This window comes from Dermacentor albipictus, chromosome 6 (genome assembly GCF_038994185.2).
Source record: "Dermacentor albipictus isolate Rhodes 1998 colony chromosome 6, USDA_Dalb.pri_finalv2, whole genome shotgun sequence".
Lineage (NCBI taxonomy): Eukaryota > Metazoa > Arthropoda > Arachnida > Ixodida > Ixodidae > Dermacentor > Dermacentor albipictus.
Genome location: NC_091826.1, coordinates 134,942,297 through 135,789,118, shown reverse-complemented (window position 1 = coordinate 135,789,118; position 846,822 = coordinate 134,942,297). Strand labels below are relative to the sequence as shown.

General features: G+C 47.3%; 2 protein-coding genes, 6 long non-coding RNA genes and 1 pseudogene across 10 annotated transcripts; 4 read left to right on the top strand and 5 right to left on the bottom strand.

The window, feature by feature from the left end:
- Nucleotides 1–231,031: 231,031 nt before the first annotated feature.
- LOC135902239 (agrin-like) lies at nucleotides 231,032–846,179 on the top strand. 2 transcript variants are annotated; one of them, XM_065432210.1, is made up of 19 exons: nucleotides 231,032–232,716; nucleotides 514,456–514,497; nucleotides 599,243–599,476; nucleotides 612,991–613,227; nucleotides 647,214–647,524; nucleotides 647,693–648,097; nucleotides 659,924–660,385; nucleotides 686,013–686,241; nucleotides 699,904–700,148; nucleotides 705,554–705,950; nucleotides 706,649–707,040; nucleotides 731,001–731,357; nucleotides 734,828–735,073; nucleotides 750,897–751,015; nucleotides 753,688–753,705; nucleotides 756,160–756,271; nucleotides 768,727–769,118; nucleotides 784,962–784,991; nucleotides 845,398–846,179. In XM_065432210.1, exons 1-19 carry the CDS (start codon nucleotides 232,371–232,373, stop codon nucleotides 845,837–845,839), a joined length of 5,016 nt encoding a protein of 1,671 aa, XP_065288282.1. In that variant the 5' UTR covers nucleotides 231,032–232,370; the 3' UTR covers nucleotides 845,840–846,179. The 2 variants fall into 2 exon arrangements, with proteins under 2 accessions (XP_065288282.1, XP_065288284.1); XM_065432212.1 differs by lacking the exon at nucleotides 753,688–753,705.
- On the top strand, nucleotides 256,604–260,678 carry LOC135902278 (uncharacterized). Its single transcript, XR_010564470.2, has 3 exons — nucleotides 256,604–256,976; nucleotides 257,746–257,832; nucleotides 260,488–260,678. It is a non-coding gene; the product is annotated as an uncharacterized lncRNA (long non-coding RNA).
- LOC135902252 (uncharacterized) lies at nucleotides 337,819–344,874 on the top strand (annotated as a pseudogene).
- LOC135902277 (uncharacterized) lies at nucleotides 345,814–349,902 on the bottom strand. Its single transcript, XR_010564469.1, has 3 exons — nucleotides 349,521–349,902; nucleotides 348,664–348,750; nucleotides 345,814–346,008 (listed from the first exon to the last, which is right to left on the bottom strand). It is a non-coding gene; the product is annotated as an uncharacterized lncRNA (long non-coding RNA).
- On the bottom strand, nucleotides 353,360–395,761 carry LOC139061374 (uncharacterized). The gene is made up of 3 exons (XR_011515410.1): nucleotides 395,526–395,761; nucleotides 369,528–369,713; nucleotides 353,360–353,593 (listed from the first exon to the last, which is right to left on the bottom strand). It is a non-coding gene; the product is annotated as an uncharacterized lncRNA (long non-coding RNA).
- LOC139047123 (uncharacterized) lies at nucleotides 441,581–445,383 on the bottom strand. Its single transcript, XR_011507050.1, has 3 exons — nucleotides 445,067–445,383; nucleotides 444,120–444,233; nucleotides 441,581–441,747 (listed from the first exon to the last, which is right to left on the bottom strand). It is a non-coding gene; the product is annotated as an uncharacterized lncRNA (long non-coding RNA).
- LOC135902276 (uncharacterized) lies at nucleotides 448,217–449,477 on the bottom strand. The gene has a single exon (XM_065432257.2). The coding sequence runs from the start codon at nucleotides 449,429–449,431 to the stop codon at nucleotides 448,730–448,732; it is 702 nt and encodes a 233-aa protein (XP_065288329.1). The 5' UTR covers nucleotides 449,432–449,477; the 3' UTR covers nucleotides 448,217–448,729.
- Nucleotides 660,308–669,162, bottom strand: LOC135902240 (uncharacterized). The gene is made up of 3 exons (XR_010564456.2): nucleotides 668,689–669,162; nucleotides 664,543–664,667; nucleotides 660,308–660,442 (listed from the first exon to the last, which is right to left on the bottom strand). It is a non-coding gene; the product is annotated as an uncharacterized lncRNA (long non-coding RNA).
- On the top strand, nucleotides 799,183–813,510 carry LOC135902241 (uncharacterized). Of its 2 annotated transcripts, XR_010564457.2 has the most exons (4): nucleotides 799,183–799,265; nucleotides 800,661–800,772; nucleotides 808,062–808,120; nucleotides 812,627–813,510. It is a non-coding gene; the product is annotated as an uncharacterized lncRNA (long non-coding RNA). The 2 variants fall into 2 exon arrangements; XR_010564458.2 differs by lacking the exons at nucleotides 799,183–799,265; nucleotides 800,661–800,772 and adding an exon at nucleotides 804,234–804,366.
- Nucleotides 846,180–846,822: the final 643 nt, after the last annotated feature.

Here is an 846,822-nt window from a genome sequence, read left to right as displayed (position 1 = left end):
TTCCTGTATTTCTTCGATGAATGCGATCGTCGTGCCCTTGTTGATGTGCTTGAACTCCTGGCTGAAGTTTGTCAGCAACACTCTCGTGTTTCCTCCGTGCAGTCGAGCGATCCTTCTTGCGACGCAAATTTCACGGTCGAGTAGTAGACGTTGGTCGCCTTCAATGACGCCTTCTACGTCAGAGGATGTTTCGGTGCCGACCGAAATAACGATGCTGGAGCGAGGCGGGATGCTCATTTGATCTTCGAGCACACTCAAGGCGTGGTGGCTACAAGGGCGCTCCGATGGTATCGCTTGATCTTCCGACAGCGTTATTGACTGCGACTTCAGGTCGATGATGGCGCCGTGTTGGTTCAGGAAGTCCATGCCGAGAATGACGTCTCGTGAACACTGTTGCAGGATAACGAAGGTGGCAGGGTACGTCCGGTCATGAATGGTAATTCTTGCCGTGCAGATTCCAGTCGGCGTAATGAGGTGTCCTCCAGCGGTTCGAATTATTTGAGGGCCTTCCCAGGCAGTCTTAACCTTCTTCAACTGGGCGGCGATGTGTCCACTCATGACGGAGTAATCAGCCCCTGTGTCGACTAAGGCGGTAACTGCGTGGCCGTCGAGTAGTACGTCGAGGTCGGTGGTTCTTTGTCTGGCGTTGCAGTTGGGTCTTGGCGTCGGATCACGGCTGCGTCGTGTTAAGCTGAAGCTGGAACGTCGCGTCGTCAGGTTGTCTTTCGTCGTCGTATTCTTTACTTCCAGACTTCGTCGGGACGGCGGCGTGTCGTTATATCGTCGAGGTAGTTTCTTCGGCGTCTTCGTCGGCGGCGGAGGATCTTCGTCAGTTCGACGAACAGCAACCGCACCTCCATCGGTTGCTGCTTTTAGTTTTCCGGATATGGGCTCGCTGACCGGCCCCAAGCTGGGCCAGTGTATGGTCGGCGCTGCGGCGACAGGTAGCGGCCTTGTGACGGCGAACGGGATGGTCGTCGAGGGCTCCATTGAGTAGCGGCGAGGTAGTCGGCGATGTCACGTAGGCGCTCTCCAAGCTGTGGACGCGGCGCGTTGACGGCGAAACCTCGCAGTCCCATTTCCCGATATGGACATCGTCGGTAGACGTGACCCGCTTCCCCGCAGTGGTAGCAGAGCGGGCGGTGGTCAGGAGCGCGCCAAACGTCGGTCTTCCTCGGGTAGGTGCGCTGGGCGACGGGTGGGCGCGTTGGCGGCGACGGCGGCGGACGACGGAATTGCGTCGTTGCAGGACCCTGGCGTGGTCGCGGAGGGGGACCTTGACGGCGTACGACGGTGGCGTAGGTCATCGCTTCAGGCTGTGGTTGCGGTAATTGTGGTTGCACCTCCGGGACTCCAAGCGACCGCTGAACCTCATCTTTGACGATGTCGGCGATCGAAGCCACTTGGGGCTGCGACGAAGGCAGGACTTTGCGCAGTTCTTCGCGCACAATGTCCCTGATGGTCTCCTGAAGGTCGCCGGAATCCAGTCCTTGGATGGCGTACTTTGGCGTGAGCCCCTGGCGGTTATATTGCCGGGTGCGCATCTCCAGAGTTTTCTCGATCGTCGATGCCTCTGCAGAAAACTCAGCTACGGTCTTCGGCGGGTGACGAATAAGTCCTGCGAAAAGTTCTTGCTTGACGCCCCGCATCAGGAAGCGGACTTTTTTCTCCTCTGACATTTCCGGGTCGGCGTGCCGGAAAAGACGGGCCATCTCCTCCTTGAAGATCGCGATCGTCTCGTTTGGCAGCTGCACTCTGGTTTCTAGTAGTGCTTGGGCTCGCTCTTTTCGTACGACGCTTGTGAACGTTTGTAAGAAGCCGCTTCGGAACAGGTCCCATGTCGTTAAAGTGGCTTCTCGATTCTCGAACCAGGTCCTGGCGGCGTTTTCCAGTGCAAAATAGACATGCCGCTGCTTGTCGTCCCTCTCCCAACTGTTAAACGTAGCGACCCTCTCATACGTCTCGAGCCAGGTTTCCGGGTCCTCGAATGTTGATCCGCGGAACGTCGGAGGGTCCCTGGGCTGCTGCAGCACGATGGGGGACGCTGGGGCTGCCATTGGGGTTGCCTTGTCCACAATCTTTTTGGTCTTCTCAGGTAGAAGTCCGTGCTCCGGGGGCAGTCCTTGCAGTCGGCGGCTAGCACGCTGGTCTTGGGCGACGTTGGTTTTGTCGTCGGGCTTCGGGCTAGGATCGCGGCTTTGCGGGGGCGTTCGGTACATGAACGCACAAGCACCTCCACCAGATGTCACGTGGTGGTGACGTTGAATAACACAGTAGCAATACTGTGAACGACAAATCTAACCTTTATTAGGCGAACCTGTGCCCACAAAACAGGCTACACTTATAGCACAACGATAGCGGCGAACACGCTCGGCGATCGTCGAAAAACTGATCAGCGGGTCAAGCGCGTCGGCTTTTATAGATCAGTCGTCGAATGTTCCAGATTAACTGATGGGACCCGCGTGCCTTCCACAAAGTTCTACACCATTCGTGTCACGCGATGAAATCTGATAACACAAGGTTCGGCGACAACAGACACGCGGATAGAAGCGTCGATAACTTTCCAGAAACGTCGGATACATGCAGGCGCGTCCCTCGCTCTGCGATTACAGTTGTTAAGCGGCGAAATGTGGTTGCCCGATAAAGATAAGTAGACGTGTCAATATTGTCACGTGGTAGTGACGGTTAAGGCGCAAATATAGTCCGTCGTAACGCACGCGCGCGCGCGCGCTCGCGCACGCTACGTTACGTTGGCAAAAAAATTGGAGGACGCTTAAGCTTCGCCTTCAAGAGTGCGACGCGACAGCGTTGCCGTCGACCCGCCAAGGGGTATAAGACAATGCGCTACGGCACAGCAATCACTTACGATGCGCCCCGCATCGGACTTAGCGCCCACCTATCACGCGGTGAGCGTCGAGCAACGCAGCGTTCGGCGCGCCAACGAAACGTGCGCCTGAGCGAACGAAACGAACCAAAGAACTCGGTGTCTCGGAGGGGAAACGATCTACGCCAGCCAAACGTCGTGATCGGCACGGGCAGAGAGATAGATAGTAATCTAAAGCGGGAGCACGGCGAAGCGTCGTCAGGGGAGAGGGAGTCCCGCGACGCGCCTGGCAGCGGTCCCAATGCGCGCGCGGCGCGCCTCCTGTCGGGGCAGCGCCGTACATTGAGAGGAGGGGGTCTTCTGTGTTTGCCGCAAGATGGCTCTGCGTGTGCGGAAAGCGCAGAAGAAATGCAGCGGAAACGCACTTCGCAACTCGTGTAATTGTGACTTCTGTACGTTACATGTTCGTAATTACCGATATACACCGCAGTATAACTTTCCACGGCTCGTTTCGAAGGCAACACCGCATTCACTAGAGGCGCGTTTGCACCGCTTGGAAGCATCGAACTCGTGGCTGAGTGGTAGCGTCTCCGTCTCACACTCCGGAGACCCGGGTTCGATTCCCACCGGGCCAATCTTGGAATTTGCTTTTTATTTATGAAGCGCCTGCCGTGATTTATCGCTCACGGTCAACGCCGCTGACGCCGACACCCGACGCCGACGACACCGGCTTTTCTGCGACACGAGCTCCTTAACGCTATCGCGTTAAAACAACCCCTTCTATAGCCCGACGCGCTGCAGCGCCGACGTAACCGGCGGCTGCCAGCGCGCCCCGACTGGCTCGGCGCAAATTTGACTCCTGCTCCATTCGCGTGCCGGCGCCGCCGACCGCGTCGACCCACAATGCATTGCACGCGAAGAAAAAGGCGCCAATATAACTCCGCAGACGGCTTTTGCGGACGGCGCGCGACTTGGCGAACGTTCTGCGCATGCTCCGAAGATAGCAGCGGACGGCGCGCACGTTGAAGTATAGAGGAGATGGCATCTCGGCTGGCGCAGCGCAACCGACGTAGCGCGACTGACCGTGAACGACGCTCGCCCGCGCGCCGATAATGTCGGACTATAAACGTGCCTTTAAGAAGGCAGCAGAATTGTGATTAACGAAACGAGCGTTTCGTTGGGCGCACTTGTGCCCCTCAAAAACAGGCTACACTCGAAGAACAACGGTAGCGGTGAACACACTCGGCGATCGTCGAAAATCTGATCAATGGGTCATGTCCGTCGGCTTTTATACATCAATCGTCGAATGTTCCAGACTAATCGCTGGGACCCGCGTGTCTTCCACAAAGTTCTACATTAGTCGCATCACGCACGCATGCAATCACTTTTCACAAGCTTCAGTCACAGACAGCGGATGGAACCATCGATAACATTCCAGAAACTTCCGATACATGGAGGCGCGTCCTGCGCCGTGCGATAACATTTGTTAGGCGGTGAAACGTGTCGCCCGATGAAGACAAGTACACGTGTCAATATACATGTAATTATAATGAAATTTGTTGCATTTGAGAAAATAAGTTCAATTCTAGCGACGGTTGGAAGCGGAATTTTGATTTAGAGTCTGAATGTTGTGAAAAGAATTTTAAGAAATTCGAAATTTCGGAAAATAATAGACGCACGAATTTTATAAATTAATTGCTCTGCATCCAGAACAGATATCGCGGTTCTGTAAACAGCATCCATTAGATAATTCAAAGCGGACAAGTTCTCTAGGTATGAGGGTTCTGCAAAATCTGTATTTCCATATTACTGAATTTTTTGAGACTCATGTGTAACATATTAATTTTGTCCGCTTTTGATCTACTATTAGATTCAATTCACAGAAATGTGATATCATCTTTGACTGCTGAGTTAGGGAGTTGTAAATTGATAGCCCTTGTGTTCGTAAAATTCTCGATTTTTGCCAATTTTTAATAAAAAAATTTGTGACCTCAAATAAAAAATCGAAAGCAACCGTCACTAGATATTAAGTCTTTCTTTTAAATGCAACAGACCTCATCAAATTTGGCGCAGTGGTTGCCGAGAAAAACGAATCCTGCTTTTAGATGTATTTAGATAAGAGCATCCGAGCTAAAGCTTCCTCTTAGCACATGTGACCAACCATGCACTTCTTCCTTTAGAATGGACTATTCTCAGCGCTATGGTACGTCACAGAGGGTGTGCGAGAACATTGTCCACGCTCCTGTTTAGATTTCTGAGCGCTGGTGGCATCAGGCTCGGTTTCGTGCCATCATCAGGAATAAAAACAGCTGCCTAGGGGAACGCATTGGAAACATTTTCAATACGTTGTAACATATGGACGAGTGCGGACATGTACGTTAGAATGAAAAGTACTGAAGCATTAGGATAACGGTTTCGCTCCATGTATTTGGCTGTCTAATGTTAAGATCTAAAGAAAAAATGTTGTGATTTTGTGACAATTATTGCTGACATGAAATATGAGCTCCGACACAGTAGCCATGGTGGAACTGGCCCCTGGACTACAGGGCTACATTGAGCCACGAAATGCTGGTTTGATAAATACCAGTAATTGGAAAGTGTTTAGTTCTTGAATTTTCTGCATGTCGGCGTGCACTCCTTGGGGGCCCTTTTTACCAGGAGCACTATGTTTCAGCTAATATTGAAAGCAACTACATTCTCTTCTTTTTTTTTTGGGGGGGGGGAGCTTTTTTTAGCGTTTAATCACTGCTCCAAAGTTATAGGTTAGCTCAAGCCGCACCCGCATGTGTTTCTAATATCCAGTATGTTGTCACAGATTCAATAGCGAAAGAGCGTTATCTCATCAGATTGCTTGTGAAGCGAATACTGGCGTGCATTCTCCATCACATTTGAGGACCCGAGATCGCGCTGCAATGTACGGGCATTCCAACCTGATGAACCGATGTCTTGATCCATAGATCAGGTCCAGGGAAGCACTGCTATGCGCGCAGCCATCGTTGTGCTTTTAGTGTGTTCCAGCGCAAGCTCACCTTTTATAATATGTTATATTCGTGACTCACTCTTTTGGAAGTGTTTTGTTCTTGACATCACTTCACCGGGTGAGAGTATAGACGTTCTCCATCTTCATTGAGTGAATACTGGGAAACGGACTAGGACTCTTCTTGGCACCTGCGTTTACCCATTTACCGCCAGAATTTGTTATTGATAACTCACTTTTTAATTTAGGAGTCTGTAAAAGACAGCAACCTTATATTAGCATGACGTCTTCATAACACAGAAAATATAAATGCTTATTAGTCGGCTTCCACCTCATGTTAAGGAATTTCAATAAAGATATCCATATGATAATTAAAAGCCTATCCGCTTCACAATGTTTCATCTGAGTTCCCCTTTGCAAGCTGATACCGACTTGCAGGTGGTTCATATCGGGGGTCTTTGACATATGTCCAACCGTCAAACAAAGAGTTATTCCGAATTTCAGGAAGGCGCGTTACCCTCCTGCCTTTCATTCCCGTTCGAAAACAGGCGTAAGACGAAAGTGCTGCATGAAAAGCGTAGTTAGTCCAAACCAACGAGCTACCGTAGCTACCGTAACTACGACTACCGTAGCTACCACATCGCCTATATCGCTGTCATTTAGGCTTAGATAAGAAGTATATATTTTAAATCGACGCATCACGAATCCGAAATGAGGTGTCCCTGACCAGCCCAGATAGGTTTCTTTCATTTCGTACTGCGTGCTAGCGGCTAATAGTAGCTCACAGAGCGGAGCGCTAAGTGTGGGTGTGGCAGAGAAGGCGCTTTATATACTGTCTCGACACCCGCCGAAAATAGGACGCCGCGCTGCTGGCCATTCCTAGAAAATTGTATATGTGGCGCCCAGCCATTTGCAACACAGCAACATTGTTTTGCGATGGGAGAGTCCAGGTGAGAGACAGGGTATTTATGGAGATGCAGAAACGCTGTTTTCTCCAGCAACTTAGGAATGAATGAATGAATGCCTTCATTTATTGAGAAAAAATTGGAGGACGCTTAAGCTTCGCCTTCAAGAGTGGGACGCGACAGCGTTCCCGTCGACCCGCCAAGGGGTATAAGACAATGCGCTACGGCACAGCAATCACTTACGATGCGCCCCGCATCGGACTTAGCGCCCACCTATCACGCGGTGAACGTCGAGCAACGCAGCGTTCGGCGCGACAACGAAACGTGCGCCTGAGCGAACGAAACGAACCAAAGAACTCGGTGTCTCGGAGGGGAAACGATCTACGCCAGCCAAACGTCGTGATCGGCACGGGCAGAGAGATAGATAGTAATCTAAACCGGGAGCCCGGCGAAGCGTCGTCAGGGGAGAGGGAGTCCCGCGACGCGCCTGGCAGCGGTCCCAATGCGCGCGCGGCGCGCCTCCTGTCGGGGCAGCGCCGTACATTGAGAGGAGGGGGTCTTCTGTGTTTGCCGCAAGATGGCTCTGCGTGTGCGGAAAGCGCAAAAGAAATGCAGCGGAAACGCACTTCGCAACTCGTGTAATTGTGACTTCTGTACGTTACATGTTCATAATTACCGATATACACCGCAGTATAACTTTCCACGGCTGGTTTCGAAGGCAACACCGCATTCACTAGAGGCGCGTTTGCACCGCTTGGAAGCATCGAACTCGTGGCTGAGTGGTAGCGTCTCCGTCTCACACTCCGGAGACCTGGGTTCGATTCCCGCCGGGCCAATCTTGGAAGTTGCTTTTTATTTATGAAGCGCCTGCCGTGATTTATCGCTCACGGTCAACGCCGCCGACGCCGACACCCGACGCCGACGACACCGGCTTTTCTGCGACACGAGCTCCTTAACGCTATCGCGTTAAAAGGAGCAGCAAGCATCAGGGAAAGCATGTCTCGGCACATTTGGAAAGAAGCGAGGCACAAAGAGAGGAAAAGCTGGAGCCCAGGTGGCAGGCGAAGTTGCAGTTTAGGGTCGAGGGAATATAAGCGAGAGCTGGTGAAACCAGTTGAATTCCAGTGTAGGTGTGTGATGTGGCGAGTAAATGATTGGAGTCACCGCCCAGCATCCGTCCTTTGTGGCAGTATAAGTACCCGCCGTTCTTGGCAACAAACGTTTACTGAAAAAGAAATCTTGGCAATTACTTATTCATCAGCCATGCCTCACCGCTCATTCCTTACTGGCAGGGTCTGTTGATTACAACTACGGTGTCGCTTCAAGTTACGACTATAACTTGACGCTTGTGGTTACGCTTGCTATACTCGGGACTTGCTGTTGCGGGAATACTATAAACATGGGTTTGCCGCACAAGTTAGAGAACTGACATTTTCAAACAGCGTTTCTCGCCTTACATACGCTCAACACAAGCCCCATTGCAGCATGTTATGGTGCGCGTCCCTTCATGACAGAGACGCGAACGCAAACATAAGAACGCGTTAGAAGGCAGGGTGCCGTCTTGGGTCTCGTGCCAAAGATATCCAAGCCAATAATATATTAGTAATCATGCTGTCGTTCCTATGCAAAGAGGCTATATATTTAAACTTCTGGAATGACAGTCCAATTCGCCGCCTACGGGAGCGCGGGAAGCCACCGGCGGCCATATTGTTAGGGGAAAAGGAGGGCGGCTAGAGTATGTACGTGGCCGCGGCATACGGTGCGGCGCTCCCAGTGCTTGCGGTTCTGCGAGGAAAAATAAAATAAACCCCTTTAAGAAGCATATCAGAAGGCCATTTGTCACTGTTGTCAAAAAAATGTCATGGTGGTGGGCGCCTGGTGTTCTGTGTCTAATAAGTTGCGTGAACTGAAAAACAGTCGTGTTTCCTGCTTTCATCATTCAGTAACCTGCCGCATGCATCGGCAGTGTGATGCCCTTTCGTCGATATGTAGTGCTGGCCCGTATTGGCAGCGACATGGCCTCGAAATATATCATTCTGATGCCATTTCTTTGAAATATCGCTGTTTGTGCGAATGAGTGCTTTTGGTTTAAACTTAGAAAACAAAAAAAATACAGCGGTAGGTCTCATTTTTGTCCAGCGCTTTAGTTTTATCCGAAAAGAGTTGGTGAAAGGAAATTTACAATAAAGCTAAGGCGACCCACGATCTGCACTTAGCCGCAAGCACATTCGCTCCAATGAGAGTAACCTGCCAAAGCTAAGGTCATATTCAGCTGACGGCTCAAGCAGTCTTTACTTTGTTTTTCGTTTCTGCGTCCGTTCTGCCTGCATCTGCGACGAAAACGTGAACTGGGAAAGTAGATGAAGAGAAAATTGTGGAGGGAGGTAGTAGCGTAATGGTTAGCTCGCCCAGCTCCCAAATGGAGGATGCTGCGAGTACATGGGCTCGAATCCCGGTGGTTTGTTTGTGAAAACAACTTTCTGTGCTTTCTGGTGAGGGCGAAGCTCAGAATGAGGCGGCAGCCTGACGACAACGGTTGCCGTCAACGTCTGAGGTACAAGAGCTTATCCCCCCCCCCCCTCCAAAAAAAAAAAAAGAACAGACACGTAAATAACCTTGCCAATAGGGGCATCATAACATCGAGCACTACGGCGCTTGGTGATCTTGTTCAGGATGACGTCAGCGTTTCATTCACCGTTCATTTCTGGGAAAATGAGTGGAAGTCACATTTATTTGCATCACAATGGCGGGCGTAATCAGGCCAACATTGACAGCACTATATTAGAGGGTGCTTGACTACTCTGTGGAGATTACGTACGACAATGAGAACAAAGAACACAGAAAGCTTCGTTTACATCAATTCGCACGTTCGTGAGATCCGCATAATTTTTTAGACTATCTATTTATATCCTTAAGAATGGTGCTCATTAATGCAATATTTGCATTCACAGTGAGCAAAAGCGGCTGTCGTCTCCAGGGTAGAATTGATTTAAACGGCTTTATTCCCATGGGCATTATATCGTTGCCAACTTCCTTGGGATTGTAGTCGTCAAAATGGAATGCACAGGAGGTCCCATTACAGTCTTTGACCTCGGGACCTCCTCCTGTATATTACTGCCTTGTACTGTATCTTGTCTATTAATAATAAAACCTCATTCAAACCTCATTCACAAGTGACAGGGAAACCCGAAGGTTGACGAATGGCACGAAGGCAGAAGCTTGCACAAGACCACAGGGAAATAAAATGACTTTTCGAGCAGCGTGGTCAGGGGGCCATGCAATGGTTTAAACGTCTATTTAAACGTCTACAAAAATGCGGGCATTTTGGGAAAGTTGAAACCGCTGGAAATCTCAGTACAGCATTAGCCCAAAAGTAAAAGATGATCTAAAAATAAGAAACCATTACGTTGACAGGGTGGCCAAATTTTGGCAAAAATAAATGGGCTGTTGAAGCAGTTCAGGTGAAACCCGATGGTTCAAAATAAGGAGAGAATGGCGGCAAGTGTTGATAAGAAGTCAAGTAGGTCCTCTGGCCGACGCCAGTGCCCGACGACTGTCAGGCGACTGTACTTATAAGCGAGATGCCCGGTTGTCAGTTACACGGTGATTCGGGTCTGAAATATTGGATGCGGGCTCCATCACCTTAAATACAGTGCATTCTACGGTGTCATTCTTCGATGGCTGGTACCGATTCTCGTGCAATAAGGATGGGAACAAATTGTCTCACGTGCCGACTGTCTCCTTCCTCGAACTGCCAACATTCCTTCCCCTCTGTAGTTGCTTAGTTTTTATTGGGTTTGGCTCCTAATCACGAGGTCTCGGGATCGAATCCTAGCCAAGGCAGCCGTATTTCGATGGGTGTGAAATGCGAAAGCACCTGTGTACTTAGGGTTAGGCACGTGTTAAAGAACCCCAAGTGATCTAAATTATTCCCGAATTTCCCACTACGGCGTGCCTCATAATGAGATCGCAGTTTTGGCACGTTATAATTATAATTATATAATTCCATAATCTGTTATGTAACATTTGTTAAGGATGTCCTTGGCAGTCGCAGAACTCTTGAATACAAATAATTGTCAGGAGCTGTGCGCGAGGTCCTTGATATGTCGGTAGCCTTTATGGTATTCGATAAATGCAAGTCTACATTGCGGCTATATTATAAAGGCGGAGCGGCAACATGGTAGACAATATGAGAGAATACAAATCCCGCGTATAATAATACACAATAATTTTAAATAGCGGTCTTCCTTCATGCACGTGGATAACCGTCTAACTGCAAGTACTGTATATGTCATACCCAAGGGTGTACCTGGCCTGGTGGCCAGTAAATGTGACGTAATATTGCGAGGAGTTTCGGCCATTGCATGCTAACAGACGAAGACACAGAGACAGTTTGCTAAATTCTTGTGTGGTGACTTTTGCGTCAAGGTGCAAAACCAACATATCCATGTACATGTCTTAATACTTAAGCACATCTCGATTTGCAGCTGTGGTGGTAGCCCGTGAGTGCGGATAGCAAAGTCGTTAGCGAAATAATTGGGGGCACCTTAGCGAAATCGGTAGGTGAAAATCAAAAGCCTTCCACGACGGCGTCTCTCGTAGATGCTGTGCGATGTTCGGACCTTAAGAATGTGTGCCGACTGAAGAAAGGCTGCCACGGAGTGCTTCCGACGGTTAGCGTAGCTTATTTACTCCGTAGCATCAAAAAGAAAAAAAAAGAATAAAGAACAGTATCAAAAGCCCAGAATCTATCATCGTTCGTCGCGAATAAACGCTCTTAGGATGATAAGTCATTTCCAGGTGACAAGCGGCTACGCTTTATCGAGAACACTGATAATGCCGGCGGAACAAGCATTGTGGCAAAGTTCAATGCGCAGGGATAGCTTTTAATCATTTTATTTTCCTTTTGTTGACGTCATCTCGTGTCACCGCGGGAAGCTTGAATTGTTTAAGGTCAGTACGCCATGTGGTGGCACTCACGCGAACTAACCCTTCGTGTCCAGAAAAGCTGGATATGTTGCACTGTTAGTTTCAGGATCGAGTGACCCCGCGTGGTTGCAAGGCCGCTGACATGCCGTGCGGCCGATCTTCGCGCGATTAGAAAACACAGGGGAGGCTATCGCGCGATAATATTAAAGAATTTCAAGGGTGTACATGCAATTCCGGACAGGCCGCCATTGGTATATGAACCTGGCAACGTTTAACGCTAGAACGTTATCTAGTGAGGCGAGTCTAGCAGTGCTATTGGAGGAATTAGAGGGCAGTAAATGGGATATAATAGGGCTCAGTGAAGTTAGGAGGCCAAAAGAAGCATATACTGTGCTAAAAAGCGGGCACGTCCTGTGCTACCGGGGCTTAGCGGAGAGAAGAGAACTAGGCGTCGGATTCCTGATTAACAAGAATATAGCTGGTAACATACAGGAATTCTATAGCATTATTGAGAGGGTGGCAGGTCTTGTAGTGAAACTTAATAAGAGGTACAAAATGAAGATTGTACAGGTCTACGCCCCTACATCCAGTAATGATGATCAGGAAATCGAAAGCTTCTATGAACGAAAACTAGAAAACGTCTAGTGTGTTGGAAATAAAGTGGATTCTGATTCTGATTCTGATTCTGAATACGTGGAATCGGCGATGGGTAGAGTGAAAACTAAATACACCATACTAATGGGCGACTTTAATGCCAAGGTAGGCAAGGAGCAGGCTGGAGACAAGGCAGTAGGGGAATATGGCATAGGCACTAGGAATATCAGGGGAGAGTTATTAGTAGAGTTTGCGGAACAGAATAATATCAGGATAATGAATACCTTCTTCCGCAAGCGGGATAGCCGAAAGTGGACGTGGAGGAGCCCGAACGGCGAGACTAGAAATGAAATAGACTTCATACTCTGCGCTAACCCTGGTATCATACAAGATGTGGACGTGCTCGGCAAGGTGCGCTGCAGTGACCACAGGATGGTAAGAACTCGAATTAGCCTAGACCTGAGGAGGGAAAGGAAGAAACTCGTACATAAGAAGCCGATCAATGAGTTAGCGGTAAGAGGGAAAATAGAGGAATTCCAGATCAAGCTACAGAACAGGTATTCGGCTTTAACTCGGGAAGAGGACCTTGGCGTTGAAGCAATGAACGACAATCTTGTGGGCATCATTAAGGAGTGTGCAATGGAAGTCGGTGGGAACTCTGTTAGGCAGGATACCAGAAAACTATCGCAGGAGACGAAAGATCTGATCAAGAAACGCCAATGTATGAAAGCCTCTAACCCTACAGCTACAATAGAACTGGCAGAACTTTCGAAGTTAATCAACAAGCGTACGACAGGTGACATAAGGAAGTATAATATGGATAGAATTGAACACGCTCTCAGGAACGAAGGAAGCCTAAAAACAGTGAAGAAGAAACTAGGAATTGGCAAGAATCAGATGTATGCGTTAAGAGACAAAGCCGGCAAGATCATTACTAATATGGATGAGATAGTTGAAGTGGCTGAGGAGTTCTATAGAGATTTATACAGTACCAGTGGCACCCACGACGATAATGGAAGAGAAAATTGTCTAGAGGAATTCGAAATCCCACCGGTAACGCCGGAAGAAGTAAAAAAAGCCTTGGGAGATATGCAAAGGGGGAAGGCAGCTAGGGACGATCAGGTAACAGCAGATTTGTTGAAGGATGGTGGGCAGATTGTTCTAGAAAAACTGGCCACCCTGTATACGCAATGCCTCATGACGTCGAGCGTACCGGAATCTTGGAAAAACGCTAACATAATCCTAATCCATAAGAAAGGGGACGCCAAAGACTTGAAAAATTATAGACCGATCAGCTTACTGTCCATTGCCTACAAACTATTTACTAAGGTAATCGCAAATAGAATCAGGAACACCTTAGACTTCTGTCAAGCAAAGGACCAGGCAGGATTCCGTAAAGGCTACTCAACAATAGATCATATTCACACTATCAATCAGGTGATAGAGAAATGTGCGGAATATAACCAACCCTTATATATAGCTTTCATTGATTACGAGAAAGCGTTTGATTCTGTCGAAACCTCAGCAGTCATGGAGGCATTACGGAACCAGGGTGTAGATGAGGCATATGTAAAAATACTGAAAGATATCTATAGCGGCTCCACAGCCACCATAGTCCTCCATAAAGAAAGCAACAAAATCCCAATAAAGAAAGGCGTCAGGCAGGGAGATACGATCTCTCCAATGCTATTCACGGCGTGTTTACAGGAGGTAATCAGAGACCTGGATTGGGAAGAATTGGGGATAAAAGTTAATGGAGAATACCTTAGTAACTTGCGATTCGCTGATGATATTGCCTTGGTTAGTAACTCAGGGGACCAATTGCAATGCATGCTCAATCACCTGGAGAGGCAAAGCAGGAGAGTGGGTCTAAAAATTATACTGCAGAAAACTAAAGTAATGTTTAACAGTCTCGGAAGAGAACAGCAATTTACGATTGGTAGCGAGGCACTGGAAGTGGTAAGGGAATACATCTACTTAGGGCAGGTAGTGACGGCGGATCCGGATCATGAGACGGAAATAATCAGAAGAATAAGAATGGGCTGGGGTGCGTTTGGCAGGCATTGTCAGATCATGAACAGCAGGTTGCCATTATCCCTCAAGAGAAAAGTCTATAATAGCTGTGTCTTACCAGTACTCACCCACGGGGCAGAAACCTGGAGGCTAACGAAAAGGGTTCTACACAAATTGAGGACGACGCAACGAGCTATGGAAAGAAGAATGATAGGTGTAACGTTAAGGGATAAGAAAAGAGCAGATTGGGTGAGGGAACAAACGCGAGTTAATGACATCTTAGTTGAAATCAATAAAAAGAAATGGGCATGGGCAGGACATGTAATGAGGAGGGAAGATAACCGATGGTCATTAAGGGTTACGGACTGGATTCCAAGGGAAGGGAAGCGTAGCAGGGGGCGGCAGAAAGTTAGGTGGGCGGATGAGATTAAGAAGTTTGCACGGACGGCATGGCCACAATTAGTACATGACCGGGGTTGTTGGAGAAATATGGGAGAGGCCTTTGGCCTGCAGTGGGCGTAACCAGGCTGATGATGATGATGATGACATGCAGTTCTATGCGATGCGTGAGATAAAATCGGGGTGGTGCCAGCGAGTGCTGCGAAATCATCGAGTTGTACTCCTTGCCAGCCGCGTGTGTTTTGTTTTCCACCAGTTCGCGCGCATTGAACTTTCTTTTTTTCATCTTCTCCGTTCGACGCCATTGAGTTCTTCGCGCAAACGGCTTCGCGTAGGCGCTCTTTGCATTCACGGAAAAGGCAGATTCTATGGCACTCCAGGTCCTACTTTATTGAGATAGAACGTTCAAAATAACGTAATAGCGTGAAATTTCAGCTTTTCGCTTTTCAGTAACTGATTGGTTTAACGAAGTTTTAAAATCAGTAAAGGAACGAGATGCCTGGGAATATCTGCCTTGTCGTCCCACTGTGTTTCTAGGCGGCATGTAGACGTTATCGGCAACATTAACATAAATAAATAGCAATATTTATTGTGACCATAGTAGCTATTTATGTCGAAAAGTTATTTTTTATTTTTGCTTTGAATCCGAGCACTATAGAGAGAACAGATTAAAAGGGGAGGGCATCGTTGTGAACTAAATGGCGCTTTGGCACAAGCTTGGAATAATGCTTTGTCGGTGGAGCAGTTCTGTGAAATACCTTCTTTGAGAGTAAGCAAAACTTTAGTAGCATCAGGTAGACGGGGAGTAAAAGAATGTAACACCGTGGTTTTATATGAAGGAGCTGTCTTTAAGATGTGGCCATACCAGTTAAATAGATGAGCAGAAATAATTTTTAAAGTAAGGAGAGGAACGCGAAATAAAGTATTTGACAAGCTCACACTGCCATTGACAAGAGCAGCGACACTTTAGTGTTTTCAATGACTAGTCATTGAAAACACTATTGGGCTATTGGTCGATGTAGCTCTTTTGATTGTTGCTTCTGCTGCATCGTGGCTTCACGTTTCAGTACTGACATCTTGTTTCAGATTCAAAATGAGCGGGGAGACGCCCCAGCTGGAATGCTAAAGGTGAATTATTAGGCCATCTATTCTGTAGCGTCACCATGATGAAATACAGTGATGCCATGAAAATGTATTGCAGGAAGCAGAAAAACAACATTGCTGATGTAATTGCAAGCATTTCCTCCAGTGATCAATTGGTGCAGAGTGCCTTAAGTAGCAGACATAGTGCCCATAAACACTCATCTGAAAGACTTTGCAACTACACCGGGACTAGGAGTGAATTTCAGTGTCACTTGTGAGCGTATTAAACGTAGAATGTGCCTTTTTCAGTGTATATGCCTTATATAAGAGGGGCGTTCAGAAACTTAGTGTGGAAATTAGTGGTCTGCATGAGTTGACATCTTTATAATTTGGCCAATATGAAGGTATTATGGCCTATCTCACGCAGCAATGCACTGCTAGGGGTATCAAACCAAAACTGCAGCACCCATGAGAAAGTTGGCTGAAAAACGAGCAGTGATCGGGACTTCCTGCATTTCAAGGGCCAAATTCCAAAAAGATTGATGCCGAGCTGGACTGTGTGCAGTGCCGGTCACCGCATACTGTAGCCTGCATGGCATGAATCTCCTTGGCATTATGTCTCTTTAAGATATAGAAGTCGCATCACTGCTCATAAAACAATTGGGAGGTTGAGGGGAGGGGGCAGGGCTGCCCTCTGGAGCAGCCAGTGCATGCTCTCTGCTATACTGACAATCCTCCCTTAATGATAAGCAGTGATGCATGTTAACCTATTACGCAGCCACACGAATTCTTTGTTTTGTGTTAAGGGGACACTAATGACACCCTAAATCAATTTTGGAAAAAGCATCGTTTTAAACATGTAATTATGTTGACTTCTTCGTAGTTGGTTGATTATTAGAGAAAATAACGCTAAAAGTTCAATTTTCTGAGTATCGCCCCAAAATCTTTGTGCTGGCCCCTCATTGTCACATCGTGGATTTCAAGTACTTTTACAAACTTGGGTTGCATTGGTTCAGTAAAAGTTTCTTCCCCTTTTTATTTTGGGTTTTAAGAATATGACGAAGAACATTTTTATTTGTAAAAAAAGATTGCTGCACCTGAACAGACACCATCAAAATCCATGACGTCGCAGCAAGCTGGTGTGGCGACTTCAAGGCAGTGCGGCCACCAATCTTTCCTTTTGCTGATTTTACAGTTTATTCAGCCTCTTGTCACGGTACGAGTGAATCTTTAGAATTGTAGGAAGGCCATTTACAGATACATATAAAATAATTTTTCTTTAGTGCTTTGATGCCGTAGTAGCTTAGGGGCGTTGGCACAGTGCCCCTAAGTACGAGGTCACAGGATCAAACAACCGTATTTTGATTGAGGTGAAATGCGAAACTACCCATGTACCATGCAACCTGAGGTGGTCAAAATTATTCCGGAGTTCCCCGGCTATGGCGTGCCTTAAGATCAGATTGTCGTTTGGGTATGTAAAACGCCAGAATTTAATTAATTTAATTTTTCTTCACTGGTCCTTTAAGCAGTAGCATTGATTATCCCTGCAAAAACTCAGGCTCAAAGTATTCTCCGTAAATATGTATTAATCAGTAGATATAAGTGTCTGCTTATATTTTAATTAGTGGTGATGTGACATGACTATTAGAACGGCGGCACAACGAGACAGACAGAATTGTAATACAATGTGTGGGGGCACGATGACGAACATCGAGGAAATGACCGAGTCTCCATAGAGGTCCCTGACATGGACATCAACGGACTGTCCACAAACTTCTGAGTTCACTCCATGATCTGGTGCAGCCTGTGCATTGCGAGTCAATTAATTTAATTGATGAGGTGAGGGTTGGCACATGCTGTTTTTGAAGCTTATGTACATTTCGCACAGTGGAGTGGAATCTCGCATATTACTTCTGGAGCACAGCAAGCGAACCTGATGAGTAGTGGTTCTCTTAGTAACGATCGACAGTCATGTCCCTCCTTGAGCTCGTAATGCTGCTTGCCAACACAAGCAGCAGCAGTTGCCCAAGATAGCGTGAAAGAGTTCATTGAAAAGTGGCATATGCCCAGGGTCACATACCCAGTCACCCAAGGTGTTCTGACGCAACGTTCATCATCATCATCAACAGCCTGGTTACGCCCACTGCAGGCCAAAGGCCTCTCCCATACTTCTCCAACTACTCCGGTCATGTACTAATTGAGGCGATGTCGTCCCTGCAAACTTCTTAATCTCATCCGCCCACCTAACTTTCTGCCGCCCCTTGCTACGCTTCCCTTCCCTTGGAATCCTGTTCGCAACCTTTAACGACCATCGGTTATCTTCCCTTATTACATGTCCTGCCCATGTCCATTTCTTTTTCTTGATTTCAACAAAGATTTCATTAACTCGCGTTTGTTTCTCACCCAATCGGCTCTTTTCTTATCCCTTAGCGTTACACCCATCATTCTTTTTTCCATAGCTCGTTGCGTCGTCCTCAATTTATGTAGAACCTTTTTCTTAAGCCTCCAGGTTTCTGTCCCGTAGGTGAGTACTGCTACGACACAGCTATTATACACTTTTCTCTTGAGGGATAATGGCAAACTGCTGTTCATGATCTCAGAATGCCTGCTAAACGCACCCCAGCCCATTTTTATTCTTCTGATTATTTCCGTCTCATGATCTGCATCAGCAGTCACTACCTGTCCTAAGTAGATGTATTCCCTCACCACTTCCAGTGCCTCGCTACCTATTGTATTGCTGTTCTCTTCCAAGACTGTTGAAGATTACTTTAGTTTTCTGCAGATTAATTTTTAAACCCACTCTTCTGCTTTGCCTCTCTAGGTCAGTGAGCATGCATTGCAATTGGTCCCCTGAGTTACTAAGCAAGGCAATATCATCAGCGAATCGCAAGTTACTAAGGTATTCTCCATTAACTTTTATCCCCATTTCTTCCCAATCCAGGTCTCTGAATACCTCCTGTAAACACGCTGTGAATAGCATTGGAGAGATCGTATCTCCCTGCCTGACGCCTTTCTTTATTGGGATTTTGTTGCTTTCTTTATGGAGGAGTACGGTGTCTGTGGAGCCGCTATAGATATTTTTCAGTATTTTTACATATGGCTCGTCTACACCCTGATTCCGTAATGCCTCCATGACTGCTGAGGTTTCGACAGAATCAAATGCTTTCTCGTAATCAATGAAAGCTATATATAAGGGTTGGTTTTATTCCGCACATATCTCTATCACCTGATTAATAGTGTGAATATGATCTATTGTTGAGTAGCCTTTACGGAATCCTGCCTGGTCCTTTGCTTGACAGAAGTCTAGAGCGTTCCTGATTCTATTTGCGATTACCTTAGTAAATAGTTTGTAGGCAACGGACAGTAAGCTGATCGGTCTATAATTTTCCAACTCTTTGGCGTCCCCTTTCTTATGGATTAGGATTATGTTAGTGTTTTTCCAAGATTCCGGTACGCTCGACGTTATGAGGCATTGTGTATACAGATTGGCCAGTTTGTCTAGAACAATCTGTCCAGCGTCTTCCAATAAATCTGCTGTTACCTGATCCTCCCCAGCTGCCTTCCCCCTTTGCATATCTCCCAAGGCTTTCTTTACTTCTTCCGGCGTTACCTGTGGGATTTCGAATTCCGCTAGACTATTTTCTCTTCCATTATTGTCGTGGGTGGCACTGGTACTGTATAAATCTCTATAGAACTCCTCAGCCACTCGTACTATCTCATCCATATTAGTAATGATATTGCCGGCTTTGTCTCTTGACGCATACATCTGATTCTTGCCAATTCCTAGTTTCTTCTTCACTGTTTTTAGGCTTCCCCCGTTCCTGAGAGCATGTTCAATTCTATCCATATTATACTTCCTTATGTCAGCTGTCTTACGTTTGTTGATTAACTTCGAATGTTCTGCCAGTTCTATTCTAGCTGTAGGGTTAGAGGCGTTCATATATTGGCGTTTCTTGATCAGATCTTTCGTCTCCTGCGATAGTTTACTGGTATCCTGCCTAACGGAGTTACCACCGACTTCCATTGCACACTCCTTAATGATGTCCACAAGATTGTCGTTCATTGCTTCAACACTAAGGTCCTCAGGCACCATCATGAAGGAAATACAGGTAATGCGTCATATGGGGAGGCTTGTTGGGCGAGTTATTACATTGTTGTGTCATACAATTCCAGTGAACAGCAATGAAAAAAAAACACGAGAAATAGGCAAAGTGATAGCTAGGGAGGGTGCAGCGCCCTTCCTAACTATCACTTTGTTTTTACTCCTCTTTTTCGTTTGTGTTATTAAAAACTTGCGAGCATTGTGCAACGAAATAGTGTACCAGACCACCGCCTTTGAACTTTGTGTGCATTTCCTAAGGGCTATAAATTTGTTACGCTATTCATTTCAGGTCATCAAAGATTTTTTGGAACTGCTAAAGTTGACAGCAGAATGCAATTCAAAAGAACATGAAACTTTTTGCATAACAAAAACGACAGAGGCGCTGCGAGTAACTCTGATGTCGAGTTTAGATATTGTCGATGATCTGCTGCGTCAAAGTGCGCTCTATGTTTTGACAGCCAAGTGAAATCAAGATCCACTGGAGGGAAGGCACACTGTTCACATTTGTTGTGACTGCATAGACATTGCACTATTTCTAGAAAATTCACTCACTCGATGTGTTTTCAGCGATGCTTTGGACTGGTGCGTTCCTTCGGTGGAGATGAGTCCTATCCAACTATAATCAACTTCACGCAGATATTCCGCCTTCTAAGCTTCAATACAGATGTTAAAACAGCGCTACGTAGGAATGTGGAAGGTGTGCCAAGCCCTGTGCTCGTCGGCGTCAACGACACATTCAAGCAGACCAGAGAAGCCTGCAAGTCAAAACAAAGTAGTTTTCGCAGTGCCATTGAGGCGACAGTGATAAGATGCCTGGAGCCAAGCAGCTCACCAGAATGTGCTTGCAATGAGCATACTTTCTCGAGGAAACATAAAGGACAATGTTGTTTTTTATCTGTGTGGATATGTCATTCATAATCTCAGAAAGGGCGCACCATGGGATCTATGCATAGGGGACATAAGCTCTAAAATCCGAACAGTTGGCTGCGACAGTTACTTAACTGAGTACAGAAGTCTCAAGCAAGGTTCCTTAAAGCACCCGACGCCAAAGGTGCTGGGCTTTATGAAGACTGCTAACAAAAGTGTGTCAGCTTCCATGGTTGAGGCAGGCCTTTGCGGAGAGAGATTTTGGAAAGTTTTAGATCACCCGGAGGGGTGCTGTTTCCCTCTTCTTGGTTGTGCAGAGCACATGTGCGCGCTCACGTGCGAAGCACTGAACTTCTTCATTGTTATGCGGACGCATTTTTACTCCAGGGATATAAACTGTCAACTAGAAAGCAGCCACAAGGTAGCTGTAGCAACCAAGAAAGCGCGTTTTTGTGAATATCGACGCAGCACGCTTAGATTCATCAATCCGTCGTTGTACAGCTCCTTGTTCTTTTTTTTTCATGTGTACATAAAACAACATGCCACAAACGAAAAGCCTCACTGTACTCTTCATTCACCTATTAGCTCCTTTTTACAGAGTGCACAATGAGAAAGGCTATTCATCGAATACTTAGCGCCACATTGACAAGCAAAAAAAAAAACCGAACCCTGGCATTGAGTCGGCAGCGCGCTGCTGCCCTGGGAAGCTTCCGTAGCCAACCGGGCCAACCGTGGCGGCGGCGCCACCTGGCGAGTGGAGACGGCAGAGGGTCATGTTCTCGCGCCGCTCCCAGGCGGAGTTTCGCAACTGAAAAGTATCTAGTTGCGGTGGTTCTGACGGTTGATTATGAACTGACTTACCTCAACATAGCAGCCCAATCTCTATCTATTAGACCATGGCCTACCCATTAGCACAAATGGGTGGGAAAATAGAGACAAACACCCGCAACTATCAAGTATCCTGAGAATGGTAATCACAAAAAATAATACTAGATGTTTTGGATGCCTTGGTTTACATCTTATTTTTCTCGTTTGTGCTAGATTCTTTTTCTGAAAACACGTGGCATCCAGACAGCATAAGAAGCCAATAAGAAGTCAAGGTTATCATTCTAGATTTGCAACATGTCCTTTTGTTATTTATTTGCACTAGGGCTGTTGTGTATCTGTGCTTGAAAGACTTAAAACTACTTTGCTAACATTTACTTTAACATGCAGGTTCACATAGGTTGGAGGAGTGCACATTGAGAAGATTATCCTGACACAGCTTACCATGGCCTGCCATGGTGGACCAGGCAAGTTTGCAAGAGCCTTGCTTCACTATAAGTTCACAGAGGAGGAGCTCATGGGCCATTGGTTCATTGAACACCAAAGGGCAAGAGAGGTTTTTGACCCCACCAGGATCCACGCTGTTAGAGGCAAGTACCATATATCCTTTCCAGTTGTATTTTTACACTCACATTGTTTTCTAAAATTAGTAACTTGTCAATGGCATAACAAACGACTTTCAAGGAGCCCATGTGTGCAGTTGTGTGCTACAATAGCCTACCATTTGCAATGACTGTTGATATGATCTTAAGTGCCTTATGCCACAACGCTCAGATGTTTCTGAAATTTAAAAGTTGCCTTCATTGGCAGATGTCGGTGGCTCCACGAGATGAAATGAGCTGCATTTGGGCATTAGCAGTGCTACTTGGCTGTCACTGGATTGGATAGTTGTCTGTGAAGCACGCTCCAAATCTAGTAGCATGGAGGAGATGTTTCAGTAGCCTGAAAGTGTTGCTCTAATACACGAATTGCGGAGAAACTATGCTCAAGTGTGGATACTGCTCAGATCGAGGAGCAGTACGTTCACCAAATTTCAGCAATCAAAACAGCTCTCCAGGTTCCGGGATGTGAAGCAGTGGTTTCAGCTATTTAACCGACCACAGTGAATTAAAGTTGCTCCTATATTGAAGGAGGTCCATGTGATGCCAGATAGCAGCCTTTCAGCAGAAGGAACGTGAGTTGTGTAGTAATTTTCTTTTGGTTGTTTCAAACAAAGAAACAACAGGGACATAGTTGCCAGCATCGCTGTCAAGAGTACTATGTTTAGTCGACGTTTACTCATTCTAAGCACCTAACCTACGACTCGTATTTATTAACATGCACTTTATCGCTTTGTATTCTAAAATATGAAAAAAAATATTTGTGTGGCTTTTCCACATATACTTCAACAAACTGAGAATAGGCCCTTGGCGACTACAGTATAAAGCTTCTTACAGACCATAGAACATGCCCACTACCCCCAATCTGAAATTATTGGAATTGTTTCCTGCTTCCTTACTTCACTTGCCTGTTTACAGGGTTATTATAAACCATTGCTGAGTAGATCATGGGCTTAAATTTATCAAAAAAGATGAATGGGCTTTCCTGTCGCTCTTGTTTAGCCCGTTCAGGATCACATATTGGGGATAAATATGCCTCTCCAATTTAGGAGTTAAATATTTTTTGTGGTGTACAAATACTCGAAACTTGTGTGCAAATACTCGAAAATTGAATAGTGTCCTATTCGATTAGGTATTTGAATATTCATTGTATGTAAATGACAATAATATTCTAATATTTCAAAACACCAATAAAACACAAAATTTGAGCCAATGTCGAGTAAATTTTCCGTCCAATAACATAGGATAGGCATAAAAAGTGAGAACTTGCACGAATAGCATGCCAGGCTACGGTACCTATGTAGCTATACTTTAGAGGCTGTACAACAATCATTTATGCTTACTGAAGAGTCCTGTGCATGCGAAGAAACTTTTTGCTACTTCATTTGTGTTTTTAATAAACAGCTCTTGATAACATAGTATGCAATGACAGAAACTTGCTACCTTTAAGAATACTAGGATGTGAACTTCATTTTACATTATTGTCACATCAGCTGTTCATTATTCAGAAGCTATCCAATATTCGATTTGCTTCTGGCATTACTCGGTTTGGTCTCAAAAATCACTACTTGTGCATCCCTAATATTTTTATTGCAAATTTAAGTTCTTTAGAGTGACTTTCGGAGAAAAAAAAAGGTAAATAATTTTAAGTGGCAATAAAGTGGCAAAGCCCTTTCAGTATTTGCAGTTTTACCTGTTTTATTTTTCTATGCAGGATAAAGCAACATAATTTTACTGTGTAATGAAACTGACAAAAGCTTGTTTTGAACTGACAAACTAGGTGAAGTGACAGCACTCCCGAACTACTGCGGTGACAGACACCAAGGAGCTAAGTTAAAAATCAGCTCTGGAGAAACCCAAGGGGCAACAGCACAATAAGAATATTTTCTAGAGATCTGAGAAGGTTGCAGCACTCTAGTGGGATGCTAGGTAACACTGTCTTCTGAAAAGGCAAATTTTTTTTTTAATGTTCCGTCACAGCCACAGATTTACGGCAGTGAAACCTAAAAGGGTTAAAGTCAGTAGGGTTGAGGATTGGGCGAGTTAGTATTGCATTCTAGAACTGGTACAGCGCAACATACAAAGAAAGAAACAAGCCAAGAAAGCCTGGCTCCGTTGCTTTATCTGGCCGACTCGGCTTGTTTCTTCCTTTGTATGTTGCGCTGTACCAGCTCTATAAAGAAGTCAGTGCTCCGGCGTATGGCTCTTAGAAGACTGAGGATTTCGTCGTATCTGAGCTTGGTACACAACTACACGGAATCCTCATTATAACAGTCATTCAGTCGTTGAGGCAGAAAACACACTGCGCTGTAAGCAGTATTTTCTTTAATGTAGAAAGTCCTAAGTCATTGTAAGGCGACAAATACATTCCTATAGCGCGTGAACTCATGAAACCTAACTTCAAATGAAGCCACACTCAATTCTAGTGATATGACAGTATGGTATTTGGAGCATGGAAAAGCACAGTGAAGTGCTGCACATTTTAATTATGAAAATTACGAGAATTAATTTTAGCTGTCAGTAGCTTTGGTTTTTTATGAAAAACGTGAAATTTTTTGCACCATTTTGTTTCTAAGCAAGCGAAGTTCACATCTTCAATATTGAGGATATTAATAAAGTTATTTTGCTAGAGTGTTTTGTTCCTCTTTGCCCTTTCCTGCATTTGACACTTAGTGGAGTCCTGTGCCACATTGCATAAATTTAATTGGTCATGCTGTGAAGCTGTACCCGTGGAAAGTTGGAACAAAGCAAGACAAATACAGAATTCGATATCAATATAAGGAGGGCATAATGCATGCCACGCTCTTGCATGTGGAAGTTGCTTTTAAAACTTGTTCTGTCTTTTTCTTGTTTTTGCAGGCTTCACGTGCCGCAAATTTCCTGGTACCAACATGCCCTATGTAAAGAACTCTGGCCTCGCTTCTCGCATGGGACCAATAGCCTCTGAAGAGCCCAAGTTTTACAGCTCAAACAAAAGCACAAGCGTTGTGCTTTTGTTCTTCTCGGTATTTTTATGTTCGTTTATGTTTATGTTAGTCTCCTGAAGAGCCCAATTTGGATTTCTCAAACGAGCAAACAAATGTTGTGCCTTTCCATGCCTTGAAATTTTTATGGTAATTTTATTTATGTTAATTATGCTAGCCTCTTGAGAAGTCCGCATTGACTTGTTCAATTGAGAATACAAGTGCTATGCTTTGTTATATTTCACTACATTTTTATGTTAGTTTTTGATATAGTTCTAGCAATGATAGTGTTTCCTTATTATATTCTTTAAGTATCTTCAGTCATTTCATGCGAAACCACCCAATTTTGTGTAGAACTGTTCCATTTCAAGTTTGCTTGATATTAAAAAGTAGGCACAATGAGAAAATTTTCTAAAACGTTTGCTTTCATACCTACACATCAGTCATTCCAGGGCAACCAACCAGCCTTTTTTTACCTTCACAAATATAGTTGAAAAAATTTAGATGAGTTTGTTGAAGCTCCGAGCTCTTCCTCCCCAATTGTTTTCCTGCAAAAAAATTTCTAGAATTTTGGCATAAACTGATTGTTCTTGCTCAACTAAGCTAGAAGGCACGGATACATGTTTCTTTTGAAAGGGAAATTGTGTGATCCAGATATTCAGACGGTGTTCATGTCAGGAGACTGAAGTGGTGTGAACATTTCGATGGGGGTGAAATGCGAAAACACCCGTGTACTTCGATTTAGGTGCACGTTAAAAAACCCCAGGTGGTCAAAATTTCCTGAGTCCCCCAGTACGGCGTGCCTCGTAATCAGAAAGTGGTTTTGGCACGTAAAGCCCCACAACTTAATTGTAAGTGGTGTGACTGGCAAAATTGGAAAGCTTGAATTTTTTCCGAACGCATCGAAGTACAGAACGCCATGATCCACGTTTCTTTTCAAATGGAAATTGTATGATCCAGATATTCAGATGGCGTTCATGTAAAGAGACTGCGAAAAACTGTAAAGTTTGAATTTGTTTCTTCGAACGTAGGGAAATACAGAAGGCACAAAATAAATATAGAATCAGCCTGGTTGACTTGGGATAACTGCAAGATATTTCAAGCCTTGGAGGTTCATTTGATCACCTGAAAAACTGAAAAGTTCAAATTTTTTGCAGGAAGCTTGGTGTTGAATGTGAACAAATTAGCTTTGGTGGCTGACGCAAAAGTATATGCTACCCAGCATTACATAGCCCTACATGTCTGCTATAGACAAGAACGGCACCGAGAGCGGCGCTGCTGCGCCGGCGTTGAGAGCGCCGCATGCGGAGCAAAATTCTATTAGCGGTGGTACCCCCTCTCCCATCTCTCGTTCGCGCCGCCTTGATTGCCTCCTGCACTGCGCGTGTTTGGGCACGTTTCGCGCCGCGCGCGGTGTGTGCGCGTGGACATTTCCTTCGAAGGGCGGTGTACAGTCTCTCTCACATTTAGGGGAAAACTCGAAGCGCAGCAGCTCGCGCAGATGCTCGAGGGGCGGGATCTTGAACGGCGTCGTCTGCTACGGCGGCGCACGCTGGCCGCATTGTCGAGAAACGTTCTACTGTCAGGTGCAGGGCGCTGATCACATCGTTACTGCGTGAAAGGAGCCGGTATTCTTTGCTAAGCGTTGCGCGACGCCCACTGATACGCCTCGAATGTAAGTTCATCGCTGCATGGCAGTCACAGACGACGTACTGATTCCATACATTCTTGACGGCCCGTTTCTGGAAGGCGACTATATATATTCTAACGCGATAGGACGCCGATCCACACTGCTCGTGCTGTGCAAGAACTGCTAGAAGAGCGCGCAGTCACTCTCTTGGAGCGGCCGCCTCAATCCCCGGGCGCCAACATCATTTAAAAATGTCTGGGGCTCGTTGAAAGTATCGCTGGCGCAACATCCCCTCTATCAGTCGCCCGAGGATAGGCTTCGATCCACCGTCGTCAGCGACTGAGACGTGCAGCGAATGAACACATCCCTGATCAAGTCATTCTACACTTCACTGCTTTCCAGGATGAGCGCTGTCATCGCTGCCGCTGGGGACATGACGAGATACTAACTGAAGTTCCGAGCGTGACGTGTTCAATTCCCCACCGGCGGGCAGGGTCCGTCTGGTGTAGCGAATGATTGTCGAGAAAAATCAATTCCAGCTCATTGTCTGAACCTAAAACGTTCATTTAATCGTGTCCGTTTGTTTCACCGTGTTCCACTCCTATTGTTGAGTGCTTTGTTTTCCTTTCGAGTCAAACAAAGACTGAGCACGTTGCGCGCACATCTTGGTGCGTTTTGTCGCTGCTCATTACGGTAGCACACACAGTGAAGAAATATACGTGCACACGCTCAGTACTCCGGACTTTCGAAAGAACAAATGAACCATGTTGTCAAAAGAAGTTTGTGGAACTCCATTATCGCCAATGAAGGATCAGAGTGGGGCGACGCACAACGTTTAGTAAAGACTATCAGCTCAGTTCCTGCAGTACCGATGAAATCGGTGCACTGCCCCTGACAGTACCACGCTTCCTGAAAATGCGGCCAGCGCGCGCCGCCGTAGCAGACGACGCAGATCACGACACTGCCCCTCAGGCCTGTGCGCCTGCTCGAGCTGCTGCCGCCGCACGACTCATTGCTTGCCGCATCGCGACGCAATACGTTCCGAGTTTTCCCCCTAGTGTGAAACAAGCTGCACACGCTATATTTGCCTTTAAGAAGATCGGTACGCTTGACGATTATTTTTATGGCTGCAATGCGGCGAAAGGGCAGCGTCTGCTTAACCATGTAAGGGACGCTGAGCAGGTAATTGGAAACGACATCGTATGTGCCGCCGGAAAAATCGTCAGCACATACGATGCGGCACATACATACGGCACCTACGAGCTAAAGTCATTTTTGCAGTTTCTCACATTATGTTTGCTACAAATCCGTGTTGTCTCTGATGGCGACAACGGACTTCTATCGACACTGTGCGGAAATAAACAAGATATATCGCTGCATAGCACAAGTACGACATGCGCACACAACTTTAACTAGTACGTCCCCTACAATATGGAATAGAGGCAGCAATGTAGACAGCTTGGTCATTTTTTAACAGTACTCAAGAGACGGAAGTTGAAAGTATTATTAATCATTCCTGCTTCAGCAATGCCGGCGCGACCAAGACGCGGGTGTGTATCGTCCAGTAACCCGATCGATCGGTGCAGTGGTGAAGCGGGAATGAACTCCGGTCATGTTCAATGCATCATGCACATATTCAATTTCTCGGCACCCGTGAACTTCGGCCACTGCAAGCGCATACAACAGACGTGGTTTCCATTCTTAGACAGCGCACACACAAACGAAACACGAGAAAGAAGACAGGACAAGCACTCGTTGAACTTAAAGTTTTTGTATGAATAAAAGGATTATGTACCGAGTAATTATTAATTTCACGTGGGTTAGATATAGAAACCGTCATACACTCAGGAGTGATCAATAAACGATCTCGCTTCGTTTGCCAGATGTTTACTTCGCTCGGCGCACCGCAGTAATCCATGTCTGTCGTCTGCTTCTTTCGTACCATTTTCTTGTGAATCGGTATAATTTCACTGGTGGCATCAACCTTTTCATGTTTACATTGTTGTCGTGACAGTTAGCAACACAATAATAATTTCCGGTCATCCGAAGAGGCGCCGTCGCAAACAAGAGACGTTTCGCGCGCAGCGCGAACTGAACGCGGGCGCGACCGCGAAGGGAAGCCGCGACGGAAACCTACACCTTCTCGCATGCAGCGCGCGCGAGAAAGCCTTCTCGCGTGCAGCGCGCGCTCAGCCTGGCCTCCTCTGGCTCAGCGCGAGCGAAGGGAACCGGCGGAAGCAAACCCCCGGGGGATTGGAAACCGTGCCGCCAGGGGAGAAACGAGCGCTGGCGTCTCGGGCGAAACTTGGCGTGCGCTCGTCTATGCATGTGACAAGTAACGAAAAGGTATTAATCTTTAAGTGCGATAAATTATTTTTTATAATGTTCATTTGTGCATCACGCACACAGCATAAATATATGAAGCCGTGTCATCTAGCAAGGAAAGACTGTTAATATAACTAGCCACAAGAACTACTCAACAAACTGTGACTGCCCTTTTTATCTTTACAAACACAGGTGACGTCAAGCACCGCGGTCGCGACTCGTATTTTTTTAACATGAACATGAAAAGTGGTCGCCAACGATGTCTGACCACATCAGACTGAACACGGCATATTTGACGTTTATAGATGAGCATGTTCCGGCTCTGAAAAAGTGGCAACACGCAACACCACAAGAATTTGTTCATGCTCGTGTAGGTTTTCAGTTTTAATTGTGAAGGTGTTTTCTACTTGCATCATCATTGAGCTCCAAGGAGCAAAGCCCACAGGGTCCTGCACCCTGTATGTCGCATTGCAGTGCGACATGTTCTTTAAGATGCTTTGTATGAGCAATATCAGCGCTCTTTCTGGATTTACTGTCAACATAATAGCAGATATTTATTTTTTTAAACTGCATGAAACATATCTTTTAGCATTGCAGGACGCCCTCAAGAATTTAACACGCATTGGTATTTTATGTGCAATAGTTGTATGGTTTACCCGGCCCACACGAAGCGCAAGTCTCGTCGCGTTAGAGCAAGCATCTCTTGGCAATAAAATGCGGACCCCATCTGTGTCGCAGACGAAGCCAGCTTTGTCGTCTGCATTCCCGGCCGGCAGCTTGTGTACACATCCAACAAAAGTCAGTGCTGACAAAAATATAAAAAAATAATTTTTCGCATTTAGGAATATTGGCTTCTTTTTAACTTCACACATGCATAGCAGACATGTACAGTTATTCTAGAATGTATCACATATTTTTTGGCCAACTATCAAAGCTGTTTTTACCTTGAACATGAAGCTTCTTGCGAAAGATGAGGATTTTACACTTTCTTTACAGGCCATCAGCTGAACCTTGAGAGCTTCAAATATTTTTCTGGTATACTGTGTAACCTGTGCTACCTAAATTCTGTCCTTTGAATGTATTGTTAAAAAATTAACGAATTGAAATTTTACTCTCTTTTGCCGGTGCCGAAAGCACTTGAAGTATTGAAATACTTGAAAAATTGTCTATTGTGGCAGTTGCATCATTTCACCATATTTCCATGCATACCACTTGAAGGCCTCGATCAATACAATGTGTATTTTAAAAAAGAATGTTGATTCATGTCCTCTAGTCAGCTGAGCAGGAAAACTAAACTGTCACCAAAATGCTACAAAACATCTGGAAAAAAGTAAGTAAAAATGGGTAAGCAGTTTCGAACTCTAGTAAATATATGGCAGCGTTTTCAGCTACATCTGTGGTGTCGAAAAGACACTGGTCCATACGGCATGGAATCGCACACCTGCAGGTGCATCTGTGCCATTGTCAGAGTTGTTCAGTAAAAACTGCATTTTACATAACTTCGTAAAAATGGTTTATTGCTAATAAAGTACACGAGTAAAAATTAACAGGTATAAGTCGGCGTAAATTTAAAATGCAACAAAAATATCTACGGTACTGGAAATGATGTGCCTTTCATGTTTGCATGTAACCAGACTTTTTAGTTAATTCTTTCGTTATTTTTTGTGGCAGTGAACAAAATTGAAATGGAACGCACACAAGGAGTAACTTTGTAGTATTCCTGCCCATCACTAACAGCTGTTTGTTTTCACATAAAAATCTGAAGCAGTCAATATGAATAAGTCTTTTGATATAGAATGACCTGCGCAGGAAGGTTATCATGGCAGAAAACACAACTGGATCATGCAAGGAAATGCAGCATAAGCTGCTGCTATAAGCATCACTTATTGCGAGTGCGATGTTTCAAAAGTAGATAAGGTTTACTAAAATTGGCACAAAACATATAGCCAACAAAAAACCATTGTGCAGAGTGATCCTTTGTCGGTTCTACAGATTTCTTTTAAGTTGCCGGTGCCAAGTAGCATATTTCTTGTTCTTGAGCTGGATTATTTGGAGGTGCACAACTAGCACAAGAAATGGAAACTTATTCAACTAATTCTCTCAAATTTATTAATGCACTTATGACATCACGGCACATACTTCAGTTTGCAAATTGTAGCCAGGGAGTGTGAAAGACGTATTCCCTTGAAAATAAATTTCAGGATCACACCAGTTTCGAGATTTTTCCACAAATGTGAGAGACATACGTGGGCCTTCCAGTTACTTTTGTGCTTCAATGCGTAACAGTGCGTTTTGTTTAAAAAAGAAGTGCAACAACAGTTCGCTTATATAGCGAGTTACCTTACAAGTTACCTTACAAGGTGCATACACCTTGCAAAATTACCGGCTACAAATTGTAAAAAAATATCAGAAACTGAGTTTTTGATAATTAGCTGAATATGGTGTCTTTATTTCTCATGTAAGTGATGTTTGGCACTCTGTATCTAGAATTATGTTACCAGCAGCAGCCTGTCTTTAATTTATTCGGCGAAACTTAAAGATGACAACCCTTTATATTAGTTTTCAGTGAGTGCGGTGGGCTCAAGCGAATAGTACAATAGCTATAGTACCACTGGCTACCTAATAGAGAAAGCGAGTACCTTTTTTGAGTGTTCTTATATATAGTCATGTCAGTCTGCTTGTAGATTTATTTATTTTGGTATTTTTGTTTGTTCCACACATTTGTTCTACACACAGATTTTGTTCCACACAGAATTCGCTGAAGAACTGAACAGAACTTCGCTTAAGATATCCCTGACCTATTGATCACCTCGACTGCTGATAGTATGCGTGCCATCACCCGCGGTGACGTCATCTTGGCCCCTCCAGTTGTCGGCAAATTTCGCTTGGTGTCTTCCCCAGCAGGATGTATAAGGACGTCATCGATGGCTGCCTTCTTCAGCGGGAGAGTTCACAGCAGTGCTATCAGGATGCTTAACTGCTTTCTGCTTTTTACGAAGTTTTTTCCTGTTTTGCCAGTACCGTCCTCAGCAGGAGCGAATTTCCACGCCTCAATTCCAATCGCAACTGTAACCTTTCTTCGACTACGTTTCCTCACGTGGATAAGCCGGCTAATGCGGGCATGGCCGGCCTTGCCTACTTGGCAGAAGATACCACTGGCCTGTTGATCACCTGGACTGCCGATAGTATGCGTGGCATCACTCGAGGGGATGTAATACTGGCTCTTCGAATTGTCGGCAAGTGTGGCTTGGTGTCTTCCCCAGCAGGATGTAAAAGGACGTCATGGACAGCTGCCTTATTAAGCGGGAGAGTTCACAGCAGCGATACCGGGATGCTGAACCACTTTCTACGTTTTTGCGAAGTTTTTGGCCTGCTCTTCTGATCCTGTCCCCGGCTAGACAGAATTTCTACGCCTGGACACCAATTCCACCAGCAACATTTCTCCGACTACGTTTCAGCACATGGATAACCCGGCTAATGAGGACATGGTCGGCCTTGCATACTTCGCTGAAGATATTCCTGGCCTATTGATCACGTCGACTCCTGATGGTATGCATGCCATCATCCACGGTGACGTCATCCTGGCCCCTCGAATTGTCGGCAAATCTGATTTGGTGTCTTCCCCTGTAGGATATATATAAACTTCGTCGACGGCTGCCTTCTTTCGTTGGAGAATTCACAGCAGCGCAATCGGGATGTTGAACCGCTTTCTGGTTTTTACGAAGTTAGCCTGCTTCACCGATCCTGTCTTCGGCTGGACCGAATTTCTATGCCTCGATACCAATGGCACCGGCAAGCCTTCTTCGACTACGTTTCAACATGTGGATAACCCGGCTAATGGGGACATGTCCGGCCTTGCATACTTCGCTGAAGATATCCCTGGCCTGTTTATCACCTCGACTCCTGATAGTATGCGTGCCATCATCCGCGGTGACATGCTGGCTCCTCCTATTGTAGGCAAATTGGGCTTGGTGGCTTCCCCAGCAGTACATATAAAGACGTCATCGACAGCTGCCTTCTTCAGTGGGAGAGTTCACAGCAACGCTATCGGGACGCTGAACCGCTTTCGGCTTTTTACGAAGTTTTTAGCCTGCTTCGCCAATCTTGTCTCCGGCTGGAGAGAATTTCCTCGCTTCGATACCAATGGCACCGGTAACCGTTCTTCGACTACGTTTCAGCACGTTGAAAACCCGGCTAATGGGGGCATGGGCGGCCTTGTCTACTTGGCTGAAGATACCCTTGGCCTGTTGGTCCCCTCGACTCCTGATAATACGCGTGCCATCATCCGCGGTGACGTCATCCTGGCTCCTCCAAATGTCGGCAAATCTGGCTTATTGGCTTCTCTAGAAGGATATATATAAACTTCGTCGACAGCTGCCTTCTTCAGTCGGAGAATTCACAGCAGTGGAATCGGGATGTTGAACTGCTTTCTGCTTTTTACGAAGTTATAAACCTGCATCGCCGATCCTGTCCCCGTCTGGACCAAATTTCTACCCATGAATTCCAATCGCACCGGCAAATTTTCTTCGACTACGTTTAGGCACGCGGATAACCCGGCTCATGGGGACATGGCCGGCATTGTCTACTTCGCTGAAAATACCCCTGGTATGTTGATTACCTCCACTGCTGAAAGCATGCATGGCATCACTCGCGGTGACGTCATCCTGGCTCCTCCAATTGTCGGCAAATCTAGCTTGGTGTCTTCCCCAGCAGGATATATAAGGACGTCGTAGACAGCTGCCATTCTTCAGTGGGAGAGTTCACAGCAGTGCTATCGGGATGCTGAACTGCTTTCTACTTTTTAGGCTGTTTTTGTCCTGCTTTGCCTGTACTGTCCTCGGCTGGAGCGAATTTCTACGCCTCAATTCCAGTCACACCGGCAACCCTTCTTTGACTACGTTTCAACACGTGTATAACCCGGCTAATGGAGACATGGAGATACCCCGGGCCTGTTGATCACCTCAACTCCTGATAGTATGCATTCTATCATCCGCTGTGACGTCATCCTGGCTCATCGAATTGTCGGCAAATCTAGCTTATTGCCTTCTCCAGGAGGACATATATAAATTTCTTCGACAGCTACCTTCTTCCGCGGGAGTATTCGCGGTAGCGGAATGGGGATGTTGAACCGGTTTCTGGTTTTTACGAAGTTATTAGTCTGCTTCGCAGATCCTGCCCCCGGCTGGACCGAAATTCTACGCCTCGATACCAATGGCACCGGAAACCCTTCTCCGAGCACGTTACAACACGTGGATAACCCGGCCAATGGGGACATGGCAGACCTTGTCAACTTCGCTGAAGATTCCCCGGGCCTGTTGATCACCTCGACTGCTGAAAGTATGTTTGCCATCACTCGCGGTGACGTCATCCTGGCTCCTCCAATTGTCGGCAAAAATGGCTTGGTGGCTTCCTAGCAGGATATATAAGGACGCCGTAGAGAGCTGCCTTCAGTGGGAGAGTTCGCAGCTTCGCTATCGGGATGCTGAACAGCCTCCTGATTTTTACGCTTTTGTTAACCTTCTTTGCCGCTACTGTGCCCGGCTGGAGCGAATTTCTACGCCTCGATACCAATGAGACCGGCATCCCTTCTTCGACTATCTTTCAGCACGTTGATATCCCGGCTAATGGGGACATGGCCGCCCTTGCCTACGTCACTGAAGACACCCCTGGCCTGTTGATCACGTCGACTCCTGAAAGTATGCTTGCCATCCCTCCCGGTAACGTCATCCTGGCTCCTCTAATTCTCGGCAAATTTGGCTTGGTGCTTTCCCCAGCAGGATATATAAGGACGCCGTAGAGAGCTGCCTTCAGTGGGAGAGTTCGCAGCTTCGCTATCGGGATGCTGAACAGCCTCCTGATTTTTACGCTTTTGTTAACCTTCTTTGCCGCTACTGTGCCCGGCTGGAGCGAATTTCTACGCCTCGATACCAATGAGACCGGCATCCCTTCTTCGACTATCTTTCAGCAGGTTGATATCCCGGCTAATGGGGACATGGCCGCCCTTGCCTACGTCACTGAAGACACCCCTGGCACGTTGATCACCTGGACTGCTGAAAGTATGCTTGCCATCACTCGCGGTAACGTCATCCTGGCTCCTCTTATTGTCGGCAAATTTGGCTTGGTGCCTTCCACAGCAGGATACGTTGGAACGTCGTAGACAGCTGCCTTCTTCAGTGGGCGAGTTCACAGCAGTGGTATCGGGAGGCTGAACTCCTTTTTTCTTTTTACGCAGTTATTGTCTGCTTTGCCGGTAGTGTCCTCGGCAGGAGCGAATTTCTACGCCTCGATACCAATGACACCGGCATCCCTTCTTCGACTATCTTTCAGCACGTTGATATCCCGGCTAATGGGGACAAGGCCGCCCTTGCCTACGTCACTGAAGACACCCCTGGCACGTTGATCACCTCGACTGCGGAAAGTATGCTTGCCATCAATGGCTGTAACGTCATCCTGGCTCCTCAAATTGTCGGCAAATCTGGTTTGGTGGCTTCCCCAGCAAGATTTATAATGACGTCATCGACAGCTGCCTTCTTTATTGGGAGAGTTCACAGCAATGCTATAGGTATGCTGAACTGCTTTTTGCTTTTTAGGCTGTTTTTGGCCTGCTTTGCCAGCACTGTCCTCGGCTGGAGCGAATTTCTACGCCTCAATTCCAGTCGCACCGACAACCTTTCTTCGACTACGTTTCAGCACGTGGATAACCAGGCTAATGGGGACATGGCCGGCCTTGTATACTTCGCTGAAGATATCCCTGGCCTCTTGATCACATCGACTGCTGATAGTATGCGTGCCATCACTCGCGGTGACGTCATCCTGGCTCTTCCAATTGTCGACAAATCTGGCATGGTGTCTTCCCCAGCAGGACATATAAGGACGTCGTCCACAGCTGCCTTCTTCATTGCGAGAGTTCACAGCAGTGCTATCGGGATGCTAAACAGCTTCCTGATTTTTACGCACTTTTTGACCTTCGTTGCCGTTACTGTTCCCGGCTCCAGCGAATTTCTACGCCTCGATACCAATGGCACCGGCAGCCCTTCTTCGACTACGTTTCAGCACGCAGATAACCCGGCTCATGTGGACATGGCCGGCCTTGTCTACTTGGCTGAAGATACCCCTGGCCTGTTGATCACCTCGACTCCTGATAGTATGCGTGCCATAATCCGCGGTGACGTCATCCTGGCCCCTCCAATTGTCGGCAAATCTGGCTTGGTGTCTTCCCCAGCTGGATATATAAAGACGGCGTCGACAGCTGCCTTCTTGAGTGGGAGAGTTCAGAGCAGCGCTATCGGGATGCTGAACCGCTTTCTGGTATTTACGAAGTTATTAGCCTGCTTCGCCGATCCTGTCCCCGGCTGGACCGAATTTCTACGCCTCGACACCAATCCCACCAGGAACAGTTCTCCGAATGCGTTTGAGCGCCTGGATAACCCGGCTATTGAGAACATGGCGGGCCTTGCATACTTCTCTGACGATATCCCTGGCCTGTTGATCACCTCGACTGCTGATATTATGCGCGCCATCACCCGAGCTGGCGTCATCTTGTCCCCTCTAATTGTCGGCAAATATGGCTTGGTGGCTTCCCCGGCGGGATGTGTATGCACGTCGTCGACAGCTCCCTTCTTCAGCGGGAGACTCCACAGGAGTGCTATCGGGCAGCTTAACTGATTTCTTCTTTTTAAAAGTTTTTGCCAGCTTTGCCGGTACTGTCCTCGGCTGGAGTGAATTTCTACGCCTCAATTCCATTCGCAACTGTAACCTTTATTCGATTACGTTTCCTCACGTGGATAAGCCGGCTGATGGGGACATGGCCGGCCTTTGCTACTTGGCAGTAGGTACCGCTGGCCCGTTGATCACCTCGACTGCTGATAGTATGCGTGCCATCACTCGCGGCGACGTCATCCTGGCTCTTTCCATTGTCGGCCAATCTGGCTTGGTGGCTTCCCCAGCAGGATATATAAGGACGTCATCGACAGCTGATTTCTTCAACGGGAGAGTTCACAGCAGTGCTGTCGGGATGCTGAACTGCTTTCTGCATTTTTAGGCAGTTTTTGGCCTGCTTTGCCGCTACTGTGCTCGGCTGGAGCGAATTTCTACGCTTCAATTCCAATCGCACAGGCAAACTTTCTTCGACTACGTTTCAGCACGTAGATAACCCGGCAAATGGGGACATGGCTAGCCTTGTGTGCTTGGATGAAGATACCCCTGGCCTGTTGATCACCTCGACTCCTTATAGTATGCGTGCCATCACTCGCGGTGACGTCATCCTGGCTCCTTGAATTGTCGGGAAATCTGGCTTATTGGCTTCCCTAGCAAAATATATAAGGACGTTGTTGACAGCTGCCTTCTTCAGTGGGAGAGTTCACAGCAGTGCTATCTGGATGCTGAACAGCTTCCTGATTTTTACGCAGTTTTCGGCCTGCTTTTCCAGTACTGTCCTCAGCTGAGGCGTATTTCTACGCCTGAATTCCAGTCGCACCGGCAATCTTTCTTCGACTACGTTCAGCACGTAGATAACCGGGTAATGGCGACATGGCCAGCTTTGTCTACATGGCTGAAAATGCCCCTGGCCTGTTGATCACCTCGACTCCTGATAGTATGCGTGCCATCATTCGCTGTAACGTCATGCTGGCCTATCGAATTGTCGGCAAATCTGGCTTGGTGTCTCCCCCAGTAGGATGTATATAAACTTCATCGACAGCTGCCTTCTTCAGTGGGAGAATTCACAGCAGCGGAATCGCGATGTTGAACCGCTTTTTGCTTTTTGCGAAGTAATTAGCCTGCTTCGCTGATCCTGTCCCCGGCTGAACGAATTTTGCGCCTCAATACCAATGGCACCGGCAACCCTTCTTCGAGTACGTTTCAACACGTGGATAACCCGGCAAATGGGGACATGGCACGCCTTGTCTACTTCGCTGAAGATACCCCGGGCCTGCTGATCATTTGACTGCTGATAGTATGCGTGCCATCAGCCACGGTGGCGTCATCCTGGCTCCTCCTGTTGTCGGAAATCTGGCTTATTCGCTTCACTAGCAGCATGTTGTAACGACGTGGGATTGACGAGTATGCGTAGCAGCACCCCCAAGAAACGCACTTGATCAGTCGTCCAAAGGAACAACAACAACGCCTTCTTCGTTTTCCCCGCTTCACCTAAAAACCCGCGCTACTTCAGCGTCGTTCCCAATGGCGCATACCCGCTGAAATATGGTTGTGTAAAATATAGCTATGTAATTTGCTCCCCCTTTAGAAAATATCATCGTCCCGATGATAGAGGCTTGGAAAGCAGCAGTAAAGATCTGCCCAGTCTTGGCAGTTCTCATAGTACGGCTTCATACGCAGCACGTGAACGACCTCGGGTAATTGCCGTCGGCGCTTTGAACAGCGTGAGCTGTCTGGAACGACTTCGTAGTTGACGTCACTGATGCGTCGGAGAACTATGTAGGGCCCGAAGCATTTGCGTAGGAGCTTTTCAGTGAGCCCAGGCTGTCGAATAGGTGTCCAGACCCACACTTTGTCGCCGATGTTGTTTGTTACTGTAGAGGTCGCCACAGTTCAGCCCCGTTTGTTAGGCTGCCACCAGTGTGGCGCCCCCTGTGACCTGTGTATGTCTGTCTATATGTGTTCGGGCCCAATAAAGAAGGGGCATTCCCTTTTCGTCCAGGCATGTGGCCGGACGTTTCGGTCCGTCCCTGCGTGCTTGTGCCCCGCGCGGCACCAACCACGCGACATGGTGTAAGAAGTGGCCGGATAACGCCACCCTGTCTTAGCCCTCACCTCATAGGAAGGTACCAAGGTGCCCCTCGAGGCCGGCGAGCCGCCGAAACTGTACGGCGTCCACTTCCAGCCGCCGGCACCATTCGACTTCGCGAACCCGCCAACGTGGGCGACATGGCTCAGCCGCTACGAAGACTACGCAGCAGTTTGCGGACTGACGCGAGCGTCGGAAGACATGCAGCTACGCTCGCTACTGTACTACATAGGCCCGGAGGCTTGCCCGCTTCTCGAGACCTTTTCGCTCGACGCCCAGTCGCTCGCTTCATACCAAGCCGTTGCCACCCGCTTCACTGAGCACTTCGTGTACCCGGCAAACGAGCTTTACGAATCGTCACGGTTCCACAGATGTTTTCATGACCGACGAAAGTGTCGACACGTACTACGCAGAACTGCGCAGGATGGTGAAGCGCTGTAACTTTCCGTCTGCTGCTGTCGAGGAAAGGCTCGTACGCGACCGGTTCGTCGTCGGCCTCCATGACTCCCGTCTCTCGGACCAGCTGTGCCGGAACGCGAAGTTGACCATACAGGACGCCTGGACACAAGCCCGTCAATCCGAAGACGCCCACAGGGAAAAGGCATTGCTCCAGAACCGCACCGAACACTCCCGCGAGTTTAACCTCGACGCCGCAAAAACTAACAAGTTCCCCTCTCGCCGCCGCTCCGCCGCTATGCCTCGTTCGCCGCAGTCGCTAGCAGAGCGCTCACGCGAGCCGTCCACATGTGAATTCTGCGGCCGCGCGCCTCATCGATGTTCAGACTGCCCGGCCCGTAATTCCACCTGCAACTTCTGCAAAAAGAAAGGCCACTTTGCCGAAGTATGCCGCTCGCGGACGTTCAAGCAGTACAAGCTCAGCTCCGTTCACCTGCACACCGTCGCGACGCCCGCCTCGGCAAAGTTCGTCGATGTCACCGTTGACGACTACACAGCGCAGTTCAAAGTCGACTCCGGAGCCGAAGTATCTGCTGTTCCCAGCGACTTTCCTACCTTGCCTGCCAAACTCGACCAAGTCGACACTCTGCTCACTGGCCCGGGAGGACACCCACTGCGCGTGCTGGGCTCGTATGTGGCACGACTTCAGTGGCAAGGGAAAACAAGCTGTCAGCGCCTCTACGTGATCCAGTCTCTCACTGTGCCTCTTCTGGGACTGCCAGCGCTCGAAGCCCTCCAAGTAGTTCGGTTTCTTGATCAACTCAAGACTTCAAAAGCGATGCTGCACGCCGAGCTGTTCAATGGATTGGGCACCCGCAAGGACGAATACAACATCCGGTTGAAACCCGATGCCGTACCTTTCTCGCTAAGCGTACCTCGCAGGAGCCCCATCCCGCAGCTCGAGATTGTCCGCCGCGAGCTGGACAAAGTGGAAAGCGCAGGCGTGATCCCTAGGGTCGACAAGCCAACACCATGGTGCTCGGGTCTCGTCGTCGTCCGGAAAGGCGATGGTTCCTACCGCCTCTGCGTCGACTTAACACAACTCAACAAGGTCGTCCTTCGTGAAAGACATATTCTGCCAACTGTCGAGCAAGTCCTTGGCCTCCTCGGCGATGCAACAGTTTTTTCGAAGCTGGACGCGACCGCAAGCTTCCACCAGGTGAAGCTCTCTGAAGACTCCCAAGAGCTTACGACATTCATCACCCCATATGGCCGATGCTGCTTCTGCCGGCTCCCCTTTGGCATCACCTACGCACCAGAGTACTTCCAAAAGCAGATGACAAGAATCCTGAAGGGCCAAGAAGGAGTCGCTAATATGATAGATGATATTTTGGTTTTTGGACGCACCCGCCAGGAACATGACGCCAGACTGAGCCAGGTGCTATCTCACCTTGAAAAAGCAGGTGTCACGTTGAACCAGGACAAGTGCCGTTTTGGGGTACCCGAGGTCTCCTTCCTCGGAGTTGTCGTCTCAGCACAGGGCATCAGGCCAGATCCAGGCAAGGTCGAAGCATTCAAAGCCATGGAAGCCCCAACGGACGTCGCTGGCGTTAGAAGGCTGCTCGGAATGGTAAACCGTCTCGCCAGGTTCTTGCCACATATCTCGGACGTCACAGCTCCCATCAGAGCCTTACTGAACAAGTCTGCGAGTTGGGTGTGGCAACACGAGCAAAAGGCAGCATTCGAGAAAATGAAGGAACTCTTGACGTCAGACAGGTGCATGGCCAAGTACCACCCGTCGTACGCCACTACGGTGTCTGCAGACGCAAGCTCATTCGGACTCGGCGCAGTTTTGCTACAGACGCAGCCCTCAGGAGAGCGCCGCCCAGTTGCATTCGCTTCGAGGTCAATGACCGATACCGAGCAGCGTTACAGCCAGACTGAAAAAGAAGCTTAGGCAACGACGTGGGCTATCCAAAGGTTCGACGAGTTCGTCCATGGCATATCCTTCAACGTCGAGAGTGACCACCTGCCACTCGTTTCGCTTCTGGGCAAAATGGAACTGGACATGTTGCCGCCTCGTATTCAGAGACTACGGCTGAAGACCATGCGATACCAGTTCCGTATGCTGCACGGGCCAGGAAAGCTGCTAGCCACAGCTGATACGTTGTTGCGCATCACCTACAAGCCACCCACTCCTCTAGACACTATCGAACGTTTTGCAGCACAGGTAGCCGGCTGCACGTCGGAAGTCTTGCCACTCAGCCCTAAAGACGTGCGACAGGCACAAGAGTCCGAGGGCGACTGCAAAGCCCTCGCTTTCAACTGCCAGAATGGTTGGCCTAAAAAGACCACGATACCACTGCACCTCACAAAGTACACCTCGGTGGCAGACGAGCTCTCTGTCTGCGACGGTGTTCTGTTGAAAGGCGCCCGGTTAGTCATCCCATAGTCCCTTCGGCCAGCGGTCTTGGCGCTGTTGCATGAAGGTCATCAGTGCATCAACAGGACCAAAGCCCTAGCTCGGGAGTCAGTTTGGTGGCCCGGTATCTCGACAGACATCGCCTCTCTCGTTGCCAACTGTGCACAGTGCGCTTCCACCCGCGTGAACTTTGCCGAGCCCCTGCTCTCCACAGCCCTACCTGGTCATCCCTGGGAATTCCTTGGAATGCACTTGTTCCACCTCAACGGCCAGACGTTCATCCTGGCGGTGGACTATTACTCAAGGTTCCCTGAGGTGATGACCCTGAGGAGCACGACAGCTCAGGCAGTCATCGACGCTCTCAAATACATCTTTGCCCGCTATGGAATCCCGCAAGAAGTCAGGTCAGACAACGGCCCACCGTTCTCGTCGCAAGAGTTCGCGGCGTTTGCAGCGTCATACGGCTTTAACCGCAGGACCAGCAGTCCACACTACGCTCAATCGAGCGGAGAGGCGGAGAGGATGGTGCGTACTATCAAGGACCTGTTTCGCAAGTCAAAGGATCCTTATCTGGCTCTGCTCAGCTATAAGGATACTCCAGGAGTCAACGGCTTTAGTCCAGCCAAGCTATTGATGGGACGTCAACTCAGAACCAGAATCCCAAAGCAAGGCTCCCAGCTAGGTCCCAACTGGCCCCCAATGAAAGAAGTCGTCGCCAAGGATGCGAATTACAAGCAGAAGCAGGCCGACAACTACAACAGGCATCACACAGCTCGAGACTTGCCGCCACTCCAAACAGGTCAGCGTGTATGGGTGCGACATGATCAAGTGCAGGCTACGGTCCTCAGTCCGAAGCAAAGACCAAGAAGCTACGTGGTCGAAACGGAGCGAGGTGGCACGCTACAGCGCAACCGGCGTCACCTAGTGCCTTTTGGGCTTACTGCCTCCGGAGAGGAACCACCACCACTGCCATTTGAACTTGTGAAACTTTTGACGTGTTTGGCTTCCTGAATCTCTCCCGTCTAACCTCCAATGCTTCAAGGGGGGAGATGTAGAGGTCACCACATTTCAGCCCCGTTTGTTAGGCTGCCACCACTGTGGCGCCCCCTGTGACCTGTGTATGTCTGTCTATATATGTTCGGGCCCAATAAAGAAGGGGCATTCCCTTTTTGTCCAGGCAAGTGGCCGCACGTTTCGGTCCGTCCCTGCGTGCTCGTGCCCCACGCCGCACCAACCACGCGACAGTTACGGCTTTGGGTCGAAGACTGTAGCGTCTGGCATCACAGTCCTGTTGTTCGTGGATTCGTAGACGCGCAAGCTGCCTAGCTACCTCTGCTCGGTGTGTTATCTCTTTAGCACCCGTCTCGTCGTCGTCAAATTCATGAGGGAGCTTTGCGTCTAATGTTGTTGTAACGTCACGGCCGTATACGAGACTGAAGGGCGTCTTGCGAGTGGTCTCTTGACGAGACGTATTGTACGTGAAGGTGACATAAGGTAAAGCCTCGTCCCAGTTCTTATGCTCTACATCTACGTACATGCTTATCATATCAGCCAACGTCCTACTGAGTCGTTCTGTCAGTCCGTTCGCTTGAGGGTGATACGCTGTTGTCTTCCGGTGGGCGCTACCACTTAGACGTAGAGCGATATCTAAAAACTGGGCCATGAACGCAGTACCTCTGTCCGTGATGACTTTTGCGGAAGCGCCATGCCTTAAAACGGTGGATTCCAGAAAAATTCGTGCCGCTTCATTTGCTGTTGCCCGTTGCAAAGCACTTGTCTCGGCATATCTAGTGAGATAATTCGTGGCAAAGATTATCCACCTATTACCTGTAGTAGACATTGAGAAGGGGCCGAGAAAGTGCATGCCTAGTTGTGCAGATGGTGTGGCCGGTACGTCAACAGGGTGCAGTAAGCCGGCTGGTTTGACGGATGGCGATTTACGACGTTGGCAATCCAGACATGTCTGAACGTAACGTTTAACGACCGCAGTAAGTCTCGACCAGTAGTAATTCTGCCGAATCCATGCCAATGTGCGAGTGTAACCCAAGTGCCCAGCAGCCAGCTCGTTATGGCAGGCGTGTAAGATTTCACGTCGAAGCGGTGATGGAACAACAAGTAAGTAGTTGCCGCCGCTAGGCGAGAAGTTTTTCTTGTAGAGGACGTTGGGACGCGAGCAGTATGATGCCACCCCTCTTGCAAAGAGCCTCGGCACGCTGTTTGTTCGTCCTTCGAGGTAATCAATAAGCGGCAGCAATTCAATGTCATCCCGTTGCTGGCGTGAGAGATCGGCAGTATCCACGAGTCCCAGAAAAACCGTGTCGTCATCGTCTTGTGCTGCCGGCTCAACAGGGGACCGAGAAAGGCAGTCGGCGTCTGCGTGCCGGTTTCCCGACTTGTATGTAACAACAAAGTCGAACTCTTGGAGTCGAAGACTCCAGCGTGCGAGCCGGCCGGAAGGATCTTTCAAATTATTGAGCCAGCAGAGGTAATGGTGATCACTAATGACGGTGAAAGATCGGCCATACGAATACAGACGAAATTTCAGAACTGCCCATACCATTGCGATACGTTCTTTTTCAGTGGTGGGGTAGTTGATTCGGCTTGGGATAGTATCCTACTGGCGTAAGCAATCACGTTTTCGCTGTCGCCCTGCCATTGTACTAGCGCCGCCCCTAGACCGACATTACTAGCGTCTGTATGCAATATCGTCGGGGCTTCCTCATCGAAGTGTGCTAATACGGGAGGCGATTGCATGCGTTGCCGGAGCTCGTGGAATGCCCGCTGCTGGTCTTCGCCTCAAGTAAAAGGCATATCTTCTCGGCTGAGCTGTGTTAACGCTTATGCGATACGCGAGAAATTCGCAATAAATCGCCGCTAATATGCACAGAGTGCCAGAAAACATCGCACGGCTTTTTTGTCAGATGGAATTGGGAAATTAGCGACGGCGGCAATTTTATCCGGATCAGGTCGGACTCCTTGGCTACTGACGACGTGACCGAGGAACTGGAGCTCATGAAAACCAAAATGGCACTTCTCAGGCTTCAAAGTGAGACCGGCAGAGCGCATCGCTTCAAAAACAGTTTTCAACCTTCGTAAGTGTTCGTCGAACGTTGCGGAAAAGACAATCACGTCATACAAGTACACCAGCCATGTTTGTCATTTGAGTCCGGAGAGCACAGTGTCCATTAGACGCTGAAATGTTGCTGGCGCCGAACACAAACCGAAAGGTAGTACCTGAAATTCACAAAGTCCGTCAGGCATCACAAAGGCTGTTTTCTCACGGTCTCCCTCATCCCCTTCGATCTGCCAATAAGCGCTTTTCAAGTCCATTAAGGAAAAGCAGCACGAGTTTCGTAACCTATCCAAGGAATCATCAATACGTGGCAGTGGATAAACGTCCTTCTTAGTGACCTGATTGAGCTTGCGATAGTCGACGCAGAAGCGCAGGCTACCATCTCTATTCTTCACTAAAACTACAGGTGATGCCAACGGACTATTATATGGTCGAATAACGCCATCTTCCAGCACCGTCTTCACTTGTTTTTGTATTGCTTCGCGTTCCTTTGGGGCCACACGATAAGGGTTTTGTCGGATGGGTCTGGCGTCAACATCAGTAATGATGCGGTGTTTGTTAAGTGGCGTTTGACCAACTCTTGACGCATAGGAGAAACAGCCCTGCTACTGATTGATGAGCTCAAGAAGACGGTTCCGCTCAACGGCCGTTAACGTCGGATTAACGTCTACAATAGGCGCATATGTGTGGATTGTAGAGGCCGACTCCTGCGCTAAGTGGCAGTCTTGTATTTTTGTCACGTCGTCGAAATAGGCGACAGCAGTGCCTCTGACGATGTGTCGGCGCTCCTTACTAAAATTCGTCAGCAAGAGTTCGGCGTTTCCGTCGATTACATTGATAAGTGCTCTGGCAATAGAGGAACCGCAATTCAGTGCTAGCGCACTGATGTGTTCAGCTACTCCAGTCCCATTTTGCAGGCTGTCACAGCGCATCTGTACGAGAGAGGAACTTCGGGGCAAAAGTATGACGTCGTCCGCGGCAATACGTAAGCGAGGTTGTTGTGGCTTCTCAGTGGTGACATTATCCGAACTCCTGGCAAATGTGACGCTTCTGTCACGGATGGTAATCACGGCGCCGTACTCCCGTAGGAAACCCATGCCCAATATAAGTTCTTTACAACACTCAGTAGGGATGACGAGGGTGACGACGAAGGTTGAACCGGCGATTAAGAGTCGGGCCGTGCATTTCCCGACAGGTGTCAACTGATCTTCGGCGGTTCTTATGTTGGGCCCGTGCCATGGTGTCTTCACCTTCCTGAGTTTGTCAGCGACATGGAAGCTTAGGATTGAAAAATGGGAGCCAGTGTCAACCAGAGCGGCTATTTCGTGGCCGTCAATGCAAAGGATAAGCTCGGCGCTGACGATGTCAGTTACGTCTTTCGTACTTCTATTCGTCGTATTCGTCGTTGTGGTGGACGTCTTTCTCGTCAATGTAGTCTTCACGTCGTTAGTCGATAACGGGTGATGTGGAGCAGTTAGAGTATTGGCAACCTCACCCCCGGAGGTCGCTGCGGCTAGTTTCCCCGTCGAGGGCTAGGCGATCTGCCCCTAGTGACGTCGGCAAAACTGCGACGAGTCGGCGAATTGTAGCGCGCTGGAGAAGGAGAACGTGGTCGGGGCGTCATCGTATTTTGTGGCTGACTGTTCACAGGAGCGTCGTTGTAAGCGCGTCGACCGTCGTACGGAGAATAAGCATAGTTGGCAGGAAAGCTTGGGTGTTGAGCGGCGCGATAGTTGTTCTATTTGTGGCAAACTCTATAGACGTGTCCAGCTTCACCACAATGGTAGCACACTGGTCGACGGTCGACGGTGCGCCACCAATCGGTTTTCCGACGCTGATAGCTCGGCGGTAACTCTCCATGGAGCCAAGGAGTGGCGTGCGCATGTCGAAAATATGGCGTTGTTTCTGCTGGCATGCTCGGCGGGGTCGGTAGAGTCGACGAGGGTGATGATGTCGGCTCTGTTTGTGGCGTAGGTGTTGTTGTAATTAAGGGTGTCAACAGCATTGAAGTTGCGTTGAGTGGACGGCGAACAGCCTCTGCGTAAGTGAGGCGCCGCGGTACGTTTCCACAGAGTGGCGGTGAAAAAGCTTGCCGGACTTCCTCCCGGACTACATCAGCAACAACAGATAACGCTGGCGTCGGTTCAGCAGGCGCAACCACAAAGCCCAGCTGCCGAAGCTCTTCTCGCACCACCTCTCGGACAACTTCACGCAGAGACATGTCGTTACTCGCAGCCAGTACGGAAGTGTTTGCCGCCGAGTTGCTCATGTCATGCTGGCGGTATCGTTGATACAGGACCCGTTCAATGGCTGTAGCCTCTTTTGTGAACTGTGCCACTGTTTTCGGTGGATTTCTCACAAGGGCGGCAAACAGTTGCTCCTCCACTCCTCGCAAGAGATATCGCAGCTTTCTTTCCTCTGGCATGTCTGGGTCTGCCCTACGGAAAAGACGGGCCATGTCTTCCGAGAACATAGTAACACTCTCAATGGGCTTTTGAACGTGGATTTCAAGGAGACGCTGCGTGTTTTCCCTCCTGTCGATGCTTGTAAAGGTATCCAGCAGCTGTGCGCAGAAGCCGTCCCACGTGGCAAAGCTCCTCTCCCAGTGTACGTACCACGTACGAGCATTGCCCTTCAAATATAAATAGACACTCGAGAGTTTGTCCGCCGAGCTGGTCTTATGGTTATACTGGGTGACGCGATCGAACTGGTCTAGCCAATCTTGGACGTCTTCAAAGGCATCACCACGAAAGCTATCCGGGACCATAGGATTCTGTAGTGTTACTTGAGATGGAGCTGCGGCGGCCATGTTATTTGTAGGAGGCAAACGATTTCTCGAAGTTTCTTGCAGGGGACTGGAGTCGGCCGCTAAGCCTAGCAGGCGACGACTGAACCGGTGCACCGGTGTTTCGATGCGCGATGGTCATTCCGGGCTCCATCGTCGGCTCCGCGAAGGTGTGCCAAGCATGAAGACTACCCAGCACATCCACCAGTGTAACGGCGTGGGATAGACGAGTATGTGTAGCAGCAACGCCAAGAAACGCACTTTATCAGTCGCCCAAGGGAACAACAACGTCTTCTTCGTTTTCCCCGCTTCACCTAAACACCCGCGCTACTACAGCGTCGTCCACACTGGCGCATACCCGCTGAATTATGGCTCTGCAAAATAGAGCTGCCTCAATATATAAGGACGTCGTCGACAGCTGCCTTCTTCAGTGGGAGAGTTCACAGCAGGGCTATCGGGAGGCTGAAGCGCTTTCCAATTTTTACGCCGTTTTTGGCCTGCTTTGCCGCTACTGTCCTCGGCTGGAGCGAATTTATACGCATAAATTCCAATCGCACCGGCAACCTTTCTTCGACTACACTTCAGCACGCGGATAACCCGGTTATTGGGGACATGGCCGGCCTTGTCGACTTCACTGAAGATACCTCTGGCCTATTGATCACCTCGAATGCTGATAGTATGCGGGCCATCATCGCCGGTGACGACATCCCGGCTCCTCGAATTGTCGGTAAGTCTGGCATAGTGACTTCTCCAGCAATATATATAAAGACGTAATCGACAGCTGCCTTCTTCAGTGGTAGAGTTCACAGCAGGGCTATCGGGATGATCAACCGCTTTCTGCTTTGTACCCAGTTTCTGGCGTGCTTTAGCGCTATTGTGGTCAGCTGGAGCGAATTTGTACGCATCAGTTACAATCGCACTCGCAACCTTTCTTCGACTACGTTTCAGCACGCGAATAACGTGGTTAATGGGGACATGGCCGGCCTTGTCTACTTCGCCGAAGTTACCCCGGGCGTGTTGGTCACCTGGACTGCTGATGGTATCCATGCCATCAGCCGCGTTGACGTCATCCTGGCTCCTCCAATTATCGGTAAATCTGGCTCATTGGCTTCCCCAGCAGGATATATAAGGACGTCTTCGACAGCTGGCTTCTTCAGTGGGAGAGTTCACAGCAGGGATATCCGGATGCTGAACCGCTTTCTGCTTTTTACGCAGTTTTTGGCCTGCTTTGCCGATCCTTTCCCCGGCTGGACCGAATTTCTTCGCCTCGACACCAATCCCACCAGCAACATTTCTTCAAGTACGTTTCAGCACGAGGATAACTCGACTAATGGTGACATGGCCAGCCTTTTCTACTTCGCTAAAGATACCCCTGGAATGTTGATCACCTCGACTGCTGAAATTAGGCATGCCATCACTCGCGATGACGTCATCGTGGCTCTGCCAATTGTCGGCAAATCTGACTTGGTGGCTTCCCCAGCAGGATATATAAGGACGTCGTAGACAGCTGCGTTCTTCCGTGGTAAAATTCACTGCAGCGCTATCGGGATGCTGAACTGCTTTCTGCTTTTTACAACGTTTTTGCCGGCTTTGCCGGTACTGTCCTTGGCTGGAACAAATATCTACGCCTCTATTCTATTCGCACCGGGAACCTTTCTACGACTACGCTTCAGCGCGTGGATAACCCAGCTAATGGAGACATGGCCAGCCTTGTCTACTTGGCTGAAGATGCCCCTGACCTGTTGATCACCTTGACTCCTGTTGGTAGGCATCCCATCATCCCCGGTGACGTCATCGTGGTCCTTCGTATTGTGGGCAAATTTGGCTTGGTGTGTCCCCGGTAGGACATACATAAACTTCGTCGACAGCTGCCTTCACTAATGGGAGAATTCACAGCAGCGGAAACGGGGTGTTGAACCGCTTTCTGCTTTTTAAGAAGTTATTCGCCTTCTTCGCCGATCCTGTCCACGGCTGGACCGAATTTCTACGCCTCGATACCAATAGCACCGGCAACCCTTCTTTGACCAACAAGTGGATCCCGGGTAATGGGGACATGGCAGGCCTCGTCTACTTCGCCAAAGACACCCCGGGCATGTTGATCACCTGGACTGCTGATAGTATCAGTGCCATAAGCCGCGGTGACGTCATCCTGGCTCCTCCAATTGTCGGCAAATCTGGCTCATTGCCTTCCCCAGCAGGATATATAAGGACGCCTTCGACAGCCGCCTTCTTTAGTGGGAGAGTTCACAGCAGGGCTATCCGGATGCTGAACCGCTTTCTGCTTTTTACGCAGTTTTTGGCCTGCTTTTCCGATCCTGTCCCCGGCTGGACCAAATTTCTTCGCCTCGACACCAATCCCACCAGCAACATTTCTTCAAGTACGTTTCAGCCCGAGGATAACCTGGCTAATGGGGACATGGCCGGCCTTGTCTACTTCAGTAAAGATACCCCTGGCCCGTTGATCACCTCGACTGCTGAAAGTATGCATGCCATCACTCGCGGTGACGTCATCCTGACTCCGCCAATTGTCGGAAAATCTGCTGGCTTGGTGGCTTCCCAAGCAGGATATATAAGGACGTCGTAGACAGCTGCCTTCTTCAGTGGGAGAGTTCACAGCAGTGCTATCGGGATGCTGAACTGCTTTCTGCTTTTAACGAAGGTTTTGCCTGCTTTGCCGGTACTGTCCTCGGCTGGAGCGAATATCTACGCCTCATTTCCGATCGCACCGGCAACCTTTCTTCAACAACGTTTCAGCACGTGGATAACGCGGCTTATGGAGATATGGCCGGCCTTGTATACTAGGCTTAAGATGTCCCTGGCCTGTTGATCACCTCGAATGCTGATTGGATGCGTGCCATCCTCCCCGGTGACGTGATCCTGGCTCCTCCGATTGTCGGTAAGTCTGGCATGGTGATTTCCCAGCAGGATATATAAAGACGGCGTCGACTGCTGCCTTCTTCAGTGGGAGAGTTCACAGCCGCGCTATCGGGATGCTCAACTGCTTTCTGCTTTTCACGAAATCATTAGCCTGCTTCGTCGATCTTGTCCACGGCTGGAACGAATTTCTACGCATCAATTCCAATCGCTCCAGTAACCTTTCGTCGAGTGCGTTTCAGCACACGGATAACCTGGTTATTGGGAACATGGCCGGCTTTGTCTTCTTCGCTGAACATACCCCTGGCCTGCTGAACACCTCGAATGCTGATAGTTTGCGTGCCATCATCCCCGCTGACGTCATCCTGGCTCCTCCAATTGTCGGTAAGTGTGGCATGGTGACTTCCCAGCAGGATATTTAAAGACGGCGTCGACAGCTGCCTTCTTCAGTGGAAGTGTTCACAGCAGCGCTATCTGGATGCTGAACCGCTTTCTGCTTTAGAGGCAGTTTTGGCCTGCTTTGCTGACCATGTCCCCGGCTGGACCGAATTTGTTCGCATCAATCGCAATCGCACCGGCAACCTTTCTTCGACTAGGTTTCAGCACTTTGATGACCCGGCTAATGGGGACATGGCCAGCCTTGTATACTTCGCTGAAGATATCCCTGGCCTGTTGATCACCTCGAATGTTCATAGTATGCGTGCCATCATCCCCGGTGACGCCATCCTTGCTCCTCCAATTGTAGGTAAGTCTGGCATGGTGACTTCCCAGCTGGATAAATAAAGACGGCGTCGACAGCTGCCTTCTTGAGTGGGAGAGTTCACAGCAGCGCTATCGGGATGCAGAACCGCTTTTTGCTTTTTACGCAGTTTTTGACTTGCTTTGGCGGTACTGTCCTCGGCTGGAGCAAATTTCTACGCCTCAATTCCAACCATACCGGCAACCTTTCTTCGACTACGTTTCAGCACGTGAGTAGGCCGGCTATTGGGGACATGGCCGGCCTTGTCTACTTGGTGTAAGATATCCCTGGCCGGTTGTTCACCTCGACTGCTTATAGTATGCGTGCCATCACTCGCGGTGACGTCATCCTGGCCCCTCTAATTGTCGGCAAATCTGGCTTGGTGACTTCCCCTGTAGTAAATATAAGGACGTCATCTACAGCTGCCTTCTTCAGCGGGAGAGTTCACAGCAGCACTATCGGGATGCTGAACTGCTTTCGGCTTTTTACGAATTTTCTAACCTGCTTCGCCAATCCTTTGCCCGGCTCGAACGAATTTCTACGCCTCGATTTCAATAGTACCGGCAACCCTTCTTCGACTACATTTCAGCACGTTGATAACCCGGCTAATGGAGACATGGCCAACCTTACATACTTGGCTCTAGATACCCCTGGCCTGTTGATCACCTCGACTCCTGATAGTATGCATGCCATCATCCGCGGTGACGTCATCCTGGCCCCTCGAATTGTCGGCAAATCTGGCTTGGTCTCTTGCCCAGCAGGATATATATAAATTTCGTCGACAGCTCGATTCTTCAATGGGAGATTTCACAGCAGCGGAATCGGGATCCTGAACCTGTGTCTGCTTTATACGATGTATTTGCCTGTTTTGCCTATCCTGTCCCCTGCTTGACTGAATTTCCAGGCCTCGACAGCAATCCCACCAGCAACCTTTCTTCGACTATGTTTCAGCACGTGAATAAGCCGGCTATTGGGGACATGGCCAGCCTTGTATACTTCGCTGAAGATATAGGCCTGTTCACCACGTCGACTGCTGATAGTATGCGTATCATCACTCGCGGTGAGGTCATCCTGGCTCCTCCAATCGTCGGCAAATCTGGCTTGGTGGCTTTTCCAGCAGGATGTATAAGGACGTCGTCGACAGCTGCCTTCTTCAGTGGGAGAGTTCACAGCAGTGCTATCGCGGTGCTGAACTGCTTTCTGCTTTTTACGAAGTTTTTGCCTGCTTTGCCGGTACTGTCCTCACTTGGAGCGAATTTCTACGCCTCTATTCCAAGCGCATCGGCAACCTTTCTTCGACTACGTTCCAGCATGTGGATAAGCTGGTTAATGGGGACATGGCCGGCCTTGTCTACTTAGCTGAAGATACCCCGACCTGTTGATCACCTCGACTCCTGATAGTATGCGTGCCATGATTCCCGGTGACGTGATCCTGGTCCCTCGAATTGTCGGCAAATCTAGCTTGGTGAATTCCCCAGCAGGATATGTAGAAACTTCGTCGACAGCTGCCTTCTTCAATCGGAGAGTTCACAGCGGCGCTATACTGATGCTGAAACATTTTCTGCTTGTTACGAAGTTTTGAGCCTAGCTTCGCCGATCCTGTCACCGGCTGGACCGAATTTCTTCGCCTCGATACCAATAGTACCGGTAACCCCTCTTCGACTACGTTTCAGCACGTTGATAACCCGGGTAATGGAGACATAGCCGGCCTTGCATTCTTGGCTGAAGATACCCTTGGCCTGTTGATCACCTCGAGTCCTGATAGTATGCGTGCCATTATCCGCGGTGACGTCATCCTGGCTCCTCCAATTGTCGGCAAATCTGGCTTGCTGACTTCTCCAGCAGGATATATAAGGACGTCGGTCACAGCTGCCTTCTTCAGTGGGAGAGTTTACAGCAGCGGCATCGGGATGCTGAACCGTTTGTTCTTTTTACGAAGTTTTTAGCTTGCTTCACCCCGATCCTGTCGCCGGCAGGACCAAATTTTTACGCCTCGATACCAACGATGCCGGCAACACTTCTTCAACTACGTTTCAGCACGTGGACAAACCGTCTAATGGGGACATGGCCGGCCTTGTATTCTTCGCTATGTGTACCCCTGGCCTGTTGATTACCTCGACAGCTGATAGTATGCGTGCCATCATCCCCTGGTGACATCTTCCTGGCTCCTCCAATTGTCGGCAAATCTGGCTTGGTGGCTTCCCCAGCAGGATTTATAAGGACGCAGTCGGCAGCTCCTTTCTTCAGTTGGAGAGTTCACAGCAGTGCTATCGGGATGCTGAACCGCTTTCTGCTTTTTACGAAGTTTTTAGCCTACTTCGCCAATCTCGTCCCCAGCTGGACCGAATTTTTACGCCTCGATACCAATGGCACCGGCAACTCTTCTTCGACTACGTTTCAGCACGTGGATTACCTTGTTAAGGGGGACATGGCTGGCCTTGTATTCTTCACTGAAGATACCCTAGGCCTGTTGATCGCCTCGACTGCTGATAGTATGCGTGCCATTAGTGCGGTCACGTCATCCTGGCTCCTCCAATTGTCGGCAAATCTGGTTTATTGGCTTCCCCAGCAGGATATATAAGGACTACATCCACAGCTGCCTTCTTGAGTGGGAGAGTTCACAGCAGCGGAATCGGGATGCTGCACCGCTTTTTGCTTTATACACAGTTTTTAGCCTGCTTTGCCGATCCTGTCCCCGGCTGGACCGAATTTCTACTCCTCGATACCAATCTCACCGGCTACATTTCTTCGACTACGTTTCAGCACGTGGATAACCCGGCTAATGGGGACATGGCTGGTCTTGTCTACTTCGCTGAAGATACCCCTGGCATGTTGATCACCTCGACTGTTGATAGTATGCGTGCCATCACTCGCGGTGACGTCATCCTGGCTCCTCCAAATTTCAGCAAATTTTGCTTGGTGGCTTTCCCAGCAGGATATATAGGGACGTCGTCGACAGCTGCCTTCTTAAGTGGGAGACTTTACAGCCGTGCTATCGGGATGCTGAACAACTTTGTACTTTTCACGCAGTTTTTAGCCAGCTTCACCAATCCTTCAAGCTTGCAGCAAGCTTCGATATTCCGCCTATGGTCCTAATAGGGCCACGCGGACAAACCTCGAGTGGGACGGGGGTATACGGAACGTTGTGGCGCCGGCGCCTGAGTCCCCTGCCTGTTATAGACGCAGCTGCTAGCAATGTTGACGACGTGTTGCGCGTATGGAGTGGGGGGTTCCCGCTCCTACGCATTCGGGCGGCAGCCACGTGCATCTTGTTTTGAGCGCTGAGGAGAGCCCGCTTGGTGTCGTGTTACAACTTGCAGTGCGCGCCGTAGAGAGGGGTGCTGTGCGCATGCGGAGGCCGCGTTCGGAAAACGTCGTTTTAAGAACACCGAGTCCGGATGCCGCCAGCAGTCATTTTCTTTCTACGAGGGAAAACCTTGAGGGGGACTGCGGTACGCGGTGTTGGGATACCAGCGCCCGAGCCCCCTGCTGGCTAGAAACGCAGCTGAGGTGCGAGATGGCCTCAATAAATCGTGCGTGCCTGGCGTGTTTTCCGAGGCCCTACTGACCACGTGGAAATAAGAGAGGGAAACGATGTTGTGGAAGGAAGGAAAACGGGGTTGTTTTCCAATGCATTTACTTTTGAGAGTAAGCCCATCCCTTTGGGTTGTGGCTTAAAAAACTGTCAACTCTCAATGGCAACTGCTTCTGTGTGATGGGCTAATGGTCCTACCGCCCTTTTTCTTTGTCTCTTTCGCCTATAACAATTGAGACGAGGTGCTTGTTCCTCAGTCTAGGCTGTTCTCCCTAAACCTGATGAAACAGTAAGACTCGGTACGATGCAACGCTAGTCTGGGCCGTAACCACTTAGCGGTAGAACAGTGAGACTCGGTTGGTCGTATGTAGTGACAGTTGTCCTAGGCCCTAACTTAAGAAAAAGTCGAAGAGTAAGGCGCTGTTTACTTGTGTGTTTTGTATCAGTGTTCATTTGCTAACTCTGTATTTGACTGTGTAAATATTTCTGTTCTGTTTTGTTACCTCCAACCTGCCTCCAGCTTCATCAACGCCGATAATCACCTTGAAGAGACTTTGGTAGACTTCAAGGAGAAAAGAACACAAAACTTAACTAGCACTATCGGTATGGTGAACAAGTTTTTGCTTCTTCCGCAGTTTTTAGCCTGCTTTTCCGGTACTGTCCCCGGCTGGAGCGAATTTGTGCGCCTCGATACCAATCGCACCGGCAACCTTTCTTCTGTAACGAAGAAGTGCGCCGTGCCGAGCACCGCAGCCGGATCGCCAGCGCTACTGTGTTCATGGTGTGACTGGCTAAGCCTATGCTGTTGCGTCTTCTTGTCCGCGTCCTTCGTGTCGTCCACAGTCGTGTCGGACTTCTTTGCCGTATTTGGTGGAGGTTTGCTGGGTCTCCTGCAATCCTGAAATTCCGCAGCCGGAATATCCCTGCCATCATGACCACAGAAAGCGCCACGAGCTTACCACCACCTGCTCCCCAGTCTACCGCATGTCCCGGCACGTTTCGCCAGTGGGACCATCCTATCTTCAGCGGCACTGGCGACCACGACGTTGACGACTGGCTCTCATCAATCGAACGCGTCAGTCGGAACAACAAATGGGAGGACACCATGAAATTGACCACCGTGCCTTTCCACCTCACCGGAATCGCCCACTTGTGGTTTCGGAACCACGAAAGCGAAGTCCCAAGCTGGACGGTGTTCAAGACTAAGTTCGGTAAGGTCTTCAGCCGCCCTGCTGTTCAAAAGCTTTGTGCCGAACAGCGTCTGCAGTCGCGCTCTCAGCAGCCTAGTGAGAATTTACCAGCCACATCGAAGATGTCATCGATCTCTGTAAACGCGTCGATGCATTCATGACTGAGGGCAATAAAATCAAGCATATCTGAAGGGTATCGACGAGGACGCGTTTCAGATGCTCATTTCAAAGAGCCCCTCTGCTGTTGCAGAAGGTATTGAACGGTCCCAAAGCTATGACGAGCTCCGCCGTCAACGCCTCGCCACCCGCGTTCTGTTCCCCATCAGGAATTGTTGTCCGGCTTGATCTCTCCTTTTCGACATGCCACTCTCCACTCGCAGCTCAATGCTTTCGTCCGGGAAGAAGTTGGTCGCCAGCTCTCCCTCATCTCCAACCCACCGCAGTCAAGTTCGTCCCTTAGTCCGACCCTACGACACGTTATAGAAGAACAAGTGTACGAGGTCCATCCTCTGGAACGAGTGCCTCAACTCACTGCCCTATTGACTTACGCCGACGCCGTCGCACGACCACGACCACCCACCTTCCGGGCTCCCCCTCCGATGTCCAGCCCTCTTTTTACCCCCACGCCGCCACGACCTCCAGTTCATCGAGTAATTAATCTCTGGCCTACAGCGGACAATCGGCCCATCTGCTATTCGTGCACTATTCCCGGTCACGTTGCACGCCTGTGCCGCCGCCGTCCACTTCATCCACGTGGCGACCCACGCACAGCGCGTACGACCATCCGGTGCCTTACGCTCCAGACCGCGATTTACCCCTTCCCGGCCCAAGCCTTCGTGAAGTTTCTGACCGGCGTTCTCCTTCTGCTCGTCGTCGCTCGCCCTCCCCGATGCGTCGACGTCCCTCTCCTGTTGACACGGAAAACTAAGTGGCGCAGTTCCTGAGGCAAGAACTGCGTCATCGTCGCAACGCTTAAGCCCTCTTCTTTGGCCGTCTAAAATAATTGATGTCGCTGTTGAAGGTGTGTCTGTGCTTTCCCCCATGGGCACAGGTGCTACCATATCTGTAATTGCCTAAAAACTGTGCCGCTCAATACGAAAAGTCACGACGCCTTTCTTCGCTCCTTTACTCCGCACGGCCACAGCGCAGCACATCCAGGCTGTGGCTGCGTGCACCGCCAGACTTGAAATTCAAGGAGTGCTCTATGCAGTCGAGTTCCCCGTTCTTCCCCACTCTTCCGACGATATTATTTTAGGTTGGGATTTTCTCTCCCGTCACCAAGCTATCATTGATTGCTCCCGCGCAGAAGTCGGCTTCTCTTGGCTTGGCAATGCCATATCTGATAACGCTTCGCTTTCCTGCACCAAGTTGTCCCTCACTGACGACATCCAAATACGTCCGCACGCAATCAGTTCTTGCACCTGTATCGTGTTCCGTTGCCTCTGACGCTACCGTACTCTTCACACCTTCGACTGCTTTCATTCATCGCCACCTCTCACCACTCCCAACTGCGCTGCTTGGCCTTCAAGCTAGCGCGACTCACCTTCCCGTATAGAATTACTTCCCATTCCCGATTACGTTGCTTCGCGGTGAATCTCTCGGCACTGTGGAGCCTTATGACACCCTTACCACATTGCAACTGTAGTCCCGTGACTGCCACATCGCCTGAAGACGTTTTCAACCATGTCATCGACAATGCCCTGAACTCCAAGCAACGCCATGACCTTCTTCGTCTCCTCGAGAAACTTCGTCCTGCTTTTAAAAGCCATACCACTTCTCTGGACCGAACGACTACTGTATGTCACCGCATTCAAACCGGTTCTCACTCATCGCTACGGCAGCGACCATGGCGCGTATCGTCGACCGAACGGCGCGTCATTGATGAGCAAGTAGGTGAAATGCTAAAGCATGGTGTCATTGAACCATTCGACAGCCCATTGGCATCGCCAGTAGATTTAGTTAAAAGAAGGATGGCTCAATCCGCTTTTGTGTGGATTACCGTCGCCTAAACAAAATAACCCGAAAGGATGTTTATCCATTGCCGCGGTTCGACGGCACCCTAGACTGCTTACAAGGCGCAGAGTTCTTTTCCTCCTTCGATCTGCGCTCTGGTTATTGGCAGGTGCCTATGGCTCCAGACGATAAGCCTAAAACTGCTTTCATCACACCAGATGGCCTATACGAATTTCGTGGGATGCGATTCAGACTTTCCAACGCGCCCGTGACTTTTGAGCGGATGATGGACACTATTCTCCGAGGCCTCAACTGGAACAGCTGCTTGTGTTATTTGGATGATGTAGTAGTGTTTGCACCAGATTTTCCTACTCATCTTCATCGCATGGAGCAGGTTTTATGCTGTCTCAGTGACGCTGGCCTCCAACTAAACCTCAAAAAATGTCACTTTGGCGCACGCAAGCTGACAATTCTCGGACATGTGTCGAAGGACGGCGTTCTCCCTGATGCCGCTAAGCTCCGTGCTGTTACATAATTCCCGAGGCCAACGTCACTAAAAGACTTGCGCAGTTTCATTGCCCTCTGCTCCTACTTCCGTCGCTTTATACGAAATTTAGCTTAAATTATGCCACCACTGACACAGCTTCTTCGGGGAGACCCCAATCTTTCCTCATGGTCCCCGGCTTGTGATGATGCCTTTGCGACGCTACGTCGCCTGCTCACAACACCACCGACACTACGCCATTTCGATCCAGCTGCTCCCACGGAAATCCATACGGATGCTAGGGGTGTTGGTCTTGGCGCTGTGCTGGTGCAGCGAAAGCCCGGCTGGCAAGACTATGTTGCTTACGCGAGCCACACTCTCGCTAAAGCTGAAGCGAACTATTCAGTTACGGAAAAAGAATGCTTAGCGATCATCTGGGCCATCAGAAAAATTTCTCCATACCTGTACGGCCGGCCCTTCGATGTTGTTACCGATCACCACGCACTTTGCCGGTTGTCGTCTCTCAAGGATCCCTGCGGCCGCCTAGATCGGTGGGCACTGAAGCTCCAAGAGTACGATATCCGGGTTGTCTACCGCTCAGGCAAGAAGCAGGCCGATGCCGATGCTTTTTCGCGCTCGCCTCTCCAAGCCGACGTCATCAGTGGCTCCGTCCTAGACGACCCACTTGTCCCATTGGCTTCTGTCGAATTGGCTTTGGAGCAGCGCAAGGACTCCTGGATTTCAGATTTGATAGATTACATCTCTGATTCACCTGCACGCCCACCATACCGAGCATTACGCCAACAAGCTTCGCACTTCGCCATCCGCGACGGAATCGTCTATCGCCGTAACTACAGCCCTGATGGCCGCAAATGGCTGCTTGTAATACTCCGGCAGCTCCGCACTGATGTATGTGCCGCTTTCCACACCGACCCTCAGTGCGCACACGCTGGTCTCTTCAAGACCTACACCAGACTACGTCATAGGTTTTATTGGCGTGGTATGTACACATTTGTGCAAAAGTACATTCGCTCTTGCAGAGAATGTCAACGCAGCTAGCCTTGCCGCCCTTCTGGACCAATGTAACCTTTGCCGTGCCCTTCGCGGCTCTTTGACCGGGTTGGGATAGACTTATACGGACGTCTGCCATAGAGAGCTGCTGGCAATCGCTGGGCTATTGTAGCTATAGACCACCTCACGAGGTATGGAGAAATGGCCGCTCTACCAGCCGCGACGGCTCGTGACGTTGCTTCCCTTCTTCTTCAACGCTTCGTTCTACGTCACGGCGCTCACCGCGAACTCCTGAGCGACCAAGGCCGCGTTTTTCTCGCCGATGTCATTCAAGAACTTCTCGCTGAATGCCACGTCATTCATCGCTGTACCACCGCATATCACCCGCAAACAAACGGATTGACAGAGTGCTTTAACCGAACTCTTGGTATGTCGCCTCCAACTACACCAACTGGTACCTCATCCTTCCCTATGTCACGTACGCCTACAACACCGCAACCCAGTCAACGATGGGTTTTTCTCCCTTCTTTCTTCTATATGGCCGCGAACCATCATTTTCCATCGACACTATTCTCCTTTACCGTCCCGACTTATCAGAGGGCACACCGGTTTCCGAAGTCATCCGGTATGCAGAAGAAAGTCGGCACCTAGCTCACTTCCTTACAGCGCAAGAACAAGCGCTACAGAAACTTCGTCATGACAGTTTTCGCCTGACGCTCTTGTTTGGTTGTGGGTGCCTCCTACTTCGACACAAGGTGTCTCCTCCAAGTTTGTATCCCGATACCATGGACCTTGCCGAGTTCTACGCCAAACTTCTCCGGTGAATTACGTTATCGCCCCTCTGACGCCCCCTATGGACCAGCGTCGGCGAGGCCGCAAAATTGTGCACCTAGATCGGCTCAAGCCATATCACGAGCCCTTCGTCCTCACGACGCCTTAGGCCAGGGACAGTACCGCTTCCTGGTTCCTCCGATTGTCGGTAAGTCTGGCATGGTGACTTCCCCAGCAGGATATATAAAGACGTCGTCAACTGCTGCCTTATTCAGGGGGAGAGTTCAAAGCAGTGCTATCGGGATGGTGAACCGGTATTTGCTCTTTACGTAGCTTTAAGCCTGCTATTCCGGTCCCCGCAGGGGCGTCTGCGTAAGCAGAAATTTGGTGTGCTGCGACACCATGTACCCGAGCACACGAGGGTTGGACCCTCGCGCGTGTAGCTGTGCGCAGCTTAGCCGTCTCCGGGGAAAAGGGGATCCTGGGGGTTGGGCCGAGGCTGGGTGTTTGGACTTTTAAGGCCCCCCGGCGGAGGCAACACTCCTCTTCGGCCTCGGCTTCACGCAGACGGCACCTCCTGACTGACCCACCTGGAGGAAATCGGCAGTCGCCTTTTCCTGTCTCTCTCTCCCTACAACCTTCTTCTTTCCCATACTTTCCACCTTTCCTTCTCATTTTCTCTTCTATTTACTTCCTTCTTTTTGGCGGCAACGGTTAACCCTGTGTGGCTATCCAACCTTGGGTACACCATATTTGGTTATAGTGGCGGCGTACGACGGGCGTCGTGCAGTCATGCAAGCAAGCTCTGCCGCGTCCCCTCGTTGGGCTCCGTGGTGGGCGGTCGGCGCTGTTGCCGAATATATAGAATTTTTCATGGAAACTTCTTTCCCCTCCCTTGCTGATCGCCCTCAGAAACGAGGGCGCACCGAAGATGTATTTCAGTTGTTCGGACACCAAATCCAGAATTTTCCCCGGTTCCATGTTATTCACTCTGAAAAGCCAAACAAAGCAGTGCGAAACATTTCACCATTCCTTGTGTCAAAGTCCTTGAATGATGTTTTTGGTCCAAGTTACAAGGTGTCCAGGATGGCAAGCGGTGACCTACTCTTAGAACTCCGCGATTTGAAACAGTATGAAAAACTACCGAAACTAGTGTCATTTGGGGAGACCGTACAATGAACACCACCCGCGGTGTTGTGTCGGATGATGATTTGCTTGAGCTGACTGAAGCGGAACCCCTGGAGGGCTTCAGCGAACAAAATGTGATCAATGTCAGAAGAATTAAGATGAGGCGGGATGGTAAAGAGACTCAGACGAAACACCTAATAATTACTTTTGGATCAAGTATCTTGCCCGAGTCAATAGAGGCCGGGTACATCAAGCTCCGTGTTAGGCCGTACGTGCCAAATCCACTCCGATGTTTCAAATGCCAGCACTCTGGTCACGGCTCGCAGAGCTGTCGAGGCCGCCAAACATGTGCAAAATGCAGTGCCCACGAACACACATCTGAAGCTTGTGAGAATGCTCTCCAGTGTGTAAACTGTGATGGGGAGCACGCCGCGTACTCGCGGTCGTGCCCATCCTGGAAAAAAGAAAAGGAAATTGTAACAGGTAAAGTAAAGGAAAGTATAAGTTTCAAGGATGCACGCAGGCGGGTATCGTACCTGCCCAAGAAAACCTTTACCGATGTAGCGCATTAGGGGGCAGCGTCACAACAGTCTCCGGGGGCTGTCCGGCCCACAGGTAGGGAGTCGGCAGCTACGCCATCAGCCCCCGCGGCGGTTGCAGCTAGCGCTGCCCCGCCAACCCAGCAGACGGGGCCATCGACCCCGAAGGTGGGCGCAGCCGAGGCTGCCCCAACCTCCGAGGCCCCTTCCAGCGCTGGCAACGGTCAGCGCAGCCAAATCCCTCAGGGAGCCCCATCGACTTCCGGGCTGGTGGGCGCAGGGGTCTTGCCCTCCAAGGCGGGACTCTCTCTTGTAACTTCTCGCTCGCAAGAGCACGTGTCCGGCGCCGTACAAGAGGAAATGGACACTACACCTGTCCTCAAGGCACACCAAACGCCTAAGGAGCGGCAAGGCTCCCTCGAACGCTCCAGAAAGGGCAGAACCCCCGTTACAGGGCCTCGAAAGAGCTCTGTAACCTAAGGCATCACCTCCGTTTCCATAAACACAGCACCAATTTTTCTTTAAATATAGATACACGAATCATTCAATGGAATGTCAGAGGTCTTCTTAGGAATCTCGATGATGTGCAAGAACGTTTCCATAAACACAATCCAAAAGTGCTGTGTTTACAGGAAGCACACTTAAAATCAAAATACACAAGCTTTCTTCGACAGTATGTTACTTTTCGCAAAGATCGCGATGATGCGGTAGCATCATCGGGCGGTGTTGCAATTGTAATCCCAAAAGGCATAGCCTGTCAACGTTTACAACTACGAACAGCTCTTGAGGCAGTGGTGGTTCGAGTTGTTCTGCTAAACAAATTTATCACTATTTGCTCGCTTTATATACCCCCACACTACAAACTAAGCAAACATGAATTTCAGTCCTTTATAGATGAATTGCCAGAACCATAAGTTGTTCTTGGCGATTTCAATGCACATAACTACCTGTGGGGTGACCCTCGTATAGATGCGCGAGGACGTCTTGTTGAACAGTTCCTTTTTTCTTTTGGTGCGTGCCTGTTTAATAAGAAGGAACACACATATTACTCTCTTGGAAACAGAACTCATTCTTCAATAGATCTTATAACTTCAAAGTTACCGATAACCCTTACGGCAGTGACCACTTCCCTATACTTCTGTGGTCACCTAAAGAAAACGAATATCCTCCACAAGCTCTTAGGTGGAAGATAGACACAGCCGACTGGGAGAAATTTCGAACTCTCACTAGCATCTCATGTGCTGACATGTCTTCTTTAGAAATTGATGCAGTGGTGGAGTATCTTGCAACAATCATAGTAGACGCCGCATCAAAATGCATAGCCGAAGTGAGTGGTTTAGTATGCAAACAGCACGTCCCGTGGTGGAACGACGAATGTAGGACCGCCCTTAAGAAACAAAACAAAGCGTGGAGGTTGCTACGCGCCTCTCTCAGTGCGGAGAATCTTATTAACTTTAAAAAAGCAAAATCCGAAGGCAGGAGAACGCGCCGACAGGCCAGAAGAGAGAGTTGGCTGAAGTTTTTATCGAGTATTAACTCGTTTAGAGATGAGGCCAAAGCCTGGAACAGGGTTAATAGGATTAGAGGGCGGCAAACATATTCACTCCCTCTGGTAAACACACAAGGCGATACCCTGCAAGATCAGGCAGACTCACTCGGGGAGCACTTTGAGAGCGTGTCGAGCTCAACCCATTATTCTCGGTCCTTTCTCAAATATAAACAAATGAAAGAACGTAAGCCAATAATTAGAAAATCCAGACAGAATGAACCCTATAACCGACCTTTCAGTATTGCGGAGTTGACAGCTGCCTTGAACACATGAAAAAGCAGTGCACCGGGACCTGAAAGAGTCATGTATGATATGATCTGAAACTTACATGCCGACACACAAGTTACGCTACTCACACTTTACAACACTATTTGGGCTGCGGGATACCTCCCATCTACATGGAAAGAGGCGATTGTGGTTCCTGTCCTGAAGCAGGGAAAAAACCCCAGCAAGTTATCGTCAGATAGCTCTTACGAAGTGTCTGTGTAAGCTCTTTGAAAAAATGATTAATCACAGACTCATACACTTCCTTGAATTCAACAATATACTCAGTCCCTATCAGTGTGGCTTCAGACAAGGGCGGTCAACAACAGATCATCTTGTGCGCATTGAAGGATACATTCGCGATGCCTTCGTACACAAACAGTTTTCCTCTGGATATTCCTCAATATGGAGAAGGCATATGATACAACATGGCGTTACGGGTTCTTGCGAGACTTGTCGGGAATGGGCATGTGTGGAAATATGTTGAAAATAATTGAAAGCTATTTGTCCAATCGTACCTTCCGTGTAAAAGTCGGGAATGCACTATCACGTCCCTTTACCCAGGAAACTGGTGTACCCCAGGGAGGCACGCTCAGCTGCACTCTCTTTATCGTTAAGATGAACACACTACGTGCTTCACTACCACCTGCCATTTTTTATTCCGTATACGTAGACGGTATACAAATAGGCTTCAAATCCTGTAACCTCACAGTATGCGAAAGACAGGTACAGCAGGGCTTAAACAAAGTGTCCAAATGGGCAGACCAAAACGGATTTAAGGTCAACCCCCCCAAAAGTTCTAGTGTTCTCTTCACAAAAAAGAGAGGCCTGGTCCCAGATCCTTGTGTAGAACTGGGCGGACAACAAATTCCTGTCAACAAAGAACACAAATTCCTAGGTGTTATTCTTGACTCTAGGCTCACTTTCATTCCTCACATAAAACATCCTAAAGAAAAAATGTCTTACAACAATGAACTTACTTAAAATCCTATCCCACACAACGTGGGGCAGTGACAGACAGTGTTTATTGAATATTTACAAGAGCCTAGTTCGATCACGGTTAGATTATGGTGCCGTAGTATATCATTCTGCCGCACCGAGCGCGCTTAAGATGTTAGACCACATTCACCATCTGGGTATCCGTCTGGCCACTGGCCCGTTTAGAACAAGCCCTGTTGAAAGTCTATATGTAGAGTCAGATGAGTGGCCACTCCATCTTCAGAGAACAAACATCAGCTGTACGTATTTTCTCAAGGTTCGCTCTAATAATGAACATCCGTGTTTCGCAACTGCTAACGACTTGACGTGTGAAACACTTTTTCATAACAGACCCTCTATGAGACTTCCTTTCACACTGCGTGCAAGAGAACTTAGCACGGAAATGGATGTTCCAGTTCTCGAACAACGCCTAATGCCTCCAGCTAAGCTAGTACCACCCTGGGAGTGGCAACTGATAGAGTGTGACACATCCTTTGTAGAGGTCACTAAACATGCGCCAGAGACACATATCAAAATGCATTTCTTGGAGCTCCAGTACCTGTACTCGTTCACAGTTTTACACAGACGCTTCTAAGTCGCATGCCGGGGTGTCCTACGTAGCCACTGGTTCATCCTTCTCAGAATTCGGTATACTGCACCCTGAAACAAGTATATTTACGGCTGAGGCCCATGCACTATTGTCGGCTTTGAAACATATCAGAAAATCAAATATTCAAAAAACAATTTTATTTACAGACTCCTTAAGCGTCATAAAAGCCTTGAAGTCACACTGCAAACACAGAACCCCCGTAATTACTGAGCTGTATTCTATTCTCTGTAGAGCGTATATGGCTAACCAGCATGTGATTATATGCTGGGTGCCTGGACATAGGGGCATTGAGGGTAACGTTCTAGCAGACCAGATGGCCACATCAATTTCATTGCATACAGTTAATCCTACCGCTTCGGTCCCTGTCACAGACCTGGAGCCTTTTTTAAGAAGGAAACTGCGAAAGCACTGGCAATGTAAGTGGGACGCAGAAGTAAATAACAAACTGCACGTGATAAAGCCACAGTTAGGTTCTTGGCCCTCCGTAACAAAATCACGGCGAACAGATGTCCTATTCTGTCGCCTGAGAGTAGGACACACATGTGGCACACATACCTTTTTACTCACTGAAAATGACCCCCCAACCTGCGGTAGATGCGGGGAGAGGCTGACCGTCCTCCACGTCCTCCTGGAGTGTCGGGCAGGCGAATCTGAGAGAAAGAAACATTTTCCCCTAGCGTACTGGCAGCAGATCCCCCTTCATGCTGCAATGTTACTCGGCCCAGAACCGCTGTTTGACACCAACGCAGTCCTAAGTTTTCTTAAAGATGTTGTGTTGCATGTTGTTAGCCCCACGTGTTCGTAGCGTCTCCTCTATTCAGAGGATGCCACTGTGATAGCTCTTTCGTACAGCACATGCCTCTAGACCCTTGTGTTTCAAAGGCTCTGGCGAGGCAGCAGTGCTTCAAGTAATTTTACCATCTTCTATATTTTCTATTTTGCATCATTCTTCGACGATGAATTTTAATGTTCGTAGTATTCGTCATTAGTCGTCGCCATAATTTTATAGCACGTAGATTTTACGCACTTTAAGCGACTATTTTTAGGCCACTTTACAGCCAAGTCACATCTTCCATAATACATCGTGAACATTACCACTTGTCATGGCGCTCTTTGGCCTAACCTGGCCCTTGCGCCATAAAACACCACACATCTTCATCATCATCATGCTTTTCCAGTACTGTCCTATGTTGCACCGAATTTCTACGCCTCGATAATAAAGGCACCGCCAACCCTTTTCGACTACGTTTAAACACGTGGATAACCCGGGTAATGAGGAGATGGTCGGCCTTGTATACTTCGCTGAACATACCCCTGGTCTGTTGATCACCTCGACTACTGATAGTATGCGTGCTATCATCCGCAGTTACGTCATCCTTGCCCCTCAAATAGTCGGCAAATCTGGCTTGGTGACTTCCCCAGCAGGATATGTAGAAACTTCGTCGACAGCTGCCTTCTTCAGTGGGAGAGGTCACTGCAGCGCTATTAGGATGCTGAACCCGGCTAATGGGGACATGGTCAGCCTTGTCTACTTGGCTGAATATACCCCTGGCTTGTTGATCACCTCGACTGCTGATAGTATGCGTGCCATCAGCCACGGTGACGCCATCCTGGCTCCTCCAATTGTCGGCTAATTTTTCTTGGTGGCTTCCACAGCAGGATCTATTAGGACGTCGTCGACAGCTGCCTTCTTCAGTGGGAGAGTTCCCAGCAGTGCTATAGGGATGGTGAACCGCTTTGTGCTTTTTACGAAGTTTTTAGCTTGCTTCTTCCCGATCCTGTCCCCGGCTGGACCAAATTTTTACGCCTCGATACCAACGGCACCGGCAACCCTTCTTCGACTACGTTTCAGCAAGTGGATAACCCGGCTAATGGGGACATGGCCGGCCTTGTATTCTTCGCTAAATATACCGCTGGCCTGTTGATTACCTAGACAGCTGATAGTATGCGTGTCATCATCCCTGGTGACGTTATCCTGGCTCCTCCAATTGTCGGTAAGTCTGGCATGGTGACTTCCCCAGCAGGATATATAATTACGTCGTCGAAAGAAATCCCTCAATAATTCCAAAGTACAGGCAGGCTTTGATCCAGCTGACGACGCCAGCCATAGACTGATCGGTGACATGTGACTTTGCTCCGTCCCTTTGCCGCCATGAAAGTTCCTGCGTGCCGGGGGAAGTGCGCGCGTTTCGCCTGTTGTGCTGTGCACAGTGCTGCGATAATTTCGTTGCAGGAGGGCCGAATGGCCTTGTTGCTTTGCGGTTATGCGCCGAAACCGGACGAACGATGGCAAGAAGTTATTTTGCATCCCACGCGGCAACCAGAACCTAATCAGAAGAAAAGTATGCTTGCACAGAATTGGAAGGAAGGAGTTTGAACTGCCGGTAACTGCACGGTTATGCGACGCAAGAAACACAGAACGATACAAAGGCGTGACAGAAAGTATACACGTGCATGCGTGGAGCTATGATAGTATTTGACTTGCGCGCATGAATGTTGATAGCCGCCGTTTGTGGATATTATTTATTTTAGTTCGTTATGAGCCCGCTGAATAGCTCAGTATGACCTAGGTTGCAAAGAACCGAAATGCATTGTTGCTGTGCGGGTGAGTGCCGAGATCAGACGGAGGATGGCAAGAAGTTATTTTGCATTGTGCGCGGCAAACAAAACCTAACCAGAAGATAAATGTGGTCGCATAGAATCGGAACGAAAGACAGAACCGTCGGTAAGTGCACGACTATGCAAGGAAAGTAACGTAGAGCGATACGAAGGTGCGAGAGAAAGTATACACGTGTGTGTGCAGAGCTGCGAAAGTATTTCATTCACGCGCATGAATGTTGACGGCCGAAGGTTGTGGATATTATTGATTTTAGTGCATTATGAGCCCGTTGACTTAGCAAGTGCAGTATGACCTAGCATGCAAGTAAATAGTGGGGCAGAAACCCATTAACTCGCTCACAAATATCGGCATTGCGTTACGTGCGACAAAAAATAAAATTCAGCTGCGAATTCTATTTTTACACTTTCCTGGGTTTGCGTGCGTTGTTAACTGCGCTTTACAACATGTCCAAAATGTAATTTCCAATATCCTAATCGTATTTTGTGCATTGCATATGTGAATAAATATATCCCTAAGTGCCTGCATTACTCTGCTTTTAAAAAACGAATACTGCATAGCCACTGCTACTGGCCATTAAATAATAAAGTGGAATAGTATAATACAAGTTATCAAAGTACAATACATACAGCTGCGAGTTCGTTCCTTCCATGTTTCCCTTACACTCGAAGAAGTGTCAGTAACCGGCGATGCCATTTTACTGATGAAAAACACACACCTGCAAATTAGCATATGAAAAACGCCAGAAGCGATACACGGATCGCCAGCAAAACAGAGTGCAGTAATAGCAAGGCCAATCCGCTTGCGTTTCGTATAAGGGCGCTCTAATTCTTACGGGGCTTTAGCGTGCACGGAGGCGAAAAGGCATGAACACAACAATGCACGTCATGATTCAAGTTTACGTGGCTACGTCGCACGGTTCACGAGAAAAGTCAACCGTATTCACACACGCGCACACACTACGCTCGATGTTGGTGTGCCGCGACATTAGATCGCGCTGGCAGCCCGAACACGATCGAGGAAACTCGCTGACATGATCCATACCGCCGCTTACGACAGTTGCACTGGCTCGTAGCACTGAGCCAGAAAACAAAAGCCGTCGTGTATTCGCTACGCGACAAACACACTCAGCGGCAAGAAGACTGTTGGCGCACTCGTTTCTACACACATACAGGATATTGTTTAGTTGCCGTGAAGGTCGGACGTTTCAGCGACGTTATGTCGAAACTTTTCGGTCCAAGACACTGTAAGCCTTCTTTTTTACCCGAATTCTTCGTACAATGTAATCGCTGTGTGTACGCAGCACACGTACGAGCAAACGAATTCACAGAGCAAACAGGATTAAGCGCAAGCAATCACCAAGAGTCGCCAACGAACGCAAACGAACGAAAGGTAAACATGCGGAATCGCGAGGCGATCAAGCACTGATTCCGTGAGCGCGTTTCTTTCAGCGCTCATTTGAAATTAAAGCACCAGATTTAGTAGTTCGGGCCTGTTTATCGTTTTTCACCACAGTCAGGCACCAGTAGCGTTTTAATTCCGCGCGTGTGCAGATATTTTTTCACCTCACGAATGCCGCGGGGCGCGGTTTAGCTTGGGTGCCGTCTGCTACAGGAACTTCCTAGGTGGCGCGCACGGCAGATGTCGCTACCTTGTTATAGAAGACCTTAGTTGACAGCTGCCTTATACAGTGGGAGAGTTCACAGCAGCGCTATCGGGATGGTGTACCGGTTTTTCCTCTTTACACACCTTTTAGCCTGCTTTGCCGATCCTGTCCCCGGCTGGAACGAATTTCTACGCCTCGACACCAATGGCACCGGCAACCTTTCTTCGACTACGTTTCAGCACGTGCAAACCCGGCTAATGGGGACATGGCTGGCCACGTCTACTTGGCGTAAGATACCCCTGGCTTGCGAATCACCTCATCTCCTGATAGTATGCGTGCCATCACCCGCAGTGACGTCATCCTGGCTCCGCCAATTGTCAGCAAATCTGGCTCATTGGCTTCACCAGCAGGATATATAAGGACGCCGTTCACAGCTGCCTTCTTCAGTGGGAGAGTTCACAGCAGTGCTATCGGGTTGCTGAACCGCTTTCTGCTTTTTACGAAGTTTTTAGCCTGCTTCGCCAATCTTGTTCCCGGCTGGTCCGAATTTCTACGCCTCGATACCAAAGGCACCGGCAAATCTTTTCGACTACGTTTCAACACTTGGATAACCCGACTAATGGAGACATGGGCCGGCCTTGTCTACGTCCCTGAATTTACACCTGGCCTCTTGATCACCTCGACTGCTGATAGTATGCGTGCCATCACCCGCGGCTACGTGATCCTCGCTCCTCCTATTGTCTGCAAATCTCGCTTGATGGCTTCCTCAGCAGGATGTTTAAAGGCGACGTCGACAGCTGCCTTCTTCAGTGGGAGAGTTCACAGCAGTGCTCTCGGGATACTTAACCGCTTTCTGCTTTTTACGCAGTTTTTGGCCTGCTTTTCTGGTACTGCGGCTGGAGTGAATTTTTACACCTCGATACCAATCGCTTTGGCCTGCTTTTCCGGTACTGTCCACGGCTGGAGCGAATTTCTACGGCTCGATACCAATCGCACCGGCAACCTTTCTTCGACTACGTTTTAGCACGTGGATAACCCGCCTAACGGAGAGATGGCTGGCCCCTTATACTTCACTGAAGATACCCCTGGCCTGTTGATCACCTCGACAGCTGATAGTATGCGTGCCATCACCCACGGTTACTTCTTCGTGGCTCCTCCAATTGTCGGCAAATCTAGCTTGATGGCTTCCCCAGCAGGTTAGTTAGTTAGTTAGTTAGTTAGTTAGTTAGGGTTTCGTGGCACAAAGGCAACTAAGGCCATGCTGTGCCAGTCACAAGACAAAATATAACGGAACGTTAGGGCAGGTAAACCTACATGACATTATAGTTGGTGTAAATAGGCACTTTTTATGCGAAGCATATTACGAGAGCTCAACCCAGCTCCTCAGGCGTGGCGGTGTCGCCTTGAAACCACGTGACACCGTGACGTCACGACAGAGGAGAAGTGGCTTTGGCTCAACTCTTGCAAGACGGGCTGGGTGGGAATCGAACCAGGGTCTCCGGAGTGTGGGACGGAGACGCTACCACTGAGCCACGAGTACGATGCTTCAAAGCGGTACAAAAGCGCCTCTAGTGAATGCGGTGTTGCCTTAGAAACGAGCTGTTTCTAAGGCGTGCGTCTCTTGCTCAGGCGCACATTTCGTTGCCGCGCCGAACGCTGCTTTGCTCGACGCTCACCGCGTCCAATGCGGGGCGCGTAGTCGCTGCCCTGTAGCCCATTGTCTTACACCCCTTGGCGGGTCGACGGGAACGCTGTCGCGTTCCACTCTTGAAGGTGAAGCAGTAATGCATGAGTTGTTTCTTCGTCTTGCCGAACCAAATATAGCCAAGCAACAGCAGTTCACCAGGCTAAACAGTGGTTCAACAACTAAAATAAAGGCTAGTATGCTTCGCATCCTGGGCTTAACCTTACCTAAGCCACAGCCATTTTTTCTAAAAAGTCGCACAGGTTATCAATTGGCACTAGGGGGCCATCTGCTAGTAATAGGGCAGGGTGTAATGGAGTTTGAGAATTATATAGGCTGTGTAAAAACCTCCGTCTTAGTTTGTCGATGTGTGGGCATGTTTGAGTGGTCTAAGGCATTTTTCGCAGGTTGGCGTGTTTTCTTTTCGGAAAAGGAAATTGTGCGTCAGATGTGTGTGTCCAATGCGAAGTCGACACAAGATAACCTCGTAGAATCGTTGCTGGTGACTGCATGATTTTCACTCGCCAATTACAGGTTTAATTCGATGAAGCTTGTTATGAACCGAGGGTCCCGTTTTCAGTATCATTACTTTGTTGGGACCCTCGTCTGTATATTACATTTATGTACCTATGTTTTTTCATATGAATAAACTTCAACTTCAGCTTGAACAAGGGTCCCAATCGCGTTGCCATTTTGACGTCAAGGGCTTCCGAATCACATTGACACTGCCTTTATATGGAAGTGCTCTATTTATTATGTTTTTTTTACGCTGTCATTGATGCGCATCTATCCGCTGCATCGTTACCTAATATTCCAACATGGCTTGGTACCCACCAAAAGCTAATTGATGTGCCATATTTGTTTGACGTTAATGCATCAACAATATCGCCTAACAAGGGTTCATTTTGGAATTTCATGTGTAGAGCCTTCTGTGCGTTTAATGAATCTGTGTATACGACTGTGTTTTCAAGTTTCTCAGCAATGATCTTTTGAACTACAGTCCGTATCGCGTACACTTCGGGTGTGTAGACAGAGGCGTGCTGAGGTAATCTAATACTTGTTTCCCAATTTTCTGTTACGGCCCCTACACCCACGTGTTTTTCCGTTTTAGAGCCATCGGTATAAATTTCTATGTAGTTTATATACTTGTCTTGAACAGCGCGGAATTCTTGTATAATGTGTTGATGTGGTGTGTCTCTTTTCTTTAAATGTGTTAGTGTCCAATCACATAACGCTATGAAATCACACCACGGGGGTAAACGTTCTGGCTTTCTGGCAACCTGGAGGACTTCCCGAGGGATGTCATAATCCCGACAGTATTCCTCCTATCGCAAGATAAGCGGCCTAATTATGTTTGGTTTATTTGTGTAATGTAAGCGTGAGCTGCACTGTGTGACGATGTTGTAGCATATGTGTTGTTGTGAGGATCGGATTCTGAGTATGTAGCAAAAAGTTAGTAGCGCTCTGCGATGCTGCAAAGGAGGCTCATTACATTCAACATGTAAGCTCTGTATAGGTGATGTTCTGTAAGCACCGCATGCCAGTCATAGTCCCAGGTTATGGACTGGATCAAGTCGTCGGACGCGAGATAGTCTGGCTGAACCATATGCAATGCTACCGTAGTCTAATATGCTACGCACCAAAGTGCGGTAGATGTGTAGCAGGCATTTACGGTCAGAGCCCCACCGTTTTCGGGAGAGGATTTTTACAATGTTAAGTGCATTGTTCGCTTTGATTTTAATAGTATTGATGTGAGCGAGAAAGTTATACTTTTTATGGAACAGAACATCCAGAAACTTGTATTCTTGTTTCACGGGTAGTGTGGCATCCTGTAGTTTAAGGATGGGATCTGGTTGTAGGCCTCTTTTTTGTGCAAAGAAAACTCTAATCGTTTTTCACTTGAGAAGCGAAAGACGTTTTCAGATGCCCACTGCGTTAGTTTGTTTAATGTAATTTGAATTTGTCGTTCGCAGCTTGTCATGTTCGATGCACGACATGCAATTTGAAGGTTATCCACATATAGTGAATGCATTATAGAAGATGGAATTACATTATTGACCGAGTTCATTTTCACCACAAACAATGTTGTGCTCAATACTCATCCCTGAGGTACTCGGTTTCTTTAATAAATACGCTGGACAGCACCGTTCCTAAACGCACTTGGAATGTTCGATCGGACATGAAATCAGCTAGACATTTAAGCATTCTGCCACGGATCCGTAAGTCCGCTAAATCCCTTAAAATACCGAACCTCCATGTTGTGTCGTACGCCTTTTCAAGATCAAAGAAAACTATGAGACAATATTGCTTGCGTAGAAAGGCCGCACGTATCTCGTGTTCTAACCGAACTGGATGATCTGTTGTAGAGCAGCCTTTCTTGTACCCACACTGATGATTATCGAGCAGGTTCTCAGTTTCGAGGACGTATGCCAACCTGATGTTTATAATGGATTCATAAGACTTGGCAAGACAGCTTGTGAGTGCTATAGGTCGGTAGCTGTAGCTGTTGTAGGATGTTTCCCAGCTTTCAAGAAAGGGATTACAATGGCTTTTTTCCACTCATTTGGCATTTTTCCTGTTTCCCAGATCATGTTAAAAAAGTGGAGCAATGTCTTAACTGCTTTTAAAGATAGGTGTGCGAGCATTGTGTAATTTATTCTGTCCGGACCTGGCGCTGTTTTTTTGCCAGTAGTGAGTATTCTGTTGATTTCCGAAAGTGTTAAGGGGGCATTATATGGTCTCTCTGAAATTCCTGTTGTCGGAAGCTTTTTTTTCTGCTGATTGTTTATATTTTTGAAATTCAGTGGAATAGCTTGTTGAGCTTGATATGTTATGGAAATGCTTCCCTAATATGTCTGCTTGTTCTTTTATATTCGTCTGTGTACCTGGAAGTGAGAGTATGGGGATCGTATAAAGAGCGTACTCGCTTCTAAATTTACGAAACTGATCCCACATGTTTTTGGACGTTATTGAGCTATTGATGGAGGGTACATATGTTTGCCAGGACTGTCTTTCGGCTTGCCTACGCGTGGACCTTGGCTTTGGCATTTGCTTTATTAAAATACAGGAGGTTGTCTTGTGTTGGGTATCGCCGAAAGATACCCCACGTTTTGTTTTGTGCTTGTTTAGTTCGTGTACATTCATTCGTTCCCCAGGGTTTTAGTTTTTTCCTTAAGAAACCAGAGGATTGCGGGATCGTCTGTTCTGCTGCAGCAAGTATGGAGGCAATAATCTTTTCATTCATTTCGTCTATTGTTTGATCATCTGACATGTGATCGAGACTGGCCTTCTCGCTGAAGAGAGGCCAGTCTGCTAGATGGAGTTTCCAACGCGGTAATCTTAATGGTACTGTAGGGAAAGGCGATGTTCTTTTAATAATGCCAGGCATATGACCACTACCATAAGGATTGTTAATAACACTCCATTTAAAATCGATCAACAGGGATTGAGTGCACAGCGCCAGATCAACACAGCTCATAGCGCCTGTGCTTGGTGAGCAGTAGGTTTCCGAACCAGTGTTTAAATAGCTTATTTCGTTAGTCAGGATAAAATCTTGAAGTGTTTGTCCCCTGGTGTCAGTTGTTTCGCTACCTCATAATATGTTATGAGCGTTAAAATCACCTGCTATTAAAAAAGGTTTAGGTAGCTGGTTTAAAACTAACTCCAGATCTTTTACAGTAAAATGTGAATGTGGTGGAATGTACATTGAACAAATGGTAATGGTTTTATGTGCTAAAACCGTGACAGCAACGGCTTCTAAGTGAGTATTAGTGGCAACTTCTCTAGCTGCAATGCCGCTCTGCAGGACACCACACGAAAGCCGGTTCGCCTGAGTACGATCACGCCGCCACAACAGTGAAGCTTTTTACAATGTTTTTGTGCTTTTCGCCTAAGTTCGTTTCTTGTAAGCACAACGCCACAGGCGAGAAGTTACCTGACAAGTATTTCATGTCACCTAAGATGTGTTAAAAGTCCTCTACGATTCCAATGAATAATAAAAGCCATCTTGAAATTGAAAGGTAAGAAATGGCACTACGAAAACTAAGAGATGGGATTATGGGTGACATGGATAAAAAGGCTAATACAAATGAGCGATAACCTTTAGGTTATCGCTCAGGATATATACAGGCGACGTTGACAGCTGCCTTCTTCAGTGGGAGAGTTCACAGCAGTGCTATCGGGATACTGAACCGCTTTCTGCTTTTTACGCAGTTTTTGGCCTGCTTTTCCGGTACTGTACCCGGCTTGAGCGAATGTCTACGCCTCAATTCCAATCGCACAGGCAAACTTTCTTCGACTACGTTTCAGCACGTAGATAACCCGGCGAATGGGGACATGGCTGGCCTTGTCTACTTGGCTGAACATACCCCTGGCCTGTTGATCACCTCGACTGCTGATAGTATGCGTGCCATCATCCCCGGTGACGTCATCCTGGTTCCTCCAATTGTCGGTAAGTCTGGCATGGTGAATTCCCCAGCAGGATATATAAAGACGTCATCGAAAGCTGCCTTATTCAGCGGGAGAGTTCACCGCAGCACTATGGGAATGGTGAACAAGTTTTTGCTTTTTACGCAGTTTTTAGCCTGCTTTTCGGGTACTGTCCCCGGCTGGAGCGAATTTCTACGTCTCGATTCCAATCGAACCGGCAACTTTTTTTCTGTAAGGAAGAAGAAGTGCGCCGTGCCGAGCTCCGCAGCCGGATCGCCAGCGCTACTGAAGTGGGGCTCGGGCTAGACGCTGTTCCTGGTGTGAGTGGCTAAGCCTAGGCTGTTGCGTCTTGTCCGCGTCCTTCGTGTCGTCACAGCCATGTCTGACTTCGTTGCCCTAATTGGTGGAGCTTTGCTCGGCCTCTTGCAATCCTGGAGTTGCGCAGCCAGGCTCTCCCTGCGGAATGCATAATTGCCATACAAGAATATTTGCAGCAACATGCTCGAAGTTGTCGTGTTATTTTTATGGGTGATTTTAACCTTCGGACCTTAACTGGTCTACCATGCAGTACACAACAAAGGCTTCAGAAGCCCTTCTCGATATGATGTTAAATTTAAACTTGCGCCAAATTGTGGAATACCCCACAAGGGTGCAAAAGGAGTCTCGGAGTATACTTGACCTGATCTTACTAAGTAGTACCTTTCTCTTAGAACAAGTGAAGTTAGAAGTAATAGAAGGAATATCCGATCACAATATTCCGATGTGTATCTTACCTCTAGATTACAAAATATCAGTGCAAACCGCAGCCCAAGCTATAATCAACTTCGACAAAGCAGATGACGCGCACATAGAAACCTTTTTATCTCACGAATTCCAAGAGTTTCCGGCTTTGGCCTCAAATTCTTTGAGTGACGTAAATGTTGTCTGGATGCGTTTTAAGACATAGTGTTCCACTGTGTAACACATTTTATTCCTTTTAAATAAAAAAAAACCATTGAAAAATAACCCATGGATTACTCGGGAAGTATTACATGCAAAACGCCAACTCAAAAGGTTACGCAAAGCTAGCAAGGCAACAGGCAATACTCCATCTCAGACCACTAGGCTAGTGCTTGCAGCGAAAAATTTCAAACAGAAATCCAAAGAAGTGAAACACAATAACTTCAACACTGTACTCCCCAGCTTTATAAAGAACAATCCACGTAGATTCTGGAACCACTTTTGCTAAAAAAAACACACTCACAACTCAGCTCTCGTCAAGTGAAACAGCGGAAAAAGCCAACAGATATAACCAATTCTTTCGTTCAGTCTCCACAAACGATAATGGCGTCATGCCTGACTTAGTTCCATGGACTGTTTCTACTATCGACCCACTCGTTCTCACAGACGCTGGTGTTCTTAACCTTCTTCTTGCCCTAGACACTAAAAAAGCATGTGGTCCGGACAATATACCCAACCAATTTCTTAAAAGGTGCGCACAGTGGTGCAGCAGATACCTCGGCCTTATTTTCCGTAAATCCCTATCGACATCAAAATTACCCAAAGATTGGAAAATAGCTAAAATTATTCCGAGCTACAAGTCGGGAGACAAATCCGTTGAATCAAATTTCAGACCAATATTGTCAACGACCACGGCATGCAAACTACTCGAACATATAATTCTAAAACATTTTACTATTTTTTTTTGAAAACGAAGGCATCCTGTCCCCTAACCAGCATGGTTTTCGCAGAGGTTTATCGACCATAACTCCTTTAACAGAAGTCATACATGATCTCGCGCTGGGTATTGACAATCACGGCCAAACGGACATAATCCTACTCGATTTTTCCAAAGCGTTTGATTGGGTTGTCACATCAAACTAATAAATAAACTAAAAAGCATTATTGGAGACACAGAAATTGTTGCTTGGGTTCGTGTGTTTTTGTTTAATAGGTGTCAGTTTGTTATTTTCGAACATAAAACATCAGATATAGTGTCAGTTACGTCAGGAGTTCCCCAGGGCTCCGTGCTTGGGCCCCAGTTATTTCTCGTGTATGTTAATGATATAACCATTAACATAGACTATAAAATAAAGTTATTCTCGGATGACTGTATCATTTATAGAGAAACTAAAAATGATCAAGATCACTATCACTATCAAGATCACACGATGGTGCTCAGACTGGCAGATGATAATCAACGTAAAAAAATCAGCATGTATGACTATAACGAGGAAAAAAGAATCTTCAGACTTTTGCTACACCGTAAATGGTACAGTTTTGACTAAAGTACAAAAATATAAATATCTAGGCTTAACAATAACGTCAGACCTAAGGTGGGACGAGCATATACACCACATTACTTCATCTGCTATGCAAAAGTTATTTTTCCTTCGCAGATCACTTCAACTCGCACCCTTGTCAACAAACCTCCTAGCATACAAAACATTCGTTAGGCCGATCCTCGAATACGCAAACACTGTACGGTATCCTCATACCCAGACTAACATAAAAAAAATAGAAACAATACAAAGCAAGGCCATTCGATTTATCCATAACAAGTTTAGACGTGAGGGCTCTCCCTCTAACCTTCTAGCAATTTCTGGGCTACTTACGCTCGAAGCGCGATCGAAACAGGCACGTTTGAAATTTCTTTATCAACTTCTGCATAATTATTTCAAAATTGACATTTCAAAGTACATTTCTTATTCGCAAACACGACCTACCCGGCACAAACACACAAACACCTTAGTAGAATATAAATGTAATAATAAGGTGTTTAAATATTCCCTCTTTCCGGTTGCCATCCGTTAATGGAATATGTTATCGCCTCTCACTACTAACATTGAGTCACGGTCTCAGTTTTAATTAAACATAGAAAAAATTGTTTAGCAGGTTAAAATTGCTAATGCTATTATTGATTGTGCAAACCACCATGTACTTGTGCCCTGTGTATGTAGTCGGGTATGTAGCGTAGAATACCTCAATTGCCGTTTTTAAAAATTAGCATGTACTTCGTGTTTGGTGTATACATTTTGTAGTGAAAATTGTTTATGTTTAAAATGCAAAGCTAACGTTATACATGTATTGATACTTAACATTTTCAGTGTTCTTTGTATATGTACATATGTAAAGTGCCCACCTGCTATGGTCTCAGTAGAGACTGGCAGTATTGTAAATAAATAAATTAATAAAATAAAAAATCATGACCACTGAAAGCGCCACGAGCTTACCCCCAACTGCTCCCCAGTCTACCGTATGCCACGGCACATTCCGCCAGCGGGACGCTTCTATCTTAAGCGGCACTGACGACCACGACGTTGATGACTGGCTCTCATCATACGAACGCGTCAGTTGGAAACACAAATGGGATGACACCATGAAATTGACCACCATCCCTTTCTACCTCACCGGAATCGCCCACTTGTGGTTTCGGTACCACGAAAGCGGAGTCCCAAGCTGGACGGTGTCCAAGACTAAGTTCAGCGAGGTCTTCGGCCGCCCTGCTGTTCAAAAGCTTCGTGCCGAACAGCGTTTGCAGTCGTGCTCTCAGCAGCCTGGTGAGAACTTTACCAGCTACATCGAAGATGTCATCGATCTCTGTAAACGCGTCGATGCATTCACGACTGAGGACAATAAAATCAAGGATATCATGATGGGTATCACCGAGGACGCGTTTCAGATGCTCATTTCAAAGAGCCCCTCTACTGTTGCACAAGTTATTGAACTGTTCCAAAGCTATGACGAGCTCCACCGTCAACGCCTCCTCACCCGCCGTCCTGTTCCCCATCAGGAATCATTGTCCAGCTTCACCTCTCATTTTCCAGCTGCCACTCAGCTCTCCCTCATCTCCAACCCACCAGAGTCAAGTTCGTCCCTTAGTCCGACCCTACGACACGTTATAGAAATAAAGTGTCCGAGGTCCTTCCTCTGGAACGAGCGCCGCAACTCACCGCCCCATTGACTTACGCCGACGCTGTCGCATGACCACGACCACCGACCCTCCGGGCTGCGCCTCCGATGCCTAGCCCTGTTTTTACCCCTGCGCCACCACGACCTCCAGTTCATCGAGTAATTAATCTCTGGCCTACAGCGGACAATCGGCCCATCTGCTATTCGTGCACAATTCCCGGTCACGTTGCACGCCTGTGCCGCCGCCGTCCACTTCATCCACGTGGCGACCCACGCACAGCGCGTACGACCATCCAGTGCCTTACGCTCCAGACTGCGATTTACCCCTTCCCCGCCCAAGCCTTCGTCAAGTTTCTGACCGCCGTTCTCCTTCTCCTCGTCGTCGCTTGCCCTCCCGGATGCGTCGACGTCCCTCTCCTGCTGACACGGAAATCTAAGTGGCGCAGTTCCTGAGGCAAGAACTGCGTAATCACCGCAACGCTTAAGCCCTCTTATTTCGCTGCCTAACACTATTGATGTCCCTGTTGAAGGTGTCTCTGTGCTTGCCATCATTGACACAGGCGCCACCATATCTGTTTTACCTAAAAACTATGCCGCTCAATACGAAAAGTCACGACGCCTTTCTTCGGTCCTTTACCCCGCACGGCCACAGCACAGCACGTCCAGCCGATGGCTGTATGCACCGCCAGACTTGAAATTCAAGGAGCGCTCTACGCAGTCGAGTTCCTCGTTCTTCCCCACTATTCCCACGATATTATCTTAGGTTGGGATTTTCTCTCCCGTCACCGAGCTATCATTGATTGCTCCCGCGCAGAAGTCGCCTTCTCTTGGCTTGGCAAGGCCATATCTGATAACGCTTCGCTTTCCTGCACCAAGTTGTCCCTCACTGACGACATCCAAATACGTCCGCACGCAATCGGGTCTTGCACCTGTATCCTGTTCCGTTGCCTCCGACGCTACCGTACTCTTCACACCTTCGACAGCTTTCATTCATCGCCACCTCTCACCACTCCCAACTGCGCTGCTTGGCCTTCAAGCTGGCGCGACTCACCTTCCCCTATAGAATTACTTCCCATTCCCGATTACGTTGCTTCGCGGTGAATCTCTCGGCACTGTGGAGCCTTACGACACCATTACCACGTTGCAATTTCCTATTGGATCGTCAGAGGTAAACACCCTCTACTGTAGTCCCGTGACTGCCACATCGCCTGAAGACGTTTTCAACCATGCCATCGACAATGCCTTAAACCCCAAGCAACGCCATGACATTCTTCGTCTCCTCGAGAAATTTCGCCCTGCTTTTGAAAGCCAAACCCCTTCTCTGGACCGAACGACGACTGTATGTCACCGCATTCAAACCGGTTCTCACTCATCGCTACGGCAGCGACCATGCCGCGTATCGTCGACCGAACGGCGCGTCATTGATGAGCAAGCAGGTGACATGCTAAAGCATGGTGTCATTGAACCATTCGACAGCTCATTGGCATCGCCAGTAGATTTAGTTAAAAAGAAGGATGGCTCAATCCGCTTTTGTGTGGATTACCGTCGCTTAAACAAAATAACCCGAAAGGATGTTTATCCATTGCCGCGGTTCGACGGCACCCTAGACTGCTTACAAGGCGCAGAGTTCTTTTCCTCCCTCGATCTGCGCTCTGGTTATTGGCAGGTGCTTCTGGCTGCAGACGATAAGCCTAAAACTGCTTTCATCACATCAGATGGCCTAAAGGAATTTCGTGTGGTGCCATTCGGACTTTGCAACGCGCCTGCGGCTTTTGAGCGGATGATGGACACTATTCTCAGAGGCGTCAAATGGAACAGGTGCTTGTGTTATTTGGATGATGTTGTAGTGTATGGACCAGATTTTCCTACTCACCTTCATCGTTTGGAGTAGGTTTTACGCTGTCTCAGTGACGCTGGCCTCTAGCTAAACCTCAAAAAATGTCACTTTGGCGCACGCAAGCTGACAATTCTCGGACATGTCATGTCGAAGGACGGCGTTCTCCCTGAAGCCGCTAAGCTGCGTGCTGTTACATAATTCCCGAGGCCAACGTCACTAAAAGACTTGCGCAGTTTCATTGGCCTCTGCTCGTACTTCCGTCGCTTTATACGAAATTTAGCTTAAATTATGCCACCACTGACAGAACTTCTTCGGGGAGACCCCAATCTTTCCTCATGTTCCCCGGCTTGCGATGCCTTCGCGACGCTATGTCACCTGCTCACAACACCACCGATACTACGCCATTTCGATCCAACTGCTCCCACGGAAATCCATACAGATGCTAGCGGTCTTGGCGCTGTGCTGGCCCAGCGAAAGCCCGGCTGGCAAGAATATGTTGTCGCTTACGCGAGCCGCACCCTCACGAAAGCTGAAGCGAACTATTCAGTCACGGAAAAAGAATGTTTAGCGATCATCTGGGCCATAAGAAAATTTCGTCCATACCTGTACGGCCGGTTTTTCGATGTCGTTACCGATCACCACGCACTTTGCTAGTTGTCGTCTCTCAAGGATCCCTGCGGCCACCTAGCCCGGTGGGCACTGAAGCTCCAAGAGTACGATATCCGGGTTGTCTACCGCTGAGGGAAGAAGCACGCAGATGCCGATGCTCTTTCGCGCTCACCTGTCCACGCCGACAGTGTCAGTGTCTCCGTCCTAGACGACCCACTTCTCCCATTCTCTTCTGTCGACATGGCTTTCGAGCAGCGCAAGGACTCCTGGATTTCATCTTTGATAGATTACATCTCTGATTCACCTGCACGCCCACCATCCCGTGCGTTACGCCAACCTTCGCACTTCGCCATCCGCGACGGAATCGTCTATCGCCGTAACTACAGCCCCGATGGCCGCAAATGGCTGCTTGTGATACCATGGCAGCTGCGCACTCATGTATGTGCTGCTTTCCACACCGACCCTCAGTGCGCACACGCTGGTCTCTTCAAGACCTACACCAGACTACGTCATAGGTTTTATTGGCGTGGTATGTACACATTTGTGCAAAAGTACATTCGCTCTTGCACAGAATGTCAACGCCGCAAGCCTCATCCTTGCCGCCCTTCTGGACCAATGCAACCTTTGCCGTGCCCTTCGCGGCCCTTTGACCGGGTTGGGATAGACTTATACGGACCTCTGCCACACACAACTGCTGGCAATCGCTGGGTTATTGTAGCTATAGACCACCTCACGAGGTATGCAGAAACGGCCGCTCTACCAGCCGCGACGGCTAGTGACGTTGCTTCCTTCCTGCTTTACCGCTTCGTTCTACGTCACGGCGCTCCCCGCGAATTCCTGAGCGACCGAGGCCGCATCTTTCTCGCCGATGTCATTCCAGAACTTCTCGCTGAATGCCGCGTCATTCATCGCTGTACCACCGCATATCACGCGCAAATGAACGGATTGACAGAGCACTTTAACCGAACTCTTGGTATATCGCCTCCAACCACACCAACTGGGACCTCATCCTACCCTAAGTCACGTACGCCTACAGCACGGTACCCCCGTCAACGACGGGCTTTTCTCCCTTCTTTCTTCTATATGGCCGCTAACCATCATTTCCCATTGACACTATTCTCCCTTACCGTCCCGAGTTATCAGAGGGTACACCGGTTTCCGAAGTCGCCCGGTATGCAGAAGAATGTCGGCACTAGCTCGCTCCCTTACAACGCAAGTACAAGCGCTACAGAAATTTCGTCATGACGACCGGCGCCCCCACCACCAGTTTTCGCCTGACGCTCTTGTTTGGTTGTGGGTGCCTCCTACTTTGACACAAGGTGTCTCCTCCAAGTTTGTATTCCGAAACCATGGACCTTACCGAGTTCTACGCCAAACATTTTCGGTGAACTACGTTATCACACCTCAGACGCCCCCTACGGACCAGCGTAACCGAGGCAGCGAAATTGTGCACGTAGATCGGCTCAATCTGTATCACGAGCCCATCACCGTCACGACGCCTTAGGCAGGGGACAGTACCACTTCCTGGCTCCTCCAATTGTCGGTAAGTCTGGCATGGTGACTTCCCCAGCAGGATATATAAAGACGTCGTCGACAGCTGCCTTATTCAGTGGGAGAGTTCAAAACAGCGCTATCGGGATGGTGAACCGGTTTTTGCTCTTTACGTAGCTTTTAGCTTGCTTTTCCGGAACTGTCCCCTGTTGCACCAAATTTCTCCGCCTCGATACCAAAGGCACCGGCAACACTTTTCGACTGCGTTTCAACACGTGGATAACACGGCTAATGAGGACATGGACGGGCCTTGTATATTTCGCTGAAAATGCCCCTGGTCTGTTGATCACCTCGACTGTGACAGTATGCGTGCCATCATCCGTGGTTACGTCATCCTTGACCCTCCAATTGCCGGCAAATCTGGCTTGGTGACTTCCCCAGCAGGATATGTAGAAACTTCGTCGACAGCTGCCTTCTTCAGTGGGAGAGTTCACAGCAGCGCTATCAGGATGCTGAACCGCTTCCTGCTTTTTACGCAGGTTTTGGCCTGCTTTTCCGGTACTGCCCCCGGCTGGAGCGAATTTCTGCGCCTCGATACCAATTACACCGGCAACCTTTCTTCGACTACGTTTCAGCACGCGAATAACCCGGCTAATGGGGACATGGCTGGCCTCGTTTACTTGGCTGAAGATACATCTGGCCTGGTGATCACCTGGACTGCTGATAGTATGCATGCCATCACCCGCGGTGATGTCATCCTCGCTCCTGTAATTGTCGGCAAATCTGGCTCATTGGCTCCGCAGCAGGATTTCCATGAACGTCGTCCACAGCTGCCTTCATCAGTGGGAGAGTTCACAGCAGTGCTATCGGGATGCTGAACCGCTTCCTGCTTTTTGCGCAGTTTTGGACTGCTTTGCCGGTACTGTCCCCGGCTGGACCAAATTTCTTCGCCTCGACACCAATCCGACTAGCAAAATCACTTCGAATACGTTTCAGCACATGGATAACCCGGCTAATGAGGACATGGCCGGCCTTGTATACTTCGCTGAAGATAACTCTGTCCTGTTGATCAACTCGACTGCTGATCGTATGCGTGCCATCATCCGCGGTTACGTTATCCTTGCCCCTCCAACTGTCGGCAAATCTGGCTTGGTGACTTTCCCAGCAGGATATGTAGAAACCTCGTCGATAGCTGCCTTCTTCAGTGGGAGAGTTCACAGCAGCGCTATCGGGATGATGTACCACTTTCTGTTTTTTACGAAGATTTAGCCTGCTTCGCCAATCCTGTCCCCAGCTGGACCGAATTTCTACGCCTCGATACTAATGGCACCGACAACCCTTCTTCGACTATGTTTCAGCACGTGCATAACCCGGCCACTGTGGACTTGGCTGGCCTTGTGTACTTCGCTGAGGATACCCTGGCCTGTTGATCGCCTCGACTCCTGATAGTATGCATGTCACCATGCGCGGTGACCTCAACCTGGCCCCTCCAATTGTCGGCAAATCTGGCTTGATGAGTTCCCCACCAGGATGGATATATATAAACTTCGTCGACAGCTGCCTTCTTCACAGGAAGATTTCACAGCAGCGGAATAGGGATGCAAACAGCTTTCTGCTTTTTACAAAGTTTTTAGCCTGTTTCGCCGATCCTGTTTTCCGGCTGAAACGAGTTTCAACGCCTCGATACCAATCGCACGGTAATAATAATAATAATATATACGGTTTTACGTGCCAAAACCACTTTCTGATTATGAGGCACGCCGTAGTGGGGGACTCCGGAAATTTGGCCACCTGGGGTTCTTTAACGTGCACCTAAATCTAAGTACACGGGTGTTTTCGCATTTCGCCCCCATCGAAATGCGGCCGACGTGGCCGGGATTCGATCCCGCGACCTCGTGCTCAGCAGCCTAACACCATAGCCACTGAGCAACCACGGCGAGTAATCGCACCGGTAACCTTTCTGCGACTGCGTTTGAGCACGTGGATAACCCTGCTAATGCGGACATGGCCGGCCTTGTCTTCTTCACTAAAGATACCCCTGGCCTGTTGGTCACCTGGACTGCTGATTGTACTTGTGCCGTCACCCACGATGGCGTCATCCTGGCTCCTCCAATTGTCGGCAAGTTTGTCTTGGTGGCTTCCCCAGCAGGAGATATAAAGACGTCGTCGACAGCTGCCTTCTTCAGTGGGAGAGCTCACAGCAGCGGAATGGGAATGCTGATCCACTTTCTGCTTTTTACGCAATTTTCGGCCTGCTTTGCCGGTACTGTCACCGGCTGGATCGAATTTTTACGCCTCGATACCAATTGCACAGGCGACCCTTCTTCGACTACGTTTCAGCACGTTGATAACCCGGCTAATCGGGACATGGCCGGGCTTGTCTACTTCGCTGAAGATACGCCTGGCCTATTCATCATCTCGCTTCCGATAGGCTTCTGGCCTTCATCCGCGGTGACGTCATCCTGGCTCCTGCAGTTGTCGTTAAATCTGGCACGGTGACTTCCCCAGCAGGATATATAAAAAGGACGCGACAGCTGCCTTGTTCAGTGGTAGAGTTCGCAGCAGCGCTACCGGGATGCTGAACCGCTTTTTGCTTTTTACGCAGTTTTTGGCCTGCTTTGCCGGTGCTGTCCCCGGCTCGACCGTATTTCTACGCCTAGATATCAATGGCACCGGCCACCCTTTTTCGACTATGTTTTAGCACGTGGATAACCTGGCTAATGGGGACAGGGCCGGCCTTGTCTACTTCGCTGAAGATACCCCTGGCGTGTTGATCACCTCGACTGCTTATAGTATGCATGCCATCTGCTGTGACGTCATCCTTGCCCCCAATACTCGGAACGCCAACCTTATGTGTATTTGCCATGAAGCAAAATTCGAGGTGTAGGCTGCACGAGAGCCTAAATGCTGAAGCAAGTCGCTCAAAATTGTTGCTTGCCAGTAATGGGGCTCCTTTATCCCTCACATTTTTAGCTTTTACGCCGACGCGGACGAAATTCTTTTTTTACCGCTGTGATCGCCTTCTCTTGGAAGAGACCTTCAGGCATGACTACAAAACAACCTTCCTTATCAGAAGTCAGAAACTGTTATGAGCATTTCAGAGCCATAGTATGAGAAACGGACTTGTGGCAGTTGGTTTTTTCTTCATTTCTTCAAAAGCACCCTAATGCCTTGTTAGTTACCGGTCCGTTCATTTTACCAATCTCTGAAATGTTTGTAACGTACTTAAGCACGTCTAACCTTGGAAGATGGTAATTGTTCGGCATAGATGTGCAGGATCTTTATTACAATATTGCGCATGATCCCTTATTATCAAGTGTTAGGCATTGAATAACGGAAGACAGCGACGATATGGAATTCGTCAGCAAATGTCACATATCAGGTAATGCATTTCTTGAACTTTTAACCTTTTACTTAGAGCCCACCTTTGTACTCTGGAATAATGTTATGTACAGACGGAAGTCCGATATATGTGTAAGCTCAAGTGTAGCTCCGGTACTTAGCACAATTATTTAGGTAGCAGTGACAAAGCGATAAGTGCAATCCTTAAAAGCCTTGCGGTAAAAGTGTTCAGTTTTGTGGACGATTTTTTGGCTATAGTTGAACATGTTGCTTTGGACATAAGAGTGAATGAGGTCTTAAAGGTGTTGAAGGAGAACAGACAAGGACTGCCTTTCACTGATGAGTTGCCATAGAATGGCAACCTACAGTTTTTAGATTTGGTGTTAACTACCACACCGGACCACATTTGCTGCTCATAAAATCCGCGATCAGGAGCAGCCTTGCTTAGCTATAATTCGGGACACTCAAATGTTATAAAAAGCGGCATAGCTTTCTCGTGCCTGAGGGTGGCCTTACCCAAGTCTTGCTCAGAAAAATTAAAAGAAAATTTCAGCCAAGTTATCAGACTAAAATATGCAGGATATGAAAAAGCTGTACTGTGTACATCCACTTATAAGTTGATTCGTTATGTGTGCAATGGCTATCAGGAAGAGCGCAAAAGAAAAGAAATTGACAGCAAAAAAATTGTGTAAAGTCCATATGCACACAAATATCGCTTAACTGCTGTATCGCGTCATCGCAAGCCCGCCTATCGCATCACGAAGTGCGAATGCACCTACTGATTCGTACAGAATAAAAGCAGCCACGCTATCTTCAATAAACCATTCCATTGCTTGCACCTACTGCGTCTGTTGTTGTTACCCGCGCTACAGCAATAATCTAAAAAACGTAGGTGAGATATATAGTCTACGACTAGCTTGTTCAGCACCTAAAGAACTCTGAAAAAATGTGCCGGACTGCATCGTAGAGCTTCAACAAAAATAAAAGTAAATGGTCGTAAGCGCACGGTCAAGCATAAGGAAAAGCTTGTCGAGTGCAGGTCATCCGTTGTCTACTGTTTGCCCATATCGCGTGGAAAAGTATACATTGGCCAAACGGGTCGGTGTGCAAACACAAGACTTTTGGAGTACGAAGGGTCACTGGGGGGAAACACTCATTCCCACATTACGGGGCACTGCTCACAACATGGGTGCTGGCCGCTTTACAATGGTACTACAGTTTTATCGCACCACAAGGATTAGCTAACCAGGAAAATAATCGAAGCCTTTCACATTCACAAGAGGGCAGAGGGTTGTATCAGTGAGCCATCTGTACAGCTAAGCCGTGGTGAGGGTGCCTTTTTGCAAGTACACTAAAGGAAAAAATTTAAAAAAAATGTGTAATGAAAATGTTTGTTAGGGGTGGTAACAAATACGATAGGATTGCACACCATGATAGATAGGTACCATATTTTTGGCGCCCGAGTATTTATTTAGCAATACTGTAAGCCTTTTACAGGCTCATACAGGAGTGGGTCACAATCAAAACAACAAAACATTGTTGGTCAAAATAGAAGGCAATGAAACACGCCAATTATTACAATTCAAAGATATAACACGCAAACAAAACGACAGACCAAAGCAATTAGTACAAGGCATATAATACAGGGAAGTGGTTAGGAAGGAAGGAAGGAAAACTTTATTTGGTCCTGCAAGTAGTGATAGTTCATCACTAAGCGGGCCGCTCCCACGTCGGGACCGGAAGGCCAAGCCTCACGGCCACGTCGTGAGCCTGCTGGACAGCCCAGAATTGTTCATCCAGGTCCGGGCTGCGAAGTGCAGCCTCCCACCTGGACGCATCCTTCATCGCCGAGTCTTCAATTCTTTCGCAAGACCAGAGCATGTGTTCGAGCGTGGCTAAAGCACCACAATCTTGGCAATAAGGCTCTGTATACGTCTCTGGATAAAACATGTTCAGTCTCCGTGGGCAAGCATAAGTACCAGTCTGTAGTAAGCGTAATGTAAGTGCCTGAGCCCTGTTTAGTTTTGCTTAGTTTTGTTTTGCTCCGGATGCATGTTCCTGGGAACAGGCTTGACATGATACCGATTACGGACCTTCACGGGAATACCGACATGAAGCTGCGAAATCTTACGCATGCCGCATAGGCGTACCGCATTTTCTGTCCTTCCCCCTTTCTCCTCTCTCCTCCCGGATCATCCGAAACTTATCCCAGTCTATAAACGTTAACGCCCTAGGGCGCCTACCCTCAACCTCAAAAACGACTTGGTTAATATAATGATCATTACCTAGGTCTTCGGCAAGATTGCACCAACTAGGCCAACAGGGAAGTGGTAAGAGCTACGAACAATTCAGATGTGGCGGGAAACGGCCAAAACACAGTTGCGCAACACAACGTTGTAGCGAAGCAGTACATAATCGCAAACAGACCTAATCATAAAAAAGTGCACGTATCTTGGTTGCAAATACTTCGATGGAGTCAACATGTGCAATTGGTTCCGGCAGACGGTTCCAGGCTTCAATTGCAGATGGAAAAAATGAATATTTAAATGTGTTGCAACGCGCAGAAAACTGCCTGATGCACTTACGGTGATTTGTTCTTTCTGAATGTTGGAAGGGTGGCCTAATGTACTTTGTTTTATCAATATTTATGTGCCCGTGATAAAGAAGGAAAAGAAACTTCAAGGCAGCGATACGCCATCCTGATATTAGAGTCGGGATATGTGCTTGTTCACGTAAAGCAGTGACGCTGTCGTATGGAGAGTATCTGGAATAAATGAAACGAAGTACCATGCGCTGTATTCTATCAAGTTTATCAATGAGGTAAGACTGCTGTGGGGACCATACAATGCTGGCATACTCAAGTATTGGCTGAACGAGGGATTTATACGCAGTTAATTTGACATCGGATGGTGCTGTTGCCAATTTCCGACGTAAGAAATTGAGCTGCTTAAATGCCTTTGCACATGTGATGTCAATATGAGTGGCGCATTTGAGCGAGCTTGAGAATGTCACACGAAAATATTTTACAGTATCTGATCTTATTATAGCCGTGCCTCTTATGTTGTAAGTGAACATGTTAGGTACCTTTTTGTGTGTAAAAGTGATGCATGCTGTTTTACTGATGTTTAACTTCATTCCCCACCTATCACACCAATTGGAAATGCTGTTTAGTGAGGTGTTTAGTTTAATTTGATCATCCACACACCGAACAGTTGTGTAGACAACACAATCATCTGCAAAAAGACGTACGTTTACATTAGGCTCAACACATGATGGGATGTCGTTGACATACACAAGAAAGTGCAATGGCCCCAGCACGGACCCCTGTGGCACACCAGAAAAGACTTCAAGGCTCTCTGACTCATTATTGCTTACTGATACATATTGGGATCTGAGTGCGAGGTAAGATGCTATCCACGCAACAGTGTTAGATGCAATTCCAATAAGTTTAAATTTTTCGATCAGTTCACAGTGAGGCACGCGATCGAAGGCTTTGGAGAAATCGACGAATATGGCGTCTCCTTGTAGTCCGGAATTAATTATCTCTGCAAAGTCATGAGAAATTTCCAATAGCTGTGTCACTGTAGAAAGGCCCGGGCAAATGATTTTTTTTTTAAAAATGGCTTTATTCTTGTCTTGACTTTCTTATTACAATATGATTTTTTAACGATTTGGCGCTGAGCGGGAACAAATTTTTGCGTTTCCGGCAATGATGCGCTGCCTCTAGAATTTTATATAAGATAAATCAATGTCTGGGCACTGTTTGGCTTCCAGAGTACACGGTGGTTTAAGAGATTCTCTATCCTGTTTTCCTACGTCTGGCCTAATGAAAAGAATTCGTTGAAGCGCATGCGCCTTGAAAACTGTTATATCTTTGTGGAGTTCATATTCGTCTACTTTTTTTTGAAAGAATATTAAGTCACGTTGCAGGAGATCAACTTCATCGGGGCTTAGACTCTGGGATCGTCTGCTAAGTTACTGCAGTGCTCTGGATGCTCGCTTGGAGCACTATCGGTGGAGCTATGTGCTGTAGGGGTTACATTAATTTTCTAGGTTGTGACTCTTAGCAGTTTATTACAAGAACTGAACCACTTCGGGTCAATTATTCTCTCCGAGGCTGGCTTCGTGCTCACAGCATGAGTACCTGTCATATCGACATGTTCAGATATTCAGATGTGCATGTCTCAACAAAAGTCTTTTGGCCACCTTAAAGAATTGCTGATCCAGTTCGGTCAATGTCGCCAAAGTTCTACCTGCTGCAATTTGTCAGCTGAAGGTCCTCCAGTTATTAAAGCCTGCTGGATTTTCTTTGCCTGAGCAGAAGCACCAAAAATAAGAATTCTTTAGCTTGTGTATTTTGGCCACGCGGTTTGGGATACAAATATTCCATATCGCTATTTCTCTTGGACTCCAGCAGAGGGTAATTTGTGAGTTCGACCAAATTATTCTCTCATTTAAGGCTAGGTCGCAGTTCCTTGAAATATAACGGTACATACGTGGCAGTAACAAAGCAGGCACTACCTCAAGTTGAGGCAGCGTCATTGCTTTGGTCGGCACAACACGTGCCTTTGCGAGCAGAATTGTACCGCGATTGTTGCCTATAGAATCAAACATGGATGTGCAAGTAACAACTCCGCAAGCTGATTCACTTGCACCGCAAAGATGTGGAGATTCGCTTCGATGACTGGACTTGCAATTCATGCGCCCTAATATCTGGAGATGGCGAGGTCCTGAAGATTAGTTTCTTGACTACATTTTACCCGTACGTCCATTAGATTGGATGTTAGAGGCTAATCTCGCTCGAGATTCAGTCTCCAAACGCCTCGGAAAAGTATCTTTGATCTCACAAGAAAAGGAGACGTGAGACCTAAGGGGTTACAAAATCTTGCCACAGCTTGCAGAGCGAAGCGCTTGGTCACTTCGTGAGCTGAAATATGGTGCAAGATTTTCACAGGATAAAAAGATACACTAACATTGTCAGTATTCCAGGTCAATCCAACAACTTTGAGTGTCCTTGACGATGAACAAAGTGCTTGTTCCTGTGACGTTAATGAACATTTAAATCATGCAGTCACTACAAGGTCATTGCTTTTCCATTTCTTTATGTTCATAGAAGCGTATTAGAATATAATGATTTCTTTATACATTCTAATGACGTTTTCTCTGGTGTCCGCTCCAATGAGAAGGTCATCTACGCACATAGATTTCTGAAGTAATAATGCTTTCGTTCATTAGCTATTATCGGCGCACCGATAATGACGTTGCAACATGGCCATCTAAAGAAAAGGGCTACAATTGACTCCAAATGGTACTCCGGCCATCCTTCAGATCTATTGGTATGATAACGGGTGGTTTGTCCGAGGAAGCGTTGTAAACCAGAGGAATTCTAGGGAACTTATTTCATATACCTCACAAGCTCCAGAGGAGTATCGCGTGAAGGGGGTGGTACAGATAATAATTCTGGAGCAAAAACCTAAACAGTGGCAGAACAAGAATCGAATAATAAACAAAGAACGCGAAATAAATAAAGATAAAAAGAAAGGAATGTAAACTAGCAGTTGTTAGCTTTTCAGTATACAGTAAAGGAGAACCTTAGAACAAATGCTTACATAAATACACAACAATGAAGTTAACAGCAACAAAACTAAAACAAATACTTGTTTTTAGCTATGTACTAGCCAAATATTGCACAGATTTTTTGTCTAAAGTTTCATGGGTCGTTCATGTCGCCGATGGTATCAGGAAGACCATTTCATAGCGCAACCGCACGTGGAAAAGCTCAGCAGTTGAATGCATTGGTGTGACCGAGTATGCATAGAAAGCTGAGATGATTATGCAGACGTCTAGATGTGCGGGAGAGACGAACGAGTTGTAAAGTAGATGAGCACACATTATGCATGATTTTGAGCAGAAGACACAATAATGCTATATTCCTGCGTGATTTCAAAAATGAAAGCGACAACGATAACGTGATGTTAGTTACGCCCAAAAACGGGCTGTAATCTCTGGCAATGAAACGTGCAGTGCGGTTTTGAATCGACTCGAGAAGGTGGATTAGATATGTCTGATGAGGTGACCATATAGAAGCTGCAAACTCGAGCTAGGGTTGAATTAATGTTTGGTAGGCTATCTTTCTGGTAAGGGAAAGAGCGCTGCGAAGGCTACGTTTTAGATATCCGAGAGTACGCGATGCTTTAGCCGTTATTTTCTCTGTGTGGGATGACCATGAAAAGCTAGGTGTTAGAATAATGCCAAGGCACTTGTATGAAGATGTGCGAGCGGCGATACTATTGCCAAGTGAGTAAGTGAAAATAGAGTGGAATTTTCGGCAAGTAAACGTTATTAGATTTTGACGTAAAAGTTCTGCGGGAACCCGCAAGGTGGGGAGCAGCAATTAAGGAAGGGAAAATCAGACGTCCACCTGTTCGTAGCAATTGCTACAAAGGAAACCCATATGATTTCTTCGAAAGAAAAGCCTCACAGTTGAAGAAAAATTCGTCCTAGTCTTGGACTCGAACCCAGGACCTCCGCTTTTCCGGAGCAGCCGCCCTACCATCTGAGCTCTACTATCCAGGACTCCAGTCCCAGACCAGGACGAATTTCCTTCAACTGTGAGGCTTTTCTTTCGCGGAACCCGTATGGGTTTCATTTGTAGCAATGGTTACGAACAGGTGGATGTCTGATTTTGCCTTCCTTACATCTCTCCACCTTGCGGGTTCCCGCAGAACTATTACGTCGAACTCTAGCCTTTGCTTCGTGTGGTCGACAAATTCGATTTCGTCCTGCCATCTGCTAAACGCCTGGTTAGCTCTCATGGTAGAGCGGTTACCCCAAAAAGGCGGCGGTCCCGGGTTCGAGTCCCGGACCAGAACGAATTTCTTTTCAACTGTGAGGCTTTTCTTTCGAGGGACCCGTATCGGCTTCCTTTGTAGCAATTGCTGCGAACGGGTGGATGTCTGATTTTTCCTTCCTTATATCATTGGATTGCATTTGTTAGCGTTCAGGGTAATTTGCCAATTTAAACACCAGTTAGTGACACATTGAAGGTCGTGTTGAAGAGCGATATCATCAGCGGGGCAGCGTATTTGACGGTAGATAACGCAGTCCTCTGTGAATAGTCGAACACGGGATGTAATGTTAGATGGCAAGTCATTGATGAAAATCAGGAAGAGTAAGCATCTAAGTACACTTGCCTGAGGTACGCCTGATGTTACCTTGCTTAAAGGGAAAGAGTACTGGTCAATGACAATGGACAGCTTTCGAAAAGACAAAAAGTTTTTATCCAAGAAATTGTTAGTTCGTCAAGGTTTAAGCCTGAGAGTTTAGACCTGAATCGACAGTGAGCAGCGCGATCAGATGCTTTAGAGAAGTCGATAAATATTGAGTCAGTTTCACCATTGACGTCCATATTTTGAAAAACACTCGTAGTGAATTCAATTAGTTGTGTCTCACATCAAAGGCCTTTTCTGAATACATGCTGATGTTTGAAAAAGAGAAGTTATTACATTCTAAGTGATGAACGACATTAGTAATAATGATGTGTTCAAGTAAGTTGCAGGGAACACTATTTAGTGATATGGGACGGTAATTACTCACATTGCTCTCGTCACGTGACTTGAAGATGGGTACGATTTTGCTGACTTTCCAATCATTCGGCAACTTCCCTGTTAACAGTTACTGCTGAAATAAATGACTAAGGATTGTACTAGAAGGGACTACTGTATGGTTTAGAATTTTCGTGCTAATGGCATCAAATTCGGAACTAGTCGATAATTTCAGATTGTTAATCAAAGTATCGATTACAGCGGCTGTTACGGTAATAGGAGTCATATATTGGTGAATAAAGTCTGCCATCTTTGGCATATTGGAATGGTCTTCCTTTATGAACGTGGAAAGGAAGGAGTTGTTAAATACAGATGCGCTGTGCTCTCGCGGTCTCGGAACACCAGTGCTATCCACCAGTGCGGGAGTGTCAGTGCTGTTTGAAGGAGATATGGTCTTCCAGAATTTCTTGGGATTATTTTTTATCAGTGATTGAAGGTCATCGCAAAGGAATTTCTGCTTTGCATGACGAAGGAAACTGCAGTAGGCTTCATCGCAGGATTTATGTTTATTCCACGAATCTAACGTGTTGACACTCTTGGCTGCCCGATATAAACGTTGCTTTTTGTATTTTAACATAGACAAAGTTTTATTAAAGCATGGTTTGGAGCAGTTGGTGTCAAATGAGATCTGAGGTATGTATTTATTTGCTAAACCTAGTAGTTCTTCTTTAAAAAAGGCACCAATTTTTGTTGAGTGATCGTTGGGAAAAAGTTGCGATAAATCTAGATGAAAATCTTTGTAAATCACGGTTAATGGCAATATAGTTTGCTCTTTTATAGTCAAATATTTGTTTTGTTGTTAGATTACGCGTACACGAAGGTGTGCGAACTGTAAATTCTAACAACGAGTAGTCGCTGAACCCATGAGTGATTCAAATGGTGCTAACCTTTTCAGGTGTTCTTGTTAGAACAACGTCTAAGACGTTAGTAATGCGCGTTGGTTGGATGACTAGTTGGTCAAAAGAAAAATCAAGGATTAGCTGGCCAAAGTCATTACATGCACGCGAATCGCCTCTCAAGTTAAGCCAATCTATATCTGGAAAATTAAGATTCCCCAAGAATGAATATTGCAGCTTTAGAGAATTTAGAACGAAGAGCAGTAAGGTTCTTACGCAAGTTAGTGTTGTGTCTTCGTCATGATAGTTCTGCGCATGCGCAGTGTACTTCCGTTCCTTCTTTCCACTCCCACTTCCCTTCCCACTTCAGGGGATAAATGCTATCGCATGCCCCGAAATAAAGGTCTTCTATGTTCGAGCGGTCTGTGCCTCGTAACTGTTCGGGCCGCATGCCGTGGCTATGCTACAGTGGCGACGAGCCAGGATACCCCCCATTCGGTGAAAGAAGACCCGGAATCGGCAACCGCGAAGGAAGCCTCGCCGACGACAAGCATGGCTCATCATATGCTCCCTGCATTCAACGAAGATACAGATAAGTGGAAGCCGTATCTCATTAAGGCAGATGCCTACTTTGAAGCTAACGGAATCACCGATTCAGCCAAAAAGAGAGCACTTCTCGTGGCAGCATTGAGCACGCAAATCGTGCAAGTATTAGCCGGCAGGGTCGCACCGCGAGCCCCAAACGCGTTGACCTTCGAGCAAGTTGTCGAGGTGCTAAACGAGTACTATGATCCGAAGCAACACGAAATAACGGAAAGTTTCAAGTTTTTTAACCGCTGTCAGATGGAAGGAGAATCTGTCACGCAGTTTCTGGTGGAAATACGCCGCATAGCCGATAACTGCAATTTTGGCAACGCCCTGGAGCAGATGCTCTGGGATCGTATTGTATGCGGTGTGCGGTCAAAGGCCCTACAGAAGCAATTACTGGCAGAGGCCGGCCTCACGTTAGCGGAGGCTGAAGCGCTCGCAGTTTCAGCTGAAACTGCCGAGAATGATGCTATGAAAATGTCATCCAAGCCAAAGGTTTTATTGAAATTGCAGGCGGCTCGAAAAACGTCCTCCGGGGAAAACAGAAGCGCTGAAGAACATCTAGAATGCGGAAGGTGCGGCAGCTCAAAACACGATCATGTCAGTTGCGGATGGGCAAATGCACGTTGCTAGACTGCTTTCTCTTCCATTATCGTCGTGGGTGCCACTGGTACTGTATAAATCTCTATAGAACTCCTCAGCCACTTGAACTATCTCATCCATATTGGTTATAATATTGCCGGCTTTGTCTCTTAACGCATACATCTGATTCTTGCCAATTCCTAGTTTCTTCTTCACTGTTTTTAGACTTCCTCCGTTCCTGAGAGCATGTTCAATTCTATCCACATTATACTTCGTGATGTCAGCTGTCTTAAGCTTGTTGATTAACTTCGAAAGTTCTGCCAGTTCTATTCTAGCTGTAGGGTTAGAGGCTTTCATACATTGGCGTTTCTTGATCAGATCTTTCGTCTCCTGTGATAGTTTACTGGTATCCTGCCTAACGGAGTTGCCTCCGACTTCCATTGCACACTCCTTAATGATGCCCATAAGATTGTCGTTCATTGCTTCAAAACTAAGGTCCTCTTCCTGAGTTAAAGCCGAGTACCTGTTCTGTAGCTTGATCTGGAATTCCTCTATTTTCCCTCTTACCGCTAACTCATTGATCGGCTTCTTATGTACCAGTTTCTTCCGTTCCCTTCTCAGGTCTAGGCTAATTCGAGTTCTTACCATCCTGTGGTCACTGCAGCGCACCTTGCCGAGCACATCCACATCTTGTATGATGCCAGGGTTAGCGCAGAGTATAAAGTCTATTTCATTTCTAGTCTCGCCGTTCGGGCTCCTCCACATCCACTTTCGGCTATCCCGCTTGCGGAAGAAGGTATTCATTATCCTCATATTATTCTGTTCCGCAAACTCTACTAATAACTCTCCCCTGCTATTCCTAGTGCCTATGCCATATTCCCCCACTGCTTTGTCTCCAGCCTGCTTCTTGCCTACCTTGGCATTAAAGTCACCCATTAGTATAGTGTATTTGGTTTTCACTCTACCCATCGCCGATTCCACGTCTTCATAGAAGCTTTCGACTTCCTTGTCATCATGACTGGATGTAGGGGCGTAGACCTGTACAGTCTTCATTTTGTACCTCTTATTAAGTTTCACAAGACCTGCCACCCTCTCGTTAATGCTATAGAATTCCTGTATGTTACCAGCTATATTCTTATTAATCAGGAATCCGTTGCTGTCGCTGTGGGCGGCGGGGACACCTTGCTAAGAAATGTCAAAGTCATCCTAACCGCGGAAGGTTAGCTACCAGAGCGATGCACGCAAATACACTGGCTATAACGGAAACAACGCCAATGGACGAGAGCAGTGATGAAGTCCACCTTTGGAAATTGGTTTCGGAACGTAAAAATTTCATTGAGCTGCCAATCCGCCGCTCATTTACATGGGGCGGCGTTCAAGTAGCCATGGAAGTCGACACCGGGTCACCAGTAGGCGTCATTTCTCGGGAGCTGTACATGAAGCATCGAAACCATTGGCCTGCCCTGAAGCCATCACGTGTGAAGTTGTCTTGCTACGCAGGGCGTTTACCGGTGCTGGGCGACCTGACATTACGTGTGGGCTTCAAAGACGTGCTCGTGGACTGTCCCCTCACAGTGCTCGACTGCGAAGGGCCAAGCCTTTGCGGAAGGGACCTGCTGACGCTGCTGGACAAAGCTGGTGCACCGGTGCTACATGCGACACCGGCCTGCGGAGCCACAGAAACGAGCGGAATGGACACCTGCAAGGTTAAGGCCTTTTTTACAGACTACCAGGACATCTTTACCACGGAACTCGGTCTAATGAAGGGTCCTCCAGCAAGCCTGCACCTCAAAGATGGAGCAATGCCAAAGTTTTGTAAGGCGAGACCTCTTCCTTATGCTTTATGCGACAAGGTAGCTTCGGAGCTGGACCGACTCGTTTCCCTTGGCATCTTATCGCCAGTCAGCCATTCGGATTGGGCAACGCCCATAGTACCGTTGTTAAAGAAAGATGGCTCGGTGCGGATTTGTGGCGACTTTAAAGTCACATTGAATCCGGTTTGCGCACTCGAACAGTATGCTATTCCTGTAATCGAGGATATGTTCGCAGCTTTAAGTGGCGGTGAATGTTTCAGCACCCTCGACCTGCGCGACGCTTACAGTCAGGTGCCTCTAGACGAAGCCGCACGCAAACTTTGCGTAATCAATGCGCACAAAGGCTTATTTTGCTATAACCGGCTTCCGTTCGGATTATCATCGGCTTCGTCGATCTTCCAGAGAAAAATCGACACAATTATCAGTGGCTTACCCGGAGTTCAAGCCTATCTTGATGATGTAATCGTGTCCGAGAAGAAAGGCTATAATGGAGAGCGGCTGAAAGCCGTCTTAGAGCGTTTTCGGGATCATGGGGTTAAGTTACGCCATGACAAATGTAAATTTCGACAACCGGCAGTTGTATACCTCGGACATCGCATTGACGGCGAGGGCCTTCATCCAATAGAAAACAACGTGGAAGCTATCATGCGCACACCTTATCCACGGAACGTGACCGAACTACGGGCATTTATCGGAATGTTGACTTTCTACGTGAAATTTTTGCCAAACATGTCAACGTACCTAGCACCCCTGTATCAACTATTGGAAAAGAACGCACGGTGGCAATGGAACGCACCGCAAAAGGCCGCCTTCGATGCAGCAAAAGAAAGTCCGAAAAATGCGCCAATTCTTGTACATTTCGATCCTGCAAAGGAACTCAAGCTAGAGTGCGATGCGTCTTCACTGGGTGTCGGAGCAGTTCTGTTTCACTCTATCAATAACGTAAATAGACCAAAAGGTTTTCGCTCAAGAACACTGACCCAAGCAGAGCGGAACTACTCCCAGTTAGAACGCGAAGCGTTGGCTTTGGTTTTCGGTGTAACGAAATTCCGGGACTATCTTCTAGGTCGTGAATTTACGTTGGTTACGGATCATCAACCACTCGTCAGCTTGCTGAGACCCGACCGCCTGACGCCGACTATGGCGGCTGCGCGAATTCAACGCTGGGCGCTGTACCTCGGAGGCTACAAATACAAGCTTCAGTATGTTCCTGGGAAACAACTACTGAACTCGGATGCCCTCAGCAGACTACCACTGCAGACCACCGGAGACGTAGTTGGAGGTGAGCCCCCGGAGTACGTACTCGCACTCGAAAGCTTAGATGAAGGGGTGGTCTCAACGCGTGAACTGAAGGACCTAACGGCCGTCGACTCGACATTGCGTAAGGTTCAAGATTACGTGTTACTCGGTTGGCCAAAAAGCAAGACAAGCATAAAGCCCGATTTAGCACCGTATTATGAGCGTAGGCTAGAATTGTCCTTGGCACACGGCCTCGTTTACTGGGGAAATCGCGTCGTCATACCAAGTGACGCCAGAGAGCGTTTTCTACAACTTCTTCACGAAACCCACCAAGGATCATCGGCTATTAAAGCTGTGGCACGCTCCATATTTTGGTGGCCAGGACTTGACCGCGGCATAGAGCAGCGTGCGGCCAACTGCAGGCATTGCAGAGCAAATTTACCCATGTCACCAGCCGCACCTCTCCTAAACTGGCCGAAGACGGAAGAACGGTGGTCGCGGATTCATATCGACTTCGCAGGACCCTTAACCGGGAAGATGGTCCTAGTTGTAGTGGACGCGCACTCCAAATGGATTGAAGCGATTCCTATGAAGCATGCAAATGTGGAAAGCACAAGAAGGGCTCTGAGAAGCATATTATTTGCCCGTTTTGGTGTGCCACGTACAATAGTATCGGACAACGGCACACAGTTCACGAGTAAGGAATTTGCCACATTTACAGCAAAAAACAACATCACGCATCTGTGCACTGCACCTTTTCATCCACAGTCAAACGGAGCTGCTCAAAGGGTGGTGCGAATGATAAAGGGGGGTATTAAGAAAATGACGGGAGGCGATCTCGACGAGAAATTGGTGCGGCTACTCTTCAATAATAGACGAACACCTCTGAAGACTGGAAAATCGCCTTCAGAGAAGCTCCTCGGGTATCAAATAAGATCGCGTCTAGACACCTGCTTCCCTGTGACTGTTACAGGTCCAACTGAGGAGAGCCACGACTGGACACTGCCGCCAGACAGCAGCGTGTACGTCCGCAATTATGGACAGGGAGAGAAGTGAATACCTGGTCGTGTCAAATCGGCGATCGGAGCACGAATGGTAACCGTAGAGACTCCCACTGCCAATGCCATGCGCCACGTCGATCAGGTGCGCCGCCGCTCGGATTCATCACCAAGGTTTCCGGATACGACTGCTCTTGGTCCAGCGTCCAACCAGACGCCAGGTCCCAGCGCGGCCACCAACGCAACCACTTCTTTGGAAGCGGCCACCCCAGTTAATTCTCCAGATGCAGGCCAAATTGCGGATGACAGCATTCGACCTCACACCCCTCCTCTCCCAACTAGCTTGAGTCCGGCCGAAGCTTCGCAGCAAGTCCTGCGCCGGTCAACGAGGCAGCGCAAGCCAGTGCAACGGTTCCATTTTTGAGGAGAGGGCAGTGTTGTGTCGTCGTCATGATAGTTCTGCGCATGCGCAGTGTACTTCCGTTCCTTCTTTCCACTCCCACTTCCCTTCCCACTTCAGGGGATAACTGCTATCGCATGCCCCGAAATAAACGTCTTCTATGTTCGAGCGGTCTGTGCCTCGTAACTGTTCAGGCCGCGTGCCGTGGCTATGCTACAGTTAGAAACAAATGTATGACTGCTGTCAGGAGGCCGGTAACACACTCCGTAAAGTGACTTTGATAGTGTCGACGTTATACAAACCTACAATATCTCAAAAGCGGGAGGTATCGGTACCAGAAACAAAGTGATGTGCTTCTTTATTGCCAACAAGAAACCACCTCCCCTTCGATTATGTCTGTCTCGGCGATAAATGAAATAGTCCTCCGTATCAGGAAAAATTTCGCTATCATTACGTCGCCACAGAGCCAAGTTTCCGTTCATCATCATCATCAGCGTGGTTACGACCACTGCAGGGCAAAGTCCTCTCCCATACTTCTCCAACTACCCACTAATTGTGGCTATGTTATCCCTGCAAACTTCTTAATCTCATCTGGCCACCTAACATAGTTAGGTGAGCGGATGAGACTAACTTAACCTAACTTAACCTAACTTAGGTGGGCGTCCACCTAAGTTTCCGTTAGTGCCAAAATATCACAGTTACTATCTTCTAAGCACCATACGATTTCGGTACGTTTAGAAATTATACTACGAATGTTAGTAAATGATAAAGCTAGGTACGAACGATCGATGTGTGTAGGTTGCGCAGCAGAGGGGTTGTTAGACGCGCGTGTTATCGGGTTACGTTCTAGCTACCGTGAAAGTGGGACCATGGTGTCGGACAGGGATACATACCTGTAAGTAGTGTTATCTACACGCAGTTTGTCAAGGGCATGCCCCTGGTTTTGGCGAAGGCAATGAGCTTGCGTCAGGCGATCCGCGTTTGGAGGGAAAAGTCTTCGCGAACGGTGAATTTCGTGGCTTTGAATTTAAACCATCTTCTATTATACTTCGTTTATCTTTAAGAAATCTAAATTTAGCAATTATTCTTTTGTCGTTTTCTCTTTTGAACTGGCGAAGGCCGTATGCGCGTTCTATTTTGGTGGGTTCGATGGCGACTGCCAAGGTGTTCACTGCACATGTTGATAACTTTTGATTGAGATGATGATCATGATTCATTTAGATCATCAGGAATGCGAAAAAAGAGTAAATTACGCCGCCGAAGTCTATTTTCGGTATCCTCACAACGCATCTCTATTTTTTAAGCAGCCTCGAGATAGCACACAATTATTCAGGGGACTCGGGTGACGAGCTATCGCCAAAACATTTTATCGATTGGAGATCGCATTCAACAGTCTGAAGCCTATCGGATAACTGCATCAGTTGACCATCGAGAGATGTCTGCAAACTTTTAAGGGCTCGCAGGCCATTTCGAATTTCAGCGTGACCGGTTTCGATACGTCGCAACGATTCCAAAATGGTATCTAGGTCACCGTGACCCAGGATGTTATTCGTCGTCTCCAGAAAGAAGTAAGCGTGGCCGACATATCATCATCATCATCAGCCTGGTCACGCCCACTGCAGGGCAAAGGCCACTCCCATATTTCTCCAACAACCCCGGTCATGTACTAATTGTGGCCATGCCGTCCCTGCACACTTCTTAATCTCATCCGCCCACCTAACTTTCTGCCGCCCCCTGCTACGCTTCCCTTCCCTTGGAATCCAATCCGTAACCCTTAATGACCATCGGTTATCTTCCCTCGTCGTTACATGTCCTGCCCATGCCCATTTCTTTTTCTTGATTTCAACTAAGATGCCATTAGCTCGCGTTTGTTCCCTCACCCAATCTGCTCTTTTCTTATCCCTTAACGGGGCACCTATCATTCTTCTTCCCATAGCTCGTTGCGCCGTCCTCAATTTGCGTAGAATCCTTTTCGTAAGCCTCCAGGTTTCTGCCCCGTACGTGAGAACTGGGTGTGAGGTCATACTATGGGGGTAAATGTCGTTATTCTCCAGGATCCGGGAGAGCTGATTCAGGATTGCGTGCTCCGCTACCTTACCCACACAGGATGTAAGCGATATGGGCCTCAAGTTGTTAACGCTAGGTGTTTCGCCAGGTTTGGGGATGTGTACTGCGAGAGCAGTCTTCAACGTAATGGGACGGTTCCGTTCCTCCAAATGTCATTAGTTTCCTCTGTGAAGTATGCGATGATTTTGTCATCCAGATTTCGCAACGCCTTGTTGGAGATGCCATCCGGCTCTGGTGGGGATCTACCATTGAGTCCGTGTAGAACCCTACGAACTTTCTCAACGCCAAACTACGCATCTAGGTACGAATTGGCCTGGCCCTGGTAATCGTCATGTACAGGAGACCGCCCTGAGCCGACTGGGAGATATTTGGCAGCAAGCGTGCGGATTAATTCATCCTCAGAGGTCATTCATGCGGCCTCATGTATGGTTCTACCAATGACATGCATCATATTAGAGTTAGTTTTGCTCTCGTTAAGCAGATGCTTAAGCAAGCTCCAAGTTTTACCATTGTGCATCTGGCCGTCTATGGAATTGCAAACATCGTCCCACTACTGTTTAGACAGGGTTACACAATACCCCTCAATGTGTTTGTTAATCGCAAAGACCTTTTTGCGTAGTCGTAGCCTATGATTAAGTCGTTGACACTTCCATCTGGTGAGAATGGACTGTTTGGCCTCTAATAGATGGACTAACCTGCTGTCCATTTTCTCAACAACAAGGTGGGTGCAGACCTTAGAGGTTGCACGCCGGACATCCTCTTGGACCTGAACCATCGATTGCTCTATGGTAAGTCGTGAATCGGAGGAAGGCCTCTCCTCCCGAAGCTTGCGCAGTATATCCCAGTTAGTGTAAGAAAATTCGTGCTGCTTTTACGCACGATAGGAAGCTGCGCCTCAGAAATACAGTCGTCACTACCAAGGTTCTCAGCCAAGTTATTCCATTTGGCCTCAGTCACGTTCTTTGCACAGATGAGATCAGGGATTAGATTCTCTACACGTGGATGTCCCGATTCGGGTTGGAAAAGTTAGGGTCAGTGATCAGCATCAGGTCCAGATCCATGGAATTCTGCCAGAGATGCTTACCCTTATGGGTATCATATTTACAACCCCAGACATGAAGCGGGACAAGTCCCCTGCGACAATAAGAGGGCTTGGGCCTCCCAGGTCTACGCCCTTGCGGAGCAGAGTTAAATCGTTGCTTTTTTTTCATTGGGTCTACTGTAAATGTTAAGAACATATACGCCGCCTTGGTTGACCCGACCAGGTATGATCTCTACCATTACATACTCAATAATACCACCATCCAATTTGAGATTATGTGTCACATGAGTGAGTGTCTTACTAACGAGAATGCCAGAAGTATAATAAATAAGGTAGAACAGCTTGAATGCCTCCTCTTCAGATACGACCCCCATATTGCAATTGTTACAGAAACCTGTTTGCATGATGGCGTTAGCAACAAACTACTGGCATTACCATCACATAAGATTTTCCTTCGGGACCGTGGATCCAGGAGAGGAGGTATTGCGATTATTCTAAAAAGCACGTTTTCCGCAGCAATACTTCCTGAGATCGAAAACCATGACAGTTTGTTTTTAAAGTTAATTGTTGGGGAGATGCATTGTAGTATCGCGTGGTTTATAGGCCACCATCATCCCCTCCCGAGTTCTTGTCCTCACTGCGTGACTACGTGACTGTGCTGAAACACAGGAAAATTATCATGGCGGGCGATTTCAACTTACCCGCACTTAATTGGCTGCGCATGCCTGAGATGCAGCTAGCTGATAGCCCTCTTCTCGACATAATGTTCGCATATGACATGAAACAAGTTGTGCTTGAAAACACACGTAACAACGCTGATACTGGTTCAATTTTGGATCTTGTATTTCTTAGCAAAAATACGACAGAGCTTGATGTCGTAGAGAAGGAGGGCATATCCTTCCACAAGCTTGTGCTGGTCAGCAGTAAGATCGATAGTTGTGAAAGGAAGCACGTTAAGCCCTGCAAAACTGTTAAAGACTTTATTAATGCTAATGACCAATGTATCCTTGATGAACTTTGGAGCTGGTCGACAACTTACCAAAACCTGATGTTACTTCCCTGTGGCGTGCGTTTGTGACCTGCGTTAACAACTGTATTGATGCATTCGTGCCGAATAAACGTATTAAACCACAACGAAGAAACCCATGGATTGACAGAAAAATTACACATATAAAACGCAGGTTAAATCGCGCCAAAAAACGCCGGAACAAAAACCCTAAAGTTATTAGCCACCTGCAAGTCCAGATTTCAGATGCATTGTCTTTTGCCCGATAAAGATATTTTTCTCATTCTTTGCCAAATTACATAAAAACCAGTCGCGATAAATTTTGGTGAAATCTAGGCAGTGAAAACACACAGTTACAAGAAATAAAGCAACACGACATTGTGCTCACCGATCCTCAGGAAATATCTTACATAATGAATGAATATTTCCATTTGTTCAACCGCGTTGATAGAGCCATGGAGGCTTCTTCCTCTCCGTGCCAAGTGTCACAAGTCATAACTTTTGAAGGCGTGCATGTTTTCCTCATTGCTTAATGTTAAAGAAAGATCTTCTGGGGGGGGGGATGGCATACTAGATACTTTTCTTCGATGTTACGCCGAGCCTGATGCACACATCTTAACAGCTGTTTTCTCTTTATCTATGAGCACAGCGAATTTACCTGACGACTGGCGTGTGGCCCGTGTCATTGCAGTCCAGAAGAAGGGTGATCGCCTAAGCATTGAAAACTATCGTCCCCTTTCGTTGACATCCACGCGCTGTAAAACAGTAGAACACATCCTGTCTCATTACATAACTAATTTTCTTGAAAGTAACAACTTGCTGTCTCCATTTCAGAATGGCTTTAGAAAAAAACTGTCGGCATCTACACAACTTTTAACAACTGTTCACGAAATCACTCTAACGCTTGATTCTTCCGGACAAGTTTTTTTTTATTTATTTATTTATGAATACTGCGATCTTGTACACAAGATCATAGCAGGTGGGAAACATTGTGTTAAGATACAGAATTACAGACACAAAGAGAACAAAATTGCACATAGAAATTCAACAAGAGAATACAGCGACAAGGTCAATTAATAACAATCAATTCAAATGCTCTTGAAATGAATGTAATGATGTCTGTCTGACAACATCATCCGTGAGGTTATTCCAATCAGTGATGGTCCTTGGAAAAAAGGAATATTTAAAACAATTAACTCGCGGATTTAATAGTTGATCTTATCTTCCTTTATTTCAGTAGTCCTAAATCAAGAAAGGGGCTGACAGATGGAACAGCACACTGTGGTATAAGTTTGTAAACAGGGATAAGGTGCATCAGAAAGGCTGGCCAACGTTTCTATAGGATGACCTATTTTCGTCAAAGGCAACCTCGTCATCCTCGGCATGTTAGTTTTAAAGGGTTAGTGCAGTGACGTCACGTACGGGTGTTGTTGCTGGCGGCTGCTTTTGAAGGGAGAGACTTCAGAGGTAAAGAGCGCTGTCGTCCGCCGTCTGTGATCTTCGTTCCCAAAACGAGGGGACATGAGCGAGAGAGTGCGAACGCGGGGAAAAAAGAAAAGAAAGAAAAGCAGAAAAAAATAACCGGGCCGACACCAAGACCAAAAAAATTAAGAGAGAAAGAACACGAAAGAAAAAATAATAAAGAAAGACGGGGGCATGGCAGGGCGTTGGAAAGCGTTTTATCGCGTCCCTCATGATAAACTCCTTGGAAAACTGACTAATACCTATGTCACACGGGCAGATTTGGAAGGCCTTCCAGTCAACGGCCTTCGAAACGCCACAACTCTATCGACTCGAAGGAGTTGTCGCGCTGCTACACGGCACTTTTGAAAGGCCGTTGAGTGTTTCAGGCGTTTCTCGCAAAATTGTGTGGCGCTGCTGACCTTTATTTTCGTTTTCATGTCACGAAAAGTTAAACAACATTAAAACCACTGAAAAGCACTAACTTATTTTATGTTTGTTTACACATAAAAAAGATTGTTTATACATTGTCATACATATATGTTTAGTTTTCAAGTTGTTGAGTAACGAAACTGCGGCAACGTTTGCGTCGCTGCAGGTCGCTGTTGTCGAGAGTATGTGCAGTTCGCACATATCAAGTGGCAAACATACTTTATTGAATAATTAATAACTCTCATATATAGTATTTTATAGCATTTTGGCTTTATTTGTTCTTTCTAACCGTGAGTACGAATACACTGTGAACGAGAGGGCATGTTCGCACTGTTTCCGTTTCCGTTGCTCAAAGGCCATCGAGATTTCGATAGAATTGTAAGGTGCTCCGTTGACTCGATAGACTATTGAATCGGCGGCCTTCGAAACCGACCGTGTAGCAGCTCGAACTTGACCTTTGAGTCAACTGACTATCGGTTGAAAGGCCTTCCAAATGTCCGTGTGACACGGGTATAAGCTCGGCCTTCCTACAATTGTCATAAATTGGATAAGTGCCTACCTTTCAAAGCGTAGTCAGTTCGTAGACTTTAACGGCCATGCTTCTACTGCATTACCATTTCCATTCGGAGTACCTCAAGGAAGCGTACTCGGCCCGATTCCTTTCCTAATCTATGTTAATGATATACCTAGCGCCATTCATCCACACGTTAGCATCAGATTGTTCTCAGATGACTGTCTTGTCTGTAAAGAGATTACTTGCCGTGATGATCAAGCTCAGTTAAGCACTAGCTTAGCCCGACCTAATGAATGGTGCACCACCTGGTCTATGACCCTAAAGACTGACAAAACTGTCTTCTTGTCACGAACAAAAAGCAACCTAAGGCAATCACATATTGCATCAATAGTGCACAAATAAAGTAGTCTCCGAATAGTAATACCTAGACATAACGATTGGCAACACCAGGGCCAACAGCTTTAAATATTCCTTGTTTCCTCGCACAATAAGTGAATGGAATCACTTGCCCATACCGCTTCTTATTAACACTGACAGCATTGAAAGCGTTGACAGCTAAACATGCGACAGTTGAAAAGTGTTATTTGCTTCTTTTTATCTTGTTTTGTTGCAGTGTTTCTGAAATTGTATATTTTTTATTTTCCTGCAATCATACCAGTGTAATTTGTTGTTATTTATGTTTCGCTTCTCAGGTACTCTTGCATTTCCTAGTTGTTGTTGTTTATTCTGTACTTCTGCCCCTCCTGCAAGGGCCACTACAAGGCCTGCAGTATTTTCGAAATAAATAAATAAACACTCTCTCAACACTCTAACATATTGCGAACGTCTGTGCATCCGCCTCTTGAAAGCTCGGCTTTCTGCATCATAAGCTGAAAAGAGAACCTTCAACTTTAAAGCTTCTAGCATACAGAACTTATATATTGCCAAAACTACAATACGCCTCAGTAGTATTGGGCCCCTATTACATAAAGGATAAAGCATAAGCTTAAAATGGTTCAGAGGCGAGCAGTACGGTTCATTTTCAACAAGTTTAGGTCCCCTGAGTTGCCGTCACAACTAATGACCAAAAACCGTATCCCTAGAAAGAGCGCAGGTTAGGGCGTGTTCGTGTTCCATAACTGAGGTTTTTTAGCCCACGAAAAGGAACGAGAGGCAGAGGCAAGACAGGGACACTGCGCTGTGTCCGTGTCTTGCCTCTGTCTCTCGTTCCTTTTCGTGCGTTAAAAAACCTTAGCCATATCGCTACCTTAACAGCGTGAACAACTGGGGCACGGCTAAAATTTCTTTTCACGATGTACGACAAGTCGCTATAATTTAGTGGAAGAACACTCATTCCACTTTACCTAGCCACGCGCGTCTCGACACGCTCACAACTTGCTCCGTTTCGGCGCAGGCACTAACCTGCTGAAAAATTCATTGTTTCCTCGTTGTGTTGTTCAGTGGAATGATCTACCCTCAGAAATTTTCTCTGCTGATAATTTTGAGCAGGCACTACTCATGTATTTTGCACAGTAATATAGAATGTTATTTCTCCCTCTTTTATTCATGTTACATTTACAATCGCCTATGCAAGTGCATTTTGTTCTGGTGTGAACTTGTGATTTTGATATGATATTAACTATCCCAGTGCCTTTCTCTTATGGTGTGAATATCGTCCTTTGCAGTACAAAAAGGCCAACTTCTTCCCTTTTTTTTAAACTTTTTGCTCTCTTCATTTCTCTATTCCTTATGTCTAGCACAAGGGCACATATTATTCTTGTCTTACATGAGTGTTTGCAGAAATACGCCCACCTGCTCGGTCTCCCCAGACTTCACTACGTACAAATAAGTAAATGAATAAGTAAATAAATTACAGGTGACCCCTCTGTGAAATCGGCAAAGCTGTTTCGAGCCGCGATGGAAGCGAGTGCTGGAGGAGGAAGACGCCTGGAGGTGAAGAAAATCACAGCGTTCGCGTCCTTTCCTTTCTGTGCTTGCGGTGTTCACTGCCGCGGTGCTCACTGTGCACGTTCGCGACACCTGGAAAAGCTCTAATGGTCAAACAACAAATGAAATTGAGTTCATACTTTCTGCCGATTCCAGCATAGTGAAGGATGTAGAAGGGTTGGGTTGGGTAATGTGCAGTGATCATAGTTTAGTGAGGTCTAGGATTCACTGGAATTTGACGCGAGAAAGAATGAAACTGGTCAGGAAGAAACAGGCGAACCTCATAATGGTCGTATTAATATCAAATGTTAATAACCGGAACATGAGACATCCACCGAAAAGTAGCTACTTGCTATAAAGGAAACCCATACGGGTTCTCTCAAATGGAAAGCATCGCAGTTGAAGAAAAATTTGTCCGGGCCCGGGACTCGAACCCGGGACCAACGCCTTTCCGGGGCAGCCACTCTACCACCTGAGCTAACCAGACGGCTAGCAGAGGGCATGGCGAAGTCGAATTTGTGAACAACTCGAAGAACAGGCCACAGGGTCCGCGATGTCACAGAGAGTCACCACCTCCCGGTTCTGTCGTGGGTGGAGCCACCAACTTGATTTGGGAACAATCATGTTACTCCGGACACCTAAATAAAGTTCTTATTGTAGCGAAGAGAAGCGCTAGTGGGTTCAACGCTACTGGCTCTAAACGGTAGTGGGGCGAGCGCTCCTGCTCAGCAACGGCTCTCGTGCTTGGAAGCTGTGACTGCCCTGCCCGTCGACGTTGCGCTGCTCCGAGCTCTGCCTAATAAACACCTTTAGAATTGGTGGAGGTGCGGGGTACCCTCAGACGATCATCCTGGAACTCCGGTCTCGTACCCTACCATCTACCATGCCCCAAGACGCCTGCCAGCAAACGCCTCCTCCTGCACCCACTGCGTGTCCCGGGGTGCCTCGTCATCGCGACCCTCCTATCTACACTGGAGCGGACGACACTGACGTGGACGAATGGCTCACGGCGTACGACAGGGTAGGCGACCATAACAAGTGGGACGAAGCGGCCAAACTAAGCCATGTTCTGTTCTACCTCGCTGGAGTTGCCAGCCTGTGGTATAACAACCATCAAGCAGAGTTCCAGACATGGTCGGAATTTAAGACTTCCCTCGCCGATGTATTTGGTCGCCCTGCTGTTCGCAAGCTGCGTGCCGAGCAACGTTTGCGAGAACGAGCTCAGCAGCCAGGCGAAACGTTCACCAGCTATATCGAAGATGTCCTGGACCTATGCAGGAAAATCGATTCGACCATGGCGGAGTCTGATCGAATCCGAAACATCCTGAAGGGCATAGAAGACGACGCCTTTAACATGTTGCTGGCCAAAAGTCCACGCTCTCTGGCTGAAATTGTCACACTCTGTCAGAGCTATGAAGAACTCCGCAGGCAGCGGTCACTGACCCGTCGATCTCTACCGCGTGACGAACACCTCGCTGGTTTGGCTGCCATGTCCAACCAGGCAGCGTTGCTCGCAGAAATGAAGGCGTTCGTCCGCGAGGAAGTTGCCCGGCAACTCTCGTTGATTGATTTTGCGCAGCCGCAGTCGGTACACGCGCCTACGCCAAGTTTTGCACCTCCGCTTCGCCGCGTCATAGCGCAAGAACTGCACGATGTTTTGCCTGAGCACCACCAGCGTGTTCCTGCGGCTGCGCCTCACAGCTTCGCCGAAGTCATGGCCAGGCCCCAACAGATCGCGACGGCTGTGCCACTCAGCTACGCTGAAGTCGTCACTCAGCCTCAACAACTCCCTCAGCGGGTACCTCTCACGTACGCCGAAGTCCTCGCTATGCCCCGACAACAGCCTGCTATGCAATCAATTCACCAGCCGCCACGTCCAACGCGTCCTTCCACATGGATGGGACCTGCCGCAACGACTCGGTGGCGTACAACGGACAATCGACCGATATGTTTTGCGTGCGGCTACGCAGGCCACGTCGAACGCTACTGTAGTCGCGTGCAGTCGCCTAGCGCTACACCATATGGGCCAAGTTCTATGGCGGCTTCTCCGCGCCCTTATTACGACGACGAACCTCGGGCTGCGTCACCACCATTCCGCCGGTCCGCCAACATCCGCCGCTCAACTTCTCCACGCCGACGCTCCCCATCACCGATGCGGCCTCGGCCCGAAGCTCGGGATGAGGAAAACTAATCGTCGCAGTCCATGAGGCAAAGACTGCGACCCCATCGAAACGCGGAAGTCCTCAACGTAGCCCGACCAATGTGATAGACGTGTTAGTTGACGGTGTGCACACATATGCCCTCGTGGATACTGGAGCCGCTGTATCAGTTATGGACGCAAAGCTTCGTCACGTCCTTCGAAAGGTTACGACGCCCATTGCTGGACTCGCCCTTGGAACAGCAGGCGCACAGCGTATTCACCCGATTGCGGCGTGCACCGCTCGTGTTCTCATCGAGGACGTTGTATACGCCGTCGAATTTATTGTGATTTCCTCGTGCTCCCACGAAGTTATTCTGGGGTGGGTCCTTCTCGCCCGCCACGATGCCGTCATTCATTGCGCACGGGCCGAACTAGAACTGTCGCCGATCGCAGATATGACGCTTGCCGATAATGCTTCTTTTGCGAACAAACTACTCGTCAGGCATGACACAAACGTTCCTGCCAACTCGTCAGTGATTGTGTCAATGCAGTGCAGCAGCCTCTCTGACGCCATCGCACTACTTTCTCCGTCGGGCCACTTTTATAGTCGAAAAGGTCTGCTGCTGCCTTTTGCGACTGTGAACGTCAAACAGGGCTCCACAGCTATTTTTGCCTGTAACCCCTTCCCATTCCCTGTGATGCTGCTTCAAGGCGGATCTCTTGGCCACGTGGAAGTGATCGACGCCGTGCAAATTACGGATGCTCCCGAAGACACATCCTGTGCAAGTTACAACACGCTCGGTTCTCTCTCTACGTCGGACCCTTTGCCCACAGGCGTGTTCAATTCATCTATTGCCGATGGCCTCACCCCACCTCAGCGTTCACAGCTTCTGCGCATCTTAGAAGAATTTCGTTCTTCTTTTGATGTCGGGCAACCTTCCCTTGGCCGGGCGTCTGCTGTCACGCACCATATTGACACTGGCTCTCAACTGCCATTGCGGCAACGACCATATCGCGTCTCTGCCACAGAACGTCGTGTGATTAATGAGCAAGTGGACGATATGCTTCGCCGCGAAGTGATCCGACCCTCGAACAGTCCATGGGCATCTCCTGTCGTCCTTGTTACGAAAAAAGACGGCTCGGTGCGGTTCTGTGTAGACTATCGGCGCCTGAACAAGATCACTCGCAAAGATGTATACCCGCTGCCGCGAATCGATGACGCCATCGATAGCCTACACGGAGCAGAATTCTTTTCATCTCTAGATTTACGCTCCGGCTATTGGCAAGTACCCATGGCTGACGTCGATAGGCCGAAGACAGCCTTTGTCACACCCGATGGCTTATACGAATTTAACGTCATGCCGTTTGGACTTTGTAATGCGCCAGCAACCTTTGAACGCATGATGGACACAGTTCTCCGCGGTTTGAAGTGGCACACGTGCTTATGTTAGCTCGATGACGTTGTTGTTTTTGCCTCTGACTTCACTACGCACCTTCAACGCCTACGGCGTGTTTTGACGTGCTTAGCAAACGCTGGCCTCCAACTGAACCTAAAGAAGTGCCGATTTGCTGCGCGGCAGCTCACGGTACTAGGTTACGTCATCTCGAAGGATGGAATCCTCCCCGATCCAGACAAGCTTCGTGCCGTAGCTGAATTTCCTAAACCGACGTCCGTCAAAGAACTGCGCAGTTTTGTAGGTTTGTGTTCCTACTTCAGACGCTTCATTCGCAATTTCCCCGCCGTCATATCGCCCCTGACGAAGCTCCTTGGCAGCAACGGACCTCTCCATTCGTGGTCGTCCGAGTGTGACGAGGCGTTCACTAAGCTCCGTCGTTTGCTGACGTCTCCTCCCATTTTGCGCCACTACGACCCAACGGCACCTATTGAGGTACACACAGATGCCAGCGGTGTTGGCCTCGGCGCTGTCCTAGCGCAGCGCAAAGAAGGGTTTCCTGAATATGTTGTTGCATATGCAAGCCGTATGCTTACTAAAGCCGAGACCAATTACACGGTCACGGAAAAAGAATGCCTGGCGATCATCTGGGCGCTTACCAAGTTTCGTCCCTATTTGTATGGTCTACTATTTGATGTCGTCACGGACCACCATGCACTATGCTGGCTGTCATCATTGAAGGATCCCTCAGGCCGTCTCGCCCGCTGGGCGCTTCGCTTACAGGATTACGATATCCGCGTACTCTACCGGAACGGACGCCATCACGCTGATGCTGACGCCCTCTCACGTTCTCCCTTGCCAGGCGACAATCCCTGCTGCGCAATATCCCAGCTTGACGTTTCTTCCGTCGACATTGGGACCATCGCTTCTGAGCAGCGCAAGGACCCCTGGATTGCCTCCATCATAGACTGCCTTGCTGATCCGTCATCGCAGCCAACCACTCGTGCATTGCGCCGTCAAGCTCGCCATTTCGCCATTCGAGACGACCTGCTTCACCGACGCAATTACACCTCTGACGGCCGCCAGTGGTTATTACTTGTACCTCGAAGCCTGCGTTCTGAAATCTGCGCATCGTTCCACTCTGATCCACAGTGTGCTCACTCGGGACTTTTCAAAACCTACCAGCGCCTCCGACGACGCTACTACTGGCGGGGAATGTACAACTACATTCAAAAGTTCGTTCGCTCATGCCCCGACTGCCAGCGCCGAAAATCTTCACCCCACCACTCGCCAGCTGGTCTGCAGCCTCTACTCTGCCCTATCCGGCCGTTCGGGCGCGTTGGCATTGATTTGTATGGGCCACTTCCCCTGACGTCGTGTGGTAACCGCTGGGCCATTGTGGCAGTAGATCACCTGACACGATACGCCGAAACCGCCGCTCTCCCAGCAGCTACAGCGCGCGATGTTGCATCATTCCTGCTACGCCGATTCATCCTGCGGCATGGTCCACCTCAAGAACTGCTCAGCGATCGCGGACGCGTCTTCCTGTCGGAAGTCGTTGAAGCGATTCTCAAAGAGTGCCACGTTGTTCATCGTACGACTACGGCGTACCACCCTCAAACGAACGGCCTAACAGAACGCTTCAACCATACGCTCGGCGACATGCTTTCAATGTACGTTGCCTCCGACCACACGAACTGGGACGCCGTTCTGCCATTCGTCACCTATGCGTATAATACGGCTACGCAGAGCACCACTGGATTTTCACCCTATTTCTTGCTGTATGGTCGACACCCTTCGCCCACCAATGACACCATTCTGCCGTACCGGCCGGATGCATCCGAGTGCGTGCCTATTTCTGCCACGGTCAGACATGCAGAAGAGTGCCGCGACCTCGCACGGGCCTTCCGCTGATCAAGAGCGCCAGAGGAGCACTCGCGGTGACGCCACTGCCACGGTCACCTTCGATACGGGAGCGCTCGTGTGGCTCTCAGTTCCTCTAACTGCCCCTGGCCTCTCATCAAAACTGGTCCCTAAGTATGAAGGCCCTTATCGTGTTCTCGAACGTGCATCTCCTGTGAACTATGTGATCGAACCAGTTGAGCCATCTTCAGACATGCGCCGCCGTGGACGCGACATTGTTTATGTCGACCGTTTAAAGCCTTACTACGACCCGCTCATCGTGACGAGCTGTTAGGTCGCCGGACGGCTCCCTTCTCGATCCCGGGGGGTGATTGTAGCGAAGAGAAGCGCTAGTGGGTTCAGCGCTACTGGCTCTAAACGGTAGTGGGTCGAGCGCTCCTGCTCAGCAACGGCTCTCGTGCTTGGAAGCTGTGACTGCCCTGCCCGTCGACGTTGCGCTGCTCCGAGCTCTGCCTAATAAACACCTTTAGATTATCAATTATGAGTTCAAGAAAAATTCGTGCTCGTCCGGGACTCGAGTGCGGGACCACCGCCTTTCCGGTGCAGCCGCTCTACCATCTGAGCTAACAAGGCGGCTAGCAGATGGCAGGGCGAAGTCGAATTTACCAGCAACTCGAAGCAAAGGCAAGAACTTGACGTAATAGTTCTGCGGAAGCCAGCAAATTGGAGAGAAGTAATTAATAAAGCAAATTTCTTCTTCTTCAACTGCGAGGCTTTTCTTTCGAAGAAGCCGTATGGGTTCACTTCGTAGCAATTAATTTCGTTTGGGTGGATGTCTGTTTCCCTTTATTAATTACTTCTCTCCACTTTGTCGGTTTCCGCGGAGCTGTTACGTCATTCTCGTCTCTTCTGTGCCCATTCTCTTTCCGATTTACGTTGCATCTCACGTATTGACGAATGTTGAGGCCAGGACACGGACGACACATATTAAGCAGTACAGAAGCTCCTCGGAAGCGGACGGCGCTTCAACGTGTATTTGTCTCTGTCAATATTTTCTCATCGCGTGTATTGCTAGCGGCACGACGCAGGAATCTGGAAACGTGGGGCCTGCCAATCGCAGTATGCGCTTCTTCTCAAGGTATTGTCCAGAAAATTGATGTCTCTAAAAAATTACTCTGTCCCACAAGTGGACGGGGTTCATCTGAAATACCTGGCTAAAACTTTTTTCCGAGCGTCGCATAATTCTTTCATACGTCCTTTGAGGCGCTGCTCGTAGCACATTTTAGGTGCAGCCGCGTGGTAAGCATCCTATCGGAGTCGCTTAGCCAGTGGCTCTGCTCGCACATGAGCTGGAAAAAATGCAGCCAGAAAGCGGCGCCAGCTGTTCTACCATCCTTTCCGGCTTCACCATCTATCGGCACATCGCGCCAGCAACGATGGAACAGAAAATGACTTGGTGTTGTTGTATTTGCTGCGTTTGCGCTTGTGTTAGTTGTGCTATGGCATTTACTGTGGCTTTCAGAGACGGCAGTGCTTCCCGATCTGTCTCGCATTCAGCGCTCAGACTCGTTTCTTTCGTTTTTTCTTCCTTTCTTTCTCTTTCGTCCCTTATTTCTTCCACTCTCTTGCTTTATCTGTTTGTTCAAAACAATCTCGCAAAAATTGTCTCGGGGAGCACGGCTAAAGGCGAAAAATTGCCTGACAGGGCCATAATGCCCTCACAGCTACATTAGTAAGGCAAAACAAGAAAACATGTGCTTACACTGCGCAGTACTTTGCATATACTTTAACAGACAAACAGTTCCAAGTTCTGCCACCTGCATGCCTATTTTACCGGTACCTTTTTCCATGACGTCGCTGATCGGTGCCTTGGTGACGGTTTCGAGTCGGCCAGTCGGTTCCTCTGGAGCTGCAACGCAGTTATCGCCATCCAAAGCATAGTCCGTGATGAGGCCCGTCTCGCCAGATTCATTGCCACACACATCTGTTTACTGTCATCGGCTGCACCATATAATATAAAGTTCCAACACACGGTGAAAGCGTGCAAGAGTTAATCAGTTGATGTAGCGGTCATCAATGTCTTCATTCCTCCCTTCTTGTTCTTGTCTTAGTCATCTTCGTTGTTTGTTCATCCAGTATCACTACAATAATCACTGATCCATTGATCGAAACATGTGAAAATTATTTGGGGCTAGGACAGGCATTGCAGCGCATTTTCATTTGAGGTGGTCCTTGCCGTCGCATGTTAACGCACTGTGGAACTCCCTTTCACAGATGAAAAATTATTCAACCGTAGCATACAAGAACATTCATATGTTTCTTAGGAGAGACCCACTGGCGTAACGTCGCATCGCAATAGTATGTGTGGGACAGCGGCGCTTAGCTCTGCTGCAGTATTTTCTTTTAGTACCTCTTTGGCTTATCTTACTTCCTGTCACTTTTTTCGTTTTTTTAGTTAAAGGGACACTAAAGTGAAAAATGATTTCTGCATCACTAAATTACCGTTCTACAACACCAAAAACACCACTCTTACAGCGATAAGACGTTTGGTAAGCCAGAAAAGGCGCAAGAACGAAATACGGGTGGCGACCCCTACTTAAGTTCCCGCACCTGGGGGCTGTGACGTCTTGGATTTTGATGGCATGTTCTAGGGCTTACTAATTATATATAGCGGTGCAGATTGACTACACTGTGTTCTAAAGAAACCAAATATTAAACATGGCAAGTTTCGGGAACCTTTATTAAGCCAACGCGGCCCAAATGCGAAAACATACTTTGGAATCCCTGACGTCACGCTGACGTACCGGCGCTGGGGTTTCGGCGCGAAATTCAAACACTGATACTTGGACCTTCATTTTCTCATGTAATAATCAAAAAAAAAATTTTTTTGAAATGACTGCCTGCAGGATTCTCAAACGATGCTTCATTAGTCTAAACCGATTTATTGTTTCCCTTTAGTGTCCCTTTAAGCTGTTTTGTCCGACGCCTGGCGATATTACAAATTCATGTTGTGCAAATATAACAGACAGGTTTAATAGAGTCGCCGAGCACGCATGCAGCAGCCGCCCCTGAACGCATAGAACAGGTCTCCGAGAGCTACGCTGCGCAGGTTATGTGATATAATGATATTGTGGGCGCAATGCATCCAGTCTTGATGAGGTAATAAACGTATTGGAGGTTATTTTCAAACAGGTGATGCACTAAAGGAACATATACTTGCACAAATTAGATCTGTTTCCGAGCCGACACAAAATTCGGGACACGCAAATGACGAGGGAGGTGATGGAACACACTGGTGCACCCCGTGGCGCAGCGAAGAAGCTCGCTGCCTGCTTTCACACTGACAGGTGCGTTCCACTATTGGATCCTGGTCAGGCCAACAGGGCACTTCAAGTACCTGATGTCATGACCGTCTGCGTTCGGCACCCGACCAGTTTTATACTCCGATGAAATGGCCTTGAGACGACTGATTAAGCTCCAAGGGCTATGCATTCTCACTTTTTCCCTACACTGCACCGAATTGCGGAGATGTAGTGCCAACCGTGTGCCCACAGAAGTGCCTCTTTTTCGCTTTTGTCTGGGTGCTTTCAGCTTGACTCGCTTTTCTGGCGCGTGACTCGCGCCGGCCGTCGTGCACTCTGTGACGACGTGGCTAAAATTGCGCCTAACGACAGGTTGCCGGCTGCGTCGTTTTCCGTTTTTCTTGCGCGTCTCGTTCACCTCCGGCCGCGGCTGGGGCTTTGCGTGGCTCAGCTGATATTGATGTCGCTCGCGCTTCGCCGGCGATGATTCTAGCTGGGGCCCGGCCGCACATTGCGCTTTATGCGAATGGAAAGAGCCTCGTCGCACGGTCCTTCTGGGGGTTCAGTATTGCGTGCGGGCTCGTAGGAAATGGGACCCAGCGGTGTGTAAAGCATCTTGTTCGTCGCAGTGGAGTGGGCGGTGCTACTCGACGTTCATCATTCTTTCCCCACAGAAAAAAAAGCGAGCGACGTTATTAACACCATAGGCAATGCAGTCAAAATTTCGTCTACGAGAACGATTTTATAAGTCAGTGTAATTTTACAATTAAATGTTGAAATGTGCTTCAAGGGAATGAAGATGAAGTGGAAGGCCATCCCTTTTATTTAAAGAACATTTTCCTATGCTTCTAATTTCGGTGTACAACCTCCCTCGGTATTGTGTACGGTCTGCGCGAGCTGCTTCATGTTTACAATGCACAGAGTAACTACGTTGAGCTGATATCTCTGTAGGAGTGAGACCTCCTCAGGCCTTTAGCGTGACGCTCCTATTATGCGCAGTTTAAGGAACTAAAGACGCGAAGCCAAATCGAGGCCGTAAAGAAAGTTATTTACACAATTTCTTGGCTCACCATTTTTATGGGATTTGGCTGATAGGCAGTTACTGTATATAAAACTGCTAGCTACTGCGTACAATATGCCCTACAATACATTGACGTAAGAGGGAAGAACTATGCAGTAAATAAGCGAAAGCACAAATGCGTCGCTATTTCTTTCGCGACAAACAATTTTGCTGTTCCGACTGGTAACCCACTCTAAGCATTGGTTAATGACGCTGAGAGATTGCAAGAATCAATGCAGTTCATAACATGTCTTGCTGCTGATATGTAAGTATAGAGTGATAAGAATAGTATTTCGCTCTCTTGGCCTTGAAGCTTTAGTGGCGCATTTCTACCGGCAACAACTTTATTAAACCTGACACCCTGCAATATCCGCTGCATCTTGCCTCTGCCCTATACTGTTGTCGCTAAAATACAGCGATTATCGCGCGAACGTAAAAGCTGAAGTTACATTTCAACAGAGTGTTTACCGTTTTTTAGAATTCGTTCTAACTGCTCATTTGCTTTTCTCGGGATCACCATCGCATGCGCTTTCTTGCCAACATGGAAGAAAGCAAAACTAGGACACAGTGTCCTGTGACAATACTTAAAATTAGACATATTAAAAAAAAAGATGAAATTATGAGCGAAGCACCCAAGCACGCGATGGAAAACGGTCGTTTCTAGTCACGTTGCACGCTCCGGTGAATTTCATTTTCTTGTAATTTCTTTCTATTACCTGAAATACCCGTTAACGGAAAATGCGGTTGAGATTACATAAGGACCATAACAAGAATAAAAATATTATTATTATTTAAAACGTAGCAGTATGCACAGTTGGGTGAGTAGGTTAACTCTCATATTGGAAACAGCGCAGATGGGTCAAAGCCCTCAAAAAGAAGTACGCAGCACCTGTCCTGTGTCTCTCGTGCCGTTTTCATTGTCTCAAACATGTGCAAAATACATAATATATAATCATACGTATATACTAATACACATATTTCAAACAAGAGCGTTCCTGGCAACTTTATCGGCATTTGAAGAAAGTAATATTAAAAAACAAGTTTATTGTGAAAACTATGATACAACTAACGTAATTTACATGTGATGCAATAGAATGTGCGATGATGTTTGAGTGCCAGTAATGGTGTACACTTGCAGAATGCAGACGTCAGGTCAGTGTCGCCGTCTCGAAACGCCTTTTGCAGAGTCGGTGCCTGCAGTGTCCATGCAAACATCGAATTGATTGCAGAAACTCAGCGATTGACCAAGAAATAAAACTTAGCCTACCTGCGTGTCTTGTGGAATACCATTATAGACCGACCGGTAATGCTGAAACAGTATAAATTGCACTACTACCACTAGCTCAGAAAAGCTATGGTGACCTATCAAAATTATGGTGTATTTATTGATGTACAGTTTCTCACGCTAAAAAAGTAGCTTCAGCATTCCAGTGAGTGCTGGCTAAAAATGTCACCAAATGGTCGAATTTAATTTGCCGGCAACTTCTGCTGTGTTTTACAAACGAGGCAGAACTTGTCTAAATCTCTTGAGAGAATTACAGCTTGCAGCCGTGAAGACCGAATTCAGTTCAAACATGGAAACTTTGTCGCCATTGTGCATGTGAGCTCAAGCGTCTGTGGATAAATTATTCTTTTGCATAAAATTCTTTCAGCAAGTAGTCAAGCGCGTTGTACGACCGTTCTCTGATCTGTTTCACAGCTTCCTGCGTCACATTTTCGTCAATTTTGGCGTAAATGGAGGTTATGTTAGTGGTGGTGGTGTGAGGGGAAACTGTACTGTTGATTCTTGAACATATGTGATCAATACATGCATTGCATTTATACGAAGAGAAAAAATAACAGACCTGGCCAGGCCACCTAACGCCTGGGGCACATATCTATTAATATGACAAAGTAAGTGCCCAGGAAAGGGAAGTGCCTTCAGGGCCGCAAGAGTGTTAGGTATTCTGATGACATTTTAAGAATTGGCAGGCACAACTTAGAAATAGCAAGCTCAAAACAAGGGTAATTGGAGATCGATGGCACAGCCCTTCGTCCCGCAGTAGAAATAAAAACAGGATGATAATATTACTGATGATTGAAAATACTTGCGTAATGCTTCTATACGCCTACCCTCTTGCTTTTCGCGCTGAAGGTTGTATGTTCTGTAGTTGTCCTTGGTTAAGTACCAAAATAATGGGTCGAATGTAGGTGATGTGAAGGTAAACTATAAAGTGGGGGACGCAATTATGCTTTTGCAGCAAAATACGAATTGACAATCTACGCAGCGGTATGAGCGCATTTTTTAAGTGTCGCCGTAATTAGGCCGTCGCCCTGAGAGAACTCCAATTGTCACCGAGTTCAACTTTGTGAAAATGCATAGGGTTATTACTATGGGGTCATTAGGCCTACAAAAGTTATTGTAGCGATACACGACAGTGTCTGTAACGAAAATACTCAACAGCTGCCCTAAAGAAGTATACGTCGCACTGAGTCTATGCGGCCACACTTCTAATACATTTTTCAACAAATGTAAAGTGTAATATTTTGCTGAACAGCCACGTTTCTGGTTTAATTATGAGCTTTGCAAGTAATTAGTCGACCCTAGTTTTCTCCTTTCTTTCAAGCGTTATACGTTGTTCATGGTATGCGTCCTAGGTGTCCTATAGGTGGGCGAACACGGTCCTTTCTCTGCAAGCGTACGGAAGCGCTACGGACCGTCATAACGGTTATAACGTTATAACGCCTTATTTAGCCGGCTTCTTTTGCGAAAATCACATCTACTGAAAATAAATTTACCGAAAACGTGGGCAGCAATGAGGCTGTTGTGCGCGCGGAGGTAAGAGGGAGTGAAGCACGGGCTTTGCCGTAGTGGCTGCCGTTCCGCATCAAGAAAAGCTAGAATAACTTGTTCGCCTTTATTTTTGGCCGCGAGTAGCATATCAAAAAGACCGAAATGCTAGTATAAGTTAAAACTTGGGGTGATAAATATTTATTGAGCCATCCGCTTTCTGAACTGTCCACAAATGAAATGCCGCTGCAGAGTCTGAAGATGCAAATTGCGCCGAGTTTGCAGCGCTATGTCGGTAGCGTAGCGCTGCCGAGCACACGAGTTCCACGCCGGCCGTGGATCTCGCTGGGGGGCGTGGCACAAACTACACCTTGCGAGCATATGGCAAAAGAAAACGCAGCAAAAGCTGGAACTTCCCCACTACGGCATGCCTAAGTAATCAGATCGTAGTTGTGGCCTGTAAAATCCCAAAATTTATTTTCGAGATGACACGTTAGAATCTGTGGAGTTCCACAAGTGCTGCAACTCGTTATATGGGCAGAATCACCGCCTTAAACTGGCGAGGAATATGCGGGAAACGTTTTCAAAAGCGCCGTTTAATTGCAACCAATTGAGTTTTCTAATGCAACTGGTCAAAACAATCCGCTTTGCTCGAAATTTAGCTGTGATTCTCCAAGGTGGCGATTTTGTTTTGCGGTGCCTTTCTTTTTTTCGTGTGCTATTTCTTTTCACCCTCTTCGCCCTTCGACAGCGGTCAGTACCAACCTTACTAGGTTCACTTTTCAATCTCCTGTGACTGCGTGGACCCACCACCGATCCTCGCCTCTCGTGGCGCTGCTCTCGCACTCTGTTGGGTCAGCACGGCGCGGATGGGGTGACGAAGCACTGTCCGTTGTTTAACTGTTTTGGCGCTGTGCATACGTGCGTGTTTTGCTGCAGTCTCGGTGCTTTTTGCGACACTCTTGTGCGTTTTTAAATGACGTGTGCATTTTGACGAGTTTACGGGCCGTATCATTCAATTTTATTTGCTAACACGAATGCATATTTATGCTCCGTTCCTGCGGCGAGAACCTACTTTGAACATGCAAGTGTGCTTGCAAGCGAGCAAAGGTCACGTAGGTTTCAACATTGCACTTGTGAATGTGGTGCTCTGATGAAAGTAATAGTGCTAGCTTCATTTTCATTTTCATGCCGAAATGAATTGCTGAGAGTGTGTATACACCGAGTGTCCCAGCTAACTTTAGCCAGAGCTTTAAAATATGTAAATGCCACATAGCTGGACACAGCCAAGATGATGTTCTTTGGCGTTCAAATTATAGAGATATTCAAACTATACGTTTTTTTTAATCCGCGTAGTTAAGTAATTCGTCTGAACTACTTAATTAATTTCTCAAATATTATACTTATATGAAAGGTGTCTGAAAAAATGAAAAAATTGTAGAGCGACACGAAATCGCGACCTTAATTACCTTCGCCTTATTGAATACCAAAGGCCGTGTGTCGCACTCCCTCTAAAGGTCGTGGGATCGAGTGCCTTAACTATATCTTAGAAATTGGGCCTTCATCAGCATCGCCTAACTGACACCAACGGTCGCGGGTTCAAAATGTTCCCCAAATGGTCGTGGGTTCGAGTGCCGTAACTCTACTTGAATTACCTGCCTTCGCCTCATTCACTCTGCCTTAATCCACGCTGCCTTAACTAGCGTCGTGAACTGCCTTGATAGGTTGCTTGGGCTCCCTGACTTTTTTGGACCGTCCTGTGGTCGCGCTAACATCCCCTCATGAGTCATGCCATGTGTTCGCATTAGTGACTAATTAATACTAAGCAACCACAGCTGATTACAACTACTAATCAGCTACTTACAGCTACTCATCAGCAACAGGTGATTAGTAGAGCGCAGTGGATGGCCGGGGCTGATGTGGCCCTGGACTAAGGACTCCACAGCGCACTCCGGGGCAGCGCAGCAGTGCTTTCACAGCTACGTGACGTTTCGGTGGAAACATTTGCTGCATTCGTAAGTCGCAAAGTCGGAGGATCCGAGCCCCTTCACTAACGCAGAGCTGCGCCCGCGCTACCTGCGGAGCTCCCGCCCTCCTGCGGCGAACCAAGACACGGGGCCACCATACGGCGCCTAGGGAGAGTTGAACGACTGAACCTAGTCTAGTAACGTTGGTGAACGACGTTGATAACGATCGCGTTGGCAACGCGATCAGCAGGCTGAGGGATATGTGTGATAAGGGTGACGTTGAAATTCTGGTTTTCCCATACATCCAAAAAGAAAGAAAAGACAGCGTTCCTGTCACATTTTGGTCTCTCCGGGCTCCATGCAGCGGGCGCATTCACTTTCTAAAGCAGCGCGGTGTAGGCTCGCGTCCGCGCGCCTAGCACCTGCGGCGCCCTGGGAGTAATGGCGGTTTGCATCCGCAACGACGCGCGACAGCGCGTGCTCACTGGGCTCACTCACAGACGCCTTGGCAGGCGCCGCTTCGGACTTTGTTATCGACAGTGTTTCAAAATGCTTCGATATCTATAAACGTAATTGTTATATTTTTATAGCTATTAGATCAGTGCAGAAAGGAAAGAACAACCACTTTCTTGCATGATATAAATCTGCTTCACTAAGAGTTGAACGTTCCGCGCCGTAGCTGGGTAGCCAGGTTAGCCAACGCGAGGCAATCCAAGCGCTCCATAACAGAGAGGAGTTATGCGTACCATAGAGTTTCCCATGGCACATACGAGCCATGCCTCACCGTCTGGGCATGCTTGGGCGTGTGGTCTGGGCTTTACGACCCACTACGCCCGTCCATATAGAAGGTCGGACAGGCCGGACAGGCCGCCATAGGAATATGAACCTGGCAACGTTTAACGCTAGAACGTTATCTAGTGAGGCGAGTCTAGCAGCGCTATTGGAGGAATTAGATGGCAGCAAATGCGATATAATAGCGCTCAGTAAAGTCAGGAGGCCAAAAGAAGCATATAGAATCCTAAAAAGCGGGTGCGCCCTGTGCTACCGGGGCTTAGCGGAGAGACGAGAACTAGGAGTTGGATTCCTGATTAATAAGAATATAGCTGGTAACATACGGGAATTCTATAGCATTAACGAGAAGGTGGCAAGTCTTGTTGTAATACTTAATAAGAGGTACAAAATGAAGGCTGTACAGGTCTACCCCCTACATCCAGCCATGGTAACCAGGATGTCGAAAGCTTCTAAGAAGACGTGGAATCGGCAATGGTTAGAGTGAAAACGAAATACACCATACTGATGCACGACTTCAATGCCGAAGAAGGCAAGAAGCAGGCTGGAGACAAGGAAGTGGGGGAATATGACATACGCAAGGAATAGCAGGGGAGAGTTATTAGTAGAGTTTGCGGAACAGAATAATATGCGGATAGTGAATACCTTCTTCCGCAAGCAGGATAGCCGAAAGTGGACGTGGAGGAGCCCGAACGGCGAGACTAGAAATGAAATAGACTTCATACTCTGCGCTAAGCCTGGCATCATAAAAGATGTGGACGTGCTCATCAAGGTGCGCTGCAGTGACCATAGGATTGTAAGAACTCGAATTAGCCTAGACCTGAGGAGGGAACGGAAGAGACTGGTAGATAAGAAGCCGATCAATGAGTTAGCGGTAAGAGGAAGAAAGGAGGAATTCCAGATCAAGCTACAGAACAGGGCTTTAACTCAGGAAGAGGACCTTAGTGTTGAAGCAATGAACAAAACTTTTGTGGGCATCATTAAGGAGTGTGCAATAGAAGTCGGTGATAACTCCGTTAGACAGGATACCAGTAAGTTATCGCAGGAGACGAAAGATCTGATCAAGAAACACCAACGCATGAACGCCTCTAACCCTACAGCTAGTATGGAAGTGGCAGAACTTTCGAAGTTAATCAACAAGCGTAAGACAGCTGACATAAGGAAGTATAATATGGATAGAATTGAACATGCTCTCAGGAACGGGAGAAGCCTAAAACCAGTGAATACGAAACTGGGAATCGGCAAGAATCAGATGTATGCGTTAAGAGAGAAAGCCGGCAATATCATTACTAACATGGATGAGATAGTTCAAGTGGCTGAGGAGTTCTATAGAAATTTATACACTACCAGTGGCACCCACGACGATAATGAAAGAGAGAATAGTCTAGAGGAATCCCCCAGGTAACGCCGGAAGAAGTAAAGAAAGCCTTGGGAGCTATGCAAAGGGGAAGGCAGCTGGGGAGGATCAGGTAACAGCAGATTTGTTGAAGGATGGTGGGCAGATTGTTCTAGAGAAACTGGCCACCCTGTATACACATGCCTCATGACCTCGAGCGTACCGGAATCTTGGAAGAACGCTAACATATACCTAATCCACAAGAAAGGGGACGCCGGAGACTTGAAAAATTATAGACCGATCAGCTTACTGTCAGTTGCCTACAAACTATTTACTAAAGTAATCGCAAATGGGATCAGGAACACCTTAGACTTTTGTCAAGCAAAGGACCAGGCAGGATTCCTTAAAGGCTACTCAACAATAGACCATATTCAAACTATCAATCAGGTGATAGAGAAATGTGCGGAATATAACCAACCCTTAGATATAGCATTCATTGATTACGATAAAGCGTTTGATTCTGTCGAAACCTCAGCAGTCATCGAGGCAATACGGAATCAGGGTGTAGACGAGCCGTATGTAAAAATACTGACAGATATCTATAGCATCTCCACAGCCACCGCAGTCCTCCATAAAGAAAGCAACAAGATCCCAATAAAGAAAGGCGTCAGGCAGGGAGATACGTTTTCTCCAATGCTATTGACAGCGTGTTTGCAGGAGGTATTCAGCGTCCTAGATTGGGAAGAATTGGGTATCAAATTAATGTAGACTACCTTAGTAACCTGCCATTCGCAGATGATATTGCCTTGCTTAGTAACTCAGGGGGCCAATTGCAATGCATGCTCACTGACTTGGAGAGGCAAAGCAGAAGGGTGGGTCTAGAAATTCATCTGCCGGAAAGTAAAGTGATGTTTAACAGTCTCGGGACGAGAACAGCAGTTTACGGTAGGTAGCGAGGCACTGGAAGTGGTAAGGGAATACATCTACTTAGGTCAAGTAGTGACCGCGGAACCGGATCATGACACTGAAACAATCAGAAGAATTAGAATGGCCTGGGGTGCGTTTGGCAGGCATTCTCAGATGATGAACAGCAGGTTGTCATTATCCCTCAAAATAAATGTGTATTACAGCTGGGTCTTACCAGTACTCATCTACAGGGCAGAAACCTGGACGCTTGCGAAAAGCGTTCTACTGAAATTTAGGACGACGCAACGAGCTATGGAAAGAAGAATGATGGGTGTAATGTTAAGGGATAAAAATAGCGCATATTGGGTGAGGGAACAAACGCGAGTTAATGACATATTAGTTGAAATCAAGAAAAATAAATGGGCATGGGCAGGACATGTAATGAGGAGGGAAGATAACCGATGGTCATTAAGGGTTGCGGACTGGATTTCAAGAGAATGGAAGCATAGCAGGGGGTGGTATAAAGTTAGGTGGGCGGATGAGATTAGGATATTTGCAGGGACGAAATGGCCACATTTATTACATGACCAGGGTTGTTGGAGAAGTATGGGTGAAGCCTTCGCCTTGCAGTGGGCGTAACCAGGCTGATGATGATGATGATGATGACACGCGTCCACCAACGCCAACTCATTCAAAGCAGGCTGACTGGTCGCACGCTTATGTGTGCTGCTTGGAGAAACCGTAGAACCCCTTCTGCGCGATCGCCTTTGCTTCGAAGGCGACAGCTCTCTGCCCTCTGCGCAGCTTTAGAAGCTGCTGAAACAGGACAGCACAACGTGAGGCTTTGCGGCGGCCGAGTTTTATGTGGTGGGCATATGCTGCCATCTGAATATGTCACGTGATGAGCAAAACAAACTATTACTAAAAAAACAACACACCGCTAAAACCGTTGGTGTTTTAAGGCTTGGTGAAAAATGTGCGGTGGTGTTGAATCTCTTGCTGGCAGCAGATCAGAAGTTCGCAAGAAAGAAGCACTTTGGTTCATTTTTGGATTAGTTCGTTTTTCTATTAGTTGATAATGTAGAACTCTTGGTTGTTTACAGTATCCGTATTGTCATTGCTCCGTCTAGCGCTCGTTCTGATTTAAAAAGCATTGCTAACGCATCAACGCGCTCCCAGGCACCTTTAAGCCACCTGGAGGCTCTTTCCACTGGCGTGTCGCCGAATAAAATTGCCAGAAATAAGCCACTATTATTTTTTTTATTGACAGAAGAATTGTTTCTTTAAACAAATTTTTAAAATTAAAAATGCCAAAGGAACATTTCGGCAAATTCTCCATCACTGCATAGCCCGTGCGCTTTCCCAGTATGATTCGATTGAATATCAAGTATTTTTAGAGCGAAGCTGGTGATGCGACTATTTAATGACTCGAAAATGTGATCTTCCAGCTTTCACATTTTTCTGTATGAGCTGCTACACTCCAAAAGTTTATGTTTTAAGTAAGTGCGAAGAATATTATGGGCCATATGCAGGGATTATTTGTCATTATTTATATATATTTAGGGTGTTTTTGTGCCGAAACCCCGACCTGATTATAAGGGAGGCTATCGTGGCGGACTCCAGATATTCGGGCCACCTGGGGTTCTTTAAGGTGCACTTAAATTATTGTGCACGGTCGTTTTCGCCCCCAGCGAAACATGGCCGCCGGGATCGGCGGCCGCGTGTCCAATCCGTGTTCGGTCGCTGTATCGAACGCGGATTCGATCCCGCAACCTCGTGCTTAGCAGCCCAACACCGTAGCCACAAAGCAACCATGGCGGATGACTATTTGCATTGTGCGTGTGTCAATTAGATTTGAAATAAAAACTGCTAAGCCATCGTTTTAGGTTAGTTTAGAGGAGTTGTTTGAAATGCTTCAAAAGGTTAACCATTTCCCTCTGAGGACTACAGACACCAGAGGTTTCATTTTGAGCCTCAGGGGTACACAGAATAATGAGGGTCTTTGAAACTAATTACTTAACTATCACCTTCTATCATTTTTTATACAAGGGACGTTCATGTATAATTCATGGTGCCATGGTTTTTTTTTTTCAGCAATGTTTCCATGTGAAAATAAATGACGAAACTTACTTTCATAACGTCCCTCGTACTTTATTCGAGAAATATAGTTGCTCTTCCACGGTTTAATCGGTGAGATATGCAAGATCCGGTGTTTATATTTCACTGAAATAAAAAAAATTAAATTATGGGGTTTTACGTGCCAAAACCACTTTCTGATTATGAGGCACGCCGCAGGAGGGGGGGGGGAGGGGACTCCGGAAATTTAGACCACCTGGGGTCCTGTAACATGCACCTAAAGCTAAGTACACGGGTGTTTTCGCATTTAGCCCCCATGGAAATGCGGCCATCGTGGCCGGGATTCAATCCCGCGACCTCGTACTCGGCAGCCCAACACCATAGCCACTGAGCAACCACGGCACGTTTCATTGAAATAGGACGGGTGACAAATTTTCAGTCTGGATCGCCTAGCGACATCGTCTGTATAAAATTACTTAATCAAGTGTTCCGTAGTGTCATACAGCCAATAAACGACACATTTCGCAGAGTTTTAAACCAACCATACGAGTAAACAGCACTAGGCGAATGTGAGTAAAATGTTACGCGCAATCTGTCGCGAATCGCTAACGCTCCTGTCTGACAAACTTTGCAAATAATTACTGAACCCTCGTTTCTTCCTAGCTTGATTCGCCATAAGAGATTCGTACTTGGTTTTGTGATATCCTCGGTAAACTGAAATAAACCAGGCACCTTGTTTATTTAGAGATAAGGAAGAAATGTGGGGCACTTTGTGAGTAATTTGTAGGTAAAGCTGAACCTATTTGGGTTAATGCTTAAGCATGCCATTAAGCATCAATAAGGCACGCAAGTGCTCTGGGTGGTTATGAGTGCTTTTTACGAGTGGCGCAAAATTTTACACCACTGCCCTTGCAGTACCACAAAAGTGAGCCAGATCAAATTTAACAAACATGCAGGGAGCACTATGGTAAATTTGTTTCCTAAGTGAAATGCTTGTAGAATTATAAACTACTTGGGAAAAAATACTTTAACAAGTGCTCGAAATCGGCTTCTTACTATTTTACGCTGTTTCTGAGGTCCCGATGGAACCCTCCTTTACAAAAAAATCATATTTGGCCAAAGTACGGGAAACTTATCGTTTACTCGACGACAAATTCCAAGTGTTTTGTTTAATTATGACATGCTCAGAAAAAAAAATGTATTTATGTGCTCCTATCGGTGTATTATTGCGTGGCGAAACAATTTAGCACGTAGCCCTGGCACTTGGTGTGTTACCTTTGCTTTGTGTTTCTTTTGTGTACACAAAGCAGTCCGGTGGAGCATCGAACACAGCTCTGACCGTTTTTGCTTGCCTCTAGGCCCATTCGTACGTCTTCGCACCTGCCATCAACTCGGTGCCTGCGGCGTGCGATCCGGTGGATTTCTGCTATCAACGTGAAAGTTCCTTGACGGCAGGCACCATTCTGCGCACCTTTTCGGCGCAGGTATGGACAGCCGTTAGAGATGACGCCTGGAAGCTGGGAGTGGCATGACATCCCGGACTGGGCCGCTTCAAGCCTACAAAAGGACACTGCAAAGTATCCCACCTTGCAGTCCGGTGGAGCATCGAACACAGCTCTGACCGTTTTTGCTTGCCTCTAGGTAAGAGAAATTTAAGATATAAGCGAGGTTAATTGTATGCTCTACTGGGCTGCACAATTGGTGGCTATACTGTGGTTAGTGTGTGTTAAAGTTGTCGAGAAAACAATGCACGTCATGTACCAAACTGTTTGAAAAGGACGCCCAATGCATTCTATGTGAACAATGTAAAAGTTGGTATCATGCCGGGAAGTGCTCGGGAATTGCTAAAAAACATCAAGAGTATGACCGAAATGGAAATCGCTAGATGGGAGTGTAAAAGTTGTGTGAAATTGAAACAGGACAACCGGCCTTCGGAAACTGAAACCAGCGATGAAGATGAGCGTAAGCTTACAGTTGAAAAGAACTCAGATGGGTTAAAGTTGTTGAGCGAGCAGATTGCCACCATGAACGAAATGCTTGCCACAGGTTTAGGACGCCTCGAAAGCCTTGAAAAGAAAGATCGCCAATGTGCAACAACAACGGTAATAGAAAAGTCAATAGAAATGCTGGCTTCAAAATATGATGAACTTGTGGATAAGACGCGGAATCAGGGAGCGGCAATCATCAACATCAAAAGAGCTGGCCGAAAAACAGTCTTCTAAGGTCACTGAAATTGCACAGCTGAAGGAAAGTCTAGATAGTGTTGAACAGTATTCCAGGTGAACGAACATTGAAATACATGGAACACCAGAAAGCTCTGAACAAGATTTGCACCAACTACTTACGGACTTAAGTAGAATACAGGCACCAGCAAGACAATTAATCGAAGCAATCTACAGAAACAAATCTGGAAAAAGATAAAAATGCGCCAATCACTGTCAGGTTCACTGACCAAGCCACTCGAGACCCTTGGCTATCCAAGAGAACCGCCCTCCTGGGGGATAAGATTTTATTTAATGAAAACTTGACGCGAAATCAAAAAATGTTATTTTGGCAATGTCGAAGCCTTGCAAACCTGAAGAACTACAAGTTTGTCTGGACGCGGAACGCTAAACTATTTGCTAGAAGGGTGGAACGTGCTTGAGTGGTTAAAGTTGATACAGAGAATGATTTGTAAAAGACAGTTTAATGGCTGCTATTGAGTCATTCGCTGAAAGGGACAAAAACATTCAGAATGAAATCATTGAAGATGGACATAGCCAAGAAATTAGCATACTGCACATAAACATACGAAGCATAAGGAAACACTGGGATCAGTTATGTGTTTACTTGTCGCGAAATGTGGTTACTCATGTGATTGTTTTAACAGAAGTAAATCTGCATGCAACCAGACAGACTTACTATGACTTGGATGGTTATCAGAAATACGCAATATGTCGAGAGAACAGAAGAGGAGGAGGAGTGTTAATCTTTGTTAAAGACGCATGGGTATATTCTAAGATTGATGTTAACTTTCAAAATGCAGAACCTTTAGCGCTATCTATTAACGAAAGATGCTTTAGCGCTATCTTTAGCGAACCTTTAGCGCTATCTATTAACATAATATTATGTGGCATATACAGGCCACCAAGCAAGGATACTAATAAATTTTTGAATGAATTGAGCCGTTTCTTTCAACAGCATATGAATCAAAAACAGTTAGTGCTGGTTGGGGACCTTAATATTGATATTCTGCAAGAAGCAATACCAGCAGTTGCTGATTACCTGAATTTATTAGCTGAATGTGGACTCATGAACGTAATAAATGCCTGCACCAGAGAATAATACTTAAGAAGCAGAATCACGAAAACATGCAATAACCACATGGTACTTAGGCTGGCAAAACAATCATATAGGTCAGGCGTGATCATTTAAAAACTAACAGACCATTATTTTGTAGCAGGTGTTATCTTCTCGGAAAAATATGTCGAAGGAGTGGGTAGCTGTGTAAAACCGGATCGCTTAGACAACAAAAAAGTTGATGAATCGTTCAAGAATACTAACTGGTCGCCTCTATTAACTCTTCGCATACGATAAACTAGTGCAAACATTTCAAGAGATATGTGATCGAGCTACAACATGTGTGACACTGAAGCAAAGACATCCTGGTCATAAATGGATGACTCATGAGGTTATGAACCTCTGCTACATAAAAGACCAGGCCTGTCAGAGATGCAGCAAAAATCCGGAAGATGACGAAAAAAGGAGAGAGTTTCGTATGCAGCGATATCTTGTGGCCGCAAAAATACGACAGGCTAAAAGGCGATACTTTTTGCATCAATTCAGAGTGAGCAAATACATCGTGAGAATGACATGGAAAATAGCAAATGGATTAACGGGCAGATCCAAACACGTCAGTATCGAGGTTATGGTCAAAAAGAACCTTCCCAACCAAAGCGTGCAGACAATATGCAATATGTTCAATGATACATTCATAACAGCTGCGGAAATACTGATAGAAAGTAATGACAGCATCTCTGACGTGTACAAACCAGTTCGCGCATGTGCACCCATGGCCTTTCTGCCACCTATAAGTGATCCGGATCTTTGGCGCATCATGCGACAGATGAAACTGATTAAACTGCCGGTAATAGATAAAGAACGTTTTCGAGATTTACACATCCATTTCAATGAGCTGAAAGATGTAACGCTAAAGATACTAAACGGCATACTTGAAACTGGCTTTACACCGCAAGAGCTAAAAATATCGATCATAAGGCGTCTATAAAAGCGGTAAAAAAGGCGACTATACACTCTTAAAAAAAAGAGAGTCAAAAGGGGGTCACGACTACCTCGTCTCTCAATTTTCAGTCGCTGACTACCTTTTTTTTCCAAGGGTAGTCACGAAACGAAGTCGGGAATGACGCATGAAATGGATGACTCCAATGCTGCTTGAAGGGAGTCAGTGAAAGGCACATATGATGTTATAGATTGCAATGAATGTGGATTCGTTGGTTCACTCAATCAAATAACTGATTGACTACACCAAAGGAGAGATACGATACGTAACTACCCGAGTTCAAATCTATAGCCGCAAAAAGTAAAATGCATTTCATGCAGTGCTGTATTACTGCATAATCAGGATAGCAAGAAAGGCAAATTGTTTGTTTAATTTTTCAGTCAGAAATGATTCAAGCAGGGTGGTACAACGCCAACCTCCAAAAGTAATAACACTGGTTGGTATACTTATGCAACACACTGCACACTAGTATGTATCTTGTATATAAAGATACCTTAAGGGGGGGGGGGAGTGCATGAATATTGATCGACCATGCACAGAATGGAAAAGACAAGAAAAAAATACAACACGAATATACACACAATGTCAACAGAACACAAAATGTGAAGTACACCACTTAGAGTTCATAACATAGAGCTAAGCAAATATTACAATTTTTAATGAAACCACTCATTCACATCTGGGTACCACTTTCCCTGCTAGATAAAGATCGAGGAACTCTGGTAATACCCCATCTTCTGGCTGCGCCGCACAGACTACATTGCGTTTAGGTACCTTAAGTGCTTATCGATGTCTCCTGATTTCAACAAGTCCCATCTTGTCTAACAGGAACAGAACCTCATCCTGAGCCGCAAAAATACCTGCAATCTGTGCAAATTGTGGGTCGTCTGCCTTACCCATCGTGGTTGCTCAACGGCTATGGTGTTGGGCTGCTGAGCACGAGGTCGCGGGATTGAATGCCGGCCATGGCTGCCGCATTTCGATGGCGGCGAAATGCAAAAACACCCGTGTACTTAGATTTAGGTGCACATTAGAGAACCCCAGGTGGTCGAAATTTCCAGAGTCCTCCACTACAAGTGCCTCATAATCGGAAAGTAGTTGTGGCATGTAAAACCCCATAAGTCAATTCGTCTCCTTTGGCCATTAAAAGCCCATCTCCCACATGGTATGCCATTTGCGGCATAGTGACTGACTTTGCCTGCCATACGTTACCTGCAGGCAGGCGCTCCTCAATGCGCGTATGTAAAACAGACCGTCGCACAGGTTTCAGGCCTGACTTGGTGTGGCGTTGGTTGAAGACAATCTCACAGAATTCATAGCTTTGCGAAAGTTGAAGCTCTGCAAGTGTTTTACATATGTTTTTGAAGTTTTCCATCTTTGATGCCTTGAACCTCATACGCCAGATTTGTTTGAGTGGTCCCAAAAGAGAGATCATGCGTGGGTAGTGCACAAGGTAATGTAATTTAGGGATTATGCGGGCTTCTTGGTAGCGGGTAACGAATGAACGGAGAAATTCTTGAATTTTCACCTCCATATAAACAAGAGACCCTGAGGGAAGCTCATCAGACAAAAGCATGCCTACAACTTCTCTGAATAGGGGGTAAACCTCCCAGCCTTCGTTTCCCTCTAGACTTTTAGAAGCGAAATTATGAGGTAACAGTCCGAAAAGGCACCACTTCTGTGAAGCAGTGCCCTTTAGAGGGGTATTGCCTCGTACGAAGGCTTCTGTGGGGCGTGGTGGTATGTCAACGCTTTAGATTTAATATCTAAAAACGTTGTGGTCTGTTTGTACAATCATTACGGCCATGATGGAATGTGCAAACTTCGTGCACTGTTCTGCAAACCCCTGTGCAAAAAACGTGCAAATCGCTGCTCTGTTCTTGCTCAAATTTTGTAGAGCGATCGCATTTTGGTGTCGACTTTACACCTGGCACAGTTAAGTGCCTTGTTTGTAAGAAAAAAAAAACGCAAATTTGCCTGTGCCCATGAGGCTGCAAACAGCTGCCGTAACGGCGCAAACATAAACCAGTGTCGCCGCCTGCCGTCAGCTTTAAAAAGCAGCGTCTTACGGAGGACGGCCGCCTGTTCCAGGAGCAGGCAACACGCACCGCTCCCTGATATGCTGCTTTCTGCAGTTGACGAAAGGAGGCGCTACAATTTTATGCTTGCACCGTCGCGGCAGCAGCTCGCATTGTCATGAGCACCGGTAAGTTTGCATTAAAACAAAGATAAGGCAATTAACTGTGCTAAGTTTTATACTAAACGAAGTAGACACCAAAATGTGGTCGTTCTGCCAAATTTGAGCAAGGATAGTGCAGCGGTGAGCGAAAACTGCTTTGCGAACGCGCGCAGCGAAATATTCAGGACCCAGCACATGGCTTACGGCTTTTGTATTTACTTCGACTTTGGATTCGCAACTATGAGAAGCACGGCTATGGCTCTGACGGCACCTTGCTATCAACGGCGGTGAACGAGTATCTAAACGCGAGTGGCATTCCTCTCTTCCTTGCGTTGTGCCTGTGAAATCTCACAGCGGTGGCAGCATGTCGTCCGATCCACCTTCAACTGAACGTTCGCCGACTGATGCGGAAGGAGCGGTTTGCCTCTTGCTTGCGTTGCGCCTGTGAAACCTGACAGCGGTGGCACTATGGCACCCGATCCGCCTTCAACTGAACGCTCGCCAACTGGTGCGGAAGGAGCGGTTTGCCTCTTGCTTGCGTTGCGCCTGTGAAACCTGACAGCGGTGGCACTATGGCGTCCGATCCGCCTTCAACTGAACGCTCGCCAACTGGTGCGGAAGGAGCGGTTTGCCTCTTGCTTGCGTTGCGTCTGGGAAATCTGACAACGGTGGCAGCATGCCATCCGATCCGGCTTCAACTGAACGCTCGCCGACTGGTGCGGAAGAAGCGGCTTGCCTTGTTTCGCAGGGGCCATCAAAGAAAATCGTGAAGCTCAGAGGTGCCCGGAAACTCGCCGACCTCCACGAAAGCCTCCGGACGGGAGGGTTCGTGTACCTGATGACAGGCAACGATCTCCTAATACAGGTGAGCGTAAATGTACTGCGCGTTATGGAGCGCAAAGAGGATTTGGTCATTGTTTGGTTCATATTGGCAAAGTAGCAACAGTATGCGTAGCGGAAATGTCGAGCACGATTAATAACTGTTCGGTCGCTGCGCTTTGAACTGACAGATCGAGTGTTACCGAATTGCTCTGTTTCACTTCACTGTGCTGCCAACTACTAATACTTTTGTTTCGTCGCAGCCATTGCACTTGACCTTAAATTGAGAAGTGTAGCGCATACTTGCCCGTACGAACACAACGTTGCTCAACTATAATTATTGCCGTGTCGAGAAGCCGCAAGGAAACTAGCCTTTTCAGGACTTCCATCTTCTGAAAATTTGTGCAGTTGGTTTACTACTGATATTGAGGTCAGGTGTGCAATCGCCTCCCTATCTGGTAGGAGAGGGAGTAGTAACAGCTTCGGTCAATGTAATGGTGCTTTAGTTAGCATAACTGGTCGCAGTGTGCCATATTCTGCAAATTTCTGCAGCGTTTAACTAATAAAACAGGCAAGGTGACGACAACGGACTTGTTGTTTGCCTGTTCAATCTTTGTCGTCATTTGTGCGCTGCATCATTCACGCAGCATTGAAGTTAAATTGAACCAACTGAGGAAAAAAAATTGCTGGCATTTTCAGCAATGGAACTATGAAAACCTTGGGCAATCAGCAATATGGCTCTATCATTGTGAAATCATGTGTTCTTATACACTGATGGTTGCTGACATTGCATAAATAAGCTTAGCCTTGTTAGCTTAATGCGTCCTGTACTTAGCTCACATATGGGCAGCAGGATTAGTGCTGTGCTGTGCTGTGATGGCTCTAAATAAAAAACGTGTTTACGACAGTACAGCAACCATAAAAAAGGCTGTTTAATTAATCAATGCCTGTTCAGTGTCCACAGCTTTACTTCTAATGTGCAAAACTATTGATAAACCACCTGGGTGTGCTCTGAGATCTTCCAACGACCGGTTCCAGTGCTACGTCGACGTGGGTGAAAGCGTGACGGTGTGTGATGGAGGTTTGATTAACTTAGTTGTCTGCCCAAGCCATGCCGCAGCGTCAGAGGCACCAAAAAAGCCGTATGCACCCGATCTTGTTTAATCTGTACTCATGCATTAACTCTGTATAACATTAAAACCTGTCGTGTGCTGGAAAGCTATAATACCGGTATTAGCAGTACTTTAAAGGGCCCCTCACCAGGCCACATAGCTAATTTAATTATAGGCTGGAAGTTGTTAGGTGCCCTCTTGGGAGCATTCTACTGCAAAAATTTTCAAATTGGCTCATTAATAGCTGAGATAGAAATATTGCAGTTCCGCAATCCCATGATTTAAGCAGGCGAGCGTCACAGCCAAAAAGTACGCTTGGATGCCCCTTGCCAAGCCACAAGTGGAGGAAAGGCTGCATGTTGTTCCATATATGCATGATTTGGCCCGCGATTTAAAGAAAGTGGCCAGCAGCTACAAAGTACCTATTATTTTCTTGGCTCCACGGAAGCTTATTGGCCTGTGCCCACGCATCTCAGGCCCACAGAAGCTGACCCTCTGTGGTAAAAATCATACAAGGCCATATGTGACTTGCGCGGTCGGTATGGTGTACGAAATTCCAACTAGTGGCGGCAAGGTGCATATGAGCCAGACAGGGTGTTGCACCAACGATTTGGCAAGGGAACATCAGCTGTCTGCCAGGAATAAGATTATAGCACATTTGCCTATGCACTGCAATTACCGCACGTGTGAGCCATATCTTTTCCATATCCGCATTCTTGGTAAAAGCAAAGATTGTCTGCATGGGAATTAATGGAGGCCTGTTTCATGAACATGAAATGTGACGTCTATGTCAGTGATACATCTATGGCTTGAACTGAATTGAATGACAGTTTCTGCACTGTATGACTGAATAACAATGGACAAACTTGTTTGAGTATTGCGTGCAAACGTATGTGTGCACATGGCCACCTTCACTTATAAATACGAACCTGTTTGCTTTAAGTAAAGTAGTAGCAAGTGACACTCATTCCTGTCCTAAAGCTTTTTTCTGCCCCTGGTTGTATCTTAACTTTGGGGAATAAGCTCTTGGGAATTTAGTAAACAAATAAATGCATGCCATAGGGGCAATTCCACTATGTAAAAAGAAAACGTCTTTTCCCTCTAATATTTTTATGTGTCTATACAGTCCTAGTTCCACTTTTATAGCATACCACTGTCCTTATTAAATATTGGAATGCTCTGCTACTAATAGATATGACAAATGAGGTGTATTTATGAAAAAATAAAAACAAAAAGCTGCAAAATATTTTTTTAAACATTTTGTGCAGTCTAGACAGCCCATATATAACTGATGATATATGAAGAGCTTAAGAAGCACAATCATGTTTGTGACTCCTCAATCCTTCCATATCACGTTTCAAAGTCTTACCCGACCTTGGCATTTGTATCTATCTCAGTAGCTCAGATTTATGTAATGCTGAGGGAAAACTTGACTTCCTGTTTGAAATAATAGCCATGTTTCACCAAAAAAGCTTATAAGCAAAGGCACCAAGAAGTTATCAGAAAAAATACGATCCTTGAAATAATAATTCATTAGGTACCAGAAATGTGATAGGGAGTTAATAATGTTTGAATAAACACAAGCGGTCTAGTTTGTGTATTTGATAACCAGAATGTTCTAGTATATTTTTGTTCTGTCAAATCAACCTTTGCCTTTATCTGACCTACTTTTGTTCTTTGTTTCTGGTCCCAAGACAATGCTAGTCTGGACTAGGCACTTTATGGCCCAGTATTTGTCCTTCACAAAGCAATACCTCTGTAGACGATGTAGCTAGCAACAAGTTTTCCTCAGAAGGAATGTTTGCAGGTACGTCACTATGGTTGCTTATTTCACCTTGGTGGGGGAGCTTTTTGCCTATGGTACCAATGTCTGTGTAGGGACCAATAATGCGCCTTCCTTGTGCATGGTACCAATGCGAAAAGGGGGAGAGGGATCATGGTGTGTTGATAAAGAGGTATCTGTATAGGGGGTGATAAAATTCCTCTTTAAATTTCGTTTTAACAGCCCATTCATGCTGTAACGAGTCAGTCGTCTCAGTCAGTGATTTTTGCTGTTCGTACATCATTATCTTTGAAAAGCAATGGGCTCCATTTGCCATGGCAAATGTGCCCATATTTATCAAGAGCCCTTCCTGTATTCTTAGCTCGTTACTAACTATATAGTTGGTAAATTTGAGCATGTGGAGTGATAGTCTGTGATACCACATATTACGTTTTTCTAGCACTGGATTTTGTTGTTGATTAAAATGAACACTTCTCTTTTTAAGGCTGTCTGGTAGTGCAGTTGGACATGCGGAGAATGCAGTCAAAGGACAGTACAAGGAATTGTGAACGTACACATTGCCTCCGATGCCCATTGATGTTGCAGCACACCTCTGAAATATTACAGCAGGAGGCGTGCCTGTCAATGTTCAAGAGAAAATTGAATGGATTGCCTACAATTCGTCATCTCAGACAATGTAAGTCACAACAATTACCTGGATGCATTGGTCAGCAAAATAATGCTAACTCACTCACACTCACCAAAATTCTATTCAGCCGGGTTCATTCGGGCTAAGACCTGCAGAAATTCGACTCAATCGGACTCGCTGAGACTCACTTTCGAGATCAGTCTGAGTGAGTCGACTCATGCATCAGTTTGCCAACCTATGCCAGATGTAAATAAAGTTGGGATAGAATGTACTTAATGAGACTTCATTCTACAGTAAATGTCTCAGTTATGTTCAGTCGTGCATTTTTCCCAACCTTGTATTGCAATATGAATGGTAAGCACTATGTTAATTAGAAAGCCTATTACCCTCCATTCTCATGCGGTTTTGTAACTAAGGCAAGTGGGAGGTGTCTATAATCAAAACAAGTTTTTCTTGTCTAATTAATGATTATAACTTAGTTGCTGCGTAGTTCCCCTTGAAAACGCTCGATAACCAAAGGGGAAAAATTTGTTTTCCTAATGCTTTGCATTGGGGCAGTGAACAATGTCCAAATTGTGCAATGCCTTTTTAAGTGTTTAGCAGTGTATATGGCATTGTTGGTTCCAAATGTTTTTATCACTGATACATCGTTGACTAGTCCTGAATTACAGTTCACTCATGACCTCGAAATTTCGATATTCAATGGCAATGTCGACATTGCAGCCCTGAGCCGTTTTTCTTTATTCTGGCTAACAACAAGAACCCTTACACTAGCAGCGCTACATTTTTTGATGGTATACAAATACCAACTGAATTGGATGGAAAGACAGTTGTGGCTAGATGAATTCGTACAGTGCGGCGTGTTTCATGTGAAATATGGGGGTTTGGCTACCAGGAGGGAAAGACAGTCATGGCTAGATGAATTGCTGCAGCGCTGCATGCGTCATGTCAAATTTGTGGGTTCCGTTACCACCAGCAGCATTTCTTCGACTTCCATTCCTTTTCCTTAACAAAAAACAGTCATGAAAGCTACAGAAAGGTTAACACTCAGTCATAATTTATGTCATGCTTCAATGGAGCAATATCCTCCATGGTTTCCTTGCCATGAGTCTTGGGTTAATGAGTGGGCGAGGGCTCTAGAATGACGCGTTGAATAAAGCTTCTTTAGCTGCTGGTGACAGTTCTTATAGGTAGTGTACACTACAAAGGTAAACGATACATAGACAGAAGTGCCGACTGTCAGCAGAGATGTCAAGTCAAGTCAGTTTTATTTACATCATTATGATGTGGGTAGGCTCAGGCTAAAAGCGAACGGTTTTCGCTTGAAGAAGCCCGAGCCTCCCTACATGGCGTACAGCAAGGACAAAAGTTTTAAAAAAAGTACAAAATCCACACACACACTACATAACAGACTATAATACAAGAAATTCAGAACAGTTGATATAAAGTCTTGGTACGGGCTCACTAATACACAATGCATAGCTGTTCACAGAGATGAAAATATCCTTCCCATCACACTTCAACGCAAAGGGAATACAGCGGAGCAATTCAGAAAAATCGTTATTAGTGAAATTCAGAACAATCGATGTAAACTCCTCGTACATGCTCATTAATACACAATGCATAGGTGTTAACAGAGATGCAAATGTCATTCGTGTCAGACTTTAGTGCAAAGGGAATACAGCGGCTTACAAAAAATGATTTCTTAGTGTTTGTGTACTAGATGTTTCAAGAGAAAAACGTTCAAATATGAATTTATTTAGTAACCTTGGAACTGCATGACGCATCATCTGTCGACCATGTTCTATACGGCAAAAGGGAATGGTCCAACGTTCGTGTTTTCGAAACGAGTATGCCGTTGAGTTTGCTTCGAGGGATGACAATGCTGTCAAGAAATTGTCATTGTGAAGAATTGATTTTTTAAAACTTGCGGCTAAGAAAAATTCGTGTAGCTTATGAACGGGTATGATTTTGAATTGCTTAAACAATTCTTCGGTGTGTGCGAGGTAGTCAACATTTGCTATGTAACGTACTGCTTTCTTTTGCAGCATGTGTATTTTGTGCAGGTTAGTTTGAGTAGCAGTGCCCCAAACAAGGAAACTGTAGTTAACATATGATATGAATGATGTGTTGTATATTATTAATTTAATCGATACAGGTAGATAGGAGCGAAATTTTGCGAGCATTCCGACGCACTTTGATAAATTGGTTAAAGTGGAGCTAATATGAGGGTCCCAGCTCATGTTCTTGTTAAAAAAAAAAAATTCCTAGTGTTTTTACTGTGTCTACTACCTCTATAATAGAATTGTCTATTTTTAGCCTAATGTCTGATGTAACGATGCTCTGACGGTAATAAAAAAGTACAGCTTTTGTTTTCTTACTATTTACTATCAAGGAATTTGCTGTGCTCCATCATTTCAACTTTTTTAATACGTTGCTTACGCTTGAAATGAGCAATGGAATGTTATTACCCCTAAACAAGAGACTCGTATCGTCTGCATACAGAAGATATTGTGGAAGGTTGCTGATATCTGTTATGTCGTTTATGTATATAATAAACAGTAGTGGTCCTAAGATACTTCCTTGTGGAACTCCAGTGGTGATTGGTTGAAGGGTTGAAACATGCTGATCTATTGTTACACATTGATATCGATGCTGTAGGTAGGACTTTAGTAGACAAGCGGCAGTGCCACGGATTCCATATCTTTCTAGCTTAGTGAGTAGTATTTGATGGTTTAGGCGATCAAAAGCCTTCGAGAAATCCACAAAAACACCTATGCGTATCTCCCTGTTTTCAAGTGCCTCGAGGATGATCTCTTTTTGCATTAGTAAGGCTGTTTCAGTGGACCTGTTTGGGCGGAAACCATTCTGTGATGGATTAATGAGGTTAAGCTTATTGCAAAAGTTCATGAGTCTTTTATGAATTACTCTTTCTAGGTCCTTAGTAAAAATCGGCAGAATAGAAATAGGTCGATAGTTGGACATATCGTTTTTATCGCCACCCTTGAAAAGTACAATTACTTTGGAGATTTGCATTAATTTGGGGAAGCAACCTGTTGATAACGCCAAATTATATATATAAGTCAGTAGGGGGGCAATAACATTCATCACATATTTAACTGGAATAATTTGAATGCCATCAATATCGCGTGATTTGCTATTTTTCAATGAGTTGAAGATATTACATACCTCGCGTTCATCTGTCGGATCAAAATAAATGCTGCGGTTATTCCTAGGAATAGTGCTGCTCAGAGATTGAGGGTTTTGAGAACTGCTGACATCTTTAAAAATTTGTTAAATTCTTCAGCAAGCTCTGTGCCATGTATGCGGCGGCCCTGAAAAACGAGATCTTTGATAACTGGCGACGATGGGGTTCTGTTTAGCCACTTGTTTAGTTTTTTCCACACGTCTGCACTATCCATACAGGATTCCTGTTGGAACTGTTGCGGCAGGAAGCAGCGCTTTTGATTTCTCATGGAGGAATTCAGCTTATTTCTATATTGCTTAAATATTTTCAAATCTAAAAGTGACTTCGTTTTGACAAGCTTTTTATATAATCTACCCTTCTTTTTTATTCGTTTTAAACACTCACGGCTGATCCAGGGCTTTCTGTTGTTATGATGTGGCTTGAAAATAATTTCTCTAAATTGTACACAGTAAATTCGCTTAAAAATGGATATGAATGTTTCATACGCCTCATCTGCAGTGTCACAATGGAACACACCATCCCAGTTTTCATTCACAAGATTCGAGTCGAAAGATTCCAAAGTTACAGGGGTGATGTTCTGGATAGTTACTGTCATCGAAGTCTGCGCATGTGTTCTTTTATTTTCAGATTCAACAAAAAAGTATATCGGAAAGTGGTCGCTTATGCCATTACATACAACGCCTGATATTACATTTTTTACATCAATGTTGGTGATAAAAAGATCTATCAAACTCTCTGCGTACATTGTAACACGTGTTGTGGTTTTAGTAGTGATAGCATGACCATTTGCTTCTACTGCCAAAAGAAAGGTCTCTTGCGCAGGGCAAGATTTTAGCACATCAATGTTGAAATCACCCGCAAGTAGTAAATCCAAATTATTTACATTCACGTAGTTGAATAGCAATTCAATGTGGGAAATGAATTGATTGAATTGACCGTTTGGCGGTCGGTAGATCACACAGTAGATGTATTTTGTCGATTTCAAGCATAGGCATTCAAAATGTTAAGTCAATAGAGACAGTTCAGGAATTATTTCACATTCTAGATTATTTTTGATGGGAATTTCAATTCCACCACCTTGTTTATTAGGTCTATTTAGGAAGAAACTATTATATCCATCACGCCTGTAAAGCTCTGTATCCGATGAATACCACGTTTCAGTCAACATTATTACATCGAAGTCAAAAGCAAATTCATTTAGAAGAATAGAAAGCTCGTCTTCTTTATGCCTCGCTGATCTAATATTCAAATGAAAAGAGCTGAAGCCGATTTTCCTCGATGTATTAAATGTGGTGTTTATGTCGTGCGGAGACTGAGCCATTTTACAGGCAAGATGCAAAATATAAGGAAGTGAAGACACTTAAACCATTTTTTCCACGTCCTGAGCATTGCGAAGGTACAGAATCGATGACGATTCATCCTTCCGTGCAAGAATCCTACCATTGCTTGTCCAGACAAATTTCCACCCTTTTGCTTTCTTTTGTTCAATAGCCATGCCAAGTACTCGTTTTAGTGCTGGGCAAAGGTGTTCGTTGGTGAACAGGGGAGAGTTTGGCGAAAAACCCAGGTCCTCAGTTGATAGGCGCATTTTACGTGCTTTTTGGAGCACAGCGTCTCGCTTGGGACGGCTTTTTAATTGTACAACGATATTGGGTACAGTGTTGGGGTTTTTTGCAGGGACGCGATGACAAATTTCAATGCCGCTTTTCGGAATAGGCTCCTTTAAAGCCTCCCCTATTTTATCAAGAGCATCAGGAAGGTTTTCATCTTCAGAGAAAGGTATCCCTTTAATCTCAAGGTTCCGATTCCTTGAATACTGCTCCGAGAAAGTCACTCGATCCTCGAGCTGTAAAACTTGCGTTCTGAGCGCTTGGCATTCTTCTAATCACTTTTTCATTAGACGCTTGGAGCTCTTTGTTTACTTTTGCCAGCTCATCACTTTCTTTCTTTCTGTCCTCGAATTCTTTATTGAAAGATTCGAGACTTGCCTTGACTTCCCTTAGCTCTTTTCTTAGATCCCATTCAAGTTTAGCTTGAAATTCGCGCATTTCCTTCCTAAGTTCAGCAGATTCACTCATCTCAAATGCAACAAAACAATGCACACAAGCAACGGCGTTGGCAGCAGTTTGGGCAGAAGGGACAGAAATGGCACTTCACTGTATGGAAAAATGTTCTAACCTGCATTGATAGCGGACAAGATTTAGATGGTCTCGTCAGGCTGCCCTTGCTGCTGCCAAGTGATTCCTCGGTGAAAGCGCTGCTCTTTTTGTAGCAGGCGCTTCCCTGGTGGACGTGACGTCACCGGCGTACTGTCGTCGTCACGCTGCCTGCCTTCCTTGATGACGGTTGCTTCCAACACCGATGAATACTGGCCGCGCACTTGATGCTGCAATGATAGCGGACAAGATTTAGATGGTCTCGTCAGGCTGCCCTTGCTGCTGCCAGATGTTATTATTCAATGTGCCGAATTTACACAATCAAGTGAAAGAGCTATCTGAAAAGCATTAACTTCTGAAGATAGAAGAAGAAAAGCAGACAAGTGGGCAAAAAATGAACTATGCTGGAAATCGAGATACAAAAAAATATAAGATTGCATCACAAATACAGGCCGTTCACGTGACTTACAGAATAACGTTAGCTCTTTTTCTGATAGGACAGTCAGAAAGGCAACTGCAAGGTCAAGCGCAAGATTTGGCAAGTTGAATCCACATAAAAGATTGTGTACGAAATTTCTCTTTCATGCGGCGCTTGTCATATGGGGCAGACTGCCAGATGCCGTCATGAGAGGTTGTGCGAACATGCATCTAATGTGCGCAATGGCAGAGAAAGTTTTTTTGGCACATCATACTAGCATGCGTGGCTGCACTCCTTGGTTTGAAAGAATGTCAGTTATTCAAAAGCCTAGGGATGGTCTTACCCATATCATACTTGAAGTAGCACAATTGGCATGGGAGCAGAGTGCATGCATCAGCAAGCCATTCATTGCCTTATCAGAAAGAGTTCAAATTTCTGGGAAGTCAAACCTACGGCCAGCATTTTTTACGCAACTCTACATTTCTTCGTGTGCCTCTTGATGGTCTGCTTTGTTCTCCTTTTTAGTAGTTATTTTTCAGATAGCTGTATCACTATTGTGTGTATTAAGCAATAAAACCTCCATTGGTAGTCAGTGCTTGTGTCTATGTCCTCGTTTAATCTTCGCACTGTACACTCACGTTAATGGATCAACAACTACCTTAATAAGCTGCCTTTGTAAATTCTTATAGGAGATGCTCCTTCAAGTTTGTATTCATGGCTAATTTTCCCTTGTGTGCATGTTTCAGTAATAAGCTAATTTGAAATATTATGATGATGATGATGTGTGGTTTTTTGTGGCGCAAGGGCCAGGTTTGGCCAAAGAGCGCCATGACAGGTGGTAATGTTGACAATGTATTATGGAAGATGTGACTTGGCTGTAAAGTGGCCTAAAATATTCGCTGTAAAGTGCGTAAAATTAACTTGTTATAAAATCATGGCGATGACAAATGGCGAATACTATGAACATTAAAATCCATCGTAGAAGAATGATGCTAAGTAGAAAAATATAGGATGTTAAAATTACTTGGAGCACTGCTGCCTCGCCAGGGCCCTTGAAACACAAGGGCCTAGAGGCATGTGCGATACGAAAAAGCTATCGCAGCGGCATCCTCTGAAGAGAGGACCCGCTACGAACATGTGGGGCTAAAAACATGCAAGACAACATCTTTCAGAAAACTTAGGACTGCGTTGGTATCAAATAGAGGTTCTGGGCCGAGTAACATGACAGGATGAAGGGGGATGTGCTGTCGGTATGCTAAGGGAAAATGTTTCTTTCTTTCATATACGGCTTTCCGACACTCCAGGAGGACGTGGAGGACGGTCAGCCTCTCCCCGCATCTACCGCAGGTTGGAGGATCATTTTCAGTGAGTAAATAGTTATGCGTGCCAAATGTGTGTCCTATTCTGAGACGACAGAATAGGACATCTGTTCGGCGTGATTTTGTTACGGAAGGCCAGAATCCTAGCTGTGGCTTTATCACGTGGAGCTTATTATTTGTTTCCGCGTCCCACAGGCGTTGCCAGTGGTTGCGTAGTTTCCTCCGTAAAAAGGGCTTCAGATCTGTGACAGGAGCTGCAGTGGTGGGATTAGCAGAATGCCATGCAACTGACGTGGCCATCTGGTCCGCCAAAACATTACCTTCGATGGCCCTATGACCTGGCACCCAGCATACAATCACATGCTGGTTAGATACATATGCTTTGCATAAGACGGAATGGAGTTCGATTATGACAGGATTTTTGTGCCTACAGAACGATATCAAAGCCTTCACAACACTTAGGGAGTCAGTATATATGACTGATTTTTTGAGTTTTGATTTCCTAATATGCTTCACGGTCGACAATATTGCGTAGGCCTCAGCCGTGAAGATACTAGTTTCCGGATGCAGTACGTCGGATTCCGAGAAGGATGGACCGACGGCTGCATAGGACACCCCGTCGTGTGACTTCGATGCGTCTGTGTAGAACTCCGTGCAGGAGTGTTTGTGCTGGAGTTCCCGGAAATGCATTTGGATTTCAATGTCTGAAGCGTGTTTTGTAACTTGCATGAAAGATATGTCGCATTGTATGAGCTGCCACTCCCAAGGAGGTAGCAGCTTGGCTGGATGCATTAGGGGGAGCTCGAGGAGTGGGACATGCATTTGATCGCTAAGCTGCTTCACACGCAGCGAGAAAGGCTGTCTTATGGAGGGACGATTGCTGAAAAGTGTAGCGCACGTCATATCGGTAACAGTATCAAAACATGGATGTTCAGGATTAGAGCGTATTTTAAGGAAATAAGTAAAGCTGATGTATGATCTCTGTAGGTGGAGAGACCATTCATTTGATTCTACATATAGACTTTCTATGGGACTCGTTCTGAATGCGCCAGTGGCCAGTCGGATTCCTAGATGGTGAACTGGGTCTAGCATCTTTAGCGCGCTCGGGGCGGCAGAGTTATACACAACGGCACCATAATCCAATCGAGACCGAATTAGGCTCTTGTATAGGTTCATTAAACACTTCCTGTCACTACCCCATGTAGTCTGGGATAGAAGTTTCATTAAATTCATTGTTTTCAGACACTTTTCTTTAAGATGTTTAATGTGTGGGACGAAAGTAAGTTTATTGTCGAGTATAACACCTAGAAATTTGTGCTCTTTGTTTACAGGTATCTGATGTCCACACATTTCCAAGCAAGGATCCGTGACCAGGCCTCTCTTTCTTGTAAACAGGACACAAGAACTCTTTTGAGGATTGATTTTAAAACCATTTTTCTCTGCCCACCCTGACACCTTGTTCAAACCATGCTGTACCTGTCTCTCGCATACTGCGAGGTTACAGGATTTGAAGCCTATTTGAATGTCATCCACATAGACGGAATACAAAATGGCCGGGGGTAAGGAACCACGAAGCGTTGTCATCTTAACAATAAAAAGCGTGCAACTGAGCACGCCTCCCTGGGGTACACCAGTTTCTTGTGTAAAAGGACGTGACAGCACATTGCCGACTTTCACCCGGAAGGTACGATTGGACAAGTAGCTTTTTATTACGCTGAGCATATTATCATGAATGCCCATTTCGGATAAGTCTCGCAAGATGCCGTATCGCCACGTTGTGTCATACGCCTTTTCCATATCGAGAAATATCGAGAGGAAGAACTGTTTATGTATGAATGCGTCCCGGATATTTCTTTCTATACGTACAAGATGGTCGGTTGTGGAGCGCCCTTCTCGGAAGCCACACTGATAGGGATCAAGCATTTTGTTCTCTTCAAGGAAATGGATCAGACGCCGATTTATCATTTTTTCAAATACCTTACACATGCAACTTGTGAGGGCTATCGGGCGGTAGCTTGCCACTGATGAAGGATCTTTGCCTTGTTTTAGAACAGGGATAACAATGGCTTCTTTCCATGCGGTCGGAAGGTACCCTGCGTCCCAGATAGTGTTGAAAAGTGTGAGTAGTGTCACTTGCGTGTCATTGTGTAGGTTTTTCAGCATTTCGTACATGATCCTATCAGATCCTGGTGCGGAACTCTTGCATGCGCTCAAGGCAGCTCTCAATTCGGCAATACTGAAAGGACGGTTGTAAGGCTCGATCTCTCGACTTTTTCTTGTTAAAGGCTTACGTTCTTCTATTTCTTTATATATGAGAAAAGATTGCGAATAGTTGTTTGAACTTGACACGCTCTGAAAGTGTTCCGCAAGTGAGTCTGCCTGATGTTGCAGCGTATCACCCTGTGTGTTTACCAGAGGGAGTGAATATGTTTGTCTGCCTCTAATTCTATTTACGCGGTTCCAGACTTTCGCCTCCTCTGTAAACGAGTTGATGTTCGATAAAAACTTTTGCCAACTCTCTCTTCTGGCCTGTCGGCGGGTTCTCCTGCCTTGAGACTTAACTTTCTTGAAGTTAACAAGATTCTCTGCAGTGGGCGAAGCACGTAGCAACCCCCACGCCTTGTTTTGATTCCTACGTGCGACTCTACATTCATCATTCCACCACGGGACATGCCGTTTGCATGCCGAGCCACTTACTTCACGTATGCATTTACATGCGGCATCCATTATGAAGGCTGTGAAGTATTCCACAGCAGCATCGATTTCTAAAGAACACATGTCATCCCATGATATACTAGTTAAATTTCGGAATTCCTCCCAGTCTGCTGTGTCAATCTTCCACCTAGGGGCCTGTGGTAGGTATTCATTTTCTTTAAGTGTTCTTAATAGTATGGGGAAGTGGTCGCTTCCGTAGGGATTATTTGTAACTTCCCATTCGAGTTCAGGCAGTATGGATGGAGAAACTATGCTCAGATCAATTGAAGAAAAGGTATTGTTTGCAAGACAGTAATAAGTGGGTTTCTTCTTATTCAGCAAGCACGCACCTGAAGAAAAAAGGAGCTGCTCAACAAGACGTCCTCGCGCGTCTATACGAGAGTCGCCCCACAGGGAGCTGTGCGCATTGAAATCGCCAAGAAGCACATAAGGTTCTGGCAATTGATCTATAAAGGATTGGAGTTCGTGTTTCGTTAACTTGTAGTGTGGGGGCACGTAAAGAGAGCTAATGGTGATGAGTTTGTTTAGGAAAACAGCTCGAACAGCCACTGCCTCAAGGGGGGTTTGTAGCTGTAAACTCTGACAGGAGATACTTTTATGAATACAAATGGCAACACCGCCTGATGATACGACAGCATCATCGCGATCTTTGCGGAACTTGACATACTGTCGGAGAAAGTTTGTGTGTTGTGGGTTTAAATGTGTTTCCTGTAGACACAGCACTTTTGGATTGTGTTTTTGTATAAGCTCTTGCACGTCATCAAGGTTCCTAAAAAGACCTCTGACGTTCCATTGAATAATTTGTATCGCCATTTTGAAGGTTAATAAGTGCTGTGTGTACGGAAACGGAGGTGATGCCTTAAGTTACAGAGCTCTTTCGAGACCCTGTAACGGGCGTTCTACTCTTTCTGGAGCGTTCGAGGGAGCCTCGCCGCTCCTTAGGCGCTGGGTGCGCCTTGGGGTCAGGTGTAGTGTCCATTGCCTCGTGTGAGGCGCCGGACAAGCGCTCTTGCGAGCGAGAGGTTTTCAGAGGGAGTCCCGCCTTGGAGGGCAAGACCCCTGCGCCCACCAGCCCGGAGGTCGATGGGGTTCCCTGAGGGATTTGGCTGCGCTGGACGTTGCCAGCGCTGGAAGGGACCTGGGAGGTTGAGGCAGCCTCGGCTGCGCCCACCTTCGGGGTCGATGGTCCCTTCTCCTCGGTTGACGGAGCAGCGCTAGCTGCAACCGCCGCGGGGGCAGATGGCGTAACTGCCGACTCACTGCGTGTGGGTCGGACAGTCGCCGGAGGCCGTTGTGACGCTGCCCCCTGACGCGCCACTTCGGCAAAGCTTTTCTTTGGCAGGTATGCAACCCGCCTGCGTGCCTCCTTGAATGATATATTCTCTTTTACTTTTATAGTTACTATTTCTTTTTCCTTCTTCCAGGAGGGACAAGACCGCGAGTACGCGGCGTGATCCCCGTCACAGTTTACACAGTGGAGAGAGTTATTACATGCTTCAGTGGCGTGTTCAAGGGCACTACATTTCGCACATGTTTGGCGGCCTCGGCAGCTCTGCGAGCTGTGGCCGAAACGCTGGCATTTGAAACATCTCAAGGGATTTGGCACGTACGGTCTTACACGAAGCTTGATGTACCCAGCCTCGATTGACTCGGGCAGGACACTTGAATTGAAGGTGAGTATTAGGTGTTTGGTCGCAAGTTCTTTTCCATCTCGCCTTATCTTAATTCTTTTGACACTTATAACATTCTGTTCGCTGAAGCCCTCTAAAAGCTCAGCCTCAGTGAGCTCCAGCAAATCATCGTCCGAGACAACGCCGCGGGAGGTATTCATCGTGCGGTGCGGGGTTACTACTACTTGGGTCTCCCCAAATGATACTAGCTGTGGCAGCTTCTCAAATTGCTTCTGGTCGCGGAGCTCCAAGAGGAGGTCACCGCTAGCCATCCTTGACACCTTATATCCTGGGCCAAAAACTTCGGTAAGGGACTTAGATACTAGGAACGGGGAGATTGTTCGTACTTGTTTAGCCGGTTTTTCTGCGTGGATTACATGAAAACGGGGAAAATTGTGGACTTGACGTCCGAAAAACTGAAAAACTTCTTCGGTGCGCCCTCGTTTATGAGGGCGATCAGGTAGTTTAGGAAAAGCATGTTCCATAAGTAATGTTGGGTTTTCGGCCGCGATGCCGACCACCCACCATGGAGCCCAACAGGGGGACGTGACAGGTGCTTCTGCTATAGAAACCCTGCCAACGCCAGCCGTACATCGCTGCTATAACCAAATACAGCATAACCAAGGCTGGCTAGCTACACAAGGTTAACCCTTGCCGCCGGGAAACTAGGAAGTGAGGAGAAGTGATGAGAAGACAGGAAAGATGAAAAAGACGGGAGAGAAAGACGAAGATTGGAGAGGAGGACAGGAAAAGGCGACTGCCGATTTCCCCCGGGTGGGTCAGTCCGGGGGTGCCGTCTATGTGAAGCAGAGGCCAAAGGGGTGTGTTGCCTCCGCCGGGGGGCCATAAAGGTCCAATCACCCAGCATCAGCTCAACCCCCAGGATCCCCCTTTCCCCAGACACGGCTAAGCCGCGCACGGCTACACGCGGGAGGGTCCAACCCTCGTGTGCTCGGGTCCGTGGTGTCGCCACACACCAAACGCCTGCTTGCGCAGACGCCCCTGCGGGGAATTTGAAATATTAATTAAAACCTTTGTTAACTTCTTGTTTGGTGAAAGTATTGTAAGAGTGTACGTCCAATAATGTGCAAATATTTGGGCGTGAAGGCGACGCCTAATCGCAATCTGTGTATCAGGCATGTATGAGGGCGTGGAATTCCAGGCAGAATAGGACATTTCATATCGCGATCCAGCGTTTTAAGGCGGACGTGACGAGCGTCTGGTTGGGCCCAGTATCTTCTCGTCGCACTCCTCATTAATTCCGACAGGAGGCATGTGATGTCCGGTCTGGAGAATGACACTACAGTTCGCAGGCCATTGCTGAGGGCGCGTCTTGCTGCAGCATCGGCCATCTCATTACCGTTGAGCCCACAGTGTCCCCGGATCCATTGGAACACTATGCGGTGGTGTTTTTTTTTTTGAGCGCATGAAAGTAGCTTGGTGATTTGTGGTGCCAGAACCTGATACGCAGTGTGGCGCAGGAAGCATCCCTAAATTTGCAGCGCGGGTCTTGAGTCCGTGAAAATGCACCACTCTTGAGGTCTTTCCCCGCAGATGTGGTGAATCGCTTCCCGAATAGCCTGAAGCTCTGCAGCGGTTGATGTAGAATTATGATCTAGTATGAAACCTCGAGTCATCTGTTGGGCTGGTATCACCACAGCTGCTGTCGATGCCTTAGGTGACGCGGGGCCGTCTGTGTAAACATGAACATATGTCTGGTATTCTGACCAGATGTACGCGAGAGCAAGTTGTTGTAGTCCACTGACGGTAACCAATGATGTCTTTAGTATACCGGGGACATGTACGCATACGGAAGGTTGAACCATCACCCACGGTGGTTTGACGGGGTGATATGGAAGGGACAGCCTGATGTTATGTGGGGTAGATGGCAGCAGGGTGCACTTGTGAAACTGCTGTCCGGCCGCTCATGTAGAACCGCGGTCAATGGATGGCAATGGTGTCGTGTCAGTAAGCGCAAATACACACGAAGTGGTTCGTGGGACAGGTATATCGATAATGGGCAAACGTGGGCTTCCTCAATTGTGCCTTTGTTGAAGGCACGCCGTGGCAACCCGAGGCATATTTTGAGTGCCTGTTCTTGAACGCTCTCATATGTTCATAAGCAGGAAATGCTCAAGTTTGAAAGTATCGGAAAGCTGTATCGAATGTAGCCTACGACAAGAGACTGATAAAGACTTTGTAATTTTACAACGCAGCGATATATTATTAGCACAACATCTATCATGTAGTTGTGTACATTCCAATAAAAAACTAAAATGCATAGTCTCATGCATATATAATTGAAAAATGAACTTACAAATGAATTAACATATATATTATATACTTACCGACAAAGTGAAAGTACATAGGCATCATCCAATTTATCGCGCGTGTTGTTTGCCTCACGTATTTGAACAAAATCGCCTGGAGACCAAACTACACGTACAAGAGCCGGTGCGCGAAACCATCCAACCACGTGCCTTACGCATGAGCAGATGGCGTAGGACAGATTGCAGGCATTTAATCGCGGCTCGAGCACCGATGTCTTCTCGAGATAGGTACTGGTGCTGTGGCTGCCTCGTGCTTTCACGCGCCTGGCTACGCAGCTGATGCGTGGTTAGGCGTGGTACAGAGCGGCTTTCTCCTTCTCCTGCACCGGATGTACGTTTTCCCGCAAGGACCAATTGACAGTCGCGGTTTCGAAAACATCCCGTAGGTACTCTTTTGGCGCAAGTTTTGACCGCAGCACCATCGAATCGTGAACGTCGGTAGAAATGACAGCTGCTTAAGGTTTGTCTTTGTGGCTCGCACCACAGAGACCACACGAAACGCCAGAAGAAGGTTGCTCCATGGAAAATGGCAAAAATTGTTCTGCCCAGCGTCCAAGGTAAGTTTGCAGGAATTCTTCGCTCTTGCTTGTGAAGCTTTGGTATAACGCTTGTATTCCTTAGAATAGACGGAGTCGCCACCATGCAGAAGTGGTGCACGTCGCTGGGAGACACATTCAAGCAGCGATTTAATGAAGCGACGACCCGCAGTAGCAGAGCTGGAGCAGAGGAAGAAACCGACTGTTCATGGCCGTTCTTCCAGCTGCTCATGTTCCTCCGGGACACACTGGAAAATAGACCGTAAATTTAATTAGACCGTAATTTAATAATCATGGCATCGCCCAAGGAAAAACTGGTACACCGCACCGCGATGCCCAGTTATTCTATTTGCACTGCTGTTGGTTTGAGTGTCACAATGCCATAAGAATTGTAATGATTATAGCCAACGTAATGCTGTTCGGGAGTGCAGCAGTGGCGTAGAGGTAGAACATCCGCGTCGCGTGCAAGAGGACCGTAGTTCGAATCCCGGTGCTGCGCAATTTTCCACCGGATAACATAAAAATGTCCGCGTGTTGAAAAATTGCACAAACAGGCCTGGAGTGCGACCTGATCCCAGTGACCAGAACCCGTAACGCACTCCCTCACCAGAGCAGGATTGGCCACCCTGGTGCAGTACTTGACCACAACCTCCTATATGAATACAACAAATAAACCGCTGCCTTCAGTCCCCAGCAGCTGTGAAGCAACTGACCACGGCGGCAGTCAGACCTGTGACGCAGCAGAGGGTGCTAACAATCCCTGGATCCGGACGGGCCGTCAAAGAATCTGAACCTGGCAACGTTTAACGCTAGAACGTTATCTAGTGAGGCGAGTCTAGCAGTGCTATTGGAGAAATTAGAGGGCAGCAAATGGGATATAATGGGGCTTAGTGAAGTGAGGAGGACAAAGGAAGCATATACAGTGCTGAAAAGCGGGCACGTCCTGTGCTACCGGCGCTTAGCGATGAGGCCAGAACTTGGAGCCGGATTCCTGATTAATAAGAATATTGTTACGTGTGGAAAGACACAGACGAGAGATGCTATATACACGCTACTTACACTGGAGCCAGGAAGCCAGGCTGACACTCGCTTGTGCCAAGGGCACCAACCGACTTCTTCGTCATTCTCGCGGCTCGTCTCTTGAGCATCGCACAATCATATCGTAATAGTACCCCCCGGCGGCAAAAGCACCGTCACGGTGCTGTTAAATATCCAAGGTGCATGGAAAGTTGAAGGGCTTGAGTCGGGCAACGTGGACAATGTCACTGGTTGTCACAGCGGAGGACGTCGTGGGCGTGGCTAGAACGATTTCATAGGTGACATCGGTCACTTTGCGTATCACGCGAAATGGGCCTCTGTAATAGGAAAGCAGTTTTTCACAAAGGCCGGCTTTATGCGATGGTGACCAAAGCAACACGAGGACGCCGGGCACTAAATGGGCATCACGGTGACGGAGGTCGTAGCGTTGTTTCTGCTTGTCTTGACACACTTGTAGACGAGCGCGCGCAAGTTGGCGAGCATGGTCAGCATGGGCGATTGCATCACGGGCATAATCGCTAGTTGAAGCTGCGGCGGAACGGAAGCACAGTGTCCAATGGTAGCGTCGGTTCGCGGCCATACAAGAGGTAAAACAGGCAAAAGTCAGCCGTGTCGAGACGGGAAGAGCTATATGCAAAGGTAATGTAAGGTAGAGCCAGGTCCCAGTCACGGTGGTCGTCTGAAACGTATTTGGATAGCATGTCTGTAAGGGTGCGGTTCAAACGCTCAGTGGGGCCGTTCGTTTGGGGGTGGTAGGAGGTGGTAAATTTATGCTGTATTGAGCAGCCACGCATGATGTCGTCAATGACTTTGGCCAAAAAGGTGCGGCCACGGTCTGTAAGCAATTGACGCGGAGCACCATGCATCAATATGATATCATGTAACAGGAAGTCCGCAACATCAGTTGCACAACTGGTCGGAAGAGCACGGGTTACGGCGTAGCGGGTCGCATAGTCGACTGCGACTGCAACCCACTTGTTTCCTGATATAGATTCCGGAAATGGGCCTAGAAGGTCCAGGCCGACACGATGGAAGGGCTCGGCAGGGATGTCGAGCGGCTGCAGGTAACCAGCGGGGAGCTGGGAAGGCTTCTTGCGTCGTTGGCAAAATTCACAAGCGGCGACGTAACGTCGTACGGAACAGGCAAGGCCCGGCAAGAAAAACCGGCGACGTACACGGTCATAGGTTCGAGATACGCCGAGGTGTCCTGCCGTTGGTGCGCCATGAAGCTCTTCTAGAACGGTGGAGCGGAGGTGTTTAGGTACTACAAGCAGAAATTCAGAGCAGTCTCAATGAAGGTTTCGACGGTACAGAGTACCGTCACGGAGGACAAAGAGGCGTAGAGTAGCATCGGCCGGAGAGTGTTCAAAATGGTCGATGAGTGTTCTGGTGTAGGCGTCACGGCGTTGTTCGTCGGCGAAATGAAGCAGCTGGGATACCGAGAATACGCAAGAAGCACTGGTAATATTGGAGGAGTCAGAGTCGTCAACAGGGTAACGCGACAAACTGTCAGCGTCTTGGTGCAGGCGGCCAGACTTGTACACCATGGAATATGAAAATTCCTGTAACCTCAAAGCCCATCGACCAAGCCGGCCTGTAGGATCTTTAGCGATGAGAGCCAGCAAAGAGCATGATGGTCAGTGACTACGGAAAAAGGGGGACCGTAAAGGTAAGGACGGAACTTTGCAACCGCCCAGACAACAGCAAGGTATTCGCGTTCCGTAATGGAATAGTTGCGCTCCGATGGTGCTAGGAGGCGGCTCGCATAAGCAATAACACGATCCTTGCCACTCTGACGCTGGGCTAAGACGGCACCTACGCCATGACCGCTGGCATCTGTACGTAATTCTGCAGGGGCATCAGGGTCGAAGTTGGCGAGAATGGGTGGTGAGGTTAGAAGAGTGACAAGACGAGAGAAGGCGGCGGCTTCTGCAGCACTCCACAAGAATCGTACGCCTTTCTTCAAAAGATTAGTGAGGGGCCTAGCAATTGTCGCAAAATCTGGAACAAAACGACGAAAGTACGAGCACAGCCCTACAAAACTTCGAACGTCTGCGGCTGTCTTCGGAACCGGAAACTCTCGGACAGCGCGAGTTTTGTCGGGATCAGGCTGCACTCCGGAAGCGTCAACTAGATGGCCCAGAAGAGTAATTTGTCGGTGGCCAAAACGACATTTGGATGAGTTAAGTCTGCAGCTTCGCCTTTCGAAATACATCAAGTATAGCTGCGAGACGCTCAAGGTGAGTGTCGAACGTTGGCGAGAAGACGATGACGTCGTCGAGGTAGCAGAGGCATGTAGACCATTTGAAATCTTGGAGCAAGGAGTCCATCATACGCTGAAAGGTGGCAGGGGCGTTGCATAATCCAAACGGCATTACTTTAAATTGGTATAGGCCATCAGGTGTGATGAACGCGGTTTTTTCTTTGTCCATATCGTCAACAGCAATCTGCCAATATCCCGAACGAAGATCAATAGACGAGAAATATCTGGAACCGTGCAGGCAGTCAAGGGCGTCGTCTGTAGGTGGGAGCGGGTTGACGTCCGTTTTTGTAATGCTGTTCAGGTGAAGGTAATCTACACAGAAGCGCCACGTGCCGTCCTTCTTCTTAACCAACACCACAGGTGACGCCCAGGGACTCAATGAAGGCTCAATGATGTTTTTATCGAGCATTTTGTTCACTTCATCTTGAATTACTCGGCGTTCTGACGCAGAAACTCGGTACGGTCGTCGGTGAATAGGCACAGCATCGGCAGTAAGAATGCGATGCTTGACCGCAAGCGTCTGGCCTAAAGGGCAATCATCGAAGTCGAAAATAGCGCGGTAGGACGATAAGACTTCGCAAAGGTCTTCTGGCTGTGTAGAGGACAGGTCCGTCGCAACCATTTTTTTTTATGTTGGGGTCGACGCCCGAGGCTGGCGCGATGGGCATGATAAGGTCGCGAGAACCATCGGTCCATAACGCTGCCACGTATGGGTCGCCGAGACAATCAATGGTGGCAAGGCAAATACCTTGCGGTAGAATTTTCTTTGCCAATCCAAAGTCACTGACAGGCATGCGAGTGTGGTTCGCAGTGATAGTAACTATATGTGAGGCATGCTGACGTCATACTGTATTGGGATGTCGGGCAGAGGAGTGACGAGGTACTCGACATCAGGAACTGGTGGGAAAGACAACAGTTCAATGTAGGCTATGGACTTTGGCGGCAGGCGAAGAAAGCCGGTGGAGCGTAAGCGGCAGTGGGGTGCGTTAGGAGGTTCTGCGGGCATCGGCAACTCGAGGTGAAGGGTACTGGAAGAGCAGTCAATAAGGGCAGAATGGGTGGAGAGAAAATCGAGGCCGAGAATAAGGTCGTGGGGGCAATGAGCAATTACGCTGAAGAGGACAGGAGTGTGGCGGCCGGCGATGCTGACACGTGCCGTACACATGCCGATGATAGGCACAGTACCGCCATCCGAAACGCGGACGACGCGTGCCGACGCTGGGGTGAGGAGCTGGTTCAGTCGTCGTCGGAAGGCAGCACTCATAATAGAAAGATGTGCTCCTGTATCGATGAGTGCCGTGAAAGGATAGCCATCAACGTCAACGTCAAGAAGGTTTCGGTTAGTAGGTAACGTGAGCAGAGGATTTGAGGGCAGGGTCAACAACGCAGCTTCACCTCCAGAAGCTGCAGTGCCTAGTTTTCCGGCTGGGTGCGGGAGGCGATGGGCGGCGAAGAAAAGCGTCGGGGTTGGGGTGAACGAGACTGGTGGCGTCGAGGTGAGGGCGAGCCGCTGTAGCGAAGGTTCGGAGCAGAGACATCAGCGGTAGTAGGTTCACGGCGGGTGGCATAGGGTACAGAACATCCAAAGGTGCGGGAATAAGTGGGGGTGTAAGTCTGAGGAGGTGGTGGCCATCGGTTGCGGCAGTGACGGGCGACGTGGCCGATGCGACAGCAGTGGAAGCAGATAGGCCTGTCATCAGGTGTACGCCATTCGGACGGGTTGCGGCGAGATGTGGCAGAAAAGGACTGCCGGGGACGAGGAGGGCTGCTAGATAACTGGGGAACGCTGGGTCGAAACGTGGCACACACGGTGTTCAGACCCATGTTTTCAAATTCCTGTCTGACGACAGCCTGAATCATCGCAATGGTGGTTGCTGGCGGATCGGGAGGCGGCGTGGAGAAGGCTGTCAAACAGGCAGCCTCGAGTTCGCGGCGAACAACACGGGTTACGTCATCACAGGTGGTGGTCTGATGTGGTCGACCCTCACATGTCGACGTAGCAGCAGTGTTGGGTAGGCGCGCAATATGGTGTGAGATACGGCGGCTCTTGGCCTGTTCAAGGCGACGGCATTCTTTTATAATGGCGTCGATAGTCGACACGGTGCCAAAAACAAGCAAATTGAAAGCGTCGTCGGCGAAGCCTTTAGCACATGTACGGCTTTATCTGCTTCGGACATATGATCGTCAGCTTTACGGCATAGAGCCAAAACATCGAGGATGTAGGAAACGTATGGCTCTGTAGGTGATTGAACACGAGACGCAAGAGCCTTTCTCACGGCAGCCTGGCGCCCAATGGGGTCGCCGAACAGTTCCCGTAGTTTTTGTTTGAAACTGTCCCAACTGGTTATTTCGTCATCATGTGTTTGGTGCCACACGCGTGGGGTGCCGCCGAGATAAAAGATGACATTGGCGAGCTCAATCGTTGGGTCCCACCTGTTATTAGCGCTGGTATGCTCATAGAGCTTGATCCAGTCGTCGACATCCTGTCCCTCCAGGCCAGAGAACACACCTGGGTCACGATGGGGGCAACCGTGACGATTGGAGCAGTCGGACAAGTCGAAGCCGTAGCGGAGGCGGGCTCATCACCGGAAGGCATGGTGACAAGCTCGGTGTGCCGACCACTTCTGAGTTCCGTGGTGAGGACGGGGATCGCTGACCTCCACCAGAAATGTTACGTGTGGGAAGACACAGACGAGAGATGCTATTTACACGCTATTTACACTGGAGCCAGGCAGCCAGGCTTACACTCGCTCGTGCCAAGGGCACCGACCAACTTCGTCATTCTCGCGGCTCGTCTCTTGAGCATCCCTCAATCACATCGTAATAATATAGCTGGTAACATACAGGAATTCTATAGCATTAACGAGAGGGTGGCAGGTCTTGTTGTGAACCTTAATAAGACGTACAAATTGAAGGTCGTACAGGTGTCTGCCCCTACATCCAGTCATGATGACCAGGAAGTCGAAAGCTTCTGTGAAGACGTAGAATCGGCAATGGGTAAGGTCAAAACAAAATACGCTGTACTGATGGGCGACTTAAATGCCATGGTAAGCAAGACGCAGGCTGGAGCCAAGGCAGCGAGGGAATATGGCATAGGCACTAGGAATAGCAGGGGAGAGTTATTAGTCGAGTTTCCAGAACAAAATAACATGTGGACAATGGATACCTTCTTCTGCAAGTGAGATAGCCGAAAGTGGACGCGGAGGAGCCCGAAGGACGAGACTAGAAATGAAATAGACCTTATACTCCGCGCTAACCCATTCATCATACAAGACGTAGACGTGCTCAGCAAGGTGCGCTGCAGTGACCATAGGACGGTAAGGCCTCGAATTAGCCTAGACTTGAGGAGGGAACGGAAGAAATTGGTACATCAGAATCCGATCAATGAGTTATCGGTAAGAGGTAAAATGGAAGAATTCCGGATCAAGCTAAACAGCTATTCGGCTTTAACTCAGGAAGAGGACCGTAGTGTTCAAAAAATGAAGGACAATCTGATGGGCATCATTAAGGAGTGTGCAATAGAAGTCGGTGGTAACTCCGTTAGACAGGATACCAGTAAGCTATCGCAGGAGACGAAAGGTTTGATCAAGAAACGCCAATGTATGAAAGCCTCTAACCCTACAGCTAGAAGAGAACTGGCAGAATTTCGAAGTTAATCAACAAGCGTAAGACAGCTGACATAAGGAACTATAATATTAATGGAATTGAACATGCTCTCAAGAACCGAGGAAGCCTAAAAGCAGTGAAGAAGAAACTAGGAATTGGCAAGAATCAGATGTATGCGTTAAGACAATATCATTACTAATATGGATGAGATAGCTCAAGTGGCTGAGGAGTTCTATAGAGATTTATACAGTACCAGTGGCACCCACGACGCTAATGGAAGAGAGAATGATCTAGAGGAATTTGACGTCCCACAAGCAACGCCGGAAGAAGTAAAGAAAGCTTTGGGAGCTATGCAAAGAGGTAAGACAGCTGGGGAGGATCTGGTAACAGCAGATTTGTTGAACGATGGTGGGCAGATTTTCTACAAAAATTCGCCACCCTCTATACGCAATGTCTCATGACCTCGAGCATACTGGAACCTTGGAAGAACGCTAACATAATCATAATCCATCAGAAAGGGGACGCCAAAGACTTGAAAAATTATAGACCGATCAGCTTACTGTCCGTTGCCTACAAGTTATTTACTAAGGTAATCACAAATAGAATCAGTAACACCTTAGACTTCTGCCAACCAAAGGACCAAGCAGGATTCCGTAAAGGCTACTCAATAATAGACCATATTCACACTATCAGTGAGGGAATAGGGTAATGTGTGGAATATAACCAACCAGAACAAGCCATAGAACTTGACATATACCTTTAAACTATCACTAAAGAAATTATAAGCCAATCCAAGACATCTAAGCGACCTAAAACATAACTGCGTCGGAGAGTCATATCATTTCAAATCTGAGCTGCCGGAATGACATTGTTATTAAGGAAGCAGATAAGGGTGGAAGTATAGTTATTTGGCCAATAGAAAAATACAAGCACGAGGCTTACAGACAACTAAACAACCCAGAACATTACCGCAAACTAGATAACGATCCGACATTGTCCTACACAGTGACAATTACCAACAGGCTGAAATCACTTTTGGCTGATGAATTGATAACACCATCAGAATACAAATTTCTTAAACCAAGCAACAAAACTGCCGGACGTTTTTACTTTCTTCCGAAAATTCATAAAATTCCATCCGCTGAACTATACACTGCTATTATCCCAGGCCGTCCGATAGTATCAAACAACAACACCCCGACAGAGAGCATCTCCACATTCCTTAACCACTACCTTGGTGATTTGCCAAAAGCACTTCCGTCATTTGTACAAGATACGCCCCACCTGCTGAGAATTATAGAAGACATTAATACTAAAGGCACACTACCCCACAACACAATTCTCGCAACACTAGACGTCACAGCGCTGTACACCAACATTCCAATCCCTGATGGTTTATCTTCGATAAAACAAACGCTGTCTAAACACAGTGCACAACACTCTACTGAAGTCTACCTGTCTCTCCTTGAATTAGTTCTAACACATAACTACTTCGAATTTGAAGAGAGTTACTACCTACAGATACATGGTACAAGCATGGGTACGCCTTTTGCACCAACCTACGCGAACATATTTATGGGGATTCTAGAAACAGATTTCCTATCGCACTGCACTACCAAGCCCCACACATACCTACGATACATAGACGACATACTTATAATCTGGGGACATGGTCAAGACAGTCTAGATAAATATGTAGCCTTTCTAAATTCTGTTCACCCAACAATAAAACTCACATCAGAATCCTCAACTGAGCGCATAAACTTTCTGGACACAACAATATACATTGACAATGGTGAACTAAAGACAACGCTGTATAGGAAACCTTTCGACAAACAATAGTACCTAGAATATACCAGCCACCATCCCAGACATTGCAAACAAGGCATCTTTAAAAGACAAGCCACACGACTACGTCGCATCTGCGTTGAAAACCAAGACTACATAGATAGGCTCGATCACCTTAAAGAAACGCTATCAAACAGGAACCACCCAAACAGTGACCTTCAAACAGCTTACATCGCTGCAACACAACTTGATCGAGCCGAGGTCCTCAAGCCCCACCCGAGGATCACAAGAACAACAACGCCTCTTCTTACTACTAAATTCTCAAACGCACTCCCAAACGTGAACATCCTAAGTAAATACTACCCGATTCTCACCAGCAACCAGAAACTTAAGAAGATTTTTCCCGACCCTCCCAGTGTGGCCTACAGACGCAACACTAATTTTAAAGATGCTCTTGTGCACGCCAAACTACAGAAAAAGAAGAAGTTGGGAACCAATCCCTGTGGCCGCCCCAGGTGCTGTACATGCAAACACATTCAATCTACTACTACAGTAAAAAGTACAGCGTCGAATTACACACACAAGGTAACTTCGGCTTTCACCTGCACATCAAGCAACGTAGTCTACTGTCTAGAATGCGCCGCTTGTAGCAAACAATACACAGGTGAGACTGGACAACAAATCAATACAAGACTCAACGGTCACCGCGCGGACACAACACACAATTTACCCAAAGCAGTAGCCAGCCACTTTAATGAACATGGACATATGTTTGACAAAGCAAGGCTCTATATACTACAAACGAATTTCCGTTCCCCTCGCGAAAGGAAATATACGGAATCATACCTCATACACAAGTTTAATTGCCTACACCCAACAGGAATTAATTTGGCACGCGGCAACTTAGAATCTTCAAAAGCTGTAACTTAAATCTAAAACTGTCATATCATCAACCAATACACAAAACACATTAGGCCACCAGCCAACTTTAATTCTTAACCTCACCTACTCTTCCATTTCGAAAAAAAAATTTTCCTGCCTACTACTCAATTTAATGTACTCTTTCAGGTTTTTACGTCTATACCAACTGTACGATCCCCTTCTTCCGTGTACACATGCCCCCGCCCGCTTCTGCACGCGTCACCCTCCTGTTTGTTATACCGATTTCGCCCCCCCCCCTTCCCTCCCCCTTTTTTAATCTTTTTTTTTTCTTGAAACCCCCTCGACAACACATTCCGAAGTCAATGTGCCTTTTTCGGCGCCTCAACCCAGAGTATCGCCTTCTGGATGCCGCCGTAACGACACCTACGTTAAGCGCGTGGGGCAGTGCCCCTTGAAAGACCATACCGCTGCCTTTCAGTCACCCCATACATTGCACCGCAGACTCCTCGTCGCCACCTTAACTATTTCAAAATTACTCGACCTATTACTACTATGCTACTCATGTCACTTTCAACTCATGTTTTTTTTGTGTGTGTGTGCATGTGTGTGTGTCTGGGTTTTCTCCTTCTCTTTTGTCTCTTGTGTTACTCGCGCACAGACTGCTTGACCGGCCGTTCTAATGCCTCAAAAACATGCCGCCAATGACTCCCCCTGAATACCTCCTAACCTTTCGCATCCCCCACATGCTCCCAAGCCCCCGTATTTCTTAAAGATTTCATTTTTCTCTTTCTTTTTCTTTCACTCCCCCCCTCTTTTTGTGTCTTGGTGCCGCCCTGGCTCCCCCCCTTTTTTTCCTTTTTTCCCTTTTTTATGCTTCTATTTCATTTCTTTTCTCCCCGCGTGCCCACTCTAACGCTCTTGTCCCCTCGTCTTGAGAATGAGGCTCACAGACGTCGGACGACAGCGCCTGTTCCCTCTTGTAATCTCTCTCTTTAAAACCAGCCGCCAGCGACAACACCCGCACGTGACGTCTCTGCACTAACCCTCTAAAACTAACATGCCGAGGATGACGAGGCCGCCTTTGACGAAGATAGGTCCTCCTATCGAAACGTTGGCCAGCCTGTCTGAGGCACTTCATCCCTGTTTACAAACTTTATACCAATATATATGTGTTTCATTGATTACGAGAAAGCGTTTGATTCAGTCGAAACCTCAGTGGTCATGGAGGCATTACGGAATCAGGGTGTAGACGAGCCGTATGTAAAAATACTGAAAGATATCTTTAGCGGCTCCACAGCCACCGTAGTCCTCCATAAAGCAAGCAACAAAATCCCAATAAAGAAAGGCGTCAGGCAGGGAGATACGATATCTCCAATGCTATTCGCAGCGTGTTTGCAGGAGGTATTCAGAGACCTGGATTGGGAAGAATTTGGGATAAAAGTTAATGGAGAATACCTTAGTAACTTGCGATTCGCTGATGATATTGCCTTGCTTAGTTACTCAGGGGACCAATTTCAATGCATGCTCACTGACCTGGAGAGGCAAAGCAGAAGAGTGGGTCTAAAAATTAATCTGCAGAAAACTAAAGTAATGATTAACAGTCCCGGAAGAGAACAGCAATTTACAATAGACAGCGAGGCACTGGAAATCGTAAGGGAATACATCTACTTAGGGCAGGTAGTGACGGCGGATCCGGATCATGAGACGGAAATAATCACAAGAATAAGAATGGGCTGGGGTGCGTTTGGCAGGCATTCTCAGATCATGAACAGCAGGTTGCCATTATCCCTCAAGAGAAAAGTATATAATTGCTGTGTCTTACCAGTACTCACCTACAGGGCAGAAACCTGGAGGCTTATGAAAAGGGTTCTACTCAAATTGAGGACGACGCAACGAGCTATGGAAAGAAGAATGATAGGTGTAACGTTAAGGGATAAGAAAAGAGCAGATTGGGTGAGGGAACAAACGCGAGTTAATGACATCTTAGTTGAAATCAAGAAAAAGAAATGGGCAAGGGCAGGACATGTAATGAGTAGGGAAGATAACCGATGGTCAATAAGGGTTACGGAATGGATTCCAAGGGTAGGGAAGCGTAGCAGAGGGCGGCAGAAAGTTAGGTGGGCGGATGAGATTAAGAAGTTTGCAGGCACGGCATGGCCACAATTAGTACATGACCGGGGTTGTTGGAGAAGTATGGGAGAGGCATTTGCCCTGCAGTGTTCGTAACCAGGCTGATGATGATGATGACGATATATATATATATATATATATATATATATATATATATATATATATATATATATAATCAACGAGAAGAAATGGGGTTAACCGAGGGACCCGATAATTATTAGTCATATAATGAGAAGCCAACAAACACTGACACCAAGTACAACATAGGGGAAATTGCATGTGCTTAATAAATGAAATAAAGTAATGATAAATTATTGGAAATTAAAGTGGATGAAAAAACAACTTGCCGCAGGTGGGAACCGAACCCACAACCTTCGCATGTCGCGTGCGATGTTCTACCAGTTGAGCTACCGCGGCGGCGTTTCCCCATCCACTTTCTTGGGTATTTATGTGCACTAGTAGAACCCTGGGAGTGTTAGCCAGCGCCCCCACTCACAGACCTTGGCGGCGGACGTGGAACGTCTTTTTTGCCGCAGGCGTCCCGAGAACGTGATCTTTTCGGGTGAAGGCTCCACATTGCATCAGCGCTCCCGATGTTTCCTTACTTTCTTCTCTTCGCTCATTCCGTAGTTACACACCACCGCCGTATTGCTAGCCACTGCGTCATTGCATCAATTTAGAGTCAGTGATGATTTCAAGATCATGCATGTGGTGCAAAGCCAGGAAATATGGCTTGGTCGACAGGCTGATAGAAGCAGGCAACCAGTACGCCGCAGAACCCGATCTCGTGTCTCAAAACCCGATCGCGTGTCTCAAAATTTGTACATATACAGCTATATGACTAGAAAGCTTGATATGAAAGAAAGTGCGAACACTGTCGCGATATTCTGCTAATCAAGAAAGGATAATTTGGTCAGCTGACTGCAGCTGATTACACACGTCTGGCTGCGGGACAAGGGAGGCTTGCTGTGCCCGTCTGGCGATCTCTTTAGATATGTAAGAGATTTTGATGACCTTTTCAGAAAGCGTTTCAGTACTCGGGAGCTTCATCACGAAAGTGTCATGCATTGACGTTATTCAACTCATCAGGAAAAAGCGGGGAGTTGCATTTGGGTGCCCCATTCGCGCGCACTCACTTGCCGTTGAAATTATGGCTTTCTATGTAACAATTCGTCTCCATTTTCTTGAAGTCTTTGAAACGCGCAATAGCTAATCTTCAAACTAGTCTTGCACTAATCTTCCACCGTGAATCTTCAAAATATCTGAAGTTAAGATGCTGTACGTGAGACTGGGTTATTTGAATCTGTTTAAAACGTAAACGTTCTCATCCATTGCACTTTTCATGGTGAATCAATCCTAGCACCTCGGATGAATATTGTTTATTGATGCACAGTGATCCGTGTAGAAATACTCAAAGCCGATGCATGAATATCCCCAGCATACTGCGAAACATCCACTCCGTACTTGTTTCTAGTAAATATTTGTTGTCACATATTATATTTTTGTCAGGCACGAGACATAGGAGATTCCAATTTATTGATTGTATTTATCATTTATATAAAGCAGGTTTGTATTCCTGAACAATGTTCTGAAGTGATTGAAATAACACCTGTACATTTGTACATTGTATGCCGTATTTTTAATTCGGCAGGTATTGAATATATACAGCAAAAAACGCTAGTTTCTATGCCTTGAATTTAATTTAATTTTAAATTCTCTTTCTGTAGGACATATTTTGTGTAAAACCTTGTGGAATAAAGTTTACGCGGCATTGCTTTTATTTCTAAAGTCTGCATTTAATACAAGCTTCGTCTAAGCACGGCGAAGCTCGTTACTGCGCGCTATGTCTGAAGCGAAATAAGCTAACATGGTTACGGCGCTACGGCCGCCTCTACTCTTTATCTTGTTTCCCTTAAGCTCTCTTTCGGTAGTCTTTAGACAATACAATACTAGTCGAGGCTAACAAATTGTCGAATGAAGACATTTGGATATGGCTGTAAAGCACTGGCAACCGTGACTGGAAAGCCAGTAGTGGCGAACGAAGCTGTACTTGCACTTATTGACTGCAGTTGAGTGCGCGAGCAATTTAGTTTTTTTTTAGTCACTCCTAATTGTTGCACACGTCACCCTTTCGCCCAATTACCCATGCTAATATTTCATTCGCGTTCTCTACTTGTGCGTGCGACTTCACTTTGCGGATTTCTACGCACGTACAGCTCCCACATTACCGTTTCTGAACTCTAGCACCGGAACTACGCCACGCCTATGTCGTTCGACGCATGATTTTTGCATTATCTTGCTGCTTCAACGCTAAGACAACGCCTAAAGATGCGTAAGTTCCATGCCATACTGCACCATTTAAGTTAAATAGAATCAAAGTGTCTTGCGTAGAAACTGAACCCAAGAACACGACAGCGCATAGCAGACGTCCCTGGCTTCCCGCGTGCTTTCCGAGCGCAGAGAGCCCACGGGCGCTACGCGTGCAGCACAGCAGCCGTGCGGCATTTCCCCGCAAATGCCTCACGTGGGAGCCGGCGCTTTGGAGACACTTCCAGGATTCTAGGCATGGAGGATTCTAGGTAACGCTAATCGTGCTCGAGTTACAGACCACCGTGTGAATCTCTGCATGGCTCCCATTCGTCGATTTAATGCAGCCGCTCTTTTCGACGCTAGCGCCAAGGCGCCCTTCAGTTACGGCCCTTTCGGGCAGTCGATACTTTAGGAGTGTGGCGGCACACATGGTTGTTTACGTCGTTATGGCAGCAGCAAAAGCAGCCAAGGTAAATATACCTGGTAGTGAAGCGTCCATAGAAGCGCATACGTTCAAAACATGGCGATTGATCGGCGGTTCATGGGGCTTAGCGCCATCTGTACGACGAGGGAACATTTCCAGTGGAAGAAAAAACAATGTGACGCCATATCTGTTAAAAAAACAGAAATGACGTCATTTTGTTCTCAAAGGCACAAAATTTCTTTTCGTGGTCAGCCATTACAGCTGTATATTTAATTGCCCGGCGATTCCACTTGGGCGTTTCGAGCTTTCAGCGTGGAAAGCGAAGCAAGAAAAGGTCAGCCGGACGGGTGTCGAAATCGCACCCTGAACAGAACATACTTTCTTTGGAGGCCGACAAAAGCTTCAGCTGTAGAGTACTGGTTCTATCGTCCGACGCCAAGTCCATCGTGCTGCACAGTCACATGAAAACGACGAAAGCAAGCGATAATCCTGCAGTCGTAACTCACAAGTTTTGACTGAACAAGTTGAGAAATATATATATAATATATTACACATATTAGCACTGCGTATGTATTCCCCTGTATTTAAACTGTGCCCCTTACACTGTTATTTGGTACTCTGCTGTATTCACTTCCTTTTAGTTGACTTGTGAATCAACAACCAACACCTTTGTATACACAGTTACTGTTGCTCTTTCTTTATTCCTGCTATGCTAGGATTTCCTTTATATTTTTTTATCGGACCTTCAACTAGCCTTCGGCTACAGGTCCGACAAGTGATTGTTACTTGTGTATAATAACGTGGAAAGAAAATAAACATCTTCTTCTTCAAGCGATAACACTACCCACGTCACCAAGGTCAGACAAACGTTAACATGAAAAGGAGCTCAACGTTTTTCTTACTTCTTTTTTTTTTGGGGGGGGGGCGTAGTGTAAAAGGTCAACTTTACAAGCGCTCCTTTCTGAACACTTCAAGAACTACATTGCTTTGCAAGTCATAGCGCTGTCAACGCCCTTTCCTACAATGGGCGCGGAAAAAAGTATTTATTGATACCGTTAAAATAAAATAGAGTTGCCGTTCCTTTACTCGCCAGGCATATATAAGATTGATAAGACATATTAATTTCTTTGAATGAATCTGTGTGTCGCTTTAATAAAAAAAAATACACTTTTTTCCCTAGAGTTTATTCCCTTCAAACATAGTCGCAGTTCAATCGCCCCGCCTCTCCCATAACCACCCTTTCTTATGTCGGGGATATTTTGTTCGGAACCGCTTTTCGCCCGAAGCTTCGCGACCGATTTGGATCGACCTTGCAACAGGCACGCGGCACCACCTCTCCAATGCAGTCTTCTTTTTAAATTATTATAGCGAGTTGTCCGGCTCACTCAGTTCTGTCCGGCAATGCAGTTCTGAAAGACAAAGCTACAGTGCCAGCCGTAGGAGCACAGAGCAGCCCATTGTGGGCTTTTCATGCGCGCATCGACATCCGCAACAATATAGCATATAAGAATCCAGTTATGGGTGGGGGGGGGGAGGCATACCATATCTGCCTAAGGCTATATATGACTTCTACAAGAGTTACGTTGGTTATAATCCACTAAAACAGGTTTGCTCACGACGAGTAGTTCATGGTGTAATATCTAATTTTTGCATTTTTTCACAGATACGCTCTGCAGAAACACGAGGACTTAACCAACACAGAAGTTTACACTCCGCCAGCATCGCTTGCTTCTTTACCTGCTTCTCAAAATTAGGTGGTTCTTCACGTGTTTATCTTAAGTGGCGGTAACTTGAAGTAAACCTAATTGAGGCTTACAGTTGTTTGCAGAATATGGAAAAGAAGGTACCAATATATATTCCCATTTCCGTGCTACACGTTCAACTAACATGAGTACTTTAGTGGTGTTTGTTGCTTGAGGAATATACATGACGAATCTGCTTGGCGAACTGACACAGGCTGCTCGGCCCAAATTTTAAAGTTAAATATGCCTTTTGCACCGTACGGCGGCAGCCGGAAAGAAGCCGAAGCATGATTCATTAGCAGTATGGGTAATATTGACGACGGTAAGACGGCGAAGTGTCTTCTTGGCAGAACACTTGTTTCTGTGCTCTGTGAATCTTTGGTAAAATCTTCGCCTTTCGATCTGCCTCGCCTCCCCGTCTTGCGGCCATGGACGCGGAGCATGCCAGAGGCCCGCCTGGCCAGAAATCATCGCGGCCGTCAACAGCAAGGAAGCGAGTTGGCTCCCCCAGTGGCACCGAAAACACCGAGCGGTACTCTATGTCGGAAGACGACTCCCCAGACGACGGCTTCACACTTGTCCGGAGTAAGAGGGCGAGGAGAAAAATCGTCAACACAGCACCGTCAACTCCTGCGAGCACAACGACTACGAAGTCAAGGCCTGCGCGCTGGTCACACGTCTTCTTTATGCCAGAAGAACCGTCAAGCAACCCTCGATTGCGTAACAGGCAAGCCCTATCCTTTTTTGTGGGATGTGTGGTGCCGGATCAAATTAAAGACATAACAATAAATTCATGCAAGAATATACTCGCCATAGACGTGTACAACTCGAGTGCGCTTGGAAAACTTCAAGAAATCATGGAGCTAGGCGGAATCAAAATGCGCCCCTTTATCCCGATCGACGACACATCTATAGCCGGCGTGATTTACGACATTGACATTGCCATTCCCAATGATGACTTACCTAGCCTCATCAAGCCGGCATAAGAGGGTACGATCATTACGCAAGTGCGCCGCCTTGGAACTACGCGCTGCGGAAAAGTATTGGTCAATGGGGATTGTACCCCATCCCAAGTTAAAGTCGGACATTTCCGACATCCGGTTCGACCATTCATCCAGAAGCCACTTCAATGTCATCAGTGTTACAGGCTAGGACACGTCAAGGGCGTGTGTCCCAAATCACTACTGTGTCCCCGTTGCGCTGAACCTCAAGCAGAACAGACCTGCGGTGCCACGGTCCTGAAGTGCGCCAAGTGTAGCGGCCCTCACGCGGCCTCCTCGAAGGACTGTCCCTGCATCAAGAGGGAGCGCGCGGTTCTCAAGCAAATGGCCAGAAACAATTCAGCCCACAGGTAGGCAGCCGAAGTAGTCCGGCGTCGGTGTCGACGTCGGCACCATCGTACGTCATCGAAGAAGGCGCATGCGCAAAGTGACAGTACCTACTCCACTGCGGTGCCAGTTAGTCACGCCGCGAAAAGGCCCACCAGTTTCACGAAGGAAGCAGAAAAGACTATCTTTAGAGGAATGGCCTACGCTACCGAGCCGCTCCCTCGCTAAGGAACCTCAGAAGGTCGTTGCCCCACCTGATTCTTCTCCGGCCATGGATGACTCACCTAAAACAGACCGTCAGGTCATCTCGGTGCTACGTTCTCTCATAGAGGCCATTCGAGCGCTTTTAGTGGACATGGGGACACCATCTGCTCGAAGCACACTTAAAGTGCTGGATGCCTTAAGCCCAGTGCTTGCATTCCTCAACTAGAAAGATGGCTACCCATACCCCATCCTCCCGGAAAAGAGTCAAGGCAGCGTCCGTCATCCAGTGGAACGCCAGAGGGCTAAGGTCACGCATTCCAGATTTGTGTCAGTTTCTGTACACTAATGTGTTTCCACTCATCGTCATTTGTGAGCCCAACTTGTCGAAACCAATAAGACGGTCAGGATAGGAATTTATTATGTCATCAAGAAATGGAGCATGCAGCAAAATCGTCGTTTTTGTTTGTCGTGAACTCACCTATGTTTTGCAACCAATTGCACCCAACGACGACAATCAATATATATGCGCCACAGTTAAAAAGAACGAACTCTTGTTTGCTCTCAAAGGCGTGTATATATCGCCTTCCAGCAATTTCGATACCAAAAGATTTGCGGATATCTTGAGTGTTTGTCCCGCCCCATGGGTCATCATAGGAGATTTCAATGCACACCATCCAGCATGGGGAAGTACCAGGACAAATGCAAGAGGACGAAGATTAGCAAGCATCACCCACAACTATGGCCTTACTCTTTTGAACGATGGTAGCCCCACCTTTCTTCGAGGCGTGACATGCGGCAGCTGCCTCGGCCTTGCTTTGGTCTCCAACTCTCACGCCAGATATGTGAAGTGGTTTCCAGACATTGAGACACATGGGAGTGATCACATTCCCACCTATCTGAACATCAAAGGCTTGTCGTCTAGATCAGGCCCACGGAATACCATTCGGACGATTCAATGGGTCAGCTTCAAATCTGAGATGAAAGATGCCTGCTGCGAGGGCCTACCCTCTCGGTTGGAGCAAACGATTAAATTTACGATGCAAAACGCCACTCGCATGATGACGATCTCTTCCACGCGAAATGACTTCGACACAGAATTACAGCGACTTCGAGCGCTTCGTCGCCGGGCGGAACGTCGATATCGGCGTGAAAAATCAGTCCATGACCTTAGGGCAGCCAGGAGGATGCAAAAGAAGGATAGATAGCGTTGGATAGATTATGGATGGATTAGCGTCGGAACGTTGCCGAACGTTCTGTCAGACAGTCGACCCCCGCAAGCCACTGTCTCACGTTTGGAAAACGGTGCAAGGTCTGCGTTGCCTTCCACAACGGCGTCTTCTATTCAAGGCGCTGGCGCTTTTCCAAGGGCGGCAAGACATCGATGTCGCACAAGACTTTTGTGCGCAGATCGCAGACCAAGCGACTCGTTCAGATTCTCCAGCCCGAGCTGACGTCCCCCATTCCCGTGATTGCCGCATGGCCTTCCTTTTACAAAGGAAGAGCACGAAGCGGCACTAGCTCTCTGCAGGCGCTCTTCATCTCCAGGTCCAGATGGTATATCATACCGGGCCTTGAGCTATCTCCAAGAGTCCGCACGGATATAATTGTTCGGCCTTTACAACTCCACATGGCAGGAGGGAAATGTTCCTGACGAATGGAAAGTAAGCCGCCTGGTGCCACTCTTAAAGCAGAGCGAATCCCCACTAGAACTCACCTCTTACCGCCCAATAGCACAGGCCAGCTGTGTACGAAAGGTAATGGAACGGAAGATGCTTGGCTTCCTGGAACGGTACCTTGAATACTACAAGATTTATCCGATTTACATGGCTGGTTTCCGACGTGACCACTCTTCCATCGATAATGTAGTTGATCTGGTTTCATATGTCCAGCAGGAAAGGTCCCGTGAACATTTATCTGCAGCTTTATTCTTAGATGTGAAAGGGGCATACGATACATATTAGATGAGGCCATTCTCAACGCTCTTGCGACGGTTGGCCTAGGTGGTCGAGTTTTTTTGTGGATTGCAAGTTACCTGTCTGCAAGATCATTCTATGTGTCAACTGACGATGGGCCAACTACGCGACACTGTACCAGCAGGGGCGTTCCTCAAGGCGGTGCTCTCAGCCCGACGCTATACAACCTCGCTCTTGTTGGATTTGCTGAATACTTGCCAACTACCATCAAAATTTCAATATACGCTGATGACATCTGTGTCTGGACTTCGGCAGTAACACGCCCTCACATACGTGCGCGGCTTCAAAGAGCGGCGACTTTGACAGCGGACTACTTGTCTAAACAGGGTCTCAGCATATCACAAGAAAAATGCGAACTAGTTGCATTTACTCTCAAACCGATGACGCCTTATGTCATCTCAATCAATGGGCGGACCATTTCCTATGCCCGAACCCACAGATTCCTCGGCGTAATTATTGACCGAGACCTCTGTTGGAGCCCGCACGTGGCCTACAAGAAACGGCGCCTGACAGCAACTTCCCAGTTGTTTAAATACTTGACAAAAAAGACGTGGGGGAGGTCAGTAGACGCAGTGCTTAAACTCTACAGAGCTCTCTTTCTCGGTTTTTTAAGATATAGTCTACCTGTACTGAACAACACCTGCAAGACAAATATTTGTGTTCTGCATGCAGCACAAGCTCAAGCACTTAGAGTGTGCCTTGGTTTGCCCAGATGCACGTCAACAGAGGCAACACTTGCGATTGCTCGGGACCATCCAATGCGAACTCACATTATGGTGGAAGCCCTGAGAACGCACATCAGACATTTTGCACGTGCCCCCTGTCAGCACCTTGCAACACTACCTTCAAACAGGCACCAAACATGATTCTCTAAAACTATCATCAAGCACAACGACAAACTTCCCTCGGGCTTCACCGCTGCATCTAAAATATCGATACCCCCTTGGTGTCTTATCATACCCACAGTCCATCTCAGTGTACCAGGAATCGGAAAAAAGTCTGAACTGTAGAAGAAGCCGTAGAGTGCGGATGAACATCGCGTCCGCTCCGCATTTTCTTATGATTGTCGGCGGAAAATCGCATTTTGTGGAGAAATCCATTGATCTTCAAACGAACAGGTGCCAAGGAGTCCAAGGACACCATTCTCTACCAGGTGGGCCCGTTTTTCGGCCGTCAATTGGTCCTTCCTCTCGCTACGCGTGGCGGTAGAGCTAGACCTAGCTAGAACGCCTCGACACCTTGAACGGCTCCGCCGCAGCGGTGGCTGAGAGAGCTCGGCCTACCGACGGAGATACCCAGGCCCTGCTCCATAATGGAAGCCGTGAGCGTGGAAGGTGAAGAAATGCAACCGGAGGAGTTCGGAAAAGAATCAGGTTGGTGCGAAGTTAGAAGGGGCACAAAGAAGCGATGCAGCGGTGGGGCCGGATTGGCGGGACACGAGCAGCAGGAAAGAACCTTCGTCGGGGAAGCAAAAAATAGAAACAAATGGAAGAACGAACGCAAGGTGCGACAAATCATCAAAGCAAGTAGGCTGCCTAACCTGCCAAAAGAAGACTACAGGGTTATCGTGCGTCCACGTGGCGGACTTAAGGTATCAGACTACAAGCTGGATCGCATTTACTACTGTCTGCGCAACGCTGCCGGGGTCGGCCGAAAGACAGCGGAGGAAGACAGCATATGCATAAACAGCAAACAAAATATAGTAGTGCTCAGCACGCCTTCCGAGGACCGGGCCAGGAACTATGGGGCTATCAATAAGCTACGCCTTGGAGAACAAGAATTTCAAGCAAGTGCTTACAGAGCAGCTCCTGATAATACATCCAAGGGTCTCATCAGAGGAATATCCCAGGAGGAGAGTCCAGAGGACATAGTAACCAGTCTGGTCACGCCACGCAATCCTGGAGTCTTGCAAGCCAAAAGAATGGGTAACACTGACAACGTGATCTATTTATTTGAAGGTTTTCACTTCCCAAGATATGTGAGGTATGGAGCGATGCTTATCCAATGCTCCTTGTATAAAAAACACATCGACGTATGCTATGGATGCGGAAGAACAGGGCACAGGGCTGACGTGTGCCGCAACCCTGAAGACAAGATTTGCCGGGGGTGTGGGTGCAAGAATCCACAGCAGGATAACAACTGCGACGCGGAGTGCCAACTGTGCGGCAAAGACCACCTCACGGGAGACAAGAAGTGCCAAGCAAGATACAAGATACCGTACCTGGTCAGGAGACGCCGCTGAGAGCGACGGAGGAGGGAAGAAGAGGCCGAAGAGGAAGAGTACTACTACCACAACTACAAAGAAAACAGAGGGAGCCACAACAATAATCATAAGACTGTAGCGAGCAAGCAGCCCTCAACCGACAGAGAAGAAACAAGCAGGAAAAACTATGGAAGACACCAATTCGGTTCCTTCCCGTGACTGCCAGGGGAAGCCGGTCGTTAACGCTCCAGGTCCAGGTCCAGGACCAGATCGTGGACGAGATCAAGGTCGAGGTCCGGTTCGAGAACTAATCGAGGGGGAGACGGGAGCGAAGCACAGGTGAGTTGGGCAAGCGTGGCCTTCGGCACTGCTACTCAATCGCCTAAAGTTAAAGGGTCCGCCCTAGAACAGGAAATGACACAGATTAGAAACATGTTAGAACAGATTACCCGAGGGAATGCAACGCTTAAAGATGAAATCAAGCAGCTTAGGGCAGAAAACGCGAAGCTTCAGCAACAAACAACGCACCCTCCACCAGTACGACATCGACGCGTAGTCGGGCTCCAACGCCCGTTCCCACGCAAGCGAACGGAGAAGCACCACCACACAAAAGGAGGGCGCAAGAAACGGCTGAAGAAAAGAGTGTATTTGCAATCAGCGAGGTTATGGGAACGTTTAAAGGAATGTTCGATGGGTTACAGCAACAAATCGCAAACATGTATGTAGAGATTAAACAACGATTCGATGGATTAGAGAATAGAGTAGCAGCACTAGAAAGCACACCAAAGGATAACAGGCCAGCAGGCGCAGGACCGGTTAAAAGCAAACCGTATAGCAGGCCGAATGCGGTAGAAAATAGCAAGGCCACCGGGGAAGAACAGATAAATCAACATGGCGCCGCGTAACCAATACGCGATTTGGCAATTGAACTGCCGCGGGTATCGTCGCAAGCGAGGAAACCTGCAGCAGTTCGTAACAAGTAATAACTGACCCTCAGGAACCAACCAGAATAGGAAACAGCGTAACCAACGACACGACACCAGATCTCGCATTTACGAAGAATGTAGCAGTTTCTCAATGGACAAACATGCAGGAAAGCTTAAGTAGTGACCACTACATCGTCGTCACAACGGTACAAGCAGGCCCAAGAAAAAAGAGGGGGAGAGAACTGAAGCTAGTAGAATGGGACTCTTTCCGCAAAATCTGTCAAGATGATGCGGAAGCGGCTTAACGACGGTTGCGTGGTCAAAAGATAAGCTATAGGTAGAGCAACGAAGTGCGTGAAGGCATTGCGGAAAGCGTCATGCGGGAGAAAAATGTCGGTATCGGAACCACACCTGCAGAAATTGTAACAAAAAAGGGCATTTGCAAGCCGTCTGCAAAACGGGAGAAAAAGCTGTCAGATAAGTCGACACCACGGACGACGAATCTGAAGGCTTGAGCTGTCAAACTGTTCTACTCGGGCAAAAGTTCAAGGGGCTACAGGGTCAACCTGAGCATTGAAGGGAAGACTGTTTTGCTGCTAATTGACACCGATTCAGCGGTCACGATCGTACCAGAGCACTTGTATAAGCAGTATTACCCGCATGTCATATGTGTGGAATCGAAGGTGTCGTTGCGCACTTACACAGGAGAAAAGCAGAAGGTACTTGAAACAGCAAACGTATTAGTCAAACAGGAAGGAAACGAGATCTCTTTGCCCATAGTGGTAGTGCAGGGAAACGGAACGCCGATGCCCGCTCTCATTGGAAGAGACTGGCTGGATAAACTGCAGATAAACTGGAAAGCAGTATATATAGTCTGTCCACGGAGAGGCCACTGGAGCGCAGGGTAGAAGCTTTACGGAAGAAGTATCCCGACGTTTTCAAGAGCACCCCGGGTGTCATCAAAAACTTAGAAGCTCACATCTTTGTTAAGGAAGGGGTTCAACTAGTGTTCTCGACAGCACGGCCAATACCATTTGCTATCAGAGAGGAAGTAGCAAAGGAGTTGGAAAAGCTCGAGCAAGCCGGAATACTAAAGGCGGTCACGAAAAGTGACTGGGCAACGCCTCTGGTGGTGGTCGCGAAGAAAGGCGACGCAAGGTTAAGGCTATGCGACGGCTACAAGGTCACGGTTAATCCTGTTCTAAAAATGGACCATTAACCTTTGCCATCGCCGGAAGATTTGTATTCCATGCTCGCGGGAGGCAAAATCTTTTGCGTCCTGGATCCATAACAAGCCTATCAACAAGTGCCGCTTGCTGAGGAAAGCAAAGCGTTGCTAACGGTGAACACTCATCTCGAGTTATTTCAGTTTCAGCGCCTTCCATTTGGTATCTCTAGCGCACCCGCTATCTTTCAGTCGTTAATGGACGAAGTCTTAAAAGGTCATCGTCGTAGGCGACAACATAGACGACAGTCACGAAAACGTGGAAAAGGTGCTTCAACGACTGTCAAAGCACCATATTACCCTAAAACAACAGAAGTGTGAATTTTACAAACAGTGCATTGTTTATCTGGGACACAAAGTGACATGAGATTGCATTTTTTCCAACCGCAACAAAGATAAAAGCAATCACGGACGCACCTCAGCCAAGCAACGTAACTGAACTGCGAGCCTTCTTGGGCCAGCTGAATTTCTACGCAAACTTTATCAAAGATTTAGCTACAGTAGTTGCACCAATGTACGACCTGCTCAAAAAATGACACGAGTTGAGTGTGGATGGACGCATGCTCAAGATCGTTCGTGGAAGCTAAGCAGCGCCTCATTGACAATCAAGTTCTGACTTTTACGACGTGAAAAATTCAATCGGGTTAGGCTGTTACGCGTCGGCCTACGGTCTTGGGGCCGTAATTTTTCACGTCATGCCCGATGGCTCAAAAAGACCCATCGCATTTGCCTCCAGAACATTAGATGCAGCGGAGCGCAACTACGCGCAAGGCGAGAAGGAATCCCTGGCCCTAACTTTTGGTCTAAGCAGGTTTCATCGATACTTATAGGGGTGCAAACTCACGCTGTAAACAGACCACCAACCACTGTTGGGGATCTTGGCATCAGATAAACCAATTTCTTCTTTGGCCGCAGCCAAGATTCAGCGTTAGGCTATCACATTAGCAGCTTTTCAGTACACACTGCGCTACAGAAGCGGCAAAAACATGGAAGTTGCCGACGCACTTTCAAGGATTCCACTTCTGGTCAAGCATAAAGACGACACTGAAGAATGTCTTGCAGTGTTTGAGGCAACGCCTCTAACTGCGAGCCAAGTTGCTGCGGCGACTAAAAGGGAGCGCTTTGTTTCCAATGTCATGCAGTTCACCTTATGTGTTTGGCCCGCGCACCACGATGGTAAATTTCAGCCCTTCTACGTTCGTCGAAACGAACTATCGTACGAGCAAGGCTGTGTCTCGTGGGGCCAGCGAGTGATCATACCGGACGAACTTAGGGAAGCAGTATTAGCACTACTGCATGAAGAGCACCCTGCAATGCAAAGAATGAAAATGCTTGCTAGGTCGTTTGTTTGGTGGCCATTGATTGACAAGAACATTGAAGACACTGTCCGTCGATGTACAGTGTGCCAAACGACCATGCCTGCGAAGGAACCAGGACCATTGCATGCATGGACTTATCCAGCTCGTATTTGGCAGAGTCCAGGTTAACTTCGCCATGAAGGATGGCTTTAACTTGTTCCTTCTAGTAGACTCTTACTCAAAGTGGGTAGAAGCAAAATGACTCCGCACTACAACGACGTAGTACCCGGAGGTTACCCGGAGGAACTGATCAGCGATAACGGACCTCAGTTTACTGTGCAGGAGTTCTCCAATTTCACCTCTTCTCATGGGTTTAGACACACACGTATGCCACCGTACCATGCTTCATTGAACGGGGCAGCAGAAAGACTAGTTCAAACGACAAACGCCACTCTACTCAAGCAAGTGCTTCACGATAACCTAACAGGCGAAAACAGAACTCTACACCAACGACTTAACGACTTCTTGCTTGCTAACAGGAACACCCCGAATTCCGTAACAGGAAGAACGCCGGCTGAGCTGTTCCTGAAACAACAACCTCGAGTGAAGCTTTCACTCCTGAAGCAAAGTCTTGTGCAGGATATGCGCAGCCGTCAAGACAGACACCACAAATCGCAACGAGGGCCGAGGAAGGGACCCGCAGATGGAAGCCAGTGACACAGTTCTCGTCAAGACTACGAGAGGAGAAACCCTGTCATGGGAGGAAGCTGCCGTAGTGCAATGCGTAAGCGACTCTACGTTTGTGGTCAAAGTCGGTGACCATTTTCGTTTTGCGCATATCGACCACTTGAGACCCAGCTGGATTTCGGGATTGAAGACTTCATTTCATCCAGACGTCGCAAAAGATTCGCATCGAGAGTCGACTCCAAGTGCCCGTAGTCAGCGAGATTTTGTATCAACACCCTCAGAAGAAAAGCTCCCCGCTGACTCCACGATTAGTGGTCCTACTGCGGACAAGTTTGAGGATGTTCACTTAGATAACTCCACTTCAACGAAGGAACCGGCATTACAGCCTGAGGCAAGACACTCAGCAGTGCAGCCTGCGAGTATCACCCCATCAACCATGGCATTATCTGAGGAGGTCCATCTGCGAAAAAGTAATCGCACAAGGCGTCCTCCTGATCGCTATCAAGCCTCCAATTATGAGCGCGGAAAGAAATGCGTGTAGCTTTATATAAGGAGGAAAGAATGTTCTGTATCGGCCAGGCGGTATGATAAGATTGTACTCTGAATGACATGTGCCTGACCGACGTGCAGTGTTATGTATTAATGCACACTGCTGCTGCCTTGAATAAAGGGCCTTTTGCGTTGCTGCCACCGAAGCGTCTATCTGCTGCTTTGAATAGAACAGGTTATGTTTACCGCTTCGACCCACTCACTAATAATGTTGTACAGGTTGCTACAAGGAACCAACCTTCCAGTAATTGACGAGAAACGACTGAGAAGCGTAAGGTTACTTCCATACATGCAGTATCATTGATCTTGGCAAATTTCCGCAGCCTTTTTCACAAAATTGACGCACTGAAAACGCTCATACATTCTTGCACCACAGGTATAGTAATAGGTGCGGAAACGTGGCTTTCCAGTGACATCATTAACAGCGAACTTGCACTTGACCCATTTTTCTTAATCTTTCGAAAGGTCCGGGAAGGCTTCCGAGAAGGCGAAGTTATTATAATCATTAAAGATGACTATCAACCGTCTCTACTGATAGTCGACTCTGCTCTTGTAATAGCGTGGGTGTCTGCACGTATCGGACATGCGCAATGTGCATTGGTGCATGCTATTGTCCACCTGATAGCCGCTTGGAATTTGTTCATTTTTTCATTGATGCTTCACAACAGGTCATCTCCCAGTTCCGAGAATGAATATTGATATTAGGGGGTGACTTTAATTACCCAGGTACCGAGTGGTTGACTTAGTCCTTAAGGGAGAATGGCAACAGATCTGAGTGTCTTCATTTTTTACAAACCTTGTATTTTCTTCATTTAACTCAAGTTGCACGCGAACCAACTCGAGGTGACCACGTACTGGAAACCTTTAACAAATGATTCAGACTTGGCTTCGACAGATGTACTAGAACCATTAAGGGATCACACTGTGGTGCAATGTTCCTTTGCACTGAAGCCTGCCGAGAAATATACGGCCAAAAAATGCATTCTCAACTACGCACGCGCCGACGTTGCCAAAATGTCTGGTATGTTAGCCTCATTTACAGCCGCCTTCGCAAATACTATTCAAAAGAGAACGGTAAGTGATAAATGGAGCTTGTTGCGCGATAAACTCAAAGAAGTTGAAACTACAAGTATACCGAAAATGACCATCAGCTCAAAGCAGAATTATCCGTAGTTTAACCGCGATGTGACAAAGAGCATAAACAAGAAAAAAAGAACGTTCAGAAGAGCTGCCCGAACAAATGCTCCAGAAGGCTGGCAAAATTACAAAACTATAGCGCGCCATACAGAAACTACAATTCTTGAAGCTAAAAAAAAGTTTTTAAGTAATATGATATTAATTATATGATTAATTTAATATGATAAAGAACGATCCGAAAAAGTTTTGGCCAGTGGTGAACCCAAAACCGAAACCCACTCCTCCCTTACTAATTTCCGAAAACGGAGAAGTGCTTAACACAAGACATAGCACAGAGCTATTTAGCAAATGCTTCTCTGCAGTTTTTACTAGCGAACTGCGGCTTTATAACACTTGCATACTTGAACAACCATCTATTCAATTCCCCTTTTCATCCATCATAATATCGGAACATGGTGTCTCTCATGCAATTGACAGGCTTCCTCATAAAACCAGCCCAGGTCCTGACGGTACAAGTTCTAAACTTTTAAAATTAACCTCGCAATACTCTTCAGCTTTGTTATCTCTAATATTTCAGCAGTCACTAGATATGGGGTGCCTACCGGAAGATCGGAAATCAGCATTAGTATTACCGGTATTTAAATATGGTGACACAGCAGACCCTAATAATTACAGACCTATATCACTGACATCTATTTGTTGCAAATAACTGGAACACATCCTATACTCTCACATTATAGCCTATCTTAATAATAATAACCTGCTCCTCAATAACCAACATGGCTTTCGCCAAAATCGCTCATATCAGACGCAACTACATGAACTTGTAACAAAAATTCACATTTCTTTACACAAATTGATTAGTACAGACGCCATTTTTATAGATTCTTCTAAAGCTTTCGACCGGGTACTTCATAATCGACTAAAACTGAAAGTTAGAAATCTACAGCTTGACAACAACACGGCACGATGGATTGAGGAGTTCCTAACGAACAGATTTCAAGTAATGAGTAAACAACTGCTTTTCTAACCGAACTCACGTCAGTTTGGGAGTTCCTCAAGGGTCCGTCCTTGGTCCACTGCTAGTTTTAATGTTCATCAATGACATCACAACTAATAATAATTCACAAATATGCTCATCTGTCTACTGCTCTTCGCAGCTGACTGCGTCTTTTTAATGAGATAAGCTGGCCTGCCGACATCTGAGTGCTGCAGTCTGATTTAACAAAACTAACTGAATTGTGACACATGGCAGATGGAAATTAACATACTCAAAACTAAACACGTAAAATTTGCTGTGATTACTCGACCTACCTCTGACCAGTATACAATACGCCATATTGCTATTGATTCAGTACCTTCAATCAAGTACTTGGGTGTCCTGTTTACCTCCTATTTAAGCTGGAATGCTCCCATTAAACATATCACCACAAACGCATGCAAAAAACTTGGTTACCTTAAACGGCACTTACACCTTGCGAACAAAGATACCAGACTTCGCGCATACAGTTCTCTTGTCAGGCCCTCTTTAGAGTATGCGTGCATAATTTGGCACCTCATCACTCTAATCTCACGAACCTACTCGAATCAGTTCAAAATAAAGCTGAGCGGTTCATCTTAACTTCATACTCTCGATATCAAAGTGTGTCCACCTTAAAGAAATTACTCAATCTACCTTCACTTGACATGCGCAGGTAATTACCGCGCTTCTCCTTCTTCCATAACCTTTACCACAGCAACATTGCATTCGCTCGAGCCTATATTCTTCCCGCTCCCCACATCTCGACCCGCACAGACCATGTTCATAAAATAAAACGTATATTTTCCAGGACTAACGCTTATCGAAATTCGCCTCTAGTTTTATCACTGGCTGAATGGAACTCGCTACCTTCAAACGTTGTCTCGCTTACGGAATCATCGTCATTTCGTGCAGCACTTCTAACCTTTTTATAGGGTACCAAGCGGTCCGAACCAATATTTGCTTGAATATTTACTTAAACAGTGTTTTCATGTGCTTGGCATTGTATAAAATTCATTCCGTTTCATCTGATATGTCTCTGTTTAGGTTGTTTACCAAAATAATCATTCGATTGTATCTTTACACTCGTGTTCTGATGGGTACTCGTTGTAAACATCGCATTTTAGGTTCTTATGCGTTTCCACGTGACCAGATATTGTATATACTCCGTTTCTCTTTTATTTCATTCTTTTTTTCTATTTTGTTTTTTTCTGCTCGAAGTTTAGATTTTTTCATTGTTCCTAACTCTTTCATATAACATTTGCATTGTGCACATTCCACTTACGCTTCAACTTTTCCGTCCCCCCTGTGTAGTGCCGTGGCGGGCCCTTAGGGTGCTCAAATAATAAATAAATTAATTAATTACTTATATATTTATTTACCTAATCATATAAAAGTGTCAATTAGAAAATTATAGAGCGACAAGAAAAACACCTGCTACAGCTTTCTGTTGTTCAATACGTGCTATATGAAAGTGTTTTTCCGAGTGTAAAAGAACCCGCGAGTACACGCAAAGTGCCTCGAGTGGCGCGGCAATGTTGCGTGCATTCCCGGGCTTCATCTCTGCTATCACTACCTCTCCATAGGTAGGCTACTCCCAGCCACGTCTTCTTGTCTTCTCATGTGCCGATAATCCATAAATGCTCCTTAAATTTCGATTATATCCTTAGCAACTTCATACCACACCTAATTACCATGCCTGTACCTCCGCCTTTCCTTTGCTGAGTCATTCTATTGCACCCCTCCCATGCAAAATTGTCAATAATACGTGATTGTTCCTAATCTCGTAGATGAGTTTTGGTCATGGCGTACACGCTAATAGCTCCGTCATTCAGCTGTGTTTCAATTTGCAGCCATTTCTCCTGCTTGCGACCGGCCTGCATGGTTATGAAACAAATTTTACCGTCTTTATACTTATCTTTTGTGCGTCTTCTGTTAACTCTTTGTTGTCTAATTCTGCTCGTTGGTGGCGGGTCATTAGTGTCCATACTTATTCTTCCTTTCTGATTGCCCTGGCTCCGCTGAAGAGGCACGTGCCGACGTGCAACCGGTGTCGCTGCACTATCGCTAAAATAAGTCCAGTCACGCACAAAGGCGTCTTCGCGGCTAGAAAGGCATAGTTAAAATGCATTGCTTTAGCTAGCTTCCAAAGTTGCATGTTTACTGCAAGCACTGCCCTTTCAATTGCACACCCCTGCCTTTCAGCCTCTGGCACCGTGCACACTGCGATTTACGCTTCCTTTGAAACCTTTCACAGATCAGTAAGCTCTTTGGGTAGTTGCTTCGCAATCCAATTCCCCCGCCCATGCAGTACGTCAATCACTCCATCACCACTGGGTGCTTCTCCTCCATCGTGTCCTGCATGTGTTCCTTGGCTTTCGCTATCACAACCGTCTTTGGTTTCCCCGAGAGCACCCTAATCTGTGCTCGCTCGCCGGCACCTACGCTCTCTATTATCACCGGTTCTACTTTATGCATGTCTGAATCCTCAACGAGCATAACTGGGCGTTTTTCTTCCTCGAAAGCTGCACTCGGAGCAGCGATGCCCTCGCCCTGTCTCGTCCACCCTCTTCAGTTTGTTGTCCGCGGCCGGCGTGCCAGCGGTAGCCCGTTCGCGACTATCATTCACGTGTCGGCCACTACTTTCTGGCATGGTGGTTTCAGCATCGTTACCTTGTCCCACTCGGAACCAGCCAAGTTCGCGAAGCTCGCATCGAAGCATTCACCCTTGCTTTGCGGAATGGTGGTCTTCAGCTTCATTTTCTCTCAGCTAGCTTATCTGCCAGCAACCTCTGTTTCTGCTCTCACTTGAGTTAATTTTCCACCTTTACAACATGCTTAACTAGCTTATTTTGCACCTGCTCTAGACGGTCTCGTCGCGACCACAGCACACACATCCCACAGATAAAACGGCCCTCTTTGCAACGCGCACTGACTCAAACCACGATTTTTCAACGCATTGGAACGCTCGCACGCAGAACAGGCTCTTGTGTTCCTTCTTTACCAGCAGTTATCTTGATCTAACAAGGTATCATACGGAAGTAACCCTACTTGTAGGAAAACAATTGAATTATTCATTACCTAATCAAAAATTATCTAATTAAGAGACCAAGAAACTGAAAAGCATGAAAATTATTATATACTGATTACTCGTGTAACCTAACACTTCTAAGAACAAATGAGCAAAATAAGTGGTTTGTCCACTCTTACCCAGCTAACCGAGGTATTTCATGACCTCGCAATTACATCAATAATCCCGGCCAAATGGACATGATCTTACTTGATTTATCGAAGGCCTTTGATTGCGTATGTCATGGTAAATTAATCGCAAAACTAAGTGGTATAATCGGAGAGGGATCCGTTCTTTCATGGATAAAAGATTTCTTAACAAACCGCTCATAGTTCGTATTTTTCGAAGGTGTTAAATCAGAAACAGTTCCTGTAAATTCAGGAGTTCCTCAAGGTTCCGTCCTGGGACCACTGTTATTTTTAATCTTTATAAATGATATTACAGAAAACATTGACTGTAGTGTCAAGCTCTTTACAGACGACTGTAATATTTTTAAAGAAATTCACACCACCACAGACCGCCTTAAACTCAATGTATCCCTTGATAAGTTACTGGACTCGTGCGCTAAATGGCCAATGTCCATTAATGAAAACAAATCTGTAACCATTGCAGTAACACGTAAACAGAACCCTTCCCAATTCATTACACTATTAATGGTAAACCACTGGCGAATGTGGAACAACAAAGTATTTAGGCGTTACGTTGACGTCTGACCTCAGATGGGACACACACGTTGCCAACATTATGGCTGCCGCACTACGCAATCTGTTCTATATAAAAAAATGTTTAAGAATGGCACCCGCGTCCGCAAAGCTACTAGCATGCACTAAATTCGTTAGACCAGTGTTAGAATATGCTAACACAGTTTGGTTCCCTCATTCCCTAAGCAGTATAGCAAAATTGGAGTCAGTACAGCGCAATGCCATAAGATTTGTGTATAACAAGTATAGAAGCACGGACTCTCCCACTAACCTTCTAGCTTCTTCTGGCATTAGAGCTCTATGCACAAGGGCAAAACAGGCATGCCTCAAATTTTTGTACCAACTGCTGCATGACATCTATAAGATAGATGTGTCTAAATATATCGCATTTTCACAGTCGCGCCCGACTCGTCATAAGCATAAATACACATTCACTCAATATTCTTTCAACAATGACTCGTTTGGGCAATCGTTTGTTCCACTTACGATACGCGAATGGAATCGGTTAATTTCGGATGTCACGGATGCCGAAACAGTGTCCGCTTTCAATGAAAAGCTAGAACATGCATCTAACCTCTAGCACCATCGCCATTGCCGCGCAGTCTCTCTCATTTGAACGCTAGTTCTCCGTTCTTAGTTTCCTGCACTTCTACAATGTATTTCTTTTCCTAACATTTGCTGGTGATGACTGTTGAAACGTGTGTCGGTTGCTTTGGTGTAAGAGATTGCTTATGCTATTGCACATAATTATGTTCTTGTACTATCACTTGCTTTCTTTTCTTATCCAATTCCCATTTTTGTAACAGATTGCAATCCTGTGCCTGGTTGTTCTTCGCTTTCTCATTTGCAATCTTATGTTGTGGTGTTTGTAGATTCCGCATGTTCGGTACGGCGTTGATACTCTTTGCTTGGCAAACTCCTTTTAAAAGCATCCTCGTGGTTGTGCTTCAATTCATGTGCGCAGCATGCACGTTTTCGTAATGTTAATTTGAATTTGTGAGTGATCTTTGCCTTAAATTTTCTGTACAGAAGCTTGCTTTTTCTCTTTTTTCTGAAATAATCATATGAATATTTATTTTTTTAACAATGTACATGATTGTGCACTGTTAAACCTTATTGTAATATTGATGTTTTTGCTTGAAGAACTGCTTAACGTACATTTATTGCTTTTATACTACCCTGGCGGATGTGCTTCGGTGTTTCCTTGTCGATTCTTTGATGTTGTTGTTGTTTTCTTTTTCTTTTCAGACATGATTGTCCTTGTAATTCCCACCTGCTATGTTCTCAACGGAGAGTGGCAGTGTTGAACATAAACAAATAAATAAACAAAGGAAGCAAAAAAAATTATCGCTTTGTTGCACCACTCCTGTTGCGCTGAGAAGTCCTTTCCACTAGGCACGTATGTTCCCTTCGGCGTCACTCGAGAGAGTGAGATGTGAGATGAGCGCTACGTAGTGGTCGCCACGTGCAAACTTTGCATTGCAGTTGAATTATATTCCACCAGGTGTCAAGACATGTATGTAGCAGTTGAATTGTATCTTGCCATGTGTCAGTCTGGATACCTGCGTTTGCTCTTCGGTAAGTCTTGTGGCGCTTCCTCTCAAGGCACGAACCACTGCGGAAGAAGCCAATCGCACAGCACCACGCGCGGCTGCAACCAAGCCATGTCGGGCTCAGCAGGCCACCGTGCTGGACAAGCCGCAGCTCGCAGCCGAGCGGACAGTTCACTTTCTTGAAAGCGACGCACCGAGAGTTCGTCGCGAAGCCCCGCGATTGCGCGCTGCAAAAAACAGAGCTCCTGTAGAGTCGTTCCTCCAGCTTACGCTGTGACTGTGCTGCGTGTGCCCCACAGGCCTTTGACTTTTTGGAAACACCTTGATCATGCAATACTTTCGCGTCTGATGCGAAAGTTCTGGTGGAGGTTGAGCGGGTAAATTTGTTCTGGGAAAACCTAATGAAATAAGAATTCTTGTTATACATGTTGTTATAACATGTTTACAAAGAAATGGTCGGCCACCAGGCGGCTCATCTAGAACGCACGAACTCGTAGCGGACTTATGTGTGTATCTGCCGTTTTCGTCTGTTTCTCCTGCACGGACTGTTTCTCCTGCACGGACTGTTTCTCCTGCACGAACAATTACGCAAGCCACCTGCCGCAGTGGCTTACCGGCTATGGTCTTGCGCTGCTACGGACGAGGTCGAGGGATTGAATTCTGGCAGTGGCGGCCGCATTTAGATGGGAGCAAAATGCAAGAACACCCGTCTTCCATGCATGGGGCCACGTTCATGATCCCCTGGCGGAAAAAAATTAGACCGGAGTCCCTCACTACGGGGTGATTCATAATGAAATAGTTGTTTTGGCACGTAAAACCCCAGATTTATTGAATTCTGGGGTTTTACGTGCCAAAGCAACTATTTTACTATACAAACCCATTCGATTCGTGGGGCCACTTTTGTATTATTCGCGTGAGCGCATGCCCTCCTCAAAGTGATATCGATGCAGATTACTAGATCGGGACGGAATTCTCGCCCCGCTGATGTTAAGCACTCATTTTCTTTGCCTAATAACCAGGTGAAGATGAATTTTGAAGGGATCCGAAACGATTTCCATATGCCCTCGAATGGAGGTTACATGGGTAAATGGACGTGGGCAAGGCGTTCCAGTAAGTTTATTGTTTGCAGCCCAATCAAGAAGTGGATGAAAGGCACAGAGTGTCAGACCGGTCATAGGCCCAATCAATGAAGCACCAGATGGACGATGGAGAGACAAAAACAAAAAGCGCATATACCTACGGAGTGTTGTTTGCGGGACTCCGAGGCCCTAGCGGGATACGTGCATGGATTTAGTTAGGAGTGTGCTCTGGGCGGGGGCGATAAGCCGGCGTGACCGAGGGATGGGCGTTCCGAGGCATTGACAGCTCTCTGCTTGCATTCAAACGTCATTGATTCACACTACGTGCACAGTGCAAAAACAAATAGTTCCGGGAACTCTCCTTGAGGGAGTATCGACTTGTCCCTAATTTCATTCCCTTTTTCAGAGTAGATCGACCCCTTTTGAGAGAGAGTGGTATAACACCCCTACACAGCGTTTTATATACACCTCAAGGTAGTTCTGGTACCCTTGAGCAGAGTGTTAAAACTCTCCCCAGAAGGGTAACACTACTCCCTCAGGCAGAGTTTTTCTACTCCTCCAAACCGAGCGTTTCTACTCCCCCAAACAGAGTGCTTGTTCTCCTCTTAACACAGAGATTCTTAACAGAACGGTAGTATTCTTCCCCATAGTGTGAAAGCACCCACAATGTAGAGCGATGGTAACATTAGAAGAGATTCGCAATATGTACATGTGAGGAATATTTGATTCCTTCATAACAAACTTCTGCACTTATGCTAAATAATTGGATTTAACCTGTATTTGCCGAGTTGCGCAAATGAAACATTTTTTTTCTAAAAGGAAATCTTGATTAATTAGTCACGAGACAGACTATTTCGAGAAACATACTTACACAAACATAAAATCGAATTAAAATGATGGCCATGAACTTTACAGATAAGCAGATTCTTCATCAGTGTCGTAGTGTAGAAATAACCGTTATTTTCAGTTCGTTCCATCTTTTCAAAAGTGTACAATGGAAAGTTAAACATAGAAAAAAACGTGCGCAAACTCACAAAATATAGACACTAATATGGAATAGAAATATGCGCCGCACTACTGGCCAGCAAACGCATTTCTAAAACAAAACGCATGCACTTGCATGACAGAGGCTACTTGATGAGCTGCTAAGCATGGGGCTGGTAGCGTGAATTGTGCGAGAAACTTTTCTTGCCATTTTCCAAGACAGCAGCTCATTTGATAACGTCCTGTACAAAGTATGGATGTCCCTCAGTGGGACTACGGTGCATTTATATATGTGTCGTATATTCTCATGAGATGCCGCAGGTCAAGCGTTCGTTATAAATAATTCACAATAATTTATTCCATTGTTTCTAAGCGTGTGTCTTGTCGTCGTTCTGCAGAAATATTCCACCCGGTCTCAAAGCAGCACAGGCCTGGCGTACCACATTTCCCATTCAGTTGGTGTCCACACGAAAGCAGTTTCCTAGAGCGGTTGGGATCGATCCTTTACATTTCCTCACAAATTAACAAAATTAAACTTACAGTATTACCTTTTGTGTGTAGCAATTGAGTATGAAACTGCAAATCTTGCGCATCACACTTCTTGTCATATATGGTAGCGCTTCATTCCGCATTACGGTTTGAACGCTATACTTCTGATGAGGAGCCTGTATAATTACTTGATCAATTACTGTGACTAGTTGCAGGTGGAATCTAAATAAAGTACAGCATGGCTTTAGATGCGAACCAAAAATCAGATCTGATGAATAATGTGCATCACAGACGACAAACGCATAAGTACAGGAAGGGCAGTGCACGAAACAAAGAAGCTAAGCATAAATTGGGAAAGACACCATCCTGTTTTATACACCCCTTCCATGCCCGTGGATTTGGATCGCGGCTATGCATATAGCTACACAACGAGCCAACTGTCTGAAACAAAAGATTTTTTCCTACTGAAGTGTTTAAGGCACGCTAAAGCAAGAAAAATTATCGCGCTTCACAGCCTTCTTTCCGGCTCAAGTAGATATGTCTGCGAAGAGTAATACAGTACCTCAATGTGCACTCTATATTGAGTCCAGAAATTTGCCGTGTGCAAAATTGCTTTAATTTTACTCTGCCTTTAAACATTATGCCTGCAAAAGCCATCAGTGTAAGGGGCTTTTGCTTAATTAACACTGTGTGCTCCCATGTGCCAATTGATGAATAAGTGTTTTATGCAGATGCTGTCGATTCCTTATATTATTCACGTCCCTGCCTCCACTAGCATAATTGTGGGGCAAGTAGATTGAGTAACCCTAATCAAAATCTCAAATACCTGCCAGAAGTATACATAGGACCATTTCACAAGAAAAACCCAAATTTTACAGGTGATAAATTATTTTTTCAATTGCCAGCGACTCTGTGGCTTCTCCTTAAGACGCGAGGTGCGCACCACGATGTACAGCGTTGCCGAAGGCCTTGCTCCCGCTTCGGGAGACGAACTGGTTCCGTGAGTGTGCACGCAAAGGACTCCTTAAACGTGCGTCGCTCTGCGCCCAATATTTCCCCTTTCCAAGGAGAAAGCCATACTTGGAAAATTAGGCGCAATAAAGATAAAAGGAAAGACATGAAAATTTTCTTCGTGTCCGCATTTCAAATACAGAATGACAGCGGTTTGTTTTGCGCCATTGCACTTATGAGCGCCAATGCACAAATTATGTCAGCAGCTAATCAAGCATGAGCTGTTGCTGTTTATAGTCAACACAGGCACCGTGCTCATTGCAAGTATGTATTATGTCACTGAGCAAATCGGCAATGTTGGCGTACAATTTTTTTCAAAATGGATATATCTATTGAGAGGCAAGACGAAAAGCGGTCACTTCACAAAACTAATCAGCTTTTCTTTCAAACGGATTTCTAAGTTTTCAATTACGCTTTCTCCTATGTGTTTGTCTTCAGAATTTTGACTTTCCCATCAGAGACATTACAAAAACTAGTATGTCAAGATGACTGCCTAGAGCACGTGAGAATTTTCATCTTGTTGTGGCATACTCTCTTTTGAAAGTTTTGTTTATATTTAGTCAAAGGTTCACTCAATATACCCACATTCTAGTTTTCTCATCCTAATCGCTGGAAATCTACTTTGATTCTTTGGAGTGTGCTCCTGTGCGCCATGTGGTGTCGTGCAGGGCTGGTTCTTTTACATCCTTGTGTCCAGGCAGCTGCCTTCTTTTTTATATGAGGCGCGTGTTCAAAAATATCGTGTGCAGATGTCAACACTAGGACATGGTGTGAAACAACAAGGTAATCTACAAATAAGGTCGCTGCACTAAAAGAAAATCTTAGATCTTAGTGTTCCTACTGAAACGCATGCGAAACATCTAAATACCTGCAATAGTCACCTGCTAAACAAACTTTCAAAATATTCTGTTTCTCTAAATTTTCAAATTTACAGAAACAAGAAATAACCGACAGTCCATCCTTCTTCAGCACCAGTGGTATAATATTCCTACTAATAAATAGAATATTGCTCATTATCACATGTCAGAAGTCTGTAATTAGTCTGGTGGTTCACAAACACACTTACGCACGAAGACAAAACTAGCTTTACTTGCACAAGTTCAGATGTCGTTAATATGTTTGAATGTTCCTTGAGTAAGAAACAATAAATCGGTGAAACTGGACAGTCATTGAACGTCACATTAAACTGACTTCGCTTGAACACAGCTAAAAAGCTTCCCAAATCCGTATCCGAGCATTTAAACAAACCAGGTTATGCATGATGAGCTTAAGCTCTCCACCTTATTCAAATTTTCGTTCTGTACAAGAAAGAAAATACAGAGAATCATACCTTATCCATAAGTTCAAGGCATTGCAACCGATAGGCAAAAACGTTTCAAAGGGAGCTTTGGAATCTATTCGCTATGTTAAATTTCAAGCTATAGGTTGTTTAACCTATCTTTAGAAACCATTAAAAGGTAGTTATTTCCATTCAGACTGTAATATTGCCTTCGTTGTTTCTTAGTTTTCCTCGTTCCATACCCACTCCTGCAATAGCCCAATATGGCTGAAGTACGTACAAATAAAAATCAATAAAAAACCCTTTGGTTGCTTAGTGTTTTTTTTTCTTTTCTTTCCTTTTGTTTATTTAATCATTAATTTAAGCATTCTTTCACTTCTTTGCTCAACCACCAGTTTCTGCCGCTCCTTCTATTCTCTTTCAGAGACACGATAGCCCACGTCAACCAGCGAAGCAGATAATAGAGAGGGGCTGCGCACGTCATGGACTCCCCGGCTGCCAGACGGCTGTGTCACCGGCCTTGTGCACAGTACTCCTTTATTCGCAATTCCACACCCTAGCCGCTAACACACCACTCGTCGCCGCATCCACGTGCCTTACACCGTTTCCGCTTTAGAAGAACCCTACCTATATATACTCTGCAGAGGAAAGCATATGTTACCTCAAAGAAGGCAAGTCTACATGTCGAAACGATGGATCCCGCTTTCACTGTGTTCTCGTTTCGCTCATCATCCCAACACCTATTGCGACATATTCCAAGCACATGCCCAGTGTCCCCCCCCCCCCCCCCCCTGCTCAGAATTTCGTAACTAGCTCGTTGTGCCGCGGCTCAAGGCATAATCATAGCATAATACCTGCAAACATGATGCTCACTAGGGATAAAAATATAACCCTCCGGTTGCATGGATACTACTGCGTGTGCCAACAAGAATGGGCAACACTGCTTCTTATGACAACATTACCCACATTTCAAAACTAACAAAAAAACAGTTCACACTCGCCTACACCTAAGCTCACGAAAAAGCATGAACTAAAAGCATAAAACGGTACACTCCCCTGCTTAGTGCAGGTGTTTCTTCGCCTCGCTGCTTCTGAATGCGTGCGGCCACTTGAAGCGTCTTGTGACAACCTGAACTAGCTATTCAACAAAAGGCCTTCTCTTTAAACCCTCTCGCCATCCGGTGACGCAATTCTACTAGCATTTCTTTCAGGTATCTCACTTTAACGTCATCGCTTGGCGCCGCTATACAAGAAGAACACCATGATTTCGTCTTCAGTGGGCGTGGCGGAACCAAAGCCGCCAAGTTGCTAAACGGAACGCTTATCTGCTTAGTGCAGGTGTTTCTTAGATTCGCTGTTTCTGTATGCGTGCCGACACTTGTTGCGTCTTGTGGCATCAAGAACCACCTGATCAACCTAGGCCCCTCGTTCTCAACGCTGTCGTCATCCGGCGACGCAATTCTACTCGCCTATGCTTTCAAGTATCTCACTTTAACGTAATCGCTTGGCGCCGCTATAAAAAAAAAGAACTTGATAAATTCGTCTTCAGTGGGCACGGCGGATACAAAGCCTCCATGTTAAACGGAACGCTTCTCTGCTTAGTGCGGGTGTTTGTTGGCTTCGCTGTTTCTGTATGCGTGCGGCCACTTGATGTGTCTTGTGACAACCAAAATGTGCTGATCAAGAAAAGGCCTTCGTTCTCAACGCTGTCACATCCAGCGACGCAATTATACTGGCCTATCCTTTCAAGTATATCACTTTAACGTCATCGCTTGGCACCGCAATAAAAGAACTTCATGATTTCGTCGTCTGTGGGCACGGCGCAATCAAAGCCGCCTTGTTGCTAAACATGGAATTCCTTACTTACCACAGGTGTTTCTTGGCTTCGCTGCTTCTGTATGTGTGCCGACACTTGTGGCGTGTTGTGACAGCAAGAACCAGCTAATCAACCAAGGCCCCTCGTTCCTAACACTGTCGTCATCCGGCGACGCGATTCTACTGGCCAATCCTTCCCAGTATGTCAGCTAGACGTCACCGCTTCGCACCGCTATAAAAGAAGACCGGCATGATTCAGTCTTCTGTGAACAAGGCGGATCCAAATCTGCCATGTTGCTAAACGCAGCACTTCTCTACTTAGTGCAAGTTTTTCATGGCTTCGCGGCTTCTGTATGCGTGCTGCCCCTTGATGCATCTTGTGACATCAAGAAGCACCTTATAAACCAAGGCGCCTCGTTCTCAAGGCTCTCGCCATCCGGCGACACAATTCCACTGGCTTATCCTTTCAAGTTACTCAGTTTGGTGTCATCGCTGGGTGCCGCTGTAAAAGAAGACCGGCATTATTTCCTCTTCCTTGGGCACGGCGGATCCGAAGCCATCATGTCGCTAAACGGAACGCTTCTCTGCTTAGTGCAGGTGTTTCTTGGCTTTGCTGTTTCTGTATGCGTGCGGCAACTTGATGCGTCTTGTGACAACAAGAACCAGCCAATCAAGAAAAGGCCTTTTTTCTCAACCATGTCGTCATCAAGTGACGCAATTCTACTGGCCTATCCTTTCAATTATCTCACATAACGTCATCGCTTGGCGCCGCTATAAAAGACGAACTTCATGATTTCTTGTTCTGGGGGCGCGGCGGGACCGAAGCCGCCATGTTGCTAAACGCAGCACTTCTCTACTTAGCGCATTTCACATGATTGCGATTTTAACAATGCGACTGGTGTGACGCCCAGGGTTGCTTACTGCCAGGTTTCGTGGCACACGCACCATAAATATTTTATTGCAATGAATAAGATGTTTACATTATAATATGGTGGTCTACTATTTATTATGAGCAAGTAATATGCATGTTTTGTGATTTTAAAACGTGCTCAAGTTAAGATTTGTTTTGGAGTGCGCAACAGCGGTTTCTGAAGTTCAGTGCGACATGGCGCACGCAAACAGCTGTTCGCAGCTGGTTCAGCCATTCGGTTCTTTATTCTATGGTTCAGCGCTGTGTGTTGTCTCATCTGCCTTCCATGACCGTTTCGTTCTGCCAGCGCTACAACAATTTACAAGATGATCTATCGACAAGTTCATATAGCTACCCTCACCGCATATACAGTATTCGGAATTCGGCTGCCACGAAGTCATCGTGTCAGCCCAACAAGATCCTGGCGCTACCCGTGGTCGGCGTCAGCTTCTGGAGAAATGATGCGTGTATATTGCCCGTGACTGCGCATATGCGGTGCCTGCGCTTAGCCATATTCTTGCGCCAAACGCAACAAGAATCACCAACCCGAAAGCCGCAAATGGTCCTTGTGATTACTGGACCTGGAATGAAAATTGTGTTGTGAAATTCAACCTTAGCGCTAGCCTGGTTCGTCCATCGCCATGGCTGTGCTGTGAATGTATATATGGGAGTCCTCTCTAAATATTTGCAAAGTCGCAAAAGACGACGCATCAAATGTTTTCAGCAGTTACCGTCACTTTTGCAGATACCTGTACGTTGTGCATAGCATTCTAATAGACACGCTTCTCATCCACTTTGTTGTCCTGTGTCTCGCGCTTGTAGTATACTCTGAACTTTTACCGAGAATACCATATCAATACGCGCTATCCATAATGCAGGATTGTAGGCCCGCGGCAGGCGCACTTTCCGTAGGGTATTTCAGCTTTCTGCTCAACCTCGCACGCCACTCACGGTTAGCCTGTTCTGTGGAAATGATTATTTATAATAATAATGGTATTAAATATTATAGTTTCTTCACTGTAATGTATAGCAATCATCCATATTTGTTAAGCTAGTCATGCATTTGACCTGTCTTAGATCAACATTGTTACGACGTGCTTATGGGAGTAATTTCAAACTAGATTGCTCAGCCAGACAAATTACAAATGCAAGTCTCTATGTTTATTCCAATTTGGTATTTCTAAACATATTATATTGGAAGAATTTTATGCCTGCTTGCATTGCCTGCAATTCAATGTTCAGAGCTGGAAAAGCGATTCCTTTTCTCGCTGTCGAAAGGCTGCTCCAATGTCGATAGCAAGCTATAATTATCCAATTCGAAAGTCTTGAGCAACGACTATTTCCCTAAGCTTATCAAGTATTTTTGTTCAACGAAAACAATTAGGCTTTCTTTCTCCCTCTCATTAAAAGCCATAGAATGAAAGTGTTCACTTTCATAAGTATCAGGATGCAAACATTCTGGAGCTTGTTCTGAGCATTTGTCTGTATTCTATAGTGTGCATATTTGTATCAAGTTCTGATGTTGCAATCGCAGATATCTACGCATATTGTTATATTGCTACAAACAAATTTATTTAAGTTGGTTTTCAAATCTACAATGTGGCCATGCAGTAACGACCACATTAATAAGCAAAAGAAGAACTCAGGTTCAGTATACGTGTTGCATTCTATGCGAATGTACGTGTTGGAATCTATGCGAAGTGAAGTTTTTGTCAACTGGTCAAATAAATGCTGTTAAAGTAACTGCGATATATGCAATTAGTCTTATTTTCAACCATCCAACATGTCATTTTTTTCAAGGTTTGCTTATGCACTGCATAGGTCACAACCTTAATGTCAAGTAATCCTAATGCATTACACTGTTCAAAAACTATAACCGAAAGCAAACGGAAGTTAATGTAGATGCACACTGCGAGACATCAACACAGTGACGTTTGTTGAGCAAGGAATGGTGCGAGGTGTACGCAGATGAATGAATGACATGTGCTTATGTACTTATTTATTTATATACCTCGCAGGCTGCAAGGTTGGAGTATTATACGAGGGTGAATAAAAAAGTAAATACAAAAGGAAGAAGGGCACAACATTAAGAAAGAAATAGCAAAAAAGCAGTACCAATACAATGCACAAACTAGCCCAACTCGCACAACATTATACAATACTTAACAAACAATAACAGAAAAAATTACTGGCCATGCAGTCTGTGCAGATGGTAAACCAGCGAAGCTGAAATATGCGGCCCCGGTGTTTATCACTTGGTTAATTCTGACAGTTTGTTCAAGTCTTTCTATATTATTGTTTATGTCTGTGTTTGTTAAAGGTTACGCACACATTGCATGGCATAATTGTTTCACCCACGCACTGGCTCTGCCGTCATGGTTTTGCACTGGCTGGGGATTTGTGGATGTTGACTTGCGGGTATGTTTCTCCAGCTATTGGGCACACAGAGTGCAATCTGGAGTAGTTGTTGATACTAGTATTTTTTCCGACGTGGATCTAAGCTGACGTACCGGAAAGCGAGAGGCCAGTCTGGCTAAGAAAGTCTGCAGTGTTGTCGAGGGCTTGTAGCGTCATTCTTGATTTCTCTATAATATAGCTTTCCCATAGAGTGTAGTACACCGTAGGGTGTAGTATTTCTTGTAGTATGCCTGTGTTGTTGGTGTGGATGGGCCAAATGTACCTCCAACTCTCACCTGGAATTTTCTGCCTTTCAGAAAGTTACAGTTTAAGTGCTCTACCAGAAGTGTTTTTGCTCATCGTTCCTCTTACTAGAGTAGCATAAGGTACTGCTGTTAAAAGCCTCTTCACTTTCATTCTTTCATAAGCGGTATTACACAATGCCCTGCAATAATGTTTCTGCTGCTTATGGCCCACTCATATCTGCCAGAAGTGACAACTCTTTAAAAAGATTTTCTTTGTGCTACGTGTGCGAAGTAGTATGAGCATTCATGTCTTGACATTTATAAACCTGTAGAAGCAGCTTCCTGACAGAGTACTTGCTATGACTGATTATGCTTATTTGTGCAGTGCTGTTGAACAATACATATTGATGCAATGAATGTTTACACAATTATCACGAAAGACGGTAGTTTTACAATTGTGCGCTTTGCTTTCGATTGGTAGATTTTGCATAAGCACGTCCCCCTATGCAATAGTATTTTGAAGTTTAAGGGTTCAATAAAAGGTGATGAACAAATCTAAGTGCAAGAGGTTCTTTTACCTATGGCTCCCATCGAAATGCGACTTCCATGGCTGGCAAATCAGCCCCTCACTTTTTGTTAGCAGAAGAATAGCCACAGTGGCAAGTGAATAAATTAAAGAACAATATTTTTGTCTTAGATTTCTTTTCTTGCCTGTATGTAAGTAAAATTTGGAAAAATATTGTCATTTCAAAAATGCAGTTTGTGGTCCTTTATTGAATAAACCACATATTGTGTATAGTTCAAATGAAGAAATTTGTTCTAAAATCCTCGGGCGATATGTTCTTGCAAGTAGCATGGTATTTCATTACTTATAAAGCGGATATCGTTATATGGGTTTACACACTAATATATGTGATCACAAACTTATTAGAAACATGTAAGGCGTGAATGTTTCTGCACACTTGATCAGCTGTGAACATGCAAGAACTGCTTGTACTTTTACGAAAGATTCAAAGTTTCACAGGTAGGGATGCAACTGCCTGGCTTCACTGCACAGTATTGATTTACTTTTTTCAACGTGCCGTTTTCTACTGTTTTATCCCAACAACAGGCTGTTTGCCTGCTTTTCACATTGTTGCATGAGTTTTACATGACGGTGCAGGAGGGTACGTTGTCACTGTGCCACTATAGCAAGCAAATAATTTACTTAATTTACTAGCTGTAGAGTTAATTACCTTTCAAAGCAAATGTTATTAGAGGTGCAGTAGGGGCATAATGTCCGCAACATAGTCAATGCTTCTTGGTTTATGTGCAAGAAAAAAATTATCCAGAGAAGAGGTGCAGCTTAACGTGCATGTAATACTCGAAAACAAATTAACGACGCTGTTTATTCAAACCACAGGTTTAATGCTATCGTAGCGAATTCATTACGATAGCCTACACTTTTGCTTTAATTTTATAAGTGAGGTAAGGTAACCTTTCAAGGTGCATAGGGAAATTCACGCGTGGAAAGCGACAATGCAACTGAACGGTACCGCATGCAGCACAACGTTGAAACTTCGGTTACCTTGCTGTTTTGTCATTTGCCCTTGTCGAGGTTGAAGTAATGCAAGCTGCTCCGTAAGCGCAATTCCCGCATGCTACTCGACAAAAGAAAATTGTGACTACCTCGCAGTCTGGTGGGGATCGAACACCTAGTACTGACAACTTGCAAAGGCGTACGAAGCAAACGTGAAAATGCACTTCATTTGCTGTGCAGCGTGTCAACAATCGCATAGAAATCGGAGAATGGAATCTGCGCTACAAGTTTTTTACTCTCCCTTCGCGTACGTACCGAATTCGGTAATCCACGTCTCCACGCTTTGCACTTGTGCGAGACAACATTTTCAAAAAAAAAAATAACGGCGAAATAGCTCCATTACAGCTCTCCACGCAATTTCGACGGAAAATCGCAGATATCGCTGCGACGGTGTGACTGTGCGAGCAACCGGTTGGTCGCAGCCGAAAATCGGGGGGTAGGCACTGCGACTGTGATTTTCATCGCAAACGACGGAAATCGCACTTCCGGTGCGACGAAAATCGCTTCATGCTAAACAGGCTTAAGGCTAGTCCACCGGCTGTCGTCACCGTAGCGCTGTTCGCAGCGCCGCCGTCGGTTGTGCACGAGGTGCCAGAAAGAAGCGACTTGGCTTCTTCGCGGAGCCCTCCCAGAAGGAGGCAGCCACGGGAGCTTCTGTATGGACGGCCGCACGCCAAGTTTCACCCTAGATGCCAGCGCTTGTCGAACTTGTGCTATGTAGCGATATATTTTGTTTATTTCCGCACAGTGTCGATGGAAGTCCGTTGTCGCCATCAGAGACAACACGGATTTGTAGCAAACATATTTTGAGAAACTGCAAGAATGACTTCAGCTCGCATGTGCCGTATGTATGTGCCGCATCGTATGTGCTGAGGATTTTTCCGGCGGTACATACGATGTCGTTTCCAATCACCTGCACAGCGTCACTTACATGGTTAAGCAGACGCTGCCCTTTCGCCGCATTGCAGCCATAAAAATAAGCGTCAAGCGTACCGATCTTCTTAAAGGCAAATAGAAGCGTGTGCAGTCTGTTTCACACTTAGGGGAAAACTCGGAACGTATTGCATCGCGATGGGGCAAGCAATGGAGTCGTGCGGCGGTAGCAGCTCGAGCAGGCGCAGACGCTCGAGGGGCGGAGTCGTGATCTGCATCGTCTGCTACGGCGGCGCGCGCTGGCCGCATTGTCGCGAAGCGTGCTGCTGCCAGGGGCAGTGCACGTATATTTCTTCACTGTGTGTGCTACCGTAACAAGCAGCGACAAGACGCACCAAGATGTACGCGCAACGTGCTCAGTCTTTGTTTGACTCGAAAGGAAAACAAAGCACTCAACAATGATAACTATGGGAGTCGAACACGATGAAACAAACGGATACGATTAAATCAATGTTTTAGGTTCAGACAATGAACTTGAAGTGATTTTTTTTCGACAATCATTCGCTACACCAGACAGACCCTGCCCGCCGGCGGGGAATTGGACACGTCACGCTCGGAACTTCAGTTAGTATCTCGTCATGTCCCCAGCGACACCGATGACAGCGCTCATCCTGGAAGGCAGTGAAGTGTAGAATGACTTGATCAGGGATGTGTTCATTCGCAGCACGCCTCAGTCGCTGACGATGGTGGATCGAACCCTATCCTCGGGCGACTAATAGAGGGGATGGTGCGCCAGTGATACTTTCAACGAGCCCCAGACATGGTAAATGACGTTGGCGCCCGGGGATTGAGGCGGCCGCTCCAAGACAGTGACTGCGCGCTCTTCTAGCAGTTCTTGCACAACACGAGCAGTGTGGATCGGCGACCTAGGGCGCCAGAATATGTAGTCGCCTTTCAGAAAGGGGCCGTCAAGAATGTATGGAATCAGTACGTCGTCTATGACTGCCCTGCAGCGATGAACTTACCTTCGAGGCGTATCAGCGGGGGTCGCACAACGCTTAGTAAAGAATACCGGCTCATTTCACGCAGTAACGATGAGATTAGCGCCCTGTAACTGACAATTAGCGGCGAGAATTAGGAGTGGCGCCCTCTCGCGTGTGACGTCACGGCCAAAACGCCGCTCGCTCCGTCTCGCTCCGCGGCCGCGCGCGCTCGTTCCCTTCGTGTATGCTTGGGGTATTTGTGGCTCGAGCCACACTTATTGAAGGGTATGTTGGCTTCTTCCTGCTGCCATGCCTGAACCACAGCTCCTTCTCCTAAAGCACGTGAGTCAATAAAATTTGGGTCTTGGATATCCCAAGCTATGTAGCGTTGAACGGGGCTACTGGTTTTACAATGCACATATGCGCCGTCTCTGTCCATAAATTTTGCGTAAAAAGAATGTCTGCAAATTCAATACGCGAAGTTGTGTACGATGCTATGAGAGACATTGCATTTTACACGAAAGAAAATCTTGGTAATTGGCATCAGCATGTTATCCGTGTTAGAAAGACATTGCCCAGCGAAGCTGTCATCATGATTATTATTACTCTGGCGAGTTGTTCTAGCCAAATATACGTAAAAGAAAGAGTTAGGCGCCCATTTTTTATGAAAAAGTTTGCTGCTAGTTTCACCCCTCTCAGAAACAGGCCTCCAAAAAACGAATCACTCATGGCTGCTAACACGACGGCGCGTCATATAGAGTATGTAAATAGTTAATTCACAAATACCATAGTAGCAATCACCTGAGAGAAAAGTTTCGTTGTTAAGATCGAGAGTCAATCAATTGCAAGCGATGAAATGTTTCATAGTGGCCCTCAGCAGCCTTTATCGACAATATGGCACACCCATCACGCAACGGTAGCAACCGACTGTCGGTATGAACGCTTAAGAACGCTTTGTTCGTGAAACCCATCAGTGCACTACAATTTCGAATTGAAACCATAAAGCATTTTTTACAGCTCCAATTGGAATGGCTAAAGTATTCTCGAGCTACTACAGCGCCGCTTAGATTGGCCAGAAAAGCAAAATTCAAGCACTTTCTGTCTCACCATGTCTCGATCCAGCGTTGTTTAATTGTGCAAACGGAGAACTATTCGCTTCGTCGGTGCATAAAAGAGAACCTCGCCCAACTGCAGTCAAAATAAAGTTTGCTCCAATCCAATCGCAAACATTCATAATGAAAACACCACAAGACTTACATATATATTCACTTGATTTTTGACCCTCCACAGGGGAATTATATCTTCAATATGTCCCATACTACTAATGATTGACGCTTCGACTTCTTTCTGGCTGCAGCATGCGATCCAACAGGCATATATCACTAAAAAATTTAGGCCGAGTAGACTGTGTCAGTTCGCCAAACAAATTCGCCATGTATATTCCTCAAGCAACAAACACCAGTAAATTTCTCAAGTGAGTTGAACGTGTAGCACAGAAAAGGGAATATATATTGGTAGATTCCACCTTGTATTCTGTAAATAGACGTAAGCCTTCATTAGCTTTACTTCAAATTGCCGCCGCTTAAGATAAGCACATGAAGAACCACCTAATTTTAAGGAGCAGTCAAAGAAGCAAGTTGTACTTACAGAACCTAACTGCAGTATTAGTTAAGAACTCGTGTTACCGCCGAGCGTTTCTGTGAAGAAACGCGAAAATTCGATATTACACCATGAACTACTCGTCGTGAGCAAATCAGTTTTAGCGGATTGTAAATGTTGCAGAAGTCATATATAGCCAGCGTCTGCGACATACTTGTTGCACCGCGGCAGGTATCGTATCATACGTGAATTGTTATTTTCTATATTTTTGCGGTTGTCGATTGAAAAACCCGCAATGGGCTGGTCTGCGCTCCTTCGGCTGGCACTGTAGCGTTGCCTTCGAGAGCTGCATTGTTGTCTAAGAAATAAGCTCTTCGAATAAATTTTCGCAAATGAAGACGTCGTAAAAATATATTTGAAACGACCGCCATAAGTATACAAGCAAAGAGAACGAGGGCGCGCAAACGACAACACCGTCGAAAGCGCTCGGATACCGCCCGAACTGTAGCAGACGACAGGCGCGAGTCCTTGCCCTGACGTCACGCGAGCGGCGCTCGCAGCGCCCCTGTAGTTCGTTCTCGGGGCTAATAGAACGTGTCCCTAAAATGCGGCCAGCGCGCGCCGCCGTAGCCGACGACGCCGTTCAAGATCCCGCCCCGCGAGCACATGCGCGAGCTGCTGCCGCCGCCTGACTCAAGCGCTCTCCGCATCGCGATGCAATGCGCTCCGAGTTTTCCCCTAAATGTGAAACAGACTGTACACCGCCCTTCGAAGAAAAATTGGAAGACGCTTAAGCTTCGCCTTCAAGAGTGGAACGCGACAGCATTCCCATCGACCCGCCAAGGGGTGTAAGACAATGCGCTACGGCGCAGGGATCACTTACGAGGCGCCCCGCATCGGACTTTGCGGCCACCTATCGCACGGAGAGCGTCGAGCAACGCAGCGTTCGGCGCGGCAACGAAACGTGCGCCTGAGCAAACGGAACGAACCAAAGAACTCGGTGTCTCGGAGGGGGAAACGATCTACGCCTGCCAAACGTCGTGATCGGCACGAGCAGAGAGATAGATAGTAATCTAAAGAAGGGAACGGCGCTTGATTCTGCAACCCGCGTGGGAGCACGGCGAAGCGTCGTCAGGGGAGAGGGAGTCGGGGCCGGTCCGCGCACAGCCCCAATGCGCGCATGGTGCGCCACCTGTCGGGGCAGCGCCGTACATTGAGAGGAGGGGGTCTTCTGTGTTTTGCCGCAAGATGGCTCTGCGTGTGCGGTAAGCGCAGAAGAAATTTAGCGGAAACGTACTTCGCTACTCGTGTAAATGTGACTTGTGTAAGTTACATGCTCATAATTACCGATATACACCGCAGTATAACTTTCTACGGCACGTTTTTAAGGCAACACCGCGTTCACTAGAGGCGCGTTTGTACCGCTTTCAAGCATCGAACTCGTGGCTGAGTGGTAGCGTCTCCGTCTCACACTCTGCAGACCGTGGTTCGATTCCCACCCAGCCCATCTTGGAAGTTGCTTTTTATTTATGAAGTGCCTGCCGTGATTTATCGCTCACGGTCAACGCCGCCTACGCCGACGACACCGGCTTTTCTGCGACACGAGCTCCTTAACGCTATCGCGTTAAAATGTACGCGCGCACACACGTAGGCACACACCACGCGCGGCACGAAACGTGCCCAAACACGCGCAGTGCAGGAGGCAATCAAGGCGGCGCGAACGAGAGATGGGAGAGGGGGTACCACCCGCTAATAGAATTTTGCTTCGCGTGTGACGCTCTCAACGCCGGCGCAGCAGCGCCGCTCTCGGTGCCGTTCTTGTCCATGGCAGGGACTGCGCGCCACATGAAGCCGAGCCGGCATCACTAAACTCGTTCGCACCATTCGCAATCGTAACCTGGCGCAGGCGGATTATTAGCGCATTAGATATTTCATTCATTTCTTTTGTTTCAGTTGTGTTCGTGTACTGGCTCCATACTTCATCTGCTCATCTCGGAACGCGCCCATGCATCACTGAACTTGCTCAGTTACTAAAAAATGACAGCAGCCTTGTGCGACCTTGCAGAATGATAACCCGGCTTCCACAAGAGGTCGAATACAAAGCTTCGCCTAAAGGGACCCTGAAACGATTTTGACGATTTTCTACAAACGTACTGAGTCGTTAGAGTAGGTCCATCTGATCATTAATTGACTCATCGAAGTGCTCCGCGTGAAGCGTGTAATTTATTATAAAATTTTAAAAATGCACATTGCTGCCGTTCGCAGCACACTGCTCGGCGAATTTTAAGCCGCCCCTACCCATATGACGGAAATCGCTCATATGACGTCAGTGGGGCGAGCTATCCGATTGGCTGACCAGGGCACGGGATCGATAATTTTTCCAACTTTATGGTAAAGAAATGATGTTTCTAATTGTTGAAATATTAGTTAATTTGTTTTTAGAAAAAGAAAGTAACATAAGAAAAATGCACAAGAACAATTTTTCAGTACACTTAAGCACTTCCGGCACACAGCAAGTGTCGTCTGCTTGTGGTAAAACGTGCTCCGTCTGACGAGACCTCCGCAGTCCGTGTCGGTCTGTCTTTTCGCAAGCGCTATAATTCGACTTTGTTCGTTGTGGACTGCAAACGTAGCGACTGGCAATATGTCAAGCGGCGATGTCGTGTCCTCCTGCAAGCCAGTAGAGGACCGGACTGGCCGAAGCGCATTGGACAGCCGCTATCCGATGGGCACCAGGATTTGCGCGATTGCGACCGTCACTTTACACCGGAAGATTACTAGCGCAATAGCGTTTCGCGAGTCCGGTATTAGAGAGTTTTAGCCCAGCGGGTTTACGGCCAGCGGAGCGGAGCGGTCTCCACCGTTGCGCCAGCGGAGCGGCTCGCGAAAAAAGAATTTTAGCCCAGCGGAACACCCGCTCGAGCGGGGTAAAGAGCGAGGCGCTCTGCTGCCCCACCTAGTGGTTCGAATAGGAGTTACTGAGAAATGAAATTGAATTACGCTTGCTTTTATTATGCAAGAAATGTTGAATAAAGATATATTACATGTTCTCAGTGCATTATTTGTTAATTATGTACTGAGTACTAATGTACGGGTCAGCGCGGCAGTCGCCGTCTTCGATGCAGAACTGCCGGCGTTCATGTTCGCGGCTGCCGTCTTGCATTTCCCATACACGCCCGCGCGCCCTTACGCACGCTCGCGCGCTGCGTATACCCTCCGCTGGGGAGTGCTTTCCAGCGGGCGTAAACGCTGCTCCGTAAAACCGCCGGCCGCCTCAGCGTGGTGCGCATGCGCAGTCGCGTCTCCGCTCGCCCGCTCCGCTCCGCTGGCCGTAAACCCGCTGGGCTAAAACTCTCTATTAGGGTAAACGCAAGCGCAAGGGATCCGGGCCTGGCCGTGTCCCCTTGCGTGTCGTTTCAGAGGATGAACAGAAGCGCAAATGTGAATGGTCTGCACGGTGCAGCCACCTGGTGGCATAAAGCTCAACCACACAGTAGCAGTAACAAAATGTATTCTTTGCTGCTGGTGTAAATTTCTTGCAGGAGTGTAATCGTTAACACGTTGTTTTTGTAAATGTTTATTTAAAATGTTTTACACTTGGTTAGAGCAATATTAGCTCTTTCTTTGGTAGGTTAAGCTCTGCGCCAACGGGTGACTGGACCGTGGAGACCGATCAGGCAGCTCGCGTACGTCTACGCTAAAGTTCCTTCATCAGCTTGAGTTTACGCCTTCAGAGTTCCGTCAAAACGTTCTGCCAGAATGTGATTACCGGAGTACCAGACACGTTCGGTGCTACAACAGAATGCTCGCAACGCACGCTGATTCGATAGCTCTCGCTTGGGGTTGACGGCGAAGCCACTAGCGGAGACATGTCGCACGGGCGCGAGCGGGCTCCAAAACAACCGGAAGTGGACGATGTGACGTCGCATCGTGACGCAGAACCAGTGAAGGCGGAGCTTAGCCCCGATCACTCGGCGAACGAGTTGAGAAGGAAAAGCATGACTAGGGAGAAGGGTAACTTGTAATCGCTTGTAGCTCCATTAATACGTAACGCTTTACCTAAATTGCTGGTTCGAGTGTTCTACTTAAGCTGTACCCTACGCGTCTACAAAATTTGTCTGAACCGTTTCAGGGGCCCTTTAAGACCTCATCTCCCGCCGGTCTTCCGGTATACCACTCCCTATTGCAGCTGGGGGAGTGTTTGTGGTACCATCTTTTGCTAATGACGTTATCATTTGTCATCCCGATTTATACTAACTACGTTTTGATTTTCCACTCCTGCTTGGGCCTGTCATGGCCTCCAGTATTGTGAAATAAATAAATAAAGAAATATCTCTTTGTCTGTTTGAGACAAGAAGAATGGCATGTTCATATTTTTTGTTTCTTTCAATGCGATGTTTCCTTTGCCTACCATCCCATGGTTTCGCACAGGTCGGACGGTCGGTCGGTCATTGGCCGCGTTCTCGCCAAGTAGATTCCTGCTCCCTCTAATAAAGCATAAAAAGAAAGAAAAGGAATACGGCCCCAGTGGCCGGATTTGAAACTCGACCAATGACGCCTTCGTCAGGCACTGGTTTCCAGCAAATGCGTCACCGAAAGCGTTACTGCCAGCTCTATTGGGTTTTCGAAGTTGTCGTTACCACGAGACACAGTGCATACTCAGAAGCAGCGTTGTCGATAGGTGCGCTGTGCGATTCAAGAGTGAGATCACAGCATTAGGAGTTCTGCGCCCTGTGCGTCATTCAATGCCCTCTGGCTCACACAACAGCCACGACAAGACACCGTTCGTCTTCACTGGACATGTTAACAAAGCTGGTGGCTACCGACCTTCGGGGAAAATGCCATGCATGTGCATCTTGTCACCTCTTAAAGAGTCGTCGCTGCCCGCTTTCAGAATTGGTGACGCGATCGCCCGCGTAGTCTCCAAAGTAGTCGAGACTTTGAACCTTTCTCATTCCGCGGCGTTTTTCGACGCGCGTGTAGCTTCTCACCGTGGAGGACCGATAGGCGGCGTCGAGGTGTGCAGCAGCACCCGTTTCGAGCTCCGCAATATCCATGTTTTTCGTTGGTTACAGTTCCAGTAACCAACCGAAATTCTGTATCATCAGAACCGTGAACGTCTACGGAACCCAAGGACACCATCCTCTTGGACCTAGGCGCATTTCCGGCGGCTCCACAATTTCAAGAAGCTACCAGGTACGCGGCGTCGGAGCTAGCATGCATCAGAGTGCGGCGGCGGCCGCCGCGTCGCGTCGGTGCAGCGTCTCGCACAAGACACCGACGCATATGGCGTCTCAAGGGATCGCTTCTGTTGCGGCGGGCGCCTCAAATGGCGCGCGGTCCCAACCGAAACCCGGTACGGAGGAAGACGGCATGGTTTTTTCTGAAGCCTTAACTCCTCGTAAAGATGAAACTAATACAACGCTTCTCACGGACGCTGAGGACCTGCGGCGGTTTACGAGAGAACCCGACGAAGATGGATGGCAGATGGTGCTAACGCTCCGCCAAAAACGGCAACAAGCGCAGGAACGCCTGCAGGCAAAACGGAACGAGCCTTCGTAGAAGGAACAGAACTCACCCCCCATCCGCCGACGCAAGGTGCGACGGAACAAGTTACCACCACTGCCGCGGGATGACTTCAAGATCATTCTCCGCCCGCACCAAGGACTCCCGTTGAAAACTCTAACCAGTCCGGTTAGAGCAACAAAGTAAAGGGTGAGCATTTTATACTGCGCATAAAACAGGGCTCAAACATCGCAATAGTCTCAACGTCTGAGGAAGAGAGAGCCAATCTCCTACGCAAGATCACAGCTCTCACAGTCAATGGCAAGACGCACGCGTTCAATGCGTACGCTGCCACAGGAGAAGGCGCCGTCAGAGGTGTCATTCATGGACTGCCGCCGCACACGCCCGGAGTGACAATCAAGGCAAACCTCCGAGTCCGTACCCAGGGCATCGAGAATGCTAGGAGACTCAAAGAGCGCAGTCATCATATTCCTCGGCACGGTCCTACCGCGGTTCGTCTACTATTGCCGTGGGGAAATGGCGTGTCATCCATACCACAACTCGGTGCAGGTTTGCAAGATTTGGCACAGCGTCGGCCACCGCACGGACGTTTGCCCGCAACCGGACACAAAAGTGTGTGGAATCTTTGGGGCGCTCGAGCCCGAAGACGGACACGAGTGCTCACCGCGATGTGCCGCTTGCGGGGGGCAGCACCTCACGGGCGACCGAAGCTGCAAAAAACGCCTGAACCAAACACGACCGCAAGGCCGACCGAGAAGCGGAGGGCACAAAGCTGCTCAACAACACCGACCCCGGTGGTTTGCAACAGAAGACAAAGAACTGGAGCTCAGTGACTTCCCGGAGCTCCCTCAACGGCAAGAGGGGACCCCCTCCAAATTCAGATAAGAAGGAACCTCGAGATCATGATCGAGGTCGCGTGCCAGGCGGCGGAGTCGTCAGAGATCTAGGTCAACATCCTTGGCACGCAATGTCAAGCCTCTAGCCCCCAAACAGGAGAGGGCTCCGCAGGCTAAACATCAGACGGCGGCCATCGCGTCACAACAGGTAAGCTGGGCGCGAATAGTGTCTCCCACTGCCGATCCAGTAACTCAGAGTCCAGCCTATCAAAATATCTTAGAGGACAACAGAATTTTAAAGGACAGCCTTGCAGAAATTCGAAGAGAGCTAGCTGATTTGAAACAAAGGACTGAGCCCCACACGAACAAAGCCAAGCCAGGAGAAACCAAGAACGCGAACACACAGGTGACAGGAAAAGACGATAAACTGGATATCATATCCCGACAAATCCAACTTCTTTTCGCAGAGCTGTGCAAGCTCAAACGACAGATAGAGGACTCCTCTTCTCATGCCACGAAGGAGGGACCGAACAAACGTAAATGTGCCAGCCCGTGAGCTCCTGCACGCAGACCTAAGGAGAGAGAGCTGACCGGCAGCGAAAGTACTATAGATGGCTAATCGCCACACGAGTGTAGCCGATAACCTTCGAGGTCTGGCAGTGGAACTGCAGGACTCTTAGAACTAAACACGCAGCACTTTTGAGTTTTATAGATGCGACACCTGTTCCCCCGGATATAATTTGCATACAAGAACCAGGCAAGAACATACCGAACCTCAGAGGATACAAGATGCACACGCACCGTGACCATCCTCAGATAGCAGCACTGACACGGGCGGACATAGCGGTGAGCGTGGACTACGTCCCTAACTGCGCTGTCCAACATCAGGTTCTCACGGTCTGGCCATGTAGACGCTGCAAGCCAAAAACAGTTATTGCCAACGTCTACAGCCCACCTAGAGATAGGAAGGCAAAGTTCGACGTGCTAGTGAGGGCCGCATTGCGTAAAGTGAAAAGCAACGACCGGGCAATTATCCTAGGGGACTTTAACGCTCCGCACTCTGATTGGGGCTATGATCGAGGCACTCCTAAGGGTCAAAGGATAGCCGACCTCGCGGAGGAGCATAACCTGTTCCTGCTGACGCGCCCGGATGAACCAACCAGAACAGGAAACAGTGTAGTCAAAGATACCACGCCGGACCTAACTTTCAGGAACAATGACAGAGGTGTTACCTGGACCAACCTAGGCGAAGACCTTGGCAGTGATCACTGCATTATTAGTGTCTCAGTTAACACGACGCGGGTTCGCCATAGATTAGGCAAAGCCACCATAACCGATTGGACAGCTTATAGACAAAAGCAAAGGCAGGCCACACCGTGCGATAGTGCTACAGAATGGACGGGATTCATCAGGAGAATACACAGAAGCACTACACGGGAAATATCGACAACAGTCTAAACACCGGCAGTAGACAGGCATCTACTACGCCTGTGGGAAGCGCAGAGAAGTCTGACCAAACGTTGGAAGAGACAGAGACACAACAGAAAACTCAGGATCAGGATAGCCAGACTTGCGCAGGAAGCCAGTGAGTACGCCCAGCAGCTGCAAGACACCAGTTTCCTTCAGTTTTGTGATGTACGCAAAGGAGCGCTTAGCACAAAGCGAACATGGGCTATTCTGCGCAGTATGATAGGTCCGACAGGAACACGGACCACCGCAAACAGAACACTGAAATTATTATGCGAAGCATATTACGAGAGCTCAACCCAGCTCCTCAGGCGCGGCGGTGTCGCCTTCAATACCACGTGACACCGTGACGTCACGACAGAGGAGAAGTGGCTTTGGCTCAACTCTTGGAAGATGGGCTGGGTGGGAATCGAACCAGGGTCTCCGGAGTGTGAGACGGAGACGCTACCACTGAGCCACGAGTACGATGCTTCAAAGCGGTACAAAAGCGCCTCTAGTGAATGCGGTGTTGCCTTAGAAACGAGCTGTTTCTAAGGCTCAGGCGTGGGTTGCTTGCTCAGGCGCACATTTCGTTGCCGCGCCGAACGCTGCGTTGCTCGACGCTCACCGCGTCCAATGCGGGGCGCGTAGTCGCTGCGCCGTAGCCCCTTGGCGGGTCGACGGGAACGCTGTCGCGTTCCACTCTTGAAGGCGAAGCAGAGTAACGCATGAGTTGTTTCTTCGTCTAGCCGAACCAAATATAGCCAAGCAACAGCAGTTCACCAGGCTAAACAGTGGTTCAACAACTAAAATAAAGGCTAGTATGCTTCGCATCCTGGGTTTAACCTTACCTAAGCCACAGCCATTTTTTGAAAATGAATACGATGGCACGGCCGATGCCCTCATTGAGGACCTGAAGAGCGTCTACATAGGAGTAACGGACACAACATCAGTGCAATACAACTATGAGGGACCAGACAACGCGGAGCTGGACGAACCCATAACAACGGCAGAGATCTATGCAGCCGCACAGTCTTTCCGTAAGAACACCGCACCGGGTCCGGACCACATTACAAATGTGATGCTGCGCAACCTGAGTCAGGAATCACTGCGGCAGCTTGCGACCTATTTCAACGATAATGTATGGTCCGACGACGGGGAACTGCCAGAAGAATGGAAAGAGGCTACTGTAATACTCATACCGAAACCGGCTAAACCCAGAGATCTGCAAAACTTGAGACCAATATCGCTCACGTCGTGTGCAGGGAAGCTTTTTGAGAAGGTGATCTAAACACGACTGAGCAACTACATCGAGCGGAATGAACTTTTTCCCCACTCTATGCCTGGCTTTAGGCCACACGTCTCGGCACAGGACGCCTTTCTTATGCTTCGCGACGAAGTTTTGGACCCGCCACGAAGCAAAGAAGCCAGGACAGTTGTGGCGCTCGATGTCAAAAAAGCGTTTTACACGATCTCTCACGAAGCAATCCTCGAAGGTCTGGAAGACATAGGTTGCGGAAGAAGGGTGTTTCAGTACGTCCTTACCTTCCTTCGCGACAGGAAGGCAACGATTGGGTTGGGCAGTACGCGCTCTGACGTCTTGCCCAACCGAGGAACTCCACAGGGCTCAATCTTGTTGCCTCTTCTTTTCAATGTCGGGATGAGGCGACTGGCCCTAGAACTCGAGCAAGCACGGGACCTCGGATTTACGATCTATACCGATGACATAACGTTGTGGGCACACCGGGGTTCCTACGGAGAAAAACAAGACCTATTACAGGAGGCCATTAACAAGGTAGTGAACTTCACCAAGTACGCGGCTATGACGTGCGCACCCGAAAAATCAGAGTTCATGTGCGTACGCAGCAAGCGTCATAAGAAAACTGCCACACCAAGGGTATACTTACATCTCGCCGGCAAGGCCATTCGTGAAGTCGCCCAAATGAGAGTGCTTGGCCTGCTTATCCAAGAGAATGGCAACGTCGATGCCACAATTCGGAGCTTAACACCAACCGTTAAGAGTGTGGCACGTATGATATGGCGAGTTGGACGCAGCCGCAACGGGCTCGCGGAAGAAGAAACTGTTAGGCTGGTGCAAGCATTTGCGATTAGCCGCAGTACTTACGGCCTGCCGTTCCAAAAACTTAACCAAACTGAAATGAAGAAAGTGGACACCCTTATCAGAACGGTATACAAATCTGCTCTGGGACTCCCGAACACAGTCAGCACGGAGCGCCTGGAGCGATTGGGTATTTAAAACAAATATGAAGAACAAGCCACTGCAGTTCTGATATCGCAAAGAGAAAGGCTGAGCTCTACGCCCCAGGGCCGCTCTATTCTCCAAAGACTGGGATACAACGCTCGACCCTTGTTCTGCGGAGACGAAACAGACTTGTCACGAGCTTTGAGGGAGCACGTCCATGTCTCACCTATACCACGAAATATGAGTGCCAGGTACCACGCAGGCCCCAGATAGGCCAGGACGAGGACTCTGCAGAAGCAATTCGGCAAGGATCCGGCCGTCTACTACACGGACGCGAGCGCAACCATTCGCAGGGACTTCTACGCGATCGCCGCAACCAATAGAGTCACCACGATAACCGCTACGGCCAAGACTACCTCGGTATGCACAGCAGAGGCAGCGGGAATAGCGCTGTTGATACGAGACGCCGACTTTAAGGGTCAGTCAGCTCATGTGCTTACAGACTCGCAGGCAGTGTGTCGACTCTTTATGCGGGGAATGCTACCGCGCAGCACCCAAAGAATACTCGGCTCACGACTGAACCTGGACCACGGCATTACATGGTGCCCCGCGCCCAACGGACTCGACGGGAACGAAAGGGCAGACCACATAGCTCGAGGAAGCAACGACCGAGCAGCGGCCAGAACCCTAGAGGAACCACTGTCCGCAGTGCGCGACATATTAGAGAATCAGAGGAGGGAGAGACGGACCTACGGCCCTCCGCACTGCAAACTAAATAGAAGACAAGCGCAAGACTGGCGTCACATACAAACCAATTCATACCCGCACCTAAACCTCTTACACAAGCAGCACCCGACATATTACACCGACACCTGCCCGTGGTGCGGCGCGAAAACCACGCTGGCCCACATAACGTGGGAATGTACGGCTCGGCCAAGCAACGTCAATTCACCTTTTCTAAGCGTCACAGACTTCGTACGGCCGTGGGAGGCACTACTCGCGAGCGAGGATCAGGGGAGCCAGTTGGCCCTCCTGGACCAAGCTCAGCGAGCCGCAAGAGCCAGTGGAGCCCTGGACTGAGGGCCCCACCCAGACCTGCCATAACCCCGATTAACTGAGCAATAAAGCTTTTTCTCTCTCTCTCTCTCTCTCTCTAACCGTTATGTGAAGTCGAGAGCTCCAGGGTCAACAACATACTATTGAGAATTATTTCTGTCATTGCTTTGCCTGCACGACGCCAGTGGAACCATGTCGTTGAGCTCGCGTAGGCGAACAGCGGTAGACTTGACGATGCGTAACCTAACGAATGTGTGCGCATTTCATGTAGCCTTGGGTCGTGCCTGCATATTAGCATTCTTTGTCATTCTGGTATGCAGTAGCGTGATCATGTTGCGTTTAGCTGTTGCATTAGCGTTGCAGTTGCATAAAATACAGTCCGTCTATGTCATCTGGCAGAAAAATGTCCGTAAATAGAGTTTTGTTTGCACAACATTTATTTTAGCGTTTGAGTGAACATTAATGCATCATCTCAGTTTCATTTCCTGTTCGCTTGCACTGCCCCGCTGAAAACCACCTCGAAAAGAATGCCTCGTTTATCACCCATTTACTGATATACAGCTACGAAAAGTGTTAATCAGAAATTAGCGACATCGAAGGCCAACACCCTGACGGCTGCGAGGTGGAAGCAGGCGAGTTTTCTGTGGCAGAATGTAGTTTTTCCTCGAATACACGACATCCCGATTATGCCCAAGTGACCCTAGGAAATACTGTGCCCCGCATCGCACACTAGCGGTAGTAATCCAGCGAAAACACGGCGAAGGCGAGAGGTGGAAATTCCAGACGATGAGCAAAACGAGAACAAGGTGAAACCAGGAGCCAACATTTTCACAAGTGGACTTGTCTTCTTTAAGGCGACATGTGCTTTCCTCGCCACAGTGGTGGGGTTTTTCTAAGGAAAAAGGATGTAAGGCGGGTGGGTATGGCAACGAGTGAACGGTGTTAGCACCGAGGGCGTCGAATTGGGAATAAAGGAGTACTCTGCACAATATTCGAAGTAGTAACTTAACGCGATAAAAACACGGAAACAAGAAAGGCAGACCAGGACAAGCGCTACTCACAACTGTTTAATGGAAGGAAGGATAGTACTATCGGGGACAAAAGTCTCCGGACCGCCTCGCACGGCCGCCGGAGCAGCAGCGAGCGCATCGCCGCGCGCTCTCGCGGTGACTCGCCTGGTGACGAGACCGACGCTGCGCGCGTGCGCATCCTTTCTTACCTGCGAGCATGTCGGTTTACTAGCTGGGAGCCGCCGCTGATCGGATGTCTGGGGCGCGACGGCAGGGGCCGATCACAACATGCACAGCACCTTAGCCGATGCGGTATCAATTGGTCGCGCTTGCATTCACTCATACACGATGTGACTGTTTCACAGCCCGCATAGCCATAAGTTATGCCCGCACAGCTTGTTTCCTATATTTTATTCGGCCGGCAGCAATACACTTGTTAGTGCTCCTCATTGCGCTCTCGATTATACAGCGTCTTGTTTGACCGTTCAAATGTGAAGAGGCGGCATCGTGCGACAGGCACTCTGGATATTTAATTGTTTGCGGTGTTGTAAATGTTGCTTTATTTATTTTACACGGCCTTCACACGCGCTGCGCTGATAATTGGCGAAGACGAGTGTTATCGTAGTCGGGTGCCAGCGCCAGGGCAATCGAGCGAGAAGCGCCTGTCAACTCCGGTGCAGAACGATTTACCGATGAGTCAGCAGCGTGCCACTGCAGCGACGGCCTCTGCCGGCGCACCCCAGACAACCGATCAGCGGCGGCTCCCAGCTATTAAACCGACATGCTCGCAGGTAAGAAAGGATGCGCATGCGCGCAGCGTCAGTCTCGTCACCAGGCGCGTCACCGCGAGAGCGTAAAATCCCTCAATCATTTAAAAGTACCGCCAGGCTTTGATCCAGCCGACAACGCCTGCGATAGGTTGATCGGTGACATGTGACCTTGCTCCGCCGCTTTGCCGCCATGAAAGTTCCTGCGCGCCGGGCGAAGAGCGCGAGTTTCGCCTGTTGTGCTTTGCACATCGCTGCGATAATTTCGTTCCGGGAGGTCCGAAATGCCTTGTTGCTGTGCGGTTGGGTGCCGAAACCGGACGAAGGATGGCAAGAAGTTATTTTGCATCGCGCGAGGCAACCAGAACCTAATCAGACGAAAAGTATGGTTACACAGAATTGCACGGACGGACTTTGAACCGTCGGTAACAGCACGACTAAGTGAGGCAAGTAACATACAACGATACAAAGGTGCCATAGAAAGTATACACGTGCGTGTGTCGAGCGGTGATAGTATTTCACTCGCGTGCATGAATGTTGAGGGCCGAAGTTTGCGGAGATTATTTATTTTAGTTCGCTGTGAGCGCGCTGAATAGATCGGCATGACCTAGTATGCGAAAGACCGAAATGCCTTGTTGCTGTGCGGATGGGTGCCGAGATCAGACGGAGGACGACAAGAAGTTATTTTGCATCCCGCGCAGCAAACAAAACCTAACCAGTAGGTAATTCTGGTTGCATAGAAATGGACGGAAAGACTGAACCGTCGGTAACTGCACGACTATGCGAGGGAAGTAACGTAGAGCGATACGAAGGTGCGAGAGAAAGTATACACCTGTGTGTGCAGAGCTGCAGTATTATTTCATTCGCGCGCATGAATGTTGACAGCCGAAGTTTGTGGAGATTACTGATTTTAGTGCATTACGAGCCCGTTGACTTAGGAAGTGCAGTATGACCTAGCATGCAAGTAAATTGTGGGGCAGAAACGCATTAACTCGCTGACAAATATCCGCATAGCGTTACGTGCGATAAAAAATAAAATTCAGCAGCGAATTCTACTTTTACACTTTCCTGTGTTTGTGCGCGCGTTGTTAACTGCGCTTTACAACATGTCCAAAATGTAATTTCCAATATCCTAATCGTATTTTGTGCATTGCATATGTGAATAAATATATTGCTAAGTGCCTGCATTACTCTGTTTTCAAAAAACCAATACTGCATACCCACAGCTACTGGCCGTCAAATAATAAAGCTTAATACAGAATGTCAAAGTACATTACATACAGCTGCGAGCTCGTTCCTTCCAAGTTTCCCTTACACTCGAAGATGTTTCAGTAATCGGCAATGCCATTTTACTGATGAAAAACACACAACTGCAAATGAACATAAGAAAAAAATTACCGACGATTACGTTACTTCCTAATGCGAAATTTGAGCGCAGCAAATAAGCTGTTTCACCTTTTCGATAGATTGAGGCAAAGAAATCGAGCAACACATGTATGCGCTAACACAGAATTTTTTTGTTATTTTTCACACGTATTCCTTTAACAAAGACTCCACTAACAGTTCTTGACAGTCATGAAGGAAGCTTTGTGGTCGGAGAAATAGACTGATATATGTTCGACTTGGTACACCAATGCTTGATTCTCAAAGACGAGACGAGATCTTCTCGGCGGCGGCGCTTAGGCTCTGCTTCGGCGACGCGTACTCCTGGATCATCTCGACGGCGGCGACGGTAAGCTTCTGCTTCGGCGGCACGCACCTCTGGATTCTGACGGCGACGGCACTGGGCCTCTGCTCTGGCAGCTCGTTTAGCAGCAGCAGTAGCAGCAGCAGACGGAGGACTTCCATCGGTCGTCTCGCTCATGGCTCAGAAAGAACTGGCAGATAATTTCGCAGTGGCGAACGGCAGCGGCAATTTCGGCTCGGGCGGTGCACATATACAGATCCGCCGCCACCGATCTGGCTCTCTGATTGCCACCGCACAGGGGTTGCATTGGAGGAGGAGCGAAGAAAGGAATTAAGTTCGAGCCGGCCCTTTGACAACCGGAGACTCGCAGGAAGAGGGGGGAGGGGGGCGGCGTGTACACCCAGCGGCAAACGATGGGGGCAGAAGCGCGCGCAGCAAGCGGACAACACGATAAAGGGAGGAGGGAAGAGATAGCAGCGACTGACTGATGCCGCTGACGCCGATAGTGAGTCAACCCCAGCTGCGGAGTTGGTTTCAGGGACAACGCCGCCGATGCCGACAAAAACAATATGATACCCTCGCTTCCGCAGCGCTAAGAACCAGGTCTAGCCGTGGGAAGGTGGTCACGTATTCGTCGACGTGCCGGGGCCTACGTGAAATAACCGGCGCGTCGGCAACTGAAGAGCACCCTATCCGCCACACAAGAACAGGGGGGGGGGTACCCTTTCCTCCTCTTTCTGCATGGCGCGACGGTGTTCTATGCAGTCACGTTATCTTGACTCTCTAGCGGCGTCAGCGGCATCCAGCGGTATCAGTCGGTCGCTGCTAGCGCTGGGGGGATGAAAGGGGGGCGGAGCTGGTTACGAGGCCGACGACAACGCCGACGACGACGCGAAACCCAGGAACGGACGCCAAAGAGCTGCGCTCTAAAACGCCACAAGCGATACGCGGATTGCCAGCAAAACAGTGCAGTAATAGCTGGGTCAATCCGCGTGCGTTTCGTATAAGGGCCCTCTAATTCTTACGGGGATTTAGCGGTGCACGGAGGCGAAAAGGGATAAACACAACAATGCGCGTCATGATTCGAGTTTACGCGGCGACGTCGCACGGTTCACGAGAACAGTCAACCACATTCACACACGCGCACACACTACGCTCAATGTTGGTGTGCCGCGAGATCAGATCACGCTGGCAGCCCGAACACGATCGAGGAGACACGCTGAGACGATCCATACCACCTCTTCATCATGTCACGACAGTTGCACTGGCTCGTAGCACTGAACCACAAGACACAGCAGTCGTCGTGTAATCGCTACACGACAGACACACTCAGCGACAAGAAGACTGTTGGCGCACTCGTTTCCACAAACACACAGGATGTTGTTTAGTTGCCGTGAGGGTCGCGCGCTTTGAGAATCGCACGTTTGAGCGATGTTATGTCGAAAGTTTTCCGGTCCAAGCGACTGTCAGCCTTCATTTTAACGCGATAGCGTTAAGGAGCTCGTGTCGCAGAAAAGCCGGTGTCGTCGGCGTCGGTGTCGGCGTCGGTGTCGGCGTCAGCGTTTTGCGGCGTTGACCGTGAGCGATAAATCACGGCAGGCACTCCATAAATAAAAAGCAACTTCCAAGATGGGCTGGGTGGGAATCGAACCAGGGTCTCCGGAGTGTGAGGCGGAGACGCTACCACTCAGCCACGATTTCGATGCTTCCAAAAGGTACAAACGCGCCTCTAGTGAATGCGGTGTTGCCTTCGAAACGAGCCGTGGAAAGTTATACTGTGGTGTATATCGGTAATTATGAACATGTAACTTACAGAAGTCGCAATTACACGAGTAGCGAAGTGCGTTTCGCTGCATTTCTTCTGCGCTTTCCGCACACGGAGAGCCATCTTGCGGCAAACACAGAAGACCCCCTCCTCTCCGTGTACGGCGCTGCCCCGACAGATGGCGCGCCACGCGCGCATTGGAGCTGTCGCGGCTCGGACTCTCTCCCCTGACAACGCTTCGCCTTCTCCCTCTGTAGAATCAAGCGTCCTTCCTTTCTTTAGATCACTATCTCTCTATCTCTCTGCCCGTGCCGATCACGGCGTTTGGCTGGCGTGCATCATTTCCCCCTCCGGGATACCGAGTTCTTTGGTTCGCTCCGCTTGCTCAGGCGCACGTTTCGTTGCTGCGCCGAACGCCGCGTTGCTCGACCATATGGTTTGACGCTCACCGCGTCTGATGCGGGGCGCCTCGTAAGTGATGGCTGCCCTGTAGCCCATTGTCTTACACCCATTGGCGGGTCGACGGGAACGCTATCGCGTTCCACTCTTGAAGGCGAAGCTTAAGCGTCCTCCAATTTTTTTACACGACTCCTTCGTTCAATGCAACCGCTATGTTTACGCAGCACACTTACATGCAAAAGATTTCACAGAGCATACGGGATTAAGCGCAAGCAATCACCAAGGCTCGCGCGGCGATTGAGCGCAAACGAACGAAATGTAAACACGCGTTATCGAGGCGATCAAGCCCTCATTACGCTCTCTTGAGCTATTTTCTTGGAGCACTTATTTAAAATTGAAGGACTAAATTTAGCAGTTCGGGTCCTTCTTTCGTTTTTCGCCACAGTCAGGCACCAGAAGGTTTTATTTCCGCGCGTATGCAGATATTTTTTCACCTCACGAATGCCGCGGCGCCGCGGTTTAGCGTGGGCGCCGTCTGCTACAGGAACCTCCTAGGTGGCGCGCGCGGCAGATGGCGCTACCTTGGAAATTATAGAGGGACCTTACGAGAGCGCTCGCTGCTGCTCCGGCGGCCGTGCGCGGCGGTCCGGAGACTTTTGTCCCCGATAGCACATATATTTCCTCTTGCCCCGCATGCGCCTACGAAGCAGAAGAGAACCAGGCACATGCACATCAAGGGCGGTTGCGCCAGAAGTTAAATTCGGCGTCTAGTGATGTGATAGAACGCTGAAATACGCGGCAGCGCCCGTACCACGTATCCGCCAAGGAGCGTCAGGTGATCAGTGAGCACGTGCACGACATGCTTCAGCGCGGCGTCAGTCGACCTTCCCGTGGGCAATAGCCCGTGGGCATCACCGGTGGTTCTCGTCACAAAAAAAGATGGTTCCATTCGGGTCTGCGTCGATTATCGCCGTCTCAATAAGATAACGCGCAAAGACGCATACCCTCTACCGCGCATTGACGACGCTCTGGACAGCTTGCAAGGCGCTGAATTCTTCTCTTCGTTGGATTAACGCTCGAGCTACGGGCAGGTCCCGATGTCAGCAGTTCATTGTCGTAAAACTGCATTCATTACTCCAGATGGCTTATACGGATTTACCGTGATGCCATTTGGATTATGCAATGCGCGCCTGCCATGTTTGAACGAATGATGGACAATATCTTGCGTTGCCTAAAATGGAGCACGTGTTTGTGCTATTTCGACGACATCGTTGTGTTCGCCCCTGATTTCAGTACGCATCTTCTTCGCCTTAGGCAATTGTTGACGTCCTTGACCAACGCAGGCCTGCAACTGAACCTGCAAAAGTGCCAGTTCGCCGCGCGCAAGCTCATAATTCTAGGTGACGTCGTATCAAAAGACGGCATTTGCCCCGACCCATCAAAACTTCACGCTGTGGCATTGGGGGTAATTGTAATGAAGAAGAAGAGCACAAGGACAAGGCCAGGAAGATCGTCTGTTCCATGCCTGCAGTGCAACCAGTGGGCCAGCCGGATCGCCAGTGCTTAGCACGAGTGTGAGCCGTTCGGGCGACCAGCTGTTCCTTTTCTGCGTCACCTGCCTTCTCGGCTATGAATAGACGCTACTGAACTTTTCAGTACACCCCATTACACGTATTGTTGCAACTTAACGCATTTTCGAAGTGCGCGCACCTTTTATCGCCTCATCTGGCGATCCTTCGTGTTCGGACTATCACTACTAACACATGCTCCTTTCCATCTTCCTGCCACTCGGCTACTTATAAATACGCTCTACACCTTTGAATAAAGATTCCTTTTGTTCTACTGACTACGCTGATGCTTCACTGGTCTGGCGTTATTGCGAGCACGCCATGGCTATGCTACAGTGGCGACGAGGATGGACATCGCCCATGCAGTGGAAGTCGACGCTGAACCGGAACCCACGCAGAACCGAGAAACCAAGGTCATCATGGCTCACCAACTTCCCGACCTCGAAGAAGGCAAAGATAAGTGGAAGCCGTACCTTATTAAAGTAGTAGCATACTTTGAAGCAAATGTGATTGAAGACTCGACTAAGATAAGAGCATTGCTTGTTGCTGCGTTAAATACGCATACGATCCGAGTGCTGGCAGGGAAGGTGGCTCCACGCAAGCCAAATGCATTGACGTATGAAGAAGTCGTCGATGTTTTGAGTGAGCACTACAGTCCCAAAAGACACGAAATCACCGAAAGCTACAAGTTCTTCAGTCTTTGTCAAGCGGAGGGCGAGCCTGTTAATGAATTCCTGGTAGACATTCTCCGAATAGCTGACAATTGCAATTTTCGCAGTGCTTTGGATCGTATGCTTCGAGATCGCATTGTTTGTGGAATACGGTCAGGTGCCCTGCAGAAGCAGCTACTGGCACAGCGGGAATTAACGCTACAAGACGCTGAAGCGATGGCCCTTGCAGCTGAGGCGGCGGATAGTGATGTAAAAGAGATGATCGGACCGGCAACGACACCCGTGTTAAAAGTACAGACGTATCGGAAAGAAACTCTAGTGGATGAGAGGAGGGCTGCCGCACGTCAAGAATGCGCAAGGTGCGGTAGTACAAAACATAATGACGCGTGTTGCCCCTGGTCTAACGCTCGCTGTTACCGCTGTGGACGACGTGGTCACCTTGCAAGGAAATGTCGAAGTCGCGGGGCTCGAGAACAAGGCACTGCAAGGACAGCCCAAACTAACACCCTTTTGGGGACGGAAGCCTCAGCCGACGAGGAATCTGAAGCCGCCCACATTTGGACTTTGGTATCCCAACGAAAAAGCTGTCTGGAACCGCCGATCCGCCGAACGTTTGCTTCGTGCGGTGTGCAGCTGAGCATGGAAGTTGATACCGGGTCGCCCGTTTGTGTCATCCCGCATGAACTATATTATAAGCACCGTGAGCAATGGCCGAAACTCAAACCGTCCAGTCTCAATTTATCTTGCTACACAGGACGCCTTCCAGTACTTGGGGAGCTTGCGCTCCAGGTTTGTCATAAAGGGGCGACAGTGGAGTGTGCGCTGACAGTCTTGGACTGCGCGGGACCAAGCCTCTGCGGTCGCGATTTAATCCAGCGGCTGAACAGCGCAGGTGCTCCAGTGGTTAGTTTTGTAGAGAACTCGGCGGCAACAAATGACTCGAGCGAATCCAGCGTGAACAGCATATTCAATGACTACAACGACGTGTTCTCCGAGGAACTGGGGCTAATCAAGGGTCCTCCAGCCAGCCTGCACATTAAGGAAGGCGCCGTACCCAAGTTCTGCAAGGCCAGACCCATTCCATACGCGCTACGCGAGCGAGTGTCACTCGAGCAAGACGGTTTAGTTTCTGTGGGCGTGCTGTCGCCGGTGGCACACTCTGAATGGGCAACGCCCATAGTCGTAGTGCTTAAGAAAGACGGCGCAGTAAGAATCTGCGGCGATTTCAAGGCCACAGTAAATCCAGCGTTGTGCACCTTGTGCACAACGCTGGATTGTAACAACGCTGGATCGCAACATTGTGCACCTTCGATGCGCTCCATACCATCCCCAGTCTAATGGTGCGGCGGAAAGGGCAGTGCGAACGATAAAAGATGGTCTTCGAAAAATGACGAAAGGAAAACTGGAAGAGAACCTAGTACGGTTGCTTTTTCACTACCGGAGGACTGCGCGAAAATCAGGTAAATCCCCAGCAGAGCTACTTTTGGGCTATCAAATACGCTCACGCTTGGACACATGCTTTCCTCCAGCACTTGCAGGACCAAAAAAGGACCACGATGACTGGCTGCCGCTACCTGCAAGTGAAGTGTATACCCGCAATTACGGTGTGGGGAGCAAGTGGACGCCCGGTCATGTGAAGGCGACGTCGGGAGCGAGAATGGTGACCGTGGAAACATCAGACGGAGTCGTCCAGTGGCACGTGGACCAGGTCCGCCCTCGACAGGAAGTACCAGGGGACAAACCGACAGTAACCACAACCACCACACATCGCAGTGAGCCGGACCAAGCAACACAACTACAGCATCCAGAAACGGTGAATCCGGATGAAGGCATAACTGCTCGGCGCATTCCAAATGGCACCCGTTCTCCAGACTTTGCGGCACCAAATATTCCAGTGGCCCCGTTGCATGCAGGTGTCGCCCAACAAACTCTGAGACGCTCAACGAGAGAACGCAAGCCAGTGCAACGCTTTCATTTCTGAGGAGGAAGGAATGTTGCAACTTAACGCATTGTCGAAGTGCGCGCACCTTTTATCGCCTCATCTGGCGATCCTTCGTGTTCGCACTATCACTACTAACACGTGCTCCTTTCTATCTTCTGCCACTCGGCAACTTATAAATACGCTCTACACCTTTGAATATCCCGGCCACGGCGGCCGCATTTCGATGGGGGCGAAATGCGAAAATACCCGTGTACTTAGATTTAGGTGCACGTTAAAGAACCCCAGGTGGTCAAAATTTCCGGAGTCCCCCACTACGGCGTGCCTCATAATCAGAAAGTGGTTTTGGCACGTAAAACCCCATATATTAAATTATTACACCTTTGAATAAAGATTCATTTTGTTCTACTGACTACGCTGATGCTTCACTGGTCTGGCGTTATTGCGAGCACGCCATGGCTATGCTACACGTATAATAATAATAAAAAAAAACACGAGACGACGCGTGGTGGTGCTGCAAACCTCGCTGTGCTGTCCATAATTGCCGTTTATTTAAGAACGGTGTTCTCTGCGATCCCACCAGGACTTTCCTGGCCGTGGGTGCCGAACAGCCCCCAAAATGAGAACATTAGACCCCCAGTTGTGGGTGAATGATCGAACGTCTGTCCCCCACCACAGCAGCCTGATCGGCTATAACCATTAGGCCACGATCGACTTTTTTATAGCGTAGGACTTAAAGCTTTATAAAGATCAACGCAGTAAAGACATTTACGAGAAAAGTAGTATCAGTCACCATTACAGGGGGACTACATCTCTTTCTTTCATTTTCATTTCAGTGAAAAAAAAAAGAACTTCAATACCATGCTTGAAAATCGTGGAGCCTTTGTATCTAATGGGCATTTGTGTGGCGCCGCCGTGCCTGCATCTAAACATTTTCGTAATTATGGCAAACAACAGCGCGATCGTGATAGGTTCCATGAAACATTGCATTGCATTTACGCAATTAGCGTAGTGGGATTTGCGTAAACTTACATGGCGTATGTCATTTTGTCTTTGTTGGACAAGCGTCCAATAAAGGCGTCCAGTCCGGCAGTGATTCTTGAGCAGTATATTGACACGTGTACTTATCTTTATCGGGCGACCACATTGGTGTTCTCTTTGCGGTCCGGGCTTGGATCACGGCTTGTCGGGGGCGTCCGGTACATGAACGAAAAGCACCTCCACCAGATCTCACGTGGTCGTGACGTCAAAGAACGCAGTAGCAATACTGTGAAAGGCAAAAACTAGCTTTTATTGGGCGAACCTGTGCCCACAAAACATGCTACACTTAAAGCACAACGAGAGCGGCGAACACAGTCGGCGATCGTCGTAAATCTGATCAGCGGGTCAAGCGCGTCGGCTTTTATACGGCAGTCATCGAATGTTCCAGACTAAACGTTGGGACCCGCATGCCTTCTACAAAGTTCTACACCATTCGCGTCAAGCGATGAAATCAGATAACACAAGGTTCGGCGACAACAGACAGCGGATAGAAGCATCGACAACTTTCCAGAAAGTTCGGATACATGCAAGCGCGTCCCGCGCTGTGCGATAACATTTGTTAGGCGACTAAACGTGGTCGCCCGATAAAGATAAGTACACGTGTCATTACCCCCCTCTTAAAAAGCATCGACCCGATGCTGCAAACAAACGAAAGTAACAAATAAGCACTCGTAGCAATGAAAACAACAAAATAAGGGAAGTTCGTTAGCGTCCGTAAAACGGTTTAAGACGCACCACGTGGACCACTTCAGGTCGTGCGCGGCGCCGCTGTGAATGCGAGATGCCGTCTGGCACGACCTCATAGTCCAGTGCGCCAATACGTCGAATGACCTTGTAAGGTCCGAAATAGCGGCGCCATAGTTTCTCACTCCGTCCTCGTCGGCGTATCGGGGTCCATACCTAAACGTGGTCGCCTGATAAAGATAAGTACACGTGTCAATATGTGCGCGTGGCGCACCACCTATAGAGGCACCAGTGATGGTTATCTCGCGGGTGCTTTCAAATGTACACTCGGGATGCTGTAGCAGACAACCACGCTTTGCTGCGAGAATTGAAGTTCGCGGCTGCGGTTTCCGCTCCTTTAAGGTGCCTGACCGCTCATACAGCGGTGGCAGCTGCATGAAAAGCGCGGGCCTCTGTAGCGAGCGCAGCGTTGTCAGAAAAAGAAATTAAAGCGATGCCGATGACGATTATTGTTGTAGGACAAATATACACCTCAAAGGGTGCAACTGTGTTAATAGCAAACTGTTCAATCTTAAACAAAAGTACACCCTTTTCGCCGTATCTTGACTCCCAACAATAATCGTCATATGTCTTGTCCACATTTCCTTGTTTAACGCTGGAAGCCCGGTACTTCCAAATTACGAACGGCATGCGCGTTATGAGCATGACAGAGCAATCTTGACAGGAAAGTAGCGAGCGCAGCGTTTTCATAAATGGAAACGCAAGCAAGAAAGATGGCGATTTTTGTTGGGTGGCAAATATGCAACGCCCGGCGTGGAACCGGCGATATGGCGGGAGCGCTTACCGGTTTTCTTCTGGTTACGCAGGTCGTCACATCGAGCGTATCGCTTGCAGGAGCCCCTTCAGTGCCCACTTCGGATGACGAGGTGTGCTTGATGAATGCGACTGAGGCACTGCAATGTTCGTCAAGCGAGGATTTCTGGACATGCCAAGTATCGACCGAGTACGGACTTTTTTTTACTTCGAGTGTGCAACACTGTGTACTGGGCGGCAACGGTGGTGACTTACGGCTACAAATTCATCGTAGCGGCACTTCGTCGGCGGGGCGTGGAACCGGCGATATGGCGGGAGCGCTTACCGGTTTTCTTCTGGTTACGCAGGTCGTCACATCGAGCGTATCGCTTGCAGGAGCCCCTTCAGTGCCCACTTCGGATGACGAGGTGTGCTTGATGAATGCGACTGAGGCACTGCAATGTTCGTCAAGCGAGGATTTCTGGACATGCCAAGTATCGACCGAGTACGGACTTTTTTTTACTTCGAGTGTGCAACACTGTGTACTGGGCGGCAACGGTGGTGACTTACGGCTACAAATTCATCGTAGCGGCACTTCGTCGGCGGGGCGTGGAACCGGCGATATGGCGGGAGCGCTTACCAGTTTTCTTCTGGTTACGCAGGTTGGTCCTGTCACTAATTGTCTAAAGCGGCAGTATCTTGTTTTGCCGGTTCCACCCCAAACTTTGTTTACCGTACTATGCTCTCGTCCATCCGGAACTGACCGGACAAAGGCACAAAACAAACGAAAATTTGCTCTTTTTCGGAGAACCGCCTTCTACCTGCTGCTTTTATTATTGTGTGGAGGGGATATAGAATTAAATCCAGGGCCTACTGAACAACTGCTTGCGCAGTTACTTGAAGGGCAAAATGCTATCATGGCAAAACTAACGTCCATGGAAGAAAAACAGAATAAGCTCACTCTTGATGTAACAGATTTGAAAGCTCGTTTTCTTTCGTTGGAACTTAAAGCTGCGAAAATTGATGGCATGAGTACTGCTTTAACAGCTATTGAAGTTCAGCAGCGCCAGGATCACGAAGCACTGGCGACAATTACCAAAAAGATTGACGACGCTGAAAATAGGGAACGACGCAACAATTTGGTATTTTATGGTTTTACGGATGCATTTGCAGCTGAGACAGCTTTAAAATCTGAGGAACTTATCGCAAATTTGTGCACCTCAAGGCTTGAACTTACTGATGTCAGCATTGAACGTGCGCATCGAATAGGGCCGTATCGTGAAGGCATAGCACGTCCAATAATTGTTAGATTTTCTTCTTTTAAGGCTCGTCAATCTGTGCTGTCAAGAGCACATAAGTTAAAGGGAACAGAGTATAGCATATCAGAAGATTTTTCGCGTTTCGTTCGTGACAAGAGAAAGAAATTGTGGGAGTTTGCAAGGGAGCATAAGCAGCAAGGAAAGAAGGTTATTTTAAAGTTTGATACGCTGCACTTAGACGGCAAACGGTATCAAGTAGATAGCGCCACAGGGTGCGTAGTCCAACAATGACCAGCTTGTACGCCTAGAGTTGCGCAGCCGCTTACCGTTATGGTTATCAACTGTCAGAGCATAAAGAACAAAATCGACGATTTCTTTATGGTGGTTCGATCGATACGACCCTCAATCATTTTGGGCACAGAGTCGTGGCTTGATTCTACAATTGCTGATTCTGAAGTTTTTCCGCCTGGGTATCAATGCTTTCGTCGCGACCGAAGTGCAAGAGGAGGAGGGGTGTTTATACTTGTGAGTTCAGATATACCTAGTATATTGTTGGATTGTTCTGCTACTGATATTGAATGTGTTTTTTGTAGAATACGGCTGCAGAATGGGAAAGGTGTCGTAGTTGGTTCCTATTATAGGCCTCCTAGCACAACGTTCGAACAGTTATTCAAATTGTCTGAGTGTCTTGAAACGATTAAAGCGGATCATATTTTGATCGGGGGTGACTTTAACCTTCCACATATTAATTGGTCAAGCAATGACCCAAGGTGTACAGCCGGAGGCCGACTATATTCAACTTTTTTTGATATTCTGGACGAGTACACATTTACACAGTACGTCCATGAGGCATCTCGAAATGACGGTACAGGTCATGTTCTTGACTTACTTCTTTGTAATGTGCCTAATATTGTATCGAATGTCCATGTTTTACCCGGTGTTAGTGACCACAATATAGTTGTGGCTGATGTAAATGTTGAGACTATATCTGTTCCCAAAAAAGCTGCCAGAAAGGTGTACGCGTACACTAGAGCAAATTATGATGCAATTAATTCGGCATTTGAAACCTATTTTCCCACTTTTGATACACTAGCAGCCGAACTGAATACTGAACAGTTATGGAATGTGTTTAAAGAAAAACTATTTGATCTGCGCGAAACTTTCGTTCCCATCCGTATCTTGTCAGCTAAACGCACTAGAGATAAACCATGGTTTAACACTCTGCTGCGTACTCTACTGCGACGTATAAGACGAATGTACAGGAAATGTAAAAAAAATAATTCTGTGGAAAACAAGTGGGAGCTGAAAAGAATGAAACTTAACTTTCAAAGTCTAACTAAAGTAGCTAAAAATTCTTACTTCTCAAGTCTTGGTAAGAAGCTAGTGGAGGATTCGAAACAGTTTTGGAAATACGTTCGTCTCAACGGTAAAGATAATACATCTATTCCTCCTCTAAAATATTCTCACACAATCGTTGACGATGATGCGTCTAAGGCAGCCATCTTTAGCAATTATTTTTCGTCCGTGTTTAGTCCAAGTTTTTCACGCGTTGTTAACATGGTTTCTCCAACTGAGGCAGAAGTGATGCCCGAGGTCACTTTTAGTGTGCCTGGTATTCGTAAATTGTTAGAAAATCTCAAACCAGCTAAAGCGTGCGGCCCAGACGATATACCAGCAGCGATAATAAAGAACTGTTCGGCAACGTTATCGTTGTACTTGCACCGTCTATTTCAGAAGTGCTTGGTGGAGAAGGCACTACCTTGTGATTGGAGGTTAGCACGTGTTACACCTATTCATAAGAATGGGCCAAGAAATGACGTTGAGAACTACAGGCCGGTGTCGTTAACTAGTATACCATGTAAAATATTTGAACATGTCCTTTATAGTTGTATAATGACACATTTGGTTAAACATAATCTTCTGCATTCTAGTCAACACGGTTTTCGGCAAGGTTTTTCTTGCTCAACACAGCTTGTTGAGTTCACGCATGAATTGGCTCTAGCAATAGATAAGCGTAAAGTAGTTGACTGTATTTTCTTGGACTTCAAAAAAGCGTTCGATGTTGTTCCCCATGACCTTCTTATTAGTAAATTACGGGGCTATAAACTGAATGAATCAGTTATTGCATGGATAGCCGAGTATCTCTCTCTAAGACAGCAGTCGGTAGTTCTCAACGGTTGTTCCTCCGGATATGTTCCCGTGACCTCAGGAGTTCCCCAGGGCTCAGTTCTGGGCCCTCTTTTGTTTCTGATGTATATAAATGATATTACTATTGGCCTCAAATCTTCGTTCAGAATGTTCGCGGATGACTGTGTAGTTTACAGGATTATAGAGAATGAACATGATACAGAATACCTGCAGCATGATTTGAATGTTATATCATCCTGGTGTGCCCATTCAGAAATGTCGTTGAATGTTAAAAAGTGTGTTCACGTCACCTTTACGAGGAAGCGTTCATACCAGTTGAATACGTATACCATAAATAGCGCTACTTTAAGCACGGCCAGGGAATATAAATATCTAGGAGTTTATTTAACGAGTGATTTGAGGTGGGCTAAGCACGTTCACCACATCAAAGTAAAGGCTGCACGTGTTTTGGGTTTCTTAAGACGAAATTTCAGCGAACTTCCATTGAATTTAAAAGAACAACTGTATTTCACTCATGTGCGCTCATTGCTGGAGTACGCATGCGTTTGCTGGGATCCGTATACCAAAGAGCTGGCCGATACGCTTGAAAAAATACAGAATAGGGCAGTGCGATTCGTTCTAGGTAATTGGGATCGTCACCTTAGCATGAGCGAAAGCAAACGTAAACTTAAATGGGAAGAATTGAAAGATCGTAGACGAAACCTCAGGTTGAAATTTTTCCATAATATCTACCATTCTAAAACTGGAATCAATAAGGAGAAGTACATTCAAGAGCCGTCCTATATATCCCAAAGAAGGGACCACAGTCTCAAAATAAAAGAATTTTCCTTTAAAGGTGACGTCTTCCGCTATTCATTCTTTGTTAGATGTATAAGAGAGTGGAATAATCTTCCGCCTATGATTGTATCCAATGTGTCAAATGATGCTTTTTACCGCGCTTTGTGTAATTAGTTTCTTTATTGGTATCAAATATGATGCTTATTTTTATGTATCCCCCTGCTGTAATGCCAGCAAAGGCGAAGCAGGTATCAAATAAATAAAAAAAATAAATAAAAATGGTGTACATTTTCTATGAGTGTTCTTCGACATGCCTTGAAGTTCGGCCACCGCAAACGTGCGACGGGTGTTGCGTATTTTGCTCCGAAAACATGAATCGAATAGAGAAGCACATGGAATGCCGCAAAAAACTGCGGCACACCACTGCGTCCTTTCCCGCATGCACTTAGCCAGGCCGCCACCAGTGGCACCTTCGTCGGCACGCTCTACGCGTATACGAAACAATGGCCGAGTGCTTCGCGGTAATTCAGCATGTCTGTCGCACATTCTTTTACACCGAAGGCTGTGTAGGCCAAGTAATATGAACACGTCATAGTGTATGTATGTATGTATGTATGTATGTATGTATGTATGTATGTATGTATGTGTGTATGTGGTTCGTCACGGCAATTTCCAAAAATTGTGTATGGTGCTACATATAAATCATATTGTAGAGTTTTTAGGGGAATGTTTCGAAAGGACACAGCATTCTACCAAAGGATGGAAGAATAAATAGGTCTCCATCGCACGCACGCTTCTAACGCGCCAACGTCAACTATCCTTGGAGATGGTCAGCGGGTGCGCAACCACTGCTTAGTACGGGAGCGCGTGATCGCGCGAGAGTTTACGACCGACGGGCAGGAATGAAACGGGGCGAACTTTAGCACTTGACTACGTGCTTCACAAAAAGCTTCGCTTCACACGGATTCCAAGGTGCGCGTTGGATGTGCATAATTTTTTGTTTCACAGGCGATCTGTATCTTCTGGCATCGAGAGCACTTGAAACAAGTTCAGCATTCGTGGAATGAAGTAGAGTACCGGCATTCTGTCATGAACCAGCACAGATGTGGCATATAATGCGATGGATACAGAAGCAAAGAATTAACGCGAAGAAACTTTACGCCTGTCAAACATTAGGGAGCGAGCGAACGCAGGTTTGTATCCACGCCACCGTTTTTTCATACGAAGGCGGCTTTCGGACTTGTTACTTATCGGGGCGTGCTTCTAAATTAGCGCTTGCACCGAAAGCGCCGGCCAGGGAAAGGTGCTCGTTTACTGACGGGCACGACGAGTCAGCAGGCATTTCTTTGGCATCGCTGCAGCGGTCCAACTGCCCACAAGTGTCGTCGCTGCGGTAAGGGGCGATGAAGTCGTCAGCGTAACTGCAGTGTGCGGTCACTCCTCGCCACTGCGGGGCAGGCCCCGATGACGCAGAGGGGGGCTACGCGCCGGCCCAGGACGGCCACGCCCCCGGCAGCTCGGCGGCCTGTCCGAACGACTTTCAGCTGGCGGAGCAGTACGGGGAGCACGTGGTAGCGATCGCCCACGGCACCCTCCTCGCCGCCCAGTGGGGCGACGCGCACTGGCTCACACGCTGCTCGGACGGGCCATGTCGCGGCCGCTGTTCTTGTTGCTGTTCGCCTTAGTGGTGGTTGCGGCATCGTCTGAATTGCGCCAGCACAGCGACCGTGGTCCCTGGTCGTGGCGGAGACGCTGCAAGGCGCTGCTGCTGCTGGGCCAACAGCAGCCCAGGCACCACCGGCGGAGGCACGAGCCCTTGGCCGTGCACCGGCTGCGCAAAGCTTTCCTGCGAGCACGACAACAGCAGCGGCGACGCAACCCATCAGCCGACGAGGGCAACGCAGTCGCCACGGGCGACCTCTGCCAGGCTCTGCAGCGGAGGCCCTGGAACAGGTCCCGCCGCAAGAGGCTCCTGGGCCGGCGGCGCAGGCTCGGTGAGTGAACGGACAGCGGTTTGAACGCGACCGGCAGAATGTCGTAGAAGCCTTGGCAAAGTGAAAACCACTCTGGTGGGAAGGACGCGCACCGCACAATTGCCGTGTGCCTCTTTAGGCTCCTGCCGTGCTCACCTGATCAAGTTGCATATTTCCGCACTTCCTTCGGTAACTTAAGCCACGAAATCACTGTTTTTATTAGATCACCACTTTTTGTTGGCATTGACGGCTACGACACCTGGCGTTGATTGGGAATGTGCGGAAGGCGATCATGTATTATCGAACCCAATTTTAGCTTTCTTTTCCCGACAGGTGCACAAGAAAATCTGGATAACAGAATCATATTAAAGAAAAGTCATGAGAGCAAGTGAAATTCATCCATAATTTTTCAAGCTGCACATGTGTGTCTAAACTTTCTTCAGAATATTCTGAACATTGCTTTGAATACCCTTTCGATTGGCTATAGCATCTTCCCGATGGTACATTTCTGTTTTAAACAGCGCGACATTTGGAAGAGCGTCTGAGGCTTCAAAATGTCCGAGATCGTTTTGGCATCTTCTTGTTCCCATGGGGAAAAAAATTAGGTGATTTCGTGAATCCGGTTTCATGAGCTTCGCGATATAATCTTGTGAGAGTCGCAAACACACACGCTGACGTCGACCAGGCCGAATAAATGGTGAGTTTTAGATGAGATGGACGCAAGCGTTGAGGCCACCTAGCGCTTGGGGCCTTGGTACTACGCATGCGCTCTACCATGACCCCAAGAGCTAGAAGACCCTAATTTAAAACTCTTTTAATAACGCTCCTTCTGTTAAAAGCGTTGCTGTTACACATGCCAGCTTGAACACAAACCATACGTGTATTTCACTCCCTCCATGTACAGGTGCGTGATACGCGATCGACTTGAGTCTGATGGGTGTGGTTGGTAATGGACGCTTGCCACTTGTCTTTCACATTTGCGTATGGGGCACTACATAAAGGGCGGAAGCACTGATATTCAGTAAGTTGGTTTATTGGATTTTCTGTTCGTTGGAAGATTGACCTCGTCTGTTTGCGGATCTTTAGAGACCACGATATCTATCATTCTTTGTCGCTCCTTGTGGATTTACTCAGCGAGAGCTTCAAGAATGTGTGGCATAATATGGACGCATAAGGTTTCGCCAAAGCGCAACGAGACGGGACCACTATTCGCGGTGCCAAACGGAAGCAAACAACCCTCGAGGAAGAGAAGGAAAGCACTACGGCTCATTGTGACGGATGCTAGGGATTGGCCTCGAGTGTGGCACAAGTAGTCCTGACAGATGAGCGCGCCAGTTTGCGGATCGAAGCTCGGCTATGCTGCTCCGTCCATGTCCGTATAGCTATCCGCATTCGTAAATCAGGAGCCTCCTCTAACGGCCTGCAACAATTCCCAAGCAGGAGCCAGTGCGAGCATTGGAAAGCGCGCGCGTGCTATGGGCCGGCCGTGGATCACTCCAAGGGAAAGGGTCTGCGAGCGCGTGCAAATATTGGACCTCAACGAATGGACCAGCTCGTTCGGCCTTTTCTTTCTTCCTGTCCTCCGCGCACCAAAAAAAAAAAAAATTGCACCCATGCATCGAAGACGGGTCTGTAGGCATTGGGATACACGATACTTTCGGTATTAGATTGTTTGTTTGGTTTATGCGGAATCTCGTACTTTCGCATGCGAAACGAAGTGATCAATATAAAGAAACTACCTTGTCAGCGTAAGCATAACCCGCGCATGTGGTCGGGGCTTCAAGCTTTCTTGGATTTAGCCGCACCTGCACTGGCAAGATAGGAATATTGTCGTGCGGTCAGTATAGTACTGACTGCGTGCCTTAGTTGGTAATTTAGCTTTGCACAGTCAAGGCAACAACAGTATGTCGCAATGATCGACTGAACTTTCAGTAAATATTACGTGGTTGCCTTCTCGCACACTGGATTTGCCTCGCCATTTTTTTTTTCACAATGCTAAAGCAAAGCAGGTCGTCGCTGAATGGTCTCATAAAGAAAGATAATCTTTTGGCACGTCCTGTGATGCTACGCCGTTTTGAATCCAGCACATGCGCATCGTTAGCCGAAAGTTTGCGCAGCTCCGTCTAGTGTTCTATTTCTTTATTTAGCGAAGGAAAGGAAGTGTATTGGGTGTTGATCCTAAAAGATTTATTCATGTATACGAATTATATATTTCAATTAAGAAGGGCTGCTTATTTCCCTGGTGCATAACATTGATTCATTATCTCTTGGCTTTTCGTGGTAGTTGCTGTCGCCGAGGTCCCTTTCGATATGTTCAGAAACATCGCAGGCTGAGCTGCTTATTGCATACTTGGAGTGGGGAAAACGTGCCGCGGCTCTCTGTGTCAGGAGCATGCGAAGGAAAGGAGTAACTTGCTCAAGGAAACGTTTGCACGCGACTCGTTCTCCCCACGTTTTGTCGCTAAGACAGTGAGTGCGCCCATTATTTTGCGCACCGAGAGGCGGACGCCCGGCGTGCGGCCCGCGCGCAGCTCACGCGACCGGCCGCCGCGCCGTGCACTCGCCGCGAAACGCGCGCCGCCGAGAGAGGGCCGCGCCCCCGCGCGCGCGAAGCTGCCGCTTGCAACGCTCGCTGGCGGCAAACCCGGGGTCCGCGACTCTGGCTCGCGGCACCACCGGCGAGTTCACGCCGCAAGTGGCGTGCCGGCACGCTTTGCGCCCCGATTCTCGGGCCGTGGCCGCCACGGGAGCCCGAGCTAACGACAGGTGGTCGCGGCATCCGCATCACGCCGCGATAGCCGAGCGAGGGGCATCCTCCTCCTCGACCGGTCATCATGGCAGGCGCGTGCGGCGCCTGCCTGATGGCGCATTGATGCGCCCGACCATCGGCGGCCGTGATTTGAATGGCGAAAGGCGACGTCGTTTTCCCGCCCGACGTGCCTCGCGCGACAACGGCTTTGTGCTGCTGGGCCTGCGGCGATGTCGCCTTTCGGGAGCCGCGGTTAATTCGCTCTGCCCTCGCGGCGTCCCCATTGAACGGACCTCGAGCGGTCGTAATTAGGCCTTTCTGCGCCGCGTCCCCTGGGACACAATGGGTGGCTCGCGCCCCAAGAATCCTATTCGCGGTGCCCGGCTTTTTGAGAGGCGGCGGCAGAATTTCAATTTTGCGCCCCTCGGCCTCGGGCTGTTGCTTTCGTGCGAGAGAGCGCTGCTCAATGGGCGGCGAGCCGCTTTTAATTTGAGCCGACGCCGCGGCGCGATCGATGCCGACGGCCGGGCGCCAGCTTGGACACATCCATATGCATCTGCTGGTGCCTGCACCGCCACCACCTGCGGCAGCCTGGCACGACAGCCGACTCGCTGCCTCCGGGACGTTTTCTCGACACCGCAGCCCTTGGTTCCGTCGCAGTGGACACGATGCGGGACCTGGCAGGCGCTGGCGAAAAAAAAAAACAGTGTTGGCACGTGGGAGGAACGCACCAAAAGAACGTGATGAGTACGAGTCATGTCTCTTTCACGCACGAATTTCATACCCACGTGATGGAAATGCCTCATTTCCACGTATAAATAAACAAACGTATAATTTTGTGTGAATAATAAAAATATATTCCCAACTGGCGAAGCGCTAGTTCTGCCGTTTTATACGACGTCAATGTCATGTAGAACCAGATTCAGATTCAGATTCAGATTTATTGGTTCCAAAACAAAAGTAATTACATGACGAATATACAGACGAGGGTCCCAAAGTCAAAGAACTGTAGTGGGACCCTCGGTTAATAATAACAACATTGATGGTGATATCAATACACAGCAAATTAGCGTATTATAAAACAACATCTACAGATCAAATACATCATTAGACATGTCATTTACAATCAAACAGGAAAAGCACGTTATAACAGAAAGTCGGAAAAAAGCATGGGTGAAATACAAGAAATGACATGTGAGATAAAAGTCAAAGGTACACCGCCAGATCGTAGTTAAGTTATCGCAGGAAATGATGCTTAAGGTGATTTTTAAAAATTGCAAGAGAAGTGCAGGATTTTATGGTTGATGGTAATTCATTCCAAAGAGAAATTGCAGCGAAGGAAGATGTTTTTTTGCCGTAATTGGTATGAACCATGGGTAATAATAAATTGTTGTTAGCCGCAAATCTGGTCATATTTTTATTCTGCAAAAGGTCAGTTGCAATGAACGGAAACGTAAGGTTATTATGAAGCAACCTGTGGAGTAAGACGAGTATGTTAAACTGAAACAAATTAATAATAGGCAAGATATTATACGTTCGAAGTAACAAAGAGGCATTAGATTGCATGGAGCTAGAAGTGATAATGCGTATTGACTGATTTTGGATATGTTGAATTGATGATAAGTGACAAGCGTACGTGCTGCCCCATGAAACAATGCCGTAATTAATGTGACTATGAATGAATGCATAATACAACGCTAGCAGAGCCTCACGAGAAAAAAAAGGGCGAGCTTTGATTAATGAACGTATACCAAACGCAGTCTTGTGCTTGAGATGTTGGAAGTGAGAGCGAAATGTAAGGTTAGGGTCAAGATGTATGCCAAGAAAAGTGACATCGGTGCTAACGGGAATTGAATGAATTCCAAGCTTTACTTCAGGAATAGAAGTTAAGGCCCTTTGAGCACTTTTGAATAACATAAATTTAGTTTTTAAAGGATTAAGAACTAAGTAATTGTTACTACACCATTTTATAATGTTACTTAATGCAATATTTAATTTAGAAGTAAGAGTAGTAACAGATTTGTCAGATGAAGATATGGTTGTGTCATCTGCATATAAAATGCAATGAACGCAGTTGGTGGAGTTAAGAGAATCCGGAAGATCATTAATATATAAAAGGAAAAGCAAAGGGCCCAGAACTGATCCCTGTGGTACACCTTGGTTAATACATTTTGTTACTGAGAAAGTATTTGCTGCATGTACTGTGTACGGCCGGTCAAGTAAATAATTTTTTAAGAATGTTAGCGCAGGACCGGTTATACCATAAGAGTCAAGTTTATTAAACAGGACTTGATGGTTAACCGTGTCATAAGCTTTACTGAAGTCTAAAAATACAGATCCGACTAAGTTTCCCGAATCAATGCATTTTTTTATGTAGTCAGTTAGAGATAGAACAGCTAGATTCGTGGAACTTCCTGGGCGGAAACCAAATTGATTGTTCTTTAGCAATTTAAACTTTGTTAAGTAGTTATTAAGACGTTTAACAAATAATTTCTCAATGAGTTTACTAAGGCAGGACAGAATTGCAATTGGACGGTAATTATTAACTGTGTGTTTGTCGCCTTTCTTAAAAACAGGAATAATCTTGGCATTTTTTAAAAATGAAGGAAATGCACCTTCTTTGAAGATAAGGTTAATAATGTTACAGAGCGTGTCGCAAACTAAATGCGCAACCAGTTTTAAATGCCTGACACAAATATTGTCTAAGCCAGGCCCTGTATTTTTAAGGTTAGCAATCGTGGAGCGCACTTCATTTGGTGTAGCTGGTAACAAGAAGAATGATTGTGTCGTACGGCTCAAAGTATTATGCAACTGCGCATGTATGTTGTTATTAGTGTAAACAGAAGAAAAGTAGTCCGAAAAAGCATTAGCAATTTCGTTGGGGTCAGAAAGAGTGAGACCTTTGTAATTTATTTTGGTTATAGAGGCATTAATAGGCGATTTGTTAAGAAAAGTGTTCAATAACTGCCATTGCTTTTTGGGGTTATCTTTATTCTGATCAAATTTATGTTCGTAGTACTTTTTTTTCGCCTGTTTTAGTAAAACATTCAGTAATTTACAGTATCTACTATAGCGTCTAGCTAGTCTAGTATTAAAGGGCTGACGTTTAGTTTTCTTGTACATGTTTTCCTTCTTTCTTAAACTTTCTAGAAGACCGTCCGTCATCCATGGGTTGCGAGGATATTTATACTTTTTCCCACATTTTACAGTGCGTGTGTTAGTCGAAACGGCCAATAAAAATAAAGTGCAGAATTTCTTTAGTGCTTCTTCGGGATCAGACATAGAATTAATTGGCGACCAGTCAGTTTCACTGAGGGCTTCAATAAAGGTATCTGCACTAAATACGGAAGTAAAGTAGCTATTATCGTTCTCATGTATTTCATTGTTAAATGTAAGAAAAACAGGAAAATGATCGGTTATGTCAGTATTAATAACCCCGGAGCAAGGCGATGGTGAAATGTTAGATAACACGTGATCAATAAGTGTACTGCTCCCATGAGGGGCTACCCTAGTTGGGCAGTCAATGAGCGATTCAAAACCGAATCCAGCAAAACAATCTGTGTAAGTTGTGTACGAGGTGGCTTCAGTGTCAAGTAAGTTAATATTAATATCACCTACAATCACCACATCCTTATTTTCAAAAGCTAGCTTGGACAATACTGCATCAAAAGAAAGCAAGAAATCGTTAAGGGAAGATGACGGTGAGCGATAAATGCAACCAAGGATCAAGTTCTTGTTGGTATTAAGGAATGACAGTTCAGGCACTCTGCACTTTTCACCTGCAAAACGTGACCCATTCTTTGAACCTTCGTGCACGTCGAGTTGATCACTTACCAAAGCAACGCAAAGGCTCCATTGCTTTTTAGTGCACCTGATTGTGCAAAGTTAGGAAATCGCAACTTTTTTCGACAAAGTAAAAAAAAGACTGAAAAGAGAGAAAAAAAAATGTGCCGGGGTGCCGCGAATCGAGCCGACATTCGTGGGGCTTCACAAACGTATTTTTGGGGGGTAGGGGGGGAGCAAAGTTTTGCACCGGGCGTGTGGGTGGTCGTGCATGTGGCTGTGAATTACCGCCAGTGCTGGGCAATGTCGAAGATAGATGTATCTCAGATACTGTCTTACGTGCTCCTTGGGCATCTTGTACCGTTATGATACGTCTGCAGTATCAGTATCTGTATTTCCAATACTTGAAAGTATGTATGATACTGCAGCCACTGAGCCACCTGAATAAATGAACCATTGGCTAATGAATGAGCAGATAAGTAGAACTGGAGAGGTTATTTTAGCTTTATGTGCACTCTATACACGATGCGACACAAAAAAAATGTCGTTGCCAGTGCTGTTGCTGCTGTGAACCTGTTTGGTAATCCAGTATCGCGTAAACGCTAAGACGTCTAGGGACAAGGTAAAAGTCTAGAGCGGTATTTGCGCCATTTTGCAAAGGCTTCTTATTGAAGTTCTTGTAAGGCGATCCTGTAGCTGTTCGGCAAGCAGAGCAGGGACTCCCATCAATGAGAAAAGCGACAAGAAAAAACCGATGACAGTGCGGAGTATCAAGAACTGTCCTGTCAGGTGGCTAAAGCAGTAGTAGTAGTAGTAGTAGTATAAACTTTATTTTGTCCGAGATGGAGTGTAGGGACGAGGGGAGTGAGGGGGACCCGTCTTCTTCTTCGGCCTTCTTCTTCTTCGGTCTTCGGCCTTCTGGGCGACCCGGAGTTGGGTATCCAGGTCTGAGCTGAGCAGTGCAGTCTCACACTGCTCTAGGGTGGTGATGGGAAGGGGAGGCAATAAGCTATTGCGTTTTCTGGTCCTTATCAGGGAACATCCTCACATTATATGGCGAAGATCGGCTCTACCTGCGCATAATTTACAATCCGCTGGAATAGAGGTGACTGTACATCACTGCGTTTGGGAAAGTGCGCCAATAAAATACGTCAGGTAACCGATTGATTTTTATTTAAACTTTTGTGAGTGGCAGGGTAATGTCCCCTGGCCTGGTTGCAGAATCGCAGAATTTCCTTGTAGGATACTATCCGGTCCCTGCCTGATCGGTGTAGGGATTCGAACTGCCCATCCCAAGAGGTTGTATTGCGGCCGCGGGTGGCCAATTCTCGCGCCGCACTGTGAGCAGCTTCCTTTGCTGGAAGACCGGACTGCGCCGGCGCCCCCAAACGAGTTGCGTCCATCTGCGCCGGGTTTCGAGTACCCCGGCCAGAATCATGAGGGCTTCAGGCGAAATGCGCCCTTTCGCGAAATTTCGTATAGCTGTCTTTGAGTCGCTGACTATGAATTTGGCTGCCGCGGAAGCGTACGCCAAGGCGATTGCGACTTCCTCCCCGACCTCCGGGGAGCTTGTATTAATTCACCTTGCAGCGATGATTCGATGTTGCTGATCTAGTACAGCCGCTGCCTTAGCGTTTCGGTCATGATACACGGAAGCGTCTACATAGGTCACGCCCTTAGGGTTTGCAAAACGTTTTTGTAAGGATTTGGCTCTTTGCTACCTGCGCTCTTGCTTGTGCAGAGGATGAGTGTTTTTAGGTAATGGTGGGACGTGTGTGTGTTTTCTTAACTCTGTCGAACGTCCCGCTTTCGTACGAATGGGGTGTTGCATGTAATTCCGAGTCATTGGAGAATGTGTTGCTCCGTCGGAGAACGCGAGAGTCTCTCCAGTTGGACAATTCTTTTGGGTTCCATGAGCTCGTCGACGACACTCTTGATCAAGAGTGTTGTGTACACCTAGAGCTTCAAACTTTTCCTTTACGGTTGTAATTGGGAGGTGTAGAGCCTGCTTGTATGCTCTCTTGATCATGAGGTTAATTTCGCAGCGTTCATCACGCTTTAGTTGCAGGAATTGAGTAGCGCACACTATTCTGCTTATGACAAAAGCCTGTACCAATCTGAGTAGATTAGTGTCTTTCATGCCGTTGTTTCTGTTGGTGATGCGCGAAATAAGTCTTGTTTGATGCACGTGCGAGTCTAGTGCCTTTATCACTTCGTTGTTGTGTCCATTGGCCTGTATTCTGAGTCGAAGGATCCTGATGCTCGGTACTATTGGGATGTCCGTACCCCTCAAATCACGCTCAAAGCTAACGGCTAAAGCAACCCCAATAAATTGTTTCGGAATGAAAGTACTCTGAGGAAGAAAAGCAAAAATTTTGAGATGCTAAGAGACATTTCATTCAATTGAAACAAGGTAGGTTGAAGTTTCGAAATTTCTAAGCCCACATTTTGTGCATATGCGTTTCCTGCTACATTATACATGTGATATATAGGCCTGTGGCTTGAGGTAAAAAAGGGTCGGTCATTCTGCAGAGACTACAAGGCCTGTACGGGACAGGAAACATTACCATTACGTTAGCTCGCTTGGCGATCCTCTTCAAATTATGCGAGAAGCGGTGTATGTATGGTATGACTGCTGCCTTTTCTTTTTCGCTAGGTGGCTACTGGACCAGTTGGCTTGTTTGCGACTTGATGATTCTTTCTGCGACGAAAACTATAACAAGTTGTGCGGAGCCTGCATCATGAAAATAAATACGTTGATTGTTGGGCAGGAGTCGTTTATGAAATTCCTTTGTCGTGTGGCAGTAAGTACGTGGCTTGATCCGATCAATTTCTGAATGATAGGCTGAGGCAACATCGAAACAATGTTAGGATTGGGAGAGAGGGCCACCTGGCAATTGATTCTCGCGACTCCAAATGTAAGCCAAATTTTCACGCCAGCGAAGTGGTGGCCAGAAGCCGTGACAAATGGCTTAGACTAGGAGTTGAGGCCAAAAGGACGACTGAGGAAAGGGGAGAGGAGAGGCTGGTGGCGGGTGCGCGAGTGTTGCATCATTGTCGCAAAAAGAGTTGCTCTACTTGGACCCGCATGCGCACAGGCGAACGCGCTCCTTGTATCAAATAGTGACCTTTCTCCCTTTTTCAGCAGCGCTGGAAGTGGCGCCCTGTGTGTGTGTTTTTCTAGCTTTGTCCGTCATCGTCTTCGCACCTATCAAATCAGATTATGCACAATCAACATGGCCAGCTATCCATCCTAACAATGATTAGAAACTATTCACGGAACACGACAAGTGGTTGTCAAGAACGCCAAGTCTTTATCACAAAGTGAAACACAGGGTACAAAAGCCGCAACAAGTAAAAAATGTTGCGGCTTTTTCTTTGATGTGGAATGCTTCACTAATTTCGCACATTGTCTGGCTTTTGCGCGATGCCTTACGCAAAACGGACAGTTTGACCAGTTGGTAAGGGCTTGCAGAGGTGCAGCTATCGCCTCTCGAGCTGGCTAAGGAGATGGCGGTGGCACAGGAGCACAGAGCGCGAGAGACTTAAGGCGCTCGACCAGGGATCGCGCAGTGCCATGGCAGGCGGGCCTAAATAAACAGTGGCTACCTGTATGCGTTAAGAGACAGAGCCGGCAATATCATTACTAATATGGATAAGATAGTTCAAGTGGCTGAGGAGTTCTATAGAGATTTATACAGTACCAGTGGCACCCACGACAATAATGGAACGGAAAATAGTCTAGAGGAATTCGAAATCCCAAAGGTAACGCCGGAAGAAGTAAAGAAAGCCTTGAGACATGTGCAAAGGGGGAAGGCAGCTGGGGACGATCAGATAACAGCAGATTTGTTGAAGGATGGTGGACAGATTGTTCTAGAGAAACTGGCCACCCTGTATACACAATGCCTCATGACCTCGAGCGTACCGGAATCTTGGAAGAACGCTAACATAATCCTAATTCATAAGAAAGGAGACGCCAAAGACTTGAAAAACTATAGACCGATCAGCTTACTGTCCGTTGCCTACAAACTATTTAGTAAGGTAATCGCAAATAGAATCAGGAACACCTTAGACTTCAGTCAAGCAAGGGACCAGGCAGGATTCCGTAAAGGCTACTCAACAATACATCATATTCACACTATCAATCAGGTGATAGAGAAATGTGCGGAATATAACCAACCCTTATATATAGCTTTCATTGATTACGAGAAAGCGTTTGATTCTGTCGAAACCTCAGCAGTCATGGAGGCATTACGGAATCAGGGTGTAGACGAGCCGTATGTAAAAATACTGAAAGATATCTATAGCGGCTCCACAGCCACCGTAGTCCTCCATAAAGCAAGCAACAAAATCCCAATAAAGAAAGGCGTCAGGCAGGGAGATACGATCTGTCCAATGCTATTCACAGCATGTTTACAGGAGGTATTCAGAGACCTGGATTGGGAAGAATTGGGGATAAAAGTTAATGGAGAATACATTAGTAACTTGCGATTCGCTGATGATATTGCCTTGCTTAGTAACTCAGAGGACCAATTGCAATGCATGCTCACTGACCTGGAGAGGCAAAGCAGAAGAGTGGGTCTAAAAATTAATCTGCAGAAAACTAAAGTAATGTTTAACAGTCTCGGAAGAAAACAGCAATTTACAATAGGCATCGAGGCACTGGAAGTCGTAAGGGAATACACCTACTTGGGGCAGGTAGTGACGGCGGATCCGGATCACGAGACGGAAATAATCAGGAGAATAAGAATGGGCTGGGGTCCCTTGGGCAGGCATTCTCAGATCATGAACAGCAGGTTGCCATTATCCCTCAAGAGAAAAGTATATAATAGCTGTGTCTTACCAGTACTCACCTACGAGGCAGAAACCTGGAGGCTTACGAAAAGAGTTCTACTCAAATGGAGGACGACGCAACGAGCTATGGAAAGAAGAATGATAGGTGTAACGTTAAGTGATAAGAAAAGAGCAGATTGGGTCAGCGAACAAACGCGAGTTAATGACATCTTAGTTGAAATCAAGAAAAAGAAATGGGCATGGGCAGGACATGTAATGAGGAGGGAAGATAACCGATGGTCATTAAGGGTTAGGGACTGGATCCCAAGGGAAGGGAGGCGTAGCAGGGGGCGGCAGAAAGTTAGGTGGGCGGATGAGATTAAGAAGTTTGCAGGGACGGCATGGCCACAATTAGTACATGAACGGGGTTGTTGGAGGACTATGGGAGAGGCCTTTGCCCTGCACTGGGCGCAACCAGGCTGATGATGATGATGATGATGATGATGATGATGATGATGATGACCTGTTCTCGCCCACAGGTTTAGCTCTTAAACATGGTGCCACAGAAAGGCACAAACACGGAGCGACACCGGCCATGATCATTCAATAACAAAAAAAAATCAACATCGCGGCTGCGTGCCCTGCAGTGCGAAGGCAAATTGGAATGTGTAGATGCTGCCAGTGAATGCCGGCGTTCACTTAGGCGCGTGTTATACCATTGGCCACTATGGCCCACATAAGTCTTGCCAGATGTCAAGGAGTCACGGTTGTGGTACCAGCGTCGCCACGGACTACGAAGCTAGCCGCAGGCTGCACAAATTACATCCACAGCAAGAACTTCGAATGGAGACATCCAGGAAGGTCAAGGCCAAGTCCAGAGCCGAAATGACAGCACCCGCGTCTCCGGTCGTCCTGCAACAACCCAGGGTGCCGCCAACCTTTGCGGATCATCGGCAGAAATCCTGTTCAACAACTGGACCTCTCAGGCCAAGTGGCGCCATGTATACTTCTCCCTGGAAGATGCCACCAGGACCTAGTTTGGGGAGTGACAGTCAGCCCTAACGACAAGCGACCTGTTTAGAATAACTTCCTGGAGGCCTTTACGAGCGTCGTGCAGCGTGCAGGTGGACAAGCTGTCGTGCTTCTTTGGTGCGTTGTGGATATGCGGCGACGTCGATATTTGCTTCTTCAGTAACAAGTGGCAGCATGGTGCCGAGAGTCATCGTCGGGTTTTCTCGAGGCGGCGTCTGAAAGCCAGCGTTTCGCTGCGGCATCGTCGAGGTCGTCCTTGCAGTGACATCGACGGAAGATCAATGACATTTCGACGGACAGCAACCGCGCCTCCATCGATTGCTGCTTTTAGTTTTCCAGACACGGGCTTGACGGACCGACTACGGGTTGGTCCTGTGTACCCCGCCTCGCCAGGTCAACTACAGCACTGATTCGCCAAGCGCTGGAGGCGATCTTATTACCAGTGGTGCATTCTGCGGGGCAAACATAACTCTCCAATTTTTGGATAAATGATTTCATCGCGATTCATCAGTTGATGTGGCACGATCAATAACAGCAAATCAGATATTCTCATACAGCTAAAGCAGTATTTTAATTTACCATACGGATAAGAGAGATATTGTCATAAGATACGGCGCGCTGCCGCTCAAAGTACGCAGTTGCTGGCAGAGCCGCTGCACTGTCCCTCCTGCGCCGTCTCCCTAGTTTGCTCCCTTTCGCGTGCGAAATTGAGCTGCAATTGTGAGTTGCTGTTACACCCGGCGGTGAAATACGCAGTTGCTTCCATAGCCCAACGCCGTCCCCCCTCACTCCCTCCCATCCCCCCCCCCGGCCTTTCGCGCGACGGAAGCTCTCCGTTTTCTTCGCTCGCGTGCGCCATATTGGTCCGCGATCGCTGGATCTCCTCGCGTGCTTTCCCTCTCGCATGCAGGACGCAGCGCGCGACCGCGGCACCCTTGGACTTTATACGGAACATCACGGCGACGGCGTCGCCAAAAATACGCTCCACATTATTCCTATCGCCATAAGATATGTTCTTGTAGTAGTGCCTCATGTTGTCAATGAAGCAAGGGAACACTTCTTTTTTGTTGCAGCTAGTCTTGTTTGCTTTGAGTTCACATATCTTTACCCCTTTACTTCTCCTCCCGCGTTATATGTGAAAAACGTTAAAATCATAACTTTTAGGTTTTTAGCGCACAAAAAGGGACAAGAGGAAGAGGTACGACGCGGACACAGCGCTATAGACTATAGAACGACAGAAAGCTTAGCTAGTTGGTAAGGATTCATTATGCATAAAAGAGGTGAGGCGTGCAGACAGGACACAAGAGTAGAGAAGTGGGCAGCCATTCATGTTGTCCACTTTTCTACTCCTGTGTCCTGTCTGCATGCCTCACCTCTCTTTTGCATAATGAAGCACTGTAGACATAGCGCTTTGTCCGCGTCGTACCTTTGTCTCTCGTCCCTTTTCGTGCGCTAAAAACCTAAAGGCTATGGGATACCAACGTGCCCAAACCTACGCTCTTTCTAGTTAAAATCATGCCAAATTTTTCTAAGTGTTTCATTGAATCAGCACATTAAATAAATGACCGAAATACACCTGGAAATATCATATATTCATTTTGAGAACACCTATAAAAATTTGTTTATCTCTGGAGAAAGTTGGCTTCACTAAACTGCTTGAAGTCGGCTTCTTCAGCGCCAATAAAGTAAACCAAAAGTTAACTTCCCAAACACAACTTCTGTGACCTGTGAGAGTCGTAACAAAAGTTGGCAGTGGCTTAGCTCGACTATGCCAGGATATACATAGCGAAAGCTAAGGCATGGTTATCCTTGGTTAATATTGATTGCAAGTCCAGGTTAGTCTGGTTGTCTAGCTATGCTGCGGCGTTCAGCCAGTCATTCGGCGTGCTGTTCATATGTTTCCTGGGCGATTCGTTTCCTCTTCATCTCGTTCCGGTGTCGATTCCAGGCCTCGTCCTGCTTATCATAATTGTCGCCGTCCATAATGCCGCTCCAACTGTGGTTGCGGCGCATGCGAGCTCTCCTTTTCAATCCTCCGACATGTTATCAGGCATGCGACGCAGCTGGCGAAGCGAGCGTAGGCGAACGCAACGACGAGGAACGCGATGTGAAGTCATGTGCCTCCTCGGAGCACGGCCACGGCGAAATCGCAAGTTCGCGGCTAGTAAATATTTTGCTCTAAAACGCACTGTCAGGTACGTATCCGGCTTTTCTGGACTTCAGGGTTTAGTTCTGATGTTGGGCTGCTAAGCACGAGGTCGGCAGATCGTATCCCGACCACGGCGGCCGCATTTCGATTGGGGTAAAATGGGAAGATACCCTTGTACTTAGATTTAGGGGCACGGTAAAGAACCCCAGGTGGTCCAAATTTTCGGTTACCTACACTAAGGCGTACCTCATAATAAAGTCGTGATTCTGGCGCGTAAAACCTCATAATTCATTTTTTAATTTAGGGTTTACTTCGCATGAGTGCCACCACGCGGCGTATTCACCTTAATGTTTTCAAATTTCTTGCGGTGACGTAATCATGATGTGACAAAACAAAAGTAAAATAAGAGCTATACCATGCGCATTGAACTTCACCAAATGCTTGTCCCGCTGGCGTTTCAGTGTTCTCATAAAGCTTAGGCGCTCGTCAGAGGGAAATGACTTATTTTCCTAAAAGCCTTAAAGTCGAGACGAGCGATGATTGATTCTCCGCTTTTCAGAGGCTTCGTGAAAGGCAGCCACGGTTTCTTTTTTTTTCTCATATTACAGAGTAAACAAGCTAGGGCAATTGTCTGATGCACTCCGCGGCAAGCTTTCTTCAGTCGGCGTACATTCTTAGAGTCGCAACATCGCATAGCGTCTGCGAAAGCCGCTGTTGTGGACGGTTTTTGATTTTGACCCATCAGCTTCGTTAAGGTCCCCCCATGAGTGCGGATAGCGTGCGCTGCAGCAATCATGCGCTACCGCAGCAGCTGCAAATCGAGATATTCTTAAGTATTAGGATACATACATGAATAAGTAGCTTTTTCCGCTTCAGGCTAAATGCACGATACAAGAATTGTGCAATTGTGCAATTTGGCATGCTATGGCCGAAGCTGCTCGCAATATTACGTCACATTTACTGGCCACTGGGCCAGGGACACTTTTGGGTATAACATATAGCACTTGCAGTTAATTGTAAACGTAGCCTCCTGTCACGGTTACCCACGTGCATGAAAAAAAGAACGAAAATGCTATTTAATATATTCCGCAGTAATATATGCGGGATTCATCCGCTTTCCTTATTGTCTACCATGTTGCAGTTCCACCTTTGCAATATAGCCGCAATGTAGACGGGCGTCGAACAAAGAGCTCACGCACAGCTCCTGACACTTACGTATATTCAACAGCTGGGTGACTGCCAAGGACATCCTTAACGAATGTTGGCAGTTCGGGGAAGGTGACAGTCAGCACGTGAGACAATTTGTTCGCGTCCTCATTGAGCGAGAATCAGTACTGGCCATCGAAGAACGACACCATAGCGTGCATTGTATTTAATGCGATGGAGTCCGCGTCCCAAATTTTAGGTCCGAATCACCCTGTAACGCATGATGACCAAGCATCTCGGTTATATGTGCAATCGCCTGACAATAGCAGGGCGCTGGGGTCGGCTACAGGACGTACTTGACCGCTGGTCCACACTTTTCGACATTCTCGCCATATTTCGCACCATCGGGTTTCAGTTAAACTTTTTCAACAGCCAATTTATTTGTCCCTAAATTTTGTCACCCTGTCAGCGTTAGGGGTTTTATCTTTTAAGTTATCTTTTATGTTTTAGCTGGTACTTTCCTGAGATTTCCAGTGGTTTCACCTTTCCCGCAATTCCTGCATTTTTGTCTGCCTCAGTTCATATTTTCGGGCATATTTTATAGACGTTGAAACCATGATGCTGAAAAAAAGTCATTTTGGTTTCCTGAGGCCCTGTGCAAGCTTCTGCCTTCTTGCCATTCATCCACCTCCTAATTTTACTACCAATTATATCCCATTTTGACAACTACGCTCCCGCGGAAGTCGGTAATCAAATATGGTAATAGCCGTTTAAATCAACTCTACCATGCAAACGAGCGCCGCTTTTGCCCCGTTCGAATCAACCTGTTGCATTAATGAGAGTTATTATTGAACATATAAATTCAGAGTTTAAAAAGAAACATATGTGGATCGCACGCACTGAGGGAACCGATGTAGGCGGACCTTGCTCTGTTTGCTTTGATTGATGATAATCAGCGGTGATGACGACTGCGAATCTATCATTTCTTCAGCGTTTTGTTCAATAGAAGAGTTGTGAGTTGATGGCAACTGTTACCTTGTGTGTACCACTGCTCTTTGTCCGCTTAGTACACATAAGATAGAGCGAGACCTTTTTGTTTCAGGCGTTGTTGCAGCGCCATTGTAGTTAACCTATGCGAGGGCGGAGCACTGTCACTGGTTCACATGGCACATTTCATTGCTGCAAAAGTGTTGGCAGAATTGTGGAGCTCTACGAGCCAAAATCAAATTCGGATTATGAGGCACGCCGTAGTGGCGGACTCATAATTATTTTGACGCCGTGATATCAGAATAAAGTAAAAATCTAAGTGAATGACCGTTTTTGCATTTTGCGCCCGTCGAAATCTGGCTGCCGTGGCGGGGATCAAAGTGGCGTCGTCTAGCAATGCTATAGCCGCATAGCTACCGCGGCGGGCAGAAAACCGTTGATTTGACGTGCGACCGCTTCCGTATGTCGCCTAGACCCAACGGTGCTTTAATACGGCTTTACATCTGCATGCCTTTTGTCAAATGTCCGCTTAACGAATTATCATGCTGTTTATTTTTAGGAATAACAAAAACGTAAAGCGCCGTACCTTCACTTTTTCCGCAACGGTTGTCGTGTACTAGAGGTTCCTTCTCTTTGTTTCCGTAACACCGCCTTTTCCCTGTTCCGACCTTCCCCCCCGTATGGGAACTATGAGCGAAGAGGGCCAAGGCTGTTATTCGCTCGTTTCGCGATTGCGCGGGTGCTATTCATCCTATGCTTCAACTCTTTGCCCCCTCTCTACGATTCTATCTACCTCTCCTCAGGACTTGTACGTTAGTAGAAGAGTAAGCACTGAAGTTGCTAGAATGCTTTTGCGGGGAGTCGCACATAAAAATAGCTGTCAAGAGGCTAATGTGTCGACGGCCAGGGAGCTCCAGAGGGCATTGTGCACGTGCGAGGCGATGGGAAGATGCATACAAATTTCTCGAGCCACCTTTCCTTTCTGACCCGTTTCTTCCATCTATATGCACGCTCTCAACCACCTTCCGACGCGGCGTGCAAGACAGCAGCAGCAGCAGTGCCAAAGTCGAAGGATGAGGCAAAGAAAGGTTAAAAAAGAATTCTGTATTAGTTTGCGCCATCGCGCCCTTTGCGAGATGCGAGAGCACACTGGCCGACTTTTCCACTAGACTTTCTGCCTTCAGGAGTAATCATATCCTGTTGCCAAGGCGCGAATAGTCTATCCTGTTTATTACAGGACTACAAACCTCTGTGTTTTTTTCCCAGCCTGTTAATTATTTGCGTCTACCACCACTATACCGTGGTGGCGCTGTCTTTTGCTACACTGGACTAATCAGTGAACTTGCTTTCGAATTATATTCGTCAAATAATTTCGTATTCTTGCTATCAGTGCCGAACATAATGTACATATGCACTCAAGTACTCATGCATTCTCAAATGAAATGCTTTCACTTTTTCGCTTAAACACTCCTGCCATTGTGAAGCAAATAAACATAACCTGAACTTAATTTCTGAGAAATAAACGCTGAATAAAACGCTGACGTCGTCCTTAATAAGATCAATAAGGGCCATAGTACTCAGTTTACTGATGCCCTTATTTGCACGCTTTTTTTTCTGGATGTAATCTTGTACCGGTGAAAAGTCTGTCGGACGTATCTGATGAGCTAATTTTATTCTCAAGCACCCAATGTAAACAGTCATCGCGCAAATTCATGATGTCCTGGCGACAGGCCACCATGACGTGTCAGGCAAGTATGATCACGTTGATTCATTTAGCTAGTTATACACTATTTTGTGCGTTGTTAAGTGAACACTTATTAACTTTACCAGAGCTTCCGTCCATCTAACCGGATCGTCTTCCTCAGTCTTTGATATACCATAGGAGTGCCGTCATTAAGTAATTTTTCAACTCACCTGCCCCGTTCCCTCTGTTGATTTCCGCAAAGTGCGTGTCTGTTGCAGTGGTTAACCAATGCACTCAATGGTAGGCTACAAGCTTTTCTGGCCACCTGAGCAACGAACTCGCAGGCTTTCTTCAACATGGCGTCGACAATCAATACGGCGATTCATGAGAACTTCTCGTGGACTCACCGCTTTCTCTCCAATGTCACCGATTACACTACTCACTTGTGCTACACACAATACAAACACGCAATGACCTAATGAAGTAACAATTACACGCTAGTCGACACGCCGTCGATGTAGATTTCCGCTCATCTCCAGGACAGAAACGTGGCCCTGTCTTTGGTGACATTCGGGTGCAACTCCTCGCTCCAAACACCACTTCTTATTCATCACTTCTTTTGTCGACAGGAGCATAGCGTATTTCCTGTAAATGTACTTTCGGCATTAGATGCGGCTGCTGAGACTTTCACTCGTTCTGAATAGAAGTAGCATCCTAATAACGCTATACAGCGTCACACACTTCACTGATAAACTAGGGTAATGGAGAATAAATGACATGGAAGAAGTAATAAAGCACAATTCAGCCAAAATAAACGTACCCATTTCTCCTTTTATAAGCTGAATGGCAGAAGTCGAGAAAATTACATTGGCGAGTGCGTTTTTGGAGAACACAATGACGTGCTGGCCCTATTGCAAAACCCAGTGCCACTGGGACCCAGTGCGCCGGATTATGGGCCCAGTGCAGTGCGCTGGATGCTGGGGCGCTGGGAACGCGCAGCGTGCTGGGAGGCACTGGCTACTCGCGCGAAAAACAGCTCTAGCGCGTTAAATATGCGGTGCCTGGACGCCGTATATATTTTTTTGAATACAGAAAGCAACAAGGAGCGTTTTAGTGCAATAAAAAAAAGAAAAAAAAACGCAAAAATAATACTCCTACGACCACGATTCGACCGCCGAAGCCCGACACTTTACCACTACGCCACGCCAGCAGACGGAAACACGAGCGTAATTTACCATGTCAAAGCCGGGAAGCAGTTTGTTTCGCAAAGCTACGTCTTGTACAGGCATGTTTGATGCGCTATCGCCCCGCAACTAAAACTCACGCCTCTACCAGAAAGAAAAGGTTGCTGTCCGTATTCAGCAGTATGCTTGGAAGTGCCAGAACATCGATTTTCACTTGCGATTGCTATTTTAACTTCGAAAAAATCCTAAATGAACCACCGACCCGGGACGGTGTATGGGCTGTTTCTGCCGATTTCGATAGCCGTTTCTTGTTCTTCACGGAAAGGATGTGCAACGTTTCCTTAGTTCAGTGATGCCTTTCAGTCAACACGCCTGTCTAGTCATATATCTTCGTCAGAGAAGCGCAGGCTAGTGCTGGGAGCCTTCGGCGATAGCGCATATACGTGTGTTTATGACGCGTCACATCAGCGGTCATCGCTTCTTGTGCTGACACTGTACACATGAAAAAATTGTTTATTTAGGAAACCGATGCGAAAGCTTAAATATAGAGTGATTTATACTTGTTATATTTCTTGATACCTGAGCCTAGACGCGCCGATGGCGTGAGGACGGACTCGGCTGATACGCTAGGCCTAAGCTTCGGTGGGGACCGATCTCGGCTCGGGTAGCTGGCGAAAGCTAAGTGCGTATTTTAGCCTCAAAACATTTTTCAGTACAATAGGGAAAGTGGAAGCGCACGAATCATTTCAGCTTTGTTATCGGTGCGATAATATCATTCAGCGATAAGCTTCGAACTCGGGGTCCGTCGCGCGTCTGAACGACTTCTGCATTTCATGTCCACTCCACAACACTGCGACAATTCCCAGTCATACGTTACGTGCGAGCTACTTAAAAACGCGGCGTCCTCTGCGTTTACCTGGTTTCGTTCAAGAATTTAGCTATCCGCCAAGTCCAAAGGGAAAATAAAAAAACGAAAGTGATTTTCAGTTTCAAGTGCGCATGAATAAACATGGGCAGCTCACGCACCTTTATTCCAAGCTGGGACACGAAATAGGGTTTTATAACCCCAAGATATAGCGTTATTTAGGACAAGAGACTAGTATCAAGCGATAAAACTGTATAAAATAAGTATTAAATATTCAGCAGCGCTCGTCCATGCGTATGGAAACCGCGCGGCACAAACACAACCAGCGCAGTTTCCAGTGCGAACCAGCGAACTGCAGCGAGAACCAGCGCCTGTACAGCACAAACCAGTGCGCCCCAGCGTCATGGCAGTGGAACCAGCGTCTCTTCTAGTGTGACCCAGCTCTTATCCAGCGTTCTCACTGGTGTCCCAGTGAGTCCCAGCGAGTGCCAGCGTACCCAGTGCGACCCAGCGCCAAAAAGCGCGCTGGTTTCACGCTGGAAGACGCTGGGAGACGCTGGTACTTGCAATAGGGGGGCGTTCCCAGTATGCAATGCTTCAACAACTGACGGAGTTATCTCTACTGCTCATAGTTCTGTTATGTGGTGGTATGACATCAATAATAAAATGAAAGCGCGTTTAAATAAAGAAGGGTGTTCCATCAAGATCTGCGTCGAATAAACTCGATGCTCTGATTAAACGCACGGAAGCACAAACCTACCATGAAAATGCAGAGGGAAATACTAACGGAATAAGAATACGAGTGCGAATATAAGATTGTACTTCTTGGCCAAATATCTTCGATTCACTTTCCTCATCGAAGGCACCAGTCACAGTTATGTTCTCACGGCACTCGTGTAGGAACGTTCCCTTATGAAAATGAACCATGAGTTTCTGTAGAGGACGTGATGTGTTCCTAAGGTGACATCAGACATGCATAAGAAATGCATCGTCTAATGTTTTTTTGGCATCACAAGTACATCAGAGACTCAAATGACAATGCACCTTAAGATTTCTGATGAGAGGAGTATACAGCCTTTTGTGTTATTGCTAATGTCAAAGTACATCACGTATGAATGTGTACGATGCCAAGTCGTGAAAAATTCTTTGTAATGCGATAGCATTAAATGGCTCATGAGCCGGAAAATCCGGCATTGTCGGCCTGAGCACTCGATGTACAAAGAGGTTACAAACTCTCAACCTTTCATGGAAGTTAAACCCACTACCTTTGGCGGTAATTAAGGCTACGAACCCACGACCTTTGGTGTTAAGATACCGTTAATTAAGACAGTTATTGAAGATATAGTTAATTAATGCACTCGAACGCACGTACCACCCTTAGTGGAAGTCGAAGCATGTTAATTAATATGTTAATTAATGTGCACCTGATTATTATGTCGTTAATTAAGACACTCGTACCCACGACCTTTGGTGTTACTGAAGGCGCTGTTAATTAAGGCGTAGTTAAGATACAGTTATTTGAGGCACTCGAACCCACGACCTTTGTTAATGATGACGATGCTAATTAAGGCGCAGTTAATTACGACCTAGGAATTAAGTCACTCCAACTCATTATCTTGTGTGGGAATCGAACCCACGAACATTGTTGTTAATGAAGGCGGTGTTAATTGAGCACAGTTAAGATACAGTTATTTGAGGCACTCGAACCCACGACTTTTGTTAATGATGATGGTGCTAATTAATGCACTGTTAATTAAGATCTAACAGTCAAGTCACTCGCACCCAGTACCTTGGGTGGGAATCGAACCCACGACCTTTGTTGTTAATGAAGGCGATGTTAATTAATGTACTAATAATTAATATAGTCACTTAAGGCACTCGATCCCACGGCCTTAGTTGGTAAAGTTTATGTTAATTAAGGCATATTTAATTAATATATAGTTAATGAAAACACTCGAACCCATGATCTTGTGTAGGAGTTGTGCCCACGAACGTTGTCGTTAATGAAGGCGATGCTAATTAATGTACAGCTAATTAAGATATAGTTGATGAAAGCACTCGGACCCATGACTCTTGGTGGGAGTCGAACTCATGACCATTGGTGTTAATGAAGACGATGTTAAGTAAGGTACCGGTAATTAGGATACAGTTAATTAAGACACTCGGACCCTTGGCCTTTGCTGGGAGTGGTTTTGATTCATCGTTGGGGGCAGTCTAAGAGACAAAAATGAAGAAAACGATATAACACAGCATGAGCGCCGAATACTCTGGAAACGCTTCCGATATATCAGGGCTAGGCACAAAACAACGACGTCATTTTCTTTCCTTTTTAAAGAGCACTGTAAGATTGTGTTACCCCGTTATCACATTTGGTAAACAGTGCCAAACTATAGCGTATGCCTTGTTCTGGGCAGTTTGATTACTCGGATGTGTTACTAGTCTTTAAGTGGCAAACCGACAATTCTGCAGATTGACATGATCATGACATGGAAAACTGCGCGTAAAAAATTATGGGGTTTTACGTGCCAAAACCACTTTCTGATTATGAGGCACGCCGTAGTGGAGGACTCCGGAAATTTCGACCACCTGGGGTTCTTAACGTGCACCTAAATCTAAGTACACGGGTGTTTTCGCATTTCGCCCCCATTGAAATGCGGCCGCCGAAGCCGGGATTTGATCCCGCGACCTCGTGCTCAGCAGCCCAACACCACCATAGCCACTGAGCAACCACGACGGGGAAAAAAAGAAAAGGAAAAGAAACTGCGCGTAAGCGGCAGCGTCTATTTGCTGGAACGCACTGTAGTACTTGGTTGCACGCACATCGTACGCCAGCGCACACTTCTGGCATATACCACATAGGCCAAATGCACGCTGCCGAGACATGTGGGTTTTTCGAGGAATCTTCGTGGGTAGCACGATCAACACGGAAGGCACGAGCGACAGGAGTGCAACCCGCGCACGTTAAACACGCCAACACGAAAGCAAGATACGGACGACAGGGGTGTAAGCTGCGCCACACGAGCAGATTTGATGATTTCCGACTGACACTGTTGCAACGGGCACTAAAACATCGCACACTGCACATGTGTCGCTCGGAGATCGCGTCAACGATGTCTGAGGCTATATAGTTGATGTGAACGACAGCAGGAAGTTATTTAAATTGAAGTGACGGCGCAGGTAGCACGGGGAGCAGCGAAATGCGTAATTCACGGTTTTTATGAGAGGTAACTGAAGTGAAAATCGTTCGAATAGCGTCACCGCAACGGCTTTCTATAGGGTTAACATTTTCAGATCTCGAAGGCCATGCTTTTGCTGGCTGCAGATAGCCGAAGCGATTCAAATTGAAAATGCGTTATAGAATTTCTTTCTATGCCAAGCTATAGCTTACAATATAGACTTATCTTTGTTTCTCTTTGTCTTGCAACAGCTATGCGCAATTAGGCAGCCGCACAAATCCTCAGATGAAGCTAGCCGAGACATTGGCTGGCCCCAACCGACCTGTTCGTGGCGCCACCTACCGTCCCGTTTCCTATCCAATCCAATCCAATCAGCCTGTCGCTCTGTTTTCGAGTCGGTCGGGTGTGCGAGCTGCAACGATGTGCTTGTTAGATCGTGTGTTTTTGTGTTTGCTGTAACCAAATGTGACTTAGTTCGCGTGCGCATAAGCGCCACAGACAACTTGTGTCTCGCTGCAAACTCGCCGTGTGCGTGGCGCGCCAGCGAAATGTGGACCAACGATGTTCATGCTGTGGAGTGCGTTCCCTTTGTCTCTGGTTGTCGTGGAAAGTTGGGTGGACGTCGCGAAGAAATAATGCGTGTTGTTAGCGTGCCACTGCTCGTCCACTATGCACCGGTATGTCTGCTGGGAGTAGCATCGAAGCACTGGCAACTTGGAGGGCGCTTTTCGACCGCGTCGGGCCGTTCAAAAGGTGAGTAACCGTGCTTGCTAACTACACACGTGTTGTGCGTGCTTCTCGTGTGGGCATAGGGTGCCTTGCGAACGTAGGAAAGAGAACTCCCACGACAACAGTGAAACCTATGCCGATGCTTGCTGGGTGTCAGAGTTTAGTTGCGCGAAAAAATTGCCATAATGCAGAATTGAAAATCTTGATAAGCGTTTTCTTCTGATGAGAAAGATTACGTTCAGAAATAATCGTGTTCATCATGCGCGCTTGTGCGTGAGCTCCCGTTTTTCTGCTGAAGTCGCATGATAACGACTCATCTACCTCTTGACCGATTCTTACTGCTATGACGTTTCCTCGCTTATAAATGATTCGACGTTGTAGATAATCTCTGCTTACAAGGTTTTCGATTTACGAGCTGTATTGGGGAAAAAAATGTAAGCAATCACAGCGTGCTACTAGTACAGGTTTGTTTTGAAGGGGTGTTGCCATAACTTCGACGTAAGTAAACATTACAAGGGATAGTTACTTAAAGTTATGAAAGAAACTCTAGAATCGTTATGTAAACAAACATTCATGTAATGCGCTGCTGCTCCTGCGTGTGAAATTTTGCCTTGTTGAAGGGGTCCCTGTTATCGTGACATTCATCAGTAACTTTGACTTTGTGCTCTGTTGCCACCCTGCACCAGTGCATGCATTGTTTTCATGACTGTTTTTACATGCTCCTTGCATGTGTTCACTATGTGATAGTCTTACTGTGCCACAGCTATAAGTTAACACAGAATTCTCTTTGTAGTGGTGAAGCCGTGACCCACAACAGTGTCCACATAACCCGTGGCCATGGCTGCAGCAACACGGCGTGTAATCTGGATGGATATGTCAGGTATGCTTTAAGTGTACGTGTTCACAAAAGTAGGATCTCGGTATCATTAGTGGATAAGTGTATCGACATATTACTTAATGCATCTTGCTAAATAGGCTAAATATTTCTGCAACATCATTCCACTTGCTGCTTATTTGTGTTTGTAGATATTATGCACACATTATCTTGTTCTGTTAAAACTACACGTCGCATGTCCTGACGTTTAGTATTTTTCTCGCATCAATTGCTTGGCTGCAAGTCCATTTTATTTTTGCCTATTACACAGTATGTTTCTTTTTATCTTGGTTTTATTTGTTTGGAACTGTTTCTTATGCTGTAGCCCATATTTCCCTGTTTTCCTTGCTGCTTATGATACACACATGTGCTGTTTTTGTCCATGTAAGAATTCGAAGTGTAGTGTGCCATATATGTCACAGGTCTAAGCACGCAGTGTGCCTACCATTGTTTAACATTGATATTTACAATCATGTCTGTCTTGTTCTCAGAATAACTGTCACTGGCAAATACACATTTGATGAACTAGGATTTCTTGAAATGAAATAGGAAGGCCAGTATTCATTGTGCTGCAGTTACTTAAGTAGTGAGGTGTTTTCTGGTAAGCTTTCTATTTTTTCTCTCACTTTCTTTGTATTCTTTTCTTTGCAAGCTGCCCTTATTCATGCTGGTAGGCATTGTAGCAGTTGTGAGTGTGTTTACTGCAGCAATGTCACAGCTAGTTTGCACACACTACAGGATGCCAACAGATACCCATCACTGTTTTTGTGCATTTCTGAGAACCAGCTGTGTCCACTCGGCGAAACTTGTAGTGTCCATTTGAATTTACCAATCAGTTCATGTAACATTTCAGGACAAAATTTACGCAGTGAGAGAAGGGAGACTATGCAACATGACCTTGGCTAACAACTGACTGTTTAAGTTGTTGGAAGGACTAACAAAAATAGCACTGGATGTGCACTTGTGTTGTGCACCAGTTAATTTGAGAGGGATGGCAGAAGTTATAATTCAAAGGCATAAAATCATGGTAAATGGTGTCTGCATAAAAAGAAGTAAATGGGCACACACTAATTTCTATCCCTTGTAATCTACAAAGGATGCCTTTCTTCATGCATTGATAATGGGGGCTGGCTCACACTTATTGTTATTTATGTGGTGCGCCTGACTGATTTCTCTTGCCAATTTTCAGCCATGGGTGAAAACAGATAAACAATCCTAATCTGGCCTGAAGCCCCATTGCAGATATGTGTGGCCAAGTCGGACGAGCATACTGGTCTTTTGAATGAAATATGGTGATCTCACAGGTACATATTTAGGCACCAGCCAGTCTGCGCTATGTACATTTGACCACATGTGAAAGGAATACAGCACAGTGCCTCTGACACGCACTGGACAAATTTGGTGCTACCTTTAACCAAGCAAGCCTCGCTTGCCTCCTTGCGTTTCTCGATTCAATTTTCAATTCAATCAGTTCATGTAACTTTTCAGGACAAAATCTGCGCAGCGAGGGAAGGGAGACCATACAACATGACTGTTGTGCATTTGCTGCCTAATTTATTTTTGCTGAAAATATACGTGCATTGCAGTCCACAAGTGAATTGACAAAGGCACCCAGGCATTGGAGGCTTGCTTAGTTAAAAATACCCAAAATTTGTCTCGTATCTTTCAGGGTTAATGTAGGCTACTCTTTTGATCACGTGCATATTTGGTCCAATGTACATCGGGCACGCTGACTAGCCGGTGCCTCAGCATGCGCCTAGGAGGGCACCATAATTCACTCAAAGGACCAGTGTGCTCGTCTTATTTGACCATGCATTGACACTGCAAGCTGTGCACTGGATTTAGCTTGTTTATCTGTTTCGTTCGCCTATGGCAACCGACTGATACAACAAAATCAGTGAAGAATACCACAGCCAAAAATGGGACGTGTGTCAGTTGACGCTCATTATGATTGCATGACAAAGAGGAATACTCTCTAATGACATGGCATAGCAACCACCATGCTTATTTATTAAATTATTTTTATGCAAGCTTGTTTGTCATGCTTCTACGCATTTGTTTTTCAACTTGTGCCCTCCCTCTGAAAGCAGTGCTCGGGTGTAAATGATAAAAAACCCCAGACATGGTGTGGTGTATTTCTTGAATGGGATATATGCCATCATTCAGGAGGCCAACACATGCATGACATAGTAGGCTTGGAATGTATGAGAACTGTGCCCGTAGCTGATGCAAATATTCTATAACGACTGGCACTTGGATGTCTCTGGGATGCATTGGGTTGCCCATACACAAACACTCCTACGCTCATTTCCATGCCAAGTAATTAGTGAGAATTTCTCATTCACGCTAGCAATCCACAGACACTGCTGTCCTTTGTCAAGTGGAAACCGATATAGCTGAAGTAGTTCACGACATGTACACACGCCACAGCTGATCCATGTTGCACATTTGTACAGCTAAGAGCAATTTCTGCTTAGTGTAGTTACTGCTGCACCCAAAGGCCACACAGTGGTTCCTCAACTTTGTGTGAACTGACACCACATAAATTTTTCGCAGAACTAGCTATAACGTCTCCAGACCGTTCTGCAGCAAGTGATACAGCGTGTATTTCTGTGGTTGATTGCCAGGTTTTGTTAATTATCTGTCCTTTCTACCATGCAGGGTACACATGCACTTACTTCAAGATGACGACACTCCACCTCAAGAACAGCCTCTCCTCAGTGATAAGTAGCGAGATTAAATGAAAGGGAGATATCACATCCGTAACGAGGCTGATACTGTGTTTTCCTTTCATTTAACCTCCTTCTGCATTTAAGGAAGCATTGATATGCCCAATAAATGTTTTTGTTAAATTTCTTTCGTTGAGTAATGTCTAACATGCAGCATATGTAATGCCCATGTACATGTCAGAAGTGCTGCATCTTCACTGGACATACATGCATACAGGCTGCATATATATAGCACCAAAGATAGTCACGCACAGGTAACATATTTAAATAAGGTCTGACTGCCATTGGGACACATGAGAAAATGTTACCACACGTGGTGGCCAATTTTGTTATAGGAGTAATACGAGCACCGACAGTCTAATGTATAAGCTCATTAGAGATTCGCTAGGAAGACGTGAGAAAGTCACAAGAAAACTGCTTTGGAGCGCACATTAGGAAGACATTTCATGCTCACAAGAAAAGCACTCGTCAAGAGTTCTACAGAAAGACGGTGGCCAATATGTTATAGAATGACATTAGGAATACATCAGAAAATTCCAAAGAAACTCATCAGAAAGTCTAATGGCTGTGATGTCAAAACTCGTCAGACTTTCATGTGAAACTCATCTCATATTTTCATAAGGGTTCAGCTAGGATGCCGCCAACCTTCTCCTTCGAGCAAAGATTGCCGATAGTGCTTGTAATGAATGAAACACTCGAGAATTGTATAGGAGCTGACCGACATCATTTAGTCAACCCTGCCCTATATCACAGTTGCTACGAATTTAATAATAGGCGTTACACTGAAAACGAGAGAGAAAATTGTGCTGGTTACACTCACAGGGGGAATGAGCGCTGCGCGAAGCATAACATGTAAGCATAACATTCGTCGCGGACCAGGACCATTTTTTCTTCAACTACGCTGGACCATTTTTCTTCAAATATTTCACTGTTTTTTCATGTATTGTATAAAGGCAATGCTTTATGGCCACTATATAAATGTAACTTATATGGCGCGTGATGTGTTACCCCATGCAGCCATATTGTACCTAAGGCAGTGAGGTTACCTCAAGCCGCATCTCTGCGGCTTTACCCCTCATTCCACCTCCATTTACCACCCCTCTGTACATGTGTGTGCGTGTGTGTGTGTGTGTGTGTATGTATGTGTGTGTGTGTGTGTGTGTGTGTTTAAATGGTAATCAATGAATCAAACCAAATCAAAGGTAGTGACCATGAGCTATCAAGGTCATGACTACGACCAACGCCCACGCCGCACACACGCCTCCCAGCGGCCGATGCCTAGCCATGATGAATGTCACCCACCTACTGTCTATGCAGTCGACAGCAACATGCGCGACTACATGGAAAAACATCGCAATTTGAGGCATCTGCCGGTATGTTTCCACTGCGGTGTCGCGGGCCACATAGCGAGGTTCTGCAATCATCGCCCAACAACGTGGAATGGTCGATCCGGATCTTCAACAAGGCCCACGCCTCCTACGAGGACAACTCAACAGCCGTACACCACCTCTTGGTCAGCTGGCGTCCCTTCTGGCAACGATTACTGGCAGAGAAGCTTCCGGAGCCGGCATCTGACAGGAGTTTGACGCCACCGCCGACTTCTCGTGCACCGCGTTTACGTCAATCTCCATCGCCAGTGCGCCGCTCCGCCTCGCCTTCACAACCGGAAAACTAGCTAGCGCGGCCGATGGGGGTGAGGTCGCTCGACACGTGCTATCGACGGAAATGCCCCCTGCAGTTGCTATGATTAAGAACAAAGTGCATGTACTTGTTGATGGTGTTGCTACAATGGCTTTAGCGGATACCGGAGCAACTGTATCCGTAATGAGTCTCGGTTTTAAAGGTCGGTTGGGGCGTAAAGTTGTATTTCGGTGGGACCAGGCTGCAACGTTTTGTGGAGTGAGCGGCGAGTCGTTGCGCCCTGTTTGTGTGTGCACTGCTGACGTATCCTTGGCTGGTGGAGTTTTCGCGACGGAATTTGTAGTTATTCCCCGATCGACGCACGAAGTGATTTTGGGCATCGACTTTTTGCGACAGCGTGGTGCGACCGTCGATTGTCGCACGGGGGAAGTTTGCGTCGATGGCCATGTTTCGTCCGGGCTCTTAGAGGAGACTTGCAGTCAGTGTGAACTTTGTGTATCTGCAGATACTGTTGTGCCTGCGTCCACCTCTGTGTGCGTGCCGGTTGTGTGTCGCGGTGAAGTGCCAGACAGTTTCGATGCCTCCGTAGAGCCAATGCATCTAAATTGTATGAAGAAGAACATTTTTGTCCCTCATTGTGTGGTATCCATCGGCAAGGGGCGTGCTGGCTTGTGGACGGCCAACTGCTCGGCAGAACCCGTCCTGCTTCCAGACGGCCTGAAACTCGCCTACTTTACAGAATACTCGTCCTCGTCCGTAGCCGTACTAACAGATCCGCCGTGTGAACCTGCTTACCTTCGCCACGTCTCAGACAAAAAGCTTCTGTCTATGATAAACAAGTCACTCAGCACAAGGGAGCGCCATACCTTGGTGGATACGCTTTCTAAGCATCTGTCAGTGTTTGACTTTGCGCAGCCGGACAAAGCGTTCTCGATTCCCGAGTCACGAACACGCCATACTATAGATACGGGATCTGCGCGCCCGATCAGGCAAAAGCCTTATCGCGTGTCGCCTAACGAGCGGAAGACAATCGGGGAACAAGTGAGTGACATGATGAAAAATGTAATAATACAAGAGTCCTCGAGCCCTTGGGCAGCTCCGGTCATACTTGTCAGAAAGAAAGACGGTAACTGGAGATTTTGCGTAGATTATCGAAGATTAAACGCCGTGACTATGAAGGATGTCTACCCCCTGCCCCGGATTGATGATGCAATTGATTTCCTGCATTCGGCCTCTTATTTTTCTTCAGTGGACCTGCGCTCAGGATAGTGGAAAATCCCTATACACCCGGCAGACAAGGAGAAAACAGCCTTCATAACCCCGGATGGATTATTGGAATTCAATGTGATGCCATTTAGGTTGTGCAACGCTCCAGCAACCTTTGAAAGGTTCATGGACACGATTCTGCGTGGGTTAAAGTGGAACATCTGTATGTGCTATCTTGACGACGTTGTTATATTCGGGCGCACATTCAATGAGCACAATACGCGCCTGGATATTGTCCTCGACTGCATGAAAAACGCTGGCCTGGTTCTGAACTCCAAGAAGTGTAACTTTGGTGACCGTCAAACCCTTGTGCTGGGTCACCTTGTTGACAAAGACGGTATCCGGCCTGATCCCCTCAAGACGGCAGCTGTCGAGGCATTCAGTGCACCGCAGTCAGTGAAGCAACTTCGTAGTTTTCTGGGCCTTTGCTCTTACTTTCGCCGATTTATTCCTGGTTTTGCTGACGTCGCTTATCCTCTGACAAATCTGCTACATAAAGACGCACGGTTTGACTGGACACCCGAGTGCGATTCTGCATTTCGTCAGCTGAAGTTCCTGTTAACCTCCCGACCTATCCTTCGCCACTTCAATCCTACTGCGCCGACAGAAATCCACACAGATGCTAGTGGCTTTGGTCTGGGTGCCGTATTGGTCCAATGCTATGACGACCGTCAGCACGTGATTGCTTACGCAAGCCGCTCATTAAGCAAACCTGAACGGAATTACACGGTGACAGAGCAAGAATGCCTCGCTGTAATCTTTGCGATTCAGCGATTTCGCTCGTACTTGTACGGACGCCCATTCCAAGTCGTCACAGACCACCATTTCCTGTGCTGGCTCGTGAACCTTCGCGACCCTTGTGGTCGCCTTGCGCGCTGGGCTTTGAGGTTGCAGGAATATAACTTCACTGTTTCCTACAAGAGTGGCCGAAAACACGCTGACGCAGACTGCCTTTCCCGTATGCCGCTTGCCACGACGGACTGCGACGCAGACGATTTTGATCATCTTGTCGCTTCTGTGACACCCGCTTTTCCGGATGTCGATGCGTTCAAAGCAGAACAACGGACAGACACTAAATTGGAGCCACTCTTTACTTCTGCCCATTCAAGTGCAACAACCAGCTACTGTGTACGTGACGGGCTCCTGCACAAAAGGAACTACTCAAGCACGGGTGCACGCTTCCTTCTAGTGGTGCCGGAGCGTCTCCGGCCAGCAATCTTTCAGGCTATGCACGATGACCCTACCTCCGGTCACTTAGGCACTGTGCGCACACTTTGTCGCATTCAAGAACGCTTTTACTCGCCCCGGATGCGACATTCGGTTGAGTTTTATGTCACCAGCTGCATACAGTGCCAACGTCGGAGACGCCCAACCACTGCCCCATCTGGTCTCCTTCAACCTGTGCCGCCTTCCAGCTCACCCTTTCGGCAAGTTGGAATTGATCTGTTGGGCCCTTTTCCAAAGTCATCTAAGGGGAACCGCTGGATAATTGTCTGCGCCGACTATTTCACACGCTATTGCGAGACGGCGGCTATACCATCAGCAACTGCCACCGAAGTGTCGCTTTTCTTACTTTACGCTATTGTTCTACGGCATGGACCGCCTAGTGTAATCATAAGTGACCGGGGACGTCAATTCACGGCGGATATCGTGGAAGAACCTGTGCGTTTATGTAACTCGCACCTCCGGCACTCGACGCCGTATCATCCGCAAACGAACGGCCTCACTGAGCGCACTAATCGAACAATCACCAATATGCTTTCCATGTATGTTGCGTCCGATCACAAGAATTGGGATGAAGTTCTACCGTTTATTACTTACGCCTGCAACACCGCCAAGCACGAGACAACCGGCTACAGCCCCTTCTTCCTTCTATATGCTCGGCCGCCCCGGTATACGCTCGACACTGTCCTCCCTTTTTACGACCACGACAATCCTACGGTCGCCGATACGCTATGCCTCGCTGAAGAGGCTCGGCGACTTGCGCGTTTTCGGACTTTGGCATCACAAGAACACTCCAAAGCCCGCTACGACGCACGACATCGGCCTGTTACATATCACCCTGCTGATCTCGTTTGGCTTTGGACTCCCACAAGGAAGCGCGGTTTGTGCCAAAAGCTGCTGGCAAACTACGATGGACCGTATGTTGTCATCGACAAAGTCAGTGAAGTGAACTATACTCTCGCGCGCCTCACTAACACTGGTAGACGTTCTGCTAGGACACAAGTCGCACATGTCGCACGGTTGAAATCATGCACGCCACGACAAGCTAGTTGACTCGCCCAGGGGGCTTTGTCTGCGAGGGGAGGTGTGTAACGTCCAAGCGCGTCAAAGGGACGCGGGGATCAAGAAGAGAGGGGAAGAGGAGAACGAAGACTGTGCAGCGGCCATTCCTGTTCTTCGTAGCCTGCCGTTCCTGTTCTCGCACGCCTAAATAAACCCCTTTTCCCCGTGCTTGTAACAGTATTATTGTGAGCATACTGAGATGGCCGATATTTCGTGATCTCAACAGTTACGTGTGCAGGTATCTGTGTGCACATTGAGAACAGCCGAAAGTCCTAGGTGCGCCGCCCAGAAAAACGCAATACCCACTTTGTTCTTCTATGTGGCACACTAAACATTAGGAAGCTGATTGTCTGGCTCATAAGTCATGGGACCAACCACAAAACACAGCTCAGTGTTCAGCGGCTGGTCAGGGATATGTACATCTGGGTGCCTGTGGAAAACGACCGCAAGTGCATGCGGGTCTCTAGACAGCTGTGGCTCCCGTCGCATCCTGCTTGAGGTGTCGGGATCGCGTCGAAATACTGAAAACCAGATGGCGCTTTATATTCTATATAAAGTCTAGCTGCAACGAAATTTCACTTCGGCAAAGTTAATTATAAACCATTCGCGTATATGCTATCATAGCAATATTAGCCCAAATGCGGCGCGAGTATTTGGCATTTTCTGTTTTTTTAACAACCAACTAGTTTCCCCTAGGGCGACGGTGCGAACGCGCCGTAGTTAGCGGATATGACGCATGTACCAAACGTATTCTCAGTGTTTCGGGCTAGCTAATCCTAAATAATCTAAATTCCGCATAATTTCTGCAAGTGAGTGGGGTTTTTGTCAGTTTCTTCTTTGATAACGTTCATTTTTCCAGCTTACCTTGTGGTTCAAGCGTAGTATTTTGAACGAGTATATTGCCTACGCTTTCTGAAACAAGGCCACTTTAGCTGCCCGTAGTATTGATGCAGTTGTCTTCGAATAAATTAAACCTAATTTAAACTTTAGGGCAGATTAAGTTTTTTTGCTTATTAGACAGCGATTCCTCTTTGAACTCCAGTGACTTCTGCAGAGAAAGCAATGCCTAGCACTAATTTGTCATTTATGCTCGTTGCTTACCTTTGCCACATTGCCCCTTCTCCATTCAAAACGGTAGACAGAAACTGTACTGGATTTGTCCAAGTATGCGTAAGCATACCCCAAAATTTCAGTTGGCCCGTCCCCAAATTTCAGTTGCGACACTCCTAAATTTAATTTGCTCCGCCCCCAATATTCCAGATGGCCAACGGCCAAAGGTTAACTTGGCCCACCCCCAAATTTCATTTGCCCTACCCTGAAATTTGGCTGGAGGTAATTTTGTACCAGTGGAGCCTTGTGCGGGGCCATTCCAGCCCTCCAAATTTTTGCAAACAATTTAATCGCGATTATACCGTTGATGTGACCGGAGTGATCGTCAGTAAAATCCGGATATTCTTCGTACGTGCTCCTATTTTTTACCTGCTAGAGTGCAGCATCTTGGCGCCCGTTCCTGCGGCGAGCGCTGGGGTCGCCATCGGTGTCCCTCGTAACCGAGCAAACGAGGACAGCGAAAGATGAAAGAGTGACCGCGGAGCGTAGTGGGGGACGAAACACGGTGATAGCGAAGAGAGCTCGAGGAGGAACGTGGAGGAGGAGGGTATGGCGGCACCACAATGCGGAAAGCGGATGAGGATGGGTATGGCAAAAGATGAGAAGCTCCGTGCCGCGCAAGACGGGCTCTGCGGCGACGGCGGCTACGACATGCGCCAGAGTAACGTGTCGCCTATGCACCGGTGACACCACCGATACGGTATATATGGAAACAAAGCGCAGCATCAGCGGAAGTCTGTTTGCCGCGACTGCTGTGAATCGGGACCAGCGTCACCCACGCGCGGCCTCTCGCGATTTCGCGATTAGCAAGTCGATCGCGCTAAACGTTTCTCACCTTTCAACGTGCAGCACGAGTCAGATTGTCCGCGCCAGCTAATATAGCGCGAATTAAAAAGAAGTATACATGCAGGTGCGCTCAAATTTCACATTAGGAGTTATCGTAATCGTCCGTGAACTTTTCCACTGGCAGATCCTGCAGTTCCACGCTTCACGATGCATATGGGCGCATGCGCTATGGTCGCCACTCTATAAGTGCCCCCTTCCTTCGCCCCCCCCCCCCTTCGCTTCTCAACTGCCTTTTGCAGAACTGTCGTTTCGGTTGGTTGGGGTAAGCACAGCAGAGACATGGAATGCTTGTGGAAGCCTGTTGTGGCGCGGTGCGTTTAGCCAGAATGGCGGTTGCCTGCACTACAGGTTCTACAATAATTCAGTGCCGACGCTCCAAGGACGTACATAGTGCTGCCGCTGTGCGTGAGGGGCTGCAGTGACCTTGACACGGCAAATGTTGAGACAGTGGGCGCCCAGGACAAAATTCTCGCGCTGCCACTATTACCCCTATTTTAGCGATGTTTTAGGCATGAAATGCTTTATAGCTCCCAATGTCGGCGACCTTCAAGTGGCGTTGAGCCAAAAGCCTGATTCGTAATCCGGCAACTCAAACGAAGATATCTGGCCAAATTGCGAGGACAAAACATCATCTGGGCAACCTGGTAAAACTTAAGAAAATGTGGCCTTTGGCCCCCAACTATTTCTACAGGACTGCATTACACACGCTAGTTACTGCCCAAATAAGTTACAAGAAAATTTGTTTCCAATTTCTTCACTCACCGTGCTTGCTCAGTCGCTATGGTGTTGGGCTGCTGAGCACGAGGTCGCGGGATTGAATCCCGGCCATGGCGGCCGAATTTCGATGGAGGCGAAATGCGAAAACACCCGTGTACTTACATTTAGGTGCACGTTAAAGATCCCCAGGTGGTCGAAATTTCCGGAGTCCTCCACTACGGCGTGCCTCATAATCAGAAAGTGGTTTTGGCACGTAAAACTCCATAATATAATTTTTTTCCAAGTTCTTCCTTATGTTTGTTCGCAATATCACTCAAGCAGTAACTTCTAATACCGTGCAGTTTTATTTGTCATTTCCAATAGGGAGGGGCGACATTCAAAAGGCAGATACAGGGCATCATACAAGTCATTGTAATCTTCTGGCGCTGAGACAGGGTTGCCTGTGCACTTTTCAACGCCGGCGGTCCGTGGGCTCCGCGACGCAGGTTTTGCGTGCCACAAGAGATGGCGCCATGTGGCCTGGCGCCTTTTTTAGGCCCTTTTCTTCTTCTAGCTAAGCAGTTCGCATTGTCTTTCTTGTGTCTTTCGCTGCCTGTCATACTGCATTCAGTCGGTTGTTTTATTGTAGCTGGGCAGCGTCCATATGGACCATTGCACATTATGGCGTGGTGCAGTGCTGTGCAGCGGGGTGTGCCGCTGTGAACATGCACTACACCCGTCTTAAGATTGTGGCTAGTATCATCTCCAACCAATTTGCTTTGCCTGTTGTGATTTCAAGCTTACATTTGCTCTCGACTACGGGAGAGCCAGCAATATTTTTCAGTAACACTTTCGAAAGACATCAAAGCACTCTGATAAGAATGGACACATTCGTGTTTCGCTATCTCATACCATTCATCATTGGTTTGCACAGATACAGATAAATTTTAATGTGTCTGATTAAGAAGGAGCAATTTAACGAGAATTCCTGCGTCTCCATGGAATGAACAGCCTTGGTGGCTGGTAACTTTGATTGCACCAAATTAGGTTGGGCCTTTGCTTCAGGCATTTACTACTACAATATCGAACTTAGGTATACGATATTTGCTGTCGGTGATGATGCGAATTGACACTGTATTGCATCAATTACGAAACCATGCTTCGGGTCTGTAGCGCCAAAAGAGGGCGGTAATCCTATTTTGTGCTGTTCGCCGCTTTAGTGCGATTAGCTTTCTTAAGATACTTCAACTACGATCTATCTATCTATCTATCTATCTATCTATCTATCTATCTATCTATCTATCTATCTATCTATCTGTCTGTCTGTCTGTCTGTCTGTCTGTCTGTCTGTCTGTCTGTCTGTCTGTCTGTCTGTCTGTCTGTCTGTCTGTCTGTCTGTCTGTCCGTCCGTCCGTCCGTCCGTCCGTCCGTCCGTCCGTCCGTCCGTCCGTCCGTCCGTCCGTCCGTCCGTCCGTCCGTCCGTCCGTCCGTCCGTCCGTCCATCCATCCATCCATCCATCTATCTATCTATCTATCTATCTATCTATCTATCTATCTATCTATCTATCTATCTATCTATCTATCTATCTATCTATCTATCTATCTATCTATCTATCTATCTATCTATCTATCTATCTATCTATCTATCTATCTAATCTCCTTTACGGCACTGTTCAATGAAAAAAGAGGTCGCAGTTTCGCCCGGAAGGTGGAGCATCGATTGCGAGAGCAAATTAGTGGACTATATGAGCTATAGGAACTAAGGATAATAGTTTCATAGGCTGTATAACCTTGTAAACACTGGTATACTAACTAAATTAACACGCATGATGTAACGCACGCACAAGAAACCTTGAAGCCACCTCGCTCGATGACTACGTATACCCGCTCTAAATCCTGCAGTGAGGAAACGCGGCAGTGGCAGCGAGCGAATTGAACTTGGTGCTGCTGCTCGCATCAAGGCGAACCAAGTCGCGAAGACAAAGCGCAGCGTGGATTCCGTACCCGTTGTAGACGGCTTTCAAGGTACAGCGGCCTGGCCAGGCACGCATGGGCGTCTCCCTATCTCCGAACTCTTGCGCGCGACCAAAGGTGACGCGCGTCCTCCGATGCGTGCGCGAGATTGAGCTACGATCGCCGACTCACCCTCGCCCACTTTCGCTCACACGTAGAGCATATGGCATGTGGCGACAATTTTATCGCCCGTGGACTTCATCATCATCATCATCATCATCATCATCATCATCAGCCTGGTTACGCCCACTGCAGGGCAAAGGCTACTCACACACTTCTCCAACTACCCCGGTCATGTACTAATTGTGGCCATGTCGTCCCTGCAAACTTCTTAATCTCATCCGCCCACCTAACTTTCTGCCGCCTCTGCTACGCTTCCCTTAAATCCAGTCCGTAAGCCTTAATGAGCATCGGTTACCTTCCCTTATCATTACATGTCCTGCCCATGCCCCATTTCTTTTTCTTGATTTCAACTAAGATGTCAGTAACTCGCGTTTGTTCCCTCACCCAATCTCCTCTTTTCTTATCTCTTAACGTTACACCCATCATTCTTCTTTCCATAGCTCGTTGCGTCGTCCTCAATTTAAGTGCGACCCTTTTCGTAAGCCTCCAGGTTACTGCCCCGTACGTGAGTACTGGTAAGACACAGTTGTTATACAGTTTTCTTTTGAGGGATAATGGCAACCTGCTGTTCATGATCTGAGAATGCCTGCCAAATGCACCCCAGCCCATTATTATTCTTCCGATTATTTCAGTCTCATGATCCGGATCCGCAGTCACTACCTGCCCTAAGTAGATGTATTCTCTTACAACTTCCAGCGCATCGCTACCTATCGCAAACTGCTTTACTCCACCGAGACTGTTAAACACTACTTTAGTTTTCTGCAGAAAGATTTATATATAATCAATTTATATTTCTGCAGATGAACTTTATATGGTGACGTATAACGGCGACGGGGACGCCGACGGCAGAAATTCACCTGCAGTGTCCATATAATTGATATCGCACTAAAAATCCTTGGCGATCCTGTGGGGAGCGGATTCGAAGCCTTGACACACGAGCTCGGCCCATGCGCCAAGTTCACTTGCAGTCCAAATTCTACCTCATCTCTATTACCGCAGATCCCATCGCAGGTGTCCAGTTATGCAGGAAAGTAGTTTCTTTCGGTATTTCGTGCATCAAATAACAAAAGTACCATTATGTTTTGTATTAAGCGCGCCCATAAATAAATTGTAGGCAGTGGAGTGACGCATTCAATCAGACTACATAGTAATATACATCATAATACTCACGCTGCGCACCTATGGCGATCGGGAAACAAGCGGCATAGCAAACAAGCGCAACTTTATCGTTGTTTCTTTGAGCCGACGCACCTAAAAAAAGTAGACGTTACACGTTAAACGTACCTCTGGCAAGCTGATATATGCTGTTAAATTTCGTCAAGTTCACGTATGTCTAACTCAACGTCAGATTTTTAACATCCGAGCCTAAGTATGCTAAGCCAGTCAACATATTACGATATTCTATCCGCACTTTAGGATGCCTGAACTCCTGAAGAACCTTGTGAATGTTTGACCTTCATTGAGTGTCTCCAATGAGCTGGTGTAGAGAGGAAAAAGCAGATGAATGAAATGAAGGCTGTTAGTCGACTCGGAAGGAAGCAGCATGAGGTTAGCGTATGTTCTGTAAGCAGTAGTGTCGCTGCTTCCTCTTATACGTACCTGTGCTACGATGTACTACTGAATGTACATGGCCTCCGCTGCCCATTGTGAATGCAGTGTGCGTAGGGATATGATGGGCTGCGCCTCCCGGTTGAGGAACGAGCAAAGTTCGTCTCCCGAGAGCGATCGTTTCCCGTTCGCGCGGCGAGGCGCGGCGTGCCCGCTACGGATTGGCGCGCGCTCCCTCCGACGTATCGCTTCCTTTCCTCGTGGGCGGGGAGTCAGAGGTCGCACGGGAAGCCTCCTCGCCCGCTCGGGGGAGCCGCTGCTTCTTCTCCCGGCGGCCAGAGCGTGTGGCGGCACGCACGTGTCCGCATGGAGGCAGCCTCCAAGCAGGCTGCCGGCGGCCCCGCGTCCACTCTGTCGGCTGCTGCGCGCACGTTGGCCGCACTCGCGCTCGCCGCCCTGCTGCTGGTGGGACTAGTCACCGGGCTGCTGCTCTACGCACACCGTGAGTCGAACGTCGTCGCCTCGGTTTTTCCCTTTGTGCGCCGGGATTAGCCACAAGTATTGCCTCTTGGGGCGGCAGTCTCAAACGACCCGTTATGCATTGATGGCAACAAAAGCGCGCGGAAGAAGGTCGCATCAATGGCTTGTTTGGGTGCACCTTGGTGATGGCATCAGCAACAGTAGTGCCGCGTTACCTCGCCGGCAATTTACGCTGTGTGTCGCACGACTTTAGGACGAATTTTGTTAACGCGTAGAATTTACCGCTGGTAGGTAGGCACCGGACCCGTGTGTTACCACACGCTATTTACTCGATTGCGAGCTCTCCTCTATTCGCCGTACTTTGAACAGATTAAATCTAAGGATCTAGTTTTTCTTATCTTTTTCATTTGATGTATGTGTTCCTATTTACTTTGATCTACCGCGGTCATATTCGACGCTCGACCATAGATAAAGAGGGTAGTGTGTCGCATTGTACTTGTACATAATCGTTCTCTACATATCTGTAACCTGATAAAGGGTGTACTAGCTATCTAACACATAAATCCTGTGTGACCTTTTCTATGTGTATATCTATCTGCGTGATCTATGTACACATGTATGCATTTCATACTTCTTATCTGATGTATTAGAAGTCACGTTTTTTCCTTCATCGGCTGTACATTGAGTGCAACTGTAATTTTAATATAATGTGCACCTTACTGTATATGTTATTGTACGCGTAAACGCTGTATGAACTGAACGGGGGCAGGGGCCCAGTCAGGCTATTTCAGCCTTTAGTCTGTGTCTCCGCAGGAAATGCCCTGAAATAAAGTGAATTTGATTTGATTTGGTTGTAACTTTCATGTGTTTTATGCCCCTTTCCTTATAAATAGCCAAGCATTAAGGCTGAAATTATGCTTGGGCGTGTAACACCTAACAGCGACTTCCGTCGTGGCGCTGTTTCCAGGCGAAGCCCGATGCCCTAACTGGTCGTCGGATTTACAAATCATTTACATTTGCTCGCACGCAAGTAATACCATACGAATGATAAAAAAAAAACAGTTCTTGAAACAGCCTACGGTGACTAAGCGCAATGCTTGAACAGATGGTGCAAACTATGAACAATAGCATAGTGGCAGGTGTTTTTTCTGGTCCATATTCTTCAAGCGACTCCCCTGCACTCTATCGCAGAGACATTTATTGAGCATACAGGCAGTTGTGTGGGCTTCTTATTGATGGAGTACAAAATGGCGGGGTTGCTAGTTCTTGGCTGAATGGGAAAAAAGTTTGTGAGCTGGTTATAGGGCATCTTATGCTTTATATCTAAGGGCGACGAGAGTACGAGAAAGTGCAGATAGACACGCAAAGTGGACATGCTTGGACTGGTAGTATCACAGCTCTGACGAAAGCAATGCAGTGCCGAAAAGTTAGTTAAATGACGCCACGATACTTTGTTTGGGGCTTCTTTATTATATCATAGAGCTCGAATAATGCAGTATACCAATAATTGGAAAAAAAAGCATACTGCTTTGCGGAAATTGGAGAACTATAGCGCAATAGCCACCAAAGTTAGAATTCACAGCTGGGGAAAGCTGCGCTCGCGAACGAAAAGCCAATCGAAGCCATAGTAGTGCGTCGCCTTCAGAGTACTCCCAGAGGTGCATGTGGCCTGTTCCACGCCTACGCGGGACACAATGCTTTAAGCGACACAAATTACACGCATTCTTTTGGTTCGCTTCACTGTTTAGTGGGCGCTTGGTGCCCTGAAGCAATCACAGAAGAGGGCGAAAAATTCCCGTCTGTCGTCGCTTTCAGCTTGTACTGACGCAAGGCAGTACCACACGTAGTGGCCTAAGGAGGGGGACCTACAAGGGCTTACCAGGGATTGATGCATAAATATAAATGTAATTCGGCCACAGAAAATGCGGCACTTGGGGAGATTCCAGAGAGCTTCCAAATGTGGCAAAACGGATGCTACCAGTAGAACCGTCTCCCTGAAAAATACATTTCAGGCACAACAATGTGCACCAGTGCTGAAGCAAAAGTCATCGCAGTCTTGGAAAGTGCGCCCGGGAAAGTGTGCTCCTACACACTTTCCCGGGCGCGCGATTTTGTTCACCTCCCGGCGCCTTCCTCGCTCGCATGATTCGCGGCTTCAGAGAGACACCGCCGATTTGTGGAGCTGGACAGTTACGCTTGCGCGTAAAGCAGATGTCAGGTAGTATGCAAAGGATGGAGGCTAAAAAATACCATGAACATTTATAAACACGGCGAGAAAGAAATCATAACTGAGAATCTGTATCATTTGCTACACATTATAGAGCCGAGCAGTCTGTCTGAGGACAATATACCGGGGTAAATATGCGCGACAATATGGAGCGTGTGTGCGCTGCATTAAAAGCCAGTAAAGCACTCGGCACATCTTCATGGAAAGCCAAGGTTTTCGCCCAGTGGGACCCTTAGGGCGTGTCCATCTTCCAGAAGCATTGGGATCCATGGATAGAATGGTTAGCTGGTTAGCAGTCGAGATAAGCAAGAAATGATTACTGTATTGATTAAAAAAGAAATACACAAGAGATTCATAGAGCCGCCGTCTTTGCTAGCGTGGGTAATGGTACAACATAATAAGAGAGTGCAGTCAAGGCCAGAAGAGCCCTTGAATAATTGTTCCTCCCGCAATGACAAGATTCACTTCCATCACTTTAAATAAAATTTGCTAGTACTAGTATTACTGTAAATACGAAAGTTAAGATCGAGATCAGATGTGCAAAAAGTTAGATCGGGCAGGCAGGGTGACTCTTCCCCGTCACGTTTCAAAAGGTATGCCAACAGACTTCATCATCTTCATCAATAGGCTACTTGATACCGGCCGGATGAAGGGCTCGCGTCCGGCGACGAGACGTTCATTTGATGGATCGCCAGCCGTTTGTGCGCAGGCGCAAGTAAGAGGGGGTGCGAGAGAGAAAATGTGGGGGATTTTGCTCCTTGAATTTATGACTCTGTCTAGGCACTCAGAGGAGGTTCTTTAACGCTCGTTGTATGCGTTTGTTCCTAGGCGTGCCGACATTGCAGAGCAGAGTCGAGTTTGTTTACGCTCAGACGCTGGCTGCCGGCGCGGTGAAATAGGTGAATTGCCGGGCACTGAAGCCCCACTAGGCGACCGTCGTGTCGGAGAGACTGCGGCGCTCCTGCCAAGTCAGTCGTGCCGAACCATAGCTTTCCCGCGCCCCCTACGGTGATGTACCTCGAAAATAACATCACAGATGTTCCCGTGGGAACAGTAGGGACCATAGTGGAGGCCCGGCCGCATGTATTGAATATCTGGACGTCAGAATGCCTTAGCAACCACGTTTGAACGCAAATGGCTGAAAGGCCACCAGGGACACTCGACGCCCTCGCAGCCGGTATGAGAATACGTCGCGCTGCCCTAACCCCTCTTACATTAACGTAACCTAACGTTAACCTAAGCAAACATGGCCGAGATTAAAAGACAATACTCCTCATGGCGTAACCGCTGTGAGAATACGCCGCGCCATCTTAACGCCTTTTACGCTAACCTAACCAAACGTGGCCGAGACTCAAAGACGAAAATCCGCATAGCATAACATCTTTATCACGGCAGAATAGACCGCGCCACCATAACGCTACTTGCGCTAACATAGCCTAACTTAAGGGAACCTAAGCCCACTGACCTAACCTAAAGTGGACGAGAGAAAAAAGCAATAATCCTCACGGCGTGACATCAGGCAGTGGCTTTCAACCAGTGTTGCTAAGGCGCTGTGCGTTTATGTCACTCAAAGGGGAACACCCAAAATTCAAAGGTCACCGACAGCAGCATAAGAAAAAACCCTGCCAAGAGTGACGGTACTGCTACAGGAGAGCAGGCCAGGCCTCTACTACGGCAACTACTGCTCCCCCAGAAAACTAAGCGAGAGTTTTTTTTTTGAAGGAGAGGATTTCGAAGAGATTTTTTCATAGAAAGTTTAATCCGGCATGACTGACTCAGCACCAGCGCCACAGGCGCGAGAAAGTTCGACGTACCTTCAGACACAGCAATCCCCAAATGGGGTGACCTGGCTCAGTGCCTCATTGCGCAGGCAGCTTGCGTCGGAGCATAAACAAAATCGACATCACCCTGCAATGCCAGCATGCCTAGGGGACAAACGCATACAACGCGAGTGAATAAACCTTCTCTGTAGTGCCTAGACGGAGTAGCAAAAGCCCCCAGTGTCAGAAAAAGCATGAGCAAAAGCCCCCAGATTTTCCCTCTCGCGCCCGCTTTTACTCGCGTTGCGCGCAGACGGCTGGCGATTCCTCAAATGAAGGTCATAGAATACAGAACCAACTTTAGAAAGGGGAAACTATACCTTCGGCAGTGGTAAGAAAATAATCAGCGGCGGCGCATGGAACTTACGTAGGCGGACGCCACATGGCGCTGCTCAACGAGGAAGCGGAAGTGCGTTTTTTTAGAGCGAAATCCATTTTGGCCGTTTTTCACCGGTGGCGTACGCCAATACGCGCCGAGCATGCTCTGCCAGCTATGTGGCATGCCTCAATGCCTTGGCTGGCACGTAGCTGGTGCGTTCTAATTGCCAGGAGACCAAACAGCCTCTACTGACGCCCATGCAAACAAGTCACGAGTGAGTGAACAGAACGTGCGACTTTATTGGCACAAGACAAGCAGTGTATATTCTCGTGCAAGAGCAGAAATAAAATATTCATGTCGAAATACGCTGGAATCATGGACGCGAGCTCTTAAACGGCTCACCATCGTCGTCGCACATCGTCATCTCGTAAAGAGCGACAACCAGCGGCGTAAGCAGATTGGACAGAATGTCCCACCTCTTTGCAGCGACAGTCACCATTAAAGATGAGCAAATTGCATTGGGAAGCAATCGGTTTATGCAGGCATCTGCTGGCGCAGCCAACACAGCGACATGGACTACCCGGAATTTCAGCGTTAACTCCTTTCCAACCTGCGCGTTGCTTTTCTTTCGGGGGCCGCTAATGTGTGGCTCACGCTCGGTGTCCCACATTGTCTCACTACGGACAAGTCGCTTTCGTGGGCATCACTTTCGGCCGCCACTTTTGCGAGCCTTTCCACCCATACGGCTATCAGCTTCATACATTTCGAACCATGTAAGGACATATGCTGGTCTCTGTTCATGCCTAATCGCGGCCGATAAAGGCCACAGGCACTATTTGCCCATGGATGCAGCAGGAAAGGTTGAACGGGGAGCAAGAATCACGGTGTTTGTGAATTGGGAGTCCATGTCGCTGTACCGACTGCAGGAGCAAGTGCTCACTTCGAGAGACTGCTTCCCAATGCAACTGACGAGGCCTCCACACATCCCAGAAGGATAACGCGGCAACCGTAACCAAGTGAAATAACAGCGAAATTAACAGCAATCAATCACCGCATAGGGTACAGACAATACATTATGCGTTTGCTACGAACCATGTGGCAACAGTGAGCATTCACGTACATGGGTCTCTTACGGTACGTTTGGCCGCCTACCTACAGGCATAATGCTTGCCTTTGTCCCACGTTGTGGTCTGGTAACGAGCGACAACCAGCAACGCAAACAGATTGGATAGAGCGTCGCACATGTTTGAACAGACAGTTGCCGTTAAAGATGAGCAACTTGCATTGCGAAGCATTCAGGGGACGCAGGCATCCGCTGCCGCAGCCAACACAGCGACATGGAAACCCAGTATTTTAGCGTTAGCTTCTTTCCAATCTGCATGTTTCTTTTCCTTTGGGGCCCACTAACGTGTGGCTCTCACTTGGGGCCCCACTTTGTCTCAATATGGACAAATCGGTTCAATGGACACCACCTTCGGCAGCCACATTTGCGGGCCTTTCCACCCATACGGCTAACAACTTCATACGCTTCGAACCATGTAAGCACATATGCTGGTCTCCGTTCTCAGACGAGGAAGGCCACAAGCACAATTTGCCCATGGATGCAGCAGGAAAGAACGAACGGGGAGCACCAGTTACGGTGCGTGTATACTGGGAGTCTATGTCACTGTGCGGATTGCAGGAGCACATGCTTACCTCGAGAGTCTGCTTACCAAGGCAAATGACCAGGCCCCCACAGCCGTGAAATGTAACACGGTGACCACAACCAAGTGGGGCAGCAAAACCAGATTCTGCAATGAATGACTTCAGTGTAGCTTGCGCAAAGACCCAGGCTTCCCAGGAAGAAGAGCAATCATCAACAAGACTAGGATTATGGAAAATGAGAAAGCTTGCGTTCAAGAAAGAAGCCACCCTGCTTTGCAAGAATTGAAGGCTAAAAAGATTAGGAAATGTAAAATGGCGCAAAGCACATGATGCGTGGGCTAATGCAAGACACATGCCGATACTGCATCAGGTATTTCAGGAGAGGAATTGCGCATGACAACATACAGTAGAAGATACTGCTACAGATATGTGGCGCTATTATACAGTGACTGGTGTATGAGCGAACAATTGGTTGACCTTTATGTTTGGTTGAGGATGAACGATCTCTAACGAGAATGGGCGATGAAAAAACTTGCATTTATAGAAAAAGATTACACTTGGCACAGATCTTATTTCCAAGGCCAGGAAGCTGATTAAGAGCAAACTGACGGAACTCTATTGGCCAGCGTCGTCCGTGCTTGGTCAGAAGTTACAGGTGCATCTGAAATGAAGAATTTGTAGAAAGTCCTTATTGAGTTACCTGGATGTCTCGGCCAATTGTCCGTGCTGGTGGAATGGTAGCTGAAGCTCTTGTTAGCCTTGAGACTCCTCTGCAGACTTTATATCTCATACAAATTCTTCTGCATGCGCTTCATTGTTCGTGGTGTAAAAACCTTGCAAATTCGGCTCCAGCCCGTGCCTGTTGGTGTAGATGGGAGTTCCTGTGTCGACCAAGATGTGCTTGGCACAAACTGTTGGGGGAGAACAGTGACACATGAGATACAGCACAGTTTAGCCAAACTCATGTAGTGTTTTCTTTTATGTTCGAACCAGTTATACTGAACCATAAATATGAACAAACATTCATATCTGCTGCAAACAAACGACATGTATCTCAACACTGGCAAGCCAGTACAGCATGTATCAAGCACATTTATTTCTGAACCAGGTATTGTTTACCTTGTAGTAACAGCCAAAGTCCACACAATGGCCTTGTAGCAGGCAGCAGCTTCTGCTTAGTGCATGGAGTGTGTTGCTTTATACTGGTGCCGTCCTCATTATTGCATTTCTGGTACAGAAATTTTGACTGAATCAGAAATTGAAAAAGCAGAACTGTGCAAATATGTAATGCAAAATGGTGTGATATATATATCGTAATGGTTTGTGACTGCCGAACACATGCAAATGTACACTTTCTGTTCTAGGGTGCTTAAGCAGCATGTTAAATAAATATTGATACTCTTCACAAAATTGATGTCTGCCTAACTACAATGCGTGTCAACAGCTGAAGTATTAGGAAGATCACAAATGAGAATATTTGTGCGCTTATTTATACACTATAGAAGACATCACACTGCTGGTTCCACAAGCAAATGCATGAAAGTGATGAAGCTATTTGAGAACTGATGCATTATTTTTCTGCGCGAACGTGATGCACCGCTTCACTACTGCAAAAATAAGTGGCCTACGGTGAACCAAACTGAACAGCAAGAACATTTGGAACCAACAAGTACAAAATATGGGCGAATAATGACGCTTGCAACTGTTTAATACATTCAATTCTGTGCTTTCACTTCATTTTACGAAATGAATATTCGGTTTTGTGGACGAAAGAAGTTGCCAGCGGACTCAAAAAAAGTTATATATATATATATATATATATATATATATATATATATATATATATATATATATATATATATATATATATTGCAAAGGGGGTTTATTCGGGTCGTAGAGAAGCAGCGACCAACGCGCCAACAGCACGTAGGACGCAGCCAGCGAGCGAACTGGGTACGAGCCACGCGATGGCAATGGGGCTTTTCGGCCTGCCGATCTTCTCCGTCACAATCACCCCCGGAATTGAAGAGTAGCCATCCTGGCTACCTAGGAAGAGGTGGGCGGATCGTAGTACTGCTTCAGCCGGTCATTGTGTACAGTCTCTCGCCCTCGTCGACGGAGACCGGGAGATGGCGATACGGGTTCGACCACGTAGTTCACTGGTGATGTTTGTGCAACCACGCGGTAGAGCCCGTGGTACTTCGGGAGGAGCTTGGACGAAAGGCCAGGAGCAGCAACAGGCGGGACCCAAAGCCACACGAGTGAGTCGACAGGGAAGGGGTGAGGAGGAGGATTGAGGTCATGGCGCTCTTTTTGGCGGCACTGTTGAGCAGACGTCAAAGAACGGGCCAGTTGTCGGCATTTCTCGGCGTGCTGTGCAATCGCAGAAACACGTGAGCATTCAGCAGAGTCCGGCTGGTACGGGAGAACAGTATTAATGGTGCTGAAGGGATGGCGGCCGTAAAGCAGGAAGAATGGTGAGAATCCAGTAGTGGCTTGGGAGGCAGTGTTAAATGCGTAAGTGAGAAAGGAAGTACAAGATTCCAGTTGGAGTGGTCAGATGCAACATACATTGATAGCATGTCACCAAGAGTTCTGTTGAATCGTTCTGTTAAGCCATTGGTTTGTGGATGATAACCAGTAGTAGTGCGGTGAATAATTTGGCATTCAGATAGGAGGGACTTCAGGACGTCTGAGAGGAATACGCGGCCCCGATCGCTCAACAGTTCGCGAGGGGCGCCATGGCGGAGAACGAAGTTGTTTAGTATGAACGAGGCGATGTCTTTTGCTGATGCAGCAGGCAAGGCGGCGGTTTCGGCATACCGTGTCAGATGATTTACGGCCACAACAATCCATCGGTTGCCAGCGCCAGTAGATGGAAGAGGCCCGTATATATCAATGACGACGCGGTCTAATGGCTGAGCTGGGCAGGGAAGTGGTTGGAGAGGTGCGGTGGAGAGATGCGGGACACATTTTCGTCGCTGGCAGGCAATGCAGAAGCGCACGTCATTGTGGACGAAGGTGTACATCCCTCGCCAATAATATCGTAGGCGAAGCCGTGTGTAAGTTTTTGACACTCCGCCGTGACCACACTGCGGGTCAGAATCAAAAGCGGAGCATAAATCTTGTCGTAAGTGGCGAGGCACTACTAAGAGCCATTTGCGGCCGTCATTTTGGTAGTTGCGGCGGTATAAAAGTCCATCGCGGATTGTGAAATGCTGCGCCTGTTGGCGTAACGGTCGAGGTGCCGAAGTTGCCGGAGGATTTGACAAAAAGTCGAATATCATGACGATCCATGGGTCTTTTCGTTGCTCCGATACCATGTCCAGGATGTCAAGTGGTGAGATGTCATGTCTATAAGTAGAAGTCCTGCTGTCTGAAGTAACTGGGGAGCGCTGAGGGCATCGGCGTCAGAGTGTTTGCGTCCAGAACGATAGACGACACGGATATCGTATTCCTGGATTCGGAGGGCCCACCGAGCGAGGCGGCCCGACGGGTCTTTTAGGTTGGACAACCAGCAAAGAGCGTGTTGAACCGTCAGCACGTCAAAGCGTCGACCGTAGAGATATGGACGAAATTGTTGAAGAGTCCATAAGATAGCCAGACACTCTTTTTCTGTTACTGAGTAATTGGCCTCAGGTTTCGTGGGGGCACGACTGGCATAGGCGACTACGTATTCGGCATTAGTGTTCTTGCGTTGTATGAGCACGGCACCAAGGCCGACACCACTGGCGTCAGTGTGAAGTTCTGTAGGTGCGCTTGGATCAAAATGGCGCAAGACTGGCGGAGACGTGAGTAGGTGACGAAGAGTCGTAAAGGCATCATCAGAGGCTTCCGACCAAGCAGAAAGTTCATTGTCACCTTGAAGAAGTTGGTTAAGTGGTGCGATCACTGTAGCGAAATTGCGAACGAAACGTCGAAAATAGGAGCATAGGCCAATGAAGCTGCGCAATGCTTTCAAGTTAGTGGGCTTCGGAAATTCGGATACGGCGCGAAGTTTATCAGGATCAGGAAGAATGCCTTCTTTGGAGACAACGTGGCCTAATATAGTCAGTTTCTGAGCTGCAAATCGGCACTTTCTAAAGTTAAGCTGGAGACCAGCATTCCGGAGACAGGTCAAAACTTGATGTAAACGCCGAAGATGGGTCGGAAAATCAGGGGAAAAGACGACAACGTCGTCGAGGTAGCAGAGGCAAGTATGCCACTTTAGGCCACGTAGGATGCCGTCCATCGTGCGTTCGAAGGTGGCGGGTGCATTGCACAGACCGAACGGCATCACAGTGAATTCATACAAGCCATCTGGTGTTACAAATACGGTTTTAGAACAGTCAGCGTCAGCCATGGGTACCTGCCAGTAGCCAGAGCGGAGATCTAAGGAGGAAAAGAACTCCTCTCCTTGCAAACAGTCAAGTGCGTCGTCAATACGTGGCAACGGGTATACATCCTTTCGGGTAATCTTGTTAAGCCTTCGATAGTCGACGCAAAATCATATGGTGCCGTCTTTCTTTTTAACTAGGACGACTGGTGATGCCCAAGGACTACTAGAAGGCTGGATGACACCGCGATTCAGCATATCGTTCACCTGGTCATTGCTAACTTGTCTTTCAGTCACCGATACTCGGTAGGGACGCTGTCGAATTGGTGCGTGGCTCCCAGTGTCGATAGTGTGCGAAACAGTCGTTGTGCGGCCGAGTGATGTTGCATGGCAATCAAAGGAGGAAGAGAAGCCTTGGAGCAAGCGAAGAAGTTCGTCGCGCTGCGTCGTCGTAAGGTCACTGGCAATAGCTGGCGTAAAAGAACCCGGTAGGGACTGTGGACGCGATGCCTCGAGAGCAGCAATATAAGTGGAGTCGTCCATCGTGTCAAATATTGAAGATGAAGTCAGTGGCTCTGCTCTGCCAAGGCTTTCACGGCGGCGTAAAGTAATTGGTTCAGCCGATGAGTTGGAGACGCACATGAGAGAGGCGTCAGCTTTGAACTCGAGGACGGCGAACGGCAGTGGTAGTGAACGGCGGCGAACTAAGAGTTCAGACGGAGCGAAGAGTACTGTGCCGTCATCTACATAATCACAAGAGATACTGACAAGGGTGGAAGACCCGGCAGGTATAACGGTGTCTTCTGAAAGAGATTTTGCGGCAATGGTTCTTATGGTCAGTGATAAGGTCAGTCGAAAACTGAAACAGCTCGATTTCGGCGCGGGCGCAGTCAATGATCGCATGATGTATGGAGAGAAAGTCTCAACCTAATATGACGTCGTGTGAACATGATGGCAACACGACGAATTCTATGATATAGAGGACGTCCTGAATGACGACACGAGCAGTGCAGGCGCCGGATGGCTCGACGTGCTGCGCGTTGGCAGTTCGAAGAGACAGTCCAGAAAGCGGCGTCGTCACTTTTCTGATCTTGCGGCAAATACGGGCATCTATCGCTGAAAGTGCAGCGCCGGTGTCGACAAGTGCTAGCGTCAATGTTCCTTCTATTGCGACTTCAATAACGTTCTTCGGGGAAGTGTGAGGCCTTATACATTTCGCTGGCACCGCAGTTCTGGCCTCCTGAACTGCGATATTTAGTTTTCCTGGCGCAAAGGGCTCCGCTGCCGGTGCATGGGGGAAAGCGAGCGGCGGCGAGGAGAAGGTGAACGGCGAGCGGCGGAGAATGCGGTGTCGACAACAGGAGGAGATTCAAAGGTGTCTGAATAGTTGGGGCATTGGTGGAAACGTGGCGCATATGGACGCACGTTGTTGGGGACGTTGGGGGTAAGGAGGCGACAGTGACGTGCTACGTGTCCAGCACGGCCACAATAAAAAAAAAAAAATCGGCCTATTATCTTCCGTGCGCCAATGATCTTGAGGTCATGCATACTGCACCAGTGGCCGGACCGGAGCGGATACGGGCGGGCGAAGGGGACCGTAGGTCTGTGGTGCAGGCCTCGAAGTGACTTCGGCGTACGTCAGGGGAGCCGCAACCGGAGCCTGCTGGAGAGAAGGTGGAATGTGGTCGGCCACCTGCTCCTTGATGAGAGATTGGAGAGCGGGCGCCAACGGAGAATTTGACTGGCCGTGTGTGAGGGGAATCAGAAAAAGCTGACGAGCCACCTCTTCACGGACTAACTCCTTGATCAGTAGCAGTAGCGACGTATTATCCGGGGAAACAGCCAAGCTTGACATTGAAGTCGCATGAGGAGGAGATTGGCGGGTGGCTAGGCGTTGTTTGCAGAGTTCGTCGAAGCTTTGGCAGGGACTGACGAGTTCAGAGACTGTCGCCGGATTTTTCGCCAACAGCATCTGGAAGGCGTCGTCTTCAATGCCTTTTAAGATATGGCGGATCTTCTCGGCATCAGCCATTGTGACGTCAACGCGGCTGCAGAGGTCGACAACATCTTCTATATAACTTGTAAATGTCTCCCCGCACTGTTGCGCACGACTGCGCAAACGTTGCTCGGCGCGAAGCTTGCGAACGGCGTGGCGCCCAAATACCTCCGTCACGTTAGTTTTCAAGGCTGGCCACGTCGTGAGATCACGTTCATGGTTGCGGTGCCACACGCTGTCGACACCGCTCAAATAAAACGATGCGTAATTCAGTTTTTTGGTGTCGTCCCAGTGGTTGTGGATGCTCACCGGGTCGTAGTCAGAGAGCCAGTCTTCTACGTCATGGTCTTCGGTACCGCTGAAGATAGGTGGGTCGCGTTGACGCAGCGGGCCGGGGCAGACCACGGTAGTCACAGGGGCAGCGGGTTGTGGTTGCGGTGGTCCTTCTTCCGGCATAATGAAGACAGGCTGCAGTGTCCGGTTGCGAAGTTCCAGAATTCCGGTTGTACCTAGCAGCTCCACCAATTGTAAAGGGGGTTTATTCGGGTCGTAGAGAAGCAGCGACCAACGCGGCAACAGCAGGTAGGGCGCAGCCAGCGAGCGAACTGGGTACGAGCCACGCGAGGGCAATGGGGCTTTTCAGCCTGCCGATCTTCTTCGTCACAATACACACACACACACACACACACACACACACACATATATATATATATATATATATATATATATATATATATATATATATATATATATTGATAAGGCTACTCAGTCACCTATGGCCACGGCTACAATGAGATGAAAAGTGTGACGCGCGTTCTCATATCGCTCTCTTTCTTTCCTGATTGTGTGTGTAACGACGGCCTCGCAACTAAAGCTTCATTTAGGAAACAGCTGCGGAGGCTCCTGACTGCCCATATGAAATGCAGGATCTAGTTCGTTAACTTGTGTCCGCCTGTAATAAGACGAATAATATATAGTGATGTAAGGAGGGGTGTTAAACGAGTCACCATATTGCGGTTGTCAGCCGCAACAGAATCCAGCTCCCGTTTAGATTCAGACGAGTTCCGAATGGCTCACGACCGAAACCTAGCTTTCGACCGAAAACCTAGCATGTATGTCCGCTTGCGCCACCAAGTTAAATAATTCGAGACACCGAAGCGCAATGAAATGGTTTTACCAACAAACAAGCAACCAGCCTAATTGTGCGAACGAATGCATCCGTGCCGCCGTGCACTCGAAAATACCAGTAAAAATTTTATATCCGGCTTGAGGTCACGCGGAAGATCGATGATGCTTAACCTTATTTACGTTTATACAGAAAAAAAGCTAATAAACTTACTAATGTAGAGTACAATATCTAATTAGAAATTATAACCTTGTGCCCTTTTTTATATAATAAAAATGCTTCAAAACTTTTAGGAGATCGTATGTAAGATAACATTGCGCTTGTTACGGCACCTATAGCGGGAGAAATTGGAGCTAACGAAGGCATCCCTAAGTGTTTCTACTATGCTGGTTTTATTAACAGCGGCGCGTTGTCGATGCTCCGGCCGTCTGTGGCCATGTGTTGAGCTTGAGCTACCCCTGTGAACGTCTCGTGCACACGGCGTGGTAGGGAAAGCTTGGTGGAAGAAGCGTTGCTGAGTGCGCATGCCCGCTGTCAGCCAGTGTTGCCAATTTAGCAATTTTGTAGCTAGATCATGGTACTTTCGGACTCAACTACTGCCAAACTTAATTGAGCTACGAGTCTAGCTGGTAGCTCGTAATAGCTGTTTCGTTCCTAAATCTAGCACCTAATAGCTATTTTAGCCAAGTCTAGCTTCAGTCTAGCGACATTTTGTAATCACTATTCTGGTGTGAAAAAGTACTTGCTACACATATGCTACACATGATGCAACGAATATAGCGCCATCTAGTAGCTTTTAAGGACGATACAAATCAGACCAAGAAATATCCCGTCTCGAGAGAAAGAATGAACTAGTCGTAAAGAGAGAGAAGACAAAGAAGACTGCGAACGGGTCTGCCTCGCTGCGTCACTTGGAAAAAGAGCGCATAATCAAACGAAAGGTTATCCGGTGGCGCGGCTTCTGACGCTTATTTCATGTCATTTATTTACTCTCAAGGCCCTACAGGCATTACAGAGAGGAGTGGCAATAGAAAAAGAAAAGAAAATATAGCTCTTGAGGCAGCACATTGTCACAGATAGCCGACTTGAACACATCATGGTCTGTGATAGTGACGATGGATCCTGGAAGGTGAGTCTAGTCTTGACTTGTTTTCGGGATGAAGGCTTCGAGGTATACATTGCTTTTACGTTGAGGCAACCCAACCTTCATTCGATGATCAATACGGGATGACAAATGGCTCGGTGGCGAAAAAAGTGTCATCTTTGGCTCATTATTAGTGTAGTATATCTTATGAAACAGGCATAAGCGGGAAATTCTACGTCTAGTAGAAAGGAGAGGTAGCTCAAGCATTTGTTTCATACGAGAAACGCTGGCTAAGCGATAGTAGTTAGAGATGATAAACCTAACTGAGTGGTTCTGAACCGATTCTATGGACTGTGTTAGCGAGCTAGGGTACGGGTCCCATATCGATGAAGCGTACTCGAGTTTAGAACGCACGAGTGTTTTATATAGTAGAAGGTTCAGCGGAACGGGAGCGAGGCGGAAATTCCGCCTAAGAAAACCAAGGGAACTGTTAGCTTTGTTAATAAAATGGTGGATATGCGCCTGCCATGACAGATTATTAGTAATATGGACGCCTAGATACTTGTAGCTGTCGACGAACTGAAGAGGGCAACCGTTAAGATCATAGCCCTGAGAAATGGACTGGTTAATCTTTCGAGACACCCTCATTGCTTTATATTTGTTCATGTTTAGTTTCATAAGCCATGCATCACACCAAGAAGAAATTTTATTTAAGTCAGATTGAAGAACGGAGAAGTAAGACTCATTAGAAATTACGCGGTACAGAACGCAGTCGTCTGCAAAGAGCCTTATGTTAGAAGTAACAGAACCAGGCAGGTCATTAATATAAATTAGGAAAAGGAGAGGTCCTAGGACTGACCTCTGAGGAACACCGGATGTTACATTTCATGATTTAGAGTCATGATCATTAACAGAATCCTACTGTGTTCTATTCTGCAAGAAACATTCATTCCACTTAAGAAAGTTACAATCAAGATGGAGTGTGCTATGTTTCAGTAATAGTAGTCGATGTGAGACCGTATTGAAAGCTTTCGCGAAGTCAAGGAAGATGCAGTCAATAACTGAAGCTCGATCTAAAGCGGAAGACAAATCATTAGTAAAGGTTAATAGTTGAGTCTCACAAGAATATTTTTTTCGAAAACCATGCTGCTGTGACGCAAAAAAATTATTAGACTCGAGAAAGCTAATGAGGTAGCAGTAGATTATGTGCTCTAATAATTTGCATGGAATGGAAGTTAAGGAGATCGGCCGGTAGTTTAAGGGGTTATGTGTATCACTGGATTTGTGGACTGGAATCACCTTCGCCGTCCTCCAGTCGTCCAGAAGTGTTGAACTCTGCAAAGATTGCCTAAAATTATATGACAAGAAAGCAGATGAATGCGCTACTGTACTCTTAAGGAATTTGTAATTTATGGTATCAACACCTGCCGATGAAGCAAGTTTAACTTTCTTAATCAAATTGTTTATGCCATCTCAATCGACCGAAATCGGCTCCATTTCAGGGTACGTAAAGGCGCGTGCGGACGGTGAACTATCTATTAGAGGGTCAGAAAAATATTGCGCGAATGTGTTGTTAAAAATCGTTGAGCAAAGCTCACGGGCGATAGGAAATCCATCGTTAGTTTTCAGAACGATTTCTGTGGGTTTGCGTACGTTAATAATGTTCCAAAACTTATCGTACGAGCACTTTGATGAGCATCGAAATATTGCTTGCGCCACAATATTGTACTTGTACGTACGCCTGTGACCGCATTCCTATTACTCAAACGTCACGTGGACACAACACGAGCCTCTTGACGTTTCTGAGCGGCGGTGACCTCGAGGCACTCCGCATCCGACTCTGTCCGCGGATGGACGCCGGTCTTCCGAATGACGCTTCCGAGCGCAAGCAGCACCTTAATCGGCTCCATCCAAGGTGATCAATTCAAAGCCACAAAAGACGTCATCATGGGTAGCGAAAGCACGACGATCTGACGCCACTTTCACGGATGCGAGCTGGTATTTCTGTAATTTCACGTACCATCCATCCTATAGCTGCGCCAACTGCGTCACCGTCACTGTCGGTCATATGCACACGGAAGGCACGTGACAGAAATTGATGCCAATGATCGAATGAATTGGTGGGTTCTCTGTTACAACAGAAACTGAAGGTAGGTTGGGGCATTTCACGTTCATTTACTCGCCTTAAGCACCTTGATTGTTATTCCTTCTCCGGTGCACTGCCTTTTCTTGATGTTGCTACCGTGTTTTATTGCATGTGAAACAAGCATTTTTCACCAGTGTCAAAGGAATCAACGCATATTTAGGTAGCTAAAGCGAAGGGAACGAAGACTTACCCGCTTACGCCGTAGAATGTACGAGAACATCTTACGAAAATTCGCTGATGACAGCCGGAGAGTGCGTAGCCTTGCTGGCGCAAATTTCGCCCTCTCCTCCACTTCCCTAGCCAGAAATTTCATCCGAGGGGGAGGGGGGCGGCGGCTCACCTTGGAGCTTGGCCTCCTCACAGAATTTGTCGAGGGATCAAATACATGAATAATAACTGCATTGCCATTGCCAAAGATGCTGCAAACAAATTCGTGAACGCTACGCACTGTCAAGACAAGTAAAATATGTATTTCTTCATAAAAGAGCATATCCTTATATCCTAAAAATTGTGCCAAAAATAGCTGATATCAATGCTTCCATGTTCTTTGTGTATTTATTAAGAAAGAAAATGTCACACAAACTTTAGAACTGTATCAGTGCGAAACCAGCAAAGCAGTGCATGCCGCTGATATGATAAATGTAAAAACCACAAAATGAAGAAGTTGAGGAGAAATATGTTAATGATACTTCGTCATTCGAAAGCTTTGTTTACATTTTTTTACATATGCAACGGCCAGGGAAAAATCTCAGTGACGCTGTCCTTCGTTCCAATGTACTGCGCAGGAGCAGTTGTCAGCGGTTGTGTATTGTAATTGCACCGATATCGTAGTCGCAACAGAGATCACTTATAAGAAGCAGCAGTTCTGCAAAGTACACATTAGAAATTCGAAGTACAATGGAATACACAAATGCGAAGTTAAGGATTTATAAAACCAAGAAAAGTGTCTATGGAAACAGAGGGCACTGCATGTATCAACAAAACCTCGCAACAAGATATTTAAATATACGTATAAGTAGTCAGTAAATCTACGTATCTGAGCAAAAGTCACTTTATAAAGGGTGTTTCAGCTAATTTTAGCCAGAGATTAAAATATTCCGATGCACTCTAAGACGATGCGCCCAAGTGCATGTTGCTCACTTTTGTACGTAGTGTGTCACGCTATATTTTGTATTTTGCTTAATTAGAAATTTAGTCAAGATTAATACACCAACTTCTGAAGTAACAAAGTTAGGAAAGAAATAGCATTTAGAAAATTGCAGAGCGGATTGCAAAACGTCCGAATAAACAGTTTCTGTCTTTCTATATATAAATTAGGTATTAACGAATTCAGCTTACTGATGACGCCCGCGAACTACAAAACTAGTGACATGCCCGCTTGCGCGTCATGATGGCACTGCTCCCCAACGTTGCGTGCACAAACAGCCATAGGTGCGCTGCCGCTTAAAAGGCGACAGGGCAGCGACGTAAGCTGTGCCATTTGCGCCAGCGATGTGCTCCGCTCGCGAAAGTTCGTTATAGCGATATGCAGACGCAGCGGTTATCGCTTGGGCAGCCGGAAGCAACAGGTCCGTCATTTCGCGATAGCTGTAGGCCAATTGAACATCACTAAATAAAACAACTCAGTTTTCAGAAGGCTGAAAATGGCTGCATAAGAGTATCATTATTGAACAGACGCAGTCTTTCACTGAATTTAGGTTTATTTTTCATGCGCTTTGGCAACAAGCGCTCGAAGAGGTCGCCTTCTTCAGGGACACAACACTGGGACCTTCTGAGAACACTTGATATCGCTGCCTTGTGCACCGTCGGTGAAATGCTGTGGCAGACTTCAATGATGTTCTCTTCTAACGCTTCTGGAATCGTTGTTTCTGTCGTGTATACGTTATCCTTAATATAGCCCCAGAAGAAAAAGGCAAGACGTTTGAGGTCGGGTGACACTGCCGGCCACAGCACAGGCCCGTTTCTTCCTATCAATTGCCCTGGGAAGGTAACATCAAGGCTTGCCCGTGCTTGACTGCAGCTGCGGGCTGGGGCCCCGTCGTGCTGACACCACGTTGCGTGAAGCTGGGCTAGTGGCGTGTTGCAGCAGAAGTCTTCAACTTGGCCTTTGAGGAACTGACGTACCTCTTGCCGGTCAGAGTGGTGTTAAAACACTGGGCCAATGAATGCGCTGTCATATATTCCGCACCAAACGTTAAAAGACCACTGATATTGGTGGCGGGATCTTCCTAGCCAGTGGGGATTTTGCTAACTTCTATAGATGGCGTTGTGGATATTTACTTGGCAATTTTAGGAAAAGTTCATCTCGTCAGTCCGGATGCCTTGGTGAGAAAGCCAGAATCCTGCTTCTCCGGAATCAAAATCCAATTCGCAAAGTCGAGTCTCTTTTGAAGATCCCTTGACTCGAGGCATCGATGCAACTGCAGGTGATAAGGGTGCAGTCCAGCTGTTTTCAAAATCATCCAGGCAGTTGGGCTGGACACACAGAGTTGTGCGCTCACGCTGCGCGTGCTAGCGTGTGGAGTAGCCGCCAAGAAATACGAAACGTTGGAGCGAACCTCATTATTTATGACTGAAGCTCTCTGCCTATTTTTGTGACGCTGCTCGTTTGCTTCAGCGACTCGCAGGTGTCGAATATTGTCATCGGCGTGAGTCGCGTAACCGGGTGCCAGCTTCGAAATATTCTGGCAGCCTGTCGTCTCAGTCTGCCTGCAGCTACTAGGACAAGGATCATGTTTGCTTTTTTCACGTTAGAAAAAGGCATCACGAAATTGCTCACACTTTAGCAGCCGTCGCACGATAGTCTGTTTATCGCTGTCAGAAATTATAACCTACCACTACAACCACACCCGTCAGTCGCTTTACGCAGCGCAGGAGATAACTGTTGCTAGCTTAAATCGTGTCCTAATTGCCAACGCTTCCGTCACTGCTCTGTCGCTTTTTAAGTGGCAGCTAGTACACCTATGGCTGTTTGTGCGCGGAAAGCTTGGGAACACGCAAGCGGGCATGTCACGTTGTTTCTTATATTTCGCGGGAATCCGCAGTGAGCGGAAAAACACTAATACTTAATAGATAGAAAGACAGAAACTGTTTACTCGGACGTTTCGCAAACCGCTCTGAAACTTTCTAATTGGATTTTTTTCCTAGCTTTGTTGCTTCAGAAGTTAATTATTCTTGACTAATTATCTAATTAAACAAAATAAAAAAATAGCTACACAATGCATACAAAAGTGGGCAACATGCATTTGCGCGCGTTGTCTTAGAGAGCAACGACATATATTTAAGCTCTGGCTAAAGTAAGCTAAAACACTTTGTATTGTCACATGGTAATGACTGTGAAGAAAGCAGCCAAACTGAGAAAGACGAAACTTGCGTTTTATTGAGCGCACTTGTGCCCTCAAAAACAGGCTACACTCAAAGAACGGCGACAGCGGCAAACACAGTCGGCGATCGTCGAAAATCTGATGAGCGGGTCAAGCGCGTCGGCTTTTATACATGAGTCGTCGAATGTTCCAGAGTAATCGCTGGGACCCGCGTGTCCTCCACAGAGTTCTACATTATTCGCGTCGCGCACGCATGCAATCAGATTACACAAGGATTGGTCACAGACAGCGGATGGAACCATTCATAACATTCCAGAAACTTCCCACACTTGCAAGCGCGTCCTGCGCTTTGCGATAACATTTGTTGGGCGGTGAAACGTGTCACCGGATAAAGAGAAACAAGTACACGTGTCAACACCCCCCTATTAAAAAAGCATCGACCCGATGCTGCAAACAAACGAAAGTAATAAAGAAAAGCAATCGTAGCAACGAAAACAACAAAATAAGGAAGTTCGTCAGCGTCCGTAAAAGTTTAGAACGCACCACGTGGACCACTGCAGATCGTGCGCGGCGCCGCTGTCAATGCGAAATGCCGTCTTGCACGACCTCATATTCCAGTGCGCCAATACGTCGGATGACCTTGTACGGTCCGAAATAGCGTCGCAATAATTTCTCACTCAGTCCTCATGGCGTATCGGGGTCCATACCTAAACACGGTCGCCGGGCTGGTACTCGACGAAGCGTCGTCGGAGGTTGTAGTGTCGGCTGTCGGTCCTCTGCTGATTCTTTATTCGCAGGCGGGCGAGTTTTCGGGCTTCTTCGGCGCGCTGGAGATAGCTAGAGACGTCAACATTCTCTTCGTCAGTTACGTGCGGCAGCATGGCGTCAAGCGTCGTTGTTGGGTTCCTGCCGTAAACCAGCTTAAACGGTGTGATCTGTGTCGTTTCTTGCACCGCCGTGTTGTACGCAAAGGTTACGTACAGCAGGACCGCGTCCCACTTCTTGTGTTCGACGTCGACGTACATTGCAAGCATGTCGGCGAGGGTCTTGTTCAGCTGCTCCGTAAGACCACTCGTCTGTGGGTGGTAGGCCGCTGTCCTCCTGTGCCTTGTCTGACTGTATTGCAGAATGGCTTGGGTGAGCTCCGCTTTAAAGGCCGTTCCTCTGTCGGTGATGAGGACTTCTGGGTCGCCATGTCGCAGCAGGATGATTTCGACAAAGAATTTCGCCACTTCGGCGGCGCTACCTTTCGGCAGTGGTTTTGTTTCAGCGAAGCGGGTGAGGTAGTCCGTCTCCACAACGATCCACTTATTTCCGGTTGTTGACGTCGGAAAGGGTCCCAACAAGTCGATGCCGATCTGCTGAAATGGTCGGCAAGGAGGCTCGATTCGCTCTAGTAATCCGGCTGGCTTTGTCGGTGGTGTCTTGCGTCTCTGACAGTCTCGGCATGTTGAGACATAACGGGCGAGGTCGGCGGTCAGGCGCGGCCAATAATGCTTTTTCTGTATCCTCGATAGTGTCCGGGAAAATCTGAGGTGTCCAGCAGTCGGATCGTCATGTAGGGCGTGCTATACTCCTGGACGCAGTCCTGACGGGACAACAAGAAGGTAGTTGGCGCGCAATGGTGAGAAGTTCTTCTTTACGAGTAGGTTGTTTTGAAGCGAGAACGAAGACAATCCTCGCTTAAATGCCCTAAGGACAACGTCGGTGTTCCCTTCCAAATACTCGACGAGGCCTTTTAGCTCCGGGTCTGCTCGTTGCTGTTCAGTGAAGTCTTCCGCGCTTATTATTCCAAGGAAGGCGTCATCATCCTCGTCGTCTTGCGGCGGGGGATCGATGGGGGCGCGTGATAAGCAGTCGGCGCCAGAGTGTTTTCTTCTGGACTTGTGTACTACGGTGACGTCATATTCTTGCAGTCTGAGGCTCCACCGCGCCAGCCTTCCTGAAGGGTCCTTTAAGTTCGCTGGCCAACACAAGGCGTGACGGTCGCTGACGACTTTGAATGGCCTGCCATATAGGTAAGGGCGAAATTTCGCTGTAGCCCAAACGATGGCGAGGCATTCCTTTTTGGTTGTAGAATAATTGCCCTCCACTCTTGACAATGACCGGCTAGCGTAGGCTATCCCGTGTTCATGTCCATCTTTTCTCTGGACTAGGATGGCACCGAGGCCTAGACTACTGGCGTCAATGTGGATTTCGGTATCGTTATGCTCGTCGAAGTGCGCAAGTATGGGCGGCGACTGCATGCGTCGTTTGAGTTCTTGAAATGCGTCGGCCTGCGGCGTTTCCCTCTTGAACTCGACGTCTCATTTAGTTAGCTGTGTCAGCGGCTCATCCATGCGTGAAAAGTGTGTCAGAAATCGCCTGTAGTAAACACATATGCTAAGAAATCCGCGCACTGCCTTCTCGTCGATGGGCTGCGGGGACATTGCGATGGCAGCTGTCTTCTGCGGGTCGGGACAGACTCCAGACTTGCTGTTGACGTGGCCTAGGAAAAGAAGCTCATCGTAAGCGAAGCGGCTCTTTTCTGGCTTCAGAGTGAGCCCTGATGACTTTATGGCCTCTAGTACTGTCGAGAGCCGCCTAAGCTGATCGTCGAAATTTCAGGCGATGACGACGAAGTCATCCAAGTAAACAAGACAGTTCTGCCGCTTCAATCCTGCTAACACCATGTCCAAGACGCGCTGGAACGTTGCAGGCGCTGAGCACAGACCGAATGGCATGACCTTGAACTCGTAGAGGCCGTCTGGCGTGAGGAAGGCTGTCTTTTCGCGATCTGTCTCGTCGATTTCTATTTGCCAGTAGCCAGACTTGAGATACATTGAGGAGAAGTATTTTGCGTTGCAGAGCCGATCTAATGCGTCCTCTATCCGTGGTAGGTGGTATACATCCTTCTTCGTGATCTTGTTCAGTCGACGATAATCGACGCAGAAACGTAACGTTCCGTCCTTTTTCTTCACAAACACAACAGGGGATGCCCACGGGCTTTTCGATGGCTGGATGATGTCGTCGCGGAGCATTTCGTCGACTTGTTGCCTAATGGCTTCACGTTCTCGTCTCAAGACTCGGTAAGCGCTCTGACGAAGTGGTCGAGCGCACTCTTCTGTTATTATGCAATGCTTTGCAACTGGTGTTTGTCGAATCCTCGATGACGTCAAAAAGCAGTCTTTGTATCATCGGAGAAGACTGCTGATCTGTTGCTGCTTACACATAGGAAGACTTGGATTTACATCGAAGTCTGGCTCGGGGACTATGCTCATCGGGGTAGATGCGGCAGAATCCGAGAGGACAAAGGCATTGCTGGTTTCCAGAATTTCCTCGATGTACGCGATCGTCATGCCCTTGTTGAGGTGCTTGAACTCATGGCTCACTTCAGTTTTCCCTCGGTGCAGTCGAGCGATCCCTCTTGCGATGGAAATTTCACGGTCTAGTAGTAGACGTTGGTCACCCTCGATGACGCCTTCTACGTCGGCAGGTGGTTTCGTGCCGACGGAAATGACAACGCTGGAGGGAGGCGGGTTGCTGACTTGACTTTCGAGCATGCTTAAGGCATGGTGACTACGGGAGCTCCCCAGCGCTGTCACTCGATCTTCCGACAGCGCTATTGACTTCGACTTCAGGCCGAGGATAGCGCCGTGTGGGTTTAGGAAGTCCATGCCGAGAATGACGTCTCGTGCATACTGTTGGAGGATAACGAAGGCGGCAGGGTAAGTCCGGTCGTTAACGGTAATTCCTGCCGTGCAGATTCCAGTCGGAGAGCTGAGGTGTCCTCCAGCGGTCCGAATTTTAGGGCCTTCCCATGCAGTTTTAACTTTCTTCAACTGGGGGACGATGTGTGCACTCATTACGGAGTAATCGGCCCCTGTGTACACTAGGGCGGTTGCTGCGTGGCCGTCGAGAAGCATGTCGAGGTCTGTGGTTCTTTGTCTGGTGTTGTAGTTAGGTCTCGGCGTCGGATCACGGCTGCGTCGTGTTGAGCTGAAGCTGGAACGTCGCGTCGTCAAGTCGACTTTCGTCGGTGTAGTCTTGGCTTCCTGACTTCGTCGGGACGGCGGCGTGTCGTTATTATGTCGTCGAGATGTTCTCTTCGGCGTCTTCGTCGGCGGCGGAGGATCTTCGTCAGTTCGACGAACAGCAACCGCACCTCCATCGATTGCTGCTTTTACTTTTCCAGATATGGGCTCGCAGAGCGGCCCCCGGCTGGGCCAGTGTATGGTCGGTGCTGCGGCGACAGGTAGCGGCCTGGTGACGGTGAACGGGACGGTTGTCGAGCGCTCCACTGAGTGGCGGCGAGGTAGTCGGCGATATCGCGAGGTCGTTCGCCAAGTTTTCGTCGCGGCGCGTAACGGCGAACTCTCGCAGTCCCATTTCCCGGTATGGGCATCGGCGGTAGACGTGACCCGCTTCTCCACAGTGGTAGCACAGTGGGCGGTGGTCAGGAGCGCGCCAAATGTCCGTCTTCCTTGCATAGCGGCGCTGGGCGATGGGCGGGCACGCGCTGGCGGCGGCGGTGGTGGACGACGGAATTGTGGCATTAAAGTTCCGTGGCGTGGTCGTGCAGGGGTGCCTTGGCGGGGGGCGACGGCGGCGTAGGTCATCGCTTCCGGTTGGGGCTGCGGTGATTCTCGTTGCACATCAGGAACTTCAAGGGATCGCTCAAGCTCATCTTTGACGATTTCGGCGTTTGAGGCTACTTGAGGCTGCGACCTAGGGTACAACTTCTACGGCTGTTCCCGTACGACCGCTCTGATAGTCTCACGCAGATCGTCGTTGGCCAGCGATTGAATTCCTGTGTAGTTGGTAGAGTTCGTGCGATGGTTGAATTGCGGGTTCCGCATGTCGAGTGTCTTCTGGATGCTGGTGGCCTGACGAAGAAACTCTTTTACGGTCTTCAGTGGGCTTCGTATCATTGCGCCGAAAAGTTCTTCCTTCACACCACGCATGAGAAGGCGGATACCCGCCGTGGTTGCTCAGTGGCTATGGTGTTGGGCTGCTGAGCACGAGGTCGCGGGATCGAATCCCGGCCGCGGCGGCCGCATTTCGATGGGGGCGAAATGCGAAAAACACCCGTGTGCTTAGATTTAGGTGCACGTTAAAGAACCCCAGGTGGTCAAAATTTCCGGAGTCCTCCACTACGGCGTGCCTCATAATCAGGAAGTGGTTTTGGCACGTAAAAACCCAAATATTATTATTATTATTGAGAAGGCGGACTTTCTTCTCCTCGGGCATATGAGGGTCGGCGTGGCGGAACAGACGGTTCATTTCTTCCGTGAATATGACAACGGTCTCGTTAGGTAGCTGCACTCGGGCGTCCAGCATGACTTACGCCCTGTCCTTGCGCACGACGCTCGTAACGGTGCGCAGAAGCCGCTACGGAACACGTCCCATGTTATGGTTGACTTCCGGTTCTCAAACCACGTTCTGGTGGTGTCTTCTAAGGCGAAGTACACATGCCGCAGCTTCTCTTCAGAGTCCCAGTTGTTAAGAAAGTCGCGATTGGTTCATGGGTCTCCAGCCTGGATTTCTGGTCTTCAGTAGCTGCTCCGTGGAAGGCCGGTGGGTCCCGAGGTTGTTGCAGGATAACGGGGGACGCTGGGGCAGACAGTGGTGTTGACTTGGCCACGATCTTTTTTGTCGCCCCAGGTAGAAGTCCGTGCTCTGAGGGCAGTCCTTGCAGTGGACGGCTTGAACGCTGGTCTTGGGCGATGTCGGTTTTGTCCTCGGGCTTCGGGCTTGGATCCCGGCTTCGCGGCGGCGTTCGGTACATGAACCCACGAGCACCTCCACCCGATGTCACGTCGTAGTGACTGTGGAGGAAGCAGCTAAACTGAGAAAGACGAAACTAGCGTTTTATTGGGCGAAATTGTGCACTCAAAAACAGGCTACACTCAAAGAATAGTGACAGCGGCGAACACAGTTGGCGATCGTCGAAAATCTGATGAGCTAGTCAAGCGCGTCGGCTTTTGTACATTAGTCGTCGAATGTTCCAGAGTAATCGCTGGGACCCGCGTGTCTTCCACAAAGTTCTACATTATTTAGTCGCGTACACATGTAATCAGATTACACAAGGATCGGTCACAGACAGCGGATGGAACCATCGATAACATTCTAGAAACTTCCCACACATGCAAGCGCGTCCTGCGCTGTGCGATAACATTCGTTAGGCGGTGAAACGTGTCACCCGATAAAGACAAACAAGTACACGTGTCAATATTATGCATTAAACAAGGCAACTAAATATGTTTCGCGATCAGAGATTCACAGGTCACAGAATCGTAAGGTCCGCACCCCTCCCTCCCTCCCTCCCTCCCTCCCTCCCTCCCTCCCTTCCTCCCCTCCTCCAATGCATCGCGCGCGAGAGAAGGCGGTGCGCTTGCTTCCCGCTTTTTTCTGTTGCCCCCATAAGACTGACCCACCATCGTCGGCTCACCGCTCCTCCCCCCCCCTGCTACGCTTTCACTCGCACACGCAGCATGCGGTGCGCCCTGACGATCTTATCGCCCTTGGACTTCATACGGAACATGACGGCGACGACAGGAATGCGCCTTGAGCGATCACCTAATTGCTATAGCAACAATATAGTAAGAGTATCCGGCAAGTGAAGAGTCCCATGGCATGTTACGTTTCGCAAAAGTAGTAACAAAATCGTATTTTCAGCATGCCACAATTCGCTGAGTCGCAACAATGTCTTTTTGTGTTGGGGGGGGGGGGCGAGGCAGCGAAATGAAGAAACGCAGTGGAAAGCATCCTGGCCCCAATCGAATGCCTACTTGGGGCACCTAATGTAGCTACCTAAGGAATATCCAAGAAAACGTGAGACGCTTGGGTCACAGAGAACCATATGCATGCTGCTCGTTATCCTACACTGGCGAGATAAGACTTTCCGTAGACGCTGCATTAACATCGAAACGATGTTGATGCCCTCAAGCGAACGCGTTGCAATCTGTCGAGTCCCCACAATGGTGACGGCGAGCGACCATTGCTTCTTTTTCTCGTCTGCTAGCCAGAAAGCGTCCAAAACTCTCCGTGGCCAAAATCGGCTCGGCCAGAGAACAACGAACGCGCACCGCAGGCTTTGCTGGCTTTGCCTTTGCTGGCTTTAGTGTCTTGACATGGATGCTTTGGCGCAGGTGAAAAAGATGTTGATATTGTTTTCTGTAACATGATGGCACAAATGAACCGTCACAACTCTTCGTCTCATCGGACCTCGCTGCGTTCAACTTTTCCTAGAGTGTATTGATTTGGCTTGTTTCGTTCTATGGCCCAATGTACGGCTATAGAAAAGTCAATGCAGCTTTGGCATCAAACTTTAATAAGAACATCAAACCCACAAATGTCCGGAATGAAAAATGTAAAGCATGACTTTGGAAATATTAATGCACCATTCGCATTCAAACTTTATGTTGTCTTTATACTTCTAAAGTTTTTTACTTGAAATCCATGCACTCCGTAGATTCTGCGGCCTCAGCGAGATGCCGTGACGAGCCCGTTCGCCATCAAAGCGCCCTTGAAACTTTGTTCTCGGATGGGGATCTTTGCGTTATGTGACTCCAGGTGCATGGGCGTTGCCATGAAATCCAGCCCGAGTTCACAATCTTTGCGCTGAAATGACTTCTCGGGCGTTAAAAATACTCTCTAGACAAAATACAGAATGATTTCCGGCGCCGTGGGTTGTTTTTGTTGGCGGTGCATCAGAGCACGAAAAAATTTCGGAGGTGGGGGGGCTGGGATGCATTTGGGCAGGCATTCTCAGATAATGAACAGCAGGTTGCCATTATCCCTCAACAGAAAAGTGTGTTACAGCTGTGTCTTACCAGTACTCACCACGTATGGGGCAGAAACCTGGTGACTTACGAAACGCGTTCTACTTAAATTGAGGACGACGCAACGAACTACAGAAAGAAGGATGACAGGTGTAATGTTAAGGTATAGGAAAAGAGCAGATTGGGAACAAACGCGAGTTAATGACATATTAGTTGAAATCAAGAAAAATAAATGGGCATAGGCAGAACATGTAATGAGGAGGGAAGATAACCGATGGTCATTAAGTGTTACGGACTGGATTCCAAGGGACGGGAAGCGTAGCAGGGTGCGGCAGAAGGTTAGGTGGGCGGATGAGATTAAGAAGTTTGCAGGAACACATTGGCCACAATTAGCACATGACCGGGGTTGTTGGAGAAGTATGGGAGAGGCCTTTGCCATGCATTTGGCGTAGCCACCCGTACAAAAAAAAATTATTGAGAAGGCATTGAATTATTATTGGTCAATGCTGAGTTTTTCATTGAGGAATTGCGGAAATTTTGTTGGAGAATTGTTGGGCTTACTGTTGAATGGTTTTGAATATTGGCCACTGAAATTTAATTGAAACACCATTGGATGTCTCAATTGAATAATTGTGAAGTTACTATTGAAATTCCATTGCGCTTAAACAACTCGTTGTGTATATTTTGTTGAAAGTTTGTTGGGTTACCATTGATGCTGCATTGAACTGACGTTGTGCTAGTTCTGTTGACCTGTTTTGAGTTATTGTTGTCACAGCACTGAAAAGTACGCTGTGGCCCAGTTGAGATGGCTTTGAGATTTTAGAAGTGGCCATTGAAATATGATTGACATTTCGTTGGGCTAGTGGATTTTTATTCATATATTGAAATTGCTTTGCTATTCACACTTGCATGCCCCGGTGCCTGCTCATAACTTTCACAAACACAAACAAAAGCAAAGGAGAGACTGATCAATTTGAAGTACCTTTATTTACACTAAAGATGCGTGCTCATGAAACATTATTACAGTACAAAAGGCACCACCACTACATCGAACCTGGAGACATAGACTAGTACCTACAGCACTCTTAACAGTGTAAATACCTCTGAAAAAACCTATACATATGAATTAAATCAAAGCGATCATTGTGGTCTTCACTTGCGACTTAAGTTTATGATTAGAAGGCTAAGTGACTCAAAAGGCAGGGCTTAAGCATACCCTTTTAACAACGAACTTTGAACACATGAACACTTGAAGCTGCCTGCGTGTGAATACACACGACGTCTGAACACGTTACATTAAAATGTTTCGCACACTAATCCATCACAGGAAAAGTTAAGGCTGACTGTGAGAAGGCAAAATAACAGACTTGAAACAAATGGCTTCACGTAACTTTATACAAGCTTTAGCACACGTGTTTCAACGCGATTAAAATTGAATGAAGTACAAAAGTAGACTTGTCTGAGCTTTTTGTTTTCGAGATGTATATATTTTCAGGTTGCCCAATTATTTTATAAAATAACATCACTCAACTTAGCTATTACTTGATGAGACATCATTTAGAATGTTGTCGGGCATGGTGAACACCTGAATCATGTTTCTGACGAGCCAGGTTTGGAACAGTACATTATTTGTATATGTTAAATTGAGGTACAGAAGAGTTTGTTGGTGGTATTTCCTCAATTTAGTGAGCTCATTTTCAGTTAATTTTTCTGGACTTACACAAAGCTAATTAGAGCACGTTTTGGGGCCTTTTTCACTATACCCATCAACTAAGTGGTACCTCAGTCAATAAAGAGATAAGGCAAGGCTAATAATAACTTGAACGATAAGAGAAAAATATTTAGCTCAGAAAATTGGCAGTAACACACGGCTAACACAATGCCAAAAAGCCAAATAGATGGTCACCTGCACTTGCAGTATCAAGTACCCCACAAATAGTCATAAAGGATGGGAAAATGTTTCAATGACTGCACAGCCAGATTGGTACACACACAAATAGTCACAAATACCACAAATAGTCATAAAGGATGGGAAAATGTTTCAATGACTGCACAGCCAGATTGGTAACACAGTGAAAAACGTAAATAAATGCGTGTACGAAAAACCAAACACCTCAATTGCGCAGGTAAAATGTTATTAAAATGCTACCAGAATTTTATTGCATAAAGTACATAAATGTTGCATAAAAATTGGGACAAAGCAGTAACAAAGACGGAGGGAGATACAGGACCCGTGTTGAAAAAAAATTACAAGTGATATACATACATATTTAAGCTCAAGACAACTTTTCTCCAATATATACAAAAAGAATCCATGCACTGACGGGATAAAAGGAGGTTCCTGCGCCTAGAGAATGCAGCACAGTACAAAGTAGCGTCATGAGAATCCAAAACTAGAGCTTAGTACGCTAAAAAAGTACGAATACCTACAGGCATGTGACATGTCATCCCTTGAATGGATGAAATTCATAAATCATACACAAATGAAGTTACCATCGCTCTTATTCGCTTCCTCAGGGGACTCCTTGAAGTTGAACTAGAAAAATGTACATCAGTGTTAAAAACAGAGAAGACCCTACAGCGTTCTTCCTGAAATAAACGGCGCAAATATTTCATGTATCAATCCTATGGACACTTCGCCAATTCGGTGTAGATTTATATTTGACAACCACCCAAACAGAGACGAGAAGGATGATTTAAAGTAGGAACACACATAAAAGCTGACTCAACTAGAACTTTATTCGTGAAGACAAAGATTTTAAACACACTGGCCAACTTCACAATGAGAAAGCCATGGATGCGCAGCAGAAACAGCGCGGCACGACAAAAAAGGAACGATAGACATGTCCTGTAGAACAAACATGTGCGTCAAAAAAAGAACACATGAAAACTGAAAGGTTTGTCCTGTTAGTGATATTAACCAGAAATACTGCAGCAACTCTTTCCCACTAAGGGTCACAGAAATCTTGGTTATGAATTTTTCTTCGTGATCAATAAATAATTCTCCCTCAAGTCCTCTTGTGTTCTGGTCTTTGTGATGAAACAACTGTTCTTTCGGCTCTATACCTCAACACCAGAGGAGTTCCAGAAGCAATATTTACTGATCACAAACGAAACAAATGCATAACCAAGTTATCTGTTGCCCTTAGTGGGAATACTTGCAGTTCTCAAGAGTATTTCTCGTTGGGTAGTATCACTCATCGGACAAATATTTGGCTTTTGCGAAAGATTTGTCCGATAGTTCTCGTTTTTCACGCACGTTTATTCTAGATGTCATGGCTTTTTCATATCTTTTTTCTTGTCGCTCGTGACTGTTTCTGCCATGCATGTACGGCTATTTACCTTTGTGAAGCTGACCAGCGTCTTATTACCTCTGTCTTCAAATATAAACTTAGTTGCACTTGCGCTCGTGTGTGCACCTACGTATTTCGTCGTCCGTCGTCCGCCTCTGTTTGCGTTGTGTTTCGAGTACGCACGTATCATTTGGTTAGGCTGGTAAACATTCTCGCAAGCAAAAGGAAATACCTCCCCTCAAAAGGTAGGCCATCCTTCACTACTAAAAGCCAGATCAAATCGTAAGTAAGCCTTCACAGAGTCCATGCGGCAGCTATTACCACAGAGCAGCACAAAAAATAGTTGAAAATCCCACTGGATGGAGAGTGGCAACAGAGACGCGAGCTTACTAGTGAATCAGCCACATATCAACTGGTGTCTCTAGCACGACGCCAAGTTGCTCTTGACGTAGAACACTTTAGAACCTGGGAATTTGCTGCATGCGTAACCTGTGAGAAGGGAATGCGGACAGAAAATGAGATTACGCGCATTAAGAATCTGCCACACACTGCACATAACTATGCACGAAATAGAAGTACGCACTATACTGGCAAGTAAAAATTTCCGGCTCGTTACGAGTGCCATCGAAAAAAGGAAGAAATGGGTTGCTACGGTAAATGTTAGCTAAAACACGCACAGCGATGTTTCACAGCGGGAAAAAATATTGCCGGCTCTATCGCAGAACCAAAGACCACGCGACAGTGCATAGCCGATACCAAGCAGATATGGAATCTTTGGGTAGAAGTGCAGCAGCAGGAATGACCTAAAGATACGCCGAGAGCGATGCGAGCGCGAGCGTGCCTGTACGAGTGAGAACATGTACCGCTCCTTTGAAGCTAGCCGCTCCGGCGTGTCTCCCATCATCCAACGCGATTTTTGTGCAGAACGTCGCGTACACGCCCTTGCGCGTTTTGTGCGGTGGCATCTGCGCAGTGAGCTAGCTTCATGCACGCGTCATTCTTCACCGCGCAAACGGTGCTCGAGGCGACAACGCGCCGAGTGGCGCTCCTTTCGTTTCTGCAAGCAACGCACATTCGGATCGGCCCAGCTCAAAGAGGCAGCAGAGAACGGTGTCATGTTTCGGTTATCGCCAATTAAAATTGTAAAGTACGTCTTCAACAGATACGCGCCGCGCTAGATAGAGATGCTTACTGCGGTAGTTTTGGCGGTGATAGGCGATAAGGTGAGCCCGTCGGCGGCTGTGTTCTTTGCCGATATCGTCACCACACCTCTGTTCATTTGCGCTGTGTATCCGTGTACAGTCACCGCGAGAAAGCTGCGACTTATCGGTTGGCCGTTTTCCGCAAATACCAAAGAGGCGAAATGTATTTTGCGGTGCGCCGCATCATTAGGCGCAACCTAAATTGAGGCGCGCTTAACCGCTGCGGCACAAAAGGTGATCACACTAACCGCATCGCATACAATGAGCCACTACGGATTTAAAAAAAAATAATTATGATGTCCTACATGCGAAACCAACGATCTGATTATGAGGCAGGTCGTAATTGGGGACTCCGTATTAATTTTGACTTCCTGGAAATTTTTACGTGAATACAACGAACAATGCACGAGCGTTTTTGCATTCCGCTCCTTTGGAATGCGGCCGCTGCAGGGATCGTATCAACGACCGCGAGCCCCAAATTGCGACGGCGGCCGCCATAGTTACGAAATGCGTAAGCGTGACGTGCAACACCGCCTTCCGGTATGAGTGTGGTACAAAAGCAGCACAGCTGCACACCTCCTGCACAATTATTTGTCGCGGTTCTCCTAAGCTCGTAGTGTCTGCCTAAATACCTTGAAAGGCAGCGCCTCTCACGCATCGGAACGCGATAACATGCGCTTAGACGGCCCACGTGAGCCCCTATGAAAGATGGCGCGGCCACTGTACAAAACTATCACTGCCCAGAGAATCCGATCCTCATGTTCAAATTGTATTCTCTCATACAAATTAAGGAAACGTTATTAGACAAGAACAAATGAAGCAATGCAATTTTACGCACGTGGGGCGCCGCTGCCTCTTCGCCTACTATTGTTTCAAACGAAGTGACGGCGACAGCGAGCGTTAGTATCGCGCGCATTTGCACCGGGGCATGCGGTTTGCTTGAAGAAAGTGAACGGTGTGCTTAACACCTCACCCTTGTCAATGTCAAAGTAGAAAAAAAGGCTACTGCCCAAGAAAACGAGAATACTTACCTAGCTGAATAAGTTCCGCTGCGACTGATGCGGGGTGCCTTCTCTCCAACAGGCACCACAACCTCTGCCGCGCAACTCATCAAAACAGCCAGGCTCACACGTCAGTCGAATACTTGTAGCTGAGCCAGCCAACGACTCCAACGGATAAAGGTCCCACTTATCGTCGTTAAAGCATTTCACTAAAATGTACGTCATGACGTCTGAAAAGAAAAAAAAAATGGCTGTGGCTTAGCTAAGGTTAAGCGCAGGATGCGAAGCATACTAGCCTTTATTTTAGTTGTTGAACCACTGCTTAGCCTGGTGAACTGCTGTTGCTTGGCTATATTTGGTTCGGCTAGGCGAAGAAACAACTCATGCAGGCGAGTGCACGAGCTGAGACCCGGCTATGTAGCTATGCAGCCGCAAGCGAGCGCACGAGTTGAGCCTCCGCTTTTGCAGCTGTTATGACGTCATATGGTAGCTACGCGGCCGCGCGCGGCGCAGCAAGGAAGAGCGTGGTTGTGCGGCTAGTATGCTTCGCATAATAGAGGCAACTTAATAAAAAACATAGCAAACTTAAAAGAGAATAGACCCACATATGAGACGCGCAGCAATGAACAATGGCTCATACCCTCAATGGTAGCTACGCGGCCGTGCGCGGCGCAGCAAGGAAGAGCGTGGTTGTGCGGCTAGTATGCTTCGCATAAAAAATGCTTTCATCAAAAAGCACGAGGTGTGAACCACCACACCGCACCACACAACGGCAACCAGCTAACTGAGTCAGAAAGCCGTTCACAGCTTCACTATCGTATGGAGTTATAAAAACCTTTCAAGCAAAAAATAACCGCACGGAAAAAGCACTAATTAATTAGTAATAATTTTTCAACCACTAACCTTCATAAAGTTTTAAGAACAACCTAATTTGCAGCGTAAACTATAAATACTACGACCAAAATATGCGACTACGAACTAGCTGTGACGATGTGTAATGTTGCAAAAGTGTACTCAAAACGAAGCTACAGCGGTTGAAACCGCGTGCGCACACACACACCCGAACGCTACCTTGACGTTGGTGGGGCCACCTAGAAATAGAAATTACTACAAATTTTATTACTTTTACAAAAGTAACGCTCCTAAAATAGTTTGTAGCGTCTTTGCAGATGATGAGGTGACAAGTAAGGTCTGATAAGAGGCCGTTACCTGTATTTAATTCATTTCCCTTTGATGTTGTTCTATTTAACTGAACATACGGGACCTGTCCTCACGGACCTGTCCGGATGACAGTTCGGCGAGGCTCGAATAAATCGCATGCTTCTTGCAAGGCGAGAGTCGCGAGCAGCCGCAGATACAGCGATTAGCTGCGACACTGTTGGCTGTTTCTGAATCAGAAGCTCTTTGAAGTCAGTTGCTATAGCGGCTGCGGGCTGCGATCTCAAAGCGTGTTCGTTGTTTGATCTCTAGTACCACGGCCGTTGGATAAAAAAAAAGCTATATTTACTTTCCGGACAGAGGGTGCGTCGCAGGAAATTCGAAGATCTCTCACGTGTATGTTTGCAGCGTGTGCGCTGCTTGCATCCTACGGTTCCCACAGCGCGTCAGATGCACGAAGGTAGCGTCGTCGCGTGTCGGCGCCTGTTATCGCCGGCCGCACTGCCGCCGTGTCTACTTTTGGGGAACTCCACATGCGCGTAGTCACCTTGTTTGCAAGTGAACTTCACATTCTTCTGCTGCCCGAAACGTGCTCATTTTGAAGCGTACCAATTGCTATGCCATCTAGGGTATGTTAAAACGACGATGGCATTTGTACGCCGGCGAAGGAATAAATCCTTATGAACTTGGGTGTCCTTGAAGCTAGTCTAACGCTGCAGTTTTTACAGAAAGAAAACGGCTGCGAAAGTGGGGCGGTCCCGGAGATAGGCGCTTGAAAGCGCCAGCTTTAGCGACAGCACGAGGAAGTGGCACGCTGCGCACGCGTCAAGCATTTCAGAACTTACTAGCTTTCGAACGACAGGAGTATGCGCGCGTTCGTGGCCTAATGGTTAAAGCACCGGGCTCGACGGCCGACGTTCAATGCCACCCCATCGGTCACACATCATTTTCTTTTTATGAAAATGAGGCGAAAGAAGAACCTACCTGCCGCAAAGTGACAGCAATGAGGTTGGAAGGCTTCGCATTAAATTTTTGGAATGTCTTCATATGCGAGTCCTAATTATTGATACTGGACTCAACTGATACACAACAAAACACCAACTACAAAAATCAACACAAATTACCCAATAAATTGTTTATTGAGGACACTCAACGGCAATATTGTTGTGCAAGTGTTGAGCGAACTCAATTGCTCTTGAAAATTTGCTGAAGTCCGTTGTTTCAACATTCCCCAACAAAATATCAATGGTTAATCAACAGTCATTTTTATACGGACAGGCTGCTGCTGCTGATTATTGCCGAACAAAAGTCCAGCGTTCTGATTGGCGTGTCGAGTGATATTAATGTCATCAAGGTCGTCGGCATTGTCAATTAAACAGTGAGGTCGTTTTCACTTTCCCTACCCTAGAAGAAGTCGAACTGTGCAAAGCTGAAGGCCTCGCCTCAGTGTTTTTAAAGGACGGCCTCCTGGCATTGGAGCAGACAATGCAAGCGTCATGACGGGTGTTAGTAGTTGCGTCTTCACTCTACTGAGAAACATATTTGCTCATCTTGTTATAGTGCGATGTCTCTGCCATTATCTTCTGTTTGTAGTTTCACAAGCGTCGGGTATCTTGCCGCGAATCACATGATTTCTGATGATATAGACCTAGCGATGGCTTGTTGCTTTGTTGAAGAGTGGTCTTCAACAAGGACACTGGAATGCCAAGGCCTATACCAAGAAATAAACGACGGAGAGCCGCCTCTTAGTATATCGCTAGCGTGTGACTCACGCTGTTTGTCAATAAATACGATAGCAAACAGGATACTTTCTCAACCGAATGAACTGAAAGGAGATTTTGACAGAAAACACAGAGAGAAAGAAATTGCTGCATGGCATTGATGCTTTATGAAAGGCACAGCGACCCCGAAAACAAATTCCGCGTACTGTTGATGGACTGGGTTTTAGCGAGAGTTGAGCTTGTCAACAAACCCTATAGAACGGTAGAAAACAAGACTCGATCAAATTGTTCGCAGATCTAATGATCCTCTTGAAGTCGACAGCCTCAAAAGCATATTTGCCAACTACCCGATAGGACATGTTAACTAACGCCCAATATCAACTCGACCGAAATCCGCACTTTCGTGACCGGTTTAGAAAAGCACTACGTCAAGCATGTTTTCCACGCGACGACCGAAAGGAGCTTCGCTCTCGACGTCATTTCATTGTGGAACAACCAGCTACGCCAGAGGCTTCCAGAAAACGTTCAATGTTTCCGAAAGGCTTCTCTCCCCTCTTTGGAGCACGCATTGAAAGCAATACATGAGCCAATGACGGAATAGGTGTCACAGTTTGTCTCCGTGGAAGCCGTGCCCGCTTGCGAAACGCAGTGGAGGAATTTGTGGCACGGAAAATGGTGCTCTGCGAACACAACCGACGGCTTCTGGGCAAAAGTCAGTTCCTATAGGCACGCACAGGAGGTAAACCTCTTTGCCGAGCTGGCCCCGCCCGCCATGACAGTGCTATCGTTGCCTTTCTCAAAGGCTGGAGTAGAAAGATGCTTTAGCGACATGGGCATTGTGGAGAGCAAGCGTCCTAATAGATTTGACATTTCACACGTTAAATATGCTACTACTAAGTGGGTGGGATGAGCATCAGAGGCGAAAGAAAAAGACGGTCAATACAGCTTGCCAATTAACATAGTAACAAAATCGGCACAATGACATCGTAATCATCGGCAGAGGATGATGCTGTGCAAGGTACGGATATGATCCAAGAATTGCGTGTACCCTAGGAGTGATTGCGTTTACGTGCTGCCATAGCTTCCTACATACTTGTACTGCCTCTGATGCTGCATATGTACATTTTGAATGTGTGCATCTTTTTTCAGCCGTGTGTACGAAAATGTGTGCATTTTTTTCAGGAAGTGTGTCTGCATAAATTCGTTCTCTTTGCTGTTTAATGATCACGGCTAGTCCTCGCCTCTTAAACACCCTTGCGTTTAGTGCGTTTCGCTTAGTTGCCTATTGTCGCTGATCTGCTTTTATCTAGCTTTCATCGCTCTGTTTACTCCTATTTTGCTTTCCACAATCGATCGGGAAGAACGTATTGATTAAGGCTTTGTGCTTTGATCTTTGAAGAAGTGTTTTGGGAGCAATATGTCACAGGAAAGCGTATATTCTTTCTGTATGTGTATATCTGTGTATCCTTGTATCTTTATATACCTAGCCTTCCAGTCCATTATGTCTCCCCATCCGGCAACGACAAGAATGTGCTCTGCAGTGTGTGCTGAATAAATAAATTAAGTATTAAGAAATCGCAAAGCCGAGGCCTTCCTTTGTTTTTTTTTATTATAATAGTGCATACTATAACTTGCCAGTTTATTGTGTTGTATATAATGTAATCATCCGCTATAATTGTTTTGTTCTTCTCAAGTTCACAAACATATTTTTATACCTCGGCCTCGCTATATGTTCTAGGTTACTGTTAAGTAATATGGTGCTTTCTTTTTTCGCCAATATGGTTGATTGTACGCTGAGAAGTACGCTAAAATGTCTGTTGAACGTTATGTGTAACCTTCGCGCGGTAACGGCGGCCGCCGTTGCCTGCTATACCGTCTCCTGCGATTAAAGTCGGCGAAGGAGACTCACTGATTATCATCGTTTTCTCGCGTGAAATACGACACGATTAAATGCGAATGAAGTGAATAATAAACATAAATAAGAGACAGACTAGAGACAAATAAACAATCATGTACGTAGACCTCGTCTTCTTTAACCGCAACGTTGGTTGACACTCCTTTTTTGTTCGCCCACTGAAGAGTTGTACTTTAGTGTTTTTCGGAGTGCAGATTTTCGCCCTCACTACACGTTGATAACATATCGGCATTGAAACCGCGCAGACAGTAGGGCAAACAATCTTTTGACCATGAGGTTTATGCGAGTTTCTATCGTGTGAGTAAAAGCCATGGCCCCTAAAATTTGGGCTCCTGCACAATAACAAGAGAATATGACCGTATGTTTAGATTGAAGGTGGTAAGATTTGTTACTTGCGCGAACAGCAATGGGTTTTGATTTCTTACATTAATTTGTCCCTTATTGGACAACTCAGATGTATTATACAGCATATATTGTCGCCAGAAAACAAGTCACATTTGTAAACAAAGAAACAAAGAGGGTAGTGCCATTAGCTTATAATGAACAAAATCGGCACACTTATCAATTAGGGGTAAGACATTTACTTAACATCTTCTTTGTCTGGCTGGTTGATATTTGGTGAAGCCGTTATAGCGCCAACTAAAACGTACTCGAAGAATAGAGTACCGAACCACGCGCGCATCTGGGGCCCGGTATTGTGTTTCTTGGATTCGCATTACTTGCGTTAGGATGGCTTCATTAGACCATTCACGTATACTGCAAACAAAAAGAGCTCGAAAATGCTGCCCTTGGACACGCTGCTCAGCAACGTTCGAGATGATTTGGCACAACCATTAATAAGCACGCATCGCTGTTGGTCGGAGAGATAAGACTGCAGGAGTCAGTAAATGATTATGATGTGCTTTCTCACTTGTGTTGGAAGACGTGATCAACGACGGCAGCGCAAACGCAAGAAGAACAAAGCAACAGCCTGAAAAATGCAGCAAACTGAAAATTGTGAAAATCCGGGAAGAAGGAAGCACAAATTACGCACGGAGGCGAGCAACGTGGTTCGTGGCCAGTCGTCTCCACCCACCAGGTCGACTGATGTGCTCGACCCATGAGCAGCAGGGCTGCCTGCCGCTGTCTGCCGACGTTCTAATGTTAGTACAGGTGCGTCGCTATCCGGGGAACCTCTGCGGCGCCGACTTGGAGCACTGGGTATGTGCCACTTGGTCTGTAACGGTCTTCAATGAGCCGCGGTGATGCCAAGTTTGGTCGCTGGGTATGCGCTAGTAGGTGCATGGACACTCTTCAATAAGCGTATTTGAGGGCACTTTGCGCAACTTGGTGTTTGCTACTGTAATGATGCCACTCTGCAAGGAGGAAAAAGATCCCTTAGGTCTCTCTGATGCTCAGCGCGATCGAACTCACGTCACGAAGGTTCCTCAATGACAGGAAACCGACGCATTAGCAGGCTGCGCCACAAATGCACCAAGTGTGCGCAGCATTTCAATGGACGCCTTTCACACCAGCACTTTGGCGCACTGCGCCATGAATGAACTGTCTATGTACGGCTCTCCAATGCACCTCTCGCCAACTTGAGTCACTCAGTATGTGCCACTGATTGGTTGGCAAGCGAGGCAACAATTTTCAGTGTTCGCTGCCACACGCACGGCCTTCACGACAGTGCCGCTAGATGGTGCAGCGTGTCGAGAACAAACAGCATCTTTGGTTACCAGGTACAATGAGCGGAAAGGAGACTTGGCTGCGCGCAATGCATTTGTGGACCCGAAGTAATTGCAGATTAACGATTCAAGAGTTAGTGGAATGCATAAGTGGTGATATTAAAGGGCCCCTCAAACGGTTCGGACAAATTTTGTAGACGCGTAGGGTACAGCTTAAGTAGAACATTCGCACCACAATTTAAGTGAGGCGTTACGTATTAATGGAACTACAAGCGATTAGAAGTTACCCTCCTCCCCAGCCATGCTTTTCCTGCTCAACTCGTTCGCCGAGCGAGCGGGGCTAAGCTCCGCCTTCACTGGTCCTGCGTCACGATGCGACGTCACATCGTCAACTTCCGATTGTTTTGAAGCCCGCCCCCGCCCGCGCGAAACCTCTCCGCTAGCCGCTTGGCTGTCGACCCCAAGCGAGAGCTATCGAAGCAGCGTGCGTTGCGAGCATTCTGTCGTAGCGACGAACGTGTCTGGTATTCCGTTAGCCACAGGCAAGCTGGTCACATCGGCAAATGACTGGAGGCATAAAGTCAAGCTGATGAAGGAACTTTGGCGCAGACGTACGTGAGCGGCCTGATCGGTCTGCACGGTCCAGGCACTTGTTCGCGCAGCGCTTAACCAGCCAAACAAAGCGCTAATATTGCTCTAGCCAAGTGTAAAACATTTTAAACATTTATAAAAAAACGTGTTGATGATTACACTCCTGCGAAAAATCCGCACGAGCAGCAAAAAAGAATACGCTTCGTTGCTGCTACTGTGTATGGTTCAGCTCTATGCCGCCAGGTGGCTGCACCATGCAGACCATTCACCTTTGCCCTTCTGCTCATCTCGGCTCATCCCGTTACGGCACAGTCAAGCGGCCAGACCCTGTCCCCTTGCGCTTACGTTTGCCCTAATACGGGACTCGCAAAACGCTAGTGCGTTGGTAATCTTCCGGTGTAAAGTGACGGCCACAAACGTGCAAATCCTGGCGCCGATCGGATAGCGGCAGTCCGATGCGCAGCAGCCAGTTCGCTCGTACGCTGCCCTGCAGAGGGACACGATGTCACAGCTTGACATATTGCCAGTCGCTACGTTTGCAGTCCACAAGGCAACAAAGTCGAATAATAGTGCTCGCGAAAAGACTGAGACCAACTCTGACCGCGGAGCTCTCGTCAAAATGGAGTACGTTGTAACACAAGGAGACGACACTTGCTGTGTGCCGGAAGTGCTTAAGTGTACTGAAAAATTGTTCTTGTGCATTCTCTTTCTGCTACTTTTTTTATAAAAACAAATTAACTAACATTCCAGCTATTACGAAGATCATTTGTTTACCATAAAGTTGGAAAAATTACCGATCACGCGCCCTGGTCAGCTAATCGGATAGCTCGCCCCACTGACGTCATATGGGTTATTTCGGTCACATGGGTAGGGGCGGCTTAAAATTCCGCCGAATAGTGCGCTGCGATCGGCAGCGATGTGCATTTTTAAAACCTTATAATAAATTATACGCTTTACGCAGAGCACTTAGATGTGTCAGTTAATGATCAGCAGGACCTACTCTAACGACTCAGTACGTTTGTAGAAAATCGTCAAAAGCGTTTCAGGGTCCCTTTAAGGGTTTCGGGAATGATGGTGAAATCATCGTATTAGGTGACATGAATGCCCACATACAGGATCTTGATGGCTATATCGACAGCAACGGGTAGTCTAAGCTGGATCTTTCTAAGCAACATAACCTCGCATTGTACATACAGGTCCTAAGTGTGAAGGGCAGATCACGTGGGGAGTGGGAAAAACGAAAATCGACTATTCATTGCTGTCTGATGGCAGAAGGAATTCATGATAAGTTGAGAGAAGTGGTCATTGATGAGGGAGGGTATAGCAGCGTAGGGAGTGACCCTTAACGCGCCATCTTGAAAATGGGATATGTAGTTGTGAAAGGGAGCAAGAAGTGCAAAATAGCCAGTCCAAATTTGAACGCTGAACAAATAACAAATATAGTCAGGAGAGTAGAGGAAGAACTTTGCAAATGGCCAAGCAAAGAGTGGGAACATAGGGAGCTTCTAAGTGTAAGAACGACAGCAATACGGTAAGAGAAACAACATGTTCGTTGGAAATGAAAAAAAAGAAACCGAAAGTCTCGTGGAACAGGGAGATACGAGAAGCGACTGGCCAACGACAGAAAGCCTCCCGAGAGCACACGCAGGCAAAGAAGGCGCAGTTTCCGCAGGATGAAGTAGCCAGTAAATGGGAAATATACCAGGAGAAAAAGTCTATGGTTCAAATATAGGTACCAGCAAAAATAAAAGGTGAAAGTGAGCATTGGTTGTCAGAAATACGCCAGAAAAAGAAGGCCGCACCTAAAATAGTTTGGAACCAAATAAAATTATTGGGCTGCAAGTCAATAACAGTAGAACGTATCCTGGACGAAGATTGAAACAAACTGGAAGGGAAAGCGGCATTAAATTACACCTGAAAAATAACAGGCGAATCTTTCCAAGGCAATGACGAGGTTGTATTTGAAGAAAAGAAAGAGCATAAAAGAGAACCAGATGGAAAAGGAGCTGGTGCTGACAAATTTCAACTGGAGCAAAGCCGAAGAGGAAGTCCCTAAGCGCACAGCTACAGGACTAGACAAGGTTCTTGTTAGGCTCCTTAATGAACTAGTACCAAAAAGAAAGGAAGCTCTGGTGAAAGCAGCGTATAAAACCTTAAAAGATAGAAGAATGCCAGACAGTTGTGACAAAGTAGAATGAATTTAATTTAAAAAAGTAAGGGGGAGAAAGATAGAACTCTCTGGTATAGACCGTTCATCATTACATCAGTAATATAGAGGTTAGCAATGCAGGTAATGAAATTAAAACTGCAAGCATCGGCAGAGAATAATGGCATTTTGGGAGAACTTCAGAATGACTTCAGAATAGGTAGGCGTTTGGATGATGATTTATTTGTTCTGTTGAGATGCGTTATAGGTCGATTGATTGGACGCTCAGATAGCAGAGCACGTAGCCTGAGGACACAGAGCTTCGGCAACACCGACACAAGGCTTCCAACCACACGTTGTCGTCGTCTTTCTCCCAGCAATGCCCGCTGTGCGTTCTTCTCCAGTACAATTGCCTCCCCGGAAAAGAGGAGCCGTCTCGGCGACCTACGGCACAGGTGGATCAAAGTACGGCTTGAGCCGCTGAACGAGCACGATTTCGCGCCCTCGGCGGCGCTTATCGGAAGGTGGCTCAAGGGGTTCTACCAAGTAGTTCACAGGAGACGTTTGACTGACGACACGGCAGGGACCCTGGTACTTGGAAACAAGCTTTGGTGAAAGTCCAGGGCTGGTAGCGGCAACCCAAAGCCAGACTAGTGAGTCAGGGGCAGAGGGTGCCAGAGAGGAGGGAATATCCCGAAGGTGCTTCTGTCGCTGTTGATCGGCCGAAGTAAATGTGCGGGTGAGCTTTCGGCACTCTTCCGCGTGTGCAGCAGCTTCGGACAGGGTAGTAGCCTCCGTTGTGTCAGGGCGATACGGAAGGATGGTGTCCATTGTGCAGGAAGGCTCGCGCCCGTAAAGAAGAAAGAACGGGGAAAATCCTGTAGTGGTCTGTGTGGCGGTGTTATAACCGTATGTCACGAAGGGTAGAATTCGGTCCCAATTAGTTTGGTCAGATGCGACGTACTACACGGCTAACATATCGCCAAGAGTGTGGTTAAAGCGCTCAGTCATGCCATTACTTTGCGGGTGGTATGCAGTAGTAGTACGGTGAATTGCGTTGCATTCCTTGAGCAGGGCTTCTATAACATCAGACAGAAAGACGCGGCCTCTGTCGCTCAGCAACTCTCTGGGGGCTCCATGACGAAGTATGACGTTACGCAGAAGGAACCCGGCAACATCCCGCGCAGATGCATTGGGCAGAGGCGAAGTTTCCGCATAACGCGTGAGATGGTCTATCGCCACTATCACCCAGCGGTTGCCATCTGAAGTACCAGGAAGGGACCCATAAAGATCAACTCCGACCCGGTCAAAGGCCCGTCCTGGGCAAGGCAAGCGTTGCAGTGGAGCAGCTAAGGCATGAGGGGTGTTTTTGCGGCGTTGGCATGCGAGGCAGGAGCGGACGTATTGGCGGACGAATCGGTACATCCCGCGCTAGTAATAACGAATTCGTAGGCGCGCGTACGTTTTTAGTACTCCTGCATGTGCGCATTGCGGGTCATTGTGAAACGCTGCACATATGTCCGAACGTAGCAAACTGGTGTGCTTGGTGACGCAACGCACGTCCAGTAGAAGGGGCTGATGGGTCTGACAGAAAAGCCAGCATAGCAACAATCCATGAATCCTTCTGCTGCTCCGAAAGCATATCCGTGGCGGTGAGGGAGGACTCGCATATTGGTACTTTCTTATAATTGGGCAGGCCTGACACTGCAGAGCGAGACAAGGCATCCGCGTCCGAATTTTTACGGCCTGAGCGGTACAGCACTCGAATGTCATACTCTTGGAGGCGAAGCGTCCATCGAGCGAGGCGACCTGAACGATCCTTCAAGGACGACAGCCAGCAGAGTGCATGGTGGTCCGTGATGACGTCGAACGGGCGACGGTAGAGGTAAGGACGGAACTTATTTATGGCCCAAATTATAGCCAGACATTCTGTTTCTGTAACGGAATAGTTTGCTTCCGCTTTCGTTAGTGCGCGGCTAGCGAAGGCAACAACGTATTAATCGAATCCAGTCTTTCGTTGTGCAAGAACAGCGTCAATGCCGACGCCACTGGCATCCGTGTGTATTTCTGTCGGTGCGCTTGGGTCAAAATGTCGGAGTATGGGGGGTGAGGTTAGAAGACGTCGCAGCGTCGTGAGTGCGGCATCGCAAGCTGGCGGCCAAGCCACGAGGTCGTGGTTACCCGTGAGAAGTTGCGTCAAAGGCGCTATTATGGTGGCGAAGTTGCGGATGAAACGACGAAAATAGGAGCGTAATCCGATGAAGCTGCGGAGTTCTTTTGTGGTCTTTGGCATCGGAAATTCGGCAACGGCTTGAAGTTTGGTTGGATCTGAGAGCACACCATCTTTCGAAACAACGTGGCCAAGGATGACTAGCCGCCGGGCGGCGAACCGACACTTCTTCAAGTTGAGCTGGAGTCCAGCATCGGCAAGGCAAGTGAGCACGCGTTTGAGTCGGAACAGGTGAGAAGGCCATGGATTATCAACAGGGGGTCAAGGTAGCGGAGCACAGTTTGGAGCTGGGCGTAGGGGCTGCGGAGGTGCGCAGAAGCCACTTCTGGGCACGTAGTTCGCAGCTGCAGAAGGCGAGGTGTAGAAGCCGCTTGTGGGCGTGTAATGCGCAACTTCTGGCTGAGGTCTTGGCCTGGCAACGCTGGCAGCGTAAGTGAGCGGGACTGTCGCTGAAGGCGGCTGGTTAGCGAGAGGTAGTGCGTCGCTGACTTGTTCATGGATGACGCGTCGCAGTTCCGGGGACAAAGAGGACTCAGACGACTGGGTAGCAGGCAGCAGTGGCAGTTGGCGCGCGACTTCTTCGCGAACAAATTGCTTGATTTGGTCAAGGAACGATAACTGGGCGGAAGCAGCACCAGAACTGTCAGTTAAAGTCGAAACCGTGTCGTCCGGCGTGACAGCTCGGCGCGTGGTAAGCCGTTGTTTGCAAAGCTCATCGTAGCTCTGGCACAGTGTAATGACCTCGTCGATCGTTTGAGGATTTTTCGCCAAAAGCATTTGAAAGCCGTCTTCCTCTATGCCCTTCATGACATTCTTGATCTTTTCGGAGTCGGGCATGGCGGGATTAATGCGCCGGCAAAGGTCAACCACGTCTTCAATGTAGCTGGTGAAGTTTTCACCCTTCTGCTGAGCGCGACCGCGTTAGCGTTGTTCTGCGCGAACCTTGCGTACAGCAGGGCGACCAAAGACTTCTTTGAAACAATGGGTAAATGCTGTCCAGGTGGAAAGGTAGGATTCATGATTCCGGAACCAGAGATTCGCGACTCCAGAAAGATAGAAGATGACGTTAGTCAGTTTAGCTTTGTCATCCCACTTGTTATGCGCACTCACGCGATCGTATGACGAGATCCAATCCTCCACGTCATGGTCGTCGTTGCCGCTGAAGACCGGAGGATCGCGTTGGCGTAGAGCACCGGAGCAGACGACAGGTGATGCCATGGGAGGATCGGGCTGCGCAGCGTCCTGAGGCATAGCAGAAACGGTAGGGAGCGTCAGGCTGCGGAGCTGCTGGTTTGGAAAGGGCCCAGCACCTCCACCAAATGTTAAGATGCATTATAGTTCGATTGATTGGACGCTCAGATAGCAGAGCACGTAGCGAGAGGACACACAGCTTCGGCAACACAGACACAAGGCTTCCAACCACACGTTGTCGTCGTCTTTCTCCCAGCAAGGCCCGCTGCGTGTTCTTCTCCAGTACAGTTGTTACTAAGTGTATTCTTAATATTGAGACTATAAAGCAGACCGTTATATGTGCCCTTGTTATATATTAGATTAAGGTTTAAAAACGTAGACCGCCACATTTTATGAGATATTCTGGAAGAGGAAGGCTTAGGCGACGATTGTCCAGAGCTTTTGAAAGAGATTTTCCTATAAAAGACCATTTGCGTTGAATGGAAAGGGATGGGTTTGATTGTTGTGTCCATAGGAGGTTGTGGCCAAGTACTGCACCAGGGTGGACAATCCTGCTCTGGTGAGGGAGTGCGTTACCGCTTTTGGTCACCGGGATCAGGCCACACTCCAGGCCTGTTTGTGCAATTTTATCAACACGCGGATTTTTTTTTTAATCCGGTGGAAAATTGCCGGCACCGGGATTCGAACCACGGACCTCTTGCACGCGAGGCGGGTGTTCTACCTCTACGCCACCGCTGCGTGTACCGCTCCCTGGGGAGGGAACGGCTGAAACTGGTACATAAGAAGCCGATTAGTGAGTTAGCGGTAAGAGGGAAAATAGAGGAATTCCAGATCAAGCTACAGAACAGGTATTCAGCTTTAACTCACGAAGAGGACCTTAGTGTTGAAGCAATGAACGACATTCTCGTGGGCATCATTAAGGAGTGCGCAATGGAAGTCGGTGGTAACTCCATTAGGCAGGATACCAGCAAACTATCGCAGGAGACGAACGATCTGATCAAGAAACGCCAATGTATGAAAGCATCTAACCCTACAGCTAGAATAGAACTGGCAGAACTTTCGAAGTTAATCAACAAGCGCAAGACAGCTGACATAAGGAAGTATAATATGGATAGAATTGAACATGCTCTCAGGAACGGTGGAAGCCTAAAAACAGTGAAGAAGAAACTAGGAATTGGCAAGAATCAGATGTATGCGTTAAGAGACAAAGCCGGCAATATCATTACTAATATGGATGAGATAGTTCAAGTGGCTGAGGAGTTCTATAGAGATTTATACAGTACCAGTGGCACCCACGACGATAATGCAAGAGAAAATAGTCTAGAGGAATTCGAAATCCCGAAGGTAACGCCGGAAGAATTAAAGAAAGCCTTAGGAGATATGCAAAGGGGGAAGGCAGCTGGGGAGGATCAGGTAACAGCAGATTTGTTGAAGGATGGTGGACAGATTGTTCTAGAGAAACTGGCCACCCTGTATACGCAATGCCTCATGACCTCGAGCGTACCGAAATCATGGGAGAACGCTAACATAATCCTAATCCATGAGAAAGGGGATGCCAAAGATTTTAAAAATTATAGATCGATCAGCTTACTCTCCGTTGCCTACAAAGTATTTACTAAGGTAATTGCAAATAGAATCAGGAACACCTTAGACTTCTGTCAAGCAAAGGACCAGGCAGGATTCCGTAAAGGCTACTCAACAATAGACCATATTCACACTATCAATCAAGTGATAGAGAAATGTGCAGAATATAACCAACCCTTATATATAGCTTTCATTGATTACGAGAAAGCGTTTGATTCAATTGAAACCTCAGCAGTCATGGAGGCATTACGGAATCAGGGTGTAGATGAGCCATATGTAAAAATACTGGAAGATATCTATAGCGGCTCCACAGCCACCGTAGTCCTCCATAAAGCAAGCAACAAAATCCCAATAAAGAAAGACGTCAGGCAGGGAGATACGATATCTCCAATGCTATTCACAGCGTGTTTACAGGAGGTATTCAGAGACCTGGATTGGGAAGAATTGGGGATAAAAGTTAATAGAGAATACCTTAGTAACTTGCGATCCGCTGATGATATTGCCTTGCTTAGTAACTCAGGGGACCAATTGCAATGCATGCTCACTGACCTGGAGAGGCAAAGCAGTAGAGTGGGTCTAAAAATTAGTCTGCAGAAAACTAAAGTAATGTTTAACAGTCTCGGGAGAGAACAGCAATTTACAATAGGCAGCGAGGCACTGGAAGTCGTAAGGGGATACATCTACTTAGGGCAGGTAGTGACGGCGGATCCGGATCATGAGACGGAAATAATCAGAAGAATAAGAATGGGCTGGGGTGCGTTTGGCAGGCATTCCTAAATCATGAACAGCAGGTTGCCATTATCCCTCAAGAGAAAAGTATATAATAGCTGTGTCTTACCAGTACTCATCTACGGGGCAGAAACCTGGAGGCTTACGAAAAGGGTTCTACTCAAATTGAGGACGACACAACGAGCTATGGAAAGAAGAATGATAGGTGTAACGTTAAGGAATAAGAAAAGAGCAGATTGGGTGAGCGAACAAGCGCGAGTTAATGACATCTTAGTTGATATCAAGAAAAATAAATGGGGGGCATGGGCAGGAGATGCAATGAGGAGGGAAGATAACCGATGGTCATTAATGGTTACGAACTGGATTCCAAGGGAAGGGAAGCGTAGCAGGGGGCGGGAGAAAGTTAGGTGGGCGGATGAGATTAAGAAGTTTGCAGGCACGGCATGGCCACAATTAGTACATCACCGGGGTTGTTGGAGAAGCATGGGAGAGGCCTTTGCCCTGCAGTGGGCGCAACCAGGCTGATGATGATGATGATGATGATGATGGAAAGGGATGAGGAGCAAGGACAAAGTTCATATCAACAAGGGACTGAGGCAAGGGTGCCCTATATCTCACCTGCTGTTTATGATGTACATGGTGAGGATGGAGAGGGAGCTAGAAAGAAGATATATCGGGTTTAGTATCTCTACAGACAGGCGGGTGCATTATTAGAGCAGCAGTATCGATGTTCATATTATGCGGACGACATTGTGTTGCTAGCTAACAAGCAAATTGATTTGCAATGTCTAGCTAATATCTGTGGACAGAAAGGCGAGAATTTAGGTTTCAAATTTAGCGTTAGAAAATCAGCTGCTATATTCAATGGAGGCAGTGAACAGACAGTGGCAATACAGGGCCAGGAAATACCTCGGGTAAAAGAGTATTAATACATTGGTATGTGGATAAGCAATGGCAACGTATAATGGAAACACAGGAAAAACAATATTGTTAAAGGGGAAGGGAAATGCAGCCACAATGAAGCACAGAGCGCTATGGGAATACAATAGGTACGAGGTGCCCTCGGGTATGTGGAAAGGTTTAACGGTTCCACGACTTACTTTTGGAAATGCGCTTGTTTGCTTGAAATCAGGGGTACAATAAGCACTCGATGGCAACCAAAGGTCAGTGGGAAGCTTTGCAATGGGCGCTCACGGGAAGACTACAAATGAAGTTGTGTAGGGTGATATGGGCTGGACAAGTTTTGAAGTGAGGGAAGCTCATACAAAAATTTATTATGAAGAACGACTGTGGAATATGGAAGGAAGGAAATAGACTGGGAGAATATTGAGGTATTTGTACAGGAAATACACTGATTCATAGGGAAACTAAACAATTAGGAAGCTTACCAGCAAGTATGAGGCCTGTAGGGTGGGCAACACAGCAACAAAGAAGGTCGAGCGGAAAGTCAGAGAGGCTGAAGTAAGCTCACGGCGGCGGCAATCCAAAAGAAACCTGCCATGGGTAACTACTTAAGAGGAAAAAATAAAATCACGAAAGAAACAATTTAACGTAACTCAGAGGGGCGCTCATTACTTTTCGAAGCGCGATCAGGATACCTTAGAAAACGCATCTAATAAGCCAAACCTAAGAAGGAAGAAGAAGCATGTGCTTGCTGCGGTAAAGCTAAGGAAACGATTGAGGATGTTTTATTAGAATGTGAAGATATCTGCCCAGCGGTAGATTTATTTATTTATTTCTTTTATTTCAACATCAGACGAAAGCAGAGCCTGATGTAGGGACAGAAGCTAAAGGCTGATGGAGCCTGACGAGGCCTCTGACCCCAAACAGTCTACAGCGGTTACAGATACAACACAAATCTTAGAAACAAAGGAAATAAAGTAAAAGAGACGCAGTATTTGACACCTATACACAAATGTAGTGCATATACTGTTGCACACAAATGACACATAACAAATCATACAATGATACATAATAGGATAATACAATGAAACATAATGATACAATGAAACAATACAATGATACATAATAGGACGCTAAGCAAATTACTTGAATGAATCGGCACAAACAGCTGTTGTACAAAAGCATACAAATAAAATATAACTGTCAGTGAAACTGAATAATGTTGCTTGAAACGACACAAAAGTAAGATAGGAGCAATTACTAGTCATTTTGTGTTATATAGAGTTTAAGTATCCTTTACGAAAAGACAGTAAAATATGAAAAAACACTTCAATTTTGGCTATAGTTAAATTGGCAGGATAACAATAGCTCCCTAAGTTGGCTTTTAAATGCTTTTAATTTGCATTCAAAGTTTAGCTTGCCTTCAAATTTGTTTAAGATCGCAGGTATTTGATACGCCATTGTTTGCCTTCCATAATTTGTTCGGATTTTTGGTGTTCGGTGTTTTCGGTGCCTCAAAAGGTATTCAGCATTTGCAGAGTCCATAATTCCGTATAGTTTCTTCTGATGCATTAGTTGCAGCGCTTTTAAATAATATAACTGGTCTGCCTTTAGGATACCGTGTTTCTTAAACAGTGGAGCGGTTCTTAAGTCTTGTGGATTACCACAATAAGATTCAAAACAGCGCAGAATTTTCTTCTGCAAAGTAATTAGTTTAGTATAATTGTATTGCGTAGTAGTGCCCCAAACCATTAAGCCATAGGTTAATTTGGAATAAAAAAGTGAATAATAAATGTTCTTTTTTAGCCAGAGCGGTATGAGCGCAGATATCCTATATAGACATCCAACTGTGCGGGCAAGATCTACACTTAGGTTTCTAACGTGCACTGACCAGCTCAAGTCTTCCTGAAACCAAACCCCGAGAAATTTTTGTGTCTGAACTTGTTTTATAAGGGTGTTTTCAAATTTCACGTTAAGTTTGTGGTGTAGAGGTTTGTTGGGAGGACGAAATATGACATATGTTGTTTTAGAGGCATTTAATCTTGACTTGTTTCTGCTTAACCAGTTCGAAAGATGCACAAGGTAGTCATTTACAGAGGATTCAAGGGTCAGTAAGTTATGCGAAGAGAAAAAGACATTTGTATCATCAGCATACATTATGGTTTCAGCGGAACTATCAATTTTGACAATGTCATTGATATAGACAAGAAATAGTAATGGGCCCAATATGGATCCTTGTGGTACTCCTTGTTTTAGCTTCGCGAGTGTTGATACCGCATCATTAATTTTCACCAACTGATAACGATCATTCAGATAGCCATCTAGAAGATCTAGTACAATACCTCGGACACCGTATCTTGATAATTTGTTAAGTAATAAATCAAACTGTATGGAATCAAAAGCTTTCTGAATGTCTAAAAACAAACCTAGTGTATATTTTCTACATTCCATGTTTTCAATTATCCTGTCTTTGATGTGTACGAGAGCGTGTTCTGTCGATCGATGCTTGCGAAAGCCATATTGACATTGGGTTATGACCTGATGCTTTTCTAGAAATGAAACTAGCCTCTCATGAATGACGCATTCAAATATTTTAGATATTGTAGGAAGTACTGAAATAGGTCGGTAGTTAGATAAATTGTTTGTATCACCTCCTTTGAAAATTGCGGTGACTTTGGCGATTTTTAATAGCTTAGGAAATACGCCTGTTGTTAGAGTGAGGTTAATTATGTAGCTAAGAACTTCACATATTAAAGGCGATATTAATTTTATTTCATTTGAACGAAGTTCATCCACGCCTGGAGATGTATTATTCTTTAGCTTGCCAATTATACTTGAAATTTCACTAGGATCAGTAGGTTTCAGGAAAAGAGAGTGATTCAATATGGTGTCTAGTGGCATACTGTCGTCGCTGACAGTTTCGCTCATGGTATTGTAGGAGCCAGCATCCACAAAATGTGTGTTCATTGTATTAGCTAGTTGTTCACCGATGAGTGTTTTACCATCAAGTACGAGCTGCGTAATCCTATCCCTAGTTTTTGTTCTTGAAGTGAGCGAGTTTACAACCTCCCATATTCGTCGCTGATTATTATATATGCTCTCAAAAAGATTCTGATAGTAGTACTGTTTTGCTTTTCTTAACTCCGTCGTTAAAGCATTCCGATACTTCTTAAACTCTGTGAATGTATTTGGATCCCGTGAACGGGTAAAATCATGGAATAACTTATTTTTTATTTTGATACGGTGATAAAGCTCTGAATTAATCCAAGGTTTCTTGTGTTTTCTTCTATTACGACCGGTCGGCTGTAATACAGGAAATGCGGCATTGTATGAAGCGTGTAGTAAAGAAAAGAATTTCTCGTAAGCGCTGTCTGCATTTTCGTCATTGTAAACGTCACTCCAGTCAATCAGACTGACCAAGTGGAAAAATTCTTTTTGTCTTGGAAGGTTTATGGCTCGTCTACCTTCTCTGTTAATATAGGGCTTGTCATAGTGCTTAGCGATTGAAAAAATTACCGACGATTACGTTACTTCCTAATGCGAAATTTGAGCGCAGCAAATAAGCTGTTTCACCTTTTCGATAGATTGAGGCAAAGAAATCGAGCAACACATGTATGCGCTATCACAGAATTTTTTTTTATTTTTCACACGTATTCCTTTAACAAAGACTCCACTAACAGTTCTTGACAGTCATGAAGGAAGCTTTGTGGTCGGAGAAATAGACTGATATATGTTCGACTTGGTACACCAATGCTTGATTCTCAAAGACGAGATCTGTACAAGTGCCTCGCGAGGTTGTCACAGCCGTGGGACGCGTTACGAGCGAGAGGAACGGGATGTTCTCCCGCATAAGTGTTAGGAAATTGCTGTTTGTCTTTATGTCAACATTAAAGTCCCCCACTACTAACATCGGTGTGGATCGATGGACGGTTAATGCGAGTTGCAGGAAGTGCACGACGTCTTTCGTGAGTGCGGTAGCGGACTCACGAAAGCGGTATCAGTCGGTCGCTGCTAGCGCTGGGGGGATGAAAGGGGGGCGGAGCTGGTTATGAGGCCGACGACAACGCGAAACCCAGGAACGGACGCCAAAGAGCCATTTGTGTAGCCAGCCCTCCTCCACAGTCTGTCCTCCTCCCTTCCATCATCCTCCCTCGCCCGGAGAGCCGACAGCGCGCATGCGCGGCGGCGGAGCAGCGGCGCATGCGCGGCGGCGGAGCGCGGCGGCGGAGGCGAGCTGGTTACGAGGCCGACGCCGTCGACGACGACGCCGACGACGACGCGAAACCCAGGAACGGACGCCAAAGAGCTGCGCTCTAAAAAGCAAAAAGACTGGCAGATGATCACTAAGAGCATATGAAAATATTCCGCTCGAGATGTCTCGTGGACTGAAGTTTGTTATGCAAACATCCAAAACAGTGGCAGTTTGTTTTGTAAGTCTTGTAGGTTTATTTATATGGTTTGCGAAGCCATACGTAGATAACAGTGTCTCAAAATTTTCCACGTAAGCATCATTGGAACTTAAGTCGATATTGATGTCCCCCATAATAATGCAAGATGCGTTTGAAAAGACAGGGGAAGCCAAGAGTAAGTCCACAAACTCTACGAAACGACCTTTGTGCCCTAGCGGAGGGCGGTAAAGAGCGACCACCACTATTTTGTCGATACGCAAGCACAAACATTCACAATCGGCATTCATTACCGAGAAATCACTAAACACTTCATAAGTAAAGGTATTCTTAAAGTAGATAGCCAGCCCTCCACCCTTTTTTTGCCTACGACAAAGATATTCAGACCGATAGCCTGGAAAGTTTGGTTTTGTGTCGTTATCTGAAAGCCATGTTTCAGTAAAGATTAGAATATCGAAGTCAACTGATAACGAATGCAAAAAAACAGAAATGTCATCTGCCTTTGGTCGAATGCTTCTACAGTTTGCATGTAATGCAGAAAAAAACTTTCCACAAGAAAATTCACGATTAAAAGCGTCAACTGTGTAGTATCTGCTGTTCTCCTTTGGGTTCATCATCATGAAGAGGAAAGGCAATTAGATCACATTCAATGTAGTCTTTAACAATTGATTTTATCTAAGTCTCCTTCATGAGCAATGTGAATTATGTCGGAGTCTTCATCTTTACGTACAAGCACCTTGCCTCCAGTCGTCCAGGCAAATTTCCATTTGGCAGCCTTTTTCCTTTTAATCGCATCTGAAAGCAGTGCCTTGTTTTTTGGAGTCAAGTGTTCGTTCACAAAAACCGGGGTTGTTCCTTCAAGACCAAGCATAGAACTGTCAATCTTCTTTTTTCTGCACTTTGATAACAACTCATTTCGCTGATTTCGTCTGACAAAGCGAACAACTATGTTCTTGACATCAGCATTGAATGTACGCACATAATGACACGTGTCAATGTCAACCATGGTGTCAATGGTTACCCCTATACTTTCGCCTATTTTGCTTATTACTGCAAGTGGGTCCTTTCCATCCGGGACGCCCTTAATCTCGAGGTTATTGAGGCGCTGGTATTGCTCAAGCTCTTCACATCTTCGTGATAATCGGGCGTTTTCGCCTTTCAGTTCAGTGTTCTGTTTAAGCAATTCCTGCATTTCAAGCCTCAAGTTTTTGATTTCATTAGTGGTATCTTTGACATCATTGCAAATATCAGTGCAGTAAGACACACTTTTCTTTAGCTCCCGCATTTCTTCCCGGAAATCACGCCTCAAATTCTCGAGAGCCCTTGTCATCTCACGCATATCTTTTGTCGTGTCCTGTTCCGAAGGCACGCCGCTCCCTTTTACAGTGTTCTTTCCAGCATCTTTTCCCGCCATTAGACATAAAAGCACATGCACAATATAGCACAGGCAACAACAGTAGATTGTTCGGCAGCAGTGCACTACAAGTATTTACAAAATCTGTGGCACAAAATTCCTCACCTGCGAGGGCAAAGAATAAATGATGATCAGGTCCGTGCTGTGCGTGCACCGCTGCCGAACTGTGCAATGCAGTCTGTGTGGCCTCTTTTATAGCGTGCGTTGTCTTCGGGGCGTTGCTGTTGAGGTAGTCACGGGACCAAGGTTTTAGCGCAGGCGCACCGTCCGATGAACGCGTGGCAGTCTTCGGCGAAGATGGGCCTTGATAACCTGGTGCGATCTGTAGCACTGCGAGGGCAAAGAATAAATGATGATCAGGTCCGTGCTGTGCGTGCACCGCTGCCGAACTGTCAAGGAGGCACCACTGGCCTCCTTGAAGCCCTTGGGTTCAGCGATAGCAGGGGGAAAGTAAAAATGTCCGCAGTAGAGATTAATAAGAGGCGATTGGAAGATTGGTGGGAGAAAAAGTAGGGAAACGACAAAAAACAAACGTACGCAATCAAAGTTCAGAATAGACGGTCAGAAAAATTGGTTATGGGAATTGATTGGGCGTGTTTTTTCTTTTTTTAACCAAGGAGGGAAATTAGAAAGTAAAAAAAAGCAAGAGCTTGGTGACGCAAACCACCGTCCCGTTCCAAAGGGGACGCTAGAACATCAATCCCTACATCCATCCAAACCCACGTTATGATTTTTAATGAAGAGACGAATAATTATGTGGTGTTAACTCAACAGCAAGTCACACCCATAATGAAGCAACATAAGAATTTCGGCATATACATAAATGGTCCAAATGCTTGCTCAAGTATCCAACAACATAATCTGTAACTAAACGTAAAGTGGTATGCAGCTGAAATGAAGGCAGCACAGAATGAAGGAAGACGTCAAGACTGTTGAAAACGAAATGCAGGGCGATTGAAAGTGCGAAGTCGAAACCTCAGCAGTCATGCAGGCATTACGGAATCAGGGTGTAGACGAGCAGTATGTAAAAATACTGAAAGATATCTATAGCGGCTCCACAGCCACCGTAGTCCTTCATAAAGAAAGCAACCAAATCCCAATAAAGAAAGGCGTCAGGCAGGGAGATACGATCTCTCCAATGCTATTCACAGCGTGGTTACCTATTCACAGCATGGTTACAGGAGGTATTCAGAGTCCTGGATTGGGAAGAATTGGGGATAAAATTAATGTAGACTATCTTAGTAACCTGCCATTCACTGATGATATTGCCTTGCTTATTAAAGGAGTACTGCCACAAAAATTTGAAGTCGAGATAACTTTTGAGATCGATTTAGTTGGTCATACACACATATCGTCTATAAAATGTCAGCGGCGAATATCGCTAAGAACATATTTAAAATCAATTTTAAAGTAAGTGTGCGCAACCAACCGCAAAACAGAGGACCACGCGACATTGACATTAAGCGGGATTGTAAATAGCTAAGAAAAGGCTACGTCATGTGGCTACGTCACAAATTTTCGTTGGCTGCCATGCGGCTTACGTGTGCTCTTCTCCTCGGTTGTTGCTTGTTCTAGCTGTTGTACTTGTAGTGGGACGCTCTCCATGTCGCTACAACTGCAGTTTTTGTCGTGCCCATCGGGATGTTTCTCACACTATCGGCTTGACTGCGCTGCCACAACGTTTAACGGCGATTTGTTGTGTCTTACCATTGCTCGTGGCCGATGAGAGGGTTTTGTTGAGGTGCGTCCTCGCTATCGCCGGCCGCAATATCTGAGTCGCTAAGTGATTGGCCACGTCTAACGCGCGAGACACATGGTGCGATTTTCCGTGCGACCTGTCATACGGCGCATCGTGTGCGACTTGCCATATGCGGCGATTCGGGACACGAATGAGCGAGCGGCAGGTAGCTCCTCCCAGAACCGGCGCCCCTGCGTGGAAGTTCGGAATGCGGCGTAAGTTCGAACAGAAAGTGAAAGCAACCGCATTTGCACAGCTATCTTGTTTGAAACAAACGCTGACAATATAAACACGTCTATGCGAGCACTGTAGACGTGTTTCCGCAAGGCCGCGTTAGCAGTATCGGATCCGTTGACAGCCGCCGATGGCAAGGAGCCGGCAGGCATAGCCAGCTGGGCCATGGAATCCGACACCGGCTGCGCTTGTGACACGATCGCTTGCAGCTCGTATAACGAAGCGCCTATGATAGTCGGCACAACGTGTACACAGTAATGTCACGCTTAAATGGCAGCACATTTGATTTCATTGGCGCCCACAGAAGCGAACGAGCGTGCCAGGCAAGCTTGCGATCGCTGGGAGACAATGTAGGCCTAGCTCGCCGGCCGTCCATCCGGGGCCGAAGGTCCTTGCGATGCGTCCGCAGCTCGTAATAAAGCGCCTAAATTCGTCCGCACAATCAATGCCTTAAAATATATGTTTCTCTTAAGTGAAAATACGGTTAGTTTTCCCGGTGCCGTTAGTAGCGATGAGTAAACACGCCAGTCAGGCGAACCGCTCCGTATACAGACGATTGCTGACGCGTCCTGCGCTTACCGCATCCGAGTAGAAATGACGCCAACGATTTTCTATTTCGCACAACGTTTTATAACTCGCACTCTTTCGAGGTCACTTTATTGTAGAAGTTATTTCGTGTCAGAAACAAATTGTAGCCGATTTATATGCCGCCGTCAGCGGCGAAGGAGGCCCGCGTTTCGACCAGGGAGAGAGAAAAAAAAAAAACATGATCGGAGTAGCGAGGCGCCCGCTCGCCGGCCTCACCCCGCCCCGCCGGGTCTACCACGTGGCCATGACGTTCACGCTACCGGCGCTGTCATTGCCTGCGGTTGTCCGACCGACGCGGCAGTCGCACGGCAATATTCAGCAACTTGGTCGCGCACGCCGGCTGCGCGTCAGAGCATACGTCATGGCTTTTTGCGAACACGTGACCACTTTGTTTAAATTCCCGTTTCTACCATCTCGTTGCTCTCTGGTACCGAAACTTCGACTGGTCGCTATAAAAAAGACTGCAAATAATTACCTGTCACGCTCTGAAGTAAATGAGATTTCATGCCCTTGATTACTGGGACATCTACTTAATAAAGCAGAAAAAAACCTTGTGAATTTTTGTTTGTTTGTCAGTACTCCTTTAACTCAGGGGACCAATTGCAAGGCATGCTCACCGGCCTGAAAAGGCAAAGCAGAAGGGTGGGTCTAAAAATAATCTGCAGAAAACTAAAGAAATGTTTAACAGTCTCGGAAGAGAACAGCAGTTTACGATAGGTAGCGAGGCACTGGACGTGGTAAGGGGATACATCTACTTAGGGCAGGTACTGACCGCCGATCCGCGTCATGAGACTGAAATAATCAGAAGAATAAGAATGGGCTGGGGTGCGTTTGGCTGGCATTCTTAGATCATGAACAGCAGCTTGCCATTATCCCTCAAGAGAAAAGTGTATAACAGCTGTGTCTTACAACTACACACGTACGGGGCAGAAGCCTGGAGGCTTACGAAAAGGGTTCTACTTAAACTGAGGACGACGCAACGAGCTATGGAAAGAAGAATGATGGGTTTAACGTTAAGGGATAAGAAAAGAGCAGATTGGGTGAGGGAACAAACGCGAAGTAATGACATCTTATTTGAAATCAAGAAAAAGAAATGGGCATGGGCAGGACATGGAATGAGGAGGGAAGATAACCGATGGTCATTAAGGGTTACGGAGAGGATTCCAAGGGAAGGGATGCGTAGCAGGGGGTGGGAGAAAGTTAGGTGGGCGAATGAGATTAAGAAGTTTGCAGAGACGACGTGGCCACAATTTGTACATGATCGGGGTAGTTGGAGAAGTATGGGAGAGCTTTTTGCCCTGCACTGGGCTTAACCAGGCTGATGATGATGATGATGATGATGATGATGATGATGAAAGTGTGAAAAGGCAAGCAGGAGTAAATCAAAAAGAAAGCGAGAGAAACAAACACAGTGAATTGGATGCAAGGAAGGGAAACAAAAAAAAGGACCACAGTGATCTGCAAGAATAAGATAACACAATTGGTTTCATATGGTTCAAGTGCGACAAGCTTCAGATCTCATGATTGATCGTTTCATCGTCTTTGTTCTCTCTTTCAGCATGTATATCGCTGCTGCTAGTAGCAGTTGTGGGCCATACATTGTTCTTTGTTTTTGAATAAACCACAGTTTTCGCTTCACTTGTCCAGTATTCTAACGTCGTATGCCTGTTACGACCGAACAAAGCGATGAAGCTACAGTTACTTACATTGGTCCGTTACAGTTTTTACAGGATAGGCGACACTACATCTTTACAATATTTATGCTCAGTGTGGCAAAGCAATAATCGCAAACATTCTTTTGAAAAGGAGCTCTTCCATTTCTTTAAACCTAGGTTCCACTGAGTGCATAACACGAACTAAAGAAACCATTTTCTGCGAATGTTCAAATTTGCGCACGACATCTATAAGTACCTAAATCACTGAGAAAGTAAAGCGCTCACTGAGGGATGCTGAGCACACCCGTAGGCTAATGCTTGTTCCGTGTCCCAATGCATGAGCAAAATAAGATGACCGCAAAAGAACATGCTATGACACAAAACGACCTTGGAAGACCCACCTTTCGGGCGCGTTCATTAGGGCAGAACTACGCATGTTGTCGTATCCTGCGAGACTAATTGCACGCTTACCATACCGTAGCCATCTGGTCATGCTCGTGAGCACTAAGTAATGAGCAGAACCAGAACGAGGTGAATGCCGGAGCTCCAGCTTTCACCTTTCTTTTTCGTTTTTCTCATCGTCGTAAATTTTCAACTCCCCCCTTCCCCGTGTTTTCCCTGAACACTAAGTAGTTGCACGTGTGTGACCAAGTATTGTGCAGGCCACGGTCGTAACCTTATTACCAAGTCGGAGCCCGCTTGGTGCGCTCTGACAAGCGAGGCTAAGTGGCTTCATTTGGACGCGGCACGATGCTGACGTAGCCACGACAGTGACTGCCACGGCGGCACAACCAAGCGCGCTTCCCGCGGTTTGTTCCATGCAACTAGCGCGGTAACGAGCAACAATTGTGGTACCTCTAATTGAGCAGGCTGTCATGCTGCAGGCGCGTGAATCATTCTTTTAAGCCACCCGTTCTTGTCTGTTGCGAGTATGTCTCGGTGCTGCCAAAGCGGCAGTGTAAATTTTTGAATGTAGCACATCAGAAGCATGTGGTTGTGAAGAGCCATAAAAAGGTGCGGTGGCTCGCTGGTGTTCTACGCATGAAGCCCCTGCTCTTTCAGCCTATAGACGTTACAAACAATCCATGAATACGGATTTATTTCCAAAGAAGCATGATGCACCAATATACAACAATAAAATTTCTAGGAATTAACTTTCATGAAGAAACTCGTGTTTCAGAACAGACAGATTGGCACATATCCAGTGCGGCAAATGGTGTTAAAAATTGGAGGACGCTTGAGCTTCGCCTTCAAGAGTGGAACGCCACAGCGTTCCCGTCGACCCACCAAGGGGTGTAAGCCAATGCACTACGGCGTAGCGATCACTTACGAGGCGCCCCGCATCGGACTTTGCGCCCACTTACCACGCTGTGAGCGTCGAGCAACGCAGCGTTCGGCGCGGCAACGAAACGTGCGCCTGAGCAAACGGAACGAACCAAAGAACGCGGTGTCTCGGAGAGGGAAACGATCTACGCCAGGCAAACGTCGTGATCGGCACGGGCTGAGAGATAGATAGGTAGTAATCTAAAGAAAGCCGTCTTGGAGCACGGCGAAGCGTCGTCAGGGGAGAGGGAGTCGGGGCCGCGATGCGCCTGGCACCGGTCCGCGCACAGCCCTAATGCGCGCGTGGCGCACCACCTGTCGGGGCAGTGCCATACATTGAGAGGAGGGGGTCTTCTGTGTTTGCCGCAAGATGGCTCTGCGTGTGCGGTAAGCGCAGATAAATGTAGCGGAAACGTACTTCGCTACTCGTGTAAACGCGACTTCTGTAAGTTACATGCTCATAATTACCGATATAAACCGCAGTATAACTTTCTACAGCACGTTTCTAAGGCAACACCGCATTCACTAGAAGCGCTTTTGTACCGCTTTCAAGCATCGAAGTCGTGGTTGAGTGGTAGCGTCTCTGTCTCACACTCCGGAGACCCTGGTTCGATTTCCACCCAGCCCATCTTGGAAGTTGCTTTTTATTTATGAAGTGCCTGCCGTGATTTATCGCTCACGGCCAACGCCGCGGACGCCGGTGCGGACGACACCGGCTTTTCTGCGACACGAGCTCCTTAACGCTATCGCGTTAAAGTTTCATTAGAGAGTCGTGCATACCCAGCACAGAATCTAGTGACCCACGTCGGCCATCAAACCATCAACCTTCAGTCATCAAAACAATTCTCTCCCAGATGACATTAACGCCACCCGAGACCCACGTAGGTCACACCTTTATACCGTCCGGCTCATACAACACCTGCGCTCACCAGCGAGGCGCTATAGCTACTCATGGCCAGCAAACCCAAGAGACGTCCTACCACCCCCTACCGATTGTGGCAATCGAACTGTAGAGGGTACCAAAGGAAGAGGGGCTCGCTCACACAGTTACTAGCCACACAGCCCCATCCGCCAGATGGTATAGCACTTCAAGAAGTACACTGCGTTCCCACAGTCACTGGATACGATGCGCACACAGACAAGCATGACACCACCAAACCGCCACTAGCTGCAGCAATTGTGTCCGAATAAATCACAGTGATCGAGCAAACGCTCGACAGCTTCCATATTCAGCATGTGCCCTTAGAAACTGTACCCAGAAATCGATATCAAACCAACTTGTTTTTACCTAATGTATACAGTGCACTTAAATCGCGAGCAGACGATTTCGGACATGTTTTTTCGGCTGCCAGCAAACAAGCCAAAAATGTATTATTCTGGGAGATTTCCTTGCGTACCACCCAGCCTGAGGGTATCAAACAGAAACACCAAAAGGCCGCCGTCTAGCCCACGCCACGAGCCTTCGTCAATCGATGCTATACAACGCGAAAGCCACGCATACCCTACACATACTGCAGCAACGAATCACCGAAGTAACGCACATGACAAAGTGCGTTACAGACAACCGACAAGGACTCCAAGAAAAAGATTTCCTGAGAAACGTGCAAGTCCTTATATTTAAAAGATTAAGCTACCACTTCAGCCTATGATAACCTCTCTCAGACCATGAAGCACCAGATGGACACCCTCCTCCGTAGGGCACTAAAGGCAACGCTGGGACTAAACATGCGTCCACGTAGCTTCTACTACAAATCAGGGTGCACTAAATCATCCGTTAACTAGTCGAAGGTCACCTTAACAGCCAGATGCAACGTGTCGAGGCACTCCTGCCATATGCAGGAGTGCCTCGTTCTATTTAATCTAGGATACCAAACGCCAAGAAAACAACAGGAAGACCGCAGGATTCTTGCACTGAGCATTAGCAAGAAAATTCAGGTGGCCCTGATTACACTGTATATGCACCCTGACCATCATAAAGGCCGAAGAAAGGCAAGGACCCAAGACCTGGCTTGACTCTCTGGCGATGACACATCGGTCCTCTACACCAACGTGGCCTGGTACCCACAGAGATGTGTCCTTTGTCTAGTCTTACTAGACATAGTCTTACTAGACTAGTCTTGCTGGTTAGTAAAGACATTCTGAGGGCTTCGGCCACGCTCAACACTGTGCACAGTGGCAGGGTGGAAATGGCTGCTATCGCCCTACCTATCGCACAGGCTTCAACCATACCGGCACAGGATGGACCCATCAGAGGGGTCACTGATTTACAGACCACCTGCAGGACTTTGGCATAAAAGATGGTTACACCGTACGCGCACCACATCTTTACACCATTATGCACCACAGCGTTACACAGGGTGCGTACCTTCTGGACACCTGAACACGCCTCTCTCAATGGTAATAAACGCGCTAATGCGGTAGCCCAAGAGCTGTTAAGAACGGCCAGCTGAAGGGCAAGTTTCGCCAGCCAGTTGTGACAGCGGCGGCAACTTTCCTGAAACGCCACCGCAAACCTCTAGCAACGGTGTCACTAAGTCGACTGTGTGTGAGGAACAATACATCATCATCATCATCATCATCATCATCATCCTGGTTACGCCCACTGCAGGGCAAAGGCCTCTTCTCCCATACTTCTCCAACAACCACAATCATGTACTAATTGTGGCCATGTCGTCCCTGCAAACTTCTTAATCTCATTCGCCCACCTAACTTTCTGCCGTCCCTCGCCACGCTTTCCTTCCCTTGGAACCCAGTCCGTAACCCTTAATGACCATCGGTTATCTTCCCTCCTCATTACAATGAAGAACAATGAAGAACAATACGCGCGTCCTCAGCTCTCCGTCGCTGGAGCCGAGTTTGACGAAGCAGGCTTTGTGCTTGAACTGCCGCCGCAGACCTGATCTGCTATGAGCGGAGGAGTTGGCGCGGCAACGTCTACGGAGACCCCTTCCCACGCGCCGACCAAGACGCAAGACAATGGGCAGCCGGCGGGCGCGCTGCGGGGGTCAGCTCGGGGAATAAATTGCCCCTACGGTGCGTGGTCGTGTCGCCTATGGTGCCTGGTAGTCTCGCCTACGGTGCCTGGTCAACTTGTCTACGGTGCCTGGTCGAACGCTTCCGTCACCTTGGGATCGATTGAGGACCGAGTTTTTATAAACCGCTGTTGTGCGGCTGCGCAGTGGACTTTCTTGACAGGTCATGTTAGACTGATGTACTTTTCTCTCTCAGTCGTGCTAGACTGATGAACTGCACGTAGATACTGTAAATAAACCCATATTCGTCGTTCTCGATGAAAAGTAGTCTTTCCCCTCATCAACGTCCTCAGCGTGAATAATTTGGACGACGGCATGGGCCAGCTACCTTCTAATTCATGCCGGGCTCCAATCTTGACAACGGGTTACGAGAGCTGCGATTGAGCCTCTAATCGTCTCTACTAGCTGATAGCGGTGGGATGGACATTGCAACGCGGTGCTGTTTCTGCAGTGAGTGCTTGGTTGTTGCTTTGACTCGTTAGGCTTCACTTTGTGGTTGTTTTGTTTGGAACTGTAGGGAAGCTAGATTGTCGAGTGTTAGCTAGGTTGTGTTATCTTAGGTAGATTTAGCGAGCAGCACCAAGGTAAAGCAGCAATGATGGAGTTAAGGATACTGCTGAGAGCCGAATTGTTGATTGTTGGTGAGGAACTGGGCCTAGATGTACGCAAGGAAGTGCTAAAATCAGAAATATTGTAGCTAATTTCCGAACAGGCCAGTGAGGAAGAAATTGAAAAAGGATTGGAACTTCAAAAAAATAGAGAGAAAAGGGAAAGAGAAGAACGGGACCGAGAAAAACGAGAGAGAGAGAGGAACGCGATAAAGTTCGTGAGTTGAGAAAAATGCAACTGGAACTTGAAAACAAACGTTTGGAGTTGTCTCAAGGAAGTGAAGGGGCTCTGAGACGACCAAGTGAGGCAGAATCATACCGCATGGACAGGCTTATTAAAGCCATTTGAGATCGGGACCGACATACGCTTGTTCCTAAGCAATTCTGAAAGATCTTGCGAGAAGATGAACTTCGGTCCGAGTACATGGCCACAGCGCTTGCTGTCTATGTTGCCGTGTGAGGCTGCAGAGATAATCGCCAGACTCAATGCGGAAGATGCATATGATTATGCGAAGGTCAAGGCCAGTCTTCTGGAGAAATGCCGCCTTTCAGCCGAAGCTTTTCGGCAGAGGTTTAGAAGCACAGGCAAGAAAGATAGCGAGGGGTATCCGGAGTTTGCATACGGCTTAAAGGCCAACCTAGTCGAGTGGCTGAAAAGCGCGTAAGCGTACGACAGCAGAGACATGATCATTGAATGCATGTGTCTAGAACAGATTTACAAAAGCGTCCCCCAAGCTGTGAAACTGTGGGTGCAAGACAGAGGGAATGTAAACACTGCGAAAAAGGCCGCCGGATTAGCCGAACAGTACGCAAGGCGTAGAAAGTTGAACGCCGAGGACGGAAATTGGGATGGTTGAAATGGACCGCGGAAACCATTTCCGTTCAAAAAGGGTTCGCAGACTAGAATATCGGAGCCTGTTAGAAGTGGAGGAAAAGCTGTCAGAAAAGAGCGAGGAGAAATCAAACGGGGAAACCGTAAAAAAGAGCAGAAAAGAATATCGAATCTTTCAGACCAATCCGCTGTTATAAATGCCACAAACTGGGACATATAGCTGTAGACTGCGAGAAGCCCAGTGTAGTTTTTTCCTACGTAGAGGAAAAAGATGAGAACCTGCAAGTTAATGGCAAACCATGCCGAGTGCACAGAGACAGTGCCACCACGATGGACATTGTCCATCCGTCTTACGTGACGGTAGTTGACTTCACCGGAGAACTAGCATGGATCAAACAGGTTGTAGAAGAACACATCGTGTATCTGCCCATGGCCAAAGTCAAAATGAGTGGTTCGTTCGGGGAGGTAGTGACCGAGGCTAGAATTTTGAAATTTTTGTCACTGCTATACCTTTACATTTTTTCGAATCGTTCGAATCAGTTACTCCGTGAAAAGGGGCTTAAACTGGGAGAGGGCGTAGTACACGCATTGACTCGAGGCCAAGCTCGCAAAATCGCGTCGCTTTCGGCTGAAAATGCACAAGTTGTTCCAGCGGAAGCAGAAAAGGGGATAACTTCAATACCCTAATACGAGCTAGGCCCGAGGGACAAAAAAACAGTTGAGGAGAGCCTGCCAGCTAACCAGCTCAATGAGAGCGTAGCACTAGAGTGTCAAAGTTCAAGCCCGCAGGAAGAGCAAGCTCACGCAATCGCAATCAAGACAGGGTCGTTATTATCACCGGCCTCAAAGAACTTGGATAAGCTCTTACGTGTGGAAAGAGAGTCACTGGCAGGGGAGCAAAAGAAGGATGACAGCTTAGCTAAATTACATGACACAGCTAAAGAAGGCATTGCTAGGCGCAAGGTGACGATACATGAGAGAGAAGAATTGTATCGGCACTACAGAAATCGAAAGGGTAGGATTTTAGATCAGCTAGTCGTACCTACTAAGTATAGGGAGGACCTTCTAAGTCTCTGTCATGGAAATAGGTGGTCTGGCCACCTAGGCATAAACAAATCAAAGGAAAGATTGCTTATGGAATACTACTGGCCTGGCTGTTTCAAAGACGTAGAAAACTTTGTAAGATCATGCGACACCTGCCAGCGCTCGGGTAAACCAGGAGAGACATGGAAAGCTCCACTAAAGTTAGTGCCTTTAATAACAAAGCCTTTCAGACGACTTCTAATAGACACGGCAGGGCCTCTACCAAAAATCACAGTTACAGGTATCTGTTTACCATGCTGTGTCCGGCTACAAAGTTTCCAGAAGCAATCCCTCAGAAAGAGCTCAGCTCCACCGAAGTAGTAGACGCGCTTTTGACAGCGTTTGCACAAGTTGGGTTTCCAGCCGAAATTCAGGCTGATCAAGTGTCAGTATTCACCAGCGCACTGACTACCACATTCTCGCAAAAGTTCGGGTTAAGGTAATACACAGTTCCGTCTATCACCCTCAGTCAAACAGTGTAGAAAGGTGGCATTCGGTGCTTAAGCGAGTTTTGCGTGCGCTCTGTTACGAGCACAAGGAGGACTGGGAGAAGTGTCTGCCGGCATCTTTGTTTGCTTTGCGAACGGTTGCACATGAAGCGACAAGGTTCTCGCCAGCAGAACTAGTGTATGGGAGGACACACCGTTCTCCACTACGAATGTGAAGAGAGATGTGGGAGGAAAGAGCAGAGAGTCCTACAGTGGTTGAATACGTGCTAAATCTGCTGCAACGACTAAGCGCAACCAAAGAACTAGTCGGAAAGGACATGGGAGTAGCTCAAAAGAACGTCAAATTCTATTACGACAAGTATGCGAGGCTTCGTACGCTTAACTCCGGAGACCAGGTAATGGTCCTCAAACCTTCAAGAAAGAACAAGCTTGAAGTTCACTGGGACGGGCCCGTTAAAGTATTGCACAAACTTTCAGATACTAACTATGCTCCGGAAATGCGCGGTCGCAGGAAGGAGGTGAGGACATATCACTGCAATGTAATGAAGTCGTATATAGAGCGGAGCGGAGTCGTTAACTATACCATCAAAGAGCAGGGTGGCACTAGTACCAAGTTTAAGGAGTATAGGGCGACCGCCATCTCTGAAATCGGCCTAGAAGTAGTCGTACAACATTCGGTAAGCTCGCACGCCCTTAGACCCGAGCAGCTAGATGAGCTGAAACGGGTGATAGGGGAATATTTCCACAGATTCAGCGATCGGCCCGGTAGAACCGAAATAATAACGCATGAAATAGAGCTGACATCAACCGAACCTGTAAGAGCAAAGCCTAACAGGGTGTCTCCAAGACAGAGAGAAATTATGGAGGCAGAGATACAGCGCATGCAAGAGTTGGGAGTTATTGAGCCCACTGAGAGTGACTACACGTCACCGCTAATACTGGTAGAAACCCCTAACAAGGACCCTCGTCCGTGTGTTGACTATAGTAAGTTAAATGCCATCACCAGGGATCAGCTGTATCCAATACCCAAAATTGAAGAACGAATCGAAAGAGTTAGCGCTGCTAAATACATTTCAACTATAGATCTCATGCCTGGGTACTGGCAAGTTCCCCTTTCAGAAAGTGCCAGCCGCTATGCAGCATTCATCTCACCTGTAGGCACTTTTCGCCCTCTCGCACTCAGCTTCGGGCTGAAGAACGCGCCGTTTAGCTTCTCTAAGTTAATGGATATTGTCCTAAATGACTTGCAGGAGATCGCCTTGCCATATCTTGATGATGTAGCTATTGTTTCGGACAGCTGGAAAGAACACGTGTCGCACCTCAAACAGGTGCTCTCACGGTTGAGGGAAGCCGGCTTAACAATGAAAGCAGGAAAGTGTAGATTTGGTTGTTCACAGGTTACGTATCTGGGCCATGTTGTCGGCCAATCGCACGAGACGGCCGGCCGAGCTGAAAATATCTACGATTGTAGGATTTTCTCAGCCACGCACGAAAACAGACCTTCGTTAATTTTTGGGACTTGTGGGATGCTATCAACAGTACATTTCGAATTACTCGCAAATGGCAAGTCCATTAACGGACGCCCTCCGAAAGGGAGCACCAAGTAGCGTACACTGAGATACGGACAAAGAGAACGCTTTCCGAAGTTTGAAAACGCTTTTGGTTTCTCGTCCTGTGCTTCGCGCGCCAGACCACACAAAGGAATTCATAGTTCAATGCGACGCAAGCGACACTGGTATGGACGTGGTGCAGTTCATTTTCTAATTCATTCTGCTGTCTCTTTTATCTTCACCTCTTCCACCTTCCCACAATTCCCCTCATACTGTGCCTACAGTGGAACAAAGCCCAAAGTATGTTAATGCCCCTGGGATCGCCCACACACTCCGGGTTACTCCCCTATTCCTTCACGTTCACCTTTCTCCTGGGAGATTGCGTTGACCAGCTTAGACCCGCAAGAGCAAGGACGGCTGATCCGGTGGGCACGCGGAGTGGGACGAGCCAATGGGGCCCTGAACTAAGGGCTCCACCTTGGTGGAGCCCTTAGTTCAGCCCTTAGAGCCCTTGGTGAAGCCCGTGGTGGAGCCCTTAGACGAGGACGTCTCCCTGTCTCATTAGAAATAAATCATTTACCTGTCTAATAGGTGGACATTGAACTCAGCAACTCAAGTTGGCCCAACGCTTGGTTTGGAACCCTCTTTCCTCCGCTCTTACCGTTCGAACATAGATTTCACAAAGTACCAGTTGGGCCGGATGGATAGAAGCGTATATACATACATAGATAGGTCGACAGATTGCCCCCGGAGAGTCATTGAAGCACCCTAAAGACGCTACTGCATTAACGCGACTAAAGTTGCAGAAGGACCCATCTGACGATGACTATCGGCGGTAATGCGTTAGCATTGAATTGATATACGAACACAACGTATTGCCACTCTCAACATTTAACATCATTCGTTCTCAAAGGGATATAATTTGGTTTGGTCATAGCGTTTCATGCAATAATTACTAGAGAGAACTCTGGCGCTACAATCGCTCATCCACGATAAGAATGATAGGAAGTACATGGATCTGTCTGATTTTCCTGCTTGTGCATTCAGACGTTCTTGTGGCATTGTTTATTACACATTATATGCCTTCACGGACGTAAATTCTAGAGCAACGCGTACTTGTCGAAGTTCAAAAGACACAGCGAACACGCAAAATCGCTACAATTTGCAACACTTAAGGTTGCCGAGGTGGCCAAATCGAAACGCCCTAAGCGCCTCAAGGCACTCACTTGCCCGTTATAAATTCATAAGGGAGTTTTATGTCGCCTGTCGATGCATGCGTCCGTGGTGCAATGCTCTCAATGCTGGGCTCCTGTACTAGAGGTCCTGTGTTCCAATCCTGCAGTCGGACAAGTTTAATAATGGTATTGTGGGCATTTATAAGCTATTCTTTGTCATCTGTACATGATCATCATCATGCGGGGTTCACATAGGGTTCTTCGTCATCATCGTTTGTGGGGCTTCCTCTTCAGTGTGATGCGTGCTGTGGGCGTGGTCGGTACGCCGCACCTCCGACGCGTAATAAACGTCGTGATAACTGCTGCGGTACAAGTGGTGGAGTGGGCTCTTCTGTCCTCCGTCCTCTGACTCTCCGCTCAACCTGCTGGAGCTTTGATCAGGTTGCCGATTGTGCCAGCTGTCCGCCAGCATGTCGCAGGAAGAGCCAACAGGCACTTCTACTTCAGCCATATCAGCCTCGGCTACGCAAGCCTCTCCGTATTGGATTGTCAGTGGGCACCAGCGCGATCCCTATCTGTTCGCTGTACTTCACGGTGAAGGCGTCAAGGATTGGCTGGATGACAACGACCGAGTGATTTCAGCTAACCGTTGGGACGATGCGTCCAAGCTAGGTCACGTCGCCTTTTATCTGACAAGAAATCAACCTTAGCCATGAGGTTTGATTTCACGAATTGGGGCTCTTTCAAACAGCAGCTCCGCCAAATCTTGGGCGCAGCGGCTGTTCGTTCCGGCCTCGCAAAAAAGACGCTCGACACTCGCAAGAAATAACTCGGGGAGTCTTATACGTCGTACATCGAGAATGTGTTTGCTCTTTGTAGACGCGTGAGCACGGCCATGACCGAATCACAAAGGGTTCGCCACATCCTCAAAGGCATTGGAGCAGTCGCTTTCAAGGCTTTAGCCATCAAGATCCCCGCTACCGTCGCTGATATCGTCGATACTTGACAGCGCCTTGACGAACTCGAATGAGTACGGTTGCAGCCAGACACCACTGCACACACTACCGCCAACTACCCCACGTTACGAGCAATTATCCGCGCAATAATTCGAGAACAGCTACAGTATCTTGCGTTCTCATGCCTCGGATATCAACCTGCGAGACGTTACCAAGGAGGACTTGGCGTCCATGGCTGGTGCAGCGTACACGGACCCTCTAACTCCTAGGGCTCCACCACCGTACGAACAAGTAGCCGCAGTTACTCCAGTCATCGTTCCGCCGATGCCTCCAAAACCGACACCGGCCCACATGGCCTACCCAAACCAGCTTTACGCAGTGGCGTCCTCCTCGTTCCATCTGCTACTATTGCGGTTTTCGTGGCCACATAGCACGTTTTCGCCGCAAGTGCCAGCAAGACGAGCGTCAAGGATATTACATATACGAACCGGATGACTTTTCTCCCGGATCTATTTTCAACGTCTAGGGAGCCTCCATGACCAACGCCGTCCTTATGGTCCACCGCGCGGCCGCTCTTCATCACCTACTGTAGAATCCAAGACGGCTCCAACGTACCGTCCTGCGAGACGCCGCTCGCCGTCAACCCTTCGCCGCGCTACGTCCCCCCTTAGACCTGCTTCTCATTTTGCCGAGCATCGTCCGGAAAACTGAATTATGCAGCTTTTGAAGGAAAAGCTGCATCGAACGGCAGGACAGAAATTCCTCCATCGCGTCCGTGCATATGATATTGGTTGTAGTAGAAGGTGTACAAGTGGAAGCTTTGATAGACACTGGTGCTAGTGTTTCAGTTATTCACCGTGTATTGTGTTCGCGACTCCGCAAAGTTACGACCCCCTATGATGGACCTACGCTACTCGCTGCTCAAGAGGCTTCCATTCGACCTACCGACATGTGCACTGCTCGTATTTCCATCGATGGACCCCTGCGTTACATACAATTTGCAGTACTATGTTCGTGGGCCCAGCAGCTCATATTGGGATGAGATTTTCTCTCTACGGCCTCCGCCTCCATCTGATACGGGCAACGGGTTCTCCACATGACCGACACGACTTATTTACTTATGCCGTTGACGCACCACTCCACTTACTTGCCGCAGAAGATACCGCACTACCTCCTCTCCATCAAAAAATTGTTACTATCACGTCTGATGTCATTGACCGCGGTGACATGCTCGTATTACCATCTGCATGCTGCCTCGCAAGAGGGAGAGGCTTTGCATCAGGACTGGTTTGGTTTTATTGTGGCTGTGTACGTCTCTACGCTACAAACCCAACATCCGAAAACATTCTCATCCCTAAAGGCACTAGATTGCCTTGCGCCGCTGTATCAGAGTTTACCTATGTTGTTTACTTTAAAGCAGCTTTCTCTGAGGTTCCTTGTATTGGATGGGCCGCATCTCCTTGAGCTCTTGCAGCTGCCATCAGTTCCGATCTGAGACCTTCGCAGTCACAACAGTAGCTTGCTTTGCTCCAAAAACACGAAGCTTCGTTTGACGCACATTCTGCTTCATTGGGAAAGACTTCGATTACGACGCATCAGATAGACAGATGGTACATTCATCGTGTGCCGGTGACCGTATCATGTATCGCTTACCGAGAGGAAAGTCATTCACGAGAACGTCGCCGACATGTTCCAATTGAACACAATACGTCCTTCTGCTAGCCCTTGGTCATCCCCGTGGTGTTGGTGCGCAAAACAGACGGCTCTGTTCGATTTTGTGTCGACTACCCAGCACTTAACAAGATCACACGCAAGGATGTATATCCTATGCCGCGAATAGACGATGCCTTGGATTCCCTGCAGGGTGCTGAGTACTTCTCCAGTCTCGATCTGCGTTCCGGCTACTGGCAGATACATATGCATGAGGACGATAAAGAGAAAACAGCGTTTTCAACATCAGATGGGCCCTACGAGTTTATTGTCATGCCATTTGGCCTCTGCAATGCGCCCGCAAGGTTCGACCGCATGATTGACACCTTTCTTCGCGGCCTGAAGGGGAAGACTTGCTTGTGCTACCTGGACGATATTGTTGTTTTCTTGTCAACCTTCTCTCAGCACCTGCAACGTCTGGATGAAGTTCTCACGTGCCTTGCCAGCGCTGGACTTCAGCTGAACACCAATAAATGCCATTTTGCGAGCAAGGCGAACAAGGTATTAGGTCACACTGTAAGCAAAGACGGCATTCGTCCTGATCCTGGCAAGGTTTCTGCAGTTCAGAACTTCTCTTATCCCGAAAAGATCAAAAGATTTGTGCAGTTTTCTAGGCCTCGCATCCAATTTTCACCGATTCATATGAGACTTCGCCTGAATAGTGTCACCTCTGCACAAATTACTGAGTTCTAATGTTCCCTTCGTGTGGTCTCCCGAATGGGATTCAGCGCTCGGCCATCTGAAGGGCGCTCTCACATCTGAACCAGTACTTCGCCATTTTGACGAAGCTGCTCCTACCCACATGCATACGGATGCTAGTGGTCCCTGCATTAGTAGCATTCTTTTAGAGCGAGACGACACTTTAGGTGAGAGGGTTGTCGCGTACGCAAGTCGCGTTCTGACAACCCTTATGAAAATATGAGATGAGTTTCACATGAAAGTCTGACGAGTTTTGACATCACAGCCATCAGACTTTCTGATGAGTTTCTTTGGAATTTTCTGATGTATTCCTAATGTCATTCTATAACATATTGGCCACCGTCTTTCTGTAGAACTCTTGACGAGTGCTTTTCTTGTGAGCATGAAATGTCTTCCTAATGTGCGCTCCAAAGCAGTTTTCTTGTGACTTTCTCACGTCTTCCTAGCGAATCTCTAATGAGCTTATACATTAGACTGCCGGTGCTCGTATTACTCCTATAACAAAATTGGCCACCACGTGTGGTAACATTTTCTCATGTGTCCCAATGGCAGTCAGACCTTATTTAAATATGTTACCTGTGCGTGACTATCTTTGGTGCTATATATATGCAGCCTGTATGCATGTACGTCCAGTGAAGATGCAGCACTTCTGACATGTACATGGGCATTACATATGCTGCGTGTTAGACATTACTCAACGAAAGAAATTTAACAAAAACATTTATTGGGCATATCAATGCTTCCTTAAATGCAGAAGGAGGTTAAATGAAAGGAAAACACAGTATCAGCCTGGTTACGGATGTGATATCTCCCTTTCATTTAATCTCGCTACTTATCACTGAGGAGAGGCTGTTCTTGAGGTGGAGTGTCGTCATCTTGAAGTAAGTGCATGTGTACCCTGCATGGTAGAAAGGACAGATAATTAACAAAACTTGGCAATCAACCACAGAAATACACACTGTATCACTTGCTGCAGAACGGTCTGGAGACGTTATAGCTAGTTCTGCGAAAAATTTATGTGGTGTCGGTTCACACAAAGTTGAGGAACCACTGTGTGGCCTTTGGGTGCAGCAGTAACTACAGTAAGCAGAAATTGCTCTTAGCTGCACAAATGTGCAACATGGATCAGCTGTGGCATGTGTACATGTCGTGAACTACTTCAGCTATATCGGTTTCCACTTGACAAAGGACAGCTGTGTCTGTGGATTGCTAGCGTGAATGAGAAATTCTCACTAATTACTTGGCATGGAAATGAGCGTAGGAGTGTTTGTGTATGGGCAACCCAATGCATCCCAGAGACATCCAAGTGCCAGTCGTTATAGAATATTTGCATCAGCTACGGGCACAGTTCTCATACATTCCAAGCCTACTATGTCATGCATGTGTTGGCCTCCTGAATGATGGCATATATCCCATTCAAGAAATACACCACACCATGTCTGGGGTTTTTTATCATTTACATCCGAGCACTGCTTTCAGAGGGAGGGCACAAGTTGAAAAACAAATGCGTAGAAGCATGACAAACAAGCTTGCATAAAAATAATTTAATAAATAAGCATGGTGGTTGCTATGCCATGTCATTAGAGAGTATTCCTCTTTGTCATGCAATCATAATGAGCGTCAACTGACACACGTCCCATTTTTGGCTGTGGTATTCTTCACTGATTTTGTTGTATCAGTCGGTTGCCATAGGCGAACGAAACAGATAAACAAGCTAAATCCAGTGCACAGCTTGCCGTGTCAATGCATGGTCAAATAAGACGAGCACACTGGTCCTTTGAGTGAATTATGGTGCCCTCCTAGGCGCATGCTGAGGCACCGGCTAGTCAGCGTGCCCGATGTACATTGGACCAAATATGCACGTGTTCAAAAGAGTAGCCTACATTAACCCTGAAAGATACGAGACAAATTTTGGGTATTTTTAACTAAGCAAGCCTCCAATGCCTGGGTGCCTTTGTCAATTCACTTGTGGACTGCAATGCACGTATATTTTCAGCAAAAATAAATTAGGCAGCAAATGCACAACAGTCATGTTGTATGGTCTCCCTTCCCTCGCTGCGCAAATTTTGTCCTGAAAAGTTACATGAACTGATTGAATTGAAAATTGAATCGAGAAACGCAAGGAGGCAAGCGAGGCTTGCTTGGTTAAAGGTAGCACCAAATTTGTCCAGTGCGTGTCAGAGGCACTGTGCTGTATTCCTTTCACATGTGGTCAAATGTACATAGCGCAGACTGGCTGGTGCCTAAATATGTACCTGTGAGATCACCATATTTCATTCAAAAGACCAGTATGCTCGTCCGACTTGGCCACACATATCTGCAATGGGGCTTCAGGCCAGATTAGGATTGTTTATCTGTTTTCACCCATGGCTGAAAATTGGCAAGAGAAATCAGTCAGGCGCACCACATAAATAACAATAAGTGTGAGCCAGCCCCCATTATCAATGCATGAAGAAAGGCATCCTTTGTAGATTACAAGGGATAGAAATTAGTGTGTGCCTATTTACTTCTTTTTATGCAGACACCATTTACCATGATTTTATGCCTTTGAATTATAACTTCTGCCATCCCTCTCAAATTAACTGGTGCACAACACAAGTGCACATCCAGTGCTATTTTTGTTAGTCCTTCCAACAACTTAAACAGTCAGTTGTTAGCCAAGGTCATGTTGCATATTCTCCCTTCTCTGACTGCGTAAATTTTGTCCTGAAATGTTACATGAACTGACTGGTAAATTCAAATGGACACTACAAGTTTCGCCGAGTGGACACAGCTGGTTCTCAGAAATGCACAAAAACAGTGATGGGTATCTGTTGGCATCCTGTAGTGTGTGCAAACTAGCTGTGACATTGCTGCAGTAAACACACTCACAACTGCTACAATGCCTACCAGCATGAATAAGGGCAGCTTGCAAAGAAAAGAATACGAAGAAAGTGAGAGAAAAAATAGAAAGCTTACCAGAAAACACCTCACTACTTAAGTAACTGCAGCACAATGAATACTGGCCTTCCTATTTCATTTCAAGAAATTCTAGTTCATCAAATGTGTATTTGCCAGTGACAGTTATTCTGAGAACAAGACAGACATGATTGTAAATGTCAATGTTAAACAATGGTAGGCACACTGCGTGCTTAGACCTGTGACATATATGGCACACTACACTTCGAATTCTTACATGGACAAAAACAGCACATGTGTGTATCATAAGCAGAAAGGAAAACAGGGAAATATGGGCTACAGCATAAGAAACAGTTCCAAACAAATAAAACCAAGATAAAAAGAAACATACTGTGTAATAGGCAAAAATAAAATGGACTTGCAGCCAAGCAATTGATGCGAGAAAAATACTAAACGTCAGGACATGCGACGTGTAGTTTTAACAGAACAAGATAATGTGTGCATAATATCTACAAACACAAATAAGCAGCAAGTGGAATGATGTTGCAGAAATATTTAGCCTATTTAGCAAGATGCATTAAGTAATATGTCGATACACTTATCCACTAATGATACCGAGATCCTACTTTTGTGAACACGTACACTTAAAGCATACCTGACATATCCATCCAGATTACACGCCGTGTTGCTGCAGCCATGGCCACGGGTTATGTGGACACTGTTGTGGGTCACGGCTTCACCACTACAAAGAGAATTCTGTGTTAACTTATAGCTGTGGCACAGTAAGACTATCACATAGTGAACACATGCAAGGAGCATGTAAAAACAGTCATGAAAACAATGCATGCACTGGTGCAGGGTGGCAACAGAGCACAAAGTCAAAGTTACTGATGAATGTCACGATAACAGGGACCCCTTCAACAAGGCAAAATTTCACACGCAGGAGCAGCAGCGCATTACATGAATGTTTGTTTACATAACGATTCTAGAGTTTCTTTCATAACTTTAAGTAACTATCCCTTGTAATGTTTATTTACGTCGAAGTTATGGCAACACCCCTTCAAAACAAACCTGTACTAGTAGCACGCTGTGATTGCTTACATTTTTTTTCCCCAATACAGCTCGTAAATCGAAAACCTTGTAAGCAGAGATTATCTACAACGTCGAATCATTTATAAGCGAGGAAACGTCATAGCAGTAAGAATCGGTCAAGAGGTAGATGAGTCGTTATCATGCGACTTCAGCAGAAAAACGGGAGCTCACGCACAAGCGCGCATGATGAACACGATTATTTCTGAACGTAATCTTTCTCATCAGAAGAAAACGCTTATCAAGATTTTCAATTCTGCATTATGGCAATTAATTCGCGCAACTAAACCCTGACACCCAGCAAGCATCGGCATAGGTTTCACTGTTGTCGTGGGAGTTCTCTTTCCTACGTTCGCAAGGCACCCTATGCCCACACGAGAAGCACGCACAACACGTGTGTAGTTAGCAAGCACGGTTACTCACCTTTTGAACGGCCCGACGCGGTCGAAAAGCGCCCTCCAAGTTGCCAGTGCTTCGATGCTACTCCCAGCAGACATACCGGTGCATAGTGGACGAGCAGTGGCACGCTAACAACACGCATTATTTCTTCGCGACGTCCACCCAACTTTCCACGACAACCAGAGACAAAGGGAACGCACTCCACAGCATGAACATCGTTGGTCCACATTTCGCTGGCGCGCCACGCACACGGCGAGTTTGCAGCGAGACACAAGTTGTCTGTGGCGCTTATGCGCACGCGAACTAAGTCACATTTGGTTACAGCAAACACAAAAACACACGATCTAACAAGCACATCGTTGCAGCTCGCACACCCGACCGACTCGAAAACAGAGCGACAGGCTGATTGGATTGGATTGGATAGGAAACGGGACGGTAGGTGGCGCCACGAACAGGTCGGTTGGGGCCAGCCAATGTCTCGGCTAGCGTCATCTGAGGATTTGTGCGGCTGCCTAATTGCGCATAGCTGTTGCAAGACAAAGAGAACCAAAGATAAGTCTATATTGTAAGCTATAGCTTGGCATAGAAAGAAATTCTATAACGCATTTTCAATTTGAATCGCTTCGGCTATCTGCAGCCAGCAAAAGCATGGCCTTCGAGATCTGAAAATGTTAACCCTATAGAAAGCCGTTGCGGTGACGCTATTCGAACGATTTTCACTTCAGTTACCTCTCATAAAAACCGTGAATTACGCATTTCGCTGCTCCCCGTGCTACCTGCGCCGTCACTTCAATTTAAATAACTTCCTGCTGTCGTTCACATCAACTATATAGCCTCAGACATCGTTGACGCGATCTCCGAGCGACACATGTGCAGTGTGCGATGTTTTAGTGCCCGTTGCAACAGTGTCAGTCGGAAATCATCAAATCTGCTCGTGTGGCGCAGCTTACACCCCTGTCGTCCGTATCTTGCTTTCGTGTTGGCGTGTTTAACGTGCGCGGGTTGCACTCCTGTCGCTCGTGCCTTCCGTGTTGATCGTGCTACCCACGAAGATTCCTCGAAAAACCCACATGTCTCGGCAGCGTGCATTTGGCCTATGTGGTATATGCCAGAAGTGTGCGCTGGCGTACGATGTGCGTGCAACCAAGTACTACAGTGCGTTCCAGCAAATAGACGCTGCCGCTTACGCGCACTTTCTTTTCCTTTTCTTTTTTTCCCCGTCGTGGTTGCTCAGTGGCTATGGTGGTGTTGGGCTGCTGAGCACGAGGTCGCGGGATCGAATCCCGGCTTCGGCGGCCGCATTTCAATGGGGGCGAAATGCGAAAACACCCGTGTGCTTAGATTTAGGTGCACGTTAAGAACCCCAGGTGGTCGAAATTTCCGGAGTCCTCCACTACGGCGTGCCTCATAATCACAAAGTGGTTTTGGCACGTAAAACCCCATAATTTTTTACGCGCAGTTTTCCATGTCATGATCATGTCAATCTGCAGAATTGTCGGTTTGCCACTTAAAGACTAGTAACACATCCGAGTAATCAAACTGCCCAGAACAAGGCATACGCTATAGTTTGGCACTGTTTACCAAATGTGATAACGGGGTAACACAATCTTACAGTGCTCTTTAAAAAGGAAAGAAAATGACGTCGTTGTTTTGTGCCTAGCCCTGATATATCGGAAGCGTTTCCAGAGTATTCGGCGCTCATGCTGTGTTATATCGTTTTCTTCATTTTTGTCTCTTAGACTGCCCCCAACGATGAATCAAAACCACTCCCAGCAAAGGCCAAGGGTCCGAGTGTCTTAATTAACTGTATCCTAATTAACGGTACCTTACTTAACATCGTCTTCATTAACACCAATGGTCATGAGTTCGACTCCCACCAAGAGTCATGGGTCCGAGTGCTTTCATCAACTATATCTTAATTAGCTGTACATTAATTAGCATCGCCTTCATTAACGACAACGTTCGTGGGCACAACTCCTACACAAGATCATGGGTTCGAGTGTTTTCATTAACTATATATTAATTAAATATGCCTTAATTAACATAAACTTTACCAACTAAGGCCGTGGGATCGAGTGCCTTAAGTGACTATATTAATTAACAGTACATTAATTAACATCGCCTTCATTAACAACAAAGGTCGTGGGTTCGATTCACACCCAAGGTACTGGGTGCGAGTGACTTGACTGTTAGATCTTAATTAACAGTGCATTAATTAGCACCATCATCATTAACAAAAGTCGTGGGTTCGAGTGCCTCAAATAACTGTATCTTAACTGTGCTCAATTAACACCGCCTTCATTAACAACAATGTCAGTGGGTTCGATTCCCACACAAGATAATGAGTTGGAGTGACTTAATTCCTAGGTCGTAATTAACTGCGCCTTAATTAGCATCGTCATCATTAACAAAGGTCGTGGGTTCGAGTGCCTCGAATAACTGTATCTTAACTACGCCTTAATTAACAGCGCCTTCAGTAACACCAAAGGTCGTGGGTACGAGTGTCTTAATTAACGACATAATAATCAGCTGCACATTAATTAACATATTAATTAACATGCTTCGACTTCCACTAAGGGTGGTACGTGCGTTCGAGTGCATTAATTAACTATATCTTCAATAACTGTCTTAATTAACGGTATCTTAACACCAAAGGTCGTGGGTTCGTAGCCTTAATTACCGCCAAAGGTAGTGGGTTTAACTCCCATGAAAGGTTGAGAGTTTGTAACCTCTTTGTACATCGAGTGCTCAGGCCGACAATGCCGGATTTTCCGGCTCATGAGCCATTTAATGCTATCGCATTACAAAGAATTTTTCACGACTTGGCATCGTACACATTCATACGTGATGTACTTTGACATTAGCAATAACACAAAAAAGCTGTATACTCCTCTCATCAGAAATCTTAAGGTGCATTGTCATTTGAGTCTCTGATGTACTTGTGATGCCAAAAAACATTAGACGATGCATTTCTTATGCATGTCTGATGTCACCTTAGGAACACATCACGTCCTCTACAGAAACTCATGGTTCATTTTCATAAGGGAAACGCTGAAAAGAATTACACCATTACGGAGTAGGAAAGCGTAGCTATCGTCAGGTCTGTGCAGAAGTTTCAACCTTATCTTCACGGCTGCCATTTTACCATCGTTACAGACCATCATGCATTATGCTGGCTTTCAACGCTGAAGTATTGGTCTGGACGACTTGGTCGGTGGATTCTTCGTCTGCAGGAATACGACTTTACCTACAAGTGCGTTAAAAAACACCAGAATGCAGATGCTCTTTTTCGCTCTCCGCTTCCTACGACACCATGCATTTTGTACCTCTTATTAAGTTCCACAACAAGACTTGCCACCCTCTCGTTAATGCTATAGAATTCCTGTATGTTACCAGCTATATTCTTATTAATCATGAATCCGACTCCTAGTTCTCTTCTCTCCGCTAAGCCCCTGTAGCACAGGACGTGCCCGCTTTTTAGCACTGTATATGCTTCTTTTGGCCTCCTAACTTCACTGAGTCCTATTATATCCCATTTAGTGCCCTCTAATTCCTCCAATAGCACTGCTAGACTCGCCTCACTAGATAGCGTTCTAGCGTTAAACGTTGCCAGGTTCATATTCCATTGGCGGCCTGTCCGGAGCCAGTGATTCTTAGCACCCTCTGCAGCGTCGCAGGTCTGACCGCCGCCGTGGTCAGTTGCTTCGCAGCTGCTGGGGACTGAGGGCCGGGGTTTGATCGTGCGAAAGCTTGTCACGGCAAGTAGTTCACGGCGATCACGGCGATCGTGAGAGAGGGATCGTGCGAAAGCTTGCCACGGCAAATAGTTGGAGGTCCATTGCATGGTGCATGGTTATAAGGCGCTCACCAGCAGTTCAGTCGACGCTCGCGCTATATTATTAAAAATCAGGGCGACTGTATAACAAACCCGATCACAGAAACTGGGACGCAGTTTTGCCATTCATGACTTTTGCATATAATACCGCCGTTCAACGCACGACCGCTTACTCGCCCTTCTACCTCGTCTATGGTCGTTCGCCCTCTTCCTGTCTTGACGTCTCTTTCTTCGCGCCAACTGTCAATCGATGTCTGTCCTCCTGTGAAGAATATGTAAAAAAAAAGAAAAAAAATGTAAAAATGAAACCAGCGGTGCCACAAAATTCAGAGAAACGTTGACAAGCGAAACAACACAACGTGTGAGGCAAGCGTATTCTATAGGTGAACTTTACGAGCACGCCTTTATGCACACTTTAAGAGCTTCATTGCATTGCAAGTGATAACAGCGGTAAGTGTAGTTGGCGCTCAAACAGAGCTATCTATTGGCAATGATACACTAAAGTAGAGTTGTCCTTTATTCATAAAATGGATTAAGAATTTTAGTTTGGTCGAATGAATCAAACTGTGTCTCGTGTTAATTAAAAATGTTTTTATTCTTTCGCAATGTTTGTTGCCTTCACGCATAGTCGCTCTTCAATCCCTGCTTTCAGACCACCCTTGCTTACGTCGGTGACCATTGGTTCTGAACCGCTTTTCGCCCGAAGCTTCACGACCAAATTGGATCCACCTTGGATATGCAATGACACTGCACATATATATATATATATATATATATATATATATATATATGTATATATATATATATATATATATATGGGACCAATTGCAATGCATGCTCACTGACCTGGAGAGGCACAGCAGCAGAGTGGGTCACAAAATTAATCTGCAGAAACCTAAAGCAATGTTTACCAATCTCGGAAGAGAACAGCAATTTAGAATAGGTAGCGAGGCACTGGAAGAGGTGAGGCAATACATCTACTTAGGGCAGGTAAAGACTGCGGATCCGGATCATGAGACGGAAATAATCAGAAGGATAAGAATGGGCTAGGGTGCGTTTGGCAGACATTCTCAGGTCATGAACAGCAGGTTGCGATTATCCTTCAAGAGAAAAGCTTATAATAGCTGTGTCTAACCAGTACTCACCTACGGGGCAGAAACCTGGAGGCTTACGAAAAGGGTTCTACTTAAATTGAGGACGACTCAACGAGCTATGGAAAGAATAATGATGGGTGTAACGTTAAGGGATAAGAAAAGAGCAGATTGGGTGAGCGAACAAGCGCGAGTTAATGACATCTTAGTTGATATCAAGAAAAATAAATGGGGGGCATGGGCAGGAGATGCAATGAGGAGGGAAGATAACCGATGGTCATTAATGGTTACGAACTGGATTCCAAGGGAAGGGAAGCGTAGCAGGGGGCGGGAGAAAGTTAGGTGGGTGGATGAGATTAAGGAGTGTGCAGGGATGACATGGCCACAATTAGTACATGACCGGGGTTGTTGAAGTATGGGGGAGGCCTTTGCCCTGCAGTGGACGTAACCAGGCTGTTGATATATATATATATATATATATATATATATATATATATATATATATATATATATATATATTATTTATTTATGCAATACTCTCAATCCCGTCAGGGATCGTAACAGACAGGGCATTGAAAAAGTACATTGACATACAAACATGACAATATAAAAAGGTTTAGAAATACACTTTAATACACAGAATAAGCTTATACATCAGCAGGAGTAAAAAATATATGATGAGGTTCATGCTGCAGGATTTGGGTTGGAAAGAATAATTGTTCCACAATATGCAAAAAAAACAAAGCTATTAGCAAACTGATACTGACAATAAGCAAAAATAATTACTGATTAAGCAGATCGTTCTGAACAAGTGTGATAAAGGCAGTTAGTAATTAACTATTAACAGAGCTCACGTCCAAGGCGTTCCAATCGCGTGTTGTCTGTGGAAAGAAAGAATACCTGAAAGTGTCAGTACGGAATGAATACTCGTTTAGTGTGGGAGGGGCTATGACGTGTTTCCCTCGTTTGAGATTTCGTTATGTATCGTGAGGTATCCAGATTTAATTGGTTGTTTACCAGTTGGTAAATGGTTTTAAGGCGTGCTAGTTTTGCTCTGTTTTGAAGAGTTAGCATCCCGGCTTATTTGAGTAGTTCTGCCGGCGAGTCTGTTAGCCTATGTTGGTTACAAATGTACCTGAGCGCCTTTCTTTGAACACCTTCAAGTTTTTTAATCAGCTTGTTAGTGAAAGGAAATCAAACGACATTTGTATACTCTAGTACCGGTCTGACAAATGTTTTGTATGCTAGTAGCTTTATATAAGATGGTGCTAGTCTGAGGCGTCTATTAATAAAAAATGACTGTTTTAGTGCGATTGCCGTGACTTTGTTAACGTGAGCATCCCATCTAAGGTTGGAGGTTAGTAATATTCCTAAGTATTTGTATTCACAGACCGAAGCAAGAGGAATGCTGTTTAGTGTGTACTGAAAAAGTGACTTGGGGGGGGGGGGGGAGGTGTTTCCTCCTTGTTACGGATAATAGGACAGATTTGTCAACGTTAATAGTAATCTGCCAATCTTCACACCACATCGCTACTGCTGCTACGGCGTTATTTAAAGCTATATGGTCTATGACTGAGTTAATTTCGTGATATAGCACGCAATCATCGGTAAAAAGTCTAATGTTAGAAATGTTAGCAGGAAGGTCGTTTATAAAAATTAGGAATAACACTGTGGCTAAGACGCTTCCGTGTGGTACACCTGATGTGACATCAGCTGTTACGGATTTCCCATTATTAATTTCGACAAACTGAGTACGGTTAGTGCGGTAATCAATAATCCAGTCTCTCTCTCTCTCTCTCTCTCTCTCTCTCTCTCTCTCTCTATATATATATATATATATATATATATATATATATATATATATATATATATATATATATATATATATATATGCAGGCCAGTTTTTCGTAGTCCACTTTAACTACCCTCATGCTGAAGGAACGTTGCACGTCACTCCGGACTACCTACTTGTCCGCATGGCGCATGCGCAACTTTTATCAGAAGGAGGCAGAAATGAACTACTTCATGCATGAGAGAAGTCAGTTGATGTTTTTACATGAATGTCAGTTACTTAAGTTTAATGCCATTGAGCGACATGAGGCGTATGGACACCCATTTTAGCCCTGATCGCTGGCGTCACTTGTTATCGACGAGTGTGCGGCACGCGCTTGGGCACCCCGAAGCCTCCATCTCTGCTCTGCGTCCTACGATGTTTTCCATTACCGCCACTTGTACTGAGTACGTGCAAACTATACAAGATAGCCTTCCGAGAAGTACAAGCGCACTGATTTAGGTATTTGCCTAGGAAAAATTTCACGGTTTGAAATACGGTTCTGCCGCGAGAAAAACTAAGCAGAAAGAATGTACAGAAAAACCTCCAACTTACTACTGAATTTAGTACACAAACATCCACATAATATACACAGAGGACTGGCATGCGCAATCCCATCAAGTACATGACACATGTAAAACACAGTTATCTCCGCACGGGCGACAAAACGCACCATCTAGACCAAAACATAGCACAAAGAGTCTAACAGTTGTATTAGTTATTGTTCAATGAGACCGAAGAGACGCTGATACAAGCATCACCCCTTTTCTTTAATACGCTTCCAGCACTTCAGTTCCCAATGAATCCGCGCTCTTCCTAGCAGACATGTGTCCCCAAGCTGTGGCACGCAGCCACATGAAGCGCAACGAAAGGGCAAGTGCGAACCTGTTCTATTTCAGCGTGAAATCTTTAAGCCCACCGTGTCGCAGGAAAGTGTCGGCGCCGGCGGAATTGAGTGAGCAAACATTGCCGCACATATATAGGTAAATGCCTTGCTGTATGACATGCGGGATATGTGGGTGATATTGCCACAGTATTCTATCTCTAAAGTTGTGTAGACATTGTCTCACATTGTTTACAAAGTTATTCCACAGAATTTGGAGACTGACAGCCCGAAAACTAGCGTCATGAAATGAAACACCGACAGCGCATGCCTTTTATGTAAAATATTCTGAGATTTCAATATTAAAAATGCTAAACAATAACAAAAAGCTGAAAAATATGCAATTATTTAGGCACGGCTGTTCACTACAACCGAGATCAGCCCATGCCAGAGGCCACGTTTCTACCAGAAAGCCCGCCTTCCTGCACAGCATTGGCCGTCAGCGTTTCCCGGTAACCATTGCGGCATATCTCAACAGTGTGGGAGAGTACTCGCACTCACTCACCACAACTTTTCCAGGCCCCGCACTCACTCACGTTCACGCTCACCTTAAACACTCACTCACGGGCACTCACCTCCACTCTCACTCACTGGCACTCACTCACACTCGTACTGACCTCCACTCACACTCACTGGCACACACTCGCACTGACCTCCACTCACACTCACTGGCGCTCTCTGGCACTCACCTGCGCTCACCCTCACTGGCACTCACTCGCACTTGCACTCATCTCCACTCACAGCCACTGGTACTCACTCGCAATCACGCCTTTGAAATGAGTGTGAGTGAATGGGAGTGAGGGCACTTCTGAGTGAGTGTGCCGCCCTCAGCCGCTCCTAATTCGTGTAAATTCATAACGAAGCTTCCAATTTAACATCTGTTACGTCTGGAGTGCCCCAAGGCAGCGTTTAAGGCGCAGTTTTATTTTTAATATACATAAACGATTGGCCTTTCCAATTACATGGTGACATCCGTCTTTTCGCTGACGATTATTTTTCGTACCGCGATGTTGATTGCAATGATGATCACCATACATTAAATTCTGGCGTTTCTTGGTGTCAGGAGTGAAACATCAGTAAGGCTAATAGTGAGCGGAAAGAAACAGATACCTGATTTTACTTACATTATTATTGACACACCTTTCACTTGTGTATTTCAGGGTAAATATTTAGGTGTAACTTTAACACGCGCTCTCCGGCGGGTAACCCACGTTAACAACGTAACCTCAAGTAGAAATCATTACACATGCTGAGCACTAAAGCGACACATCTTTCTCTGAAGACGCCTTCGTCTCGCAACCACAGATACAAATCTGCTAGCCTACAAAATGCTTGTTCGACCAGTGCTGTAGTACGCCAGTATTGTTTGATTTACGTACACAAAAGAACTCGTAAGTGGGGGTGCAGAGGAAGCAGTAAGGTTGATACAAGGTAACGGATTCATCGACTGAAATATTAAAAAGACCTGGTTTATAACCGCGGCAAAATAGGGCAAAACTAGTGCGACTAAAGTTTTTGTTTCAATTCATTCGTGGTAACATAACCGTTGACACATCCGTACGAAGTTCTTCGAATAGTTCTAGGTCAACACGCCACAACCACTCTAGAACACCTAATGAATACACCTTTAAATCAAATTGCCTTAAATATTGATATTTCCTTAGAACAATTAAAGAATGGAATGAATTTAGTGCTTCTGTTACAAACGCTTTATCTTTAAATAACTTCACGACTTCGAGCTGCCACCAACACAAATTGCGTTCGCTCGGAGCTTGCCCCGTTCGCTCGGAGCTTGATTGAGGAGGAAACGGCAGCTAGACAAGATAACGTAAAACGTAAAACAAACTGGTTTATTACATCGCTACGGGCGAGCGAACATCAAGCAACAGAGCACCGTAGTGTATGCGAGCAACTACAAAAGTTAGAAGGAGAGTTCTTATCTACAGAGCAGCGCTCTCCCTCTTTATATCCCGTACGGGGTTCTGTCTTCACATCACTGGAGTCTGGAACAAACAATTCCAAAGCGTCTTTATGCTTTGAAGGACACATTGGCGTTTTTTGTGTACTTGCGCGTGGCATGCCGTGCCGTCTATTCGGTGTGTATTTGAATAAAAAAAAAAGAAGAGCCGTTTTGCTGTGTAGAACGCGCGTAAGAATGAACGCGCCGCGGGCACAGGCAAAAGCAAAAAAAAAAAAACTGCGCATGCGACATGGGGGGGGAGGGGGTGGAGGAGGAGGAAGCGGGTAGCGAGCTGGACAAGTCGGTATAATAAAAAAAGCTGATTTGGAAAAGAGGTGCCACGTGGCTGCTGTTCCTCTTGCTATGACGACGTAAACAACCATGTGCGCCGTCACTTTCCTAAAGTATCGCCCGCCCATAAAGGCCGTAACTGAAGGGCGCCTTGGCGCTAGCGTCGAAAAGAGCGCCTGCACAAACTGGACCAATGGGAGCCACGCGGAGACTGACATGGCGGTCTAGAACACTAGCACCGTTAGAGTCGTGGAGTTTCCTACAATATGCTAGGGCGCACTCTGAAGCTGCAGTCGTTGACCCACTATGGAAATGATGGGAAGTACATAGATTTGTCTGATCTTCGTGCTTATGGATTCAGACCTTCTTGTAGCTTTGATTACTACGCTTGATATGCCTTCATTTTCATATATTTCAAAGCAATCTATACTATTCGATGCGCAAGCGGCTTTAACTCAAGCAGTTTCCGTACAAGTCTATGCACCTTCTCTTTCCCTTCTCTCTCTTCCCTTTCTCTCTTCCCCCAGTGTAGGGTAGCCAACCAGACTCTTAACTGGTTAACATCCCTGCCTTCCTATATTCTTCTTTCTCTCTCTATACTCTCCGAAGTGCTGAAGATATTGCGAACACGCTCAATCAGCACTAATTGCAATGATTGAGCTTGTCGAGGTGCCCAAATCCAAATGCTCCTAGAACTGGCACGCTCACGATAAATTCATAAGGGCGTCTCACATCGTATATCGATGCATGTGTCCGTCGCCTAATCTTGAGTACCTCTACAATGTAAAAAGAAGGCATCTTATGAACGATCTTGTTGAGAGTGTGCTTCCTGTACCGTTGTATCGGTTAATGTTTCCAGGGCCTGCATAAGACGTACATAAAGGGTTAAAAATATGTAGATACTGGCGAACGTTAAAACATTTTGCTTCCAGCTTCACACGGGAACCTTGTCTGCTATAACGTGGTGAGAGGAAAGAGGAATTTATGTGCCATGGGGAAGCAGATGCTTTCTGTGTAACAAAGCTGAAACGATCGAACATGTTTTCATCGCCATAATGCCATATTTCTTTGGAATATATATCTGAGAACTTTCAAGATAGACGTACTCTTAATCCACATGGCAGTCGTTTTTTACCTTCTGAACGCGATTTTGAACAGATGGACGTTATGTTTTTACTCGCGCTGCACGCAGTCAGGCGTAGTCTGTTAGCATACAGACACTGTGATGTTAAAGGGAGATCTGTGTATGAATATTCCATGAAAATTATTGTGAAAGTACGTAACCTGTAAAAGACGACTGAATGTGATGAAAATGTGGCGTCAATGCTGGATACTTTAACACATATAGAACGAGTGTGATCTGTGACCACAAACTCCTTTGCTACTTGTAGCCAAACTAGAAATTAAAAAAAATGCGTCCGTGGCTTACTTGTTTCGGTATCAGGCTTCTCTGCTAGAGGTGCTATGTTCGAAACGCGCCGTCGGACAATTTAAAAATGTTCATTTATTATTTATTACGCACTACATTGTTGAAAACGACGAGCTTACAAAGTTACAAAGTAGTTTGAAGCCACAACGAGGAAGCTTAGGCAAATCCATGTACTTCCAATAATTCCCCTGCTAGTGCAACTGCTCCTATTGTAGCTCCCCTAGACACTACCTCCATAGTTACCTCTAGTAACTATTCTATGAAACTCCATGGTTAGAGTGACCTATACTCGCGAAAAAACCTTGTGTGGCAATGAAGGGAAAGCTACAAGGGCTTGGCTGCTGCACATGTGTTACGGCGCCAAGTAGTCCGCCAGAATTTGGCAGGGCTTTTTGTTGCTCGGAACAGACGCTGAATCGACGCAGCTTCACGTGCGACGGTTTTGCGTTTGCCCAGACGCGGAAGGGAAAAGCCGCCAAATAAGTTAACATTTACATTTAGTGGTGTGTTTTTATCTTATTTATCTGTTGCTAATGAGGTGTTTGTTTTCTCTTCCGCAGCCTAAAGGAACGGGGATGAAAACGCGGCACTCTTTTTAGAAGTGCTCTAACTTGAGCGCACTTTGCCTCCGTAGCTTACCCGTCATTGCCACACAAAGTTGTTCGCGAGTATAGAATCCTCGATGCCTGAAATACTGGCCGAGTTTCCAAAGCACCGGCTCCCGTGTGAGGCATTTGCACTGCCGCGCGGCTGCTGTGCCGGACCTGTGGGCGCTCGGGCAGCGAGTGGAAGGCCAGGGGGGTCTGCTATGTGCTGTAGTTTTCTTGCGTTCAGCTTCTACGCAAGACACTTGGAGGCTATTTAATTTCAATGGTGCGCTACGGCATGGAACTTACACATATTTATGAGTTGTCTTAGTGCTGGAGCAGCAAGCCATAGCAAAAATCATCTGTCGAACGGCGTCGGCGCAGCCTAGTTTTGGGGCTAGAGTTCTGAAACAGAAATGTGGGGGCTGCACGTGCGTAGAAACGCGCAAAAGGAAGTCACACGCACAAGAATAGAATGAAAACAACGTTATTCGCATGGATAAGTGGGAAAAAAGGGTGATGCATGAGATAAGAGTAAGGAAAAAAAGGTAATTAAAACTAAAAACGTCGTCTGCAGCACGTTTACCTTCGTCACGCCGTACATAATGAACCAGCCCCGCAAGTGCGAACCATTGCGGTAACAAACCTGCAAGCATAGAAGGAAATGCACAAACTCCCCGTATTTACTGCACACAAACACGTTCTCTGTGCGGTGAGTCGGTGCAGTATTATCTTGTGGTTACGTCGTATGCTATAGGAGTTAAATTATTGCAATGTTCGGGAATAGCGACCAATATATCAAGCGCACAGCAGACGCACACCGCTTTCGCGCAGCTTCCACAGCGGAGAAAGCCCGCGATGGATGGATGGATGGATGTTATGAGCTTCCGCTTTGGAACGGGGCGGTGGGTTGCGCCACCAAGCTCTTGCTATTATAGTGCCTAATGTCTTACCTTGGTTAAAAAAGAAAAAAAAAAACATATGAACTCCCTCAACCAAATTTTCTGACCGCCTACTGTGAACATTGCTTTGGTACGTCTCCATTTTTTGTCGTTTCCCTATTTTTCTTCCACCAATCTTCCAATCGTCTCTTACTAATCTCTGCTGCGACATGTTTACTTTTCCCCTGCTCTCGCTAAACGCAAATGCTTCAAGGAGGCCAGTGGTGCCTAAATCGACCACTGGGCAGATGTCTTCACATTCTAATAAAACGTGTTCCATCGTTTCCCTAGCTTCACCGCACCAAGCACATGCTTCTTCTTCCTTCCTATATCTCGCTTCAAAGGTGCGTCTTCTAAGGCAGCGCGAACTCGCTTCGAAAAGTAATGAGCTTCCCTTTGAGTTATCATAGATTTTTTTTTTTCCTGATTTCGATTTTTCCTCTGAAGCAGTTACTCGTGGCAGGTTTCTTTTCCATCGCCAGATCCGCCGCGCTGCTTCGCGGGTGAGGCGAAGCAGCGCGGCGGCGTGGCAGTTCTCCGGAAAAGTTTTCACCATCATCATCAGCCTGGTTACGCCCACTGCAGGGCAAAGGCCTCTCCCATACTTCTCCAACAACCCCGGTCATGTACTAATTGTGGCCGTGTTGTCCCTGCAAACTTCTTGATCTCAAACGCCCACCTAACTTTCTGCCGCCCCCTGCTACGCTTCCCTTCCCTTCGAATCCAGTTCGTAACCCTTAATGACCATCGGTTATCTCCCCTCCTCATTACATGTCCTGCCCACGACCCTTTCTTTTTCTTGATTTTAACTGAGACGTCATTAACTCGCGTTTGTTCCCAATCTGCTCTTTTCTTATCCCTTAACGTTAAGCCTGTCATCCTCCTGTCCGTAGTTCGTTGCGTCGTCCTCAAATGAAGTAGAACCCTTTTCGTAGGCCTCCAGGTTTCTGCCCCGTACGTGAGTACTGGTAAGACACAGCAGTTATACACTTTTCTCTTGAGGGATAATGGCAACCTCCGGTTCATTATCTGAGAATGCCTGCCCAAACGCATCCCAGCCCATTCTTATTCTTCTGATTATTTCAGTCTCATGATCTGGATCAGCGGTCACTACCTGCCCTAAATAGATGTACTCCCTTACCACTTCCAGTGCCTGGCTACCTATCGTAAACTGCTGTTCTCTTCCGAGACTGTTAAACATTAGTTTTCTGCAGATTAATTTTTAGACCCAATCTTCTGCTTTGCTTTACGCTCCCTGTGTGTTAGGTCACCCTAACACGGGTTGCTCCAATCAAGAACGCAGGCGCAAGATCGGACCATAAGTGGGCATAACCGCCTTATGCTCGCACCTGCAGGCACCCGGCGCCAACTTGTCGCGTCGGCAGGCGGGGAGAAGGAGTGAGCGTCCGAAGGAGGAGTAGCCGCCGCTGGCACACAGACGCACACGCACGCACGGCCCGCATGACTTCCAACGGTTGTGTCTCGGCGACCCGTCGGCGCCTCCCTAAAGCCGAAGAGCCTTATGCCCCAACGACTGGCACGTGTTGGCAAGCTTCGGCACGCGCCGACAAGCGAACGCTTCACTTCGTGTTGGTCGGAGGAAGAGGGCACGCAACCACTGAACACAAGCTCGGACGCGCGCCGAAGCTCGCTGCTCGGCTGCGGCACACTGTTGCTGGACTATTTTGTCTTCATCCGTCAATGTCTGGCCTAAAACATGCTGCTGTAAACTAAGGTCGACACAAGAATTTAGTGATCTGTATGCTCATTTAGATAAAGAAAACACGTTTGAATAATGACTGTAGGCCGGGCGCAACAGTTGGTTTTTATTTTTGAAGTAACCATAGTGCACAAAACATCGACACCAGCGCTCGCGCTCGCGCGTCGTCTGTCTGCAAGATCACTGAGCCTGCACGACGATGCCAAATCATATCACAAACTGTTGTACCATTTCATTTTTTTGGTAGCTCATTGCCCAGCCAACTATGTAAGAATTAGGCGTGCAAAGTTTCATTGAAAAAATTTGTGTTGGAAATAATGTGACGCAGTAGACATGGTGAAAAAGGATGCAGACTCAACCGCAACGATAGCGGCGAGGAATGTCGGCAATCGTCGAAAATTTCATCTGTGGGCCAAGCGCGTCGGCTTTCATACATCAGTCTTCGAAAGTTCCAGCGTATTCGCTGGTGCCCGCGCGCCTTTCAGAAACTGCTACACAATTCGTGTCGAGTATGCAATCAGATTATACGAGGTTCGTCGACAACAGACAATCGACAGAACCATCGATAACATTCGCGAAACCTCCGACACGTCAAGGCGCACCCTGCACCAATCGATAAAGTTTAACATTTTTTATACGGTGAAATACATTAACCGGAGGCGGATAAAGTATCCGTATCAATATATTTATGCTTGTTGGCGCATGAAAGAAACGTGAAAACGTGGGTTCTAAGAAAATCAGCAAAAAAGAATTGAAACACCTGTAGCAGTCACAAAAGAAAGAAAACTAGAATAACCAAAATTTACGTAATTTATAGCTTGTCTCCTCCCGATTCTTGATGCTGTCATGTCTAGCCGATGGAGCACCTTATTATTCTAGGTTGTTTGCATGAATCAACACCGCGTCGGGAGGACTTCGCACTGAGTGTATTGCTAGAAAACATTTTCACAGTGTAAAGGCCATGTTCTTTTGTAACTGGTTTCCACATATCAAGTTTGTCTTCCTAGACATTAATGAAATGACATACCGTGAGAGAATACAAGCTTGAGAATTGGAGGGTTTTAATAGGGGTCTTCCGTTGCTCTTTGCCAAGTGGTACTATTGAAGTGCTTATTCGAATGTATGGGTGCAGCTCATTTGTATAATATAAGAAATATATATATAAACAGGTTATTTTCACAATTTATGCACTTCGTCATCACAAAAAAATACCAGTTTATTGTTTTCAGCCCGCTATGATGTTTTTAATTATTTATTTATTTATTTATTTATTATACCCTCAGGGTCAACAGACATTACAGAGGGGAGTGGTACAAAACACAGAAAAACATTATTTTGACTACAAGAAGCAGCACAATGTTTCTAATTAGGCGATAGTAGTTATGAAGAGGCAAAATACATGCTACAAAAAATACCATATATATACAAAGGAGCAGTCCAGTCTTTCTAATTATACAATAATAGCTATAGAGAGGTAAACAAAAACAACATGTTACAGGGCATTGGTTAATGAAGTCACAAATTTTTCATGATCTGAAATTGTTACTACCAATTTGGGAAGGCGATTCCAATCATTTGATGTGCGTGGTATGTATGAATGTAGGAATGATTCTGTTTTACACAATTGAATGCCAACGTTATGAGCATGACTCAAGTGGTGCGAAACGTAATGGGGAGGAAGTATTAGTAAATCACGCAGGTAGGGATGATGATATAGTTTGTGAAAGAGGCTTAAGCGAAGCACCGCACGTCGAGAAGCAAACGTAGGTAGATTAAGGTTAGCTTTCATTACCGTGATGCTCGCGCTACGACTGTAATTAGAGAGTATAAAACGGACGGAATTATTTTGCACCATTTCAAGCGTATGTACCAAAGTATTAAAATGCGGATCCCAAAGCGAAACGGCATATTCTAACTTAGGGCGACTGAGTGTTTTATATAGCATTAGTTTGAGAGACGAAGGCGATTTTGCAAAGTTACGACGAAGACATCTGAGCATGCGATTAGCGTTGCAGGCAACATGAGAGATGTTAGTATCCCAGCTTAGGTTGCTACTGATGTGAACTCCGAGGTACTTATGTGAAGATACGCTGTCGAGTAGTGAATTATTTAGGTGATAAGTAGGTAAAGTAGTAATCTTTCTAGACACTCGCATGAATTTGCATTTTTTAATGTTTAGTTCCATAAGCCATATATTACACCACTTAAAGACTGCGTTAATGTCAGCTTGAAGAAGAGCGGTGTCATTTGAACTTGTTATTTCTCGGAAAATTACGCAATCATCGGCAAACAAATGAACTGATGAGGAAACGCAGGATGGTAAATCGTTAATATAGATGAGGAAAAGAAGAGGACCGAGGACTGAGCCCTGCGGTAACCAGAATGGAGTGTGCATTCTTCAGAATTCGCGCCGTTAGCTGAAACAAACTGAGAACGGTTAGCAAGAAAACTTTCAATCCAGATTAAAATACAGGGATCGAGCTTAAGTAGTCGTAATTTATAGATGAGCAGTTTGTGACACACTTTGTCAAAGGCTTTAGCAAAGTCAAGGAAAATGCAGTCAGCCAAGGACCTATTGTCAAGAATGGTTTTTAGTTTGTGTACGAAAAGTGTTAGTTGGGTTTTACACGAGTAAGATTTGCGAAATCCATGCTGTGATGGTGCGAAAAATGAATTCGACTCCAAAAAACTGGCAAGATGAGAAACCAAGATATGCTCTAGTATCTTACAAGGTATACTTGTGAGCGAAATCGGTCTGTAGTTTAGAGGGGAATGCTTATTGCCTGATTTATGAATTGGAATTACCTTCCCGACTTTCCACTCGGATGGAAGAAAACCATCGTGCAATGATTGCTGGAAAAGTTTAGTTAAGATTACTCATGTGTAACAAACTGTGCTTTGAAAGAATTTCACATTAATGTGATCACTACCCGGCGCAGAGGATGGTTTTAGTGACGTAATGATGCTCGCGACACCATCATCGCTGATAATGAGAGGGAGCATTACATCATGGTCATATGGTCGTAGATGTGTTGGAGTGGAATTGCTAGGTAACGAGAAATGTTTTGCGAAAACTTCATTTAGTACTCCGGGACACTGGTTGGCCGGTATAGCATCACCATTAACGTCACTGAGCGCTATTATATTATTGTCTTTAACATTAACCGTGTGCCAAAATTGTTTAGGTTTAGTTTTAAGCATACGAGGTAATGTGCTGCTTAGGAAGTTATTTTTGGCGTCTTTTAGGGCCTGCACGTACTCATCGGCGCTCTGTTTGTAGGCTGACCAACGATCATTGGTACGGCTTAGTTTAGCCGATTTAAACAGGCGCTTTTTTTTGTTAGACAAGCGTTTTAGCTGATGATTATACCATGGTTTCTTCAGATTAGAGGTGATCGTGTAAATAGGGATATGCCTATCTGTTAATTCAATCAATTTATTAACAAAGATACTCCAGTTTGACTGAATATTACGGCATTCAAATTCACGCAAGTATTCATCAAGGAACACTGCGAGTTCATTATTAATTGAAAGAAAGTCAGCCTTGTTATAATTTCTTAATGTCTTGATCTTTTTAATCGGTTTAGGTCGCTCGAGGCAAACTTTAAATGAAAGTAGGCAATGATCGCTAATACCTGGCGAACATGTTAGGTCGGAAATAAGATCGGGTCGGGTAGTAAAAACAAGGTCAAGTGTATTGCGAACAGACGTGGTTATTCTTGTCGGTTCCTTAACGATTTGGGTCAGCGAAAAGGTATTGCACAATTCTAAGAAGTCTTGCGCCATAGAGGAGTTAGGATACACTGTGGGGGGATCATTGTACCGCATAATATTTGGCATATTAAAATCACCAAGCAAGAAAACTGGCACTGTGGTGTGACAAGAGCAAACACTATGAATGACATCGTGTAAATCGCTCACAAATGTTGCAGTGAAATTCGCGGGGCGATAGAAGACACCCAACATTATTTCTTGATGTGCGAGTTTAACGACTGCCAATACAATCTCCAAACTGGATGCAATTTTAATGCAATTTGAAGGGAGCCTTTTATTTATCGCCAGCAGTACACCGCCTCCTTGGCGTGTATCGCAGTCACAACGGCAAACAGAAAAATCGCGCGAGTTCATGAACAATTCATGGTCTCCGATTTGTGGATGAAGCCATGTTTCGGTTAACGCGATAATGTCCGGCCCGCACGTGTGGATGGCCGATTCCAGTGCAACGCGTTTGTTGATAATGCTTCGGATGTTAGTAAAAAGAACTGAAGTATTCGATAGGTTGCGTTTGTTGACCCTGTCGCGTTCCATGGGGGCGAAATGCGAAAACACCCGTGTGCTTAGATTTAGGTGCACGTTAAAGAACCCCAGGTGGTCAAAATTTCCGGAGTCCTCCACTACGGCGTGCCTCATAATCAGAAAGTGGTTTTGGCACGTAAAACCCCATATATTATTACTGTCGCGTTCCTATCTCACAGAGCGAGCAGGGGACGTCGACTGTCCAGGCGCATGCTCTGTATTGTCTGCAGCTCTGCGCGCTCGCGACGACTCGTTTTCTTTGACACATTGACTTATCTGGTCGTAGACATACCGTTTCTTATTTATTATTAACTTTTTGTAACGCACTTGGTGGGCGGGTGCGCCAGGTTGATCTTTAGCAAACTGGAATAGTTTGCGCCTCACTTCACGTGTGGCTACACAAAAGTCTTCGCTAACGCTTATATTTTTCTCTTTCAGTATTGCTCTTGCTGAAAGAAGTTTTTCTTTTAATTTGAAATCAGAAAATTTCACGATCATAGGGCGGCATTTGTTCTGCGAATATGATCGTAAGCGATGTGCGCGCTCGATCGCGTTGTCCGGCAGGGCGTCAAGCGCACTTGCTAAGATGGACCTTATCTTGGACTCGGATTGCTCCCACGACTCTTGAGAATCTGGAATGCCTCGAAGAATTATGTTGTTGCGCCGGGAGTGGTCTTCTTGCTCGTTCAGGCGGGATTCTAAATGGCCAAGATGGGTGTCAACCGACTTGACCGAGTCCTCTACGTGATCAACAGTGCGCTCTAGGAGCTCAATCGATTTAGTTTTTGTTTCAAGCTCATCAAGCCTCTTCGGGATAGATGCAACTGGAGCTTCGATTTTCTTTTGGCTCGTCCTTATATCTTTAACATCAGTTGCCAACTCGTTCTGGACTTTAGCGGAATGAGTTGAGCGCGTATGAAGGTCTTTTATTAGGGTAAGTATGACTGTCATCTTTTCGGAAGGGTCATCAGGCAATGAATCCATGTCGAGCAGGGCTTTAGTTCGCCTTTCAGGGCCCGGATTTGCTTCCACATCACCAGAACGAAGTAACAAAAAAAGCATCGAAAAACAATCACAGGGAATGATAGCAAGCACTTTCGGGCACGGAAGCAGGACCAAACAACGATTATCAGTTTTCTTTGCGTACAAAGAATAAGGCTTACAGACCTGTTAAAGGCAGAAGCGTGGAAATTGAAGCATATTGCTCCTGGCCGTGCCTCCGTGCCCCCTGAAGAGACCGCTGCACCACCGTCCATTTATGTCCGCTCCTGGCTGTGACGTCATCGTGCAAGGAGACCATGCGCAGAAGGATGGGACGATATTGCTTGCATCTGGCCTTGATTTCGTTTGCGGCTGAAAGTCAGGCAGTGAGAAATATACATTTAGTTTGTTCTGTGAGGCACCCAATAATTGCTGTGGCATATTATTTTACTGCACAACACTGGATACAGTAGCCAACAATTATTAAGACTCAGAAGAAATTAATAGCAAAATACGTATGATCAGGCACATAGGATATTATTATTGCACTTTCGTAATCATAATCATAATCTTTTTTTAATTGCACAAAAAGATGCTGCACTGCAATAATACACTAGTACGTACTTAAAAAGCACGATCTTATACTACGATAATAATCAGCCATTCAAATGTTTACTATGGCGCCCAGGAACAGCTAGAGAGCCGTCATACTGGTGAACTTAATGAGCAATATGCGAACCAAAATGTACAGAAAGATGAATGTGGTAGACAAAGAAATGCAAGATAGAGCAACAAATAGGGAAAAAAGGAAACGAGGAAGAGTAAAAGGGAGTTAACACACATGATTATCTACAGATACACAAAACACAGGAAATGAACCCTGAAGTATGTCAATACAGGAACAGCTCTTATTATGTGTTGTGGAGTTCAAATCTTATATATAGCACAATCTTGCAATAAGGCCAGGCAACGAATGTGGAGTGCTGTCTGGTATACTGTTGCGGCACGAGCAAATGCATACAATGAAAAAGCTTTAGGGAACTTATAATGTCATTCACCACCCTATACAGGAACAAAAGGTGCGAGTAATTAAGTCTTGAGTCTAGAGGTGTGAGTTGAGGTATATTTGAGAAAGCTCGACTGCGGTCACCAGAATGGCAAAAGTGGTGCTTGAAGATACATAATAATGCATTCTGGACGCGTTCAATGCGGTCAGAATTAGATTTGCACGTTGCACCCCCTACTGCAGAGGCATACTCTAGTAATAGGAGGCACACAGCAGAATTTCAGAAACACTATAGGTGAGTGGAAATCATGCAACATACAGCATGCTATTCCAAGGGCGTGAAGGGCATGTTATGTAATTATCTATGTGAAGAGAAGCTAAGCATTTTGTTGAAATACACACCAAGATATTTCATTTCATCGACCGTAAGGAGTGGAGCCTCCCGTAGGGTGTATCAAAATTTCACATGATGTCTTTACGGCCTAACACTTATTGCCATAGTATTGGAGGCATTTTAAGATTACCTATTGTTCCTGCACCAGTTTGAGAGTGAAAAAATGTCTTTTTGGAGATCGACGCAGTGGGGAACACTGTTGACAGACTCAAATAGTTTTAAGTCGTCGGCACAGAAAGCTAGTCTGTTAATTTATTAAAATGCTCTTAGCACTAACAGAAAGCAAGGAATCCAATATCCATTCACACACTTTTGACCCACTGCAGAGGATAAATATAGGTGGGTAGTTAGTAACTGCACATCTAGCACTCGATTTGTGCACGGGCAATGTCCATGCTACCTTCCGAGTGCTAGAAAATGTACTAGACTACAGGGGAACTATTGAAGATGCTTGCGAGAACAGGGAAGAAGTATGTTTCCATACGTCTTAAGCTCTGCGCAAGAAATACTATCAGCAGCACAAGAAAGGGAAGGTTTGAGGCACTTCAAACACTTGAAAAGAAGGTTTTCATTGACTTATAGCGTACACACTGCGCCAGACTAAGCAAGATTCATCATCATCATCATCATCATCATCATCAGCGTGGCTGCACCCACTGCAAGGAAAAGGCCTCTCCCATACTTCTCCAACAACCCCGGTCATGCGCTAATTGTGGCCATGTTGTCCCTGCAAACTTCTGAATCTTTTCCGTCCACCAAACTTTCTGCCGCCACTTGTTCCGCTTCCCTTCTCTTAGAATCCAGTCCGTAACCCTTAATGACCATCGATTATCTTCCCTCCTCATTACATGCTCTGCCCATGCCAATTTCCTTTACTTAATTTCAACTAAAATGTCATTAACTCGCGTTTAAACCCTCATCCAATGTGCTTTCTTGTCCCTTAACGTTACACCCACCATTCTGCTTTCCATAGCACGTTGCGTCGTCTTCAATTTAAGTAGAGCCCTTTTCGTGAGCCTCCAGGTAAGACACAGCTGTTATAAACTTTCTCTTGAGGGATAATGGCAACCTGCTGTTCATTCTCTGAAAATTTCTACTAAACGCACGCCAGTTCGTCCTTATTCTGATTATTTCAGTCTGATGATCTGGATTCGCGGTCACTATCTGCCCTAAGTAGATATATTCCCTTAAAAGTCCTAGTGCCTCGCTGCCTATCGTAAACTGCTGTTCTCTTCCGAGGCTGGTAAACATTCCTTTAGTTTTCTGCCGCTTAATTTTTAGACCCACTTTTCTGCTTTGCCTGTCCAGATGAGTGAGCATGCATTGCAATTGGTCCCCTGAGTTACTAAGCAAGGCAATATCATCAGCGAATCGGAAGCTACTAAAGTATTCTCCATTAACTCTTATCCCTACTCCTTCCCAATACAGGTCTCTGAATACCTCCTGTTAACATGCTGTGAATAGCATTGGAGAGATCTTATCTCCCTGCCTGGCGGCCTTCTTTATTGGGATTTTGTTGCTTTCTTTATGGAGGACTACGGTGGCTGTGGAGCCACTATAAATATCTGTCAGTATTTTTACATACAGCTCGTCTACACCCAGATTCCGGAATGCCTGCCTGACTGCTGAGGTTTCGATTGAATCAAACGCTTTCTCGTAATAAATGAAAGCTATGTATAAGGGTTAGTTATATTCTCATACTTCTCTGTCACCTGATTGATAGTGTGAATATGGTCTATTGTTGAATAGCCTTTGCGAAATCCTACCTGCTGATTCGGTTGACAGAAATCTAAGGCGTTCCTGATTCTATTTGCGATTACTTTAGTAAATATTTTGTAGGCAACGTACAGTACGCTGATCGGTCTAGAATTTTTAAAGTCTTTGGCATCCCCTTTCTCATGGATTAGGATTATGTTAGCGTTCTTCCATGATTTCGGTACCCTGGAGGTCATGATGCATTGTGTAAAGAGAGTGGCCAGTTTTTCTAAAGCAATCCGCCCACCATCCTTCAACAAATCTGCTGTTATCTGATCCTCCCCAGCTGCCTTCCCCCTTTGCATAGCTCCCAAGCCTTTCTTTACATCTTCCGGTGTTATTTGTAGGATGTCAAATTCCTCTAGACTATTCCCTCTTCCATTATCGTCGTGGGTGCCACTGGTCCTGTATGAATCTCTGTAGAACTCCTGAGCCACTTTAACTATCTCATCCATATTAGTAATGACATTGGCGGTTTCGTCTCTTAACGCATACATGTGATACTTGCCTATTCCTAGTTTCTTTTTCACTGCTGTTAGGCTACCTCCGTTCCTAAGAGCATGCTTAATTGTATCCATAATATACTCCCTTATGTCAACTATCTTACGCTAGTTGATTATCTTGGAAGTTTCTGCCGGTACTATTCTAGGTGTAGGGTTAGAGGCTTTCATACATTGGCGTTTCTTAATCAGATCTTTCGTCTCCTGCGACAGCTTACCGGTATCCTGTTTAACGAAGTTGCCACCGACATTTACTGCACACTCCTTAATGATGCCCATAAAATTGTCTTTCATTGCTTCAACACTAAGGTCTTCTTCCTATGTTAAAGCCGAATACCTGTGCTGTAGCTTGATCCGCAATTCCTCTATTTTTCCTTTTACCGCTAGCTCATTGATCGGCTTCTTATGTACTTGTTTCTTCCGTTCCTTCCTCCAAGTCTAGGCTAATTCGACATCTCACCATCCTATGGTTACTGCAGCGCACCTTGTTCAGCACTTCCCCATCTTGTACGATGACAGGGTTTGCGCAGAGTATGAAGTCTATTTCATTTCGTCTCGCCATTCCGGCTCCTCCTAGTCCACTTTCGGTTATCCCGCTTGCGGAAGAAGGTATTCCTTATCCGCAAATTATTCCGTTCTGCCAACTCTACAAATAGCTCTCTCCTGCTATTCCTAGAGCCTATGCCGTATTAGCTCGCTGATTTGTCTCCTGCCTGCTTCATGCCTAGCCTTGCATTGAGGTTGCCCATCAGTATAGTGTATTTTCTTTTGACTTTACCCATCACCGATTCCACGGCTTCATAGAAGCTTTCTACTTCCTGGTCATCATAATAATATTTGGGGTTTTACGTGCCAAAACCACTTTCTGATTATGAGGCACGCCGTAGTGGAGGACTCCGGAAATTTTGACCACCTGGGGTTCTTTAACGTGCTTCCTGGCCATCATGACTGGAAGTATAGGCGCATGGACCACCAAGACCTTCAATTTGTACTTCTGATTAATTTTCACAAGACCTGCCACCCTCTAGTTAATTCTATAGAATTCCTGTATGTTACCAGCTACATCCTTATTAATCAGTAATCCGACTGGTAGTTCTCGTCTGTCCGCTAAGCCCTGGTAGCACATGATGTGCCCGCTTTTTAGCACTGTATATGCTTTATTTGTCCTTCTAACTTCACTGAGTCCTATTATATCCCATTTAATGCCCGCTAATTCCTACAATAGCACTGAAATTCCTGCAATCACTCGATAACATTCTAGCGTGAAACGTTGCCAGGTTCAGGTTCCAATAGGTGCCTGTCGAGACCCAGATATTCTTAGCATCCTCTGCTGCGTGACAGGTGTGACCGCCACCGTGGTCAGTTGCTTCGCAGCCGCTGGGTACTGAGAGCTGGGGTTTGATTGTTGTATTCATATAGGAAGTTGTGGCCAAGCACTGCACCAGGGTGGCCAATCCTGCTCTTGTGAGGGAGTGGGTTACCAGTTCTGGTCACCGAGATCAGGCCGCACTCCAGGCCTGTTTATGCAATTTTATCAACACGCGGATTTTTCTTTAATCCAGTGGAAAATTGCGCGGCACCGGGATTTGAATCACGGTCGTCTTGCACTCGAGGCCGATGCTCTACCTCCACGCCATCGCGATGGCGTATAGGCGAAGGGAACATTAAACGTCTTCAATTGTTTTGCTAGCTGTGATATACTCACTCACTCACGTCTACTCACGCTCACGCACTCACCTCCGTACTCACGTCTACTAACGCTCACGAGCACTCACTCACATTCACACTCACCCGCACACACTAAATCACCTTCACGCTCTCCTCCGCTCACCCCTGTTTGCGCTCAACTGCACTAACACTCACGTTGACACTCATCTCCACTCACAAACACTCACTACGTTCACATTCACCTGCACTCACACTCACAGGCACTCACTCACGTTCAGAATCACCTACACTCACTCACAGGTACTCAACACGCTCGCACACACTTCCACTCATAAGCACTCGCTCGCTTTCAGACTCACCTCCATTCACAGTCACATGAGTGAGCCGCGTTCACACTCACCTCCACTTACCCTCACTCACGTTCACACTCACCTGCACTCGCACTCACAAGTACACGTTCACACTCACCTCCAGTCACTCAAAAACACTCACCACTTTCTTACTTCCATTCTCACTCACAAGCACTGACTTTCGTTCACACTCACCTCCACTTGCACTCATAGCCCTCAGTCACGTTCACACTCACCTCCACTCACAATCACTGGAACTCACTCGCACTCGCATTCACCTCCGCTCACACTCACTGGCACACGCTCGCACTCGCACACACCTCCACTCACACTCACCGGCACTCACTCACACTCGCACTCACCTCCGCTCACACCCACTGGCACTCACTAGCACTCGCGCTCGCGTCTTTGAAATGACTGCGAGCGAGTGTGAGCGGAGGTGAGTGCACTCATGAGTAAGTTTGCTGACCTATGCATTGCGGTAACATAAGGTGCAGTTGCCGGGATGCGTGATAAGCAGTCAGGGATCTTTGATTGCTATCGCGTTCCACTCTTAAAGGACAAGCTTAAGCCTCCTCCAAGTTATTCCGACAACGATGGAAACTCTAGGTGCATCTCTGCCATCGTAGTCGTGTCACCGTGGGGTTTTTATGATATGTAAGGGCAATAAAATCGTCGCCGCGCGACGTGTGCTGTATGTGCGAGCGAGAGTGTGCGAGGGTGAGCCGGCGATCGGGGCTCAATCTCGCGCACGCAAGAGAGGAAAGCGGGGAGGAAGCGCGCCGGGGTCGTCTGTCGCACTAAAGGCTCCGGGGGAACTGTAGGAAAGGGCTTAGGCGTTATACTCCGGGCCGCCCGGACGGCCGCTGTATTTTGAAGGCCATCTGCGACGGAGACGGACTCCATCCGTGTGCTGTGTTTTTATCGCTTGTTTCGCGTTGATGTGAGACGCAGCGCGAAGGCCAATTCACTCGCTGCTGCTGCTGCTCGCTTCCTCAGCGCAGCGTTTTGGCAGCTATTTCTTGCGGTCATGTGGTGAGATGAGTTCAAATTTTCTTGTGCTCGCGTGATACCATCCTTCTCAAATTTGTTAGGGTGACTGCGTTTACGAGTTCATATGTCCGATAAGACTACTCTCTTTGTATAACTAGGTGTCAGAGAATTTGCTATCGCAATCGATGCTGCGGCTTTCGAGCTAAACTGTGATTTTTTTTTGTTATCGATAACTTGTGCTTTTTAATGGGTGATTAGCGTAACGTATAGTTTGGCCGATATATACTCGGCCGCAACACAGATGTATGTCGTAAATAATTGCGATGGCTTAGCGCAGGAAACGCCTGGCGGCCTTAGTGCACAGACGCTTGGCCCTTCGACAGGCAATGCGGGCGCGAACCCTCAACAGCTTATTAGGCGCGAAGAAAACCACAGAACTTCGTGCCGATTCGCAACATTTTTCGGGTTGTATGAGACTTTGTGCACATACGGTACAACTTGCAGTCTTTTCTTATTTCTGTGCTGCTGACCTGGACATCTGCTACCGCCCTTCAACCTCTGGAGCAGCGTCTCGGACGCACGAATTGAGGCCGAAGTAGGGAAGCGGGCTGCAACCAGTCGCGAATCTTGTCAGTGAAAGCCCTCTTCTATCGTGTGTTCGCATCACTCGATGAGTACAGACCAAGGACACAACGTCGCTGTAGCTCTATTCACTAGCTTTGAATTCTCGGAATCGAATAGGAGTAAATATTTTCGCGCACGGGCGCTATATTGCCTGCAACCATTTCGCCCGCCTAAGATCAAGCTGATATCTAAAAACTGTAGGTGCATGTCCGACGCTGGTTCATGGGTAAAAGTTCAGCCTTTTCCATGGTGTCTGAACAAAGATAAAAACGTATTTACATCATGAGACACGGTAAAAAATTCAGAACTTTTCAAAACCATCAGGAAATAGTAAACTTATCTAAATATCTTCAGCACTATGTCCGTGTCAATCAGTCTCTGAAATGTGGTCAATAAGCGAAAGAAAAATGATGCTAGAACAGGAACGAGATGAACTAATAGAACACGGCGTTTCTTTCGCGAACAGTTCGTCATTAAATAAATAAGGGGGTGCGTAGGTGAAACTTTAACATTAACGTAAAACTGACAAGGGGCTGGCAGGAGTAGTTTTGAAAATCTATGTGTGAATCCAATTATTCACCGAAAATATGGTGGAATGTAGGCATAGATTTTATTCGTTCTTCCGGCTTGTTCATTGACAATTTTGTGTCACTCTTAGAGTTTTATCTAGGCAGTGCCTTCATTTCCTTTAAGGCCCCATCATGACTTCTGATGATTTGAACTGTTCAAAAGTAAGTTTGAAGGTCCATGTGCGGAGCAGTGCACTATTCAATTACACAGTCAGGTCACTTCTTTTGATAGTGACAGACGTTGCACGACGTTGCGCTGGTCGCCATTCCAGAGATTTTCCGCCATAATTTGTGGTGCGACGAGCCTCGCGAATTATGCTAATGAGCGGCCATACGAAATGGCGGCCGATGGCATACGTATCGCCAGATTTCCCCCGTCGTTTGGGGCCATGAAAATCTTTTGTTAATAACGCGCGCTCATAGTATTTGCATCGCTCTCCGGTGGTGCTGGCGCGCGTGTTTTGGGCGATCACTTTTTAAAGAAACGCGGTCATTTGTAATAATATTGGTTGAACATTACAAACCTGCTCCGACATTATGCAGTTTTCACGTCTGCGTATGTATTCTAATCTAGATTAATGACATTTCATATCATTATAGGTTATGACAACTGTGGGTATTTAAATTATAAAAACAAATGTACTCTTGACTTGAGTTTTCTCACGCGGCGCGAGTAAGCAACAAAGTGAACAAGAGATGGCGCTTGAGTTCCACAAGTTGATAGCCGCGGCGCACGCAACCGTATCGGCGATATTCTGTCGCTTCTCAGACAGACAAGTCCGGCTGAGTAATTTGCGTTTCACGAGATAGCGATAACGCAGCCTAGAACGCGCGATCTTCACCACTGGTAGGCACCCTACCAGTGGTGAAGATCACCTGGTAAGGTCCATCCAAATAGGTCGCGAACTTTCGGGTGACAGGCGATTCAGTGCAACTTGTCACCGACATCATCAACGATGGCTATGGGAGCAACGATAGAAGCGCGACTATGTTTGGAGGGAACAAACATTGGGAAAGAAAAAAAAGCGTTTTTTTTAATTGAAGCGAGGCGCAGATTCATTTAAGGAAAATGAAATTCCTGGTCAATTTTATATATTCGTGACGAGTTAAGGAATTACAAGTTTATTTAATTTTGTTATTATTAATCAATACATTTCTTTTCAGCACCTACCGTTACAGGGGGCGTTGACGCCGCTATCATTCGCAATGCAATGCACCTCTTGAAATGTGCAGAAAGGCGCGCTCGTAAAGTTCACCTGTTGGAATACGCCCCCCTCACACGTTGCGCTTTTTTTATTTGTCGTAGTTTGTCTGAATTTGCTGACACGGACAGCTTCATCGCTTCTTAACCTGTTCAGTCAATAGTAGTGAGTTACGACCGCCGGATAACTGCAGTTGTTTTCGTGCGACTGCGCTGGCCGCCGGGCTTCGCATCCTACGATAGGAATAGCACTCGAACCCGCCGTGATTGCTCAGTGGCTATGGCATTGGCCTGCTGAGCACGAGGTCGCGGGATCGTATCCCGGCCACGGCGGCCGCATTTCGATGGGGGCGAAATGCGAAAACACCCGTGTGCTTAGATTTAGGTGCACGTTAAAGAACCTCAGGTGGTCAAAAATTTCCGGAGTCCTCCACTACGGCGTGCCTCATAATCAGAAAGTGGTTTTGGCACGTAAAACCCCAAATATTATTATTAATAGCACTCGACACCTAAAACTTTCGTCGGCCTCCAAAGAAAGTAGTTCTGTGCAGGCGTGCGATTTCCACAACCGTACGGTTGGCCTTTTCCTGCATCGCTTTGCGCGCTGAAAGCTTGAAACGCCCATGAAGTCGAATGGCGGGGCATTTGAATATATAGCTCTAAAGGCAGGCCAACAATACAAATTTTGCGCCTTCGGAAACAAAATGACGTCACTTGTGTTTTTAACGGATACGGCGTCACACTATTTTTTCTTCCACTGGAAGTGTTCCCTCCACATACAGATGGCGCTAAGCCCCATGAACCGCCGATGAACCGCCGTGTTTTGAACGTGTGGGTTCCTATAGAAGCTTCGCTACTAGGTATATTTACCTTGTATCTTGTGTCAGGTTGAAAACATGCACGTTGTGGCCAATATACGACGACTGATTCCGTTTCGTGCATTCTTGCTAATGCAGTAGGCGACTGCAGCGAGAAGCATTTTCGACGAAATTATCGTATGCACATTATCGTATGCAAATTATCGTATGCAGCTCGAAATATAGCTAGCTGCTATATTTTTACTGTGTAGGAAAACTGCTCTGCTTTATCAAGAGCGTTAGGTTCACTTCCCACATTACACCTTTTTCGGCGAAACGTCAATTATATGCGCCACACTAGGAAAATAAATCAGGGCCATCAGTGCCGTTTTACAAGCGTCGCGCCTGCGTCATGCCTCAATGCAAATGGCGGGATGTCCAGAGTATATGAGCGAGTTGCTTCGCCATAGGCAGGAAGTTCCTGTCGCTTAGGCTAGCGGTGTCAGGATTGGGGGCTCAATCCCATCGCTCGTGGTCCTTTGTCAAGATTGGAGTCCGGCATGAATTCGAAGGTAGCTGGCCCATGCCGTCGTCCAACTTATCCACGCTGAGGACGATGATGTAGGGACGAACTGCTTCTCATCGAGAACGAGGAATATGGGTTTATTTACAGTATTTAAATCAGTCTAACATGACTTCTTGAGAAAAGGAGTGTCAGTCCAACATGACTGCACGAGAGAAGTGTCCCCAGCATTCGCACCACAGCAGTTTTTATACACTCGGTCCTCCCGCGATACAAGGTGACGCGAACGTTCGTTTACTCATTGTCAACTTGCCGCCGCCCCGCAGAACAGTTTACGCACACATAGGCACACACATTCCGATGTCCGGCGCCGACGTCAGAGGGGCGCCGTTCCGGGAAACTCGGAACCAATGGTGGGTAGCTCGTTGTCTTGCGTCCCGGTCGGGGCGTGGGAAGCAACAAAAAACGGCTTTCCCGCGGCAGCTCGTTCACGCGTAGCAGATCAGGTCCGCGCTGGAGAGCTCGGCCAGAATAATTCGCCCGCCGAACTCGTTTCGTCACAACGGCGATGGGGCTGGAGGAATGGCGGCGGTGTCAGCACAAAGCCCGCTTCATCGAACGCATCCTAGCTGAAGCGACGGAGAGTGGGGGATGCGTGTCTTGTTCCCCGGTCGTAACTGGGTGGCAACCTTGCATTACAGCTCGCCATTCTTAACAGCGGCCAATGCACCGAGCCACGTGAGCGCCGCTGTTCTTAGACAGAGCGCCTACAGTCATCGTTTGCCGAAATAGAAATTAGGTCTCGAACACAGCGCATTTCCAGTGGCAGCCTGCGCCTCGCCTCAGCCGACGGGCGCATGCTGAGATAAGAGACGCAATAATTTCCGGTCGCCAGTTGCTGCCGCATCGGAGAAACGGCTTCGTCAAATCGCATACGTAGAAGGAATGCTTTTTTTATTTTGCCGTGGTTATACAAATGAAAAAAAAATCAACTTTAGTCAGGACTCACAAAAACAAAGTTGCATGAGAAGCGTCCCCAAGAAAAGAAGTACAACTTCCAAGAAGTCAATTTTAGCGTGTTTCGCACCCTGCCCAACAGTGCAGCACGCCTGAAGAAATTATAGGAAAATAATTACAATACATACCCTTCAAATTCGATAATTTTTCCGGTAGATTAAAAACTTGTAGTGCCACTTCTTACCTCGCAATATCCAGTTGTTTACGCCCCCCTCAAGTGCAGTTAGCCATTTTCATCTCGTTCATTAGCAGAGTCCAGTGGCAGCGCACGCAACCTAAAGCGATACAGTTCCGAACTTTGTTTACGAAGGGCTCGATGTACGTTTAAAAAAGAATTACGAAAATCGAAATTAAGCATCTTAACGCACTGGTATGATAGAGGGTGCAGGGCCCAACAGACGACGAAGAAGATGAGCGCACCTTCGCGCCACGTCACATGCTTCCTCATTTGCCGCAGAATTTAGCATGCAGGAACTGAAGTGGATGTGGCATTAGTGACCGCAATTGAAAAATTCACTAATTTATCTACTCCTGCATTAAACAAAGGAGATGTCGCTTGAAGCCGCTGCACAATTTGTGACTCCAAGAAAAGAACAATAGGCGATTTTTTGCAACGAAGAGACATGCATACTGCTCATCTGACATTAAAGCCCACTTGAAGTAAATGTAAAATGCGGCAGCCATTTAATTGCGACCCTACAAGGGGTATGACACCAACTCTGAGGAATAAAAAAGGTGTAACGAAAAATCTTTGTTAGGGGTGCAATCATATCATTGTACATCGTGATAGATAGGTTCCCCACGCAGAGTAGCATGTCAGCGATGTCCGTATATGCCGGATCAAATGTATGCCTATTGCTTTTTTTCTCCAACTGCCACCAATATTTCCAAGTGTCATAAAGCTAATAAAATATAGATTGTAGGCACAAATGTAGCAGCATATTTCAACAGTATTGTGTCAATACCACATGCACACAAGGTTGCGCATAACCTAAAGAACGGTGGTAGCAGATGTGGTCTACAAGCAGTTTTTTTTCAGCATCTAACAAACTATGTAAACTATGGGCCTGACTGGACCGTAAGTATCAACAACATTAAAGTAAATGGTTATAGGGGCACGGTCAAGCATAGGAAACAATTTGTCATGTGCTGGTCCTCCGTTGTGTGCTGGTGTGACGATATCTTGTGGAAAAGTATACATCGACCAAATGGGTCGGTGTGCAAACACAAGACTTTTGGAGGACAAAAGGCCACTGGGGAGAAACATTCATTCCCACATTAAAGGGCACTGCTCACAACATAGGTCTTGGCTGTTTTACAATGACACTACGGTTCTATCGCACCATAAGGATCAGCTGACCAGGGAAATAGTCGAAGCTTTTCAAATTTACAAGAGAGGAGAGGATCGTGTCAGTCAACCATCTGTCTTTCTGAGCCACGGTGAGGTTGTCTTTTTGAAAGAACACAAGGAAAAAGAAAAAATGCTTAATAAATTATATTTCTTATGGGTGCAACGGGTAGGATTTTACACCATGATAGATAGGTTGCCTACCTTCGACGCCCGAGTATGGGCAGGGTAATGAATTTGAATATGCTTTTAACCTTGCCTTGCTTATCTCCAACATCTGAGGGTGCGCAGGTATATAACTGTGAACTGTGTGTTCTGAAATAAAATAGCTGGGAGTGCAGCAGGTGTCTTGTATTCTTGCGTGTCTTTGCCTTGTACTAGTCACGACCAAGCTCCGGTGAAGAACTGATAAAGTCAGTGGTGTTTATGACTTTGCCCATGATACGAATATTATTCTAGATTGCCTTACATTCCCATATATCATAGATGTTGCACCAGTTAGCCCATCACGCTATGATAAAAAATGCTGATAGGAATAGGCATACGCGGAAGACGTGTGGTTACTTACAGCTGATTCAGAGAAAAATCACCGATAATGACGTACTATCTAACGCGAAATTTGAGCCCAGCTCTATACGTGTTTTCAGGTCGTGATATTCTGGGTGGCGCGGACAGTCTGTGCTGTGTGGCACCGCGCAAACGGAGCGAAGTGTGGCGCAACTGCCTCGCGAAGGTGACACGCAGGCGCGATCCACACACAGAAATCCGCTCCTATGCAGCGCTTTGGTTTTTATATATGGTATAGATGGCATCATCGGTGAACCCTCTCATAGCCATTGTCGCCGAAGAGCACGTCTTGCGCGGCACTTAGCGTTTCTTGTCACGCTGTCACCATACTCCCCTGCTCCGCTTTCCGCCTTAAGGTTCCGCCGCAACCGCGAATTGAGCGTGTTGCTCGACCATTTCTGAATGGCGACCAATAGGCGAGTGAAGGCGACCGATGCTCACACCGGCAAGCCCAGCTGAGCGCTAACTGCAAGTCGCATTGCCAGAGATAATCGTTCTCGGGGAGAATTCCATTGGGATCTACGCAGTTCGCGTGCACTTCACTGGTTTCGCGTTCTTGCAACAGCCATGGATTTTAATTCGAGTGACGAAAAAGTTGTGCTGATGTGCTCTAGCGTGACGTTAGATGCGGTAGCGCGGGTGCCTATGAAGGCAACGCCAGTGTGTGAGCCCAGGCCTCCCTTCGCGATGAGTGGCTGGCCATGCTAGCCGCCTCCTTCCCGAACTCCGCGAGCATGACGAGGAGTATTAATTGAGTGTAAGTTGTAATTTCAAGTTTGCGCTGCGTGGAAATGGGTGCACGATTTTTCGTGCATTATTTTGCTGCTGTTTAGCTTATTTACCGTGCAGATTTGACACGTTGCCAGAACCGCTTCGCTGCAGCGCATCACGAAGCAAAACACGAAATATATTCCTGTAATCTGCCATGGTGGTGTGGACCTTTTAATTACATTATTGTAGTCTGCCATGGTGACCTAGACTTTGGTGCAACCCACAGGGGACGCGGATGGAAACACATGCTAACATAACTTTCAGCGCACCGCTGATTAGTTTAGCAGTTTTGCGACCATGTCCGCACGACTGAAAAATCGCACAGCGGCGCCAAACAGTAATTTTTATAGGAAAGCGACTATTTGCGACGTTTGCGATACGCTTTGCGAGCAACTTGGTCGCGCGATTGTATCAATTGCCGGTATGAATGAACATTTACGGTTCCGCTACGCCCTTCTACTTCATTTTCCTCCTCACGCTTTCTTCGCTATTGCTGTCCTTCATCCCCGGCAGCATTCCGCGTTCACTCTTTCATCCTTCGCTGTGCTTTTTCACTCGGTTACGAAGGACGGCCAGCGCCGACAGTCACCGGAGGACCGACGCACGCCCAAGAGCTGCATTCTAAAAGATATATATTGAAATAGGAAATGTAACACCCGGAAAGCACACCCGGTTACAATATACTGTCACCGGGCGCGAGATCTGAGGAAAAGTTTATTATCGCAGCAGCCTCACAAAGCAGTCTGCTCTTCGACTAGGTTATGCTAACACCATCGTCGTACACAGTTTTAGTGGCTACTGCTACAGGCTGCTTGGAAATTTATTGTTTTCGGAGATGCTGTGGTCCGTAAACAATTGTCGCCGGCTGGGCGTGTGCAGTCTGAGCAGGAGACGGAACAACGCCTTTTGTATTGATCACTCCTATTTCGTCGCGTCTTCAGCTTCCTCTTACTAGTTGGGTAGACTGGTTTTTTATAAATACGGTAGTTGCTCCTTATTTATAATTCATATCTGTAAATAATGAAACCAGAGAGGAGTTGAAAGGAAGGTGGAAAATTGAAATGGTGAGCAGTAGTGACACAAGGAGCATCGCTCTAGGTGTAATGTTCCGACACCGGGACTTTCCGACACAGGGCTGATTTCGCAGCCGCACCAAGCAGTTGCAAAACAACGCCGGAACGAAGATAAGTTCTCTTGTCGAAAAGTTGGCTCAGCTCCTTGTGCCACTACTGGTAATCATCTGTAAACATTGATTCCTATATGAAACTAAACATAGTTTCCAATGAATGTGCAATTTGTTCCGTGATGACAATAGCACATTCAGTTACCAACTGAGTAATCTCCTTTAGTCTCACGGACTCTTATAAGACCTATTTGTGAGATAATATTCAATTGCAATATATACAAAGCATGACCAACTTTCTTTACGTGGAAACCGAGGTCGCACCATAGTTTACCGTGTCCGTTACAGATACGCTTAACCACCGTCAGACGCACAAGGTTTAAAGCTGTGACGCAGTATTCAATAAACTGCTGTTTGGTTAAAAGGGGCCAGCTTTCAAAGGTTACCACAGAATCACGTCGCGCTTTGTTGAGCCCATTCTTAGAGTGTTGTTTAACAAGATGGTTTACATTCTTTATGAAAAGTCAAGAAATATCCACTGCTTTCAAGCTGTGGTGTTACATGATGCCACAGGGCAAAAAAAGAAAGGATATTCCCCATCTGCCCGCCGTGCCCGCGATTGGAACTGGATAACACTCCTAGGGCTTGATCTATCACGCATAGTTACAGAAAATAGTGGCCGAATTGACAACCGAGGCCCTAGCAGAATTGGTTGTGCAATGCACGCGTTATTTGGAGCTTAGGGGTTCGAATATGACTGGCGGCATGTTATCTTTTCGTCCACTTTTATTTTCACTTTTTCCTCATTATCAGCGAGCAAACGGGAATAGCGATATTTAATTGACAATAAGACAAAAGTATGAAACTGGGCAGGCTATGTAATGCGTAACCATTCGAGTTACAAAATGGGTGCCAAGGAAAGGGAAGCGCAGTCGAGGGCAGTGAAAATTGGGTGGGTTGATGAAAGCAGAAGATATGGATGCACAATTCAAATCCGCTAGCATACAACGAGGGTAAATGGAGGGCGGTGGGAGAGTCTATCCTGCAGTGGACGTGAACATTGGTTGTTGTTGATGATGAGTTCATATGGCTTTGCCAGTTTAGGAGGCTGTCGAAAATTGGACCCGAATATTTGAAATCGTACGTCTGCTCAAGCAGGCAGTTGTGTATTCTTAGGCCAAAAGAATCAATAGTTAACGATCGGTAATCGGAGTGACAATTGTGTGTTTTGTTTATAATAATTGATAGTTTGTTCACTGAAAACCACTTACAAATGTTACACTTGGCGTACCACACAGGAATCACGACTGTGCGATTCGCAGTTGCGTGCTGAAAGCGTTTCATTCGTACCCGCATGGTTACGCGTGAGTGCGAATGTACTCGGTTGTTCCGCGAGCTGAAAGCCATCTCTGAAATTAATGGCGTGTGTTGTAAGATTTGGCAGTCGTAGCTCTAGGAAGGAGCTTCACTCTTCGTCGGGACTTAGGAGAGGAGGATTTATTTGGCAGTATTTACATTTTAAACATGAGGTACATCGACAGTCTAGCATGACTCCCAAATGGAGCCCGCAAGACTAACATATAGCAAACAGCTTACGAGCACACAGCTCACGAGTACATTTCTAGCATGACAACGAGCTCTCAGCTCCCGACGACGAGCACACACTAGCAGCCGGTAACCGCTGCTTATAAGCTCTTGATTCCAAGCGAACGGAAACGTTAGTCCAGTCATCGTTCAACGTCACCGTTTGACGTCACCGAAGATGACCCGCCCTTTTGAAGGAGTAGGGCTCTCCTACTCGTGTCGCACGCACACACAGGTGCAAAGGTCCGGAGCCGACGTCAGAGGGCTTCGTGGAACTCTGCTTTATCCCGGGTGGCGCGGCCGAGTACCACATTCCTGAGCTGACCGCGCGCCACGTGGCTGCCGGTCATCCGCAGTTCTTTGAAGTGCACCCCGTCTGGTGGGATTCGAACACGTGCAGCAGGCTGAAAGCTGGCACGTTGCCACCCAGTACGGCCATTCCTAACAGCTCCTCCATAGCCCGGAATATCTCGCCTGGCCAGTGCTGGCAACCCCTGGGTTGGAAGAGAATGGCTGGCGAGCAAGACGATGGCTTTGCTCTCTGCAACCCCTGCGCACTTGGAATGCCTTCAACTATCTTAAAACAACTGGCACAGAAGAGTCGGCCCAGCAACACAATACCGCTCAACGTTCAAACGCCAGGAATTAGCTGTTAACCCACCAGGCCTCCTATCAAAATTTCAATGCAAGTCACTCAACTGGGAAACGCAAAATTTTGCCCCAAAATTTTCTGCCGCCAAAGCGAGCGTTCACGTTCGTCTTAAGTTCGACCAAACCCGACCGTCGCGCTGCATAAGAGTAAAGGTTTACGCAGAATTAAACCGAAGGCTTTCAAACACCAATACCCAAACATAACTTAAACAGCCTAACTTCGCGAATAGCCTGTTCTTATCCTATCACAGTGGCGTACTCATCTCATGTACTGCTGCCACTGAACCGTCTGGCCAACTCCACAGGTACGTAAATACAATCACGCTAGCTTTGTGGTCTCTATTGCAAACGCGTACCTGCGACACTTACTCACATTTGTTTCTTTAATCCACACAGGACACGTTCCTTAAACCAGGAAGAACGTGTCCTGGGAAGACCAGGACACGTTCCTGGTCTTCCCACCCTTAACACACACGAGCAACTCAGTCATAAATCTTCTGCTTCCCTCCGTCCACACAGGACACGCGCTAATGGAACTAAGAACGCTTAGGGCCGATCACGCACTTACTGAAAATCTATGCGCTTAACCTTAGAAATTAAAAAAACACGTAAAAGAAGGTTAACTAAAACACACGCGCGTTACTATAGGCCTCTCAGCGATAACCTTGACACTCAGGTTATCTGCACACAAAAAAAGCCTATCTAATCATTATTGAACACCTCGCGAGTCTACAGGTTTACATGAAACGCATCTTTCCAATCTCGGAGCTTCTCGAACAAAAACCCAAAGCTCATACCTTACATACTGAAAGAAACTAGTCTCAATTTGCGAAAATTTTCAAATCCTCAAAAAATAAAAACAACGTTTTACTTCTACGGAAGATCTGTTTGCCTCCCGTTCCAAACGTTTTCGACTGACTCACTTTTGAGCCGCACTCGAGGTGGTCGTGGTTTGAAAGCTATTCTGGCTACCGGGGAACAACAAAAGGGCTGACTCACTATCAGCTCCCCTGCCAATTTGCGTCCTGGCGCCCCGCTTTCATCATGACCTCGATTGACCACGTCGCTACTTCCCACCTGGTCTCGTCTTGCCACCTTGCGCTTCTTCGTACTGCACGCTGAGCTTCGAAGAGGACGGCGGAACGACGAGGAATTTACCTGCCCCGTGCCCTTTGTCCACGTCCGTGCAGAACACGCTTCTCGGTCCCTCTTTAACCGGTGGCTCGAGCGTTTATGATGCGTCAACATCGTCAGTGACGACCACACCTTTCTTTTCTCCGCGCCTTGCCTTTTCGCGCCTGTCGCCGTATTTGGCTTCGCTACATTAGCCACCGCATTCCGATCTTTACCGCGCCTCTTTCTACGGCGCTTTTTCCTCGAACTCTCTTTCATGCCGTCATCTCGCGCCTCGTGCTGGCCATTACACATCTCGTCTGCCCGGATCGGTATCTTACCCGCCCAGTCTGAATGATCCTTAACTAAATGATTCCTCTCTTGGCTACCTAGACTGGCGGAGAGTCGCACTGATCCCTGAACAATGCAGTTGTTTTCTCGTAAACTACGGAGCTCGCCATCCCGAGAACTACTCTCAACTGCATCGTCCAGCTGGAACTTATCTCCGGCACGGAGATCTGACTCGACATGGATGCTCGTGTCTATCGGGTCCGCAGTACTCTTTACTTCGCTAGTAACCTCGCTAACATTACATGCGACGCACAGGTGCGGTAACTGTGCCAATTTGTTCGCAGCTGGCCTAGCTGTCTCTACAGTCCTCTGTAGGCACAGCACCTCGTCGCTCTCACTCTGGCCTTTAACGGCCTCTGTTGTCACTAAGGCATCGTTAGCTGCTAGCACTTCGTGTTTACCTGTGAACGTGCTGCTACTCTCACAGGTACTACTACTTTTCTCGGCTTTCGATTGAAACCTACTGTCTACTTCCTCCCACTTTCGCTGCGTCCAGCCTACCGATTTCTCCAGCCGCTGTTGAATTTGTTCAATTGCCTTCTCTAAACATTGAATCTCTTCGTTCAATGCATCAATGTACTGCCGCGTTACTTCTGTTAGGCCTTCTTCCTGAGAAATTGTTTTCAGTTCCTGCCTAGCTGTTTTCTGTTCTTGCTTAAATTCTTCCTGCTCTTGCCTAATTGCTTCCTCTTCCCGTTTTTTGTTGAGAATTCGTTTACTCATCTGCTCTATGAATTTCGAATCATTGTTACTTTCTAGAATTGGTTTACGAATTATGCTTCCGTCAAGTCATCCTCTACGTCTACCTCGATCTCTTCACACAACCACAACAGGTCAGCTCTCGTCAAACACATTGGGTCCATGGTCGCTACTTTAAGCTTGGGCTCTGCTCTCACACAGTACTTGCTGCAATACCCACGCAAATCAAAATACAAGTAAAAGATCCCCAGCGAATCAAATTCAAAAACACAGAGAAATTGAAGCCTGGTAAATCTTACAGCCAAACCCAAATGCTTACCCACTGAAGCAGCACAATATCACCAGTCCTTCCCCGCCGTATCCAGTCAGTTGCAAGAGGTTGTCAATCTCAAGTCGCCTCCAACTTGATCAGGATAGCGGTCGGTCACGATGTGCCAACGTCCGTCAGCTGCCGTTGCTGTCTCCGAGTCCTAGGCCGATTTATGAGCCGTAGTCCGATTTAGGAGCCGTAGGCTGATCTCACCGCTGCCAACCAGATATTAGAGTTGGAGCGGTCGTAGTTGATGGGAGGAGCTTGGGGTGACAGGAGTAGGTGAGCAGGATTTATTAGTATGATAACATTTTCGACAAGACATACATCGACAGTCAAGCGTGACTCCCATATGGAGCCCACAAGACTAACACAGCAAACAGCTTACGAGAACACAGTTCACGAGTATATTTCTGGCATGACAACGAGCACTCAGCTCCCGACGACGAGCACACACTAGCAGCCGGCAACCGCTGCTTATAAGCTCTTGATTCCAAGCGAACGGAAACGTTCGTCCATTCATCGTTCGACGTCACCGTTCGACGTCAACGAAGATGACCCGCCCTTTTGAAGGAGGCGGGCTCACATACTCGTGTCACACACACACACAGGTGCAAAGGTCCGGAGCCGCCGTCAGAGGGCTTCGTAGAACTCTGCTTTGTCCCAGGTGGCGCGGCCGAGTACCACATTCCTGAGCTGACCGCGCGCCACGTGGCTGCCGGTCATCCGCAGTTCTTTGAAGTGCACCCCGTCTGGTGGGATTCGAACACGTGCAGCAGGCTGAAAGCTGGCACGTTGCCACCCCGTACGGCCATTCCTAGCATTGTGTAGTTTCGGCAGTGACCGACGCAGAGGCCGGAGCGGCCGAGAACGAAGGGACGGATGGGCCATGCGGCGTCGTAAGAAGCCGCGCAAGAAGACATGCGCGGACTCCCTATAGCTGTCGCCCAACGATGAAGACAGGTTCCAACAGGAAGTAGTTCCCGAGGGCTTGAACACATTCCGCGGGATCCTTTCATTCGTATGACATTGGCCCTTTTAAACAGCATATTGTTGGTATCGGAAAGAACACGTGGCTGGGCATGTTCACGCGCGATTGCCAGTACAAGTGAAATGATGGCGATTTCCCGCGTATCCATAACGTAATGGTTTTTGAAACCATATGCTTCGGCCACACTTACGCTATTCGAAACCTTTCGTATGCCACACCAAGAGGCTCGAGGGACCACAATGCTGATACTAGCTGACCAACTAGCTGCAGGCTAGTTTCCTTCCGTGTTGGGCTGCTATGCACGAAGTCGAGGGATGGAATCCCGGCCCCGGTGGACATAATTCTGTGGAGGCGAAATGCGCAAACACCCGCGTACCTAGATTTAGGTGCACGTTAAGGAAGTGCAGGTGGTCCAAATTTTCGGAGTCCCCCACTACGGCGTGCCTCATATCATATGTTATCTGCGATACGCCATGTAATGGCGTATCGCAGATAACCGATGGACCATAATAGTATCGCAATGGGTGCTGAGAAAGGAAAGTGCAGTCGAGTACGGCAGAATATTAGGTGAAGTGATGAAATTAAGAAATTTGCAGCCGTAAGTTGTAATCAGCTCGCCCGAGAGGGATAAGTGGAGATCTTTGGGGAAGACCTTCGTCCTGCAGTGGACGCAAAAATAGGCCGCAGCTGCTGTGGATGATAATCTACTGTGCCACCAATGTGCGTGTATCAGTTTTTTCTGTGATACGCAAGTGTTTACGTTGGCCAACTTGGCGAGTGTATTAATGATACATTGCGGTAGCATTACCGCTCCCTGAAGGGTGATAGCAGCGCCAATCTCCACAGACACACCAGGGAATGCAAACGTTGCTACCCCAAATTCAATCAAGCCATCACTGAGGGCCGGGGGAACTCTGTAGACTTGAGTGAGAAATTATGGAATCGGCACCCGTGCGCAGACTTGGTGTAGACACGTGCGTAAGGGAATCTTGGGTCGCTCTTCTAGTCAAAGAGACCCGGTTTTTGATTAACCAGTGATAGTTGTTTTTTGCCCCTTGGCACTTTCCATATTCATCCAGGGTGCTCTCTACCACGTGTGCTTCATCTTGCTCGTCACTATGTCAAGGCACGCTGCGCGCAGATGCGACCTTTGCTGCTATGTGTTTCATGGCAACAAATCTCACTTACTAGTGACCGCTCGTCCGCTCCACTTCTTTGTCTGACGTCTGGTCTGAAGTCGCGGTTCTTTTCCTCTTTAATAAAATGTTAAATGTCCGCTGAATTCAAGTACCAGCGAAGAACCGTATTCGGGGTGATCAATTTTAAGTTCCACAAGTTTTAAACATTGCCTGTTGCAGATGACATAAGTCTTGTGTTTGAGCTGGGTTATTCAGAGAGGTGGACATTACTTCCACGAGAAATTGGAACAAATATTGAACTGATGAGATGAAATCACTAATTAACGTTTTATGTACTTACTTTACGGCACCGATTGCAATTATACGAATGGATCGGTTGAGCTTCCAAGGTGTACCCTTTTATGTACTTACTTTACGGCACTTATTGCAATTATACTAATTGTATCGGTTGAGCTTCCAAGGTGTATCCTTTTATGTACTTACTTTACGGCACTTATTGCAATTATACTAACTGTATCGGTTGAGCTTCCAAGGTGTATCCTTTTCTAATGAACTTATAGACTGACACCGGTTTAGAGATATGCGCCATAAAACTCGCTTTGAATATTCATTGTTAAACTTTTTAAGAAAATGCTTTTTTTGTGCATTGAAGTGTAAAATTAACCGGAGCGCCCATGTATTCGTCTCACATTTCGGGGAAAGAGATTTCGAAACTGGCGCCATCGTCGCGATTTATTCGAAGTAGATATGTCTTGCGACCACCTCACCGGCTATAATTCGTAAATTATGATAAAGTATTTAATTTGAGAAGGTAATTAGTAAATTTTTGTTGGTTAGTTAAAAGTGTGTTTTCATTCCTCTAGCTAGTAATCTGCGCCTTTTAGAATAACCCAGCTCAAGGTCAACAGATATTCTATATGTCAAAGGTGATTTTTAAAACTTCCGGGAAACGTAACAATTATGAGCCCGTAGAACGCTTCTATACTGACCAGAGTGTCGAAAGCTTTATTTTTTTAACAACATACTGTTAACCCTGATGTGAGGGTCATTACCGAGAGGGAATACATCACAAATACGAAACTGATAGGGAAGGAACTTGGACGTATCATAAAACTTCAACAATACATCATTAAAATGTCAAGATCATCGAACAAGTGGCACAGAATGATTGACAGGAATGCAGAACATCAAGAAAACACTGAATGAATTTCAAGGGACAAAACTATCAAAAAAGCATCAAACTTTTACATCAGTGCATTCAGCAGTATGTGCAGGTAGTGCATTCCATTCTTGGATGACATCAGGAAAAACGAATAACGAAAGACGTTTGTGCGGGTGGCATAAGGACGGATGGTTGCACCATGATTTATTCTCTTGCTAAGTCCACCAGGTGCACGTAAGTAGCTGTTTTTATCAATCTTTGCATATTCGTGGCGAATCTGAAATAATAATTTTATCCTGTTCCTCTGTGGCCTAATTTCTAATAATTACAAATTACATTACCTGAGAATTTCGGTAACCACGACTTTTTTTTTTACCTAGAACATATAAATCGGACAGCAAGACTTCGAATTCTTTCTAGTTTAGCGTTTAGACTTTATTGATACGGAATGCAAACAACCGGCAGCGTATTCGAGAACAGGTCGAATAAATGTTTTGCATGCCATTAGCCTGACATCTTTGGTTGCGTTTCGTAGCTTTACTCGAAGAAAGCACACATTTTTTGTGCGATGCAGAGCACAAATTTTCAATCTGGCTGCGCCAGTTTACGTCATCAATAATCAAGGTATCTGAAACTTGACACATTTGTCAAAATAACATTTCCAATATGATACTGAAAGGAAACACTGAAAGTGCTTTTGGTATAATTAATTTCCATGTTTCATTTCTTACACGAAGTATGCAGACCTTCGAGACACTGTTTAAGTTTTACCTGATCGTTTTACAGGTAACTGTTGCATAAAGTAAGCAGTCATTTGCAAAAAGCTTCAACACTACTGGCGGCTGAACAACTATGACTACATCAGTTACATAAAGCAAAAACAACAATGGGCCTAGCCCCGCTCCCTGTGGTACAGCAGAAAATACCTCCAAAATAGCTGACACACAATTACTAGCGCCTACAACTTGCTTCCGCCCTGTTAAGTATGCTTCAATTGATTTGAAAGTATTGTGATTGATACCTACTTGGCGGAGTTTGAAAAGCAGTTTATTATGCAACACTTTATCAAACGCTTTCCTAAAATAAACGCGATTCACATCAGTCTATTGGTGTTTGTCTAAAGTCGCTGAAAACTCGTGAACCGTTTCAATTGGTTGGGTAACCGTTGAGAGGCCCTGTCTAAAACCATGCTATTATGCATTAAATAACTTATTTGCTTCCAGAAAATGAATAATGTGTTTTGCTATTACGTGCTCCATGAGTTTGTAGCATACAGAGGTCAGGGATACAGGGCGATAATTGTTTGGAAGCAGGCAATTTCCACTTCTGAACACCGGAATAACAGCAGCTCAGCGCCAATCTTGTGGAAGGGAATGAGTACGTAAAGAGCGTTTAAAAATGTTTTCTAAATAAAAGGCAACCCACGTGGAATATCGCTTCAGAAATACCGTTGGTATCCCGTCGGGGCCACCGGCCTTCTTTGAATCTCAATTTAGCAGTTGATGAAAGGCGCCCTCCTGGTGAAACGAAAGAGGCTCCAAAGGAAAAGCGCAGGAATTGTTCACGTCATCTGTGACGTAATTATCTGCATCTCCGTGAAACACCGACTGAAAGAACTAATTGAAACCATCTGCTATCTGTAGCGTGTCCATTACAAGGTCGCCTTCTATTGTTATCTGCGCTATTTTTTGCTTTCTGTGTTCCCAAAAAACGCCAAAATTTTCGTGAAGCACGTTTAAGAATGCTGCCGAGAGTGTCACTGAAGAACTTTCTTTTTGATTCTGATAATGCTGTTTTAAGGCTGCTCCGCACCTGTGATGGTTCGTTGAACTTCATTGGCTGCTTGCGTAGCCTTTTTATTTTACGTTTCACGTGAACACTGCCATGGTTTATCCATGGATTTCTCAGTTATCTTTTTTTTCTAACGACTTTGTGCAGATCTGCCGGCGCTAGTTTGGTTGGACAATCGCTTGGTGTCCAGGAGCTTAAACTGGTTTCGGTTAACAATACATGAGATTTCGCCAACAGCTATATCTATTCTAGGTCAGTATTTTATTTAATAATGCTACGAAAATTCAAGAGAATCAAGCGTAGCTATGCTTCAGGTGGCTTATTCCGAGCCGAATGGATGTTCTGCGCTTTGCCGGTTTCAGAATATGTGCTTTGATGGCCTTTATTTCGGTGATCCTGATATGGGCACCGCTCATTTCGATCTTTGTCCTATATGTATACTTTCTCGTCCGTCTTAATCTTGTCACTGAGGTGTGTCGCCTTCTTGCAATTCACCCTGTCCGCAGCAGCACTTTCCCACAATTTTTCGCGAACTACTACAGTTTCATGCGCATAATCATTGCTGGTGCTTAAAAAGCTCTCTTTCAGTCTTTTGCAATTCTGCAGCACGCTAACCTTTTTGCCGCCGCCAAAAATTTCATTATTATGGGTCGACATTTGCTGGGTGGTTTTTTCGGATGCGGCGAATTCTTTCTATGATTTTATTTCAATGTCCACTGCTTTGCAAATATGTAATTGACAACAGCTTTCTTCAAGTCAGCCTCAGATTCTTTGCTCCGCTCTTGAACACCAAGAACTAGACGGTTGTTTCGTCTGCTTCTATTTTCTAACTCTGTTAATCGTTCAGCCTGGTACTTTACAGTCTTAGCAAGAGAAGCAATCTTAACATTCATTTCCTGGACTACCTCAAGAATATCGGTTAGTCGGTCTGTGTTAAGGTTTCGGGCTGAGGTTTCCTCTGTAATAGCATTTAACCTGCGGTCCGATCTTGCCTGGTTGTCCAAAATTGTCTGTAACATTTGCTCTATTGGATGGCCAGGATTCTCCTCTACATCTCCCGATGTCAACAATAATAGCATCATAGACCAAACATCAATCAATACAGCACAACACCACCGAGGGCACGGCAGAACCAAGAAAAATCTATCATCGCTACGGTATGAACCAGTATCGTTCGCAGAACTAACCTGGAAAGGTAACAGTAGCCGTTCATTCCTACTGTCCGCCAGATAGGTGCCATGCCCTCTGATGTTGTCGACGCCGTGCCGCTCCTTTTGTATTCTTCCTGCCGACGACGTCACCGTCCACGCCCTTTGGTCAGCCAATAATGCAGCCATCGTCTCGTCGCCGGTACGATGAAGCAAGATTGTGCCGTGCGTTCCTGAGTGTTCCTTGCCGTTTCTGCAGCAGTCAAACACCAGGGCACGATCTGGAAAAGTAACAGTAGCCGTTGATTCATACTGTCCGCCAGATAGGTGGTGTAGCCTCTTGGTTTAGTTAGTTTTTATTTTAGATCCTTCCGAATAAATAAAAAGAAGGAAAAGAAAACGAAAGTAGGTATGCGCTCTTGTGTGCTGCTACAAACAAGACGAAGCTTCCAACATGAAACCTGAGCATATAATGTTGGCTCAAAGGTATTTCTAAAGGATACCGATCTGCTAATGCAGTGCTGTATAATATATAGTCTATTAATTTCTTTACTGTTTTTCATTTGGTATGTGCTCCTGTGTCTCCTGTGTTTCTGGACAATGCTCTACAATGGGTATCACCAAATGTGACACATGAAGTACACATTCCTTAAATATTTCTTAATAACCCGCCATGGTTGCTCATTGGCTATGGTGTTGGGCTGCAGAGCACGAAATCGCGGGATTGAATCCCGGCTACGGCGGCCGCATTTCGATGGGGGCGAATTGCGACAACGCCCATGTGCTTAGATTTGGGTGCACGTTAAAGAACCCGACGTGGTAGAAATTTCCGTCCACTACGGTGTGCCTTTTAATCAGAAAGTAGTTTTGAGCCGTAAAACCCCATAATTTGTGAATATTCCTTAATAAGTGTCGTATTTTTTTGTGACTGTCATCACCATTCTTCCCTTATACCACCTGCGTCTTCGTTGGATGGTTGAGTCTCACACTGTGCGTCCACCTTTTGGAATATGCATCTCCGGAATGCTTGTTAGTAATGTAGTGCATAAACACGAATATTGCATTAGAATGAGGTTGTGCCCTTTGTGGTGTATGAACATAAACACTGCCTGAAATTACCTGTGGTATAGGATGAAATATACAAAATACACAGGCGCTGCAGACGAGTTAGAACAAATGATTGAGGACCTTAACAGAGTGAGTAGAAGAGTGGGGTTGAAGAATAATATGCAGCAGACAAATATAATGATGAATAGCCGGGCCAAGGAACAAGAGTTCTGGATCGCCAGTCAGCCTCTAGAGTGTGAGAAGGCGTACGTTTACCTAGGTCAATTATTCACAGCGAACTCTGATCATGAGAAGCAAATACATAGAAGAATAAAAATGGGTTGGATCGAATACGGCAGACATTGTCAGCTAATGACTGGAAGCTTACTACTATCTTTGAAAAAGGAAGGTTTATAATCAGTGCATTTTACCGGTGCGGACATATGGAGCATAGCCTCGGAGGCTGACAAAGAAACTTGGAAATAAGTGACGGAACGCACTCACGGAACGTACTGACGGAACGCAATAAGCGACGGAACGCAGAATGCAGTCATAACCTTGAGAGACAGAAAGAGAGCTGTTTCGATCAGAGAGCAAATGGGTATAGCCGATATTCTAATTGACATTAGGAGGAAACATGAAGCTGGGCAGGCCATGTATAGCGCGCGTTAGATTATCGTTCGCCCATTAGGACTACAGAATGGATACCAAGATAAGAAAAGCGCAGTAGAGAAGGCTGAAGACTAGGTGGTGCGGTGAAATTAGGAAATTCACGGGTGCTATTTGGAATCGATTGGCGCAAGACCGGGGTAATTAGAGATCGCAGGGAGAGGCTTTTGTCCTGCAGTGGGCATAAATATGATGATGATGATAATGATGATGATGAGAGTTAGTTGTAAAACATGAAATTAACCATTTTCTATGTGAATTACCGCACATGTGAACTTACGTGAAACTTGGCGTCAGCTAAACACCAGAATGTGCACCACATTCCAACGTCGATGTCATAAATGACGCCCGCAGTACCATCGCCGCCTGCAGGGATCATTCATCGCACCTTTATATTGTTGATCTCAATTATATTACGCAGGCCTTCTAGGGCGCTGCGGTCTAACACGTCAACTACCAGGACACTTTTTCGCGAGTTTATTCTGACGTCTTTATTCTCGTTTGGTGCAATTTTCTCGAGCAACTAAGAAAAGACCTGCATCTTTAGGAGCTGCAAATTGGTGGCTGGGTCCACGGGCATGAAGAGCACAGCGGGTGGCCAGTGCTACGGAGCACTCTTTATGGTAGAAGCACTTGGCGACGAAGATGCCTGCACTAGTGTTCTTTTTCCTGATCTACACGTCACGACTTTGAAGTCATCATCCGACGAGTTGTAGCTGTCCGAGCATAACTCAGTGGCCTCGCTGTCCGCATCGCTTGACGCACTTCCACGTTTCCTAGACGTTATCCAAACTGACGGCTGCGCACCAAGAAGCTCCTCGGAGACCTCTTCATCCATTGCCGCAAGGAGGGAGCGGCAGCTCCCAGAAATGCAGGGAAACAAAGGGAAAAAGCAGAGACAAAAGTACAAGCGTTCTATCAAAGAATCACTTCGTCTTCCTCCTTCCTCTATTGTCTCGAATAAACTTGTTAGCTAGTCGGTTAAGGAGGATCGCAACAAAAACTTCCAAAAAATAAAAATTTGATCAATACGCGGTTTCGCGCAGGCACTGCAATGTCAAATAGGTTAGGATTTCAAACTACTACATGTTGAATAGTGTTAGCGAAACGCATTGAAAGGTGGCTGTTTGAAAATATTGATTAATTGCAGGAAGATTATGAAATTTTTTATATTGGCAAGGCCTTCGAACAAGAATAAAACAGTAAATGTCATAAAATGTACGATTCTTTAATAGCGTTATTGAATGAGCAATCACGTCTTTTTCGCTGACCTGGTGGGTGGGACACTTTGCTCGTACTAGTGTACACTGTCGGTTGACGGGCAGTTTAGACCTGGATCTATAACGACGATTGACGGTATTCTGCAAGAGCGTGCAGGAACGTTTTGGCTTGTGTTATTTACCTTCAGTATATAGTCAGGTTAAGTTAGCCCGTCTGAGACTTTCTGGTCTTTCAGAAAGTACGCTTCAAGGATCAAAAACGAAGTGGTGAGGGGCGATAATAGAGACCAACGCGAGAAGAGGCCGCGAACAAGAGGCAGCGCTGAGAAATGAAGAAGTCGCAGGGCTTAACAGGGCGCGAAGCCATGCACCCGGCCCGGCGCAAGCGAGCTCAACTCAAGCGAGAAAAAAAGGCGAGGGACAGCCAGCAAAAGCTGCGCAGCAAGAGCGGCGGCAAAGCCACGTGTCCAAATGCGGGCGGCTTTTCGCGCTCGGCCGCCCACCGAAGACGTCGGCCAGGGGTGCACAAAGTTTCTCCTCCGGTCGGGCCAGCTCCAACTTTTGCCGCCGGTAGCAGCTGGCCGACTAATGAGCTGCACGGGGGCCAGTTGTGCGAGCGCAGGAACCAGCGGCGGTCATTTGCATAATCCTCGCCGTGCACCCCCTCCTCTGATCGACGGCAGCTGTGTGGAGGGAGCCGGCCGTCCGCGATCGCGCGGACAAGCGCGCGCACAACAGCTCGTTGGTTCCGGATGCAAATGGAGGAGCAGCAGAGAGCGCGTCCGTGTCGGCTACAACAACGCTCTCCTCTTGGCCCACGTGGCCGTTCACGGTAGCGCGAACCGGTGCTGAGTCAGGAATACATCGCACGCTGCGTGAGCTCAACAGGGTGGCTTCGTCAGACGCCGCCTGCTGGCCACCGTGCTCATGACAGGATTTGTCGTCCCCGTACATGAGCTGTAGTTAGGCCCTTTTCTATGCTTATGCATTCCAGTTCACCGTAATCTGAGGTATCGCGTGGACATTTACTTCCCAGCATACGGTTGACATGAGGCTATCAAAACATCGTGCAAGATGCTTCTTTTTGCCAGAGGTATGACATGTTTTCTAAGTGTGAGCAGTTCACTGAAATTTCGCTTGACTCTAGAAACCGCAAGGGCACCTTACGATAACAGCGTTATATTACATGTGGCGTAAACAGACTCGGCTGCCTCTTGGGAACAGAGATAGCCGACAGGACGAACGGGGCTGGCCGATCAGCTATGACGTAAGCACTGTGCACCAACTCTGGGCTGATGTTTTGTAGCGATGACTTTTTTGATACTAATACCATTCGGTGCTTTTCGGCTTCGTGAGTGGCCACATTCAACGTTTCATTTTTGGTGCATTATATTCGTGAAGTGTCGCACATATCAAGAAAGTGGCTTGGCGACACGGTGCACAATTAATGTTTTCCGCTACGTTTAAGCTGTCAGGACAGTGCACGCGCGTTGAAAGTGCTGAAAAAATGAAGGAATACTACAATACCAAGCATGTGAACAAATACATTAGGTGCGCGACACATGTTTTCTACAAAATTCTGTTGAATTGTGGTAAGCTCGATGTTGGCCAAACAGGCGGATGTGTCAGTGGCCGAATGCGCAAGCATTGTGTGTTGACCAATTCTCAACGAGCTAGTCACCTGTCTTTTCATTGTCATCATTGTCGTTAGAGTGACTGAGCACCACTTTTTGAAAGTGTGACCATTCTTGGCGGGGGCAGGATGAAAACCGAAATAGAAATATTTGATGCATTTTATACCAATATGAAAAAAATGTATCAGTGTTCCTTCTATCTCTGAGCGATAAAGAGATAGCTTATCTAAAAGGCAGAATTTAAAAATGTGGTAGTTAGGGCAAAATGGTGTGTTCATCAATTTAGAGAACTTGCACCTAGCTAAAAGCATTGCACATTCGTCAGTGGTTTGATGTTCCAGGGTTGATCTGTGTTTTCAAATATATGTCAGTTGCCAGTCCAGCGATGTAGTGTGCTTCTTTCTGTCGTGCTTGCGTCTCAATTTTTTTTCGCTTGTTTTCTCAAGTGCCAGCATGAACCATTTGGCCCAGCAAGCAGCACTTGAATTGTCGCAGATTAGGTATCGCGTCTAAAAAGACAGCGCGCGTAATGGACAGCAAGAACGGAAAGAAAGAAGCTGTAGATAACGTAGCATAATGTAGGTCTTGTGCAGCAATGCAAGACTCACGTACTGGTGATACTTTTGATATAGTTGCAGCGGTGACCATTTTTGCCTGAGGCAAGGCCACCGCTACCAAGGCGACCGAGCAAGAAACTCCGATGGAGCACTCAGCAAACATCATGTCACCCACTGTCATATTGCCTACAATGGAGGCCTCAACGTATTCGAACTTCCACAAACCACAGTCATCTGCATTACTACCGGCTTCTATACGTTCGGGATGACCGTTTAGCACTACGATTCAAGTGCCGAAGTGCCTTGACCTGTATATTACTACGTTCATACCTTTGCATCACAAGCCCCAGTTGACAGACGAGCCTTTATCCAGGATATTGAAACTTGCTTTGCACTCAGCCTCCTGTCTCTGCCGACTGTTTTCGCCAAGCGAACATCTCTGCAGATGAGATCATCCCGGACCAAGCCATGTGCATCATCGCCATTGAATCTCAATGGTACCGTTGCAGCCAGGTGCACAGCCCCCAAAGTCTCCTACCTTCAATGACAGCACCTCGTGGGCAGAATTTCGCATACAGTTCACCCGGACCTTGGGAGAAAAAACAGAGGTGCGTATTTCACAACTCCGTTCTGCGTGGACGGAGCTCTGGAGCAATATTAAGTTAAAGCAATGACGCATTATTTGCCGCGCTCGGGGCTCGTTTCGGTGACGGCCATTTCCACCAGCTTTTCCTCACACAGCTGAAATTGTTCGAGAAAAAGCGTTCGACAGCTCGGCTCTCATGTTGGAAAACTCGTGAAACGCACTTGCAGGGTGTCATTGTGTTACAAAGGACCTTATTTCCGTGATCGCTTTTGTCAACGCATATCTGACAACAACATCCAATGCTTTGTTGGCTGGAGTCGCCCTGCAACTATTACTGAAGCACTTGCTCGCACTCTTGAGACTGGAACAATGGAACGTATGACAACGCATCACTGTGCAATTGAACCAGTTATTGAAAGCCTTCAAGGTGTTTTACAATTGCTGCTTGAATTAGACAAGAAGAAGGGAACCTGACCTAATGTTCTATGAACTACATGTATAGAACTATATGACGAACGCGTTTCTTTTTATATAGAGATATTGTCTGCGAAGTTTTTGCAAATGCTGCTTGAATTAGACAAGAAGAAGGGAAGCTGACCTAATGTTCTATGAACTACATGTATAGAACAATATGACGAACGCGTTTCCTTTTACATAGAGATAATGTCTGCGAAGTTTGCATTCGCATTCACTTCCACAAGGCTCGCGCAATGCAATAGCAATCCCCGTTTTAGAAAAATGGCAACCGTACGCAAGTAAACAATTACCGACCGATATCTTCGACGTCAGTTTTCTGTAAGATCTCAGAACGCGTTATTTGAAAATATGTTATTAGTTTCCTTGACACTAACTAGTTACTTTCCACAAACCAACATGGATTTAGGGTGACAGGTGTCTTTCTAGGGTGACACAGTTAACAGAAACACTCCATCAATCTCTCTTCAAGACTGACACGTCGCTTTCCTTTTGTCCCTTCCTCCACTGCCTCCTGTCTTGCCGCTCCTCGTGCACAACCATGCTGTCGTGGAGCCTGGCATCAAACGGCTTGAACAAGCATGGCAATGACCAGAAAGAAGAATCACTGAGATGGTTTCAAGCGTCGTCAGCGACTCGACGTGAAACGGCGCTCATATGTCGCACTTTGTCTTCAGACGCTTAACGGACAATGGAGTCGAGTCCGGAGCGGGCAGCGAATGGCAAGTTGGTGAACGGTGACGAGAGTTTCAACACGAAAAGTGATTTGCGTGACGCTCAGCGGCCACAAAATGTCAGGTGGACCGATGCTCACCGTCCACGTGCACTGGCTCATTTGCCAGTTCGTTGGAGTAATAGGAATCAGCCCAATCGTTCATTTACTGTGCCCAGGAACAACTATAAGCCATTAGTGCTGTGCACGCATATGCCAAAAAGAAAAAGAACTGCAAGGGAGTACAAGTAAAAAAGAACTACCATGAAAACAACTTTTGAGAAGAAGAGCGCACATACAACGTGCAAGGTAAATACAAAAGAAAAGTGAAGAGAAGGGCAGCTGAACAATGGGGGAAACTATGTCACAACAATGCCCAGCTCGCAAATGAACAATGACAGCAAGTTATGAAAAATACCAGGATCACGAAAATAAGAGTTATAATGACTATATGACTCTCAAACCTCTTAGACCGGGTACAGAAAAGGAGAAATAGGGCGATAAACAGAGACACCGGTTTTACAGCAAGACACAAATACAGGGAAAACAAGAGCAATTTTTCACATGTGAGGAAAATTGGAAGTATTTTAAGGGTTAATAAAGATAGATGTAAATACTGGGGCATACCTACTGCCACAAGCCTTCAGAATTGTGGAGGGGATGCCAGCAGGCCATAGTATAGGGAAGGCTTAAAGAGCCTAAGACATTCGATGATGAGGTTTTCATCAAATAACACAGCACTACATATAGGAAGCGTCGTGTGCTGCTGACTGACACCAGCGCTGAAATCATTATTCAAAAGACTAGCGCAAAATAACAGGGACACAGACAGAGAAGACGACAGGACGAGCGCTGCAGCGCTGAAACCTGCAGCTTTGTATAAGGATGAGAAATGGGCGGCAAAACATTCCAAGACTACTTGATCTTCTATTTCTCTACAGCCGAGTAGGCGAAAACACTGTCTATTTTTACTAGAGCGCTACCAGACATATTTCCGAAATTCTGCCGGGCCGTCAGAAGCACCTTTTCCAAAAATACAATGTATGAGTCAGGATTGTTGTGTTCATATAGGAGGTTGTGGCCAGGTACTGCCCCAGGGTGGCCAATCCTGCTCTGGTGAGGGAGTGCGTTACCGGTTCTGGTCACCGGGATCAGGCCACACTCCAGGCCTGTTTGTGCAATTTTATCAACGCGTGAATTTTTTTTATCTGGTGGAAAATTGCCGGCACCGGGATTCGAACCATGGACCTCTTGCACGCGAGGCGGGTGTTCTACCTCTACGCCACCGCTGCGATTAAGGAAGTGTAGTATGGATAGAATTGAACATGCTCTCAGGAACGCACGAAGCCTAAAAACAGTGAAGAAGAAACTAGGAATTGGCAAGAATCAGATGTATGCGTTAAGAGACAAAGCCGGCAATATCATTACTAATATGGATGAGATAGTTCAAGTGGCTGAGGAGTTTTATAGAGATTTATACAGTACCAGTGGCACCCACGACGATAATGGCAGAGAAAATATTCTAGACGAATTCGAAATCCCAAAGGTAACGCCGGAAGAAGTAAAGAAAGCCTTCGGAGATATGCAAATGGGGAAGGTAGCTGGGGAGGATCAGGTAACAGCAGATTTGTTGAAGGATGGTGGACAGATTGTTCTAGAGAAACTGGCCACCCTGTATACGCAATGCCTCATGACCTCGAACGTACCGGAATCTTGGAAGAACGCTAACATAATCCTAATCCATAAGAAAGGGGACGCCAAAGACTTGAAAAATTATAGACCGATCAGCTTATTGTCCGTTGCCTACAAAAAATTTACTAAGGTAATCGCAAATAGAATCAGGAGCACCTTAGACTTCTGTCAAGCAAAGGACCAGGCAGGATTCCGTAAAGGCTACTTAACAATAGATCATATTCACACTATCAATGAGGTGATCGAGAAATGTGCAGAATATAACCAACCCTTATATATAGCTTTCATTGATTACGAGAAAGCGTTTGATTCTGTCGAAACCTCAGCAGTCATGGAGGCATTACGGAATCAGAGTGTAGACGAGCCGTATGTGAAAATACTGAAAGATATCTGTAGCGGCTCCACAGCCACCGTAGTCCTTTACAAAGCAAGCAACAAAATCCCAATAAAGAAAGGCGTCAGGCAGGGAGATACGATCTCTCCAATGCTAATCACAGCGTGTTTACAGGAGGTATTCAGAGACCTGGATTGGGAAGAATTGGGGATCAAAGTTAATGGAGAATACCTTAGTAACTTGCGATTCGCTGATGATATTGCCTTGCTTAGTAACTCAGGGGACCAATTGCAATGCATGCTCAATGACCTGGAGAGGCAAAGCAGAAGAGTGGGTCTAAAAATTAATCTGCAGAAAACTAAAGTAATGTTCAACAGTCTCGGAAGAGAACAGCAATTTACCATAGGCAGTGAGGTGCTGGAATTCGTAAGGATATATATCTACTTAGGGCAGGTAGTGATGGCGGATCCGGATCATGAGACGGAAGTAATCAGAAGAATAAGAATGGGTTGGGGTGCGTTTTGCAGGCATTCCCAGATCATGAACAGCAGGTTGTCATTATCCCTCAAGAGAAAAGTATATAATAGCTGTGTCTTACCAGTACTCACCTACGGGGCAGAAACGTGGAGGCTTACAAAAAGGGTTCTACTCAAATTGAGGACGACGCAACGAGCTATGGAAAGAAGAATGATAGGTGTAACGTTAAGGGATAAGAAAAGAGCAGATTGGGTGAGGGAACAAATGCGAGTTAATGACATCTTAGTTGAAATCAAGAAAAAGAAATGGGCATGGGCAGGACATGCAATGAGGAGGGAAGATAACCGATGGTCATTAAGGGTTACGGACTGGATCCCAAGGGAAGGGAAGCGTAGCAGGGGGCGGTAGAAAGTTAGGTGGGCGGATGAGATTAAGAAGTTTGCAGGGACAGCATGGCCACAATTAGTACATGACCGGGGTTGTTGGAGGAATATGGGAGAGGCCTTTGCCCTGCAGTGGGCGTAACCAGGCTGATGATGATAATGATGACGTGCCAAAACCACGTTCTGATTATGCGGCACGCCGTAGGGGAGGACTCCAGAAATTTCGACCACCTGGGGTTCTTTAACGTGCACCTAAATCTAAGTACACGGGTGTTTTTGCATTTCGCCCCCAGCGAAATGCGGCCGCCATGGCCGGGATTTGATCCCGCGACTTCGTGCTCAGCAGCCCAACACCATAGCCACTGGAGCTCAGCCACAGGACAGTCCTTAATGCAACAAGGCCTGTCAGAAAACGCGGAATGTTGCTTGGTGTACATCTGTGGCACGGGAAGTTGCAGAAGATTGGGCAGCTTTGGGCGACGTACAAACCAATGAATCACATTATAAACTAAAAAAAAAGGTCCGATTTATCACATCTTGATTTTAAAAGCGTGAGTTGTGCATATGAGAGTGCTGGACTATGGTCGGTAGGACGGCAAAACGATGTTTTAAGATAGATACAAATGTATGCTGAATGCACTCAAAATGTAAAATTGGAGTTGTACAATGCGGCCAAAACTACAGAGGCATACTCTAGTTGTGGAGGGCATGGAGAAGAATACTGTCACGTAGTAGTGACGGTGAAGAAGGCAGCGAAACTGTGATTATAGAAACTAGCGTTTAACTGGATGAACTTGTGCCCCCATAAGCAGGCTACACTCAAAAGAACAACGACAGTGGTGAACATACTCGGCGATCATCGGAAAACTCATCTGCGGGTCAAGCGCGTCGGCTTTTATACAGCAGTCCAGCAGCGTTAGGGAGAATTTGAGGTGGTCAGCGGTTGGACCGTCGTGTAGGGTGTGCAGCACTTCTGGACGCAGCACTGACGGTACAATAAGAAAGTAGCTAGCGCGGACTGGTGAGTTCTTCTTAACGAGCTGGTTGTTTTGTAGCGTGAAAGAAGACAACCGGCGCTTAAATGCCCTAGGTACAAAGTCGGTGTTCTCTTCCAAATACTCGGCGAGGCCTTTTAGCTCCGGGTCCTCTCGTTGCTGTTTAGCGAAGTCTTCAGCGCTTATTATTCCGAGGCAGGCGTCGTCGTCCTTATCGTGTTGCGGCGGGGGATCGATGGGGGCGCGTGATAGGCAGTCGGCGTCAGAGTGTTTTCATCCGAGCTTGTAGATTACCGGGACGTCATATTCTTGCAGTATGAGGCTCCAACTCGCCAGCCATCCTGAAGGGTCCTTTAGGTTAGCTAGCCAACACAACGCGTGATAATCGCTGACGACTTCGAATGGCCTGCCATGTAGGTAAGGGGGTTATTTTGCTGTAGCCCAAATAATGGCGAGGCATTCCTTTTCAGCCGTACAATAATTGCCTTCCGCATTTGACAGCGACCGGCTACCATAACAAATCACCCATTCATGGCCATCTTTTTTCTAGACTAGGACGGCACTGAGGCCTAGGCTACTGGCGTCAGTGTGGATTTCGGAATCGGCATCTTCGTCGAAATGTGCAAGTACCGGTGGCTACTGCATGCGTCGTTTTAGTTCTTGAAATGCGTCGGCCTGTGGTGTTTGCCACTTGAAATCGGCATCAGATTTGGTTAGATGTGTTAGCGGCTCAGCGTTGCGTGAAAAGTCCTTGACAAAGCGCCTGTAGAAGGCACACATGCCAAGGAATCTACGCACTGCCTTCTTATCGATGGGCTGCGTGAGCTTTGCGATGGCAGCTGTTTTCTGCGGATCGGTGCGTACTCCGGATTTGCTAGTGACGCGGCGTAGGAACAGAAGCTCATCGTAAACGAAGCGGCACTTTTCCGGCTTCAGAGTGAGCCCTGAATATTTGATGACCTCTAATACTGTGGCAAGCCACCTAAGCGGGCCAACGAAATTTCCGGCGTAGACAACGACGTCATTCAACTAAAGAAGGCGCGACTGCCACTTCAATCCTGCTAACACCGTGTCCATGACACGCTGAAACGTTGCAGGCGCCAAGCACAGTCCGAATAGCAAGACCTTGAACTCGTAGAGGTCGTGTGCGTGATGAAGGCGGTCTTTTCATGATCTCTCTCGTCCACTTTTATTTGCCAGTAGCCAGACTTAAGGACCATCGACTAGAAGTATTTAGCGTTGTAGAGCCGATCCAATGCGTCGTCTATCCGTGGAAGGAGGTATACGTCCTTCTTCGTGATCTTGTTCAGTCGATGATAATCGACGCAGAAACGATGCGGTCCGTGCTTTTTCTTCACCAGGACAACAGGAGATACCCACAGGCTGTTTGATGGCTGGATGATGTCGTCGCGGAGCATTTCGTCGAGTTGTTGCGTAATAGCTTCCCGTTCACGCATCGAAACTCGGTAAGGGTTCTGGCGGAGTGGTTGAGCGCTCTCTCCGGTTATTATATGATGCTTTGCAGCTCGTGTTTGTCGAATCCTCGATGACGTCGAAAAGAAGTCTTTGTATCGTTGGAGAAGACTTCTTAGCTGTTGCAGGTCTCTCATGGGGAAACTTGGATTTACATCGAAGTCTGGTTCTGGGTCTATGGTCGGCGGGGTAGATGCGGCAGAATCTGAGAGGACAAAGGCATTGCTCCTGTCTTTAATTTCCTCGATGTACGCGATTTTCGTGCTCTGCTGATGTGCTTGAACTCTTGACTGAAATTGGTTAGCATGACTTCCGCTTTCCCTCCATGAAGTCAAGCGATACCTCTTGCGACGCAAATTTTACGGTCGAATAGTGGGTACTGGTCACCCTCGATGAAGCCCTCTACGTCAGGCGGTGTTTCGGTGCCGGCGGAGGTAACAATGCTGCAACGTGGCGGGATGCTCACTTGTTCTTCGAGCACACCAAAGGTGCGGTGACCATGAGAGCTCTCCGGTGGTATCGCTTGATCTTGCGACAGCGTTATCGATTTCGGCTACAGGTGGATGATTGTGCCGTGTTGGTTCAGGAAGTCCACGCCAAGAATTACGTCTCGTGAACAATGTTGGGAGAGAACGAAGGTGGCAGGGTAAGTCCGGTCATGAACGGTAATTCTTGCCATGCAGGTTCCAGTAGGCGTAATGAGATGTGCTCCAGTGGTCCGAATTTGGGAGCCCTCTCATGCAGTCTTAACCTTCCACAACTGGGCGGTGATGTGTCCCCTCATGACGGAGTAATGGGCTCCTATGCCGCCTACGGCAGTGAATGCGTGGCTGTCTAGAAGTACGTCGAGGTCGGTGGTTCTTTGTCTGGCGTTACAGTTAGGTCTTGGCGTCAGATCACGGCTGCGTCACATTGACCTGTGGCTTGAACGCCACGTCATCAGGTCGTCTTTCATCAGCGTGTTCTTTGCTGCCAGACTTCGTTGGGAGGGCGGTGTGTCGTCGTTGTTATGTCGTCGACATAGTGTTTTCGTCGTCTTCGTCGGCCGCGGAGGATCTTCATCAGTTCGACGAACAGCCAGCACACCTCCATCGGTTGCTACCTTTAGTTTTCAGGATATAGGCTGACCGACCGGCCCCGGGCTGGGCCAGTGTATGGTCGGCACTGCGGCAGCAAGTAGCGGCCTAGTGACGGCGAGCGGGATGATCGTTGAGGGCTCCATTTAGTTGTGGCGAGGTAGTCAGCGGTGTCCCGAGCTCGACCTAGTGAACGCGAACGGGACGGTCGTCGAGGGCTCCACTGATTGGTGGCGAGGTAGTCGGCGACATCGCGAAGTCGTTCGCCAAGCTGTGGTCACGGCGTGTTAACGGCGAAACCTTGCAGTCCCATCTCCCGGTATTGGAATCGGCGGTACACATGGCCGGCTTCTCCGCACTGATAGCAGAGCGGGCGGTGGTCGGGGGCTCCCGAAATGACAGTCTTCCTCTTGTAGATGCGTTGGGCGACAGGTGGGCATGCTGGCGGCAGCGGCAGCGGCAGCAGACGACGCAATCATGGCGTTACAGGGTCCTGGTGCGGTTGCGGAGAGGGGCCTTGACGGCTTACGACGGCGGCGTTGGTCATCGCTTCTGGCTGGGGCTGCGGTATATGAGGATGCACCTGAGGAACTCCAAACGGTCGCTGAACCCCATCTTTCGCGATGTCGGTGATCGAGGCCACTTGAGGCTGCGATGAAGGCAAGACCTTGTGCACTTCTTCGTGCACAATGGCCCTGATGCTCTCTTGAAGGTTGTCTGAACCCACTCCTTGGATGTCGTACTGCTGCGTGAGCACCTGGCGGTTATATTGCCGGGTGCGCATGTCCAGGGTTTTCTCTATCGTCGATGCCTCTGCAGAAAACTCAGCTACGGTCTATCGGCCGGTTACGAATAAGTCCGGCGAAAAGTTCTTGCTTGACGCCCCGCATCACGAAGCGGACATGTTTCTCCCCCGACATTTCCGGGTCGGCGTGCCGCAGAAGACGGGCCATCTCCTCCGTGAAGATCGCGATCGACTCATTTGGCAGCTACACTCTGGTTTCTAGTAGAGCTTGGGCTCGCTCTTTTCTTACGACGCTTGTAAATGTTTGCAGCAAGCCGCTTCGGAACAGGTCCTACGTCGTTAAGGTGGCTTCTCGATTCTAGAACCTGGTCCTGGCGGCGTCTTCCAATGCGAAATGGACATGTCGCAGCTTCTCGTCGCTGTCCCAACTGTTAAACGGAGTGACCCTCTCATACGTCTCCAGCCAGGTTTCCGGGTCCTCAAATGTGGAACCGTGGAATGTCGGTGGCTCCCTGGGCTACTGCAGAAATCTTGGGGCCGCTGCGGCTGCCATTGGGGCTGTCTTCTTGGTCGTATCTGGACGATCTTCTCTGACGATCCTCTTGGTAGTTTCTGGTAGAATTGCGTGTTCCGGGGGCAGCTGCTGTAGCGGGCGGCTTGCTCGATGTTCCCGGATGAAGTTCCTGCTGTCTTTGCCGTCCGGGCTTGGATTAAGGCTTGTCGGGGGCGTCCAGTACATGAACGTAAAGCACCTCCACCAGATGTCACGTAGTAGCGACGGTCAAGAAGGCAGCAAAAGTGTGATTATGGAACCTAGCATTTTATGGGGGAACTTGTGCCCTGAAAAGCCGGCTACACTCAAATGAAGAACGACAGCGGCGAACCCACTCGGCGATCGTCGAAAGTCTGATCAGTGGGTCAAGCGCGTCGGCTTTTATACAGCAGTCGTCGAATGTTCCAGACTAATCGCTGGGACCCGCGTGTCTTCAACAATGTTCTACATTACTCTCGTCGCGCGATGAAATCAGATAACGCAGCGTTCTGCGGCAACAGGCAGCGGATGGAAGCATCGATAACATTCCAGAAACTTCCAATACATGTAGGCGCGTCCCGCGCTGTGCGATAACATTTGTTAGGCGGCGTTACGTGGTCAGCTGATAAAGATAGGCTAGTGCACGTGTCAATAAAAATTCAGAAAGCCAAAATGGGAATAGAAGTCATGCAATATACCACAAAATACAGCAAGAGAACAAAGGACGCGTTTTTTCCCCCACATATTTAGCGCATGAAGAGAAACATAGCGTTTCGTCAAAGTACACTCCAATGTCGTTCATTTCATTGACCCTAGGCAGAGGAGCATCCCGGAGGGTGTATAAAAATGCACATAGCGTGTTTTCCGCATGAAACCTAATACCACAATTTTGGAAGCATTTAAGTGCATCCTATTTTGTATGCACCAGTTATGAGAGTGAAGAATGTCTTTTTCAAGGCTAGCGCAGTCATGAACAATGTTGACTGTCTTATTTACTTTTGAGTCGTCAGCAAAGAGGTAAATTAGGAGCGTTGACTTGATGGAGAATTGCAATTTATGAACAGATGGTAGACAAGAGGGCCGAGAACTGACAGTTGAGGAATGTCGCTAGTTGCCTCATTGGTAGCAGAGCTCTGTTCATGAATGCCAATGCAGCGCGATTTTGTTCCTGAATGATTAGACACCAGCGTAATGATGGAAGAAAGTATTTGTTTTCATTTGAATGAGTTATAAGAGGAACTCATTGCTAACACCTCAAATGTTTCACTTAGGTAAGCGTCAAGAGCATGAAATTGGCCCTTTCTATTTATTTATTTTCACGCTCTCTAGAGCAGAGGGCATTATAGAGAGGAGTGGGTGAGCAAAACTTATTTACAAAAGAAATCCGTGACAGCGCTCTTGAAGGCGATGTTATCGGTGATGGCAGCGACGGAGACAGGAGTAAAGCAGTGATTTGGGCTTGTTGGTAAGGCACCGTGAGGCTTATAGCGCGTGAAAATGAGAAGGACGAAAGTGAGACGTGACACACACAGGCGCTCCCATAGCACCTGTGTGGGAGACAGGAGGGTGTTTCCAATCATCACTTGTGTAGGCCAGAAAAATGAATTAGAGTGCATATTGGTATGACATGAGGGAACACCTACTTTAAACCTGCGATCGTTACGTTATGAACTACATGGTGGAGGAAGGAATAATTGCTGTTTAACAGTGAGATCGTCGGGGAAAGTTTTATGGAAAAGACAGTTCTGACACAAGCAACACACGGGAAGCACGATTCATTAATATGACCAGGTTCATTGCTGTGGAGCCTCCGCTACAAAGTCATGCTGTTCATCTATTAAAAATTTTTTAGCACTAACAGAAATCAGGCAATGAAATACTGATTGAGGCACTTTTGATGCAGCGCAGAGGATAGAGGCTGGTAGTTACTATCGGCATTTCTAGCACTATATTTGTCTGCGGGCACTACCCGGGCTACCTTCCAATCTCTAGAAAACCGCACTAAATTAAAACGGCAAGCGGGGCGAGTTGCTGATTGAACATGTTCCTAGGAATGGGCAGCGCAATCCGGAAGAAAGTCAAACTGAAGTACACGATATGAGCGCAAAATAACAACAGTACTAGACCAGAAAACTGTTGAAAATGCTTGTGAGAACAGGGACACGTATGCTTCCTTACGTATTAGCAGTGCGGGAGGGAGACCATCAGTGCTACCAAAAAGGGAGAGCTTGAGGCGCTTCATACACTTGAGGACAAGATATATATCCAGTGATAGCGTACATATCGTACCAGGATCAAAGGGAAGATTACTTCAGGTAAAAGCATCTTTTACACCAAATACCGAACCAAAACTTTCTGCAAAGCGATGAGTGTTCGAGACAACATCGCTCTTTTCATTAAGAAGGCACACATCTCCGCGGCTGTTTTTAGAAGAATGAGAGCATACGTTGCTCCTAAAATATGTTGAATTACGTGTAATTCCAGCTTCACGACGTTAAATGTGGTTGTAGCAATCATTGATGAAATACAATTTGCAAGGAGAATGACAGCGCCTACATTCAATTTTTCCCTTATCTCGACCTGTCTGCCCGGTTGCCTGTGCGCGCGGTCTTTCCCTTTATTGTCGTTATTACTATTCGATTTATTGTCAGCTTATTTCCGTTTTATTGTCGTAATACTACTACTACTACTATTACTATTACCACCACCACTACTACTGCTACTGCTACTACTACTAATAATAATATTAATAATGGTACTATTAGTATAACCTTATTAGAAATATAGTATTATTAACGTCTTTTGCAAGGGAAACGTCAATGAAAGACATGGCAAATTTTCCTTTTTTTTCCTGTTGTTGTGTCCGAGAAAACATGCTCAATGTCGTCATGCGCTTGCATGTACTGTGTCTTAAATACCTAAAATATCATCATGTTGTGGGAACTATACCTTGATGTGCGCGTATTTGCTTAGTGGTCATGCAGCGGTGTGCCTGAGCGCGCACCGTACCCGGTGTCCCGGAATGACCCGTATTTCGAGGCAGTCGTCTTATCGACTCGGGCTGCGCGTAGCGCCCCGTTTCCTGAGACCGCCCGAGCGGGAGGGGAAGGGTGTCACGGGAATAGACGGAGGCGCTGTTCCTCGCTTCTCGGCCTTCCTCCTCGACGTCTACATTAGGCAAGCAGTCGGCGGACATTAAAGACGTCGTTGGCGAGAGGTAATTAACCGAAGACACCCGAAAAAGGCCACCTGTTGGAGGCAAAAAGAAACGATGGGAGTGAGAGAGAGACCAGCCCATTTGGTGGCGAAGATTGCCGTGAACACATTGTTTCGCAGAGCTCGGTGCTACGTGCCTCTGACGGAAAAGAGCACGCACTGTTCAACCAGCGTAGTCATCGCGAACGCCCGTCTTTGAGGAATTCAGCATCACAAAATAGCGATAATGTCAGCAGCTGGGTATTTTCACCCATAAACACATTCACAATTCTGCATGAATACAGGACATTCATGTTCGGTCCTCCTTTTGTTCATTTACTTATTTGTGTTATGCTAAGGCAGGCCAATTGGTCCTAGCACGAGCAGCATACTTCCAGCACAAGGCGCTTACTGAAAACACGCAAGGCTTACCTTAAAAAGTTACTTAGTTACACAGCAAATTACACAGGTTTACTTTGGTTACAAAAAGAACAAGTCAGTATATAAAACTGACCAAGCAAAAATACCGAGCGAAACATGAACATGCCAAGCGAAAACTAAAAAGCTAGAGGCTCGCGTGACAAGTTTAGGGCCCGCATTGGTTGTTTAGTGGCAATAGTGTCAGCCTGCTAATCACGAGGACGTGGGATCGAATGCCGGCGACAGCGGCCTCATTTTGGTGGAGGCGAAATGCGAAAGCACCCGTGTACTTAGATTTAGGTGTGCGCTAAAAACCCCAGTTGGTCCCAATTGCCGGAGTCCACCGCTATGGCGTGCCTCATAATCAGAAAGTGCTTTTATTGCGTAAAATCTCATAATTTAATTTTGTATCAAGTTCAGGATATTGAGTTCTGCTCCTCTAATGCATCATTAAAATTTCTAGCTTGAGTAGAGTTGTTTGCTGGGCCAGTTGGTGCATGGTGAACGTATAATGGTTTCGAGCAAGTCCGGACGCGAGCACAAGAAGTAGAAACAGACACGACAACGCTGGACTCATTACTGAAACTTCAGTTGTAAGTCCAGCGTTGTCCTGTCTGTTTCTACTTCTTGTGCTCGGGTCCGGACTTGCTGGAAACCATTATACGTTCTAGCTTGAGCTTCATTCCTCATTAGTACGAAGCAAAAAGTTGTTCCAGAATGTTTATCTACACGTAAAAGCTGGAATAATGACACCACATATGGATCGATGCAACCGATACGCACGAAGGACCGCTTCCAACAAATTTATTAGGAGAAAAGGGGAGACCACTTATAAACAAGGAGCTGTCACGGAGGCTCAGCGTGCAGTCTCATCGAGACATTGCATTTTTCGGGGTGCTAGCGATATGGATCTTACACTCAAACACTCACCTGCTACTATGATTCTTCTTGTCTCAATTATCAACAGCATCTACTTACTTGGCCGTCTTGCAGAAACAAATCATGCGACAAAGCTTGGTGTGGACTTTCAATCCCGACATCAAATCGCCAGGTGTCCTGTGTCATTCCTAACATAGGGATATTGCTGTCACGGCCTTTCATTTAAGCGCTTACCTGTCAGGCCTGCGTATTTTCTGCCGCAAGAGAAATATTTTTCATACACTGCGCCCACATGACACGTGACATACATAAAATCATGCTTACCCCAAATATATATCCGACACTCAAAATAACCTTGCAAATATGGTGCCCACCTCGAAAAAATGCTACTTCAATACGGTACTTGAAAATTTTATAAAAAGAAAATGAATCAAAAAACGTTTTGGAACTATATCAAGAAAAGAAAGAAACCCATATCACAGGTTTTTGTATATGGCTCAATGGTATCAGATCTGAGCGCCATCGCTCAACACTTCAATGACTATTTCCAATGTGTATTTTCTACCGCCAGTGTTTCTCTAACCACCAAAAAGATGGTTAGAGGCAGCGCTTGTGGTGTCGTCTTCTAGTCTCGTCTCTCGTCCACATTTTGCGCTGTTAACACCAGGATGGCAAACCAACAAGCCCAAGCTGCTATTCGAGCAAAAAGGTGGACTGTGCTGTAAATGCAAACTTCATCTGAACAACCGCAACGAATACGTTCAGGTTGCGTTTGTTCAGATAGACTGAAACCTAGAAAATGAATAATTCTTGTTGGCAAATAAACCGAAGCTTTCTCATTTGTTTATCGTGTGGAAATCTATCGAATGTTTTGCTGTAATTCAGGAATATTAGACCAATTTGACTGTTAGTATCTGGACAAGCTACGAAGGCGTTTATTAAGCAATTGTGTCGTAGTAGAAAGCTTTTTCGAAATCTATGTTGATGATTTGTTAAAACTGACCATTAAAACTGACACTCTGGCTATTTTCCACTAACTTCTGGCCTTCCACAGGGAAGCTTACTCGGCCCCTGCATCTCTTGCTATATATAAATGATATTGTCAATGTGGTTGACACCCGAGTTCAAATTCGTCTATTCGCTGACGATTGTGTTTTGTTTAGAGAAGTTACCTGCACTAGTGACCAATGTGACCTAAATTCTAACTTAGGCAATGTGTTAAAATAATCTGAGCAATGGCGAATGCTTCTTAATGCAAGTAAGAGTGTCTATCTCCCCATAGCGCGGAAAAGATACCCCTTAGACTACAATTACAATTTAGCTGCAGCACTTTTAATAAAAGCAAACTGCTATAAACATTGACGTCTAACATTAACGGGTGACTTATCGTGGAACTTGTACAAAGATATCGTCTGCTCCACTGCTTTATGGAAACTATGTCTTCAACGCCACAAAATTGAGACAGCTACGCCTAGTGTTAAACTTCTTACTTTCCCTTAATTGGGCGAAAACTTGAGTACGCTTCCATAGTTTGGGAACCTCACTCAAAAATTAACATTGCGATGAGCTTTAGTGTCGCTGACAACATTGCTATATAGGTACAGGATGACACCGCAAGGGCTGTCCGTAGCACGGGGCTCACTCACAGTCACGGCACGGTCCTTCGTATTTCTCTTCAGTCATAACATACACAGGGGCATGTCTGCTTCAATACAGTGCCCCGGGAGGGAAGCGTAGCCATCCTGTCGACTCAGGGCGCAGAGGAGATGAGCGGGTCGTAATACGGTTTCAGGCGGTTGACATGTACTGTCCCTCGCCCACGACGACGCTGGTCTTGTGATACTGTGAGCGGCGCGACGATGTAGTTGACCGATGAAGTGGCATTGATAATACGGTACGGACCGTGATAACGCGCCAGGACTTTGGAAGAGAGGCCAGGAATGTGGGCTGGTATCCAAGGCCAAACATGCGAACCAGGAGCAAAGTAGTGCGGTGGTTGATGAGTAGTGTTATGTCGAGTCTTCTGACGTTATTGAGTCTTGCTGGGCAGGGCACGTGCCAGCTGCACGGCAATCTTCAGCATACTTGGCGACTTCGGAAAGCGGAGTATACTCTGCAGCGTCAGGTTGGTATGGCAGTATGGTGTCCAAAGAGCATGAAGGCTCACGGCCATACACAAGGAAAAAGGGGGAAGTATGCACCCTATAGTCGCTTTCGTCGCGGTGATGTATGCGCACGCTACAAAGAGGAGTACGGTGTCCCAGTTGGAGTCGTCGGATGAAATATACATCCGCAGCTAATCGCCAAGTGTGCGATTGAACCGCTCGGTCAGACCGTTAATTTCTGTATTGTACGCTGTCAATTTTCGGTGAATGAACATGCACTCAGCGAGGAGGGCTTGGATGCCCTCTCACGAAAAGGTGTCCTATCGTTTAATAGTTCTTGGGGAGCACCATGGCGAAGAACAAAATTGCGAAGGATGAAAAACCTACTTCACGGGTGGTCGCTGGTGGCAGAGCTGCAGTTTCAGCGTAGCGAGTAATGTATTCGACGCCGACAGTAATCCAGCGATTTCCACACCCGCTGCATGGAAGTGGGCCGTAGAGAACGATGCTGACGTGGTCGAATGGACCAGACGGGCAAAATAGTGGCTGCAATGGTCCTGTGAAACGCTGGGTAGGTGTCGTGCCTTGTTGGCATGCTGCACAATACTGAGCGTACTTTTGCGCAAAGTTGTACATGCCTCGCTCATAATAGCACTGACGCAACGTCATGTAAGCTTTGAGGACGCCGGCATGAGTGCTTCGGGAATCAGCGTAAAAAGACTTGCAGATTTCAGAGCGCATATGACGAGGCATAGCAAGGAGCCATTTCAGACCGTCGGACATATAGTTGCGGCGATATAGAATGTTGTCTGGCACGGAAAAGTGGGGTTGCTTGGCGACGCAGTGCTCCTGTCGAAGGGACATCAGATGGAGCGGCAAGGTAGTTAAGTAATGTATTTCGCTAGAATATCAGCTTGGGCTTGTGGGTTTTCCACCCTAGTGTTAGCAGCGCAAAACGTAGACGAGACACGAAAGTCAGCGCTTGTGGTGTAGTCTTCTCGTCTCGTCTACATTTTGCGCTGTTAACACTAGGAAGGTAGTCAAGTAACATTACAACTATTGGGTCCTTGCGCTGGTCTACGAGCATGCCAGTGATGGTCAACGGTGACAGGGTGGACGAGGAAGCTCAGAAAGACGCCAGACCAGGTGTCAGTGGGGAGTGCGACAGCGTATCAGCGTCGGAGTGCTTGCGGCCGGAGCGCTACATGACGCGGAAGTTTTACTCTTGCAAGCGGAGTGCCCAACGTCGCAGGCGTCCCGACGGGTATTTCACGGAAGAAAGCCAACAAAGGGCATGTTGCTCAGTGACTACGGCGAAGGAACGGCCGTAAAGGTATAGGCGGAAGTTGCTTAGTGCCCAGATTATCCCTAGGAACTTGTTTTCTGTGACTGATTGATTTATTTCTGCTTTCTTTAGAGTAGGGCTCGCATTAGCGGGGAATTATTCATTATAGCCAGCTTTCCAATGCACTAAGACCGCACCAAGGCCAACTCCGCTGGCGTCAGTGTGAAGTTCCTTGGGAGCAGCAGCGTTGTACTGGCGAAGAACCGGTGGTGAGGTCAACATGTGGCGCAGCTGTTGATATACTGCATCACATTCACGTGACCACGCTGCTTTGCCGTTACTGGTGGAAAGTAAACTTGTTAAGGGAGCCATGATGGGTGCAAAATTGCATACGAAGCGACGAAAATAGAAACATAAGCCAATAAAACTTCTGAGGGTTTTGATACAGGTGGGCGATGGGAAGTCGGCAACGGCGCGGAGCTCGTCTGGGTCCTGGAGGACGCCGTCTTTTGAGACAGTGTGAACCAATATGGGTAGCTTGCTTGCAGCAATACGGTACTTCTTGATGTTGAGCTGCAGGCCGGCAGAGGCAAGACGGGCCAGAACGTTATGCAGGCGAGCGATGTGTGCCGGTAAATTGGTTGAGAAAGTGACAATATCGTCGAGGTAACATAACCAGGTCTTTCATTTGTGGTCGCGACGGATGGTATGGATCATACGCTCAAAAATAGCAGGTGCGTCGCACAAACGGAAGAGCATGACATTAAATTCGTAGGTGCCATCGGGTGTAAATGCGGTTTTTGGATGGTCAGATTTGGCCACACAAACATGCCAGTACCCGGAGTGCAGATCCAAAAAAGCGAAATATTCTGCGTCTTGCAAACAGTCGAGAGCGTCATTGATCCGAGGCAGTGGATAAACGTCTTTTCTAGTTATCTTGTTTAGGCGGCTGTAGCCGGCACAAAAGCGAATGGAGCCATCTTTTTTTCTTGCCAATATGACATGTGAAGATCAAGGACTTTGAGAATGACTGACGACTTTAGCTTTGAGCATATCGTCCACTTGTTCCGTGGTGATTCGGCGCTCTTGGGCGGGGACACGACACGGGCGCTGTCGTAAGGGGGAGTGGGAACCGGTTTCGGTGGTGTCAGAAACACGGATGGCACGGCCCAATGACGTTTGATGACAGTCAAAAGAAGAGAGAAACTTGGAAAGGAGAGTGAGAAGTTGGCGGCGATGAGATGGAGAATGAGCAGGGTCGATGGCGTTGTCCAAACCCACTGAAGGTGATGAGTCTGAGAGAGAAGCGATGTCGTCAGCGCAACAATGAAGAGAGCAGGTAGGAACATCGAGATCGCCAACGCAGTCAACAACCTGAACATATCCTAGGGTCTCTCCGCAGAGTAGGCTGATCGGCTACTTGTAGTAGTTGGGGACGAGCATACATACGTGCCCAGGTGTTAAAGTTAGCACGGCAAACAGTAGAGCAATGCCCTTACGCTGAGCAAGCACACAGGATGGCGTGATCGCTACAGTGGCGTCAGATGCGGCAATTGACGAAAGGACAACAGCCACAGACGACTCAGGGGGTATCGTTGTGTCGGCAGCCACAAGTTGACGCAACACTTCGTATACTCCATCGGTAGGGTCTCGAAGTGGACAGCACTGCGAAAAGAACAGTTTTTTTAGACGTTGTTCACGGCTTGCTGCCGCTGCTTCCAAGTCGGTACCGCTGTGTTTACCTAAGAAATACCTTTTGATGGCAAGTCCATGTTAAACCTATCAGTAACAATGCTAATCGCACTTTCGGTTACCTGTGCGAAAACATTTCCCAAGGGCCAAAACATCTTAAGCTCAGTTTGTATCTAGCCCTAGTTCGACCTAGGTTCGAATACACCTCCGCAAAATGGGATCCAGCTGTTTGTACTTTAGTTGACGATATCGAAGCAGTTCAAAATCGCGCAGCGTGTTCCATACTATGTTACTATGCCCGTACTGCTAGAATTTCTGAATGAAATCGCAGCTAGGCCTACCTAACTTACATGTTCGAAGGAAGTGGTGACTTGACAAAATTTATTTCATTCACCCATTTCTAAAAGGTTAACTCGTTTCCGAACCAGCTTACTTACCCACAGGCGTCGACCATACACATAAAGTTCACGCCCCAATCAGCCGCACATATCTCTTTCTGCACCTTTCTTGCCGAAAACTACAACAGATTGGAACCACCGGCTCCCCTACATTGCCTGCATACTGTGGCCTTCAAACACACGATGAAACATTTTCTGCATGTGGTAGCTTGAACATGTTTTCTTATCTTTGTACTTTGAATGTGGCTTTAATTAAAGTAATTGTTTAATAAGTTACTGTTTTATTGCACAAAACAGGCTCGTTGGCAGTGTTGCATAAAAAAAAGGGACTTGCGAGTACAGTTTTATCATTGCAGTCCATGCGACAGCATGGCAGTATGCTCGGGCTGTTGGCAGCAAATGAACACAGGGTATAAGTGCTGCGGCATGAAAACTTTTGTGCAGTGCTTGTTCTCCCTACGCTGCAATTCATTTATAATTAGACACCTAAAGAAAGATGCTTGAGCGAGAAAAAATTAAATCATACCAAAGTGGCATAATCTGCTTCTTTGACTAGATGCTCAAGGCTTAGCACCTTTTCATGACCCCGTGGTTTTATCAGTAATCTTGTGCCAAAGCTCAAATCGATCCCAAGGAGTGTCCATGAAGGAGGTAAACGAAATAGAAAATAACTTGAAATTGTAGTTCGAAGTTCCTAAGTTTGTGAACTAGGCTGTAATATGGTACAATTTCCGCTCTTGAATAGTAAGACCGACGAAAGACTCATCGATAAGGGATATATAGCCGATGCTGTGAAAAATGCACTCACCTCTTTTTCGATAAACATTGTTACGCTGAACATTTGATTATTGTACAGTGAGGGACCTGGTGTCCTTCCCGTTGAATAGCGAAGTTGATATTTTCGTCACGATGAACCACATTACAAGTTCCCTTCAGATGAAAACACTTTCAATAGCATAAGCGCTGTATCACTATTAACGCCTGTTCTATCATACGTGTTCGTCTAAACAACTGAATTTGTGAACTTCATTTCTGTGAATGCGAAAAATATGACAACATCAATGCAGCGTGAGCCACAATTTCGCTACAGCAGGCAGCAGGTGTGCCCGATATTTATAACATCTCTCGTACTCGAAATGGGGAGCATATCTCAAACGTGTGTCCATCTGAAACGGGCAAGCTCCCATGATATTGACACGTGTGCATGTTTATCTTTCTCGGGTGACCACGTTTCACCGCTTAACAAATGTTATCACCTATCGCAGGACGCACCTACACGTTTAGGAAATTTCTGGAATGTTATCGATGGTTCTATCCGCTGTCTGTCACCGAACCTTGTGTAATCTGATTGCATGTATGTGTGACGCGAATAGTGTAGAACTTTGTGGAAGACACGCTGGTCCCAGCGATTAGTGTGGAAAATTCGACGACTGACGTATAAAAGCGAACGCGCTTGGCCCCCTGATCAGATTTCGACCATCGCCGACTGTGTTCGCCGTTGTCGCCGTTATTTAAGTGTAGCCTGTTTTCGTGGGCACAAATTAGCCCAATATAAGTTAGTTCCGTCTTTCACAGTATTGGTACTGTGTTCTTCATACGTCACTGCATGTGGCATCTGGTGGAGGTGCTTTTCCTTCATGTACCGGACGCCCCGGACAAGCCCTGATCCAAGCTCGGAGCGCAGAGAACACCAACGCAGTCCCGGACGATCGATCAAGCCACCATCTTCAACAGCTGCCCCCGGAGCACGGACTTCTACCTGAGAAGACAAAGAAGATTGTGGCCACGGCAACCCCAATGGCAGCCCCAGCGTCCCCCATCGTGCTGCAGCAGCCCAGGGAACCTCCGACGTTCCGCGGTTCAACATTCGAGGAGCCGAAAACCTGGCTTGGTCACTGCATTTAACAGCTGGAACAGCGACGACAAACTGCCACATGTCTTCTTCGCATTGGAAGACGCTTTCAGGACGTGGTTCGAGAACCGAGAAGCCACCTTAATGACCTCGGTCCTTTTCCGAAGCGGCTTCCTGCAGACATTCAGAAGCATCGCACGCTAAAAACGCGCCCAAGCACTACTAGAAACCCGAGGGCAGCTGCCTAATTAGACCACCGCCATATTTACAGAAGAAATGAGCCGCCTACTCTGCCACGCCGGCCCGGAAATGTCCTAGGAAAAGAGAGTCCGCCTACTGATGCGTGGTGTAAAGGAGGAACTTTTCGCCGAAATGGTACGAAGCCCACCGAAGACTGTCGACGAGTTTCTTCGCCAGACCACTAGCATCGAGAAGACACTGGAAATGCGGATCCGACAATTCAACCCCCACACGAACTCGACAAGCTACTGTGGAGTTCAGTCACTGACCACCGACGACCTGCGCGAGGCTATCCGAGCGGTCGTGCGGGAGGAGCTACAGAAGCTCTTCTCTTCATCACAGCCTCAACTAGCTTCGATTGGTGAAGCCGTACGTGTGGGGCTCCAACAGGGAGTAGCCTCTGAATCACCGCAAGCGATGTCATACGCCGCTGTAGCCCGCCGTCACGTTCCACCTCCGTGCCCACGGCAGGGCCCAGTGACGACACAGTTCCGTCGTCCACCACCACCCCCGCCGCCAGCGCGCAAACCCGTTACCCCACGCGGTATTCCAAGGAAGACCGACGTTTGGTGCAGCCCGGACCACCGTCCGCTTTGCTAACACTGCGGAGAAGCCGGGCACATCTACCGTCGATGCCCATACCGGGAAATGGGACTCCGAGGGTTCACCGTTAACGCGCCGCGACAACAGATGAGCAAACGACCTCGCGATATCGCGGACCACCTCGCCACCACTCAGTGGAGCCCTCGACAACCGTCCCGTTCAATGTCACCAGGCCGCTGTTCTGCCCCTCTGGGCGGTCCCTCCGTTAGCAACCAGTTTGTTGCATTTGAAGGCGATCCCACTGCAAGCGACCTGTCTCTCGAAGCTCCACCGACATTCCTTATTGGGTAGCGTGGCGTTGTCGGCGAGCTGCAGGCCTCCGGTAGACCATGGCGACCAAGCAAGGGCGAGACGACGTTTTGCTAGTGCGAAACTTGCACTGTTTTATTCCAAGGTAGTTGAAAGAAAATAAGAAGAGAATGAAAAGCAAGTATGAAGTACATGGTATGAAGTATATGGTATACAATTCGGAGCCCCTTAAATAGGCTCTGCTACAATTGTGTGGGCGGCATCTTGCTTGCGTCGACGACACGTGACAGGCACAGAGAGAAGGCCCCTCCTCCTGCAATATCAGGCACGGGAAGGAGCAGCCGATCTTCTTTTCGACGAATCTGAGAGGAGCGGAAGAGTGAATGACCTCTCCAGCGCTCGTGGGCTCAGGCGCAGGGGGTAGAGTGAGGGGACGAGGTAAGCACACCCGATGCCACGCCCATGAGAAGGGAAGGGGATGACGTAGCCCCCACGGCGCCCGTCCACGTTGAGAAGGGAAGGGGATGACGTCGCACCCACGGTGCCCGTCCACGTTGAGGGGGGACGAGGTAAGCACATCCGATGCCACGATCATGAGAAGGGAAGGGGATGACGTAGCACCCACGGTGCCCTACCACGTTAAGAGGGGAAGGGGATGACGTCTCACCCACAGTGCTCCTCCACGTTGAGGGGGGAAGGGGATGACGTATGGCCCTTGGCGTCAGGCCATAGGTAACAGACTCTCCGGTGGGGAGGAAGATCCCGACGTGTAGGGGCCAGCAGCCGCTGTACGAGGGATCGGCGTTTCGGTCCAGGATTCTCCGTAGAGGCCACGAACCCTTCGTTCGTAGCAGGTTGATTGCGGGGAGTGGTCATCCGTCCACGTGGCGCTCTTGTGACATTCCTCCCGAGTCCGGTCCGGTGATGTTGGTCTTGCCATTTTTCGTCTCCTGCGTGGGCAAGCAATCATCACGGAACAGTGCCGGACCCGCAACTACAAAGCAGCGAGCACAAGGCCACTCTCCCCCAAGACAGAGCCGGCTTTTAACAAAAAACGAAAACCCGCTACACCTTTCCCATTTCCTACGAGCGTCCTCCCCCCCTTCAACACTAAAAACAGCCATTTCTTGAAACGTTGGGACGTGGTTATTAAATCAGCTAACAATCGGCTTCACTTCGGAAAAACATATGAATGCACGAAAAAAATGTCACGGAAACCCGGATGAGTTTGAGGCTTTCGATACTCTAGGGGCAACGACTTAAACCGTCGGCATTGCCGTTAAGCTTACCTTTCTTGAAGCGATATAGCAAGCTAGCTTCTCCACCACCCAACTACACGAACGGCATGTTTCCAACCTATCGCAGTGGCGTACTTATCGCACGTATTGGTGCCACTGAATAGTCTGGCCATCTTCACAAGTACGCAATCACAAGCGCGCTAGCCTTGTAGTCACTATTCAGAACGCGTACTTGCGTCTTAGGCAAACCTTTCATTACGCCTACTCACGATTCTTCCTTTAGTCCCCACAGGACACGTAGCTCAAACGAGCAACTGAAATTGCGTAACTTATGCACTCCACAGAACCCTTAACAAATTGCGTCTGCTCATAATTCGTTCTACGCACGCTCACTAGAGAAGTCAGAATACGGCTGCCCTCAACATACATGAGCAACCCAGTCGTAATTCTGCTTCCTTCCGTCCACACAGGACAGACGCTAAAGGAACTAAAAACGCTTCTTCGTGCAAATCATGCACTCACTGAAAACTTACGCGCTTAACCTTAGAAATAAAAACCGCATAAAAAGTAGAAGGTTAACTAAAACACACATGCGTTACCATAGGCCTCTCAACGATAACCTTGACATTCAGGTTACCTAATAATAATAATAATAAATTTTTATTTCTGCCTCAAAGATACATGGACAGAGGAGCTGCAGAAAAAGCTGTAAAGATACAGCTTGACAAAGCCGCAGCCCACAAAAAATGAAAGCCTATCTACTTATTCAAGAACACCTCGCGATACTACATGTTTACAAAAGCCGCCTCTTTCAAATCTCGAGCTGCTCTAACAAAACATGAACAGAGCTCATGCCTTACACATTGAAAGAAACTCTAGTCTCAAATCGCGAAATTTTCCAAATGTTCAAAAATAAAACAAAACACGCTTCACTTCTACGGAAGCTCTCTTGGTCTCCCCGTTTCAAACTTTTAGACTGACTCATACTTTGAGCCGTACCCGAGGGGGTCGCGGACCAAAAGCTATTCTGGCTACGGAGGAACAACAAAAGGGCTGACTCACAATCAGCTGCCCCAAGACGTTAAAGTACCCTGCCAATTTGCGTCCTCGCGCCTTGCTTTCAGCATGACCTCGATTGACCGCGTCGCTAATCCCCGCCTGGTCTCGTCTTGCCACCTGGCGCTTCTTAGTACTGCACGCTGAGCTTTGAAAAGAACGACAGAACGACGAGGAATTTAACTGCCTCGTGCCCTTTGTCCGCGTCCATGCAGAACATGCTTCTCGGTCCCCTTTGGACCGGTGGCTCGAACGTATTTGATGCGTCAACATCGTCCGTGACGACCGCACATTTCTTTTCGCTGCGCTCTGCCTTTTCGCGCCATTGCCGTTTTTGGCTTCGCTACTTTAGCCATCGCATTCTGATGCTTACGGCGCTTCTTTCTGCAGTGCTTTCTCTTTGAAGTCTCCTTCATGTCGCCTTCTGACTATGCTGCTTTAGCCACCGCCTTCCGATCCTTACGGCGCTTCTTTCTGCGGCACTTTCTCTTTGAATTCTCCTTCCTGTTGCCTTCTGGCTTCTCGTGCTGGCCGTTACACATCTCATTGGCCTGGATCGGTCTATTGCCCGCACCGTCCGAGTGATTATCATTTAAATCGACTATCTTTGCCTCGACTGGCGGACAGCTCAACCGACTCTGGCTCAATGCAGCAGGCTTTACTCGAGCTATGCAACTCGCACTCTTGCGTACTGCCCTCTACTGCATTGTCCAGCTCACGCTGTGTATCGACACACAGCCCGTCGGCCTCGAGTGCTGTCTCACACGCACAGCGCGAATGAATCCTAATTAAATCATCCATCTCTAGGCTACCTAGACTGGCGGAAAGCCACACCGATCCCTGAACCATGCAGTTGTTCTCACGTGAGCTACGGAGCTCGCCATCCCGAGAACTACTCTTAACTGCATCGTCCAGCTGGCACCTCACTTCGGTACGCAGGTGTGACTCGACATGGCTGCTCGTGCCTGTCAAGTCCACAGCATTCTGTACCTCGCTAACAACCTCGCTAAAATTACACGCGACATACACGCGCGGTAACTGTGTCAATTTGTTCTCAGCTGGCCTAGCTGTCTCTACAGTCCTCTGTTGGCACAGCACCTCGTCACTCTCACTCTGGCCTTTAAAGGCCTCTGTTGCCACTAAGGCATCGTTAGCAGCTGGCCCTTTCCGTTCGAGTATGACTGGGCCGTTAATCTCACAGGCAATACTTTTCTCGTCGGCTTTTGGCGAAAGTCTGCTAGATACATTCTCGTTCTTTTGCTCTGTACTGCCTACATAATTTTCATATAGGCGTTGTCTTCGTACGTTTAACTGCTGCCAATATTGTAGCTCTTTGTCCAATGCCGCTAACGTTTTCTCGTACTTTTGCCTACGTTCTTCTCTTGCCTCACGTGCAGCGCGTTCGCGCTCTTCTTTTTCGTCAAGGCGCTTGCGCTCTTCTTTTTTTTCTCTAATGCCCTCTAGGCATTCCGTCAGTTCCTCGTCGTCTGCCCCGGTCGCTTCGATCGCCTCAATGATCTCCGGCCTTCTCTTTGATTCGGCAATTTGGAGGCCCAACTCCTTGGCCAAGCTCAACAATTCCGGCTTCTTTATTGCCTTCAAGTTCATGGCTGCCCTTAGTGCTGCCAAACCTTCACTCTATACAAGCATGACGTACTCAAACTTCCGTCAACGGTTTAAAAAAATCACTGCTATGTATATTCCAAAAATTACATAAAAGCCAAGTGATATCTCAGTGAAGAAAAGCCGTGCACTCACCATATGCAGTCATGATCCAGACACCTTCTTTCCGAACCTTGTTGCCAGGACGAAGAGGCTACGCTCTCGTAGTTGTCGTCCAAGTTGGGGTCTCCAGGATTCCGTATCCCAATCGCTGCCAGCCAGTTTGTTCTGCCCCTCTGGGTGGTCCCTCCGTTAGCAACCAGTTTGTTGCATTTGAAGGCGATCCCACTGCAAGCGACCTGTCTATCGAAGCTCCACTGACATTCCTTATAGGGTAGCGTGGCGTTGTCCGCGAGCTGCAGGCCTCCGGTAGACCATGGCGACCGAGCAAGGGCGAGACGACGTTTTGCTAGTGCGAAACTTGCACTGTTTTATTCCAAGGTAGTTGAAAGAAAATAAGAATGAAAATCAAGTATGAAGTACATGGTATGAAGTATATGGTATACAATTCGGAGCCCCTTAAATAGGTTCTGCTACAATCGTGTGGGCGGGATCTTGCTTGCGTCGATGACACGTGACAGGCACAGAGAGAAGGCCCCTCCTCCTGCAATACCAGGCACAGGAAGGAGAAGCCGATCCTCTTTTCGACGAATCTGAGAGGAGCGGAAGAGTGAATGACCTCTCCGGCGCTCGTGGGCTCAGGCGCAGGGGGTAGAGTGAGGGGACGAGGTAAGCACACCCGATGCCACGACCATGAGAAGGGAAGGGGATCACGTAGCCCCCACGGCGCCCGTCCCCGTTGAGAAGGGAAGGGGATGACGTCGCACCCACGGTGCCCGTCCACGTTGAGGGGGGACGAGGTAAGCACACCCGATGCCGCGATCATGAGAAGGGAAGGGGATGACGCCTCACCGGCGGTGCTCGTTCACGTTGAGGGGGGAAGGGGATGACGTATGGCCCTTGGCGTCAGGCCATACCTAACACCGCAAGCTGTCGGCGCAGCGCCTACGATACACGGGCCCAGCCCCGGGGCTGCTCTGCGAGCCCATATGCGGAAAACTAAAAGCAGCAACCGATGGAGGTGCGGTTGCTGTTAGTTCTACTAACGAAGTTCATCTGCCGCCGACGAAGACGCCGAAGAGACTACCTCGATGACATAACAACGACATGCCGCCGTCCCGACGAAGTCAGGAAGCAAAGAATACGCCGACGAAAGGAACCTAACTGTAATGCAAGACAAAAAACCACCGACCTCGACATGCTTCTGGACGGCCATGCAGCCACCACCTTAGTAGATACAGGAGCCGATTACTCCGTCATGAATGAACCCATCGCCGCCGTGTTGAAGAAAGTTAAGACTACATGGGAAGGCGCTCAAATTCGAACTGCTGAAGGACACCTCATTACGCCGACTGCAATCTGCATTGCAAGAATTAGCGTTCATGACCGCACTTACCCTGCCACTTTTGTTATCTTCCAACAGTGTTGACGAGTCGTCATTCTCGGCATGGACTTCGTCAACCAACACGGCGCAATCATAGACCTGAATTCAAAATCGATAACGCTGTGGCAAGATCAAGCGATACCGCCGGAGAGCTCTCGTAGTCACCAGGCTTTGAGTGTGCTTGAAGATCAAGTGAGCATCCCGCCGCGCTCCAGCATCATTATTTCCTTCGGCACCGAAACACCCATTGACGTAGAAGGCGTCATCGAGGGTGACCAACATCTACTGCTCGACCGTGAAATTTGCGTGGCAAGAAGGATCGCTCGACTCCACGGAGGGAAAGCGGAAGTGATGCCAACCAACTTTAGGAAAGAGTTCAAGTGCATCAGCAAGGGCACGACAATCACGTACATCGACGAAATTGCGCAAACAAGCAATGCCTATGTCCTCTTGGATTCTGCTACATCTACCCCGATGAGCATAGTCCCCGAACCGGACTTCGAGGTAAATCGAAATCTTCCTATGAGTAAGCAGCAAGAGATCAGAAGTATTCTCCGACGATACAAACACTGCTTTTCGACGTCATCGAGGATTCAACAAACGCTAGTGGCAAAGCATTGCATAATAACCGAAGAGTGCGTTCGACCACTCCGCCAGAGCGCTTAGGGAGTTTCGACGCGAGAACATGAAGCTATTAGGCAACAAGTCAATGAAATGCTGCGCGACGACATCATCCAGCGGACGAAAAGCCCGTGGACATATCCTGTAGTCCTGATGATGAAAAAGGATGGAACCCTACGCTTCTGCGTCGATTATCGATGACTGAACAAGATCACGAAAAAGGATGTGTACACCCTTCCACGAATAGACGAGGCATTGGATTGGCTCAGCAACGCTAAACACTTCCCGTTGATGGACCTCAAGTCAGGCTGCTGGCAAACAGAAGTCGGCGAGAGAGATCGCGAAAATACCGCCTTCATCACGCCAGTCGTTCTCTACGAGTTCTCTACGCCATTCGGACTATGCTGGGCGCCTGCAACATTTCAGTGCGTCATGGACATGGAGTTAGCAGGATTGAAGTGGCATACCTGTCTTATTTACTTGGATTACGTCATTGTCTTCACCGGAAATTTCAGCTATCACCTTAGGCGGCTCTCGACAGTACTAGCGACCATCAAGTCATCAGCGCTCACTCTGAAGCCAGAAAAGTGCCGCTTCGCTTACGATGAGCTTCTGTTCCGTGGCCACGTCATCAGCAAACCTGGAGAACGCCCCGACCCGCAGAAGACAGCTCCCATAGCAACGTTCCCTCAGTCAATCGACAAGAAATCAGTGCGCGGATTCCTTGGCATGTGTGCCTACTATAGACAATTCGTCAGGGACTTTTCACGCATCGCCGAGCCGCTAACTCATCTAAGCGAATGTGATGTCCAGTTCCTTGGGAAATATGCAAAGCCTTGGGAGATATGCAAAGGGCGAAGGTAGCTGGGGAGGATCAGGTAACAGCAGATTTGTTGAAGGATGGTGGGCAGATAGTTCTAGAAAAACTGGCCACCCTGTATACGCACTGCCTTATAACGTCGAGCGTACCGGAATCATGGAAAAACGCTAACATAATCCTAATCCATAAGAAAGGGGACACCAAAGACTTGAAAAATTATAGACCGATCAGTCTAATTTCCGTTGCCTACAAACTATTTACGAAGGTAATCGCAAATAGAATCAGGAACACCTTAGACTTCTGTCAAGCAAAAGACCAGGCAGGATTCCGTAAATGCTACTCAAAATAGATGATATTCACACTATCAATCAGGTGATAGAGAAATGTGCGGAATATAACCAACCCTTAAATACAGCTTTCATTGATTACGAGAAAGCATTTGATTCTGTCGAAACCTCAGCAGTCATGGAGGCATTACGGAATCAGGGTGTAGACGAGCCGTATGTAAAAATCCTGAAAGATATCTATAGCGGCTCCACAGCCACCGTAGTCCTCCATAAAGAAAGCAACAAAATCCGAATAAAGAAAGGCGTCAGGCAGGGAGATACGATCTCTCCAATGCTATTCACAGCATGTTTACAGGAGGTATTCAGAGACCTGGAGTGGGAAGAAATGGGGATAAAAGTTAATGGAGAATACCTTAGTAACTTGCGATTCGCTGATGATATTGCCTTGCTTAGTAACTCAGGGGACCAACTGCAATGCATGCTCACTGACCTAGAGAGGCAAAGCAGAAGAGTGGGTCTGAAAATTAATCTGCAGAACACTAAAGTAATGTATAACAGTCTCGGAAGAGAACAGTAATTTACAATAGGCAGCGAGGCACTGGAAGTAGTAAGGGAATACATCTACTTAGGGCAGGTAGTGACTGCGGATCCGCATCATGAGACGGAAATAATCAGAAGAATAAGAATGGGCTGGGGTGCGTTTGGCAGGCATTCTCAGATCATGAACAGCAGGTTGCCATTATCCCTCAAGAGAAAAGTGCATAATAGCTGTCTCTTACCAGTGCTCACCTACGGGGCAGAAACCTGGAGGCTTACGAAAAGGGTTCTACTCAAATTGAGGACGACGCAACGAGCTATTGGATAGAAGAATGATAGGTGTAACGTTGAGGGATAAGAAAAGAGCAGATTGGGTGAGGGAACAAACGCGAGTTAATGACATCTTAGTTGAAATCAAGAAAAAGAAATGGGCATGGGCAGGACATGTACTGAGGAGGGAAGATAACCGATGGTCATTAAGGGTTACGAACAGGATTCCAAGGGAAGGGAAGCGTAGCAGGGGGCGACAGAAAGTTAGGTGGGCGGATGAGATTAAGAAGTTTGCAGGCACGGCATGGTCACAATTAGTATATGACCGGGGTTGTTGGAGAAGTATGGGAGAAGCCTTTGCCCTGCAGTGGGCGTAACCAGGCTGATGATGATGATGATGATGATGATGATGATGTCGAGTTCAAGTCGGAAACGTCGCAGGCCGACACATTTCAGGAACTCAAGCGACGCATGCAGTCGCAGCCGGTACCTGCACACTTTGACGAGGATGCCGATATTGCAATCCACACTGACGCCAGTAGCCTAGGCCTCGGTGCCCTCCTTGTCCAGAGGAAAGACGAACTTGAACGGATGATATGCTAGCCGGTCGCTGTCAAAAGCGGAAGGCAATTATTTTACGGCTGAAAAGGAATGCTTCGCCATCATTTGGGGTACAGCAAAATTCCGCCCTTACCTCTAGGCAGGCCATTCAAAATCGTCAGCGACCATCACGCGTTGTGTTGGCTAGCTAAATTAAAGGACCCTTCAATGCGGCTGGTGCGGTGGAGCCTCAGACTACAAGAATGTGACGTCACGGTGATATACAAGTCCGGATAAAAACACTCTGACGCTGGCTGCTTACCACGCGCCCCCATGGATGCCCCGCCGGAAGAGGACGAGGACGACAACGCCTTCCTTGGAATAATAAGCGCGGAAGACTTCACTAAACAGCAACGAGCAGACCTAGAGCTAGAAGGCCTCGTCGAGTACTTGGAAGGGAACACCAACGTTTTCTCAAGGGCATTTAAGTGCGGGTTGTCTTCGTTCACGCTACAAAACAACCTACTCGTGAAGAAGAATTTCTCGCCAGTCCGCGCCATCTACCTTCTTGTTGTACCGTCAGTGCTGCGTCCAGAAGTGCTGCACACCCTTCACGACGATCCAACCGCTGGGGACCTCGGATTGTCCAGGACGCTGTCGAGGATACAGAAAAGGTATCACTGGCCGCGTCTGACTGCCGATGCCGCCCGTTACGTCAAGACATGCCGAGACTGTCAGCAACGCGTCACCCAAGACAACGCCAGCAGGATTACTACAGCCGATCGAACCTCCTCACCGACCATTCCAGCAGATTGGAATGGATTTGTTGGGGCTGTTTCCGATATCAACATCCGGGAATAAGTGGATCGTCGTGGCGAGGGACTATCTCACCCGTTTTGCTGAAAGTAAAGCTCTGCGAAAAAGCAGCGCAGCCGAAGTGGCGAAATTTTTCGTCGAGAACATCCTGCTGTGTCATGGTGCCCCAGAAGTCCTCATTTCCGACAGAGGAACGGCTTTTACGGCAGAGCTCACCCAAGCCATTCTGCAGTACTGCCAGACAAGCCACAGGAGGACAACTGCCTACCATCCGCAAACGAACGGTCTCACGGAGCGCCTGAACAAGACTCTTGCCGACATGCTAGCAATCTTCGGCGACGTCGAGCACAAGGCGTGGGACGCGGTCCTGCCGTATGTAACCTTTGCTTAGAAAACGGCGGTGCAAGAAACAATACAGATCACGCCGTTCAAGTTTGTTCACGGTCGGAACCCGACGACGACGCTCGACGCCGTGCCGCCGCGCGTCACTGACGAAGAGAATGTAGACCTCGCTACCTATCTCCAGCGCGCCGAAGAAGCCCAACAGTTCGCCTGCCTACGGATCAAAAACCAGCAGCGTACCGACTGCCGACACTACAACCTCCGACGACGCAACGTCGAGTACCAACCCGGTGACCGTGTTTGGGTGTGGACCCCGATACGCCGACGAGGACTCAGTGAGAAACTACTCCGACGCTATTTCGGACCCTACAAGGTCATCGGACGTATTGGCGCACTTGACTATGAGGTCATGCCAGACGGCATTTCGTATTCACAGCGGCGCCGCGCACGATCTGAAGTGGTCCACGCGGTGATTCCTTAGCCCTTTTACGCACGCTGACGAACTTCCTAATTTTGTTGTTTCTTTGCTTCAGGTGTTTTTGTTTATCAGTTTCATTTGTTTGCAGCATTGGGTTGACGCTGATTAAGGCCGATCCACACGACGGACCAGGTCCGCGGGCCGCTCGGTCACGTGATGCGACGTGATGCGCCCGGTGTGGTCCGGCCCGGCGCAGAGCACATCCAAACGGCGGACCGTCATAGGGGACGGCAGAGCAGACCAACCAGCTACACTCTCGGCCAGAGTGTTATCATTGTTATCATTCCGGCTCGAGTCCCACAAAGCCGGGAACTGCTCAACGAAGTATACAAAATAAAAAAGTCCTCCTCGTCACTCCAAGAGGACACGGTGTTTAAAAAATATATCTTCTGCACGCACTTTAGGCGGAACGGCGGACATGAAACGACTGGCTTGTCTGGCTTTTTCTGAGCCGAAAACTACATTGGATTTGGCTGAAGAAACTCTGTTGATGAACAACATTCGTTGGCTATGCCGAAATTGCTGCGGTTTGCATGCGGTTCGCTGCCAACACGGAAGCGGGAAAAGCCTCGTCAATTTGTTGTACCGCGAGGGCCGCGGTCTTGCGCGGGCCAACGGCGGTACGCACGAACTGGTGACTTCCTATCACGTGATGCGCGCACCGCGGTCCAAAAGAGCAATTTGGTCCGTCGTGTGGATCGCCCTTTAAGAGGGTGGGGGGGGGGGGGGGGTATTGACACATGTACAGGCTCGTCCACTCTTAGGGTGAACACGGCTCACCGTGGCCGCGCTCCGCGGGGCGCCAGTGCGTCCGGAGCGGCGGCGCATCGAAGCGAAGCGGCGCAGGCGCACACGGACTTCGGGGAGGCGTTTCGCGTCGTCTGCTACAGCGCTGGAGCGCGCCGCTCTGGCTTTGCTGTAAAGTACACTTCGCTAGACCCAGGTGACTGAGCGACCGAGGCGGCGTGGCGGGAAGGCGCACTTCACTTACTGGAGCATTTTCCAGCTGGTTCGGTCTACAGCTTCTGAACAGCCTGCTTAATCAATATACATTAACAGAAACAAGCTTATCACCACATAAATCACTTAGCATGTTTTTAATAAGTGATGAGGGTAAAAATACAGTCACTTCTTCGCGCTCTTTATTAGACTGGTGCCATTTTATTTTACTCTCACATCACTTGGTGTAGTGCATACCGAGAAACCTATTAGGCGCGCTCTTCTTCGTTGGAGTCATCATGTGATGAGCTGAGCGCGCCATTTCGCGCATCTCTTGATGCTAGAACGAATTTGCCTAATTGACCAAAAAAAGCCACCGAAACCCGCAATAAATTCCACAGAAAGTTAGAGAACGATTGTTCGATCATGCATCATCATGTTTGCCATCGATTTTACCATTAAGGAGGGCAATAATATTACTTCGACAGCAACTAAGAAGTGACATCCGCTACTTCGCGACTTTCTTATTGACGCGTTAATGTCGCTGGTAGGGGTGCATGGAGCGCTTTACGCGATGTTGGAAAGGGCTCTCGCCTGCATAGCAACTGATTTGGCGGCAGTTTTACTCCCCCTTTTCATCTTTCTACATCATATTTTTGTTGTCACAGATTGGTTAAAATCGCCGAAGCGGTGCCGGTCCTTTGACGGCTACCTGACGTGAGAAGTCGCATTCTTATTTAGAGGAATCGTCGGTCAGTTATTTGATTACATTGATTAGGTGGAGTGAAACATGTGGCGCCGTCGTTTATTTGGTTGTTTGAATAAAGGGAAAATTAGACATCCACCCGTTTTGTTTGTTTTTTTCTCCTTGGAGTCGATGCACGCCGCATCCGAATGCCCTTCTGTCCGTTTTGAATAGGTAATTGAATGGATGGATGAATGGATGCAAAACTTTAATAAGGTCCTGAGGTACGCGACTCAGCGCGCTGCGGGCCGCTCCCACGTTGGGACAGTCAGGCCTTGCCCAACCGCGTAATTGAAGTGGAAAATCTATAATATACATGTCTGTTTTCTAGCTTAAATTACGTCTTTCCGGTTAATTAAGTCGTTACTCGCTTGTATTTCATTTCAGTATTTCCTCGGAATAGGTCATATGTATATTCTCACTAGCATATAATTGTGCGGTATGCGTCCCGATGTGGCACATGGCTTCTCCGTTACGCCATATAGGGGGGCATCGGATAAATTTGGAGAAAAGGAGGAATTGATTTCTCTTTCTTTAGGGGCTAGGGGGGTGGCGAGGCTGAGTGGGTAAAACTCAAATATGAATACGGCACAGGAACCCTTGCCTTGAACAAGCGATGCTGTTGCCGTCGTGGGGAAGTGGCCGGTCCGTGTGTTGGACGAACGTGGCCATGATAATTAAACCGGCGGTCATGAGGCCGGCCCGGTGTCGTCTGCCGACAGCATGCCGGTGGTCGGCCAACGGGCTCGACATTTGTAAAAGCCAAGCCCGGCCCAAGCCAGATTGCTATGTTCGGGCCAGTCTACTTTTTAACTGACCATGGGCGTCAGCCGGATCTACCGCCGAGCCACCCCCCCCCCCGCCTCCCTCCCTTCTTTTTGGCCTAGGTCATGCTACTCCATTTTAGCTTAATATGGTGGTGTGGTGCAGCCAACGGCTGCTCAAGTGAGTGACTGGCCGCTCACGAGTTAAATATTCTGGGATGATTCGTCAAATCGAAAGACACCAGAGGTGCACGTTTCCAATAAACGCATTTCTGTCGACTTGCATGATGAATGGCATCTTGTTCGCTTGTCGGTTGCCGGGGCACTTCGGCGACAAAAACGCTGTAACAGTGCAGGATTTTATTTCCCCGGTGCACTGTCGGAAACTGGCCATGTCGGGGGTGCTGGCAAAAGAAAGAAGACGCATTCTAGATCTGTGCCTACAAAACTATTCTCAACACGTTACATCGTAGATGACAAAAAGGCCACTGAAAACTGTGAATCGAATAGTCCAGGCTTACAAGAAGGATGGAAGAATTGCGGATGCTCCCCGTAAAGCCCGGCAAAGAGCGACCACTGAAGCTGAATACATGACCATTGTTGCGGCGGCTGCTGCATACCCGACCTTTATCGCTCGGGAAATTAAGAACGGCCTCTGTATGGGTGACGTCTCTGACACGACTATCAAGCGTCGCCTCTACGCCCCAGACTAATAAAGAGCGCGAAAAAAATGACCGTATTTTTACCCTCATCACTTATAAAAACATGCTAAGTGATTTATGTGGTGATAAGCTTGTTTCTGTTAATGTATATAATTAAGCAGGCTGTTCAGAAGCTGTAGACCGAACTAGCTGGAAAATGCTCCAGTAAGTGAAGTGCGCCTTCCGCCACGCCGCCTCGGTCGCTCAGTCACCTGGGTCTAGCGAAGCGTACTTTACAGCAAAGCTAGAGCGGCGCGCTCCAGCGCTGTAGCAGACGACGCGAAGCTCCTCCCCTCGGTCCGTGTGCGCCTGCGCCGCTCAGCTTCGATGCGCCGCCGCGCCGGACGCACTGGCGCCCCGCGGAGCGCGGCCACGGTGAGCCGTGTTCACCCTAAGAGTGGACGAGCCTGTACATCTTTACCTTTCTCGGGTGACCACGTTTCACCGCCTAGCAAATGTTATCATGAAGGGCAGGACGCGCCGGCATGTATAGGAAATTTCTGGAATGTTATCGATGGTTCCATCCGCTGTCTGTCACCGAACCTTGTGTAACCTGATTGCATGTACGCGCGAAGCGAGTAGTGTGGAACTTTGTGGAAGACACGCGCGTCCCAGCGATTAGTCTGGAACATTCGACAACTGATCTATAAAAGCCGACGCCCTTGACCCGCTGACCAGATTTTGACGATCGCCTACGGTGTTAGCCGTTGTCGCCGTTTTTTAGTGTAGCCTGTTGTAGTGGACACAGGTTCGCCCTATAAAAGTTAGTTTCGTCTTTCACAATATTGCTACTGTGTTTTTCATACGTGACTCCACGTGACAATACTCTCCCGCGTGAAATAAACAACCAAAGGTTACACAGGCGCTTTGGTTTCCTTACGTGCACTGAATGTGAAAGCAGTAGGACTCTTCCGCGCGATACTTTTCGCTTGGTCATATGCTCGAATTGGGCAAAGTAAGTTTCGATGGTGGGCCACCCAAATTTTTCCAGTGGGCTATTTCGGTGTTGAACAAAGGTCAGCTAAATTTTTGAGTTGGGCGAAGTCAACTTTTTGGGTTTGGGCCATAGCGTCCGACTGACGCCGTAGCTGTTCACCGTGGTATTTCGCGTGCGGACCGCAACACGTTCAACGCCGGTAGCGTGACGTCATCACTTGGTCTCATAAGATTTGGTACACTCAGATGTTAACGCCGGACCGACATTTTCCACTTCGTGAGGCATATATATCATTCACATTAAGAGAAGAAATCATAGATGCATACTCCGTGCTAGGCACAATGGCACAAAGAGCGAAAAAATGAGAAGGATATTAGGTGCTGCCGAAGTTCATCAGCATTTCAAAAAACAAGCAAGAGCGTAACACACCTTAGTCTACGCAAACAATTAGTGCCAGAGCCATGACTGTCATATAGCGCCACCCTCACAGGCAACGATTTCCTAGAAGCACGTTGAACCAATGGCAAGGTATTGCTTTTAACTTCACTAGCACCAATATTTTAAGTAAGCACAGCACTAAACACACTATCAAACTCAAAGCGTACTAACAAGCTGTAGCTGCTCGGCAAACGTAGATGGCACAGTCCGACGTCCTCGTCCTCCCACCTCCAATTCTATTTCAAGTGGCGAAGTAATAGAAAAATATTGCCCCCACCGCTTGTAGGCTCAGTCGCACACTTTCTGCAGAACGCTTCTTGCAGAATCTACTGTGGCAAGGATCATCATGGCAGGTGGCGTAAAAACTGCTGCACGCGCGGTGCGAGCACTCACAATTCGTGCCGGAGGCATATCACACTCACCCTCTTTTCTTTCTCTCTCTGCAGACAGTGCGCTGGCGGTTGGCTCGGCAAACGGAACGTCGCCTTTTTATCTCACTGCAGGAATAGTGCCGCATTCTTTTTTTTCAGAAATAAAGGCCTGAAAAGAAAGGCCACTCATAAATGCGTAGCTAAGCATTTCTATGCTTACCGACCGCGCACAGCCGTCCAGCTGTACGTTCGCCCGTCCATCCATTCCGTAAGACGACCGTTTTCAAGATAGCGTCCGCAGCAGTGAGTGAATTCAGCATTGTGCTGCCTCTTCAACACGTTTTAGGCGACGAGAACACAGCGCTGACGAAGCTATCAGCAATATGGCCGCGGCACGGGCCATATCTTGAAAGCTATCAGCAATCGGCGCTCAATGTCGCCATTGCAGATCGCTTTCAAGTTATGGCCCGTGCCACGGACGTGCCATACACAGCCGCCGGCAGAGTACGGTTGATAACGGTTCACGACGGTTCGACGTGGGTGGACAAGGCGCTAGAGAGCAATAACGTCTTATAATAATCGGAACATCATCAGCTCACCTGGCTCTGCCACCTGCAGTAATTTGCTTGCATCATCTATCCACCTTGCGCCGCCGTGCTCAGCAGCTCCTGTCGCCGCAGCGACCGTTCGTAGTGACCGGATAAAGTTTCATAAAAGTGATAATGACACTGGGCGGCGTGAAGACGATGAAATGACACAATGCTTACGCTTACTTAGAAAACTTCTCGATGAGATTCTGCGCAATTGTATTTTGCGTGGGCCGCGTGACTCAATAATAGACGGCAGAGACGCAGGTAGGGCATGCGTTGTGACCTACTATGCCGCTATCCACAAGAAGGGAGCAGTGTGTTTGCCAGGCTAATCTCAACTGTCAGTGCCTTCGGTCCAACTATTCCAACAATAGAAGCACGACAAAAACGAAACCTCCTTTGTGCTTACGCCTGAAAGGAGCCCGCGGATCATGAAAAAAAAGCGGCGAGTGTAACTTTTTTCGGGCTTTCTTTTTTCAGGCTTAGGAGAAACTTCATTCATAAGGTATTGAGCAAAAGAAAGCCGTATCGGGAATTTTTCAGGGCGCTCTGCTATTTTTTCAGTGACACTTTTGCCGTGAATACATTCTATAAGGATGGCAAAGTAATGAAAATACCAAAATATGTAATTGAGAGAAATACGAAAAAATGTTTAACTAGCTCCAAGCGACGGAAAACCTTAACGTTCAGATAAGTGGCACATCCCTTACAAAAATTTTTAATGTGTTTTTTTAGAAAGTCTTTTGAACTTTCTCTATAGAACTCTATTGTGTTTATTTTGATTACCTATATAATTTTCCTATAGAGTTTCAAAAGTTATTTGGCCACCGCATTCTTATAGGAACTCTAAAGACACATTTCTATACAACATTTCTATCGAGTTGCTTTAGAGATGCTAAAGACAAATTTCTATAGAATATTTCTATCGAGTTGCTTTAGAGATGCTAAAGACAAATTTCTATAGAATATTTCTATCGAGTTCCTTTAGAGATGCTAAAGACACATTTCTATAGAACATTTCTATCGAGTTGCTTTAGAGATGCTAAAGACAAATTTCTATAGAATATTTCTATCGAGTTGCTTTAGAGATGCTAAAGACAAATTTCTATAGAATATTTCTATCGAGTTCCTTTAGAGATGCTAAAGACAAATTTCTATAGAATATTTCTATCGAGTTTCTTTAGAGATGCTAAAGGCAAATTTCTATAGAATATTTCTGTCGAGTTGCTTTAGATATGCTAAAGGCAAATTTCTATAGAATATTTCTATCGCGTTGCTTTAGAGATGCTAAAGACAAAAATTCTATAGAATATTTCTATGCAGTTGCTTTCGAGTTCCTACAAGCAAATGCCTATAAAAGCTAGGCCGATGTGTGTAAAGTACTTGCAATTTACCAAAGTTCTACTGTAGGCAATAAGGACTACAGTAAATGCAGTGGCAAAATAATTGGTGCTACAACCACAAAGTATTCAGTTTGAAATGTTTATTGCACTTCAGACTAGATACATGCTTCATATATGTGACATACACACTTCAGACTAGAACTTGCAACACACAAACTGTAGCTGCCAACATGCTTCTCAGGTCAAGCTGGTGGTGCAAACACACGAAACATGAGGTAAAAGAATCAGTGGCAGACTTGATTACAGTTGACACCTCGCAATAACAGGCTTGACTAGGACAAGAAACCATACCAATAAAACTGCAAAAGGAGTGCCTGTTCCAGCAGTGCACATTAAATGTTTGGATACTAAAGCCTGAAAATAGACTTATATGAATGTGCACTGCAATGTTGTGTCAGCCTGACGAAACGACACAGCATTTTAGTCTGAGCAAAAATAACACTGGCAGTCGCTGCAAAAATGTGGCAAATAATGACTTTCACAGATAAGTACACCATATACCGAAACCACACGGCATTTTAGTCTATGTTTATGTGTAAAATTAGCACTGGTAGGCCCTGCAAAAATGTGGCAAACAGGGGTTATCATAGAGCAGTACAGCATATATCGTAAAAAGTTTAAAAGCTTGTATTTCGTTGTAAGGCAAACAATTTTGATATCAGGGCCAATATTCTAATTAGGGTGAGAAATACAAACCAGACCGACACACGCAATGACTAAAGAGATTTAGCTCAGGAGCTCCTATGTAATGCACATGAACAGTAAAATCGTTTTTCTTGGCAACTGTGCAACCAAATTTGATGAGGTTTGATACATTTAAAAATGTTTAAATTATAGTTTTTACATTAACACCATCAATTTTTATTAAAATTTGCTGAAAATAGCAAAACTTGAAGGAAAAGGACTTAGTTTGCAACTGTAAATAAAAAAAAGAGCTAGCACAAGTTTGTTAATTCTGTAAATTTTCCTACTCAAATACATCCAAAATACAGAAATACTTTTAAGACAACCACAGCACTCATTTGAATTAAGTTTGTGGCATTTGAGAATTCTACCTGTTGCAGGAAGAACTATTTGGCAGGTTTAAGAAAAATAACACCATGAAGCTTGCTAATCCCCATCTCTGTGCCAGAAAGAGATATCATAGTTCTGCAGACTCCATCTGCTATGTATAAAGTCAACAAACTGTATATATGAATTTACAGCTTACATGAAATTGCTGCAACGTTTGAGAGTTTCACGCATCTACTCATAAATTAGTGATTGTATATTAGAGCAGCATATGGTATCTCTAATTTGACAGATTAAATTATGGTATTGGGTCCAACAGAAATGTGATCTCATTTTTTGTTATATAAGATTTGTTAACCTTACTGCTCTGTTTTTTCAAAATTTACAGTTTCCATGAATTCGTGCTACGTGAATTATGCTTTTTCAAATAACGTTTACTTTCATGCAACAATATTTCTTTATTTTACCTGACTCCTTGCTAAAAAAACTGCAAAGTATTCATGAGATATGAATAAATAAATATTAAGTGAATAAGTAAACAAATAAATATTGCAGTTTGTCTTATCATTCCACCACCAGCATGAACTGTAGGGAGCTTTGGCTACTGCCCACATGGTTGCAAGTTCATTCTTACATGATCACCTGCTATTTCACTTCCCAGGAATGGAGTGAGGAAAGGCTAGTTTTTGGCCTCATTTGGTCCGTCTAGTAACGGCGACGGTGGAGCCTGGAAAATAAAATTGAAATTAATTTTCAAAAGGTGTAATGAACATTCAGTCATAATGTATTAGCAGGCACAAACATGCCACAAATATCTATATAGTTGTAGCATTATGCTAAGTTTCCTTTCAGTATTTCAGAAAAAAATTATAACAGAAATGTGGCAGAACGCCCCACCTCCCCACCACTCTGCCAAACAGTGGCAGTTCTTTTGAGAATCACTTTTGAGAATATTTTTACTTTCCCAAGATTCGGTGACATCAGCACTGGGCCAATGTGCCTGGCAGTAGAATACCATTGCTGATGACAAAAAGCATCTCCGAACGACAACAGCCTAGTCACACATTAATCTCATCTTGCAATGACAACACATTCCCATTTATAACATAAGCAAGCAGGAAAACCCATGAGCTAAGAGTCCTATACAGATGTCACACTATGCATAGAAAAAAATTTTTTTGAAAAGAAGGGAATGATCTACTGGCTTCTATTGCTGAGCGGTAGACAAAATGAATATTCCATCCGCTATTAGCCATAGTTGGTATGTACTATGCTTAATATGCGAATAATAAATTTCTCACATGGAGCTTGGGCAATCATGACGATGCATCTAAGTATGCATTGTATGGGGAACAATAATGTTTTAAGTTGTTTTCGCAAACTATGATGGATAACTGCCAATTTGTGGTATTTGGAACACAGTCGCGGTGTCACTGTCAGATACAATGGACACAGTATATTCGTGCTTTTTGAGTTATTGAAACAATTAGTTTCTAATCTAGTACGTGTATGTACACTGATATGTATCCTAAACGCAATGATAAGACTGCCCAATTGCAATTGAAAAGTTAATTCAGTTTTAATTAAAAAGTGTCCTTCTTGCAACCTGGCACGTGAAAAACAGAAAACAAAAATTATACTAATCAAGTAACTTTGAAAACTGATTGCATAACTGCTCTATAGGTCAAGCAGAAAATTTAACAAGAAATAACGTGCCTAAAACTAGTTGCAACAAACAAATTTGTTACTACGAAGGGTGCGGACAATTCAGTAAACAGATTGTGACCCAGTCTTTTTATGTGGCATTCCTCAGTGATGTTGTTGGTCAATTGGTTGCCGCAGCTGAACAGTCTAAATCTGGCGCGCAGCCCCAGTCCCATCGGTGCATGGTCAAGTGGGACGAACATACTGATCCGGGGAGTGAATTATGGTACTGTCTTAGGTACGTGTTGAGGCACCGGCCAATCTGTTGCATGTACATTTGACCAAATATACACATGATCACAAGAATAGACTACACTACCCCTGACAAACAAGACAAATTTAGTGGTATCTAAGCAAGCCTTTCTTGTCAGGGTGCCATATGCACAGCAGTGTGCAAGAGAATTGAGAAATTGAGAAAGGCAAGCAGGCAAGGGAGGCTTGCTCGGTGAAAGATACCACCAAATTTGTCGTGTGTCACAGGCAGTGAGTGCACTGTATCCCTTTCACATGTGGTCAAGCGTACATAGGGCAAACTGGCTGGTATCTTCTCATGTGTATAAGAGGTCACCATATTTCATTTAAAAGACCAGTATGGTCATCCAACTTGGCCGTACATTTCTACAACGGGGCTTCATGTTGGATTACAATCGTTCATCTGTTTTCATCCACCGTAAAAACTGACAAGTGAAATCGATGAGGCATACCACATATATAGTAAGAGATGTGGGTGAGCCCCCATATTTAATGCAACAAACAAAAAAGGCATCCTGTGTAGGTCACAAGGTATCCATATCAGTCTGTGCCTATGTACTACAAAAGTAAATGCAGCTTAGTAAATACTGACCTTCATATTAATTTTCAAGAAATTAAAGCTCACCAAATGTGTATTTTGCAGTGGCTGTTACTATGGGAACAGAGAAGTAACTGTAAAGATATCATTGATAAACAAAGATGTGCACATCTACGTGCTTAGACCTGTGACATATTTAGTCCACTACCCTTCGAATTCCTACATGCACAGAAAACTGCACGAGATTGTAGCACAAACAGAAAAAAAATTATGCAAATAGGGGTACAGCATAGGAAATAGTTTTCAAAGAATAAAACCCCAATAAAAAGTCATAAATACACTATGTACAAAGCAAAAAATATATGTAACTTGCAGGTAAGCAACTTACGCAAAAGAAATACTAAACATCAGGAATGGTTGGGTATAGTTTTATACAGAACACAATCATGTGGGCATAATGGCTATGCACACTAATAGGTAGCAAGTTCAATAAGGTTGCATAAATATTTAGTCTCTTTAGTATGCTGCATTAAGTAATGTGTTGACAAACTTCACCATGAATGACACCAAGCCCCCTTTTTGGAACACGTACATTTCATACACACCTGTCATGACCATCCAGATCACACGCCATGCTGCTGCAGCCATATATCCACAGGGTCTGCATTTCTTGGGGCTCCTCGATCTTGTAGTTTATGTTGTGGGTCACGGCCTCGCCACTACAAAATCAATTCTATGTTAGCTTATAGCAGTGGTACAATAATGCTGTGATATCGTGAAAACATGCAATCAGCACCTAAAAGAGTCACGAAAACAATGTCTGCACTAATGTGGAAAGAGAGCAAATGCTTGAAATCATCGAATGTTATGACAATGCGGACCTCTACATCAAATAAAGTTTTGGACGCACCGCAGCAGCAGATTACAATCTAAACTTAATGTTTTTTTTTCCCATTACATAGTATAGGCAACGTTCCCCTGTCATGCTTAGTTAAGTCAGTTATGTCAACACATCTTGCCTTGGAAATAAAGCTGTACTAGTAGCAAGATGTGATTGGCTTAAATTTTTTTCTTAGACCTGTTCGTTAGCCAAAAACCTCGTAAGCAGAGATTGTGCACAACGTCGAAGCATTTATAAGTGAGGAAACGTCATTGAAGAAAGAATCGATGAAGAGGTAGACGGGTCGTTACTATGCAACTTTAGCAGACAAGCGGGAGCTCACGCACAACTGCACAAGGCGAACACGATTTCCGAAACCACCAGAATTCTTGGTTGTTCGCGGAGCCGGCGTAAACACGTCCTCACTCCCCGACGCTACCTGGCGTCCCCCTTCTCAGGGGAAGCAAACACTTATCAGGATTATCAATTCCGCACTGTGGCAATAGAGTTGCGTACACAATTCTTACAACCAGCGCGTAGCAAGTATCAGCACAGGGTTCACTGTTGTCGTGGGTGTTCCACTTACTACGTTCGCAAGGCACTCTATACACACACGGGAAGCACACACAACACGGATGAACGCACGTGTAGCTGGCGAGCACGATTGCTTACCGTTTCAACAGTACGACGAGGTCGAAAGGCACTCTCCAAGTTTCCAGTGATGCGTCTGCGATGTTACTTGCAGCTTTCAAGCCGCTGGGTAGTGGACGAGCTGAGGCGCGCTAATAATACGCATTACTTCTTTGCGCCGTCCACCAAACTTTCCACGAACACAAGCGGAGACAAAGGGAACGCACTCCATGGCATGAAAATCGTTGGTCCACATTTAGCTGGCGCGCCACGCATACGGCGTGCTTACAGCGAGACTCAAGCCATCTTCTGGCACTTTCGTGCTCGCGAACTACGTCTCATTTCATTACAGCAAACCTAATAACACACGATCAAGCAAACACATCGACGCAGCCCGCACAACAACCGTTGAAGACGGAGTAATAACAACACGCCGTACCTTCGTATTCTACCTGTGGCGTTGAATACGAAAATACTGGCGCCGCCAGCGCCGTCTGTATAATAGTGCGGCTGCCGTGGCCTCCGTGATTCCTACAATAATACCCACTACGGCAGGTTTTGTGTCGTTTTGAGCCGGCCTTTGAGCCGAACTACATACATATGTTGCTAGACAAGAAGAAACATTGACATGCTCATATTGTGTGCTATAGTTTAGGGCAGAAATAAATTACATGCAGTATTCTTGCTTTTGAATCGCTTATGCCACATGTAGTCAGCAAAAAGCATGGCCTTCAAGATCTCGACAATTTACCATGTGTAAGCTATCGCTGCGGTGTGATTTTAACGATTTCAACCTCGGTCACTGGCCTTAAAACCCTAACTGACTTTATGCGCAGCCGTTACCTGCAGTGCCTGCGCCCTCACTTCGTTTCTCATTGAAGTAACTTCCTGCTGTCGTTTAAATGTACCCCAGAAATTGTCGACACAACCTCGGAGGTACACGTGTGCAGTGTGTGATGTTTCCGTGCGCTTGTGTCCGTCGCACAACAACGTATATACGATGATGTTTAATTTTACCCGTGAGGCACAGGTTACGCTTATGTGTTCCCTAGCTTGCTTTCGTGGCGATGCGCTTATCATGCGCGGATCGCGCTCATGTGGTCTGTGACTTTTCAAGATTTCTTGAAAAAAAAATCGTTTCTGCAGCGTGCATTTGTCGCATTTGAGTGGTATGTGCCAGAAATGTGCGGCGGCGTTCGATCTGTTTCCGCCCCAAGTGCTGCAGTCACTGCATGCCAGCAAATAGATATGACGCCATTGCTAAGGCGCAGTTTTGCTTAGTGTTTCTTGGTATACATCTTTGTGATTTACCTGCGTATGCGATATAAACCACAATGCGCGCTTCCGTTATATTTATTTGGTTTTCCTAATTTCGATTAGTGTGATGTTTGCCTTGGTCAATGAGTGTCTTTTTAACGATGCTCTTGATAGTAAAAAACCTCTGAAATGCCGATTGCTGGGTCTTCCAGTGCCTTCCAGTGTGAAACCAGCGCGTTTTTCTTTCTTTTTCTTTCTTTTTTTTTAAGCACTGGATCGCACTGGGTACGCTGGCGCTCGCTGGGACTCACTCGAGACCAGTGAGAACGCTGGATAAGGGCTGGGTCACACTGGATGAGACGCTCGCATTGGAAACGGCGCTGGTTGTGTTTGTGCCGCGCTGGCTCCAGCACGCAAGGACGAGCGCTGCTGAATATTAAATGCTTTATACAATTTCATGGCTTGATACTAGTCTCTTGTCCTAAATAACGCTATATCTTAGGGTCATAGAACTATATCGTGTCGCAGTATGGAATAAAGGTGCGTGAGCTGCCTTATGTTTATTCTTGCACATGTGACACTGAAAATCACTTTCGTTTTTTGCATTTTGCCTTTTGACAGGGCGGACAGCTAAATTCTTTAACGAAACCACGCAAACGCAGAGGACGCCGCTTTTTTAGTAGTTTGCACGTAACGTATGACTGGGAGTTATCGCCATTGTCGCAGTGTTGTGGAGTGGACATGAAATCCAGAAGTCGTTCAGACGCGCTCGAACGGACCCCGAGTTCGAAGCCTACCGCTGCTTGATATTATCGCACCGATAACAAGGCTGAGGCGATTCGTGCGCTTCCACTTTCCCTATTGTACTAAAAAGACTTCTGAGGCTCAAATACACACATTTTAGCTTTCGCCAGCTACCCGCGCCGAGATCAGTCCCCATCGAAGCATAGGCATAGCGGATCCGCCGAGTCCGTCTGCACGCTATCGGCGCGTCTAACCTCAAGAATCAAGAAGTCTAAAAAGGATAAATTACTTTATATTTCAGATTTCGCATCGGTGCTTTTAAATAAACAATTTTTTCATGTCTACAGTGCCAGCACAAGAAGTGAGGAGCGCCGATGTGACGCATCATAAACGCAGGTATATGTGCTGTCGCCGAAGGCTCCCAGCACTATCCCGCGTTTCTCTGACGAATATATATGGCTAGACAGACGTGTAGACTGAAAGGCATCACTGAACTAAGAAAACATTGAATACCCCTCGCGTGAAGAACAAGAAACGGCTATCGAAATCGGCAGTAACAGCCCATTCATGCAGCGTCCCGGGTCGGTGGTTCATTTAGGACTTTTTTCGAAGCTAAAATACCAATCGCAGTCGATGTTATGGCACTTCCGAGCACACTATTGAATACGGAGAGCAAATTTTTTTTTGTGGTACAGGCGTGAGTTGTAGTTGCTGGCCGATAGCGCATCTACCACGTCTGTGCAAGACTTCTCTCTGTGAAACTAAAACTGCTTCTCGATTTTGATAAGCTAAATTATCCGCCCATGTCCCTATGCTGGCGTGGCGTAGCGGTAATGAGCCGGGCTGGGGATCTGCAGGTACGACGATCGAATCCTGGTCAGAGCACTTCTGTTTTTACGAAGGAGGATACATAAAAATTTTTATGTATCCTCCTTGGTTTTTACCAAGGAGGATACATAAAAATTGCTGGAGTGGAAGCCGCCTATACGCGCCTATGGGCAAGGGTGAAGCCGGAGCCGAACGGCCGGCGGCCATCTTACCAGTGGCAAAAGGCTGCAGCGCAGCCGCGCCTGTCCGCGCTTCTACTTTTTCGCGCTGCTCATGAAGGCGCTCGCATTCAGAAACCAATGAAAACAAGTGCTTCTGGTTGTAAACGGTTATCTCCCATCAACTGTAGCAGCCAACTGGCGTGAAGAAGGCTATTTAACTGCGGAAATATTAAGGAGAAAAGCATAGCGCAGCCGCGCTTTTTCGCGTTTACAAAGCAACGCTAACGAGCGGTTCTAGTATTAAACGTCTATTTTTCGTCAAGCAGAGGGAAACTGGCATGTACAAGGCAGTTTGCCAGCTCAAATATTAAGCAGAAAAGCTTAATTAGCACTGCCGCGCTCGTGCTTTTCCGCGCTGTGGATGACGTTATTCGCATTTACAGAGCAACCAAAACGAGTGGTTCTAGTCATATACATTTATTTTCCATCAGCTAGCAGAAAAGTGGCATGTAGAAGGCAGTGTAACTGTAGAAATATTAAGGATAAAAGCGTAATGCAGCTGCTCCCATTTAGAAAGGAATCCAAATGTGCGGTTCTAGTTGTAGTCGTTTATTTACCATCAACCAGCAGCCAACTGATATGCAGAAGGCAGTTCAAATGAGCAGATATTAAGGAGAAAATTTGCCATACAGTCAAGAACACCATGACAGACACCCTACTGGTGATTGAAAATAATCACCCTCGACAAAAGTGGTCTCACTCTGTTTTTGATCAGTTCACGGTTTCGTTCTTTCGTCATGTGGTGTATTCTCACTTTTATATATTCTTCAGCGATTTTTTTGCACAAGATATAAATATGGTTATCAAGTGGATCGAGATCAAGGATGTGGTCCTCCAGTTTCTGGAACCAATTTTTCTCTGTGCAGGTGCCCAGGACTTCAAGGATGAGGTGTTTTGACCTTACCGTCACCATTTTAATAGTATCATATTCTGCCTGTAGCCGTCGCAGCCCCTTTTCAACTGCTTCACACAGGCCAACGATGTCTTGTGATGGTGAAATAAGTCCACCTCGGCTCTTTTGCCTAATTAAAGGTGCCAGTTCATCCGAGTGCAGGGCTGCGATGCACAGTTCACATGTTATCGTTGAACGAACTTTCTTAACGACGAAACCTGCAATGTACGGCACTACAGCACCGACAAAAGCTGACAGGCTTTCTGGGCAGTCAATGCGATGGGTATAGTTGTGGTCGTCGGCCTGCAGGATTGACGACCTGCGCATATCAGTAAGCATGCTGCTTTCACCTACCAAAGCTCCTGTAGTTGTTGGATTTAGAATTGAGACTATGTCTTGGGAGCAGTTTCCAGAGCTTGATGAAGTCACTTCTGTCTGAACCAACAGACGCTTGTATGCAGCCATGAACTGCGCAGCGGTTGGGTTGTTGTTATGACCACCTCGTGCACGTATGGACCCGAAGAAGTTTTTTGGAAGAAGTCTTTTGGAAACCTGTCGGCAATTCCAGGACTATTAGTCGTTGCACACACACACACAACTTATCAGTTGACATCCATCGGCAACGCGAGCGTAGTGGCTCAATGAACGTGTTCTCGAGTACTTACAGGTGAAACGTGAGGCCACAACCCTTCTTCAGCCTGTTCGCACATCCGTAGGCAACGCAAGAGGCAACCATAATCACATCGATGGTGTTTACATGCCCCTCACATAACTTGCACTGCAGACCAACTCACGAAAACAGCAGCGCGAGCCGGTGCCGCCGGAGCCGAGCGCGCGTTCTGCCTCTGGCAAGATGGCGGACAGAGGCTTCGGTCGGAGCGCGCCGTCTCCACTCCAGCAATTTTTATGTATCCTCCTTGGTTTTTACATGTTCATTTTTTCGATTTATATTGTACTAAAATGCTATCTGTTGCTTTCTGTATTCAAAAAAAAAAATACATACGGTGTCCAGGCACCGCGTATTTAACGCGCTAGAGCTGTTTTTCGCACCAGTACGCTGCGCTTGCCCAGCGCCCCATGCATCCAGCGCGCGGCACTGGACCCATAATCCGGCGATGCACCATGGATACTGGGTACTGTTTATAGAGTGAAAATATAGAGCCGTTCTTAGACAGGCCGCACTTTAGCTTGTTTAATTTTCTATAAACGTTCCTTCACAGAACTCAGTACGTATGCCATATGATGGCACACTTTTAGAACGGGAATGGAGAGCCAGTCCAGAGACAGGCCGCATTAGAAGTTCTGAAAACGTTCTATAAATTTTTCTATAGAATTTGGTACATAAGATGTCAACACGACCTCTATAGAACTTTTATGGAGGATGTAGAGCCATTCTATAGACAGGCCGCATTAGAAGTTCTGAAAAGGTTCTATCAACATTTTTCTGTAGGATTTGGCACATAAGATGTTAATACGACCTCTATAGAACGTTTCCGAAAACGTTCTATAAAATCTTTTCTATAGAATTTGGTACATAAAATGTCAATACGACCTCTATAGAACATTTATGGAGGGTGAATGGAGAGTCAGTCTATAGACAAGTCGCATTAGAAGTGTTAAAAACTTTCTATAGACATTATTTTATAGAATATTGTACATATGATGACAATAAACCCTCTATAGACTGCTTATAGAGCGTGAATGGAGAGTCAGTCTATAGACAAGCCGCATTAGAAGTGTTAAAAACTTTCTATAGACATTATTTTATAGAATTTAGTACATATGATATCAATACAATCTCTATAGAACATTTATAGAGAACGAATGGAGAGCCATTCTATAGACAGGTCGCGTTAGAAGTTTTAAAGACATTCTATAAAACTTACTTTATAGAATTCAGTACATAGGACGTCAATACACCCTCTATAGAACATCTATTGTGTGTGAAATGACTTGTTTCTATAGAAAGGTTTCTATAGACTTCTTATAGAGATTCTATGCAGACGACTCTATAGATCGCGAGTTCCTATAGAGTCCCTTTTGACTCCATAGGAACTCATTAGGAGTTCTAAAGGAACTCTAAATCCATTTTCATAAGGGATGCCTCTTTTGAAATTCTGGCACAACTTAGGTATATGCGCACTATGACACAATATGTTCCGCTGTGACTTGACTTGAGTGCAAGCGTTAAAATAAAGGCGGCTCGGCGCGAAGCAATTTCGTTGCGTCTGGCGCCATGCATGACACATCGAGCCGGCGCAAAAAGAAACGGCGTCGGAAATGAAAATCGCTGACGAAGCGCAGCGACGCCGTTGGCCTGGCGTCGGGCGCCCGGGTGCGACGCGAGATGCGTTGTTATTCCGTAACGAATGGGCTGTTCGGCGGCCGTTTAATTATTGTGCGCTGGCACTATTTATTGCTCGCTTTAATTAAAAAAAGGCGCCGGACAGATGGCGGCCCCCTCTTAATTAATCCGCGCCAACGAGCGCCACCACAGCGCTCTCTCTGGGTGCACAACATCAGTCGCGGTCGGTGCTGAAGACCTGCAGCGTGCCTTCGGCTAATGGACAGCGTTCGACGGGCGCCTGCGGAGCATCGCTGCACGCCCAAGGCCGTCGACATGCGACAGTTGGCTGCAGTGAACAGCCGTGATGGCAAGTCCCGTTTAGGAAGTTGCTGCAACAGCACCAATGTGTCGCGTACTGTTGGCACGTTAGCGTCAATTTTCTTTCACAGCAAAAGATGACGGCCATTTGTGCGACAGATACAGCTTCTTTTACTCTGTTTTACCTCTGAGGTGTAAGAATATATTCCTATGCAACTGTAGCGATAGGCGAACTTTCAACGAAAATGAGGAATGAGGTGGGCTCAATTTTCTTGTGCTTTTCTTTCGTGACTTAAAGTAGTGTTAGTGAGCAAGTGAAAGCGGCAACATTCTTCCTAAATCAGCAATATTTTTCTTTCAAATCAGATTACTTCAGGTTATAGCAAAACGTGTAAAACGAGAAAGAATAACGCGGATATCCGCAATAAAAGAGGCCAAGCAAGGAAGGCATCACATGTGCTAACCACTAAGAGTTTGCGCTCGAGGGACACACAGTCGCTGCACATAACTTTGTGACACGAAGAGCTGAGCATATTCCTTTATTCTTGCCTTTCGTGCACACTGGAAGGCACAGCGTAGCTCGACAGTAGCGTTGCGCGCAGAACGACACCCAGCGGGGCTTTCTGAAAAACAGAACGAAGAAAGACGTAGAAGTAAGCGTTCTAGTCGTCGTGGCAAAGAACGAAACAACGTTTCCGTGTATGCTTCGGTAGCGTCGTTCTGGGCAGCGGTGTTCGAGCATTATCGGAACTCTGACCTTTCTTGCAGAATCGCATCGGTGACAATGAGTGATATTGCCCTTTTTATAATTTGCATATTAATGTAATTGATAGCAGCAGCTAAGGTTTCATCAATATTTATCTGAAGAGAAGACTGACCACCTATTGTACGAGTGTCCTCAACTTGAAACAGAAATACAATTTCTTGCCTGCGCATTGAGGAGAATACGTGATCGTTCACTGAGCCAAACCAGATAATACGGAAACATCGTCCTTACCAATCACTAGCTAAGAAGACGGCAGCGCTCTTGTGCTTTCAGTGTTTTGTGCAAGTGTCTTCGCCTGCGACCATCGTCATCGCATTGCTGTCTCGCTCATTCTTGTAGAGTTGGCTAGCTATGCAGAGTTTTAACGGATTTCATTTCATTTATTTGTTCTCAAGGCCACACATGCACTACAATGAGGAGTGGAAATAGTAAAAAAAAAAAAGAAAAGCCGACTTCGACACATCTTGATCTGTGAAAACAGTCGTCTGCAAATAGCCTGATATTAGAAGTAACAAAATCAGGCCGGTCATAAATATAACTTAGAAAAAGAAGAGGTCAAAGGACTGAGAAGCACCAGAGGAACACCAGATGTTACGTACCAATATCTAGAGTCATGATCATTAACAGAAACATACTGTGTTCTATTCTGCAAGAAACATTCAATTAGTTTAAGCAAGCTGAAATAAAAATGAAGTGCGCCAAGTTTCAGTAATGCTCAGTTTCACTAGGCGATCTGAGATGGTTTCGAAACCTTTCACGAAGTCAAGGAAGATGCAGTCAATCACTGAAGCTCGATATAAAGCAGAAGACAAATAGTAATTTAGTCTCACAAGAATACTGTTTACCAAAACCATGCTGCTGTGACGTAAAACAGTTCTTAGACTCGAGAAAACTAACAAGGTTACAGTAGATTATGTGCGCTAATAACTTGCATGGAGTAGAAGTTAAGGAGATCTGCCGATAGTTTAGGGAGTTATGAATATCGCCAGACCTGTAGACTGGAATCACCTCCGCCATCTTTCAGTCGTCCGGCATTATTGAACTCTGCAAAATCTCAGCAAAAATATCTCACAAGAAAGAAGATCAATCTGCTACGGTACTGTTAAAGAATATGTAATTCACGTTATTCACATAAGCCGATGAAGTACGTTTAGCTTTTTTAATGAAATTGCATATGCCATCAAAGTCGATCGAAATCGGCTCCATGTCAAGGTACGTAAAGGCACCTGCGGACGGTGAAGTATTTGTTAGAGCGTCATAAAAAATATGGAAATTGTGATGTTAGAAGCTGTTGAACGATGCTCACGGGGGACACGAGCTCCAGCGACAGTTTTCAGAATCATTTCTTTATGTTTCCGTACGTTGATAGCGTTTCAAAACTTCTTTGGATTAGTTGTGAGCAGAGTGGTAGTGTTTCAGAAATAAACATGTGTGCCCTTATACTCTGTGAAGAAGGATGACCAGCGAAGCTGAATATGTCGGACCCTTAATGGCGAACTGCACCTCCGTCGCGAGTCGGTCCGGCATTGCATTATCTCCGAGATCGGCCCACGCATGGGGAGTGCTTCACGAATGCGTCAGTTCCGCCCCCCGTCAGGTGGCTATTGCACTAACTTCTGGATCGGCCAACGTATGGGGAGTGCTTAACGCTTGCTTCACCCCCGCCGTAGGTCGGCAGGCATTGTACTATCTTCTGGATCGGCCAACGTACCGCGAGTGCTTAACGCATGCTTCAACTCCGCCGTGGTTTGGCTCGGTATTGTACTACCTTCTGATTCCGCCCACGTATGGAGAGTGCTTAACGCCTGCTTCACCCCCGCCGCGGGCTGGCCAGCATTGCGCTACCTTCTGGATCGGCCAACGTAGGGGGGTGCTTAACACCTGCTTCACCACCACCGCGGTTTGTCTCGGTATTGCACTACCTTCGAAGTCTGCTCACGTATGGGAATTGCCTAACATCTGCTTCACCTCCACCGCTGGTCGGGCTGCTATTGCACAATCTGCGGGATCAGCCCACGTATGGGGAGGGCTTAATGTCTGCTTAACCTCCGTCGTGGTTTGTCTCGGTATTGCACTACCTTCGAAGTCTGCCCACGTATGGGGAGTGCTTACCATTTGCTTCACCTCCACCGTGGGTCGGGCTGCTATTTCACTAACTTCGGGATCGGCCCACGTATGAGGAGTGCTTAACGACTGCTCCCCTTCCGCCGCGGCTCGTCCCGGTATCGCACTATCTTCGGAATCCACGTATCATTCTTTTTTCCAATCTAATTCAATTGAGTTAATTGTTCATTGATAATAATTTGTACAAAGGAACTGTTGGGCCAGTAGCCAAAGGCTAGTGTAGGCCCATAGTCCTATATGTAACAGTAGCTACAATGCCATGCGCATATCTAGTTATTAGTGATACAACCTAATACAGTTAGGTGGATACATACAATTAAATCCAATAAAAAAGAAAACAGTGCTAATAAATCACTAGTAATAAAACAGAATTGTTAGGAGAATACATACACACACAAAATGAAATAGCGTATTAAACGTAGAAGTAAAATATTTGCGAAGGCCTACGCTCAAGTGTTTAGGCTTTCTGAATAGATCCAAAAAGGAATAATCTTGCACACTGGAGAACCAGACCAAGAAACAAGTGGAGAAGCAGATTGAGGGAAAATCACGTACTTTTTGATAGGTATAGCTTTTTTACAGCAGACATGAAATGGTTGGCCATTTTTACCTCAAGAGGTACTGTGTTCCAAATTTTGGCACCATCAAACTCAAGTAGTCGTTGGCCATACGTGTTTCCAGTGATTGGTAGGTTGAAATCTATATTTGTTGCACCTCTTGTATTGCGATTCGGTGTAATAAACAGGCTTGGTGATAATGAGTGATTCGCACGTAAAATATTGTTCATCAAGATGGCAACTTTCATTTCGCATGCCAGAGATAATGGTAACATTCCGAGACGACCGAACAGCATGTCACTATTATTATGTGGGCTTGTGTGTGTGATAATGCGCAAGGCCCTTCTCTGTAACCGAAAGACGGGATCTACGTAAGTTTTATATGTGGTAGACCATGATTCAGAACAGTACATGTTGTGACAGTGAAATGTCAAAAAGTAAACAGCTTTAAGAACGCTAAGGTCAAGATATTCTCTGCATTTTATTGATAAATAGCAAGCCGAAGCTAATTTCACCCATATACTAGATATATGTGGTCTCCAGTTCAAGTTGCAGTCCAATAACACCCCTAAATATTTTATGAGGTCGAGCTGTTCTATTGTTCCGCCTAGAAGGTGAATTAGCATGCGTATTGTGTCACCCCAGGAATAACGGTAGTTGAATACTATTTATTTTGTCTTATCTCTGTTTAGTGTTAATTTATTACATGCAAACCAAGTTGATATGTTTGATAACTCGCTGTTTATAGTGTTCTGCAATACGCCAAGGGATTTACCTGAAGATAATAGCGTGGTAATGTCAGCGTATATAAGACATTTTGATGACTTTAGTATGTATTGATGGGAAGTCATTGACATATAGCGAGAAGAGTATGGGCTCCAAAACTGATCCTTGCGGAACTCCTTTAACCATAGTAGTATACTGGGAAGCAAAGGAGCCAAATTTTAGATATTGTTTTCGACAATTTAGGTAGCGTGAAAAGAGGTGCATTGTGATTTCGCTAAAACCATAAATTCGTAATTTTTTTAGAAGTATGGAATGACAGACCGTGTCAAATGCTTTCTTTATAACTAAAACTAATCCTACGGCAAACTCGTTATTGTGTAGAGCTGTGTATATACTTTGCGGTAGTTCTAGCACTGCTGATGATGTTGATCTTTCGTTTAGGTAGTGCTTCAGTTGACCCGCGATGACCTTTGCAAATACGGTATTTATTATGCTAAACACAGAGATAGGCCGATAGCTTCCAGGGCCATCGACGTCGCCGCATTTATATATAGGAGAAACTCTTGTGATCATTAAGATGTCAGGGTATGTGCCTCGGCTTATACAGTTATTATTTTAGTGAGTACTGGCACAAGAATATACATATTCTCTTTCAATGCTTTTACGGTAATGCCATCGTGGCCAGTAATTTTGTAGCAAGGCATGCCTCATATTTTTGAGGTTATGGTATGCTCGTCCACTTGATCCAAGGTAAAACATGCATGGATCTTGGGGCAATCGACATTGCTTTCAGTAACTGGAATACGCTCCGCTAGCTTTGGGCCAATGCTAGTAAAGTACGCGTTAAAAGCGTCGGCGCACTTGGCATCGATATGTTCAGTAGTGATTGGTTTTTTGTTTGGGCTATCAATTACTCCTTTTACAATTTCTCACATTTTTTGGTATTGCCTTGTGCTTGTTTTATTAAGGAAACGTTGTATTCTTTTTGCGCCTCCGGATAAGAGCTACTACGTGGTTACGAGATATTGGAAAATTTTGCAAATAATAAGTGTTAACTCACTGTTTTTTTTCATTTTTGGTACCACCAGTCCTTTTCTTGTATTGCTGTAAGTATGGTGTTACTCATCCACGGGCGCAAAGGTTCTTCGTACTTGTTTTGTTTATATGTGGTACACTGAGATATCATGTGTGTTAATGCATTTGCAAAGTTTGCGCATTCGATATGAGCGTCACTGCTAAATTCATTTTGAAATTCCTTTTCCTCAATTTTTTGCCAAAGTTTTTTTAAATTATTCCTGCGATTTGCCAGGATGCTCTTTTTTACAATGGTCATATTTGCGCTGTGTAATAACGCAAAAATAGGGCAATGGTCAGTGAGAGTCGTATCCTATATGCCAGAGTGTATGTTATTACTGTTACACAATACATGGTCTATAGTTGTAGATGCACTTTGTGACAATCTAGTAGGTTCATAGATTATATTCTTAAAGTTGTATGACTCTAGTAGGTGCGAGTATTCACAATTCGTGTCTTTGCTGATATTAATGTTAAAGTCGCCAACAACAGTAATGGTACCATAGCTCTTACTACTTAGGATGGAAAGCACAGATTCAACGAATTGATAAAAACGGGCAGACTCGAGCTTAGTGGCCGGTATATTGTACCAACAACTATGCGTGAATCTAAAAGAAGCACAAGAGATTCAACCGTGCTGTTACTAATTTCAGTATCGGTGATTATCCTAAAGGGTACCGTCTGCTTGATTAGCAGAGCCACGCCACCACCATACGATACTGCATTCCTGGGATTGCTTACAAGACTGTATCCTGGAATGAAGATGTGCTCACCTTCTCTTAAAAAAGTTAAGAGCAGTTAACCAAGTTAACGAGACCAAGTTAGCCAGTTTCCGTCAAGCCAATTACATCAAAAGTAAAATTATGCTATGCCAAAAAGGATCACAATGTATGGTTGTTCCTACGAGAACTTCGAATGTTGCAGTGAAGTATCGATATACACTGGGTTCTGTGGAATTCCCGTTCAAGATCACGGATTGAAAACGCCATGACTGGTGCGGCAAAAAACACTTCACTATAGAGTCTCCTCAACTACTTTTTTCAGGTCGTCTTCATAAATGATGTGCACTACACGAGAATTCTCGGTTACCCGCATTAGAATTTTGGCCTGTGATACCCATACATACTTCCAATTTTTCTCTATTCTCGCGTGGCGAGCTTTTGCGAGAAGAATCTTTTTCTCTTGGGGGAGTTGTTCATTAATGAATATGGGCTCATTATTTTCGAAGCCAAGGGCAGATGTTGACAATCTCCCTTTCTTGGCATTCTTTATCGTTTTGTCTCGGACTACAGTGGAGGTGAATCTTACCTAAATGTTCTGGTGAGCCTTGTTTTTAGTCGGAACTCGATGCACTACATCGATGTCTTCGGTACGAAGTTCCATCTTCAAGCAAGTCGCTAATTTTCGCATCATTTCTGGCAGCGATTCTCTTGCCGACTTAGGAACATTTCTTATTTCCAAGTTGTTCACACCACTGTGTTGCTTGAGCTCGATTATTTTCTGCCGCATTTCTGTCACTTCCCCCTGCAACTGGTGCACATCGCCAGTAATGCTAGCCTGCTGGTGTTTACCTTCTGATAGTTCACGAAACACGTTGTGCGCATCAGCCCTGAGTTGCTCAAATGTGCTATTCATGACATACATGGATATCCTAATGTCCTGCATGTCCCTCTGGGACTGTTTGTTGTCTGATACTAAGCTTTTTATGTAAACTCTGATGCTTGTTGTGATACGTTCTTGCTTTGATGTCATGTCGAGCAAGACTTTAGCTAGTCCCTTAATGGTACCCGGTGGTTTTTCCGCAAGAACCTGTCCAAATGATTTCAGCGGATTTTCACCCTTTACAAGTTTCCTACAACAGAGTAACAATGCAGAGCGATCCAGCAGCTAAAATGTGAACTTGAGGTAAGCGTTTGAAAGCTTACGTACCTGCAAAGATGCAAGGTCCGGGTTTAGTACATGGCAGTTGCTACTTGCTGCGTGGATCGCTCTGAAGTGATGCTGGCTCCATCCAAACAGGGCTTGTATAGCAAAGCGAAGTTGCGTCGTTTGCCAGAATAGCCGCTGCGCGCATCAGCCGCTGTGGGGACAATGCGATCAGCTGTTGGGGCGGTAGGTCCATCGTAAGCCACCAGTTAAGTCACGCACTTGGTTGTCACGCACCTCTCAAGCAATCTTTCGTAGATATGCCTGGGGAGTACTTAAAGTCTGCTTCTCCTAGACCAAGGTCGGGCTGCTATTTCACAATTTTCGGGATCGGTTCACGTATGGGGAGTGCTTAACGTCTGCTTCACCTCCCCTGCGGGTCGGGCTGCTATTGCACTATCTTCGGGATCGGCCAACCTGTGGGGAGTGGTTACCGCCTGCTTAACCCCCGCCGCAGGTAGGCCTGACATTGCTCAATCTTCTGGATCTGCCAACGCATGGGGAGTGCTTAACACCTCTTTCACTCCGTCGCGGTTGGGCTTGGTATTGCGCAATCTTCTGAATTTACCCACGTAATGGGAATGCTTAACATCTGCTTCAACTCCGCTGTGGTTTGGCTCGGTAGTACACAATCTTCGGCCTCCACCCACTTATGAGTAGTGCTTAACATCTGCTTCACATAGACCACGGGCCGGGCTGCTGTTGCACTAACTTCGAAATCGGCCCACATATGGGAAGTGCATAACGCCTGGTTCACCTCCGCCACGGGTGCCCCGGTATTGCACAATCTTCGAAATCCGCCCGCGTATGGGGATTGCTTAACGTCTCCTTAACCTCCACCGCAGGGTCGGGCTGCTATCTCAATAACTTCGGGATCGGCCCACGTATGGGGAGTGCTTAACGCCTGCTTAACCCCTGCGGCAGGTTAGCTCGGCATTGCTCTAAATTTTGGATCGGCCAACGTATGGGGAGTGCTTAACGCCTGCTTCACCTCCGCTGCGTGTTGCCTGGGTATTGCACAATCTTCAGAAACCGCAAAAGAGTACGCATTTGGGCTGGTTGGTTCATGATTACGAGCAATAAAAACAGCGCTAAACGACGGCACGAAGCACTTGTCTGTGTCTCTTCACTCATACCGTCGTTTAGCGCTGTTTTTACTGCTCGTATTCAGAAACCACCCATACATGGGTAGTGCTTAACGGCTGCTTCACCTCGACGGCGGCTCGGACTGCTATAGCACTATGTTCGGGATCGCCCAACTTATGGAGAGTTCATAAGCCTGCTTAACCCCTACCGCGCATCGGCCCGGCATTGCTCTATTTTCTGGATCAGCCAACGAACGGGGATTGCTTAACGCCTACTTCACATCCGCCGCGGTTCGGCTCGGTATTCCACAAGCTTCGGCATCCGTTCACGTATGGGTAGTGCTTAAAATCTGCTTCACATAGACCACGGGTCGGGCTGCTATTCCACTATCTTAGGGATCGGCTAACGCAAGGCAGTGCTTAACGCCTGATTAACTCCCGCCGCGGGTCTTCCCGGCATTGCTCTATTTTCTAGTTCGGCCAAGCTATGGGGAGTGTTTGCCGCCAGCTTCACCTCTGCCGCGGTTTGGCACGGTATTGCACATTCTTTGGGCATCCGCCTACATATGGGTACTGCTTAACGCCTATTTCACTATGACAACGGTTCGGGCCACTATTCCACTATCTTCGGGATTGGCGCAAGTATGCGGAATGCTTAAAGCCCACTTAACCACCGCCGCGGGTCGGCCCGGCATTGCTCTATCTTTTGGATCTGCCAATGTTTGGGGAGTGCTTCACGGATGCTTCACCTCCGCCGCGGGTCGCCCAGGTGCTGCTCTATCTTTTGTATCGGCCGAAGTATGGGGACTGCTTAACGCCTGCTTCACCTCCACCACGGTTTGGCTCGGTATTGCAATATCTTGGATCTTCGCCCACGAACGGTTAGTGTTTAACGTCGTGTTCACCGCCACCGCGGGTCGGGCTGCAATTACACTATCTTCGGAATCAGCCCACGTATGGGGTGTGCTTAACGCCTGCTTAACACCCGCCGCGGCTCTGCCCGGTATTGCGCCATCTTCTGCATCGGACAACGTATGGGTAGCGCTTAAAGTCTGCTTCACCTCCACCGCGGGTCGAGCTGCTTTTCCACAATCTTCGGGATCGGCCCAAGTATCATCATCATCTTCATTATCAGCCTGGTTACGCTCACTGCAGGGCAAAAGCCTCTCCCATACTTCTCCAACAACCCCGGTCATGAAGTAATTGTGGCCATGCGGTCCCTGGAAACTTCTTAATCTCATCCGCCCACCCAACTTTCTGCCGCCCCCTGCTACGCTTCCGTTCCCTTGGAATCCAGTCCGTAACCCTTAATGACCATCGGTTATCTTCCCTCCTCATTACACGTCCTACCCATGCCCATTTCATTTTCTTGATTTCAACTAAGATGTCATTAACTCGAGTTTGTTCCCGATCTGCTCGGTTCTTATCCCTTAACGTTACGCCCATCATTGTTCTTTCCATAGTCCATAGCTTAACGCCTGCTTAACCCCCGCCCCCCCCCCTCGCGGGTCGGCCTGGTATTGCTTTATTTTCCGGATCGGCAAACGAATGGGGAGTGCTGAAGGCCTGCATCTCCTCCGCCGCGATTCGGCTCGGTATTGCACAATCTTCGGCATCCGCCCACGTATGGGCAGTGCTTAAAGTCTGATTCACGTGGACCGCGGGTTGGGCTTCTATTCCGCTATCTTCGCGATCGGCCAACAAGTGGGGAATGCTTAATGCCTGCTTAACCCCGAGTCCGCCCAGCATTGCTTTAACTTCGGGATCGTTCCACGTATGGGGAGTGCTAAACTTCTCCTTCACCTCCGCCACGGGTCAGGCTGCTTTTCCACTATCTTCGACTTCGGCCAATGTGTGGGGAGTGCTCAACGTCTGTTTAAGCCCAACCGCTGGTCGGCCCGGCATTGCGCTATCCTTTCGATCGGCCAACCTGTGGGGAGTGCTTAACGCCTGCTCCAGCTCCACCGCAGTTTGGCTTGGCGTTTCACAATCTTCAGAATCTGCCCACATATGCAGAGTGCTTAACGTGTGCTTCACCTTCAGCGCGGGTCGGGTTGCTCTTGCACTAGTTTCGGGATCGGCTAACGTATGGGGAGTGTTTAAACCCTGCATAACCCCCGCCATGGGTCGGCCCAACATTGCACTATTTTCTGGATTTGCCGAAGTTTGAGAAGTGCTTAACGCCTATTTCACCTCCTCCGCGCTTTGGCTCGGTGTTGCACAAACTTCGACATCCGCGCACGTATGGGTAGGGCATAACGTCTGCTTCACCTAGATCACGTGTCGGGCTGCTATTCCACTGTCTTTGGGATCGGCCCACATTTGGGGAGTGCCTAAAGCATGTTTAACCCCCGCTGCGGGTCGGCCCAGCATTGCTCTATCCTCTGTATCAGCCAACGTATGGTTTGTGTTTAACGCTTGCTTCACCTCTGCCGCGATTGGCTCAGTATTGCACTAGCTTCGTGATCCGCCCACGTATGGGTAATGCTTCACGTCTGCTTCACCTCCACCACGGATCGGGATGCTATTTCACTATCTTTGGGATCGGCCCACGTAAGTGGAGTGCTTAAAGCTTGTTTAACCCTCGCCGCGGATCGGCCTGGCATTGGGCTATCTTCCGGATCGGACAACGTATGGCGAGTGCTTAACGCCTGCTTCACCTCCGCTGCGGGGGCCGCGGTGTTGCACAATCTTCGGAATCCACGCAGGTATGGGGTGTGATTAACGCCTGCTTCACCTCTACCGCGAGTTGGACTTCCATTGCACTATTTTCCGGATAGGCTAACGTATGGGTAGTGCTCAACGTCTGCTTCACCTAGGCCATGGGTTGGGCTGCTATTCCGCTATTTTAGGAATCGGCCCAGTTATGGGGAGTGTTTAACGCCTGCTTAAGCCCCGTTGTGGGTCGGCCCGGCATTGCTCTAGTTTCTGGATCGGCCAACGTGTGGGGAGTGGTTAACGCCTGCTTCACCTCCGCCGTGGTTTGGCTCGGTATTGCACAACCTTCAGCATCCGCCCACTTATGGGTACTGCTTAGCATCTGCTTAACCTAAACCACGGGTCGGGCTACTATAGCACTATCTTTGGGATCGGCACATGTATGGTTTCAGCTTAACGTCTGATTCACCTAGACCACGGTTCGGGCTGCAATTCCATGACCTTCGGGATCGGCGCTCATATGGGGAGTGCATAATGCCTGTTCACCTCCACCGAGGGTCGGGCTGCTATTGCGCTACCTTTGGGATCAGCCCACGTATGGGGAGTGCTTAAAGCCTCTTTAATCCGCGACGCGGGTCGGCTGGGCATTGCTCTTTGCTCTGGATCGCGTATACTGAAGATTGCGCAATACCGAGCACAACTGCAGCGGATGTGAAGCAGGCTTTAAGCACTCCTCAAATGTGGGCAGATTCCGAACATTGTGCAACACCGAGCCAAACCGCGGTGGATGGGAAAGAGGCCACAAGCTCTGGATCTTCGGAATCCGCCCAGGTTTGGGGTGAGCTTAACGTCTGCTTCACCTCTACCGCACGTTGGACTTCTACTGCACTATTTTCCGTATGGGCTACCGTATTGGGAGTGCTTAACGCCTGCTTCACCTCCGCCGTGGTTTGGACTTCTATTGCACTATTTTGCGGTTGGGCTAATGTATGGGGACCCCGCAGGGGCGTCTGCGTCAGCAGGCGTTTGATGTGCTGCGACACCACGTACCCGAGCACATGAGGTTTGGACCCTCCCGCGTGTAGTCGTGCGCGGCTTAACCGTGTCCGGGGAAAGGGGGATCCTGGGGGTTGAGCCGATGCTAAGTGTCAGGACCCTTACGGCCCCTCGGCGGAGGCCGCACACCTCCTTGGCCTCTGCTTCACGTAGACGGCACCACCGGACTTGCCCACCCGGAGGAAATCGGCAGTCGCCTCTTCCTGCCTCTCTCTATCCTCATCTTCGTCTTTCTCTTCCACTTTTGATTTTTCCTGTCTTCTCATCTTTTCCATTCACTTCGACTTTTCCTGGCGGCAAGAGTTAAGTTGGTGTGGCTGTCCTACCTTGGGCATACCATATTAGGTTATAGTAACGGCATACTGGTAGCGCTGTGCAGGCTTATTTACATGTTCTGCCACGTCCCCTTGTTGGGCTTCGTGGTGGGTCACAGACGCCGTTGCCGAACAACTTTCTTTTTTCCATCGGATCCTCAAACCCGTTTTCAACTGATCGTGCCTTGAAAAGGTTACGCGCCCACGCAACCTCACTATTAATTCTCCAAAACAAAGAAACTTTCCCGAAATTCTACGTCCTTCACTGTGAACAGTCATCTACAAAAGCTAGAGTAATCTCACCATTTCTTGTAGCCAAGTGCCTAAAAGAGACCATTGTAGCTGGCTACAACGTAACAAAGATGGCAAGTGGGGATTTGCTCCTCGAACTAAAGGACAAGGAACAGTACAACAGACTTGCACACCTCGTAGCCTTTGGTAACATACCTGTTTCTGTCAGTGCACATCGAACTATGAACACAGCCAAACGCGTAGTGTCAGATGAAGACTTAATGACACTGAATGAAGAATAACTCCTCGATGGATGGAAGGACCAAGGCGTAATCCATGTGCAGCGCATCAAAATCAGTTTGAATGACAATGAAATCCCAACAAAACATTTAACACTCATTTTCAGCTCAACTACTTTACTCGAAACTCTTGAAGCCGGCTATGTAAAGCTTCATGTTCGACCCTGCATTCCTAACCCGCGACGTTGCTTCAAATGTAAAAGATTTGGTCACGCATCCCAGAGCTGCCCAGGACAGCTTATGTGCGCAAAGTGCGGCGCAACCGGTCACTCTGCTGACGACTGCAATAACGAGGTACATTGTGCTAACAGCGACGGCAGTCACCTTGCATACTCCAGAGCTTGTTCAGCCTGAAAGAGAGAAAAAGAAATTGTTACTATAAAATGTAACGAGAACATAACATTTCGTGACGCAAGACAAAGGGTCTCTTTGTTATTTTCACTGGAAACATCTTTCGCTGAAGTGGTGCAACGGGGTGCGGCACCACAACGGCCTCTGGCGGCAGCCCGGACCACGCCTAGCGTGCCGAGGCTAACGCCAACTGCCCCTAAGGTGCGAGCAGCCGACGCTGCCCTGCCATATTTCAAAGTGTCCACACCAGTGGCCTCTTCAAGCTCAGGCAGCAGCCAAGGCTCCGCAGAAGCCACAGGGGTCCTGTCGACCTCCAGCGCCGTGGGGACGAAGACTTCGTCGTTTGAGATGAAGTCTACGCGACGCACACATCGCTCTCTGGAGCGTGTGTCCAGTGCCTCGCAAGAGGCTATGGACACCAGTCCAAGCCAAACTGCGCAAGTAGCGTCGAAGGAGCGGCGAAGTTCTCTTGACCGCTCCAAAAAAAGACAAAACACCAATTACAGGGCCTAACAAAGGCGCTGTAATGTAATGTCACTTTTGAGACACACAGCACAATTTCTTTTTAAACATGGATGGCGTCATACAGTGGAATGTTAGAGGGCTATTAAGAAACGTAGATGAAGTCCAAGAAATCGTCTTTTATTTTATACCTGAAGTGCTGTGTGTTAAAAAAACCCACCTAACTTCCAAGCCCACTAACTTCCTCCGGCAATACATGACTTTCAGGAAACACCGCGAGGATGCTGTCGCATCATCTGGTTGTGTAGCCATCATTGCTGATAGAAGTGTAGCGTGTCAGGATTTCTTTCTTTCTTTATTTGTTTTCATTGATAAAATACAATGACGGGGGCTAAGATAAAAGCTGCAATGAGGCAGCTTGAGGTGCCCTTAGCCCCCGTTTTACATGGTGGCAGTGAGTAGCGCAATCAGGCGTACGCAAAGAACAATACATATAAATAATAATTACAATCATCAATCAATTCAAGAGAATTTTCTATAACGGAACAAACAAAAAAGGAACAATGAAATGGGATAAGGACAAATAAAAGTAATGCAGATATTACGCACGACAACATTACATACACTTGGCAATACGTAAGTAAAAGTGAAAATCGCGTACACTGGACGATGCATAAATAAAAGTGAAAATATACGATGGTCGATTAATATTGGAATAATTAAGATAAAGAAAAGGACGAGCAAAAATTATGTCATTACAAACATTTAACAAGACACACATGTGAATACAGGTGAAAAAGAAATTACGCTTGATTCATCATTTAGGAGAAGGTTCTGATAAGTTACGACAGTTCTGACCGTGTCATGCTAATGATGTCAATGCCAGCGTCATGTAATGTATTAAGCAGTCTGGGTAATTTATTTTTGGTCATTTGCAAACCGCAGTTGGTTCTTGAAGGAGGTATAGACCAATATTCTCCGTGACGGGTAATATAGGTAGCTGTATTCCTTTGCAGACAAGCAATTTCGTTAAATATGCTGTTTTCAGAGTTGGAGCTTGAGTGCCATATACGAAGGAGAGAGCGGTTGTATAGAGAGTAGAGAACAGGTATGTTGTATTGTTTAAAGAGGTGTTCACTGTGACTGGGATATGGCACATTTGCAATGATACGTACGATCTTTTTCTGTAGTAAGTGTACTTTCCTGAGGTTAGTTTTAGTTGTTGTGCCCCACACAAGGTGGGTATAATTAATGTGTGATGCAAATAGTGAGTGGTAAATAAATATTTTTACGGATGTTGGTAGGCGATATCTGTTCTTGTTCAGCATTCCTGTTATACGGCTAAGCTTTTGTACTACAGAATCTACTTGTCGATCCCAGTTTAGCGTACTAGAGAAGCATGTACCTAATACTTTATATTACATTTACTATTTCTGTGCTCCCTTTGTTCATCTCTAAAGTGTGGCTTTGTGGAATCTTTGTGCTTTTCGCATGAAAGATTACGGCTTTTGTCTTATTTGAATTTAATTTTAGATAATTTTCTATAGACCATGAGGATATGTTATGGAGAAACTCGTTTCCGCTGTTTAGTAAACTAGTATAAGATGCCGATGAAATAAACACACTAGAGTCGTCTGCATATATGATAAATTTTGCCTTGGGATAGATTTGAAGCTCCAAACGGCCCTTGAGGCAGTGGCCATTCGAGCCGTACTTTAAATAAGCTCATTACCATCTGCTCTTTGTACATACCACCACATTATCAGCTTCACAGACGCGAATTAGAATCAATAATACATGAGCTCCCTGAGCTCTATATGATTCTCGGTGATTTTAATGAGCACAGTAGTTTGTGGGGTCATTCACGCTGTGATGTGCGAGGTTGCGTCATTGAACAGTTGCTTTTTTCCTCTGGATCATGTTACTTGTACACGAAGGAGCCCACATATTTTAACCTGGCCAACAAGTCATACTCTGCCATAGATAATAGCATTTTATCGCCGATGCTTTTACCCTCTTTTAAATGGAGTGTGCTTAACAACCCGTATGGGAGTGACCACTTCCCAATAATCGTAACTTCGCCGAAACAAGATCAACTTCCTGCGCAGGTCCCTCGGTGGAAGGTTGACTGAGCCGATTGGGAACAGTACTGAACTCTCACACACATGACTTGGTCTGAGATGTCTGGTATAACCATAAATGTCGCTGTTGCATATTTTACAGCTTTTATACTTGATGCCGCATGTAAATGTATTACTAAAGCGAGCGGCATGGGTTCCAAACGGCGTGTTCCCTGGTAGAACGATGCATGTAGGCAAGCACGGAAGAACCAGAACAAAGCGTGGGCGATGCTTCGCGATTTTCCAACAGCAGAAAATCTGTAAAACATTAAACATGTCAAATACCAGGCAAGGAGAACGCGCCGACAAGCAAGACGAGAGAGTTGGGCGAAGTATATATCAAGCATCAACTCGTACAAAGATGAGAGAAAAGTATGGAATAGAGTGAAAATTTAATTGGCAACAAACATATTCCCTGCCTTTAGTAAATAGCCATGGAGAAAGCCTGGAAGATCAAACCAACTTTCTTGGTACACACTTTGAACACATACCCAGCTCCTCACACTACTCCGAAACATTCCTAAAGTACAAAATACGAATAGAGAAGCAAAAGTCAGAAAGAAAATGTGCCTAAAGTGTGGCGTACAACGAATCATTCTGCATAGCAGAACTGCAGGCAACTCGGAACTGTTGTAATACATGCACCCCAGGCTCAGACTGCGTAATATATGAGATGTTAAAACAACTACCATCCGAAACACAGAAAACTCTCCTTTCCCTTTACAACGTTATATGGTTTTCCGACGAGATCCCCTTTGTTTGGAAGGAGGTAATTATAATTCCAATTCTGAAGCACGGAAAGGATCCTTCCTCTGTAACAAGTTACAGACCTATAGAACTAACAAGTTGTCTCTGCAAAGCATTCGGAAAAATGATTAGCATTCGCCTACTACACTTCCTCGAGTAAAACAAATAGCTCGACCCATACCAGTGCGGGTTTCGGCAGGGTCGATCCACCAGTGACCATCTTATGCGTATTGAGGCACGTATCCGTAAAGCTTTTGCCCATAAGCAGTTTTTATTATCAGTATTCCTTGATATGGAGAAAGCCTATGATACTGCGTGGTGTCTCGAGATATTGAGATACCTCTCACACTCAGGTATACGTGGTAATATGTTCAATGTTATCGAAAGTTATCTGTCTAATCGCACATTCCGCGTTCGAGTGGGCAATGTTTTGTCACGGAGATTTGTACAGGAAACTGGAGTGCCGCAGGGTGGGAAGCTTAGCTGCACGCTCTTTATAGTAAAAATGAATTCTGTTCGTCTACACATACCACATAACATCTTCTATTCAACATATGTTGACGACGTGCAGATAGGATTTCAATCAAGTTCTCTTGCAATCTGTGAGTGATAGGTCCAGCTAGGTCTTAACAAGCTCTCCAAATGGGCTGATGAGAACGGGTTCAGACTGAACCCACAAAAAAGCACCTGTGTCATTTTCACTAGAAAAAGAGACCTGCACCCTGATCCCGAAATTGTATCAAATGGTGAGCGTTTGCCTGTAAACAGGGAAGATAAATTTTTAGACATACTTTTAGACTCGAAATTAACCTTTGTACAGCACATAAAGTATCTTAAAAGCAAATGTATGAAAACAATGAATATCTTAAAAGTGCTCTCACGCACAACCTGGGGCAGTGATAGAAGATGTCTCATGAACTTGTATGAAAGCCTCATACACACACGACCAGACTGTGGAGCCATAGTCTATCAGTCGGCGACTCCAACTGCTCTAAAGATGCTAGACCCTGTCCACCACTTAGGAATTTGCTTGTCCACAGGTGCCTTTAGAACAAGTCCAGTGGAAAGTATGTGCGTTGAATCGGATGAATGGTCACTTGAGCTGCAGAGAACGCATTCGTCTTTTATGTATTTTCTTAGAGTGAACGGAAACAGTCAGCACCCCGCGTATTACACCATAAACGATTTGTCCAATTGTCAACTTTATTGCAACTTGCCCACAGTGGCAAAGCCTTTCTCACTGCGTGTTAGAGACATAGCTGAAGAAACAAGGGTTCCCCTGCTTGAATACCACCTTATGTGCCCTGCTATACGGCCCCCACCGTGGCAGTGGCAACCAATAGACTGTGATACATCTTTTGTAGCTGTTACAAAGCGCGCGCCTCTCGCGCATATACGAATGTACTTCCTGGAATTACAGCACAAATACTTGTGTCCTGAATTCTTTACAGATGCATCAAAGTGTAATCCTGGCATATCTTACGCAGCGGTCGGTCCATCCTTTTCGGATGCCGGTGTCCTGCACCCTAACACAAGTATTTTCACGGCAGAGGCCTACGTGATATTGGCCGCCGTTAAACACATTAAAGAATCTAATATCCCAAAGGCAGTTATATACACAGACGCTTTGAGCGTCGTAAATGCTTTGATAACTGTCAAGAAATATCAAAACCCTTTATTCCTGTTTCTTTACTCAGCAGTACTAACCGCCTATGCGTCCAAGCAACATATTGTGGTATGCTGGGTGCCGGGGCACCGAGAGATAGACGGAAACGTGTCGGCTGACCAGCTAGCCACATCCGTCCACGCGAACGCTTCCAACACTTCCACGACTGTCCCTGTAAGGGACCTCAAGCCCTCAATAAGAAAAAAGCGAAGGGCTTTCTGGCAGCACTTGTGGGATGAAGAAATAGAAAATAAAGTACATGTTATCAAGCCGTATCATGGCAACTGGCCACCGGTATCATAGAACCGACGCACGGAAGTAACAATTTGCAGACTTAGGACAGGACACACATACAGCACACACGCATACCTCTTGTCCGGTGGCGATCCATCCACGTGTGATAAAGGTGGTGAGCCAAGTACCGTGCTCCACATCCTGCTGCAATGCACTGAATTAGACGCTAACAGGAAAAAGCATTTTCCATTACCACCCCGGCAACAAATTCCACTTCATCCTCTAATGATCATAGGTATAGAACCTCGCTTTAAATATCAATCCATGTTTCAATTTTTTAAAGATGTACATAGTTTTCGTGTTATAGCCCCAGGAAATCCATAGCACAGCCTCTTAACAGAGGTTTCTGCTACCGTAGCTGCTATTGGCCTCGAGCTCCACCACTGGAAAAGCTGGCGCCACCGTCGGCGTGACGTGCTAGGAGGGATCACGTGGATATAGCGGCCGCGTCGGCTGCTTCGGGAGCGCCGAAGCGAGCTGGAAACGAGAGTTTCAATTCCCTCGTACGCTGCGGTCCTCATTTAGTGGCGAAATTTTCCCGCTTCGAGTGTCTCCTTTGCAACGCTTAAAAGCACTGCAATAGGCAGTGGCTGCCTTTGAGGGCGCGCAACATGGTAGGCTGCTGCTCGGTGCCACAATGCCGGATGTAAGCAACGGAGCACTCAGTCAGCCTTATTCACACGTAGCCGCAGGACAAGCTGCGTGAAGTTTGGCTCGCGAAACATAAAACCGGCAAACATCGGCTACAACTCGGGTATGCAGCAAGCACAGACGCGAGGAAGATTTCTGCTATGGCGCCCGGTCTGCGATGCTCTGAAAATGCGCACTGAGACGCTCGCCCGAGTCCGCTGCCCGACTAATGTCATGACGGTTTGATCTATGAACTTGTCCATGCTATAGATACTGGCAAGTTGAGTGGAGTTGAATAGCAGCAGTAAGAAGCACATTTTAAAAAAAAGCATGGTATATGGTCATGTTTGTGTTATGAATTATTGCATGCACTGGATTACAAAAAAGGAGCAGTGGGAAATTGCATGCTGAGAACACCGATAAACATACAGTGCGACGCAACTCGAGAAATAATACTGAAAGGTCAAAGAACTCAGAAGAAGAAAAAAAGATTGAATCGTCGCGACGGCACATCACAGTCCCCGTAGGCCTCGAAGTCTCTACAATGAAGTTATTTTTGAACAGCTCTGATAACACCCACGCAACAATGGTTGCTTGTATACTGTCAAATGCTCATATTCTGCGGCCTAAAGCTCATGGCACGGTGCGAAAACGCGCGCGCGGAAAAAGCGAAACAGTGCGCGGACAAGCATCCAGACGCGCTGGTCGCTGGGAATCTGCGCGATCGCTGCATTGAGGCTTCGTTGTATTACGCTCCATTTAGTTATACAAACACTATAAGAACATATTTCACATAGCTTGCTCTCAGGGTTCACCTACCTTTCACGCAAGAAGCCGGTTCGGGAGACTCCATCGCGGCGACCGCGCGCAGTGGCGTTCACTGTACGTATTCGGTAAAGAGATAGCGGCTGTAAACGATTGTGTGCTTTCAGTTGGCCCAAGATTATTATTTAGACAGCAAGAAACTTCTCTCGTTTCGAAAGTACTTACAGAAATGTCCGGGAAAGCTCGCGCGTGGTGTTTTCAGTGAGCGCTGACAGCAAAACCTATGAGGAGCGCGCCACGTGATCCCTCATACTACGCCAGCGAGGCGCATCCGATAGAGGGCGACTCCGTAACTCCTCGCCGCCAATACTCACAGTTTACTCCAGGTATCATTGTCATAATTTTATACTATATATCGTTTTACGCTCCTACAATAGGGAGTAATTTTAGGCCACTTTAGAGGCATCTTACACCCCATCATAGTAACTCACCAATACGCGCTTAAGCCATCATTATCAGTCATGGCGCTTTTTGGCGATACCTGCCCTTTGCGCCACTAAACAGTACACATTCATTCGTTCAGCGTATGGGGAGTGCTTAACCCTTGCTTAACTCCCGCCGCGGGTCAGCCTGGCATTGCTCTTATTTTCTGGATCGGCCAACGTATTTTTTTTATTCAGATACCCAAAAGGCCCTTACAGGCATAACGTAGGGGGGGGGGGGGCGGGTTATCAACTGGATATTTCAAACACAATTAGCGGGGAAAGGCCATATAGAAAATCATGGTAAAGACCACCGAATACAAGAACAAGTAAATATAAAAAAGAGAAAAAGGAAAGAAAGAAATGCATACATGATGGAAAAACAAACACTCGGTACAAAGCATGTAGGTGCACTTACAATGCGTTACAGGCACAAAACTCAGTTTTTACTCAACATGCGTGAAACTGCGCTTGTAATAGCTTACAAATGAATCATGGTCATGTATAGAAACAATTTCTTTTGGCAGCTTGTTCCAGTAATAAACAGCAAGAAAGAGCGGTGATTGTCGAAGGAGATTCGTACGTGCAAGCATGCATGGAACGCACTTTGAAGGGATGATTGAGGCGGGGGAAAATGTATTGCGGGGGTTTGATACGGGATGCTGTGAAGGATGACGAGGTATGATACAATCTTTGGGAGTGGGAAAGAAGCGCTAACAAACGTGTTTGTAGAGAGGGTAATTAAAGGGACTCTTTGATAGGAGTTGATGCTGGATGATCTTGAGTAGGTTTTTGTGATGAAACGTGCTGCTTTATTTTGTAAAGATTCAAGCTTGGTTATAAGGTAAGTCTGATTTGGATTCCATATTATGGAAGCGTATTCAATCTTTGAGCGAACTAGAGCTGTGTAAGCTAATAATTTAGTTTACTGATTTGCTAAATACAAAATTCACCTGATGAATCCAAGTGTTTTTTTTTTTGCTTTCGAAATTATTTCATCAATGTGATCATTCCATGTAAGGTTGGAAGATAAATGGAGGCCCAAGTATTTGAATGTAGACACATTCTCTATGCATATGTTGTTCATAAAATATGAACTTAAGTGAGCGTTACTGGCTCTGGTAAATGTGATTATTTTTGTTTTAGAAACATTGATTTCCATTTTGCCATTGCTCGCCCCAATGTGAAATTTTGTTTAGGTGCACCTGTAAAATATTAGTATCTCCAGAGGTGATAATTTGTCTGTAAAGAACGCAGTCATCTGCAACAACGGAACTGTTGAGGTCAGGTTGTTACCGATGTCATTTATGTAAACTAAGAATAAGCTTGGTCTAAGTACGGAGCCCTGAGGAACGCCAGATTTAACTTGTTCTAAAGCGAAAAACTTATCATTTACGGAAACAAATTGGTAGCGATTGGATAAAAAACTTGAGATCCAATTAACAATTTTACTACGTATGTTAAGCCGGCCAAGTTCCCTCATTAAGCGAGAATGTGGAACTTTATCGAATGCTTTCTGGAAGTCAATAAATATGGCATCGATTTTTATGGAATCGTGAACAGCTTTATGAAGATCAGTTATGAGTTCAAATAGTTGTGTTTCACAAGAGCGTCCTTGCAGAAAGCCCATGGTGATTGTTGGAAAAAAATTTATGTTCAGATAAATATTTCATAACTGCGGAAGATATGATAAGCTCAAGCAGTTTACTTGGAATACTAGTCAATAGTAGTCCGTAGTTTGAGGGCACTGATCGGTCACCTGATTTGCAAATAGGAGTGATACGACCAATCTTTCAGTTATCTGGTACGATTCCTGTATCTTCTTCCTACTTCCTATTCCTCTTCCTACTCTTCCTACTACTCCTACTACTACTACTACTACTACTACTACTACTACTACTACTACTACTACTACTACTACTACTACTCCTACTCTTACTACTGCTCTTCCTACTCTTCCTACCCTTCCTACTTCTTCTTCCCCTTTTCCTACTCTTCCCACTTACTATTAAATAAAATTCCTTTAGAACCCGTTAACTCATACAAATACTTAGGAGTTCATATAACAGCAAAACTAACCTGGAACATTCACACTGAGTACATAATAAGTAAAGCTAATAGCATGCTCGGTTACTTACGCCACAAGTTTTCCAAAGCACCATCATCCTTAAAATTACTACTTTACCAGTCATTAGTGTGCCCTAAATTAGAATACGCTGCAGCTGTGTGGGACCCATACCATGAAAACCTTATTTCCTCACTCGAGCTTGTCCAAAATAACTCAGTCCGATTCATATTTTCAAATTATAACCGTACCGCTAGCATAGCATCAATGAAGGACAATCTATCTCTTCCATCACTTGCATGTCGCAGAACAATAGCACGTTTGACACTGTTTCACAAATTTATTACCATTCCTCCCTTCACAGTAACTTCATTTCTCAGCCTCATTACCTATCGAGCCGCGTCGATCATCGCCATAAGGTCGGACTTCAAACAGGCAACACTAACACTTTCAGTCAATCTTTCTTTCCCAGATCATCACGACAGTGGAACCACCTTCCCTGTGAAATTGTATCTATTGTCGACAACAAACTGTTTCGTAAGGCTTTAGCTAACATTGTATAATTAGGAATTATTAACATGTTATTTCATTTACATGCCGTACTTACAGGCGACTAAGGACGACACTGGTTAACATTGTACTAACAGGAACTATCAAGTTGCTACTTCGTTTACATTGTCTGTCGTACTTACAAATATTGTGCAAGATATTACATAGTATTGTATAATTAGTAATTACTAACACACTGCATTGTTTATTTTGCTTACTTTATTGTTATACTTCCCGTTTTCCCACTCCCCTCTGTAATGCCTTCGGGCCTTGAGGGTACCATAAATAAATAAATAAATAAATAAATAAATAAATAAATAAATAAATAAATAAATAAATATTGATTGTTGGAAAAGGGCGGTCAACACAAAAGATAATATGGTTTATTCTTTTTAGGCATATTTATGCAGATGCCGTCTGGACCTGGCGCTGAGTTATTCAAAAGTCGATCGATGGCCGATTCTATTCATTCCGGTGTAATTATAACGTCATTCATAGATGAGGTAATTGAAGGAAACGTAACATCAGGTGGTATTGGATTTTAGTTTCTGAATACAGAACTGAAAAACGAGTTTAATTCAGTCACAGCTTCAGATGGTGAGAGTAGCGCGCCGTTATTAACGATTGGTATGGTGGATTGAGAAGAGTGTTTAGGGTTAATTACTTGCGAAAACCTTTCTACATTGGTAATTACCATGCTGACGATGCCACCGTTAAAAAACTTGTCTTTAGATGCTTCAATTCCCGCTTTACATTTATTTTACTCTTCTTGGTATCACTGCCAATCAACATCCAAGTCGGACAACTTAGCTTTAGAGTAACGACGTTTCTTTTTATTTACTGCTCGCTTCACTTGGGGCGTGAACCATGACCTCTGCGTTGATGAGGTGATTTCAATTTTGGGAACGTGCTTTTGTTTCATTTCAGTAAGCTGTCTTCGGATAGCGAGCCGCTTATCACTTGCATTACGATACGCCATGGTTTCCAAGAACCACACAGAAAAAGAGGACAGCTCTGTAACAATCGCGTCGATATTTGCACGGGCGTAATAATAAACAGATTTCGTTGCTTTTTCTAGTTTACTACTTCGTAAAAGATATTCACAGTGTACTACGTTGTGGTCGCTAATATATTCAAGGAGGCGAACAAGCATATTTTCCGGTTCGGTTGCGAGGACTTGATCTAGAATTGCGTTTCCACGTGTTGGCTTGCAAACTATTTGGTGCAGATCAAATGAACAAAGAACATCGAGAAATTCCTTGCATTCGGTCTTCCTTGCGCAAACTAGGGGGCGTACACGTCTGCAAATTTATTGTGGGGTAGTTGAAATTGCCAGCAAGGATTATAGGTGAAGTTGGATACTTGTCTTGGATTAAACTTAGGGAATGATTAAGACTCTAGATGAATTTAACGGTAGAATCAGGCTGGTAACGGACCCCGACTGCTATCCACTATCCACTTCTTCCACTATCTTTACGATCGGCCCACGTATGGGGAGTGCTTAACGCCTGCTTAACCCCAGCCGCTGGTCGATCCGGCATTGCTCTATCTTCTGAATGGGCCAAAGTATGGTGAGTGCTTAAAGCCTGCTTCACCTCTACCGGGGTTTGGCTCGGTATTGCAGTATCATCAGAATTTGCCCACGTATGGGGAGTGCCTAAGGTTTGCTTCACCTCCCCAAGGTCAGGCTGCTATTGCACTATTTTCGGGATCGGTTAACGGATGCGGAGGGCTTAACGCCTTATTAGACACCGCCGGCGGTCGGCCCGGCATTGCTCTATTTTCTGGATCGGCCAACGTATGAGGAGCGCTTAACGCCTGCTTCACTTCCGCCACGGATTGCGCTGTTATTGCACTATTTTCGGGATCGGTCAATGCACGGCGAGCGCTTAACGCCTGCTTAACCCCCGCAGCGGGTCGGCCCGCTATCGTTCTATTTTCTGGATCGGCCAACGTATGGGGAGTGCTTAACGCCAGCTTCACCTCCGCTGCGGTTTGCTTCAGTATTGCATCTTCGAGGTCCACCAACATATTCCCCATACGTGTTAAACGTCTGCTTCACCTCCACCACAGGTCGGGTTGCTATTCCAATATCTTCGGCATCGGCCCACGTATGGGTTGTGCTTAAAGCCTCTTTAACTCCCGCCGCGGGTAGGCCTGGCATTGCTCTATTTTCTGGATCGGCCGACGCATAGGGAGTGCTTGACGCCTGCTTCCTATTCATCGCAGTTTGGCTCGGTGTTGCACAATCTTCGAAATCTGCTCAGATATGGGGAGTGTTAAGGTCTGATTCACATCCGCCGCGGTTGGGCTCGCTATTGAACAATCTTCGGCATACGCCTACGTATTGGTAGTGCCAGAGTCCTTCCATGTTTTTTCTGGTCACGAAACTGCCGCCTCAGTTTCATATAGCGCCAGCGCCCGCCGCTAGAGGCGCAACCGTGCATGAGAGGGCATGCGAACGCCGCTACCGCTGTGGTTGTGTGTGGGGCAGCCTCGGTATTCTAGCTTTCTCAACTTCCTCAACGATCGCTTTACTCTCACGTAACTATTTTTGACATTGAATATAATTATATTACTGCCTGAGCGTGTCTTCTGCGATGATATGAGCGCACGGGACGAAAAAAAAAGCCGCTCATAACATGGAGCTTGCGGCGGTCTCAGACCGAAAAAAAATAAAGATCTGGAATTTTAAGAGCCAGAACCGCGATACGATTATGAGGCACGCCGTAGTGGGGGACTCGGGATTAGTTTTGACCTCCTGGGATCCTTTAAAATGCACCTAAATTTAAATAAACGGGTGTTTTGCATTTCGCCCCCGTCGAAATGCGTCCGCTGTACACGGCCGGGCGGTCTCGGTCCGGATTGCTTCGTCATCACCGTTCGCCTCAACGCTTCGGTGGGCTCCGCTTTTTAATATTTGCCTTAAATTAAACACCGCGCATTCGCAACAAAACGCCAGTGGTCCCACTTATCACCAGATGAGTAAGCGCCAATTCTCCCTTGCGCATAGCGCCAGATTGTTCGCCGAGCACAGCTGTTCAGTTTCTGTTAAACTGTGGCAGAGAAGGACTCTGTGGGCAGTATCTTATAACGAGATCAAAAGAATGAAATTGCTATTGCAAAGGGCTGCTACCGTAGAATACTTAATGACAAAGAAAAGGGAACTGAGCCGCTCCATGCGCTTAAGATTTCTTGCGAAGCGATGCCATTTCTGAATAAGATTTAGGTAGAATTAATGAAAGACGAACTTCGCTACTAAATGTCTTCGGTGTGGCTTTTAACAACGGATAAGGCGAACCTGAAGTGTTAGGACCTGCACAGTTGAAACTAGCTGTAATTAGGCAATTGCTTTAGCAAGCAGTTGTTTAGAAGCGTCAGTAAGCCCAGCACTTATTCACGCTGCTCGTGGTTTAGACGCAGAAACGACGAGACTAGGTATTTTGGTTCTTAATTCGCAACTATTTACAATATGTTAAAATGTTGCAATCACCGGTTTTGATATTCTTATCATGGTCGAACAATGAAAAAAAAACATTTATAATTCGATTAAGAAAAGAAATAAAACGTGTTGGTGCAAAAACAAAATACAAGCACGATAATTTATTTATCATGTAAAATAAGCGGAGCGAAATACAGATAGCACAGAGGCGTCCGGTCATAAATGGTCCACCACTCACAATGCAAGAAGTTTGTTAAAAGCACGACATAATACGCATAAAGAAATAAGATCAAACGTGAGAGGTATGCATTGGGAGGCAGGAAACAAACACCAGCAAACGAATGGCACCAAGTAGAGAATGCATAGTCGATTGTTTCTATAAACAAGAAAGTGTAAAGCATAAGCATTTCATAACACACGGCTAAAGAACTCTCAAACGAACACAAGTAGCCACATCACAAATACAGCAATTTTGTTTTTTAAATGGCTTGTTAGAGATACCACCTTTCTACTTCTTCAGCTGTTACTTAAACATGCAAACAAAACTTGCTCAGCAAATTACAATACAAATGTAGCTAACAGTGTGCTAATAACCTTCTTACTCATAGCAGCTTATAGACTTAAAAGTACGTGCAATTGAAGAATTGTAGGCCACCAATAGCCAAGACTAAAGGACAATGGAAAATAAAACAATGCATATTATTCTGTTTAACACTTGCATTTAAAGGAATTCTAATGCTATACCTTTCATAGATGGTCGGGGTAAGGGCGCTATTGCTCTGAACTACTCTATCCTCGTATAACACAAATTGAAGTTGCAACAAAGCATAAAGCAAATGTGTTTTGTCATCAATGCCCTGATCAGATCTCACAACACCCTTATTCTCCTTCATCATCAGCATTGCAATTTTTTGTAAGTGGTCACCTTTACACGATAATCGTGATACCTACTACGTCCCTTTAACTGGTACCGCTTCAACTGGTTGGTTTCCTACCACCCCCTGCTGGACATGAAGCTCGCCCCTTTGCTGTGACGATGTCCGAGGCGTCAAAGTGTTTCGCGCACACACGTGTATACTTCGATTCGAAATTAAAACCGCCACTTCCCTGCCGCGGTATGGCCCGCTTCCATTTCTCGCGCTGCTCCTTGTTATTAGAAAAACAGAACAACGACACCTTTTCGGTCGTGCCCTTGTTGCCGGAACGGCACCCAGGCACGCAACACGTGTTCGGCATCGTTGTCCCACCCCACCACTTCAACCAAACAGCCCAACACTCGAAAAATAGCACAGCACATGCACAGAACGCACCCGATCAGTTAGCCCGCCTCGCACTGCGCACGCATTTCGGTACGCGAATGATGCCCTCTGTGGCACAGTGGCGCCGCGTCGCGGCACCTTTGGGCAGCATATGAACCTCTCCCATAGAGTGACGGCGGAGTTTCGTGACCAGAAAAACATGGAAGGACTCTGGTAGTGCTTAACGTCTGCTTCACCTCCACCGCGCGTCGGGCTGCTATTGCACTATCTTCGGGATGGGCCAACGTATGTGGAGTGCTTACCGCTTGCTGAACCCTCACAGTCGGTCGGTCCGACATTGCACTATCTTCTGGATCAGCCAACGTATGGGGAGTGCTTAACGCGTGCTTCACCTCCGCCGTGGATCGGCACGGAATTTCACTATCTTCGGAATTCGCGCACGTACGGGGAGTGCTTAACGTCTGCATCACCTCCACGGTGGGTAGGGCTGGTAATACACAATCTTCTGGATCAGTTAACGTCGGGGTGTGCTTAACGCTTGCTTTACCTCGATGGCGGGTCGAGCTGTTATTCCACTATCTTCGGCTTCGGCCCACATATGGGGATTGCTAACACCTGCTTAACACCCACCACAGGTGGCCCAGCATTGCACTATGTTCTGGGTCGGCCAACGTATGGGTAGTGCTTAACGTCTGCTTCACCTTCAGCACCGGTCCGGCTGCTATTTCACTACCTCGGGTATCGGCCACATATAGAGAGTGCTTAACGCCTGCTTAACCCCCGCCGCGTAGTGCTTAACGTCTGCTTCATCTTCACCGTGGATCCGGCTGCTATTCCACTACCATGGGTAACGACCACGTATGGAGAGTGCTTAACGCCTGCTTAACCCCCGCTGCTGTTTTTCCCGGTATTCCGTTATCGTCGGAATGCGCGCAAGTTTGGGAAGTGAAGCAGACCGAGTTGACTTGGTCTGCTTCACCTCCACCGCGGGTCGGGCTGATATTGCACTATCTTCGGGTTCGGCCAACGTATGCGGATTGCTTAACGCCGGCTTAACCCCCGCAGCGGGTGGGTGCGGCATTGCACCATGCTCTGGATCGGCCAACGTATGGGTAGTGCTTGACGTCTGCTTCACCTTCACCGTGGGTCCGGCTGCTATTCCACTACCTGGGGTATCGGCCACGTATGGAGAGTGCTTAACGCCTGCTTAACCCCCGCCGCTGTTTTTCCCGGTATTCCCTTATCGTCGGAATGCGCGCAAGTTTGGGGAGTGAAGCAGGCCGAGTTGACTCAGTCTGCTTCACCTCCACCGCTGGTCGGGCTGCTATTGCACTATCTTCGGGTTCGGCCAACGTATGTGGATTGCCTAACGCCGGCTTGACCCCCGCAGCGGGTGGGTGCGGCATTGAACTATTCTGGATCGGCCAACGTATGGGGAGTGCTTAACGCTGCTTCAGCTCCGCCGTGATTCGGCCCGGTATTGCACTATCTTCGGAATCTCCTCACGTATGGAGAATGCTTGACGTCTGCTTCACCTCCACGGCGGGCCGGGCTGCTATTGCACTACCTGCGGGATCGGCCAACGTATGGGAAGTGCTTAACGCCTGGTTGACCGCCACTGGGCGTCGGCCCGGCTTTGCGCTATCTTCTGGATCGGTATCTTGGGGATGTGGAGTGCTTAACGCCTGCTTCGCCTCCACCACGAGTTGCTTGGCACTGCACTATCTCTAGGAACGGCCCACTTACTGCGAGTTCTTGCTTACGACTCAAAGTTTTTTTGAACTCTAGAGGTGTACAGCTTCTGTGTAAAAAACTAATACTTGGCTTAGCAGATGTCTATTTTATATTCAGATGTGGTAGCTACGTAGGCAGCTATCGCTTTTGTTTCGCCAGGCTGCTTGAAGAGCTTAGATTTTTTCTTGTTAGGAAACTGTTTTATACAAAGGTTAAGCCAAGGATCCCGATTGCATGGAGATAAGAGGCGAGTCGGAATATACTTTTCAATGAGTACTTAAAACATATTTTCGAAAAGGAGCCAGTATTCTGCGATAGACGTTTCACAGAACATCAGAAAGGAGGAATCATCAATGCTATGTAACTCGTTATTGATCGAGGAATAATCTGCTCAACTGTAGTTACGAATATTCTAATAGTATTGTCACGTGGTCGTGACGTCAAAGAACACAGTAGCAATACTGTGAAAGGCAAAAACTAGCTTTTATTGGGCGAACCTGTGCCCACAAAACAGGCTACACTTAAAGCACAACGAGAGCGGCGAACACAGTCGGCAATCGTCGTAAATCTGATCAGCGGGTCAAGCGCGTCGGCTTTTATAGAGCAGCCGTCCAATGTTCCAGACTAATCGTTTGGACCCGCGTGCTTTCCACAATGTTCTACACCATTCGCGTTACGCGATGAAATCAGATAGCACAAGGTTCGGCGACAACAGACAGCCGGGTAGAACCATCGATAACTTTCCAGAAACGTCGGATACATGCAGACGCGTCCCTCGCTGTGCGATTACAGTTAAGCGGTGAAACGTGGTCGCCCGATAAAGATAAGTACACGTGTCAATACCCCCCTCTTAAAAAGCATCGACCCGATGCTGCAAACAAACGGAAGAAATAAAGAAGCACTCGTAGCAAAGAAAACAACAAAATAAGGAGAGTTCGTCAGCGTCCATAAAAGGGTTTAAGGCGCACCACGTGGACCACTTCAGATCGTGCGCGGCGCCGCTGTGAATGCGAAATGCCGTCTGGCACGACCTCATAGTCCAGAGCGCCAATACGTCGGATGACCTTGTAGGGTCCGAAATAGCGTCGGAGTAGTTTCTCACTGAGTCCTCGTCGGCGTATCGGGGTCCAGACCCAAACAGGGTCGCCAGGTTGGTACTCGACGAAGCGTCGTCGGAGGTTGTAGTGTCGGCTGTCGGTCCTCTGCTGGCTGTTGATTCGCAGGCGGGCGACCTGTCGGGCTTCTTCGGCGCGCTGGAGATAGCTAGCGACGTCAACATTCTCTTCGTCACTTACGTGCGGCAGCATGGCGTCAAGCGTCGTCGTCGGGTTCCTGCCATAAACCAGCTTAAACGGCGTGATCTGTGTTGTTTCTTGCACCGCCGTGTTGTACGCAAAGGTTACGTACGGCAGGACCGCGTCCCACGTCTTGTGTTCGACGTCGACGTACATTGCTAGCATGTCGACGAGGGTCTTGTTCAGGCGCTCCGTGAGACCATTCGTCTGCGGATGGTAGGCAGTTGTCCTCCTGTGGCTTGTCTGGCTGTACTACAGAATGGCTTGGGTGACCTCTGCTGTAAAAGCCTTTCCTCTGTCGGTGATGAGGACTTCTGGGGCACCATGTCGCAGCAGGATGTGCTCGACGAAAAATTTCGCCACTTCGGCTGCGCTGCCTTTTGGTAGAGCTTTAGTTTCAGCGAAGCGGGTGAGGTAGTCCGTCGCCACGACGATCCACTTATTCCCGGATGTTGACGTCGGAAACGGCCCCAACAAATCCATCCCAATCTGCTGGAATGGTCGGCGAGGAGGTTCGATCGGCTATAGTAATCCTGCTGGCCTTGTCGGTGGTGTCTTGCGTCATTTACCGTCTCGGCATGTCTTGACGTAACGGGCGACGTCGGCGGTCAGACGCGGCCAGTAATACCTTTCCTGTATTCTCGACAGCGTCCGGGACAATCGGAGGTACCCAGCGGTTGGATCGTCGTGTAGGGCGTGCAGTATTTCTGGACGCAGCGCTGACGGTACAACAAGAAGCTAGCTGGCGCAGACTGGTGAGAAGTTCTTCTTCACGAGCCGGTTGATTTGTAGCGTGAACGAAGACATCCCGCACTTAGATGCCCTAGGGAAAACGTCTGTGTTCCCTTCCAAATACTCGAGGAGGCCTTTTAGCTCCGGGTCGGCTCGTTGCTGCTTAGTGAAGTCTTCCGCGCTTATTATCCCAAGGAAGGCGTCGTCGTCCTCGTCGTCTTGTGGCGGGGGACCGATGGGGGCACGCGATAAGCAGTCGGCGTCGGAGTGTTTTCTTCCGGACTTGTATATTACCGTGACGTCATATTCTTGTAGTCTGAGCCAACACAATGCGTGATGGTCACTGACGACTTTGAATGGCCTGCCATAGAGGTAAGGGCGGAATTTAGCTGTAGCCCAAATGATGGCGAGGCATTCCTTTTCAGTCGGGGAATAGTTGCTTTCCGCTTTTGACAACGACCGGCTAGCATACGATATCACCCTTTCAAGTCCCTCTTTCCACTGGACTAGGACGGCACCGAGGCCTAGGCTACTGGCGTCAGTGTGGATTTCGGTATCGGCGTCGTCGTCGAAATGTGCAAGTACCGGCGGCGACTGCATGCGTCGTTTTAGTTCTTGAAATGCCTCGGCCTACGGCGTTTCCCACTTGAACGCGACCTCACATTTGGTTAGATGTGTTAGCGGCCACGCGATGCGTGAAAAGTCCTTGACAAAGCGCCTATAGTAGGCACACATGCCAAGGAACCTGCGCACTGCCTTCTTGTCGGTTGGCTGCGGGAACTTTGCGATGGCAGCTGTCTTCTGTGGGTCGTGGCGTACTCCTGATGTGCTGATCACGTGGCCTAGGAACAAAAGCTCATCGTAAGCGAAACGGCACTTTTGCGGCTTCAGAGTGAGCCCTGATGACTTGATGGCTTCTAACACTGGCGCAAGCCGCCTAAGGTGATCGTCGAAATTTCCGGCGAAGACAACGACGTCATCCAGGTAAACAAGGCTCGTCTGCCACTTCAGTCCGGCTAACACCGTGTCCATGACGCGCTGAAACGTTGCAGGCGCCGAGCAAAGTCCGAATGGCATGACCTTGAACTCGTAGAGGCCGTCTGGCGTGATCAAGGCAGTCTTTTCATGATCTCTCTCGTCGACTTCTATTTGCCAGTAACCAGACTTGAGGTCCATCGACGAGAAGTATTTAGCGTTGCAGAGACGATCCAATGCGTCGTCTATCCGTGGAAGGGGGTACACATCCTTCTTCGTGATCTTGTTCAGTCGACGATAATAGACGCAGAAGCGTAGGGTTCCGTCCTTTTTCTTTACCAGGACTGCAAGATGGGCCCACGGGCTCTTCGACGGCTGGATGATGTCGACACGCAGCATTTCGTCGACTTGTTGCCTAATAGCTTCACGTTCTCGCGGTGAAACTCGGTAAGGGCTCTGGCGGAGTGGTCGAGCGCTCTCTTCGGTTATTATGCGATGCTTTGCAACTGGTGTTTGTCGAATCCTCGATGACGTCGAAAAGCAGTCTTTGTATCGTCGGAGAAGACTTCTGATCTCTTGCTGCTTACTCATAGGAAGACTTGGATTCACGTCGAAGTCTGGTTCGCGGACAATGCTCATCGGGGTAGATGCGGCTGAATCCGAGAGGACAAAGGCATTGCTGGTTTCCACAATTTCCTCGATGTATGCGATTGTCGTGCCCTTGTTGATGTGCTTGAACTCTTGGCTGAAGTTGGTTAGCATGACTTCCACTTGCCCTCCGTGGAGTCGAGCGATCCCTCTTGCGACGCAAATTTCACGGTCGAGCAGTAGATGTTCGTCGCCCTCGATAACGCCTTCTACGTCAGCGGGTGTTTCAGTGCCGACGGAAATAATAATGCTGGAGCGCGGCGGGATGCTCACTTGATCTTCAAGCGCACTCAACCTGTAGTGAATACGACAGCTCTCCGGTGGTATCGCTTGATCTTGTGACAGCTTTATCGATTTCGACTTCAGGTCGATGACTGCGCCATGTTGATTCAGGAAGTCCATGCCGAGAATGACGTCTCGTGAACACTGTTGGAGGACTACGAAGGTGGCAGGGTAAGTCCCGTCATGAACGGTAATTCTTGCCGTGCAGATTCCTGTCGGCGTAATGAGGTGTCCTCCAGCGGTCCGTATTTGGGGACCCTCCCATGCAGTCTTAACCTTTTTCATCTGGGCGGCGATGTGTCCACTCTTTACGGAGTAATCGGCCCCTGTGTCGACTAAGGCAGTGACTGCGTGGCCGTCGAGAAGTACGTCGAAGTCGGTAGTTCTTTGTCTGGCGTTGCAGTTGGGTCTTGGCGTCGGATCACGGCTGCGTCGCGTTGAACTGCAGCTGGAACGTCGCGTCGTCAAGTCGTCTTTCATCGGTGTAGTCTTGGCTTCCTGATTTCGTCGGGACGGCGGCGTGTCGTTATGTCGTCGAGGTAGTTTCTTCGGTGTCTTCGTCGGCGGCGGAGGATCTTCGTCAGTTCGACGAACAGCAACCGCACCTCCATCGCTTGCTGTTTTTAGTTTCCCGGGGCTCGCTGACCGGACCCGGGCTGGGCCAGTGTATGGTCGGCGCTGCGGCGACAGGTAGCGGCCTGGTGATGGCGAACGCGATGGTCGTCGAGAGCTCCACTGAGTAGCGGCGAGGTAGTCGGCGATATCGCGGGGGTGTTCACCTTGCTGCGGGCGCGCAGCGTTCACGGCGAAACCTCGCAGTCCCATTTCCCGGTATGGACATCGTCGGTAGACGTGACCCGCTTCTCCGCAGTGGTAGCAGAGCGGGCGGTGGTCAGGAGCGCGCCAAATGTCCGTCTTCCTCGCGTAGGTGCGCTGGGCGACGGGTGGTCGTGCTGGAGGTGGCGGCGGCAGACGACGGAACTGCGGCGTGACAGGGCCCTGGCGCGGTCGCGGAGGGGGACCTTGACGGCGTGGGACGGCGGCGTAGGTCATTGCTTGCGGCTGAGGCTGCGGCGATTCAGGGGCTACTCCAAGTTGTTGTTGGAGCTCGTCACGCACGGCGTCGGCAATCGAAGCCACTTGAGTCGGTGATGTTGGGAACAGCTTTTGTAGCTCCTCCCGCACGACCGCTCGGATAGTCTCGCGCAGGTCGTCGGTGGCCAGTGATTGAACTCCGGCGTAGTTTGTCGAGTTCGTGCGGCGGTCGAATTGCCGGTTTCGCATCTCGAGTGTCCTTCTGATGCTGCTGGCCTCGCGAAGAAACTCGTCGACGGTCTTCGGTGGGCTTCGTACCATTCCGGCAAAAAGTTCCTCCTTCACACCACGCATCAGCAGGCGGACTTTCTACTCCTCGGGCATTTCAGGGTCGGCGTGGCGGAAGAGACGGCTCATTTCTTCCGTGTAGATCGCGGTCGTCTCATTAGGTAGCTGCACCCGGGTTTCTAATAGCGCTTGGGCTCGTTCTCGGCGTACGACGCTTGCGAATGTCTGCAGGAAGCCACTTCAGAAAAGTTCCCATGTCGTTAAGGTGGCTTCTCGGTTCTCGAACCACGTCCTGGCCGCGTCTTTCAAAGCGAAGAAGACATATCGCAGTTTGTCGTCGCTGTTCCAGTTGTTAAAAGAAGCGACTCTCTCGTACGTCTCAAGCCAGTTTTCCGAGTTCTCGAGAGTTGCACCATGGAACGTTGGAGGCTCCCTGGGCTGCTGCAGCACGACGGGTGACGCTGGGGCTGCCATTGGGGTGGACTTGGTGGCCAACTTCCTAGTCGTCTCAGGCAAAAGTCCGTGCTCCGGGGGCAGTCCTTGCAGCCTGCGGCTACCTCGCTGGTTCTTAGTGACGTTGCTGTCTTCCGAGTGAGGGCTTGGGTCACGGCTTTGTGGGGGCGTCCGGTACATGAACGCAAAGCACCTCCACCAGATTTCACGTGGTCGTGACGTCACAGAACACAGTAGCAATACTGTGAAAGGCAAAAACTAGCTTTTATTGGGCGAACCTGTGCCCACAAAACAGGCTACACTTAAAGCACAACGATAGCGGCGAACAGAGGCGGCGATCGTCGAAAATCTGATCAGCGGGTCAAGCGCGTCGGCTTTTATAGAGCAGCCGTCGAATGTTCCAGACTAATCGTTTGGACCCGCGTGCCTTCCACAAAGTTCTACACCATTCGCGTTACGCGATGGAATCAGATAGCACAAGGCTCGGCGACACCAGACAGCCGGGTAGAACCATCGATAACTTTCCAGAAACCTCGGATACATGCAGGCGCGTCCCTCGCTGTGCGATTACAGTTAAGCGGTGAAACGTGGTCGCCCGATAAAGATAAGTACACGTGTCAGTATTTTAGACGCAGGGGCGAGCGTAATGAATAGCAAAATGAATCACTGAACGATCGTTAAACCAGGAATGGTAACCAAAAAGCTTACCATTCCTTGTGTCTCACGCACTCACACCGTGGCGAGGCAGATCAGGGTGTTTGCTCAGTTGGTTAGAGCATTGGTCTATCACCCAAAAGAAAAATGCGGAAACTCCAAACTGAAAAAATAAGAGAAACCAATTATAATTATTTTGCGTAGTAAACTGTCTTCAAGAACGCGAGCAAAATGTTTTCCTGCAGTGCAAAAGATAAAGGGTAAATATAAAAAATAACGTTGACCTTCCTTCGTTGAATTTCTTCCTAGTTTAGGTTCGAGATGCGATAATACGACACTATTGTCCAAATAATTTGATACATGTAGCCACAATGACAGTCACAGAGCTTACAACAAGACTTTAAATACATGGCGGTACTTGACAACTGACTAGGGTTCTTCATTCATTTGTACTGGAACTACGCGTGCTAATTTACAGTCGCTGGGTAGAGAAGTAAGTAAAGAATAGTGAAATATAAATGCAAGAGAATGTGGCTAACAGTTTGGTAAAATGGCTAAGGAAAGCGTTGGGTATTTCAAAAGTCTCTCGTGATGACCTCCATTTTATTTGCAGCAGCATATTGTTACGGAAGGATGAAAGAAGAAACAGGAAGAAGATCGGAGACGCGGGCTGCTGCCTGTTGTTGTTAGTCAGCCACCTTAACTGCTCTGCTGACTCATTCTATATATATATATATATATATATATATATATATATATATATATATATATATATATATATATATATATATATATATATATCATCCTGGTAACCTATAACAACGGTAACACCACAGGAAACGGAGCTCCGCAGTGGACGTCACATCACCGTCCGCACCATGAATGACGGCGAGCACGCGGGATCAACGTGGTTGCCGCCTCCAACGTCACTGTCGCCATCTACATCGCCGTCACCTTAGGTTGTGGTTGTGCAACCCAAGGGTCCTGGAATTTTACGCGGGACCGATGGCGCCGGCGTCGAAGAGTAGGTGGCTATGTACGAACGCGTGAATGGAATCAACAGATGGGACCCAACGCTAACGCTAACAAACCTGTTGTTCTACCCAAGAGGCATGGCAAAGGTGTGGTACGACAACCATGAAGAGGAGCTAATCAGCTGGAACCAATGCAAAGAGTAGCTGACAGAATTGTTTGGGAAACCAGCCGGCCGTCACTTTAACTGGCCAGCCACAGGCTCCTGGCGGTGAATATGTGCTTCGCCCCATCATGGATGTGCTTTTGAACCAGAACGCTGCTGTTCCGCCTACGTTGATCACGGTTACTATTAATGACGTCGTTCTGCCGCTTCTTAATTTCAGCCTGTGCCCTCAAGTGATTCCGGCCGGCATGTTCTTGGCGAGCGTTTCGAATGTTTCCGAATTTGACATTGAGAGTCTGAATGGCGAGAGTGGCTTATTAGCGCCAATCGCAGCTCAGAGCTCTGATTCGTTAACGGATGACTTCGTGAAAATAATTGCACTCGACATCACCTTTGCAGAGGCCACGGGCATACGTCTCCTGCTTGAATTGTACAGTCACATCGTTGACTTCGGCGACGGGGCTTTAGGCCAAACATCTGTTGTTCACCACCGTATAAACACTGGAGACACGAATTCTATTCGTCAGTGTCCCTATCGGGTATCACATGCTGAACGTCTAGTTATCCAATCAGAAGAGGGCGAAATTCTCCGCAAAGGGATCATCGAGCCATCCCTTGGGCTTTGCTTGTCCTCCTTGTGAAAAAGAAAGGTGCTAACTGGCGTCTTTGCGTCGATTATTGGCACTTACACAGCATCTCGCGAAAAGACGTCTACCCATTGCCGCGCATCGATGACGGAGCTAAATGGATGCGATGACACATCCACGGAGCTAAATACTTGTCGTCCATCGATCTTCGTTCCGGCTACTGGTAGATTTCAGTTGATGAAATGGACCGCGAGAAGACGGCCTTCATCACGCCGGATGGCTTATATGAGTCCAAAGTCACGCTCTTCGGCCTATGCTATGCTCTTGAGACATTTGAACGTATGATGGACTCTCTTCTGCGAGGCTACAAATAGACCATCTGTCTCTGTTACTTTGACGACGTCATTGCTTTTCTCCCACGTTCGGCAGCCACCTTACCCGGCTCGCTCTCATTCTCTCGGCCTTCCGAAAAGGCGGTCTTCAACTGAACTCCACAAAGTGTCAATTCGGGCGCAGTCAGATTGCCGTGTTGGGACATCTCGTTTCTGAAAAAGTTCGCGCTGGCCGCAGTTTCCCTGCGCCAGGTTCTGCTTCTCACGTGCGCTTCTTCGTCGGCTGTGTTCGTACTTTCGCCACTTCGTGAAAAACTTCGCCGACGTTGCTCGCCCGTTGACAGATCTTCTAAAGAAGAACACGTCATTCTCATGAGGCCCGGAGCAGGCTTGCGCGTTCGCTGATATCATTGGATTTGTGATCACCCCTCCCATACTTGCTCACTTTGATTCGTGCGCACCGACTGAATTCTACACTGATGCAAGCGCCATGGCATCGACGCTGTTCTCGTCCAACAGCACAATGGTACCGAATGCGTGATAGCTTACGCCAGCCGACTGCTGTCACCTGCCGAGAGAAATTAGTCCATCACAGAGCGGGAGTGCTTGGCTTTAGTTTGGGCTTTGGCGAAGCTCCGGCAATATTAGTACGGCGGCACGTTTTCGGTCGTCAAAGGTCATCACGCACTCTGCTGGCTGTCTTCCCTTCGGGACCTGACTGGACAGCTTGGTCGTTGGGCTTTGCAATTCCAGGAATTTTCATTCAGGGTCGATTACAAGACTGTGCGCCTCCACAATGACGCTGACTGCCTCTCGCGTCACCCCCTGGATCTTCCCAATCCTGTTGCGCATGATCCGGTGAGCTGCATGATGGCTTTGACTGACATGACCGACATGCGCGCTGAACAACAACGTGACGCATCCTTACAGTCCATCATCGCCGGAGTGCAATCTGGCCGCAGTGACGGCACAGGCCACATGTTTGTGCGGCATGACGGCATCCTCTACTCCCGTAATATCAACCCTGACGGCTCTGAGTACCTCCTTGTCATTCCTCGTCATCTGCGATCCGTCGTTCTCGAACAACCTTACCATGCACCGACGCTGGGACATCCAGGTGTTTTGCGCACATACGACCTCGTACGACGCCGGTTCTTCTGGCCTAGTCTCTACCATTCTGTGCGTCATTATGTCGCGAATTGCGAATAGTATTAGTGCCAGAAGAAACCCCCCTGGCACGTGTCGGACGACTCCATCCAATTGAAGTTCCCTCTGAACAGTTCTTTCACCTAGGCCTTGACCTGCTTGGCCCTTTTCCGATGACGACTAGAGAGAATAGGTGTATCGCCGTCGCCACTGATTGCGCGACACGTTACTCAATAACAATAGCGCTGCTGACTACTTGCGCAATACACGTCGCCGATTTTCTCCTCCACGACACCATTCTGCACCCCGCTGCACCTCAAGAGTTACTTATAGACTGCGGCAGCTGGTCCTTATCTCGAGTTGTCGACAACCTCCTCCGCTCTTGTGCCACTGAGCACAAGTAGTTCACCGCCTACTACCCAATAACGAACGGTCTTACGGAACGTCTCAACCGAACGATCGCAGATACGCTGTCGATGTACGTCTCCAACAATCACCGTGACTGGGACGCCATGCTGGTGTACGTGACATTCGCCTATATCTCGTCCTGACATGACTACCACAGCATATTCGCCTTTTTATGTCTTGTATGGCCGCGACCCCCCATTGCCGTTTTACACCATCCTCCCTTCTGTGCCGCGTGTTGCAACTGAGTACGCTCGTTAAGCCATTGATCGCGCTCACATGGCACGTCAAGTCACCCGACCTCGTTTGTTACCCTCGCAGCATATACAAAAAGAGCGTTATGACCGCTGTCATCGGGATGTTAAGTTTGCGCGAGATGCTTGGGTGCTCCTCTGGTCACCATGCCATCGGGGTGGCTTCTCCCAGATGCTTCTCTATCGCCACACAGGGCCTTATGAAGTCCTGTGCCAAGTATAGACGTAAATTACGAGATTTCGCAGCTACACTTTGATGCCTCCTCAAGTCAGACACCTGTTGACGTCGTGCACGCTTCGCGGCTGAAGCCCTACTGCCCAAGCAATTCTTCGCCTACCATGCGCCGAGAAGGCGCTTCAGCATCCGGGAGTCCTGTTACGGAAGGATGACTGAAGAGAAGGAAAAATATCGGAGATGCTGGCTGCTGCGTGCTTACGAGCCGTAAAACAGCGCTAAACAACAGGACTAGGAGAGGGACACAGACAACAGCGCTAACAACCAAGTTGTTTAGCGCTGTTATACGGCTCGTAATCATGAACGAACCAGCCCAAACGTGTACTCTTCTCTGCGTGTTGTTGTTGGTCAGCCGTCTTAACTACTCTGACTCATCCTGTATATATATTGTAAATATAGTCTTTCTATACTCGCAGCATCTCCGCAACAATATTTCAGAGTCCTTCATAAGACCTACCATTGACATAACAAAAAAAAAGAAACTTGAGGCGCGACTAGTGGTAATATAGCTAGAAGCAGCAGAAGACTCTCTATAAAACTGAACATAAGAAGGGTCAGCTTTATCCTAAAGATCATTCAGCATTTTATTCTTAATCGATATCTTAATTACTGGCTTCTCGCGTTCCCTATTACCATCCCAGTACTTGGGCCGCCGATATTGGATAAAGCTGGACAGAGTAGTGTTGAAGTTCTTTCCCTTTGGACAGCCTCACGAGTGCTGTTTGGAGTTCACTGAACGCTGGATAATTCGCTCTGCTCTTTCTTAAGCATTTAGCATTACCTTTAAATTGGATGTCTATTTTTCCATGGTGTATATTCGCTTGGTTCTTTATCTTTATTTGGAATAGCACGAGGAAGGTTAGATAAACAAATTTCATTAACGTACATCAAGCGCAGGAAAGGAGAGCATGGTGAACTCGGAAACACCGTGGACTTCGTTTCTACATCATTCAATCAATCAGTCTATGGAACTTTATTTTGAAGTACAAAAAGAATTGGCACGAATATTATTTGGACCGATAGCCTCAAATGCCTAGTGGCCAGTCCAGTACAATATACAACAACATATGCACAGGTCATCTGTGAGAAGGAAAAAAATTACATATATACAAATATACATATATACATACATACATATATATATATATATATATATATATATATAAATATATAAATATATATATATATATATATATATATATATATATATATATATATATATATATATATATATATATATATATTATACCTCATAATGGATACACACATATCTTTTACCGCAGAGTGACGACAAACCATTTCTCGCAACACACGCGAGAGCCGTTGACTTGGTGCAATTCCTCGTTGTTCTTCACGCTAACCTAATATTTGACTCCCACATTCACAATATTAAGAAAGAAATGACATTTGGCATTAAAAAAATTAAAGACGGTGTTAAACGTGCCAAAACCACTTTCTGATTTCGAGGCACGCTGTAGTGGAGGACTCCAGAAATTTCGACCACCTGGAATACTTTAACGTGCACCTAAATCTATGTACACGAGGGTTTTCGCATTTCGCCCCCGTCGAAACGTGGCCGCCGTGGCCGGGATTTGATCCCGCGACCTCGTGCTCAGCAACCCAACACCATAGCCAATGAACAATTTGGCATTCGCGCTCTAATAATAGCACACACCTTGTTTTCCCACAAGGCCTTTTGATAACTCTCATTTTATTCATAATCATATTAACTATGGAATCGCTGCCCGGGGTAACATGTAGAATTGTCGTCTGTCATCATTTCAGCGTTTACAAAATTAGGCAAAGCGTATCATCACTAGCAGCCAGTCAAGTGCATCCTTTTTCCACCGTAAAAACCTCATTTTAACGACCGTGCACTTGTTTCAATATTACTTAACAATCTCATTTTTCAATATAATTAACAACCTTTTTCTAATATACATTAACGACCTCCCAACAGACATATCATCCACAATACGTCTATTCGCCGATGACTGTGTTATTTACCGTCGCGTCACTACTAACACTGACCAATCCATTCTGCAAAATGACCTAAATTCTATTGACAAGTGGTGCTCACGCTGGATGATGGATCTAAATGTCTCCAAATGCAAGTTAATGCATGTATCACGTAAACGCTCTACATCCAAATTTCTATACTCCTTGGGCTCTGTGAATTTATCCGAGGTCGACAGTTACCGCTACCTTGGCGTTATCATCACTAACAAACTAAATTGGTCGAACCACATCCAACAAATAACCGCCGATGCTTCAAGATCCCTTAACTATATTAAAAGATCCCTATCCTTGTCTCCTCCGTCGATTCGTAAACTAGCATATGAAATTTTCATCCGTACCAAGTTAGAATACGCGTCTGCAATTTGGAATCCACATCAAAAGTACTTGACTGACACTTTAGAAGCTACTCAAAATCGTGCCTCCCGCTTTATCTTATCGAATTATGACAACACTATCAGCGTTACTAACTTAAAGTTATCCATTGGTCTACCCCTTTTAGCATTAAGACGCATAATTTCGCAACTCTGCCTATTCTATAAATTGTACTATAACTTTCCTGACCTTCGTTCCTCACTTTTATTTCCACCCATTCGCTCATCACATCGTCTATTCAATTCTTTATGTATCCAACGCCTTCATGGTTCTACAAACGCTTTTAACAAATCCTTCCTTCCCTCTGCAATAGAACAATGGAACTCGCTCCCGGAATCCATTGTTGTAGAGCGAAACCCTTCGAAATTTCGAGAGTTACTAACCACCCATATTTGCAGCTAATCATGCAAAAACCTGTACTTCTAGTGTCTTTTCAGTTGTTGCCTTTGTCTTTTTGCTTTGTACATGACTATTCATTCGATGTTTGTATTATTGTTTTGCCTCCCCCTTATGTAATACCCCAAATGGGGCCCTTAAGGGAATAATAAATGATGAATGATGATGATGATGATGATTGCTTTACGAATTTAGTGACTTAAATAATTTACATAACTACAATAGAACAAGGTTTGCTTTAACAGAAATATATTACTGCCTCGTGTTCGTACTAATTAGGGTAAAGTAACATCATCTCTTGCTGGCATATCTTTATGGAATCGCTTACCATTAAACATAATATCACTCACTTCGTTCAATGCCTTCAAAAATCCCTTAAAGATTTCCTTTTGACGCATCGACCTAATTATGGTTCCAAATGTTTTATTTATTTGTTCTTATAATGTTTTTTCCTAAGTTTTGCTATTAACATACTTGTCGTTGCCTTTACTCCTTTTGTATATAAATGCTTCCTTTTCATGTATTATCTTGCTTTGCTTGTGTGTTCAAATTTTTTAAATGTATATAATAAGCACACTGATATTTGTACTTTATGCTCATTTGGGTCTGTCGATTATATTTTTCTCCAGCTGCTTCTGTTCCTTCTTTACATAATTTTAGAGGTTCTGTTGTACGCCGATTTTATTTATATTTGTTGAAAGTAATACTGTACAGTGTAGTCCTAATCATGTTTCCCTTGTTGCACTTCACCTCTTTGTTTCTCTCACTGGACATTTTGTAAATTTTTATTTCGGTCCTGCCACCTATGCAATTTGTTTCTCATAATTACCCATCGAGGATCCCCGCTACAGTCTTTAGGACCCTCGCCTGAAAACAAAAATTTAAACGTTTCCTTTTTTGCAATCAATAAATTTCATTTGATTTGATATGAGTTCACAAGTTTTGGACAGGCAGAAAAAGTGGCTCGCATGCTAGACCAAAACTATGTGCTGTTTTTATCTCAAGGGGAATCATGTTTGTAATTTTAGTTCCATTAAACTCTATTAGTCTTACACCAGAGGCGTATATTTTGAAGAAAGGCAAAAAGATACACCCGACCAGTTTCACTTACCTTGGTAGGCGCACTTTTTCGTGCTTGTTCAATATAATTTATATAACCGCGGACTAATATGGGGCTTATGACTGAACCCTGTGATTTCCCGCAGTTATTAGCATTTTGGATGAATGAATGTGACCAATCAACACCTTTTGTTTACGCGCTGATAGAAAACTGCAAAACAAATCAAGTGAGTTATCTGTGATGCCATAGAAATGCATTTTTTCCACTAAAATAGAATGACTCACCTCATTAAATGCGCTACTGACGTCTCAAAATACAGCTACAATCAGGTTGTTTTCATACAGGTTTGAATTATTATATTCTGAGAGCACCAACACAGCAGTAGAAGTGGACCTGTTGGCCGAAAAAAACCATGGACCTGGGGACAAAAAACGTTACTATTAAGCAGGAATTGGGTCGAAATGAATTTGTGAAATGTGTGGTTGATGCAACTCACGACAGCTATCGTTCTGTATTGGAGGCTTCGGTAACCATATTTGTATACTTCTATTACTTTAGCAGTCTTAAGAGTGCCAGAAGAAATTTTAGAAGAAAATACATGGTTCAATATGTGGCACAACGTACTGCATAGAACAATAATGTTTGACTTTCAAATACTACAAGGTATGAGACTATGGCTAGCCGCCATCTTCCCTTGTAACGTGCTGATAGCCTGTCTCAGGTCGTGCTCAGCTACGTCGCGTAGATGAAAATTACCGACAACCCTAAAGGGTGCATAAAATTGGGAGTATGAGTCGAGAACTTGCTCGCAAGCCTGAGACAAATTTTAGTAAATTAATTGTTAAAGTTCTTAGCCACTTCATATCTTGCATTAGAAGGTATAATGCGTTCTCTGCCATCTATTCCAGTAACGTCTTTGCCAATTTGCCACTTCTTGTTCAAGTTGCTTTGATTTCGCTGAATTAGGTTGGTATTGTAGAACTTTTTTTGACATTCGCATCATTGCTACTGATTTGTGTCTGTATACACAATTTGTTTCATAGTAATATTCGCTGGTGCGAGAGTAATATTGCTTGCTCCTGCTGTTTCTCTATTTATATTATTAATAATCGTTCAATTTCAGTATTTCAAATATATTGATGTTCATTAATAGGTACATGGCATGCTCATAATTTCTCAGCGAGCAGCTGCGCGTGGATGGCTCAATGGCGTCCACGATGCATTGAACAAAGTTTTCATGCTATACATGCACATCATCTTCATTGAGATATTCAAAATTCATGCCCTTAGGTAATTTTTGAGGTAAGGATAAAAAAGTGCAATTGTGGTCCGCAATAGCATTATTGCGTGCACCTGCCGGTACATTCAGTCATCATTGCACAACGCAGAATTGATAATTGACTACCCTTCGTCTGTAATGTATGTAGCCAATGAAATGACGTTTTTTATATGTAGTGATTATAGTAGCAACAGCTAACTGTAACAAATATTTCCAGACATGTCTACGCTTATCTTGCAGCAAATAGAAGACGCTTAAAAAGCTACTGAGGGGATCATAGTATTTTCCATAACCATAATGAAGTCAAGTGTACTGGAAGATGGCGGGTGGCACCCAAAACCCACCATAACACCAATTTGAAGATGGCTAAAGTGAGTTTCAACAGATGAGCTGCAGCGTGAGCTATTGCTGAGGTGAACGAAGCAAAAACAATTTTTATGAACAGTGCCATGTTCCCTTCCCCACTCGTGTAGCACTCTTTCAAGGTTGGGATAGCATGAAATAACTTGGTAGATGAACTGATTCACCTGCTATAAGCTAAGATTCAGGTATAGCTATAATTTTATATTTATTAGATGCTGAGGAAAGCACACAAGTAGATGATAAAAATTATTCCAAAGGGTGCCAATATTACGACGTAATACTGAGAAAAGCGATATGTCTTCAGCCTCAGTAAAACAATGTGCCATTAATAATAAGAAAACAAACAAGTACAAGGAAACGAACCTTGCAGAACTTTGCCGAGACCTCCAGAACACATGACGTGAAACATATGTGGGTGAGGCGCATTGCGAATCAAAATCTTGCCACAAGTCACCCAAATGTACTCCGAGTTCTTTTCCCGCTTTGCTTTCAAACAAGCTGTCAGCAACTCCTCATTTACCGGGTGCAGTTGATCATTTATATTGACCGGGAATGTGACAGCCTGAAAACGCAAGACTGTCGTGTTCAGTCTTTGCTTCTTGGCAGACTGCAGAACATTATATTTCACAGTTCCTAAAAAAGGCACATATCGATGATGCTAGGTTCTGACACGTTCTTTGAAGGAACTCGGTGCATGAAGTCCATATCTGATTTGTTGGGATCACCTTTCAGACAGGGGGCACTCTGTTGGATTATGGAAGCCAGGCCCAATCCACGCACTGCAGGAATTCCCTTTAATTTGAATGTATTCTGTCTGTTATGTTGTTGAAGGGGTAAATTTTCCTTTTCTATTTCTTTGACATACTTAGAGAGGTCGATGGTTTCAATTATACCCTCGTGTTTCTTTTTCGCCAATGTCCACCATGAATTCCTCAAAATATTGATTCAAGAAGCTAATCGACTCCTTGAGAGTTTTCAATTCGCCTTCAGCAACTCTGGCGACGTCTATATTTAGCTCATCATGCTGAGCATCAATGCGAGCCATAAAACTTTTCCTAGTGCTATCACAGTAGTAGGCGATTTATCACTCATGTCGATAACCATTTACTGAGCAGCCCAGGAGAATAGATATTTATAGTAAAATTTACACTGTAAATTGTGCCCGTACCTGCATGAACCAAGGTAAATAATTAGCTGTCGTCCAGCCTCATGTCAGCCCGTGCATAACGGCCGATCCTGGGTGAAGCGGTGAGTTTATTGCAGAGCTCTGACGTCACAAAATCCCACGGCATCCCGCGAGGCGTGGTTTCCAACTTCACCCAACAATACCTTCGTGAGCAGCCATTTCTTCTTTCAATGTTTCTAGCACAGTCGAATTACCCTTTTGAACAAAAAGTATGAGCGAAACAAAATTAACAAGTGATCAGAGACACCAGACTATACAGATACAGCGTAATTTACGATAGACCAATGTATCAAAACAAGATAACGCAACAAACTTGAGTTACTACTTACGCGCATACGTTTTAAGACAATCTGTACAAGAGTGTTTCAAGAATTATGTGAAACAAGCCACACGCAATATGTGTGGTAGAAAGGCTGTAAGTCAAACTTTTCCAAATCAGATAATGAGAGGTTAAATTCTCTGAAATGTACTGGTTTATATTTTCTGCTGTCTTGTTGTACGAGATTGTGCAAGTTCCTTCGAAAATATACCGACGACAACGATACTCCATAATTCGAAATTGCGGCGCAGTTCTATACGTGTTTTGATTTCATGATGTATAGGTTGGCACGGCCAATCTGCCTAGGGGCGGCACGTTGCAAACAGAGTGAAGTGTGGTGAGATAACTGAAGTGTGATGGGCGATCGCGTGAAATAGCACGTGGGTGACGCGTGGGTGCAATTCATAGCAGCCGCTGGCCACAGACCTCCGCTAATGCAGCGCTTTTTTTTATGTATGGTGTCGTTGAACCCACTCGCGGCATGCTATCGGTGAAGAGACGACGTGCCCTACGCTGGCGCCATCTTGTAGCCATCGTCGCCGTAGAATGACGTCAGTGTGGTCTCCCGCTCCGCTTTCCTCCTCGCGCTCTCTTCGCTCTTCAGCTTCCGCTCCGCGTTCGTCCTGTTCGCTCTGCTCGTCCGCGCGGTTTCGCAGACGACGCCGGCGCCGAGGCACGCAGACCCTCCACGCAGGAACAAGCGCTTAAGAGCGGCACTCCAAAACACAGAGATGAATTACGCATAAAGAATATCAAACATAATCTATATTTTTTTGGTCTGGGGCTAGGCTACATCTACAAATTACGAGAAGAGGGAAAGCCGGTGCTCCCCAACATGCACCAGGACCTCGATCAATAGTTATCATGTGTATGAAGAGGTTTACTGACGGCATAAACATTCGACATCAGCTATTACATATAAAACAGTGAATTTATTGCTTAATTTGCGATCTACGGCATCTCCACCCACTATTGTAGGCCGGTTACGACGATTTATTTTAAATGAAGAAGAGGGGGAATCAATGCATCGCCAGAAATTTCTTTCTGCAGTGAAGTCTCGATGATGACTGTGAAAAAGTGACTACGAGAGAGAAGGACTGCTCTAAGTTGTTTGTTTTCTTAGCAGAGCTAGGGGTGTTCCCAATTATAATTCTAATACAAGTAAAGCAAGATCATGAAGACCATGGTGCTGAGGGACCGTTAAAGACTCTCTGGCATTCACTTTTAACGCTGCCCCTAAAAAACAATTGATTATCAGCCTGCAATAATATAAACCAATGATACCTTTTTATCGTGCAGTTGGGTATATTTAGGACTATCGCACAGCAGGCATATTTTTCTCACTTTCGCGGGAATAGCTATCTCTGAAAGTATATTTGCTCCCTTGAGCTTACTAAGGTTTTTTGAAAACAGATATCTCATTTTAATCTTCAAAGAATGCGATGACAGAACGCGATGAACACGAAAACCCCTTTTGAAGTCGATAAATATGGTGCATACAAGACCACTTCATACCTAGTTTCACCGCTAATGTCTCGATAATTGCTTCATGCTTGAGGGTCGTTTGCGCTTTTATCGAGCCCCAATAATTCTAATAATTTATAGCGTTGAAAGGTCTGTATCTTCCTCTAATATTAGTTAACTTACTCTTCGGAGAACGTATTGAAGTGTCAATTCGTTTACTAGCTTTAGTCAAGCTGCTAAGTTTTGCGTTTTGCGGTTTAGCCTAAGACAAGTGTCGTTAATTTGCATGAAGCTATTTCATTCCGTAAGGAGTTCTGACTATCAAGAGTTTTCGTGACAGCCTACCTTTTGTAGGCCGGGTGTTAAGACCGACATTCCAACACCAAATCACATAAAATACTTGAAAGCCCTTGAACGCTGTCCTAATATATTGTTACAGCCAGGTCAGCACAAGCAACAAAACAAACAAAATTGTGAAGGGCTTGCTAGGAATTCAAGCTAACATTTTTTCCAACAGGATACCTCGTTCAGTTTTGACTCCAGCTAATTTAAAATAAATTTCAGTATGAAGAAAGAGTGAGGAGATGGCAGGTAGTCAGATAGTGTGTGTTGCGAATGAAAGAATGCGTCGCCTAGTGCCCCTTTCAGAAACAGAGAGATAACATATGAGTGGTTGTTTGGGTAGAAAGAGGTTAGGAAAGGAGGCGCATAACTTGGCTGCTGTCTAATCAAGAGACCTGAAAGCAACTGACGCAGCCGTGTATGGGGTAACTCCGCAGTTTCTCGGTCGGAGTTATGTTACTGCGCGCGCTTCCTTTCTATTGCATGATCTGCCCGATATAACACCCAACCATCAAACAAAGAAGCCTTTGTGAAATTGTCATGAATACAGCTAGAGGAATATGCGTGAAGATCATTTTTGTTTTGATACTGCACCCCAACAGGACATTAGGCGTTGCTTTCTAACAGTGTTACGTGTCGGGGAAGGCCATCGAACGTCGTCTGGTGCGCGAGAGGGACATCGCTTGTCGGCTGAGTGATGGTCATGCACCAGGGTTGCCCCTCGCGAATGTTGCGGGGAAATGTACGTGGCGCTTATCAGCGGGCATCCGGTGGGGCTGGAGGAAGCGGCGCTTCCGCCTGGGGACTCTGGACACAGGAAGCGGCAATTGGCAGCAGCCCTTCCGGAAACCGAGCACGCGGGGCGCGGCCATCCTTTTGGCAGGCCGTTTCCTGGACGGCTCACGCTTTCCTATCGGGATCCGAGAATCGGAAGGCACGGCCTTACCTGAGGGGCCAAAAGGGAGGCTGGTCGGCGCAGTTTCGCTTTGCTGATGAAGGCATAAGCTACCGGCGTTGAGGCCACTGCAAGTAAGTATGCCCGCTTCGAACCATGCACTGCGAACGGTTGGAAATTCTTTCAGAGCCCCTCGTTTTCCTTGGACCGAGGAAGCTGCATCACAATTCCACAACACCGACACACCTAACCATGATCTTAGACATGACTGTAATAAATAATGTCAGCTTCCTCAGAAAGAAGATGCGGGACGAGTAATGCTAAGAGTGAAATAGCTATAGCATAGCAGGAGCTGCGGAAAAGGCTCTGATGATATTTGAATTTCCCAGCTGGCACATCAATTTATTGATAGGATATCTTAGCACTATTTCCGACCAGACTTCCCATGGCTAATTTGTCAAATAGCACAATAAATTGCTGACCAAATCACCAGCTATGCTAACCCACTAATCATTCCTTTCGGAAGAGGTAGGGGATGGCCGTGAGCAGCCCTCCAGATGTGCCAGTGGTTGAGAGAAAGAACTGCGTCGTGGCAGATCCGACTGGAAATATGTTAGCCGTAACTTAAGAACTTTTGAACGGATACAGTTTGCTGTTTGTCATGACTCAAAAATCTCCCGTATTTTTTAAATTATGGGGTTTTATGTGCCAAAACCACTTTCTGACTATGAAGCACGGCGCAGTGGAGGACACCGGAAATTTCGACCATCTGGGGTACATTAACGGGGACCTAAATCTAAGTACACGGGTGTTTTCGCATTTCGCCCCCATTGAAATGCGGCCGCCGTGGTGCCGTTTTGGGGCAGAAATTTGGTTCCAGGTACAATGTTTAAAATCTCATGTCAGCGTGGCTTGCAGCTAAAAATGAAATCAGTGGTGACTTAAGTGCAAGATGAGCTTACATCACGTGGCAATTGGTGGTGGCCCAACTGCGGCAAAGAAGAATGTTTTGCGAAGGAAGTTCTGAATTTCACTTATGCTCACGTAGTACAAGTTCACATGTTGTCAAAGTATGATTTGATTCAGCCTTAAATCACATTGAGAAAGTTACATCTGCTACAGCCCTGTCTAGACAAGGAGTGAGTGAGCGAATAAACTTTTATTCGGTCCTGCAAAACGTGATAAAACGTGCACCCGGCTAATCCCACGACGGATCTGACAGATCTAGTCTGCCGGCCCGATGGCGGGCGTGCTGGACGGGCAGGATTTGGTCTTCAAAGACGGGACTTCGCAGGAGCGCGTTCCACTCTTCCTTGGTGAACTTCGGGGCCAGCGACCCGCACTCCCAGAGCATATCTCCCAGATCACAGGCCACGCAAGAACAACTCGGATAAATCTCGGGATATATGCTGTTAAGGGACGCCGGATTTGGGTAGGAGTTCGTTTGCAGGAATCTAAATGTGACCACCTGCGGGCTGCTTAGCTTGGCGTGAGGCGGCGGGAATACCCTTCTCTTTAAGTAAAAGAATTTAGTAAGTTCATTGCGCGGTATAGGAGCATCTCTGTGTCCGAGGAGAGAGTAGCCGAATCCGAGGGCAGTGCGGTAGGTAAAGTAACGCGCAGCCTCGTGGGCAGACTAGTTAAGGTTTAGAGGAACCCCTCAATTGCCCCGACGTGTGCAGGGAACCAAAGGATGGAGTATACGGAGGTATCGTCGTGTTTTACGCCTTGCAGAATTTGAATTGCCTGCCGGGTTACCCGGCCTTTCGGGGATGCACTAACGGCCACTTTCGAATCGATATACACCATTTCTCCCCGACCGTCTTGCATGGCGAGTGCAATGGCCACTTGCTCGGCGACCTCGGGGTTCGTCGTGCGGACGGAAGCACAGTTGATGACTTTGCCCAGCGTGTCCACGACGGAAACCGCAAAAGCCTTGCCGTCTAAGTGTGCAGCTGCGTTCACGAAGCTTGCTTCGATCTTGTCCTTGTTTGTTTGCTTCATTATATGCAATGCTTCTGCCTTGCGACGATCTGCGTTGTGAACCGGATGAACGTTGCGAGGCAAAGGGAAGACCGTGATTTTCTCCCCTATTTCTCTGGAGATTTGGGTGTTTTCAGCCACGTTCTTGGTGGGTGCGACTCCGATCTCCTTGAGGATACGCCTGCCGGCCGGCTTGGTGCACAGCCGAGTTAGCTGGGCCCGTTCCTGAGCCTCACCTATCTCCTCCATGGTGTTGTGTATACCGAGCCGAAGGAGGTCCTCAGTATGCGTTCTTACGGGCAGCCCGAGGGCTCTCTTGGCAAATTTTCTAATGCGGGCATTAAGCTTTTCCCTTTCGGCTCTTAACCAGTTGTGCATGGCCACTGTGTAGGTGAAGTGACACAGCACAAAGGCGTTGATGTGCCGAAACAGGTTGTCCTCCTTGAGGCCGCGATGTCTGTTGGTCACCCTTCGGAAGAGGTGAAAAGCCATGTCGGTTTTCGCAATTATCTTGCGTAACGCAGTGCCGTTGCCGCCGCGTGATTCGATGAACATATCCCGACTGACAACTCCCGACGTTAAAAAACTTGGCTCTATTTCACATTGTATGGAAGCTATTACTCAGTTTGAAATGCAAGTACGGAATTTCGATACAATACGTCGAGTTGGTTATATAGTACAAAAAAAATGTCCACCTACTCGTTGCAGAAGGGTGCCGTTTTTTTTTTTTGTGACCATCCATCATAGCTTGTCTTCCATGGCTTTGCAGTGATACTACGAGCTTCTTAGAAATTTGAAAGAAAAGCAAGAGCATTGATAAAGTAGCGTGATCATTTCCGAGAGAAACGAACTGATGACGCGGCACACGACGCAGCACGTGACGCAGCAACAAGACCAGTCATCAGTGGTCTTGTTGCTGCGTTTCGTGTTTTTTATACGGTCTTCACTAGCTGTCCATATGACATGCAGTAAAGATCGACTAAGCCAAGCTGAAGGCCTTCTGAAGTACTGCAAATAGCAACTATGCTCAGGATTTATTTATTTATTTATTTGTTTATTTATTTCAATATCCTAAAGGCCCTAGTAGGCGTTACATAGGGGGGTGAGTACATAACGTTTCATACATACATTTCAGGTGAACACACAAATATCATTTATAAACAATACAAATCAAATACAAGAATATTGTTCTATTTACAGCATCTTGATAAATTGCTTAAGGTAGTGTGCAATAATAGGAAGGAATGATTGCGTTCTTAGTTTTTGAATGAGCGGATGGTGGGAATTGAATCTGCAGTATCGGCCTAAATTCGAACGCGACCACATCGGAAACTGTTGGACTGCACACTGAATTTCAAGGTTTGCCTACATTTTGGTCGGTTTGGAAAAAGTTACACTGCACAGTTACGTTCGCAACTCTGGTAACGCATATAACCAGCTACGACATGCTTGCCTACCACACTCTCAAGTAATTACGAGCAAAAATGGTGCTGATCTTGTGAATGTAATTCCACGGAAATAGACTTAACATGGGGGGGGGGGGCTACAACACAAATAGGTAGCGTTTGACCTAACTGCATGCACACATTCTGATATTCATGCATGCGGAAAATATGGAACAAGTATTAAACGGAGTTCTTGAGAGCTGTGTAGAAAAATAAAATGCCATATTAAGAGAGTAAATATTACCGTACTTAGTGAAAGATGTATTATAATCTATCTCTAGCACAGTCTAATCAGTGTGATGATAAGCGCATATGAAGACATTCATCTGCTCTGCTTTACATATGCAAATATTTTTCAAGTTTGGCTTTTACTTTCCATTTATGCTGATTAAGTGTTAATCGTGCATGAATTTGCAGTAGTTAAGTTATGCCGGATATACATCACACAAATGTCTCTTAGCAAATATAGTAGGAGAATTAAGAACCTTCTTTAGCGCATTACCACACATACGTTAGGTGCCTTGTTATTTTGCACAAATTGGGGATCTCTGCCGAGAAAGGGTAAAATTGACAAAGGATTTATTTATTTTGAAGTTCGAACTTGAGCTGCCAAAAAACTTTCGATGTTTATTGTTTCTTCACCAACAGTTCTTTAGGAAGATTAAGTAGGATTAAGCACGATCTAGGGGCTGTCAAACAGTATTTAACATCCAAGTTTAGACATAGTAAGTTTCTCAAAATTGGAACAGCTTGCTTTATCTCTGTCTTGCTGTTATCTCCTGAATAAAAGCTAGAGCCAGGGCTGCAAATTCGAAGGTTACACTGAAGCGATGTTCAGCTCCGCATGCGATAATTTAGCTAAGAGGAAAAAAAAAATTAAGTGAGAAAAGGAATTCCCATAGCAAGAACATTAACGAACGCAGAAACTGAAGCCATTCGATATGTGCACAATATGGTGAATAATTTCAATCATGTTCGAGTCACGTACTATGTGTTCACTTCAACAGAACCTATGTACATGTAGAAATATATTTTTCGGCCACTTGAATGTAATTCAAGTGGCCGAAAAAGTCAGCACGCAGACGAATTCAGACGAATAAATTCCGACGAATATTCAGATGAACATAGATTCAAACAAACACGCTTTATTCAGACGAATAAAGCTTGTTGCACTTCTTAAGAAGTGCAACACGCTTTATTCATATACACGGTTTGCGTATTCGGTTTTCTTTTGCATCGAGTCTTTGCCTTGTCTATTTTGCTAGAATGCATACACTTGTCAAAACGTGCAATTGACGCATACAGATTGGAGCTATAGTTATATTGACGAATATTTGATCCTTTATGACTGTGACACCATTTAGCCTGAAGCCTTTTTTTATTATTGCACGGAGCCTCTTGCACGGAGTGCCTTCAGTCCATGTCACTAATGCATTAGTTACCTGCCAAGCCAAGGAGCATGCGCTTTCTCGATATAAATTTTCAGGTAAAGCGTGATGAAATAGACGGCCTTTCAGATTTAGATTAGTGCAATCTGACCTTGCCGATTACCCAGAGATGTTCTCAGGCAATATTAGTTCCCGTCTTTTTCTTTCGTCGTCCATGAGCTTCTGCGCTGCTGTGTAAATAATTATAGTTAGGACAGTGCACTCCAGCATGGCCCACTATCCTGAAATCTTCTAAGTTAATAATAGTTACAAAAGTTTCGCAAATGATATTATATCAGTAAGACTGCCCTGTACATAGCGTTGTGACTAGATTAACGTAAAGCTTCTAGAAAGTCCAACTTGCTGTTGTTATGCCATCTTGACAAAGTTTTTCTAGCAATCTCGCTCACAAGCGTACCTTGTTAAATACTATACAGCACGTCGCAGCCTCGCATCAACCTACTCTTGTGGACTCCCATTCGTTTTTCATGCTGCCCGCTCCTTAACATCTTTAACTTGTTTGCAATGTATGCTAGAAGCTTCTAATGCATATAGGCTCACACTACTTGAGTTTTATTCCCACCTTTTAACCAGTATGAAAATTGGTCTTACTAACGCTCAAGCGTAGGTGCAGTAAGTTCTATTGTACAGCAAGGTACCGTGATTTGTTCGCTTCTTTTCCTTACTTGGAATGATTTTCCATCCTGCGTTTCCTCCAGTGTTCCTTTGTCTAATGCAATTGTGCAATATTTAGAAATATCTAGTCCTAATGGCGTAATAATTCTTCAAATTAACTGATACCTTCTGCGCGTGCGGTGTAATTGGGGTGTGCCAAATGTGCAGTTGGCATTTGCAACTTAACAACAACAAATGCATATTCATGCGTTTTTGTAGGAAAGTCACCATTCTATCTATTAAACTTTAAATAATGCATCCTTACGCAGTGTGTTCTCCTTCATGTGCCTCGGTGTCCAGGTTAGTAACAATCTAACATAAAATAAACGTGTATCTTCTGTTGTCAACAAACCTAATTGCAAGTTAGGTACCTTTCTCATAACTTCCCTAGATCCCCTTCATCTGTCAGATTAATTTTTAAAACTTAAATGCACGTCAATTTGAGATTCGTAACAAACTGGCGTGACATGATCTCTGTATAAGCTTCAAAAAGACTCTGTTCCTTTTATTCCGCTTAACTACAACCAGACCGTAAGCATCACATTATTGAAAGTTAACCTTGAACTATCTTCACTTATCTTACGCAATACGATGCACAGGGCGTCATTTCTCCCGTATTATCATCGGTGCCAGCGCGATCCGCTAGTCTTTTCTCTTTCTATTTCACGCCCTTACGACCATGTCCTTCCTTGTATTCGCTTGCTATCCGTTATGTAAAAGTGCTGCATCTCTGAAGTGTAACATGCCGCTTATTCGTAATTATTCGTATTGTGTACCGGCGCCACTACTACCAATCCCCAATTATGAATTTTTGGTTAATGCGTTAGCCAGTATACTCAAACATTTTCTTTCGCGCTCTTGCTTTAGATAATATTGTGCAAACAGGAACGTTTCCGCGGTCTTTTTATATTGCCGCGCGTATATATCTTTATCCGGTCACAGCATTTCACCGGGTAACAAATGTTAAATGTCATCGGTCAGCACAAGACGCACTTTTCTGTATTGAAAGTTTCTGTAAAGTTGTCGATGGCTCTATGGTTGTCTATGTTGTTGCCCAGGCTCGTGCAATCAGATTCTGGACGAAGTTACTCAGTGCTAGAATGCACCTGTCCCAGCTAGCCAGTGTTCGTCAAATTTTCATCAGTCTCTGGGGCGCTTTCCGCGTCCTGGCTTGAGGTGATGGCCGCGGAACGTTTCGCAGGCTCGTGCAGCGAGACGTCTGCAACCGCAAGCTCTTCTATGACTCAAGGCACCTGGTCAACCAAGTGAATGCTTAAGAGAGGCTCCTATTCCCGTGGCCATGGATGCAGAGCCTATTGCTGGGCCGTCCGGCCAGAGCTCTACATTGACAAGTTCCTCAAGGAAACTAGGCACCTGGTCCAGCACCAGCGAAGACACAGAGGTCTACTCAATAGCAGGGGATGACTCATCCGATGACAGCTTCGTGTCGGTGTGGAGCCGAAGGGCTAAAAGGAGGCTTATCAAGGCATCGTCACCAGCGAGTACGTCAACCATGCAGACAGGCAGTGGACGCTTGCCGCACACCATCGTCTTCATGCCTGTGGACTCTCCCGTCATCCTTCGTGTGTTGACAGGCAAGCTCTCTCTCTCTGTTTTTATTGAGAAAAAGGCGCCTAATGAAATCGCGGAAGTCCGGTTGAACACACGAAAGAATGTTCTAGCTGTCGACACAACCCTTGGAACCACGCTGGAGACGCTACGACAGATAACAGATCTGGGCAACATAAAAGTACGACCGGTCATACTTATGGACGGGACCTGCACTGCAGGTGTGACCTACGATATTGATTTGGCAATTTCAAACTCGGACCTGCCAATTCTGATAAAACCGGCATACGAAGCATCACGGACGTATGCCGACTCGGAAACAGCCGTTGTGTGAAGATAGTGTTCAAGGGCGATTCCATCCCTTGGCACGTAAAGGTCGGTCGTTTCCGACATGTCGTACCGCGGTTTGTCCCAAAGCCGCTTCAACGCCCCGAGTGCGCGGATTCACATACGGTAGAAGTCTGCCCTGCAACAAACTTTAGGTGTGGCAACTGCGAAGGCACCCATGAAGCGACATCCAAAGAATGGCCAAGAATCAAAAAAGAGTTCGCAGTTCTGAAGCAAATGGTCAGGGATAACTCAACCCATATAGAAGCCTCAGAAAAGATCCGGCGTCGACGTCGTCATCGACGGACACGCTCAAGACAGGGTGGAGGTCGTGCACCGCTTGCGCAGACGCCATCATCTTCAAAAAGAAAGCCTGAGAGCACAAGCAGGCCTCAGACAGAACAGGCTGCCTCCGTGGAAGAGTGGCCAGCGCTCGCAAGCTCTCAGTCTTCTAAAGAACCTCCACGCTTGATGCTCCCATCGAAGCCCGCTTCTGTTGGTGAGGCTTCAATAGTGGACTGCCAAATGATTCTGGTAATGCGATCCATTGTGAATGTCATCAGGGCTATGCTGACAAGCTGTGATGTGTGGTGCGCGACATGGTGCGGTTATCGGGACGGTCAGTCGCAGACGACAAGGAGTGCGCGCGCCGAGGCGGATTCCGTGCTGGAAGAAGGAAAACAATGACGCCGAAGAGCGTCCGGCACGAGAACGTGCGGCGCAAGAGAAACAACTAAAAGAAGAAAAGCAAACCAATTAGAAAAGACCACGGGGCGTCAGGCAGCCAATCCGAGAATGCCTAATCGTCCAGAGAGAAGAAAAAGCGTGGTGCGCTGGCAGACAGAGGAGACGCAGGGGAGACGCCAGGAGAGTCCTAGGAAGCGACGCCAGGAGGAGGTCAACCACCGGGAGTGGAATACGGGCCGTCGGGTTCCGGACCCGAGCCACCAGGACTTCACCCGACTGGGGCCTCCTGCCAACCTGTTCCTGTGCGTCGCCCGTCTACCCGAGCATGCCGTCACCTCCTCAAGGCAGGTGAGCTTCTGCGTCCATGGGCAGGACGAGACCAGTCCGGCTACGGGCCCGAGTTCTACGCCAGCTGCCCGGCCAGAACGCCGCCCCCATCTGTCGTGCCGCCTGCTGCCCGAGGCCGGCGTTCGAGCTCCTGTGCGGCAGGACAAGAGCAGTCGGGCTAGGGGCCGGAGCTCTACACCCAGCTGCCCGGCCAGAACGCCGCCGCCGTCTGCTCGTGCCACCAAGCCACCTGCTTTACTTCCCCGAGACAGAGGTCGCCAGCTCCATTCGCCCGGTAAACCAACTTACACCACGACCTTTGGTGAGACCGGCGCCACTCCTTTCACCAGCTTGTCGCCACGTCGTAGCTTCGAGACTGTTATGTGTCCCTGCCGTCGTGGCAAGCCCGGACTCGCGAACTAGTTAGCTCCATACTAGCCCCAAATGTGTGTCCTGATGTGTATTTGAGCGTTTCTTTTATGTTTGCTATTTTTTTGATTTATTTTAAGCCTTCTTTAGTTTCATTAAACGTTTGTGTGTGTGTTCGAAACCAACGGCTTTGTCCTCAATTGGGTTCTCGGAGGCTCCGCCTAAGAGAACCGTCAGAACCTTTTGAGTGCAAGAACCTTTGTCCCCATATTAGGGTCATCACACAAGCATTGGCACCCAATCTGCTCGAAGTGAGCTGCAAGTGCTCGACGCGCTGAGCCCCCTCCTAGCAAGTCTTGAGTGAAGCCATGACTGACAATCACCAGTCATTTCGAAAGGAAGTCAGAGAACTTCAGTGCAACGCGAGAGGTTTAAGATCTCGCATCGCCGATTTTCGTCAATTTGTTCTCATTAACCGATTTCCGATCATTGTCATCTGTGAACCAAGATTATCACATTCAATAAGACTATTCGGCTACGAGACAATATTCTCATCTAGCGCCAGCAAAGTAGCAAGGTCGTCATGTTTATTCGCCGTGAACTCACGTCGTTCAACCGGTGCAACCTCATGACGACAATCAGTATGTGTGCAGGACTGTTAAAAATAGGAATGTCATCTTTGCACTCTTCACGGTGCATCTGTCTCCATCAAGTCGATTTGACACCAAAAGACTAGAAGACATCTTAAACACAACCTGGTCCATGGATTATCACCGGGAACTTCAACGCACACCATCCAATTTGGGGAAGTTCAAAGGTTAACGCGACTGGACGACGACTAGCTTCATTAGTATCCTATAATGGTCTCTACGTGCTGAATGACGGGAGTCCAACATTTCTGTGGGGAATAACGTACAGCAGCTGCCTCGATTTGACTTTCGTCTACCACCGCCTCGCAGCACTTGTTAAGTGGTTTTTGGACATTGAAAAGCATGGAAGCGACCACATCCCCACTTAGCTCAAGATCAAGGGAATGTATAACACGTATACGTCCACCACGATAAGAACAGATTGGACTGTCTTTAAACCCCAGATTAAGGACGCTTGTCACAAAGGCCTCTCATGTTGACTTCAACAAGCTATCAAGAAAACGGCACAGACAGCCACGCGCACACTCACGTGTTCACCAAGGTATTCTGAATTCGACCTGGAATTGGAGTGGCTTCGTGCGCTTCACCATCGTGCTGAAAGAAGATATCGATGCACTGAGTCAATTCAGGATCTAAGAACAGCCCGGCGAATGCAAGAGAAGATACAGCGCCGAATGGATAAATTAGAGGCTCAGTGGTGGTCGAAATTTTGTGCGTCACTGGATCCACACAAACCGCTGTCTGAAATACGGAGAACTGTGCGAGGTCTAGGTGCTGTTCCGGAGCAGCGTTTTCCGGTTAAAGCCCTAGCACTATTCCAGCGTTGACAAGACATTGATGTGGCGAAAAACTTCTGTGCCATGATTGCGGGCCAGCCAACTTGCACATATTCGCTTACATTGAACCGTATTCCATATTCACGAGATACACGCATGGATCTGCCTTTCACAACACAGAGCTTGACGCGGCGCTCACCCTATGTAATCGGTTGTTATTGCCTTGTGCGCATGACATATCTTACCGTATGCTATGTCACCTTAGTGAACGGGCACGATGTGCGCTCCTTAATATTTACAACGAGTCCTGGCAGGACGGCAAAGTTCGTCAAGATCATTGTGCGGGCAAGTTGCACTGGGAAGGTACTGGAGCGAATAATCCTCGCCAGACTTGAGTGGTACCTTGAACATTACGAAGTCTACCCGGATGCCATGTCTGGCTTTCGACTTCACCGACGTTCTATCGACACTGGTATCGATCTGGTAACCTACGTTCAACACCAAAAGACGTGTAAGAAGCTACGTGTCGCAATGTTCTTATATATAAATGGAGCCTACGACAACGTTCTTCCTGTCGCCATATTTTAAGCATTGGAATCGGTGCGCCTAGGTGGTCCATTATATCTTTGGACACGCAGTTATTCACATAAACGGACTCTGTTTGTTAATACTGAAGCTGGCCCAACCTCGCAATATTATACACACCATGGACTTCAACAAGGCGGTGTTGTGAGTCCCACGCTTTTCAACCTTATTGGTCTCGTGAAACGACTTCTCAACACAATTAAAATATCAATGTATGCCGACGACATCTGCATCTGGCCATCTGGTGTGACGCGCCCGCAAGCACGCGCAAGGCTTCAAAAAGCTGCGACGTCAACATCGACGCACCTAAATGAACAAGGCCGCAAGATCTCGCCAGAAAATGTGCATTGGGCGCGTTTAGCTGAAAACCGTTGAAATCATACGATGTCTCTATCGATGGTCAGAGCATACCTTGTGTCAGGACGCACCGATTCTTAGGCGTCATCATTGATCGTGACCTCTGCTGGAGTCCTCATGTGGCTTTCCTAAAGAAGCGCCTGACGGGTGTTTCTAATGTGTTTAAGTTTCTTGGAGGAAAAGTCCAGGGTATGTCAGTACATGCAATCATACAACCATACAGGACGCTCTTTTTTTGTGTATTTGCGATACGGGTTGCCTGTGCTGACCAACACCTGCAGAAGTAATATCCGTACACTCGAAAGCGTCCAGGCCCAGGCACTTAGAGTGCGTTTTCGATTACCGCGGTGCTCGTCAACAGTTGAAACAATTGCCATTGCACATGACTTCCCAGCCAAGACCCATATAGTCATGGAAGCGCTCAGAGCACATGTAAGTCACCTTGCTCGAGCCCCTGCCCATCATCTAGCCTCACTGCCAGAGGATCGACCACGTACCTCCTTTTCTGAAGCAGTTCTTCCCTCTCGTGCATACCTTCCATCTGGTTATACAACTCCAGTGAAAGTTCCGTTTCCCTCATGGAGCTTGGCTCAAGCGAACGTTCGACTAATGGTACCAGGGATACGAACAAAAGCCCAACTCTCGTCTCCAGCAATCAAGCAGCTTTCACTGCTCTTGCTTCAGGAGACATACAACGATCATCATGATCCATACACTGACGCTTCAACCATGGTGAATGGGTCTGCAGGATCGGTGACCTTTCCAGCAAAACCATCAACCATAAAGGTTCGACTATCTCACCAGACTACATCGACTGCCGCGGAGCTTGCTGCTATTTGTTGTGCACTTCATGTATTTTCTGATGAACTACCCAAGAAGTGGAGCATGTTCAGTGACTCCAAGGCTGCTCTTCATTCCTTGGTTTCTGCCTTACGCCGAGGACCCAATGAACAACTAGTTCTAGATATCAGACTGCTGCTTCATCACCTCGTCGAGCAAGGACACGACATCACGTTACAGTAGATTCCAAGCCACTCTGGCATAATGGGAAACGAACGTGCCGGCACCGCAGCATGATCATGAGGAGGGCTTGCAAGCCTCCATTTCATTCTCAAGAACAGACGCTGGAATGAAAATTCATGTGCTTGCAAATGAAGCCATCAGAATCCTATGGAACACAAAGCTTCAAGCACACACGTCTACACCGACTGGACCCATCCCTTCGGCTTCAACCCCCATCTGGACTCTCTCGACTCGAGACAGCAGTACTTTGCCGACTGTGGCTTGGTGTCGCTTACACGAAATCTTTCGCCTTCCGAATCGTATGCACGTGAGCGCGGCTTGCAGCCACTGCGGTGGGGAGTAGACTATGGAACATGTACTTTGCGACAGTCCACCATAGAGTGCGCGCCGGCTGTCACTAGCGACCGCGTTGGCACGCCTTGACGACAGGCCACTTTCAGAACAGTCAGTCTTGGAATGCCGACATGAACGGTCGTCGCAGCGAAAGTCGGTCAAGGCTTTGCTGACCCTTTTACATGACAGTGGCATATTAGAAAGACTATAATGATCCCATTCCGTCCCTTTTCATATTTTTTTCACGCTTTTATTTTTGACACGCTATTTTTTCCGTCTTCACTTCCCCTTTCCCTTCCCAATAATGCAGGTTAGCAAACCTGAGGTTTTAAGTCTGGTTAACCTCCTTGTCTTTCTCTTACTTGCATCTCTCTCTCTCTCTCTGTGCGCCACGGGAATACTCGTGTGCATTCTAGAACTTTCGCTTACTGCAGCTATTACTCTCGAAGGTTCATTGAGACATGCACAAATAGCCGACGCGTCTTATCCGCAGATTGGGTTTCGATAGTCACCGACTGTGCTCATCGCTATTGTTGTGTTTTAGTGTAACTTACATTTGTGGGCACAGGTTCACCCGATAAATGTTTAGTTTCGTGATTCATAGTTTTTCATGCGGTTTCTTCACTGTCACTACAACGTGACAAAATTATTTTGTTGAGGAACCACCGCACTCCGTAATGTCCTATTACCTTAAAGTAAAATAGAATATATATATATATATATATATATATATATATATATATATATATATATATATATATATATAAACTAGTGCACGTCGCATGACCCTAACTTTCTGGATCTTCCTTTTGCAGACGTAACTGATGAGCACGAAGGCAACTCCGGCATCTCTCCCGGTAAGTTGTGCAGCTTTTCTAGCGCGGCGAAATATTAGCGTCATAGAAGTCGGGCGACTGGCTATACGAAAATCAAGAAAGTTTTGTATATAGGGCTGTGAAGTTATTCCTATCGATGTAATAAAGTCTACAAAGCTGGCAACCTTTACATGTGCTGGGACTCATTTGGTATTTAGAACACAATCAAACACTCCTCCTTTCCACTAAGTGGCTTTGGTTTGTTTTTATCCTAAAGTGACCATATATCACCAAGTTGTATCACCAATGTATGCTTCTGAAAGCAAAACTGTGTTTGCGAACACACTTTTAGACACCAATGAAGTATTATGAACAGCAAGGTGAACCATTCAACGCGACAATACCAGTGCAGTAGCTCAGTGGCTATGGCGTTGTGCTGATGAGACCGACGTCGCACATTCAATCTCAGCCACGGCGGCTGCGTTTTGATGGGGACGAAATTAAAAAAGAACGCGCATATACAAATATTAAGGTGCACGTTGAAGAAACGCAGGTTGTAAAAATTATTCCGCAGTCCTCTACTACAGCATGCCCCATACTAAGATTGTGGTTCAGGCGCGTAATAACCCCTTCCCCCCAAGAGATCCCCCCCCCAACACACACCTGATAAGCACGTATATTGTTCATGTTGAAGTGCAATGCAAACAATATACGGCCAATGAGATTCCAACAGCCGGTAAGTTGATACATGTGCAGTCCGCAAATAAGGTAAGTCGTTTGAAATAAACACGCAGCGAGATGTCCTAACGCAATCCAAGAAGCGGCTTAAGTTTCAGCAATTTCTTGTGGATCGACTTTCTGTGTACCGATTTAACTTAAAAGATGATTCGCATGTAGCAAAATTCTCCAAGATAAGCGGCCTGTAACTTTTGCAGTATTTGTTGCCCATATTTAGGAAATAAAAAACTAGGCCAGACAATAAGCCCAATATTTATCTAAATATGAGATAGCATACATTGATTGTGATGATGGCGGCCTCTCGACAGCTGCGCGCGCATGCGCCACAAGTGACCCTCCCATTTATCAAAGGGACATTTCTATATATGCACCTCGTGTCTCCTTTGCTATATACAGCACACTCCGATGCGATCGCGTACACTGAACACGACTTGAGTTTTCTGTTGAATCTATCTATCTATCTATCTATCTATCTATCTATCTATCTATCTATCTATCTATCTATCTATCTATCTATCTATCTATCTATCTATCTATCTATCTATCTATCTATCTATCTATCTATCTATCTATCTATCTATCTATCTATCTATCTATCTGTCTATCTATCTATCTGTCTGTCTGTCTGTCTGTCTGTCTGTCTGTCTGTCTGTCTGTCTGTCTGTCTGTCTGTCTGTCTGTCTGTCTGTCTGTCTGTCTGTCTGTCTGTCTGTCTGTCTGTCTGTCTGTCTGTCTGTCTGTCTGTCTGTCTGTCTGTCTGTCTGTCTGTCTGTCTGTCTGTCTGTCTATCTATCTATCTATCTATCTATCTATCTATCTATCTATCTATCTATCTATCTATCTATCTATCTATCTATCTATCTATCTATCTATCTATCTATCTTTGTGGCACAAGGAATAAAGAAACAAGGGAATATATTTCATTATGCAAAAAAGAGGTGAGGCGTGCAGACAGAACACAAGAGTAGAGAAGTGGAAAGCAGGAACGCCGACTATCAACTCAAGGACGCGCTGAGGCGAAAAAAGAAAGAAGACACAAAACTCATCTGCGCAAGCTCTGGAATGTTATCACCACGTGTCACTCGGGCACATGTGCTGGTCTAAGTGAGAGATAACTGTTCAGGAAATTAATCTCTTCCTTATGTAAAGTAATCGAAGGCTGACTCACGCTCACTGACTTCGATTACTTTACACAAGAAAGACATTACCTGCCTTCACAGTTATCTTCCACGTAGTTGTAGTGTATCTTCCACGCACATGTACTCGACTGACACGTGGCGATACCATTCCAAAGCTTGCGCAGATGAGTTCTGTGTCTTCTTTCTCTTTTCACCTCAGTGCTCCCTTCAGTTGATAGTAGGCGTTCGAGTTGTCCACTCCTCTATTCTTGTGTCCTGTCTCTACGCCTTACCTCATTTTTGTATAATGAATCCTTACCAACTAGCTCAGCATTCTGTCGTTCTAAGGAATATATTTACAAGACATGTAGAAAAGATAGGCAGAACAGACTAATCCCTAACGTAGTCGTTTTTAGCCCCGACGTCATGCTCCTTATCAGCCTTGCTTTCAGCATTGGAACATATGTCCCACCCGCGTGGGAGCAACGTCATGGTGTGTTTTATGTGAAAGAAAACTGGTGGCATTTAAGGCGTCCAGCATGGACGACGTCACGGGGAGGCGGGGCATAGCAAGTGGGAATCGTGATCGGAGAAATTTAGCAGGTTACATCTGTCGCCTGGCGGAGGGCCCGGTAAGGAGTGGCGTAGCGGGTGGTGGAGATCTTCTAGGCAACTAAGAGAGATGGGGTCCTTGAGTCCACGCAGAAGTGCGTCCATCGCGCGTTCCAAAGTGGCTGGAGCATTGCACAAGCCAAAAGGAATGACTTTGAACTGGTATAGGCCGTCCGGTGTTACAAAGGCCATCGTCTCGTGGTCCATGTTTCTACAGAAATCCGTCCGTATCCCAAACAAAGATCCATGAAACAAAATTATTTCGCACCGCCAATGCAGTCGAGAGGGTCATCAATGTGCGGGGAGGGTAAGCATCATTTTTAGTTACCTTTTTCGGGTTCCAGGAGCCCACACAGAAGCGCCAGGTGTGGTCCTTCTTTTTTAACTAGGAATACAACTGAGGAGAATGGGCTCAAAGATGGCTCAATTATTCCCCGAGAAAGCATCTTTTCGAACTACATTTCAATGTCTTGTTGCTCCTGCTAGGACACTTTCTATGGCCTCCGGTGAATCAGGTGGGCGTCATCAGTGTCAATTTTGTGTTTCGTGAAGGAGGTCTGGCCTAAATGGCGGCCATTCAAGTGAAGATGTCGCTGAACGACGCGCGCAAACAGCGCAACCAGTCGGCGTGCTGAGGCGCGAGATGAGGAAACATCATGCTTAGCCAAGGCAGTTGGAGAAGAAGCGAAGAGACACTGTGAGACGATGTTTCAATAGTCAAGGCCGATAGGAAGTGGTCTCGCAAGATAGCAAATTGCTTAAGACTATTTCTTGCGAGAGATCGTGGCTGTATGGTGCGAAGTTTACAAAATGAAGGTACGTCGAATTGTCAGTTATATTGACGACAATGTGTCGAAGCGCAATGTTATGAAAGAGGAGAGACGATGTTATCGCCGTCAGGCGCAGGTGAGGTGGGCCAGACGGACGCACGTCGTAACTTTGGGGGCAAGACGAATGTGCTCTGAAGAACACAATCGGATGGAAATTTCCTCAGGAGGGTCAGAACTGCGGTACAAATTGAGCTGAAGAAGTTCCGCAGAGCGCTCAATAAATTTCGAATGTGCGGATCGAAATTCAACACCCAAAACCAGGTCGGAGGGCACTCTTCAGGGACAGTGAATAGAACAGAGGTGTTACGGCCAGCTACACTGACAAGGGCAGCGCACATTCCTATGACAGCCGGTGATATTCCGTGGGCGACCCGCACAACACGGGACGCAGCAAGTGTGAGGACTGTGACCAGGCGTCTACGAAAATAGCCACTCAAGACATACATGTGCGCCGGTATCAAAACTCTTACCAGGACACCATCCACATACGCCTCAAGTAAATTTCTGTCCGTCAGCAAGATCAGAAGGGCAAAATCATGCCGGGTGGTTGTAGTAGCGGCAACCTTCAGAGTTGAACCCGTCAGTTTTCCGGCGAGCGCCAGGAGACGGGCGACGAAGAAATCATCGATCGAATATCATCAAGGACGTACGTCAAGAAGCTGACATAGCGACTATCTCCCGGCGAGCGACGCGCACATTGGTTCGGAGGACATCGGAAGGAACGCAGAGACGGAGTAGAGAAGTTAGAACTGGCAACATGATGCTTGCTTTATCTGTCTGATATGTGCAGGCTTATTCCACATTTCAAAGGTGAGGGTGGCTTATTTGTGGAGCGTTGCAACGACTGAGTGGTATTCAAATGCTACCACGCCCCGGATGTTTCTTTGTTCTGCCTCTCTGAGGACACAGCAATGGGTGAGCTGCAGGATATTATTCTAGATCTAGCTTATGTGTGGCTCGACAAACTTGGTAAGCGATGTTCGGGGAAGGTGAATATTCTACTCACCCTGTTTACCCAGCTGGTACTCCAACTATTGTACCATCGTGCGGCCTAATATGACGAAATATCAGCAATTCTTCAGGCCATATAGATGCAACAAGAATTTTCTCCACAGAATGCCATGGAGGAAACTTCCCTCTCTGCTTTATGCCACAAGAGAAATAATCCGGTTGAATGCTTGACACCAAAATCTTTTGACGCATCTTCTGATAGCCCAGAAGAATGGATCATTTTTGATGAGGCCGGAGGAGAATGCAATGGTTGACTGGCCAAGACCGAGTCTTAAACATGCGACAATGTGGTGGACCAGTGGTGCAGCGAGAAAGTGGCATGAGTTGCGCTTTTTAGACCTTGTCTGTGAACCTTAATGCTTGTGGAAAAGAAGATACCGTCCGCACTACGGAAAACCTATGTTCAGCGAAGGCACCAGGCGCTGTTTTACCGTTTAGGTATGGTTACCTGCTCACCTACTTCCTTCAGAAGCAGCGACTGCTTCTACTTGCTAAACCATAGTTGCATTAGGATCAGTCTCGACGCTCGTAATTCACGGTCTCGAAAAATATTTTCAACGGTAAGCACAAATTAAAGCTACTTGAACCCTCGATGCGCTGCTAGAGCTGCTACAAGCAGTCCCGCACTACTGGTCGCAGTGGAGCTGCGCAGGGGCGTCAGATTATCAATTGAGCAACTCGGATGTAAGATCGCCACATCTTAAAGATAGCACAAATATTAGAATATGTAAGAGCAACTCAGGACAAGGCGATGACTTGCAGTCAAGAACAATACTCAAACAGAAAGAAATGACACCAAGCGTGTTCAACCGGAACGATACGATACCATCATACTGATCTATTCAAGATTAATTCAAATACAGCTTCAAGTGAATAGAGAGAACCTGTGCGGTCTTGTCGACAGCTAAGCTTCAATATCAATAGTCAAGGGGCGCAGAGCAAACACACGAGGATTTCATTGATATGTGCGGGCTTACTGGAATGCTCTCGGATGTGGTCGGCTGAGGCGTGGAATGGTCTTCACACGATGATGTAGCGGCTGCATTTCGAATAAGGCTGTAGTAAGACCTTACTGCATTAGTACACAAAAACGCTGATTGCTTGTCACGCCATTCAGTAGATCCACTGCAAATATACCTGAGTGCTGTCGCTTACTGCATTTCAGAACATCAAAGATCAGCAACGCTGTGACCTCTACTTGTGAGACGTCATTCTCCAGATGACTTCTGATACACTTTCTGCTTCTCTGCGTATGATTGCGCTGCTGCAAGACGGCGTCTTATACCATTAGAATATGTGTCCTGCCAGTCCTCAACTGCTCTTGGTTATTCCCACACGTATCCGTCAAACTGTCCTCGCACAGCTACAAGGTGTTCCTTTCGCAGGTCACCTCGGAGTTTCTAGGACGTATTACGGTGTTCGGCATCGCTCCTTTTTGCCCAGTGTTTATCGTTTCGTCTGCCATTACATTGCTTCCTGTGAGCAATGCCAGCGCAAAAAGAAACCAATATTACTCCCAGCTGGCTTCCTTCAACCCCTTGACTTACCATAAGAGCCATTCTTTAGTGTTGCTCTTGACCCTCTTGGCCCTTTCCTTCTATCTGCCTGCAGAAATAGGTGGACAGCAGTCGCTACCGACTGCTGTCCACCTCGGTACGCGCTCACTCGAGTTCTTCCAACCAGTTGTGCAACCGAGGTCACTGACTTCCTTCTCGAAAACGTTATACTTCACCACGGCGCTGCTCCCCACAGACCTGAGCCACTATTTCATATTGCTACGGCTGTCCAGGACCGCTTGCACTCCTGCGCTACGAAACACAAGTTGGCAATGGCGTACCAGCCTCCGACAAACGGCCTCAGAGAGTATCTTAAAAGCACTATAATAGACATGCTTACATTGTAGGTTTCTGCCGACCATCGTCACTGGGATGTCGCTTTGCCCTTAGGAAAATTTGCCTTTAATTCCTCCTGACATGACTGTGCAGGTTTTTCTCCACTTTATTTCTTGCATGGAACAAACCCCACGCTGCCATTTGAGACGCTTCATCCCACCATTCTTGAAACGTCATCAGAATACTCCCGTGACGCTATCTTCAGAGCTGAGGAAAAGCAACGACGCTTCTAGAATTCAAACCACCATAATACCCGTTTCAATACCAGTAATATGGTCATTTTTGGGACACCGTCACGGTGAGTTCATGTTGCACATGCCCGCGAAATACAAAAAAAATGTCATGTGACATGCCCGCTTGCGCGCAGTGTTTGCAGCGCTCCCAAACGTTCCGCTACAAACGAACATAGTATCTAGCAGGGTGTGCTGGTGCTTAAAAGGCGACATGGCAGTCACGCAGGCATTGGCAGTGTGATTTACGCCAGTGATGTGCTTCCCTCATGGCGGTTCATGATATAGATAAGTAGACGCCGCGGCAGCACACCCGCCTAAATGCTATGTTCGTTTGCACTCGCAACGTTTAGGAGCGCTGCAATCACGGTGCCCAAGTGGTAATGCCATGTGTTTTCTTGTTTGTATTTCCCGCGCATCCGCAGTAAGCGGAAAAACACTAATCCCCAATAGATAGAAGCTAAGAAGTTGTTTAATCATACGTTGTGCAAAACACTCTATAACTTTTTAATTGGAATTTTTTCCCTAGCTTCGTCGTTTCCGAGGTGGCTTCCACTTACGACATACAATATTCAGCAATATGCATTTGGTCGCGTTGTCTTAGAGCGCATAGGTATGTTTTTAAACACTGGCTAAAACTAGCTGGGACACCCTGTATAATTGTGCCAGAGAAACAAAATAAAATACTGTTGCTCTGTTAGAAACGAACAAAGCGTCAGTTTTTAATGTGCAAACATTCTCTGGCGAGTACCCTAGCGAAATCTCTTTGTCACGCGAAAAGTGTAATGCCTTCTATCTGCACAAAATGTATTCCAGCAGAACTTTTTGTTAGGCTAGTTGGTGCATGTTACTGAAGTACTAAAGCGCCAAACAGACCACATAAGAAGAGACATGGACACGGAGAAGAAGCTCGTCCGTCTCTTCTTGTGTTGTTTGTTTGGCGCTTTAGTACTTCATTAAAAATGCATACTTTGTGAAGATAGGACGTTTAAATATTATAATAGAGCAAATGTAGATGACTATAGTAGATTTGATCAGCAATAAGGAACAATTGAAAAAAAATGAAATTGATCACAGTGAATAGCATAGGGATACATAGGACTACGTAGAAAATGTGCTTAGGGGTGGGGCAACATAAAATATGTGGGTAAGCTAACTTAAATTTGTGGGTGGACCAATTTAAAGTTAGGGGTGGGCCACTTAAATTTGAGGAGTGGGTCAAGTGAGTTTGAGAGGGTGGGCCAACTTGAAAGTTAGGGGTGGGGCGGCCCATTGAAGTTAGGGGGTGGGCCAATTAACATTTTTGGGTACGCTAACACATCCTTAGACATCGCCTGTGGAGTTTCCGCAATTATTTCTGAGTGGGGAATGAGCAATGGGGCCAAGGCAAACAATGGGCAGAAATGACAAATTAGTACTAGGCATTCCTTTTTCTATATGACTCGTTGGAGCTGAAAGAGGGATCGCTCACTTACGGGACAAAAAGAGAACAGTATTTTGCCTTGCCACTTAAATTGATCCGAATATGTTGATTATATTTACCTATATAGATATATAGAATCATCCAAATAAGGAATGCATATTGAGGGAAAGAGGTACAGCGTCTGGGTTAATTGCCACACTTAGCGTGTTGCCTGATGTCGTATGACATGAACGAATAGGTTTGGCGATAAAAACGCGTTAGAATAAATGTCACGTGCTACATTTGCCCAAGTCGATGTATATAGAAGCATAGGTAGGCTAGCCGGCGCCACACAGGATCAACATATGGTGTCCCTCGTGCGGTGCATTACTTTTTTTGTGAGGCGGCAGTGCATGAGGGAGGGCAGCCACTAGGTATTTAAGCTGTTGCATGACGCGAGTGCTTAACCTGGACCGCTGGATCTGCTGGCTAGACTGACAGCCGTGGAATGGTCTACGAGAGATCATAAACCTTGTAGATACCGGGTGGGTTTGCTATAGCTGAAGACCGATTAACAAATTTTGGGCCGCAGTAACACTTGGACAATTTAGGGCTGTTTAGAAACGGTGATAAGACACACGAATTGGTTTGGGGCCTTCTAAGCAAAAAATGTTTTTACAGATGTTAGATCAGAACTACCGTCGTTTAGCTTATAACCGGATGCTCTATCGGTGGAGTGATATACGCAGACATACGCAGAGCCAATAATTCTACATGTTATGCTTTGCGCCACGCTGATTCTTCTGTGAATAGGATAGGCACACTTTTCTCTATCCTTTTCAATGTAATGCCTATTGTTGAAATCGTATCGACTATGATACAGTGAAGGCTGTAATATATGCAGCCCGTTAGCCGCTATACACTTTTCAAGCCATTATTCTTTCACTTGTTACGAACACTATCATCGGCGTTTGCTTGCATTATCTTGCATTATCTATTGTGCTGTTTTTTTTCCTGTCTGATTGTTACTTTCTTGCCATGATTCTCTTTATTACTTGTACGCCACTCCTGCCTAGACCATACGGCAGTCTGCAGTATAAATAATTAATAAACATTCATCGTGTGCGATTTCAGGTGCTCAGTAACGGCCGAATGACTGTTAGAATAATAACAGAAGCTCTTGCTTTATGAAATTCGCTCGGTCTCTTAAAGTTAGCAGAAGATATGAAAATGACAATGTTTGCGCCAAGATTGTGTAAAAATACCAACTTCCGAGTAAAAGCTGCTATGAAACAAATGTTGGATTAATTAGAAAACTTCAGATAAGAACAATGAATTCTCGCATAGGGTCGTCATGGGCGACAAAACATGCACTGAATGGCAAACTATCAATGCATCTTTCTATGTGTAGTTTCAGTGGCGGCCAAAAGATCGTGCCCACCGCGTGCGACCATGTTTTACAAAAGAGGAGCGCTGGATTGGGGAGCATGATAATTTACCGGCGCTCTGTGCACTAATCGCGCGAGAGTTTTTACTCGATTCCAGCACTGCGCTGGAACACCTTCCCTGTTCGCAGGATTTATCTACGTGCACCTTTTCTTTTTTTTCCCCTAAATGCAGACCCGTTCTCCATGGGCGGCATTTTGGGAGCGGGATGCCAATTCAAAAGAAACGGACATCGTTAATGAGGTGTTTAACACAAGAAGACTTCCAGGGTCCTTGTAGCGAAAACGTAAGGAGTGGAACCAGTGTATTGTCTCTAAGGGAAAAAAATTTTGACGGTTAGCACATTGGTGCTTGAACATTTGTTACATACCTTGCAAATTATAATTTCTCTTGCGCACGCGTCACATACGATTCAAATTTGCGGTGCTTTTCTTTCTTGTAAAGTTAAATCCACCAATCTAAGGCTCCTCGGGCTACTTGCATTCGCGCTCGGGTTAGTGTTGTGATGTTTTTATCTTCTTAGAGCATAACGTTAATGGACATATGGTGTCACGCATAATACAACTCATTTATTTAATTTATTTCTTTTTTACCCATAACGCCATAAGTAGACCACCTATAGAACACCATTCAAATTATTAGTATTTTCTAAAAGACCGCAGTACTAAATACAACATACGACATAATGGCAATACACATTGCACACAACACAGCACAAGTCGCTGAGAAATGAGTTTGTACATGGCAACGCTGCAGCCAACTTCACGTGAAACGTCTACTACTTCGTCGATCTTCGTAACAAAACGCCTGCAGTTGCACACAACACCCGGCATATCAGCTTGCATCCCGAAGTTTGGTGCGGCGTAGTGCTTCGCTTTTTCATTTGTTCTGCTCGGACAACAAGAGTCCTTTTAATTAACATAACGGGTGTCTTAATACTGCGCGCCAGTAAGAGCCCCGAGGCAATTTACGCAACTCGGTAACAAGGAAAGGATCACTAACAGCGTCTGGCCCTGCCAGTTCAACCTCCGGGACCACCTTTAAAGAAATACCGTTTGCCTGCATGCCCCTCGGCAAAACGTTTCACGTAGATAGGATGCTTGAGGTGCTCCGTGCTTTCCCACAATGCCGCCGGTAAACATAGCGCCGTGCGAAGTTGCTTTTCGCGGCAATTTTTGTTAGCTCTGGATGCTCTCTCTGCTCTGATAAATCACAAACGTTGCTCACAGCGAGCACGCAATAGAGGGGACGCCTTCGTATCGGTTCAAAACAAGATTGCGAGCGCTATTAAAAAACCTTGCATTTTTTGGCCGAGCTGAGAAAGCTTTTGCTATGAAATAAGCAGTGCCTTTGCTCTCTGCATGACTACAACGCTCAATACCAGGTGTTCAGATACTCACCCATTATTTAAGTCAGTCGCTCGACTGTTGTCGACAAAGCTTCTTGCTGCTTTCCAAGTAGCTCAAGACAATAAATTTAAATTTACTACTACGGTATGACTATTCATCAGCCATGTTACCTGTAGACTGGGCGATTACTTTCGCCTATAACAAGTCAAATAATTTTCGCTAGTCACTGCCATCATGCCGTTTCTCGGTGCGTTCAGTCACTCTTCACAGTTGGCATTGTTTTCATAGATGCGACGTTAATGTGGTCCTTATTGTATCCTTGATTGTTTTTGTGAGCGCCAATTTTGACGCCTGTAATAATCGATTGTTTAAATGCCAACTTCTTGTCGTCAGTGAAATTCTAAAATTTATCAATATAATATAAAACCGCGAATATGTCACTGCTCGATATTGCAGTTTTCGTAAATGTCCTCAAGTGTAGCTGTCTCTATTGTGGCGTACAGAAAATTTTTATAGAGAAGGTAACCTTTACATTGGTAAAACAAACATGAATGCGTGATTCATCATCAATTCACATCACAAGGTAACCTAATTGCAGCAGCACTGGTGCAGCAACAAAAATATCGCTTAACACTGTGAAATGCGCTCGTATATTCACCTAACCGCACCCTTTTGCTAAGCTATCCCATCTTCCCACCTTTATTAGTCAGCCAGTGCGAAAACGCGCACAGGACTGAACAGAGCCTCCGCCATCATTCCACCAGCACGGATATTGGCTGAGACATCCAGGTAGCTCAGAAAAAGGCTTTCTAGAAATTCTTCGCGTTCAGATGCAACGCCTGAACAAGCGCGGACGACGCTGGCCAAAAGAGTTCCGCCAGTTTGCCCTTAACCTCTTCTTCAGTAGCCCAATAGCGTAGAGTTGCCTGCCAAAAACGCTTAGCCTTCCAAGACTAAAAACGTTAAGAACCTGGTTATCAGCATTATCTCTCTATATGGACCAAGGTTATGTCCGCTACAAAAAATGGGTGAATCTGTGAGTGAAAGACATGAGAATCATTCGGAGCGATGACTGGAGCTGAAGTAGTTCTTTTCATTGCGATAGAGATTTACGCGGTCCCTCCGGGTGCATCTTTTCCATCGGCGTCGCAGTCGGCGCCGGCACGATGTTCCGTGTAAAATCCACAGGCGATGAAATCGTCGCCGCGCGCGGCATGGGTGCGTGAAAGCGTGTGAGGGTGATCGTGGCTCAATCTCGCGCACGCAACGGAGGAAAGCGGGCAGAACTCGCGTCGCCATTCGTTGCGCACAAGGATTCGGGGGTGCGTTTTACACCGGGTGGCCCGGGCCACAGCATCTTGAAAGCCATCTACGACGGGTACAGAGTCCACGCTGCGTTGCGTTTTGGCAGGTTAGTTCGAGTTGATGCGAAGGCCCATTCGCTCGCTGCTGCTACCGTGTTTCCTCACTGCAGTGTTTCGACAGCGAGCTTACGTGGTCATCGTGTGAGATGTCTTCACATTCGCTTTTGCGCGCGAAGCACTATAATTGTTCATTTATTTAGTGTGCCTAATAAAGGGAAAATGAGACATTCACCCAAACGCACCTAAGTGCTACAAGGCGAAACCATGGGTTTTCTCGAAAGAAAAGCTTCGCAGTTCAAGAAAAATTTGTCCTCGTCCGGGAATCAGACCCGGGACCGCCGCCTTTCCAGGGCAGCCGCGCTACCATGTGAGCTAATCAGGAGACTTGCAGATGGCAGGAAAAATCGTACTTATGAACAACTCAGAAGCAAAAGCAAGAGTTTAACGTAATAGTTCAGTGGAGACCCGCAAGGTGGACAGAAGTTAATAATAAAGGGAAAGTGAGACATCCATCCAAACGTACCAAAGTGCTACAAAAGAAAGATTTCTCGAAAGCAAAGTTTAGCAGTTGAAAGAAATTCGCCCTGGTCCGGGATTCGAACCCTGGAACATCGCATTTTTGGGGCTGCCGCTCTACTATCTGAGCTAACAAGGCGGCTAGCAAATGGCAGGGCGCAGTCGAATTTATTGACAACTCGAAGCAACGCCAAGTGTTTGACGTAATAGTTCTGCGGAAACCCGCAAGGTGGAGGGAAGTAACTAATGAAGGGAAAATGAGACATCCACCCATTCGTAGCAATTGCTACAAATAAAACCCATACGGGTTCCTCGAAACAAAAGCCTCGCAGTTGAAGAAAAATTCGTCCTGGTCCGGAACTCGAACATGGGACGACCGGCTTTTTGGGGCATCCGCTCTACTATTTGAGCTAACTAGGCTGCTCGCAGATGGCAGGCGAAGTTATTGATTACTTCTCTCCACCTTGCGGGTCTCCCCAGAACTTTTACGTCAAACTTAGTATGCCTGTGTTTACAAGTTTATACGGACGATAAGACTGCCACCCTTTATTCGTATAGCTGCGCACTAATTTGGGATTCCAATCGGACGCTTCGCCTGTCGGTTGAAACTGTGACATTTTGTTATTCTTCTTTCATTTTTTTGTAATCTCGTAGCCCGCAGCATGATGCTTGAGACGCGCGGGAGGACGCCATATACTTATAAAAGGCGGTAGACGAAAGTGATAATGGCTTCCCACTCTCCCGCTCTTTTGTCCTCGTTTTGGGAAGCACACTCACAGACGTCAGGCAACAGCGCTCGTTCTCTTTGAAATCTCTCCCTTTACAACCAGCCGCCACCGAGAACCTCACTTGACGTGAATGTACTAACACTTTAAAACTAACATCCCGAAGATGGTGAGGCCGCCTTTCACAAAGATAGGTCCTCCTATCGGCCAGCCTTTCTAAGGGAGCTTATTTATTTTTATAACCTTTTTACGACAGTGTGCAATTCCATCTGTCTGCCCTTTTCTTGATTTTGTAACATTGCCAGTATTTCTGTGATTGAGCATTTGGTAATCTTCCTTTACTGCTGAATAAGAGTTAGAAAACACCTTTTCATGAGCCTCCATTGAAGCAGCGTTTAGTCTTCCCTTCAGATGGCCTTGGTATGTCTTGTTGTGTAGGCCTGTGTGGGATATTCCTAATAGCACAAAATAAGTTGTTGAGAGCTATTTGCCGTTTCTGATACTTCAAACAGCACGGGCCGCGAGAATGTTTATATCAAATTGGTTAAATTTTTGCCGTTCCCGAAAAATGCCGTGAGCTGCATTTTTTTCCAAACAGCCTCAAAAAGTTGCCTTCCAGTCTCAGTCGCACTGCGATGCCCTAATCATGCGCCGCTCTGGTGATTGAAGCACTGCATCCGCATTTGTGGAGCACAAATATTACAAAACAGTTCGTTGGCAAAAGTAAAGTCGACGATCATGCACTTTGCGGCGACAGGTCTCTAGTAGTCCGTCGTTGCCAGCTTCCGCTCGGAGGCAGAGACGATAAATCGGAAGATTATTCATACGCCTTTTGTTCTTCATCCGCCTTGTTCGTCCGCCTTTTGCGATCATCCTTGCTGAGGAACGTCGTGTGAATTCTTCCTCGTTGTTTCTGGCCGCCACTTCCAAGGCAGACGGTAGCGGGCATCGTGGACTCACCCGACGTCGTTGAACCGGCCGTCGCCTCGTCCGCTGTTTTGCCTTCCGATAGTACCCCGTTGCCCGATGTATTCATGCTGATGAACGTTGCGTCAATTCACCGTCGCCCCGTGCGGCCATTCTAAGGGAGACGGCAGTGGCCATTGCAGACTCGACCGACGTCGTTGAAATAACCGTCCTCTCGTCCACTGACTCGCGTTCTGATAGGGCGCCGTTGCCAAATATATTTATCCTGAGGAACCTTGCGTCAATCCACCATCGCTGTTCCCGCCCGCAACTTTGAAGGAAGCCTGTAGCGGGCATCGCGGTCTCACCCAACGTCGTTGAGCCTGCCTTCGTCGCGTCCACTTATCCGCCTTCCGATAGTGCGACGTTGGCCGATGTATTCATGCCATGGAAAGTTGCGTCAATTCACCGTCGCACCGTACAGCCACTTCTAAGGGAGCCAGCTGCGCGCATTGCGGACTCGCCGAACGTCGTTAGGCCAACCGTCATCTCATCCACTGATTCACCTTCCGATAGGGTGTCATTGCCTGATATATCCATTATGGGGAACATTGCGTCAATTCGCCATCTTTCCGCGCAACCACTTGCAAGGGAGTCGGCAGTGGGCATTGCGGAGTCACCTGACGTCATTGAGCTGTCCGTCGTCACTCATTCGCCTTGCGATAGTATGCCGTTGCCCGCTGTATTCATGTTGAAAAATGTTACGTCAATTCTCCATCATCGCTCCTGGCACCACATCCAAGCAAGCCAGTAGCGCTATCGCGGACTCGTCTGACGTCGTGGAGCTCACATTCGCCTCGTCCACTGATTCGCCTTGTGAAAGCGCACAGTTTCCTGGTGTATCTATGCTGAGGAACATTCCGTACAATCACCGTCACTCCGTGCAGCCATTCCAAGATAGCCGGCAGTGGGCATTGCGGATTCGGCCGACGTCGTCGAGCTAACCATCGTCTTGTCCAATGACTAGCTTTCCGATAGGGCGTCGTTGCCCTATTTATTTATCCTGAGGAACCTTGCGTCAATTCTCCGTCGCTGTTCTTGACCGGAACTTCGAAGGGAGCCGATAGTGGGCATCACGGTCTCACCCAACGTATTTGAGCCGGCCATCGTCTCGTCCACTTATTAGTCTTCCGATAGTGCGTCGTGGCCCGATGTATTCATGCCGAGAAAAGTTGCGTAAATTCACCACCGCTCCGCGCAGCCACTTCCGAGGGAGCCTAGAAAGGGCATTGTGGTCTCACGCGAAGTCGGTAAGCTAAGTGTCGTCTCATCCACTGACTCGCCCTCCGACAGTGCGCTGTTGCTCAATGTATCCATGTTGAGGAACGTCGCGTAAGTACACCGTGACCCGGTGCACCCATTTCAAAGGGACCCGGCCGCAGGCATTGTGAAGTCGTCCGACGTCGTCGAGCTATCCGTCCTTTTGTCCACTGATTGGCCTTCCCATAGGGCGCCGCTGCCTGGTATATCCCATCATGGGGAACACTGCCTCAATTTACCTTCCCTCCGCGCAGGCACTTGCAAGGGAGCCAGTAGCGCGCATTAGGAACTCGCCCGACGCCATTGAGCTAACCGTCGGCTCGTCCTCAGATTCGCGTTTCTGCAGGGTGCCGTTGCCCGACTTATCCATGCTGAGGAGCTTTGCGCCAATTCACCGCCGTTCCATGCAGCGACTTGCAAGGGAGCCGGCAGGGAACATTGCGGACAACTCTGGAGACATTTAGCTAACCGTTGTCTCGTCCACTGATTCGCCTTTCGATAGAACACCGCTGCCCGATGTGTCCATGCGGTGGAGCATTGCGCCAATTCACCGCCGTTCCGTGCAGCCACTTGCACGGGAGCCGGCAGCGAACATTGCGGACCTCTCTGGCAACATTTAGCTAACCGATGTCTCGTCCACTGATTCGCCTTTCGATAGAGCACCGCTGCCCGATGTGTCCATGCGGTGGAGCATTGCGCCAATTCACCGCCGTTCCATGCAGCGACTTGCAAGGGAGCCGGCAGGGAACATTGCGGACCTCTCTGGAGACATTTAGCTAACCGTCGTCTCGTCCACTGATTCGCCTTTCGATAGAGCACCGCTGCCCGGTGTATCCACGCTGTGGAGCATTGCGTTAATTCACCGCCGTTCCGTGCAGCCACTTGCACGGGAGCCGGCAGCGAACATTGCGGACCTCTCTGGCAACATTTAGCTAACCGATGTCTCGTCCACTGATTCGCCTTTCGATAGAGCACCGCTGCCCGATGTGTCCATGCGGTGGAGCATTGCGCCAATTCACCGCCGTTCCATGCAGCGACTTGCAAGGGAGCCGGCAGGGAACATTGCGGACAACTCTGGAGACATTTAGCTAACCGTCGTCTCGTCCACTGATTCGCCTTTCGATAGAGCACCGCTGCCCGGTGTATCCACGCTGTGGAGCATTGCGTCAATTCTCCGCCGTTCCGTGCAGCCACTTGCACGGGAGCCGGCAGCGAACATTGCGGACCTCTCTGGCAACATTTAGCTAACCGTCGTCTCGTCCACTGATTCGCCTTTCGATAGAGCACCGCTGCCCGGTGTATCCACGCTGTGGAGCATTGCGTTAATTCACCGCCGTTACGTGCAGCCACTAGCAAGGGAGCCGGAAGTGAACATTGCGGACTTGTCTGGCGACATTTAGCTAACCGTGGTCTCGTCCACTGATTCGCCTTTCGATAGAGCACCGCTGCCCGATGTATCCATGCTGTGGAGCATTGCGTTAATTCACCGCCGTTACGTGCAGCCACTAGCAAGGGAGCCGGAAGTGAACATTGCGGACTTGTCTGGCGACATTTAGCTAACCGTGGTCTCGTCCACTGATTCGCCTTTCGATAGAGCACCGCTGCCCGATGTATCCATGCTGAGGAGCGTTGCGTCAATTCACCGCCGTTCCGTGCAGCCACTTGCAAGTGTGCCGGCAGCAAACATTGCAGACTTGTCTGGCGAGATTTAGCTAACCGTCGTCTCGTCCGCTGATTCGCCTTTCGATACGGCACCGTTGCACGATGTATCCATGCTGAGGAGCATTGCGTCAATTCACCACCGTTCCGTGCAGCCACTAGCAAGGGAGCCGGAAGTGAGCATTGCTGACTTGTCTGGCGGCATTTAGCTAACCGTCGTCTCGTCCACTGATTCGCATTTAGATAGAGAACCGCTGCCCTATGTTTCCATGCTGAGGAGGATTGCGTCAATTCACCGCCTTTCCGTGCAGCCACTTGCAAGGGAGCCGGCATTGAACATTGTGGACTTGTCTGGCGACATTTAGCTAACCGTGGTCTCGTCCACTGATTCGCCTTTCGATACGGCACTGTTGCATGATGTATCCATGCTGAGGAGTATTGCGTCAATTCACCGCCGTTCCGTGCAGCCACTTGCAAGGGAGCCGTCATTGAACACTGTGGACTTGTCTGGCGACATTTAGCTAAGCGTCGTCTCGTCCGCTGATTCGCCTTTCGATAGAGAACCGCTGCCCAATGTATTCATGCTGAGGAGCATTGCGTCAATTCACCGCCCTTCCGTGCAGCCACTTGCAAGGGAGCCGGCAGCGAACATTGCGGACTTGTCTGGCGACATTAAGCTAACCGTCGTCTCGTCCACTGATTCGCCTATCGATAGAGTACCGCTGCGCGATGTATTCATGCTGAGGAGCATTGCGTCAATTCACCGCCGTTCCGTGCAGCCACTTGCAAGGGAGCCGTCATTGAACATTGCGGGCTTGTCTGGCGACATTTAGCTAAGCGTCGTCTCGTCCACTGATTCGCCTATCGATAGAGTACCGCTGCCCAATGTATTCATGCTGAGGAGCATTGCGTCAATTCACCGCCGTTCCGTGCAGCTACTTGCAAGGGAGCCGGCAGCGAACATTGCGGGCTTGTCTGGGGACATTTAGCTAACCGTCGTCTCGTCCACTGATTCGCCTATCGATAGAGTACCGCTGCGCGATGTATTCATGCTGAGGAGCATTGCGTCAATTCACCGCCGTTCCGTGCAGCCACTTGCAAGGGAGCCGTCATTGAACATTGCGGGCTTGTCTGGCGACATTTAGCTAAGCGTCGTCTCGTCCACTGATTCGCCTATCGATAGAGTACCGCTGCCCAATGTATTCATGCTGAGGAGCATTGCGTCAATTCACCGCCGTTCCGTGCAGCTACTTGCAAGGGAGCCGGCAGCGAACATTGCGGGCTTGTCTGGCGACATTTAGCTAAGCGTCGTCTCGTCCACTGATTCGCCTATCGATAGAGTACCGCTGCCCAATGTATTCATGCTGAGGAGCATTGCGTCAATTCACCGCCGTTCCGTGCAGCCACTTGCAAGGGAGCCGTCATTGAACATTGCGGGCTTGTCTGGGGACATTTAGCTAACCGTGGTCTCGTCCACTGATTCGCCTTTCGATAGAGTACCGCTGCCCGATGTATTCATGCTGAGGAGTATTGCGTCAATTCACCTCCGTTCCGTGCAGCCACTTGCAAGGGAGCCGGCAGCGAACATTGCGGACTTGACTGGCGACATTTACCTAACCGTCATGTCGTCCACTGATTCGCCTTTCGATAGAGCACCGCTGCCCGGTGTATCCACGCTGTGGAGCATTGCGTTAATTCACCGCCGTTACGTGCAGCCACTAGCAAGGGAGCCGGAAGTGAACATTGCGGACTTGTCTGGCGACATTAAGCTAACCGTCGTCTCGTCCACTGATTCGCCTATCGATAGAGTACCGCTGCGCGATGTATTCATGCTGAGGAGCATTGCGTCAATTCACCGCCGTTCCGTGCAGCCACTTGCAAGGGAGCCGTCATTGAACATTGCGGGCTTGTCTGGCGACATTTAGCTAACCGTCGTCTCGTCCGCTGATTCGCCTTACGATAGAGCACCGCAGCCAGATGTATCCATGCTGAGGAGCATTGCCTCAATTCACCGCCGTTCCGTGCAGCCACTTGCAAGGCAGCCGGCAGCGAACATTGCGGACTCGTCTGGCGACATTTAGCTAACCGTCGTCTCGTCCGCTGATTCGCCTTTCGATAGAGCACCGCCCCCCGATGTACCATGATGAGGAACATTGCGTCAATTCACCGCCGTTCCGTGCAGCCTTTTGCAAGGGAGCCGGCAGCGAACATTGCGGACTTGTCTGGCGACATTTAGCTAACCGTCGTCTCTTCCGCTGATTCGCCTTTCGATAGATTACCGCTGCCCGATGTATTCATGCTGAGGAGTATTGCGTCAATTCACCGCCGTTCCGTGCAGCTACTTGCAAGGGAGCCGGCAGCGAACATTGCGGACTTGTCTGGCGACATTTAGCTAACCGTCGTCTCGTCCACTGATTCGCCTTTCGATAGAGTACCGCTGCCCGATGTATTCATGCTGAGGAGCATTGCGTCAATTCACCGCCGTTCCGTGCAGCTACTTGCAAGGGAGCCGGCAGCGAACATTGCGGGCTTGTCTGGGGACATTTAGCTAACCGTGGTCTCGTCCACTGATTCGCCTTTCGATAGAGTACCGCTGCCCGATGTATTCATGCTGAGGAGTATTGCGTCAATTCACCTCCGTTCCGTGCAGCCACTTGCAAGGGAGCCGGCAGCGAACATTGCGGACTTGACTGGCGACATTTACCTAACCGTCATGTCGTCCACTGATTCGCCTTTCGATAGAGCACCGCTGCCCGGTGTATCCACGCTGTGGAGCATTGCGTTAATTCACCGCCGTTACGTGCAGCCACTAGCAAGGGAGCCGTCATTGAACATTGCGGACTTGTCTGGCGACATTTAGCTAACCGTCGTCTCGTCCGCTGATTCGCCTATCGATAGAGTACCGCTGCGCGATGTATTCATGCTGAGGAGCATTGCGTCAATTCACCGCCGTTCCGTGCAGCCACTTGCAAGGGAGCCGTCATTGAACATTGCGGGCTTGTCTGGCGACATTTAGCTAACCGTCGTCTCGTCCGCTGATTCGCCTTACGATAGAGCACCGCAGCCAGATGTATCCATGCTGAGGAGCATTGCCTCAATTCACCGCCGTTCCGTGCAGCCACTTGCAAGGCAGCCGGCAGCGAACATTGCGGACTTGTCTGGCGACATTTAGCTAACCGTCGTCTCGTCCGCTGATTCGCCTATCGATAGAGTACCGCTGCGCGATGTATTCATGCTGAGGAGCATTGCGTCAATTCACCGCCGTTACGTGCAGCCACTTGCAAGGGAGCCGTCATTGAACATTGCGGACTCGTCTGGCGACATTTAGCTAACCGTCGTCTCGTCCGCTGATTCGCCTTTCGATAGAGCACCGCCCCCCGATGTACCATGATGAGGAACATTGCGTCAATTCACCGCCGTTCCGTGCAGCCTTTTGCAAGGGAGCCGGCAGCGAACATTGCGGACTTGTCTGGCGACATTTAGCTAACCGTCGTCTCTTCCGCTGATTCGCCTTTCGATAGATTACCGCTGCCCGATGTATTCATGCTGAGGAGTATTGCGTCAATTCACCGCCGTTCCGTGCAGCCACTTGCAAGGGAGCCGGCAGCGAACATTGCGGACTTGTCTGGCGACATTTAGCTAACCGTGGTCTCGTCCACTGATTCGTCTATCGATAGAGTACCGCTGCGCGATGTATTCATGCTGAGGTGTATTGCGTCAATTCACCGCCGTTCCGTGCAGCCACTTGCAAGGGAGCCGGCAGCGAACATTGCGGGCTTGTCTGGGGACATTTAGCTAACCGTGGTCTCGTCCACTGATTCGCCTTTCGATAGAGTACCGCTGCCCGATGTATTCATGCTGAGGAGTATTGCGTCAATTCACCGCCGTTCCGTGCAGCCACTTGCAAGGGAGCCGGCAGCGAACATTGCGGGCTTGTCTGGCGACATTTAGCTAACCGTGGTCTCGTCCGCTGATTCGCCTATCGATAGAGTACCGCTGCGCGATGTATTCATGCTGAGGTGTATTGCGTCAATTCACCGCCGTTCCGTGCAGACACTTGCAAGGGAGCCGGCAGCGAACATTGCGGACTTGTCTGGCGACATTTAGCTAACCGTCGTCTCTTCCGCTGATTCGCCTTTCGATAGAGTACCGCTGCCCGGTGTACCATGCTGAGGAGGATTGCGTCAATTCACCGCCTTTCCGTGCAGCCACTTGCAAGGGAGCCGGCATTGAACATTGTGGACTTGTCTGGCGACATTTAGCTAACCGTCGTCTCGTTCACTGATTCGCCTTTCGATAGAGTACCGCTGCCCGATGTATTCATGCTGAGGAGCATTGCGTCAATTCACCGCCGTTCCGTGCAGCCACTTGCAAGGGAGCCGGCAGCGAACATTGCGGACTTGTCTGGCGACATTTAGCTAACCGTCGTCTCGTCCGCTGATTCGCCTATCGATAGAGTACCGCTGCGCGATGTATTCATGCTGAGGTGTATTGCGTCAATTCACCGCCGTTCCGTGCAGCCACTTGCAAGGGAGCCGGCAGCGAACATTGCGGGCTTGTCTGGGGACATTTAGCTAACCGTGGTCTCGTCCACTGATTCGCCTTTCGATAGAGTACCGCTGCCCGATGTATTCATGCTGAGGAGTATTGCGTCAATTCACCGCCGTTCCGTGCAGCCACTTGCAAGGGAGCCGGCAGCGAACATTGCGGACTTGTCTGGCGACATTTAGCTAACCGTCGTCTCGTCCGCTGATTCGCCTATCGATAGAGTACCGCTGCGCGATGTATTCATGCTGAGGTGTATTGCGCCAATTCACCGCTGTTCCGTGCAGCCACTTGCAAGGCAGCCGGCAGCGAACATTGCGGGCTTGTCTGGCGACATATAGCTAACCGTCGTCTCGTCCGCTGATTCGCCTTTCGATAGAGCACCGCCCCCCGATGTACCATGATGAGGAACATTGCGTCAATTCACCGCCGTTCCGTGCAGCCATTTGCAAGGGAGCCGGCAGCGAACATTGCGGACTTGTCTGGCGACATTTAGCTAACCGTCGTCTCTTCCGCTGATTCGCCTTTCGATAGAGTACCGCTGCCCGGTGTACCATGCTGAGGAGGATTGCGTCAATTCACCGCCTTTCCGTGCAGCCACTTGCAAGGGAGCCGGCATTGAACATTGTGGACTTGTCTGGCGACATTTAGCTAACCGTCGTCTCGTCCGCTAATTCGCCTTTCGATAGAGCACCGCCGCCCGATGCATCCATGCTGAGGAGCATTGCGTCAATTCACCTGCGTTCCGTGCAGCCACTTGCAAGGGAGCCGGCAGCGAACATTGCGGGCTTGTCTGGCGACATTTAGCTAACCGTGGTCTCGTCCACTGATTCGCCTATCGAAAGAGTACCGCTGCCCGATGTATTCATGCTGAGGAGTATTGCGTCAATTCACCGCCGTTCTTTGCAGCCACTTGCAAGGGAGCCGGCAGCGAACATTGCGGACTTGTCTGGCGACATTTAGCTAACCGTCGTCTCGTCCGCTGATTCGCCTTTCGATACGGCACCGTTGCATGATGTATCCATGCTGAGGAGTATTGCGTCAATTCACCGCCGTTCCGTGCAGCCACCTACAAGGGAGCCGGCAGCGAACATTGCGGGCTTGTCTGGCGACATTTAGCTAACCGTCGTCTCGTTCACTGATTCGCCTTTCGATAGAGTACCGCTGCCCGATGTATTCATGCTGAGGAGCATTGTGTCAATTCACCGCCGTTCCGTGCAGCCACTTGCAAGGGAGCCGGCAGCGAACATTGCGGGCTTGTCTGGCGACATTTAGCTAACCGTCGTCTCGTCCGCTGATTCGCCTTTCGATAGAGTACCGCTGCCCGATGTACCATGCTGAGGAGCATTGCGTCAATTCACCGCCGTTCCGTGCAGCCACTTGCAAGGGAGCCGGCAGTGAGCACTGCTGACTTGTCTGGCGGCGTTTAGCTAACCGTCGTCTCATCCACTGATTGACATTTCGATAGAGCACCGCTGCGGATGTATCCATGCTTAGGAGCATTGCCTCAATTCACCGCCGTTCCGTGCAGCCACTTGCAAAAGACCCGGCAGCGAACATTGCGGACTTGTCTGGCGACATTTAGCTAACCGTCCTCTCGTCTGTTGATTCGCCTTTCGATAGAGCACCGCTGCCCGGTGTATCCATGCTGAGGAGCACTGCGTCAATTCACCGCCGTTCCGTGCAGCCATTTGCAAGGGAGCCGGCAGCGAACATTGCGGGCTTGTCTGGCGACATTTAGCTAACCGTCGTCTCGTCCGCTGATTCGCCTTTCGATAGAGTACCGCTGCCCGATGTACCATGATGAGGAGCATTGCGTCAATTCACCGCCGTTCAGTGCATTCACTTGCAAGGGAGCCGGCAGCGAACATTGCGGACTTGTCTGGCGACATTTAGCTAACCGTCGTCTCGTCAGCTGATTCGACTTTCGATAGAGCACCGCTGCCCGATGTATCCAAGCTCAGGAGCACTGCGTCAATTCACCGCCGTTCCGTGCAGCCACTTGCAAGGGAGCCGGCAGCGAACATTGCGGACTTGTCTGGCAACATTTAGCTAACCGTCGTCTCGTCAGCTGATTCGCCTTTCGATAGAGCACCGCCGCCCGATGTATCCAAGCTCAGGAGCATTGCGTCAATTCACCGCCGTTCCGTGCAGCCACTTGCAAGGGAGCCGGCAGCGAACATTGCGGACTTGTCTGGCGACATTTAGCTAACCGTCGTCTCGTCAGCTGATTCGCCTTTCGATAGAGCACCGCTGCCCGATGTATCGAAGTTCAGGAGCATTGCGTCAATTCACCGCCGTTCCGTGCAGCCACTTGCAAGGGAGCCGGCAGCGAACATTGCGGACTTGTCTGGCGACATTTAGCTAACCGTCGTCTCGTCAGCTGATTCGCCTTTCGATAGAGCACCGCTGCACGATGTATCCATGCTGAGGAGCACTGCGTCAATTCACCGCCGTTCCGTGCGGCCACTTGCAAGGGAGCCGGCAGCGAACATTGCGAACTTGTCTGGCGAGATTTAGCTAACCGTCGTCTCGTCCGCTGATTCGCCTTTCGATAGAGCACCGCCGCCCGATGTATCCAAGCTCAGGAGCATTGCGTCAATTCACCGCCGTTCCGTGCAGCCACTTGCAAGGGAGCCGGCAGCGAACATTGCGGACTTGTCTGGCAACATTTAGCTAACCGTCGTCTCGTCAGCTGATTCGCCTTTCGATAGAGCACCGCCGCCCGATGTATCCAAGCTCAGGAGCATTGCGTCAATTCACCGCCGTTCCGTGCAGCCACTTGCAAGGGAGCCGGCAGCGAACATTGCGGGCTTGTCTGGCGACATTTAGCTAACCGTGGTCTCGTCCACTGATTCGCCTTTCGATACGGCACCGTTGCATGATGTATCCTTGCTGAGGAGTATGGCGTCAATTCACCGCCGTTCCGTGCAGCCACTTGCAAGGTAACCGGCAGCGAACATTGCGGACTTGTCTGGCGACATTTAGCTAACCGTAGTCTCGTCCCCTGATTCGCTTCTCGATAGAATACCGCTGCCCGATGTATTCATGCTGAGGAGTATTGCGTCAATTCACCGCCGTTCCGTGCACCAACTTGCAAGGGAGCCGGCAGCGAACATTGCGGACTTGTCTGGCGACATTTAGCTAACCGTCCTCTCATCCGTTGATTCGCGTTTCGATAGAGCACCGCTGCCCGGTGTATCCATGCTGAGGAGCATTGCGTCAATTCACCGCCGTTCCGTGCAACCACTTGCAACGGAGCCGGCAGCGAACATTGCGGGCTTGTCTGGCGACATTTAGCTGACCGTCGTGTCGTCCGCTGATTCGTCTTTCGATAGATTACCGCTGCCCGATGTACCATGATGAGGAGCATTGCGTCAATTCACCACCGTTCCGTGCAACCACTTGCAACGGAGCCGGCAGCGAACATTGCGGGCTTGTCTGGCGACATTTAGCTGACCGTCCTCTCATCCGTTGATTCGCGTTTCGATAGAGCACCGCTGCCCGGTGTATCCATGCTGAGGAGCACTGCGTCAATTCACCGCCGTTCCGTGCAGCCATTTGCAAGGGAGCCGGCAGCGAACATTGCGGGCTTGTCTGGCGACATTTAGCTGACCGTCGTCTCGTCCGCTGATTCGTCTTTCGATAGATTACCGCTGCCCGATGTATCCATGATGAGGAGCATTGCGTCAATTCACCACCGTTCCGTGCAACCACTTGCAACGGAGCCGGCAGCGAACATTGCGGGCTTGTCTGGCGACATTTAGCTGACCGTCCTCTCATCCGTTGATTCGCGTTTCGATAGAGCACCGCTGCCCGGTGTATCCATGCTGAGGAGCATTGCGTCAATTCACCGCCGTTCCGTGCAACCACTTGCAACGGAGCCGGCAGCGAACATTGCGGGCTTGTCTGGCGACATTTAGCTGACCGTCGTGTCGTCCGCTGATTCGTCTTTCGATAGATTACCGCTGCCCGATGTACCATGATGAGGAGCATTGCGTCAATTCACCACCGTTCCGTGCAACCACTTGCAACGGAGCCGGCAGCGAACATTGCGGGCTTGTCTGGCGACATTTAGCTGACCGTCCTCTCATCCGTTGATTCGCGTTTCGATAGAGCACCGCTGCCCGATGTACCATGATGAGGAGCATTGCGTCAATTCACCGCCGTTCCGTGCAGCCACTTGCAAGGGAGCCGGCAGCGAACATTGCGGACTTGTCTGGCGACATTTAGCTAACCGTCGTCTCGCCCGCTGATTCGTCTTTCGATAGATTACCGCTGCCCGATGTATCCATGATGAGGAGCATTGCGTCAATTCACCACCGTTCCGTGCAACCACTTGCAACGGAGCCGGCAGCGAACATTGCGGGCTTGTCTGGCGACATTTAGCTGACCGTCCTCTCATCCGTTGATTCGCGTTTCGATAGAGCACCGCTGCCCGGTGTATCCATGCTGAGGAGCATTGCGTCAATTCACCGCCGTTCCCTGCAACCACTTGCAACGGAGCCGGCAGCGAACATTGCGGGCTTGTCTGGCGACATTTAGCTGACCGTCGTGTCGTCCGCTGATTCGTCTTTCGATAGATTACCGCTGCCCGATGTACCATGATGAGGAGCATTGCGTCAATTCACCACCGTTCCGTGCAACCACTTGCAACGGAGCCGGCAGCGAACATTGCGGGCTTGTCTGGCGACATTTACCTGACCGTCGTGTCGTCCGCTGATTCGTCTTTCGATAGATTACCGCTGCCCGATGTACCATGATGAGGAGCATTGCGTCAATTCACCACCGTTCCGTGCAACCACTTGCAACGGAGCCGGCAGCGAACATTGCGGGCTTGTCTGGCGACATTTAGCTGACCGTCCTCTCATCCGTTGATTCGCGTTTCGATAGAGCACCGCTGCCCGATGTACCATGCTGAGGAGCATTGCGTCAATTCACCGCCGTTCCGTGCAACCACTTGCAACGGAGCCGGCAGCGAACATTGCGGGCTTGTCTGGCGACATTTAGCTGACCGTCGTCTCGCCCGCTGATTCGTCTTTCGATAGATTACCGCTGCCCGATGTACCATGATGAGGAGCATTGCGTCAATTCACCACCGTTCCGTGCAACCACTTGCAACGGAGCCGGCAGCGAACATTGCGGGCTTGTCTGGCGACATTTAGCTGACCGTCCTCTCATCCGTTGATTCGCGTTTCGATAGAGCACCGCTGCCCGGTGTATCCATGATGAGGAGCATTGCGTCAATTCGCCGCCGTTCCGTGCAGCCACTTGCAAGGGAGCCGGCAGCGAACATTGCGGGCTTGTCTGGCGACATTTAGCTGACCGTCCTCTCATCCGTTGATTCGCGTTTCGATAGAGCACCGCTGCCCGATGTACCATGCTGAGGAGCATTGCGTCAATTCACCGCCGTTCCGTGCAACCACTTGCAACGGAGCCGGCAGCGAACATTGCGGGCTTGTCTGGCGACATTTAGCTGACCGTCGTCTCGCCCGCTGATTCGTCTTTCGATAGATTACCGCTGCCCGATGTACCATGATGAGGAGCATTGCGTCAATTCACCACCGTTCCGTGCAACCACTTGCAACGGAGCCGGCAGCGAACATTGCGGGCTTGTCTGGCGACATTTAGCTGACCGTCCTCTCATCCGTTGATTCGCGTTTCGATAGATTACCGCTGCCCGATGTACCATGATGAGGAGCATTGCGTCAATTCACCACCGTTCCGTGCAACCACTTGCAACGGAGCCGGCAGCGAACATTGCGGGCTTGTCTGGCGACATTTAGCTGACCGTCCTCTCATCCGTTGATTCGCGTTTCGATAGAGCACCGCTGCCCGATGTACCATGCTGAGGAGCATTGCGTCAATTCACCGCCGTTCCGTGCAACCACTTGCAACGGAGCCGGCAGCGAACATTGCGGGCTTGTCTGGCGACATTTAGCTGACCGTCGTGTCGTCCGCTGATTCGTCTTTCGATAGATTACCGCTGCCCGATGTACCATGATGAGGAGCATTGCGTCAATTCACCACCGTTCCGTGCAACCACTTGCAACGGAGCCGGCAGCGAACATTGCGGGCTTGTCTGGCGACATTTAGCTGACCGTCCTCTCATCCGTTGATTCGCGTTTCGATAGAGCACCGCTGCCCGGTGTATCCATGATGAGGAGCATTGCGTCAATTCGCCGCCGTTCCGTGCAGCCACTTGCAAGGGAGCCGGCAGCGAACATTGCGGACTTGTCCGGCGACATTTAGCTAACCGTCGTCTCGTCTGCTGAATCGCCTTTCGATAGAGAACCGCTGCCCGATGTATTCATGCTGAGGAGCATTGCCTCAATTCACCGCCGTTCCGTGCAGCCACTTCCAAGGGAGCCGGCAATGAACATTGCGGACTCTTCTGGCGACATTTAGCTAACCGTCGTCTCTTCCGCTGATTCGCCTTACGATAGAGCACCGCAGCCAGATGTATTCATGCTGAGGAGCATTGCCTCAATTCACCGCCGTTCCGTGCAGCCACTTCCAAGGGAGCCGGCAATGAACATTGCGGACTCTTCTGGCGACATTTAGCTAACCGTCGTCTCGTCCACTGATTCGCCTTTCGATAGAGCACCGTTGCACGATATATTCATGCTTAGGAGCATTGCGTCAATTCACCGCCGTTACGTGCAGCCACTAGCAAGAGAGCTGGCAGTGAACATTGCGGAGTTGTCTGGCGGCATTTAGCTAACCGTCATCTCGTCCACTGATTCGCCTTTCGATAGAGCACTGCTGCCCGATGTATCCATGCTGAGGACCATTGCCTCAATTCACCGCCGTTCCTTGCAGCCACTATCAAGGGAGCCGGCAGTGAACATTGCAGACTTGTCTGGCGAGATTTACCTAACCGTCGTCTCGTCCGCTGATTCGCCTTTCGATACGGCACCGTTGCACGATGTATTCATGCTTAGGAGCATTGCGTCAATTCACCGCCGTTATGTGCAGCCACTTTCATGGGAGCCGGTAGGGCACATTGCGCGCACTTGTCTGGCGACGTTTAGCTAACCGTCGTCTCGTCCACTGATTCGCCTTTCGATAGAGCACCGTTGCACGATGTATTCATGCTTAGGAGCATTGCGTCAATTCACCGCCGTTACGTGCAGCCACTAGCAAGAGAGCTGGCAGTGAACATTGCGGAGTTGTCTGGCGGCATTTAGCTAACCGTCATCTCGTCCACTGATTCGCCTTTCGATAGAGCACTGCTGCCCGATGTATCCATGCTGAGGAGCATTGCGTCAATTCACCACCGTTCCGTGCAGCCACTAGCAAGGGAGCCGGCAGTGAGCACTGCTGACTTGTCTGGCGAGATTTAGCTAACCGTCGTCTCGTCCGCTGATTCGCCTTTCGATAGAGCACCGCTGCCCGATGTATCCATGCTGAGGAGCACTGCGTCAATTCACCGCCGTTCCGTGCAGCCACTAGCAAGGGAGCCGGCAGCGAACATTGCGGACTTGTCTGGCGACATTTAGCTAACCGTCGTCTCGTCCACTGATTCGCCTTTCGATAGAGCACCGCTGCCCGATGTATCCATGCTGAGGAGCACTGCGTCAATTCACCGCCGTTCCGTGCAGCCACTTGCAAGGGAGCCGGCAGCAAAAATCGCGGACTTGTCTGGCGACATTTCGCTGACCGTCGTCTCGTCCTCTGATTCGCCTTTCGATAGAGCACCGCTGCCAGATGTATTCATGCTGAGGAGCATTGCGTCAATTCACCGCCGTTCCGTGCAGCCACTTGCAAAAGACCCGGCAGTGAACATTGCAGACTTGTCTGGCGAGATTTAGCTAACCGGCGTCTCGTCCACTGATTCGCATTTCGATAGAGAACCGCTGCCGGATATATGCATGCTGAGGAGGATTGCGTCAATTCACCGTCGTTCCGTGCAGCCACTTGCAAGGGAGCCGGCAGCGAACATTGCGGACTTGTCTGGTGACATATAGCTAACCGTCGTCTCGTCCGCTCATTCGCCTTTCGATAGAGTACCACTGCCCGATGTACCATGATGAGGAGCATTGCGTCGATTCACCGCCGTTCCGTGCAGCCACTTGCAAGGGAGCCGGCAGCGAACATTGCGGGCTTGTCTGTCGACATTTAGCTAACCGTCGTCTCGTCCGCTGATTCGCCTTTCGATACGGCACCGTTGCACGATGTATCCATGCTGAGGAGCACTGCGTCAATTCGCCGCCATTCCGTGAAGCCACTAGCAAGGGAGCCGGCAGTGAGCACTGCTGACTTGTCTGGCGGCATTTAGCTAACCGGCGTCTCGTCCACTGATTCGTATTTCGATAGAGAACCGCTGCCCGATGTATGCATGCGGAGGAGGATTGCGTCAACTCACCGCCTTTTCGTGCAGCCACTTGCAAGGGAGCCGGGAGCGAACATTGCGGGCTTGTCTGGCGACATTTAGCTAGCCGTCATCTCGTCCACTGATTCGCCTTTCGATAGAGCACCGCTGCCCGATGTATCCATGCTTAGGAGCATTGCGTCGTTTCACCGCCGTTCCGTGCAGCCACTAGCAAGGGAGCCGGCTGTGAACATTGCGGATTTGTCTGGCGATATTTAGCTAACCATCATCTCGTCCACTGATTCGCCTTTAATAGAGCACCGCCGCCCGATGTATCCATGCTGAGGAGCTTTGCATCAATTTACCGCCGTTCCGTGCAGCCACTTGCAAGGTAGCTGGCAGCGACCATTGCGGACTTGTCTGGCGACATTTAGCTAACCGTCCTCTCGTCCGTTGATTCGCCTTTCGATAGAGCACCGCGGCCCGGTGTATCCATGCTGAGGAGCCCTGCGTCAATTCGCCGCCGTTTCGTGCAGCGACTTGCAAGGGAGCCGGCAGTGAACAGTGTGGACTTGTCTGGCGACATTTAGCTAACCGTCGTCTCCTCCACTGATTCGCCTTTCGATAGAGCACCGCTGCCCGATGTATCCATGTTGAGGAGCATTGCATCAATTCACCGCCGTTCCGTGCAGCCACTAGCAAGGTTAGGATGGATAGTTGGGCGTGTTGGTTAAGCATGATCTGAAGTGAAGGCGCTATAATGACGGAGGACAAAGAAGAAACGCGCATACACACAGGGCGCCACGTCCAACAATGTTTAATCAGGGAAAAACGCCACTGATTTTTACTAAGAGTGCAATCACATTTTCTCAGGGCGCATTCGCGTTCAGGTAACGGAGTTGTTTGCGTGACAATGATATGGATGCAACACTTACGCAGTTATCAGCTGCTTCAATGATTCTTTTGGCCTCAATTATTAATCTACCCCATTTGTCACCGCTTCTGGCAACCACAGCGCAGGCGTGGAAGTCTGGCTTACATTTGCAATTTCTACAATGAATTGCCAGGTGGCCCTCCCTCCCATAGTTCACTTTGTTATTGTGTTGCCTCAGCCTGTCATTCAGGCACTGCTCTGTTTGGCCCACGTACTTTTTACTAAAATCTAAAGGAATCTCGTAAACAACTCCTGCCTGTCAATCTACGTATTTGTTATCGTGTTTAGTAGCACAGGCCGTTGCCTTGTGGGAATAAAGGTTCGTCATTCTACAGAGCTTAGAGAGCTTGCACGGGGCCGAAAACACGACATTTACGTTAGCTCGCTTTGCAATATTTTTCAAGTTATGCGACATGCGGTGTATGTAGGGCATGACAGCAACTTTTTCTTTTTCGTGGGGTGACTCGTGCTCCGGTTGGCGGATTCGCAACTTCTTCAGGATTGTTTCCGCTACGGACACCAAAACAGGTTGCGGGTAGCCTGCCTCTTCCAGGCGGTCAATCTGCTTAAGAAAACTCGCCGCAGCTCGATGTGGACAGTTCTTCTTAAAAACATTCAGCAGGCACATGTTAGCAATGCTGCGTTTGACTAGCTTAGAGTGAGAGGAACTAAAAGGCAGCAGAGGGTTTGTAGCCCGAGGTTCATACTGCCAACAGACGTTGTTACTTGCTAAAAACAATCTAAGATCTAAAAACCTGATGGAGGAATCTACCGAAAGTTTGTGGGTCACTTTATTGGGGGATAAATTCTGCCTGAAGGTTGTCAATGTTTGACTAAGGACCAAGTCGGCGTCACTGCAATTTTTATCTTCCAAAGTTAGGAAGTCGTCAACAAATCTAAAAACTTTGACTATGCTACTACCCTCGAGACTGCTAGAAATGGTTCTGCCAGCACGAGCTAAAAATAAGTCACTCGGGGTCGGAGCTAAACACGACCCTATGCAGACGCCGCTCTTTTGCAGGTACAAACGACTGTCCCATTCATTATAGGTGGAAGCTAGGTAATGTTCTAGCATAGCCAAGAATTTGTCTTCCGGAATACCAGCTTCGTTCTGAAATGCCAGGGACCCGAAACTATCAATGCCTTCCTGGACGCACCGAAGCAACACTGCTTTTGGCATGTTATAATGTAGATCTTTCAGATCTATAGAAAAGGCCTCTAATTCTGCTTTTGTCTGTCTTGACAAGTACTCGACTACTTGTGCGGAGTCCTTTACCAGGTAAGAGTCGTCTGCTGTTAGAAGCTTCAGCCTTTCTAACAGAAACGAAGCTAAACATTTCTGCCACGTATTGCGCTCCGACACAATTATCCTTAGAGGGAAGTTATCTTTATGGGTCTTGGCTCTGAAGAAGACCTCAAGAGTGCTCACTTTGCTATTCCTAATGTCCCTAGGTAATTTTGACAGATTCATTTTCTCGCACAGCTTCTTCGCTTCACATTTCAACTTACTGAGCGATACATTGTGGTGACAATGAAAAACAGAATTTAAGGCTTCAAATGCCTTCACCTGGTAAGTTTCTCGTGGAAAGATGGCAAAGCCGCCTTTTTTGTCCGATGAGAGTATGCAGTAGGCGTTCGTCTTCAAATAAGACGCCAGACGATTAATTCCGGGACGACCGGGGTCACACTGGTCCCGTAAAAAAACGTTCACGCCACTTGAAACGCACCGATCCATTTCCCTCACGGGAGCCAAACTGGACACTTTTCGCACCAGGGAAAGCTTTTCCGGAGCGCTGGTCCGGGGCTTAACGGCAAACATCGGCCCTGAAGCCAGACACTTTTTGACGTCCTCCGGTAGCGTGACGTTTCCCTCGGTGAAAATGGAGTTCCCAGGCCCTTGTTTTTTCTTCTTAGGACGAGGCTGGCCACGTACGTGGGACAGGGCACTCTGCCCGAGAGTACTCTGCCAGGGGTACTCTGCCAGACTTGCAAAGCACGCGCGCTCTCCTACTGCATTCGGCGTAAGCTGCTAGCTGAAGATGTGAGGCTTCTATTCGGAGGTTTCAACCCCTCAGTCGGTCATGGAAACCGTATTTGTAAAATTCTCATATCCGAATGGTCAAGACAGGCTCGCCTCTACCGAGTTCACCTAGAAGCCCAACTGCACAGCTTGATGAGAGAAGATAGAGCGAAGCGGGCCTTCTGGGATTTTAATCGTCTCGCCAACCAGACGACCGAATTCCTCTGGCAGAGTACCCTGTCCCACCTACGTGGCCAGCCTCGTCCTAAGAAGAAAAAACAAGGGCCTGGGAACTCAATTTTCACCGAGGGAAACCTCACGCTACCGGAGGACGTCAAAAAGTGTCTGGCTTCAGGGCCGATGTTTGCCGTGAAGCCCCGGACCAGTGCTCCGGAAAAGCTTTCCCTGGTGCGAAAAGTGTCCAGTTTGGCTCCCGTGAGTGAAGTGGATCGGTGCGTTTCAAGTGGCGTGGACGTTCTTTTACGGGACCAGTGTGACCCCGGTCGTCACGGAATTAATCGTCTGGCGTCTTATTTGAAGACGAACGCCTACTGCATACTCTCATCGGACAAAGAAGGCGGCTTTGCCATCTTCCCACGAGAAACTTACAAGGTGAAGGCTTTGGAAGCCTTAAATTCTGTTTTTCAGTGTCACCACAACGTATCGCTCAGTAAGTTGAAATGTGAAGCGAAGAAGCTGTGCGAGAAAATGAACCTGTCCAAATTAGGTAGAGACATTAGGAATAGCAAAGTGAGCACCCTTGAGATCTTCTTCAGTGCCAAGACCCATAAAGATAACTTCTCTTTAAGGGTATTTGTGTCGGAGCGCAATACGTGGCAGAAATGTTTAGCTGCGTTTCAGTTAGAAAGGCTGAAGCTTCTAACAGCAGACGACCCTTACCTGGTAAAGGACTCCGCACAAGTAGTCGAGTACTTGTCAAGACAGACAAAAGCAGAATTAGAGGCCTTTTCTATAGATCTGAAAGATCTATATTATAGCATGCCAAAAGCAGTGTTGCTTCAGTGCGTCCAGGATGCCAGTGATAGTTTCGGCTCCCTGGCTTTTCACAACGAAGCTGGTAATCCGGAAGACAAATTCTTGGCTATGCTAGAACATTACCTAGCTTCCACCTATAACGAATGGGACAGTCGTTTGCACCTGCAAAAGAGCAGCGTCTGCATAGGGTCGTGTTTAGCTCCGATCCTGAGTGACTTATTTTTAGCTCGTGCTGGGAGAACCATTTCTAGCAGTCTCGAGGGTAGTAGCGTAGTCGAAAGTTTTTAGATTTGTTGACGACTTCCTAACTTTGGTAGATAAAAATGGCAGTGACGCCGACACTGTCGTTAGTCAAACATTGACAACCTTCAGGCAGACTTTACCCCCATCGAAGTGACCCACGAACTTTCGGTAGATTCCTCCATCAGGTTTTTAGATCTTAGATTGTTTTTAGCAAGTAGCCATGTCTGTTGGCAGTATGAACCTCGGGCTACTAAACCTCTGCTGCTTTTTAGTTCCTCTCACTCTAAGCTAGTTAAACGCAGCATTGCTAACATGTGGCTGCTGAAGGTTTTTAAGAAGTACTGTCCACATCGAGCTGCGGCGAGTTTTCTTAAGCAGATTGACCGCCTGGAAGAGGCAGGCTACCCGCAACCTGTTTTGGTGTCCGTAGCGGAAACAATCCTGAAGAAATCGCGAATCCGCCAACCGGAGCAGGAGTCACCCCGCGAAAAAGAAAAAGTTGCTGTCATGCCCTACATACACCGCATGTCGCATAATTTGAAAAAGATTGCAAAGCGAGCTAACGTAAATGTCGTGTTTTCGGCCCCGTGCAAGCTCTCTAAGCTCTGTAGAATGACGAACCTTTATTCCCACAAGGCAACGGCCTGTGCTACTAAACACGATAACAAATACGTAGATTGACAGGCAGGAGTTGTTTACGAGATTCCTTTAGATTGTGGTAAAAAGTACGTGGGCCAAACAGAGCAGTGCCTGAATGACAGGCTCAGGCAACACAATAACAAAGTGGACAATGGGAGGGAGGGCCACCTGGCAATTCATTGCAGAAATTGCAAATGTAAGCCAGACTTCCGCGCCTGCGCTGTGGTTGCCAGAAGCGGTGACAAATGGGGTAGATTAATAATTGAGGCCAAAAGAATCATTGAAGCAGCTGATAACTGCGTAAGTGTTGCATCCATATCATTGTCACGCAAAGAACTGCTTTACCTGAACGCGAATGCGCCCTGAGAAACTGTGATTGCGTCCTGGTATAATTCAGTGGCGTTTTTTCCTGAATAAACATTGTTGGAAGTTGTGCCCTGTGTGTATGCTTGTTTCGTCTTTGTCCTCCGTCATTATAGCGCCTTCACTACAGATCACTAGCAAGGGAACCGGCAGTGAACATGTGGTGCAACATGTGCTTCATGTGGTGCCGTCGTGTTATATCGCGCAGCCTGATGACCAACATAAGCTTTGATGGTGGCAAGTTTGCCAGAACCTAAACGGTAGCTCACACTTCGCACACATTGTTTACCACAGATACTTTGTGGCCTTATTTCTAGATAACCGACAATGGTCATTTATGCTAACGACAGCTTTTGTTTTTTCGCGCAGGCTCACTTCTTCGTGGCATCTCATATTGCGAGCGGCATCTCATATTGTTGGACTGAAAGCACTGACGTGCACGCATGGAGTATGCTTCCCAAACTCGGAGTGAAATACTTACACGTGTACTTATTTATTGTTTTCTCGGCGACTTCATTTCAACCGCTGACAACTTAGTTGTCGCTCCGCGCAAGACGCGCCTGCATGACTGGAACCTTAATGTTATTGCTGCCTCTATATCCGTTGTTTGTTGCCACCGAAGCTTGTGTCATCTGATTGTAGGCGCGACGCTAATTTTGCTGTTCTTTCTGGAAGATGCGCGGGCAACAGCGATTACTCTAGGGCCTTCGATTATTCACGTATAGATGCCGAAGCACTTGACTCGCAGATCATATTTTCGACGACCGCTGACTGTGTTCGCCGCTATCGTTGCACTTTGAGTGTATCTCCTTTTTGCTCGTGCGTTGTTCTCCGTGACTACTGCGTGTCAATATTCCGGCACGAGAGACAGCGGCAGGCGTTTTATTTGAAGCTCGCGTGGAGAGTAGATAAAACATAATAGTGAATCACTGTACAGTATTATTTTTTATCTATTTTTTTTTTACTGTGAGGCGTTTTACTATGCTTGGCGCGCCGCTTCCATGCAAGGGCGCACTGAAGCGTGTGCGGGACATGGAGAAAGGAGTTTATCGATTGGCCACTGCTGCGCGCGTCACCGCCCTTTTTATTTCGAGAACTGATCTGAGTCACGAGAAACGGGATCGGCACTTGCCAGTACACTAGGAACCAAATCGAAAAACGCGTTCCTGCCTTTTTTCGAAGCGCCGAGTGTCGCAAGTGTCTGTGCGCGCTTTCTGTTGCTGCCCAGACACCAGTCGCGGTCAGAGAACTTGTTACACGCTGCCACCGACTCTCCCGCTGTAAGCGGTGCCACTAAATCAATGTGGGATCGGGGGCCTCAATGTGAGGCATCCTACATCGAGGCTCGCTGGGTGAAGACAGTTTTCCTGGCGCAAGGTCTTTTTGATTGTGCAATGCTACTTTGCTGTTTATTTCATCTCCGGTTTGGGCAGCCATATTACAGCGAAGCTGTTTAAGTGACGGACCTGTATGAAAAAGCCGTATGCGTCGTCTCGTATCTGGGCTGGCGAACGTCCGTAAAGTGAAGAAAAAAGATGGTGGCGCCAGCGCCAAACAGGGGATTACGAACGACAGTACGGCGGAGAAGAAAGAAATGACGCGTGATTTCTCCGCGCGCCGCACCTGCGGAGTGGGGGAGTGCACCCGCGCTGGCCACCTTAATTTGCTGCCGGCTGCGTCTGCTGTCGTCTGCCCTCAATGTAGCGGCGTGGCAGTTGTGGTGCCAAAACAAGGCATTGTGCGCCGCGGTGTGTAAGAACCGGATTGGGCATTTCAGAGTAGACTGCTGGAGAAGTTGCAACTCCAACAAAAATGCGAAAAGTGGGAATAACACGCATTCTGCACACGTTCAAAGAACAAGCTCAGTACGAGGAGAGACGTCGACAGCAAAGACGCGACTATAACCAAAGACAATGTGCCCCTACGAAAGTGGAGAATGCGGACAGTGACTGCTCCGAAGGAGGTCAGCGAGAGCTGTAGGGGTTGAAGGACGGACTCCGGGATGAAAACCAAACTTGGGAGGATTTATTCTATATTATATACAGAGAGGTGAGAGACAAGTAACAGTCGTACAGTCATTACGGGCCGGCAGCAACTCGGACGCTGCGGCCCGCGGCAAGAAGTTCGAGAGAGGTGAGTCAGGGAATCAGGGAATGCTCTTGTCTCTCTGGAATGCTTCTTATAAACCCTTCGAGCACTGGAAGTCGCGTCATCTTCGACCAATGGGAGAGTCCGCTCAGATGACGCCATTTTCAGCCAATGGTTGGCGCCCGTATCGCGTTGTCACACCCGGCGGCTCTCTGCGGTCTTGCCTCGCAAACTTGCAATGCACTTCTTCTAAGGTGGAGAAGGGGGGGGGGGGGCGCTCATGCTCCATTCTACAAGGGCCCACCTGCTCCCGGTGGTACGGCTCCGCAGTGGTGGCAAATGCCTTCTTCAAAGGCGAAGAGGGGTGACGATTAGGCTCTATTGTCCGAGGGCCCCTTCTAATCCCGGCGGCGTACGAACTTGTTTGCAAGTGTCCTGCCTCAGGAATGTGGCACCCCTGCTCCTGCATTCCTCAATTAGCTGTGCTGCGATTCGAAGTGGTTTGGGGAACTCGAAGTAGCCTCAGGAAACGGCGCCATATCTAACAGCTCGTCCTCGCCCCGGTTGTTCTGAATGGCCAGTGAACTCAATTCGCTGGCCATGAGGAACGCTGAAAGAACCTGCAGGGTATTGGTGTCGAGCCTCGTTTGACGAACTTCGGGATCCTAGGCCCTGGAGAACATAAGTCAAACAAACAAAATAACACAGCGCTGCACCACGTGTAAGCGCAGGCTCTTCACCCCTGACTCGCCAGGCTATTACTGAGTCAAAATCAACCCTGATCTTTTATTTCCCCAATGTCGACAAAACAGTTCCAACCACCCTTCCAAACAGCTATCCATTTCTCCTCGATTGCCGACAGGACCAGAGTACTATTGTTGTAGCAAAACAAAGTGTCGTTGACGATGCAAACAACAAATGAAAACAGCCGAACATAACTTAAGTGGCCTAACTACACGAACAGCATGTTTCCAATCAATCGCAGTGGCGTACTTATCGCACGTAATGGTGCCACTGAACAATCTGGTCAACCTCACAAGTACGTAATCACAAGCGCACTAGCCTTGTGGTCACTAAACAAAACGCGTACTTGCGTTGTAGGCAAACTTTTCATTTACGCTACTCACGTTTCTTCCATGAAAGTCCTGCAGGACACGTGACATAAACGAACAATTAAACTTGACACACTTACACACTCCGCAGAACTCTTAAAATAATGCGTTTTCTAATAACTAGTTCCAGGCACGCTCACTAAAGAAGTCAGAATACGGCTGCCCTCAACGCACACGAACAACCCACTCATAAATCTGCTTCCTTCCGTCCACACAGGACACGCGCTAATGGAACTAAAAACGCTTCTCCGTGCAAATCACGCACTTACTGAAAATCTCCGCGCTTAACCTTAGAAAATTCAAGAACACTTAAAAAGAAAGAAGGTTAAATAACACACACGCGCGTTACGATAGGCCTCTCAACGATAACCTTGACCTTCAGGTTACCCACACACACAAAAAAAGAAAGCCTATGTACTTATTAATGAACATCTCGCGAGACTACAGGTCTACTTAAAATGCATCTTTCAAATCTCGCGCTTCTCGAACGAAAACAAACAAAGCTCAAACCTTACATATTGAACTAAATCCTAGTCTCAATTCGCGAAAACTTTCCGATGTTCAAAAATAAAACACAACACTTCATTTCTACGGAAGCGCTCCTGGCCTCCCTTTCAAAACGCTTTTGTTTGACTCATACTTTCAGCCGAATCCGAGGTGGTCGCGGTTTGAAAACTACTCTGGCTGCCGAGGAAACACAAAAGGGCTGACTCACTATCAGCTCCCCCAAGACGTTACGGTCTCCTGCCAATTTGCGTCCTGGCGCCCCGCTTTCTTCACAAACTCGATTGACCGCGTCGCTACTCCCCATCTGGTCTCGTCCTGCCACCTTGCGTTTCTTCGAACTGCACGCTGAGCTGTGAAAAGAACTACGGAACGACGAGGAGTTTAACTGCCTCGTGCCCTTTGTCCGCGTCCGTGCAGCACATGCTTCGCAGTCCCCCTTTGACCGGTGGCTCGAACGTTTTCGATGCGTCAACATCGTCCGTGACGACGGCACCTTCTTCCTCGCGCCCTGCCCTTTTGGGTTTCTCGCCATCTTTGGCGGCGCTACATTAGTTACCGACTTTCGGTCTTTACCGCGCTTCTTTTTACGGCGCTTTCTCTTTGCACTCGCTTTCATGTCGCCTCGTGCCTAGTGCTGGCGGGTACACATTTCGTCGGCCCGGATCGGTCTCTTACCCGCACAGTCTGAGTGATTTACATTTAAATCTACTCTCACTTTGCCTCGACTGGCGGACAGCCCAACCGACTCTGGCACAATGCAGCAGGCTTTACTCGAGTTAGACAACTCGCACTCTTGCGAACTGCCCTCTGCTACATTGCCCAGCTCACGCTGTGCATCGGCACACAGCCCGTCGGTATCAATCGCTGTCTCACGCGCACAGTCCGCATGATTAATAACTGAACCATCCCTATCTAGGCTATCTAGACTAGCGGAGAGCCGCACCGATCCCTGAACAATGCAGTTGTTCTCTTGAGCTACACAGTTCGCAATCCTGAGAATTACCCTCAGCTGCATCGCTCAGCTCGCACTTCACTTCTGCACGCACATCTGGCTCTACATGGGTGCTCGCGTCTGTCGCGTCAACAGTACCCTTTTCTTCGCTAGCAACCTCGCTAACATTACCAGCGACGCACACGCGCGGTAACTGTGCCAATTTGTTCGCAGCTGGCCTAGCTGTCTCTACAGTCATTTGTTGGCACAGCACCTCGTCGCTCTCACTACGCCCTTTAACGGCCTCTGTTGCCACTAAGGCATATTAGCAGCTAGCCTTTTCCCTTGACTTATGAATCTGCAGCCAATCTCACAGGCACTACTCTTCTCGTCGGCTTTTGGCGAAAATCCGCTCGATGCTGTCTCATTCTTTCGCTCTGTGCTACCTACAGAATTCTCAGACAGCCGTTGTCTCTGTGCCAATAACTGATCACTATACTGTATCTCTTTGATCAGTGCTGCCTTCTCTCTCTCATACTTTTGCTCACGCTCACGTTCGCGTTGATTCTCACGTGCGTGACGCTCACACCTAAGAGTAAGTTCTTGAAGCTCATGCTTCCGTTCATTCTCGTGTTCTTGACGCTTACGCTCACTCTTAAGTTCACGACGCTCTCGCACACGTTCACGACGCTCACGCTCCCGTGGCTCCTGTATCACCTCCCAAGCAAGCTCAATGCTTTTGTCATGATTGCTACTATCGTTAATCGCCTTTATGATAGCTGGCGTTTTCATCCGTTCGTCCGCCTCAGCTCCCAAATCGTCGCACACCAACAACAAGTCTAACCTCGTCAACCTTCTAAGATCCATGGCAGCTGTCCCGAAAGGTGGTTCGAACTGTTTTCCTTTATTAATTTGTCCAAACACACAATGCATCAAATTCCCGATTCCCAGAACTATCAAAATGAACACACAACATTTGAGTCTGGCAAATCATAAGGAAAAAAACCACGCGCTCACTTACGGTTGCAGCACCCTGCCATCCGGTTCATTCGTCCGCTGTTCCCGGTTCCTCCGGACTCCCTGGGTCGAAGGCTCGCTCCTTCTTCGCTACTCCCAGTTTCTTCGGACCTCTTTCGACGAAGGCTCTCTCTTCTTCGCTCTTCCCGGTTCATTAGGATCTCTCTCGATGAAGGTTTATCCGTAGTGCTGCCACCAGCTGATGCATTCGGAGGCGATCTCACCGCTGCCAACCAGATGTAGGGGTTGAAGGACGGACTCCGGGATGAAAACCAAACTTGGGAGGATTTATTCTACATTATATACAGAGATGTGAGAGACAAGTAACAGTCGTACAGTCATTACGGGCCGGCAGCAACTCGGACGCTGCGGCCCGCGGCAAGACGTTCGAGAGAGTTGAATCAGGGAATCAGGGAATGCTCTTGTCTCTCTGGAATGCTTCTTATAAACCCTTCGAGCACTGGAAGTCGCGTCATCTTCGACCAATGGGAGAGTCCGCTCAGATGACGCCATTTTCAGCCAATGGTTGGCGCCCGTATCGCGTTGTCACACCCGGCGGCTCTCTGCGGTCTTGCCTCGCAGACTTGCAATGCACTTCTTCTAAAGTGGAGAAGGGGGGGGGGCGCTCATGCTCCATTGTACAAGGGCCCACCTGCTCCCGGTGGTACGGCTCCGCAGTGGTGGCAAATGCCTTCTTCAAAGGCGAAGAGGGGTGACGATAGGGCTCTATTGTCCGAGGGCCCCTTCTAATCCCGGCGGCGTACGAACTTGTTTGCATGTGTCCTGCCTCAGGAATGTGGCACCCCTGCTTCTGCATTCCTCAATTAGCTGTGCTGCGATTCGAAGTGGTTTGGGGAACTCGAAGTAGCCTCAGAAAACGGCGCCATATCTAACAGAGCAGATGCGACAGTCTAATCGTCGGCGTCGAGCGCAAGCTACCGATGGAGATCGCGCACTTTAGCTGTTCGTAAGCTTCAAGCTAGGTCGTTTGAGTCTGCGTCCAAGCAGAACTGGCGTGTGTTGCTACCTGCGAGTTTCACCGGGGCGAATTTTAAATTCAAGATAATGTTTCTGGATGCGGAGTTTATCCATAATTGCTCGGTCTGCAATCGACAGCTTCGCTGGCTAATCCGCCACCGTATGAATAGTTTCGCCTGAAAATCTTTTTTTCTCCTCTTCCGCTGGACCTCGTGGGTTGGCTTACTAGTAACGTCTTACTCTTGAAACGTACCATTCACGTTTTCACGCGTGGCGTTATGTGGCGGCTTCGGAAAAGATACCATGTGTAGCCAAGAAACCATCATCCCAGTTCAGGGCGACAATGCGCAGGGTGATAACGCCCAGCTGTCATCGGGTGCGCACTGACAAACGAGGGTCATTCCACGCCAACTGCCCCAGCTGTGTCGCTCAAGCATCTTTCATTTCTCTCATAATCTACAAAAAATTACTTGTATATAAGCATTACTTACACATTACTTTCCCAAAATATTTTCAGCGGCAAATTTTTTTCGCACCCGTGAGCGCCATTTGAATTTTACAATACGGTGGAAAACCATGTGCGAAAAAAAATCGCAGCTATAGAGAGCGAATTCTTTCAAACTGTGATTCTGCGTTGCCTGCACACTGCTTTTATTGTAAAAATTTCGCACTTTTTTACGTTTTTCAATTTTTAGCACCGAGGTAAAAATGCGCAAATTATCGTGTTGTCGGTAAATGTTATATAAGAAATATTCAGGGAAGGAAACCAGGACCTATTTTCACAGAACCGTTCCTAAAACTTACTATCTTCTAAAATATTATTTTCAGCGGTGTGCTGCGCTCAGGATCTGTTATGAATGCCTGACTTGGCAAAAATGGAATTTTGGCCTACGTTCAGACAGTGGTAACGCACTAAGGCGTATTAGCATGAAAATGAAAAATATGCAGAAAAGTGGATGTAATCAAGAATCCCAGCAACATTCGTCGCGCAAATCTCATTCGAAGTAATTCGCGCTTTCGCCTTGAAATTCATTTTTGAATTTGAACGACACCATTGCAATATTTTCGTTCGGGCTTCGGCTTCAACTCGTACCATGTTGACGCAACACACAAACAGTCTGAGTGGCGTAAAAACATGCGGTGGGCATCCCTAGCATATGGTAGTCAGTTCTTTTTTGTGCTCGATTTTTTGTAATGTCACGTGGTAGTGACGGTAAAGAACACACTAGGCAATACTGTGAATGACGAAACTTACTTTTATTGGGTGAACCTGTGCCCGCAAAAACAGGCTACACTTAAAGCCTTCCCCCAGAAAAGATAAACAAGTCCACGTGTCAATAATGTACAAGGTGATCATTTTGATGTTTTAAGCAAGCTTTGAAAATCACCTGTGGCTGATAGCGTATTTCTTGTTTTGAGCTGGATTATTTAAAGACCTTGATATCACGAGAAATCAAAACACATATTCAACTAATTACCATACCTTCAGTACCTAACTTCTTAATTAGTTAGTATACAGCACATATTTATATTTAGAAATCCTAGCCGGCGATCCTGCAAGACGTAACCATTTGAAATGCCAATTTCAAGATATTTCCTAAACTGTGGGACGAAATACGTTAGAATTCTAGTTACTTTCATGCTTTAATGCATGAAAGAGCGATTTGTTTAAAGAATAGGTAGAACAACAGTGCATTATTGCAGGATTTGATGGCACATATGTCGCAACTAGTGTGATTATGGAAGTTCATTCTTAATGGTTGTGCCTTGCAAACTCACCATCAAAAATTCGTAAAACAATATCCGCTGGCAAGTAACTATTAAAACGCTAATTAGGGAAAATTTGATAAATGGTTCAATATGTGTGTTGATGTCTTGTACAAGTCACCTCCACTTCTTTGACCATCCCCGCTCAAGAACTAGAATTGTTATCGGCAAAGCCTGTTTTCAAAAAATTTCGCAAAACTTAACAATCATCACCCCGTATGTAAAGGCGTTAACAAACACAGTCGGAAATACAACAATTTCATTGACTGAAGTACCACAATGCTCCCAGTTATAAACAGCTGTACTTATTGGTTTCTTCAGGCTTGGCATCAAAAAGGCCCTGTGCTGCGTGTGTCAACAAAAAATTTGTTTGTCTGTCTGTCATCCGCCGTGGTTGCTTAGTGGCTAAGGCGTTGGGCTGCTGAGCATGAGGTCGCGGGATCGGATCCCGGCAGCGGTGACTACATTTCGATGGGGGCGAAATGCGAAAACACCCGTGTACTTACGTAAATAAAGTGCTCGTCAAAGAACCCCCAGTTGGTCAAAATTTCTGGAATCCCCTGCTAAGGCATGCCTCGTAATTAAATCGCGGTTATGGCTTGTAATACGCCAGAAATTGGTTATTTTTCACTAATTAAGCATAACTAATAATATATTTTAATTACCTGGCCCAAATTAGCTGGAAGGACAGTACAGACATACCACGGTACTTGTGAAATATGGTCGATAAAGCTGCCTATGCCGGATAGTCTCCAAATGTATTCCTCTTTTCTCTTTGCTTTCACAGTAAATAAACATGTGTCCTGCAAATAGTGCTCCCAGTTCACGTTCATGAAAGCGATTTGAGGTCCGTTCTACCACTTCGCGCATAGGCAGCCGCATTATACAGGGTGTGCCACGCAACTATAGCCAAACATTAAATTTATGCCAAGTGCCTCGAGTGACCGCTCGCACGGCAGTATTGCGTGCATTTGCGCGCTTCTTTCACGCTCGGAAAGCCGCTTTTATGTTGCACGTATTAAACAAGAGTAACATGTATCGGGAGTTTTTCATGTCACTCTACAATTTTCTCATCGACACTTTCATCCAAATATATTACTCTAGAACTGGATTAGTTAATTAAGGCTAATTATTTAAGGAAGCGTTATTAAAAATACGTAGAACATCTCCAAACGACGGCAAACAGCATTATCTTTGTCCTCTACAGCTACCTGGCATTTTAGAAGCATATACAGTGCTAAAACGCGGGTGTGTCCTGTGCTACCGGGGCTTAGCGGAGAGACGAGAACTAGGAGTGGAATTCCTGATTAACAAGGATATAGCTGGTAACATACAGAAATTCTACAGCATTAACGGGAGGTTGACAGGTCTTGTTGTGAAACTTAATAAGAGATACATAATGAAAGTCGTACAGCTCTAGGCCCCTACATCCAGTCATGATGAGCAAGAAGTTGAAAGCTTCCATGAAGACGTGGAATCGGCGATCGGTAAAGTCAAAACAATATACACTATACTGATGGGTGACTTCAATGCCAGGGTAGGCACGAAGCAGGCTTGAGACAAGTCAGTAGCGGAATATGGCATAGGTTCTAGGAATAGCAGGGGAGACTTATTTGTAGAGCTAGCAGAACGGAATGAATTACGGATAATGAATACCTTCAGAAGAGTACGCATTTGGGCTGGTTGGTTCATGGTTACGAGCAATAAAAACAGCGCTAAATGACAGGGCAAGTCAAGGGACACAGACAACAGCGCTAACAACCAAAGTGTATTTATTCTTTCAGTCAGCATATCCTCGTCCTCACGTTTAGCGTTGTTTTTATTGCTCGTAATGAATACCTTCTTCCGCAAGCGGGATAACAGAAAGTGGACGTGGAGGAGCCCGAATGGCAAGACTAGAAATGAAATACACCTCATGCTCTGTGCTAGCCCTGGCATCATACAAGAAGTGGACGTGCTCGACAAGGTGCGCTGCACCGACCATAGGATGGTAAGATCTCGAATTTGCCTGGACTTGAGGAGGGAACGGAAGAAACTTGCACATCAGAAGCCGGTCAATGAGTTAGTGGTAAGAGGAAAAATAGAGGAATTCCGAATCAAGCTACAGAACAGGTATTCGGCCTTCACTCAGGAAGAGGACCATAGTGTTGAAGCAATGAGCGACAATCATACGGGCTTAATATGGAGTGGGAAATAGAAGTCGGTGGTAACTCCGTTAGATAGGCTACCAGTAAGCTACCGCAGGAGAGGAAAGACCTGATCAAGTAACGCCAATGTATGAAAGCCTGTAACCCAACAACTAGAAGTGGCAGACGTTTCCAAGTTGAACAACAAGCGTAAGACAGCTGACATAAGAAAGTATAATATGGATAGAGTTGAACATGCTTCGTAGCACGGAGGAGGCCTAAATGCAGTTAAGAAGAAACTAGGAACAGGCACGAATCAGATGTATGCGTGAAGAGACAAAGCCGGTAATACCATTACCCATATGGATGACATAGTTCAAGTGGCTGAGGAGTTCTGTAGAGATTTATACAGTACCAGTGGCACCCACGACGATAGTCGAAGAGAGAACAGTCTAGAGGAATTCGAAATCCCAGAAGTAACGCCGGAAGAAGTAAAGAAAGCCTTGGGAGGTATGCAAAGTGGGAAGACAGCTGGGGAGGATGAGGTTACAGCAGATTTGTTGAAGGATGGTTGGCATATTGTTCTAGAAAAACTGGCCACCCTGTATATGCAATGCCTCGTCACCTCGAGCTTACCGGAATATTGGAAGAGCGCCAACATAATTTTAGTCCATAAGAAAGAGGACGCCAAAGACTTGCAAAATTATAGACAGACCAGCTTACTTTCCGGTGTCTACAAAGGTAATCGCAAATAGAATCAGGAACACCTTAGACTTCTGTCAGCCAAAGGACCAGGCAGGATTCCGTAAAGGCTGCTCAACAATAGACCATATTGCCACAATCAATCAGGTGACAGACAAATGGGCGGAATATAACGAACCCTTGTGTATAGCTTTCATTGATTACGAAAAGGCATCCGACTCAGTCGAAACTTCGGCAGTCATGAAGACAACACGGAACCAGGGTGTAGACGAGCCCTATGTAAATAAACTGAAAGATATTTATAGCGGCTCCACAGCTACCATAGTCCTCCATAAAGAAAGCAACAAAATCCCAATAAAGAAGGCCGTCAGGCAGGGAGACACGATGTCTCCAATGCTATTCACAGCGTATTTTCTCGAAGTATTAACAGATCTAGATTGGGAAGAATTGGGCGTACCTTTGTAACTTAGGATTCGCTGATGATATTGCCTTGCTTAGTAACTCAGGGGAGCAATCGATATGCATGCTTACTGACCTGGACAAGTAAAGCAGAATGGTGGGTCTAAAAAATAATCTGAAGAAAACTAAAGTAATGTTTACCAGTCTCAGGAAGAGAACACCACTTTACGATAGGTAACGAGGCACTGGAAGTGTTAAGGGAATACATCTGCTTAGAGCAGGTAGTCACCGCAGATCCGGATCATGAGACTGACATAATCAGAAGTATAAGAATGGGGTGGAGTGCGTTTGGCAGGCATTCTCACGTCATGAGCAGTACGTTGCCATCATCCCTCAAGAGAAAAGTGTATAACAGGTGTGTCTTACCAGTACTCCCCTACGAGGCAGAAACCTGGAGGCTTACAAAAAGGGTTCTGCTTAACTTGAGGACGACGCAACGAGCTATGGAAAGAAGAATGATGGGTGTAACGTTAAGGGGGGATAAAAAGAGAGCAGATTGGGTGAGGAAACAAACGCGAGTTAATGACAACTGAGTTCAAATCAAGAAAAAGAAATGGGCATGGGCAGGGCATGTAACGAGGAGAGAAGATAACCGATGGCCATTAACGGTTACGGACTGGTCTCCAAGAGAATGGAAGCGTTGCAGAGGGAGCAGAAAGTTAGGTTGACGGATGAGATTAAGGAGTTTGCTGGGACAACATGGCCACTAGTAGCACATGACCGGGGTAGTTGTAGAATTATGGGAGAGGCCTTTGCCCTGCAGTGGGCATAGCCAGGCTGAAATTGCGTGAAGTTTGTCCTAAATTACGTGCGACACCCTGTGTACCTCCGATGTCGAAACACCTTAAGTAGGTGCGCTTTATGTATTTAAATTGTTAGGAATTTCTGTTGATCAGCATTTTCTTTCTCTACACACATACGAGTCTGCACCTCCTTGTGTGCATTTCCTGCCAATATGCTAAGCGGGAATCAAAATATTGCTAAGTTGAGATGCGGATTCAGCATAGTTTTTTTCTTCAGTGATCGTGTAAATTACTTGCATAAAAATTGCCGTGGCGAAAGTGGTTATGTTTCTCACTTCTATGCGCTTTTCCGCATATTTCTTCATTGGCCAGTGTAGTGTGTTACCGACGCCTAAACACGCGCCAAAATAGCATTTCTGCCACATGCAGGCTTTCATTTTAGATCCCATGAGTAGCAAAGAGGTGAATATAACATTTTAGAATATGGTACGTTTTAGGAACAGCTTCACGAAGTTAATCAGCAGGTTTTCTTCGGCAAGAATGTTTTTCTGAAATATTTACCGAAAGCGCTTTAAATTGCGTATTTATACTTCGGTATTACGAGTTAAATGGCATGAAAGTACTCTATGAAACACCTTTATAATGAAACGAATATCTTCAAACAGCGCAAATTTTGAAAGACTGCGCAAGACGGTCGACTTTGGCAGATTTTGCTTTTGCACTTTGTTTTGCACCGTGTCGTGAAGTTCAAATGGCCCTCACCTTCCCGAAAAGCTCTTTCCCGCTCAGAATATATTGCAAGAATACTGTAAACTAATGCTTATGTACGTGTATCTTTTTTTTAAATTTTTGGACAGAAATGGTTAGTGGCCGAGCGCGACGGTTTGGAGAGATGGCGTGGAATGAGCCACCAGCCTGATTAAAATTGGCGCAAAACATTCCATGAGCCCATTAGCCATCGCTATCGCCATACAACGGAGACGTTAAACCTAAGCGAGAAATGCATAAGCATTCCCTAAGAGGGTGATAGCAAGCAAAATGGAAGGCCTGGTAAACAACCCAACACTGAGGATGGAGGGTCACTAAAGGGGGCGCAAAACGAGAGGATGCATTTCTCTGCTGGTATTATTGACGCATAGTAAAAAAATTAAATCATATTATATCAGTAAAACGCCCCTCCCCCTCGCGCCCTACACACCGTTAGCCTGCATAACACATTCATCACCACGCCGATCGCCATATATTACTAGGTATACCTTGCACACTTCCCGTTCAAGGAGGTTTCGTTTAATTTTCAGCTCTTCTGCTCAGAAGCTGTATTGTTATCTTCTCTTTTCTTTTCTCGTCATCTGACATCAAATCGACCAAGGCCATAAAACCAAAGGCTGTCCGGAAAATTTTCTTTTCTTCACAGTCTCTTTAAGTAAACGGTGATATTTCGGTCGAAAGACGCTGTCACTTCTGCAAGGAGGCTAGGTTATTTATTATTCAATGCATTTGCCCCCCTTGCAAAGGGCGCGACTGCTAAAGTTTGCCAAATATTTTCAAGGCTCGGAAAGACTAGGTGCGAACATCAACAGGGAACGTCTCGACAACCTGGCCTGTTCCGGTGACGTCGTGTTCAGCGACACTGAATATTACTCGCAACAAATGATTAAAGGTATTAGCCGACAAGATGGGAGACCGACGTTGAAAATTATATCCAGATGACAAATGAAATTTTATATAGCCTGTAACGAAAGGAAGCGTTCAGGGTTGCAAGATAGCCTGTGTAAACAATGCAAGAGTGCGTTTACCTAGCCCTATTCATACGGGGGACGCGGATTATGAGAGGAAAATGGACAGAAGAATAAAGTTAAGGCACGATCCTTTCAGCTTTTCTGACACATTTTGTTTGGGTGCCGATGCGCTTCACGATCTGATTATCATCAACTTTAACCTACGAGTTTAGGCCCTCTTGCTCTCTTGTTGAATAAACATTGGTTAGATCGCAAGCGGCAGGCGTTGCCATGTCATGACCTGCCGCCTACCATTGTCCCTTAAAATGTTTACAATTCTCGCATTCCATCGGTGCTATTTGAATAATGCAAACATTATACTAATCAATAAGAATAGAGGCATTAAAGAATACAAGGCAGTTAACTTGCATGAAGTATTGCATAAATTATTTACCAAGATAATTTCCAATCGAATGAGGGCAACTCCTTAATTAAAATGGTAAATATTGTGTTTTACTTGCCCGGACCACGATCTGATTATGAGACACGCCGTAGTGGAGGACTTGATATGATCGAAATGTTGCGTGTGAGAGACATTCAGCCATGCGTTCCCATGACAAGGTGATTTGCCTCGTCCTAGAAAAGCCTGCAACGGTAAGCCCTGGACATCGACCTTTCATATGTGAGAAGTATTCAAGCGGCCGTCCCCATTTCAACATAATTGCCTTCTTCTCCGGAGTGGCGTCACCACTTTTCCCCACAGGTCACACAAAAAGATAGACTAAGAGAAGACAAACCGAACAGTGGGAGGCCGTCGATGACGGAGCCTGACGAGTACGCTAATGCCTCCACAGGCTCCCCGGGACGACGTCGGCAACCACAAGGCCGCAAGGGGATACTAGGGGCGTCTTGACCCCGGTATGAATGACCTGTCCAGTGTGAGAAGCGTTCAAGCGGGCGTCGCCATGTCGACATAATTCCCCCTCTTCTCTGAAACAGCGTCAGCCCTTTTATTCCCCTAGCTGACATAAAGGGAAGGACGAAGGACAGAAAACGCTAAGGTGATGAGCTAAACGGAAGAACCTACTTCCACAGGCTCCCCACAAAGACGTCTACGACCACAGGACCACCAGGTGTTATTCAAGGCCATCCTGGCCCCCATGGTAATAAGAACCGCTCGAGACTCGGGAGAGTCACAACGATATGCGAAGCAAGTGAATACAATCATTCCTACCTTTTTTCAACGTCACGATGCCCGGCTTCATCATCGTTTCGTGATTCTTGCGACGTAGACGCACCTCCCCCGGTCGAGATCGTATCAACTGGTGCCAGCGGCGGCATATTCCGCCCTTTTGCGCTGGCTTCAGCAGAACGGTGAGCGCTTGACTTCCTTTGAGAATTTGCCAAGTTTTAGCTGGCGTATTTACTAAAACTACAAGTTAGTTTATGCACGTGCAGGCTCCTGTTCAAAGCTTCCCCATGTCACAGTAGAGTAAGAAAATTCTTGTTCGGGATTGACCATGTATTTCAGCGAACGGAAAAAGCCAGAGTTGTTATTACTATGCGAACAACTGGGGATTGAGGTCAGGAAAAGTCGGAGTAAGCCGCAGGCTATTGCAGCGATCGAGGACGAAATTTCAGAAGCATTGAAAGACCTAAAGAAACGAGCATAAAAACCTGAACAAAACACTGTAAAAGAAAGGCAGAGAGCTGAGAAAGTTGAACAAAACGCGGCAGAAGAAAGAGGCAGAGAGCTGATAAAAAGAAAGCTGCAGAAAAAAAAGAACGAGAGGAGCAGAGAGCTGCAGAAAGAAAGGAAAGAGAGGAACAAGGAGCTCATGAACTAAAACTAAAAGAACATGATCTACAGTGGGATCTGGCAATGCAATCGGCAAATAGCAACTCAATAAAAGAAAGACGTTCAGGTGAAGCAGGAGTAAAAATAAGAGATTTCGTGCCGCCGTATAAGGTAAACGATGATATGATATTGTTTCTCGTTACTTTTGAAGCGACCTGCGGGAAAAAACGGGTTGGCACTAGAAAGTTGGCCACAACTGATTGTGACGTTTCTTCCTGGTGAAGGAAGCGAAATAATTGCAAAGCTATCGAGATACGACGCCGATTACTATAAAAAACTAATAGCTGCGTTGCTTAGAAAACGTCGGCTCTCAGCGGAGGCTTTGCGTCGTCGTTTTCGGGAGACAGCTAAAACACCGGGCGAGTCTTTTTAAGATTTCACATATGAACTGAAACCTAATTTATTTGAGTGGCTAAAAGGGAAGATACGTTTGGTAGTCATGACACGGTTGTTAAGTTAATCTGCGTGGAGCAGTTCTATGGGTCCTCGAGCGAAAAGATGCGCCTGTGTATTCAAGATAGGTGGGACGAAAAGGGATTGGAAGGTGCTGCAGTGCTAGCAAATGAATTCACTGCACGATGCGAATACGAGAAAAGGCGTGCCAAGCCATTAATTAAATTCAGTAAAGAGGAACACAGGCGCCCCTTTCCCAACGAGAAAGCTGGAGGTGGAGCCGAAAACGTGCCGACCGATAATTTAGGCCAGAATAGCACCGCAGCGAAAGGCGAAAAAAACTCAGCAAGAACATTGGAGGCTACAAAACCAGTCCTCTGTTTCCGTTGTAAGGAGCCTGGACACCTTCCGATCAGCTGTCTGAAGCCCAGAAACAATTTCACGCTCATATAACCCTACCTTGGTGACCTAGTAGCGCATAGAAGGCTATGTAAGGTTCATAATGACTAAGCGGCGACCATGGGCATTGTCCACCCAGCGTATGTGAAACTAAAGGATTTCACCAGGGAATGTGCGGGGATCCGGCAAGCAGTTGAGGAAAATAGTGTTTGCCTGCCCACAGCGACAGTGAAGATTGAGGCGCCGTTAGGACTCTTAGCCTCGAAAACGAACTGCAGGGGCGCTTCGGACGCCACTCGCGTAAAGTCGGAGCACGGACTAGCGCCTGTAGTCTGCTGCAGTTTGGGCGATGTGCGGGCGCCTTCTGCAGTGTTTTCATTTCTTCACTCTCGTTCCCTCTGCTTGTGTACTGATGGTGGTCGTCTCAAATACATTTTTGCGACGTCTTCATTCGCGAAAATTTGTTCACAAAGCTTATTCCTTAGACGACAATACAGTTCTCAAATTTAACGCTACAGTACCATTCGAAGGAGCGCCGACCAGCCCAATGGGGTTTTTTCTGGTGCGGATCGACAACCGCAAAAATATAGCATATAGGAATCTAGCTATGGGGGGGGGGGGGGACACCACACCAGCTGCGGTGCAACAAGTATGTCACAAACGCAGGTTATATTGGCCTCGAGCTCCACCACTGGAAAAGCTGGCGCCACCGTCGGCGTGACGTGCTAGGAGGGATCACGTGGACATAGCGGCCGCGTCGGCTGCTTCGGGCGCGCCGAAGCGAGCTGAAAACGAGTTTAAATTCCCTCGTACGCTGCGGTCCTCATTTAGTGGCGAAATTTTCCCGCTTCGAGTGTCTCCTTTACAACGCTTGAAAGCACTACAATAGGTAGTGGCCGCCTTTGAAGGCGCGCAACATGGTAGGCTACTGCTCGGTGCCGCACGGCCGGACGCACGTAACGGAGGCCGGTGTCAGCCTTATTCACGCGTAGCCGTAGGACAAGAAGCTGCGTGAAGCTTGGCTCGCGAAACATAAAACCGGCAAACAGTCAGCGGCTACAGCTTCGGTATGCAGCAAGCACAGACGCGAGGAAGATTTCTGCTACGGCGCCCGGTCTGTGATGTTCTGAAAACGCGCACTGAGACGCTCGCCCGAGTCCGCTGCCCGACTAATGTTGTGACGGTTTGGTCTATGAACTTGTCGATGCTATAGATACTGGCAAGTTCACTGGAGTGGAAAGGCAGCGGAAGAAGCACATTTAAATAAAGCATGGCATATGGTCATGTTTGTGTTATGAATTAATGCACTGGATTACAAAAAAGGAGCAGCGGGAAATTGCACGCTGAGAACACCGATAAACATACAGTGCGACGCAACTCGAGAAATAGTATTGAAAGGTCAAAGAATTTAGAACAAAAAAAAAAGATTGAATTGACGCGACGGCACATCACAGTCTCTGTAGGCGTCGAAGTCTCTACAATGAAATTATTTTTGAACAGCTGTGATAGCGCCCACGCAACAATGGTTGCTTGGATACTGTCAAATGCTCATATTCTGCGGCCTAATAAGCTCATGGAACGGTGCGAAAACGCGCGCGCTGAGAAAGCGAAACAGTGCGCGGACAAGCATGCAGACGCGCAGTCGGTCGCAGCGAATCTGCGCGATCGCTGCATTGAGGTTTCGTTCCATTACACTCCATTTAGTTATAAAAACACTATAAGAACATATTTCACATGGTTTGCTCTCAGCGTTTACCTACCTTTCACGCAAGAAGCCGGTTCGAGAGACTCCATCGCGGCGACCGCGCGCAGTGGCGTTCACTGTACGTATTCGGTAAAGAGATAGCGTCTGTGAACAATTGTGTGCTTTCAGTTTGCCCAAGATTATTATTTAGACAGTTAGAAACTTCTCTCGTTTCGAAAGTACTTACAGAAATGTCCGGGAGAGCTCACGCGTGGTGTTTTCAGTGAGCGCTGACAGCAAAACCTATGAGGAGCGCGCCACGTGATCCCTCATACTACGCCAGCGAGGCGCTTCCGCTAGATGGCGACTCCGCAACTCCTCGCCGTCAATATGAGTTCTACAACAATTACATTCATTCTAATCTGCTAAAACAGGTTTGCTCTCGACCAGTAAGTTCATGGTATAATATTGACGCGTGTACTTATCTTTATCGGGCGACCACGTTTCGCCGCCTAACAAATGTAATCACACAGCGCGGGATGCGCCTGCATGCATCCGAAGTTTCTGGAAAGTTATCGATGCTTCTATCCGGCTGTCTGTTGTCGCCAAACCCTGTCTTATCTGATTTCATCGCGTGACTCGAATGGTGTAGAACTTTGTGGAAGGCACGCGGGTCCGAACGATTATTCTGGAACATTCGACGACTGCAGTATAAAAGCCGACGCGCTTGACCCGCTGATCAGATTTTCGACGATCGCCGACTGTGTTCGCCGCTATCGTTGTGCTTTAAGTGTACCCTGTTTTGTGGGCACAGGTTCGCCCAATAAAAGCTAGTTTGTCTTTCACAGTACTGCTACTGTGTTTTTTAACGTCACTACCACGTGACAATATCGAATTTTAGCATGTCGTCACAGAAACGCTCGGCAGTAACACGAGGACCTAATAACACTGCAATTTCAATTCCACTAAAACCACTTGCTTCTTTAACTGCTTCTCAAAAATAGGTGGTTCTACACGCGTTATATTAAGTGCCGGTAATTTGAAGTAAGCTAATTGAGGCTTACAGCTGTTTGCAGAATACGAAAAGAAATGCGCCAATATATATTCCCTTTTCTGTGCTCCCCGTTCAACTCAGTTGAGCAACTTACTCGTGTTTGTTGCTTGAGAAATATATGACGAATCTCTTTGGTGAACCGACACAGACTGCTCGACCGAAATTTTTTAGTGGAATATGACTGTTCAACCGCATGGTTGCAGCCAGAAAGAAGCCGAAGCTTCATTTATTAGTGATATGGGACAGATTTATATTTCATAATTCCCTGGTGGAGGCGGGTCAAAAATACAATGAAATATATAAGGCTTGCGGTATTCCTTATGAAGGCTTGCGATATTATGTTTTATGCGCTGACGAAGCGACAAGTACTGCGTTTGTATAAACAAACAACGATGAATGGAGACATGGTGAGGCAGAAGGTGCTTGAATTTTCTTTTTCTAGGCAGCATAGGCTGCGCTGTAGTACCTCAAGTATACTTTAGGCATTGTGATTGGCGCTGTAAAAAAGTGATTCATGGTTTCCACTCGAACTGGTAGTGAACTGGTGGGTTTCGCCAACAATCCGGGCCTCACTGTAACAACAGTCGGCTGCTACGGTTGCATATCGTCGATAAAGTCTACTCAGGGCCACCATGAAAAATTTCATCGCTTGCAATTGATTGGCTCTCGATCTTAACCACTTTTCACTAGATCAACTCGCCAGAGTAATAAGAATCATTATGACAGTTTCGCTAGGCAGTGTCTTCTAACAGGGATAACATGTTGACGCCAAATACCAAAGCATTTTTCCCATGTTAAATTCAATATCTCTCATAGCTAAGTATTAAAGAACTGTTAAGTGTTTAGCGAAGCATCATACACAACTTCGCGTCTTGAATTGGGGATATCCATTCTGCACAAAATTTAGGGACAGACACGGTGCATATATGCATTGCAAGAACAGTAGACCCATTTAACGCAACATAGCTTCGATGACATGACCGATGACGGTTACTGCGAGAATTTCATTGGCCAGGATGCTTCAAAGATATAGAAAATTATGTCCAGACATGCGAGGCTTGTCAGAAAGTGAGGTAGCTACGCGAAACGAGGAAAGCTCCTATGAAGTTAGTTCCTGTAATCACTGAACCCTTGAAATGCTTAGTGGTTGATTGGGTGGGACCCCTTCGCATGACTAGTTCAGGGTACAAATAGATTTTGACAATCATCTTCCCCTCGAACAAGTTTCCGGAGGCCATCCCCCTAAAAGAAATCAATTAAGTCGAGGCAGTTGAAGCGTTACTCTCGGTGTTCTCTCGATTAGGTTTCCCACCTGAGCTGGAAAACGATCAGAGCAGCGTATTCACTTGCGCCCTTAGTACCACCTTCCTAAAAAAGTGCGGCATTCGCATCATCCACAGTTAAGTGCGGCATCCGCAGAGTAATAGTGTAGAAGCATGGCCCTCCGTGCGTAAACGGGTACTGCAGGCTTTGTGTTACGATCAAAGAAAGGACAGGAAAGCGTGCTTAGTGGCCACTATGTTTGGCTTGCGGTCCGTGCCGCAGGAAGCCTCGATCTCAGTCAGAAAAACGAAAATGGGGAGGAACACCCAGTAGCGTTCGTAAGCCGGAAGCTGACTGTCCGCGAACAGGCCTGTAGTACTTCAGAAAAGGAGTGCGCTTGCCTGGTAAGGGCAATACAAAAGCTTCAAAGTTATCTGGCCAAATCATGGTTCCTAATAGAAACTGACCACCCGCCTTTGACGTGGCTTAGAAATATGTCCCCAAGGAACGGCATACCGTTTCGCTTGAGCCTTAATCAGCAAGAGCTTACCTTTGATGTCAGGTACAGGAAAGGACACGGCAATGTCAACGCAGATGGGCTCCGCCGTAGCTTTCTTGTGTGAAGCACAATGTTGTAAAGGGCCCCTTTTCATTCTCTGCTTTTCTTCGAAGGCGGTATGTTTGTCCGTTTTGAATTTATGATTAACGCTGTTATAGAGGGGTTTCAATACGTTCACAGCCTACCAACAACCGTGGCTTTCTCGGAAAAAAGAAACGCAACAACGTTAGTAATTAGGCTGGTTGAAATACGCACTGAAGCCTGGTTTTCACCTCTGTTAGTTTTCAGGAATCTCAAAGGAGGGCTGCAGGCACGATTTGGAAAAGGATTTATGTGAAGGACGAGTGAACTTGGCAGTTCCTGTGGTTTATTGCGTGCTCTCTGTTTGTTGTGCCTTGGGCTTGGCTTGGTTTATTTCCAAGTGTCACCAGGCCGGCCTTGAAATGATAAGGAAAACGAAGCAGAGGCACGAGGTTTACCGATCTCTTCGAGGTGCTTGGATACTGCAGCCCCTTCGAGACCTCCTGTGGCGGCGGACATGCTGTTATGACCGACCTGTCGGCTGTGAGAGACATTGAGGCGTTGGTTCCCGTGACAAGGTGATTTGCCTCGTCCCAGAAAAGGCTGCTACCGAAAGGCTGTACCTCGAGCTGTCAAGTGTGAGAAGCGTTCACTCGTGCGGGCCCACGTAAAAAAGAACTTCCCTCTTCAATTTGGCGTCACCCCTTTTTCCCGGAGCTGGAACAAAAGGATGGATGAAGAGATGACGAACCGAATGGCGGGAAGCCGTCGACGACAGAGCCTGATGAATGCACTAATGCTTGCACTGGCTCCCTGGGAAGACGTCGGCAACCACAAGACCGCAAGGGGTAATTAAGGCCGTCTTGGCCCCCGTATGATTGACCTGTCAAGCGTGAGAAGCGTTCAAGTGGGCCTGTCCATGCCGACATAATTGCCTTCTCCTCCGAAACAGCGTTAACCCTTTTATTCCCCGAGCTCACAAAAGGGAAGGTGAAGGAAAGAAAACCCGAAAGTGAGGAGTTCGACAATAGAACCAACTTCCACAGGCTCCTCAGAAAAACGTCGACGACCACAGGACCGCCCGGAGCTATTTAAGGCTGTCCTGGCCCTCGTGTTATTCGGAATCGCTCGAGACTCGGGAGAGTCACAACTATGTACCAATGAAGTAAATAAAATTTTTTCTACTTTTTTTTCATCATCAGGATGCCCGGCTTCGTCGTCATTTTCTTTTCCGGTGGTGAAGACGCACCTCACCCATTCAAGGTCGTATCAGATTTAGGAATAATTTGTACCACCTGAGGCTCTTTAACATGCACTTCATCTAAGCACCCAGGTCTTTTCGCATTTCACCCCCATAGTAACACAGCCACAGAGGGCGGCATTTGATCCGGCGACCTTGTGTTTAGCAGCCCAACACCATAGTCACTAAGCAAATATGGTGGATGACGCTTTACTTCAATCAACCAAGAAAACAGGCTGGCTTCAGGAAAGGATATTCTGCAATGGATCATGTCCATGTCATCAAGTAATTGCAAATTCTGCTAGTTCAATCAACCTCACCTATTGATTTTCGTGGAATGTGAAGACGCATTTTGCACAGATACCACCACAATGGAAGAATTGTGTCACCAAAGAGTATCAGATTCATAAGGGAATTTCTTGAGAAATATCTGCAAATATTTCACAGCTACTTTGCTTTTCCGCAAGAAAAGTTGAAAATTGGCAGTCGAGAATTACGTCAGGGAAGAAGGCACAACCTCTACCATGCACGAAACTGCATCCCTAAACAAAGTATTCAGGTTGTGGGGACGAGCGACCGCGTAGATAGGTAATGTCTCGGGCTCTCGCAGGAGAGGAAAAACCGACACTCGATCTCCATTCTTTTTAATGCCTTTCGGAACGCTAGCCCGAGCTGGAGCTTGCCAGCCGCTCATGCTTCGTGTAGACGCGATCGTCTATATAATTATTATGCTGCAGAGGGCTACCCCCCAAGAAAGGACGAAAATTCGACGTACGATGGAAAGTCCACGGAATGCGGCGTGTCTTGGCGTTAGTCTTGGGTGTCACGTACGGAGGCGGCGTCGAAGGATGCAGCAGTGTTGCGTCGCACATTGGTGGGGCCAGTGGCGCGCGTGCTTCAATGTAGGCGTGTTTCAGGCGTTCCAGGGTAATTGTGCCTGATCAACCGGTGACATTCACGACAAAAGTCGTCAGATGACGCTCGAGAATACAACGTGACCCGAAGTAGTGTGGATGCAAAGGCTTCCGCTCGGCGCAGTTATGCACAATGACGTGGGTAGCTGAGGTGAGTGCGCTAGAATGGTACGCAGACCTTGCTTTTTGCGAACGTATAGGCACGGGACGCATCTCGCTGAAGAAAGCTTGCAGTTCGGCAATGAATTCAGCTGGTGACGGCAGAGGTGTTTTAATGGTGGCGATAAAGAAGTCGCATGGAAGTCGCAGTTGTGTGCGTAGACTAGCTCAGCACAGGAGCAACCTAGGTCGCTCTTGAATGCGGCTCTAACGTGAAGTAAGACGAAGTCATGTAAGAGAAGGTCGTCAATCTATGCAAAAAAGAAATGCAAGCCTCTGGTGACAGAATCGATGAACCGCTGAAAGGATTGACCCGCGTACCTTAAGGCGAAAGGCATGCGGAGAAATTCAAAAAGACAGAAGGCTGTGGTGATGGCGGTCTTGGGAATGTCTTCTTCAGCGACCGGTAGTTGATGAGAGGCGCGAACGAGATCAATCTTAGAAAAGATCGTCGCACTCTGCAACGCTACCGTGAAGTCCTGAATGTTCGGTAGAGAAAGTGATCAGGAACTGTAACGTTGTTTAGTGCCCGGTAATCGCCGCATGGGCGCCAGTCTCCCGTCTTCTTAGGCATCATGTGAAGTGGTGATCCCCAATTACTGGAGGAAGGGTGGATGATGTCAAGTTAAAGGATGTGTTCGAACTCCGCGCGAGCGATCTTGAGTTTCTCTAGGGACAAAGGCTATGGTCGGAAATAGACTGGTGGGTCAGAGGTGACAATGTGATCGCACACGTCATGTTGCGCCGGTTGCATCCGGCCCAGCAGATGCGTCAAAATGAGAAACTCCCCTAGGAGCACGGCGAAATGTTCGTTCAACATGGCAGAAATAGGCACGATTGCCGATGTGCTGGATGATGGGACGCCGGGAACCGATAGCTGGGTCACGGTGTCGATGAGACGGTGTCAGATGTCGACACGGATCCCGCAGTTGTGCAAGGTCTGCTTCAATGACCGCACAACGGACGTCTGCAACCAGGAAAATCCAGCGGAACGCTCGTCGAAGGCCAAGGTTTGCATGAGGGAGCGTGACGAAAAAACTGGAATACTGGGGTGCTATGCAGGATGCGCCGAGTTTCTCGTTCACCCGAGTTTTACCCGAGTTTGCTCGGCGGCAGTCAGTGAACGGAGATAGTGTGAAACGCGCCGAAGCTGCAGGCAAAAAAATACGTAGACAAAAAGCCGCGTATGACAACATGAGCGCACCCTGCGCAGCACGCTGCTGCAACGTTTCAAGCGCAGAAGGCTGTACAACGAAACGCGCCAGCACCGCGTATTGTTATCAACGGATTATCGCTACTTAGCGATACCGTGACTGTCCCGCTGTCTCTCTGCACACTTGCCATGAGCCGCATGCCACGCCTTTCCCGGGCGCGTCAAGGGCGTGACCCCTCTTTCGGGCGCTATCTTTCTTTCCTCCATCGAATGCGAACGGAGTACATGCGGCGCATCCTTGCACCTACACTTTCACTGAAGCGAATACGTTAAAATACAACAAATAAAATAACGAACATTTTTATTTCTTTAAGTATCTGTTTTTCGTTTTCAGCGTTAGAAATTTGTGACGACAAACGGAGATCGAGCAAATTATTAAATTTTGCACTTCTTGCCGCGAGTGGCGACACTGAGGCAAAAGCTTAGAAGCGGTACATTGAAGCGGGTCGCACGCACGAGGGCGTTCATACGGTGATAAGTCGCCTAGGAGTGCTGCAGTGCTATCCTCAATAAAGTCGGTCAGGATCCATGGAGGGTCTATGCCACTCTTTCTCTATTAGGGGAATAGAAACGCCGCACCGCGGTACGGCTGTTCGTCGCAGGCGCCTCACTAGGCTATTAGGGCCCCTGCTTTACCAACTATAAACAACACAACGGCTGTCGCTGCAAAATGGCGGTATGTTATTTTAGAGTGCGTAGTGACGCAGTTCAGTGAAAATGTACCAATTTATCTTTGTGCGCGAAGCCTCTGCGATACATTGCGAAAAGTTCATGCTTCCCAGCGACACAATTGATCGCTTGTCATCGCTTGCCCAGTGAAGGTGCCTCTGAGCGCATGTACGCAGTATATGAGTGTTGCGCAGTCGAAGGTGCTTGCGGATTACCTCTGCTGGAGCCAGCAGCGATCGCAGATGGATATCGTAACGACACCGCAGCACTCGCATTTTGGCAGGTGAGGGCTCTTGTGGGCAGTTATGAAATCAGACTTCGAACGGAGAGAGGTGTTGGAACTGTTGAGTGCGCAGTGCTTGTGATGAAGAAATGTCATTGCGCTGGGTCGAGAAGAGCGAGCGATTCTCGGACGCTGATCGTGTTTACGACGCTGTGGCTCCGTTTCATCACCGATGACAGAGCAGCCATCTCAAACGACTGCTGCAATACACACTCCTCAGCATCGTCGTTCCCCTCGGCCCATCGACGCCTTGCAAGCAGCTACAGTGACCTGCCGATAATTATTTACTGTGCGCTACGCGCCACAATGCAGGTAGTGAAGCCGTGTTGTGGGGCCTTCTCAGCCCGAGAAGATGTATGCTTAAGCCAGCGACAGTCACCACTTTTTTTATAGTGGTGCTCAGAATATCCCTGATGACAGTGCGTTGTGCGTGTTTTATGTCGGCGGTCTAGATTGTTGATGCCTCTCAGCTCGACACCGCGTCGCTGTTGCTGGAAGATAAGTTGGGCCTGGCCCAACTGTAGTGGGTGCGCGCACAAGAGTTACATGCCTCGCGCGAGGCGTGACCTCTGGTTTTGATTGACAGGCGAACTCGTGCTAAACTCGTACATCGCGAAACCCCCTCCGAGTTCAACTCGGGAACATGGCGGCGGCAGCAGCAGCCTGCTTCATTGCATCCAGCGGCAGCAAGCGTCAGTATAAGCGTCTGGACTCGTTCACCTACATGACCGACGGGGAGTTTCACCGTCATTTTCGCCTGTCGAAGACATCAGTGCGCTGGCTGTGTGACGAGCTAGGCGAAGACTCTCGTCTGCGGAGACAGCGTGGCGGGCTTCATTCGCTCACCGTTGTAGAGCAAGTCATCTGTGCCCTCCGTATCTATGGGACTGGGAGCTTTCAGGGCAGCGTCGGCGCCGAGCGTTACATTGGACGCCATCAAACTACTGTTTGCCACTGTGTCACAGACGTGTCTGACGCGCTTATCGATGCGGCAGTGCGTAAGCTGTGGCTAGCTTTCCAGAATACTGCGGCTGAGAGGGCATATATAAAAGGATGCTTCCTACTTCGTAGGAACATTACGAACGTAGTCGGGTGTGTCGATGGAACGTACGTAGGAATTAAGGCGCCTTCAATGTCAGCCTTATTGTGATTAACATTGAAGCAATGTTTAGACATGCCATTTTGCCAAATTAGTCACTTCTGTGTAGCCGACTTAAATTTTGTGTTAGCGACATCTCACATGCGGCTGCTTATGATACTGACTTTTTCGCTGGTTGATGACTTTTTGCCGATTGTTCTACTTGTCTGTCAGGGTGCCTTCGAAATGGCTCACTTTCTTGGGAAAGAGGTTAATTAAGTATAAATAGATAAATCGATATTACAAACTGTGTGGAGTAACCTATGAATCCTAATCTCATAAAGAACTTGGGGTTCTTCATTGGTGAAGTTACTTAGTATGCACAATGCTGAATTTCGGTCATGCGTAATCTATCGGCCGTACTATGAAGCAGCAAGGCATTGCACAGTTTGTTTCAGCGCGAGATGTGGATATTGCGCCAAGCCGGTTGTGCCTATGCATTTGTGGCGAAATGAAAATGCATTGAGTATCTTAGTGTGTTGGCTTGCATGAAGAAAATACTTCAGATTGTTTGCTCTGTTCACTGTCGATGCATGTGCCAGAGGTTCAGTGTATCTTCTTTTTTGGGGAGGTGGCGTTATTCTGGATGGATAAATTGTATATTTTCGTCTCATAATGGGGCTCTAATTCTAACAATGCACACATCCACAATTCTAACAATGCACATCCAATGCTCTGCAGAACTCTCTGTACGTGAAGATGTCATGAACCACCAAGGCAAAATTACATATCGGGAGAAATGTGGTGCAGATGCCAATAAAAAGTGGGTCGTTAACCCGCCATGAAAAAAAATAAAGATTGCAGAGCGAATAGACCTTTTGTACAGCTTTAGAACAATGATTCCACAAAACGTGATACGCTCAAACGAGTAAACACTTACTGCAATGCCCAAGTAGGATGAGCAACATGCAGCATATATTGGCATTCAACATGTCTCGTAACCGGTATTTTTATTGTGGGCCCTCGCTGTCACACCTTTCCCTCCGACACTCCCTGTACTGAAACGTGCCACTATTTTTCCATTGGTGTCATGATGATAATGGTAACGGCAGCAGCAAGGCTGGTTAATGCTTTCCCCTTTCGTTCCTGTGAGTTTAGTGGTAAAGAATATGGCACGTGCATGCATACACCTGTGCTGCAAAATTTAACACTTGTGATTTTCTGGAGAGCTAATTTGTGTTGGGAAATTTCAAAGATGGGCACCATTGTGGCCTAGTAACTAGAGCATTGGTGAGGTTGAAGACTGGGTGCATTGATATAGAAGCTTGAAGTTTAATTGCACAACAATTCCACGGGACATAAGAGAAATACACTCAGCAGAATGCTCTGCTGTGTGTGTCACTCTTCTTTGTGTGCCGTTGAATTGTTGCGCGATCCAACTTCAAACAGAGCATTGGTCTTTGGTGCAGGACCAAGGAAGCGCGAGCTATTCGACAACACGCCAGTCCCTTGCCACGCAATTATGGAAGTCGGAAGGTTTGCAAACAAAGCTTTGCTTTCAAATCCACCTGCTCATGTAATACAAGCACTGATTGAAAGAACCATCATACAAAAATAATGGTGAAATCAATCGCCTGTGAAAAGTGTAATTAGTATATTGACACTGTTGACGTAATAGGTGCCATACCAGCCTCAAAATTGTACTGGACAGAGCAGTTTGTTTCCTATGTGAAGCACAACCTCCCATTACATGCTGTGCAAATAACCAAGCTCAGTTTGCTTTGACTTGCTACACAACATTCACTGTAATCTGTTTTTGATTCTAAAGAATTGCCAAACACCACCACTTTTTCAAGGACATCATGGGAATATTTGGCGAGACCTTTTTACAGCCCCTCATAATGGAAGTGTGGCCAGGCCGCTTTGCTTGGATGCCTTTATAGATTTCTGCTCCTGATCATTGTAAGCTATCAAGTTGCAGAAGTCTATGCAACTGGTGCAAGGCATTACGTGTTTCTATAGTCGGATACAGCTTTAGGAGGCTGCGGAATCTGCACTTTATGGCAGGTGAACACAAGCCTGCACCAATGGGCACGCACTTTAGACTGACATCGTGCCGCCGCACAGACTAATACCTGCTCGTTTGGGAGGGACTATTTCTTTAGACGTAGAGGCAATCGGCTGCTGCCCTTTGGTCATCTGGGCGAGGCCTCTCCTGTCTTCTGAAGTTTTATCCAACTGTAAAGGATGCTGCTGTTCATACAACACAAAAGGACAAAGTGTACAATTATTTGGCCTGTGAAATGGATACATCAGAAGTGTCATATGCAAGGGCATAAGTTGTGTGAAACACAGTACATGGAATTATAAGACAATGTTAAAGAATATATGGTATCGAACATGCATGTAACGGCACATTTGAATCGGGGAGTGTTGCAGTCATATGCACAGTCTATGGGGGATCGCATTATTAAGCTCCTGCTGTTTCCTGTCTTCATTTTGAATTACACACACCGTTCATCTTGTGGCTAATCAACACGCACTGTATTCTTGCACATAAAAAGAACAAACAGCACAATGACGTGTATGCTGCATTAGTGTATTTTTTATTTACATGGTCCAAGAGTGGCACAGGTTGTCTTTTGTTTTTGCCTATGTTGAAGGGACACCAAGTGCATGTTACAAGTCTCCTAATATGCACAGCACAATGTTTACTGCAATAATTTTATTCATGTCCTTGAATAATAAACAAAATAATAAACTGAAAGCTCCTTTATAAGGTGCCTTTTGTGGGCTCGACAGGAGAGAAGTGACGGCACCGATACCACTGTTGCAAAGCAGCCCTCTGGACCTCTGCCACACTCTCAAGAGCACGTTCCTGGTGCTCGCCTACTACCACCAGGTGGTTGAGTGCCTCCAGCAGCAGAATGTTTTGCTGCAAAAAAGTGTATTGGAATGAATCAGCCGCATACAAACCATCGTTTACAAAGAAAAATGCTCGTTGCTCTATTAGTACTAAGTGCCCTTAACTGTGGAAGCCTTTAGTGTAATATGCATAATAAAACAATATGTCGGGACAACGTTGCTTTATTTTTCATAACTGGCGTTTTCTTTTTCAGAGCCAAATGTCATGTTAATTAGTGTGCCAGCAGCTGAAGTGGCCCCGCACCTTCACGAGTTTCTACTGTCAGCACCACAAACTTATTTTTGTTAGCTGCAAAACAGAAGCCTCACCCTTCAATCCCGTCTTATACGAGCTGATTGCATCCTATGCCTACAGACATCATATTTTGTCCCATTATGCAATTTTCTACCATCCTCAGCTGTAGTTCTCTCTCCTTGACATCCATTCTATCACGCTTATGTAATCACCTGTTGTGAATTGGCAAGAAGTGATCCAATACGTGCATGGCCTGCCTGCCGATTCCTTTTTTTTTCTTAATCTCACCTAACATATCAGTTGCCACGGTTTACTATGCCACTGTCTTCCTGCCTAAATGCTACCTCCAACAATTTTTGTTACTTCGCTTTCTGCACAGTCCTTGACATCTCAAGTTTCTTTGTTAACCTCCAGGTTTATGTCCCATATTGCATAACCGGTAGAATGCAATGATTCTAAACTTTGTTCAAGGATATCGGTAACATGGCGATCACGATTCGGTAATGCCTTCAATGTGCTGTTCAACCCATGAAATGTTTGCATAAGTTTCCTGCTTTATATCAATACCTGCTATTGATATTTCACCTGGATAAAGATACTCTTCCATAAATTTTGCGGGCTTAAGGTCACTCATGAATTTCTGTTATCTCACTAAGTCAGTGAAGGTTACCTTCATCTCTTCCATATTTTCGCAGGCCCACTTGCATGTAAAAGCAGGAACACTCATTGGCTCTCACTGCCTTCTTTAAACTGCTGGACGTTCATTGCTACGAAAGTGACCTAATCCGTGCACTCTATTATGCTAAATATGAAACAGTATAAATATATTTATCTGCAGTTTTTCGATGTCTCCTTCACTGTGTTGGTAGCGAGATCCATCGTCGGTACCACCTCCTTGTCGCATCGTAGCTATATAGGGTGTCTTCCTTTTGCACACGCTATGTAATATGCGTGACGCTCGCAGTCACGCAGAGTGGAGGAACTCGGCGCACTCGCAGAAGCAGCACCGGACAAGTTGTTTATTCAGCACTGCGTCGTGAACAGTAGGTGTGCGTTGCGATCTGTAAAATCGCCGAACCTATTGGCAGTCTTACGGGGTGCACGGAAAGATTGCTGACGGAGGAACAGAACTATCCAAGAAATGGTGGTCATCGTCGAGCCTGATCACTACGTCGCGCACTGCAAGCTCGTTGTACGAGTTTGTTTACACTGGGCCTCTTCGATGTTTAGCATCCATGCTCGCCCGGCGAATGGATGTGATGACGCCACCACAGCGTTACCTCGTGGTATTACGCGAAGCGTACTAAATTACAAATTAGTCTAATGCACATTCAGTGTAGATGTTGTAAGCTTTAAAATACTTCTAAACCACGTTAAACTAACTAATAATATTGTAATAAATGCGTTTGTTTTATAACTCGCTCGTGCATGCAATGCACTCGGTGGAACGACAAACAAGTGAAAGAAGGCACGACCATGCACCGGCGGTATGATCACGTGAGCCCCAGTTTGTCCACCGCCCAGAAGGCAACGCCCAAGGAATGATAGCCAGCCAGAGTGAATCTAGATAAACCAATGAAACTGGAGGCTTGTCGAAAGATAAACTGCGTCTCGGTACCATTCGTGCTTTCATCTTGGGGTGTCGCCAGAGCTTGTGAAGATCCCGAGTTTCGCCAAACTCGGCGCATCCTGCATAGCACCCCTGGTGCCATTGACGGCTTGCAAAAATGACACAGGCGTCGCTTTTCGGTCGGAGTGGTGGGCGGGGAGAATGATGACGTCAGCTGCTGTATTGACTAAGAATCATTGTCCCGTAACGCTGTCCGTCACGTAGAAACGGCGACTAATGTGTTGGGCCGGACCACTCAACGCCATTAAAAGTTTGGCCGGCCTGTTTCCCTGCCAAGCGCAGCGACGCCGACAGTGACAAGCGTCGTTACCAAAACGGCGGTGGTAGTAGCAAACACCAGATGTTGTAGCTGATGTGTCGTTGCGAGTTTCGGCGTCTCTTGATTTGCTGGAACTACGGCTGCGTGGGCGACGAGATGCCGTGCGGCGATGTTGCGCTCCACAGATGATGCGTTCCAGGCGCTCACACGAGGAGTCGAATGGAGGTTGCGCTGCTGAACAGCACGGAAGGGTTTTCAGGGCAGTTGTATTGTCACCCGGAGACGATGCCGTGGCTACGATGGTTGGGGTGGTTACTGCCATGACTTTGTCGGCCAAAGTGGCAAGTCCGGTGAGATCCACTGTAGAGGTTGTCGCCAGGACCATCTTCGCCTTAGCCGGGATTCGTTGCAAAAACAATTCACGCAACAGCGCGTCGTCGATGGATCTCGTGTTGTTTCCGAGCAGCTGTCTCATTCAGCGAAGAAGTTGACTAGGACATCTGTCACCAAGTTCTTCAACGGACAGAAGCTGCTGGATGCGAGAACGCTGTGAAGCTGCTGTGCGCTGTAGCATGGTTGCATTGAGACCGTCATAGGCGGCTGCAGACAATGGGGAGTTCAACAAATCTGCTGCCATGTCAGTGGCGGTGGGCGAGAGCGCTGCAGTGGCGTAATGAAAGTTTCAGGCTTGAGAGTGTTTACCTGCAATTGGAAATTACGATTCGGCCTGAAAAAACCACGCCAGGGCATGCTGGTCCCAGTAGTGTGGGAGGCGGACAGCTGTGGCGAACTGTGGCGACGAGCGACGGCGTAGACTGGTAAAGTCTCGGGCTCTCGCAGGAGAGGAAAAAATTGGCAATAGCTTAGCTCATCTATGCCAGGATATAAGTAGCGAAAGCTAAGGCACAGCATGGTTAGCCTTGGTTAATCTTGATTGCAAGTCCACGTTAGTCTGGTTGTCTAGCTATGTTGCGGCGTTTAGTCAGTCGTTCGGCGCGCTGTTCCTCTGTTTCCTGGGCGATTCCTTTCCTCTTCCTCTCGTTCCGATGTCGATTCCTGGCCTCCTTCTGCTTATCAAAATTGTCGCCGTCCATACTGCCGCCTCAACTGTGGTTGCGGCGCACGCGAGCTCTCCTTTTCAATCCTCCGATATGTTATCAAGTGTGCGACGCAGCTGACGAAGCGAGCGGAGGCAAGCGCAACGACGAGGAACACGTGCTGACGTCATACCAAACAGCAGCCGCGGATGGGCGCGGCGCCGCGCAGCGGCGTAACACCTGTGGGTCGGTGCTACTAGTGGTGCATGCGCAGTAGTGACTAGGGAGTGAGAGAGATAGAGAGAGAAATATCCGCGGTGGGGTGCGCGTTGTGACGTCATGTGCTCCCTCGAGCACCACCACGTCGAAATCGCAAGTTCGCGGCCAGTAAAGCTTTCGCCTTAATGTCTACACTCGATCTCTTAGCGTAGCATTTTTTTAAATGCTTTCGGAACGCTAGCCCAAGCAGGAGTGTGCCAGAGGCTCGTGCCTCGTGTAGGCCCAAGCGTCTACGTAATTCTCATGCGACGCCGATGCTGCTGCCGCTACAAGGTCATTACACTAGAAATCCTTACGACTGAGGGTCAACGGTGAATATCTCAACAACATTCACTTTGCAGGTGACAGCGTCCTGTTGAGCAGCACTGGAGAAGAATTGCAAGAAATGCCTTAGCCGAGAAAGCGTAAATGGGCCCTTGAATATTAATATGCAAAAGACAATAGCATTGTTCATTAACCTGGAAAGAGAACAAGATGTTACGAGTGCCAGTGGGTCTCTAGAGTCTGTGCAGGAACACATGTATCTAGGCCGAATAGTCTCAGAGGACGCCGATCATGAGGAGAAATTTCACATAATAAAAATAGATTGTAAGGCGCGCAGCAGGCATTACCAAATCCTGACTTAGGGATTACCACTGCCGTTGAAAAGTACAATTGTTACATTCCACCTGTGCCAACATAAGGGACAGAAACTTGCCGGTTAACAAAGGAGCTTGAGAACAAGTATGGGACCGCGCAAGGAGCAATGGAACGAAAAAAATTGGGGAGCCCACAACACTTCAGGAGGCTACTGCGAGAGCAACAAAGGGAAAACATTGGGGGAATACATGGGGGAATACATTGGGAAACTATTGTGATTCACTTTTGTTTCCATATGTAGGCGCCGTAGAGCTAGATGCTCCTGGATCCATTTTGCAACACGCATTGGAGACAAGCCAACGCGCGCGTTCTTTTATACACACGTGGCGAGCCCTCTCCCGTGACAACGAACCGCTCGGCACGCCGCGCGAAGTAGGCGCTCCTCTGTCTCGCCGACGATGCCCGCGGAAGTGGAGCAGTAGTAACTCCTCTGGCTCTTACTGCAAAACTTCCTCGGGCTGGCCTGGGTTCGAATCCGCCAATGGGCAAATGCATTCCGAATTTTGTTTTCATATCTCCCTGTTTGTTATGCCTCAACATGTCTACACACCGACCTCCCAAACATTATGACTTTTTTCTATACTCTACGTCAGCTCATTCTTACTAACATTTTAGCGTTCCTACCATTAAATGTACCACCACCGCCGGACACCGACAAAACGCCGAATGAGCCAAGTAGTGCTTTTGCACTAAAACCTTAGGCTTAACATTAGGAGACAGGACGAAAACGGCGTGGATCAAAGAGCAAAAGGAAATAGCCGGTATTCCAGTTTTCATAACAGTTGCAGGCGAAGGGAAGCGCAGGAAGGCAGAAAATCAGGTCTGGTGATTAAATTAGTAAATTTTCAAGCACAAGTGGGAATCGTCTAACGCAAGACAAGGTAAATTTAAAATCCCTGAGGGAGGATTCTTCCTGGGGTAGTGAGTATAAATATAGGCTGCTGCTCATGATGATGCTTAATGTTATCCGCACTAAGTATTGCGCCAGGGCTTTCATCAGTTTTATGAAGCGTGTAATGAAACGCTATAAGATGGTCAATCGGGATAGTTGGTTGAATGCATAGGTGTTGCAGTTACTTTTGTGCTTGATTATGTAAAGCAGCGATTTCTTTAAAAAATTACTGGAAAGCAAATGCGTTTAACCGGACGTATTGCAAATTAATACCTCCTAACTGGTGCTGTCCAGAGCATTCTTTCCAAGTCTGAACTCAGCAGTTATAATTGGTAGATTCAAATATGCGGCTCGTAAGGTAATTACTTAGAAAGTTAATTAGCATACTCACTTTAATTATTCAATTGAACATTTTCATTTCTCATAGAAGCAATGGCCGCCTCATCGAGTAATTTAGATAAAGGGTTAGAATTGCGCTATCTGCCATAGGCAAACTTTTTAAAAATTGCTGTAGTTAAAAAAAAAGGACACCCTGCATATTCAAACACCAGTGGACTTCGCAACGGCGTCGCCAAGTGGCACAGCGTGTCCGGCGGGAAGCGCGAGACGAGTGCTGTGACCGCCTTCTGCGCATCACAGTGCGGTGTCTCGTTGCATTACTTCCCTTATAATCGTATGAACGATGACAGTCATTGCGAGATAATTTTTGCCGCAATGCTTCTATTTCTTTGTCAACCATACGCACTTCGCGCCCTCCGGAACCGCAGTGGTATAGCTTAGCGGCTATGGCGTTGCTCTGCTGAGCCCGAAGCCCTGATTTCAGTCCGGGATTGGCGGCCGCGTTTCGATGGGCATAAAACGCACAACACGTTCGTGTACTTAACCAAGTCAACTTTAATGAATTATTTTTACCAGTGTGCACTTATAACCGATGCTTATGTTTCCAAGTATGGCGTTATTTTTCAGTTTGCAGTTACTTTCCGGTACACAGCTGGGATGGTCATTTTCGACCAAAAAGCTGGGTAATTAACAGAAAATCAGACATCCACCCATTCATAGCAATTGCTACAAAGAAAACCCACACGGGTTCTTGGAAAGAAAAACCTCGCAGTTGAAGAAAAGTTCGTCCTCGAAAGGGACCCAAGCCTGGGACCACGACTTCAACGGGGCAACCGCTCTACCATCTGAGCTAACCAGGCGCTTAGCAGATAGCACGGTGAAGTCGAATTTGTCAACAACTCGAAGCAAAGGCAAGAGTTTGACGTAATTGTTGTGCGGAAACACACAAGATGGAGAGAAGTAATTATTCAAGGGAAAATAAGACAAACTTCGCAGGAAATCATTGATTTCTGGTGCTACATGCTCCGTAAGCCTCTCACTGGGTAAATACACAAGCGACATCTCTTCGTCGTATACCATGGCATATACTGGTGCCCACCGCGCGAAATAACTTGCAGTGATTTAGCAATGCATGCAATATACTTCGATATTTTTCAGGCGGCGTGTCATCACATTATCAGAAGAAAAATATTCCAAATTTGTGCGATGATGAAAAAAAGAGACTTTAGTTAATCGGTAGAGTGAAACTTTTTGCACCGTCCCATGGCAATAGCGTGCGTGACAGGGTTGGTGGCACTGGTAATTGGTTGGCAGCCAGGGCCAGTCTTCAGCCGCCATACCAGGGTCATATACTTCCACGCCATTAGCCGAGAAAATCACATCAGATGTGTATCTGTGTTCCGTGTGCCATAGAGAAGGGAGGTAGAAAAGGTCAACTGCCAGCAAAGTGAGAGTCTGCGACCTCACTCGAAGTTAGGTGTACCTTGCCCACTTTTGTGCCGTCATCATCTTAATGCTGCACTCGCCTCATAATCTGCCACACATGCGTTTTAAGGGGAAAATATCGCCACAGAACTGAAAACTGGAGCTTTCTGAAAATGCCTAAACCAATCTGATTAAAAACGATCTACGCCAGCCAAACGTCGTGATCGGCACGGGCAGAGAGATAGATAGTAATCTAAACCGGGAGCCCGGCGAAGCGTCGTCAGGGGAGAGGGAGTCCCGCGACGCGCCTGGCAGCGGTCCCAATGCGCGCGCGGCGCGCCTCCTGTCGGGGCAGCGCCGTACATTGAGAGGAGGGGGTCTTCTGTGTTTGCCGCAAGATGGCTCTGCGTGTGCGGAAAGCGCAAAAGAAATGCAGCGGAAACGCACTTCGCAACTCGTGTAATTGTGACTTCTGTACGTTACATGTTCATAATTACCGATATACACCGCAGTATAACTTTCCACGGCTGGTTTCGAAGGCAACACCGCATTCACTAGAGGCGCGTTTGCACCGCTTGGAAGCATCGAACTCGTGGCTGAGTGGTAGCGTCTCCGTCTCACACTCCGGAGACCTGGGTTCGATTCCCGCCGGGCCAATCTTGGAAGTTGCTTTTTATTTATAAAGCGCCTGCCGTGATTTATCGCTCACGGTCAACGCCGCCGACGCCGACACCCGACGCCGACGACACCGGCTTTTCTGCGACACGAGCTCCTTAACGCTATCGCGTTAATACTACGCCTGTCCCACCTGCGCTAATGCAGCTACGTAGCAGTGAAATGGCAGCTCTTAGTCCTGATCAGCAGCCGTTGATGTCCTTCAGAAATATCCAGCCATGTTTACAAGTTGCCACCTACGAGAGGTGGCAACGCGACATGCGATCGTGTCAGCCGCACAGTCATCGCACCCTACCACAGTCTACAGCAGTAAGCGGCACAGTGAAGCGCGCTTAGGACCCGCCGCCAATGGCCCCGGAGCACTCTGAGCATAGCAATAATTTTCCCTTATAAAGCAAGAGAGTACTACGAATAAACTTTGAGAAATGAATCCTTTTTGTGCACCCTTGGAAAATGACTTGCCTATGCACGAAACAAAGGAAACAGCAAACTTCCAAGAAGACAGCAAGAGATACACAGGACAGGTATTCCTTTGTGTCCCGTCTCAAGTTTATATTTACTGACGATGGCTACACGTTAGAGGAAATTTCCGCATGTGCTGCTGTCGCCGAAAACCCTGCCAGCAAAGTGCGCAAAGAACATCCAGCTGTTCAAAAACAATACGCTATGCAAGGTGTCGTGGGCTCCTCAGAAATGAATATAGCTACGCTTCATATTGCCTCGACATCTAATAATGAGTTCGCGTTCTTGGGGTGCTTCACGCACTTTTCGGTGGTTAGCTATCTATGTTTCTATTTAACCTACCCGACTACCGATTATGGGTAGTCCATAATCAAATGAATAGCGCTTTGGGCTGCCATGCTGGGGCAACAGGGTGCGAAACCAACGATTCCACCAACTTTGGTCACTGAGCATGTGGCAATGTGCTAATGCGTGCCGCTCTTCAACGAAACTTTTAAAAGCCGACATAGGTAAATGCGAGATTGGGCGGGTACTGCTGTTCAAGAAAACTCACTGACGTCGACTTGGAGCACTGGGTACGTGCCGGTAGATATGTGCCGCTCTTCAGTGAACGTCCTTGACGCCGACTTATGTATGTTGAACTGGGAATGTGCCACTTTGCAATTAGGAAAATGTCTCTTAGGTCTCTTCGATGCTGAGCAGAGTAGAACGCACGTCACAAAGGCTCCTCAAGAACAGAAATCCGACGCATTAGCCGGCTGTGCCACAAAATGCACAGGGGCATTTGGAGCTTATAAATCGACGTTTTTCACACGCTTTAGCAAGCTGTGCCATGACTACAATAGGGACGCTATGACGTAAAGCTATTCCAAATTTTTCTATTCCAAGGGCCCCATAGCGTAAAACTATACCAATGTGTCTTTATTACAATCTCCTGACGTCAAAATTGTGCAACCGCCGACGCAAGCACCGGGCGGTCACCCACTGGGTTGTCTGAAGAGACCAATTCAACGCTCTCCTCGTTCATAGGAGGTCACTTTTGCTTGCTTGAAAAACGAAAAACATTGCCTACGCTGAGCGGCTTGTCTTATATAATTGGCTGACAAGAGGTGAGGAGCACGGTCAAGTTGAGAGGGATTCGATAGGGCCGAGCCACTGCACGGAAAGTCGACAACCGGATGAAGAAGGTGGTGCCGGCGTCTGGAGTTGGCCCGCTTTCCCTTACATAGCTTGCGGTGCTGGTCAAAAATTTCGGTGGCATGCAACGGAAACTTAATAATGAAGCTAAAACGGATCCTGAGTAATGAAGAGTTAACAGAATGAAATCGTAAACATGCCAAAAGTGCCCAAAAACGTGACACGTCCACGCAAGAAGTTTTATTATACGCAAATAAACCCATGCTCTCCGGCAGCTGTGAGTAGCCAGCGCCTGAGTGATCGGCGGCAGCCATCTTTTAATCCTTTCGGAACGGGGCAGCCTGCGGCTATTCAAAAGAAGATTCAGTTTTGTTCGGCATATTAATGCATCTTCAATGCGTACACGTCACTTTGACGCGGTGACTTCTTGCGGTTTTGTGACGTCGCGTGACAGGCAAGAGAAGTGGGTGGAGCCGAAAACTTTTGACCAATAGCCGGGTGGCTAATGGCGAAAAGGCGTCGAATCAGAAATAACTATTTTTCTTCTTTCGGTAAAATCATGCATAATCAGTGTGCACGCGTCACATCAGATGAGGAGCTATCGCAGTTTTCGTGACGTCGCGTGACAGACAGGTGAAGTAGGGGTGGTCCAAAAATGTTTTTTACCAATCGCGAGGGGCTTATTGCAAAATTGAAATAGAAAAATTTGGAATAGTCTTACGTTATAGCGCCCCAATTATGCAATCAGCCCTCCGCCATTGGGCAAACCTTATTTGAACCTGCCCTACTTCGCCTGTCTGTCACATGACGCCCCGAAAACCGCGATAGCACCCCATCTGATATGACATGAACGCACTGACTATGAATGACTGGAAAGAAGAGAAGAAAAGTATTTGTTTATGATACTACGCCTTTTCGCCATTAGCGCTCGAATATTGGTCAAACGTTTTCAGGCGACACACACTTCACCTGCCTGTCACGCGACGTCACAAAACCGCGAGAACTCACCAGGTCCAAGTGACGTGTACGCGTTAAAGATGCCTTAATATGTCGAAGAAAATTGAGTTTTCTTCTGAATAGGCGCAGGCTGCCCCGTTGCGAAAGGAATAAAAGATGGCTGCCGCCGAAAGCTCAGGAACTGCCTACTTGCACCAGCAGGAGAGCATGGGTTTATTTGCATACAATAAATCTTGTTGCTTGGCCGTGTAACGTTTTCAAACACTTTCAGCATGTGTACAGCCTCGTTCTGCCAAGTAAACTTTGCTAAGGATCCAATTGAGCAGCGTTCTTAACCTTCCGCTACATGGCGTAGCGATTTGCGACCAGCCACCGCAAGATGGGCAAGGGAAAACGGACAAATCACAGACGCCAGCCCCACCCTCTTCATCCGGTTATCGATTTTCAGTGCACTGGCTCAGCCCAATCGAATCCTTTTTTACTTGAGCGTGCTCCTCACCTCTAGTCAGCGAAGTAGATCAGACAAACCGATCAGTAGAGCCAATGCTATTTGTTCTTAAAGCAAACAAATGTGACCTCCTATAAACGAGGAGAGTGTTTGGTGTGTTCGGACAACACTGCGGGTCACCGCCGACGCTTCCGCCTGCGGTTACGCGAATTTGACGTCAGGAGATTGGAATAAAAACGCATTGGAATAGTTTTACGTTACAGGGCCCTAGGTGTGTGCCACTCTTCGATGAACATCTCCCCAACTAGGTGTGCGGCAAACGAGGAAGCAACTGTCAGCATTCGCAAGCCCCGGAGCGCCGTACTTTTTGTTGCGATGACAGGCGCACTTCTCGGCAGCGCCACCATATGGCAGTGTGCCCAGAAGGAAGCGCGCGAGGGTCTTGTGGCCGCATTACGCATTTCGCGGCATTCGCACGCCCCGGCGCTAGCAGCATTTCGGGGGCCACGCTCGCAGCCTTCCCGGCGAGAGCACTATGTGGCGCCCAGTGTTTTTAGAATGGAAGCGCGAAGTGGCTCTGTAATACACTCTTCAGAGGTAGCTCGTTTTCACGGGGACAATACGATGTGTTGCTATATTGACACAATGCTAAGCGTATTACCGTCCGCGGTCATCGTGCGATGCTCTTGGGAGATTTCTGATGGTAAAATTATCCTATGTAATGCCATGAAGTTGTTCACAATATTCCTAGAACATTATTTGGTGCGGCAGTTACACAGCCTTGGTTGCTGTTGGCTTCACTTCGCCGATAAGGCTACATAACAGGCACCAAGGCATGCCCGGAAACATTACACTTGAAAAAGAAATTGTATGGACGAGTACGTGGGTGGTGCTTATTGCATAAATCCATGAATTTGTCTTTCTCGCAATATATTCGTGCAAAAAAGGCGTTTTCTCAATTTAAGAGCAATCATTTTAAAACGTAGATTGTTGCTATATTTGTCCCAGCATGTCAGCAACCCCACATGCTAAAAGCATGACGTTTTGCCAGTGTTTAGTGCACGAAATAGAAAAAATCTATCTATCTATCTATCTATCTATCTATCTATCTATCTATCTATCTATCTATCTGTCTGTCTGTCTGTCTGTCTGTCTGTCTGTCTGTCTGTCTGTCTGTCTGTCTGTCTGTCTGTCTGTCTGTCTGTCTGTCTGTCTGTCCGTCCGTCCGTCCGTCCGTCCGTCCGTCCGTCCGTCCGTCCGTCCGTCCGTCTGTCTGTCTGTCTGTCTGTCTGTCTGTCTGTCTGTCTGTCTGTCTGTCTGTCTGTCTGTCTGTCTGTCCGTCCGTCCGTCCGTCCGTCCGTCCGTCCGTCCGTCCGTCCGTCCGTCCGTCTGTCTGTCTGTCTGTCTGTCTGTCTGTCTGTCTGTCTGTCTGTCTGTCTGTCTGTCTGTCTGTCTGTCTGTCTGTCCGTCCGTCCGTCCGTCCGTCCGTCCGTCCGTCCGTCCGTCCGTCCGTCCGTCCTCGTATGCCAACCGAGTGGTCCACGTTGTCTGCCTGCTTGGTCCACTAGATTTGTACTCCTGGTCGTGATGCCATCGGGGTTGCTCCAGTGTCGCTATTCCCGCTTTGTTATCGTACTCTCGCCATGCCGTCCTCGTCATGCCTTCTACCCCTATCTAGTCGCCCAAGTTTAACAGCTGGGGCTAATAGGTATCGGATGGTGGTTGTCATGTCGTCGTGCTCATTGCATTGCCGTCATTCCAGCCTTGTCATCCGACGCTCGTCACGCCATCGTCCTCACGCTATCGTTCTCATACCGTTGTCATGTATTCCTAATCACACCGCCAAAACGATGCCCTGTGGTCGTTCAATCATCGTGCTGCCAGATTCGTGATCGGACTCGTCATGCTGTCGTCTTTGAACCTTCCGCTTTTTCCCGAAGCTCCAAGTTGTCTAATAGCATGGGTCAGTAAGATGGTGTTGCAGATCATGATGCTTTCATGATCACCGCATCCTCGTCATTCCAAGTTTCTCATCCGTCTACCGTCTTGCCATTGTCATCACCCCATCATCGTCACAAAGTAGTCGTGATGCTGTTGATTTATAATTGTCATTCATTCATTACCTTGAACCCATTATCGTCATGTCGTCATCGTTATACCGCCTTCGTCACTAAATCAACGTCAGTAATTTTCATTTTATTGTGACCATACTGTCGTCATACAAACCTTATTATGCCACCCACCCCATGCCGTCGTTGTCAGCGGCTATCACGTCTCCATTGTCAGATCGTCGTCGTGATGCCGTCGCCTTTGTGCCACCATCACCACTCCAGCAATGTCACCCGACTCTCCGCATGTCATCGTTGTCATACAGGTTTCGTGATGCAGTCGTCGTCCCGCCAAGTCATCACGCACTTGTCGTCATCCTATTGTCCTCATGCCATTATCATGCCGTCATCGTCACTACATCGTCGTCATACAATCCTGAAGATGCCGTCGTAGTCGTTCCATCGCCATCATTAAAACTTCGACATGCGACTGTCGTGAGGCCCTCATCGCCATACCGTCGTCGTTGCGCGGTCGTATGAACATTGCCATCACTTCAGTTCTGTCATCCCATTGTCGTCAGGCCGTTGTCGCCATGCCACCTTCGCCGATCGTTTGATGCCTTGTTCCTTGTTTGCGATTGTTCGGTAGTCGTGCTGTCGTCGTTCAATCGGGATCATGCCATCGTATTCATGCCATCCTCGTCATTTCGTCATCGTCACACAGACGCTACCGTCATTCCGTCTTGGTCGTGCCATCATCGCCACTGCCGCTTTTTCATCCGATTCTCCTCATACCGTCGTCGTCGCGCCGTCCTCAAGACACAGTCGTCGTCATTTCATTCTCCTCGTGTTGTCCACGTCATGTTGTCCTCGTTACACCATCGTCATAATTTAAAGATCAGCATGTCATCGCCGTCGTGCCGGCATCTTTATAGGTCTTTGCTGTTCCATCGATATGATTCATACTTGTTAATTCTATCATCCTTGCATTGGCGGCGTACAGTCGTCGTCATGCCTCCATGCTCATAGTCGACCTTGGTAAGCGAGTTCCATGGCAAAATGGGAGGATATATGAGTACATGGTGCGGCCGAATCAATGAAAGTCTCAGAATTACCACAACACGTGTTAAATAATCCTAGGAACGTGGTCTGTCGCTACATTGTTCGGTTTCTCCTCACATTGCTGTCGAGTCATCGTGTCAGTTGAGCTTTACAATAATTTGTTATGCAACAAGAATGTTGCGCCTAATAATGCTTAAAATTCGGCACAACCACGAAAACACAAGAAATGTCGATAATGTTAAGGTACTTTTCTATTGTAGTAAAAGAAACAAAAAGTTCTAAATATGATGATACCATTAAAACTATAGGAACTCCTGTGGTTCCTGAGAAAGAACTTGAAGAATGCGGCCTTAGATACATGACAGGTATAGGGCGCACCCCGTTTCCTTAAAAAGTCAGCAACACGCCGTGGTGTCTTGGCTATGGTGTTGCGTTGCTAAGCCGCAGGCACATTTTAGTGGGCTCGAAATGCAAGAACGCTCGTCTCCCGTGCATTGTAAGCATGTTCAAGATGCTGTAATGGTGAAAATTGATCCGGTCTCCCCCACTACGGCGTGACGCCCTATCAAGTCGCGGTTTGGGCACGTCTAACACGATAATTCGTTAATTCCTAAAGAAAGCGAGTAAGTCAAGTCATTATTCCCTCCTTCAGACGCAACGAGACAACGTATAAGGGAAGTCAGGAATATATGGAACATTTTAACAAGCACTATAATAGATCTGTGCTCTGTAGCAAATACAGATTCACAAAAAATACCAAAAGAACATCAAAGTGAAATTGGCCACTGAATATTATCTATGGTGCTACGCGATACAGGTGCTGCAAAACAAGAAGAATGCATCCGAAATTCACGAAATATACCCGCAACTGCTTTCCATTACAGTGGTCGACATCTCTGCTTATGAAGAGCTCACTACCACCAGTTGAGCGCAATTAGCAGCTGTTACAACCGCCAGTGATTGCGACTGGTAGCTGTAACATGTTTGGGAACATAAAAAACCTCTCTAAGGATTTCTCCCATTTGTAATCAGTCGTGGTCGTTCTAGATAGGCTTTGCGTGTTTTAATATTTCTAGCACATGCAGAGGAAAAGTAAATATTACTCAAAACGAAGCATACTTAAATTTTAAATTCGAATTATATTGTAATTAGTAAGATCATGTTTCCAATAAGGAAATTCAGTGTCTTTTCTGCACTTGGCAAGCCCCCGCGCGCGGGCCACCCAACCGCACAATAAACACTTGCGGCAAGAAAAGAGCGAAATTGTCTTTCCGTTCACAAGACACGACTCGAACACATTATTGGATTTCCAGACTGACTTTGCCTATTCATTAAGATTTTGACCAAGAACAGGACAGCTATCACATTTCAAAGCGCTGTTATCAGCACGCAGCAAGATGTCTATTCGTTCCCTTTTTGGCATTAGTACAGTGTTCCCAGACGTGGTGTTTGAGGCAGTGAACAATTTGGCTTTGGGCAAGAACATGAACTTTGATAACCTCCTCCTAATGGAACTGAATTTTTACATGTATTCCATAGTGTAAGCTATATGCCTTGAGGTGGACCAAACTTAACTTTCATGATAAATGTTATTCGCGCATCACTTGAAACGAGCGCTGCGAAACGATAGACACAAGCACAAACATTGAATTTACATTGAAATATCTTGGAGATGGTTTCCGATAATCAAACACTCTGTGCACATAGTGGGAACTTCCTTTATATGACGCAATCAGTGTTCTGCGGCAGTTCATTGGCGTTTTTCTTTGATCGAAGAAAATGCTTCGCATCCATTGCCGTTATTGTTTGAGGTCCCAAACCTCTGTACATCTGAAGGGAAAATATGAAGCGTGAAACTCAAAGGGGAAGGAGAAGTATGCAGAACACAAACAATGTAGGGCGTCTTATAACTGCAACATCGTGAAGGGGCGCTACAATGCCGCTCAGGAGTGATTGCCAAAGGGTCTACCGCCGAGTGCCCAGAAGAGCGTGGAGATAAGGGCCACCGAGCTTTCATGTTTCCAGCGTGGCCGGTAAGCGTGGAAAAGATCGAACAGCAGCGTCTGCCGCCTGACGCGGTTGTGGACGACCATCCGTTCGATTGATTCACCAAAACAGGGAACAGCAAAGCATGCCATCACCGATCACAATGTGTAGGTCATATGTATGTATGTATGTATGTATGTATGTATGTATGTATGTATGTATGTATGTATGTATGTATGTATGTATGTATGTATGTATGTATGTATGTATGTATGTACAGTCGCCCAAATCTTTAACTGGTGTGCGGGAGCGGCGACTTTTCCGTGCGTCAGCGCCGTTTGACGGGGCGAGGCTGGAAACAGTCTGAGGCTAAGCGCATGCGGACAAAGCGCGCTCAGCTGGGCCCATCGTCTACTAGGCTGTTTCCAGCCTCGCCGCGTCATACGGCGCTGACGCCCGGAAAAGTCGCCGCTCCCGCACACCAGTTAAAGATTTGGGCGACTGTATGTATGTATGTATGTATGTATGTATGTATGTATGTATGTATGTATGTATGTATGTATGTATGTATGTATGTATGTATGTATGTATGTATGTATGTATGTATGTATGTATGTATGTATGTATGTATGTATGTATGCACTTTATACTCTGCGCTAACCCTGGCATCAAACAAAATGTGGACATGCTCGGCAAGGCGCGCTGCAGTGACCATAGGATGGTAAGAACCCGTATTAGCCTAGACATGAGGAGGGAATGGAAGAAACCGGTACATAAGAAGCCGATCTATGAGTCAGCGGTAAGAGGGAAAATAGAGGAATTCCGGATTTAGTTACAGAACAGGTATTCGGCTTTAACTCAGGAAGAGGACCTTAGTGTTGAAACAATGAGTGGCGATTTTATGGGCATCGTTAAGGAGTGTGCAAAAGAAGTCGGTGGTAACTCCGTTAGACAGGATACCAGTAAGTTTTCGCAGGAGACGAAAGATCTGATCAAGAAACGCCAATGTATGACAGCCTCTAACCCTACAGCTAGAATAGAACTGGCGCAACTTTCCAAGTTAATCAACAAGCGTAAGACAGCTGACATAAGAAAGTATATTATGGATAGAATTGAACACGCTCTCAGGAACGAAGGACGCCTAAAAGCAGTGAAGAAGAAACTAAGAATTAGCAAGAATCAGATCGATGCGTTAAGAGACAAAGCCGGCAATATCATTACTAATATGGATGAGATCGTTCAAGTGGCTGAGGAGTTCTATAGAGATTTATACAGTACCAGTGGCACCCACGATGATAATGGATGAGAGAATAGTCTAGAGGAATTCGATATCCCATAGGTAACGCCGGAAGAAGTAAAGAGAGCCTTGGGAGTTATGCAAAGGGGGAAGGCAGCTGGGGAGGATCAACTAACAGCGGATTTGCTGAAGGATGGTGGGCAGATTGTTCTAGAGAAACTTGCCACCCTGTATACGCAATCCCTCATGACCTCGAGCGTACCGGAATCTTGGAAGAACGCTAACATAATCCTAATGCATAAGAATGGGAACGCCAAAGATTAAAAAAATTATAGACAGATCAGCTTACTGTCCGTTGCATACAAAGTATTTACTAAGGTAATCACAAATTGATTCAGGAACACCTTAGACTTCTGTCAACCAAAGGACCAGGCAGGATTCCGTAAAGGCTACTCAACAATACACCATATTCACACTATCAATCAGGAGACAGGGAAATGTGCGAAATATAACCAACCCTTACAGATAGCTTTCATCGATTACGAGAAAGTGTTTAATTCAGTCGAAACATCAGCAGTCATAGAGGCATTACGGAATCAGGGTATAGATGAGCCATATGTAAAAATACCGGAAGATATCTATAGCGGCTCCACAGCCACTGTAGTCCTCCATAAAGGAAGCAACAAAATAACAATAAAGAAAGGCGTCAGGCAGGGAGATACGATCTCTCCAATGGTATTCACAGCGTGTTCACAGGAGGTATTCAGAGACCTGGATTGGGAAGAATTGGGGATTAGAGTTAATGGAGAGTACCGCAGTAACTTGAGATTCGCTGACGATATGGCCTTGCTTAGTAATTCAGGGGACCGATTGCAAAGCGCGCTCACTGACCTGGAGAGGTAAAGCAGAAAGGTGGGTCTAAAAATTAGTCTGCAGAAAACTAAAGCAATATTTAACAGTCTCGGAATAGAACATCAGTTTACGATAGGTAGCGAGGCACTGGAATTGGTGAGGGAATACGTCTATTTAGGGCAGGTAGTCACCGCAAATCCGGATCATTAGACTGAATGATCAGAAGAATAAGAATGGGCTGGTGTGCCTTTTGCAGGTATCCTCAGATCATGAACAGCAGGTCGCCATTATCCCTGAATAGAAAAGTGTATAACATCTGTGCCTTACCCGCACTCACTTACGGGGCAGAAACCTGCAGGCTTACGAAAAGCGTTCTGCTTAAATTGAGGATGACGCAACGAGCTATGGAAAGAAGGATGTTGGGTGTAATGTTAAGGGATAAGAAAAGAGGAGATTGGGTGAGGGTGCAAACGCGAGTTAATGACATTTTAGTTGAAATCAAGAAAAAGAAATGGGGGCATGTGCAGGACATGTAATGAGGAGGGAAGATAACCGATGGTCATTAAGGGTTACGGACTGGATTGCAAGGGAAGGGAAGCGTAGCAGGGGGCGGCAGAAGGTAAGGGGCGGATGGGATTGAGAAATTTGCAGGGACGACATGGCCCCAATTCGTACATGACCGGGGTAGTTGGAAAAGTACGAGAGAGGCCTTTGCCCTGCAGTGAGCTTAACCAGGCTGATGATGTTGATGTATGTATGTATGCGTTATAGTTTGTGTGTGTGTGTGTGGGGGGGGGGGTCCGCGCGTGATTTTTTTGCCGCCAACCTCGGTCACTGAGTTGTCCATGGTCAAATGGGCATGGTGAAAACCTACCATCTGAACAACTTGGGTCACCGCGTATGTGCTGCTCCTCAATAACTCGCCATGACGCCAGCCTGCGTGACTATGTACAAATCATTAATGAACCTCTGTGACACCAAATTGTGTCACCTGGAATTTTCCACTGGGTATGTGCCAATCTTGAATAACAGTCTGTCCGGCCAACTAGGGTCAATAGGTATGTCTCATTGGATATGCCGTGCATTTCATAATAATAAATATATAAAACATACGGATAAGTACCCACCAACAATACGATAGATAAATAATAGCAATAAAATCAGCAGTCATCTGTAAAAGTGGGTGCACCCCCAATTTTTCGCTTAACTGAGCACTAATTAGAAGGCTTATCTAACAAACATATCAACGTGCATGCACCTTGTCCTGTTTTCTTGTGTCTTCTTGTTCTCGTCAATGCATGGTGCTCAAGGTCTTTAAGTAGAACCCCCGATACGAAACGACCACGTGCGTTATCCTAAAGGTGTAGTTCAGGAAAAGTTGTCAGAGTACGGGATGCAAGGGAGACTTGCGTACTCAGCAAACAGGGGTTGTGGAACTGCGCCCGCGCGGAATCAAGTTTTCGCCTAAGTCCTTGGGCCGGCCCGCTCGGCGAAAACATCACTGCCCCAACGGGGCGTCGTTGCTCGACCAAGAACGAGCATTGTTAGGAAGCAGACTGAGACATGCTTTCAGAAAACAACAGCTATCGAACAAACCGGTGCTGTGCCATTCTTCAAGCTCCCCACATCGATCCTCCTTCCGGAAGTGAAGATGGCGAACAGTCTATCACTATGAATCTGGGGCAGGATGTAAGTCACCGCTATCTGATCGTAATGGATTTACGCCACGAATATGCCGTGCCAGACGAAGCCTGTTGAAGGTGGCGCTGACCAGACGCTAAAACGTCTAGCCGTCTGGGTTGCAACAGCTTGGCATTTACCGCAACTTTGGCATGTATATATTGTTTGCTCGGTGTCAAAAGACCGCTTAGGCGTGTAAATTGGCGATCCTTTATAAAAAACAAATTTTTGTTTGTAATTCTGTGGTTACCATTATAGTTCAGGAAGTGCTAACGCCGCATGTGACTTCTTGTTGACGGCACTGCGAGCGCTTGCGACACTTTTTGTAAAATTTAACCAGGCCCAAGGTGCTGAGCTAGCTTCCAGGCGCTTAGCTGAGCGACGGGAGGCCTTGGTGACGAGCTGCGTGACATGAACTGCTTATTTCGAGCGCCATCTGTAGGCACACATGGAGTGACGTATTTGCGCTACTGCAGGCTCACCGGGACAAGGCGGCGATGACTCGTGCTCGCGCACCACGTGCCGCTTCGGCGCCGAGTGCCACAGCGACCGGGGCCAGGCGTACTGCCGCTGTCGTCTCTCGTGCGCCGACCAGCTGTTCGCGCCCGTGTGCGGTTCGGATGGCTTCACCTACTCGTCCGAGTGTCGACTGCGCATGACCGCCTGCATCCGGCAGAAGAGGATCGTCGTCGCACACCAGGGCTCGTGCGGTAGGCTATTGCCCCTAACTTGTAGGCACCGCTAACCTTGACCTTGACCACCGTGACCTTGGTCAAATAATCGATCGGTGGACGCGCGAGTGTTTAGGTACGTTGACGACTAGTTAATTATCACAAAGAAAAAGGTGTGCATGCATTTTCGTGATGAGGTCCAAGAAATTATCGGCATGTTCATTAACTCAATGCGAGGACCTGAGTTCACGCACAAATTACGAATTAACAACCGCATTCAGTTTCTCGATATTAATTTCTGCTTTTCTTTGGATTAGCATGTATGCTGAGCCTATCATCCCATGTCTGAGAAAATATTCTTGCGCTAGCGAAGCGTGCACTCTAATTTGATTAAAAGGTACATACCAACCACCTGCATTAAGGCAGCACTAAGTGAGTTGTGGGAGCATGAGTTTTAGCGAAGTTCTTCAAATGAGATGGCACAATAACAGGACGCATGTTTTCCCACTTCTGTCATCGTTTCAATATGCGAAGCCATATCTTGGAAGAAAAAAAGAAGAAGAAGTTTGGAAGCAGTATACAAAGAAAATGATAAAGACAATTAACCAGCGCCCGTGGTGCCGCAGTTTAAAAAGTTGTCACTCAATCTAAAGAAAGTTTCCCTTTGACATAATGTTAATTTAGTTTTCAGTGCCCTGTACAAGCTTCCCTCGATATGCAATTGTATGAAAACGCTCGAAAGGCCCTGTGCAACACCAATGATAAATATCATTTCCCTGACTGCAGGCGCAACTTTATCTATGAGATACCGAAGGGTTCTGGAAAAACTTATGCACGACAAATGGGACAGTGTTTCAATTAAAGAGCTTGTCAGTACAGCAGTAACGAAAAACATGGCTATGGGCGTCATTTAGCGGGATGTTATAACAAGTGTCCCTGTACTCTTATATTTGAAAAAAAAAACATTCTTAGCGAAACGAAAAAGGTAGGAGGTAAAGGAAAATGGTAGAGGCATATCACGTTAGAAAAGAGAGAGATAAATGTGTAAGCGCTCCCTTTTTTTTGCCAGAAAAAAGAAAAAAAAGCTAACGCGTGCCTAAGCCGGGGAAGTTAGAAAAATGGCCGGTAAATTTCAAATAAACTTCCAGTTGGCAGTCAGCGCTTATATGTGGTATTGGTTTCTTCGTTTCCTTGTTTGATTGGCGCTGTTCAACCTCAGTTCTAGATGACCGAGAACTCGTTTTTTTTTTTTGGGGGGGGGGTTTGAGGCACTGACCAGTAGAGCAGTCACACCTAAACTGCATCACTTTTCACAGGTGACGGCCTCTTAGATAAAACTTCCCACAAGTGATTCAACTTTAAGTCCGTGCTTTAAAGCCCGCAGAACCTTGATCATGAGCGAGAACTATACCTACTTGAAATACGCTAATCGAATTACAGCGCTCTAAATACTTACATTTTCCTATTTCGCAAGTACTTTTGCAACGCCTGCCTAGTACAATAACTGGAATAGATTTTACTTGGGCCTGCAGTAAAACTTACATTTTGGCCAATTTTTCGGCTTGCTCATGCAAGAAATTATTATTTTTGGTTGACTTAACATTGTCAATAATCGCTCGAGTAGTCGTCATTCCACCGACGCGAAGATAATTTGTCCTCATATTTTGCTTTTCTAGAGGAATGCATTACGAGAATAAATGTTCAATGCTTTTTGTTTAGAATTTGTTTCAGATAGGGAAGCCTGGGAAAACTGCAAACTGCCTTTACACTTACGTTAATTTATGAAAGTACTCACTACATTTCATTTTATATATACGTACTGTCAACCCTTAGGGGCTATGGCAGGAGTCATTGGCCAAAGCTTCATAAACTACATGAGTTCATTTGCAAGAAATGAAAAAAAAGAAGTGCCGTTACTCACACATGAAATGCGACATGCAGAAGCGAAGGAGTACACCAAAGAAAAAAAAAACGAAAAACAGTTTAACCACACTCAGCCTGATGACACTGTTCTGGCAGAGGGTCAGGGCCCCCGAGACGAATAAGGGTTTCTAAAAATGCACTGGTAGATTATGATGTGACTTTTCATACACGTAAAGAATTCGAATGCTGTTTGCTCCTACGGGAGGAAGTGTATTTGAAGCAGTCATATGGCCTTATGGGAGAGGCTTGTTCGTACTGTTTTGGGGCAGGGATAAACATCCACATGAACATCGCCAGCTTTGAGACTTATCTTAGCTTATTTTTACTTTATTGTGGATGACTAAGACGCAAAATTTCGCGCTCTCATATTCAGTTTGTTTTTCCAGCACTGGGACCTCAGGGTGTTTATGTAGTTCAGCTGAAGAGTAACAATGACGACATATATTACATGAAAACATGGAAGGAACACGCTGGAATTTCCCAAGTTTTAAGCGGTCTTTTTGGGTATATGGATTCCATACAGTCTTAGCGTATTTAAAGATGGATTTTATCAAGGCAATATATTCTAAAATTTTTATTTCTGGTGATGTGCAATGCGAGTTTCGCTTTAGTCCCCACAGTGCACTCTTACTATTTGAAGAAAGTTCGTCTGTATAAAGGTTCCAGCGCAATTTGAATGTAAGTAAGAAGCCTGAGTAATTATGCTATTTATTTGGTGCAAAGTTATGACCATTTGTACTGCAGAGGACCTTCAGAATATTTTCCTTCCTTGAAATAGACAGAAGTCTGATTTAGCTGCGTGTGGCTACATTTGACAATGATCGCATCCTTGCATTAATTTTTCCTTGGTGATTAAGTTCGCCTTCATCATTCGGTGATTGTGATTGCATTAGGGGCTTCATGGCGCAAGCGCCAGTTCCGACAAAAGAGCGCCAATTCGGTGCTTCTATTTCTTGTATATTTGTGCCGTCGTCTGTGAACATTCCTATTTGAGCTGTAATATCTCCAGGCAAATCATGCATGCTCATGAGGAAAAAAGAGGGCCCCTGAAGCGATGCCATAGGGTTCCCCAGAAAGTAAAGAAAATAAAAGAGGTTGTTGGTTTCCTAGTTATACATGCTGCTCTGTTTGTATAAGATATGAACTTCACCACCATGCAAGAGTGGTGTTATTGAAGATAACATTAATTCTGAATATTAGCTTAGTATCTGAATATAAAGTTTATAATATAGTGATGTTACCAGGCATGCTGATTCATCAAAACAACGGAATGTAGTCGTGATTTGTGGGGAAATGTAGAGTTTACCAATAGGAAACGCAGAAATCTGAGCGTCAATAAGTCAAATCCAGAGCAGAAGCAGCCAGACAAGTAAAAATAGTAGGGTGCCCTGAATTTTGTGACCATTATCCTGTGAGCGATCCCCCAAGCAAGTGCCGCGTAGATCTTTCCTTAGGCCATATCCCACGTGACAACATTTGAAGTCACCCGTAAAAAAAGGTTATATCCGCCCGAAGAAATTAAACGTTGCAGATGGCGTGCTGATTTTAGTGCCTGAGGAGCGATGGGCAGTCGTGATAAAAATGAACAATACGTAGGAAGGCTTAAGATTGTAACTAGAACTTCATATTCAGGACGTAGTTTACTCGCCATTCTTTTATTGCAGGAAAATTTCAGTTGACACCAGTGTAATTAAACCACCACCTCTTGAAGGCCAATATAAACGAAAACATGAAATGCCTCTTAAGGGAACATCTTTTTTTCTCATTTGGCAAGGTGTTTATTTTAGATGTTTATTCGGATCGACTGAAGAGGTAGTGAAGACAAATCTGGTAAAGCTGTACAAATTGAACGACAATCCTATCACAATACTATGAAATAACCTATGGTGAAGATAGTATCGCAGTTAAATAACGTTCGAAGGAGATGATATTGACTATGCTAGGGCGCATGTACTTGCCACTAAAAGTAACCTAGCCTCGCGTTTGCATCTCGAGTCATTACTAATACGACCCACTAATACCACCGCTGAACCGCAATGACGGCAGCCTTCCTTCCGTTTATGCCCGCTGTTTGAGCCGTCCATAATCATCTCACCCCTTTCGTTTATATACAATGTGAACACGGCCCCCGTATGGGAGCGGAAACATCTTGGTTTCCCTTTCTTTTAATGTTTTTGGTCGGCGTCCGTTTTACCCTTGACTATGAGCGATCCTGACTAGACGAGTTTTCGTCGAACTCTTGATTTCAACCGTCGCTAGTATGCTATCCTTGAGGATCTTACTAGGTGGAGACTTTCTGCTCATAGTCTGAAGGGACAAGGAAGCAACAAGATGGCGAGTTTGTTTGATGCTCATGTTGAAGAGATATTGGAGCGCAACAGAACACAGAAATGCTTCGGGGAAGTGCGGCCCTGTCGGCTTTTCTGTCTCTGTTACGATGCGCTTCAAGATTTGCTTACCATGGTGACCGAAAAGACCTAGTTTCCTAACTCGCGCATCCAGCTGAAAAACTGTAAAGGATTGCAACTTCAGCGTGTCCAGTTTGCCTCGAAAACTCGCCCGAACACTCTACGGGAGACTTGGATATGTAAAGGCTAAGGTTGGTGATATTGCGATCACCCTCACTGTCCCTTCTAGTGGTACACACCAATTCGTCCCTGCAGCGCACACACAAGCAAGCGTCGAAGAGGTTGATGCAAGAGCGGCACACACTCAGTATGGGCACATACTTACGTGAGCGGCGCACATTTTATGCTGCACTACCTTTGGGCCTACCCCGCGAAAAAGGCCAGGTAGTTGCCAGATAGTCTTTACAGAAAACTGCGTTTGACGCCCCGAAAATATGTGGCTATAAAACCTGCAAAAAAAAAAACAAATTGCTTACTCGAAGATACTTCAGACATCCGTGAACGCTAGGGAATGTCAGCAGAAACAAGCCAACACGTCAAAAACACTAACTCAAGGGTATTATCGCTCACAGTCACAGCCGTGATGTTTGCAACGTCCGCACTGTACACCACACGCACACAAGCAAGCGTGCGTGCCAGAAAATTACTTCAACGAAAGGCGTCACCGATCACAGGCAAGCATGAAAGTGAACCCTATTAGAGTAGCTGGCACACTTAGCGCAACCCTACACTGATATCCCGCCAGAAATCCCGCAAGCGTCTCATGCTGAACTAACTGATAAAATATGACTGCTGCCAACAAAGAAAGAAACCCTCTACCTGGAGGAGCAGAGCGAATCAATTCGGATTTCTACTGCATGTTCGATGAAAAACAGGCGCGCATGTTAGCAAGCACCTAAAAGTGTGCTTTCCACTGCGCACGCTTGAAACATTGCGTGAACTCACCGCAAGAGCGTGCCAAGCATACAGAGATCGCCCTCAAGTTTGCAAGAAACACTCTCGCGGGTGCTGTTCATATGTGGAAGTAAAACGGTTAGCGACGCCTCACATGCATGTACAGCACGTCAAGCATTGACGTTTAGCGTGAGTTTAGGCGTGGACTTTTGCAAAATGTAGAGTATAATTTTCGCGGTGGGATACAGAGTATTCGCAAAAGAACAAGGACTTAGCAAGAAAATTGACTTACTTCCAATTATTCCCATCTCTGTGCCGTTTATCCGTCACCATCCACAACTAGCAATACGTCAAAATTGTCGCACTTTTCACTATACAGTAGATAGCAGTATGGCAGGCATCGCTAAGGTCAAAGTTGCAGTGGTCTTCATTTCTCGAAGTTCTTCGTTGCGGCGTGATCACGCGCAGGGCCGCGATGAGACAGGACTGATAGCATCGGAGGAGATGGGCTCCGTTTGCGAATACGTTGCATCAACTGGCCATGGTGTGGATGGTCGCATCTGCGCCTCCAAGGGGAGGTCTGGTACACCGAACAATCAGCGCCGAAAGCCAGGTTCCCAATTTCAACCCCTATAATTCTGGTTGCGTTCAAAGACGCACTGAAATCTTTGCCAACATGCATAAAGCGTTCTGTTTAACTTTGCACTCATAATGAATAAAAAATAAACGCTTGCTTTAGCACTCCTTACGCATTTACGGAAAGCTTCGCTGTATATAGACTGCAACAGCTGGAGTTCCTGTGTTTTTCTTTTGAAGCTCTCACGTGAACTCTTCCGAACGTTGTCAATCTATACAATTAGAGATCAGTTTAGCGAACCTATATAACTGTGTTGTTAGACAGCGCCATTACTTACTGGGGCGCTTAACAAAGAACCAAACACCACAAGCCCTTGTGGTGCTTTTCTACGCGCAACGATAACTGGCCAGCTAGTGAAATCGGCGAATATACGAAGCCGTGAAGGAGGAAGGCGCCTGGAGGTTGGAAGAGTTACGGAGGTGCGCGCCTAGCACGCGGCAAAGTAACGCCACCTAGAGTCAAGTGTAGTTAACGTTCAGTGAAGGGAGGATGGAGAAACTAGGCGAAGCGTCGCCGAGGAAGAAGGTAGGGGAGGCGCGCTGGGTTGACCTTATCTGGAAGTTGCTACTCGTTGTGTGAATGCTGTGCATGTACCGGGTTTGTCTCGCGATCAAGTGGCCGAGCGCCGAGCAAGAAAGACGGAGCAGCATGTAGGGGTTGTAGGACGGGACTTCGGGATGGAAGCAAACTTGGGAGGGATTTATTCTACATTCTATACAGGGAGGTGAGCGTCAAGTATCAGACGTACACTCATTACGGGCCAGCAGCAACTCGGACGCTGCGGCCCGCGGCAAGAAGTTCGAGAGAGGTGAAACAGGGAATCAGGGCATGTCCCAGAATGCTCAGGTCTCTCTGGAAGGCTTCTTATAAACCCTTCGAGCACTGCAAGTCACGTCATGTTTGACCAATGGGAGAGTCCACTCCGATGACGCCACTTTCAGCCAATGGTAGGCGCCCGTGTCGTGGTGTCACACCTGGCGGCTTGCTGCGGTCTTGCATCGCAGACTGGCAATGCACTTCGAACAAAGAGAAGGGGAGGGCTGCACCTGCTTCATTGTCGGATGCCCACCTGCTAATCCCGGCGGCGCACGAACTTGTTGGCATGTAAACTCGTTGCCTTAAACTTGTCTGCTCGGCCGCTTCTCTGGAATGCGCTTTCCTGCTTCTGCATTCCTCAATTAGCTGTGCTGCAATCCGATGTGGTCTGGGGAACTCGAAGTAATCGCAGGAACCAGCTCCATATCTAACAGCTCGTCCTCGCCCCGGTAGTTCTGAATGGCCGGTGAACTCAATTCGCTGGCCATGAGGAACGCTGATAGAAGCTGCAGGGTACTGGGGTCGAGCCTCGTTTGACGAACTTCGGGATCCTGGGCCCTGGAGAACAAACGTCAAACAAACAAAACAGCACAGCGCTGCACCACGCGTAAGCGCAGGCTCTTCACCCCTGACTCGCCAGACTATTACTGAGTCAAAATCAACCCTGATCTTTTATTTCCCCAATTTCGACAAAACAGTTCCAACCACCCTTCCAAACCGCTATCCATTTCTCCCCGAATGCCGACAAGACCAGAGCACTATTGTTGTTGCAAAACAAAAGGGTCGTTGAGGATGCAAACAACAAATGAAAACAGCCGAACATAACCTAAGTGGCCTAACTACACGAACAGCATGTTTCCAATCTATCGCAGTGGCGTACTTATCACACGTATTGGTGCCACTGAACAATCTGGTCAACCTCACAAGTACGTAATCACAAGCGCACTAGCCTTGTGGTCACTAAACAAAACGCGTACTTGCATTGTAGGCAAACTTTTCACTTACGCTTACTCACGTTTTTTCCCTGAAGGTCCTACAGGACACGTGACGTAAACGAACAATTAAACTTGCGGGACTTACACACTCCGCAGAACTCTTAAAATGATGCGTCTTCTAATAACTCGTTCCACGCACGTTCACTAAAGAAGTCAGAATACGGCTGCCTTCTACACACACTAGCAACCCAGTCATAAAGTCTGCTTCCTTCCGTCCACACAGGACACGCGCTAATGGAACTAAGAACGCTTCGCCGTGCAAATCATGCACTCACTGAAAACCTACGCGCTTAACCTTGGAAAATTCAAAAACACTTAAAAAGAAAGAAGGTTAAATAAAACACACGCGCGTGACGATAGGCCTCTTAACAATAACCTTGACCCTTGGTTATTCAAACACACAAAAAAAAAGCCTATCTACTTATTAATGAGCATCTCGCGAGACTACACGTTTACTTAAAACGCATCTTTCAAATCTCGAGCTTCTCAAACGAAAACACAAAGCTCAAACCTTACACCTTGAAAGAAATCCTAGTCTCAAATCGCGAAAACTTTCCGATGCTCAAAAATAAAACAAAATAACATTTCACTTCTATGGAAGCTCTCTTGGCTTCCCGTTCCCGATTGCTTACGACTGACTCATACTCTGAGCCGTCCCCGAGCTGGTCGCGGCTTGAAAGCTACTCTGGCTGCCGAGAGACAACAAAAGGGCTGATTCACTATCAGCTCCCCCAAGACGTTACGGTCTACTGCCAATTTGCGTCCCCGCGCCCCGCTTTCAACACGAACTCGATTGACCGCGTCGCCACTCCCCACCTGGTCTCGTCCTGCCACCTTACGTTTCTTCGAACTGCACGCTGAGCTATGAGAAGAACTACGGAACGACGAGGAGCTTAACTGCCTCGTGCCCTTTGTCCGCGTCCGTGCAGAACATTCTTCGCGGTCCCCCTTTGACCGGTGGCTTGAACGTTTTCGATGCGTCAACATCGTCCGAGACGACCGCATCTTTTTCCTCGCGCCCTGCCCATTTGGGTTTCTCGCCATCTTTGGCGGCGCTACATTAATTACCGACTTTCGGTCTTTAACGCGCTTCTTTTTACGGCGCTTTCTCTTCGCACTCACTTTCATGTCGCCTCGTGCTTCGTGCTGGCCGGTACACATTTCGTCGGCCCGGATCGGTCTCTTACCCGCACAGTCTGAGTGATTCTCACTTAAATCAACACTCGCTCTGCCTCGACTGGCGGACAGCTCAACCGACTCTGGCACAATGCAGCAGGCTTTACTCGAGTAAGACAACTCGCACTCTTGCGAACTGCCCTCTGCTACATTGCCCAGCTCACGCTGTGCATCGGCACACAGCCCGTCGGTATCGATCGCTGTCTCACGCGCACAGTCCGAATGATTATTAACTGAACCATCCCTCTCTAGGCTATCTAGACTGGCGGAGAGCCGCACCGATCCCTGAACAATGCAGTTGTTTTCTCGTGAGCTACGGAGCTCGCCACCCCGAGAACTATTCTCAACTGCATCGTCCAGCTCGCACTTCATTTCTGCACGCACATCTGGCTCTACATGGGTGCTCGCTTCTGTCTGGTCAGCAGTACCCTTTTCTTCGCTAGCAACCTCGCTAACATTACCAGCGACGCACACGCTCGGTAACTGTGCCAATTTGTTCGCAGCTGGCCTAGCTGTCTCCACAGTCATCTGTTGGCACAGCACCTCGTCGCTCTCACTCTGGCCTTTAACGGCCTCTATTGCCACTAAGGCATCGTTAGCAGCTAGCCTTTTCCCTTTACTTATGAATCTGCAGCTAATCTCACAGGCACTACTCTTCTCGTCGGCTTTTGGCGAAAGTCCGCTAGACACTTCCGCATTCTTTCGCTCTGTACTACCTACAGAATTCTCAGACAGCCGTTGTCTCTGTGCCAATAACTGATCACAATGCTGTATCTCTTTGATCAGTGCTGCCTTCTCTCTCTCATACTTTTCCTCTCGCTCACGTTCGCGTTCATTCTCACGTCCGTGACGCTCACACCTAAGAGTAAGTTCTTGAAGCTCCTGCTTCCGTTCATTCTCGCGTTCTTCACGCTGACGCTCACTCCTAAGCTCACGACGCTCTCGCAAACGTACACGACGCACACGCTCCCGTGGCTCCTGTATCACTTCCCAAGCAAGCTCAATGCTTTTGTCATCGTTGCCACTATCTTCAATCGCCTTTATGATAGCTGGCGTTTTCATCCGTTCGTCCGCCTCAACTCCCAAATCGTCGCACACCAACAACAAATCTAACCTCGTCAACCTTCTAAGATCCATGGCAGCTGCCCCGACAGGTGGTTAAAACTGTTTTCCTTAATTAATTTGTGCAAACACACAATGCAACAAACCCCCGATTCCCAGAACTATCAAAATTGAACACACAACCTTTGAGTCTGGCGAATCATAAGGAAAAAAACCACGCGCTCACTTACGGTTGCAGCACCCTGCCATCCGGTTCATTCGTCCGCTGTCCCCGGTTCCTCCGGACTCCCTGGGTCGAAGGCTCGCTCCTTCTTCGCAACTCCCAGTTTCTTCGGACCTCTTTCGACGAAGGCTCTCTCTTCTTCGCTCTTCCCGGTTCCTTAGGATCTCTCTCGACGAAGGTTTATCCGTAGCGCTGCCACCAGCTGATGCGTTCGGAGGCGATCCTACCGCTGCCAACCAGATGTAGGGGTTGACGTACGGACTTCGCGGATGAAAACCCAGAACTTGGGAGGGATTTATTCTACATTCTATACAGGGAGGTGAGCGTCAAGTATCAGACGTACACTCATTACGGGCCAGCAGCAACTCGGACGCTGCGGCCCGCGGCAAGAAGTTCGAGAGAGGTGAAACAGGGAATCAGGGCATGTCCCAGAATGCTCAGGTCTCTCTGGAAGGCTTCTTATAAACCCTTCGAGCACTGCAAGTCACGTCATGTTTGACCAATGGGAGAGTCCACTCCGATGACGCCACTTTCAGCCAATGGTAGGCGCCCGTGTCGTGGTGTCACACCTGGCGGCTTGCTGCGGTCTTGCATCGCAGACTGGCAATGCACTTCGAACAAAGAGAAGGGGAGGGCTGCACCTGCTTCATTGTCGGATGCCCACCTGCTAATCCCGGCGGCGCACGAACTTGTTGGCATGTAAACTCGTTGCCTTAAACTTGTCTGCTCGGCCGCTTCTCTGGAATGCGCTTTCCTGCTTCTGCATTCCTCAATTAGCTGTGCTGCAATCCGATGTGGTCTGGGGAACTCGAAGTAATCGCAGGAACCAGCTCCATATCTAACAAGCAGCGCAAGCGGCGGCAGGCCGACCACTAGTCCACCGACCCCGAAGTCGTCGCCAAGCGCCGGGCACATGCTGAACAAGTCTGGCAAAAATCGCGGGTTTGGCGTGCCTCCTGAGGAACGTGCCGGGTGGTTTGCAACAATACAGGTGAATCAGGCCAGACACCGTTGCTTAGGAATACCTCATCATCGTCAACCCGTTTGGAAGCCCAGTGGATGTGCCTTGGGCGAACTCCAGAAGCGCGACACCAAACAGTATGTCTGGATTGCCATGGCAAGTTAGTGCACAGCTATACGAAGTAAGAATAGTATTTTTATCAGCCGTGTAAACTTCCAAACGTTCGCTTACTAATAAAATTAAAAAGCACAGTCCCAGCGCGTACAGGCATATATGAACACATCACACTCGACGACCGCGGACACTCACTCTCAAAACGCTGCCCTGAGGAAGCGTGGCAGCAGCAGCGAGCGAAGCGCCATTGGTGCTGTCTACCGCTTCAACGCAAACGCACAGGCGAGAACACAGTGCCCATGCAGCTATGAGGCATTTGCGCCGTTGGTACACTGACACCATAGAGGAAGAACTTCAACAAGAGCGGACCCTCCCACAGAGCTTAAAGGCCGAATTGACTGCAGCGCACAAAGCCGATAAAAAAAAAACACCTGAACGAGACGTCCCGTTCGGTTTAGGGCGCGCGCGTTTTGAACGCTTGCTGGCAGCCGTTACGCCGGCTGCGCTGATGGGCGCGGCATTTTTCATTTATTCATTAATATTTTTGCTTCTGCTGCTCAACCGCATGCAGGCTTAGTGCGGTATCGTATTATACAGTAGAAATAACTGTGAAATATCTTTACAAGACTCGATCGAATCTGTGCCACGTGCAATTTCATAAAGTAGATGCAAGACGCATTGTAAATTAGCAAATATTTATTTCGCTCTATATAAATGCTCGTTGCGGGCTTCTTGTACGTTCATCCAACATTCTGGCATCTGGTAAGCAGCAGTACTTCCGGTACGAAGCTCCACCGGACGGCTTGTGCTCAAAATAGTAAATTACAAGCAAGGGGCATTTTTGTATTTAGACCTTAGGAATACTGCGTGTAAAGGCGAAACGGGCAATAGTCGTGAACGGACGGCATTACAAAGAAAACAATTCGCTTTTACATACATGGTGTAGAAAATGCACGATTTATCCCGGATGATACCATAAAACATGAAGGCGCTGATGACTAACAACGTCGAATTCTTTACTTAGGTCAACGAAGAGACCGTTTATTTCGGCCCTTCTACGTATCCCACTAGAAGCATGGGTCGTAAATCTGAGCAAGGTCAATGTTGTAGAGCACCCTGATACAAGGAATCCTGTTCATCTAGTAAAATGTTCTCGGCACTAGCATAAAGTACGGAATGCAATGCCGATTCAAACCCATTTGACGCTGCGCATAGGATACATATAGGCCGGTAGTTACATTTAGCACACGACTTCTGTACGAGAGCCACCCCTGCTACCGTGCAAGTGCTGATAAACGTACTAGAATTTAGGGAACTCTCGAAGATGCTGTAGAGTAGAGGAACAAGTAAGTTTTCGTACGCCATAGCAGGGCGGGCTAGAAAAAAACAGCGTCACAAGAAAGGGAAGGACTGAGGTGCTTTTTACTTATCTCTTCATTGACAGATAGCGTACAGGAGGTATGAGACTGTGAACGAAGGTTACTTGAAGTATAAGCATCTTTTGCGCCAAATAGAGAACAGTCATATCCTGTTAATGCATCAGCAGTGTTCGAGACATCGTCATTTCCGTCAACAAAATATACGTAAAGAAGAGTGAGAAGGGACGTTGCCCAAGCAATAATTTGAATACGTGTCATTCTGGCCTAAACACGTTCAGTGTTGTCGAAGTGATCATTGTTATATTAAAATTTGCAAATAAAACAGGATCTATATTTAGGTTTGCACTTATCGATGCTTGTTTTCCCCACTTTTCTATGTGCATGGGCATTCAGTTTTATTGCCAGTTTCAGTTGTTTGAAAAATCAATCACGGAACCTTGAATTTTGGGAAGCAAAACAACGCTTCATTACCAAGTCGCCTGCCTCTACCAAGATTTTCTGTGCCAAGCACTCATTCCGCGGAAACAGAATACCCTTTATTTAAGGTATGCGCTTAAGGGTTGCGGTTCAAGTCCCAAATGATTGTGCAGTGGTTCTTGAGTACCGTGTGAGATGTGCTATACCCCAACTATTTTCGCCACTGATTAATGAAATGTGCAAGCAAATGCAACGTCGACAGCAGCGTGCCTGGCGGTCTCTTCTCTGTTGTTTCATCATCAAGTTGTAATTCACGCTTTGTTAGGCGCGCCAGCCGCGTGCGCACCGAACTTGCACGAAAGCCGCGCTGCCAGCGATCACAGCGCGGCTGCGCGGTGCGCGCGTCGAGCCCCGATCGATGCGTCCGCCATTGAGCTCTGACGGCGAGCGAGCGCCGGCGGTTGGCACCATGGCAGTGAAGCTGTGCTCGGTGTTCGTGCACCTCGTTGTCGCTTGCCTGAGCAGGGCGTGCTACAAATTTCCCGCAGACGTGGCCGACCCGTGCCTGGAGAAGAGGTGTGAGTGGGGCGCCGAGTGCCGCCCTACGTTGGACGGACGCGGGGCCGACTGCGTCTGCCCGGACAAATGTGTCTCGTATGGGGACGCCCGTGGTTCGAGACCCGTGTGCGGCTCGGACGGCCGCGATTACCCCAACAGTTGCGAGCTGCGCAGGGCTGCCTGCAACGCCATGCGGGACGTTCAGCACCGTTTTACGGGACCCTGCGGTAAGTACTACACGCGTAGTTCCTGCGACTCCATGTGAAACAAGGATTGTGTGTTGGGCAGAGCTCTCTTAAAGACATATTCACCGTCGTCGTGTTTTGCATCGCCTAAGCAGCACACGTCAACAGTCGTTACGGTTCGATAATTTTAGGTTTTGTGCATAGCTGCACGTGAACGACATAGCAGCCTGTGCCTTGCTGTTCTACCTTGCGTCATATTCTGTCACCGATGTCTTACATGCGGTGACTTCTTCGTAGCACTGCCAATGCCGACTCCATTTATGCCGATGACACGACTATGCTTTTCTCAGCTGCATGTCCGAATGACTTAATTTCTGAAGCAAATAGCTCCCTATCGCGTTTGACTGAGTGGTCAAGTGCTAATGCGTTAAAAATAAACACGGCCAAGACGAAAGCCATACTTTTCCGTCCAAGGAATAAGATCGTTTTTATAAATACAGATCTTTTGTCGGGCGATTCGAAAATAGAAATACTCCGCGCCTTCAAAACTCTTGGCGTTGTGTTCAACGAGAACACAACGTGGGAAGACCACGTGGAACATGTTGTTTCTAAGATTTCAAGTGTCCTAGGAGCTACGTACATTAATAAAGAGAAACTGTCTGTGCAGGTCAAGATTATTCTTTACAATACATTATTTCGCTCTCATATTAATTATGCACATTTAGTTTGGGTAACTACGGCTGTTACAAATTTACGTAAAATTCTTACAATGCAAAAAAGAATGTTGCGACATGTTCTCGGTGTTCCTCGAGGTCATCCTTCTCTGCCTTTGTTTGAAAAGCTGGAAATTATGAAAATTACTCACATGTATCCATACCGTCTGTGTTTAACATATAAAAAGGATGTGAAAAAAAAAAACAACTTTCTCTCAGCTTTAACTTCTCTGTCAAAGAAAGCTCCTTTATACGATACACGTAGTAAGGAACTTTGGAACGTAGAGACGTGTAGAACAACCTATGGACAGCAAATGATGAAAAGAAAACTGCCAGAATTATTAAATTTTTGTCACAGACACGCTATACAAATAGAACATTCATCAAAACAGCAATTAAAATTGTTCTTTTCTTCCTCAGTTGTATTTTCCTGAACATTGTTATCGCATGTATAATTGGTATGCATATCAAATTTCTTTTTGTCTTCTGACGCGCTTCCAGAACTCTTTCTTTTTTCATTGTGAAATGTAGTGACGAATGTTCGTGATATACCATTATGCAGATGTTAATAAGGCGTTGTTGTGTGTATGCTGTTTACATATGTCTGTCCTGTAAACGCAATGTCATTACTACAGTTACATGTTCACATGTTTGGGAATGTGCATCTTTATACGCCACAAAGATGCTTGTAGTTATACGTATTATTTTTGTACAATCAAAAAATGTTTTTTGCTGTCGGTAGCTGAACTATCTGCTTTTATAAAATGTGTTTTTTTTTCTCTGGGGGGGCGGGAACTAGTCAAGCTGTCTGTTACAGCTTTTTTTCCCTTACCTCCCCCATCACGTTGATGGAAAAAATAAAGGGTAATATTATTATTATTATTATTATTATTATTATTGTATTGCGAATGGCATTGTTAGCCTACTTCCGACAATTTGGTCTGCTGCTGCTGACTGCTATCTAGACCCTAAACTTCGCTTTCGCTTGCGAAACAAACAACAAGAAACACCATCCTCCAAATAAAGAAAAAAAAGAAAGTAACATCGTCGATGGTTGTTTCTAAATTTTTTTCCCTCAACACACCAGCCTGACAATCTACCTGATTATCATGGACACACCTGTTCTTTGTGCTTTTTACTGCTAAACCCTGGAAGCACGCCAGGCATTCCTACATATTACCTTTGGGAGCTTCAGTTGAGTAAGTCAGCGCTTTGAGGCGCTTGGCTCATGAGTAGCGCGACATGTCACAAATTTAGTGATCTTATACCGGAAAAAGAAGCCGACGCGGTTGCGTCATAGATCATTCCTAGTCAGACATACAGTACCACAATTTTGCAGTTCCGCTCGGACAAAAGCTTGTTGTAGTTTGAAAGCCGATTTTATTTAAGGTTTCTTTGTGGCGTCCGCGAAACCTAAACAGTGGAAATGACTAGAACGAATTATAAAAAGAGGCGTCTCAAGGAATGCGTCGTGCCACTACATTGCTTGAATGCTAGTTGCAATAAAGCCGACAGTCATCATGCGATTGGGCTCTGTAGGAATTTTGTTCGTCTCCTGCCTTTCATTATTTTGCACTTATGGAGCAGATGTTGTCATGCTGTGCATCATGTCACTTGCGATGACATAAATACATGGAATGACCTGGGCAATTCATGCATCGCATGACTTGTTCAGGCTCTATAATTCCTGTGAATCTTAAGTGGAATAGCGACAACATACTCGGCATCAAATATCAATTGCAGAAAAGGCAGCAACGTAGCCTGTATGAAAGCCACCAATTTCATTTGAAGCGTAATTATTGAGATCTGCAGATTTCGAGGTACCTTGCGTATACCACACACGAATAGACTGCATGTTTGTTCAGCCAGTTCCGTAATCTTTGTTCATGACATTGTGTTTCAGCAGCTCCGCTTTAGTATTCAGCTGAAGGGACCAAATCGACAGACAGTTTGCTGGTATTGCGTCTAGGCCTTTAGGCCAAAATCAGTTTCAGTTTATACAGCATAAAAAATATCTTGGTGTTCGTACTATCGCGCGGGCAGCGTGTCCGGGTTGGCTTCACTGTCCATGGTTTGACTGGCGATCTGACCTGCTGATCATCTAGAGGACCCATCATCGCTGGCTTTGGTGGGATAGCTTCGAAGATGGCATTGAGGCCTCGACACGCAACGCCAATTAAGCAGCACTGTTTTACATTCCATCCGCCGGAAGTTGGTTGACAAAATCAGGTAGCATTGACGAGAGAAAGAGTAATTGTGACGAGAAACAGGCGCTTTTTTGTGTAACCATTTAGTGAGCACGGCTCAGCGCCTTATAGGAAGCGGCTGGCGAAGAAGGGGTTACCTCTTTGGGGTTTCAAAGGAAAAACGCAGATCTCTGTGCGACGTGTGAGTATACTAGCTGGAAAAGAGTCGGGTGTAGAAAAGGAATTGCACAGGTTTACAGAGTTTTGTAGATTAGAACAGCGGTGAACCAGACTCTTAGGACTTCAGAAAGGTGTGAAAATTGCCTTGTAGAAGCTCGTTGACCTCGATGTACGAGTTTTCTCGAAGAGGCATCCATATGCGGTTAACACCTTATGCTGAGTGTGCGAGTGGGAGCGCGAGCCGACGACGGTAGCTGAATCTCGCACGCGCAATGGAGGAAAGTGGGCAGGAAGCGCGTCGTCCTCCTTCTCGCGCAAGGCAACGAGGATGCTGGCGTTCTGCTCACAGTTTGGCGCTGCCGCGTGGGTTTTCTCTTGAAAGCGACCTGAGATAGCGACGGAGTGCGCTGAGGGCTGATACAGGTGTAGCTTCGTGTGCGATGTGTTCTCGCGCCTTGGTTCACGTTGAAGCACGAAAGTACAGTTGCTCGTTATTGCTGTTACGCTTCCTCACTCCCACGTTTTGACAGCTAGCGTCATCGGTCATCTAGTGAGATGTGTTCACGTTTTCTTGTGCACGCGTGACACCATGCTTGTTACTTCAGTCAGTAAGCGAATGTGTGGAAGTGTATACGGCCAATAAAACTACTATCTTTACTTCAAATCAAGTCAAATTTCTTTTTCCATAAAGCCGATAGTGCCACTAAAACTTGAACGGAAACAGAAGAAACAGTTCGTTCAATTGTTGTGCAATCTCTCGCGCTGCAGTTACACGTAGAGAGAAATGAGCGTGCGCATCGCTTAGGTGCTGTTGACGAGTGGTGGTGAAGCTGGCATCACTGAAAGTAAAGGAAAATATATCAGCACAAAGGAATAAAATAAGAGAATTCGGGATATCCGTTCAAGAAGACTTCTGTCGGGCAACTAGAATAACTAAGAATAAGTTAATTTAATTTAGGAACTCTTCCGCTTAATTGCATCAGCTCAGGTACAACGAATTGTTAATCAGCAAAACGCTATACGTGTAATTCTCGCTAAGCGATACTCTTTATGAAATTCAGCAGAACATTATTGCGACTGCCAGTGGTAATGTAGGAAGTTGCGCAATAAATTACCCTGCGAATACCCCCTCCCCTGTTTCAAGTTAGCATCTCGAGACCATACAGAATAAACATGACAACGACTACTCTGTACTGTTGTATAAAATCCGCTCCGTCATCAATAAGCCCTATGCCCTGTATGCGCTGATCGACACGTGTCTTGTACATATTGTTGTTTTAGTCGAGACTTGGCTTCAGATAAAATTGAAAATTCCGATCTTTGCGCGTGCAGCAAGGCTTACAATATTGTCACGAGTGGTGCTACACACCGGTAATTAGAGTAGATGAGCGCACAGCAAGACAACCGTTTATTGAGGCGAACTTGTGCCGCACATAACCAAAAGCAACTAGCCCAATAGCAGCAACATGTGCAAGCATGGACAGCAATCGACAAAGAACGCGCATACCCTATCTGCGAGCAGTATTTAAAGGCTGTGAAGTAACGTGCGTAGAACTATCGCGGGAGATAGCGTGAGTTGCCCTGCCTGATACGATGGGCCCATCGTAGATAGGAGGCTATCGCGATAGGTTCGTGCGAGTGCTCACACGCGTTAACATCCGTCATTCGGACGCCACCGGCACAGATGCAAAGCCCAAAAGGCACGTGGCATTGCTCCCCTCAAAAAAGCATCCTCTCGATGTAGAAAATAAGCACTTAGGTAAATAAGTACACAGCACTAGAGTTCGTGGTGAACACAAAGTAAAGAAAAAAAAGAACTACGCTAGAAGTTTTCTAACGTGCGTAATACGGCTTCATGCGCACAACATGAACAATTTCAAGCCGTGCGCGCCGTCGCTGAGAGTTCGTTAGCCCGTCAGGAATGACTTCATAGTTCAACGCACCCACACGGCGGACAATCTTGTATGGGCCGAAATAACGTCGAAGAAGAAGCTTCTCGCTGAGGCCTCGTCGGCGAACTGGTGCCTATACCCAAACTTGGTCGCCGGGCGTGTATTGTTGGTAGTGGTGTCGAAGGTTGTAGTGCCGGGCGTCAATTGCTTGCTGTCTTACGGTTCGTACTCGAGCGAGCTGCCGGGCCTCTTCGGCGCGCTGCTGAAACGTCGCCACGTCAGGATGTGGGTCACCTTCATTCACATGAGGGAGCATTTCGTCGAGTGTCGTAGTCACTTCGCGGCCGTAAACAAGAGCGAACGGTGTCAGCCCAGTTGTCTCCTGAATGGCGGCATTATATGCGAAGGTGACATAAGGGAGCACTTCATCCCACGTTTTATGTTCTGCGTCAACGTACATCGACATCATGTCCGCCAGGGTTTTATTTAGCCGTTCTGTGAGACCATTACTTTGCGGATGGTATGCGGTAGTTCTGCGGTGAGCAGTTTGGCTGTACCGCACTATGGCCTGCATCAGGTCACTGCAGAATGCTGTGCCCCTGTCAGTGATAATGGCCTCTGGCGCGCCGTGACGCAGAACGATATCAAATATAAAAAATCTGGCGGCTTCTTCAGCGGTGGCTCTTGAGAGTGCGCACGTTTCTGCGTAGCACGTTAAGTAATCCGTCGCAACGATAATCCATTTGTTCCCAGCGGTGGACGTCGGAAAAGGCCCAAGAAAGTCCAATCCAACTTGTTGGAACGGTTTTGTCGAGGGTTTGATTGGTTGCAGGAATCCGGCAGGTTTCGGTGGGGGAGTCTTGCGGTGTTGACACTCTCTGCACGTACGGACGTAGTGGTTCACTTCTTCGGCAATATGCGGCCAGTAATAACTTTCTCGAATCCGCGTGAGTGTTCGTCCAGAGCCGAGGTGTCCGGATGTTGCTTCATCATGAGACGCCAGCAAAATTTCTGGACGTAGCGACGATGGTACAACAAGAAGGTAGGCCTTCTTCGGAGGATCGAAGTTCTTTTTGGCTGGAACACGATTTCTCAAGCAGAACGTGGACACACTGCGCGTGCGGATTTGTGGTACCTGTCACTTCGTCCTTCAAGGTACTCAATGAGGCCACTAAGTTCAGGGTCGGTCCGCTGTTGCCTGGCGAAATCGGAGGCGGTAACCATGCCCAGAAAAGTTGAGCCGTCGTCTGTACACGGTGGTGGTTGCTCGACGGGGGCTCGGGACAGACAGTCTGCGTCTGAATGCTTTCTTCCGTTTTTGTAGACTACGGAGATATCGAACTCCTGCAGCCGCAGACTCCATCTTGCGAGGCATCCGGACGGGTCCTTCAGGTTTGCTAACCAGCATAAAGCATGGTGATCGGTAACGACAGTAAAAGGTCGGCCGTATACATATGGGCGAAATTTTGATGTTGCCCACACTATTGCTAGACATTCTTTTGCCGTTCTGGAATAGTTTGACTCGGCCTTCGATAAAGAACGACTGGCATAGGCGATCACGTGTTCACGTCCGTTCTGTCTCTGAAGAGGAAGGGCGCCGAGGCCGTAACTGCTGGCGTCGGTGTGGATTTCAGTTTCCGCCTTGTCGTCGAAGTGCGCCAAAAAGGATGGCGATTGGAGACGGCGCTGGAGCTCTCGAAACGCTTCCTCTTGTGGTGCATGCCACACAAACGGGACGTCCTCTTTTGTCAGGCGTGTCAGAGGCTCTGCGATACGCGAGAAGTCCTTGACGAAACGTCTGTAGTAGGCGCAAAGTCCGAGAAAGCTTTTGACGCCTTTCTTTTCACGGGGCGGTGGGAAGTGTCGCACGGCAGCTGTCTTCTCTGGGTCTGGTAAGACGCCTGCAGAGTTCACAACGTGGCCCAGGAATTTCAGCTGTGCGTGCGCGAAGCAACATTTTTCAGGCTTCAGCGTAAGTCCGGAAGACCTGATAGCATGTAATACCACCTCTAGCCTGCTAAGGTGTTCGTCGAAGGTAGAAGCGAATACTATCACATCATCAAGATATACCAGACAAGTCTGTCATTTAAGTCCAGCCAACACGGTGTCCATTACCCTTTGGAAGGTTGCAGGGGCAGTACACAGCCCAAATGGCATGACCTTGAACTAGTATAAGCCATCTGGTATATTGAACGCAGTCTTTTCGCGATCCCTTTCGTCAACCTCTACCTGCCAAAAGCCGCTCTTTAGGTCCATGGACGAGAAGTATCTTGCATTGCAAAGGCGATCCTAGGCGTCATCAATTCGAGGGAGCGGGTAGACGTCCTTTCTCGTGACCTTGTTGAGTTGGCGCAATCGACCCAGAATCTTAGGGTGTTTTCTCGTTTTTTCACGAGCACGACGGGGGAAGCCCAGGGACTTTGAGAGGGTTCGATGGCGTCGTCGTGCAGCATTTCTTTTATCTGTTTCCTGATTGCTTCCCGTTCTTTCATGGACACGCGGTATGGTGACTGGTGAATAGGCCGTGTACATTCATCTGTTATTATCCGATGCGTTGTAAGCGTCGTCTGGCGAATCTTGGACGATGTAGCGAAGCAATCCTGGTAGGTATGAAGCAGTTTCTGCAGCCGTTCTTGTCTCGCTTGCGGTAGAGCAGGGTTTATATCGAATGAAATGTCAGGAGGTCGAGGTGCGAGTTCGTTTTCGAGCGTGAGGACGTTGCCCATGTAGGGAAGGGTCTCGAAGAGCGCCACCATGGCTCCTTTAGCAAGATGACGGTATTCCGAGCAGAACTTCGTTATCAGTATATTGGCTGTTCCTTCGACCAGGCGGACGATCCCTCTTGCTACTGACAACCCCCGCTAAAACAGCAAACTTGGGTTCGCTTCGACCAATCCCTCCATGAAGCTGCCGTTGTTGGTACCCACTGCGATCGCAGTACTCTACCGGGGTGGCAACGTGATATGTTCATCGAGAATCGCGAGTGAAGCAGATAATGCAGGACTTAAGTCGTGCGCGGTGGCGTTCTCTGGTGAAAGGCTAATCGTATGTGCCTGTAGCATAATGACCGCACTGTTTGCCGAAAGGAAATCTACGCCCGGAATGACGTCACGGGAGCACTGCTCTAGGACCATTAAAACGGTAGGGTACGTGTGTCCTCGCACCGCTACACGAGCCGTACATCTTCCCTTTGACGTTACTACGTGACCACCTGCTGTTCGGACCTGTGGGCCGTCCCAAGCAGTAAGAACATTCCTTAGTTGAGTGGCGAACACTGCGCTCACGACGGAGAAGTCAGCACCGGTGTCAACCAGTGCAAACACATCCCGGTTGTCTATCTTCACTGCTAGGTCCGTGGATTTTGTTCTGGTATTGCACGTGCGTCGGGGTGCGGTGCTGCGGCTTTGCCGGTATTTGCTACTGACGCATCGCATGGTCTCGTCGCTGGCATGAATATTATATTGTCGCGTCAATGACACATTTTGTTCGGGCGGCGCAGGCGTAGTTTCATCCCTGGAATGTTGTGGCGGGGAAGGGTTTTCAGCAGTGCGACTGGCCGCAACCGTGCCTCCACCGGTTGCCGTCCTCAGCTTCCCAAGCCAGGGCTGGGGTACCTTCCCCGCGCTGCTTCCGCGTAGCTAGGACGGGGAGAAGTAGAGTGGCGGGATGAGGGTGACGGCGACCTGTAGCGGCTTGTTGACGAATTCTGCCTTTGTAGGTAGGGTTCGATCTCAAGTAGCTTTTGGCCAGGTTGCGGACGTGGAGCCCCGATAGGGAACCCACGGATGCCGAGGTTCCTGTAGGAGCAACGACAGTATACATGGCCGAGCTCGCCGCAGTGGAAGCATAAAGGACGCTGGTCGGGAGTCCTCCAGACGTCGGACTTTCTCGGCGCTGCCTGTTCGACTCTAGGCGGGCGGTCATTTGGTCGTGAGCGCTGCAACGGCGAGTACGCCGATCTGGTCGGCCGCACTTGGCTTTGCACCGCGGCGGCATACGACATAACCCGAGGTGGTCGAGGGGTATATTCGGGCGCTTGGTGCGACTGAACTAGTGGCCCTGTTCCCAGTGCCTGCTGGGCTTCTTGCCTGATAACGTCGCTGAGCGCTGCGACTTGAAGACTGGAGCTAGGGAACATTTTACGAAGTTCCTCTTGTACTACTGCCTTGATTGTGTCTTGAAGGTTGCTCATGCTCATGGTGTTGAATTCCGTGGGAGACGCACCACGGACCAGAGCAGGGCGTCCGTACTGTCCTCTTCGAACGTCGAGTATTTTTTCCATGGCTGTGGCTTCACTTAAAAATTCAGCGACTGCTTTTGGTGGGTTCCGCATAAGCCCAGCGAAAAGCTCTTATTTCACTCCTCCGATAAAAAAACCAAGCTTCTTCTCTTCCGGCATTTCTGCGTCTGCCCGACCAAAAAGATTCTTCATTTCTTCCACGAAGACAGCCACGCCTTCGTCGGGCAGCCGGAGACGTGTTTGAAGTTGTCGCTCGGCTCTTTCCTTGCGAAGGACACTTGTAAATGTAACAAGAAGGCTCCGCTTGAAGTTTTCCCATGTCCTGAGCTGCGACTCTGGGCTGATGAACCACGTATGTCCAGATTCCCCCAGCGCGAAGTAAACATGCTGCAGCTTCGCGTCGCCGTCCCACTTGTTGTAGCTCGCCACGCGCTCGAACTGTTCGAGCCAGTCTTCAGGATCATCGCAGGGATTTCCACGGAATATTGGTGGGTCCCGTGGCTGCTGCAACACGACGGCTGTAGGAGTGATGGGCTCGCTCATCTTGACTGTCGTGGCCTGTTTTGCAGGGCGTGTCTTCTCTGGTAGGAAGCCGTACTCGGGAGAGAGCCCAAAATTGCGGCGACTTCTTCGTGGGTCGTCTTCTTCTGGCTGATGCAGACTGGTGTCGCGAGTGCCTGAACGAGCGCTGGACATACCCAGCACCTCCACCAGTTTTCACGCGTGCTGCTACACACCGGTAATTAGAGAAGACGAGCGCACAGCAAGACAACCATTTATTGAGCCGAACTTGTGACCCACATAACTAAAAGCAACTAGCCCAATAGCAGCAACATGTGCAAGCATGGACAGCAATCGACAAAGAACGCGCATCCCCTATCTGCGTTCAGTATTTAAAGGCTGTGCAGTAACGTGCGTAGAACTATCGCGAGAGATAGCGCGAGTTGCCCTGCCTGATACGATGGGCCCATCGTAGATACGAGGCTATCGCGGCAGGTTCGCGCGAGTGCTCACACGCGTTAGCATCCGTCATTCGGACACCACCGGCACAGATGCAGAGCCCGAAAGGCACGTGGCAATATTTATACAAATCGCCGAATAGGACGATGTGGCGGAGGGACCTTGATCGTTGCCTCATCTTATATCACCTCTTTTGATATACACGCGCCCCCCCGATTGAATTTTTGAGTTCTTGTATTCACATAAATAACAAAGACGTGATATTTGTCGCTTCCTATCGAGCACCGGATAGTACTTACTCGTTTTTCAATGAACTATTTGACGGTCTTAACCAAATCATTGTAGAGCATCCAGCAGCTTCAATATTCTTGCTCGGTGATTTCAATCTCCCAATCATTTACTGGCTGTTGACTTCACATCAGTGACTCTATCCTCATCCCAATGTTCAACCTTTCTTGATATATGTTCTGCCTCTAACTATTCCCAGCCTACCCGTATCACTGCAATTTCTGCAAACATCCTTGACCTCGTCTTCTCACCACGTGTGGACCTGATTCAGTGCTTCATTATAAATTATACCTGGTGTAAGCGATCATTCTGTGATCAATTTTTATTTTCCGTTACGCTCGGTCCAGCGTCTAAAATACTGTAAGAAAATTCGTGAGTACAGTAGAGTCATTTTTTCCTCCATCAATAAGTATTTACAAAGTTTTTCTAATTTCTTCTTTCCGCAGTTCTCGGAAAGGCTTATCTCAGGAAGCAGACTCCTTTTCAAAAATAAAGTTGAAAGAGCTAATTGAAAGATATATTCAGACTCGCCTTCTATCTGCATGCAATCGGGATCATTGGTTTAACTTCTGTTTAAAACTGCTTCTAAACAAGAAAGAACGGAAATCGCAACAGTTCAAGCTGTCTGGGGGAACCAAAGTGATAGCTGCCTACGTAGCTACCGCATCTGAATATAAAATGGCCATCCGCTCAGCCAAATATTACTTTATCTCTGAAACACTACGACAGCTGTTCACAACTAATCCTAAGAAGTTTTCGAACGCTATCAACGTACGTAAACTTGAAAAAATTCTTCTGAAAAGTGACGCTTGATTTCCTGTACCTCTGTGAGCTTTGCTCAACGCCTCTTAACAACTCATTTTCGCTAACTTTTTCTGACGCTGTAACATTCACCCCCCGCACGTGCCTTTGCGTACCTTGAAAAGAAGCCGATTTCGATCGACGTTGATGGCATATGCATCATCATCATCATCATAAAAACCAACAACATCAGCATCAGCAGCAGCAGCCTGTTTTATGTCAACTGCAGGACGAAGGCCTCTCTCTGCAATCTCCAATTACACCCGTTCTGCGCCAACCAATTCCACCTAGCACCTTCGAATTTTCTAATTCCTTCGCTCCACCTAATTTTCTGCCGCCCTCGACAGCTGTTTTCCATCTCTTGGTACCCATGTTGTAACTCTAATGGTCGAACAGTTGTCTAACTGAACATTAGCTGCCCAGCTTCAATTTCTTCTCTTGATACCCGTTTCATCTCTGATCCAAACCGTTCTCTTTCTGTCTCTTAGCATTATGCCTAGCAATCTTCGTTCCACCGGTCATCGCGGAGCCCTTAACTTATTCTCAAGCTTCTTTGTCAGTCTGGAAGTCTCTGCCCCATATGTCAGCACTTGTAAAATGCACTGATTGCACACCTTCCTTTTCAATGATAATGGTAAGGTTCCAGTCGGGATCTGACAATGTCTGCCGTATGTGATCAAGCCCATTTTTATTCTTCTCTGAATTTTCTTCTCATGATCAGGCTCTGTGAATATTTGACCTAGATGAACATACTTTTTTAGACTCTAGGGGCTGACTGTCAATCTTCAACTCTTGTTCTCTTGCGGGGCTATTCATCATGATCTTTGTCTTCGGCATATTAATCTTCAACTCTACTCTCACACTCTCCTTCTTAAGGTCCTCAACCATTTGTTGTAACTCATCTGCATTGTTGCTGACTAGAACAATGTCATCAACAAACCGAAGGTGGTTGGGATATTCGCCGTCGATCCTTACTCCTAAGCCTTCCCAGTTTAATAGCTTGAATACTCCTTCTAAGCACGTAGTGTATAGCATTGGAGAAATTGTGTCTCCCTGTATGACCCCTTTTGTTATAGTTTTCTTCCTGATTGTCTTGTGTAGGATTAAGGTTTAATTAAGGATTAAGGAATAATTTCAGACACAGAACTCCTTAAGTGCACAGACGAGGAAATCGAAGAAGCCTTGAGTAATTAGGGTGTTCTAGTTGCAAGAAGAATGAAATTTAGAAAACATGACAGTGAAATTCCGACCAAGCACATTGTGCTGACCTTTAACTCCATAACGCTTCGAAGTGCCGTTAGGGCCACCTACCTGTACCTTAGAGGAAGACCTTATTTGCCCAATCCCCGATGGTGCATTCGGTGTCAGAAACATGGGCACTGGTCCCAATCGTGTCGTGGAAGAGCAACTTGTGCTAAATGCAGTCAACCAGACCATGGTGATGAAACATGTACAAACGAGCTGTCCTGCGCAAACTGCGCGGGTCAGCACGCGGCATTTTCCAGATCTTGTCCTCAGTGGAAAAAAAGAAAAAGAAGTGATTGCATTGAAGGTACGGGAGAACATATCATACATTGAAGCCAAAAAGATAAGCGCATTTGCCGATAGAGGTACTTTCGCACAGGCTGTGCACAGAGGGCGTGCGCCGCCGATGGTGTCAGTTAGAACCCAGGTGGAGCTGCTGGACAAGGTGTCAGCTCTCCGGCCCTCCTCACCCAGTGAAAAGACAGACGCTCGTCGCAACCCTCTCCCGAAAGGCCCTAAGACTTCTGCTGAGGCTGACGGTAGTCAGCACGCGGTAGAGGCCACGAAGGTCTTAACGCCGGTAATGAAGGACCGCTTTCTTTCTAAGAAGATGGCACCTTCACCAAGCACCATGAACGATAAACGCCCAAAGGGCGATGATATGATGGAAGTGTGTCCGCCGGACACGAATCAAACAAAAGAGCCTACATCTGGTAGGCAGGCCAAAAAGTCGGGTATTCTACCTGCAAAACTTAAAGGTGGTAGACTTCCGGTCATTCCCCCTGCCAAGGAGACGTGACCTCAAAAGCATTTTAGCAAGCTTTTTGCTAATATACATATGTCATCTTTGTGATTTATGCAGGATTTCTTTGCGAAATACTTGATAATCCACATAACCAAATGTGGCTACTATTGTGCAATGGAACTGCCGTGGTTTAAGAACTAATATTGATAACATTTACGATGTTTTCGAGGATGCTGAGGTTTCTGTTATGTGTTTGCAACAAGCTCATTTGAAAGGTTGTCATAAACAACCTCGGCGTCGATATAGCATCTTTCACAAGGATAGGGAACAGGCGTCAGTCGCATCCGGAGGAGTCGCTATAGCGGTTGCTCAAGGAGTCCTAGTACGCGAAGTGAAGCTTAACACCAACTTAGAAGCTGCTGCAGTAAAGGTTCAGATAGAAAATACGCTGACAGTACGTTCCCTGTACGTAGCACCAGGTAAGAATATCACAAGAAAACAATTAGAAAATATCGTGAAAGAACTTGCAGAACCTTTCCTTTTATTGGGTGATTTTAATGCTCATAATAACATCTGGGGCAGTAGCCACACTGATGCAAGGGGCGAAATGGTAGAATAATTTTTAGACAACTGAAATGTGTACCTTTTTAATGACGGAAAGCCAACATATTTTATTGCTAAATCACGACCTACTTCAAGCATTGACCTCTCCTGTGGCACGCCGTCACTTGCTGGGTTTTTTACTTGGGACGTGAGGGAAAACCCACATGGCAGCGACCACTATCCTATTATACTTAAGCCGATCGACGCGCCTCCAACAATGCCAGCACGAAGGCAGAGATGGAAGCTGGGTGAAGCAGACGGTTCTCTTTTTCGGAAAGCTCCGAAATAAGGATTGATGATGTCATCGCACTCAATATTAACGACCTATGTGATGCAATAACGAAACAAATTTTAGATGCAGCTGAAAACTATATACCACTTTCACAAGGGAAGCTTCCACGTAGACCAGAACCGTCGTGGAATGATGCGTGTGATAAAGCTCGTAGGAAACAAAACTGTGCATGGTCTCGACTAAATAGGTACCCAACTTTCGAAAATTTATTGTTTTTTAAACAAAAGCGCAGTGAGGCTAGAAGGGCAAGGCGGAAAGCAAGAAGAACATCATGGGTGAAATATGTGAGCTCTATAAACAGCCACACAACAAGTAAATTAGTCTGGGAGAAAGTGAGAAAAATTGACAATATTCATACAGAATACACGCTCCCTATATTTGACGAGGAAACGGATCTTAAAGGTCAAGCAAATATACTTGGCAAGCACTTTGCTGAAATTTCGAGTGACGCCCACTACACTCCCGAGTTTCTTAAGATAAAGGCCACTGCAGAAAAGAAAGATCTTCGGATATCACTGAATAGTACTGAGCCACATAACTGTCCTTTTACAAAAGGACATTCCAAAAGGACATTCTACAAGAGGACATTCAACTTTGTTTCTCCTCTTGTAATATGGCTACTTGCGAACGCCAACTGCAGTTGGGTGTAAAGTCTTAGTGCGATGGGCAAACGAAAATGGTTTTAAATTTTGCGCAGAAAAACAATATGCGTGCCTCTCAATCAATACCGAAGGCTCACAGTGGACCCAACATTACATATTAAAGGACAGCAAATCACAGCAAAGAATGAATACAAATATCTTGGTGTAATCTTTGACAAGAAACTCAACTTCAAAGCGCACATCGCTTATGCAAAACAGAAATCTCTCAAGTCTATAAATTTAATAAAGCTCCTATGCCATCGATCATGGGGTTCAGATAGAATATGTCTGCTTCGCATATACAATGCTGTTGTCCGGTCACAATTAGACTACGGATGTCTTGTGTACGGCTCACCTCGAAAGTCCGCATTAGAGGTTCTTGATCCGGTGCATCATCTTGGACTACGTCTGTGTTCCGGTGCGTTTCGTACATTTCCCATACAAAGCTTGTATGCAAAAAACAACCAGTTGTCTTTGGAACACAGAAGGCTATTTCTTGGAAACATGTACATAATGAGAGTACTGTCCTGTTCAACGCATCCTTGTAGACTACTATTTACAAGGCCGCGCTTTGAAATGCATTTTAGCAACAAACCGACAATCATTCCTTCCTTTTTTATCAGGTACCAAAAGCTGAATGCGGACCTATGTTACGACGTAAGAAATAAATTCTTGCAAGATGAACCTTCTTTTGCTCCTTGGGAGATGAAACATGCGCAATGCGACTTTAGATGAACAAAAAACAGAAAACAATTTTCACCAAGAAAGGCGTTACTAAGCGAATATCTAGGAATAGAATCAGAATATAATTTTTGCATGAAATACTTTACAGATCCATCAAAAAGCAATGGCAATCTAGGCGCTGCAGTGACATCAAATCAATTTGAAAAACAAATGAGACTTCCAAGTCAGGCCACTGTCTTTACTGCGGAACTTCACGCCTTTCGTTAGCTCTTGAAGACAACCTGCAAAGAGGAAATAATCAATCTGTTATATTTAGCAACTCCTTGAGCTCTCTTCAAGCTCTCGCATCTAGGTTACCATCAAGAAATAATCTACTGAAGAAAATAAAAAAAATCAATACACAACATGCGACAAGAGAGCGTTAAATGTCACTTTCTGCTGGATTCCTAGCCAGGTAGGAATCCCCGGTAATGAAAGAACAGATCTTATGGCAGCCCGTACCAAAGATTTGGAGCTACATGATGTTGGCCTACCTTGGCAAGAATATAAAGCCACTTTAAGAATAACAGTTGAGAAACACTGGCAGAAAGTGTGGGATCAAGAAAAACTGAACAAGCTTCATTGCAGAAAACCTATTTTACGAGAATGGCAGAGTTATCGCCACAGACAAAAATTTTACGAAGTTATCTTATGTCGCTTAAGGATTGGTCACACAAGGCTGACGCATTGTTACTAAATAATAACAAACCACAACCAACATGCCAACACTGCGGTGAACTTTTAACCGTGCTACATATTTTAATAACATGTGCTGGCTTAGAAAAATGGAGGGAAAGATATTTTAAGATTTTTTACGAAAAAAGAATCCCTATCCATCCTACTTTCTTATTGAGCGATGAACCACTGGTCCCATATCAGGACACCTTTAACTTTTTAAAAGCCACAGGAATCCTGCAAGAACTGTAGCACATTTTATGTTGTATATTTTTACTTGGCCATTTACACCATTTTGCAGCGTTTAAACAAATAAGCTAATAAGAAATACATGTTTTTGGCGCATTATAGTCTGCACGGCTGCTGCGCCATAAAAATCCCAAATCATCATCATTATTCCCAGTTCTTCCCAATCCAGGTCTCTGAGTACCTCCTGTAAACAAGTTGTCAATAGCATTGGAGAGATCATATGTCCCTGCCTGACGCCCTTCTTTATTGGGGTTTTGTTGCGTTCCTTATGGAGGACCATGGTGGCTTGGAGCCGCAATAGATATATTTCAGTACTTTTACATACGGTAATTTACATACGATTCCGTAATGCCTGCATGACTGCTAAGGTTTCGACAGAATCAAACGCTTTCTCGTAATCAATGAAAGCTATATGTAAGGGTTGCTTATATTCCGCACATTTCTCTATCACATCATTGATAGTGTGAATGTGGTCTGTTGTTGAGCAGCCTTTACGAAATCCTCCCTGGTCCTTTGGTTGACAGAAACCTAAGGTGTTCCTGATTTCATTTGCGATTACCTTAATAAGTACTTTGTAAGCAACGGAGAGTAAGCTAATCGGTCGGTAATTTTTGGTGTCTTCGGCGTCCCCTTTTTCAGGGATTAAGATTATGTGGGAGTTCTTCCAAGATTCCGGTACGCTCGAGGTCACGAGGCATTGCATATACAGGGTGGCCAGTTTTTCTGGAACAATTTGTCCACCATCCTTCAACAAATCTGCTGTTACCTGATACTCACCAGCTGCCTCCCCCCTTTGCATAGCTCCCAAGGCTTTGTGGGAGACGCCGCTCACTTAACTACGGCGACGGACGGGGAGTCACCTGGAGGGGTGCCGGGTCCTTCCACGTCAACAGCGGCCCCTCCGACAAGGCGGTCTAGTCGCCCGAGTGACACCGACAGCGAGGACACTGTGATTTTTTCAACGACCAGTAATGAAACCTCGGATGACAATGACTTCGTGCCCGTAGCAAAGCGGAAAGCAAAGAGAAGACTCGTCAGGAAATCTCTTTCCACAAGTAAGAAAACTATGGTCCAGAGGCGAAAGTCATCTGGCCACACAATTTTGTTCGTGCCGGTGGCTGCTAGCGACAATCTAAAGCGGCTCAACCACCAAGCTACATCTGTCATGCTCAAGGCACTTGTTCCTGGTCAGATCAAAGATATAAGGATCAACGCCCGAAAGAACATTCTCGCTATAGATTTCACAAACCGCAGCGCACTGGACGTTCTGAGTAACGTTAAGGTGCTGGATAGCGTCAACGTAGGCTGCTACAAACAAGACGGTCGTGACTCTACGGCCGGTGCGGTGTATGACATCGACAATTCCATTAGCGACGCTGACCTGCGTATACTCATTAACCCATTAAGGACCAGCGTGACCATATGGTCATGTTAGTCTGCACAGTGCATTTCAATTATTTAGATTAGCAAAATGGCACCAAAATCGCCTTTGACATTCCGATTGACAGATTAGAGTCCCCTTTATGGATACCAAGTGTCAGCAGCTGCCAGTCGTTTTGTGGGAGCCCCTCGCAGAGGCGGGAATAAGTGTTGCTATGCGAGTAGCGTCGCGATGCATCGCTCCAAAGGTTAAGTGTTTTTTTTCTTTACTACTTGCTTAAGCAATTGTTGGATCTCGTTACCTCCATATTGCTCTTTGAATATGTGACCTCCGATGAGCATTTGGGAAAGAATTATGTTTGATTTATCCATGAACGAGTACGTTATCTTGTGCGTTGCAATATGGTCACGCTGGGCCTTTAGGATACCGAACTTTTTTTTTTTAAACTGCATTCTCATCTCTGTGGTTCTCATTCTCACAGTGGTTATTTGTTATTTTATTGTCTGAATAGGTAGATGTTGGAAGAAATAGCGAAGATACTCGAAGAGGAAGATCACGATGTGTCAGTGATTTATATCGAGCTGCCAGATCTGGCAGCTCGATATAGGCTAGCACCTATTTGGATGAACACTCGGCTGATGAAGACTCAGACAGGCTCATTGACAATCTAAGTGGGCGGCAGCTATGAGCCGGCGCTGAAGCTGTTTTCCCCGACGGACGCAGCATTGGTGGATGCGAGTCTGACCACAACGACCCCGGCGGGCAAAGTGACGGAACATCAGAGGTGTCTTCTGCTGCAGTTCATGCGGCCATTCCTGCGAAATTATCCACTGCTTCTAAGTGGACGAAGGGTGATCTCCAGAAAAGCCTTGGCATATTTCCCGACCCAAACTTTGCTGCTTAAAGGGACTTTTCAGCTGTTGAGTTGTTCGAACTCTTTTTTGACGAAGCCATCGTGGAGCTGTTAGTCGAACAAACAAGAAATGTTATTTTGAATATGCCTGATCCAAAGGTTACCAAAGAAGAATTAAGATAAGTTTTCTTGGAGTACTTGTTTTTTCCGGCTATAACCGCTTGCCAGAGAAAAAGTGCTATCGGGACAGCGGCACGGATATGTGCAACACGATGACCTAGAATGCTATTCGAAAAACTCGCTTCATACAAATAATGTGATTCCTGCACGGAGCGAAATGCAAGCCTAACACTAAGTGACAATTTGGCAAAGTTGCACCCATTGATGGCACTATTGAAAACAAGATTTCTGGAGCACGTTCAACCTGTGCGTCACCTGAGCTATGACGAAAGTATGATTGAGTATTATGGTCGTCATGACTGGAAACAGTTCATACGCGGAAAGCCTATCCGCTTCGGGCATATAGTATGGCGGCTACATGCCAAGAACGGATACCTTGTAAACCTCAAAGGGTATCAAGGCAAGCAGGGGATCTCGGAACATCTAAAAATATGAAAAGAACTTCGGAAAAGCAGCGGCGCCACTTCTTCAAATGCGGGGTAAACTCGCAGCAGAGGCGCACAACCTTCCTTTTTTTCTATTTTGATAATTTATTCACAAGCATGCAGCTACTCAGGCATCTCAAGGCACAGAGCTACGAAGGCACGGCCACAGTGAAGCAGAACCGTGTTCAGAAAGAATGCCCTATCGCTGGACCAGAACTCGTCAAGCACCAACCTCGCAAGCACGAAGAGCCCGTGCTGAGCGACAATGGGATAATTGTTGTCCGCTGGATGGACAATTCTGTAGTAACGATCGTAAGCACCATTCAAGGCGTAGAGTCAATGTCATCTGCAGACAGGTACTCTCGTGTTCAAAAGAATCGAATCAAGGAGGCCCGTCCAAACACTGTTGCTCAGTACAAGATTTATGGGAGCTATGGACCAGATGGATGCAAATGTAGGTGCCTACAGGTTTGCCATCCCTGGCAAAAAGTGGTGGTGGCCAATTTTCACTTGACTTTGTGATGTATCTATCAGCAACACTTGGACGCTAATTCGTAGCACAGGGTTCAACGTCACGCACGTGGAATTCCGCAGGCCAATTGCACAAAGCTACCTGATGCGATGGGACAATAAGCCTAGAGGGCCTGGTCAATGCAGAATCCCAAAGACTGGTGATTTGCCATTAGGTATTGGCCCACTTTGTTGCGCCAATACCTAATGGGAAGAGGTGGAGGTGTGCATGAGATAATTGCAACAACGCGGTGCACACAAAACGCACAAAGTATGACGTCGGCATGTGTATTCCATGATTTAAACCATATCACACTAAATAAGTGCTCGACTATTCGCTATGTATGTTTTTTGTGGCGTTTCATGGCTTGAAATAAATGTTTTTCACTTCGCGTATTTTGCTGTAACATAAGGGCCCAGCGTGACCATATGGTCACGGGCTATATTTCAAAAACTAATGAGGCAAGAGTAATAATTTTTGCATGTGAATTATTAGTATAAAGGGAAGGTAATATATTAGATTTATTTCAAGATAGCAAGAAAAAAAAGAAACCGGTCCCTAATGGGTTAAGCCAGCGACCGAGGGAATTGCCATATTGCAAGCCCGTCGCCTGGGGAATTCGCACTGTGTGAAGATAACATTTAAAGGAGACAGCCTACCGTCACATGTCAAGGTCGGGCCCTTCCGACACGTAGTACGGCCTTTCGTTCCAAGGGCGCTTCAGTGCCGGAGTGTCAAAAGATAGGGCACGTTAGTGCTGCTTGCACAAATGCTTCCGTGTGCTCACGATGCTCTAGGTCGCACAGCTCCGATGCATGTCGGGCAGAAACCCAAAAGTGCGCCAATTGTCAAGGCTCTCACGATGCATCTTCAAAGAATTGCCCACGTGGGAAAAATGAGCTTGAAGTCTTGAGGCAAATGGTCAGAGATGGTTCGTCACACAGGGAGGCTGCCGCTATAGTGCGACGTCGGCGTTCACATCGCCGGAGATCTAGGAAACCCACTGTTATTGCTAAGGATGCACCGCGTCCACTGACAGTGCACAAACTTCCACAGACAACTAGCAATACTAGCGACGAGGTTCCTAAGCAGAAAGTCGCGAATAACATTGCCTCATGCGAGGAGTGGTAGCCGTTGCCAAGGCTGGACGAACCAGCAAAGCAGCAAGATGTAGCACGCTCGTCGAATTATGCTTCACCTTCTGGCACCAGGCCAGACGACGACAAACAAGTCATCACAATGATACGGGCTCTTATGAACAAGCTACGAGTACTACTCACTGCCATACACACTCCGGCGGCTGGAGGTGCACTTGAAATACTGAATGCTCTGAATCCGGTACTGTCCGGTCTTGAGAAGCATCATGGCTGCTCCTCAGCACTCCTTCCTTAAAGTGGTAAAGGAAGCGTTCCCCTTTCAGTGGAATGCCTGAGGCTTTAAATTCCGCATTTCGGACTTTCGTCCGTTTGTTTTCAAGCACAAATTTCCAATCATTGTCATTTGTGAGCCAAACTTTGCGAGCGCCTTCCGCCTATCAGGACATGAATCTTGCATGTCTGCCACCTATACCGACCGCAGCAAAGTCATCGTCTACGCCAGATGCAATTTCACTTATCTTTTACACCCAGTGGCACCTCATGATGACAATCAGTAGGTGTGTTTGGCTATAAAATGCAAGAACGTTTCACTCACACTGGTCGGTGCCTACATTTCACCTTCGAGTCGATTTGACAACACAAGACTAAGTACAATTTTAACAGCGACACCTGGACCATGGATTCTTACCGGCGATTTCAATGCGCATCACCCGCTATGGGGAAGCTTGAAGATGGATTCTCGAGGAGGACATGTACTATCCTTCGCGTCGGATCATGAATTCTGCTGCCTAAATGACGACAGTCCCACTTTCCTGCGGGGATTGACATACAGTAGCTGCCTGGACTTTTGCTTCAGGATGCCTCTGTGCCAGTGTGAAATGGTTACCGGACAACGAAACACATGGTAGTGACCACGCTCCAACGTACGTTAAAATCGATGGTATACGCAAGTCACACTCTACCACAGTTCTTCAACGCATCGACTGGCCTAAACACACGTTGCTCATGGAGGGGAATTGCCAATAGATCCAACAATGTCCACCTGGCAACATCAAGGAGCTCATTAACGACGCTGCTCGAGAAGCCACAAGAGTTTTTAGGCCTATTCCTAAATTTTCTGAATTCGAAGCAGAATTGGAGCGGCTTCGAGCTATTCGCCGCCGCGTGGAACGAAGGTACAGGCGCACCAAGTCGATCTACGACCTAAGGGAGGTGAGACGCATACAGAAGAAGATCCAACGTCGGATCAACTTCCTGCAGTCTCTAAGATGGAAGACTTTTTGTGATTCCCTTGATTCGCATAAATCCCTATCACATGTATGGAGAATGGTGCATAGTCTTCGAACATCACCACAACAACGCCGCCCCTTCAAATGCCTGGCTCTCTGCCAAGGTCACCGAGAGATCGACGTAGCGGAGGATTTCTGTTTAAGGGTAGCGGGTTTACCATCCTCGTTTCGCGTACAGGACCCCCTTGACGTTCCGATCTCGCGGGCTCACGTATGGACAATCTGTTTTCCATCGAAGAGTTACAAGCGGCGTTGGCAGCGTGTAGACGTTCCTCATCGCATGGGCCTGACGGGGTGACTTACGCAGCTCTTGGCAACCTCGGTCAAACAGCCTGGCATGCTCCTCTAGAGGTGTGCAACAATTCATGGCGGGAAGGAGTGGTTCCAGCTGGATGGAAGTCCAGCTGCCTTGTGCCTCTGCTCAAACCAGGTAAATCATCCCTAGATTGCTGTCCTAGCATCCCATTGCTCTGGCCAGTTGTCTAGGAAAAGTGATGGAGAGGATGGTGCTTACACCTCTAGAGTAGTATCTAGAACACTACAAGATATACCCTGATGCTATGGCAGTCTTCCGACGCGGACACTCTTCAGTAGACAACGTCATAGATCTTGTCTCATCTGTTCAACACGAAAAAAGCCTAAGGAGACTGTCAGCAGCGATGTTCCTGGACGTTAAAGGCGCTTATGACAACGTACCACATCGAGCCATCCTGGACGCCTTGGGCGATGTCGGCGTAGGGGGACTTGTGTTTCGATGGATATTCAGCTACTTGACAGACAGGTCATGCTTTGTGCAAACAGAGGATGGGGCGTCATCACAACGCAATTCCTACCGCGGAGTACCACAAGGCGGAGTCTTGAGCCCCACTCTATTTAACCTCGTGCTCATCGACCTGGTTCACACCCTTCCACAATCCGTCCATGTGTCTATCTATGCAGACGATATATGCATTTGGTCATCAGGAGCGACGCGTCCACAGTTGCGCGCCAGACTGCAAAAAGCGGCCACACTAACATCCAGCTATCTTCGAGCACGAGGTTTGGAGGTGTCCTTTCAGAAGTGCTCTATAGTCGCTTTCACGCGCAAAGCAATGAGACAATACGTTGTTAGAATTAATGGACAGCCTATTGCCTACGAGAAGACCCACCGTTTTCTAGGAGTAATAGTAGATCGAGACCTCTCCTGTAGTCGTCACGTCTCTTACCTAAAAAGGAAACTATTGATGATAACAGACGTGCTCATATTTCTTGCAGGAAAGTCATAGGGTGCGTCTGTGAGTGGAATGCTCCAACTGTTAAGCACACTGTTCCTGGGTCTCCTACGCTACATCTTACCTGTACTAGGCGGGACCGGTAAGACCAACCTCCGAGCCCTCCATTCTGTACAAGCTCAAGCTCTGCGAATTTGTCTTGGCCTTCCCAGGTGTGCATCTACGGCAGCAACAATAGCCATCAGGCATGACCACCCTATCAATACGTATATTCATGTCGACTCCTTAAGGGTGCACATCAGGCACTTCGCCCGACTTCTATCGCATCATCTCGCCTCCCTTCCTGCCGCTCGACCTCGTTCAGCGTTTAGCAGAATTATTGCCGCCAACCACGGAAGTTTACCGTCAAACTTCACACCTGCAGCATGACCATCTCTACCGCTGTGGTGCCTGCATCCACACGAGGCCCTTTTTGTTATTCCCGGCATCAAAAAGAAAACAGAGATGTCATCTTTCGCCCTCAAACAAACCGTCCTCTCATTCTTAATGTAAAACACAACGAACGTATCCACGATTACACGGATGGTTCTGTCTGCTCTAAATGTTCAGCAGGAGCAGTGGCACTTCCCGCTCAATCTGTCACTATCAAATTCAAGACCTCTCACGTTACATCATCGACGGCTGCAGAACTCGCAGCTATCCGTGCTGCTCTCCAGCAAATCACCACATCAAATCTAAATCACCACATTCATTGTCCATCTTTTGTGATTCAAAGGCAGCTCTCCAGTGTGTGGTGTCCCCTTTCAACCACGGACCACGGACGTCATCACTTCTGCCTGAGAATTTAAACAGCTGGCACTCTGGCACGCTCTTCAGTGGGCACGGGACCAACGTTGGCAGCGTTGTGCTTAATCGGCACGTTTTTGCGATGCAGGCGGTGTTATCGCTAGCCCTTGCTTGGCTCTTGTCAGCTCCCCGAATCCCGGACCAGCCTTACCTCACCGTTGCCGAGCTTCGACTACAACCATGGCTCCTACCCCGATGGCCCATTTCTGGTTTCAACTTCCGTCGCACAGCTCCCGCCAGTCTACCCAGCGCCATCGTCAACGTCATCACTTCTGCCTGAGAATTTAAACAGCTGGCACTCTGGCACGCTCTTCAGTGGGCACGGGACCAACGTTGGCAGCGTTGTGCTTAATCGGCACGTTTTTGCGATGCAGGTGCGTACACGGTTCTTGCTATACACTAAAAAAACTGATGAACTCTGCCTGATTGTATTCCCGTGCCCACGGGTGTTGTGCGAGTCGTTGCTCGAGTGCTACGCAATGTCGATTTTATTGTTATGCGCTGGAGACATTGAATCTAACCCTGGACCTAACACACGTACTGTCGCCTTATCTGAACTTGATGATTTACCTGATGATCCCGCAGACCAAATGAAGATCATGTTTAAACTGCTTAAGGACGTACACTCTCGTTCACTACAGTCTTCTAAGTGTCAAACCGAACTTGTTTCAGATGTCAAAGCCATTAAAAACGGACAGAAAAGCATACAAACTGAGTTAGCAGGTATCAAGAAAAGGCTTGACGATTTAGAAGAAAAATCAAAATCCCTAGACCGTTTCGACACTAACCTAACACGCATGCAAGACAACGTAGATAGCCTCGCTGCTCAGAACAGCTCCTTATTATCGCGTCTGGATGATCTGGAGGACAGGTCTCGTCGCGATAATTTAATATTTCATGGCCTTCCCGACTCGAAAGAAACCTGGCAACAGACAGAAGAAAAACTAACCTCAGTACTTAACGCTGCTCTTGGATCTTTTCCCAGTAGTTCAATTCAGCGAGCCCACCGGCTCGGCACTTACCAAGCTAACAAATGTCGCCCGATAATTGCTAAATTTACTAACTACAAAGCGAAAGAATCGGTACTTTCATCACGCGCGCAGTTAAGACCTAACAACATTGCAGTTAATGAGGACTTTTCACCCGCAACTCGACTAGCCCGTAAAAAACTAATTGAGTTTGCGAAATCACAACCAGACTCGCCACAGTTTAAACTCAGCCACAAGAAACTGCTACTCAACAACAAATGCTACATGTACCACTCTAACTCGAATAGTATTCAGGAAATGCCAAGACGCAACGTCGGCCTAAACCATGTTTCAGCTGCCTCGCAACACGTTCCTACCTAGGGACACGTGAGGGGCAGTGGGCATGCGCAAAATAATCAAGTCAGCATCCTTTATACTAACATCAGAAGTGTTCTGAAAAACCGTGACTCATTATCATCCGCAATTGGCACGTGTTCAGCCCATATAATAGCTTTAACTGAAACATGGCTCTCAAATGACATTCAAGACTCAGAACTGTTTCATGATAGCAAACAATTCACGATATACCGCTGTGACCGAACAGAGCGCCGTGGTGGCGGCGTACTTCTTGCCCTTTCGAAACGCATCCCATCGTCACCCACTCACATCAGCACCAATCTAGAATCAGTGTGGGCTACAGCAACTCTGAACCATCAAAAGGTAATTTTAGGCGTTTGCTATCGTCCACCTTCCTCGTCACCCGCATTTACCAACGAATTGCATGATATCATTAGTACCATTACGACAAAGTTTCCTTCTGCACCTCTTTTCTTATTTGGTGACTTTAATTTTCCTATTATAGTTTGGAACAGTGATATACCTAACTTATTATCTTCTTCTTCTGATTCAAAAGATTTCTTGGGTATTTGTACTACATTTTCATTAACTCAATTAGTCACACAAGCGACGAGATTAACATCCACTTCCGCAAACATTCTCGATTTGATCCTAACCAATCGTCCCGATTATGCCTCTACCATCCATTACTTACCGGGTATCAGTGACCACTTATTGCTAAATATTCATTTTAATACTGCGTTTGTGAAACTTCCGAAGACTAAAAAAATAATTAGAGACTACAAGAGAGCTAACTTCGAAGCAATAAATAATGAACTCAGTCTATTTCTTAACATATTCATGAGTGATTTTGAAAATCGTAGTGTGCAGTCAAACTGGAACATGTTTTCGGCAGAGGTAAATCGCTTAATCAATACACACATCCCAACCCGTACTATAACATGCAACCCGCGCGCGCCTTGGTACAATAATCATTTAAAACGACTATCCAACAAAAAAAGACGACTGTATCGTTCCACGACGCAATCACCCACTGACTCACGTTGGAAAGCCTACACATTAGCATCTAACACCTATGTAGCCGCACTCAAATGCGCTAAAGAAACATTCTTATCAACCACATTACCATCTATGCTGATAACTAACGTAAAAAAATTTTGGCGTGTCATACATCCACCTTCCGATGATTCTATCACCCTTAACACTTGCTCTGGTAACCCTGTGCCGAAAAACCTATGCGCAACTCTCCTGAATAATAACTTTGTTAAAAATTTCTCGTGCACAGTTGATATTGAACTACCTATCTTGAATGACTATAACTTCTTAACTATGCCTCCAGTGACTGTTGAAGTTCCCGGAGTTATTCGACTAATAGACTCATTGAAGATGGATTCGTCACCCGGCTTTGATAACATCAGTGCTAAATTTCTGAAAAACACCTGCACTTATAGTTCCCATATACTAACCAAAATATTTCAACAATCACTCAACACATCTACTGTTCCATCAGAATGGAAAATAGGAAAAATAATTCCTTTGCACAAATCTGGCAGCAAAACATCACCTACAAATTATCGCCCGATATCATTAACCAGTACCTGCTGCAAACTGCTAGAACACGTCATTTTTACTAAAATTGCGGATTTTCTTGAATCTAATTCATTTTTTTCGTCATCACAACATGGTTTTCGAAAATCATTCTCATGTGAATCACAATTATTAACATTTACTCACAAACTACACCAAATACTTGACTGTTCTTCTCTTGCCGATTGCATCTTTTTAGATTTTTCGAAAGCCTTCGACAAAGTGTGTCATAAACTTTTACTTTATAAACTAAGCAAATTAAACCTCCATCATAACGTTCTCAAATGGATTGAGTCATTTCTCGCTAACCGTTCTCAGTTCGTAACAGCTAATGGCCATGACTTACCTCATAGCGACGTTCAGTCCGGTGTGCCCCAAGGTTCCGTCCTGGGACCTTTATTATTCCTTATCTACATTAATGACTTACCTTCAGCAATAACCTCTGACATACATTTATTTGCAGATGACTGTGTAATCCTTAGAGAAATAACTAACGAACACGACATCTCCCTGCTTCAGGCCGATCTCAATAACGTCAGCAAATGGTGCCGATTGTGGCGAATGGAACTCAATATTAACAAATGCAAATTTCTGAGAGTATCCAGATCTAACGATAATCTGCCTGTGTACTACTTGAATAATGTTGCTTTAGAATCTACTAACTCATATAAGTATTTAGGGCTACATATAACATCTAAATTAACATGGAATCATCACGTCGAATACATAATTAATCAAGCTAACCGCTTGATGGGATACTTACGCCGTAACTTTTCTCATGCTCCCACTCCTTTAAAATTACTACTTTATAAAACCCTGTTACGGCCAAAATTAGAGTACGCTGCAGCTATATGGGACCCTTACCACGAAAACCTAATACATTCCCTTGAACTCATCCAAAACAACGCCACTCGTTTTATTCTATGGAATTACTACCGTGGTGCGAGTGTTTCTTCAATGAAATCGAATCTGGGTCTTCAACCACTAGCAACACGTCGAAAAATTTCCCGCCTTTCATTTTTTCATAAGCTGTATCACCACCCTACACTTCACCCAAAATTCATATCGCTACCATACTACTTATCTCACCGTACAGATCATCATCATAAAGTTAGAATTGGTACATGTAACACGACACACTTTTTACACTCATTTTTGCCACGTACGTCGAAAGATTGGAATGAACTTCCTTCTGACATTGTTTCCATTAATAACAATGATCATTTTCGAAAAGCACTAGCTAACAATATACAATAGCAAACATTTGTACGAACTGCTCCTGGTGTTTTCCTTTTTCTTGTTTAATGTTACTTTTATATGTCAAGTTCTATTACTGCATTTTTCATACGTATAGCTAACATTGTATAATTAGCAAATATTGTGTATAAGCTCATGATTTATTTCCTCCTTATTTGTTGTATAACCCACTCCCCTCCCTAATGCCGAAAGGCCCTGAGGGTAAATAAATAAATAAATAAATAAAATGTGCAATTATTCGCAGACATCCTACTACTGCACCATTACGCAATCGACAAGGGACACAAAACCATCTACCAGTGGATACCGGGTCACTGCGGAATTTTGGGAAGCGACAGTGCGGATGACGCTGCCCGGTCGGCCCATGATGGTGTCCACATTCTTCCCATACCGCTGTCAAGAACAGATGTAGCCACAAGTCTTCGCTCCCTCGCACGCGACCTTACGCTTATTCTGTGGAATACCAGTGAATTCACGAACACAGGTCTTCACAGATTGGATCCAAGTTTGCAACTCCGTCTTCCACCACGGTTGCCACGAGTGGAAGCAACACTTCTGTGCCGCATATGGCTCGGCGTGGCATTCGCGAACTAATATTCCTTCCGCATTGGAATGCCCGACAGCCCTGCTTGCGACACCTGCGGCTGCGACAAGACGGTCGCGCACCTCCTCTGTGACTGTCCCCGTTACAATGGGCAAAGAAAAGTCCTCGTCATGCTCGAAAAACTGGACAATCGCCCCTTCACAAAAGAGAATATTCTAAGACACTGGTCCAGATGGGTTTCGGCACTCAAGGCCTTAAGGGCTTTGCTCAAGTTCTTCAGGACAAGTGAATTGTGCGAATGCCTTTGACTATTGTTGCGCGTAACATCGCGTAACTGTGTGCATTTTTCTTGTTTTTTTCTCTCTTCCTTCACCTTTTATTCCCCTTACCCCTTTCCCCAGCACAGGGTAGCCAGCCGGTATTTAGACTGGCTAACCTACCTGTCTTTCCTTCCCTTTTGTCTCTCTCTCTCTCCCAAGGCTTTCTTTACTTCTTGCGGCGTTACTTGTGGGATGTAAAATTCCTTTAGGCTATTCCCTCTTCCATTATCGTCATGGTTGCCACTGGTGCCGTATAAATCTCTGTAGAAATCCTCGGCCACCTGAACTGTCTTATACACATTAATATTGACATAGCTGGCTTTGTCGCTTAACGCATACATCTGATTCTTGCCTATTCCTATTTTCTTCTTCACTGCCTTTAGGCTTCCTCCGATCCTGACAGCAGGCTTAATTCTATCCATGTTATACCACCTTATGTAAGCTATCTTACGCTTGTTGATTAAACTGGAAAGTTCTGCCAGTTCTACTCTAGCTGTAGGGTTAGAGGCTTTCATACTTTAACGTTTCTTAATCAGATATTTCGTCTCCTGCGATAGCTTACCGGTATCCTGTCTAACGAAGTTACCTCCGACTTCTAATGCACCCTCCTAAATGATGCCCTTAAGACTGTCGCTCATTTCTTCAACACTAAGGTCCTCTTCCGGAGTTAAAGCCAAATACCTGTTCTGTAGCTTGATCCGGAATTCCTTCGAACTCTAATTCCCCATTCGAGTCACATCACATGAAGACAACTCACCCTCAATACCACCCGAGATTGACCAGTTATAAAAAGAACCTCTCAAAACTTCAAATACAATAAACAATTACTACCTTATTGTAGATATATAAATGCCAAGGATAGTTACAATAACCATAAGCTTTATCACTAGAAATAAGAATAAAGTAGTGAAATGTACAGTAGCCATAGTAGGTTCAGTGAAATTTACTTCGAGAAATTGGCTGGGGCTTAGCTAAGGTTAAGCCTGGATATCTCGAAGCTAAATGATTCGGGGATGCTTATGGTTTAGCTTATGGTTATGCTTTATGATTGAGCCTACGGTTATGCTGGCGGTTTAGCTTACGGTTATACTTTATGATTTAGCCTATGGATATGCTTACGCTTTAACTTATGGATATGCCTATGGTTTAAGTTATGGATGTGCTTGCGGTTTAGCTTATGGTTATGCTTTATGATTGAGCCTATGGTTATGCTGGCGGTTTAGCTTACGGTTATACTTTATGATTTAGCCTATGGATATGCTTACGGTTTAACTTATGGATATGCCTATGGTTTAAGTTATGGATGTGCTTACCGTTTAGCTTATGGTTATGCTTTATGATTTAGCCTATTGTTACGCTTACGGCTTAAATTATGGATATGCTTTGGTTAGCTTATGGTTATGCTATACGTGTGCCTTGTGTAGTTTTACAAATCGCTTATCAATGATATATACCATAAGTTATGCAGGAATATTAAACTTCCTTATTGATCATTGTTCGGCACATTGTCTTGCGATTTCTGTAGAGCCATAAACAAGCTCTGTATCGGTAGTATCACTCGCTTCTCTTTCCATGTTGAATGCGCACGCCTATTCTCTGGCAAGCGCTTATATAGTCGGCCTCCGCGGTAAACACGCGCTTGCGGCGAATGTCAAACGATGACGCATAGCGCGCGGCAGTGGCCACCTGCGCCGACTCCGAGCACGCTTACGGAGCCAATTTCGACATACACCGGCTCGCGAAGCGCGGTGCTGACTAGCGTAGGGAAGCTTTTCGTTTCAAAATACTGCCGACCACTGGCACGATATCTTTGGGCAGGGTTCAGTCATACAAGAAGAAACATGCATAGCAGTAGTAATAAGTTTGCCTGCGTGAAACCTACAAAGAAATTCAAGGATAAGAAATATTGTTCAGCCTCCGTGTGCTGATACAATGAAGGCAAATTTATTAACAAATTGCGTAATCACGCGTTCGTGGGCAATATCACATGAGTTTGTAGAACAAACGAGCAGAACTGAAAACGAAGGATAAGTACGCAGTCGGGATGCTCGTGGTTAATTTGTTCTGTTCTAGCGATGAATGCAGAAGCACTGCAAGCTACTTGCGCCATTACCTAGCACGTGATCCCCAACCAAAAAGAACTATTCAGTGCGAGTACAAAACGGACATTTATTACGAGTGTCACAATGCAGACTTTTGATCGCGTTTCATCCCGATTGGGATCGAAATTCTGGCCGCATTGGGCTTCCTTTCTCAATCTGCGGACGAGAGCCAATCGCGGTCGAAAATTTCGATCTAGAACGGGCTTAATCGTGATCAAAAGCGGCCGTACGACAGTGGTGTGACTCCGCGCCCACCTTTTCTGAGAGAATGAACCAACTAGGCCATCCAAAGTATTATTTACATGCCTGCGCCGAACACTGATGCGTAGCAGAACTTAATTCTCTACAACTGCAGGTGCTGTCACGATTGAGTGCCCGTAGGCTCCGCCTGAAGTACACATACTACACTCGCACCCAACACATGTTGTTCTGTCCTTTGAAAAAATTACGCGAAAATTTCTGCCAGAGTAACTCACCAGAAAAGCGCGACGCTGAACTGGACTACCTACGTACCTCTTTTATCAGCAGTCCATGTGCCTTGCATTTGCCCCTCTGTTTGAAGGCGAAGCGCTGTCACGATGTGCACTCTGGGCACGCCATTGCATCTAAGTAATGGATGGACGTTGTTGAGGATAGATTCCGCCGAAAGAAAAAAAAAACGTCCAGTTAATCACTGTTCAAGCCGAATGGAAGCTTTTTTGTCCTTTGCCACGAATAACGGCCATCGTAGGCTCTGTAAGCGCACAGTCACAAGAAACACCGATGTTGTAGGCCACTGCAGCCTTTCTCGCGCATGTTGCGTCGCCTTCAGTCCAGACGTTCACTTTGCGTGGATGACCATAAAAGTACATGAAAACAAGGGAGCGCGGAAACTAAACGCAGCCGAAACAATCTAAAAATACGCAACTTCAAGGCTGTCACGCTGAACACGCACAGCACCCGGCGGCCCACCGCGAGACTCAGCAACGATAGCGCCGGCACGCGTTGGTGTAAATTATTGCAATTACGGATTGGTTTTCAAAGCATAAAAACAAATCTTGTTTTAAACTACCAGAGTACATTGCCTTCTAAGCTGTGCATATTACGTTACCTCTAAGCCATTTTCTGTGTTAACGGGTAGTTTCACTGGAAATTTATTCGCGTAAACATTAGCTGATATCGAATTAAATGGAATGACAATGGTGGTCTCGTAACTGCGCGTAACATTATATGACTGATAAGTGAATTCGTTTTCTCTCTCTCTTTTTTTTTACTTGGACATTCATTTGTGAAAAAAAGGTGGCCCTTCCTAATAGTATAAGGTGCTAAGATGCTTGCGAGTTTGTCTTTTCTTTTATGTATCGAGGAGAGACAGAGAGAACAAAAAGTCTTAATTGGCCTTTTAAAGAAGTTCACAATGCTCGCATTTCTGAAGTGTTATGCTGAGGCAAATTTTAAATCGCTTGGACGAACGACAGATACAGAAGCACTTGCATATTGGCTTTCTAAACGTGGGGAAGTATAGACGAAACCTCGAAATTTCACTTCATAGAATTACGAAAGCATACGAGAGTGTGAGCGCCATTATAAAACCAGAGTCTCAAAGAGCTGCTGGTTTACACTACCGCCAAGACTGGCATCACGAATTGCAATGGTTGGTAAAATTCACCAACGCAGAAAAGATGTGGCCGATAATGAGAGAGCTGGTTCGTCGTGCTTAAAAGGCTGCGCTTTTCATCTATAGTTGGCAAAGATACCAGGAGCACGATACTGCGATAACAAAAGAAGTCTTTGCAGGTTACTCTGCAATTGGCATCCTAAGGACATGAAACTTGTACGTTTCATTGTAAAGTGCCACTAAATTATTCCAACACACCATGCCAACTCAAGACAATTAGGCAGAGGTCGTCGAAATTAATTTGTCGCCATGCGGAGTTTGCTCGTAGGATTAAAGTAACGAAATATTATATGCGTAGAAATTTTTAGTATAGTCCGTGGTTAGCAGAATCTGGTTTGATAAACTGCGCGCAACATCAATCTTGTTGTGGTTTATCCAAAACGATGCAACTATCTTTGCCTAATTGTGGCTTCTACGCCTAAAAATTGGTTTTGAGGTATAAAACTTAGCGTAGCAAAAATGATAGGTGGCGCGAACTACAAGGCACTCTGCCGGCGCTCTTGTTCATTTGGAATAAAGCAGCGACAAACACCGTGCTGATCGCTCCTGGTATCATCTTTTTTATTTCTTCCATGAAACACGTCCTTTAGCTAGGGTCATCTTTGTGCTTCAGTGTTGTGTGTGCAATATTTTGGCACTGTTGACTTCCTTGGGGTCAATATACCTCTCCTGCACCAGCAACTGCTGGTGTTCGGTTCTCGAATGCACCGCGCCTCGGTTGTCTGCTGAAGCATCGAAGGCGAATGTCAGGAAGTAGTGTGGCGTAGTATGCAAGAAATATTAAGTGCCGAAATGCATTTCCGACAATCATTACTGGTGACATGAGAACTGAGGACGTTCGTTTACAGACAATAAGACTGAATAGGCCATTTTTGTAGCTGGATTATTCGAGTCTGTATCCATTAGGCTTGAATAAACACACGCGCGCAACCGACACTCAGCAAAAGTCGGCATCGCTCAACAAACGGAAACAGGAGCGAATTAGGTGCACCGCATGCTGTCCCGTGCAGACCCGTGTCGTGGCGTCCAGTGCCCGGCATCGCAAGTGTGCCAGCTGGACGAGCAGCGCAACCCGATCTGCCGCTGCAACGGTGCCTGCCCCGGGGATCTGCGGCCTGTTTGCGGGTCTGACGGACGCACCTACCCCAACGAGTGCCTGCTCCGAGTCGAAGCATGCCGCTCGCGCCGGTCCCTGCGGCTCGTGTATGCGGGTGCCTGCTCGCAAGGCCTGAATCCCTGCGGAGACCTGCAGTGCCCGTTCGAGTGCTCCATCGACCGATTCGGAAAAGCCTCGTGTACCTGCCCGCCTCCTTGTGAACAGGTGAGTCTGAATTTGCTTCGTGCAATTAAGAAATGCCGAGTTAGCTGCGCAGCGGAACTTTCGATTTCACCTTATTCTGGAACGCACGGGACAAAAAGTGATTCTGCCTGCTGCTTGAGCAATGCTACGACCCAGTCGAGGTGTACGGAGACACTACTCGGCGCGCAGGTGCTGAGACCCGTTTGCGGCTCGGACGGCAAGACGTACGACTCAGCCTGCCATCTCCGGCGCGAGGCGTGCCTGGCGGGGGACGCCGAGCTGCGGGTCTCGTACGCGGGACCGTGCGACGCCGCCGCGCCCTGCCACGGCTTCCGCTGCCCGCCGGGCGCCTTCTGTGCGCCCGACGCTAGCGGCCAACCGTCGTGCCGCTGCCCGCCCTGTTCGGAGGAGTTCGAGCCCGTGTGCGGCTCGGATGGAATCTCGTACCCTAACGAGTGCAAGCTCAGGCGCGAGACCTGCCAGCGGAGTACAGCCCCGGGAGGCTCCGCGCTGCCTCCCGTGGCCGTCGCGCACCCTGGGCTCTGCTCGGACCCGTGCGACGGCCGCCAGTGCCCCTTCTATGGTGTCTGCGAGGCAAGTACCGTTTCTCAAAGTGACGCCTTTTTTGGCGGGTGCTGCTATGATGGTCTTGCCGATGGGCTTATCGCTACACCACCAGATGGCGCTCGCCTCGGAATGCTTAGGTGACGATTGTCCTGAGCTTTTGAGAAAGGTTTACTTAGAAAATGCGGTTTGCGTTTAATGGGAAAGGATGAGGAGCGAGGAGAAAGTTATTATCAACAGGGCACTGAGGCAGGGCGCCCTTTAGCCCCACTGCTGTTTATGATGTACATGGCGAGGATTCCAAGGGCGCTAGACGGAAGTAAATTTGGGTTTAATCTCTCATACAAAGAGACGGATGCAGTAGCAGATCGGCAGCTTCCATGTTTGTTTTACGCGGACCATATTATATTTCTAGCTAGCAAGCGAATTGGTACGCAACGTCTGGCTAATATCTGTGCACAGAAAGGCGAGAATATAGGTCTGAAATTTAGCGTTATAAAATAAACTGTCGTGGTACTCAATGACAACAGTGAACTGGCAGCGTCAATTCAGGCTCAGGAAATACCTTGGCAAAACATTATAAATACCTTGGTCCATAGATAAACCAACGCAATAAATATATTTAAACACAGGAAAAAACAATAACAGCAAAGGGCAGGAGAAATGGGGATACAACAGGTACGAGGTGCTCCGGCTTATGCGGAAAGGTGCGATGGTTCCATGACTTACATTAGGAAATGCGGTTGTTTGCTTTGAAGTCAGGGGTATAATAAGGACTCGATGGCAAGTAAAGGCCAGTGGGATGCCTGCCATTGGGCACTCACGGGAAGGCTACAAATGAAGCTCTGCAGGGTGATATGGGCTGGAGAAGTTTTGGAGTGCGAGAAGCTCCGAGTAATATTTATTATGAAGAACGACTGAGAAATATGGCAGAAAGAAAATGGCCTGAGAGAGTGTTCAAGTATCTGTATAGTAAAAACATTGATTCACAGTGGAGGAAAATAACTAGGAAACTTACCAGAAACTGTTCTACCGGTATGTTCAGCAACACAGCAAGAGAACGTCAAGCGGAAAGTCATAGTGGCTGTGATGGTCTCATGGATGGCGGCAATGGAAAAAAAAAAACACGCTATGAGTAACTACTTAGGGGGAAAAATGAAATCAGGGAAGAAAAAGATTATAATAACTCATAGGGAAGCTCATTACTTTTCGAAGTGAGATCAGGATGCGTTGGAACACGCACTTGTAAAGTGAGATACAAGGAAGAAGCAGCATGTGTTTGCTGCGATAAAAATCTAGGAAAACAATGGAGCATGTTTTATTAGAATCCAAAATATTTGCCGAGTAGTCGATTTAGGCACATTTGGTCTCTGGGTTCAGCCAGAGCAGTTGGAAAGTAAGAATGTCCGCAGTAGAGATGACTAAGGGGCGATTAGAAGATTAGTGGAAGAAAAGCAGGCAAACGAGATACAATGGAGGCGCACAAAGAAAACTTCCCAACAGGGGTTCAGAAAATTTTTGGTTTGTTTTTCTTTTCTTTTTGTTTTTTAACATAGGTGGGACATTCGGCAATGTCATAACAAAAGCTTCGTGGCGCAGCCCACCAAAGGGCATCCATCCATCCGTCCGTCCGTCCGTCCGTCCGTCCGTCCGTCCGTCCGTCCGTCCATCCGTCCATCCGTCCATCCATCCATCCATCCATCCATCCATCCATCCGTCCGTCCGTCCGTCCGTCCGTCCGTCCGTCCGTCCGTCCGTCCGTCCGTCCGTCCGTCCATCCGTCCATCCATCCATCCATCCATCCATCCATCCATCCATCCATCCGTCCGTCCGTCCGTCCGTCCGTCCGTCCGTCCGTCCGTCCGTCCGTCCGTCCGTCCGTCCATCCGTCCATCCGTCCATCCATCCATCCATCCATCCATCCATCCATCCATCCATCCGTCCGTCCGTCCGTCCGTCCGTCCGTCCGTCCGTCCGTCCGTCCGTCCGTCCATCCATCCATCCATCCATCCATCCATCCATCCATCCATCCGGGATGCGCAGTTTGTGCGTATGCCCTGTGCTGTGCTTGCTTTCTTGTGCGACAAAAATGCAGGTGCCGGGCTGTGGAAGTCGCGTGCTGGTCTCTAATAGCGTAAACATGAGAATCGTCCATAGCCTGCAAGAGAGCGCTTGGAGCTGGCGTCTCAGTAGCGTGCTGGTCGCGTATGCAGAAGGGGCACGTAAACAGGCACCAGCGAAATAGCTCGGAACCGTGCACTCTGAATCGAGGACAGCCAGGCCAGAAAGAAGCGTCGCGCGGAACAGGAGCGTCTTCGCTACGCAGTGAAACGTGGTGCAGAGAGTAAATGTATGTATGCAATTTATAGATTCAATTTTATAATAAAAAATGGAATTATGTACAGCCTCACAATTAAATTACGTTTAACGCTTCTACCACAATGCGATGTGCCATGCGAGGCAGTGTTAATGCTCAAGTCTCAAAAATTAAGAAGAATGACGCACAACAACGCCTCAAGCAAACACGTTCGGTGGACTACGCAGACAAGCAGCACTGGTCCACGCCAGGTAACGTTTAGTGTGAATTCACCACTCTCTTATTGTACTAAACCCTGAAGAAATTACACATTCGCTGCTAACATCACCGCTAATTATCGTCAATCAAAGCAAACAGCAAACAAAGCCGCGCTTACATCGATTCCCATGGTGCTTGGGATCCGCATATTATTATTTTTTTGCTTATTCCTGCACCTCATGCATCTGGTGTTTGCAATGCGCCAGCATTTTTATCACAACCCAACGAGAAAACCCGTCCGTCCGTGCGACATGTCAAGATAGGGCCGCTAGCAGCGAGCGAGTTCACCTTCGTGCTGCTTCTCGTTTCAACGCCAACGACGCGGCGAGAATGCAGCGCCCACGGAGCTATCAACACTCGGTGCACTCCGCCCACATCGCAAATTGCTTTCAAGATAGGTCCACGCGGCCGCCGCCGGTGCACGGTTGATAACGGTTAATTATGGTTTGCATCGAGAGGAGGCAGCGTCATCGGTCACGGCTACGTATTAGGTCTACCAAACGTTACACTGTTCAGTTACACCACGCATCGGCCATTGCACGCCATCCACGAAGCATGAGCATCATCTAAACACACCATCATATAACATCAGTGATTATTGCTACTACTCGCATCTTCTTCGTCGTCTCCTGCTGGTCTCAATTAGCATTTGGGTGTTGCAGCCGCGCTTTTCTGTGTCACGATTTTTTCGTGGTGTTTCTTACAATTAAACGAAACGCAGTCAGTATAGCGTACGAAGAACAAAAAACAGGCGATTAGTAGCAAATGCTTACGCATCATTTAGATAACTTCCACAAGAGATTCTACGCTAAATTTTTTCACTTTTTTGTTTTGCAGGCTGCAGTATGTATTGCTCTGGGATTTTCCATTTTATTTTCACTATCAAAAGAGGCAGTGTTCAGCGCATTGCTGTGGTTAGTACTCCGGTTGCTGCGGTGACAGCACAAGTTGGAGACCAAGGGCGTTCTTGGTGGGGAGACGTCTCTCGGGACCTCCTGCATTTCAACTGGTCTTCCGCTGGGCGTGTTCTCTGTTTCCTAGTTGTGCATACAAATGAAGATCTCTCGGAAAGAGCTATTCATTCTTTGGTTCTGAAAGCAACCGCATTGACTCGTCAGAATAAATAACGAGCCAAGAACAAAGAAACCATAGAACAAGACAGACATGCCCAGACCGATGGATGGACGGACGGACGGATGAATGGAAATATTGCACGATGGGAATGGTGATAATGGCACGGCCAGGAGAGAATGGCGACGACGGCATAACCGATGCATGATAGCGTCTGTGTGACGACAACGCTACGGCGAGGGGGACGTTACAATAATGGCATAATCACGATTGAATGGCGACAGCGTGATTGCTGTGGAATGACTAACAAGGAATGACAACGACGGCATGAAGATAATGGGATGACGATATTGAAGGGATGATAATGGTGATATTGCAGCGTGATAATGATGGCGTGACGACAACGATATGACGATGGCTGTGTGAAGATGGCGGGATGACGATAGTCACTTGTCGAAGCTTTAATGATGACGATGGAACGACCGCAACAACCCAGAGATGGTATGACGAGCAATGCTTGAGGATGACTACATGACGACGATGAAAGGAGGACGATTGCGAAACCACGACTTGGTGACAATGAGATAACGATGAACGTATAGTGACAATTGTGTGACGAAGACAGTATCGCATAAGCTGTGTGACAACGATGGCGGGACGATGGTACCATGACTGGAGTCGGATGAGGTAGCTTGAGTGACGATGTTGGCACAAGGACGACGATGGTCTGACAATGCTGGCATGATAGCGACTGACGATTACGGCATGACAAGGGCGCCATACTCAGGACTGGGGCCGCTTCCTTTCTTAATATACATTTCCGATCTTCCACTGTATGTATCTTGTCATATTCGCGTGTTCACTGACGACTGTAGGATCTGTCGTAGGGTGACTGACACCTCTGACCAAGCATCTCTCCAAAATGACCTCAATAACGTGCAAAACTGGTGCAACAGTTGGAAAATAGCCTTGAATCCTAACAGGGGCCAATTTATTTCAATTTTCCGCCGTCATAATCCTTATCTCTACTGGAAACGTACCAATGAAATCATTTCCAGCCTATAAGTACTCAGGCATAACCCTTTCCCATGACTTTGCTGGAATGCGCATGCCACTAACGTAACTACGTCATCGAATGAGACCCTTGAGTTCATGAAACGTCACCTTCGTGATGCTCCACAGCCCATTATACTACTCGAATACAAATCATTTGTCCGACCACAACTCGAATATACCGTGGCCATCTGGAAACCTCATCAAACATACAGCGTCAATGCACTCGAGTCGGTTGAGAACAGTGCGACTAGACTCATCCATTCTTCACCTTCACATAGATCAGCATTTCGCTCTTAGAGGCAGAATCTAGCTTGACATCTCTTGTTTTTCGTTGTCTTATCGCCATACTCCTTCTCTGTCACAAGTTTTTCACAGCTCGCATGACGAGATTAATGTCACAAAACTAAACATTACATTACAAAACTTACATTATACCACCATCTTCACGCATCTCAACGCGCACCAGCCATCAACTCCAAGTTTCTCGTCCTCCTACACGAACTTCCACTTTTCAAGCTTCAGTGTTACAACGAGCATCCAAAGACTGCAGTGGCCTACCCTTCAATGACGCTGCCATCGCATGTAATTCAGAATTTCTGGAAACTGTTCTAATTTCTATTTCACTCTAACCCCTGCCTTTTCTTGTGTATACTTGTCAACCGCCCCTTATATAATACCACGATAGGGGTCTTTAAGGTAATAAAATGAAAATGAAAAAGATTGAATCAGAGCAGTATGTATACAATACCAAAAGAAGAAAGATTATAAATTATACGGTTTTACGCGTCAAAACCACTTTCTGCTTATGAGGCACGCCGTAGTGGAGGACTCCAGAAATTTTGACCACCTGCGGCTCTTTAACGTGCACCTAAATCTAAGCACATTGGTGTTTTCACATTTCGCCGCCATAAAGAAGATAGATTGAAGTCGTTTGAACCACGAAAGCTGTATGACGACGACGACATAACGATAACTGGATCACTTTAGTGAAGTCATTGCGATGATGAAGCGACAGGGTGACGACGACGGCATGACACAAGCCTAATGACAAAGCTGGAATGGCGGCGATGCGGCGACCACGACGGCATCATGACCCCGGCACCATATATGTTGGCCAAAGCTATAGACAACTTGTTATTAGGAAGCGCTCGTTCTGTCTGGTCTTACTTACCTGTGTCCTTGCGTTTTTTTGTGGCTTAAGTCAAATATAAATAGACAACTTGGGTGACTGGATCAGGGTAAAAAGCGTGACGACGATGGCATGACGAGATTAAGACCACGAAACTAGAATGACGACAACGGAACGACCTCGAAGGCATAGCCAACAGGAGCACATGGCTAATTATCCAAGAAAGCAGACAACATGGATCAATAGTCGGGTCGGCGTAAGAGAACAGACAGACAGACAGACAGACAGACAGACAGACAGACAGACAGACAGACAGACAGACAGAGAGACGGACGGACAGACGGACAGACGGACAGACGGACCGACAGACAGACAGACAGACAGACAGACAGACAGACAGACAGACAGACAGACAGACAGACAGACAGACAGACAGACAGACAGACAGACAGACAGACAGAGGTCAACGGACGCTGTCAACCTTTAACACCCAAGCTCTGTGAGCAGGACTTTTTGAGGAACTATCCAACATTGTTTGGGATATCATCGGCCTTGTGAGATTAGAAGAACTGGCGAGGCTTACACAATGTTGACTAACGGCCATGTCCTCTGTCATAGAGGAATCCCAGATAAGAAGCAACACGGGGTAGGAATCCTTATTCATAAAGACACAGCTGGCAACATTGACAAATTTTAGAGCATTAGTGAGATGGTAGCAGTAGTCGTAATGAAATATAGTAAGACGTATAGATTAAAGGTGAGCAAGTGAGTGAAATAACTTTCTTATATAGATTTATGGTACTACAAGCCTAGATTAAATGTAGTAGAAGCTTACGCTCCAACATCCACTCACGAGGATGATGAAGTAGATCAGTTTCATGAATATGTTGAATTACCTATGAGAAAGGTGAAAAGTCAGTAAACTGTAGCGACTTCAATCCAAAAGTCGGAGAAAAAAATTGAATTATGCGGTTTTACGTGCCAAAACCACTTTCTGATCATGAGGCGCACTGTAGTGGACTCCAGAAATTTCGACCACCTGGGGTTCTTTCACGTGCAACTAAATCTAAGCACACGGGTGTTTTAGCATTTCGCCTCCATCGAAATGCGGCCGCCGTGGCCGGGATTCGATCCCGCGACCTCGTGCTCAGCAGCCCAACACCATAGCCACTGAAGAACCAAGGCGGGTAGGAGGGAGAAAGCAGGCAGGTGAACAAGCAATTGGCAACTACTGCGTCGATTCTACGAGCGCTAGCGGAGAGTTGCTCATTGAATTCGCAGAAAAGAATACGCTGCGATTAATGAACACATTCATCAGGAAGCGTACCAACAGGAACTGGACCTGGCAAAGCCCCTAATGTGGAAACAAAAAAATGAAGTTGATTTCATTCATTATGCCGATCCCAGCATAGACCAGGATGTAGAAGTGTTAGGTAGGTTAAAGTGCAGTGATCATATGCTAGTGAGGGCCAGCATTCGTCTCAACTTGAAAAGAGGAAGAGGAAAATTGGTGAAGAGGAAACAGACCAACTTAGATGAAGTAAGTGCACAAGAAGGCAAATTCAGGCTGGCACTTGCAAACAAATAAGCAGCTTTAGAACAGAGAGATGAAGATGACATAGAGGTAATGAATGAAACCGTAAATAGGCTAGCTTCAGAGGCAGCAACTGAATTGGGAGGCAAGGCACCGAAGCAAACAGAAGGCAAGCTCTCTGAAGTAACAAAGAGTCCAATGAAGAAGCGACAAAGAATGAAAGTGTCCAACTCAAGAGATAAGATAGAATTCGCGGAACTGTAGAAACTGATCAACAAGGCCAAAATAAGGGATATTATATATGATAACGTGAGAAAGACTGAGGAAGCCGTAAAATATGGACGCCACCTGAAATCACTGAGAAGGAAACTTGGTGTAGGACAAATCATGTTGGATGCACCGAAAGATAAGTATTGTAATATCATCAGCAATTTGAAGGTGTAGTAAAAGCAGTGGAATAATTCTGTACTGACCTGTACAGTACCCACAGTAGCCACGATACCTCAGTTCAAAGCAGTAATAAACAGGTTGCTGGGACTCCTGTAACTAGTGGTGAGCTCAGAAGCGCCTTGCAAGACATGAAGCGGGAAAACTGGCAGGAGAAGACGGAATAACCACCCATTAAAGGAAAGATGGAGGCGACATAACGATTGAAAAACTTCCGGCTCTCTATACGAAGTGTCTATCGACTTCAGGAGTCCCAGAAAACTGGAAGAATGAAAACATTGTACCAACCCACAAAAAATGGATACGTCAAAGAAGTGAAAAAATATAGGCCCATTAGCTTACTTCAAGTATAATATAAAATATTCACCAAGATAATCTGCAATAGACTAAGGGAGGCTTTGGACATTAGTGAACCAAGGAAATAGGCAGGTTTCAGGCAGGGATACTCTACAATGAATCACATCCATGTCATCAATCAGATAATCGAGAAATCCGCAGAGTAAAATCAGCCTCTCTATATGGCCTTCATAGAATAACAAAAGGCATCTGATTCAGTAGAGATACCAGCAGTCATAGAGGCATTACGTAATCAAGGAGCACAGGCCGCTTACGTAAATATCTTCGAAAATATCTACAGAGATTAGCAGCTACCTTAATTCTATACCAGAAAAGTAGAAAGATACCTCAAAAGAAAGGGGACAGAGAGGAAGACACTGTCTCTCCAACGCTATTCACTGCGTGCTTGGAAGATGATTGGATGGATACAAGTTTCTTGTACGTCCTGCAAGGTTTAACGCAACCCAGGCTCAGGTCTCCCACGGGAAAACGTCAAGGCCTTGACTCAGCACCACCTCACGGGCTTGCTTCACTGCCTACGTCTGGATGCCCCGCTCTGAGCTGCGAAGAGTGGCGGCCCACCTCGACGACAGGGTGTCCGGAGACATCCTTCCTATAACTGCATTACCCTCTCACAGCTTGTGTTTGAGTGTTGTTGGTCCTTCCTGGCACAATTACCACGTGTCGTCCGGATCTTTAACTGGGAAGATACGTTTCAGATAGAATTGGTTAAGGAAGGTGTTCGTTTGGAACTGTCTCCAGGGGACCGCCTGCCTCCTGTTCAATTTGGGGCTCTTCACTGGGTATACCGTTCTGTCGTTTATATATGCACTGGTTATGTTATTGTATCTAAGGAGCCTGTCCCGTTCTGCGCGATCAGTGTTCTCTATCGTGCGAGAGGCATTGCCCCTGTGCGGCGCGGTGGGTCATGTCTTGCGTCGTCCGGTGCTCCGTGTCGTTTAGGTTCGGGAGCGCAGTTTTCACGTAGTTCTTTACTGCCGTTGGCGAGTTGCTTGTACAACTTCGCATTCCTGATCTGCGAGGGCTAGCACAATCGCTACTTCCTCCACTATTTCAGAGTGTTTGGTGTATACACTGCATGCGATCTTGATTTTGGCGTCTTTGTCTATTAGTACGGCGGTGTATTTATGGCTGTTCGGATATTTGGCTGCGTGGACAGAGCGCGCGTTTCTCTCCCTGCTTGGAAGAAGTATTCAAACTATGAAACTGGGAAGGTTTAGGCGTTAGGATCCACGGCGAATATCTCTGAAACATTCGGTTTGCAGATAACATTGTTCTGTTCAGCAACACTAAAGATGAGCAGCAGCAAATGATTGAGTACTTTAACAGAGAAAGATTAAGAGTGAGCGGAAGATTAATGTGCAGAAGACAAAGGTAATGATGAATAGCAGGGCAAGGGAACAAGGGTTCAGGATGGACAGTCTGCCCCTAGAGTCTGTGAAGGAGTACGTTTATCTAGGTCAATTAGTCACAGGGAACCCTGACAATGAGAAGGAAATTCACTGAACAATAAAGATGTGTTGGAGACCATAGGGCAGACATCTACAGCTCATGACTGGAAGCTTTGCATTATCATTGAAAAGGAAAGTGTAAAATCAGTGCATTTCGCTGTTGCTGACATATGGTGAAAAACTTGGAGACTTACAAAGAAGCTTGAGAACAAGTTAAGGACCGCGCAAACAGCGACGGAACGAAGAATGCTAGGCTTAACGTTAAGAGATAGATAGAAAGCCTTTTGGATCAGAGCGCAAACGAGTATAGCCGATATTCTAATTCACATTAAGAGAAGAAAATGAAGTGGGAAAGTCTTTTAATGTGCAGGTTAGATAACCGCTGGACGATCAGGGTTACAGAATAGGTGCCATGTGAAGGAAAGCGCACTCGAGGACGGCACAAGTATGGGTGGGGCGAATAAATTTGGAAATTTGCGGGCTCTATTTGGCGCCGCTTGGCGCAGGACAAGGATAATTGGAGATCGCCGGGAGAGGCATTGGTCGTGCAGTGAGCATAATAGATGATGATGATGATGATGATGATGATGGTGGTGGTGGTGGTGGTGTTGGTGATTATGATGAGACAGATAGAAAGATAGTCAAGTGTTCGACGAAAACTGGTCTGGCGAGGAAACATGCTGGTGCCAAAAAGGATGCGCTTGCCAAGCATAAAATAAAAATAAAGAACTTGACGTTTCGGGCCCCCTACGGGTGCCTTGATCACAGTGAAGATATAGGCATGGGCACGCGGCTATTTATCGGTGAGGTGGCACAGCCTACGGGTGTATCTCTCGCGAAGATTACTCCGCGTCCTGTTTATCATGTGTCTAGTTGATTAAATGTAGTATGATTTTAAAAGCAAACGGCCACATGAGTGTTTCTAACTGTGATGGTGGCTGCCGAGTTCCAGTCAGTGCTGTTTCCGGTTAGTTCACGATGTTGCGCCAGGGCGTTCGAAACGTAATGTTCTTTATTTTTCCTTTATTTCTGGGGAGTGCACGTTTTCTTGGCACCATAGATAGATACACCAAAAGGGCTGACATAGGCAACGAATGCTTTTCGCAATAATATACTCAGTGTATTGGTACCAACGTAGACCCAGCGTAGCGAGCGGTGAGTTTACCGTCACATTAGCAAAACGTGCGACTTCCGGTTCTTGATGTACTTGTAATATTAGGTGCAAACTGTGCAGGTTTCTGCGGCATTTCTTTATTTTTTATTTTGGCCATTCTGGAAACCAATTTTTGTGCGTTTTACCTACTTTATAGTCTAACCTTTTATCTGTAACGCCTCTGACCACCCTGCTCATCATCGATGTGAGCTACTGCACGTTTATTCTTCATCACGGCTACGGATAACCTTGAACTAATCTAAACATCATGAAAGTAGATGATGTGCAGACTGCGACAGCGGGCAAACAACGGGAAGGCACGACGTGGAGAAACGCTGAGATCCAACTCGGGAATAGAACTTGAGGTCGATAGTGAGCGCTTTTTCTCTCCTCGCCTCTCCGTCCTTTCTGCACTTTCGCGCCGTACACATCTTCATGAATTACCACCTGGCCCCTTCTCGAAACTTGGCAGGCAAAATTGCCACGCGCCTGGCCTTTCGAGGCACTTTGCGTGTATTAGCGAGCTTCTTTCACGCTCCGAGAAACACTTTCATGCACCACGGATTGAGCAACAAAATGCATATCGCTCTAAAATTTTCTCACTGACAATTTTCATCTAATTCTATATTTGAGACTTTGAATAAATATTTACGGCAAATTATGTTGTCAGGCGCAATGCAAAAAATAATTTGAGTATCTCCAAGGGACGGCAAACAACACTGACATAGTTTTGTGCATTAACGTGGCATTTGCATATTTTTAAATCTTGGTGCAGGATAGTTGGGACAGCCTCTATACCGCACACGAACATACGTGTATGCACCGAATTTGAACGTATAGAACATATATAGGTGAACAATGTAGAAAACATTTGTAAACCAGGAAAGCGACTTACTACTAATTTATTATACAGCAAGCACTGTTTGGCCACAAATAGAAGCTAGAATTGCAGAAACCCAGGAAGACTCGGGACTTAGAAGCAGCCACGGGCAGAGAAACGTGAATGCGGTTTAGGTGATTGTCCGCAGGCCAGCACGTTCCGCAGAAGCGTGTGCGGTACTGCACAGAAGGCTCGCCGCGCAGGGTGGCGCCCGCTGCGGGTGCCCGCCGCCGTGCCCGTCTCCCGTGGACGACGCGGTGTGCGGCTCGGACGGCCTCACGTACGCCAACGAGTGCGAGCTGCGGCGCGCCTCGTGCCGCCACCAGCGGGCCATCGCGGTGGCGTCGCGGGGCGCCTGCGACGTGTGCCGCGGAGTGCGCTGCGAGCTCGGCGCACGCTGCGAGAGCGGCGTCTGCGTGTGCCCGCGAGACTGCCCCGAAGGGTTGGAGCCCGTGTGCGACACCCGCGGCCAGCCGTACGCCAACGAGTGCCAGCTGCGCAGGGCTTCGTGCCAGCAGGGCCGCGACTTGGGGCCTCCCAGGCCCTGCGTGGGCGCTGGCCTCGACCAGGACCCGGACGGCGGCAGTGGGGACGGGTGCAGCTGCCGCTTCGGCGCGGTGTGTGCGCCCGGCGGAGACTGCCAGTGCGACATCCACTGCGACGCGGTGAGCCGTTTCTCTCCACGCGCAGTGATCGCACGCGCCAGCTGCGAGGAGGTACAACTGAAAGGGAGCAGCACTTGTAAGCACTGATAGTGGCGGGAGTGGCCTTCGTCCCGCAGGGGAAATGAAAAAAAAAACTGGTGCAGAATGTCCCTATCGGGGAAGTGTCATATAGCGCGTAATCACTACTAATGAAGCCTACCCTCGAAGCCGAAACTGCCGTATTTTAGGAGATAAGCAGCTCCAAAAAATACCACGCACACTATGACGACCTCCTCAGTAAACTGGATTTAAAGCGCAGCTCTTACACACTAAACATTTTAACACCCTCAAGGGTGTAAATCAGTTTGTCGCCAGACGGACACGCTAAGGGTGCTGTCGCATACACCCTACAGTTGGGGTGCAATTATAGCACCCTAGAGGAAGGGTGCCCAGCCAAATAAATTTAGGGTGTAAGGGTGCTAGTCCACATTGACACCCATTTATGTGGGTGTTGGAAGGGTGCACACCCCTTTATTTCTGGTGTGCATGGAAGGCAGGTTCGGCAATACACGCCTTCAATTACTATTATGTACAGCGATTCACTTGTAACTCTCGTGTGTGCCAGAAGGTTTAAGTTCGGCTACCAAACGCACCGTCCAACAGCCGGCCTTGAAGCTTCCATGGGCACACGCAACACCTATACCTGTGGATCACATTACATATTAGTAATTCATGCTGTAGATTGCAAAACCCGTCTTCGCTGCACAAAAACAACCTAGCAAGTTTGACACTTTTGAACCTGTATATCTTCGCCATCTGTTATCCGATTTCTAGATCCGTATAACATGCAACACATACTAGTAAGACATGCTGCATCTTCACGAAAAATATAAATGTATTGATTGCATGCTACAATACACAGTACAAGATATACATAAATCACATGAAATCTAAACATGCACAATCACCAAACACATTGGCAAGTACAACACGTACATTTATCACAAACCTATTTAAATATATATGTATTGATCAAATCTGTTCTTATTAGAGAAGAAATAATGTAGAGGAGCACTGAAAGAACCTGAGTTCACTTCGCAGTGTTTCAGGCCACATAAAGTGACAAATTTTCAGTATTAAGCCCCAATGAACGACAATTCAAGTTTTGATGCCTTGAAAAAGAGGGGATATTGCAAAGGTCAATTAGGGTTATATTCTAGACCAATGTCATGGCAAAGCATTATGAAAAGTTTGGGAAGTAGATGTAAGGCACAACTCGCCAACATTTTTGAGATTGAAACAATATTTTCCAAGCATAGACGAACTTTAAATAAAGTTTAAGACAGGAGCCTTATTGCTCATTTTCTCTTTCCAACAAGATTACCTGAGCACAAGAAATATGTAGGATTTTAGGCCTAAATAGTTTTTTTCTTTTGTGAAATGAGAGTTCACTGTGCTAAAAATGCTTTAAAGCAGATTTTCTAATTACAATGCTGGTTTTTTTATTCTTGTTTTTTAACCCGAAGGCACTGGTTTATTATACAATATGTAGTTTGAAAATGTGTTCTTTTCTTACTATAAAACAAAAGACTGAATATTCCACATGTCTGGGTGCAAAGTGCAGTATCAATGGAGGCCTGATAAAAACAAACCATTGTTAATCCAACTATTTCGCTGAGTACAAAAGGTGGACAGCGTTTTAAAATACATTGTAATTTTTTTTACTTATTTGCACTTAGATGCGGTAATGCAAGATTAGGGCTTGCTGTAGCATATGAGTATGCAAATGAGCAAATTTGATTTAATAAGTCAGCCATACTCTGGTGACTAAAAACACAAGCACAGGCAGTCATGCATAGGTTCAAGTTAAATATCACACTGTTAACATCTGCCAGAGACAAATGGTTGTATCAAACAGTATAAATATACTGAACATTGTATATTATTTGATTCAAAATCTTAAAAAAAAGCTATGGTACACATTTCAGCTGCAAAAATGCAATTTATGCAGCAAGAGGCAATTAGCTTTCAAAAAGAAAAAAGAAACTGTTCACATTTAACCAGGAGGTGCAAGGACTCCATTCTATGAGCATCTCGACTAATACTGCATGGCTGTGCCGGAATCTTGCATGCTGCATTAGCAACATAAGAAGGGAATCATGAGAGTTTAGTCTGCAATTACACATGTACACTGCGGAAAATATGATAAGGAAACACACTCGTGAAAACAACAATCTTAATTAATGTGACCAGGCACATTGCAAAACTTAGGTAGCTGGGCAAGACAAGTGAAATGTAGGAGAAATTGCTATTTTGCAAATTTAGGAACTGGATGTTACCGTGAACACTAAACCACTATTTCATTGTGAATACAACATGACGCATATAGCAGCAAAAGCAAACAAATTTTCAGTAGCCTTTTCAACACAGAAAATAGGAGCGAATAAAATTTATAGACACTACCAACGAGATCTCTCAACAGCAGACATTTGTCCAGGAGCGTGTATGTGACCTCAGTATAAAATTGACATTATGAAACCTGCAATAGATCTGTGCATCACACTTTACAAGTACTGCAGCTGACAACCTTATGGAATATGGCACATTAAGACTGAGATACACAAGCCATGAAAAAATAATTTTTTTTACGCAACATTATTGCTCTGGGAGTCAAAGTGTACTCTTTTACAGAGAGTGTACACAAAATGAAAATGCGGAAACCCCCACTGGCGTTCTCATTTGCCCTGCAATACATGCACCCAGCCCAACGATCTCCAACATAGTTTATTAGGCCCTTCCTGTATCCTAAAATTTAGTATGTATTTCTTATTTACAAATTTAGTAAGAATTGGTATTTTGGCATACTTCCTTGGAAAATTTAGCATGTCATGTCAACTACATTCCTTAGAGCACGCCCCTTTCTTTCAATTGGTTAGCTTAGCAATACGCTGACAAGTAGTATTCCATTTTGAATCTTATGATCCTTCCTCAGGCTCCCAATTTCTACTTCATGGTCTAAACTGTGACGTCCCACCTACGCAGTTTATGTTGGTCTGCGACTATTTACATGGTCCTTCTTTCGGTAGGCTCTCAACTAGAGCCTGAAATTTCTTGTCGCCTACAACGATCATCTTTACCGCCCAAAACATATTGCACAGTTACCCCTCACTGTGGGGGATTGTATATAAGTGTTCAGATATTCAACGAACCACCGAGCCCCAACCATTTCTCATCCTGTCTTGCCACTACCCGCATGAGTCGCAATGGTGGTAAGTTGTCTACCCACCCTCTCTCGCTTAAAAGGACATTTTGCCACGTGGAAAATGACCACAAGCATTGCATTTGATTGAATGAGTGCTCATGTGCATGTTTTTTTTTCTCCTCTAGTAATGGCTAGGTTCAACATGGTCAAGTTGTCTAAAAACTGTCTAGCCCAAATCAATACTTCGTGTAGTTTCAAAATTATGAAACATTCATTTTTCAAGACTTGTTCCAAATAAAGCACGAGAAGATTTTCATGATGCAAATGAGGAAAGGTTGTGCTCGGACACAATGATAGGCCTGCTATTTGTTGCAAAACTGTGTGAGATGAATATGCTTGCACTTTTCATGAGCAGCTAGCTCAGTACAGGAAATAGGCACATTGCCTGCTGAAACGTTTTTCAGCGCCCACAAGAGGTCCTGGTTTCTTGTAATGTTTTCAAATCCCTTGCACTCTAGATTGCAATCCGGCGCATTTTGAATATGATATTGTATTCAGCATAAATATAGCTCGAAGTTTATTGTTTTGAGATTTATATTGGAATAAATGAAGGGTAGAAGAGTGTAATGCAATGAGAAAATAGCAAGCTCATTGCAGACAGTAAACAAACTTTCTTTTCCTGCAAATAAATTGGTAGCAGGAAAGTTATACGAAATTAGCACTGAATGTACAATGAAGAATATGATGCTGCAATGCCCCATTCCGTGAATATTCTCGCATAAAGAGTATCCTCATTATGAAAGGCCATCAAGAAAATGCAGGTGCGTACGTTGGATCAGCAGCCATACCTGAAGTATGCACTGTACCACCGGAAATATTTAAAACCACACACAACTGCACACGATATCAAGCTTAGGCAGCCAAGGAGCCTTAAAGATTTAAATTATAACTTGACTTATTATCGTACACTACACACATATATCTACTTAGAACGGTGTCCAAGACATCAACCATCTGTCCGAAGGCAAACACAAGTGACTTGCTCTTGATGGAGGGTAGCAAGGCTGGGCAATGGTAAACTGCTGCTATCACCTGCATGACCTGCGAGAAACGACGCTTTAAGTTCAAGATAAACAAATTCTATTAGTGCAAAAGACAAGGTCACTGGCAATGAGCCTCTTTTGGTTTGCACGAGAAAAGCGGAAATATGGACTTTGTGCTGCTTACTGAATAAGAAGCAAGCCTCCTTTCAGATGTTCCAGTTATGCATTAAGATTGTCACACAGCTGCATGTTTATATGCCCCTATGATGCTGTCGCCACTGTGCCAGCATGCATTGCATAGTTTGTTATTTCAAGTTAAAGTTATTATTGGGATTTCTTGCCGATTCATGGCGAACAGCACCAGCAACGAAGTAGGTTACTTTACAAACGTGCTCCCTTTTGCGGAGCGAATTCACACACACACACACACACACACACACACACACACACACACACACACACACACACACACACACACACACACACACACACACACACACACACACACACACAAAAGCCTCTACCACATGACCAGCTTCCCCCGCTTGACACACATGCACTTTTTTATCATTTTACACTCCTACTGCTAAGGCATAAAAAAGATTTTGTGTGACCAACCCCAAACTCCTAAACCTACACTTCCAGCTTGAACACTTTCTCGAGAGCCAGGGCAAGCCTTCTAGCTTCCACAGTGCTCCAAACCGCAGGTGCGAATTTCAACAAGGCCATAGGTGACAGCTCTAGATGGGCATACAAACTACCCAGAGAGACCTAAAGCTTGTATATAATACCTCTAAAGCACAACACTTAAAATTTTCAAAATTCATTGAAGCTCCTGAAGCCAACTGCTATATACGTAGAACGTCTCGAACAACCTACCATTACCAATTTCAGCGGTTGTCTACATAAACGTAAATGCAGGCTAATGGGAAATCCATGCTTTTAAGATCAGAATAAGTGTACTCGCGAATCGCTACCACATTTCTTAATCATTTATTTATGCTCTGGATGTAACGTTCCTTTCACAACAAGAATCAAAGATATGGATTCATCAAGGCAGAGGAGGGAAAAAGGAGGAAGCGTATACCTAACGCATTCCCACAGGTCCTTCGAAGAAACGGCGCCTCATACAGCAGTTGCCCAGGGTGGCTTCAAACCAAATTCGGCTTTCAGGCGGGAACACTCGCTGCACCAAATTGGAAGAGCTTTATCGCGAGTAAAGCTCTAGCGACCTTATGCAATACATACGCACGCACACAAAAGGCACTCTACGCACACACGCACGTACGCACTCTCAAAGCGCAGACACAAAAGCGCTCCCGCGCACATTAATAAACACATACAAGCACACATACATGCAGGCAGACACGCTAACACGTGCACGCACACACAGCGACCCACACAGAAACATGCGCGCACACGCACGCATACACAAACACGCTCACAAAATACGTACACACCAGACACACGCAAACACAGCGGCCCATACAAACCGGCATGTACGCGCGCACGCACACACACACACGCACGTACACACATGTCGGAGAAGGCCAAGCAGGCCCAGGGCCTTACGTGAGCGAAATTCCTCAGTCGCGTCCCCCTTTACCTTCTCCCTTTAAATAAAGTTTAAGCCAGCCACCAAGCGAGCCGAAAACATGCTGAAGGCGTCCGGCAAGCAGCAACAGCAGCACGCGACCGCAACAGGGATAAACAATACCGCGCCTGTTCTTTCAAAAGGTGGCAAAGCCAGTCGTCCTTTTCCTACGCGACGAAAAAGTGGTCGACCACGTTTAACTTAAGTGCGAACGACCGTATTACAAGAAGCCACGCTGAACGCACGAGAGAATCACATCTATGAGCGTTCAAGCGTTGAGAAACAAAACGGAACTATGCAGGCGCACCATGCCCGATGTAGGGTTGACAAACATTAGTCACACGGGGCGCGATTGAGGTAGTAAACACACCCTACTAGGAGCGCAGCTGCTTTTGCTCTTACATTAGTGAATTGCACTACAAGATCATAGTGAATACTTATAGAGCGAACAATAACACGTAACCCACCAAACAAATACCAAATAAACGAGCATGAGCATAGGTCACGTTGCAACTGCTCGCTTCAGCCTCCATGGATCCATCTTCCAGTGTGCACGAAAACTTTAATTTAAAGTGGGGCACGAGTAATACACAAAGCACGGGCCATATCTTTTTCTAGTCCACGCAAAAAACTAATCGCACGTTTAAACTTATTTCGCACAGCGCGAGGCGCGACAGAGGCGAAAACGAAACAATGCATTTCATGTAACAAAAGCATCGAATGCAATCATGGCGCAGCTTTCACCTTCCCGTCCTGCCACGCGCCTAGTGGTCTGCGACGGTACACCGTCGTCCTGTCCCCTCACTTCCGGTCGCTTTCCATTGGGCAGGGGGCGAGCGCGCAAATTGCGCCGCGCCGAAGTCAATCGAAATATATATATACATATATATATACATATACATATATATATATGTATATATATGTATATATATATGTATATATATATATATATATATAGAAGAACATCTGATGCTACCCATTTATTCTGACAGGTTTGCTTGCTGGCATGGCCACCTTGTGCTGCTGTTTCGTAGTGGTTCCTAACCAGAGCGATGAGCGGGTAGTTGCTACTACGTTCCGTGCCGAGCTTTTCTTCTGGGAGTGCCTTGAAAGTATTATACATGCTTTCAAGGCCTAGTAGGCACAACAGAAAGAAGTGGTGAAAATATTCTATATTTGTAGTGTAGGGCATGAATAGAAAATCAAATTGTAAGACACATTGAACGGCGATATTGAATTAGTGATGCCAGAAATTGAGAATGGGTAGGCGGGAAGGCGGTTCCATTCAGTGGCTGCTCTTGGCAAAAAGGAAGAATGACACTTTAATTTTGTGTTGATGGTCGATGCCAGACGAGAACTTAGTGTGGTGAAAATATTTTCTTTAAGAGAAGGGTTAAAGTAGCATACTCTATGAAAAAGACAGAGACGAAAGTACTTGCGACGCAACCAAAGGACAGGTAGACGTGGTGTTCTTTTCATCGAGGTGACGCTAGAATGATATGAATAATTTGAGAGAATAAAACGGGCGGCGCGCTTCTGAATGCTTTCTGAATGTCAAGATTGGCATGAGCAGGGTCCCATATGCATTGTTGCGGAAAACGCCAGCTTTTCTACCTGAAAGGACATAAAACGCTATGGCATTTAAAATGCAATGCACAAACACATTGCTCAATGCGCGGACGCGTACACGTTACCTAGATTTATGCATAAATACGTTCAACATCCTTCAGTCGTCGATTTAACACCCTTCTCTGAGCAGAGTCACAAGTTATGACTGTTATACACCCTTATGATAGGATGTTTTGGCCGAAAAGGTGGTGGGAGGGTGTATAAATTGGTGTAAATGCAGAAAACACCCCTTTCAACACCCATAAAATTTTTTAAATGTTTAATGTGTAGGCGCTCGTTCCTACGTTGAGCGTCGGCCTCCTCGGCGTTACCATGCGAACGAGTACAGCGAAGCAAGAAAGAGCGAACGCGGAGCGCTGTGGCGGATGAAAGATGATGATAGCGAACAGAACGCGAGGAAAAAAGTGGATGGGGATGGTGCGGCGGAATCAGGCGGGAAGCGTCAGGAGAAAAGCGCAGCGCGGCGCAAAACGGGCTCTGCGGCGACGACCGCTATGAGACGGCACCAGAGAAGCGTGCCGTCGTCTCTTGACCTATTGCACCAGCCATAAGGCATGCGGCGAGCACGTCCACCGATACAATATATGGAAACAAAGCACTGCATCAGTGTGACGAATTTCAGCACTCCCGAAATGGACTGAGACAATTCAAATATGTTACCAGACATTTAGCTCAAAGAAAAAGAAGTAATGAAAGAAAAACACAGCAAACTGCCCTGACACACTATAAACACTATACACACACGAGACACTTCAAAAACTAGCTATACACATAAAAAACAAACAAGCCCTCATATACATGCTCTTCCTCCGCGTGACTAACCAACGCGACGTCACGAGCAAACGAACGTTCTGACCGTCGCCAGTCGCATCGGACTCCGGCCCAGCGTGGCAAAGGACGTTGGCCTGCATGGTTCTGACGCAGCGTGGGCGTCGACCTCCGTCGAGAGCAATGAGGTTATAGTCTTTAGCAGAGACCCGCGTGGCACCGGACCATGTCTCGGCCGTTGTGCCGCTGGCGTGGGCAGGCGATCGCCCTCGTGGCACGGGACAGCAAGTTGTTACGGCAGCGTGGGGTTGGACCACGGCCGCGAAACACCGCAACGGCGACGCAGTCGAGGCTCAGGAGCGGGAGTCGTCACTGGCCAGCTTTCCGGTCCGTGGTCCCCGAAGCTGCGTCCTGCCGTCTCCAGAGCGCAGCTGGAGATGCCACTGTCTTCCTTGTCGATTACGTCAGCAATGCCAGCTGAACTCCACCTGCGCCTCCTTTTTCTTTATTTCTTTTTTCTCGCGCGCTTCACGCACTTCACGTGCTTCTCCCCTGCGGGTACCTTCTCCGTTCGTCGACCGGCGTCTTCGTTCTTTTTCGCGTTGTCATACAGGTCTTGCCGGTGACTCATGACAATGAGCCGTTGTCTGTCTGCGGTGCCTGCTGTAGTAGTCGGCTTCCTCAACATGTGTCATAAGCCCGCCCGAAGCAAATACATGAAACATGCGTCATGTTTGTTTGTTTGCATCACGTAGTGGCTCATACCCACTATGGGGGATTAGCCAGGATTCGGCTGAGCTAAGACAGTAAGCCGTTGATATCGACACGTGTACTTCTTTATCGGGTGACCACTTCTCACCGCCTAACAAACGTTATCGCACAGCGCACGATGCGCCTGCATGTAAAAGAAGTTTCTGGAATGGTATCGATGGTCCCATCCGCTGTCTTTCCCCGCAACTTGCGTTATCTGATTGCATGTATGCGCGACGCGAATAGTGTAGAACTTTGTGGAAGACAAGTGGTCCCAGCGGCTATTCTGGAACATTCGACGACTGATCTATAAAAGCCGACGCGCTTTTCCCGCTGATCATATTTTCGACGATCGCCGACTGTGTTCGCCGCTGTCGCCGTTCTTTGAGTGTAGCCTGTTTTTGAGGGCACAAGTTCACCCAGTAAAACGATTAACGACAGGCCACCTTAAAAAGCCACCTTAACGACGTGGGACCTGTTCCGAAGCGGCTTCTTGCAAACATTTACAAGCGTCGTCCGAAAAGAGCGAGCCCAAGTTCTACCAGAAATGAGACGATCGCGATCTTCACGGAAGAAATGAACTGAAAAGTCCGCCTTCTGATGCGTGGTGTGAAGGAAGAACTTTTCGCCGCAATGATACGAAGCCCACCGACAACCATAGAAAAGTTTATTCGCGAGGCCACAGGCATGGGAAAGACGCTCGAAATGCGGAACCGGAAATTCAACCGCCGCACGAACTCTGCCAACTACACAGAAATTCAATCCCTGGCCACCGACGACCTGCGTGAGACTATGAGAGCGGTCTTACAGGAAGTGCTGGTGAAGTTGTACCCTAAGTCGCAGCCCCATTAGCCTCTATCGCCGAAATCGTCAAAGATGAGCTTGAGCGATCCCTTCGAGTTCCTGAGGTGCAACCAGAATCACCGCAGCCCCAGCCGGAAGCTATGACCTACGCCGCCGTCCCCCGCCGCCAAGGCCCCCCTGCACGACCGCGCCAGGGACCTTTACCGCCACAATTCCGTCGTCCACCGCCACCGCCGCCAGCATGCCCGCCCGTCGCCCAGCGCGGCTACTACGCGAGAAAGACGGATATTTGGCGCATCCCCGACCACCGCCCGCTCTGCTACCCCTGCGGTGAAGCTGGCCATGTGCACGGCCGATGTGCATACTGCGGCTTGGGACAGAGAGGGTTCGCCGTCAACGTGCCGCGTCCACAGCCTGGGGAGCGCCCGCGTGACATCGCCGATTACCTAGCCGCCACTCAATGCAACTCTCGACGACCGCCCCGTTCGCCATCACAAGGCTGCTACCTGCCGCCGCAGCGCCGTCCATACAATGGCCCAACTCGGGGCTGGTCAGCGAGCCCATATCCGCCAAACTAAAAGCAGCAACCGATGGAGGAGCGGTTGCTGCTCGTCCAACGGACGAAGATCTTCCGCCACCGACGAAGATGCTGATGAAACTACCTCGACGACATAACGACACGCCACCGTCCCGACAAAGTGAGGAAGCGAAGAATACGACGACGAAAGACGACCTGACGACGTCACATACCCAGCCACAGGTGAACGCAACGCAGCTGTGATCCGACGTCAAGACCGAACTGTAATGCAAGACAAGAACCACCGACCTCGACGTGCTTCTCGACGGCCACGCAGTCACCGCCTTGGTCGACACAGGGGCTGATTACTCTGTCATGAGTGGACAAATCGCCACGCAGTTGAAGGAAGTTAAGACTACGTGGGAAGGCCCTCAAATTCGGACCGCTGGAGGACACTTCATAATGCCGACATGAATGTGTATGGCAAAAATTACCATTCACGACCTGACTTACCATGCCGCCGTCGTTATCCTCCAACAGTGTTCACGAGACGTCATTCTCGGTATGGCCTTCCTGAACGAACATGGCGCAATCATCGACATGAAGTCGAAGTCAATAACGCTGTCGGAAGGTCATGCAATACCGCTGGAGAGCCTTCCTAGTCACCGCGCCTTGTGTGTGCTTGAAGATCAAGTGAGCAGCCCGCCTCGCTCCAGCATTGTTATTTCGGTCGGCACTGAAACACCTCCTGACGTAGGAGGCGGCATCAAGGGCGCCCAACATCAACTGGTCGACCGTGAAATTCGCGTCGCAAGAGGGATCGCTCGGCTCTACGGAGGGAAAGCAGAAGTTATGCTAACCAACTTCAGCAAAGTGTTCAAGTACATCAACAGGGGCATGACAATCGCGTACATCTGGAAATTGTGAAAACCAACAATGCCTTTGTCCTCTCGGATTCTGCCGCATCTACCCCGATAATCATAGTCCCAGAACCAGACTTCGACGTAAATCCAGGGCTCACCATGAGTAAGCAACAACAGCGCAGAAGTCTTCTCCAACGATACAAAGACTGGTTTTCGACGTCGTCGAAGATTCGACAAAAACAAGTTGCACAGCACCGCATAATAACTGAAGAGTGCGCTGGACCACTCCGCCAGAACCCTTATCGAGTCTCGATGCGAGAACGCGAAAGCCATTAGGCAACAAGTCGACGAAATCCTGCGCGACGACATCATCCAGCCATCGAAAAGCCTGTGGGCATCCCCTGTTGTCTTGGTGAAGAAAAAGGACGGCGTTACGTTTCTGCGTCGATTATCGTCGATTGAACAAGATCATGAAGAAGAATGTATACCCCCTACCACGGATAGACGATGCATTAGATCGGCTCTGCAACGCAAAATACTTCTCGTCAATGGATCTCATGTCTGGCTACTGGCAAATAGAAGTCGATGAGAGAGATCGCGAAAAGACAGCCTTCCTCACGCCAGACGGCCCGTACGAGTTCAAGGTCATGCCATTCGGTCTGTGCTCGGAGCCTGCAACGTTCCAGCGCGCCATGGACATGGTGTTAGCAGGATTGAAGTGGCAGACGTGTCTTGTGTATTTGGATGACGTCGTTAACTTCGCCGGAAATTTCGACGGCCACCTTAGGCGGCTTGCGACAGTTGTAGAGGCCATCAAGTCATCAGGGCTCATTTTGAAGCCGGAAAAGTGCCGCTTCGTTTACGCGTAGCTTCTGTTCTTAGGCCACGTCATCAGTAAATCAGGAGTACGCCCTGACCCGCAGAAAACAGCTGCTATCGCAAAGTTCCCGCAGCCCATCGACAAGAAGGCAGTGCGTAGATTTCTTGGCATGTGTACCAACTACAGGCGCTTTGTGGCAAACGCCGTAGGCCGACGCATTTCAAGAACTAAAATGACGCATGCAGTCACCGCTGCTACTTGCACATTTCGCCGATACCGAAATTCACACTGACGCCAGTAGGCTAAGCCTCGGTGCCGTCCTAGTCCAGAAGAAAGACGGACATGAACGGGTGATATTGTTACGGGGTTAAAAACAGTCAGACGTGTATTTACAGAATATTTACAATAATTATATCAGCTGTCAAGATGGTAGACAGTGCGCGAAGACGAGAACATCGTCGTCTTCCGACGTTGATTAATACATCTTCTTCGTCAACGTGTCACATGACAGCCGGCGGCTGAAGCACCGGCTCGGTGCTGGTTAGGAGGCGGGCGAGCGATACAACTTAAGACGCGTGCCGTGGACCACGTCGGAGCGATGCTGAGCCACGGTTGGCACAAGAGGGGCGATTTCGTACGTGACGTCAGTTACTTGACGTAAGACACGGTAAGTGCCGGAGTTGCGTGAAATTAACTTTTCCGAGAGGCCAACGCGTCGCGACGGCGACCGAAGGAGAACCAGGGCGCCCGGTGTGTAATGGACATCACGATGGCGGGCGTCATATAAGCGCCGCTGATTGTCCTGCGACTCCACAAGTCGACGTTGAGCAATATGGCCTGCTTCTTGTGTTTTGAGGATGGCTTCACGGGCGTAGTCGGATGTGCAATTCAGACTAGCCGGCAGAGCGGTGTCGAAATGTAACGTAGGGTCACGGCCAAACAAGAGGAAGAATGGAGAGAAGCCTGCGGTACCCTGGCGAGACGGATTATAGGCGAATGTAACGAGCGGCAGCGCAACGTCCCAGTCGCGATGGTCATCGAAGACGTACGTGGACAGCATGTAAGTAAGGGTGTGGTTAAGGCGCTCGGTTAGACCGTTTGTTTGTGGATGGCAAGCCGTAGCAAGTTTGTGTTTAGTCGCGCACGAGTGTAGATTGTCATTGACAACTTTAGAAAGAAAGTAGCGGCCTCGGTCGGTGAGGAGCTGTCGAGGGGTGCCGTGGTGAAGGATGACGTTTTCTAAGAGGAAATCAGCGACATCGGTTGCACAGCTTGTCGGAAGAGCCCGTGTGATTGCATATCGGGTGGCGTAGTCTGTTGCTACAGCAATCCACTTTTTTCCCGAAGCATACGTAGGAAAAGGGCCTAAGAGATCAACACCTACACGGAAGAATGGTTCTGATGGTACGTCAAGTCATTGAAGGTGACCTGCAGGGAGTGTGGTCCGCTTTTTGCGTCATTGACAGAGATCACACGCAGTAGCATAACGGCAGACGTCGCGGTATAGACCAGGCCAAAGGAAGCGCCGACGAACGCGGTCATAAGTCAGTGACACGCCAAGGTGACCTGCAGTCGGTACATCATGAATCTGGGCGAGAACAGTCTGACGTAGATGCTCAAGCACAATGAAGAGTCGGGCAGGGCTGTCCGGGCGCATGTTGGAGCGGTACAATGTGCCATCTTGAAGTTCAAACATGCGAAGGGAAGGATCGGGCGTCGAGGAAATGAGCCGTTGAATAAGGTGTTGCAAAGAGAGGTCCCAACGTTGTTCGGCTCCTATGTCGCGAAAAGCAGCCAGAGAGAGAACGGTGACAGGTATGCCGGCCGCAGAAACGTCAGGAGGGCCGACAGGATGGCGCGACAAGCAGTCCGTATCTTCATTTAACCAGCGGGTCTTGTATACAACGGAATAACTGTATTCTTGGAGGCTCAGAGCCCTGTTGCCAAGGCGCCCTCAAGGATCTTTGAGGGACGAAAGCCAACACAGAGCGTGGTGATCAGTGATGACAGTAAATTGGTGGCCGTGCAAATAGGGGCGGAATTTACCCACTGCCCAAACAAGAGCCAGAAAATCGCGTTCGGTGATAGAATGATTGCTCTCTGCAGAGGAAAGAAGCCGGCTGGCGTAGGCAATACCACGTTCTCCGCCTTGGTGTTTCTGTGCTAAGATAGCTCCAATATCTTGTCCACTGGCATCAGTACGGACTTCTTTTAGAGCTGACGCATCAAAGTGAGCGAGAATGGACGGGAAGTAAGCAACCCAATCAGCTCGGTGAAAGCACCACCTTGCTCAGAGCCCCAAATGAACTCGGCGTCTTTTTTGAGGAGCTGATTGAGAGGGCACGCAACGTTCGCAAAATTCCGGACAAACCGACGGAAGTAGGTGCAAAGGCCTAAGAAGCTGCGGACATCCTTGGCACTTGTTGGCACGGGAAAGTCTTTGACTGCCCGTATTTTATCATGGTCAGGGCGTACACCAGAAGAATCAACAAGATGGCCATGCACAGAAATTTCCCGACGACCGAAGTGGCACATGGACGAATTTAGTTGTAGCCCCGCCTGACAGAAAGCAGATAGGATCGTCGACAGGCGCTCGAGGTGTGTCGCAAAAGTCGGAGAAAAAACGATCACGTTGTCCAGATAACAGAGGCAGATTGACTACTTGAAACCGTGTTGGTGGGCGTACATTATTCGTTAAAATGTGGCCGGGGCATTACATAAACCGAAGTACATCACTTTGCACTGATACAGGCCATCGGGAGTAGTAAAAGGTGTCTTCTCGCGGTCCATGTCATCGACGGCAATTTGCAAGCAGCCGGAGCGAACGTGGATGGACGAAAAATATTGCGTTCCATGCAGGCAATCCAAGGCATTGTCAATGCGTGGTAGTGGATAGACGTCTTTCTTCGTTACCTTGTTGAGGTGTCGATAATGGACGCAACATCGCGAACTGTTGTCCTCCTTTTTAACTAGTAAAACAGGGGATGCCCATGGGCTGCAAGACGGTTCGATGATGTCTCGTGAAAGCATCTTGTCAACTTTGTGTTGGATGACATGTCTCTCAGTAGCGAAGACGCGGTAAGGTCGCCGATGGATCGGGCTCGCATCACTGGTGATTATTCGATGTTTTACGAAAGATGTTTTTCCTAGAGGGCGTTCTCTAAGGTCGAATATGTCCCAGTATGAGGCAAGGCGGCAACGTAGTTCTTGAGCACGCTAGTGGGGAGGTCGGGAGCAATCATTTTTGTTACGGCATTCAAATCTGAAGGGACAGGGGGCGAAGGAAGAGTTGAACACGAGGAGCTGTCACAAGTAAAAGCCGATATGTGGTAGTCTCTGGCTGGCGTTATTTGCGCCAGGGATATTCCGCGCGGGAGTACTTGGGTACAGAGTCCAAAGTTTACAAGCGGAAGGCAAGATGTGTTGTCCGAAATGATAATGACGGTGTGAGGGAAAGCGACGTTATTCGAGAGCAGGAAATCGGGATTAGGAGATACGATGTAGTCACCGTCCAGGGCAGGTGGAATGGTGGAGACACCGATGTAGTTAACGGCACGGTGAGGGAGGTGAATATGCTCTCTGGAACATAGCCATATCAGAGCTCTATCGGGAGGGTCAATAGCAGCAGGTAGAGCGAGTTGCACAACACCAGCAGAACAGTCCATCAAAGCGGAATGTGTAGACAGAAAGTCAAGGCTCAGGATGAGGTCATGAGGGCAGTGCTCTGGTACATAAAATAAATCAGAAGTATGATGTCCGGCGTCACTCACTCGAGCCGGATACATGCCAATAACGGCTGGGGTTGCACCGTCGGCGACTTGGACCACAGGGGAAGGGGCAGGAGTGAGGACTTTCTTCAGACGATTCCGAAACTGAGCATTCATCACAGATACGTGCGCGCCAGTGTAAATCAGAGCCGTAACAGATACACAATCCACGTTCACGTTAATGAGGTTCTGATGTGTGGGCATGGTCAAAAGAGGATTTTTACGTCGGGTCGGTTTGGCAGCATCACCTCCAGGTGCTGCACCCGTTAGTTTTCCGGAAGGGTGCACTGGAAGGAACCAGGGGACGGTGATCGGCGAGATGGGGGTGATCGGGAGAAGCGGCGACGTGGCGAAGGAGAGCGGCTAGAGCGGTAAGTGTTGCCAGCATTTGCTAGCTGCGTTTGCGGGGCGAACCGAGGAGCACCGTTAGGGCCACGGGATGGGTGGTAGGACCAGGGATCGAATTCCACGAAGACCGGCAATGACGTGAAATATGACCGCGTTGGGGCATTCAGGCTGCGTGTGCGCATGACAGTGCTGGCCGGAGTGTAGTCAGGCTGATTAACTGGACAGACGTTGGTCAAGCCAACGTTGGCCAATTCTTGACGCACGACGGACTGTATCAATGAGACGGTCGCCTGGCAATTGCCGGGGCCGTGGGTTGGGGTCGTTACAGGATACGCGGCTTCTATTTCACGTCGGATGACATGGAGGATATTGTTACGTAGGAAGACACCGACGAAAAGCTATTTACAAGTATATTTACAAGGCTATACGCCGCAGTTGACCAAGAGGCAACAGCCCGCGCTAGCTTCCAATCGTCGTCTTCTTCTTCTTCCTGCTTGGCTCTTCATTGGGAATACTACCCCGTAGCACTACCCCCGGCGGCAAAAGCGCCGTCCCGGAGCGACTAAAGGCTGGACTCTGAAGCAGTGTGGTAGCTCTTGAGCCGACTGACGTGCACGACATCACTAGACGCCAGAGTAGATGACGAGGTTGAGCTCAGAGGAGCAATTTCATAAGTCACAGGCGTCACCTGGCACAGCACGCGGTAGGGCCCTGTGTATCGCGAAAGGAGCTTTTCGGAAAGTCCAACGTGACGACAGGGCGACCACAGGAGCACGAGTGCACCAGGCGAAAACTGTACGTCACGGTGGCGGGCGTTGTACTGACGCTGCTGCGTGGTTTGCGAGTGCGTCAGTCGAGCACGGGCAAGCTGGCGTGCATGATCGGCGAGGGCGATGGCGTCGCGCGCATACTCGCTTGTTGAGGTCGCAGCAGGAGGAAGTACCGTGTCAAGGGGCAAGGTCGGTTCGCGACCGTAGAGTAGATAAAATGGAGAAAATCCGGCGGTGTCGTGCCGGGAAGAATTGTAAGCAAAGGTGACGTAAGGAAGGGCAACGTCCCAGTCGTGGTGGTCCTTCGAAACGTACTTGGACAGCATGTCGGTAAGAGTACGGTTTAAGCGCTCTGTCAGGCCATTGGTTTGAGGATGGTATGAGGTAGTCAGCTTGTGTTGAATAGAGCAGGAATGCACAATGTCGGCGATAACTGTCGAGAGGAAGTTACGACCACGGTCAGTAAGCAGCTGTCGCGGGGCGCCATGCACTAAGATAATGTCACGCAAGAGAAAGTCCGCGACGTCAGTGGCGCAACTGGTAGGAAGAGCCCGCGTGATAGCGTATCGGGTGGCGTAATCAGTTGCGACGGCTACCCATTTGTTCTCAGAGGATGACGTGGGAAAGGGACCGAGGAGGTCTAATCCAACACGAAAAAACGGTACCACAGGGATGGGGATCGGCTGGAGATGACCGGAAGGTAGCACCTGAGGCGTTTTCCGACGCTGGCAGGGATCACAGGCAGCAACATAGCGTCGGACGGAGCGAGCAAGACCAGGCCAATAGAAGCGGCGGCGGACGCGGTCGTACGTGCGGGTTACGCCAAGATGTCCTGCAGTTGGTGCGTCATGCATCTGAAAGAGCACAGTCTGTCGTAGATGTTTTGGCACGACAAGAAGAAGATCAGGGCCATCAGGGAGGAAGCTCCTTCGGTACAGAATGCCGCCCTGGAGGACATATCGGCGAACGGATGAGTCGGTAGGTGTAGAGCGCAGACGCTCGATGAGTACTCGCAGCGATGGGTCTCGGTACTGCTCATCGGTGATGTTAGCGAAGGCAGACACAGAGAAAATGCCGTCGGCGGTACTACTGTCGGCGTCGTCAGGCTCGTCTACCGGGTAGCGAGACAGGCAGTCAGCGTCCTTGTGTAGTCGGCCAGATTTGTAGGTGACAGAGAACGAATATTCTTGGAGGCGTAAGGCCCAGCGACCAAGTCTTCCTGAAGGGTCTTTCAATGAGCATAACCAACAAAGCGCGTGATGGTCTGTGATCACGGAAAAGGGTCGGCCATATAAGTATGGGCGGAACTTCGCAACCGCCCAAACTAGGGCCAGACACTCACGCTCAGTGATGGAATAGTTGCGCTCCGCGGGTGAGAGGAGCCTGCTGGCGTAAGCGATAACACGGTCGTGGCCACGCTGGCGTTGTGCCAGTACTGCGCCAATACCGTGACCGCTGGCATCAGTACGGACTTCGGTAGGCGCAGAAGGATCGAAATGGGCCAGAACGGGAGGCGTTGTGAGAAGATCGATGAGAAGCGAGAATGCAGAGGCCTCGTTATCGCCCCACTGGAAAGGGCCGTCTTTTTTCAAAAGCTCGGTTAGTGGTCGTGCTATGGCCGCGAAATGTTTGACGAAACGGCGGAAGTACGAGCAAAGGCCGATGAAGCTGCGCACATCCTTGACACACGTCGGAACAGGGAAGTGCGTAACAGCATGGATTTTGCCTGGGTCCGGTTGCACTCCGTTCGCGTCAACGAGATGTCCAAGGACAGTAATCTGGCGACGGCCGAATTGGCACTTCGATGCGTTGAGTTGCAGACCGGCTCGCCGAAAAACGTCCAGGACTGCTGAGAGGCGCTAGAGGTGCGTAGCGAATGTAGGGGAGAATACTATAACGTCGTCCAAGTAGCACAGGCATGTGGACCATTTGAAACCGTGAAGAAGTATATTACAAGTATATTTACAAGGCTATACGCCGCAGTTGACCAAGAGGCAACAGCCCGCGCTAGCTTCCAATCGTCGTCTTCTTCTTCTTCCTGCTTGGCTCTTCATTGGGAATACTACCCCGTAGCACTATCATCAAAGCGACTGCGTGTGGGCGAACTGCGGAGGTGTTCGCAGGTGGACGTAGCAGCCGTGTTCGGAAGGCGGGGAAATGGCTGGGCAGTGCGGCGACTCTTGGCTTCTTCAAACCGGTGGCATTCGGTAATGATGGCTTGCACAGTGGAAGAATTCTTGAAGACAAGGAGATGGAAGGCATCATCTGCTATGACTTTAATGACACGTGAAACTTTATCAAGTTCAGTCATCTTCGGGTCAACTCTGCGGCACAGAGCGAGCACGTCCTGGATGTGAGATAGGATTCTGTGCACGTCTGGACACGAGAAGCGAGGTCTTTTTGGGCGGCGCGCTAACATCCCAAAATGTTTGAGTTCCTGTTTACAATAGTCCCCGCTCGTAATTTCCTCCTCGTGGGTCCGAAACCAAACGCGTGCCGGGTCCACGAGGTAAAATATCAGATTCGCGAGCATGATGGATCTGGTTCCAGTGGTTGCTGGCGCTCACCCACTTATATAGTTGAAGCCAGGGGCGCCATAACGTAATTCTTAACTTTTCTATTCCATTTCTGCTATCAGCCCTCCGCGATTGGTCAAAACCTTTTTTGGACTACCCCCACTTCCCCTGTCTGTCACGCGACGTCACGAAAACCGCGATATCTCCCCATCTGATATGATGCCTGCACGCTGATTATGCATCATTTGACCAAAAAAAGAAAAAAGAGTTATTTCTGATTCACGCCTTTTTGCCATTAGCCCCCGGCTATTGGTCCAAATATTTCGGGCTGCACCCACTTTACCTGCCTGTCACGCGAAGTCGCAAAACCACGAAAACTCACCGCGTCGAAGTGACGTGTACGCATTTATCATCAGCCTGGTTACGCCCACTGCAGGGCGAAGGCCTCTCCCATACTTCTCCAACGACCCCGGTCATGTACTAATTGTGGCCATGCCGTCCCTGCAAACTTCTTAATCTCATCCGCCCACCTAACTTTCTGCCGCCCCCTGCTACGCTTCCCTTCCCTTGGGATCCAGTCCGTAACCCTTAATGACCATCGGTTATCTTCCCTCCTCATTGCATGTCCTGCCCATGCCCATTTCTTTTTCTTGATGTCAACTAAGATGTCATTAACTCGCATTTGTTCCCTCACCCAATCTGCTCTTTTCTTATCCCTAAACGTTACACCTATCATTCTTCTTTCCATAGCTCGTTGCGTCGTCCTCAATTTGAGTAGAACCCTTTTTGTAAGCCTCCACGTTTCTTCCCCGTAGGTGAGTACTGGTAAGACACAGCTATTATATACTTTTCTTTTGAGGGATAATACAACCTGCTGTTCATGATCTGGGAATGCCTGCCAAACGCACCCCTGCCCACTCTTATTCTTCTGAATATTTCCGTCTCATGATCCGGATCCGTCGTCACTAGCTGCCCTAAGTAGATACATACCCTTACGAATTCCAGTGCCTCACTGCCTATTGTAAATTGCTGTTCTCTTCCGAGACTGTTAAACATTACTTTGGTTTCCTGCAGCTTAACTTTTAGACCCACTCTTCTGCTTTGCCTCTCCAGGTCAGTGAGCATGCAGTGCAATTGGTCACCCGAGTTACTAAGCAAGGCAATATCATCAGCGAATCGCAAGTTACTAAGGTATTCTCCATTAACTTTTATCCCCAATTCTTCCCCATCCAGGTCTCTGAATACCTCCTGTAAACACGCTGTGAATAGCATTGGAGAGATTTATCTCCCTGCCTGACGCCTTTCTTTATTGAGATTTTGTTGCTTGCTTTATGAAGGAATACAATGGCTGTGGAGCCGCTATAGATATCTTTCAGTATTTTAATATACGGCTCGTCTACACCCTGATTCCGTAATGCCTCCTTGACTGCTGGGGTTTCGACAGAATCAAACGCTTTCTCGTAATCAATGAAAGCTATATATAAGGGTTGGTTATATTCCGCACATTTCTCTAACACCTGATTGATAGTGTGAATATGATCTATTGTTGAGTAGCCTTTACGGAATCCTGCCTGGTCTTTTGCTTGACAGAGGTTTAGGGTGTTCCTGATTCTATTTGCGATTACCTTAGTAAATAGTTTGTAGGCAACGGACAGTAAGCTGATCAGTCTATAATTTTTCAAGCCTTTGGCGTCCCCTTTCTTATGGATTAGGATTATGTTAGCGTTCTTCCAAGATTCCGGTACGCTCGAGGTTATGTGGCATTGCGTATACAGGGTGGCCAGTTTCTCTAGAACAATCTGTCCACCATCCTTCAACAAATCTACTGTTACCTGATCCTCTCCAGCTGCCTTCCCCCTTTGCGTATCTCCCAAGGCTTTCTTTACTTCTTCCGGCGTTACGTTTGGTATTTCGAATTCCTCTAGACTATTTTCTCTTCCAATATCGTCGTGGGTGCCACTGGTACTGTATAAATCTCTATAGAACTCCTCAGCCACTTGAACTATCTCATCCATATTAGTAATGATATTCCCGGCTTTGTCTCTTAACGGATACATCTGATTCTTGCCAATTCCTAGTTTTTTCTTCACTGCTTTTAGGCTTCCTCCGTTCCTGAGAGCATGTTTAATTCTATCCATATTATACTTCCTTATGTCAGCTGTCTTACGCTTGTTGATTAACTTCTAAAGTTCTGCGAGTTCTATTCTAGCTGTAGGGTTAAAAGCTTTCATACATTGACCTTTCTTGATCAGATCTTTCGTCTCCTGCGATAGTTTGCTGGTAACCTGCCTTACGGAATTACCACCGACTTCCATTGAACACTCCTTAATGATGCCCACAAGATTATCGTTCATTGCTTCAACACTAAGGTCCTCTTCCTGAGTTAAAGCCGAATACCTGTTCTGTAGCTTGATCTGGAATTCCTCTACTTTTCCTCTTACGGCCAACTCAGTAATCGGCTTCTTATGTACCAGGACCTCTTGCACGCGAGGCGGGTGTTCTACCTCCACGCCACCGCTGCATCTAAAGACGCATTAAAGATGCTATAATATGCCGAACAAAACTGAAATTTCTTCTGAATAGCCGCAGGCTGCCCCGTTCCGAAAGGAATAAAAGATGTCTGCCGCCGATTGCTCAGGCGCTGGCTACTCGCACCTTCCGGAGAGCATGGGTTTATTTGCCTATAATATACTTATTTCGTGGCCGTGTAACGTTTTCGAGCACTTTCGGCCCCTTTACAACCTCTTTCTACCAACTCTTCTTTGCTTAGCATCCGTTTTAGCGTTATTATTAAGCTTCTGTTACATGCCGCCACAATTTTCGACCAGCCACCGCAAGCTAAGTAAGGGAAACTGGACCAATCGCAGACGCCAGCACCACCCTCTTCATCCGGTTATCGACTTTCTGTGCACTGGCTCTGTCCCATAGAATCCCTCTCCACTTCAGCGTTCTCCTCGCCTCTTGTCAGCCAATTATATACGACAAGCCGCTCAGTGTAGGCAATAGTATTCGTTCTTCAAGCGAACAAAAGTGATCTCCTATGAACGAGGAGAGCATTTGATTGGTCGGTTCAGACAACCCTGCGGGTCACCACCCGGTGCTTGCGTCGGTGGTTACGCAAGTGTGACGTCAGGAGACTGGAATAAAAGCATATTGGAATAGTTTTACGCTTTAGGCCCCCGTCTTTAACATCAGTGTCGTCGGTGGCAGAAAAGGTTCCTGGGTCGTGGGGTTGTGCCATAATGACAGTGGGCGTGGGTGCCGACGGGCCCGAAGCATCCTCGCCTTGAGCTGGCATTGTACATGGAGCAAAGGAGCGCCCGCTGCGTAAATCCGTCTTGATAATGGTCCTGCTACCTCCACCAAAAATGTTACGGGGTTAAAAACAGTCAGACATGTATTTACAGAATATTTACAATATTTATATCAGCTGTCAAGATGGTAGACAGTGCGTGAAGACCAGAACATCGTCTTCTTCCGACGATGATTAAAACATCTTGTTCGTTAACGTGTCACAATATTTTATGCTAGCCGGTCGCTGTCAAAAGCGGAAGGCAATTATTGTACGACTTCAAAGGAACGTCTCGCCATCATTTGGGCTACAGCGAAATTCCGCCCTTACCTATATGGCAGGCCATTCAAAGTCGTCAGCGACCATCACGCGTTGTGTTGGCTAGCTAAATTAAAGAACCCTTCAGGGTGGCTGGCGAGGTCGAGCCACAGACTGCAAGAATATGACGTCATGCTAATCTACAAGTCCGGACGAAAACACTCAGACGCCGACTACACGCTGGTGGTGTAGGAGATGGTGTGCGATGGTGCCTATCGCGCGCCACCATCAATCCCCCGCCGGAAGACGGCGAGGATGACGACGCCTTCCTTGGAATAAGAAGCGCAGAAGACTTCACTAAACAGCAATGAGCAGACCCAGAGCTAAAAGGCCTCGTTGAGTATTTGGAAGGGAACACCGACGTAGTACCTAGGGTATTTAACCGCTGATTGTCTTCGTTCATATTACAAAACAACCTGCTCGTAAAGAACTTCTCACCAGTCCGCGCTACCTACTTTCTTGTACCGTCAGTGCTGCCTCCAGAAGTGCGGCACACCCTACACGACGATCCAACCACCGGGCACCTCAGATTCTCCCTAACGCTGTCGAGGTTACAGGAAAGGTATTACTGGCCGCGTCTGACCGCCGACGTCACCCGTTACGTCAAGAAATGCCGAGACTGTCAGCGACGCAAGACACCACCGACAAGGCGAGCAGGACTACTACAGCCGATCGAACCCCCTTGCCGACCATTTCAGCAGGTCGTGATGGATTTGTTGGGACATTTCCGGCGTCAACATCCGGAAATAAGTTCATCGTCGCGGCGACGGACTATCTCACCCGCTTCGCTGAAACTAAAGCTCTACCGACAGGCAGCGCAGCAGTAGTGGCAAAATTTTTCGTCGAGGATGTCCTGCTGCAACGGGGTGCCCCAGAAGTCCTCGTCACCGACAGAGGAACAGCCTTTACAGCAGAGCTCACCCAAGCTATTCTGCAATACAGCCATACAAGCCACAGGAGGAGAACTGCCTACGGCCCGCAGACGAATGGTGTCACGGAGCGCCTGAACAGGACCCTCGCCGACATGCTAGCAATGTGCGTCGACGTCGAGCACAAGACATGGGACGCGGTCCTGCCGTACGTAACCTTTGCTTACAACATGGCGGTGCAAGGAACAACACAGATAACGCCGTTTAAGCTGATTTACGGCAGGAACGTGGCGACGACGCTCGACGCCATGCTGCCGCACGTTACCGACGAAGAGAATCTTGACGTCGCGACCTATCTTCAGCGCGCCGAAGAAGCACGACAGCTCGCCTGCCTACGAATAAAAAACCAGCAGCGTACCGACAGCCGACACTACAACCTCCGATGACGCTTCGTCGAGTACCAGCCCGGTGACCGTGTTTGGGTTGGAACCCCTATAAGCCGATGAGGACTGAGCGAAAGCTTTTGCGTTGCTATTTCGGACCGTACAATATCATCTGACGCATTGGCGCACTGGACTATGAGGTCGTGCAAGACGGCATTTCGCTATCACCGTGGCGCCGCTCACGAACTGAAATAGTCCACGCTTTGCGACTCAAGCTGTACAACCATCGTTAATGAACTTTTTGACTTCGCGTAACTGACCTTCGGACTTTGTTCCTTTCCGTTGTTTTGTTACTTTTGTTTGATAAGTGTCCTTTTGTGTTTCGGTCTCTTATATTTGTAGCATCGGGACGATGCTTTTTAAGAGGGGGGTGGTAATGACACGCGTACTTCTTGATCTTTATCGGCCGACCCTTTCTCACCGCCTAACAAACGTTGTCGCACAGCGCACGACGCGCCTGCATGTAAAAGAAGTTTCTGGAATGTTATCGATGGTCCCATCCGCTGTCTTTCCCCGCAACTTGTGTAATCTGATCGCATGTATGCGTGACGCGAATAGTGTCGAACTTTGTGGAAGACAGGCGGGTCCCAGCGGTTACTCTGGAACATTCGACGACTGATCTATAAAAGCCGACGCGCTTTACCCGCTGATCAGATTTTCGACGATCGCCGACTGTGTTCGTCACTGTCGCCGTTCTTTGAGTCTAGCCTGTTTTTGAGGGCAAATGTTCGCCAAATAAAACGCTAGTTTCGTCTTTGTCAGTTTGGCTGCTTTCTTGACAGTCACTACCACGTGACAATATAAGAAGAAGCACTATGGAGAAACGGAAGTTGAACGGAATCACTTGAACGTTTAGGAATTTAATGAGGAAATTATCTTGATTTGATTTTAAACATTACAACAACTGCACGATAATTCATTCAGTGTCATGTCATAATTTCTAACTTGTTTATCCTCCTCTTCTATCTCACCCCTACATGCGGTCTTCTCCGACTTGTTCTCCTTTGGCGCGCTTGGATCATCAAGAATAAAGACGTGTGCATTTGTCGGCATTAAGCTTCTTATTCGAACGACAAGCTTGCTTCTATTGGTAGTCAGTGATTGTGTGGCATCTATCCCACGCGTTATCCACACGATATCCTCTTTCGATGTTTATATAGTCTATTGTTTCCGTATGAAACTTCAGTTACAGCGCTTATCCCCTTCTCTTTATGTTGCCTTGTTTGTACGTGGTGCAAAACTGAACGCTTTCTCACTCGCACGCTTTTATAGTCTTCCGCATACGTTTCGGGCTTCGGCGAGTGGTCGTTTTATTCGCCTCACCGAATCCCGCAGGTGGGCCACGGAGCCGTGCGGGTGTGCGCCACGGACGGCTTCTGGTACCCGAGCAGATGCCACGTGCAGCAGGAGGCCTGTCGCCGCCAGAAAGACGTACGACCCGCGGACGGCCCCGAGTCGTGCGCGGGGGGCAAGAAGGGACCCAAGACGTGCGCCCAGAGCGCGTTCGGCTGCTGCTCGGACGGGGTGACGCCCGCGATGGGCGTCCACCAGGCCGGCTGCCCCAGTGAGTGTCGCGGTGACTGGGGCTCGCGGGAGTCCTCGTCGCGTGTTCTTTTTTCTTCCTGACAGACGGTTCACAAATGCCCGGGAGCGGCGCGTGTCATAATTAAAGCGGTAATTTGGGCCTACGGCACACCCTCTTAACAGCACGAAAACAAATTCTACGTGTTCTCTCAAAGCTAAAAAAAAAAAGTTACCGTAAATGGCGCCAGCCATCCCAGCAACAAACCCTTGTAAAACTCCGCGTATTAGTTGATATTCAATTAATGGTTGGCAATACAAAAAAAAAGATGCACATAGGAACAGTTATTCGCAAAAAGTAACAACAAAAAAAGCTACTGCCTTTCGATTCCATTAGGATAGGAATAACTTTAATAAAGTGCCGGCAAACGACGATTTAACGAGTCGTGACGCTGGCCAAGCGTCGACCCGGGGTTATACTCTACTCCATTATTCCGCCTCTGAATATGTATATAGGCTGGTATCGAAGATTCTGCGAGTATTTTACGGACTGCTCATTTCCTACGTCAATGTATCTGCTTGCCGCTGGGCCAACTACTCAACAGAATATACGCCACTTCTAGAAACCCATGACGCCTTGCGCTTAAATTCTTCTCGAAAAAAAAATTAATTTTCCAGCTTCTTCTTGCCCTGTGTACACCATGACGAGCATGGGAACCAGAAGAAAGTTATTATTATTCCTTTTTGTTTAAGGCTCGTTTCCATAAGTTCTCGTCAATTCACACGCATAAAAAAATTGGAGGACGCTTAAGCTTCGCCTTCAAGAGTGGAACGCGACAGCGTTCCCGTCGACCCGCCAAGGGGTGTAAGACAGTGGGCTACGGCGCAGCGACTACGCGCTCCGCATCGGACGCGGTGAGCGTCGAGCAGCGCCGCGTTCGGCGCGGCAACGAAATGTGCGCCTGAGCAAGCGACGCACGCCTGAGCCTTAGAAACAGCTCGTTTCTAAGGCAATACCGCATTCACTAGAGACGCTTTTGTATCGCTTTGAAGCATCGAACTCGTGGCTGAGTGGTAGAGTCTCCGTCTCACACTCCGGAGACCCTGGTTCGATTCCCACCCAGCCCATGTTGCAAGTTGTTTTTTATTCATGAAGTGCCTGCTGGGATTTATCACTCACGGCCAACGCCGACGACACCGACGACACCGGCTTTTCTGCGACACGAGCTCCTTAACGCTTTCGCGTTAAAAACGCCCGCTGCGCGATGCAATACTGCAAAAATTGGAGGACGCTTAAGCTTCGCCTTCAAGAGTGGAACGCGACAACGTTCCCGTCGACCCGCCAAGGGGTGTAAGACAATAGGCTACGGCGCAGCGACTACGCGCCCCGCATCGGACGCGGTGAGCGTCGAGCAACGCCGCGTTCGGCGCGGCAACGAAATGTGCGCCTGAGCAAGCGACCCACGCCTGAGCCTTCGAAACAGCTCGTTTCTAAAGCAACACCGCATTCACTAGAGGCGCTTTTGTACCGCTTTGAAGCATCGAAGTCGTAGCTGAGTGGTAGCGTCTCCGTCTCACACTCCGGAGACCCTGGTTCGATTCCCACCCAGCCCATCTTGCAAGTTGCTTTTTATTCATGAAGTGCCTGCTGGGATTTATCGCTCACGGCCAACCCAGACACCAACGACACCGGCTTTTCTGCGACACGGGCCCCTTAACACTGGGGACGACTTAGGGAAACGCGCCTATGCATGGACATTTTAACGCTGTCGCGTTAAGATGTCCATGCATAGGCGCGTTTCCCTAAGTCGTCCCCTCGTCGCCTCATACGCATGAAAAACGCTTGCTGTGCGATGCAATACTGCAAAATGTCCATGCATAGCCATGTCATTACGTGATGCACGTAACTCGTTCCTTGGTATATCTTGTGTAAATTTAAACATTCACTCGCAAGAAATCAGGGTCCATCGATTATTCACACGCAGTACATAGGAGACCACGCGCCATCGTATCATGTAAACAATCACAGCATGGAACTGTCGGTCAACTACGCGAACAGCTATAGAAAGCGAGCGGTACAACGTGCCCCCTTTATTTTGTTAATGCGAACGCATAATATGCCATATTACGCGAACGCCCAATAGATGGCGCGAAAAATGGCCCATGGCGGGAAAAGTAAGGACACTTAAAAAATACTCGGATTGACGTTTGTCAGGCAGGTTTATAAAAACAAGATCAGTTAATGGAACTTGACAGGAAGTGAAGCATCAGACTGCAGACTGATGAACATCAGACTGCAGGAGCCTAAACATCAGACTGCAGGAGCACCGCGCAGGAGTACAAGGATTGGCGGGGGGTGGAAAACTGGCTGACCATTGTCGCTACTGTCGTAATTGCACGCCCAGGTTCCGCGACACTAAAGTCTTGAAGATGTTTGCGTCACAACTCAGCCGAGAAATCTTTGAAGCTTACTGTATAAAAATGCAATCTGGCAGCTGCGTAAGCAGCTCTTCAGTGTCATTGAGCGATAAAGAGTTCGAATATTTACAAGCACATTTGCGGCACTCACGCCCACATGCCAACGTCACGTGATGGCTGTCTGATGATTAGCAAGTGTGATTACGGTACTTGTATAAATGTGAGATTTCCCGGAGTAAACCTTAGTTGAAGTTCCGCGCCTGTCCTGTGTGTTCCTTCTCTGTCCCTTGTTTTTGTGCGGTTACATGATGCATTCCAATAAGAACATTCTGTTACTAACAAAAGTTAGGCTTTCGGAATATAAGATTTATAACATCACTATTGACATCAAACAGTTTAAAACTATATTATCATTCGTTACACATTGTGTCATCAGAAAATAGTATGTTTTGTACTCCGTGTTTCAATTTTTAATAATTCTATAATTTATAGCTTCGTCAACAATGTTAGGGTACGTATTACATAAGCACATGGTTTCATAGACAATCGGTAGCGCGCCATATTTTGTCCCTAGTTTCTGTATTACTATTGAAGTGCAACGTAGGTTGCATCCTGTATCTCTACTCGGGTAACGATTTGAAAATAGTTTAGTGTTGCTGGAGATCTATTGAAATAGCCGCATGCAGATCTTTATTTTGTAAGAGTCCAATATTAGGAATGTTTTGGCTCATCGCTAATATAGAAGACCCTATGTATTGTTTTGAAAAGTTCAGCAACCCAACAGCTCGAAGTTGCAGCACTGCCTATTTTTCTATATCTGTTTTATTACCATTTGCCCCATACTAAGAGCCAATAGCTAAGGTGCGAGTGCACAAACGAAAAGTACAGTTGTCTGAGAAGCCTGGCAAGTATAAAGCATCGGATCCGTTGTGGCAAACCAAAAGGTCGTGCAACCTTAGCGCGTACCTTATTAATGTGCTCTGTCCAGCTCAGGTTTTTATGAGATGTAACAGCCAGAAACGAATGGCTTGAGACATGTTCATGTTGCAAACCGGAATAAAAATGCTTCACGTCGTAATCTATTTGCATAATCTTGAAATAAAAACTGTATACTTCGTATTTCTTTTTTTCATTTAAGTCAAGTTTATTTAGATATAGTCATTCGCTAAGTTCTTGTAACCAATGAGTTGCGTTAACTTCTAGTTCGTTAAGGTCTACTCCAGAAAAAAAGACATTAGTGTCATCAGCGTACACTATGTCTTCATCTGTGAATGGAATGTTTCTTAGGTCATTTATGTAAATAAGAAATAATAACAGCCCAAAACTGGAGCCTTGTGGTACCGCATGTTAATTTCTGTTCTTTTCAGAACTGTACCCTTCCAAGGAAGTATACTGAAATCTAGGGCCGTATCACGTAAAATTATTCCAATGTATTGTTATTCCAATCTCCTGACGTCAAATGTGCGTAATAGCTGACGCAAGCATCGGGCGGTCACCCGCAGGGTTGTCTGAACAAACCAAACAAACGAGGGGAGCATTTAATGCTCCCCTCGTTCATAGGAGGTCACTTTTGTTTGCTTGAAAAGCGAAAGACATTGCCTGCACTAAGCGGCTTCTCCTGTATAATTGGCTCACAAGAGGCGAGTAGCACGCTCAAATGGAGAAGGATTCGGTGGGGCAGAGCTGCACTGAATATCGATAACCGGATGAAGAGGGTGGTGGCCGGCGTCTGCGATTGGTCCGCTTTCTCTTAGGTTGCGGTAACTCGTCGACAATCGCGGCGGCATAGAACGGAAGGTTAAGAATGACGCTAAAAAAGATCCTCAGTAAAGAAGAGTTGGCAGAACAAGGTCGTAAACGTGCCGAAAGTTCTCGAAGGCGTTACACAGCCACGCAAAATGTTTTATTACACGCAAATACACCAATGCTCTCTGGCAGGGGCGAGTAGCCATTGCCGGAGCGATCGACGGCAGCCACCTTTTATCCCTTTCGGAACGGGGTAGCCTGCGGCTATTCAGGAAAAAATTCAGTTTTCTTGGGCATATTAATGCCTCTCTAACGCGTACAATTCACTTTGACGCGCTGAGTTCTTGCGGTTTCGTGACGTCGCGTGAGAAGCAGGTGAAGTGGGTGCAGCCCGAAAACTTTCGAACAATAGCCGAGGGTTAATGGTAAAGAGGCGCCGAATCAGAAATAACAATTTTTGCTTTGTTCAATGAAATTATGCATAATCAATGTTTATAGGTCATATCAGATGGGGACCTATCGTGGTTTTCGTGACGTCGCATGACAGGCAGGTGATGTGGTGTGGTGCAAAAAGTTTTTGACCAATCGCGGTGGGCAAATTGCAGTATTGGAATAGAAAAGTTTGGAATAGATTTACGTTAGAGCACCCCTAGATTGAAGCTAGCTATGCGTAAGTTCTAATGCCATGCCTCGAACACCATATGCTTGGAGTTTCACTAGAAATATTGTTAATAATATATGGGGTTTTACGTGCCAAAACCAATTTCTGATTATGAGGCACGCCGTAGTGGGGGACTCCGGAAATTTTGACCACCTGGGGTTCTTTAACGTGCACCCAAATCTAAGTACACGGGTGTTTTCGCATTTCGCCCCCATCGAAATGCGGCCGCCGTGGCCGGGATTCGATCCCGTGACCTCGTGCTGAGCAGCCTAACACCATAGCCACTGAGCAACCACGGCGGGTGGGTAATATTGTTACGGAATGATGAAAAAAGACAGAGGACGAAGAAGATCGGAGACGCTGGCTGCAGTGTGTTGTTCGTGGTCACCCATCTTAACTATTCTGGCTCCGCCTGTGTATATATTGTAAATATAGTTTTTTCTATATTCGCAACATCCCCGTAACATATTGGTCAAAAGTGCACGGTACCACCGCTGGAAACGGAGCTTTGCAGTGGACGTCGTATTACCGCGCGCACCATGAATGACGGTGAGCACACGGTATTTACGCCACCGTCTCCAGCTACGCCGCTGTCACCTTCGGTTGTCGATGTGCAACCCAAGGATCCTGGAACTTTCTGCGGGACCGATGGCGTCGACGTTGAAGATTGGGTGGCCATGTACGAACGCATGAGCGGAATCAATAGATGGGACCCTACGCTTAATCTAGCTAACCTTTTGTTCTACCTAAGAGGCACGGCAAAGGTGTGGTACGAAAACTACGAAGAGGAGCTAACCAGCTGGGGCCAATGCAAAGGGAAATTGACAGAGTTGTTTGGCACACCAGACAGCCGTAATATCGCCGCAAAGCAGGAACTGGCCTGCCGTGCCAAATCCCACATGGAGTCCTATGTCGCGCGCATGCAAGACGTGCTGGCACTTTGTCGTAAAGCCGATCACGACATGACAGAAGCTGAGAAAGTCGGGCACGTGCTTAAGGGAATTGCTGACGACGCGTTTAATCTGCTCATGTGCAGCAGCTGCCCTACAGTTTACGCAATCATTAAAGAGTGCCGACAATTCGAGCAGGCCAAAAGCCGACGCGTGTTGCAGCCATGCGCCAGACTTTCCAATACTGCCGCAACGTCGACGTGTGGAGATCAACCCGCACAGCAGCATGCGTCGCCATCAGAGGACGTGGTGCGAATCCTTAGGCGTGAACTGGATGCGATGGCGCCCGCAATTTTCTCTTCACGTAGCCCTGGTGCTATCACATTTTCAGTCCCCCCTCGTACAAGCCATCGTTCGCCTGGAATTTGAAAAGATTGGTTTACAGTCTGTATCTGCTGTCACCAATTACAGAGCCAGCGAAAGCCCTTCTACTATTTTCGCTCCACCCCGACGCTTCTTTCCACGTTATGGCAACCCGACTGAGTGGAGATTTGCGGACGACCAGCCGATATGTTTGACCTGTCGCCACATTGGTCATGTCGCCCGATACTGTCGCAACTCGTTGCCCTCAACACCTCGCACGCCGGCAAACCTGAGCCGTTTCGATGAAAATGTAGCAATGTTTCGCCCACCACCGAGCCTAACAGCGCCCCCAGCTCTGCTCGTAACACCTGGAACAGCCGCTCATCATCACTGCGTGGACGCCAGCCTCGTTCAGCGCAAACACGTCGCCCATCTTCCCGTTTGCCGCAGCCACGTCACCTTTCGTCCCCTGTGCACGGCTTTGGGCCGCACCCTTTGGGAAAAGTAGGAAATGCATCCCTCGGAGGTGGTGCTGCATTTTCGACTACTGCAACAAATCCTCTGTCTGTGCCAACAACGAGATGTGTATTTGACGTTAAAATAGACGGCGCACCTGTCCGAGCACTCGTCGACACTGGAGCCCAAGTATCTGTGAGGAGTGCTAGCCTACGCATGCCTTTAAAGAAGCTCCTCACCCCAGCAGCTGCCCGAGTGCTTTGTGTGGCCGACGGCGGCTTGCTGGGGCGCTATAACGTAAAACTATTCCAAACTTTTCTATTCCAATTCTGCTATCAGCCCTCCACGATTGGTCAAAAACTTTTTTCGACCACGCCCACTTCACCTGTCTGTCACGCGACGTCACGAAAACCGCGATACCTCCCCATTTGGTATGATGTGTACACACTGATTATGCATGATTTGACAGAAAAAAGAAAAACTGTTATTTCTGATTCGACCCCTTTTCGCCATTAGCCCTCGACTATTGGTAAAAAGTTTTCCGGCTGCACCCACTTAGCCTGCCTGTCACGCGACGTCACAAAACCGCACAAACTCACCGCGTCAAAGTGACGTGTACGCGATAAAGATGCATTAATATGCCGAACAAAACTGAATTTTCTTCGGAATAGCCGCAGGCTGCCCCGTTCCGAATGGACTAAAAGATGGCTGCCGCCGATCGCTGAGACGCTGGCTACTCGCACCTGCCGGAGAGCATAGGTGTATTTGCGTATAATAAAACTTCTTGCGAGGCCATGTGACAATTTCGAGCCCTTTCGGCACGTTTACCACCTCATTCTGCCAACTCTCCTTTGCTGAGGGCCAGTTTTATCGTCATTCTTAAGCTTTCGTTGCATGCCGCCGTGATTTTTGACCAGCCACCACAAGCTAAGAAGGGAAGGCCGACCAATCGCAGACGCCGGCACCACCCTCTTCATCCGGTTATCGATTTTCAGTGCACTGGCTCTGCCCCAGTGAATCCCTCTCCACTTGAGCGTGCTCCTCGCCTCTTATCAGCCAATTAGATACGACAAGCCGCTCAGTGCAGGCAATGTTATTCGTGTTTCAAGCAAACAAAAGTGACCTCCTAAGAACGAGGAGAGCGTTCTATTGGTCTGTTCAGACAAACCTGCGGGTGACCGCCCGGTGCTTGCGTCGGTGGTTACGCAAATTTGACGTCAGGAGATTGGAATAGAAAAATATTGGAATAGTTTTGCGTTATAGGGCCCCTGGTTTTCTTCTAATGTGTACTGCGCGTTTAATTATAGCCGGCCGCCATACCTCTGTTCTCTTTAATGTGATCGACAACTGGCTTCCCAACGATATCCTTGGATTGGACTTTTTATTCACTCATCCCGCTCTCGTCGACTGCGCGACTAGCGTTCTTCTGTTAGAACGGCCACAACTCGCCGATGATCTGAGTAACATCTCACCGCGCTTGTGCTCGCTTCAAAGTGTGCGTCTGTCACTCGACGCAGTTACGTCACTTTGACCGCCCAGCCACGGGTTCCTGGTGGTGAATATGTGCTTCGCCCCGTCATCTACGTGCTTTTGAAGCGGAAAGTTGCTGTTCCGCATAGGTTGTTCAGGGTAACAAATAACGACGTCATTGCACCGCTTCTTAATTTCTGCCTGTGCCTTCAAGTGCTTCCAGCCGGCATTTTCTTGGCCAGCGTTTCTAGTGGTTGCAAATTCGACATTGAATCTGAATGCCGAGAATGGCTTATTAGCGCCAATTGCAGCAGACCGACAGCTCTCGTTCCTTAACGGATGACTGAGCGAAAATGATTGCACCTGACCTCACTTGTGCACAGCCCACGGACATATGACTCCTGCTTGAATCGTACAGTAACATTTTTTTTATTTCTCCGACGTGCCTTTAGGCCAAACATCTGTTGTTCACCACCGTACAAACACTGGTGAGACGAATCCTATTCGTCAGGCTCCCTATCGTGTATCGCATGCTGAACGTCGAGTCATCCAATTAGAAGTGGACAAAATGCTCCGCAATGGGGTCATCAAGCCATCAGCCAGCCCTTGGGCTTCGCCTGTCGTCCTTGTGAAAAAGAAAGATGGTATCCAGACGTGCGCAGTCCAGGAAGCCCGTGAGATGGCGTTGAGGCAGGCCGGTGACGTTCCCCCGAGAGAGACCTAAGCCCGAGTCGCGTTAAACCTTGCCGGACGTACAAGAAAGTTCTATACATCCATCCATCGATCCATCCATATCTGGCGTTTCTTGCGTGAATTATTGCCGCCTAAACAAGATCACGCGTAAAGACGTCTACCCACAACCACGCATCGATGACGCCTTGGTGTGCTTGCACTGAGCTGAATTCTTCTAGTCCATCGATCTTCGATCCGGCTTTTGGCAGATTTCAATTGATCAAATAGCCCGAGAGAAGACGGCCTTCGTAACACGCCATGGTTTATATCTGTTCAAAGTTATGCAGTTTGGCCTATGCAATGTTCCTGCGACATTTGAACGTATGATGGATTCTTCTGCGGGGCTACAAATGGACCACCTGTTTTTGTTACCTTGACGACGTTATTTTTTTTTCTCCCACGTTCGGCAGCCACCTTACCCGACTCGCTGTCATTCTTTCGGTTTTTCGAAAAGCCGGCCTTCAGCTGAACTCCACGAAGTGTCAATTCGGGCCCCGTCAGATCATCGTGTTGACACACCTCGTTGATGCATCCGGTGTCCAACCAGATTTGGAAAAAGCCCACGCCGTACGCAGTTTCCCTGTGCCACCTTCTACCTCTGAAGTGAGCTGCTTCGTCGGCCTGAGTTCTTACTTTCGCCGTTTCGTAAAAAACTTCGCCGTCGTTGCTCGGCCTTTGACAGATCTTCTAAAGAAGAGCACGCCATTTTCATGGGGCTCGGAGCAGGCTCACGTGTTGGCCGCTCTCTTTCTGACCGTTCTGACCATTCCTCCCATACTTGCCCACTTTTAGCCGTCTGCACCATTAGCCGTCTGCACTGACTGAAGTCCATACTGACGCATGCGGCTATGGCATTGGCTCTGTTCTTGCCCAACACCAGAATGGTACAGAGTGCGTTGTAGCTTACGCTAGCCGCCTGCTGTCACCTGCCGAGAGAAATAACTCCATCATCGAGCGGGAGTGCTTGGCTTCAGTTTGGGGTATCGCCAAGTTCCGGCCATATTTGTACGCCCGCACGTTTTCGGTCTTCACTGTCCACCACGCACTCTGTTGGCTGTGTTTCCTACGGGACCCGACTGGATGTCTTGGTCGCTGAGTTTTGTGGCTCCAGAAATTTTAATTTAGTGTCCATTACAAGACTTCATGCTTCAACATGGACGGCAACTGCCTCTCGCGCTACCCCGTGGATACTCCCGATCCTTTTGCGCATGATCCGGTGACCTGCGTGGTGGCTTTTACTGACATGACCGATATGCGCGCTGAACAACAACGCCGGCTATCCTTACAGTCCCTCATCGCCGGAGTGCAATCTGGCAGCACCGACGGCACGTGCCGCATGTTCTTACTGCATGACGGCATCCTCTTCCTCCGCAATATCAACCCTGACGGCCCTGAGTTGCTGCTTGTCCTTCCTCATCATCTGCGACCCGTCGTTCTCGAACAACTTCACGATGCACCGACGGCAAATATTTAGTATTCACTCTACTCAGCAAAATGTCCTTTCCCAATCTTTCTTAGCCTTCCGTTAACTGTGCTTTCTCAAATACAAGCTTAAACACTCCCCATGCTCTGTTAAACTACCTAATTCTACCGAAGCTGGAGCACGCGTGTATTATCTAGGATCCCTACACTCAATATACCAGAGAAACTTGAAGGAATCCAAAGCGAGACTATCCTGTTTGTTTACAACAAAGTTTTGACATTCGACTCTCCAACTGAACTAATGATGTGTAATAGTGTTGCTATGCTTGAATCGCTTAGCGAAATATTACGGCTCCACTTTCTTTCTCAGTTAAGAACAAGCTGGCACTCGACCCGACAATATAAATCAACTAATTACGAGGCTTACTCGCTAACATCAGCAAAATGCTTTAAGCCCCTGTTTGCCTGAACCAACCTATTTAAGTACTCTTTCTTTCCCTGCAACATTAATGAATGACATAACTTGCGTTTATAAAAGTTGTATCAGCATTAGCGCTGCGTCTTGCTGTATTAGCAGTGCTTTATTTCTTGTGATTTAACTTTGTATTTTATCCACCCTGCATGGACTTCGTGTCCCCCGCATGAGTTATTCAGTTAATTAATTAAATAAGCGCAATTGCGGACTCTCGTAGTTGTCATGGGCAACGACTAATTAAACCCAAAGAATGTGGTGCTTCAGATTACCACCGCCTTGTCTGAATATAGTCTACATTGTCCTAGATACGTTATTGTGCTGTTTTATTCATTTTTCTAGTTCGCGCTGCGCAAAGAGGAAGGAAATGTTTTTTACAGCGCATTTGCTGAAATATGCACTACACTATGTATCACGCAACACAATATTTTTTTTCTTATATGCAGAAAGTGCATGCGTAATCTGAATTCTTGTTTCCTTTCTGTTTAAACTGAATCATTAAATATTGAATTCTTTACTTGCTATATATGCAATGTTTCACCGGTGTTCGTTCCATATATGTACATTATGTTTGCCGCTCATCTTATTGAGACTCAGACGACTCTATTTGAACGTGTTTCCTTTTTTCGCCGGTACTATTCATGAATAGAACCTACTACCATAGTAATTTTTTAAGCAGCACTTAGTCAATTGAACTGATTAATGTTTGATCGGTTAGTTTCGCAGCAGAGATGACAGCGTTTTGTTTTCTTCTGAATGCATGTATGATTATTTTTTGTAACTTTACCACTACTGCTTGGGCCTGCATGGGCCTGCAGTATATCGTAAATAACTGAAAAAATTAATAAAGATGTAACATTCACCTTATGCTCTGTCACTGCCCGTTAAAAAGGGCTGCGAACCACCTCAAGACATATAAAGGCCTTTTTTTCCGCAGCATTTTCGTGTTGAACTAAAGTGAATTGATTTGAAATTGAAAAAAAAAATTCCTGCACCCAGGCATCTCAATTGCTTGACTATGAGTATGCATTGCTCTTTAATTGATATCACTTTCTTACTAATTCGCAATTTCCTTGTGTAATAATTAAAGCTTAGATTTGTCGGTGCGTTGGCACATATATTAGGAAGCCTCTGAAACTCTTTTGAACAGTCTCGTCTCGAAATAGCCTAAAAGCCTTCTGTTGCACGCTTTGCCAATTACGGAGGCATGGAGCCAATGTGGCCCAACGATAGAGCAAGCACCGTGCGCAGTAGCGTTTTTCGATGTCGAATGTCTCTGCGGTTGGCAGATGAAATTTTCTACAGGCGATGCGTGGGTGCCGATTTAATATTGTCGCTGTGCACAGCGAAAGGATTATTGAAGTCTGTCAACAACACCTATTGCTGTAGGAAAACCTGCCAAAACTGCTGAACAGGCTAAATGTTGGAACTGTGTATATTCAAACAAACATTGCAAGGATTTCACCAAAAAGCACTCATATGTTTCTCATGGTAAAAGGGCGTTGCGTTCATGCCGATGTGAGTATAGGCTGTGTGCATGTTTTCGTAAAGCCAAGAACGTCTACTAATTTCCAAGCTTATCATAAGTTTAATAGGCAGACCACTTGTTGAGGTTTTTGGTAAGAACAAAGTTCTGAAGATAACAAGGACACAGCTATTATACACATTTCTCTTGAGGAATAATGGCAACCTGCTGCTCATGATCTGAGAATGTCTGCCAAACGCACCCCAGCCCATTGTTATTCTTCTGATTTTTTTCCGTCTCACGATCCGGATCCGCGGTCACTACCTGCCCTAAGTAGATGTATTCCCTTACTACTTGCAATGACTCGCTACGTATTGTAAATTGCTGTTCTCTTCCGAGACTGGTAAACATTACTTTAGTTTCCTGCAGATTAATTTTTAGACCGAGTCTTCTGTTTTGCCTCTCCAGGTCAGTGAGCATGCATTGCAATTGGTCACCTGAGTTACTAAGCAAGGCCATATCATCAGCGAATCGAAAGTTACTAAGGTATTTTCCATTAACTTTTATCCCCAATTCTTACCAATCTAGGTCTGTGAATACCTCCTGTAAACACGCTCTGAATAGCATTGGAGAGGTCGTATCTCTCTGCCTGACGCCTTTCTTTACGATACCAGATGTACTGAGCCGCAAAGGCTTCAATCGCATAAGCTGATGTCACTCATAAGTGATTCATGACAGGATTTTGGTTTCGCCTTCTAAACGTACACCTACCCTTCGCGCCTTCAATTTCCAGCCGATTCTATTGTGGGGAGGGAGGGGGGGGGGAAGTGCAGAGAGAACTCGTGCAACTGTGTTTTGAGTGCGCAATAAAGCTCGTCACGTGATCCGGAGGCTCCACTGCGGCGACCTTCATTCCGCAATGATTTTAGATATGCTCAGAGTCCCACTCTCGACTTTTGTGAACTCACTTAGCTCATTGCGCGTTTCTTCTGTCACTGGGAAATTCATTCAACTAAAAGATTTAGTCTGCACGTTTGTGCTCAAGAAAGTCCGTTTTTTATGTGTGATTTAAATCAGTGCTAAGCGCTGCCTTCTTATAGTTCACCACCCAACTTTCTTTACACTGTGTTTTTTTTGTGTCCGTACTCATCCCTATTACGTTGCAGTCATATTGATCAGCATGTGCACACACACACACCCATATATATATATATATATATATATATATATATATATATATATATATATATATATATATATATATATATATATATATATATATATATATATACTGTACTGTACTCACTGTACTCTGACGAAGGCTGGTCCACCAGCCGAAAACGTTAAGTAAAAAAAGTCTTCCAAGAAGTTCGGCGTCTCTTTCCTGCGTATGTTACGTCGGGTCCTGCGTGCTGAAATTCGAAGAAAACCCCTATATATATATATATATATATATATATATATATATATATATATATATATATATATATATCCAGCAGAGTAGCTTTACAAGCGGCTATACACACATTTTCGATGATATGGCGTGCGATTTTTCTAGCGTGTCCATTTCCTTTGTTTCAACCGAGCCTAAGCGCACCGTTGCGCGACAGGCGTGTGCAACTGCAACCGGCTCGGCTCCCTGGCGGCCACGTGCGACGCGCTGAGCAGCCAGTGCGCCTGCAAGCCTGGCGTGGGTGGCCAGAGGTGCGACCGGTGCCTGGCTGGCTACTGGGGGCTGCACCGGATCGCCGACGGCGTCAACGGCTGCTCGCCCTGCCAGTGCTCGCCGCTCGGCTCAGTGCGCGACGACTGCGAACAGATGACCGGACGCTGCGTCTGCAAGCACGGCGTCCAGGTTAGTGGTGTCCATCTCGCTGCCAACATGACAGCGTCATCGATGGCTGGAAACGATGCAGAGAATGTCTTCAAGGAAGTGCGTCTATCGCTCGTACAGATAGCCTGCTACTTGAGCACGTCTCGCGAAGAACACCGATACGGAGCTCGCGCGCCAATCGCTAGGTACGCTTTGTGTAGTAACCGTTTCAGCGTACTGCATCTTATTAGAATACCTTGCGTACAGCCTGCAGTAAAATAGCATGGATTCATGGCGCATGCTAAGTGACGAAGTTGTTCTCACAATTTCATTAGGTCGCACATTCTACGCGAAAAACAAAAAGCTATTTGTGATTGTGTCGGGGGCTTCATGAAGCATAACACTTCATTGTTTTGATTCTGGTCCCTGGCTAATGACGTTCCAACGAATTTATTGAAGCATTCATAGAAGCTAACTATGTGTATTGTTGTGTATCTTGTGTAGGAAGCTAACTATTGTTGTGTATTTTTTCCTGTTGTTTTGTTTCCAGCAGCGTTTCCAAGTTATTTGCGGAAGCGCTGTATTCATAGTGTAACCTTTGTGATTATTCACTGCAAACCAGTTTACCACTTAATCATATCTCGCGGGAACTGCACATCAAACGTTTTGCGCAGTATCATGTATGAATGGATGGATGGCTACAAGTTTCTTGTACGTCCGGCAAGGTTTAACGCGACCCGGGCTCAGGTCTCCCACAGGGGCACGTCAGGGCCCTGCCTCAACGCCGCCTCACGGGCTTGCTGGACTGCCCACATCTGGATTCCGAGGTCTGAGTTGCGCAGAGCGGCCGCCCACCTCGACGACAGGGTCTCCGGAGTAACTGTCATCCCTCCTATAACTAAATCGCACTCTCACAGCATGTGTTTGAGTGTTGCTGGGGCTTCTTGGCGCAATTTGCACGTGTCGACCTGATGCTTATCTGGGAAGAGACGTTTCAGAAGGAATGGATTAGGGAAGGTGTTCGTCTGGAGTTGTCGCCAGGCGACGGCCTGCCTCCTGTTCAATTTGGGACTCGGCGGTGGGTATATCCTTCTGGCGTTCAAATATGCACTGCTTATGTCGTTGCATCTGGTGAGCCTGTCCCGTTCTGCTCGAGAAGTGTTCACTATCGTGCGAGAGGCGTTGTCCTGTTCGGCGCGGCGGGTCATGTCTCGCGCCGTCCGGTGCGCCGTCTCGTTTAGGTTCGGAAGCGCGTCGCCTTCCGTGGAGACGTGCGCGGGGAACCATATGATCCACGAGCTCGCGGTTTTTGGATGTGCCCGCTTTCGCCAGAATGGACAGGGCTTCCCTGGAAATTCAACGTTTGGCCTAATTCTTTACGGCCGTTTGCGAGTCACTTAGTACGACTTCGCATTCGTGTTCTGTGAGGGCCAGCGCAATCGCTACTTCCTCCGCTATTTCTGAGTGTTTGGTGTATACACTGCATGTGGTTCTAATTTTTGACTCTGTGTCTATGACTACGGTGGTGTATTTTTGGCCGTTCGCTTATTCGGCTGCGTCGACAAAGCGCGCGTTTCTCTCCCTGCCGAATGAACGGAGCAGAGCCTCGGCTCTTGCCTTTCTTCTACCTAGGTTGTAATCGGGGTGCACGTTTCTTGGGATGGTTGCCACCGTAATGGTCTCTGATTTTGTTGGGGATTTGTATTTTCTAGCTGTGCTGGTTGTGGTACGTTATGCCGAGCGTGTGCATAATGTATCTTCCTGTCGTAGTGGTCGACAGGCGTTCGAGCTGCGAGATGCGTTCTGCTTCGGCTATTTCTTCTGGGGTTTTGTGTATGCCCAGCTGAGCCAGGAGCTCGGTGCTCGTCGATTCCGGGAGGCCCAGGGCTATCTTGTACGTTTTCCTTATGAGCGTGTTGACCATGTTCTTTTCCGCGACGTACCAGTTGTGGTAGGCGGCTACATAGGCGATGTGGCTGGCAATGAATGAGTCGATCAGTCGAATGACGTTTTCTTCCTTCATGCCCGCGTGTCTATTGGTTATTCTCTTCATGAGTCTCGTGGCGCTGGTGACTTTGCCTTCGATCTTCCTCGCGGTTTCGCCGTTAGCTCCGTTGGCCTCAATGATCATTACGAGGATTTTCATCTTGCTTATTTTGGGGATTTCGTTTCCGTCTTGGGTGTACAGGCCGATTTCGTCGTACTCCCGGGGTCCTCTGTAGCTCTTTGGTGGCATGCCTCTGCACGTGGGCCTGTAAATGAGTAGTTCGGACTTGCTCGGGGAGCATTTCAGGTCCGTTCCTTGGAGGTACTCTTCCACTTTGTGAATGGCCGTTTGTAGTGCGTGTTAAGTTTGCCCGTCACAGCCGCGGTCTGCCCAAATCGTTAAATCGTCTGCGTATATAGCGCAGTATCAGGTAGTACTGAGAACAAAACGGGCCACTCTGTCCTCCTCTAGCATCGATGTTGTCACACTCGATTTGCCGTCACCCGCTTCGCCGCACACATCTGGCCGCCGTTCTAAAGGTACGTCCACACTAGCGACAAAAACGCAGACGACACACCGCGCGCGGCGAGCGGTGCTGTCGCACGCGGCAAGATACACGAAAACTCCATTTCTACCTCAGGTGCAACGCTGTGGAAGCTACGGACGAAGTCCGGTTACCAAAATTTATTACTGCGCGCGTTTCCGTCTATGGTTCGCAGCGTGACAGCGGCGTTTGCTCGCGCGAGCGCTCATGTACGTGAAGCTGCCGCGACGGGCTGCAATTAAAGAATTCCGGAAAGAAAATTGATTTAAAAGACGTGTTAGCAGCCGTATAAGTACACGGCTTGTTTCTATGGGTAAATTATTTTTGTTTTCATTCAGAACTGAGCCTATATATGAAACGTTTTCTCAAAAATCGGGTCGAGAAACACCGAACTTTTTCTAAGTGCGAACGCAGCCACTGCAAGAAGTATCTCAAGCCTCCACAGCCTTGCATCTGATTTATGAAACGGAGTATAGCAACGCTAGCAACAACGCGTTTCCGCATTTGTCTTAAGGCTATCCGGCTACGCGGAAATGGTCCGAGCACAGCACAGTTGATTTCGTCGGCACGAACTTATATCTCTCCTCGCCGCACTGCGCTGCAAGCTTCTTGTCCTTCGGGAACCTGTGAAACACCACATCGTCTCGCCCGCGTGTGTTCGCGCAGCCGAATGCTGCAAAGAACGAGGGCATGTTGGGCACCCTTGGCTGTAGGCACTCACGCAGCACAGAAGGAAAGAACAGTTTACGAAAATCGCAAAACAAACGTGAGCCGCGGCGGCGGCAAATCTCTCGTAGCGTCGTTCAGTAAAGCGCAGGACGGAAAGAGGCATGCCAGCGCATGCCAGCACGCCGGTCCGGCAGCTCGGTCCCCGCCAGTGACGTCACTCTCGCCGATTCTCTCCTCTGGCAACCACCTCACCCGGCGCTCCGGGAAGCGATGGGGGTGTGTCCGCGGGGGTGATTTAGAAAGCGATTTCCGCCCCTTATATTAACAAAACGAAGAAAAAAATTTCGGAACCGTAAATTATTAGGTCTCTTCTTCCCAATCCCAGGAATTCATGGAAATTAAAAACCGTTTCAGCTTCCCTTTAATGAGTGGGCCCATGTCCGGCCCCGGCCAGTGGCTTCAAGCCGGAGTCTGTCCAGGGTCTGCAGTCTCATGCCCGAGCGCGGCCCGGTCCCGCGGCTTCAGGCCTGGGCCTGGCCCGAGCCCGGCCCGAGCCCGAGCCCGCCGAAAAACGCTTCGGACGGCCCGACCCGGCCGGCGGGCTGGGCCGACACCGGGCATTTAGGGCAGCGTGGACAAGTGCAGTGTTCTAGGGCAATAGGCGAAATAGTAACAAGAGCGAGGTGGTGCAACGCACTGCGCCGTTTCAAAGGGTACGTTGACAGCATCCATCCATCCATTGTAGGGCCTCTCTGAGGAAAATTTGAAAGTGCATGACGACTAGCGTGCCTTGTTCACTATTTTGGTATATGGGACGGAGAAATTCAAGACAAAGAAAAAGGAACGAGCATTGACGATCTCGAGGTACATGCGCGTACATTATTTGCCGCCGCTTACCCCGAGAAATATACCAGCCATATTCTACTAGCCTCACATAAGTTACAGACGTTCTAGACATATTTATTGGCAGTGTTTTCGTGATGGAACGGGAAGAAAGCGTAAGATTCAAAGGAAAACGAATATATTTAGTCAGGCAGGAAGGTCAGTCCGGGTTAATGCGCTCTGCCGTCCTCCCGAACTGGGGAAGGGGAAGAGCAGGGCTGGATGGATGCCAACACAAATAGATGTGCGAGTATACTCTGGCGAAGAAGCGGGAGTGTTATAGCGCTGAGTCTAGTCCAGTGTCTTGCGCAAATTTCAACGATGAGTGTGCTGTTCTTGCAGCGTGGCGCCAGGACTCAAGATCGATTCAGAATGGTCTGGTTTATTCGCTTGCTGCTGTAGCAGTCTGCAGTGCAAGCTGGTTAGACTCGATATGTGTGAGCGTGCGTCTGACACTGGTAGTTTTCACTTCCAATTACATCAGCATACGTCACCCGCTAAGGTCTATTTCGTCCATCCAGCTTGTGTGCCACTGTCTCAGTTTCAGCGTAGAGAGATAAGAGATAGGTTTTGCTCATAAATGATAAACCAGTGTGTGTTAGTAATTCCTAAATCATTACTATTAGGCAGTATGTCGTAAGAATTAACAAAACTCGCCAGTCATAATTAACTTTCAAAGGGAAGGACGAAAATTCAAAATTCGTAAATGCTGAGCCTCCTGTAGGCGATAATATACAATGTATCGCGGCCCTTATCATCAGGAACGTTTACGCTCAAGTGCACGGTCATTTAAAAAGTGCAGCAACAGTATAGGCTGCCGTGCATATTGCCTCAATGAGGCCTTACTGCAATTTCTGCTGCATAATTTATTACATAGCCACCCTATAATCTCGCCTTAGTCATTGATGGGTGTAAATTTTTGCGCGTGTATGACTAATGAGCTTCAAAGTTATGGTCTTCTAGTCTGTAACACTTGGAATTCCCAGTGATGGACCAAACATTTGCATCTAGTCTAAACGCAATTTCAGAATGAAAGGTTTATTATTTTGGCAAGCAGGATTGACATGTTTAAAAAGAGCATTGCATTTCATTCCCCCTCGCGTTCTTCCTCGTTTAAACACGCATTCTTTACCAGAAGCTGAAACAAAGCGTTCAACGACTCGTTTAGGCCTACTTCTCCCGCTCGATGGCACGCACGTGCAATGGATTGAAAGTTCTTGCGCCCGGTGTCATCGGGCACTGCAGTATTTGGCGTCCTCAAGCTGACATGACGGGCGCGATTTACAAGCCGTTCTGGCGGGGATCTCGAACATGCTGGACGGGCGAAAGGAAAAAAAAAACGAGGTGCGTCGTCGTGTCACGCAGGGCATGAAGTGCACCGAGTGCACGGATCCCGGGGCGCTGCTGGGTAGCCACGGTTGTGCCTCAGCGTCTGCGCCTTCGCCGCCATCCACTTGCGAGCAGTGCACGGGCGGACCAGAGGAAGGCGGGCCCGTCTGTGGCTCGGACGGCAACACTTACGCGTCGGCCTGCCAGTTGCGCCAGTTTGTGTGCCGTCTGCAGCGAAACTTGACCGTGCGCAGTCCAGGGCCCTGCGAGGAGGCTCCCCCGTCACCTACGGCAGGGCCCGTTCGGAGGTCGACGGCCCACAGAGACGCCGCCGTCGACTCCGAGTTCCAGGGTTGGTTCCAGGGCAGCCCGGGAGGCGACCCCCTGGGCGGGTTCCCGCCGCTAAGCACGCGACCAACGGCGGCCACTGATGGTGACTGGACCCCTTTCTTTCTTGATTGGCAGAACCAGTTGTGTTTATAGCCGTGGCGCCATGTGGTGATGTGGACAAGCTTTGCGGTGCAGTCAAATGCGACTGTGACGAGCGCATTTTCGAAGCTTTCATCTTGACAACCACTTAATTGAACATGAACAGGTGTGGGATACCGTATCAAGCACTAGACGCTTCTAAAAATATCGCCGCAAATCTGTCGCCGCAGGTGTATGCCCGCCGATTGCCACGTCATTTTTCTTGGTGGTCAAATATGTCCGGCAACTGGCAACCCATTCTGTTTCGCAGTATAAAACGTGTATGAATGAACGATTGAATTAGTAAATAAACACACAGACTGTCAAAACACGAATGCAACTACGAGTGCCGGAGAGCTCAGTAGAATCTTGTGCATGAAAAGTAGACGTTATTTTAATTTTCACTACTACTAAAGAGCGAAGGCATGCAATTTGGCAGAGCTTCGTAATATAAATCAATGTCGCCAACCATTCCGCAGAAAGGAGTGATGAACCAACAAGTTAACTTTTTTTCTTAGAATCAACAAATATAGGAAAGATGTCCATGTACCTAAACGGTTCGGTGCAGCACGCCGCCCTCACGTACGGCGACGCCTTATCAATGCTCAGGCAGAAATGATGCACCCTGCAGCAGCAGTAGAAATACACTCCTCTGTAACGCAGAGCCCCAGGAAGGCCGTCCTCCTGTCGCCGGCACCGAGGAGGAGGAGGAGGAGGACATCCGTGGTGACGAAGAGCGAGCGCCGCCAGAGTCCCCGCCACTGCAGCCGTTGCGCGTGCCCCAGTTCTCCGGCCGCTCTTTCCTGGAGCTGCACCGGCTGCAGGCCTACACGGGTCTGTCGCTCGAGCTGGAGCTGAAGGCGGACGCGCCAGATGGGTTGCTCCTGTATAACGGCCAGACCACTTCGGGTGCCGGGGACTTCGTGTCTTTGGCGTTGCGAGACGGGCACCTCGAGTTCCGCTACAACCTCGGCTCCGGACCCGTGCTGCTGCGCGCGCCCAAACCGCTCACCATGGGTCGCTTCCACCGGGTGGTGGCGAAGCGGTATCTAAAAGTGCGTATACCCTCCGAGAAGCTGCTCAGCGCCGATAATCGTAGGCCTCCTAATTAGCTAAAAAGTAAGCCACAGCAGTATAAGCCGCTCCTCGAAACAACCATGTATGGTACCCGTAAATATGTGCGAATCTCGTGACTACTGATCGCTACTTGCAGTCTTTGCACTCACTCTTTAAGAGGCGCAGTGATGACCTTGCGCATTTTATTTCATTTACAACGCGGATTCTCCTCGAGCCATGCCAGCAAATTAAACCAATTATTCTATGTTAAGTGTGCCTATGCTAATGAGAACACTCCGGGGGTCTGCTGTGCGTCTAATTTCGCGATGAGCGCTCGTATTGTGTACATCCTCTCGTCCTTTGTCCGGGTTGCGCTACCCACCCATACTAACATGTTCAATCACCAACTCGCCCAGCTTGCCGTGTTAAGAGCAATATAGTGACAATCGCATCCCCGATCGAAGTAAAACGATAAGACACATCATTCGTTTGGCCATGCGGTGTTCCTGAGCGAGCGAACAACCCTTTTCCTACATGGCACCTTGTACTGCAGAGTGGGGACTGGACGAGGCAACATATGATCGTAATTATAACAATCACTGCTCAATCTTATTAACCTGTGGAGGCGGCAGTCGCGCTGTAGAAGCTGTACACGTCTATGAATCGCATATAATAATTGTGCACCCCTACATAAAAGACGTAGCCAGCTGGCTGCGGAGCGGCCTCGCGGCCGCCGTTCCCGCGCTCTAGACAAAAGTGACGCCGATTGCACGTAGTTAATTATCCTATTCAGATGTCGAAACTGTTGAATGATAGCTGTTAAAAGCTGTTAAAGAGCGGCGGTGGGTAGAGAAAACACCATGCGATACATGAGAAAGAACAAAGCGAAGATTTAGAAACCAATGGTGACCAGAGTATGTTGCCACCTGTTCGGAAATCTTTTTAGATAGTGACCCAAAACTGGTTCCTGTCTATCTGCCTCCAGAAGGGCTGTTTAAAGTGCGTTAGCTAAAAAATCTGAACTACTTACAATTTAATTAGGAAAAGTACCAAAAATATGTCAATCACGACAGCAGTCATAACTACTGATCCTACCACATGAAAAGAAAATGGCTGGGCATAAATTTAGGTCGGCTGTGCGATGAACTAGGATATTTAAGCTGTCATCAGTATTAAGTAAGCTATACCCGAAAAAGAAAAAAAATGTTTATCTTCAGGTGGCTGTATTTCAATTGAAATGCTATAACATCAAAAACTATTTATGGTTTTAAATTGTCCTAGTCCATTGCACATCTTACTGTTTAAGAAAGAAGGATGTGACGTTAAATTGAAAAATACTGCTTTATTCAAATGTTACGAGCTTCTGCGCTACAAAAAACAAATGAAAATGAAGTTTCGAGAAAAAGAATAGTTAAGTTTTCCATACATTTAATATAGATCAATGGAAGGCTGTGGGAGGCTAGAACCCACCAAGCTCATAGGTGGGTTCCTCCTAAGGTGCCAGGAATTCACCTTTACATGCTTTGATAGCTCATCGTTTCTTTCTTCGAGCTTCTTTCTCGTCAACCGTCGACTGACAGTTGCAAGCTACTGTGGTGAAGTTGGCAGGATCAGTGCCAGCATGCCTCAAGATATCCAGCTTGCCATTATTTCCGTTGTTGAAATGATATACACAATAGTATATTTCAAAATAAACAATGCATAAGCCTATATAGATATATTTAGGGACATACAGCCATTTGAATGAAAAATTGTAGCGGTCACCCATTTCTAGTTTTTTTAATCTTTAAAATAACTCATACCAACTAATCCAAACGTATCCTGCGCACAACCGTTTGTTTTAATAATCGAAATCTAGGCTTTGCTTTCAGCAAATGTTAGTTTCGGTTTCAGGACGATCTGCAGGCAGTTCTAAAAAACAACATACCTTTTAACCAGAACCGGTCAGAGACGTAATTTTTTCTGCACCACGATTTTGATTGTATGCAGATTCCTCAGTTACCAAAAAAAATCACCTTCGGGAAAATAAAAATTTTGATAGGTTCTAAAACATTTTAAACGAACAAAAAAACATTTTAAAACATTTCAAAATGAAATAAATAGAGCGTTGTAGGTCATATGTAGAACAAGTTTTTGGTTTACCTTCGTAAACAGCTATATTGGGGAGAAGGGGAAAAAATGGAGAATATCTAGATTTTGGCGGTCGTAGACGTTAGGAAGGGGGTGGCGTAGACGTTCAGATAAATCATTTGCGTTGAGCCGCAGGATACTGAAGAAGTGCTTACGAGGCTTTCTTTGCTGATGTGTGTGAAGCGTAGCTTCCGGGCAATACAGATCGTCAAGTCACACTGGCCGTTGTTTTTGGAAGCAGGAACATTTGTCGAGTTGGTGGGCTCATCTATTCTAAAACCATAGCTATCGCGGGAAGAACCCATACAATTTAGAGATACAAATATTGATCTCAAAAATGCCCCACAAGTATGCTCAGGTTCAGAGAATACCGGGCCTAATACATATCATTTGCATTGACTTCCAACATTGACGTAAGTTTTAAGACGATTTGGATCAAAGAACAAGTGGGTATAGCGGATATTCTAATTGACATTAAGAGAAAAAATGGAGCTATGCAGGTCATGCGATGTGCAGGTTAGATAACCGTTGGACCATTCGGGTCAGAATGCGTACGAAGAGAAGGGAAATGCAGTCGAGGACGGCAGCCGACTAGATGGGGAGAGGAAATTCGCTCGCGTAGTTGGAATCGGTTGGCACGGGACAGGGCTAATTGGAGATCGCAGGTAGAGGCCTTCGCCCTTGTTACGACTTTGCACCGCTGCACCACTATGACGACTTTGAGGTGGTCCCGTAGCGCTCGTCACCCGTTTCGTGATAGAGCGTTGGTAGCGAAGACTCCGAGTCAGGCGTCGGTGAGAATAACAAAAGGGATTTCATACACTATATGCAGGTCATTATAAAGGACATGATCGGATCGGCACTGGGGCCGAGAGCTCACAACAAACGCGACTGTTCCCGCTCGGCGACGTCCGGCGAAAACGCGTGGCACATTTCACCCCAATCGAGGGCGGCACTCTGCTCCCGGTGGGTCGGCGGATCCGGTTTTGGAGGCGGCCGCCTCGCAGCTTTATACTCCCCGAGAACCATTGTCACTCAAACGGCCCAATAGAAAGTCAGCACTTGACGGTCGTCCAAGAGGTCCAACCAGCGACCGCGCTGGCCACCCGGTTCAAAGTTCGCGCGCGCGGTGACCTCCAGGCAAAAGGAGGTGCGGCGCCGGGCTGTCTGGCACACGGCGACACGTTTGAACATGTTGCCCGCCGATGCTTCTCCGCAGGACACCGCTGCCTGACGGCTCAGCATCTTGACTTGTCAAGGGAGAATTTGGGCGCTCGCAGGATAAATTCTGCATCTTGCAGATTCGGAATTCGGGCTGGTGGTAATGGCAGAATACCCTGCAATGGACGTAACGTAGGCTGCTGCTGCTACTACTGATGATGATGATGATGGTGATGGTGATGATAGTACAGTGAATCAAAAAGAACTACAAGCAACTATTCATAGAACCATGTCATCGCCGCTTATGGCAAAACGCAGAAGCTAATTCTCTTGGTATTTGCTCATAAATTCCTGGCGGCAGTAGGAATTCTGCTCTACCGATCACGAAATCGACCTTATCGCTCAATTAGGGAGAAAAGTGCACCATGCTTTCTTTGTGCTTGCGGTATTCCTACCTTGGATATAAGAGGCGGAAATCACTACGCTGACGAAGAAATTTTAGATTATGCAAAAGCATACGAAAACAGCGAATTTACAATGCTAAAGCTGTTCATAGGCCAGCAAGCTTGCGGCGCATTCTCGTCTATGCAAGGAAAAGCGCAGTAGTCGAAAAAAGGCTAGTAGGTAATCGTAGAACAGGTGCGAGCCTCAGTACTTGCGCAAATACTAAGAATGGGTAAATTCAAAAAGCGTAAACAGGAGTCGCAGCTGCCAACGTAGGAAGGAATTTACACGGTAGGGTTGGAGTACTCTTACGAGCATACGCAGGTCAATCTGCGCTGCTCTAGGTGAGGCGTTGGAATGCGCTGTGGCGAATTATTGACTGATAGCCAACAATGGCGTGTGCTTATGCATTTGGGGCGCACTCTGATTCATCATTTCAAAGTTGATTGAGCAGTTTTAGTGCATATTTGTATTTGCCTGCGCTGCCATCGAAGACAGTAACATTAATGCTGCGCTGCTTAGTGCCTGACAGGCTTTTTTTAATATATGGGGTTTTACAAGCCAAAAACACTTTCTGATTATGAGGCACACCGTAGTGGAGGACTCCAGAAATTTCGACCACCTGGGATTCTTTACCGTGCACGTAAATCTAAGTACATGGCTGTTTTCGCATTTCGCCCCCGTCGGAAATGCGGCCGTGGTAGCCGGGATTCAATCCCGTGACCTCGTGCTCAGCAGCCCAACACCATAGCCACTGAGCAACCACGGCGGGTACCTGACAGGCTCTGTTTGTCTGTGCGCACAATAGCCTGAATAATCATACTCTTCGTGACATTCTATTGGGTGGTAGCAAATAATAGAGTGGTGTCCATCCCTGACAATTGTCACGTTTTCAGTGATTTGCTACGTGCACTTTTATCGTCTTAATTTCTAGTTTGAGCTTTCCCTCGCTCATCGGGCTGCGGATGGTTATTTTTCCACGCTCTTTTGTGGGCTAAAGTTTTCCATGCGTGATGAAGCAGCGAATGAACGCCTAAATGTTTCAAATTATCAAAACTTGACTAGCCGTCCCGAACCTGCGATAGTGAATGGCCAGCGAAGTTGGTAGAAAACCACTGAAATGTCATCGACGGGCATACGATATGTTTTATTGTTCTGCCTAGTCTTAGCAAGACACCGCTGCTGAGCATTACCATTTTGCAGTCCTCGGCGCTCATCGTATTCCCGCTGCTCTTCGTGAGTCTTTGCCTGGTCTACAGATAGCGGTCTTGCAGTGAACTGAATGAGTTGTAGGCATATCTCCCATTTATATATGAAGTTTGCTGACGTCACTCAATGACTCGTATGCTGCTGGTGCCCCTTTCCCACCGGAGCAGCTTAAGCAACCGTAATCTTTACCGGGAAACACACGCGTGGAGAAGGAACGTGCCTCGCATTGTTCACTGGCGCCTTATCATCCATCATGCGCTATCGACGCTTGTTTTATGCTTTACTTTATGGAAATCAATACTGAGCTGTGCGTTGTATGCTTGATTCCAAAGGGGATATGCGCTTTCTATCTGTTCAAGTTTTTTTTTTTTGCTTCGCAGTAAAACTTATTGCTTTGCGACAATTTGCTATGGTGTTCCTTGCTATCAGCCTCAGCGCTCTAATATATTGCTCGTAGTTTCAATCGAGCGCAAATTCCAAGTGACGTAGTGCCTGCACGTGACATTCTTTTCTCATCCCTTGGTCTACGGTGCGAGCGAACGTATGCGTACGACGGGCGGCAATCATCTATGATATGAAGCGGGAGGTCACTACCATGACCGTTTGACACGTGTAGTTGTTTATCTCTCTCGGATGACCACTTTGTCACGGGCTAACAAAGGTTAAACGTTATCGCTCAGCGCAGGACGCGCCTGCACGTATCGGAAGTTTGGCAAATATTATCGATGCTTCTATTCGTTGTCTGTCGTCACCGAACCTTGTGTAATCGCATTGTATGCGCGATACGAATGGTTCAGTACTTTCTGGAAGACACTCGGGCTCCAGCAATTATTCTGGAACCTTCGATGACTCGTGCACAAAATCTGACGCGCTTGCCCGGCAGATAAGATTTCGACGATCGACGAATATGTTCGTCGCTATCATTGTGCTTTGAGTGTAGCCTGTCTTTGTGCGCTCACATTCGCCCAATAAAAACTTAGTATCATTATTCACTGTCCTGCTACACTAATCATTACCGTCCCTACAACGTGACAATATAAAAAAATTAAATGATGAATAAAATCACCTACCACCATTATTGCGAAATTCACGTACGCATGAACGTGAAGCTCTGCAATAAAATCCGTCATGAACGGGGTGAACAATGGTGAACAATGGTCACATGAGTCCTCCTGTAGCTAATTGGATGAAATGAAAGCAAACAAATACTTGTCTCTGAGGGAAAAACTTTTTGAGCTGACATCTGTCAGGTTGGTCTATGCCACTTGATTCAAGTGAACTACAAAAATCCATGCCGCCATGAAGCTTCGTACAATAATAGGTCAACTGGGTGTCGGTATAAAGCGGCCTGTGATCAAATATGTAGAGTGTGATACGACGGCCACCTGTCATTGCCGGTAATTGTTAAGGTGCATTCGGTTAAACAATGACTACACACTATAGACTACCGCCCAATATCTAGGCACTTATGCGAGCCTGTCAGGGACTAATAACCTATAATAATTCCCCTTTTATTAGTTGGTATTTACTTAGCAATGCACTAAGGAGGGTGCACTTACGGTAATTGACAGTGTACATATCATATCTGGGAATTTAATGAAGCTTCGGTTGGGTCGACTCGTAAGGCTCCACACACGCAGGCCCAAACACGCACGCGCCCAAACACGCACACGCCCAAACACGCGCACACAAACAAGCACGCAAACAAACAAACGAATTTGTATACGTAACCACACACCCGCGTATCACGCAAGTGACTTCTTTCTTCGCAGAAAAACGTGCGCAGCATAACACGCGCAGCAGATATTCGTCTTGAGACTGGTTGGAAATACTTATTCCAAAGCCCGAACTAACATCAGATGTAGGCGAAATGGTGTCACATTTCTTTCATTCGATTCCCGCAAAGTTCTTTCTATATTTTTCTCACTTCCCGTAACAATATCTCCATAGGTGTTTGTCAATTAAGCGCAAGAATTTTCTTCCAGACGCCGACAGTCTTACAGTGCTCCGCGCCTGACGCAAAGCAGTTAAATCAACATGACGTTATAAAAAAGCCAACCACAGTGACCTGGTATCGCGAATGTGAATCGTGCACTACGCTGAGCGTGGTCACTAAAACGCGTCGTGTCAGCAAGATCGTCGTTTGAGTCGCTCGCATTATGCCGACTTGTGCGCTCTCTCTGCGACGCACACTTTGATCACTTAATTCACTTTGTTGCGACGAAGCTGCGTACTTCATTTTAAGTGCAAATAACACGGAGACACAGAAAAAGCAACAAAAGACAGCACGAGCGCTAACTTCAAACTAAAATTTATGCTCGGAAAACCACAAGTTTTTATCTGTCGACACAGAGCAAAAGCACATCATTGTCAAGCGCGCTTCAGAGCCCCCAAAATGTTTAAAATAGTTTTCCAAGTCAATCGCGACGGTGTGCATAACAACACATACACAAAAAAAGCTCCGACATCATAATACATGGAAACAAGCTCTGAATCAAGCCCTTATCATGTGTGCACCGAGTATGCAGTCTCACTAACTCGCCCTAAATTTCACCTTGTAAAAGCTTACTTTCTAGTACGTGTTCGAAAACTAGTATTTCTAGTACGTGTTTTATGTGTGCGAAAACTTCTATTCTCTAATTCCGCCTATATGCCCTCGCGCAATCTACATCTGCCGCGCAATAACAGCTTCCTGGTTTGCTAATATTTCGTTATGTTTGCCAGAAGTACAAGTTCTTTGTGGTGTGTTGCGGCCTTCTACGGGACACGCAAGGTGGATGTGGCGGTATGCTCAATGCTGGGCTATGGCACTAGGTAGGATTCTTCGAAAATTGCCTACGTGCGGTCTGCCGAGAAAGCTGAGTTGAACCGAGCTCTCCGCGAAGCTATCAAGTTTGGATAAAGGCGTCCAACCAAACCACCAAGTGGATATGGTGCCAGACAAGCCCGTGTTTGCCTTCAAAAAAGAATCCAGACACATTACAAGGTTCAAATTTGAACCTGAATAGCCAGCCCACCCCTAGAGAGTAAGAGAAGACGCTGCGACTCGGACCCAAGTTTTGCACAATGCTACGCCGGCTCAGCTGCTGACGCTGTCGAGGGAGGTTGCGGCTCGCGTCTCAGAGGAGTCCAGGAGCGCATGTGTCACCGAAGGCGTGAGTGCCGTGTTTGGCCATCAGTCGTCTCGCACCGGGAATACCGGTTCTCTCGTTGACTTCTCAGCTACGTCAGGCCTCACGGCAGTCGTGTCGTACGAGAGGGGTTTTTAGTCGTCATGAACGAAGATACTTTTTACGAGAAAGGCTCGGCAGCAGTGAACAAGAACTTCCGAAAGGTCATCATCATCAGTTATTAAACCCAAAACGCCCCAATGGGCATTACATAACGGGGGGGGAGGGGGGCGGCATCAGTCAGAACAGCAGAAAGAACGATTACGGCGAGGAAAAATGACAATTTGCGTAGAATTCATGTCGCAGAAAACGCATGAGCACAGGGTGCTTCAAAAGTTACATCCATACTACCTAGAGGCTTAGCAAGTAACAATAGTTACAGCATACATAAATGTCACATATAACTATATGGAAACGTAATGTGCGCGGGCGAACTATTACCGTGATTCTGAGCAAAACAGGTTTCCTATTAGTTGTTTGAATTTTCGCGGGTCACGCTCTGTAACGATCGATTCGGGTAAGTTTTTCCATTCCACAAGGGCTACATGAAGAAATTATTAAGCGCGGTGGTTCTATCAAAAAGTAGTTGGATGCTGGTAAAGTTTAGTAGGTGGTGTGAATAGAGGGCGGGAGGTAGAAGTAAGGAGCTATGCAAGTTAGGAAAGTAGTAGTACAATTTATGAAATAAGCAGAGTCGAGATACCTGACGTTTCACGTCTAGAGATAGCAGGTCGAGATACTTCCTCATACTATTGATGCTCGAGTGGCAGTTGTGGTTACACGTCATGAAGCCAGCAGCACAATTTTTGCACTGTTTCTAGTAGCCTACTTAGGTAGCTTTGATGAGGGCGCCAAATTGATGAGGCGTATTCAAGTTTAGTGCGAACGAAGGTTACGTACGCTAATTGGCGGGGTGAGGGTGGACACAGAAACAACGTTCTTCTAATCATCGTCATCATCAGCCTGCTTACGCCCACTGCAGGGCAAAAGCTTCTCCCATACTTCTCCAACAACCCCGGTCATGTACTAATTGTGGCCATGTCGTCCCTGCAAACTTCTTAATCTCATCCGCCCACCTAAATTTCTGCCGCCCCCTGCTACGCTTCCCTTCCCTTGGAATCCAGTCCGTAACCCTTAATGACCATCGGTTATCTTCCCTCCTCATTACATGTCCTGCACATGCCCCCATTCCTTTTTAATGATTTCAACTAAGATGTCATTAACTCGCGTTTGTTCTAGTAAGATCTTGATGAGGGCTAGTTGGTTCATACTTAGAACTGAGGTGAAACAGCGCGAAAAAGACGAGGACACAAGGAAACAAATACCACAGACAAGCGCTGACTGCCAACTGGAAGTTTATTTGAAAATCACCGGACATTTATAGCTTTCATCAGCATAGGCATGCGCACATCATTCACAAAAACATCTGCAAATCATCATTTTAATCTTTCTTCCAAAAATGTTATTTCTTTTCCCGACAAGGCAAGAGAGGGAGTGCTCACACATTTATCGCCTTCCTTTCTTATATGAAAGGCCTCTATTATCTCCCTTTCCTTCTTGCTCTTTCCTTTCCCTATGAATTTAGTCTTTTCGAATAAGGGGGTGCATTGACACTTGTTACAGTGTCCAGCTAAATGACTCCCATAGCCATTCTTTAGGTTAGTGCTGTGTTGACGAGCTCTTTCATTGAAGCACTGTCCCGTTTGACCTATATAAGATTTCCCACAGCTTAACGGTATTTGATAGATGACATTGCTCCTGCACTCAGTGCAACGTGTTTTATGATTAGTGGTGCACAAGTGCCTTTCGCGCTTGTTCATGCGATTGCATATCGAGGACAACTTGCACGGGGCACTGAAAACCAAATTGATATTATGTCTATTAGAAACTTTCTTCAGATTGTGAGACAGCTTACCTACACAAGCTGCCATACCTACACAAGCTGTCTCACAATCTGAAGAAAGTTTCTAATAGACATAATATCAATTTGGTTTTCAGTGCCCCGTGCAAGTTGTCCTCGATATGCAATCGCATGAACAAGCGCGAAAGGCACTTGTGCACCACTAATCATAAAACACGTTTCACTGAGTGCAGGAGCAATGTCATCTATCAAATACCGTTAAGCTGTGGGAAATCTTATATAGGTCAAACGGGACAGTGCTTCAATGAAAGAGCTCGTCAACACAGCACTAACCTAAAGAATGGCTATGGGAGTCATTTAGCTGGACACTGTAACAAGTGTCAATGCACCCCCTTATTTGAAAAGACTAAATTCATAGGGAAAGGAAAGAGCAAGAAGGAAAGGGAGATAATAGAGGCCTTTCATATAAGAAAGGAAGGCGATAAATGTGTGAGCACTCCCTCTCTTGCCTTGTCGGGAAAAGAAATAACATTTTTGGAAGAAAGATTAAAATGATGATTTGCAGATGTTTTTGTGAATGATGTGCGCATGCCTATGCTGATGAAAGCTATAAATGTCCGGTGATTTTCAAATAAACTTCCAGTTGGCAGTCAGCGCTTGTCTGTGGTATTTGTTTCCTTGTGTCCTCGTCTTTTTCGCGCTGTTTCACCTCAGGTCGCGTTTGTTCCCTCGCCCAATCGGCTCTTTTCTTATCGCTTAACGTTACACCCATCCTTCTTCTTTCCATAGCTCGTTGCGTCGTCCTCAATTTAACTTGGTTATCTTCTAATATAACCAGGTTTCTTTGATGCATTATTCACAGGTTGACTAATGTGTTCGGCCAACGTTAAGTTGCTACAGATTAAGACGCCAAGGTGCTTGTACCTGTCTACATGTATTAGGCTCTTGGAAGTTATTGAGTAGTTGTATTCCCAATTAGACTGCTTGCAAGATACTCGCATAACTTTACATTTGGAGCATTAGGCTGCATCATCAAATGCGAGCACCAGTTTTCTATCATGTAGAGATAGTTTTAAAGTAGCTCGTGGCATTTAGTGGTGGTTATGCGGCGTTACAGGACACAGTCGTCAGCGAATAGTCGAATCGATGATAAAATTCCCCATAGCAAGTGATTCACATCAATTAAAACGAGTTGAGGACCAAAAACGGATCCTTGAGGGACTCTAGAATTTACAGAAATCATGGCGAAGTGATGACCACCGATAAATTTGAGCTATGAACGATCAGATGAGTAGGATTTAATCCACGAGAGGGTCAAGGGGTCAAGGTTAGTGTGTGAAAAGGAAACGAAGGTGAGATACAGAGGTGTAGAACTTCTCAGGAATCTTTTGCTAGAGAAATTAGCGAGTGAAGTGAGATAAAGGAAGGGACTAAACACATAAATGACATAAATCAAAACGCAGAAATCTGATCTTCCGTTTAGAGCAATAGTATCGGAGAGGAACACATGCCTGTTTCCGGTGTGAGGGTTCCTTCAGAATCATTCAGAATCTTTATGTGTGGAGGACCTTTTCTCAGTTCCTTGCTCTGCTTATGTTGTAGATTTTCTGTATCAGTGAAACCGTGTAAATTGCCGAGCCTTTACCATTGAGGCCGAAAGACTAGATTCTATGCCACACGACGCCTTGATGCAGAGCGTGAAAGAGTACATCGCGAACAGAAGGATGAGGCGGCTTTCACTTCCCGTTGTGGTGTTTCGATGAAAGATTCTTTAGAGTTGTCCGTTTATCTCCGCTCTACGTTCACTTCCTGGGAAGCTAATGTCTATCTTCAACGTTCAGGTGTACGTATAGGGTCACGAGTAGAGCCTTTCCTGAGTCACATTTTTTTGCCTAAGGTGGCCCCAGTCAAAGTGAGGAATCTCGGTGGTTTGGCTCTCAGTGTCGTGATATACATGGATGACTGTCTAGTTTGGCAATAGGATCAGCTTCAGCCAAAAGGTCGCAACAAGTGTTTAGTATGCTCAAAAAGCAGCGGCTAACTTCCAACTTTTTGTTTGAGACCCCAAACAAATCAAAAGATGCGGTTCCTAGACCTGCAACTTCCGCTTTGTGGAGGAAACGCATGCTGGAAATAGATGTCCCTCCTAAGCTTCCGTTCGTGCCATTCAAAATTTGTCAAGTATGGCATAGATTTTAGCTGCGTTTGCAGGTCCTAGGGACTAGAAAAACAAAGCGTGGAAGGTCAGGTAACAAAACTTCGTGAAGCGTTTGGCCTGGGGCTGTTATTACCACAACTAGTTTTAAGAGCCGCAAGGCCAAGAATGTAGGAGCGTAGTGCGCACCAAAGGAAAGCGTTGAGAACAGGAATAAGTATGCGGTAAAAGCCTATGCTCATGTGCTTTCGCATCGCTAAAAAAGTGGCCTCCCAATGTAATATTGATGTTTTAACACCTGAGAACAAGCTAGGCGCTATTCGTCCAGCTCTTTAAAAGCGCATGCACAGGAAAGGAACACCGAACAAGCTCAGTGCATCACGAGACTCTACAGAAACTTCGTTGCATGTCCAAGAAATGTTGTGTACCTTGTCCTTTTTTATGTTGACATAAATACATCGGACAGACAAGCCTCTGCCTAAACATTAGATTCATTGAGTACGACCGCTCCCTAAAATGGTCACCATATTCGCAACCCGTTCTACACGACACAATTGTGCTCTTTCGGTTGCAGGAGCTTTCTACATTCACAAAAGCGGTCCCACGGGTGTCAGCTAGCCCTCACTTAACCTTCACACAAGTGAAACAACATATCTCCACAAAGAATTTTTCTTCGCTGGTAACACAACGCTATCAGTGCACACATGACAAGGGCCTGATTCAGAGCTTGCGTATGTGTCTTACGATCTCGGAGCTTTTGGTTTTTTCTTGTGTTCTTATTCGCATAGTCGTGATTGACTTGTACAACTATTTTAAACATTTTGGGGAATTGGAGCGTGCTTTCGCAGTGATGTATTAGGCTTTTGATCAGTGTCGAAAGATGAGAATCCGTGGTTTTGTGAGAATAAATTTTAGTTTGAACTTAGCGCTCTTTGTGCCGGGTGTTCCTTTTCTCTGCCCCCGTATTTTTTGCCCTTCAAGTCAAATATGCAGTTTCACAAACTCGCCCAAAGTTCACCTTTTATTGGTTGAAGCTGCGGCATTTTGATTCTGCATTTCTCATTCAGGTCTGCTTTCGCAGCTCTCGTTGCCTTCGACAGGGATCCTATGCGAAGGGATCGCGTGTTTCGTCGTAGGCTCAACGACACTGTAGGCCTTATGGGCGGCACTGTCCGCGGAAAGAGCTCGCATTGAGGATATAACTGCAGCTGCAACCACGTGCAAGGCGATCGCAAACCATACAGGTAAACGTGCAGGTGCTAGGGGCCTTTTCCTGAGGCCATATTGACACGCGTACTTATCTTTATCGGGCGACCACGTTTCGCCACCTAACAAATGTTGTCGCACAGCGCGGGACGCGCCTGCATGCATCCGAAGTTTCTGGAAAGTTATCGTTGCTTCTATCCGGTCGTCTGTTGTCGCCGAACCTCGTGCTATCAGATTTCATCGCGTGACGCGAATGGTGTAGAACCTTGTGGAAGGCACGCGGGTCCCAACGATTAGTCTGGAACATTCGACGACTGTTGTATAAAAGCCGACGCGCTTGACCCGCTGATCAGATTTTCGACGATCGCCGACTGTGTTCGCCGCTATCGTTGTGCTATAAGTGTAGCCTGTTTTGTGGGCCCAGGTTCGCCCAATAAAAGTTAGTTTTGTTGTTCACAGTATTGCTACTGTGTTATTCAACGTCACCACCACGTGACATCTGGTGGAGGTGCTTTACGTTCATGTACAGGACGCCCCCGACAAGCCGTAATTCAAGCCCGGACCGCAAAGACAACACCAGCGCCGTCCCGGAACATCGAGCAAGCCGCCGGCTACAGCAGCTGCCCCCGGAACACGGAATTCTACCAGAGACGACCAAGAAGAGCGTCAGAGAAGTTCGTCCAGAGCCGACCAAGAAGACAGCCCCAATGGCAGCCGGAGCAGCCCCAATAGTTCTGCAGCAGCCCAGGGAGCTACCGACGTTCCGCGGTTCCACATTTGAGGACCCGGAAAGCTGGCTGGAGACGTATGAGAGGGTGGCTAAGTTTAACAGTTGGGACAGTGACGACAAGCTGCGGCATGTCTATTTCGCATTGGAAGACGCCGCCAGGACGTGGTTCGAGAATCGGGAAGCCACCTTAACGACGTGGGACCTGTTCCGAAGCGGCTTCTTGCAAACGTTTACAAGCGTCTTGCGAAGAGAGCGAGCCCAAGCTCTACTAGAAACTAGAGTGCAGCTGCCAAACGAGACGATCACGATCTTCACGGAGGAGATGGCCCGTCTTTTCCGGCACGCCGACCCGGAAATGTCGGAGGAGAAAAAAGTTCGCTTCCTGATGCGGGGCGTCAAGCAAGAACTTTTCGCCGGACTTATTCGTAACCCACCGAAGGCTGTGGCTGAGTTTTCTGCAGAGGCATCGATGATCGAGAAAACTCTGGAGATGCGTACCCGCCAATATAACCACCAGGGGCACACGCCGCAGTATGCCATTCAAGGACTGGGTTCGGACGACCTTCAAGAGACCATCAGGGCCATTGTGCGCGAAGAACTGCGCAAGGTCCTGCCTTCGTCGCAGCCTCAAGTAGCTTCCATCGCTGACATCGTGAAAGATGAGGTTGAGCGATCGCTTGGGGTTCCTGAGGTGCAACCTCAATTGCCGCAGCCCCAGCCAGAAGCGATGACCTATGCCGCCGTCGCACGCCGTCAAGGTCCCCCTCCGCGACCACGCCAGGGCCCTGTAACGACGCAATTACGTCGTCCGCCGCCGCCGCTGCCAGCACGCCCACCCATCGCCCAGCGCACCTACGCGAGGAAGACGGACATTTGGCGAGCCCCCGACCACCGCCCGCTCTGCTATCACTGCGGAGAAGCCGGCCACGTGTATCGCCGATGCCCATAACGGGAGATGGGACTGCGAGGTTTCGCCGTCAACGCTCCGCGCCCACAGCAAGGTGAACGCCCTCGCGATATCGCCGACTACCTCGCCGCTACTCAGTGGAGCCCTCGACGACCATCCCGTTCGCCGTCACCAGGCCGCTACCTGTCGCCGCGGCACCGTCCATACACCGGCCCAGCCCATATCCGGAAAACTAAAAGCAGCAACCGATGGAGGTGCGGTTGCTGTTCGTCGAACTGACGAAGATCCTCCGCCGCCGACGAAAACGACGAAGAAACTATCTCGACGACCTAATGAAGACACGCCGAAGTCCCGACGAAGTCAGCAAACCAGGACTACACCGAGGAAAGACGACTTGACGACGCGACGTTCCAGTTTCAGTTCAACACGACGCAGCCGTGATCCGACGCCAAGACCTAACTGCAACGCCAGACAAAGAACCACCGACCTCGACGTGCTTCTCGACGGCCACGCGGTTACCGCCTTAGTGGACACCGGTGCTGATTACTCCGTCATGAGTGGACACATCGCCGCGCAGTTGAAAAAGGTTAAGACTGCATGGGAAGGCCCTCAAATTCGCACCGCTGGAGGACACCTGATTACGCCGACTGGAATCTGGACGGCAAGAATAACCATTCATTTCCGGACTTACCCTGCCACCTTCGTTATCCTCCAACAGTGTTCACGAGACGTCATTCTCGGTATGGACTTCCTGAACCAACACGGCGCAATCATCGATCTGAAGTCGAGGTCAATAACGCTGTCGGAAGATAAAGCGATACCGCTGGAGAGCCTTCGTAGTCACCACGCCTTGAGTGTGCTCGAAGATCAAGTAAGCATCCCGCCTCGCTCCAGCATTGTTATTTCGGTCGGCACCGAAATACCCGCTGACGTAGAAGGCGTCATCGAAGGCGACCAACGTCTACTGCTCGACCGTGAAATATGCGTCGCAAGAGGGATCGCTCGACTGCACGGAGGAAACACGAGAGTGTTACTGACAAACTTCAGCCAGGAGTTCAAGCACATCAACAAGGGCACGACGATCGCATAATCGAGGAAATTCTGGAAACGAGCAATGCGTTTGTCCTGTCGGATTCTGTCGCATCCACCCAGACGACCGTAGTTCCCGAGTCAGACTTCGACATAACTCCAAGTTTCCCCGTGATCAAGCGGCAACAGCTCAGAAGTCTGCTTCGACGATACAAAGACTGCTTTTCGACGTCATCGAAGATTCGACAGACACCTGTCGCAAAGCATCGCATAATAATCGAAGAGTGCGCTCGACCACTCCGCCAGAGCCCTTACCGAGTTTCGACGCGAGAACGCGAAGCTATAAGACAACAAGTCGACGAAATGCTACGCGACGACATCATCCAGCCCTCGAAAAGCCCGTGGGCGGCTCCAGTTGTTTTAGTGAAGAAAAAGGACGGAACCCTGCGTTTCTGTGTCGATTATTGTCGACTGAACAAAATCACGAAGAAAGACGTATACCCCCTCCCACGGATAGACGACGCATTGGATCGGCTCTGCAATGCTAATTACTTCTCATCGATGGACCTCAAATCTGGCTACTGGCAAATAGAAGTCGACGAAAGGGATCGCGAAAAGACCGCCTTCATCACGCCAGACGGCCTCTTTGAGTTCAAGGTTATGCCCTTTGGACTGTGCTCGGCGCCTGCAACGTTCCAGCGCGTCATGGACACGGTATTAGCAGGATTGAAGTGGCAGACCTGTCTCGTTTACTTGGATGACGTCGTTGTATTCGCCGGAAATTTCGACGATCACCTTAGGCGGCTTGCCACAGTACTAGAGGCCATCAAGTCATCAGGGCTCACTCTGAAGCGAGAAAAGTGCCGCTTCGCTTACGATGAGCTTCTGTTCCTAGGCCACGTCATCAGCAAGTCTGGAGTCCGCCCTGACCCGCAGAAGACAGCTGCCGTCGCAAAGTTCCCTCAGCCCACCGACAAGAAGGCAGTGCGTAGATTTCTTGGAATGTGTGCCTACTACAGGCGATTTGTCAAGGACTTTTCGCTCATCGCTGAGCCGCTGACACAGCTAACTAAATGTGACGTCGAGTTCCAGTGGGAAACGCCGCAGGCCAACGCATTTCAAGAACTAAAACGACGTATGCAGTCGCCGCCCGTACTTGCGCACTTCGACGAGCACGCCGATATCGAAATCCACACTGACGCCAGTAGCCTAGGCCTCGGTGCCGTCCTAGTCTAGAGAAAAGATGGACATGAACACGTGATAGCTTACGCTAGCCAGTCGTTGTCAAAAGCGGAAGGCAATTATTCTACAACCGAAAAGGAATGCCTCGCCATCGTTTGGGCTACAGCGAAATTTCGCCCTTACCTATAGGGCAGGCCATTCAATGTGGTCAGCGAGCATCACGCGTTGTGTTAGCTAGCTAACCTAAAGGACCCTTCAGGACGGCTGGCACGGTGGAGCGTCAGACTACAAGAATACGACATCACTGTAACATACAAGTCTGGACGAAAACACTCAGATGCTGATTGCTTATCGCGCGCCCCCATTGACCCACCGCCGCAAGGTGACGAGGACGACGACGCCTTCCTTGGAATAATAAGCGCGGAAGACTTCGCCGAATAGCAACGAGGAGACCCGAAGCTAAAAGCCCTAGTCGAGTACTTGGAAGGGCACACCGACGTTGTCCCTAGGGCATTTAAGCGTGGATTGTCTTCGTTCACGCTACAAAACAACCTGCTCGTGAAGAAGAACTTCTCACCAGTCCGCGCCAGCTACCTTCTTGTTGTACCATCAGCGCTGCGTCCAGAAATACTGCACGCCCTACACGACGATCCAACCGCTGGGCACCTCGGATTCTCCCGGACGCTCTCGAGAATACAGGAAAGGTATTACTGGCCGCGTCTGACCGCCGACGTCGCCCATTACGTCAAGACATGCCGAGAGTGTCAGCGACGCAAGACACCACCGACAAGGCCAGCAGGATTACTACAGCCGATCGAACCTCCTCGCCGACCACTCCAGCAGATTGAGATGGATTTGTTGGGGCCGTTTCCGATGTCAACATCCGGGAATAAGTGGATCGTTGTGGCGACGGACTATCTCACCCGCTTTGCTGAAACTAAAACTCTACCAAAAGGCAGCGCAGCCGAAGTGGCGAAATTTTTCGTCGAGAACATCCTGCTGCGACATGGTGCCCCAGAAGTGCTCATCACCGACAGAGGAACGGCTTTTACGGCAGAGCTCGTCCAAGCCATTCTGCAGTACAGCCAGACAAGCCACAGGAGGACAACTGCCTACCATCCGCAGACGAATGGTCTCACGGAGCGCCTGAACAAGACCCTCGTCGACATGCTAGCAATGTACGTCGACGTCGAACACAAGACGTGGGACGCGGTCCTGCCGTACGTAACCTTGGCGCACAACACGGCGGTGCAAGAAACAACACAGATCACGCCATTTAAGCTGGTTTACGGCACGAACCCGACGACGACGCTCGACGCCATGCTGCCCACGTCACTGACGAAGAGAATGTTGACGTCGCTAGCTATCTCCAGCGCGCCGAAGAAGCCCGACAGCTCGCCCGCCTGCGAATCAAGAGCCAGCAGAGGACTGACAGCCGACACTACAACCTCCGACGACGCTTCGTCGAGTACCAACCTGGCGACCGTGTTTGGGTCTGGACCCCGATACGCCGACGAGGACTCAGTGAGAAACTACTCCGACGCTATTTCGGACCCTACAAGGTCATCCGACGTATTGGCGCTCTGGACTATGAGGTAGTGCCAGACGGCAATTTCGCATTCACAGCGGCGCCGCGCACGATCTGAAGTGGTCCACGTGGTGCGTCTGAAACCCTTTTACGCACTCTGACGAACTTCCTTATTTTGTTTTGTAATTTTCTTCGCTACGGGTGTTTTCTTTACTTTCGTTTGTATGCAGCATCGGGTCGATGCTTTTTAAGAGGGGGGTATTGACACGCGTACTTATCTTTATCGGGCGACCACAGTTCGCCACCTAACAAATGTTATCGCACAGCGCGGGACGCGCCTGCATGCATCCGAAGTTTCTGGAAAGTTATCGTTGCTTCTATCCGGTCGTCTGTTGTCGCCGAACCTTGTGCTATCAGATTTCATCGCGTGACGCGTATGGTGTAGAACCTTGTGGAAGGCACGCGGGTCCCAACGATTAGTCTGGAACATTAGACGACTGTTGTACAAAAGCCGACGCGCTTGAACCGCTGATCAGATTTTCGACGATCGCCGACTGTGTTCGCCGCTATCGTTGTGCTATAAGTGTAGCCTGTTTTGTGGGCACAGGTTCGCCCAATAAAAGTTAGTTTTGTTGTTCACAGTATTGCTACTTTGTTATTCAACGTCACCACCACGTGACAATATGAACGATTTATTCGGCAGCTTTCTATTCATTTCCCCAATTAGCATAGAAATAAATATATTTGTTCACGTTGTAATATTGTGCTGGTGCTGGTGACGCTGCTACAGGCTCAGTTAGCCTGGTCGGCATTCCCTCCTCCTCTGTTTCTGCACCAGTTATGTCGCTATGTATCCACCAGTCCTGCCTCTCACAAAAACCTGTGAAGAAACCCGTGAGAGTTCACACTGCAATTAATTTGACGGTAGTGCGCTGAACGAACCAGCGCGTTTGAGCTTGTCGGCGCCGTAGCAGACGCCCTGAAAAGAAAGCTGTCTTAGAGGGGTGTGCTGGGATTTGCCGTCTCCACTACAGGTGCATGTTGTGCCATCACGCTATCAGTTGAACGCGCTTCTTTGATTCCTTGTCGTATAACCCGAGCTTTGCTTCCTCCCCGCTCTCATACAAAGAAGTATGTTAAATGCGCTGCGAATTCGGCTGCACCCTTGTCTTAGCGTAGGAACTTTTGGGCTAAGAAATTGCGTAAGAACGGCGCAGCTTAGTGAATTGAATGTTTCTTATAAAAAAGGTAAATTATGGGGTTTTACGTGCCAAAACCACGATCTGATTATGTGGCACGCCGTAGTGAGGAACTCCAGAAATTTGGACCATTTGAGCTTCTGGAACGTTCGCCTAAATCTAAGTACGCTTTCACATTTCGCCCCCTTCGAAATGCGACTGCCGTCACCAGGATTCGATTCCGCGACCTCGTGCACAGCAGCCCAACGCCATTGCCACCAAGCAACCATGGCGGGTGAGGTTTTTTAGGAGAGCACAGTTTCTACGAGGTGCATCTCACGTTGCAGGTTCGCCATAGTGAAAGCTTGGTGAATCGCCTGGCCGCCTTTGGAGGATGAGGAGCAGCGACAAGTAGTTTCGTTCTGCTTCCCTCTGGATGCCACATTACATTCTTAATCTTTCAAACTACTGTTTAAACTTATTCCCCGGGACAATCTTTCCTGTATGCTGAAGAAAACCAATGCCTACCATGCTTTATTTAGTTTATGACCGAGATGGAAGCATGCAAATGATATTGCATGAATTTGCTATTTTTTTCTAATTGTCTTTCTAAATGTAATTGCATTGGCAGAATAAAGCCATTCGAAGCTCGGTAGAATCTAGTCTTTAGTTCTTTCCGCGCGCATCATAATGATTTAATGGTGAACGGTTAACTAGAACCACGATGCGAATATGGACACGTGTACGTGTTTATCTTTCTCGGGTGACCGCTTTTCACCGGCTAACAGTGTCAAACGTTGTCGCTCAGCGCAGTACGCGCCTGCATGTTTTGGAAGCTTCTCGAATGTTATCGATGGTTCTATCCGTTGTCTATTGCCACCTTAGCTTGTGTAATCTGATTGCATGCGCGACGCGAATTTTGTAGTACTTTCTTGAAGACACGCGGGAACCATGGATTACGCTGGAACCTTCGACCACTCCTGTATAAAAGCCCAGACGCTTGACTCGCAGATGGGACATTCGACGATTGCCGACCCTGGTCTCCGCTATCGTGGTACTTGAGTGTCACTTGTTTCGCTGGTCACAAGTTGGCCCAATGGCGAGTTAAACTTATAATTCACCATTTCGACACTCTGTCATTCTTCGCCGTCACTACCACATCGCAATATCCATTACATCCCGGTAAGATATTGAGGGAAATTGACAGCGGGGTCGCCACCCGTATAGCTTTGCTCAGTATCGTTTCAACCTCATGCACCGAGCTGGTTCTCGCAGCAAGGCTTTGATACTGCTGTAATTAACGACTGTAACAACGACCGCTTAAAAACAATTTGCATGTCTCAAAGAGTAAATTTATTCAATAAACAGCGACGGAACGATCACGATGACATTACGGCGACAACAACGGAATGGCGAATCCACTTGAATGGGTACGACGACAACAGTGCAGCATGACTACTGTGCGAGGATGTCATATTGGCGACAAAACTACAAGGAATCAATGACGAAGACGAACCAGCACACTTGTACTGGTTGTAAAGATAGTAGCACTTACTTGGGTTGAGCTATTCGACAACAGCAGCAGCGAGAAAGTCGAAGGAAGAGGCAAGAAAAAAAGCTTCGTTTAATATGGACGCGGGACTCTGGAGGTATACGTGACGCGGTTCCTCGGCTGTGCTGTATGAAAGAAGGCTAGACGTCAAGGACGTCGCTCGCACACTGCTAGTCGAGGCAGAGAGCGCCTACGCTTTGGCGGTGAAGTGCGACCCCCTGGAAGCATCGCGAATCGAATATTCACTTCCTCGTATTCCTTATAACTTTAAACCATTCTGAAGAATGATTGCGAATAAACGAATTTTAAACGGCGCATTACAACTTCCATTGTATAGCTGAAATTTTCGATGCAGCCTCTTGGAGTCCAAGAGGCTCGGAAATTCTTGCGAAACTGAAAGCTTGCGTGAAGCACCATCATTAAAAAGCTAAGCTTCAAATGATGCTCCTCACATGATGATCCTCATTCTGTCACGAAACTACAAGTATAAATTTTTGTCATTCTCTTGTCCACCCATCTGATTTAAGAAAAAAAAATATCGCAGTTTCTGCATAAGGGTGCAGTAATGAACGCAACAGTATCATCTGAGAACATTACACGAAGTATGAGCCTCGTATCTGCCGCGGCAGTATGAATTTAATTAACCGAAACAGACTCAGTAAAAACGAGCTGTTTGTGCAAGGGGTCTTCTGTCTGAATTCGGCCATCGGACGATTTCATATGTATTTATTATTGAATGTCAGCGTCTTTCTTAGCGACTTTACCACCAATTTTTCATATCGGCTGTGTTACAAACCTTTTTTTCTGGGCTGATCCTGCAGTTAGTGCGTAGCCGCGCCAATAAATTTGCGTCATTTTATAGTTCGAACTCTGTTTCACATTTTAAAATTTTGAGAAGATTTAAGATAAAACACTTGTGCTTTCGGTGTTTTGTTTTATTGCATTTGTTCGTGAGCTGCATTCTCAAGATTTTGAAGAATATATTGTGAAGTATGCAAGACCTAGGGCCGTATAACTTGAGACTATTCCAGTATAGTTTTATTCCAATGCCCTGATGTAAAATTTGCGTAACCGCCGATGCAAGCATCGGGCGGTCACCCACAGGGTTGTCTTAACAGACCAACCAAATGCTCTCCTTGTTCATACGAGGTCACTTTTGTTTGCTTGAAAAACGAATAATATTGCCGACACAGAGCGGCTTGTCTTATCTAAATGGCTGACAAGAGGTGAGGAGCGCGCTCAAGTGGAGAGGGACTCGATGGGGCCGAGTCACTGCAGTGAAAATCGATAACCGGATGACCAGGGTGGTGCCGGCGTCTGCGATTGGTCCGCTTACGTAGCTGGCGGTAGCGGGTCGAAAATCGCAGCGGTATGCAACGGAAGTTTTAGAATAATGCTAAAACGCATCCGAAGCAAAGAAGGGTTTGCAGGGCGAGGTCCTAAACGTAAGTGCTGGAAAGCGTTACACGGCCGCGCAAAAAGCTTTATTATACGTAAATAAACCTATGCTTTCCGGCAGGTGCTAGAAGCCAGTGCCTCAGGGATCGGCAGCAGCCATCTTTGATTCAGTTTCAGTTTCAGAATTCAGAAAATTCATTTTTGTTCGGCATATTAATGCATTTTTAACGCGTACGACTCACTTTGACGCGGTGTTTTTGCGGTTTTGTGAGGTCGCGTGACAGGCAGGTGCAGTGGTTGCACCCCAAACTCTTTTGACCAATAGCCGAAAGCTAATGGTGAAAAGGGGTCGCATCAGAAATAACAATTTTTTTGTGTTCTGTGAAATCATGCATAATAGTGTGTACACTTATATCAGATGAGGAGCTATCGCGGTTGTCGGTTCGTCGCGTCATGACATAATGTTGAAGTGGGGCTGGCGAAAAAAACTTTTTGACCTATCAAGGAGGCCTGATTGCAGAATTTGAATAAAAAAAGTTCGGAATAGTTTTATCTTATAGCGACTATAGTACGGAGAGCTTCAGTGATAAAATGGTGGGGGCAATAAAACGCGCGTATGCTGCATGTCACGTGTAGCAGATTATGGGATAGAGGAAACGTATACCTAAATAAATAAATGACCTCACTGCGACAGCGACGACAAATATCCGTTTGGTGTGTCCATATAAATGTTATCGAAATAAACGTACTTTACCAACGCCGGTTGCAGTGCGTTGCTGCCTTTTGTAAATTTATTTATAGGCCATCTCGCAGATCGGTTGGCTTGCAGAGCACAAAAAATGCGTGGATTGGCTCAGTATATCCCATATATTTTCTTCTGATGCCCTTATTTCTGTAGTGTCTATTTATATGCTTTCCCGCATCCTAAACTTTTGATCTTCCTGTGGCAACTCGGATATTATTACGACGCATATGCGTGCCACTGAATTCTTCGAGAATCCCTCTACGGGCCACAGAGAGCAAGAAGCTGACGGAAGATTCACTGCTGTCGCACTAATTGAGAGCAGAGATGGAAGAGTGCACGTTTCAACGATGGCGATGTGCGTCTGTCGCGTGCAGGACGGCTTCCTCACGCTGGACGGCGAGGCAGACATCCGCGGTCGATCGGGCGGCCTGCTGCAGTCCCTGGACCTCGCCGAGAACTTGTTCGTCGGCTGGCTGCCGGGTCCTCGTGGCCTGGGGCCCCCCGCGGGCGTCCTGGACAACGTGGGCGGCGTGGAGCGAGGCTTCCGGGGCTGCCTGCGCCGGCTGCGGCTGGGCAAGCGCGACGTCCGCCTGTCGGGCGCGTCGCGCGACGTGCTGCGCGCCGTGCGCCTCCGGGAGTGCGGCCCGCCGTGCGGACCGTGCCTGAACGGCGCCACCTGCCTCGACCACGCGCCGGCCAACTACAGCTGCCTGTGCGCGCCGGGATTCCAGGTGGGTCGCTGGTTTCGCCTCTAAAAGCTTGATGCCTAGGAACGAAGATGTTTTGCCACGAAAAAGTATCCCCTAGTCACGCGCAGATTGTAATGGCTGAGGCCGACACAATCATGGTGGCGATTGGCCAAACTCAATAAATGAAATCTTCAAACTTTACGCAAAGAAAAAAAAGTGAAAATGGGAACTATTGCGCTGCAATGAGCAGCAGGAAATTCAGGAAGAGATATAACAGGATTAAGCAGGTGGGTGGCAAGGTTCAACAATAAAATTTTCTAGCGCAATCCAAGTATCCTGTGCGTGTGGTTGCTGTCATTGCAGAAACATCGGCCGCACCTTCTCTTGTTCCTTTACACAAATAGAATGCACCCCCGAAAATATGCGCGAATGCTTCTTTCCACGAGACCCGTAATCAGAGACAGTGATGCGACCTCCAGCACAAAGCATATGTAAAACGATCGAGTAAATACGTATCCTGTATTAGGAATCATACAAAGTGATCAAAATATACACTGAGGAGTATAATATGAAAAATGGTTGGGTTGATTAAAAGCGATAGGCTCTTGTAGACGATAAGAAAGGCATAGACTTGGAAGGCTCAGAGGCTCGCAAAATACGATCGCGCTCGCACAATTATTGATTTTTTTTACTTATTCATTCATCTAGTTGTTTATTTACTTTTTAGCGTAACAACACGTTATTTTCGTGATGCTTGGGACAAAAGATGACGTTATACTTTCATTTCATTTGATTTCATTTCATTTCGTTTCTTTTACCCTAGGGGCACAGAATAGGGCATTACATGGGGGGCGGTATGAAAACAACAAGAATTTTCAGAAGGGGGGTATAAGCATGAAGATCAAAACAGAAAATAAAGAACATAACTGCTTTCAGCTTTAAGAAGATAGAGTGAATCTAGTAGTAGCATGGCGTAATGATTATATAACGCAATAACAGAACATCGAACTACAACACAATATAGAATAACGCAACAAATACATGACAGTGATCGAAGGTAGTAGTGCCTCAAGCAAGATAACATGGTAGTTTACAAAACATCAGCTGGGATGGCAGGCTTCTTCATTAAGGCAGTTTAGTAAAGCCGATTGGAAAGAAGGCAATTCCCTAATGTTGACAATGAATGACGGAAGGGCGTTGCACTCATTCGTTGACAAGACTAAAGGTGAGTGCGAATATTTTTTAGTCCACGTGAAGGGTGGGTATACCTTGAGTTCGTGGTCAATACGGGCGGAAATGTGTGCTGCTGAATGCATGAACTTGCATGAAAAGGCACTGTTACTGTAATAATTAAACACTGTAAACAAGGATTATCGTAAATAAGTTCTGCGTATACGAGAGGCAAAATGCCAAGAGTTTTTATAGACGACACAGTCTGATAATGAGAATATGAGGACGAGATGAACCTAGCAGCTTTACATCGAATTAATTCCAGCATGTCAGGAAGGTAACCTTCATGTGCATGCCATATATTAAAGGCGTCCGTTAACGACGGTCTAATTAACGAATTAAATGCTTGAAGTTTGGTGTCGGAATTAGCAATGCGTAATCGGCGTTTTCGAACGCCAAGCTTTCTAAAAGCTTTGCTAGTGATTAGTTCTATATATACATTCCATTTGAGATTGCAAATGAGCACAACTAGTTGGTATTTATTCGACGAAACTGCATCAACTGGAGAATTGTTAACCAGGTACTCGTTAGACAAGAAGTTGAGACTGGGAGCAAGTTTACCGTGCTTAGTTTTCTCAATGTTAATTTTGATGTGCCATTTGCTGCCCCATTTTGAAAGAGTCATTAAGTCTGATTGCAGGGTTAAAGTGTCGTTGTGGTTTCCTATTTCATTATATATTACGCAGACTTCAGCAAAAACACGTATGGAAGGCTCAATGTTAGTTGATATGACTGTAACCTGACGATGTAACCTGACTAGGCCTCTAACAGCACATTAGCATTCATCGCACAAGCCTGAAAACCGTACAAATTCGAGAATGACGACAAACATATGCGGTTTGTTAGAATTCTCTATGGCCCGGCTAATGTAGCGTTTAGAACGTATTCGATGAAATAAGATAATGATGTAGCAACAAAATCAGAGTTAACGCATACAATCAAAGCTTAAACTATGATTTTATACAGGAAACTTAGCTGGTGTCCTCTCGATGCCCCTTAGGTGGTGGCGCTGTGAGTTAGTGAACAAACTTTATTTCAGAGACGAAGCTGCTGATGCCCGAAGGTGGGCGGCCACACTTCTACAGCTAGCCGTGACACTGTGGTGTCACCGGTTCACCATGTGTTCGTCCTCATGTGTTCGGCTTGTCAGCAGTGCTTCCCACTGGTTTTCTCTTGGTGCTTAGACAGACGTTGTCCGCGGGTTCTTTTTGCAATCCCAGACCACGTGGTGAATGGTGTTTGGAGTATTGCAGAATTGGCCGTGTCTTGTAAATGTTGAGGGGTACATTGCGTGTAGTGGAGCGTCGTGGAGGTAATCGCGCTTATGAAGTCCGCATTGTGTGGCGGCTTCTTCTCTGTTAAGCTTGTCATGTGGGTGGTGGCGGATATTCCTTCCTGTTCTCCTTGTAATTGTTCTAAAATGCTGTAGTACCCTTTCGTCTGGCGGTAGATGATGTCGGGGTTGCCCGGCGTACATGTTCTCTGGCGGCGGCGTGAGCCGCTTGACTTGTCTCCAAGATTCCTGTCCCGGGGTCCAGACAATGTGCGTTGCAGGGATGTCATGGAAGGAATTTTTTTTACAAGCAATAAAATCCAAGTAATGGTTGTAATTATTGACAGTGGTGGAGCAAGGGCACGTCACTGGAGCCAGTCTTTCGACGAAAAGTGGAAAAGTTGGCTCCACGCCCTCGTAGGACCACGCCACCCTGCCGAGCGCCAACCTGCGATTCCGGCCGCATTCCGATGGGGCATAAATGCGAGAACACCCGTGTCCCGTGCTTTGTGTTCGCGATAAAGAACTTCACATTGTCAAAATCATTCCGCAGCCCTCCACCTAGGGCGTCCCTAATAACTCACAGTGCAGTTTATGGAAGGTTAAGCCCTACAATTGAAATAATTTTGAGCTCCATCTTCCCATCCAGTTCTGTTTTTTTTTCGATATTTAAGTGGTGCTTTACTAATTAATTAACAGACAGAGGCATTGTTTTAATTAGGACATTGGTTTACTATCCGTACTTCCGGTAATTTGGCTGCTACATGGGGTTTTATATATGCGCGTGAAACGCATTGTGTTTTTGTATGCCTCCGATGCAAGGATAGCGGTGAGAGAGCAGTCGGGATGGTGATATTTTTCCTGGGTCCATTTTTCAAACAGTGGCAGGCATCTGTCGCCTCTATTCTTCCCGCGCTGGTCTTTTCGCATCTCAATTTCAGCGAGAGACGTAGCGTGACTCTGCCGCCGCAGCACAGCGGTGGTCTCAGTGCGTGCTTCTGCATCGCAGGGCGCCCAGTGTGAGCGTCCCCGCCGTCGAGCGTGCGAGCCGGACCCGTGCGGCGTGGGAGCCTCGTGCGTTGCGCGGGGCAGCGCCTTCTCGTGCCGTTGCCCCGCGGGCCGCAGCGGCCGCCTGTGCGAGGGCCGAGCGGCGGTGCCAGATTTCGCGGGCGACGGATACCTAGAGCTGCCGCGCCTGCACAACGTGGGACAGGCATTCTCCCTCGAGCTGTGGTTCCTCACCAGGGCTCCTCAGGTACACCGGCATCCCTCCGCGGCCACATTTGCCTTTTGCGTTCGGTGAACTGCACTGAGAGAGATCAGCGATAGAGCCTAGGCACGCATCGCCCTTCCATTTGCACAGGCTGGATGGGTCCGTAGGCCGATTAATTGCAGCATTCGTTACGGCAAACTGAGGGCTAGGGGCTGCTCGGCATCGGACTTGAGAGGCCAACTGTAACGAAATTTCACTCAGGCTATATTATCTAGAAATGCGTAGTATACGTTATCAATGTAATCTTGGCAAAGCCGCAAGGCTAATAACTGTCTAACATTCTTAATAGGAGCGTTTGCATGGTGCCTATAGGCAGCCGATGCTTGCACATGGCGGTGAGTGGTAGTGATCTGGATATGGCGAAAGCGCTCGTAGCATACGCGACTCTCTCAGTTGCGCTTAGGCGTCCTGACACGTCGCTCACTTAACATTTGAAAGTCGATGGGTGTGTCTTCCAGTGCGCTTTCTCGTTGTGCATGTGATTTGAGTTTGCAAGAATGCAGACGCAGTCTGTTTGCTCCAAAACAAACGATGGCTGCGCAGTTGAACGCAGAACACATCTTTCCTTTCCCAGCTGTTATGTTACAATCATTCACCGCGCCGCAGCTAGTAAATTCGACGCGAACCAGCCCACAAACACAAGACATGTAAACTGCATTTGACGAAGCAGCACAGGCTACATTTCGCGAGAACGGCCACACACCCCTCAAATATCTGCTTGCCAAACATTTTCTCTAAATTACTGTAAGTTCTATAAACCCCGATGGCGCACGAACAACAATGTTGCGTTCAGATGCATTATTCTCAAGCGATTATTTCTGAGCTGCATCATGCCCGACACATTATGTCTCTAAATAGACGAACGAAAGCATTTCTGACACAGCGCCACAAACGCTGTCAGCAGCTGGAGTGCTGCGCTTGTCACCAAGGAGGACGCGACTGCGCGTCGATGGTGTACACTCGGCGGCAAATATTGGCGGAATGCGATGCCCTCTGATCTAAACGGGCGAAAGATGGCTGCGGCCGTGACATTACGCGCACTTTGCGCCCAGCCCGTGGCCTCCGAGATTTGCACGCGCAGGCCCTCCCAGCCGCACCGAGAGAGCGTCGTTTCAGAGGTGTGCGTAGCCTCCTCCGCGCCGCGGCGCTCGCAACCGATGCTATTTAAAGGCTTCAATGCTACTCGGGCAGGCTTTCGGGACCTCTGGTACTGTTGCCGCGGCTTGTATGACGCGAGAACAGAATGTTTTGCGGTGCTTTATGATCTTTTACTCATTTGCAAATGGCGGCTCAGTCAGGTGTACGAGGGGCAAGAGCATGCTGGAGCCTATTTTTTCAAATGTAAATGTATTTCTGCCGACGTACTCTCACTTCATTCAAGTGGGCACGTAGAAGTGGAATATCACTCCAAACAGGTCGTCATGTGCCGGAAACGCACTACGCTTTGCAGGGTATAGAGTTAATTACGATAAATCATACCTAATGCTCTGACCTCAGCTTCAGACGAGCGATGGCGGATTTCGACTCTTGTTTCTTGCTGGCAGGGCAGCAATAAGCACGAATTCAGATCGAAGCGGGTGACCGGTGCGGTATGGGCACTGCTATATTGATATAGGTGATCACAGTTAGGGGTGGCATTGTGCTTTCATTCAATTCGTATTATTTGCCAGAAAGTGAGGAGAAAGAACAAATAAAGCTTTCTGGAGAGGTTTGCAGTCTAGAAGCTGCTATCAGCACCTTAACAAGTCCTGAAAACCCTTATATGTTAGACGTGTCGAACATGTGTCGTATCTCTCTCTGTATGTGTGTGTGCATGTAACAGACACAGAGAGAGAGCGAACAAGCATTTCCCCGCTTACACATACTCTCGCGGAAGAATGGGATATAGAGCTTATTTAAGCCTATACTTAAACCTACGAAACAAGAAAGAATGACACTGCATTTATAACATTATCTCTTTCTGAAATCGACATCAACAGAATAACCTTAACCTCGTGTTCTGATGGGTACTGATTGTTTGCATCACATTTTAGTTTCTTATGCGTGTTTCACGCTACTAAACATTGTATAAATTTCGTTACCCTTTTCTTTCTTTCTTTTTTTGTTTGCTTCTGCTAGATGTTTTTTATGGTTCCTAATGCCTTCATATATTTACATTGTACAGATTTCAATCATGCTTGAACTTTTTCGTCCCCTCCTATGTAATGCCCTAACGGGCCCTTAGGGTACTCAAATAAATAAATAAATAAATAAAAATGCACCTGAGACGTCAATATCACCGCCCCAGGTATAGTCACTATGGCACGGTCACCATCGGCACCTCTTTGTGAGCAGTTACCGACCTGTTCACTTTTGTTATCTTCCTTCTCTCGGCGGCAGCACATTGTCTTGACGCCAGCGATGAGCTAAATCTACACCATCATTGCATCATGCATCGCATCATGCATCGCTTCTGCGACCAAGCAAGCTTTCGGCGGCACGCGTTCACTGTTATATTAAAAGTTGAAACTACTCGCCTTGAAAAATACATCACGAATAAAAATCGAATTGGACAGTTTACAAGGGGCCCTATAACGTAAATTTATTCCAATGTGTTTTTATTCCAATGTCCTGACGTCAAATTTGCGTAAATGCCGACGCAAGCACCGGGCGGTTACGCGCAGGGTTGTCTGAATAGACTAATCAAGCGCTCTCCTCGTTCATAGGAGGTATCTTTTGTTTGCTTGAAAAACGAATAACATTGCCTACACTGAACGGCTTGTTTTATCTAATTCGTTGACAAGCGGCGAGGAGCACGCTCAAGTAGAGAGGGCTTCAAAGGGGCCGACCCAGTGCAGTGAAAGTCGATAGCCGGATGAAGAGGGTGGTGGTCCGCTTTCCCTTACTTAGCTTGCGGTGGCTGATCGAATATCGCGGCGGCATGCAACGCAAGCTTAAGGATGACGCTGAAACGGATCCTCAGCGAAGAAGAGTTGGCAGAACGAGGTCCTAAACGTGCCGAAAGTGCTCGGAAACGTTACGCGGCCACGCAAAAAGTTTTATTACACGCAAATAAACCCATGCTCCCCGGAAGATGCAAGCACCCAGCGCCTGAGTGATCGACGGCATCCATATTTTATTCCTTTCGGAACGGGGCAGCCTGCTGCTATTCCGAAGAAAATTCAGTTTTATTCGGCATATTAACGCATCATTAATGCGTACACGTCAATTTGATGTGGCGAAATCTTGCGATTTTGTGACGTCGCGTGACAGGCTGGTGAAGTGATCGCAGCCGGAAAACTTTTGCCCAATAGCCCGGGGTAAACGGCGAGAAGGCGTCGAAACAGAAATAACTATTTTTCTTTTCTCGTTCAAATCATGCATAATCAGTGTGTGCACGTCATATCAGAAAGGGAGCTATCGTCGTTTTCGTGGCGTCGCGTGGCAGACAGGTGAAGTGGTGGTGGTCCAAAAAGTGTGTGACCAATCGTGGAGGACTGATTACAGAATTGGAATAGAAAGAGTGGAATAGTTTTACGTTATAGTGTTCTAGATTGCAATAATGTTGGTTCGGCACGAAAATGACGTGTACGCCTGTAGCACGCCCCCTGCGTCAGAAGACGTGAGCTAGCAAGTACGCCAACTATTGAAGCAGCTCTTTTACACATATTGGTGACATGCGGATGCCAACTCGGGTGAGAAGAAACGGTGACACAAGGAATTTTGTGTTCACTGACAGTATCGATTTCCTTATCGGCATACGCATGTTGCTGTGCTAGAAGGATCTTTTGTTTATGGCAGGAAAAATTATAGCTTTTGATAGCGTTGTGTTAATCGTTATTAAACTTTAACTGCACCAAAGAAGTAATTGTTGGAGCGCAGCTAGTGTTGCATTCTTGTATTGCACGTAGTAATTAATTCGTTGGGTCTGGGCTTGATAGAAGAATACTGGCGTCGTCCGCGTATTACAACTTTGATGGTATTATCAATATTAACAATGTTGTAAATTTACACGTTAAACAATAACAGTCTAATATGTCCCCTTGTGGGGCGCCACTTAAGACAGGCAATAAGGATGACGTGTAACTATTAAATGAACGCGTCCTAATCACTCCTACGAGTGAGATCTAACGAAGGCCAGTGTGGTACCACGAATACCATGTGTGCATGCACTGTCTGTGCAATAAAATTTCGTGGCATGGAGTCAGAGGCCTTGCTGATGTCTATGGAAAGGCCTGCTGTGAAGAAATATTCATCGATATTTTGGAGTATAATTTCTCTAATTGCCAACAACGCTATCGCAGTAGAACTGCTCTTTTCTGAAACCGAATTGGCAAGCAGTTATTACATCTCGTGAATACAAAAATTTTTACATATGAGGAAAAATAACTTTTACCATACCTTTGAAAAAATTGGAATGATTGATATTGATCTATTCTTTGGTATGTTATCTGTATTGACACGGTCGCGATTGGGTGAGGTGGGTGTTCACCGCAAGAAACAGGAAAATGTCGACGAAGCCGCGCATTGTGATGATGAAAAAAAGTAGGAAAGATTGTATTAACTTCATTGGCTCTCATCCGTGTCTCGAGCGGGTTGATCAACATGATCAACCCCTTGCGGTCTGCTGGTCGTCGCTGCCTTCTTTGGCAGCCTGTGGAAGCATTAGTGCTTTCGGCAGGTTCAGTCGTCGACGACCTCGTGCCCTTCGATTTGCATTTCCTTCGTTCTTCTCTTTGTGTCAGCTCGGGGAATAAAATTGGTGACGCTGTTTCGGAGAAGAGGGCAATTATGTCCAGAATGGGGACGCCTGCCTGAACGCTTCTCATACTTGAGAGGTCGATGTCCAGGCTCATTGTAACAGCCTTTTCTGGGACGAGGCAAACCAACTTGTCATGGGAACGTACGCCTGGATGTCTCTCACACTTGACAGGTCGATCATAACAGTATCCTCTACATAGATGTTACTGTTACCCTACTTTTCATTTCATTTTCATTCTATTACTACTCTTGCCATACAAATTATCAAAGCACTGACTGAACCCTGTGGGGTCTGATGTGGGAAATCTCACACCGTACTCTTGGGACAAAGGAACGACAACACAGTAGTGCAAACAATCACAAGGGCATTTATTGCACCTTTCATACATCAATGCCTGCTAGCCGAGTTGCTATCCACAAAACATGCCGATGGGCTCGCGACAAGTCTAGAAGTCCGACTTACCGCGACCGGAAGCGAGCGAACATGTTTGCCCCATGCTGGATCCCAACGCCTGGTCGTTCGCGTGTATAGTCACGCGAATCGTGGCGCGTTCGAGGGCGCCCACGCGAGGCGGTCTCGCAGATGCATCGGCCGCCGCGCACGCGGGATGTCCGCGCTGCTTCGGCGACCCGCCGGGAAAAAGGGTTGCTGCACGTGCCAGCACGTCTCTCCCGATCGCTGTCTGGAACCCAAGAGAGCGCGCCTCGTCTCTCCTCGCCGAGGGTAACCCCGCAGCCGCGCAACACTAGCGCCATCTCTCGGACTGCGCCTGTACCACTCGGACCGCCGCGTGTGCGGCGAAGCCGCACTACAGGAGACGCGCTATGCGGGAAAACATCAGGGGAGGCGCGAGGGTCGCGCGTCCCCACATCCCCCCAACCTTAAATCACTTCTTATACCGGCGAAACATGTGACACGGTCTAACATTAACCCGTGCTTCGCGAACAAAGTAGTACATGCAACAGTGGTCGCGCCGAAGAAATGTCCGCACGCTGTCCATAGCATGTGAGCCGACATTGTCCCTGGGTGCACCGCTGGCGTCCGCCGGTCACAGCAGCAGCTTCGCAGCCTCGACGGCACGATCCCAGGCCAGGACTCCGGAGACGACGACGCAGTAGTCGGTGCGAGCAAGCGTCGCTCGCGCCGACTCGCCCTGCTGGCGGGAGCCGCAGTAGCTGTCGGTGACCGCCGGCTCTTTTGTCCGCCGCCGAGGGTTGTGAGCTGGATACAGGAGGCCGCCGAAGTCGCCGCGCCGAACTGGCCACAGCATCACCATCGCCCGGTGGCTCGATCGTAGTCCGGGGCAGCAGCGCAGACGATGTGCAGGTGACGGCAAACCAGGGGTGACTCCAATCACACTGCGTAAACTCAACACACTCGGCAAACACTAAAGTAGTGCAAGGGAGAGGAAGTCTGCATGCGCATCGCCCACGTGGTACGATGTTCAACTCGGCTAGCAAAAGATCGGGCAGCTATACTCAGATGCTAAGTTCACGTGAACCAAGCTCGCTTTCTTGAGTCGAACGAGTAATTTCAATTCGTGCGAGGCTAACTAGAATGAGGTAAGCAAAGTGCAACACCTCAACGCCACGGTCCACCAGGTTGTGTCCCTCCACGTGCGACAGGCAGCTTCGTAAAGCCTTAGGCCTAAAGTGTCGCTACCCTGACAACAACCGGCATCCAAAAACAACACCCACAATGGGCGCAAAACAGGCAGCCGCGAGGAGACGTCAGCTCTGCGAGGTGGTCCTACTCCGCTCGGTGCACACAGCATCCGAGTTCACGGCGCCCACCGTCCCAGACGGTGTCGGAGCGCCCGGTGCCAGGCCGCAATACCAGTCAGCCCGTCGTGGCACCCGTGGCCCGCGGCCACCCGGCTCCCAGAGCCGCGACTTCATCAGAGTCAAAGAGATAGAAGAAGCTATTTACATATTTACATAGGAAATTCGGACCACCCACGAGGCTTCCGTACTCACTCGCTTCAGGCTTGCCACTGCTCCGCGGGCGCTCAGCCTCGCTCTCCCAGGATGCAGACCACGTGGCTCTCGTACCAACGAATGCCATTAAAAAAAACACTTGCGAAAAGGCTTAGTAAGTTGACATGTTCAAACACACTACAGCCACCGCCGCCTCGCTCAAGAAAGCACGCCGCTGACGCTAGCGATCAAAATCCACGCTAGGCCTACGCTTCGGTTCAAACAAAGGTCTCGAACGAAGCAACACTTAAAATTATCGTCCGATGCCCCAAGAGCCCCACGTTGGGCAGCCAGATGTGGGGTCTGATGTGGGAAATCTCACACCGTACTCTTGGGACAAAGGAACGACAACACAGTAGTGCAAACAATCACAAGGGCATTTATTGCACCTTTCATACATCAATGCCTGCTAGCCGAGTTGCTATCCACAAAACATGCCGATGGGCTCGCGACAAGTCTAGAAGTCCGACTTACCGCGACCGGAAGCGAGCGAACATGTTTGCCCCATGCTGGATCCCAACGCCTGGTCGTTCGCGTGTATAGTCACGCGAATCGTGGCGCGTTCGAGGGCGCCCACGCGAGGCGGTCTCGCAGATGCATCGGCCGCCGCGCACGCGGGATGTCCGCGCTGCTTCGGCGACCCGCCGGGAAAAAGGGTTGCTGCACGTGCCAGCACGTCTCTCCCGATCGCTGTCTGGAACCCAAGAGAGCGCGCCTCGTCTCTCCTCGCCGAGGGTAACCCCGCAGCCGCGCAACACTAGCGCCATCTCTCGGACTGCGCCTGTACCACTCGGACCGCCGCGTGTGCGGCGAAGCCGCACTACAGGAGACGCGCTATGCGGGAAAACATCAGGGGAGGCGCGAGGGTCGCGCGTCCCCACAACCCATAGCCAGAGGCTAGTGTGGAGTTCAAAAACAAAAATACACGATGGCAAAGACACAGCACCTGCGTAATATGAAAAGCCCAAAATCACTGCGAAAGACCAAAGTACAGCATACAATGAGGAGAAAATAAAATAATGTGCATTTTACAGCCGAATGAATAAAGATCTGTAATGAACAACAGGCTACAACAAACACAAACCGAAAACGACTGTCACATAGACCAAAAAGGGCTCATAAAGTATATTCCTAATGTTTTATTTGTTTCGTGGGACTGTTTTATTTCTGGGGATAAATCATTCCAAACCTTGGCTCTTGAAAACTGCACCAATCTTTCACTGTAGATATTATTCGGTGGTAGAATAAAGTTACTATGTGTGAGGTTTCTCGTGAGTCGAGAAGGAGAGCGAAACAGGGAGGCATTGAAAGGTTGGTTATATTTTACTATGTTGTTTACACACACCGCTATCCTTAAAGACCGCAAAAGGTCAAAAGGAAGGATATTTATTAACGGGAAAATCGGTTTACTTGGTTCAATATGCTTGCTTTGTTTATAATTCAGATAGCCCGTTTTTGTAATCGCCGGATAGCATCAAGGCAAGTGTTGTATGTCAAACCCCATGATTCTACATAGTATGTTAAATGACTGCTAATAAGGGCAAAATTAAGGGTACGGAGTGTATGTGTGTTAAAACAATAGCGGGCCTGTAATAAAGCATAGCAGCCAGAAGCCAACTTCGAAAAGACGGCGCTAATCTGATTTTTCCAGTGAAGATGTTCATCTAGAATCACACCAAGGTACTTAAATGAGTGTGTTCGTTCGAGTGAGTGGTCGGTAATGAAAATGGTAATTTGTTAATGAAATTGTTTCTTCATATCATCAGGAAATACTCCCGACCGAATACCGAATCTAATACATGAGGAAGTACGGGACTTATAATATCTAAAACATGCTTGAGTGGTGTAATCTGAATCTTTTCAATGTCTAGTGCTTTAGTCTTTTCTTTAGGTTAATAAAAGTAGCGCAGATTTCTTTTTCATTCGTCTGCGCAAGGAAGATTTCATGTGGAGATTGGAACGTTGAAATAATTCTTAATGGATTGTCGACAGAGGGTTATTGCATTTGTACTGACCCATGTCGCGTCGAGCCCGTGGGCGCTGCCATGTTTGAACACGTGGTAACCCGCCCACTGCTTGCCTAAACTGCCTTCGTCGCCTCCATGTTCACAATGTGTTTGTATGACGCCGGTGCAGTTTTGCAAGCCTCTGGTTTGGGAGGTATCGTAGACGGTGACTGGATGGACGAAACTAAGCTTTGCCCGCGCGCTTTCAGAGCTCGTTAAGCTATGTCCAGATGGCGCGAACTGCATATATCGTGCTTGTTCTAAAAGCGGGGCCAAATATGCATTCCAAGCCCTCCAAACTTTCTGCTCATGAATTGAGTTAGGATTAGTGCGTTTTGCTCTTCGTTATTTATTTGGCCAATATTTTGAAGCAGTGGCTGGTCACCTTTCTGACTTCCTCGGTGCGGTCACTATCTGCTTATTTTCTCCCTGATGGCTCGTGGGCGGGCTCATTTCCGATAGTTTGTTCTGTGCTGCGCTAAACGCTGGAACCGCGGCTGTTTTCTACCTTGTATTACCTTGTAGCATATATGTATAAACGCTAGTAATTCACTTCCTCTTGTAGACCGTTATTAAACATTCAACTTCGACCATTCGTGCGCTATCGCTGTAGTCCGTCATTTATTGTGCGTATATGGTGCGCATATGTTCAACTGTGCGCCCATTCACTCATTGACACATTGGTGGCAGAGTCGGCTTAAGTTTTCATGCCGTTTGGAATAGATGCGTGTTGGTAATGTTCGCGAAACGTACTGTGACAGGAAGCGGCGCTTCTACATTTATCATTGTTTAAGGGGTGGTACTCACTCTTGCGAACGTTCCAGTGCTTAAGCACTTCTTTGAAGGTAAGTCATACAACGCGGGCAGATGAGCGAATTTCTGTATCCGCGAGGAAAGTCGTTCATCTCGAAGTGCTGATAACACGTATAGACAGTTGCAGTAGTCATCCGCGAACTTGTCCACACAGATTTATTCAATGCATTAATATGCCAGTCACAATTTTTGAAACGAACTACTGCACACGTCTTCAATCCAAATGATTCCATGCAGCATGACTGAAGCACAGTACGTTAGCGCAAACGCAGTTGCATTTCCGACATCTGATCCCACAGAACCAAGATGGAAGCGGTAGTGGTTGCGTGCGCTGTTGCTGAGGCTACGTGCAGCACGCCGCCGAAAGCGCCATCTCGTTTCTATGGAACAAACTGCTCCGCGAAAAGGGTCAATAGCTACGTTTGAAAAGTGGTTGTTGAAGTGATCCGCAAGCGCTTCGCAGGTTGGTTCAACATCTTGAACCGCAATGTTTTCTGGCGCGACATCTTGCTTTGCGTGGCCGAGTACAACGTCGATAACGTCCCACAATACGTCAGCTGGTTTATCTGTACTATCAGCAAATATTGTCTCATTGTAGGTTGTCTTAGATCGCTGAAGTTTACCATTTACTTGATTGCTACTTTTTTGAAGACTGCCAGATTTGCTGGCGCAAGTGAATTCAGGAAGACAAGACAACGCTGAACTGTTACCTGCGTCATTCAGTAACGTAACCCACGCATTTCTAATCCCATTAGATTGATTTATCTTCTTCAAGGGGAAGTGTGAATTTGCACATAGGCTGCAATGAATTTTTTGTACATCACGCTTGCGTCTGTTATATCGAAAAGGCCAGTCAGGCGCATTAACATCACGCTTGAAAGCCTGAAGGCTTTAAGGCGATGTAGACTGTACGACGTGTGGCTCTTGTGAAAACTTTGTAGTTTTAACGCGATAGCGTTAAGGAGCTCGTGTCGCAGAAAAGCCGGTGTCGTCGGCGTCGGTGTCGGCGTTTGCGGCGTTGACCGTGAGCGATAAATCACGGCAGGCGCTTCATAAATACAAAAGCAACTTCCAAGATTGGCCCGGTGGGAATCGAACCAGGGTCTCCGGAGTGTGAGACGGAGACGCTACCACTCAGTCACGAGTTCGATGCTTCCAAGCGGTGCAAACGCGCCTCTAGTGAATGCGGTGTTGCCTTCGAAACGAGCCGTGTAAAGTTATACTGCGGTGTATATCGGTAATTATGAACATGTAACGTACAGAAGTCACAATTACACGAGTTGCGAAGTGCGTTTCCGCTGCATTTCTTCTGCGCTTTCCGCACACGCAGAGCCATCTTGCGGCAAACACAGAAGACCCCCTCCTCTCAATGTACGGCGCTGCCCCGACAGGAGGCGCGCCGCGCGCGCATTGGGACCGCTGCCAGGCGCGTCGCGGGACTCCCTCTCCCCTGACGACGCTTCGCCGTGCTCCCGGTTTAGATTACTATCTATCTCTCTGCCCGTGCCGATCACGACGTTTGGCTGGCGTAGATCGTTTCCCCTCCGAGACACCGAGTTCTTTGGTTCGTTCCGTTCGCTCCGGCGCACGTTTCGTTGCCGCGCCGAACGCTGCGTTGCTCGACGCTCACCGCGTGATAGGTGGGCGCTAAGTCCGATGCGGGGCACATCGTAAGTGATCGCTGTGCCGTAGCGCATTGTCTTATACCCCTTGGCGGGTTTACGGGAACGCTGTCGCGTCCCACTCTTGAAGGCGAAGCTTAAGCGTCCTCCAATTTTTAATTTTGGAAGAATGCAACATAAATCTTCTATGAAAGTCCTATGCCTAATGAGTCGAAAGAATCTCGCTTTTTCAGGCTCTCTGGAAACGCCCCTATAAGCTGGATATATTGTGTGCATATATTGCTTTCTTGGAAACAAGCGCCTCCGACAGGCAGCCAGAATTTTGGAAATATATCCGCAAGCGCTCTGGTAAACACAGAGAGTGTTTTCGCCTGCTGAGCTCCACCGGAGTAGAAGTCCAAGGCGTTGCGTTATGTTTAGATGGTCATTTCACATTGCTTATGCCAAAGTTCAGGCTTCAACGCAGCTGTGAGTCAACAGAACACGACAGTTCCAACTTCTAGTGCAGGGCTCTTTAATAAAATGCTCATCAACGAATGCATTAAGGACATAAAACTTTCCCTATCCTGTGGCTCTGAAGCGTCCCCTCCTTAATGCTGAAAGTGTACGCCAGTACGTTTGCCCAATTACTGACACCTATACTTAATATCTCTCGAAATACTTCCACTTTCCCTCACATCTGGAAAACTGCTCGTGTTTTTCTTGTATCTAAGTCTGGCCGCAAACGCATGTCACGAATGATCACGCGATTTCTCGGCTCTGTGCCACATCTAAAAGCCTTGAGCTTGCCCTTCGCAACATATTCTTATGAAAGAAGATCGGGGAACGTTGGCTGCTGTTGGTGGTCGGCCATCTTAAGTAATCTGACTCCTGCTGCATATATATTGCAAATATAGTTTTTCTATACTCACAACACCGCCTGATAGGTGCGGGGTACCACGGCTGGAAACGGAGCACCGCAATGGACGTGGCATCACCGTCCGCACCATGAATGATGGTGAGCACGTGGGATCAACGTAGTTGGCGCCTCCTACGTCTCTGTCGCCAGCTACGTCACGGTAACCTTCGGTTGTCGTTGTGCAACCCAAGGATCCTAGAACTTTCTGCGGGACCGATGGCGCGGACGTTGAAGAGTGGGTGGCCATGTACGAACGCGTGAGTGGAATCAACAGATGGCACCCTACGCTTATGCTAGCTGACTTGTTGTTCTACCTAACAGGCACGGCAAAAGTGGGGTACGAAAACCACGAAGAGGAGAGCTAATCAGCTGGGACCGATGCAAAGAGAAACTGACAGAGTTGTTTGGCAAACCAGCCGGCCATAAAATTGCCGCAATGCAGGAACTGGCCTCTCATGCCCAATCCCCCACATGGTCCAATGTCTCACATCCCGGACGTGCTGCACTTTGTCATAAAGCCGATCCCGACATCACAGAAACTGAGAAGGTTGGGCACGTGCTTAAGGTCATTGCTGGCGACGCGTTTAATCTGCTCATATGCAACAGCTGCTCTACAGTCCACGTAAGCATTAAAGAGTGCCGCCACTTCGAGCAGTCCAAAAGTCCACGCGTCTTGCAACCATTCGCCAAACTTCCCAATACTGCTGCAACGTCCGCGTGTGAAGTTCAACCCGCACAACCCGCGCACCCGCACAACCCGCGTCTTCATCAGAGGACGTGGTGCGAATCGTTAGGCGTGAACTGGATGCGATGGCGCACGTAGCTTTCTGTTCACGTAGCCCTGATGCTACCACATTTTAGGTTCCCCTCGTACAAGCCATCGTTCGTCAGGAACTTGAAAACATTGGTTTCCAGTCTGTGTGCTGTCGCCAATCCCAGAGCTAACGAACGCATTTCTACTATTTTAGCTCCACCCCGACACTTCTATTCACGTTATCGCAACTCGACTGAGTGGATAAGTGCAGACCACCAGCCGATATGTTTCAACTATCACCGCATTGGTCATGTCGCCGGACATTGTCGCAACTCGTGCCCCTCAACACCACGCAAACGGACCAACCTGAGCCGTTTTAATGGAAATACCCGCAATATTTCGCCCACCACCCAGTTCAACAGTGCCGCCAACTCTGCTCGGAACACGTGGTACAGCCGCTCACCAAAGCCGCGAGGACACCAGTCTCGTTAATCGCAAATACGCCACCCACCTTCCCGTTCGCCGAAGCCACGTCGCTTCTCCTCTCCTGTGCCTTTTGGCCGCATGCTTTCGGAAAAGTAAGAAATGCAGCCCTCGAAGGTGGTGGTGCTTTGCGACTACTGCAGCAAATCATCTGCCTGTGCACATTAGGAGAAGTGTAATTGATGTTAAATAGACGGCTCTCCTGTCCTAGCACTCGTCGACACTGGAGCCCATGTATCTGTGATGAGTGCTAGCCTACGTAGAGGTTTTAAGAAGGTCCTCACCCCAACAGCTGCCTGAGTGCTTCGTGTAGCCGACGCTGGCGTGCCGGTTTTTCTTGGAATGTGTACTGCGAATTTAATTAGAGCCGGCCACCCTACTTCTGTTCTCTTTGCTGTGATCGATAACTGCCCTCACGACGTTATGCTTGGATTAGACCTTTTATTCACTCATTCTGCTCTCATCGACTGCGCGACCGGCGTTCTTCAGTTAGAACTGCCTCAACTCGCCGATGCTCCGAGTACCGCCCCACCGTGCTTGTGCTCGATGCAAGATGCGCGTCTGTCACCCGATGCAGTTACGTCACTTTGCCCTCCCAGCCACAGGTTCCTGAAGGTGAATATGTGCTTTATTCCATAATCGACGTGCTTTTGAATGGAACGATGCTGTTCCGAATACCTTGGTCACGGTAACCAATAACGACGTCGCTCTACCGCTTCTGAATTTCAGCCTGTGCCCTCAAGTGCTCCCGACCGGCATGTTCTTGGCCAGCGTTTCTAGTGGATGCGAATTTGGCATTGAGATTCTGAATGCAGGAAGTGCCTTATTAGCGCCAATTGCAGCTAACAGCTGTGGTTCCTTAACGAATGACTTCGCGAAAATTATTGCACCTGAGCTCACCTCTACACAGACCACGAACATACGACTTCTGCTTGAATCGTACAGTGACATCTTGAATTTCGGCGACAGGCCTTTAGGCCAAACATCTGTTGTTCACCAGCGTTTAGCGCTGGAGATACGAATGCTATTCGTCGTCGTCCCTTTCGTGTATCGCATGCCGAACGTCGACTCATCCAATTAGAAGTGGACAAAATGCATCCGCAATGGGATCATCGAGCCATCAGCGAGCCCTTGGGCTTTGGCTGTCGTCCTTGTGAAAAAGAAGGATGGTACCTGGCATTTTAGCGTCGATTATCGCCACTGAAACAAGATCACGCGAAAAAGATGCCTACCCACTACCACGCACCGATGACGTATTGGACTGCTCGTACTGAGCTAAATACTTCCGTCCATCGATCTTCGATCCGGCTACTAGCAAATTTCAGTTGATGGAATGGACCTCGAGAAGACGGCCTTCATCACGCCGGATGGCTTATATCAGTTCAAAATCATGCTCTTTGGCCTATGCATTACTACTGCGACATTTGAACGTATGATTGACTCTCTTCTGCGGGGTTATAAATGGACCAGCTGTCGTTGTTACCTTGGCAACGTTATTGTTTTTTTCTCCAACGTTCGGCAGCTACCTTACCTGACTCGCTGCATTTTTGGATTATTGGATTATTACCCTTACTTTTCTGCCGTTGTAATCGCGGTGGCCTTTTGTTGCTTTTCAAACTCCTTCCCGGTATGCTTACCTACCCTGAACTCCTCAGTTATACGATGTTTCGTTTGTGCGCAAGGTGGGCAGAGAACATACACCTTTCCATGCCCGTGCCTGTCATCACCAACACTAAACTGTCCACAGAATACATAGTCTTTTTTACGCTTATTTTCATGGTCTTTATAGTTTTCTTAATTCGATGGCATTGTCTTTTCTTGTGCGTTGTATTGCTGTGCCATAGTTTTACGCATTGTTCAACTGCCCTTCTCTTTTTCATGTTGTATTCAGCTTGCGTTTTTTCGTATATACAGTCTTCTTTTCAAACTTGTCTTTACTATTTTTTTTACCTATATTCCCCTAGAGCTCTTTCCTTTACTTTTCAATGTGCCCGTTCGCCAGCACTCAGAACTGAGGGCTGTTCCTAGGCACGATAAATAATTGATTGATTGATTGATTATTTGCATTCCTGGTACGCCTTGTACACTTTGAAATTCCTGTCGAGGGACAGTAGTTGACAGGTTCGTGCTGCGTGCGAGGCGTTAGTTTCTATCAGCAGGAGGCTTACAGTAGCCTACAAGTGAATTTTCTGTGGGCGCTGTGTTTGCCTCGTTACTTGCATAGAACTATCGGCACTAGGCACATGTCTTGCTCACCTGCGGCGTTTCCTATGGGCTGGTCGCATAGTTGCTTCGTCTTGGGGGCCTTATCCGCTTGTTACTATGGGTAGTATTGGAAAAACCTGTGGTCTTCCCTTCGAATATTTCAGAGACTTGGCCATGGATATGGGCCAGTGCTTTTGGTCCGTTGGTACTGATGCAAGTTTTTCAAATCAACTGCCCTTCCACATACGCGTCCTTCAATCTGAGCGATTATGAAATGCGAGACGCTGATTCACTTTCACCCGCGTAGGGTCTCCTGCTCTACAACGGTGGAGGATCCTCCGGCCGAGGTGACTTCCTGGCACTGCGACTTGAAGCCGGACGTGTCCAGTTCCGATACGACTTGGGTTCTGGGGCAGCGAACGTTTCGTGAGTATGCTACCCGCTAGCCTCCGAGCTACTTGTAGGTGCATCTACATTCAGGCCGCCGTGGTGGCATAGCGAGTTTTGTGTTGTGCTGCTAAGCCCGAGGGCGTGGGATCAAATCCCTGCCGCGGTGGCTGCACTGTAATGGTGACGATATGTGAAAACGCCCGTTTACCGTGCATTGAGTGCGATTTACAGAACACCAGGTGTTATAAATTAATCCGGAGTCCCCCGCTATGGGGTGCCTCATATACAGGGGTTTTGGCAGCCACAACTTCAGAATTTAATAAAATATCCATCTACAGTCGTCCCATAGGTTATATGCAGTGAGCAATTAATTTACTAGTTCCGTTGCAGTAGTTATCTTGCATGAAAAAAAAAATTCGCAACATCTGTCGCACACAACTGTCCACAACAGCGCTGGGCGCACAATGGGGGCACTAGCGTGTGATCCTCGAGCACTTTGATGACTTTAAAGTGCAGAAACCTCTTAGTTCAAGGATTCCGTAAAAGATGGTGCGGGATGAATACGAAAAAGCGGCGTTAAAAAAAATTACCATTTATGTTGCACGCATGCGTTGCAGCTCATGCCGATGTCCTGGCGTGACAGCTGACTTCGCCTGCAGCTGCTTGGCACACTAAAAACGTCGGACTGTATACGCGCCTTTCAATTCAATTCATATATTTCATTTTTACAACTTAGAAAAGTACACAATATCTGCCTAGAAGCTGTGATAAGCTATGGGTCTATAACAACGTGATTGTTGTGTCAGTGCCAGTAAGAAAAACTGTTTCTGAAGGCAGATCGGCACAGTAAGGAAACGCTTGAGAAGTAATAGATATTATTGTAAATGTGAGAATAGCTTTAGTAATATATGAAAGACATACTAACGCGCGGTATACCATCCTTAGAGGTATAGTACCCTTGTCGGCTAGGACGCACGTCGTCCCCAACAATAGCGGAATTAGTGGCAATTATCCAAGCCACCTATCTTATCAAAACATATGAGACACCAATAAAGTGGGTTTTTGCACGGATTTCTTATCGGCTTTAGCATGCCTTAATATTGCTGACAGCTAATCACACGTACGCATAACATACGCAGTACTGAGCAGTTTAACTCAGGCTAGTGAAAGCAAACATGAAGTGATATTACAGTGAGTCCCGGGCCATGCTGGTATAGCACGCAACGCACTAGCGGACTCATTGCCAATATCGGCCCATAAAGATGTGGAAATTAAACTCACCCCTTTATTTGCAGTGGACACAAAACGGATATTGAGAGTACTAAAGAAGGACTTGTGTATCTCAAATACCATCTGGATGTACAACTTTATAAATGTACCGAGACACTAATTCATCGAGTTCGCCTTGAGACAGCATACACCAAACATTTCCTATATGGCATCAAACGTGCTCCTTCCCCGCATTGCTCCTGTGGCCACGATGATGAGGAGGTTCACCATCTACTCCTGGAATCCCCCTTATACGAGATTCAAAGACGGTGGCTAGAACAAGAGCTGCACTCTATCGATCCTCAAAGGCTTTTCTCACTCACAAAATTGCTGGGCCCATGGCCATCGAAAATTGCAGAGCGAAAAGCATTGAACACACTTGAACATTGTTATGAAGAAACAGGCATCCTTAACAAGTACTAGATATTCCACTGAATAATCACACAATGTTACTATAACATTCTTCTAATATTTGCAATAATTAGTGCTTGTATATTACGTGCTATACATTTTTGTATTGTGCGTGAATTATTTTAATACTGTGTAATTCCTCATTTGTTTATATGCTCATTAAATTCTCCGTCGCTGCCGTTGCCGTGTTTTGTGACTTCGTTTACGAATCATTGTGATGCAACTTGCATTTCACTTTTATGTTGTTATGTTCATGGGTATATATGACTGAGCTGTGGATTTCTCACCGTATGAAGTAACTTCTTTTCATTTTCCTAGACACTTATAATAATGTTCTTCCCCTTGGAAAAATGGAGTAGCCTTCACCATTATAAGGTGACTACGTCTCTTTCCTTCATTTCATTTCAATAAAAAAAACGCACGTGGGCAGCTTTTAAAGATGTGTGCCCCACTCCTCTCTCTTGCCCTGAGGCAAGAGATAGGAGTGGCGCTCGTTCTCAAAATTCCCCCAGGCCAATTTAAATAATAAATCAATAACCATCATTGTAGTGAAAGAAAATATGCTTGAATTTCACATTTGGGGCATGTAAAATAATTTTTCATATGTTTTGCAAAAATTCTATAACCAAGTTACGAAATAAAATATGGGTGTTTATGGAACACCCATATTGCAGGATGGGACAATGGTGGAGCTACAAGTATAAGCTTGCTGTTTGGTTCGTGTCCGACAGCAGCCGAAGGTCGCGAAGTGCTGCCCGTATACGAAGCATCACCACTGGAAAGATTGTCGCCAGCCGCCGCAGGTGGCCAGGCCATTTCTACTGCTTCAAAAGACGCCACACGTTACAGCGCGAATAATAATTTCCAAGGGTTTCGCCAATAGTTTATTGCCACAAGGTTCAACTGCTGACATGAAGCGAGCCAGTTATACGTGTCTTCACAATGGCCTGCTGCTTCGCACACTTACGTTGTCCGTCACCAGACGAGACAATATTGACCGAAACGCACAATTTCCTTTCATGCTGCAGGGGATCTGTACTCCTCGTGTAAGTACATTCTTTACCCACCGAACTATTTTTATTATAAATAGGCCTGAGGTTTTATGTCTAACGACAGCCTCGTCTCATCATCATCATCATAATCATCATCATCATCATCATCATTATCAGCCTGGTTACGCCCACTGCAGGGCAAAGGCCTCTCCCATGCTTCTCCAACATCCCCGGTCATGTACTAACTGTGGCCATGCCATGCCTGCAAACTTTTTAATCTCATCTACCCACCTAACTTTCTGCCGCCCTCTGCTACGCTTCCCTTCCCTTGGAATCCATTCCGTAACCCTTAATGAGCATCGGTTATCTTCCCTCCTCATTACATGTCCTGCCCATACCCATTTCTTTTTTCTTGATTTCAACTAAGATGTCATTAACTCGCGTTTGTTCCCTCACCCAATCTGCCCTTTTCTTATCCCTCAACGTTACACCTATCATTCTTCTTTCCATATCTCGTTGCATCGTCCTCAATTTGAGTAGAACCCTTTTCGTAAGCCTCCAGGTTTCTGCCCCGTAGGTGAGTACTGCCTCGTCTAGTGAAAGCTAATTGGCTTCGCTGGTAAGACAAACAAGAAAGATAAAAGGCAATGTTTTTTTTTTAGATAAGGACCATGCCTGTATAGTGATGGCTTCCCCAAATAGCCGGCGGCTACAAGCCAACGACTAGGTACACGAAACAAGCATTTTTATTCAGCCGTCACTTTCTACTTTTCAGTAGAGACAGCCCGATGTAATTGATACTTGACTCACTAATTTTGGTACTGCAATTTATGCTATAAGAAAACTGAATTTTGTTCTCCAACAATTGCGTCGGCCATTCCTCTGAGTATTTTCGCGAAGCAACATCGAGCCACACTTGAAAAATGTGCGGTGACATGTGAAGTTTAGTGTAATGGGGATCAAATCCCTGCCACGGCGGCCGCATTTCGATGAGGGCGACATGCGAAAACACCCGTGTATTTAGATTTAGGTGCACGTGAAAGAACCCCAGGTGGTTGAAATTTTCGGAGTCCCCAACTACGGCGTGCCTCATAATCAGAAAGTGGTTTTGGCACACAAAACCTCATTATTTAATTTTTTTAATAATGCACAACTACTCCGGTGACTTCTTGGCCTTCGTAATTTTAGCCACTCTTACCCATAGTTCAGTTGCTTTGTCTTTTATTTCTGCTGTCATGTTGTATATGGCGAAGACATTCGTTTTATTTCTCTGGGTCTGTGGTTGCGACAAGGCGTGTATTTCCATTCGTTAGTCTCTGGCGCTTTCTCTTCTTAAAAGCAAGCTTTACCGCGAGGCAAGCTACAGTTTTCCTATTCAAGTAGATGTAAAACGCAGACAACTGATTGGAATACAATTCATTTCATTTAGAAGAAATATCTGAATTATACCACGCATAACAAGCCAAATTTTATTACAAGGCATTGTAGTTCTTGCGAAAATGTCCGACAACAGATAAGTTAAATAACCGAGGCAATAAGTTTGCGAACTCTTAACTCTGCACCAAGAACTGATATACCTGTTCTGTAAACTGCAACTCTTCAAGAGTCTGGAGTAGACAAATATGGTATATGTGTGTACCGCTTACAAGAAAGTGCTACAATGTTCTTGATGGTTTAGTACAAGCCCTACTTGCAAGTAGGTGGTGTAATAAAAGTCACAATACTTTTGTCCATTTCACATGTCTCAATGGGGGCACATCAAAGCGTTCTCTATCGTTTTTGAGACGAACATGAAAAACTGTAGTCTTGATGCTTTAGTTTTCTGAAATTCTGTGATGTTCAACAGTAAAAAAATAGCGCTCTCCCTCGGCCATAGATACATATTTCATGAGTGAAAAAAAAAAGACAGCTTAAAAGACCTACTGCTTGCATTTGGTAGACTTTTGCTTTTAAGTAATCAAATTCGGTGCTGTTGTTGCCGAGCAAAAGGTCATTCGGCGAGCTGTCTTTTAAATCTTGACAGATGTCAGCCTTTCTTGCATTACATGAAGCTGCGGAAAAATCATACTTTTGGTTTTCTAGGAAACCTTGGCTCACGGGATTCCATGCTGACAGTTTAACATTTTTCCCCTTCCTTTCACCTCTTTGAATACACTGCAGAACACTCCGCTCCTCCCTTCCTTCTCGCTGTTACTTTTCTTTGAGCATTTTGGCTTCCTGCACTCAGGCCTTTGCTTGCCACAATTTAGGGGAGGGCCTTTAGAAGAAGTGGGAACACTTGGGGTAAGGGTCTTGCCAAAGACTCCCGTCAAAAGGTTCTTTACAGGCTGCCCTTGTTCTGCCTCTGTTAATCCCTTTAAATCTCCGTCTTCCTGTCAAACACAGTCTCGACTAGCGTTCCTCGCAGTAACACATAAACCATGAGGAGAAATTTTATCACTTTTAGAACGAGGCTGATCGTTTCGAGAAGTACGAAATATACAGCCAACATTCTGGCGCATGCTGCAGGTCCCCCAATGAAGTGACTCTGAACCAATGGCACGTGGTGCGTGTGACGCGCACTCGCAGAGAGGGCTCCTTACAGCTCGACGATGGACCCACAGTGCACGGAGAATCGAGTGTGAGTATCCGTCTGCTCAAGATCGGGCCCTGCTACATTTCCATCTCGTTATTGAAGCGTTATGAACGAGGTCGAATTGTTAAAATTAGTAGCAGAAGTGCGGCTATAAAGCGCAATTGTAACTCTGCATGCCGCTTTGATGGGTGTTAATAATTTATATCTGCAGGTATTACGGAGTTTTTCTGTCGTTACTTCAGCTTTGAGTGAAACCAGTACACTCATGACGGAGTAGTTATATCTGTGTCTACTATTTTGCAATGCACTTGAAGTCGGCACTCATATACGTAACGTTGCAGCTGGCTTGTCATCGCTACAAGGGTGGCTTACGTTGCCTCTGTCTTGCATCCGCATGCCTCGGTGCTTGATCGCGGCGATATCTGCACTGCTTCAAAAGCTTGCTGAATTAGAACTGCGGCAAAGTATGTATGGCACTTGACAAAAAGGTTACATATCTCGCAACTCTAACCACAACATGGCTCTACGGGTGATGCGAAGCCCGATGAAAACCCTATAATTGGGCTTCGAAGCTATGCAATCATTTCAGTATTCTATATATTGCGTTGTAGTGATGATGAAGAGTCAGGCAATACCAGAAACAGCACTTCTCCCTGATATCCTGTTATGTTTACAGTGAAGGAGAAAGGTGCGCAGAACTGAGTCGTGAACCTAACACTTTATCGGGTCAGTTTGTGCCCAGAAAAATAAGTTGTAGTAACGTTACCGGTGTGCACTGTCGTCGGTCTTCGAAATATGACCTACGGGTCTAGTTTGTTGGCTTTATATAGAAGACTCATTTTACACTGCAGCGTAATCACTGGTGTTTGCGTATGTTGCAGACTGTACACTACTACGCGTGTCACGCACGCCATTTGATCAGACAATATTCTTTCGCTATAGAATTGGCGACAACATTTATAGAATTTTCGACGCACGTTGATGTGTCTTGCAACGAGCGACAGCTATGTAACAATGCTTACCCAATAACAAACGTGCTCGTGTTATGAGATTTGGGTACGCGATGCATGTGTAAAAGAAAAGTGAAGAAGCCAGAAGCATGTTGCAGAATATTATAAACAGAAGAAACTATCTCAGTAGGTACTTTATTCCCGAAGCGACTAAGATGCCATGTTGGCACAGTTTCCACATTTTAGTAGCAATTTGATATGCCTCAATTACCTCTTAGTTTTGTTATATCTTGAACCAATGAACTCAGTATTGCTGATAGATGGATAGCAGCGACATCCTTTGCAGTGCGTAGCCATGAAGATGTCATATTTGTTCTTTCCTGCTACTCCTAAAACATCGCGTGGTCTGCGCAATGTACTCTTTGCCACAGCTGACCGGCGCCTAATAGAGAACACAAGAAATGCACTCCGTGAACTTCGCATGGTGCTTCATAGAGGACGCTCCTGAAACTTATCTCTGGTGCCAAAACAGACATTATACCGGCAATAGCCCAACCGGCAACAAAATATGAGGCACCTCTGCGTTCGTTTTGTGCTGACGTGCATTCCGCCGCTCCCGTACACGACGGCGATGTACACGACACGACGATGTACACGACGGCGATGTAAATCGTGTACGACGCCTGTCGTACACGATGTACGACAGGCGTCGTACATCGTGACCGCTGTAGCTTGGTGACCGGGACGTACGTACGTGATGGCTACAAACACAAGCCCCACGATGGCGGACAACTGTATTCAACAAGCCAACGGTAAGCAATGAGAACCATGTTCTCGCCAGCGACGAAAAGCTGTCTCAAATGTGCAGGTGCGGCTCCCGCCATTTTGGCCGAAAAATCCGGCCGTATTGTTTACTGAAGTGGAAGCGCTCTTCGTCTTGCACCGCATGACTGCACATCGCGTGAAGTACCTTCATGTCGTCTCTACAATACCATCTGCTGTTGCGGACTGTTGTAGCTTGACACAAGGCATGGGTTAGAAGGTGCTGTACGGTCGAGGCGCACGCTGGCAGCCTCAACTCAAGAAGAAAGGACATAACGATACTCGGGCCCGTATATAATAAGCACATGCTATATCTCGGCGCATGCGCAGCCAGAAGTAGCTTGCGAGCACACATATATGCTACGCGAATGACTGACGACGTCACAACACTACCTTCAGGCGCATCAATAGAAATGATCATAAATTAGGCGATCACGTGGGCACCGATCTCTTGTGCTTTGTGGTAAGTGCACGAAGGGTAGTCGTCATTACTGGAACGCAGTGGAGTCATTGCTGGCGATGACGAGTATGGCTATGGTCTGGCGTCGGTGGAGTATCGGTGACATCAGGCGCATGCGGCACTTCTACTTGAACCAGTGGCTCGATGGTCGCAAGTGGTGCACATGCACAAACCACAGTTTGTTTCGCACGTTCGCCAGTTACGTTGAAGACGACTTTCACCACTTGAAGACGAGTTCACCACTTCTCCACTCACAGAATGTACCAACGGCAAACAAGCACGGCGGACCTCTGCGCATATCAGCAGATGTTTTTATTTTCGAAGTCTTAGCGCTTATCGCATCTTTTACGTCTGGACGTAGCAGTGTCAATCGGGTCCACAGCTTCTTTCGTACAATTTCTTTATCAATTGTTCTTCCTGTGAATGCACTGTTCTATAATAGAGTACGAAGTTATCTATTCTGTGCTGAAGTGTTCTATTAGTGCCGTTTTCTGCGTCTTTTAAAACTTGCTTCAGCAGTGCTTTTTTACTTGTCTGAACTGCGTGTTCCGCCGAACCGTAAGGCTGAGGGTGCTATGGCGGCGTCAGTGTGTGCCTCGCACCATTAGCTTGCAGGAAGTATTTAAGCTCGAAACTGCGGCCCGTTGTCCGTCACTACTTCCAGAGAAAGGCCATGCGCTCCGAAGCCAAGAACGTACGACTTGTGTTCCAGGTGGTCGTTTCGCTTGTGATCTTAATTTCCAACCATCTGTAATAAGTGTCGATAGCCACAAGAAATGTTTTCCTGTTTTTCTTCGGCGAAAACTAAATGAACTCGTTCCCGCGGATTTTGACATGCTTGCCATGGCGATAAAGGTGCGGGTGGCGCTGCAGGGAGAACAGTCTGGCATATTTCGTGTTTGCGCACAATGTTTACGAGGTCCTTCGCCATTACAGGCCACCAGACTATTCACCTCGCTTATGCTTTCATTCGGGGTATTCCCAAGTGCTGTTAATGCAGCAATTGGAGAAGATCATTGTGCAATGAATCGCGTTCTAGAAGTCTGTTCTTCCATATAAGGCACCCGTCGTCTACAGTGAGGTCCAACAGGGCGTACCAGAATGGCTTTAGCTCCTCGGACACTGCTTTGGGCCTTCCATGCCAAATCACGTCACGCCCACAGCTCTGGGTACTCCATATCACCCACATTTCCGGCTGACATCATTTTATGGTAACCGCCAGTAATTTAGGGCCTAAAAGTAAAATATTTCCTTAAGATCGCTCCTTAGGTAAGCGCGACAATGTGTCGGCGTGCTGGATCACCAATGCTTGCTTGTGTTTGATTCTGTAGCTGTAGTCCGACAGAAATGTCAACCAGTGATGCCCTACTACAGTGGCCACTGCACTGCTTGGTTGTTGAGGATCAAACAAAATTGTCAAGGGCTGGTGATCAGTAATTATATCAAAGGCACGTCCACAGAGGTGCTTGTGATTTTTTTTTAAACCAAACACGGTGATAAACGCTTCTTTTCAATTTGCCAGTATAGTTACGCTCGGACGCAGACAACGACTGTGAAGCAAAAGCAAGTGGCTTTTCCTCCCTGCTCACCACGTGCGATAGCACAGCACGCAACCCAAAATGAGATGCATCGCATGTGAAAAAGTAAAAAAAAATAAATTATGGGTTTTGCGTGTCAAAAGTACTTTCTGATTATGAGGCACGCGGTTGTGGAGGACCACCTGGGGTTCTTTAACGTGCACCTTAATATATGTACATGGCTGTTTTCGCCTTCATCAAAATGCTGCCGCCATGGCCGGTATTCGATCCCACGACCTAGTGCTCAGCAGCCTAACAACATAGCCACTGAGCATTCACGGCGGGTATCGCATGCGATCGGAATTTCTTTTTTTCAGATCATAGAGTTATCATTGAACATTTCTTTCCATCTGCCGAATGCCTCATCACATTCCCGTGGCTAGTGCCATTTGGTTGCTTTCGAAGCAAGTAGTGCAATGGTTCCAAGACCGAGGCCAAATTTGGGCACAAGTTTCCCATAGTAGTTATTCAAAACCGAAAGGCCTTCAGCTGGGTCACGCTAATGGGCCTTGGTGCTTTTCTAATGGCTTCTACATTTCCCGCCATTGGCTGCGAGCCATTCTTTTCGATCTCGTGCCGCAAATATGTGACGCACTGCTGAAAAAGACTGCATTTCTTAGCATTATTTTTTTCCGGATTCACTTAGACGCCGAAGCATTTGCTCAACTCTGGTAGCACTCCTTGTAATTTTCACCTGCGATGGCTACATTATCTAAGTAGCAGGTGTTCCCGGCATATCGCGCAGTACCTGGTCCATCACAGTTTGCAAAATAGCCCGTGAGCACGCTACACCATAAGGCAGGCGGTAGAACCTAAACAGGCCTAAGTGGGTGTTAATGGTGAGCGGTTCTTGCGCTTGTTTGCTTTATTCAAGCTGCAAGTACGCTTTCGAGAGATCTATGATAGAATGCACTGGTCTACCCTGCAGGTTTGCGAATATGTCTTCAGGCAGCGGCAAGGGGTATTGATCTAACTTGAGTGCAGGATTTATGGTGACGCGATATTCGCCACACAATGGCAGTTACGGCGCGTTCTTATTTGGGACAAAAGCAAACGGCGTTGCCAGGTACTCTGTCTGACCCTGTATGTGAGAGCAGCTGTTTCTAGCTTGACCAATTCTTGTTCGACTCACTCGCGCAAAGCATATGGCATTGGTCGCGCTTTCATGAATGCAGGGCACACTCAATCCTTCAATTCAATGCTGCATTATAACCCTTTAATGGTACCAAAAGCCACGTCAAACACATCGGAAAACTTCTCAGCAAGCGATGTCGTCTTATGCAAAGCCTTTACAGACAAGAATTTAGGCCAATTTACTTTGATTTTAGAAAGCCAATCTCGGCCAAACTACGTGGGCATTCTGCCCCCTGCGCTCGATTCGCTGTGACTAGTGGCTGTTCGAAGCATTGGTATTCATATTACACCTTTCTATCCATGACGCCTACCATTGGGGCTACCATGGCCCTGCACGTGGCAAATTGCCATTTGCTTCTATGCAAGAGGCATTTGGAAAGTGCCTATTAAATCTCTATTAAAACTCTATTAAAACTTCTTTCTGGGCGAGTTGGTGCATACTTGACATAAAAATTGTAACAGCACAAACACACGCAGCCACAAAGTACCAAAGACGAGACACAAGCGCTGACTGTCAACTAAATTTTATTGACGGAATACGGATACTTTATATAAGGGGAACATGCCCGAAATTTAAGTAACTTAAAGGACAAGTATGCACATTTGGTTGCGCGCGTAATTGCATCCACAGGTTGCGAGGCTCGATTGGGAGAGGCGCAGATTCTCGGTAAGAGTGCAGACGCAACGGCGCGGGTCAGTTTGGAAGCGTTTCACATACAGAAATATGGCAGCCAGTGCGTAAGCACTCCCTCTGTATCGCGTTTTGCTGCAGAGCTTCAGTTTTTGGAAGTGACCGCTTACTGATTGATTGTATCTTAGTATCCATCGCTTTTTTCTACTTTTTAATTTTTTTCTAATTTTTCTAGTTTTCTTGTTTTCCTGCGCCTGATTCCGTTATCTGCCGGCTCGTTCGTTCATCGATGCGCAATGACATTTTCCCCCGATAGTATCACTCCCTCCCCCCTTCACTTCTGCATTTCTCCTTATATAAGGTATCCGTATTCCGTCAATAAAATTTAGTTGACAGTCAGCGCTTGTGTCTCGTCCTTGGTACTCTGTGGTTGCATGTGTTTGCGCTGTTACAATTTTTATGTCAAGTTAGCACCCTCTACTTCTGACATTATTGACACTGCTGCGCTCGCATCAAGTTCCACGCGTATCCCTTTATCATTTATCAGAACCTCGAGTAAAATAGCAGGCGTGCCTTCCTTGTGGTTCGTCTGACGTAAAATCAGTAGTTTGTTGTCACACTCTTCACACTCTACATTGTGGACAAGCTTATATTTGTACATTTTGGCAACATGGTCCTTTTTCGTACACTTTTAACAGGTTCTGTTCACAAATCAGCAACTCGCAGGTGAACGCTGTCCTCCATATCGATGACACATTTGTTTTGTTTCTTCTTTCGCTGACCACTTTGATTTTGCGAGGCTGGACTAGACAGCCGTTTTTCTCGTTGGTGCTTTGCTCTGTTGAGCGACTTTCCGGTGCCAGGTGAGGCCTTTCGTTTCTAAAGGCGCTCTTTTCGTGATGGGTTGCAGCACTTCTTCCGTGCCTTGCGTCACCCCTTCCACGACCATTGCTATGATGCACGTGCGCTCCAGTGTAACTTCGTTGTCTTGCATTGCCAACAGCCTGCACCGTACTCCATCGGTACTCAGCCCAGGAAGGAGCCGGTCCCACAGCGCTTCGTCAAAAAGATGCCAAATTCACATGTTGCAGCGGGCTTCTCCGATTCGACTACGAAATCTGCGATGGTCCCATGCGGCTCTCGCTTTCTCTGGTTAGAGCGATACCGTTCCGTGACTAGGGAGCGCTTAGGAGCACAACGCTTCTTCACAAAGCCCACGACTTCCGTGAATGACGCCTTAGCTATTGTTTTAGGCAGCAGCAAGCTCCGCAGTGTGACGTACGCCTTCCCACTTATAGCTGCTAACAAAGCTGGTAGCTTCTTGTCTTCGGCTATGTCACTGTCCGCGGCAAATACTTTGAACCACTCCAGGTGCACTTGAAAGCAGCTTTCAGCTGGCTGGAACTCCGGTAGCTTCCCAACAGTGGTCGCCATGCTGCCGTTCGGCCCGGTTGTGTTGGGCATCCGAGACACCTGGCGCCAATCCCATCTTCGTTTCCAGTTGTTGAACCTTGACGCCAGGCACGGGTTAGGGTATACTTTATTGTCGAGGCTGACGCTCCCAGCCTCAACTCATCAACTAGAACACAAAACGTTACTCGGACGCGTATATAAGCACACGATATCTCGGTGTATGCGCAGCTAGAAGTAGCTTGCGAGCACACAAATACGCCACGCGAATGACTGATGACGTCACAACATGGATGAAGTCGACGACATCTTGAGCCTTCCACACGCGACCCAACCATACGACCATTTCATGACAATTTTTCTGTCGTGCAAGACGGTTTAAGAACGGAGCCGCCTGCAGCAAGTTCTCAACGCGGAGGAGCTGGAGGACCGACTACCATCTCAGATACTGCACCGAATGTATGCAACACTCCCAGAGTCTTCACCGTCTGCCACGAAACCATCTTCCTGACCTGGCTGCTGTAGGCGACATATCGATGGAGAAGCCAGCCGAGCTCGCCGATCGCATTGCGGAATACTTCCACGCTGGCCCCACGGCAGCGGCAGCGACCGCCGTGACATGATATGCCCAAGTGCGGCACTCTCACCTCGATAGCATCGAAGAAAACATAGAGTAGCTCGCTGCCTCCATCGCCGCGATGTGGACTCTGGTTCCTAGTCACTCCCACGGCAACTCATGTTCGCGTTACGAATAGTGACGGCTATTGCTGGTAACATGACTGTTTCGGCGCCAGCGCTAAGAAGTGTCGCGTGCTCTGTCGCTGGCAGCGAAACACGAGCGCCAGCCACTAATGGCGGCGAGTGACTCACTTGAACCCACAGCGACACGCAACCGCCTGCTATACGTATCAAACAGAATAATCGTACGTTGTATTCTGGTCGACAGTGACGCTGAGTTGAGCAGTATTCCTGCCTCAAGTCGCGACAAGCAACACACTGAAAGGATTGCGTCGTTACAAGCTGTATATAGTTCCACAATCGCCACATTTGGACAGCGTTCGCTCACCATAGATTTGGGGCTGCGCCGCACATTTCGATGGATATTCATCGGCGCGAATGTGCGTTTCGCATTACTTGAAGTGGACTTTCTAAAATCTTCGGCGTGAACGTGGACGTCCACTCACGTCGCCTTGGTGAACTGTAGGACCAATTCGTTCGTGCAGGGAATTCTCGTGCCTGTGTCGACCCCCGTGCAAATCGCTCCGAACTTACAAGCATGCTCGCTTAGCTCAATATTGTTCGATTTTCCTGAACTTACAAATCCGAAAAACTACCGCTGCGGTACGCACTCAGGCACAATATCGTCACAACAAGACCTCTCATGTTAAGCAAACCACGACGCCACGCGGGTCACCGCCTTGCCACCGCACGCAGGAAGTTTGAACATATCGTGCAACTAGGCATCATTGGCCCATCATCAAGCAGCCTGTCATCCGCCCTGCACATCGTTCCGAAGGGCAAGCCATGTGATTAGCGCCCCTGCAGTGGCTATCGCGCACTGAATGCGCGCACTCTCCCTGATCGCTATCCTCCTTCCCATATTCACGGCTTCACTGCCGCACAAGCTGGCACGACCATATTAAGCAACATCGACTTAGTCAAAGCTTACGACTACATTCCTATTAAGCTATCGGACATACCAAATACTGCCACTGCAACACCTTTTGCCATCTTCGAGTACGTCCGCATGTTTTTTGGGTTGAGGAAAGCTTCCTAAACGTTCCAAAGGTTCGTCAACGAGGTGACCCGCAGCCTACATTTCGTCTTCGCCTACCTTCATTGTTTACATGTGACTAGTTCTTCACGTGCACAGCATGGCGATCATCTGAAATTGCTTGATAGACGATTCCAGGAACACAGCTTGACGTTTAACACAGCAAAGTTTGTTTCAGCGTCAACAGTATCAAATTTCTTGGCCACTTCGTCGCACCTGAAGTAGTCCAGTCCCTGGATGGCAAAGTTAAAGCACTGCGCGAGTTTCCTTGTCCAACTTCAATTCAAATAGTGCGCGAATTCCTAGGGTTATTCAACTTTACCGTCGCTTTACACCTAATGTGGCTCGTAATGTTCTACCGCTGACCGTTATGCTCAAGTCAACTGAAGCACCATCAGCCCCACTCGTGTGGACAAGTGCTACTGACGCAGCACTTGAGGAAACCAAGAATGCTCTGGCCAATGAATCAATGCTCGTGCATCCCTTACCGTGCGCACCAATGTGGTGGATCATCAATGCTTCCTGCAACGCTGTTGGTGACGTGCTTCAACAGCTCCAGCAAGACTCGTGGTGCCCTCTAGCTTTCGTTTCCAAGAAACCAAAGGCTGCCGAAACTGGCTACAGCACGTTCAACCATGAACTTCTCGCCATCTACCTCAAAAATCGGCACATTCGCCATAGACTGGAAGGTAGCATATTCCACGTGCTGACCGGCCGTACGCCACTGACATTTGCTTTCCGTGGAAACCACAGTGCTTATACATCCCGGTGAATGAGTCATCTAAATTCCATTTCAGAGTCAACACTAGACCCAAGGTACATCGAATGCCCCATCAACGCTGCTGGTGATGCCCTTCCCTGCGTGAGTATTGTGAGTTACCGCCCTCTCTCGCTGGTTGTGTGGAGCCATTGCGTTGTGTTTCCCGGGACTCCGTGTCCCTCTCTTCCCTGCCTGGACGGGGTGGCAGCGGATCGTAAAACAATGTCACTCGGCTGCCATCCCAACCACGGGTAGGTAAACAGGCTTTCGCCATAGGCCGACATTTTGGCGGGATTCGGACCCTGCTTGTGTGCTCTCCGGGTACGCGCGTGCAAGATGGGACCCGGGATACCACATCGGGGCGTCGGAAGGTGCGTACGTGGTGCTCACTGTCGGCGGCGGGCAACGAGGGCCGCCGCCGGCTGATGGTTACTTCGGCTTGGCGAGGTCCCGGCCTCGGCAGGAGCGCGCAATCTTCCGTTTTCTCGATGTCCTGAGGCAGCGACTTCCGATCGCGCCCGCGTCTCTTCTTCTATCTGTCTTTGTTTCCATTTCTTCTGCTGTGGGGGTTGCACGATGGCAGGGGCAGACCGAAGGATAGGCAGCCTCTTACTGTTGGGTTCTTTGTTCTCTCTGTCGCAGTGCGGCGTTAGCAACCACGGGCGACCATTTGGCCATGTATTGTGTCGCAGTTAGATCTAGATTCGGACTTGTTGATAAAACTGGCGTTGGTATCGAATCTCAGCTTAACAAATGTTATTTCTTCTTTCCCGAGTGCTTTGCCTAAAGTCTCCCTTGCTCCGTGCGTGATCCCACCTTTCCCTAGCTGGGGCCGGTGGGGTGCGCAAGCGCGCAGTGGCGCATCGGCGCACGGAGTCGGCCCGGGGCAGGCCGACACGCAGCTCCCTGTATACGTGGCAGCTCAGACTGCTCGAATCAGCCGTGGTCGTCCGGCGCGCGCGATCTCAGAACGTGCGCGCCGTGAGCGCAGCGAGGAGACTACAGCATCAAGTTGTGGACTTCGAGGCACTTGCAGAAACACAGCGTAGTGAAACTTCACGACTTGCGCGCAAGCTCTAGTTCTCTCTCGCTGTCTCATGTGCCACCGCCCTTGTCCTCTGATACAAATGTGTGTGACGTGTCTTCTGGCCACACGCGTCCTTTTATACCGTTCGCATATCGTCGTCACATCTTCACAAGCTGCCCGAAACAACGCACCCTAGCATCCACGCCTCTCAGCGCCTCATCACCTCTCGTTTTGTGTGGCCCGGCGTTAATAATTCTGGAAAGTAGCGTATTCCACGGTCTCACCGACCATAAGCCACTAGACATGCGCTTTCCGTGAAAACCGCAGTACTTATACGGCCCGGCAAATTGAACATCTAAGTTTAATTTCGTTGTTCACCGTAGACCCAAAGTGCATCGAAGGGTCCGTCCACGCTGCTGCTGACGCCCTTTCCCGCGTAACTGTCATAACATGCGATACTCTGGACTTGGACTCTGGACTACGTTGAGCCGAAATTTACACTGGCAAATGACAGTGAAAACCTAGCGCAACGTAATCAAGAAGGTGCACCAACTAGCTGCTTTAACTGCTTTATTTGGAAAGCTTGTGAGGGGCTCATGTTACATGTGCACGTTATGGTGCCTTGTGACTTTTTTATATTGTGTCGCAATACGTGCATTCATAGAGCCGTTTAGAGCTGTACAAAGCCGTTTTGCGTGTTCCTGTCATTCCTGGAGGAACTGGAAGCATGTTTCTTCTTTTGTAGCTTGCTTTCAAGCAAGCTCAAGATTACAGCTCCCGGATACCAGGCCCTGCTGATGTGCGCTGCCTGCCCCTTGGAAACTGGAGGTCATCAGACGAATATAGTATTTTCGTAGAGTTGCAATATTGCAAGTGAAATCCTTTTTTGTTGTGTAAGTGTGCACTTTCATTTTTAGGCAACCATTCCCTTTTTTAATCTGATTGGCTGTCTAGCGTACGGGACGCGAAGTGAACCTTAATAACTAAAACCTGTAGGCTAGCGTCCACTCCAAGCTCGGACGTTAACTATGGACCTTCCTGTTGATGCGTGAATGTTGTTGCTATGTCTCCTGTAATGCGGTTTACATATTCACCAGGCGGCTGTCGGAGTCGTGCAAAAGGTGCATATGAAGGAGGCGCATGATCATTTTCTTCAAAATTGCTTTTGGTTCCAGTAACCTTGTTAGCGCCCACTGGAGCCATTTTTCGTGCGACCATTCTTACGACAGTGGGCATGAAAAAATAACTGCGGAAAAAGTGTCACTAGGTGAAAGAAATCCTATTTGCAGTTTAATCAGAAACCTCTTTTATAGCTGTTAATGTTGAGCGACTGCTTGACTGCTGGAAAAACATTTAAGCAGCCTCCTTTCAGACATTACAAGAATCCATGCGGATAACTAGCTTTGTGGCAATGACGCACTCGCCCAGGTGCTCACGGTTACAGCTCAAAAAGTTATGAGATCTGTAAATACGTTAATGCGATGTTTGTCATTGGTCAAATCATTAGGAATAAGTGGAAAATATTGACGGAGATGCAAAGCTAATGGAGGAGAAAGGTTGGAAAAGGGAAATTCTTGAAAAAGACGTGATGTCAGTCACTGTTAGGCGGTGAAAGGCAACAGACCGCTTCGCTCAAGTCGCAGTTTTTGATGAACACCTGTGTTTTCGCACGCACCGATTCGTTCACGGCGCTCAACGTTACGTTCCACTAGTAGAATTTTTTCGGGGAAACGCCATCGCGCGGAACGGCTGCGATGGCTGTGGAGTGACAGGACAGCAAAAAGACGCTGTGGCACGGTCCCCACGTCCTCCAGGCAGCCAAGTGAGAGGCTTGCTGAGGCCATTTTTTAGCCGAAAGTCAGCGTAGCGAATACAGTACAGACCAAAGTGGTTTTAGTGTAAAAGCAGCGTGAGGTCTTGAAGTCTCCCATGCAGCCACAGTATTCATCTCTCAGGGCCCGCTGAGCGAACTAAACCTGGAGCAGCCGCTGTTCCTCGGCGGGCTGCCGCCGGAGGCCGCGATGAGCGTCGACGCGGGACCCCGCTCGCCCGGTCTGGACGGGGCGCTGCAGCGTCTGGTGCTCAACGGGGATGCCTGGGCCGACCTGGTGGCACGGGCGGCGGCCTCGGAACGCGTCTCCGAGCACCGTGGGCCACCGTGTATGGGTGGTGGGGCAGCCGGGCCCTGCCTCAACGGGGGCATTTGTCTGCCCCAGCTGGCCGCACACTCGTGCCTGTGCCCGGCGCACTTCGGCGGAGCCCTGTGCGAACTCGCCTTCGATGAGGCCCAAAGGAGACCCGTTGCCTTTCGGGGAACGTCCTTCCTGCACTTCAGGCACGGCTCTAGGTAAGCACACTTGGGTGCATGGGTCAAACTTAAATGATATTGCGCGACATAATAAACGACACGGACGTGAAAGAAGACGACACACCAAGCGCAAACTTTCAACTAAGTTTATTGTGCCACTGCGTCATTTTATACATGGCATGCACGTAGATCGCGCATGCGCTTACACGGAAATGAAGTGCGAAATCATGCAACATGGTTACGTGTCGTGTGGTGCCGCGTCCAAGTAACGTAATTCTTTTTCTGTGAGAGCTAGAGACGGCAAGCTGACACACGCATCACCCAATTTTGCGATCATCTGTGCTTCAGATATCTCACGGATGAGCTGCGTGCTGCCACGGGAAACAATCGTACATTGATCCTCAAGAGGTTTGCACCCATGATCGCGACAGTGGATCGCCAAGAAACCGCCAGAGCCGTTTTTAACATTTTTGCTGTGCTCACGGAGCCGATCATTGAGGCAACGCCCTGTTTGTCCTATATATTTCTTGCCACATGAAAGCGGAAGGCTGTACACCACCCGGTGTACACACTCGACAAACTTTTTTCGGTGACGCTTTCTGCACTTATCGGAAGGGACGGCATTTGGATCGGTCAGCCTGCAAAGCTTGCCGAGCTTGTCGGGAGCAGAAAAAACAACTCTTACATTCGCTCTTTCGGCAATCTTTTTCAAGTTGTGGGAAATCCCGTGCATGTAAGGTATGACACTAACTTTAGGGCATGTGCCAGGAGGGGCATCGGCAACTGACTTTTGCGTACTGGATCGCGCTTCTCTTAAGATGCGTTCCGCGACAGACACTAGCACCACCCTAGGATATCCAGCCAAGGACAACCGTAAAGTTTGCGCTTCTAAGCTTACGTCCACAACATGGCAGCAAGACTTGCTAAGGGCATTCTTGAAGCACAAACTGACAATGGCCCGCTTAACAAGCTTAGAATGTGCGGACGTATACGGTAGAAGTGGTTTGTTGGCTCGCGGCTCGTACGACCAACACGTGTGGTAGTCCTGAAAATTCAGGCGAAGATCAAGAAAACGAAGAGACCTATCTGCCGGCATCTCATGAGTAGTTTGAAGGGGGGCTAAGCACTTCTGAAACGTTTCTAACGCTTTCTTAGCTTCCAGAATGAAGGCATCAGAAGAGCAGTCAATAAAAATTAAAAAGTCATCAACGTATCTAAATGTTTTAAAAACTGCAGTGCCTTGCACTTGTAAAGAAATGTCATGGTCTAAACAGGATAAAAACAAGTCACTAAGAATGGGAGAAATGCAAGAGCCAATACAAACTCCGCTCTTCTGCAAAAAACATTGGTTATCCCAAGTGATAAAGGTGGAATTAAGATAAATCTGTAAAAGTTCTAAAAATTGACTGCAAGACATGCCGGCCTCATTCTGGAAGGAAACAGCACCATACTTTTCTATACATTGCTCAACACAGGACAGTACGCTTCTATGCGGCAAGGAATAATAAAGATCCTTTACATCAATGGAAAACGCCTGAAGACCACGGTCAGAATGTGACTTCAAAAATTCAATCACAGTTTCTGAGCTCTTAACGAGGAAAGGGTCGCTGACAGGCAGAAGGCCCAACTTTTGTTATAAAAACACTGCCAACGGCTTTTGCCAAGTATCAATTTCTGACACAATAACCCGTAACGGAACACCGGGTTTATGCGTTTTGGCACTGAAGAAAACTTGTAGGTGATCTCGCTTGCTGTTTTCAAAGGCCTTGGTTAACTTTTGCAGGTTAAGTCTGTTGCACATGCGCTTTGCCACAGCCTTTACCTTGGCCAGCGACACCTCCCTATGACAGTTGAACGTGGCAATGATGGCTTCTAGAGCCTTGGCGTTAAAGTCTTCAGCAGGTAACACAGCAAAACCGCCTTCTTTGTCGGCAGGAATTACACACAGCGTACTGTCCACGAGAGAAGAGGCCACCCGATTCACCGAAATCCTCGCCTTCGGATGCTTGTGTCTTTGTAGTACATCCACACCTTCCGATACGATACGGCCTACCTCGTGGTCTAGGACGAGCCTTGAGACATCTCGAACGTAGGACAGAAGTTCTCTGGGGGGCCTTTTGGTTTGGATGGCAAACTTCGGCCCGAGAGATAGGACTTCTCGAATATCTTCAGGCAAAGCAACAGACTCTGGAATATGGACGAGGTTCTGCGGGGCCGACCGCTTCTTTTGTGGCTGCTGTTCTCGGAGTCTACGCAGTTGTTGCTGCCAAAGGAATTCAGTTGTCTGGTCCGCCAACCGAAAGCACTGGCGATGCAGACCATTGTCTGTGTAGCGCCCTGCGCCGCTCTGAAGTTGTACCGAAAGGTACTGCCTGTAGAGTCGCGCTTGGTGGTTCCACTCGGAACGTAGGATCTTGCAGATTCTGGCGGAGTGTCCCGCTGAAGGAAGGAAGCCTCCGAAGAGGGAGACCAAGTCCGGAGGGGTGGTCTTCTTGCGTAAACAATAGGACAGCGTCCGTGCTTTGCATACGATAGCGGCAATGAGGGAAACAGTGGCACAAGGATCACGAAGAACATTTAGAAAAGGGCCCGTTGAACTAGAAATGAACTTAATAAGAGCAGCATTCCGGGCAAGTTGGTAATCCATTGCTTAAATGATATTGCACGACATAAAAAACGACACGGACGTGAAAGAAGACGACACACCAAGCGCAAACTTTCAACTAAGTTTATTGTGCCACTGCGTCATTTTATACATGGCATGCACGTAGATCGCGCATGCGCTTACACGGAAATGAAGTGCGAAGTCATGTAACATGGTTACGTGTCGTGTGATGCCGCGTCCAAGTAACGTAATTCTTTTTCTGTGAGAGCTAGAGACGGGAAGCTGACACACGCATCACCCAATTTTGCGATCATCTGTGCTTCAGATATCTCATGGATGAGCTGCGTGCTGCCACGGGAAACAATCGTACGTTGATCCTCAAGAGGTTTGCACCCATGATCGCGACAGTGGATCGCCAAGAAACCGCCAGAGCCGTTTTTAACATTGTTGCTGTGTCACCGCTAACACACGCGAAGCTGAGATGCAGTAAGTTACAGGCGTGCCTCAGGCACTTTCTGGAAGGCAGGAGGCTAAAAACAAATCACGGAAGAACTCTTCTAGAAGTTGTCCAAGTATGCGTAAACAATGTGCTGGCAAAGGCCGAATCCATTATCAACGCTAAGAAACTTGATCCTACAAGCATAAACCCTTATCAACCCTTATCGGTCGTTGTCCACCCTATCGTACTAGGCTGACCCGTATCTTAAAAGGGTATGAGTGCGAGCTAAATTGTACGAATCCATGTGTGAAAACAGGGCAAAATAAACAAAAACTAGGGAGGAACACACGATGAGCGCTAAGTGCCGGTTACTATAGTTTACTGCACGCATACACAAGAACACCTCTAGAGTATATTTGTGTATGCGTCCAATAAACCCTAGAAGTAGGAAGGCAGCGCTCGTGCTTTGTTCCTCGTTTGTCCGTGTTCATTTCACGCTATTTTTCACCCATGAAACCTTATCGTTTATTATCAACCTTATCGTGCTCCATGCGTGCCTCATCTACCCTTGTTGGTCAGTATCAGCCTTATCGCAATCTACCCGGTCCTTATCAACCATTACCTGCCCTTACGAGCCTTACAGCACTTGACCCGATCCTTATCAACCCTTATCGGTGCTTATTATCAACCAACGATCGAAGCATTGAAAACTGGAAGAAATCGAAGCTCGTGTGGGAGACTTCTTCCCTATCGACACTGCTATTTAAACAACGTTCTCCTTTGGTCCGCGGTAGGATTTTCAACGGGCTCGCCGCCCGACACTACTGATGCGCACCTGTGGCCTCAAGGACTGCTGTTATTGCTCATGTCGGCATCCGCAGCCTCCATGGGCTGAATCGGTCGCCGTAGGACTGCTCCACATGGTGAACGAAGTTTGCAAGAACGGGCCTTTCCAGCAATAGCTGGGAACAGTTCATCGACTTGTCCTAACTTGCGCGGTTCCCTGGGTGTGCTTCTTTATTAGTTCAAGTTCTTCTATCTTGATGGGCAAACACTTGGTTTTCTTGATTATGAGAGCCGAATGAGGTTCCTGCAAGTATTCACGGCGCTACCTTGTCCAGAAGCCTTCCGAGAAGCCGTTGATGACCTACATCGAAGTGCCGCCGCTAATTATGTTACGTCTTCAGACTAACCCCCGCATTTAGAAATGCATCTTAAGTTGAAGCCCATGCTTAACTTGGTTTATACGACGCCTGGCATGATTGAGCCCATGACGCTCATTGCGTTTCCTACGGCGCGTTCACGACAGGCGTCATTAAAATCAAGTTGAGCATGAGATGCAAGTTAAGATGCGTTTCTGAATACTGGGGTAAATGTTAGTTGTTCGATGGTAGCCTAGTAACTTTTCTTCCCGATCAGGAACTGTCCTGGTGTAAGCGGACTAGGCGAGGAACAATTACTGTAGACGTAGGTCATTGGTGGCGAATTATTAATTCCTTCCACATGCATAAGTGTTGTTGATAACTCTTCAAAGCTTAGTCAGTTCCACTTGAGCAGTTTCTTCAACATCGCGTTGAAGAAAGCGCTCCAAAGGAACTCGTTACAGAACGATTTAGCCTTTCCTAGAATCGTTCCCACCAGGTAGCTTCTTCAGGAATTATCTTCCATTGGACAATCTGGTTCAAAATTAACTGTTCAATTCATTCGCCCTTCATTGCTGTCCAATGTCTTTTGATGTCCTTCGAGGCCTTGGAAGTCCTTCTATTGTTCAAGTACGAAAGCTTGCACAAGCCTAGTCTTGCAACAAATTCATTGAAGGCCAGCATCAAGGCTTCTGATTGGAGATATAATGACATGTTTCAAATTATGAGCAAAAAGAGAACAAGGTAAAAGCGGGAGCCGTCGTTTCAGCATGTGGACATGTCTTTTTTTACGGCAGCAAATAAATGGCTCGTACAACGGAGTGGGTAATTATCAGTATGCACGATTTGAGCATATTTGCATTCGCTTTGTAGCAGACACAGCGGACAAATGCGACTACTGATATTTTAAAGGGCGGCAATATTCGGACTCGGTCATCTGTAAGAGGGGAAAAGGGCCCTGCTTATGATTTGTACGAATATCGCCTAACAATATTACAACGGTGTTGCACTTTTTGATAACTTGTCTGGCCCTTAGTATGCTGAACTCCTCCCTGAAGTCAGCTAAAACCTGGCTAACATCAGCACGTGTTCATTCATGATTGTCAACGTGGTAAACTGCTCTGAAACTGGAATAAAAATCAGAGGCTTCTAGCACCTCCGCATGTCACTGAACTGAAGCCCTTCTCCAAGACGCAGTAAATATCTTCCGTCCGAAAATTGGCATAAATTTGTGTATCGACATGAACACTTTACTAACGATGTTGCAAACTTTCTTGAGTGCGACAAACCTAGTATTATTCAGTTTCAAGCATCTCTGTTGTCTTTAAAGGACTTCTTCTTTTCAGGTGTTCACTGCGACAAAAGTACACAAATTCCTTTACATTGCTATCACTCGTATTAGTCTGTTGTAAGAGTTGTACTTTGTAACGAACAAAATGAATGGAAATGTCTCTGTTCGAATGGAAATGTGGAAATGTTGTCTTCAAACAGACTGGGCTTTCTCCGGTATAGACGAATTTTTTATCTTATATACAATCTTCCAGATTAGTGTTGATCTTTAAATGTTCTGGTTCCTCCTGCGAAAGTGAAACTTGTAGGAGTTTCCCTGGGCTTCAGACTCTAGATACTAAATGAGCTGGGTTATGATCACCTCGAGAATGTTTCCACATTCATCAGGTAGGATTCCATAATAATATTAGTCACTGTCTGTAGCTCCGAGACTCGGTTTGTGACGAACGTCATTCAGCGCTTCGCTCGATTACATATCCTGTGTACCGTTATCATTGAATCAGTCCACATCCCAGTTTCCGTGTATTCATGACCCAGTCCACATTTCACGGAAGTTACCAGTCTGGCTGCTGAAACTACTTCGAAGAGCTCTAGACGAAGTAGAGTAGTTTTCTGAATTGACGCCGCATTTGACATGGGCATGAATATTTCAAGAAGTGGTGTACCTTTCTCTTCTTGTGTTTCAAAGTGAATACAAAAAGAGATGAGAATGGCCTTTAACAATGAGTTAAACTTTGACATACCTGCACAAAGCTGGGAAAATAAAAAAATATAGAGAGCATGAAACTAAGTGTTATGAATGCTGAGTATTATGTGGACAGTTGTGTTTTGATGATAACGAGCAGGGCCATTGAAAGGTCAATGTTGTCTGGAAATGTTGTTCGGATACGAAACATAGTAAACCTGAGAGTTCGTGACAGGTCAAGTTCTTGTGAAAGAGTTTGAGGATAAACAGGAGTTCATGGCGATTACTTCTGCAGCAAAGTAAAGGCATTGACAATAATCCAAGAGTACAAGGTCTTGTTTTGGGGTTAGGAAAGCGGGAATGATATTGGCACGTGGACTTGTTAATCTTTTGGGGGCAAGCGCTTTTCAGCGTCTAACAAATGTTTTCCCTCAGTGCGGGACGCACCTGCATGTATCGGAAGTTTCCAGAATGTTATCGATGGTTCCAACCGCTTTATGTTGTCACCGAACCTTGTGCAATATGATTGCAGGTACGCGCAACGCGAATGGTGCAGAACTTTCTGGAAGACACGCGGCACCTGCGATTACTCTGGAACGTTTGATGGCGCGTGTATAGAAGCCCACGCGCTTGACCAGCAAATCAGATTTTCGACAAACGCTGACTTTGTTCGCCGCTATCGTCGCTCTTTGAGTGTAGCCTGATTTTTGAGGGCACAGGTTCGGCCAATAAAACACTAGTTTCGCCATTCACAGTTTTGCTACTTCCTTCACCGTCACTACCACGTGACAATATATATATGTACAAGCGTTTTCTGTTCTCGATCTATAATATAATGGTGGCATCTATAAATTCTATTCCAGAGGACGGACGCGTACTCATGTCGAGGAAAACAGATTGTTGTGTATAAATCGCAGAACAGTCTAGGAGACTTGAATTGCCTCGATAGAGTGCAAACAGAGCCGCTTAGTTTGATTAGAAAAGAGAAAACTTGTGTCAAAACGTACACCGAGATTATTGATATCAAAGGCTTTACGCAAGGGTACAGAAACTACAGAATCGGGAAAAGAAATACTTGCTTTGCTGCTTGTGAAATTCGTGACTGTGATTTTGGGAGCACTCAAGGTGAGGTTATTTGGTATCATTTAGAGAAAGAATGAAGGTCCGACTGCAGGGTGCGAAGCAAGATCCAAATGCAGGGTGTGAAATTTCACATTGTGAAGTTTCTTAAAGGTCTTGATGTCGTCGGAATACAGTACGAAATTGTTCCCAGTAAAGGAAAGAACATCGGTAATAAAAAATTTTTAAATGTAGCTGCACTAATGCTGACCTTTAAGAGACGCCACTAGCTGTCATTTAAAATGAATTCTTTTGGCTATTCACGTTAACTGAGCGTGACCTATCGAGAAGACAGCTGTGTAAAAGATTATCAATTGACGAATCAAGACCAAAGTGCTTAATCTTGGTCACAAGCAATGCGTGGCTGACTACATCAAAAAGCTTTGCGTATCTCACAGCAAACGGGTGTCAACTTGCCCCCTTTGAAATACCGACATGGAGACCTGTGTCATGAAACTTGCGAGATTTCTAATAGTGCAGTAGCAGGTGAGAGGTACATGCCTTTACGGAACCAATGAGTTCTGCACAGTATAAGGCAATATGTTCTGAAGAGCAAGCTCAAAAACCTTTGACGTAGCATAGAAAAGAGAAATTTGGCGACAACTCAGGACATTGGTTTCACAGGCAAACTTCCATAACATTGATCAATAATTATCATGTTTGCAGAGAGCCTGAAGATAGCGGATTTCTTCTCTCCACTCACTAAGCACAGAAGTTCTAGATTTTCGGTGAGGCAATCTTTATGTTTTAGGGCAGTTATGAGTTCAGACGAGAACCAGTGGGAAAATTTAGTGCTTTTAGTCTGAACTGCGGAATGTATTTGCACATACTGCTCAAAACAAGCTCCATAAACTGATCTACTTGATCATCAATATTGATTTTGTATAATAATAATAATAGTAATACTAACAATTATAATAATAATAATAGCAAAAAATCACCACCCAAGCAATCCGTACAGATGGTTAACCAGCGAATCTGAAACGTGCGGCCCGTTGTTTTTCATAATGCATGTAACACAGCGCATTAGGGACGAGAGACAGGTCGAGACAAGACAGGCGCTAACTTGCAACAAAAATTTTATTGCGGATCCTGAGCATACATATACGCCCATCGGAATCCACAGAGAAGCTACACGGCCCCGTGCAGATTGACGGCTAACGGACGCAACGCTCCTGCCCGTGAATTCTCGGTAGCTTCTACGATGTTTCTTGTTAAACTATGGTGATGGAGTGAATGCTCAGGGTGTGAGCTACAGTACATCGGACAAACAAAAACACCCCTTAGATTGCGTTTTAACAATCATAGATTGCATGCCGTGATCCTCCTTAATATTTCGCTATCCGAACATGTCGTTTTCGTGGGCCACATCTTTTGCAAGCTAACTGCCGCCACACATCAGTATGGTTTCAAATCGCACTATGAAAGGGTGGTTCGTGGCTCATTTCTAATCCATAAATTTGGTGCCGTGGCTTCTGGGATTAACGAGAACTCTGGTACCTTTCTGTACGCGAAATGGAGAACCGCATTCTCGTTGTACTCAGATGAAAGAGCTTGTTTTTTCTCGCATCATTTACGCCACGTCGTCAGAATAGCTGTTCGCACAACCTACACGCGTGCGCTTCACCCCAAACAATTTTCTGGTTTCTGACGTGTCATTTTATTGTATTTAACCTAGGATGAGTAATGTTCGTCAGTGATTGTTGTCACATCTTTATGAGAACTCCTGTAGTCACCTTTCTCGCTAAGCTATTTTGTAAACCCTGTATTTGTTACATTTGTAGCTCTACGGACCTGCTGTAACAGCCATCACATCCCGTGGTTCATTTTTACCACGTTTAACATGTGTACTATGATTGGTGACGGGTGCACTCACTTGTTTTACAGCAAATATCTGTCTGCTGGCAATGTTGATCCTCTCCTTTTTTTGCTAACCGTGCGTCATCTCTCTAAACCCTGTTTTTGTTGTATATAGTGTTGCTCTACGAACCTGTTACAACCATCACGTCGAAAATTTTATTTCTTTTCTATTTTTAAACACCTGTCATCCTTTTTGTCACCTCTGTTCTTGCGGTTGTGACGAAGAAGATCGGCAGGCTGAAAAGCCCCGCTGACATCGCGTGGCGCGTACCCAATTCGTTCGCTGGCTGCGCCCTACCTGCTGGTGCTGACTTTGCCGCTGCTGCTCTAAAGGCCAAATAAACCCCCCTTACACCGTATATGATGTTGCTCCACGAACCTGTTGCAAACATCCCGTCGCACATTTTTTCCCGTTTGACATGCACTATCTATTGGTCGCGAGTGCGAGCTGCTAAGAGCAACAATGTGTCTTGACACAGGACAAGCGCATAGTGGGGCCCCCTATGCCATGTGCATATGTAATTACAACGCCTTACCATTTCATGTATTCCTTGACAAAGGCCGCATCCCAGCCGAAAACTAAGAAATAAAGCATCGTTCTTTTCATACATGCATCCTCAACCTACAAGTGCCTGTTCAAGTACCGGCCACCAACACACACGCACACACACACACACGCACACACACACACGCACACACACACACACACCAACGGGAGCAAAGGAAACTGAACGGCCCGAGTTTTCGTTAGTCTCGAAAATTTTCTCGAGGCCACCCGGTTTGGAGTTGTCCAGCGAGAGAGGCCCTTGGCGTTGCAGCGGGGATAGATATACAACACGTACTAAACGGTTTCCACGCATCCACAGGAGTAACCTGTTGGCCTATTTACCTTCCATTACAGTAGGGTTAGGTGTTCGTACACGCCACTCCAAGCCATTAAATTATAGCAACGTTGGTAGTAGCGTTCCAATTATAGCTGTAGCGAGGGGCCTACCTTAGGCAGTCGGCAACTGGAGATACCTGGAAAATTCTAGAAAATGTGTAATTTCTTGCGGCAAACAAGACAATGCGGCTATCTAAGTGTGCGCACGGGACGTTCCGGTCATCCAATTTTAGAGCTTAACATTTTAGTCGTGAACTGCAGAAGTGTAAAAAACAAAACTGATGAAATTGCTACTCTGACCACTTCAGTAAAACCCCACGTGATTACAGGCACGGAGTCTTGGCTCGACGAATCTGTTGGTAGTTCTGAAGTTTTTCCGCTTGGTTTTCACGTCTACCGTTCCGATCGCAATGTGCATGGCGGTGGTGTCTTTCTACTTGTTGACTCGTGCTTGCAATCATCTCCCGCGTGAATTCCAACTGATGGTCCTGAGTGAGTTTGGTGCGGTATTCGCTTTAAAACTGGGGAGTTGCTGACAGTTGGCTCCTTTTCCCGTTCCTCCGATTCCACATCACCTGACACCTTCACAACCCTATCCGAGTTTCTTTCTACAATAAGTAATGACTAAATTATTGGCGGTGATTTCAATTTGCCTGACGTGAGGTCGGTTCACTATAAGCCTGTCCCTGCTAATTCTTCCGCTCTGTCTATAGCATGGCGCCAGGCAATAGTTACCCATGATAGTCATCAGTTTGTTTCTGAACCTACTAGATGTGGTCCGAATAGCTCTCCTGTCTTAAAACTGCTTTCTTCAAACCAGCCATTGCTTGTGTCTGATAACGCCGCATTTCCCGGTATCAGTGACCATGACTGCATTGTGGCGCATGTGCACATTGTCCCCTTCTCATGTGCACATGATCACCCAAGGAAGGTATATTTTTTTAGAAAGGCAATTATGTTTCATTATCTAATGATCATAATTAGATGTTCCATATTCCTGCAGGAATTCAGTCATTTAACTCAGTCTGCAGATTGCAATACCTTATGGGATACATTTTCCTCCACACTAAAGCACCTGCTTGACACACATGTTCCATGAAAACATTTGTCTACAAAAAACGTAATGACCTTGGGTAAATCGGGAAGTCAAGCAACTGATTAATCAGAGACATCGTCTTCTGAATGCTTATAGAAAGCAGCGTAACCCTTCTCTAATTGTTGTGCTAAACACCCTTGGAAAATATATAAAAGTAAATAACAAGGTTGCTAAGGAAAAATGCTTCTTAGCATTGGGCCCAAAATTACAAGATAACCCGAAAGAAATGTGGAAGTGTTTAAAAACAATTATAAAAAAATAAAGTGGCCTCCCAACCTTAAGAAACGGTACTGTACTTCTTACTCGTGATTTCGATAAAGCTTCTTGCTTAAATCTTTATTTCCAATCTTCTTTCACAACTCCCTGTCATAATGAATTACCGCGTATTCCCGACAATGTGTTCGAACCTATGCCAGAAGTGGTCGTGACACAAGGTGGTATACTTAAGTTACTGGGCAATATAAATGCTTCATCTGCAAGTGGTCCTGATGGTATACCTTCTTATGTGTTAAAGGATTGTTCTGAAACAATCGCCCACTATCTGCTTATTATTTTTGAGAAATCGTTAAGTACTTCTTGTTTACCTAAGGAGTGGAAAGTTGCAAACGTGATACCAATCCATCAAAATGGCCCAAAAAATATTGTCTCCAACTACAGACCAATTTCCCTAACGAGTGTGTGTAGTAAAACACTTGAGCACATCGTGTACAGTGCAATAATGAGACATCTAGAAGACAATAATTGTTTAGCGAATATCAGCGTGGTTTTGGGTCTGGTCGTTCTTGTTCGACACAGCTCCTAGAATTGAGCCACGATCTTTTTTCATTCATTCGATCTCGATGTACAAACTTACTGTATATTTATAGATTTTAGAAGGGCTTTTAATTAAGTTCCCCATGTTTTACTGTTGCATAAGCTGTCATCCCTCGGTATCTCTCCTTCATCGCTTGATTGGATTAAGTGTTACCTACAAGAACGCAGGGAAAGTGTTGTAATTGATGGCTCACAAATTGATTATATTGCTGCTACATCGGGAGTTTTCCAGGGATCTGTTTTGGGGTCATTGCTGTTTTTGGTCTACATCAATGACATTGCTCAGGTTGTGTCATGCAAAGTGCGTCTGTATGCGGATGATTGTGTGATTTATGACTGCATTAGGTCTGCCACTGACTACGAGTGCTTGCAACGCAATTTGGGCTCTATAACACGGTAGCGTGTTAGGTGGCAAATGTCTTTGAACCACAGTAAGTGTCAGTACGTGTGCTCTACACGTAAACAAAAGCCATATCTATTTCATTATACATTAGACAATGTCCAGCTATCGCGACTAACGCAATATAAGTATCTAGGTGTTTATTTCTCATCGAATTTAACTTGGACTAAGCACGTTGAATACGTTACAGCGAAAGCCTGTAAAATGCTAAATTTTGTTAAACGCGACTTCCGGTTAGCTCCTCCCAAAATTAAAGAACTACTCTATTTTTCGAACGTGAGACCCATACTAGAGTATGCCTGTATGGCCTGGGACCCGCAAACCAAAACTCTGTATAATATGCTCGAGCATGTAGAAAACCGCGCAGCATGTTTTTTCGGTAATTTTTGTAGTTTTGTCTGACTATACTTCTAGTATTACAGCACTTAAGGACAACTTGAGGTGGGAATTACTAAGCACACGCAGACAAAACAGGAGATTAGAAATGCTTTTTCTTATTTATTTCTGCATGATTAAAATAGATAGAGAAACTTACCTTTTTTCTCCTCATTTCTTATCTCACAGAAGTGACCAGTCTTTAAAAATAAGAGAAGTTATTTGTAGAACAAGCGTCTTCAAGCATTCATTTTTTCCACGCACAATATCACAGTGGAATCAGCTACCGCAGGAAATTGCTGATTGTCGCACTGAAGTATCGTTCAGAGCATTTCTATTGTACTTATAGGTGCGTGAACTTTTCTGTTGTGTTATTTTTTGTGTGACCAGTACTGTATATTGTTGAGCTTATGTGCACTGTGTATCCCCCCCCCCCCGCTATAATGTCTTCCGGAGCAGCAGGTACTTGAAATAAATAAATAAATAAATAAATAAATAAATAATCAAAGTAAAAGGCGAGCAATCACTAGACATGGCTACCTACTGAAGCTCCATTGAACGAGTAACGCACTGTGTAATTTGGAGAAAACAGGAAGAAAGAGCGGTAGGATGGTGCTAGTCGTCCTTGCATTTTGCACAGTAGTTCATCAGCATGAACCACCTAGTCTTCAACCAGGAACTTCTTAGGTTTATTCTTGCGAATATTCTGTGCATATCATAAACGCAAATACAAACCTGTGATAGGTAAATACACATGCAATAATTGTCACTGTATACAAATAGCGAAGTTGTAGTTCTGATGCAAAACGAGCTTTTCTGTAAATTCCATCAACAACAATGGTCCAATGGTGATCATAACTGGAAACGGGTAACCGTTATGATGTTCTGGCAACCGTTCTCCCAGTTTTATTTATTTATTTAGCAAATACTGCCGGCCTGTATTACAAGCCTTAGGCAGGAGTGGGGTACATAAGTAACAGGAACAAAGAAATCGTACATTGCAACAAAACAACGAGACTCGGCTGGAGTGCAAAACACAGTAGAATAAAAAAAACTAAACACTCGATTCAAAACGAATTGCATGTGTGCCCTATTGTTCACTCAGGGCTTGTAAAAACAAGATAACCGTTTCGGAACTGACCACGTTTCCAGGCAGATCGTTCCATTGAACAATGGTGCGGGAAAAAAATGAGTATTTAAAAACATTTGTTTTGCACAAAATTGCGCCGACTTTTTTGGAATGATAGGAACGCGTAGGACGGTGGGAAATGGGCTCAACTAGAATGCCTTCCTCTAGTTTTATTGTATTATGACAATATAAGTAAAATAATTTTAGTCGTTCGCGGTGACGTCGGATGTCCAACTGTTCGAGTCCTGCGGTGTGCAGCAGGGCTGTTGGGCTTATACTCCAGCTGTAACAATTAAATATGAACCTGACTGCCTTGCGTTGGACATTTTCTAGTTTCACTTTGTTACTTTCGGTCCAGGGATCCCATACTGCCGCTTCTATCCAAGACAGTCTTCGCACTGTCGACAATGCTGTTCCCCCTGTTTTCTAGGCATAGTGTTTATGGAAACTGTTTGTTCTGCCCTAAGATCACAAAGGCACCACCCGGCTTGTGGGATATAACATGAAGAGCAATTGGGAAGAATATTTTAACCCACATCACGGCATGCGCATGGTCTCGTGCCTTTCTTGCGCATTTTGTAAGCTCGCTGACTTCGTTGACGTGTAGGCACAGGGGTGATGTGACCGTGACTGGTAGACTAATGTCATGGGAGATGAGCGCTAAGCAATTTTTACTCCTTTGGTTATCGGCCACAGTTGCCTTACTTGTCGGGTTCTCGCGTCTGAATTTCTTGAAAAGGCAAAGTGCTGCACTGGTCCCCTCCTTTGCTAATGCAAGTCAGCTTCCTCAACTTCTTACAGTCGTAGCCAGTGGCGTAGCTAGGTCGTCTGGCACCCGGGGCCCATAGGTCTTCTGTCACCCCCCTCCCCGGGTGTAGCCGGCGGAAAGAGGGGTGTCTTCGGACGTATATAACACCCCCCCCCCCTCACTGGCCCTTTGCACCCGGGGCCCACGGCCCCCCGGCCCCCCCTGTTGCTACGCCACTGGTCGTAGCATCATCTGCCCTTTCGTATTGTATGGCTTAAGCAGTTGAGGCTCACTCTTAAGGACTTTATAGCACTGAAGGACTTTGAAAATGTGAAAGGAAAAATCGTCTTTCGACCAATAACAGTACGAAACTACGAAAGAGAAGAACCCCAAAACGACCTTTCCGAGAAAAAAAAAACGACATGAAAACTTTGCAGTTGAAACCAAATTCGCACTGGCCCTCTGCCACACCAGGAAAAGACTCCTCCATCCTGTGAGTTTTCGCTGAATTTATTTATGTTAGACTTTAGGATGGCTAGTGTATAATATCGTGAATAAGGTCATTCCGTAGGGTTACATTCTAAATTTCCTTCGTCAGTGTTCACAGAGGGAGAGGCTGTGAATCCTGTCAGTGAAGTTGGTAAATTGCAATTGCAAACTAACTGTTGGTTTTGCTAGTGTGAAAATGTGGAATAATTTACCTGCTCACGTGAAACCCTCACCTATATTATCGTCATACCAACGTTCACTGAGAGCTTATATTAATACCTTGTAAACTCCATCTTTTCTTTGAAATATTTCTATGTTGCTTATTATGTAAAGTTTTTTTATGTGTTTTGATGTGTTCCCATAGGTTTTATTACCTTAACGCGGTAGGAATTGTGTAATCTGGTTTTTGTTTATGACCACAACTCACACCTTTTTGTTTATATATTATTATGTAACTAATAAAAAGAGGTCTCGCTGCAGTTTATAACTGTGGGACCTCTTTCTGTATTACTTCTACTGCATATACGTACCACTAATGAATGAAGCAATAAACCTGAAACCTGAAACTTGAAAATTTGTTTACCGACATGCATGGAAAGTCTAATGCCATACTGCAGAATCCCGTTCCTCAGAACTAGGCTGCAGGGATATGTAATCCAGGATATAATTATGTGATTTAGTGTAAAAAAAAGTAAAGGCTAGCAGGACTGCTTGCAATATACACCGCCAAGTTTGCGAAGTTAAGTATCGGCACTTAATAATGAATTTGCGCACGTGTATATTTTAATAGGTTTTTTTTATTTTTCCAGGGAGCCTGGCGTCGACGAAGAGCCCTTAGGGTGAGTAAATGGCATTTTATTTATTATTGCGCTAGATGGCCAGCCACGCTTTCATCCACGAATGCTTTTTTTTTCAATTCGCATTATTTTTCATGTCCCACCGACACCTTCCTGGTAGGCACTGTGGGCACGTATTTTTATAACGTAATGATGATGTAATGATTTTGTCCCACATTGTCTGCTTAAGGCAACCAACTCACCAGAATGCAAAATACAATTTGAATGTCGCAAAATATCATATTATTTTGGGGTAACATTTGTTGCTCAAAGAGATAATAAAATTTTGAATTGGCGCGGAAAGCCGCGCGAAACGGGGTGTCAAGACAGTCAGTCGTGAAACTTTCTATTAGCATTGAAGGCCCACCCTCTGTTCGGATGCGTAGGTTAGCTGTTTCCAGTAGAGCATATTTTTACAGGGCAGCTGTTAGCGTGGCTACAAGTCCTCGTACAGCCTTTAGGATGTCTTAAAAAAGAGTACATCATTACCAACGTATACCCTTAAAAATGGGAGGGAAGGGGGTCCGCATGCTAGGGAGAATGTGCAGGCAAACTTCATGTGTCTGGGTCAATAAGCAGCCAAAATAAATTTGTTAAACTGCGGTTTTAGCCTGTATTGACGTATGAAATGAACGGTTGAAAGTTTTCCAGCTGCCTGGTAGAACCTAAAGGTGGTATCAATATTGGCAGGATTTCTCCTTTTTCCGGGAATTGCACTTCACCTGCTAACAGCTTAAAGTTTTAGGTCAGCGCCTGACGCGCCTGCATGCTTTGGAATTACCCAAAATGTTATCGCTGATTCCATCTGTACCATCGAACTTTGTGTACTCAGATTAGTTGCGCGACAGGAATTGTGCAGCACTTTCTGGAACAGACGCTGGCGCCAGCAATTACGCTGGAACTTTCAAGGAGTCATGCACGAAAGCCAATGCGCTTTCGTGCAGCCGTTGATCAGATTTCGGTGATTGCGGACTGTGCTCGCCGCTATCGTTGCTCGTCGAGTATCAATTACTTTTGTGGGCATAGGTTCGCCCGATAAAAACTTAGTTTCAGGGTTTGACAATTTTACTACGGTGCTCTCACTCCCATTACAACGTCATCTGGTGGAGTGCTTTTGAATTCATGTATATACCGGACGCACCCACACCCTGAAGAAAACACCAGGCTGGCCCCGAAGCATCGAGCAAGCCACAGGCCAAAAATCCCGTCCGCGGGGCACGGGTTTCTGCCTGAAATGACCAGGAAGGTCGTGGCCAAGTCAACTCCCACCATGACTGACCGAGCATCGCCGTGGTTTCTTAGTAGCTTTGGTGTTTTGCAGCTAAGCACGAAGTCGCGGAATGAAATCCCGGCCACGGCGGCCACATCTCGATGGGGGCGAAATGCAAAAAGACCCGTGCACTTATAATTAGGTGAGCGTTAAGGAACCGCAGGTGGTCAAATTAGTCTGGAGTTCACTAGCACGGCGTGCCTCGTAGTCAGATCGTGGTTTTGGCACGTAACGCCTTATAATTGTTTTTCGCCCGCATCTGTCATAGATGACTTTTTACTGCAGTAGTGAAAATTTTTCTTCACTGTAAGTGTCATTGGTACGCATAACCTATACTTATTACCGTATATTAGCATTCGGTTCTATTGTACCTGCAGTGTATGCATCACCACGCACATTACATGTCAACTGTGTTGGTTATGTCTGTTGTAATATTATGCATTTTTTCCTGTTGCGTATTACCTTATGATGATTCGCAGTTTATGCTTTGTTTTTCGCGTTTATTTTCGTCCACACCAGATATGGATTTTTAAAATTTATTGCTTGTACTTACATGTCTTAGTTTAGGCCCCTACTAGCCTTTGGCTATGGCTATAGCCAATTTTGATTAATTTTTATGTATCGTAATCAAGAACGTGTAATAAATAATGACATAAAGCCTCGAAGCCAACAATACACCGGCAAAAAAGGACCTGACGACCCGACGTAACATCAGTCGGACAGCGCGGCACAGCCGTCATCCATTCCCATGGCCTAACCGAGCTACCGACCTCAACGATCTTATCGACGGCCAAAACGTGACCACTCTAGTCGATAGAGGAGCCGAATACTGTCACGTCAGTAGCCTGTTCGCCGCCAAGTTTAGGAAAGCTGAGGCCTTCAAATCTGGACAGCTGGAGGACGCGTGATAACGCTGACTGAAATCTGCAGGGCAGGAATTCCAGTTCATGAACGGACCTATACCACCACTTTCGTCATTATCCAGCAGAACTCGCGAGACGTAGTTCTAGGCATGAGCATGTTCAACCAACACGGCACAGTCGATAATGGTATCTGAATACCAAATGGTACAACCAGGGAGTTCTCTGGCTCACCAAGTTTGAGTGTGCTCGAATACAAAGTCAGGGTTACCCCTCACTTCAGGATCATTATTTCCGTCGCCACCACCGAAACGTGCGGTGAGGTTGAATGCGTCTTCGAGGGTCACCAACAGCTATTGCTCGACGGTGAAAGTTGCGTCGGAAGAGGAATTCCTCGACTGCGCGGATGAAATACTGAAGTAATGCTTACAAACTTCAGTGAAGGGTTCAAACACCCGAACAAGGGCACGAAGATTGCTTGCATGGAAGAAGTCTCAGCGATGTCCTCTCGCATTAAGCTGGAGCTGCGAGGACAGTCCGTGTACAGAACCATCTTTCGATATTAATCCGATTCTTCTCAGTGTTACGACTGGCCTGTCTGGTGAAACATTGATGTCGCACCTCCTAAGCCACGGCACATACCAAGTCGTTCTTTTAAGGAAATACGCCGAAACGTCCACAACCGTTGACAAACGCCTAGGAGGCCGCAACATGGCCAAAAGGCGTTAACCATTGTGTGCGCATTTTCTACTCCTTACGCACAACTCGCACGACGCCCTGATGGCTGCGTAGGGTCTACATTGGTATCTCTCTTCAGGGAGTGTGGCGGTTATGTTCGTGTGTTCATTCCCTCTTTCTTCTCCTCTTCAGCGAGCAAGACGCCGGCGGTGTCTGTGAGTGTGTGCGCGTCAGTTCCTTTCCATCTCCAGGGCTAGCGGCGGATAGAAAATTTGGTCAGCTGTCTTCCATGCAGCGAGTGGCGGTCGCAAGCGTGGATAGCGTGGATAACCGAGTGAGGGCGTTCCAAAGAGTGCATAAAGAGACCCCCGCCTCTTCCTTCCCCCCTCCGCCAACGAATTTCAGCCTTCAACAGACTTGCGCACATGCTACGTTGTGTGTCGCTCTCCGTGAGAACGATGTAATGAAAAGTTATTCGTTGATTGTTAGATGGATCGTCTAGTGTCTCTGCCTGGGTCACTCCATGCTAGTGAAGCACCAAACCGACATGTCCACGCTACCTCAACGGTCTTGGTTGCACAGTTTTAACACCAGGCATAAGCAAGCACAGATGAAACGTGTCCTCAATCAATACAAGGACTTCTTCTCGTCGTCATCAAGGATTCGACAAACACCGGTTTCAAATCCTCCCCTAATAACCGAAGGTGCCCTCGAACACTTTGCCGGAGCCCTTACTGATTGTCGACGCGAGAACGTGAAGTTATAAAGCAACAAGTACGCGAAATGCTGCGCGACGACATCGTCCAGCCGCCGAAAATCGAGTAGGGCGTCTCGTATAGTCTTGATAAAGAAAAAAGATGGAACTCTGTGTTTCTGCATTGATTACCGTCGCCTGAACAAAATCATGAATAAGAATGTCTACGCCCTCCAACAAATAGGTGACACGTCAAACCGGCTGCGCAGCGCAAAGTATTTTTAGTCCATGAACCGCGAGACGCGCTACTCGCAAATCAAGTCTCAACTTTTGGCACCGTTCACTACAGTGTCTTCGCGGCGACGTGTGTCACGATAAAACGCGGTTTCAAGTCCGCGTAGCCTCAGCGACGAGCTGCAGCTTGTGTTGCTCTCTGCACAAGCCTTTTGCTGCTGCCTGCTGAGCCAGACGTTGTCTGGTTGCAGTGACCCGCGTAGCTGCACGATTTGCTTCTTGAGTAGCGGCTCGCGGCGTGCCAGGAGGCGTCATAACGTGTACCGTAAACACTGGTATCTGCTGGCTACGCGGTGCACATGTCACATCCCTTCACCCGCGGCTCGGTACGTTGCTGTTGCTGATGATTATGATAACAATAATTTATTGGCATCCCCTTCGACACGGGATGGTGCCAAACAGTCACCTAGGATGTTTCATTAAACTAGGGCCAACTGCACGGAGCACTTAATTGCTCATTGCGACTGCTGCGCGTCGGCACACGCGGTGTGATATAACGGAATTGCAACGCAAGGTTTGTATGTATCTACGCTATGCAGCGCGCATGTGACATCGCGTGTGAAATGACGCAGTACGATACTGACGATGATCTAGATTTTATGACATTCCCTCTGAAACGGGACGTTGAGGGTCGCCTAGCTTGCTTCAATTATTCAGTTATGCCATACATGTGTTACACTTCAGATTTATATGTCTACCCTCCCATAATTTTTCAACTTCCGTCCTTCAAAACTCCCATGCGCTTTAAAAGGAGAGAAAGAAAACCATTAAGGTAGATCATGATACCTGGCGTAGCTAGAGGGAAGCTAAGAAATAAGCCAATACATCGGTTGATACAATAATTACGATAGGGAATTGTGGCGCTGGTGTTTAAGGGAGCTGAAATCGAGGCCCCTCTGGATATCGAGTCTCCCGCAGTAATTACTAGACGGAACACTGGCGTTGCAATCGTTCAGCTGCCATGGAAACGACGGAGAGTGCATAGACTTGCCTGATGTTCGTGCTAGTAGATTGAGACGCTCTTGTGGCTTTGCTTATTACGCTTTAGATGCCTTCATTGTCGTCTATTCCAGAGAAATCTATACTCTAGGAAGCGCAGAAAATGCTGAGAACACGCACAGTCGCTGCTAATTGCAACGACTGAGCTTGTCGAGCTGGCCAAATCGAAACGCGCCAAGCGTCTCAAGGCACTGGCTTGCCCGCGATAAAATGATAAGGGCATTTCGTATTGCTTGTCGACGTACGTGTCCGTGGCGCAGTGAAGGGTTTCTATTCCGGCCACACTCGTGAACGGCCTCAGGGCTCCGTCGGAGCTGTTACAGCGGCCAGGGCTGGCCGCGGAAACAGGTTTTCGTCAATGGACAGTGAGCAACAGGTGGTTCTGCACAGTTTATATACCTGGCGGTTTGTTTACAAACCGTTTTTTTCACGCTGACGTATGTGCTCGCCCGTATAGGGTAGAAAACTTTCGTGACGCCCTCGCTCGACATGCGGTGTTTCCAGAGGTTATCGCCTTAGGGACGTACCGCATGAGCCTTGTGTAGGCGGCGAAATTCAATGATGGTAAAGCGGAGAAGCTGGACAGCATAGGTGAACTGCAAGTGCAAGGCAAGCGCTGCATCTTCATTGACCCGGCCGACAGGGACGTTCGAAAGAAGGTGCAATAGCTCCTCAATAGAGTGCCTGAGGAGGACGTACGCCTGGCCTTCGCGTCGCTTGGAAAAGTCACCGAAGTCACCCGGGAGCGTTGGCAGGTTGAGAGAGTGAGCAGCAAGGGCTCTACAACCAGACTTGTGATCCTGAATATGAACGCTGGGGGGAAAACAGACGACCTGCCTCACCAGCTAAGTACCGCGGGCAAGCTGGCCCTCGTTTTTGCGCCCTGCAGGGCTCTGCTCTGCCTTCGCTGCCGTGGCACAGGCCATATTCATCACAAGTGCGGAATTTGGCGGAGTGTGCTGTCTGCCGGCACTTCGAACGTAAAGACAGCAAGTGCGAACGGACGTACGCAAGCGTGACCAGACCCAGGCGCAGCGCGGGTTCATCCGACCTGCTCCTAGGTGAGGCGGATTTGCATGGTGCATCGTCTCCAGCAAGTGGGCGTGTGGCAATGTTGGTAACAGAAGTACATGTTGCTGGGCTAGTCTGTTCATATCGCTGAGCAGGCCATAAATATGATCGCTTTCGTGCAAACAAGGAAGGACGGAAGGGATGAAGGGGAACGCCAACTGTCCACTGTTTATCATCTGTTGTATAGTATGAAATATATGCACGCAGGCGAATGTGCAACACACAAAACAGCTTCAATCACGGAACACCCTAATAATAGGCGGCTATCAAAAAACCTTCTTTCTGCATGTAAAATTAAAACTGATGTGTCGTGAATACAAGACAAGCCACGCTCTTTAATATGAAAGGCCTCTAACAATTCACGTGCTGTGGTGTCCCTGCTTCTTTCAAGAATCCGTATCTGGTACAGTCGTGTCTCGCACGGATGTGAATTGCAGTGCTTAGGCAAATGTGCTCCGTCTTTACCTTTCATTGAGAGCTTATGTTCACGCGCACGCTCATTAAAGCATCGTCCAGTCTGGCCGACATACGTCTTACCGCAAGGCAGCGGAAAGACATACACAACTGCGGTAGCACATTTTCTGTACGCCCTTTGCATGTACATTAGCACAGCCAGTTTTCTTGCTCCCATCAGAACGAATGCGAGAACACAACTGGGCGAGCTTGCGTGGCGCAGAGAATGCGACTGGCGCCCCATGTCTGTTTGCAACCTTCTTTAAGTTGTGCGTCACGCGGCGCAAATAAGGCAAGACCTCCGGCCTCACAATTCTCCGCTATTGCTCAGCCCTTCTGTGTTCGTCGCTCTTGAATTTCTTGAGGTGCGCCTCGGCAACGGCAGTAATGAGAGTATGGGGAAACCCAGCGCAAGACAGTCGAGCCAACTGATTTTTAAAGCTCCCTGCGTTGCGCGAGGGCGCGTCCGTACAAGTGTGGATTCAAGGGAATGTTTAGCAATCGCTCTCTTAATTGTCTTAGAATGTGCCGACTCATATAACAGTATTTCCTTTATTTTCCGAGGCGAATAAAGCCAGCAGGTATTTTGCAATTAAGACGCGTTAAAAGTCAACTGGAACGAATTGGTGCTGAGCTGCAATTGTATGTGCAAGATCCGAAAAGCTATGGGATGGGGAATGCCAACGAAACGTGTGCTCTCGGACGAAAATAGATACGTGTGCCAGAAGGAAATCTGTCTGACGGCTTAGGGGAAGAAAATCAAGTCCGATAGCAAGGTTATTAAACGTCTGATAGGCGAGCATTTCAGTAATTTCCTAAGCCACCAAAAAAATTTTAAAGATGGCTTCCAGAAACAATTTTTTCCATTTCTGCCGGTGCCGGATGGCGAAGGTAAAGAACGTCTCGGACAAAAGGTCACAGCGCAGTGTTGCGACACGGGGTTCGAATATGTGGAATTCATTTTGATGGTGAAGAAGCAAGTGAGCATGAGGCTCGGTCCGATATTCAGGACGTTTGACAAACATGTTTATATTTACATCTTTACAAGAAAAGTTGTTTTGTCTAACTTATTACCGCCCTCAGGGCGAAGGGCATTACCGAGGGTGAGTGGTAAATACAAAAGAATGAAGAAGAGAAATACAGTTGGTTACATGAATTTTGAAATGGCACCTGTCTGAACAATATTGGATAAGGCTTCACGCAACTGTTCATAATTAGCAAGGCCTACAACTTAAGCGGAAAGATGGTTCTGTGACGAGAGGTTCGTGGCAAGAATGAGCGTGAGAAACTTTTAACGCAGCATGAAAAAATGCCAACTTTGCACTGATGATCATTGCGACGGGAGAGAGAAATTGGATGGGGCATAAGGTGATGTCGTAGAGTGGGATGGTGGTACAATTTGTGGAAGAGTGCAATACAAGAGACTTTTCTGCTAGATGCCAGCGATGGGAGACAAAGGTTAGATTTCATGTTAGATAAACTGGCTGTGCGGTTGTAGTTAGGAAGAGCAAAACGTACAAAATTATTTTTAACCATCTCGAGATTACTGATTAGGTTTTCATGAGCAGGGTCCCATGCCGGAGTGGCATATTCGAGTTTGGGTAGTATTAAAGTTTCACATAACAAAAGTTTCAAATTAGTAGGTACGTTGAAAAAGCTGACACGTAGGTATCCAAGCATGCGATGAGTGTTTTTACTTATGTTTCATCCTCCATAGAAAGTCCGCATTTTGCAAACTTCCGGAGCTTCAACAAAGTAAGAAGAAACTCCTTTCTAATAATTCACCGTCAAATAACGTACTTGTTCTTGGAGACGCCATAGTAAGTGATAACCATAGAAGAACCCTTGCTTTAGGTCCTAAGCACTGTTTTAAGCCTAACATAAAACCCGTGGACGTTTTAAGCATACCGCGCTGCATAACCAGGTTCGTCCCGGAAGAAGAACGTTCACGCTGTACTTCGGATTGCATTGCTAGCATTAAACAATCAAATTCTCACTTTAAGACGCCTGACCCTGTCCAACCGTTAGTTGATTACCTTGTGGAGCATAAACTTAGACCAGTAATATCTGACAAGGAAGGTTATTTCGTAATTATGCCAGATGACATGTTTTCAGAAAAAGCGATTTCAGCCATAGAAAAGAATTTGCAGCCAGTAAAACTCAAGCCTTCGGTAGTTAAGCAACGTGCGGTTGACTTCTTGTCAAGACATAATCTTGATAGGCTTGTCTGTAATGTCAAGAAAGCTAAATCCCTCACCTTAGAACTGCTTTTCTCGGCCAAGACCCATAAACAAGAAATTCCTTTTCGTGCTATAGTGTCAGAGAAAGGGACGTGGCAGGTCTGTGTCGCTAGTTACCTACAGAACTGCCTAGATTCTCTAGTTTTTTCAGACGCCTTTTGCCTGCGTGATTCTCAGGCACTAGTTCAGTATTTGAGAGACGAAAATCCTGGTGACTGTACAGCTTTTAGTATGGATATCGAAGACCTGTGTTATTCCTTGCCGCATGACGGGTTGCTAAATTCCGTAAATAAGTGCATTAAAGAACAAGTGCAAGAGTCGGCTTTTATTGACAGATGCGGTGTTTCCACGGGAGCTTTTCTAGAAATTCTTTCTATGTATTTGAAGTCAACGCTGATTGGGTGGAGAGATGGCGTTTTTCTGCAGAAATCAGACATTTGTATTGGCTCAAAGGTTGCCCCTATTCTTAGCAACATTTACCTGAGTAAGGTTGACAACTGCTTAGAGAAAGCCTTAGGTGATAGCGTTATCAAGATATTTCGTTACGTTCATGATTACCTGATTTTTTGCAATAGGGAAGAATTTAATTCCGCTGATACCTCAGTGAGTGAGCAATTTAAACTTTGTGGGGGAGGATTAAAGTTTACCAAGGAATTTCCTCAGCGACGAGTAATTCAGTTTCTTGACATTTCCTTGATCTTCGAACAAAATCATGTTTGTTGGCAGTACTCCCCAAGATCTTCGAAGCCGTTGCTAAACTTTCAATCCAAGCATTCTAAATTAGTAAAAAACGGAATTGCCATGTCGTGCCTTAAGCGGGAGACACACGGTCCGATTTGGTGTCCGATCCGGCGTCCGACGCGCCGGAACGGCAGCCGGAATCGAGGTGTTTTGCCGTGCCGAAGCGCCGGATCGGACGTCCGGCGTGCGACAAACCGGGCAGATTTTCATCGTCCGACGCGTCCGACAACCGCACCGTCGTCTGGCCGCAGCCAATGACAGCGTGGCTGGCATGTGACGTTCCCTCCACGGAGGCGGCGCTGGCTGGCCGGTTTCTCGCAGTGTTTTTTTTTTCCTTGCCTGCTGCAGTTTGTTTCTGACACGAAATAGTTACCAGTTCAGTAAAATTATCTCGACGTGTGCCTGTTATTCAAAGCAACGCCTAGTACACTAGGACTAAGCTACTGGCGAGATCAGGAGACGCGACGCGAGGGCATTTCGCGGGCAGACAGCACACACCGACCGTCTGAGCGAGGCTGCTCGCGTTGCTTGCACGTTTGCCCTTCGCAACGACTGCGTCGAGTAAACCAATTGTATTTAATTACGGGCGACCTAAGTGTACAGTGTTAATTGTTTTGGTAAACATAAGCGCTCTTCGACGAGCTCGGGTTGGATCGTAAGCGCCGTCGGCCGCGGCGTCTGCCTAGCTATAGGCCTACCTGCCCTATCGCTGGCTGTTAGCGGAGCCGTCAGTGGACGACGCGCCGTCGTGAAGTGTTCTGTCATTCGCAGGGGCATAACTTTATTGGCAGTGTTCGCGTAAAGCGACGCAGTGTTGTGGAGAGTTGTTTATATTGCGTTTCTCGACGTGGCTCTGAAGTCAAGCTGGAGGGCTGGATATGGGCGGAGCTTACGCGCCGCTCAATCTTTTGGATGCACGCACCGTGTGTCCCGAATCATCGTATGCCGCATGCCGGAGCATGCGGCGCCGCACGTTGGATCGGACGCCGAATCGTACCGTGTGTCTCCTGCTTTATCTTCCCTCACCCGATCCTGCGTGCACAAAATGAGGGCCAGTTTTAATGCGCAGGTCCGGCGCCTATTAGAAGCAGGTTATCCTAGTGTAGCGGTGGCCACTGTGGCTGAGCGCCTAAAGAAGTCGGTTTCGAGAGGGACGGGCGTGATTACAGAAAGCAGTAATAGCAAAAAAAGAGTAGTGGCTATTCCGTATATTCATTCAGTGTCGCACAGGCTTTAAAAAGTTGCTAGTAGATATGATGTTAATGTTGCTTTCACTGCTCCGAATAAGCTAGGTAAGATGTGCGCTGCCGTACAGAATAAAAAGGAGCGAGTAAAAGGCAAAAAAACTAACAGATATTTGTCCAGTGAAGCACAATAAGAACAACAGTTTTACTGACTGTCGTATGGGTGTGGTGCATAAAATTCCCCTTAGTTGTGACCAGTTCTACGTAGGGCAAACGGGACGGTCTATCAATCAGAGGCTAATGGAACATTAAAGGTCGTTAACCGGTGGATCACCTTTTAATCTTTCGCTACATTGCCGAGATTGTAACTGCACGCCAGAGTTAGATGAATGCGCGATATTGTACATGCACAAGAATGAAGATACGCGTCTTATGGTAGAGGCATGGCATATCTATAATGGTGGAAGTGCGTGCGTGAGTCAGCCTTCGATTACTTTACATAAGGAAGAGATTAAGTGCCTTAATAGTTATCTCTCACGTAGACTGGCACGTGTACCCGATTGACACGCGGTGTTACCATTCCTGAGCATGCGCAGATGAGTTTTGTGTCTTCTTTCTTTTTTCGCCTCAGTGCTCCCTTCATTTGATAGTTGGAGTTCGTGTTGTCTACTTCTCTACTCTTGTGTCCTGTCTGCACACCTCACTTCTATTTTGCACATTGTTCAAACTTTTTGCGAATGTACCGGAGCCCAGATTGACTGAGAGAAGAGTTACGGCTTTTGGCATAGCGACTGAGAAGACATGCCGGAACACTTCTCTCGTATACCTTGGTCGATTGCTCCATTGCAATACCTCAGTGTGCCACTTGATTGTTACCCTGATCCTGTGGCGTACTCGACTGATCAAGTGCCGAGTCCAAGAAGAAAGACTGCAGCGTGGCAAGTCAGGCACCTGTCCATGTTTTCACGAGCCACTGTCTGGAACCTCTTTCTTATTTCCAAGGTGATGAATGTGTTATGTGCATTGCGATTAGGCTTACATAAAATTGACCATGATTTCACCGTTTTTATTTTGGCGTCGACTTGGCAGTGGACCGGTCGAACGAATTTGTTCCGTCCATTCAAGAAAGGCGGGCTAGCACTTGCTCACTTGTTTCTGCGACAGATTATATCATGGTTCCTTTATTTACATTAGGCTGCGGTGACTGCTTTAAGGATTCATCATGGCATCAGGTGAACACTTGAGCACTCCCGCTATTAGTAGCGACTGATCGTGTTCGTACGGTATTCTTCAGACGTAGAAGGGAAAAGCCCATAATAAGTAAACTATATTACTCACTGGTATACCTTGTTTTTTTGCTGTTCCGCTGGTAGGACGCATTCACAGAATGAAATGGCTGCGAATTTTTTTCATTACATCAATATTTATACATCTCGATAACCTCCTTTTACTTCTGCAAGAGTTGTCTGTCTACATTTTACCTCTACGTATGCAACTGTTACATGACGTGCCATCTAGTGTAATAATATGTACGTACAATGCAAATGGCGCTCGTATAGACGCTACGCGGCCCGAATCTCACATTGGAAGCCAAAGGCACGATACGATGCTAATGGCGATAATGGTGATGATAATTTAGTGGCTTCCTATTTGAAACGCGGTGGTCACATACTCACCTAGCCAGCGTCATTTAATCCGGTATAGAATATATATCTTATATATTTTCTAACATTCATGTATACATAAGCTTAAACTTCTTTTGCTTTCTCACAACTTCCTTAACTGCCCTGTACCACTACCCTTCATCTCCTATAGGGCGTTCTGCCTGGTGTTACATATGTAACTGCAATGCAAGATGTACACGTATGGAGACTACGTGGCACGCATGCCACATAGCATGTCTCCTCGTGCGCAACAGGGCGTGTTTATTGGGTATTTTCCCGCAGCATTCTAGTAAGTGCTGGCATGGTTCAGTAGTGGGTTTGGTGACACCCACATAGCGGGACCGGGTTCCCTTTCTGCGGTAGCTGGGCATTTTTGTTATGCGAAGGCATTATATGCCCCATTACGCTAAAATCCGGCGTTGCAGTCGGCGGTGTGACCGAGTGATTGTACGAAAAATGGCCGACGGCAAAGAGTAAAACGACACAAAAAGACTCAGTGCCCTTCACTCTGTGAAGAAGGATCACCAGTGAAGGTGTGTATGTGGGCCCCTTATTGGTGAACTGCACCTCCACTGCGGGTCGGTCCGGCATTGCACTACCTTCTGAATCGGCTCTCGTATGTGGAGTGCTAACACCTGCTTCACCTCTGCCGCGGGTCGGCCCGCCATTGCACTATCTACGTGATCGGCCCGCGTAAGGGGGAGTGCTTAAAGGGAAGCTGAAGAGTCTGTCGAATTCAATAAGACGCTCATATACGGATGCGGGAACCTTATAAACCATGTAGGTCAAATTTGGGTTTTTTTTTTCAAATAGGAGCGACGTAATCGTCGGTTGAAATTGCGCTGTAGCTCCGCCCCCCGTCGAATGCCGCGCGCTGCTGCTGACGCTGACGATGCGAGCGGAGACCGGAAACCGCGGTGTTGTGACGTCAACTTTAGTGTTTTGCTCCTTCGCAGCCTGCGCGACCGTGCCTGACCGTGCTTGTTTCTGCGTGCGGGGCGCCGTAATATGCTTCGATCGACCCTGCATTTCTTTGTTGGTGCGTCTGTGTGTATGTTGAGTGGTGGTCAACGTGCGCAGCATCAACTGATGTGGTGGGCCGATCATGCCGTCTTTCTGTGCAGCCTACGGTTGCACGAACACCAGCGGCCGCGACGATGTTGTCTTCCATTGCTTCCCACAAGACAAGAAGCTTTTAAGGAAGTGGGAGGCTGCTGTAAAGCGAAAGAATTTCAAGCCCTCAAGAACAACACTGCTGTGCTCCAACCACTTCCGTGACGACGATTATCACCAGAATTTCCACTAGCAGGCTTTCTAAACGCAGCGCGAAAAGATCGGAGCAACGAAAACAAAGACGGCACGAGTGCGGACTGACTGATGATAACTGGTGTTGGAAGGCCTTATGAATACACGAATTCGCCCAAACCTGGATTTTGATTTACTGCGAGCTCCTTCATGTTAGCACGCTGAACGGAAGGTGCATGTTTATTTCCCGCCCTCGACGCAGGTTTCGTCGCAAAGCGCCGCGAATTTTCTATTCGCACGTGTGTTGTAAAACAGCCTGTACGCAGCTACCATAACGCAGTGCAAATGTAGAGTTTGCATGTGCTGGAAAGCCGGCGCACGCCAAGACGCTACACTGTAAAAAATTTCCGTAATTTTACGGTCAAACCTGCCGTAAAAATTACGTAGACCGTTCATTTCATGAAAAACGGCAGAATTCTACGTAAAAAAACGGACGTGAGCTCTGTTTTTTGAAATACGGAGAACCGTCCGTAATTTCATGTGGAGGGCAACTGAGCATGTTAAGAGCGAAAAATCAACACGCAACGAATATAAAGAAAAGACACCACCCACGTTTACCAGCAGTTACATAATATCACCATAAGTAACGCTGCTTGAACATTATTCATAAGCGAATCGTAGTACGCACGCACAAACGGAAGAGGTTTCAGCGGTGGCGCTGCTTACCACCCTTCATCGCTTCTACACGACGGGTTGCATTTCTCCGCCTCAACAGTATAGAGTGGACAGCGGCTGGAAATGGCGGTGTGCGGTGGTGGTATGCCTGTTGCATTTGGGATTTCACTGAAAGAATAAGAAGGAATCGACGATGGACTGCTACGCAAGTAAGTGATTTAAGTGTCCTTTTTTGTTGTTGGTGCACGTCGCGCGTGCGAAATGCACCGAGATGGCCGGTGACGGGCTCAACTGTGTTGTGTGAGCATGCCCTGTCAATGCCCTGTAACGACATTCCCGCTTGGCCATGAGGATTGACAAAGCCGCGGCATTGCGAGACTGTGATAAACGGTGTAGCATTTGTTGTGCTGATTGCATATAGAGTACATTGAGGCGCGTAGGCAACATCAGCGAAGATGTCGTCTGTAGCAGTTCGTTATCGGCTGTATGTGCCAGCTGGTTTTCCAGTTTTGCAATGTGTTGTGATGTGTTCTTGGCATTCCAAAATAAAGTGCAGTTAGTGTTCCCCTTAGCAATCTCTCACGGCGCGGTGTAACACTATGTTAGCCGTATTCGGCGACGCATTGCATCACAGCGGAATTCTATTTTTCCTTAAGCTTAGGACGCAGTGTGCTTGGCGTGCATAATCGCTGTGTTCATATGCGTAATTGAAAGACTGCTTCTGGAATCGAAAGTCTGCTTGTGTATGAAGACCTCATAGAGCATGTTGCATGCGATGCTTCTACATCACAATGAATGGACGGTGTAGCGTGCTTGCTGCCGTAACCTCGTGCGATCTGCAGTGTTACGTAACACTGGTGTAACACGGTGCCTTGGAACACTTTGGGATCGAGCCCGAGCAATCGTGCGCGATCGCACTTGAAAGTGTCCGCGTGGATACCCATTAAGGGTCGCTGGAGAAGAAATTGATTATTTTGCTAGCTGGTAATCGGCATCAGATGTCTCGCGAATTTTGGTTTTTGTTTTGTTTTTACTTCAGACAGCTACCAGGCTGACTATCAACGTTCTGACGCAATACGTCAGCATTTAACGTAATCTGGGAGTGGATTGCCACGTAAATTTTGCCCATCTGCGGCCATAATTGTAAAGCAAGTGCATGTGATAAGTAATTTTTAACGTAACCTTGACACAGAATAGCGGTGCCCAAAAGTGTGTAATGGACATCCAAAATTACAAATGTTCCAAACTGGTATAAGAAAATCAAAAGATGTGTCAACACTGATGTTAAAGGCTGGTTCTAATACTGACTGTCTCTAGTTGCGTAGACTAATTTTCAGCATATAGGCATCAATACAATAATTATTCTAAAATACATGTTGTGAGTTATGTAGAGCAAAATGTCTGCTGTTCTGCAGAATAGAAGGTGCTTCATGAAGTCTTTTTTTAAATGAGCTGAATGATACAATTGAAGACGCCAAACAATACCACAGCAATCGGTAATTCGGTGACAAGCTTATGTGCAAGAGTATTTGTATATGAAAATGTTTTTGCTTTACTGTGGATGACCGTCTGAAAATACCTGATAATATTTGCTTCAATTGCAGCTATTGCACCACTGAAGGATGTCTGTGTGCCGGTTTGTGCTGCTCAGTTTCTCAGCCAGTGGGCCTGAGAAAGTGTGCCAGAGCAGTCTGTCGAGTAGTGCTCTTTGTTCTGGTAAGCTGTGCCATTCTATTGTATATCTGTCTTGCATATGCAGTCTTAATAGACAGTGACTGCAAATTTTGGTGGAATGACGAGGCCTATGCAAGTAGAGTAATTTTTGCAGATGCATTCAAAGGATAATAGATGATTTGTTTTCCTGTGGCAACAAATTGGTTCAGTATGAGCACGTCGACTTGAAAGGGATATTGTTTCGTACCTGACTTGGTTGCACATATGAGTGGTGTTTAAAAAACACTTATAGTGCCAGAGTTCAAGATTTGAGGCAACAGATAAAACATGCACCAATAAAATAACTGTTTGTCTAGTGTTGGCTTAATGAGTATGCAACAACACCGCACACTGATCGTTAGCACTGTCATGCATGGGCTCCATGGTAACTAAGATTAGCCACGAATAAGCTCACTGTGAGCTAGTGTTGAGCTAACTATAACAGGTGAGTATGCGATGATGTAATTAAGTGCAACATTAGAAGGCAATGTAACAATGTAAAATTATAGCCTGAGCTCACAGCTGTGTTGCGTGGTCAGGCGACCAAAAGATATGAATATTTAAAAGGGAACGAACAGTGCTACTGCCAGTATGAAGTGACAGTGTTGTACACAGCAACATATTCCCTTTGTCCTGTCTGTAGCCCTGTTCGGTTCCCTTCTAAACATGCACCAAGCAGCCCAATTCAGAACGTTCGGCAGGTTGATCTGAATACTTCAATTTGCCAAGCAGGTTAAGTGATGGCACGCTAGCATAATGGGAGCTATTCTGAAAGTTATGTCTGCTATGAAAATGTGTCATGAAGATACTTCACTGCTAAAAATTTGGTGTACAACTGCACAAAGCAGCATCAATAGCTATGTTGCTCCCCCATGTTGTGTCAAGGGTCTGTGCATGTTTTGTAAGATAATCCTTGAGTCGTCGGCCGGTTTGTCCTACATAATTGCGGCTGCAGGACAGTGGGATATTGTAAACAGCACCAACCGTAGTGGTGCTGTTTATGAACAACTCCAGCACATACTTTTTGATGTAAACTTCACGTGTTGCCCTGGTCCGGTTAACATTTTGTACATGCCCAGATTGCTTAGCACTGAAAATAAAAAGGTAGTTTCAACTCTCTGAGCAATTTGCTTGAATTGATGGTTGCCTTTGTGTACAGATTGCATAACAGTCATAGGCCTTGGCTTTCTCGAAGTTGTCTGACCTGAGACGTCAACTACGTTCAACTCCATTAAATGCTTCTTGGCAATGCATGCTAAAAGGCAGTGCGAACGCACTGTTAAAAGCAAACATTGTACTTGGTTATGGAAGCTTCCCTCCACGTCGGGGTGGTACCAAAGGGTAAATGTGCTCTCTGGTGTTCCTGTAGAAACAACATGCTTCAGTGTTCAGGTGCACCAATAGAAAAGTTAAAAACACCTTTGAGTGCAAGGAATAGCTCCAGCTCAATGCTCACCACAGAAAATCTTCAGGCCCAGATAGTGGAGCTTGCCTTTCAGTAGTATTGCTTACTTTGTAGGAGACATTAAAAAGTTGCTCAACCACTTTAATTGCGACTTTTCACTGCCGAGAACACTGTCAGCTAGTCGTAAAACACTAGCTGCTGTAAGAACCAGCGTAGTAAAGGTATTCTGCTTCATTGGAAACTTTTTACCATATATGACGTGAAGTAAGGCTACTAAATGGGTTGAGTGATTTGTTTTCTGTCTTCTTTACAGTGCTAGATGAGCTCATGGAAGGGGGAAAACTACATTTCAATAGATGAAGTGCCAACAGAGAAAGCACAGTCAGAAAGAACAAAGACAGGACAAGGTGCTACTTGCAACTGTTTATTGAGGTCAAAAGCACTGAATATATAGCCATGAAGAGAGGGGGAAGAAAAAAAAAATACGCACTGATTATGTGAACGCGCATGTGCAAAAATATGTAAGATGTATATGAAGGGTATCATAAGATTAACCAAAATCAAAAATTTATCTAAAAACATGCGTTCATTTCTGTAAATAGTCGGAGACGGGGTGTCGACACAGGTGTCCCCTCTTTTCTTAGGCTGGTTGGCCTCCAAAAGTTCACGTGCCACAGTGTCATTGCTTTTAAACATGATTGTTGTATCAGGAAGCCTTGCTTCACGTACTTGCTTATTCTCATTCTCACATGCCTTGCAATGAAGCAGCAAGTTTGAGCCATAACCATTTTTGAGTGAAAGCTTGTGCTCCTGCAGGCGTTCATTAATACATTGGCCAGTTTGTCCGGTTTACTCCTTCCCACACTTCAGCGGTATGCAGTATACGACCCCTTCTCCGTACTTCACAAAAGGGTTTGTGTGTTTACTAGAACACTCTACTTTCTTAGTCATCATATCCAATCAGACGGCACAAAGTAGCAAGTTTTTGGGGCTCGGAAGAAACCACAGGAATTTTGTATTTCACGATGACATGTTTAAGATTATGCGCTGCTTTGTGAGAATACGGTATCACCACTGGTTTAGCTTTCTTTTCCAATGTTTGACCTTCTTCACTGCTTCAGTTTCTTTCTTTTTGCACCTTTTTCAACAACGCCTCTGAAACTTTGCTCAAAACCAAACAAGGAAAGGCAGCTTTCTTCAACTTCAAAATCTGTTCGTCAAAGGTTTTGTGTGCCTTATGACAGCACAATTTTTTAAGGGTAAATTCAAGGCACATAGTGGCAATCGTACGTTTAACAGTCTTGGAGTGCATAGACTTATACTGCAACAATTAATTGCAGGGTCGGTATACCGACCTCATGCCCACAAGGAATTTCTACCTTATCCAGTGGCGATACCGTATTCTCACGAAGTGGCGTGAATCTTAAACATGTCGCCGCTAAATATAAAATTCCTGTAGTTTTTGCTGCGCCCCGAAAGCTTGCTACTTCGTGCCTCCTGATTGGATCTCATGACTCTAAAAGTAGAGTGTTCTATTAAACATACAAATCCTTTTGTGAAGTGTGAAGAAGCGGTCGTATACCGTGGAAGTGTGGGAAAGAGTATATCGGACAAACTGGCTCATGTATCAGCGAACACCTGTGGGAGCACAAGCTTTCGCTGAAAAATAGTTATGGCTCAAACTTGCCACTTCATTGCAAGGCCTGCAGGAATGAGAATAAGCAAGTATGTGAAGCAAGGCTTCAGGATACAACGATCGTGCTTAAAAGCAAATACACTGTGGCACGTGAACTGTTGGAGGCCAACCAGATTAAGAATAGAGGGGATGCCTGTGTCAGCATGCCTGTGTCTGAATATTTACACAAATGAATGCATGTTTATAGATAAGTTTTAGATTTTGGCTAATCTTATGATTCCCTTCATCTTCTGTGTTCTCACGCGTGCACCTTCACACAAGCAATGCTTCTGTTTTTTTCTTCCCCTTCTCCCCATGGCTATATATTCAGCTGCTTTTGACCTCAATAAACAGTTGCAAGTAGCACCTTGTCCTGTCTTTGTTCTTTCTTACAGTGTTGTCTCTGTTGGCGCTTCATCTTCTGAAAGCCCTTCACCAAGTAGCCCCACAACGTGTTCTACTGGAAAACTACCACTAGACAGTGATCTTCCATTTCTTGACCTCATTGTTTTCTTTGGTGAGTGTCATGTGCACTGCATCTATGCCCTGTCTTTTAAGGAGGGAATTCTGCCTTTCACATCAGTGCACTGTTCGACTGAAGCTCTGTCACAGAAGCACGAAATAGCATCCTCAACAAGTCGAGAACTTCTATACCTAGGTCTAACATTGGCCTACAGTGGTGTGACCACTGTTAGATCACATTCAGAAGGTCAGCCATAGTCTCAAAATCTGTGTTCAAAAAGGTGAATCAGACCAGGCCTTGACGCAAAGTAGCAAGAGGCACATGCAGCAGTTCAACTGTGTGGTTGTTTACAACATCCCGCTGTCCTGCAGCTGCAACTAGGCAGGACAAATAGGCCTAATATTTGTTTGTGTGTGTGTGTGTGTGTGTGTGTGTGTGTGTGTGTGTGTGAGCACGCGCGCGCGCGCGCAATTAACCAAAAGTCTTAGCCTGCGCTCGTGTTGTTTGGCCTACTGTCTTTTCATGTTGTCCCCAAGCAATCAGTCGGTGTCACATTCTTATAGAATTTGCAGTTATGAGATTCATGCTTTGGAACATGATCAGAAGCTACCAAATGGATGACATAATCCATCTACATGTGTTGGTGTAGATAAATGTGTCTGTGCAGTAGGGGTAGGGGTAGGGCATCATATGTGCTTGTTTAGCACTTACGTATGCACTTTTGTTTCCAGAGCTTGTGACACAGTGATTCAAACTATGTCTGTGAAAACAGTGCTGCACTTTGCAAGGAAATGTTACAACACTTGAAGGTGAAGCTCGGTGTTGTGAGAGGTTATAGAAACTTGCTTTTTGCAAGTTTCTAGAGCATTTTTTAAAGATGCTTAACTCCCGCGTGCATCGCGTTCATGACTCGCATGAAACTGTCAACAAGTATGTCCTTTATGCCATCCGTTTCTAAAGATTACATGAATATAATTAACCCTTTGAGGGTCGATCTTTTTCGCCATATTCGACCGCCCAGGGCCGATTTTTTTTATTGCAGATTCCAATTCTTAGGGACTTATTTCGAAAAAAATTTACCGTAATTTTTCTAGGGTGTCCGTAAAGCCAGAAAAAAATTATTTTGCGTTGGTATACTATATGTACTCTTTATTCATGAATAACAATAATAAAAAAGGAAATAAACCTATAAGAGTAAAAAATTTGTTACATTGTTATAGTTCAAGGCTTTGAAAATGTGCACATGAGAATACTTTGCAAGACTCAGATGTTCCTGCTCTTACACTAATACATACTATTATGAGCAATATCTAAGGGAACACAGGAACGCGTAGAAAACACCCTCAGACCCAGCTATATGGGTGATACGCAGCGGCCACCATCAGAAACAAAGTGGAAAGGGGGACGCTGTTGTAACAATTGTTCACACTCCCGCCATGCGTCTGCAAAGTGCGGAATTTCACATCGCCAGCAGACAGCGATAACACTGTTCGATATTGCGTCACTGGTAACCTTTTGCGTCGAATCATTACAAAAGATAGCACTGTTCCGGACTTCTATATTGATTTGTGGTAAATCTTCTAAACCGGGAAAAAATTGTCTTTAAGGGTGAGTTCAAAATAAATTTATTGGCGCTTGCTGAATATTAAAAAGATATTGAAGCAAATGAAATAAGGCAATAGCGTTATTGCAGCTTATTCTCGTCCTTTGCTTTGTTCGTTGGTGTCCTAATAATGCGTCATGCCGCCGTCGACTTAACGACGGCCTCCAACCTCTTTTAGACATTTCTATTATATCTTCCCGCTCTTTAAGAGGCACTCGAGGCATCTTGAGGCTACAAATTCGGAGTTGACTGCTCTGCGTGGGCCACTGCAGTGTGCGACGTGAATTTTTTCTGAACGAACTTCGTGCAACAGTCGCATGAGAGACAGTTTGTCAATGTTCTTCTTTTTAAAATTTTTCTTTATTCTATTCCTCTGTCGTCATTGGTTCGAGCGTCGCCGCTGTTCAAGGTGCCACTGACAACCGAGTGCGTCGATTCAAATAAAGAATTGGTTTGAAATACAGGGCAAACTTCTCGGGGTACTATCAAGCGGTTGCACGAACAAAAAAAGAGAATGAAAGAAAAGAAAGTGAAACGGTGTAGGTCACTGGCGACGATCACCGTCTTATCGGCTGTTGGACGATCCATGACGTAAGCTGCTCCTTTGTAGAAATGCCAGCGTGGTGGGAGTGCCAACAGTTAGTGGAAGAGCGCTCTCCTTACCCCCTTCGTTTTTCACAGTGCCATCTGTGTATCGCTCCGAGTCTGTTTCAAGGCTGTTTGCCATGCGTTCTTGTGTTCCCTTTCATATTGCTTATGATAGTATATCCATAGCGTAATCGAACTGTGTAGGTGCACGCACTCAAGAAAACTGTGCGGTTGTGTGCCCATCAAAAAATCAAAACGTGTGACAAACTTCCACTAATCTTCATCTTATCGCCAACCAGATGCAATTAGTTTTCGCGAGTCTAAAAAAAAAATGAAAAGGAGCAACAGAAGCGCATGCACGGCAGCAACCTTCCTATGCGCACCCCTGCAAGCACTAAATGAGCGAGAAACAAGCAGTAGCCTTTTGAGCAATTAGTAACGAGATAGCCATCAGTTTTGCAAGCGCAAGAAGCCGAAACGGCCTGCGAAAACAAAACCCAAACCGCCACCCGCCCGCGCGCATGCCAATGCCCTAGCGGTAGTACATAGACGCGCAGGAGCAAACTAGCTCTAAAACAAACCATGCAACGAAAACGGAGAGAGCGAGGCGTGCTAAAGAAATTCCCTGTATTTCCACATAATGGCAGCACATGACAGAAAAGAAAAGGTTAGGAAATTGTCGCGCTTTTTAAACCTACAGACAGCGCCGTAAATATACGGCATTGACCATTTTTGTACTTCGCGGTGCGGTATATTTACGTCATTGACCCTCGAAGGGTTAAGGAGTCATGCTCCTTGAAACAATTTATCATAACAACATTGCAAAATGCCACCTGAGGGTCTCGCATCTCTTACATCTGCTGTTTTGCACATCATAATTTAATAAAACTGCATTTAGTAGCTGCTCAGCACAGGCCCCATTTTGTTTTATCACACTTTGTCTTTTCTCCCCCTGCCCCAGGTCTTATTTCAACAACTGCTATCTGCAGGCCGTCATAAAATTGCTTCAACATTGTTGACAGATTCCAATATTTTTTTCGAACCATTCTCTCATGTGATCTAAAGAAAATTAACTTGATTAGCCTGACATGAAGATGAATTTGAAATAATTTATTTATTGTACTTGCTTGGTAGCACTGAACTGTTTCTTTAATCAATATAATACTTACAATTCACCTTTGTGTTGCTGGGTACCCGTAGAGATATGGTTAGTTATTCACCAGAAAGGATCCCGAATTTTCCACCTTCTTAGTGTAGGTTAGACACTCACTTGTTGCACTTCACAAAGAGCAACTTGTGGTTGCTAGGAAAGAAGAGTTCACTGAGAATTTTCATGCATCCAATTTGATTCTGTGTACTAGCATGTTTGTATTAGCATGTATTTCATGGAGTTGAGGCTCCATAAAAGTACATTCTGTCATTCAATGTCTGTGACATGGTTAAGCAGGTTGACCATATCTAATTAGAACTTCCCATGTTCTCGGGCACTTGTTTGCAACTTAAATTATGTGGTTTGGTGCTGTCAGTGTAAGCCTAATGTCGTTTCTTGTTCTCCCAGGAAGGACGCAAGCATTGCAAGGAGCCATTTGACCTGCCGCCACACTAATATTGTATTTGGTAAGGTCTATTACAGATATTATTTCGTGTAGTATGTGCTATAATTGTGTACAATGTGTTCAAAACTTCAGTAGGTGGGCTGTTCGACAACAGGTGTTTACAAATTAATAATTATAAGAGATGTTCAAGGTCATTAGTGATACAATTGCTGCTCACTGCTGAATTTTTTTCCAAATTAAATGATGAGCCATCCAGCAAGTGCGGCTCTCCTGGCTAATTATACAAACTTTCAAATACGGTTAATTTTTTTATCACAAGTGTACAGCAGTCGGGGACAATTGTTCACAGCGACAATTTCATAATATTTACTTACATGCAAAAGTGAGTCAAATGTCAGGTGTACTTATGAAGTTTTGTGAAACAAGTTCATCATCATATTGCTTACTTCATTGAAAAGTTTGTCGTGGAATTCTCACTTCTATGAACAGATCAGCAGTTGTCGAACGATGGTCGTCTCTATAGCCAATGTTTGGGCAAGAGCCTTGTCTTCACAGCACTAACAAGAGACTTCTTTGCCATGCAGCTTGAGCTGATCAGTATGAAGAGATTACATAGGATAGGAACACAAAGCATTAGTGGGCCTCTTCGATTATCAGTCCTTGACAGTCCTGGACTGCTTAGCACTGCTGTCCCGCATTCGATTTTTTCAATCAGCTTCCGAAGCCCCATCCACCAGTCCGAGGGCAGCCAGTATCGCATTCGTTTTACCAGAAGTCACAGACTCTGCGGACTCTTGGAGCTGTCAGCAGATATTTGTTCAGACATATGCAAGTAGCTACCAGACGGCGGCTGTCTTAAAAAGATGCATGGGGCTTGACGCCATGTTTTAAAAGAGGCTGTGTGTTTATGTGTACTTTGCGCGTTCCAGACAGAAAATATCATGCACTCAGCTATTGCTTCCGTTAAACCGATGCTTTGTGTGCCATAATGCGAGGTTTTCATGAGTGGTCGAATTGCTGCAACCTTAGTCCTTGTGTTTTTTTAGGGCAAAGCACAGTGATCAGGTGCAAATGCTTGCTTTTCTTGATGTGTTTCGTGAAATCTGTCATGCTCATTGCTATATGCATAGTAAACAGGTAGATTTCGCTGTTCAGATGAGTGAAACTGGTGGACGAGGAAACATATCATATTGCATGTAGATATTTAATGTTGGTAGCTGGCGTCGCATACAGGGTGTTTCACGTAACTTGAGCCAAACGTTGAAAATATGCAAATGCCACGTAACTGCACAGAACCAAGGTAATGTTGTTTGCCCTCGCTTCGAGATACTCATTTTTTTTTTATTTTGCCAGGGTAAATCATTAGTATTATGTAATTAATCAACTTCTCAAATATTATGATTAATACATGCTACATAAAAGTGTTTTTCCTAGCGTGAAAGAAGCCTGCACATACACACTAAATACACACATTCGCAGCACTTTGCGTGTGATTGCAAATACACACTAAATACACACATTCGCAGCACTTTGCGTGTATTCGCAAGCTTCTTTCTCGAAAAAACACTTCTACGCAGCATGTTTCGGACAACAGAAAGCTGTATGGGGAGCTTTTCATGTTGCTTTACAATTTTCTCGTGGACACTTCTAATCTAATTATAATATTTGAAAAGTTGATTAATTAATGAAGATAAAATATTTATTGTGGTGGAATGAAAAAATATCTAAGTATCTCCAAGTTACAGCAAACAATGTTACCTTGGTTCTGTCGAGCTACGTCACATTTGCATATTTTTATTGTTTGGCTCAAGTTACATGGGACAACCTGTATAATCAGAGCTTCACCAATTGCCGTTGACATGTGTGCCGATTCCTTCTGTTACCCAAATTCGAAATTTTGCTTTTGGATGTGCAGGATTAGTAGACAGTGTAGACGCGCTTTGTCCTAGACACACGTCAGGCCTTTAGTAGACGGTTTCACGAGCTTAGAGAATATCGGCCTGTGCTTTGTGGGTGAACAGTGATGTGGCACAACCGTGTTTTTGCTTATTTTTGTGTGGCAATGACGCCTAAATTTTACAGGAAATGAATGAGCTGGCTTGAATACAGCGGTTAAGGGGCCCGAAGAGCGAGAGCACGATGTAAACTGAGCTTTGTTGACATGTTCAATGTGCTCAGGCTGCGATTCCATTATGCAAGCTTTATGGTTGTGTCGGCGGCATGGCCTCTGAGACTGCACCATTTTGATGACCACGCTACTGAATTTGCTGGGTAGGGCGCTATCTACAAGTAGCTAAAAGCACGAGGTCACGGGATTGAATCCCGTCCACGGTGGCCGCATATCAATGGGGGCAAAATATGAAAACACCCATGTACTTAGATCTAGGTGCACATTAACGAACCCCAGGTGGTCGAAATTTCCGGAGTCCTCTACTACGGCTTGCCTCGTAATCAGAAAGTGGATTTGGCACGTAAAACCCCATAATTTAAGTAGCTAATAGCAGACAACAGCAGCCAGGAGAGCGACTTCCAATCACGGTGCTTTCAAAAAAAACCTTGGACAGTCCCAGGCAGCGGGATCACATGACTGTGATGTGCCCTTCTGTCAATGCAAGCCAGACCAGAAGCCGCAGGTGGTTTGCGGACAGTCTGGGACTGCATAATCGAAGGGGCACAGTGCTCTCACATACATTATGTCCACTGCGGGACGAAGGCCTTTCCTAGTAATCTGTAAATATATATGGCTTGCGCCAACTGACTCCATCCTATGCTTGCATATTTACAAATTTCGTCATGGTGCCTAGTTCTTTACCGTCCTCATCAGCGCGTTTTTTTAAATTTATCATGCATCATTTTTTGTCATTCTGTTGCTTGTTGAGCAAGCCTTCATTCTCAAGCTCCATTTTTATCATGTCAGGTTTCAGTCTCTTAGGTTAGTTTTAGCACAATGCAATGATGGTACCTTTATGTGACTTAAGTCTTCTAAACAATTTATAGTCTTTAAATTTTTTTCTACTGATCCAGGACTCCTATGACTAATTGCCTTAAGTAACATACTTCATTGCCTTCTTGCCCTAGAAAATATAACCGGTGCCTTCTTGCGGGCCTTTAAAGTGGCAACATGTGTACTGCGGACAGTAGGGCATGTTCAGATAAATTCAACTGGACATGCCTGGCGATCACTTTTAATTTTGATTTAAAAATTTATTTTGCTGCCCGAGCCTGGCGACAATAAAAATAACCTAAGTTTTCCAAGAAAAAAAAAGGGGGTCTCTGCAAAAAACAATATAGAATTACCTGTTTAGTTAAAAGCATTTTCCCTGGATTTTACCGAATCTGCATTTTGAATAGATCCTTAAGGAAATAGTGTTGTCGCTGCGGTTTTAAAAATATTTTGTACCAGACTGCAGGCCAATAGCATTAATTCCAACTAATTATCACAGAGTATCCCCACTATGGTATAAAGAAGAAAAATTTTGGAAAGAAACATTGCATAAATTTACCAAAGTTTTTTTTCTTTGCATTTACTAATAGCACGGAATTTGGCCATCCTGTTGCCATGGGTCGTAGAAATTTGAGCAAATAGCTCTGTCCTCATTGGCTCTCAAAATCCACGGGAAGTGCTCATGTTTAGGCACGTTAATGAATTACTCTACTTTAAATTTTTTTAGGAGAGGGTTGATTCATTTCAGAAATTTCCCAAATTAAGCACATTCACATGAAGCAATGCAATCTGGAAAAATATGTTGCATTATTTGTTTCGTTATGGGATTGCAAGTCAAGAAACGGACAGAATAAACAGTACTGCCTGCCAGAGCCATGTATGGGGTCCAGGCATAATTGCAGGCTTCGTTACAAAAAGGGCAAATTTTTCGGTGAACACAGTGCAATATTATAACTTTTTATGAAGATGGGAAGGGTATGTTGATGCATTCATGACCGTAACTTTCAATTTTCACTGCTTGAGTAAAAAGAATATTACACATTGATACTTCTTCCGTGACACAAACCATATCCGAAAGGGGCTGACAGCTGTTGTGACACAGTTGTGGTGCAAGCATGGTTTTTTTGTATTGTTGCTATTGTTGCTATTCTACCAGCCTATCAGCTGGACAATATCTTTGGCTTGCTTGTTCTGGGTCGGAAGTAAACAACATGCATGGTTTGCGCTTGTTTCAAGAGTACTTCATTGTTTTGGGAAACAGTAAAATCTGCAAGGTTGTTTAATGGAGCAATGGAGCAGTGAAAGTTGAAAGCTATGGTCTGCAGTATGTGGCCATGGCAGCTCTACCTAAATATGGGAGATGTAATCTCCGAATGTCATAATGTGCACGTGACATCCAAGCAAACCATCAATTGACATGGGTCCTTTCTATCTGAAGCTTTTTATGCTATAAGGCTACGAATGAATATATACCAACATGGCTGAGTCTGAACCATTTCTTTTGACAAGAGCACTTGTAGTGACAGTTGTGAATACGAAATCATTGTTTATCTGAAAAACAATAGTGATGATGATAGTAAATAATTGAACAGCCTTAATTGATTGGTGTTTCTTTCTTTCCAGGCAAAGCCGAAAGCCTCTGCAAGCAGCCAGTCATTCCAAGTCTCAACCAATCCTTCCTCCAGTCAGCTAATTTCTAGTGTCCATGCGGAGAGGACTTGCGCAAGAGTGGACACTGGACACTAAAAAGGCGACAAGGACAGACGTAAACTTCCAACCGGTGTTCATTACAAAAAGGTATGTATATGTACTCTTGCACACTTGATCATAATCTGTTACAATCGTGCAAGTCAACATGGCCATCACAAATAAACGAGCGCACCAAGGCCTAAGGCGGCTTCCTGCATACAGACCCCAGATAATCAAATTCTTTAACAGTCAGTGCTATAGGGATGGCTTGCTAACGCAGTTGCATTCTACAATAGCCGCTGCCTCAATGATGAGTCTAGTGTTTTCTTTCACACTGCTTGCTATTATTTCTGTTTTTTCAAACAGCCGATGACATTTGCATTGGGAGCAATGGATTCCAAAGAAACCTTCTTTCCCTTTTTGTACTTTCCGATTATGTTCCTGTAGTCTCAAGTTTAGGGAACTTCCCATTTGTCCCACGTAACGCTGCCCGCAGGAAAGAGGTATGCTATACACTATTCCTCTTGAGCATTTGATGAAACCCTTTCTCTGCACAATGTTGCATGATTTTGATTGTCTGCTGACAGGGCTGGTTTTGGCACATAACTTAGATAGCTTGCGGGGCGCGGAAGAAATGACCAAGACTGCAGTCCTTTGGCCTATTTTCTTTAGTTACACCTATGTGATACTGTTCGCAGGAATCTAGCAGTCATCCCATACATTCACGTTATCTTGCATAAACTAAAGAAAATAGGCGAAAGGGCGGGAGTTTCGGTCGTTTTTCTCGCACCCAACAAGTTATCTCAGTTATGTGCCAAAACCAGCCCTGCAGTCAGCAGACAATCAATTTCATGCAACATTGCTCACAGAAAAGGTTTCGTCGAAATGCTCAGGGGGAGCAGTGAATAGCACACCTCTTTTCTGTGGGCAGCGTTACGTGGGACAAACGGGAAGGCGCCTAAATATGAGACTACAGGAACATAACACAAAAGTACCAAAGGGAGAGAGGATTTCATTGGAATCCACAACTCCCAATGCAAATGTCATGCACTCTGAAAAAACAGAAATAATAGCAAGCAATGCACAAGAAAGCACTAGGCCCATCATTGAGGGGGCAGATAACGCATAAGGCAACTGCATTAGCAAATTATCCCTAGCGTTGACATTAAAGAATTTGCATATCTGGGGTCTGTATGTGGGAGGCCGCCTTAGGATGTGGGGCGGCCTTAGTGGGCTCTTGTAACTGATTAGGATCAAGTGCACAAGAGTATATATACATGCCTTTTCGTAATAAACACCAATTGGAAGTTCGCACCTGTTCTTGTCACCTTTTTAGTGTCCCGCGTTCACTCTTGCGCTGGTCACTTCAGCATAGAATACCAACTAGCCCGGTCTCACCCTGCTTTTTTCAGTAAAGCAGAATAAACACAGGTTTTTTCAGATTCAAGTGGCTTGTTGTTTCTCGAACACAAATCTGTGTGTATGCTGTGTACATGTTGGGTGTAGAACCCAAGTGCAACATGACAACACTGACACGAAGAATAAGCGGTGTAGAAAACAATGACACTAGGAGGAAACATGCAAACACAGCACATTCTGTGTGGTGTATTTCCTGTGTGCTATGATTTCTGCCCCATTTCCAGCTATATCTTAAATGATGTTGCAAGTTATCCACGTTGTAATGTACGACTTGGGTGGTTCATTGCCGAAAATAACTTATTCCAATGAACGAAACAATTTGGCTCGAGAACACAAGCATTCCAGTCCCCGTTTCTTCATTACCAAAGTACGGTCATGTACTATAATCACAAGTACGGGGCTCAATTTACAGCATTTCCGTTTTACGGAACTCACTGTTTTTCTTATTTGCAAAATACGGTCAATTCTGTGATCACAACTACGGAGCTCACCGTTTTCCATTTAACGGAAATAATTTTTACGGCCTGTCCGTTCTACGGAAACACCGTTTTCCATTTAACGGAAACATTTTTACGGCCTGTCCGTTTTACGGAAACACCATTTTCCATTTAACGGAAATAATTTTTACGGCCTGTCCGTTTTACGGAAACACCGTTTTTCATTAACGGAAAAGTGTCCGGCAACGTTTTACCTGCAACTTTGACCGTAAACTGAAGAAATTTTTTTTACAGTGTACGCTCCCCCCGTCTCTCGCGCACAGCGAGAAACCGACCGTCTCGCGTAGCCGACGGAATTCGCCGCCTTTACGACTTCGGTTACGAGTAGTGTGCGGATGGCGCACAGATGAAGGTCACTACACGTACTGCATGAACCGGGAAGCTTTTCACGCGTTTGAACCGTCTTTGTAGGTTCCCGACAGCTTTGGACAGCGCACAAATGCCGACGATCGCATCCCCGCTTACGTTCCACGAGGAGGCATGCAGGAACACAACACTACAGTTGTTTGACCGGAAACGAGCTCACTAAATCGGCGAAAGATCGGCGAGATCACTAGATCGTTTTGCAAAAAAACATACTCATCAAAGAGCATTTCCAACACGAGGAGATCCCAAGACTTCGCTTTCGTTCTCGTCGAAAGCACTGCTCGCACCAGCATCGTTTGCTTCTTCGAGAGGCCGGCTCTTTGCAATCGGCTCGTACATGTAGGGAGCAACGCCGAACTCTTCAGAAAAACGCAGTCTCTCTAAATTTTCTATTACCTCTTAATTTTCCATTACGGAACCAAACTACCTGGCACCGCGCTTCATGTGGAGCGGCAGCGGTCGGTCGCTAAAGTTGACGTCACTGGTCGCCCGACCAATCACAGGCGGAAACGAGACGCGCGAGCTGGGCGTGTCCGCTGCTGCACTTTTCGTCGAAATAAAATATATTTGCGCTTTCTTTCGCTCAACTTCGATACGATATTCGAATTCAGAGGGTTGAAAACCATTATGTACACATGTTCACTCATTTTTTCTGGAAAACCTTTCAGCTTCCCTTTAAGGCCTGCTTCACGTCCGCCATGGATCGGGCCGGTATTGCATTAGCTTCGGGATTGGCCCACGTATGGGGAGTGCTTAACGCCTGCTTCACATCCGCCGCGGGTCTGGCCGGTATTGCACTATCTTCGGGATCGGCCGACGTATGAGGAGTACTTAACGCCTGCTTCACCTACGCCGCGAGTCGGGCCGGTATTGCACTATCGTCATATTGCTCATTCGGACCCACTGAGTCTGAATGAGCAATATGCCTTCGCGCGGGCGGAAAGGCGCGAAAAACTTGATGATTTACTAAACAACTCCATGAAGTATCCACAAGCGGATACACACATGAATCGAAGAGAGGCGGTACTATGGAGGCGTGCACAGACGCACTCTCTCTTGTCCCCACACTTCCAACACTACATACAAGGTTTGCCTGGTAAACCTGCTTGCATGGCATGTGGCGGCTTCCCGGATAATGCTCACATTCTGTGGGATTGTCCGGGGAGCCGTCTCGCTATTCAGGCTAGCCTTGCCAAACTCTCACCCATCCGTAGACCTACGACGCTTGAGGAGTGGCTGGCGGACTCCTCCCCCGACTACGTACGTGCCATGATCGAGCTCATCACGACGCTCGGCTTGGCAGACAATTAGAACACAGGGGGCGAACCCGGACCGGGGTTCATGAATAAAGTTTATTCTCTCTCTCTCTCTCTCTCTCGGGATGCGTGTGAAGTGATTATTAAAGAGAAATTAAAGAGGTAAGTGCAGTGTCGTAACTGTCTCTCACAGGAGGACACCTCAACAGCACTGCACGGGGAAGGGGTATGGGGAAAAAAGATGAAGGAGATAGAGACCGGAAGTAAAAAGAAGAGAGAGAGACCGGAATAGTAAAAAGAAAAGAAAAATGTAGCTAAGCGTTGGCGGGGCCTACAGCCGCACTCTGAGGTGTGTTGCTTCACAGAATTCCATCAATGCCGAAAATGCACGCTTGGTGATGGAAATGTGAGCATTGGGGAAGAGTAGGCACTGCAGGGTGGTGTATGGCAAGCCACATCGGCGGTAGGAGGCGTACAGAGCCTCCCTCTCGCTCTCGAAGGCCGGGCAGTGAAGCAACCGATGCGCAGGCGGAGAAGGAAGCCGTAGTCAACCCGAGAGCGACCCGCACGCGGGAGCAGGCGCGGGGGCGTTCCCGCCGCCACGCGCCGATCGGGATGTTGCGCAGTGAGGCTGCGAAGAACCGCTGTCTTGGCCGCGTCGAAGCTCGTCACCAAGTGTGTGAGAGGAAAGCACTCACCGTGCGCCGCCTTGGCGAGAGAGTCAGCCTCCTCATTGCTGGCATGTGTGCAAGTATCCATTGGAGCGCCAGGTCACAGCTTTGATTGACGATGTGTCGCAGCTTGCAGCCAACTCGAACAACAAGGGGCACACCGGCGTAGTCCCTGGCCAGCATGCAAAGCGCTGCACGAGAGTCAGTGAGAATGGCCGCTGACACAATGTTCGGATGTTCCAAAAGGAGATCGGCAGTGAGGTCGATGGCGGCGAGTTAGGTCACTGTCGACGACGCGGCAAAGCGCAGTCGGCACTGGCTCGTTTCCGAGATGTCAGGTGCCGTGCAAGCGGCAGCACCGGACCCGTCGGGCGTGTGTGTATGTAGTGATTTTTCAAGGAAAGGAAGAGAGAAGTGCAGTGCCGTAACTGTCTCTCAGAGGAGGACACCTCAACAGCACTGCACAGGGAAAGCGGAGTGGGGCGAAAAAGATAAGGGAGAGAAGAAAAGGAGGGGGGAAAACTAACAAGAAGGTTGAAGAAGCAATGCGGGGCTTACAGCCGCGCTCTCAGCTGCGCGTCAGAACAAAAGTCAAGTAGGGCAGGAAGCACTTTCTTGACAATGGAAGGGTGGGCTGCCGGAAAGAGAAGTGCTCCCTCCGGGTCACAGGGCAGTCCCACACGACGGTATGATGCAAAGAGCGCAGTGCGCTCAACATGGAAGGCCGGGCAGCGGAGCAGAAGGTGCTCAAGCGTCTCCTCCTCGCCGCAATCCAAGCACGCGGGGCTGCCTCTTCCGTGCTGTCTGTGCATTCTGGCGGCCGTGTTGTAGCAGCCGATGCGCAGCCGAAGGAGAAACGAGCAGTCCCAGTGGGAGAGAGCCGCGCGGGGCAGGAGGCGACGGGGCGTACCTGCAGCAGCGCGCGGATCCGGATGCTGCGCGCGGAGGATGCGCAGTATCACCGTCTTGGCCACGTCGAAACGGGTGACAGAGCTGGCGAGGGGGAAGCGAGTCGAAAGAGCTTGCTTCTCGAGGGCGTCGGCCGCTTCGTTCCCGGGCAGGCCGATGTGCGCGGGGACCCATTGCAATGCCAAATCGCAGCCCTGATTTACGAAATCGCGCACTTTAGATCCCACGCGCTGCACAAGCGGACGACCGACGTAGTCCTTCCTCAGCATGCACAGAGCCACACGCGAGTCCGACAGTATCGCGGCAGACGAGACACCGCACTGCTGAAGAAGTAGGTCAGCCGCGAGGTCAATCGCCGCGAGTTCAGCGACTGTCGACGAGGCAGGAAAACGAAGGCGGCACTGTCGAGACGCAGAAATGTCCGGTGCCGTGCACGCGGCAGTGGCGGAACCGTCACTGGACACGGATCCGTCAGTGTACACTAAGAGTCGGTCGCGTAGATGTTCGAAGATCAATGCAGCCATCTCCCGCTGCGTGGCACACAGTGCTGTTTGTCGCTTGCTCTTGACGCCCGGGACGGTGATGTTTACGTGGAGGAGCGGGGAGGCGTGCGGCGAAGGCGGCAGGGGGAGGAGTTGAGGCAAAGAGGTGATGCGAATGCTGAACTCGGTGGCACGCTGGCCCATGCCCGAGCCCTCGATGTTGTGGAGGCGGCACACGAGACGCTGACCCTGTGGCGACCGTTGCAGACGCTCGATGTGGTGAAGCGCTTGTTTCCGAGCGCGAAGTGAGGGCGGCCAGTTTCCCGCTTCGGCGAGAGTTGCCCCCACTTGCGAGAAGCAGGGAAGCGCGTACATTTGGTGAACTGCGGTGCGGTGGTCGAAGTCGACGGCCGTCCAGTTGGCTGCACTGGCGTTGGTGAGTGGGAGCGCGTAGCCCTTGCGACGTTGCGATCGAGTTGTAAACTCGGAGCGCAAGATGCGGTGTGCAGCCGCGGCCTCGGGCGAGCAGGGAGCGTGCGGCGCCTGCGACGTTCCTGGAGTACCTGCAGAGTTGTGTGGTGGCCGCGTTAAAGTTGAGGTGGCAGACGATGTGGAGGCCGAGGTATCAGACTTTTCTCTGCCACGGGAGGGGGCTTCCGCGCAGCGAGATAGTTGGCACTTCGAAACGTGCACGGCTCGCACGGGGGTGAATTAGTAGCGCCTCGGTTTTTGACGCCGAGAGCTGAAGCCCTATACTGCCGAGATATTCGTCGATGGTGTTGATCGCCAACTGAAGGCATTGACGCACTTGGTAGCCATGGTCCGTGGGCCCGCAAGCAAAAAGAGCGATGTCATCAGCGTAAATCGCCACACGGATTTCGAAGGCTGTCAGCTTCGGGATGAAATCAGGGAGCCTTGCCAGTGCCAAGTTGAAGAGGAAAGGGCTGAGGACACTGCCCTGAGGAAGACCAGATGTCACGCTACGGGGGGTGCTGAGCGCGTCACCCACGCGCACTCTGGGCGTTCGGCCGTTAAGAAAGGCCGAGACATAGTCCAGTAGGCGGCCGGTGATACGCAGCTCGCGAAGCGCTTGAATGATGGTGCCGTGCGGGAGGTCGTCGAACGCGCGTTCCACATCGAGCAGCACCAGGTATCCGGCTTTGTGGTGGCTTGCCGCGTCCTCGAGCGCAGCGACAACGTCCGCGATAGAATCAGCTGTCGAGCGCAGTCGGCGGAACCCGGTTTGTTCAGGGGCAAAGGCGTCTAGGGCGGAGGCAATCCATTCAAGGCGGTGCAAAGACATGGACTCCATTGTTTTGCCGGGTACCGAGGTTAGCGATACTAGGTGATAGGAGTTGATGTTCGAGGCTGGTTTGTCGCGCGTGAGAATGGCCGTCCGGCGTCACCGAGCGACCGGTGTACACGAGTAGTCGTCTTGCCAATCGCTCGTGCAGTAGGGAGGTGGTGTCCTATCTCATGGCGCAAACCGCAGTTCGGCGCTTTGATGCGACGCCACGCACCGCGATGTTCACGTCGAGCAGATTGTAGTAGTACGGCAGGGAGACGAACTGTGGTGACGACCCAATGAGCTTTAAGAAATAGGTTGCGCGCTTGCACATACCTGAGTTCGGCAGGGAGTGGAATCTGCAGACACTCAGTGTGGTGGAGCGCCTGCTTTCGTGCACGAAGGGATGGAGGCCAGTTGCCCATTTCCGCGAGTGTCGCCCCTACTTGGGAGGAGCGATGGAGGCCGTATAGTTCTCGTACCGCAGTACGGTGCGCCATGTCAATGGCATTCCAATTCGCCGCTCGAGCGTTGGTGGTGGCGAGGGTGTAGAGTGCCTTCGATGTGGCCACAGAGTTGTACACGCACAGTGCCAGTTGCAGCGTGCATCTGTGTCCACGCGCGAGAAGATAGTGCGCGGCGCTGGCGACTTTCCTTGATTGCTTGCAGATGTGGGAGACGACCGCATTGAAGTTTACGCGGCAGTCGATCTGCAGGCCGAGGTAACGGACGCTCTTGCGCCACGCGAGAGGGCAACGGCACAGAGTCAGCGGTGGCGCTACGGAACGTGCTCGCGTGTCTCGTGGGTATACCAGCAGTGCCTCTGTTTTGGTCGCCGACAGCTGGAGGCCGATGCTTCCCATGTGCTGGTCCACTGCGTCGATTGCTGTCTGGACAGATGCCCGCACCTGATAGCCGACTTCAGTAGGGCCAGTCGCGAAGAAGGCGATGTCGTCAGCGTAGATGGCCACCCGTACTTCGTGCGGCATTGCTTTTGGGATGTAGTCCGGAAGGGCAAGATTAAACAGAAAGGGGCTCAAAACACTGCCCTGCGGAACACCAGAAAACACACGGCGCGGCCGGCTGACCACACCTCCAACCCGCACCCGAAGTGTGCAATCAGGCAAGAAGGCTCGTACGTAGTCGAGTAGCCGGTCGGTGATGCCGAGCTCGTGCAGCGCACTGACGATCGTAGAATGCGGCAACTCATCGAAGGCGCCCTGTGCATCAAGCAGGACAAGGTAGCCGGCCTCGCGACGGCCCGTCGCCTGCTCGAGCGTAGCGACAACCTCGGCCAGGGCGTCAGCCGTTGCGCGCAGCCGGCAGAAGCCGCTCTGCTCGGGAGCGATTGCGTCGAGTGCCGCTGCAATCCACTCCAGACGACGAAGTGCCATTGCTTCGAGTGTCTTACTGGTGACAGACGTGAGTGAAACCGGGCGGTAGGAGCTCACGCTGCTTCGCGGTTTGCCACTCTTGAGGAGAGGTATCACGGTTGCTTCTTTCCACTCTGGAAGGACTACGCCGGTGCGCCAGACGCAATTATACACCTCCAACAGCGATGGGAGCTGCTCGTCGTCGATGTTTCGCAGCGTCTGGTAGGTGATTCCATCTGCGCCCGGCGGAGAACATCGCCTCCGAGCGTTGAGCACGATGCGAAGCTCGCTCAAGTTGAAGTACACCATGCACAGCGCCTTCACCTGCTTCAGTATTCCGTTCGTCGAGAAGTAGCGCAGCGGCGCGAGGAGAGCGGCTTTGTTGTGCTCAGGAAGCTCGGGAAGCTCGAAAACTGGGCCATCCGGCGGAAGCAACGGCGGCGGCGGTGCAAAGGCGGCGGCGAACGCGTCCGCGAGCTGCTCTGCGTTCAAGCCCTGTGCGACCGCGATGGAAAGCGCAAGACAGCGAGGGATCTTTGGTCGAAGGAGAGCGCCGAGAATGCGCCACGCGCGCGATCTGTTGCGCGTATCGTCGAGCGACACACACAAACTGCTCCAGCTCTGGTTGCGCTGCTGCCTGGTATGACGGCGGCACGCCGCATCAAGGCGATTGTAGAGAGTCCAATCCTCTTGTCTCTCGTGATGGCTCGATGTTCAGCGCGGCGCCGGACAGCTCAAAGGTTAGCAGCTTGATGTTGGGCACCGGTGTTCCCGCAGGCACAGAACAGCATTTCGTGGCGGCGTCGACACAACGTGTCAGGTGAGTCAGGAAATCCGTGTTCGCAGTAGGGGGCATGGCAGAGATTCGGAAACTGTGTCCAGTCGGTGACACGGTAGGAGCGCCTCAGTCCATGGGCTGCAGCGTGCGGCTCGAGGGAGATCGCGTAATGATCAGAGCCCTGAGTGTCGGGGCTGCGTCGCCACTCGTAGTGGCAACCCTCGTTCACAAGCGACAAACCGATGGCGCTCTTCCGTGAGCCCCGGCGCACAAATGTGGGACTACCGGTGTTGAGAAGTAGGAGGCCCACGGAGAGGATGGAGTTGAGCAAGTCCCTACCTCGCGGCTTGATGAGCGGGCACCCCCATGTTGTGTGGTGACTGTTGAAGTCACCCAAAACCTCAGAGTCACCCCCAATGCGAGCGACAAGCGCAACAACGAACGAACTGTCCCACCGACGCACGGGCCGAACATAAACACTGGCGACACAGGTGTCGGCAACCCCAACACGCACAGTCGCGGTCATGCACTTGATGCAACTGGTCACGAATTCGGTGACATTTACGTCAGCTTGCGCGAGACATGCGTGAACATACAGAGATGCGCAGGACCATCCAGGCGAATGCAGCGGGTCGCAGCAATAAGTATTGCTGCAGGTCTGTGACTGGCATTCGGTGGCACTGTGATAGGCCACAAATCCGGGGAGGTAAAACTCGCCGGGACGCCCGTAAGTTTCTTGTAGCGCGAGCACGTCGCATTCGTGTAGTGAGAGGTACTGGGTGAGTTCAGCGTGACGGCGGCGCAACGAGCGGACATTCCACTGGAGGATGCGCGCCCGATGTTTCAGAGATCGCCTATCCATGCTGGGGCAGGGCTTGCTGGCCTGCAAGGGCAGCGGCGCACATTTGCCGAGTGGTGTAGTCCATCGCTGCTGTCTCTATGAGGAGGCGCAGTTATGCTGCAGGGGCCGCAATAACTGCATTCTTTGTTTCGGAAGCGGCGGGGGTAGTGGGCTGTTGCGTCTGCGCTTGCCCCGCCGGCTCGGCGCCGCAACCGCTGAGCGCGTCTCTGAATGACAACCCAGGTTGTACGACCGCGGAAGGACGGGTGGCTGCTCCTTGCTTTCGTCAAATGGCGTCTGATGAGGCGCGATCTTTAATGATCGCCTGCTGTCGCGTGAAAGGCTCTGGCGACAGTGACAACAGCATGGCGTCCTTGCTCTCCATTTGCCAGTTGGCGAAGCGCGGCTCCGAGGCTGCATGATTCCCGCTGCAGTTAATGCAGCGTGGCCTCTGCGTGGTGCAGTCGGCGGTGGCGTGCGACTCTCCGCAACGGAGGCAGCGGGCATCGCGCGAACATGTTGTGCCGGCGTGACCAAACAAGCTTCGTCGATCGCACTGGAGTGGCCGCGGGAGTCTGGGACGAACCGTGCGACGCTGCTTGAAGAGGAGCACTTCGGCCGGAACGGCGTTGCCGGCGAATCGCCGGGGGCTTCAATGGCGAATCGACGGGGGCTTCAAGGTGGCCTCTTATTGTGTCCGCATCGAACGAGCGGTCGACACCGAAGCTGGTGCCAGCGCAGCTATTTTTTATGAGAACTTTAGCCCTCACTGGCACATCGCCGATGGTGCGGACTTGTAGGTGATGTGACAGTTCTGCCCCCGAGAGCGCGTCGACTGCGACAGCATTCCGCCGAAAGTTCACCCGGACGCGGTGTGCTCCCTGAATAGCTTCTTGCGTCAGTTTCAAGAAGTTTCCTTTCTTCCCTTGGGGACGAAACAGGACCGTGTCACCGCGTTGTCCTGGGGCTGGGCCGTCGACCGAGGGTGTATGTGCGATCATCTCGACAGGCCTGTAGCATGGCCTCCTCCCGGCCCTCTTGGGTAGTCAGTGTGGATTGGCGCTGTGTTGAGTAGCCTGCTCGGTTGAATCCGAGGCCGATATCAGTGCTGGGTGACGTTCAGGCTCGGCTGCTGCTGCTGTGCGAAGCGAGCGGCTGGAGCGGCCCGAGAACGCAGCTGGGGCGCGCCGAGCTAGCTGGGTCGGTTGAGGAGTGCAGTCGTTTTTCGCCCGTGCCTCCGTCGCTACGGCGCCGGCGCTGCTCGTACCTTGGGAGCCTGTCGCAGGTGTGGCTGCGGCGTGAGTCATAGGAGAAGGAGACTAGGAGAGGGAGAGTGGGGGCTTTTGTTATTCCCCTTTCGACTTGTTGGCCCTTGCTTCGGGAGCTGGCCCGTTCTGCGAATGCTCGGCAGCAGCTACCACGTGGAGGCCTGGGCAAGGTAACGCCGGGTGGCTGTCATGGGGCCGGCGGGGGTCGCTCGCTTGTTGTTCGCCATCTTGCCGAGCTTCGAGCGTGGGCGGTGGGCTGCTTTCCGTCGCAGTCGCGGTGGTAGTTTCGTTGTCAACGCGAGTCAGCGGTGATGCAGGCAATGATGCAGACGACGACGAGCGATCGGATCTCGTGGGTTTAGAGGTCGGTGACCCGCTACACGAGGCGCTGAGCGATGGCGATGACTCTGTGCTGTCAGGGCTGTTGGCCGGCGAGGAGGAGATCGTGCTGCTACTCGGAGACGTAGGCACTGAGGCACTGCTGTCGCTTTCCATCTCGGCGAAGGATGCTGCGGTGGCAGTGGTGTTGGCGGCCTCTCGCCGATGGCGGTTGCAACGTGCGTGGCGGTTGGTGTTCTTGCGGCCGGCGTTCTTACGGGTTGTCGGTGACAGACGCTTTGGCATCCTTTCGACCCTAGCATATGGCGGGCCTACAAAAGCAGCAAGTCCAGTGCTCACGAGCGAGGCTGCGGCGTGGCGAGACGAAACCCGGGCGCTGTGTCCTGGGTGTCATCCATGTCAGGGTCAAACCAAGGACCGGAACGGCCGCCTACAGGTCCATAACTTCTCCCCTGGAAGCCCTAAAAAGGGCTAAGCTCAAGAGCGCTGTCGTAAAAGAAGGTTAAGAAGTAGCTAAGGTTAGGGAAAGAAAAAACACGACCTCTCACAACGAGGGCTGTAGCGAGTGCTGTGGTCGTCGGAGCGAGGGGGAATGCGACCGCTCGCTACGTGTGTCCAGGAGCGTCTCTCGTCGGGATCGGGTCACGTGTGGGAGTGCTTAACGTCTGGTGGTAGTTGTGGTAGAAATGTTATTTCGTGAAAGGGGGGGGGGGGCAAAAATAAAAAAAAAGATGCCGCCATTCCGTGGGTGGCCTTCAGGCTGCCGGTCGTGGCCACCATATCATGCCTGGCAGCGACATCTGCTGCCCAGATCGTTAGCTGTAGCTGTATCTGGCTCCGAGTGCTCCACCTCCGCCGCCGGTCGGCCCGGCATTGCACGGTCTCCGGGATCAGCCCATGTATGGGGAACTTCTTGCTTGCGACACAAACATTTTCTTGGACGGAACCAGTATACAGTTTCGCTGTAAAACAGCAATCCGCGGTGTGGTGGACGCCAATGGCTTGGATGCTGCCGTACGCCCCGCGGACCTCACGGACTGCTGGCGTTGAAAAGAGCACAAGAAACTCTGTCTCAGCGCCAAAAGATGACAATCAAGTGTATAGTGACCTGTACCTCCCTTTGGAATGTGGCTATTGGAAATAAAAGTTAAAACTTCAGCGTACTAGAAGTTGCAGTTTCCGTAAAATTGTGAACAAACATTTGAGGAACTTGGAAGGAATATTTTTGTAACTGATTTGGGGAATCAAGTATCTAGCGCATGTAATGTGGTCTTGACTGGTAGCCTGATGGCCTTGTTTTGTTTTCGTAATTTGCCCGGATATTCGTCCTTTAGTGCCCGGAATACGGCTCTGGGTTTTGGCGCAAGGTCACTTGAACGTCACCGACAACTGGAGCTAAAAGCATTTTGATGTTTATAAATACTCGAACTAATGTCAAATTTCTCAGGGTGGTTCAAGTAAACAAGGTGAATTAATGCCTTTGAAGGGAGTATCAGGTAACTAGTGGTCTGGGTGGGAATCGAGCCCGGGCCTCCGGGGTGCGAGACGAGCGTGCTTCTCCGATGGCTGCGCCACAGTTCTGGTCGACTAAACGTGTGGACTAGAGCGTGCGTTGCCGGGCACGTGATGGTGCAGCCAGTGAGTAAGGAGGAGGTGGCCCCACGTCATGAGTACATCTAATGAGTATGAAATAAAACGCTTCAATGTCCAATCGAATGCCGCAGAGTGGTCCTTCGAGTTGTGAACTCCTAGTGGGCAAGCGAGGGCTTTGAGACGCTTGGCGTGTTTTCCTTTGGCCTTACCGAGGCACAGTTAAAATGCAGGCGAGAGCTTTCTCTCGCAAGGAACGCGCAGAAAAAAAGAACATTTCACGAAAGCAACTATAATACTTTCGCATTCCCACACGTAAGCAGTCTTGAGTGCATCTCCACATTTTTTAAAGCAGAAGCTTTACTAATCGCGTGGAGCCGAGTTTCGCCATCGCGGTCAAATTGACCTTCATCTGACAGCAGCGCGCCGTAGCCTTGGCAACGCATCACGCCGGCTTCGCGCATAAGCTCTCCGCTGCTGGATAGACGCCTGACCACGTGGCTCGCCGCGCTCCGGGATACGAGCCAGCGTCGCGCTCGCCTGGTCTATGCGAACTTGCCCGTGGATGAGGGCCAGGCCGGGCCGTCTTTTCCGAGCGTTGCGTGGGAGCAGAAGCCTTTGAGCCGTCGTCGCCAAACGGCGTCAGACTACCCGCTGATATTGGCTGGCCAGCTGCTTCACTGGAGAGGGTCGGGAATTTCACAGGCATCCCACCATCGAGATCAATATAGCGATTGCGTTCGCGCCCTGTCCGTTGGTACTTCCGCGCTGCGCATGTTCGCGGCATATCTTTGCATGTCTATAGCACTTGCGCTTTCCCTGTGGCACAACAGACGTCGCACCGCTGAGCGATGCGTGTGTACCCAAGCCAGTGATTTCTAGCCACCGACGTAGGCGCAGCCATCATACCTGGCTTAACGATGATTGTATACCTAAGTGTAATATTAACAGCTAAATGACAGGTTAACTTAGTGAAACGAATACTTAGCCAGGCTTTGCATATCTAGGGTTAGCTGAGTTAAGCCGCAGGCAATTCTTTTTTTTTTTTTCATTTCCGGCTATATCTGCTATAGTCACCGGTGGCGGAGGTGGCGTGGAGAACGTCTGGTCGCATTACTGAGGGCAAGACGTTCTCCACGCCCTTCGTGACAACCAAACAACAGCGCGTCTAGGGTTTTCCCCGGCGTTCGCGAGAGTGTGACTGACCACGCTTTAACGCCGACGTTAGCGATTACGCAATGTGTGTCGACGCTGCCAGCGACGCCAGACACCACCGACAAGGCCAGCAATATTTTTACAACCGATGGAGCTTCCTTCCCGACAGTTTCAGGTGACCTGGATAGATTTGTTGGGGTAATTTCCGGCGGCAATACCCGGAAACAAGAGGATCTACGTTGCCTCCGACTAACTTACCTGCTACGCCGAAACCAAAGGCTTACCCAAAGGTAGTGCGTTGAAAGTAGCAAAATTCTTTGTAACCGATCGACGACTCTCGACGACATGCTGCCGTACGTACGTCACCGACAGAGAGGTCTCACCGTCGCAGTTTATCTGCAGCTCGCCGCAGAAGCACAACTCGCCCGCCTGTGCAACAAGGCCATCATAGGACGGACAACCGACACTACAATCTTCTACGATGCTACGTGGGATACCAGCCCGGTGGCAGTGTTTGCGTTTGAACGTTGATTAACCAACGAGGAGTTTGTGAGAAACTTTTGCGACGTTACTTTCAACCCTGCAAGATCATCCGACGTATCGGCGCACTGGGCTATGAGGCCCTGCCAGACGGCATTACGTAAACCCAGCAGCACCGCTCGCGACGTTAAGCAGTCCATGTTGTGCCGCTTAAGCTATTGTATGAGGGATAACGAACCCTGTGACAATATTTCTCTTTGGTTGTTGTTTTTGTTTTACTATGTGTTCTTTAGATTTTGCACTCATTCTTCAAGCACCGTGACGATGATTCTTAAGAGGAGGGCATTGACGCGTGGACTTATTTTTCTTTCTTTCCGGTGACGGAATTTCACGGGTAACAGCTCAGCAGAAAGAGGGTGAGAGCGGGGTTGAAGATTAATATGCAGAAGACAAATATAATGATGAATAGCCGCGCAAGCGAACAAGAGTTCAAGATCGCCATTCAGCCTCAAGAGTCTGTGAAGGAGTATGTTTACTTGAGTAAGCTAATCACAGGGAACCCTGATCTTGACAAGGAAATTCATACAAGAATAAGAATTGGTTGGGTCGCATACGGCAGACATGGTCAGCTCCTGGCTGGAAGCGTACCGTTATAATTGAAAACGAAGGTTTACAATCAGTGCATTTTACCAGTGCTGCCATATAGGGCAGAGATTTCGAGACTGACAAAGAAGCTTGGGAAAAAGTTAAGGACCGTGCAAAGAGCGATGGAACGAAGATTCCTAGGCATAACGTTAAGAGACAGTAAGAGAGCGGTTTGGATCAGAGAGCGAACGGGTATAGCCGATATTCTAATTGACATTAGGAGAAAAAAATGGAGCTGGGCAGGTCATGTAATGCGCCGGTTAAATAACCGTTGAACCGTTAGCGTTGTAGAATGGGTACCAAGAGAAAGGAAACGCCGTCGAGTACGGAAGAAGACAAAGTGGAGCGACTAAATTTGGAAATTTGCGGGAGCTTGCTGAAATCAGTTCGCAGAGGACAGGGGTAATTGAGATCCCAGGGAGAAGCCTTCGTCCTGCAGTGGACAAAAAACAGGCTGATGATGATGATGAGCCTCTTTCTCGCTACACAGGGCCTTATGAAGTCCTTCGTCAAGTTGTATCTTTATTGTATCTTTAATTGTTTTGCGCGCATTGAGTCATATTGGCGTTGTTTCTAGGTTAACAAGAAACTTTCGTGGATATGAGTGTCTGCGCACTCTTTACTGTGCTATCGTGAGACAACGCCTCGAGCTCGCATCAGTAGCCTGGAATGACGTCTCCGTTGGCTGTTCTAATCGAATTGAAAATGTTCAGCGTAAATTCGCATGCATACTGTATGATAGATGTATTGGTCGCCGTCGTTTTTATAACTTTAATTCCCTCCTAGCAGACCTTAGTGTGTCTGCTCGTCATGACAGGCGACTTGTGCGTGACACACAATTCCACCATAAAATTGTGCGTGGATTCATTGAGTGTGACCACTTATTGATGTCAAATGTTGCGATACATTTTTTTCCGCAAGCATGCCATTTGTCCCATGACTCGTTTGCAGATCACCTATAATTAATTTCATAGCATGGACATATTTGCCTAAACTGCTGTTTGTCATCGCTCTTTTTCAATTATTGTTTCATTCTCTATATTTTCTTTGTGATTTTCTTTTTTCTGTAATGCGTCCGGTTCATGTCATGGTGTTTGTGTCTGACCTAATGTGCGCTTGTTTAGGCCAACGGCTGTTGAGCCACACTCAAGATCAAATATCTATCTGTATCTATCTATCCATTGCGAAGCGTGGCCCGCAGTGGAACCCTCCTGTGCTGAGGTAGGGCGGCGTAAAATTAATAGCTAATGAAGTGGTAAAGCGGTGAGTCTCAGTATTCTGGTGAAAGGACTATGCATCCAAGCAGTAATTGCGTACAGCAGGGGGAATCAGAATCAGAAGGAAGGGCAACAGCAGCTTCATATTGCGTGTCGCTTTTACGTTACTCGCTAACAGAGCTAATGGCGTTTCGCGGTGCCGCGCGTGTAATCGGGCAAGTTGAACGATCTCGCTCAGAGGCGAAATCAGGGACTGATGCACGGCACAGCCGCATAGCGTCGAATGCCGCTATTGCCTGCATGGTTAAAATGCTTGGTTAGTGTGCAGGTACCGCTGCCATGGCCTTCACCCCGACCTTGACGGCCTCGATGACGCTTCCGAGCAGATCATCACGTCCATTTTAAGTAGGCGGGTACTGTTGTGTCCGGACATTTCCGCGTGGTCGCTCTTCTTAACCTGCTTATCTTAGGGAAGAAAGTCATACCCACAGTCCAGCAATATAAATACCTGGGTGTATATATAAACGAAGGAAAAGCCTACTCATGCATCCACCAAATAATGTAAAAATGAAGGGGTAGCAAAATGTAGCATTAATGAAACATAAAGAACTTTAGGGCTAAAACAAATTTAGGTTGGTGCGTGTAATCCGGGAAGGAGCAATGGCGTCATCGCTAACATTCGCGAACGGCATTTAGTGCTTAAAATTATACGTCTTGTGAAAGATGGAAGTTAACAAAACGTTCGTAGGCTAGTTGCCCTCGGGCGCCCACGGTAAAACCACAAATGAGGCTGTGCAGGGAGACATGTGTTACACCTATTTGGAAGTTAGAAAGTTGGAAGTTGGAAGCATATGTAAGCATTTACTGGTCAATAGGCAAGCAAGAGAAGTTCAGTGTGTTGGTGGAAAAATAATCAAGGTAGAAGATGGTATGACCGGATCCCTTACAGGCATGCATTACTGTACAAGCTAGAAGTGAAGTTGTCGAGGAAAGGTGAAAATATTGATAAGACGCAGACTAAATGTTAGGCTGATAAATATCGGCAGATTACTGGAGTAGTTCAAGGAGGCTAGGTGGCGATCTGTCATCGCCACGTTTTGGAAGACATGCTAATATATTGACACATGTACTTATTTATCCTTTTCTCAGGGACTGCAATTAACCCACTGACAACTTAAAGCTATGGCTCAGTGCATGGCGCGCCTGCATGATTGGAACGAACTGGAGTGTTATCGATTCTTCTGTGGGTTGTTTGTTGTCACCGAAACTAGAGTAGCCCGATTGTATGCGTGACGTGAATTGCCTAATAAATTCTGGAAAACACGCGGGCACTAGCGATTATTCTGGAAACTTCGATGACTCATCTATAAAATGCGACGCGCATGACTAGAAGATCAGATTTTCGACGATCGCCGACTCTCTTCGCCTCTATTGTTGTTCGTTGAATTTAGCCTGTTTAAGCGCACAGTTTCACCCAACACAACGCTAGTTTCGTCATTCATATTCTTGCTGCTTTCTTCGGTGTTCCTACCACGTGACAACTAGTGAAGGTGCTGGTGCGTTCATGCACCAGTCACCCCCGCAAAGCCGCAATCCATGCCCGCAACCCGAAGACTGCACCAACTTGGCCCCGGGCCATCGAGAAAGCCGCAGGCTAGAAATCCTGTCCCCGGAGCATGGACTTATAACCAAAACAACCCAGCAGATCATGGCCAACTCGACAACACCAATGGCAACCCTAGCGTCTCACATCGTGCTGCAACAGCCCACGGAGCTACCTAGCTTTGCGGATCATTTTTTGAAGAACCGAATAACTTGCGCGAAAAGGGTCGCTGCATTCAATAGATGACACTCCGACGACAAGCTGCGGCATGTGTACTTCGCCGTAGAAAATGCCGCCAGGACGTGATTAGAGAGCAGGCAATTGACCCTGACGGCATGGAACGTGTTGCACAATGTCTTGCTGCAGACCTTCACGAGCGTCCTGCACATTCAGCAAGCCCACGCTCTGCTGAAAACCTGCATGGATCTGCCCAAAGAAAATATAGCAATCTTCATCCATGAGATGGCGCACCGGTTCCGCCACCGCGAGCCGGAAATGCCAGAGGAGAAGAAAATGCGGTTCCTCATGCGTGCGATAAAGCAAGAAGTCTTCGCTGGACCGACGAGCAACCCGCCTACGACCGTAGCAGCATTTCTGCCAGAAGCCACAACGATCCAAAAGACGTTAGACTTGCACACGAAGCAACTTAATTGCCGCTCAATTGCCGACTCTAAAGAAGTTCAAGCCCTCTCACCCAAAGGCTGGCGAGAGACAATCACACAAATTGTGCACGAAGAACTCCAGAAGATGTTCCCTTGGACGCACTCTCAAGTAGCACCCATTGCTGACATCGTCTGAGAGGAGATCCAGCAGTCACTAGGAGTCCTTGAGTCTCCGCGGCCTCAGCCGGAAATAATGACCTACGCCGCCGTAGCCCGCCTTCACACTGCCCCCTTTGGGCCCACGCCAGGGCCCGATAACGCCGCATTCCGTCGTTCGCCCCCGCAGGGGCGTCTGCGTCAGCAGGCGCTTGGTGTGTTGCGACACCACGTACCCGAGCACACGAGGGCAGGACCCTCCCGCGTGTAACCGTGCGCGGCTTAGCCGTGTCTGGGGAAAGGGGGATCCTGGGGGTTGAGCCGATGCCGGGTGTTTGGACCTTTAAGGCCCCCCGGCGGAGGCAACACACCTCTTCGGCCTCTGCTTCACATAGACGGCACCCCCGGACTGACCCACCCGGGGGAAATCGGTAGTTGCCTTTTCCTTTCTCTTTCTCCCTCAAATCTTCGTCTTTGTCTCACTTTTAATCTTTCCTGTCCTCTCTTTATTTTCGTATTACTTCCGGCTTCGTAGGCGGCGAGGGTTAACCTTGTGCACTATATGCAGTCTTGGGTATAAGTATTTGGTTATAGCGGGGTTGTACCGCTGGCGTGCGCAGGACTGAATATTTCCGTCCTGTGTCGTCCCCTGGTTGTGCTCCATGGTGGGCGGCGGCCATCCCTACCGAAAAATCCATACTTCTAATGGCCACTTCCTTTCCCCGACTACCTGATCGCCCACAGAAACGAGGGCGCACCGATGATATTTTCCAATTTCTTGGGAACAAACAGCCAAACTTCCCCCGATTCCATGTAATTCATTCAAACAATCCTGAAAAGACCATGAGAATGATTTCTCCTTTCCTCGTATCTAAGTATCTCACTGAAACTCTTGGTACAGGCTATAAAGCAACGGAAATGGCTAGCGGCGATCTCCTTCTGGAACTCCGCAATCCGAAACAGCATGAAAATCTTCCTAAAGTTCAGTCATTTGGGGAAATCCCAGTAACAGTAACCCCACACCGAACTATGAACACCAGCCGTGGTGTTGTTTCTGACAAGGATTTGATCGAGCTCACAGAAGCCGAACTGTTGGAAGGCTGGAGTGAGCAAAACGTGATCAATGTCAAAAGAATCATGCTAAGGCGCGACGGTAAGGAGATAAAAACCAAGCATCTTGTATTGACTTTCTCCTCAAGCATTCTGCCTGAGACACTCGAGGCCGGCTATGTAATGCTACGGGTTAGGCCGTATGTTCCAAATCCTCTCCGCTGCTTCAAATGCCAGCGTTTCGGCCACAGTTCCCAGAACTGCCGAGGCCGGCAGACATGTGCAAAATGTAGTTCCCGTGACCGTGCCTCTGAAACGTGCGAGAACGCTCCACACTGCGTGAACTGTGATGGCGAGCATGCCGCATACTCGCGGTCATGCCCGTCGTGGAAGAAAGAAAAAGAAATAGTCACAATCAAAGTAAAAGAAAACATATCATTCAAAGAGGCACGCAGGCGGGTTGCATACCTTCCTAAGGCCAGCTTTGCCGAATTGGCGCGTCAAGGGGCAGCGTCACAACGGCCTCCGGTGGCTGTCCGACCCACAAGCCGTGAGTCGGCAGTTACGCCATCTGCCCCCGCGGCGGTTGCAGCTAGCGCCGCTCCGTCAACCCAGCAGACGGGGCCACCGACCCCGAAGGTGGGCGCAGCCGAGGCTGTCCCAACCTCCCCGGCCCCTTCCAGCGCTGGCAACGGCCGGCGCAGCCAAATCCCTCAGGGAGCCCCATCGACCTCAGGGCTAGTGGGCGCAGGGGTCTTGCCCTCCAAGGCGAGGCTTTCCCGGGAACCTTCTCGTTTGCAAGAGCACGTGTCTGGCGCCTCACAAGAGGCAATGGACACTACGCCTATCCTTAAGGCGCACTAAGCGCCTAAGAAGCGGCGAGTTTCTCTCGAACGCTTCAAAAAGAACAAAACCCCGGTTAAAGGGCCTCGAAAGAGCTCTGGAACCTAAGCTCTGAAATCTCTGTAATTAATACTTCTGTTTCCGTATACACAGCACCTATTTACTGCCAATATGGATACTCCAATAATTAAATGGAACATCAGAGGACTTCTCAGGAACCTTGACAACGTGCAAGAGCTTATCCAAAAACACAAGCCAAAAGTGCTGTGTCTACAGGAAACACACTTAAAACCACAACACACAAACTTTCTCCCACCGTATGTCACGTTTCGCAAAGATCGCGATGATGCTGTCGCATCATCAGGCGGTGTTGCCATTTTTATTCATAAAAGCATAGCGTGTCAACCTTTATAGCTACGAACGTCCCTTGAAGCAGTGGTGGTCCGAGTGGTTCTGCTAAACAAACTCATCACCATTAGCTCTCTTTACATACCACCACATTACAAATTAACGAAACATGAATTACAATCCTTTATAGATCAATTGCCAGAACCTTATGTTGTTCTTGGCGATTTCAATGCACACAGCAGCCTGTGGGGAGACTCTCGTATCGATTCGTGAGGTCGTCTCGTTGAACAGTTCCTTTTTTCTTCAGGTGCGTGCTTGCTGAATAAGAAGGAACCCACGTATTACTCCCTAGCAAACAGAACCTTTTCTTCAATAGATCTTAGCATAGTTTCCCCGTCCATACTGCCCGAACTCGAATGGGAAGTTACCAACAACCCGTACAGAAGCGACCACTTCCCCATACTATTAAGAACACTTATTAAACAAAACGAATATCCACCACAGGCTCCTAGGTGGAAGATTGACACAGCAGATTGGGAGAAATTTTGAATCTTAACTAGTATATCATGGGATGACATGACCTGGTCAGAAATTGATGCTGCTGTGCAATATTTTACAGCCGTCCTAATAGATGCCGCATCTAAAGGTATACGTGAAGTAAATGGCTCGGCATGCAAACGACATGTCCCTTGGTGAAACGATGAATGTAGAATCACACGTAGGAATCAGAACAGTGCGTGGGGGTTGCTACGTGCTTCGCCCACTGCAGAAAATCTTGTCAACTTTAAAGAAGTAAAATCCCAAGGTAGGAGAACCCGCCGACAGGCCAGAAGAGAAAGCTGGCACAAGTTTTTATCGAGTATTTACTCGTTTAGAGATGAGGCCAAAGCCTGGAACAGGGTTAATAGGACTAGAGGGCGGCAAACATATTCACTCCCTCTAGTAAATACACAGGGCGATACTCTGAAACATCAGGCCGACTTTAAGAGTGTATCAAGCTCAGATAATTATTCGCAATCCTTCCTGAAATATAAACAAGTTGAAGAACGTAAGCCATTAACAAGAAAATGTCGAGAGAATGAGCCTTACAACCGTCCTTTTAGTATTGCCGAATTGAGAGCTGCCCTGAGCGCATGTAAGAGCTCCGTACCAGGATCTGATAGAATCATGTATGAAATGCTCAAAAACTTACACAATGACACGCAACTTACACTACTCACACTTTTCAACACAATCTGGGATGCAGGGTACCTTCCAACCGCGTGGAAGGAAGCCATTGTGGTCCCTGTTTTGAAACAAGGCAAAGACCCTTCCTCAGTGGCAAGTTACCGCCCGATAGCCCTCACAAGTTGCATTTGTAAGGTGTTTGAAAAAATGATAAATCGGCGACTCATTCATTTCCTTGAACAGAGCAAAATGCTTGATCCTTATCAGTGCGGCTTCCGAGAAGGGCGCTCTACAACCGATCATCTCGTGCGTGTTGAAGGGAATATCCGGGACGCATTTTTACATAAACAGTTCTTCCTATCGATATTTCTGGATATGGAAAAGGCGTATGACACAACGTGGCGTTACGGAATCTTAAGAGACCTGTCAGAAATGGGCATCCACGGTAATATGCTTAATATAATAGAAAGCTATCTGTCAAATTGTACCTTCCGGGTAAAAGTCGGCAATGCACTCCCACGTCCTTTTACGCAAGAAACGGGTGTACCCCAAGGAGGCGTGCTCAGCTGCATGCTCTTTATCGTGAAGATGAACACGCTTCGTGCTCCATTACCACCCGCCATCTTTTACTCTGTCTACGTGGACGACATTCAAATAGCTTTCAAATCTTGTAACCTCGCAGTCTGCGAGAGACAGGTACAGGATGGACTGAACACAGTCTCAGTGTGGGCAGACAAGAATGGATTTAGGATCAATCCTAACAAAAGCTCTTGCGTTCTTTTTACAAGAAAGACAGGCCTGGTTCCGGATCCTTCCTTAGAACTGTGTGGACAACGAATACCTATCAGCAAAAAGCACAAATTCCTAGGTATCATGCTTGACTGCAGACTCACTTTCATTCCACACATTAAATATTTGAAAGACAAATGTCTAAAAACAATGAACTTAATGAAACTTCTATCCCAGACTACATGGGGTAGTGACAGGAAGTGTTTAATGAACCTATACAAGAGCCTAATTCGGTCTCGATTGAGTTATGGTGCTGTCGTATATAACTCTGGCGTCCCGAGCGCGCTAAAGATGCTAGACCCAGTCCACCATCTATGAATCCGGCTGGCCACTGGCGCTTTCAGAACGAGTCCCATACAAAGTCTATATGCAGAATCAAATGAATGGTCGCTCCACCTACAGAGATCATACATCAGCTTTACATATTTCCTTAAAATACGCTCTAATCCTGAATATCCATGTTTTGATACCGTTACCGATATGACGTGCGCCACACTTTTCAGCTATCGTCCCTCCATAAGACAGCCTTTCTCGCTGCGTGTGAAGGAGCTTAGCGATGAAATGCATGTCCCAGTCCTCGAGCATCGCTTAATGCACCTAACCAAGCTCTTACCTCCTTGGGAGTGGCAGGTGATACAATGTGACATATCCTTTATAAAAGTTACAAAGCACGCTCCTGAGGCCGAAATCCGAATGCATTTCCTAGAACTCCAGCACAAGCACTCCTGCGCAGAGTTCTACACAGATGCTTCGAAGTCAAATGCCGTGGTATCCTATGCAGCCGTCGGCCCATCGTTTTCGGAATTCGATGTACTGCATCCGGAAACAAGTATCTTTACGGCCGAGGCCTACGCATTACTCTCTGCTGTAAAGCACATAAGCAAATCGAAACTTCCAAAAGCAGCGATCTATACAGACTCTCTCAGCGTCGTGAAGGCCTTAATGTCACTAAGCAAACATAAAAATCCCGTATTTAATGAACTATATTCGATTTTGTGCAAAGCGTACTCATCTAACCAGAATATCACAATATGCTGGGTCCCTGGCCCTAGGGGAATCGAAGGTAACGTTCTGGCGGACGAGATGGTCACGTCAATCAGATTGCAAGCTGTTAACCATACCGCTGCGGCGCCTGTCACAGATCTGAGGCCTTTCTTGCGAAGGAGGCTGCGAGATCACTGGCAACACATGGGGGATGCGGAAGCGGATAATAAGCTTCACCTGATAAAACCACAGCTAGGATTTTGGCCCTCTACTACAATATCGCGCCGAACAGATGTCCTATTCTGTCGTCTCAGAATAGCACACACGTTTGGCACCCATAATTTTTTACTAACCGGAAGTGAGCCTCCAACCTGTGGTAAGTGTGGAGAGAGGCTGACCGTACTCCACGTCCTGCTGGATTGTCGGGAAGCCGAATCTGAGAGAAAGAGACATTTTTCATTAGCATACCGACAGCACATTCCTCTTCATCCTGCAGTGCTTCTTGGTCCAGAACCGCTTTTTAATACAGACACAGTGCTAGGTTTTCTTAAAGATGTGGTCTTACATGTTATTAGTCCCATGAATTTGTAGCGTCTCTTCTCTCGAGAGGATGCCACTGCATTAATTCTTTTGCATAGCACATGCCTCCAGGCCCTTGTGTTTCAAGGGCTCTAAGGAGGCAGTAGTGCTCTAGGATTTTTTACAATCAGATATATTTTACCTATCGTATCAGTCTTTTTAAATGCATCTAAATGTTCATAGTACAAGTCATACGTCATCGCCATAATTTTATCATACACATTTTACGCACTGTAGAGCGTATATTTTAAGGCCTCTTTACAGCCACCTCACACGAACTTCATTGTAATCATAATTACACCGCAAACTCATTAGCACAGACATGGCGCTCTTTGGCAATACCTGGCCCTTGCGCCACAAAACCCGATACGTCATCATCATCATCCGTCGTTCGCCGCAGGAGCCGCCAGCTCACCGTACGTCGCTCAGAGCAACTACCAAAGGAAGACAGATGTCTGGCGCCCTCCTGACCACCGCTACAGCTGGCTACCCTCTTCAGAGAAGCGGGTCACACCTATCGCAGATGTCCATACCAGGAGATCGCACTGCCGGTGCTTGTACTTAACGCGCCGCGCCCGCGGCAAGGTCAAGTGCTGCATGATATCGCCTACTACTCGCCGCCACTCAGTGGAGCTTTCGACGACCGGCCGGGTCGCCGTCACCAGGCCTCTATATGTCCCTGCAACGCCAACCATAGACCATGGGGTCGGTCCATCAGCCGATATTTCGAAAACTAAAAGCAGCAACCGATGGAGGTGCGGTTGTTATTCGTCGAACTGACCAGGATCCTCCGCCGTCAAAGAAGACGCCAAAAAGATATTTTCGACGACATAAGAACGAGATGCCGCCATTTCAGCGAAGCCTAGAAGCAAAGAATGCTCTGACAAATGAAGTCCTGACGACGCGACGTTCCAGCCACAGGTCAAGACGACACAGCCTTGAACCGACGCTGCAACGCAACGCAAGCAACGCAACGCAAGCTGCAACGCAAGAAAATGAACCACAGACCTCGGCGTGCTTCTCGACAGCCACGCAGTCACCACCTTAGTGGACACCCGAGCCGCCTACTCCGTCATGTGTGGATCGATCGCCGCTCACTTGAAGGCAGACTGCATGAGGACATCAAATTGGCACTGCTGGAGGATACCTAATGACGTCCACTGGATGCTGCCTGGCAAGAACAACCGTTCATGACTGGACTCTGCCACCTTTGTTATCCTCTAACAGTGTTCACAAGACGTCATTCTGGACAAGGACTTCCAGAACCAATAGGGCGCAATGATCTACCTGAAGTCAACCGCTGTCTGAAGATCAAGCGATATTGCCAGAGAGCTTTCGCAGTCACCACGATTTAAGTGTGCTCGAAGATGAAGTGTGCATGCTGCCTCGTTCGAGCATTGTCATTACCGTCGGCACCGAAACACGCACACACGTCTTTCAGGATGAGCAACGTCTACTGCTCGATCGCAAAATTCGCTTCGCAAGAGGGTTCGTTGGACTTCATGGAGTAAAAGCGAAAGTGATGCTGACCAGCTTCAGCCAGGAGTTCAAGCATGTAAACAAGGGCGCGACGAATGCATATCTCGAAGAAATAGTAGACACCAGCGATTCGTTGTGCCTCTCCGATTTTGCCGCATCTCTCTTGACGAATATTGTTGAAGAATCAGTATGCGAAATAAAGCAAGCCTCTCAATATGTAAGCAACAACAATTCGAAACGAATCGAGAAAAGACCGTTTTACATTGCGAGATGGCCCCTTAGAGGTCAAGGTAAGGCCATTCGAACTTTGCTGGGCTTCTGCGACGTTCCAGAGCGTGAGGCACGCAGTCTTGACAGGACTGAAGCGGCAGACTTGTTTCGTCTGCTTGGATGACGTTGCGGTCTTTGCCACGAATGTCGAAGATCATCTGAGGCAACTTCAGACAGTACTGGAGGCGATCAAGTAATCTGGACTCACCCTGGAGCCGGAAAAGTGCTACTTCACTTACGAAAAACTATTCCTAGGCCATGTCATAAACAAGTTTGCGGTCCATTGTAACCCACAGAAGATAACTGCCGAGGCAGTGCGCAGATTCTTTGGTATGCGTGCCTAGTACAGGTGCTTTGTGAAATACTTTCAAGAATTGCGGAACTTTGAATGCCGACGACAACTTTACATGGTAAACATGGCAGGAGGGCGCATTTGAGGAGCTGAAATAATGGCTACAGTCACCAACGCTGCTTTTACACGTACACGAAGACGCCGAGACGGAAATCCACATTAACGCAAGTAGCGTAGGCCTCGGTGCCATACTAGTTTAAAAGGATCGAGGACCGAGTTCAGAGCATCATAGCTTAAGCTAGCCAGTCAGTGTCGACAACTCAAGCGAATAATTCAACGAGGAAGAACGACTGCCTTGCGATCATTTAGGCTACGGCGAAATTTCGGCCATGCATATAGGCAGGCACTTCAAAGTGGTAAGCGACCACCACGCCTTCTGTTGGCTGGCAAACTTGGCAATCCGCCATGTCGCCTTGCCCGGTGGAGTCGAAGACTCCAGGAATTCGGCATCACCTTGGTGTATAATTACGGTAGAAAGCATCCTGACGCTGACTGCTTGTCGTACGCCTCTATTTATCCACCACCGCAAGACGAACTTGATGACGACGCTTTCCCGGGAGCAACAACTGAAGACTACTTCGCCGAACAGCAACCAATAGACATGGAGTTATAAAGCTTGGTGGAGTACTTAAATGGCAAGACCAACGTTGCACGTAAGGTATTTCGCAGTGGGCCGTCTTCATTTTGCTTGCGCAATGATGTCCTCGTAAAAGGAACTTCTCCCCGGTCCACACAAACTACCTTCTCGCTTTGCCAGTAGCACTCCGACCAGAACTCTTGCTGCCCTACACGATGATTAGACAGCTGGTCACCTTGGGTTTTCCGGTACTCTTGCTAGAATACAAGAGAAGTGCTATAGGCTGCGCCTGACCGCCGATGTCAACCGCTAGGCTAAAACATGCCGTGACTGCCAGCGACGCAAGACACCACCTATATGGCCAGCGGGTTTACTCTTATGCCGACCGTTTCAGCAGATCGGGTGGATTTGTAGGGACCCTTTCCGATGCCATTCTCTGGACACAAGTGGATCATAGTGGCTACCGACTACCTTACCCGCTACGCCGAAACGAAATCCCTGCCCAAAGGCAGTGAAGCGGAAGTAGCCCACTTTTTTGTCGAGAACACCCTGCTACGACATGGTGCGCCAGAAGCCGTCATTCCTGAAAGAGGAACAGCTTTCACAGCTGAACTTACTCTGGCCATACTGCAGTACAGCCAGACAAGTCACCGGAGGACTATTGCCTACCGCCTCCAGACGTATGGTCTAACGGAACGTCTGAACAAGACGCTCGCCCACATGTTAGCTACGTACGTCGATGTCTAACACAAGATGTGGTACCCGTCTTGCTAAACCTTCGCTTACAACATGGCGGTGTAAGAAACAACGCAGATCATGCCGCTCAGGCTGGTATACGGCAGGAGCCCGACGATGACTCTCGGCGCCATGCTACCCCACATCACCGACGTGGGGCAGCATCTTGACGTCGCCACGTATTTACAGTGCACCGAAGGAGTCTGACAGCTCGCCCGCCTGCGGATGAAGAACCAGCAGTGGACCGACACCCGACACTACAACCTTCGGCGACGCTACGTCGAGTAGCAGCCCCGCGACCGTGTTCGGGTTCCGAACCCAATACTCCAAGCAGCACTTAGCGAGAAATTTCTGCCCCGCTGTTTCGGACCCTACAAAACCATCAGACGTATGAGCGCACTGGACTATGAGGTCGTGCCAGACGGCATTACGCAATCACTGCGGCGCCACTTCCGGCCTGCAATAGTCCATCTTGTGCGTCTTAAGCACGTCTACCAAAGCTAACTTTGGGAATTTGTTTTTTTTTTCTTAATTGTACGTGCTTCAATTTCTTGCGCTAGCGTTTGTAGCGTTGGTGCGATGCTCTCCAAGAGGGGGGCATTGACATGTCTACTTATTAATTCTTTTTTGAGGAACTTCATTTCACCCGCTAACAACTTTAAAGCATCGCTCAGCGCAAGGCGCGCCTGCATGATTGGAACCTACTGGAATGTTATCGATGGTTCTAGGCGTTGCCTGTTGTCACTGAAGCTTGTGTGATGCGATTGTATACGCGACGCGAATTGTGCAGTCCTTTCCGGTAGACACGCGCGCACCGGCGATTTCTCTGGAACCTTCGATGGCTGATGTGTAAAAGCCGACGCGCTTGACCGGCAGGTCAGATTTTCGACGATTGCCGACTGTGTTCGCCGCTATCATTGTTCTTTGAGTGTAGCCTGTTTTGAAAGCACAGGTTCGCGCAATCAAACGCTAGTTTCGTAATTCACAGTTTTGCTGCTTTCTGCACCGTCACTACTACGCGACAATATCGTCATCATCTTCTTCAACTTCATGTTCATTATAAATTTTATTTTCCTGAGTTGCAGTGTTGGCTGTGCACTTGGCGATGAAGCCGCGTGCTCATGTAATGGTTATTTTTATAATTGAGTTCAGTGGTGCATTGAAAGTAACAGCTTTCTTCAATAATATCTCTTCAAGATTTCGGTAATTTCTCTTCGGGATGCTTATCACCCTTGCGTCTGTGCTATAGCTTGAATAATACTGTATTTTAAATATGGAATATATTGTATACAAAGCATTTATTTTGTTTTACTATGAAATATATATAAAGAAAAATGTTTGCGATGATTTGGCTTTTACTAACAGACGTATCCCCTAAAATTACAAAATCAGTGCGCTGGTATGTGTCATAAGACATTTGCACTCGAATGCAACTACAATGAAGTCAAAGAAAAACATGGCGAAGGTGGGAGATGGAAATCAACCAAAGAACAAAACGAGAACAAGGTAAAAGCCAATGTTTCGACAAGCCGACTTGTCTTTTTCTAGGCCACATATGCTTTCCATGGCACGATATGTAGGGTTCTTCTGAAAAGGAGAGGGTGTAGTGGTGATTGGCGAGGCAACGATCGAGGATGCGTTAGGAATGAGGATGTAGCATCGAAAAGACATACCTGCTATTCAACGTCGGTGTAGGAATGTGAGGCAACGCCATGTGTCAGCCGGCTGACCTGTTATTTTAGGTTCCTTTTTCCCTTGAAGGGGCCTCGACGAGGGGGCAAGGCGATGATTATCTATTACGCTGGAGGTCAGTGAACTATCGTCTAGCCGGAAGAGAGAATAAAAGAAGCGGCACAAAATAGTGCGCGGGGAAGAGCATATAAATAAAAGAACAAAAGAAAGAGAGAAAAGAAAAAGAAAACGCTAAACCGCTAAATGAAAAATAACTAATGCTGTTGCCTGTAGTTCGAGATTTAGCCTAGCGAATACATTCTAAAAATCCCTTTGAAACGTTTGTTCCTATTAGTTGCAATGCATTGAACTTATGGATGAAGTATGATTCTCTGTGTTTTCTGTCCCGCACAGAACTGAAATTAGACTTTTTACATGGAGGGTTTCAGTTCATTGATTGCCCCGTTTTACCGATATGTTGTTTATCATACAAGGAACATTAAAGTATTCGCGCTTCATCACAAGCAACTACGACAGAACCTTCAGCGTAACTAAAATTAAAGCAGATATTTCGCTCCAGCCACTTGAAACTCGTTGCACGATAAGTCTTCTTTGCCTTATCCAGAAATACGTTCATGGTAATCGACCTCATGTGTTGCCGCTTGAAGTACCAGCGCGCATGTTACGTCGCCTTAACAATAGCCATGGTTTCAAGCCCATATTTGGCAATACATTGTCATTTATTGCATTAGCGCTGCCACGTGCGATAACCGTATGGAACAGCCTTCCTGAAAACATCGCGTGCTTAACAAATCGTGACGCCTTTCGCAAAGTTTCAATTGCAAATTTGCAAAGTTTCCTGTATTAACATTGCATAAGGATGTTATTGACCTGCTTTCGTTCCCTGTTTTTCACACTGTATTTTTGTATTTTTTGTGTGTATGAGTATATAACTGTGTTTATGCTGTCTAAAGCTTAGCCCAGACAATTTTTTTGAACTTTGCTTTACTTATCTTGTGACTGCTGGTATTGATATTTATATTGTTTACTCTTGTTGAAACACTTAGTTTGTGTCCCCCCTTACCCAATGCCCTTAAATGGGCCTGTAAGGTATCTTAAATAAATAAATAAATAAATAAAACATTGTAACTAGTGCAAGTGAAGCTAGCTCTCACTTCATTTGTATAGCTATTGGTGGTTACTTTAATTTTAACGTCCCTTTGAAGCTGCTTGCGCGTTTCGCACCTGGGCGGGAACATGCTTTTATTACGGGGGAATGATCCTGGCTCGGTTTCACAGGCACTAACATGGCTTTGAAGTTTTTGTTGCGTCGATAGGCAAGCCTTGGTACCTCCGGGAACGTTCTTCAGAAGCTCATTACTTGATAAAATAAGGTGGTATTTTCTTAGATTGTTGTTTGTGTTTGTGAGAGCATTAGAACACTTTGTTATAAAGGCTGGTGGTCTCTCAGATTTTTGTGTAGGCTGTTCCTTAGCTTGTTCCGACTGCCTCTCCTATCTTGACGCAACGCCATGAACCCTGTGCAGAGGAACTTGTGACTAGTTTCTTTCTGCTAGCGCTGCTTTAAGGTCATGTAAGCGGTGGATATAATCCTTGTCTTCGCTACTGATACTCATTTTTCGTTTCACTTGTCCGATAAAATTTTGTTTCGCTTGCAGTGTCGCGAGTGATGACGGGTGTAGTCGAATTATTGCTGTCTATCAGTAGGCTTCCAATAAATTTCGTCTTGAAAAAGACACGTTCATTTGTTGAAACATTGCCTCCTGCATTTACTTGTTTCGTTTTGCTCATTTACAACGAAGTGACTGGTATAACAAAAGATTTTATATGTACCGGACGAATTCCCATCTGCCATGTGTATGGTGAGTGCCTGTAAACTGAGGACTACTTCAACAAATGTGCTCTAGATCGGAGAAATAGAAGCATCCCCGTCAACTGATTTGTTGCGTTACAACTAACGAACGCGGTGCGGCCACTTTCCTCCGTAGCCACCACAGGGTGGCGGTGCATATAACGTTGAAGGCATTTCTACCAGTTCATTCACTAGAAAATCTTCTAGCACCAACTTGTACTTGAATGCTAATCGCAATAACGGCGATAAACATCTGCACGAGATCGCCCTGCCTGACTATTTTTTTAGGTTCCTGTTTAGTTCAGTCTCAGACACGTTCTAACAAGGTAGTACTGGGGTTCAAGACGGATAAAATTGCTGTCGGAGTATAGTTTTCGGCTGGGGTTCAGTTCGAGACGCAGATTTCAACAGCATTTTGAATGTTTCGCTGAAGTAGCAGAGGAACCGATAGAGTGGCCGTCTTTTGATGATGCAGAAATTCTCTGTCATGTAGGATTTTTTGTTTGCAATATCGTGAGCAGAAAAGTGCCGCCGGATAACACTGCATATGGTGCGATCGATAGCCCAGGTAATATTTAGTAAACCGTGCGTGGAGTGTGTTGCACTTCTGCATAGCACTGTATGAAGCCAGCAGATAATGAGTCGAAAAAAAAACCACCGGTGATGGTGGTTTACTAAGAATCCTAACGGCGCGAAGAGCCACAGCACACACAAAACACGACAAAGACGTAAGCGCCTGCGTGTGACGTATTCTCTGTGTGCTGTTTGATTTTCGAGTTTAGAGCGCAAAGCTAAAGGAGGGGGATTTATTGTGATGTGGAATTATATGTCGGTGACAACAAAATTTTCAATAATCGCGACATTCTTACTGAACCAAAGAGGAAAATGACGGAACTAGCTTTGACGCGGTTCATTCCTGCCGCTCTTTAATTGCTAGGTTTTTCAGTGCATTCTGCCAGTAAAGCGCGCACCAGAACCGACTAGCGCACGCCGCAGTGATTGCGCACTAATGGCGTCTGAGACTGTAGCTGATGGCGCTCCCTGTCGTTACCGCAGCGGCGCCCCAGAGAACGAGGTGGAGATTCGCTTCCAGAGCCGGGAGCCTCGCGGTCTGCTGCTCTGGACGGGCGGGCGTGGAGACCACATGGCGCTTGCGCTGGACCAAGGCAGGCTGGTCGTCTCGTACGACTTGGGCGCTCGACGTCAGGAACTGTGGTCCGGGTCGCGGCTCGACGATGGCCGCTGGCACACGGCGCGGCTACAGCGCCAGGGCCGCCTGGCCACACTGGTGGTGGATGGTGCGAAGCCTTTGAGCTCGACCGCTGCCCCCGGCGCCACGCAGCTCAACACGGACGGGCTGCTGTGGCTGGGCGGGTGCCCCAAGCTGCCGCCCGGGCTGCCAGCCGCGCTCTACTTGGGCTTCGTGGGCTGCATACACGAGGCGACCGTCGACGGGCGTCAGCTGGCGCTCGCAGGTCCGCCCTGTTCCGACACCTGAACGATCATCACTGAAGCGTGACGCGCGAAGAGGCAGCATGGAAGACAAGCCCGGCGCTCGTCTATTGCGCCTCTCTTCGTTGCACGCAGCCACGTGGAGTGACCGAAAGGGGCCGGTAGCCACACGCACGATAGGACCACCGACCGTCGTACCTTGCATCAAAAAAAGATCGCCCAGTTCCTTCCTCTTGGGCTTTCCATCTCGACTGCCTGCGCACTACACGCATTGCGAATATTTTGCTTTCAGCGGTGTGAAAACAACTGCAGTACCAGGGGCAACGACACTTGTCGCGTCACTATACACGAAAGGAATATGGAACTGCATTAGTACCTAGCATCAAGGTTTGACCAATGGCGGGATGGCACCGCTACCAACTCTGCCGTCAAGTGCTGGGAGCGCAAACAGGAACTCAAAGAGCTTATTTACTTATGCGCACGTGTTCGTCACAGCCGCTGCCACCAGTGCACGCCCACCTCGTGACGCCGTGACAGCTGTTACTATGGTTCTTTCGCTTATTTGTCATATTGAGTTCATTACGCGGTTAGGTGGCAGTTATGATTTGCAGTTAATGAGGTTTCGCCACCTATTCACTTCGCCATGCACATTCTTGCAATTTATCTTTTGCTACAAAGGCAAGTTTCAGCTCAAGGTAGCTACAGTAGTGTAGTTTCTGATGCGTACGGCTAAGGAGCACCACCTCAAAGCAGCTGCTTGAATCTTGGAGAACGGCAACACGGATTGGCCCTAACAGAGAACGTTCATCGCTGGCCCGTGATTTTCCCGTGCCTTGTTCTCGGTCCGTATTGCTTCACGTCTGAGGTCTCGGACGCCGTTACCACAGTCTTCCAGAAACGTGCCTCTTCCTTGATGTTTTGCGGCATGCTCGGCCTGCGAGGAACATGATCAGAGCTGTCGCTGGTTCCTGTGCTGCTCTCCACCGTTGGCCGTGCCAGGTACGGATGCTTCGACGAACAGCCGCTGTT

Bases quoted from the DNA above. Each gene is read 5' to 3' on its own strand.
- LOC135902276 (XM_065432257.2), bottom strand. From the start codon at position 449,431: ATGGCTGCATACAAGCGTCTGTTGGTTCAGACAGAAGTGACTTCATCA.
- LOC135902239 (XM_065432210.1), top strand. From the start codon at position 232,371: ATGTCGCGGCCGCTGTTCTTGTTGCTGTTCGCCTTAGTGGTGGTTGCG. The intron at 514,498-599,242 runs GTAAGTTGTGCA...GCGCTACTGCAG, and splicing joins CAACTCCGGCATCTCTCCCG to GCTCACCGGGACAAGGCGGC. The intron at 731,358-734,827 runs GTGGGTCGCTGG...TCTGCATCGCAG, and splicing joins TGTGCGCGCCGGGATTCCAG to GGCGCCCAGTGTGAGCGTCC.